The 1,153,433-nt window shown below is 37.4% G+C and overlaps 4 protein-coding genes, 6 non-coding genes and 1 pseudogene across 62 annotated transcripts; 6 read left to right on the top strand and 5 right to left on the bottom strand.

Moving 5' to 3' along the window:
* Positions 1 to 23,943: 23,943 nt before the first annotated feature.
* Ccdc6 (coiled-coil domain containing 6) lies at positions 23,944 to 135,535 on the bottom strand. The gene is made up of 9 exons (XM_046419759.2): positions 135,019 to 135,535; positions 84,124 to 84,273; positions 68,763 to 68,891; positions 50,602 to 50,705; positions 48,474 to 48,634; positions 43,781 to 43,937; positions 40,680 to 40,780; positions 29,513 to 29,637; positions 23,944 to 28,206 (listed from the first exon to the last, which is right to left on the bottom strand). The coding sequence occupies exons 1-9, from the start codon at positions 135,325 to 135,327 to the stop codon at positions 28,012 to 28,014; spliced, it is 1,431 nt and encodes a 476-aa protein (XP_046275715.1). The 5' UTR covers positions 135,328 to 135,535; the 3' UTR covers positions 23,944 to 28,011.
* Positions 37,447 to 37,519, top strand: Trnaa-agc (transfer RNA alanine (anticodon AGC)). Its single transcript has one exon. It is a non-coding gene; the product is annotated as a tRNA-Ala (tRNA).
* LOC124075943 (splicing factor 45-like) lies at positions 59,509 to 61,867 on the top strand (annotated as a pseudogene).
* Positions 135,536 to 142,361: 6,826 nt separating the features above from the next.
* Positions 142,362 to 142,489, top strand: LOC124076187 (small nucleolar RNA SNORA51). Its single transcript, XR_006846286.1, has one exon. It is a non-coding gene; the product is annotated as a small nucleolar RNA SNORA51 (small nucleolar RNA).
* Positions 142,490 to 232,917: 90,428 nt separating this feature from the next.
* Positions 232,918 to 872,281, bottom strand: Ank3 (ankyrin 3). 36 transcript variants are annotated; one of them, XM_058578023.1, is made up of 52 exons: positions 558,455 to 559,591; positions 459,780 to 459,881; positions 459,248 to 459,346; positions 458,970 to 459,068; positions 451,505 to 451,603; positions 444,784 to 444,969; positions 444,076 to 444,099; positions 442,800 to 442,898; positions 413,935 to 414,033; positions 400,175 to 400,273; positions 392,812 to 393,009; positions 390,650 to 390,748; positions 388,007 to 388,105; positions 385,516 to 385,614; positions 382,633 to 382,830; positions 380,988 to 381,086; positions 380,603 to 380,701; positions 374,369 to 374,566; positions 369,825 to 369,923; positions 361,897 to 361,995; positions 361,710 to 361,808; positions 361,134 to 361,229; positions 354,833 to 354,905; positions 354,606 to 354,668; positions 339,169 to 339,222; positions 331,805 to 331,928; positions 327,248 to 327,350; positions 311,642 to 311,748; positions 309,299 to 309,331; positions 306,413 to 306,637; positions 303,504 to 303,658; positions 288,318 to 288,529; positions 286,883 to 287,090; positions 285,627 to 285,723; positions 284,961 to 285,189; positions 284,148 to 284,273; positions 283,143 to 283,265; positions 282,686 to 282,712; positions 281,505 to 281,586; positions 274,881 to 277,463; positions 268,978 to 269,052; positions 264,018 to 264,149; positions 262,996 to 263,139; positions 259,990 to 260,298; positions 259,620 to 259,710; positions 256,346 to 256,724; positions 254,741 to 254,791; positions 253,086 to 253,172; positions 246,369 to 246,452; positions 246,181 to 246,237; positions 244,623 to 244,710; positions 232,918 to 234,330 (listed from the first exon to the last, which is right to left on the bottom strand). In XM_058578023.1, the coding sequence occupies exons 1-51, from the start codon at positions 558,566 to 558,568 to the stop codon at positions 244,642 to 244,644; spliced, it is 8,604 nt and encodes a 2,867-aa protein (XP_058434006.1). In that variant the 5' UTR covers positions 558,569 to 559,591; the 3' UTR covers positions 232,918 to 234,330; positions 244,623 to 244,641. The 36 variants fall into 36 exon arrangements, with proteins under 36 accessions (XP_058434006.1, XP_058434002.1, XP_058434003.1 ...); XM_058578019.1 differs by having other exon boundaries at positions 259,620 to 260,298; XM_058578020.1 differs by having other exon boundaries at positions 244,633 to 244,710; positions 259,620 to 260,298.
* Trnav-aac (transfer RNA valine (anticodon AAC)) lies at positions 247,017 to 247,094 on the bottom strand. Its single transcript has one exon. It is a non-coding gene; the product is annotated as a tRNA-Val (tRNA).
* On the bottom strand, positions 414,307 to 414,445 carry LOC124076186 (small nucleolar RNA SNORA13). The gene has a single exon (XR_006846285.1). It is a non-coding gene; the product is annotated as a small nucleolar RNA SNORA13 (small nucleolar RNA).
* On the top strand, positions 793,933 to 794,002 carry Trnai-gau (transfer RNA isoleucine (anticodon GAU)). Its single transcript has one exon. It is a non-coding gene; the product is annotated as a tRNA-Ile (tRNA).
* A 45,978-nt stretch (positions 872,282 to 918,259) lies between the features above and the next one.
* Positions 918,260 to 931,355, top strand: Cdk1 (cyclin dependent kinase 1). 2 transcript variants are annotated; one of them, XM_046419956.2, is made up of 8 exons: positions 918,260 to 918,345; positions 920,140 to 920,201; positions 922,989 to 923,145; positions 924,217 to 924,340; positions 926,067 to 926,237; positions 927,633 to 927,796; positions 927,905 to 928,046; positions 930,142 to 931,355. In XM_046419956.2, exons 2-8 carry the CDS (start codon positions 920,165 to 920,167, stop codon positions 930,238 to 930,240), a joined length of 894 nt encoding a protein of 297 aa, XP_046275912.1. In that variant the 5' UTR covers positions 918,260 to 918,345; positions 920,140 to 920,164; the 3' UTR covers positions 930,241 to 931,355. The 2 variants fall into 2 exon arrangements, with proteins under 2 accessions (XP_046275912.1, XP_046275913.1); XM_046419957.2 differs by having other exon boundaries at positions 918,286 to 918,383.
* Positions 931,356 to 1,001,044: 69,689 nt separating this feature from the next.
* On the bottom strand, positions 1,001,045 to 1,132,351 carry Rhobtb1 (Rho related BTB domain containing 1). Of its 17 annotated transcripts, XM_046419693.2 has the most exons (14): positions 1,131,758 to 1,131,805; positions 1,129,638 to 1,129,716; positions 1,122,559 to 1,122,653; positions 1,117,374 to 1,117,474; positions 1,072,249 to 1,072,299; positions 1,041,437 to 1,041,638; positions 1,040,975 to 1,041,078; positions 1,024,929 to 1,025,114; positions 1,021,416 to 1,022,389; positions 1,019,393 to 1,019,511; positions 1,012,825 to 1,012,975; positions 1,006,608 to 1,006,696; positions 1,003,753 to 1,003,858; positions 1,001,045 to 1,003,286 (listed from the first exon to the last, which is right to left on the bottom strand). In XM_046419693.2, the coding sequence occupies exons 6-14, from the start codon at positions 1,041,626 to 1,041,628 to the stop codon at positions 1,003,117 to 1,003,119; spliced, it is 2,091 nt and encodes a 696-aa protein (XP_046275649.1). In that variant the 5' UTR covers positions 1,041,629 to 1,041,638; positions 1,072,249 to 1,072,299; positions 1,117,374 to 1,117,474; positions 1,122,559 to 1,122,653; positions 1,129,638 to 1,129,716; positions 1,131,758 to 1,131,805; the 3' UTR covers positions 1,001,045 to 1,003,116. The 17 variants fall into 17 exon arrangements, with proteins under 17 accessions (XP_046275649.1, XP_046275647.1, XP_046275645.1 ...); XM_046419691.2 differs by lacking the exons at positions 1,122,559 to 1,122,653; positions 1,131,758 to 1,131,805 and adding an exon at positions 1,132,204 to 1,132,342; XM_046419689.2 differs by lacking the exon at positions 1,122,559 to 1,122,653 and having other exon boundaries at positions 1,131,758 to 1,131,827.
* Positions 1,132,352 to 1,146,584: 14,233 nt separating this feature from the next.
* On the top strand, positions 1,146,585 to 1,146,691 carry LOC124076168 (U6 spliceosomal RNA). The gene has a single exon (XR_006846273.1). It is a non-coding gene; the product is annotated as a U6 spliceosomal RNA (small nuclear RNA).
* Positions 1,146,692 to 1,153,433: the final 6,742 nt, after the last annotated feature.

Below are 1,153,433 nucleotides of genomic sequence, written 5' to 3'. Positions count from 1 at the left end.
CCCCTTGTTACTACGTATGAATCATTGGAAAGCACAAGTTTATATCATTCCAAATTTGTTAACAAACGCAGATTTTACTGATGATTAAAATTGTAAGTATCACAATACTCTTTTTTTTTTTTTTTTTCCATTTTCATTTTTATATAAAAGTGTTAAGACCACAATGAAAAAAGTTTCTTTTATCCATATATATATAAACCAGTTTGTGAGCTACATACTTTTGTCTTTCCCATCTTCAGAAATGTCCTCACATTGACAATGGTTATTAGATAGCATCATGCCCAAAGACATTGGCCACACAGTAAAACAAAAAACCCAGAAGTACTATGGTACAATTGAGGTAAAAGGGGAACCAAAACAATTTAACATTCGCCCATAAAGGATTTTTTTTCTTTTTCTTGATTTTTATCAGAAAAATACCAAACACAGTAATTTAAATAAAAAAAAGTCACAAAAAACTTTAGCGGAAGTAAATGACCAATGGGCCAGCTCCTTGGCTCAGACGTGATCACTACTAGTTTTCTAATAATCCACAAATTCACAGGGATGTGTAAGTCAATGTTGGGGGGGTGGTGGTGGCATAAAATTAAAAATATAAACCAAGTACCTCACCCTGGTATGCCCCTTTCCCTAACCCTCTCCCCTCCCCCACTTCCCCACCCCCACTCCACAAGCGCTCAAGACCCCAACACTCAAATCTCCATCAGATCTAGGTCAGCTTCTTCAAAGCCATAGAAAGACTCCGTCTCACTTTCCCCCTCAAAGAGCTGATGAAGGCTTTCGGGCTCAACTGTCTCTTCAGGAGACGACCTGGGCCGGGGAGTGGAAGCTGAGGGCTCCTCAGACTGTTCCCCGCTCAGCTTCAGCTGCTCCTCCAGGGAAGCAATGAGCTCCTCCTGCATGTCAGCATTGCGTGTAGGTGAGCTGATGTTGCCATCAGGGCCTGGCAGGACACTAGCCACAAGAAAGGACCTCTGAACTAGCTCAGGACAGTCCCCGATAACGCCTAGCACCTCAGCCAGCCAGACCAGCACCAGCTGAAGCAGGACATCAGAATCACACGCAGTGTCTGCCATCTCCCGAGCCTGCTCCTTCCACTTTTTGTGCAGGAAGTTCTTGACAGTTCGTTTGATGCACACATCTAATGGCTGGATTTTGGAACTACAGCCTGCTGGAACCACTGCAGGCAAGGTGCTCGAGGCACTAAGCATCGCCAGTACCTCCTCTGACAAGTGAGTGCGATGACAGTCCATCACCAGCATGCCTTTGCTGCGCTGGCAAGCTGTGTGCTTCTGCCACACTCGGGATGACCACAGCTCCATGATCTCGTCATCGCTGTAGCCACCCTCCTTTGCCTCTAGCAGTATAGAGTCCGGCACCTTAGCAGGCTGAGCCATTTGTCCTCTGTAGAAAACCAGGGTGGGAAGGACAGTGCCATCTGCCAGAATGGCCAGCACTACGTCACACCAAGGTTCCCCTGTGCCCACGGTCTGCAGGGCGTTCTCCTTTCGGTCGTCGTTGCTCAGCACCTCTGTATCCAGGAACAGGGAGATCTCATCGATAGCCACGATCATAGACAAGGGTAGGTCCTGGTTATGAATTTGCCGCTGTACAAACTCAATGAAGAGTCCTGCATTCTCTGCCACGTCCTTTGGCAAGGTGTGGGCCACAGCTCGCCGGGCATGAGGAGTCAGGTGGTGTCGCAGCATGAAACGCACAGCCCACTCATAGGAGATCTTAAACCCCCCCTCCAAAGAACGCCCTATTTTGGTGGCTTTCTGAAACAAGGTCTCCTCATTCACAGGCAGCTGCTGCTCTCGCTGGGTCAGGACCCACTCGGCCAGTTTCTCTTCTGCCTCAAAGCTTAGATATTTGCCCTCTAGATTCTCCCCCTGGGAGGCCTGGAAACGACGAAGCCAACGCCGGATGCGTCGCTGGGGATTTCGGAAGTGTTCAGCGGCCTGTTCTGTATTGCAGCAAAGGGCAAAAAGGACTACGCGAAGCTTCTTCACGGAAAGTTGCTCCTTCTTGCCAACCCCATTGCCTCCGCCACCTGACGCTGGCTCAGGTTCCTGGATGACTGGGCTCCCTTCGTCCTGGTCATCAACATTCAGACATTCAGCCCCCTCTGGGGCCAAGGGTGGGAGGGCTAAAGGCTGGGGGTGAGTGGGAGTTGGTGGTGGGGTTGCAGTAGAGGCTGGAGATGGGAGTGCCTGGGCCACAGGGATGGGCAGCTCTTCGGGCTCAGCTGGGGCAGGAGGCCCAGCAGGTTTCACAGTGGCAGCTTTATTAGGAGGGAAGGAAGGAGGAGGGTACATATTCTTCAAATTCCGGTCATGCACTCGGTCCCGAGTCTGCCCATGCCTTAAGTGAGATATCCAGGTGAGCCCACGGGGCAGGATGCTGCTGGATCTGTGAGAGGGATTGAACACCAAATGCTTGGCCATGGCGTCTCCCACGGAGGTGACAAAGGTGCATGAAGTGCAGGCCAGCTTGATTCCACTCACAGAATTTTTAAACAAAGCCAAGTACTTGGGGCTCTTCCGTGGAACATGATTGTTGATCATGTGGTTGGCATAAGCTCGAGAACAACAGGTACTATAGCGACACAGAGAACAGTGTACATAAGTAGGGAAATGATTAGGGAAATCTGGGATCTCAAAGCTGCACTCCAGGCACGTCTGCCGGCCCATGACGCTCCATTTAGAAGAAGGCGCTGACATTTTCCTAACAGCTCTCTTCTGGATGTTGCGCTGGACAGGGGGATAAAGGAAGACAGGCAGAGGGTCAGCTGAGGTCGTCAGTGGGGCTCCCTCCTGCAAGGCGCTGGAAGGTGTATCATTGGAGGCTATAGGAACAGTTCGTGGCTGCCCTCGGGAAGCCCGGATTGTCACCTTGGTGCCTGGTTTCAAGCCCTCCAGCTGCTTGGGTTTACGGAAGGTTTTATGGTGCTGAAGCTTATGTTCAATTTTGTCCTTTGCAAAGAGGAACTGAAGCCGGCATTTGTTGCAGTGATAAACATTTCTTTTCTGGTGCCTCATGTAATGCTGCTGGAACGCGTTGCCATTTTTGAAGACCTTCAGGCAATAAGGGCAGAGCAGATGCCGTGTATCCTCGTGGATCATCCGAAAATGGACATCTACCTCAGAGTAGAGTGAGGAGCGATACTGACACACCTGGCAAACATAAGGCATCTCCCCAGGCTTATGTGTATCCTTCATATGCTGGAGAAACAGAGGCTCACTTTCAAATGCCCACTCACAGATCTTGCACTTGGTAGTAGATTCATAGGGACTGTGAACATTTTCCAAGTGGCACTGGAGCTGGAAGGGCGTGGAAAACTGGCGGTAGCAGTGCTGACAGATGGTGTGACCGTCCACCTCACCGTTCTGCTGATCAAGCTCTACGTGGTGCTTCATATGGTTCATGAATCGAATGTTGTTTTTTAGCCTTTTGGTACAATGTGGGCATCGGAAAGATGTGGCAACCTTAGGGAAGTTTGTGAGTTGGGATACTTTGCCACCGTCCCGTCCATAGTAGAAGTCATCTACTAGCATAATGAGTTTGGTCTGGACAGCATCACCAACATTCTCATTTGGCTCTGGTACTTTGGTAGGTGGTGACAGAGCAGGAATAGGTGTAGACGAGGGTGTGGAAGTAATAGGAGCTGTTTTCTCAGGGGATGGGGGCTTTGCTGCTGATTGGACGCTGGGTTCTGAATCCAGGGACTTTCCTTTCTTCTGGTATTCAACCATTTCTGGGCAACAGTAACACATGTGACCTCTCAAAGCTTCAGTAACACGGAATTGAGCATTACACCGCGGGCATATTTTCCGTCCACCATCCTGGAGGTCAAACACTGGGATGGAAGAGGTCACTTTCATTGAAGTATCCGGTCCGCTGGTTCTTTGAGCACCATGGGCAGAACTATTGTTGGATACCACCAATGGCCCAGGACTCTGGCCTAGGGAAGGGATGGTGTTGAGGGTATTCACCAATTTGGCTACTTCATTGCTATTTTCACCTGTAACCCCAGGTCGTTTCACAGTGACAAAGCTGGCAATGCTCACTGGGACTAATGTAATTGGTCTAACTGTTTGACCTTGCTGCACGTTCAACACAATTCCAACCTGATTCATTGCATTTTGTACAGGCCGAACATTCCTTACAGGAAATCCCTGGGTAGTGATGAATATTGGTTGTGAGGCCACAGGGGAACTAGTCACATGGTTGGCATTCTGCATGACCTGGACAGGCCTCAATACTGGTTGGGTAACCATTGTGCCCAGACCTGGTGCTGGATTCTGGGTGAGAATGAGTGGCTGTCCACCTTGCTGGACCAAAGGATTGCCAGCAATTCCCTCATTATTTTCAAACAAGTCCAGATCATATCACCATTGTTGTTGGCAATTAGTGTGACAAGAGTCTTCTTTGTACTGTCGCTGTTCTGTGCCCCGCTGCTACTAACGGTGGATGTAGAGAGGTGCCCAGCAACAGAAGCATGGGCAGCGATGGGCACTGGAGCCGAGACAGGCTGCTGGCTCACAGAAACTGTAGTAGTTTTATCCACTGAATTATAATCCTCAACTACAGAGTCCTCAATGACGTCACTGATTTTCTGCCATGGCTCCAACTCCTCCTCCTCACATTCCATAAACAGGTCGGTGTCCGCCATGCTCCCGTGGTCGTCGCCGCCGGTAGTCTGACCCGAGGAAGGCGCCGTCGCCTTAAAGGGACCTTGCACCCGGCGCTGGGAGAAGGGGGTGGGAGCAGGGGAGGGGACGGGGGCTTGGGGGGAGACGAAGAGGAGGGAACCGTGAAAAGCTCGTCTCCCCGAGGGTGAAAGGAAGCCTCCCTCGGGTTCGAGTGATTTGGGGTGGATTTTTTCCCCGAGGGGGGCGGGGGGCCCCGAGGGAGGGGGTGGGGGGGCCAAGGAATGCGGCTCCGTGTACGGGAGCTGGCGCGGGGGAGAGAGACGCCGACTCCCCCCACCGGCCCTCTCGCCGCGGAGGGATACGGCCTCACAATACTCTTTAAAAAAATTTTTTTGTAGTTGTAGATGGACAGCAAGCCTTTATTTATTTATTTGTTTGTTTGTTTTTATGTGGTGCTGAGGATCAAACTCAGTGCCTCACACATGCTAAGCAAGTGTTCTGCCACTGAGCTACAGCCCCAGACCAATACTTTGATTTACATTCATTTTGACAGCTAGAATCTCAGTAATCGAGTGGTATTTCTTCAGGATGTAAGGGAAATTCTTTCCGTAAGGGAAGCTATTTAATAGCAGAAATTTTCAGGAAAAAAAAAATATTTCCTAGTGTTTTTATCTAATAAAATGTGCACCAAAAATATGCATAGAGTTCAAACAAATTAGAAGACTTTAAAAACTATGTTAGAACTTATTAAATGTGAATCTCTCAAGACATTGGTTTCATCTTGAATGCAGAATTTTAACATCATAGTTAATTACAGGTATGGACCATAGTTGTGGTCCATACCTGTAATCCCGGGTACTCAAGAGGCTGAGGCAAGAGGATAACAAAGTTCAGGCTATCCTGGGAAACACAGGGAGACCCTGTCTCAAAAGAAAATAAAAGGGGAGGTGGGTGTAGCTCAGTGGTAGAGCACTCATGTGCAAGGCCCTGGGTTCAATCTCTAGTACCAAAAAAATAAAAATAAATAAACATAAAAATAAAATACATCTAGGTGACATGACTTTCAATTTCTGCTATAACATGCTTGGTTATTCTGGGACAAGTGTACCTTATATTGAAACTTCACATGATCACGTTTTCCCCTCTCATTTGAATGTGGCTCCCTCTCTTTTCCTCATTTCCTGAGGCCACTGTGAGTCAATTTATTATTTTACTTATTTATTTAGGCACTGGGGATTGAACCGAGGGGCATTTTACCATTGAACTACCAACCCAGTTCTTTTTATTATTTATTTTGAGACAGGGTCTCCCTAAATTGCCCAGGCTGAACTTGGACTTGCATTCTTCCTTGTTCAGCCTCCAGAGTAGCTGGGATCACAGGGAATGCCACATACTCTGGCCCAGTTCATTATTTTATAGAAGGTCATATTGAAAATAGAATCTCTCATCTAGTTTTTCAAACTTTACTTTTTTCTTAACTTCATGAAGATTTAGGTCCAAATAATCTAATTCAAATTGACCTGTTCATTGTTTATTGGACAGCTGAGTAGTGACATCTCACACAGTAAGCTAGACAGTAAGCTAGACAGGTAGACAGGTGGAGAGTAGCAATAACTCTTGGTTTCGAGGAGCTGGACTTCATGGTATTCCTTGTTCCTCACTCGGCCACCAGCCCTTGCCTTTGTAAGCTTTATTATCTTATTATTTTTGTATTAAAATGTTTTCCAAATCAGTCCCAACTCCTGGGACTACAAGAATAGTATGTTTTCTAAATGGCTTGATCTCCTGGGGGCAAAACAAACAACAATGACAACATTTATCATATGAAAGTATTACTAGTTTCCTTTTCTCCATTTCTTTCCATCCTTACCATGTCCCTTTATTAGATGTGGACTTTTGGTCAAGACAAAGAACAGAACATACTTAGGAAAATCTCTTTTGCAATCAAAAGAATAATACTTTTCACTGAGTTCAAGTTTATAGTCTTAATGGTATATGTTACATTACAAAAATATTTTCTTTTTTCAAATGAGGTTACTTTGGAAAGAAACTGTAATACAATGGAAATTGATCGTAGTGAAAAGGAACTATCCACATAATTAATACCCACTCTTCTTCTTTGGTCCTGGCTACTTTCTGTAAATGTGAACTGATTGTTGAACAATGGATGGATTGTCAAACAATGACCTCTCTGGGCCCAGAGGTTTCAGAATTTGACAGAACATCTTTATAACAGTGAGCCGTTAATTTATTCACATGAAAACAGTCTGCACTTTGTCCCTGGGACATTCCCTAGACCACAGCTACAAGTTCACTGTCTAGCAATAAGGTTAACTAAAAGTATAGTTTCTTATTTTCTATTTGTATTATCTAATTTATTATTGTTTGTTATTGATGTTTTTGCTCTTGTTTATAACCACTGGTGAACTTATACCTGACAAGTTTCTCCCATGAATCCTCTGAAAATTAACTAGACACAATGAGAATGCTCCCAGGAATTGAATAAAGGTCCAGAATCAAACTAAGATTTGAATCTCAGGTATGCCACTTATCATGAGATCTTTGGCAAGTTATATTAACTGTTTATTTCTTAGAACTTGTTTAAACTGAGGATGACAAAAGTCCAATTTCATAGGATAATGGAAGAATTAAATGAGATAAGACTTCTGCCTAGAAAGCAAGCAATTACTAAGCATTGGTAATATTGTTAATTACATTCTAGCCTGCTACCTACTAAATTGTACCCCTTGAATGAAATATTCTCAGGCTTTTTTTTTTTTTTTTTTAGCATTTTAACACACAGATCTATCAAACTTCTACTCATCTTTTCATTCTCAATGTTACCTCCTCTGGGATCCATTCCAACCACCTCAGAATTTATTTCCCATTTTTCTATAACAAATAACACTATGTTATATCCATTTCCATGCACTACACCATGGACAATTGCTGTCTTTCTAGAAGTTGGGAACAGGCTTGTCCATCCTGAATCCTAGTCACAGTCTCTGGCAATAATTACTTCTCAGCTAGTATCAACTTAAAAGCTGCACTTAAGGTAGAAGATTTTTTGGAAAACTGAAAGTTAATTTTGTTCAAATGACAATCACAATTAAAAAAACATATATGTAAATGTAAAAATAAAACCCCAGTGTCAAGTGCTTTCATCTTATCTCCACTTGGAACATGTCTCCCTTTCCCATAAAGATTATGTTCAATAAAATTGTCTTCTTAAAACTTGTGAAATCACAGGAAAATTTTGTTGATGCTGTTGCTTTTCTTGTTTTTTTGTTTTTTGGGGGTTTTTTGCTTGAATTAAGAAACTAAGTCAAATTGTTGGAAGGCAACAACAATGTGGCAGAAGACCTGCACGGATTCAGGATAGGAGTGTCCTTCTAGGATGGCCACTGCTCCTATAGCATAATGAAGATGTTCCCTCATTAAGCTCCTCAAATTTGAGTAAATTGGGAGTTTGTTGAAAAATATGCATATTCAATGGTAAATGGATTTTGAGTGTTCTGTAAGTCTCTGACATTTAGTTCAAGTTTCATTTTCTGAACAAATCAAAGTGCCATTAAATTGTGCCCAAAGCTGAATTGTATCAGAAAGAAAATTTTAATATGACTCTGAGAAATTTATTTATCAGTGCCATGATCCTTGTATGAGAGAAAGCTTGAATGAGAATAAACAAACAGCATATGTATTTGAATGATTGCAGCCCTAATTTTTATACTTTGTTTCCTGATTAGAAATGATTTCAAGGTGATTTTCCTTTCTCCAGCTAAGAGAAACCATAGTAAAATTTGAAGTAAAAAAAGAAATGTTGGCAACAGAAATGACATTTGATCTTTCATAAACTTCTCGTTTAGCAAATGAGGCCCAGAGACATATAGAGGTCACAAAGAGTTCGCAAAATACACCTATTGGCAAATATTTACATTCATGATAAATTAGATTCTGTGTTTCATCAGACTTGGCTATTGGGAAAGAGTCTACCATCTCCCAACATCATTGATTCCAGCCAATGTAAGAACAGAAAGTCCGGAATAAAGTAAATCACAAACAAAAACTGGAAAAATTGGCAGGTCGAGGTCATAAGGAAAAAACTTGTCAAAATAAATTTTAAATGTTTTGTCCCAGATGGTCAGTCCTCAAGGTGGGAGGGGGAGAGAATGTAGGATCTGGAGCCGTATGGAACTGCTTTTAGATCCTGGCTTTTGCACTGTTAGCTCTGCAGCCTTGGACAAGGCACTTGACCTCAGAAGCTACTTCATCCAGAGAGCAGAGATGACAACATTTGTCTTGCATGGGTCTGAAAGGTTTTAATTCAAAATTAAAGTTAAGCCCACACACACTTTGATTTCCATTTCATAAAACTTCATGAGGTGGGTTATTAATACCTCTGCTTCCTTAATCAAAAGATCTAAGCCCAGAGAGTTAGCCATTCTATCCAAATGTCCTATCGCACATTTAGCAAGAGGTGACCAAGGATTTGGATGGAGATGTGTTTGCATCCAGAGCCCACAGCCTCAGCCATTGTAGTTTCACAGCACTGGTAAGAACTCAAGCCAAGAGCCCAGCACGCTGCCTGCTAATCCATAAACAGTGCTTTAAGGGAGCAGCAGAGTCAGCCAACTGTGATGAAGGATGGAGCGACTCAGACTGATGAGTGGAAACCAACAATCCTTAAGACATGGAAAGCCCTCAGAAATTGTGACAAATACATAGTCGGAAACAGCAGAGCACTGGCCTGCCTAGCTGTACTCACAAGAGTCCCCTGATTGCCTATAGGCCCCAGGGGAAGGCAGGACTGGAATCACTGTTTCTCATTTCTCAGACTGAATCTCTCATAATTTTTCCATGTCAATGCCTATCAGTTTTGACTTTCCCAAGCCATCTATGGCCATGCTTCAAATGTTTCAAGTCAATGCTCTGGGCCTAACATGAACTATTTTTCCATACATGAACAAAAGTATCCCCTTAATCATCAACAACAAGGAGTCCTGCAGGCTGAGATTGTGCATTGCCCCTAAAATGCATGAATTACTCAGTTATGGGCACATGACATTTAGAGATATTCTGGTATCAAAATAAACGCAATGTTATCAAACTTATCTGTGCAAATTTCCCAACCCTCTCCATGAATCACAGCTGTAGCAAAGCCATACGAAATGCCCAGAGCCCTGACTGGGGAACAGAGGTTTTCTGACAGAACCCCAACACAGAGGCACCAACCAAATCTGTCTTTCAAGAGATATGAAGAAACAGAAATGGGAATGGGTGTTGAGGGCTACAGCCGAGTCGGGATGACGATGTTGAGGGCCATAGCGAAGTCGGGATGACGCATGGCATTTTTGCCAGAAGTAGTGGTTGAGAGGTGACGCTAGTGAGCCATTAAGATGATGACTTTTGAGTTCTGGCGGAGTTCCCAGAGTTCCCGTTGAGTTCCACTTGAGCTCTCGCGGGGATTCCTGGAGAGTTCCCATTGGTTGGGGAAGTGCCGGAGGAGGGATATTTCTGGTTGCTGGTTCCTGGAGGCGCCGCATGGCGTTTGGGAGAATTCCCGGGGAGCGTGTGTGGAGTGTGCTGGTGGAGTTCAGAAATAAAGTTTGTTCCTGCTTCAGTGGCTCGTGATTTGTGCCCAGCCAGACTGCAGCAAATGGTGGTGGGGGGGGGGATTTGTTAGATTGGTGGGGGTTTAATCTTCAGAACTTAGCTGTTAGAAGTATACTCCCTGGTTTGGGGTCAAGGAACAGAGAGTAGAGAATCTCTGAACATGTTTGCGTTCTCAAGATCATTTACCCACATACCCTTCTGCAGAGATTCATGGCTACCATCTTTCAATGCTTTCTAGGTTCAGAAATGATTCTTCAAACCAGCTGGATTTCATGTTAAGTCAAGCTTAGTTGAGAAAGTAGATGGCTTGAAGAACAAAATTTCAAGTTTCAATCAAAGACTATGCCCTCCTTTAGAAAAGAAGGAGCTTCCAACAAAGTGGGTGCTCAATCATTTTTTTTTCTTTTTGACAGGGGGGATGAGGTATGACATTGAGATATTGTTCTTCTATGCCTCACAAAGTTGTTACTTTGAAGATGACACCCAAGGAGAGGCCCTGAAAAACACCAAATCATGAGCAAGCCCATTCTGGCTCTTTACCAGAGTTGTAAATAAAATGGCTTCTTTCTCCATATTAAAAGGCTATGAGCCCCTTTCTGGCCTACCTCTGTATCTTTCACATAGTAGGAAATAAGTGTGTCTTTGCAAAATGAAAGCTTACCAAGGACAATACAAATCTCGTATCTCCTGATTCACAGGGTAACCGCAAGAAGCAGGTACCTCAGAGACAACTTTCCTTTCTGTCCTAGTTAGACACAGAATGGAATCAAATTTGGCGAGGCAGGAACCAATCTTTTGGAACCATAGAAGCACACTAAAAGAAAAACTTTAGAATGCTGATTATAACAGAGCAGGTAAGTTTATGAAAAGCAATAGCTTATTCTCTGAAAGGTTTCTGGAGCTTCCTATCATCATTGAGCTTAATTGTAGCCTTAATGTCCTGAGCTGCTAATACCCCATCTTCCACCCACCCATCCTCTGTGTTGCATGGCTTATGAGTTTGAATATGAAACAAGTGAGAGATGATCAGGAAGATTTAAGAAAATTTTGAAGGAGGATTCTATAAATAACTTTAAGATAGTTTTCGCTATACTTGGCCACTTACATACATTATGAGTAAACTGGACAACCCAGTAAAATAGGTAATTATTCCCATTTCATGAGGGTGGACACTGGAACTCAGAGTAATTGATTTCTGCTTGCCATCATACAACTTATAAGTGGTCCAAACCAGGAATGTATATGCCCCATTCCAAGTCATTATAATATCTCCCTTACACATTCTATCTGGAAGCCTGAGGCACATGTTTAGGAACTGAATATATATAAGCAAAGTAGAAAGCTATGCTAGTCTGTGGTCCTGCAGAAGGACTGCAGTGTCAGGTTTCAGCTCTGCTCACAAGGAGCAAGCAAGGTGTCTGTCTCTCTGGACTCTAGGACTCTCTTTTCCAAGCACAGTGACCTGCTTTGCAGCACTCTCAGAAGCAGTGGTTATAAAAGAAGACTGCAGACACAAAGCCTTTGGCTAAAAAGCAAGAAAGCAATGGCCCCATGCAAAGAGACAGCACCCTCTCTCACCCAAACCTGGAATGTGGAACAACAAGGGCCCATGTCTCCCATCCAACCTCTCTCCCCCCAACACCCACCTCTTCATGTTACTTTTCAAATGTGAAACTTCTCTGTGAAATTCTGTTTGGAGAGGAAACCAAGGAGACAGGAGTACCAAATCTGCCACAGGGATTAGTCAAGTAATTTATATATAGTATTATTAATCCCTTGCTTCTTCTTCTGCTTTTATTTAGCCAGAAAGGAAATGAAAGGCATGAGATTCTAATCAATTAATATTTCTCATAATCCACCTTATAAAACTTGCTGAGATATTGAAATGCAGGAAATGGAAAGGGGCTTTGTGAGTCTTAACCTTCTTCTAACAGAAGCAACAAGAGTCCCACTTAACTTTCCTCCTATACCAATATTTTAAAATGCTATAGTTTAAAAGAAAGAAAGAAAGAAAAAACAGCACTTACTGTTCAGGGGTTTAGTAAGCAAAGTCCAAAGTCAAGAAAATGATCTCTCTTTCTGGTGAAAAATACCTTACACTCTTGGTGGATCAGGAGCTCACTGGGCTGTTATTAATAACTGGCTTAGAGCTTTATGAAGAAATATGAGCCAGAATGTCATGGAGGAGGCAAGTGGAAAGGAACTGACAGACACAGGTGGAATAAATTATGGCAAAAATATCCCATACAGCAGCTCAAATAAGCCACCAGGAGGGAATCAGCTTCTCCGTGATCAATAGGCCCTGATGTTAAGTGCTCTGAGTTCCACAGCCAACCTATGAAAAATACCCTTCATATTGAAAACACAATGGTTATACTCTGCTCTGCTGATCACTCCTTTTCTGTAGATAACTGAATATATTTTTAAGTGTGTACATTTGCCTTATTTATTTTGACTCCCATTTTCGAAATGTATCCGCAAAGGGATTTTCAAATGTACATTATCACTTTTTAAAAATTTGTTTACCTCTTAGCTCATTAGCCTCCCTTCCTCCAGGATCCTTAAATTATTCCTGGAAAAGTACAGTGTGTGGGGGATGAGGGGAGTGGGCCTGGGGTTGGTGCCATTCATAACAGGAAACCTGCAAAAAAACCTGCAAAACTGATAGAAACAGGAGTAACACTCATGACCTGGCTTCTGATCTGCGGTGACTTCTTTTGAAAAGCTACACTTTAAAAATTTTCAAAACTGTATCTCCTCCCTCCACAGTCCCTCAACTGACATCAGATCGTTCAGATCACTAATAATGTGTCTTTAGACCTAAATGACAGTGAGCACTGGCTCTGTCGTGTTACAAAGAAAATTGACACTTAGACAAAAGTTATTGAACTATATTGAGGTGCATCATATGTCCTGAATGGAGCCATGGTTGTGAAAATTGCTTCATTTTTAAGCTCCACTTGCCTGTTACCGTAGCACAGGTCTAACAACTCCATTTTTTTTCAAATTAAACCATTTTTCAATGACACACTGTGGGAATGCCTTTCATTATTTTTTTTTTAATTTTTTTTCTCAGTGGACCACTTTAGAAATCTTGACTGTCTACTGAATGTATGTACAGCTGTGCATTAATGATGATGTGAAATGCATTGCCAGGTGATTCCCTTGCTGTGCAAACATTATGGACGGTACTTTCACAAACCGAATGCTACATACAGGTCAATCACTAGATGAGGCCTTGAGATGTGAGTAAAAACTTTGCCTCTAACACCCATTTTTGTTGCCAAAGGCAGATCTCTCACTTTTATTAAATTTCAAAAACAGTCATAGTTAAAAACTGCCATTGAATAATTAAATATCAGAAATGAAAAAAAAAAAACAACCAAAAACATTGCATGGAGCCAAGTGTGTGTTATATATCTGTAATCCTAGAGACTTGGGAGGCTGAGGCTGGCAAATTCAAGACCAGCCTCAGCAACTAAGTGAGGCTCTAAGTAACTTAGTGAGACCATGATTCAAAATAAAATAAAAAGGGCTAGAGATTTGGCTCAGTGGTAAAATCCTCTGGGTTTAATCCCCAGTACCAAAGAAAAAGGCAGGGGGTTTGGGGGAAGGAAGGAATAAAGAACATTGCATGGAATTATGTATTCAAGCTGTTTTCAAGATGTTGGTTTTGTACAACTCTCCCACTCCTGGGTATTTTCCCAAAAGATCTAAAATCAGCATGCCACTGTGACCCAGCCACATAGTGTTTTAGCAGCACAATTGACAATAGCTAAATTATGGAATCAACCCAGATGTCCATCGCTACATAAACAGATTAAGAAATTGTGAGAGATATATATGCAATATATAGACATATAATAACACACAATTGAGTTCTACTCAGCCATTAAAAAGAATGAAATAATTATGGCATTTGCCAGTAGATAAAATGGAAATGGAGAATATTATGCTTAGTGAAATTAGTCAAACTTAAATTCAAAGGTCGAATGTTTTCTCTCATGTGCAGAAACTAGAGTAAAATAAAAGAAAGTGGGTGGAAAGGGTAAGATTACACAAGGAACCAATCAAATACGAATTAATAGTTTAGTGGAAGGAAGTCTAGTAGCCTAGAGGCAGGAGAAAGTGGAGAAGGACTGGTGAAGAGAGGGGGAAGGAAAAGGAGGATCAGGAACAGAAATTGACTTCTATGTATGTATGAGTTTGTCGGGATGAACCCAACTACTATGTACACCTATAAAGCTCTAATAAAATTTTTTTAAAAAGAAGTTGATTTGGGGTTTTGTTATTAAGCAGAACTGAGCTTGAAAGATGTATGTTGAATGAAGGAATTGGTGAACCTGAGTAAGAAAACTAAGGAAGGGTTGGGGATGTAGCTCAGTGGTACAGCACTTGTCCAGTCTGTGTGAAGCCCTGGGTTCAATGCTGAAGTTTGGGGAGGCTAGTTCATATTTCCTTAGCAGAATACACAGGATTCCTTGTGATTGAGCTTTCCTTCAGGAAAGAAGACAGATTATTGCAGAAACATGTATCCAAAGTGAAGGCTACTGGCAATTTGTAATGAAAGGACTGTCCTTTGGCAATAATATTTACCAAGAAAATAACTTCCTGTCTTTCATCAGCACAATATTTTTAAAGAGATGAGAATGTGTTTGTGATGGCTGAGGTAGTCGGGAAGAACTGACAAGAATGGTCATCTAATGCCATTGCCCTGCCTGGCTCAATTTTGGCCCAGTTACCATTTCAGTGCAAGTTGGGGGGCCTTCTTGTGGATGATTTAAGTGTGGATCTCAGAAGCAGACAATTTTAGATCTGACAGATACGTTAACACAGTTCCAAAGTGGGAACTTGAGAAGTGTGAAATACATCAGCAATTCTTAACAAATCAAAGCACTCCAAAGGAGATTATATCAAACTCAGAAAAATGTGGAAAGGTGATATTACATCTTTTAGATGCAGCATTTGCACACCACTGCTTCCAGGAAAATTAAGTCAGTTTTGAAGAATGCAATTTTGTTTGCATTTTCAGAATATGAACATTGAAAGAGAAAGATGGAGATATTGCAAGTTAAGTTAACTTCTACCATCAGAAATTAATATTGTAGCAATCTTGATGCTGAAAAACTATGCGTCTTTACTTGGATATAAGGTGTCCCCTAAAGCTTCTATGTCAATGCAAGAATGATCAGAGGTAAAAATGATTGGATTGTGAGAGCTGTGACCTAATCAGTCCATCCTTGGAGCCACACCATTATGTTGACCTTGCCTTATATATTACCTTGATTCATGTCATGTTGCCCAACTTGAAGCGATGCATTGTACACCTGAAAGGCTTCCACAATGAGTCACAACCAACCAGTAGAGAGAAAGGCCATCAATGTAAAAAGTACCCCAAATGTGCCCAAAGTTGAACCTTGTATTTCAACAAAATTGAAAATCCACAGAAAAATAAAGACTAATGTTGTCCCTAAATCTAGTTCTTCAGCTCAGACATATTTATTGGTGTCTCACTATAATACCTGGATAAATGTAGATTATTTCTTCAGAAGCCTTCATTATTGGTGTACCAGGGACTTCCCAGCTACTATGTGAATTCAATTCTTCTCTCCTTTTCCTTCCTTCCTCCCTCCCTCTTTTCCTCCCTTCCTCCCTTCCTTCCTTCCTATTTCTAGGGCTAGGAAGTAAAGCCAGGGCCTTACATATGCTAGGGGTAAGCACTACCACTAAGCTATATTTCCAGCCCTACCCAAATGCTATTATGGTCCCAAAGTTCTATGAGGTGAACCCCAAGCATAATGACAGCAATAACACATCTCAACTAAAACCTCAGAAACCTGTGGGACTCCTTTCATAAGCAAAGGGAAGCCCCCACCATGCCAATCCTTTTATCTATAGAAATCTGTAAAGGGGAACAAAAACATTCCACACTCAAACCTGCCCACCCAGGGACGCCACCAGGGACACTCAGGGGTCACTCCAGGGAAACCGGGCTGTGCGAAATAACCACACAAGAAACAGAAATACCTTTTTCTTTGGGAGGTGCTGTGACGGCTCCTCTGACCTTAAGGATCCACAGAAAGAGAGAGAACAAGAACTCTTGCATGCTGACCCCTTTTATTGAGGACAAGCCATTCAAATGAGGCAAGGGGTCAGGTTTCTAGGGGCTGAGTCTAGCTTCATGATGTCCACTGTCAGCAGGTTGACTGACAGCTAGGAAGGCCACACCCAAGGGCAGAGAAAGAGAAGGGGACACACAAAGGGTGTTTCCATGGAACATTCTATCTCAAACAGGGCAAGGGGTAATATCACAAAGGAACAGGTAAGCGTAGCCCCACCCATGGGGCTGCAAGAAGGCATGCCTAGGCAGGAAGACACATTTGGTTGCATTAATTCTACCCTCAAGATCTATAGCTACTTAAAAGCAACCAGATCATCAGGGCGATGACCGACAGTGTCTCAAACCAATCAGGAGAGGAAAAATGCTGGTCACATGACATGGCAGCCTCCCACAGGGAATAAATGAGAGGACATTGTCTTGACTTCAACTCTACCATGATGTCAGTTATTCCAATCCAGTTGCCCAGAGCTTAAAATTCTTAAACTCATAAACTTATCCTTGGTTTAGAGCAACTTTTTACCAGTTTCTCATTTGGGAGGCTGGTGTATAAAATACTCTTGTCTTCTTGCAGAATTAGAATATTCTGTTGGCATCTGTATCACTGTCTTTTCCAAGACTCACTTCTTCTTTTCCATCATTAAAAACTCTTGATACCCATCCCCTCCATTGTGAAAGTTTTAGTAATAAAATCTGTCACGGTGGTGCTGTTTGTATTCCCAGTGGCTAGGGAGGCTGAGACAGGAGAACAGCCTGTTCAAAGTCAGACTCAGCAATGTGGGGAGAATGTTTTTAAATGAAATTTAAAATGGGGCTGAGTATGTAACTTAGTGGTGGAGAACCCCTGGGTTCAATCCCTGATGCCACACACACACACACACACACAAATAATCCCTGAAAGAAAAAAAAAGCTTAAGCATATACAAAAGTAGAAAATAGTATAATCAGATTTTGGCAATTGATATATTGCTCACTTTAGTTCTTTTATATACACAATCATTTGTCCATCCTCCTCATGAGCTATTTTTAAAGCAAACCCGAAATATGTTATCATAGCCTCCCGAAGTATTTATTAACCTTAAAAAAATACAGATCTTTGAAAAATGTTATTTTTTAATAAACAGATAATAAATATATATGATGAATTTGGTCTGTTTATTATCTGTCTAGAAAAAAATAACATTTTTAAAGATCTGTATAGCAATAAAAAGAAAAAAATAACAAGGGAGGTTAGAGACACTTAAGAATTCTCATAAATCATCCAAGAGTTGATTCACCTCAAACCTGCTGAGTATTCTGTAAAAGGTTCTACCTTTTTCCAGAATACTCTGGTACTTCCCAGGCAACCCTGACACCTCCCTGTTGGCTCTGCTGAGTAAGGAGAAAGTTCCCCCAGGGACAAAATCTGCCTAAAGCTATGGAGAAAAGTATCATGAGAAGCTTGGAATCTTCCCAAAATGCAGGATTGAGCTTCCCCGAAGCTTCAATCTAGGTACCTGTCACTTCTCATGGATCTGTAGCCTAGAATCTCATCTAGAAATAGCCATTGCCTAGGATAAAAACCTTTAAAAAAGTAAGTAATCATAATACCATTATGATTATCTAGAAATAACAATTTTTTCAATGAAATTAATAACAATTCTTCAATATTGATATCAATTTGAGAACTGTTCTATCCATTCTCCCTTTGATCCAGACATCCTTTGGCCATGCAGGTACCAAAATAAACATAGAGAGACAGGCTTCTTTGCTCTAGAGCATACGTCCCCTGCACAAATACATATGCAAGTAAGTCAGGTACCTCTTTCAAACAAAGTTCACAGGCTTCCTTCAATCTGAAACAAATCATCCCCTTTCCTCTGTGTTCCTATATCCCCAACAGCTTCTGAGGGATTTCACGGAGGCTGCCAAGGGTCATTGCCTAAAATTACTTAAATTGCCTAAAATCTGTCAGGCTGTCTCACAATGGACACAACCACCTTGTTCCCACATTTTTTTTTTCTCCATTAAGTAGCTAAGAACACGTGTTCTGGAAACCGGACTGTCTGGTTTTGACACCACATGATTCCAACAAGTTAGTTAAACTTCATAAAATGCAGTTTACAGACAAAGAGAAATGGGATAAGGGGAAGGCAATTTAGTCTAGACTTCTTGAGAAGGAGGATAGCGAAGAGAAAAACGATTGATCACCCAGTGGAGCTCCTCAAGCTCCCTTGTAATGTCCCTACATTTGTGTCTGTGCAATGAACTCCTGGCATCTCGTCCTAGCTGATTTAGGATGATGGAGAGAGAAGCTAAAGGTAGGGTAGTATGGAAAGCAATACAAAAACCATGCTGCCTCAGACATACACATACCCAAGCTCCTGAAGGGAGTGTGCCCAGGTCAAGCCATTGCATTTGGCATGAGACCCTTCCCACAAGAGCAGCTGCTTCAGCTGTCTTGAAAGTACCAAGGGAGACTCATCCCCTTGTCCTTCACTATGTCCAAATCCACCACTGCATTTGGAATGGGACCTGCAAGCATCACAGATATTGATAAAGGAGCCTCCACTGACCTCTCAGACCCAGAGATATGCTACAAACTGGCTCAGAAAGGCTCATGAGAGCCAATTGTTAAATATACAGGAACTTTGTGAGCTGATAGCTAAACAGAGACACTTAAATACTAAATTATATAGATTTGCATTAAAAAGATATTAAAAACAAAAGTAATAAATACTCAAAGCACCCACTTTCTAATTATTTTACTTTTATTGTGCTCTTAAGGTTATTTATATGAAATATATCATCTTCATGGAGGAAAAGCTATACAACGGTGTGCTACTGCCCAAGAGTCACAGTGGGGAGAATTTACACTATAAATTTGGCAAGCAATACCAATCAGGGCCATTCTCCCAGAGATCAGGACTCTTAAACACCTGTCATCACATCTGTCTGACTCATCTCTATACATAGGAGCACATCCTCAACTCGGCCTGCTATATATTTAGTTTGGGGATATTAGGGACAAATTAGATGATAGCACATAGAAGACACTCCAGGAACATTTCAATCCTGTTTCATCTCTTGACCAAACTTGAGACAAGATTGCTTGATATTTCACTTTCCTTTTATTAGCTAGACTTGTGTTAGGAATTTCTGGCTTAGGCCTCTCCTAACTGGCCTTCAATTTCCACATCTCCTTCCCAAACACACACAAGAACTGGCTATATCAAGCTTCCCTCATTCCTTAAATACACTATGCAAAGGAATTGCAAACTTAAAAGTGCCTATGTGTCATCCTGTAATAATTGTGGTGAGCAGAATAGCTCTGAAGAGGAATAGGTATTCTCTGCTTTTCCAGGTATAATTATTGCTCCAGTGGAGAGTACAATGGCCACGATGCCTTCTTTTTTTCAAGATACATTAGGAGACTATTTTTTAAAACATAAATTGCCCTTATTTTAAAGTATAAAGTATTTCAAATTATCATGATCACTTTAAATAAGCTAAACCAAATAATGGTGAAATATTTAGCCCCCAAGCACCTGATGCAAATCTTGAGGGATATGTCACTTGCCTGAGGCCCACCTGATTTCACCATGGAAACTCATGAACCTCACTGGCACACCTTATCAAGCATGGGGTGGCCACTTATCATGGCTTTGCTGCCTCAGGCTTGTGCAGAAGACACTTAAGCACAACCTGGAAAACCCAAATGTGGTGCCTATTCTTCCTGGGGGATCACCTTCAACCAGTGAAGAAAAGAAGTTGGTGCATCCAAGTTCCAGAAGCCTGATCCTCTAGTGGGTCAATACTGAAATATGTTCTGTGTGATTCCTTGGGGCTACCCACTGGAGTTGAGCACAAGTTGCTAATCAACCAGCTCATTCACTTAGGCCTCACCTATTTCCAAGAATTACTTCACTTATAAGCTTCCTGTGCCCAACTTCCGGTCTCGTGGAGTTTGCTTCCAGGGAACCCAGTTACCAGTTATATTCCTTATTCCAATTTTCACCCACGCCTCTCCTTCTGTCCTAAAGACTTTTCCTCAAAATCTTCCCTGTTCTCAAGAATCCATCAAAAATCAATTGTTGCAAGTCTTCTTTGACCCTTCCTTTCTCCCAATGCTCTGGGGTCTCCCTGCACTGGTTCCCCAAATCCAACACTTACTGCATTCATAAACTGTGAGCTCCGAAAGAGAAAGCTTTCTCATGCCCTGCAGCCCTCCCTGTACTGTGCTCAATGGCTGATGCAACCAGTGTTTTCAAAGCATTTGTAGAAGGAATGGAGTGGCATTGGAAAGAGTGAAGAAGTCAATACAAGGAATTTTATACCCTAAAGTTTTGAAACATGATCATCGGATCATAAAGACACCATTCTCATTCATATTTTATAGATGGGAAAACTGAAGTTTAGGAGACTGGACTTAGACCAGACTTGAACTCACAGCTGTCTACTGTACAGCTGCCTGACACCTTCTTCCGTCTTCATGCCCAAGGTTAGAAGTGACCAGTTGGAGTAGCATGCACTTGAGCATGCATTTACCAGTAGTGGGAACAGGCAAAGCTACTTGGGGGGAGAAAAGTAGGGCAATTTAAACAAACCAAAAACCTTTGATTTGAATTTATGTAGTTGCCCTGGACTGTGGCTCAGATACATTTAAAGAGAAGAAACCTAAATCCACAGAGAACTTACAACAAACTTTTGTTAAATTTCAGGCGTTGCAATTTTCTTGATCTTTGGAGTTCAATTTGGGTCACTTACACTTTCTACTATTTTCCTATTATGGTCATTTCCCCCCTCTGCCTTCTGGAACATGTGGAGAATGTTGATAATAAGTTGCAATATCAATGTCTACTAATTCATCTTCTCTTTCACTTTAGTCTTTAAAAAAAAAACAATAATCATCTAAAAATCTTGGGTAACTAAGAATCTAGAAAATTGCTGTAGATTATTACAGGTTGAGAATCCCCAATATACAAATCTGAAATATGAGATGTTCCAAATTCCAAAACATTTTGAGTGACAACCTGATGCCCCAAGTAGAAAATACCATTTTGTTTCATGTACTTTAAAATATTGTATAAAATTCCCATCTGGCTGTGTGTAAGGTGTATATGAATTACAAAAGAATCTGTACTTAGACTTGAATCTTATCCCAAGATATACCATTTATATGCAGGTATTCTAAAATCTGAATTAATCATTAACCTGAGATACTTCTAGTCCCAAGCATTTCAGATAAGGTATACTCAACCTGTAGTAGAGTTTCGTAAAATAGGATCTTTGGGAAAAGATCTAAATATATTTATTTCATAGCACTCAATGCACTATACAATTAGGAATGATGTGTAAGAAAATTTCAAAGGAGAGGAATTCAATGTTACATGTCAAAATACACATCAGACACAAACCATAATATGCACTAATTTCTTCCTCCATTTCTAAAGAGAAAGTTAAATAACATAAGCCTGGATTAGATATTGGTGATAAAAAATTCTTGCACACTCCTTTAAAATTTAAAAGGCTATACATTAAAACAAGGACCAAGATTACCTTAAAAGTTTTACACAGAAACAAAGATGCTGTAAACCAACTATTTCGATTTTAGAAGTACCATGTGGACACACAGACTTTGAAATATATTTTAAAAATGACTTGGAAGGCTTAGACAGGAGGATTTCACATTCAAGTTCAGTCTCAGCAATTTAGTGAAACCCTATCTCAAAATAAAAAATAAAAAGGGCTGGGAGTGTAGTTCTGTGCTAGAGAGCCCGAGTTCTATCCTCAATACTACAACAACAACATTGTTATATCTAACATCTATTCCTACAGTAAATGACTTTAAAGGGAAAAAAAGCATACTTGCAGCTTTAAGTTATGTGCTGCTTTAGAATTTTTATTTATTTTTACTAGTGCTGAGGATCAAACTCAGGGCCTCTAACATGCTAGACAAGTGCTGTACCACTAAGCTATACCCCCAAGCCCTGTTAAAGTACTCTAAATGCTGTTTTCTTCAATTTTACTTGAGATGAGAATAGCCATCTCCATCATACAGAATACTGAAGCTGGTGGATGAAGTCAAGACTGAATTTGTAAATCCTGGGAAATCTCCTGATCAATATTATCACCAAGTCACATTAAACCTAGCTGTCTTGTCATTTGGTCATTTCAGTTTTCCTGACCAAATTAAAAATTCACTGCATTAAAAATGGAATCTTGCTTACACCAAAGTGAGTCAAGATTTACACAAGTTGAATTTACTTTTATACAGAAAAGGGCCTAGATTTAAATGATTTGCACTTGCAAGAGGGTATCATAAATAAGTTGTTGAAGACTATTCCTAAGAGAGAATCCTGCTAAATTGTGCATTTTCTCCCCAGAATGTGGACTCTAATTGATATGGGCTTACAACTGCCAAACAATACTTCCCACCCCACCCCCATGCCAATGTGTATAAACATCATTCCAAATATTCACTCTGTTTTTTCCTGAATGAATGGATGTGGGACCAGTCCATGTTATGTTTGAAGGATTGTACTGTACTTTCAAACCAATTTTCTCCTTTTGGCAAGGCATATAAATCATGTTATTTTATAGGTAAGAAAATTAAGCCCAAGAGAGTTTAAGTAACTGGCCCAGTAAAAGAATGGACACTTAAACCTCAAACCCAGAATTGATTGATTCTTCCTACAAAGTAGGAGGCAAAAACTATATTGTACAATTTAAACTTTTAAGAATAAGCTCAATAATACACCAACAGTGACATCCAAAGCCCGAGTATATGCAGTTGTGTGTCAACTAATGACAGGGATGACATTCAGGGAAATTCACTGGTAGGCAATGTTATTATAAGAACATGAGATTGTAATCACACCATCACTCTGTGTGGCCTCCTAATGCAATCCAGAGATGCTAAACACAAGATGCATGAGGCTGTTGCCCGCGTAACATGACATATCGTTTTATAGTATGCTTTTGTAAGTAGTTCATTTTCTTAAAAAATGATAAATATATAAAGCAGTAATAGTCATTTATCACATATTACGCACTGTTCATACTGCGTTTGTGTTTGACTAGTAGCACAGGTTTATTTACACCAGCATCACCACATACACTGAGTAATGCACACAGCATGACAAATGACAGCTGCAACGTCACTAAGCAATGGGAATTTTTCAGCTCTATTGTAGTCTTGAGGGACTGTTACATAGGCAGTTCCTCAGATTGATGTGGCATGTGACTATACATGCCTGTGTATATGTGACACTTTGAGAGTAGGTTATTCTTTCCATTTCATAATCTCCTAGGGTTCCTGCTTTAAAGAAATACAGAACAGAAGAGCACAAAAATCTTCAGTGCAAGGATCAATGGATTTTCAAAACTCCAGTACTTTAATTTAACCACACCAGCCCCGTTCATCCTATTTTCCCTAAGGCAGCATTTAGTGTGTATAATCTATGTTGGATATCTGCCAGAAGCAACAGGGATGTGTTTGTTTTCCAACCCAAAGAATGGGGGGGGGGGGGAGGGAAGGAGGGATAAATAGATAGATAGGGCTTAAGGCTCAAGAGGTACATTTTAAAAAATTATCTTTATTTAGGTTTCTGATTCAGCACACGTATCAAAGACTAATAAACATAAAGTAAATAAGACATTAATTGGAAGTCTTACATCTCTCTAAACTCCGTCCAAGAATGTCAAGATTGCCACTATTACCAGAACCCCAACATAGTCAAGTTGTAGACAAGCCACCATGAGCAACACAGAGTGTGCACGGATATGCAGAGGGAAAAGGCCTGCTAGCTGGCTCTCCTCTTTCCCCTGTTGACCTCTTTTGTTTTGACAGTCCACTTTTGCTTTCCAGGCTAAGTTCCAAGTCAAGTCCAAAGACAACTCAGGGTCAATCTGACCACATACTTTTCCAGAGGAATGTATTATTCTTAACATGTTGTGCCTGCAACTTTGTTTTTGGCAGGATGAAGTTCAGACTGAGATGTACGGTACAATCTAGATGACGGTGCAGACTAAGTCAAAAAAGTAAAGTTGAGCAGTAGCCTGAGTTAAGGCATGAATGCACACACGCTCTCCTGCACACACAGCACCGTGCTATCGTGAGCACGGGTTCCTTCAACTAGATTGCCAAGAGGCAATCTAGACATAGCAGTTAATCACAACTGCTAAGCATTCTGGAAAATGTACGCCAAAACTTTATGCTAACATGTTTTATCAAACACACAGAGAAAAAAGAGAGAAGAAAAATTAAAAATCAAAACCCCTAAAACCCCTTAATCTCTCTTACAATGGCTCTTGAGCATGGAACTCGTGTAGCAGCGTCAATGGCTGGCTCTTTAATAATTTAGAAATAAAAATTTGTTTTACTATGCATTTCTTTGGTAGTCATGACTACAAAGTTTTCAGTGTAGGTTACCTATGAGATAGGAACTAGACAGAAGATTTGAGTGACACATACTTCTTCTGTACTGATAAATATTAAGCTCTCAAAGCACAAGTGTCTATGCTTTTTCTTGCCTTACGTTACGGGAAAGCAAGGCTCTGTGCAGGGAAAGTTCATATCTACCTAACAAAGGGTGATGCACATTTTTTCCCCTACAATTGAAGAGTTAACAATTCACATTATAGATTATTTCTGGTCGAATCAGAAGCCAATCACAAGGCACAGCAGTACTTGGTGTCAAAGCCACGTTCTGGTCACATTCATTCCATGGTTGCTAGTCAGAATCTCAGGAGCTCAGAACTGAAAACTCCTTCCAATCAAAGGAGTACGTAAAATTCAATCTTAAATACTTCCACCATCTACCAAATTTCTAGAATTCTGTCTAGAATGCCAGCATGCTTGATAATAGAAAGCAGTTCAGAGCCCAGAGTTGTCAGGTATTAGGTAGGTTAATTTGGTTTTGTAGAAAAGGCATGGTAATCTGGCAACAGAGTACTTATTCTATTAGCAGCACAGTGGTAGCCAAGGGTCTCTGTCAGCAAGACAGGAAATAAAGCTACTGAAGCTACTGTTGCTCCCTCCACCTGCAGGATGGCTACTGATTTTACAAAGACCTACTGGGACCAAAAGCAGATTTGCGTGTCTGAGTGGGCAACAAAATGGCAGGAAGCACATTCAGCCCCCATGAGAACTTCCCAGCCTAGGTAAGTCCATTTCCCACAGAGGAGGGGGCTTCTGCCTCTATGGGCTCAGGATCTGAATCTTACCAGTCCTGGGTGGCAAAAGAGTTGCCAAGAAATTGTCCTAACTGATACTGCCCAACCATTAGCAGCTCCACATGAGGTCATGAAACACTTTAAAATGACATGAAACATCATAAATTCAAAATAGTAGTGTTTGTTCTGTGAGTTCTGAATGTCCACGGGGAGAAACAACTAGATTTATGTTGAAAAGTGCTGTTTGAAGGAGCTATATTTTAAAGTGAAATGGTGAGTCTAGGGGAACCAGCAGTACATTTCTTCAGAGGTCTGAATGTCAAGAACTTATCTGTCAAAGGCATTTATCAGGAAATGTCTGGTCACTCCAAGTGCTTTTTCATTCACCATATGGCAATATTTTAACCTTTGTGCTTTCAGGAGGTAACGAAATTGAAAGGAAACCGAGGGAAGATCATTATATTAGGGGCTTTTCTTATTTGAGCACAAGACACCATCCAACAGCATCGAAATGTACAATCTCATAAAAGATTCTTGTAAACATGTATTTCCCATAAGAAAAACAAAGAACTGTACCGTGAAGGCAAAATCAGTTTGCCTACTCTCAGAATTCCTTGGAATGGTAATAATGTACCAGAAGGATCAGTGAGCTGTTGGGGAAATCCCCAGTTTGACATGGCCCAGTCAGATCATATTAAAAACCTAAAGCCTCAATAATAAATGCCAAACTTCCCCATGTTTTAGAACTGCACTATGATCATGTATATAACAGACATATAAATAAAATTTTTACAGATCAACGATTTCTTCCTAACAATTAGGGATGACATTCTCGGTTTGGGGGTAGAAGCAGGAAGAAGTGAAAAAAATCTTTTTGTTGCTTTTACTCTCAAGTTCTTAAATGCTAGTCAAACACTATTATCCAATAACACTTTTTTTTTCATTCTTTTAACTCATTAAATATGCATTCGAAGGCAAAAATGGAAGTTTCTATACTGTACAATATTAAATATCTACAACATCATGGTTCCTTATTTTTAGGAGTGTGTGCAATAAGGAGTTAGGTATTAGAGATGGTTGTCACAAAACATGAACTCTTAAAAATTACTGATAAATTAATATTCAGTTCTCTGATTATATCCGCCAGATAACACGTTCTCATCATAAAATATACATTCTCTAGTAAGTTATTTTCATCCACAGCATATATAAATATGCAAACACAGGAGATAAAAAGCACTTTACTACCAAAGTACAAATTAGTAACTGCTGAAAAACAAAAAGAAAGATGGACCAAGTATTAAGAAAAGAGTGAGGCCGTGTTCCACGTCAAAGTGAAACCAAATGGTTTATTTCTGCTAAATGAATGGAAATAATGTATTCAGAATATATTTCTTTGTACACCGTACTTGCTTATACTGGGCAAAATAAGCAGTCCTCAGCGCTAACGTACCACTTTCCTCTACATGTCTTTTCTTTCTGCCAAGCAATACAATATTTTGTGGCCATTTTGCCAAGACAGTCTTCTAATGGCAGAGAGTATTTTCTAATAGCATTTTGAACCTTTAAAATATTTGTTCAAATTCTATCTCAGGAGAACACAAATAAAGAATAGGAGGGGAAATCACACTGGTTGGGTTACAATCACCTTGCCCTCTGTACCAGGAATCAAAGAGCACAATCTAATCAGCCACTGAGACCACCCGAGGTTGGACACTCATGTTAGACTCATGTTAGAGGGGCCAGTTTAGATAGATTAGCATTAAGGATAAAGGGAAGAATCACATTTTATTATGTAAGAATTATCCAGCCCACTATGTGGAGAAGATTTAGCCATGTGATTCATTCTTTAGACTGTTTTACAAAAAACATGGATGTCAAATTACATTGAAAATAACCTACAAAAGATTTCCTGTAGAAAGCTCTACTAAACAGTGTGTGTCTTGGGCACTGATTCTTCTAACTTCCCACTCTACATTGAAAGTCAGATTTTTCAAAGGTGTGAATTGTAGTGCTGAATTCTTGGTAGGTTTGGTAAACACCATAATAATTGGACAGGGGATAATAACAGCTCAGTAATTTTCTGCAGATTCATGGAAAAAAATATAAAAAATATATCCCTTTTTATTTTACAAACCTAAAAGCCAAGGAAATGAAGCTCTGGGGCCAAGCAAAAATTGCACACTGCTGCTGTATTACCAAATACCAAATAGCCAATGTTCCAGCCAGGGAATGGACATACATGTAGATTCAAGTAAAACACGGATGGAAAGTCGTCTGGTTAGTGTTGTAGACCCACAACACTGGCTGCGTTTCCAACGAACGTTTACAACACAATGAATAGTGAAGCCTAGATAACCTCAGTGCAAATAAGTCAGATCCAAATATGCCAGGGAAGGAAGCCTTTGGCGTTGAGTAGACGGCTCCAATGGACGAGTCCCAACTTGAAATTCAGACTAAGCACATGCATTAAGGCTGAGAGGAGGGGTGCACCGAATGTTGCGAAGGGGCAGGCTGCGAGGTGCCTGCCGAGGGGATCGTGGGCTGCATGGGTGGCGGAGGTGGAGGCGGAGGCGGCTGGACTGGGGTCTGTGTGTTGGGAGACGGAGGCGGTGTGGGCCGTTTGAATTTGTCAGGACTGTTGCTTCTCCGTGGTGAAGGCCTCTGTGGAGAGGACAGGAAGCAGGTCAGCCTGGGGTGCCAGCAAGTACCAACACAGCATCACCAGAATCAGACACTCCTGGAGCACTGAGCTGCAGACACCAGGAACCAGTGGTCTCCTTCTATATCCCCACTGGTTCCTGGGGAGGCAGGAAAGCTTAAGCAGTGCTTACACCTATACCTGTGGAAAAGCTAGGCAATATTACTATAAAACTGGCATTGACCACACTACTGGATGTGGCCCCATCAATGACACAGCTGTAACATTTAAAAACAGCTGTCATATCTTATATCTTTACTGCCAGTCGTATATCCTCAATTTCTTCTATCACCCCTCTCAAACAACTTTTCCATATTCTAAAAGTCACAGCTCAACAAAACAGTCCCCTTTTGCACAAAGTCCATCAAACTGGCTTTAAACAAACTTCACAAATATCTTAAATGATTACATAGACTAGGGTTCCTCTTTGAAATATTATCTCAGTGAAAATATTAAATTCTTTCCATCTTTCTCACCTTATTAGCTACCTTTCTTCTCTTCCTTTGTGTGGTTTTACAGATTGCCTGGCTGGCATGCATTAGGCTCTGGACTCAAACACTCTATCATTGAGAATCATCCCCAGTTCCTTCCCCACCCACCCTTTTTGTTTTGAAGATAGGGTCTCACTAAGTTGACAAAGCTGGCCTTGAGCTTGTGATTCATTCTCCTGCTTCAGCCTCCTAAATGTCTGGGATTACAAGTGTGGGCCACCATGCCAACTCGTATTAGCTACCTTTTTGACTGGCCTATTAGTCAACTATATAACAAATTCTACAGGGGAAAAAAAAAACAAACTCCTCCCCTTAATGGAATTAGGACCAGATACAGTTTAAGCTTCCTTCTAATACTAGGAGAGAATTTTCTGAGTAAAACTGGAAACAGGATTAACTTCTGGGGGACTATAAAGGGTTAGTGACTTGTAAAGGTGCATACAACAAATATTTTCAGGCATCATGGCAACCAACAGTAATTCTTTATGGCAAGGAACTGGTCAGAGTTCAGTGGAGGCACTGGCCACACTACAAGTTACATTCCACACAGGGCAATTTTTCACAGGAAGTAAGTTGAAGTTTTGCATCCTGGGAAGGAGTCTAATTTTAACATTAGAACTTTGTGCCAAGCTACCGGAAGTTATCTGCAGTTTAAGGTGAACTGATGGGGAGAGATGGGAAGAAAGGCGAATGTTTAAGGGCATCAATTATAGCCTCTGAAGAGGACCATCTGGTACCACCATTAGAAGTGCTGCTTCCCACCCCCACAGACACTTACTGTGATACCATGGGACGTTCCCATGTGTTGCACGTGAAGACCCGGGGAATTGTAGTAAGACATTCCGGCTCTAGTCAATGAAGTTGGTGGCGTGAAACCAACCGTGTGACTTGCATATGATAGACCTGAAATATAGCAACAAATTAAGTATCATCTCTAACTTAATTAAGTATTAGTATCTTCAACCATCTACATTTTAAAATGCAGATGGTCTCAAAAAACAAAAACAGATGAGGCAGAGGGCTCACTAAACGGCATGCTGGATAACAAGAGATATAAAAAGTCAAGCCCTGGAACAGAACAAAAAGCTCACAGAAATAACCCCACAGAAATAACCTCACACATATACCATCAACTGATCTATGAAAAGCATACCAAGAACACACAATAGGGAAAGGACAGTTTTGGCAACAAAAATGTTGGGAAAACTGGAAAGCCACATGCAAAAGAATATATATTTATATTACACCACACAGAAATCAATTCAAAATGGATTAAAGATTTAAAATTTAAGACCAAAAACTATAAATGCCCTAGAAGAAAAATAATCAACAGAGTGACAAGTCAACCTACAAAATGGGAGAAAATACCTGCAAACCACATATCTGATAAGGGATCCAGAATATATAAGGAACTTCTATACTCAATGGTGAACAACAACAACAACAACAACAAAAATAAAACTAAAGAGCAAATAACTCAATTTAAAAAAAGAGCAAAGGGAGTGTTGTTCAGTGGTAAAGCCTATCATATGTGAAGCCCTGGGTTTGATTCCCAGCACCACCATAACAAAAAAAATAAAATACATAAAACGGAGGAATTGAACTCGCATTTCTTCAAAGAAATACAAATGGTTGGTAAGTATATGAAAAGATGCTCAATGTCACTAATCATCAGGGAAAAACAAATCAAAACCACAATATTTTACACTTACTAGGATGGCTATTATTTTAAAAAATGAAGTCTTGGCAAGAATATGGAGAAACTGTATTGTTGGTGAGAATAAAATGAAGCCATCACTACAGAAAATGGTATGGAGATGCCCCCTGCCATCAAATGAAAACAGAATTGTCCCTGAAAACCAGGAATTAAGAATGGAAATCAGTATCTCAGAGAGAGATTTGCATTCCCATGTTCCACATAGCATTACTGACAACAGTCTAGATGCAGAAACAACTTAACTGGATGAGTTCATAAGGAAAAATGTGGTAGACACAAAAGATATTATTCCCTCCAAAAGAAGGAGATCCTATTATAAGTGATAACACAAATGAACCTAGAACACCCTATGCTAAGTGAAATAACACAGTCACAGAAAGATACTCCATGGTTCCAATTATCTGTGGAATCTAAAATAGTCAAACTAAAAGACAGAGACAGGAAGGTGGTTGCTAGCGACTGGGGAGAAAGAGGAGAAAAGGCAGAATTGCTGTTCAACAGGAATAAAGTTTCTCTTAAGCAAGGTGAATAAGCGTAGAGTCACTGTGCAACATTATACAACAAAGGATCTGTTCAGGGGAGTGTGGATAGGAACTCCCTGTCAACTGCTTTGTGCCTGTGATCCTCCACTACATGCCAAGCCAATGGATTCTACTTCTGCTTTTCTGAATGACATGAAAGGGAGAAGCTGCTAAGGATGCTTGTCGTACTCCTTTTGCTTCCACAATAGACATTCAGCCACCAAAGCTCTTCCCTCAGTTGTCCCACAACAGGACTTTGCTGTGCCTTCAACACCTAATGACAAGGGCTTGCTGTGTTTCTTGGTTATCAATAAGTGGTGCTTTCTGTTTGACATGTTTCCATTTCTAATTGTGGATTTTTGATTCACCTTTGCAAAATGGAGGTCTAAGGAAAAGCACAAATCTTTTGGCGCCAAGTAGTCCCTATGATGCTTACAGGTATCACAAGGGCATCTTTCAGCTGGGAAAGGGGAGAAGAGGTTGCCTTTAAATAGGCAACTTCTACTTCTTATGAAAAGTGGTAAATTTAAGAGGAAAGTATACAAAAGTGGTTCTTTATCCCCAAATAGAGCAAGAGGTTCATTAACAAGAAAGAAAAACATAACATCCCAGCCTGTTTTCAAGTACTACTAGGTTAACTTTTCTGAAAAGTAATTATATTAAATCATCAACTTGATATGATAAGTCACATCTCCAAAGACTATTTTCTCACCTAACTGGGGGACCAGGGGTGTAATTTTCTAGCTGCTATAAAGTACTGTGTGTTTGTCCCCAGACTGCCTTTCATGTTCTAAGTCAGTATTTTCAACGTGCATATAAAAATCTTGCTTGCCTTACCCCAAACCAAATAAAGAGCTTGAGCCAGGCACAGTGGAACATGTGTGTAATCAGTGATTCGGGAGGCTGAGGAAGGAAGATGAAAAGTTCAAGACCAGCCTCTGCAACTTAGCGAGACCATGTCCTGAGATTAAAAAATACAAATGACTTAGCTCTGTGCCCCTTGGTTCAATACCCAATTAAAAAAAAAAAAAAATTCAGGGTAGCTAATACCAGGGCAGCAAGATGAGAAGCAGAGAGATCTTTATCACTCCTCCTTCAGACCTATCTACCCATTCTGTACCCTCTGCCTGAGAATGTCTTCACTTTCCTTGCCCCTTCCTTCCCCCAAGTCAATCAGCACTTCCCCAATTCTTTGGGAGAGGTAAAAAGCCCAGATTTTAAAGCCAGACTGAAAGATTACCTTGGATTCCCAACTCTGTCACTTGGCACTGAACAACAGTGGACAAGTCACTTAATCCCATTAGGCTTTAAATTCATTAACTGGCAAGTGGGACTACTTCACAAAGTTATCATGAGGATAAAATGAGTTATTTTCATATGTATTGTTTTACCTGCTTCCCCAGGTCCTGTTGTGGCTCACAGACCCTGTTGCCTCTTAGAGGCCAGAAGCCATGTCTTACTAATTTTTGTTTTCCCTTAAATGCTAATGATCAAACATCTCAACCTCTTGCCCAGGAATATAATAAAATATAAAAATCCAAAACAAAACCAAAAAAACCCTAGATTGAAATTGCAAACTGCAAAAACTGGCTCAGGCATAGCTTAATGAGGAAGGCACCATCTGAGAAATGCATCCTTAGGCAATTTCATTATTGCATGAGCATCATAGAGGGTGCTTACACAAACTAAGACATAATGTCATCATTGACAGAAACATCTTTATTTTGTGCCTATTTCTTTTAGTGATCAAACTGTTTTAGTTCTGGTGTTTAGGAGCTCTTGTAGTCAGACACCCTACTCCCATTTTGTCTTTTGAGCACCTCCTTACCCTATTGTACTACCAGGTGCCCCAGACCCGGAATCATCTATCACTCAAGCAGCCCATGTTCTTTTCACTAAAGAATGGAATTAGAAACCAAAGTCTGGGAGCTGGGTGTGTTCATTATTAGTGGGAACAGATCTATTTTTAGACCTCAGTATTATTCACCCCTGATTTAGGCACATCAGAACATGCTAATAGGGAATAACTTTTTCTTAGGCACCAAAAATATATGAAGAACTTGAAAAATAATTGTTGAAAAGTAACACTTCCTAAATGTAATTCACACATATAAAGCTACACGTAATCAAGAAGAGGACCTTTCATAAATTGTTCAGTAGGTATTTTTCAACCAAATTGTGAAAGAGGATGCAAAATACTTCAAAAAGCTGGTGAAAATAAAAGGTTTCCAATGTTAGCCACAATGGGGCAAGAGGAAGAAAAGCCAAAATGTTTAAAATGGAAATAAAAAGTACACAATGAAAAAAGTATAGTGTATTTCTACTAAGGAAGATATTCTTAGCACTGAGAAGCACAAATTGTTCCAGAAAAAAATAAAGAGAATTCATTTTTCCTTCTCTTGCCTGATTGCTCTGGTAGAGTTTAGAGAACTCTATTGAATAGGAGTGGTGAGAATGAATCTCCTTACCTTGTGCCTGATTTTAGAGGAAGTACTTTCAGATTTTCTCTGTTCAGTATTACATTGGCTTTGGGTTTGTCACAGATAGCCTTTATAAGTTCCTTGCATCCCTAGTTTCTCCAGTGTTTTTAACATGATTGGGTGCTGTATTCCTTAGAGGCCTTTTCTGCATCTATTGGTAATGGTCATATGATTTTTAATTCTATTTAAGATATTAATTACATTTATTGATTTGCATATACTGAACCATCATTACTGGAATGAAGCCCACTTGATCATGGTGTATTATCTTCTTCATGTGTTTTTGAATGTGGTTTGCTAAGATTTTATTGAAGATTTTTGCATCTATGTTCATCAGGGATATTGGCTGTAGTTTTCTTTCCTTGATGCATCTTGGTCTAGTTTTGGCATCAGGGATTATACTGGTTTCTTAGAATATAATTGGGAGTGTTTCCCTCCCTTTCATTTTCATAGAATAATTTGAGGAAGACTGGGGTTATTTCTTCTGTAAATGTAGAACTCAGCTGAGGTCCTGGGCTTTCCTTTTTCAGAAGGCTGTTAATTGCTGTCTCAATTTCATTACTTATTATTGGTCTTTTTAGGTTTTGTACATCTTATCTTCCTGATTCAATTTGGGAAGGTCATATGTGTCTAGAAATTTGTCAATGTATTCTAGATTTTGCAGTTTATTGGAGCATAAATTTTGAAATAGTTTCTAATGATCCTCTGAATTTTAGAAGCATCTGTAGTAATATCTCCTTTTTCATCTCTAATTTTGTTGACAGGGTCTTTTTTGTTGTTGTTAGCTTGGCTAAGGGTTTATCAATCTTATTTATCTTTTCAAGGAACCCACTCTTTGTGGAGTTGATCCTTTTTATTTATTTATTATTTCCTATCTTCTACTGATTTTAGAATTAGTTTGTTCTTTTTCTAAGGCCTTGAGGTGGAACTGTTTTTTTTTTTTTAAATGCATATATACAATGCAATAAATTTTCCTCTTAATACTGCTTTCATACTGTCCTAGAGATTTTGATATGTTGTACTTTGTTTTCATTTGTTTGTAATAATTTCTTTTCTCATTTCTTCTTTGATCCATCCTTCATTTAAAAGAATTTTAAAAATTAATTAAGAATTAATTTAATCTCCATGTGTGTGGTTTCTTTTAATTTTCTTGCTGTTGATTTCTAGTTTCATTCCATTATGGTCCAATATACTGTATGGGATTATGTCTTTTTTTTTTTTTTGGTATTTGCTAAGACTTACACTGTGATTAGAATGCAATCTATTTTGGAGGAGGTTTCATGAGCTGCTGAGAAGAAGGTAAATTCCACTATTTTGGGGTAAAATATTCTGTAGATGTCTATTGCTAGATCCACTTCATTATAATGTTATTTAGGTTGGATATCTCTTTGTTGATTTTATGCTTTGGTGACCTGTTCATTAGTGATGGAAGTATGTTGAAATCTTCCAGTATTATTTTTGGGATCTGTCTGGGAATTAATGTTAAGGAGTATGTACAATGTACTTGGGTGCAAGGACATTTGGGGCATATATATTAACTATAGCTATTTCTTCTTGTTGGATTGTTCCCTTTCTCAGGATATAAATGGCTCTCTGTCTCTTCTGATTTATTTTTATTTAAAATTAGCTTTATCAGATATGAGAACAGCTACTCCAGCTTGTTTTTGAACTCAGCATCTGTGTGAAACATTTTTTTTCTTTTCTTCTAACTTCAGTCTATGAGTGTCTCTTGCAAACACCATATAGATGGATCTTGTTTTTTTGATTCATTCTGCTAATCTGCATATTTTAATCAGGGAGTTGAGATGATTTCTATTCAGTTATTATGGATATATGCTTGTGGTTTGCTGTCATTTTGATTTTTTTTTTAATTTAATTCTGTCCTGGTTCTCATTTACATGATTGGTGTTCTATTGATCTTCATTCATTTGGGAGTGTAGGGGTTTCTTTTTGGGTTCCTCTGTGTGCAATTTATCTCTGAGCATTCTTTGTAGGGCTAGCTTGATTGTCATGTATTCTTTTAGTTTATCCTTGTCATGGAAGGTTTTTAATTCTTCATGGAATATGAAAGAGAGTTTTGCTGAGTACAGTGATCTTGGTTGGCAATTGTTTCCTTTTAGAGCTTGAAATACCTTATTCCATTGCCCTCCTTGATTTTAGGCTCTGAGTTAAGAAGTTTGAAGTGAGCCTTATTGGTTTGATTCTAAATGTGAACTAATGTTTCTCTCTTGTGGCTTTTAATATTCTTTCCTTATTTTCTATGATAGCCATTTTGATTATGATGTGTCTTGGAGAAATTATCTTCTGGTTATGTCTATTTATGTATGTCTAACTCTTTCCTGATATGGGGAAAATTTTCTATGACTATCTTCTTGAAAATGTTCTTAATGCCTTTCACTTGTATCATGTTCTCCTCTGTCCCGGTGATTCTCAGGTTTGGTCTCTTGATGTTGTCCCAGAGTTCTTGTATATTCTGATCATATTCTTTTTTTTTTTCCTTTGTGTATTCTGTGTACTCAAATTCATACATCCTGTCTTCAAGGCCTGGAGTTTTGTCCTTAAATGCTGAAGTTCTGTTTCCTACATAATCTAGTCTGTTGGTGATGCTTTAAAGTGAATTTTTAAATTGATTTTTTTTTTCATTTTCAAGAGTTCTGATTGTTTTCTTTTCATTATTTCTATTTCTTTATTAAAACTATTTTTCTTCTCCTGAATCTGTTCTCTTAATTCACTTGTTAGATCTTTAGTTCACTGAATATTTTGACAATCAGTTTTTTAATAATCTTTCTCTAGAATTTCCTCCACTTTCATTTCTCTGGGTTCTTTTGTTGGGGAATTGTAAATTTGGGGGGAGAATTTATTTGCTTATTTGCTTATGTTTGTGAGGTCCTAGACTTGAGCATCAGTTGCGGTGGGTTACCCTTCCTCTTTTATAGGTGTATCTTATGTGTATTTCTTTTTTATTATAGGATTTCTGTTTTTGATATATGAGTACATGTCTAAGTTCCCCTCTGGTTATTTCTCCTAAGGGTCTGCTTTGGGGTTTTTGTCTCCCCAACTATGAGGTAAAGAAATGATTAGGCTTGGGTAGGGTTAGATCAACTGTTGGGTGATGCTCATTGTTGCTTGTCTGACTTGTTCTCGGCAGCAGGGTCTCTTGAACTGTCCCAATTACTTTCTAGCCCCTCTTAAGGGAGGGGAAGCCAGGAATAGCACTAATATCAGTAATAAATGCATATAATTTTAAGATAAATGTCCAGTGTCTACTTTGACATCTGTATCCCTAATTGTCACCTATGCAGAAATGGCAGGGGCAGCATTTGATATCAGTACCAGCAATACAACTATGGGAACTAGATAGGGCATTCAACTTTAGATGCCTACTATGTCATCCACTGTATTTATAATCACATTCATAAGAATGGGGTGTGAATTGCATGGACTTTATAATTTTATTACTTAGTGGGATTACACTTTCTTAAGTAAAGAGAAAGTAAAGTGGGAAGGTGAAAGAAAGGTTGAAATATTTTAAAAAGTGAACAGAAGAGGCAAGAGAAATGTAGCAGATATCAACTGTAATATACAAGGAATACAAGATTTACTGAAAATAATAAAGAAAAAGGGAAAGTGTAGTTAAGAAAACTTGGGTGGTAGTGGGAGAAGAGAGCAAACAAGGGGAGATAAAAGGGAAAAGAAAAAATACATGAATAAACCCACAAATATAAGATCAAAATATCTCAAATCAATATATAATTCAACCCCAACTAACACAAGAACAAATAATTAGTGCAAAGGAAAGCAATTGATGTGAAAGTAAAAATTTAGGAATATACATTTTTTTTTCAAAGCAATCATGCTATGAGTACACATGTAACCACACAAAATCATGCATAATGAAAAAACAGTGAACACTAATATGATGGAATGATGTTTTCAAAAACCATTTTTAAAGTTAAACTTAAAAAAAGATCATTAAAAAATAAATTTCAGAGCTGGGGATATAGCTCAGTTGGTAGAGTTCTTGCCTAGCATGCACAAGGCCCTGGGTTCAATCCCCAGCACCACCATTCCCCCCCCAACACCCCCCCCCAAAAAAAAAATAGATTACAAATGGGAAATGGTGAAATTAAGAGAAATTAGAAAAAAGAAATAGAAATTTCTCAAAAAAAGGAAATACAAATGGCCAACAAAGACATGAAAAAAAAATGTTCAACATCTCTAGCAATATAGGACATGCAAATCAAAACCACACTAAGATTTCATCTCCAGTCAGAATGGCAATTATCAGGAACACAAGAATAAATGCTGGCAAGGATATGGGGGAAAAGGTACATTCATACATTGTGGTAGGACTGCAAATTAGTACAATCACTATGGAAAGCAGCATGAGATTCCTCAAAAAACTAGGAATAGAACTACCATATGACCCTGCTATCTTACTCCTCAGTATTTATCCAAAAGAAATGAAATCAGCATACTATAGTGATACAGCCACTTCAATATTCATATTAGTTCAATTTACAATAGACAAATTGTGAAGTCAACACAAATGCCCATGAAAGCAACCAAAAAGTGTGGCATATATACAGAACGAGTGTTACTCAGCCATAAAGAAGACTGAAATAATAGCTTTTGCTGATAAATGGATGGAAAGGGAGAAAATTATGCTAAGTGAAATAAGACAGACTCAGAAAATCAAAAGCTGAATGTCTTGTCTTATGGGGAAACTAGAGCAAAATAAGAGAAAAGAAGTGGCAAGGGAGGGCATAGGATATCATAAAGACATAGGGAATACCAGTGGAGCAGGAAGAGGAAAAAGAGAGGGAGGAAAGAAACAAGGGAAAGGAATAGAAATATGGAATTTAAAAAATATCATATTATATACACATATAAATATATCTAAAAAATTTCACCTCTATGTATATATAGAAAATACCAATCAAAAATAACTATATAAAGGAGGAAAAGGAAGATCAATAGAGGAAAAGAGAGATACTGGGAGAGGAGGAGAAAAGGGAAGAAGGAAAATGGAGACTGAAACAAAATTCCTTGCATATACTATTTTGTCAAAAATGAACCCAAATACTATGTAAAATCATAATGCTCTAAGAAAAAAAATAAAATGGAAATAAGATTGTAATATTCATATTTTGCTGATCTACTATATATAGCATTGCAACATTGTCACATGAAAATGAAGTAATCTTACTACCAAATAGGAGATTAAAGCCTACTTTGAGGTTATAACTTAAAATAGGATAAAAACTTTCTCATTTAGGCTATCTGAAAAACAAACCTAGATATCATTTATTACATAGTTTAAGGGAAAACCAAACAGCTAATCTATATAAGCTAGCCCCACACTTGATGTAGGTCACACCGCTGGGACAGGAGCAGACAAAGTCAAAATTATGCGGATAGGATAAATTTTCCTAAAGAGTATGTGTTATAATATAAGTAATATTCTGAACCAAGATATGACATTTGGATTTTACTTTTTTCAGTGACTGCAACATTTTTTTTAATCAACTGAAAATTACATACTTCCAAAAATTTCTTCAGGTTTAAATAACTCTAACAGGATATTAAATCATACTAAGAATCAGCATCACCATCAACTACAAAGTAGCCCTCCATTTTGCCTCTCCCTGATTCATGCCTTCCTGATTCATGTAAAAACATCAATAAATCAGTAGGTTAAAAAAAAGACCTTTTCATGGTAATGCAACCAAAAAGAGCTATTTTGGGAAAACAGAGAAGCAAACAGGAAGAGAAGAAACCTTTGGAGGGAGACTTAAGGCCACTGGAGAGAAGGAGAAATAGATTCAGGAACATCCTCTTGGCAAGAACAAGGGACAATGACCATGCCATTATCCATAAGTTAAAGTCCTTTTGGTCAGTGACAACATGCTAGCTCCAAATATACACAAGCTGCCACTTTATGTGTTACACATTTCATCTTTTGATTTTCTCCACTTAAGAAAAAGTCACAGCAGCCCAGTGCTGGGCTGGATCCCCAAAATCACAAAACCAAGCCATTTCTTTCTCATGTTCTTATTGATGGCCAATGGAATTACAGCACCATTTCCCATCCCATCATCCTTAAGAGGAGGGGTCCTTCACTTTAATTATCGTAACAGAACACATGAAACGCTGTTGCCCTACATGAAAGGTGTTTGACTGTACAAAACCTTTACACTGCTCCACTTGAAAGCAGTCACCTCACTGGATTTCACTGTGAAACTCCTCCTCCATCCCCCTCCCGGACTCCATATACTCTTTCTTCCAGTTCTATTTAAAACATGCTTATCAACAACCACAAGAACAACGGTCTCATCATTTCAGCCACAAGCTGCAATTCCTTAGCTGACACCTGTCTTTCCTCCCCCTCCTCTGCTTCCTCTTCCTCTCTTGCTGGATTCACTTGTCCTCCTGGCCCAAAAGCCCCACACAGTGCTGGTTCTGAGCCAGATGCCCCGGGGAGGGTGCTTTCAGGTTCAGATGAAACAAGCCTGCCTTGGAGGAAAGACTCCCTCTTCTGTCCCAAGAAATAAGAACAAAGCCAGAAGCAACCTGCCAGACCCAAGTCCACTGCTTCTCCTATGGCCAGCCTACTGGGGCCCAGTCCCACTCATGAATCTTGAGAAACATCAGGAGGCAGCTCCTGCTAAGCAGAACACAGGCTGTGGAAACAGCTGTGCCCTGCCTTCTGACTTACTGGATCTGTGACCTATAGGTGGAGATCCTCCTAATGGCTGCTTCCCCAAGTGTAACACAGGAAAAATAATTCTTACATTATTTATTATACTGAGAATAAAAATGAGATAATGTATTTGGAACGTAGTAAAGGAACCCACAGAAGATATATTATAAGGCATCTTGGAAATCTACCCAGTAATTCTGTCCATCCACTGAGATTTAACATCACAGTCAAAGACAGTCTTCTTCTTCTTAACAGTCTTCATTTTAAAAGGTATTTCAGAGTCCAATTCCTCTAAGGTTGAAAAAAATTGAAGAAAAATACCAGCTGTCACTACAGCTTTTGTGCTTAAAATTTTCAAGTTAAGATCAGTCTTGATAGTAGCATGTTTTTGATATTTTCGAACAACACATGACTGTTATCTGTTATCTCTGTTTACTCGATTTTTATATGCTAGAAGAGAATATAATCAGGGTTGTCTATTAAACCAGAAATCATTCAATGAGATAGTGAAGACATATACTCACCGGGTGATATAGGCCTACTTGAACTTGGAGAAGGTGTGTAAGGGATTGGGCTGGACACAGTGCGAGGTCTTAATCCTTGTGCAGACATCTCGTTAAAATACCTAAGAAGAGAGAAGAGGAAATGATTAGAACTGCATTTAAATCACTCTTAAGAGAGCCTCTATGAGAAAGTGTTTGGAGATCACATTGAAGTCAAAATCTGGAATGTTCAGAGTAATAATGTAGCTAGGAGACATTTATAACATGGACTCCCAAGTCACACTACTCCACTGTTGGCAAACCTCTCTCTACAGGGGCAAAGGGAAGGGAATTCAGGATGACTTCTTAAGATGGAGGCCTGGTTACAGAGTCACATGATACACAAGGGCTATGCAGAAATTCCCCTCTTCTGTCCCAAGAAATAAAAATCCATCCATGTTTTAATGGTTGGGTGTGTGACATTTTTTCCCTTTTTTTCAGTACCAGAGATTGTACTCAGGGGCACTCAACCACTAAGCCACATCCCCACCCCTATTTTTTGTATTTTATTTAGAGACAGGGTCTCACTGAGTTGTTTAATGCCTCACTTTTCTGAGGCGGGCTCTGAACTTGCAATCCTCCTGTCTCAGCCTCCCAGGCCATTGGGATTATAGGCGTGCACCATATGCCTGGCTCCCAGAGGCCCTTTACTGCTGAGCTACATGTCACATCTCCAGCTCTTTTTATATTGAAACAGGATCTTGCTAAGTTGCTGAGGCTGGCTTCAAAACTTGCAAACCTCCTGCCTCAGCCTCCTTAGTCACTGGAATTACAGGCATATGCCACTGTGCCCAGCTTAATGGCTATGTCTGAATTGCAATTTGAAACTCAAAACCAAGGAAGGTCCAAAGTTTATGTCATCAAATTAAAGTTTAAAGATACATATGCCAAAGAACTGAATATCGCCTCTTTACGAGGCAAGCCATGTTTAAAACATGGCTACACATTAAAATAGATCAGAGGACATGAGTACCAAGCACCTTCAACTGGTCATGCAAAGCCACTCTTTGCTGAGTGTGACTTCCTAGATTTTAAAGTCACATCAGACATGAGAATGCTGAAATGTGATGGTGAAGAATATCAACTTTCACTATGTGAAAGTGAAATCACAAAGTGCTGAAGAGGGAAAATTTCTGCTTGAGAAACTTTTTGATAAACTTCATGGGCTTGTAGTCATGTGTGTGTGCACTCTTAACCCAAGGAAGATCTCAACCTTGATATTCAGTCAGTTCACAGAAGAAACTGAGGTGGCCACTTCTAAGCATGTTTATGGGACTTGAACAAAATCAGGCTCCTTGATTTCACAAGTATTTTAATTACATAGCCACCATTTATTCTTCCTCTTTAGAGCAGCTCACCATAGTGACACTGGGAAGGACCTCGTCTCTTTGTATTCTACATCCAGGTAGGCAGTCACCACACCTCTTGTGGTCTGAAGTGTCATGATTTTCTTTCTCCCAAATGTGAGATCATCATTTCTAGAATGCACAGAAGTACTTATTGGGCAGCTGTACTATGGCTTGGGCAACTTGACCTACAAAAAGGTAAAGCAGACTTTCTGGAGCAAATATCTGTTCTGGGAAAAAATATTCATCTGGAAGTTGGAAGTAACTTCAGTATTATCACCACACTCAGAAGAAACTGTCCCTAGAGTATGTCTTATCCAAAATTGGGTACAGGATGCTGTGTAGGGTAACGTGGTCTGAGAATCAAGGTAGTTAATAAAGTAGTTAATAAGATGTTTGGTATTCTAGATGACATTATTAGTCAAAAGATCCTCAGGATTCCAGAGGATTTTTAGGGAAAAAGAAAAATGGGGAAATGCCAGAAATGTATCAGTAAAATTTAGAATTAAAGATGACAGTTTTTGTAATATAAACTTTTCAGAAATGTTTATTCTTTTCAAATGAGAAAAAAATATTTTAAATGGGATAACCTACTATCCTCTTTTTATAAATGTCTTTTTTCTCATTTATAGACTCCCATCACAGAAAATCTTACATTTTTTCCGAAATTGTCCACAGGAAATAGATCAAAAGCTTTGGCAGCCCCCTGGATCTATGGCTTGGTGCTCATGTGGCTTAGGGTCCATACATGTGGCTTAATGCCTCACTTTTGCTGAGGCTGGCTTTGAACTCACCAACTTTGTCATCATTACTGCTACTCCTCAGACACCAGATAATCATACACTGACTGCTCAGTCGAGTTGGAGGGGCCACCAAAGAGGCTCGGTCTCACCTCTCACACTGAGATGTGATCCTAGCTCACAGAACCCTGATCCAGGGAATTTCCTTGCACAAAATTTCCTCACAGAAATGATCTGGTTCAGAGAAAAGCTAATCTCCTACCTATAGGGTTCTTGTTTTGTATTTCAATTTAGATCTATTGCTTATCTTCACAACCACTTTCCTCTGAAGTTCAGAGGAGGAGGTAGAAAAGAGAGATCTAGATGGGAGACAAAAGCTCAGACCATTTCCTCTAATTAACCAATGGATGACTCCCTCAGTTTAGCCCATTCCTAGTAAGACAGTGAGGAGGTTCAATGAATAGCCCCCTGCAGATGAAAAAAACAAAAAACAAAAAACTTTAGTTTTATTTTTAAAAGTACCATCAAAAAGGCTCAGAAGTTATCCACTGTGCTATGGCAAGTCTTTGAAATAGCCATGTGCATCTGTCTCTCCTTCAACCTACGGTAAACATTTGTTTCCTTGGGCTACACTACAGCTTGCTTATCCTTCTATGGGAATTTAGCTGTGCTTAAGCTTTACACAGCTTTAACACAGTCAACAATAAAGGCAAACTCAGCTTCCATTTCTTCCCCCACCAAATATCTTTAAATGGAATTTTTTTCTTTATTTTCTGTTTAAGGAAAGTGTCCAACCTCCTGCATTCATCCATTCTGCACATCTATTTTAATGGGGTGGCATTTGTCCTCACTGTTACCCCCTCGATGTTAATTAGATGTGCATTTAAGCCATCTAACATCACCATATCTAATAGGATACAAAGACAAGTCCTTTCTTCAGACCTCTTTTGGTTTTGTTTGTTTGTTTTAAATCTGATGACGCAGGACAAACCCACACCTTTCATCATCCATTTCTAAGCTGGACTCGCTCTCGGAGAGCTGTCGACAGAGGGCTTCTCTTCTCTCCATTTCCCTCTGCAGCTTCCTCTGCAGCCGCAAGTTCTCTTCCCTCATGTGACGTTCCTCCTCCAGATACTGGGCCATTTTCTCTGAATCTGCAAAGCCAGAGTTCTCAATTAAACCACATTTCACACAATTAGTAGCCAAATCTTAAAAAAAAAAAAAAAAAAGGAGAATCCAGGTCAGCTCCTACACTACAGAGAGGGCAATTACTCTGAGACAGTCTTTCTCTCTCTCATGCATACAGAAGAGATCTGAATTTGAAGTTTATTGCAAGCATCAAAATTTATCACTGATTTACATTTAGAAAAAAATACAAAAGGCAGTGCTGGGAGGTAGGCATCTTCATTTCCATTCCTTTGCATTCTAAGGAGCTTTAAGCAGAAGAGGAAATAGAATTGTAACTGAGTCTGGAGGTAATGGCTTCTCTATTGCTGGATCTGGAAGACAGGGGAGTCCAGTTAGGGAAATGGATTCTGCCACAGGATGCCCTCCAGGTACCATTTTGGCTGCTTCCTCCAGACACTGCAGATCACCTCTGGGGCCTGTCACACTTGTTAGCACAAGTATTGTCCCTGGAAAAGGAGGTGTGCAAAGAAGCACTGTGCTAGTAACGCTCAATAACAGTTAACATTCTCTTGATAAAAAACAGAAATTAACAGTAAACAAGAAAGTTTGAGACTCATAGTTGAAATATGCCTCATATGTAGTGTGTGATACTGTTGCTGTGACAGACGTTCAGCATGAGTCAGATGGCAGGTAGAGGTCTGGATACTGCCAGCACCTTTAGGGCTGGTGTCCTGCTTATGATGTACACCCAGTACACCCAGCCTCCAAGCTATACACAGGACCCAGGATGACCCAGGCAGATCCTCTTCCCCAGGATATGAAATGGGAAATTACATCACTATGAGGTCCCTGAATCTCCTTCTGCTAAGTTCCCTTGTCTTTCTGAGGTTACTGTTCATAGGATCATATCACTTTCTCAATAAAATGCAAAGCTCTCTCCTCTACTTTCTGGTTAACCTGAGATAGAATCTGCTGTAACCAAGTAAACAGAAAAATTTTAGTACAAAACTCAGTATCTACCAATTATCTTGCTTTGTTTCTTCTTAGTCAATGGACTTAGGAAAAATAAAAATCTCCATGTTTCTCTCCTTTGAAAAACAGTTGCAAATTCAGGGATTATGTGAATGTCTCTGAGAGCTTTCTATTAGTGGTTACTACTCTGTATTATTGGCCAAGTCCAAATTAAAGAACATGGGAGGAACTGAATGCGGTGTGATGCTCTCCTACATCTGACCCTACCTGGATTCCCAGTGGCCATGAAATTTGTTTCAGCAACTCTGAAGGTCTAGCAGTTTCAGCAAATAACTTATGATGGTAACTGTTTAATGATTTCCAAGAACACAACAGTATAGAACGTTAAAAAGTTCAACATTCTTATTTTAGAATTTTTTTAAAAATTATTAAACACTATTATGTAGACTAAACACTAAATCCCCCAATTGTTTTCAATCTAGCTAGAAACACTGCCGTCTAATCTAGACTCAAAAATCTCTTAATTGAAGGCATGCTGGGAAAACACTTACAAAGTGCACTTTTAATATGAACAGTTTCTTTCTTCCCAAATACGAAAGTGTGCAGAATTTTTCACTTAGCTCTACTGGAAGCACAAGATGGGCCCCTGGGCTTACTTACTGTTCCTAAGACACAAGGGTGACCATCACAACTAGTTGCCTTTCTCTAACATAAACAGAAAAGCCTCCTAGAATTGAAGACTCATTAGGTTCTCAGAACAGTTATTTAAGAGGAAGCATGTCTTTCAAACAAAAATGTCAATTATTTAGCACCTGGGGCATTAGCAGGGCAATACTGAAACAAAAATCTACAAGAATATTTCTTAAGTGAGGTAGGGTCCTACATCCCCAGGCTTGCTTGCTTGCTTATTCATTCATTCATTCTTTTTGGAGACAGGGTCTCAGTGGGAGGATTAGAAGAGTACCTGGCAATTCCACAATTCACTCAGATGCCAGAGGCATAGACAAGAACCCAGGTGGATGTCAAGGACCCAGGCATAGAGGGTGGCACCATCTCTACTGGGCTTACTTGCCCTACAGAGTCACCCACCTTCCTTCACTCCCTAGTATTCAAGGGCCACAGTTTGTATTTCCTCCATCTTTGGCTACCTCCCAAAATTTAGTCAAAAATACCATCAACTGAGGGCGACTTCCAGACAAACTTGAAAGAGGAGGCCCACAAAGGATCCTAACCTGGTCCATACATTTTGCACTCCCTTCTAATTTGATGGGTAGGAAATACCAATGCCCAGACCCCATCTGAGCCAATTAAATCAGAATCCCTGAGCATGAGAGGCCCAGCCACTGTTATAGTAAAGCTCCCAGCAGATTCTAATGCTCAATTAGAGCAAAGAACTATTGAGAAAGAGGATCAGGTTCACATGCAGTGGGACTTCCAGATGGGAGCCAATGCCACATCTGCACCCATAGGAAGTACAAGTCAGCAAATCTAAGAGGGATGAGGCAGACGGTGAGGAAAAGCCATGGCTCATCCTCCAAGCCCAAAAGAACCAACTGCAGACAGTTAAAAGCCACTTGCTGCTGCTTTGGTTCAGCTGTTTTTGTCCTTATAAGCTCAGAATAGCACTTATGAATACCTGCACTGGTATCTACAGTCTTTTCAGAGACCAAATTGTGTAGCAGGGAGAAAAAAGTAAAAATGAGAAATCCTTCCTCAACATTTTTCCCCAAGAAGTTTCCTTGGAGCAAAACAAGGCAAGTATAAAAGAACAAGAAAATGGCAAACTGACAGCACTGAAAAGAGCTCAGAAAGGTGCTCAAAGGTATTTGTCTACCCAACGCAGAAAAACTCAAAAACAGACAAATAATAGCTGAGAAATTTTTGATTAACCTCACATGTTTTCATGGTGTATAATAATTAGTATATAGAAACCTGGGATACACAAATTACTTGTGTTTAACATTAAAAAAAAAAAAAAATTTTTTTTTTGAGTGGTCCACACGCTCTACCCTGGTGTAAGTCCAGAACCTCTGTGGTGTTAGAATGATGGTCTGTGTCCACATGCTGAACCCTAACACCTATAAATGCTACTATTTTTCATGACAAAAGGAGCACTGCAAATGTGATTAAGGATTTTGACATGGAGAGATTATCCCAGATCATCAGGGTAGGCCCAACATGACCATAAGAACCTTGATAAAGGGAGGCAAGGGCCAGGTGTGGGGGTGTTCACCTGTAATTCCACTTGCTCAGGAGGTCAAGACAGGAGGATTGCAGGTTTGAGGCCAGCCTGGGCAACTTAGAAACATCCTGTCTCAATTTTTTTTTTTTTTTAATTAATTAATCAAGAGAGCTGGGGAAGTAGTTTGGTGGTAAAGCTCCCCTGAGTTTGAGCTCCAAAAAATTCCACCAAAGCCTGGAGCCCAGAAAGGCAGCAGCCTCTACAGGTTGGAAAAGGCAAGACCAAGGATCCCCTCAGTCTCTAGAGCCTCCCCACAAGAACACAGCCTGCTAACACTCTGATTATTAGCCCAGTGAGACCCACATCAGACTCCTGGCCTCCAGAGTTATTAGGTAATACATGTTGTTTTGACTACTATGTTGGGGTGATTTGTTCCATCAGAAATAGGAAACTTATATACTGTACTTCATAAAGAGCCTGAGTGCTCTTGATGTACCATCCCACATGCTAACCAAACCTGTGTAGGAGTTTGGACTAGAACTGGACTAGAGCTTAAAATGAACCTCAAGAAGAAACAAAGAGCCACTGAAATCTCCAATCACATTCTGTATGACCCTGCACAAGCACCTGGGATCTACACTGAAGGTATTCTTGCACAGGTATCAAACATGTATGCCAAAATGTTCTCTGTAGTTGTGGCCTTAAAAAGAGTCCTTTGGGATGGAGCTACTTAAATTATGGTATGATCAAAGGACCTAAGGCAGCTCTGTAAGTATTAGCTGGGGGAGGGGGGGAAATAAAAAACTTGCAAGACATAAAAAGAAAACACAAAGGTACAAAAAAGTATATTCATTTGTATGAAAGAATTTTATACACACAACTAAGTATTCAGAAATCTAGTTCCTTTGATTTCCAATGCAACATCTTGGCCTTTTCCAAAATATTAAGTATAAATAAATATCAAATGCATTTATTCCTCAAATACCATGAACAAATGTCAGATAAGACTAAATTTAATAGGAATGTAAATCCTCTATTCTCTGGCTACGTAAGTGCCTCCATAAGTGTATTGAAGACTCCTACACAGGTTTGGTTAGCACAAACTGAGAGATAAACATGGGAGAAAAAGATTAAAAAATACCACCTGCAATTCTGGACACTTCTGATATTATTTGGATTATCTTCTGGAAGTATTCTAAACTGTTTGCTCTCCTCTACTGTAAGACTTAAAAAAATACATTCCAGGATGACAGATACATTTATGAAAACATCTTTCAGCAATAAATACAATATGAATTTAATTAATACAAAATGACCAGTAAATTGAGTAATATCATGTATTTGGTAAATATATTAAGTCAAGAGATTTAAAAAAAAAAAAACCTCAGTGAAACAGGAGGCTACATACGCTGTAACTGAGCAGCTCTCAGTTGCTTCTTCAGCCTTTCCACTTCGTTCTTTAAAAACCTGATGTGACGCATCATGTTTTCTGGAGAATCAATCTCCATGGAGATATCTCTAGGTGATGGTGGAGCAGAGACAGGCTGGTCCAATTTCTCTTGCAGGATTCTTCATTGAAAAGAAAAATTTCAACAATGAAAACCATTTGCCATCAAAGGACAAAACAACATGCTAGCTGGAAATTTTGTTTTAAAATCAAGCTCCTGCAATTGCCAGAATTCCCAGGATTGCTTAACTCTCCTGCCCATTTTTAATTTGTTTGGTCATCCTAACTTGGTATTTTTGGTCAGAGGGCAGAGCTAAAAGATCTTACCTCCTATTTTTCTTTTGAATGACGACTGGTAATTCAGCCTTACTGCAAAGTCTCTAACATTTGGCTCTGATTATTATGCCTGGAATACAGTGGGCACTCAGAATTATCTGTTGACTATTTAACGTGTTGGTTTTAGTGCACAGAGATAATAAAGGAATTCCATTCCTAATGCTTTTGGTCAAACTTATGAATCTCCATGGAGTATGAGGATGAAGTCACATAAACACACTCAATTTTTTTTTTTTTTTTTTTAAATGAACTGGGAATTGGACCCAGGAACACATTAGCACTGAGCTACATCAGCAGTCCTTTTTGAGACGGGGACTGGTGAAGTTGTTGAGGCTGGCCAGGAACTACCATTCCTCCTGCATCAGTGTTCAGAGTCACTGGCATTACAGGCATGCCCCATAATGCCCCAACAAGAAACAACTGATAAAATTTGTTTCTGCAAAACTGATGCCAAGGGCATGGCAAGGTGAACTGAGGCTCTCTTTTCTTCTGGCCAAAATAAGGCAAAAAGTTAAAAACAAAATTTAGTTAATACCTGGTGCTTCCACTGTTACACCAATTATCATTAGGTTGAAACCCTAAATCCTGATAGCTTTTGAGGTTAAAAAAAAAAAAATGAACATTTCATACTTTTCAACTCAATAACTTCATATTTATATATTAAAAGTCTCCAGGTGCATTCTACAAAGCCTGAATGGTAACATCTTTAATCCCTTTCCATAAGCTGCTGGTGTCTCTGGGTTTTAACTTTTTACCTATGTTTGCCCAAGTACAAACTATGAGTTAACTCTAGGTGTACTCTTTCTATAGAAAACTATTATGTCAAATAGTGTAATGGTCCCTATACTTACTACATAAAATATACTTCGTGTAATTAATTTATTAGTATTGCTATAACAAAATTTATTCAATTTTACATGAATATTCCTTACAGATGTATAATTTCCATTTTTCTTAAAGCTGTGTGGTATGTCTGTACTTGTTAATCTAGAGGTGATTCAAAACAATTTATGAAAGCGCATCCAAACAATATTTATGACAGAAGGAATTTGGGTGGCAAACAAAAGATTACGGTGAAGTGATTTAATACTTTCAAGACACTCATTTTTTATACTTATATGCACATCCCACAGACAGAACCTTCCTGCTATTCTTAAGCCCTGTCTCAACTACTCCCAAAGTACAGTGATTAAAACTGAAAGCCTATTGGCATCTTGCACAAAGGGGTTGAATAAACATTGGTTGTTGAGTGATAGTTCATACCCCTACGTACATTTAACAAAGATGCTTCACCTTAAGCGTGCATAGGCATTTCTTTACAGTAGGTTTTAAAACAGATAGTAATTCTTCTATTAAAGTCTCAGCCTTCCTAATTAAGAAAATTCTAGAGATGCATCATAATTGATAGCACACAGTATATCCTAAGTACTTTGGAGAGCAGCCGCAGTAAGCAGTTCAACAAGGAGAAAAGTTGCAATTACAACTACCTTGAAAACAATTCAAAGGTGAACAATAGCACCATGAAGAATTTTGTTGTTGCCTCATGACACCAAATGAACAGAAATTCTACTGAGGAAGAGGACAAAGTGCACAGAGGCGACCAATACAGGAAGGCTTCAGAAGACTTGACTTACTTTTTCCTTTGGCAAATTATAATGATGTGTGTCACCCAAAGAAGTCAAATGTCCCATTGTTCACCTTCAGTCACACAACCACACCCACACCCCACAATGAAGAGCAAGACTAAACAAACCGCTTTTCAGCTTCAAGTTTATCCATCCTTTTCCAGAGACGATTAACTAGTGCTTCTTGTTCTTGTTCCAATGTATTTTCAAGGTCAATCTTCTCCCGTCTCAACTAAAGGAAGGAAAAAAGTTTTACCAAAAACGGCAGGCTACTGAAACTCTAAGCATTAGGAACACCTTGCTTGGAGAACAGTGCAAATACATGACCAATCTTCTAGCACAGATATATTAAATGCTATCTAGCTCGCTCTTTCTCTCTTTTTTATGTAATGGGGATTAAACCCAGAAGTGCTTTAGCTCATCCCCAGGCATTTTATTACTTTTGAAAGAGGTTCTCATAAAGCTGCTATGTTGCTGAGGCTGGCTTTGAATGTGAGGGTCCTCCTACCTCAGCCTCCTAAGTCGCTGGGATTACAGGCCTGCAATACCACATTCTGCAAGTGCATCTAATTCTTAAACCTTACTCGAGAAAACCAACACAGACTCACTCTTTGATATGAATGCTTAATTGCCATCTGGCATATTAAATACTGAAACAAGAAATTTAATTAATCAAGGATCTTGGAAATTCTTCTCTAGGTGAGTTTGGGGCATTCTGTTTACTAGGAGTATAGGACCTATCTGGACTTGTTCCTTGGTCCTACACATAGTTCAATGTTAAATCATGAAGGCTAAATTACCATTTATATAAATAACTCTAATAGGGTTGGAAATAGTTCTACATACTGGCTGATGTAGATGAATATATACTAAGACAAAAAAAAAACAGCATGAAAAAGATAACATCAACTTCACTAGACTGGTTACTCTGAGATTTGGGGGGAAGGAGGAGAATTTGATTTGGGGGAGAGTGTGTATTTGGGGAGGGAATCCCAAACTATTTCATTTCATGAGATAATGTAAACATGGGAAAAATTCATTTATTAGTCAATATTGAACAATATACAATAATTACTGAGAATAATGCCAGATACTGGATAAAAGGGATACAGCAATGAACCAAGGCTTCAGAAATTTCTACCCTCATGGAAGTTCATTTTAGTGCAGACCAAGACAGTAAACGAAATAAGGATATATATGTGAAAGAGATCAGAAGAAAAAGAACTAGTAAAATAGTTGTAGAAATGACCGACCATTTGAATAACTTATTTTCTATAACTTTAGCAGCAACCAAGGCATCACAAAGGACTCCTGTAGTGACATTTCTCTCTCTCAAAAACACTACAGATTGAGGTGGTTATGATCATAGATCTTGAGTACAACGTCTGGTTTCAAATTCACAAATTCCACTTCCATCAACTACTAGTTAGAAAGACTCTAGGAAAATCACTATACACAATTTCCTCATTTACAAAATAGAGGGTAAAAAATAATGTCTAGCTCATTAAGTTATTGTGAGCCTCTAAGTTAACTCCTGCAAATCATTACTGATTAGCACATAGAAAGTGCTCAATGGTTGTTGGCAGTGATAATTGCTGTCTCTGATTAGCTATTCTACTTCTGTCCCACTGTTCTAGAACACAAGCTCCACGAAGCCTCCACACTTGGCTGCTTTGTTAACTGATGTACTCTCGGTGTCTAGAACATCTGGCCATTTACAGACCATCAACAGATACTGGAAGGTTCTTGAACAAGGGAATGAGCCCAGATCACATAGATTGAAATCAGAGCTTCAAAATATTGTTTGCATGGTGGAATGTGACTTTGGAAAATAGTTCAAGGGCAAGAAGTGGAGAAGAGGCAGAGAGTCAGCATAAGTTTAAAAAAAAAAAAATGCACCATCAACGTGGGAGCCAGCTAACATGCAAACATCCCCCAGATACTGAACAGATCCCACCTCCAGCAAAGAGGAGGAACCCTTGGATACCTCAACAGAACTCCCATTCACCTTGGTCAATCCCTGAGCTGATCAATTTTGGGCCCAGTTCAATCTATAATCATTTCTTTAAAGAAACACAATTTCAAGGAATTTACATAACCTCTGATGGCCCTGTGTTAAACTAAAAGTGAAAAGCAAGCATTACAAGAGGCCTCAGCTTGGGCCCTGATCAATTGAGTCAGCGGAGCATGGACGAAGACCTATGAAACCATGAGGTAAAATAAACTTTTCCCGCTGTAAGTTGTGAATAAGAGGAAATTCAAGAAGGCCTCATTTTATAGAATGAAATGTGTAAATGTAAGCCCAATTATTTCTCAAGTAGTCATGTAAATGCTAATCAGTAACCATGAAAAGCAAACTCTAGAAAAAGGTATCTTTATCCATGTAAAACTTATGAGTCACTTACAAATCACGACCCATGAGTATCCCACTTACCTGCCCTGAACCTCAGCATCTTCACCTATGAAATGAGAAACCAGGCATAAGAGAACTCTGAGTTCCCTTTCTGGTTTACCCATCATATATTCTCTACACAATCTCAAGAGGCAGTTGTTCATGCTGAGCTAGTTTAGTCACAGACTCTATAAGCAGAAGTAGCAAAAGAGAACACCTAAATCCACCCTCTTATTTTAGAGATAAGGAACCCATAAGCGTGCAAGATGGCGTGACTGAGGCAAAGTGATACAAATGTAGGACTGGAGAGTGGTCAAAACAGCAGTCAACATTGCTGGGCACACCCAAGCACTAAGTACAGTCCTCTTCAAATTCCTCCAAGGGGAAAGAATTGGATTTGCAGTAAATTACACAGTGCCCTGAAAGCTGTTATGATTTGGATAGGAGTGTTCCCCCGAAAAAACTCATGTTAGACAATGCAGGGATGTTCAGAGGTAAATGACTGGATTTTGAGAGCTCTAACCTAACAAGTGAATTGATATATTTGATGGATTAATAATTTGAAAGGACTACTGGTTACTGCAGGAGGGTAGAACACTGAACGTGTGCCCATGAGGATTACATCTTGTTCCTGCTGGCTCCTCCCTTACTCTCTCTCTCCGCTTCTTAGCCACCAGAGCCAAGTAGTTTTCCTCAGCCATGCCCTTTCACCATGATGTTCTGCCTCAGCGTGGGCCCTGATCAATGGAATCAGCTGACCGTGGACTGAGACCTATGAAACCACAAGATGAAATGAACTTTTCCTGCTGTAAGTTGTTCTTGTTAGGTATTTTGGTCACACCAACAAAAAGCCCATCTCTTTTGTCAACAGTCCTTGGAAGTAGCAGATTTGGTGGTAGTTAATGGAGAAGAAATAAGGACAGCTAAGGGAATTCAAGAAAGAATACTCAAAAACAGGTGATAAAAGGAAAAATACAAGCTGGAAAAACATGTGAATCTTAGGTATTTCTTGGGACCTACTGGTTAAGTTCCCAGCTATCAGTCTACTAACCACCCCAGACAATCAGGGTTACTTGGGTGTGAAATCTGGGTCTGCTGATCCCAATTTGCTCTACAATTTATTTCCATGAAGTATACAACCCAGAAGGCCCCACCGTGGCAGTTTCCATTCTCCGGTATTTCATACTCTGCACTGCCGTAGGAGTCTGTATTATCTTTAGCCTTACAAAGATCGGGGACCCTTGTTTTCTCAGCTTTAAGAATCTCAACTTGTCAGCAATGCTGAGGATCTATCATTAGCACTAAAGGCAGAGAAATGAAAGGAAATCATATTGAGCCCCATATTCAATCATATTGAATAACTTCCCCCTTAAGTTCTTTATCAGGCACAACTCCTGCCCACCTAATTCCACATCGTATAGAATTACAGCCAAGTATACACATCAATTCTGCCAATTCAGAGTGGGAGACTTTCAGAGCTTATATTGTCCTGGACATTGTACAATCTTCAGGACAAGAAGTCAGAAACTCTTCCCTGAGATGGAAACATCTACCCCGTGATGCAATGCTTTCAATATTGTTATCCATCTGGAATAATCTTTCCAAGCTTGTTGTTTGCTTTTTATTTTAAATTAGATATTCATATATTAAGCATCAGCTTATCCATAGTCAAATATCTAATCCTCAGGTTGATGGCTCCCTTCCTGACTGCGATTATTATGCAGGTACCCAACACCAGTGGATACGGCCGACTTGTGGAATATTCACTTAAAAGGCCAATTTGTAATTAAGTCAGTTCAAAGGACTGCCAAATTCTTTACTCCAGTTCAGTAGCTCCACTTCTCATTGCAGGTTAGTTAACATCAGCCAAGCATTCTTGTTATGTTCCTAATTATCCTCACAATGTTCTTCAATGGATGTGGCTCTGCTGAATTCATAGCCTGTCCTCCCTACATCATCTCAGCGGGCAGGTGCTGATTACCCCTGAGAAGCAGGAAGGTAGGGGCAGCCAAGGGATGGCACCCAAGGTTACCAAGCTTCTTCCTCACTGGTTTTTCCTAAAGAAAACTCTGACTCTGGGGTGGGAATAGGGAAAAGGATGCTTGACAAAAGCCTGATGAGAACTCTAGCCTCAGTATTGTGCTCTGCCACAGAATGTGAAAGGTTTCCGTGCAATTGTTCAATGTACTTTGAGGGATTTGGTCTGACCACCACTTTATCATCATTACCATGGGAAAATATAGTCGGAACTTCCAACATCTAACTCATTTATTTATTTAGGTACTAGAGATTTAACCAAGGGGCACTTAACCACGGAGCCACATTCCCAGTACTTTTTCATGGTTTTTACCTTGAGACATGGTCTTGCTAAGTTGCTGAGGCTAATCTTGAAGTTGTGATCCTCCTACCTCAGCTTACAGGGTTGCTAGGATTAGAGTCATGCACTCACTGGGCTTGATTAGAAATGAATTTTTAAGTAGAACCACATTTAATTATTCAGATTGATAATCGTTTCTGAACTTACTTCCTCACTTTGACATGCTAATACACAATTCTGGAATAAATTTTGGAAAGTAGTCCATTACAATCAAGACATTTACTTATGTAGGCATAATGAAGAAAAGGAATAAAGGACATCACACAAACAGAACAGATAATACAGTTATAGCATATGATTTAAAAAAAAAAAACATTTAAAATGATAAAAGGAGTATACCTAATGTTTATAAAAAATAAACACAATACTCTAAGACCTACATTGACCAGACTCCTAGTTGAACAGATTTTTGTTGTTGTTGTTGTTAATGAGAAAGAGGCAAATGAAAACAAGTGGGAGATGAGAATTAACAATTCCCCCAAAACCTTCCAAGTTGTCACTTCTGAAGGCCATTAACAGCTCAGTCCAATCTCCTATCACTTTATTATGTAATACAATTCATGTTAAATTATTAAAAATGCTCAATGGGAGGTACACTAGAATCACCTGGGGAGATGAAAGTTTAATATTCAGAAAATGACTAAATCAGAATCAGAAACATAAGCATTTTTGTTTCTGCTACAAGAGTAGACATGACAAAGGGTCTTGCCTCATTCCATTTTACTTTCCCATACACCTCAGTTAACCCAAGGTGTACATATACATTGGAAAGCAGTAACTAACAGGACTTTTAAGGAGACTATTAAAATATATCCATGCTGGGAGTGAAAGAGGAAGTACTAGAAATTAGAATGGAGCGAACTATGTTACATATATATGCATTATGAATATATAAAAAATGGACCCCACTATTCTATAAAACATATATAATACATGTAATATATTTTATAAAAATAAAATATATCAGATGCAACTGACACAAAAATAGCTAAGAACAATGAACAGTGGTCCTTGCTCCATAGCAAACCTTTCACAAATTAAAGCAATAGGAAAAGAAACTTAAGCGCAGTCTATGTCAGCTTTTGCTTAGGTAACTGGTGGAATTTTTCTCAGTCCTGGCAACTCTCCTCCTAGGCTGGAAGACATCTGACCCTTGCCTTCTGGAAAATATTCTTAAAAAAGAAAAGAAAAAAGCAGCCAATTTGTGTTACAGATGATTTAAGACAGGTGTTCATAGATCACAGAAACCTTCAAGGTACTTATTTGATTAATCAAGCTGCAACTGTCTTCAGAATCCAAAACATGTTCTAGGACATCCCCATGACTCATACAATGCTGAGGACAGAAAGAGCCAAGGAAGTCTGTTAGTGAAAAGCAAGAAAAAGAAAGAATGATGGTCACTTTTAAGTCTAGGTTACAATCACCACCAAAAATAAATTTATCTATATACATCAGAATATAATGATAAAGCCAAAAAAATCAGAAAGCAAAATATATATGGTTGTCCTTTGTGTAAAAGCAATAATGTTGATATTTTATCTGCCTATCTTTTTCCTACCCCGCCCAATTTTTTAATGAACAGCTACTATTTTTAATAGAAAAAAATTAAAAGACATCTTAAAAATCTGTTTCCTTATATAAGTAGTAGTATACCCAGTAATAGTAATTCATTAATATAGTATTAAATTATACATATTATATATCAAAGGAGCCAAGTGGCTCTTAGAAAGATAAATGCAGTGAAGTTTCAACTTCCTGGAAAAGAGAATTTTCTAGAAGCTCAAAATGAGCCATTATTACACCATACATCCTTTTTTTTTTCCCCTCCAAAGACTGGGAGCCAAGCATGATGGAACACACCTGTAATCACAGCAATTTGAAAGGCTGAGGAAGAAGAATCCTAAGTTTAAGGTGAAACTCAGAAACTTATGGAGACCCTGTCACAAAATAAATAATTAAAAAGGTCTGGGGATGTAGCTTAGGAGTAAAACTCAGCTGGTTGAATCCCCAGTACCCAAAAATTTTTTTAAAGGGGGGTGGAATTTTATTCTTTAAATTATAAGATTTGTTCTCTGAAACTAACAACATCATGACATAAAAATATTTTATTAGTATATGTAAAAATGATCCTGTTTTATAATTGACCATCTCAGTAAATCTTGCTTCTGTTCAGTGATGCTGAAAGATGAATATTTATTTAGGTACTGGAGACTTAACCAAGGGGCACTTTATCACTGAGCCACATTCCCAGTACTTTTTCATGGTTTTTACTTCAAGACATGGTCTTGCTAAGTTGCTGAGGCTGCCTTGAACTTGTGATCCTCCTGCCTCAGCTTATCAAGTTTGCTAGGATTAGAGTCATATACACACTGGGCTTGATTAGAAATGAATTTTTAAGTAGACCCACACTTAATTATTCAGATTGATATGGTTTCTGGACTTATTTCCTCACTTTGACATACTAATGCACCAATTTACATACTGGGTTCATAATCTGGGGGGATTTTCAAGCAAACAACATTGATGGAAAGCAGGTTTCAAGGTATTGGATGTATGAGACTGTATGAAAGAGTGTGGGGTGGTTTTTTGTTGGTGTCTGTTTGGGGGGTTTTTGTTTGTTTGTTTGTTTGGGGCAATATATGGAGCCCAATGGAGAAATCCTTGAGAAATAAGTCATATGTGTAACTGTCACAGGCACACTATTCCATCAGTCCATTATCTAAAACAAGATTCAAGAAAATAACCTTAGGGAAACGTCTTGCAGACCTGGCAGGAGGCCAGTGCATCTCCATGTGTGTGTGAGAGAGAGGGTGTTAGGAGATGAGGGTGGAAGGAGATGCACCTTTATCCAAAATGGAGGGTTCTTTGATTAAAAAATAATTTCTTTCCTGTCTTTACTATAGTCATCAAACTTTCTCACATGAAGATATCTGAGTTTACTTAGTCACTCTCCTAAGGAGAATGCCTTTTCTAAGCCATCAACCAAATTCCATTCTGATTATAAGGAAACAGTCTTTGTGTATTTCAAAATAACAAGCAACTAGAAAATCTCACTACAGTATATTTGTATTTTATTGCTCTTACTGCAGCACATCCATGTCCTTCAATTTAACAGGCAAGGTCTCCCTCCCCAGTGCATGACCAGAAAATGCACACTCTTGGATGGGTGCTGCCTCTTCTTTTACACACAGGATATTTTAAGTATTTTTCCTCCCATCGTGTAATATATCTGTGCAAACTGACCGATATGGCAAATGTTACCCAGTGCTTCAAAATAAAGTCTGATGAAATGGAATACAATGAGTTTTTGTACTTAAGAAAGAGGGAAATTGCTGTTTTAGATATGAGGTGTACCCCAGAAGCTCATGTGTGAGACAATGTAAGAATATTCGTAAGTGAAATGATTAGATTTTGCAGTGTGGCCTGATCAGTGCACTAATACACTGATATGGATACTGGGTGCTAACTGTGGGTGGGAAGGTGTAGCTGGAGATAGGTCACTGGAGGTGTGCCTTTGCAGTTTACTTTTTGTCCTTGGTGAACAGAGGGCTCTCTCTGCTTTCTGATACCATGTCCTCCACCATACCTTCTGTCACGTTGTCCTGCCTCACCTGCAGCCCAGAGGTATGGAGTCAGCCATCTATGGACTGAGACCACTGAAGCCAGTAACCAAAATAAACTTTGCTTTCTCTATATTGTTCCTGTCAGGTCTTTTGGTCCCAGTGACAAAAAAGCTAATGAAAAGAAAATGCATTTGGCCAGGTGGAGGGTGGGTGGGTATTCCTCTTTCATATATCCTGCAGAGAGACTTATCTGTGTCCTCTGACAGAGCTCACAGGCCAGGAGCTCAGCCTCTCAGCAGGCTTCTTGACATCCCAGCAGGTCCAGGATGGCAATCAAATCACATCAACTGAACGAAGCCTGCTCAAGTTTGTGGGGTAGGGGAGAGAGGGAGAAGCAGGAGTATTAAACCTAGTTGGCCTACTTCCAAGAACAAAATAAGCCTGCGTATTTTGCCACTATGACCTGAGGTTTGTTTCCCACTTCCCCTGAATAGGTGGGATTCTTGTACCCAAGCTTCTGAAGTGACTGAAACATCCTCCAGGATTTGCTATGATCCAATTCTCACCCAGCCAACTTCAGGGTTTACTGTGGTAACATCTACCTGTGCTCTCTGTGCTTATCTACAGGAGCAAACATGGGTTCTGATGTTTCATCAAAAAACAGAAAGCAGGGCAGCAAATGATACATAACTATTGTTAAAAAATGAGGGGATTCATTCCCCAGTATGGGAGGAGTGGGGTGGAACAGAGGAGGAAAAAGAAGAAGGTAAAGATGAAGAAGAAAAAAAAAAAAAAAAAACAATAGTTGTTTGAGGGAACTGCCATCTAGGCAATGTTTTTGTAATTTTGTACTTCTTTTTGTACTTGTTTTTCAAATTTTCTGGAAAGAGTAAAGAATTGCTTTTACTATGCAAACATTTAATTTCATGAAAGATCCTAAGACTTCCATAATCTGAGACTAGCATTTGAAATCAAACTTCAAAGTATGCATGGCAGTCACTAAATTTTATATCCATATTGCAAGTGTATCCTCAAGGAGCAGAGTTATTTATAATGCTTTCAAATGGTACACAGAAACCAGCACTATTACAACAGATTCTTCCCACTTCCAGAATTTTCAAGAAATACCTTGTTTCCCAACAATAAAAAGATCAGGCAAGGATGAAAACCTGAATGTGAACCTGAAGATACTCAATTCACTGCTGCATAAGTCACAATGACACAATTATCTGTGAAACTCACTGGTTTCCATATCTACTAAAATCAGCATAAGACCTTCACGGCAACTGCAGCCATGACAATTAGGTTTGCATTTTGAATCAGTTACCTTCTAGACAACAAGACAGAAAGGCACCTAGTAACCTTAACACCATCATTACCATTTTTAACACCTGAAGAGTCGCTGTTCTAAGAGTTTGAAACTAATACTTTTCTTTCTGATAGAACTTACACTAAATATTCCCCTGCAACTGGGCAAAGGGGAGGGAAGTTAGGGAAGAAACAGGGGGGACAGGAAAGATGGTGGAATAAGATGGATATCAGTATCCTAGGTATTTGTATGACTGCACATATGATGTGATGCTTGCTACATCATGTACAACCAGAGAAATGTAAAGTTATACTGTAACTGTGTACAATGGATCAAAATGCATTCTGCTGTTATAGATACCTAATTAAAATAAATTAATTTTTAAAAATGCACAAAGCTGTGGGCTCCTGCTGTCTGCAGGTTTCTGTAGAATGTGGCTGAGCTCCACCTGCTACTGCCATGACCCATGGACAGAGTCAGCCAGATAGACTGGCAATAGGCTAAAAAGATAACCGTGTATGATGACCTGGGAGTGGAGATCAGCAACTCAAAAAACAGAAGGCTGGTCCCAAAGCTTCCAACTTCCACAGTCTCAGCTTCAGATAAAGAAGGCAGCTCACTCAAGTAAAGAGGCAAAGGACAAAACAAAGTATAGCCCTTTCCCCAGTCACCGGCCTAAAGTAAAGAGGCTCCTCAGACAACTGGCAAACTGTGTTACCATCACACATAACAGCTGGCCTGCAGGACACTGTTACCCGTGGGTTTTCTGCAAAGCTGTGACTCCCTTAGCTGATGAATATGATCCTGTGTTTCCTAATGATTATGAGAAAGGAGTGAAGTGCCAAAGGGAAGATCAAAAGAAGCAGTGGGACTAGAAAGACATGGGAAACAGAAGACTTAGAGAAAAGAGGTGTAGAGACAGGAAGCCAGTGAGTTCTCAAGACAAACAGACCCAGATTGTGATGAGAATCAAGATTACTAGGTAGGAGGAAAGGAAGTGTAGGAGGAGCTGCCATCGGCTCACCCACTTCTCTTGTAGAGGAAGACAAAGAGTTATCCCAGGATTTTCCTTAAGGAGAGGACTCAAGTCCTCGATCACAGTCTTCCAAAGCTGCTACTCCTTCGCAAGTGTATGATGAACGAACGGGGTAGACCAAGGTCTCCAATCAGGCCTGGCAACTCCTTCTTTGCTAACATGGGTGGCACAGTAGCACATAAGATCGTGAAGAGCTATGGCATTGGGAAGGCCAGGGTCTAGAAAGCACTAGCAGAAGCTGAGCACCACACTGCTGCTGGAGAATACCAGCAAGCAGGATGGCAAGGTCATTGTGGGTGATGCCACAGAGAAGAATGCATCCAAGGCATCAGATTCAAATCCATTAACTGAAATACTCAAGTGTCCTACTAAAGTGGTCCTACTGAGGAACATGGTTGGTATACAAAAGAGGCAGATGAATACTTGGAAGTTGAAACCAAGGAAGAAATGTTTAAAAATATGCCAACATTGGAAAAATGTGTGATAGCTGAAATTCCTGGTGTCCCTGATGATGAAGCAGTTATGAATATTTTTAGAATTTGAGAGAGTCAAATCACCAATTAAAGCTGAACAGGAGGTATTTTGGTGGAAGGGCAGTAAAACGCATGGCTTACAATTTAAATAAATTCAGGGTCTTGGATTTGGCAGAATGAGTTTGATTTTAATAACTAGAGTCATCTCTAATGATCTTTAAATGAGCTCAGACAGAGCAGAGGAAAAAAAAGGCAATGGCCCCATGGCTATTGGTAACTGAGACTTGTGGAAAGACTCCCAAGATGTGTTATTTCTTTTTCATTTTGTGGATTTTAATATAACATAAAATACTTTTTTTAAAAAAAAAAGTGAACAAAAATTAAATCTTTTCCCAAGGATCACATTCATCATTCTAAATCCCAGCCCCTACGATTCACTGCAGTTACAGATGGCAAAGGCACTAGGAAGAGTGGGTGTCACTCTGCATTATCCCTGGAACCTGGAGTCTCATTGGCAACTCTAAATCACCTGATGCTGTGTAGTGTAACAGCACTGGGCACCATTAGCATTATGGCCTGGATGGGCCCTGGGACAGCTACATGGCTGCCTCCTGCAGACTCACTCTAAAGACAAGCTGATGCCCTCAAGCTCATACAGCCACTTTCGCACCCCAGCTCTCTCCATGCTCCTTAATGAAGAGGAAAGACTTGGCTTCATATGTTCACAAACTCTGTATTTTTAGGCGATACTTGCAGCCATGTTTTCTGCCTATCTCCCCTCCTAGTTCTCTCTCCTCACACATCTCTGCTTCCTTGAAACAAGGCTGTCCTGGACCTCCCTGGCCAGCATGTGCCCTTTTTTCTGCATCAATGTCAGTGCAGCTTCTAATCTTCTGTACCGGACGGAGGGCTGCTTCCCCCACCACAGTACTTTGTCCAGTGCTGCTTCATCACTAGCCACAGAATATTAGTGTGCCAACCCTGGACCAGGCTCCTTGAGGCCAGGGATCTTTTGCCATCTTTCTTAGGAACACAAAACCAGCACTTAATAAAAGTGTCGTATGTGTCATGTGATCACATCAACTGGATAGTGGCCAAAAATGAAAGCCAAAGGGGCTGGGTCACAAATGATATACGACCATCAACAGATTCATAAACTGAAGAGATGAGTGACCAGACTGAAGAAAGTTGTGAGGCATCTGAGGCTAAAATATGTATACAGGTGCATCTTCCTGGGAAATGAGTAGGACAAACACACTATAGGAAATAGATGATGGCTTTCATTATTAATGACAGCAGCTACAATTTCTGGAGAACTTACTAGATATGAGTCACCAGGAATATGATAGACAGGTCAACAGTGTCCCTGTTCTCCTTTACCTTAATAGGGAATGAAGGGGAAGAAACAATCAAGCAGCATGTGAATGTTATAAGAGGACTGAATGATGCAGAAAGACAGTACAGCACAGACACCAGCTGCCAGCATGAGGGGTCAGTAAGGCTTGGATAGGGATGGGAGCAAGTGCTCTAAGCAGAGGAAACAGGTCTGTGAACATCTAGAGGCAGCAAAGCATTTTGTACAGCAGAGCATGTTTTTCAAACTGCAGGTCACAACCCATTACTGGACTGTGATATTGGTTTAGTCTTTTACATTAAAATAAGAAGAAGAAGAAAAGAAACAGGATTGAAGAGAAAATCGGTGCAAAGCACAGGGTATCATCTTATGAAACTGTGTGTATCTTATGTATATCCTGTTACATAATCATCAGCACACAATGTTACCATGTGAATTTCTTTCTTGCTGTGCTGTCTGCATTTGAACAATCCTCCCTCAGAGGGAATGAAAGAACTTCAGTATACACAGACATGAGAGAGGAGTGTGGAAGATTAATCCTCTCCCCAAACATAGGGATTAGACATTATGACAGCTTCACAAAAAGGTCAAATTGCATGCCTGGGGTCACAAAGCTTATTACAGATGGAAGGGAGACTTGAGCCCAGTGAAGTTTCCTTAAAGATGTAGACATTATAAATGGATATTAATGAAATGAAATTACCATACCACTCCTAAAGTCAACCTTTATATGTGAGTGTTAGTGCTTTGGGAGGAGTGAGACAACTTAGGAGAACAGAACTCCAAATTCCAAGAAAAACTGACAGCCACACTGAGTCACTTACAGGAAGGAAAGTGGAAAGGCATCTGGTACACGGTAGGGAATCCCACTTATCATGAAAGTATTCACTGAATAGCATGTTCTTCTAATATATTCCACTATTTTTTCAATATATTACTGAATAATGGTTAAATGTCCAGTTCACATGTTATATGACATGTTCTTTCCTATATTCATCCATTTTCTGTCACAAGAAAAAAAAACCCTGGGGGCTAGGACTGTAGCTCAGTGGTAGAGCATTTGCCTAGCACGTGTAAAGTACTGGGTTCGATCCTCAGCACCACATAAAAATAAAGGTATTATGTCTGTCTATAATTTTTAAAAAGTATTTTTTTAAAAAAAACTGAAGCTGGGCAGTAATAAGGAAAGAGGTTTGTTTAATTCAATTTTTTTGGAGGCTGAAAGTCCAAGGTCAGGTTCAACTCTGATGGAAGGCCCCTTGGCTGAATCATACCATGGCAGATGCCATCATGGTGGGAGCTTATAAGAGGGAGAGGCAGGAGCCACAGAGATTCAGGGGCCAGTCTTCTTCTTTTATAACAACTCAATCTCTTGAGAACTGATGCACTCCATGAGACTAGCATTAATCTCTTCTGAGGGCAATAGCCCCCCAAACCTAACTACTTCACATTAGATCCCAATTCTAAAGGTTCTACCACCTCCCAACATTGCCACTTAATGTCCCTTAATGGGACCTACAGCAGTAAAGCTTTCTGGGCAACAGAGACAAACCACATCTAAACCATAGCATTCCCATAAGATAATTTTTAGAGCCAACTGAACACAAGGTACTCATAATCTGCTAACCTAAATGTCACTTAACAAGCTAATGTGGGGCTGGGAATTTAGCTCAATGGTAGAGCACTTGCCTCTCATGAGTAAGGTCCTGGGTTCAATCCTCAGCACTGAGGTGGGGGACATTACCGTGCGTGCTTTTTAATGGTAAACAAGTAAGGGGAAAGTCTCCTCTGGTTGGCAAAAAACATTATTTGGATCCAGATTTTTTTTAATTTTTCTTATTTTTTAATTGGTTATTTTTAGTTATACATGATAGTAGAATCCATTTTGACATAATTATAAAAGGATGGAATATATATTTTTTTAAATTTTTTTAGTTGTTGATGGACCTTTATTCATATTTAGTTAGTTTTAGATAGACACAATACTTTGTTTTTTAAATGTGTTGCTGAGGATCGAACCCAGTGCCTCACACATGCTAGGTAAGCGCTCTACCACTGAGCTACGATGCCAGCCTCTGAAATATATCTTGTTCTAATTCCATCACCAGTACCTTTCTTTCTCCTTCCCTCCCTCCACCTGCCCTGCTCCCTTCCCTCTATTCATCTTTCTGACATTTACCCATAGGTTGTTTTTCTTTTTTTTTTTTTTTTCCATAAATTTCTTATGGATGTACATGATGGTGAGATTCACTGTAGTCTATTCATATATGTGTGTAGGAAAGTTTTGTCAGATTCATCCCACTGTCTTTCCTTTTCCCATTCCCCCTGTCTACTCCCCACCCCCCTTATTGTGTGTGGGTTAGCATCCACATATCAAAGAAAAATAAAATCAACCTTTGGTTTTTTGGGGGATTGGCTTTACTTAGCATGATAGTTTCCAGATTGGATCCAGATTTCTTGACAATGAAAGAAAATTCCAAGTTCTAAATGTTTTCACCATCACCTAAGACCACGTGAACAACAAATAACAGACTCAGAGGGATCACATCTTTGAACAAAAATTTTCCAGTAAGGGTTCACAGGTGACGGCCAGTAGTATTTGTTTAAAAAGCCTAGAGCACACTAAAGCCATGCTGATGAGACTAATCCAGTTTGTTAGGCTAATACTGTGTGCTTCAAAGACCTCACTGCTTTATATTTTTCTCTACATGCTTTTGCAGATCTACTTATAAATTGTCTTTTGGCATTAAGCATTTAGAATGCAAAAAAAAGTCCAAAAGGTAACTGTATTAGTTAGAGTTTTCTAGAGGAACAGAATCAACAGGAAGTATAATTATAAAAGGGGGATTTATTAGGATGGCTTACGCAACCAGAAACTGGGTAGCCCACAATGGCCATGTGAAGGGCTGGAGAGCCTAAAGAACCAGTAGCTGCCCAGTCCAAGAGGCTGAAGCCCCAGAATAAGAGGGATCAATGTTCTACTCTAGTCCAAGACCCAAGGCTTCTGGAAATACCCTAGAGAATCACTGACACAGTCCGCTTTGGAAGAGTAAAGAAGCGAGACTTGATATCCTCAGAGGATCCCAGCAGCAATCAAGAACCCATTTAAGAAGAATGGAGCTTTCATCTGCTGCTGTTTCTTTGTTCTTCCAACTTTCCCACTGTCTCATGTCCCCCACTGGGGTCTAAAGACAAAGGCTGTCTTCCCAACAAAATAGCCTTCCAACTTTAAGCTTCTGTGAGTTCACATACTGCAACACATGAATAGAATCATTTATATAGCCCAGACCCCGTAATGATCCACCTGTTAACATACCCTATTTGAAGAATGAAAAGATCCCAGGTTGTGGATCTTAAAGAAGAAGAATCCACACTATCTAATTAAAACTTCCATGTGAAGGCCTTTTAGTGAGACAAGACTTGACAATGAGAACCACGGATATGTGAATTAGCTGGGGTCTATTGAGGAAGGAGGAGTCCAAGACTCTAGGGATTGTTAAGTTCTGTTTTACAGAGAACAGGGACCATTCTTAACCGAAACTACACCTTCAAAACCAATACATATGATCAACAAAAACCTCTCACAGATCTTCATGAATTATTTTTAAATTATTTTGTACAATTTTAAACAGTTACTGTACCACAGTACATACTATAGTAGAGATACATATAAGTTAAAAAAAAAAAAAAAAAAGGTAGAAACAACCCAAATGCCCCTCAAATGATGACTGGGTAAAGAAGTGTACATCCATTAGTGAAAGGTCATTTGTCCAGAAAAAGAAGAAATATGAGAACATGCTACAAAGTGGATAAATACATTATTCTCAGTGAAGAAGTCAGTCACAAAAGACCACGTATTATATGATCCTGTTTAAATGAAATGTCCAGAATAGGCAAATGTATGAAACAAGCTCACTATCTCCACCTTGTGGCCATAGCTAGTACCTTGGGGGGGGGGGGTCACAGCCCCCATCTCAAGGCTCCCTGGAGCTGTTTAGAATATTGACCACCATCATCCTGAAGACTGTGATCAAAGTTTCCACAATATCAAATGTTATGAGACTTTCATTTGGCCACCAGGTTAGCCACAAATAAAAATATTTACTATGTACCAATAACAAGTACTTGGTATGTCAGGGACTAGAGCTTTGCTTGGACAGAACAGGAGCTATTATTTAGGCAGAGGAGATATTCTAAATTCATATGACTCATTTAAATTTGAAAACTTAATGGTAAGAATAGATACTAAGTTATTCTGGATATAAATATACAATAGCCAACCCATGAAAACTCAATACCCCCACTTTTTTGGTGGTGGTAGCGATACTAAGGATTAAACTCAGAGTCCTCTGCATGCCAGGCAAGATATATCCCAATCCTTTTTATTTATTTTTATTTTGAGATAGTATCTCACTAAGTTGCTCAGGTTGGCCTCAAGCTACTGATCCTCCTGCCTCAGTCTCCTGAGTAGCTGGGATAGCAGGTGTGTGCCACTATGCCCAGGTCCCTCTTTTCTTTTTACATGAAAGCGATGAAGAAATGTTTACAGCCTCCTGCATAATCCTCAAAAACCTAGTAACATTTCCTCTTTGATACAGGCAGATACAAGAATAACACAGAAAACAAGTCAATACTAGTTTAAAATAAACCCCAATGTGCCTTCAAACCTCCCATTCCTGTCAAGGTTTCACTCTCAGATAGAATGTAAAACTAGAACAGTCCCAAGAGGGCCTGATGAACCAGTCTGCACAAGCTCAGATACAAAGTCAAGATCCAGAACTTGGGACAAATCAAACAATTTTTTATACACAAGGCTTAGCCAAATTGTCATAGCAGCAATCAGGATCTACAATATAAAAAGCTGGAAATCTCAATCAATTCACTGAATTTTACAAGACAAAATTCAAGGTAACTGTACACAACAGACAGCCTCTTAAAACATATCTAGGGAAAGTGTAATTTCAGGACACTAGATTGGGAAAAGTCACCAAAGGACAGGAGGCCAGCGATATCAGGGACTTTATTTAGTCCAACAACCAACTCGACTGGAGTGATGATGTCTGCCCACAACTCTGTGTGATACAGGAGTACAAGGACTAGTCTGGACTACAATCTGCCAAGGGCATCAGACAAAATGATCGTGCTCCATTGCTTTCCACCTTTTGCATCTTCCAGTTTGCCATTTGATGTTAGTCCACCCTGCTTTGTTTGCAAATGGAGAACCTGAGCTCAGAGAAGTTCGTGAAGTTAACTCAAGATCATGCCACTGGATAGCTGGCCCCGGATGAATTACCAAGTCTAAGACTTTACACATCAGTATCAACAAAGTTAGCTGGGAGAAGACCGCATTCATTTAAGGTTGCTAATCATTCAAAGAAGAAAAATAAATGCTGATTGCTTATTCTGAATAATGCTTGAAAGAAATGTTTAGGTCCACAGTAGTAACACGTTCTTACAGACTTCCACAGAAACAATCCTGTGGTTATAATCACTCTTCCCCTTTTGCTTTGCAAAAAGGAACCTGACATTTCCTGCTATAAATCAGAGTATCACCACATATCTCCTGAAACTGAACTAACTGTGGTTGAGTGAGGGGTGAGGGGATATGTGAAGAGAATGAGCAGAGACTATGCAAATGCTTCCTTCAGAAACAAAGTTTCTTTCCACTGTAGAAAGAACAAGCTGAAATAATATTTTTCATTCACACTCTGCAGGGCATCTTAAAGCTGAAAAGAATCAGCTAATCGTGAGAAAGCAGTGTCCAGGGACAGCTACACATGCTTACCTGCTCTAATGTAAGCTGCTTAGAAATGGTATCATTCTCCAGCTTTTTAATTTTCTTCATCAGTTTGTTGACCTGAAATTCCTGCTCCTGTTCCAGATGCTGTTCCAGTTCAGCTTTCTCATGCTGCAACTGTAAAGTAAAAAGAACACAGACATGGGAATCAAGAAACTCAAAAGTCAAGCAAACACTGGTTCCAAAAGTTGATCACACTAAAAGCCTTCATTATACCATCACCTTAAAAAAAAAAAAAAAAAAATCGAATTTCAAAAACAGAAATTCCACAATGTCAGTTTTTATTAAATGAAATGCATTTTACTCAGATTTGCATCATGTCTGTAGAGAGAAAAGAGATATCACAATCACAAAATATACTTCATAAATTATTCAGAATTTTTGTACTATTTCCATGTACAAGTGAGCACAGTTGGGCAAAAATCAGCACTATTAATTTTCTTTGCCTAATGAAATCATACATCACACCTCCCACAACCTTCCTAAAAACCACAGGGAGAAAAACCTCTTATTTATGCAATTAAAAGATAAGGCCATGGTGTGATTGGAATAGTTTTTATAAAATTTTCCAAATTTCAAAACCAAAAGGAAATAAAAGACAGGACTGCCTGGGGTTCTCATTAATAACAACATATTATTTCTAACATTCCTTTTTTTTGGTACCGGGGATTTTACTCAGGGGCACTTGACCAATGAGCATCATCCACAGCCCTATTTTGTATTTTATTTAGAGACAGGATCTCACTGAGTTGCTTAGCACCTCGATTTTGCTGAGGCTGACTCTGAACTCACAATCCTCCTGCCTCAGCCTCCCAAACTGCTGGGATTACAGGTGCACACTGCCACGCCAGCTTTCTAACACTCTTGACTGTGGGTTTTGTTGATGCATAGCCAGAGTTGGCCCTATGTTCCAGAACCAAGGAGAGGATTAAGTTTAAAAAACAAAAAAAAAAAACAATGAAGTACAAATCTATTTCTTTGGGCAGACAAAGATACTAGACATCAGTTTCTTCAATGCATTAAGACAGGCATGACCACCTCCATTTTATATGAGACACAATAGGTCACTGGACTAAGACAATATAGCTGCCAAGTGGCAGAGCCTGGAACACACATCCATCTCTGAATTCTAAGCCAGTGCTCACCCACTGTATCACTGGGCCAAAGAGGTTGTCATCAGACTGCCATCCATCAGTGCCTGGTGCCTGATTGCCCAGGGGAAGCTGTATCTCTGTGTACAGCTTGTTGACCTGTATACAGCTTGTTTTCCATAGGGTACAAGGACAACTGAGAAAGCTCCTCTGGGCCTGATTAACCTCAAAATGGCCACATCTAACCTTCTCCACTTTTGACACTTTTCCACTGCTCTGAAAGTACATACTCAGTTGGGGAGGGGGGCGCACGGGGGGGGGGGAGTTGGAAAAAGAGAACTCTTAAAATTTATAGTCTTCTAGCAATGTTGACTAAACAGATGCTGTTTTTTTTCTCTCCAACTGTTTTTGACATGCAACTCAAAAAAGAGTGTCAACTTTTTGCAGGGACCCTGGGGTAAAGGGGAACACAGCTGTGAGGTGCTTCTAACGACAAGTCTATTTTTACCTAGTTTGCTAAAACTCAGGTTCTGCAAGACTGAGCAGTCATTACAAGACCTAAGAAGAATGAAACAAGAAGAACAAGAGGAGTCCCACACAGAAGACACAAAGACCCCAGAGGAATAAATAAGGATTATAAGGGGGAAAAAGTCTTCATCAAACACCTTTATTCAATAGACATTTGCTGTGTGTCTTGTTTAGCAAATATCATAGAGTGGGAGGTAAAATCTATAGTTAAGATATTATCCATGCCCAAAAAGAGTTAATGCATACCAAGCTTAAATGATATGTACTAGTTTTAAAGAAATGATGAACTTGAATCTTAAAACCATTGGCAAAAAGGTGTTTTTAAATATAGTAGCTATGTATCTTCCATCCAAAGTTTTCAATTGCTTCCATTTCATTTGCAAGAAGCTCCTCCTTTTCTTCTTTTTAAAGAATTATGCTTCTGCCTCAACAATCAAGGATGTAATCTAACACTGAAAAATCTTTTGCCCACCAAACAGCGCTTGTCACAGAACATTAATGGGAGGACAGTTAAGGCTCTCATTGGCCTCAGGAAAATATTCATTTACACAGATGCTCAAACCCTATCAATATCTAGTTAGGTATTTCCTTTAGGGCTCAAGACTGGACAAAGGCCATAAAAGCTCTCAGTTATAGGAGGTTCATTCTCTCAAGAGCTATCCCCAAAGGCAAACTGGATAGCAAAGCTGTCATTATCAGGACTCAAGAAAGGTCCCCAGGTCACACTAATCCATTTGGAGACTATCAAGCCAACCTGAGGCCTAACTGTTTGCTTAAGATTCAGTTTTCATCTTCCCCAAAGGAGAGCTGAAAGGAGCAGCTCTGTTGTCTGCTTTGGTCCCCCATCTCCCGGGTGACAACCAGTCTAGAAGCAGGGAATGGAGCTTCTGAACAGAGAAAGCAAGGAAAAGAGAATACAGTTCTTCCTTGCAACAACGAAATCATCAATAAAAGACAAAAAACAAGGAGAAATATAGAAATACTTTCAAACCCCCAAAATCATAAGACAAAAAAGGGGGAGGGGCAGACATGGGAGCAGTGATCTGAGGAACTAATAACCACTGTGGTAGCCTCATATAATTTGTGTGAGAAAAATTTGGGAATTTCTGTTTTAAATAGATACACACTGCCATCCTTAATGTGAAGATCCAAAATGTTCCAAAATCTGAAACTATTTGAGTGCAGACATAATGCCAAGTGGAAAGTGTCACAGCTGACCTCATGTGATGGGTCATGGTAAAAACACAGGTACACGGACTTCAGGTTATGTGGGTGTCAGGTATATATGAATACTGTAATGGATTTCATGTTTAGACATGGGTCCCATCTCCAAGATCTCTCACTAGGTATACACAAATATTCCAAAATCAGAAAAAATCTAGAATTCAAAACATTGCTGGTCCCAAACATTTCAGAAAACAACCTGCCCCATGTGGTCCCAGGAGGGCTCCATCCAACACTCTGAATCCACCTGCCTATTCTAAGCTCCCGACATCATAAACACAAAAACCCTCCAGGGAAATCTGGTGCAGGGAAACCCAAGACTAGCTATCAGAAACAGACTCCCATTTTCTCTATTGCTCATCTTCAATATGGGCAAATAATTAAAGGGATGATTTAAAATCTAATCAAAGATCCTAACCTACTACTATATGAGCAATTTTAAATCTTCCAATAAGGTCAGATTTTCTGAACCAAACCAAAAACAAAACCAGTAAGAAGTAATCAAGCAAATTATGTTGATATATTTGAAATAAAACTCATTTATCTGATTTATATATTTCTAAAGCTAAATGCTCAGGCAGAATAAAAGGTTTTTCAAAATCAGAACTTTTTATAAATACATTTTTTATATAGTCACTCTCAAAGATTATGGAATAATTTTATGATCCTTGGCAGTGCAATATGCTGTTTACATGAACAAAAAAATAAAACCCCTGGGGAACTGGAATCGTGGTATTAACAGATTTTCTCCTGGCGGGTAACATTTTCAATGGAAACAGGGCTTTAGAAATAAAAGGTTTGTTCCTTGGGGTTCAGTGTGAAAAAATATTGACCTAACTAAGGAAGTCATGAGTAAAGATACAACTATATATCAGGACTCTTTTAAAATTTTAAGGACTAAAACTTGAGCATTTTCTTATTTTATCCACTGACGATAGAGAAGAGTCCCAAAGCAAACATCCAGACCCTTAAAAAATTCAAGTGTGGCATTAATTTGATCTGAAGCAGATTTTCTGGAACCACTTCAATGAACCAGGCATCTTATATAAGAGATTCAAGAACTGTGTACCAAATAACTATATTTTCAGCAAAATTCTCTCAAGCAGGTAGAAATACTAAAATCACTCACCTAGGAGAAACGCCTTCCAGTCACCACAGGTGCACCCACAGGTTGGCTGTTAAGCTGGTCTTCTCGTCCAACATGCAATGGAAGTCAGCCAAGGCCCCAGCTGGGCAAAGTGAAAGTCTGATGATCTGGGCTTGCCATCAATCCTGCCCTTACTAAGCAAGGCAAGCCTCGGGCTGCCACTCTCACAACTGAGTTTCTCAAAGCAACTTGAGTATAAACCCAAGATACCCCTACTCTGTTTTAACTAGCTGACACTCATACTTCTGTGTAATACTTTCTGTCCCACGACCAACATTCTTGGTTTCCTGACAAATACTAAACACTAGAACCACCTGAACAGGATCAAGTAAAAGCTTCCATAGGATGATAACTGCATTAAGTCATTGGATTGTCAAGAAACTATTAAGTTATTAACATAAGCTTGGAAAAAATGTTCAAAAATACCTCTCAGAACATCAAGCATCTCTTAAGAACCAACTTTCTGTTCTAGCAAGCAGCCCGAGAAGAAACTCTGACTCCCACTACAAATTTGGTGAATCACCGCTAAGTGTCTCTTGAGCCCACTTCCATTCCCACCTCCTCCAAGCTGCTACTGGTGCCGTCATTCTTGCTCAACACCTCACGACTCTTCAGTTATCAAATCACACTGTCAGCCTCCATAACAACTGTGGAACACACTCCTCTTCTTTCTCTGCTCATGATCCAGTCTAGTTCAAGCCTTTTATTCCTCTGCATGAGGCTACACCAAAACCTCCTACCAGATACCCCCAGATCCACTTAGATCATCCCAGCAGACAAGTCCTAGCACTTCAATGCCCTGCCCCAAGCCCTTCAGTGGCTCCCGACTAGTACAGATTAAGTCCAAGATCATTCAAGTCTTTCCACAAACCCTGTTGTCAGGCTCAGTCCAAGTGACAGCCCAAGGTTGGCAAACATAAATGCCTTCAGCGTTCAGGCATCAAGCCAACAAGAAATGGGTGGATGTAAGCAAGGGAATGGTTACAACAGCAGTTAAAGGCAAAGTCTGCTTCTTTTTCCAAAGACTTTTTTCTTAAAAGAATATAATAAAACTCAGCATAGTGGCCAAATCCTTATGAAGAGACCATGCTGGTCCAGGGGTCTGGAAGTCTGACCACCTGCTAGTCACATGGGCCCACTCTTACAGAAACTGCAACACTTGTTCCACCCCATGTTCCTGTTCATGAGGTGCATCTGCCTATGGGGCCTGACTCCCTCCCTCCAGATTACTGAAACTGGTGGATGGCTCAAAAGACTTCCGCAGTGTCTTCCCACATGCCCTCAGCATAACGTACACGCCCCTCCTTCAGCCGTGACAAGCACACTGCTGTTCGTATGCATTTTAATGTCTATTTCCTGGCACTTCTCATGTCTTTTTCATCACTTCCTTCTAAAAGCAGCTCACTCTTCTGGTTCTTATCACATCTCCAGCATTGCATATACATGGATGTGCTTAATCACCATAATGCTACAATAGATACTATGATTATCTGCGTTGTGCACAGAACAAAACCACACTTTTAGAGAGGTAAGGTGGCCTGCCTGAAGTCTTGCATATAGCTGGTAAATTCAGGATTCAAACTGAAGTCTGTGGCTTTGAAACTTTGGCCTTGACTCCTAGTGTGTGCTGCTGCCTTGAATGCCTGGGCACACTCGCGGTCACCCTTATAGGACTGCAGGCTCTACAAAAGACAGTAGCCAGGACTTACTCAACTCGACTCAGAGCATCTAGAAAATGCCATATGTATGCAAATACTACCTAAATGATAAGTGGACTGTCTGCCCTAGATTAAGTCTTACGATGAGCAAAACAACTGGATAAGTACAAGAAGCTGACAAAATAACAAACGAATATGATCATTATGATATACAAGTTAAATTACATCAGGTTTAACTTTTGTTAAAGAGGCTGCTGAATACAGAATAGCAAGTAGTACTATATAGTTCTCTTAAGTGACTGTCTTCCAAATCCATACAACTGACAGCTCCTCTGAGGCCCAGTGTGTCTGTTCCTGACCACAGCTCCTCCACAATGGTATCAACATCCTGATTTTTATGCCATTCACTTCCCTGCAGCTTTGTTTCATAAAACTTTTTTACCCCTATATAATTATTCCTGGATATTCCTTTTGCTTGGTTTTGTTTTCTTTTGTCTGACTTCTGCTAAGTGAACTTGTGATCTGTTGAACTTTAGTTTGTATTTTTATTGCTTTATATTATCTGACAGAATGAGCATATCACAATTCATCCTCTTTACTGATGACAGGTCTTGGGGTCATTTCTAGTTTGGGGTTATGATGATCAATGGTAAAAAAAAAAAAAAAAAGAACATCTTCACATCTGGTGCACATCTGCACACAGTAGACACACTCGGGAGCAGAACTGCTGGGTCATAAAGAATGAGTATTTCTGTCTTAATTTGAGAGTAGTTCCAACAATGTCCCTTCTCTAGCAGCAGAGCATGAGAATTCATTAGCATCTTCCTGCAGTTCAATTCGTTTTCTTGATTACTAATGCAGTTATGAAATTTGTTTACTGGCCTTTTGGGCATCCACCAAAGTCTGTTCAAGTCTTTGGTCACTTTTCCACTGGGTTATCCGCTTGTCTTACTGGTTTGTAGTTATGTGTTGGTTATATATGTTGCAAATGTCATCTCCCATTCTGTAACTTGTCCTTGCATTCTTCTAATGGGATAACCTATGATAGGTCTTTGGTCCTCTTCTTTATACATACCCTCTCCCCTCCGTGACAGCATTAATTCCCATGGAAATTAATAAGAGGCAACACTTCCAAATTTCTATCTCTAGACCAGACTTCTCTGCTGATAACCAGAGCTTCTGTCCAACTGCTTATCTGTTTTCTCCATTTTAAGTCCAGACATCTCAAGTGAACTTCTGACTTTTCCACTATAACCTATTTTATTTGCTGTCTTTCCTAAATCTTAAATGGTGGTAACTCCTTACTCTTCCCATCATTGATGCCCAAACCTCCAAGTCTTTCTTGATCCCCTCTATTTTTCCCACACTATCTACACTATCCCACTATTCCCACTTTCCCACATTATTCACAAGCCTATGGGCTCTTCCCTCCAAACACACTCAGAAGGTCAGGGTTACCATTTTCACCGCTACCATCCTGCAAGAGTCCTCTCCATGTCTCATCCCATAATACAAAGTAGACACCCAATGGGTCTCCTTGCTCCCACCTTAGCCCCAATTCCATAATCTTCTCATGACACAGTAAGCACAGCAATCATGTTAAGAGTCACATAAGATATTTCACTGTTCAATACCCTGTGGTGGCTTCCATGGCAAAAGAAGGCCAAGTCCTGACAATGGCTCCCAAGGTGTATGTATCCTGAGTACTAGCTACCCAATCCCCAGGCCCATTTCCCTTCCAGTCACATTTCATATTCCTCTCTCCCCATGACCCCACTCTAACCTCACTAGCTTCTCTGCTGCTCTTCCTACATGGCAGGTACAAGCTCACCTTAACTACTTTCTTATTCCCTCTGGCTATAAATAATACACTTCCCTGAGAAACCCACATGGCCAGTTTCCTTTTCTCCAAGAACTGTTCCTGTATTAACTCTATGAGTAAACAATTTAAAATTTCAACTACCCTCACGTTCTTTACCATGTTCTATATTTCCCTGTGACACTCAATAGTATCTTTTTATTTTCATATTTAACATTTGCTGGTATATAAAAATACATTTTTCTCATGTGGGGAAAAAAATCCTCAATTCTAATTACTTACCTGTAGATTGAGACTTTCCACTTACACAATTAATATAAGTAGTAATCATAGTTCCTCCTTTCAATCCTCCAATCTTTTTTCTTACCTTTCTATACTGGCTGGCAATCTACAACAATAAATGTAGCAAGCATCCTGTTCATTCTTCATTTCAAAGGGAAAATTGTTAATGCACGATTAAACATAATGTTTGGGAAGGCTTTTGTAGGCACTATTAGAGTTAAATTTTCTTCTATTCTTCCTACAGGATTTTATCAGGAATTATTAATTTTTTATCTAATTCTTTTTCTCCATCTATCGACATGATTATTTTTTTTTCTTATAATTCTGTGAACGTGGGTAATTACACTTACGAATTTTCCCCTGTTAAACTAACTGTGCCCTCTTAGTATACATCCAACACGTTCACGGTACATCCTTTTTAATATAACGCTGGCTTCATTTTATTTTTAGGATTTTTTTCTCATGATTGACATCATACTATAATTTGCCTTTCTTGAACTATACTTGTTAAATCTGAGCATTAAGGATATATGTTAGTCTTTTTCTTTTTTTCCTTTAGAGTGCATGCAAGATTGGAATTATTTTATCCTTGAACTTCTGGTACAACTCTCAATGAAGCCATTTGAGTCTGGAATTCATTTTCTACAAACGCTAGCCTGTAATCAGTGATTCCATTTCTTCTACTTTCTTCTTCCCCGGTAGCTATATAAAGTTATGCTTTTTTCAAAAATTTGTCCATATCACCTAAATTTCAAATAGATTGTGACATCATTATTCTTAAGTTTTCACTTACTTTTTCAATGTCTGCAATACAAGTGATATTTTTTCTGGTTTCCTGCTAGAGACCGTAAGCGTGGCTTTTATTTCTTTAAGTATAGCAAACATAGTTGCTTTGTAGTTGAGGCCTGATAATTCTGATATCTGAAGTATCTGTGAAGTTCATTTCTCTTCTATTATTTATGTTCATTTGTTCATGGAATATTGAGCTTCATCTCTTTGATGTGAGCTGGGTCCTGTGCTTCAAAATTTATCTATAGAACAAACTTATAGCCTAGGATGGTATTATTTTGTTCCAGAATATTCTGTTTTCCTCAGCCAGGCACTTTAAGTCTCTGTCTGCTTTAATCCAGAATCGAAGTTTTATGTCTCTGATTCATACAGTTCACAGAAAATAGTTCACTCTTTCACTGAGGATGCAACTCTTCATGACTTAAGCTTCAAGTGGGAGGGTGACCCCAACTTTGGCTGCTACAATCTTTGACTTCTGTAGCCCCAGTTCCATGTAATCATCACAAACACCTCTCAGCTGTTTCTGAGTGAACTGCAAATGCCCTAGGTTAGCAGCCCCGAGGCCAGAGTCTCCTCCAGATCTCAGTACAATAGTTCTTCACCATCTTGTTATTGTTAGTTCTCTGATACTTTCAATGAAAATTAAAAGTATCCTGTTTTGCTTTTACTTATCATCACTGAGGTTGGTCTGAATTAAAAGCCACATATCACTTTGGTGAGAAGAAAACATAGCTACTTCCTTTCAGAAAACTGCTTTTATTTGGGTCCCTTGTCAGTATCTCAACACTGAAGGCTAGAGACAGGCCCTCTATAGCCAGCTTCCAGATAACACCTGGCTTCCCATCTACTCAGAGCACCCAAAAAGCAAAGTCTGAGTATTCTGGAAAAAGAAGTCTTCTCACCTAGGGGCTTACCTAGCTTATGAATAAAGAGGAAAAGAAGGTGAAGGCAGTTACAAGACATAAATTAATTATACAAAATTATTATTATAAGGTAATTAACTGACTGGGCTGATTATTAATTACTTTGGAAAAGAAACATAAAATATTGCGCCACGTATAAATACAAAGTTTTTAAAATATTTGAAATGTTTCTGGTGATGGCTAAAGTTCATCTATGTGGGGCCAAATATTCAACAGATGAGATTCACCTTTGCCACAGAAATAGCAAAGCCTCCCACTTCTGAAAAATAAAGCAACCCTTTGCCCCAGCTTTACCTAATTGTTTTTATTTTCCTTCTACCTTTGTTTTTCCCTTCTACCTGCTTTTTTCTCACATTTTATGCCAAAGAAGTCAGCACAGAATACCTCTGAGTCTTTATTATTACTGCATATATATATTTTTCTTTTTTAATCTGTGTAAGCACATCAATTCTAGCAATAATACTAGTAAGGGTGTGTATGCATACACACACAAAATGCACACTTTAAAAGACAGGCTGGGAGCAGTGGCACATGCCTATAATCCTAGCAACTAGTGAGGCTGAGGCAGGAAGACTCCAAGTTCAAAATCAGCCTCTGCAATTTAGTGAGGTCCTAAACATCTTAGCAAGATGTGGCTCAGCAGTTAAGCACCACTCAGTTCAATACCCATATCCAAAAATAATAATAATAATAAAGCAACTTAGCAATTTCTTACAACCTAAGAACTATTTTAAATTTACTGTGTTTTCTGATCATAACCCAAATTAAGTTTTATTGAGAGCTTTGGAACATGCTACTAACAGGAAAATTCTAGTTTTATACTTTGAGCACTAGCAGTTGCAATTAAAATGCCAAAAACAACCTGGTGGTTCCTTGCAGATATATGGTGAATGCAATATGTGAACCCCTTGCTCCATGGAAAGAAACAAAGATCAGATAAAGCGGACACTGAGATAATTGGGAATGAAACAAGAAAAACTTGTGCCCCAACTGTTTTGAATGTTATTATGTGATAGCAACTTTCTCTGATCAGTTTTAATAGCCCTGAAAAAAACTACAGGCCAAGAGGGCCTCAGGTCTAGCCATTTTAATGAAGAACATATTTCAAGGTCCATTCTCCTCTCCCATAGGGAGACCCAAGTTTTCATCTGAATGGATACAATGGCAGTCTTAGCCTTGATGTCTTTGGAATTAAGGAATTAGTTTCATACATTATTTATCACCCTGACATGTGATTTTGCTGCCTGCACAAACAAATTCATGACTGTTTTAGTGAACTGGGGGACAGGAAGCAGCCTCCGACTCTGGGGTAGATGTTTGAAAAGCAGGGAACTGGGGAGTTGAGGCTCACTTCTGACACCTGCAGACACATCCTGCTACCCACACACAACCCTTCTGGGGTTAGGAGAGTGTGAGCTCTAGAGGGAAAAATTAATCCATTAGATTGAACTGAAAGAAGAAATGACTTCTCCAGGGAGGAGAGAGAGAAAGCAAAAGAAGTGGTAAGGCTTCTGTCTAGGTGAACAGGCAGAACTGGGACTTACTGAAATTCTTCCAGTTTTATTCCTCCATAAAAAGAGATGGAAGAAAAATGCTGCTGCATATCCTCCCAAACTGCTCAGCTATCAATCTTTTGGCAGTGGCAGTTTCAGCAGCAGTTTGGCCCACAACTTTCTTCTCTACATCCTTTTTCCATAGATGCCAGGAAAATTTCAACTGCTTTAATTCTAGGAGGCCTTCTAACCTCAGGAACCAAGTCAAAAATAAACTAGCCATGACACTTTACAGGAGGTCCAGAAAACTTTTCTTCTTAAGTATTTCTAATCATTGATAAAAAATGTATCCCTCTATAAGGACTTGGTCATAATTATTTCTATTACAGTTATAACGGTATTATTTTCTTGGGACCAGATTCCATTTAAAATGCAAATCAAAAGAACACCACTTTTTTTAAAAAATCTATTTGTTATTCTTAACGTAGAAAATTGGGAGTGGGAGGCAGATCGAAGGTCTGAAATTTCAAAGTTGGATTACGTTCATACCCAGCACTCTTCTTATCTCAGTGTTGTTCTCACATTAATAAATAAATATATATATCTGTTAACTTTTGGCAGTCATATTTGCTGAGAAAACTGTAAACAACAACTCTGAGCCTGAGGATAGGCTCCCCAAAGAACAGGAAGTGAGCCTGATACAATCAGGCCAACATAAAAGCAAGTGGGAAAATTTAAAACAGCTAACGCCATTATCAGTCTCAGCAATAACAGGTCTTCCAGGGAATACTGGTGATTGCTAGTTAACAGTTAGCCAGAAAAACCAGGTTGGCTTTTTTGTTTTTTTCCTCTAAGAGAGGCCAGTGGAGTGAATCACATAAAGACAAACCAGATAATTAAGGTTCTGATTATACTAGTTCTTATTGATGCGGGCCACCTATCACCCATGAATAAGTCTGATTCTTCAGGGGTTTCAGTGCACTGCTCTCCATGACAAAGAGACAAGAATTATGAGAGCAGCATTATTAGAGGAAGACTCCGAATTCTCAGAGTCACAGGCCCAGATATTGTTTCAAAAATGTAAGAATAACCAGGCAACACAATTTTTAAGTTCCCTGATTAAAAAAAAAAAAGAAAGAAAGAAAGAAAAAAAAAAAACAACAAGATATTTCCTAACCGTTAAACCCATCGTACAATCATAATAAGCACCTTAGATCTGGGCATGGTGGCTCATGCATTGGGAGGCTGAGGCAGGAGGATTGCAAACTTGAGGCCAGCCTCCACCACTTAGCAAGACCCTGTCTCATAATAATAACTGCTAATGTTTTAGAGAATCACCTTTTAGATATTTCTACTAACACGTTACATGTCAAATTGTGAGTTTTGCTCGTAAAACATTTCATATCAATTTTAATTACAAATAATGACTAAACTACAACTTCTCTTCAATGCATTCCAGGACAACATTCAGCTCAGAGGCAAGTTTTTGCCAGACCTGCCAAAAATGCTAGAATTTTTAGACCAAATTCTCACCAATCAAGTAGTCAATCCCATGATCTAGGCTCAGAAATGAGCAGATTTTCCAGACAAAAGAGTTTTCACAAAATGGAGACATAATGGACAGTCACAAAATCAAAGGAGCGAAGCTGCATGCTCTCCTTGGTGTATGTATGCAGCTCTCCTTGGTGTATGTAGTTTGTTTCAGTAAGGATTAGCATGCATGGGGGTGTTGAAGCTACCACCCAAACAACTGGATCTTCTAAAGAGCAGGGATTTCCTCTCATCTACACTTAAACTTGATTCAGTTTTTAAAGGTATACCAGTTGGGCAACAGCAGATAGGAAGGGAGACATTCTACAGCAATATTCTCATTTTTGTTCTCAGGATGAAAGAGTCCCTTTGAAATGCACATAAAAGCAACAACCAATTACTGTCAGCGAAAACAGCCAGAGCTTGCGGACAACCTCAAACTGTTCTATAAATAGCCCCTCAGTGGCCTCTAGTGAAAAATGCTAAACACTTTCATGGTGCACAGGTCAATTCACCCACTTGTCTATTGGTGACACTTGCAGTATGGTTTCTCTAAGCAGGCATTTCGTTGTAAAGTCCTATCCAGAAGCAACCATTCTAGAAAATCATATTTAAGTAATTACACAGTTGGAAAAGTCTATTGGTATCAATTACTCTAAAAATCTTCCAGATGGAGAAGTACTTCCATGCTGGGTGGCAGAAATTCTGAATAGTCAACAAAGGACTGGTTGAAACCATTAAGTAAATATGTACTGGGAGCCTGGGAATGGCTGCCAAAAGCTAGGGAGCCCTTCCCCACTGGCCAACAACAGAAGGCAGGTTCTTCGATTATTACAAAATATTGTGATACCTGGCATCTAAAGTGATAGATTATGTATCAGGCCACAGAATGGACATCACTCAAAACCCTGCCAGGGGCCTCAACTTGAAGCCTCTGGGTATCCATCTCCTTCCAAAAGCCTAATATCCCTGAAAAAGAAATATGGCATTACTGTTTAGAAGGTAGAAAGTTTCAGTCTGAAAATGTCCTGGAGATAGATCCATCTGGTGACAGTTGCACAACAATATGAATGTTTTGACTGAGGGCAAATGTAAGACCTGGCCACGCAAGGCCTAGAACTATACCTTATACTATTTTTGACAAAAACAGTTTATTGTGTTTTCAGCTTATATACTATTCCATCTCTTTGGAAAGGAAATATTGGGGGAAGTGAATCTAGGGTTTAATATATCAAATTTTTTCTCCTACAGCCACTCACAGTTATAAACTTTTAAGATACAAGAATTATGGAAAAATAATCACTACAATTCTTCAGGCTATAGCATCACTTGTAGGATGTTCAGAGCCTAAATTTTAAGTCCAAACCTTCTTATGGAAGTTGATTATTAAAACAAACTTCCTCTTCTGTGTTACATGGCTCTTAGGTTTTCATTCTTTTTTACTCTTATTTAAAGGGACAGCAATGTCCTTGGAAAGCAGGTGGGTTATAAATGAATAAGAGATCAGTTATAAACTGATAGCCACTCACAGTGGAAATGAATCTTTAGAGAGCAAAGAACATCATCTGACTAGGTTTTGGTTGCTTTTCTATGGCACTTTGATCAAATACCCCCCAAATACTAAATATAATGTTAAGTTTGGGGACAAAAATTTTTCTTACAGTATCAAAAAATAGGGCACCTAAACTCAGGAAAAACAAACCATAATTGCATCCCTATCGTTCTAGAAGCACAATGCAGAATAAGCCACCTAAGTTGCCAAGGTGAGATACATCAGAAGTCAAATTAACCTTCTCCCTCCTTTTTTTTCTCTCTCTCTCTCTAAATCACAGTGCAAATGAATAAACAAAAAGTTTCAGTGCAAAACTTTTGCCATGAATCTCTGCTAAATGATAATGGCTAGGTACCTCTATCCTACACATTTCAAGAGCTACCATCTAAATCAAATTTTGTACAAGACAGCAACAGTATCTTTATTCAGTAATCAGGAATAAAAATGAAAAAAAGAAAAACAAAAGTTGCTTGTACAGTCTTCATACTAAAGTTTCTATATAACGCACCTTCTAATATCCTGTAAGGATCTTCTTTGTGAGGAGATAAGAAATTAGAATATTTTTTTAAAGCCTCAAATATTTTCTTATTACAACCTTACTAAAATACATACTTCAGCCTAACTGATGAACTTGTTAGTAATCTGGTAAATAGAGAATACAGGGGTGTTTCTTTCAAAGACAATAATTCTTTTTAATATGGAGAGAGGAATGCATCCTCAACTAGACGAATCAAACTCTCCTTTTTTTGTTTTGTATGGTGTCTTCTTTATATTATTAATGATTACTGGTAAGTTTTAATACTTGTCTGGTATCTGTTTAGTAACACATTACTCACCCATCTGAATGCTTGAATGTAGTTTTAAGTATCATGGATACCTTTTTTTCCTTTAAAGACATTTCACTTTATGTCCTCATATTTTAGTGTAAGAGACCCACTTATAAATATCAAAATTATATACTCATTATAGATTCCCTGTAAAAGGAAAAAGAAATCTCATATTTGGTGTTAATCCTTATATTTTCAAAATGCTACATATAACATCGCCTGGGTTGAGGCCTCATACTTATCAACCATGTTTTGAAATATCCAGGGTATAAAATATCTTACTTTCAATTACAAATGGGCTACAGAACCACAGTTTCAAGTATCACACTGCTGCCATCCTTAAACTGGTATTTTTAATCTCCGAAGAACTTCAGCTTTAACCTCACCAGCAAATGTTTCAAGCAAAGTGCTCTATCAAAGTCATTTTTTTTTTTCCTTCAGAGGAAAATAAGCAGGGAAGATGAGAGGATAGAAAAGATAATTTACCTGCATCAATTTTCTGGAGAGCTCATTAGTGAGGAACTCTTCTTCCTTCTCGTAATTTACAGCAAGGGTTTCTTTCTCCTTCTGCAAAGCCTGAATTTTCTTGAATAAAGTATTACTGATGAATTCTTCTTCCTGCTCAGCCCTGGCTTGCTGTTTTACAAAAAAAAAATAAAAATAAAAGAGAACAAAACAAAAACACATGTTAAGGAAACAGGAAATTTACTAATTGTAATATAGTTCTTATTTTCAGAGAGGGTGCCTATTTTAATTAGAGCTCTATTTTTAACTTTGACCAACACACCCCAGCAAGCACAAAACAGCAAATATTACTATTACCCCAAAGGGACTCTCTGTACTATGCATGGCCCTTCTTCTTACAGTGATATATCAAATGAGCAAAAACTGTACTGCAGTTTTGGGATACTTTTATGTTCATTTTTTGGTATTGGGGATTGAATGGGGGTATGGGGGTACTGAGCTGCTAAGACAGGGTCTCACTAAATTGCTGAAGCTGGCCTCAAACTTGTGACCATCCTCCCTCAGTCTCCCCAGTGACTGAGATCATAGGCACACATGTACTACAGTTTTTATGAAGCATCTCACAAATAAATAACTGGAACACAGAAAGTTCCTTCTCATGTAGCAGAAAGGTCCAGTGTGTAAAGGCATTCCTAATAACTCTCCATGTCAATACTTCTCATAGGCTTGTAGTTAAAATATCTAGACAACATTTTTTTTAAAAAACTGGAGCAGAAAAGTTCAAATCGCTTAAAAGAATATCACCTCTCTAGAAGACATTACTAAAAGCATGTGGACATACCATTAAAAAAAACAATAGAGGGCTGAGGTTGTGGCTCCATGGCAGAGTGCTTGCCTTGCACATGTGAGGCACCGAGTTCCATCCTCAGCACCACATAAAAATAACAAAATAAAGGTATTGTGTCCATCTATAAGTAAAAAAATTTTTTAAAAAGCAATAGATACACATGGACACATTAACATGTTCATGGATATAATTACTAGAAGACAATAAACCAAAGCTGTTAACAAAGTAGTGAGAATCTCATCTGTAAAAGGTAAGGGCAGATGAAAGGATTTTTTTAACTTTATTTCCCTACTGGGAATTATTGGGGTGATGGAAAGAACAGGTATTACTGAATTAAAACACACGAAAAACAGAAGAAAAGGGAGTCAGGCTTAATTCAATGACAATATTCTTCTGTAGATCCTCACAAATGCTTTAATAGACTAAACAGACTAATGAAAGTTAATTATTCTTTTATGTGTGGGGAGAGATACTGGGGAATGGACTCGAGGGTACTGCCTTTTTCTTCTTTTTTCTTCTCTTTTTTGAGACAATCTTGCTAAATTGCTAAGAATGATCTCAAACTATGATTCTCCTGTCTCAGCCTCCTGAATTGCTGGGATTAAAGGTGTATGCCACTGTACCTGGCAAACCTAACCATCCGAAGGAGAGTCTTCTTTTCAGAAAGAAATGGACTCAATTGTATTAAAAGCACTTTTTAAACTGCAACATTTTGATGCATCTGTACCAAATAATGCATTTCTATTTTATCTGCCAGTCAAGGGAGAGAGAGCTACATGAATTCCAAACCTCTAGCACCTCCACTTATTATAAAAGGGCCAGAGGACAAGAAACAAAAGGAACTCACATCAATTACCACCTTTTAGCATTCAAAGGTCCAGCAACCACTCCCAGGTCTTATGGCTTAAATTTGGTACCCATTTGCCAGCTTCCAACACTTGCACCCTAATACCACAGTTTAATGTAGCATCACACCCTGGGCTCCACATCCCAGCAGCCCTCAAGGAAGTATACCATAGTTTCCAGAACTGCTTGCCAAACAATTTTATAAGAGAACCATGCATAGTACTTAAGACTGAAAAACAGTTAAACCAAAGCTGGAAACTTTAGGAGAAAGTCCAGAACTTGAGTTCCTAAGGAAGCCATTCTGGAATAGTCCAGGAGAATTGAGCAATGAAGAACACATCCAACAGCTAATAAATTCCTGTGACAAGCCAAGGGCACACACCGAATACCGTGGCTCCCTTAAACGCCTCCTGTTTCACAAGACCTTCTCAATGCCTGGTCCTTGCACTATAGTCAAAGAGAGCTGCTGGGCACTGGGGCTTCCCTGGCCCTTTAAATCAATCCCTACTCCTCTTCCAAAGTCGCAAACTTCAAGATGTCCTCCTGCAATGGGCAGAGGGCCAAGGTATTTACTTAAGGCATATCTGACATATATATCCAAGCCCACAATCTCTCCAAGCTACCCGTTTTTCCGGTTTTGATGGACAAAGCCCTATATGATTTGAATGATGATTACTCTGAGAGTTATAGAAGAAAAAGGACGACAGGAACCATAATGCTCTCGCTGGTGACTCTGGACTTAGAATTCAAAAGGGGGGCTGCCATAAATTAGTTTCATTATCATGCCAGACTCAACGACTTGCAAATTATTGCACACTTAAGAGTTTAGACATTTGGTAAACTTAATCATTAGCAATAAAGAGGGCCCCGATGAGGCTGAGCAGATCATCCTCCCATTTACATGGGGGCTTGGAAGTAACAAGCAGAAAATAAGCTAACAGTTTATTCCCGTGAAACTAAAAATAAACCCAAGTTTTATTTGTGTAGCTCTCTCTCCCATGTGATATGACCATTAAGTTATAGGGACAAAAGATTTCAGTTTATTATAAAAATGAATTCTAAGAGAGAAAACAGGTTGCCAAAGGAATGGAGAATGACCGCTCAGTGAATGGTTCCCTAAAAAGGGTTTCTTTTAGAGGTGAAGACATTTTCTGGAACTGGATGCTAATAGTTTACATAAGCTTTTAAATAGACAAGAATTCAAAACTCAGCTGGGTGTGGTGGCACACACCTACAGTCCCATTGGGCGGCTAAGGCAGGAGGATCACAATTCCAGGCCAGCCTTAGCAACTTAGGGAGACTGTGTCTCAAAAAAAATAAATAAATAAAAAAGGATGGGGATGTGGCTCAGTGGATAAGCACCCCTGGGTACAATCCCCAGTACCTAAATACACTAGAACTCACCTAACTGTACATTTTTAAAGGGTAAATTTTATGGTATGTGAATTGAGTCTTTTTTTTTTTTTTTTAGAGGAGGAAAGGTTTATTTGGGGGCTCACAGTTTCAGAGGTCTTAGTCCATAGAAGGCCAGCTCCAGGACATCATGGAGGAAGAGTGTGGCAGAGGAAAGCAGCTTACATGGTGATCAGAAAGCAGAGAGACTCCACTTGCTAGATCCAAATATATACCTAAAGCCACACCCCCAATTCCCACCTCATCCAGCCACACCTTACCACTTCAGTTCCCACTTAGTTAATCCCTGAGGATTAATTCATTAATTGGATTAAGACTCTCACAACCCAATCATTTCTCTGTGAACCTTCTTGCATTGTCTCACACATGGGGTTTTGGGGGGGTATACCACATCTAAACTGTAACATTCTGCCTTTGTTCCCCAAAAGCCATAATATCACCATTTTTAAAAATTTAACCATCCTGATAGGTATATAGTGATTTCATTACAATAATAATTTGTATTTATTTCCCTGATAGCTACAATATTGAACATCTCATGTGTTCATTTTGCACAGATATATACATTTTAGTAAAGCATCAGTTCATGCCTTATGCTCATTTTCTGAAATGACTTTATAGTTGTGTTTGAAGAGTTTTCCTTATATACTGAATACAAGTCTTTGATCATATATGTAGTTTGCCAGTATCTTCTCCTAGACTGTAGCTTGTCTTTTCATCCTCTTTACAGGATCTTTTGAAGGGCAAAAGTTTTAGTTTTGATGAGGTCTGATTTATTAAATTTATTTTCTTTAAGGGATCTTGCATTTTGTGTTAAATCTAAGGAGTCTTTCTTAGCCCAGATCCCAAATACTTTCTCCTTTTTCTTTTCTAAAAGTTTTACATTTTATACTTAAGTCTCCAATCCATTTTTTAGTTAATTTTGTAAAAGTATAAGGTTTAGTTCCAGGTTCATTTTTTTTTTTTTTTGCTTAAGAATGCTCAGTTGATCCAGCACTATTTATTATTCTTCGTTTATTGTATTCTTTCCTTCACACCTTTGCCAAAAATCAGTTGGACGTATTTGTGTGTGTTTATTTCGTGAATTGAGTCTTGATTTTAGAAAAAGGGGCTCTGATAATTAGTAGGATCTGAATTTCTCAGAGCCCAGTTTCCTTGCAGTTCTTCCTGAAGAGAATAGCAAAATTTTAAGATTTGGGCAGAGAGATGAAGAATAGGCTTGTTCTACAGTTCCTCCCAAAGTGAGTGACAAGTCAGGGGTCTTGGGAAGCTGAGGCTTTGACAAACAAAATTATTCACCATTTTAGAATAGCCCCTTCTTTCTAGGCAAAGCCCATTAATAGAAAATGCCACTCTCAGGAACTCTGAATGACCACGAGGGATTGGCCTGTTAAAGACTATTTAACTTAACAAAGGGTTAATATGGCTAACAGTTTATCCAAAGCTCCCTTTAGCCAAGTTTTTTGCCACCAGTTCTAAGCTCTAGTGGGGGAGTGGGACAGATTGGCTTAAGAATGAACACATAAATGAAGAAAAAAGACAAAGATATCCAGTGTATCCAGTGAACCTCAAAGAAGAACTTTAGAAAAATCAGACATAGCATATTAACAGTGTGGATAAACTTGATATTAGAGAAGGAACCATGCATGATGTCCACTCACTTTTGCCAGCAAGTTTCTCCCTGTGCTGTGTGTAGTATGATCTCACTCTTGATCTTAGTCTTGGTTTTTATTTTCCAATCCCCAAAAAGGCCATTTTATTTAAGCCGTAAAATAAATTATCTTTCCAATGTATTCCCACAAAACAACCCCAGATGCAACCAAGTAGACTGTGGCCCAAAAAACAACAACAAACACCTGGGCACCTATGTGCAAGATAGGAAGAGAGTTAGCCAGGCAACAGTGGGCAAAGAGGAGCTGAAACAGGTCCCTTAAGAAATCTCATCCATGGGTTTTATCAGCGTATTTTCCCCTTTTATCTGAAATGCCTGAAACCTCAGCAGGCCTGAAGACATACAAATTCAAACTTAAAGCTGCACCTCAATTAAGGTTTACCTAATCCCCCTATAAGTTCTCAAATGAAAATGTGAACAAAAACATTAGAAACTCTTCCAAAGAGGAAAGCTTTTCTTATTACAGTCTGGTATGTTTGTATAGTTGAAGACTGGGAAATTCGAGCAAAAATTTAAAAAAAAAAAAAACTGATTACATTTTCATGCTCGATATGGTTCTAGTTGCTACGTTTAGAAATGGAGTGAATCTTGTATAATCTCACTTTCTTATTAGTGTTTGCTAATAAACATGCTGCCCTCCACCCAGCTGTAATAGTGTCTACTAATATGAAGACTAAAGTACCTCTCCATCATTTTTTTTTTCTCATCTACCAAAAGCCCAACACAATCAGTTTAAAAGGGGTGGGGGCAGCAGGATGAGGACAGGAGAAATTTGCCAAGTCCTCAGGAGAAAATAAACACTGAAACAATTCTTGTAAAATATTTTCTCTTGCGTCACCACATATTTAGGTAACCATACTATACATAAGCATAATTTTCTGCATACAAGGAAAACAGTTTGCTCTGATCCACTGTTATCAAGACCTGGGAACAACTTTGATGGGAGATTCCAATGTTATTGCTTAAGGTCTCTGTTATCCATAGCATCTGGAGGGTTGGTATAAAAAGAATTCCAAATCTCTCCACAATGGCACTCACTGCTGAGAAAATCCACATGCCAAAACCAAAATCACGTAAGATGATATAACTCATGATCTGTCAAGCATAAGCTAAAGAAGGGTTTTCCAAAGCAAGAAATTACAGGCAAACATCTATTTGATAGTGGGTGTGGGGAAAGGATATAATTAGGAGAAAGTTCACCTTACTACAAAGAGAAGACACTTGCATCAGCTTTAAAAAATTACTTTTAAGTTGGTTCATAACTTCTTTTAACAAAGAATCATAAAACTAAGATATCTTAAATGTTTAATGCTTAAGGATCTAAGCAAGATTCATCTATTGTAATTACTTAAATCTAAATAATATATTTGAATTCATTATTCCAAGTATTTAAACTTACTCTTTGATTGTCTAGTCACTTATAATCTAAATTTTAATGATCTTAAATCTCAGTCTGAAATATCATCTGAACCATCTAGTTAGAACTGCAGGCACTACACAACACACGGCCAAGCAACTAAATAAAACCCAATTCTTTCTAAACTATCATTTATACATGCACCACTGCACATATGGATTTTTTTCTGAGAGATGCTTGGAGTTTGAAAGAATTCCTCATGACTGATGGCTGCTGGCACTTACGAGATTAGCTCAAATATCAAGCATGCCAATGGGTTTATCAACACAAACTACATTCCTAAAGAAATCTGCTTAACACTGAAGTACCAGGATGGCAGGGGTGGGTGGCAGTGACACAGAACACAAGCCTGTAAGCACCTTCCTTTCTTCTAATAGAGTCAAGAATAGGATTCTGATGATATGCCTGAGAATCACAATTCTGCAGTTAGTCTGTGGAAGTACTAGGATAGGGTGCGCTTTCTCCACATACTGCACACGCGCTGGCAGTAAAAGCAATTCATCAATTAAAGCACTTTTATTATCTGCTCTATTCTAGAATAGCCAACAAGTCACTAACCTACACAGGGATCAAGTAGGACATTACAAGTCCAGGCGACTGCTATTTTTGCCTCAGAGTCTCTGCCCAGGCTGTTGCCACAGAAATGGAGGGTAAGACAAACAACAAGCACCACAGGGTAACTTCCTGAATAAAACAACCTAGACTGAGGTTAATAAGGACCAAACAGTTACCAAGTTTTGTCAACCTGTAGTACCTCTAAAACCAGCTTTGGAAAAAAGGGCTAGGAGACCCTGCAACTATAGATTCTGCAGAGGACAGACACATTCCCCTGTGTGTGTGCTATTGTCCAGGAGCAGAACACAGCTCCTCACCATGTGCATTCATCCCCACCCAAACTGGTCCACAAATGGCTCAAGAAGATAAGTCCATTGGTAACTTGCTTGGAAACAGAGAGATGAAAGACTACTAAAAAATTAATGTTTACACTAGCTTTATGAACTTTATGTCTCACAGGCCCATAACAAACAGGAAGGGGAAGGTTCATATACAGTGTCAAACTGTGGAGTCAAGGTGCCTGGTTTACAAGGTAGCTGTGGGGGCCCCAGGGAAGGCATGTGACTTCTTCAAGGCACAGTTTTCACCTTGTAAAGTGAAAGTAATGTCATCTCCCTCTAAGTTGGTTACAAAGACAAAATGAAATAATCCACAGAAAGGGCTTATCACAGTGCCCAAGTTTTCCAAGAACATATATTCATACAATAGAATGTCATTCACTCATTTAAAAAAATGTAATAATATATGTTAAAACATGGATAAACTTTGAAAACATGCTAGGTGAAATAAATAAGACACAAATTTCACATACAACTATGATGCCATAAATATGAAAAATCCAAAATAGGCAAATCCACATGAACTAAACGTAGATTTGCAGGTGTCCAGGATTGAAAATAGAAAAGAATGGGAAGTGAGTGATCCCTAATGGGTGGGCCATCCCTTTTCAGGGTGATGAAAATGTTTTAGAAATAAGAAAATGATGGCTGCCTAACTACTGAACTGTTTACTTTTAAAAGGTGCTCACTGTGGCATATGAATTGTCTCTTTTTTCAAAGCCTTTATTATGTGACAGTGGAAAGGACAGCAAAACCCAATCCCCAGGGCCAGGTAAAGAATGGCAGCTTGAGGAGGAGGAGTAAAAGCAACACTGGCCTGTGTGTGCATAGGGGCAGGAAGACCTGCCATCCCCAAGACTTGGGCAAAGACCCACTGTCCCAGGAGAAAAGTAGGTAAAGCTCTCCTGCCCCAGACACACATCAGATTGAAGGCAGGGATTGGCGACCAGAGGAGGAGGGAACAGCAATGCTGAACAGACCTTATGTCCTTGGCCCAGGTTCCCAGGGCTTATCCAAGAGAAGAGCTGAGAACCGCCCTCAACAATCTAGTCACACCCCTCAACATAGGAGAGACCACCAACAGTGCAGCAAGTGCTGAAGTGGGGGCCAGAGTGTGGGGAGCACCCTGCAGCCCAAGAGAGTAGAACATTAACACTCAGGAAAGTGGGACCCCCACCCTAACTCTAAGGTGACAGTAGCCCACAGCTGAGGCATTTAAAGCCTACAGTACAATAAAAGAAATAATCCCAACAGAACCCAAACCCAACTCAGCTGTGGGTTAGATTACTTCAACCCCACTTTAATGACCTAACAGAAGAGGAGGCAAAAGTTCATTTCTGGGCATAAACACCGTCTACCTCAGTCTCTACAGGTCTTCTATATAATATCTGGCATTCAGTCAAAATTATTTTTTAAAAAAATCACAAAAAAATGCAAGAACAAATTAAGATATCAGTCAATCAACAGAAAAGACTTGGAGATATACCAGATATAAAAACTGTTGATTTTAAAATAACCAAGATTGATGTGTTAAAAGATCTAATGAAAAAAGTGAACTACATGGAGTATACAGAGAGAGGGAAACTAAAATAGTTAAAACAGAAATGATCAGGATAAATAACTTGGTATCAGAGAAGAAGCGTTCCTCCAATGGGATCAACGTAGAGAGTATGGTGTAAGAACAGGATAAGAAACCCTCTCATCCCAAAACTTGGACAGAGACCCACAGACCCTGAAGGAAAGGCAGACTTAGCATAAATCAGAAAACAGAAAACTAAAGCATCCATAGAAACCATTAACTGAAATAAAAATTGGGGGAAAAACAAAAAATTGTGGTGGAAGTGAGTTATAGATCATCCATGGGAAAATTTCTAATGGTCTATTAATGTAACTGGAGTCCCAGAAAAAGAAAAAAAAAAAAAAGAATTACTTGAAAAGACATGGCAAAGAATTTTCCAAAATTAATGAGAACAAACCACAGATTCACAAAGCTCAGGGAATCTGAATCAGGATAAACACTGAACAACACAAAACACATACCCTTTAGTCATCATAATCAAATTACTGAAAAGTCAAAGATAAAAAGAAAATCTTAAAGGCAGCCAGGAAAAAAAAAGACCCTATAAAAAAATAGTGAAAAGGAAGCCCTCAAACTTGAGGATATTTGCAATGCAGGTAACAAATGATTAGTACACAGTATAAAGAATAACCGTGAAGAAATCAATCTCTAAGAGAAAAAATATATAAGCAGGAACTTTAGAAAAACAAATATTTGGCAAATTTTAAACATTCAGATTCAGATTCACAAGTAATTAATGCAAGTCCAAGTTAAGATCTTCATTTTCTATACCCAAGATCAGGAAAAATTAAGGAATTCAATGAGATCAGATTTCTGACTAGAATGTGGACCAATGGCAATTCTCGTATAATATAGGTGGGAGTTTAAAATGGTACCGGTTTTTGAAAAATTAAACATTCTTAAACTCTACCATGTGCCAATTCTTAGGCATATGCCTTAATTAATATGTGATTTTAAAATAATAAAGAATCTCTTCCATCTATATAAGAAACAATTCAAAAATATTCATTGCTTTGTTTTCTTAAGTAAAATACTAGAAATACCCCCAAATACCTATTCAGGAGGGAAACAGACTATTCATAGAATTAAAAAAAAAAAAAAAAAAAAAAGCAGTGAAATCAAAGAAATACAGCTAAACACAATATGAACAAATCAAAGACATAGTATTGAGTGGAAAAAAAGAAACCGCAGAAAAATATATTTCTTCAGGGCTGGGGTTATGGCTTAGTGGTTAGAGCGCTTGCCTCGAATGCATGGGGCACTGGGTTTGATCCTTAGCACCACATAAATTAATAAAATAAGGATACTGTGTCCATCTAAAACTAAAAAATTTTTAAAGAGAAAGAAAAATACATTTCTTCAATGAACTTTAAAAAGCAGAATAAATTACACATTATTTATGGATGCACTTGTGAGATTAAGAGTAGGAAAATAAGATAGGAATGAAATTCATATGTAAATGCAATGGTATCAGTACCATCCTTATGTTGAGTGGAGAACCCAGGTGTTTACCCGCTCATGCTTTATAACTTGCATGTGTTATATGGTCCATTTGGGGTTTTTTTTCTTTACTACAGAAAAAATATTATGTAAAAATGTTTAAAAATGGTCATAAATCATTTTATCTTAGTACTGATATGTGCTAAAATATGTATAAACCTCAAAAACAACATAGTTCATGATAGAGGCCTGACTGAAAAGAACACGTATTATATGAACCCACTTATAGGAAGCATCCAGAATAGGCATATTTACATAGACAGATTTGTGGTTGTGTGGAGCTGGGGAGAGAGGTTGAGGTGGTAAGGAGAGAAAGGGAATGAATACTAATAGGTACAAAATTCTTTTTTTGGAATAATAAAAGTGTTCTAAAATGAGATTATGCTAATGATCACAAAAGTGTAAATATACTAAAAACCACCGAATGTACAAATTAGACAGATAAATTTTATGGTATGTAAATTATATCTCAATAAAGCTCTTTTTTAAGAAAAGAATCATCTCTAACAAGCACGTTTTTGTTCCTATCAGAAATACAATGAAACATAAAAATGTCAAATAGCCTTAGGTACAAAAGAGATGGAGGCTTAAATTGAATATAATTAAATATGAAAAAGCTCTGACTTTATATCACTGTAGTGATTCATGAAAGTACTCAGTATATATTACAGATGTCTAACATTTATTATTTTGATATGTTTAAGAAAATGGCATGGCGCCAGGCACGGTGGCACATGCCTATAATCCCAGCAGCTGGGGAGGCTGAGGCAGGAGGATCGCGAGTTCAAAACCAGCCTCAGCAAAAGCGAGGCACTAAGCAACTCAGTGACACCCTGTCTCTAAATAAAATACAAAATAGGGCTTGGGATGTGACTCAGTGGTTGAGGACCCCTGAGTTAAATCCCTGGTGCCCCCAAAAGAAAAGAGCTAGCCCATATTTCAAATACTATCTCTATTCTGCTCAGGCAAGCTTTAATTGTAAGTGCTCTAAAGTTATAAATGTTCTGATTTTAATTAAATTGGTCGTTAGTATAACATTTTGTACTGCAACAACATTAATTGTGATTCAATTCTCAAGGCCAGTTTTCAAAAACTCCTTCATAGCGTGATGTAACTGAATTGTGGTATGAAAAAAAAAAAAAAAAAAACAAAAAACATGGCCTGAATCTGGGTTCTGAAGCAAAGAGATTCTATCAAAATGGAAAAAGGAAGATTTTTATCCTCTTTAAATATGGATCCAGTTTAGCATACCACTTTCACATTTCCTTGGTATTTTCTCATTTTTCCTTTCAACAGTTCTTTATTGCCCACTACTACCCTTACCAGATATGCAGTATACTCATATCCTTTAACTCCCCAACCCTAATACGGGGTAACATCCAAGTAATCCTTTCTCCAAAATGAATCATGCCCCCCCCCCAAACATCTACTTTCCTTCTCTAGCTAGCGCCTAATAACCCTTCCATCTGACCGCTGAGAAGGTTGATCCAAATTATAGTAAAATGTGGCAGACTCTTTCCTCACCCTAATGATTGTTTCAGGGGTTGGAATTAAGAGGGCATAACAGGAAGCCTGCCTGAGTACTGTCACCCAGAACACGCTCATGATCTACTGGTGCCTAAGAAACCATCCCTAAGCTCCAGGACCATCAACAATGTATCATTGTATCATGTATCAATGTATCATCATCATGCTATGGGTTGGTGGTCTCCCTTGGCTGGTTTGACTGGGTCTGTTTGCTCCTGTGGTATAGAGATCAAAGTCAAGATCAAGGGATAAGAAACAGACTTCACCTCCTCAGGAGAGAGAGAAGCAGCATAGATCCCCTCAAATGTATGATAAGAGAAAGAGACCACACAAAACACGTCTGTGTCTAACGATGCCTCAAACCACACACATTTGTAAAAACAAGTGTCACAAACTAGAGAGATAAACAAAGGGAGAAACGCCCACTTCAGTGTCCTGTATTTGTGGTTCACATCACTGATTAACTTAAATACATGATGTTCAAGTAGATGAAATTACTACCTCCAAAGTATACCTTGGCTCAGAAGCCACTGGGGGGAGTTCTATGAAGTGTTCTTAAACCGAAGCCTCTCTCTGTTGTTTATAAGGAAGCCACTAAAGCCACTTCTACCTACCCTGGACACCTGAGGCTTCCAGCCCTGGCACTGCGGCAATGACTGAGGCCTGGAGAAGGTAAGTGCTTCCAAAATGCCACCTGTGCATTGAAAAGTTTTAGCCACACACCTCCTGCTACCAAGAATCAATAGGGGGAGCTCTGTGACAAAGGTGCTCTGGAGTAGGAAGGCAGGCCAGCTATAGACAAAACTGACCACAGAATCGACTCCCTTCTCAGCCTTCTCCTACAAGGCACATTCCCAAAGACAGGAGAATCGTCAAGAAAATTAAAAAAAAAAAAAAAATGAGCAAAGAATCAACTGATTGAAAGTGACCATCACTGCAGACTGAATACTGACCATGCACTTCTCATGTGCCTAACACAAAGCTCCCCTATTCCAGGAACCAGTATATCTAAATACTTTTCCACTTCCGATACACGCAGAGGGAACCTCAACACTAGTCCCAGAAAGCAGCTGCCATCTTCTCTCTTAAGAATTAATTCCTAATCATAACAGCTACCAAGTAGGAAGAGAGGCCACAGTCAATAGATTTTTAAAACGTATTCAACATATTTGACAACAGTATCTCCTACACTGCAAGTGCTGTATGGATACGGCAGTGAATACCACAGATACTGGCCCTGAAGAGGTATACAATCTTCCTGGCAATCAATAGCAACAACATTAATCCATACATTCAGCAACTGGCTGTAGGATGATCTTGTCTTGGCTATATAAAATAGCCTAAGGAATAAAGACTTCAAATGGGACTAGGTTGCACAGAAGAAAAAGGTAATTTTTGTATCCACTACAGTAACAGAAGAAATAAAAGCCAATGGAGCCTAATGCCTGGCACATAAGCAATCAAACATCTGCTGAACAGTGAGCAGCATAGACGTACACAAATACAGGAACACAGCAGGCTCTTCCATACATTATCCCCTATCCACTGCAGGACCAGCAACTAAATCCAGAGGTGCTTCACCACAGATCAACACCCCCAGCCCTTTTAGAAACAGGGTCTTCTGAAGTTGCTGAGACTAGCCTCAAACTTGTGATCCTCTTATCTTAGCCTCCAGAGTTGCTGAGATTACAGGTACGTGCCACAGCACCCAGCAAACCCATTATCCCATTTAATCCACACATTGATTTCACATTTCAGTCCTACATCATATGTAGAGAAATGAATTCAGAAAAGCCAGGCAACTTGTCTGAGAATCCAAACTACTAAGGACAAGGGCTACAATTCAAACTGAAACCCTGGACTGGCTCCAGATCTTCCAGTCCTTTTATGGGATAACCTCAACACCCAGTAACAATACCTGCCACTGATCCCAGAGTCGTAGCATCATGCTCCAGAAGTCAAAAGTCACCAACTTGCAATTAAAGTGAACATCATTTGTGCTGTCACACAGAGAAGCTCATCTTTACAAAAAGACACCCTGTAATTTCCTTTCCCAACCAAGAGGGTAACTAAATGTTGGATGACTGACAGGTAATCTTTAAGAACTGCAAAGGAGCCACTTTCCGCTATTGCTACCAGTAGTTCGTGTAGGAGACTAGGTATTTCCTGATGGCAAACTCGCCATATGTAGTGTTCCTGTGGGTTGACAGCAAACTCTGGTCACTTAGCTTTACTCCAGACTCTCTTCCCCTCTTTCAGATACTGAATGAAGGCAGATCTGCTGGGGAACAGAAGACCTGTCAAAGGGGCAACATGGGAAGGTCTGCCACAAGCAAGCCAGTGAGGATATGGTTTCAAATCTATGAAGAATGTGTAGGATGAGAACACAGACTTCCTAGGTGAAAAAGAGTTCACACAGCAGGTCTAATTGGGATCTTTTGAAAGTTCTGCATACAAGGTTGGCCCTTGGCTGGCAACTGGAAAGTTAGATTTTGGAAGACTTCCTCCCACTATGATAAAAGTGGCTCAGTGTGTCTGAACTTTACAAGCAATACTGTTTGTAATGAACACTGCTTTCCTTAGAGAACCTAGAATGTTGACATATGCTAAGTGGAGAGAGTGCCTCCATGAATAGCCCCCAATTAAAAAAAGACCTAAACTCTGGGTCTTAAAGGAGATTCCCGTAGACAACACTTCATACACGTGGTCACTATTCACTACTGGAGGAATTAAGTACATCCTGTGACTCTACTGGGAGGACTCTTGAAGCTTGCACTAGGTTTCCTCTGAACTTCATCCCATGCACCTGTTCCCATTGCTGATTTTGCTTTGAAGACTTCGGCTGTAATAAATCTTAGTAGTGAGAATGACAAGAAACAAGGTCCTGTCTGTGGGTAGTGCTAGTGACCCCTGAACTTCCTATGTCTGAAAGGAATGCCTTCCAGTCTCTCTTTCAAAAACCAATGGAAGCCACAGGAAAGGGCAAACACTTTATACCTGTCATGCTTCAATGATCTCAAGGTAGCGGTATTAGCTAGAACCCAAAGCCTTACAGTTAAGAGCAACTTAAGAGGTACATGAGACCACTTTGCCCAAAAGAAGCTCCCCAGATCTCCAGGCTCTTAGCCAACTGCCTGCATACCATCCTCAGCTGGAGCTCATACAGGCATCGCAAACAACCAGCCACAGGTGCATCTCTTGACTCCTTCCCATCTTGACTAAGCACCTAGATGCCCAGGTGCACAAGCAAAGATCAAGGAGTGAAGTCTTGGGTTTTTCATTCCTCCGATGCCCTTATGCTCATTTAGTCCACTGGAACATTCTGAGTCTAATGAAATCAATTGAGAACATCTCTTTCTAACCTTTTCATTGCCTTTGTTCCATCTACCACCATCTCTCTCCAGGTGGATAACAGCTACCCCACTCCTGCTCTCATGTTATCTGTGTTCCACTCTGTATCCACAGTGTTTTTACAGATAGAAAACGATCACTTCATTACCCCACTCCGACCCTCCGACAGATTCCCATCATATTCAGAATCAGTGATTCCCTCCTATGATCTACCAACCCTCCCATGATGGAGCCCCTGTCTGCCTCTGCCACCTGTGTTCATGGTAATCTAGCACACCAGAGTATCCATTCCCGTATGAGGCCAAACCTGGAATTCCTGCTGTAGGAACCGGATATTAGCTAGACTCTCTACATAGCATGCTGGCTTGCTATCTGTCGTCTCAGGTGTCCCCAAAGAGGCTAATGACCACCTAACCTAGAGCCAACAACCATCAGTCACTCACCAGCCCATTACTGTGTTTTTCCATCAGAATAGTCACTGCCACTGGGATTTATTTTACCTTCTTCTTTATCTTTCTGTCACTTCTACCAGAATGTGGGCTTATGACACTGAGCCATATCTGCTGGTAGAATAGAGTCTAGAACTGTACCTGGCATACAGCAAGCAATCTAGTACTGGTTAACAGTTACTAAGATGTGGGAAAAGCCCTCTCAATCTCTAAACCTCTTGTCTCCACTCTCCTCTGCTAGTTTACCAAGCCCAATGCACTGGGTCAAGAACGTATGACGGAAAAATAAGTATGGTATTAGTGCTGCCCTTGGAGGCGCTCAGTCTAGCAATTCCAGATCCTTACAGCTATTTGTGTCCCCACATTCACTTTCACAGACGCCATCAACACCCAACATAGAACCATACCAGGTAGCTTCAACTAACTTTTCCATCCTTATATCCCATCGTCACTTCTGGTTGATACATTGAGCTGTAGCAGATACAAGTGACTGATTCCAAAGTACTAACCTTCTTCTTCCTCCTTTGAAAAACAGACCTGCCCCCCCACCCATTCTAGTTAGACCCATGACTACCCAGTTAAACTACATATCCCAGGCTCCCTGATAGAAATTAGTTACATATTAGTTACTTGCTAACAAACAGAAGCCAAACGGAAGTGGCCACAACATTGGAGTCACATCTTTAAAAAGGGAGCAATTATCAATGCTTAGACCCTCTTCCCACAGTCTGAAATCTGACATTAGTAGCTATAAGCCAGTCTGCACCACAAAGGCAGGGTTAAAACCCCTTGAGAAGGTGGAGCAATGAGGTAAAAATACCGCACACCAGTGACAATGCTCAAAGACAAAGTCGCCTGCCAACCCTGAATTCTTTAGTGTGAACAAACTAAACTGGTGAGTGACTGATGCCACTGTATTCTCAAATCTCCCTTTCAACAGTGTAATTTCTACTTTAACTCATACAATCCTGAAATGAAAACTCAGAAGACCAGACTGTAGAACCTAGAACTGAAGACCTCTACTCTCCATTTACTATACTTCACATATCATCCAGTCTTGACAGGAAGTGGTGGATCCATGCTACTTTAAACAATTCATGCTTGAGAAGAATTACAGATCTACATTTACAAAAGAAAGACTTCCCCAACATATAGTAACTTAGAGTATGCCAATTATGATCTCAGAAGTGAGGATAAGGAATAAATCTATGTAAATAAAATGTATTCAAGTATTATAGAAGTTTATTATGTTGCAAAAATGTAAGTATCATGCATATAATCAATTATAAATACATGCAAAATTTTAAAATCTGGACCCAAGAAACTTTGGAGTTCAGAGACAAACCTGTCATATCCACAAAACTGAGAACATTGCCTCTTATATCCTAAGCATGCAAATTCTATAAAAATGAATATACACCTTGTGTTTAGTTGTGAACACCCACACAAATCTGGGAGGGACTGCTATGTAGGCAATAGATTCCCAAAGTCAAATATCAAGACTGCATTACCATTGTGTAATATCCATTAAAAAAAAAAAAAATCAATTTGCTACTAACGTCCAGATCCAACCTCTGACGCACTGAGTCAGCTCTAAGGGATGAGCCTAGAGGTTCCAGTGAGCAGTCTAGCTGGTGAACCAAGAGCAGATAAAATGGTACTGCTCTAGCTAATCAGGAACCCTGGTCAAGCATTGTTATTAACTCCTAAAAAACCTCTGTGAGCTACTTTCTTCCCTAAGCCTACATTTCCCATCTATACAATGTGAGAAAGTCTAAGGTTCTTTCTGGCATAGCAGATTTAAAACAACAACAACAGATACTCAGGAGAAACTCTAGGAAATGCCTGTTGTTAACAAAAAAAAAAAAAAAAAACTGAGGTTGAAGACAGACAGACAGTAGAGAACTGGGAACTAGAACCCAAATATAGCTACTCTACATGCAGTTCTCTTCCCATATCATCCTGCCTTGAGAAGGAGTAGTGAACCTATGCTGCTTTAAACAGCAAACCCTACAGAAGTATTCCCCAAATTCAGCTAACTGGGGTCGGGGTGGGGAGAGAACACTGTGAATAAATATAAGGAGAAAAATACCCCCAAAAGTAAAAGGCCCCTGGATTGAGGGTCTTGGGTGGATGAAGAATAGATTTTAAAAAGTTAGGAAATTCTCAAGTATAGTCTACAATGAAAAGCACTGCTAACGTCATCAATCCCTTCTAAACTATGCTTACACATTTTATAAAACCAGTACATATCATATGCACACTGTATCCCTCTACCCCACTTACTACATTGCAAGTATTATCTATGATTAAATGTTCCTTCAACTTCTGATGTCCCAAATATCTTATCTCACTGATATGCCAAAACCATATCCCTACTGCCTGACATTATAGGTATTTCTCAAGCTTCTGTCATAATTGTTACAACGAACATATTAGAACAATGTCTGATGCTCTATGTACTCTGTACCTTCCAGCAGATTCCCCAACCCCAGGTATCACTTAAAATATAGGGATATAAGCAAATCGCCTCCTAAATTTGCAACTCCAATACTGTGTCTCTTTCTCATGCAATTGCAGGAGACAACTTAATGGTCAGTTTGCTTCCTGATCATTGTCTGCTTGCTCATTCAAAGTGTCTAGGACACTGGCGTACCATGGAAGCCTAACCCCTCCAAAAGAGGTGAAAGGCACAAGGCTTTGGCTTAACCAGAAGGTTGGCTTTGTGACTTGGGGTTGTTTATATACGGACGTTTTCTGGTATTCAGTGAGGGAGGAGGGATGGAAGATTTAACTTCTTGCCAGGGGATAACTTTCAGCTTGAAGTTTTTATTCTGGTTGGACAAGAGGGCACAGTCGCCATACTACGTCACTTTCCATACCAGGGATTGAGTGTGTGCATCCAGTCCAAAAGGAGAACTTCCCAGTTTGGGGAAAAGAAGAGAACATTAGATATTAGTATGTAAGTAATAATAATAGAACTTCCCAGAAAGCTTCCTACTCCACAGTTAGGAATTAAGGCAAAAACCTGTCACAGGTCCTCAATTCTTTTAAACACAATCCCCAGATCCAAAAGACTGACAATCAAAAGTTGCAACCATTTGGCATGAAACCAACCAAGCTACCCTGCATTTTTCTGGGGGCAAAACTTGATCTGAATAGACAGGAGGCCCTGTACAGCTGTATCATCACATTTCGTGTGACTGTTCACGTGTATTGCTATGTTTGACATGTCTGCTGTTCAACCCACCAGCAGCATGACATTACACACCCTATGTGCTCAGTATTAATTTTCTATATCCCTATATTCTGTTAATTCCCTGTTATGGAGTGAACCATGTGTCACTCCCCTCCCCACGCCAAAAAAAAAAAAAAAAAAAAAAGTTCAAATCCTCACTCCAAGTACCTGTGAACATGACCTTATTTGGAAATAAGGTCTTTGCAGCTATAATCATTAAGATGAGGTCATCAGGTGGGCCCTAATCCAATATGACTGGTGACCTTATAAGAAGGGAAAACAGAAACACATAGGAGGAAGACAGCTGTGTGACTACAGAGGCAGGGACTGGAGTGCTACACATGCAAACCAGGGAACACCTGCAGCTACCACAAACTGGGAGAGGCAAGGAAGAAGCCTCCCCTAAACACTTGTGCAGGAACATAGCCCTTGCCAGCATCTCAGTATAGGACTTCTAGCCTTCAGAACTTGGGCATAATAAATTTCTGTTATTATAAACCACCCAGTCTATAGTACTTTGCTATGGCAGCCCTGGTAAACTAATATACTCCACCATCACTGCCAAAAAGCCTTCATTCTAACATCAACCCTTTGGATAAAGGACTATGGAATTGTATTTTTAATGTTTCTTTATTCTACATATTGCTCAGTAACTCCACATTTCATTCAAGGTTTCTAGCAATGACATTTATCTAAGTCAATGACGATTTTGTAATAAACTATTTTAAAAAGGGGAGGACAAAGGACACACTTAGCCTTTAAAAAAATTAGCAGGATAGAATGGTTAAAACCATCCAACTACATCAAAAATGCTTTATTAAAAAAAGAATGTTCCCCAATTCAACAATATTGAGGCAGCATTACACATAGACACAAAACAGTGGTCATTATCCAAAATACCATAGAATCAGGCCTCCCCCACCTAGATGTCCATGCCCTTACATGGCAATGGGTAACTAAGAAAATGGAATTAAGGGTGCTAATCTGCTGACTTTAAAACAGGAAAATTATTCTGGGTTCTCTGGCCCAGTGTGACTACAGAAGTACCAGAAATAGAGGAGAGAAGAGGTCAAAGTGATGTCATACAAGAAGGACTCAACCTGCCACTGCTGGCTTTGAGATTGAAGGAAAGGATCACCAGCCAAGGAGTACCTCCAGAAGTTAAACAAATCAAGAAAATGATTTCCTCCAGGGCCTCCAGACAAGAACGTAGCCCTGCCACACTTTTTATTTTAGCCTAGTGAGATCCATATTGCATTGTAACCTACAGAACTTTAAGATAATAAATCTATTATTTCAGGCCACTAAATGTGTGATAATTAGAGCAACAGGAAACTAATACAGGCACCAATAAAAATTGGTTTATTCTGACAATGGAATAACATGCTGACATAATGAAGAACAAGTGAAAATTGTAATGATTTCAGTAGGAAAAAAATAGGCTGAGAGCCACAATATGATCACAACCTTGCTTGCTTAAGAGATTCACATGAACCATCCAATGCAGTACAGATGACTAGAAGCACATAAACCAGAATAGAGGTAATTCTGAGGAATGGCACTGATAACCCAGTCTTTGTATAGTAAATCTATTTTTTCAAAATTCCTACCATAAATAATTATATGTCAACAGAAAAGAATATTTAAAATCTGGTAGAGACTTGCTTATCTAGAAAGAGGCCATGATGGGGTCCCTAAGTGACTGAGCCAGGAATTAGATCTTTGATGGACAAACTTCCTGAGGATGAGAAAAAAACATGGAAGGTCTGGGGGGGGGGGGGGGGGGGGGGAAGGTTAGAAGAGTAAACAAGCTTAAAGATTCTTGTCTAGGTGAACTTCAGGGACAAAAACCCTTTTGTTGTTGTTGTTGTTCTTTTTAGTTATATATGACAGTAGAGTTTATTTTGACATATTTATACAAACATGGAGTACACCTTATTCTAATTAAGATCCCAGTCTTGTGATTGTACATGGAGATGCACTGTGGTGTATTCATATATGTACATAGGAAAGTTAAGCCAGTTCATTCCACTCTGGACAAAAACATTTTTCTTCTTCTCATCTCTGAAGGCCAAATTCCTGACCTCAGTAGACATTTCAAAAATCGGCACTGCATTTGAAAGTTTCTGGTCTGTTGAAAACTATTACACAAGTCCAAGTTGCATCCTTAAGGGAATCAAAAGCTATTTGGTTAGTTCTCTAGTTATAACATTCCATAGGTTGAGCTAGTAGTCTTCCCCAAACCTATTGTTCCCTCAAGCAATGAAATTTTTAGTGTGTAGTTTTGAAGAATACACTTTTTTCAGGAACAACAGATCATGTTAGGGCAGAGACCCTGGCACTCAATTTGATGATTAAGACCTAATTGAGTACCAACTGGCCAAAACTGACCAAACCGAGAAACCTGCCCATCCCAATTCTTTCACATGGTATTCCAAATGTGTTCTGTATTATGTAAAGAACATTGCTATTTCAACACGACTTTGGACCACACACTCCAAATACTAAAGCGAATTCTGCAATTCTAAAAACATGATTGCTAAAAAAGAAAATCTAAGGAGCAATAAATCTTGGGAACTCACAATCCCAAGCATGTATGTGAGCAACATGCATGCACAGGCACATATTTATATATATATATAACTTTTAAAAAAGCATTATTGATAACATTACATGCCTGGCTGTCTCCCTAAATGATTATTGCCATCACTGTTCTCCCAGAAAAGTTTCTGACATTTTTGAAAAGCCTCCCATACCTAGAAAGAATACCAGAGCCAGGTGTTTTTTGTTTGGTTGGTTGGTTTGCTTTTTTTTTTTTTTTTTTTTTCTCAACAGGCAAGATCCAAACTTAAGACAAAGATCATTGCTATTTTATATAAACTATATTCATTAATTTTTTTAAAAAAAGGCAAGTTTCCCAAAGTAGCCCTGATCCCAAACTGTACAACAAAAAAGGACAAAGGCCACTTTTATGTAACACATACACAGAAATACTGAATAAAATATTAGCAGAAGGGGGCTGGGGATAAAGCTCAGTGGTACAGCATTTGCTAGCATGCATAAAGACCTTGGGTTTGATGGGCAGTATTCAAAAAAAAAAAAAGAAAGAAAGAAAGAAAAAGAAAATTTGTGGAATGAATATCAATATAGCAATGTATTAAAATTAAAAAAAATTATAACCTAGTAGGGTTTATCTAGAATACGTGGCTAGTTCAATACATGATCTATTATTATAGTTTTACTACATTGAGTTTTTTTAAAATAAATGGCAGGCACAAATAATTTGATGAAATTCAGCAAACAAAACAAAGCAAATGTTCTCATCCAAGCATCCACCAAAAGCTTCCAAACAAGTTTAATGAAGCACTCCCATAAAAGTTGGGAACATGAAAGGTTGCTTGCTATCGTCAACATTAGTCAACACTGTTCTGTGCTTACTAGCTAACACAATAAACAGAAAGAAAATGTGTGGAAGTACTTCTTATGTCAGGATTAGATTCCAAGGTTGGTTTCTGAGTAGGAAATGGCACAAAGCTGGGTTTCCTTTGATTATGATGTGGATGGGGTAGGGGCAGGTAATTCTGCTCCATAAAAAAACACCACCAGTGGAAAGATACAAGAAATTGGCCCTCTGAGGGAAAGAGAGACTGACCCAGGGCCTACAAACACTCATGGAATAAACAGGCTGACAGCAGAACCAACACTGTTTAAATTAATACACTCTTATGTTAGTAAGTATAAATAGAATATACTAATTTAAATGTGACTGTGACCCAATTTCACGGTGAGAGATTGGAAGATGCTAGAAAGGAGGACAGAAAACTCATTCTAAACATCATCTGCCTAGAAAGTACAAGAAAACCAACCAATCACTGTTCATTAGTTAACCAGAAACCAAGTGACATTAACACACAAAACAAATCCTATATACAATGAGAAACTGAAATGGAAAAAATCCTTCTCACAGTGGCAAGAACAAGGTACCTGAGAAAAGCCCCAGACAGCCTGTAAACCCTATGTGAAGGAAAGTCTCCATGAAAACCTCACACCAAGGTTAAAATAAAGAAAATGAACCTCAACGAATAGACAAACTAGAGATTTTTAAGGTAGAAATCCTCCCCAATCTCAAATTCCCACAGGATTTAAGGGAAATTTTGTGCAGGAAGGGAAAAAAAAAAATCACATTAGTCAAAACAATACTGAAAAACATGTCAAAACTGGGCTACGGCTTAGCTCAGTGGCAGAGCACTTGCCCAACATATGAGGCACTGGGTTAAATCCTCAGCACTACATAAAAATAAATAAAATAAAGGTATTCTGTTCATCTAGATCTAAAAAAAAAATTTTTTTAGATGTCAGAACTTACTATATGGTATATCAAAACCTCCTAGAGTTATATTATCAAAAGAGTTATTAACAAAGGAATAAGAGTGTCCATAACTGGGTATTTATGGAACTGAGATGTCATTTCAAAGATTTCAATTGGATAAACAGACTGTTTGCTTGCTTGAATTGCAGGGGATGGAATCCAAGTCCTTGTACATGCTAAGCAAGCACTGTACCACTGCCCACCCCCAGCCCAATGGTCAGACATATATTTTGACAAAATTAAATCAGCATACCTCCAAAAATGCACAAAAAATGCTATACTTGATAGCAAAAAAAAAAAAAAATCTGTTTCCATCCTTCCCATTCCCTTGTTTATTTCATTCACTTGAATCTTCAAATAACTGACTGGAGAACTCCTCTTCATCTTCTTTCCCTTCTCTTTCTTGAATATTGTCAAGATGGATACTACAAGGTAAACCTCACCATTCTCATTCAACAGTTTCACATTCTGTTCCATAAAACTGGATGAAAAGCCAGCTGCAGTTCACAGAAAGGTTATATTAGAAGCATCTAAGCAGCAAAAAGAAGATAACCAGGTATCAAAAGGTTAAATAAATACTCTGTTAGAAAAGAAGATGGGGAAAGCATGAGCTGGCCAAGTCCTATTCCTAGCCCATGTTGAAAAGGGTCAAGGAATCTAAGAAAGGGAAACAACTCCTGACTCTTCACCACCAACCAGAAGTCTGGGCTTGCCAAAGGATGAACATCTGCTCCAACAACTACCTTCAAAGCAAACACAATGCGATATTTCAGTACCTCTATGGGGCATCCCTAACAGGTTTCAGAAAATAGTTTTCTTTGTGGACGAGGAGTTATTTAACACTGTGACTATTCATTTAGGCCAAGCCTTGAGAAAAAGGAAAAGATGTGGTTGGGTGCTCTGAGGGAAAGAACATTTCCTTAGTCACCTTGAATCCTTTTTGGAAGTAGATGCATTATAAATTAGCAGATAGCATCTCATTGTGAGACTCAACAATTACATCACAAGGTGCCATTAAGAAATTTGGGTCACCGTTATAATCACCTTCACTCAACTGGTAAGGAGAGAAGAGTCAAGTGTGATTAAGCAATTGCCAAAGGCCCCCGTGACTTCACAAGGATAATCTAAAACCACTAAAACCAGTCCATGCAAGGCAACCCAGTCACTTAAGAAGTCCAAAAACAAGCATCCAAAGGGTAATGTTCTAAATATACCTTCTATTTGGAATACTCATTTAGTACTTTAAGGAATAAGTAGCTACTAAAGGTCAAACCTATTTTAAGAACACTCAAAGTATAGATTTATGAAAAACTAGAGCCTATAAATTTCCTTTGAAAAACAAAAATCTATGCCTGCTATCCATCTTATGCTCACAGCTAGAACTCAATGTTATTACAAACTGATCTGACACAAGCTAAGTCATACTGTTCTCCTGTAGGACATAAACAATCTCATAAAACAGTTACATCACACAAGGTCACTCTGAGATCTTGACAAAGGAGGACAAGACAAGATCACTGTGAAATCCACAAGACACCAAACCCCCTCTCCCAGATAAACCAAGGGACTACTACTTATTTACCAATCATAGCTTTAGCTCATTCTAATCTGCCTTCTCTATAGATAAGGTTCAGACACCCGCTTTCTGAAAACACAGAATGTAAAGATAGCCCATGCTTCCATAGACTCTTCCCAAGATTACCCAACCAAAGCCGAAAGGCTTCATAAATTCTTTTAATCACCTCTTTCTGTTTAGTGTGTTCTCCCTCCTGCAATGAGCAACAAACTCAACTTGTTCAACAAGAAGTACATTCCTGGTGGTCTTTTGCTGAAGGACATAAATGACTCATCATTTTACGAATTTCCACATCAAGATCCAGGCATGGTTTGACATTTTGAGAAAAACAAAGTTTAACTTCATTTACAAAAGAACTCTTGAGGATCCTACTTATCGCACAGAAGCATGTTACATCTATTTAACAGAATGACTTTGCAGAGGCCCTGAATGCATCAAGATTTACACTCCATTCTTCAAAAACAACCAAAAAACATCACTTTAAATATATAGAAAATCATTCCTACCACTGACTCTGAAGATTCCATTTTTTCATCTAAGCATGGCAAACTGAGGACATCTAATGGACCATTTTCCACATTTACAAGTTCTGAAAACACTAACTGTACACTAAGGGGATTTTTCAACCCTGGAGACTAAATGGTTTTTCTGGGCACTCTAGGTCCCAAGATCCAATCTTAAAAGGGAAGCGCTTCATGATATAGATGAATCTCATAGACATAACATTAGGAGAAAGATATTAAATACTGAAGCATGCACTGTACAATTCCACTCAGCGTCCAAACTCAGCTGCATGGTTGCCTGCAGAGGGATAATGACCGGAAGGGACACAGTCCCAGGTGTTAGTCCTGCTGTTTCTTAATCTGGGTGCAAGTTAAAACTTGAGTGCCTTTGGTCTGTGACAATTCATCAATCTTACTATTCCTGTATATTACATAATTTATACTACAAAAAGTTTTCTAAAAGGAAGGGGTAAAGTAGTAATAGAATGTTACAAAGTGGCCTCTACATAACTCAAAGTCTGGAGGTCCACTATTTAAGCCAGTCTCTTAACCTTTAGGAGCCGTGTGTCCCATCTGTGAATGAGGATAACTGCTTATAGTCACAGAGCCCTTTTGAGAATTATACTAATTATGCCTGCACTTAGCCTAATACACACAATATGCCTGATTCAGCCAACTGGCAGTCCTGCTGGGAAGTCTCAGCCCAGGGTCTCCTCTAGGTAACTTGGGCAGGAAAGGTCAACTCTGACATCAGAAGAGATGGCTCCCTTCCTAAAATAACCCTTTCATGCTACATGTTACCAAAGAACACACCTGAATTCACATCTGTTACACTGTAACCTTACCCAGAACAGATGAACATCTGACTGACATCCGCCACACTTCCATAGCTCCTCCTTCTCCAGCCTGCGGCCTCAAGTCCTGTCCAGCAGGTCTCACAAGGAGGCTCCTCCAACAGCACTTCCTGTCTGACCATTCCCAAATACCCACGGTCCTTCCCTAAACTCCGTTAATGCTTACTTCTTTATCATTCAACCAATACCTGATCTGCTGTCTTCACTGTATTCTCAGATATGTTGTGCTGACTTCCCACCACTGTCACAGGCGCCCTGATACCGAAAGTCACACGAGGCCAGAGATATTGCTAAGAGAAAGTGAGGCCCAACACCCGCCCTGAGAAGGGGTTTGAGCTGCAGTGTGACATGTCCTGTAAGTCTTATGAATAGTGAAGATGAACTTCAAGGCAGCATATTCAAAAGAAAGTATCAGGGCTTTACACAGGGGAAATTCCACCCACTCCAGTGTCCCAGAAAAGGCATAATCTGAGACAACTATGACCCTCTTACAGATCATCTGAGAGCCTACTGCAATTTCCAAATTATTTGGAACTAGTTGTTATATACTAATTCATTCTAAAATTCACTGAGGGATATTTGCATAAATATACACAATCTAAAGAGGACAGGAGGCATGGTTGGTCAGAAAAGAGGGGGGCAGTCCACTAGCCAAAACCTTACACAGGTGCTCATCAACAGGTCATATGCAATTTGAAAACTTAGATCTGAGTGTCCTAGCAGTTTCTGTTGCCTCAAAAACTGAGGATCTTTACTTGGTAGTAAGGCATAAGAAAATAATTTCCTCTGTGGGTACCCATCAAAGGAGGGTGGATGGCAACCTCAAAAATATTCTCACTTCCTGGCTTCATCCTGGGAGACACACACTGAATACCCAGGAATGAAGTGACCTGATATCCAAGACCTACTTTCAGAAGGTTGAGCAAAAGGCAGAGGGAGAGGAGACAGAAAAGGTCATTCAGGAGGGTCTGATATTAAACATTGGTGAATTTAGAAGAAGAGTATGAGGGTGTTCATTATACTAATATAGTTTATAATTGACACAACTTTTTTTTTTTTTTCAGGAGGAAAAACAGAAAAGAAAAGGGGTATATTCTAAAATCCAAAACACTTTAAGTCACAAGGACTGTGACTCCAAAGGGTCACAACAAGTTAAATAATCAGCTGGGTCGACTGCCCACTGTAGCCTCTCCAGGCTCCCTGTCTGTCTGTACTGTCAATGGCTGCTGAGTCTTGGTCTTAGAGTTAAATACCATCTGTGTTTTAGTAAGCAGACAACCCAGTGGTTACATAAAAGGCAAAACTATAGCAATGAATGAGATGTGATACTGGAAGCCTAGGGACAGGGAACCAAAAGGGAAGTGAACTCTCGTCTTTATGAGTTGCAAGTGTGAAATGATGGCATTACTACCTTGTCAAGGATGAAAAAGACAAACTACAATGTACCCAGGGTGTGCCAGGAGCACCACTCTCATGCACAATACTAGATGCAGGGCCAACACCTTTCCTGGGAGCCACCACCTTGCTCCCGAGGCTCTGGATTTAGAAATCCAGACTTTACTTTTTTCAACTCTAACCAATGAAACTCTGTAAACATGGGTTAATGATGGGGGGAAAACCTAATGGATTAGAAAGTTTTATTGCAAGGTTGCTCAAATTTTAAATCCTATCCAACTGGGCAATAACACAGAAAACTTACATTTTTTGACTGGTTTGATTTACACAAACTGGAGTGAACTCAATTGATCAATTTGGATTTGCTCATTAATTGAGCAAATCTACTTTGCTCTAAAACTCCTTAAAATGTATTTGAGAACAGAGGACTAAGATGCCTATCATGCAAACAGACTATGTTCAGGACAGAGCCTGTTTTAAGAAACTCTATACATACATACCAGATAAAATCTAATGGGCTGTCATTAGCATTTAAGACCCTTGCTTTAACAGAGAACCCAAACTTTGAACAAATTTCCTAACAGTCCCAAGCATTTTACAAAGAACACCATCTTCTTGTGGGACTCGAGGGAGTGGTCCACGCTAACAAATGACAGGTCTTTAATGGGACTTCCATAACAGTTTTGAACTCCCAGAATCTATCAATTTGCAGATTTTTACTGAGGAACATCTGGTAATAAAAGTCGAACTATCTTTGCTCTCTCACTTATTTCCTAGTTACTTGGGTGGAAGAGAAGTTTTCAGTGCTAAGAAAGTAAACTAAATTCCAGGGAGGAAGTGTAAGCAACATGGCAGTTCTTCCTCAGTACAAGCAATCCTTTCAAAACTCAAAGAATACATTGCATTTCCTCCTACAGGACAAAGAAAAGGCAAAAGAGTGTTTAAAAAAAAAGGGGGGGAGGGGGATTTCAGGTAAAGACAGGAGGGACTATACACAAATGAGTAAATACCACCCAAACATAAATAAGAAAAATTTAAAAGCACATACTTTTTGAATCAGGAATTCCAACCTTAAATTATCCAATAGATAATACAAACCATTACTAAGGTTTATGTGCAAACTTTTTTTTTTTAAAAGAGGAATGATTTGAAAACAATAAAGGAAGAGTTAAATACAGCGCTTCCGTTGTATGAAATATTTTACAGCAAGTCATTATACTAATATAATTTATAATTGACAACTTTTTTATTTCAGGAGGAAAAACAGAAAAGAAAAGTAAACTACATTAGTATAACGACTTGCTGTAAAAAAAAAAAAATATATATATATAGGGCAGTTCCATGCCCACCATTAGTAATGAACTCATAAGATCTGTTCTCAAATGGAGAGAACACTATGTACAGTGTGCTACCATTTCTGGGCATCTCTTAAAAGGAAAATATAGGCACACTCTGTATTTGCATAAAATTAATCTAGAAAGACACTTAAGAAATCAAAAGAAAGCAGAAGTAGTGGTTACTTCTATGGACACAAATCAGGGTCAGGGATAAGAGATTTTCAGCTTTTACTTTAATATAGTCTGAATTTCAATCAAGTTCATTATCACTTAATTTCTTAAGCCTACCTGTCCTAAAATATAAAGCTATTTATGTTTTGCAGTTCTAACATGGAGTCTGTGCATTATGTATTAATGAAGCATGAGTCTTGTGCTATCACTGCAAAGTGAGTAATAGCGGAGAAAGCTCAGCACTAGGGGTAGAGGTGAACAGTAAATAATAATAAACGATACGATGGGGATGGGGTACAGAAACAACCCAGGCCGCATCCTGGGAAAAATGCCCGTGGGATACTCCTGCTTGTCTTCATCTACATCTTAAACTTGCCAATACACAAAGATCAGCTCTGGACAGGAAATGTGAACTTTTACAAAGTTCCTCAATAAGCAAATTCTGTTCTGACTCCTGATGCCCTCTGCAGAACCAAATCATGCCTTGATAACCCGATTCTTCTCCATTTACCTTCCCAGGTGACTGATCCAGGCATGAGAAATTTTTCCTACATCTGACCCCTGCCTAATTAAGACTAATAAGCAATCGTTCCTCCCTGCTTTCCTGAACCTCCTCTCTAGACTCCAGCCTCTGGCTGACCTCATTTGCAGTTCCGGCTAATCCACCTTCCCTTCCAGGCTTCCTTTCCAACTCCAATGTAGATAGCCCCGATCCAAAAAGTACTTGTGAGTCTTCTGGCTCCAATAAGGGAAGGTCTAGAGTCTGATTCACTCAAGGTGCAAGTTAAAAGGCTCCTCAACACATTAATAAGATGCCAGTAAATTCCACTGAGGACAGGTGAAGGGTCTAACACATAACTATCTAAGAATCTAATAGATGGGAGGAAAAAAATGGGGAGCTGTTAGAGGGTTTGTTCTTCTCTTTGTACAAAGTAAACACAAAATGGGCTATTTGCCTTTCAACTTAGGGCAGAGAATAAAAGTAAGAAACAGGGGGAGGATGAGAAGGATGCATTTTGGAAGAATTTGTAGTCTATCTACAGGCTTTGCATCTTAATTGCTTCTTTAATGCCCAAGCCAAGTCTGGAAGTTTGCTTAACAAGTAGTGAATCTTTTTGCCCCATCTGGGTTTTAAAGCATGAAGACTATTGGCAAAAACATGTTCTAATGAAAAATTAAACAAGAAGTGATACTTTTGCAGGCTAAATTTATTCAAGTGAAGAAAGTTCTAGATTGGCATACTCCCTGGAAATTTAAAAATAATAATAATTTAAGCAGCACTGCTCCTTAAATTAACAGGTCTGATTCAAAATTTGGGACTAAGTCCTCTCAGATCTGGCCCCATCTACTTCCAGATCCTTCCTCAGGCCGAATCCTATGGCACTCCAAACACACTCAACTTTTAGTTCCTCACACTTGTCATGCTTCTGTCACTTTCAGGACTTTTGAATAGCCTGCCTGTTCCCTTGACCCAGAACATTCTTTACCAGTTCTTTGTGTGATTAACTTTTTGTTTAAACTACATACAGATGATGGCAGTCTATGTGTCACTTCAAGGAAGCTCTCCCTGGCTGCCCCAAACTAGTTCAGTTCCGCTGGCCATATCCTCCTCTGAGAAACGCACATCTTTTGAAGCACTTTTCACAATTTTAATTCTGTAACTGTGAAATCAGTTGTTCGGTGTCTGTCTTTCCCTGCTAAAACATCAGCTCTACGAAGAGGGGATCACCCTCAAACCCTATACAGTGTACTTGACCCACAGAAGAGCCTCAGTAATATTTGTGAGATGAACAAAGATTAACCAATAGGGAAGAAATTAAATTTAAGGTGTGCAGCTTTAAACTCACCTTTAAGCAGGGGAAATGGAAAATAGCGCAGAGTAAAATAAAACCACCAGAGATAACAGAGCGGGAGCCTGAAACTGACCAGGTAGAGAAGTAATGCCAATTAAACTTGACTCTCTTTAAGAAGCTTCCGGTGGAAGAAAAAGGCTACAGTAATAGTAGGAATTCAAGAACTGATCAACTAGTCACAAGATTTATCCTAATTTAAGACCTTATATGTAATATAAAGTGCTACTATAGAAAAAGATAAGGGGACAAAAGATACTAGGAAAAGTATCTAACATCAGCTACAAGTTCAAGTACTTTTATAGCAGTAAAGGAAACGTAGCATCATTATTTCTGATTTCTTCTGAACCTCTCTTAAATGCACTGTATGCCATTCAAACAAAAACAATAGTAATCTGTCCTTTTTCAAAAAAGTAGAGTTTACCATAATATCTTAATAATATTTCCCATAGGTTATACATAACATTAAGAAAGTATAAAAGAAACTCCCTTTTGCAGGGCGGTTGGGGAACAAAAACTAAAAACACCAAAAGTCAACTCAAAACATAAATGACAAATGGGAAAATTTTTTGCAACTCAAAACTGGAATAAAGGGCACATCACTATAACATACAAAGAGCACTTTCTTAGCAAAAAAAAAAAAAAGTATATAGATAGATAAGAAAGATCAAGGTTTCAACAGACAAAGAAGAAAGATATGAACAAGGCAATCATACGAAAAGAAATGTAAACAGTTCCTACAAGCACAGAAAAAGGTTTCTCCAATCCCTTGAGAGAAATGTAAATACTATACTACAATGCCATCTTTAATTTACCAGCAAAGTCCAAATTTGAGCAAACCCTCTGATAGCACAGTATGGGGCCACAAGCACCCCTGTCACAACCCACTAATAGAAATGTAAATTAGAAGGTCACCAAGGAAAATGTCTATTCTAAGTACACATAAATAAAGCATTCAAGACACCAATGTCGCTTTCAGGAATTTACCCAGAAAGGTATATCATGGAGTAAAGGAATTCCTCCGGAGTCAGTTTGCTGGGTTTGAATTCTGGCTCTATGGTATGACTTGGGTCAAGTCATTTAACCCTCTCTAAGCCTACGTTTTCTTATCTGTAAAATGGGAATTATACTGGCTTCTTTAGAGGACTGATAAGAGGATTTAATGATTCAATACTGTATAAGGAAATTAATTAAGAAAGTGGCTGGTACATATGTGCTAGGGACCTATCCCCTCAGATATACTCAACCACATACAAAATGATCCATGCTCACAGTTAGTGCAAGAGTGTGAGGCCAAGCCAGGTGCATTCTCCCACACCTGCAATCCCAGCAGCTCAGGAGGCGGAGGCAGGAGGATCACAAGTTCAAAGCCAGCCTCAGCAACTTAGTCAGACCCTAAACATTTAGCAAGGCCCTATCTCAAAATAATAAATATAAAATGTAATATAAAAATAATAAAACTGGGGATGTGGGTCAATGGTTAAGCCTCCCTGGGTTCAATCCCTCCCTGGTATACACACACACACACACACACACACACACACACGAGTGTGAGGTCAAAAACTGAGAACAAAATATATGCACAATGGTAAGAAAGAATTATACGATAAATTACCATGCAACTGTGAAAAAGGGGAGCAGGAAATACTCAATGTACCAACAAGGGAAAAATCTCCAAAATATAATTAAGTGGGGGGAGGTAGCACAGAACAGTACACACTTTGGAGAATACTATATGATCTCTTTCCTGTTCAAAAATTTCAATTAAAAAAAAAAGTTGGGGGCCACGGCTCAGTAGCTCAAGCCCAAAGACTAGGCTTGATCCCCAGCATCATAAAAAAAGAATAAAAGATTATTTTTAAAGGGCAGCCTTATTTCAAGCCTCAGGAGCTATTAACACAAATATATGAATTAGAAGTTCCCAAATTTTGTTGTTGGGTCAAAAGCAGTTGTGAAATTGCTTAGGAATTTGGGGATTCATTCCCCTTTGTTTCTAAGTGCTCCTCTACAGCCCCCTTTTTTCCTTGTCTAACAAGGACCTAGAGAAAGAACCCTGGCCTTGGAGTAGTAGGCCATCTACCTTGAAATCCCACCTGTCATGTTTATCAGCACTGTTCCCTGGCTGATAATTTCCTAACATTTCACCTGAGCCCTAGGGCCTTTGTTTTGACCATGAGCCTCTCACCACCTATCCCCCCAGACCTGCCATGAGACACAACTGAAATAATTACCACTCTCTAGACACCACCACAGTACAGAATTGGGAGCTGGAGATTCTGGGCAAACACTGCTTGTTTTTCACTGCCCCTGAGACTTCTGTCTGCACACACTGTCTACAGCATCCTGTCTTGTGCTATAGCACCTTAGTGGCTTCATACCTAACACCTCACCAGATTTTCTGAAAGCCACTGATGCTAGGTTAAGATTTCCCAAGGCATGATTTCCCCAGGGTGTTCATCAGACATTTCTCAGCTAAAAGCTTTCAGGAGAGACCACATAAGATGTCTCATTTCAGACTTCCTTACAGCAGAGCCACAAATGCGAGGTTTCCTGCTCCGTGCACACAAGGTGGCAACTTGAAATGCATACTGCTATGTGCCATGGGGGCTGGGACACCAGCCTGCATAGCTCAATGAGAGCAGAATCAGCATGACTCGGGGGATTGCTACCAAGAAACAGGGCAGCAGGTAAAAGATCCCAAAGCCTGTTGTCAACAGGTGAAGGGGGAAAATAGAGTTAAGAACCAATAGCCTCAGGGCACAGAGGTAAAGGCTTAAAGCAGAAGGGAAAAACAAGGATAATACATTTGAGCCTAGAAAAGCCTGTTTTTTGGACTAGGGATTGAACTCAAGGCCTCATGCAAGCCAGGCAAGCTCTCTACCCCTGAGCATCATCCCCAGCCCTTTTAAAATTTTTAGTTGGAGACAGGGTCTCACTAAGCTGCCCAGATTGGCCTCAAACTTGCCATCCTCCTGCCTCAGTTCTGAGGAGCTGGAATTACAAGTGTGCACCAGCACATCCAGATTACTGGTTATCTCTCAAACACACATTTCCTAGGGGAAATACTGCCGATTTCTTTAGGTATAATAAGAGTATAGCAATTATAAAGTCCTTATCAGCGATGCAAACTGACCTATTTACAGGTGAAACTATTTCAAGACTAATAAATTTAATAATCAGGGAAAGCTAATAGTTTGCAGATTCACTCTACTTTTGTGTATGCTTGAAAATCTCCATAGTAAAAGAAAAAAATATGCAAAAGCCATTATCATCAGATAAACAAATTTCATAGAAGGACAATGTGAGTAACATATTCTACAAGTCTGATCACACGACCAACATTCAGAGCTGGGAAACAAGGCTTCAAGTCACTCACTTGTGCAGCCATTTCTCCTGCCAGGGCACCAGCATCCTCATCAGAGTTGGGGTATCTATCATTGAACCCAGGAACCATTAGCTCATCACAAATGCAACTGTTCTTGGCCACAAGCTCCTTTTCAGTGTTGCTGGGGCATAACAAGCTGCTCACCACTGGTTAAATGGTACATAATCTGTATAAGCAGCAGCCGGCCTGGAAGATATCCAGGTGCAGAGCTTTCCACTAAGTATTCCCTGTGGAGACAATGCACATCAGCCACAAACGACAGCATGAATGTGTGAGAAAGCATTCTATCAGAAAGGCTTCTTCAGAAGAAGGGACAGGAAGGTCTCAAGTACCAATCCAGCCATTGAGAGCTGCAGAGGATGCTCTAGGTGGAGCCTGCTGGTCCAAGCAGCTGCCTTTGTCCATGCTGTTGCTTCTCCCTGAACACCTTTTACTCACATCCTCTTGAGGGAATAAAAGTCTATGGGTCCTCCAATGTGTCATGTGTAAGACGTTCAATCACTATCCAGGTCAAACAGTCAATCCATTTTCATTTCTTCCTTTGCCAGTCCTGTCTCTGCCTCCACTGGCTTTCTCCTAGTCTAAAAGGTAGGGGTGACCTCTCTCTGTGATCTACAGCTCCAAGTTCCTAAAGTCAGCTAACCTACAACTGGATTCGGCAATGAGAGGTACCGGCCAGAAACTAGAAGGGAAAATTCAGGTTGTGGCTCTCTCATCTCCAGCTTGGAAATGCTGCCTGACCCACTGTGGTTCTAGCTTTCTCTGAATGACGGAAGCTCATAGTCTCCATTAACACCATCTCCCTCATCCTCCACAGGAGTGGGAGTAGTATCCTGCTACTGTACCCCAGGGCTATTCACTGCTACCTCCTAATGCCCACTTCTCAGCAACTCCACCACTGGAATAACCAATCCCCTGGCTACATTCTTATCCCTCGCTCTGGTTTCTTTCTTCCCTGTGAATCTTGAATGATAAAATGACCATCTTCCTTCACCCAGTGTGGCCATGCTTTACCACCAGTCTCCTCAACAGCCTGAGACCCTTCACCACAATCACAAGACCTTCCTGCACTTCAAGACAGGCAGAGCGCACGGGTATTACTAGTACTTGCCTCGCTCCCAAAGGGTATCTCAAGCTTGACACTTAGTAGGTGTCTGAAAACTGTTACATTAAATGAACTCATAGACATTTCATAATCTGTAAAAGTTAAAGGTGGACACAAGAAGGGTACAATTTTGAAAATACATTGAAGGGAGAGAAGGATTCTTCTGAGGAGAAAATGACAAGGATTCACCATCCAAAAATTAGGCAGCTACCTGAACTATAGGGCAAAGAAATTGAATTATTAATTTCTTTAAAAAAAAAAAAAAAGAAAGAAACAAAAGTGTTACATTGCGAACTCCTTCAAGGAATTCATGGACCCTCACAGTTGTGAGTGGTCACAGAAAGAAAAGTACAGAAGGTCAGAGCCATGCTGCCCAACCCTGGCCCCACGACCTACCAGCTGAATGACCTTAGCAAATTAACTTCTCTGTACTTCTTGTCTGTAAAGATGCAATAACTGTGCCACACAGTTTTGTTTCAAAGGCTTATAACTCAAGCTTGTGTACTTGACTTCATTAGTCATTATCTGTGGCATATGCCAGGGGTCTCAAAATCGATGGTCATCAGAGCAAAGTAAAAAAGTCTATGGAGCTATGAGGTAGAAGCAGCAGACAGAAGTGAGACCTGCAACAGAGTAGAGTGCCTGCCTTGCCAAGACACAGTGTCTCACAGGTCTTTCAGAACTTGAGAGCCAAGCTGGGCACTGTGGAGCACACCTGTAATCCCAGTGGCTCAGAACACTGGGGCAGGAAGATCACAAGGTCAAGACCATCCTCAGGAACTTAGCAAGAGCCTGCCTCAAAAAATTAAAGGAACAGGAAATGTGGCTCAATGGTTAAGGGGCCCTTGTTAAATCCCCAGTACCCCAAAAAAGAACAAGAGCCAAACCATTCACCTAGGCTGAACATTGGCACCAGATGCAAACTCCAAATCCTAAGCAAACCTTCTCAGTAAACAGGGAGCAAAATGAGGGCCCAAAAGGATACTTGACCGATGCCTGGTCCTGCAGACAGTGATGATGCTAAGAGGCCTAATTTTCCCTGTATCATCACAGGCCTAGGAGGAAAGGAGAAATGAAACAAGGCAGTTGGTAGCATGAGGCCAAGGACAGGGAGAAACCTGAGATCTCCAGTCAAAGACTCTGCAGATAGAGAGATAAGGAAGTTGGCAGTGGAAGGGCAGAAGGAAAAGCAAACTGCGAGCAGCTAAGAGCAGGTAACATCCTGCAAAGACTCAAGAGCCCACTAAGGAGAAGGATGCTGGCATCTTTCAAGGCATCAATCTAGGGAGGAAAAGGAAGAAAAAAGGCCAGGAAGCAAATTCATAATCTTAAATAAAGAGGAAAAGGGAAGTTCCATGCTAAACATGTCCTGGGGGCTTTCACTAAGCAATGTCATTTAGCCACAAAACCAGAGAACTTAGATAAAATGATCCCGTTTATAGAAAAAAAGCAAGGTAGCTTAGAGGCCAACTCAGCTGCCCCAGGATCAGCTAAGAAGGAGCAGAACTATGATACATAGCTCAAGTCTTCCAGGGTTTCAGACTTCTAGAAAAATACTGGATTAAATTTAAAGTTCAGGGGCTGGGGATATGGCTAAAGCGGTAGCGCACTCGCCTGGCATGCGTGTGGCCCGGGTTTGACCCTCAGCACCACATACAAACAAAGATGTTGTGGCCGCCGAAAACTAAAAAAATAATAATAATAATAAAAATATAAAAAATAAATATATTTAAAGTTCAGATAAATGACAAATAATTGTTAAATATATGTAAATTCCAGGCAATATTTGGGACTTACATATGTTTAAAAAATGTTTTTATAAAAACAGCTATGCATTCTGTTTATTTGCTAACTGTGGCAACTCTGATTTCCAAGTCTTTCCCCATTATACCAAGTTCTCCCCCACCCCCCGAAGAACCCTAGGGTGGAAAATGAAGAAAACTGAAGAGAGAGATAATCCACACAGATGGCCTAATAGGAGATGCTAATTGGTAACACATTAAATTAAAAGCAGAAAGCAGTGGAATCTACAGGGGACTTTGATACCTCGATAAAGAGTACACATACTTATGGAAAGCAATAAAGCCTACTGGCTTCCATTGTGGGCTAACAAGGGAATCCCAATTCCCTTTCCACATCACCCAGCAGGCACCATTGACCCAGAGCTTTAAGGCTCTGGCCAAGTAAAAGCCAACCAAATTAGGGACTACTGTCACTAGTGACAATCTTCCTTACCTGAAAAAGAGTTCAATAGGAAGGCAATCGAGACAAGGAGTATGGAAGAGAGGAAGACAGAGACCCAAGGCTCCAGTCTTGGCAAGAGCCCTGCACTCCTGGCAGATACACAACAGCAAAAGCGGTGAGGGCATGCCTGGGTTCACCACGACCAACATCCTGTCCCCGCAGTACCAGCTGAGTCCTTGAACCAGACAAAGTGGACTCCTTGCCCTCTCTTGCCATTCTCAACGCCTTTACATCAGCCCAATAAAATCAAATTCATGTCTTGGTACAAAAAGCAATTTCAACCTTAAAAAGTCCCGGGGCTACCAATACTACTGCTAGAGCAATCCAGAGGCAACAGAAAGAAAACAAGTCATCTGAGGAGTTCCCTGCAAACAGAGATACCACTGCCTCCCGCAGACGGGGCTCTGGCTCCAAACCTGGCATGTCCTTCCACCCTTTAGGTACTGCAAGCCTGCAAAGTCAGTCAGTTTCAAAGATATTCATGTTTTGGTTTCTGTTCTTTAAACCAACAGCTAAGCAGAAGTTGCACTAGGGCGTTGCCCATCAAAGTCCACCTTCTGGTATCTATACCCTCACAAACAGGGTCAAAAGCCAGATGTCAGAGAAGCTGGCTTCAACAGTCTTCTGTCTACCCACAGTACTAACCCCAGGAAAATGGGGCAAAGGTACATATTGGCTCCTTTTTCAAGAAATGATGCAAAAAGCCCTACAACTGACCTACAAGGAAAAAAAAAAAATCTTTTAGGAAGTATATGCTCCTGCAGTCCTGTTACCTTAACAAGGCCACATGGGCTACTTTAATCCTGACTCACCACACCTTGGGAAATGAGGCGCGTTCCCCGGCAACCCCAAGTGCCAGAGAAATGTAGACCTTAAGAAGCCAGGCTGTGGCATTCCCCACTCAGGTCCACAGGCATCTTAGTGCTGTCTCAACCCTCCTCTCTCAGCATTCAGGAGATTATTTTTCTACCATCATCGTATAGGATCATCTGGAACAGAGTTAATTTTGAAATGTACTTTGGGCAACAACAGTGTGAAGATGGGTTGGGTACCAATAATCTTTAATATCATTTTCTCCAGGAATAATTCACAAATCAAGAAAACGCTTTTATGTATACCATCTCATTTGGTGCTCAAAATAGCAGTGTGGTACAAGCACATATCAACCCCACAGACTGCTATTTTAAACCAAGAGCCCAAAACTGATAAAATATTAAGGTGGCTAGAACCTCAATTGCCTGGAACCTCAAGTTCCATAGGGCTTATACATCATCCACTGTGCCACACGCCTATCCTACTGTCCCACTGCCCAGTGACCAACACTAGGGAAGGGAGAGGGCCACCCAGGACAGACACTAAAAGTAAAACAGATTCACAAGGTGCTCATAATCCTGTGCAGTGATTTAAAAAAAAAAAAAAAAATCCTACGGCTATATGTCACAATATGGATGCTGAATATTAGTAAACGAATAGCAATAAATCGAAGCTAGACACACAAAATACTCTGCACAGTTCCAATTATATAAGTTCAAACACTAACAAAATGTATATATATTGAAAGGAGTTAGAACAGAGTGAATTTTGGGGAAGTACTGAGAACATAGAAGTCTCAGGAATGCTGTATTCTTAAAAAAAATAAAGTAGCATAGTAGTTAGGCAATAGTTAAACCAGGGAATTCATTTTTTTAAATTCACTGAGCACTATCTAATAAATCTGTATGTTCCAAGGTACACACCTATAATCCCAGCAATTCAAGAGGCTGAGGCAGGAGTATTACAAGTTTGATGACAGTCTAACCAACTCAGCAAGACCCTATCTTAAAATAAAAAACAAAAAGGGCGGGGAATGTAGCTGAGTGGTAGAGATCCCCTGAGTGCAATTCCCAGTCCTGCAAAAACAAAAATTTGTTTTTTTTAAAAAAAAAAAAAAAAAGGTTTGCAAAGAGTAAATGTAGGCGCTCCCAAAATAAATTTCACAGACTTTATTGAACCACTACTGTGTTAAGACTGTGGAGAAATACAAATGATCTTTCAAACAGCAGAGACTTTATGTACCAGTCACCACTCAGGTGTGATCAGACTCTGTTGGACCACTTACTGCAATCTTTGAGGTATTGCTGAGACTCCCTGTACCTCATTTCTTCATCTGTGACAGGGAGCTCACAAAGGATTGTTTAAAGAATTAAATCAGTTCCAAACAAAAAGTTGAGAACTGTACCAAGAAAGTAAGGTTGCAATATGTAACTATTGTTACCATGGAATAAGACCTATCATCTTACAGTTGAGACACAGTTCAGAAGGAAAACAAACGTCTGTACTAAGCAGCCAGAATAGATTTCTAAATGGCAGAAATGCTCCTACTGGTCCCTGGCCTTCTTCCTCTCCAGCCTTAAGTAAGAAGCCAGAAGCAGAATCCACCCAGATGTGCCCACCTGGACACCACTCTCCTTCCATGCTTCATTTTTCTCTGGACAATTAGGTTCTGCCTGGATGTGGGAAGAATATCTTTTCCAGTCACCATTCACCCTCCCCCACAACTGATTCCTCACCGTCTTCTGGATTAACTTCAATTTATCCTTTAGGTCTTGGCCAAAAAAAATAAATTAAATTAAATTAAAGAAAATTCCCTCTTTTCAGAGCAAGCCCTCTGACTATGATCCCACTCCTGGATCGAGTCAAAGCCCTCCACCAATTGACCCAGTACAATCTCATCCTAGTTGGTACATATGGACATAGTACCTGGCATACAGTAGATTCTCACTTTATTTGTTAAAAAATCCACTTGTGCTGTGCTAACTGGACCATTTTTAAGTAGCAGCTATAATATAAACACAAAGAAAGAAACTGATACCTGACTGGGAAGAGGGGAGGTAAGAGCCAGACGGTTACACTACAGAGGTAGCAACATACTGGGGTATGTAGGACAGGGCAGGTGGAAGTAGGAAAACTATAGCCCAAGAGCAATAGAGACAGAAAGGGGAGCAGATCATCCCCCAAACTGGCTGCTGCTTTTGCAAGATAGGGCGCTGGCTACCCTGGCAATACTCCCTCAGGCCCAGCATCCTGGGCATTTGCTGTAGTAATGGGGTAACCCTGAGTACCCTAACTAAGGAAGAGAACTGTGTAGAAACCACTAGGAGGAAAATGCCTACACCCAGATGAAGAGAAAATAGTCCCTAATTTATATCCCAACTTCCTCCTAGAGGCTGTGCTTCCTTGTCCTTAAGCTCTAGAGCCAGAATTAGGCTCAAATCCCAGCCCCAACTGATAACCTCAGACAAATTAGGCAACCTCTCTGAGCTAAATTTTCAAGATTATAGCACTGGATAACAGTAGTACTGATCACATAGGATTGTGGTGAGAATTAAAAGCGAAGATGCCTGCAAACCTCTTCCAAAAGTGTGTGTCCCAGAGTGAGCACTGGCTAAACATTAGCTGTTACGGCAACACAGAAGATTTGGAAGCGGGACAATGCTGGTGATAAAAATTCTTCAAGCTTTTTTGTTCCTCCAAGTTTTGTTAAATTATGGTTCATTCAAAATGCTGTCAATGCTATGAAAAGTGCTGAACGTCTGGAACACTTTTCAGAAAAAAAAATAAAAAGCAACAGTCATCCATGAGGTGTCGGGTGTTAGGACAAAGTCCCTGCTCCTGGAAGACAAGCCCTCACTGTAGGTTATTCCCTCATCCAGCACTGTCCAAATCTGGGCGATTATGCTCAAAACACATGAGGGCATCAGGTGCCACGCCTAGGGCTGGGGTACCATCCGTGTTTGTTACATGACAGAAGAACTAGATGCTGGACAGCCAATGGAGCGATAAAACTTAACCTGGAACAAGATTTATCAACAGCATTTTTAATTGAAACACATTAGGTCCCAAATTATAACTTGAATTCCAGGACAATACGAAACAGCTGCTTTTGTAGACCAGAGAAATTTTTTCCTTTAAAAAATAAAAACAGTAGGCATAGAGGTTACAAGAAGGGGAAATGGGGAGTGACTGTTCAATGGGTAGAGTTTCTGTCTAGAAATGGTTTTTTAAAATTCAGAAATGGGCAATGGTTATAAAGCCTTGCATGTACTTAACATCACAGAATAGCACACCTTAAAAATGGCTAAAGTGTTTTGTTCAGCTTTTTCACTGCTGTAACCAAAGGACCTGACAGGGACAATTAGAGGAGGAAGTTTATTTGGGGGCTCACGGTTTCAGAGGTTTTAGTCCACCCACAGATGGCCAACTCCATTCCTTGGAGCCTAAGATATGGCAGAACATCATAGAAGAGTGTGGCAGAGAAAGTGACTCAAGATATCACACCAGGAAGCAGAGAGAGAGAGATTCTCCTCACCAAGGACAAAATATAAACCCCAAAGGCACGCCCTAAATGATCCACTGCTTCAGCTACACCCTACCTGCCTACAATTACCACCAAGTTAATCCCTCTCAGGGGATTAGTGCACTGATTAGGTTAAGACTCTCATAACCCAATCATTTCACCTCTGAACTTTTCTTGCACTGTCTCATACATGAGCTTTTAGCTAAACTTTAAATAGCTAAACCTTAGCAAAAAGATAAATTATTTGTTATACATGTTTTACTACAACAAAAATTTTGCAAGGAAAAACAGATCACCAGCCCTCTTTAGGTACCCCAGGTTATCTCTCCAGAATAAACACCATGCATTCAAGGTTCACAATGGTAAACAATTACTATACTTTCCCAAAGACACTGCTCCTTACCAGGTGGTGATGGGACCCTGAAAAAGTCCAACTGTCTACTTTATGGAGTATATAATTAAAAGTGTATTCTTTGGGGTAACAAAGATATTAAAATGATTTAGCCTTTATCCCCCCTTCCCTCAAAGTTTACTTTCTCTATAATCTGGAGCCTCTAAATGAAGTTAGGCATACAACGTTTTGACTCAGCAAATATCTGTTTGGATAAATTAAGGCCTGTCAAGTGAAGAACCCCTCTCTCCTTCTCCTCCCACCAAAAAAAAAAAAAAACTCAAAACAGAATGAAAATATTACCATGTGACTTAATTTATCAGGACTATTGAAAAAAAATCACCACTGATGTGAAAATAATTTCATAAATTGAAGAATTATCTATATTAAACACAAAGTGTAATTATTCCCTCAATCCATTCCTTTTAGCCATTCTAATGCAATCTCACAAGGCAGACAGCACAAAAGGTTCAAACTGTTCCCTTCTGAAAGCAACACATGAAGTGTTTCATCCAGGTAACTAAATTTCTAAGAACTTTCTTTAGTTCGCCCATAACCCATGCTGTTTTCATTCTTTTATTTCCTCTTTCCTTCTATGGAAAAATTTTTTGAATGATGACCTGTGTCTGGCTTATCATCCCACCTCTGCTCCTCGGCAGAGCAGCCTCCACTGATCCTCAGTACCCGGAGATGCCCTGGTGGGTATTAAGCAGATCACTCTGGACACACACCTGGCACCGCCTGAGGCTAGATTGATCTGAACAGATGCATGGAATATTAGCCCATCAATCAGCACTGCTTTTTTAACAAGTTGGAATTCAAAACTGCCCATAAAATAGTTCTCTCTAATTAATTTTGCCATAAGAAGTCTTTGCTTTGAGTTTCAGATTAAAAACATAGGAAATTGGATCCCTCCAACAATACTCCATGGAAGATACATGGGTGGGCCCCAGAGTATAACAGGAATAGAGGGAATAAACACCTAGATAATTTCAGTTTAACTGACAGATGCAAATTATAAAATTACAACATCAATGGCATTTCTTTTCAATCATTACCACATAAAAGCAAAAATTAAAAGCAAACAAAGAGCCTCCCTATACCACCTCAGCTTAAACTGAGCAACAACAGCTCTCCCCATCACTGCCTTACAAAACAAACAACAAGCTAATTAACTGTGTGTGAATCTGACATATTGTTTTCCTTAAAGGTATTCACAGAGATGGATAAACCTCATTTTGGAGGGCAAAAAGTTAGAACTGCCCTTCCTCACAATCCCTGCAGGAGTTGGTATAACTGCCTTTCTTGTTGGCATAGGTCTGTTGATTATCAACCTTCCTGGATGGAGAGAAAAGGACTGTTGGACAATAATGGCCTGCTCACCTGACAAGGGCCAAGCTGAATGAAAGTCAGGTGTGATCCTTGCAGGCTGCCGGAGGAGCCCTGACCTTCCATTGGCTGTTACTGAGCATCTGGCACATAGTAGGTCATGCATAAGCACTTGAAAGCTGAATACTGCCTATTTAAGGTTTTTATTTATTATATATCATTTTCTGCCTTTACCGAAGAATCGAAGATGTGGAGAGTGGGGGGAATCACAGAAAATTTCCCAGAATTAAATAAACTAGTATCAAAATGAATTTCAAAAACTAAATTATACTCCATGCATCAGATCTTGAGACAAAAGGAGGATTAATTCTTAACCATCAATCGCACTGTTAACCCCCCCACACACTTTTTTATGCATTCTAAAAGAGAACTTAAACAAAATGATGTTTGCAATTTACTGGTATGAGGGTTGATATAAACTTCACAACTATGGATCTGACAGCCATAAAAGATAAGAAAAATTGACATTGACAGTCTTGGGGAAGTAGGACGAGTGTGCAAGTTAACACTACTCCAAGATCCTGATGATTAGAAATATTTTCCAGAGCATTAGTTTCTCTGTCAAGAAAACTGCAACCACCAACAAGCAGGAACATACTGAACCTGTAAGCATTTACTTTGCTAGCTTTGACAATAATTCAATATGTCTAAAAGCAACCACACTGTGATTAAAAACAAAAAGCAACACCTACCCACAGAGGAAAAAATTACACAGAGGGTACAAGAAAGATTACTGTTACTCCTTGCTCAGCCTTGCTGCAGTTTAAAAGGAAGGATTAGCATTTCTAGGCGTAAACTCAATTATCTCTGCAAGTCAAGATTTAAGGAGGGGGGGATGACCCACAGAGAACATAAATACACAGTTGTATCAACACCCCACCTCCACTCTGCAAGTCACATGTGGACATCTACAAGAGCTCAGGTCTCTGGATCCTGTTTTCAGACACTTCCCCAACCAGAGATTCAGGTCACCTTGTACTTGCAATGATGCATCTGCCTATGCTGGTCCACAGTTGTTTCGCAGGGGTGGCTATGGAACATTTCAACATTTAAAAAAAAAAGTCATAGGAAACTCCTGGAATGATATGTACATCATCAAAATCAAGGCAGCAAATCTGAACATGAACACTTCCAACACGGCTACTTTTTTTCCCTAAGCTTTGTGACAAAAAGCCTTGGGAGGGTGAACCTGAAGACACTTTGTCCCCTCTTTCAGATGAAATGTAACAGGAATATCCAGGTATACGCTACAAGGTAGCCCACAATATGGCCTACAAAATCACCCATGGCTAGAAGGCAAGGGCTGAGGACACACACTGATTGCAGTAGTCCCCAACGTATACAGTGTATCCATTCATCCATCCAGTATTTACCCATCAATAGTAAACATGGTATTTGTTGTTAAGGCAAGAGAGTGGCTTCATGAACACAAGGTACAAGTGAGAGTATTAGCACACTCACCCCAAGAGGAAGAAGAAAAAAAAAAATCACACACACCCCAGTGCCTTTGGAACCAACTCAACAACAACCCTCTGAGTATCTCCCACCTGCTAGGTACTAAGGAATTTGATGAGGGAAGCAAATTCTGTCCCCAAAGCAACTTCCACATCTACTGATGAAGATCTGTGTGGTAGTGGGTAAGTGACAAGTTCTATGGACCTGCCTTAGAAGGCACATACGCCCCAGTGTGGCTGACAAAGTGGTAGTGCCAGGGCAACTGTGTAAGAGAGGTAGCACAATCTATTTGAATGTACAAGATACAGGAAAGGGAGGAGTAGGCAAGAGCATTTAAGGGCAGGAGTACATCCCTAAAGAGCCAGGGAAAAATGAAATTCTGGAACTAGTAGTTTAAACACGTGAGAGCTTTGAGATCGCTTGTGGGCTAAATTCATGGGAAAGATGTGGCTGTGAAGCGAACGGCAAGCAGGGGTTAATCGTGCAGAGCCTGGTAAAGCACCAAGAAATTTACCCAGTTCCAGTGGGCAATGGGGAGCCATTCAAAGTTTTTAAGCTTTGGATGTTTTGCTTCAGATCAGTCTCCCTGGTTTTGAACAACACTCCCCACGAACCAGATATTGTGGATTTGCTAGCTATTTCCCATTTCCAGCAAATAAACAAGAGGAGCACTATAAAAGCCCATCATAACCTCCTTAAGGCTTTAGGGTTTTTTACTTTTTTAATTTAAGTTCAACGAGATTACGGGAAATACAGAAGATGCCTACAAATGTGAGAAACTGTAGACAAAACACATGAGAATAGCCTCTTTAACATGACTTGTGTACAACAGACCTGTGAGGTCATATTTTCCTCAAAGTTGTGTCTAAAGTTGGGTGTTTCCATAAGAATCTAAGAGATTTTTTTTTCTTCTATGAAGGAAAAAAAGACACCACGCCTCTGTATAAGAGCAATGTCAATCGAATGGCTTCCAAGAGTCTGCCAAAATGAAGACTTAAAAATGGAAAATAACACATTAGGCTTCCAGAGTAAATAATCTAAAATGCACACTAACTATAGGATGCCATTTACTGATTAAAGAAACCATTTCACTATTGATGTTTAAAATGAGTTTTCTAATCATGACATACCAACATGTTTTTCTACTATCACTTCAAAACAGTTGCATTTCTATATTTCCCTAAACTCTTATAATGAAGAATTTTATAATCAGAAAGACACCCAAACACTAGCAATTTATTATAGGCCTTTATTTCCAAAACCAACACAGGCTGAAGGTCTGAACCTGCCTGGAAAGGTACCCACTCTGGGGAACCAGCCGAACCCTGCTCACACACCTAGAATAGCAGCAGCTAGCTGAGAACTCTGCAGCCTTTCAATTATTGCTCACAGAATTACTGCCCACCACTGTATTTGCTCACCTTCCCATTGATCATCACCACCACAACCACCCTTTTTTTGGGGGGGTGGGGGGGGGGTACTAGGAATTGAACCCAGGGGTGCTTTACCACTGAGCTACAGCCCCAGCCCTTTCTATTTTTTTCAGACAGGATCTCACTAAGTTGCTGAAGCTGACCTTGAACTTGCATCTTCCTGCCTCAGCCTCCAAGGACTCTGGAACTACAAGCAACCATGCATCACCCCACCCAACCCTTGCCTGCATTATTTGCAGTGAATCAGGTATCCAAGATAATATTCTCATCCACAGGATATGCCAGACAGATCTGGCCTAACACATAAAAGCTACTCAAAAGGGTGACTAAGCATTTGTTTTCTGTTTATTTCTGCCACTCTTAAAAAATATATATAATCTATAATCAGTAGCCTGGTTTCACTGCTGATTTAATGGGTAAAATTGGATAATCACTCAAAACAATCTATTCTACCTCTAAGCGTCCCCCCAAAATGCACTAGAGGCAAGCAAGCTCTAACTTCCAGATGCACCAGGCACTTATAGTCATGGATAAAAGGCTTTTTACAGTTGATTCTTCCCCACAGTGTTTACCTCTTTGATACAGATGCTAAGAACATAAATCCATAAAACCAGTCCTTTATGAAATGGGAAGTCCATCAGAAAAAGCACTTATGTACCAGAAGAGAGAGATAGACCATTGGTTAGAGATTCTTTTAGTCTTTGGACTTGGCTGAGAAAAAGTAGAAATACTACTACATACCCATTACAGAATGGCCAAAATCCAGAACACTGACACCACCCAATGTTGGTGAGGATATGAAAGCAATTCTCATTCACAGCCACTGGGAATGCAAAATGGTTTAGCCAGTACAGAAGACAGTCTGGCGATTTCTTACAAAACTGAACATATTCTTATCATACAATCCAACACCAATGCTCCTACATGTTTATCCAAATAAGCTGAAATCTTTTGTTCAAACAAAAATGTGCAGTTGAATATCTACAACAGTTTTATTCATAACTGCCAAAACTGACAGACATCTATAATCCTACTGAGGAGGCTGAAGCAGGACAGTGGGTTTGAGGTTAGCCTAAGCAACTCAGCAAGACCTCACCTCAAAATATATATATGTAATATATTTTATATTTATAACATATACATAATATATGTTACATATATATTGTCATAACTTGAAAGCGACCGAGATGTCCTTCAGTAGATAGATGGATAACAAATGGTTACATTCAAACAATGAAATGTTATTTAGCACTAAAAAATAATTAAGACATGGGGGGGGGGGGAACAGAGGAATCTAAAATACATATTATTAAGTCAAAGCCGCCAATCTGAAAAGGCTGCATATTACATGATCCCAACTCTGTGATGTACTAGGAAAGGCAAAACTTCGGAGAGAGCAGAAAGATCAGTGGTTGCCAGGGGAGGAAGGAATGAATAGGCAGAGTACAGAAGATTAGTAGGGCAGTGAAACTATTCTGTGTGGTACTATAATGGCGGATACATGTCATTATACATTTGTTCAACCCCACAAAATAGACAATTCCAACAGTCAAACCAAAATGTGAACCACAGAGTTTGGATGATAATGATATATCAATGTAGGATCATGAATTTTAATAAATGCACCACTCTGATGCAGGATGCTGATGGTGAGGAGGCTATGCCTGTGTGGGGGCCAGGAGTATGTGGGAAATCTCTGTAGCTTATGCTCAATTTTACTGACCCTAAACCTGCTCTTAAAAAAAAAAAGTCTATTTTAAAAAGAAGAGGAGGTGTCTCTCTCTTCTCCAGAGTGTGGTGAAAGGCCTTCCTGAACATGCTCAAGGAAAAGGAAAGATAGCTATAATCACCTTTAGAGCTCATCATTCTGAAAGTTAATATCATAATTAGAGGAACTAATAAGAGCCAGGAAGACCAGTAATAGGATTATGGTACCACCTTCCCCTCAATTAACTAAAATAGTGAAAACAGCAAGGCCTGTACTTCATTGAAAATCTAGGCCTTGTCACAAACTTCCCAGGCAGCTACTAGCAAGGGCAATGCTTAAGTCAGACGTGTCATGAATTGTACAGCTTAACCTTGCCATAAACTATGGCACAGTGTTGTTCAATGGGTCCTCATAATCCAGGACCCATTTCAGAGAGTCATAAATATCTCCTCCAAAATTCCTAACTGAGCAATGGAACCCACTCCAACACAACTGGGATTCTAGGTGGGTTAACAAAACCCTCCAAAATTTGATGGCATCTCTTTTCTACATTTGTCATTTAGCTCCTTAGTTAGGAGTTATGCCAAGTACTAGGGAACCAGGTAAACCACAAGCAATTTTATCTCCCTCAACATATTAGAGATTAAAGAAGAACTGAGAAGTTTCTGTTACTTACAGACTGTCATGTGGAACACTTTACAAACTTTACTCAGTAACGCCACAGAACACTTCAAGTATCTTTGGTTGGATGTCAGTTTTAGTTGAGGTTAAGTGCTAAGAAATAAAGCCACCATCTTACACATTATTCCCACCAAGTATTCAGAAGGCCTCTGATCTTACATACCAGGAATGAACATGTTTGTCCCTGCAAAGCCAACATGTTTGTGTACTATGTACAGACCTACTTATAACATGGTCAAAGTATCAAACAGATAACCCTTTCATAGTCTCTCCAACCCCCAATCCTTCCCTCCCAAACAAACAAAACACCCTGAATTGCTCAGTGTATGCAAGAGGCTAAAGATTCTTTCCCATGTTAAGTTTACTACTTTCCATGATTTACAATCTCCCAGAGACTAACATTCTTATTTACTCACTCAAACCTTAAACAAATGGCCTTCACCAAGATCCCACTCTTCTCAAACCCCACTCAGCAGTCACTCTTGGCCAAGAAAGCTGGAGGCTTGGAAGTGGCTGCCTCTGCAAATTCCTCCCCCTTCCTACCAAAAGGGCACTTCAAGAACTTTACAGTCTGGAGATGCATGAATGTTGATCCAATTTCATTCACCAGGACTGGATTTGAGCATGCAAAGTGTCTTTCTATAATCAATTGCTATTTAGGTTGCCAATCACACTGAAATTCTGGTGGAAACCTGCTATCTACACAAATCAAGAATGCCATCTAGTTTTCTATGAGCCAGCATTGGGGAAACACACACACACTTCTCCACGGAAGACGCCTTCCTGGCATAGGGGCATCCTAAATTTGTCCCATTTCATTTCCAGGGTGGGATAGGATTTTAGACCCATCCCCAAATTCATCCGTCTCTCTCTCTCTCTCTCAATCTGAGGATTCAATCTAATCAGCCACTGTACAGCAGCTCTGGCAATTTATCCCCTTAATTTCTTGACATTTTCTTCTCTGCTCTTGGCTGGGAAACTGTTTTGATCTGAATAGGGTTGTCTGTGCGGGGATTCTGCATGTTAATGATGTGGAGCTGGCAGGGATGTTAGGTGAGAGCACACAGTGTACTTTTTCTAGTTACGTTTCGCCTCATCGCCCCTATAGGGGCCTTTCTAAACGCCTACCACAACAGAACAGAGACCTACAGACCTAACCTTACCCTCTTCTGGGGGTTTTCAGGTGTCAGATAGAAACAGAACAGACGACCTGTTCTCCTGTCAAATATCTGGTCTCAGAAACAAGATACTCCTAGCCACTCCACCACCACTGAAGAAAACATACCTACATCTTGCTCACAGTAGCTACCCTTCACCTTGGTTTCAGCCTCAACCCAATCCCAGCCAGTGAGATGCTGCTCTCTCCTGGCTATATACTGCCCATTCCTCAACCCAAGGGAAGGGCTTCCAACCGAGGTGGGAGCAGTAGCTCTGGCACCCGCCCTTCCCTCTCAATCCTGGCCAGAAAACTCCACTTCCCGGATTCCCGGCCACTCTCTCCCGCCCCCTCCCCGGGCGATCCAGCTAGCGCGGTCCTGATGCCAGCTGGGTGCCCAGCCCAGCTGCGCACCGCCCCCCACAACAAGCCAAGCCCCTAGAACAGAGCTCAGCTTCCCCCCTCTCCCGCAACTCGGGTTCCGCACGTTATGGACTCATCGCTCAGGCACAAGAAGACTGAAAAAGTCCCACCCCGCCCCCAGCCCAGCCACGCCACCAGGATTCAGCCCTGCCCCGAAGGGGCCTCCTCCCAGGGGCGAAAAGGGACCTGGGTGGTTGCTCCATTAGCCTTCTCCCGCACCCCACGAGTGTCCTGGTCCACCGAGGAGGACAGATCCATGGGGTCCCAAAGGTTGACCTCCCTCCGCTAGGTCTCCGCGGGCAATGTGCTCGCCGCGGGTCCCTTGGAATCTGGGGGAGCCCGAAGGCTGCCCAGGTCTGGGTACAGTCCCTCCCGAGGGCGGGAGGAGGTCGGCGATGCGGCGCGCCCCCGGGGAGCACTCACGATGGTCACGCTGGCTTTGCGCAGGTCGCGGTTCTCCTCCTGCAGCGCCTTGCACTTCAGTTTGTAGGTCTCCAGCTCGATCTTCAGCACCTTGTTCTCCTGCTGCAGCGAGGCCAGGCGGTTGGTGAGCTCCTCCAGGCGGAACGGCGAGATGACAATGCCCCCCGACTTCCCACCGCTGCCGCCTCCGCCGCCGCCACCACCGCCGCCACCGCCCGAGGTCGATGAGCAGGACGACTGCATGGCGGCCAAGCTGCTGCTGTTGCCCCCCGCCCCGTCCGTGTCGCTCTCGCTGGCGCTGTCCGCCATGGCCGCCGCGAGCTGGGGAAAGGAGGTGGAGGAGGAGCAGGGAGGCGGCGGCGGCGAAGGCTGGGCTGCGAATGAGTGGGCGCCGGGCAAGCACAGGGGAGCGCCGAGCTGGGCGCCTGGCACCAGGGCGCAGACTCCGAGCGGCGGCGAGAGAAAGAGAGGGAGCTTCCCGCTGCCAAGGGACCTCCTCTGCCAGAGAACAGAGACCCCGCCCGGACTCGGGCAGTATTGCACTAGGGCTCGCTCCAGCCCGGCCTGGCGCGCTCGCTAGGCCGCCCTGCAAAGCTTGCCAAGAGCTCGGAGACCCGCCCGCCGCCGCCTGGCGACAGCCGCGGTTTGGAAACGCGCCGGCAACGCGGGTGCGGGAGAACCAGGCCTGCTCCGCACCGCCAGCTAGCCGGCCGCACGTGTTCCGAGAGTGGGCCTCCGAGCCCCCTACCCCAGTAGCCCACAGCTGCCCAGCCTCTTCCGGGCTCGCGCCCTCTCCGGGATCAAAAAAAAAAAGGCTCCACCAACCCCACAGGTGCTGGGGACACGTGGAAAGGTCAACCTGGCTCCCGCATCCAGCCCCCACCGTATGGTGGCCCCATCTTCCGCCGGCTGTGTGCGCGCGTGTCTCCCTCTGTCTGTTTCACCCATACACGCAGTTTTATCTTAACAGCGTCCCAAGTGCTCGACTGTGAAGCTTTGGATAGAGCTAAGAGAACAGAAGTTCCCCTGCAATGGGCCGAGTAGGGTGAAACAACAGCAGCCACAGGTTAATCTTGTTATGAAAAGAATTTGCAGAAGAGACACACCGCCCTTCAGTAATGTCATAAAAGCACACTGTGCTCAATTGTTTAAACAAGTTACAACTTCTTTTATTCCCCGTTTCTCTTTGCATTTTGCAAACATTTCCAGTACATCTCACGCAATAGGATTAAGACACTAACATTTGTCAAAGAAAAGAGAAACATTTTGTGGAAGGTTTGAAACACATCTCAAGTGCCAATTTTCCAAAGTAACTGCAGACATAACATTATGCTATACAGTCATGATTAAGTGAGAGAACAACATAACTATTACCCTTCTTTGCTATCTTCTTGCTCACTCCTAGAAAACTTCAGTAAATAAAAATAAAACAGATTAATTACTATAATATGGTCTAATTCAGAGTTCCAGCATTAAAAAAGCCTAAGAAATTCAAAATAAAATACTCTTACCCCCCTTTCCACTCCACAACAAAGGTTTGCAGGAAATTGGCCCAGCAGGTGAGATGATTCTAAACACTTAACTCTGTTAACACAAAACAGCTTTAACTTATGTATAAAAATTAGAAAGTGAAACCAACCAGGCTAGTTTTATTATCCAAGTTTAGTCAATGGAAGAACAAACACATGGAAACAGAAAATAGGAAGAAAAAAAAGTGTAAAAAGTTTTCTATTGTTTTGAACTGTTGCAAAGGTTTTTTAAATGTTAGTAAAAATAAAGAGATGGTGTTCATGATTTTTTTTATTCCCACTCCCCCATTACCATTAAACCTAAATTTGATCTAATGATTAAACTACTATTCCATGGCTAATATAAACTGGTACCCCAGAATAAAGTAACACACCAAGTGTTCTAAATGACATCATCTTTTATCAAAATGGCTGCTTCTAGCAAACAGCTCAAAAATGCCAACTGCAGTTAAATCCTAAATTTCTCCCATGTATTTTTTTAGTTGAGTACAAGAGGACCTCTGAATTCAGTCACTGTTGGTTTAGCAGGGAATAAAAACAAATGAAAAAGCATTTAGTTTTGCTCTTCCAAAATATAGATGCAATCTAAAAAACAACAACAACAAAAAAAAAAATGTTACAAGTGATTCAGTTTGATTTTTACTGAAACTTCTTTTTCTCCCTGACTTTTGCTCTTCATATCTGCTACATGAGACAATCAGCTCCTTAAATTGGAAAGAGCTTCTGGAAAACTCACTTGCTGGGTGAAATGGAAGAGTAAAGCTAGCAGGGAGTAGCACCACAGGGGGAGAACTCAGATTTAACAGCATTCTTTCCATTTTATTCAGCACTGTGATGGAATCTTAAAAGTGAGTCTGGCTTCCATACCTCACAAGTTCCTATTGTTCCTTTCCCATAGTATCTTAAGGCTTCCACTTTTAGAGCTCACTGCAATAGGAACATTCCTTCCAGGCAGAGCAGGGGGCAAATTAGCTCTCCCTTAGCTTTATCACTAAACTAACTGCTTTGGAAAGGCAGCTTGACTGCTTCTAGTCAGCAGAGGGGTGGAGTTTGAGGCGCCTGGCTTTCTTAAAGGGCCCATGTTATGATAAGCTTAAGAATGTATTGGTCTTCAATGGGATTTGGAGGAAATCTGCACTTTGACATGGTACTTGTAGGCAATAATCGTGTTTGGAAGACTTTAGGAAAAAAGTCATCTTCTAAAGTTTCCCTGCTGATATAGATGGGAATAAACTGGAGAATATTTTTTTCACTGTGGTTTTTATTGTTATTGCAAAGCAGAAGCTTGTCTAATTTTCTACTTCTTGTAAAAGTGATTCCCCTTTTAAACAGACCATTTATCACAACACTGCTTCAGTAATAGCATTACAATGGAAACACCAGTTACAAAACCAATAATATCATTACAAAACTCCTTCTCGGCTTTCTAGGGGAAATGAATCAAAAGAACAGAGGTGAGTATGTGTTGCCTAGAGGAAAAAGAGGCAAATTTAGATCATCAACTCCATTGGAGAAATAATGAAATTTAGCTTTGCTCTAAATATAAACTGCAAAAATGTGTGAACAAAAGAAAAAGGATACCTTATAGTCTAATTGTAAGACACATCGAAATCTAAATCTTTGTTATTCTAACGCCATTTTCACACCTGATTTACTCTGTTGGCCTTAAAATTTTAATATTTTGAATAGTAAAATAAAATAAATGGCATAAATTATACGGAAATTTTGTTGCTTAAGTGTAATGACTATAAATTGCTGTGTGTAACTATTTATTTTTACCTTCCATTCAAGTCATTTTATTAAAACTGAAAAGAATTGACTGAGCCAATTGTGAACTGGAACTATCCGCAGTGTAAGAATTTGGATGGAATCATAGAATGTGCCCCTCGGTAACTTCTTCTCCGCCCCCCCGCCCCTTTTTTTTTCTTTTTTTGGTCCTGTAGTGCATTTTCAATATTTTTATTTTGAAATAATTTCAGATTTACAGAAGAATTACAAAGATTATATAGGCAATTTCCATAAACTTTTCAACTTGCTTCCCCAGTACACTGATCAAAACTAAGATACAAACTTTGGGACAATATTATTATTATTTACTGACAAATAAAAATTGCATATATTTATGGCCCCCCACTCCCTTTGATACTAGAGTCAGAGATACTTAACCATTGAGTCACATCCCCAGCCCTTTTTTATTTTTTATTTTGTAACAGTCTCTTGCTAAGTTGCTTAGGGCCTCCAGATTCATGGGACCCCAATAGACCTTCAGGAGCTGAATCCAATGCAATCACACAGGAGTCTTTATTGCAAGTTTGAGCCTGGACTCACAACCGTTTCTGACGAAGGGGTCCCGAGGAGTGAGCGCCAACCCTTAGTTTAGTGAGGATTTATAGGTTTTTTGGGGGGATACTCTATGCATCACAACATCACACAGCAAATCATTTCATACCGCGGGAAAATCAAACAACAACTCTTAACATTGATTAGCACATTCACTGTCAGAACAAGTTGGGTAAGGGTGATTGGTTAGTTCACGTGGTGGATACATTTGAACTGATTGGTTTAGGCCGTAAGGGATTGCAAGAGTGTATATACTAAACTTGCAGGATTGCCTAATCATGCTATCAATCACGGAAACTGCTGGGAGGGTCACCTGGCATTTCAGATATTTTCCCTTGCGAGTCCAGGCTCAAGCTTGCAATAAAGACTCATGTGATTGCATCGGATTGGGCTCCTTGAGGTCTGTTGGGTCCCACAAATCTGGCATTACACAACACTAAGCCCAGCTTGACACTTATTTTTTGAAGTTTTTTTTACAGTGTTTATTTAAATACACTCTTGATTTAGCTCCAGTGTCTCATTCATAGGCCTAATAGAGAGGTTCTCAATATTGGAGGTATTGATACTTAGGACTGAATAGAATTTAGTTGTGGGGAGCTATACTGCATATTTTGGAATGTTTAGCAGCATCCCTAACCTCTACCCATTAGATGCCAGTCGCTTGACTATCAAAATATCTCCTGATATTGCCAAATATCCTCTGGAGGGAAGAATTGCCCCCAGTTGAGAACTACTAAACTAGTAGAATAATTACTTTTGCAGGCTAACGGTAGCCCCACTTTGGGGTGCCTTTTCGGGCAATATATTGATTATGTGCTTACTGAGTCATCATGAGAATTTTCCTCTTATTTAATATTCCCATTGTCAACCAATCAGGAGACCCTGGACCCAAACAACCAAATCTACAGTTCCTACTATTGCTGTCTTCAGCCACTCTATTTCTTTAACATGCCCTTTCAATATTTTATACTTTTTAACAGTAAATTAACCTTAGACATGCAACATCCCAAACTGACAAGAGATAATGACTACCAAAATTAATTACATATCTCATCTCTATTCTGTTTTGTTCATTCATTATTGGCTCACAGGAATCAAAATCATTTTTATAGAGGGCCGTCTGAAGAATTAAGTGCTCAGCTGAAGTAAATCAGATAAGAATCAAGTAAGAATTTCAGCAAGAAAAATAAAGAAAAGAAACTTATTGTCAGGAAGTTTGGCGGCCTGTGAGACCTAAAAGTTCTCCCGATGCAGACCATCTAGAATTGCTGTGCTGACCAGAAAATGCTTTTTAAATTCACAGAAGAGCTCGATAAAAGTAAGGAAAAAGTTCAGACTCTAATAAGCAAAAGAAAAAAATGGAACAACCCAAATGAGCACCTACAATATAAATCCTGTTACATTCATGCAATGGACTAATATATAGCAAATAAGCAAACTACAACTACATGAAGCAATGTGGCAGGTGAGCCTCAGAAATGTAATGATAAACAATGGAAGATAGACGCAAAAGAGTACACACTGTATGATTTATGTGAATTTCAAAAATAGACAAAATTGACCTACAGTGTTAGAAGTGAGAATATTGATACCCTTGAGAGGGTAGTGATTAGAAAGGACACTAGGAAAGTTCTAGTAGTATTCTTTTTATCCAGGTGCTTGTTACATACATATGCTCACTCTCTAAAAGATATTAAGTTATATGTACACTTACGATGAGTGTACTGTTCTGTGTATATGTTATACTTCAACAAAATGTATGAATCCAAAAAGGGTAGAGCCAGACACAATGGTATACCCAAAATTCCAGTGAATCAGGAGGCTGAGACAGGAGGATTACAAATTCGAGGCCAGCTTCAGCAATTTAGGGAGAGAACCTTTCTCAAAATAAAATTTAAAAAGGGCTGGGGAATGTAGTTCAGTGGTAAAGAGTCCTGGGTTCAATCCCCAATAACTAATAATAATAATAGAGACTTGGGTGGCAGGAGGATCACAAATTCAAGGCTACCCTCAGCAATTTGATGAGAACCCTGTATCGAAATAAAAAAAAGGCTGTGGATGTAGCTCAGTAACAGAATGTCCCTGGGTTCAATCACCAGTACTCCAAAAAAATGAGGGGGCGGGGGATTGGGGCCTAAAAGTCGAATAGTAAGCCTAGCAGCTGAAACTGAGGCAGCAGCAGCATTGTGGGGTTAGTTGACCATGGAGTTTGTGTTTAAAGCCCATGAAGGATAGGACTTGAGACCTTAGGGCCATACAAGGGAGAAATATGTAGTTAAGACATCCTTAAAATACCAAAAACATTAAAAAGTTACATTCATACGGAAAGACTGAACTAGGGGGGAAAGTCTTCCTAGTAGGTAAGAGGTAGATAATAAAGGAAGGTTATTTGACTTAGACCATATTCAGAGTTTTGTTTGTTTTAAAAGTCTCCTTGGAAAAGTTATGATCTAGATTTAAGCTTCATGAGATTAGGGGGCTCACATGTATACTTCATACCTCCCCTATTCTAGAAATCCCCAAAATAACATACTATCTTGAAAACTGGCCTGGAATAAGACCTCCCAGATGATGGAAATGTTCCACATACATTTATGTGATGTTTATTTACATAAACATATATATTTATAAAATCTTATTGAGCATATTTTAGAAGGAGATGGGTGGGCATAGTGACACACAATTGTAATCCCAGATATTTAGGAGGCTGAGGTGAGAGGACTGCAAGTTCAAGGCCAGCTTTGGCAACTTAGCAAAATCCAGTCTCAAAATAAAACATAAAAAGATCTGGAGATGTAGCTTAGTGGTAGAGCACCCCTTGGATCCATCTTTAGTAACATACACACAAGCATACATACATTTAAAAAGGGTGAATTGTATCTTTGCATCCTATGGAAAATATAACTGAAAAATCAGCCAACTAAATAAATTATTGGCACTGGAATGGTATTGTCCTTGGTGCACCTAACAGAATAAAAACAAGCACAGATTCACTCTGAAAAGACACAGTATCAAACTAAAGATGGAATTACACTAAGAAATTATAAAGTACCTAGAAAAGCAATTCATTTTTAACAAAAATTAGCCAATAGTAGGATTATATTTCCACAACTTCAGTTACTAAGAGTATCAGATAGAGCTGGAATGGATAAAATTAAATATGTTTAAAATAATTAAAAGCTATAATGAAAGAATAGAAAGCATAGGAAAGAAAATCACAGTCAGAATTAAAAACAAAATTACAAACACACCAGATAGAATATATAGACAATAAAAATACAATTTGTTAAAAGATATTACCCAAAGATCAGAAGCATGCTTATTTATTTTGACTTATAGTCAAAAACAAGTTAGCTTTATTTAGTTTCCTACAGTAAAAGAGAATACACACCAGAGGAATTTTAGGACAAGACAATTTTAGGATTTTGATTTGAACAAGATTATTCTAAACAGAAGGTTAAAAAGCAGTATTCAGGCCTCCTGATGCTTACCACAGACTACGTTCTTAGACTGTGTAGAAAAAGGAGACACAGCAAACATACCCCATGCACAAATCAGCCAGCGACATGGGCCTGATCTATATTGTGAATGGGGGGAGGAGGCACATGGAAAAAACAAAACAAACAAATAAACACAAAAACAGTGTAATGTAAATTAGATCTTGTCAAGAAGTGGAGGAAATATCCTGATAAGTTTTATTTAAGAAGTACAGGTATTAAAATTATCTCTGGTAAAAAGTTACCATTGTCAAAAGAGCAGTTTTTCATATTATTGATTTAATGTTAAAACCCTCAAGAAGTGTATTAATCATTAGATTAAATACAACAGAGAACTAGCAAAGTAGAAGATAGATCTGAGAAAATTAGAATGCAGTCCAAAGACAAAGAGGCAAGAAAAATTTAAGAGCAGATAAGAGATTTAAAGAGTAGAATAACAAGGCCCAACATAAACATAATAGACATTCATAAATTTAAAAACAAAGAAAGGATGGAGGGGCAGTATTTAAAGTAATAATGGATGAGAACTTTTCAGAATTGATAGAGGATATATTCAGGAGGTTCAATGAGAATGTAATAGGGTAAATAAAAATTAAACTGAAGCAGAATAATTTAAACATATGCAGGTACAAAACCTTAAAAAATACAAAAAAAAAAATAATTTTGTGTGAAATCAGAGAGAAAAGAGAAAACAGAAATTGTCTACAAAGAAGAATGACCTACAATTAGGGGATGTGGCTCAACCGGTAGCGCGCTCGCCTGGCATGCATGCGGCCCGGGTTTGATCCTCAGCACCACATACAAACAAAGATGTTGTGTCCGCCAAGAACTAAAAAATAAATAGTGTCAACAGATTTCTTAGTAGCAACAATAGAAACCAGAAGTCAATAAATAAATATCAATAAATATCAAAGTGCTAAGAAAAAATAACCATACTATAAATTATGTGCTATATTCAAGCTTAAATTGTGGTTTATGCGTGTAGTGGTTTATGCCTATAGTCCCAACCTCAGGAGGATGAACCAGTTGGGTCTCTTGAATCCAGAAGTTTGGGGCCTACCTGGGCAACCTATTAAGACCACATTACTTAAATAGAAGAAGAAGCCAGGCAGGTTGGAGCACACCTGTAATCCCAGTGACTCAGGAGGCTGAGGCAGGAGAATTCCACGTCTAAGGGCAGCCTCAGCAACTTAGCAAGATTCTGTCTCAAAACAAAACAAAATTAAAAGGGTCTGGGAATTTAGTTCCGAAGTTGAGCACCTGCCTAGCATGCCTGAGGCCCTGTATTTCATCCCAAGTACCACACACACAAAAAAAGACAAATACTATATTTTAAGACAAATACTATACCAATAACAGAGTCCATACAAATATTCATCTATAAGTAAGAAGCATGAGCGAAGAAACTTGGAAAGAAGTGGGTATATTTATACAAAGACTGACTATATAAATATAAAATAATAATAATGAATAATGGGAATTTAAAACCCAATAATAATAAGAGCTACTATTATAGGGAGAATTAAAATATTGGGGGAAAAAACAACATTGAATAGAGAGTAGAGCTGAGGATTCCAAAGACTTTGTTTTGCTCAAAAGAAAGTAGACAAAATGACTGTTTGATGTTTTGTACTGTATGTCAAAATTTTAAAGTAAACCACTCATGGACTAGAACCGGAATGTTTAACTTCCAAATTAGTCAAGCAGAATGAAACAGTAAAACAAATACTTGATCAAACCAACAAAAGCTTTAAAAAGAAAAAGGAGAAAAAGAAGCAGAGAAAATCAGAATAAATAGAGATCATACACCAAAAAAAGTTTATAGAAATTTACATAAATACATCAGAAAGTGTTATAATTATAATAGAAACTTCCTATTGGTACAGAAGGAAATGAAAAAAAAGAGAAAAAGAAACTCTGACTGACCTCCTTCCCTCTTTTCTTTCTCTCTCTTTCTTTCTTTGTCTTTGTTCTGGTGATTTGTTATGGTTTGGATGTGAGGTGTCCCTCCAAAGCTCACCTGTGAGATAGTGCAAGAAGGTTCAGAGGAAAAAAATATTGGGTTGTAAGAGTCTTAACCCAATCAGTGGATTAATTCCCTGATAGGGTTTAACTGAGTGGTAACTGAAGTGGTAGGGTATGGCTGGAGGAGGTAGGAATCAGGGCATGGCTTAGGGGTATATATTTGTGTCTAGCAAGTGGAGACTTTCTGCTTCCTGATCATCATGTGAGCTGCTGCCCTCTAACACACTCTTGTGCCATGATGTCCTGCCTCATCTCCAGCCCTCGAGAAATGGAATCTGCCTTCTATGGACTAAGACCTCTAAAACCGTAAGCCTCCAAAGAAACTTTATCTTCTCTACAATTGTTCCAGTCAGATCTTTTAGTCACAGCAGCAAAAAAGCATCTAAAACAGAATTGAACCCCGGGGGTCTCTACCACTGAACTACACCCCCACCCCTTACTTACTTATTTACTTGGTACTGGGGATTGAACTCAAGGACACTCAACCACTGAGCCACATCCCCAGCCCTATGTTGCATTTTATTTAGAGACAGGATCTCACTGAGTTGCTTAGTGCCTCACTGTTGCTGAGGCTGGCTTTGAACTGGCAATCCTCCTGCCTCAGCCTCCCGAGCCACTGGGATTACACGCAGGCGCCACAGCATCCAGCTCCCCCAACCCTTTTTTTAAAAATATTTTTATTAGTTATTGATGGACCTTTATTTATTTGTTTATATGTGGTGCTGAAAATTGAACCCAGTGCCTCACACATGCTAGGCAAGCTCTCTACCACTGAGCCATGATCCAGCCTCACCCCCCAACCCTTTTTATATGTTATTTTTAGACAGGATTTTGCTAAATTTGCTCATACTGGCCATGAACTTGCAATCCTCCTGAGTATTTGGGATTACAGTCACACATCAGCTGGGTATCCAACTGTTTCTTACAAGACTTAGAGCACACTCAAACTTAGGACTCAGAAATTTGAAAGTAATAGAATTTTTAAAATATACTATGCAAAAAACCTACCAAAAGAAAACTGGAGAACCCATAAGTTATGGTTTGGATCTGGAATGTCCCCAAAAAACTCATTTATTGAAGACTTGGTCCCAGACACAGCAATGTCTAGGGGTGGAGCTTTTGGGAAGTGATTGGACCATCTGTGAACTCATCCATTTGATGGATTAATAATTTGAATGGGGGGCTGGGGATGTGGCTCAAGCGGTAGCGCGCTCTCCTGGCATGCATGCGCCCCGGGTTCGATCCTCAGCACCACATACAAACAAAGATGTTGTGTCCGCCGAAAACGAAAAAATAAATATCAAAAAATTCTCTCTCTCTCTCTCTCTCTCTCTCTCTCTCTCTTTCTCTCTTTAAAAAAATAATAACAATTTGAATGGACTACTAGGAGGAGGTAGAAACTTTAAACACGCAGGGCATGGTTGAAGAAAGTAGGGCCATGCCCTTGACTATACCTTGTCCATGGTCTCTACCCCCTGTGTTCTCTATCTCTGCTTCCCAGATGCTTTTGTCTCCCACACCCTTTCACCATAATGTTCTGACTCACCGCAGGCCCAGAACAATGTATCCAGCTGACCATGGACTAAAACCTCCAAAACTATGAGCCATAATAAACCTTTCCTTCTCTAGGTTGTTTCTGACTAACACAGAATATTGGTACCAAGCAGTGGGGTCATTGCTGTGACTATATCTGGTTATGTGTTCAGAAGCCATTTGAACTGGTTTGCAGGACTTAGAAGAGCTTAGAGATGCTGGCTAGAGAAACCTTAGAATGTTATAGTCAGAGCTTAATGGACAGTTCTGGTGTGATCTTGGAAGAGATAAAAATGCAAACAATAAAGACTGTGCTTCTGAAGTTTCAGATGAGAATGAGGGTTCTGCCTTTTTATTTTCCCTGTTGCCATAAGCTGGGAGGCTTCTTTCTTGCCACACCCTTCCACCATGGTGTTTCTGCTTTGGAGTAAGCTAACCATGAACTGAAACTTCTGAAACTGTTAGTCAAAATAAATCTTTCCTCTTTTAAGTTGTTTTTCTCAAGTGTTTGTCACAGCAATGAAAAGCTGACAAACACACCATATTAAAACAACCCCTCAACGAAATGGAATGCTCTGGGCACAGGTGGCACACCCCTATAATTCCAGCCACTGAGGAAGACTGAGGAAGAAATGGGATGGAATGCTCTGGGAATAGGTGGTACACATTTATAATTCTAGGAGACTGAGGAAGGAGAATTGTAAGTTCAAAGTCAGGCTGAGAAACTTAACAAGACCCTATCTTGAAATTAAAAAAAAAAAAAAAACGGGCTGTAGTGTAACTCACTGATGAAGCTCACCAAGGTTCAATCACCAGCACCACAAAAAGAGAGAGAGAAAGAGAGAGAGAGAGAGAGAGAGAGAGAGAGAGAGAGAGAGAGAGAAGGAAGAAAAATAAAGAACTCTACAAGAAGGGAGACACCTAAAAATTAAATAAATAATATGGCATAATAATTCTGAATTTTTATATTATATATAATATTAACTATTTTTAATTATATATTCACAGAATTTTTAATTATAAATTCACAGAATTATAAGTAAAATTGACAAATCTATGATCATTATAGATGATTATAGCGCAGCTTTCTGTTGAAAAATTAGGCAAACAGGGCTGGGGCTGTAGCTCAGTGGCAGAGCGCTTGCATAGCACATGTGAGGCATTGGGTTCCATCCTCAGCAATCCCACATACAAATAAATAAATAAATATTCCATCCATCTACAACAACGAATAAATTTTAAAAAGAAAAATTAGACAAACAAAAAAATGTAAAAGAATGTAGAAGCGTTAAGTAATCTTGATCTAATACATATGTAGACCCTGCAGCAAATGATTATAGAACAAGCATTAAAATGCTTGTAATAAATTATAGCACAAATATACCAAAATTGACAACTAGACCATAAAGTAGATTCCAACAATAGCACCTCATATATAGGTGGTGGCTCTGGGCCAAACACTGGATAATTGATTTAGTGTATTTTATGTATTAACTTGTTTAATTGTCATAGCAACCCTGCTTGGATGAATATTATTATTATCCTATTGTGTGTGTGTATGCGTGTGTGTGCGTGCGTGTGTGTGTTGCTTGAAATTAAACCTGGGGCTTCATGTCTGCTAAGAAAGTCCTATATCACTGAGCTATGCTTCCATTCCTATATTGCCATTTTTTTCCCATCTTTGTTTATTGGTGCATTACAGTTGTACATAATGGTGGGATTTGTTGTCATGTATTTGTGCATGCACACAATACAACAATATAATTTGGCCAATATCATTCCCCATGATTTTCCCTTCCTCTTCCCTCCTCCCACCTTCCTTCCGCCTTATCCCTTTCTTTACTGATCTCCCTTTGATTTTCATGATATCCCCACCACCACCTTTCTTTTCCTTTTTCCTCTCTAGCTTCCATATATGAGAGAAAACATACAAACCTTGACTTTCTGAGTTTGGCTTACTTCACTTAACACAATGATCTCCAGTTCCATCCATATTTTTGCAAATGACATAACTTCATTCTTCTTTATAGCTGAATAAAACTCCAGTGTGTACGTATACCAAATTTTCCTTATCCATTCTTCCATTGGTAGATACCTAAGCTGGCTCTAAAATTTGGCTATTGTGAACTGTGCCACTATAAACCTAGGTATGCATGTATTAGTATAATATGATGACATTAATTCTTTAGGCTAAATACTGAGGAGTGGTATAACTGGGTCATATGGTGGTTCCATTTCTAGTCTTTTGAGGAAACTCCAAACTGATTTCCATAATGCTTCTACTAATTTGCAGTTCCACCAACAGTGCAAAAGTGTTTCTTTTTGCTCCACAGCCTCTCCCTTTATTGCCATTTTAAAGGAAAGAAAATTCAGGCTAGAAGAAATTAAGAAAATGGGCCAAAGTCATCAATTGGTAAACTGGAAGATGTGAATCACACTAGCACAATCTACAGATATGAACTTCTTTCCTTTTTTGCTCCCTCCCCTCATTCCCCACTTCTTTCTCCTTTTCCCTTGTGTGTGGTGTCAGAGATTGAACTCAGGGCCTCATACATACTGAGCAAGCACTCTCCCACTGAGCTATGTGCTATGTCCTCAACCTCCTTTTTTTTTTGTTAATACAGAAAAATTTTAAAGATACATACAAGCATGCATTCTTGACACTGGATGTGCTTTGCCATTGGTCGTATTTCTTCTAGTCTTTTTCTTTTTTCTAAAAGGAAGAAGATGTCATAAGTTACCTTTTAATGATTATTTGCAGTTTGACTACCAACTTCTGCTTTACATGTTGGACACATACATATCCTTTCAGTTTACATTTTATACATTTATCATAACCACTACCTTCCACCACTAAAACCATATGTTATTTTTTGATGTGTATGCACATACAAGTATGTACATAAGCATGACCATCAATTCTAATAGTTATATGGAGTAGAGAGGGAAGAGTATCCTGAACAAGGAAACGGACAAACAAACAAACAAAAACTTTCTTACCAAAAAAACAAAAAACAAATTTGGCAAGGCCAGAACATAACTGTATGAGAATAAGCAACTAAAGCCTGGTAGTTACCACATTTGAAACATTTGTTTTAATGTCACTGTAAGGAGTTTGGATTTTATCCAATGAAAAAAATAAATAAAAAAAGTGTTGTTGGTTTTTTTCCTCCTCTAAGAAAGGGGATTAAAAGTTCAGATACTTTTAATGTAAAATACAGACAACGTAATGTTTTGCTCTAAATAATTTCCTGCACAAACACCACACAATTGTCCATAATAGAATTAATAACAATTCTTTTAATATCACATATCACCCTATTGATATCAAAATTTCCCTAATTGTTTTTAGCATGTCTTTTGCAGCTGGAATTATTCAAGCCAAGATCTAATCAAATACCACATGTTGCACTGGATTTGGTTCTTTTGTCTCCTCGGTCTCTTTATTTTAATAAAATCTGTCATTACTTTTTTTTCTCCATTTCATTTCATTAAAATACTATGACACTTGGAGAATATTTCACTTCTAGATGGCCCATTTTTTTTCTTTTTGATATTGTTTTTATTTGTTCTTCTGACCTCAGTGTTTCCTGTAAAACAGATATTAGTTGTAAAGCTTGTTTATATTAAACATTTTGGCAAAAAATATTTCACAGCTGATGGTGTGTGCTTCATACTGCAGTACATCAAGAGGCACATGATGTTGGATTGTTGGCTAAACATGGACGCTAAGATTAATTGATGAGTTGAACATTGCAGGTTTTAACATGCAATGTTGTAGTTTACTTTTTCTACCAACAAACACTCTGTGAGGTGATATTTTGGCATTAGATACATTGTCATCCTGTCTCCCATCATGACTTGAAGCATTCATGGATGATCCTCATTTCAATCAGTAGTTTCCTTAATGGTCAAAAAAGAGTAATTTTTTAGTTCTGTCATTTCTTCTACATTCACTAGCTGTTACTCGTTTGTAAAATAGAGGCTCTTGGTTTTAGCTGCCTGATATTAATTTTCTTTATATACAATTTCTACTAAAAGACAGGATAAAATGCTTAATTATAGGGCATGTGCTCTTAACTGCCATACCTTCCTGCAACTCCGTAAAACTATGAAGTTTTCTGATCATAATGCAATTAAATGAGAAATCATTAATACATATAACTAAAATAATATATATAGAGAGAAATTTAATGTGCTTTCTAAATAAGCCTTGGTCCTGAAGTAGATTTAACTGACATATTTATAAAATTGACATGTTTATAAAAACTATACTTTTATAACTACTTGTCAAATGTGTGGGATACTGCTGAAGAAGCAGACAGATAGTAAAATTCAGAAAAAAAAAGAAGATAAAAAGTGAATACCTATAAGCAATTTTGCACCAAGAAATTTTCAAAAGTGAAACACAATGAACATTTTTTATAGAAAAATATTTTGCAGAAACAAATAAAAACCTGAATATAACTTTTGAATAAAATTGAATCAAGAGTTTAATATGTTCCCCCCCCCCCAACAACAACAACAAAAAAACCCCATGCACTGAGATCAGAAAGATTTATGAGAAAGCCACCAAAGAACAAATAATCCCTGCTTACAGAAACTGTTCCAGGATATAGAAAACAAGACAATAATTCACAATTATTATATGAAGATAATATACATCTGATAGTAAAGCCAGCATGTACGCACACAAAAAGAAATGAAATGCTATGAAACTGCTAACTATTCAGCAAAATTGTTCTCTCCTTTTTTAAGCACATGCCCATGTAATATCTCCTGAACTGTTGCAGTCAGGTGTAGGCACATAATTTTCTCTATAGTGGAATATAAGTGGAAGTACTATAGCTACACAGAAAGCATAAGAAATTTCAACCACAGCCCACCATGCTCTTTTCCTTTGTGATAGTGACCACCATAAAAAACATAAATTCAGGCTGGGGTTGTGGCTCAGTGGTAGAGCACTGGCTTAGCACGTGTGAGGCACTGGATTCGATTCTCAGCACCACATATAAATAAATAAAATAAAGATTCATCAACAACTAAAAAATATTTAAAAAAAAAAACTATAAATTCAATGACAGCAGAGCCCCAGCCTGGGTCCATGAAAAATTAAATGTAGCAGATACTTACATCTCATAACTAACAAAGGATTTATATCCAGAGTATATTAAAAACTCCTGGAAGTGATAAAAAAGAACCTCTCCAAGGTGAAAAGGGGTGGGATGGGCAAAGACTATTCATAAGACAATTCAATCAATAGAAGCAGAAAACGAAATCACAGATGATTACATTACAAAACGTTCAACCTTACTAGTAGGGGGGCATTGCAGTGGGATATTCTTATACAGGCTTCAGATGAACAAAACAACAAAGTCTATATCTAACAATAACAAGTGTTGCTGAGAATAGGAAGCAAAAGAACTATTTTTTTCATTTGTTGATGATAGAAGCATAGAATGCAGAATATCAGAAATATCTAGCAAGTTGGAAAATATACTTTTCTTATATCCCAGCAATTCTTCTACTTGCTATATATATATTCTAGAAAATAATCACACATGTATACAAGGACACATTAGAAAGAAATTTGGACAAATTATACCTTTGTAGAAAGAACAAAACTTAGGAACAAACATAAATATTCATGAGCAAGATAGTGACTAAAGTCATAATACTTGGCAAGAAAAACAAGTTCTCTAGAGTGGTATATATCAACTGATAATTCTCAAGAACATTATGTTAAGGGGAAATAAAACAAGTAGTAGAAGCATGGTACAGATGATATAAATACATTAAGTTCAAAAGCAGGCAAACCAATTATTGTTTGTGAACACTTACATATGTAGTAAATATATAAAAACAAATATACTGATAAATAGCAAATTCAGAATAGTAGTTGCCTCTAGGAAGCAAGAGGAGAAAACAAGACATTTTGATTATATATATAATATTTTATCTCTTAAAAAATAAGCATATAAGCCAGGTAAGGTGGTACATACCTGTAATCCCAGAAACTTGGGAGGCCACGGCAAGAGGATAAGTTCAAGGCCAGCCTCAGCAATTTAGCAAGATCCTGTCTCTAAAATAAAAAGGGCTAGAAATGTAGCTCAAGGGTAAAGTGTCCCTGGATTCAATCCCCAGTAGGAAAAAAAAAAGTATATAAAGGATCTGATGTAAATGCCACAAAATGTTAAGATTTGATAAGACTGGATCATGCATAACAAGGTGTTCAATACTTTTGCATATGTTTGAAATACAATTGGTCTTCATTGGACATGGATTTCATATCTGTCAATGTACCTACTTGTTAAAATGTATAATTTTAAAATCAATATTTGTAGTTAGTCATTCACAGATAGCAAAGACTGGTGAAAAACTAAAGTCATATATTGTGCCCTGTATTAGTCAGCTTTTTTGCTGCTGCAACTGAAAGACCCGACAACTGTAGAGGAGCAAAGATTTATTTAGGAGTTCACAGTTTCAAAGGACTCAATCCTTAGACAGCAGGCTCCATTCCTTCAGGTTCAAGGTGAGACAGGACATCAGGGTGGAAGACTGTAGTGGAGAAAAACAGCTCACATGGTGATCAGGAAGCACTCGCCAGATACAAAATATATACCCCAGAACCATGCCCCCCACAACGAATCACTTCCTCTGACCACACCCCACCTGTCTCCAGTTACCATATTTAATCACATTCATGATTAATTCACTGATTAGTTTAAGGCTAATACCCAATCATTTCTCCTTCAGACCTTCTTGCATTGTCTCACACATGAGCATTTGGCGGGGGGGGGGGGGGGGGGGGGCACCTCACGTCCAAACCATAACATATACTGTCACAGCTGAATTTTATTAATTGTTCTCATGTAAAAAACTTCAAATAGAATATTCCTTAAGATGTTTTTATTCAGAATGATTGAGTTGGGAGAGATGTGCTATAGTTTGGATCTGAAATGGTCTATGTGTTAAAGGCTTGGTCCCTTTTAATGAGAGGGAAACTTTAAGTAGAGCCTGGTTGGAGGAATTTAGGTCTTTGAAAGTGATATTGGGATTCCAGCCCCTTTCCCTCACATTCTCTCTCTTACTTCCTGGCTACCTTTAGGTAAGCAGTTTCCTTCACCAGGCATTCCTACCATGACATGCTGTCTTATCAACCAGTCCAATGTCAACAGGGCCCAGCTACCATTGATTGAAGCTTCTAAACCCATGAGCCACAAAAAATAAACCTTTCCTTCATTTAAGTTGCTTCTCTCATCAAGAGTATGTTTTCAACAATTTAACTTTTACTAGTTGAAGAGTAAATTGTAGGGTTTTTCTGACCATAGTGTCAATTTTATTTTTGTAATGGAGGAGCCCTCTTAATGTCCCACCTTTTAGTACCTTTTAGAAAAATGCCAACATCTTTAGTAATTAGAGAAATGCAAATCAAAATTACTTTAAGATTTCATCTCATCCCAGTCAGAATGGCAATTATCAAGGATACAAGCAATAATAAGTGTTGGAGAGGATGTAGGGAAAAAGGTACACTTATACATTGCTGGTGGGACTGCAAATTGGTTCAACCACTTTGGAAAGCAGTGGAGATTTCTCAGAAAACTTGTAATGGACTCAGCTATCCCACTCCTCGGTCTATATTGAACGGACTTAAAATCAGCATACTATAGTGACATAGCAACACCAAAGTTTATAGCAGCTGAATTCACAATAGCTAAACTATGGAACCAACCCAGATGCCCTTCAACAGATGCATAGCTAATGAAAATGTGGTATGTATATACACACACACACACACACACACACACACACACACACTGGACTATTACTCAGTTATAAAGAAGAATGAAATTTGCCAGTAAATGGATGGAGCTGGAAAATATTATGCTAAGTGAAATAAGCCAATCCCCCAAAACCAAAGACTAAATGTTCTCTCTCATATGTGGATTCTAACTCTTAACAAGGGAGGGTAGGAAGGGGAAGTATAGAAATGCATTGGATTAGATAAAGGGGAATGAAGGGAAGGGGGCGGGGAATGGGAATAGGAAAGACAGTCAGATGAATTAGACATAACTTTCTATGCTCATATGTGAATATATGACCAGTATAACTCCACATCATTTACAACCACAAAAATGGATCAAAATTGGAATGGGCTGCATGCCATATATGTATAATATGCAAAAAATACCCTCCTGTCATGTATATATAAAAACAACAAATAAAAAAAACCCAATGATCAAAGATAAAGGAAGGAATCAATTTTTATTATAAAATTTAGATCAGAAAATTTTGGATTTGGATGCTGAACGAGTCACTGTCAATTGTTCCTTTAATCCCTATACTTGATTTATTTTTTCCTTACCATGTATCGACACCAAACATACTGTATAATTCATCTGTTAATTGCTGTCTTTTCCACCTAGAATATAAGCACCACAAAAATGGGAATTACTTTTTAATTTGTTCTATGCTATATTTCCAATGCCAAATACAATACCTAGCAAAATTTTTTTAAAAAGAATTTTCTCTTATAAATTCTTGCATAGTGGTATAGTAAGAGTAATCTGACATCAGACATCACTGGATATGGATGGACGTCCTCTTAACACATGTTTGAGGTGTGGGCTTGTGTCTTTACTGTATTCCTAGTTAGCTTTGTTCAGTTGGATGTAGTTTTCTAGATTCACTTAGTGTTTCTCATAGACAAAAAAATCTCACATAAGAAGTGCAAAATTTGTTTTACAATCAAATTATTCCCTGTTATATGAGTTCTATTATAAAATCTTTTTCTTTTCAAATCAAATGTTATAACAGAATTGGCAGAGGAGCAAAAATGTCTCCATCTTTTCAAGTAGCACTGAGAAAATACATTAAAAAAAATTGTAGAAGCTTGGCAGGTCACTTGATTTATCCCAGGAAAGATTATATATGCCATGGATATTCCTGGGCTCAAATTCAATCTCATCTTTCCTTGGTGTGCATGTGCTATGCCAGTCAGAAAAGATGCTGTAAATTCAAACATGCCTTCATATAAAGCTAATGTGGTCCAAATATAAGGGGAATTTTTTAGAGAAGTTTATATCATCTGGAGAATTGACTTTATCCTGACTCATTAGATTTTTTAGGTTGTTCACTGTAAACACTTTACATTTTTTCTTTTCTTCTCTTTCTCTCCAAAAGACATGAATTTCAACAGAAACTTTAATGAAGTTGTCAGGAATGGCTAACCACTTAGGAACATACTTTCCCCCTCTCCCACAGCAAACTATTAATTGCAATTTTAAAAGGCCCTGAGTTCCTTATTTTCCACAGGAAAAAATTAAATAAAACATATATATTGTTGGTTATATCAGTATAAAATTTCCCTACAGTAACAAATTTATAAAGAATATATTTTTTAAAAGAACCTAACCTTTGTTACTTATTTTTTGTGTGGTGCTGAGGATCAAACCCAGTGCCTCACTCTACCACTGAGCTACAACTCCAGCCCACGAAAATTTCTTAATATTTTTGTAATTAGGGAAGGAATGTGGCGGTATAGGAAAAGGTACCAAATAAACATAGGAAATTAAATTATGTGATTTTGTTTTTAGTTTATTGTGACATATTTATAATTTTATGTCCCATAATATTCACTGGAATAAATATTTATAAGAGCCTTCTCCAAAATAAATTTTAGAGACTGTATTGTGGGGGAAAATAAATGTCTTTGCTCACTTATTACTAGGTTCATGAGTGAGGCCCTTATAACAAGACAGATGAACAAGAGGAAAGCATAAGGAATTATTTAATGTACATTTTTTATGTTACAGGAGCCTTCAGAAATAGAAACGGAGAGTCAAAGAAACAGGGAAAGCTCTGTATTTTTATCCTTAAGTTTGAGGAGGAATGGATAGTCATGGAGAAGTGTGATTGGTAATAATTTCACGTTTGCTAATTTGTTCTGATTGGTGAGTCATTACTTTAATGAAGCATATTCTAATTTGATTCTTACAATAATGTTTGCAATAATAATTTATGATAATGGCTTATTAGCCACTTAATTGCTGGCTTTTGAAACTCTTTGTTTTTGAAGCTAGCTAGTTTTCAGTTTGTTCTTACCTAATGACATAATAATTACAGAAATAAATTTGTAGGTTGTAATTAAAGTTGTTTTCCTCTTTGTATTAGTCAGCTTTATGTCGCTGTGACCAAAGCACCTGATTTAAACTTAGAGGAAGCAAAGTTTATTTTGGGCCTATAGTTTTAGAGATTTCAGTCCATATTTGACTGAGTCCATTTCTCTGGGTCCCAGGTGAGGCAGAACATCATGGTGGAAAGGCATGGCAGAATAAAGCTGCTCAGATTATGGCAGCCAAGAAGCTAGGGAGTGAGGAAGAAAGGGACAAAAATATAATACTCAAATGCACACCCCCCAGTGATCCCCTTCTTCCAGCTGTGCCCCACAGGCCTACAGTTACCACCCAGTAATGCATTAAAATCATTAATGCATCAAATGGATTATTCCACTGATCAGCTCTCATAAGTCACTTCTGAATATTTCTGCATAACACAGGAATTTCTGAAATCACTAAAAATGTCTTTTTTTAATTAAAAGGAAATATTTAAGAATTTACTTTCCACCTTTAGAAGGAAATGTGGTTTAGTTTCAATTGTGAGAATAAATCCTGACCAGCCATGCTTGTGTCTTAGGTCAGATGAACAAAATCTCCAGTGTATTCAGATGAACTAGAACAAAAACTACCAATTTAAATGTCACCAAGATTCAAAGACATACACAATGTACCCACAACTGATTTATGGTTAGACTGCTTAACCATGAAGAAACATTCTGATCCTCAAATATCAAATGATTGATATGGGATTTGATTTTCACAAAAGCTTGCTTGGGAACTTGCAGTTTTCTTCCCAGGAAAATCCTATGTTTAGTCAGAGAGCTCAACCCTGCCTGAGTCACTCATCTTCGAGGCACCTGCACCCCACCTTTAGGGTGTGTATACCTTTTGCTGTCCTTTTATATTTGCTTGTTTTTGCTTTCAATGCATCTTGAAATTCTTTTCAACAGCATTGAGTCAGGAATCCAACCTGGGCCAAGTTGATGTCCTATTGCTCCTCTTGGAGGAACCTCCTTAGACTCCTGTCTGGTGACTCAATCAAATGTGAAAGATGGAATTGATTGGGTCCTAGTTGAAAGGAGATTGAAAAAAAAAAAAAACAGCTATAGAGGACTTTTTGAGATTGCTAAAGAAATATGTATGTTGATGGAAAGCTGCAGGATACGAAGGACTTACTGTTAATTTTTTTGTATGTGATGATGGTACTGTGATTATATTGGATTATTTTCTTATTTTTGGAGATAAATGGTGAAGGGGTAAATGAATATGTTGTCTGCAACTTCTTTTCAAATGACTAAACAAATAAAAATTATAGGTATTTATACAACCATAAATGTAAAATACATTTCAAAACAGTACAAATAGTAGGTAATTGGGTGGTTATTGTACTATTCTTTTAACTGCCTTTTATACTTGAAGTTTTTCACATACACACACACACACACAAAAAAAAAAAAACTTTGCTTCCTCTAAGTTGTTCTTGTCAGGTGCTTTGGTCACAGCAACATAAAGCTGATTAATACTAAAAAGAAAACAACTTTAATTACAACCTACAAATTTATTTCTGTAATTATTATGTCACTAGGTAAGAACAAAACTGAAAACTCACTATCAATTTTATTTCAGTCAGCTGAGGGTTGTCTCTTTCTTTCTTTTTATAAAGACTTATTTTTTAGTTGTAGTTGGATGCAATACCTTTATTTTAATGTGCTGCTGAGGGTTGAACCCAGGGCCTCACACATTCTAGGCAACTGCTCTACTACTGAGCCACAATCCCAGCGCCGCACCCCCCACCAGGGTAGTTTTTTATATGACCATATTAAGAGACTTAAGAATATGTAGAAACTCAGCAGCCCAGAGAAAATGGAAGAAGGGTTAAAAGATTTAGTTTCTTGGCCTAAATGTACATCTATGGAGCAAGTTCTTCCCATAGAAAAATAATTGTTCTCTGAACAGAGGTAGCTCCTCCCATGCTTTCTTTCTTGTGCCTGTGGGAAAAACTAATTCCCCAAGATGCTGAAGTTATGTAAGAATATATATGAACAGACTCGAAAGAAAGTCAGACTCAAGATTCTGAGTTGCCACCCTCAAATGATCATGTTGCTATGGAACCTTGTGTAGCTTGTTAAATACTGAGAATCCTGACAAGTTGAATCCCTTAAGAGTTGAATCCCTTAGCTGTCACTGCAGCTTGTTGAATACCCAACAACATAACATAGTTTGAATCCTATGAAATTACAGACAAGTAACTGTTAGTCAACAAGAAAGAAAGAAAGAAAGAAATTTGGTTCTACTTAACTCTCCATAATGCCCTCAACAAAGGATCACCTAGTTGCTTCACACAGAATAGAGAGAGTAGAGAAGCCCATCTCATTTTCAGACTGCCTTGTTAGGGTAGTCTTGCAAATCCAAATGAAATTTACTACTCTGTAATTACTACTCTATCGTGTGGCCTGGTTTGTCCCTTGACTGGCCAAATTTTCGAAGGCAATTTTCTTCAGCCATTCCTCATTTTGTACAATTTCAAGATCTCCTATTAATCAGTTTTGTATTTCCACTGGAGAAAATTCTACTTATCAATGGTTCGGAGTTCCTTAACCTTTAAACTATTGTCATTTTAATTGAATACTTCCTGTAGGGGGCATCCTGGTTTTTAAGCACTAGAAGCCTGGAGTACCACTCCACTCCTCCCCCACTGTGACAACCAAAATTTTCTACTAATGTGCCCTGGGGGGGCAAAATTGCTCTTTATTGAAAACACTGGTGCAGCCACTATAGAAGAACAGAGTTGTCATTCCAAATGCAACAAAGACTTTTCATTGGAAAAATAAACTCTTTTGAATGTTGGGAACAGCTGATTGTTTCCCATCATAGAAGGATAATTTGTAATTTAAAAAGGGAGGGGAGGGGGCCTAGAGCAGGGAAAAGAAGCATACCCAAGGAAAGCTCCTGATGTCTTCCTGCTTGAAGAGGTTTTAGTACAGATCACCTAATATGGGATTTGATAATCTGCTGCCATATTTATTCTGTTACAGGCTTTTATCAAGTTTGCCATATCCTGGAAGGCTTGGGTCAAGTTGCACAGTTGTGTGTGTGGGTATATGTATGTGTGTGTGTATTAACAGTACTAGGGATTCAATCCAAGGCCTCACATATGGTGGGTAAATATTGTACTGAGCAACATTGCAAACCCTTTTTATTTTATCTTGAGACATGGTCTTGCTAGGTTGCTCTGGCTGGCTTCAAACATTTGATCCTCCTGCTTTAGACTACTGAATAGCTGGGATTCAAGCACACACTACCTCTCCCAGCTAGGCTGTAAGTTTTGTGAACCAACAAAAAGGTACTCAAAAAAAAAAAGGTACTCAGTTTCTCATTTGAGCTGATTCAGTGGAAAAGACAAAACAGATTGTGCACAACACAGTCCAGGAGATAATGGAATCTGCAGAACTCTTCTGGAAGACTTTAGCCTTTTATGAGCTGTGGACTGCAATTCCAAACCAATCTGATCATGTTGGTAAGAGCCTGTGCAATTTCATCTGTGTGTTCTGTATGCCATAACCATCAGCTCAGAAGAGGACTCTAACCTCTCTTTATATGTCCTAGTATTTTTTTCACAGCCACAGAACAGTGATGATTTATTTCTGTTTTGTGAGAAGTACAGTATTATTTAAGAGTTAAAAGTACTGACTTGAATTCAAGTTATAGCACTGTCACTTTACCTCTACTACCGTGTTATGATACTTTATCTTCAAACTTCACATCCCTCAACTCTAAAAGAGGGATACTAATGCTGTATCATGGGGCGGCTTGTGAAGGCTGAGCTAGTGTTCACAGCAGAATGTGAAAAAGCATAAGACCAAAATAAATACTGTTTTTTTGTCCCATACTCATATAAAGACCTAAGTGCTTTCTGCCACATGTGCTTGCATAATTTTTTCATGGGTTTTCACTGTGGTTTTTTGGGGGTTTTTTTTAGTCTCTAAGTGCAGGAATTTAGATTCATCTCAAGTTAATTTCATCTAGATAAGAGCATGCCACTTGGAATCAGATAACTTTGGTTTCAACTTCAACTCTGTCCACCTCTTACCACAATTATGGGAATTAAATAAAAACAATATGTGGGAGAAGACGAGGTCAGTTGTCCTCAACTAGAAGCAATTTTACCTCCCAGGTGACATCTGGCAATGTCTGGAGACTTTTTGTTTAGTTTTCACAACTGGGGGCTGTTACTAGCATCTAATGGTCAGAGGTCAGGGATCCACTGGACAGCTCCTTGCAAAAAATAATTATCCCACTCAAAATGTTAATAATATTGAGGCTGAGAAGCCCTGTGCTAAATTGCAAATTGTAGTTCTTATCTGTTCTGGCACCAAACAAATCAGAAATAAATTTTTTAAAATGTCATAGCATTTTTATACCTTTATTTTATTTATTTTTATGTGGTGCTTAGGATCAAACCCAGTACTTCACACATGGTAGGCAAGCACTCTACCCTTGAGCTACAACTCCAGCTCCAGAAATAATTTTTGAATCCAGACTCTGTCCCTTAACACATTCCCTGGTTTGGATCATGCTTAATTTTAATCAGCATGCCATCTACATCTTCATCCAAATTATTAATTAAAATGGATAATGTGCTGGGCATGGTGGCACATGCCTGTAATCCCAGCTACTTGGGAGGCTGAGGCAGTAGCATCACAAGTTTGAGACCAGTCTCAGCAACTTAGCAAGACCCTGTCACAAAATAAAAATAAAAAGGGTTGGGGATGTAGCTCAGTGGTAGAGTGCCCCTGGATTCAATCCACAGTATGGCAAAAATCAATCAATCAATCAATCAATCAATAAGCAAGCAAGCAAATATATAAGGATGGAATACTCCAGTCAGGTTGTTGTTGAGTCAGTATTTGTGGCAGTTGAACATCAGTGCACTGACAGAAATCAGATGGAGTTCAGGTCCCATCTCCATTGCTTACTAGCTGTGTGATTATGGAAAAGTTATTTAATGAATGTGTGTCTTAGCTTCCTCATTTTAAAACACAGTCATATCTCTACAAAGCAGTAGTGAGTATTAAATATGATTGATTAAATATATAAAGCATTTAGTCTGGTTGACTAACCCAAAGGAAGTGTTCAGTATTATCCATTTCTTTAGGTGTACCTGTTTAAAGAGTTAAGTATTCTCTCCTCTGTACTCAAATCAATAGTACCACAATACTACTTGTTATATGACTGTTGAAACCATCTCACATATACATTAAGCGAATTAATGAGTTTTTTGTGTTTTTTGTTTTGTTTTTTTTTTTTGCTAAGACCATTGTCAGTACTTCAGAAGTCAAAGCTCTTATTAACTTAAATACTTCCTTAGAAAGGGCTGAAGGTGCCTGATTTATAGTTAAAGTTCTGTTAAAAATTTAATGACACAATGCATGTAAATAATTTATCACTGTGCTTGCTTCTTCCTATCCTCCAAAAAATGTTAACTCATTATTGAAAATGTGGCAATTCATGTTTTTTTAAATATTTTATTAGTTATTGATGGATCTTTGTTTACTTGTTTATATGCAGTGCTGAGAATTGAATCCAGTGCCTAACACATGAGAGGCAAGCGCTCTACCACTGAGCTACAACCCCAGCCCCTAATTCATGGTTTTTTAAAGATCATACTTGGAAAAAAAAAAAAAGACCATACTTGATCACAAGAATTTTTCACAAGTTATGGGTTAAGAATACCAATACTCCTGTTTGGGAGTGGCATTCATAATATTTTGAACCACAGGTGCACCACCAGCCTAAGCTACCTAGTTGAGGGAACTGCTTGGGTACAAATCCTTAGGAAAGCATTCAGGTTGCCCAAAGGTGGGCTTAGGTCATGTGTAGGAAGGGCCGCTGTCAAGAGATGGGCCTTGGAGAATACGATGAGTGTAGGCAGTGGCTGGAGATGGTGCTCAGTGGTAGAAGCACTTGTCTAACACGCGGGAGGTCCTGTGTTCATCTACACTGAAAAAAAAAAGTAGAAAAAAAAAAAAAGGCAGGTCTGGGGCTCTAAAGCTCAAAGGAAGGTCTGGCATAACAAGAAAGGAGCCACAACCCCACAGAGGTTGTTGGGGCCAAAGCCCCTGGGTCTTAGCAACCCCAGGAGCTTAGATGTAGCCAGCAAGAGGCGGGACCAAATTCCGTGCATCCGCAGTATGACCCTTGGGCGGTGCTCGCGATAGTTGCTCCCCAAAGGCACCGCAGACCGGAAGGATGCTGGGAAGGATGACTTGGCCCCTTGTGCGGTTCTCTTTTGTCACGGTCCACAGCAGCTGCCTTACCCTTGGTGTCAGGGTCAGAAGGTGTTGAGTCCGTAGAGGAATGGATGTAGGAGTGAGTAAACACACAGGCAGATCCCCAAATCTGGCTGCATCCCTGTGAGGCACGGTGCAGAGGGGGACCTGGCTGGCCGTGGCTTCAGGCCGCCCACTCTTTATTTACACCCACATGACTGAAGTGCAGGTGAGATCCTTGGGGGGGGGGGGAAGTGAAAATGATGTGTGAGCCAGTGAAGATGATGTGTGTGATTCTGTTTCACACCCCCAGCCCAGTTGTTATTTTTATTATAAGTTCACATGACGTAAAACTTAGCGTTTTGTTTTGAAGTATAGACTTGTTATTAAGCACACACACAATCAATTTTTATTCGCTAAAATAAAATTTTGTATATATATATATATATATATATATATATATATTTAGTTGTAGTTGGACATAATATCTTTATTTTATTTATTTATTTTTATGTGGTGTTGAGGATCGAATCCAGCGCCTCGCATGTGCCAGGAGAGCGCTCTACACTGAGCCACAGACCCAGCCCCTAAAGTAAATTTTAATAATAAAGAATATTGAACTCTTCAAAGTCCTTACCCTGGTATATAAGTGAGTTTTTTGACCTCAGGTAGCATTGAAAGGTATTCTTACGTTGTAATAAATATGTTGGTAGCCAGTTGGCCTAGATGCAATGGGAAACATATGACTCAGTCCAGAGGATATTCTAGAGTTCAAAGGATAGTTGCATCTGATTAGGTAGCAATTCGTATGAAAATTCACATATGTACAGAGGGATAAGTAGCCAAGGAGTTGGAAGAGTACAGACTTTTAAACCATGACTCAACAGACAATTTATGCAAGACTCAAAGGGCAGAGGAATATTTGAACTTGCCCATGTGTAGGCAGTCAGTAAAATCAAGTTTTAGGAAACTGCAGGTAAAGACCTGCGGGAAGAGAGGGAACATGGATATCAGGAAAATATCTAGGGGGTACAGGAGTGTGCATTCCAGCGAAACAAGTGCACAGGTCCTTGAAAGGAAAGTGACCACAACACTCAGAGCAACCAAAAAATCTTTATTGCAGCAGTGCAACAAAGAGAAAGGAAAGAAAGAGAGAGAAAAGAGAAGAGATGAACAGGGAGAGAGCAAGAGCAAGAGAGATAGAGAGCGCGCGTAAGAAAGATAAAGAGCAAGAGAGAGAACAAGAGAGAAAGAGCAAGAGAAAGGGGGGCCTGGCAGGAGGGAGTTTTTATAGCCCAAATCTAATGGGGCCTCTGGGTCTGCAAGCTGCCTTGTTGGCCCAAGGGAGGGTTAAGTGTTCAGCCTTAAGCAGGGTTGAATGTTCAGACTTGAGGCAAACAGGTGATAAAGGACCAGATAGAGGGGGGGTTGAGTGCGTGGGCTATCTTGCAGCCAACATCTGTTAAGCCTGCCCTGCAGACAACACAGTTCAGCCTGCTCTGCACCCAACAGTCCTGAGGTCCTAATAAGTTTGAGAAACCAGTAGGTAATGTTCTGGGAGTGATTAAGCAAGATGGAGCATTGCATCTTACTGAAGGGTTTTGGATTTCATTTTGAATGAGTTAAGACAGTCAGCCATTGAGTGTTTTCCAATTTGCTCTCTGTCAGGGTGGGAAGAAAGGGAATGGGGATATAGGCCAAACAGAAAATGACCATTTATCAATAACCGTTGAAGCTGAATGATGAATAGGTACAGGGATTTTAACACACTATTCTTTCCTTTAATCTGAAAATTTCCACAATAAAAACTAAACAAGAATCCTTCAATTGTTGTGTTAAAAGTAGATGGAAAAGGGGCAAGTGTCTAAGTAAAGGGGACCAGTTTAGAAATCTGCAGTTATTCAGGGGAGAGATACAGGTGATATGGGGTGGTTACAGTGAAGGTTTTGAGAAGTGGATTGAGTTTTGATGCACACACACGTACTAGGGGTTGAACCCTGGGTCATTGCATCACTGAGCTACATTCACAGCTCTTTTTTAAAAGGTAATTATTTTTTTAAAGTATTTGTGCATTATAATTATACAGAATAGTAGGATTCGTTATGCTATATTAGAATATGCACACAATTTGCTCAAGCTCCTTCTTTAGTACTTTCCTTTTCTTTCCTCTGACCTACTTGCTCTACTCTGAGCTCCCTTTTGTTATTATTTTTATTTTAGTTAGTGTATTATCATCATATAGATATATATAAGTGGGATTCATTGTGGTATATTGTGCATGGACATAGCATAATTTGGTAGATTTTTGTCCCCAGTACTTCTCCATGTTCCTCTCTTCCATCCCTCTTGATGCCCTTGCTCTACTGGATTGGCCACAGCTTTTTTATTTTGAGGTCTCTGCTGGCCTCAAACTTGCAATCCTTCTATTTCAGACTCCCAAGTAGTTGGGATTATAGGCATGCACCACCGCTCCCAGCTTTTGATATATTTTTAAGAAGTAAAAAGAATTGGTTGATGGATTTGTATGTGGAGTGGGAAAGCAAGAATCAAGGCTGATTGAGCAACTAGAAAAGAAAGGAGTTGACATTAACTGGGATAGGAAAGAATAAGAGATGCAAGAAGGTCAAAAGTTCAGTTTTTAGTTTTATTTGCATATTAAAGTAAGTGTAGGTGTCAAGTAAATAGGCTATAAGAATCATACTCAGAGGAGAGGTCAAGGCTAGATATATGAATTTGTAACTAGCAGGGTATAGGTAGCATTTTAAGGTCATGAGTTATATAATTCTTTCATATTTGTGATTCTATTAAAAAACCAAATCTTCCTTTTACAAAAAGTTCATTTGCACACACACACACACACACACATTAGATCTCTGAATGTAGAAACAATAGATTAGATAAAAATTAATGTGCCCAGAACTTTTAGTGCACATATATTAATCACTTTTATGATGGCTTCTAAGTATCATTTAATAAATTGTATGGTCCTCAGCCACACTCAAGAGTCCATTTGTTCTGGAACTGTGAAAAGAAATAATTTTATATCTTGAAGGGTACAATGGAAGATAAATTACTCTTTCTCAGTAATTTCAGCAGTGTTATTGAATATAAATTATTTAGTGTATTAATATGCTAGTCACCATTTTAATAATCTGCCAGTGAAGATAACCACAATTATTTGAGCCAAAACCACATGTCAGATCAGGGCATCACATTCTGCTTTCTCATCCTGAATTTGGTGAGAATGATGCTCCATGGGTTGTCTAAGTTTTTCCCAACAAGTATTTATAGTGTTTTCTAAGTTGGCTGATCTCTGTAATCACCAGCAGTAATTTATGGGCCTTGCCTTTAGAAATAGTGAACCAGTATTTCTAGGGTAGAGCACAGCAATTTGTAATTCTAACAAGTACCCATATTTGGGAAGTATTGGTAAGCAGTTTCAAGAAGCATTTGCTTTTTCTTTCTCTCCAGATATGCTTACTAGACCTGTTCTTCGCCCCACGTATCTTCTTCCCTTTTGTAGTTGGCAACATACAGCCAAAATCTGAGGTAGGGTCGTGTAGGATGTGGACTGGCTGGGTTCAGGCTGTAGAGACTGACTCTTCTACCCTGTCCCTAGAATCATTCTCAATATAATTACCTTTCATAAGACTAGGTTTTTCTTTGAATAACCTCTTTATATTAGAAGGCTTCCATAGAATTTAGATTTAAACATGATCTTAAAGGAAAAAATAGAAAAAGGAAGAGCCTCACTACCAAAAGGTGGGAATTCTATGACAGTTTCCCTCTTGGAACCGATCATTTTGATATTTTGCGAAGAGAAATTGTAGGGTTGACACAATAGAATAATGTTGGGATTTTTCCCTTCTCTGAGGGCCTGGACCAGGTATTTTTCTCCCATTCAAGGATATGAACTCCCTGAATTCTATCTTAGACTCCTTGGGATATCTAGGGACCACATGTTGGGAGTCTCTGCTCTAAATCTCTTTTCCTCAGTGAAACCAAAATTTACATTTTATTTTAAACTGTAAGGGAGAACATATCACTCCCCTGTTAACTCTTCAGTAGCCTCTTACAGTTACAAGCCAGAGTTTTTTAACATTCTCCTTTTCAAAACTCTTCATGGTTTCTCCCACACTTACCACCCCCTAAGCCTTATAGCTCTCTCGCTCTCTTGCCATTTCCACCATCTGTACAACTCCACTGGCCTTCTCTTTGTATCTGCTTCAGTGCCTTTATTCTACTGATTCCTGTACCTGCATTTGTGTGGGTGGGAGTTGGGGTAGGGGGTTGAACCCAGGGCCTTGCCCATACTAGGCAAGTGCTCTACCATTGAACTACAACCCCAGCTCTGTACCTACGATATCTTCTTCCAGTCTTCACTGGGCTAATTGTAACTTCACAGCTTGGTCTCAGGCACAATATAACTTCCTTATTTTCTGTACAACATTTATAACTAGCTAGTATTTTTCTGTTTTTTTAATTGTTTACTAGTTTATTTTCCATCTTCTCTCACTGGAGTATAACATCCATGAGACTAGGGATCTCATTAGTTTCATTGACCAGTGAAATTCCCATGTCTAGAACAGTGCTTGGCCCAAAGTGATCACTTAAATATTTGCTGCATCAATAAATGAATAAGTGGGCTGATGCATGGCATATACCTGTAATCCCAGCATTTGGGAGGCTAAGGCAGGAGGATCCCTTGAGTTCGGGATTTTGAGGCCAGCCTGGGCAACAGCAAAATGCCATCTCAAAATAAATAACGATAGTTAAGAAATTGCCAGGACCAATGAGGACCAAATTGTTAAAGGAAATTGTGATGGGGGTAGTAAGATTAAAAGTGGAGAGGAAAAGGCTTGTGTGTTTTACTTTATATTCTTTCTAACCATAAAAGGAAATAAATGGCTGTGTGATTTTAAGTTTCTTTTGGGGGTTTTAATGCATTTTCCATTTTTTCTAAAAAAAAAAAAAAGAAACATTTCACTTAGAAATCAGAAAAGTGAAATGCTATGTAAATAGTGATTATAATTTTTTATCAAGATTTGTATTTTTGGAACCGATTGGCCTCCACATTCTTTAACAAACACTATTGCTTTTTGTTTTCTATAAAGAACGTAATCATCTATTTTGGTGTAAAGCCATATATTAGGATATTCTCTGAATAGGTATCTGTATTTTCTTGAGTATCACTAAGAAAAAAATATAATACTTAGATGGGTCTCCATGGTAACTAATTAGGAACCAAAATTGATCCCTGAGGATAAAAACAGTGGGTATTCCAGAACTGGAAAATGTTTTTTAATTTCCTTCAGGCTGGGGAGCATGCTGTGCATTTCATTGTCTGAGCACCAGTCTCAGGAATCTTCTTTAGCTAAAGACTTTGCTTTCCAAATGTGATTAGAATCTAAACCAGGCAAGAGCTTTCTATGCTAAGGCTGCATCCCCTATAAGATCCTGCCCTGATTACTCAAATCTTCTCTTACTTAAACAATTTTACTCCTCAAATAGGAAGTTAATTCTTAGATGATGTGAAACTTGAATTGTATGTATAATAATCCCCATTATCTGCAAGGGATACATTCCAAGACTCTCAGTGAATGCCTGAAATCTTGACCCTATATATATACTATGTTATTTTTTAGAAATATATCCACACTCGGGCTGGGGATGTGGCTCAAGCGGTAGTGTGCTCGCCTGGCATGCGCAAGGCGCTGGGTTCAATCCTCAACACCACATAAAAATAAAAATAAAGATGTTGTGTCCACCGAAAACTAAAAAATAAAATAAAATAATAAAAAAGAAGGATGTCATAGAAAGCACACAGTTTAAAAAAAAAAAAAAAAAATATATATATATATATATATATATATATATATATCCACACTCATAATAAAGCTTACTTTATAAGTTAGGGACAGTAAGAGATTAGTGACAATAACTAATAATAAAATAGAACAATTATAACAACACACTCCAGTAAAAGTTGTTTAAAACTTATAACTAGTTAATTTCTGAAATTTTCCACTTAATATTTTCAGATATAGTTGATCATGGATAACTGAAGCCAAGAAAAGCAAAACCATGGATAAGGGGAGTATGTAGTCTACTGTATCCCTCACTAGCCCTTTTTTTTAAAAAAAATTATTTGTTCTAATTTGTTATACATGACAGCAGAGTGCATTTCAGTTCATAGTATACAATGGAGCACAAGTTTTCATTTCTCTGGTTATACACAAAGTAGAGTCACATTGTTCATGTCTTCATACATGTACCTAGGGTAATGATGTCCATCTCATTCCACCATCTTTCCTACCCCCCCCCCGCTCCCTCCCTTCCCCTCCTTCCCCTTCGCCCTATGCAAAGTTCCTCCATTACTCCCATGCTCATCCACCCCCTTTATAGATCAGAATCCACTTATTAGAGAAAACATTTGGCCTCATTAGCCCTTTTATTCTGCTTTATAAATATTATCTTTACATGTCTGTTTCCCTCCTGAGATCCTGATGGCAAAGACCAATTCATTCAAAAGACATGAATAAATGTGACGGCAAATTTAATGTATCTTTGGGCCATGGGGTACTCAGGTGTTTGGTCAAACATTATCTGGATATTTCTGTGAGGGTGTTTTGAATGAGTTTAGCATTTGAATCAGCAGACTGAGTAAAACACATTGCCTTCTTTAATGTGATTGAGTCTTATCCATTAAGTGAAGAGTCAGACTAGAACAAAAAGGCTGAATAAGAAGGGACTTACCTGTCTGAATTCTTAAGCTGGTGTCTGCTTTGAACTGAAGCATCACTTTTCCTCGTTTTGAGTGTGCTGACATTTGGGCTGAAACTACAATATTAGCTATTCTGTTTCTTTCTCTCTCTGTATAATCTTCATCCTAATTTCTCTGGAGAACCCTAATATAATAAATGAGATGTATTAGGCCCTAGGCTATGAGTACCATTCCCTAGCTGTCTAGCTTTAAACAAGAGCACTTATTACACTGAAGCCAGCCTATCTCTTTTTTTTTTAACTACATATATACAAAATGCTGTGAGATCACAAAGGGAGTATAATTGCCTAAAGAGTTGAGAAGTCTTCACTTAAATGTTGACAGGAGTATGGTTATGAAAAATAACACCAGATTGAGAAGACTGAAGAAAATGAACTTCTTATACAACTACATGGATGAACCTCACAGTCATAATTTTGAGTGAAAAAAATATTGGAGACACACAAAATGAATAAAAGTGTTATAGATATCCTTGTAAAACAAGTTTTTGATGCTGATCTCAATAAGCAAGCACCTAATATATAACCATTCATTATTGTGTTAACAGTGATGTATCTAGTATACATGACACCCAAGAAGATTTGTAAAATATTACTTCCCAGAGTTAAAGCATATCATTTCATAATAGCAAACTTATCACTTTTGTTAATAAATATAACCACTTGTCTCATCACAAGTGTCTTTAAACTCCAGAAGTTTTCAAAGCTCACATTAAAAGTTGTCAATATTCAAATTTAGATTGAAAGCTTAAATACTAGATAGAAAATATTTCAGTTGTTTTATTTGAAATTCCAGAGTTACTTTTGATATTTTAAGAAAATGTCTGCAAAATAAGGAAATCAAGGCAGGCGGTCAAGCCCTTTGGCCCAGATCCATCCTGCGGGGGACCCAGGCTCCACCCCTCCCCCTGTAGGACAGACCCGGGTCGGAGTCTAGCCTCTGGCTCAGGACTGCCCTTTCCAAACAGCAGACTTTCCCTGAGGTTAAGCCCAGAGGCCCAGAATCACCCATGCCGACTTGCATAGGACCCAGGGCCAGGATGCAGTATACATTGAGGGACACCAGCAGGGTCTGGAAGCTCAACATCAAGGTGAGGTACAGACAATCTGCACGGGTACTGCAAGAATATAGGGAAGAAACTAATATCTCAGATCCACACTGCAAGAAAGGAAGACACATAGACACCATGCAAAAACAAGTGAGGAAAGTGCCCCAAACAAACCAGGACACTATAATAACAGAACCCAAGGACAGCAAAGTTGATGAAATGTCAGAGAAGGAGTTCAGAAGGTTCATAATTAAAATGATCTGTGAATTAAAGAATAACCTAAATAAGCAAATACAAGCAAAAATTCCAGCAATGAGATAAGAGAGCAAATACAGGTAGCAAAAGATTACTTCAAGAGAGAGAGACTCTGAAAAACAAAAAAACAAAACAGAGATCTTTGAAATGAAGGATATAATAAATACAATAAAAAACAATAGAAAAGCATAACCAATAGACTAGATCACTTGAAGAAAGAATGTCAGATAATGAAGACAAAGTATACAATTTGGAAAATAAAGTTGATCACACAGTGAAGATAGTAAGAAACCATGAACTGAACATCCAAGAATTATGGGACAGCATCAAAAGACCAAATCTAAGAGTTACAGAGATAGAGGAAGGCACAGAGTTTCAAACCAAAGGAATGCACAATCTCTTCAATGAGATAATATCAGAATATTTCTTAAGCATGAAGAATGAATTTGAAAACCAAATAAAAGAGGCTTACAGGACCCCAAATGTACAAAATTACAACAGATCTACACCAGGGCACATTATAATGAAAATGCCTAGCATACAGAATAGGGATAGAATCTTAAAAGCTGTAAGAGGAATAAGATCACATATAGGAGGAGACCAATTTGTATCCCATCAGAGGAAGGGATTACACTAAAGGAAAATCTAATCAGAAGAGAAGGCAAGTCACATTAAATACCAAAAATAAACAAAAATCACTGGGAATACAAATTATGTCTTAACAATAACCCTGAATGTTAATGGCTTACACTCAGCAATCAAAAGACATAGACTATCAGATTGGATTAAAAACAACAACAACAACAATATGCTGCCTCCAAGAGACTCATCTCATAGGAAAAGACATCCACAGACTGAAGATGAAGGGTTGGAAAAAACCATACCACTCACATGGACTGCAGAAGTGAGCAGGGGTTTCCATCCTCATATCAAATAGAGTAAACTTCAAACTAAAGTCAATCAAAAAATATAAAGAAGGACACTACATACTGCTCAGGGGAACCATACACCAACAACACTTAACAATTATAAATATATACACCCCAAACAATAGAGCATCTATGTTCATCAAACAAACTCTTCTCAAGTTCAAGAGTCAAATAGACCATAACACAATAACTTTGGGTGACTTTAACACACCTCTTCCATCACTAGATAGATCTTTCAAACAAACGCTGAACAAAGAAACTATAGTACTCAATAATACAATTAATAACTTAGACTTAACTGACATATATAGAATATTTCATCCTGAAATGAGAAAATACACTGTCTTCTCAGCAGCACATGTATCCTTCTCTAAAATAGACCACAAAACAACTCTTAGCAAACATAAAAAAGTAGAGATACTACTACCCTGCATTCTATCAGATCATAATGGAATGAAATTAGAAATCAATGATAAAATAAGAAATAAAATCCACTCCAACACTTGAAGACTAAATAATATGCTACTGAATGAACAATGGGTTGCAGAAGACATCAAAGAGGAGATTTAAAAATTTTTAGAGGCAAATGAGAACACAGATACAACATATTGAAATCTCTGGGACACTATGAAAACAGTTGTAAGAGGAAAGTTCATTGCATGGAGTTCATTACTTAAAAGAAGAAAAAGTCAACAAATAAGTGACTTAACATTAACTCTCAAAGCCCTAGAAAAAGAAGAACAAATCAACACCAAAAGCAGCAGAAGACGGGAAATAATTAAAATCAGAGCTGAAATCAATGAAATTGAAACAAAAGAAACAATTGAAAAATTAACAGAACAAAATGTTGGTTCTTTGAAAAAATAAATAAAATTGACAGACACTTAGCCATGCTAACGAAGAGAAGGAGATGGAAAACTCAAATAACTAACATATATGATGAAAAAGAAAATATCAAAACAGATAATAAAAAATATAGAAGATAATTAGAAATTATTTTGAAAACTTGTACTCCAGTAAAACAGAAAACATCAAAGGCATTGACAAATTTCTAGAGTCATATAATTTGCCCAAATTGAATCTGGATGATATACAGAATTTAAACAGATCAGTTTCAAGTGATGAAATAGCAGATGCCACAAAAGTCTACCAATCAAGAAAAGCCCAGGTCCTGATGGATACACAGCCAAGTTCTATAAGACCTTTAGAGAAGAACTAGTATCAATATTCTTCAATTTATTTCAGGAAATAGAAAAAGAGGTAGCACTTCCAAACTCATCCTATGAGGCTAGTATCACCCTGATTCCAAAACCAGGCAAAGACACATCAAAGAAAGAAAACATCAAACCAATATTTCTAATGAACATAGATGCAAAAATTCCCAATAAAATTCTGGAAAATTGAATACAAAAACATATCAAAAAGATCATGCACCATGCTCAAGTGGGATTCATCCCAGGGATGTGAGGTTGATTCAACATAAGGAAATCAATAAATGTAATTCATCACATCAATAGACTTAAAGATAATAATCATATGATCATCTCAATAGATGCAGAAAAAGCATTTGACAAAATACAGCACCCCTTCATGTTCAAAACACTAGAAAAATTAGGGATAACAGGAACATATCTCAACAACATAAAAGCTATCTATGCTAAGCCCCAGGCCAACATCATTCTAAATGCAGAAAAATTGAAGGCATTCCCTCTAAAAACTGGAACAAGACAGGGATGCCCTCTTTCACCACTTCTACTTAACATAATTCTTGAAACACTGGCCAGAGCAATTAGACGAAAGAAATTAAAGGGATACACATAGGAAAAGAAGAACTCAAACTGACACTATTTGCTGATGATATGATTCTATACCTAGAAGACCCTAAAAGTTCCACCAGAAAACTTCTAGAACTAGTAAATGAATTCAGCAAAGTAGCAGGATATAAAATCAACACCCATAAATCAAAGGCATTTTTGTATATCAATAATAAATCCTCAGAAAGGGAAATGAGGAAAATTACCCCATTTACAATAGCCTCAAAAAATAAAATAAAATAAAATAAAATACTTGGGAATCAATGAGAGAGGTGAAAGATCTATATAATGAAAATTACAAAACCCTAAAGAAAAAAATCAAAGAAGACCTTAGAAGATGGAAAGATCTACCTTGCTCTTGGATAGGCAGAATTAATATTATCAAAATGATCATACTACCAAAAGCACTATACAGATTTAATGCAATTCTGATCAAAATTCCAATGACATTCCTCATAGAAATAGAAAAAGCAATCATGAAATTCATCTGGAAAAATAAGAGACTCAGAATAACTAAAGCAATCCTTAGCAGGAAGAGTGAAGCAGGTGGCATCACTATACGACCTTAAACTATGCTACAGAGCTTTAGTAACAAAAACAGCATGGTATTGGCACCAAAACAGACTGGTACACCAATGGAACAGAATAGAGGATACAGAGACTAACCCACATAATTGCAGTTATCTTATATTAGACAAAGGTGCCAAAAACATGCATTGGAGAAAAAATAGCCTCTTCAACAAATGGTGCTGGGAAATAGGAAATCCATATGCAACAAAATGAAATTAAACCCCTATCTCTCACCATGCACAAAACTCAACTCAAAATGGATCAAGGACTTAGGAATAAAACCAGAGACTCTGTGTCTAATAGAAGAAAAAGTAGGCCCTAATCTCCATCATGTGGGATTAGGCCCCAACTTCCCTGTGGCACAAGAATTAAAGTCAAGAATCAATAAATGGGATCGACTCAAACTAAAAAGTTTCTTCTCAGAAAAAGAAACAATCTGTGAGGTGAATAGAGAGCCTACATCTTGGAGCAAATTTTTACCCCTCACATATCAGATAGAGCACTATTCTCTAGGGTATATAAAGAACTCAAAAAGCTAAGCACCGAAAAACCAAATAACTCAGTCAATAAATGGGCCAGGGACCTGAAAAGACACTTCTCAGAAGATAATATACAACCAATCAACAAATATATGAAAAAAGGTTCATTATCACTAGCAATTAGAGAAATGCAAATCAAAACCACCCTAAGATTTCATCTCACTCCAGTCAGAATGGCAGCTATTATGAAGGCAAACAACAATAAGTGTTGGCAAGGATGTAGGGAAAAAGGTACACTCATACATTGCTGGTGGGACTGCAAATTGGTGCAGCCAATATGGAAAGAAGTATGGAGATTTCTTGGAAAATTGGGAATGGAACCACCATTTGACCTAGCTATCCCTCTCCTCGGTTTATACCCAAAGGACTTAAAAACAGCATATTACAGGGACACAGCCACATCAATGTTTACAGCGGCACAATTCACAATAGCTGAACTGTGGAGCCAACCTAGAATCCCTTCAATGGATGAATGGATTAAAAAATGTGGTGAATATACACAATGGAATATTACTCAGCAGTAAAATAGAATAAAATCATGGCATTTGCAGGTAAATGGATGGCGTTTTAGAAGATATTGCTAAGTGAAGTTAGCAAATCCCAAAAAACCAAATGCCGAATGTTTTCTTTGATATAAAGAGGCTGATTCATAGTGGGATAGGGAGAGGGAGCATGGGAGGAATAGACAAACTCTAGATAGGGCAGAGGTGTTGGAGGGTAAGGGAGGGGGAATGAGATTAGAAATGATGGTGGAATGTGATGATCATTATTATCCAAAATACATGTATGAAGACATGAATTGGTGTGACTATATTTTGTATACAACCAGAGATATGAAAAGTTGTGCTTCATATGTGTAATAAGAATTATAATGCATTCCGCTGTCATATATAAATTTTTTTAAAAGTTCAAAAAAGAATAAATGAGATGGATTAAAAATAAAAAAATAATGAATTCTAAATAACTGTAGTTTATCAGTTTTCTTTTTCAAACCAAATTGGTATTTTAAAAAAAAAGATCACAGAAAGTACTCTCCCTTGAAAGAGCAGAGGTACTTTATTTTCTACTTCATTACATGAAAATGATGGACATTTGAAGGGTTCATATTTAATAAAACATAATTTTAAATTTATATATTATTCTTCTAGCTTTATTGATATATAATTGACAGAAATTGTACATACAGTGTATAGCACAATGTTTTGATATACGTCTACACTGTAAAATGCATACCAGTTATCACAATCAAGTAATTAATACATCAGCTACTTTACATCACATTTTTTTTTTTTTGGTGGTAAGAACATTTAAGATTTAATAATGGGCTGGGGCTGTAGCTCAGTGGTAGAGTGCTGGCTTAGCACATGTGAGGCACTGGGTTTGATCCTCAGCACCACATAAAAATAAATAAAGGTATTATGTCCATCTACAACTAAAAAAAATTATAAAAAGATTTAATAAAATGTTTTCAAAAATTAAATGACAATAATATTTTGCTGATTCGTTTAGGAAATTCTTAAGTTAAAACTATGTTTTTGTTATTGTAGTGAACTGTTATAGTGGTGAAGAATACAATGTGTTCTAGTACAATTTGGGCAAACACCTTGATTTGTGCTAAAGAATAAGCAGTTTTTACTTGGCATTATTTTGGACCATCAGTGCACACAGTCAGCACAATAAAAAAGTGAAATAATATTTTAGTATTACTATGAAAATATTTTTACCCGTGAGCTCCATGTAAAGATAAAGGGTTATTCCAGATCTGTGGCTCATGTCTTAGTTTAGAACTTAGGCTAACAAAAGATAGTTTTTCTAGAAGAGTTTTTTTTTTTTTTTTTTTTTTTTTTTTTAATACCGGGAATTAAACCCAAGGCCTTACACATGGTTGGTAAGCGCTCTACTATGGAACTACATCCCCGGGTCTTTTTACTTTTTCATTTTCAGACAGAGGGGTGTCACCAAGTTTCCTGGACTGGACTTGAATTTGTGATTCTGTTGCCTCAGCCTCCTGAGTAGCTGGAATCACAGATATAAGCTATTGCTGCTCTTGGATGCCATACATGTCTTTCCCCCATACCATCCTCATATTCAATTCTATTCTGTCATTTCAGGCGGGTAGAGGTTATTTCTATTACATATAACTAAAAGAGATATCATAAATATAAAATTTTAAAAAAAGAGAATGGGCCAGTGGCTCATGCTGTAATCCCAGCAGCTGGGGAGCCTAATGCAGGAGAATTGCAAGTTCGAAGCCAGCCTTAGCAACTTAGTGAAGCCCTAAGCAAACCTGTCTCAAAATAAAAGTGAAGCCGCCAAAAACATATATTAGAGAAAATTCCATAAATGGTATTGGGTAAACTGCAAATCCTTATGTACTAGTATGAAATTTAACCCCTGTCTTTCACCCTGAACATAATCCAACTCAAAGTGGAACAAAGACCTAGAAATTAAATCAGAAAATTTGCAATATTCCAACATATTGGCTCAGGAACTAACTTCCTTAACCAGACCCCTAAAGTGCAAGAAGTAAAATCTATAATAAATAAGGGGGAATGGCATCAAACTAAAAGCTTCTTCACAGCAAAGGAAACAATCAGGAATGTGAAGAGAGAGCCTACAGAATGGGAGAAAATCTTTGCCACCTGCACTTCAGATAGAGCATTAAATTCCAGGATATATAAGGATATATAAAGAACTCAAAAAACTTAGCAACAATAACAACAACAACAAAAACAAACAAACAAACAAAAAAACCCAACCCAATCAATAGATGGGCAAAGTAACTGAACAGACACTTTTCAGAAGAAATATGAATGGTCAAAAAATATATGAAAAAATGTTCAACATGTCTAGCAATTCAAGAGATGCAAATTAAAACTAACCAGAGATTTCATGTCACTGCAGTCAGAATGGCAATCATCAAGAATACAAGTAATAATAAATGTTAGTGAGGATGTGGGAGAAAAAGAACACTCAAACATTTCTTGTGGAACAGCAAATTGGTGCAACCACTCTGGAAAGCATATGGAGATTACTCAAAAAAACTAGGAATGGAACCACCATTTGACCCAACTATCCCACTCCTCAGTTTACATCTAAAAGACTTAAAATCAGCATACTACACTGACACAGGCACATCAATGTTCACAGCAGCTTGGTACACAATAGCTAAGCTTTGGAACCAACCTAGATGCCCTTTGACAGATGAATTCATAAAGAAATAGTGGTGTATATACACACACAGTGGAATATTACTGAGCCATAAAGAAGAATGAAATTATGACATTTGCTGGTAAATGGATGGATCTGGAGACCATCATGCTAAGTGAGATGAGCCAATCCCCCAAAACCAAATGTCAAATGTTTTCACTGATAGGGGAAGCTATCACACAATAAGGGAGAAAAGGGGAAGAATAGAGTATTATTCAATAGATTAAACAAAGGGAAATGAAGGGAGGGAGAGGGCATAAGAAAAGGAACAGTGGAATGAATTCAAAATAATTTTCCTATGTACTTATATAAATACATCATAGTGAATACCACCATTATGTAGATCATAAGGATGGGGTCCTAACTAGAAAAAGATATATTCCATGCTTGTATAATTATATAAAAATGAATTATATTGTCATGTATAATTTAAATTAATAATTTATATAATTAAAAAAATCAATTAAAAAAAAAGTAAAAAGGGCTGGAGATGAAACTCAATGGTAAAGCACCCGTGAATTCAATCCCAGTATCAAAAAAAGAAAGAAAAGAAAAGAAAATGGGGACTGGGGTTGTGGTAGAGTGCTTGCCCAGCATGCATGAGGCACTAGGTTTGATCCTCAGCACCACATAAAAATAAAAAATAAATAAACAAATAAAAGATATTTTTTCCACCTAAAAAATATTAAAAAAAGAAAATGGGCAATATATTTCAGTAAGTGCTTGTCGACATAAGATAGTGAGAATAATAAGTAAACACCAAAATATTCTGAACATCATTAGTCATTAGGGAAATGCATCAAAACCACAGTGAGATACCACTTCACAACCACTAGAATGGCTATTAAAATAAAAAGGGCTCAATGGTAAAGTGCCCCTGGGTTCATTCTCTAGTGTGGGGGATGGGGTGGGGGAGGGGTGGGTCATACTTTTGATTTTTTTGTTGGAGATTTACCTCATAAGTCTGGTGATCCTTGGCTATTTAAGAGTGACTCATGGATATTTCTTTAGTGTTATCTATTTGTGTTAGGAATGTTAGTATTTCTTCTTGTCTTTTCTGCTGGGCTGGTGGCAGGAAGGAATGTGGGAAGGAATCATGAGCAATCTACAGGAAGAGGCTACAGGTCTTACCATTTAATATACAGATTTTAATTTAGCCTTTCTGTAGGTGATTGTCTAACTCTGTGGAAGGCTTTTGGTTATCAGAAGGGTGCTGGGGAATTGTTCCAGGTCAAAACCTACAGGCCACATTGTATGTGTCTCTGTTTCCCCAGAGCTCTGTTGAGTTATTGGCGAATAGTAGGAGCTTCCTAAATGTTTCTTGACAGAAATAAATGAATGAGGAGATGAATGAATGAATGAATTTATCTCTGACTTTAAATGACTTCTCTGCACAGAAATCTTTAGCTCTTTGATGGTCTAGACTATAAGACATTTCTCACAGACTACAAAAGCCAGGGATTTAACCATTTCACGGTCACCTCTCTGTACTTTAAAGGTACTGACACATGAAAGAGCATGATTGAAATACTAAATCCCTTGGCTGTCTTTGTCATCTTCAGTCAGGTTCTGTTGGGTCAAGGAGGGCTTAGTAAGTATGGTATGTCCTCATGAAAGATCCATCAGGAAATCAAAGAGTCTTGTGGTGAGTCAGGGCTGAAGTTGGGGTTAAAACGCAGCTTTGAGTCTTAGCAGCACATCATTACTAACATGTGCTTTCCTTGAGTGCTACAGTCATTTCTGGTGACCTTACACAGGTCACATTCAATCCACAGCTCCTCCTGAAGGCTGGTGATTGAGCAACAAGCTTTCTGAAAACTCTGTCTGAGATCTTTCATTCACATTCACTGTGTTCAAGAGTTGAGAGAATTTCAAAGACCCTTGTCATTTCATTCTCACCACAGATTTTTTTTTTGGGGGGGGGTTACTACTAAGAAGAACATAGAGACTTAGGGGGAAAAGAGAAAGGCTAAGTTACAAAGAGAAGATCTCTTTCCAAGATTCCACCGATGAAACTATTTTCTTTGTTATTTAAAAGAAATGATTGCTTTGCTACTTTTCTCAAGTTGACAAGTTAAGTGACATTGCATGTACTAAAGGCCATTAACAGGAAAGACTTGGGCACTAGGAGGCTGATTAAACATTATTTAAATGGGAAATTAGTAATTTGAAAACTGTTGGAGCAAATATTGTATTGTAGCTCCTTGTTCCTATTAATGAAGGGATTTATTTTTGTAGAATAGTTCTGCACAGGATAAGGATTCACAGATTCAAGTCTTTATGCTCACTTGTTTCCTCAAGTGACATCAAGTCAACCATTTGCTATCTCTGGCCTTTCATTTCTTTACTTATGAAATGAGATTAGAAATTCCTGCTCTGTCTGTTAAAAAATATTTTGAATTTTAAATTAGATGAAGATAATAATGATAACACTGCTTGACATTTTTAAAGTATTGACTATGTGCCAGACACTGCTAAGCAGTATGACAGAGCTAAGCCAGACACCATGCTTAATATCATTTTACTGTATTTGCTCACAGATCCGAGTCAGAAATTTGGGTGTACTTACCTATTTGGTGTTTCTGCTTTTCTTGCCTGGAATCATGCATGTTGCTGCAATTATCTGTCAACAATGGTGACATAATCTGTCCTTTCATATATCTGGCTATTGATAGTGGCTATTAGCTAGTGGGGATTTGGGTTCTAGGGAACCTCATTTAGAGCTTTGTTAGTCTTCAGTTTGATCTTTCTTCTTCCAGTAGGCCCAACCAGGCTTAGTCACATAGACATTTCAGGTCAGAATTTAAGGCTGCTTTCATTTGAGGCTTGGAAGTTCCACATATCATTTCCACCATATTCCATCAGTCAAAGCAAGTAACAGGTACAACCCAGATCCAAGGATGGGGAAAAACTCTATTTTCTGATGGGAGGAACGGGAAAGTCCCATTGCAAATGGGCTGGCATACAGGAATAGGAGGAATTATCAGTCATTAACAATCCACTGATTTGTTAGCAAGTAATCTCATTTAATCATCATAGCAACTTTATTATTATTGGGCAGACAAGGAAACTGAGACACAAAAAGGTTGAATAATTCACTCAAACTCCCATAATCAGTGTTTAAAGTGGTATATGAATACAAAGGTCATGCCTTTTTAAAATGGTCTTCAAAATGGAAATCATGTTGTGGTAGAGATTTCTTGTGTTTACCTAAGTTAAATAGGGTTTTGTAGGTTATGGATCTGGACTAGTCTCTGCATTGGGCCTGGTAGACCAAACCAATATAGATCTTAATCATAGAAACTGAGCATTGACTGGTTGCAGAAGGTCTTAAATCCAGTTAATTAGTCAGGCTGTGAACAACTAGTTAGTCTGTAGTTAATTGACTGACTTATTATCTAGACTATAACCAAGTAAGTTGGTTTGTATGGTTCATTTCTGTTTTTCTGTAAATGTGGTTTGATCATGTTCTTGGTGGTAGTTTGGAACCTCCTCTGCTTGTGGAAGCTGCATGATTTGCAAATCATTTTTGTTTTATTTTATTCAGGTAACTACTAAATTTAATTGGTCTAAGGAATTTTCCTTTTAATGCTTGTACCCAGTTCATTCCTTCTTATATTCCACTTCTCATTCTTTACAGTTTGTTGGGGCCATGTAACTGGTTCAGGGCCACTGAAAGCATTCAACAGTAGATTCTTCATTCTCTTTCATTGTCTGCCTTTGTGATCTTCAAAACCAAGAGTTGAAATTGTGGGTCTATAAGATAGAAGTAGACTGAATTGCAAGTTACAACTCAAAAGGAGCTGTCTGACTTGCAGTAGAAAAAAAATAAAATTGCATGCATTAAGCCACTGAGATTTTTGGATTGTTATTTCTGTGAAACCAATTCTGCCAATACAAACCTAATTATATTATTATGCTTATAAAGTGAATCTATAATCATATTAAATTGTAATTAAATAGAAAAGAATGAAGAAAAATTTAAAAATCCAAATCCTATTACCCAAGGCCAACAATTCTCAATCTCTTGGTATCACTCCAGATAACTCTCTCTATATAAAAATACACACACAATTTATATAAGTAGGTTCACAATCATCATACTGCCTGGTAAACTCCTATTATTATTAAGCAGTATAATTTCAAAATCATTCTTGGCTGAGTAATAGAGACCTATACAGGAACCTTTGTGAAATATGAAAATTTTGAGAACATATAGAGTATGTCAGAGTGCTTTAGTTCAAATTCTCATCCTGTCACTGACCTTGAGTAAGTTACTTAATCTTACTGTTTCAATTTCTTCAACTATTATAGGAGGATAATACTTCTACTTCATAATGAGGATTAAATAAAGAGATTTATTTAAATTCTTTACATTTATTTACAGAAGATTTATTTAACATTCTGTAAATTACCTGACATGTTAACACCCCAAAAATGTTAGCTATACCAGGACAGCAAATTTGCCCACTCCACTAAGATGTGCAAAGAAACATAGTTTCTGTACTTCTTATAATAGATCTTTTTCACAACCCCCCTGTTAGGTAGCAGTTGGTGGCTCATGATCCTGGAAGAAGCCATATTACGTTCTGGTTTTATTATTTATTTATTTAATTATTTTTGGTATCAGGATTGATACCCAGGGGCACTTAACTACTGAGCCTCATCCCTAGCCCCTTTTTTGTATCTTTTATTTTATCTATCTGTCTATTTATTTAATTATTTATTTTCTGGTGCTGGGGATCAAACCCAGGGCTTTGTGCATGCAAGGCAAGTACTCTACCAACCGAGCTATATCCCCAGCCCATAATTTTTATTTTTTGACAATAGGGATTTAACCCAGGGGCACTCAACCACTAAGCCACATTCCCAGATCTTTTTTGTATTTTATTTAGAGACAGGGTCTCGCTGAGTTGCTTAGGGCCTCACTAAATTGCCTAGGCTGGCTTTGAACTTGAGATCCTCCTATCTCAGCATCCTGAGCCACTGGGATTATAGGGATGTGCCAGTGTACCTGTCTATCTTAAAAAAAAAATTAAAGATAGTCTTGCAAAGTTGCCTAGGTCCTTGCTAAGTTGCTGAGGCTGATTTTGAACTTGCCTCAGCCTCCTGAGCCTTTGGGCCGCATGTGCCATCATGCCCCATCATGTTCCGCAAAATTCTGGTTTTAAAAGACTTTGAACCTTTTGGATGTGTGGAGACTCCTTGCTGAAGTTACGTTTCCTTTTCCCAAGAACATCACGGAATCCCTTACCCCTCCCTCTCCTCTCTGAAGGATGCCAAGCCTAAGAGCACCAAATTCAAAGGTTTTCTCCACCAGTCCCCTTGGGACGCAGTTTCAGCTAGCAGTTCCTGAGTCACCCTGCCAATCAGCACCCGCCACGTCGCCTATGCAACCCTTCTTAAGCCTAAGCTTGCAAGCTCATGCGCTCTGCCCTCTTCCTCTTCTTTCTCTCCTCTCTCTGCTCTCTTTCTCTCTGCTCTGTGCCTCTCCTTTTTTTCCCCTTTGGGCAGCCCCCCAATAAAATCTCCGTCTCGGGTGAGTCACTCGCCTTTCAGAAGCACTGGGAGTGTAGCTCAGTGGCAGAACACTTGCTTAGTATGTACTGAGGCCCTAGGTCTGATCACCACCACTGCAAAAAATAAAAAAAATTAAAAAAAAGAAGAAGACTTTCATGGAAACAGTACGAAGTTCATCAGCCCATCTTCATAATGAGGGTATTGCCTTCTCCCCCATATATACATTTTTTCAAAGACAATTTCTCTGTGTAGGGAAAAAGCATATGAGGTCTGTTGGAGACAGGTGATGTTTACCTGTCATTTTAATTTGTCTCACTGAGGTTTAGTCTCTGCGCTGGCATCCATTGCAGGAAGAATAGTTCTGTTTGGGCTTTTGGTGAACAGTGGCATCCATTGCTATCTATTGGTGACCTGACATCTCCTCTTGTCAATGGAAATCCTTATTGTGCAGACCTTTTCCCAATTCTAGGCCTTTCCAAGTCTAGTATTCCTCCCAGCTTCAGATGCTGGCAGAGTCCTCTGTAAGGAGGGTTTATTTCATGATTCCAAACTGGGAATGGAGCAAAATTCCTTCTGCTTTGGCTATTTATTCAAACTAGTTAATAATCTTCTGTTCCCCAGGCCAAAGTCAATTCACATGTCACATGTTGAATAGCTGGCTTTCTTTCCCTTTCTGTCCTTCCTTATCCATGATTTATAGGTAATGAAGGGACAGGCTTTCTCTCTCACTTTCTTGTTTACAAGGACTTCCCTTATACCACTCCTCTTCATTATTCAGCTTTATGATAGAAAGGTAAAATCCCTGTATGACAAAAAATCTACGTGACCCTTGGTAAGAGAGTTGCATGTCAGTTAAGTACTAGAATTAATTCTAAATACAAACACATTTAATATTTTCAACTATTGCCCCATTATAGTATTATCATGATTATCATATGACAAGCCAACTTGCCTCTCAGTGCCTTTCCACTTTCCCCATGGATTTGCACTGCCTGCCAGACTCTGGATTTTTTAGTTGCTTTGCTTGTTAAAAAAGACTGTCGGAAGACAGTCCACCTGCTGTTTGCCTGGAATGCAGGAAATGAACATCATACCATATGGGCTCTTTAACACCCACCCACATGGCCACAGCTCAAGCTGCAGATCCTCTGGCAACTGTGGCCAGGCACCACTGGAACGGCTGCTTTGCTTGATAATGTCACATTTTAAAAAACTCTTCTTGATTCCTTTTTTATTACACAGATACAAAATTAATTTTGGTCTATCTATTAACTACAAACAGATACAGATTTTCTGTCTCTCTTATTGTCCATGGTACACCTAGTCTAAAACAATGAATCAGTAGCCGATATATAGTTAATACTCTCAACCAACAGTACTGATCTTATACAGACTGAATAAAAAAACTCTGTAAATTTGAGGTGAAGGGCTACCACTAAGACCTCTCCTAAATATGTACTTGATGCTCAAATATCGCACTTGTGATTTATTTCTTCAAATTGTCACACTTTTTGTACTTTTGTGTAAATAGGCTTATTAGATGATTTAAGAATTTTTTGTTGTTTTTGTTTATTTTTTAATCAAGGGAAGGGGAAGAAATCTTAGACTTTTATATCTCTGGGATAAAAAAGGTTTATACTAGAGGGGAGACAAGTATGGAAAAAGATGTGTGGAGAACAAGACACACTTTAATGTTTATTAGAGAAGTCAACTGGTACTTAGAAGGAATGGTATTTGGAAGAGGTGCCTACAGTGTTACCATCAGTCTGTGACAGCTAGCAATATGATCCAGGCTGTCATAACAGGAGCTCTGTCATGTGCATTTTTAGCTGGAGTAGACCAGCATTGTCTCAAAAGGACTGAAAATGCTAGAAGCAAAGGGCAAACCACTGTGTGGTATATAAACATACCTAGTAAAGTTGATATAGTATCTTGTGTTATCTTCCTGGCTAAAGGCTTTCAGTCTTTGAAATATGATCACTTCACACCTAGCATATAGGTAATTGAAGAAATTTGAATAGGGCCCCTTCAGGGACCAAGTGGGCCATGTCAGTGCAACAGCTATCAGCTGAACGAGGATGCTGTCTCCTTCATAGTTTTCTGCCGTAGTGTGCATCTTCTCACCACACAGGTATTCTCAATAAAAAGAGCCATCAAGGCAGTTTAAGGAAGAGCTAAGAGTGAATAGTAGAAAAGATCAAGGTTCAAAGGATAAGAGAGTTTATCACTTGGGTGGAAACACTAGTCAGTAAGAAGTCCCACAGTATCAGACCTGGAGAACTGCAATAGACTGGAATAGAAAAGGCAGGTTCTCGACAATTATGGAGTGAATTATCACAACTGGTATTTATTGACTGGGCCTAAATGCTCCATGTGTGATGGAATTCTTTGAAATTAAAAAAAAAAGAAGGAGAAAAAAAAAGAAAGAAAATGTGTGTTTGTTCATGTTTTCATACACCCTGGCATATACTGTCTATAGTTCTAAAGAGTTATATCTGGGAAACCTGCTTCTCCTATGGTGCTGGAAATACCATCTGGAAATCAGTCTTAAAATTTTTGTCTTTTATGGTGGGGTTTTCTCAGGGAAAAATAAGCCACTTTAAGGAAAGAAAGAAGATATATATAGGGGAGAGAGTGTAAGAGGAAGAGGAGAGTAGCAGAATAAAGATGCAAAATGCAATATGTTCCTATGAACAGAAATGAGGATGTCAGCCCCACAGGAAAGACACCATTGATAAAGATGGATGTCAACACTGTTGGTATCTTATCCATATGTGTAATACTCAGCAAGACTAGAGAAACATGCCTTGAGACAAAGCCATGGCCAAATCTGGAAACTCAAACTTGTAGTATACTCTTTGGCATTTTTCTAATTAGTTCTTGTTCATTAAATGATTCTAGAGTATTGTTAAACTCTAGGAATTTTTCTATTTAAAACTTATTCTCTCCTAAAGCTCTTAACTCAGGCTAGGTGCTGTTTGTGTCTGTCATACCTGAAGCCACACCCTGATGACTCAGCAGCGCCATCCCTGCTGGTTTTCCCCTCCAGAGAAAGAAGGGGAAAGACTAGAAAACAGGGCCAAAGGGAAAAAAGCTTGCATCACCCTTAACAATCATTTACACTGCTGACCTCTGTTGGAGTCAAATATAAATTGCTTCTTCATAGTGGAGTCCTGTTCTTCAGGTTTAATTAAACTCAGTTCAATAGAACAATTTTCAGGGCACCTGCTTTGAGATTAACACTCAGTTCTGCAGAAGACAAACTGGTATAAGAAACTGTAAGACATGGTTATGAGAAGCTGAAAATATCGAGAAGCTAAAAATATTACAAAAGAAACCAACATAAACAAGTATACATAATATTTTAAATGGGCAAAAATGCAAGGAAATTCAGAAAATGGAGTGCTACCTTGAATTGGAGTGAGGAAACCCTGGAAAGTCTTGAAGCATAAACTAGGTTTTGAGGTGAGAATAGAGAAGATGAGTGCACCCAAATGGACAAGCACAATGATCTTATTAGAACAGTCTCAAAGAACTGTTAAAGAAGCTAATATGAATTACCACAATGAATCTTCATATATGTATATATGTATGTGTGTGTATATATATATATATATATATATATATATATATATATATATATATATAAGTTTAATGCACTAATAGTGTTAACAGAAGGGAAATGAGTAGAGTATAGCAAGTGGACCAGGGGAGGAAGCAAGGGAGGGAAAAGGAAGGTATTAGGAAATGAAATTGATCAAATTATGTTATGTGCATATACAAATGTGGCATAATGAATATCACTATTATGTATAATTGTAATGCACCCATTTTTTTTAAAGCTACTTGGTGAAGATAATCAATAGACATGAGTCCCTTGTCAGAACAAGTTCTTCAAGGGCAGGTATAATGTGTTAGGCTTCTTGGTATCATTCACTCAGCAAATCTCAGTGCTGAAGTTAAGTAGTAAGTGATACAGCCAGGATCTCTGCCTTCATGCAGTGCAGTTTACAGTTTAATGGCAGAGACAAATGATAGATAAATACGTGATGCTACAGAAATAATACAATTAATGAGGACAATGCTGATTCTTATTAAATGTAGGGCCTAGTTACAGACTGGTTTTTACTGGAAAGCATGGGGGAAAACACAACATTTTTAGATCAATTTATTTCCAAATCCAAAAAGTCCAGATGAGTGGACAATGTAGTAGTATGCATGCACGTGTACATGCAGGCAAACATACCCACATGCCTCAAACTTGCAAGTCAACCTGTCTGCAAAGATCATTTACCTGTGTTAAGTTAATGAGCTGGTCAGCCAAACAACTTCTCCCTTTTCATTATTTATTTTCCACATCACATACAGACTGAAAATGATCATATTTATGTGGCTTACTGGGATAGAGGGAAGAGGCTGCTCAGTTGAAGGAATAGCCCTAGATGTTCCACCCTGAAGGCCACCAGTAATGCAGAGGATATGTAATTTACTTGACTCATTAACTGGAAGGTTCTGTTTTATATAATCAAAGTTGGCTTTTGCAAAATGCTTTTTATAATCCTAATAGTCTCAAAACTTGCTTCTCCTATGGGTACCATCATCTTAGTGAATGACTATTCCATCTTACCAGGTGCTTAGGTCAGAAGTCTTGGATCATCATTGATGCTTCTTTTTCTTTTACATACCCAATATCCATTCAATCCATCAATAAATCCTATTGGCCCAACAGAGTCCATCACTTCTTACTACCTCCTTTGCTACCACACCCTGGTCCACAGTTTTCCCTCTCCTGTATTATTTAAAATCCTCTGAATTGTCTCACTACTTCCTCTCTTGCTTATCTGCAGTCTGTCAAATGATCAGTGGGCACAGTGCTGTTAAAACACAAGCCCAATAAGTGCTTAAAATTATCCATTGGTCCATCTTACTTAAAGGTCAAAGTTCTCACAATGGTCTTCGAATCCTGCCCCCAACTGTCATAACCATCTTGCCCCATCTACCTCCTTCTCCTCCTCTTTGACTTTGCCTTTAACTATTCTCCCTTTTGCTGTTTCCTCTCAGGCCACACTAGCCTACTTGTTCTGCCTTGCACACACATTCCTGTCTCAAGAATTGTATTTGCTATGCTCCCTGGTTTGCAGTGCTCAGATAGCTCCAGGGCTCTTTCTCACCTGCTCTCAGTTTAAATGCCTCCCTTTTGGTGGATCCTTCTTTGATCACGCTCTTTAAAACTGACTTCCACCTCCTAATCTAACTTTGTTGATTCCTGTCCCTTTTCTCTATAATATATGTTACTATGTACCATACTGTGCATTTAAAAAAAATTTTTTTTGTAGTTGCTGATGTATGGCGTGCCTTTATTTTATTTGCTTATTTTTGTATGCGGTGCTAAGGATCGAACCCAGTGCCTCATATGTGCTAGGCAAGTGCTCTGCCACTGAGCCACAGCTCCAGCCCCCATACTGTGTACTTTGTATGTTTGTTTTGCTTATTGTTTGACTCTCTTGTTTGAATAGGATTCATAAGAGTAGGAATTTTTTTTTCAGTTTTCTTCATAAGGTACTTGACATTCTAAAACCTGAGATTGTCTATGTAAAATTGTTTAGACCAAAGACAGAGAGTCGAATTACAAGGTTAACCTATCACTAAAATATTATAGCATTAAAATTTTTTCCTGGGGCTGGGGCTGTAGCTCAATGGCAGAGTGCTTGCCTAGCAAGTGAGAGACACTGGTTTCAATCCTTAGCACCAATAAAAATAAAGCAAATAAAATGAAGGCATTCATTCCATTTCTAACTACAATTTTTTTTTATAATTTACCAATGTGATCTTATAATTTATTGCTCAATTATAATGATATGATGAAACATGTCCAAAAGTGCTATGAAGAAAATTAAAGCAGGGAGAAAATTTAGAGGGTGATAGGACAGCTTTTTTAGTTAATGAGATCAGGGAAGGCCATTTATCAGAGACTGGAATGAAGGGAGAGAACAGTCCTCTGACAGAGAGATAGGGCAATGATGAGTACAAATACTCAACAACTGAAACAAACTTAATGTTTTTTTTTTTATTTATTTTTTAGTATTTGGCGGACACAACATCTTTGTTTGTATGTGGTGCTGAGGATCGAACCCGGGCCGCACGCATGCCAGGCGAGCGCGCTACCACTTGAGCCACATCCCCAGCCCCAAACTTAATGTTTTTGAGTAGCTGTAAGGATAATGTGGCAAGATCAGTGTAATCACTCTGGAGAGTGGCAGCTGATGAGATGAGAAATGGAGACAGGGGCTAGATGGTATAGGGCTAGATGGTAAGGATTTGGATTTTAAACATAATTGGAGTATTTTGACCACGAGAATAACATGGTTGGATTTATGATTTTAAAAAATGACTCTAACTGCTTTGTGGAAATTGATAGTTGGAGCAAAGACCAGTTAGGGAAACTGGTGGCTTGGACTTGGGTGATGATGACATATGTGATGAGAAGTGGACGAATCAGGACTCAGGATTTATTTATTTTACCTTGTAATCTTGAATAGTTTCAAGCTTAAAAAATAGTTTCAAGAATAGTAAAAAGAACTCTAATCTACTCTATTCAGTCTCACTGGCTTTTGAAATTTTGCCACATTGTCAAGCAAGCACTTTCTCTGACCCCGCCTCAACCAATACCTTACCTCTGTTTGTGTATGTGTGAACACACATTGTTGCAGGTCCGTATCAGTGTCTATATTTATATAAATTTTATATCCAGTTCTATATTTTTATTTAATTTTATATACATGTATTAATTGTACATACTATGTGTAGATTTCTGTCAATATTTTGTGGACAATCTGGTCATAAATTGCATACCTTATGCCTCTTTATCTCAATGTTTTCCTTTTTTAAAAATATTTTTTAGTTGTTGATGTACCTTTATTTTTATTTATTTATATGTGATGCTGAGGATGGAACCTAGTGCCTCACACATGCTAGGTAAGTGCTCTGCCACTGAGCTACAACCCCAGCCCCTCATATTTTCTTTCTTTTCTTCTTCTTCTTCTTTTTTTTTTTTTTTTAGAGAGAGAGAGAGAGAAAGAACTTATTTACTTTTCAGTTTTCAGTGGACACAACATCTTTATTTTATCTTTATGTGGTGCTGAGGATCGAATCTAGCGCCCTGCGCATGCCAGGCGAGCGCATTACCGATTGAGCCACATCCCCAGACCCCCTCATATTTTCTTTAGTGTATATTTTCCAGAAAAAGTATCTACAGTACAGTTACAAATTCAAGAAATCTTAAACTGATAACAGTATTTTTATTTAATCTGCAGTATATATTTCAATTTTATCAAGGCATCCCAATAATGTTCTTTATAAGTGATTTTGTGGGGGGAGGGCAGTGCTAAGGACTGATCTCAAGGTCTGGTGAGTTCTAGACAAGCACTCTACCACTTAGCACATCCACAGCCCTAAATGTATCTCTTGTGTGCAGTCTGGAGATGGGTTTTGTTTTCTGAGCCAATTTGAAAATGGCTCTTTAAAATTAAAATATTATATTCACATTTATTGATGGAATAATTAATTCACATTTGTTGATGTTACAGATAACTTAGGTTTGACTGTGTCATATTACAGTTGCTAATTATATTAGTTATATTGTGTTTCTTTTTCCATGTGGTATAACTTTGTGGTATAACTCTTTAGATTTCATTTGATATTTAGAAAGTTTTGCATTTTTGTTCCTCTATTTATCTTTGTGCTTATAATTTATAAATATTAGACAATATTTAGTCATCTTTTGGCTAGATCAAGTTCATCTTGTTGTATAGGGTTCAACAAATATTTTCTTTTGAAAGGCCTAATAGTAAATATTTTAGATCAAGAGGCAAAATAGAGGCTATTAGATAAGTACTATTTTAAATATGAATACTTAAAAATGCAAAAACCATTATCAGTTCACACACACACACAAAAGCAACTGGTAACTGGCCAGATTTGGCATATGTACCAGGTGTATTCCAGAAGAAAAATTCATGGGTGTTCTTTTGTTTGTTTGTTTTTGTCTGTGTGTGTGTTATTGGGGATTAGCACTACCATTGCACTACCTACCTCCCCAGCCCTTTTCATTTTTTACTTTAAGACAGTGTCTTGCTAAATTGCCAAGGCCTACCTTGAACTTGGGATCCTCCTGCCTCAGCCTTTTGAGTAGCTGGAATTACCTATGTGTGCCACAGATCCCAGCATGGGCAAAGTATTCTTGAGTTCTTATATGTTTAAAACCATGTGTCTTTATTTTGATACTTGAAGGACAGCTTGTCTGGATATAAAAAATCTTTGATATGCTCCTTTTTTCTTTGACTTTCTTGAAAATGCTTCTTCACCATTATGATTTTCACTATTGATCATTTTATGTCAACTTTCCTAGGTCCATTGTGGGACATTTCATTTTGTACATTTAGGATTTTTCTTATTTTTGAAGCTTTCATTATAGTTTAAAAATTTTTTTTTTAGTTGTTGATGGACCTTTATTTAATTTATTTATTTATATGTGGTGCTGAGAATCAAACCCAGTGCCTCACACATATCAGGCAAGCACTCTACCATTAAGCCACAACCTCAGCCCCTCATTATAGTTTTAAATATAGTTCTGTTTCATTATTTTTATTTTGTTTTCAGGATTTGAAATCATTTGTATGTTGGATGTTCCTTGCCTGTTTTTCCATTTTAACTACACCCCCCTTTTTCTTTTTTAATCATATTTTTATTTTCCCATAAGTGGGCTTTTTTTTTAACTTTTCTTCTGTGTCTCTTAATTTAATTAAATTTTCATTTGAATCTGTTCTTAGATATCTTATAATGTATTATTTGTTTCTGGGATATACGTCTTTAAAAAAAAAAGAAAAACACTTTCCTGTTTCACTCAACTCTTATTGCTTTTCTAATTCCTTTTTACTATTTTTTTTCTTGCATTTTGAATTTTGATTCTATTTGGTTTCCCATGTCTCCAAATATTTGTTTAAGGATATTTTATGCAGTTTGCAATGTTGTATTACAGTTTGATTTTGCTTCAGGGTTAGATATGGGAAATACATTTCATTAGCTGAAATGAATAATTTCTCCACTCCTTTGGTCTTCTTACAGCAGCTTTGTATAGAAGTGGTCTAAGTATTTGTTCAGAGGGTTCCTAGTTATCAGTGTTTAGGTAAGACAGCATAATAAAATGCAGTTATTTAGTGAATTTTCTTAGTGGTGATGTTGTGGAGGAGGGGAAGATTTGGTATGTCTCATGGCTCTCTTTTGTGTCTATAGAATCATTAATTTTCTCACCTTCTTCTTTCCGTCCAAGACACACATCTGAGGGCCACTACTACTACATTTACCTCTCTGTTTCCCTCAGAAGCAGTGATTCTCCAAGGCTGTCACTCTGGTCTCTTCCTTTCATGCCCCTTTCCTGGTCAGTGCCAGATTTGTTTTCAGCATTTCAGCACTACATGTCAGAGTGCCTTTTCAGAGGGTGACTTTTGTCTGTTTCTAATTTTACTGCTTTTCTTTTTCCTTTGCTTCTTTTCCACATAGTATCCAAAAGTTGCTCTACTTTCTTTCTTACTCATAGGCCTATAGTGTCAGTGGAAGCACTATTTTATTTTTTGTTTTTAACTTTACTTACAAGTAATTTGAACGTGTTAAAGTTGAAAGCATGGATCACATAAGATTTAATTGTACTTTTTAATTTTTTTTTTAAGGATGTTGCTATGATTTGAATGTTCCTTCCAAAACTCAGGTGTTGCCAATGTATTGTGTTAAGAGTCTGTGCTTAACACAATCACATTGGCAACACCTGAGTCTTTCTGATTAGTTCACAAGGGCTCCTCCCTAGGGAATGGGAGTAGGCACCCTTATAAACCAGCTTGAGGGAGTGTGTCTTCTTGTGTCTTTCTGCCTCCGTTATGTAAGGACACAGCAAGAAGGCCCTCACCAGATGCTATTGCCTTGATCTTGGACTTCCCAGCCTCTAGAACTGTGAGAACATTAATTTCTAATTTTTTTTTTTTTTGTACTTGGGATTTTAACCACTGAGCCACATTCCCAGCACTTTTCATTATGAGAGAGTCTTCTTAATCAGTTACTTGAGGCTTTGCTAAGTTGCTGAGGCTGAACTTGAATTTGTTATCCTCTTGCTCAGTGAGCCCCTCTAGCTCCTGGGATTATAAAAGTGTGCCACTGTGCCCAAATGTATTTCCTATTCTTAATAAGTTATCCAGGATCACCAACAGCACAAATCATAAGATAGATGTGTAGAGAGAACCTATATTCAAGGGCTGACAGGAACTCTCCGGATTTAGTTTAAGGTAGAAAAAAAGTGGTCCTGTTGACAATTTGAATGTGGAGTTTCAGAGAAAAGGAATAGTCTAGGGTGCTTCTCAATTTACTAGCCGAGCAAATGGATAGAACTTGATTTAGAAGGGGAAAAGGAAGCTGTGGGAGGGGAGTTGGCATAGAAGAGACAAAGTCTTTAGCTTGGGATATCTTAACTTCCAGATATTTTTGACACATCCAAGTGAGATGTTGAGTAGGCAGTTGGTTTTACAAATTTGCATTGAGGGATAAATCAGGACGTGGTGTGGTATGGATATGAAAAGCCTTTCATTTGTGTTTTGCTCAGAGAACTTTGAAAACAGGTGCTTCTGAGTTGATTTGGGATAACACTTAAGCCGAGTCATGCTGCATTCGCTAAGATGTCTTCCAGTTGTGTCCTCTTCAGAAGATTAGCAGATAATTAATGTATTTTGAAAGGGTTAAGTGTTAAATAACTTTAAAAAACATAATGGCTGTATTATCCTGATAAATATAGGAACAGAGAAAAGCGGAAAGAAAAAATTTAACAAAAATCACACATAATCCTGACACTTAGAAATAACCACTACCTGGAGCTAATTTGCCTCAAAACAGAACTGCAGTTGCCACAGTTTTAACTTCAGCTTCACAATATTTCTTTTGTCCAAAAATTCACTATACTGTCTTCACATTCTAAATATTCAGCAAACAATGGCATAGCAAAGCCACCTGATGGTCATGACACATCCAGTAAATGTTGTATTGGCAAACAGCCACTTTCTATATCACATATGCACTGACACAAGTTGGAGTAGAATGGAACCTGTCCCCTGTTGGCAGAGTCACTGCAAAGGAATGGAGAGATCAGTAATCATGCCAGCTGGTGTGATACTTTTTTCAAAAGCAACTTGTAAGTGATGCCAAGTTAAAGCACTGTGTATCCCCTAAAATATGGCATATTGAATAAATAATACACATTTGAAACCTTAAATTAGCCCCTACTAATATTTTGGTGTATATTTTTTCAGACCATTTTTGTATATATATATTTATAGATCCAGATACCCACGTAAAAAGAAAAAGATGCAATCATACTACTCTCTGGTTCTTAAGTTTGCACATTAGTACCTCTCAGTGCCTTTCCAAATTCAATGTTAAACAACAAAAACAAAACAAAAAAACAACCACCAAGTCAATGTGTAGGTCTCAAAACCCTGTGTAAGTAAATAAGAACCTAAGAGAACTGAATGTGTCTTTTAACAAGAAATCTAGGTAATTAATATGATAAACTTCAGCTATAATTCTTTGCATAGCATTTAAAAACAAAACCCAGGGGCTGCTGCTGGGGCTCAGTGGCAGAGTGCTTGCCTAGCATTGGGTGAGGCACTGGGTTCAATCTTTAGCATTGCATACAAAAATAAGCAAAATAAAGGCATGCTGTCCATTTATAACTACAAATAATAATAATAATAATAGAAAAAAACATTCATTTGCTTCCTTTTTCAGGTTAAATTATCCCTCGTGGGGCCAATTTTTTAAGCTTTGGCCAGGAAGATCCAACAAGGTTCTATGGCATATTAGAGCCTTACCCCCTGACTTGATTGTATTCAAAGTTTTGCCAAAATGAAAAATTGAAACATGTGCCTTGGGGCAGAGCTGCAGAACTACAGCATGACTCCTGGTTTTCACTTAAGTGAAGGAGGCCATTCTGGAAATCAAAGTTACGTCTGCCCATGCTAACTAAGCACTCAGCTGGGAATAGATAGAGGTCAAAGCTCAGAACTTGTTCCCCTACTACCATCCCAGGTGAATGTATTTTGCTGGTGTAATCTCCATTGCTGGGATTCTTGGACCTTTTCCCACAAGATTTCAGAAAGCAGCCTTTGGATGCATGTACTACAGTAGGATTTATCTAATGTCTTCTGAATTGGTAAGAATTGTATTGGAAACTACAGTTAGATTATTTCTAACCTCAGCAGGGACAATTCTACACTGTCAGTGGAAAGAAATAGTCAGCGATTTTGAAGTGTGTGTGTGTGTAGGGGGGGGGGAGATAAATATAAATTACAGTAATGTAGAAAAGTACCCCAGTTTAAAAACATGTGGTAATTGCAGCTTCTTACTTAAGCTTTCTGTGTGTGCTAAAAATCAGCTAGACTCTGCTGTTTGCAGAGTTTTTTTGCTTACTATAATATCAGAGATTAAAAAGGTGATGGGGGAGGGAAGTCAAGCTGCTGTTCCAATAACCAAGTCTCCTTGTTGGCTGCTAGGAATATCTATGGCAAGCAGTTTCTTCAAAGTATATGTTTCTAATCTATTAATACTAAGTGAAGTCTGGGAATCATCAGGAAAAGGGAATATATGAATGCCCCTGTGTGTACTTGTAGGGTAGGGACATTGTGGCAGCTCTAGACTGCTAGAGACCTGAGGCAGAAGGGAGAGGAGGAAAGAATGGAAAGAATGCTGTTAGAGATGGCAAATGCTGTAAAGGGCAAAGAACCATGTTTTGTTTAGGGTATCCCAGCCTCTTCCACGTTGAACTTTGTCATTTCTCATTTCTGGTCCTCATGTGTCTGAGACTTAATGTCAGTTTCTATTATATTTATTACTTTATTATACTTACTTTAATTGTTAGTCATTCTTATCCAACTTCTGAAAATGTTTGCAAAGGACAAGGACCTTAGTTGTTCTTATTTACCACTGATAAACTCAGTTTTGTGAATAAAAGATTGAACATCAAGATGCTCTTCACATGTTACCACTCAATAATCTAAGTTCTAGGATGATTGCACTAGAAACAGTATTCTTAAAAATTGTGTTACCCCCACCACCACCTGTTATATGTATTTAGATGCAAAAAATTATGGCTAGTTTAAAACTAAGAGTTTAGGGTATGATGTTTGGAATACGATCACCATTATCAGTAGATATGTGCCACCATTTCATTCCTATTATGAAGACTCCATATTTTTTTCTGATAAACTGTTTTCAAGTCCTTGCTCATTTATCAAGTCTGCATCCAATCTATTTTAGGACTATTTGTCACCACAGTCTGACTACAACTGTTTACATGTGTCTATCATTTTGGTCATCATTGTCCTAAGTCTGACCCAGAGCTGCTCTTAACACTTGGCAGAGTCCTAGTGTTAAAGAGTGTTCCAGAACCTACATCCAGGGCCACATAGACCACTTCAGCCTATTACTGCTTTCTAAACATAGTACTCTGGAGCTTTAGAGCTTGGATACTTGTTTTAAGGAAAGGTTCAGCTGGGTGTGGTGGCACACCCCTGTAATCCCAGTGGCTTGGGAGGCTGAGGCAGGAGGCTCTCGAGTTCAAAGTCAGCTTCAGCAAAAGCAAGGTGCTAAGCAACTCTCTAAATTAAAAAAAATATATATATAGTTGGGGATTTGGCTCAATGGCCAAGTGTCCCTGAGTTCAACCTGTGGTACTCCCTCACTAAAGAAAGGTTCAAACCTTGGAACAGGAAAGGTAGATACATAAAATGCAGACAAAATGAGGGGATATTTTGGGATAATATTGGTTCATAAATGTTATTTCCTCTTCTTCATAAAGCCTTTTAAAGAAAATATCCAGGTTTTTCTCTTTTATCCTCTGCTTACAGTTTCATCTTTTATGAAGAGTATAAAGTGACAGATTTGCATCCTTTTTTAGTGCTGTGAAACCAGAATCCTTACTGGTAGGATAGCATTTAGATGAGTCATACTTATCCCTTGTTGGCCACCTCCAGAGAGTGAAGCTGATCTAAGGAACACTGCCTAATATTCCTACGGGGGCTGCCTTGGGAGACTGGCCTCTAAGACAGAAAGGTCCAAATTGAGAAGCCAAGCAGGAGGGAATCAAGCCAGAAAATAAACCATTGGTCACACATAGTTGTGAACTTTGTGTGTGAGGAACAAACAGTTTGGATTACATTAATCATAAAGGGACACTATTGCCTTACATAACTAATAAGTACATCTAGGAACTCAAACTACATCAAGATTTTCTGTGACTCTTCATCTTTCAGATGTGCTTCTTTTTATGTTGGTGGCTCCTCTCCAATTCTAACTGATCTTCCTCTAGGGGACAATCTTTGTTATAGACAGCCCCAGATTTGTGCCATTATCTTTACAGACCCCCATAGAATACACTCTCTTGGTGTCTATATGTGAAATATCAGAGAACACTGGTTATGTTTGAAATACGCTTTTCCTTGGGTGTGTCACTTTTTTGATAAACGATATGAAATACCATGATTTGTCAGGGTCTGGGTCATGTTACCTTGTTCTTTCATGCTTCTTGTGTCGCTATACTGATATTTGTGCCTCTGGTGAGTCAGTTTCCTCTTTTATAAATGTCTCCAGGGTGTCAGAGGGATAGGGTGCCCTGGCTTTGTTTCCAGGTGTAAGCCTTTGGTGTCCATGTAATTTCAGCTGTAATCAATGTAAGTGCTGTCTATGGGTGTCTTGGAGCAGGGATTGTGCAACATCACTGCCAGCTGGGTTGCAGCTCCCATAGGTGGAACAATTTCATTGATAGCTAGTGATGGTGTTCCAGGCTGTGAGTGTAGGAACACATCAGATTCTATAGGTCATGTGGGGGCAGGCCCATGAGGGCAAGGCATGACTGATGTGGCAGCAAAGGCTGGCATCTTGTCCATTTTCAAGGGCTACATGGGGTTGGCGTAGCCCCAGATGAGTGTGTGCTTATCGGGTGGGGTGCCTGCTGTGTCTGAGCACTGCATGGTGACCTTGTTGGGCCTCTATTGGCTGACTTGCACAGGATAGGGTGCCTAGCTGCTTCCCTGAGTCTGGAAGGTAAACAGTGCTGCCTGTTTACTTCTCAGGGCTTCAGCAGGCTGAACACAATGAACATTTTAATGAGTATTGGTGTTGATACAGTAATCAATTCCACTTCTGAAAATTTACCTAACCAAAACGTTTTGTACAAATGTGTGAAAATATACACAAGTATGTTCATTGTTGCATTGTGCAAGATTGAAATATTAAAAGCACTCTAAAGGGGTCTGGGTTTGAGGCTCAGTGATAGAGCGCTTGCCTAGAATGTACAAGGCGCTGGGTTGAATCCTCAGCACTACATAAAAATAAATAAAATAAAGGTATTATATCCAACTACAACTAAAAAATAACAATAAAAACCCCACTCTAATGGATTTGTGTTATTGTTCACTAATAGAATACTAGTTAAATATTATCTTTAGAATAAATTACTAGACAGCCTTGAAAAAGGTTAAAATAAACATTGTTAATGTGGAAAGAGTTCAATAAGTAGATGGAAAATAAAAAATAACAGAATACTAGACATAGTATGATCTCCTTTCTCTGTGTGAAATTTATAGATATGTTCATGTATGTGTGTATATATTTGTATTGTTTGTAAATATTGCCTGAAAGTATATGCATAGCTCCCCACAGGGTATATCTGGGGTGGGAATGGATTGTGATTTTTGTTTGAAAATCTATGTATTATTTTAACTTTTTAATGATCATGGGATATTTTTTAATATAAAAGGGTGTTAAAAATTCAAGCTTCAGGCTGGGGTTGTGGCTCAGTGGTAGAGCACTTGCCTAGCACATGTGAGGACCTGGGTTCGATTCTCAGCACCACATATAAATAAATAAAATAATATCTATTGACAACTAAAAAAATTTTCAAAAAATTCAAGCAGATTTCAGAAGTGATAAATATTTAAATATTTTTGGAAACATTATTTAAAAAGTAATTTACATACAGCTATACCCTAATGTGAAATTTTAAAAATTAGTGCCTATTTTTTAGTCCACAGCAACTCAGGAAAAACTAGGCCTCAATACTATGTTATGGAAGAATATATCTTGTTTGAGCAGATTTTTCTTTCTGAAACATTTAAAGTCCCCTCAGCTTCTCCTAAGTAGCTCTGTATGACTGGTTCAAATGTATTCCCCCAAGTGATTATTTTCTCTGTTCTATAAAATCACAAATTCACTGTGTTGTACACCCTCACCAATTCCTCACTAGGTTTTCATGACAAAAGCTTCTGATGTGGCCAACATCCAAGAAGACTATTGATACTTAGGGTTGCTGTGTCCTTCAACTCCACTGGCTTCTCATCTGTTATTCTACATGTGCCAGGGGTAGTTGGAGTTTCGTATACTTGGTGGCTGTGAATTTTACTTAGCATGTTCAGCAGAGGACATTCACTTCTGACTACCCACCATGGTTGAAAGTCAGGGTTACCTTTCTGTTCCTGATTTTAAAACGAACATACTGATATTAAGAATTTCTTATAGCTTTAATGGAAAATTGCCCCCCCCAATAGAGTATAATTGCAAAAATTCCCATTAGAAGTAGTAGTTTCATTTGAATAAATAAATTAATAAACCTTAGAAACTACAGCTCTTCATAATTGGAATTTCAAGTGGTAAAACATAGTTCAGTGAACAAATTTGGGACATGCTGTGGAAGATGAGGTACTCTTGTTTTTATTCTTTGTATTTTCAGAATCCCCTGATTCTCTAAAAGTTTCAGTCCCCCTCCTTTTTGTCTGGTGGTTCCTATGGTAACAGCAACCTGCAGGAGTGGGGCTGCAGTGTATGTCTAGGTCATCTGTAAGGTGAGTGTTCATAAGGTGGGAACTGCCTGTACTGCATTAGTCACTTGTGTCTAGGCATTTTAAATAGGACAGTTGTCTCTAATGACAAAGTATTTGTTCTCTTAACGTTCTAGCAAGTTTGTTGATTTTATTCCCTTCATCATTCATAAAGAATGTTTTGTAGGATTTTGATTCTTGGGAGGTGTGTAGAAAGAAAAGGAACCTTGGGGATAAAAAAGATGAAGAGGAGGAATAGCAAGAGCAGAAGAGAGCCAGGAAAGAGTTGTCAGTGTATTATAAAGTTAGTAATTCTGAAATGACAGTTTGTTTACTCTGCATTATTAAATCGTTTCAGAATTACAATCATGACAGTGAGCATTATCCACCCTCAACCAGGTTCTGCATAAAGTAAAAAAACATTTGGTGACTGCCTTTAATAAAATTTCTTTGTAGCATGCTGTTTAATGGGCCATGGCATTTGGTTAGTTGGTATTCCTTGGGGTTAAGATTAGCATCTTTTTCAGAAAAGGTGAAAATGTGAAGATAGATTTATTTTTACCTTTTGCTCCAGATCCAGTGTCCAATAAATGATGAATAAATAATATGGCCAACATTATCAATTAAGAATAGTTTATATTCAATATTTTTTAATAGATTACTCATTTAGTCATTCAGCATACATTTTCTAATGATGAAGATAAATAACTTTTGTGATAGGTGTATCATAAGCTAGGTAGTGAACCAAATATTTTACATATTATCTTGGTTCTCACAACCCTATGAAACATACACTATTTGTGTTACCATTTTGCTGGTGAGAGAAACCTAAGCTAACTCATTTAGGGTTAAGTTAGGCTCAGTGGTAGAATGCTTGTGTATAATGCACAAGACCCTGCATTTGATTCCCCAGCATGGGAAAAATAAGTTAATTTCCTCATGCAAATGACTAAGAAATGACAAGGAGAACTTGTCTATCAGTTAAGACTTGCATAAAGTCTGTGCTTTAAATTCTAATGCTGTTTAGTGTTGGAAGACTGGTCTCCATGGCTGTCTTGCATTTTTTTCCTAATAATGTTTAATAAAACTAAGATTGCCCATCCTATAATGTTTCCCAGAATCTGAGTCTGGATTTTGTTGATTATCTTCCTGAGGTATCATTCAATATTTTTGCCTTTCCTCTGTATTTTCTATAAAATTGGTAGTGGCATTATAGAATCTTGATCAGATTATAGTTCAATTTTTTTTTAACAAACCTACTTCATATAACTGGTGTTGTGTTCTTCATATACCATGGATATACTATCTGATCTTTCTATACTATTAGTATTCATATTTACAGTCTGATTCAAATAGTTTTTAGAAGTTGCAGAATAGTAATTTTTCTTTTATACTGATTTTGCTTGTATATATATATATATATATATATATATATATATATATATATATATATATATATATATATATGTAAAGATATTTACTCATTAGCTAGAATATTTGTATAAAGAGAAAATTTCCCTCATGTATTATTTGGTTTTATAGCTGTACATTTTCTTTAGAAAAGGCAGAATAAATGCTTTCCCTTATAAGTTCTCAAAATGAGTTAGTTCACAGTCATTGCCCATGGTTATCAATTATGTTACCTTTTTGTCACTGTGACAAAATACCTGGAAAAATGACTTAGAAGAAGAAATATATATTTTGGTTCATGGTTTTAGAGATTTTAGTCCATGATTGACCAGCTCCATTGCTGTGGACCTGAAACAAGGCAGAACATTATGGTAGAAGGGCATAGCAGAGGAAGACTATTATCTCTTGGTAGTTGGGAAGCAGAGAGAAAGAGGAAGGAGCCATGGACAAGATACACCCTTCAGAGAATGACCCCAGTGACCTACTTCCTATAGGTCCTACCTCTTATAGTTTCTGCCACCCACTGAGTTATGATTCCATCAATAGATTAATCCACTGAGATCAGAGCTGTTATGATCCAATCAGTTTCCAAGAAGTTATCACTTGGAAAGTGATTAACACTCCTATGCTGGGAACCAAGCCTTTAACGCAGGAGTCTTTGTGGGAAATTCCAGAACCAAATTGTAACCTCAATTGTTTTTATTAGAATTGCAAACTCAGAGATTTAAATACTTTTGATATTTTTCAATCCATTGTACTGATTCTTGTTGATGAATAAATTGTATCCCTTTTGATCTGTCAGAGCCTTTTCAGTTTCACTCCCTGAGTCATTTGCTACACTTTAAGTAGTCTGACAACTTCTTTATTATATTGTATGACAAGGTGTCTCAGCTCATCTTTTTTTATTTCCTACCTAAACTTGGGGTAAGATAATTCAGGCTTGGAATTGCTCATTTCTCTAAAGATTTCCTAATTGGAAAATGGCATTTGGAGATTTCTAGCTTTTATATTGGTAACTAGTTAATGGGGCAGGGTGAGTGGGGGAGTCTCCTTTTTTGATTCATCCTGAGTCTGAACATCCCTAATCCAGAAATCCCCAGATATTCCAAAACATGAAACTTTTTGAACATCAACATGATGCCTCGATTAGAAGATTCCACATCTTGCCTCATGTGATGGGCACAGCTAAAACATAAGACATTAAAAATATTACATAACAATTACCTTCACTCTGTGTATAAGGTGAATATTTAAAACACACAAATGAATTTTGTGTTTAGACTTGTATTCTATCCCTAAGTTATCTTATCTTTAAGATATGATATCCTTTATCATATCTTATGCTTAAGATATGATATTTTCTGAAATCTCAAATACTTCTGGCCCTAAGCATTTTTAGATAAGGGATAATCTATAGTAGCAGTGAGAATTAAAAGAATGGAAAATAAAGATGTTTTGGACTTGGTGATTACTTGTATATGTGGGAAGAAAAAGTATTTGATGTTTATTTGATGTTTCAAGTGAGAAGGTGTTAATATTGTTTTCAAGCTTCTATTGCTTGAAAACTAAGGTCTGCTTAATCTATTACATACGTCATTTAACAGTAAAAGAGAGGTATTTCCTTACTTAGATGAGGAATTGCTCAGAGGGGTGTGTGTGTGTGTGTGTGTGTGTGTGTATGTGTGTGTGTATCTATCTATCTACTTTCTGGGGAGGCTGTCTTGCTTGTTTCTTTTCCTTCTTGACCATACTGGTTTGGAAATTGGTTTGTCCACTTTACAAAATGAAAATAACAGAGGCCTGAGTAAGATTGAACTTTATTTCTCTCACAATGATAGGTCTAGGGTTTGTAGGTAATTTTGTTCTATGAAGGCATCCAGGCACCTAAGTTTCTTCTGTTTGTTTTTTTCCCTACCATTCCCTGGAGTTTTTACTCTCATCCACATATTAGAAGTTGGCTTACCAGCACCCAAGGGAAAGGAAAAAAGGAGCGGAGGCCAAGTAAAATAGTTACACTTGAAGAAAAGAAGTTGGTTTTAAGATGTTGCAGGTATCACTCATGTTAACATCGTTTTTTAAAAATTTTTTTTTCTTAATATTTATTTTTTAGTTTTCAGCAGACACATCATCTTTGTTTATGTGTGGTACTGAGAATTGAACCTGGGCCACAGGCATGCCAGGCGAGCGCGCTACCGCTTGAGCCACATCCCCAGCCCTCATGTTAACATCTTAATTGGCAAGTACTTAGTCTCATGACCATGGTGAGATAGAAGGAATGCTGGGCTGTGTAATCCCTACCTGGGCAAGGGAGTTCCATTACAAAATACAGAGAAGGTGAATGAATTTGGGGGAGGATTTTAGGAGTCTCTATCACTCTTCCAGTTCATACTCTCTGCTCAGAAAGACATCTATTTAAGAAAAAAAGGAGTCTGTTGTACAAGAGAGAACTTTGCATGGAGACACTGTTGATAGTTGTAGAGTTGATTTTATTGTGAACATCCCAAGGACAATACATAAGACCTAGGAACATACCGGAGACGAGACAAGTAGGTAAAACCTGGAGGGGTGCCGACAGCAAAACTTGATTGTGTCACAAAGAACTGCCAAGAGAAAGATCTTCGTTCCAGCCCTGGCTTAATTCTAACTCTAAGCCTAAAAACTGACAAAGACCTTCTATTTCCTCTCTAAGATTATAAACACTTGAAGTCAGTGCAAATATCCTTATTATGCAAAGATGAATGCATTTTTTGCAGATGACACTGTGCTAGAAAGCAAGTTCTTCTACTCCAGTGTTTGCCAAGGTAAATGGTTCATTTATTAGAAATAAAGTGCCAGTATTTCTTTCCAGTAACTGAATTTAAGTAAGCTAGGATTCCTTTGTTCTTGCCAGGACATTGACAGGTATTTTCAACTGCTTTTCTGTGTTATTGGAATTGAGTGTGTATGACTCTTCAAACTTGTTTGTTCTTGCCAGTGAAGCTTGAAGCAATCAAGCGCATTAGTCTTCTGTATTAGTTTTTCACATATGAAGAGAACAAGAAACGTAGAGAATGTCCTGGGAGCTTTTTATTTCTAGATGCTTTATTTTCTGTCTGGTCTTTGTTTCTTCTAAGTCAAAAAGAATCAAAGTAAGATGTTTCATAAAGAATTAAATGTACTAAAGTTGTATGATTGGCCTATAGAGAATCATGGAGAAAGAACACTAATTAGCCTGGATTTGATTCTACTTGGGTTGTGTGAACCTGGGTTATTTGTTTGACACCTTTGCAGCTCATAGTCCTTATAAAAAAAAAAACCAGGAGAAATTATCAGTACTCCACTGGGTTACTACGAGAATTTACATAGCAGTTAAACTAAGTAACTGTGTGGTCATGGTAAAGTTACTTAAGCTTTCTTTGCATCAATCTCCTAATCTGTAAAAGGGGGTAATAATAGCACCTAACAGTTGTTTTGTGAAGTAGAGTGCTTAGAACAGTACTTGGCACTATAGTTAGTTCTATATAATTTTAGCTATTGTGATTTTGTGAATTTAACAACCACCCTTGTGCACAGGCTTTGACTAAGACATCGACAAGACAGGAAGGGGAACAGGTTTTCAGCTTGGTTATTCAGTGCAGTGCATTTGCAAGGAGCACTAAGAAGGCTGCTCAGAGGCGAGAGCTCTGCTGACCTACTATTGCTGGGGATATGTCTGGGAATCTAAAGTCAAAGTTTTGCCAAAAAGGGAAAGAAAGCATCTTGAAATGAAAATATCTTTTGGGGGCAAAACCAGGGCCAGAAATGTGTAAATGGAAGTGATTCCAGAAATAGATTCTGGTGAAATTCATTCAGTGTTAAATTTTATTTCTTTTTCTTCATAAAAACAAGTTTCTTTTTTTTCTTTCTTACAGTTCTTAGTGATGTAAGCACCTTCCTCCTCTTCACCTGTATGATTTATTTTTCTTCATTGTAGGACCTTTTCTGGGATGAGGTACTCAAACATGATGTTATAAAATGATGTGGTTCTGCATGTTAGCAGGAAATAGCAGCAGATAAAATGCCTCACAGGGGACCTTATCAAAGGCTAACCCAGGAAGATGTCACTCAATAGGCTGGCCAGATGTGTTCTGTTCTTCTGCAGCCCTCCTCCCCCATCATTTTCCCTTTGTTTCAAATTCAACACCTTTAGGAATATTTAATTCAAGAAACAGGCTCAGCATTTAATTTTGGAAAATGCACTCTTTAGGTCACAAAACTGTTGTCATTTCCCTTTTAGCTCTCTTTAGTTCTTTCCTTGATCCTGGAAGGTAGAGATTTACAATTACATTTTATGGTTACTTTTTTCCATCACACAGATGATAAATTATTGAGAAGCCATTTGGTATATAAAAATGAAATACACAGCCCATCCCCATTCAGCAGGCTGCTTGGACTGTCTCCAGCTGCTGTAAACTGCAAGGGCCCTGCAATCAGTAAAACAAAGCAAATTCCTTCCACTGAAGGCTTGGTGCTTTGTGGAGGGATAGAGAGAACACAGTGCCTGATGGAGTAATGATTGTCAGGATGCTACCAAGGGCCACAGAGTCAATTCTCCCAGCCCCCCTAGAAGAATGCTTAATTTGTATGAGTGTTGAAGTTCAGATTTTTTTTTTAATTTTAGTTCTTGTTTTGTACTCCAATCAGAGATAGTCATAGCTTTCAATAATTGATGAGGTTTCAAAGTGTGCTTATCCTCTTCTACAGTCTTAACCCTTCTTAACATACCACTTTAAAAATCTCAAAAATTAACCTTCCTTCTTTTCCCAGTTGCCTTCACACATACAAGATGTCAGCATGCTTAGGACCCCTGACCACCCAATTCCTCAACTCTTCACAGATCCATGAATATTTTATTAGATTTATCTTTTCCAATTAAATAAGTACATATGTTTGATAATGCTAGCTTAATTTTTTCTTTTAAAAATAGAAAATGAGTTATGTAATTGTGACTGTCTTTGGTGACAGTAAGTCCAACTGAGATTTTTAAAAACATATTTTTTAGTTGGTGAACACAATACCTTTATTTTATTTTTTATGTGGTGCTGAGGATGGAACCCAGTGCCTCACGCATGCTAGGCAAGTGCTCTACCACTGAGCCACAACCCCAGCTCCCCAGCTGAGATTTTTTTAACAATAAGATTTTGTTTTAGGATACTCATCTCTCTGAATTCTATAATTTTATTTGAACATTCATCTCTCTAAAACTCAGATTTAGAGTCAGACACAGGTATTTCATATTCCAAAATCCACACATTTTTTAAACTAAAATCCAGGAAATTCAGCGTTAGTTTTTTCCCCTCAAATTAAATTTGAATACATGTGAACCAATCTTTCTGCAGTATAATAGAATGCCATTTATTCATTCATTTAATAATTTCCTAGTACTATACTAAAAGTCTTGTGAGAACCAAAACCGATCAGATATTTTTTGTTGAACTCCTGCTCATTAATTTGAGTTGGAAGTGTAAAGGATTCCTTCTCCTTATTGCCTACAAACATATGATGGCACTGATAGTCATCAGTATGGTTCTAGAAGGTACTTGGCCATTGACAGGCAGTCATGACCATCTAAATCTTCTCAATACCAAGCAGAAAATATTTAGCTTCATAAGTGCTCAACTTAGGAGCTTCATTCTTTGACTTAACATTTTATGCCTAGATATTTCAATACTCGACTGTCTTTAGGGTCTGAATCTTATCTTAAAGATTGACATCTGCTTTTTTTGCTTCTGCTGTGTTGATGTGTTACAGGTCATCACCTTTCTCCCTGTTCTTGCTGTGAATGTGGCACCAGGGCCTCTTCTCTCAGTGGCCTCTTATCATAAACCTAATGATCACCATTTCTTCACCTCATTCAGGGTCTCCAAATAGTCACCATATGAACTGTGCTTTGTATGATGGCAAATTGATAAAATCTGACAGTTTTCCATGAGCTTAAGATACCTGTCTTTTCTGTTGTTGAACTGACCTAGTGAGCAAGTCCAAGGCTTATCACCCTAGGCTTTCAGCTTAGATTTGAGTTTAAATCTCAGCTTCAGAGCTGTGGATGTGGCTTAGTAATAGAGCTCTTGCCAAGCATGTGTGAAGCTCTGGCTTGGGGCTTCTATGTATAGCTTTGCTCATCTCCAGGGGTTCCAAATGCTGTCATGTGACTAGCACCCCTTGCAGTTAGGCCTGTTCAACCTACATAGCATGTTCAGGGTCATTGTATATGATATCTAGTGAGGGAAAATTAGGATCCATGGACCTAAAGTATAGAATGACTTTACATGTGTCAAATACAGAGCAGAGTAAGAAGAGGAAGAAAAAAATATATAAACCTTTTTTCCCTAAATGTAGCTTACATTTGCAGTTTATTTGCACTCATAGGTTTAATTTGATTGGGGAATTTTTTTTTTTAACTAGCGAGAATTTTTTTTTTTTTTTTGGTTGATACTGGGGATTGAACTCGGGATACTCTACCACTGAGCTATATCCTCAGCCACGTCCCCCTTTTTTAAAATTTTGAGACAGGTCTCACTGAGTTGCCAAGGTTAGCCTTAAACTTGTGATCCTCCTGCCTCAGTCTCTTGAGTTGCAGGAATTACAGCTTATGCCACTGTGTCTGGCAATTAGTAAGAACTTCTACTTATAGCTAATGGTCTCTTCACCCTATTTGCATTTTTTCTGAGTAATAAAAACCTTCAGCTTAGATGATCTAGTTTTTATAAGTTTGTACTGCATTTCCAAAGAGTCACTCTTCCAACATAAGCACTGTATTAACAATTAGCAGATTCCACTTACTATAATGGTTTTCCCAAACAACCTCAAATATTTTCCTAATTTACATCTGTGGAAATCAAACATATTTTGCTTCCCCTTATTTAGTATTTCGGAACAAGGAATATGGGTAGGTAGTCAAAATAAGAATAACTACTACTTATTGTGTACCCAAGAGTGCTCTGTAAGTATTATCCTTAAATCTTAGACTATCCCAGCAAAAGTGGCAATATGAACTCAGAGATTTTAGATGTTAAGGCTGACATTTTTTTTTTTTTCTTTTTTGGGAATGTTAGGGATGGAACTCAGGAATGCTCTAGAACTAGTTTGCTTCCAATACTTCTTCATCTGCTATTTTAAATAGGGCTTTTTATGATTGGAAGAGATAGAAAATCCTATGTGACTTAAGTAAAAATAAAGATAATTTAGTAGCTCATATTACTGAAAAGTATTTGAGTATGGCTGGCTTCAGGTGCTCAAATGATGTTATTAGAACTTAGGATAGAGAAAGAGAAGAGAGACTATCTCTTAGTTCTGCTTTTCTCTATGTTGGCCTTGTTTCCAGGCAAATATTCTACATTAGTGTTTCCAACATTTCCTGGGATTTCACCAGAAATCCCAGAAGAAAGAGAACTTTCCTTGGTAATGCCAGAGGGAAGGAGCACAAAAAAACTTAAAAAAAATCCATAAGATCAAAAACCAAAACACAACAAAAGAACCTCATACCAAAACAAAACAAAAAATCCCCAAAGGGAACTCCACAGTTCTTGGAGGGCTCATCACAATGGTTGTGGGCTCATCAATGAATCAATTGCTATAGTCAAAGAAGAGGAATCCTGTGATTGGCCAGGCCCAAGTCATGTCTATGTGATGATTAAGGAATTTTCATTTGAAATAGTAGACTCTTGATGGATGGAGGGTTAATCTATACAGAAAAACTAAGATGCTGTCATCAGGAGGAGGAATATAAAGCTGGGTGGTAAACAAGAGTCATAAATCACACCTTTAGAGCCTGCGGGTCCTCTTCTGTGCACTCTATTTGTATGTGTCATTTCTGAGGTGCATTTCTCTGTTTGAGGGTAGCCCCTACCGTTCAGTAAGACTGCTTATACTGTGTTTACCAAAATGGTTAAGGAATCGTAAAAAAATCAAACCTAAATAAACATATTTCTACCCTTAACTTAAATGATCTCCCCATTACATTCCAAGCTGTTGGCATCCAATCCCATTTAAAATTTTCTCCTCTGTTCTCTTAGTTCATTTTTGCGCACCGACCCCAAGCTGTTTTTGTTTCCAGTTTTGTGCTTCTCAAATCTATCCTCCCAGCTGCTTCCAGATCCTCTTAGTTCCTTGATTGAATTCCTTCTGTTGTTCCCCACTTACCTGTAATAGCTCTGCCATTATTAGCCCTAGCGTGCTCTTTATTTTATTGATTTTATTTTTTTTAAATACATGACAGTGGAATGCATTACAATTCTTATTACTCATATACAGCACAATTTTTCATATCTTTATATATAAAGTATGTTCATGCCAATTCATGTCTTTATACATGTACTTTTTTGCATTACAATTCTTACTACACATATAGACCACAATTTTTCATATCTCTGTTTGTATATAAAGTATGTTGACATCCAATTCAAGTCTTCATACATGTACTTTGGATAATGATGTTCATCACATTCCACCATCCTTGCTAATCCCCTGCCCCCTCCCTTTCCCTCCCTCCCCTCTTCCCTATCTAGAATTCATCTATTCCTCCCATGTTTCCCCTTCCTACCCCACTATGAGTCAGCCTACTTGTATCAGAGAAAACATTCGGCATTTGTTGTTTTGGGATTGGCTAACTTCACTTAGCATTATCTTCTCCAACATCATCTATTTACCTGCAAATGCCTTGATTTTATTCTCTTTTATTGCTGAGTAAAATTCCATTGTGTGTATATGCCACATTTTTTTTAATCAATTCATCCACTGAAGGGCATCTAGGTTGGCTCCACAGTTTAGCTATTGTGAATTGTACTGCTATAAACATCGAAGTGTTCCCTGTAGTATGCTGTTTTTAAGTCCTTTGTGTGTAGTCTGAGGAGAGGGAGAGCTGGGTCAACTGGTGGTTCCATTCCAAGATTTCCAAGGAATCTCCATATTGCTTTCCATATTGGCTGCACCAATTTGCAGTCACACCAGCAATGTATGAGTGTACCTTTTTCCCCACATCCTCGTCAACACTTATTGTTGTCTGTCTTCATAATAGCTGCCATTCTGACTGGAGTGAGATGATATCTTAGAGTAGTTTTGATTTGCATTTCTCTAATTGCTAGAGATGATGAGCATTTTTTCATATATTTGTTGATTGATTGTATATCCTCTTCTGAGGAGTGTCTGTTAATGTCCTTGGCCCATTTGTTGATTGGGTTATTTGTTTTTTCGATGATTAGCTTTTTGAGTTCTTTATATACCCTAGAGATTAGTGCTCTATCTGTATGAGGGGTAAAAATTTGCTCCCAGGATGTAGGCTCTCTGTTCATCTCACAGATTGTTTCTTTTGCTGAGAAGAAACTTTAGTTTGAGTCCATTCCATTTATTGATTCTTGGTTTTAATTCTTGCACTATAGGAGTCTTATTAAGGAAGTTGGGGCCTAATCCCATATGATGAAGATTAGGACCTACTTTTTCTTCTATTAGACACAGAGTCTCTGGTTTAATTCCTAGATCCTTGATCCATTTTGCGTCAAGTTTTAAGCATGGTGAGAGATAGGGGTTTAATTTTATTTTGTTGCATATGGATTTCCAGTTTTCCCAGCACCATTTGTTGAAGATGCTATGTTTTCTCCAGTGCATGTTTTTGGCACCTTTGTCTAATATAAGATAATTGTACTTTTGTGCATTAGTCTCTGTATCCTCTATTCTGTACCATTGGTGTACCAGTCTGTTTTGGTGCCAATACCATGCTGTTTTGTTATTATTGCTCTGTAGTATAGTTTAAGGTCTGGTATAGTGATGCCACTTGCTTCTCTCTTCCTGCTAAGGATTGCTTTAGCTATTCTGAGTCTCTTATTTTTCCAGATGAATTTCATGATTGCTTTTTCTATTTCTATGAGGAATGCCATTGGGATTTTTTATCAGAATTGCATTAAATCTGTATAGCATAGTCATTTTGATAATATTAATTCTGCCTGTCTGAGAGCAAGGTAGACCTTTCCATCTTCTTAGGGTTCTGTAGTTTTCATTGAAAAGATCTTTCACCTCTTTCATTGATTCCCAAGTATTTTATTTATTTTTTTGAGGTTATTGTGAATGGGGTAGTTTTCCTCATTTCCTTCTCAGAGGCTTTGTCACTGATATACAGAAATGCCTTTGATTTATGGATGTTGATTTTATATCCTGCTACTTTGATGAATTCATTTACTAGTTCTAGAAGTTTTCTGGTGGAGTTTTTTGGGTCTTCTAAGTATAGAATCATATCATCAGCAAATAGTGCTAATTTAAATTCTTCTTTTCCTATACATATCCCTTTGATTTCCTTTGTCTGTCTAATCTCTCTGACTAGTGTTTCAAGAACTATGTTGAATAGAAGTGGTGATAGAGGGCATCCCTATCTTGTTCCAGTTTTTAGAGAGAATACCTTCAATTTTTCTCCATTTAGAATGATGTTGACCTGAGATTTAGCATAGACAACCTTTATGATGTTGAGATATGTTCCTGTTATCCCTAGTTTTTCTAGTGTTTTTAACATAAAGGGGTGGCTAGCAAACTCTCCCAGGATCCTGTGAGCTGCTTGGCATTCTTTCTGTAAACTCCCTTCCTGTTCATGTTGGCCAGGTGAGTTTCTTTTGTTTTCAACCAAGTACTGGCAAACCTTTCTTACCTGCATTAAAAAAGTATAGAGAGAAAACAGTGCAGTCTCTTTTACTTCTTACCCAAGCCCTCCTCACTCCTCCTTTCAGCTACATTCCAGTCCTCATTTCTTCCCTGCTTCTCTTTGTACTTCCATCACATTATAGACCCTGTAGATCCCATCTTACACTGAACATTTCCATCCTACACACATTTATATTCATACTTTTCCTGAGATGCCCTTCTCCAACTTCTTTGCCTGGGGATCTTCTTTGCTTTTTTTTTTTTTTTTTTTTAATTTTTTATTGTTGGCTGTTCAAAACATTACATAGTTCTTGATATATCATATTTCACAATTTGATTCAAGTGGGTTATGAGCTCCCATTTTTACCCCATATACAGATTGCAGAATCACATCAGTTACACATCCATTGATTTACATATTGCCATACTAGTGTCTGTTGTATTCTGCTGCCTTTCCTATCCTCTACTATCCCCCCTCCCCTCCCCTTCCCTCCCCTCCCCTCTTCTCTCTCTGCTCCCTCTACTGACATTCGTTTGTCCCCCTTATATTATTTTTCCCCTTCCCCTCACTTCCTCTTGTATGTACTTTTGTATAACTCTGAGGGTCTCCTTCCATTTCCATGCATTTTCCCTTCTCTCTCCCTTTCCCTCCCACCTCTCATCCCTGTTTAATGTTAATCTTCTTCTCATGCTCTTCGACCCTACTCTGTTCTTAGTTATTCTCCTTATATCAAAGAAGACATTTGGCATTTGTTTTTTAGGGATTGGCTAGCTTCACTTAGCATAATCTGCTCTAATGCCATCCATTTCCCTGCAAATTCTATGATTTTGTCATTTTTTAATGCAGAGTAATACTCCATTGTGTATAAATGCCACATTTTTTTATCCATTCATCCATTGAAGGGCATCTAGGTTGGTTCCACAGTCTAGCTATTGTGAATTGTGCTGCTATGAACATCGATGTAGCAGTGTCCCTGTAGCATGCTCTTTTTAGGTCTTTAGGGAATAGACCGAGAAGGGGAATAGCTGGGTCAAATGGTGGCTCCATTCCCAGCTTTCCAAGAAATCTCCATACTGCTTTCCAAATTGGCCTCACCAATTTGCAGTCCCACCAGCAATGTACAAGTGTACCCTTTTCCCCACATCCTCGCCAGCACTTGTTGTTGTTTGACTTCCTAATGGCTGCCAATCTTACTGGAGTGAGATGGTATCTTAGGGTGGTTTTGATTTGCATTTCTCTGACAGCTAGAGATGGTGAGCATTTTTTCATGTACTTGTTGATTGACTGTATGTCCTCCTCTGAGAAGTGTCTGTTCAGGTCCTTGGCCCATTTGTTGATTGGGTTGTTTGTTCTCTTATTGTCTAATTTTTTGAGTTCTTTGTATACTCTGGATATTAGGGCTCTATCTGAAGTGTGAGGAGTAAAGATTTGTTCCCAGGATGTAGGCTCTCTATTTACCTCTCTTATTGTATCTTTTGCTGAGAAAAAACTTTTTAGTTTGAGTAAGTCCCACTTGTTGATTCTAGTTATTAACTCTTGTGCTATGGGTGTCCTATTGAGGAATTTGGAGCCCGACCCCACAGTATGTAGATCGTAGCCAACTTTTTCTTCTATCAGACGGCGTGTCTCTGATTTGATATCAAGCTCCTTGATCCATTTTGAATTAACTTTTGTGCATGGCGAGAGAAAGGGATTCAGTTTCATTTTGTTGCATATGGATTTCCAGTTTTCCCAGCACCATTTGTTGAAGATGCTATCCTTCCTCCATTGCATGCTTTTAGCCCCTTTATCAAATATAAGGTAGTTGTAGTTTTGTGGATTGGTTTCTGTGTCCTCTATTCTGTACCATTGGTCCACCCGCCTGTTTTGGTACCAGTACCATGCTGTTTTTGTTACTATTGCTCTGTAGTATAGTTTGAAGTCTGGTGTCGCTATACCGCCTGATTCACACTTCCTGCTTAGCATTGTTTTTGCTATTCTGGGTCTTTTGTTTTTCCATATGAATTTCATGATTGCTTTCTCTATTTCTACAAGAAATGCCGTTGGGATTTTGATTGGCATTGCATTAAACCTATAGAGAACTTTTGGTAATATCGCCATTTTGATGATGTTAGTTCTGCCTATCCATGAACAGGGTATATTTTTCCATCTTCTAAGATCTTCTTCTATTTCTCTCTTTAGGGTTCTGTAGTTTTCATTGTATAAGTCTTTCACCTCTTTTGTTAGGTTGATTCCCAAGTATTTTATTTTTTTTGAAGATATTGTGAATGGAGTGGTTGTCCTCATTTCCATTTCAGAGGATTTGTTGCTGATATACAGGAATGCCTTTGATTTATGCGTGTTGATTTTATATCCTGCCACTTTGCTGAATTCATTTATTAGCTCTAATAGTTTCTTTGTAGAGCCTTTTGGGTCTGCTAGGTATAGAATCATGTCATCTGCAAATAGTGATAATTTAAGTTCTTCTTTTCCTATTTTGATGCCTTTAATTTCTTTCGTCTGTCTAATTGCTCTGGCCAGTGTTTCGAGAACTATGTTGAACAGAAGTGGTGAGAGAGGGCATCCCTGTCTTGTTCCAGATTTTAGAGGGAATGCCTTCAATTTTTCTCCATTCAGAATGATGCTAGCCTGAGGCTTAGCATAGATTGCTTTTACAATATTGAGGTATGTTCCTGTTATCCCTAGTTTTTCTAGAGTTTTGAACATAAAGGGATGCTGTACTTTGTCGAATGCTTTTTCCGCATCTATCGAGATGATCATATGATTCTTATTTTTAAGTCTATTGATGTGGTGAATAACATTTATTGATTTCCGTATATTGAACCAGCCTTGCATCCCAGGGATGAATCCTACTTGATCATGGTGCACAATTTTTTTGATAAGTTTTTGTATCCGAGTGGCCAGAATTTTATTGAGGATTTTTGCATCTAGGTTCATTAGAGATATTGGTCTGTAGTTTTCTTTCTTTGAAGTGTCTTTGTCTGGTTTAGGTATCAGGGTTATGTTGGCCTCGTAGAATGAATTTGGAAGTTCTCCCTCTTTTTCTATTTCCCGAAGTAGCTTGAAAAGTATTGGTATTAGTTCCTCTTTAAAGGTTTTGTAAAACTCTGCTGTATACCCATCTGGTCCTGGGCTTTTCTTAGTTGGTAGTCTTTTGATGGTTTCTTCTATTTCCTCAATTGATATTGGTCTGTTTAGGTTGTCTATATCCTCCTGACTCAATCTGGGCAGATCATATGACTTAAGAAATTTATCTATGCCTTCACTATCTTCTAATTTATTGGAGTATAAGGATTCAAAATAATTTTTGATTATCTTCTGTATTTCTGAAGTGTCTGTTGTGATATTGCCTCTTTCATCCCGTATGTTAGTAATTTGAGTTCTCTCTCTTCTTCTCTTCGCTAGCATGGCTAAGGGTCTGTCGATTTTGTTTATTTTTTCAAAGAACCAACTTTTAGTTTTGTCAATTTTTTCAATTGTTTCTTTTGTTTCGATTTCATTAATTTCAGCTCTGATTTTAATTATTTCTTGCCTTCTACTTCTTTTGCTGTTGTTTTGCTCTTCTTTTTCTAGGATTTTGAGATGAAGTATGAGATCATTTATTTGTTGGTTTTTTCTTTTTTTAAGGAATGAACTCCAAGCAATGAATTTTCCTCTTAGAACTGCTTTCAATGTGTCCCATAGATTCCGATATGTTGTGTCTGTGTTTTCATTAATCTCTAAGAATTTTTTAATTTCTTCCTTGATGTCTTCTATAACCCATTGATCGTTCAGTAACCTATTGTTCATTCTCCAAGTGATGTATTCTTTTCCCCTCCTTCTTTTATCATTGATTTTCAGTTCCATTCCATTATGATCAGATAGGATGCATGGTATTATCTCTACTCCTTTATATTGTCTAAGAGTTTCCCTGTGACATAATATATGATCTATTTTTGAGAAGGATCCATGTGCTGCTGAGAAAAAAGTGTAACTGCTTGATGTTGGGTGGTATATTCTATATATGTCAATTAAGTCTAGGTTATTAATTGTGTTATTGAGTTCTATAGTTTCCTTATTCAACTTTTGTTTGGAAGATCTGTCCAGTGGTGATAGAGGTGTGTTGAAGTCTCCCATGATTATTGTATGGTGGTCTATTAGACTCTTGAACTTGAGAAGAGTTTGTTTGATGAACATAGCTGCACCATTGTTTGGGGCATATATATTTATGATTGTTATGTCTTGTTGGTGTATGGTTCCCTTGAGCAGTATGTAGTGTCCCTCTTTATCCCTTTTGATTAACTTTGGCTTGAAATCTATTTTATTTGATATGAGTATGGATACTCCTGCTTGTTTCCGAAGTCCATATGAGTGATATGATTTTTCCCAACCTTTCACCTTCAGCCTATGTATGTCTTTTCCTATCAAATGTGTCTCCTGTAGGCAGCATATTGTTGGGTCTTGTTTTGTGATCCATTCTACTAGCCTGTGTCTCTTGATTGGTGAGTTTAAGCCATTAACATTTAGGGTTATTATTGAGATATGGGTTGTTCTTCCAGCCATATTTGTTTATTTCTGTTACTAAACATGGTTTGTTTTCCTCTTTGATTATTTTCCCCCCTTTAGTGTCCTACCTCCCACTGTTGGTTTTCATTGTTATTTTCCATTTCCTCTTCCTGTAATGTTTTGCCAAGGATGTTTTGAAGAGATGGTTTTCTAGCTGCAAATTCTTTTAACTTTTGTTTATCGTGGAAGGTTTTAATTTCATCTTCCATCCTGAAGCTTAATTTCGCTGGAAACACAATTCTTGGTTGGAACCCATTTTCTTTCAGTGTTTGAAATATGTTATTCCAGGATCTTCTAGCTTTCAGAGTCTGTGTTGAAAGATCAGCTGTTATCCTGATTGGCTTACCCCTAAATGTGATCTGCTTCCTTTCTCTTGTAGCTTTTAAAATTCTCTCCTTATTCTGTATGTTGGGCATCTTCATTATAATGTGCCTAGGTGTGGGTCTCTTATGATTTTGCACATTCGGCGTCCTGTAGGCTTCTAGGATTTGGGGTTCTGTCTCATTCTTCAAGTCTGGGAAGTTTTCTCATATTATTTCATTGAATAGATTGCTCATTCCTTTGGTTTGAAACTCTGTCCCTTCCTGTATCCCAATGACTCTTAAATTTGGTCTCTTGATGTTATCCCATATTTCTTGGATGTTCTGCTCATAGTTTCTTAACAGTCTTGCTGAGCTGTCTATGTTCTTTTCAAGTTGAAATACTTTATCTTCATTGTCTGATGTTCTGTCTTCTAAGTGTTCTACTCTGCTGGTAGTATTCTCAATTGAGTTTTTAAGTTGGCTTATTGCTTCCTGCATTTCTAGGATTTCTGTTTGTTTGTTTTTTATAACCTCTATTTCCCTGTATAGTTGATCTTTTGCTTCTTGGATTTGTTTATGTAATTCATTGTTGAAGTGATCTTTCATTGTCTGATTTTGCTGTCTGATGTCTTCCTTGAGACTCCAGATCATCTGAAGCATGTATATCCTGAATTCTTTATCTGACATTCCATCTGCTGCAGCTATTACCTCTTCTAACGTTGAGTTGACCTGCAATGCTTGTGGTCCTTTCTTTCCTTGTCTCTTCATACTGTTCGCGTTCCTTTCTACTTGGTGAAACTGTTGTGCTATTGAATTTTCCCCCTATATATTTATATTGGTCTTGTATAGTTGCAAAGTCTCCCTCGCAGGCGCGGGCGGCGGCTCTGTCCCTCTGCGAGCCGCTAGGCTTGTTCTGTCGGTGGTCACAGTTCTGTCTACTTTGCAGGCGCAGGCAGCGGCACTGCCCCTCTGCAGGCCTCTGGGGCTGTACTGCCAGTGGGTCGCAGGTCCGCCTACCTTGCAGGCGCGGGGGGGGGCAGCTCTACCCTTCCTCAGGCCACTGGGCCTGTTCTGTCTCTCGGTTGCAGGTCTGGCCTGTTCTGATGGTGGTCACAGTTCCGTCTACCTTGCAGGCGCTGGGGGGAGGGGGCGGCTCTGCCTCTCAGCAGGCCGCTGCTCCTCTTCTGCCGGTGGGTCGCAGGCCCTCCTAACTTGCAGGAGTGATTGGAAGCTCTGCCACTCCGCGGGCCACTGGGCCTTTTCTGTCTGTGGTCACAGTTCCCCTACCTGGCAGGCGCGGGGGGTGGGGGGCGGCTCTGCCCCTCAGCAGGCCGCTGGGCCTGCTCTGTGCGTGGTCACAGTTCCCTCTACCTTGCCGGTGCAGGGGGAGGGGGCGGCTCTGCCTCTCAGCAGGCCGCTGCTCCTATTCTCTCTTCTTTGCTTTTTCAAAATCCTTTTCAGGCATCATGTGCTCTTGGAAACTCTCTTTAACACCTCTGTCATCCCACTCTGAAAAGAACACATTACTTTCTAATTCTTGTGCTAATTTGTCCATACTTTATTGCATACAGTGCCCTGTATTTCAATTCCTTATTTACAGTTATGCCTCCCTCTCCCCTCACCAACCTGAAAGCATTTGGTAGGACTTGCCCTGAGCAGTAGGCTTCACCACCCAGCACAAGTAAATTGCTGCTTCACACAGTTTGTTACCTTCCTATTCATTTGTAAGCTTCTTGAGGGAAATAACTTTTGTATCTTATTGACTATATTTATCACACAGTAAGCACTCACAGAATAAGTAGATGGCTGAATGAATTACAGGCTTGTCCAGAAGCCCTTTAACTAGTCTTTTGTTACTCAAGCTACTTTGAGCACTGAGATGGAGGATCAGGTGTGTTTCCTATAGTCATTTTCCTGAGAGGAAAAGCCTTGGACTAGAATGCGGATTTTGGATGACTGAGGCTAAGGTTCTCTAGACTGAGTGTCACAGCATTGGCTTCAGTCCTTTTTTACTTCTGGAACAGACTGGGGCATTTTGCTTTAGTGCCCTGGCCAGTATCATGAGAATTTTCAACGTTGTGTACAAGTAACCTTTTATATGTAAACCACAAGAAAACTGACCTGGAAACACTGAAGAACATGTTCTTGAAAATCTATGAGTTGAGAATACCTTTTTTAAAAAATACCTTTTCATACTGAGAATTGATGAAAATACATCCAAATGGATGTGGGAAAGAACACAGGAAAAAGAATGTGGGAGGAAAAAAGATAACAGAAATAATAGGAAAAAATGTTTTCTTCTAGGGTTCTTCTGCTCTAGCCTACTAAGGTCTTTTTGGCCTTTTTCTATGACTCTAGGTTTCATTGTTTTAACAATCCATTGAATATGTGTCTTTTATTATTAGTGTGTATAATTTTTTTTCTGAAGAACCATAAACACTATGTCTGTGAGATATCTGTGATTTTTTTTTGTGTGTGGGGGGGTTAGGTACTAGAGATTGAACCCAGAGGTACTTTACATTGACCTATGTCCCCAACCCTTTTTAAAAAATATTTGAGACAGGCTCTTGCTTAGTTGCCAAGGTTGACCTTGAATTTACTCCTGCTTCAGCCTCCTGAGTTTCTGGGATTAGAGGCATATGCCACTGTGCCCAGCTATTGGGATACCTTTGCACTTTGGGGACTACTGAACATTCCAGCCTTGTTTTTGGTGAGTCTGGTAGGATGTGAGAGTTCTGCCTACAACTGTGGAAGTTGGAAAGGCTAGATCCTCTTGCCCCTGGCCACAAGGACACAACCTGACCTTACCATGTCATATCTTCCCACGTAAGGTTTTTTGTGTCTAGACTGAGTGTCACAAAAAAGCAAGGATAATTTGGAGTCCAGACCACTGCCCCCTAGTAATGCCATTGAATGTTCTTGGTAGTTGCAGGGTTTGGTGCCATGACCCAGCCTCTAATTCCACCCTCCAGCTTCTATTGATTTGTGCCTGTTTTCCAAAGCTCTAGCCTCTCCCAGGATCCTGTGAGCTGCTTGGCATTCTTTCTGTAAACTCCCTTCCTGTTCATGTTGGCCAGGTGAGTTTCTTTTGTTTTCAACCAAGTACTGGCAATCCTTTCTTACCTGCATTAAAAAAAGTATAGAGAGAAAACAGTGCAGTCTCTTTTACTTCTTACCCAAGCCCTCCTCACTCCTCCTTTCAGCTACATTCCAGTCCAAGCCACTGGGTTAATTATGCTAGATGCTTGTACTGTCTCTAAATCCTGAATAATCAGCTTCCTTCTTCAGGGGATTGGCAGGTGTGACCTACTGGAAATCTCTGCACAGAGTACAAACAAGCCTAATGTGATGCTTACAGAATACATTTCCATGACAACAGGACATTTGGGATTTTCAACAAATAGAGGGATACAAATGTACTTAAAATCACTCTCTCGCTATAGTACAGGAAATAAACATACTTCTTAGCTAATACCAACCCACAGAGCTCATTTTAGAAGTCAATAAAATGTACTTAATAATGAACTATCTGAAGCATTATGTATTTTCTAAGACAAACAGGTTTTACTCCCCACCCTTTGGTGGAAGAGGTAAAGGCAGACACTTTCAGTTTTATATGTTTACAATGTGGATTTTAAGCCTTTATTTTTATTTTTTTCACCATTTCATTTCCCCATAAACAATGTGAAACATGTCTTTAGAGCAATTATAGTGAAGCATGTTTAGAGGTTGTTTTTGATTTATAATCCATTTGCTCTCTTTTCCTCTTATATGCCTTTTATTTGTACCCACCATACTGCATTTTTGCCACAGCACAAAGAACCTTTAAAATGATTCTTTTTCTATATCTGCATGGTGTTCAACCTGTCAGGGCCATAATAATTTAATTTGTGTTCAGAATTTTGTGTGCAAATAAAATGAGAATAACTAGCACAGTGAACACCAGTTATGTACTAGTTACTGGAAAGAATTTTTTCATACATTATCTTGAATTCTCAAGTTGCCATGCAGGGTGGGGGTTAGTATTGCATCTACATGTGGTAAAATACCTAAGATCAGAGTCAGAATTTGAACCCAGTTTTGTCACACTGAGAAGCCTGAGACCATTCCACTTGTTCATCCTGTTTCTACTTGCTTGATGTCTTCCAGAGAATTTCATGACACTTGGACAACCTTTCTTAACAGTTTGATCTCTTCATCATTCCAAATTAAAGTTCAAATATATCATGTCAAACTGTTTTTAAACAGAAAAACAAAACAAAACAAAACAAAAACCGAAAAACTAAAGAAATTTGGAAAAAAAGTCTTTAAAATCTAATGTTTCTTCTTTTTTCTATTGGTTACAAGATAACAAGGCAACAAAGCACTAAAATTAGAATTCCTAGTCCTTTGGCCATGATAATAGACATTTGTAAAACACAAGCAGGCTTCCAGTGATTTATGATGACTCACAGCCACCCTACACTGTTGATAGGATGATTTTTTTTTTTTTTTTGATGGTATTGCTATGTTATTGAGGTACTTGGCACTTTGCAAAGGATTTGTGTCTTGGGTGAGTGGTGCCTTTAATTAAGATGTTCCCAGAGTGAACACTGCCTCATTTGTAGGTGGTGTAGTAGAAACGGCCCAAGCATCAGGGAAAGCATTTGACAACAATCCTTATTTGAATTTCCTTGATTCACATTTTCCCTTTCTTTTTCTCCCCTACCACTGCCTTTTGTTTTTTTTTTTTGTACTGGAGATTGAACCCAGGGGTACTTTAGCATTGAGCTAAGTCCCCAGCCTTTTTTATTTTTTAGTTTGTGAGACAGGTCCTTGCTAAGTTGCTGGGCCTTATTAAATTGCTGAGGCTGGCTTTGAACTTGCAATTCTCCTGCCTCAGCCTCCTGAGCTACTGGGATTAAGATCAGAGTCAAAATTTGAACCTAGGTCAAATTCTGGGATTATAGGCATGTACCACACTGTGCCTTGCCTAATTCACCTTCTATCAACTGCCTGGTTGCCAAACTGTTTTGCCTCTAGGTTACTTTCAAAAGCCTCTGGCATATGGTTGCCAGCCTTACATTTGACATATGAAATCACAAATGTTTGGAGTGGCATGGTCTCTTACACATACCTGTAACTCAGCATGTTCCTGGTTTGGATTCTTGTCTAGCCAGCCTGCATATCTTTCAGATGAGGCTACATTCTAAAATCCTTTTTTACTTTTTTTAGGAAATTCACTCTTTGTTTATGACTTGGTAAGCTTTGAACTTTAATTTGGAATGATGAAGAGATCAAGAACCAAAAGCTCTTTATTTTAATCTGCTAGTATAACTTTGAGCTTAACTCATAGATAGAATTTTCCCATGATTCACCTCCCACTTCCCACCCCAGGCAGAAACAGTTTATTCATCTGAACAACAAAAATCATTTTTTCCCCCTGGAGCTGAGGACGTGGATTTGGATAAGCAAGAATGAGGTTAGAGATTATTGTGTTGAGAGGTAACTTTCTGCATTGGAGGAGTCAATGGTTAGCTTTAGAGAGGTATGACTGCATATTGAGGACAGGATATTTTAGAGTTCTTGAACAGGTTGCTTACTTTTTGTCTCTGGGTTGGATATTGAGACCATTTGCCCAGGGGCGAGGGTGGGAGAGAGGAGGCTACTGAAGCCTGAGGTACTAGAAGGAAATAGCGGTGGGACTGAAGTGCAGAATCCCAGAGAAGGTATTCCTTGGCCTCTGCAGCAGAAAGTTGCATCCTAGACCATGAAAGTTTGTGTCACAAGCCTCTTACCTGCATTACTACTTGTAAGCCATGGAGACCCCAAAAAGGCATTTTCCTTTGTTTTACATCCAAGTATAATCTACCACTAAGAAAATAATAAAAAGCAGGTAACATTTATGGAGTGCTTACTATGTGTCAGACTTTTTGAAGTGCTTTATGTAGATGATCTCATTTACACTGTCTGTGGTTGGTAAAACTATCACCTCTATTTGCCAAATGAAGAAACATAAAGGTTAAGTAAATTACCTTAGGTCATACAACTAGTACAACATGATGCAAACTACAGAAAAGCATGTATGCACATGAAACTTTCCTCAATGTCTAAATACTGGGCCTGTTTTGAAAACTACTTTCATTTTTGGCTGAGTAGGCCCATACAGAATCTTGAGGGCTGTGCAGAGCAAGCATTACACTGGGCTCCTCAGTGTTAATTGTTATCCACATGGAGCTGTTTCCCTTCCTCCCACCCAGAAGATCAGGATTAGTGAAACCTCCACTCTGTTCAACTCAATTTTTATAGTTAAGGAAACTGAAGTTCAAAGATGTTAAGTAACTTGTCCAAGTTCTCACAGTGAATCTTTATTTGACCTTGAAAGAAGCTTGTTCTTTAGTCTGAAGGCAAGTAATAAGGTTCTATGTAGGGGAATAACATGATCTGAGAGATTTTTAAGGAGCTATCATGCTGTCTTCAAGGGTTAGAGGAGGGAATTCCAGTTAAGAGGTGGTTGCAGTTATCCAGATGTGAAGTTGGTGTCTAAGGCAGTGGTTGTGTGAATGGAGATAGTTGAGCAGACCAATGAAGGGGCTGTTTGTTTTCTTTTTAAGTGGATGATTTTTGAGGAAGTGGTAGTAGTTGATGTTCCTCTGGTGTCTGATCTGGGCAAGGGATGAATGAAGATGTTATTCACACAGAATGACACCTGAGCTGACTTTCTTTGAAGGGATGGGCAGATGTTCACTTCTGGACATGAGGAGTTTGAGGTGTTGAGTGGAGAGTCTAGCAGACTGCTGATATGTGAATTTTTAAGCTCAGGACAGAGAACTAGGAGGAGATAATGATCTGGAAACAATCAAAACATGAGTATTTACTAAAGTCTGAGGAGAGATGAGATCTCTCAAGGAGTTTTGGGTCTATCTCAGTAGTAAAAGTATAGGTGGGAGAAGGGTCCAGTGGCCCAAAGAGGTGGGAAGAGACAAAGAAAAGAGAATGAACAAAAAGGTTAAATGTTTCAAGGATTTTTTAAAAAAATAAGGCCCAAAAAATTCTTGAGAATATTTTGGTGTCCTGTCCCACCCCCACCCCCACCCCCCCTTCAGTCATAAGGAAAGCCTCATAGGAACCCCACTGGAGCAGATGCCTTTTTAGACTAACTTTTCAGGTTGATCTATCAAACAACTTGGAGGCAGTAAATTGTGGTATAAGATGGAAGTTGTAGATTCTGCCACAAGCTGACTGTGGGACAACAAAAGCGTCACTTCTCTGGGTCCCACTTTGCTTGTGTTGCTTCCCTTGTGTCGGTCACTCAGCAGTTCTGGTCCCAGAAGCAGTTGTTTCTTGGTCTGCATTTGATCTTGATTAGCTTTTAAATTGCACAAATGGCTTGTTCAAGGTCTTAAAAAAATCCTTATGGGAATGGTTAGAAAATGCTCTTATCTAAAAGCATGCTCAACTTATTTGAAGGAATGTTAAGAAATTGCTTTGTTAATGTTATGTGAAAATTGGTTCCTAGGGTACATGACCAAAAAGAAGTCCTGATGGCCAGGTATATTCCTAGGTAACTCAAACACATTTTGAGTATAGTCTTGGCTTTCCAATCCTTAGAATCTTGTATGGTGATTCCTGTATATTAAACAGTCTTGCATTTGAGTACCTACTGTTCTCAAATAAGCTGAGGTGGGAAAACTTAAGATATGATCAACAGGTTGGCTGCTTAAAGCAGGGTTTGATTTTCTTGACCAACCCTAAATATTCTTCTCTTCCATTCTTTCCTCCTATTCTTTCTTCTCCAGTTGTGACCAAAACAAATATTGTTCATGCTTCTTGGAATGTATTCTTCTAGGCTTTGTTCCTTTTGCCTCAGCCTCTTTCCTCCACATAGGAAAATCCAACTCATTGCTCAAGTCTCAGCCCTCTTTGGGTTTTTTTATTTCAAGACAAAGCTTCATTAAATTGCCTGGGCTGGGCTGAAACTTGCCATCCTCCCGCCGCCTCATCCCAAGTAGCTGGGATCATAGGGATGTGTGCCACCATGCCTGGCTAGGAATGAATTTGTTACATGCTACACTATATAGATGAACCTTGAAAACATATTAAATGAAATACTCCAGACACCAAAGGACTGACACTGTATGATTCCACCTATAGCAAATTTGTAGACAGAAGTAAAATAGAAGTTTTGAGGCCGGGAGCAGGGAATAATGGGGAACAGTTTAATAATTAGAGTTTCCATTTGGGATGATGAAATTACCCTGGAAATGGATAATGATGATGGTTGCACAACATTGTGAATGTATTTAATGTTACTGGTGTATACTTTAAAATGGTTGAAATTGTTATGCCTATTTTACCACAATAAAAAAAAAAAAAAGATGACGGAAATATGCTCGTAATCCCAGCAGCTTGGGAGGCTGAGGCAGGAGGATTGCAAGTTCAAAGGTAGCCTCAGCAATTTAGCAAAGCCCTTAATGGGCTGGATATGTAGCTCAGTGGTTAAGAACCCCTGGGTTCAAGCTCTAGTGTCAAAAGCAGGGGTGATTTTGAACCCATAGGTCCCAGTTCTGATTTCTTATTCTCAATAACTAGAGGTATCTTGGACATATATAAATATTTAGGATGATTCCTTGAACAAAGTGTGAACTAAATAGCACTCGAGTGGAATTTGATATATACCCAGTTCAAATTTTCAGCTTCTTTTGAAAAAATGAGTTGACAATTCCTGGCCTGTTTCTGCACCATAATAGTTTGTTACAGCTTTTTGGTTGTGACATGTGCTTTTAAGTTTCTGTTCTCTTTCCCTTTATAGTGCTGTGTTCCAGGTTCCATAGGTTTTGATTTTTTAGCTTTGTGAAGCTAGAAGAGTATAAATTGCAACTATGGGTTGGTCCCCCTTCCCAGGGTAAGAAATTTTGCAACTATTATACAATGTAGACACTCAGGCTACTTGAGTAGATGTTTTCTGTTCCTGATCCACCAGTAAGGTTTTCATTCATCTAGAAAGATGGCTTATTTTTCTAGCACCAGTTTAGCAGGGACTGTGTTGTGCATGGGCAATTAATAGAGGCATCTGATGCTATGACACATACCAGATGACTTTAACAACCTTTCCATCACATGTCCTTGGCACAAGATGGAAAAATACCACGATAATACCTGACAGTTGGTAACAAAGCTCTCATGAAATGCTGTGGAGGGGGAGTTGAATTATAAAGCACTTCTCAGCAAGTCTTCATTGGGGGTGGATGCTTAGCAACCCTCAAAGGCAAACTAAAGTCTTTTTGATACTTTACAGTGAGTCACTAAAGATGTGTCTGGTTTTCCTTGACTTTCACTATACTTATTCTAAACCATACTTATTTTTTGCTTTATTCCATCCCTCATTTCTTTATTCAACATATGTTTGAGTGATTATTATTCCAAGCCCTATACTAAATGCTGCAGATATTGCAATGAATAAGAAGGACGAAAATAAGCATATAAATGAACAAGATGATTATAGTGATAAATGCTATAAAGTAAATAAAAATGGGATATCATATAGTGTAATTGTGTGTGTGTAATTGTGTAAGTGTGTGTGTGTGTGGGAGGGGTAAAGATATATTGGAGAAGGTATCCACAGAACACCTGAAGAGTTGACATTTGAGATTGAGATGAGTCTCTCTGGTAGAAGGAATAGAAGGTACAAATGGGATGGGATGAGCTGACAAGGGACTTATTTTTAAGTAACAGAAGGGAAGCTAGTGTAGCTAGAGCTGTGTTATACAGAACACTAATCTGTAACAAGAGAAAGAATTGGTACCAGATTGCTAATCTGTATACCACCCTTTGGTATTCCATTGTAAATTTGTGTGCCACTTTCTTAAGAAAGTCTTACTATTTTTTTTTTAAAGTTACCTGAACTGCTTGGTAACATAGTTGATTTAATTCTGATTCAGGTTTCTTATCTCACTACAGATAACACGATTCTCTTAGACCAGCCCATGGACTATACACATTATCACCGGTCTATTCTAGTGAGAGACAAGTATAAGATGTCATGCAGTGTGGTTATAGAGGCACACAAGAGTTGGATGAGATATGAAAATAGACATCCTGTCTTCACTAAAATACAATAAAATGTGAGTAAATCTAAGCGACTCCTTTAGAGTTTCAGAGTTTGCAATGCTGCAAAGAGAATAACCATGTTGTGCTGAAGTACATCCAGCAGATGTTCTTAGGAACTGACTGACTTGTTTATACATATGAGCTTCACAGTGTAGATTAAAAACTGCACATCAATAAATTTGTATAGCATGATTCATAAATGTGCACTCTGAAAATTCCAAGAGCTGGTGGCAGAGCTTGAAAACTGGTGACCCATAGGCATATTTTATTTGGCCCAAAAATATTATTGGGGGAAGAATTTAAATAGTTACCAACATTTTAAAAACTTGGAAATCTTGCAGAAGTAGTTTGTATTATGCCACAAGGCAGCCCCATTAGAAGGAGAATGTACTTCCCCAATACCCATCATGCCTTAATGTTTTATACCTACCTGACAGGCGTATTAACTGGGAGAGAGGGTTATATCACAGTCACAACTGAAACATCCTTGTGGCTTACAGGAATGATTTATTTCTTGCTCACATTGCATGTCCACTGTGGGATGAATGTGGTTCTCTTCCACATCGTCTTTCAACTCAGCTTCATGTCATGGGGCAATATCTCTAGAATATAACTGTGTTGAAGTAGGAGGAAAAGGAGCATGAATAAAGCAACCAACTCTGTCTGCCCTCACTTCATTGTCCTAAGCAAGTTCTTTGGCAAAGGAGAAAGCGAGAGAACTGGATGTGTAATCCACCCTTAGGAAGAGGCTCTTGATATTTATGTATAGTGTGGCCTACATAACCTTTTGTTTTGGATGATTTGTGTGATCTCCATACACAGGAGGGTGACCACTCTGCCCTCTGGAACTTGAGAATTCAATTTAATCATAGACAGAAGCAGGAGAGCTACTCTAAAGCTCATTGTGCCACAATTGTTGCCACGGTGACAGTTTTTGAGAACCACATCCTTAAATGGGTTAATGTTTCATGTTTTTGTTTTTTTTTTCCCTTAGATACCCTGTACTTCTTGCTTCAGATTATTCCTGGGGAAGGCATAATAACCACTGTACCAGTATTAGCAAGACAGTCTGTGGGAACTCTAGCTCTGTTTTTCAGTGCACCCAAGCATGACTACCAGGCGGTAAAGTGTGCCCCAAATGAGCTGTCAAGTATGCATTACAGCATAATAGATGTCTGGTGAGGCTTTACTATTGAGAACAAGTAAAGACTAGGCATGCAAAACTGAATATTATTACTCTACCAAGCTCTGCTTTTGGGACTGTGGAAAATAGGCCTTATTCTTAAAGAACAAGGAAACTACCAGAGAAACTATCTGGGATGTGGAATAGAGTGTTGAGTTGTGGAGAATTCATTTAATTTACCTGAGCTACCAATGTGGGTTGGCATCAGCAGGGGAAATTTTGCGGAGAGGTCTGAGCTTTGTGGGACTTGATGGATGGAAGGAGAACATTGTGCATGAATTCAAATTTTCAATTGGTTTCACCTAAATCCAGAATCTCTGGTGGTAAGATCAGCTTGCATCACATAAAGTGCATCACATATGATGTGCTGTAGTAGTTTGTTTCCTCCAGTCGTTCTAGGGATTCCCTTTCTGAAGACTCCTAGATTTAGATTTCACACAGAGGCTGTTTGTATTCTTGCCATTTTGAAGGTTGTGGGAACTGATGTATCTCTTGCCTAAGACAGCATCTGAAAAGTGGTAGGCACTGAATACCTTCTGAGGAATGGGATGAAGGGAGGGAGAAATGCATTTGGGGAACCACATGATTCATCTTTCTTTTCTCAGTTACAGTTATTCCATCTTCCTATTGGCATTGAGAGAGATGGGAGAGAAATAAAGTAGATATTTGGCTTGCTAAAACAAATTCTAAGCAGAATGGCATCAATTTTCTATCTTCCTTTTCCTTCAATCACATCAAATAGACTGGGAGTATAAAATGAATAGAATAGTTTGGGTTTGGGAGTCACTGGGGAAAGGAGGAAGAGGGAACTAAGGTAGACAAACACATGCCTGTTCAAAGGTGGCAGTTGTAGCTTTGCCTTTAAGTGATGGTTGCCATAAACAATTTCAGAAAACAGCATTGTTACATCTTCGGAATTTAAAGAGAACTCGAAATCCAAATTTTCACCTAAAACACTCTTCTGATTGAAAAATAAAATTTTGCTGTACAAGGGATTGAATTCAGGGGGCTCTATTATTGAGATACATCTCCAACTCTTTAAGATGTGTTTATTTATTTTTTGAGACCAGGTTTTTCTAAATTGCTGAGACTGGACTCAAACTTGTTATCCTCCTGAACCAGCCTCCAGAATAGCTAGGATTAAATGTATGAGCCACCACCCTTGGCATGTTCATTATTTTTTCAACTCTGTGTACTTCAAGCGAAAACATCTCTGTAGGCCAGAGGAGTCCCAAGGGACTCCAGGATGTAATTTCTGAACTCTCTGGTCCTTATCAACCCAGAAATATCTTAATAAAAGCAAACTGAAGACAACTAAGTTGACGTTTACAGAGATAATGTGGAGGTTCCACATTCTTGTCTAGTTTCTCAATGGTTGGTCAGTGATAAAGATGGGACTCCAAATGCAAAGGATGCCCACTTTAGGAACATGACTTGTGTGCCATTTACTCATAAGGCACTTATACTTTCAACCCAATTATTTAGGACTTCTTGGCTAAATGGGGGTTATATACCTAAAATGGGCTAGTGAGGAATGATGACACAAGTTAGGCCTTGGTGAATGAATCATTAGAATTGAAGCCATGTTTTCCAATTTGGTTGAGTCTATAAAGAAAATGGTATATAGTGTAACATTTATCCTGTTTCTTGTCTTTGGATGTTTGTAGATTCATTTATTTATGGACTCATCACACATTTTTTCAAGTACCTATAAAGTGTCAGGCACGATTCTAGATACAGTAGTCCTTTATAACCAATTGGGGATATGCTGCTTCAAGACCCTCAGTGGATTCCCCAAACCATGAATAGTACTAAGCCTTATACATTCTATATTTTTTCCTATTCATCAATGCTTATGATAAAGTTTAATTTGTAAAATAGGCACTGTAAGGGATTAACAAGTAATAAAAGAACATTTATAATAATACATTATAATATTTCAGAGCAGGGTGGACCATGAGTAACTGAAAGTGGGAAAGTAAAACTGCAGACAGGAGTGGAGGACTACTGTATTGCACTGTGGATGTAGCAGAGGACAAAACAAGTGTCTGTCTTCTGAGAGTGTACAATCTAGTGTGGGGACCAGTGTACCTCACAAAGAAGTCTTTTCAAAAGCTAGAAAGACTATAATTCCACACAGATCTCAGAAATATGCCACTGCTTGAGTTAAATGGCATAAGAGAAATGGTAATCAAGGATGTCAGGGGAAATTAAACAGGGAAAGAGCTAATTTCTGAGATACAATGCTAAATTTTATTTTCTCTCTCTGTGTGTGTGTACGTGTGCATGAGAAGCAAAAATTTTTATTTGCTTATTTCTTGAATTTGAAGTACTCTTAGATGACATCCTTGGCCTGAAATTCTTTGTCATAGTCTTTAACCACTACACACAACTGCAAGATGCACTTTACAGAGTTAGCCCTCTGTCAATTTTTACAGAGACCTACCCATTCTTCCAGTTTTTTATTGTCATCAACCTTAATTAGGTTGATTTGGTGCTCGGCACAAAGCCTCCATCAACTTGACAAACATAGGCTCATTACAGTTGGATGTAAGCACACATTAAAGATAGACTTGGCACAAAATTTACTTCTGAGTCCAGATGCTGCTTTTCCTATTTTGAAATATAGCATTTAGTCCTGTTAAAGAAATAAAAGCTATCAGACCTATTACTAAGGATGCTCATTAAAATCTATTCTAGTTTTTGTTTAGTGAAGAAGTGATACCACTCACTGCCTTTTGCCACTATTATTAAAAAAAAAAAAAGGCTCTTGTAAATTTGGTTCAAATCTCAATCTTGGAAATATTTACTTCTAGATTATTTGATCATCAATTCATGACAGAGAAGCATCATATGATTAGGAAATTGTATACCTTTTAATAATATAAGGGTCTCTTCAACAAATCAAGAATACCAAGACTCATCCAGATAAGAAATCAGTTTGGGATTGTTGGCTTCATCAGATACTTTGGGATGAGTTATCATTACTGTGATTTACTTCTGGACTTCTCACATATCCTTGTTGTTCAACCAAACATCAGCTGATGCTCATAATAACAAAGGCAAGCAAACAACTCTTTTTGTTTATTTGCCATGGAGAAAAACTTCAATCTTTATGGTACCCCAAGATAATACTAAAATGAACATGGTGGAACATCAAGATGAAGCAGGATAAGCAGTCCTTATTTACAGAGGAAAGGCTGGCTGCTTAGGCTGTTCAGTGAAGTAGATCCTGTGATGAAATGATCCTGTACAGTGTATGTACCATAATTTGGCAAAACAATAGTAATACTTTAACAAACTCAGTAATTTTGGTAGGAATAGAAAATGGAAAAACAGCAAATATCAGGCATTTATCAATCACAGTCCTTTTTTTTTCCCCCTTTTTACAGCAATGTCAAAGAAAAAACCTGAATACATTTTTATAAGCTGGCAGGCCAAATACTATTATTAGGAATATATAACATATGCCCCATTCAGTCCATGTATACACATATAAATTATATATATATATATACATATATGCAAATAAAATCCTATTATTTTGGATACTTCTGAGTAAATTTAAGAACTTTTTCTTGATCTTAAGCTCTTGATCACACATCTCAAATCATTTTCAGGTATATAAACATAACCACATAATACTTAGACAGGCACATGTCAAGTTTCTAGTTCAGGATAATCACCTTCTATCATTAACTCTTCACTGAAAAGGTAGAGGACACCTGTATTTGGACCCAGGTTTTGCAGAGGTTTTGGTACAAGTTGTTTTGTTTTTAACCTTTCAGGGATGTCAGTTTGCCTATCCTAAGATGATTTGGCAGAAGGGTAGGACATGTTTTGTTTATTTGGAACACCATGCAAATGTAGTCTAGCTCCATTCTTAATACAAAATAGTTTCTCTATGCTTCTATGTTGATATTGAATCCATTTTGGGAAGAATTCATTCCATTTGGTGATCATCTTTGACAGGCAACATATGATATTGCTGAATGGCTCTAAGTACTCATTTCACTTATGAGGACTACTATTATCAAAAACAGTACCTAATTCATAAAATGATTCTGAGGGCTAATAACTGGAATGTACTTAATTAGAATGGAAAAGGGCATATAGTGAGCACTAATTTACTGATGATTGGTTACTGTTAACACGAATACTACATGCCAGGCTCTGGGCTAGAGTAAGTTAAAAACAGCCTCTGGCCCGTGGTCCTGTAGAATTTAGAATCATGGAATGAATGGGTTGAAAACTCCAGCAATGTTCAGGTTAGTTAGGACCCACAAATGTAATAAGTGAGGCTAGGTTTGGGAATGTAGTACCTTTATACCACACACCTGGTTGGAGAGGGTCGGGACAACTTGACCCAATAAGTGGTCTTCTGAATATTCTTGCTAAATCTTGCTTTTCAAGAGAAGTTAGGTACTTGGGTTATTAGGAGAAACTTCCCAACTTAGAAGAACTGGCAACAAATGTTAACTAAAAAACAAAATAATTGCTTTGTGGGCTAAAAGCCACTGTAGGTAGGGTGGTTCCTGGTTGTATGTGCCAGTTTAAAACTTTGTGACATGTTATCTGTAGTTGACCCAATTTCTCACTTTTGGGAGGCAGCCCAAATAGATTACTTGTCATTTAATCTTTAATTCTTAGTTCCTTCACAAAATGCACAGTATTTAGATAAGCTGGAAGTCTGCAGAGCAGAATTGAATATTGGAGACCATCTCTTTAAAGACCACAGAGCTGCAAATAGGACAGGTATATTGGTGTGGCCAGGATTCAGTTGACAAGGGTTTAGATAACTACTTTTTGCCAGAGAACACAAGAACACTGTAGAGCACAGATAGGTGAAGAGTTTTAACACAATTTATTTTCTTTAAATAATTGACTAGGTCATCCAGTGTCTGGTTTTTCATACATATGTCATTAAAGTTATGTGTCAGTGAATGCTGATTTTATGTGAATCATCAACAAATTAAAGAATTTCACCAAAACCCAAATAAAAATGCCCTTTCAAACACAGCAGCCTTATTAACCTAATATGACACTGCTAGAATGGTTACAAATGATTGGCTTACTGAAAGTTGTCTACATTTCATGGCTGGTACACGATACAGGAATAATTTTATAGCGTGCTGCCATTCTACTAGCTAAGGATTTCTGTTCAGTCCATTTTAAATCCCCCCAGCTGGGGCCTCTTATGAGCACCATCCACCTCTATAGCGGCAAGCATTTCCCCCTTTTAAGCACTAACAGCATCCCCCCACCCCCTAAAGCAACTACTGCATAGTTTTTTTTTTTTCTATTTTTAGGTCATTTCATTGAAAAATTGGCAATAGCAACAAATATTAGATGAAGGGCTTTGTGTTTACAGATAAAATCTTCTGTGTTGCAGTATACTGTAGTGTTTGCAAAATTGGAAAAGATTTAATCAAAATAAGGTGATACACATGCACCAAAATATTAGTATTCTGAAGAAAAATTTTTTCACAGAACTACAGAATTCCTCATTTTGGGAATTATTTAAATTTGCAGCAGATTTTAAAGATTTGCTTTTCTTTTTAAAATCAAGCTAGCAGTTTTGCATATACAAACATTATAATTGCTAATATACAAGAGTTGGTGAAGAGTCCCCCCCACCCAGAATCCCTCCCTCCTCTTCTAGGGTGAAGTCACTTGAGACTCTTATTATTTAAATGCATTTGCAATATTCTGTTTGTGTTCTAAGAGGCAGTGCCTTATCAACATTTATTCTATCTGTCTGTTAGAATTTTTACAGTGTTATTATTTACAGCAAAACTATTGATGTTTTAAAAAAGAAACAAATAGTGTTTATACCCTGACAGTTTGGGTCCAAGAAAAATAAGGCGAGCTGTTGTGGATTTAGTAATTTTAGTGTTTCTACTTGATTTGATCATTACATCTCCTTCTGTCTCTTCTGGCGGCAGGAATTTCTTCCTTTTGTAAATGACACCAAATTACTTGAGATAAACTGTTAACAGCATGGCTTCTTGTATACACTGCATTGCTAATTGCACACGCGCCAATCCCGGAAATGAAAGTGAATTTCCATGCTCTGTAAATTGGCTCATGCTAAATTAAAATGAGTTGTTTTCTTTTTCTGGTTTTCTTTTTGCATAAAAAAATCATGCCATTAATGTGTGGAAGCAGCAAACACACACACCCTTCTCCGTAAATTTTTTACTTCCGATATTTCTTCCATGAATTTCTTTACCTGGCAGTAAAAACACATGATCCTGTGGAGAAAGAGACAGATATTAGTTAGCGAGTTTAGCTTTCTTTAAAAACAAACAAAACTTGCCTTCCTTACTATTCAGTAGAAAACGTTAGAGAACCAGGGCCCATTCTTTTCTAAAGGGGTGGTTACGCTACCTGCTAAATGCCTCAAAGGATAAGGCCGCAGGATGTTCCAGAAAGCTCTTGGAAGGCAATAACCTTGCCCCCTGATCTTCATAGAAAATTACTTATGTAGTTGTGATTTTTAAGAATGTGTTGGAAAGACCCTCTCCTTGTTCTGACTCTGAAGCTCAGGTTACTTAGTCAAAAGCCAAAATGATGTGGATGAGAGGTGATCATTGATGTCTCCATAAACATCAAAACGTATGAGGTCTGGGCACCAAGAGATAGGCATATGGAGTATCTCCATCATTTTTGTAGATTTATATATTCCTCAGCCCCTAAAATCCAACTAATCTTTCAAAAAGGGGAAACAATTTCATTAGTTCATATGAAATTGTTTTGCTTTTCCACATGGAAATTAAAGACTAATTTCTACCATTGCAAAGAATACAGTTCCCATCTTTGCCTGCATTAGTTATGATGGGATAATTTCATTTGCACTTTATGTGGAGACTCCACTGAGAATGTCTTGTCTTACTGGAATTCCTGCATAAAGCATCAATGTTTTATGGCCGGTCTTAATGTGTCAAAATAAATCAACATTCTTGGCAGAGGTTTTCACTTCCCCGTCCCTGTACCAAGGATTGAATCCAGGGCTTCACATGGGCTAGGAAAGCACTGAGCTACATCCCAGCCCATTTTTTATTTTAAGACAAGGTCCTGCTAAGTTGCCCAGGTTGGCCTTGGACTTAAAATCCTCCTGCCTCAGCTTCCTCAGTACCTAGAATTAAAAGCATGCACCATTGTGCCCAGCGAGGAGGTTCCCATACTTTGGTGCAGTACTGTTATTTGTATGAATCTTTTTCCATGAAACAAAGTTCTTCCCATATATAGCCATTTTTCCTGGCTCAGTGAAAAATAACTGAAAAACTTGAAGACTTGCCTGAGAACAAGACTGCCTCTACAGAAATCCTGAGTAAGAACAATTTTAAGAATAACCCTGTTCACTCCCATATACACAACAAACTATTCTTCACAGATTCAGAAGAACCTTTAGAATTTCGCTTCTCTTGGGGGCCTGAGAGTATTACCAGCCACTTTGAGGTTGTTGACTTACCCTAGACAAGTTTCTCTTTAGATGGATCACCTAGGACACATATGTAAATACATTAGAACAGTACTTCCTCATCTTCCCACTGTGGGTCTGGACTTCCTTTTCTTGTTTTAAAAGTGCTACTGACCTCCATGCCCCAGGTCACTACTGCTTGGAGCCAAGAATACCAAAGTATCATTCCTTCTTGGGTGATTTCAACACCTCCCCCTCTCCCATGACTCTGCAGAAGTTCTAGAGAAGGAAAGTGACTCATTTCGATAGATCACATTACAGAGAGTGGGCAAATCCAAGTAAGAAGATAAAGATTTTCGCACCTCTGTTTCTACCACTTAGTCCTAATCTTCCAGGCACCAGGCTTCTTAGATGAACCGATGATGTTACTACCACAGGGCTCTCTCCATTTCATTATAATGGAGAGTTGTCAGCAGTTTTCTCTAGTTAAACTTCCCCCCACATTTTATACCTTAATTGGTACATAATTTATAAATTGTACTTCATCTATTATAAATAGTTTGATAATTTTTAGTAAATTTATATAGATGTAAGATCTCTCTAACTTGAGAACTTTCTTGTTTTCTTCATTTCTTCTAATAAATTAATCCAACTTTCCAGATTAATTTCATATTAAGGTCTTTCTCTTCTACATCAGTATGAGCAAACTTTATTTTTCTAGAAATAGTTTCTAAGACTTTAAAAAACCTCTTATGTCCATTTAAATTTAGTATGTTCTGGGTGATAGTTAAAAAAGTTGAAGTTACCCTTAAAAATCTCTTGTTCTCAATCATGCAATTAGTTTGTGGGTCCCAACCACACAGGGTATTGAGATGTGGAATTGGACAAAAATCTTTTACCAAGTTCAGTGTTGTACAAAAAGATTAGAACCTCGGATAAGTGACTTTTTTATAAATAGACACTTTGTATAAACTGTGATTAAAAACACCAACTGAAGGGACAGTGTGAAGGCAGGAGTCATCAATGGCATTTCAGAAACAGGATTCTGAATCATCTCCCCTTGCTGGGTTTAGATAATGGATATGAGATAGACAGGTTTGATTTAGGAATTCTTTTGTGGGTTTGGTATGCCTTTTACCTCCAAAGGCAGGAGAAACTAACTCAGAAAACCAATCATTCATGTAATTTCACAGTGATTTTTTTCTAAGAAACATTTTAAAATATAGAAAAAACAGCAAGTAAATGTTTCTTCATGGTAACTGATAATTCTCAAATATTATACTTCACATCTTCAAGTCATGTGTATAAAGGAACCAAACCTTCCTTTATAGGCAGTTTTTAGTTCCCAACACCTAGCCTAAAGAAGTGCTATATCTTTAGCAGGATCTGAAGCCTATCCCCATACAGTTTTTTAAAATGCTCACTAATTCACACTGTCTTGTTTCATAATTTCTAGTGGTTTTAAAAACTGATTGAACAAAAGAATTATCTGGGAAAATTTAAATCCTAATGTCTAGTCCACATTCCATATGGGCTTATCCAGAATTTCTTATGATTAGGCCCAGTACACAATTATTTTAAAATTCTTCAAGTGATTCCAATGTTCTACTAAATTTGAGAGCTAGTGATGTGCCCTGGAGAAGTGCTTCTCAAAATTTAATATGCAGATAAATCACCTGTGGTGATCTTCAAATGTAGACTTTATCTCATAGGTCAAGGCTAAGCCCAGATATTCTGCATTTCATCGTAACTACATGCCCAGTATCAACTTCATTGTTTTCAAACTTTTTTTTTAGCTCACAATTTGTATTCACCTGCATCCCCACCTTTTCTAATCATCAGATCTTTCTTTATGCTTCAAGTTTGTTTCAAATGCTCTCTCTATGGAAGGACAGACCCTTGTGATCTATCTTTTGTCACCTCTCATTTAGTGTGAGAATTGTCATAGCTTGAGGAAAGCCCTTCTGATATATCTTCCTCACAGCCCACAGAGGACAGATTTCTTTGCTCTAGTTCTTCCTTTCTCCCCTTGTCCAGCTGCCTCTTCCTTCCCTTCTCCTGTCTCTAGTCATATGGGCAAGAATATTTTTTCTAAACAATAATTCTAACTACAATTATAATAAACTACAGTTTAGTTTTAAAGTAATTTCCAATTCATGCAGATTTTTTTATTCAACTAATACCAATAGATGGGGCATTTTTGAGTTTGTTCTTTTCTAGTGACTTGTGGTTAAAAAAATACCTGAAGTTGCAGGGGCCAGCAGGAATAAAGGAAAATACTGGACAAATATTGGCCTAAAATTTTTATGTTTATTGTGTGCCAGGTATTGTTCCAAAGAGGTTAACTCATTTAATCCTAATAACCAAAAGGGATTATTATTTTCTCCATTGTACAGATAAGAAAATAGAGACACAGAGGTTAACAAGAAGCTCCAGGAACTACAGCAAGTGGCAGAGTCAGAATTGGCAGTCAGGCTACTTAACTCTAGGACCTTGCTTTTACCACCCTGAAGCCAAGGCCTTTGGTTAATGAGTTATGTTTTTATTTTTCTTATTAAAAAAAAATCTATTGCAAATGAATTCTGGGAAAATAAGCTGGAGGAAAGGGCAGGATTCTGAATTTGGAGTGAAGCAATTCAGATTGTGGCTTTGCCTTCTTGGAGGCAGATTCTGGAGATGGGGGTTAAAATCCAGACCTACCATTAATTGCAATCTCAGGGATTTTCTCTCATTCATTCATTAGTAAAACAAATATTCTCATCCCTTTTTAATAATTTCCCAGTGTTACTATGAGAAACAGTGTAAGGAATAATTGAAAATAAACAGTTGAAAGTAAATCCTCATCCATCTCATAAGGATTTCAGTAATACTGCTGTTCTGACTTCTCCCATGTTTTATAATAGTGTCCCAGGCTACTGCTCAGTCCCCCAGCCTCCATCACTCAGGCCATCCAAGGTTCTCTTCTTGGTTTTCTTATTACTTCATACTAATAAGAATAGCTCATGCTTACTGTGGCCTTAGCAGCTACTATTATTAATTTACATGTATTAACTCAATTTAGTTTTAAAACCAATTCTGAGATAAGTTACTATTTATCCTTCTTTTGGGAAGAGGGTTATTGCTATTCATTAGAGCTTAATTTCAAGCCTCTTGTCTACTCAACTTGGATGAATAGAGGTAAAGAAATTAAGACACAGAAGTAACTTGCCCAAGCACACATAACTAGTAAACTACTTGGTAGTTCCATCCACTCAGGCCACTTTATTTCTAACACCTAACCAAAGGTGGCCACATTAAGATCTCTAGCTCAGACAGACTTGTTTGAAATCATTAACAAATAATGAGGGTACCAAAATGCGGCATTTATAAAGGCTAGTTCCTCACCTGGGCTTCCTTAATCCTAAATTTGTTTTTGTGGTCTTAGGGTCAATCTTTTTGTTAATAATTACATGTAAGCTAGAAACCCTGATGTCATCACCTTCACTCGCTATGTAGAATTAATCTGATTGTTAGCTAAAATATTCCTCAAATCTGCCTTCTCATTTCCATTGTCTTATTCCAGTTCAGGCCCTCTTTCAACTGTGGGCCTTGAGTTCAAATTCTTTTTTTTTTCCCCACTAACTTCCTCTATGACCTTTTAAACTTCCCTGAAAAATGTCCCTTAGGACTTGCTCCTTAGCTCCTTTTCTGCTCACTTCAGCTTTTTCTATAGGTAACCATATCTGTTCTTTAGTGTTCAAAACCCATTTCTTCAGAATCCAAAATTATATGTTGAGTCCCATCTTTTCCCTAAAGCTCTAGACTTATCTAAATACTTGGATATGGTCACTTCAAACTCAAATGAGTTCAAGCCTGTATGCCTAATGCTCTTCTTAAAATCCATTTCTCGGGGCTGGGGTTGTGGCTCAGTGGTAGAGAGCTCTCCTAGCACGTGTGAGGCCTTGGGTTCGATCCTCAGCACCACACATAAATAAATAAATAAAATAAAGATATTGAGTTCCAGTACAACTAAAAATTTTAAAAAATCCATTTCTCTTCCACTTCTGCTTTCTGTATCATCCAGTTGCTTATACCACAAACCTGGGAGTTCTTCTAGAATTAACCCTACCCCAGAGTTAATCTACAAGTTCTATAGATCTTCCTGAAACTATTGCTCAAATCTAGCCCAAGTCCACATTATAGCTTAACCAAGCTATAGCAATAACTTCCTAACAGGTCACCTTAATTTTATTCTCTTATCCATTCTCTAACACAGTATGCTCTTTAAAAAAAAAGAAAAGAAAAAAGAAAAAAAATAAGTCAGGATCTCACTTAGATTGATCTTAGAATGGAGTGTCATCATTTCCTTTAACCTACAGGGCTCTAAGGGATTCTGCATTTCAAAATTTATCTTGTGTCTGCCTCACCCTATCTCTCAAGGTTCTGGTACAATGATTTCCTCAAATGTGGCATACTTTTTTTTTTTTTTTTTTTAAACCTTAGTGCCCCCTACATGCTGTATCCTTTGTAATTCTCATCATTCTTTTCCTAGTTGCCATCACTGAGGAGTTCTTAAATGTCATGACTTCAGAGAGATTTTCCTAACTCCCAAATCTGTGTATACATTTTTTTCATTGGATCTTGAACTTTATAATTTGGGAGCTTAATTATTTGTCCCATCTCTTTCACAGTTGTGGACTAGGAAATCTAGAAAGGCAGGGACCATAGAGGTTTTATAACTGTTGTATATCTAGCTCTTCTACTCTGAGCCAGGTAGATGGTCTTTGAAGGAATGAATTAAATTAGTCAACTTTTTGACCTCAGATGAGGGACTGCACTATCAAGCTGAGATTCTCTTGGCTTCCATATGTTGAGTGAGAGCCTCAGAATTTTATCAAAGGGGGTATGGAATGTAGCTATTTGTCAATGTAAGTCTTTGTCATGGCTTTGATCTGAGGATGTTCCCTTGCCCCAACCTCACTAATCGGCCCTTTAATATTATCTGAAGTAAAAATCTGGAGATTATGGATACATTAAAAATGAAACCATGCTTTTTTTTAAAAAAAAAAAAAGGACAAAAAAGAGTATTTTCCTTGTGTAGAGTATGAAAAAATTTACTGTAAGCTCCTTTGTACATGTATTTGACTTCAATTTTGTATTTAAATCTCTATTAATGAATGTGAGTACTATTTAAGAACTTGGGTTTTAGATGAGTTCATTCTTAGTGGTGGGATCTTGGGTAAGTCATTTAACTTTTCCAAATTTTTTTTTTATTTCAAAAAACAACCCAATGGCATTTTTTAAAAAGTAATTATATGAGGTAATGTATGTAAAGATTTTTCCTAGTGCCTGCCATACAATAGTCATTTAACAGGAAATCACTTCGATGCATAAACATTTTTAGAAGCTCAGTATGATAGAGTAATGGATTGAGTATCAATAATCTTGCATTCAAGTCCTGTCTCTACCAGTCCTAAGCTGTATGACAGTAAACATATCACCTGACTTCTGAGCTTTATTATTCTCATCTGTAAAGGGTTGCAAGCACAATTGGCCTGGCCTGCCTAAACATTTATTTGAAGGATTACACAAAAATATTACCTTGTAATCTATAAATAAACTTACACTATAAAGAAATCTTTGCCATTAAAAACAGGATGAGCTGGGCACGGTGGCAGATGCCTATAATCCCAGCTACTCCAGAGGTTGAGACAGGAGGATCAAAGCCAGCCTCAGCAATGGTGAGGTGCTAAGCAACTCAGTGAGACCCTGTCTCTAAATAAAATGCAAAATAGGGCTGGGGATAGGGCTTAGAGGTTAAGTGCCCCTGAGTTCAACCTCCAGTACCAACAACAACAAACAAACCAGGATGGCTGTGACTCCATATTAAAGAAAAGCAGGTGTGGGGTTTAGATAGCTGAGAAGTCAACTGGCTCTAGAATGTGAAATAAAAATTTCTGAGATTCTGTCAGAGATTCAGTGAAACTGGGCAGCATTCCACTTGCTTTGCTTTCCTTTTAAAATAAAAAAACAGCCAGCAGGACTGTAAAGACTTAAATATATTTGCAAATTGATTTTTTTTCCAGAGTATTACATTCAATGTCCAGGAATTCCAGGCAATATTCTGGAACTCAATTCCTAAGTTCACGTAATGGAAGGTAAAAATCACCCTGGAAAGTAGAATTAGGCCATCTGCCACATGACTGTTCATTCCATCTGACATGTTGTTTGCTTTCTATTGAAATTATTTTCACATTCATATGAATAATCTATTGGAATATCTGTTTCTTGAAGGCAAGTGAACATGACAACTTTGCAATACTGGAGATCAAACCCAGGGCCTCACACATACTAGGCAAATACTCTACGACTGAGCTATACCCAGCTCTCATTTTAAAATTTTATTTTGAGATAGGTTTTTCTTAGTTGCTGAGGGTCTTGCCAAGATGCTGAGGCTGACCTCAAATTTGAGATCCTCCTCTCTTAGTCTCGTGAGTAGCTAGGATTGCATGCACCACCATGCCCAACTCTGACAACCTCTTTACATAGTGATTATTTATAATCATAAAATTGCTTGTATATTCAGTAACCAAGTAGTTTCTATATTAACATGTTAATGTAGAAATTTAAATTTAATTTTAATTTAAAAAGCTTAGTACCATCAATATATTCTTTTGGCATTATTTATTCACAAATCCTAGGTATATGTCACTGTAGAAAAATGGCTCAGTTGATATTAGTGATCTTTCTGGTTCTTTCCCACTTGGAATCTGTGTATATGACTGAACAAGTTGCTAAACTCTCAGGGTTGTACTGAAATGGACTGAACCTTCTTATATTTCATTTAGCACTTAGAGTTGTTTGATTCAAGATACCAAACTCAGTATTTTAGAAATCTGTTACACAAATTAGTCTTTTTTTTTTTTTTTTTTTAAATTCACCTGGATTTTCTTTCAATCTGATTTTTTTTTTTTTTTTAAGAGAGTGGGGGAGACAGAGAATTTTTTTAACATTTATTTTTTAATTCTCCGTGGACACAACATCTTTGTATGTGGTGCTGAGGATCGAACCTGGGCCACACGCATGCCAGGCGAGCGCGCTACCGCTTGAGCCACATCCCCAGCCCACAAATTAGTCTTTTACCAGTTCAATAATAGAACTTGCATGATAGATGGGTTCTTATTAGACATTGCTACACTGATGTCATCCTGAATTTTATTTATCATCCTTCTCATCAAATAAAAAGCCAGTAATGTCCAAAAGCTAGCATGTGCAATAGTCTCTCAACAGATGTCTCACTCATCCATTATTGCGCCCTCCAGTTCATTTCTAACTTGCATCTGGAGTGAGTAATAAAGAAAAGAAATTGGGTTTATATTCCACCCTTGCCTTATGACTTTTAGATTTAGAGTGAAGACCAGAATCCTTAAAGAGACAAATAATCCTATTCATCCATTAAAACAGCCCACACGTGACATTCTCAAGGAAAGTTTCCCTGTCACCATTCAGACCCAGGTGAAGGCCCTAATAAACATTGAGAATATGGGCACTGAAAGCAGATAATTAGGGTTTCCATCCTATTTCTGCCATTTTTTTTCCCTCAATGCCATCAAAACTGATGTGATTGATTAGTTAAGTTTGGTTACCATTAAATCTCCCAAATGGATCAGTTAGGGTTATTACCATGTTAAGTGTTGCTTACCAGTGAATTCTGTGCTCGGGTAGAAAACCTCATAGGAGGTGAAATAAGAGTGAATAAACAAATGATAAAATATGAAGGGGGGGGAACTAAGAATTTAGGAGGGTCTTAGTATCCTCACATATAAATTTAGGCATACCAAAACTAGATTATTTCTCAGTTCCTTACCTGAGCACACCAAATACCAGTATTTTCAGTAGGTACAAAACAGCAAATACATGAAAGTAAAAACTGTCCATGGGGCTTAGAAGATAAAAGTGAATGGCCCTAAAGACATGATTCTGCTTTCCTTTCAGAGTTATAGGGAACTTTTCAAAATTGTTTTTTCACCTTAAATGCCCCTTTTAAATTTTTTTCCCACTATTGGGGATTGAACTCAGGGTCTGGGATTGAACCCAGAGCCAGACAAGTGCTGTACTACTAAGCTACATCCCCAGCTCTTCTTATTTTGAGACAGGATCTCACTAAATTGCCAGGCTCACCTTGAGCTTATACTCCTCTTGCCTCAGCCTCCTCACTAGCTGGGATTGTGTGTGCAACCATGCCCAGCCCCCAAATGGCCTTACTAATTGTAGCCAAGTAGAAAGAAACAGGTCAATGTAAAAATTCAGAAAAACAATATTAAAGTAAAGTAATGTCAGTTGTAAAGTCTAGAAAATTTAAAGAAAGTTCACTTATTAACATTTTTTTAAAAAAATTAAAACAGCTGAGTGTAGTGTCACCTGCCTATAATCCCAGTGATTTGGGATGCTAAGGCAGGAGAATCACAAGCTCAAGGCCACCTTAGGTATTTAGTGAGAACCTTGGTAACGTTGCAAGACCCTGTCTCAAAAAAGTACTGGGGATATAGCTCAGTGGTAAAGAACATGCCTAGCCAGCATGAGGCCTTGAATTTAAGCCCCAGTACTCAAAACAGCGTTCCATTTAATTAACTACATATTTTTTGTTTTTAATATAAAACAAGAACTTGACTTATTTTGACTTGGTACTATCTTTCAACCAAAAGTATATCCTCAGATGCTAAAATTGTGAAAGCCTAATTAATACAACTCTGAAGAGTACATTTGTGAGAATTATCTGTTGCTGAATAATCTTCCTGTTAGATTATATATGCCTACTGCATTTCATAGTGAGCTTCTGCTCTTGGAGAACAGAAGACTCAAAAATTACTATTTACTTTTGCAGACATCATTTATATTTAAATTCCTGCCTAATTTTCAAGGAGAGAATTTATGGACTATAATTAGAGTGAAGCGTGTGTGTGTGTGTGTGTGTGTGTATGCCTCCAAAAACATAAAAAGAAAGTGAACAACTCATTGGATTTTTCCAAGTTGAAATTCAGTGAAAAGGATGAAGGGGAAGATCTGAATCACTTTTTTTAGGGAAATTTAGAAGCTTCAGAGGAATTCAAGTCCCTCTGTCTTGGATAGGAGCACACTTCACACCTTGACTGACCGTTCACTGTTAGGAGTGGCTCTTCTTTTCCACATGCCGTATTTCTTTCTTCATCTTCACCTTATAACCTTCTCCCTGCTTTAAAAGGAATGTACATGTTAAGATTTTGTGGTGAAAGAGTTTTAGTTATAGTTTCCACTCTGGTCCCTGGAAGCTGGATTAGGATAAATGAAACTGTTTAAAGCACTTTGTTACTTCAAATCCAAAAAGACATACAATCTCTTTGGCTTAACCACACAGCTTAGCATCATGGAAGCAAGCAAAAGCACCATAAAGATAAATATGAGATAACTGTACTTCACAATAATTCAGCAGGTTAGTGATACATTTAAAAAAAATCTACAAGAAATTGTCATTAAAGCTCACAAGACAACCAAACCCCAATTAAAAAAAAAAAATCACAATTTGTGATTTTTTAAGCCAGCTGAACTTGAAGTTATGATATAATGAGAAAGAAATTTCTCAGTAAAGCACTAATCAAGAACTAAATAACATGGAAATGCTACAGATCTGAGGGTCTGTTCTTCTTCTGAGGTCTGTAGAATTACCAAGACAGTCCCCTTGTTCCTAGACCAAGGCGGCATTGATTTTCCACAAAACAAGATCTTTCTTCACTGAACCCCAGGAACACATTTCTCTTGAGAGTGAGGCTTTTGTACAAATACTAGTTTTCATCCTATATGTAACAGAAAATATCCTTTGATTTTTTTTTCTCATGTAGTCCTGAGAAATTTTCACTTTTTTCTTATGTAAACATAATCTACTAAATAAGAAAGGGTAGGAATGGAGTGGTAGCTCAGTGGTAGAGCGCTTGCCTAGCATACGTGAGGCACTGGGTTTGAACCTTAGCACCATATAAAAAAAATAAAGGTATTGTGTCAATCTACAATTAAAAATACAAAAATAAATAAGAAAGGGTAAAAATGTGGGAAACAAATGATAAATAACTAGATTTTTTCTTTGAGAGATGGGGCTTTATTGGGTGAACTGCACTGCTCAGTGTTGAGTCTGGTTTTGTAACTGGCACATTGGAAATAGGGAAACCTAAAGAGGGGAACCTCTTTAGGCAAAAATGTAATTCAGATTTCCCCGTAGAATATTTTGGAAAGGGAAAATGTATGGATCTGATATCAGGATTGTGAACTGAGCTTTTGCCACCCAGCTATTCAACTCCTGTCCTTTGGAGTGTACTCCATCCATTTCCCAGGCAGGCACTCAGTTGAAGGTCAGTCCTGTTTAGGGCTTGGCCACTCCCAAGGGGGGTTTGTAGGTGGCAAAAGGTTTTATTATCTTCCTCTCTTTCAAACTAGCACATTCTGTCACCAAATAAATGAACTCATGTTTGTGAAGGAAGATAGTAAAAAATATATAACATTAAGGAATGTTAGGAAGAAAAGCCTTTTAATTTGACCCTGGTCAAATGCATATATCAAAAGCAGCAAATGCTTCAAGCTGCCACACTGCAGATGCCAGTCCGTTAGCAGCTTTTTTATGGAGTGCACAAAGCTTTTATCATCTACTTTTTCCTTGGCAGTCTCTCTGTATTACCACTTCATCCTGTTTTCTCTCTTGTGGGATAATTCGTCTTATTACTTTCCGAGTGATCTGCAGGAAGCAATAGTGAACAATAGAGATTTTTCTGTTTTAAGAGGTGATCCTATAGTATGAAAATCATGTGATTTTTAATGCAGAAAATTTAAATTCCAAGAGAAGCTTAAAACTCATTGATTAATTACTTTTCTGGTGATGAGGTTGCCTTCTTCATCAGTGAATTGTTCTTCTGTGACAGATTCACCAGGAATGTTTTTTGCTTCCTCTCCCTAAAGGATGTGGTATACAGGTTAGCAACAATACTAGAAGGAGAGATCTCCACACCACTCCAAAAACCACACACATGCTCTGGAATTTGAGAAAAGGCAGTAGCGAATTCTACTTGCTACTCCAACAAACATGACGAGGAAAGACTGGCTTCACTGATGGTTATTTTGCAGCCAACAACCTTTAAGCATTAAACCTCAAACATCTATTCAAGCATGTATAGGACAGACAACAACAAAATGCCAAAAAGGAAGAATCTGGAAATATATAATTGTAGAATGAAATCACACACACAGAAACGCCAAAAGGCTTTATTGAAAAGTTTTAGTGGATTACGGCTCTGACTTGATCATCTCAGAGTGCAATGTTTCTTCTTTAGTTATGTATATCTACAGAGATTTTGTAGATTAAGTTTTGTCTAATTTAAGAGAGTACCTTAGTTGGGGCATGATATTTATCACCCTTAATAGTTTAAAAACTAACTTATTAAGGGTATATATACATTTCGTGAAAGACTATGAAAAAAATTCAGGATACAGAGAAAGTCTTATTTTTATTTATTTTATTTTTGACAGTGCTGGGGATTGAACCCAGGGCTTTATGCTTGTTAGGCAAACACTCTACCACTGAGCTATGTCCCCAAAGTTCTAATTAAGAATGAGCTTTTCACAGGTCTTAAGATAAGTGAGGAAATATGTCTCATGAAGACATAGTTCAAAAATACTACTATGAAGTGAAGGGGTCTTATGCAATGACTGACTGTCCAAAGTAGGGGGAAAATTATATTAAATTCCTTTGGTACTGATTTTGGTTAGTAACTGTTTGGATTTAGAAGAGGTAAATTCTTAAAGCTCTTCCTCTGGTAAGTTAAAATGGAATAAATTCTCAAATCCCAGGCTGGGCTCATGTTCTCTTGTTCATAAGCAGTTTGATGGATTCAGACAATTCCTTAATATTGCTTCATGAGTGCTATGATTATATAAAAAGAAAAACTGCATGGAGAAGAACACTTGGACTGTATCTATAATAACATTACCTTCTTTTTTTTTTTTTTAAACTTCTAGAACTAGTAAATGAATTGAGCAAAGTAGCAGGTTATGAAATCGACACCCATAAATTAAAGGCATTTCTGTATATCCATGACAAATCCTCTGAGAGGGAAATTAGGAAAACTATCCCATTTACAATAGCCTCAAAAAAAAAAAATACTTGGGAATCAATGAAAGAGGTGAAAGATCTATACAATGAAAACTACAGAACCCTAAGGAAAGAAATCAAATAAGACCTTAGAAGATGGAAAGATCTACCTTGCTCTTGGATAGGCAGAATTAATATTATCAAAATGACCATACTACCAAAAGTACTATACAGATTTAATGCAATTCCAATCAAAATCTCAATGGCATTCCTCATAGAAATAGAAAAAGCAATCATGAAATTCATCTGGAAAAATAAAAGAACCAGAATATCTAAAGCAATCCTTAGCAGGATGAGTGAAGTAGGTGGCATCACTATACCAGACCTTAAACTATATTATAGAGCAATAGTAACAAAAACAGCATGCTATTGGCACCAAAACAGAGTGGCAGACCAATGGTACAGAATACAGGACACACAGACTAACCCACAAAATTACAATTATCTTATATTAGACAAAGTTGCCAAAAACATGCATTGGAGAAAAGATAGCATCTTCAACAAATGGTGCTGGGAAAACTGGAAATCCATATGCAACCCCTATCTCTCATCATGCTTAAAACTTAACGCAAAATGGATCAAGGATCTAGGGATTAAAACAGACTCTGTGTCTAATAGAAAAAAAGTAGGTCCTAATCTTCATCATGTGAGATTAGGCCCCAACTTCCTTAATAAGACTCCTGTAGTACAAGAATTAAAACCAAGAATCAATAAATGGAATGGACTCAAACTAAAAAGTTTCTTCTCGGCAAAAGAAACAATCTGTGAGGTGAACAGAGAGCCTACATCCTGGGAGCAAATTTTTACCCCTCACACATCAGATAGAGAGCACTAATCTCTAGGGTATATAAAGAACTCAAAAATCTAAATACCAAAAACACAAGTAACCCAATCAATAAATGGGCCAAGGACCTGAACAGACACTTCTCAGAAGAGGATATTCAATCAACAAATATATGAAAAAATGTTCATCATTTCTAGCAATTAGAGAAACGCAAATCAAAACTACTCTAAGATACCATCTCACTCCAGTCAGAATGGCAGCTATTATGAAGGCAAACAATAAGTGTTGGTGAGGATGTGGGGGGAAGGCACACTCATACATTGCTGGTGGGACTGCAAATTGGTGCAGCCAATATGGAAAGAAGTATGGAGATTCCTTGGAAAACTTGGGATGGAACCACCATTTGACCCAGCTATTTCTCTCCTCGGTCTATACCCAAAGGACTTAAAAACAGTATACTACAGGGACACAGCCACATCAATGTTTACAGCAGCACAATTCATAATAGCTAAACTGTGGAACCGAACTAGATGCCCCTCAGTAGATGAAAGAATTTAAAAAATGTGGCATATATACACAGTGGAATTTTACTCAGCAATAAAAGACAATAAAATCACGACATTTGCAGGTAAATGGATGTAGCTGGAGAAGATAATGCTAAGTGAAGTTAGCCAATCCCCCCAAAACAAATGTCGAATGTTTTCTCTGATATAAGGTGACTGACTCATAGTAGGGTAGGGAGTGGGAGTATGGGAGGAATAGACAAACTCTAGATAGGGAAGAGGGATGGGAGGGGGGCATGGACTTAGCAATGATGGTGGAATGTTATGAACATCATTATCTAAAGTACATGTATGGGGCTGGGGATGTGGCTCAAGCGGTAGCGAGCTCGCCTGGCATGCGTGCGGCCCAGGGTTCGATCCTCAGCACCACATACAAACAAAGATGTTGTGTCCGCTGAAAACTAAAAAATAAATATTAAAAAATTCTTAAAAAAAAAAAAAAAAAAAAAAGGGCTGGGGATGTGGCTCAAGCGGTAGCGCGCTCGCCTGGCATGCGTGCGGCCCGGGTTCGGTCCTCAGCACCACATACAAACCAAGATGTTGTGTCCGCTGATAATTAAAAAAAAAAAAAAATAAAATATTAAAAAAAAAAAAAAAAAATAAAGTACATGTATGAAGACATGAATTGGTGTGAACATACTTCATATACAAACAGGGGTATGAAAAAAATTGTGTCCTATATGTGTAATAAGAATTGTGACTCAATCCGCTGTCATATATTTAAAAAAATAACATTACCTTCTTTACTAGTGTTCAACTCCAGATTTGTGCCACTTATGGTTTTGGGGAACAAGGATAAATATCTTAAGTGGGAACTTGTATTCCAGGGAACTACTGACCTGTTGTTTAAACTTCTTGTGAAAGGGATATTACTACACTACAGTGTGCAGTTGTGGTTTTTCTGGGAAAAATAGCAGATCACAAGGATTGCTGCATTCTAGCTCTTTCAGGGTTACTGGCATGAGAATGATAGTGGCCCTGATCATTTTATCAGTTCCAATGGTGAGGGAAATTCTGATTGCTTCAAGTCAGAACCAGTAGAAAGGTAACAGAATGAAGAGTAAAACACTCTTGTTTTGCTAACAATATTCTCATTTTTTTATTATTAGAAAGTGACTTTGTATTCTTATTGATCATGGATGCATGACTCATTTTGCCTCATGTGGTACAGGTTTGGCTCTTCCTTAATCTTGCTTCAAGTAACACAAAAGAGAAGAAAATTGGAAAAATGTAGAGGTCTCATATCTAAATGCACTATGATCAGGATTGAGTATTTTATGGGAGTGTTACTGATATTTTCTATGGTTGGTTTCATATATTAGGGAAAAATATAATTTTATTTTAAAATAGATATGGGGGAATGACATTTTACAAAAAGCAGGTCACTAAGTATTATGTATGAATCCATTACCTTAGTTTGTGTACCTATAATTGTATACACACACACATTTAGGCTTAGATATGTAAAAACAATCTGAAGCTTATGCACAGTGGCTACCTCTGAGAAATGGTATGGGTAGATAGAACTTTATATACTTTGAACTGCTTGATTTTGGGAAAAAGATATGTAAACTCTTATTTAGAAAGCCAGTAAAAATTGTTGAAAATTGAAATAAAAATTCAGATATTTGAATCTTTTCAAACTTTGCAATAGTTTGTTTGTAAGTTGGTTTTTGACAATCACTGATTCTGCTAAGCAAATTAAAAAAACAAGCTCACAAGATAGGCTAAAACTTAAATTGCTTTTAAGCATTTGAAATCACTATGGAATTATCAAATTATATAGAAATAAATGAATATACTGATGAGATTTCAAGGTCCATAATAGAATTTGTTAACTGTTCCCTAGGGTTCTGAAAATAGGTGGACCTTTTTAAAACATATTTGCTATGAAAGTAAAAATTGTACAATAAGTGGGATGACAGTACAAATTGAATACCAAGACTTGCCCAGATTGTGGCAATGGAATCCTTAGCACACATGCTGTTTCTTTGGGGGATACTTCCAAGCAAGGCTAGCTCAAGGAGGCATGGCATAACCCAAAAGACATTTCAGTGCCGAGATGCTAGTAGGATTACTGTGGCCATGAGTGTAACTCTGCTGGTTCAGTGAAGAGACAGATAGCATCCATGAAGTAGGTTAAGTTCTAGCCCCACCAAATAGTCTTCACCAATGACAGTCTAACACTGCCCTCTTATGTGCTACTGGAAATGTCTGAATAGCCAAACGCCTGATATAGTTTAGTAAAAGGTATTCCTTTTTTTTTTTGTTGTTCTGGGAGAGAACTGTAGTGTTGTGGGAAAATCACTTCAATATAGGGTAAGGGATCTGGTCCCAGAGCTACTGCCGCCCAGCTATGTGATTTTGAGTAAGTCAGTTAATCTCCAGTATCCAGTATTGTGATCAAGGAAAAAAGAATAATTTCGGTCTTGATGACACCTTTAGGTCCTAACATTTCATGTTTGTGACAGATGTGATTCTGATGTCATATTTACCATATACTACGTGTAGTCCTTAAGCTCTTACTTTATTTAGAAAGATAACACCATATGGAGTAAAGAATCACATCTGTTGCTTTCCTCTTTTCAACTGCTCCAAAAATCAGAACAGAAAAATATTAACTGGAAAGGATTCTACATATGTAACAAAGTACTTTTTGTGTTATGCCTATAATTTTGAATGACAATTGTAGTTATTCTAAGCCTTTGATTTCTTATCACATGTAAAAGGCATTTCTCAAAGCTTGTTTATGATTTGTTATACAATGCTCTCCCCGGTTATAAAACCTATTCTCTGATGATTTCACTCATTTAATCTAAAACTACACCAACATCAAGAAGCGGGTATTTGAGAAGAATTGAACTCCTCTGCTCTATGAAGCCAATAGGATTTTACTAAGCAGGCTGAATCTTTATAAATATGCTAGACAGCAATAAGTCATATTTCCAAAGAAGCGATAGTGGGTTTATTAAGGGCACCCTACTGATCTCATAGTTGATATGGGGGACAGCTCAAACTTCTGTTTCCAGAGTCTTAAAAAAGTTATACTGTCTTCTTTCATCTGATCTTAGTGAAAAAGTACAAAGCAGCAGGATTAAGACATTTTGGGTATGCAAAATGTCTGTTGAGTTTCCTGACACTTTTGGACTTGAATAAGTTAGAGAAATGTCTATTGCAAAGAGTTTATCATTCTCTACAGAGCTACTAACAAAGAAGCCCCAAGTTATTGGGATGATATTCAGTGTTCTTCTGTGCCTTGAAACTCACTTCTTGGTCCTCTGCACTCAATTATTCTAACCTCAAGAAAGGTCTATCTAAAGACAAAGTAATGGACAAGTGGCACACTGCAAGGAGCATCCTCATGGACTTGATCATGCGTAAGATTGGTGCGTCAAATATTCATAATGTTTTTAATTGTGCTGTAGTAGAGTGGAATTATACTTTTCTAACAAAAAGTTGTTTTCTATACTTACAAGTGCAGCTTTTTGGTGCATGTTAGTACCATTAAAAATACATTTCAGGACTGGGGGTATAGCTCAGTAATAGTGTGCTTGCCTTGCATGCATGAGGCCTTGGGTTCAATCTAAAATAAATAATTAAATTAAACTAAATTTAAAAAACCTATTTCAGAAATTTTTGCTTTACTTGTGTTATGCCACATATATTCATGCCAGACTATAACCTAAAATTCTCATAATAAAGACTGATTTGCACTTAAAGAAGAAAGATAATGAAAATTTTTATCTTGCCTCCTTTGGCTGAGGCTTCAGTGAACATTTCATTTGATATGAACTACGCTCTCACCAAGATAGAATCTTTGTTGACACATATAACACTTCTCCAAGAAAAGGAGGATACAAAACCAAGAATTCTCAGATAAAATTGCAACTCTCACATGTCAAACAGGTCTATATAAAATATTCACTTCCATGCAACATGGGTTTCCTTTTTAAATTTTTTGTAAACTTTCAAGTATGCAAAGAAACATACACAGAGTCATTTAGTTACCAAGCATGCTGAATTTTCAAAACCACATGAAAGAGATTTCTAGTAATATGGCAGTGGCCCATAATGATCTGGCTGCGGGATACCTTAATAATCAAACGCCGGCGAATAACTCGGGTAGTGACTCTCCGTTCCTCCTCTGAGCTTGAATCACTCTCACTGTCTCTTAAGTCCTGATAAATGCATTTTTAGTATAATTTTACCATCACATTTAAAATAAAAGACACTGCTGAGAAGGGAAATCAAGAAAGAATTATTTACTTGCTGTTCTTCCCCTACTAAGGAATATTATGTATGTTTGTGAGAATACTAAGATAAATTTAAGTAGAAGAAAAATTTTGAGCAGGATTCCAAGCTTGTATATGCGTGTGTATATATATGGACATATACTATAGGTAAAGAGCAAGATAATTAAATTATAATTTATTAAAAATAATTATAGAGCCTTTTGGCTTCTGAAATTAAAAACTATCAGTTTGTAGAAACTTATATTCCCTTTTCAATAGTTTTAAATATACATTTGCCTTGAATGTATTACCTTATATTCTGGGTCACATTTCACTCAGTCTACCAAGTCATTCTGACTCAAATGAAATTTTGGTCAAATTTGACATCTTTATCAACAATTATTTTGAAATTTACATCAGCATAATGTGACACACAAATTTGTATCAGCAGAATATTATCAATACAGGTAATACTAATTTTATGCAATTGAATGAAGGATTGACAACTTAACAATCTGATATGAAATTAGAACTGAGAACACTCAAAGAATATGGAGTAGATAAGAATGTAGTAATTGCACAAAATTTTAGGCAATAAGGGTAGGAATCAGGAAAAACTAAAGTGGCAAATAGTTCATAATTCAAAGGGGAAATATTTTTTGATTTTTGAATAAGGGTCATGGTAAAGAGTATTTATTGAATTTCTAAATTATAATGGTGGAATTCTGGTAATTACCTCAAATCTAGAGATAAGAGTTATAGTTAATATCTATTGGAAAAGTAAGAATGTGTGTAAAAACAGTGGGGGAAAAACACAAAATTGCAAGAGCAAGTATAGGTGTTAGATAAAATAACTTATGAAATGTTAGTTGCATAGATAATAAAGTAAGCCCCTTTTTTCCCCACCAAAGATAAACTTGACAAGTATATTAAATTAATAGCAACATTGATTTTATAGGGCATTTCACCTGAACAAAATATTCCATTGAATAATGTTTTCCAGAGGAAATAGCAGCTAGTATCCTTGTAAGAAATGAAGAATTTGAAAGCCAAGTTCCCTATTATATTTTTAAAATTTCAGCAAGAATTTCAGTTCCAGAATTTGGATGAGGCAAAAGTAAAAAATGATTTTGAATTATTCACAGAAAGAATCTTATTTTGGGAAAAATTTGAGTAAATTAAAAGCAGAAGAACATATTATTGGAAATACCAACAACACACCTAGTTGTCAGTTAGATAATAGTCCTTTTAAGAATCCTGAGACCATGCAAGCCCTTACATAAAGACGACATAAAGAAAAAGTGGCCATTTGGTCAAGTTTCAGTTTCTACTTTTTCACTGTAGTCTGGTAGCCTTAAGGTAAATAGAAGACAGTAGTAGGATTTCAAAGAATTCCTTTAAGAGAATTCCCTAGAAACTGGTAAAGGGGGATATTTTAGTAGTATAAATGGAATTTTCTCAGTATTCCTGAAAATGTGTTGCTGTATAAAAAGAGGGAGAAAATAGACTTTTACCTTGTAACAGCAAGCAGTCATCCGTGTAAGAGCAGCACCGGGACTTTTGACCTGATTTTTTAGGGGATAAAAAGGGGACTGTTTTCTGAGATCATACATCAGATGACCTAGTTGGTTGCTACATACTGTGATAGATCTATGAAAGACATATGATGAACACCTTTGGATTTCTTGTGAGGTCACTCATATCTCCCAAAAGCTTTAACTTCATTATAGATTATTTATGATATCTAGTGTTTAATCATTAGAGTAGGACTGAACCAGCACCAAAGATACAGATTAATTTATAAGCAATCTTGAAAGCATTTTCTAATAAAAATTTGTTTCCATTACTAATGAACCCAACTGAGTTTCCACTTTCAACCTCCTTTTATGCTAATGCTAGTATGGTTTCCCAATGGCCAAGAGATGTGCACACATACACACGTATCAGTGCTTATTTATATCATACAGTAACTTGCAGAATGTCTATGTTGATTTTTAATAGGCTTTTGCATAATATGTCTTTACAGGTAAAAACCAGTTATTGCTTCTCCCTATATTTTGTAGGCTCATCTTAAAAGGGAATAGTCTATCCAAATTCATTCTGCTTAAATATACTGAGTTAATTCAAAGAGAAAAATCAAGATTCCAAACTACACTTATCAAGAAAGAAGTAAAAAGCTGGAGAAACACTCAAACCATAAAGCTTATAACAAGCAGAAAAATAACCAAAAGATAAGTTTACAGAAAGAAAAGGATATGATTTGTTGATAAATTCACAGAGAGTGACTGGGAGTATATGCTGAAGTTTTTCTAAACCTCAAATAAATCGTGAATTCACTGTTAGAAAAGACTTTTTTTTTTTTTGTCAAAGTGTTTATATATCTGTTGCATAGGTGACCAAGATACACAAAAATTGAGAGCATGAAAAGTAGGAAAAATATCTCATTTTCTTATGTCCATCTTGGAGTCGCAATTTCAGCTTAAATGTTTTAATATCAAAAAATGGTCAGCCTCAAAAAATTTTTAAAAATCCATTAGGTGATACCACAAAACATATCAATACAAAGAGCAAGTTTATAATTCTATCACAGAAAGATGATTCTTCTTCTAGTAATTAAAACATTTTTAAGTTGATAACTAACTATAAATTTCTAACTGCTGCCAACCCACCTCATACCGTACCTGGTAATTGCATCTCTTCAATTTTCAAAACGCTTTCAGACAAAAGAACTTATAGAACTCTTAGATGGTTATGATGCTGTATACTCTTTAAATTATGCCCCCAAATCAAAAAGATCAGAATTATCCTTCCGTAAGAGAGAACACTGGGTTTGGAGTTGGAAAACCTAAACCTCCAATAGTATTGGACTTCAAGCTCGTTACTTAATGTCTCCTGAAAAGGGCTAACGAGATGCTTATTTTTTTCTCTACCCAATGAATGAAGGTCTGATCAAATGGCATGTTTTACTCAGCATTTCCTTTACTTCCACCGTTTTTGCCACAACTTTTTATAATTTAGAAATAGAATCTTAAGTCCTGTGCTGTGGGAGTAATCAGAAGAAGCAAAACATCAATACTTTTAATTTTTATGATGACATTCTGGATGACCAGAGGACATACCTTTGGCTCAGACCCACTAGATCCCTCTTCTTCATGGAGGTTAAGCCTTGGCTTGCCATCAGGAGGAGAAGTCCTACTCATCTTTTTTATACTGACAGGCACACAGGGTTTAGGCTCTTCTATTACAAGCTTGCTGGTTTCTTCCAGAGATTTCTGATATGCTGCTAGTGGTGATGTTGGTTCCTCAGCACGACCAGATCCGTGTATTTTGGGTTTCAGAGTTTCCTTAGCACTCTGTTTTCCTAAATCATTTTGGGATTCTGGAAAGTAAGATTTTGTCTTTGCTTCAGGTGTGACTTCTGCATGGGTTCCATTAGCTTCAAATTTTCCAGGTTCTCCTTTGAGATATGAGGTAATGGAATCTCTGCACTGATCAGGGCTGCAAACGATAAAATGTGCAAATTTACAATGGCAACATATGACTTAAGAATGGCTGTTAAAACTTTGGAGCTTCTAAAGTATTTCTGAAGACATGAAAAATCTGGTGACTGAATCTAAACTGAGGGACTTTCCTAGGTGGGTGTATGAGGAAGTATGTATAGGTTCCAGGCATCCCCTACATCACAACTGACTAATCATGCCAGTTTTTTGTTTGTTTGTTAAACCTGATATTAAACCTAGGGTGTTTAACCACATCTCTACCATTTTTATTTTTTGTCTTGAGACACGGTTTTGTTATTTGCTTAGGGCCTCATTAAATTGTGGAGTCTGGGCTTGAACTTGAAATCCTCCTGCCTCAGCCTCCTGAGTTGCTGGGTTGACAGGCATTTGCCACCATGACTGGCCCATGCCAGGTTTTAATTGTAATTCAAGAGCTACTTATATTCTACATCTTAAATTGTTTGTGGATATACTTAAGAGTTCCAATACCAGTAATTAAAAGGGAAGGTTATTTCAAATTCCTATCATATCACAGTCAAAAAACAAAACACAAAACTTCCTGACAAAAGACAAACGATTCTTGAAACTCTAGCATCACAGAACCCCAAATTTTAGCTCTTTGTTTTCAGTTATGAATCCAGCCATCACACTTATTCAATCATAACAGCTTTCCCTGAAACTCATCTTTCTCCACTCTTGACCTTATTGGTGATCAGTGTTGGTGCACTCCCTTTGTTTCTACTTCCTGTGAGAACTGGTTTCTTTTCCAAGACTCACTTTCTTTTAATAGACTTCAAGTTTTTTTTTACTTGTTTCAGTATATTAATGTACACTAGTTTTATGCTAGCTTTAGTATAAACTATATTCACTGTTTTGTAATTTGTATACTGTTTTTCATGTCTTGTCTATAGAAGGCAATGACTAGTGCAGTATTTTATGTATATGTAAAATATGTATAAAAGTGTGTGCGCCTACTTTAAATCAAAATCTGGTTAGCAGAACATTTTTTTTAAAGGACTTTAAAATAGCACACCCCATTTTAGTGTAACAACAATCTCAGCAGACTTTGAAGTAGTATAGGATATTTACTTTTATGACTTAAGCAATGTGGATAGGGGAATAGAAAATTATATTTATCAACTAAATTTCCCTACATATGATTATACCAGAAGTCACTATCATTTTCTTACTTTTATGGAGCAAGATGACTCAGTAATTTTTCAATATAATTCACTGGCAGAGCCTATATTAAATAAAGGATGTTAGCCAGTTAATAATAATGAACACCTTTTCCTATATCTAAATCCGCTTTCTAATATGCAATTACAAATTATATCTGAACACAGACATCAGAGTTACCACTATTTGTCGTCTTTGTAGTAGATTCTTTGGTAGCCTATATAGAGAATTTATTGATGACTTCATTTTGCAAAAGGAGTTCATAAACTTCTCTTTGCAAATTTTATAAAGTCCCTCTTTGGGAATTTTTACTGAGCAAGAGATTTATCAGCAATATGGAAATATTTCACATGGTTATAAAATAATATCAGTTTCTTGAATCCAACCTAAGGCTTTTACTAGCTGCCACTGAAGTAAAAATATTTTAGTCTGACATGTGGGTCAATAAAAATAATGCCACCATTACTAAAAGATTACTATTTGCTCTAGTCATGTTGGAGGTATGATACATGCTTTCTTTTTGAGGGAAGTAGTAGTTTAAAGATGAGCCAAGTAACATTGTTAGAGATTAGAAATTCATCCAGTCACAAAATGTGTACCTAGTAGTGGTGGGATTTGACCAAATGTCTGAGGATCTCTAGACTTCTTATCATTCTAGATCAGGGTCAGTATAAAAATAAACCAGATTCATGTTTAGGGAATTATTTTGGTTATAAATAACAAATGAGAGAGATGGCAATATTTTTGAAGTAGAGAGTTACGTATAGAAAACTGGAAGGACATAAAATGTTAAGTTTTTATTACTATGGCAGGAAAGATACCATTTCTTCTCTGCACTTTCTAAAATGTACATAGAAGATAGGGAATCCATTATTTTGTTTTTCTTTTTTGGTGTCGGTGATTGGTGTTGGTCCTTGCGTATATTAAGCATGTGATCTACATGCTTCTAGCTATGCCTCTAGCATTTTCACCAAAATTTTAATGATGGTTATTGCCGGATGATGGAATCTATTGATTATTACTATGATTTGTACTGGGGAATAAACTACAGGGCACTGTACCACTCAATTACATACTCGGCCCTTTTCCTTTTGAGACACATTCTCACTAAGTTACCCAGGATGGCCTCAAACTTGCAGTCCTCCTGTCTCAGCCTCCTACATTGACGAGACTACAGGCATATGTCACTGTGCCTGGATGTATTTCAATATTTTGTATTTTGAGCATTATATTTGTAGCTCAGAAACAAGAAATGTTTATATTCTTAAAAGATTTGGACTTTCATTTATTAAAGTGTCTTAAACATTAATTACTGGCTATATGAAAAGAATAATACAAGTAAATACTAGAAATGTATAGTTCCCTGCCTCTCTTTATGGTACTGGGGCCTCACATGTGCTAGACATGTGGTACACCATTGAGTTACATCCCCAGCCCCAAAAGTACAGTCTTCTAGAGTAAAGACAACATATAAACCTTTGGGATGTATGTAACATTTTTACTTATTACTTCAGACCATCAATTGTTCTGAGAATTACATTTGAATTTAAACTCACTTTTCCTATCTAGATTAGAATCATGAACCAACCTTTACCAGTCAAGTTCTGGAATATTACTTTAATTTAGAATCATTGCTAAAAAAAACATCTATTTAAAACAAAGCATTCAGAGGTCCCCTGCATTTCAGCTTGCTTTTCCTGAAATAGAGCCATACCTGTCATCCAGTCGATCTAGTAACCCACCAGTTATTCTTCGAGCTTGAGCAGGGGACTCTAGGTTTCCACTTGATGTCTCATTCTGCCAACCTGTAATTGAAGACATTTCCAGTTCTGCTTGCTGAACACGTTTAAGAATAGCCTGTACTTTTTCTTCTGTCATCTCCTCAGACTCTACTCCTTCTTCAAGTTGAATGTCCTCAAATAGAGATTTGAGTTTTTCTTCTGTCATCTCCTCATCAGGACCAGATTTTCCTTTCTCCTGCTGCTCAGAGCGTATGCCTACTTTTCTAGTCTGTTTCAATGGCTCTGCTGGTTTAACATCTTTTGGGACCCCAGCCAAATTTCCGAGGTATTGAGGATACTCACTCAGACACACATCCTCCAACTGGCTCTCATCTACATCCACTGCTTCAGGCATTCCTGTTAAAGGCACTGAGTCTTCCATTTTGCTGTCTTCTAAGGAAGTGTCTTCTGCAGTTACAACTGGAGGTCCATCTGCTGAATGTTCTACGCTTCCCTGAGAAGGCACTAGCCCATCACTCAGTCTACTGGGGGTTCTAAAGGGAGACTCTATGCTAGAGATATCACTAAAATAATCGTCTTGCTGGAAAGGGGTGGGTGGTGTGTAGTGCAACCCTGTGGGGGTTTCCAGTTCCACTTGAAGGGAAGGATAACCTATGGAAGACAGTACATTTGGACTGACTGGAATGAATTAGAAAATACATCAAACAAAACACATGGAATGATTAAAATTATATCAGGTATGAAAATGCACGATGAATCACAGAATAATGTTGATAATTTATTGGTTTAGTTCAGTTAAGTGTAATACAATGAAATAAGACTAGTGTAAACTATAGTAAAATAAAATACTATCAATTATTGCTATCAATTTTGGTAATTTAAATACAGTATCTTAAATATCCAGGCTAATTGAATAAGAAGTTAGTTGTCATTATATAAAACACATTTCATGGCCAAATTTATTATCTTTCTAGTTTTAGCATGCAAAATTCATACTGTGGTAGACTGAATACAGCAAGCCACAAGAAACCAAGTAAATTAATTAAATTTAATCAATTAATTCAAATTATAACTTATTTAAAAAACTGTACATATGAGCAACACAACCCAATTCTTAATTATTGTTTTGTATGAAATTTATAGGAAAGAAATGAATTTAATCTTTGGAAAGAAATAATTATTAGATTTTGGAGCAGTAGCACTGAGTAAAAACCTAAAGTTGTTAGGAAAAGGATGTAAAAAGAAGACAAAGTAGAAAAGACTCCATGTAAAGTTTTCAGGTGTCATAATGTAACAGAAATGAAAGGACTGTGGAATATATGAAGGTCTTGGTGAAGTTGGTGATGGAGTCCACTTAGAACCACGAATTAAAAGGAAAAAAATGACACAAAACAGGAGGAAAATCATTTGCCAAGAGCACTCAGAAAATTCACAACAATGCTACGATATGTGTAGTTTATTAATTAACCTGCTTGTAAAAGGGAAGGAAGGAGCTAATCTCATTTTAAACATTGCTGTATGGACTACAGAAGTCTTTTTCTGCCTTAGAGAGAAAAGTCAACAATGGTCTGGTCATGGTGAGGAAAGGAAGTTTCACAAAAATTCACTAAGAGGAGAGACAGGAATAATTTTCTGAATTATTTGTCTACAAAAATTCCCCAAATCCATATTGTGGTGGACAAAATACAGCAAGCCACAAGAAACCAAATTTTGTAATCCATTACCTATCACATTTAAAAAAGTGTTACATATGAGCAGCTTCCCTATTTGTCCAAGGTAAGTATACACTTAGCTATTATAAATTGAAATTGCTACAAGTAAGTGGACCTTTTTCATTTATGGTCATCTATAAACCAGAGTCTTATAATTAGCTACAGTTTATAATTTGCACAAGTGAAATTTATTTCATTTTGGAATTTCCTTAAGAAATTTAAAAATAAGGAATACAAAATATTAAGTCATAATAATAAAAAAGCCCTTGTGGGTTTATTTTAATGATAACCTGATATTAAAATGTTGAGTTAAATGAAGCTGCTAAGAACACAACACTTACGTTGTATTTTGGTGATCTTTTTTATTATAGATACTTTTATTAGTTTTTTTCCCCCAAAAAAGAATATTAGAATGGTTTATAAGCTAAAACTTGTCAATAAATCAGTTTGCTATAACAATAATTTATATTTGTACAGTGCAAAAATAGTTTGATTAGCAATATATAATGTCTCACATACAAGACAAAGCTTTGGATAGAACCTGCCCCCAAGATTTTATGGAACTTATAAGCTCAAAAAAAACCCCAACACTTTTGATTTTATTATTCACTGTGTTTATATCATGTACTACAGATATGCTTTAAATATTCTCTTGATTTTAACTTTAGTAAGCAAAACTTTCTAAGAACTTGAGCTTTTTCTTCCGTATAATATATGCAGAATTAGAAGTTAATGACCTTTGTTATTCTAACTTTGCCAATTTGAAAAATGAAAATAACCATATTTTTCAGAACTTGGAACAGTATAAAAATATTACTGGATTCTTTTCTTATCTCCACACCATCAACATTTTCTACTCAAAATCCACTGTAGGAAAAAATTTCCATTCATGAAGGTAACACGCGACTATCTTGGAAAACACATAAATTATGATTTTCTTAATACTTTTCTGAAAAAGTCTCAATTTATATAATAAGATGACAAATTACATAAGCTAATGTGAAAAATTAATTATTAGTGATAGCTATGCTCATTATATTAGAAATTATCCTTTTTTTAATACAATATATCAAGTAGGGTTTTTTCCCCAAAGTATTAATGGCAGCATTGAAGTTAAAATAATGCTAAGTAAATAACACTTTGGTACATTAGACTTTTCCAGTACATGCTTAAATATTTGTTCCCAGAACAGTAATTCACATTTTATCTTAACAGTTTGTACTGTATGCTTAAACTAGACTCAATACTTTGCTTTTATGGTAAAAGTTGGAGCATAATGTATTTTACCTATATATGAATAAAAGATCACTAGTTTTTTAGATTAATATAAAAATTAAAATTAAAAACAATGCATTTTGAGGTATTTCTTCTGTTTTTCACATAAATTTTTAAAATAACATTCTTTCAGTTAACTTACACTTTCAAACCTCATTATTTGTTCTGTATATAACATATTTACCTAGTTTGCTCTTTTGTCATAATGCTTATTTGCAGCCTCTGACAGAGAAAATGGTATAAAAATCAGAAATTAAATCAAGCAAATCACAATTTAATTGGTTTTAAGTGAATGCCTTGTCTGACTATACTTTCAATTTTATCAAATGATTAAATAAATATGAACACTAAATTCAATTACCATCAACAGGATCATGGAAAACACTGTTTTCATCTGCAAAACTTCTGGTGCCTGAAATATTTCCATAATCAAATATTGGTCCTTCTAGTAGAGTCACTATATCTATTCGATTAATTTTTGTCAAGACCGAAGTTAAGGCATCAGCTGAAAAGGAGGGGGGAAAAAAAAACCAACAATGAAATTATTTGCTTTGAGTCAGCACAGTATCCACACAAATGCATGGCTTTCGCAGACCTCCTGGCATTTCAGCTTCTTACTCAAGATCTGCAATATCATCCAGAGGGCTTAGAGGGCTTGCTGCTGCAGGAAAGTCGGGATCTTAAGAATCACTTTGTAAAGCTGTGTGTGAAGGCAACAGCATTCATTCCACTGTAACAGAATGGATGGGCCTTAAAATAGCTGGACTTCTTTTAGGTATAAAGGGATCTAACGTCAAACAAGTCCCTTTTCCTTTCAGAATGTCAAAATAGGTCACCCTCATGTTTAATGCTTAGCATTTTAATGAGTTCTGAAAATCAAGTCGACACAGGGAAACCCACAATAACATATTCTATATTGTTGTGGGTTAGCACATGCCAAACTACGGCACCCTGTGCACCCCTTGAGACCCAATAGTATTAGGGAATTCTCTGTTGCCGCACAGAATACAAGTACTTGATCACCTAAGATTCTATCCTCCTCTCCGCACTTCCCTGCACATCTGCCTCTGGCCACAGCAATAACTTCAGAGTGTTTCAGGTGATATTCCCATGATATAGAAGCCATAATTTTTTTTTTTTTTTTGGATGGTCATGGACAGAATAGATAAAATGCAAACAGTTTCCCACTACTTGCTTTCCAAAGGGCTTTACGGTATCAGCACTAAATTAAGCAAGTATAACTTCAAAAGTCTTAGTTTTTTTTTAATCACTCATTTTTCTATATTGCACAAAACAGAGCATTTGCATGAACTAACAGCAGGCTTATCTAAAATGTTGAATATATGCATTTTTGAAAGTTAAAATAATATAATTTTAGCGTACTTGTTGCATTTTTTCCATCTCGGGTAACCCATTTTTTTAATAACATGAAGCTTTGAGAAATTAAAGAATTTGGATTTTCCACACGTATTTGATTGATTTCATCCACTGAAAAATTCAGTTCCCTTGCCAGTTCTGTAAAAAGAAAGAGAGTTATTAAGACTGCATATTCTACTTTTATTATATACATTTTATCAAAGTAATATTCAATTGCTAGCAAGAAAAAGGAAATTCACAGAAAAGCCCACGTACAGCCTTGGGCATTAATCTTCAGATACTTGATTTCACAGGAAACTAGTGATTATAGTCAGGCTGTAACTTAGCTTTCTTTAGGTAATTATTTATAATCAAATACCCTGTAGAGATCATTTTAGAAAGAGTCTCAATTTTTTACAAAGAGGATGTTGCTTGATTCTTTTAATTCAGCCAATTATCTGCCATTTGAACAAATTGCATACAAGATAGGCAGTTTATACAGTTCATACATATGGCACAAGAGCTAGCAGTAAGGTTACCTCAAGCAATCTTCATGAAGTGCACCTTGACCCACATAATATTCCACTCTATAATGCCCTCAAGTTTCAAGAACTCTGCTTCTGCTAAGGAGGTTAAATGATGACTCCAGGAAATTTTATCTTATAGGCAGATACTGGTTTGAAAAATAAAAGGGAGAGAGCTTTCTATCCATATATATATTCATACCCTCAATCCTGGAAATGCAGAGAATGTCTTTTGAGAAGATATATACATTCTGAGTAGTAGTGGCTGCTTTGGAGAATGGGAACTTAGAAAAATTTACTTTTCACGGTATACTTTTGTGTATCTTAAAAAATACTTACCAAGTATGCATTACCTGAAATGATTATTAAAAAGAAATAGAAAAAAATGCTCACATGGAAAGGGATTGATCAATATTCTATTCTTGATAAGAAATATATCTAGCAACTTGTCAAAATGAATTCACAAACTCAAAAGAGCCCTTATCCTTTGATCAAGTGATTCACTTCTAGAAATTTATCCTGAAAATATATTAGAGTTTGTGTAAAATGACTTTTATACCTGACTATTCTTTGCAGAGTTGAACTCTTGAAAAACTGAAAACAATCCACACGAAAACAAAAGGACAAAAGTTAATGTAAGGTAGGCTTGCAAACTGCTGTGACCATAACCTACAGTTAGAAATATACCTGTTTGTATAAATGCCAGATCTCCATGGAGGAAACTTTAGCTGTAATACATGTAATATACAGATAATTTTATATTCCATTTTAAAACAAAAAAGAATAAATTGATTCCTGATTCATTATTATATTGTGACCAACAGAAAAAGATACTCATAAGGTGTATCTTTTGAATATACTAGTTATACATTAAAGCCAAGATCAGAGAATATATTTATTTAGTAGAAAACTATAAAATTTAACTATTTTAAATAAAAAAGTGGATCATTAATGGTGGATTCAAAATACAGATTTAAATTTGTTCTCTGCAGATTATGCTAAGTGAAGCTAGCCAATCCCTAAAAAATAAATGCCAAATGCCTTCTTTGATATAAGGAGAGCAACTAAGAACAGAATAGAGAGGAAGAGCATGAGAAGATCACCACTAAACAGGGAAGAGACGGGGGAGGGAAAGAGAGAGAGAAGGGAAATTGCACGGTAAAGGAAGGAGACTCACTGTTACACAAAATTACATATAAGAGGAAGTGAGGGGAAAGGGGGGAAAAACAAGAGAGAGAAATGAATTACAGTAGATGGGGTAGGGAGAGGGGAGGGGATGGGATGGGAGAGGAGGGGAGGGGAGGGGGGATAGTAGAGGTTAGGAAAGGCAGCAGAATACAACATACACTAGTATGGCAGTAGGTAAAAAAGTGGATGTGTAACCTATGTGAATCTGCATTATGTATATAGCGTAAAAATGGGAGTTCATAATCCGCTTGAATCAAATGTATGAAATATGATATGTCAAGAACTTTGTAATGTTTTGCACTAATAAAAAAAAGAAAAAAGAAAAAAAAATTAATCTACTTGCATTAAGAAGAAAATTCCTTAAACCAATTCAATTGAATAGGGTTTATTTGACCAAAGTAAAACAAAACCCATTCATAAATTGGACAGCTCCCCAAACCAGAGTAGGTTCTAAGAACTCCAAACAAAGATATGATTTGACAGTGCAAGTAGGAAAACAGAATAGAGATGTAGAAAATAACTTAATTGGCTACAGACTAGTCAATCAACTGATTGTAGCTTAACTAGTTAATTTTTTACAGCCTAATCAGCTAATGGATACTGAGTCCTGCAACCAGCCAGATGTGAATTAGTATGATTAAACTCTATATTAGTTTAGTCTTTTGGGCCTAGTGCAAGTGCTCAGTCCAAATCCATGCTCTTCTACAAAATTTTATGTAACACTTATCAAATATCATACAAATAAGAAATGCTGGAACCAAAATCCAAATGCAATGTTATGCTAGAATCCATACTCTTAAGCACTACTTTATACTATCTTTCATATACTAAATTTATATTTACCATTTATATTTAATATACTGTTGCCAAATAAAGGAAAAAATAAACTGCCCCAGATTTCTTCCAAAAAAATAAAATAAAATAAATTTGTTCTCTTAATAAGTCTTAATTTTTCTAATCTTTATTAAGCTTGTAGTAATTCCAATTAGGGAAGCTAATTATAATTTTTTAAGTTTTTTAAGTGATAATACTCCTACTGCCCAACAAGCCCTCAGTACCAAACTGTAGATGTTTTTTGAGACTTTATGAAGAGCAAAGACATCCTGACACTGAGAATTTTAGTTTTATTGCTTTTTATCTATCTTTTCTGATACTGCCATATCTTCTCCACAAATTTACTCTGAAAAACTAAGGACTATACTGGTTTAAAGGAAATCTAATAGTTATGGGCATGTGCTACCATAAAATCAACATTTGCTCCAATATCTTTTCAGATTAATGTTCAATGTTAAAACACAAATATTATTTTCATAATATTTGTTAGCAAATAGTTAAACATAACAGATTACTATTCTCAACCATCTGTAAAAGATCACAAAGACTGGGCTGGGGTGGTGGCTCAGTGGTAGAGTGTTTGCCTACCACATGCGAGGCCCCGGGTTCCATCCTCAGCACCACATAAAAATAAAATAAAGATACTGTGTCCATCTACAACTAAAAATAAATAAATAAAATATATAAAAAAAAGATCACACAGACCACCTCCCTTTTCAGAGCTCTACTAGGCTCCTGATCATCAGCAACATATCTTAGAATAGGATCTAGGAGGCTGAAGAGAGGAGAGTAGATAGTTTGTGGAAGAGTGAGAGTGGGGAAATGGGATAGGAGGCCTTTAAAGTGTGTGTGTAAAATAAACTTGTTCAAATTATCTAGTTTCACATTCTCCCTTTTAATAAATAGTTGTATGGGGCATATGACACTGATAATATACAAGGTTACTTTATGTCAATAACATTTTAACTATTACGTCTTTTGGCTGTGCATTAAAAAAAATAACCTGTAAAACTTAAAATTTCTCAGATTCAGGCGAGGCAGGATTTTAGGGACCTTATAAAGATAGAAACTACAAAGCAGAATGGCCCACCTGACAAACAACCTTATCTTGTCTTTATTGAAGCAAAATGAAGTCAAATATTCCTTTTGGACATGCTAATTGTTAATGGTTTCACAGAACTCAACTCTTGTGAACTGAGTCTACCTACTTACTTAAATCCTTTAAAATTAAAAAAAATAAAAATAAAAATTTAAAGTGGTCTAGGGATGCATCTCAGTGGTAGATCCTATGCTTTTCAGGCCCAAGGCCCGAGGTTCAATCCCCATCATGGCCAAAAAAAATCTAAATTTAAACTTTGTCACTCCTGTTTCCTTGTTTATACAGATGTTACATGCAAATAATCCCATTCCCTACTATGGAAGTAATATAAAGTTTTTATTTTAAATAAATCTTTCAGCATAAAAGTGAATCCACTTAGGGGCTGGGTTTGGCTCAGTGGTAGAGCACTTGCCTATCATGGGTGAGGCACTGGGTTCGATTCTCAGCACCACATATAAATAAGTGAAATAAAGGCCCATCGACAACTAAAGAATATTTTTAAAAAAGACTCAGTTTCTTAATCTATTGAGAGTGTATAATAATAATACTTAGCTCTAAGGATTATTGCATGCATCAATAATTAGAAATTAGTAGTTATGTTCCCCCCTTAGAATAACTATGGGACCATTGTGCATAATATTAATTTAAAAAAAAAGTGAATCCATTTAGACACATCAGGTAAATAAACCTGTAAATTTTATGTATACATCATAAAAATTGTGAAGTTTATCGGGTGTACAAGCTTAGAACACTAGCTACTCAGGAAGCTAAGTTAGGAGAATCCAAGTCTGAGGCCAGCCTGGGAAACTTAGCAAGATCCTGTCTCAATCTCTTTAAAAACAGGCTGGAGATATTTCGATCAGTGGCAGAACACTTGCCTAGTACATGTGAGGCCCTTGGTTCAATGCCTAGTACCTTTTGTAAAGATGACTCATGAATGACTAAAATCAGTGAAATATAGGCATGGGTTAATTTAACTGTTAACCTAAGAAAGCTGTCCCCAAAATGCTATGTTAAAGATTTTGTGTTACTTAAGTCATGGGTATTAACAAATTTATCAGAAGGCATAAAGGAAAGTAGCTATCAGATAAAATACCAGAAATGGCATTGTGAAGAAAAACACTTAAATGTAAGGTAAAATAAGATTTATGTTTCTGTTCCTTGGAAAAATAGTGTACAAAGTACTATTAATAATTATACCTGGATAGACAGAATTATGGATAAAATTTTTTTTTACTGAGGTGTTTGTTTCTTTTTAACAAATACATAATAAAATGCATGTGAATAAAACAAGGAAATTAAGAAACTGTACTTTGTTTCATTCAGGTGTATACACACTTACCAGTCCAACTAAGTCCCAGGTGATCCGCTACTATTGCCATCCTGATATCTGTCCGTTCGCATGGACTCTGTGGACCTACGATTTACAATTTCTTAATTAAAATAATCATCAAGAAAGATACGATACTGGAACATTGCTTTTAGCAGCAGTCAGATTTTACAGAGAGACTAACGCTAACACTGTACACTTAGATGTGTCCTAATCACCTACATGAACACTTCTTTTTACATGGCTCACTTGTTTTTCACCTGTATCAGGCCAAATGTCAAACTACATGGATGCTCAATGTAATGGGGTTGAACATGCTGACAAGCTAGCTACTTTACAACAGTTATAGAATTGTCGTGTTGGTGAAAACACAATGGTATTTCAGTATCTGTGCTTTTACTTTGACAGAATCATATTCATTAGCACATTTAAAAAAAAAAAAGTTGTTCATCTTGAATGACACCAGTATCTTCAGCATGCTTCCCTAGCTGTCTACAGTGTAGTTTGATTAAAAGGAAGAAAGAAGAGTATATAAGACAGCACATACAGATGACAATGACAGAATGAGAAACTACGGTTAAGTCACTCCACAGGCAATCACGACAGTTCATGCACTAGAGTCTACGAGTTGGAAAGTGTTTACAAACTATGCTGGTTCTCCAGGCTGTGAGCAAAGAGTGCTCGAAAAACCTGACTGCCTTCATTCTCACCAGTCCTCCTACTGCTCCTTTTCTCACTGCCGGCCTTTTCACTCTTTGATTTTAAAGGTGCTGCCTCTGTTTTCTTATCTCTAGCAGACTTCGTTGTAACTGAAGACTGGCCACCCCGGGAAGTCTCGGACAACGACGTGTTTCTTGAGGTACTGTCTTCCTCATCGGACAACTCCGACTGCATCTTTTTGTCTTCTTCAGAGAGGCGGTCCACAAGCTTTAAGGTCTCGCCACTAATGCCCTTAAAATATTCAATGGAATGTTTACATACTTCCTGAAGCTGACTTTTCCTAACTTTAACTGTGGTGGTGGTGGAGGTGGTGGTGTTGGTGGTGGTGACACAGGTGGATCTTACCTTTACTGGCAACTTGGATGGAAGCTGTTTGGCCTTGCCTTTCTCTGGCTGCCCTTGCTTTTGTGTGGCACATGCTTTTCTGACTGAAACTAGATTTTCCCTGTGTGTGTTTTTTACTGGAATTCTGGATTTCACATCTACACATGAAGAAGTAGTAAGGGTTTTGGTTTTCTCGGATGGACTAACCTGCTTCATTTTACTTGTTTTACTGTTTGGCATATGGTTTGGTGGGAAGATATCTTTTGGTGAAGTGGCCTTTATGGGAAGTTTGGATTTTCGCCTAATCCCTATCGATTCTTTTGTCTTTTGCTGCTCTCCAAGAACTTTCTGCTTATCTCTGGCACAGTGTCCTTGTAGTACCCCTGTCTTTTTTCCTGATGAGCCTTTCACTGGATTAGCTTTCTCTGTGGTACAAGTGGGTGCAAAATGTTCTGTCAGAACTACATGACTTGTAATGTTATCTGTCTGTATAGTGGAAGAATCCAAATTGTTGTTGTTATTAAAGTTATCTTTTTGAAAATCATGTTTTTCTTGAGGCCTAATGCCCATCTGGCTACTGGCTGTATTTGAAATTACTGTAATTTCATTTTCTAATCCCTGAAAACTGGTCATCACAGCTTCTAGCTTATCTGTCACTTCTCCAGAGCCTTCTTTCTTCATGGTCATAGTAGATGCAGAAATTCCCATTTTTATAGGCGTACGTGACTTGGGGTCAACTTTAGAGGTGTTACTGTCTGCGGCTGATCTCTCCAGGGAGCCACCACTGGATGTGCCTTCCTCACACTCGCCGCTGGTCGGGCTGCTGGGGTTAGGTTCAACTGGAGGTGCCTCTACATTTCTCTCTAGATTGGTTTCTACAGTGGTGTCCCCTGACTGTGGCTGTGGGGTGGCAGTGACCATACTTTTATCCCCTTCCCCCTGGTCCCCTGACTTCCCTTCAGAAGTATGCTCACCAATCTGGAAAAATTGGAGCCTCTCTTCAACAAAATCCCTCTTGCTCATGTCAATTGCACCACTGCGAGTCATCTCAAACATTTTTCCTTCATGGAATGGGAAAGGGTTAGGCTCACTAGTTGGGGTACTTTCATCAGTTGGCGTTCTGGCTGGCGTAGTGTCAGGGGTTGTTGCTGGAGAGCGGTCTTCCACCGCCAGACCAAATGGCTTAGTTTCATCTTCCCGTGATTTACCATCAAAAACTTCATCATCCCCTCGGTTATTAGACCAAGGGTCAAAATCTAGACCTTTGGTAGCTACTGTTTTGAAAGGAGTGGCAAATTCTTCATCTACTTTGTAACTGAAATAAGTATCAGGAAACACTGATCTGTCAGGATGTCGGCCTTCCAGTGTGAAAAACTGGGCCCCCGACTTCTGATCAGTCTTATCAGGAGTCCTTTCAGATGAAGAACTTTTGGAGGATGGCTTATCTTCATCTGGTCCCACCTTTCCCTCCTCCTCAATAACTTCAAGTTTGCTTTGGCTAAAAGAGCGATCTGCTGGCTTCAGAATGCCCTCTGTGTTCCAGACATCTTTTTTGATTTCCATAGTTTGACTTGGGAGTTTCGAATCACTCTCTGTCAGACCGTCATCTTCATCTTGCAGATCATAGCCATCCAGAGAGTCAATCTCTGTGGCATCTGTGTCATGAGAAAACTCTGCCGTGGTGGCAATAGAGCACTCAGTAATGGACTGGTCATTGTTCCCATTCTGGGCAGTTTCATTCTGAGGCGAGTCAAGGCCAAGGCCAAATTCATTATCTTTTCCAGATCCGTTACTTTCCAGTTCTTTCTGGTTGGAAGCCTTTTCAGCAGAAGCTTTGGATTTTGTCACTTCCTTTTGTTCATCATCTACTTCCTTTAATTTGAAAGTATATTTTTTAACAGGGACAGGCTGATAAATAGATTCATCATCACTTGAGTCAGTGGCATCTGCCCCGGGAGGAACTGGTGAGGGTGGCTGCACTCTGATGACTGGTTCAGCCAGCTGGTATTTTTCATGCTCATCTTGCAGATTGACTTCAATCATGTCAACCTCCCTTTCGGGAAGATAATGCTTCTTATCTGACTCGATCTGGTCCGCATCCAGCGGTGGAGGAGGGGGGAATTCAATATAGGCAACTCTGTTATTTTTGGGTCTTGGGCTAGAGTCTCTGCTCACATCTTTAGGTATTTCACGCTCGACCACTGTTTCTTCCACCGTAGTGGGCTTCAGGGAGGTTGATTTGGCCTGCTCCTCCTCCTCTGATTCCTCAGAAACCTCCGGAATTGGGCTAGGTTTGCCTGGTATATAAGCTATTAGTGAGTCTGGGGTCTTAGACGTAAACTCATAACTTACTTCCTCTGAACTGGGTGTTTCTGGGGTTAAAGGGCTTTTCCCAGAGCTATCTAGAAAGGACACTTGCTCTAGAGTATCATCTTCTGGACTACCTTGGGGAGAAGGAGGCTGCTTTTGCTGTCTGGTTGTATAAAAGGTCCCTCTGGTTTCTTGGACTGTCTTACATTCCTGACTTATGATTTTTTTTACACCCCCCTGTTGTATCTCCTTTTCATATTGCTTCCCCACTTGTACAAAACTGACATAAACAGGTAAAGTTTTTATCTCTTTCCCTCCCTCTGTCTGGGCTAGTGGTGCAAGTTTTTCCAATACATCAATGGGACTGTGGTCAAATACATCACTAGATGGAGATTCCTTTCCTGGGCTAAACTCTAAAGAATCAGGAGATTTGGTGGGGGAAGTCTCAGTTTCATCAAGAGGCGGGCATAAGCCTACGTAACTCTGATGTTTGGAAACCTTGCTGATTTCTGAATAGGTAACTTTTTCATCTTCTACAGAATTAAAGTGCTGTGTCTCAACTGTCTCTTTACTCATAGTTGACTGGGACACTTTTTGTGATAGTTCATGTTTTGGAAATGTCGACTGCTCACAAAACCCATCAGGAATATTAGGAGACAGCACTCTCCTCTCATCAGCCACTCTGACTGGAATGTGTGACATTGCTGAGCTCTCGCTTCTCCTGGGAGGTTGATCGAAAGCTCCACCTGGACGTTCCCCTTCTTTAACAACATACTCCCTGTATAAAACTTTCTTGGAGGGAGATTTTACAGTCATTTCTTTAATTTCTGAGAGAGAGCCATTTGTTAACAATTTGTGTTCTCTCTCAGTCACAGACAGACATTCATTCTTTTGATCAACACTTTTACTCTCGGGGTGACCAATGTGATTCTCTCTTACATCATGAACAAGTACATGTGAAAGTTTTTCTTTCTGTGACTTATTGTTAGTGGCTCCAGAACTTTCCCATGTTCTAAAGACCTTTTTGTCCCATGGTCCCTTGGTTGCTAAATCTGAGGTTACATGACATGCCAAGTCTTTAGCCTGTTCCTCAGAAAAATAGTCAGGCATTGCTTTACTTGACATTTCAGTTCTCTGTTTTTTCACGTCATCAGAGCCAGAATCATTTACAACAATCTCGTTGCTTTGGACATGCTCATCTTTAGCTTTTAGGACCATCAAATCTTTTTGGACAGACACGCTTTCCTCTGAGAGGTCTACGGCCTTCTGCTGTTTTTCTCTAACAAACACTTGGTAGACAGGTAGCTTGCTCTCCTGTACTTTTTTAACTGGGATTCTGGATTGGCCATCTGGCTTTTTGTCTTCTTGAGATATGTCCTTACTTTTTGCATGTGTACCTTGTTCAAATTTTAATCTAATGGAACTGAGTTTAGATTGTTTGAGTTGAAATCCAGACTGGGGCCCTTCTGGTGCTTTGCTCTGTGGGACACTTCCTTTGGCCTCCACGGTGGACTTGCCATCTTCACTCTGTTCAGACACAACTCTCTTCTCCGGGCTGCTGGGCAAACTGGATGCTGTCCTCTCATCGGCCTTGGGGGAGCCTTGTCCGTCACGGCCATGCTGCCTTGCCTTAACCCACTCATCATTGGATGCTAACAGTTCTGTTAGTACTTTCTCAGGGCTGCTACTGGTAGAGCTTTGAGAAGAGCATTCTTTGCCATTTTTGGGGCGTGGCTTTTTCTCTGGGGACTGCAGTTCATCATTTAGTTTCTCAGTTTTGTCACGAAAAAACTGTGATACTTCTGTCAGCTTTTCTTCAGCCTCCTTTACAGTCCTGTCCACCCTATCTTCATATATCAACTTTTCTCTACCTCTGTCTAATCTGTCCTCAGTAAAGCGCATCCACATAGCATGTTTTGGACTACTAACATCGCCAGAATAGTGCAATACTGTCACTTTATCAAAATGCTCATCTTTAGACACTTTACCTACACCATTTTCAGACACATCTTTATAGATTTTGGAGAGTATTTCTTTTTTGGGGGCAGTGGCTACTTTTTCTCTGGACCGCTTATCAGACCCCTGTAACTCTGAGCTAGGGGTTCCTGCATGGTCTGTAACCGATTCCTCAGTATCAGAATGAGACACATCTAGCTTTTCTGACAGAAGCATTTTCTCAGCAAACCTGTAAGACTCCCCTCTTAGCTCTGACAACTCATCATCATGGTATTCTACGGAGTGTTGACTCAAAAGCTTCAATGTTTTATAGGAGTCATCGGATACGAGTTGAGCAGAACTAGGGCGGCTATCTTCTTCTTGGGACACAGGAGTGTTTACTCTGGAAGACTCCAGATAAGAAGGCAATGACTCTTCCGCAGTAAGTTCTTCTTCTTCTTGCTGACCCTGTTCCTCTGGACAAGGAAAAGCATCGTGTTTTTCTGGTAGAAAATCTTTTAGGTTAATATCTCCCCGGGATAAGTCTTTCTGATATACATACATTTCCTTTTCTGGATGCTTTTTGGTTTCTCTAATAATGACTTCAGTGGGCTCAGCTTGGTTACCTTTTTCGATGTGGACTTCTATTATACGCTCCAGTTTGGGTTTCATTTGGTTGTCCTTCTCTGCATGCTGGGCTGACGTTTCAGCAGCAGACTTGTGAACATCTGGAGACACTGACGACTTATGTTCAAATAGCCCTGCCAGTTCTTTGGAAGGATCCCGCCCGGACTGAAAAGCCTTCATGATGTCGTGGACTGACATGGTTTCTTCAATTCTTTCAGAGGCACCTTCACTGCCTGGTGGGGAATGATAAACCATTCTGGTGGTTGTGGTTATGTGAGTCTCCTCTTTCACACGCATGCCTTTGCTCAAAACCCGACTGTGGTCATCTTCTTCACTGCTGGCTTTCATTTGAAATGCCTTCACTTTTTCTTTAATACTAGAGGTGGTAGGCTTTGGTTCTAATTCCATAAATGTAGGGGAAGGTTTGGGTGACACTAGTTCCTCTGGTTGGGACTGGGGAACATCCCCAGAGGAGGGCTCATAGCTCCTGATGACATGAACTACTTCAGTTCTTGTTTCCGTAATGACAGGAGGGATGGGGACTTCATGAAAAAGTGGCTTGGGACCAGTGCTTTCAGCACTTTGTGGGGCTGAAGGTGTTTTTTCACTTCTTGTTTCAAAGCCACTGTCCGACAAGGGACTTTTATCTTGGTCATGTTGAGAAAAGTCATCTGGAGACTCTAAAATAGTATCTGTTCCAAAAAAGGAGTCAGCCATTTTACATAATTCCTTCTCAGAGGTGGAGGGCCTCATGGAGGCTGGCGGCATTTTGAGTTTGTGTTCCTGCAAAGCAATTCCTGGTTTTAAAATTCTTTTCTGTCTCTCCTCACCATCCTTCTTTGCATCCTCAAACTTATACTTTAAATTTGTCAGTGAACTACTCCCAATATCATTTGTTAGGTAATCAATAACTTTGGTCAAGTTATAATCCTTCTCAGAGGCAGCCTTTGCTTTCACTTGCACTCTTTCTGACAGAGATGGAGAATGGCTCGCAGCAGCCTGTTGTCTTGCTTCTCTTATTTCTTCAGAACTAAATTCTATCCAGTCATCTTCAGGAGAGTGTCCCTTGTCACTCTTTGGTGATTTGGGTGATCCTTTGTTATCTACACATACATCTTTTTTAAGGATTTCACTAACTTTCACTAAGTCTTCTTTGACTTTTTCAACAATTTTGAAGGGTTCTTCATCATCAATTCTCCCTTCCTTGGGGAGTTCAGGTTGGAATGGCTTCTCCTCTGGCACATCTGTCTGTAGTATTGCGGTCATCCGCATTAGGTCCTCCTTCATTTCAGCCACATCTTTTAGTATCTCCTGACTAGAAGATAAAGAAGATGGTGTAGACAGCTTAAGGGCAGAAGGTGCAAGGAACAAAGATGTCTTAACTGGAGATGCAGTCCGATTGAAATGGGGCTGGGGGCGTGTCTCCGTAGTCAATGTTTTAATGGGCGACAGCAAGGCTGCTGCTGATTTTGTAAGTGAATTAGAGTCTGGAAGTTTCTTTAATGCTGGTTCTGGCAAAACATTGACTACAGAGTAGACTGGCACTGTTATTATTGATGAAGTTACAGATGAGGTAGTTGCAGATATTGATGACCCAAGAGATGTGTAGAGTGCACTTGCGGAAGGAGTTCTTAGAGACTGAAAAGCTGATGGTGCTGCAGAAACATATGACCTGAGTGGGGAAAAGGGCATTGCTGTTGTGGTAGAAAACACTTTCTCAGCTGTGTCAGTGGCTGCATTCACCACAGAGCTTACAGAGTTTGTAGCTGTAGAAATTTTGTCCTGTAACGTGGCAGTGGCTTTGCATCCATTAATTAAAGTTGAAGATGATGGATATTTCAAAGGAGAAATAGATCCATTGACTAACGCTACCTCTGCATGTCCAGACATCTGCTTCAAGGGTGATGAGAGAGATGATGCCATCGTAACTTTAGCTGAAGAAATGACATCAACTGCTGATTTAGCTGGAGACACCACTGACTTTAAAGGTGAAGATATTAGTGGTGCCGCTGATGTAATAATTGACTTAAATGGTAAACTTGAGGAATACATATTAATGTTTGATTTGGGGGAGGCAGGGGGTGTCATAGTAATTGATGACCTCTCCAAAAGAGACCCTGCTGTAGTCACAGGAGAGCTTCGAGAGGAAAACGTAGAACTGGATGCCAACCCCTTTAAGGGCATAGCCTCCGTGACTGCCGGAGCTCTAACCAGGGTACCAGAGGCAACTTGCATATTATATGGAGACTGTGACACCACCGTTTTTATTGGCGAAGACATTGTCCGAAATGATCTAATTGGAGACGCCACGTCATTAACAGATTTAACTGAAGATGTCGTTGATGCGCCTAACGTGGATTTGATTGGAGAAGGAGTTGAAACGGACCATATTGATTTTAATGGAGAAGCGGATGGCGTATTAGAGGAAGAACTTGATAAGGAAGTGAAGCCTGACTTGGTTGGCCCGGGCACTGTATTCGGAGTTGTTGTCCAGGACTGGTAAGGTCTTGTAGAAAAGAATGGCTTGTATGAGTAAGTGGTGGGGAGGGATCTTGTTGCTCCTGCACTCCGTTCAACTGTTTCTTAAATTTTAAAATGAAATCAAACACAAAAATCAACAAAAATGGTTGAGAAACAGAGAGACCAGAGAAAAAAATTGGTCAGTAAACTTTGAAATATTACAAAAGCAAGTACAATTGTTTGCATGATTTAGAAGGGATGAGGCAAAAGGAACAATTAACTAAAAGAGGAAAAATTAATTTCTACAGACAGAACTAATTCAAAGTTAAAAAAAAAAAAACAACAACTAAAGAAATAAAAAACAGCAATGTGAAATGAAAGACGGGAAAAGCACATCGCAACCAAATAGGCCAACAATGAAAAAACAGAAAACATGAGGAAAGAATTAATGATGAGAAAAATAACCACAATGGAACACTGTTCCCTTACTTCCTATTGACTTTCTTATGTGCTGGTTTTGAAATAGCAGTAGCCGTTCCGTTTTGCCTGTATAGGTATGTTTGTTTTGTGCAACCATATGACTCTTGTTTTAATAATTTCTAATATTCCCTCTCCTAGAGCCTTTCCATGTTACAGATTGCACCTATTTAGAAGCATTTCAATGTGTCAATCTATGCATTAAATTTCTGAAACTCTTTTTTAGAAAACCAGTCAAGCCTATTTCATGCAGAATCCAAAATAACTATTAAAGAGACAGGCATCTGATGTGCAAACTGTGAAGCCACTGGATTTTAAATCTGTATCTTCCATGCACAATTCGGTTACGCTTTACACCCATAAAAAGCCAATAAGAGCAAGAAATTTTCTGAGTCAGAATTTTAAACAAAAAAACAAAAACAAAGAAAAGGAATGTTTGCATTTATCTTTTCATGCAGTATATTCCTTTTGATGAGAGGAAAAAAGAAAATGTAATATGAAATGATTTAAAAATGCATGTATACACATACGAAGGGGAAAAAAAACTAGAAAATATGGTTCATGGTTACCATAAGCAAGCAAAGCAACTGAAAACATTTTATCATGCGCAATATATCATGGCAAACAAGCCAATGAAGTAATAAAATTTGTATGCCATATTATGCACAAAATATAACCTTCAAAAATACTTTCATGAGAGTATTAAGAAAGAAGAGTACACTTTTTCCATGAGATGTGAAGCCTTGGTACCTTTTGAGATTTTAGGAAAATAAAATCCTCACATTATAAAATACATCGGTAACTAAATATATCCAAGTCTGTAGCAGTCTAAATTATGCATAAACGCACATACATTATCTCAGTTTTTTCACAATCTATTCTACTTTTAATTCTCAAAAGGTATCATGGGAAAATCTAAAGCAGTCATATTTTTAATACCCCACATTTAAGTACCTGCAGTGAAATATGGTACATAGGTATATACATATATGCTTATCAATTACAAAGGTATGGATTCTGGTGCCTTTCCAGAATATTCATGGGTAGCCCCAAACATGGGAGCAGCCATGAATCAGACCTATCACTAGGAAAGATGGAGGTAATACTAGCGTTCTTATCTCAGTGGGGCAAGAAGCACACAGATGAGGTAAGCACACTCACTAGGGACAGCAAGCACACTCTCAGTCCTCTCTACTTCTACAGTTCTAACAAACAAACCGATCTGATCACAGAGATTTGGAATGCCTGCCAAGGGCTACTGTTCAACGTCAAAGTTGTATACAGTCTCGTTCCAAAAAAGCAATGGTTCAGAACAACAGTGAACTTGAAGAGTAAATGAGAATCTGCTTCATCTTTTATGCTCCTCTTCATGCTGTGCCCGTGCCACTGCTACAATCCAGTCCTTGGATTAGCAGCTACTCCCACAAGGGTGAAGATTTTCATTCCTAGTGTACATTTAAAGTCAAATATTCAGAAAATGTTCTCTTCTAGGCTGACATATTATTCCAAAGAAAGTGGAACTATGGAAAACTCACCTATTTATTATCCTTCCTAGCCATAATTCCCAAATTATATTGTATAACTCTTTTGGGAAATGCCACATTGCAAATGAATGATGATTTGAAGGTTCTTTTCAATTGAAAGATTTGGGCTCATGTCTATGTCTTAAGAATTTACTTTTGTAACTACAAGAAACTGGTGAAGTGCCTTGTTTACTGATGAATGCTGGCTCCATCAGACTAGTATTTTGAATCATGTCTGTGGTTTTATATACTTTGCCAAGAACAACCAGCTTGCCAGTCAGTTAGTTACACATTTTATATGTTTTAATGACATACACTTTGTGATACCCTTTATGACCAAGGGAAATTCTGGATGTTAGGCAGTGAACTACACTAGAATCTTCTTGGGACACAGGGAATGGGCGTGGAAGGGCCAGAGTAAATGAGGGAAAAGTGGCCTTCGCTTGGAGTTCTAACACCAACTCAGGGGTCTTGGTATTTCCTTAGTTTCCTTTTAGTCCTTAGTTTCCTTCTTATTCCTTTCCATTTCACCACCTTTGTGTGTCTGATCATAAGAGAAAACTATTTCCTTTTATCAAAAGGATAGCAGACTGCACATATCTAAATGAAATTTTAACAAAAAAGTAGCAACACTTTCATAAGTGAGAAAAATTAAAAATTGAGCATATGCATGATCTTAAAATTCAAATATCCCTCAAAAAAACCCTAAATACCTTAAGGACCAGAATAAGATGGAAACTCACCTTCCCTGAGATGCCATGGACCTTAAGCAGCTGGTCCATCAAACCTGTCCAAAGCTTAAGAATACTGCCTGGGTCGGGGAAAGGGGTGGTGGTGACCAAAACTACCACCCAATGAGGGTCTCCAGGGCAAAATGCTATTCCAAAGAAAAACTCATATCCAGTATATTTTCACTATATTGAAAAACCAGCTAGCTACATCTACACCCTTTCCCTGCTCTCTAACACAACAGAAGTTAATTTCAGCCCCAATATTTGTGGAAGCATTTGGATCTTTCTGCTAGAGGAAAAAACTCAGAACTGAGGGAATGTTCCTGATCATGGAAGGGTTTCATTTCTTTCATACTATCCATTTTGTATCTGAATATTAGCTTTCCTAGTAGTCTGGACCTCAACCATCTAAACTAAATAGTGGAGTAGTTTCCTGCTGCCTATGTTATGTTGGTCCACAGCAACATGAATTCAGGAAAGGTAGGAAAAAACAAAATTGTGGCTCTTACTGACAAATTTCTAAACCTCCATGAACTCAAGTTAACTGTGAATCAATGCGGGGAAAGCTAGGGATGGTTGACCAATGAGAAAATGTTTTTGTATAAATTCTCTTCAAAATGAAGCTCTCTGAGGTTAAAGTGGCAACACTCTACCATTAATCAAATACATACTTACTCCCTGTGCTCTCAGTTCCCTGGGAAGAAGGGGTTATCTAGAAGGCTATGGTGACTACCATATATAATAATTACAAGGAAGAAGGAAGAGGAGGCAGAGAGAATGAATATGACTGCATCTATACCTTGCTTGCAAGCCATTTAACAAGGAACTGGAACCATCACTGAGACAAGAGGGTTTAACCAGTCTGAAGACCAGCCTTAGAACTGATATTTAATAGAGGACAGAGGGAGGGAGATGAGAGGAGGGAAGAGATAAGAAATCAGTGAAAAAGTCCTACCTCAAGAAAGTAAGAAAATATAATTCTCGCAAAATGGGAAGGAAAGAATTGGGACCAGTATACAACAATCTATCTATATTAAGAAAAATGAGATAACAACCAAAGTAACTTTGCCATTCTTTCTGTCATCCCAAAAATACAGGATTAAACATTTTCTCTTTTGAGCATAGATATAAAGTAACACTGCTATTCATCTCCTACCACAGTTAATAGTCGTCAAAGTAAAATAAATAGATGTCTCTAATTTTAAAAATAGTAAATGGTTAAAAAAAACCTCTTCTGAAGCTATGAACTAGGGGTGTTGGTACCTTGTATCTTCAATTATGTACAGAGTATTAGATTTCATGATAAGGTTTTCCTGCAGGCAATTTTTCTTAGTTATTGGTTTTCAAATGACATCAAAATTTAGTTTGTATAGAAAAAATGTCTCTTCTTATAAAAATTCACATAGATTAGTAAATATGTTAGAAAACTCACTCATTCCAGGCTCAGTCAAGTAGCTGTAGCGCTTACGTAAAGCTAAAGATGCAAAACTCTGTCGTCGATCTGCTTTCTCCGTCTGAAAAAGAAAAGAAAAAAGAGAGACTCTGTTTCCAACTTCCCTGTGACATTTTCTCAATTTTGAAACATTTTGTAGCATGGCATGTTGATATGTTTATCCTTAATTTTCTTCTTATGCATTTTCCTCTTGAACAATGTTAATTTCGTACTGGGATTTTAACACCCCATCCCGGTATCTCAACCCAGTAGCCATGATTTAGCAAATATAAGAGCACCAACACAGCAGACTACAGGGAACTACAAATAAAAGACGAGCATTACAGAGGCTGAGCAGTAAGTGTTCCCCAATTCATTCATATTGAAAGCACATACATCACAAAGTACACTCACTATGTGAGTACATTCAAGGAAAAAAGGCACACAAAGTTGATTATTCCAATTACTACTGTGGTTTCTGTATGTTAATAGGCATAAAGTATAGATGAGATTAAAAACAGGTGAATGGTTTTTATTAGCAATAATGTTACTGAGTCCTGAGGCTGCTGACTCTATGATTGATGTGTGGGTTTTAAAAATCCATTTATCATTTAATTTATAGAAACATTAGGAGGTAACTTATGAAAATTTCTCTTACAATTTAATTGAACAACTCTACTCTTTGAAAAGGACCAAGATAAATTTCTTTAGTTAGAACAGCAAATGTCTATCAAAAACCAGTGACGAAATATTTCATATTACAAAAAACACAAGCTGATTTGGTATAGTAAAACTTCATCTATTAATCATGATCTTGATTTAAAACTTGTAATAGTGTGCAGTAGGACTATAGATGGTAAAATATACATATGAGAGTTTTAAAAAATTTATACATGGCAATCTGTCCCAATCTGTCACATTTTAAAATGTTTAAATAGCTTTAGTTTTTATTTTATGATCATAAATTGGATTATAATGCTGTGGAATATATTAAAATAGTCTTTGCATACCTGGAGGAAGAGTGAACTCCTTTTTAAAAAAAGTACATTCTTTACCTCACTTAAGACCTATACAAAAATAATTTATACATTGCCCACACTTCAGCCCTCTGCAACTTCCTTTATACATACTTAACATCTATTCTACCTCCAATAGAATAAAAGCAGAAGTATTCATATTACCTCATCATCTTGATCTGACTCTGTCTCCTTTTGGTCCCAAGATGCATTGCAGAGACAAGGAATATTATAATGGACAGCAGGGAAAAGAATATCAGGATATGAAAAGGACTGAGTAGGGAGCACAAAATGCAAGCTGGTTTAGAAAGCAAAGCAAATCAAAAGAAGCCAACAAAAAATATCAAGAACTGTACATCCATGGCAAATTAATGTGTGACAGTATTTGAAAGCATAAAAAAAAAATCTATGAACTACCAGCAGAAGCGATCAACAGAGGACTCCATCATACACACTATAAAAATTTGACACCACAGTAACAAGACTCAATCTACACAAGGAGACTAATAAAACTTGAGTTTCAAGAGCTTTAATTGTGTTATAAAGCATTCCTTAAGTGCATACCAAGGGCCCAATTCTTCAAGACCAGGGAAAGTAAAAATGAACCAGTATTAAAAGATACCTTTTTATGTGCTGGCAGAGTAATATTTAAGTTGCAAACAGCTGTTTGAGGCAGTCCTTTTGTTGTCTTTGGTTCTTTCAGAAAAGATAGACGACCACAGGGCTCTTGGCTGGTGTCTCTAATCTAGAATAATTTTGGTAGGTGACAGTTACAGACTTTTCTGAGGATTCCTGTCTATATAAGATGAAACATGTTTGTTTCATGAAGCCCTTTTAGATGCAGGAAAGGTAAAGGGAAAAGATGGTAACAATTACATGTCAACCAGACTGGTCCCATTTGAACTTGGCATGACTTAGGTGCCTAGTTCCTAGCCTAAGCATTAGGATTGTCTGCTTGTCTTATCTTAATAGTTCATGAATTTTCTTCCTAACATTTTTTCAGATCTTTAGTTTTTGCAACACATAACAATAACAGCAAATAACAGTAATAAAACAACTGTCCTATCTTGTTGTCTGAAGAATGTCTCTGGGCTTCCATTTCTCCTTAGAAATGGAAACAAAACTTGAATACTGAATCTAGATTTCATTCTTTATTTGATCACTGAACTTTAGCTAGACATTTAAAAATTTTAAATCTACAATAAAATCATCTACATTTTATTGTAGATTGTTTTTACTAATTATAAAACTTCACTGGCTGGAAAGTTATACTCTGGTAAAAATAGAACAAAATCTGATCTGTTCTTATGAGTTTACATTGGTGGGGTATTTCACACTAAATAAATCATTAAGCTTTTTTTTTTCTCCCTTTTATTTATTTGTTTTGGTCCCAGGGGTTGAACCCAAAGGTGCTTAACCACTGAGTGACATCCCCAGCCCTTTTTATTTTGAGATGGGGCCTCACTAAATTGTTGAGATTGGCTTTGAACTTGCAATCCTCCTGCCTCAGCCTCCTGAGCCACTGAGCTATATTATAGGCCTGTGCCACCATGCCTGGCTGCCTTTTCTTTTTATTAGCTAAGTTTTTTTTTTTTTTCTTTAATGGAGTCTGTTAAAGATGATTTACCTTGATGGAAAATGGCAGTCTATTTTCTTTGAAAGCATAAAAGTTAAATACAAGTTGCTGTCCTCCTTTGGTCAGTGGAGCCAGATTTCCATAACAATCAACATAAATAGGTTTTCCTTCCAGAACCTTTTGAAAAAGTAAAAGAAATATAAAATATAACATTAATTTGAGTTAGGAAAATTTGATATTTTAAGTCATGTAACATTAATTAAAACTCTTACATGTGGGCTGGGGATGCTGCTCATTGGTAGACCGCTTGACTAGCTTGTGTAAGGCTCTGAATTTAATCCCCAGCATCACACAAATACACACAAAAAACGTGTCTATCACATTTGTCTCTTTATCAGGAAATATGTTGTTATTTGCCATAAAAATAATTCTGTGGGCTTACAATTCAACAATTGCTATCATTAACATGTACAAAACACAATTATGTATTTAACTTCTGCCAATTTTAAACATGCTTGACAAAGTTATGTTAGGTCACTTACTGATCTAGTTTGAATTTTTTGACTCTTGAATACTTATGTGTTTGAAAAAGGAAAATCATGGTAATGTGTATAGACAGTGACCATTAAAAAAAGAAAATTCAAGTAGCCACAGGAAAATGGAGACCATAACTTAGATTCATTAGTACTATATTCTAATTAATTGATAACCCATAGACTCTTAAAATAATTTGAGAGTGAATCTTTGGCAAAATTTTAAAATACAAAGAATGTACTTGAGATTTATAGTGCTATTATAACCTCAAAATAAAAGCCTGTATCTGGAAAATTTAATTAAATGAACTTTTTATTGTAAATAAGGTACCTCAATGTCTTTGCTTCTTGCAACTTCCTCAAAATTCTCTTGCTGCTCTAAAGTTTTGTCCACTTTGTCATCTGTCATGCAGAAGCATCGTAGGGAGGATTCTACAGGATCATTCATTTTGGCAAAAACAACAAACTTGGCCATATATGGAACACATATTAATTCTCTGTATAACTGTGTGGCTAACCCAACAGTTTCTAAAACTTGATGGCAGTCTGCAAGCCAAAATCTAAGAAAAACAAAAACAGAATTATGAAAATGAAGTGATTTAAAAGCTACATCTTTAAAAAAAATGCAAAACCCACACAATTTGAAAACTCAGGTGCTAGGAATGCAATTCAGTGGCAGAGCACATACTTAGCATGTGCAAGTCTTTGGGTTTGTTCTATAGCACCAAAATAAATAAAAACAAAGTAAATATATAAAGGAAATAAACCAAACTATTAACAACTTGTTTATTTAAATAGCAAAGGTTTTTACTGTCCTTTTCAAATGCAAAAGCTTTGTTTATTACTCATAATAACTGTGCTAAGTAAACATTAAGGATTTTCTCCCCCATTAAAACAAAACAAAACAGAACAAAACACATAGTTTTGAAAGCAACATGTTTGTTTCCCAAAAGGATATAGAACCAATTTTTTAATGCTTATTAGAATCTTTCCATACCTGGCTGAAACATTGGTTGTAAAAGAGACACAGTCCTTTATAAACGTCAAAGGAGTGGTTCCTGTGATGTCTTCCCACTGAGCAGGCGAGGTGCCCCCTGAGAAGAGCAGCAGAGATGGTGACTTTACTATCGGAGATGCAGCTTGTAAACTTCTCATCATCCTCCTGTTCTTCCTGTTACAGCAACTGGCATGATTTTGACACTTTCAATTCAGTGGTGTGTACTAAATGTAGATTTTCCTTCTCTTCTCCTTTTACACTTTTACCAGCTCATTATTATCTCCTTAAATGTTGACATATATTTTGTAATGAGGGTCTTTCTATGTTGCCCAGGCTGGTCTTGAACTCCTGCGCTCAAGTGATCTTCCCACCTCAGTCTCCTCACAAGTAGCTGTGATTCCAGGGATGTGCCACGGTGACCAGCTCCCATATTGTTAATTAAAAAAAAAAAAAAATTTTTTTTCTGTTTGTCTGGATAGCAATGGATGGTTTAAACTTGGGAAATCCACAATTTATAGTGTATTTTATAAGTGCAATGATGTGTAATTTCAGATAGATAATATATGCTTAAAAACAAAACTGTTAAGAACTATCAAGAAAGTTAAGAACCAGCTCATTTTGTACCTGGCTGAACCATTTACTTTTCCAGGGTAAATGGAAAAAATCTGTCATTAAAGTTACTCCTCAAAACCCAAAACCAAACATACTGTTAATGATCTTAGACTTGCACTTGAAGTTAAAAATCAGACTGAGATAATCAAAGGATGAATTGAGGACTGGGATTCTAGGTACTTGTCACAAAATGTGTTCTCTTAAGCCTTGTATTTATTTTATTGGATAGCACTGGTGAATGGAGTAGGTGAGAATAATTATGTACTCAACACTTCCCTACTGGTAGTGCTCTGTGGAATCTGTATTTCCCAAAAGTCTATCCAATTTCCTGGTAGCCTAAAGGGTGTTGCTAGTTCTACTTCCTCTGTTTGGGTTACTGAGAAATTACGTAGATGCTCCAATAGAATCAAGAATACCTCAGTGATCCAACAAGGGCTCTATTTCTAATGTTAACTTAATAGCAGAGAATACCCCTAAATTTTAAATGATTCATGAGACCAGCATCTTAAATTATTCCAGCAATAAGAGAGATGAGGTGATAGACAAGGGAAAAAAAGATACTGGCATGGATATTTCAAAGGTTTTATGTCTTTGTACAGACTTATTGCAAATCAATAGAAAGTATAGCAGCGACTAAGCCAAACCTGTAATGCTACAGAGAAGGCGCAGATTGGGTGTTGTGTCCCCCTTGTATCCATTAGATACACCTTCTCCTGAGGGCGGGGGCACTGGAATGGTCATTGTGATTGGTTTATGGAATTTCCTTCTTCTTGGTTCCACAGTGACAATTGGGCTAAATGTTGCTTTGTTTCCAAGGATCTTTTTCACAATTTCCTCTGGAACGGGCTGGGCCTAGACATAAAGGACCTTAAATGAAAATTCACTTTTTTTTTTTTCCATCAAGGTTACTTTTGAAGTGAGAAAGAAAAAACCAATCTGACAACAACAAACACAATATCTTTTTTTTTTTTTTTAAATCCTTTCTTGCTATTTCAAGGCATGAACTGACAAAAGAACCAAACACAGCGGCAGGAACTAGCCAGCCTGTTTCCTCAGTAGAATGCAGACAATACTGGCTTACATAAAAAGGAGAGACCCAAATCAGAGCACAGAAGCTTGTTAGTCTACTTCAAATTCCAGGACAACAAATATTTAGCTCCATATACTTTAAACCTATGCAGGACATTCCATAAAAACCTCACAAAGTCAACTTGTACTCACTTAAAAACCGAGGCTTTCAGAGGTCAGAAACAAAACAGCATTCAAAGTTTCAAAGATCTGAATGCTAGTCTACTAAGCCTACCTCATTTCTTTCGGATTCTTTGCTAATTTGGCAAAATAATTCAATACAGGAAACAGGTGAAGGAAACTTCATATGACTGAAATATAAGGTGGTCCCGGACTCCAAGTATTTACTAAAGGCATTCCCAGGACTTAAGAATACAACAAACTCCCTTGGGCAGGAGAGTCAGCCTCATAAGAAGAGCATGAACTTGCAGTTAAACTATTAATTACTATTTTATCAACACAAATTAAGTTCTTTTCAGTTCATTTTCCTTATTCAATGAGGAAAAAGGGGACTAGTTAAGGTCTAACCTAACTGAAATGAATAAATATAAGAAAGATCATTCTTGCCAAGATTTCCAGTCAGCTTTCCAAACCAAGACAAGTTCCAAATGGGTTGGAGGAAACCCAACATTTATGATTTACTTAAACCCCAAACTAAAGCTTGCAAGTTTCACTGTAACTGATTTTTATGATGTGGCATATTATAAACCAAGTTTTTGTATGTTGTTTCACATTCTCAGACCCAAGAAAAAATCATTTTTCATCAGAAACTGAGACTTTTGAACAGAAAAACTCTAAAAATATATAACCTTATTTAACCAGTTACTAAGCTAACTTTACACTTAAAGATTTTCATCTGAAATAGGTTAATGATTCCCAAAATGGCCTAATTGGCAGTATCGTTAAGGATGAGTTATGATGACCATTTTCAGAGCAAAATACTTTCACATGCTCTCTACATGTGCTGGGGAAAACAGTGCTTATAAAGAAACAGTATTTTGTGAACAGTACCTGGAGGCCCACACGAATTCTTTTTGTTAAAGCACCCTCTGGGAAAGATGCTTGGACAAGGGGTACTGTAGTGCTACTCAGAATTCCACCTTCAGGACCAATCTGGTTGCTTTCCTGCTTAATCCGTGAAACAACTGCAAAGTACTGGGGAAAATCCTTAGTGATGATCCTGCAGATGCGCTTTTTCCCTAATTCTTCTGGGCTGTCAAGTTCTGAGAAGAGAATAAATGAAAAAACCATGAGAATAAATGTAACTACAGAATACCTTGAGAGAAACTGTCAGATAATTTTTATTTTATTTTTTAAACACTAAAAATCGTACATGCCAGTGGGGTACCATATAATATTTCAATTCATATGTACATTGTGATATGTCTAAGACAGGTTAAATATACCTATCTCCTCCAACATTTATCATTTCTTTATGGTAAAAGCTTTAAAAATGTTTCTTCTAGCTTTTCAAAATGTATAGTACACTTCTGTTATTCACAGTCACCCTACTGTGTAATAGCAAACCAGAACTTTTGTTTTTTAATGAATTTATTTATTTTGGTACTGGGGATTGAACCCATGGGTGCTGTACCACTGAGATACATCCCTAGCCTTTTAAAAAATCTTTTATTTTTTGAGATAGAGTCTTGTTAAGTTGCTGAGACTGGCCTCAAACTTGTGATCCTCCTGCCTTGGCCTCCTGAGTTGCTGACACAGGAACTTCTTATTCTTCTCTGTTAACACAGTGTCCATTGATCAACCTTTTCTCAACCCTCCCCTAATCTTCCCCACCTGTAGTCACTACCATGCTATTTTCAACTTGTATGATATCAACCTTTTGAGATGCCACATAAGAGTGAGATAATGTGGTACTAGCTTATTTCACAACTTTGATGGCTAAATTGCTTTCTATTCAGTAGTAGAAACATTTTTTTTATGATAGAGAACTATAGTGACCATAATATCAAGCTTTACAAAAATATTTTAAAGGTATTGATATATGGTATTTGCAGAAAAATATTTTTCTATTGAGAAGGAACAAACATCTTTGAAAACTGGTAATAACCACATGCAGGTAAATTTCTACTCTTGAAGAGATCGCTCATTTTGTGATTATTTACAACAGGTGCCAGAAGTAGGAATCAGTCACAAAAAAAGTAAGGCCTTACATGAAAGTGAATAAGAACTTATGTATGTCTGAAAAACTCTGGAACTTCATTTGAAACTCTTTTTCAAATGTTTTTAAATTATCCAAATGATTAGTATCATCAACATCAATTTCTGTCTGCCACTGATGGGCATCGAGATCCATCCATCCACAAGTGGACACCTTTCTTTCTATTCATTTCCAAACCTGCCTCTTCCCCTGTAGGTCCAACTCTGGAAAGGGACAAACCATTTGCCCAGTCCTTCCATCTAAAACTTTTACTCACTTTTCTTTACACTTTGCATCTAATGGTCAAAGTCCAATTTTTAATATTTTGGAAATGGCTCATTCTCCTGCCCCACACGTTTTATTGTTCAGGACCTTATTTCAGCTTGTGTACACTACTCAAGCGACCTCCTAACCATCATCTCTTTTCTACTCTTTCCCCAGACTCTAGCCCATCTCCCAAAGTACAGCCATATTTTATACAGAATTCTGGTAGGTTTAGCTATAATGAATGATACTTAAACTTGAAATCAGAAAGCAAAAAATGGCTTATTTAAAAAATGTTGTTCTAAGTCCTAGTCTGTTCCACTGGGAACTGTTTGGCTCAGCAGACAGCTAGAATCCTAGGGAAAAGAGACCCTCACCAGCATCAATGGAAGGCTGCAGGGTTGAAAGGCTTGCTCAGTGTGCTTGGATAGGAGTTCATCATTAACAGCTATCATTGGCTTCTCTAAAGTTTCCTAAGGTTTACATAGCTGAATTTGTTACTTTTTAACAAAATAAAGGGAAAAACTCCCAAACCTCAGGTGATGGGGGGACTGATTTTGGTTTTGGTGTTTACTACTTCATATAATATTCTCTTCATATCTCTGATACATGCAGCACACATTCTATTGTCCCTTAACTGTTATATTTCTGCCTCCTTTATCAGATACTTTTGGCTGAGATCATGGCTAACTGCAAACTAAATTTTCTAGAAAGGCAAAAGACATGATTGGATCAATGATGTCTTCTCATTTTACAGATCAAACTCTGAACTTCAAGATAGATAAAATTAATTGTCAACTAGGAAAAAAATATAGTTTAACCCAGATAAAAAAATGGAACTGAAAGTTTGCTTTGTTTCCTATAGTATCTCCTTTTCCTCTGCAAACCTAAACACTGGAGAGATCTTAGTGAAGGAAAATAGAAGATTTAGACCAAATTATGTGCTATGCATGCATGAATATATTACAATGAATCCCATCACGTATATTATGCCAATTTTTAAAATTACCAAAAAAACGTACAAAAAGTTTAGTATAGAAAAACAGGAAGGAATCAGAGTTTGCTCAGGAGAATATTCTAGGTGCGTTTTCACCTATGCAATAATTGATAGGAAAGAGTCTTCCACATAAAGCAAATATCTTTCCCACTCCATTATTTGGCTTATGCAAGAGAGTGTATTCCCAGAATTCATACTTTCTGAGAAAGTTTTGATAATCTGTTTAAATTGCTGGGCAGCATATCATCAGCTTAAGCAAGTATTTTTTTCCTTAAGGCACCAAAATGTCATTATGCTTCCTTCAAAATGACTCTGGAATCCTTACAGTGCAAGCAGTTTAAGAAGACTGCGTGAAACTGCATCTTTCAAACAGGACAAAATTCCTAATTCTGCATATACTAAGCTGTGCATCCTGAGAATGTGAAATTTGCTCCGGACCAGTCTGGAACCACTGGGGAAGTGAAGCATCCTTTGGGTGGACTGGCAGTATTGTGCACTTCTTGGCTGTGTGTGTGTTGTGGATATGGGTGCATATATTTGTGAAGAGTTAAGACAGAAATAGCTATATTGCTTCTAGAAACTATAATAGCAATGCACTTGGAAGGACTACCAGTTTGGATAATGAAAGCAGCCTGGCCACATCTCACACTGTGTCACCATTGACATTAAGATATTAAAGACCCCCAAGTCTAAAGTGAGCACATACATTTCAGATGCTATGGGTGAGTGGTCAATGGAGCAGGTAATTTCTAACCATATAAAACAGAGAAGTCCCAGGAAAATCTCCACACTTCACTTCTGACATCTTTTAGGATTTGCAGGGGATTGTGCCCACTCTATTTTAAAGCTTTTTAAAAGTCTTCTGTAACCATTAAAACACACATGGTAGTGGACCTCCAATGTATACATTAACAGGCATTTGGAAGATAAGCCTTGATTTAAAAGTACATCCAATGTGGAAGTTTATGGCAGTAAAGTAGGCAAGTGGGAACAATAAGGGCCCCCATGCACTTTTCCTGAAATAGGATCGTACATATGGCCTTTTTTAATACTCATATTTCCTGGCCTCAGACTGATGAAATGGAGAACAATATCTTCTCTGGTTCCTTTAAACCAGGTTATATTCTGTTTGTGTGCTTAAAATATTGTAACTTTTCCCCTGAGAATAAACGTAAGTCTAGAAGTGTAAACAATATTAAAAAAGAATTACTTCAGTATTGGTTTATAAAAAGAGGCATAATTCCTTTAAGACTTACAGTTAAAGATGAGGCTAATAGATTCTAGGAAAGTGCATAATTTAGAAAATTAAATGATGTAGAGAGTAAATAAGTATGAGGAGGCAAGAGGTGAAGGTGAAAACCAGTTAGTAAAGTCACTACAGAATTTTCACCTGAAAGTCTGTGACATGATGTTACTGATCAGCAACAGGATAGAAATTAATTATGATATATTCATATCGTGGAATACTGTGCAGTATTAAACAGAATGAGGTAAGAGGGTCTAATTAAGGTTTTAATATGCAAATTAAAAATTGCCAAAAATATGATCTCATGAAATTGACTAATTACATCTTTACATGGTTCATGTAAAAAGGTAGGGGAAATGGAGAAGGAAGAGAAAAATTGTGAATTATAAAGAATATATACTCATGAATTATTATATGTTTAACACAAATATTAAAGATGTATAAACATAATAAATAACTAAATACAGTATAAACATTTTACTTTTTCTGGTTTTTTTTTGCTTTAACAAAAAGGAAACTGGTCAGTGGCCAGGCATGGTGGCAACACTTACCTATAAATCCCAGCAACTCAGAAGCTGAGGCGGGAGGAGTGTAAGTTCGAAGCCAGCCTTGGCAACTTAATAAGGCCCCATCTCAAAAAAAGTGGGGAAGGGGGTGAACTGATTATGTAGTTCAGTGATAGAACTTCCTGGGTTCAGTCCTGGGGATGGGGGAGGGAAAGGAAACTGAAATATGGTGACCTAAATGACCTTAGCTGAAAGTTTGAAAACAGATAACTAAAGACACAGCTGGCTGGAGAAGGCTTCAGTTGGGAATGAAGGACAGGTTCTCAACACTCAGCTACTGTGACACCCTGACTTGTGGTCATGATACCCAACATCATGGGCACATTCCCTTAAGGCTTTTGATTCTAAGGAAGTTATCAGTATGTATTATAAATTAGGGTTTATATTCATAAAATGCAAAGAAAACACACTACATTACATGCTCTTTGATGCTGAGGACTCTGTCTCTGGTAGGTGCTCAGCTGGTATCCAGTGAAGAAAGAAATCAACTGGGAATTAGTAAGATTCAGTGTAATTCCTTAAGTTGTACTCTGCAATATATGTCATAGCAGAAACTGGTTGGTGTTTCATAGTTTTTACAAAAGACTGTGCATGAAAAAGTGGATCTAATCTTTCTACTTTTCAGTCTACAGTGAAGTTTATTATGTCTCTGTGTTTACAATTCAAATTAATGAATGTTCTCAATGAATTAAAAATTAATGAGAATATAAATTCCTCTGAAAATTTTGTGTTGCAAACATAAAAAGTATTTCAGAGAAGTCATATTTTCAGACAAATAGCAATGAAGTCTGATAATCTAAAAGTGAACAATGCCTGTATTCTTTCTAGGATTGAATTTTTTTGTATTGAGATATTTAAATAGTCTGTTACTTAGGTCAGAGAAGCAGAAATATATTACCAAGAATCTTTGTTTTGCTCTCATCCTTTACACACAGAGAAAAGCTTAACAAAATAATCTGTAGCTTAATGTGACACTTGTATCATATTCACACAGAGTCCCTAACACCTTGCACAGTATGTCCTAACCTGACTAGATAGTAGAAATGCAAGTACTAACTGTCAAATCATAGATCCTTACACTTCCCAAGTGGAGATTCTGACTTGGGGGAAGAACATGGAAATCTATTTTTCACACTCACTTAAGGAAATTTTAATGACCTGGCACAATGGGAAGTGAGGTTTTCATGGACTCTCATCTTGTACCTGGCCTTAAAAGTTCAGATCATTATTTTGGTACTGGAGATTCAAGCCAGGGATGCTTTACCACTGAGCTACACCTTCAATCATTTATCTATCTATCTATCCATCGATCTATTTTTGAGACAAGTTCTTGATAAGTTGCAGAAGCTGGCCTTGAATTTGCAATCCTCCTGCCTCAGACTCCTAAGCCAGCAGGCTCAGCCAGAAACAAATTATTAAAAATATCAGAGAATTCTATGAAAAATAGCTCAAAATGGTTCAATATGAGAAGGGTATTTTAAGTGGCAATGAAATATCCATTACTTTTAAATGGTTTTGGTTTTTAAAAGAAAATACTAAACTACTCCATAGCTGGGATATTAAAGAAGAAAATGACCTAAATTGCTGTAAGATAAACAATGAAACATAAGCCTAAGTTTAAACATAAGTGCTTCTTATCTTTAAGGTAACTCGTAATCCTTCTCCCTGTCTCTTGTTTTAATCTGTTACTAGGAAAGTTTTCACACACACGGGAAAAAAAAAAAAAGGATTCAAGGGAAAAGAGAGGGGAGTACTAAAACAGGTAGTTTAGATTACTGAATATCTACTTTGCGCATGGCCAGTTATTATCTTGTTCACAACAGCATTTTGGCAACATAGGTATCTGAAGTTTAAGAAGGCTTACTTCCTGGTTAAGTGGCATAACCAAACTGATTTGATTAGTTTTAGAGCTCAGATTAACAATGTGGTCTTTAAAAAGGAGGTATAGAGATGAAGTCAGAAAGATGGACTTTAAACATTACTTAACATAGTGTCTTTAGAGACTACTGGGCACATGGGTGGTGACTGATCAATGAATGAGTAATGAAGAGATTAGCAAATACCTTGAGTAAAAAGATGACATGACTTCTAACTGGCTCAAAGCCCTGATTACAGCAGCACTAGTGTTATAAAGCCTTCTTGCCTCATTAGTGATCAACAGTAATTCATTTAGTTTATTTGAAAAAGGTGGGACAGCATCTTCTGTAATTGAGGATCATAAAATGCTTTGTGAATATAAATGGTTATGGAGACCATAATACAAACATGAGTAATAGAATGAAATCGTATGCAAACTAAAAGTTACTCTTAAAGCTTTCAAATGATCATGCTGATTAGTTCCTCTTCTTATGTGAGTGTAATTAAATGTTATCAAATGGGGACAAACTCTCTTTCCTGTATCAAATTAGGTTTTGAATGGTATATGTGGCTTGGTCAGATCTGAGTGTGAATGATTTATAGAGAGAATACAAATGACGTCAGAAGTTTCACTAAAGATGATATCTATATCTAGGGATAATTTCTGGTCAGGTAAATGCACTCTTTAGCTTATTCTTCTAAGAACGGAGTATTTGATATTGTGAGGTAGGAAAAAAAAGGCTCATAATGTTAGAATTAAAAAGGGAAAACTAGCTATTAGGAATCTGTGGAAAGCCATTATAAACAGGTACCCTAGTTTAAATCCAGCTCTGTGAAGAGTACACATGAACTTTGGCCAACTTCCTTAACTTCTCTGAGTCCTTCTTACTATAAGATAAGGATAAGACATGTCCTCTGGGATAGATATACTTAAGTAAATGTCAGAAAGCCTCCTTTGCACAATTGTGTTCACATAATGAATTAGAAAGGTTATATATTCTAAGGTCATACGGTTTTGGAGAGCCAGAGAGACAGTCTCTAGTAGATCTAAGGTCATAAGCCAGTTGGATTTTTAAAAAAATTATCACATTATCTCAGCTTTACATCTTTATAGAATATAAATCTGAATTGCTATAATTTCAGTTTCATTTAATTTTTAAAATAAATTTTACTAATTGCAGAAAATATCAGATAAACTGGAAGAAATGAAGAAAATAAAAGATAAATTTAAAAAAAGAAAAAAAAAGATAAATTTACAATATTCAACTCTAGTTGTAGAATGTGTAGAACATTATGTACCTATAATATATTCACTGAGATATTTTAGAAAATTACATTCATCCTGTTGAGATTAAAGTTCAGTCCTTCTAAACATGCAAATTCTGTAACACATTCACCCAAGATGGTACAGGGAAAAAGCTTCAAATGATATAACCTGATCCTTCTTCCTCAGAGTAAACATAAAGAGGTACCAAAACTCTATTATGTCACTCTTCAGTCCTTTGTTTAGAACAGGGCTACATCATCCATGGGGAAACAATATAATTCTATCTTCAAAATCCAGGATACATAGTCAATGCATATATAAAATAGTACATCATACATAATGTCCTTTTTCGGAAGTGTATTGGGGATTGAACCTAGGGGTGCTCTACCACTAGGCTATATTCCCAACCCTTTTCATTTTTTGAGACAGGGTCTTGCTAAATTGTAGACGTTGGCCTTGAAATTGAGACCCTCTTGCCTCAGCCTCCTGAGGTGCTGGGATTACAGTTAATGTGCCACCATGCTGGCCATATATAATGTCTTAAAGATAAAACATCATAAAAGTATATGTATGAAGACACGAATGGTGTGACTCTACTTTGTGTGCAACCAGAGAAATGAAAAATTGTGTTCTATATGTGTACTATAAATTAAAATGCATTCTGCTGTCATGTGTAACAAATTAGAATAAATAAGTTTAAATAAATAAATCAATTATTCGGCATGTGTAGCATATGGGGATAACTATACATGCTGAATAACTGATTTATTCCAAGGGCTCAGATCTCTGCATCGGGCACACTGGCCTCTATTCACATCAACACACAAGGTAGAGAAGGTTCCCAGCCTCTCAAAAGGCTAACAGTACTGCTGTGCCTGACATATGAACAGGGTGTCTAATTCCCTGTTCTGACCCGTTAATGTTTGACATCTAACTGACATCCATACATAAAGACACACATAAAATTTGGCATTATTGCTTAATGCTCATTTGCTTTGGTCCAATTTTCATTTCCTACATAGGTAACTGGTTTGGGAGACTATTCTGGTACAGTTTCATTTTATAATGTGATACTGACTTAAAATGCCAGTTTTATGGCAATAGACTGCATATAGGCCAATATTTTGCTATGACTTGTTTTCAGTACTTCATGTTAAAATTCTATTTTATTTTTAGTTTTTGTACCTAATCCTGATTTGGTTAACAATTTATTTTTTGTGTGTGTGATTTTTACAAAACTGTTTCTATAAGATTTCTCCACCAGATGGTGCTGTGTACAATTAAAGCCACATTTTCACTATTCTGTTTTTAACTACAATGACTTGACACTTTTAAGATTACTGTTTGTCTAATGGTTGATAAATGAAAAACATAATGAACCAATAAAAACGTGAAAAAATTAGAGACAATTTAAAATAACATGAATCAAAGTGGAAATTTTAAATTGAGAAATCTAAGTTTGCTGATAAAGATATAAATTTGGAAAATTTATTTTCTGTTACATAATAGGTACCAATTTCCCTTTCCACTTCAATTTAAAGGAAAACAACAGTATTATTATTTACTATAAAATATATGACCTTAGGAACTTCATTTGGTCTCATATGAAAATTAAGAACAAGTGAGAAATTATTATTCTTGCTTTATAAAATTGTTTGAGGAACTTAACCATTTTATTCCACTACAATGATTGGGATTTTATTTTTCTTTTCTTCTTTGGTACCGGGGACTGAACCCAAGGGCACTTAATCACTAAGCCACATCCCCAGCCCATTTTTAAAATTTTATTTGGAGACAGGGTCTTACTAAGTTGCAGAATCTGGCTTTGAACTTGTGATCCTCCTGCTTCAGCCTCGTGAGCTTCAGGGATTACAAGTGTATGCCATCTGAACTGGGATTTTAAATTGATGGCACAGATACTTAGGAAGAAATAATTGTTTTTAAAACCTAATAGTTATATAAAACAAAGTGTATACAACATCTAGAGCAGCACTATGAATAGAAATATAATGCAAGCCAAATATGTAATGTTAAGTGTTATTATAGCCACACCTTTAAAATAAAAAGGATTTGGCCATGGTGGCAGGAAGGTGGCAAATTCAAGACCAGTCTCAGCAACTTAATGAGACCCCCATCTCAAAATAAAAAATAAAAAGGGCTGAGGACATAGCTCAGTGGTAAAGTGCTATCGCCAGTACCAAAAAATAAATAAATAGATAGATAGATAGATAAATAGGAGGTCGGGGGTTAGCTCAGCGGTAGAGCACTTGCCTAGCATGTGTGAGGTCCTGTGTTTGATTCCCAGCACTGCAAAAGTAAATAGATAATTAAATGGATCTGATAAAATAATAATAATTAATATTCTAATTATTATAATTTTGCTAAGGATTAAACCCCAGGTTCTTGCACATGCTAGGCAAGTGCTCTACCACTAAGCTGTATCTCTAGTCCCAGTGAAGTTAATTTTAATGACATTTTATTTAGGCCAAAACATCTAAAATATTATCATTTCAATGTACAAACCCTGTCAAATTATTAATGAGATACATATTGAAGAGGGTAGGGATCATGTATCTGGTATATTTTATATTTGCTGCCCATTTCAATCACTACTGGGCCATTCTAATGGCTCTGCAGCCACAGGCATATACTGGCTACTATACTGGACAGTGCCAGATCAGAACATTTCTCAAGGTCTTAATTCATATGTTAAGGACCTCTAAAGAGGAAAGATAAATGTTCCCAGGTCCAACATAACCACAGACTAAAATACTCTTTGAGATCTGACTTTGGAAGCACAATTTTAACATGTTTAATTCAGTTCTGAGAGTTTAATTAAAATAAGGTTTTCACTAAACTCAAAAAGTAGATTAAATTTGGTGTACTATTTGGGGTGGTAAATGTTTGTTTTCTGTTTTGCAGTCTTTTTCTGTGCCAGGAATACACTAATTGATAAGAGCATAAACAGATCTCTCTATCTGCTGCCAAAGAGAAAAGTTGCTCTTGAAACATGATACCTTAGTGGTAAAGGCAGGTTCTTTGCACCCAGACCAAATGCCCTCTGTGTTAATCTAGCCTTCTTACTTCAAGAGAACTTTGCTACACACCTGCTTCATTAGCATAACCAGATGACTTTGTCCCTGGGCTTGCTTAAGAGTGCTAGAAGTAGGTCTTATTTCTCTACTATTTTGCAGCTAAAGTTTTTCCTGAACATATGCTATATCTTTTTAAGTCAGACAAGAACTGAGAGGGTATCATTATTAATAATGAAAAGCTTAAATACCAGTTGACATTTTTGTGACAGTTTTGTTCTACACAAAGCACTTCCCTAGGCATCCTTCATTTGAGAGCATACAGGAGGGCAAAGGAGTGCAGTAGAAAGACAAGTGGGTGTGGAAACAGAAGCCCAAATTTTGGAAGTTTAGGTCCACCTATTTACTATTTCCTGATTGGATGGTGGGGGTGGGGTGTTATGTCTAGCCCATGGTGTCCTCGTGCAATATGGGAAAGGGTGCCCACATGAGGCAAGTAGACAGCTTGGCAAGCAAATAGCAGCACTGAACAAATTTGAAGAGTGCCCATTTGTTCTTGGGCCAGTGCCAAAGCAATGGAGTGGTAAGTCAGAGAGGCAGGATGTCAGACTCCACTTGCTCTCCTTACACAACTTAACATGGTCTCTGTGGCTGTGACTGAACACTGGGCAAGCAGGTATGAATTTAACATAGAGTAGCTCCTCTGCTGCCCATTAATTCATTCTGAGGCATCCTCCCTGCACACACTTAAACTAAGTTGTAGAGAGAGTGAGCACTTGGTTAGGGTCACTTAACTAATAAGTGGTAGAGACACAGAATGGGAATTCTGATCTATGTAACTTCCACAGATCATGGTCCCAATCACATTACTAAGATGAGCAAATTCTCTTCTTCCTGGCTTTTCCTGAAGTTGTTTTATAATTAAATTTAAGTACATGGAAAGGCTTTGTACATTTTAAAACACCATTGAACATATCCAAACTTTACAATTTTGTTGTTTAGTAAAAATCAGTGATCAAAATAATGGCTAAGATGATTTTTATTTTTTATTATTTTGGTAATTGGCATTGAACCCAGGACTACTTCACCAGAGCTACACCCAGTCCTTTTTATTTTTTATTTTGAGACAGAGTCTTCATAAGTTTCTGAGGGTCTTGCTAAATTGCTGAAGTGCATTGATCTTGTGATTCTCCTGCCTCACCCTCCTGAGTCACTGGGATTACAGGTGTGCTCTACTGTGCTCAGCCTAAGATAATTTTTAAAGACTTGGGTATTAAAATTTTCAGACCAGAGAGTACAATGGGACTGGTAATTAGCATGTAGACTGGTTATTAAGTAGCATACAGAATTCATTTATGCAAACGGAAGTTTAAAAAGGAAACATTTATAATAAGATACACATTATCACGGATCATATATATATATATGGCAGATGAAGCCTAATTGTTATGAACTATGGAAATTAATAAGTTAAATAAAATAATCATAGGCCAATTTACTTCTCTTTTCCTTAAGGAAATCTTGAGGGATCTGGTCACTGGTTTATTTCATGCATGGCTTTTCTCTTGTTAACAGTAATCCAGGAGCAAAAAGGAGAGAGGCCCAGAGTGGAGAGATAAGAACACAAAACACACAACCTTCTCTGTGGCACTTATGCTTCTGCCCCACTAGAGGTTTGACTAGCTGGATGATCCAGGAAAATAACAGGTTAACTTCTTTTAAACACATAGATTGATTTCTATTTTTGCTTGGTTTTAGAGGGGGGATGTTCTGATAAGAATGACATATTTGTGGGGATAGGAGTGTGGAACTTAAGACTTGAATTTGGTACAAAATCAAACAAAGCTTCTGTTATAAAATGTGTTATTATTCCTTCATTATTATTATTTTTAAATTTAATACACATAAAAACCACTGTGCCTTGAAAATTTAGTTCTCATTTTTGCTCTCACAGTCTGTAGGGGGCTTGATTCTTTAAACCTGGAAGTATTTATAATTCCTTTTAATTATCTAAAATAGAATCAAATTATATCTGGTCTTTAAAAATGTAGCAAAGAAACTCAATCTGCCATTTCCAGGATAACACACAGAATCCAGGGCGGAGAATTATATCACCGTTTCTTTAACCATTGGCATAGCTGTGTTTGGGACACCATTTGTCTAAGCAAAGACAGAACTTATTCCTATTTGAAAACTGACTTATTAAAAACAAAACACATTATGTGATGTGTGAAATAATAAAAGCACACTCCCCAAAAGAAACCTGAAAATTTGAAAAAAAAATTGACTTTTGCCTGATAGGTCATACTATATATAACATATGCTCAAAAATGAAGAATGTATTATTAGAGTATTCAGTATTCTTGCTAAAAATGCACTGTCCAGTGAGGTTGCCACTGGCCATGTGGCTATCTTAAATGAATCAAAAACAAAAAATTACCTTCCTCAGTTGCATGATTTACATTTTAAGTGCTCAAGAACCATGTATGACTAGAGATTTCTTATTTAGACAGCAGAGGTGTAGTACATTTCCATCATCATTAAGTTCTATTGGGTAGCTCTGTCTTAGAATAGTCAGTGTTCTTTGAAAATAGTATCAGCTTTTCATTTTTTTTTTCAAATTCAAGTGTTCTGCTATTTTTTTTTTCTCCAGGAGATTAATATTAATGAAGACTGGGGTAGAGGAAACAGACTACAGAGACCTTTCCTCCAGATGGCTTATACTGTATATCTTTCTGTCTATTACCTCTGTGCCTGACTCTGGTGACAAGAGGAGGAAGGTGTGTATCTTGCCTTCAAGGAACTTACAGTATCAAGTAGCTATCCATTAAAAAAAAGTTTTTTTTTTGTAGTAGACATTACATTTTCAAAACCACTTTAGTATTTAAGAAATACTGGATCTTTAAAAACATTTTTCATACTTTGTTTTCTTTAAAAGGATGACTATCATCTATAGAAAATCCATTCCTCTTAATCTCTCCATTTTTTAACCTGAATCATCAGGTTAAAAATTCTTTCAGCCTTCCACAAATGCTAATTTATTCTAAGCATTTATTCTTTTAAAAACTTTTGACTGTGTTTCTCTTCATGTCATGTAAGAGAATGACTATCTGTTATGCTTTAGAACAAGTTCAGGTAATACTAATTAGAAATTTTAATCCCCACTGAATGTTCCCATCCTTAAGAAATTACTTGAATTTGTAGATAGCATGTAATATAAATATTAATATATGTTTAATCCTTAAATAGCATATATGCATTAAATGTACCTGATCCTAATCTAGACCCAATCTAATCTGGACCAAACTTGGAAGTCTGTAGCAATTTTCCATTGTGGGTTTGTTTTCTTCTTCACAGGGTACACATTTCTAAAATAAGTGGAATACAGTTAAAAATCTTGGAAATATAGAACTAGATTTCATCCCCAGTGCTGCTATTTAGTAAGTTAATCTTAGATAATTACTTGACTTCTCTGAATTTTAGTTCCTTTCCCTGAAAAGTAGAAGTAAAACGACTGAGTTTATAATGCTATATTTTCTTTTTAAACTTTTCATATATAAAGGCAGTTACCAGTGCCTCATGATTGCTGGATTTCTCCAATTATTAGTTTCTATCTACCTGGCTATAAAGCATCTTTAACATTCATGGTTGGTAGTGACCATATCTTATACAAAACTTTTGGCATGACATTTTTTTTCCCTTGTAGAATGAATATAACGGTGACAGTAACTGAAATTTATCAAGGGCTCACTGTGTGAAAAGGACTATTTCTGAAATAAGAGCACTTCACATAAATATTTATTATTTTTAATAGTAATTCTATAAAGCAAGGAGGGTTTCCTCTGTTTTACCCAAGAAAAAGGCACACAGGGATTAAGTGACTTGTCCAAGCCATCCTTCAAATACTAAGTTTGTCTAGCTCCTTTGTCTACACCCTGAACCTGCAAGAAACCCTGTTAGATACATTCTAAAACTCAATGAATTAATAAATATGAATTTTATAGGATGTGAATTACATCTCCACTAAAGCTATAATTTAAAAACAATGGCTGAATTTGCAGTGAGTAGGAAGTAAATACAAAGTAAAAAGATTAGCTCTGACATTTTTGTCTATAGCATCAGATTTCATGAGCTTGGTTTCTCCTCCCTCTTACATTATTTAAGGAAATCTCTGTCAAATAACTACTCTCAAAACCAGTCTACTATCAATGTCTACTAAGAAAAACTGCTATGATTCTAAGCATCAGACATCCTAAAATAAGATCTGTTTTGCCGTTCTTACTAGGTCAAAGAATAAGACACCAAAACACCACAGACTCCAATAATTATCTTGAAACTTATTTTTTAAACTTGTTATGGCCCAAGCAATATTAAAAATTCAGGAAGAATATTGAAGTACACTGGGAGAAAACTGAATGAACTGAAAGAGTCTGGAAATAATAATTCCAAAAATAAAATGTGAACTTATTTTCCTGAAAATGCTCCACATGCTTCACATGCCTTTCATTATTATTTCATCTCACCTTATCCTTTCTTGGGATTTGGAAAGATTGATACATTTGATTAAAAACTAAAAGAATCACCAGAATATTGCACATCTGTAGTGTGTGTGTTGGGGGGAGGGGGAGGAGGACAATTGTTAAATTAAATGGAACTTTATGCCATAGATACTGAAAATCGCAAATGCTAAGGAACTTGGATCCCAGCTTAAAATACAACAAAGAGAAGCTCAGGTACTGTTTCATGCAATCCAGTAATTCCCTGTTTCTGCCTGCAAATAGTGACAGAAAAAAGGAGTCATCATTATTACCTTCATCCATGCCATTAAGTAATTCGGTTAAATCTTCATTTTTACTGTCAAATTGATGTTCCTTCCATGTTTCACCATTTTCACTTCGAAGAACAATGAGTTCTCTCTCTTTTCCCCTCATGGACCCAAAGTGAGGAATTTCCACTATGACAGGGCTGGAAAAAAAATCCACATTATTTTGGTATCAAATTAGATATATTTATAGTATCATACTCAAAAATGTTTCATCAACAATGTTTGACTGAAAATCAGAGGTGCCACTCAGGTTGGGAATGAGTTCAAAGCTGCAGAATCATTTGCTTGTTCAATAATAATATATTAGAAGCCTGATAACATGCCATCATTCATTCACTCACAAACAATTCTTGAAGGCCTACCATATGTTAGGCATTAAACTTAATAGGGGAAAATATTCAGCACCATATACATAGGAAATTTGAATCAAGGAATTTAAAGATTAAAATAGGCCATAAGAAAGAAAGTTGTTCCATTTTTTTTAAACACAAGAAGGTATATTATACAAAATGCTAGCGATTTAAAAGGACACAGTCATTTCTTTAAAAAAGAAGTTCTATCAATTTCCTAATTTGAGAGATCACCACTACATTTTTCCCTTAGCAATAAAGCAATTCATAGAGCAATCTACTTGCTCCAGCAGTCAGTTTCCAAGACCCTCATGGCCTGTGTAGTTTCTCATATTTTGAATTTGTGAATAGGGAGTGGGCAGCTTCATTTCCTGGCTCTAACATAAACTGTATAGGAATACTGCAAACTTCCTGGAAAAGCACTTGTTGGTTTGAAATTGTCACATAAAGACTTAATAATTTTTGACAGTGTCCTTTTGCAAAGAGATGTAAAAAGAATGGCTGCAAATTGAAGATAGCCAATCAAGCCATGGGAAATAATTTTGTTAAATTTTAAAATGGGATAAATACTAAAAAAGATGGATGGAAATAAGCAGACCACAATCACACACAGTTTATGTAGTTGGATTGTGCAGCTTTATTTTATGACATTTAAGTAGACAGTATCATTATTCTCCTACAGAGGTTGTATGTAACCTCATCTCTTAACCTATGTGTTCATGTACATGTAATAATAGGAGATATGGGTTTAAATAAGGAGAGAATAAAAAGGGATAGTAGTTGAAAAGATCAAATAATGAAAATATGAATATTTGATTTGTTTTTATAGAAATATTCATTTAAAATGGGGATAATTGTAATTTTACTTTTAGCAAAATAGTCATAATTCAGATTAAGATTTTAAATATAATTTATTAATATTAGCCTCTATTCTTTAATAGGCAGAAACAAAAACAAGTATTCCTAACAGTGCTAATAATTTCAAGAACTATTAAGATATTTACCACAATTTTTAACATCATACTATTGCACATTAAATTTTATTTGTTTATTCTTTTGAGAACAAGATACAATCTTTGCAGGTTAATGTGTCAGATACTGTCTCTGTCAATATTGAAGGAATGTGGCTTTGCGTTTGACATTCAACAGTACTGGAGAGAAGGTATGAACAGGGCCTTTGACCAAGGTGAAAGCCAAGCATAACTTTTCATAACAGGTCTCTTCATGCAGACTGCCAAGGCAAATACAACAACCAGACAAGCGAACAAACAACAAACATCAACACATTTCAGCTTAAACAAGACAAAACAAAACAATTCAACAACAGAATATTGTTTGCTACCTAATTCAATGTCTTTAAATATCATGTATTCCCAATACTTCTCAAAATCATTTTACTTATGAGTTTTTCTTTTCTAAGCCCATAAAGATTACAGAGTACTCGTAAGTACTTTTAAAAAAAAGAAATAAAGATCTAATTATACACATAGAGACAAATATACACACATACATGTATATCATTGATAGCAAATGTCGATTCAAAGCCTGAAAATACCTTCTCTTACACTGGGCTAAACTTGAAGACTCTGAGTCTAGCTTAAAAAGTATATTCAGAAGAAACATTTCAAATTAAAGAAAGGTTTATAGAAGCACAAGGTTATGGAAGCAGAATGCTTGCAGTGAATTCCACATGCTTTGAAAAGCACAAGATAGGTAGCGGTGCTACATTAAGTCAAGCCACTATGATTTTTTTTCTTTCAGTGACACACATCAACTGAAAGCATTAAAAAACTTAAAAAATAAAAATAAACTTAAGACAAGAATAAGACCATGAGTGTGACAGAAAAAAATTGAAAATGGAAAAAAAAAATTGTAGACATTCTGTATCTTGTCTATAAAGATCCTACCCAATAAATTTTGTTCCTTGAGGCCCAAGCTGCAGGATTCGGCTAACCAAGCTCTCACCCTCATTTACAGGGGGAGGATTGGTAGGAAGATGCAGTTTACTGAATAACATCCATGCAGCAGGAAGAGAAACGAGAAGGGGAAATTATGAACAAACTGTCAGTCACGACAGAGCCTGCCTGATTTGCACCCAAGTGCCACCTCAGAGAACGAATTCAATTTATTTTTCTTTTTTATAAAGTACCATATCACAATGGACTGTGTCCCTAAAAATTATCTTTAAAAGGACATCCCCAGAGTATACACTTATTTAATGAAGTGATACAATTCCAGCATCTGCATGTTTTTCTAGGAATCGTGCCTTGACCTGCACGGGGGCCGATGGGGTTCCGTGCACTCGCTGAGCTGAGAACATGCTTTTCGGTTAGTAAAAGCCTTGACCAGCAAACTGAGTTAAGAAAGTACCAGCCTAATAGCCTCTCACAGAATCACACAGCTTTGTGACCTTTGACACTACACAAAAAGTATCCTCAATCAGGTTCAACTAAGTCATTTTAATAGTTAACTCCTTAAGTTAACAAGGGTAAAGAAAATAAAAAATGTGGTAAGAGGGCTAAGATTAAAATTAGCAAAACTTACCCTAAAAATTGTGCCCCTGCAGGACCCATTTCTACCAGCCTACTGGCTAATCCCTCTCCTTCCACCATGGGGGGTGGGTTGGCCAGTTTATGTCTCTTTACCAAACGGCAGGTGATTCGGGTGGGGGCTGTACACTTGCGTGGAGGAATGATGATTCTCATCCCGTGGTGCCGACTTCCTCTCATGGAGCCACCTCTTGCATCCACCATAAAGCTAACCAGAAACCTGTAGGGAGAAGACCAGAGGACAGACTTGAATCATTTCCAGAGTGGGTTTTCAAATTAAAGGTTACAGTTTAAAGTGACAGACAATGTAGCTATTGATTTCTCTCAAGATAAATTGGAAGCAAATACAGTGGAGTTCACATCAAACATGCATTAAACTTGTGCACTGGGCAAAAAGCTGAAATACAACTTACATTTGGTGGAACATGGCCTCCCAGAAGCTAACCACTTTCTGAGATGCTCTCATTGAGGGAACAGAGAATCTCTCAAAGTTGGGATAAAAACTAACTATTAAAAATGCAGCCATGATTAAAAAAAAACAAAAAAAAAACCAAAAAAAAACCAACACTGTCCGTGGTCTTTTAACATACATTCAAGGTTATTTTAACTATAAGTGGTTTCTGCCACGTTAACTATGTAATCTCTCTCCCCACTACAAGTAAGATGAAACTCCACAGTATGTCTAACATGTACAACTCATAAAGTAAAGGAATATTTAACCATACCAACACTCTAGTTTTTACTAAGATGAAACAGAATATAAAAATAAAAGCAGATGACTAGATTTGCTAAGACAATTTTGATGGAAAGGGATTAAATATTTCCAGTATAAAAATGGAATTATAAAATAATCTATGTAAAATAATCTATATTTAGACATTGTATGCAGTAATACAAAAAGTAGAATATAGTCTTTTAAGAAAGTGCCTCTAAATTATATAATTCTGTTATTTGGTCTTTAAAGTTAGTAAGGAAAATATTTAATAACATGTAAGTATGGCAATATAAAGAAACTGTGTCAAATATGAATAAGAGCATATTGGAATCCTTGCTTCCTATCATGTATGAGCCCATCTATTGTTGTTCCAGAGTTTTACTCTGATGAACATAATTCAGTGAGTCCATCATATGGAACAGTGCATATCAGACAGGGGAACACAAACATATACTTCTTGCATTCTAACTTTCACATGGGAAATATACTTATTACTAGAACAGCGCCAAATATTATCATGAGAAAGCTGTCTGAATTCTTACAGTATTTTTGGAGAAAAAAATAATCCCATCCATCAAAATTCTTTATGATACTTTCATCTAAACACAGTGCTAACATCCTGCAAATAGAGCTTAACCCCTTATGGACTCTTTTCTGAAGAATGCTGGCTCTTGACCTTGGAAAGAATGACCTACCTCTTCAACAAAACAAATTAGCCTATAATCCCCATAGGGAGACGAGCAACAGGATGGGGATAATTTTTCAACCAAGCAGATTTCCAGAACCAACTCTGCTCATCTTAAGGTGGATGTACCTTCACACCCTTTTTGTTTATTTATGGATTTAATTATTTCACTCTGAATTAACTGTATGTTTGATAACAGTCTATCCATTTTCAGAGACTGGGACCACTGATATTCAAGGTAAGAGGGGAAAAGACTCCTCTCCATTCAAAAGAAAAGATATTTGTTCACTTGTTCAAGTGCCTACAAGAATTATTTCCAATGCTAAATGATATGAGGTTCACTGGAAATTGCTCCAGGGTGCTTTCTTTTTCCTAGACACACACAATAATATGTATGTATATGTATAATAAATATATGAAACTATTTTTTATTCAATAATTAATGTAATATGACAACAGTATAAAGAAGCCTATGACAAAAATCTGATTTTTCTCTATTTAGCAGTAAAATATTTTCATTGGAACCAATAGAAACAAAATGGATTAAAAATGGTTCAAGACAAAAAAGTTCAAAATAAAAAGATGCAAGACAAACTTTGAGTTTGAAAATTCAGTTGTATTAGTACGAATCCCCATAGAATTTCCACTGAGAGGGGAATGTTTGCTGCTCTGGTAACAGCTGAGTCTCAACAATATAGACAAGTGATTCAGATCAGGGCTATCTTGTTCACTGCTTGACTTGTAGAGCTGTGCATAGTTCTAGCACACAGTAAACACATATGTTTATAGAATATTTATTTTGCAAGTGCAAAACTATTTTGTTATGTGTGCCTAGAAACTGCCTAGTTGTGACTTAGTTATTAACATTAATGGATGGATAGATGTGGATCTATAGTGATTGTAGCTGAGAACTCTGAAGGTAGAGTAAGGGTATCAAGTTTAGTTTAAAAACATCCACTAGCTACAAAGAATATCAGAATCAAATGGACAAAATATGGCTAAAGTGATTTTAATGAGAAACTAGAAGAATCTCTTTCTCTGTGTTCTCTGAAGCACACAGTGCTTGGTTGCTACTCTTAACAATCATTTCCTGTTCTAAGGTTTTTAACTTCATAGGCCAACAGACTGAAGAAAGGTAAGAACATGTGTTAGGCAGAATATAGGTCAATAACATTGTGATTTGTTTTCCAAACTCATTCCTTAAATAATGTGCTGAAAAAGTCATGCAACATAATTTATACCAACAAAGAAAAACAAATTAATGTGATGTTTAATAATATTTGTATCTTAATAACATTTAAACTATAGCATGAATTCTACACATGATCCTAAAACTAACATATGAATGTTTCTAGTTCTGAGAACAGCAGGATGACAGATGCTAACACACTACAGAGACTGACACAATCTAACTGTGAGGAAAAATTCACATATATTAAAAATACAGAAAGGATGGTTCACATAAAGGACACAATTATCACCTTGAATCATACTGAGGAAGTGGAGAAGAATAGCTGCAAAATAATTTAGAAAGCATATGGGGAAATTAATTTGAGATAATTAGAAGCAAGCAACAGAAAATGTCAATGACAAGCAAAGAAAAACAAAAATCATCAGGAAACGAAACCATGGCATTCAGCATTTGTGGGACAACCTGGAAAAGTATTTTGCCTTAAATGGCTGAATAAATTACTCTACAGACCTGGCAATAGTGAAATATTTTCAAGTGTACAACATCTCTCTTTCCTCCTATTCCAATAAGTCCACACTGTTATTTTGCTTTATTGTACAAGTCTTCTGTCCTCAATGAAATTTCAAGGGAAAGAGGAAATAATCTGCATATTCAAATTCTTCATCATCTCCAATGTATGGGAAAGTTCATTTCTGATTATTTCATATTTACTCAACTTCTCAGTTTACTAAATTAAACTCTAGAATATTTGTTTTGTATGTGGAGATTGCAAAGTGATGATAGCTCTATGGCAGCAATTCACCAACCCTGATTTAAAAAAAAAATGGACATGTCTACTGCAGGTATGGCAAGAGTTTCATATTTTATTTCTCAAATCTGATTTTTCTTGTGGGTGTTTTTACAATTTTGGGCCCACATACCATACATCTAATATAAATCATATGAATATTTTAGGAAGTTTAAAGTTAATATTACCATAATAATTCAAAATTTTTCTGAGCTAAGGAAATACAATGTTAATGATTCAAATACCACATGGAATTTGTAGCTTTAAAAACAATTTCACATAAATGACTTTTATTCAAATGACATGGTATGGATTCCTTTCTCAGAATTACAAAAGACAAAATTCTAAATTGATATTTTAACCTATCATATATTTCTTTCCTCTGACTTATCATTTACAAAATGGAGACAATGAATAATGTCTATATTTAGTGTTATCTAAAGGTTCAAGTAAGTATTAAATGAGATAATACATGTAAAAGACTTAGTCTAAGGCCAGGTAAATAAAAAGAGCTAGGTAAATTTTAGCTGTTAAAAGTTATTTTAACTAGAAGCAGCAGAAAATACTTTGTAAGTTGCTTCCAGTAACTTATTTAATTCTAAATCATCTCTTGTCTTTGATCACAACAAAAAGTCTCACTGCCAGTCTTAAAGACAAAAATAATATGAAATAGTCACTATTTTAACAAATTATTTTTATTCTATTTATATCAATGGCAATCATTCCAAGTTTTGAATTACCTACTGGTAAAGAACCCAATATCTAAAAATGCTCTTATTTATTGATTCACTTATCAAAGCAGGTCACCTGTTAGCCTCCTGCCTTAAATTTCACTGGCCAGGGAGACAGCAATGAGGGACTTCTTTGATGTGGTTTTTACTCAGCATTTCTGGTACACAGATATTTCTATGTTCACTTTCTAAAAGTGAATTTCTTTACTATCTTTTAAAATTAATTTTCAAGTAATAATTTTATATATTTCAATTACATTTTTGCTTCAAGAATGTAAAAGGAAAATTTTACAATGTCAGTTGGAAACTTTCAAGCGTACACTTTCTTTTTAAAGGAAAATCACTTGTCAATCAATGTCAAAATCATTCGTCAAGTAAAAGGTCTGTATTACACACACACACACACACACACAAAGATGAGACTACCAGAGCGCAAAACAATTAATGTTTGATTGAAATTCCTTTTTTTTTTTGCAGCACTGGGAATTGAACTCTTGAGTCTCACATATGCAGGCACTCTATCACTGAGCTACATCCCCAGCTCCTTTTATTTTTATATTTTGAAACAGGATCTGGCTAAGTTGCCCAGGCTAGCCTCCAACTTGTGATTCTCTTGACTCAGTCTCCTGAGTACTTGGGATTACAGGCATGTGCCAAAGTGCCTATCTGAAATTCTTCTATCATTAGATGCAAAGCACAAATACAATCAGATAAATTAACATAAATACTCAGACATTTAATTTTTATTTGAAAGAATACCTAGGGAAAAATTCATTTGGCTAGTAAAATAAAATGAAGAAGAATGATTGTTAAAATTATGTTTATTGAAAAGGAAAATTAAAGATGTAAAAGAACTTTTGCTGCACCAATCATCTAATTAATTGAATGTAATATTTTTCTAACACTGTACTTTAAATAAACAATAAAAATAGATATACAGATTTGCTAAAAATTATTAAATGATTTATAATTGCATGTCACATATACTGAGTATATATTTTATATATGAATATATTCATGCATATGAAAGTTATCGGGGTTAATTTATAATTTTAAATAATAAATGCAATGTTAATTTGATAGGAGAAAGAAAAATGACATTTAGGTTCCTTACCCAGAATGAACAGGACTTGAGACAAGATTTACATTGTCCAAGGTGTCAGCAGCCCAGCTGTAATGTCTAAGAGAATCTGAATCAAATTCCCTTGTGAATGTTAGATGCTGAAAAATAAAACAATATAGTCTATCAGTGTCACATATAACATCCCATAAAGACAGAAAAGACTTTGGTTTTTTGTACACAAAGTATATCTGTATTTCTCTATAAATGTGGATAGACTAACATTCAAAATAAAGAATTTGTGAATTTTCTAATATAGGTAGATATATAGCATGAGTGCAAGAACATTAAAAAGTAAAGTCTACTGATACACTATATTATTTCAATATTTCAAGAGACTACCTGAGTAATACGCATGGTAAAAGGAGTGTCATGGAACTAATAGCAGTGATTTTAAGTACTTTAACGTAGGTTCAGATTAATCCTATACCAACTGTGAAATCTTTTCCCCATTCTCAAAATAAAAATAAAAAATGTCAATCTTGATGACTTCTAATTCCAAGTGGTACAGAGCTGCTAGCAGCCATTCAGTGCTTCCCCAAGTAAACCAGGTAAATACAGAAGTCTGAATGCAGTAGAGGGCAGCCGAGGCACTGAGAACTAAAGGATCTATACTCTTGAGAAGTTGAAACTTCTCAGAAGAACTATACTCATGAAACGTTGAGCTGAAATTTTGTTATTTTTAAATTGACACTTGTCAGTTACAAGCACAGGAAGAATTTGGGCTTTGTTTCACAGGGACCACTGCTGAGGAGTGGAAAAACCAGGAGAGTTCTTGGTAAAGATATGGGTGGTTTCAAGCACGCTACAGTTTTCCATTAGATATTTGTGGAATTCTCGGGCCACACAGAACAGAAAGCTGAAAATCTAACCAGAAAAATCCCTATAAAGTATAATGGAACTTTTCAGCAGTTTCATAAGAAAATGATTAAAGAATTTAGAACTTGCTAATGGGAAGTGGACTTGAAGATCATACCAGAATTTCAAACAAGTACTCTGCAGGGACAGGACAAACCAGAAGTAGTAGGAACTTTTCCAGGATTGCAAACCAGCCTCATTTCACCAAAATCTTGATTGGATTAAATGGTCATTTGCTTCTCTGTTGTCCTAGCTGGGGGAGGGTGAACCATCTCTGGAGGAATATATCACCATTGGGTGTGTCCACAATTTTTCAAACACAAATCCAGCATAAAATAAAATTTTCCAAGTATGGCCAGAGCACATGAACAAAAACAAAAACAAAACAAGCCCAGATAGACACTATGAAGACTCAAAGGTCATCTAGATTTTGAGGTAAGCTAACAAGAACTTTATCTCTGACTCCCATGTTTAAGAAAACGGGAGGAATGCGTAGAAGAATGAAACTAGATCCCTGTCTCTCAGCCTGCACAAACATCAACTCAAAATAGATCAAAGAGCTAGGAAGAAGAAAATAGGGTCAACACTCCAACATACAGGTACCAACTTCCTTAATTTGCTCAATTTCATTAATAAACTCCTAAATAAAACTCCTAAAACACAAGAAACAATTAAGTGGGATGGCATCAAATTAAATAGCAAAGGGAATAGGAGCATAAAGACAGAACTTACAAAATGGGAGAAAACCTTGGCTAACTACCTTTCTGACAGAGGATTAATATCCTAAATATGTAAAGAGCTCAAAAAAAACCCAATCAGTAAATGAGCAAATAAACTAAAAAGACACTTCTCAAAAGAAGAAATACAAATGACTAAAAATTTAGGAAAAAAAATTCGACATCTTTAGCAATTGGGGGAATACAAACCAAAAACTACACTGAAATTTCACCTGACTCCAGTTAGAATGGCATCCCTCAAAAATACAAACAACAGTAAATGCTAGGGAAAATGGAACACTTTTATTCTGTTGATGGGATTGTAAATTAGTACAATGGAAATCAGGAAGGCCCTCAAAAGGTAGGAATGGAACCACAGTATGACCCAGCAATACCACTGATCCATATTTATCCCCCCAAATTAAAGTCAGTGTGGTATAGTGATACGTGCATACCCACGTTTACAGCAGCACAGTTCACACTAGACAAACTATGGAATTAGCCTGTCAGCAGATGAATGGATAAAGAAAACGTAGTACACACAATAGAGTTTTCTTTAGCCATAAAGAAGAAATTATGAAATTTTCAGGAAAATGGATGAAACTTGAGCATATTAAGTGAAAAACCTGGACTCAACAAGTAAACAGTGGTATGTTGTTTTTTGTTTCTCATGTGAAAGCTAGAGAGAAAAACAGACGGAAAAGAAGCAAAAAAGGGTGGTAGTAGTGGGAATCTCATGCAAATAGAAGGAAAAATAGTAGAATAGAAGGAGGGAACCAGGGGAAAGCAATAAGGGGAGGAAAAGGATAGGGAATGAAATTGACCAAATTACACTGTTATATTATGTGCATGTGCAAATATGTACCAATGCATTCCACTATCATATATAATTACAATGCATCAATAAAAAGAAAAAAACAAGGGGAAAGAGAAAATATATGAAAGACAGAAGATTCAACAGAACACCCAACAGAACACCGAAATACACATAAAAATGAATTGCACGTGCATCTGTTCAGTTTCATATAAAATGTCAGTTCTTGACTTAGACACAACAAAAAACAGGGCTAGTACATTGAAACCATAAATGGAAAAAATACACAAAAAGAATAAAAATACAGAAAATAATATGAGATATTGAAACAGTGAAAAGTTTAAAAACAAGTGTGACTGTACTCTCAGAAGCATCTAAGAAGAAAATAAGGCAGAAGCTATACTTGAAAAAAATGAATGCTCCAAATCTGATGAAAGATAATATTCCACAGACCAAAAATAAAGAAGTCTCAGTTTTTATCCTGCTAAAGATTTGCTTCCTTGTTAACACTCTAGTAAAATGACAGTCAAGTATTTTAAAATAAACATTGGGGTGGCCGGGGGAAGATAAGGAAAATGAGAGAAAAGACTGTAAATCAATGGATGTGTAACTGATGTGATTCTGCAATTTGTATACGGGGTAAAAATGGGAGTTCATAACCCACTTGAATCAAAGTGTGAAATATGATATATCAAGAACTATGTAATGTTTTGAACAACCAACAATAAAAAAAATTAAAAAAAAGACATCAGCAGAAAGACAGATTAGTTAAGTTCTTTTTAAAAAGTGATTTGTCCTGCATGAGCCCCACCATTGATTGATTAACCCCACCCACCACCAGCAACAACCCTTGCAGAAGACTCATGGCATAGAGACCAGAGACAGAAGACTAGAAGTTTAGATGCATTTTACTGACAATGAGGATTAATTGATAGTTTATATATGGAATATTCAGATCTCCCATCCTTCTTTCTTTCCTGGCCTCCCAAAGAGACAAGAACAGAGAGGTTCTAGGAAGAAAAGGGAAATCTTGGAGGATTCTGATCTGCCTACTGGAATCTCTCAGTCAGTGAAAGGTCACAGGCTTTTGACTTCAGTAGACATCATGACTGAAGAGTTGTACACCACACACAGAGCTTTCCGTGAGCCTGTTAGAGAGTAGCCAGCCAAGAACCACTAGACAGCTGGGAAAAGCTAATATGAAAAACAAAATAAGCCAACAAACAAGATAAACAAACTGGAAGAAACGGATGCTTTTCAAGAACAAAATTTTTAAGAAAACTTGAATTTTTTTGTAATTATCAAGTGAGAGATGAGATCTTTTTTTATACCTATGAAATAAGAGAATGCTTTAAAAAAAACTAGAGGGGAAAAAAAGAGCTCTCAGAAAGTAAAATGACAGCATTGAAATTGAAATAAAAACACATAAAAACTAGGGGAAATTTTTTTAAAAACAAAAAGAGGAGAGAAAATACAAGTGAAAAATCAAAAGGTCAACAGCCCCTCCACCCACCCCCCCAAAAAAAAAGTTCTAGAAAGAAAATAGTGAAATAGAAGAGAATTCATCAAGGAAAAAATTCAAGAAACTTTCCCAAAACTAAAGACCTGAGTTCCCAGAGTGAAAGGAGCTACTGAGTAATCAGTGCTACAGATGAATATAGACCTCAGGATGGCACATGAGCATGACATCTCAGAACCTGGAGACAAAAATGATCACAGACGGTAGATTTCCATCAATCATTTAACAGAAAAAACTGACGGTAAAGACAGTGGAGTTCCATGTTACAGTTCTTTGTAAGAGGAATTCTCCCAAGTAGTCAAACCAAGTATGCAAATAGTAAAATATTTTTAGATGTATAAATTCTTCCAAATTTCTCTCTCTCTAATCGAACTATTGGAAGATGTACTCCAAAATGAAGGACAACATCAGCAACATGGAACCCAGCATCAGAAGAAATAAAGGGAATTTTCATAGTGATGAAGACCCAAAAAGGATGTGTAATGGGCTTTCAAGGGGCTTGTCAAGTGAGATAGCTCTAAGATGAGTTAAGTAGAGATTAATAGAATACCTAGTGGATATGAATATATTGAGAAAAGATTTGCACAACTGGGGGAAGGCTTACAGATTGCGCTCCAATTCTAGGGAAAATAAAATAGCATTGGAAATAAAAGCAGTCATGATATATGTCACATATGTGAAGAAAATTTACATATGCATAACAACATAAGCACTAAGTACAGATAGAACCAAAATAAAAATGCAACTATTTTGGGAAATGGGAAGATGGAAAGTGTGCACAGTGGTGGAGAAATTGGAAAAAAAAAAAAGAGCTTCATCTTCTATTTGGAAAGTCAATAACTCCTCAAAAGTTCAACAGGAAGTACTATAACATGATAATTCAGAGACATGGAGGCCCAAAAGATGACTGTCTCTGGACAAGAAAAAATGGGGACTATAGTTGTATATTGGAATAGTTTTTTCATAACAAGTATGTCCCACAGAATGATGAGATCTTATTTACCTGCATAACCTTGATAATATTAAACCTAAATTTTAGAACCTACTGTGAATTACACAGATTTTTTTTAAAAAGCCTTGAAATCAAATTGAAAAAATAACTTGTAGAGCACTCATATGCAAGTCACTATCTAGGCCCTAGGAAAATGCAAAAGTCAACAAGGAACATCTTTCTCCATTCAACAAGAGAAGATACTTCCAGGGTGTGTGGGTGTGCAATTGAGTCTAATAAGAGTCCACAGACCTGATACCCTAACCCCAAAAGATCACTAAACCATGGCCAATAGTTCCATATTTTATAAGTTAAAGGTAAGCTGTTAGTTCTATCCTGGCCTTATTTACCAATTCTTTATAATGACTTTTGGAGACCCCTATCCTTCAGAACCAACTATCCTTCAGAAGGAGACAAAACACTGAATACAAAGTTTTAATTTTTTTTGGTGGTAGCCATGGTGGGGACAAACTACCGTTCTTACATTTAAGGCCCTGAAGTTATTTTCCACAAAGGACCATTTTAAGTCTGATAAATAAATAATATCACCCCTCTTTGGTACTTACAGTAAATTATATATCTTTGTCACTCTTAGACACATGCACTGGTGACATTAATTATTTAAAAAATGAATTATATCACAAAAAGTTATCGCCACCATCATGTAATATTTATCAAGGCTGGAGTGTGCCAGCACACTGGGATTCTCTCTCACTTAGACTTTCCTTAACTCCTTTACTCTTGGAACTCTTTGCGGCTCACTGAAGCTTTGTCACACACAAGTGAACAGATGCCATACTTGAGACAAAACAAGGAACTAAATGTCTCACTTATGTATCCTAACAGTAACATTTAAATACATTTTTAGGTGCCACAGTAAATTTCTCTTCTGAGTTTTGCTTCCTTTTTTTTCTTCTTCCTTTCTTCTTTATAGAGCTTTCTCAGGCCTATGGGTAGCCCTAATTAAACCTGAATGAGTTACACACAAGTAACTAAAACATGTTCCTCCTACAGTGCATCCATCTAAAATAAAATATGGCAATACAACTGAACCTATGGTTTTATAAATAGTTGTTGAATTGGTAGGTCTTTTCCAACTATATGTCGAGTACCTACTTCTACAGACTCGAGTTCACTTAAAGGTGAAATTTCAAGTATCATTTTGATAATTTGAAGATGTCCTGACATGTTACTGTGCATGACACAGTAAACCAAAGAAAAGCTTTAGCTCTATTTCATTATTGAACAAATAGACATTTAAAATGATAAAGAAGACACTGCCTACGATGATGGTTACAAATGAACTAGACCTGGCTCTTAAGTTTCCTTCAGCAAAGAGGGGTGTTCCTAACATTTAATGGAAGAGCTTCGCTTTAAGATGAGCCAAAGGCTTGGATTTTGGAGTTGCCTTTGCCACCTATTGATGGAGAAAGACTCCCGAGTTTTCCACTGTGTAAAGGCAACTCACAGATATAACTGTGGGTCTCTCCCTTACCCCTTCATATGCACTATAGACCTGGAAATGTGTTGTAATTTATCTGAGTGATAGACTGGGAAGGGTAGCTAGGAAAGCTCACTCTCCTCTTGCTTCCATTCTCATGGGCCTCGGTATGGTCCCAGGGAATAGGCAGCCTATTCCACTTCCCAAAGCCCACCTCTGTGAGAAGGATACCTGCTCTGGACTGGCTCTGCTGGTCACTGGGTAGGGAGTCCACCTAGCTGAGGAGTTTAGTTAGCAGGTCCACTTGGTTCAGACACTATATGACTTTCAAGCTTGCTTTCGTCATGAATAAAGGAGACACACTGCCCTTGATCTATATTTATTTTTACTTATTGACGGTGCCTTCAGAGATGCCCCAAACATTACTTGCTGATTTTGTGATCCTTAGGATGTTTCTCTACCTTTCTTAATCTCGGTTTCCTCTTTCTCAATTGGGGATTGGTTGATATGCACATTTCATGAAATGTACATCAAAAGTCTGATACTACTGCCAATGTTGGTATAAAATTCTAATAAGATTGCTTTACATATGTAATGCCTTTTATACTTTTTAAGGGACTTACTTTTACACTAGCTTCTTTGTTATGATAATTTGTGGGGGAAACAGCAAAGCAAAACCTCTTCCAACCCAACACTGGGGCCTTTACAGTTATGTACACAGGATGATGACAGCAAACTTACAGGGTGCATTCAGTTATAGGAAGGCATCTTATAAAAACCAAGGTCTTACTTATTGATTCAAAAAATGTTTAAATTCCTTCTTGAAGAGTACTACCACAACTTACTGGCATCAACTCAATGACAAGGACTGGGCTAGGTCTTTACCATCCATATGTTCTTTAAGTCCTATTAGACCTAGGTGAAATATTATGCTCATTTTACAAAAGAGGAAATTTGAGATTCAGAGAGACTTCAAAACTTGGCAACACAGAGTCAATACCTAGCATACTATCTTGAAGAAAAGGTCACACTGATTTACTAATATGTCCATGTCAAAAGTAATATGAATATGCACATCATTTTCCATCTTGGAAGTGATGTTAAGGATACTATTAAAACCAAAATACATATTATTCAATAGAGTCCAAAGCCTGACTAATGATGATATCACTGTCTCCAAGAGCTTAATACTTTCCAAAAATAGTTTCTCACTAGCCCTATTCATCAGAGGAAAGAGGAGAGCAAGTACACGCTGGCCTTAGAAACAAGGGCACACCCAAATGCCCAGGTCTGGAAATAAATGTCTAGGCTCAGAAGAATGAGGCAGGAGCAGGAAAGAGTTTTTAAAGGAAAAAAGAAAAAAGAAAAAGAAAATCTAATTAGCTCCAATATTAGGAAGCTCTCCAGGCTGCTGTCAACCCTCAGTGTGGGATGACACCAGTTATAGTTCAGGACTGAATCTGCAACCTCCTTGTCTTCAACTCTGCCACCTATGGGAGCCAGCCAAAGGTGGTCGTGCAAATCAACCAGTGGCCTTGACAGGCTGATGCTAACAGAATCCAATAACCTCACAACAACAGGTCACATGCAAGCCTTGGTGCATCTAATCTGGAAAACCATAAACCCGACTGAGCTGAGTGACAGCTAGATGACATAACCAATCTGGAGGCCCCAGAAAGCAAAGGCTTGTCAAGGATAACTCCACCCTGTGGGTGTCAGTTTCCCTACATAAAGAAAAAGAGATAGTAGATTTGACTCAGGCCGTGGGACCTCTTAGCCCAGGGAATAGCAGGTTAAAAACTTCCATTTTTGCACTAGGGTAATGAGTAGATAATATTAACTGCACCTATTCACTGTGATAATGGATTAATTCAAGTAATATGAACATGATTTGAAATTCTACATTACTATGCAAACACAAACAGATAATAATAATCTAATACTCCTACATTTTAATAATTGCCTTTTGGTGGGGGATGTGGTGCTAGGGATCAAACCCAGGGCCTTGTGCACACTAGACAAGCACTGTCCCACTAAGCTAAATAGTCCAGCAAGATGATTTATTTCTTACATTAATAAACACTGTATCCCTTTATGTACATGTTTAGGATACTATACCTTTTCAGACCAGAGGGACAGTCAAAGCAACTCTCTGGAATTAAAAATAGTAATGGCAGTGCTGTTGGTGTGTGAAACAGTTGTCTGAAGAAGGACTCTTCCTTTAGCTGGTATGCTTTACTAAGATCTGTCACACTCTGCATAATAGAGTGGCTCTCTTGCCTAATAATCAGCAGGAGATCTGGCTGAAGCATCTGGGAGACTAAAGTTCTATTCTCAGCTCTCCCTACTAATACCTGTGTGACACTGAACAATTAGATACTTCTCTTGGTTCCATTCTTCCTGTTTGTAAAGGGGCAATCCTAAAATGGTGGCAGGAAGCCTGAAAGGAGATGGCCCATTTAGTAAGACGCTGTGGAAGGCACTGCACTAAATACTACGAATATTGTGATCTATCATGGATATTAACTGAAATGGCAAACTGCTACCCAAAAAGATAGCAGGCAGGTTTAGACATCCAGCGCAACTCCTTTGAAACATTCTTGTAAGGAATGGATTCTATAAAATAAAACGCAATTCAAGCAACAAAATAAAAATTAAAGGCTTACTTTAATGAGGAAAACTGGTCTTCCTCCCCCTCAAAGTATTTATTTTCCTAAAATCAATCATTGCCTTTAAGACTTATTTTGAGATGACCACATAAACTATAGTGAACAGCAAAGTGATGTTTGGTTCTTTGGGATTTCTAAATATAATTCATTTCTGTATAATTGAGCTATGAACTTCAACAAAAGAAGGTGAATCAAGGTCATTACAGAAGCTGAGTGTGTCAACCTCCAGCTCAAAGCATCTACATATATTATACTACCTTAAGTAATTCAAAACACTAACCTATCTTAAAAAAAAAAATCTTGTAATCTTGCTGACCAATCTTCCGAGGTGTTGAATGGATCACCTGAGTAATGCTGGCAAAGCACTTGGAAGGGAGAAAGCAGCATATTAAATGTCACTAGTCAAAGGTATTTATCTTCCTGGGGACTATCTCTAGCAAATCTTTAATCTGAGGATGGCTACCTTATGCCACCATGCACATTTCTCAGCTCCCCTTGAATTAGTCTAAGTAAAGAAATAGGAAAATGAATGCGCTACTGGGGGTGGAGGAGTGCAATAGGGTGAGAAGCAGAGGAAAACCTGACTAGGAGCACAGCCAGACTTTTGGATTAGGTATTCTCTTCCTTTTCTATTACTGAAATCGCTGAAAATGCCTAGGTTCTTGAAAAAGCAATTATGCAGTTTCCGCAAACTGAAGAAGCCACCAATTTGCAAACTACTTGGTAATATATCAAGTAGTGCCTAGCACATTATGTGACTTATTTATATGAAATCATCCTTAGCTTCAAAAAAGACCAAGTCTCATTTAAAGGAACCAGAATCCCAGGCTGTGAGATAAATGAAAAGAGTTATGGGGTGAAAGACGTGGCAGCTGCCCGCATGTGTATGGTGGCTATTGTGAGGTCTCCTAGATCACTAACAGAATCATCCCCACAGTCAACATTCAAACAGCAAACACAACTGTGCAGTGAGTTAAACTTTCTAAATCGGTCACTATTTGAAGGTCTGCCACTTGTCCCTTCGTTAGAAACCATGTGGAAAAAGAGAAGTCTGTGAAAGGAAAGCAGTCTCTTCAGAGGGAGGCAGCAGAGCCAAGCAGAAGCCATATTTATCTTTATAGATGTGCTTCCGGTAAATCAACAGAACTGTAGGAAAATAGAAGGCCTTTAATTTACAATGATTAATTGGCAAGAGAATCCTTCCTAAATTTTTTTTTTTTTTTGGCTTGGAAATATCAAAGTTTATAGCTATTCTGTTAAGTTATAGCTCATTCCCTTTTTATTTTGTTAATTAGATTTATTTCTAGAGAGAAAATATACAGTAGGACCTTAAGGTTGTATGCCACTTTAAGATGCTAGAAGAATTTCTATTTTGCCATTGATGAGGGGTTGTTTATGCCGGATTTGACCACCACCAACAGCTATCGTACCAGGGAGGACAAAAACTGGACTTAAACTGGCGGGTGGGGGAAGACTGAAATTGCTGGCAAGAAAGTCTGGGTGGTGCTGACTTAAGGCATGGCTGAACCCAGCCATAGCTCTCCCAGCAGCTTTGAGCTTATTTCATCCTTATAGCTTCAGCTTCCCTAATGCTTCTTTCTCAAAAGTTTCAAATTTGAGTTTCTCACTAGATTGGAAACTTAACTTTACGTTATACTCTAAAGTAATCACTGTACTCCAGAGAAAGGGGTTCCCTGAATGGTCAGGTTTAGGCTGCATCCATGGAGGAGAGGAAGAATTTCTACCCCTTTTAAATTACACTGACTGAGCACCAGCTGGGGATGATTAGTGATTAGACCATCAGATCCTAACTGCTACTGCCAAAAAAAAGGAGTGTATGCAGAAAGCCAGTCAGGAGTATGCAGGAAAGGGAACCCACACTCAGAAGTGTCTTCTGCTTTTCTCCTAGCTGTGAGTAACTATATCAGAAATCCTACTGAATTAAATATTTATGTCTACAGTATATACCCTTTGGTCTTACAACTACTTCTAGGTCATTCAAACAAAGTAAAATTAATTGATTGACCTGGTAAATATTTGTAAACTATTATCATGCTTTCTCCATCAAGGTCAAATATTTCTACTCTTCTCACTATGCCTTACATGCCATGATTCTAAGCTCTTTGTACTTTTCATAATCTGTTGTTGATTACGTTATAGTCTGTCAGTTCTTTGAGAAGCACATTAAATAATAATTTATTAGAATTAGAAATAAGCATAGTGAAGAACTCATGTGTCTAAATATAATCCTTCATGCTAAAAAAAATGGACCAAGATAGTGGTACTGCATCCATATTAAGAAAACTAGCAAATGTAAGACCTTGGAGGACAGACAGTAAATCCTTGGGCTCTTTACTGGCTTTTTCTCACCCTGAGTAATAAAGACCATACAATGTTCAAAAAGGAGGCAACCTGGAACCACATGGTCAAGGACTCTGCTACTTGCAAGCTGTGTTCCCTAATGTGAATTATATAAGTTCTCTGACTTCTATTTCTTCCTCTCTTTAATGGAACAAAGGAATCATCTCATAGGGTTGTTGTGAAATATAAACAAGTTAATACTGGTAAAACAGGATAGCTCCTGGTCCATAGGAAGAGCTCAAAATGTGCTGTTTTCACCACTGTCTAAGCATCCTTGCCATTACATCTCCCGACACTTAAGGCATCTCATCAACACACTCCATTTCTGTAATGAGGCCTGGGTAATCTGGACTATACACAGTGATTACATAAGCCACCCAGACAGTTGCTTTCAATAACTATGTCAGAAGAAATGAAAGCACCAATATACCACAGTCATCCTAGACAACAAGGCTTCAGTTTAGACTTATCCCTTTTCTTTATTAATTCCTATTTGGAAAGAAATGTTTCCAAGCACATAGATTGCCCTAAAACAACCTGATACACAAATAGCTGAGCTCATAAAACAAATACATTAGGTGCTGAATAACCAATATGGTCATCCCTTGGTATTGCTGGGAAGGAGCTCTAAGACCCACCCCTCTACAAATACCCAATTCTGTAGACATGGAAGTCTTGTATATAAATTGGTAAAGGATTTGACATGACCTGTGTACCTCCTCCAGCATATTATATGAATATATATATGAATATATTATATGAATATATGAATATACACATTCAGTACAAATGCATTTTTCTCTGAATATTTTTGAATTACTGTTGGTTGGAGTATAGAGGATACAGAGGGAGCACTGTACATAAAGCTTCCAGTCAGAGTTGCTGCAGCTAGTGGTTCCAACAAAGGCACATCTCGGAACCTATCTCCAGGTGACTCTGGATTAACAGGCAAAGGAAAGGTAAAAGAGTAGAGAGTTCATAGATAACCCAATATCACAATTAAAAAAAAAAAAGACTCTACTCTCACATATCCAGTGATGAATGAAGTGTTTTACAGACTAGTTATGAAAGGCCCCACAGGGAATGGGAATATATTTACCTTCTCCCTTTACCCAACACAGGATCCTAGGAACAGTGTGACAGTCTTATACTAATTATCCTGGGTTTCAACTGTACTGTAACTATAGTTAATATGTAAAATGGTTAAGTCAACAAAATAATGAAGAGGCAAGTATCTTCTTGTTGAAAAAAAGAAAAGCACATAGAGAGTTAATTTTTAATTCATTTTCCAACTTTACTTGTCAAAGCAACTAGGCAATGATTGGGTAGTTTTCAATCTGACAGTCATATATCATTGCTTTAAAAATCCCAAATATTTAAGACTTTTTTCTTGCTTTTCAACAAAATTACTACTCTGAAGAAACAACATTTTGAAATGTATAAATTCAGTTAGAGGCATGAAAGATGTAGATTAATTTTTTTTTTTTGTCATTTAGTTCTAGTTGAAAGTGTTTCAAGGCACTTCTAAAGTAAATGCTTCTTATTGGTTATGCACAGTATAACAAGATTCTCCGTTCTTACAGTCTTTCTAAAAATAAGCCTTTTCCCCATCCTCCACATAAGCAAGACACTAGCAACTAAAGTTAACATGTCTTTCAGAATTTGTTTTTCCTCGAGTTTTTATTTTTAAGGTGTTTGTACAAAAACTTGAAAAAAAAAAAAAAACCTGTAAAGAATTGCTGGGCACAGAAGCACATGCCTGTAATCCCAGTAACTCGGGTGACTGAGGCAGGAGGATCTCAAGCCCAGGTAACTTAGCCAGATCCTGTCACAAAAATTAAAAATGGGCACTAATGTAGCTCAGTTGATAGAATGCCCCTGGATTCAATCCCCATTACCACAAACAGAGAAGGGGAAAAAAATAAGGGAAGAAAACAATATTCATCACCCCTAAACCTAGATTCAACTATTCAACAATATCTCGCCATATTTGTATGTGTGCATGTGCTCTCTTTCTCTCTCAATGAGTCATTTAAGATAAATAGCTGACTTAATAATTTCATCATTCCTGAAAACTTCAGTATATAAATTGGTATAGTATTATATAAATTGGTAAAGGTAAGTTAACAATTTCCTAGTGGTGTGTATAGATTGATGTGTGTGTATCCATTACACTTTCAAACATTCCCAGGTGGCCCTAAAATGTGTTTAGGACTGTATCTTCTTTTTTTTCCCCCAAATCTCTTATCAATTTGTCATGAATTTGTGTTGTCCTGAAAAAATGTCACATGCTCACTAAACATGCAGGGTCCACAAAGGAGGCCGATCAATCCATGGAGGGGCATGCTGTGGCCAAGAAAACAACTTCCTGTTTCTATAGCTTTGAACTTGAATTTTTCTTTTAAAAGTAAACAAATTCTGTGCTTTACTGTCTGGTCTACAGAAGCATTTATGATGTCTACTCAGATGTTTCTATAATTGAAGCAGCAAAAAACTGAGCCAAAGAACATGAGTATTGCCTCAGAAGTTCTCCTTGTCTTGTATTTTCCACAAATCTTTAGTTCTGAGTAAATGCTGCCCCCTCATTCTACGTGAGTAAGCACATCTTAGTAAAAGCTCATGGGCAATGCTGTGAGAATCCTCAGAAGCCCATTTCTGGCCTTGTAACTTGTATATTTTATTCTAATGTTGATGTTCAGAAGTTAGGAGGAGGATAACTATGGTAAAAGCAGTGGTGGTGCTGGTGGTGGTAGAGATGATAATGGTGAGGTCACGGTAATGGTGGATGTGGTAGTTCCAACTTCAGGCCCTTGCTCTAAAACAAATATACATGCAGGAATATCAACCATAATTACATTTGATCAGGAATCCTCCAGTACAGATTTTAGATAAGAGCAAACTGTCACTGATACCCAAGGAGTTTTCTTCCACCTGTAATTTTATAAGCATTGAAAGCTTTTCTTTCTTAGAGTATGGAGAATAATAAGTATTTTAACAATTGTGTCATCACATATCTACTAACATCTCATTTCAGTTGGGATTATGAACAGAGCAGGTTACCAGACTATAATAACCAACCAAGATGAAAGTTTTTCAGAGAATCTCTGCTAATAACTGGCAATGCCTTGTATCCAAGAGCTTAGCTTCATTATTTGAGACACCCACTTAGACCCATGACATATTATTGCACCTATAATCATTTTACAAAAGTTTTTGTTTTTTGACCAATTACTGAATAGCCTCTGTATTCACCTCTTTAAGGTCTGCTTGATAAGATGTTCTAGAGAGTACAAAGTAATATTCATTGTAGGTCCCTGTGAAATACAATGCACACCTGTGTGTCTGGCATCAGCATCTCCAGACATGTAGGAGTTCTAAAAGTCAAAGATACTCATTGCTTAACTTCTACCTTGGGCATAAATGACTATCACTTGCTCATCAGCTTCTATTGACCTTGGTTGTGCAGTGAATAAATAAGTTTCACATGATTTCACCAATTATTTACATTGCTGAAATATTATAAACCATCTTAAAATTAGTTTCATGATCCAAATAGTTTTTCACTCATCAGATGAGTGTGCACATTTAAAACCAGGTATTGTGGATATCTAGAAATTATTTTAGAATCATCCTGAGTTCAAATGCAATAAAACTATGTTGCTGGAACTTCTTATATCAACCTAGTATGTATTTAACTATAATTATGGAAAGAAGAAATATCATAAACACCCAATGAATCCCAGCAGAGATTCTGGGAGAAAGCAAAACATCTATCTTGAGAAGGTCCATCACAGGCAAGTTTGAAACATGTTCAAAAACATGACAAATCTAATCTTTAAGTATTTATTAAAAACAGTCCTAACATATATACATAGTTTATACAACAAAATAAAACCTTCATGTGAATAATTTTAGCAACTCTGGCTAACAATTATTATCAACTGTCTCTCAAAAAATTTAAAATAGATTTGCCTTAGAGATGAGAAAGGTATCTATACGTTTTGGTCTTTGAGTTCCCCTCAGTGGAATCTGAGGGACTCACCTGCAGAAAAGAGGTATGTTATTTCTGATTGTACAACTGATTCTCTTCTTCAATTGATTAATACCAGAAGGTTTACAAATACAAAGTCAAACATACAGAAAAATATGGTTTTGGTTAGAGAAATTGGCTTGATTCAGTCATACAAATGTAAGTTTAAAAAACAAAGAATATTTTAAGAAGACCGCATACCTGCTCTTTGGATGGCACAAGAAGTTCTTCAATCATCATGCTGTCCCGTGCATAGGAGCTTCTGTTCAAGGTGTAAGACCTATCCGAACTGAAGGAGCGGAGGCTGTTGTATTTACAGTTAACCATTCAACAGTGGTAGATGATGATGAGATGAATAAAAGAAAATTAATGCATGCAACTTTAGGAACAAGCAAGATGGCTAAAAATATCGACAAATGCTTTCCTTGAAAGGACATCATCAAAAATAAAACTATGTTTGAGTCAATGTCTTTACCATACACAAACTCACGATCAGGTTTTGTTTAAAATTAGGCCAATTGGTATTAACTCTGTGAGAAGATGAAATGCATGAAAACTTTGGATGTTTCACCATACAGCTGAACCAACAGAACACTTAGAAGAACCTCTGGGTAATTGACAGTTGTTTTTTTTTTTTTTTAGGATTAGACTGCATTTTAGAGTTTCCTGTCTTTCTGGTTCATGTCTGCTTACTTTGCGCTATTGACTGGAATTATGTCTGCTGTGAATGCATCTATTTATAAGTCTTTGGGAACCATACATGGGAGAGCTCTGGTTTGTAGTTGCTACTCATGGAAAACATCAAGAAGGAAGAGTGTTATTAATATACCTGTCTGACATCTTTATCATCTTTCTGGCCTTTAGGAAACACTTAATTTCCTTGCATGATTAGTCTATCCTTCCTGCAAATACTTTTTTTTTCCCCTTGGTTCGACTCTTTTTTTCCTCATTCCTTTTATTGCTCTCCTTTCAAATCTTTCTCAAGCCCTCCATGTAATCTTTGAACTTCTCAGAGTGCAGCTCCCTCTAATGCCCTGAAGTACCACTCACCACACTGATCTGTAAAGTAAGGCACTGGAGGAGCACAGCTGTCTTGTCATGTTGATGACTTTGCATATATCCACATAAATCATGCCAAGATTGAGATTACAATTAATCTGGGTCTTGGATTAATGCCTTGTGATCCTTCAGGAACAGAGAGGATGGGGATTTAAGAGGAACTGAGGTCATCTCCTACTTACCTCCCTGTCTTACCTGGCAGGCTGTAATAAGACAGTTTTTCATTACCTCACCTATCTAATGAGGCATGAGGCTTCCTGTCTTGTCCTTCTTAGAATAGCATTGCAGAATACAAAACTGCTTAGCTGAAGTCAAGAACTGTCTCTTTAGCAATGGGGTATCCCCAAACTAGACATCTAGCCCCCTTGGTTTTGGTGTCCTTATCCATATAGAGACAAAACTATGGGAAAATTTCTTCTTTTCACTACCTGTATAATTAATAAACTGTCAATCTAAATATTGTTTATTGTATCTTTACCAGCTGAATCAGCCAAACATTGGCTCTGTCCTTGCCTTGTGTATGACAGGGGAAAGAGCAAATAAGAGGTAAATAAGGAATGATTTCTCGCTTTGCATGAAATGATTTCTTTTCCTCACTGCCTACTATTCTAAAGATTATCTGAAACAGAGACCTCTGAGATATTATAGGCATTGTTCTACGTGCCTACACAAATGGCTAGGTATACATTCTAGGATTAGAGCCTTAGTGGTGATGAGAATCTCAGACTGATCCCCTATTCAAAAATATCATTGTTCCACAGTCATTATTTAGTGTATTCAGCAAATACACACTGAATAAGCATTATCCCTCAGAGGAGCAGTTGTCCAGTAAACCACATGACTCTAACCATTTGGACGGCCAGGCCCTCTGTGCCCAGTCATATCATGTCACCCATAGCTCTTCCTTTCCTTTGTTTCAGTTGCAACTCTTTCTTTCTGTTACTCCTGTCTCCAGTCTCTTAACTTCTTTCAAATACGGAAGAAGCTTCGTAAAAGTAGGAATTATTCCTAACTCAACAATGTCCAATTGAATTTTGTGTTATGCTGGAGATGTGCTAAATCTGTGTGGTCTAGTATCATTGGCCACTGGTCACATGTGGCTATTGAGCACATAATTGGCTAGTATGGCTGAAAATGGATTTTTAACTAATCTGAATTTAAACAGCCACATGAGGCTAGTGGCTGCATTATTAGTGCACCTTTTATGTACTCATGGTAATATTCCATCTTGCTCACTGATATGATTTAGAAGCACTAGAAGCTGTGCTCTCTGCATTGGACACTCTTTCTTCAAATTATAATTTCCACTGCATGACATATTAACAATGGTGGCACCTGAAACAGTTTTATTATATAATGTGTACAAATACTAAAAGTTTTAAAATAGATCACAAATTCATTTTAATTCCAGTTTTTAAATATATCTAAGATTTGTTGATAGTTTTTCAACATTCTTTCCTCCATTTAGTTTATTATATGAGTGGCAACTGCAGAACAGAGCACAGAACTGGGAACAGGAAGTCCTAGTTCTGATTCCTGATCATTCCTGACCAACTTACATTAGACAGATGGAACCCATTAAATCCATGAAGCTTCACTCTGAATCCTTAATACAACGAAGTAATTTGGGGTATTAAAATTATTGATTATTTCTTAGGGGTCTGGAAAGCATTAGTTTTAAACTAAGGTTGACAATATTATTTGTAGCCATCCCTAAGTGTTAAATATGGGAAGTGTTAGAAAAACATGCCTTGGAATTCTAAAATTATACTAGTATATCTAGCACAACTCAAATAAAACAGCAACCAGCAAACAAACAGCTTTTCAAATCAAGACTTTTTCTTTAAATTTAGCGAAACTCTTTCAGTTACTTCATGCACTACACAAAATTTGTTAAGGGAGAAAAATTCCTTAAGTATTCGGTCGGTCACTTATTTCTTTGTATGCACTTACTTTCTTGCTAATTTTCTCAGAGTCACAAAACTGATTGTCTAAAGCTGAGCAGAAAAAAAAAAGGGGGCACATCGCAGCACATCGCAGCACAACACAGCACAACATTGAAGAAAATAAAAATGAGAAAATGAGCCAGGGAGGGCAGAGAAACACCATAAAAGCGCCATGTCATCTTACCTTATCTTGGGACTATTTTAAAAGCATTTTTAGAAAAAAACCAGGAGAAATAGAATGCAAAAAATCAGACAGGGGAAAAAAGAAAAAAATGTTATGGTTGAATGAGTTACACATTTAACGTATTCCTTTTAAAATGTTACACTCAGAATACTTTGCTTAATTATACTTAACGTTCTTTAAAAAATATTTGCCTCTGAGCATAACATGAGTTGCCAATGTCAAAAATAAAAATGACTTACATATAATAGCAACGAATAATGGTGCAATCAAAATTAGAAGTGGAAAGGCCTGGAATTACCTTCAGAAAAAAATTATAGGAGACAATATTCTGGTTTCATATTTCACTGGATGTCAGTTGCTATAACTTTCTACATACTAGTGATTGATTCACAAAATGTGAGGAAGAGAAGGCTCCTAATTATTGCATTATAAAAGCTACAGAACAAGATACAAAGAATCCTGAGATCCTTTATGATTCTGCATATTTTTCAACTGTAATTTGTTGCTCTCTGTGATTATCTAAAATAGTGTATATTTTTAAAGCTGCTTTTCTTCTTGTTAATGACACCTGTTACAACTGAGTTTAAGGCCTTTTAAATATATATTTACAGAGACAAAGTTCTACTAAGTTATATGAGTTCAAAATTCTATTTTAAAAAGACTAGCTCGAAGAAAATCAATTCAATATCTGCACTGGCCACACCAACCACACTGAGAATAAACTCCAAGGTTTACTTTGTGGGAAGTGCCATTTACTATTAGACAATGAAACTTTTTACAACAGATTCTTAAACTATAGGAAAATGTCCTTAGGGCTCTGGCTTAGAAGGTTTAATTATTAGCTTTAAAATAACTTGACTGTCAGCAAACAGGCTGTTAATCCACACCAGGGGAAAAGAAGTCTCCAAATTCGGGACAAGGTCCTGTTTCTTTCAAATAGTGTAAGAAAAGTTTGAGTCAAGGTTTTCCACATACAAAAGTTTTACGCTTCAGTTTTAAGAACTGAATTTACCACTATTCCTGTCTGTGACTTCTGGTAAGTCATTGCTATACTAACAAGTCCCTTTACGAACAAACTAATGAAATAGTTTGGAAGAGATAACTTGATAATTTCGATAAATATACTTTTTTTCAAGGATGCTGTCTTTGAAGTCTCAATCATAAATTGATTCTTGTAGTCACAAAGAAGTATAACCAACCTATACACATATTTCTTGCTTATTTGCAATTAAGATTTTATTTCAATATGGAATAAAATTTAATTTTGAAACATTTGACCTGGATTGGTTCTCTTGTATCAGTGAGCTCATTTGTTACTATGCTTGAAGCATGACTACAAAACGTGGGAACGGATGAACAAACAATTAACATGTCCAATCACATGAAATTAAGGACTGAGAAAAAACAAAGGAAAACAGCAGAGCATGTGTATTTGAGAACATTTCACCAAGTTCACACCCTCATCCAAAGAGTACATTCTGGGATAATGTGGAAAATGAAAATGATGTGGGTTTATGGCAAATCATGGTTGTTTTAACTTAACTATGAAAAACAGCAACAATCAAGTACCTGGCAGAACGGGCTCCAAGACTAAAGCCCATGTAACCCTCTGCAGGCAGGGAATCATCACCCAATTCCTTAAGGTCCTGGGGCCCAAGATATTTGTCTGTGTCCCCTGTCATCGCATCTTCACCTGCAGATGTACAGAGCAAAACAAAATCAGAAGGCTCCCTTTTGAGTATATATCAGCTGTAGGAAAAAAAAAAAAAAACCCACATCTTATCTCATTTCCATCTTCCCCTAGCCACTGGATAATTTTTGTAACTGCCATTTAGGAAGAAGAAAAGCATAGGTAGAGGTTAGTATACAATTTCAAGAGTAAATTTAAGTAATGTATCCATCTCCAAGTGTTAAGTACCAATTTACAAACATTACTCCTAACTCCATCCTCCACCTTTTTGAGCCCCAGCTGCCCAGAAAGGTGGATCTTTTGCGTCAGAATTTTCCTCAGCTCACCCTTGATGAGGGCAGCTTGTTTGAACAGACAAGAATTGGAAAATGAGAGCTATCTCATTACTGCACTTAAAATTTTTGTGGGAAGGGAACAAGCTTTAAAAAAAAAAAAAAAAGGTTCTCTCACACACAGGATTTCAGTTTGGGGCTTATGTAACTAGCAAGTGATTTATGTGTGCTATAACTGCTCATTTGGGGGACTTTGGAACACATTAATTTTGAACTGTTTCTAAACCTATCAAATTAACAAACAAGCTGTCCCAGGGCTTGAAATCCACTTGGAAAGCAACTCTGTCTTCTACGGAGATAAAATGGGAGGGGGGGGGTATCCCGTAGTTTGAAAGGAGGACCATATAAATTGTTCTTAAAAGAGTTAATCACATAAAATAGTTTTACTAGCTACACATGGCTAACGTGACCTCACACAGAAAACCACATTCCAAGAGTGACAGGGCAGGTTTTTCAATTGTCTTTGCCCTCTGGGATGTTTCCCATCCTTCTCAAAATGTAGCTAAGGCTGTGAAAAAGTTCCTTCTACTTACAGGCAAACTCTCTTTCTTTAAGACCCTTTTTCCCTTTCTGGACACAAGCTTGGCTAGCCCAAAGAGATTCCCCAAGTGTGCATGTTGTGTTTTCTCAAAGGTAAGTGATTCATCCGCCACAGCCCTATTTTCCCACTCCATTCAGCACCCTTTACAATTTCCATTCATTTAAATTCAGGAAACCACCAGAGCTCAGCTTTTAAACTACCAATCAGGTCTAAAAATACACTGTCAACTACTGTTTTTGCAAATGTAAAAAACTAAACAGATCAACTTTCTACTGCTATCCAGTACCAAGAGATTATTTTAAGTAACAATTTACAGCTGGGCTAGTTGCATATTCATTGCATCTGAAACAAAACCAGCACATCCCAAGTACAACTTAAAGAAAAAGTTCTTACTCTGTGGTAAAGCCATTTCCACCAAGCTGGGCTGGTCAAATGTTTTCCTGATGTTTCCAGGAATTTCTTAGGCAGTGATTTAGAATCAACCTCCAAACCAGCCCAAGCAAACCAATCCCTGGGTTGGATCCACTCTCTTCACCACGGCTGCCGAGTTCCCCTCAGCATCTCGGTCTCCTCGTAGGCAACTGAGGAATCACACATCTTTTTCCCGCTCCTCAGAGTGCAAAGATTTTCAAAATTGCAGACAGAAAAAAAAAAAAATCTGGCGACACTTAATTGAGATTAAGATCCTTTTGATCCCTCCGCAGACATCCTTTTAAAGCGCCTTCTGATTGGATTAAGAACTCTTCTGGCAAGCCTCTAGCAGGACCGAATGGTGACATAAATGCAAGCCCAAGAGTTATTTGTATGTAAATATGAGGACTGCTCCGGTGTAGATTTTCCGTAATTTGATACCAGCGCTCAGTGGCTAGCTAACTGGGTAACTGAGACCGCTGGAAACGCTGGGAGAAAGCGCGAGGTGCTGCATTTAATTAGGAGGTGACTCTTCTCAGATATGAATGAGGCAACAGCCAACTCAGGTAGAGAGCAAAAACATTAGAAGAAAACAAAGAAGTTGCCCTGGTGGGGAGTGGCCAGGAGCTCCAGGCAAACTTTCAACTTTGTTCCTAGCTGGGAACACCAGGAGCCTCAGTTATTTATGGTCCCTGTCAGGTGGAAGGAGGGGAGAAAAGGAGAGAGGGAGGGCCTGCCCTTGAGTTGAGATTGTGAAACTGTGGCGCGGAAGCAGCTTTTGCAGAGCTCTCAAAGACGCGCCGAAGAACACACTTTTGCTCACCGTATTTTTTAAAATCAGGAGTTTGAAGAAGAGAGCAGAAGCCAGACGTGCTGGGGAAAGCAGCTGGGTGTTCTGCTCTATTTGTGATGCAAATTCAACTCTTTAATACTAGAAGCTCTTACTGGTTCTCCCTCCTTGAGAGGTCCTGCGAGAGGGAGCCAATCCCTTGGGAGGGTCCTGTTGGCTGGAGAGGTCACTGTCACCCCTTGGTAGGAGGCAGTGCCTAAGAGGTGTGGCTGCCACTTTGCTGTTACTTTGTGTCTTTGCTGGAACTTAAGGCCTCCCTTCCAGGCGGCTCCACCCTGTTTATGCTGACAATGAGGAAAAAATTAGCAGGGTTTCTTCATTCTTTATTTGGGTACACTGGAGAGGCCATTTCAGCCCCTACCCACCTAGCTGGAGAATTAGACTGGAAAGTAAGGGTTTTAAAACTGTCTTGAAGTAAGCTGCCTATGGCAGAGGTTTATAATAATGCGTGTACTCCCCCTTGGAATGTTACCTAAATGTACAGCAATTTGAATCTGTAGAGCTGATGCGGTGGCAAACAAATTTGGTTTTCCTGGGTAAATGAGTAAATGAACAAATGAATGACTCACAATATTAAAATATGACAGCTGCTGCTTTTATCTGATCAGCCTGATTGTAACCAAATGTAAATATACAGAAATAGAAGGGAAGCCTTTATAATGTCTGGTACATATTGAAAACCATTCCCAAGCAGAAGAATAATTTCCAATCTCTGTAAAGAGAGAGGGAAGCCACAGTTTAAGAGGAGTCATGTCTGATCATTAATCTGGTTTTTCACATCTAAAAAATAAACCAAACTACTTAGCAAAGCCTTTTTCAATGACTACCATTCATTCAAACCTCCAGAGCTCTTGGCCAGCCTTGACTCTGGTCACCCTGACACATCCACCCTGCCTGCCTGTTATAGCATTATTTCAGTCCCTAGAATTTCTTAAACTCAGACTTTGAACCTTTACACAGGGTGTACTTTCTGGATGAAATCTCTTGCTCTCTCTCTTCTCCAGCTAATTTCTCCAATCTCTGCCTCTTCCTAGCATCCCTCCCATCTCCTCTCATCATTTTAAGTGTGGGTGTGCCTTGTTAGAGTGTACTGCCAGTGAAAACACCTGTTGACTCTCTCCTGTTGCCTGGTGAGATCCTGGAGACTAGAAATCATCTTTTTCCAGGACCAGGCATATTTGAAATACCTTCATAGTTTTGGAATTCATGATGGTTAATAAGAGGTTCATTTGTTTTATTTTTATTTTGTAAATCTTCAAGTCACAGCAATTTAGCATTCTTTGCAAATTAAATGTAATGACTGGCATACAGTAAAGTTTCAATGAAAGTTGTTTCCATTATTCTTTACCCATCCTTCTTAAATTTCAGAATGGTCAGTATGAAACCAAAAGCAGCCCTGGATGGGGTGACCGTGAGAAACATCAATATATTTGGCCAAACATCAATACAGACAGCCTGATTATAGTAAAAAATATTTCTTTTAAAAGTATGAAATGGGGCTGGGGTTGTGGCTCAGTGGTGGAGTGCTTGCCTAGCATGTGTGAGATACTGGGTTCGATCCTCAGCACCACATAAAAATAAATAAAGTATTAAAAAATATGGAATGTAAAGATTAATGCAAAAGTATTACTTTAATGTAGTTTTTCACAGCCGGTGCTCTGGGTTCAAATCCAAGTTCCACCACTTATTGACTGGGTGACCTTTGAAATGCCATGTAACTACTCTGAGTCAGAGTTTCAAACTCTACAAAACTGGAATAAAATGGCTGTCCCTACTGTGATTTTCTGGGGAATTAAATAATGCACAAAGATCAGGCCTAATCAATACTGTGACTATTGTTCTATAACACAGCTTTCTCCTGTGCCCAAATATATGAACACATGAATTCATATAATTAGCATTTAAGCTGCTTCTATTTCTATGGGTAAAGGAAAAATCTGACCACAGCAGCAAACTGTCCCTTCACTCAATCAACTAATACAAGGCCTGTCTCATCATAGGTATTCAAAAATACTTGCTGATAGAATGAATGAATGATTGAACAATGACAATAAAATTGTCAGGCATGGTGGTACACACCTGTAAGCACAGCAACTCGGCAGGCTTGAGGCAGGAGGATTGCAAATTCAAAGCCAGTCTTGGCAACTTAGCAAGACCCTGTCTTAAAAAATTAAAAGGGCTGGGGATATGGCTCAGTGGTAAAACACCCCAGCTTCAATTCCCAGTACCACAAATATTAATAATAATAATTTACTCCTTTCAATAAGCAAAACATTCTATAATTATTGTATGCTATGATACTACTATTGCATAGATTAGAAAGGATTGAGATGAATTGTACTGAGTGACTTGTTAACTGTCTCTAATCCACTATATAACCCCAAAATATTTTGGTTAGTACTGTCTTCTAACAGGTACAAGTGTGTATAAGCCAGCCAATGTAATTCCATAAATGACACTCATTCAATGGAAGAAATGTTTAGTTAAAAATATGTATGTTATCAAGAGCCACATATGTTCACCATCCAAGAAGTATCTAGGTAGGTTTCTGTTTCCTAGATATGTTTGGGGCAGTGGAATAATAGTTGTGTTACAGGTTAAGTCTGACTACCTTTTGACAAAGAGGGTATGGGTAGCCTTTAAAGATGTCCTTCTACACCTACCTGCAATGACCCATGTTTGCTTCTTCCCATGTCCTTGCATATAGGCCTTACTTGGATCTGGGGTGGCTAGAGTTTTGAACAATAAAATTCAGGGAAAATGATTTCTTATGACCTTACAGGTCCTCTCTGAATCTTAGAACACTTGTCCGATGGAAGCCAGCTCAATGAAAGAAGTCTGATTACCATGATATTACTATATTATAAACAAGCTTGAGACAGGAACATGGAGAAATTTCTTGGACAGAGAACCAACCAGTCCTCAGCTTTTCTAGCCATCCTAGCAGAGGTGCCAGAGTTCTGAATAAAGTCAGCATCTTGGATACTTACTTACTGCTGCCTGTGTTGCAATCTGACTGCAATCTCACTGCAATCTCCTGAAAGATCTCAAGAGTCCAGCTGAGCCCAGTTAACAACAGCACCATCGGACAATATTAAATTTAATGCTTAGTTTAGAAATGGGTTATTACTTTGTAATAGGTAACCAAAACAGAGAAATGAGAAATGACAAGGTCCAAAGGTAAGTCAAAGAGGTCACACACTAGTTGCCTAATGCATCCCTAATAAATCAGAGTTAGGTTTCCAGCACATTATTTGATTAGTATAGACAAAGACCAGGAGAAGTACAGTGGCCAGTGCCTTAGAGAAGGTCTCATCTATTTAGTATTGACTTCATGCCTTTCAAAACTTTCATTGAGCCGGATGTCCTTATTGTTAATCCATTTATGTCAATAATATACCAGAACATAGAAAATGCTTTAAAGAGAATGCAGAACTCCTCAAACCTACCTTGAGCCCATCATTAAGCAATAGTAAAAATCCCAATGGAGGCATTTACTTCAATTTCTCAGCTCTCCCCCTTTTCCTACTCCTCTGTTATTTCGTGCTTAGGCTAGGAGAAAAGATTTCCTGTACTGTAACTAACCATTTATAGACCTGTAAACTTTGTCTATAGGAAAACAATACAAAATAAAATCAAGAACAAAGGAGAGAAAGAAAAAATAAACCAAATGATTATCAAGGGCTGTGAACCAAATAGGTCTACCCTCATTTCTTTTTAGATTTCATGTAAATGGTCCAGTAAGTGATATAAAACACTTCATCCAACTTCCTGGCAATCTTCACTATATCCTCTAATGATCCTTTTTTTATGACAAATAAAGAAATAGTTCTTAGCCTAATATTTATAAGTGTTTTTTTTTTTCCCCTAGGAGTTGTTCTTTTTTCTTTCTCCCCTCCTACCTTCCTTTCTGCGTGTAATTTGCTTCTAATCTTTTTCTACTTTAAGACCATTCCCCTGGGGGGAAAAAAAAAAGAAAGCAAAGAGCCAAAAAAAAAAAAATTGGTTGCTTTTCTAGGAATGAAAGGTGTTTTCCCAGCTGGTTGGAGACTTCATTCATAAAGTTCCTTAATATAACAAACTACATAATTAGAAATTTTGCTCAGAAGTGCTTAATTCTTGTCCTGTGAAATGCAGAATCTTCCCCAAATATGTATTTTGTGACATTAAAAGGTGAAATTATAGTACAAAACCTCCAAATTACATGAGGTTTTTAAAAGGTAGATTGGAAAGAATAATAAAACAACCTCTATACTCTAGTGATGTATTAGTTGGTTTCTTAATAGGACTCAGTAAATAGTCCTATACAGAAGTAGTTAATAATCAAACTCACACAACTTAATTTTACTGTTATTCTTTAAAAAATTGATTTTTGATTATATAGCAAAGAAAGGAAATGAAGATTACGGAGAAAATAAATCATTTAATCATTTCTAGTCTGTATCATAGGAAAGGAGAAAGAGATCAATCACATCATTATAATTAACACCAATATTTGTTGAGCATTTACTATGTTCTGGGCACTGTTCTTGGTGCTTCATATAAATGTGGGGGAGCATATAAATACACATAAACATATGTGTTATCTAATACTCATAACCTTATAAAATAGAACTGTTATCTTCACTTCAAGATCAAGAAAACCTAGTTTGCAATGACGGGATAAATAATCCAAGATCATTTAGAATAGCTGATCCAAGATCAGCTACTCAGGAGGCTGACGTAGGAGGATCACAAGATCAAGGACAGCCTAGGCAACTTAATGAGTCCCTGTCACAAAATTATTAAAATACCAGTTTTCACAGACCTAGGGAAGGCTAGGGATGTAGCTCAGTGGTAGAGTGCCTTGGGTTAAATCCATAGTAATGGTGGTGGGGGGAAAGTGGGGAAGACGGGATTCAAAATCAGTTGATTTGACTCTAGATCCCTATGTTTAACTACTGACGCATGCTGGATTTAGGGATTTTGCAAGTTTTGATTCCATATCCAGTGCCCAGAATAGTGCCTGGTGTATAGTAGGTGCTCAACAAATGTGTGGGATGATTGAAAGACCAGCGATTGCCTCTGAAGAACAACTATATTACTGGAGGGAGGGGGAGGGAGACTTACTTTTCACTGTACACTCTCGTACCTTGGGAATTTTGTACCATGTGCATCTATCACCTATTCAAAAAATGAATAAAATTAACAAAACAAAATACAGGGACTGCAGATAAATCATATGGGCTGTGTGTTCTGGCCACCAGAGATAGTATTATGTCATACATAAGCATGTCAGGAAGAGCTTAACATGTGCAACAGTATCAGTGGATGTCTAGTAAACATGGAGAGGAAATGCAAGATTTTATGATATTCTACCTTACTTGCTTCTGTAAGAGATGGAACAGAAAAAAAGGAAGTAACAAGACAAGGAGAAGGAGATGCATGTTGTTTATGTGTGCTTTCTGGTAGCTTCCCTGTGTTCTAAAGCAATAGCTCTCAAGCTGTGGTGTGCATCAGAATCATCTGAAAATTTGCATTCCTAACAAATTCCCAAGTCATTCTGAGGCTGCAGGTCTAGGGACCACACTTTGAGAATCACTAGTTTAAAAGAATTTTACAAGTACATGAGAGTTACCTAATGGTAGTATTGACTGTCAGGATTATCTGTTTTGCAGGTGGGAATTAACAGAATAATTAAAATACCAGCTTCAGCCATGGAATTCAGTAACTAAATTCCAATACATACACATTATTTATATCAGCTAGGATACTTGTTAAACCGCAGATGACAACTCCACAGGTCTAGGGAAGGCCCTTAGTTTTGGCACATGTAATCAACTCTGAGGGGACTGCAGTGTTGCTGGTCTGCAAACCAATTTAAATATTCAGACAGTATAGCCAACTATTGCCTTTGAGGCACTTAGTCTCCAGTAAAGAATAGGCCACACGTGATAACAAACATTGTACTAGTAGTATTTAATGCTGAGTGACAGACCAAGCATGTTTTAATGTACTCATTTGATTCCCAACCCTATATTACTCTCAGTCCCCTTTTATAGACAAAGAGGAAACATATTCAAAGAGGTTAACTGACTCTTTAAAACTCATATGTTGGCAGGATGTGGTGGTGCACACCTGTAATCCCAGCAACTCAGGAGGCCAAAGCAAGAGGATTGAAAGTCCAAGGCCAGCCTCAGACTCCGTGAGACCCTCAGCTACTTAGCAAGACCTTGTCTCCAAACAAAAATAAAAGGGACTGGGGATGAAACTCAGTGGTAAAGTGCCCCTGGGTTCAATCCCCAGTACCAAATAAATAAATAAATTCCCTTAAAAAAAAAAAAGAAAGGAAAAAAAAAAAAACTCATGTTAAGTCACGGGCAGAGTCTAGGTTGGAACCCATCCAGTCAGGTTGCAGAAACCAATTCTTAACCACTACACCACCATGGCAGAAGAGCAGCAGGAGAAACCACAAACTATTACAGGAGCTCCATGGACTGCTCGATCAAGTAGATTGGGTAGAGGCTGATGGAGGGTGTGCGAGTTAAGCTAGGTAGAGAGAGTGAAAATGGGAAGTTGGCTATTCCCAGAAGAGGACACAGTAAAAAAGGGAAGGGATGGGGATGTTCTGAGAATAGCAAGCCAGTGGCTTCATTGAAGTGAGAGGCAAATAAATGAGCTGGTTGGACCATTTCTTTAGGACCCTTGGAACTGGATTATAGAGGGACAACTGCCATCCCAGTGACCACAACATATGGCCATCAGTGGATGGAAATGCAATTATTTTGTTGACTTACTCTTTTTTAAAACTGCAGATTCACACTCTCGAAGCTCTTCCCCATCCTCTTATGCTATCCTGCCCTAATTCTAATCCTAAAACAGGAAGCAGGACAGTTGCATCCATCTGACACAAAAAGAGGAAGGGCCATTTACTGGATTCTACTCCAGTTATTGGTGTAAATGCCTCATATACGCTATTTCTTTCCATCTTTAAAGCAGCCCTGTGTGGTATTAGCCCCTTAAAAGGAGTTAATAATGAGAAATAAGATCTAACATGGGGCTGGGGATGTGGCTCAAGTGGTAGCGCGCTCGCCTGACATGCGTGCGGCCCGGTTCGATCCTCAGCACCACATACAAACAAAGATGTTGTGTCTGCCGAGAGCTAAAAAAGAAATAAATATTAAAAAAAAAAAAAGATCTAACATGTTTTTACTTGCTGAAAGTTCAAATAAGGGACACAAAAATATAGATAACTTCTAAGAGGAACTTTTTCCATTAAATCAAAAGCTCAGTAGAAAGATTTATCTCTTTCATCCTACATTTAGACAATAAATTTTCAACTCAGAGCATCCAAATGACTATATTTGCTCACAGGACTTTTCCCTTGATCTTCTGGTATTTTCAGTCTCAAAAAAAGCAAGGAAATAGAAGTAGGAAGGAAGAGGAATACAGTAGGATTAGTGCCCTGATCCATTCAAATTTAATTCTAAAAATTCTACCCTAAAGTCAAAGAGAAAGTTCCTTAGATTCCAGATCTGTATTTCTCCTTTTGTTTTGCAGTTTAGAGCAGGAGCCTAGGTAACTAAGGTTACTGTGAAGATTTTGAGAGGTGATAAAAGGCAGGAGGTGATGTGTGGAGGGTGGAGGATGGAGCTGTGCTATCAATTTCAAGAGGACCCTTGTGTTCCAGGGACTTCTGCATCAGGCTGGAAGACTGTGGGGAGCTACAGCCCAGTTCACTACTCAGGGACCTTCTGGTGTGATAGCAGGCTCAGAGAAAAGCTGACAGCCTCAGGCTCAAGCTAAAGAATATGGCAGTTGCCCTCCTGCTGGGTGCTTGACTCGGCCTTTCCCCTCCTCAGGAATGAGAAGAGGAGGGTACTTCACTTTAACCCTTCATTTCCCATCATCTCCTTGCAGCAATCCTTGTTCTTTCAAAATAAAATTAAGACTGATCTATAATACTATTCTGCTTTTCTTCTCAAAATAGGTGATAACTATGGGGTAAGTTTAGAAAAAGTTTAAATGAGCCGCGAGTGCGATAGGTGACTTGTAGGAGACTGAAGAATCATGTTATCTTTTAAGATTCATGGACCCCTGTGGGACCACGGCTTCCGTCTTCTTTCCTTCCCGCAGCTATCAATGCTCATTAGACCCTGGCTGTGTAGGTGGCCAAAAAAAGAATGGGATTTGAATGGCACCTCTCAAAGGACATACCGCTGTCATCCCATGGAACTAATGATTATAGTCAGATTAATTTTTTTTTTTAAAGTGCAAACTCAATTTCATTCCTAAACATTATTCTGCTCACTGTGGCTGGATGTGCCTCTTTTTAAAGAAGTGTATGGCCGTTTACTGCTCCTTAATCCTGGCTAGTTTCTAAAGTAAGCATGCGTGACTCAGTGCTGGAACTTTTCCAGACGTAGCAATGAAAAATGTCCCCTGTGATCTTGGTTAATAAACAAACCCATCCCAGAAAATAAAAAGGATCCAGGGTTCGTCTTTTCAAAGACCTAGAAAAAGATAAATGCTAAGACAGACACTACAATTTGTTTTCATATTCTTATCACTACTTCTTAACCCTGATGTAGAAATTCACTCTAGTCAGCTAAGTGGAATTAGACATTCCCCTGACTTGGTCATTTAAGCACCTAAGGACAGAGTACAGGTTGAAAGGAGGACAAGATTATCCACCCTGCTCCCATTACTGAAAATCCAGGCCATTTGTAAAGAAGACTAGATAATGAATCGACTGGCCACAAACTAGTCCTGTGAAATTAGGCACTAAAATGTTGGTTCTAACAAGCAGATAAATGAGGAAGCTAAATTCAAGGCAGCAGTGTCTTGGCAATGGGTTTCTTCTGTTTATTTTTTTCTTTAGTTCATCATCTAGCTTCAACCCAAACCAAGACCTCATTGTCTCAGCTGTTCATTAGCTAGGTATATAAAACTGTGTACAGTACAGGAACTTGTTCATTCTTCCCTTGTAGATACTTTCAAAGAAGTATCAGAAGCTAGGTGTGGTCGTATATTCCTGTAACTCCAGCTAAGGCAGGAGGATTGCAAATTTGAGGCTGGCCTCAGAAACTTAGCAAGACTCTGTCTTAAAATTAAAAACAAAACTGGGGATGTAGCTCAGTAGTTAAGTCTACCTGAATTCAATACCCAGTACCCCCCCAACCCTCCCCACCCCCCAAAAAAGGTACCAGGGGCGCTTTGCTCAAAGAGGGATGGAGAGAGGGAGGGAGGAGTTGGGGGAAAAGAGAGACAGACAGATTTGTTTTTCTTTCCGTGCTAGGGATCAAACCAGGGTACTTTATCTCTGAGCTACATCTCTAGTCCCTTTTAAAAAATTTGAGGTAAGTTCTCCATAAGTTGCTGAGGGCCTTAAACTTGTGATCCTCCTGCCTCAGCCTGCCTTGTTGGGATCATAGGCATGCACCACCACACCCTGCCAATGTGTATATTTTGTAGGCAAGGACTTGACCTCTTTTCTTATACCCAAATGTCCATGACTAAAGCCAGGCAATAAACACCCATTTATTGGTGGGTTTTGTTTCTAATCAATACCCCAAGGACATTCACATTCAAGGTAGTCATGTGGGGTCTCTTCCCAGTTCTCATCCTCATTGGGGTTCTGGCCCAGGTGATCAGGATCCCCTCCACTGCTCCCAGCTGTCTGCCCACCGCCCCACCCTCTGCCCATTCATTCTCAGTTCTGACATTCCCTGGGTTTACCTTTCTTCTCTCTGTAGTAAGGATACTAATATGAACAGGAGGGATGAAAAGTGGATGAGGATCTACTTTCACATGAGGCAGGTCAGACTTTTCAGGTGGATAGACAGAAGCAGAAATTATTTCAAAGGGAAATGGCACATTCAGAATTACACCTTGTAATATGGGGGGAAAAAACCAGCCTGTTGACTAAAGTAAATAAGGACACTAGGACACTTAACTCCCTGCCATCTCTTACTTAAACATTCCACAGGTTGCTTAGCTCTCAGCTAGAACAACAACAACAACAACAAATGCATTTCTGGTCTGACCTTCCTTGCCCATACAAGGTCTATGTGCTCTTCCCTGTGTCTCTATCCATGTTGTCATATTGTCATGGGTGAATGTGGCCACTGATAAGGTTATCAAAGGTTCCTATACTGCCTGTGCTCATTTGATTAGCACATTCCACGCAAGCTTCTCTCATGGAAGCATCTTCCCTGGCCTCCACTCCTACTCTTCTAATTTCCTGACTCACCATCCCTCCCCACTGCCTCTCCATATCCTTCCATGTTCCTCTTCTTAAATGTCAGTGTGCCCAGAGTATTCCAGAACAGCTGCTTTTCTTCCCTGTGTCCTGCCCTAGGGGACTTCACCTAGGCCAGTGCTTGGTGTCACCACTCCCACTGCTGAGCTCCTGTGGAGGCCTTTGGTTTCCTGTCTCTGCTACTGACCAAAAAGATTTCTGAACTTTGTAACATCCCCACCCTTCTCCACCCCTCCAAATTTATCTATTCTTTAAAATGCTTTTCAAGCTCCTTCTTGAGGCCTTTAGTCATCTCCCTTTCTTTTGAATTTCCTTATCACATGATCTGTTCTTTGCTTACGCATCTCATTAAGCAGGTCTGAGCAAAAAGCCTAAATTCAAATTCCAGTTTCCTTGACTATGGGAACTCAAACAAATACGTAAACTCTTTCAGCCTGATTCCTTAATGTAAATCAGAACTAATAACACCTTAAATTAGGGCTTTAAATTAGGACTAAATGTAAATTAGGAGTAATAGGATTAATAATAGTACTAATAATGTTCTCAAGTACTTTGAGAAAATTAACCAAGATAAGGTACCAACTAATATTTACTGAGTGTTACCATATGCCAGATTCTAGGCTAAACACTTTATGAATGATCTCATTTAAAACTGAAATAACTCAACAGCTGTAGGGCATTCATCCAAGTTACCAAACAACATCCATGTTAGAGCAGAAATTAAGTGCAAAGGCTGTCAATATCAGCCCCAGCACTGATCATCTGCGTGACCTTGATCAAAGTTCCACTTTGTGGAAACTTATTTTCCACCTCTATAAAATGAAAATAGCAATGGCCCTAATTCAGGCTCACTGTGAGGGTGAATGACACAATGCATGAAATGTTTATAGCTTAATGCCTAGCACATTACAAGCTCAATAAATGAGCAAGCACCTTGTTTATGATGCTGAAAGTGTTCATTTATGTGAAATCCTGGACAGGGGCAGAGCCTCACGTAAGTATACAGACGGAGGCCGGTGGATGCATTCATTCATGAATGAGGGCATATGTGTGCATGTCCTAAGAGTCTGTAACAGTGACCAGGATAGCTCTGCTCCTAGGGAGTTCACAGACTAGTTTGAAAGAAAATGAACAAAATTAATGAAAAACTTGGAAAACTAAAGTTTCTGAGCCAAATGCAGTCCTTTGCCCATCTTTGGAAATAATTTTATTGTCACACAGCCATGCCCCTGTGTCCAGATAGACTGTCTGGCTGCTTTTTGTGTTATAATGGCAGAGCTGAGTGAATGTGAGAGAGAACATATGCCTGAAAATTCGAAAATATTTATCACTTGCCCTTTACAGAACAAGTCTGCTCCTCCCCTTGAAATCAATGATTAATAAAAGATGAATACTAAGAAGGAATCAAAAAGTGTGACTGAGAGGAAAATGGAGATAGCCAGGGTCCATATCACAGGGATTTGTTGATCATGGAAAGAGACTGAGATTATTCTGAGTACAATGTGAAGCATTTGGGAGGGCTTTTCATTTTTCTTTTCTTTTTTTTCCCCTTGGTATATGTTTGTATTATTTTAGGGTGTATTTGTATTATTTGAGAACAGGCTACTTTTATCATGAGATATACCAACACAAATACGTAAAATGTAAATGTACATTTAAACAAAATAAACACCATCCAGATCAAGAAATAGAAAACCCTCAGCACCTCAGAAGCCTCCCCATCCCCATCACAGGCTTCTCCTCTCTCCTTATGGCAATCACTTTCTTTATAATATTATTTTCCTTTTCTGTTTTTTATTTTTTTAATTGATTTTATTTTTTAAATACATGACAGTGGAATGCATTACAATTTTTCATATCTCTGTTTGTATATAAAGTATGTTGACACCAATTCGTGTCTTCATACATGTACTTTGGATGATGATGTCCATCACATTCCACCTTCATTGCTAACCCCCTGCCCCCTCTTTTCCCCTCCCATCTCTATGCCCTATATAGAGTTTGTCTATTCCTCCCATGCTCCCGCTCCCTATCCCACTATGAGTCAGTCACCTTATATCAGAGAAAACATTCCGCATTTGTCTTTTTGGGGATTGGCTGAATTCACTTAGCATTATCTTTTCCAACTCCATCCATTTACCCCTCACACATCAAATAGAGCACTAATCTCTAGGGTATATAAAGAACTCAAAAAGCTAAGCACCAAAAAAAACAACCCAATCAATAAATGGGCCAAGGACCTGAACAGACACTTCTCAGAAGAGGATATACAATCAATCAACAAATATATGAAAAAATGTTCATCAACTCTAGCAATTAAAGAAATGCAAATCAAAACCACTCTAAGATTTCATCTCACTCCAGTCAGAATGGCAGCTATTATGAAGGCAAACAACAATAAGTGTTGGAGAGGATGTGGTGGTGGGACTGCAAATTGGTTCAGCCAATATGGAAAGCAGTATGGAGATTCCTTGGAAATCTGGGAATGGAACCACCATTTGACTCAGCTATCCCTCTCCTTGGTCTATACCCAAAGGACTTAAAAACAGCATACTACAGGGACACAGCCACATCAATCTTTATAGCAGCAGACTTCACAATAGCTAAACTATGAAACCAACCTAGATGTCCTTCAATAGAGGAATGGATTTAAAAAAATGTGGCATATACACAATGGAATATACTCAGCAATAAAAGAGAATAAAATTCTTTTCTGTTTTTAAATCTCCATATTTAATCTTATAATCCTAGTCTATTGATCCCTGGTTGTGATGAATTCTCTTGTCTTTGCATAACCTACACCCAGCAATTATACTCATACATTTAAACCCTACAAAAGTGTATGTTCATGTGCACCAGGAGACTTTTAAGAAGGGTTGTATCAGGTTTGTTTCCAACAGTCTCAAACTGGAATCAACCCACAATAGTAGAGTAAATAAATTTATTACAGCACAACAGGCCGTAATGGAAATGAATGAACTAAAATTATATGCAAGAGCATGAGGGAATCTTAAAAGTATAACTATAAGCTTTGGAGGGTTTTAAGCTGGGGAATGGAATAATAGGATCCAACTGATACTTTTAAAGGACTGCTGTGGATACTATGCAGAAAGCTGAGTCTCTGAGACAAGTAGAGACCTATAAAGGAAGCCTCTGCCTATCCCCTGAGACAAATGTTGGTGTATTGGATTAGGGTGGTGACAATGGAGATGGACAGGAAAAGAGGGATTTGAGATATATTCTGGAAGTAGAACAGATGTGACTTGCTGGACTGGATATGAGTGGTAAGAAGAGGGAGAGGTCATATAACTCATGGGCTCTGTCTGGGGTGGGGAAGCCATCTACCAGATGGGGAAGGGTAGAAAGAAACACTTTCTTGGAAGGGTATGTTTAGGGCTTGATGAATTATCTGAGAATCTAAGTGGAAATGTGCATAATTAGAGAAGTGGAGAGTGTGGGTGAAAAATCTCTAAACAATTCCAATGGCAAAGAGAGGATATCAAAGACACAACAGACTCTGTTTTAGAGTAAAGCCCTGTCACAGTAAACAGATCGTTTTCTTTAGCTGGAAATTCTTTTATGTCCATTAACCATTCTTTAAGATACAAATGCGCCTGGGGAGAATCATTATAAAACTCTCAGTGACAAAAGGGTTTAATTGAAAGAAGGAATATGGCAGGTACATCCTCTACACTAGTCTTAGAAATAAGTACCACTATCTTTCCTTTGGGTCCCTTTCCTTCTAAACACCCAACCACACATGTACTGAAGCTCTGTCATGTGCCAAGCACCATACTCAATTCTTGTATTTACTCAATTTACTACTGGCATTTCAAAAAGTTACCATTATGACTTCATCATTGCCAGATGCATGCAACTATGTAGGACCAATTGTAAACAGAGAAATATCAGACAAAAAGCTAAGTGACATAATTTAAAAGTTAGTCCTAGAATGATAAAATTTAAGGTGAAGAACACTTTTTTTTTTTTTTTTTTTTTGGTACTAGGGATTGAACCCAGGGGCGCTTAACCACTGAGCCATATCCCCAGCCCTTTTTAAAATATTTTATTCAGAGACAAGTTCTTGCTAAGTTGCTGGCTTTGAACTCATGATCCTCCTGCCTCAGCCTCCTGAGTCATTGGGATTATAGGCATGTGCCACTGCAGCTGGCGTGAAGAACAATTTCCGTTGCTGCTAAAAATAGCAATGACAATATCACCACCAGTCCTGGTCCTCAGGGTGAAGCTCAATGGTGGAATGCTTGCCTAGCATGTGCAAAAGCCCTGGGCTCAATCTCCAGCATTGCAAAAACAAAACACCCCACAGTGTCGAGGCACAGTGGCACATGTCTGTAAATCCAGTGACTTGGGAGGCTAAGGTAGGAGATAGCAAATTTGAGGCCAGCCAGGGCAACCTAGCAAGAGCCTGTCTCAAAATAAAAATAAAAAGGGCTGGGATATAGGTCAGTGGTAAACAATTTCCTGGATTCAGTTCCCAGGACCACAAAAAACAAAACCACCGCACACAGACAGACACAGACACATACACACCTTAATTTTTGGTACACCTGAGGGAAGCTAATCTTTATGGCCTCTTTCCAGACCTGTTTAGCTAATAACATAATAGTCCTATTTACTTATTAAGATGATTAGCAGATTTGGGTAGCAGGATAGTCTAGGTTTTTGGCAAAAGGTTCTAAGGAGTATTTTTTTCTGGTGGTTTTCTTAAGATTCCACTTCACACTTCCCAAAGCAATTCCTATTCCTTTTTTAAGTATTGGATCATACCAAATCCTATTTATTCTCTCCTAATTGAGAATATGCTGATGTGTTTACCAAAATCATTTGCTTTAAGTTCCTAAAATCTATCCAAAATTATGTTTATATTTATTGAACTTGAATTTCTACTCTGAATTGCATACTTCTTTTATCCAGTCAGAGGAAAGTCCATTTTGGTAGTTTCATTAAATTCTTGAAAAAAAGAATTATTATTATCTTGTGACAGTGTTGCATTTCCAAGAATATGATGTGTACCTTATTTAGGTGTATATTTATCCTCCACTCCTTTTTTTTTTTTTTTTTTGTAGCAAGAGGTACTTGGGATTGTATCCAGGGTCTATTTACCACTGAGCTATACCCCCCAGTCATTTTTGTTTTGAGAGAAAGTCTTGCTAAGTCAGGCTGACCTCAAACTTGTGATCCTCCTGCCTCAGCCTCCCAAGTTGCTAGGAATACAGGCTTATACCATTGCGCCCAGCACATGTTCCATTTATTAAACTCACCATGCTAACTACAGTATTTGTCTTTTGCCAGAATCAATGCAGTAGTTATCTGTTTTACAAATGAGAACACTAAGATATGGAGAGAGATGGAGGCTTAAGGTTACAAAGACACTCAGATTCTAAATGGTGGAGCTAATAGATACATAATCGAAAAGTGGCAAATTTTTGCAATCTCCTTATGCTAGCATTTATTTTAGGACATTCTACAGCCATTAACTGTTCATTTGTACAAATGGTATAGACTAAAAAGTAGAGACTAAAAAGTAGATTTACTTGAATAACTTAGGTTCTTTCTACTTGACCAGAATAGAGCAATTCCCAAAGTGTTTTCAAAGGAACACTAGTCCTCCACAAGCCTGGGGACAGAGCTGTTCTATGGCAAATGGTTGACATACATTACATACTACTGTGATTCGCTCAAAGATTCAAAGAGATCTGAGAAGCCTTTTAAGAAAGCAACTTGTTTAACTTTCTTCAGCCACAGAGCCAGTTTCATGAAGCTGTAAAAAGGTTAAAGATTTTTTTTTTCTTTTTACTCTTTAGCACTCTGAGACATTTATCCAGAGATAATATGAGGTTTAAAAACATGTTTGAGTTTAAATACACACACCTTATAATTGGATGGCACTTTGTATTTACCAAAAAGGAAAAAACAAAAACCTCCTCTAGCCCTGAGGTGTCATTTGAATGTGCTGTTTATTTTTATTCCACATTTGCAAAGAAAGGTCTAGATTTGTTAGGAATATTTTCAAAGCCTTGCAGCCACAGAAGGTCAAACCGAAACTCAAATTCAAATTTTCTCAAACCACCTTAAATATACTGCCTTTCTGTAGGTAAAAAACCAAGGAGCTCTTGGGTTCCATATATAAGAACACAGATCAAGTTAGACCAACCGTGGTGAAAGAGATGATCTAAAACCACAGTGTCAGACCTGTCCTCTTGACCAGCTTTGCCACTAACCTCGTGGCTCTGCTTCCTCACCAGTGTAATGGCAGGACTGGGCTCACAGGAGCCCAAACTGTCCTTTCAGTTCTTGGAAATCAGTAGATCTTCATTGTTGTGACTTCCACAGGGCACAAAGCTGAGCTGAGCATGCCCTTCCTCACCCTTACGTCACTCCGCTATCTGCTGAATTTCACAGCTTATCATTTATATCAAACTTATTCCTACCACACTTGCACTTGGCCTTTTACTTTCTTCTTTTACTATTCAGCGTGTGAATTTGATCCTGAAGGAGATTTTGCAACCCTATCAGTTTTTTCAGTAGCTAAGAATTAGATGATTCTTCCCCGCCAAGGGTTGGTCTCCTTCGGCTGATGTCTCATAAACCTGCCTGGTAGAGTTACATTTCATAGAGCTGCCTGTTTGGTTTTTACTTGCCTGGCTTAATTGCACTTCTCGTTATGTCCCATCTATAGTTCTTTAAATCTGTAATTATACCCCATCCCACTAGAATTCTGCAAGCTAAAATTATACACACATACACACACACATACACACACTTAAATTTACAAAAGACACCTTATAGGGATTTGCAATTTAAGATCAAAGTTGAACCAAAGCCACTTTGAAATCCCCTAGGAGGGCAACCCAAACTAGAAGAACTTGGCCCTTAATCTCAATTTTCTTTCTCTCTTTCTGTCTCTCCCTACCCTCTTGTTCTTACATGTATTCTCTCCCTTCTCCCTTCTTCTTCCTTTCATATTTCTTTTCTTTTTAGATTGCAAATTGCATTGCAAAACATAAGAATTTAACTGGCACTAGAATCAAGATATTGCTTCTTTATGTATATTAAGGTAATGTGTATGTAATAAATACTGAGACAAAGGACAGTAGAACATTGAGGACCTATAAACCTGCCTGTCCCTCAGAGGAGCTCCACGTGCCCCCATCTGCATACCTGTGAGCTAACAATACACCTAGATAAAGCTCTTTTGTGTCTTTGCTCCACCTGCTTGGCTTCAGCATTGACCCTGCAACCTTTGTTCTACTCTGTATTTCTGCCTCATTGTTCAATGTTAAATGATAACATTGTGGAGACTTGTTTTCCTTAGATTTCTTCCATTTTTTTTTTTTTTTTAGAAATTAATTTGAACATTAGTAGAACAAAGGAAGAGAAGAAAAACAAGGAGAAAGCCAAGAAGAAAAAGGAAAAGAGACCAGTCTTGGCATTAATCTCTTGATAATTACTCTATTTTTATAGGTTAAGATTAAAATTTTATTTTTCCATATTACAAACTCATTCCTCTTTCTCAATATAAGCTGGCACTATATGTTGCTTATTATTTTTACTTGCTTCCAAAAGCTTCTGTTAAACCGCAGCATCCTGGGATACCAATGTGGTGATCTCTCACTAGTTCTTATAGATAGATTTATTCACAGCATGCCTATGGTTTCATGGAGATAACATTTGGTACAGATGCATAAGGGCTTACTCAAACTGGCAGCAATAAATCCAACTAACATGACAATCAAAGCTCTGTCGAGACCATCAGGCAAATGAGTCAGAAGTCAAAACTGTCATTAAAGTTGTAGGAGTCTTTTTAGAATTAAAAATTTCAAAATGATTGGTTTGGGGATTTGCAATAATATAGAAGTGCTAATTTATGCATCAGAGAACAACATAAACACATGATTGGGCAAATGTGGCTTGGCAGAGTTCATGTAAGGAACCTCAGCTGACAGTGAGTTGAATTAAATATCTATTTTAACCCCCCCAAATCTTAGTCTTCAATAATTGGTTTTTAATATCTTCCATAGAGAAAGCAGTAGCCCTACTACTCTGAATTGATTAGGCTACAGCTAGAATACTGTGCTCAATACCACCTAAATTGTAGATCCATATATACAAGTTGAAATGCATACAGGGGACCAGGTTGGTGACGGGAGGGGAAGAGCAGGAGGAAATGGAGATGATATGCCCAGAGGAAGAATAAAAAAGACTGAGGAAAAAAATAGCAAACCTATTTTACATAACTGTTACATGGGAAATGTAGATTTTTTTCTAAATAGCATTTAGAGCCCAGTTACCTCATGAACTTAGTCAAATATATCAAAGCCCGAATCAATTATTAGAAGCCATAGGAAAGTCAATAAAATGGAGAATTTTTGAAGACAGCGGTTGTTCAAAGTTGACTAGGCAGTTTTGAGAATCAGGGAAATTCCATCCTGTGAGGCATTTGGGCAAAAGAGCTTCTAAGCAAATAAAAAGATTCTAGCACTAGATGTTTGTTCAGGTTGAGTGACCTTTAAGAAATTCTTTCAACATCAAAATCTATGACATTGTGAAATCAACTTGACTTCAATAGTCCATGGAAACACCCATAAAACAAGAAATAAAGAATTTTTAAATTAAATCTTTAATTTAATTTAAAATTTATCTGTGAAACAAATATAATTAAAATTTCTGAATTTCAAATTTGCAAGTTGAGAGAAAGGAAATGATTGTGATTTCTAGCTAAATAGCTGGATCTATTTTCTTCAAATTTAGAGATTCAAAATGAATCTCATTTTGAAGTTATTCTGTCAGTTGTCTGCATATAAGACTGTTATATAGTCCATTCAAACTTGGCCTCTCATCAGTGTGGCTAACTTTGGATATTTTGTTAAAAGACCAGTACAGTTTTTATGTCTGTTTGTCATATTTCACAATTATTTCATTTGAAAGCAAACTTTTGACATGTTGTATGTGTGTGTGTGTATGTATGTGTATATGTGTGTGTGTGTGTGTGTGTGTGTATCTCCATGTAAGAATATAATCTGTTTTATCTTCTGCACCCAAAATATTTATTACTCAGAAATGTTGCTTGACAATACACTGTATGACAGCTAGACATATTATTCTAAAAGTCCTAATGCAGATACAAAGATGATCTACTTGGAGATAGAAGGGAGATGAACATTTATTTAATGCTTTAGAGAAAAAGAAAGGAAATTAATTTTAAAAACCTATAAATTTATCAAAACATTTATGAACAATAAGGTAGGTCCTCTCAGGTCCCTGAAGATCGCAGAGCATTAGCTCTCCTGGGTGCACAGTCCCCAGCCATAATGCACTTGTTATAAGCAATCCTTGAATACTGAAAAAGTTAAAATGACCTGGGATCAGGCAGGTTTTTCCACTATTTAGGTTTCCAGTGAAATTTGTGTAAATCAAAGGAACCAAAAATTAAAGTAGGTAGGGAAAAAAAAAAAAAGACCAGAAACACTAAGATGGATTCTACAGAAAAGTGCTGTGAGAAGTGGCAAATTAAGGGTACAATAGAGAGTTAAATGATTCAAGAAAGAAACTTAAATATAATATAGATTCTACAACAGTAAACATTTCATTATTTTTGTGAAACTCCAAATTTGCCATCCCTACAATGTTTATTCACTTATAAAAATGCTAGTTTTCCAATGGATCTTGTAGACATGCCATGTATTCATGTATTTATATATATCTCTGACCTGATCAAAAGCATGGTGTTTTAATTAAGGCACAAATGGATTTTTTAAACACATAAAGTATAGCTACAATCATATTTTGATCTCTTAATCAAATCATTACTAAACGTTTATATATTGGAAACACTTTTGTTCAGGTTGAGTTTTCACTATTAGCTCAATATCAAAAGGAATTTTTACAGCAAAACTTAGAATAAATCTTAGAATGGCATTTGATAACTTACCTGTAAGGACACATCTTCTTATTTTATAAAATATTTTAACTATAAATATTAATCAATTTTCCCTTTTTAGATTTCAGATGAAAACAATACAAACATCAGTTTTCTGCTTGACAGAAACAAATAGAAAATAATCCAGATAATTAATGACATTTTTCTGTTTTAAAGTTGGAAAATGGGTTCAAAGAGTGAGACTTAAGACAGGAGTACTAAATATGCATTCTTTAAATAAATATACAAATTAATAATAAGATGATTTGAAAAGTTAGTAACTCAAGGAAGTGTTACATTTCAAAGATAAGAAATGAAAGATAAAGCTGGTAGTTAGGTTTCATTACAGTAAAAATTTGCAAATACCTTCTTCAACATCTGAGATATATTCGCCATCACTGAGCATTTCAGGGGCGTTGGCTTTACGAACTGCATGATTTAAGCGAACAATATAAGTGTATGAAAAATACGTATTCCTGATACTACAACAAAACATTTCAATATTTCCCCAAACACTTTTGCAATGAACTTTTTCAAGAACCAACAAAAACAGTTACTCATAATTAATATGAACTCAAAGGACATTTTCATACCTTCATCATCAGACATATCAAGAACTTCATTCATCGTTTCTGGAACATTCATTTTGTGCTTCTCTGTGATGGTCTAGTAACAAAAAAATCAGTCACTTTAGTGTGAGCATTTGAAGGTATCCACTTTGTTGTTCTTTTGCATGGTCTGAGGAATGTGTCATTGTAACTTACGGTTTGGATCTTTTTTATCCTTTTTTTAACCTCGTGGTACCAGAAATTGAACTCTGGGATATTCTATGATTGAACTTCATCTCTAGCCCTTTTTTATTTTTTTCTTTTTAATATTGAGACAGAGTCTCACTCAGGTGCCCAGGCTGGTCTCAAACTTGTGATCCTCCTGCTCCTTAGGTTCCTGAGTAACTGGGATTACAGACATGTTCCATCATACCTAGGCTGGTTTGGATACTTAATGTCCCCCCAAAGTCCAAGCACTCAAGGCATGGTCCCCAATGCAGCAGTGTTTAAATTTGGGGACTTGGGGAACTAATTCATTCATTAGGATTTTGACCTCACTGATGTATTAATACATCAATGATAGGGCCAACTAGGTAGAGCCTTGTTGGAGAAAGTAGGCCACTGAAGGCAGGACCTTGAAGGGTATAATTTGTCCCAGGCCTCTTCCCTTCTGGGTCTCTCCCTCTGCTTTCTGGCCACCACGAGGTGAGCAGCTTTGCTTTACCATGTGCTCCCTGCCATGTTTTTTGTTGCCACAGCCCAAGGTAATGGGGCCAAGCCACCGTGTCTGAAACCTTGCAAACACTGAGTCAAAATGAAAATTTCCTCCTTTCAAGTTGATTTTCTCACAACCATGAAAAGTTGACTAACAACCACTAAAGGTCTTGGCTGAAGATAAGCCAAAATAATAGCAAGAAATGTCTTTATTAATGGTGCCAATGAAGCCAGATTTAAAATTAGGCAGTCAGCGTAGTTAGGTAAATCGGGTCTAATATGGAGTGAAATCTAAAATGGAGGCCATGTTGAGAATGAATTTCTGGAAAAGTTGAGCAACTCTTGAAATGTTAATGAAGTCCCAAGAAAAGCCCTAGGCCCAAAGTCCATCCCAAAGAAATGTTAATGAACAGCCCCAGCAGATTTGGAGATAGCCCATCCCAAAGAAGTGTTAAATGAAGTCCTTCCTGCCCAGATTACTTGTTTGGCCCACCTGTGTCCCACCCCTCAGGCCTTCCCACCTACATTCCATCACCAAAAACTATAAAATGGAGAGACAACTGCACTTCCATGGATTCCACCTCTTGGGTCCCCTTCTTCCTCCGGGAGAAGTCTTTTCTGCTGTCCTTTAATAAACTTCTAATTTCTACTCTGACCTTGCCTCGGCATGCACCGGTCAACAGCAGTAACACCAAGATTCCCACTTACTTTGTCTTCTCCTCTTATGTGTACTTTTAATTCCTGAGATACATCAAATAATTCAAATTGCATAAATTACATAATTTTTACAAGTATGTGCCTGAAAAAAGGGAGATAATGTACTTTCAGGATCATTTTAACTTCAAAAAATTTTAAAGAACAGATTGGTGTTTTTGAAGGTGCCTTAGTAGACACTGCTGCTGAGCAGATGGCTGGAAATGTGGGTCAGTAAGAGAGCCCTGGCAGCCTGGGATTAGGCTAGAGGGTGGTGGAAGCTTCAAATAAGCCAGACCCCAGGCCTCTGGGGAGGCTTTTCTACTATGGCCATGCTCATCTTGATGTGCAGGTTTGGCACTGGGTCTTGGGTAGGCGGTAGGGACCTTCCATCAGGGTTGGGGGTGGTGGTGTTTATTTTAAAGAACAAACAGCACATTACAGAACAGGGGCCTTAATGACTCTTCTATTTGTTCTCTGACAACTTCGTATTTATAGATCATTTCCACCCCAAAGACACCATCAGCATTACTTGTTAAAAATTTTTAAATAACTTTTATTTAAAAATAAGTTGCCTTTTAATTCCGAGAATATGAAAAGCTAATGGGTAAGAGTTACAAAGATATGCATTTAAATTTTTTAAAAGTCACATTAAAAATAAGAAAGGGTATATATTATTTCTTAGGGATAATTGATAAATGTAATTTATACTGCCAGCCCAGTTATTATGCTGAAACAAGACATTATTTGGTGCCTCTTCCAGTGGGTAACACTAAAATAAAGGGTTAAAAAAGTTCTAATTTTAGAATAGTTGTAGATTTACAGAAAAATTATGTAGATAGTAAAGAGAGTTCTCATATACCCCACACCAAGTTTCCCTGATGCTAAGAGCCATAGCCAAGTAGGAATGACGCATGGAATTTTTGGTTGTAAGGTGATGCCAGCAAGCCATTGAGATGATAATGATTATGTTAAGATGTGCATTCAATTGGAGATTAGACCCCTGCTGTCTGCCTAGGCCTGCTACTTTGGATTCCCAGAGAGTTCCCATTGGTTGGGGAAGTGTGGTAGGAGAGAATTCCGGAGGAGGGATTTCCTGTTGGTATAGTGTGTCCCTGGAGAAGGCCGCATGCGTGGCATTGGCGGGAGTTTTGGAAATAAAGTTTGTTCCTGCTTGAGTGGCTCGTGATTTTGTGCCCAGCCAGACTGCGGCACCCTGATCATTAAAATCTTGTATTTGTATGGTATATTTGTCACAAATAATGAAACAGTATTAGTACATTTGGTGTATTTGTCACAAATAATGAAACAGTATTAATACATTAAAGTTTGTATTTTATTCATATTTCCTTTACTTTTACCTAATGTCCTTTCTCTATCCCAGGATCTCATCCAGGATAGCACACATTATATTTAGTTGTTGTGTCTCCTTGGGCTTCTTTTGGCTGTAACAGTTTCTCAGACTTTCTGTGGTTTTGATGACCATGATAGCCTGGAGTTATATTGGTCAGGTATTTTATGTAATTATCACCCAACTGGGGTTTGTCTTGCATTTTCTTTTATGATTTGACTGAGGCTAGAAGTTTTGGGGAGGAAAATTGCAGAGGTGAAGCGCCATTTTTTAATCACACATCAAAGGTACGTACCTTTGACAAGACTTATGACTTGATGTTGACCTTGATCATCTCCTGAGGCAGTGTTAGTCAGATTTCTCTACTGTAAAGTTACTTTGTTTTCCTGCCTCTGTGAGTGTGTGTGTGGTGTGTGTTAAATCACAATGCTCAGCCCATATGTAAGCAGTGGGGAATTATGTTCTACACTTCCTTGAGAGTGAAGTACTCTGATAAATTACTTGGAATTCTTTTGCCTAAGAAATTTGTGTCTTCTTTCCATTTGTTTCAGACATTTATTTATATGAGTATGGACTTAATAATATTTGTTTTATACTTTGCCCTAAACCCCAATACTATTTTATTTATTTATTTTTGCTCAAATTGTTCTACCTTTTTTTCCTTTTTTTTAATATATATATTTTTAGTTGTAGATGGACACAATACCTTTATTTATTTATTTATTTTTAAGAGAAAGAGAATTTTTAATATTTATTTTTTAGTTTTCGGCGGATACAACATCTTTGTATGTGGTGCTGAGGATCGAACCCCGGCCGCACCCATGCCAGGTGAGCACGCTACCGTCTGAGCCACATCCGCAGCCCAAATTATTCTACCTTTGACCACTGGGAACTTGCAGTTGATTCATGTGTCCCTGTGATATATCCCAAACACAGTGTGTATGCATTTGCTGTTCATTTATTTGGGATGGTAGTGGGAGAGTATTCCCTACTTGAGGGCACTATAAGATGTTCTAGGCCCATTCTGTATATTTCCTTTTCTAGTTCTAGATTTATCCAGGTCTCCAAGGAGCTCTGATTCCTTTTATTAAAGAATGATATTAGCAACTGATATTCATATGCAAAAGGTATTCAGCTTTAGCTTCTGGAAAAAGCATTTTAAATAATGCAATTAAAAACAGATAGGAAGCTGGGTGTGATGGCACACACCTGTAATCCAGCAGCTCAGAAGGCTGAGGCAGGAGGATCATGAGTTCAAAGCCAGCCTCAGCAAAAGTGAGGCACTAGGCAACTCAGTGAGGCCCTGCCTCCAAATAAAATACAAAATAGGACTGGGGACGTGGCTCAGTGGTCAAGTACCCCTGAGTTCAATCCCTGTAATCGTCCCCTCCAAAAAAAAAAAGATAGGAATCACATTTTCTAATGTTCAGTTTCTCTCCATTCAGTTTGTTATGCTGTCATGATTGTGACCTCATTTACTAAAGCATCTTTCTCAGAACTGCCACATCATATGTTATTCTCCTGGATGAGGCATTGTTGTTTTCAAGGTTTGGAAAGACTAAAGTATTCTTATAAGAGGCAATGACCCCAAGGAGCCAGTATGTAGCTGCGGGAAGATGGCGCCTGTGGTGGAGGTCAGTCTATGTTTACTAGTTTAAGATTAAAGACACTAATCTAGACTGCATCAGCTGTAAGTTAGTTGACATGTAAGTGCTAAAGCTGGTCTGATAAGGTGGTGTCTTAGTTTATAAGATAAAGTCTCAAATACCGCGGTGCTGGACTAAGCCTTAAAGACTGTGATGGCCTTTCTAATCAATGTGAGCAGTTCCTCTGGTGGAAGCCTTGTTTTCTTCCTTAGGCAAATTGGACCTTTCCTGTTAGCATGCACAGTGTCTTTCTCTCACAGAAATTTACCAATCAAGTCTCCTGATGACACAAAGTGGAATGGCACTCCTCTCTGCATGTTACAGCTTCTAAGGGGAACCTGCGTTCCCCTTAGAACCTTTCTCTACCTTTCAGAAGATTTTCTAAAGCTATAGCTTTATTTTATCTATAACTCTACATTCTCTTAAAGCTTTTGTTCTTTATTAAAGAAACATTTTGTATTTTGTTAGTGGGTAAGTAATTTAATAGAATAAGATTTTCATTTTGAACAATTTTTACTACTTTCAATTCCTCATACTGAACTAGCAGTCATATTTATTGCAATGACTTTAAATCTTATATAGCATAGTGACACTTGGTCATTGTTAAATAGCTTGTCTTCCTCCTCCCTCCTTCCCCATCCTACAGAGAGCTACATGGAATATCTATAAAATTAAGGCTAATAAACATTGTTTGTTTAAACTCTTTTACTTGAGAGTTTAATAACATGTTAGAAGAAGATGAAATACTCAAGAAGTGTATGAATCAACATATGGGAATTTATTACTTAGATAAACTACATCTTGAAGTTGGAAATGTATCCTGGTTGATAACCCCTGCTGTAAGTCCTTTAAAATAACTGTTTTCCTTCTTATAAACTGTACAGTTTCTCTCTTATGAGCAACAGGCTTATTTTTTAATTTCTAAAGCCTGTACATTGCCAAATCACTCAATCTACAGTAGCTACAGACACTCCTAGGCTATGGCTTTTTAATATAAAGCACCATGTACACAAAATGATTTGGATGAACCAACTATACTTCCCTTCAAGTTGGGAGGTGATAGAAAGGAATTCCTATGAACTGATAACCAGAAATATTCCAGAATCCTCAAATTACATTGTACAGCCTTCATCTCTAGGCTACGTGTTAAGTCATAGAGTCAGGAATAACTCAAATAAGCTTCGGACATGGAATAGTATCTGCCCTTGGTTCCAAAGTTATCAAATCCTAATGCAGTTCAGAGGTTCCAGATGGGGTTAAAGTGAAAAGATTTATTCTAGAGGCTGCAGCTTATTAAAGTGTATCTGATGCAATAGAATCTCCTGCTGAAGAGTTACTTTAAAATTTAACAAAACATTGTATTATTGTTTCCTATAAAAGCTGAAGTGGACAAAGAATAGAGAGAATGGTAATCAAAACCAATTTTGATCCTAACTGTAATTGTTTAAAAAATATACAATTTTTAAAAACAATATGTAATCATATATTATTTGCATATTAAACGACATCTCAGCCCTTTAGGAAACTTCTATTTTTGGTATTGGGGACTGAACCCAATAGTGCTTTACCACTGAGCTACATCCCCAGACTTCTTTATTTTGAGACAGGATCTTACTATGTTGCTTCTGGCCTCACAAAGTTGCTGAGGCCGGCTTCAAACCTCTGATCCTCCTGCCTCAGCCTCCCAAGTGGCCAGGCTTAAAGGCATGTGCCATCAAGCCTGGTGTTGTGCAACTTTTAAAAAGGTATTTTTAACATTTCAGAGTTTTGTTCATATCAGGAATGAGAGTTTTGGTATCCTGACTGCCAACAATGAGATAACAATTAGAAACATGGCACTTCGTCTGAATGGCACAATGAAAGTTCATCTTAGAAAAGCCCAGTAAAACTCTAGCCTGAGAACTGGCTTCCAGGGGAACAAGGTTCTGTTTTCACTACTTACAGTCGTGGTCATGGTCTCTTCTGTCACTACCTTCAGGGTGTCAACCACTGAGATGTACCCAAGGCGCCGGGCAATGGCAAGGGCGGTATTCCCATTCTGGCAATGGGAGAACACAGACAAAGAATTAACAAGCCTCCTTCCGCACGTTTTGCCTACACAAAATGTGAAGGTGAGTGTCTTATCACACCTATCCATTGTTTGGCTTTGTTAGAGACATACCTTACACAAAACCCACTTAACCTGTTTCTACTCATTGGCCAAGTCTGGGCAGCTACACATGGAATCCAAGAGCAATGTCCTCAGTAAGCAATCAGTGAAACAGACCCATTTCTTTTTCTTACATATGTACTTCCTATTAGATGGCAGCACAATTAATAGTTTTAAAGTGTGAAACACTAATTAGATCTCTCTCTGAATAGTTCGCAACAATATGAGTATTGCCCTTTTTCAATTATTCTTCTGAATGCTGTTTATGCCTATCAATAGAAAAAGCAACATGTGTATTCAATGAAAAATATGAAAGAGTCCAGGTCGCACTATCTCCTCCTCCTTCCCTTACACTGGCGTGAAGCTTACCACAGTGAGTTCATTGGGAGAGGCATTGTTCTGAAGCAAGACATTTATTATATGTGTATGTCCCTGTTGAGCTGCTTGATGTAATGGCGTATACCCATTCTGTGGAAGAAAGATGGAATAAATGACTCTTACATTCTCAGATACAAAATAAACAACTTTGGTGGAAAGGAAGGAGAAGGGAGCTTACCTTTGTTTTGGCATTGACTTTTGCAGAATGCTGGAGAAGGAAATTAACAATCTTGATGTTTCCGTAGTGGCAGCCCACATGTAGTGGTGTGTATCCCATCTGTAATTATATTTTTTTTTCCAAAAAGAAACAGCATAAGTACACTTTTAGTAACAGCTATCCTAAATAGAAGCAAAATTACTATTTAGCCTTTTCTTGAGCGGAAAAAAATTTTTTTTTCTCATCTCTCTATAAAAAAATTTACACTTGATCATTCTCAGAGCTAGTTGTAATTATAAGTAACAATACCACTTCACATAAAAATAGTTACTTAGTTTTCCCCAGTGTTCTCACTTGTATTAGTTCATTTTCATCTTGTAATAACTGTTCAAGACAGGCTAACCCACTCACTGCCTGGCAAGAGTCAGAGAGTGTTTTATGGGCACCCCAGACTACTCTCCAAATGTTTAAAATCTAGGAAAAAAAAAGTCTAAATGATAAGGCAAGGTTGAGGATGTTCAGAAGGCATGATGGAGATAGAGTCACAGAAACACTAATGAGGAAGAGACTGCTCTGAGTGCTGGTAGCTGGAGAAGTTTGAACTTGATCTAGGTGTATCTGCTCTAGTTCAAGTTTCCCAGTGTCTTCACTTGAGTTTCACAGTGTGAAAATCACCGATTTAGACAAAGCAACCATCTTTTCTCAGATGAGTAACCCAGGATGGGGTGTGGGAGGGGAGGGTTATAAGTTCATTCTTTCATTCTCTCCCTCCCTGTGTGTGTGTGCAAAGAAAATCTATATAATTATTTGAAAAAAAAAAATAAGGATATTCTGGATCCTTTTCTAGATGGTGACAATCATTGTAAGAGAGACCACTACAGAATTTCAGGGACCCTGTTCAATCTCTGTTCATGACACAGGAAGAACCAGCTCACGGAAAGACAGAACATGAACCTTTTATTGCAACATTTCTAAGCAGTAATTAAAGGAGAAAGGTTCATATTTTCAAGGGTCTGAATCTCACATATGATGGCATGTGCCTTTATGGTGGCCCCACAAATGCATTACTTTAAATTTTAAAAGAGGATGCCCAGACCACAGCCATAGCCAAAGGTGAGGATAACCCACGAGGGATGTGCTGCCCTGTAGACCTGCCTCTGATCAAACTCCCTCCCCAAACCAACCTGTGAGTGCCCTCTTGCTGCCCAGACTCTCCCCAGCAAGTGCACCATAACCACATAGTATGAGATGCGCTTATCACCCCAAAGCCACTTCATGCATGACTGAGGATATCCATTTTTTGGTGATCAGAATTGCTTGCCTACTTTGCAGGGTTCTTCTTTCTTGGAACTGAGGAATCAGATGGTGCACCTATGATCAGAATGCTGCTTGGTAAGGGAGATTTGAATGTAGTTTGTGCAATCATTTCTAAGTACAATTAGTTTAACTGAAGTAACTTTATTCTCAAGCTCAGTGTTAAGAGGTCAAAACAATATTGATAATATTTGAAAAATCTAAATATTCAAGAGCTCTCCAAGTTTTTAGACTACTTGCTTAAGTAACATGTTACAATTTCCAAAGGCTGGTGTGTTAAATGCATTAGATTTGTTGAGAATTGAATCGCTTTAAATATTTCAACAAACAACTTGTATTTATTCTCAAAGCTTCCTATCTCTTGGTAAAACCTTGCCATTATACTGACTATTAGGACTTACCTGATTTAGGTCTCCCCTGCCTCCCCTGCCCCCCTTCTATTAATCTTTGATCTCATTTTCTATTCTTTCCCTGTTCACTGTGCTCTGGTAGACTAGTATTTTTACTATTCCATAAAAACTAAAGGAGCATTTTATTAAAGATGTGTGTGCCTGGTCAAGAAGGATTCACTGTGGGTAGGGGTTGCCATTCCCATATAAGATGGTACCTTGTATGGATACACCGGGAGAGATGTGATTTGAGAAATCCTTTCCACCTAGCAGTAATAAATGTTGGAAAAGACCAACTGTTCTTTCTTGAGAATTTTTTTTTTTTAATACCACGGATTGAACTCAGGGGCACTTGACCACTGAGCCACATCCCCAGCCCTATTGTTGTATTTTATTTAGAGACAGGGTCTTGTTGAATTACTTAGAGCCTTGCCATTGCTGAGGCTGGCTTTGAACTTTCGATCCTCCTGCCTCAGACTCCCAAGTCGCTAGGATTACAGGCATGGGCCACTGTGCCCAGCCTTTCTTGAGCAATTTTGCCTCTTTGTCCAGTGCTACCTCACTTATGATTATCATTATACTCTGAAATAAAACCTTTTCTTTTTTGGGGCAAACCTGAGTAGGGATATATAAAACCCTGCAAAATGCACCTCACAGTCTTTAATAATTTTCTTTCACTTTCCCCTCTATTGATTACCAAGTGGTGGATGTTGACATCTATTACTGATCAGGCTGCAGCTTCAACCAGTGAAATGAAGGAGTGGAGCAGCGCTACGGCTGAGTGTGTGGACTCTGGAGGCAGAGCACGTACTTGGAATCCAGCTTTGCCACTTACTCACTGTGTGACTTTGGGCGAGTCATTGCACCTCTCTGTGCTGGCTCATGCACTGTCAAATGGAATCTGATAACATCAGCTTTCTTATAGTATTGTCTTAATATGCTGACAGACACAGTATTTGGCATATGGCATTAGCTATGATCATCTCCTGCCTCAACTAGTGGGTGGCATATAATAGTACCCAATAAATATTTTAAACCTTGGTAAATAAATGATCAAAAGAAAGGAAACAGGAAAAGATCCAGAGGAAAGACTGTGTCTTCTTGTTGAATGGGATGGTTGTATTGTGTAGCAACAGAAAACAGGCTCAGATGGAACATTCTGGCTGATATTTCCAATCTATATTATCTTGTTACAATATCTTATTTAGTAATAATTAGGAACTCTCTCTGCCCCAACTCGAGACTTGAGAGAGGGAGTGGGCAACCTCTTTCTCCTTCCTCTCCTAAAACCTGTGCGTCAGTCTCTAGGAGTCGGTGCTTTGCCTGAATTCCTTGCACTTAGTGTCATCTTCCTGGGTAACCACACACCCCACAATTACAAATACTACCCAGTTTTTAAAAATGTGGTATTTTAATATAATTTAAAGTACTGATGCTGTTTAAAGGGATATTTTTCTATTATCACTTTACATTAAATATTACTTGAGGGCATTGGGGTGTGACTCAATGGCAGGGCACTTGCCTAGTATGCACAGAGCCTTAAATGTGATTTACAGTATGGAAAAATATTTGCACATACACATGCTTATACACATGAAGACTAAAATTTTTTATAAAGTTCATAATTTTAGTTCAGTGTAACTGAAATTAGATAAGTGCATTTAGTAATGAAGGAGAGTTTTTTTCTTTAGAAACAAACCCTCTCTAAATAAACTCTCAATACTTCATTTCCTAAGGGAAGTATAGCTGAAATTCTCAAACAGCCTAATAAGTTTTCTCCTATGATTTTTTCCTTTATTATTCATCTCAAAACTGAGTGTGAAATAAACTGGGATGGGGGAACTATGAGATCTTAGAATTATTAAATACTGTGAAATAATATTTTCATAATGATAAGAAAAAATAAGCAAACTGTCATGTCTAACCTGCCCATCCCATTTCTGATACCCCATATAATTCTGTTAAATTTTTTTTTTTTTTTCCTCTTGGTACTTTCCTCTTAGCTTACGGACCTATATACACATTCCCAGTATTTGGAACAAAAAGCACTCCTTTCAAATGCTTCTCTTTTCTACATCTCTATCCTCCTATAATTAAGCTTCTTGGTACGTGAGGGGGCCCTTCTTCATTCACCATTCCCTCTCATCCTTCCCCATCTCACCAACTCAACCACTGCAGTCAAAACTGCTTCCTAGCTGGGTGCAGTGGCGCATGTCTATAATCCCTGCGACTCAGGAGGCTGAGGCAGGAGAATCACAAGTTCATAGCTAGCCTCAGCAACTTAGTAAGGCCCTCAGCAACTTAGAAAGACCTAATCTCAAAACAAAAAAAAAGGGGGGGGGGCTGGGGATGTAGTTCAGTGGTTGAACACCCCTGGATTCAATCCCAGGTACAAAATCAACTAACCAATTAACCAACCAACCAAAAACTTTTCATTCTTGATGCTCTTGATGCCAATTCCATGCACAGGATTCATCCTTCTCCTACCCAAAACACTCACCTTGATGTCTTATATAACTGGGCATTGATATCCTGTCTTTCCTGGGTTACCCCATGACAGCCTCTCTTCCACCTCTTCTACCCAATGCCGCTGACCCAGGGCTTTGTCTTTGGTCTGCTCAATGATCACATCTCTACCTACAACTTCAGCTGACTCATTTTAGCTGATGGTCCCTGAGTCTGGGTCTTCAGTCTGGCCATCATTCCTGTGATTGATATTTTAGTCACTTGTTGGGTTTTTCTATCTAGATGGCCCTACATAGTCTACAGTTCAACCTAATCCAATTCTGAGCTCATTCCTCTTTCCCCTGCTGACTTCTCCTGCTGTATTCCCTGCCTGGTGAAGTAGTACTAGGGATCACCCAGTATCACTAGTCAGATCATGAGATTCGCCCTGAGTGTCTCACTTTTGCTCAGTCCCCAAGTTTTACTATTTGTCTGTCTTAGGGTTTCCAAAATACTGTTCGTGTTGGTCAACTTTCCATTTGCCTCTTAACTGAGGCTTTTTTCACTTGACCTCAGCTCTAGCAGGACTAGCCCTGTTCTCAGCTCTTTCATCAGCTTATTCCTAGCATTGTTGCCCAGGATCTTTGTAAACCAGACTGCTGATCTCATCACCATTCTGTTTGAAACCTTTAGCGGCTTCCTAGCACAACAGAATAAAAGCTAAACTGCTTATCCTGGTGCATTAACTGCCTCCATCCCTTGCCTAGGACTTAACCTCCAATTTTTTTCTCATGTTCCTGTGATACTGAACCAGCTATGTAGTTATCCTGTGTTCTCCAATCTACCTGATTTCAAAAACTCAGTTTGCTATCTATTTTCTAAAATTTTACATATCTCCCTGAAATCAGGCTTTGTACCAATTAGCTTATATAAGTAATTCATGATTTTGTGCCTCTGTTTCCTTATCTATAAGACAGGGACTCAAACTTTAGCAATCCCATAGTGTAATTATAAGGATTAAACAAAGTGATACATATAAAGCACTCGGACTAGTAGCTGGCACAGAGAAAATAGGTAGTAATTTTCATCATTATTATATTGTTTTTATTATTACTATGTGTCTCCCTTTCTAGACTGTGAATTCTGTAAGGGCTGGAGGTTTACAAACACTGAGGTAAGAATTTGGCAATTCACAGGAGCTCTAAAAATGAATGCAAAATGTACTCAAATAAGCCCTCAAAACTTTTCATGTTTTTAAACAGTGAAATCAACATCTTTCAGGGGTGGTGTAAATAAAAAATTTCAGGATATTATAGCTTCAAAAGGCAAGAGAAATAAAGCTGGGCACAGAGGCACAGGCCTGTAGTTCCTGCAACTCAGGAGGCTGAGGCAGGAGGATCCCAAGTTTGAGGTCAGCTTCAGCAACTTAGGCCCTAAGCAACGTAGTGACAAAGTGCCCCTGGATTCAATCGCCAGCACAAAAAGAAAAGAAAAGCAATGGGCCTTATCTCAGCCAAACAACACTGACTATGACACTCTGTGGGTGGCAGCACAATTCGGTCTGAACTGACTTGCTGAACTTTAAAAGCAAAGGGGGATGAGTATAAAAGGTCAGCAAACCAGTGGGAGTGCTGCAAGAGCTGTGACCAGGACTTTCTCATCTTCTTCTCACAAGAGAAAACCCTGATATCTTCACTGTTATTATTATTATTTCATGAATTGAATGCTCTCTATCCTGCCTGCAGGCTGGTGGGAGATGTCTTCTTTACCAGTGAAATTTGAAAGCTTATAAGATATAATCAATTCTATCCACAAAGTCAAACAGCAAGTGCAAGAACCCCAACTCTATGCCCTCTGCTCTACTCTAAGTATGGAACTCCCTTCCTTTTCATGTCTGTGATCTTTCCTGAGAGAAAAAAGGGAAAAAAGGAAAGGAAAAGGTTTTCGTAAAAGACAGATGCTTTCTCAAGTGAGGCAGTTTGTAAAGGGCAGTGAAAGATACATGCTTCAAAATATCATCCCAAGAACAAAAACGATTACCAACGGTGACCCAGGTTGGGTGGCTTAGAAGGAAACCCTGGCAGCCACCTGATGTCTACCAACTCAGAACAGAAGGGGTGCAGGGCTGTCTCCACCCCACCTCACAGGCTTTCTGACTGACTTTGGCTACATCCCTTGGATAGGCCGGGGCACAAAAACATTGAAAAACTTGACCTTGACTCTGATAATTTCACATCTGTAAAGGGAGAGGTAACAATAAAATATTTAAGTCTGTGTGTGTGTGTGTTCTGTGTGTGAATAAAACAATACAGAATTAATACATGAATACATTTACCATAAAGCTGCAAATTTCTAATGTAGAGAATTCTTTCTTGATGAAAGTATTCAAGAAAATAAAGAAAACAAGCTAAATTAGCCCAATTTTGAAGTCTGCAATACCTTTTTACTTGGTTCATTCTTTGTGGTACTTTTGTATTATTGACATCTTCAAAATGCCCACACAACTCAGAACCTCTCTATACAGAAAAATGATCTTATTTACAATATTTAATAAGCATTCTATTTGTGTCAAACATGCAACATATTAAGAAATGTGTGTATGTGTGTGTGTATACACACACACACACACACACACACACACACACACATATATATATATATATATATATATATATATATATATATACAATTTTGGTACTGGGGATTGAACTTAGGGGCACTTTACCACTGAGCTACATCCTTAGCCGTTTTTGTATTCTTTATTTTTATTTTGAGACAATGTCTAAGTTGCTAAGGGGTGGGGTGGCTCAAACCTGTGATCCTCCTCCCTCAGCCTCCCAAATTGCTGGGATTACAGGAACATGCCACCATACCCGAAAAGAAAGAAAGAATTACATTTTGAAGTAGATAAAACAAATCTGATATGAAGAGGTAACAAAACTAAGCATCTTAAGAAAATGTTCAGAGAAACGAGATTAATTTAAAGTCATGTCTTTAATGGTAACACAAAACATCCATTTTCTTATCTGTGTTTGAACTGTGACATTATATGAGATTACTCAGGATTTTTTTTTTTTAAAGAGTTATTTTGTCAGAGAGAAAACATGCAAACGTGCAAGAGAGCACACACATAACTACACAGACATAAGGAATTTGGCAAGTGAGTAATACAATGAGCCTTAATTTACTATTTTTCATAAATCATGATAAAAAAATTAAATGACAAGATTTTCTATTTGTGTGTCACAAAACCTAAGAAAGATACAAACTTTGTTCACATTCAGCTGCCTTGGAAGGACAGCTGTGAAGTAACAAGCTCACTAGTATTAACACAGGGACACCAACATGCAGCTAACAGAATACTCAGGCCATTAAAGACAAAAGGGTCCGAGATACTATAACCAGAGACTTTGGTATTCCTTGCATAAATGTACATTTGAAATACTAATGTATAAAAGATCTGATTGAGCTGGGTGGGGTGGCACATGCCTATAATCCCAACAGCTCAGGAGGCTGAGGCAGGAGGATCACAAGTTCAAAGCCAGTCTCAGCAATTTAGCAAAGTCCTAAGCAACTGAGTGAGATGCTGTCTCAAAATAAAAAGTTAAAAGGGGCAGGGGATGTGGCTCAGTGGTTTAGTGCCCTGAGTTCAATTTCTGATACCAAAAAATAAATAAATAAATAAATAAAAAGATTGAAAGTGCTTTTCCTCCTATTCAACTGTGGTGGCTTCCATACTGGAGACACTGTCATGTTGAATGGATATATTCTCTTGGCCTAGGAAAAGGAGAGAGGCTGTACCTTTGTCTGGGCATCCACATGTGCTCCTTGGTTTACAAGGACCTCGGCCACATTCACTCTGTCTTCTTGAGCAGCCAAATGGAGTGGGGTGAGACCGCTCTGCAAAAGAATCCAAGTGCACAGTCATCTCATAGGAAGGAAGGCAGTACACACGGCCATGTTTGAGAATCAGCTTGTAAATTCTAGAATAGGAAACCTATAATTCCTGTATTCAAAAACATGTATACAGTAAACTCATACACCATGCCGCATGAGCCCCGGGGCAGCACTGTTGTCTGTAGGCTTCATGAAAGAGTCCAAGCACTCCCACAAGCCAAGTGATGGAGTCAGGTTTGCATACTGACTCAGCATGTATCAATATTTTCCTACATTTTCTTCATTCATTCCCCTTTTCTTCTCATTTCTCTGTAGCAGTATTTAAAAGCAAATCCCAGACATTGTGCCATTTCCCCCCCACACCCATTGTGTTCACCTCCAAATATTAGAAACTTTTCAAAAACAAAATTCTGCAGGAGTTTTAATTCATTACCAATAGTACTAGCTTGGCAAAAATTATTAAAATAATAAATGTTGACATGTGACGATAATATTTCTTCTCTATTATTAGCCAAAACCTGATGAATATTTTCGGTATGCTGCTTCTGAGTAGGACAGATCATCTGGGAAATGTAACGTAAATGGTGGATAATAAGGATTCCCAGGTAATTTAGATGGCATATGGATTTAATGAGGATTTAATTTGAAACTGACCCTACCAGGGAATCTGCAGATTACATGGTTGTTCCGATGACCAAGGAAAAAAATTGCTAAGACTGTATGTATTCTGTTTTTTTTTTTTTTTTAAATATCTGTAATTATAAAGGATTTTTTTCATGAACAATATTTGAGAGAAATTAAGTTGATATAAGTGCTTTCAGATTGCTTTCTTTCATATATTATAGGCACCGATGTTAACATCTCGAGTCTGAAACCTTCTTTTCCCCCTTTCATATCTATGCAATGAAAACTTCAGCCTGTCCTACCTGTCAGGGGAAAGAAGTGAATCAAAAGCAGCTTCTGGAAGTAATACAGAGCCCTCTAGATGCACAACATTATTTATTCAGGAGTCACTATTCCATTAGAAAAATTATCAGACTCAATCATTTGCTTGTGATTTTTTAATGATGTTTATGGAACTTTGGAGGATGCTCACACAACTGAATAGGGGGGAAATATGAAAGGAGGACCCATGTATTCACTTGAAATCCAAGAAAAATACACTGAGGCCAAAATGGGCACCACCCAAACACTGACATCATCATAGAACAATGTTCCATGTTCTACTTTAGTGGTAATATTATTTTCAGCCATAACATTTTGTAAAAGCGGCATGGTCATCTATTCTAAGTTTTAGACCCTTCAAAACTTTGAATATACCTTCCTGAGTGCTTCTCAGCCAAGACGGGGCAATGTGTTCTGGCCACATGCCCTACATTCTCCTGCCTGTATTCATGCTGCTCACAAGGGGTGCCCACTCTCTGCTTTGGCCACAGAGACAAGCCCAACTTTGTCCTTCTCCCATATCACTAAATGGCCAAATTCTAATATTTGTATGAACAACTCCTATATGCTCACTCCTATTAAGGACATTATATTTCTCCATTATTTGTTTTAGGTTTTTTTGGTCTGTCTTCCTCAAGCCACTGTTAGCTTGTTGAGTCAAGAATGTACTTTCCATCTTTATGGAACCAGTGTTTGGGATCTGGCATCCAATCTAGCATTAATTTATTAAATTGCAGGAGCAAACAAGCCTCTTTTGGCAAAAAACTAGACATTTTTATCTTAATGGTTTTGGTTAAAAAGATTAATAAAAATAGCATGAAGGTTATAATAGTCTGTTCCCATTCTGAAGTCACCTGTTAATCTTTTATGGAGTTTCTATCACTGCTCATTTTAAAAATGGCATTTATTTAAAAGAGAGAAAATGACAACTTAGAACAGCAACAACTTTAATATTCTTTTGGTTATATAAAAATACAGGTATTTGTGGTTAGTAAAACCTGAATGGGAAAATAGGAAACAGCAAAACTGAGTCAAATTAAACATTAGCACTTCAGTGATAACTTGGCATTCAAGATCTCTTTTCCTTAAAACCACTGGGAGACTGCTTATTATGAGTAAGGAAGGAAATAAGTAAAATTAATAAATGGTCTTGACAATAAATTTTCATAAAATCTAAATCTTTCTTTTAATGGTTATATTTTAGCAATGAAGTAAAGTCTAGTGTTAGGTGGGAAGAGTAGGGGTGAGGGGAATGGATGGTACAGTGATGAATTGATGCTTAAAAAACTGACAGCTCCCGGAAAACTAACAGAAAAACTGTCAGAGGGCTCCTTATCCAATGATAAACTCATGCTGCTTTTCTGTTTTCACATCTGGGAAGACTGAATACAGGCTGAACATCCCTAATCCAAAAATCCTACATGCTCCCGAATCCAAAACTCTTATACTAAGAGTACTGACATGACACAACATGACACGTGGAAAATTCCACTCAGACTTCACATGACTGGTCAATAAAAATGTAGATGTGCAACACAGTTGATTTGGTATTCCCAAGGGAATAGGCCCTGCAACTTTCATACACCAACTTTGTTCCATTTACGCAATTATTAAAAGCATTCTATAAGATTGACTGTGTATAAAGTACACATGAAACACAACTGAATTTTGTATTTAGACTTTGGTCCTATCCTCAAGATACCTCATTATAATTATATATGAGAAAATATTCCAACTCTGAAAAAATTTGAAATTTAAATCACCTTTGGTCCCAAGCATTTTGGATAGGAATAGCCAACCTGTACTTTATATAGAAAATTACAACCGACAAAGGATGCAGATTTTCAAATGTCGTCTTTTGGTATGTACAGTCTAGGAATCATGAAGTTTGTCCAACAAGCTAGTGAGAAGCCCACTGATATTCTAAACTCTCCTTAGCAACACCTCTGCCTAGGCATCTTTTATTCAAGAAGGCAGACAGAATTCTCCAGATTTGCTCATTTCTCATGATTTACTATCCATGTCTTTTGATCGTCAGAATTCTGTTGCCACTTTCTAGTCTACTAAATGAAACATGAATAATTTCCCCCCTAAAATCTTTTCAGCCTAAAAACAACATATGACTTTAGGGTGAATATAAGGCGAGTTGAATAAAGGATTTTAAAGCAAAAAGCCAGTTATACTAGTTTGATATGAAATCTACTAAAAATAGCCACTTTTAACGTGATAAGATGCTAGATGATTGTCTCTGCTAGAATGAATAAAATGCAATATTCTGGGCTCACAGGAAAAAAATAAAATCTGGTAGATGACAGAATGTACTTCAATTTGAGAAAGGCAATGCCTTGTCATCAAGACAAGTTGAATTGTGCAGCAAAATATTATAAGGCTGATCTATAAATTGGTATATAAAACTTACAAAATTAAAAAACACAAACTAATCCTAATGATCATGACTTTGAAATTGGTTTGTGATTCCCATTATATTGAGACATACATCCTAAAAGGAACATTTCCAAAAGGAAAATGTTAGAAAATCAAATCCCTACACTAGAACAAAATTAAAGAATGTGATTGTTCAATAATCAGAAAATCAAAAAGGATTTTTCAAGTTGCTAAAACTAAAAAAGGTTTTCTCTGGTCACCTATGTATGAATTTTGGCTTACAGAATTTGTTAATTTTTTTTTTCAAATATTTATTCTTAAGTTTTAGGTGGACACAATATCTTTATTTTTACATATTTACGTTGTTCCAAGGATCGAACCCAGAATCTCGTGCATGCTAGGCAAGCACTCTACCCCTGAGCCACAACCCCAGCCCCTAGAATTTGTTAAATTATAGTGTTGGACAAATTCAGGTTAGCACAGAGTGACCTTTTTCCCAACTGGAGATAATCCATTTTCTTCTTAAAAGGTGCTGAACACAACAGCTAAACTATGGAACCAGCCAATTTTTAAACAAACACTAGACTTGTAAGCTAAGGACTTCCTATGTATTCACTAAAATAGCTACTTTGAATTTCTTTTATTAAAATGAACTTACTAAAGACAGCAATGTTTCCAATTTCTCTAACTTAAGACTTAAAACAGACAGTCAAGGAAAAAAAGCCCCTCAAATGTTTGCGAAATAAAGCAACAAGCTACAATTTCCAATTCCTTATTTGCAATGTTCCAATGAAGTAACAACGTTCCACTTTGAATTAACAGAATCAAAAACTTCTCATATTATTACAAAAACTTTGTGGACCTTATTTTGATGGTTCTTCCTATTGTAGAGCCACGTACATACATACTATAATTAAATGATTGTTTATTTGCCATTCTATTATTTAAATAGACTGTTTTCAAGTTTTTGCTATGGTAAATAACACTTTAGTAAACATCTCTGTGCAATATCACACCTCACACATTCTGTTTGACCCAGATTTTTCATAAACATTTAAGATTTTTTCTGAGGAGTGAAATTCTGTATTGTATGATTTGTAGGGCAAGAGAAAAGTTACCTTATTGCTCAGGTTCACATTTGCATTTCTACTGAGGAGCAGCGATACCATGTCCACGTGCCCTTCCTGAGCTGCGAGATGGACAGAAGCAATTCCTTGCCGGGTAACTGCGTTGGCATCAGCACCATATTCCAGCAGAGTTGTCGCTATGTCCATCTGGTTCTTTTTGGCAGCAATGTGCAGCGGCGTATAACCATTCTGTCAACAAGAATCACTTGGTTACATTCCCAGTAACAAGATAAAAATGCATTTTCAAATAGCATACTTCCCTTTCTAGTGGTTTTTGACTGCTTTAAAATTTATAATTAAGTAAGCAAATACTATTAAATCAAGTGGTGTCAGTAATGTAGCACTCTCCTGTCTCCTCTGTTCCTAAGAAGGGATAACATTATATAGACAGTTTATCAAAAGAGGGTACTGTGGGTTTTCAAAAGGAATACAGATTTCCCTCTTATAGGTAGTTAGGTTAGAAGGTGCTCAATACTTACTTACTTTATTTATTTGGCACTAGGGATTGAACCCGGGGTACTCTATCACTGAGCCACATCACCAGCAATTTTTATTTTTTATTTGACTGTGTCTGAGGCTGGCCCCAAACTTGTGATCCTCCTGCTTCAGCCTCACAAGTTGCTGGGATTACTGGTGTGTGCCACTGTTTCCAGCTTGCTTACTTTATTTAAATTAGGAATAGGATGCATCCCTACTGGGAAACAACAAGCAATATGATATCATTGAGGCATGCTGAGAGCCATTCAAAATTTCATTCCCCAAATCCTTTCCTTAAATGGCCACCTAGTATAATTTGAATACATCCTCCAAAATTCATGTATTAGAAATTAAATTCTCAATGCAACAATGTTGAGAAGTGGGACCATTAAGTAGTGATTAGGTCACAAGGGCTCTGCTCCCATGAATGGCTTAATACTGTTTTCTCCAGAAGTGGGTGTTTGATAATAGAACGAGATCAGTTTGTTTCTGTCTTGCGCGTTTGCTTTCTGCCACAAGATGAAACAGCAAGAAGGCTCCTCAACAGGCATGGATCCCTCTACTTTGGCCTTTCCAGCCTCTAGAACTGTAAAACATAAATCTTTTCTTTATAAAATTCCCAGTCTCAGGTATCCTGCTATAGTAGCACCAAAAGGACTAAGACACCATGTATTGGTTATAAGTGGCAATTTGATATTTTCAAGGTAGTCAAGATGCTACAATCTACTTGTTTCCCTATCTGATTTCCTCTTTCACAAAACTCCAGACTCTATGCTCTGTTTTAGTCAGACTGGTCATCCTGCAGGTCTTTAACCAAATACAGTCTCATGTTTTCTGCCTTAACTTACTGTATCAAGAATACTTTTCCCCAACATGCTCATGAGGCCAGTATCTAACGGTTGAAAGTGAAGCACAAAGGCCATGCCCTCAATGAAGTCTTCTATATTTTTCCACTGTCCAAACCCCAATAATCAGGCCCTCAATCTGACTATAATTAGTCTTGGGGACATTCAATGACATTCTTTTGTTTATGTATGAGCCTATATTTCCTAAAATATAAATCTGTGATGGGCACATATTGTTTTGGACCTGACTGTACCTCCAGCAGCCCACAATAACTGGTACATATTGATTAAATGAAGAAAGTAATCTTCAGAATTTGAATCAAGTGTATAATAGCTTTCCTAACATCGTGGCTTCCTTCTCTTGGCTGAGCCCTGATACTCAGCTACAGTCAACCACAATTCTTTTGATAAATTGTTAATTAGCCACACCTCAGGAAACTCTAAAGGCTCCTGACCCGAGAAAGCTCTGGGTTCTTTGCCCTAGTTCACAGTCATTTAAGGGAAATGCAAGATTACATTTCGATATGAACTTGAATCTGACCATATAAAATGGAAATGGAAAGTGGAAATGTTACTGCTAGACTCTTCTGAAACCAGTCTCTGCCAAACTGGATAAGCCAGTGTAGAAGAACACTTTATATCCCTATTTTTAGTCTGACCTCGTGCCATCTGTAAACCCCAGCTGCCCTGGGAAGCATTTGGCCCTCTGCTCAGACACACCCTTCAGAGACCAGTGCCTGCAGAGTCCAATGCAGAGATCTGGAGTGAAGCCAACAACACAATGAGAAATAGGAGGGGTGAGCTGTTTCACCATCCTCCACAACGTAGAAGATTCACAAAGCAAATTAGAGAGGTAAAGGCAAGGTCCAGACAAAAGTTAGCTTCTTATCCAGAATCTTATTTCTTTTTGCTTTTATGACAGACACAACCTTCGGGTTAGTCACTTCTCAATACCTAACTGAGGAAAGGCATATCCTCTCAGGTATGACAGTCTTCTCTGTTACTAAAAAGTCCTAGGACCAGGACCTATTATAAAGGGGTGCTCTAGTATCTCTGTAATGTATGCCAGTTCAGACAAGTTCCTTACTATTGCTTAGGATTTTATCCTGAGTTCCTTATCTGAGACACAAAGGAAAGTACAGAACAAGGGAAAAATGATTCATGGCGTTATTTTAGAATGGGAAATTATCTCAGAATGACTAAAGAAATATTTTCAAATAATGAAGTTTCTCTGAGACCTATAAATTTTCTTCCTAAATTATCTAAATTCTTTCTATTTTATGGAAAGTAAAATGGTTTTACTTGCCACATTAAATGAAGAAGATGCATTAACTGGATAAGTAAAATAGGAAGAGATTCAATTACAGAATAATCTTAGTCTCTATTTCTTTCCTCTTGATGTAGGAGACAAAAGACTTGTCATGTGTACCTTTGCATCTCACAATTAAAACAAATGTAATTTTAAATCATCAAAGTAATACATAGTTTTTATATTTTTTTCCAATATTTTTTCATAAATATTCTTACCTATATCCATAGACATTTTGCATATTTTATCTAATAGAAATCTGACAAATAACAATAAAGCTCACTGTCTCTTCCGTAATTAGTGTCCAGGTTATGCCTGAACTCAAGCCAATATTCTTTCCAGCACAGTTTCCTGTCTCATGAAACTGATCTGGCTAAAACTGTCTGGATTACAGCAGCCCATCTACTTTATTTTACCTAAATCACATCATATTTATAGAATATATGGGAGTAAGAAAACACATTGGCAATTTTAAAGAAGGGAAGAAAAGTAAGAATGTATTGCATGCTCTAAAAGACAGAGGATGTGATCTAAGGAAGAGGAGACACCCACATGGTAATCATGCTCTCTTGAGGCTTTGTCCCTCACTTCTCATCACTGCCCAAAAGAGCTTCTCTGGAGTAAAGACTGCCTAGTCTCATTTCATTCTCCTCCCTTTAGTGAAGGAACATCTGGCAGGGTATCCAGCTAACAAACTACATTTCCCAGCTTTCCTTGCAAATAGAAGTGACCAATGAGATGTAGGAAAGGGGTGGGTGGAGTTTCTGAGAAAGCCCTGCTGTGCTGACTTTCCTTCTGCCTGTTGCCTTGCTGCTGGCAGCCTGTGCTGTAGCCACCTCTAAAAGAAAGGACCCCAAACAAAACAAAACAAAAACAGGAGGAATTTGCCTGAACAAACAACTAAACCAGCATCAACAACTGCCTTGCCTACCTCCTGACTCTTCATGACACGAGAAATATGGAGCCTCATCAGGCTCCTCCTCATTATTAAAATAATGGAATCGGGAGTTTTTTTTTTTTTTTTTTTAAGTTTTGTTTTCTTCCTAGCAGACAAAGCCAATCCCTGATACGACTGACTACCTTTGCTCAGGAACAAAGTCTAGAATAAATCCCTGACCAGTACCACTGCCTTAGAAGATGGGGATGGTTGGATGTGTGCCAGAGATGGCATTACACAGGCTCTTGCAAGGCAACTGTGCAATAGGAAAGAGAATCAATGTCCTATTTAAAAGCCTGTGTTTAATTGACTATAAAATATATGCCTGAGGCTAATGGAATGTTATAAGGAGTTATTTAAAGAACTGCTCTTTAACTCTTTGTCAAAAGATGTTTTGCAAATATGGAACCATGAATACCAAATCTTACCTGACAAATGTAAAGCTGGAATCAACTACAAATGATACCAACTATTAACCTGTGTAAGAGTTATTCGTGGACAGAAAGATGGATTGGATTCATTTTGTCACACATAACTTTTGTCAGCTATAAACTGCTTGGCACTAGTTGTACCAACATTACTCCCATGTGAGTGATAGTTACTTGTTACCTTTCAAAACTCTGAGGTTACTTACAAGGCAAGGAGCCTGCATGCATTGGGATATTGAAATTAAATGGACAACCATTAAATTCTTTAAAATTATGGTAAGGCTTTGGATGTGGCTCAGTGGTAGCTTCTTACATGTGCAAGGCCTTGGATTTGATCCCAAGCATCTCAAAAAATGTTTTAAAAAATTATGGTAAAATATATATAACAAAATTTCACATTTAAAGCATTTTTAAGTGTATAGATTGGTGTTGATAAGCACCTTCATACTGTTTTCCAACTATCATCACTACCCATTTGCAGAACTTCTCCATTTTTCTAAACTGAAACTTGGTATTCATTTAATCTAACTTTCATTTACTCCTTCCACCTATCTCTGACAACCACTATTCTACTGCTGTCTCTAAATGTGACTATTCTATGTACCACAAAAGTAAAATCATACAATATTTGTCCTAAGACTGAATAATATTCCATTGTGTGTATGTGCACATACTCACATGTGTGGGTTTACACATACATGGCCCACATTTTTATTTATTCATGCACTGATGGACACTTGGGCTCTTTCCATCTCTTGGCCCTGTGAATAATGTTTTTTTTTTCTTTTCAAGATAAAGTTTTATTAAGGCTTAGCAGGGCTTGATAAACTTTTTTCATAACAGACCAAATATATGGTAGGGGTCACATATAGACAAAAATCAGGTTTCAGGAGGTTTGCTTTGAATTTATTTCAGTGGGTATGGTTCTGGAGGGGATGAGGCAGAAAATGATTTAAGAATGAAGGAAACCTGGTGTGGTGGCACATGCCTATAATCCCAGTGGGACAAGAGGCTGAGGCAGGAGGATTGAAAGTTCAGAGCCAACCTCAGCAACTTAGTGAGACACTGATCAACTTAGACCCTGTCTCACAATAAAAGAAATAAAAAGAGGTGGGGATGTGGCTTAATGTTTAAGTAGCAAAAAAGAAAAAAAAAGCACGAAAAATATTCTGAGGAGAAACACTCATATTTTCCATATGGAGAAAGTCACTAGAACTTTCTTAAAGTATCTAAAGTAACCTAGAACAGGTTAGTTACCTGTGTATACAATTGATTTGATCTAAACATTAAATTTAAAGGCGAGTATAGAAATTCCTCCAAAATGAAATGGTAAAACAAAGAGGCAAAAAGCATTAGGATAATTAAAGGGTTTTCAACCAACAGGATGTAGTAAAAGAAATAGGTAATATTTAAAATGTAGTTTGTGGAGGGGAGGAAAAGGGGGAGGAACTGGGAATGAAATTAACCAAATTATGTTATATGCATGTATGAATATGTAACAATGAATACCACTATTATGTATAATTATAATGTACCAATAAAAAAGCTATAAATTAAAGATAAATTATGGTTTGCATTATTTAAGCATTCTCTGATCATAATCATCTGCTCAGTAATGCGGAATATACTAATCCAGTAGCACTCTATTAATTCATCTTTAAATAAACTCTGCTTTATGATTAGCCACTCAAATCAGAATACCAGAATAATAAAATGGCTACATACACTATATTCTTTTTCATCAGAAATCTAAGATGTCTACTCTTCAAAATGCCCTAATAATGAGGATTCCTTCTAGTGATAATAAAAACACACATGCAGAACCTTCCAACTCCTCTCATGAAACACAAGCAACTTGATAGCAATGTTTTATTGCTAGAAAAAGAGTATGTATTTTATAATTTTGACAAATTGGAACTTTCTTACTGTGTCACCTCAGGCTGTGCTTATGTTTTTAATCTGGCTGAAAACTCCAACTTCTTTTCTTCCCCAGGATTCAGGATGTTCTGGATTTCCAAGGGAAATCAACTGACACGTAAATATTTATTGAGCATCTACCACATTAATTGACTAAATAGCCGAAGGCACCAATTTCCTAGGAGCTTCTATTTCTGTGATTTTTAAGCGATTTCCAAATGAGATGGGTGCTATGGTGAGAGCGAATGAAACTCAATGTGCACACAGATAGATATTGTGTATCCTCCTCTTCCTGGTGTGAGTTACAGGTACCTTTGCTGCTGCATGAGGTGAGGCTCCTTGGTCCAAAAGCAGAAGGGCCACCTTCTGATTATCATAATGTGCAGCTACATGCAGTGGAGTTAGTCCGCTCTGAAAACACGTGCAGAAACAACAACCAGGGTCAAAAGTGTATTAATAGGAGAGTCCAGGTCTACATTTAGGAAATGGGATTAGAATGGATATAACATAAGTTGTAGTTTATATTCCACTTCCATAATACTTGGACCAAACATTCACCCATTTCCCGAGAATTCTTCATCCTACTGGGACTTAAATATAATTTAGTTGTCATCTAGTTGGCCTTTGGGTAATATTAGCAAGTGCTTTTTTGTTATCAGTGGAAGTGTTCTGGTACAAGTGGCTGTTGACCTCATACCTTCCCAGCAGCATCTGGAGATGCACTTTTTTGTAACAGGAGATTGGCTACTTCAAGCTTCCCGTATTTTGCTGCCACATGAAGAGGAGTAAATCCTTTCTAAAAAAGTAAAAAAAAAATAAAGAACAACAGAAATTACATAGGCCATTGTTTTTCTGTAACTGAAAAAGTATTCTAGTGATGATGACGTTAAATCTCTATGTAAGAATCAAGATTATAAGACAAGTACCTGGGAGAAGAGGAACACCCAACAAGAGAATCTTTCTTCCTCTACTGACTAAACCATAACATTCCACTAATTTTGGAACTAATCAGGTACCTCATCAGGGAGAAGGTGGGGAGCTGAATCTGGAGTTATTCTATGGCCATTTGGGGGCTTTACATTGTGGGAAGAATAGGTTTATGGGGACCCAGATCCAAGTTGGAGAGTTTGGGAAAATCCACCCCAAGTCTGAGCCTCTTGTAATCTCACATCACCTGATTGGGAACTTGCTCTATGAATACACATAATTTCCTTATCATGCTCCACTCTTTAGGAGTAGGCAACGGAAATCTTTCACATTTGTCACTATAGATGAACTGAGTAATGACACTGGATGTTAATAATTTGTATTGCTCTTCTATTCTTCCATCTATCAATCAACCAGTTAGTTAGCATGCACCATTAGGGTGGGTCTGGAGCAAGCATCAGGAATTGGAGGGTTATCAACATATATGACCCATGAGACTGCAGCAAATAAGAGCCAATGGGCGGCTGATATGGTGGAAGGTCAGGGGCACTCCAAACCCATCACCCATTATTCTGATTCACATATGAAATGAGATCCAGGAACTTGCATCTTAACTCTATTTAAGAGGCCAAAAGAATCCTGGGAGTTAAAGTTTGAGGTAGTTATCATTTATTCAGATGGTTTTCTAAGTATTTGTAATTATCTTCTGCATTGATTTCACATTAATCCTTATCTGCATCCAAATAAAAGACTGCAGCATGTATTGCAAGTTTTTTCACATACACCATAGACCATTCATCTTGCTATTACACTTGCTAAGTTTATGTAGTATCACAAGAAAAATGAGCTCCAATTTTGTGCTCTGTACATGTAGAACAACTGTGGCCCAGGCTATTACTCTAAGATATAATCAAGAGGTTACTCTAAGATATAATCAAGAGGTTCTTTTTTTTTTAAATCAAACATAACAACAATGACAACAAAAAGAATAGAAACAACAAATTTAAAAAAAATCTTGATTTGAAAGTTTTTTTTTTTTTAAAGCATCTATCAACTGATATGGGGTTTGATATGGGGTTTCAGTACTTGGGCTCAATACAAGAAATTGGTAACTATGTTTTCAAACTACAATTTAAGTTAATCATAAAACTTGCAAGAAATTTCAGATTCTACATATCAGTAAGATTTTATAACAAGGTCATATACTGAGAAATTTAAGGCCAAAATAAAAACCTTCCCCAAATACAAAGAACTATCCTCCTGCACACCAGGGTTTTACTGGCCATGTTAATAATAACTACCCGGGATCCCAAGTATAGATGCTGTTGTGCAGCTCTGTACCTATTACATGCAGGGAGCCTTGAGGGGGATGTACTTTGGGGGACCCAGCAGGATTCTGAGACTTGTTTTCCTACCTTTGTTGTTATAGATAAAGATGCTCCATGATCCAAAAGGAATGCGGCTACGTCTTCATGCCCCTCTCGGGCTGAAAGATGGAGGGGGGTGTACCCAGAAGTTGTGGCTGCGTTTGGAGATGCTCCTTGCTGCAATAGCTGTTGCACTATGTCTGCTTTCCCCAGTCGGGCTGAAATGTGGAGTGGGGTTTGGTCATCCTAAATGGCAAGGTAGAAATGTGAGACTGATGAACTCAGAAAACAATGGTACCATATGAAAAATTCAGGGAACATTAGCTGCTTGATGGTGGAGGCACATTAAACTCTTTGATTCAATGTTAATAGGAATCTCATTTATCGTTTTCTACAAGGTTTAGAAATGTGGGGATGGTGGATCTATTAATATGAAAACTGAAATGTGGGTCTATCTATAGATTATCACCGCTACAAAATGCTATAGAATATCAATTTTCAACCTCTAGTGACCCTTTTTTTTGGAAGATAAAAGAATGGATTCTAGTAAAACTCATATACCTGAGATTCTAGTAAAACTCACATATCTACGCTGGTTATTATGCACTCACGGAATGAATGATTTTATTGGTGCTTGCCTTCTCATTGCTAAAAGCAAAGGGAGCGGAGGGGAGTATCGGCCTGTGCACGTGTCTAGGTACCAAGGTTCCCAGCCAGGAGGGATGATGGAAGCTGATACTCTGGTACCAAGCCATGCTCCTGGTGTGAATATGCCCAGAATGGAGAGCCACATTGTTACAATTCATCCAAAGGCATAAAGTGCTTACCAAGTGCTTTGCCCTTAGAGCCTTATCCCCAAGTAACACTTCTACCTAATTTTCTCAAAGATGCCCTGTAACAGTCCTCCAAAAAAGAAATTCCTACAGAAATGTGATACAAGTTTAGGTAAATATTTTAAGCCAGGAAGGTACAGAGTGTAGAATATAGGCCACTTTTTTGGATGAGTGTCAAGGTCAAAGTCAAAGGGGCTACATAACCCCTTTGACTAGAATGCATAAGAGAAGTTAGAGGAATGCCCCAAAGAAGAAGAGGAATATTGAAAACAGAAAAAGGCACCAGGAAAAATTTTTCCTTTTATTACTGCCATTACAATCACCAAATACTTACTGAGCACCTATTGTTTTCCAGCTCTGTTTAAACTACTTTACCTACATTACTTCATTAATATTCACAAAAATCCTATGAATTGGAACAAACATTGTTCCCACTTTCTATATGAGGACTTTAAATGAGAAAATGTGGCACATGGATGTTAATTAACTTGCCCAATGTTACATAATTACTAAATTGTGGACCAAGATTCAAGCCCAAGGTTGAGAACAGGCCCTTGACAATTAAACATACTTCCTCCTTAATGAAATAATATGTATAAATTATGTATAAATATGTCTATGAAATCATTCCATAGACACGATGTTTAATATGTAACTAACAAACTCTTGAATATGAAGTTTCTTATAATCTATGGTAGATTACAGCTTCTCTTAGTCATTCCATTTAACTAATTTAGAGGAATAACTAAAACCCTCTATCAGAGGTCAGCAAACTAAAATGCAGGTGCCAAATCTGGCTGCCACATATTTTTTTGTAAATAGAGTTTTATTGGAATACAGTCATGTCCATTCACAGATGTCTGCCACTGCTTTTGCACTACAATGGCAGAGTTGTGAAGCTGTGACAGACCCTGCAAAGCCTAAAATATTTACTATCAGCCTCTGTACAGGAAGAGCCTGCTGACCTGTTTCCAGATCATGAATGGGATCCACCAACTGGCCCATGGTACACTAGACAATCAAGATTTTTTTTTTTTTTAACAACCTTTGCAATTAACTGTGGATTTCATGTTCACAAAGAGCCAGTGGCTTATTCCCACACCACTATACAGGTACTAATTATTTTACTAGATTGTCCTATACTTGTATTATACTTGTATACCTACTGAGCACCTACTTAATTATATATTTAAGCAATATGTAATAGGTAAAATATGAGTATGAAAGGAAAAGATTTATTTTTCCCTAGGAATAAGCTGACAGTTTCATGGCCTTGATATAAGTTTATTAAAAATTTCTGGCTAAATTAGCTATGCGTGAGATAGCTGAATACAGGGGGAAAATTATAAAAGTCTGAAAATATTGTATACTCTAATTACTAATTAACCTGAATCTATGCACTTGCACTTTATGCAAGTGGCAATAAATGAACATTTATATATTATAATTAAAAATTTAATGGTTAAGGTTTTTATGTACTTGTTAAGATTTTTGACCTGAACTGCCATTCTGATAATCAGACCAACTGTCTATCCCAAAACTTATAAGTGGGTTTCTATTGGAGGCTAAACACCAGGGAGACTAGGAAGCATCCAAAATCAACCCTGACATTCTTCTTACATGTAAAGGTAGATCTCTGAAGTGGCTCTAATCTGGGCCTCAGGTATTACAGTGTCACGATTTACAGAGAAAAAATAAAATCATCTGTTTTCCTTTTGTACCAGCTGACATATGAATCAACCAAAATAGCTTAACCATGCTTCAAGTTGTGCTTATTCTGGAATCTTTGCACATAAGCCCTTCTTCATGTAGTGTGGAAAACTCTGGACCAAGTCTGGATCTGTTAGGGACTAGAAAGTGTCACAAGGGCAGTTTCTGGCATAATATTTTTATTTAACATAATTATATTAAATAACTGAATGAACAAATATGGAGGGAAGGGATTTTTTTACAAAATTACTTGGGCAGAACCTTTTGTTACTAGAGGTTGTTCATTATTTTAAAATGGTATTGAAAGATAGCATGTATGTGTCTAAAAGTTTTGTTAAAATCCAGGATTTTTTCCTCAATAGCAAATGGTTCCATGTATGGCACATACCTTAGCTTTAGCTTCCACCTGAGCTCCATCTTGTACCAGGTACCGCACAACTTCAGCTTGGCCGGACCGAGCTGCCATATGCAATGCTGTTTCTCCTCTCTGGGAACATGAGCCAAAATAAATTAATTGAAGCTCTGAAGAGGAGTGGCTTGTTTTATTTGGCATAAAGTTTAGGATGACCCTTTTAAAAAATTACTATTTTAAGCACTTTCTTATTGAAAAGCTAGGATATCAAATACATAAAAATTTCATAGGAAACTGATCTATGATGGTAGAGACTTTGGTGTAACCCTAGGAAATCTTGTCACTGACAGTATCAGAAATGTAATCTACAAAATGGCCTTATTAGGGTTGAAAAGGTGAATGCTCAGTGGGGCCAAGTAGAATAGTAAGTCAAGGAAGCAAAACAGGTGGGGAGAACTTAACAAGAGAGTTCCGCACATTTCCTAATGGGGGCAGCCACCACCTTGCAGCTGCAGATTGCTGTTGTAACTCTTCAAGATGCCAACCTGAAGAGTTTTTTTGACACCTCTGTGTTGTCAAAAAGTTGATTGGCAGTCTGGATATCTGGGTAAACTTCAATTCTTAATTCTTAATGATGATTACAAAATCAGAATTAAAAACAAAATATTGCATGGTGTTATGGTTTAGATATTAGGTATCTCCCCAAATCTCATATGTGTGACAATGCAAGAAAGTTTAGAGGTGAAATGATTGGGTCATGAGTGCTGTAATCAAATCAGTGCATTAATCCATTAATAGGGATTAACTGGGTGGTAACTGTAGGCAGGTAAGGTGTGGCTGGAAGAAGTGGGCATTGGGGGCTTGCCTTTGGGGTATATATTTTGCACTGACAAGTGGAACACTTTCTCTTCTTCCTTATTGTAATGTCCTGAGCTTCCTTCCTCTTCCACCATGATGGTCTGCCTTACTGAGACCTAGAGCAACAGAGGAAGTCCTCTATGGACTGATACCTCTGAAACTGTGAGCACCCAATAAACTTTTCCTCATAAAATTGCTCTTCAGGTCTTTTTGGTCATAGCAACAAAAAAGCTGACTCAAACATGGGTACCAAAAAACATGCCTCAACCCAGACTAGGCTTATCTTTGGTTCCTTTGCATCCTCTGCTTTATGTGAACAGAAAACTTGGTCCTTAGCATTACCCCAAGGGGCCATTTTCTTTGCCAGTGGACCATCCCTCCCTCACATTTTTCACTAAACAGATTTCATTCAGATTATTTGTTTATTTAATAAAAATGAGATAGAAAACATGTAAAAGTAATCACAATCAAAATTTTATTTGATTTTTCACACAAGTGATGCCTATTAATATTTTGTTTTTATAAATTAAGCTTTGTATAATGGGTCATCTATCTGTATGGAAGGACAGAGGAAGACATATTTCACAGGAAACTTATTACTGGATTATGGGAAAGATATTAAGGATGTTGTTTAGTTTATTACCCTGTGTTCTATTAAGGAAGGAAAACATAACTCACTCGTAACTCCAGATTTAGTAGATTATATTTCAATTGAGAAACTGGTATGTTTCTATCTGTGGCGGTGCTAGTTGGAAATTCTAGAATATAAATAGCCCTATAGGTAAGGCTGTTCTCAAGGTGAGTAGGCAAGACTTCATGGCTTATCCCTTCTGATCCAGATATTATTTATTTTTATTTCTTTAGTGTTCATGAGTCCAATGAGTATTCTAATAGTTGTGGTCCAGTGTGTTAACACTTTGATAATATCCTGTTTGAAATTCTATAAAACAATACTAAATTCCACATGCACATCAAGAGTGGTAAGTTACTGCTCTGATATTTACTCTGAAGTGAATCTCTTGGGTTTGACAGCAATGCTTATTGTGGGAAAATAATGCCACTGGAAAACCTGAAAACTCAGTTCCATAGGTTTGCTGTAAGATGGAGGACATTTAATAGAGATTACTTTGAAGTTATTTGCAATTACTTCTTAATATAAATGATAGTGTCTGAACCACCTTGACAACATTTTATTACTTTTTTTAACCTCACATTTTATGGTTTCAGTTTTAGAAGAATTTGCCTAATACTTTATTTTATTTTTATTTTTTTAATATTTATTTTTAGGTGTAGTTGGACACAATACCTTTATTTATTTATTTATTTTTATGTGGTGCTGAGGATCAAACCCAGGGCCCCACATGTGTTAGGCGAGTGCTCTACTGCTGAGCCACAACCCCAGCCCCAATACTTTATTTTTTAAAACATAACGTACAGTAATAATATACTTGTAACGTTAATGGACATAGTCCATAAATTTTAACAATTTGTGGCCAACTAGCAACTGACTGCATCGTATCTTCAAAGTAAAGGAAAGCAAAGGTAATTCCCAAATTTTATCTTTTTAAGTGGTCAAATTAAATAGCAATTATTTTGAGCAAATAAAAGCAACCTATGTCAGTTTCTTAAATATTCACAATTGAACCTTCTTTGTTAAAAGAATACTTACCACATTGGTGGTGTTTGGTGAGGCTCCATGATGCATTAATTGTGATACAATATTTACATGTCCCATGAAGGCAGCAACATGGATTGGGGTAAGGCCCGACTAAGTGAAAAGGAAAGAAATGTTGATTTGTTGGTTTATCATTAAAAGAGTTTGACTGTGAGCCTGTCTTCTATCCACCATCTGATCCATCCCTTGGTCTTAACAAGTTTAATGATCAGATTAGAAGATATCAGGACATTTACCATTATGTCAAAGATTCTCTAAGGCAAATATGTCAACACATAGTACCACTTTGCTAGAGTGAGTTCTGTGGTTATGTGATGTCCAGTAAAGAAAGTTTTCATACTTTTGATATGGCTCTAAGAAAAGAAAATGAGAGAGAAATACCTTAAAGGATTTTTTCTTTTGTTAGTAGCCCTTCTTTATCCACATGAGTATATATATGTTGAGGGGTGCAGAATGACTATGTACACATTAGTAAGAAATTAACTTGTTCCAAATCCTATTCTGGGGTTTAAAGAGAATTCCCATGCACTCAGAATAAACTGAGTATTACGTGTCAAAGGGCAGGGTACCTAACACAAAGCCATTCCTCTAATAAATGGGCAAATCAACATTAACAGTTTGTTATTTACTTTGCTAACTCTATAGTATCATAAATAAAGGCAAAATAATTAAGGCAAATATCACAATGGTCACTAAACAAAGTGATTTTTTTATTTGTTTGCTTCAAATCTCCCAGTTATGCATGGGCACCGCCCATCCCTCTAAAAGGAAAAAAAACAAACCCTATTTGGCATAAAGCAGCATTTATTGATTCCAGAGTATTTTATATCAAATATACCCACAGCTGCTTGAAATAGAGTAGATAAGCAAAAAAGAGGATTAAAATCTCGAGTCAATAATCTTGTTAAACATTACAATTTACTTGTGCTTTTTATATGAAGTGGTTCCACTTTTATTTTTTCAGAACTTAATTAAGCTTACGTCATGAACATTATAATTTGATTTAAAAAAAATTAATATGGCTAGAAAAAGCTTACCTGTTTTAAAAAGGAAGATAATGGGATAACTAAATCTCAAGAGAAATTTGAGAGTTGTCAAAAACATGGAAGGAATTCTTTGAAGTAGTAGTGAAGTAAAAGCAGAGGAATAATTCTGGCTGCCCAGATTTCAGTGAGTGAGAACTGAAGAAAAGGAGAATTTTGCTACAGTTTGCACCTTTTTCCATCAGCAGGGGGAGTCCTTAGTACTTGTACCAGGCAACGTCTGTGTCTGAACAGCCTTTAGGTTCTTAGGGAGCACGGGGTAGCAACAGAACCTTCTCATCACTGGCCAGCCTCTCTGGACACTTATTCAAAACATCAGTCAATCTTTTATCTGAATCTATTTTGATCTTTAAAAAGGGTTCCCATGCACTGAGAATAAATTTACTATTTTATACTTAAAATAATAGGTCGCCTAACTTGAAGTCATAAATCTGATAAAAGATCAAATTGACATTAGTATTTTAACCATTTAATATCTTTTTAAGTGGTCAAATTAAATAGCAATTATTTTAACCATTTAATATTTAAAAATTACTAATGTTACAAATGAAAGGCAAATATTCCATTCACAGGTAAGAACATGAAGCCAAGAAACAATTACTAGACTTTAATCTTCATGTTAAACATCAAGCATTTAATCAAACTATGCGTGGATCAGGCACTGTGGGTATGTGAAGACTGGATGACTCTCCCTGCCTTCAGAGAGGCTGAAGTTTCTGGGGCCAAAGAGGAGCAGCTGAGTCAAGAGCAAGACAGCTGGATAAGTGCTTTGATAGAAACACGTACAGGATGGGTGACTGTCCCTAGAAGGAGCACCTAGTTCAGACCAGAGGTGAAGGGGAAGTTTCCTGGTGAAGGTGGCCCTGATCTGTGGAGGGTAGGGTTAAGGGTGGTACAAGTCTGGAGGGAAAAAGGGTTTGCCATATTGAAGGCTCAGTCCTGATTCTGATGGGTTGTTTCTGAGTTGGTTTGTATGAAAGAAATCTAGAGCTAGTCTTTCACTACCTTTGGCAACTCTGTGTTTCATGAATTGTGAGCTTTTCAGCAAAGAAAGTAATCCTTGATGTACAAAAGCACACAGATCATGGTTGATCATGGTTAAACATGGTTTCTCAACTTTAGTGCATCTGACATTTTGAGCCAGATTACTGTTTATAGTAGGAGGAGGATATCTCGTAGCTTGCAAAATGTTTAGCAGCATCCCTGGCCTCTGCTCAAGAGCAACAGGAGTACTATCCAGTTGTAACAACTCAGAATACCTCCAGTCATTGCCAAGTGGTTCTTAGGGGACAAAGTCACCTCCACTAGAGAAGCACTACATTATAAGTTTTCATATGTTGAGCTTTTTGTGATGGTGTCACTCACCTGCAGCGTGCGTTCTGGGTTGTATGTCTAGTCATGGGATACATTTGTTTCTACCCACCCACACTCCTGTCTGCTTCTTCAAAGGCCTGACAGCCCTTTTCCTGAAGAGTTTTGAATGTGGTCTCTGGCAATGACACACAAACAGAACTAGCTGGTCCCTGCAGATGGTACTGGAACTCTGCCTATTCTCTCAGCACCTCAAGAAACCCAGAAATCCCACTCCTCTTACCTCGGTTACAGCTTGGATGGATGCACCATGTTTCAGAAGGAGTTCCATTACTTTAATTCGATTCTTTTTGCAGGCAATATGAAGAGGGGTAAAGCCATTCTGCAAGGGACAAATATGAATCTGTTTGATTACTTTCCATTGAAACTCATTTTAATCTTGTGCAGTGAAATATTACAATACAGTTAAAATGCTGTATGGTAAAGATGTCAAAATAGGCCCAGCACAGTGGCACAGGCCTGTAATCCAAGTGGCTCAGGAGGCTGAGGTAGGAGGATTGTGAGTTCAATTGTGCTAAGCAATTCATTGAGACTCTGTCTCTAAATAAAATACAAAGTAGGGCTGAGGATGTGGCTCAGTGGTTGAGTGCCCCTGAGTTTAATCCCTGGTACTCCTTCTTCCCAACCCCCCCAAAAATGTCAAAATAAACAGAAAAACTATGAGGAATTAAACAGGATGTTGATCCTTCTCTGGGAGCACAGGTAGTATAGTGGCCCCTAGGAGTTTAAGATGTCCTGATAGTTGTGAAGAGGAAGTAAATGTTGGTCACAATCTCTTGGTAGCTAAGGCAAGATACTCATCACTTTCTTATTATTTTGGCATTCACTCCTCTAAATAATATCCCTTTTCAATCTCACTTCAAACACATTGTAAAAACAGCTTGACTCAAACGTGTACCCTTATAGTTAAACTTCCCCATTTTGCCTGTTTTGACTTCCTGGTGTGTTTTAGTATAATTATAAGACCAGTTCTAAAATGTTTCCGTTTATTCTCAAGCTTTAAGATTCAAGTAGGTGCTTACTCCAAGGATGTATAAATTTGAAGAGTTCAACATTACTTGAACCATTTGCTTTAATATTGAATATAATGAAATAATCTGCTTTTTAACAAACTACCTATCAAATTATCCATCCCAATAACCGAGACTGTCTACAAACTTCAGCCATTAATGGAGAACTATCAAATAGCAGGTTCATGATAAACACTTAGGTCAAAGTCATTGCAGGTGCCTTCAGGGAGGTTCCTGAGACCATTTCTCTGGTCATAGTCCATGCCAGGATGACTGGTTACAACCTCCATATGTTGTGAAATCTTCAGAGTCATAGGAAAATGAGAATGACAGCCCACACCCTGTTTTAAGACCTTTTTTTTTTTCTTGTATGGAAAAATGAGTCATGGTTGCTAATTTCTTTTCCTCCCTTCTGAGAATTCAGACACATTTGACACACTGAGCAGGTCAATAGTTGTTAAGTGCTACCTGGATAAGCACTTTTAGAATTACAATGGTAATGTAGTCATCCAAGGTCTGGAGAGTTCCTGCTCTTCATTTTTTGCTGCCTTTCTGAATTTCAGAGCTCAGAGAACTCTGGAGACACTATGGATCCATTTAGACAACTGCATCATTTGGAAAGGAGCAGAGTCCTTCCTGAAAGGGTTGACTGGATGTCAGGTTTTACCACAAAATTGATAAATTTTGCATGCTTTCCCTAAAATCGGGTGACTTTTTCCTCCCGCTATGCATGGGTGCTTATTCTAAACTAAATTTAAGTAGTTTACTAAGTTGGGACCGTTCATCTTTGCAAAGACAACACACACTATCATGTTGAGAAAATCAAAATACAGCCCATTTAAAGGTTAAAAGAGCAAATTATTTTCAGAGTTAAGATTGCAAATTAGACCAGCATTTTGATTGACAAAAGAAAGATGAAAACAACAGGCAACATTTTGTTAAGGCCCACATAAAATTTTGGCTCATAAATTTCTATGTAGAGGTGCTTTTAATTTTTTAAAATCATTTTGCCTCATGCTTTTAGATATCAGAAAAAAAAATCTTAACTCACACAACTATAATTTTACCTATCGTAAGTTGAGGCTGAGCACTTCAGCCTTTTTATAAGTTGTGCAGTTCTTGAGTTTCATTTATATCAAAGAATCACAATTATGACCCTGAAGGGTTAACAATTTAACTCCATCAGCTTTGTTCACATCAGAAATAGAAGGCTCTACAAAATTCTAAGAAGGGCATTTGAAAACATTGGCAAAAAGCATACTTGACTTAAAGAACACCATCCATTTTTGCCTCTGTGAAAGGAATCTCTTCACATGTGAGCTAGCATGTCGCCAGCAAGACAGCTCAGGCTGGGCTCACTGGTGGTTCCACTCACCAGGGCTTTGGCATTGGGGTTAGCTTTCTTATCCAAGAGAACCTTGGCAACTTTGTAATGGCCACAGTGGGCAGCCACGTGTAGGGCAGTCAGGTAGTCATTGGTGACATCATCCACAGGTACATTATGCTGGAGGAGAAGTTGGACGCAGTTTAAATGATCCCCTTGCGTGGCCATGTGCAGTGGAGACAACCCATTCTGGAACACACAAATAAATTCAGGTTTATTGTTTTACCTTTTAAACACAAATGTTCCTAACACAACTATGAACACAAGAAAACTCTAGTTTCTCACATGGAAATACCTTGTTTTTAAAAGGTTTTGATACCATTTTGAACTCCAGCTACTTTAAAAACTGGTCCTCCCATTTCTCCTATCAATCAAAAATGAATTGTCAAGGATAATTTCTTTTCCTGATTTAGTAGTAGTAAAATTTTTATTAGGGGCCAGAATTCACTGCATTTAAAAATACTTTTAGTTGTAGATGAACACAATATATTTATTATTATTTTTTAATGCAGTGCTGAGAATCAAACTCAGTGCCTCACACATGCTAGTCACAACCCCAGTCCATACTGCATTCTTAATGAACAGGAATTCCTATTTAAGACTAAAAGGAAAAATTAAAGGCAAGAACAGACTGGCAATCACTGGACTGGTATTTACTTTGCCTTATAGTTTATTAATGCTTGATACTGAATATGGCACCGATTCAATTTTTTTTAAAAAAAGATCTGACTACAACAAAACACTTCACCTTATATCAACACAGAGGAAAACATTTCCCATTTCTATAAATCTGGTGCCCCCATGTGTCTCTACAGAGGAAAGGCAAGGCACTGGCTCACTAACGCTTGCCTTAGTTTAAATCAAGTGAGTTTAATGACAGTTAATCATGTACAATATGAATGAGTTGAAAATTCATGTAAAGAGATCAAAGAAGACATGAATAGGGTAAAAAGTAAACCAAACCTTTTTATTTTAAAATTTATTTTACAGTAGAATACATTTTGACATACTGTATAGAAATGGAGCATAACTTCTCATCCCTCCGGCAGCATATGCTGCAGAGTCACTCCAATAGTGTAATCATACATGTATATAGGGTGATAATGTCTGATCATTCTATCATCCTTCCCTTCCCCACAACCCTAACCCTCCCTTCACTCCCCTCTACACAAACCAAAGTTCCTTCATTCTTCCCTATCTCCCTGCCTCACTATGGATCAGCATCTGCTTACCAGAGAAAACATTTGGCTTTTGAAAACAAAATACTTTTAACACCCGCCCACCCCCCCCAAAAAAAAAACACCCCAACTTTTAGCATGGGGCTGGAGAATGTAGCACAGTGGCACAGTACATGCTTAGAATATTCTAGGCCTTGGGTTCAATCCCTAATACACACACAGAAATATAAATATATATGTTTGGCAGCAAAGTTGGAGCCTGGAAAATTCCTAGAAAATCTAATTATCAAGAGAAGCTCTATTAATTACTAAACTCTAACAAATTTTTGGTAAAAATATAACAACAGCAAATTCAGCTCCCCAAAACATTGTCATCAATGAGTTTTGAAAGTAATGATATATCGAACATGTACAATGAAGCAAATGTTTCTGGTTTCTCTGGGCCAACTTATTTCCTCCTAATTTATCAGTGAATGACATAAAAAGGAGTTCAATATATGAAACAATACATAATCCCTTCTTTAGCTACCCTCATGGTATTATTTACTCATTACCACATATTTCAACCATTTATATCTCTTAAAGGCAACAGGTTTAGGACTATATTTTTCCATATTGCTCAGCAGAGAGCTCTGAATATACAAGAAATGCTTAATACATATTTATGTAAATTTAAAGACTTCATACACTGTCAATCAGCATATTTTTGTTTGAAAAATTCCCCTGAAACATTTTGAACCAAAGTAGAAACTAAGGTGCAACAAAGGGTGGGAACGTTTCCCATTTGAGACACTGCCACCCACAAGCATATGTACTAGCTGATTCAGGCCAAAACATTCCTTTGCTTTATGTTTTGATACAGTCCTGGAGGAAAACACGAAATAAACAAAATCTGAGAGAGCAAATGACTTAGTGGAGAAGAGGGAGGCAAGTTGATGATAAAAAGAAACTCTCTAATGATACAAAATAATGATGAATGGGTGGGAAACTTACGGGTCCTTTGGGAAGGACCAAAGGAAAGAAAAGAAATAGGTATATCACATATAGCACCTGAAAATATGGATCTAGGATGATGGAATTAAGCATGACAAAAGTCTGGAAGGACAGGAAAGATTGTCTTAAAGTTCATAATGCATCAAGGACTTAGGAATAAAACCAGAGACCTTGCGTCTGACAGAAGAAAAAGTAGGCCCTAATCTTCATCATGTCGGATTGGGCCCCAACTTCCTTAATAAGACTCCTTTGGTGCAAGAATTAAAATCAAGAAACAATACATGGGATGGACTCAAACTAAAAAGTTTCTTCTTAGCAAAAGAAACAATCTGTGAAGTGAACAGAGAGCCTACATCTTGGGAGCAAATGTTTACCCCTCACACATCAGATAGAGCACTATTATCTAGGGTATGTAAAGAACTCAAAAAGTTAAACACCAAAAAAAAACAAATAACCCAATCAATAAATGGGCCAAGGATCTGAACAGACATTTCTCAGATGATGATATACAATCAGTCAACAAATGTGTGAAAAAATGTTCATCGTTGCTAGCAATTAGAGAAATGCAAATCAAAACCACTCTAAGATTTCATCTCACTCCAGTCAGAATGGCAGCTATAAGAATGGCAATAAGTGTTGGTGTGGATGTGGGGGAAAAAGGTATACTCATTCGCTGCTGGTGGGACTGCAAATTGGCACAGCCAATATGGAAAACAGTATGGAGATTTCTTTTAAAATTGGGAATGGAACCACCATTTCACCCAGCTATTCCTCTTCTGGGTCTACACTCAAAGAACTTAAAAACAACATACTACAGGGACCCAGCCACATCAGTGTTTATAGCAGCAGAATTCACAATAGCTAAACTGAGGAACCAACCTAGATGCCCTTCAATAGATGAATGGATAAAAAAAATGTGGCATATATATACAATAGAATACTACTCAGTGATAAACGAGAATAAAATCATGGCATTTGCAGGTAAATGGATAGAATTAGAGAAGATAATGCTAAGTGAAGTTAGCCAATCCCCAAAAACAAATGCTGAATGTTTTCTCTGATACAAGGAGGCTGACTCATAGTGGGATAGGGAGAGGAAGCATGGAAGGAATAGATGAACTCTAGATAGGGCATAGGGGTTGGAGGGGATGGGGAGGGGGCATGGGATTAGAAATGATGATGGAATGTGATGATCACTATTATTCAAAGTACATGTAAGAAGACACAAATTGGTGTGAATATACTTTGTATACAACCAGAGATATGAAAAATTGTGCTCTATATGTGTAATCAGAATTGTAATACATTCTGCTGTCATATATAAATTAAAAAAAATAAAAATGAAAAATAAATTTAAAAAATACCCCCCCACACACAAAAAAGAGCTCATAATGCATGCATTCCCTGAATACTCTTCCAACAAATACTTACCAAAGGCCTAATACATGTTGGGTACTTAGGGGCATAGGACTGAACTTGGACAAGTCCCCACTTTCATAATACAGAAGAAAACTACACAGTGAGGAAGTAAACAAACTAAGAGATAATTTCATGACAGTCCAAAAGGACATAAAATCCAGTCAAATAATACTTACTTAGGTAAGTGGTGGGGATAGAAGGAGTAGAAAGTCAAAAAAAAGGCCTGAGAAGAAGACATCCCAGTTTGGAGAACATACTGAGATCAAAGAGATCTCTGACAAGTGGAGGGAACTGAAACTAAGCAGTTAATGAGAACAAACTTGGTATATCCTAGGAAGAAAAGAAGGCGGGGTGGTGAGCAAGAAGCGGGGTGAAGCAGGGAGCAAAACAGAATGTGGTGAGGAATTTATCCTCAGTGCAGGCAGTAACTTTTGATTCAACATAGATATATGTTTCCTCTCCCCAAACTCCACCAAAGGGTAGTAAAGTAATTTAGAGGGTATAATCCACAAAGGCAAGCGCATGTTTGCATGCTTTTACATTCACACATACATACCAGGAAAGGAGACCATAACAAATTTTTGAATATGAAAGGAGGATTTAACCATTGTAATTCATCTACCAGAAGAGAGAAGGCTTCTATCTGGGTGTTGTGGGGAGACACAATCAGTGGTATGCTGACCAGTGTTCAACAACTTTTAGAAAAAGAAAAGCCCCAGTGTGTACCATTTTCCAATTTCCATGGTGTACAGACTCCCTGCTCTGACCAATTTCAAGATGCCAATGTGATTACCAGATGTGGAATCCAGAAGAGGTATGCACAATTGGCCCTTATGGGCTAACACAATCTGGCTCCAGCACATTGCTGGGTATAATAAAGACCAGCAGATTTACCTCTCAGCTCCTTAAAAAAAAAAAAGATATGGAAAAGTATCACCTTAGAAGATGAGAGACTTAGGGCTGAAAGCAGGACTGGTTCAAAGTCTATGTATGGAGCTGTTAGGTTTCCAGACCCTTCCCAACCTAGCAAATCAGGTTGTAACCCCTTTCCACTCAATAGAAGATGATCAGAAAGATTCACACTCAGTCCTCAGGCAGAGCAGAGGGCAATGGTAAAGATCTGGTTTGGGGTGAGACCAGATGATTCCAGAAGAGGAAGGACAATATAGTGTTAGGGATATGGTTTCTGGAATCAGATGGTTTGGTTTCAAATTCTTGCTCTGCTACTAGCTGCTATTTCATCTCTTTGGGTTTCACGTTCCTCTTCTATGCAGAGCAACAATATGGGTATCTCACAGAGTTACTGTGAGGACTCAGTGAGCACAGAGCCTGGTGGGTGCTAGTCATGTAAATATTAGTTATCATTATTATGTTTAAATTACACATAAAGAACAAGAAGACTGACAGTCTTTTCTTCTACCTCACTCAGAAGACATTCACACAGGTTCACAGGGCAAAAGATTAGAGGATTTATCTCTCAAAAACCGGAATTGCCCCAATGAAAGGACACCTAATCCTGACATTAGAGAACATCTGCATCCCACCACCACCTGATCATCAGCCTTGTGTCCAACCAAAGACCTTTTCAAATACTTGCAGTTGACACTTGTGTTTCAGATACAGACATTTATGGGAATCCTCCAACAGAAAAAATAGAGTCAAAGCAAATAGGAAAAAAGGAAATTTGAGGAATTAGGGACATATGAGAGGTAGAAAAAATAAATTGTGTTGAATGTTGTCAGAAAGGTAATAGAAAACAATTTATCCATAAAATAAGAATAGAATGCTTTAAGAAAAGAAGCTAACAAGGTTGGGTACAGTGGCATACATCTGTAATCCCAGAGGCTCAGGAGGCTGAGGCAGGAGGATTGCAAGTTCAAAGCCAGCCTCAGTAAGTTATCAAGGCCTAAGCAATTTACTGTCTGAAAATTTTAAAAAAGGCCCAGGAGTATGGTTCAGTGGTAAAGTGATTTTGGGTTCAATACCCAGTATCACCTTCCACCCCCTGAAAATGCTATCAAAGAACAAGGAAATGTTCTTGAAAATTAAAAGCATGGAAGAAAAAATATCAAGGAGATTCCCCACCCCCCCACACACAAATCAAGTCAACAATAAGAAAAAAGATGAAACAACTATTTGCTTTTAATTATGCTTGCACTGCTTTGACACAATGAAAATTTACTTTATAGAGAATAAAATTAATCAGAGAATTTATAACCTGGTGACTGACAAAATTTGATGGACAGTTTATATGGCTACTCCAACTGCAAAGGAAAATCTAGATTGCAAAGAAGAGAGGAAATGGGGATTAGTAGGATGCTCTTATGATGGTTCAGTGAGAGAGAATGTAGCCAGGAAGAGGAAGTGGATTGGAGAAAAGTAGATATGACTATGTCAAAGAAAAAGAACCCACAGAATGGTTAAGGTCAGAAGCACTCAAAAGGCCAAGATATTGCTGGGTGTGGTGGTGCAAGCCTTTAATCCTAGGGACTCAGGAGGCTAAGGCAGGGGGAATCACAAGTACAAGGCCAGCCTGGGTAACTTAGTGAGTCTCTGTCTCAAAATAAAAAAATAAAAAAGGATAGGAATATAGTTCAATGATAGAATGTGCCAAGGGTCAATCCATATTACTGAAAAAAAAAAAAAGTCAAATTATAAAAGAGGAAGACTGGGTGTATTTGAAGCCCAGGTTCAATTCCAAATACTCGTGGCAGGGGTTGGTGGGGAGAGGGCAGGAAGCCTAGGTATCATCATATACAATGAAAAATTTGTGGCTGCTTCATTCTATTGAATAATACCCCCGATTATTTACCAATCTCAATCCTTCATTTAAATAAGTGATAGAATTCTTCAGACCACCTTGACAGATGTTTAGTCTTCCTAGAATTGTTGAGGAAACATGACCAGAGTGCAAAGGGGAATCACATGTGATTGTGTTGCTTTGATACTGTTTAGAAATTAAGGATCTTGTCTCTTTCTAATTAATGATTTTGTCATGCTGGGATCAAACTCTGGATTTCGTGCATGCCAGGCAAGCATGCTACCACTGAGCTATATCCCTGACCCAGAAATTAAGGAGTTTTATAAAGCTTAATATAGCTTCCCCAAACCACTGGTTTAATTATCTAAAATAGTAGTGACTATCAGGTAGTTTGTGTATCTCAATAATCATTTATATATATTCTTTTCCTACCTAATACGGTATAAAGTTTTACCATCAGGAAAACCTATAAGACATTTAGTAAAACATTAATTGTTTTTTCAGGCAATCTTGTGTTCCTTTTAGATTCTTCAACTTTCCCAAAGGCCCACTCAATGTACTGTTTCTCAAATTTCCCATCTATATCTGCTAAATGATATTCTTATCTTCTTGTCAGCTGTGCACTCTAAAGAAATAAACTGAGGGGCTGGAGCCAGCATCTAGACTTGGGAAAGTGTAGATCTTTGTAGTCTATCTTAACCCATCAAGCAATCATTTCGGAACTATGAAAATTTCATAGAGTGAAATCAAGTAGTAAGCATTTCTGAAAAAACAAAAACAACACACACGAAACAACTTCATAGACTAGTGCATTCCACATAAGGGTTTCATAAACCCACACTTATTTTGAACTTCTCCAAAGATACGATGAACATTGCTACTCTCATTGTTAAATTGAACCCATTTTTTTTCCCTATGAGATTCAAAAGTCTTGATTAAATAATCAGCAAAGGAATTCAAAGCTAAATACAGTTTAACGTTCAGAAACCTGGAAAGATCTTACCTTGGTCTTGGAAAGAATGGGGGCAGCTCGATCAAGCAGCATTTCCACCACCTGCTCATGGCCGCTTCTTGCCCCACAGTGCAGTGGTGTCAGACCATCCTGTTGAACAGAGGTAACACCTTCATGAGATTTGGTAGTAAATTCTATAAATGCAGTATATTTCTTAAGACTCAGCATGGTGTCTAATATGCTGTGGACATTTACTCCACATATCTCATAAAATACTTTCACATTTTTAAGTTGAGAAATAGTTTTTTGTAAGTTCAAGTAATTGTAAAGCATATAATTTCTCACCATTTAGAAGACTGACATTTAAATATATAACTATTTCCCTACTCTTTTAAACATACAATAAAATCTAAATACTGAGAGTAACTTGATGCCTCCATTTCAAAAACACATGAATAAACTTTTAAAATAGAAATTTATAAAAGGAAACTCATGCTGGCCCTTTTTCTTCTTGCATTTCTATTTCTAACCATTTCCCCAATATAATTTTTCTTAATATTTTTTAGTTGTCAATGGATCTTTTACTTTTATTTATCTATATGTGGTTGAGGATTGAACCCACAGCCTCACACATGCCAAGCAAGCGCTTTATCACTGAGCTACAATTCCAGCCCAATATAATTTTATCTTAATATAATTTTATCCTTGAGTGTTTATTGATTACCACATGTTTCTCTACCATGAAAGTATACACATTTAAATTTAAAAATAATTTAAAGATTTCTTGAAATCATAAGTCTCTAAGTATTAAATCTAAATCTGATTAAAATTATCATACAGTTATTCAAAATATTGATCAAAATATATAAAATACTTCATTGGTATCCCTTCTAATTTCATGAGATCCACCATTTTTCCCCTCTCTCTCAAGCTTCCTCAGATGAGAGAAAATATTCCACCCTTGACCGAGTCTGGCAAGGGGATGAAGAGGAGCTGAGGGAGTCATGGGGAAGCAGTGGGAAATGATGTCTACCAAATGATTCTGTGTCTATGCACAAATAAATCACAATAAATCCCCCTTATATGTAATGTAGCTCTCCACATGACACCAATATTTTGATATCTCCTTCTTGCTCCTTCCCTCTCAGAGGTTTTTGCACTGTTGGGCATGTGGCTGAGAGTTAGCGTGGCCTCCTTGGATTCTAGGGGAGGACTATGTGCTAAGGAAAGGTGGGGAAGGAGACTCAGCATAGAGTTGAAGAAGTGAGGAGTTATTCACTTTAAGTGGCTCCAAACCCTTTGGTGGGTTTCCATACCCACCTGGCTTGTGTTCCCCAAACTGAAGATTACTTAATACCTACTCTACGAATAATCACATTTAAAAATACATCAAAATTTAGCTCGGTACATTCAAATTACTTTACAGATTGGGTGAGTAGATATGGAAAAATAAGCCTAATCATTCCAATTTATAAGCAAGCAGGTACAACCCTATTTCTAAACTACTAACCAAATCTCCATATTATTAACATTCTCTAAAAGATGAAATTTGAATTGCAAATAGTGGATGTCCTGATTTGAACATTCTTTGAGCCCATTCAACTATTCTGCCTTTTATGTTCACTTAAAATAAACCAAAGTAAAGCAGCCTTTCATGTAGAAAAAGTGTTTTGCTAATAAAATAAAACATAGGAACATATTAAAAAATCATGAAGTCCAACGTCTTCCTAGTAACATAAAACCTGAAAACATCTGAAGGAGAAAATACAATTATCGCCTCTTCCTTCCACCTCACAGAAACATCGCACAGAGACTGAGGTACAAGGATTGTCTTTTATGAACTAAAAGATCAGAATTGTTTCTTTCATTTTCTCTTAAGTAGACTCTAAGAAATAAGAGATGACAGAATATGTGTAGACATTTTTTAAGTGTGACCACACAAAAATAGTTAGTTATTTGAGCTCACTTCCTTCATCCTTGAAAATTAGCTTCCTCAAAGCAAAATGCGACACACTAAATAAAATGTTTGGCCATCTAAGAGCAAAATCTATCTCAACTATCAACTCCTTAATCCTTTGGAAGTATACTATCCCTCCTTATAGACATATACTATTTTGCTGATTTCATCTTTAAAAAAAAGTTCTCTGGAACCAATCTATATGCCCTTCAATAGATGAATAGATTGAAAAAAAAACTCTGTGGTATATATGCACAATGGAATATTACTCAACATTAAAAGAGAATAAAATTATGGAATTTGCAGGTAAATGGATGGAGTTAGAGAATATCATGCTAAGTGAAGTAAGCCAATCCCCAAAACCAAAGACCAAATGTTCTCTCTGATAAATGGATGCTGATCCATAATGGTGGGGGGTGGGGAGGTGGGGGGGAAATGAAAGAACTGTGATTGGGGAAAGGGGAGAGAGAAGTGAAGAGGGGGAATGGGAGCAGGAAATATGGTGGAATGAGATGGACATGTATGACTAGGTATGCACATATGGCGTGATGCTTTATCGTGTACAACCAGAGAAATGAAAAGTTGTGCTGCAATTGTTTACAATGAATCAAAATGCATTCCGCTGTCATAGATATCTAATTAGAATAAATGAATTAAAAAAAAAGTTCTGATCTTGAAAATTTCAAACATATTTTAGACTAAAGTAAACCAACTGTCACCTCATGGTCAACATGATTCATCCTGATCTTTTTTTTCCTTTCTTATATTATTTCAAAGCAAATTCAAGACATCATATCATTTTTTTCCTCCCAATTATCCCTATAAGAAAGGTATAATCTTCATTTAAAAATGATGACTCTAAGGTTCAAAGAGATAAAATTACTCATCCAAGGCTAACTGCAGAACTAGACTAGAGCTACTACTAACTAGGCAAGACAAGCAAGGGAGGTCTGTGGGAAGCCATCCTGACACGTGACTGGGCGGCTCCCGTTAAGGGTCTGAGGCTTCTGGCTGTGTCGGAATTTTCCTGGCCCTTTCCTGATGAGAGAACCCGTCCGTGTGGGGGTGTGACTGACCACTGACCCGGGGGGCCCAATCACTGACCCTGACCTTGGAGTGCAGTCCCCCCTCAACCTTCATTGGATGGAATTATCCCCTGAATTTCTTGTTCCCCAATAAAAGGCTACTCCCTGGCGTGTTCACTCTCTCTCTCCTGCTAGCCCTGAGTAATCCTTGCTGCCCTGCTGGGCGGTTAGAGGTTGGAGCCAGAGAGGGGAGCCATCTCGGACCTGGCAATAGAAATAAGGTAACTGAGTCTGTGTGTTTTATTTCGATCTCTTCTAGCTAACTTTATGCCAAGAACCTCATTAATGAAACCATTGCGCAGGCAGCGTGGTAGAGAGGTCTTAAGAGGATGATGAAGACAAAACCCTTAAACTCAAGGGGTTCAGCCACCCTTAGTCTTCCTTTAGCGTATTCTGCAGCTGCAGCCTCTGATCTCCAGTTCATTATAAACAAGGAAAATCTAAAGACTCACTAGGGAAAAGTGACATTTTTCATCAGTAGAAGAGCTGAGAAGAGCTATTGTTCTAGCCACTGTTCCCTTTAATCACCTTGCTTCAGTGAGAAGCCAGTTAGCTCCCCAAGGTCAAAGTCATCAGCTCTAGCTGAACTGCCAAGAACTATCTTGAGCACAGGTCTTTCAATGATAATCTTCCTGCAATATTTTTAACACTTTCTCCTTTGGATCATCTACAGATTTAATTTGGCACTTTTTGAAAGTGTATGACACTTCAAACAGCCAAAATCTCAGCAGCAGAGATGCCTCATCAGAAAGCTATAAAAGATGTCACATCTGCCCAGCTGCACAGGTAGGGGTGGCCTAGCTGCTGGGACATTGAAAAGTCAGGGGGAAACCAGTGCCTGGAGTTAAAGTTTAATGAGCATTACGGTTTTTATAATCATGAAGACAGAGACAAGAACCAGCCGACTCACAGTGAGACTGAAAATTATCTGTCATTGAATGAATTGAAATTGCAGTAAAAAAAAAAAAAAAAAAAGACAAGGAAGGATAGTAGGATTGACTTCATATCTCTATTTTGGTTAAAAAAAAAAAAAAAAAAAGCAAAACTTGAACCAATCTCATTGGCTTTGAAATTGGCCTAGCTCATCCTTTGCTTTCCTACAGCATGGTTCTGATATGGCACCCTCAGTTGAAAAAAATCTTCAGCAACTGTCGTTCACCCCTCAGGCAAGTCTAAATCCTTGAGGTTAGCATTCCAGGACTTCTAAAATCGTTTCCTGCTTCACTTGGTTCAACTTGCCCTTTCCCCATCTGAAATCACTTCTCCATCAAACACTTTGCAGCTTCTGCAAGAATCTCACTTTCTTGTTCCTCAGCCTTCCCACAACGCTTTATGTACCTCAAGGTCCTCCCCACTTTCTTTAAAATCCAAGGCCTTTTTGTCATACATGATAGCATTTCTTTGAAGCCTTTCCCCAAGACAAATGTAACTTTTGTACCTTCAAGATTTCTGTTATTTTCTGTATCTATGTTGGGCAACTTACAACTTTTTAAACTGGTGTTTTATGACTTGTGGCCCCTTGAACTAACTGTAGTCAGGCTCCTCTGATATTTCTTGTTAACTAGGCCCTGACTTTAGAGCGTCTATGTGTTAGTCTCTGCTTAGTCCAGATTTAGCACGAATGTTGCTGGGTTAATTTAAAGAAAATCCCCCATCCTTGACATCTGATGGAATTTCTTTTTCCCACACTCAATATCTTATCACCTTGGCCTGCTTCTGCAATAATCCTGTCAAGTAGGTTTGGCCAGAATCTCTCTGACCCCTTGATGTTTCCTCCTAGTAATTTCCCTCACCCTAACTCTTACCTTGCTCCTTAGCTCTAAATTCCCACCTTTCCCTGTTGCATTCAGAATTGAGCCAGATGTCTCTTTCTATTCCAGAGCCCTGTTATAGAAACCACCCTTGAATAAAGTCTGCCTTACCATTCTTTGACAAGTGTCATGAATAATTTTTTTTAAACAGTGGTCTATCCCTGAGGACCAGGTTAACAATTTTAAGGATAATTGAATATTGCAGAGGAGGTAACTCTGTAACACATCTATGAAAATTGCTTAATAAAAATTACTAAGTGAATGAAGAGAGTGAATGAATCATTTTCTGGCTAGTCTGTAAAAAATGTTTCCTAGTTAGTTGGTTGAAAATTTGTTTCTTTGTTATCCTTTTTAAGATTAGACTTATTTTGTCTACTTCAGAAGTGCTATTAAAGTATCTTTCCAAAAAATAAAAATTTTAACATCAGTGACTTGCAAATTGGAATGAGATGTAAGAATGTGACTCAGTCTCTTAGCTCTCAGATTTGCTTGAAATAAGCTTTTCCGTTTTCCTAAATCAGAATACTATAAGCTTAATAAAAGAGATATTGTGGATATTATGTTTGGCAACACAGCAGTGAACTGGTATACCCTTTCTCTAAAATTAGAAGAATGTTTTCTTCGAAACAAAACAGGGACTTTTTGTTGTTGTTGTTTGATACTGGAGATTGAACCCAGGGACACACTGCACTGAGCTACATCCTTGGCCCTTTTTGTTTTTTTTTATCTTGAGACAGCATTTCACTAAGTTGCTGAGGTTGGCCTCAAACTTGCAATCCTGCCTCTGCTTCCTGAGTTGCTGGGTTTACGGAGTGCGCCACTGTGCCTGGCTAAAATAAGGATTCTTAATTACTTCCAACCCACAGAAATTTAGAATTAATGCACAATGTCATTTAGAATGGGTTCTGGACCAAAAAGCAGCTCTTTAACTGCATACAACAGCATCAACTTCCAGTTGAAAGATGCTTGTCAAGGCAATTCATGGGGGACTGAGGGAGGCTGCTTCAAGAACACAACATATGCAGCAGTTGGACCGGAGAGAAGGAGAGAGGGATGCCGAGTTGCCATAGTAACATTACAGGAGGGAATTGAAATTGCATGGGGTTAGTAATTTTTTTTTTCAATTCTCTTGATTTTTTAAGGCACTAATATAATGAACGAATTTCCCTTGGGCAGAATTCTGAGGCAGGCAAACTGGCTGGTCCAGATCTCATATCTCATTTCAGTGACAGTAATTTTATTAGTAAGGTGGGAACTGCACTTTACTGGCTGAACAGAATATTCTCTTGTGTTAGCCTAAGAGCAAAACCTTGCCCGTATGAAGGCCAAGAAGACTTTCTTTCAAGTTTAATTTTTCTGAAAAGCAGGAAGCAGGACATTGAGGCATCACAGCTGAGAATATGAAGCCAGAGTATCGTATTTTGATTTGTATCTTATAGATCCCTCCCATGTCATCGTCTTAGGCAAAAAACTCACTTTAGAGAAGGGAAATGAATTTAAGCAAGGAGAATTCTGTGAATATATTGTGGATGTAAAAAGTTAATATAATCTTTAACTGAAAACAGTGAAAGAAAACAGACAGTACACAGGAGAAAAGAGGTATAATGACTTCCAAATATTAACTAAAGGGCCCTTTACAGTCTTTTAGCAAAGCTATTCATGTTTTATTTTTACCAAGAGTTCTGACTATATCCTTACTTTGTTAGGCAGTTATAGAGTTAACCTAAGAGGAGGTGCAATAACATTTTTGAATGTTCTCTGTTACAGGCACTTTGTATTTGGAATCTTATTTAATACTGACAACAACTCCATGAGAAAAGCATCAGTAGTTCCATTTATAGATGACAAAGCTGCTCCAGGGGATTCATGTACCTATATCCAAGGTCACATGGCAAGTAAGTGGTTGGAATTAGAATTTACGCTCAGGCTCACCTCTGTCTGAAGGATTGGATTTCTTCTACTATGCCAAGCAACCTCTAAAAATACAAGCATTCAATATTCTTTTAAGATCAATAATTCATTTCTGCCATTTGTACATAGGGGAGAGAAACACTTCTTTCTAATTCTCTTCCTTAGTCTATTGCTGCACATTCTGTACCTTTAGAATTAAACTAAAAGGAAGAAAAATTCTCCTGTCTTCTCTCTGCTTAGAAAATGACAACTTTCTTTCTGAACTAGAAGATGCCCTATGCTATTTGTTTTGTATTTTTTCACCCTCTTTTTTTGTCTCTCTTGTCTTCCTTTGGGCTGAATATTTAATACTGTGATCATTGAATCATTATATATAACATCTGTTAACTTCTCCTTTGACTTTAGCTTTATTTTCTTGGTGGTGATTGCCCTAGGGGTTACAGTCCATATTCTTAATTTATCATAATCTGAATATTATATAATAACATCATATTATGCTAATATTATATTACAATTAATATATATATATATAACTGATATTATATCACTTTATGAATGAAAATTCTGCAATATAATTCCATTTATACTATTTTCATTTTTTGCTCTAAGTAGCAAATATTTCTACATATATTGTAAAACTCAAAATAGATTGATATTTTTGTTAAAGCAATTGACTTTAAAAAAACTCATTAAAAGGAAAAAATTGTGTAATATGATCTTAAATGTCAAAAATTTGATTTTAAATCAAGATGTTTTTGCAGAGCCCTTATAAGATGATATATGCTTGGAAAAGTCGAATTAAGGTTCAAAATTAAAACAATGATATTTATTTATTGCATCCTTTTGAGAAGAAAGATTGACAACTACACAATATTTGTATGCCAAATTAGTGTAGAGGTATTTAAAAGAAAATGGATGTGAGCACTACCAACATATATCAAGGGAAAACAGGGGTGGTGAGGGGAGAAGATTACCTTCTGAAGACAGCACTCATGACCACAAAGCAATTAGCCAAAGTAATAACTGTCCTGAGCCTGCTTTGTAGATTCTTCAAGAACCAGGCATGTGACATTTACCCACTACTTTTAGTTCCCTAATTTGGAAAGTGAATGAGTTTTCTAACATAGTGTAAAATCACTGGGATAGAAGAAAAAAGAAAGCCCCTTTCTCCATGTTCTGAGAACTCTTTGCAACTGTCAAATACATTTTTTCCTTCAAAGAGTCGCTCTCAAGTTTATAAAGCTAAGAGCATTTTATGATTACTTGTCCTTCCTTTAATCTAAAGAAATAATTTCAATTAATTTCTAATATTTGTGCATAAAACTGAGAAATATCAATATACTTTTGTATGGCATGAATAATTATTAAGTTAGCCTTGATTAATTGAAACCCAGTCTGTTGCCCTGCCAAATGCTCATGTCAACAATCTATCTTAGAACTCTATAAGGGGAAGTAAAGCCTAAATTTTTTTCTCTGAGAGAGACTAAATCATTACTTTGAAAAATTTAATATTTTCTTCACAACAAAGAAAGCAAACACAGATAGAAATATTTCTTTTTCCTTTGTATTAAATGTGAGAAATACAACGAGTTGCATTTCAGGGAAAGTAAAGGTTAAAATTATAGGATATTCAAGTTTACTCCGACATTTTTCCAGAACAGTAAGAATTTAACAATTGTCAGGTTGGAGGTGTTCTGAGACCCCTAAATCTACCTGTGCATAAAGATCTATTCTTCTAAGTGAACTGGTTGCCATTAACTTCAGGGAGAAATATTACATTACCACAGTATCAATATAAAGTCAAATAAATCAAGACCTGTTGTTAAATTTGTCATTAAAGATTGTATCTTATTTCAACATATTTTTTGAGAGAGAGAGAGAGAGAGAGAGAGAGAGAGAGAGAGAGAGAATTTTAATATTTATTTTTTAGTTCTTGGCGGACACAACATCTTTGTTTGTATGTGGTGCTGAGGATCGAACCCGGGCCGCACGCATGCCAGGCGAGCGCGCTACTGCTTGAGCCACATCCCCAGCCCCTTATTTCAACATATTCAGCAAATGCTGAACATGTAATATGTGCCAGGAAGTACTTTAAGTATGCTAAGTGCTACGGATACTATGATACATATATACATCTTAGTATCAAAGCACAGCTTTTCATGCACTGTGGTAGTAACAGGATGATTGAGGTGGAGGGCAGCAGCATATTGCTAGGAAGGTTGGAAGTCAGGAGGGGCATACCTGGAACAGTGTTCTGGGAACCAGAGCATAGTTCTTACTGACTCTACCTCAAACTCTGCAACTTCTTAGAAGCAGTAAACACAAGCACAGCTACCTTTATGATTAGATGTGGAGAAGTTGGTGAAAAGAGAGAATTTAAGTTCTTAAAATGGCTCTGGTATAGGCACCATATTGAGTCTCTGCCTGGGCTGGGAATTAATGCAAAAGAAATGAAAATGACAAGAGACCATGTGTTGCAAAGCATCTTCCTTCAACATGTACCAAGCACTCATGCTAACTTTGAAGATAGTAAGAGTTTGAAGAGAAATAGCAGGCCATCCTTAGAAAGCACTGTAGCCTATTAAGACACAAAGCCATTAAGATCTTGTTGAAAAAATAAACAAATGTTATAATCATTTTAAAATTAGAATGCTGCACATTGAACCAACTAAAGACTGCCTTGACATGTGTTTCTATCTCTGCACGCTTCCCACCATTGTTATAGATGTACTGTACATACTCGAGTTGGCTATCAACACGAGTGTTAGTTAACATGCCAGTTGATACTAGTCAGCACTATGGGACTGGGAAAATCAGAAAAGCTTTCTAGAATTGAGCTAAATAGAGACATGAAATCACTGATGTATCAGATCCTAACTAAGCTCTAAGGGAAGATTCATGTTTAATCATCTTGAATTTCATGAGAAACAATTACTTTTGCAGTGTTGGGGATTTAACCTAGGGCCTCTTGCATTCTAAGCAGGAGCTGAGCAACTGAGCTGCAGCCCTAGACCTAATTATTCTTTGAGTTACAATATCCAGCACCGAGATGCTTGTGAGATCATTGGAACAACTCCCTCTCTGCATGGGAAGGAAAGGAACTATCCTTAGGCCACAATTATACCACTTGCCAGTCACACTTAAGATTTAGGAGATTAGGGGCTGGGATGTAGCTCAGTGGTAGGGCACTGCGGCATGAAGCCCTGGGTTTAATCCCTTGCAACACACAGGAAGACTGCAGAGATTAGGCACTAGGGTAATATAAAATTCATGCTCATTCTGCTTTTCTAGCTGGTAAGATCTTGCTGAGGTCCTACCTAAATTACCCTGATACAATTCAAGTTTACTTCCTGGAATAAAAAATGCTTTAAGAGCCGTCTTTTAAACTGAATCCCTTATTAGGTGATCAGCCCCTGTAGAAACAGAGCCCTAACGAAGAGGTCATTGCCAGCACTAGACTCCAAGGTCAAGTCAAGAGAGATTTGTGTCTAAACATGGGGACTGGTGTACACCAGTTCAGATTTGTTGAATGCAACAAGATAGCCACAACAATAGGAAGTACTTGGTAGGCACTGGATGAGTGGAGAACATTACTTTCTCCAAAGCTACTACTATATTGGGTAGTTAAAACTTGTATTTATGAAAATTCAACTTCTTGTTTTTTGGCCTGACCCCTTGGCTTTCTGACATTTTAGCTCCCTCCCTCCCAATCAGTACTTTGTCATTTCAGCAAGAAAGAAGCGAAGCTCTGATGAGGAGAACACAGAATAGCTCACATATTTTGGGCAGACACTACACTTTCTTCCATTGAGTCTGCCAGGAATTCAGTCTGCACACAACTGACACCCTTCCCTCAGCCCACCCCACATAGGACAATACCAAAAGAATGACAGGCTTTTCTGTTCCCTGGTTCCCTAAGACTTTCCTTCGCATCCCCATGTCACTGTTTAACACTGAAGAAAAGTAAATCCAAGTCAAAACTAGATGGGAAGGTAAAAGGAGTCTATGTCATTGCTGAAAATAACATAGCACTTCAGGGAGGCAGCACCACATAGAAACCAAGTGGCATAGAAAATTGTGCCTATATACATTATTTCCTATAGCTGATATTTTTATCCCTAATTTTTATGCTTATTCCCAGGCCCTCCCCATATGCACTTTGTATATACCCTTTCCCCTCCCACTTTATTAAATACAGCATGTACATGTTTGGTCAATGATGCAAAGTGACAAGTAATTTTGCTATTCTGATGATTGATGACTGCATATAGAGGGGAAAAATAAGGTAATTTCCAATCCACAAACCAGCTAAATCCCAGCTGGATATACAGGCATCTCTTTAAGTTTCTCTTGTCTGCTCGTCTCTTTCTTCCCTCATTTCCCTTCAGAATGATCCCCCTCCCATTTATAAATGCACCTCCATGCAGTAATCAAATGGTAAAAGCAATGCAACTCTACCTTTTAATCCTTACAAGCCCTTTAAATAGCCTGTGCCTTGACTCCTGCCATTTATACAATGGTTCTAGCATTCTTTATATACTGATGATTCCTTCTTATTGAAATATGTAAAAGGCAGTTCAATAAGATCTCTATTCAATTTACCTCCTACTGAGGTAATGCTTTAGGAATCAACCCCAACCTTTCTTCACTCTTCCTCTCTAGAAAGCTTGTAGCTCCCCCCCCCCACTTCCCATTTACTCATCAGTACCTACACAAAACAGGAAGCACTGTTTATTTTATACACACACACACACACACACACATACATATATTGTACTAGGGATTGAACCCAGGGCTTCTTGCATGACAGGCAGACGCTGTACCACTGAACCACATCCCCAGCCCAGAAAGCTTGTATCTTGTAAGGTACGTGCATGGTTTTCAGGTTCAATAGGCATCAGGAACAAGAAGTTTGGATCTCCTGCTTTCTACCTATGGCTGGGCTGGACTAGGGACAGAGTACAGAAGAGAAACTAGCCCATTGGCTTCATGAAGACAGGAAAAGTGTTGTCTTCCTCTTTCACCAGCTATGTCTGGTCTACAGTAGACACTATAGTCATTTACTGGTTGGATGAATAAATGCAATGAATGATAAATGAAGTAGTAAATCCATGCACTACAGGAATCAAACTGAGGTTGCCAGGCTAGTTTTAGAAACACGGAGATCAGGATTCTTGGAAGGGGGAAGCACAGGATTAGAGCAGCTACAATTACAAGGTGGGGAAACCATCCAAAAACCTTAAATAAGTGGATGCGTATGGTGAGGCCACCTTTCTATTAGACTGGCTCTTGCTCAGATCTTGTAAGAAACACTTGAAGTGTGGAAAAAGAAAACCCCTTTGCTAGAGTTTCAGTACTAATTGGAGCTCTGAGACAACCTAGGAGTAATGACTGGGATTTATTTCTGGCCTGCTTTATAATAGAACAGTTTACAAACTTGACCTTGATTGCTGCAGCAATCTTTCAAAATGCTATTAATTTTATTCGTCTTCAGATAGAGAAATTAAAAGTAGAAAGTTTAAATAGCCTACCTAATTCAACCGGCCAAGCTCATAATCTGATTTCAAACCAGATTTTCAGTTCTTTACCATAACCCTGGTGCCTCAGACAAAATAAACAACATACTTCACATACATAACATACATGAGGCCTTGGGTTCAGTCCCCCAGTAATTCAAAACAAACAACAACAAATCTCCCCCAAACACAAGAAAAACCTTGAAACCAAGCAAACCACAATAAAACCTACACAATATACCATAAACATCAAGTTATGCATATTTATGGGAAAAGTTTAATTGTGTGAAAACATATTTGATATAAAATTTAGCACAACTTTTTTTTGGGGGGTTACTGAGTACTAAACCTATAGGTGCTCTGCCACTGTAGTAAATCCCCGGCCCCACTATTTTTTTTCCCCACTAAGTTGCAGAAGCTGACCTCAAACTTGCCATCCCCCTGTCTTACCATCCCAAATCTCTGGCACTACAAGTGTGCACCACCATGCCTAGCACTCTTAGCCATTTTTAACTGTATATTTCAGTAGTGTTAATTATATTTATTTTGTTGCCCGATAGGTCACTAGAACATTTTTTTTCAATCTTGCTTTTTAATCTGAAATTCCATACCCATTAAACAAGTCCTTATTTCCCCTTCCCCATCCTCTGGAAAGCACTCTTCTATTTTCTATTTCCATGATTTTTTTCTTCCTCTGGTGCTGAGGATGGAACCTAGAGCTTCATGCATGCTAAGCATACACTCTAACACTGTGCTGTATCCCTGGCCCATTTCCATGATTTTGACAGTTTAGATATCTCAATTAAGTGGCATCATACAGTATTTTGCCTTTTATGACCAATTTATTTAACTTAGCATAATGTCCTCAAGATTAATCCACGTTTTAGCATGTAACAAGATTTCTATCTTTAAGGCTGAATAATATTCCATTATATATAAATACTGCATTTTAAAATTCATTCATCTATTAATGGACATTTGGGCTGCTGGCATCTCTTAACCACTGTGGACAATGATGTAATGAACACAACTAGAAAAATTTCTTGGAGACCCTGCTTTCAATTATTTTGGGTATATATCCAGAGGTGGGACTGCGGGGTCACATGATAGTTCTATTTTTAATTTTCTGAAGAATATCCATACAATTCCCTATTGTGGCCACACCATTTTATATTCCCTCAAACAACAGAAAAGATGGATTTTTCAACAGAAAAACTATCAGTTTTAACTTCAAACTAATCAAATAGTTCAGCTTGCCATGTCATATGATTCTTGAAAATTTAACTCAGTGAAAACTCTAGACCTTAGAGCCTATTCCTGTAATTAAAGACAAACACTAGTTAAACATAATTAATGATTTATAAAGATGGACATCCACCCTATTTTAAGAAGAATAAATGTGGTTGGCATTTTCCAAGAGACTACAAGGAATTAAAAATAAAGCCAATGTTTAACCAACACAAATGCAGTAGGAAAAGTATTCCTACCTCTTGCAAATAAGTATGAGCATGCATATAAGTAGCACTCTTACCCTGGTTTTGGCATCGATTTTAGCTCCTCGATCAAGCAACAGTTTCACCATATTTGCATTTCCTCTTTTTGATGCAACATGTAAGGGAGTGATGTCATTCTGTGGAAGAACAGAAAAAGAGACGGTTTTGATATCCTTAGTTTAGATAAAATACTGTTGTTTAAACTTCCCCCAGCATTATTCTTGTTCCTTTTTAAACATTATAAAACTATACTTCCCAACGTTTCTGACAGCAATTTTTTTCAGAAGGGATAGTCTGTGGTTGGGGTCCACATTTATTTATTTCGATTACTGGTGTTCACTGATGGATGAGATGATAACTAAAAAAAGTATCTCCAAAAGTGTGCCCTTTTTTTTTCTCCTCTGAGTGCAAACTGTTACTTATGCAGCTTCTACCTTCTACACCAAATATACTAAATTTTAGGGCAGAAAAAGCCGCAAAGCATGTATTTATGCCTCTTTTAATACAACATTCACTAGCTTCCAAAAGTGAACGGGTAACATAAAGGCTACAAAATCCCGTGCCTTTATATCAATGTATTTTCCCACAAATTTGTGTGATACTAAGCATATTGGATAGCGAGCAGGTGACTGACAAGTGACTAATTAAGTTGGTCTAGACTGACTTAAAGGAGTGTCCTGTGACTCATAATCTTTCCCAGGCTCAGTAGGAGCCTCAGGTTGTCACAGAGGGACAATAGCCCCTGAAACTGGAATATCTGTTCTTTCCTGACATCCCTTGCACATAGTGTCCGAGGGTGTTTGCAAGGTTTTATTAGCAATCTCACAGAGAGCTAAAAAGTTTTCTTTGTAGAGTACCCTCAAGAAGAGCCAAGTTATTACAACAAATTTCAATTAGGTTCTCCTTGATTTCTTTTTTTTTTTTTGTGATACAAGGGTTCCCTACCATTCAACTATACCCTCAGCCCTTTTTATTTATTAAAATATATATATATATATATTAGTTGTCAATGAATATTTATTTATATGTGGTGCTGAGAATTGAACACAGTGCCTTACATATGCTAGGCAAGTGCTCTACTACTGCACTATGACCCCAGTGCCAGTCCTTTTTATTTTGATACGGAGTCTCACTGAGTTGCCCAGGTTGGCCTTGAACTTGCAATCCTCCTGCCTCAGCCTCTGTAGTCCCAGGAATAATAGGTATGTGCCACTGGGACCAGTTTAATGTTCTCCTTGATTTCAATGGTTGGCTATCACATTTCTGTCCTCAGTGTATCTTACAGGTACTATGACCATTTCCAAACTACCAAGGAAATGTATGTATATACTGAAAAAAAAAATCCCTATTTTTGTTCCTTATTTTTGTGTAGCAGTAACACAAATTTAAAATCTGTTGTTTGCAAAGGTCAGAAATATCATAAATAAATTAGGCTCACAGGCAAATAGAGCTTGATACACATACAAGCTCCATTTATTGATTGGGTTATTAATAGTTACCAAGTATTGGTCACTTCCTGTTTGTCAGGTATTGTACTAGATTTGACTTTATTTGTGAAGTGCTGGAGATCCACCCAGGGCCTCACAAATGCTAGACAAGTACTCTGCCACTGAGCTACCTAAGGTCTTTTACTATCTCATTTAATTCTCATAGTCCTTAACATGCCCTATACAACCTGAATTGTAATCCCTGTTTTTTCTACTATAATTTCTTATTTGTTTTAGTTATACAGGACAGAATACATTTGGTATAGCATACATAAATGGGGTATAATTTCTCATTTTTCTGATTGTACATGTTTTAGAATCACATTAGTCATGCACTCATATGTGTACATAAAGTAATAATGTCTGTTTTATTCCACTAGCCTTCCTATCCTCTCCTCCCCTCCCTTGCTGCCCCTAACACTGCTGCCCCTTTTAATCCCTGTTTTACAGATACAGAAATAGCTATCAGAAGCAGGGTTCAATTTTTAAAAGCTTAAACACAATATTTTTTAAAGTATTTTTTTATTTTTTTTTTAATTAGGGATTTGTAGTTATGCATAGTAGCTGGGTTCATACCAACAAACTCATACATGCATGGAATTCAATTCAGCTCCTGATTCCCTGCTTTTCCCTCCCATCCTCCTTCCCCTCTCCCATTTTCCTTCCTCTCTTTTACCTAGGCTTCCCTTTGCTAGTCTATTTATTTATATTTGATTGGCTCTACCTATGTATAAGGGATATGCACATGATTTTTTAAAGAATTCATTCTGCATCGCCTGTCCTTCTTGAGAGAAAACATTCAACCTTTGAGTTTCTGAGTTTAGCTTATTTCACTTAGCACGATATTCCCTATTTCCATTCATTTACTGCCAAATGCCATAATTTCATTCTTTATGGAAGATTGGAACTCCATTTTATTTATACACCACAATTTCTTAATCTATTCATCTAATGATGGGCACCTGGGTTGATTTTAAAATTCAGCTATTATGAATTGTGCTGCTATAAATACTGAGGTGGCTATACTGCTGTAGCATGCTGACTTTAGATCTTTTGGTTAAAAAAAAAAACAAAAAACAAGGAGTGGGATATCTGGGGCATATGGTGGAACCATCCCTGGTTTTTTAAGGAGTCTTCATACTGCTTTCCAGAGTGATTGTACTAGTCTGCAAGCTCATGAACAACATACAAGTGTGCCTTTCCCTACACAACCTTACCATGTTTAGTATTATTTGTATACTTGATCATCATCATTTTGACTGGAGTGAGATGAAATCTAATTTAGTTTTGATTTACAATTCCCTGATTTCTAGAGATGCTAAACATTTTTTCATATACTGGTTGGTCATTTGTATTTCTTCTTTTAAGGAGTTTTTGTTTAGTTCTTTTGTCCATTTATTGATTGGGTTATTATTATTTTTTGGTGTTAAGTTTTTTGAGTTCTTTGTATATTCTGGATTCAAATCTCCTATTGGAGCAACAACTGGCTAAGATTTTCTCCTGTTCTGTAGGGTCTCTCTTCATGCTCTTAATCATTTTCTTTGCTGTGCAGAAGCTTTTTTATTTTGATTGCATCCAACTTATTGATTCCTGGTTTTATTTATTGTGCTTTGGAGATCTTGTTAAGAAAGTCAGTGCTAGCACTTATATCAGGGAGTGGTGACCCTATGTTTTCTTATACCAAGTGTAAACTTTCTGGTCTGATTAAGTCTTTGATCCATTTTGAGTTTTATGCCAGGTGATAGGGTCTAGTTTTGTGTTTCTATATATAGCTATCAGTTTTCCCAGCACCATTTTTAAAAAAAGCTATCTTTTCTCTAAGGTGTATTTTTGGTACCTTTATCAAATACCAGATGGCAGTAGGTACCTGGATTTGTCTTGTGTCTTCTTTTCTGTTCCATTGGTCTTTATGTCTATTTTGATGCTAATAACATGCTGGTTTTGTTATTATAGCTCTGTAGTATAATTTCAGATCAGGTATTGTGATGCCTCCCGATTTGTTTTTGCTTTTAGTATTGTTTTGGCTATTCTGGGTCTCTTATTCTTCCAAATGAATTTAAGAATTGTTTTTCTGTGTTAAACACATTATTAAAAAAACAATTTATAATGAGAAATTGCAAAGTTTGAGAGAAAAGCATGATGAACTTGAGGTGCTCCTCAGCCAAGCTCAATAAATTATCAACCTTGGGGCAGGAGCATTGTTGTGGCAGAGTACCTGCTTAGCATGGGTAAGATCCTGGTTCTGTTCCCAGCACCAATCCCCCTGACCAATTAACCCTTTGCTCATATTTCTTTTATACTCACTACTTTTTTCTTCCCTTATGAACTTAAAAGAGAAGAAAAGGCTGGGTAAGGTGGCACAGGCCTGTAATCCCCAAAACTTGAGAGGCTGAGGCAGGAGGCCACCCTCAGCAATTTGGCAAGGCCCTAAGCAACTGAGACCCTGTCTCAAAAGAAAAAAATAAGAATGGCTGGGGTTGTACGTTCAATCTCCAGTACTATTTATTATTTATATTTGGGGCAGGGGACCCTCTGCCTTGTCCAGGGGTTGCTCTCTTACTCTCCTATTCTCAACCACTCCACAATAGCTGAGACTACAGGGATATACTGCTGCATCTGGCTAGGTGAGGATGTTTTAAAATAAAATCACAATAAATTATTGTTACTAAGAAAGTAAAAATAACAAAATAGCACCCAAGCCCCCATTTATGTTCAAATTCTCCCATTGACTCCAACTGACTAAACACCATCCCCCATAAGAAGGTCCTTGAACTGAAAGGTCCTTGAAGTTTCTTTTAATCTCCAGAGCTCCCATGCCCCACCTTTTCCCCATGTCCATTTGTTATTGAAGTAACTTGATAACTTATTGTGTAAAGTTTTCCACCACCTACATTTGACTGATGGCATCCCCACGGGTGGTGGTGTTTAACATGCCCTTTCCCCTCCCTATCTTCAGCAAACATTTCTAGTTCAATATTTTTAACCATTCATTCCCTTATGAGTAGAGAGACCATACATTCTTTATATCTTGTTATTCTTAGATATTAAAATATAATTTAAGAATAATTTTCATAATAATTAAGGATTATTCTTAGAGGCCAAAATATAAATCAGTGATGAATTCATTAAATAAAAGAAGAAAAAGGCCTGAGTATAACAATTTATCTTAGGAACACTGATGAGGACTAATGCCATTGTTCTAGAACAGGGGTAGGCTGATGTTTTCAGCAAAGGGCCAGAAGGCAAAATTTTCTGCTCTGCAGATCACAATGTCTGATCTGATGTACCAGCTCAACTTTGCCACCGTAGCACAAAGTGGCCACACAAGAAATATAAAGCAGCAGCAATGGTTGTACCGTGGGCTGGATTTGATGTACAGGCAGTCCTTGGCTGACTCCTGCTGGGACCCCAGCTTATGGTTGAAAGTTTCAACTGTGTGTGACAGGCTACAAAAGAGGACGCGAGGCTACATGGTGTGCACTGTGTAAGGTTTAGTCCTGAGTCCTGTTTGATATGTGTGAAGGATAGCAGAAGGAAATACATTTTATGTTGACTTTTAGGTCTGTTTCACTTGTCTCTATGTTCTGGGCTCAAATGTGTGTGGCTCTAATGACCCAAGTAGCACAGTGGGTGAACTCTAGCTCTGAGCCAGCAGGTGGAGTGTCAGGTTAGGAACACAGGAAACAGGAAACAGTCCACAGGAGCCCTAGGGGGATGTAACCCCAAATCCTCATCGTTTCCCCATGAGTAGGGGCTTCCTTGCTATTGTCCCTTGGAAAAATGGACTCTCACCTGATTAAGAAGGACTTAATTAACCTTTATCACAACAGGCTAATTTTAGTGAGAGCATTAACTATTTCTGTTGCTTCCTTTCAGATTTATATATTCTCTCTCAGACATAGAGATGTCAAAAAGAAAAAAAAAAAGGTTGCCTGGAATTCCTAATTTTCATATTTTTCTATACCCTTCCTAGAGGACTACTTTATATTTTGTAGGCTTTTAAAAAAGTGCTATAAAGGACTTGTATACTTACAACTTCAATTTAACTTCATGACAACCAGTAAATAATATAGAAAACTTTAACTCCACTTAATAAAAGAAGGAGATATCGAAATGGTCCTTAATTTGCAGATTAAGAAACAGCTAACCACAGGCAGAATTAGGATCAGAATTCTGATTTCCACATGCTCTTACAGTGGCATCTTCAGTTAGGGGTCAGAACACCTCTATCTAAAGACTGTTGCTTTTCTTCTCTGTCAAATGGAGCTTTTCACTGATATGCACACTTTTTCATTCCTGAGTCATGTAGTAACTGCTTCTGTCAAGTAGGAACAAATCAAGAGCAAAGTGGTACCTCTGAGTCACTCAGAGAGCTATTTATACTTTTATTCTTCTGTTAATCAATAAAAGTATCTTATGCCCTACTATGTATGAGGCCGGTTGCTACATTTCCATTGTCCAACCAAACAGCAAATTATCCCAACATATCAAGAGTCCAATGATGTTAGAGGCAAAGTCTTATTTAAAAGAGCCCCGATTTGCTGGTGAAATTTGTACACACTTGCTAGATTGCAATTTGGCACTATATATGAAAAGCCTTCAAATCTGTAATCACAGATACAAGGCAGTGTTTGACAGTCAGGGTAGAAAGAGCAGGAGTATAAAGAAGGATCCAGCCCTGAGGCCAGGTAAACTCCCTAAGGCTAAGACAGCTAGAATAAAAGATCCCTGAGCCAAGTGAAGCCACACAGAGTATTGGGCAAGAACAGTCAACTGGTAAGGGTTAGGGTTGTGCTAGAGACCTCCTCTGTGCTGCAGGTGTCCCGAGAAAACTGAGGGAGGAGCTCTAAGATTAAGTGAAATTCTCAGACAGCCCAGCCCTCACCCCAAGGCAAATGGCAGCATCCCCTGAGGACTCATAGACTCAAAAACAAAAATGTAGACTTGGCTCACCCCTCATTAAACTGGTTACATAACTAATATTTGCAGCCTAAAAGAAGGGGGGGGAAAAAGGATCCATTTTCAGCAAAAGTACCAAATAAGCCGAATCTCTCCTATTACAGATAGTATCCAATGGTCTATCTAATGGGGTGAACAACACACATGGAAAGATAGAAAATGTCAGCAAAGAATTCCCAAGAGAGAGGCAAATGGAAACACTTGATAAGAAAACCACAATATCAGAAATAAAGAATTCCTTTGATGGACCCATGAGTAGACTTCACACAATCAGGGAACAATCAGGGAACCTAAAAATACATCTATTCATAAGTTCTTCCAAACTGGAGTACAGAAAGTGGGAGGAAGAAAGAGCCAAGGATCCAAGAGCTATGGGGCAATATGAAGTGGCTGAATGGAGTGGCGTAAGGAGAAGAAATGGGATTGGACAAAGGAAATATTTGAAGAGTTATTAATGTCAAGCATTTTCTCAAGATAATGAAGAACATAAAAACCCAAATCTGAGAAGCTTTGGGGACACCAAGCAAGAGAAGCAACAACCAAATCCACCATGATACTCATCAAACTGCTGAAAATGAAAGATAAATAAAAAGATCTTTAGGGTTGTTAAGGGGGAAGAAACAATATGCTTCATACAGAGAACAAAGATAAGAAGTATAGAAGACTCAGCAGAAATTGTGCAATGTTGATAATAAAGAACTGACATCTTTAAATGTTAACACTCTCTCTCTCTCTCTCTCTATATATATATATATATATACACACACACACACACACACACACACACACACACACACACATACACACACGCCCATTGTAAAAAGGCTATAGAGATATTCACCCAAAATTTATCTCTCCATGTTGGGACTACATATGACTTTTTACTTCTTCATGCTTTCCTAAAAGAATTCCACTATGGACATTTGTGTAATTTATAGTGAAAAAATGCTTGTATTTTAATATTGCCTAATATACAGCCCACTCTCCCCCTGTCTCAGTTCCACCATCTGCATTCACTCTGATAGCAAGAGAGTCATTCTATCTACTCATTACCTTCTCTAATATTTGAACTGGGAAGGAAACCAATAAATCTTGAGATATTCTCACCCTAAAATATATTACTGTTTTTTTCCCATTAATGTAGAAATTTCAATATGGCTAAAGGTCCACACATTATTTTCAAGAAGAAACCTGAATTAAAACTTGGGTGAAACAAATTCAATCTAGAGTTTTGATCTGACCTGAATTTAGTACAAAACCCACAGATACTACTCTCATTTTATGTGAATTAGCTTATTAATATAATTTTTTCTTGGGTCAATAAAAATTTTTCTTACATTTAAAAATGTACATTCAAAATGTTATAGAATACATTCGCATTTGGGCAGTTTTTTTTTTTAAACTAATAAGGACCTCTGAGTTGATTCAGTCCAGTGACTGAATGAGGAAGAGTTTAGAGATCAAGGAGTGTACTTGGTGTTGCAGAGCTTGGAGCTTAGGCAAGACTCTAGGTTTCCTGATTCCCAGGTAGTTCCCCTTTCATTTCACCAGACTCTTTGCTCTTCCTTAAAATCCACTATTTTCATCAGCAGTATAATAGCATCTTGTTTTACTTTTCCATCACTAGTCAGTGTCATAATCAGTAAAAATCTTAAAAGTATAAATACAATTAACCATAATACTTTTCTTTTCTAGTACTTTCTTTTCAATTGTTTTTTAAAGTATGGTAGCTAAAGACAAAAGAGCATTCCATACACAACATATACATCTTACAAACAGCAATGAAGGGAAGTGGCTATAAAACTATTTATAGAAATCACTAATAGGACTTGAATAAAGATTCAGAATTTTAACTCAACAACATTACAGCAACTTTATCTGAAACTTTTGGACCAATTGCATGCTTAACAAAACAACAGGGACCAATTGCCATTTCCCCATGTGAATTTGTATTCTCACAGTGGGATTGACAACTCCCATCCCCCCCAACTTTATTTTCTTCTGTGCTCATCTTCTTCCACCTTAATTCACTTTTTATCTATAACCTAGGATCCTCAAAGGCAATAATCACTCAAGTTAGCAGTTAAATTTCCAATTTAGAAGAATGAGGGTTTTTTTTTTTTTGGGGGGGGGGTTGTTTTGAGCACTGGGGATTAACCTAGGGGTGCTTAACCACTGACACACATCCCCAGACCTTTTTATTTTTTGAGACAAGGTCTGAGTTGCTAAGGCTGGCTTCAAACTTGCGAGCCTTCTGCCTCAGCCTTCATACTCACTGGGATTATGGGCATGTGCCACCATGCCCAGCTGTCTTCTGCTTTGAGAAAAAAGAAAGAAGCAAATCCCTCAGTAACAAGCTAAGCTCTCTCAGGATTTGTACAAATTCATTACATTCTCCCACAATTCATTCTTCTCCAATAATAAATACTATATGGTATCATGCTGTATTAGATCATGTTATATTTTACAAGATCACCTGTTTAAGATGATGACTTCTAAAAATAAAGATTTGTACAGTACTTTACAAACTATAAAACTGGTTCAGAAATGTGTAGAAGATTTTTTTTTAGAGAGGGAGAGAGAGAGAGAATTTTTAATATTTATTTTTTAGTTTTCGGCGGACACAACATCTTTGTCTGTATGTGGTGCTGAGGATCGAACCCGGGCCGCACGCATGCCAGGCAAGCGCGCTACCGCTTGAGCCACATCCCCAGCCCGTGTAGAAGATTTTTAACAATGAGTTTAGGGACAAAGAAGAAATTCCATTCTGGTTATAACCTTATTTCAACCCAATTTCCCAGCGTGACCTAGTAGCAGGCATATTTCACTGATAAAGTGAATACCAGGTGTCAGTGCTCACTCTTCTGCACCCACCTTCCTGTTGAATTACACCAGGAAATGTGCCTTATCTTATATGAGCATATTTTCCAATCTGTACTGTGGATACAATACCTCTACTGTCTCCATCACAGGATTGTCAAGAGGAGATATGAGAGAAATCATGTGAAAAGGAAGGAGAAAATTCACAGGTATTCCGTATCTTTGTCTCAATTAACTCATACAACATTCCTAGAAAGAGATTTAATTGTTTTATCTTTATTTTACAGATGATAAAAGTGAGACTCAAAAAAAATCAAACTAATTTGCCAAAGGTTGCAAAGTTGCCATGGTTTGTCTGAACTTAAGTTTATGATTTCTCCACTAGACTTGTCCTGCACTTCCTAGTAGTATAGATATATGACCAATTCTTAGTATTAGAGAATTCTGGAGGCACCTAATAGTGGGGTACGAAAGATAGACAGTATTTTTGTAGAGTGGTATAGTGGTTATGAGCTGAATTACTTAGGTTCAAATTCTAGGCCTGTTCCATACTAGCTTAAAACCTAGGTAAATTTATATAATTTTTCAGTATCATGTATTTCTTACTTGCAAACTCAGACTGATAACAGTGCTTATAACACTGTCATGAGGATTAAATGAGTTAATAAATGAAGTTTTTAAAAATGGTGCTTGGCATTTAATAAACATAAAAGTTGTTAGGTATAAAACTTTTTTAAAAAAGTTTTTCTACCACTGAGCTATACCCTGAGCCCTTTTTATTTATTTATTTTTAAATTTTGAGACAGGATCTTGCTAAGTTGCCCAGGCTGGCCAACTACTTGGGATCCTCCTGTCTCAGCCTCTGGAGTAGCTGGGATTACAGGCGTGCACCACCAGGCTAGGCTGAAGCGGTTCTTATTTTTTATCATGTGGACATTAAAAAAATTTATGAAACAACTGCATCTTATGAGGGCATTATGAAACAGTTTGGGTAGGAAAAAAAACATGCAGATCCAAAGTAGTCTGTGATGTCAGTGAAATCGGAAGGTGCTAAATGGGGCAGTTCTTATGGGTGCAAGAGGCGTTGGAGAAGCTGTGGCTCAGCACAGGCTCAGCCTGGAAAGACTGAGCAGGACTGTGTCTCACGAGGGAGAAACAGCAAGGAATGGAAAGGCCTGTTCAATACACATGGCATCTAACACTGTATAAATGCCAAAACATGATAGAAACACTTGGCTGCTCTACTACTGAGGATGGAGACCTGGAATAAACAACTATACCTCTGCTGGGAAATGCCTGCCATTTTTCCCTTCTCAAGTTCTTCGCTGAAACAATTAGCAAAACAAGAGCATTTCCACCTCTTCCCCAAGTGAAAGTAGGGTCATTTTCTACCTTGCTGCTGCTAAGTGGCAGACCTTCCTTTGAATTTAAATATAAAAAAGGCCAGTTTGATCTTTCCTTTTCTTTCAAAATCTCTAGGGGATATTATCATCAAATAAGAAAGTAATTCGATTAGACTGACGTAGAATAATAAGATAGAAAATAATTAAAAAATGGTAGAAAGGAGACAAAAGAAAGAAAAAGACTGTAACTTTTATCTGAAAGCCTTGTGTTAGTTTCTTGTCCTTTGGCTCCCCACGCCTGTCACTCCTAAGTTTCCAGGAAATACACAGATCTTCACTAGCAATCTTAAAGTTGCTAGAAATTCACCCACTTAAGAAAAATTCTCTGTGCACTCTTAATTAGTCCACTAATACATGGGTTTTAGAATAGATTGAACAAAGGGAGATACAAAACCTATAATATAGGTATTGTCCCAGTACTATATAACTGTTTCCATTTATCAAAAAATGGAAAAGACTCAACCTAAGGGTCTTGAGAACAGCCTGACCACCATAAAACATCTTGTGATCACCACATCCCATGCCCAACCCTCACCACTTCAAAGAGCCTGAGACCCTGAAAGCATTTCTTATTCTCAAGATGGCCTGCCTTTTCCCTTGAATGTTTTACTGCTTGTTTTCCCAAATAACTCACTGTGACTCAATATCTGAAGTGTCTAGAAATTATTTTCTGTGGCATTTGTCAAGAACCTGCTATCCTTAGTTGAGGTTGCCATCTTTGGGACCTCGTTGCACCATCTCTAGTGACATTCTGGAGGTGAAAATACCACTCCAATTTTTCTAGATGAAAATTAAATAATACAACTATTTTGTTTATGTCCTGTCTCATATATTTCATGTTCTCAAAAAGTATAAGTTCTAAAATAATTAAAAGTTGAGAGGGAATCCGGTATTCTGTACTAATTCTTACTACCTGTAGTAATTTTTGCCTCTTAGTAATTTCTATGGTCAAAAAAAAAAAATCAAGTTACAAAATAAGAGATCTGAAGATCAAGATTCTGATGTGTTAAGGATATGTATTTAGAACAATTTTAAAAAATTTTATGTTCTCTCATTCTATTGTTATAATTTAGCACCATTCCTAGTGTAAACAGAAACAGAAAAATGATTAGCAAACAAATTTATAGAGATAGCACATGAAAGATATTTAAGCAAAGACTACACCATCTTCACTCAATCCACAGACATCTCTACAGCTTTTGAAAGTCTTTTCATCTCCTAGGGAAGAGATTTGTATCTGCTAATCCCTAGGCACAGAGCTTGTAATCAGTAAATGTTTGATAAGTAATATTTAAGTCACGTAGATGATGAAGATGGTGATGATTTGCGCACTTAGGGGTTGAAACCAGGGGAGCTCTACCTCTGAGCTTCATTCACAGCCCTTTTTATTTCAAGACAGGGTCTTGCTAAGTTATTGCCCAGGCTGGCCTTGAATTTGTGATCTTCTTGCCTCAGTCTCCAGAGTATCTGGGATCACAGGCATGTACCATTGCATCTGGCATAGCAGTCACATAGATTTTAATACGATGTAGAAAAAATGTAGAATTCCTATTACTTTTAATTTCCTTAAGAGTTTGAACTATTTTTCCATAAATTTTCATTATTTTCCACCAAGAATGCTTTATTAGTCTATTTTTATAATAATTTAGTTGGGGTATAATTGATGCACCACAAGATTTACCATTTTTAAGTGTTCAAGTATTTCAGTGATTTTTAATGTACTTACTAGTTGTACAAATCACCATTATCTAGATTTAGAACATTTTCATCATACCTAAAAATAAATTACTTCTCAATGATATGGGATTTCTTTTAAGTACCCTAAACCCCTGTTTAGCTACACATTTACTCTCTTTCTCTGTAGTCTGAACTTTCTCCTAGTCTGAATTTCTCCCCTAGATGGAACTATATGCTATGTGGCCTTCTGTGACCCATTCCTTCCACTTAGCACAATGTTTTCAAGATTCATCCATGTTGTGGTATCAGAACTTCATTCTTTTCTATGAGAATGCCTAAATTTTTCATGCCTTAAGAAATGCATAACATATTTGCAAACAAAGATACTTTGAATGATAAGAATTTGCTATTTAAAAGATATACCCTAAAATTTTTCTAATAAATGAATATACATAAAACACTCCAGCCTTTATAGTTTGAAATGTAAGTAGATCTTTCTTTAAAAGAAATTCTTCGACAAAGTACAGCATCCCTTTATGTTCAAAACTCTAGAAAAACTAGGGATAACAGGAACATACCTCAATATTGTAAAAGCAATCTATGCTAAGCCTCAGGCTAGCATCATTCTGAATGGAGAAAAATTGAAGGCATTCCCTCTAAAATCTGGAACAAGACAGGGATGCCCTCTCTCACCACTTCTGTTCAACATAGTTCTCGAAACACTGGCCAGAGCAATTAGACAGACGAAAGAAATTAAAGGCATCAAAATAGGAAAAGAAGAACTTAAATTATCACTATTTGCAGAAGACATGATTCTATACCTAGCAGACCCAAAAGGGTCTACAAAGAAACTATTGGAACTAATAAATGAATTCAGCAAAGTGGCAGGATATAAAATCAACACGCATAAATCAAAGGCATTCCTGTATATCAGCAACAAATCCTCTGAAATGGAAATGAGGACAACCACTCCATTCACAATATCCTCAAAAAAAAAATAAAATAAAATACTTGGGAATCAACCTAACAAAAGAGGTGAAAGACTTATACAATGAAAACTACAGAACCCTAAAGAGAGAAATAGAAGAAGATCTTAGAAGATGGAAAAATATACCCTGTTCATGGATAGGCAGAACGAACATCATCAAAATGGCGATATTACCAAAAGTTCTCTATAGGTTTAATGCAATGCCAATCAAAATCCCAACGGCATTTCTTGTAGAAATAGAGAAAGCAATCATGAAATTCATATGGAAAAATAAAAGACCCAGAATAGCAAAAAGAATGCTAAGCAGGAAGTGTGAATCAGGCGGTATAGCGATACCAGACTTCAAACTATACTACAGAGCAATAGTAACAAAAACAGCATGGTACTGGTACCAAAACAGGCGGGTGGACCAATGGTACAGAATAGAGGACACAGAAACCAATCCACAAAACTACAACTATCTTATATTTGATAAAGGGGCTAAAAGCATGCAATGGAGGAAGGATAGCATCTTCAACAAATGGTGCTGGGAAAACTGGAAATCCATATGCAACAAAATGAAACTGAATCCCTTTCTCTCGCCATGCACAAAAGTGAATTCAAAATGGATCAAGGAGCTTGATATCAAATCAGAGACACGCCGTCTGATAGAAGAAAAAGTTGGCTATGATCTACACACTGTGGGGTCGGGCTCCAAATTCCTCAATAGGACACCCATAGCACAAGAGTTAATAACTAGAATCAACAAATGGGACTTACTCAAACTAAAAAGTTTTTTCTCAGCAAGAGAAACAATAAGAAGGGTAAATGGGGAGCCTACATCCTGGGAACAAATCTTTACTCCTCACACTTCAGATAGAGCCCTAATATCCAGAGTATACAAAGAACTCAAAAAATTAGACAATAAGATAACAAATAATCCAATCAACAAATGGGCCAAGGACCTGAACAGACACTTCTCAGAGGAGGACATACAATCAATCAACAAGTACATGAAAAAATGCTCACCATCTCTAGCAGTCAGAGAAATGCAAATCAAAACCACCCTAAGATACCATCTCACTCCAGTAAGATTGGCAGCCATTATGAAGTCAAACAACAACAAGTGCTGGCGAGGATGTGGGGAAAAGGGTACACTTGTACATTGCTGGTGGGACTGCAAATTGGTGCAGCCAATTTGGAAAGCAGTATGGAGATTTCTTGGAAAGCTGGGAATGGAACCACCATTTGACCCAGCTATTCCCCTTCTTGGTCTATTCCCTAAAAACCTAAAAAGAGCATGCTACAGGGACAGTGCTACATCGATGTTCATAGCAGCACAATTCACAATAGCAAGACTGTGGAACCAACCTAGATGCCCTTCAATAGACGAATGGATAAAAAAAATGTGGCATTTATACACAATGGAGTATTACTCTGCATTAAAAAATGACAAAATCATAGAATTTGCAGGGAAATGGATGGCATTAGAGCAGATTATGCTAAGTGAAGCTAGCCAATCCCTAAAAAACAAATGCCAAATGTCTTCTTTGATATAAGGAGAGTAACCAAGATCAGAGTAGGGACGAAGAGCAGGAGAAGAAGATTAACATTAAATAGGGATGAGAGGTGGGAGGGAAAGGGAGAGAGAAGGGAAATTGCATGGAAATGGAAGGAGACCCTCAGGGTTATACAAAAGTACATACAAGAGGAAGTGAGGGGAAGGGGAAAAATAATATAAGGGGGACAAACGAATGTCAGTAGAGGGAGCAGAGAGAGAAGAGGGGAGGGGAGGGGAGGGGAGGGGAGGGGAGGGGAGGGGGGATAGTAGAGGATAGGAAAGGCAGCAGAATACAACAGACACTAGTATGGCAATATGTAAATCAATGGATGTGTAACTGATGTGATTCTGCAATCTGTATACGGGGTAAAAATGGGAGTTCATAACCCACTTGAATCAAAGTGTGAAATATGATATATCAAGAACTATGTAATGTTTTGAACAACCAACAATAAAAATTAAAAAAAAAAGAAATTCTACTTAGAGGGTCTATGGTTAATAATACAAGCATAAAATAAACTTGGAAATCTCCTTCATACTGTATTCACCAAGGTGGCTGCTCTTGTTATGAAATATCCATTTACCTTTTTGTGAATTTTCTATTAACTGAATTAAATAATATGGGATTGCTTTCACAGATAATGAAAATGCTCATTTTTTTTCACCTCTTCTCCAGTTTTGCTAACTGCTTGCTTATCCTCCAACACCTTTTCTCTCTGTGCCTTCTGGGTAAGGAGATTAAGTCCATACCAGCCTTGCTGAGAAGGAAGATATCAACTCCACTGACACTTTCTTGACCTCATCCCTTCCAGGGACACCCACTAAATCCCATTTGATGAGACACCTGATAGTGTTGGGCTCCCCAGGCAGTGGCAGATGCTTGGATATTTAATGTTTGTTGTGAAATCATGTTCTCAGTGTTGGATCTATTTTGCTCCAAACTCAGGAGATTTACTTATTTTCTTTTAAGGATAATCTGAGGCTAGTCATCGTTAATACTGTCAGAGGCTTCCACTCTGATAAATAGGGGCACTCATCAACAATTTAGATAAGGCACAGTCAGGTTTTCCTCTGGTTCTTTCAAGTGGTTTAGCAGTGCAGGGAGTCAGGTCTTATTTAGAGTAAATATTCAACATTTGCTCCCCATCCCCACACTCAGCTGATACATATAATCCCAGCTGATGCCAGATGGGAAGACTGGAATCAAAGTTGTTCTTGGACCTCTTCCCTCAAATACAAATTTCTCTTCTACCTTTGCATCACTCTGGATATTACAGATGATTCGTATATAGGTATCTAGTTTAGTAGTTTTCAATGTATGCTTTAGGTAAAACACACATAAATTAAAACTTCTATCACAACCATTAAGTGTACAGTTCAGTAGCAATAAGTACATTCACACTATTGTATAAACAATCTTCAGAATTCTTTTCATCTTAAGAAATCAAACTTTATACCTGTGAAGTAATTACCCATTCCTCTTCCCCTCTCCCCAGCCCATTGCAATTACCACTAGAATTCTTTTATGTTATAGCATGAATCAAAATCTCCCTCCTTTTCAAAGGCTGAGTAATATTCTGACATGTAAATATCATATTCTGTTTCTTCATTCACTGTCGATCACTTAGGTTTTGTCTACCTTTGGGCTATTGTGAATAATACTGCTATGTATCTAGTTATACAAACCTCTCTAGACTCTGATTTTTTTTTCCTGGTGTATACCCAGAAGTTGAATTAAGTGGTCAAACAATGCTTCTGGGGAAATATCAAACTTTTCATTGTGGCTACATGATGTTACATTCCCATCAAGAGTGTACAAGAGTTCTCCTGAAATCTTCATAACCTTGTCAACACTAGTTATTGTACTTGACAGTAGCCACCCTAATGGGTATTCAATAGATGCTTTTCAAACATTTTTTAGACTACATTTCAGGATTGCCATTATCCATAAATAATTAAGAATGTTGTGGGGTAGGTGTTGAAGGGTGAAACAGAAGTGCCTTTTACCCTGTGAAGAGTTCTGCTAAAAATAAAATTGATGCCAATTGAGACCAAGCAACTATTTGTTTTATAGGAGAACAAACAATCACAAAGGAACAAAATAACCAACTTTGTGCAGGCCCTAGAAAACATACATTATCTTTTCTCCATAATAACCCATGAAATAGATACTGTTAACTCACATTCACAGGCAAGGTGAAGCTGGCTAGAAAATGCCAGAGTGCAGATATGACCCTGAGCTGTCTGGTTCCATAAGATGTGCAGACTCTTTCCAGGGGTCACAGAGGAGAAAAGATATCCAGATAGCATCTTCCTAACTTTGTCAGACATTAGTTCAAGCTCTGAATCCAAGTAGCATAGTTTCTCTACAGAAAATGCTGCTGACCCACCATTTCCAAACAAACAGGAACAACATATTCAATACCAATAAAAATATTCACTGTCTAAGAGTGGTGGGTTCAACACTGTCATTTGAGGTAAGAACTCATGACTTTCTTTCACATTCATTAAAAGTGTTGCTATTACTGTTCATCCCAAAGTTGCCTGCTATGTGTGTTACTATAAAAAAAAAAATCTTTCCCAGCAAGAAATATGTATGAGGAGGGAGACATAGTAACCGAACTGAGAATCATTTAAAACTCAGTCATATTCAACTGCTTTCTACATGTTAAGAAAAAATATTTCATATTTTTAAATTATTTGAAGTGAATTGATTCAGTGATATGAGATTTTCTATAATGTTTCTAACACTGTAACTTCAATTGAAAAAAATCCCACCCCTTTTTCCAACATGCCACCACCAAAAGTTCTTAAAAGCAAAAATATTAAGGGGCTTCACAATTAGAAATTTTCCACATTCCTATATCACTTTTGACACACCTGAAACTTCTGCATGAAATAATTTCCTTTCCCCTCCAGAAAGTAAACCATCTCTTGTAGACTCTTGAGGCCTCAGTTAACTTGAAACTGTTAGTTTCTCAGGTACCTTGCCTTCATTTGACCTTCAGATAAACTAAATGCTTGCCAAAGTTCCAAACATGGCAAGAAATGTAAACAATGTCTTTAAAGTTCCTAAAGAAACATGATTTGGAAAGAACAAAACCAACGATGTAAACTGCCTTATGAATTTGTCCTAAGACCAGAAATGCTCCTCCCGGGACTATGAAGACCCAGCTACCACCAGTAGTCAAAACCAATTTCCAGATACTGCTGTTGCCCACTGAGCACTGACCCAAGTCTCCCAACAGCCCAGTGTGATTGACCAGCTCGAATAGACATGCGTAGAGACAAAGTGACTGAGAAGGCCTGGAATCAGATCTCTGTTCTACTACTTTACTCACAGTAGAATCTGGGACAAATAATTCCTTGGGGATCTCAGTTTGTTCATCTGTAAAAATGTTTATTGCTGTGGGTTTCAAATGATGTGGTGTACATTGAAGTGTTTTGTAAACGTAAAATATGTAAATTCAAGTTTCTATTAAGGGATTATAAACATTAAAGTAATTGTTACAGGCAAATGATTTTTTAAGACTCCTATCACTCAACTTGGGCAATTTATAGACAAAGATTTTCATAGCATGGCCTTAGTGAATACTTTCTCATTTTGCCTGATCAAAATTGCTTGTGTCAGTATTGCTGGCATATGCCTACAATCCCAGTGATTTGGGAGGCTGAGGCAGGAGGATCACAAGTTTGAGGCCAGGCTAGGCAACTTAGTGATAAGCTGTCTCAAAATAAAAACGTAAAAAGGGCTGCGGACATAGCTCAGTGGTAGAGCCTCTCAGATTTAATTCCTAGTAACACAAATAAAGCGTACACACAAAACAAAAACAAAAACAGTCAAAAAAAAAAAAAAAAGAAGAAAGAAATGCAAGAATAGCTGAAGGAACTTGTTAAAAACACAGATTGCAAGTACCCACTGCAGACTTTATGAGTCAGAATCTAAGAGAAAAACTGGATGAGAGGCCTAAATTTAAAAACCATTAGGAATGTTTTTAATTTTTAAACTCATAGGGCCTCACTCTTTGCAGAGATAAGCCTGCCTCATATTTCTTATCAAAAACATAAATCAGATGTCGGTCAAAGTCACCCTGAATTTCTAACAAAAGTTCATTTCAAAGCATGATTATCAAAGGCTCAGAAATGGTTTTCATTCATCTTGCCACCCTGATACTGGCAGAAAATGGTCTGCTAGCCAGTCTAGGAGAGATTTTTGTCAGTTGTTGTTGTTTTTTTGCAGGGCATGGCGCTGGGTGAAGTCCAAAGCTCAAGTGAACATTGCCTCTGATGTTAGGATATCATGAGCTACACAATCTCAGTGTAGTTTATTTGCTTTTATGTCTTATTTTACATACATGTTTCTCTCCCCTAAGCTACATGACTTCAGAGCTGTATGACTTTGCATGAGACATTTAACTTCTTGCTTCCCGGTATACAATAGAAATCATACCCACAACTCATGAGATTACTGTGAGGAACAAGTGAAGTAATGTGCCATAGTACCCAGTGTTCAGGAAAAATGGAAAACTATTACCTTAGTTTGAACTTTGTTTTTTCTATCTCAAAGTCTCAGTAGTGAGAGCTAAATAGTGCGTCACTGGGGTATGTTCGGCAATACCCTAAGAGCAACCTCAGACTGAGCGTGAACTTCTAGGCCATTCCTCCCCATCCTGGGACATCCCACCACTCCAACTCTTATCTGTAAAGAGATGTTTAATCTAGAATGTCTCAGCAGGACATCATTGGCACTTTGGGATGCTGTTATTTGCATGGGACTGTCCCATGATGAGAGAGACCCAGCCATTTTGGCCCTCTCTTATCATGTTCTAGCCAGAGCGATAAACAAAAAGGACTAGGCCAACTTTAAGAACTTCTAACGACAGTCAGGCTCCCTCTCTCCCATCATGAACCAGTGGCCTTGACAGGCCTCCCGAGAGGTCAATGCTGAGGGCAGCAGGGGCACCCTAGGGGTCAGAGATGCCTCTTCTCCCCACCCACCCCCAGTCTTTTCCCCCATGTGACTTGAGTCTGTAACAGCTCAACTCTTTTCCCCTTCATGTGTCTCAGAATTTGTATCAAACAGTACTGCCATCACTCCACTTCTTCATGAAAAGTTATAATTCCCTTCCACCTGCAGGTTCAAGGGTGATGCCCTCAGCCCAGCCTGGCATTTGCTCTGGGGCTGGAGTTACCACCTCTGACCTCATTTCATGCTTGCATCTGGGCTTCAGATTTTATTTCTCTTTTTATTTGGTGCTGGACATTGAACCCAAGGCCTTGCGCCATGTCGAGCACGTGCTGCCAATGAAATATGCTCTCAGCTCCAGTTTTCTTGGGGAACTGAATCTAATCCCTGTGTTTCCATCACAGTGCACTTTATCAAATTGTTTTTCCAACAGTGTTTATTCATGATGATCCCCTACTTGAACATGCTTTCTTGGAACCTCCTGCTTCAATCTGGAAGTGAGCCAATAAATGATCATGCGTGTGTCCAAGGGCGCTTACCCTTTGCAACTCTGGTTTTGCAAAGTTCTAATTTGTTCCCTTGGGATGTCCCCTCCTGTATATTCTTTAAGCCACCAGAGGAAGATGAGCAATGTTTATTTCACTGCCATGGGAGAACCCATAGTGCTTAAGGAAGGGAGCAGGGCACATCTAAGTGGATCCAAATGTACCTTCTAATGATGATGAGTGTGGAAAATGTGCTGGAATGTTAAGTAGAGGTCAGTCCAGGACACGGCAGTCCCATGTGCTATTAGCACTCACTGGAGGCAATGAAAACTCTACAGCTAATAAATAATTCTCTTAAAGTGCAAATGAATAAAGTGAGTGCTGCTAACTCTTACCTTAATAGAATTTTATTTCACAGATTTTCAAAATAGGATTTATTCGGGTCATTTAAAAATGTTCTCAGAGCGATAATTCTACAGCAGCACCACAGGAAGCAGGACACATGTTCAAGAGCAAAAGTGAAATAAATATACACGTTCCAATCTCTGTGATTTTTTTCCTCTAGCAGAGTTCTTACTGTCTCAAACAATGCTCTCTTAATCATTTCTTAAAGGCCGGCCTTACGCTGATAAATGCCACCGCAAACAATGACCCAAACGTCCTAGGAAGCATCAAGTCTGACTCTCTCCAGGAGTACTTCAGAGACCTCTCATGACGTCATCTGTTTGATGCTCTAAAGTGCCATACAATGAGTGGGTCCTCTGCTGATGACAGCAGTGACAGCTACAACCACATGTCTGGAGCTCCTGCCCTAGAGTTTTTGGTCAAGTGATGTGCTAAGTGATTCATAGGGAGAACTTCCTTCAGTTACCAAGACATGTACCAGTTACTATTATTGGACCCTTTTTATGGATAAAAGTGAAGCATGTCCAAAAACACATGGGGTAAGCTATAGGGCCACTGTGGGACCCCAGCAGTCTGACTTTGATGTGATTTACTTTGCCACTGCGCTGAAGTTACTCTCTGTTGTGAGCGAGGAAGGGAGGTCAAAGTTCACATCCAACTACCAGACAAGGTTGTTGGGCAGAGGGGAAGGGCCTGTGGTTGACAGGCATCTCCTCAGCTCTCCAGAAAACTGTAGGTCCAGGTGGTAAAGGGTCTTTCTGTGAAGCACATCAAAGATGTGACGCAGCCAGGATGAGCATACAGGGGGTCCAGTATGTATCCTCTCCTCAATCCACGCTGCTGCCACTTACAAACTTCCCTTTTTCAGGTGAGGAACAACATAGATCCCAAGCCACATGGGAAGATACTATGAAGGTCAAAAGTACAAGTGGATTTAAAATAAATTTCTTTATAAAAATGTACATAGGATGTTATTCTTTGATGTGACATTTAGGCAATTAAGTGGAAAAGGAGGATAGAGATGACATGGCATGCTTCTAAGAGCAAATCTGTATGTCCCTTCTCTGCTGCATACTTTCAAAAACTTACTGGTTTTGTTCCTCTGGAGACATCACCACCGTGGCAATATATTTACTGTAGTAGACATGTAGCTACTTTTCCATAACTTGTATTCCTTTGTTAGCATCCTCAAATCCCCACTTTCATTCAAAAGGAAGTTTATGTTAGCATTTAAAAAAAAATAAGTCTGTTTTTAATGCTGTTGAACCTATATACAAGGATGCAAAGCTAACTATTTTAAAAATATGCATCAGTACAAAGAAATATTTGAGTTTGGTTTATGTAAGGGTAAATATGCAAATAAAAAGAAAGGATTGTTATGGCGATTTTTTTCTTTCATTTTACTTAGAAATGAACTATAAATAAGGGGAAATATAGTTTTTAAATGTATTTGCTCTGGGCATGGTGATGCATGCCTGTAATTCCAGCAATTAGGGAGGGTGAGACAGGAGGATCACAAGTTCAAGGGCAATCTTAGCAACTCAGCGAGACCCCCAGTAACTTAGTGAGAGCTTGTTTCAAAATAAAAAATAGAAATGGGTTGGGGACATAGCTCAGTGGTTAAATGGTCCCGAGTTCAAACCCCAGTACCAAATAAATAAATAAATGTATTTGCAAAGGTACCACTATACCACACAAAGTAGAGACTCCAGAAGCCCTTTGCCCTTATAAAACTATTATGAAAGTCAGCCATTCTCTCAGCTGGAGGAACACTTTCAAGTATTCTCTGATGGTCATTTTGATTGGTTCTTCATAGTCCAGAGGTTCTGCTTCAAACACCCTGAAATGAACAGGCTTCAACGGTATCCCTTGGTCCCTAGCCCTTTGCTCTAGCTTGTCTTCCATGGCCATCTACATAAGTAAATATCAAGTCTGTGGGTCAAAGTGCCCCTCTGCATCTGATATTCAACAATTGGGTTTGGTGCACCATCTTCAAATTCTACTTGGTTCTCCTGATTTTCCTTCTCCCTGAGGGCAGCTGATCTCATTTTCAGAAGCAGCTTCTAACCCCAGGCAGGTTTAACTTGAAGTAACCAGAATTTTGATTGTCTGGGGAAAAGGACGAAAGCTTGAGAAAGACTGGTTTGCACAGGGGCTGGTGGTGCCCAGGAGTAGCGGATAGGGAGACCTGGTAGTGATGTTTATGCATTCTTGAATTTCATAAATATATACTCATTCCCGACAGTGCCAACTGCTGGGCTATACTCCAGGGATTCTAAAATGTATAAGATGACATAGGTCTGACCTTGAGGAATTCAAAGTCTTGCAAGTGAGGTGAAGAGTAGGATGTGGGAGGGAGTTATAAATACATTTCATTACATTTCTACTTTGGCCTTCTTAGGATTGTTGAGATGCTGCGTGTATAATGCCCAGTAAGAAACTGGAACTTGGTAAATGCTTCATTAAAACTTTAAAAAATCATCATTACTCTAAATTTTACCTGCAGAAGAAAGGAAGGGAATGCCATTTTCTAATCATTTATTTTCTAACAGGGAGTGTTTCTTGATGTTTTCACATCTTCAGCCCTCTGATCAAATGGAATACTGCTGAACATTCTGGTGACTCCAATGGTATGTCAAGGGTACCACTTCATGACACGAAGATAAAGGACTGTCTGGCACCAACAGCAAAGGTCTGGCCATCTTTCTTACAGAGCAGAGAGGAATGGTTTTCTGGAATAAATAACTACCTCTCCTGAAAAAAATCTAGACCCTAAGAAACATGTTCTCTTGCAAGTCCTTCCCGGAAAGGTTGAAAGCTTTAAGCTCTTATTAAAAAATCCTTAGCACAGAGCCAGGGATCAGGTGAACATCTGTGAAACAGAAGGAAAACTGGAGATGGTGGATGAAGAAGGCATCTCCATTTTCAAGGAGCTTAGTACGCAAAAGGAATATGCAAAAAGAATGATACCACATAAATAACATAATATTTAAGGTCTGAGAGTGGAAGTACAGACTGTGGTGCCCACATACGGGGTAGAGAGTAACCATCTTCTTGAAAGGCAAGATACTTTTAGAGATAATTATGGCATAGATGGAAAGGTAGGCCCATGACACATGGTGTAAAAAAAAAAAGATGATATCAATAAAAGATGGTGTCTTTGTTCTAAATAACTTTCTTTGATGATGGAAACATTGCCTATTGGTGCCATCTAATAGAGCAGCCACTTGCCATGTATGGGTATTGAAACACAAAATATTCATAATGAAGACATAAATTTTAAATGTAATTTAAATTAAGACACAGTAGTGAGTGGCTACTGAATAAAGATAGCCATGGAGTAAACAGTTTTTCCTCCTCATTGGGACCCAGAAGTGGTTTAAAAGGCCAGACTCAGGCTAGGACAGTCATGGTAAAAAGTGTTTCCACTGGTGAAAGAGAGATTGCAACACAGTGGTCTCTGAGGGATTGGGGATGGGGGTGGGGGGTGGGTGATCACTTGGGGTATCAAGGAAGGAGTCACAGTCTGGACTTGGGGGATGTTCAGAACATAACCTTTAGCTTTGCCTTTCTTGTTTGAACTTCCCTCATCAATCTATTAGTTGTTAGAAAGGTCCTGCCTGTAACCCCCGCTGCTCAGAGGGTGAGGCAGGAAGATCTAAGTTTAAGGCCAGATAGCAAGACCCTATCTCAAAATTTAAAAATAGCAAGGCCTTGGTATGTAGCTCAATAGTAGAATGCCACTAGTTTCCATCCTGAGTACTAAAAAAAGTTTCAGTTATTTATTTGTGCTTTGGGAAATTAAGGGAAAGACGATATTATGTGGCTTAGCACCTTGATGCCTGAACAAATTAGTAGAGCAAGGGCCACTAGAATACCAGCAATAAATGCTAATAGTAGAGTAAGTTGTCTACGAATCTTCAGGTCTAGCTCATAGTAAATGCTCTATAAATACTGAAAGTTGAACTCAATTTAGAAAGAAATTCTTAAGGTAATATTTATCCATGAACATTGTTTTGCTCATGTACGTGCTCATGTACTAGCCCCTTGTGCGGAACAGAAATCGGACACTCTTATTTTTCCACCAATAGGCTAAGTAGTTGTAATATCTAAAGATACTGCTCTTCTATCGTCCCTAAATTAAAATCTCTTAAAGCCATCTTTTGTATGATTTCAGTTCTGAATATAGACTAGTACCAGTCAAAACCTTGTTTAAATGTCTGATATTTGGGAAAGGCCATCCACGTGTATGCTAACTAGTCTTTGAATCTGTGGCACATGAGCCAAGTGTTCTCCTACACAATTAGAACGTCATAGTGCTGGCCAGAGTCTCTCAATTTTCCTGGGCAGGGTAATTTCACAGATGGAGATGTAGCATTACAGGCAATATGGAGCAACAAATTGAGACTTTTGTAGCATAATAATTAAAGATATAACTATTCTCAATAGGATTCATATGCTAAAAATCCCTATTTCACATATAGCATTATATGTGAAATAGCATTTCCTTTGGCAAAGAATGAAAACCATATAATCCATGTTTTCATTTCTACAACATGTATCAAAACTTTTAAAACCTACATTTATTATAAAGCTGTATCTACTGATTGTTCCCAGCTCCTTGGTAATACTTTCTCTGTTTCATCCTTCCAAGACTTATTTTGTGTATTATAATTTGTAAACCACCTGAAATCCTTTTGGAAACATAAATCCTTAATCCTTTCAGAGGTCAAATCAGGAAGTACTAAATAACAAGACTAATAAAAGGATGCTTATTCAATTTTCTTCTCAAATGGAAAGTCGAATAATAATTTACAGGAGAAAGGTCAGTGGGAAGAGTGAAGATTAGGTCAGGTAGTCCATTATATTTGATGAAAAAACTCTTAGCCAGCAAGTATTCATCTATCTTCTTCAATCAATGAAAGGAGCTCTGCAGGTACCCACATAATATAATTCGGCCTTTAGTTCCTCCAGTGCACAAATGCTCCTTACAGGAATGATAGTCAGTAGCAGCTCTGGTGTGTCTCAGTCACATTCTCTGCCCCAACAGAGCAAGAAGGATTTGCTAAGAGAGCAATGGTCGAGCATGTATTCAGAGAGTGTCAACGCCATCTCGGCAGACTCAGTTCAAAATATGAGGATTGCTGACCCTGCACTGCGGCATTTGGGGGCCACTGCATTAACTCCCACAGTGGACCCGGGAGGATGAACAGGACTTCTCTGTGGATAATCCAAAGGAAATACTGGAGGTGTTGGATGGGATATCATATACATATGCAGCAAAATCACAATGTAGAAATCAAAATCGACATAACAAAAATCTAAGGAAAAGTGTTAATAAAACAGGGAAGTACACTACAAACGAGTTGCTGGAATTGCTCTTTGTGGGTATTTATTTGCCACTAGCCGGAATCTGTTTTGTTGATGCATAAATTAGCGAGCACTACAAAGAATCACAGAGAGCAATTTGTTCTACTGTGTACGCCCTTTGGTCACACTGCATTTGTTTCTGCCTGTTATCTGCTTCGGAAATGACTCTAGAAGTGTTGTCCTTGTTCCTGTTTGCCAGCTCTCTTTGCTAGCAGGTAGCCATTCCCTGGGCCACACTCTCAGCCCACAGTGCTGCACACAATTTTGAGACTCTTCCTTCTTTGGTCTCAACAAATGTGTACTCTTCCATGGTCAGAAAATAGAATCACAATCCCTAAAGACAAATGCAGCTACTGTTGTCTTTTTAAAATTTAACTCTAACCATCTCCTAGAACTATCCAAACTTAGTTCTGTGATTTATGGTTACGATCTGCAGCGAGTTCTTAGCAAACAAGGCTTAATGATTTCCCCTTCATCATTCTGAGCAGATAGAATCTGATTCCACCTTCGGTCCAGGGCCTCTTTCTTTCACATCTGCACTCCTGAGAGAACTGTGACCTAGAAAGACCCTGCTGGGATTGGGAAGCAGGTAGCCTCTACAGTATTAAAGTGTAGGTGCTGGATGAATAGTAACCAAATTACAACAGGGTTGGAACCTAAAACAGACAAGCTCTTAATAGAGAGTTCTCCTCAGCACGGTAAAACAAGTCATCCATTACCTGCTGCTGAGAGAAGCAGAAGTTGTTGGGTGTGAGTGACAGCTGAGGTCTCCTATAAGTACAATGAAATTCTGCCACAGCCTTCAGAGCAGGGAAGGCTACGAGGAAGGAATGATCAAGAAAAATGCTTTTCTAAGTCAGTGAGAAGTCTGGATTTTAACCTATTTTAAACAAAAGCAAGCGTGGTTATTTTAAATCATGATGAGTTGGGCAAGGTTAACTATGTGAGTCTAAGGTCTTCAAGGATCTTTAATCAATAAATGAGCTTCTTCTGTAATTACCACTGCCATTTGTTCTAATGTAAATTGTTTTAATGTAAATGAATGCTCTGGAATTGCTTGAAGGAGTTGGAAAATACTATAATTTGCGTTCTTTTAAATTGCTTAACCATCCCCCCAAACTTATTTTCAGCAGCATTTCTGAACAATGGCACAAAGACAACCTCAGATACTACCCTGACATGAATTTTCCAAATGTCCTAATTAGAAGATGTGACTTAATGAGTTTTTCTTTTTTTTTTTTTTAATTTTACTGTGTATTATAGAAATAAAGCCAGAAGAAGGCATCATGAAATGAACTCCAGTTTTAACATTGATATATCTGATTTATACTTGGCTTAAAGAAGTGCTTAACATTGTCCTTCAAAGAGTCAAAGTGGGCCTTGGCTCTGCCACATCAAGGATGTAGTTAATACACTAAGAACGAAGCTTTAGTGTGGAAAGAGCTAACTGGCACTCTCAAATCATTGAAACTGATAGAGGCTGTAACAAGCTGATGACAATGGTGCAGGAAATAGACTTTACATTAGTGCAATCTGAGCTCTTATTAATTTTTATAGAACTAGTGAATTATAAGAATAATGGACTCCTTTAAGTTGCTTAAGGGAAATGGAATTCTGGAGTAGTTAAGAGCTTTGGGGCTGAAATTCTGCCTCTTCCAAACTGCCTGGCTCTCTGATCCTGGAGCTGCTACTTTTTAGCTCTAAGCCTTGGTTTCCTCTTTTGTAGAATAGTTGTAAATCACACTTCCCTTCCTGTTAGGATAAGTGAGATAAAATGCTTGGCCTGGCACTTCCTACCCAGTAAATACTTCAAAAATGGTATTACTTCTATTACTGTTACTGCTAGTCCTGGCATTATGCCCTGATTCCCTATCTCATCTTATCCCATTCCTCTTCTAACAAAGTTTCAGCAGAAGTAATATTTCAGAGGTTATGTTCAGAGTAATATTGCTGCTGCTGTTGATGGTATGTCAGGTACTATGGTCAGGGCTTTATACGTACTACCTCTTAATTGTCATAGTGACTTGAGGGAGAGATGTTATTAGTTTATTATGATTATTAAATTTCATAATTCCTATTATTCATCTTATAAATGAAACTTATAGACGCACAGAAGTTAAAGCCAAACTTTGAACTCTGGAGTATGAATTCAGAGTCCACACTTTCAGCTGCGACTCCTTCCTATTTCCAACCTCATTTCTGTTTCTGACAGTGATGTTTCTGATGATCAGTCCTAAAGTTCAGTGCAGTATTACTGTGTTTGGGTGTCCCAGCTGCTGTTGGGTGGCATGCATGATATTCTAGTTCTTTCTCAATGAGAGCCTGAGTGGTTAGGGAATCTTGTTACTCATTTTAAAAGTGTAAAGGAGACAAAAAGATTCTGAAGGGTGGGAAGTGTGGGCCTCACCTGGATATTGTAAAGCACATTCCCACCTTTAATGTGGAGACCCTGATCCTGAGAGCAATCTCAGTGCCATCCGAACAATTTTTAGCAGTTTCATTAATTTCCACTTGGGGAACTCTTGGCAGTTCCCCACCATGATTACTAGAACCACATATTCAATATATCCACTTATTACTCATCACCCACCCATGTAGCCTGATGTTGATTTAGTTTTCCTGCTAGGAAACTGGCACACCTATATAACCAAGAAAATATGCTAGAGTGAGTAGGAGGTACAGTTTTCACTGATTGGAAGAACCCTTGGAGGTCAACTGTCCCAACCTCTTCCTTATGCTGGAAAAAGGAGAGTTAAAAATCATTTCAAATGCTTAAAGTCATTACACATCGCTGTGCTCTTACCCTTGCAGTGAAGTCCACAGCAGCCGCTCGGTTTAACAGCAACGTGGCCACATTGATATTTCCATAGTGAGCAGCTATGTGGAGAGGAGTGAAGCCACTCTGTAAAGAAAACACAGCAGACATTCAATTGATTCCTGCCAGTTCTTTGTCTGACAGGTTACTATCATAATCTTTCCCAAATAAAAATGAGGAAGCAAAATATGCTGAGATCCACATTCTATTCTGAACTAGGTTTCGATCAGTGCCAGTTGCTCACTGGGCTTCTAATACACCCCACACTCACGGGCAAAGAAACAGCCAGGGAAAAAAATCCCAGGGTAGCAGTGGATCGATTTCGTTAGTCCAGTAAATTGAACTACATAGAAACCAACATTTCAAAAAGTTAAAATAAGGATCATAAGAAAAAACTTTTTAGCTCATAGAAAGCTTGAACATTACTATTTTAAAACTGCTTTATTACTTATGGTAGAATAGATCACTGAAACTCTTCATCCAAATTCAATTAGTTTTATATATTCAATATAAATTCAAATTCACATTAGTAAATGCCAATTTTAATGACTCAAACAATTTGGGGGGAAGCAGTACTAGCACACAATTGATTGTGCATAATGGGTGACTGTATTCTATAAAGATTCCACAAGTTGATCTCTTTGTTAGCAAATGCCTATTCACTAACACATTTTTCTTGATTTTTTTTTTCCTAAACCATGATCATTTTACTTCCTTAAAAGTGCTAAACATGCAGCGATTCACTTAGTCCCCAAAGATTGAAACCTTAGAGGAACTAGATGCATTTCTAGTGTGTGAGCAAGCTTCTTAGCCATGCCAGCCGTCTGACTCTTGTGGAAGGTGGGTCATATTGTCACCTTTCTGAGGTAACTTTCCCTTTGCTGACACTATGGAGGGTAAGTGTCATGCAGAACCCTAAAGAATCAATTCTGGAGGAGTAGAATGACAGGGTTGTCTGCAGCTTCAGGTATAGCTGATAAGCATCTAAAGTGTCAAAACTCTTCAGGTCACATGCAACACATTTAAGTTCCAGGGATTCCTAAATCTTCCCTTCCAACACCAAGTTCAGCTGCAGAAAGCCCTGGTACTCAAACTACTGTCTGCTCTAGCACATGCTCCTTTGCGGGGCAGGGAATAAAGCAGGTATCTAGCCTACAGAAGGCGATGCAAAGGAAGGAAGGAAATGAGGCAGCAGCACTACATAATGGGTAAGTGATGATGCGATATAGATTATACATATATGTAGATATATATATATATATACCTCTGTTGTTCTATTCACCACCATCTAGGTTAACACATTTGGAAGCAAAGAGGAGGAAAAAATGAACGGTTAGTTCACTATTGGTGACATGGATTGCAGAAAGCTCATGACAGCTTAGGAATGATAATGAAAGCTATAATGGAAGCACAAAAGGCACAGAGAAAGCTAGACTGAATGGAGGGCGCCACGCGACGACCTAGTCCAGTTGCCACATTTCCTTCACAGAGACTTTCAAGTAAGACATGTCAAGACAATGGGAACTTCCAGCTGTGGCTCTCGCGGCTGGCATGCTTTCCGCAGCTGATCTACACTCAGTTTATTGCCTGTCATCTCAGACATCAACAGAGGCTTACTGGGGCACATTGTCTTTGGCAATTTTTGACTTTTCACCCTGATATTTGAGTTGCAGTGTTCAATACATTCCCAATATGTATTAAAAGGAAGGAAACTATCAATGGCACATCAGCGGTTTCTTTTGTGGGGGGCTCCCTTTTAGCATGCACGGGGCAGCACCTGCAGCATCCTTTAGCTTTTTATATTAAGGGAGGGTGTGCGTTCGCTTGACTGGCTTGGACATACATTTTTTCATTCCTTTCAGTGAAGGTAAGTTTTGGGCATGAGTTTGCCAAGAGGGAGACCAGGCGTCCTTAAAGGCCGTGTGTCTGACTCAGGATTGCTGCAGGAAACACCTGCGTCCCTGGGCCTCACCTTTGACTCCACATCTGCGTTGTTGTCATTCTGCAGCAGCAGGGCGGCGGCTTTCGTGTCATCTTTTCGGGCTGCAATATGAAGAGCTGGAAGACGTACTTTGCCTTTCGTGTCATTCTCTAGGAGGAGTGAAACTACTTGATCATGACCTTGTTGCAAAGCTACAGCCAGTGGTGTGAAGCCATCCTGCAAATAAATGGATGCATCAAGATGGGTGAATATTTTCTTTTTGATCCAATTAAATAAGAAAGCAGCCATATCAATTTTTGTTGAGGTTCATTAAAAGCTAACTTTATATTCAAATAGACATATATTTGGAAAGACTTCTATCTATCCAAAACAAAAATCGTAAGATCATAAAAATTTCTTGCTAAGCTTTTTTTCCCCCTCTGTTGAAAAGTAGCACTTACATATTAATTGGAAAAAGTTTGCAAATATACAAAAGTACTACATAAAAAAGAAAAAAAATTATAATTTCACTACACATAAAATCATCTCAATAAAATCAGAACACTTCAGGTTAAATCTAGGCAAAGTTTTGCAAAAAGCTTATTTAAATATGATGTAAAAATTTTTACTGATATAGATGGGGTTTGTGCCTACCTGTTCTTTACCATGTTGCCTAGCATAAGCCTGGTGCCCTGTCAGTATCATAAATTAATCAACCATTGTCATTGCTGTTTTAAGAAAGGTCCACATGAAAGACTCTTTCCTTATTGGTGAAAGAAAGCAAGACAACACATTGATCTTGCAGAATTCAACTTTAGCTACATTTTTTTGTTAAATTGTATTGTGGCTTGAGAAATCATAATTATATATAGTTATGGGGTAAATATGATTTATGGATATGATGTGGAATGATTAAATCAACTTAATTAACATATCCACCACCTCAATTACTTTTATCCTTGTGATGAGAACATTTGAAATTTATTTTCCTAGCAACTTTGAATTGTACAATATGCTATTACTAACTACATTCACCCATCTGTGTCATAGACCTTTCCCTCCAAAAACTTCATTATTCCTGTTTGAGACTTGGTCCTCTTTGCTCAATATTTTCGCACTCTCCCCAGCCTTAAGCCTCCGGTACCCACTGTCCTAACCTGTGTGTCCATGAGCTTTACTAAAACATGACTTCAGAATAAATTTGGATGTAAGTGCACACTCTACATTTTGCATCTTCCCTTTGTTTTTCCCTGAGACTTGACAAAAATGAGACAGCTACCAATCTCACAGTGTTTCATTAATTTATTTCATTAATTTCTGTGTAATCTAGAGTTGCTGACGATAGGACAAGCAGCACAGGGTAGAACATTCTAAGACTCACTCACAAATTTTAACTTTGGAATGTTTTCATTATTGTAAGCTCAAAAATTTATTAAAATTCATTTTTACTGTAGAGTTTACAAACAGACTACTTATTACTTTTATTTATTAGTGCATTATAGTTGCAAAAATTAGTGGGTTTCATTTTGAATTATTCTTAAATGCATATAACATATTTTTCTCCTTTTCCTGATTCTTTTATTTCTGTGGTCCTATAGTATAATTAGAGGACTACTCTAATACAAGAGCATTTGTAAAGGGGAGGAAGGAAACCTGGTCAGTTGCATACTAACATCTTGTTGGTCTTCTGAAATCACCACTTCCATTTTTTCCTTTGTTGGAAAATAATCAAGTGCCTCTACTATTTATCTGACTGAACACAAAACTGCACACTTCAGTTGAAAGAATGTGTAAAACATTGGCGCAAAGCACTTAAGGTACTATACTGGCCAGTCTTGTCCCACATAAAACCTTCCCACCAGTTTTCAGACTAACTCTGGATGGGCAAATTCCTACCCGGGCATCCCTCATGGCATTTTCCCCTCCTTGAAATGCCCTCCTCTTCTCCGTGTACAAATCCTATCTAAGCTCAAGCTTTAAGATCCAGTTTAAAGGCCACCTGTTCCTCTTCACTCTACTACTCAAGAAGACAGGAAGGAGAAGGGGAAGGAGAATAGTGGGAAGGGGAGAAGGAAAAGAAGAAAATGGAAATCCCTACTTAACTATGAGGACATTTTCTCTGCAGTCTGATGGCTAATAAAAAAGCCAGTAGACACTTAAGGACATAAGGATATGAACATTTACAGTTTACTCTTTTAAGAGAAGTAGTACACAAAGCAATAGTAATATGTGATCTCAATTTCACATAGATAAATATCTGTGTGTATCATATATTGATACAAAAACATTTGGATGAATAAACTGTTTTCTCAAGAGAAATTTACATCACCATTTTTCTTTTTATTGAATGTTATCATTATGTGATATTATTACATTTACAAAAGAAAGAAAAAATTTCTTTTTTTTTTTTTTCAGTGCTGGGAATTGAACCCAGGGCCTGGTGCATAGTAGGCAAGTATACTACAACTGGGCTATGTCTCCAGGCCTGAAAAATGCATTTTTATATGAGAGAGCAAAAACAAGAAAATTGCATATGAAGAATTAACTTTGCATCTCACTTTAAAAACCTGCACAGTGCCTAAGGGTAAAAATAACAGTCTACTTCTGTTCTGAATCAAAACAAAATGGCTGCATTTCCATCGACCATCAACATGCATTTATAAATTCAGAGCCTGTTCATAAAGGACAGTCCTGTGTACCACAAAATAAACTGCAAACTGAGCTGATTATCACTGACAAGAATATGTTCCCTGCATAAGCCAATTAAGGACATAAAGACACCAGCTCTAAGGTGTTAATTGCTAAAATTAGAAGCTCTATATTTTGTTTCAAATACAAGCTTAAATAGTGTGGTTTGCTTTGTTCAGTTATTCTTAAAAGTATGAGCAGAAAAGAAATATGATAGAAACTATCAAGAAGAGGGTCCATGCCCTGGTTGTTGAAGGGTGGACCTTCACTGCCTTGTGGAGAGTTTGATGTGTAAGAGATATGCTACAGAATTTCAATAAGCAAATATTTTGCTTAGAGAATAACTATGATCTGCAGATACATAGGGTAAAATTTGATATGCAGTACACAGCAATATAAAAATGGAGTTTAAAAAAACCTAGCATGCCAAAGATTTTATACATATATGAGATATGAATTGTATAGCACACTTACTGAAAAAAATGTTTAAAGAAATTTGGCAGATATCTTTCAGTAAATTAAAAATCCTATTAAAAACTTCCTATTTAAAGGATCCCTTAATTGCCCTGATTGTTTTGTAAATACAGACTTCTGTATAAATGTCACCAATTTGATGGCTAATAAAAAAGCCATACTATAGTTAGAATATCATATCAATCATATGAATAAAAGGTTTCATTTCTTATTGCTATTTTTATTTTCTATGCCAATAATCCACAACAAGAGAAAAAATTCAGTAGATTGAACATCTGCAGGGAACCAGATGTTCTCTATGTAGAGATGTAACAGAGCTCTCAAGAAAATAGAGATTTTACTTGTATTTACAGAGAATATTTATTTATTTCTCATCATAAAACTAAGAAATAATAACATTAAAGTACTGAAAAAGAATACAAACTTTAAAAAATATATGCATCTTTTGCCAAAGACTGAATCTATTATTTCAGGATCTATTTTAGGACCTTTTTTAAAGTTACTTGTGGTTTTGTACTTCTTGGATCTTAAAAACTTAAAATATAGGACAACTTAGCAATTAACTTACAAGCTAATGCAAATCTATTCACAGTAAGTTGCTTCTAAAGAAGAGCTACTGAAAAGAGAAAAAAAATAGAAAACACAAAGAAAAATACCTAATCTCTAATGTGTAGCAGTTACATATTTATCAAATAATAGACTCAAAAGAAACAGATGTTTAAAGGGTGCTATATATATTAAAAATTGCTTTATATCCAAGTTTTGATTGCTTTTCAAAGAAGACAGACAATGGAATAGCATACTCTCAAATATGTTTAAAAAATATGAGCATTGTACTCCCTGCCTTCTCAATCAGGAACTTGCACATTATATTGTATCAGCTTTTTAATGATTTTATGAAAGCAAAAACCAAAAATTTTAAAAAGTTGAAAAAACAGTTCTGCAAGATAGCAGATCAACAAAAGTGTTTTTTTAATAAGATCATGAACTATGCACAAAATGGATTTTCAAAACTTTTCTCAAGTTGGGTGCAGTGGTGCATGCCTATAAGCTGAGCAACTCAGGAGGTTGAGGCAAGAGGATTGAAAGTTGAAGATCAGTCTCAGAAACTTAGTGAGGCCCTGTGCAACTCGTCAAAATAAAAAACATAAAAAGTGCTAGAAGTGTGGGTCAGTGGTAATGTGCCCCTGAGTTAAATAATCCCCAGTACAGAAAACCACAAAAACACACAAAAAAAACCTTTTTTCAAGTTTAGTAGTGAATTTAGGTAAATAAATCTTACAGCCAGGCACGGTGGTGCATGCGTGTAATCCCAGAGTCTCAGAAGGCTGAGGCAGGAGGACTGCCAGTTCAAAGCCAGTCTCAGCAACTTAGCCAGGTATTAAGCAAATCAATGAAACTCTCTCTCTAAATAAAATGAGTTGTAGGCAAAATGTTCCATATGCTTTTAAGTATGGGGATGGAAGTAAAGAATCTGTTTATTTTGGGAGACTTGTTGGTTCCCCCCTACCCCGACTTTTGACCTTTTCTTTGAATTTAAGATGTCTAACTCTGAAATTAAATAACAAGTTTGTGGTTTCTAATGTTTTTTCTCATAAAATGTGATTGTTGAAGAACATGAACCCAAAGTTGCTTTCAACAGCACAATACTTTGTTGAATCTTAATAATTCTCATTTTTTTCCTTGGTTGTTCAAAAATATAAAGCAAGAAAGAAGAGCTACTTAGCTATATGAACTTGATGTTGGAAAATACTACCCAACAACCACAAGAGCACTGTGCAATCACTTTCATTAGGACATTTATATTATTTGGTATCTCCATTCAAAAATAGAAATCAATTTGTCTTAACCAACAATGCATGCCTTGCCCTCATTCTTCCTGCATGGACCTGTGCATCCTACCTGAGGTACTGTGCTCAGAACAGCTACTCTTGAGGGTAAACAGAGGCCCTGCTCTGTGCCTAGCAAATATTCTATTTATTTATTTTTAACTGATACATAAAAATTGCATATATTTACGGGGTACCATGTAATATTTCAATATAGGGATGTGTTGTACAATTGTTCAAATCAAAGTAAAGATATCTCCTCAAATATTGATCGTTTCTTTATAGTAAAAACATTCCAAGTCCTTTCTTCTCTTTGGAAATAGATATTTTCATTGTCTCTGGTCAGCCTACTATGCAATACAGCTCCTAGCAAATGTTTGTTCTTTTGATACCAGCCAGTGTTATTTCTCAAGTAGTTTTATGAATATTATCGTAAAAATAATAAAGTCTCATAATATAATTCTCCAGCAGTATTGAAGGGTATAAAGTGAGATGACTCCCTCCTAATTCTTACAGCAAACTACTAATGGCAAAATACTGCAGATACTTTCTTATGTTAGTAGATAGAGTCTTGTCTCATTTTTAACAAGCCAAATAGCATTTTATTGTATACCGACATTTATTAAACAGGATCCCCACTTGTTCATGTTTAGGTTCTTTTTAGTTTTTTTTAAAATTATTATTACAAATTAATGTTAATGAACATTCTTATATAGTATTATTTTTGCATTCTAATATATCTGTAATATAAATTCTTAGTATGGAGCTGCTAAGTGAAAAGGTATGTAAATATTAATTTTTGATAGTTACTACAAAAGTTTTGTAACCATTATCAATTCAGCAATATTATAGGAAAATTCTGATTTCCTTTCTCAACCTATTTTATTGTTTAATGGTCAAATGATTGGATCTCTGTCTTTAGACAGATTAATGAGTTCATATTTCTTTGACTATGAATGAGGGTGAGAGTACTTTCATGTATTCACAATTTCTTTATTCATCTAGTGATTTCCCCAGGAAGTATTTATTTCAAAAAGTAAATGAGATTATGTGTGATTCCTCTGTTGCTATTTTTCTTGTGCTTCAGGAAATATACTGCATGTAAGTAAGAGAAGTGGGATTATGGTAAAATAATCCTGCATCTGTTAGAATTCACTGCTTTATTAGAAATAGAAAATACTCAGGGGTTGGTCCTTTATTATTAGCAACAGATTTCTAGCAACTCAAAAAAACAAACTACATTACCCAAGACAGCATCAATGACTTAACTTTCGATTTTTAAGTACTTCTATTTAAGACTATAGAGCTTTTCCTTAAATACACTTTGATACTTTAAAATACATAGTAGTTTTATTGAGAAGTATGAATTAAATCTAATTCGGTAACTTCAGGAATATGCAAATCAAATCATAATCAGACTAACTCGAATCTGGAAAAAAACGGATTTAAAACTGATATTTAATAAAAATATTTCAGAACAATGGGTGCATTTGAGGTAATATCATTAAGAGACAGAAAAGTGTTCTCTAGACTATATATTTAACAGTAAAATAAAGGTTCAAGTTTAGGGTACAATCAGGCATGTAGAGCAGATAGGGTATCTATGCAATGGAAGATTTTTAAAGATTAAAAAATATTCTCCAACATATTTTATAAAAATGCATGGACCCACGTGTTAATGTACAGCTGTATTTTAAATCCTAGCAGGGCAAATTCTCAACTCCAGATTTACAGAATATCTGGTAAATGTGAACTTAACCATAGAAGCTAAAGTGTCTTACCTCTGTGGCTAGGCTTTGGCTGGCACCATTGTCAAGAAGAAACTTGACGACTTCCAGGTGGTTTTCCTGGGCTGCCATATACAATGGCGTGAAACCATTCTGCAAAATGAGAAACGAACGTTTATCTCATTTCTAGAACCAGTCTGTTTTTCATGGTACTGAGTATACATGCTCTGAGAAGTGCTCCCATGTAATTTCTATAATTCTTTAATGTAGATATTCACATTTATCAGAAAACCTAAGTACCATAATTTTTGCAAAATTCATAATGTAAGTATAATTCATAATTATACTTTGCAATTCATAATTGGAATGCAGATCATAGCTAATAGTCTATAGCTAAGTCTAATTCATAGTAATTTACACACTTCTGAGAAATAAGTATATTCATTCAGTCATCAACCACTTATTCATCACTTACCATGATTTAAAGTATTTTACTACATGCTATGAGGATATGAAGAAAAATACATCTGGTTGCTAAAGCTACCATTCATTAATTATCTTTTAAAAATAAAGATGTAATATACTCAGGCAAAAGTAAGCATCTGAAACAGTTTCAACTTTTTTGGCTTCAAACTTAGCACATGCATACATCCACACACACACATTCACTTTGTATGTGTATGATTGTCTGAAATGTGCTTATGCATTTGGATCTAAGCAAATGAATGTGCATATGACATCTTAAGTTTCTTATTAAAAACATGTTTCCTGTGTTTGTTCTCTAGAATGATGTTTTACACCTAATAAATTGATATTTTACAATAAAATTTTAAAATATTAAAAGATTTCTCAAACTACAAATTCTCTGTATACATTTTTTAATCCATGCTAAAGTATGTTATTTTATTAAGACTGTATCCAAGATATTTATTTAATTCAGAATGCAGTTCTATTTAAATGACTGTTCATGAAATTATTATATAGATAATACTATTTCAAAGCTTAAAATATATTTTAAACTAAAATATTACCAAATAGGATTCAAGCTTTTGTGATTCAAAAGTTTGAGTTTCCTCATTATAAATGTCAATTATTATATGATCATCTTACTAATCCATAATCAGCCTCTGGTGACCTCACATTTTTGGTTTACAGCTGGGAATTAGTAAATTAAGAAGATCCTTGAGGACGGCATGGCAGTACACACCTGTAATCTCAGCTACTCAGGAGGCTGAGCAGGTGGATCCCAAGTAGAGGCTAGTCTAGGCAAGATAGCAAGACCCTGTCTCAAAATAAAATAAAAACACTTGGGACTTTAGCTTAATGGTAGTACGCTTGCCTAGTAAGTGTGAAGCTCTGGGCTCAATGTCCCATGCCCTAACCATATCCTTGAACAGATAAAAGTGGTAGTGACCAAACAACTCCACCATGGCCTGTGTACTCATCAGAGAGCACCTCTCTTCATTTTACTCCAGTTTGCTCATAGTTGCAACAAGTTATCTGGTTATCAAGCTCAACAGTAAAATATTAGAGGAATATAACAGCAGCCAGCTAGCTCCTTCCTGGGGAATGGTCTGTCTGGTAGTATCTCTGGAGCCTATTGTTTCTGTCATGAAGGCTACATCAGCCTTGAAACATGAAGCATGGACTAACTGCAACATTCTGTGGGGGTTGTGGGTGAGTTTTGTCACTTTTCCCAGAGCTATGAGGGAAACTGAAAGAGTTAGGACTACCTTCACCATACTTATATCTTTCTCATTTTCTTACTTCACCAAAATGAAAGATCATTTAATTCTTGACTAAATGTCCTTTTAGCAATAAAACTAAAGCAGCAATATGAAGAAAGGGAGGGAGGGAGGAAGGAATAAAGGAGATGGGGATGGAAGGATGGAAAAGAAAAACAAAGGTGAAAACCAGTGTGGATTTTTCTTACAGCTAAATGAATGAGCATTTGTCTTCTTTCATCAAGTTCTCTGAAAGTCAAAATTTCCAGAGGGCAGTTTCAAATTTTAGGAGTAAAGTTCTTAAGAAAAACTTCCACAAGTTCACACCTAAGTATCAACAAGTCATGTCATGTCAGTTGGTTCTAGGCAGCAGCGGGGAGGTCTGCTGTGGTGGTGTGGTACAGGGCTGCCTAAGAGACACTGGTTTACCCATGCACATCCAGCCCAGTGCACATCCCCTGGTCCAGAGATCATCATCCAGAACCAAGCATTTCCTGATCCAGGAGGAAAGTCCTAAGTCAGGAAGCAAGACTGAAGGGGATGCTATTCGTACAGACCTGGGTCTTCTAGAGAGCCATTCTTCAGAAACACAACTTTTAAATCATTCCACATGAGAGTGGATGTGTAACCGATGTGAATCTGCATTATGTATATAGGGTAAAAATGGGAGTTCATAATCCGCTTGAATCAAATGTATGAAATATGATATGTCAAGAACTTTGTAATGTTTTGAACAACTACTAAAAAAAATCATTCCACATGCCCTTTTTCATAATAGCAGAAGAGATGAGTAGAGTTAGGATTTAGAACTAGCACAAAGACAAGAGCCCCGGCAAGATACAGCCCAGTAATGAATGGTTTCCCATGGTGGCTTTCCCCATTTTTCATGAAGGCTTGCCATCCAAAGGTTATTTAATGAAGGTCAGTCATTTTCTGAAAGTTCACATTCTTGTTCATTTTTTGATTTTTAAAAATATTTGTTTGATAGTCACAATCTATAAGATTCACCCTTATAGAGTATACAATTCAGTGGGTTTTAGTATATTCACAACACTGGGCAACTGGCCTCGACAGACAGGAGCCTTGTCAAGACACAGCCCCTTGCTCCTGGACTCATCTTCAGCACTTACCTGCTAGTACTAGCCCCCTACACACCCCCTGGCAGCCACTAATCTACTTCATCTCTGTGGCTTTGTCTATTTTGTACATTTCATATAAATGAATCATACAATATGTAACCATGAATGGTCTTGGGCTATTTCTGCTGTCTACGGTGATAAAAAAAAAATGGGGAGAGACTTCATGACTGAAATTTTAATTTTATAGTAGGCGTTTGTGGTGTGTGTGTGTGTGTGTGTGTGTGTGTGTGTGTGTTTATTTGACTTTGCTATGGCTTTGGTTAACCATACCCACATCGATTTCCTCTTCATTTGACAATGTTACCCTTATTTTCTTTTGGAAAAATCACTCTTCCCTGCCATGTAAGTGTGGCTTGACTTGGTTGAACTTGGCGACAGATAGGCTTGCCCTTCTGTAACTATGTGGGAGACATGTACTGGATACCTTTGTTTTGCTCTTTAGAATCTACTCTCCCCAGCTGTTCTTCACTCACTGACTTACAGGAACCAGATTAATGGGAAAATCTGACTCTGGTTTTGGTCAGGCTCCACCGCCCTCCACCCCAAGTATCAGGTCCCCTAAACTTTCTAAAAGTTTATTTAGTCTTTTATTCTCGGTGTTCTCAATCTAATTCTAATAAGTTCATCCTTACATTTGCTTAAGTTAATTTCTGTTCCATGAATCTAAATACAAATTAACACAAATTTCATCTATCAAGAAAGGATCAACAAAGTACGAAAATACATATATCACTCTGTTATGATTCTAGGAAGAAAATTGTAAGCATCCTTTGGGAAGATTGAATAAAAACATTATCATCACTCTTTAGCTCAACAAGGCTTAAGGCATCTACAGTAATTCAGTATGTTGTCATTGGATGGCTTATAGCTGTAATGATTTTTAGTGAAGTGGACCTGGATTGGGAGAATGGTCATATTTCAGAAAGATTCTTCCCTTCTTAAGAGAAAAAGTACACCATTATTTTCATATTAATTTCCTAAGTTAGGAAATTTCCAAAACAAAACTGGTAGAAAAGGAACATAAGGTGCCTGATTTACATTTTCTTTTCTGGAGCAACAATATATTTAATTCTCAAAAGGCAGAGCAGCTTCAGATCCAATGAGTATGCTATTTGAAGTCTGATTTTATCTAATACCTTCAATACCTTCTGCTCTGAATGTTTACAGTGGTGCTATAATAAGCATGTAAATCAGCAGACTTATAATTTGGTAGACAGCACGGAGGCATCCAGCACAATACCCACCAAAATAAATAAATAAAGAGCCCTCCTGTGGTTTCATTTAAGGGCTTAAATTTTATCTGTGAAAATTTCCCAGCCATTCTAGTTCTCTATGGCCTCTGTGCATCATAAAGTGCTGTTTTTAATTAAGATATAAGGGCATTGTGAAGATTTCGCTGATTCATATATGGCTGTAATTTTTGTGAAAGTCAAATTAGAGGTTTAATACAAGGTCATAAGTCAGGGAGCCTCATCTGGATCATATTCATTTGTCTGACTTTGTTAGGATCTAACTTTCTTAGCATAGGAATACCGCCATATAGGCAAAGACCAAAAAGGCACATAAGGAGCTCTGGGTGACTTAGTGGGTCTTGCCATTATTAATGCCATCGTGAAAAATTGTTCATTTAGAATATTTTGATAGCTGAAATTCTATCTGAAAAGGTGTTGCCTCTTTATAAACACAATTTTATATTACAGAATAAAGACAAAAGGGAGAAGAGTGATGGATGTCATTTGACTTAGAAGTTTGAGGTTTTTCAATAACACTGTTCACTGTTATGTTTAGTGCAAAATATTAAGGACTTAACAATAGAAAAATTCTTCATAATTACAATGTAAGTAACCAACCCAACCTCTTTCTTAAGGTATGGTTAAGTGATCTCTGGGATGTTAATTAATATTAAGTAAAAGTTAATGATCTTGCTGGGTGTGGTGGTGCATGCCTGTAATCCCAATAGCTTGGGAGGCTGAGGCATGAGGATCTCCAGTTCAAAGCCAGCCTCAGCAAAAGTAAGGAACTAAGAAACTTAGTGAGATCCTGTCTCTGAATAAAATATAAAATAGGGCTAGGAATGTGACTCAGTGGTTGAGTACCCCTGAGTTCAACCCCAAGTATCACCCCAACACCCCAAAAAGAGTTAATGGTCTTTTTAAGATCTAAGATCAAGGCAACAGCAAAAATTGGTTTAAAATAAAATCTGAATTCCTATGTTGCCCAATGTCATTTTTATTTTAAAGGAGAATTTTTATACTCAGGGAACCAAGAGGCTCTCTCAACTGTTTCTTATTGGCCATTACACATTGCTAATAGGTTAAAATTTCACTTAGAGAAAGATACTATCTTTTGTGAATATTAATATCCCCATGACATTTTATGTGCTGCCACCTCAATGGAATTTAATCTTCTTTCATGGCACCATTCCTTGCTATTCTTTGTAAAAGTTCCTACTGAAGAGTTGCTACCAGAAATTATCAGGGAAAATCCACTTTGCTGCATGGTCACCTCGTTATCTGAATTACCCACAGAGCAAGGCTATGCAGAAGCTGCACTAGGGCAGGACCCCAGAGGAAGGGGAAACCCTTTGCTATGCACTGTGTATCAGGGAATCCCATAGGCTACATCCTTCTCCCTCACTGTCTCAGCAGTGTGGAATGTGTATAAATTGAAATCAAAACTGGCTAGGATTTTATTTCAACTGCAGTTTTCCCAGACACTGCAGAGCAGGTTTGAAACTATAGCTGCTCTAAAAAATCAGTCAAGAATGCATGTAATGTTTAAAAGGAAGTTGTTTATTTTCCCTCTTCTGGGAATACAAGAAATAAAAAATAAATGGAATAAAGAGTTTCCCACTATCTTGGGGCCTAAAACTAGCAATTTTTTAGTGAAAATGTGTGGCAATATTTTGGAAAAAAAAATTGGCTTAAAAGCATATGCTTCTATTACAGTCAACTGGTTTTTATCTCTCAAAACACTTGCCAATGTTCAAATTTCTGTCACCCCTTTCTAGAAAATTATTAATAGTTGAAGTAAATTCTTACAGAAGGTCAGAACACCTGGCATAGACCATGTGACAAAGGTCCAACCACAGGTAACTGGAAAGAAATTAGAGCAAATATAGCTGCAAGCACTTCCTTTTCCATGGCTCTAAAGTTGAATGGTGACAGAGCTATTGCTGCTCTGGGTGTAGTAAATGGGAGAGGAAGTCACTGCAGTGTTGCAGACCCATACAGCAGAAGAGATTCCTGTTATGTGAAGATAATCAGTACTAGAAAAGGTGATGAAACCATGTGCACTTAAACTGAAGATCCAAAGTGCATTGTAAATGATATAAAAAGTTTTCTTGAGTCTTAATCTTGAAAGATAAAAGTAGACATTGTAAATCTAAGTTTATGTGATTTAACAAAACACAGATTATAACTGCAGTCATGTATGAGGTTCTTGGAATAAACAGACTAAATGAGGTGTGATTTTTTTTTTGGGGGGGCGGGGGGGCGGCAGGAGAAGCCTAACTTTTCCAACAAAATTACATGATGTTATCACATTATTCATTTGCTTTTTATTTCCTCAGCATAATTAGCAAATCGTCTTTTTCCAGAAGTACATGAGAACCAAAGATCTTACTTATTATTTTTCTTCATTTAATCTTTTGATGTTCAAATTATTCTCATATCAAACATCTAACAGGAAATAAACCTAATTCTTCATATGTTGCCTGGCCAAATATTGACAAAGAATCATGTACCTGTCCACAGCTTTACTGTCTTTCTCTAGGACCTCAAAAAACCCTGTATCTTTGACAAAACTTGCAATTTTGTTCTGTAATAAATTTCTTCAAGACCCAACACCCCGGTGGAGACCTTGACAAATAAGGAGAGACATTGGCATTCAAATGGAAAAAACGTTTGCATGAAGACCAGTTTTAAAAATGGCCAAGTCCTCAGTGGATATTCTTGGGTCATGATGTTTGCTTTACAACCTCTAAGGGACTGTGTAGGAGGTAAATTATGAATACTTGAATAATGAAGCATATATTTTTAAACCAATAAAGTGAAGTTAATTCCTTTAGACCCAGTTTAAAATGATAACCTATTAGTTTTCATTTTAAAACCTCATTGTAAGACTCTTGAGAGTTATAGGACGACCTCTATTCAGTACAAATATTTTGAACACTTTAAAGTTTGAAGACTTTTAAAAGTTTTTTCTGCCCATTTTTTATTTTTAATCTGTTTCAGAGAACAGCAATGATGCCTTAGTGAAGAAGAATTAAGCAGTTTCTTCTCTTTCTCAAATAGGAGAAGCACTGATGTATTCTGAAATTCCAAGTTCAGAAAAAAAAACATTTTTTCATACGTTTCATTATTTATTATTTTTCATAATAAATAATGTGACTGGACCAACCTGGGCCAGCATCATAGAGTATAAGATTCTGCATTTCAGAAATCCCCTGAGCATTTGTGTATGACTACTAGTCATAGAATTCCATCAATAGATCACTGTTAAAAATTTCTACCTCTCAGCACACACGTATTACAAATGAGGATAAATATGAACTTAAGTATCTTAGAGGATATGTGAACCAAGCAAGCACTTCATCCAATGAGCATTATTTGTAAATTATAGCACAGTTCCTCTGCAATAGAGTCGTAGGTTTACCTGAGATTGTGCATTGACATTGGCTCCATTTGTGACCAAGACCTTGACCACCTCTGCTTGCCCAGCCAAAGATGCGATATGTAACGCTGTGTTTCCTTTCTGGAAAGTGAAAAGCATGACAATGTGAACTCCGTCACCTTTCTAATTTCCCTATGTTTAAAGCTCCCCAAGGGAATACAGTTGACAAGTATTTCACAAGAAATGTACCCTAATTCTTACTGAGGACAGAATCCTCACTGAAATTGGCAAATGACATAAAAAGCATCACTGATACTGACCTTTGTGGCTGCATCCACATTGGCTTCTCTCTGTAGCAGTTCAGAAACAACTTCCACATGGCCTTCTTTGGAAGCAAGATGGAGTGCATTCAACCCATTCTGATAAAAAGCAAAAGGAAAGCTTCACTGGGCAGGTTGAAAATAGAGCACTCAATGATCAATACTAGAAAAGGGGATGAAATCATGTGCAGGTAAAATGGAGAATCAAAATCTAGCAAGATAATCTCAGTGATATTTGCTTGCATATGTGCAGTGAGCAACCTAAATTAGGAGCAGGAGTACTTGAAAACTAGGTGGGTTGCTTCATTATTATTACTAAAATTACAGGAATTATTAAAGAATGTATGCTACCATTTCTGAAATTCTGACAAGCAGAGACTATTTTGATAATATCAAGCCGGGAAAATTTAACAGAAAAAAAACCAAAAAGAGGAGAAAATCTTCCTAATATTTAATGGAAGCTTTAATGAGTTTAAAGTCTAAATACTTAGAATTTGAATAAAACAAATAAACAACAATGACCAAAACTGACCTGATTGCAAATGTTGATGTCAACTCCATTTTTTATGTAGTCAAGGGCCTTTTCTAGGTGTCCAGCTCGAGCTGCTCTTAAGTAACTTGCGTTGGCATCAGACTAAAATTAAAAACAAAATAAAAAAAACATTTTGATGAAAAAATGAAACTAAAGTGCAGATTTATAACTACCGGGTTGGTAGTCTAAATTCAAATGAAAGCAACCTAACTGCTCTGTTTCTAACAAAAAAAGAGTAATTTTTTCTGCAAAGTCACCAAGAAAATGGCAAGATCTTTAAAAGTTAGTTTCAGAAGTGTACAAAATTACCACTTCTTTCATGTTATAAATCATTCCGAATTGAGAAAGAAAATTCAGGCAACTTCAATCATTGTGCAATTTACAGAGAGTGAAGAGGAAGCCTGAATCCTTAGCAATCATATTAGAAAGGCCTTGCTAATTCTCCTGTATCTGAAATTTAACATCAATTTCAGTTTTCTAAATCTACCACAGCCAAATATTCAACTGGTCACTTCACAAAGATATTAACACCTTTTCTGTTGTTATAGTATTTAACAAGAATTTGAAGTTGGGTGTTGTGGTACACAACTATAATCCCAGCAGCTTGGGAGGCTGAGGCAGGAGGATCATGAGTTCAAAGCCAGCCTCAGCAAAGTCTAGGTGCTTAGCAATTCAGTGACACCTTGTGTCTAAATAAATTATAAAAAAAGGGCTGGGGATGTGGCTCGGTGGTTAAGTGCCCCTGGGTTTAATCCCTGGCACCAAAATAAATAAATAAATAATAAAGAATTTGTAGATGATGATCATCAGGTGTATATTCATACAGGATTCAGCCTTGTTTTAGAATGCAAATTGAATTCTAATGTAGAACAGCCTACTTGGAGTGTGAAGTGTCCTTTTGTACCGATTTTCAAGCTAGCTAAGACCAAAGCCTGGAGAAAAGTCCATTTGGGACAGCAAACAAAATGTAAAGACAGTAAAACAAGACAGGTAATTCATTCACTGACAGCTTGCAACTCTGTATTACTGCTAATCTCTAACACTTAGACTGCATAGTTGAACACAACTACTATTAAAATCTTTAATAGAAAAAAGATAGTGAGAGAAAAAACTACAAAGTTGGTCCTGCAAAGTTTGTAAAGGAGTCTTGCTCAATGCAGAACAGTACAAAAGTAGTTTGGCTCCTGAAAGAGCAGACAAAATAATTTGTCACTGGTTATAAATGCAATCACATAGGGCATGGCTTCAAAGAGGAAAGTTTCCTCCTGCAGCCATATAGTGAATGCCCCTTCAAAACCCCTGCTCAAATGCCACCTCATCTGTGAGGTCTACCAGACCCCCCAGGGCAGGGCTTAATGGCTCGGTGCTCTCAACACCTTAATTGTACTGAGCTCTCCTGGTTTTATCACAGAAGCATAGTTTTGGTATACCCATCCTCCCACCCTAAATTGTAAACCCCTTTAGAACAAGCAGAGGCAGATTAAGAAGCAGGCAACTGGAAAGACATCAAGATGCCAAGCTTTGAAGAACACCAACACATCCCTGAAAATGTAATTGACATGAAGGAAATTCTGTCTCTTGGAGAAGTCTTTCATTCTGGTGTAAATCAATCAGTAAGAATTGATCTGCTCAGCACCTCAGAGGAGAAGCCACTGCCTCCAGGGTCTCCTCTACCCCTCCCCTTTATGGCAGTAAACTCTCTGAACGAATGAACATTTCCTCTTCCAAATCAAGGCTTCTCAATCTCAGCACTATTGGCATTTTGATCTGAATAATTCTTTTGCTGGGGTGGGGGGGCAATTCTGTTCATCATCCAGTGCTTGGTCTTGACCAGCTAGGTATAGTCATATCCCCTATTTGTGACAACTAAAAATGTCTTTAGAATTGCCAAATGTCTCATGAAGGGCAAGGTTTCTCCAATTGTGAACTACTTTAAGTAAATGAACCTACTTATTTTAAGATTGCTAGTTTAAAAAGGCTAAAATCTCTAGGTTGTCACATGCCTTCATGTAGCACAATGCAGTGACCCTACCTACGTATGATATCCATCTTTTTGTTTTTCTTGTAACTAGAAGATGTAGGTGTCTACAGATGTTTTGTGAATGGCTGAATCAACAAACAAGCACACCGGAAATAACTGGTAATCAAATTATTTGCAGCAGGTATTTAAGTTGAGAATCTGCTATGATGCAAAGATGGACATCATATATCATAGATGAAGTCACTGAGCCATGAGGCTATAGAGCACACATAGATATTACTCAAAATAAAATTGGAGTTTGAGTTAAGCATGAAAATAATCAGAGCAGAAAGTTAAGAAAAAGGAAGACAATAAGAGAAAGTTTCAAATCAGACAAAGAAAGAATCATATAAAGTTTCCAGGAATTTAAAGAAAAAGTGCAGTCTTAGAAGAGGTTTACAATAAAGGTATTGTGTCCAACTACAACTAAAAATAAGTAAATATTTTTTTTTTTTAAAAGAGGTTTACTACTTCAAGGAGGTCAGTTTTTTGTCTATAAGTTCAGTTAGAATTAAATTATCTATGCAAGGATGGCTCATTGTACCATAAAACATCACCATCTTTGTGCCTGCTCAATGACTTATCAGTAAATTTGCCCAGAAGGGCTCAGATGCTGTTCTGGGAACAAATGACATCAGCCTGGGTATTCAACTGCCAGAGATAACAACTGTGAGTTAAGCATCCCAAACTCTGACTTGAGGCACATAAAAACAACTAAGGAAGCTGCTATTGAAAAAAAAAAGTGAGATAATTCAAGGAAAAAAGTCTTTGACTTGATTCCAGATTTAGAAAGGTTTGGTATTTCCATGCACTGTCCATTTTCCTCAGAATTTTTCTACCCAAATCTGTAAAGCAAAACAAATAGATTCAGATGAGATAAACTTCTAATTCAGTGGTTCTCTACCTGAGATCTGAATTCTCTGGAGACTAAAAGAGTTAGGATTGAATTTTCATTTATATACATGATCCTCCACATCCCAGTTGTGTATTTGTGGATTCAATCAACAGGGTATTTAAAAAATATTTCTAAAAAATTGTGTATATTAAATATCAACACACTTAAAAATACTTGTCTCTATAACTATTTATGTAGCATTTACATTGTTTTAGGTACATGTAATCTAGGAATTTAAAGTATAAGGAGAATATGCATAGGTCATATGCAAATATTATAGCATTTTATATAAGAGACTTGAGCTTCCACCGATTTGTCTGTGGAGATTGGGGACAGTGCTGGTGTCCAATGGAAGACAATTTATGCCTATATTCACCAAATCTACATATGCACATATAACTTGCACCCATTTCATATAGCTCAGGAGTACTAAGCTATTCATGGATCTGTATTTAAGAAATCCTGCTCTTGTGATAGATCCTCTGGTAGATAAGTTCATTATTTCTATTTTACCAAAAGCTTTGATATTAAAGCAATTCTCTGTGTTAGTTTATTGCCTTAGAACATTAAGAAGTATAAGAAAGGACAAAAATTGTCATCACTTTTCTCAGCTCTCTGTTATATACTAACATACTCGCCATCTCCAAACAGTAACTTTATACTTAAAAGGGCAAAAAGAGGAAGAAAAAGACTCAAAAGGTGGTTGAAGGGGTATGAAGACTGCCTTGAAGAAAACTTAACAATTTAGAAAGTGAAATTATTAAAGCCTACAGGAAAAGAACCAAGAAGTTCCTTCTTTTACTCAACCACCTGCAAGCAAGGTAGCTATCTTCCTTGCTTTTGAGTTGAAGGCCAGCCTCAGCAACTTAATGAGACTGCCTCAAAATAAAGCATAAAAAAGGACTGGGATAAAGATTAATGGTAGAATGTCCCTGGGTTCCATCACCAGAACTGTAAAAATACACACATACATACATAAATATGACTGTTGATAAATTACTGTGGAAGGAAATCAGTTTCAAAGAGAAATTAGGCTTTCCCATGTGAAACATCAGATGGAGGAGGACAGTGCCTATGGTGTTAGTCCTTGCAAAGGTGAATATAAAGAGGTTAGTCAACACTGTTTTTCCCTTAAAGACCAAAATCTGATGTGAGAATTCAGAAAACAAAAAGCTGAGGGATAGTGCAGTACTTGCTTAGCATGGGTTCAAGCCCCACTACCATCAAAAAGATGGAAAGAAAATTTTATGTTTTATTTACTTAGCCATTTTACTACACAGAAAAGAAATATGGTTTTTCAAGAAATAGTTTCAGGGACAAAATCAAGCATTATTATGAATTAATTTAATAACTTAGCATCTTCACCTAATCTGGAATATTGATATTATTCCATAAAATACAGTGGTTAGAAAGGAAACACATTCCCTAAATGCCAATAAATAGTAACTTAATACTTCACACACCTCTTGCTATATGTTAGACACTATTGCAAGAACTTATGTTTATGTTATTATCATTTAATATACTATGTACTAATTGCATAAGTCCTTATGCTACTTCACTTGGTCCTTATAATAGTTCTATGAAGTAGAACTACAGTGGGTTGAATGGTATCCCCTAAAATTTATGTCCATTGGGATCTCAGAATAAGACCTTATTTGAAAATAGGATCTTTGCAGATGGATTTAGTTATGAGGCCATAGTGAGTTAGAATGGGGCATAAGTCCATTTACCGGTGTCCTTATAAGAAGAGAAGAAAGACATGTGGATATAACAGAGAGAAGGTTACATCGGGAAGAGGACAGAGATTAAGATTTTGCTGCCATCAACAGAGACCATCTGGAGTCACCAGAAACTGGAATAGGCACAGAGAAAAAAAAAAAAAAAACTCCCTTAACAGCCTTTGGGAGAAGGTGATTCTCCTGACACTCTGATTTTCAACTCAAACTCTCCGAGTTGTAAAATAAATTTCTGTTGCCTTAAGCCACTCAGTTTGTGGTGGTTTATTATGGCAGACCTAGTAAACTATACAAGTAGGTAACTGTTAGTAGCTCCATTTTCTAAGTGAGGAAATGAACTGTAGAGAGGATGAGTGACTTTCCTGGAACATGTAGCTTGTGAATGGCAGAGATGGAACTCAACAGTGTGACTCTGGAGTCTGGGTTGTTAACCATTATCCCAAGAAAGAGATTAATAAATGTTTGGTCTATTCTCTTAGTTCATTCATTCATTCTCCATCAATCTATCTGTTTAACCACTGAATTGACTGGTAGGTACTTTCAGATATATTATCCCAGACCAGAATTCCTTTACTGAATTCATAATGAGTCATAGATCAGACCAATAGTAGATCCCTAAATGAAATGCAGATTGGAGGCTCAGTGAATGTATAACAGAGCTTGGATCCTTTGCCTCTAGATAGAGGTAAGAGGGCAATCTCTGGGGCCTATTTATACTTGACCTGTCATTTCTCCACCTTTCTCCTAAACTTTCCAACCACTGGAAACCATGTGAAGGGTCAGATGGTTCTTCTAGTAAGCTTCATGTTCCTTTTCTCTTCTGGGGACCTGCCTTTTGTCTACCAATGTATTTAGGTCTCTCCAAAAGAGAAAACAGAACAACCCAAACCAAAAACTTTCTTCTGATTTTTCTACCCAGCACCTAGATCATTTGTAAGCAGTGATCTCCTCTACTTCTCAGAGTAGGAGACTGATGAGGAACCGAAGCACTGAACTCTCAATGGACTGTACCTACTTTACTATCCTAGCTGCATTACTAACAGTGTTACCTTTTTCTCATCTGTCAAATGAAATAAGGATGAAATTAGATAATTTATGTCAAGAGATCAATCAAGCAAGTCCATAACAAACAATAAGAATTTTATTTTTTGGTTACCCTTTAAATATCAATCTTTTTGAAAGATTAGTTTAGGCTTCCCAGTTCTATACCTTTCACTCTAATTTATATTTGCATTTCTGGCAATATGGCTTCTCTCCATAATCAATAAATGCCTCTTGGTGCAAACTCACCAACCAAATCCCAATCATCAAATCCCATGGCATTTAAATCTCTCCGCTCACAGGGTTGAACTGAGAGTAGATAACCTCCTTTTTCTTGAACATCTTCTTTTTAGCATCTCTTATCTTTCTTCACTTGCTTGGTTCTGCTTAGCCTCAGTCTATCAGTGAATAATGGGCCTTTTCAAAGTCAGAATTCAAATCTCTTTCCTTCCTCTGCCTTCTCTCTAACTGATCTCATGGCTTGCAGGGCTTCCTCTACTCTCTCCAAGCCCAATACTCCGAGTCCAGTCTCTGCTTATCCTTATCCCCATACGTTTCGCTTCCACATTCTACAACTCCCCCACCTCAAAAACAGCAACAGCAACAGCAACAGTTTACTGACCCATGTAATGTATCTGCCACTGCAACTGGATACTAAATTAGATGTGAAGGACAGATTTCTTTATTTCTATTTAAAGGTCCCAGGATGACTGAGGCTACCCAGGTATACATCCTTTATTGTGACTGATTACTACTTTTGTTTCTTTCTCTGAACCAGAAAGCTACATAAATACATCCTACCCATTATGCAGTCCCAAGGGCTTTAAGTTTTCCGTTTTTCCTTCTAAAAAGAACACATGTCATAGAAACAAAAGAGTACATAAAATATATATGAAGAAAAATCATGAAAGAAACCCCCATATACCTCTCAGTCAGTGCAAGAATCAAAGTTACAGGTGGCTTTGAGGACTCCCAGCCAGCCCTTCCTTGAGCGGCTCCCCTAGGGATCCCCTGATCTAGTTAATCATTCTGGCACCATTCTTAACATTCTTGCACGTGTCCCTAAGCTAAACATTACGTAGTCGACGGTCTCAGTACTCTGCATAAGTGGAATCATACATTATGAATCCAACTGTGACATGCTTATTTTGTCTAATGTGTTTCCCGGAGTCTTCCCAGCTGACACGAAACTCCAGTCAATTTATCAGTGCTGCTGTAGAAGATTCTATTATGTGATATAACACTATTTATCCACTGCAGAGTTGACAGATTTTGCGCTGTCTCTGAGTCTACAGTGAAAGATGTTGCCATTAATATTTGGCACCATAGCACAATGGTACACGAAGGCAAAAGTTTTTAAAGGTATACACCTAGGATCCTAAAAGTGGGGTCATTGGCTATGTGCCTTTTCAACTTTAATTACCAATTGCTTTAGGAAGTGATTGCACCAATGTACATTTCTGTCGTTTGTGATTACTAATAAACACAAATTCCTTAGAAATTAATCTTCAGCAATTCTTTAGCCCCTAGGTTAATATTACTGTAGTCCCAGAAGATTTTTGAGGTTGCTCCTGTCAGTTGCCTACAGGCACTATCAATCCAAGGTTACTTTGAAAATAAATGCTTGGCTTGAGGGCTTTTTGTTTTTGGTTTAAAGACTGCACAGATAAATTTTGATCTCAAACTGGTAAAGTATGAGTAGTTCCTGTGGTCATGAATTCTCAGGGGAGATTTTTTTTCCAACAGTCTCAGAGTCAGGCAAGATTTCTGGTATATCTTCTATAAGATGAGTTCATTTCCTGTTTACCTAGCTATTGGGAACCATGACCTTTAACAATCAGCTTGATTCAGTGTCTCTTTTAGACTGTACACCATGAGCATGACCTAGACTTTGTCTCCTGTGTTCTATCTGTGTCACTAAGTAAAACTGGTTCTTCCTTTCACATCATCTTTGATGTCTGCAAATCCCTTATTTTTAAAGACTAATTCAGAGATGCACTTCTAAAGACTTGTAATTTTTCTCAACACCTTAGCTTTCTCTATAGCTGAAAGTATTCTTTTTAAGTTTTTCTTTGCTCACCTTACACCTTGGCCAGCTCAGGCAACTGCTATATGATGCCCAGATCATTTTAAAAAAACCTCTAGGAGGTTGTAGTTGGCTTAGTTCAATCTGATGAAAGCATTGAGCAATGTTCAGGAGTTCCTGGGTAGCTACTGAGGTTCCCACAAAGTCGTGACAAGGAGAAGAGCTGAAATTTATTGAGTATCCACTGTATGTTGGGGGCCTTACTAAGCATTTTACATATTTTATTATAATGCGTTATGTATTATTATGTGCATATTGATACTATTTCTTTCTTAAATATTTAATCAAGATAGGAATCTTCACTACAGAGGCAAAAAAACTAAAGTTTGTAGAAGTTAAGCTGCTTTCTCAAGGTCATCCGGCTAAATAGTAATCAAAGATTGAAACCCAGGATCATAAACTCAGGATTTTTCCTTAACACCACTGGTTTTCAAATTGGGTTGTGCAGAGCCCTGGAGTTGGGGCACACCAGGGTGCAGAGTGAGTACCACTCAGTGAGCAGTTACATGAGCCTATCTTCAGCTTCATCCTAAGTAGATTGACTTTCATCTGTTTTATATATTGGTGTTTGATGATAAATTTCATTTGTAAAAATGTTTCCACTTTTAAACCAGGTACTCAATCAACTTCTATGACAGCCTCTGAGGCCCTTTAAAACCTGCCCCCCCCCCCACCCATCCACATTCCAGCCTGAAATAAGACATGGATACTACTCTTAAAGGTGATTTAGACAGCTTATTATTTCTGACTGGTCCCACAACTTCCCAGCACTATGATTTTACCCAGGACATCCTCGTTGCTAGTGGTCCTCACTACCCCCCTACTCCCCAGTGAAATCTCCTATCAACAGACTCCACTACTGAATCCTAGTCCAGCTCAAAGGCCACATCACATTTGCTACTTTTCTTGATAAACGCTGGACTTGACCAGTTCTCTCTCCATATCTCTGCTTAGGTATCGATAGTCCTACGAAGTTGCACTGTTAACTCTTTTAGAGATCCTTATCTTCCACCTTGAGGATGCAGTTATTGCTTTCAATGACCTTAATAATCTAAATGCATAAACCCAGGCAAGGCACATATGAGAATTCACAGTAGAGCACTGACAGAAGTTGGTGACTAATAGAGAACCATTTCTGCATCCTGATTATACAGCCAGGAGGCAAGACTTCAGCAGGGCACTTAGGGAGAGACAAGGAAGAAAAAGTGGGTAGAGGTATAAAAATGGAAAGTTTCGAAGAATGGTGAATAGAAGATGCCCCTGGGAAGGAAAAACTGAGAGGTTCAGGGAAGGCTTGGTATGCCAGATACATCTGATTTAACATTGCCATAAAGATACTAGGAGGCAGTGAGGAGTTTTGATAAGTGCAAAGACATCATTAAAGCTACATTTATCCCAATCAGTTGACAGCATATGTGCACATGGGAGAAAACGGAGATAAGATCTGCAGGTCAGTGTTGTCAGTCCTCCATAATTCAAGGATCTCCTGGGGAGAATTAAAACACGTATGAGAATCCCCATCCCACAGACTGATACTCAACTGGCTCAAGTTAGGAAATTTTGATAAATGCAGCTCAGGTGATTCTAATGTGTAATCTGGGGTGCGGGACCCTGGAGAAATGAATAAAGAAAATATGACAGTGAAATACTATTCAGCCTTTAAAAAGATGAAATGTTACTTGTGATAACATGGATGAATCTGGAGGAGTAATGTCAGATGAAAAAAAAATACAAATACCATGTGATCTTACTCACATGGCACCTAAAAAAGCTGATCTTACAGAATTCAAGAGTACAACAGTGGTTACTAAAAGCTGGGGAGGGAGGGTCAGAGAGAGCTGGTTAGTAGGTACAATATTATAGTTAAAGGAATAAAATTCTGGTGTGCTTTTCGCACAAGGATAACAACAGCTAACAATAATATAGATTTCATAAAAAGATAGGAGAGGATTCTTAGTGTTCTTATCACAAAAAAATACATGTTTAAGATGAGAGATGTGCCACTGACCCTGATTTGATCATTACACCCTATACATATTGACATATCATATCATAACCCAGAAAGGTCTAAGATTGTCAACTAAAAAATATTAAAAGGATTATTGTGTGTGCTAATGTGATATGGAGATTTGGGGACAGCAGTGAAATGGCAAAGGACTGAGGTGTGAGGTCATGCTGAAGGTGTGCTGTCAGACTTTTCATTTCACATAAAGAGACATTAAAGACCCAAAGCCAGATTTTAAAATTTGGCTTTCAAAGATTTTCTAGCTTTCTGCTCCACTCCTTTTCTTACTCTTCTAGGGGTAAAGCAACATTTTTATAGTCAGAAACTAGAGAAGTAAGACTTTTCTTAGTAGCACTGAATAGTAATAGTTGGTAAATAAACTAATACAAATTTGCAAATAATTCTTAAGCATGAAGGGACTTACGGTGTGTGTGGTGGGGTGACTGCTTACCAAAATCCCCAAATTCTCTATTTAGTGATTTCCGACACCAAATACAGTTTTGAAGTATAAATGGAGATATGTTGCAGACAACTGTTCAAAATCCAAGACACGTGTTTACTCAAAACAAAAGAACTTCCAACAAAACCAAATCAAGCGATTTGAGAGTCTCATGGTTCTGTGATGAAGGCTTTGGACTTGGTCGTGGACCTGTTCCTTGCCCAAGCACATGAGAGGGGAACTGGCAACAATAAATGGAGATTCCCCCACCAGACTAGAACTGAACCTCTGCCTATCCACTAGACATCCACACAGTGCCCAGAGTTTCCAGATACTGTAGACGAAGATATTGTGTGCTGATATTTTATAGTTATCTTGTACAATGATCTAATTTCCTACCAATTTCAAAAGAATGTGACCAATTGCACAACCTAAAACAAATGTGACAATCATGCTACAATCTGTGGCTTGTCAATAAAAACCCTGGGCCTTTAGGAAGGTTGGCATCTCTTTTTTTCCCCCAAAGGGGTAGTGAGGTATATGTCAGCATTCTTTTTTTTTAAGGTATGTCTTTGTGGGTAGGACATGGAGATCTTAAAGGGGAACTTTGTGTCTTTCACATGGCAAGTACTTAAAAAAAAAAACCAAAACTTGAATGGGTTTTAGCTAGGGAAGACCTTGGGTTATACCAGATTTATTCTTTTTGATTTAATTGCTATCCAGTAACTGGAAATTTTCCAGAATTTTCTATCCATAAATCAGTCAAAAGAGAAGTAGAAGGGGGTGGTAATTTAACCAGTAATAAATATGCTTCCAAAGGCTATCTATATTTGTCATCATCACTATCAAAACCAACTGCAGGGAAGTGCTGTCTCCACAGATTCCCTCTGATTGCTACAAGGCTGCCTTTGTCTGCAAGGATTCAGCTTGGTAGTAACCTCAGTTCATCCCTGAAAATGAGGTCACCGTCCCCTAACACATGTTAGGCATGGTTAGCATCCTGCACTGGGACCTCGGCCAGGAAGGCCCCTGCTGTCGCACATGTCAAGCCTGCTGGGCGTCTGTGCACAGTGGCCCCTCTCAAGCTGAAAGGCAAAACACATTCCCATCTTTATCTCTAAATAGAGGGGAGTGGGAATCAGTAGAAAAACAGTGCAGGCAGCCTTTTGTTTTTGTAAAGGCAGTGTTTCTAAGAGATTTACCATACTGTGTGCTGATAAAACCCACTCTCTTTCAGTCTATCTAGGAAGACCCAGAAGCCAGGCACTTGGAGATGCTTTTTCTCACCCCAGAAATCAGACTCTGAAATATTTTCCTGGACACTGATTAGAAAGAGAGAGATCTTTCCACAGGGGAAAATAGTGGGTATTGGTGGTGGGTATTTCCAGTATTTTCCAGCACAAAGTTGATACTGTTCAATAGCAAAACAGCTTTTGAATTTGCAATTTTCTAACAAGTTAAAAAGAGCCAGTTTCACCTGACTCTCAAGGGGCATAAAAACCTACATGTATCAGAGGAAGAGAGTTTGTAAGGCTTAATAATATAAACTCAGTATAATAACATTTTGTTTCGATTTGTACCAGTCTATAAGAGAATTTCAGACCATTTTGAATTAGAACTTATGTTGTCCTCACACTGTGGAACTTTCAAGGCATTGAAGCTGTGGATACAGAATATTATGTGTTAGACAGGATGCAATAAATGTTAGGAATTGGTAGAATGATATAACTAGATGACAGGCAAGTTCCCTTCTGCTCTACAAGTGCCATAGTACTATAAAATGTGTACCCACTCGCTCTTACTGCTAATGGTAAGTGCTTAATTTCCCAAATGAGCAAAGAGTGTGGCTAGGGTACCTACCGCAAAATGTGAAAAGAGGTATGGCTATTTATCCAAGGTATTTGTAAAGAACAAAATTAGTCATTTACTTTATTCCATTCAAGGGAAAATAATAGGACAGGAGAAGTTTGTCTTTACTTTCATAAGGGTGAAACCATATAGCAGGGACATGTTAACTTGAAAATTAATTATCTATCTAATTATTCTGAAATGTAAAGATGCGTATAAATAAGCCTGGAAAGTAGCCACAAACGGAGAAAACTTTTCTGAAAAGTATGCTCAGCAGGTAGGTTAATTATCAGACTGGTTTGACACCTCTGCTGGGTTCGGACATGTTTCAGGCTCTCTCTTGGGATAAAGAAATATAAGAGAAACAGTAGCACACTACTTGGGAAAGAACAGCCCCCTCAGCAGAATTCTTGGTGCACAGTGATTCAGAAGCTACAAAAACCCTAGAGAATTTTCCTTCTTTTTGAAATATATACAAATATAGAATATTAATAAAAGGAAGATTTAGTCCTTTCAGAAATTTTAATCATATTTATTTCAGGGAATTATGTTCCCCAATGAGTTAAAATAAGAATGCAATTGGAAATTAAAAAAGCAGATAATGTTGCCTTGTAGTCCATAAATTTGAATTTGGTGCTGGGCACAGTGGCACATGCCTATAATCCCAGCGGCTCAGGAGGCTCAGGCAGGAGGATTGAGAGTTCAAAGACAGCCTCAGCAGCTTAATGAGACCCTGTCTCTAAATGAACTATATAAAAAGGGGTGGGGATGTGGCTCAGTGGTTAAGTGCCCCTGGTTTCAATCGCTGGTACTTAAAAAAATAAAAAAATAAATTTAAATTTGGTGGGTAATGGGTTCCTCAAAACCTGAAATCCCTTTCTGTTTGTCAGGCAGAAAGCAGGTGCTAAACAACAATAGAAAGGAAAAAAAAAAAAACTATAGCTACTGGGATTTTAATCTTTGGTTATTGGCCATCTCTTATTTTATGCCTGCTATGCTTCATGTAGTTCATCTGTCTTGATTATTTCCCACATGAATGTATCTTTCAGGAAATTCTCTTTACTCTCCTCTTAAGTGACCTTTGAAATATGTGATGTATACCCACGCTTCCCAGTTCACCAGCAAAAGTGGCTAACTTAACAATCAGGCTCTCCCAGCCTGGAAGGACCCGTAGGTACATCTTAGCATGCCTCCATGTACAATCTGGGTGTAGCACCATGCACAGCATTATGTACATGCCTTTGACTCACCTCAACCATATTTACTACATACTCTCAGTGTGTGGAGCTGGGAACTAGTAAACAGGCAAGCAAATGATTTAACCTTAATAAAAAGCTTGGATTTTCAGTTTTATAAGTTGCCCCCCCCCAAAAAAAAAAAAAAGCTGTCTCGTATGCAAAAAAAAAAAAAAAAAAAAAAAAAAAAAGCTTGGATTTTACTGAACAAAAAAAATGTGAAATTTTATTTTTAACAAAATGTGCCTTATTTCTGAGATAAAATAGAAGTCACCATATCATCTCTTTTGTACAGAAAGGAAGCAAGTGAAGAGAGATGTGATTTGCATAAGTAGAGAACTTGCTAAACAGAGAATTTAGATTCTATGGATTTAATACTCTTTCTAAATCATCATGATACAAAAATGAATTAGTCAATAATAGTTTAAATCAATAAAATGGTTTGGCTAAATTTCTGTCAAACCTCTAGGTTGAATGGGATCTACAAATTCTACTGATCCAACCGCCTTTCACCTGACTATTGTTCATGTGTATTTAAACCTGGTTCACTCCCCATACTTGAAGAGAGCTAAAAATGACAACTGTCTCTCTTAAAACATAAAATTAAGTGGAACAGTAACATGTCATTAAAATCTGACAGTCTTTGAGGGCCTCTGTTTATAAAACAAATACCAAAGTATTTCATAGCTTTTCTAAACAGCAACAATAAGTGAACTGGAGAGGCCCTTAGAAATAGACCCTATCATAGTAAGATACTGCTATTTGTCACTTAGAAAATACATAGCAGCATAATCTGCTCTAATGCCATCCATTTCCCTGAAAATGCCATGATATTGTTATTTTTTAGTGCTGAGTAATATTCCATTGTGTATAAATGCCACATTTTTTAATCCATTCATCTATTGAAGGGCATCTAGGTTGGTTCCACATTCTAGCTATTGTGAATTGTGCTGCTATAAACATTGATTAGCCAATCCCTAAAAAACAAATGCTGAATGTCTTCTCTGATATAAGGGGGTGGGTGACTCAAAATGGGATAGGGAGGAAGAGCATGAGAAGAAGACTACCACTAAATAGGGAAGAGAGGTGGGAGGGAAAAAGAGGGAGAAGGGGAGTTGCACAGAAGATGGAAGGAGACCCTCATCGTTATGTGGAATACATGTATGATGTTGTGATGAGAAAAAGAAAAAAAAAGTGTGTCACATTAGATTGGATAGACAGAAAGGAGGGGAGGGGAGGAGTAGGGGGGATGGGAAGGGCAGCAGAATAGAATAGACATTATGATTGCTGTATGTATATAGGTGACTCTATGACCAGTGTGATTCTGAAATCTATACAATTAGAAAAATGAGAAATTATACCCCAATGATTCAAATGTATGAATTGCCAAGATCATTGTAATATCATGAATAGCTAATAAAAAATAAAATAAAATGGAAAAAGTGGTTCAACTAAAAAAAAAAAAACAAACAGAAAATACATAGCAGCAACTTCTGGCATAATACCCAGTGGATTATATAAAATGCAACAACTGCTTGGGACTTTTCCATTTATTTGGTATGTTATGAATCAGAGCAAGGACGTCAAGCCTTCGTGTTTAAGGATTCTTATTATGTAGGAGGTATTGGCATGAGTCCTGAAATATTTAATCCAGGGAACTATTCACATCTTAAATATAGCAACTGAAAGTAGTGATAAGCTAAAACTGGCCTAGGTAAAAGAAGAGAAAGTGTTTACTTGAAGAAATGAAAATTTCCTCAAGTTTCTTTTTTTTTTTTAATTTTAGATCAGGAAATAAATAATTTAATTTTGGGTGTGGATAGAGTTAATGTTGCAAACAAATATTTTCTTGCAATGCATAAATATACTCTATGTGGTAAAAATCAGTCAGGAAATTACAATACATAGGACTTCAACTTCCTGGTCAGATAATTAAAGGCCTGGAGTTTAAAAGCCCAGAGGAATTGAAGGATGGGACCCACAGCACCAGAGGGAGAGGAGGCGTTAGCTAGTGAGAGGACGGGTTCTTGAATTTATCATCCTAAATGTGTGCCAGCTGGTGCAGCTGGAGCCTGGCTGCAACTGTTGATAAATTAAACTATTGCCTTTTGGGGGGCTTGCAGGGAGAATGGTTTCATATTAATTTTTATACAAATAAACCAAAATGCTATTGTTTTTCTGTTAAAACTTTTGACATATGACAATTGTATATACCTAAAAGGTATAGTATAATAATTCAATACATTATATAATGTATAATGATCAGATCAGGGTACGTTTAAAAATCTTCATTTCTAGTTCAATCTTGAATCAAAAAGAGATTTTAGAAGTCCTTCCTGAAAATACAGCTAAATGAAAAATTTGGGGGTTTTTGTTTGTTTTTGCATTGCTAGGGGTCCAACTCAGGGCCTCTTGCTTGCTAGGAAAGTACTCTAACACTCAGCTACTCCCCCAGTCTTAAATAAATTTTTACTGAATAAGAATGTTCTGAGTGATTACCATTTTAAAAAAGAACCTTACTTTAAAATAAGGTCAGGTCACTAATGAAGTCAAATGGACAGACAGACTGATATGGAAACCTTACATAATCTTCAAGTGACATTTATATTCCTCCTGGACAAGCTTTGGAATGGAAGACATAGCAGCTTTACAATGAATACATGAAAAGGGAGAGAGAGAAAGAGAGAACAAGAAAGTACATAAACGTGAAACAGATCTTTTAAAAGGTGGAAGTTCACAGTAGAGATCAGGATTTTTTTATTATGCAAAATGAACATACACACAGGAGTGGACTTACTCCCAAAGTCAAGGTAACCATGGGATCAATAGTTACAAATAGTTACAGTACGATAGTGGACTTCCAGCCCTATTACAGTCTTAGTACAGATAAAATATGCTACAAAATGTACTGAGAGCCAAGATTCCTTTTGAAGGAGCTGCCCTTTATGTAGGAAGAAGAAGGTGTTAGTTTAGAGGTAACTGCCATGTGGTTTTCAAGTGTTTGGAGATGGAAAATGATGTGTTATTCTAGATCTATCAGCAAGTCAACACAATTCCATGATTTCAGAGTTCAGACTCTGAACCCAGGATGCTTCAGTTCACAACCTGCCTCTGCACTTCACACTGTTACCACAAGCAAGCTACTCAATACATTAAAGTCATTTCCTCACCTGTAAAAGAAAATAGTAGTAAGATTTAACTCTTAAGATTATTGATATTAAAGAGGTAATATGTGCAAAACAGAGGACCTGACATACATTTGGTCCCCAGTTAATATTATCTTTTAAAAATTATTTTCTAAAGTTAACATTCTAGCTTGTTTGGCTATGATTATGACCATAAGAGTCAAGAGAACATATCTGACCCCATATGGACTGAACCATGAACTTGATCTTATTTGCCCAATTCTTTTAGCTCATAAACTAAACACACAGGAGTTCTTGGGTCACACTCTGAGAGTGGCTGGTCTATGGCAAAGTTTTCTAAGACTGACCTCATGATACCAAAGCCTGATAAGAGAATAATTAAAGAAAAATCCACAACTGAGCAGAAAGGCAAAGTCTAAATTAATGCATTGCTGCTATTTTTGCAAAATATTCTGATATTTACTGCTATTTTTGCTCCTTGGATTCAGTCTTCATCCTAGAGTGTTTCCAGGTGTCCATGTCTGCACACTGCAAATACTTGGACACTACACATTTCTAGCAGATAGCAATGCCCTCAGAATGTCAACTTAAAGTTCTTGGAAATGACACATGAAGAATAAGCAACAAATCTCATAGCAAGTGGTGCTGCCAGATCAGAAAGATAGCATGAAAATCTTCACAGACAAATTGTCATTGTTGTGTCAACACAACTACAGATACAAATCCTCTGCTCTGAGAACTTCTAGACTAGAAATAACAGTCTGATTTTGGTCACTGAAATGGAAAGTTAGCTGGCGTTTTTTCTTCTTTAAAATATTTAAAAATATTTAAATATTGTCTCTTGTATGAATAAATGCTAGAAGGCCAAAGTAATGAGAAGCTATACACTTGTAAGAGGATTTGTTTTAAATTCAAACAAATGTTTACTGAGTGCTTAATATATACCAGTCTAGAGACTGAAAGATGAGTAAGACAGTCTATGTTTAAAAATCAGAAATATTCAAAGTATAATTTATCCTAAACTTGCATTTTCCAAATATGATAAAACCACTGAATTACAAAAACATGATAGTCAATACATTAGAACAATGTTGAGTTAAAAAATAATGAATTCAAAACTCAATAAAATAAAAGTGCATCCAGATTTTGTAAAACAGTTTAACATTGACTTCTACCTTTTAAAGTGGTTTGCTATCACTCATTTATTACTTGACTAAAGAAGAAAAATGGCACGCACATCCTCACATTGTTCTCTGTAAATGTTTGCTATCATGTCTACATATATCTTTATTTCATATAAGAGTAAAATGAAGCTCTAAAATAATTTATAAATTATTATGTTTACTAGGTAAATTGGTAACTAATATTTGCCTGATATACATTGAAATTGATATTATATAATAATTATCAACAATTTAATTAGAATACACAGATTACTTTTTATATCTAGATTTTGCAATATATCCTGACAACCACAGTAAAAATAAATGAATAAACAAATAATTGCACTGGAATAAAGGGTTGGAAAATACATACTTACTTTGTGAATAAAAATGCATTAACATTAGAAAAAGAACATTTAAAAATATATGGCATGACACTTTTAATTCTTTTATTTTTCCAATATTGCTTTAATGTGATAAGAAACTATTAGACTTACTAAATAACAAACAGTTCTCATTTCAAAATAAGAATCACTATAGTTTAAGCAGCATAAAAGACAAGTTTGGGGTTTCTTTTTTTGAGTTTGACTAAATAAATTATCTTATTAGCCCCTAATTTCCTAAATTATTTAATAAAACAGATTCTTCCAGGAGTTAAATATGTATTTATTACTAAATCAATTATTGAAAACCACAGGCAAAACAGAAGAAATTAGAGTTGGAAGACAAAATAATACCAAGAATCTTGATTTGATATTATAGAATTCCCTTACAGGCATTAAAAATAATTCATATCAGTTGCTACTGAATGATCTTATCATTAGTTGTCTCTAAAATGCACATTAAAATTGGATTCCTTTTTGACTTTGTTCAATATTAGAATTTAGAAGTTTTAAAATGAGTATTATTTAAGAGTTTGAGCTTTAGAGTTAACTGTTCATCAGTACTTTATATCAAAACTAGTTCTTGCATACAGACTTGATTAAAAGCAACCTAGGAGAGGCTGTTTCTAACATTAGCAAAAGTACACATTTACCTTTCTAGAAGGTATGTGTGACAAATGTCTCATGTTAACAAGTTGTAAAATCACTAAAATTTCTCCCCCAACACAGACCCTACAATTTTGTAGAAAAATCCTAAACAACATATGGAAACCACAAGCTAAACAGAGTAAGCAGGAAGTATTATGATTATTTGTGAGAATGTAGTTATCTACTATACCCTTTTAGCAAGGATTTTATCCATAGTTCAGCTCATGCAGATAAACTGTTCAGTGTTCCATTCAAGTCAGAGATGAAGCCAGAAGAGAAAGAATTCTTATTCATTGTCCAACTAGACCCAGTTCGGCAATAGTACATGCAACTCTATTGTGACGGGACTTCTCTATGATCTGTGTCGGGTCACTACCCTTCCAGAGTTACTGCTTAGGGCATGATAATTTCAAATTCAGTCTGTCATTTTATTACACATTTTTAAAACAGCATGCCCACCAAAACAGAAAATGTTGCACACATATGGGCTGAAATCAAATGCTTTCACCATTCAGTTGATATATTCTGACATGAGGCAAAAACGAGATGGTCTACTCTTATTTGGGCTTTCCTTTTGGATCTCAGATCTGTTAATTCATAATAGGCCAGAGCTTTTCAGGTATGTTTGTTAACATATGCTATATCTGCGCTTGGATCAGTAATTTCAGAGCAATTAGTAATTCTTCAAGCTAAGTCTAAGTAATTTATGATTATATGTAACATTTTCAGTTATACAACTAATGGAACTGAAAACAATCCAGATTCATAAACATAGCTAATAATTTATTAGTAAGCTGATTTTCTTTTTTTCGGAGTGACATAATTTTTAGGAGCCACTTGCCAATATGCTTTATAGGGAGTAGGGAAAGGGGTTATTACTGGGGAATTAAACCAGGGGCATTTAACCACTGAGTTATACCCTTGGGTCTTTTTATTTTGAGATGAGGTCTAAGTTCCCAGGCTGTATGTTCCTCAAACATACAATCCTCTGCCTCTGCGTCCTGAGTAGTTGAAATTACAGGCAGATGCCACCAGACCCAGTCAATATGCTTATATTACTAGTAAATTACAATGAGCACTAAGGCCCTAAATTCATGAACAAGATTCACATCTTTATTATGAATCTCAAAGTTTTATCTGAAAAGGCCCTTCTCTGAGGCACACAAAAATGTTTGTGAAGTCTCTCAAGTTAAAAATTTCAAAGATTAGCTGTAATATAGCTACATTTCATAAAGTTCATGAAAGGCTGATATTTTAGCAAAAAGCGAAGAGTACAAAGATTAAAAGTAAATCCACTTAAAATAAAAATAAAAATTGTGAAATTTTCTTTTTCCTAATACTGTGCAATAACAGTTCTTTTCTCAAAACCATTAGCAGGTCTGCTTACCTCAACAAGCACCAATGTTCTTATTTTTCTAATGTGCTATAATAGTCATTATGACTATTTCACTAATTTTTACTTTTAACAAAAAAAAAAAAAATAGAAGGTATGTGTGGCAAATGCTTCATGTTAACAAGTTGTAAAATCACTAAAAACAAAGTTCATCCTGTGTTGAGGATTTAATGTATTATATTAATAGCAAATAGTCCCTTCCATTCATAGTATATATATGTTCTTATGGTTGGATAACTGATATGAACTGAAAGGGCACATGAGATCACATGAAATCCTCAACAACACGACATTTGGAATAGTATTTTGTGAATCCCCCAGAATCCAATATTTTGAAATTTTACAAACACAAAGGAAACATTTACCTCTTTTTTTTCAGTAGCACCCCTTAAGGGGGAAATGGCTTATGGTGCCAATTCTTTAAATTATCAAATGAGAGGGCTTGCTTATATTTACTTATGATTCTATTGAAATAGAAATCAAATTACATTTTCTAATCTCAAATTAAGTCCTACATCTAACACTGAGAAGTTTCAAAAACAAATTTTTACTCTATGATATCTTCTCCCCCAACTAGAAAATTTCATATTCTTGTAATTGGTATATCAGAGAAAGCTTGATTTGAAAGCCTTCAGGTTTCTAAAGTAACATGCAACCACTTAAATCTTCTCACTATCTTGGATTCACCAGACCCTCCATGCATTCCTCATCAACCATTCTTTTTCATAATTTCTTACCCTCTTATGGCAGACCTTAGCCAGATGCCCTCCAAATTACATCAGAGGCGAAACATACCTAGAGTCTACATCTGAGCAAAACAGAAAGGTCAGCCACTGTCCTACACATATTTAACTCAAGCGATTCATTATTATTATTATTATTTTTACAGGTTAGTTTCCTCTTACTCAGCAACATCCCCCCCCCAAACAAAAACAAAACAAAACAAAACAAAACTATTCACAGCTAAGCAGCTCTTGTATAAGGAAAATGCATTTCATTTGGAAGCGATAAATGCTTACTTGTTCTGGGAAGCCCTCTCCTTCTTCCACTGCCATTCTCTGTGGCCAAGCATGAAACCTGATAACTCAATTAGTTAACACTTTGGACAGAGCATCACATCTAAAAATATCTGCTTTGGGAAATGTAAAGGTTTCCCCGACCTCCTAGTAAGGAAGCAGGACTGGTCAGAAGTAACTGTTTAAATGGGAGGGGTGGGGCGGGGAGAGACCAGAGTGGGCAACCTTACAAACAATGTAGTACCTCCCAGAATTCCCCACGGACTTACCATATTTGTGGCCTCCAGTCAAGCTCTGTGTATTTAGTCATGATATGTGGAATACCAAAAATAGCGGGGCAGTCAGCTGGGGAGTGTCCCCTGGCTGCCTGGAATCACTCATGAAACCAGCTTTTGTCATTCTGCTTATCAGCACTTTCCTCTGCGTGCAGGCTGCTGTGACATTCCTTCTAAAGACAATGCCACCATTTTTTCCTGTCTCCCTGGAATCCAGTCTGGCCTGAATTTCACTCTTTGGCTTTTTCAACCTTTAATTTCTTTTGTTGCATTAGCTTTACTGATATGTCGCTATGAACGCACACGTGTACAACACACAGAGTGTGAAAGCATACTTTATTGTCAAGGAGGGTTACCTTCTAAACTCAATTTCCTTCTGCACAAGGGCAAATGGAAGTAAAGTTGATGATCATTCTTTTACAAATACATCCTCTGGGATATGGCTGATTGGTAGAGCACTTGCTTAGCATGCATGAGGCCCTGGATTTCATTCCCAGCAAGAAAAACAAACCAAAAAAAACCCCCAAACAAACCAAAAAACAAATCAAAAACCAAACCACTCCCCCAGCACTATACAAAACTCCTGTATATAACCCAAGCCCCCTAAAAGCTGGGCATAGTGGCACATGCCTATAAACCCAGCTACTCTGGAGGCTGAAGCAGGAGCATTGCAAATATGAGGACAGCCTGGGAAACTTAGTGAGACTATCTTAAAATAAAAAAGGGCTGGTGGTTTAGCACAGTAGTAGAATGCCCCTGGGTTCAATCCCCAATGTCCAAAACAAACAAACAAAATAACCCCACCAACTAGCCCACCCCCCACGAGAAAGAAAACTCATTCAATGCTTTTCAGATAGGGACACACAATATTTTTTTTTTACTATTCTTGTACTTGAAGTCAAGAGAGAAGCCCTAAAAAGATCTCATCATTATAATAATTTGCTTTTTGTACTGTATTTAGTTCAGATCAATAGCCAGCCCCCAACCCTTTGAGAATTCAAGGAAACTGCCACGGTGGACACAGATAAACTTTAGAAATGTCCATGTGTCTATCCATTCAAGATAAGTTTACACAGAGCTAACTAAGTGCTAGACACTATTCTAGGTACTTGTGTGAGATGGAGTTAGAAAAACAGTGAGCAAAACAGAAAATCCTTGCGCCTTGATGAAACTTGTATACAAGTTTACAATAAGTATGAAAGTATATAATAAGCCATAAACATGATAAATTAGTTGAGTTTTCAAAGATATACCTACTATGGCAAAAAACAGAGCAGGGAAAGGGGTTCAAATGTGTAAGTTTAAGGGGTGGATAGACAGGTCTTAAGATTAAAAATATTGAATAGTTGATAATTAACTTTACCAAATTATTTAATCATTAGTATTTATTAACTATTATTAATAAGATATGATTTATATTAATATTAGATTAAATTCTACGAGATTTACATTTTTCTTCTTTTATTTTTTTTTGCAAGATGGAGTCTTGCTATGTTGCTCATACTGGCCTCAAACTCATAGTCCTCTTGCCTCAGCTTCCCAAATGGCTGAAATTACAGATGCGTGCCACTGTGCCTGGCAAAATTACCAATTTTATAGGTCGAAACTAGGTGCATACTAGCAAGTTCATGTAGTTTGACATAATAATAATGGAATCATAGTTATTATATTACTAACATTGCCAGACATTCAAGGCATCACATTAATTTCTTTACATGTGTTATTTTAGAAAAAAAATATTTGAATGAGTTTTGTGGTGAAGCAATTTATCTCTGTATTTTTGACCAGTTGGTAAGTGAGATTTGGACCTCATTTTATATTTTTCTAAAGGTAAGGTTATACATTGGCAGAAAGTAGGAAATAGATGACTTCTAGACACCCCCATGCCATTTAAAATATTTCTAAATCAGCAGAGCAATCTTGACTAACAAGAACACAGCTGGAGGCATCATAATACTTGACTCCAAAACATATTACAAAGCTACAATAATCAAAACAGTATGATATTGGCATAAAAATAGACATGTAAAGAGATGGAATAAAATAGCCCAGAAATAAATCTACATATCTATAAACAACTGACCTTCAATAAGCATGCCAAGAACACAAAGTGAAGGAAGGATAGTTTCTTCAATAAATGAGGCTGAGAAAATTGGATAGCCACATGCAGGAAAATGAAATTGGACATCTATATCCCACCATACATAAAACCAACTCAAAATGGACTAAAGTGTTAAAAATAAAATCACTTTTTCACATGGGCCTAGGCAACAATTTTTTTGGATATGACTTCAAAAACTCAGACTGCAAAACCAAAAATAAATTAATCAAAAATAATAAAGGCTACATCAAACTAAATAGTTTATGCACAGGAAATGAAACAATCAACCAAATGAAATGGTAGCCTATGGAATGGGAAAATATTATATGTATCTAATAAGTAGTTAATATCCTTAACATAAAGGACTCATACAAATCAATAATGGAAAAAATAAGCAACTAAAAAAATGGGCAAAGGATCTGAATAGATATTTCTCAAAAGATGACAGAAAACAGTCAAGAGATGTATTAAAAGGTGCTGGGCATCATAAATCATCAGGGAAATGGAAGTGAAAACATGAGATGTCACCTTACACTTAACAGAATGACTTTCATCAGAAAAGACAAAAGGTAACAAGTGTTGGTGGGAATGCAAACTGGCACAGACACTACAGAAAATGGTATGGACTTTCCTCAAAAATTCAACATGGAACTACTTTATGATTCTGCAATCTCACCACTGGGTATATACCCAAAGGAAATTAAATCAGTGTCCTGAAGAGAGATTTGCACTTTCATGTTCAGCATAGCATTATTCACAATAGCCGAGTTATGGAAACAACCTCAGGGTCTGTTGACAGATGAATGGATAAATAAAATGTGGTATATATTCACAATGGATTATTTGGCCATAAAAAATAAAGTGCTGCCATGTATGACAATATGGAAGAATCCAGAAGACATTATGCCATGTGAAGTAAGCCAGAAGATGAATACTGCATGACATCACTTACATCTGAAATGTAAAGAAGTTAAACTTACAGAAATAGAAGAGTCTTTTCCTGGGGCTGAAGGAGCAGGAATGGGAGATGTCGGTCAAAGGGTACAAAGTTTTAGATATGCAAAATGAGTGACTTTTGGAAACCTGTGTATTTACAGTAACATGAATATAGCTAGCAATCTTGTATACTTGGTATTTACTAAGAGGTTAGTTTGTTTGTTTGGTATTATGGATTCTCCTGCCTCAGCCTCCCAACTTGCTTGGATTATAGGCACGTACCACCAGGCCTGGCCATAAGCTCTTAACACATATAAAAACATGAAGAAAATGAGAATTATGAAAGGTGATGGATGTGTTAATTACTTGACTGATGATTATTTCACAATAGATATGTGCATATTGAAACACTAAGTCATACACCATAAATATATACAGTTTTTATCATTTTTATTTTATCTCAATACAGATGGAAAAAAATATTTGAACGAGTTGCCAACATTTGGAAATTTGGAGAATTCACATCACAGTGTGGAGTTCCAGGTCTAGCTTGTTCACTGCTGCAGTACACATCCTCTTTTCCTCTCCTTCCTCATTCATTTACATAATGACCACATCCTGGCTAAGCCATGTACATGCTGGAAACCAGGTTCTGGCAGGGAAACCCTGGAAAGGCTCTGTGCCTATTTGGGAACTGACACACAGTGAGGTGCTGACAGGGACATCTCAGGAATACAGGAAATCTGACCTGCCTGCGGCCGAGGTGGAGTGGGTAGAGAAAGCAGCTGGAAAGATGATAAGTGTCATGGGTTGATGCTTTGGAGACGCATAAAAATCTTCAGTATCCCAGGTAGGGCTCTACCTGATGGAGGGAAAACTCTTCTTCCATCAAACCTCCACATCACCAAGCCTGCTTTCTTGCCTAAAGACACAGACCTTTTTCTCATGACATTTGCCACTTTTTTTTTTTTTTTGGTTGCTATGCCTGTCTTTAAAATCTGTTACCCATCTGCTTTCTCAAACCAGGGCCCCTGGGATCAAGGCCTGTGGATCCGCCCCTTGGATCCAACAGACAGTCCTTAGCACATACAATGGAATCTGAGAGTGACATGTGCCTAGATGGCCTAGGCCAAATGCCCGATTCTTTCTATTAACTGAGACCTCCTTCAGGAGTTCACTTTTGAGATTACTCACATACTTGGAAATCTAATCATGCTTACTGGCAAGACGCTAGTCCTCCTATCTAATTGAGACCGCTCCTACCGGATCTTAATCTTCCATCATCAGTGGGAAGAGAGAACAGCAGGTATTCGTCTTTTGAACACTCAGCATTACACTGTCACTGAATTATCCCCTCTCCTCCAGCCTTCTCTTCCCCAGGACACACAAGCCAGACTGAAGCAACCTTTCTATGGAGCTCTTCAGAGAAAAGCACTCTGTAATTACACTAAGTAAGAAGAGCAATAATTCCCATAATTGTGTCTTCCAACCCACCCCCTGGCCAGGACATTTTGTTTCCCTAACTCTCATGGTTCCTCTCACAGATACTGCAGCTGCAAAGGAGAAGCAGGGACCGAAGCTAATGTCCCGTGCCTGCACCATACATGATGCGAGACACTGGGAGTGCTGAGAGAAAGCTGAACTTTCTACAGTGGGATGCAATGCAAATATTTTCTACCTTACTTTACGAGATCAAGTGTGCCCTAAGTTTCAAGGAAAGCTAATATTTACAACTTCATTTTTACACAGAAGATAAACAGTCAATTAAATCACATAATCTCAGCAATCATTTAATTTGAGCCCTATCATTTTAAAGATGAAGAAATAGAAGCCTAGAGCGATACCCATGTTGGTACACTGTGAATTAATGATATTGCTGTGCTTAGAATTCATAATGGGATTCCTTTAACAAGCATAAGGACCTAAGGTATTGACACAGTGATTTAATTTTCGAAGTAAGACCCATTTTTTTTTATTTTCAAAGTACATGGATACTATTCAATAAAGGAAGATAATACTCATTTAGAATTATAGTATAAGTACTTCAAGGATTTAGCTTTTGGAAGCTCAGACTAAAGGATGAAAACTTGCATCAGGCTGCTTGAGAGAGCCAGCCAGCCAGCCCAAAGGATATCCTGGTAATACTTTTCTAACTGGATATTCAAAAACATAGGACTGCTTTGAAGTCATAGCCTTTCCCACCAATTTTAGTTGGAAACTGAGACTCTATCATGAGTAGATTTATCAAGACATTCTGAATTCAGAGTCATCCCAGCTGTGAATGGCCAGGAAAGTTACCTGTGCAAGGAGAGGATGAGGTCTAGGTGACACAAAGGGCTGGTGCTGGGGATGCTGTGAGCTGCATCTCCTCTTTTCACCTGCTGGCCCCATGTGGGGTCCTCCATATATATATACTGCCAGTGCTCATGGGCTGCCTGTAGATTCATATCACCAACATCTAACCAGAGGCGCCCCATGGTTTATGTAATATGTGTTCTAGGAAGGCAGGAGGAGGCAGAGAAGAATGGAGGAGAGGAGAGTTCTGCATAATCATTGGCCTTTAAGGATAATCTCCAACGCCAGAAATCATTTCAGGCAAGGGGTAGGTATTAATGCCCATGCTGAGATCCTTCCTGAAGTCCTTCTTCTTCACATATCCTCTCAAGACCCAGTGGACACCTGCTGGGGGTGCTGCCCCCAACCACCACCTTGTCCCTTTTGAGAATGAGCCTCCTATAGACCAACTTCAAGTCCTAAAGTTCATTTTTCTTGAAATATCTAATGTCAAAATTAGTATTGTGCAAATTACAATCGGTGGGCCCAATCTAACCAGTAACCAGTTTTTATATGGCCTGCAAATTAAAAGCAGCTATCATAATTTTAAATGGTTGGGGGAAAAAATCTAAAGGACAATATTTTGGCACATGAAAATTATATGCCAAATTTCTGTGTTCATAGGTAAATTTTTACTGTAACAGCCTTATTCATGTGTTTGGGAAATGTCCCGGGCTGCTTTCATGCTATAACAACAGAGTTAGTAGCTGTGAGAGACTTTAGGGGTAATGAAGCATACCATATGACTTGCTATCTGGCCCTTTTCAGAGAAAGTATTACGACTACTGATCTATAGTTAGGGGATGGTCGTTGTGTTCTCATGATATACTTTTAAATGAAAGGCCATGGATTTTGAAAAGCTGATTCCAAGATTTAAAAAAAAATATGCCAGAAACCCCACATATCCCTAAGAGAGCCCATTCGAACATTAGGCCTTATAAGACAAATTAAAAATTAAACATTAAAATCATTCTTTCCACGTGATTATTTAAAATATTAAAATATATATTTACTTGTGTCACAAAATATTTTGAACATTGGGACATGGATTCTACATAGCTTTCTTTGTTCAATATTCAGCAAAAACATGAAGCTTTTTAAAAAGGGACATATAAAGTGACAACAGCATCGTGATTCCTGAAAACATGAACAAAATGTGCTCTCTTTCTTGTTTTTCCCCTTGTTTCAAACTGAGGCCGTGACATGGGCATTACTCACAGGAACACATGGAAAAAGCAGCTCATTGAGCTTTTGATCGGGGTAAATGATTCAATCTACAAGGGAGCTTTCAAACACCAAACTAATCTGGATTGGCTATATTCAACATGTTCCACAAACTTCCTTGGGGGATATTTTACCCTCCTTTATCAGCTGAGATAACCAACAAGATAAATGGCCAAAGGCATTGATAGGAGACCCTTGACTTCAGAGGGAATCTGGTTTTTATGTTTCTGGGCAGACCGCAAGGTTGGGACTCAATGAGGTGAGGATGGACAGGGGGCAATGTGGTCATGGACACTGTTTCCAACAGCCCTTTCTTTCTACTCCTCAGCTCCTCAGCCTCCACTATCCAAAACTCAGTGATGCCTGTCTAGATGAGATTATACCAAACTACCTCTGGGGTTAATTTTCCTAACAAGACTGATTCTAAGGTGAAAAGCACCACTTCTTTGAACCTTCAGGAAGTCTGGTTTATACCTAACAGAAAGCAGCCAGGACTCCTCTGGCACTGGATATTTGCAGGACCTTTTCCTTTGAGGGCTATTCTTCCTATCCTCTTCTACATTAGCTCTATTCCCCAAGCTCCACTACCACATTCCCACAAAATCTTGCAGGAGAGTCAGAATAAATGTACTCAATGCACCATCCTCCTCCCTCCTTCGTTTTGTAAATGATCCAAGAGGAAAAAAAAATTTATATATATATATATATATATATATATATATGAACAAATGATGTATAATGATAATTTGCTTCAGCACTCCTTATATATGCATTTTGACACAGAATACTTCACAGCTAATGAAATACAAAAGGTGCAAAGACATACTGGGTTTTATTAGCCCAAACAGTGTTAGGAAAGTCAGGTTATTTCTAGATGACCAAACCTGTGTCCAGTGTAGCCTGCAGAAAGGATGTGGTGAGGCAGAGGCTTTTCTTCATTACTTCATATGCTCTTGAATATATGAATATAAAGCATGCATAACTCAGAGCTGATTATGACATGATCACTTTCTACCCTTTTCTGAGGGGCTCCAAGGAATAATATTCTTGGAAGAAATTGACTACATTACTGTTTTTGTGCATAATCAAGGCTTGAGGATTTTGAGATTATAATGAACTCTGGAGTTTGATTAGTCTAAGAACAAGACCTTTAAAGATGATGGGCTCATGGTTGTGCTTTTTCAGGAGAATGTCCTGAAAATATGACACCCGCACATTTCTCTGGAGCTAAGAAGGGCAGAATAATTTATAATAGGTAGTTTTGCCTATATTTTAAATACTAATACTGCTTAATACTTGTGAGTAAAAGGGAAATAGTTTTAGAAATATATCATGCCATTTTGATATTTTCTCCATTTAAAGCATCAAAAAGGAAGAATCCAAAGGTAAGAAAGAAGGAAATAGAGAAATCTGCAAAATCAGTCACCCCAGAATCAAGTGTTTAAGCAGCTTCCATTTTATCAAGTAGAAATTAGAGAACCCAATTTCATTTGAAATCTAATGTGAAAGAGCAACACACACACACACACACACACACACACCTCATATTGTTTGAAATGTTAAATATGGATAATTCTTATTTAAAAAATTGGTTATTTTCAGTGAATGGAAATAACTATTAATCCAGAAAATTATTCTTTGGAAGAAGTTATACATGATTTGGATACAGCTAGGGTGAGAGTAAATAATCATTTAATACAAGGAGCTAAAAATGAACGCTTTAACAGAATTTCAGGAGACAGGAAGAGGACAAACTAATAAATCAACTTGACAGTAACTTACTAAGAAGCAACTCTTGACTCAAGAGTCCCAACATGTACTCCAGTCAGATCTATAATCTGATTCTAACAGAAAAAAATTCCCAATGTTCACACAATACGTAGAAGAGATAAGTTATTAAAACTGCCTCTTTTCTAATAAAAGTATCCCGCTCCTCCATTTTAAAAAGGAGGTAGAACTAAGCATCTTCAAGCATTACTCCTATCTGCAATGTCCTCTGGAAATCTCAAGGTCAAGTGGAGTAAGGCGCTTAACAGTCCACTCCCTGCAGAAATGACTTATTTTTTTATTTTTATCTTTTTAAAAGGGAGAGAACACTAAAGATACCAGTCTGCCTTCCAACCCTATTTAATTTCCCTCTTGGGCAAATGGGGGAAATGTCCCTCTGCCTGCTTCTTTATTCCTAAACCAGATGGAAGTCTGTTGCTACTGGCTCAAAAGAGCACATGGATGAATTAAGAAAGGAATGAAACTTTGCCCTGAGATGGGTTCTACTAAAGTCAGTTGGCCAAGAACAGGCTTCTTCAAGCCTCCCCAGGCAGTTAGATGTAGCCAGTTCTGAATATTCCTAAATCAAACCACACTTGACATGTAACCTAACTTTGTTACTCCAATAATAAGTTTTTCACATTTAGTTAATTAACTAAATATTCACTACATAATTGAGTGTACAGAGGATAAGAAAGATAGAATGGTCCTAGTCTTTTAAGAAAACCCTTTTTATAAAAAAACTTTAATGGAGGGGGTTGGGGGAAGAACATTTAACTTGTATCAAAAAATTCAAAGAAGCATCTTTGCTTAACCACCTTCTCTGATCTCACCTAGTATATTTTCCCTCTACCCCAAATTAATTCTCTACGCACACTAGTCTCCTTTTTATCCTCTAAAAGGTAATTTTATTCATGGGGCCTTTGTACTTGCTGTTCCTCTGCCTAGAATGCTCTCTTCCTCTACATGTTTCATGGCTGATTCTTTTTTTTTTTTTTTTTTAATCAAGAGGTCACAGAATATATATTGACTCCCAGAGACAGGCCTTTCCTGACCACCTAAAGTAGGTCTGAAGTCACCACCATGTCATAATAACTCCATGTCACCTTATTTTCTGTAGAGCACTATTTGATCAATTTCTTATTTATTGATTCACAGGTTATTTCTTTCCTTCAGCTCTACAGGATTTTAGTTCTTGAAAAAAGGGCTTTTGTCTCTCTTGTTCATTGGTTGAAAATCTTTAAATAATAACAAACAAAAACAAGCAAATGGTCTTAATTTATTGCCAATATTCACAAAGAAAGAAGTTTCATATAAAAGTACAGATTTCTGCCTTCTCTGAAAAAAAATCAGATGTCATAAAAGCCAAATCAGCCCTGGTTTCCATGTGGCAATAGCTGGTTGTATCTATGCTAAAGCTGTAACTTTGAGCTGGACATTTCCCTCTGCAGGTTGCTCTGGTCACCCAGCCTGGTCTTGGGAGAGAGAAGACTTTGCAGCTTTACAATTTGGAGCCTTGAAAAGGGCCCATTGAACATGGCTGCATCCTTCCCAGGGTACAGCATTGGGGATTTTGCTGGGAAGGTCAGGCAGGGTAACTCTGGTCAATCTCAGACAGCTGTGCTAACTTGTGTAGCCTGGTATCGGAGAGATGTTCAATAGTGGTCTAAAAGAGCATACTCTCTTTGGCAGAGGCCTTAGCTCTCAGGAGCCCAGGAAGAATCTCACCTCCAACTTGGTTAGGGTCAAAACTACTTTTGGAGAGAGATCCTCAAGAGACTAGAGTTTCAGTCACAGGAAGCCTGTTAATTCTGAGTAATATATGAGTCACAGAAAAAGGAATAAGTGTATTTCTGTGCAACAATCATGTCAATAGAATACTGTAAAAATAATGGGGACTGAAAGAAAAATGAGCCCTGCTTTACTCAGGTGGTAACATTTTGTGCAGAGTAAGGAGCAAGTGCTGACTTGACTTTCTCACTAGTTTGTCTTGACTGCAGGGCTGGGTGTGCTAGAATATACTGGCCTCCTGCTGTCCAAGGTTTATCTCTGCCTGACCTCCAGGGCCATTCATTTCCTCCTGAACTTTAGCCATCAATCGCTTTATTTTCTCGAATTTTCAAATGGTCTTTTTTTGACCTTGGCCCTCTTGGAACAACCAGCAACTCCATAATATATTCCTTCCTCCACTTTTAAACCAACTTTGTTAAACTCAGCTATCCTAAAGACGTTTGATATTTACAGAAATGTTTTTGCAAAACAAAAAAACAAGTCTCAAATGAAATCCAAGAATAGTCTAACAGATGACACTGGACAGCATTTATAAACCACCTTTGATTGATCACAGCATCTCAGCTGTTGTCTTGTCAGAGATCTATCCTGAATATCTTAGCTGATTAAAAACAAAACAAAACCAAAAACCTTTGCACCAGCCATATCCCTTGCTCCAGTCCCTGACTCAGTTTTCTTCTTCTTACTGGCCCTTTATGTCTATCTGATAGGTATATAATAGATATCTTTATTACTTTACTGTCTACCTTCTTCTGTAGAGTAATATTTTCTCAAATAAGAATTCACTTGTTGGTTACTGAAGTATCCCTCATACCCACAGTAGCGCCTGACATTCACCAACTATTTTTTGAGCGATAGAATATATAACATTTCCTGTGGTAGAATTCTGACTAGTAGGATTCTCTCAGAGAATCAAGTTATAAAGCCAAAATTTTCAAGTTTTCAAATTATAGACTTTTCACTGAATGATATCCACTTACTATGTTCAGCAGAGACAGAAACATATAATGCTATGTGGGTATAGCATTATATATGTAAGATTAAACGAACACCAAAACAACAACAAAAACCAAACCTAAGACACAGCACTAAGCACTTCATATTCATTCTCCCAATTAGTTTTCATAATACTGTGAGAATTTGCTGTAACCCATTTTACGAGTCAATTGTCCAAGGTCTCTTTACTACAATATTGTATAATACTGGAGAGAACCTGCTGAACATTAATCTCGAAAGAAATTAACCAAACTAACCCTTAAAATAGTGATTTTTCAATTGTGTTATGTAAATAGAGCCAGGTCTGGGCCAGACAGGAAATGCAAATGAGGCACATCCTGGGAATATGTATTCAATGAGTAATACATGACTCACCGGAAAAGGAATAAGCATATTTCTTTGGAACCATCACATGAATATGAAACTGAAAACGCATACTCAAGGCTGAAAACCTGAGCCTCACTTTCCAGGGATGGGTAACATTTTATGCAAAAAATAAACTAGGTGAGAACACAAGATGTGTTTAGGCAAAGATGGTGCCGAAGTAAGGTACAGGCAGCCTCTGCCATTATCTACCCTTTTCTTGTTCCCTGGAATGGCCTTGCATTGTATAGGATGGTGGAGGAAAGGGGAGGAAGAAGAGAAACAAAATATGAATTCATGGAAAAATTAGTAGCAGCCATGAACTCTTCCTCTGATCAACAGAATGGACTCCTAATTTGATATTGTTTTTATATTTCTTAGAGTATGTTTTTACTTAAATCCTTCTTAAAAGTATTATTGTATTATGATGTTTTAAAATCTATATAATCTTCACTGGCATGTGCGAAATATACAAACAAATCACTAGTTTAACCCAGTGAACCCAAGGATCTTTCTAAGAGCCCAAGAAGATATCTGATGCCAAACCCTATAGTTAGGGCCAAGATTGCAATGATTCAAAGACTTCCAGTTAAAAAGTAAACACAGGTTCCAGAATCACTGTGATTCTGCCAAAATCACTGTTAGAAATGAGTCATTTGTAAAAATACTAATAATGCAAATGGAAATGACCTAGGAAGTTGTCTAATCTATCCACCTGTCATTCTGGAGAGAACATAGGGTAAAATTTAATTTGGAGATTTAGTTGCATTTGTATAATTGTTTCCCACAGGATTTGGAAAAGTTCAAGATAAAAATAACATATTGTTGCTCTCCCCCACCTCCATCCTAAATCTTCATAATCCATGGCAGTTTTGCAGGGCTAAGAATGAGCTTGCCTCCCTGCTCCACCAATCTCCTTCTAACTAGCATGTTAAGGATTCAAGTGTTCCAGTGAGATTCCACCAGTGGATATTATGAGCAATAATGTGAAAATTTAGTACATTCTAATGGCTGTATTTTGAGAGTGTTTGAAATCTTCCTGGCTTTCATTCTATGCTAAGAGACACTAATTCCAGAAGGAATATTCAAGAAATGCTTTTGGTTTTCTAACTTACTCAAATCAGCACAGCAGAATTTCTAGAGATCCAGGCTTCCCTAGGCATCAAATGCCTTCTGAAGCCAAGTTTCCTCCATTCCACAGCTCCCGTGGAGAGACAGGGAGGACTTGAGAATCCTGTGCAGCATGGCAAGCCTGGAGGACATGACTTATGAACACTTGGATCCTTCCAGGCTGCCATCTACGCAGGCTCTGGGGCAGCATGGCTCTTACCCTGTGAAGCTGTTCACTGTAAGCGGAAACAGAATAAGAGAAGCTAGATTTATGATTTCTTAGCAAACTAGAGGTTCTGATAAAAACAGAGGCAGGGAATCCTGGTTCCATGTGTTAGAATTCAGGCTAGGACCTGGCTACTTGGGCTTCAAGTTCACTCTCCCCCTTCCCAACTCTCTTAACCTTGGGCAAGTTACTCGGCCTCTTCTCTCTCAGTTTGTTCATCTTTAAAGTGAGTATAATCATAGTTTTACTTCATAGGTTTTTTATAAGGAATAAACCAATTGGTTTAAATAAATACTTTCATACAATGAGGTTAATTAGTATATATAGACATTCAACACATGTCAGCTGTAATTGTCAATGAGGAATTGTAATGCTTTTACAATTTTCCTATTAAAGACAATAAACCTGGCTCATATGTATCACAGGTGTAGTTTATATGTCTATCCATGTCCTACATATTATATGAACTTGGATTTGCATGCAACAAGGGCAAATTCCATCTCTCTCTCTATATACACACACACACACACACACACACACATACGTTTTCCTTTACTGCCTATTTGCTATGTGCCATGTACTTTGCCTACTCAGAGTACTACCCAAACGTCTTTAACTTCCTCGAATCCCCATCCTCCTTAGTTTTCGTATTTTTTCCATTGTTTAATATCACCTTCTATCATATCACATTACTTACTTTTTCATCGGTCCATTCAAAATACCGTTCACTGAATGAATGAAGTTTGAGTTAATAGAGCATAATGTCCCCAAAGGCTATGTAATGAAGGTGTGGTTTGTAGCCCATGGCACTATTTTGAGGTGGTAGAAGATTAAGAAGGTGAGGACTACTGGAAGGAAGTTAGGTCATTGGGGGTGTGCTCTTGAAGGGGATATTAGGGCCTGGCCCTTCTCTCTTCCTTTGATTTTCTACCATTGTGAAGTAAAAGACCTGCTCTTCCACACCATGATGCTCTAATTCTCCAAAGGCCCAAAGCAACAGAGCCGAGTCATCAGAGACTGAAACCTTTGGAACAGTAAGCCAAAAATAAATCTTGCTTTTAAGTTATTCATCTCAGGTATTTTGTTTCAATGATGGAACCTGACTAATACGGAGCAGATATTATTACCCCTTCCGACAAATGAGTAAACTGAAGTTAGAAAAGTTGCCCAAATAACAGCAGCAGCCATGTAATGAACTGTAGTTATGGCCCCAGACACCAACTCATGAAAAAATTGTGACATTTTCATAAAGTCATAAAAGCAATATGCAAATGTTTCACAGAAGTGTCATCCACCATGCATAGTATGCAAAATAAAGTTTTGGATTGTCTGCACCTTTTTCACATCTTTAACTATGAGTTTTTAAATTATGTACTGGATACTCATTTTTATGAGCATTTCATAAGTACCTTTCTTTATAATTTACCTTGCATTTTCACTTAAATGATATAATCTATACTATATCCTCCTAAAAATGTATCCTCTTAAAATTTGAGTTTCCAAGATTGAACTCTCAAAATCAATGCCTGTAGATAGGATTGATTTTGTTCCACAAGCCTATGCCAACAAAGCTGAGTTACTGTTCATCCTTAATGTCAACATACAAATTGACTCAAAGAAAAACTCTACTGTAATGTATCAGCCCAGGAAGTCTCAATGTCACAGGCCTTAGTACATCTCTGAACTCTGGAAACAATATATATTGTTTTTGTGTTTGTGTATGAGGGCAGTGAGGAGGGGAAGAGACCTTCATTACTCAAAAAATTAAGAGCTAGCACTCCAGAATACCAAGAAGAAAGGGTCATTCCTCCCACTCCCTACCCTGTCCCCTTTCAAAATATTGTCTTAATACCAATAGTGGTCTGATATTTAAATATGTGGTTTAGAAAATTACCAAACACCAGGGCAATTTATGGAAGAAAACATCTGTCAATCTAAAAAGCACTGATCATTACCCTGAGTGCCAGTGGCATTTAAGATCAGTGTGATTCAAATATGAATCCATTTAATGCCACTAAATTCTAAAGAACACTTCACTAATCAGCAACCTCGCCTCACAGAGCCTAATGTACTTGGTAATCAGGGCTTGAGCTCTTGCTTGTTCACTATGCAAAGCTAAGCTGGCCTTCTTAATACAAATGATTACTGCAAAGTATTACTGGGCTGCATAGTAAATTTCTGCCTTTGAAATAACACTACACATAGACTGTTGCCGTAGGTCAACCTTTGCAAAGGGGAGGTTATGGTTTCTGATAATCATGGATTTCATCCTCACTAGTGTCTGAGACGTGTGGTAGTCTGTGCGGGTGCAGTTATCTTTTAAAGATAGGAAACTAATGGGCAGAGATTAAAAACCTTTCCCTAAATCAGTAGACGGGTTAGAACACAGACCAGAATTACATCTTTTAATATCTAACCTCTGCTCCTTAAGAGTCTCCCAACAACAAATGCAAAAAGATGGAGCAGAAACAATCACATAGCAAAGTAGAATCTGTTATAATGCAACGTGTCTCTTATTCTACACCCAATGTTTAGTGTATTTAGACTTTGCTGAAGTCTTCAATATGTGATCGAGCCCATTTATTCTTGATTCAACAAGTACCTAACAATCACTTCCTATTGCCACTGCTTTCATTGCTGAGGATACACAGTGAATGAGACTTGCCTCCAAGAATCTTATGTTCTTAGGGGACATATTACACCTGTAATTACTTAGCATAGCTGTCTCAAAAAACTTTGCTATGAAGAAATCTTTTTATACTTGGCTACAAAAATCTAGTAATCCTCAAATTATATTGACTAACCTAAAAATCCTACCTCTATCTTGTCCATAAACCATGTATGTCAATTCATTACTGATTATAATTACTTGAAACTCAAATATTCTCCTAAATTCACTTCTGTTTACACCAGTACTCCCACAATGCTCTAGACTTGTGTTTCTCAAACTGGTCCTCCAGAAGGATTCCTGGAGAAACGCACATCAGTTTCCCTTCAGCTTTCTAGGCCTTCTCTTCATATAGAACACAACTACCTTTGCAAGGTTTTCTCCCTTTGAGGGCCTTAAAATCAGTTTCTCCTCAGTTCCAACCACTTGCTTTCCTAGAAGAGTGAAGGAGCTGGACCTGTATTTACCTTGTGGCAGAGGCAGGGAACCTACTTCCATTTACAACTTCCTTCTTGGACTGGCTGGGAACCATATGCATGACTTTGTCTTAACCTTTCCCCACTATCTTCCCAGTGTGGGTAGCTTTTAAGCCCAGAAATACAAGACTGAGTGATAATCAGGAGCTTTCCATTCCACTCTCTCTGGTCTTGGATTCAAAGCACCAAATCTGAAGGCCCAAGGTGTGCAGATCATTAGAATAGTCTCCATAGTTACCAAGATCTGAAGGGATCAGAGCATGGTTAAAATAAATAGAGGTGGCACTCTGCATCTGATTTGGATGGGATGGTGTGAGCTGAGAGAAAGACTTGTTGGGTGCAACAGCAAACAGGGTATTCTTGAGCTGTGGAAAACAATCCTGCCCACCCCCACCCCCAGACCATTTGTAAGAGTGGCTTCAGGTAGCAGTGATTCAGAGACTAGCAGTCATATGTGGAGTGACAAAACCCTCCTATCCAGCTCCTTCACAATGTTCCCAGCCAATGAAAATCACTAACAATGCTTCTTTGGTAAACCAGATTGAAAAGCATATTCTGTCAATTGCAGAAGTGTTGTTTTGTACATTCTCATAAGCAGTGAAACAAATCTGGGACTCATCTCAGAGCCTGTGAACCTAAATTCTATGCACCCTGCTTCCAGGCACCCCCAGCTGATCATCAAGGTCCCATAGAAAGTCCATGTACTGATCCAGAGAGTAATGCACTTTTTTAAAGTGTTGCTGACAATCATAAATTTGTCTTCAAAATACCCATATGCATAGGTGTGCTCCTCTAAAGGCAAACATGTAAAAGTGGTGGGGGTGGAAGGCAGAAATTTTCTTTTAAAATGATTCATGGGTCATTTCATCTTCCCACCATTGTAACATGGCATCTTACTGTGGTGTCCTATAGTGATAAACTATGGGTATCTGAAATCACTTGAGGTTTGCCCCCCTAGTTGTACAAGTATCTTAGTAACAAAAGTGTTTGGTTTGGAAAGAAGTATACTCATCATCTTCAATAATTCTATGCTGTGTCCTTTCATCTCTAAAGCTTTTTTCTCAATGCAGTTTTTTGAACAAACAAACGCTTTTTTTTTTTTTTTTTTTTTGAGTGCCTAGTGTATGCCAGACTGTCTTCTAGGCACCGAGGGCATAAGAGCAAATGAAACAAGTGAACATTTATTTCCTTGTGAAATTATTTTTAATTTGATACAATTTTAAATTTGTTGAATATTAAAACTATGTCAGAAGGGTGAAATCCTATGGATTAAAACAGCAAGTGATTGAATTTGGAGTAGATTTTGAAAGTAGATCTGCTGACTAATTGGTTATGAGATCTGAGAGCAACACAAGTCTCAAGATTTTGACAAACAACTAGAAGAAATCATTTACTGAGACAGTAAAGATACCAGAAAGCCAAGATACCATCAGCCACTGAATGAAGGGGGCCCTTGATGAGAGTTAAGTCAGCCCCATACATAGACCTAGCAGACTGAGGCTCCACAAAAGATTTATGGCAAAACTGTAAGCATTTGTAATTACCAGTCAGGCCAAATAGTACAGAAATTTTGAGTTCTGAAGCAACAAAGGGCAACAACATTGTTTATCCTACATGCAAATGGAAATTTTTAGCAAGCTGTTGATATATATGCCTGGAGTTCAGGGGAGATGTCTGGAATGGAAATATAAATTTGGGAGTTATCAATCTATTGATAGATTTTTAAAGCCAGGAGACAGAATGAGATGCCCAAAACAGAAAGGAAAATGGTCAAGGGAAGTCATCTAGAGACTGAACTTGGGGCACACCAGCCATCTAGTTTGGAGAGATGAAGGATCAGTGAAGAGCTGAGAATCAGCAGCTAGCAACATAAGAAAAGCAGGAAAGCATCCTAGAGTGAAAAATTTTAAAGAGAAAGAAGTGATCATGTGTCAACTGCTCCCACCAGGCAAAGGAAGATGAAGGCAGAGAAGTGATCACCGTATTTTGTGCTGTGGAGGTCACTGGGTTCCTGCAAGAGCAGTCCTGGTAGGGTGCACAGGAAGAACACTTGTGTACGGAGGAGGAAGCAGCAAAGAGAAGCGGAAGAGAGGCCTGGGGCAGAAAGGATAAACAACCCTGAAAAATGTAGCCACAAAAATGGACAGAGACATTGTAACAGCTGTCTTCCCAGCATAAAGTCTGCTTCTTTAAAGTTGGGGTGGGGGGGTGGGGAAACAGCTTAAAGGGCTGGCTAGCAAGACATTGGCTATCTCTCCATCTTAGCTTCCTACAGGCAATCATCTCATGCTGAGACTGAAGGCTCAACGGAAGCTGTCCCCCAAGATCCTGGCCCCTGGCACCAGGAGGATGCCAATAGGATCAGGAGAACCAGATTTGCAACCCCACAGGCCTGATATAATTGCATATCTGTCCTCCTCCCCTGCTTCCTTTCTTCCCCTCTTTAATCCTAACATTTCTGTAGGTTTCAGAAAGGCAGATAACTGTCTTCCCAGTTTGGTCAAACTGCATATTTTTGGTCCTTTTATACTGTTTTTCTCTTACTCCTCCTAATGAGTGCCAGTGACCCAATCCAGCCAGTTGGGACCCCAGAACCAAGCCTCTGGCTGTGGCCCCAGGTAACAACATGAGATATTAGCTGGAGAAAGGGGATAAACAGAGGGATTTAGTTATTTATTTAAAGAAAGGAAAAATTAAATGTGAGAACACTACTGGGAACTACTCAATATGGAGAGACACCTGATGATAGCAAAAAGAGAAGTGGAAGACACTGGAGCAATGCCCTGGAGTTGGCAGGAGCAGATGGGTCTAATGGACGTGTTAGGAGTGTGGCCTTAGTGAGGACCACGAAGGACAGTACAAGAGCAGGTGAACAGAGATGGCAGCAGAGACTGCTAAGTATGGTCACAAGCCAAGAGTGCTCACCTAGTCCTCCAGATGACCTTGAGAGTCCTCTCTGATAATTAATATGGCTCAGATTCTCTCATTTCGTGTCTGTTTCTTAATGACAGTTTTAATTTATTGGGCCCTCATTCATTCACTGAGCTTTCCAGCTGGAAGAAACCTATGAAGATTGTTCTTAGTCTCCCACTCAGGCAAAATGTACGCAATCCCTTTACAAAACTTACAGTAAATGGTCAGTCAGATTTAATTTGAAATCTTCCAGGAATGAAAAGCACAAAGACCTGTAAGCCTCCTGAAAATTTTTTGTTTAGCTGTCTAGGCCATATAATCTTTTCATGATCCCACAATTCTAGAATATTCTCACAACCAAATAGTTCACCAACCATGGTTATCTACCATTAACCATGTAAGTTCATTCAGTGTGAAATTTTACTGTGCCAGCTGCTATCTCCCAGTGCCTTGAAGTGCACATATAGGTACTTCATAGTGCACAGGGATGAGGAGCTTCCCAGGAGACTTTTGACAAACACCTCATGTGTATATTCTAGGATCATTTTAAGAGAACTTGGATTTCCTTTTGGTTTAACTCTGACCTGATATTGCTGATAATGTGCTTTGCTTACATTGATCAAACAGTAGGCATCTGAACCAAGAATGGACTCTTCAAACATTTATTCCCTGAATGTTTCAGTCTCAAAGACAGTGACAAGGAGTCTGCATATAGGTTGGATTCATCCGTTCCAGTAGATATGCCCTGAGAAGACTATCCCAGACAAGGTTCTTAGACTTGCCCTCCCTCTTGCTTATCATGGAGTCTCTGGGTGCTTACCTACAAATGATTTTTGTTTCTTTCCTTATGGGAACATTGCATTTCTCTGTAGCTGGGAGGAGATAAAAGACCAATTCTGGAAGGTGGGTTGTAGGTAGGAATTACATATCTCTTTTCCCAGCTATAGAACCGACTGGCCAGGATGAGGCCCTCTGGGGATTATAACCATAACATAAGTAAGAGCTGGAGCCAACTATGAGGAAAGGGCTTTCACATTTCTGGACATGCAGCACGAGCAATAAACTTGCATAGATTCTGTTTTGTATATAGATCCTAGCTTTCTTATTCTATTAGCAACAAGCTCCCTCTACCTTTTACAAATTGCCTTTTGCTTAAGAAAGTCAAAGGTGGTGTCGGCTTATTGTGTTACAAAGGCCTTTATATATGATTTCACTCAAGCTCAAGAATAAAATCTAATGTTTGCCTTGCAACATTCCAGTAGGAGCCTATAGCTTACTTTATCGCCATTTCTCCACCTTGATGTGGTTCTGCATTCTTGTTTTTGTTTTGTGTCCTGTCATGTGTGAGTATTTGGGCTTGAGAAAGCACGTTCCCCCTCTGGTTTCTAGTATCATGCCCCTTCCTTCCTTTCAGTCACAGACAGGATTCCCTCCGAAGTGTTCTCCAACAATCCGCCCGACTTCAGAGCCACCTCCCCTCTCACAGACATTCCTACTGATGCTATTCAGCAATTTAGATGAGAAGGTGGACAGTACCTGGCTGCTTTCCTTCCCTTCTTAAAAAAAATAAGCATTAAGACAAGCCCTGGTCTTGATGAGGCCAGTCACACATTTATTTTTATCTGAGCATATAACTTTCATACAAACATTCATGAGACAGGATGGAAGAAAGACAAGAGGCAGATCAAATGAGAATGCTGTGGCTTCAGTGGAGTATAAGATGCCAATAATGCTCACCATCATTTTCATATCTATTCTTTAATAGGTTCTGGGGCTGCTGATATTCAGGCCACGCAATGGGTTTAATAAATACATATTTAGGGACATTGGTTGTCCTCTCTTTGGACAAAGAGAGGCGCAGATTTTTCTCTTAGGTTAGGACAGCTTGCTTTGTTTTTTTTCTTTTTAAGCAGATAGATACAATACATATTAGTGTATAAATTTAGAAAAGTGGGATGGCTGGTAAATACTGCCTTATACAAAAACTTTTTTTTTTTTTTTTTGGTACTGACTCCCACATTCTACTAATCTTTTCTTTTCCTTTACACTAAAGCGAAATAGTCCTTAAGAGTTATATAATCTTCTAGACCCAAAGTTCCTTCTTGTCCCCCTTCCCTTATTATCCCCTTTAATGAACCATAAAAAGAATAGAGATATGGGAGAGTAGATTTCTTAGAAAAGGCAAAGATTTCAAGTTGTGTGGCCTTAATTAACAGACACTCCTGGTTCCTCCGTGACATCTTCCTTCTGCTTGGTGCCATCTTAGTATCACAGATAAAGGCTAAAAGATACTAGTGGCCCTATAGCTACCCATAAAAATCAACTTGTCAGATTTTTAAAATACCAATTCTCCAAAGACCACCCTCTGAGTGTTCTGATTCAGTGGGCCAACTGAATTATATCCTAAGACATCTTTTTCTAAGTTACCTGGAGTCTCTCAGGTTTGAAAACCATCATTTTGTCTAATTTATTTTTGGAAAGGTGTGTGTAAACTGGGTTTGGTGAATTTGACTACATTTTAAATATACTTGGGTTGACTACCAATTAAATTTTAATGACATTTTTTTTTTCTGAAAAAAATCCTTTCTTTTCTGTAAAAATTATTTATAATAAGGCTTGATTCACTTATAATAAGTATTTTCAAGATAGTAAACTGAAGTCTTTGTGGGGTGACACTTCTGAGAGAGAACAATTGGAATCATGCAAGAAATGAAAGTCTCAGTGACACTTCTAACGCCACAGATATATCCTATAGAATAGGCTCATAAAATCAGTGTCAATTCTAGATGACAAGTAAAGAGTGAGCTCCAAATGTTATTGCTGAAGAAATATTAAATGTGGGCACAGATTTACCAGTAAATGTTCCCTGCATCTTTATAATAAGGAAGGATTAGAAGTAGTGCTTAAAAACAGATATCCATTTATTATACTAAATATTCTCATAATAATGCTTATGATGCAATGGTAGATAAAAAAACCCTGGAATTATTTTTGTAAATATATATCTACATGTATTACATACACAAACCAAAAACTAGAACTAAATATACCAAGCAAAACAGTGTTTCTCTCTGGTTGGTATGTTAAGAGATTACTATTTAAAATTTCTATGAGGAGGATGATTACTTCTGTAACTTTTTAAAAGATTAAGATGTCTATAACTTAGAGGAAAACCCCACCATAAATTGATCCTTAAAAAAAAAAAAAGTAAAGAAGAAAAAAGCCTCTCAGTGTAGCTAACATGCTGGTCACTCTTCAGTCATGCATGTGGCTCAGAATCTATTTCTGCCCATCTCTCTTCCACTGTGAACCCAAACAGATGGGTCATTTTGGTAACACATTAGCCTGTCCTCAAGTTAAAACTTCCTAATGAATCAATTTAATTTTAATTTTTCCAGATTTTTGTTTTTTAAAAAAGAGCTCACATTTTCACGTAAGACAAACTGATTTATTACGGATAACAACTGATTAGAATTAAAGACCTGACTTTATTCAGAAATGAATATTAAGTATAACTTAGCACTGCAGAGAAACCACTTTAAAGATAGACAATTGAAACTGGTTCACCTTTCCCTTTGCTTCAAGTAGCGTCACTTTTTCTTCTTTTTTAAAATAACTATAGTTTAGTGTCTTAGTAACTCATATGCAACTCACAACATCAGGAAATATATCCATGTGGGTAACTCAATTTCTATTTGCTACAATTTAAAGCCCATTTTCCATTGTGCTAAGCTCGGCATAAATGGACAGTGTGAGTTACCATGCTCCTCATGATTAAAACTAATTAAGACAGCCCCCTCTCTCTGCCATTACAAATGCATGCAAATGGATATATTTCCTTAATGTTCTGTTTCTAAATCCAGAGAAGTATAAAGAAGCAATTCAGGGCTTCATTCAAAAGGATATTTCCTGTTGAAAACATGAAGCTTAGTTATATGCAAAATATTTGAATACAATGTGGAGAGAAAAATGGGACACGATTTATCTTTAGAAACTCCCCTTAAATCAAGTCCACATTCATCTAACGCAAGCATGAGTCTTGCAAGGGCTGTGGATGGAGGCACTGGTGCCACTGGTCTCATGTTTGCACCAACTGTATATTTTTCTGACTTTTAGCATATTTGTTAATTTCTACTGGTTGTAACTCTTTGTAGTCACCCACAGTTGGCTCATCTAGAGGGACACATGGAGGGAGAACAGGGGATGGCAAGGTTACTGTACAGAGGCAGCTGTCAGCATTGCCACATTTGCTTGGCAGTAGCCGATAAGGGGGAAGAAAAGGAACATAGGCAGATGTGCAGAAAGTCCCCAAATAAATAAATAAACAAAATGTCCCCAATTCTAAATTCCAAACCATATTTAATAAAGGCATCAGTATACTTTGATAATTGCTTTATTGGAGCATCAGTCCAAGTTACTATGTAGTTTTTTTTTTTTTTTTTTTTTTTTTTTTTTGCTGCTAGGGATTCAAACCCAGGGCCTTATGCATGTGAGACAAGCACTCTATCAACTGAGCTATATCCCAGCCCTACTGTGTAATTTTAACCATTCTGAGAATCAGGGTTTAAAGGTAGTATCAGAGAGATCATTGAACTGTGAAGAGGGATTACAACACAAAGAGAAAAGATATGCTAGGAGGATTAATAGAAATAAGAATAAATTACACCATTTCAGCATTATAACATTGAAAAAATTTTAATCCAATTTGGTAGGATCTATTTAAAGTATGTCTATACATCTATATACTTTTCAGGAGTTGCAGTCTAAAAAATATTCAACCCCATACATTTTTAAAAAAGTCTCTTTAATCTTTTAATTCTAATAAAGAACTTTAAAATGAGACATACAGATCTATATCAGAAGTTCTCAAATTTATATAGTGATTTCAAAATCAAATTTTCTTTTCTACAGAAAGGGCCATTCAAATTACACATAGTCTGCTATTCTTAATCTTGGAGATTAATTTCTCCTTATATTTATTCTTTTCATTTTATCACTTGTCTACTAGTAATGTATATGTGTATTGCTCAGTTACATTTTATTTACTAGCTATGGGCTGGCAGGATTTTTAATAGGGAGAAGTTAACATTAAATTATAAAAGGGTTAAAAAAATTCAGGTGACAGCAATTTAGGTAATTTCTGTTAGTTTTCATAGCTCTTCATAATTTTTGCAGTTTTGGATATGTTGAGTACTGATCCTGTACGTTGTCACCTAAGGAAGATATTTTTTCAATACTTAACACAATCAACATGGGCTTCATGTATTTATGGTTTGACCACATTAAGTAATCTTCATAATTTATTTAATTTGATAGGCTAATTTTATAGGGAAATATTTTTCACCTATGTTAATAGCATCCAAAAATGTACTCTACTCCTTCCCTCCCCTTGTATTTCATAAAACATTTACTGCCATTGTTAAAACTTCCATTCTTAGCAATCCTGTCTCCAGTGTTTCATAAAATGATGCCAGTTAGAGAAGTTCAAGATGTCTAGCAACGTACCTAGTAATGTACCTAGTAATGGCTTCGTATAGCTTTGAAACAAGTTTTTAATGTAAGATGATGAATGTCAGAAATCTTTTATGACAATAAAATCTATCTGACTTAACTAAGGAAAATGGGAAATACTTTACCCTAAAATTCAGAACAGCAGCCAAGGACGGTCCCAATCTAGTGATAAAGACGCCTGTGTTTTATGGGTATAGAAATACTCAGCTAAACTTGAGTTTTTAATTTATTAAGTTGAGCTTCATGGACCAGATTCAGGAGATTTATAAACCTTTAAAAACAATGTCCCTGTTAGGTGTTACTGTACATCTGGGGGTAGAGGGTGGAGTCTATAGTTTTCAGATTTTTAAAGGTTTGAGATACTGGCCCAATATCACATTAAATTTTCATTAATGTCAATTTCAAGGTGTCATTTGGATTTTTATTAAAGGTAAGTTTTCATAGTTGACCAATCCCAGATTCTTATGTTGCATCTAGAAAAGGGGGCAATAGAAAAGGTGTATATTTGTAGGTTGTTAAGGAAAAATAACATAATCCAGGGTACAGGACATCTCCTAAGCCGGCAGTAGGGAGTCCCTGGGCAGCCAGGAATGAGAGTGCAGTTGTGGGTATAGAGGGAAATGAAAGCCACAAATAAACCTTAAAGATAAACTTGCTCCTTTGCACTAATCTTCCTGGCTACTCAAATAAAGTTTTTCTCAAAGGAATGGTGCTGCTTTGGGACATGAAACATGCAAGTGCACGTGCGTGCGCACGGGTGCACACACACACACACACACACACAAACATACCTGTAAACAATTTCTGCATAGTAGAAGGATTTTCATTTTTTTCTTTTTTAAAATAGTGTTTAATTTGAAATTATTCTATTGTGGACAATCTGCAAAATTACATTCCCTGTGAGTGAAACAAATCAGGCTTGACCCATTTCTGCTGCTTGGCAAAGCAAGTCAGGAAAGTTAGCCCATCTGAATTCCAGCCCTTGTAAATAGTTATAGAATAGCAAATAAGGGCAATGTGCCAAACTATATAAATAATGGCAATGAAGATAGTTCTTGAAGCCTAGAATTTTGAGCAATTGCAGATCAAGTGATCAGATCAGAATTGTAATGAGTCCATCAGTCCTTATTCAAAACTATCCTGTGTGAAATATGAGAGGACATCACCAGCATCATTTTTTTCTGATGTAGTCAAAGGGATCTGTAAATTTTAACTTATTTAATTCTCATAACAACCCTACTCGGTAAGCTGTATGATTGCACCCAGTTTACAAGTAAAATGAAGAAAGTACCAAGGGGGTATAGACACTTAGCTAAAGTTGTACAGCTACCTCTGGGTGGCAGAAAAAGAATGCAAACCCAAGTTGGGTGACAGAAGTTACAAGATGAGAATTGATAAGTGCCAATGACAGCAGAAAAACCCAGTAAGAAAAAACCCAGATGATTCTCTTTAGATTTTGAAGTTTGATGATCAGTGGTACAGTATTGAGAGTATCTTAAACACATTTTATGATCAATCAAGAGTCACACCAAAGCAGGTGAAGGAGTGAGAAGGAGTATACTTACAAAAAGCGAGGTTATAGAAAATGATGGATTTTGAGTACTGGGGCAACGATGGCTTTATTTAGGCTGGGTGATGGTTGGGCATAGTTGCAGAGGGATGTGAAAGACCCTGAAAAGAAGTTTAAAATTCAAGAGCAAGATGAATAAGATGAAAACCCAGACTTTTCTCATGATGCTTCCATCAATCCAATATATCACAGTGACGGATCACTCACAACAGAGAGAACATAAACTAATAAGGGAAGAGAATGCATCACACCAAAGCATTTTGCCTGAAGGAATGGCTTTCCTTTTGCTAGGACATAAACACAAACATCATGTGCTATGTAATGATGTCTTGGTTAATGACAAGGCTCATATGTGACGGTGTTTTGTAAGATTATATGGCCTATAGATGCCCTAGCCATGAGTTAATTAAGTACAGTCTATGATGTTCGCACAATGATGAAACCACCTAATGATACATTTCTTAGAACATATTCCTGACATTAGGTAACCCATGAAAAAAGTATTATGAATGTACGTACGTACCTACGAACACACACACACACACACACACACACACACACACGGGAGGGGGGTGGCGGGGGCAGCAATGCTCAAATGCTATTAACTGTTTTTCTAGTTTGGTAGAATTGGGAGGATTTCATTTGTTTGCTTACCTATGTTTTTTAAAGTGAATATGAATCTTCGAGGGAAAAAGTATCAATGGTTTATTCATAAAGAAGTGAAAAATGCATTTTGCTTAAGGCAATGGTGAAGAGGTAGTTGCATTTCTACTGGTATCAGTTGAGGCTTTGGACCCCACAGGTCAGGCCCAGTGGCACCCTGGGATTTGAATCAGAGCCCTGTTACAGGCAGCATGCACTCAGCAAGAAAAGTGCTAGGGCTGAGACAAAGAGAAAGACCCCTTCCTTGGACCACTGAGCTATGTATCTTTCAGTCTCTTTGTGGTCAGGTAGTTGAGGGATGGTACCTGCATGGAGAGCTGACCCTGGAATCCCTGGCCCTTGCCCCAGTGGCTTTTTATCAGGAGAAAGCCTCTAATCCCAGGTCCAGAGAATCTGTGTTGCCAAGGACAAAACTATGCAGCGGGGGCTCTCAGGAAAGAACACTGGGCAGTTGTGGGGATGCTGACAGATGGGTGCATTGTGTGAGCTGGACTTTCCTTTGATGGTAAAACAATGACAGCAATGAATCTTAAGGTCCTTAAGTCTAGCTGATCAAATAAAATATCAAATGTTCACCCTCCCTCTATGCTTTTTCTCTCCCACTGCCCATGGTATTTCTTCCACCCCATCTTTTCCTTGTCGCCCCCATCTTGCTCCATTCTGTTTTCTGAACTCCCTATTTTTATGCTACATTCTCAGTTCTCCTCTTTGTATACAACCCTTTTTGTTTTCCTCCAAACATCACATTTTCCCACCATTTCCTTTCTTTTTTCCGTCCTAGATTTCTCCTTCCAATCACGGCGTTTTCTCTTATCAGGCTCCCATTCAGTATTTTCTCTATTAAATTCTGGGCTTCCCTTTCACCCCACAATCTTTTTGGCTTTTCCCTAGTTGGTCGTCTTTGTTCATTTTCCAGTCACTCTCAGGGATGTGTCTCTTATCTCATAATTGGCAAGGGAGCAGCTCTCCCCAAATCTGACTTGGGGTCTGAGGCAGTTCAATAGCAATCTGTCAAACTCCCAAGACATTAAAAATGAATAAAGCATGGTATTCCCTGCCTTCACAGAGATATGGACACAAGGTTTACAATTATTCTATGCATTGCTCTGAGACCTACTGCAGAAATATATGTTCTTGGGGTGATGTATTAGCTAAGAACAGATTATACTCAACTGGGCAATGAAGTAGCATTGAGTTTTGAGTTTATCCCATGGTATAATTTTATATTTGACTTTCCATATTCATTTTGTCCAGCCTTATTTTTTAACCCTAACCCCATAATTCAAAAATGTTTGAAGTGCTGCTGAGAATTCTTATGAAGAAGGCTCAGGACTGACCTCTTCTTCCTGTATTGAGAGTCATGTGCTCATGTTCCTGTTTCTCTATTCATCTCTAATTTCTTCCTGAGTCCTGGGTCCTACTTCCTGTACCCTGAGGCTCTGTACAGCGTGAAACAGAGCATCAGCTGATTAAAAGTACAACTAGAGAGGTAACCAGTATAAATGGTGGACAGTAGGCTAGAATAAACCTCTAACTACCAGGAGACATAGACATAGAAAACTGGTTAATTCAATACCTTAGATGGTCTTTCAGTGTCTCTGTGCATTGTGAAGAGGAATTGTTTAAAAAAGGTTGCTAGGCCCCATCTCCAAAAGTTCTGTTTCAGTGGGTCTGGATTGGGGCCTGAGAATGTGCATTTTTCTCTTTTTACTTAGAAAAAAAATTGTTTGCCGGGTTGGGGATTGAACGTGAGCTCTCGCACATGCTAGGCAGGTGTTCTATCACTAAGCTGCACCCTCAGCAGAATGTTTATTTCTAACAAGTTATGGACCACAATTAAATTGATATTGAAAGAAAAGTATGTCATAAATCATTTTTCAAACTAGATAGAATGCAGACTCTTTTTAGTGATCATCGTTTTGTGTCCATGGCATGAGGGGACACCCATGGGTCAAGCAATGGAAACACAAGTGTGTATATGATGTTGCATGTGCCCAGCCCTTGTGGGGTCTATGAGCTACTCCAGTTGCCATTGCACTACATGGTAATTTCTACAGTAGAGAAGACAGAACTGTAAGTTTATCTTTGGATAAATTCTTTATGCAGCTTTTCTAAATAAAGACTGATTAGAGGCTTGTTCTTTGAACTTTTTCTAGAATGTTTTTCTTTATTAAAGTTTAATGCAGAAAAATTGTACTTGTTTGAAGGATTTGTTTGGTTGTTCATCTCTCAATAAATGGGAGCTGTGTTTGAGTCTGGAAGCCATCAATTCTAGGGAAAAGCTTTACAGATATCTGGTGAATTTCCAAAGACAGTATATACCCTGAGAGCTGAGTGAAACAGAATGTGTGCTTACTGCTTTTCTTTGTTAGTACCAAAATAGATTTGTGTTTATTTGCTAGAAAAAAAAATTTCTAGCATGATTAAATGGTTCAGACATTAAGTGGTACATTTTGAAAGTGCTGCCTAGCTATATGGCTTCCATTAACATCTGTGGGAGTTTAATCCTCCGCATTGCTTTGAAAATGTAATCTACTCAGAGGCCAAGAACATTTCTGGATTGTGGAATAAAATGGAAACATTAACAGATAAAACATCAGTGAGCCTTCTTAGAATCCCACGACTTTTCTCTTAGGAAAGCAAAGACCATTTTATGATCACTGCCTGCATGTTACCAGAATTCCTTAGCAGCAACACTGAGGTTATGCGCATATACTTATGGGACCATAGTCCAATCATATGGTCTTTGAGTCAGTTCTACCTGTCATTTAAGAAAAAGATGGACATATCATTGGAGCAGGCTGTATACTTTAACAGTCGGATATAGGTTTACTTTCTAATTAGATCATATGAGGGCCACAGGCCTTCAGTAAGAAGAATATTTTCTTCCGTTAGATGTAATATTCATCTTACAGTTTTTGAAAATATTAAATGAAGTCATAAAGCCTGAGTAGCCCTTCTGACCTGTCCAGAGAATGTTCTCTTTCCAGGGCATGACTGAGGCTATTGGGAGCAAGAGTAGCAGTAGGGGTAAAAATACCAGGATTCCAGAGTGGGAAGAGAAATAGTAGTAACCAACAATACTAGCTATTTGTGATGAGCTTACTGTTTGCCAGCTCACTAATCAAAAATATGATTACTTTGTGCAAAAGTGCAGAGAACTGTTTCTTCCTCAAGAAGTACTAATGACTACATGTATCTGTAATGAATATAGGCAGGATTGATGCCCACCTGGAAATATGCAATGCATAAGCTAGAGCCCTGGGTAAGTACTAATAATGGTTTGTCTCAATTCTATCAAAAAAGTCTTATGTGAAGACATTACTATACCTCTTACAGCTTAGCGAAGGGGCTATAAAGAAAGTAGCAAAAGTGGAATCAACATAGGGCAGACACTTAATAGACCAAACATTTAATCTGTATAAACTCTGTTCTAAGCACTTTACTAAATTTCATTTTATCCTCACAACCCTACAAAATTCTGTTATTCCCATTTTACTGATAAGAAACTGAGGTTTAGGGAGATTAAGGAAAATAACCACATTTTCACAGAGAGCAAAGTAGCAGACCTGGGATGCAAACCCAAGATTATTTTGCTATTCAGCAGAAACTCTGAACTGTTATACTATGGTGTCTGCCTCTCTTTCCTTGTAGCATGTGCTCAAAATCATTGTCATCAGACATGCTCCTTAGTGATGCTGCTCTGAAGAATTCTCATCTTTCTTTTCCCCCTAGCCTTGGCATGAGCAGATCAGCTCTACATTTTTATTACTAAGCATCTGGAACATTCTGATTTCCTGCAAAAGTAGAAAAGACCCATGGAAACTATTGGGAAGAGTTTTTTTAAAATGCAAATCTATTCATCTGGTAATTAGTCATGTTCTGGTTCATGAGAGCTCTCATCTCTTTTGACTTATATTGTCTATTACCAAAATTCTTACATTCATGGTCTGTTTCCTGATCAAGTTTCCAAAAGAGCAGAAACCAGGTTTTCTGTGTCCTTATGTTCCTTCCCAAATCTACCAGTTATGATTCATCTTTGATATGAAGGGATAGTATCAGAAGTTTCACCAAAATAATTGAAATATATTTCTATTGAGAGACACTAGAAGAACAGTATTCGTGCTTCTGTTAGAGGACATATATTTGCTTTGCACTTGTGTGCTTCTGTACATGTCATATTTTCCCAGTTAATGAGTGGGCACTCAGGGGAGTCATCCGGCCTCACTCCTTTATGTGTTGTGTGCACAGCATAGTGCTTTAAACAGAGTAGGCCTGGAGTGATCGGTTTTTGAATGAATGGCTATACAAAATACAATTGAATCCAAGGAAACAGTAAGTTCTAATCTTAGGTTAAAAATATCTAGATTGGTAAGTGTCCCATGATTAGATCAATCCACACGAAGCATAGGTTTTGTGTTGACAACATTAGGTTCTAGCATACTGTGGCCATTTTTATAAAACAGAGTGTCTCTAAGATAATTCTGCTGGAGAAATCTTCCAAAAAGATGAATGACACCTGCTTCCTCCTGGCTGACATTCATGAGAATGGATGGGGTTAGGGAAGGAGAAGGAACCAAATTTGCAGGGCAAAAGGAAAAACATTTTTATTAGGTCAAATTGATTAATACTTTAAAACTTAATATTTTTGTTAACCATCTACTCTATGTTCATTTCCTGTGCTTGCCTACATTTTGCAAAATGCCATAATACAAGACTTTTGTCCTCAATAAAGGTATATTTGGGTTGAGGATGTAACTCAGGGGTAAAGCTCTTGCCTAGCATGTGCATCATCCCAGGTTCGACCACCAGCACAAATAGGAGAAAATGTATATTCTTAGGAAGTAAGAATCAAACTGAAATTAAATGTTCTTTTTTTACAGTATTCCAACTGTTAAAAACAAACAACCTTTTTTGAGTGGATAAGAATTCAGTCACTGAATCATGAATCTTAACTAAACTAAGAATTGGGGCTGTATTTCAGGGGTATTCTCATTAAATGAGTCAATTTCTTTTGTTATTAGGTGGGTCTGCTTTTCTGAAAGAAAAACTATCTGAAAGAAAGAAACTATCCCCCTTCAGAGGGATAGACTGATTAAGGTCACTGTACTACTTCTATGATAACTTTGGGAGAAAAGGTTAAGAAAAACCAAGCATTTAGGAAACATGTCAATCACAATCTTATCTGATAAAGGACTATCAAGTGAACGTGTGCTGCAACAGAGGCAATTGGTGCTGCAGTCCTTTACCACCTCACGTATCACACAGCTGGAGCTTCAGTAGTTAATACAGAGGCTGGGCAGAAATGTGTCCAACAAGTTGGGGCTAGGATCACAGTAGGCAGTGGTTTAGTAAATCTGAACATTGAACCAGGTAAGTTGTAATAGGCTGGATACAGAATCTAGGCAGAAATGAGATCATCTGGATCCAAACAGCTACAGATCCCAGAAGGCACATTTTCCAAGATCTGCTCTATGTAAGACAAATTCCCAGCAAAGAGTCTTGTGGTCATGTGTTTTAAGAACATCCTGATGTTCCGTGAACTCACTGTGCCACATTTCCCCTTAGCATGTACAGAAAAGTATTTTAGGTAATACTGTCATGGGACCATGTAAAGCTGCAGACTGAGTCTAGGCAAGCATGGAATGGTGGGCCAGGCATTGAGTCAAAGATCAAACACAACAAATTAAAAAAAGAATTTTTGAACCCCCTCCCCCCGAAAAAAGATCAATTACAATCTTCCATAAACAATATTAATATAATATGGAGTAAATAATATTAATAGAACCACCCTATTGTAAACAGTAATTCCAATTTTTAGGAGCAACGAACACATCAACTATCAATTTATCACAGTTGACAATCTAAAATTAATTGTTTATCTGAAGGAGAAAGGGAGGGAAGAACAGAGGGCAGGAAGGGAGGAAGCTGAATGTTCATTTCTTCACTTCATATACTATGAAGTTCAGTGGGTGAACTTTGGAATTTTAAAGGTATGAAGTAATCTCTGTCGTGTAAGCGACGAATGATTGGGAGGAAACAGGATAGGGGAGTATAACTAAGCTAAACCCTCATCTCTCAACAAAAGTACAATAAACATTTCTTGCAGATGATTAATAAAGAACCGATTTTAGAGCTGGGAAGAACTACTACTATATTAAAACAGAAATAATCAAAAATGTTTCCTTTTTGTGGGAGGAGAGGCAGATCTAGGAGTATTTTCCTCTAAAGTTCAAAATTGGTTTTTTTGTATTATGCAGTTATAAATAAAGAAAGGGGATGGTGATGAGAAGGCAGCTGTGGGTTAGGTTTCTGTTCTTGTAGGAGTCTGGGTTGTCGAGACCGAACATTTATCACAATCATTGGAAGGGCTAACTGAAACAGACTGCTGGGCCTACCTGGTTCAGTCTGACTGATGTGGGACCTGAGATCTAGTTTAAGTACATCTAAATACAGATGATGCTGAGGTGTCTGGTCCAGGACCCATGTTTTGAAAACCCTTATGCCAGGGTGAGCACCAGTTCTGAAAAATTTCTGGACCTGGGACTACAGTTTGGGGAGTGGTTGCTCCTGGCTGAACCTGTGAAGGGTCTGAGGTAAAGGTAACCATTTAATATTAAACCAGTGCCATAAAAGCAGAACTTGCCTGACCATCACTGCCATTTCTACCTAAATCACCTGCTTCCCCAAATCCACATTCAACAGGTAACAAATGGGAAGAAAGCATTGCAAGTCATTGTGAACTGATTTCAGGAGTCTAATATCACGTCTGTAGCCTCACTTCCCACCAAAAGCAATACAGACATCATCTAGAAAGATACTCCTGTGGGTATAGAAAATTTAAGAATAAAACAAAAGAGGGTAGTTAAGCCAGATTGTCCGATGCCAGAGATGCTATAAGAGTGCCTGGATTTCACAGGAGATGGAGGGGTACACATTAACAGTTCAAAGCACTGCAAAGACACAGCAAAGAATAAAAGCATTCTCCCTCCCCTGGGATGCACAGTCAGTCCAAATGTTGTCACTACACACTCCTGGAAACACCTTTCACATTTGCTATTGGCACTGAGTACAAAACTTCAAAACTATTTTGAAAATTACACACACACACACACACACACACACAGAGAGAGAGAGAGAGAGAGAGAGAGAGAGAGCGAGAGAGAGAGAGAGATATGGCATTTTTTTAATTTGTTGCTCATGACAATACAATGATCTTGACATATCATAATTTTGATTCAAATGGGGTATGAATTCTCATTTTTCCACGTGTACAGATTGCAGTATCACATTGGTTATACGGCCACATATATATATACAGCAATACTAGTGTCTATTTTATTCTGCTGCCCTTCCTATACCCCCTCCTCTCTCCTCTCCTCCCCTCAAGTGTATAACATTGAAAACAGAATTAAGAAATGGCCACTTGTGGGAGGTAGTTCATTTTTCCTTATTTTGTGGCCATAAAAGAATCTTCAGATATGTGCAAACAATCTAATTTAGGTTAGTAAATTCAAGTGAAATTTTGGTTAACTTGAAAAGATGGAAGGGATCCAAAGAAATATGCTTTGTGTGCACACAAAAAATTGGAAATAGACATATCCCTTAAACTGCCATATGTGAGGCACTGGGTTTGATCCTCAGCATCACATAAAATAAAATAAATATTGTGTCCATCTACAACCAAAAAAGTTTAAAAATTAGAAAAAAAAAGAGCTCACAAGGCCAACAGAAATTTTAATGTTTGTATAGGAAGGAATTCAACAAAGTAGTCTGCTAGCAGATGTATGTCATTTGACCCTTTTAGCTGCACAAAGCTCAAAATACTGAATCAGCAGCCAATACTGTGAAAAAAAAATACACAATTATGGATGCTATACATGTACCTATGCCTCAATCAAGCATTAAATTAGATTCATGGTGCAATTTTATTATGATAGAAGAAAGAAGCTATCATTAACATTTTGAAAACAAGGAAGCAGAAACCAAAACATCACCCTACATACAACATAACTTATTTTGATATTGTTCATTCTAGGCTTTTTCCATGGGGGGTGGGATGTATAATTGTCATACCATATTCCTAATGTCTATATTTTCCTTTTAAAATAAATTACTTTTAAGTAATTTATTTCATTGGTCATTTAGGTTACTTGCTACCCACATTTTGCTAAGCGTGAGAATTTTTATGCATGCTAATTTTCCCTCTCTTTTTAATTCATTTCCTTTGGATAGATTCATAGAAGGTTTTATGGATTTTGACTCATAGTACTCAACCTGAAATAGATGAATTATATCCATTTGGGTGTTATTACTTCCTTATCTGTATAAAATATATTAAGTTTTTAAAAGCAGATATAATACTAAAGCACCAAATTTATTAATTTTATATTTATTTATTAAGAATCTACCTCTTAGGACCTTGTGGATCTTATATTCTTGGATAATGTCATTAAAAGTAATAAGACTTATATTCTTGACAAAAAAATACACTTTAAAACTGTTTGTATCTTACTCCTTTTCTGAAAAGGGTACTACATTAGGGCTCCTGGGAAGATGTTTTGACAAGTGTGACCCATGTGGCCCCTTATTAACTAGCAATTCATTCTAGGAGCAGAGACTGATTTGGGGAAGATACCTGAAAATCCAAAAACTTGTTCAGAAATAGTTCAGTCATTCAAGCAAATTAGGGAGTTCAGTAGATAACAGACGTAGATTTGAAGTCAGTGGGGAAAAGGTGGATTATTCATTATGATTGGATCTATAACATGTGGTTGCTCATTTGAAGAAAAAGAAAAAGAAGCTATTCCCTTGCTTACTTTTTTAGGTATGTGCAAAATCCAAAAACCAGACAGGCATGGTGGCTCACACCTATAATCCCAGTGAGATTATCGGGGAGGGGAAGGGGGAATGGAAGGACAGCAGAATAAAATAGACATTATTATTGCTGTGGGTATATACGTGACTGCATGACCAATGTGATTCTGCAACCTGTACACTCAGAAAAATGAGAAATCATATCCCATCTGATTCAAATGTATGATATGTCAAGATCATTGTACTGTCATGTGTAACTAATTAAAACAAATAAAAAAAGAAAAAAAGAGAGATTATAAAAGACTGAGGCAGGAGGATTCTAAATTGGAGGCTAGCTAGTCATTTACATGACTGTCTCAGAATAAAATGGGAGAGGATGGAGTTGTGGCTTGGTGGTAGAGCACCTGCCTACCATGTGTGAGGCACTGGGTTTGATCCTCAGCACTGCATAAAAATAAATATTACGTCCATCTACAATTAAAAAAATAAAAAATAAAATGGGAGAGGGTATCTGGAGATGTAGCTTAGTGGTGAAAGCACCCTTGGGTTCCCCCCTAGTACCAAAGCCAATACAAATAAAAATGAAAACAAGCAACACCCCTCAAGTCAGAGAATATAGAGTTGATAATTTTGTTTATACAAAAATGTAATCTTTTCACATGACACACAGAAAGGGAAGAAATATATGTAACTCACACAAAAGATTATAATCTATAGGTATGACACATTCTTACAAATAAGGAAATCCTTCAATGAAAAATAATGAAGGATATAAACATAAAACAGACTTATAAAAATTAAACTTACAGGGCTGGGGTTGTGACTCAGTGGCAGAGCACTTACCTAGCACTTGTGAGGCGCTGGGTTCAATTCTCAGCAGTGCATATAAATAAATAAAGGTCCATTGACAACCAAAAAAATATTTAAAAAAAACTCAACTTACAAATCTCATGGATATAAAATATAAAATGTAACAATTTACATAGTGTTCCATGAGTATATACCATACAGAGCAAGATCACCTTTAATCACTTTACCTCTTGTCTAGCAGGGTTTATGTGTTTTTTGTTTTTTTTTTCCTGAGGGAATGCCAGTTTGCTTAACTCTTGTTATGTTGATCTGGTTAGTTTTATTACCATGAGAGCATACCCATGGTAGGATTCCTAATTTTTGTTTGGGTATCTGTTTGTGAGATAGTTTTTTGGGATTGGATATTTGTCTAATATCCAGACTTAAGTCCAGAAACTTGGGTCAAATCCCAAAACAAATAGGAGCTGTGTAATGTTGGACAAATAACCTAATATTTCTATACCTCTCTTTAACTGTAAAAAGAGGATAAGATTCTCCCACAAGATTATTATAAAGATGAAATAAATTAACATCAAAGTATTTGACAGTCAAGAAATGATAAATGAATAAATAAATGATTAAGTTCCGGATGGTGAGTTGATACGATTAGTTGGTTCTCTGTCACCAGATATATTTGTAATGTTTAAAAAAAAGCATATACTAAACTAGTGGTTGTGACACTTTATACTGTGTCAGAATTTTTTTTTGTTAAAGCAACGATTGTTGAGACTTGCCCTCTGAGAATTTATATTTCCATCAAGTGCTTGGGTGAGGTTGATCCTGCTGACCCAGGGGCCAAGTTTTAAGAACCTTCTTAAGCATTCCATAATGAAAAGCATCTTTTCAGCTTGAAAGGTCAGATGGACTCTGAGGTTTGGGGTGTTACCTTGAACTTCAGATACCCCCCATCACTACCCCACTGTGCTTTGCTTGTTTGCATAGCACTGGAAGGGTCAGCCAGGAAAGGGGCTTTGTTTCCTGCTCTGACTTAGAGTTAATTATACTTTCTTTGCAGCCTCAGTAGTAACAGTGTGAGGAAAGCTCATCACAGGCTTCTTTGAGGGGCCAAAGGAGGCTTCTCCCTTTTGCCTGCTGCTACATCCCAAGCAAACTCATGTCTGAATCTTAACAAGTCTGGACACCCAGCCAGCCCATTCTGAATCTGGGTGACTGGGGGGAGTTTAACATATAACAGAAGTGGCAGAAATTGGGGCCTTGGTCTCTAATTTTTCCTACTCTTGTTTAATCTGTCATATGAAAGAAAACCCCAAAACAAGTCCAAAAAGTCATGACTGGCTGTCTCAGGAAGTAGTGACATTTAACAACCTCCAGGAGAAAGTAGCAGATAGTGACTAAGGACACAGACTGGGGCAAGACTGACTTGAGTTTGAACTTCAGCTCTGAAACACATTCACTGTGTGACTCAGGATTAGTAATTTCATTTCCATGAGCTTCAGCCTTCTGTTAACAGTTGCCTGTATTTCTTCCTGTTTGTTCTTTTTTTAAACCTTACTTTTTGGTTTTCCAGATAGAAGTGTTATATTTGCTGCTAAATAAAGACATATTACCCATTTCAGAGGGCTAGAAGATTTAAATGGGATGTTAAATATCTGAAGGGTTTATTAAAGTGCCTGATACAGTAAAGACCTTGCATCTGGTAGGTGCCAGGAGTAGTAGTGGTTTTTACACCCATGAGACACTACTTCTGTTTTATAGGAGGGGTGCACCTTAAAGAAAATGTACCAGTTTCAAAATCCACACAAGAAATAAATTCGCAGTAGTCTCATCCAGGCCATACAGGCCCACCGTGCCTGGCTGGTACAGGGACATGCACAGGACAAGTTCTCCATCATCTTACAATGAGGGAAAAGGAGAATATCCACTATTTGCTAAAAGATGTAGACTCTAGCTTTAAAAGATAGAAAAGATGCTAAAGCAATGTGCATATTTCTCCCACACAGTCACAGCTCTCTACTGCAGTTTCAGCTTCCTCAGGAGAAGACCTGCCCCAGGACTAAACAAGATGGGCTATTGAGAGCCACAGGAGAGGGGAGAACACTGACACGCCACAACCCAGCTGTACAACAGTTGCTTTACATGCAGAACATTTTTGGTGCTGTTTGCTCTCACACTTGGCTTTTCATTTGCTACTTGAACCTCAGCCTTTCATTTAACTTATGATCTGACGAATTCAACCAGTGAAGTTGGAAAAAAAGATCTCATTTGTAAGATGTGTATGCAGACAGGCTGAATGCTGGATTTCATCAATTACCAGAGAAAGAGTACAAAGACCTTGTGTGTTATAGGTCTGGCAAGCGATTCAAAACTGAAGAAAATGTTCAGAAATTTCAATTCTCATGACCACATTAAGCAAAGATTAGTGAGGGGTAATTGTTTGATGCTAAGGAGGGTAATAGCTCAGTAAACAAATTCATGAAATATTCAGTGCATCTAGGATTGCTTTTCTCTTTAAACAGAAAAAATCCGAAACATATAAAATCCTAATCCTCCTCCTTTGTTTACAATCAATGCGTCTTGTAAAGATGGACTCAAAAATAGTTCAGGTTCTTTGGACACAAATATCTGCTAAAAGCCCGCATGAACCTTAATTCTTTCTAAATACAAAGAAATAGAGGAAAGAGTACGAAAATAGCATCAATCTCTACAATGGGAGTTGGAATGAGGGGAGAAGTAGGGATTCCCATCCACTCTGTCCTCAGTAGGCACAACAGTCAAAGAAAAAGAAACCTCTGAGCAAGTTTCCAGGACAAACCACATCTCCCAGAAGTCATTAGAGACTTAGGGAGAAAATGTAATAAGAGAAGAAAACAGCAGGAGAAGAAGCAGGAGAAGAAAAATAAAGTGAGAGCCCTGTCTAGTTAATAAACATTTTCCTGGAAACGAATGGAAAAGGGCAAAGTGGTGCTGAGACTACACATTTAATAGCTGACATATCTATTATTTACATTTTAAAAATTCATTGGCAACCACAGTGCTGGCCCCACTTATTCAGCACATACAACGTGCAAGCATTATAGTAAGAAGAGTCAGGGGTGGAAAAATGCTTTGTCACTGATTTTTTAAGGAATTAACACTATAGTAGGGTAGAAAAGACGACCTATACAAATATCTATAATATGTAAATAGTTGGTGATATTGTAAAATGCAATAAAATGGGCTATTTATTATAGAGTTCAGGTGATTAAGGTTCTAGCTTTATGAAGACACTGAATTGTATGAGGTGGGGAGGGAATGAATTAAGTGAGGGCTGGAGGGATTTATGGCTTTAAATGAATGTGCTCAAAAACCTTCAGATCATGAAAAGCTCCTCAGTGCACACTGCACAAGCAATATGGGGTCCTCTGACACTTGGCGTGTTACAAATGAGGGGAGATGGGAAGATACCAGGTAATTTGTAGAACAGATTTCAAGTCTGTTTCAGACTAAATGAAGCAGGTCCCAGAGGTTGCTCAAGCCAATCCTGTGTTGATTCTCTTTCTTCAGGAAAGAGTTCAGAAATCCAGCCAAGAGTCTCTTAAACCCCACCTTTGATCTTGATCGGAAAGGAAGAAGTTGTGGGAAGCTACGATTTAACTGTCACCAGTGTAAAAGTGACAGAAGCTTAGAGTTACCGGGAGAGGAGAAACATGACACTGTGGGAAGGTGAGCCTTGCTATCAAGAAGGTTCTCTGGATGGAAGTGCAGGATAAGCAGAGGGGAATTCCGTGGGGTCTCCATAGTGGCAGCTGCCCCTTAATCACCAGCTGCATGAGGATAGGAGAGCTGAGCCTGCTGCCCCACCTTTGATTTCCCTGTGCCCTTCCACACTCAGAGGGTCATTGACCTGGCCCTGCTCCAGGGAGAATAATTTAGCTCCAATTACTTAAGCTGCTTTATGGGTTTCACAGAGAAAATCCCCTCAGTCGACCTTTACAAAACCAGACAATGCCATGCAGAGGACACAAACTCATTTTCTCAAATGCTTTTCTTTTATAAACAATTGGAATTTAAACAATGACAGGGGTGGGGCCTGCTTCTCCCAGCTCAGTGGAAAACCTCCAAGGCAATGCTTCCAACAGTTACCAGGACCACAAAGATTTAAGTGTAAAAACCATTTAAGGATTCAGACTAAGAAGGTTTTTCTTTGGGGACAATACCTCAGATAAGGAAACAATGAAGGGGAAGGACTTTGGTTCCCTTCCTCCACCATCCCCCACCACAAATCTGCCAATAATCAGTAAATAACTTCCCAGATGCACACAAGTGGCAGTCACCCAGCATGTACATCTGCTGTGTTTATGAGACTTGCTTTGACACAGAACTGCCAAATATAAAATTTATTCACCTCAGTGCTGTCATAAACTGCTCCATCCGAGGACAGGAGCACTGGGAAGTTCCATGTTGGAAGAGGGGAAATTAAAGATCACTCATTTGCATTTTTCAGCCCAGGTTCTCTTACTAAAATACCTTAAAACCACAGACCATGTCAAGGTGTTGAGTTCTATTTATCGCCCCAGACTTCAGGAAGAAACTGTGCAGCAGAATAAGGTAAAAAAGCAGCTACCTTTGATTGAGTTTCTGGAAGAATCAAGATGAGTCATGGGGAAGTTAGAGGGGACTGGCCACAGATGGGCAGAAGACAGCTGCTCATGCCATCAGGGTCTCACAGACAGTTTAACAAGCACCTGGGAAGGAACCTCAAAATAATAAGGATCAAAAAAATAAAACAAAGTGCTCAGATAAGAATGCATTAAAGGTACTCAGAAATGCATTTAAAATAAACAAACAAAAAACCCTCCCGCTTTAAATGTGATGTATAGGTGGACAGGGGCAACTTATGTTCATTTGAATTGTGAATTAAAATAAGCAGCAAATTGAAAAACAGCCCAAGTTAAAAAAAAAAAAAAAATCTCACTTCTGACAATAAACTCCTCCCTGAAGCTTCATCTTTGGGCTCACCCACTCTTTCACACACACACAAGTACTGAACAGACTAAGGCAATAGCTAAAGAGTTCATCTCTCATTTCTCAGTAACTGAGGGACTTAGAAATTAGTAAGCAGGGGTATAAGTAGGTTACCTGGCCTGGGGAACAATGGCGTCTTACAGAGGTTGATAATAGGGTGGGCCCAAGAGCACAGGTGAGGACTCTCTTCCCACAGTGTTCTTAAAGAAGGAACCTTGGGCCATCCTCAACTCTTCCAACATGCGCTCTTCCCTGCCTTACTTTTATTTTCAAAAGAAGAGAGGGTGGGATTTATTAGCAAAGTATACGTGTATGAATGATTTACTTTTCAATTTTAAATAAGATTTCTAAGACACAGGGATGGTTAAGTATTGGGTTCTCTGTGTATACAAGCACAAGGCAGTTAAATCATGCTTGCATTTAACTTGAGTAGGTTGACTTGACCTTCTCAGTAGAGGAAGGAGGAGGGATAAAAGGATGGACAGATGGGGGAGGGGGGAGAGAAGGAGATTGGTATGGAAAATTGAATGAAAAAATAAGGAAATGTGAATCTTAAATCTACTATTCTTAAAGTCCATGACCCATATCTCTTAGGACACGTAATGTAATAATTCAGAAATGGGGTATCATCTACTTCAGTAACTATTATAATTATAAGCTCCTTTGTATAAATTTCCTTGATTACCCTTGCCCAATATCTCTACCAAAAATCTCATGATATTTACTATCTATAGGATTTCTAGCCACATGGTGTTCCTTTCATCAGTAATTTTGTTGACTGATTAATACAAAATCAGGCTACTCCATTTTCTGTATTGGAGATGCTAGGTGTGAGTATGTTCTCAAGCTGAGCAGCCCAGGCTGACTATGGGAGGCCACATCTCTGACTCTGCATGTGCTGGTGCATATTCTGGGAAGGGACAATCTGGAACAGTCAACAAACACTGAAAGAATGCAAAGATCACAGGGGAAGGATTTAGAATGAAGACCAATTCTAAAATAAGCACTGTCTCAAAAGCTTACCATTTCACCCCATAAACATTTGCCTTGTTTCTTAGGATTCCCTGGGAGATCCCAGTCAGTTAATTTTTCCCAGTAGATGTCAGCAGGCAGAGCTCGGAGAACCACATGCATTGTTATCATTGGTGTTGGGCCTATGACCAGGCACCAAAGGGCCGTGCTTGGCTTATGCATCTCCATCCCCACGTGCAGTTCATGATGTCATGGGGCAGTGTTGCCTCCTGCAGAGAAGTGTACTCCTCTATCAGGATCTCATGAACGGCTCATTTTAGTTGCATCCTATCTTCTACAGTACTTTGCTTGAATACTTTGAATTGTTCCATGATGGTGAAAATAAACCTTTAGGGTTCAAGCCACTCTCTTTCCCTAAGAAGGATGACGCATTTGTTAGAAGAATCATGAGAGGAGATCTGAGAGACCTTTAAGTCTGAGTACTTCACGCTTTCCAGATAACTCAGTGGTTCTCTAGGAATTATGGCTGTCATTAAGAACATAATAGGATCATGTCTTCCCATGCTTGAAACACTCTTCTCAGAAGTTAACTGCTTTTGTTACCATAAAAAGACAGGTGCTACCTTCACACTCAGTTGAATGCTGAATTTGACATTGTTTGGTAAATCCTTAATGCAAAATAAGTAGAACCAATGTTATTTTTTTTAAACAACATTTTCCAAATAAACCCGAGTTAAGAACAGCAGTCAGGAAACTCATTGCACCATTTCGCTCACAAATCCCAGAAATAAAGAACATATAACATAAAAATAGCTCTTGTCCCAGTTCTTCTTGGCTCTTGCTTAGATACTGATTAAGAGAAAGGACTGTAATGCAAGTTGGGTTCCTAATGTTAATTCCTTGCCTTTATTCTAGTTTAAAAGAGCCTCCCCCTAAGTGTGGTGGTATAAAAAGTAGAAACTTATTGTGAACAAATTTATATTGTACTTATGGACTTTTAAGTTAAAAATGCTTTTCCTTTTGTAATGCTCCTTAGATATAGATGATTTTGTATTCTCCAAGGAAATTCCGCACTCCATTTTTCTGCTAAAGAAATAGCCCTGAAACCGAAAATCTTCATACTTAATTTTAGAACTACGAGATCTTGTGTTTTCTGGTTTAATCTAAGAACAGATTATAAATTTACTTTACAAAGACTGTTTATAGAATATACTTTAGGTATTAAAAATAGCATATAGGACAAAAAGATGAGGTGGAAATATTGTTATAATCAATCCTTTAATACTAGGTGTTGTTTCATCCTAGGTCATGATTGGTAAATTTTTTATCATTTGTATTTTTCATCATTCTTAAAGGATTATAATTTTGAGGAATTTATAAACAAAAGAAAAACAACTGCTCTTTCCAAAAAGTTCAATTAAAATAAATTTTAAAATCTTATCATTAAGTCAACATCTTTTACGTTCCCCTCAATGATGTTAAAAGGGAGGAAATGAGCAGGTGTGTACACTCACATTTTAACCCAAGTTTAGATTTTGTGCCTGTTCCTTGAATAGCCTGTTTTCTCAGTGCTTAACTTGCATCTCTAGTTCTTGAATGGACTGTCAATGCCAATGTTTTGGGGAATAAGACCTGGCCCAGTGCGGCCTGGGAAGTGGGCAAGATCCTTTCCTGTGGCTTCATCACTTCTAATCACTGTGAGTTATCTGAAGCCAAGGATAATTCAGAAAGCATTGCTCAAAACGAGGAATAGGATAAACTGGCTGAAGGGCTGAATGCCCCTTCTTACATGCTCATAAAAGACCCTAAAGTGCTCTTTCACTTCCATATAATATCATATTATTCCTTTGTTCGCAGATTATAGCTGTACTTTAAGGACCATTCCAGATACCTCCCTCCAGGCTCCTTTTCTTAATGTGCCTAAATGCAGTCAGTTCCATCTTGCCCTCTGATGGCTAGAGGAAGTTCTACATTTTAGGCAGAATTGGAAAAAGGAGGCCAGTAAAGGTCCTCTTCCTTCTTTTATTTCTCTTTCCTTCCTATCTTCTCATGGTTCCTTTCTTGCCCTCCCAAAAAAGACGAGGGAGAAAGAAAAACAAAACATTTTAAAGTGTTTTTTGGGGTAATTTAATGTGGGCATTATGATACAGGTACAGGTGCAGCCCTGCCTTCAAAGACCTTATAGTTTAATAACGGCAATGTTCACATAAAATTTAATAAGCAGGACTGAAATACGTGCTGGGTTGCTTATGTGGAAGCATCATGGACTAGAATGCACTTTCCTAACAGAAACAATGGAAAAGATGGTGAGAACTTGTTCTCTTTAGACCTCCGGGTTAACCATTTGCATATGAATAGTTTTCATGCACTTTTCTGAGAAAATGATACCCTCCACCATTACAACATAATTTTCACAGGAAAATGCATCCTGACACACATACACACATATATAAAATTTATAGACACTTCAGGGGTACTGCTCCTGAGCATGTATTTCTAACCTGGATGCAGTGCATAAATACATGTCTATAGTGAGTGACAGTCCCATCGCCACTGAAAAGATGAGATGTGCAGAGCTTTCCCCTTGCTGGCACAGCAACCTCTGACTTGAGGAGAATGGCCATCCTAACATATGGGCATCCTTGGCTCTGGAAGTTAACAAGCAGTTCCCTGGAGAAGGCCCTGTCCAGAACCCATTCCTAGGGGCTGGGAAACAAAACACTTAGGAATTGGCCCCAGCTAAATGCTCTGAACTCTATATTACCAACTAGTCTCACCTTCCCTATTACTATCCAGGACACCTTACCACCAGTAGTCCATGTTTCTTAGATACTGACTGCACTTTCTGGTTGCTCTTCTAGTAAAAATCACTATCTCCTTAAGACACTTTTGTAATCCTTGTAGGTGAAGAATGTTTTCCTTTCACACTTCACAATATTTAGGCCTAGCCATGGGAGCCTGTGTCCTTGTTCCCCTTTGGCAGTTTCCAAACAATTTCCTCTCCATTCCCTTTGAAAACCCAGATCCTCTGAAGCATCAGACCATCACCCATTAGATTTTCTTATTTGGTTCATCAAAAGACAGCCTTGTTACTATCCTTAGTAACTGATGGCTGAACCTCAGGACTCAGTATCCTTTTCTCCGTCATAGACCCTGAAGCTTTCTTGGCAGCTTCAGCATTTGCATAGCCGGTATTTCCAAGGCTCTGGCCCTTATGTCCTTGACTTTACTCCAATGTTCTCTCCCCATCCATGTCAGCCATGCACTCCCATGGTCATGTGCCACATCTTATGACCAACAATTGCATCGCCTTCAAAGCAGATGTCAGGAGCATCTCACCCATTAACCACCACCTACATCTCTTGGTGCAGTTGTTCTAATACTCTATTCAACACAGACCTTAAAATCCACAGATCCCCCTACCTTTCCACTATTCCCCAACCTTCTTGTTTTTGGTTCCCTCCTTATCAGCTTTTACTCTTGTGATCTAGCACTGCAATAGCTCCCTTCATATATCCCAACCTCTGCACTTCAACCATAACTTTTGGAAAAATCCCCTGACCATGTTTAAACAAATCTAGTTGCACCTGGATATGGCCAACTGAACAACACCAGAAAAAAAATCATCAGTTGATTTCACTGGCTGGGTACATGTGAAATCAAAGACTTTACTAAAAGTCTTGAATGGGTACTCAATAGTGTTAGGTGGTTTCATGAATCTTCCTTAGTGATCTTGCTTTCCCATCAAAATGAGAATGATTCCATGCCTAATTCTCTTTGATCTTTTTTTAAAGCCCTGTTCATTCCTAATTTTCTGGTGCTTCCATGCTTCATGGAGAACTAGATGTGATAGATGATCTCCTGATTACCACTCTCACCAAACTCTTGAATCTGTTCCAGATACTGTACTCTCTTTCTACATTGGAAGAAATGTCCCTGCTTTTATCAAAGGCCAACCCTTTCATGTGAGTACCAGCTTCCTCCAATCATCAGGGCTTCTCATGCCCACGGACTCAACTCCTGCCTTATCCCCTCTCTTGAATTGTCAATTTCTTCACCTCCACAATCCCTTTCCCATCACAGGGATGCTTTACCCATCCTCTTCCCATACTTTAAAAACAAATAAAAAACAAACCTCTCCCTTGGTCCCACTTGTCCCTCTGTGATCTTATTTTTTTCCCCTTTACCATAAAATGCCCAACATGTTGCTTTACTTACCACCCTTTTCTCTTAAATCCCCTTAGCAAAATCACCAGCAACCTACATCTTACAAAGTCAGCGGTCCATTTTCTATTTAATACCATAGAGCATTTTGCATGGTTGGCCACCTCTTCCTTCACAAATCACTGTCTTCCCTACACAATTAGGCAGATTTATCTGGTCTTCCCTCTAACTAATCATTGTGTGGCTGAATCTCTCTTGTTTGGTTCCTTCTTGTCTTATCGATCTCTAAATATTGGGCTCCCCAGAGCTCTGCGCTCAGCCATTTTCTCTTCTTCCTCAATTACTCTCTCACCAAGTTCCACAGATTTACACTCACTCAATACACTCAAAGACCGTCTCCAGGCTCGGGTTTGTATCCCTGATGCAGTATGTCTTCTTACACATCTACCTGTCCTGTGGATGCAGTCACAGTTAGCTGTGGAGTGGGCACACAGTTATACCCCCCTCCCTCCTTTAGTTCATTTTGTTCCTAGAACATGGGTCCCTTTCCGAATTTAGGACACTCTAGCCTAGTTCCATCCTCAGGGTCTTTGTCCTTGCTGTTCCCTATATGTGACAAAAACATTTCTGGGAAAGTTTCCTTTTAGTAATTCAGATCACAACTCAACTGTCATGTCTTTGGATAGGGTTCCCCTAACTACCATAAGCAAAGCGGCACCTCTGAAAGGTTAAAGAAATTGAAATGTAAAGAATAAGATTTGTTTCAAGTTCTGTAAAGTTTTTAAGTTCTGTTAAGTTGCATTTGGAACCTGAAATTCATGTGGAAGTTAAAAACAACTCCCGGAAAAGCCACTGAAATGTATGTTGAAATCTCCCCTGACCATCTGGTTGTTCTGTAAAAACAACCCCCTCCCCACCCAGAAATCGTGCAGTCCGGCACGTACACACCTCAGGACTTAAGCCAATCAGTTCGAATGTATACCCTTCTTTGTGCTGACCAATCACCCCTACCCGACTTGTTCCCGCCAGTGAATGTACTAATCATAGTTAAGAGTTGTTGTTTGATTTTCCCGCGGCGAGTGATGATTTGTTATGCTGTATGTGAAGTCCCTGCCCTTTCCAAAGAATGTATATAAGCTCTGCTCAAGCTGTTCTCGGGGCTCTTTGCTCTCTGCTCCTCCGAAGTGAGCTCTGAGCCCCAGCATGCTGGACCCCCAATAAACCCTTTGCTGTTGCATGAGACAGTCTCTTGGTGGTCTTTTCCTCCGACATTCGCCCGACCTTTACACCTCCTGGTCATATTCACCCACCTTCACCAAATGCACCCTCTTCATAGCACTTATTTGGACCCTAAACCATCATTGGCTTGTTTCCACATTTGCTGTTTGATTCTCACCACTAGATTGAAGCTCATTCCTTAGGAGGTCTCAAGCTGTCTTGTTCACTACGGTATCCTTGGGACAGTGTCTGATACAAGGGTCAAGAAACAGCTGATGTCTGATTACTTGCAGTGTCCACATCAGAGTTGTGAGGAATGACGTCAGTTAGTAAGGAGTTCGCTTTTTCCACAAGTACCTGCTGTCCTGTCAGAATTTGGTGGAGACCCAGTGACAGCAGTAGCCTCAGTAGCACTCCTCTTTAGCTGGAGCACATGGCCACCTTGAATCAAAGTGCTGATCAGAATCGATGCCCTGGAACAATTTCAGTCTGCTGATAGACACACCAAAGCCAGATGTGGGGAAGAGAGAATAGCACCTCCTCAAGTAACACCTGAATTAACTACTATTCTATTAGTTTAAGGCTCTTGAAAACATTGTCATCCGTATTCTTGGTTCCTGATGAAATTTAGCCTTTTTAATTTTTATTTTGCAGTACTGGGGATTCAACTATTTGGGGATGCTATACCACTAAGCTATATCCCCAGTCTTCTTATTTATTCTTAATTTTGAAACAGACTCTCACTAAATTGCTGAGGCTGGCCTTGAACTTGTTGGGATTAAAGGCTCAGGCCACTGCAACCAGCCTCATCTGTATTCTTAATCCCAATTTGTGATATATGCTTCCCTTGCAATAATGTGATCTAAGTTCTTATCAATTGGTTCCCTTAAAAACAACCCTAATTTAAATCACAGCCTGTGAAAGTTGAAACACTTTAGCTATGTTACCTGAAATTTAAAAATTCCTGACTATAATGCCAAGATATAATTTGAACAAATTTAAAGGATTATGCACAACTCCAACATTCATTTCTAAAATTTTCAGTATCGGTAATTTTTTCAAACATCTGAACTACTACAATGAAATAGTAAATTAACTGACTTTGAAAAAAGTCCAAAATCGGTTTTATTCAGATCCAAGATATAATTCTGATAGTTATAAAGGTCTTTTTTGGAGGGGGGCTAGTGAGGAGGGTTACTGGGGATTGAACCCAGATGGTCTTAACCACTAAGCCACGTCCCCAGCCCTTTTTATATTTTATTTTGAGAAAGGTCTTGCTGAATTGCCTAGGGCCTTGCTAAGTTGCTGAGGCTGGCTTTAAACTCCCAATCCTCCTGCTTCAGCCTCCGAGTTACTGGGTTTACAGGTATGCACCACAGCACCCAGCTAGTTATAAAGCTTGTAAACCACCGTTAAAATCAACACATGTACAGTGGTGGGCGGGGAGAGGGAGAGAGAGGAAGAGAGAGGGGTAGGGGGAGAAATGAGTACTCTGTTGGGCTCATTGTCCCCATCTCTTCTGACTAATATCTTAAGGAATTAAGTGCAGATCTAATTTTATAAAAAACAATTGTTTTGTTTCAGGGAGCTGAATGAACAAGAGCACTCTATCAAAAGGCCAAAAAACTTAGAGTATAATATTTGTTTCATTTTGTTTTTAGTAAAGTAGGTGTGCAATTTGTCTCTCCATGTAAGGAGAAAATGAAGATTTCTACCTAAAATGCTCTTTTCCTTTCTAGTAACAGGAGATCCAAGGAGCCAGGAACCAGAGTTATAGAAGCTACAAGAAATCTTTTGGATGAAAAATAACTTGAACCTTTAACATTGAAAAATCTTCATCTAAAAAGAGAAACTCAGAATTATTTTTCTTGATTTCTATCTATGATCTATCTATAAAAGGAAAAAGGAAGTTGAGATTTATAAAGAGTATCACTGGTTGTTTCTAGAAAAGATCAGTGAAAATGAAAAAAATCCACATCTACTTAAACCATTAATAAAGAACATAAGGCTAGATAGATTTATTTTTTCTGAAGTTACACAAATATAAATTTTTACTTTTTAGCCTAAGGACTCTACTTTCTCTCATGCACAGATGTGCGACACTGGATACAATCTACACTCTGGGTCTTGAAATCTCTTCTGGGGCAGTCTTTCTCAACCACCTGAGGAGCTGTTCTGTATTCCACAGCACTAATATTCACTCTTACACTTTCTAATACATTTTCCACATGAGTTGATCAGAATTTTGCTACTAATAATTGAACTACTTACAAAAAAAAAAAAAAAAGCAGGACAAACAACATTATAACTATACCACTCTTGGTCCAGGGTTATATTAATACCTTGGAATTTCAAAGAGGAATTTTTAAATCACTTCTTCCAGATTTCTATGGTAAATGCTTTAGTAATTGGAATTTTCAAGGAATAGAATTGTGAACTCAATTTTTTTTGGGTTAAACTCAAGACTTTTCAGAAAATACTTTTTAGCCCTTGATGTTGAAAATATTTCATAAACACATTAGTCTACTTGCATGTCACATAGTTTATTTTATCCAGTAGGAAGAAAGCGTGCAGGAGTCCATAGTCATGGTTTTTATTCACTGTAGTAGAATAAGGCATGGGGGTAACTGAAAGAGACAAACTTCAAGGCTTGCTCTGAACACAGTCATTGACAGTAGATTCCTGGTTTACAGTTCATTTTGTCCTGATTTCCCACTCTGTGGACGTAAAGTAAAAAGGTTGCTAATGCAGGTGGTTGCTTTGTTTCTCGTCAGCTGAGGTTGTTTCTGGTCAAGCATGGTGCCTCATACTATTTTTTTTATTAACGTAAAGCATATTTTCAGTAAAATGATTCTTCTGAATGTAAAACAAATGTGCATATATTGCTTAAAAATTAAACTATGTATAACTTAAACTGGAAAAAAAAAAAACCACCATCAAGAGATAACCACTGTCTAACATTTCAGTAAATACATATCCATATCGCCATGTGTGTAATTCCAACCTTGCAAACTAAGGGATCATGCCTCATACACATATCCTATCTGATCACCCAGCAACATTTTTATGATCTCTGGGTGTCTTATGTGATAATTTTTAGTACTTCCACAGTTACACTATCCATTTCTAGTGAAGAGTTGGAATGTTTCTTTTTCTTTTTTTTTTTTTTTAGAAAGCTGTTATATTAAAAAAAAATGTTACAGAGAAAAAAAAAAAACTTTGCACACAAATCTTTGCACACTTGCTCAATTATCTTTTTAGGATAAATTCCATGATAGGCTGCATTTTTAAATGATATGTTTATATAGGCACTACTAAGAATAATTCCTATGAAGAGATACTTAGGACATTTGCTCATTTCCGAGAATTGTTATGCTGAGCTCAGATTTATATCATCAATGACCAAATGACTACAACTCTTTAAAACTTTGGTTAGAATTTTTATGGAGGCAGAAAGATTACTATCCCACACTAGAATATTTCCGTGAGCCAGCAGAGCTTTGGCAAAATACTCCCCACTGTATCTTAATGAATACAAGTGGTCAGGGTTGTGGTTTCACATTTCATCAGGGGAATGCCCATGGACAAGAATGGGATGGCAGGTGGAAGGGAGACTTCCTAATTCAGCATTCTTCCTTCACCTCCAGCAGCTGGCTCAGACAACGTTAAGATCCACACATCCTACACATCTGTTCATTCTTTCAGCAAACATTCACTGAGCACTTTCTCTCAGGTACTTCCACAGTGTTCCACCTGGACATGTGGTCTTTGATCAGGTGCGTGCTCTGTCTAGTTGATGATGGCTGTAGGATCAGGTAGGTTCATAGTGGAGAACTTTATCTGAACAATTCTGAAAAGGAATCCTATGAGGGACACGAGACCCGAGGGAGGGTGGAATGGAGTGGGTCACCTTGAACAGTGGCAGACCTGTCGTCTGTTCATGCACTAGATATTCTTCACCCCCTTTCTTTTGCCAGCTGCACAGAACAATGGCTTCCTATTCATTTTTGTAGCCTCTCTTTGCAGCTGGAAGGGGCTATAGATGCAGATCTGGCCAGTGAGATAAAAACACAGGTTGGTTAGAGGCTTCTGGGAAGGCATTTTCTCTTTCTGATAAAAGCCCTGCATCGATGAGCTTGATTCTTTACTTCTGTCTGTCTTGAACACAGATGTGAGGTATGGAGCCAGTTAACCAAGGAGTAGAGGCCAACATCACGAAACCTCTGACCTGGCTCCAGCACCTTTCTACCTCCAGACTGCATGTTTCTTAGGAAAGAGAAAGCCCTCTGTTCAATCCACTGTTAGCCACATGAACCGATACCAATGTAGCCAAAGGCATTCCTACTGAACACACCACTCCTCTAACCAAGATGGTGCCTGGATGGAGGCAAGAAAATGAGAGGAGACTAAGAGGCCAGGACAGCAAAACAGGGAAGACTGCTGCAGGGTTCCAAAGGTCAGCTTAAACAACTATCTCATCCTCTCACCATATGGCCCTTTCAAGGCAGGGAGGCCTGGCTCAGCAGACAGGAGACATTCCTTCTGAGTGTGAAAGCCTCAAAGGGCCTATCACTAATGTTTCTATTAGAAAAAAAAGAAAGATTGATACTGCCCAACAACAAATGTAGATCATCATGGTTTCCTTTAGATGCAGCAACTTCAAAAGTACCAGAACCCGAATCAACAAGCAAAACCCTAAAGTGAATCATAGGACCAAAGCGTAAACGTAATGTAGGTTATCAAAAGCATAAGTGGAAAAGGCAGTATGGGCAGGCAAAGGGAATCTGTACATGTCAGGTCCTATTTTTTTTCTCATAAAAGCACTGTTTATATGAAAAGCTTAGTTTGTTTTAAGCTAATGGACAAAGCATCTCTAAGCCCATTGAAAAAAAAAATGGGAGTTTCTTTTTTCTTTTTCTTTTTCTAAAGGAGAAAATGGCATCTACACTATCAGTATCTTGGTCAATTTGACAGTCCACAAATATGATTAGTCCAGACTGCTCAAGTGATCCCATATGCTGTAAAGAGGTGTCATAGAGGTCAGAAGAAAGAGTAAATGATAAGAATGTGGATAATTTGTTGGAAAAATAAAACAATAGTAAGCTGTTTTCTAAGGTAATGAAAAAATAAGGTTTTCTAATGTGGGCAACCTAAAGATGGGAAGTAACAATATATTTTGAAGAACAAAAAAAGAAGAAAAGAAAGGATACAGAGACATGGTCTACACTTCCAAAGGGTGAAAGTCAACATCCCAACAGGAGCTATTTTGTGGATCTTCTATGAGAGCAAATAAGCAAAAATAACCACGCATTTGCATGTGAAGTAGAGGATATGTAATAAATTTCAAGGTGTGAAAACAGACTTTAAAATCCAAGAGAGTGAAGAATTGTCTAATTTACCACTATTTTCCAGCAGCTTGCCTGAAAAAGATGCTAAAATATTTATTTTAAAAAGGGAAGAATAGGGTTGGGGATGTGGCTCAAGCGGTAGCACGCTCGCCTGGCATGCGTGCGGCCCGGGTTCGATCCTCAGCACCACATACAAACAAAGATGTTGTGTCCGCCGAAAACTAAAATAAATAAATAAATAAATATTTAAAAAAAAAAAAAGGGAAGAATAGAAGGAGAAAAGGAAAATGGAGTGCTTCTCAGATAAAATGCTCTCTGTAAAAGACTTAACTTTCTCTAGTCACAGGGGTATCATCCCATTTAAAATAACACACATTGCAAAATGATGTGCAAGAAAAAAAAAACATGGTTCATTCTTGTGAAATGATGGATCTACATGTTTTAAGATACCTCTCAAATTCCATTCTAAAATCTATTAACCAAAATCAGATAATACCTATCACCTTTTTCAAATGTTGGCTGTAGAACAACTCTAGAACAATAAGGGGCAACCTGCTTTGAGAAGGAAAGACTGAACTACATGATCCTGAGGTTACAAACATTTACCAATTGTTAGGAGTGTTTCTCTCTTGGTTGCCTAATGGTTAAGAAATACTTTCTATTGACCAATATTGAGAAACTTAGGAAACTCTCAAGCAAGATTTAACCATGAGACCATAAAAAAGCATCAGAGATTGACTTAGCACTTCCAAACACTTTACAGTTGACCACTTTAGGAAAATTACCCAACCACCTGAGAGGGACCACGTTGTGTAGATGAGGAAACAGACCTAGAAGTTAATCAACAAATCCACACAATTTATGAGCAACAGAGGAGAGACATCTAGGGAATCCAGGAATCTGACTCCAGTGCTGACCAAGATAACCTATATTATGGTGTAACCAGTGGTGACAGTGGTAACAATTGATGATACTACTAATTGATGATACTACTAATATTAAATTTTCAACACACACACACTTGCTAAAACAACTTCACACATATTTAATCTTTGGAAGTCGGCCCTCTCCTGTCAAGGGCAAGGAACTCGCATTTTAGGACCAAAGTATTAAATCATTGTACTTGGAAATTCTTTGTCAGAAACCAGCTGCTTTCTCTCTTCTTACCTTAGCACTAATGACCCTGCTAGAAACGCAAAGGAAATGCTGTCAGCATCTCCTCTGGGATGCCAGCTAGACAGGCTGAGCCTTTCCCCTGCTGCTTCTGTGATGGGGACAGGCCCGAAATGGTACTCTGGCAGAATTTTCACATTTGACATATTGGAGGGAGGAATGGAGGGAGAAAAACACTAAGGATTCCGGGTGACGTGAGTTAACTGACCTTGAGCAAATGCTGTAACTTATGAGAAAACGAGAATATCTTTTCCACAGACTTACAAGGATCAAATACGATAATGTATGTGAAAGTCCCTTATAAAATCTGTACTTACCTTTTAAGATCAAAACTTTTATTATTTTACACTTTCCCTCTTTAGTGTCCCTAGGTGTCCCTCTCAAAGTACTGTGGTATCCTATTCTTCATCAAACCTGCTCCAATATCATTTTTTAAAATATTTATTTTTTTAGTTTTAAGTGGACACATCTTTATTTTACATTTATGTGGTGCTAGAGATTAAACTCAGTGCCTCAAGCATGCTAGGTGAGTACTCTACCACTGAGTCACAACCCCAGCCCCTCCAATATCATTTTTATTCTTACTAAATTTACCTAATTGCACCACTGCATGAACATTTTGTTTGACTCTCCAGCCTGAGGACATCCCTCATTTTCTTCCCTGGTGTTGTTCCAACAGACTAACATTACTAAAAGGTCCTATTACATTAAGTGAACCAAGGCAGAAATACCATAAACAGGAAGTCTTCCGAGAAAGGCAAGCTTGGAGCTTCCAGGACCCTGGATGGCGGAGGTCTATTTAGACAGATAGTACAGAGTACCTTATATAACCGTTCCTACCAAATGGGAGCTTGGCGTGACATCTGACAGAAGACCTGATCCTAAAAGAGTCTGCTTAAATTTTTCATCACACTGCCTTTATAAAAAATTGAAACAGAATATTCTCCAAGCAGGGGAACAGTTTGCTAAAAAAGAGACTTTACCATTAAACCACCTTTATAGGACTTCATGCTTTCTATGCCTAAAATGTCAAGCAAGTGTTTGTCTTTAAAAATGATGCATTCATTTTAAAGAGGAAAAGGGTGGATTCACCCTCTAGTCCATTTACATGCCTTGGATGACAATTTCCTGGCACTAAAAGTTTTTGCCCCTTCAGGAAATGGAGAAAAATGGCCTCAAATGACAATGGATACCCTGCCTCAGGAGTGACCATTTGCATACTGCAAAAATGTCTTTTGTTTTCCTTCTCAAGGAGATCAGGCCAGGAGGCTGTAGAAGCAGAACTGCAGTGAATCACCAAGCTGGGAGTCCATTCATTCCTCTCTGCTGCACTGCAGCTCTTTCTGACCCAACTCCTGTGTCCTTGGTGACATTTAAGTACAGACAGCAAGCTTTCCCTTTAAAACAGATGCAGCAAGCCAAAGAGCAGATGAGGATACCCATTGCTTTTAGAAGTTAAATATTATGATTGTGTCGACCCCCAAAATTAAAATGTTTCAATCCTTGGTGTTTTTCAAAAAAAAAAAAAAAATGGGTGAGGGAGAATCTCTATTTCAGATGGTGGGAGCCTGCTGTGAATGCAGATGGGAATTTTATGGCTTGTCTAATGCTTGTCTATTTTAATAAAGAGAATAAATTATGACAGCAGTGCAATTTCATTCTATACTTCATATACTTCAATAATGAAATAGAAGTAGCTTTCTATCCTGGAATCTTATACCTTTCTGCTTGTTCAGCTTATTCCAACCTTAACATTTATTTTTTAAGAAGAATGTATTAGGAGGGAAGGCAAAATCTTTAGGGGGCAATGTAGAATATCACACACACACACACACACACACACACACACACACACACCCCTACCTCCCTCTTTCTCTCTCAGGGAGAGAGAACAGAAGTGCTCTTTGTCTGGTCACCGTGATCCAAATGATAGTGCCTCTCATTTTATGCAGCAGGACATGATCATAGAGAAGGCATAGACGTGGGATTACAGGAGACCAAGGCAAACATTGCTTCTTTCAGTACACAGTAGCAGGGTACTGAGCTGTTTGGTTGCATCCGTGACATTTATTGATCATTTTTAATAATTTTACATTAACTGTTCTTCCATTCCACACATACTACACAAAGGTAAGATGTAATCACAAAGGATTACTGACAATTTTTTACTCTAAGTGGAAACTGAAATAGGAGCAAATTAAACACAACAAGAAAGTGACTTGAAACATTTTTTATAGGCTGGAAACTGACCTGCTCCGCCTTCAATAACTATTAGAAACTGTAGTTGCCCTAATGTGCCTTTTTCCTGTGGAGCTGGGGATCAAACACAGGGCTCTATTCATGCTAGGCGAGTGCTCTAGACTAGGCTACATCCCACCCCAATGTGTCTTAGTAGCAATACACTAAAATTTTATATGGCCCATTCTTTGTCTACACATGTACTTCTGAATGATTTTCTAAGGGTCTAGGGGACAAAAAACTCCTCAAAGGAAAATATAGTTTTAAAGATCTTTGATTTCAGTATGACATACAACCTCTAAGAGTTAACAGTAGGCTCTGACAGCAGTGCTGGAAATCCTCACACTGGCTGCTGCTTCAAGTGGAGGAGAGACACCAACAGGGCAAAGGAACAAAGGAACTTTTAAGGGGGATGAAAGTTTCTATATCTGTTGAAGGATGGGTTGAATGATTGTATGCATTTGTCAAAACTGAGTAACTACACACTTTGGATCAGTCCATTTGACTGCAAAGTAAATTATGCATTAAAAAAAGAACCCCCTTTCAACATTAAAAAAAAATAATAAGATTTTAAGCATAGAGGTCCTTTTAGAATTTTCTGGACATGGAATTGTGAGGCAAATAAAATAAGTGTTTTTGAGAGATTTCTAGTGCCACATTTTATACTAGGATGTTACCATGAACAGTTTATTGTTATGAGATGAAAGCAAATATTGCTGAGAATGCAATTAAAAGCTCTACATTAAATTACAAATTCAAGTTAAAAATTCTGGTCTAGGCTTTCCTGCTACATTCCCCCTGCTGACACAAGGGACCTTGGGACTTCCCTCATATCTAAAGTACACGTCCCAGCTGCTGTCTACTACAGTAAACAAGAGTCTAAAAAGGCTACTTCCCACAGAATGTGCTTCATTTTATGATGGTTGAAATCTGACCTCAAACACAGACACATCAAGACACAATTATTGTAATTAAAATGCTTCATTTAGATCGCCAAGTACCATCATGAATTTTACAACTGTTCCATCCAGGGAACTTCCTATTAAACATAACTATCCATTGCATTAAGTAGTAGATAGGTTTTTATCTTTATAAAAACAATGAACTACAACTGTTTTGTCTCATTTTTTTCTATTTTGACTCTCCAAGCTAAACATTTTAGTCAGGTTAGATATGTGTTTGTCTATTTCTTCTAGAGCTAATAACTGCAAATACTGATATTAAAATTTAATTACTGAAATTAAAATTGCAGAGAGGTACACAAACACAAAAATATAAGAACCACCAAAAAACAAACTAATTTCACAAGTTTTGGTGTAACAGCATTCCTTGCTGTTACAGCTTTAATGTTTAATGATAGGGCAACATTTTTTGTCAAAGCATTATGTATGCTTCCCCAGCAGTGTTTTATAAAAAGGTCAACTGAATACATTTTAATATTTTTTGCTAGACTCTTTAAAATCCAGCTTCAAACTTGAAATAGTCTTCCAATAAAAGTAGCACATTTCAGAAAGTTAACCCTGGCATGTGTGGTTTCAAATCAGCTGGGCAAATTTTCAGAGCATTCAGACATCTTATGGGTATTCATGCCCATTTTTGTTAACAGATTTCTAATGGAAATCTATTCTCCTATTGTTTTTCCAAGACATTTCCTTTTTTTTTTTTAAATTTCTCTAAACTTCTAAAAATCAAGCTTCTAATACTGTTAGAAAAAGTGGAAAAACTGATTGCATTAAATAGATCACATAATATATTGTGGATGATATTTTTCTACTTTTCGGTTTTTTGAAAGCCACCATAAATATATTGCTTTCAAAATGGAGGACACAGTTAAAAAAACCTTATAATAAATGTAACAAATTCTTATGGTATATGGAGAACATGAACAGGGCATCACAGTTCCTGTCTTGAAGACTGTCATTATCTAAATCCAAGAAGTATTAAAACAAGCTTGTCCAATATTCTCTGTGCCCTGTAAATGATAGCTTAGACAAAAATCAATGGTTTCAGCACTTCTCAAAATAATTCAAAAATTATTCTCCAGGTTTCTAATTTATCAGTTCAGTGAATTTCTGTTCTCTCTGGTATTCCAAATCCAGAATGTTGGCATTTGAGAAAACTGAAAAATCCAAGTTCAAAATTAACTTACGCTAATGTCTTATTGGCAAAAATATAACAGTTGACAGAGGTACACAAACACAAAAATATAAGAACCACCAGGAGAAGGCAGAAGGAAGGGGAGCACATCTCAAACACACACAAGCCAAATCCTCAGCATTCCCTCCTCACTATAAGGTATAAGCAGCCTCAGATGCTCATGTCTGTCACCTGTGATGTATCCTCCTTGGCTTCTCTCTCTCTCTCTCTCTCTCTCTCTCTCTTACTTTCATTCAGTGAGCCATCATGTCAACCAATCATCCTTCCTGTAGTTTTTCTACCTGAGTTCTCTATGATATCTGCCCATACTTCTGGATCATCAGGACCAGTCTTATTCTCCACATGACTCTGTCTCATCTCTGTCCTGGCAGATTCTTTATAAGGCCTCCACTGAACATTCTAGACTTTCTCTGTCAGCCATAAAACTGTTTTTAATTCTTTTACTCTTGACTGTCTCCTTTACCAAGTCACCATTTCCCAAGGGACTTAAAGCATGTTTTCTCTGCTTAACTGCACTGTTGAAATGCTGTAGAAACAAAATCACGTGTATGTTTTATCATCACTGCAATGCAATATTTCAGAATTTTGCTCTTTTAATGCCCTTATTATTGGCTAACTTCACTGTCAAAGTAATTCTCCATACTTGCCAGGGTCTCAGGATTCGGTCCATAAAAATGAGTTCCTAAGAAGTCAACTCTTATTGTGAAATAATTAAATACTGCATAAACTATGCTGGTGAAACAAAAAAAAAAAAAAAAAAAAAGAAGTCAACCCTTTACCTACAAAATGGGTTAGTCTGAAACACATGATAATCAAACTTCCATACATTTTAACGCATTATATAATTTGTTCCTCCCTCTTTGGAATCCAACTGAAATTGGAACATGTCTACCTGTTGTGGTGAATTCTAGCCAATACTTTAAGGATAAAGAAGTAAGAAAAGAAAGCAGAAAAAAGAAGAGGGGGCAAAAAGAAAAGAAAAAGGAGGGTGGCAAAAAGAAGAAAAAAAAAACGATGCAGGGCATATACTGGTCCTTAATAATTACTTGGAAAATAATTTTTAAGTATGATGAATAAAGGTATAGGAGATATTAAAGAAAACACAGGAGATAGATAAAGTATTGGAGGGAATGAAAATTTCATAGTTTTAAAAAATCTATGCTTAGCTTTTTTAAATGTTCTAATGTATTCACAGATCAGTCAAATGTATAAGTGTCAATGCCAACCAAGAGATAAGTCTAAGTTAAAGAGGAAGGATAAATATTTACATGCAAACTAGAAACAAAGTTCCCAAGAAAACGGACAGAGTAGGTTCATTAAATGCCTTCTCTTCAAAATAGCTGGGACCTTGAACCCTTTTACCAATAATGACAACAGCTGATCATGTGCTGTGTATACCATGAACCGAAATTCCACATTCGAAATCCTTCTTCAATTCTAGGCATCACATGATGGCTATGAGGGGATTAAGGGGTCTCATGACTATGTCTTATGCAGAGTTTCTAAAGAAATGGGAGTGTTTAGTTTGGAAAGGCAGCAGCACCTACATACCACTATCTTCATCTATATAAATAGCTGGCATATGGGTGGACATAACAGGGTGCTAGATTTAGTCTTAAAATAAGGGAGCATGTTCTAACAATTAGAACCATTCTGCAATGGGGACTATGTTTAGACGTAGGACATTTCCACTCGCAGGCAATTCATAAGCAGAGACTGACAAACAATTCATAGAGCTACTGTCAAGGAGAGGCAGGTTCTGCAGAGCCCCGGCTCAGTGACCTCAAAGTTCCCTTCTACCTCTAAGATTCCTTGACTCCAGGGATTGGGAATTTTCCACACAACTCTGCCCTTCAAAATGATGTATTTCTCCTTTATGTAAACCCTGTAAGTTCAAATTCAGATTCTACAGTAGCTCTTTTTTTTTTTTCATTTAAAAAATGTAATAATTAATTTACTCACTAACAAAGTGACTGGACCATGTATTTTAATCTGCAGTCTATGAAAGTCATTACTAGTACATTAAATTGTATTTGAGTGATTGGTATAAAAATGGAGGCAAGAATAGATGTTTTTAACCCAGTAGTCACAGTAATACAATTTGAGATCATGTTTGTTGTCTCAATCATGCAAGTGTGGATGAGATGTGATTCTCTGGCACATAGAACACTTCAGTTATGTTACTCAGTAGTGGTCCCATCAAAACATTTCCTAATAAGAAAATGGTGGGCTTCTTTCGAGATGCATGCTGAGGATTGAACCCAGGAGCTACATCCTACATTCCACTGAAGTATATCCCCTGTCCTCGTTACGTTTTAGTTTGAGACAAGATCTCACTAAGTTTCTGAGGCTGATCTTGAGCAGTGGTAATGTTTTTTTGTCTAATATTGCATTGCCTGGCAGAAGGTGGCAGCCAGATCTGGGGTCTCTCAGTGTGTGAGATGGAAGGTTTAAGCGTCCTACCCTTGGCTAAGGTAGAGAGGGCCAAAGAAGGATACAGTTTTGAAAAGTTAAGGCCAGAAAAAAAATCGAAATAAGACCAGGTGAATAAGACACTCAATCCAGGGAGTCTGAAAAGTCGGAGACACAAAAACAAAGCCAAAAATTGGGCCTCAAATAAAGTAGTATTTGTTACTAAAAACTGAATTTTATAAACTTTCCTATACTAGCCAAGGCATGGCATGTGAAAGGGTTCTGTGTGCATAAACAATCAAGAGATGGCAGAATATTTAGGAAAAAATAATACTGTCCACACTAGAAATTTTAAAAAATGGGAAATAGACTCCTAGAGGGAGAAAAATGACATCATGCTTACAGAGAGAAGGCAAAACCTTCACAGCAAACCAAGCTGAGAGAGCTCTTGTTCTGCTATTTGATACCTCCATACCACTTCTAACACTGTAGGTCCCAGCCCTACCCAGTTACACTTTCCGTGGTTTTAGTTACCTGATACCCACTGTCCAAAAATATTAAATGGAAAATTCCAGAAATAAACAACTCATACGTTTTAAATGGTGCCCTGTTCTGAGTAGTGTGATGAGGTCTCACACTGACCTACACTGTCCCACTAGAGATGTAAGTCATCCCTTTGTTCAGGTATCCACACTGTATATACCACCTGCTTGTTAGTCACGGGGACCATCTTGGTTATCAGATCAACTGTTGCAGTACCGCAGTGCTTCTGTTTAAGTATTTGCTGGCAAATTTATCATAGTATATTATTAAAATTCTAATTCATTATTAGTCATTAATCTCTTCCTGTACCTAATTTACATATTAAACCCTATCATAAGTACGCAAGTATAGGAAAAACACAGTATATATATACATATATATATATATATATATCTTAAAATGTATCATCCTGGATAAGGCAAACAATTGTATATCTTTGGGGAGAAGGGCCTTGCTATCCCAGTTTTATCACAAAGGCCCAAATGCTAGGAAAACTAAGTCTTGGGAGAAGAAGGCCAGGTGGCTACACTAACCCAGGTGGATATGATGCAGCAGCTTCTTTCCCACTGAGAGTCACTGAACTCAAAAGATCTCAGGTGAGATAATGAAAGTAGGAGGAAAAGCAAGCACTGTGGGCGGAGACCTCCATACCAGTTCCACTTATTCACCCAAGAGGACAGATCAATCCAAGGGAACTCTTGAAAGGGCATGCTATGAATCAGTGTGGTCCTGCCCAAGTAAGGTGTAGTGTGGTAGGAGAATGAGGGAGCCCTGGAGCTGGCAAGGAGTTCTGGAACCATTGCGTTGGGGTCCTCCATGTTAAATTGACAAGGAAAGGGACTCAAGTTGCAAACGTAGGGGACTTGCCCAGATTTCAGAATTAAGATATTTCACAATATGATATTTTTCATCTAGATATCATCCCAGAAAATTACAATTCTGTATAGAGTGTTGTACAATCCCTGAGAGACACAAACAGTTGTAAAATAATGGAAAGAGATTACTATCAGCTGTGTACATGAGTGTTTCAGGAAGATGGGATTAGAAAAGGGCCCTGACTCTTTGAATTATTTGCACGCAGAGAATGGTGAAAGGAATGGCAGGCAGAGCAACACAAAGATCAGAGGTGGAAAAGAAGAGTACACTTTGGGAACAGTGACAGAGTAATCTGAACTAGAACTAACGTCAACTAGCAGATCTGTGGGAAATGAGGTTGTAAATGGAGGATCTTGAACACCAGAAAAAAAAAAAAAATCACCAGAAAAACCAAGGTAGCATAAAATGACCACACTATGGTTTAGAACAAAAGAGGATATGGTATTGTCCTTTGTGATATTTTTCATAACTTTTCAATTTTCATAGAATTGGAATCAACTAAATATAGAAAAATAATATTAACTGGAAACATTTTAGTACATTCATAAAGTAGAATGTTATATATTTATTAAAATGGACGTAGGTATTTTCATGTTCCCATTATATATTTAGTTGGGAAAATGAGGCTATCAAAGAAGAGCTATTACTACTCTCTCATTTCCATTCATCTTTGGGGAGGAAAATAGAGAGCAAAAGAAGCAGCTAAGCAAATATATGCACAGAATAATATTTTTTTAAAAAATATATATTTTAAAAAATATATATTTGAAACAATTACATCTATGTTCCTCCGGGTGATTTTTACCTCCCTGTGTTTAATATTATTTCTACAATGGACATCTATTTCTTATATGGTGAGAAAAAAAGAAGTTAGGAAAACACAAAGAATGCTCTAGCAAATTACACATAATCTGTACATGTGGTAAAAATGGGAGTTCATAACCCACTTGAATCAAATGTATGAAATATGACATGTCAAGAGCATTGTAATGTTTTGAGCAATCAATAAAAAAATTACACATAATCAAGTAGGGAGTTAAAGTAGCACAACAGGTATTAAATAGTCTCAAAAGTTCTTGAAGAAGTCTTCTTTCACTTGACAGTTAATATTTAGCAAGAAACCCTATCTTTCAGCAGTTTGCTTACTTCTCTCTAATTGTCCCTGGGAAACTGCATATCAGATACTGGCTCCAAAGCTGTCTTCTGAGAGTCACTAGAACAGAACTTTTGCTGACAATATCCGTCTAAGTGTTTTTGCTGGGAGTCCAGCAGCAGATGCCGGGGGAGACTTTCAATGGGAATGCCTAGGGAAACCCATGAAGCCCTAAGAAATAAAGGCTGGCTTGTAACTTGATTCAGAAATCCACCAAGCTGATGGAGACACCTGCACTAGAGGCTGGGTTCTACAGAAGAAACTAGAACCTTACTGGGAAAGCATGGAAAGCCAGGGCACCTCTCTAGAACCTGAGCCTCTGTTCCAAAGACTGGATTTCCTCCTGATGGAAATAGGGTTTTCATTTTAACTGTCCTTTTTGGAATATACACTCCAACATAAATGCAGACATATACTTACCGTTTACTTATTTACTGACCTCCTGCTCATAGTTCATTTCAGTAAATATACTTTCCCATTTTAACTGACAAGTTCACTAAATATACTTCGAATGAAACAAGTTCTCATTTCTTCCATGTGCACCAGGGAAAAAGAAGTGGGAGGTATGAGCATTTGCTGAATCACTGCATTGTGCCGGTCACTTCAGGTTCAATTTAATTGAGTCTTCATAACATCCCTTCGTGGTAGGTATTGTTATGGATGAGGGCACAGAGGCTCAGAGAGGTTAAATGACTGCAACTCCACAAAAAGAAGTGACAGTGTCAAGAATCAAACCCAGGCCTGACCGACTCCACAGCTCCACCCAGGCCCTTTCCCTGGTTCCTTGGAGTCTCCAAAAATTAGTTTTCCTATTATTTCAGAGATCTCCAGCAGCACTTACTTAAAAACAAAACAAAACTATGCCAGATTAAGTTGTATGAGCAGACAGAACAGCCTAATAAGTTGGGCTCCACTAAAGCTGAAATGAAGCTCCAGGAAAGCAGGTCAAACCCAAGGATGCCAAATGGATATTATCGTACTTGCTCTTTGTCACAAACAAAATCCTTACTAATCCATCAGAAAGCAAATAAAAACATAATGCCCATCAGAGGCCAAATGGATGGGTAGATAAGTATTTTAATCTTCTCCCCTAGAAAATCCACTGAAATTTTAATCTGATCCCATGGAAAAATCCACTGAAACATATTATATAAAGTCAAATTACAATGGGGGCCACTTAAGACAAGGCTGTTCTGTGGGAAGCTAGGAGAAAGACCAAGATCTGGACTCATACATGAAGAAGCAGGAAATCATGCTACCATTCCTACCCTATGTGACGACAGGAAGTCAAGCCCAGGGCTGACAGTTCATAACACTGTCAGCAGAGGAAACATGCATTTTTAAATACATTCCTGGTCACTCTCAAAGATCCAATTTCAAATAAGATGAGGCACATTCAAAACCTTTTGAAACAATCCACAGACTGGAATTGAGGCGGGTTATCAGGATCATGAATTCTATAGTAATGAAGACAAGTGAATATGTGAATTTCATTTGCTTGGATTCCCAATATTAATATATTAATTCTATTTGGAATACATGTAGATGGAATAAATGTGCATAATGAAACCATTTATTTTTAGACAGCAGGGAATGACTCCAACTGAAGAGGCATCGTAAAGCAGGGATCATTAACAATGGTCATGCTTCAAAGTAAAGAAATTAATTACACTCAGCATTTTAAAACATCAATATGGTTATCTTCCTGTTAAGGGCAGGCAAATGTATTTTGAGTGTTGACAGAACTAAGTAAGTCTACTCATCATGTTATTGAGTCAGGTTTCAGTGATCCAGCCACTGCTTCAAGGGATAGCAGGTCCTTAAAGAAGAAGGGAGGCAGCCAGGGAGACATTCAGTGACCTCAGAAGCTGCGTCTCTTCCAGCATGTCCTGTGTCTCCTTGAGTCCTGACCACCCAGGTGGCAGACATGAGGCTGGGAATAAGATGACTGGATATTTGAGGGATTTACTAATAGAAAACAAAATGTATTATTCAAGATTATGGTTTTGATAAATGTTACTTCCTCAGACTGGAAATCCATGGTGCAAGCAACAACCCTGATCTTTTCTGTACCCGATTCAAAATTGCTGTGTGTTTTACAATAGTACTTAACACCCCTTTGTAACATCTGAAGATAAAAACATAAAGCTCAAATCACACACTTCATTATTTTAAAAGCCCTCTTTACCTAGTATTGAATATGTAGAACGCATGAACATCACCAGTAATGATGAAAGGTAAATGAAAAATGATATAACAACTGATTAGAAAACAATGGAAGTACACACTTTCCCTAAGCACCAGAATCTTATATGCTTGACAATTTACAAGCATAATAATGAAATGCAGGGGCAGCGTGGAGGAGAAACCTTGGAGTACAATGGCCATGGGTTCAAGTTCAACCTATACTTTTTGCTGTTACTGATAAAAAAAATTAAAACTTGGAAATTGAATTTAATTGGTAAAATGGAAATAATGCCAATTTACTCAAAGGGTCCTTTCAAGGATTAACTGAGACAATAACCTTTAGACCTACCAATTATTTTACTGTAAATGGAACTGGCTCTTGTTGGCAGGTTTGCTATAATTTCAAACTGAGGCTTACTAGCAAAACCAATAAGACATCTAATTTTGAATAATAAAAATTTTTGAGAATTCTAATTTTTGTCAAGTCCCCTCCCTCAAATTAAACTTTTCATTCACCCTTTTTTTATTGTTAAGGGTAAACAAATATCAGTTCATGTGGGGTCTTTTCTATGCTAAAAAGAAAAGATCCTGGCAAAGCCCATGGTGATTCAAATATTTTTAGAAAAAAAATGTCATCTGAAGTAGCTTTTGATGTCAGTGTTAATTTCTTACCTTTCTACAAATTGCATTTTAATTTCTAATCTAAGCTGTAAACATTTGACTGTTTTTGAGGCCAGCTGAGTAAGTTATTTAAAGCCAGCTTTTTCCACAGTTCTCTCATAAAAATTATGAGTATGAAATGGAAGGCCCCAGAAAATGTGCGAAGAGATGCATTTCAGAAACCAACAAATTCAGCCAACACAAAATGATTTTTCTACTTATCTTTAAAAATACAAACACTTGATGGGCGTGTGGCACACACCTGTAATCTTAGCTACTCGGGAGGCTGAAGTAGGAGGACTGCAAGTTTGAGGACAGCCTCACCAATTTAGCAGAACCCTTCCTCAAGGTGAAAATAAAAAGGGTCCAGGATATAGCTCAGTGGTAGAGCACCCCTGGGTGCAATCTCAGGCACCCCCCATACATAGATAAAAACATTTGGGGAATTTATTATGTTTACATTTCTTAACCATTAATAGGATTATTTCCTAATAAATGTTTGAAGTGAAAGTGATTTGAAATGAAGTAACTTATTTATTACATCCAGAAATATCACCCTCCTACCTGCCAGACTCCATTGTATATTGTTCTTTTGGGAGAAAAAGAGAAATCATGAGTAGGATTGTACTAGGGATTTTCTAGCAGGGAAAAAACCCCAGCATGGTATTTCATGGTCCAGGAATGATTTATCTCATGGTGCTCAGTACAGTATTCTGTGAAAATGGTACTTCCAGGGGTGACTTGGGGGTGACAACAAGATGAAGTGGTAGGAAAGGCACAGGGATGACTGTGGGACTTTGGAAAGCTATCCACATTTTCAGAGTATAACTTCCCTAATCCAGAAAATTGGGACCATAATATCCATTCCATGAGGATTCAATACAGTAATCTACTTCAAGCACCTAACGAAGTACCTGGTAAGTTCAAGGATTTAAAGCTTAATAAATAAAAGAATGAATACATTCTTCCCATACTTTTGCCTCACTGTCCTTTGAAAAACAGAAATCAAGCTGGGCATAGTGGTGCACACCTGTCATCCCAAGGGCTCAGGAGTCTGAGGGAAGAGGATCACAAGATCAAAACCAGCCTCAGCCACTTAGTGAGGTCCTAAGCAACTCAATGAGAGACTGTCTTTAAATAAAATGCAAAAAGGGCTATAGATGTGGCTCTGTGGTTAAGCGCCCCTGAGTTCAATTCTGATACAAAACAAAATAAAACAAACAAACAAAAAATAACCCAAAGAAAGAAAGAAAGAAATCAGATGGAGTCTATGATGAAAATGTCTAAGGAAAGACATCCTAGTTTCAGGCTTAGTTTTTCTTTTTGGTTTAAGGTGAATGGAAATATAGAAATACACTGTTGAAGCTAAGTGGCAGTTGTGGAATCAGGCCAATTGGTCAGGTACTGGGTAACTTGCTGTATGTGGCTGAAGAAATTTAGTGGCCCTAGCAAGTAACCATCTGAGAAAATATGAAGAAGGGAAATTGCTGGCAAATGGGGACAGCCAGTGAGCCACTCTGGGTCCACAAACTTGGTATAAAAGGTGGAAAAGGATTCATGAGGTCAATTATTCATAATAATCCCAAATTATCACAAAGCTATCACAACACCTCTGTCATGGCCATTCTGCCTAGAGGGAATGATACATTGGTTGGTCATGAATTATGTATTAGAGTGTGTGTGTAGTATCTTATATTGCAAAAGAAACATTTTGTTTCTTCTCAAATCAAAGCTATAAAGACTCTTTATTCAGCTCAAGTATTTTTGTTCAATAAATATTTCAATATTTACACTTTTCTTTTAAACATTAGAGATTGAACCCTGGGGTGTTTGACCACAGAGTTATGTTCCCAGTTCTTTTTCATTTTATTTTTTAAATTTTGAGACAGGGCCTCACTAAGTTGCTGAGGCTGGCCTTGAACTTGTGACCCTCCTGCCTCAGCCTCCTGAGTCACTGGATGCCTATGCCTGGCTTTTTTTTTTTTTTTTTTTTTTTAATATTTGTACTTGAATCAGCAAAATAAAGTAAAAGAATCATTTGATACTTCCTCCATCTGTGCATATGGTTCTTAAGCTTTAATATCTACGTAGGCAATCATTTAACCACCCAGAGAAACTAATTAATAACAGTGTTAATGAATGGAAAATGTAGTTAACATATGAGTCTTTGGGAGTATTTCTCAAAATGACAGATTTAATTCCCTAAGGACTACAAAGTCTGCAAAGAGCCAAACTGCTGGACTCAAATGGTTATTTGGGAACAGTGGACTAGTAGTAAAATTTCATTCAGCAAATCATTTTTGCAAACAATGTTCTGAATGCTTATGAGGTAGGAAAACTGTCAGAACATTCCTTAACTTACTCAGTTCCACTACCTCCTTCTTGACTATAGTCATGCAATTACATCTGAGAGTCCATACTGTAGGAGAGGAAGCGGGAAACTCTCGCTAAGTACTCCCTTTATGCCAGGAATCCGGTGAAATGCACTTATTTACAGTATCTCCATTTAAAAATTAATATTCTCATTTGATCAATATGGAAACAGGCCCAGAGAAATTTTGTTCAAGGCCACATAGCTAAACAAGAACAGTTTCAACATGAATTTATATCCAGACCCCATCATAAATTGTGATACTTAATCTCCCCATTTCTTTCTATATGGCTTACCTACACTATTAGTGTTTTTAATCCTCTTAAAATTTTCTGTTTTTATACCTTCTTCAACTGCATAGACCTCTTAAAAAGTTGTATTTTATCAGGATTAAAAGAAAAAATCACAAGAGTTCTAGAAGAATTGACAAGTATAAGTGTTTTACTACTTGACTTCCGGTACCTAGAAGATCTTGAACTTCCTTCCTTCTTCTGATCTTTCTATATCCTAATTCCATTTCCCATTCCTCTCATCACTCACTGACCCCTGCCCAGGACTGGGGATTGAACTCAGTGACTAGCAAATGCTAGGCAAGCACTCTACCGCTGAACTATATCACCAGCTGTTTCCCTGATGAGACAGTGTCTCAGTAAATTGCCAAGACTGGCTTCCAACTTGGGATCATTTTGCCTCAGCTTCCTGAGTAGCTGGGATTATAGATGTGTGCCACCTTCCCCAGCTCTCTCCCATGCAATCCATACATCAGCCTTCTCCAATGACGGTACTGGGAAGCTTAACATCCTGGTAACCTTCAAGGTATTGATCTGGCAGATATCAACAGTAGTCTCTGTTCTACCTATTCTAATGAACTTCATCTGAGTTCATGCAGAACCAAGGATATGACCCTAATTAGTCAGATGACCAATGGCTAAAAAATAATTTACTAGAAGTCATTAAATTTAAATTGAAATCTATACATTTTATAGGCAGCTTCTGTACTGGGCAATGATGGTCCATCTTATTTCATTATGCCACTTTGGATCCATGACAGCATAAACTTGAGTGAATGGGATAAATGTCAGAAACAGACCTGACCCGTATGCTGAACACCTGAGTTTCATTTCCATTGCTTTCTGCTCAATTCTTCTACTTTTATTTTATACAGATCAGAACACTGATTTGGACCAATTTATGGGAGACTGGTTGTTTTCAAATATTATCTTTCCATACAAATATTTATTTAGAGTAAAATTTGGATAAAATAACAGCATCTAATATTGTATTTAGACATTCCCCTTCAATATGTAAGCTAACATTACTCTGTGTACATATGTCAACAGTTTTTGTTTTGTTTTGTTTCAATGAATAGATTTCACTTAAAAATTCTTTTAATAGAAGTACATTAACTTTAGTAAAATGGTTTATACAGTTTGCAGATTTTTTAAAATACATTTTTAGCTGTAGGTGGACACAACACCTTTATTTTTATGTGGTGCTGAGGATTGAACCCAGTGCCTCACATGTGCTAGGCAAGTGCTCTACCACTGAGCCACAACCCAGTCCATTTGCAGATTTTCAAATAAATTTTTTTAAATAATTGCTGAAAGTTAAATCATTTACTAATTGTGTTTTCTAACATCTCAAATGTGATCATTAACCTTGCACCTCCATTACCAAAAACCCCAAGAAAACTCCTGTAGAGGTTCTGAAAGCCTGGGTAAGGGTCTGAGAACCAGATTTTGGTTTCAAACACACCTGTATCTGTGACTTGAGGCAAGTTGTATAACAGACCCAAGCTTTGGTTAATGCCTCTGTGCATGAGGATAACACCATGTCATGACAGTGTTGATATAATGTCAAGTAAGATGAAGAAGGCAAAAGGCACCCAGCACACAGGAGATCCACCAAAAGTTGTTTCTTTCTATAGTCCTTTACCTCAACACTATAAGTAGAATCTAAACCAGAGAAGGTAGATGGCCCCATAGGTCTCCTCCTGCATGTTGCTAGTACCTATTACAGCAAGGTATACCTTAAGTGCATAAATGTTATGAAATGGCCAGATGCAGGTAAAAGGGGTATGATTAATTTATGCCTTTCCAATAATCTAACTAGAAAAAAAGCAAACTCTTGCCAAGTCCTATGCTTTTTCTTCAAGCATACCTATGAAAAGCAAACTTTTTCTATATTGATATTAAAAAAAAAACCCCACACAAAGTAATATCTCTTCCAAGTTATATGAAGGGACAGAAAGGACTATGGGTCTGAAGAGTAGTGAAGAAACAGTTACCAGTAGCCAGGGTACAGAAATGTCAAAACTAATTGGAAATTTTAAAGTAACACATTCAGACATTAATAAATGTATGATCTATCTAACATGATCTTGCAGTGATCATAATGATAACTGATCAAGAAAAGAAAATGTTAATACTTAAACAGATGAGGGAAAAATATAGCGTGGTAGTAATGGGGAACAGATCCACCAGCAAATTTTATTTAATAACTTTCTTACTTCTTACATCAAAGGACAAAGGTTTACAACTTTTCCCAGAGTGAACTAAGACTTTTTCTATCCTCCCTCCTCTAAAGAGTGGAACAGGCTGCAGCCAGATTAGTTCCCAGGAATCTAGCCTGCTGGACTTCAGTGAGTTAACTTATGGGTACAATCCCCGAAGGTTTAGGATGAAATTAATTCATTTATTCTTCTATTAATTCTGAACAACAGCAGCAACAACCAATACTATAAGGCTCTTCCTTTGTGCCAAGCTGTTCTAAAACCAACTCATTAAAATCCTATGACTAAGCACATACTTTTTAGTACATTCATTTTGCAGGTGAAGAGACACAGAGAGGTCAACTTCCCCAAGGTCACACAGACACGTGATAGTGCCATCATCTGATCTCAGACAATCTTATCTACAGCCCATGCTGTTAATCATTGCATGATACTGGCTCTCGTCCACCGCCCATCTACCACCCACCTACCCACCCAGCAAGCACCAGTTTGTAACAGCAAATGATTATGACACATATCTGGCCTCAAGAAGCTCATAGTCTCCTGGTAAGCCAGACATATAAACACATAACTATAGTACAGAAGATTGAGTATGCAAATAGGGATACCAAGTTCCCTATAAACCTATAGTTTCTATACTTTCTAGAGCAGGTTCCTTGTATCTCATTGGGGACCACACAACCATGCCCCACAAAAGTCCAGCTGTTGCAATTTGAAACCTCACGTGGCCTGGCACCTTATACTATGGGTGCCACAGAAAACTAGCTGATGGGCATGAGGAAAACCTGTGAAATGTCAAGCAGTACCAACCTCCTGCAGCAAGAAACACTGAAGTTCATGCATCCTCAAACCTGTTCTCAAACCCTTCATTGTTTTAACTTTAGACTTCTAGAGTCTCAGATTCCAAGATCCTATGACCCACATTAAAGCCTAGGTCCAACTCTGACTAGTTACAGGATTTCAGGTGAATTCTTTGAAGGTTTTATCTATGAAAAAAACGGGGATGGAAACAATACCTACTCATAGATGAGAGGAACAGAGGGAGAGAGAAACAGCGTCCCCTGGGAATTCCTCTGCACACTGCCTGACATACCATCAAGCATCTACACATTGTCATGTTGTCCTTACACCAATGTGTCCTTGAGGATTTGAAGTCCTGGTGTTGGTCATTTTTATTCTTATCTTTCAAAAAAATTTTTTTTAAAAAAAGAGTACCTTTAGGCAAAACATTAAAATCTATTATAAAAATTAAGAAAAACAGGCCCATTACAATAGTGGGTTACTTAGAGACACAAAATCTATTTAAAGTTTCAGATGCATAAGAAATAGATGATTTACAAGATTTTCTGAAATAAGCCAACTTTGATGTATAGCTATGAAAATATTAATGCTGCTCACTACTAATGTCATGTAGGTGTGGTTAGAACACAGCCAGAAAGCTGGACTGACCCAACCGGAACCTCTCTCTCCCACCAACCACTTTGGGAACTTCTGGCAACTAACTTGAACGTTCATGCTTCAATTTCTTCATCTACAAAATGGAGAAAATAAAAACACGTTCTTTGTACGTTATCGTGAGCCCCTGCCTACAAAGCAATGTAAAACTTGGATACATAATAAATGGTCAAGAAATGTCCAGGGAGAAAAGACACAAATTCAGGAAACTTAATTCTTCATCTTCCCCTTGAAGCCAGGAACTTGGCAGTTACCCTAGAATCTGATCTCCCTTTCTCACTTCCTACCTATAATCCATTGCCAAGTTCTACTGAGTCTTCCCTTAAATATCTTTCGCATGCTACACCCCCTCTCCATTGGCAGAGTCTCCCCATGGTTCAGCCTCTCGGCATCTCATGCCTGGATCTCATCAGAGCTTCCTGACTGCTCTCCCTGCTGCTGTCTATGACACTGATGCGTGAGCAATGGCGCCAAACCATAAAGCTATTCACGGTCTGCTCTGCCTACAACCACCATGGAAGTTTCTCCCTCCTTTCAGCAGGCATGTTTCCAAACCCTATAAGGGGACACATGTGAGTCTTCATGCCCTGGCCCCCACCTATTTTTCTTAGCACAAACTCAGGCCTCCTTGGCTGAAAGCTTTCCAATATTGTTTATTTCCCTCATATTCAAATAGCCTCTCCTACTTCCATCATTTTGAGCATGGGGTTCCTGTTCTGCTTTGACTCCTCCTCTAAGGCTTAGTTTCACAGAGACTCTTCTGAGTCCATCAGAGTCATGTGGGGGTCTTTCTAAGGGCTCTTGTAGCTACTGACTTTTCAGACCTTAGCTTGGGTGATGGGTGATGCTCTTGTCTTTATCAACTCTACGGGAGACACTCAACTGTTGCCACTACTCTTGGTTCAGTTTTGTCTCCAACATTTGATGCAATGTGTGGTCCACAGAAGTCCCTCGATAAATGTTTGCTAAAAGAATATGTGAATACAAGATGAAGCAACGAATATGTATTCCTGCTCTCCCACTGATTAACTATGAATTTGACATCACTACACAGAAATTATATTAATCACATAATTAGTTGCTACTTAGCCCAGTATCTAGCACTGTATCAGTTACATACATAGAAATGAACTCCATTATACTTTCTTTTGTAGTATAAATTTCCTTAGGTTGCCTTAAATGTTTTTAACAAAACATAGTCAACATATAGGAACATATATTCATATATTTAAAAATCCATTTATTGAATATATTAAGGTTATTATCTTGATATTTCTCACAATTGAAATGTATTTTATATATTTCGAAGAAATGACAAAGACAACAAAATATGCAGTTAATGTGGCACGAGAAGCTAGTGGCAACAAGGGATATTCAGGGACTATGTCTTGTACTACAAGAAGGGCATTTTTGACACAAACCATCATGGGTTCAAGGGAGGATGGGTCAGGGAGCCTGCTGGAAGAAGGGGGCATGAAGAGCTCCTCTCTAGTTTGTTTAGGCCAGGGACCTAGCATCAACACTTCTAGGGGCTCTCTGGATTTCTTTGGTGTATCTTCCACCAGCTGCCGACTAAGCAGCCCGTCAGGGAAGAAGTGTGAAGGGAAAAATGGAAAGAAGCCAGGGAAAGCAATGGGAAACTGTAGGTAAGAGATATTTGTAAATACATTGTTAAGCTGTTTCAAACTACATACTCATTAAAACCTCTTTTTATTTTTCCTTTAAGACAGAAAAATTGGTGATAAAAGATGAAGGTTTAGGGTCAGGTAAGTAGCTCAGTGGTAGAGTATGTGCTTAGCATAAGCAAGGCCCTGGGTTGAATGCAAAGCACTTAAATAATCAAAATATGCACCTACCCAGAAGCATTTCTTTTAAACCAATGGGAAGATTTCTTTTTTTCTTGACACTACTTCAGTTGTATCAAGAATAAAATACATCTTTATTAAAATTCAACTAACTATAAATTCCTAGAAGATCTCTATACTGGGGGGGGGTTACTGGTAATTACTTATTTATGGTTAGAGTATTCAACATAGACACTCTGTAACTCTTGTAACTCTCCAGTTTAAGAACCTGATGAAATGTGAATCCAGTGCTGTCTACATTATGATTTGATTATAATACTTATCAATAGTCCCTAGTGTATAACACTGTGTCATATAGATATCATCAAGACAGGTTCATCTGGGGCTTGCCCCAGCCTAAACTGCAAGATTGCCATGGTCCAAATTCTTTATTTTGTAAATCACACACTTTTAACTACTAGTAGATAATAGAGGCTTAGATACTTCCTAAACTTTTCTATTTAGTGCTTTTATGAGTACCCTCAGAACTACTTTTATGTAACTCAAAGATCCTAGAGGATACTTCTGCATAGGAATAGGAGCAACTATCCCCACAATAATCCAGAAAATTATATTTAAAAGCAGGTTTTTTTTTCTATTGGCATGGGGCCTATATTATAGAACAAAGTAGCCCACAGGCCTTAATTAGGATCTTAGAAGAAGAAAAAAAAAAAAAAACTCAGAGTCAAAACAATTCACTTTGTAGGGACTAAAGGTTAAATATGCTGTAACACTAAAAGAAGTCTAGAATGTGCCTTCAAAAATAACTGAATTTTTAACTCTGTACCAAAGTAGTCAATGAAGTAATTTGACTACAAACACTGCACCTGGCATAACACACTGGATCTTTGATCTGTACCTATTATACTATGTTATGAGTTAATGAGGACAACAGCAGTGAATGTGTGATCCATGAGCCACTTTCTGGATCTACTTCATGAGTGTCCTGAGAACACCTAAATCCGTTTGCACATTTACAATAGTGATATTGATATTTCTCCATGTTTCCTTCTGGTTGCTAAGAGATTTACATTAGACAGGCTCTGTTGTATTCATAACAAAGCATTTGGGTCCACAAAGCATTAGCTTCAGCTCAATGAGTCCTGAAACACCCTTTGCCTCACCCCTGCCCTGTTTTGCTTCCAAGTCAAACAGGGGCCCAGGCACAAAAGCTGCCACAGGACACTGCTGCACTGAAGCCTGGCAAGGCTAACAACTCTTTCACATGGTGTCGACTTCAAGGATGACATGGTATCTTTATACAAATATACGTCTCTTTCCTTATGTGTCTTAGAAGCCCATTTATCATGGTGTGAGTGGTGGGGTCAGAGATGTGTGGAGAAAGGGCAATCAGTAGTGACCTTCCCCAAGAAAAACCTAATATGATAAAACTAGAGCAGAATGTAGCAAGACATGGCCATTTCATAACCACCAGGCTGTTGAAGGCTTTGGAATACGCCTGCATACAACTTCTTACCCCAAGTTTGCACTTTTTTGAAAATGTATTCAAGAAGTTTATTTACAAGCATATCAAAGTGGGAACCATCTATATTTAACATCTTGCAGCTAAACATACAGTCCTCCAAATTCAGTCTCTCAAAGTCTGCTCTGCCATGAGGTGGAGAGCCTTCTCCTATAGACACCAACTCAGAAGAAAATGGCAAAGGGACCAAAAATAGCCACAGTCACTCCTGTACATGTGGCAGATGAAACCTGCATGTCATTTATAAGGCACATGCACCAATGCTCAGGGCAAATTAAGAATATCTTTCCCTTGGGGATTCTCACAAAGACACATAAAAATGCTTTATGACCTGACTTCCATATTTAAATCACAGAGTTTTAGTCCATTTTGATTAATTGTCATGGAGGAAAAGGTGCTTTGGGGCCTTACTCCCAGCCAGTCCCTAGCAGTGTATTTAAGGGAAAGCCTCCAAACAGTAAGTACTCTCTGGCTATGAAAAAAAACACCACTGACCTAAAACACATTCCCTGTTCTCCCCCCCTGGCTTGGGGTATCAGTAGGGGATCATCCACGCCTGAGCTCAGAGCTCAAGCAATCAGTGCTAAAGGCTGCAGGTCCCGGCCATGTCACGGGAATTCCTGCATTTAGGATAATCACTCACCCAGCAGGCAAATGCAAACCTATGTGGTTTCAGCTTTATTTCACAACAGAAAGTTATTTGTAGCAGCTTATTCCCATTGTACAACCAAACTAAAAGCACCTTATAGAAATGAGGGGCGCCAGGAAAGAAAGAGGAAAAGCAGCAAAGCAGGAAATGACTTTTCTGCTACGTCTTTAAGGTCACAGATCAGCCTCAGAAACGCATGCATGTGACACAGTTCCAGCACAAAAGCTCCTTTTCCACGAGACAGACCTCTAAGAAGTACAAAGCCTGACTCTCTGGGGTCTCCCTCAAAACTAAGTCACCGCAGTACATTTAACCTTGACCGGCTGTGCAGAAACTACTTTTTAACTCCCTCCCAGCACCTTCCTGTGTTGTGGAAACATGCCGGTGGTGCCTCTGTGAAGTGAGACACACCTTCCGCATAGCCCTGCAATCCCTCCCCAGGAGAAAAGCCTTGCCTGTCTACACCATGCCCAGCCTGTGGCCAGTCTCCACTACAGGGCTAGACCATCCATTCCCCATTTACACACCCGATTGACACTCTATACAGCATGTGAAAAGACCCCCTTCACGCTTCTCACAGATGCCAGGAGGAGACTAAAACAAAAAAAAGAATCTAGGCAAGATCTGAGCTCTGGCATACATAGCTACCTTTTTCTTCCGATCCCGGGACCGTTTGCGATGTTTTCTTTTTTTCTCAGTCTCTTCTTCAGCATTGATCTCTAAATCCCTGTTTTTCTTTAATTGTGAGGCTGCATGAGCCATAATGCATTAAAAAAGATCCTGTTAAAGCACGCAGGGCTTCCGTGTAAAAGGTGATATCCTCAGGCACCTTTAATCAGGCGTGCAGCAGCATCCCACTCACTGGAGAAAAGCCTTTGACTGGAAGCAGGAAGACATTCAAAAGGCAGAGATGCTGGAGAAGCTGAAGCATTTAGAAAGCCAAACGGTGGGGTCCAGACTCCATCCTACACCTTCCTTCACCTGAGCCTCGACACACGGGTGCAGCCATCATAATGCATTTACCGTAGTGGAGACAGCTGGGACAGAGGAAGCTGTATTATGGCTGTATCCCCTGCCACCAGCTGGAAGTGTCTAAGTGATTCCTCGGAAGGGGGAATGCTGCAAAGGATGCTCCTCCAAAGGGAAAAAATCAAGAGTCACCACACATGCAGAAGCAAAAATCCAGCACTGATTCTCCAAAACTATTTTAGAATCCTTCAAAAAGAAAGAAAGGGCTGCAATTTATACATCACCACTAGATCAGCACAGAGCAGAATTTAACCCGTCATAGAATGGAGCAGTTCCTACTTTAGTTCAACTGCTGATGGTGACAAAAATATATAAAATAAGACTTCAAAAAAAATATGCTCAATTTTCCTATGGCGATCCTGACTGCATTATGAGGAAAACAATGCATGCATTGCCGGTCTCAACAGTGTGTCCTTTATGCTGTTATCAGCCCCGATGCATTCTGTGGAGAGGGCTACAGAAGGGCTTGTTGTCTTTTAAAAACAACACGCTGATTACAACACATCATACAGAAAGACGTGGAGCATGTTGGTGTATGGAACAGATGCCCGATTCATAGGAGGTTCCCCAGGACTCTCCTCTCATGTGGTCCCAGGGTCAGAGAACGAGGAATCTGAATCTGCTGTAATCAGAGTTCGAGTCACTGAAATGCAGATTTGGCTTTCATGTTAGGGTTTGCTTCAATCACCTTACTATTTTTGCCACCTGAGTCCTCAATGACTGCAGCCTCTGAATATTCATTATGTGAAGTGAAGCAGCAGCAGTGCTCAAAGCCTGCCGGGTTGTCTTCTGCGAGGATGCACAGACTGGAAAGAATCTAATAAGTGGAAATCATTTACACACACACACACACAATACTCGGAAGAAATTGCTGAAATATCAGAGTGGGCCTAAAACACGTGGACCTGAGGAAAGAAACCCCAATTTCACCAAGAAAACAAGGAGAATAAAAAGATGATGTTCCACTGAAAAGACTTATTGTGTGTACTTAGAATTCTGAACAGCATAACCTTGGAGGTTGATGTAAGCAGCTTTGTGGGGCTGACTTTAAGGTGTGCAAAGGGTGGAGCACAAAGTCCAGCACATCCATGAGGATGCGGCTGGGGTTCTCTGGAGCACAAGTGTGAACCCTTGCCTGTAACTTTTCTGCGTTTCTGATGCGGAGATCAAAGATTTTCCCCTTTCTTCCTTTGTAGGGTCCTTTCAAGTTCTGCCAGGAGTGACAGAAAACAGGAAGGGAAAGACTGAGACCCCACAGCATCTCAGTCTTACTTCAAGTGGACTGTACACTTCTGAAAACTATGTGCAAATCACTCTGGTCATAGTTACTGAGGGCCTACTACACGCACCACTGCTTATGTGTGCTTTCTACAGAAACTGACTTAATAAATAGAGTTCTAGAAAGTTTCTGTATTGCCTATGAAACCACTATTTGATGAAAAAAGGAAGGGGAGGGGAGGAATGAGAGTGGAGAATTAAATGTAACTCAGTCAGATGTGGGGGCACACTCCTGTAATCCAGTAGCTAGGGAGGCTGAGGCAGGAGGATCTCAAGTTCAAAGCCAGCCTCTGCCACTTAGCAAGGCCCTAAGCAATTCAGGAGACCCTGTTGCCCTGTCTCTAAATAATACACACACACACTCACACAGACACACACATAAAGTCGGGGGGTGGGGGAGGGAGGGCTGTGGATGTGGCTCAATGCAAAGTGCCCCTGGGTTCAAACAAACAAACAAACAAGAAAAGAAAAAGTAACTCAGACTTAAAAGTGAAAAAAACCACATTGGGCCTGCTGTAAAAAGTAGTGTTTCTGTACCAGGATATTTTATTGTAAAACTAATGATTGGGGTAAAGAGTTAAAATGAACACTTTCTATACTTTTGTCCCATTTAAACCACCCTATACTTTTGAGGAACATTCATACAACTTCTTTTCCTTATTCTCTGCAAGTTGAAGAGGACAGCCAACTAGAAAACTGGCTGCTTTCCCACTGGCTCCTGAACCTTTTCTTTTAATTCCTTATAGACACTAATTATTCTTTAAAATGTTCTGTATTTATAAGTACCCTTGTACAAGGTAACATTTCCATCTGAGGCTGGCAAAGCATTTTATGTCTCATTGATCTCCATGAGCAAAAGCACACCTGAAAAAACAGGAAAATGAGCCACCGGTATATTTCAACCTATTTAGGTCTAGAAAAGTTCTTTGCTTCCCCCGAGTAACCAGAAATTGAGAATGCACCATGACTTTTAGGACACCATGGTGTGAATTTTCATCAACTCATATTTTCCTTTATATAATATGTTAAAAATAAAAACTAAGGCATAGCATGTTTATTTGGATTTTCTTTCTTATAGAAAATTATTATTCTTTGAATAAGTCTTCCATTTCTAAACTGAACTCCAAACAGAAACTCTGCCAAGGAAGTCGGCTCTGTGGTCCTAAGTTTTTATTATCAGAAGACTAAAGGCTCAGCCCCTTCTTCTCCATCCAGCACACATCCTGTAAGGAAACTCCTAGTCTCTTTCTGTACTTATTTTCAATACACAGACATGGACCCAAGAGACCTAGGGATGCTGGCTCCCCTACCCTAAATAATATACGATTTTATTATTTTCAATAACAAAATAAGTCTTTATTATGGCTGAAATTGAGGCATTAAAAGAACTTTTAAAAACCTTCATTTCAAACTTTTCTATGTAAGTCTTAAAAGTTTGATGTCTTTGGGGAGACCATAGAACTGGTACAAATCTTCAAACCGGAAGTGCCTCTCTAGCCAGAGCATACTTGTGTGTCTGAGGAGCATGGCAGGTCCCCAACTCTAACAAGAATGGGATGCAGACACCGCATTGTAGGAAACAATGATACAAAGTTCGGTTACTCTAGAGCAACGTCCTCAGTCCCACTCCACAAGGACAGCACTTGCACAGGATGTGGCTATCAGCCTGTGGACTGTCAAAGCTACTGACAGGAAAAGAATAACAATTCTTCAGTAATTTCCCAGGGGGAAAAATTTTATTCTTATTTTATAAAAATCCCAAGTGCAAGAATTCCCAAACCATCCTTTCAAAATATAGGACAGGAGTGACCTTTTACTAGCCAAAGAGGACTTTCTTAAGTTGTACTGGAAAGGCAAGTATAATGAGTGCACCAGTAGAGCTGCCAGGCTGAGCTGAAGGCATGGTGTCCTGGAGCCCCATCACTTTGGCTCCCCCAACATTCCTCTGAAAGGTTGCTTTGATGAGCACAATTTGGAAGCCAGCACTCTGCAGCCAAGAGTCCCAGTCTTCTTCTTGCTTGTCCCTTTTCACTAGGAGCCATGCAAAAAGTGACTCCTCTTAAAATTTTCATTTTGTTCCACATTAATTCTTAATTCCTTGCTAGGGATAATGAGTGTCATCTAGAGTACTTGCTGCCTATGCATCATTAGACCATGAAACTATTACAAAAAAATAAAAATAAAAACCACTTTCAAGTTTGGCAAACGGAGTCGTGGTTATACCCCAAATAATATCAAATCCAGGAATCAAACAATTGTGACTAAATATTCCACTGAAAATGAAGCCAAAGCAATTCACTGGGAGGTTTTACAGTCTTTCAATACCAAAGCCAGAGAATTTTCTTCCTCCTCAATTTTTGCATATACCTCTCCAAGATTTCATGGCAAGCTTTGAAAGTTAGTTCAGCCGATTGATAACTTGCCTATGCTGAGTTGTCATTTCACATTGTCAATTCAGCTCAACAATGTGGAGACACAAACAACAATGCACGCGATTTCTATGGAGATGACACTGCCACTTGGAGATTCTGAAGTTACAATAGCTGTGCACTTTGAAAAGATTTGTAGTGGTGTGAGAAGTGGAAGGGGAGGTGATGTATAAATTAGTGGAAATGGGGGAAAGTGCAAAAATGAAAAAAGAGATGACTTTTCTAAGCCTACTCCAGGTTCTCAGTGACAAAATAAGTATATGTTTTGATGGAAGGAAAACCATTTTGTGCTGCACCCACTCCAGTTTTCTCAGCAGCAGCAGCAGCACAGCCTCACCCTAAGAGACAGTCAAAATATTATTCCTTCACCAAGAAAAATGGATCTATTGTCATTTCATTAATTTTGGAATCCTAGATAGAGATGATATCAAGAGACCTTGAGTAGTTTCTGAGTGGTGTGGGGGACAAGAAAGAAAACAATCACTAAATCTGTCAATGGTTATAAATGAGAAGCAACGTGGGGGACTTCTGAAATCCTAGTCACAGGAGTTTTTAGATAAGACACATGATGTCCTTATTCAAAAAAAAAAAAAAAAGTGTGGCTGGATATCCCCAAAGGACAGAAGGTCCACATTCCTTGCAGGGAGTGGTACCTCTGGACTCATGAGCACTGGCCTTGGTACCATCTGTCTTAGCATTCAATCTGTCTTCCTTCCCCAGAGTGTGCTGTTCATCCTACTAACCAGTCTGACCTCAGCACTGGAGAGAAAGCCAGCTGGTCCCTGGCACGCCAGCTGCTTCAGTGACCTCACATGGGCAGATGGGGGCAGACATGCAGGGATGGCCTCCCCATGGACTCTCCGTCACACCCACACTGGTCAGCAGAGAGGAGATCTTTCTCTGTATGTGGAAGGCCCTGAAGATACATCCCTGATTTCTGCCTCACCTGGGAGAGTGGACTGGTAGTGCTTGGCAGGGCACTGAGGAACAGCTCACACCAGGAGTGGTATGCAAACAAAGCAAAGGGGCCATGCAATTTCCCCCTTGAGCGCCTCTTCTTAGAGAAGGCAGAAGCAAGGCCAGCTAGCTCTGAAGATATCCCCTCACTACACCTGAATGCACTGCTTTAAGGTGATAGGAGGTGCTGGAATTTGGAAATAAAAGAACATATCTAGGAAAGGTTTATTAAAAGAAATAATAATTTGCACTAACACAGTAGCCTATACCCAAATGTGGCTACTCATCCTGAAATAAGAAGAGTGTAACCAGAAAACTGAATTTTGAATTATATTTAAAAATTTAAGCCTAAAAACGATGTTTAATTCAGATAATAGAACACAAATATATGTATTTGGAACAATTTGAATATACAAATTTACTTTTCTTACTTTAAGTTTTATGAAATAAAATGCAGATCAAATATTTCCAATGAAAACTTAGCCCTCAAACTGAAATGTAAACTACATAGATTCCAAAACTTAATTTTATTTTTAAAAAGTCAATAATTTTGCATATTGATTTATATCAAAATAATATTTTGGATATGTCTACTTAGATAACATGTTACTAATTTCATGGGATTTTTTTATACTGGGAATTTAACCCAGGGCACTTTACCACTGAGCTACATTCCTAACTTTTTTATTTTCATATGGGTCTTGCTTTAAGTTACCCAAGTTACAGAGGCTGGCTTTGAACTTGTGATCCTCCTGCCTCAGCTTCCTTTATTGCTGGGATTCTAAGCGTGTACCACCATACCTGGCACTAACTTCACTTTTTAAAATCTTTGAAAATGTGGTGATTAGAAATCTGAAATGATGTGCATGACTAAAGTAGTCTTACGCTAAAAAAAAAAAAAAAAAAAAAAAAAGCCCTGTTTGCCAAAGTATGTCTTCCTGAAGGTAGCAGTTTCTCCAAATAAACATCAGAGGACACTTTTCAGTCAGTCACTGTTTCCTATAGGAAGGCATGAAGCACAAAAACTCGGTTCTCAGGCACTTTGCTAAAAGAAGCATCTAAGGACTCCCCTACTCACTCACTCTGCTGGTCACTGTGTCTGGTCTCTGGGCCAGGCTCATGAATGAGAGAAAGCCAAGCAAACCAACACTTAAAACATACATGTAGGTGCAGCAGAAGAGGCTGTAAGCACGTAGAAGATAGAATGAAAAGGTCCAAGCTCCAAACAGTGCTTTCTAGGTGAGGAATGAAGACACTTCCCCGTCCACAGATTTTACCGTTTCACCACTGAACCCCACATGCCCTAATCAACACAGCCAACTTCTCATGCACTGAACAGACAGTATGGGATTCCCTTTGCCCCTGAGTACTGTTGCAAGTGTCAGTGGTACAGTGGTGAAAAGCCAATGAAGGTCACTCACTAAAGCTTCCAATCTTACTCACACAGGAGGAGACAGCAAATAAGTAATAAGATAATTTCACAAAGTAATAAGTGCTATGAAAAGAAAGATAGGATGATTGAATTGGAAGTGCTTGGGTAGCGGATACTTGTTAATAAGGCTCTTTGCTTCTTTCCATGCTTAACATTTACCAGGAAAAATAAACAAGATAGCGAGGAGTCAATTGAATTAGGTATTCCACTCTATTCAGATAGCAATTCTCCAAAATTATCCTCTAAATCAAGAAAGTTATTTGATAGTGAACCATGAATGTTTTCTCTCAAGTAGCATGTTTGATTCTGATACATTTAATATGGAAGATAAATAATAGGCTTCTGTATCACTTATCTTCTATGTTGTCTGGATAATTATAGCTCCCATCACCTTTTTATTAGTAGTTTAATAACAATTCTAAAGAGACTGATGGAGTATGACTGCTGAATAATGGTATATATTTTCCTAGGTACTTTGTGGAAATGTGTTTTGTTTCACAGCCAAACATAACATATCCTATGATTTAATATTTCACTGACTTCTTGTTCTTTACTATTGATATGATAATTATATTTAAGGTGGCCTAAAGGAAAAATAATGCAAGTGATCAAACTAACATATTCCATTACTAAGTCCCTGAGACCTTAGAGAAATCCTTGTTCTTCTAACAGTTCCTGTGTCTCTGTTAAAGGTAAAGGTTCTGAAGTCTCTCTCCCAGCATACACACTTTGTGATGCTCAAATACAATGACAGGGATGAGGCAATGATTGATGTGTCTCCCCTTTTTCTGTTGTTGTATTCTGATCAAGATATAAGGAGAGTAAGCTCATTTTGAAAACATTTCTTTTAAGAACTCTGATCATTGCTGATCATGTGGAAAAGGGATGAAATTGCACACAGAAAGCAAACAGTCTTATTTTGAGGGAATGAAGCACTTAATTAGTTCATTTATGGGGCCATACTAACAATGGCCAAGGGCAGAATAACAGCTAAACACTATGCCAGATACAGTGTACACAACCTGTCAAATTTTACACAAAAGTCAGGTAATAATTCTTTATTATAATGTGGGACATACCAACTCTGAACATATTTTATGACAATAATAAAATAATTCTTTTTTTCTTGGATTTAGCACTGACTTACAGGCACAGAAAGAGCTGCATGCAGAACTTACAGCCCCATTCTTCTGCAAAGTGGAAACAACTTTTGCTTCCTCCCGATCTTACCAATAGGTTTCAACAACTCATGCCTATACACGAGCATCACAGAAAACATGCAATACTCTGAAGCACAGGATGGACTAGTGCAGCCTGGCACTGGGGTCCCTAAGTGGGTTGGGATTTCCTCTCCTCTTTACTGTCCCACCACTTGGGAAGTTCTGGTAGGTTTCTTTCATATTGATTTAGAATTCACATGGTAAACCATTAAGCTTCATTTCCCACAGATTTGTAACTTTTTACTTGCCTTTCTTTTACCATGTCAGGGTATGATCACAAGTTATTAAACTTCGAATAGTGAAAACATCCTGTTACATATTTAAGGGAAAATGTTATGAGGCCCTTTAGAAAAGATAAAAAATGAGACCAATTTTCTCATTCTTTTCCAATTTCTCTTTAAAAAGAACCAAGTATCCAAAGTACATGTATGAAGACTCGAATTGGGTGTCAACATACTTAATATATAAACAGAGATATGAAAAAATTGTGGTATATTAGTGTAATAAGAATTGTAATGCAAAAATAAAAACAAAGTACATGTACAAAGGCAGGAATTGGCACGAATGTACTCTATACAAAGATATGAAAAATTGTACTCTATATGTGTAATAAGAATTGTAATGCATTCCGCTGTTGTGTATTTAAAAAAAATAAAATCAGGCTGGGGTTGTAGCTCAGCGGTAGAACACTCGCCTAGCATGTGTGAGGCCCTGGGTTCGATCCTCAGCACCACATAAAAAATAAATAAAGGTATAGTGTCCAACTACAACTAAAAAAATAAATATTAAAAAAATCAGTAAAACTAAAAAAAAAAGAAAAGAACCAAAGTAAAGGGGCAACTTCTTTTCAATACTGTAAAATTTAGTTCAACTCGGGCAGATTTCATCCTACTTCATTTTTGTATCTTCTAACATAGGGATGAGCAAGATAAAGTGTCAGATAGTAAATATTTTAGGTTCTGCAGGCCAGGTACTCTGTTACACCTTCGGGAATCGGCTGTACAAAAGTAGCCAGAGACCATACGTTAATGAACATGGCTCTGATTCAAACTTTATGACACTGACACTTGAATTTCATGTGTTGTCAATATTATTCTTTTGGTTATTTTCTAGTCTTTTACTAATGTAAACAGCATTGTTAATTGTAGGCTGTACCAAAATCAGGTTAGAGCTGGTCCATAAACTATAATTTGCTCACCCCTCTTCTAAGGCATCACACTGAGTTATGCTTGGACGGTCTCTAATGGATGGCAGAATCAAAACCCAATATCTAGAATATTTACAAGAATATACATGTTTCTTTGCTATAAGGAGAGTAACTAAGAACAGAGTTGGGAGGAAGAGCATGAGAAGAAGATTAACATTAAACAGGGGTGAGAGGTGGGAGGGGAAAAGGAAAGAGAAGGGAAATTGCATGGAAATGGAAGGAGACCCTCAGGGTTATACAAAATTACATACAAGAGGAAGTGAGGGGAAAGGGGAAAAAAAAAAACAAGGGGGAGAAATGAATGACAGTAGAGGGGGTAGAGAGAGAAGAGGGGAGGGGATGGGGGATAGTAGAGGATAGGAAAGGCATCAGAATACAACAGACACTAGTATAGCAATATGTAAAACAGTGGATGTGTAACCGATGTGATGCTGCAATCTGTATACGGGGTAAAAATGGGAGTTCATAACCCACTTGAATCAAAGTGTGAAATATGATTTGTCAAGAACTATGTAATGTTTTGAACAACCAACAATAAAAATTAAAGAAAAAAAAACAAAAAAACATGACCACATCCACAAGATAAAATCGAGCAAATAAATGTGAAGTTAAATTACAGAAGAATGAATATAAATGACCATTATAAGCATATGAAAAAGGATATTCAATTCCCCTATATTAAAAATATAGAAAACAAAACAATAAAAAAGAATATACATGTCTATGCACTTACATATATGCAAATACACACAGGTGTATGTGCACATACATGTAATACCCACAGAAATCTACTCTGTGGACTTGAACACGACACCTGTCATGTGAGTGATGGAAAGACACATGCTGCTATGTGCATTTCCTACACCACATTCATATGGATAAAATTTCTTTAATTTACTTCTTTAACAAATAATTCATGGGGTATCTCATTTATTCAAGTAGCATAACTCATACATGCTGAAAAGACACCCAAACTCAACAAATGCCCACGACATCTGGTTCACCATGTTCTAGGTCCTTCCCCGGGTGGGAAGAAGATAGAGGAAATACTGACACTTTACACTTTATTTGTAGTTTAGTATTATATTCTGTATATTTTCTACTAAGTTACTTTAATTACTTTGCTGAGTAAGGTATAGGAATAAGCAAATATTTATGAAGAATGTTCTGCCTATGAATTCTGTACTAAAACTAATGAAAAACTAAAGAAAACATTTTTTAAAAACATCAGCATCATGATGAGACTAACACGTTTCTTTTCAGCATTATTTCATTGAAGAACTAAAGTTGGAGTTTTCTTAATAATTAATGAATTGTGTGAATTTCAAACAATTATCTGGCAATTAAAGATGTGGAAGCTACAGGAAGAACAAGGTTAGGTCTCAAAGTAATACCTAACTCTCTGAAATCAAGAGGCTTGTCCTTTAAGAAATGTAAGGTAGGTCTGTTCCCTTGTTCCACCCCATCCCCCACACCTCCACACATATACTAAATTATTATTCAGAGAAAGGGAAAGGCCAGATGGTTTTGGGGATTAGCAACTAGGAAAGGACCAAGTTTCACCTCAAGGTTGTTATTAAATTCTAGCACAGATTGGCAGGGAGACAAAATTGGGGCCATCTGAGAGCTCTTTGGGAGTCTTGGTCCAGTTCCTAATGAGCAGGTGTTGACATGGAAAAAGCTGCCTGAACAACAGAGCCTTGGGCTCAGAGCTGCTGCAGGCACCTGGGCGTACTGAGTCCGCCCCTGGCCCCCTCCAACCCCAAGGAGCCCCGTACTCAGCTCTGGACACCCCGCCATCTGTGTCTAGATGTTGCTCCTTCCCACAGCAAATCAAATAAATCAAATCAATAAAAAAATTTAAAATCTGTGGTCTATTCTGCACAGGTAGTGATTTCACAGCACTTTGTTCCACTCTAAAAAAATTCTCTCCAGAGTGCATCTAATTTAAATCAGATCGAATTTGGGTTCCAGAAAGTGTCAATACTCACTCCTAGACACGCTTGAGCATTTCAGACTGCACACTCTATTAACCACTTCATGGGTGGAAATTGGCTCAGTCAATGAGAATAAAATACGTATCACAAGCTCCAAGTTTTTTGTTGGTTATGTTTTGGTTTTTTTGGTAGCCATAGTATTAAGATCTAACAAGATTTGGCCAAAGTCTACATTCCCCCCCATGAAGATAGTGGGATTTACTTAACAAAAATACCACTTTACCACAGATGTGTGGTGTATGCTACCCTGTCGGTGAGCTCCTGAGACTGCAAGACAAGCACAGTTTTAACAGATGCAACATTACAGCTATTTTTAACGATAATTTTCCAGCCAATTCGATTTTTTACAGACTTCAGACCCAATGAATATTTGAGTTACAGGAAAGGAATTAAAATGCTGATTCTGCATCTAACCAAAGCTTTTTACAAGTCTTTTTCTCAATAATTATGGGTTATTTAAAAAATAAAAATATCATGCTTTTTAGAAAACAGTCTTTATAAGGACTTCTGACATTAGCAAAAGCTAAAATCCTGAAGTGACTACTGCATCTCATGAGGCCATGTCTTATTAGAGTGGCAATGAGACCAGCCTTCTGTATGAGGAGACCAGTCCAGATTATAGGTGAGCATAGGTCTGAGACAACAGTATGTAGAGTGGACACAAGAAATACAAAAATTCTGAAAATGGGCTGTGTAGAGTTTCTCTGTGAAAGCATTTTTTCAAAACTTTTCTTACGTCTTCAACATAAATCCATTCAAAAATTCTCCAATTATGGATAAAAACCAGAAAAACAAAAAACTAATGTGATCATTGTGCTAAGTAAAATAATAGTGTGTGATTGATTATTTTAGATACCTCACAGTGGATTCAATCTCAAAGAACCAAAGAGTAGAATTGTGAGTGCCTAGGACCAGGGGAGGTGAACTGGTACTTGCTAATCCATAAGTTTCAGTCAAGCAAGATAAATAAGTCTAAACCCTGCTGTACTATAGTATCTGTAGTATGTGTGTGTATGTATGTGTGTGTGAATATATATATATGATCGTCAATAATATTGTCCTACACTTAAAAATTTGTTAAGGGGGTAGATCTTATGGTAAATATTTTTACCATACAAGCAAAAAGAGACCACTATTCAAGAAGCATAGGATAAAAGAAATATTTTTATTGGTGAGTATTCATTATGATTGGTGGATTAAATTGTGGCATATTTGCAAATATATAAAAACATAATTGAATCAATTTCACTCCCCAATACCTCCCAGGTTTCTTCCTTCCTAACCTTGATCCCTTTACCTTCCTGGTCTCCTTAAACAAAATATCAAGTAGAAATATATATTTTTTAAAATTATACTGTCCCTATTCAGAAAGAGCCATTATTAACATTTTGCTTCCTCTTTCAAGACTTTGTGTATATGTATTTTAAAGTAACTATTTTACCAAAATAATATCAGGCAAGTAGTTTACAACCTGCTTTAGAATATTACATATATTTATACATATATTATACATAAATAATATATGTACATATATAATGAACATCCGTAGAGGTTAACTAAATACTCTTGTGTAACTTTTAAGTGGTTATATAATATTCCACATGATGAATATGCCATATTTTTTTATCCAATGCCCAATTATCATGCATTTGTATTATCTTCAACTTTTCTGTGAGAGAAATAATGCTATAAAGGAGCACTTATCCATCAGATGAGCTTACATACTCATAAGAAACACATTTTTAAATTTTTAAAGTAGATTTTTAAAGTAGATTTCTGAAAAAGTAAAACACTTGATGGCTGTCTAGCCAGTGTCTATTTCAGGACTGGTGGAATTAAACTGAACTTCTATTATCTCCCATTCCTAGCTCCACTTACGTTTTCTTCACCCAAGAATTGCTCTATTAGCAGAAAGAAATAGAATCCTGGATAAATACTTTACCTGTGCTAAGATAAATCATAGCTAAGATGAAAGGTAGGCAATTTATCAACAGCTATAGATAATTTATAGTTTCAATTTTAATGATTCAAGTCCTAAGCTGTGTTTTAAGCCTAAAGTCAGTACTGCCATGATCATATTTATTAGTGCCTCATTCTGAATTCTTCAGGTGTTATGGGACAAAAAGGTTTTAATACCAACCAAAAAAAAATAACTTGGATCTTTACTGATTTGTGGTTATGCACATAACCAAAATATGTATTTTTTACAAAGCAAAAACATTAGCAATCAGAATTTCCGTAAGTATTAATGGGGGAAATGGCTGCCTTTGATGAGACTCCAAAGAACTTCCTATGCAGTAAGACCAGGAAATATGCAAAAGGACTCCATCTCACAATATTGAAGAACTCAGACGAACTACACAAAATTACCACATCCACGACAATCACTTTGTAACAAGATACCTTAAAATACAGTAGACGGAAAAAAAAAAAATGGTCCTACAAGCCCATTTGCTTGGAACTGGTAGTTATTTTTTCATGCTGCAAATCAACATTGTTTTTGCGACTGCTATGGACAAAGGAACAGGACGAAAGCAATTTTGAAATAGTACTAAGTGCAGGCCTCAAAGAGAATTTGCACACTTGCAGTTCTCTCTAGGACTGTTGCCAAGCCACCCCATGAACAAGCCTGGTTAGCCTGGTAGACGTGTGATATATGTGGCCCAGCACCCCTATGCACCACTGGCAGCCAAACTCCAGGAGCAGAGGCATCCAGCACAGTTAAATAGTTATTATTTTAAATCACTAAGTCTGGAGTGATGTTTTATATACTATAGGCAACTAACACAAAGAAGGCAGAGATTGTGAATTACAAATACCAGACATAAATGAGGATGTATCACTATAAAGCCTACAGGAACTTTAAAAAGTATTACTAAAAACTGTCAATAAATTGAAAATTCAGATGAAATAAACATACTTATCAAAAAAATTATACCTTATCAAAGCTGATGCCAGGCACAGTGGAGCATACCTGTATTTCAGGAGGCTGATTCAGGAGCATCACAAATTCAAAGCCAGCCTCAGCAACTTAGGTCCTAAGCAACTTAGTGAGACCCTGTCTCAGAATAAAAAATTAAAAAAGGACTGGGGATATGGCTCGCTGGTTAAGCACCTCTGAGTTCAATCCCTGGTACTAAAACTAAAAAACAAGACAAAACTGGCAGAAGATGGAAAAGAAAATTTGAGAAACATATGTTTTTAAAGGAAATTGAAATTTTTATCAAAAACCATCCCACAAAGAAAATGCCAAACCTATATGGTTTCATTGGTGAGCTGTATTAAATATTAGGGAGAAAAAGAACACCACTATACATCAACAGTTTCATAAAACAGGAAGTTGTCAACTTGTTTAACTAAGCTGCATAACCTTAACACCAAACCTAACAAAGAAACTGCACATACACAGACCAGAATGATTTTTCATACCAAGAGATATAAGATGCTTTAAAAATATTAATAAAATAAATTTAACAATTTTGTGGGGATTATCCTAAGAATGCAAACTTGGTTTAATATTTACAAATCAATCAAAATAATGCATCACATTAATAGGGAAAGAGTGGGAGGGTGGAAGAGTTCACAGGATCATTTCAAAGGACACAGGCAATTCATTTCACAAAATTCAGCATCATTATATTAAAATGAAACAAAACAAAACCTCATCAAACTGAGGAAATTTCCTGGTACTCCTAATCTGATGTTTACGAAAGACCTACAGAAATTAATGTCATATTCAATGGTGAAATACTGAATGTTTTCCCTCTTAAGACTGAGAATAAGGTCAGTACATCACTCTTATTACTTTCATTCAACAATATTCAGGAGATCTCAGCCAGCATAATAAGTCAAAGAAAAGAAGCAAAGTTTTAAAGATTGGAAAGGAAGTAAATCTGTCTTCACAGATCACATGATGTTTCACATAGAAAATCCAAAGGAACTCATAAACAACTTCTAGATCTAGCAAATAAATTGACTTTTGCAGGATATAAAAGTAATCTAAAAATATTATCTGTACTTTGTCTGCAAAACAAATTGGAAAATGAAATAATAAAAAAAGAACACTATTTTGGAAAGGACACAAAGGACCTATAATATTCTTAGAAACAAATTTAATGGCAGACAAATCCTCCACATTGCAAATTATAATGATTTCTGAAGGAAATTAAAGGAGTTCTTAATTAAGGTAGAGATATACCCTACTCATGAATTGGATGGGCCATTATTAAAATATATAGTCCAATGGTAGAACATATGCTTAGCATGCATGAGGCCTTCAACACTCAAATAAATAAAATGCCAGTTTTCCTTAGATGCATAAATTCAAGGCCATCTTAATCATAACTCCATGGTTTTTTTTAGATACAAACATTATAAAATTTGTATAGGAATGTAAAGAAGTTAGAGTATCCAAAGCAATCCTGAAAAATAATAAAGTTGGAAGACTTATACTATCTGATTTTACCTGTATAATTAACTATTATAAATACAATAAAAAAAGATAGTTTGACATAAAGATAGACAAAAAATGTCAATGGGACAGAAATAAGTCAACATTTATACCATCAATTTATATTCAACAAAAAATCAATAGTGAAAATCGATAGTGAAAATTCTTGAACAAATCATGTAGAAGAACAGAATATTTGCATGGATAAAAAGGCACTCACTTTACACTATACATTAAAAGTAATTAAAGAGTAATCACACATAGAACTTATCTTAAAACTATAAAACACTTAGAAGAAAACACAGCAGAAAATCCTCATAACTTCACAGCAGGCAAAGTTTCTTAGGACATAGAAAACAATTATCATAATGTTAAAAAATTAAACTTCAACAAAATTTGAATCTTCTGCATTTCAAAGCCATCAAAGAATTAATAGCCAAAATGCATATTGAATGCAAACAGCTGTACAGAAAGAAAGCAAATACTCCAATAAAAAAATGGACAAGAGACTTCAAAGAACATTTCTGCAAACAAAATATTTGAAAGACTAACAGATTCATTAAAAGATGTTCAATATCACTAATCATTGGGGAAATGCAAATTAAAGCCACAATGAGATAGCACCTCACACCTGTTAGAATGGCTCGTATAAAAAAGACAAAGCGATGAGAATTCATACCCCATTTGAATCAAATGTATGATATGTCAAGATCATTGTATTGTCTTGAGCAATTAATAAAAAAAAAGACAAAGTGTTGGCTGGGATGGGGAGAAAAGGGAACCCTTCTATACTGCTGGTGGGAATGTAATTAGTATAGCCATTATGGGAAGCAGTACAGAGTTTTCCTCAAAAACTTAAAAATATTTCCATATTATCCAGCAATCTTACTTCTGGTCATTTAGCCAAAAGATTTGCAATCAGTATGTTAAAGAAACATCGGCACTCTCATGTGCATTATGACACTATTCATGACAGCCAACATTTGGAAACCTAAGTGTTTCAACATGTGATGAATAAAGAAAATGTGGTGTATTACACACACACACACACACACACACACACTCACTCACTCACACTTTATTCTGCCTTAAAGTATTCCATATTTGCAACAGTATGAAGGGCATTAGAGAGCATCATGTTAAGTGGAATAAGCCTAAAACATAAAGACAAATACCACATGTTATCATATTTGGAATTTAAAACAATTGAACTCAGAAGTTGATAGTTAAATAAAGAAGCTTTGGGAAGGTTGGGAATAAAGCAATGACAGTAAAAGATACAAAGCCTCAGAAGGAATAAATTTGATTTTTTTATTTGAGAGCAGTTGCACAGCATGGTGAATACAGGTAGTAATTAAGTATGGTAAATTTAAATTTCACTGAGTAAATTTCAAAAAGTTCTGATCATCGTGTTAAATATTTGTAGTAATATGTTAAATAGTTTGATTGAATATTGTATTTAAAAATGCCAATTTGTGCCCATAAATACAAATAATTATGATTTGTCAATAAAAAATAAAAACAGTGAATAGGCCACAACTGAAAGAAAATATTCTCAAAGATACATCTAACTAATTAGTGACCAAAAAATTATAAATGACTCCAACAAATCAAAACTAGAAAAACAAGCAACTCAATTAAAAATGGACACAGGACTTTAACAGAAATTTACAAATAGTCTATATGTAAAAACTTGATCATTACTAGTCATTAGGGAAATGAAAATTAAATTCACCATGAGATAATACCACCATCTACAGAAAGACTAAAATTATAGACTGACAATGCCACATGTTGGCAATGATGTAAAACAGTCACAACTCTTAACACATTGTTTGAGGAAGGTGAGAAATTGTACAGCCACTTTGGAAAAGGATTTGGTGGTGTCTTATAAAATGATGCAAACACCTACCCTATCACCTAATAATTCCACTCCTAGTTGTTTACAGAGATAAGACACATATGTCCCAAACAGACTTGTGTAAGAACATTTATGCCATCTGTACCCATAGCAACAAAATTCTGGAAATAGACAAGATGTCCATTAACAGGTGAATGGATAAATTATGGGGTGCTCATACAATTAATCTTATTTAATTAACAAAAAGAAGAAAACAATCTACTATTACCCACAACATATTGAGTCTCAATACACTGAGCAAAAGATGACTTATCCCAACAGGTATTCGCTATAAGCTCCACTTATATGAAATTCTAAAACAGGCAAAATGGATTCACAGTGGGGGAAAAAAATAACAGCAGCTCCTACTAGAAATGGGGTGAGGTGGGAATTGACTGGGAAGGCACATTTTGGGGGGGATAATAGAAATGTTTCATATCTCAGAAAAGAGCCTATATTACAAAGTATTCGCATTTGTTAAAATTTATCAAAATGAACACGTAAAAATAGAAGGGAGTCCAATAGACTTCAAGAGGGGAAGAGGCAATGTTGGGGAATGAAGCTGACCAAATTATGTCTTGTAAGTGTACCAATATGTATTGAGTCCCACCACTATGTATGATCATATATAATAAAATTTTTTAAAAACAATTTTAAAAACAATAAAAATCTTAAAAAATATGGTACACATAAGGGTGTTTTGTATTCTACTGTATGTAAGTTTTACCCTAAAAAAAGAAAAACACAGGCAGCCCCCTGCAGTCTTGGATTCAACTATTCAATGAAAAATATTGGGGGAAAAATTATATCTGTACTGAATGTATACAGGTTTCTCCCTTGTCATTATTCCTAAACATAACAGTGCAACAACTATTTATGTAGCACTTACATTGTATTAAGCATTAAAGATAATCTAGAGATGATTTCAAATACATGGGAGGATGTGCATGGGTTATATGTAAATACTAGACCATTTTATATAAGGGACTTGAGCATCTAGTTTGGGTTCTAGTTTGGGTCCTGGAACCACTTTCATATTGATAGTGAGGGACGACTGCTCTGACCTCCAACTAACAACACGAGAGATGTTTGACATCTATACTTACATATACCAAAATGTTAATTATGCAATTTAGGTGGCAGGTACATGGGTGTTACTGTACATTCTTTCAACTTTTTTTGACCTTTGAAAAGTCCCCTAATAGCATGTTGTAACTGATATTATATGGTAGACCCCTTTTAAATTGTCATGCAATTGGGGGAGGGGGTACTGGGGATTGAACCCAGAGACACTTGTCCACTGAGCCACATTCCCATTTCTTTTTATATCTTATTAGAGAGACAGGGTCTCACTAAGTTGCCGAGGCTGGCTTTGAACTCTGGATCCTCCTGCATCAGCCTCCCGAGCTGCTGGGATTACAGGTGTGTGCCACCGCACCTGGCTTGTCATGCAATTTTCATGTACAATAGCTTACAACCCTGTGAAGTGGAGAAGACTGGCATTATTGTCTCTGTTTTCCAACTGAAGAGATTCTCAAAAGAGGATCTTGCCCAAAGTGTCAGGGCTGTGAAAAATAAACTAATAGTTTGGTGGACAATGAAAAGGGTATGATAGCAAATATTTTAGGCTTTGGAGGAAACAGGACCACCATCACAACTACTCAACTCTACTTCTGTAGTATGAAAACACCCATAGATGACATGTAGATGGACATCTGTGACAATAAAACTATTTACAAACCTAGGCAAAGGATGGATTTGGATGTACTTTGCTGACTCCTAGATAACGGTTTAGGTTTTCTCATTACACAGGTTGTCAATAAAAGGACCAACTTTAATTTTAACTAGACCTGTATAAGGGTCGGGGTTTTTTGTTTGTTTTATTTTTGGCACTGGTGATTGAATCCAGGGATGCTTTACTACTGAGCTACTTCCTCAGCCCTTTTCATTTTTTATTTCAAGAGTCTCCTTAAGTTGCTTAGGGCCTTGCTAAATTGCTGAGTATGGCTTTGAACTCATAATCCTCCTGCCCCAGTCTTCTGATCTGCTGGGATTACAGATATGTGCCACTGTAGCTAAAATAACTTATTCTGGAGTCAAACACATTGTTTTACCTTCCACATGGGATTACAGTGACATAATTTTTTACCAAGTAACTAGTTCTAGTACAGTGCCTGATTATAGCAGATATTCAGGAAACTATAGTATTTTTTTTCTTCTTCTTTACCTTGCCTTTTCCACATTCGTTACTCCTACCACTATCCCTCATGGACTGGGTGAATCATAATAAGAAAACAAGCTCCTTGATGTTGCTCCATCAAATTTATCAACAAGAGTAGACTTTTGTTTGGCAAATCTGTAATAGTTACACTATAATTGCAAATATACCATTTCTTCTGCATTTTCTAGGCTAACTTTCAAATAGAAATTCATTTGAGAACCCTCCAGGTTTTCTACTTTGTTATTTCATATGATGGCCCTGGTTACTCTTTCTCATTCCATAGGAAAGCAAACAAATTGGTGGTCTCCTGCTTTTGAGTTTCTCCCAGGCCATTTTCACAATCCACACAATTTCATTTACTTTTGGCTGCTACAGGTATGTGTCCAAAAATCCCACTGAAAACTGATCTTTCTCTTAAGCACGAGATGCCTCTAAACTTTTACTTTTGGCCTTTCTCCAAGCACATTGAAGCAACCGAGGCAGCAAACTGCTACTGATAATATTAGTTATTCCACTGTGCAGAACTGCAAGAAAGCAAACTATCCAACCATCTCATAATTAATAATCTACAGGTGAAATAGCAAGGGTATATCCAAGCATTAGACTGCAAGGCAAAAGACATCTTTCAACCTTCTTTAATGGTTGACAAAAGTAATACCATGATGAAAGTTCCATGTAATGAGCATTTATTTTGTGCCAGGCACTATGCTAAGTAACTCATTCATTTGTTCACTCACTAATCTGTATGTACAGAATATCTGCTATGTGCCAGGATTTACATATATTATCTAGTGGATCTGTACCCAAATCCTGTAAGATAGGTATTATAACTCCTGTTTCACAAAATGTGTCAACTGAGGCTCAAAAAGGATTAAATGACCTTCAGAAGATCACTTGTCTGAGAAAAGGCACCCCTAGATGTAGCAAATCAGTCTGAAGACTCAAATATTGTCAACTGCATAGTTATGCTACGTGTTTAATACATTTCTGCATTGCTTTGCCTTTTTCTAGTACATTTGTCTGTTACCTGATTATTATTGCTGTGAAGGAGAGGCTCAGGAGGTTCACTCCCTCCTACCAATCTTCCCAGCTATTCTCCCAATGCAGCCAGAGATCAACTGCTTTTGCTGATTCTTGCCCCTCCCCCACTGCCATCTGTTCAGGCAACTTATTTTCCAGCACACCCCCACGCAATGTTTTCTCATTTTATTCCTGGCTGCTCTAGAATAAATCTGTGGAAGGCCACAGAATCAGGGACTCCCTTCTTCTATGAAATACTCTTTCCACTTTGAACTTCGCCATTATGCTTTATCAGCCCTGCTGCTCAAGACTTCTGTCATGAGAAATAATGACTCTAGACAAAGGGAGAGAGCTCTAAAGATAAAAGAAAGCACTAATCTATGAACTCCTTTGAGGAATAATATGCAATCTGAAGAGACACTTCTCTCTAGTGCACATGTAGAAAAACCTCAGTCACAGGGGCCCGATTTTGAAATGTTCTTCCTACCCTCCACCCCCAACCCCACCAGTCATCAGGCTTTTACAATAACTCAGATCCTTCGAACAAAGATGTGCTTCTGAGATCAGCTAATAACACTGGATGCATTAACTAATTAACTAGTGTATGAAATTCTGAAAACAAACAGGCATGTAGCAATGCTATTATTATGTGGCTCCTGCCTGACACTTTTGTCCTCATTAAGCAAGTAGGAATGTCAATATATCTGGGAAGGCAAAGTGGAAAACAACAACAACAACAACAAAATCTTACTGTAGGTTGCCTGCTGAGCTCAAGTTCCTTTTTCCTGAATTTATTGTCATAACTAGCATCATAGTGGAATTACAGCAGATTCCACCTCACCCTGGTTTTTGTTTTTTAATTAAAAAAAAAGGTCTCCCTTCACAACTACAGCCATGTAGTGTCATTTTGCATTGTTTGAAAGTTTGGTTCAAGAAACTTGTTGGTCAATCCAAACAGTAACTGCCAGTTCTAGAGAGACCAAGAGAAAATGAGAACATTATTTTCACCTTTCTCATCAATTGGTATTAGTGGATCCATTTTGAAATGAAATTTCTGCAAACATTCCTGTATATGCAGCATGGTAGAGAGCATCAGTCTACTTGTGTACTATTTTTTTTTTTTTTAAGAATAAGCTCTATTCTGATGAGTAAAACATAAACATATAAAGGAATTGGCTGACTTGCTTTCAACCAGTTATTTATTTTAAAGAACTGAAGACTGAGAAGTAGTTTTTGTGAAAGACATTTTGTGGAAAGCTTTCTGCTCTTTCTTATTTTGCAGAAGTTCCCACGGAACGTCAGAGGCTCTAGTCTCCCTCCTGGGCCTTTCTCCTCTTCCCACTCTATACTTTCTGCCTAGGCCATCTCATCCACACCCACAGCTTCAGTTATCACCCACACTAGATGACTCACAACCCAGACCCCTCCTCTGAGCTTCTGACCCAAAAATCCAACTGCCTATTTGACGTCTTCTTTTAGATGTATCAAACTCCACATCCAAAAATACACACGATGTGCCTCCCACATGTCTGCCACTGTCCTCCACTCGGGAAAGACATCCTCTGCCACGTCCCTTCCATCATGGACCCTGTGCTCTGACCCCCTCCCTGGTCCTTCAGTTTCATCCTGCGTATGTTTTCCTAACTCCACATACCACTCTGGTCTTCCTGTCACTGTCTCCACTCGTCACCTAGATCATGCCTCCTCAGCCTTCAGGAACCGGCTCTAGTATTTCAGTTTTAAAATTCACACTCAGTCAACTCCTGGCACTATAGTATCCAAAGTATCACACACTTTCCTTCAGAGGACGAGTCACAGTTGCAATGTTCCATTTTTTTTGGTGATTATTTGATTGATGCCCAACTTCCTTGCAAGGTTTTAGCTCCCAGGTAGAAGAGGTAATGTTTGTTTTTGTTCACAAATATATTCCACAGACTTTAGAGTGTTTGACACTTAATAGATGGTTCTCATTAAATAGATGACGAAAGGAAAGGAGGAAAGAAGAGGGAAGAAAATAAAGAATATCTGTATTATCAAACTTTGGTTAGCACAGCGGAGACACATCATTTCTGCAGGGCACACGTCTTGACCGCCTTTCTCAGCATCCTTGTTGCTAGGTGAAGGGATGACTGAGAACAGAAGGGGAGTGTTATAGTTTGGATATGAGATGTCCCTGGAAAAGCTCATGTTAGGTAATGCAGAAATGTCCAGAGGTGAAATGATTCGATTGTGAGAGTTGTAACCTCATCAGTGGATTAATTCATCTGGTGGATTAATAATTTGAATGGACTACTTGGTGGTAACCCTATGCAGGTAGGGTGTGGCTAGAGGAAGTAGGTCATTAGGAGCATGCTCTTAGGGACCATATTTTTATCCCTCCCTCTTTGTCTCCCTCCTTCCTGGCTGCCATGAGCTACACTGCGCTCCTCCATCATGATGTTCTGTTTCATGTAAGACGCAGAGCAATCGAGTTGGCTGACCAAGTCTGAACCTCTGAAACTGTGAGCTCAAAATAAACATTTCCTCCTCCAAGTTGTTCTTGTCAGGTATTTCAGTCACAGCAAAGGAAAGCTGACAAACACAAGGAGAAAGATTGATGTGACATGTTGCACCTCTAGGCCTGGCTTTTAAAACCTTCCTATCATTTTCTTCTTTCCTTTGCTGGCTGTTGGTTGACTACTAAGTGCCTAGTGATGTACTCGGAGGGCATGGTGGATGATGGATCCCTGGGCTGGAAGGGGCCTGGTGTCCAGATAACTGCATAGCCCCACTGCCAAAGCACATTGGACCGTGAAGTGAACCAATAATGAACTTTTATTGTATCAGGTTTGTTTTAGCAATTAGATTATACTGACTTACAGAATTGGGAAGAGGAAGGAAAACTCAGTTATCCTCTGAATTTTTAAAATGTAGAATATTTTATTTTCTCACTTGGAAAATAAACAATTCTAGTAATGTTTATGGTTCAGAAATAAATATTTAAATCTGAAATATAGAACTGATTAGGAGCAACTGTACTTTCTGGTCTACGTAACTCAAACTGATAAATGTTAAACTTCTCTATGCTAGTTAAAGTTATTATGTTATTAGGGATAAGTAGTGCCGTTTTCTTACTGATTCTGCTGTGTAGAGAAAACCTCCATGAATAAATAAATAAACAAACACTTCCACTAGAGCAGAGCTAGGGAGAAAGCAATCAAATGGAAGGCTAGTTCCTTCTAAGGCTCCGGAGGGGTGGGATGGAGAGTGTTTGAAGAAAACCAGCTCAGTTGCAGCAAGTACCCCCGTGCCCACTTTACCTACCCTTGGGAAGTATGGAGAGAAATGAAACAGAACCACGGTGTACTACAGAAAAGCCCAAACTCTAGAACAAGACTGCATGGACTTGAAACCCAGCACCGGATGAATGAACTCTGACAAGCAACCTAACGCGTCTCTGCCTCAGTTTCCATAATTCTGAAGCATGGAAATAGTCTACTCATGGTATTCTTATGGAGATAAAATGAGTTAATACTTGTAAAGTACTTAAACCAGTAAGTGATACATAAGGGCTTGATTTTAAAATAAATAAGGACTAATAGAGCCAGGGCAATTAATCTTAGCTATGTACTTCCTTTTTCTCATGAGTACTATGATTTTTCTTAAAACCTACTTTTAATCTCCAATAGGTTTATGATCACCAGAGAAGAATTTTTTTAAAAAAAGCAGCAGCAGCAGCAGCCCTAGAAGTGACTGACTGCTAAGAAGGTATGTGAGAAGAGGGATTTGTCATTGGCTGCTAGTTAGGATTTGGGGAGATGTTTGCAGCCACCAAGAGCACCAATGACGTGTGACGGTTAATTTTGAACCAACTTGAGTAAACATGAGATGACCAGATTAAACATTATTCTGGGTGTGTCTAGAGGGTGGTCTCTGATGAGATTAGCATTTGACTTGGTGGATTCAGCCCTCCCCCACAGGGGATTGGCATGAGGCCTTAATAAAACAATCTGCCTGATTGCTTGAGCTACAATATTGATCTTTAGCTTGGTCTCAGGCCTTCAGACCCTGAGAATCTAAGACTTTGGCTCCCTCATTCTCAGACCTTTGCATTGTGTGCCACCACTGGACTTCTTGGTTTTCCAGCTTGTAGATGAAGACCATGGGGACTAGTCAGCCTCCATAATTGAATGAGCTAATTTCTGGTTCTAAATGTATAAAATTTTTTAACATTTTAATAGTGTATACATACACACATATCCTATTAGTTCTGTTTCTCTGTTCTCTCTAGAGAATCCTGACTAATGCACTATGGAAATGTTAAAAAAAAAAAATCTCACTGTCAATTACTACCTAGCTACTGGATACCCAGCTACCAGAAAGGCCGAGGTTCATAGCAGCTCCTTGAGAGATAATGTCTCATTTTCACTATGACACCCAGCTCAGAGAAAATATGCACTACATATGTAATTGATTTTACCTCTAATGACAAAACTTTGTTTAGGACTATGATTATTTTAATGTTCATGTTTCATCTCTAAAGTCGGTGAGAACAGATTCCACACCTCATTTATCTTTTTATTCCTATCTAGAATGGCATTGTGTATATAATAAAACACAATCAATTGAAAGAGTTAATGAATTGATGAAAGGATTGATCATCCACTCAGTCTACTCGTTAATACTCCTTCTCCCCAATTTGTGAAATAGTAAAAATCTGACTTAAAAAACTGAACTTGAAGTACACAATAATTATCACATTTCTGAGATAAAAATCCCCTTTTATGAAATGCTAGCCACTTTCTTCCTCACTAAAGCATTATGAGCTTGAATAAAGTTTTCATTTTGGCCAATTTATTAAAGGTGATATTGAGTTTATAAAAGAAGTGTATTCCCTCATCTGAGGTTATGGGCATTAAAATACAAGAGAGAAACTCATGAAATAAACATGAGTACCAAAGTGGTGGATGCCATGTTGCTTCATGTTGGTATCTGTAAAACTTCTACACCAAGTGCCTCCTCAGCTAAAACTTGGCAGAATAAAACAGTTGAAAGGATGATAAAAATCATTACTGACAATCTTCTCCTCTAGTTCCCAGGATAGTTACTAAGTAATTTCTCTTCTATTTGGAGACAATAGAAAAATCTCTAAGAACCATCACTTTAATTCACAAACCACATTATTCACCATCAAATATCATGTTATCCTTTGGGAAATTGAGGAGATTCTGCAAAATAAAATATGTAATCTTGCAGAAGAAAGAAAAAACAGTAATTTTACCTCATCTAAAAATGAGTTGGAATGCTTTATTCAGAATGATGCAATGCTTTCAATAAATATTTAATAAATAAACTGAAATACTCTCAAGTGCTATAAAAGTCATAATGAAAATTGAATAAATACAAAAGGAAAATTGACAGTATAAGCACTATTTTTTGGTTCCCAATTTTTAAGAAAAAAAATTCCGATACTAAAAAATTCCACTAAAAAGTGGTTCCTATTATTCGCACTGCCCAGAAACAAAGATTTTAAATTTAGGAACGTGTTTATCACGTAAAGAGTCTACAAGAGATCTGCTCTATGCATAGATTTAATTCTGTTCGTATATCCTACTGGGGAGGGTGCAGGGGACCAGAGAACCTGTTTTTATTCATCCACTCAGTGCATTTCCTGTGGAGTGAACTGCAGAACCTAACTGGAATACACAACATCCTTGAGTATTTCTCAGGATGCAAGGTTAGTTGTAACAATAAAAGATTGATCTTCAGTGTAATGCGGCAAACACAGGCATCTCCACATGTAACTACGATAAGAGACATGTTCTCATAAGTAATTACAAAAATGAAGAGATGAGATACTAAAGGAGTTGGGTGGCCTCTGAGGGTTGTGTCTTTTGGAGATCAGGGAAGGAAGCCACCATGGGGGAACAGGATCAGGAGGGTGGGTGAGGTCTGAAGAAATTTGCCTTCTTTCCTGGACACCATGGACTAGAGACAGGTAGATGATGCAATTCTGGAAATTCATCAAAATTTTGTATGTCACAGGATGTCAAATTGAGACTGCTCAGTTTCTTTTTTGGCTGCAGGCACAAAACATTGGTAGCAACCACCTCCATCTTTTGAAAGTGAGATATGAGACACACAAGTGGCACTTGCCAAGGGTGTCTCAGACAGCAGAGTAACCTCAGCTACAGGGTGACGGAGGTTAAAAGACTGAGGTGAGGCAGGAATCACTTGGAGATGTCAGTACACACTGACTAATCCTCACCCACAACGGTTAAGAGCAGAGTAGAGGCATTTCCTTGGAGGACCTCAGAGTTCCAGGGGCCAGCTTGCTCAATCCCCAAATCTCCATGCAAAAGGCTGTGACTACTGACAGGAGGACGAGGGACAAAGCATTAACCCAGTTGTATTAGTTGCCCACCACTCCCTGTCCCATCTATACCAAGGTCAGAGACTGGAACAGCTGAAAACCCTGTCCCAGAGGACTTCTGGAACCAGCAGCATGCCTCCAGGATTTCCAGAGGCCAAGGGAGGAGAAGAGTAGCCAGGTGCATGGTGAGAAGAATGATTGATGTTTTAGAAGAGCCTGGTAAAAGCTACCAATAGAGGCACCCTTGATCATCTACACAGCGCCAAGAGGGGAACCTTTATACTCCCATTTAACAGCCAGAGGGAAGCACTGCCACATTACATCAGTGGCGACACTCTGCCTCCCCCTGTTCCCCAACCCAGGGAGCTGGGAGGTAAGTTAGCTACCCCATCCTTTTCCTGTTACAGGGCTTCCCATCAGGCTGAAGCAGGAGGAGGGAAAAGGCTTTAACATCCAAACAAGTTCAAGAATTTTTTAATTGTGACCAAAGGTCTTTTGAGAGATCAAAAAAGATTAAAAAAAAATCAGTATTACCCTATTTGTTTACCTAAGCAACAAGGAAAATGGCACCCCAGAAAGGAATTCAGTGAGCAACAGGGACACTGAATACAGTTGTTTCTGACTCCTGAATATCAATACTAATATATTTAACAACAGCCTGAATTACATGAATCATAATTTATGTTTTGGTTTCTGCTATGTCTTGAATGTTTGGGGCCCCTCAAAGTTAGTATTTTGAAATCCTACCCCCATCCTCATTGATGTGGTTAGGAAAAATAACATCAAAGATAAAGTAGAGACTTTAGACGATTAGGTAGAGCTCTCAGGAGTAAGATTAGTGTCCTTGTAAGAGACCCTCGTTCCTCATTTTTTACAGTTCACCAAACCATATGCTTAAAATGTTATTTTAAGATATATAAATTATACCACAATTATTTTGACTACAAAAACTGTTTTGAAGAGAAAATGGCACCTACAATGGACCATTCTCCAAGACTAGGGGGAGGACTCTGATGGGAAGCAGATAGTGGTAAGAAAAGAGCCAGAGTAGGCTTTGGGAGGATCTCTAGATAGATAAGGCAGGAAGAGTTGATGGAGGGCATTTGGCTACACATAGCAGTTAACAAAGAACTGCGTTAACTGAACCAAGGTGCATTGGCAAGAGAAAACTTGAGACCCAGAAGAAATCTCTAGGGAATATGCCACCCAGGTAGAAAGTGCATCATGGAAGAGAGAGTAAAGATGAAGGTTCTTGGAGTTGTCTTGAGGAAAATTGATTCATTAAATCCAGCTTCCAGAGTTTTGAGACACAGTGACTTCACTGAGGCCAGCAGAGATAACAGAATATCCCCAAGGTTAGAGAGATGGAATGAAAACACACATAGAAACTAGCTCTTGGTTAAGCTAGTTTTATAGTGCAGCCTGGTGCCTGAGAACAGAGGAATTCTATGCAGGGCTGCTCTTTCAGGTCATAATTTTGATTTCAAGAACACATGTCTGAGCATGTATTGCTCAGAAAAGTTCAGGACCCAACAGAGGACCCAGAAAAAGGTATGTGTGTGAAAGGTTGATGTGCCACCTCTGAAGTGGTTACATTTCTGCAGAAAGAGTGGATGAAAACTTTCAGAAACTTGAGTGGCCTTCATGGAAAGCTGTTGGTACTGTTGGAGCAGGACAGAGTGGCAGGTGGATGATGGCACAATAAGGACCAAGAGAAATAAGTGAGATCCTACTCCCTATAGATAATTTTTGGGAAGGAACATTAAGAAAACAAGCACCAGTGTCATTTTCTTGAATATTCTTAGACCTGTGGATCCGCTGCCTGACAACCAGGGATTCGTGGAGATAGACTATCAAATTAGTCACTAACACATTTATTAATTACAATGAAAAGCATCTATTTCAATTGTATGTGCTTTAATCATATAACTCATTTCTACAGCCTTGAAGTGAAAATGCATCATGTTGTTCATGAGGCCTACATTGAACTTACAAGTGAGAAAAGGTGATTTTGCCTCTGGATATGTGTGCAGTCTGTTCCTCCTTCTTCAGTTATCAGAGCCCTAGTTATGACACATCATTCCTGAGGTGGATGATTGCAGCAGCCTTCACACGGACCTTCTTTCTTCCCATCCCGCCCTCCTGAAATGCACCTGCCAGATGGTGACCAGAGGGGTTCAACTGAAGTACAACTCTGACCACACTTTAAAATCTCTCCTGCTCCAGCTGTCAGCGGAGCCTCTAGCACCAACTATGCTGATTTGTGCACCTGAGCCTTCTGTCTCCATTGCTTCTGTGTGGAACACCCTTCCTAATTCTTATCAGGTGGTTAACATTTCCTCATCTGTTACACCTGTGCCCAGATGTCATTACCTATGGAAACCTTTCCTGAACCACCAGGTTACCTGAGTAGCCTTTCTGCTGTCCTAGCTGTACTTCTACATTATTAACACTATCTCTTCAGATCTATTCCACATTCCTTGAGGAAAGATGAGTTTTATTTATTTTGTGATGCCTAGCACCTAAACCATTGATGAGCTAAATATAAGAAAATCTAAAATTAATATTGCCAAAGTTATAAATACAATGGAAATTGGTCTGCCAGATTCAGCAAATATATCTAAATATCAAACAACAATAACTTTTGAAATATAAGCATGTACCATAGGTTGCATGGGACATTCTTATATAAGAAAAAATTATCTAAAATTCAATTTAACTGAGTTTACCTGGAAATTATAAATAGAAATTTTTAAATGGCATTAGAAATTATTGAAAACCTCTATGTAGGGTGACCTTTTCAAAAGGTATTAAGTACCCGGAGTTTCATAACATTCAATTTTCTTAAGCTGATGAAAACTCAGATTCTCAACCTATATTTTTATTATCTTTTCAAGGCAAAATGTTAGTTGTATTTATAATATTTACATTTTATGTTAGAATAATTATCTCCTAAGCCAAGTGTTTCTTATTACAAAAATAAAGTGCAAGTTTCAGATTGAAATAAAAATTCTTCATTTAATTATTTCAAGAGCTAACGTGTGAATTCAATCTTCTACTGGATATAAACATGAGTTCTTAAGTGAACCTGAAAGTTTAGGATACATTTCTAAATGTCCCACAAGCTCTAGAAACATCCGTTGAAAAGAAATCTATTTAATAATGAAAAAGTACTCTGCCAGGAGTTTGGAAGCCTCATTTCAGCCCCACCTTACTCATTAGCTTGAAATGAGAACTTGGGCACAGCACATAACTCATTCTTACATTTATAAAATGCAGAGTGATTTTTAAATGATCTCAGAGGCCTGTTCTCCAACTCTAACTGTCTATAACCGTATGTAGCCAAAGCCATCCTGGTCCTATTCCTGGCACATATTCTGTGCACCTGGCCTCCAGGGCTGGCGGAAAGTCTCTACACACTCTACTTCCTGAGCTTCACATTGCTCCCTTGCCCCAGGTTCATCTCATTTTTGCTAAAATAAAACATTTCTAAAGACAAGGGAATCTGAGGAGCAGACTACTGCATCAGAGAGATGGGGGCCCTCATGTTCTATGCAGAGTGTCCTCTCCTGCCTACAAGAGCCTATCTTCTGATTACTGATTTTTGGTCTGGGAACTTGCTTAGGAAAAAAAAAAAAGATAAATGCCTGAAATGAACTCCTATCTTTTATTATGAAGTTCCACCTTTTGTTAAAGCCAAACTGTCACACAGATGTAGACCTTGGTAAAAATAACATCAGAACATAACATGGGAACTGCAGTGTTCAGCTGTGAAGGTCACTTTCATACATCTATCTCTCCAGGCCTTACTTTTCTTTTCCCTACATGTTTGAGTCTACCTTCCAGCAGTCATTACCTTTGCTTCACCATTTGGATTTTACTCTCAACAGCAGTAAATTGGCCAATGACCTTTCATTAATATCAAAATACAAACATCCCACATGGCTAATTATAATAACATGTCTGCCTTGACCATTGAGGAAAGTGTTGTACTGGCCACTCCCGATGGTGGGCAGAAATGAATGGAGCTTCATGCACCAGAGTAGTTCATGTACACTAGGGAAGCTAAAGAGGAATCCAAGATAGTCACCAAATGTGGGTTGATTATCTTTTTCTGAGTACCACAGAGGCATACATTTTGTCACCCAATTTATTAAACGTTCATATGAGACTATTTAAAAACACAACAAAATGCTTTACAAATAAACATTACTTGCTCTTTACTGTGAAAATACCATGTCAAGGCACCAACCTATGTGAAGAGCCTAGGATACAGACAACATCTGTCTATAGGAATTTAAAGTCCAGTTGAAGAAAGGAAGAGGTCTGTAAATAAACTCAAGGTAGAAAGTGACCCCAGCCTTAGTGTCATAATCATTCTTCAAAAAGAGGGTAGGCAGTACAGCTACTGATAAGGTTATTGTTCAGTTTTTTTTTTTTTATGAATACAGTGAGATTCCACCTGGAATACAGAAAATAAACATTCCATACAGCAGGCAAACATGCAGAAAATGTACAGGATAGTATTGTGCTTTGTATTAGTCAAGGTCAAAACAAATCATTACCTGGGTATCACATTTAGTTCCCTTAAATTGGCAGCATTTGTACATATGACACATAGTATTTATACCTTAATTCAAAATTAGTAATTATGATTAAGTTGCACCAATCAGTTCTATATTTAAATAATTAATTCAGGGGACTCCAGTGACCACAAGTAGAAAGTTTGTTGAAATCTGGCTTTTGTCTAAAAGTTCAAACCCGAATTACATGGTACAGAGTTGGAAAGGGTTGTGCTTTGGCAATGAAATCTACTTTCAGATGTATTCTTGTAGTAGTCTTTAAATATTGACTTGTCTTGCCTTTGCTAGGTCAATAACTTCTGACATCTTTAAAAATTTTCTACCGTGAATTATGGTTGGCTGTGGCTGAGCACTACAGAATCCTGGCTATTAAAAGGCCACAAGGCACAAATATTCATTTGTTTTTTCTTCTATTCATTTACTCAAATACCTACCAACAAATGTCTGCCGACCATCTTCTACAAACAAAATTATTCTACTTTTGCATGCAATCAGCAGGGTAATTTATAACTGATGAAGATTGCTCTAAAATTCCATTGATTTGCCAGGATATCTTGACCCACTACTGCTAGGCAAGCTTGTTCAAACAACCATAAATGTCTGCCCCAAATACTAAAATCTAAACTTCTAGGGACAAGGGTCAAATTATATTTTTAAAAATTCTAATCTTTCATATTTCAGTTTTATTTGGATTCTGCAATATTTTATTCATTGGGCATTATAATTTCCTTTTGCCTTACATTATTTGGGTTTGTAAATACTGCCTCCCCTCTCCTCCTAATTGGTAATGGCTTTTGTATAGCTGTACAATACATTTTAAACATGCAAACAAGCAGTAGGTAGATTTCACAAGCTAACAGAGAGCTCTGCCAAATATTAAAAAAAATATATACTTCAATAATCACACTGACTAGTAGACTAAAAAGCTCACATGGGAGTCACTTCCTGTGGCTTTAAATTTGAAGAGTTTGCTTTGCCTTTCACACCTATGAAGAAAACAATTCATGCTATCCAAATCTGAATGTATGCTCCCCAGAGCATTGAACAGTGAGACACTATTTGTCCTTAAAAAGACAATCTTTATTCTTCAGTATTCAGAACTGTTGTGCACAATAAAGAGTCATCACTAATCCTGACTTCTACCTGTTAATGCCAGTGATGTCCCTGCAGTGACTGTGATAATCAAAACACTTTCCCATTCCAACAGATCTCAAAGGAGGTGTGTCAATCCAGATGAAAATCAATATGGTAGAATGTTTTCAGGTATATGTCCTAAGTATATTTCAAGGGCAAAAACAAGAGTCAAAGAAAATAAACTTAATAACTTCCAAAAAACTTGTGTGTGATCTATTTCCACCTCACGTACCTACACACAACCCACCTTTATTATTGACAAATTTGGTTAAAAAAAATTCTATTGTTTCCTCTGGGTTGAAAATAAAAGGTCATAACACAAGGTGAGGTAGGGCAGCATGGAATTACTTTCCTTCAACAATGATTCTCAATCTTTTTGTTTGCACAACACGCTCTAGTAACTGTATGTTATTACCATAACTTTTAAATAATCAAAGTACAGCAACATTCTGGCTCAGAGCATCTACAGTAGCTTCCATGGTTGCTGCTCTTGGGATACCCTTCAGGCCAGAATGCCTGTTTCAGAACAATGCCTACTGTAAGGGTTTGCTTCAAAGTGTTGGATTAAGTCTCTCTCATCTCTGATTCACTATAGCTTAGGGTGACCACACATCATGGATCAGCTGCGTGCAGTTACACTTGTCCTTCTCATCAATAGAAATTCCTTTCATCCTCAAAAGTGTGATAAATTGGGGGTCATCCTTGTTCTGAAAGTCACTGGGAGACATTTGATAATGTCACCAATAAGGGGATCTAGGAAACAAATTTTAGAGAAAATCGATCAAGTCTTTTATTTTTTAAAAATCTCTGTCAGCTATATAAACATAAAAATCCTGACTCTTTAAAATATATTTGAATGTAGAGATAGCAGGAGGCCATGCATTTGATCTCCAGCACTGCAAAAAAATAAAACCACTAAACAAAAAAAGTAGAGATGGGCCCTAGATGAAAAACAATCAAAAGGGGACTAAGAAGAACATTCATGTCAATTCCATGGAACATTATCGAGCACCTATTGTCTTCAGGGAATTAAAAAAAAAAAAAAGTTGTCATTGCTGGAATGGGCCTTTCAATTCTATGCTTACAATTTGATGAAGGCAGAAATTAAACTTGAGTTTTGGTATTCAGTGGGTATAGTAGTTAGGTCCCCTCATTCCCTACCTTTGAACATCAGGAAAATTAATGAATTGCTCAGGAAATCAATTTTAGCATATGAAACATCTACATAACAACTCTTTTCATAGTTCATGAATTCTATTCAACAGGTCTTACCTCAGTGTTTCAAACGTGCCAAGTGACATAGGATTACATGAGCTATTAACAGTGAGGATGCATAGTAAAGAATAAAATTGAAGTTCTTATTTTGCATTTGATATATTATTACCATTATAGTACAGGGGAACATATGACCCCCAAAGAGGGGCCCTCAGGCCAACTGGAGATGGGAAGAAGTACAGATCAGGGCAGGCCCAGAAGAAATGGGGCCTGAGCTCAATCTTGATCCTTACACAGTAGTTGGGCATGATAATGACAGAAGAAATAAATGCAGATAGAAGCAGCAAAGTTATGAAGAGGCGACTTCCATAGGGTGCTTGAGGTGGTAACACAGTTCAGAGAAGGGAGTGACAAGAAGGAAAAGCTGGAGAGCTGGCCAAGCACTAAGTGATGGGTCTCTGTGTATTCAGCTAAAATTTGGGGGCTGCTCCTTAGACAAATGAGGAGGGTTTTACGTGGTATAGTCAAACTTGTGTTTTATACGAACAACTCTGTCACATTAGAAAGATGGATTTGAGGGATAGGAGTGTGGCTCAGTGGTAGAAGACTTGTCCTACCACGCAAACAAGACCTTATGTTCCATTCCCAGCACCTGGGTTTGGGAGTGGGATGGGGAGTGAAAGATGGATTTGAAGCCAGGTTCAGTGTCTGTAATCCCAGCACATCGGGAGGCCGAGAGGCTGGAGGATCCCATGTTCTAGACCAACATGGGCAACTTAGCAAGATCCTGTCTCAAAAGTTCTGCTAATGTAGCTCAGTGGTAGAGCACCCCCGAGTTCAATCCCTAGTACTTAAGCTGGGGGAGAGAAAGATGATTTGAGTTCTGAGGATAATAATAAAGGCAGGAAAAAAGAGTTTAGAGGCTATAATATTGATAACATTTTAAAATAAGCACTGAGAATATATTGGAATAGTAGTGAACTCAGTTTACTTTGTCTCTATTTTTAAGTCTTATGGGTTTAGACAATAGATTCTTTGCAGCTGTTATAGGTAAGTAGGAAGGATTTTGCCTTTTATTTCACCTCTGGAAATCAAGTTCATTCAACAATGCACTCTGTATCACATGCCTTTAATCCTGGCCAAACACCTTCCTTAAATAAACAACCAACCCTGACAAACTCACAAGCTAGGACTGTATTAAGTTTTTGTCCTGAGGCAAAGGCTTGGTTAAAATACACACAGCAAGTAGACCATGAAAGATTCATGAAGGTAAGAGGGGCCCCTCTGGCAAGCAAGGGGATGGCCAGTTAAGTCAGCTAAAGCTACAGAAAAAGACTGGGTGTTGGCCTTCAGTTACAACAGTCTTAGAAACAACAAAAGGGGATGAGGAGAAAGTAGAATCATGAATGTCAGATGCCAGAGGATCAGGTGATATTAAGTTTAGTCTTTCCTTCACCACTTACCATGTGACTGGTATCTTCTCTGGGCCTCTGTTTTCTTATTTATTAAAAATGGGTATAATACTAATCACCCAATCTCCCAGGTAGGAGAGAGAAGGGAGGAGTTAAGAGTGTTAGACCAACAATAACCCCTAGAGATTATTTAGGGAAGCAAAAAGTATTTGAAAAAGCTTTGAGTGCTATGCAAATTTACATCCATTTTAAGCTCATGTTCTTTCTCCATTGATCTATATTCAAAGTCTACAAATTCTCTAGTCTTCTCCCTTGGTCTCCTCTTGTTTCCTGCCTGCTTCCAGTTTGACCAATAAAACTTCTGCTGCTATTTGATGTCTTTTTATCACAGGCCTAATTCTTCCATCTCTCATTTTTTGCTTTAGTAGAAATCTATATCCCTTCCCATTGATCTCACAACTGTTGTGTCCTTATATCCGGTCCTATCTCAAGTTGAGTTATTACCGTCTTCCTATATACTTTAGTGACCTATATGAAGACTCCTGTTCTCTTTCTAGTCTCATAATTGCATATCTTATTTTAACAACTAACCCAAAGCAAGGATTCTGTCTTCTAAATCCTTTAATCCTAATAATTTAGATTTAGCTCAGGGGAGGACTCAGTCGGTCATTCAGCAAACCCTTGTTCAAAGTTTTGTTGAATTATCCAGAGATTCAATCTGTGTAGTTCTGCAGGGATGCTGAAGATAAATGTGCTAATATGTAAGAAGTGCTTTTAGCTCTTGTAAGAGAGAAACTATCAATCCAAGAGATTATTATTTCAGCTGAAAGGGCATAGAGTATTCTCCCACGATAACTTATTTATAGCTTTAGAAGCTTTTAGCAAAGCAAAAATCAGCATCTTCAATTAGGCCACCCAAGTTCTACATTTATGGAGTACGGAAGCCAATATGTGAAGAATAACTGATGGCAATTGATCCTATGAAGAGCTGTGGGTATTGTATAATCTTCTTAAGGAAGAGGCCATAGTTTAAGGAAAATCATGACCGATTCCCAGGAAGGCTCATTTGAGGTTTAAATCTGGTGCTCTGAATTCCCTTCCTGCTCTAACAGTCTATGCTACCAGCTTGGCAAAATGAAGTGAAGAATGTTACCACATGGAAAACAAACTAAGCAATTGAATAATTCATAGACTCACAGCAATATTTATACCCAACATTCCAATTCAGGTAACCAAATCAGCAAAATGCTATATGTACACCAAATAAGCCATTGAAGAATGTCAGCAACAAAGGTAGTCAATAAATTTAAAGGCAGTCTATTTACTTTCTGGTACAAATTACTATGGAAATGTACTGAGATAGATGGGGTGATGAGAGGAAGTGAATGAGCAAGAGAGAGACAGACACATCCTAACTCTGACTGGTACATAAGGAGGCATCTGATGGGAAAGTCAGGTCAATTCATACCCAAAGTAAATAGTAAGCTTTCCTCACATTCTTGTTGCTGAACAATAGAAATAAGGGAAAACCAGGAGGTGATTCTTTGAAAGCACTTCTACATGAATAGGTCTCATAACAGAATATGCAGTTTGAGGACCCCAAGAAGCCTCAGGAGTTTTAACTTGATGTGAAAGACATTGATGTGAATCAGAATCAAGTTAGTTTTAACTATCCTTCAAAAGTAACATTCAATCTTGAAAACATTTTGATTATTGTCTTCATGGGACATTTTGAGATTTTGAAAGTCAGTAAAGAATGGTGTGAAATTTTAATGTTTTAAAAGGGCTGGTAGGTTCATAAAAACAAACATGGAAAAACACTGATGGCTTCCAATTTCCATGCCCAGAGGTACAAAGTGACTCTCCCGAGGTCACCAGGTGAGTTAGCAATTTACTTAGATGAAGAGCTAGACTAGAATTCAGATTTTCTAAAAGCAAGCACTATCCAAAGCAGCCCCAACTTCTGAAGGTCTGGGAAGAGTACATTGGCAGGCAGTGAAATACCATCTGGTTGCTAGTGAGCACCCTGCACCTCAGCTCTTTCAGGCACCCCCGTTTCCTACCTGGAGGCAACAGCCAGTATGTAGTTCCGAAGGCATTTGGCACTCCTGTGTCCTTTAACAGAATAGGAGCCCACATCCTCAACTGCTACTTCTTTTTCCAAATACTTAATTTCCTTAATACCCAATTCTGAAAAGTAAATGAAATTGCATTTTCATGCAGTGAGTCCAGGCATTGAACACTCTGTATAGCATTTCTCAAAAAACCTGTCTGGGCCATCACTGAATTGAACAAGTGTACACACACACACACACATACAATTTTAAACAATGAGGTGGTCTGAAACACAGCCAAGCCTGAGGAAAACAGTTCTACCAGATGCTACGAGTGTGGAGCCATTCCTAGGTTTGGTGCTCAGTGTTCCTAGGAAATGTGGTTAGCTTCTGTAAACACAGTGCATTCTTTTTTGGGGTTTTGTGTCTTGTTCTAGTGTCTCAGCACCAAAAAGGACAAGCCTTGAGAGGTCATTTACCTAAAGTGTTCCAAAATAAACTGCTCTCTAGTTACCTGTTCCTCACAGTTCACTATGAAGAATCTCGACTGCTTCATTCTTATTCTGCGACATCATTCCCAGAATTGCAGGAATGAGGCCACCAACCTGAGAAAACCGATTTCCTGGCAATGCTATGGTGTCACTGTTTTCCAAAAACCACATTGGTGCTGAAATCACAACCTAAGACTCAAGAAGGGGCTAGATATAGAATATGTTGTGTTTCCATGGATAAATCAACAATATTTTCTCCCTTACAAGTTCAAAGGAGAGAGCTGGGTAGTTTCCAAGGGCAAAGGATGACCTATGGCCTCTTGGAAACCAAATCTAATTGCATTCAATATACACAAACAAGGGGAACTGCTGGCTGAGAGGTTTTCCCCAATTGGTAGGATAAGGACATGTCTTAACTTGCCTTTCCTATTGTGAGAAGGGCAATTCACAGAAGAAATTAGAAATAAATATCAATCCTGAGCCAATCCTCCAGAATAAAGGCTGCTTTTTGAGACTATGTTTTGTTGGATACTATTCATAACCAATACATTTTGGCAGCCCAAGAGCTCAGTGATGAAATCTGACTTTAATTCAACTGCAAAAATTAATGTAATTACAGGAACAAGGGCCACAACTCAGGTACTTTATGATAGGCAGTGACTTCCAGAGCCTTTGGATATGAAAACCACATGGTTTTGAAGTTATAATTGTAAACCTCTGTAATCCATCAGATCCAACTAATTGACAATTAAGTCAATTATAAGTAGCATATGTAAGACGATTTTTTGAATAGTCTCCCAAGCAGCCTGTATACTTACCCACTTTTCTATAAGACTAGGAGAAAGAGGGGAGATGGTGGAGAGTGGGATTTAAGATGATGTTGAATATGAAAAAAAAGGGGGGGGGGAAGAGAAGAACCACCCCCCAAACAAAAGTGTCCTCACCTCAACTAGAATGGATGATAATAATTTTCTCTAAAAGCAGTCATTTTAAATTAGAAAGAATTGATAATTTATTTTTGTAAGAAAAAAACAAGTGTACAATCAAGCAAGCATAACTTTCAAGCCTTTGGGTTCATGATTTGCTGAAATCTGAGGTGAACAGTCAAGGCTTTGGGTTGGTGTGAGAGCACTGGTCTGGAAAGAGTTCCTGGTTTCAGTCTTGGCTTGTTACTTTCCACTGGCAATCAGTTCACCTTCTCATAGCTCAGGTGCTTTCTTTATAGAAATGGATACAATTTCATGCCCTACTTTCATCAGGAGCATTGGAGGATCAAATAAAGTAATAGATGCAAAATTTCTTTGAAAAACAAGAGCTCCATATGCAAATGTTATTAATAGCGTACATTATTTAATAAGTCACTTTTGCATTAAAATATGGGATGAAGTATAGTTTTCAAAATATCACTTTGATCCTCACACCCTTTTCTCATAGGAAAATGAAAGTTTAGAAACAATTAGTCCTACTTTACTGTGGCAATAGGTAAAGTTATCCATTTATCCTGCATGGCTACATCTCTACTTAAGTACAAATCATAAACCATCATATAAAGTTGTACTTTGAGAAGTTTTACTTGAGCTTTTATTTGGCCCATAAAATATCACATTTTTATGTGATATTATCATTAAATAGAGAAATCATTAAAGTCTTTCCACCAATGCATTTGACCAGCATCCTTTTTTAGAGCTTGTTATAATTTGCACATGGAATTCACCAAAGGCTCATGTGTGAAAAGGTTTGGTTCCTAGTCCCTGGTACTTTTGAAAGGTGGAAACTTTAAGAAGTGGGTCCTAGTGGGAGGTTTTATGTCCACTGGGACATGTCCTTGAAGGTGATTTGGAATACTAGTTTCTTCCCTTTTTAACTTGCTTCCACAAGGTGAGCGGGTTGCTCTACCATGCACTCCCTGCCATAATGTGCTTTCTTGCCACAGACCTGAAAGCAACAGGGCTAACTGACCACAGATTAAAATCTCCAATACTGTGAGCCAAAATAAACCTTTTATCTTTATAAGTTTATTTTCTTAGCTATTTTGTTATAGTAAAAAAGCTAAATAACATAGGTCTGGAGTGATTAATGGTTTATGTGCTTGTAAGCCTGGACAGATATCTTTACATTGCCTGATAGGCACTGCCAAAAAAAAAAAAAAAAAAAATCAAGGAGGGAGAACTGGAATGTAAAAGTATATCAGGCCAGAATTCATTGGTCTATAGTCTATAACATCTAGACTCAGTCCAGAGACCCAAGTTGTCATTCCCCTAAAGGTGCCTGGAGTAAGGTAAGATGGTGGCCCAGGAATGAACTCACTGTCAGGGCTTCCCATTTCTCAGAACCTTCCCTGGTAAAAATTAGCAGATAATATACACAGCAAGCATATAATTATCTTTAAATTGGAACACTATTAAGATTGAAAAGGGGGGCTGGGGTTGTGGCTCAATGGTAGAGCACTTGCCTAGCATGTGTGAGGCACTGGGTTCGAGTCTTAAACTGCATATAAATAAGTGAATAAAAATAAAGGTTCATCGACATCTAAAAAAAAAAACTAAAAAAAAAAAAATAAAAGATTGAAAGGGGTGCTAACAATGATGCCAGGGCAACATACCTCAATCATTTGTCCCAGGAAATCTATAAGTATGGTTATCCTAGTTTCATCTGTGATTATTCCTCCCCCAGTTAATTTTTAATAGTCTAAAATATAGTACACAATCAACTTGGGATAATGAGGAAAACTCATGGCCTCTCCCAGAATAATCAGTTTAACAGAATTTCCAAAATATCTTTCATAATGTAAATAAGTTTGAGATCCAAAGGACTTGGATTTGAATTCTAACCATGCTCTGTTAGGTGTATGACTCCAGGGCAATGGAACTTAACCTGAGCCTCAGTTTCCTCAGCTGTAAACCTAGGGGACAAAATGTGTGCCTTATAGACTTGTTTTGCAGATTAAGTTAACACACACAAAGAATTTGCCATAGAGCCTAGTACATAAAAAATGTTAGGTTGTACTACTGTTACCATCAATAAAATGTAAATTACTAGAAAAATATGTGGAATGAAAATACCCTGGATCCAAACATATACATCTCCCCACAATACTTCATTGTGCCCTTGCCCTTCCAAATCACTCCTGCCCATCTGTCTGTTAGTCTGGTTTCCAAGCCACCTGGTTCACAAAGTGTATGCCAGAACCTGTCCTACCTATCTCACAAAATGAAGCCAGAATTCTGACGTCCATAGCAGCCTAAAATATGTCTGAAGAAGTGATCAATAAACATTCTTCTTATGGCTACTTGCCATCCCTGCTTAAAAGCTCTTAGCTTGCAAAGTGGATATCGACAATATCACATCAAATGGGCCTAATGCTCATAGAGTCAGAGCAATTGCTCCTCTTGTGCAGTTCATAGTGAAATACCTTAACAGTCACTACTAGCAGTGTATGGCGATTTTCCTCTCAAAATATCTTTCTTTTTGTTCCCACCTTATCTGAGGGCCTTTAGAGTTCAGTGCCCTAACTGCTCAGGAGATGGCTGTTCCATGAAATGTTTGGTCCTTCCCTGGGGATACACTTTCAGAGAGCTGACCCTTTTGGGAGGGTATCAGATGGACAGTGTCCAAGGACAATAACTCTTCTTCCTGGTCCATTCTTTGATTCAGGATGACACTGATAGCAGAACATCTGCTCACCCATACACAGCTAACTACTTGTATTGCATTTTTTAAATCCAGAGACACTTATTTTATTCTTTGTTAACTCTAGGAGTTGACCTAGACATGGAGGAGTATGATAGTTCCCTTCTCAAATAATGACAAAATAAAAATGGACATTTAAAATACTGTGGGTTGAATTAGTAAAATCTGAATAAGAATGAGACTAAATATTACAACTCTTGTACATTCAGGTTGAAGCCTGGAAGGAAGCCCAGCCAGAGCCCAGGAATAAAATGTCAATCAGCATTTTCCTAACACCTTTCTGTAAGAAGAAGAGTGTGGTAGGTTCTCAACACAGGAAATCACCCCAGCACATCTGTGGGTACGAAACAAACATCACAGAATGAGCCCTCACAACCTTATGAACAATTCAAAAATGTACTCCAGGTCTCCTGCCATCAACAATCCCTTTTGAAACTACCCAGTGTGATGACAGACACTGCTCCCAGTGCTCTTTAAGAATGTCACACTTCAGACATTAGTCAGAGCCTATATTATAAACTCTCTCTCAATCGCTCTCCTTCTCTCTCTCTCACACAAACACACACAAAGGAAGACAATGAAAATAGAATGTAAATAATGGAAACCAATTCTTGAGTGGCTTTGGGTGGCTAAAGGGTGGGGGTTGGGGGTGGAAAACGGAGAGTACGGAAAGGACCAGGCGCCAGGAAGGAGCTTTGAAATTGTTTAATTATGCTTCTCAAATACTTTAGAAAAACAATCTTAATATATCACTAATACAATCACCCAGAGTATAACCAGTTCTCAATCTGTTTCCAAACCCTGAGTACACATATCAAATGCAAAGCAAGCAAGTATTGTTTTCCTTGTAGAAGCCTGCCAGCAGAATTTGCATGGGTTGTAGAATAAAATCTCTGTTATGAATTATCTCCAATTGCTATAACTTTCTACACTTGGCATGTACCAATTGGATTTTGTAGAAATTCATAGGAAGTATCAAAAAGTTGCTTGTGCCATAAAAGTGGGGTGCATAGAAAGTACTAGCAATTTTAATAGTCTTATATATATTAAAAAATGTTTAAATTAAATACTCAATGCCCCTTTGGACTATCAAAAACATGCTGGTGCTCTCTCTCATATTTCTTGATTAAACAGTTTTACCCTTACTTGTAAACATATATCCATCCTGATTTCAACCCAACATATAGCTACTTACAATCTTGTAACTTTGGTTTCCTCAATTTATTTTCATGTATATGACTCTATAACCCAGACCATATTTGCAATGTTTGGGAAACAATATAGTCTAACTACTATGCTCTTGGATTGTGGCATCTAAATCCAAATACATGTTGAATAATGTAAAGGAACTGACAGCCTGAAGAATATTTGAATTAAAAAAATAAAGCAAAACAGTGATAATGGAAGTCATCTTCCATTTTTTGTTATATCTTAAAAATTGAATTTAGTTTAGCATCAATTTCTGGTTCAGCAAACAGTTTTATTTGTAGATGGAGAACATTAAATTTTCTAGTAGGCCCTATTCCTGTAACAAAGTCCCCTGAAAATAGAATTTTTAAACAGTATTTAGCTTTCCTATACTGCCACCCTGTGGAATACTGGGAGAAGACAGCCAACTTGGAAAAGCATCAACTTAAAACTATGCCCCGAGTACTAGACTTCATGTTACTAAATAGCACAGTTCAAGTGTTTTTGCAAAATGCTCCAATCAAATTGTTTCAGAATTTATCTGCAATGACTTTATATTTTCTCACTAAAAAGTCATGTTCTGTTTTTTCATTCATACACAAATTTGTTTCAGTCGAACATGGGTTCTTTAACCCCCCCCCCCCACACACACACACACACAAATAGTATTCTGTGTAAAGCTCTGTGAACTGACAGGGGTAAGTTTGGGAGTCCGTTAGGCAATGAGCTGCAATGATACCATTCTGGAAAGAGGGTTTCGATCCCCTGAATACAACACCTACTCTTATGGGCCAAACTCACTCCTGAGAGTGGCATGCATCAATAGGGCTAACAGGAACAGAGTCATGAAGCAGAGCTCAGGACTTTTTAATATACATTTTCCTTGTATTACAAAACATTATAGGACTATGTGTTGAAATTTTTTTCTTTTGTTAGTCATTGGAATGTTTATTTTGTAAATTTGTAAAGTTCCTGCTGCAGAGAGTTGTTTCCTGCCATTTTGATGTAAATGATGATGTATACTGGAAATAATGACCCATCGATCAAAGGAAATACATAAATTTCTGCTTTGAAAAGTTAGTACAGTTCTACCTCCCTATACTATTTCCTTACATCCAGAATTATCCTTCCTTAGAAATATCTTTCCTCTAGCTCAGCGTGTGCAAGCCCCTGAGCTGGATCCCCAGTATCACCCAAAACAAAACCAAAACCCTCTAGATGACTCCTAATCACCACAGAGACCTCTCTCAAATATCTTTGGGTAAAAAATTTCCTTTTTCCTAAAAGGAGCTGTTTTTTTTTTTTTTAAAAAAAAAAAAAAGATTTAATTCACATAAAATTCATTGATTTAAACTGTACAACTCCATGTTTCTTAGTAAATTGAGAAGCTGTACTGTCACCACTAATTTTTGAACATTTACATCAGTCCAGAGAAATATCTCATGCCTATTAGCAGTCACTGCACCCCCTCCTACCCCCACACCCTTTCAGTCAACTACTAGTCTCCTTTCTCTCTAGGTTTGCCTATCTGGATATCTCATGTAAACGTAATCATGCAACGTTCTTTTGTGTTTTCATTTAGTGTCATGCTTTCAAGGTTCATTCATGTAGCATGATAGTTCTCTATTCCTTTTAATGGCCAGATTTACTGCATTTTGTTTATCCATTCCTCAGTTAATGGATGTTTGCACTGTCCCTACTTTGGGGCTATTATCCATAATGCTGCTATGAGCATTTGTGTTTAAGCTTTTGTAAAATTGCCAAACTATTTTACAAAGGGGCTGCACCATTTTACTTTTCTACCAGCAAAAGTGTGTGGACACCTTTGTCCACACTACTTATAATGTGTTTTTGTGATTATAGCCATTTCATGAATGCAAAGTGATATCTCATCATGGTTGTGATTTACTTTTCCTTGATGGCCAAGGATGCTGATCATCTTTTGTGTCCTTTTTGGTCATCGTATATCCTCTGGAGAGCTATGTACTCACACACTTTGCCTATTTTTTCCCCTTGCAGTGCTAAGGATGGAGACCAAGACCCTGTGCATACCGGGCAAGCACTCTACCAGGATGGATAGGTAAAAATCTATGGACCTAGAGCAAGCGCTCACCGAAAGACCAGATGCCAAGACTTTTCTTCGTAGCTGTGGACTCATAAGGACCAAGTACCTTGGACAGGACTAACACAGAAAGCGGGATCTGGCCTGAACTTTGCCTCCAGAATGCTTATCTTTCCTTTTAACCATACTGCTGTGAGTTAGCTCTGAAGTTCTTGTAAACTCCAGGGCTCCAGGCACCCATTACATTCTGACAATTTTAGATATATCTATATCTATCTATCAACAAGGAGCTCTTTACCACTTCTTTTAAAATGGAGAACATAAATTGAATGCTTAAGCTGGGAAGAGACTGAAACCTACTATGGTGAGAAATTCACAAGGACCCTCATTTGTGATGACTGAGCCCAATTTTCTACTCTGACTCCTAAATCAACTGGTGGTTTTGTGAAAACACCTTAAAAATAGCTTTCAGTACACCAACTTTATATACACAAAGTTGCATGTATGGTCTAAGTGGGGAGGTCGAGATGGCCAGGATAGGCATAAAACCCCAGAACTCCACTTCTGGAAACAGTGGTCCCCAATTCTGCCCGCTATTAGGCTTGCATTTAAAGGACAAGTTGGTAAGCTCCTATTGAAATTTGCTTCCCTACCTTTCTCTTCCCCTACTGTCCTTTAAGTATCTACCCTTCTTCTTACATCCCGATATCTGATACCCGACTTTTTGAGTTAACACAATAAAAAGCCAAGTTTAAAATGCAACAGAAGAGTACATTTTTTAAAAATGTGGTATACATACACAATGGGATATTACTCAGACATAAAGAAGAATGAAATTATGGTATTTTTTGGTAAATGGATGGAACTGGAAACTATCATGCTAAGTGAAATAAGCCAATCCCAAAAAACCAAACGCCAATGTTCTCTGATAGGCAGGTGCTAACCCACAGCGCAAGGGTGTGTGGGGAGAGGAAGAATAGAAGTTCACTGGATTAGACAAAGGAAAATAAAGGGAAAATGGGGGGGGGTTGTGAATAGGAAAGACAGTAGAAGGAATCAGAAATAACTTTCCTATGTTCATATATGAACACATGGCCAGTGTAACTCCACGTCCAAGCACAAGAATGGGATCCTAATTACAATAAGTTATACTCCATGTATTTATATGTCCAAATACACTCTACAATCATGTATACCAAAAAAGAACAAATTTTAAAATGCAAAGGGTCGGGAGAAGAGCAGTAAGTATGAAGACTTAAGTCACTTTGAGCCATTCAGACCTCACAACGTCAGGCTGACCAGGTGTTAGATGCGGATGGGGAGGTTGCTCTTAACAGAGAAAGAATGCACAAGTGACCAGTTCAAAACCTCTAGAGTTTTCAGGAGCCAGCAATGATTGCACAAGGAAGGAAATGATACAGAATGATTGTGCTCTCTATAATTTATCATCAGGGAAAATGCATCAGAGCCATGAGTCGTTCCCGGTAACATTTTGCTTCTGATTTCCTCAAGAGCCAATGGGCTGATCCTTTGCTGCTGGGAATGAGTAAGCAAGAATGAGAGACCTTCAATTTTAAAACCATAGGGAATTCCTTCGGCCATTCCACAAAATGGAGTACACATCTCCCGAGACCCCCACCCCAGAAGTGGAGTATGCCATTCTCTCAGAAAATCTCAGGATCTTCAGCATGTAGAAATCTCTGCGATTCTGGTGTTTAAAATAGTATTTTCTTCTTGTAATATGTTCCTCAAACACAAACCAACCAATCCAACTCAAAAGACTGTCAGAAGGATGTTATTAACTGAAAAATACAATAGTCCTCATTTGAGAACTTACATTTGGGGTTGTGAAACACTAGAAGTAGATACCATGGGAAGTTGTACCCAAGGGTCTCAAGGATGCCATCCAATCTAAGGATAGGGTCAAATGCTAGACAGAGGGGGTTCTCTGAGATGACAAGGTAATTCCAGTGATACTGATTGTAACTTGCAGTATGGCTTTATGCAAAACAATGTATCACTCTGGGCTTTAGTTCCCCTCTCTAGGAAATAACATCATTTTTTCCCGTGACCTCTGAAGTCCTTGGCAGCTCTGACAAGTCACAATTGTATTTTTAATTTTTCTCTCAAATTCCCTATTTTGAGCAGCTGAACAATCTGTGTGAGAACCTAAATAAACTACAGCAAATTTCACTTCACAGAAAGAAACCAGTTAATAAACACATTCTGCATACCAAGTTTTCCAACCCGTAGGAAGTACATTTCAATATGGCCTTCCCTGCTGAGTTCCCCCAGGAACCTTCCATGTTACACAGAACATTCAAGCTGTCAGCTAGTATTCGTGAGTCTGGCTGCTCCAACAATTCATGCAAATAAATAAATCAGGGCGAGAGTGACAGAGAACAGAGAATGAGAACTACGTGTTCAATAATGTTTGCTTCCTTGTCCTTGTCCACGTTTTGCAAAGAGTAGATCTCAGATGAGCTGTTTCAAAATATCTGGGGTGGTCTGGGAAGCAATGCATTTCTTGGGATGCCCCTCCAAGGCTTCAGTGACTCAGGAATCAGAGTAGGGAACAGGAATTTGCTCTTTTGCCAGATTCCCTGTGTGATTCCCATGCACTTTGAGAGCTCCCAGCGTTAAGAGGCTCAGGTCACACAATACAAAATTTCATCCACCAGCCTGAAATGTAATGTAAGAAGGGTTGGAGTCGCAGGGCAGATTGCCTGGACAACTGCAACTCATATTAGAGTCACTTTCAAAGGCAACCTAAGGAGGGCAGTTCCCCAGAAACCAATTAATGGTATCACGTTTGAAGAGCTTATAGGTCATTCCAATGGCACTCGAGATTGATCTGAGCTGGTAATATCGATCTGGACAAGAAGTTTGGTAAGAGAGAGAAGGGGAAAGGAACAATGTAGAAAAAAGTTTGGAAAGATATTCAACACAGAATCAATAGTGGTCATGTCTGGGTTGCAAGGTAGTGGGTGGGCAATTTCTACTTTCATTATAATATCACCTTGATCTCTACTTTATACATTTTATATTTTTCTTCCCTCAGAAATGCTATGTGCATGTCCTATCAAACAATAGCAATCCCTGGGAATAATTTCCATAAAAATCTGTTGAGTGCTTAACCAACTTGCTTAGATTTACAAAATAGTTATATCCAATATTTAATTTAAAAATATTAGCCAGGCATGGTGGTGTACACCTGTAATTGCAGCAACTCTGGAGGCTGAAGCAGAAAGATCACAAGGTCAAGACCAACAATTTTTTTTTATTAGTTGTTCAAAACATTACAAAGCTCTTGACATATCATATTTCATACATTTGATTCAAGTGGGTTATGAACTCCCATTTTTCCCCTGTATACAGATTGCAGAATCACATCGGTTACACATCCACGTTTTTACATACTGCCATACTAGTGTCTGTTGTAGAGAGATCCTGTCTCAAAAATTAAAAAAAAAAAAAAAGAAGAAAAGAAAAGGTCTGGGAATGTGTCTCAATGGTTAAGCACACTTAAGTTTGATCCCCAGTACCTTCTCCATCAAAAAAAAAAAAGAATTTTTAAGTATTTATGATAAGTACAATAATCTCTATTAATGCCTATTCATTTCTGTTGGATTGCTATTCACAACGTGCCCCCTAGTGTTCAAGAAAATTGTTAAACCAATTTCAGTGAAGCACCCCAGACCTGAATCTTAGTATTTGGTAAACTTAAAATTCCAAGCACTCATCATAATTTACTATATCACAAGTGTAATTAAGAGAATTTGGGATATATTCCCTTTTCTCATGATTTGTGGCCATGCATTATTTCTCATTCAGCAGAATTTTAAGACATTTTTATCACAATTTTAAAATGAAGAATCAACACTGTTTTAGGTATTACTTTAAAAGAAAAAAAACTAAAAAACTTGTATGATTCAATGAAGTATTCTCTATTTGTTTTACATTTATTATCTTATTGTTTATCATGCTAAGTTCCTTGGGTTATGGCATTTAATTTGCACAAATCTCCCTATGTAGCAAGTCCCATTACTGCTCTCATTCTACAGATGAGGAATTAAAACACAAGGAGTATAAACAATATGCCCAAGGTCAGAGTCAGGAGGGCAGAATTTGAACCCAGGCAGATAGATCACCTGCTGATTACAGTACACCATTCTCAACATCCTAATCACTAGGCTCAAGACACTGGATGTAGGTGGTTTTTAGACTAAGAATGTTCAAGATAAGCTCCACATTCTTCTGGGGGCCAGAAAATGTCAATTCAGGTCCACAGTGTGGAGGGAGTAAGATGTGTGGAATTAAATGCACCTAAACTGGAGTATCAACTTAAGAATATACTAGCTGCTATAATTTGAATCTAAAGTGCTCCCCAAAGGACATTGTGTTAAAGACTTGGTTCCTCGGGGCGGCAGACCATTAGGAGTGGGGCCTGATGTCAGGTCTTCAGGTCACGCAAAGGGATTGTGGAATCCCAGCCTCTCTCTCTTTTGCTTCCTGGATTTGATGAGGAGAGTAATTTTGACTGTCCATACACTCCAGCTGTGTGCTATCTTACCACAGATCCAAAACAACAGGGCCAATTATCACAGACTGGAACCTTTAAAACTGGGCCAAAATAAACCCTTTTATAGGCTGATTGTCTTAGGTAGTTGTTATAGTGACAGAAAACTGAATAACACTAGCTTTGTCATGGGACACATTACTGAGAATACAATGTAAACACCAAGGATCAATTCTGGAATAAGTGTATGTACACCTGTCCTCTAAGAACTTGACAATGGTATAAACATTCTGTGATTACTTCAAGATTCAGTGAAGGCTTCCTGGATAAGGAGGCATTTGAGAACATTGAGTAAACTATTCATCTGAAAAGTATTTATTGTGTGTCTGCTTTGCCCCAGACATTGTGAATAAATCAGAACCAGGGTTTGATTCCTGCCCTCATGGGGAGGACAGAAAATGATTAGACCAAGCAGAGGCTACCCCTGTGGAAAAGGCATAGAGGTGCGGAACACAAAGGACATCTGTTAGAATCGAATGTGTATGTTTTGGAATATGGTTAGGAATGGGGTAGAGGCTGAGGATGGCTCATTGCTGTCTCATGACCTCGGTGAAATACTTAGCTTGTTTTCTGTGGTACATCTGATTTCTTAGTGGGTCCCACAGACAATGATGAAAGTGGAGAATATTTGTACAACTCTTGCACACACAAACCAAATTGAAAGTTCGCAAAATGACACAATCACATCTTTCAATGCTTATTTCAAACCCAAGTGTCTTAATTTCAGAATTCCCACCATTATTCATTACCATTGCCCAATTTGCTTCAAATTAAAACATTATGCTTTTAGGGGATATTGGAAGAGTATAAGAGTAGATTAAAAATAAAAGACTTGACTTTCCAAGGAGAGCATCCCAGTGTGATACAGACAGATGCTTGGGAGCTATCAGAAAATGAATGTCCTTCTAGGCTGAGTATATTTTAAAAAGTCAGTTTAACTCAAGTTTCTTCCTACTCTTCAAAGCTCTGTGTAGTAGTGAGGCAAACTCACTCACTCAATAAACAGACACTGAGCCTCTGGGAGGTGTCAGTAAGGGGCAGCTACTGCTTATGTCAGGGCCCCCCATTCATTTCAGACTCATCTCTGAATATAATCAGCATTACATTGTACGGAGGCATCTCAAGCCCCTGAACTCACCTTTAGTTAATCGTGGGGACCACAAAGATGCTTATATATTGACCTTTTAGTATGAAAAATCAGATTTTTCATTAAAAAATATAAAAATACATAAATCTCAAATGTTAATATTGAGATTTCTCAGTAGTGGGTCAAGTCTTTTTCTTCTTCTTTTAGCTTTTGTATTTTATCTACCTCTACCTCATATCCATTTATACAAGAGCACTGAAATTCTGGCAAGAAATTACAGTATTAGAAGTAAAATATGTAACCCTAAAATACCAAAACTAAGTATTACTCAAGTTAAAATAACTCCAAAATTGATCTCCAGGCTTATACATTTTAAATCATTCATGACAGTGATCTTAAGGGAGGAAAAAAAAAAAACCTAAAAGAATGGGTTGTTAATGCATAAAAATAGAAAGTAAAATTTTCTCTAGTCATTCACTTTTCCCCAGTTGCTATTGATTTTAGCCATAAATCATGTTTCATCTGAAATTGTAACTTACCTTTCTCTATACTGTTGGGAATTTTAAACAAAATTTCCTTTTGTTGCTAATTTATAATTTGTCACTAGAGGGAGTGGTTGTCCTCTTTTTAAGTCTTCTAGTTGCTAAGAAAAAGGTTTTTCCTTTAATATGCCTGACTTAACATAATTTTAAAATATGAATGTGTCCTAATAGTCACAAATGTCTATCTAATGTTTAAAAGGACTTCTAATTGTCTGTTATTTGGGTTACAATTTTGTAGCTACCCCATTGAAATCCAGCCCAATTTTGATGCTGATGAATTGAAACTAATTACAAAAAGGTTTTTAAATTTTAACTGTTTTGAAAATGAACTTCTGCTATTACTACAAATACATAACTGTGAAAGTAAAAGTGATAAGAGAAAACAAGCTTTATCCTTTAATAAACTTTGCTTTTGAAGAAATTCTGAAGACACCGATTAATGCAATGTTTCAGATAAGAAAAACTTCATTTCAAACTATGTTCAAGAAAAACATAAAACACAGTGCTTGATATGTACTAGAATTGCAACAAATACTTATTAAGCTAATAACAATGATTTTTTAAAATCCAGGGATGCAGGGTTAGTCTTTTTTTTTTTTTTATACCTCGTACCTTACTGAGAACAGAAATTCAGATGTCAACACCATTCATACTTGTACTAATCTCACCATAGGCAGGTTTCACACATGATCAGCCAACAAAATTCCATACAAGCTGCAAAAATAACTTCAAATAAGAATTTCTGGATAACTTTAGATAATAACCTAAACAGTTTACTACAAAGTCTTTTAGCTCAACCAGGTTATCAGGGAAATTTTAAAAAGGGTTGCTTGGCTGCGTTCATCTCACTTCCCAGGCCTGTGACCAGCTTAATCAATGGCAAAAACTCATATGGAAAATGGATAAAGGCTCTCATATGATCATAGAACATGAAGAGGAGCATGGTCGCAACAGAGTGCTAACATAGGTCTTATACCTGTCCAATGAAACCACTGACATTTGTCATCAGCTTTTTCTTCCAATAGTGCTGCCTAAAATTATAATCTGTTCCAAGAAGGAAGAAAAAGGGAAAGCAAAAGGTAAACATCCACCTTGAAAGCTTGTGGATACTTTTGACAACTGCAAACTATTAGAAGTTTCAAACCAAGGAGGGTTTTCTGTTTCTGAACCATAAAAAGGTCTATTTTTAATGAGCAATTTTTCTTGCCTGAAGTGAAGGAAAATACTCTTAGACAGCAAATATGTCATCCATCAGAACAGAATGATGACACTCACCCAAGCCATCAGAACAGCAAATCTAAAGGCATCTTTGTTGGGTGCACTGGAAATAGTCTAAGCAGGTGCCTGGAGATTAATTAGCATTAATTCTGTGTAGTGTCCAATATTCTTACTGGGCTCCCCAACCTCTTAATCTCAATCCCTACATTAGCATGAATTAATGAGTTCCTAGTTTGTAGATGAATTAGAAGTACAGAGACTTTCTGGTGACATCTTTGGGTTCAAAAGGACATTCAATGACAGCTTTGTCAAAACAAAATAGTTTATTCCCCTTTATCTCTCTCCTTGTTGTTCTTTTGAGCTTTCCCATACAGCCAAGGGCAGATAGTAGGCTATCAGCTGGATACTATTTATCAAACAGCAATGCCAAGGTTGTTTTAAAGGGAGCTCCAAATTTAAAGGTTAATTGGGGGGGGGGGTTATCTATGGGAAAGAGGCATTATGACAAGTTTTTTAAAAAAACATTAAATCTTACCCCAAATTACCATAACCAATAAAAACATCTTTTGATTAATTTTTTTCCTTTCCCAAAAAGGGCACCCAGAAAATATGTGTAATTAAGTGTCACTTAGATGAATTTGCTTAGCCATTTAGTCATTCCATTTGATCCTCAGATTATTCTAAGTCTTGTATTTGAGAAGTACTGCGGAAGCAGGAAGTGTCTGCCTAAAACGCAAACCTCCGAGGGTGAGCAAAGGTAATGGGAAACAGATCCCACAAGTGGCAGGAAATACCAGTGGGGACAGAGGCTGGGCACTCACCCAGCACTGGCTCTGCTGCCAAATGCCACAGGACCACATCACAGGCATCTGCACACTCCGACTTCTGCTTGAGGGAGAAGGGAAACTGGGGTGTTCAAAGACTAGAGGGCTTCCCCAAAATAGGGGGAAAAAAAACCCAAAGCATTTCACTTTAAAGCATTCTAAAAATGTCACAGCCAGCAACATAGGGATATAAGGCTAAAGGGAGTACAGAGGTGTTAAGAAGGATGGGAATGGTTCAGCAAAGGTAAAAATAGAAGGCTTCCTGTGGCTGCTAGATAGCCTCCTCCTGAGGAAGCATACCTTTTGAAGGATATTAAAGTCTCCCCTGACCCCCCTTTAACAAAAGGGAGGGGGCCATGCTTCTCTAATAAAAGCATCTCAGTTCCTGTCATCTAAATTAACCGAAACAAATGGTGTCTGCTTATGAAAAGGATGAAGCAAGGGATTCCAAGGTCGTTGTTCCCTGGCCAAAATGCACCATGCTTAGATTTTACATTGAGTGCCAAAACCCGAAGGTCACTCACTTAACAGGAAACTAGGCTCTTGCCATCCAGTGTATTCCTATGAATGAAATGAGGAACTTGGAAGCCGTTTAGTAAAGTATGGTAAAACGCAGGTGAACAAGCAGTTGGTTGACGTAAGTGACTCTTTTTGAGTGGTTTAACCTTGTTGGGTCACTTACTTTAAAAATCGGGGTATGGGAGGGAGGTTCTGTTAGATGATTTTAAAAATCTTTTCCAGATCTAAAACTGTGGTTTTGTTCTCTTTATAGGAATGATACATATATGCATTTATACGGATACACATATATGGATCTTTGAAATTCACATTATGCTCAGTAAACGAAGCAGCAGCAGATGGGTTCCACCTGCCAGAGGAAATCCTTCCCAACATCCTTGAAAAACCCATTCATTCACAATATAGTGGTTTAGATAGGACTTATACACATTTCATACACCTGGAAATCCAGAGAAGGAATAGCAGCAAAGACCTCTGGCAGCATTTGTGAACAGTAATCAGAGACAACCATTAAGGTCACAGCTTGGGTGCTGATGTCTATGTTCTGTGGTTGCAAAACGGGGGAGATTCGTGATGTTCCCAGGAATGACAGTCAGAGACTTAAACAGCTCTGAAGAAAAACCAAAATAACTACACGAAACTATTGCACTTTGGAGAAACACAAAATGTCATCATAACACTTTCAGAATTTGTTTCTTCATTAGGATGTCAGGAAAATTAGGGCTCTCACATCCCACCTTTTCTTCTGACTCAGAATGGTGTGTATGAGAACTTCCTTGGCACAGATCCTGAAAGCAGGGGGCTCAGCAGATGAATTTATTGTCATTTAATAGTGTTCCATTTTCTATTTTCCAAAACATTTGACCTATTTACAAAAATCATACATCATCTTCCCTTTACCATTTGCCTCCTGTGATAACCTAGTAGGGAAAGAATGGTTAAACTTTAGATACCTGCTCTTGTACATTTTCTCAGTTTAGAAGTGGTCCTCATCCCCATGACCTCAACCTAGCTCGCTGGGGAGAGCTGTGAGATGCTAGCTTGGACTATTTTGTATTTACTGGAAGCAGCTTCCTGCCCTGAAGGAAGAGAAGAATTGATTGCTAATTCCTTTGAAATGTCTTCTTTTGGGCTGTGGCTCCCCTCCAACTCAGCAGACATAAGCCTTATTGTAACTGATATTCATGCTTTATTTGGAGATAAAATTGTGGCCAATGGCTCCAACATGACTCTGTGGATGCCACACCTTTTCACAAGAAGCACTGACCTTTATCTCTTCATCCATAATAAATGCCCAGCCTTAAAGGACCAGGGCCAGGAGCAAATCCAGGAGGAAGTTAGGGATATGTGGCATAGAACTGAATTATTATGCCTTGGCCCCAGGCTGCGATAAGTGAAGATGTCTTTGGATATATAAATGTTAGTCTAGAAATATGACAGCTAGAGCAGAATTACTAGGCCCTAGAAAACAGTCAACAGAAATGTAGTGAGAGCCACTTTCTAGTAGCCACATTAAAAAGCGAAATTACATTAACAGGTTTTCACTCAAAATATCTGAACTGTTATTTCAACACTGAACATTTGTTTTCTTTCTTCCCAAGTTTTTTGAAATCTGGTATGTGCTTTGCACTTCTTAGACAAGTCATCTTTAAAGTGCTCAACAGCTGCACATTGCTAGCAGCTGCTCTACGGGATGCAGACATCTGGGACAGGACACTTCATTTTATTTAAGAAAAAAGTCTGACATAGTGCTTAACAGTTTGGCTACAGAGCCAGAGTTCTGAGGTTCACCTATTGATGTATAACTTTGAGCAAACCATTCATCTTTCGAAGTCTTAGTTTTTGTAAAATTGGCCTAGCAATTCACCTGCTCCAGAGAGTTGTTGATACCAAGAAGGCTCAGGAAATGCAGGCTATCATTATCTTTGTTCTTTATGCTACGCAATAAGCATCTTCTATGATTAGGTGCTGTGAGACATGAGACAACTTTATTTTCTACTGAATATAGAATATTATTTTGGCCTTAAGGAACTCTAAATCTAGCACAAGTGATGGCTATTTACATAACTAAATGTAATGGACAACATTTAAATTGTGGAAATAGAGGTAAATACAAAGTGCTCTTGGAGTACAGAGAAAGGAAAGGTTCAATGGTATTCTAGAAAAGGACAGAGAAAGAACTCTGATTTCTAGTGTTTGCCAATATCCATGATGTAAATGCTTTCATGGTGACTGATGTCAAGCTGCCAGAATATTGCTGAATATTTAACAATCAGCAATCTAGTACAAGCTAGCTCCAACACACCCCTAGAAAAATTCCAACTTACAGGAAGAAGAATGGTTAGCCAAGGGGGTTATCAGCCTGCCCTTGAAAGATAAGTAGGAGAGAAGAGTGCTTAAAGTGAGGAGGAAAGAATGAGTGGAAAACAAAAATAGGAGGCATTAAAGCATATCATGAGTCAGAAAATAAGTAATCTCTTCCTTGGGCCAGAGTAAAACATACCTTAGAGGATACAATAGGAAATGAATCTGGAAAGCAAGCTTGATATCAGACCATAATGAAAATGGAATGCAGGAATAGAAGAGGGAGCTTTTTTCCAAAAAAACAGGGAATTTACAAAGGCCACTTCTGTGTATACATTATCTCACTTTTTCCTACCATAGACCTGACTAGTAGACAAAGTAGACATGATCATTCTTGTAGTGGGTTAAATACTGGCTCCCAAATGATAGTGCATCTGAACTTCAGAATGTCACCTTATCTGGAATAAGGATCTTAGCAGATATAATTACTGTAGAGATACTGAAAAGAGATTATCCTCTTTAAGGTGGGCCTTGAATCTAATGACAAATGTCCTTGTAAGATACAGGAAGGGGAGATACAGAAACAGCTGGAAATGATACACCTACAAACTAGGGAGTGCCAAGGATTGCCAAACCCACCAGAAGCTGGTGAGGAACAAGGAACAGATTCTAGATTCTTCCTCAGAGCCTTGCTGACCCCTCTGTTCCAGACTTCTGGTTGCCAGGACTATGAAAGCACACATGTTGGTTAAAGCTACTCAATTTGTGGTGATTTGTTGTGGCATTCCTGGCAAACTAATACAACTCCTTAAAAGTGACAAGCAATAGAATCAAAGCTTCAAAGGTGAAGTTATTCATTCAAAACCATTGATCTGGAATCAAATCTCAGAATAGCTTTCCGGGGCTCAATTTCCATTCCACAGAATTTGTCCTTCAAAGAACACATAGATCTAGGAAACATGTAGAAGCTGCAGAATACTACCTCATGGGATAAAAGCTACAATGCAAGTTTCACTCCCACTGGGAACAGAGAATCATGCTTTTTTCCCCCTTGTCGTTTCCTCACATTCTCACTCACCTCTACTCATGGGTGGAAACACCCAGACCAGGGCAACCTGCTGGTGCCCAGGCAAGACTCTTGGTATTATGGTAATGCTGGGCCTTTGGACAGCTCCAAATGAAGTTTTCTCTGGGCTGTTTGCTCTGGGCTGACAACTCACTCTGCTGGTGTGTGTAGTGCCACCCTTTAGCCTTGCCGGAGAAACAGAAGTCACTTGAGGAACTGAGTGATTTTTGCCATTGCTGAAGGATTTGACAAGCATATCCCAAGGGTTTCTACCATCTTCCAGGACACTGAACATCCATTGGAGGTCCTGTGGCAAGGTCACTTCTAAGAACAGAGTGGAGTCTCGCAGCACATGGGTGTGAGGTACACCATGCACAATTATGCTCCATGAACCCTGAAGTACTTTGCCTTCCGGGAGGAAGTAGCAAAACACATTTCTGCAAATTCACTGAAAACATTATCTTTAAACTCACTGAAAATCTGATAATCCCAGGAGTAAGAGAGGAGCCATGTATCCCCTCGCAGCGAACACTGTGCAAGTCACAGTGGATCCATCTGCTCTGGGATACTTTTGGCCACCTTTTATTTCCCCCAGATGCAGACTTCAAGGAATTGCTTCTCTGCCATTCACACTGTCTATTGATTTCAGTATAACCACCAGAGCTAAGTGTGCCCTTGGCACCAGTGGCTCTTCTATTGTGGTTTCCTAAGAGCAACCAGTGCTGCTCTTTGAAGTTCTGGCAAAGTATGGTTGCTCTCTTTCAAGAGCAATGGGGGTCATATTTTTCCCAAGAGATCTTTCTTGAGCATCAGAAATAAGCCAGCCCAGGCTTACTGCCCTTTGTTGACAAGACCCTCTTACGGACATCTCTATTTTGATAGTGACCCACAGTTGTTGCAACATAAAAACTGGCAAAGAGGATCTGCAAAGCCACCCCAAAAGAATGAAGCAATTGTCAAAGGCCCAGCCAGGGTTCTCTGCTGATCTTTCAAAAGAAAACATCACTGGAAAATCACCCATTATCCTGAATATTCTTGATACCCTACCCCTAGGGAGCTGAAAAGGGACTTTAGAAAACCATTTTTTTTTTTTTACTTCAATGTCTTATAAGTCTTCAAGGAGCAGGAAGACCTGTGATAAGTCTGGTTTCTATCACCAAAAAGCGTTGAGTGCCAAGTGCAGTTCACAAAAAGGATCTTCTCATTTTTTTCATCTTCCAAACTTTATTCAAACCAACTCCAACGATATGGAAGTTTGTAGTTCTTAAATGAAATTTCCAAAGGTTAAATCTTTGATTTAAATTGGATGCAGGCAAACTTTAGAGTGTTTCTGTTCATTGAGGTTTTTCCTTTCACTAATTTGGTCAGGGAGGGCCATTTGTTCTATGGCTACTGGAAATTTCTACAAGTTGAATTTCAGGTACTAAGGTGTCCACAGCTTTTGAAGAAAGATGCCAGCATTTCTATTAGTCATTTTGTGGTCCCCAGGACACTGCTGACCTCTGTGTCCCAGAGAAGCAGGGGATTCCCCTCCAAGTCAAATTTACTATTTGCCTCAAAGAAAACTAAACTCTGAGCCCATTTACTCCTGTACAAGGTATTGATTACACTCTGCAGTTCACAATGTGGTTGAGAGGACTGAAATCTTCTTCTTCTCTCTTCTCCACATCTCTCACCTCTGTGCAGATGCTCTCTAGAGGAGAAAATCTTATTACCTACTTCCCAGCTCCATTCTCTTTCAAGTTAAGAATTCTGTGCTTAAGTACATTTTCCAGCCATTTAAGTTGTCTTCATATTCTGGGCTCTTTTCTCAAAGAAAATTTAAATATATCTCACGCGCGCGCGCGTGTGTGTGTGTGTGTGTGTGTTGCTAACAAATTCTCCAAGTCTTAGAGACTTCAAAGCTAAACAGTAATGACCTTGGGATTTTGAGTAGGGTCTAGAAGATATACAGGAAAAATGGCTAAATACATGTTTGAGACGTTAAAGTCTTCTTTACCTTTTACCTTGTTTTCTCCCATACTCTGACTGAACATGGACCTTTTTAACACTAGACAAATCAATAAGAAACAGCTGAAGAGAACGAAGCTAAACAGGAATTCCCCTTATTATGATTGTTTTCTGAAATGTATGTAACATCATTTTTCAAAGTTTATGCACAAATATTCGCAAGCACCCTGGAATTTCTCATTAAAAAAAATTATATATATACACATATATATATACACACACACACACACATATATATATATATACACACACACACATATATATATATACATATATATATATACATATATATATATATATATATATACAGCCAGAGTGAATATGGCTGATTTATAGGTTTCTCATCATCTGAAGCACAACAATGAATCAAATAGCTGGCTTTTCTTTCCTATATGCAAATTAGATCTTTTAAAAACCATTCCTATCCACCACTCTCTCCCCTTCCTTTTGGAAAGTGGATTTGGAGCAGGACATTTCCTTTGTGGTTTTGTTCCATCTACAAAATGATAATAGCAGTTGGATTATTACTACTTATCTGTAGTCCTGACTTGGAGGAGAAACTTCAAGGATTACATCTTTTGACAACATTATTCTTGATCCTCTCTGACACTGAAATGCACTATCTTATATACACAGAAAAATGAGAGGGGGAGAAAAGCACAATCCGCAGTAGAAGTACAATCTAGAATGACACTCTTCTCCTATCCACAGACTGCCCTCAGGCTCTTCCCTTCAGCTTCTATTAATGCCAGCCCAGCCTCTTAGGATCTCTCCGTGTCTCCTATGGGCTTTAGAGCTCCATGAAATTGCAACCCTAACACTGATAAGGACAGGAAGAAGCACTTCCTCTACAACAGGGAAGAAAGCCAGGGAGGTCAGTTTACAGGCTGGCCCCTGCCAAAGAGAACCCCATTCAAAGGACTGGGATGAAAATAGGCCACCTTTTGGCTCTGCCTAAAGTAGGACATCCTGGGATCGTGTTTTTATTGGATAAACAAAAGGGTTCCTCTGTTCAATTTGAGTCTATCTGAAAATCGAAGTTAAAACAATCTTTCTTCTTGAAATTTTTAAAGTTCACAAACAATGCATTTGTAGCTGAAGCACTGAGTTATTACCAAAATAATATAATTCAGCCACAAAAGAATCTGATGCTGATATAGTAATTTCTTATACAGTACTGCAACTAATTGTTCGAATTTTTTTTTTTTATCACTTAAAACGAATTGAACAAGGAGGGAAAATAACCACATTTTTACTGTGACACTGGGGGGCGGATTGAACCCAGGGATGCTCTAACACTGCTACATCCCCAGCCGTTTAATTTTTTTTTTAAATTTTGAGACAGTCTAAGTTTCCCATGTTGGCCTTGAACTTGTAATTTTTCTACCACAACCTCACTAGAATTACAGATGTGTGCTACCACACTCAGGAACCCCATTCTTAAATATGAGAAAGTTGTATACTATCACAAAAACTATATCTCTGTAATGTTAATAGCAATAAGTAGCATTCTCTGGATTGGTGTTTCCAAATGTTTGTGAGTATTTTTGTTGTTGCTGCTGTTAAAATGTTTTTAAGGCAGTGAAAACCACTTTCAAACAAGATCTTAATAAGAAACCCCAATGCATAAAAACAACATTAAGACTATTTTACAGAATCCAATTATACTACCACATTTACTCACTATAAAGCTAGTTAATAATAATGTGGTTGCTATGATTTACTCTCAAATTTTAAACTGAACATCATAAGTATTTGTCTTAGCACTCATTATGTTTATATTTGGGGGGGGGCTGCACAGTACTGGAAAATTGCCAATAATATAGACAAGCAGTTTTTAAGGAGTAACAGTTCTTAGTTTCTCACGTTGTCAAGATGTTCTTTAAGGAAACAGAAAAACCAAGCTTTATTAAAGGATACACAAAAAATCCTAACAAGGCAACAATGACTAACACACTTGGGGTCTTGTGCTAGCATTTTGTATTTCATTGTAGTTTATAACTAGTTTATAATTAAGTCACTTCCAAACCATAATGATAATTGTCATCTTGATTACATGCCTGTCTCCTTGCCATGTATCCCCACATTTGAGGCCATCCACCAGTAGGATGACTCTGTAGCAGGCTTCTGCAATACCCTTGATCTTCATCAGCCAAGACCAACTCAGACCAAGTTGTTGCTCTTCCTTGGATCCTCTACCCATGTTTCCCCAAGACTCAGGTCTTGCCACATAAGAGTCTAATCAGGGATAGGCATCCAATCCCCAAGTTCCAATCTCTAAGATTACCTCTTTGCTTTCTGTCACCAGCTCTAGTACTCTCTGTTTGCCATCTACCACTAAATAGGGTTCATCCTTTTGATCTCCTTTAACCTGAGCCCAGGTCATATGCTTATTAGCCTGCTTAGGTCTTTGACTATCAACTATAGTTGGGATCTAATTTTTTTTTTTTTTAAGGGAAAGGGCAGACACTGGTGGGCCTCAATTCCTGGAGTCAATCACTTGAGGAAGAAGTCAACCTCTTAAGGAGGTAAACTTATCAGACAGCCTTAGATGACAGACAACAAGGGCCTCTCTACCTTGGTCTTAAGCATAGTTTGTCATAAGTACTCCAAAATAAATATTTCAACAAGATAACATTATTGTACTCTCTGCACAGAAATAGACTAAACTTGCAGAGAGTTCAGTGCACAAAGTTTGTTGGGTGTGTGGAGGGGCAGTGGGGTGTTGGGGATCGAACCCAGGGCCTTATGCATGCTATGCAAGTGCTCTACCACTTAGCTACATCAGTAGCCCAACAGCACAAAGTTAGAGCTAAACTACTCATGCTAGAAAGAGGTGGAAATGAAGGCTATAGCAATTACCAAAGGCCTTCACATTCACATGGGCAGCACTGTCTCTACACAAAGTAAATAAAAAGCATCCTCGTGACAAAAAACCATTAAGACCCATCAAGCTAATGTACAGGTATTAAAGGAAATGGGCAGAAGAAAAAGGCTCTGGCAGCCCCAGCAGAAAGTGAAGTCAAAAGTCAAGCCTGGAATCTGAAGATTTAGTTGATGTATGTATCAAATCTGTGTTTATATCCCTTTAGTTCACTCTTGGCATTTAGCAAGTTCCAGTGGGTCTCTCCTGTTAATGGACCCACAGGAGGGACTATCTCTCATGTCACCCATTACATCACTGGCTACAATGGTCTTCAGCATCTCCTTGGAGCTGAGGGACTCTGAAGCCTCATAGGAAAGTGAGACTGAAAGGAAGAGTCAGGGCCTCGTGCTTTTCTCCAGGGGAGAACCTCCTTGAAGACTGTGGATTCTGTTTCATTATTATCAGAAATAACTTTTCTTTCATGTCTGCATAGTCTTTGTTTAGGTCTTCTCCCTTTCCATCCTCTGGTATTTTCTCTCAGCAACAAGATGAGTCTGAGGGGGCACCATTGAAATGCAGTGAGAGGCAGTATAGTACTAGAGAATACTATGTGGACCAGCTCTGGCTCAACCACGGTTCTAGAGAGCCATTTCTTCAATGGTCTTTTGAAAATTACCTATTTTTTATATATAGAATTTATTCATTTATTTATTGGTAGTAGAGATCGAGCCCAAGGGTACTTCACCACTGATCTACATCCCCAGCCCTTTTTATCTCTCATTTTGAGACAGGGTCACACTAAGTAGCCGAGGCTGACCTCAAACTTGAGATCCCCTGCTTCAGCCTCTCAAGTCACTGGGATTATAGGCATGTGCCACAATTCCTAATTCTACATTTTCTTTTTAATAGAGTCACTATGAGGATTAAAAGAGGTAGGGATGGAAAGTAACTTTGACATTGTCTAGCATACAGCACTCCCCCCCCCCCCAAAAGTTGGCTTGTGTTATTTCCCATATATAAAAATTTCCAGGCAAGTTGTGAAGTTCTGTGCAAAAAAAAAAAAAAAAAAAATCTCTAAATTGGCATCCTATAGGTTAGGATGGAAGTTGCTAGGAAATGAAAATGCATTCTCTTCTGTCATGTTCTTCCAAAGGAAACTAGCTTCTTCCAATGATCTTGTATTGCTAAAGTAACTTGAGAAAATGAGATTTTCTAGGAGCCCAGATGCTCCATAATCCCAAAATCATGTTCCATAATTCCTGTTGAGATTCAACATCTCTTAGGGTGGGGCCCCCTGTGCATCAGGTATACCTCGAGTCACAGTGAGTAACATATCCCCCACCCCACCCCAAGGAGTTCACAATCTAGAGAAAGAAGCAAATGCTAATTGATTATGACATCAGATACACTGGCTGCGTGTGCAGCCCTGCTGGGGTTAGTCAACAAAAGCAGAAAGGAAAGGAAGTTGGTTCTGTTTCCTGGGAGATGACAAACAGAAGGAGATGAAAGCAGCAAGGTGTTTTTCCTTATGAACTTGCATTATCACTTTGGATGTATAATAAGCGAAAAGGGGACAGGAAAAAAAAAAAAAGATACACACATAAGAAAAAGTATCTTCCATTATAGAAATGGGTAGACTAAGGTAATCGTAGCAGAAAAAAATTTACTAATTTCAGCTACAGCTACACAAGGCTCCCAATCTTTGCAGTGGAATTTTGTCTGTGTGGAAAAGAGAAAATTAGGTTCACGTTTTGGGGTCTACAAATGATGAAGTGAAAGGAAGAAACTTATTATTCGTGACTAAAAAAAAAATAAAACAAGGAGCTAATGGATATGGATTACCTTTGTCAAAGAGAATTAGATTGGCCTTAATATTACCAGGAAAAAAAAATTTCTGCTTAATAAAATTTTTTTTTTGAGGGGTAGGGGTGAGGGTGATGCTGATAATTGAACCCGGGCTTTGTGCATGTGAGGCAAGCACTCTACCAACTGAGCTATATCCCTAGCCCTAGGTAGGATTTTTAAATACAAAATAAAAAGTAAACTAAGAATACAAGTTTGTCCTTCAAAATGAGTGACAGTACACATGTTACCCCAAGCCCAAACTAAAAATATTCAGCTGTGTCTTGAGAGAATCCATTTATAAGAAGCAAATATGTTCCCTTTTCAAAGGATTATGTAAACAATGTGCGAACAACAATACAAAATTCTGTTCCTGTGATATTTAAAAGACTTAAGTCTTGGTCTGAGAGTCAAAGGCATTGCCAATATTTTAAGTGCTGCCTTCATCTAAAAGCCATCCACACCTGTAATAAACAGTGTACCAACCAGTTCTTTCACCATATCCTTCACTTCATAAACCCTATAAGATCTGGCAGATCACAGAAACCTCTCCTGGGTCCTGTACTAACTAAAAACTTTAACTTTACAATCATACACCTGGATGGGTAAGCCACTGTGGACTTTTCCAGATCCTTCTGCCATAGCTGTTTTCTGTACCTGCTTGGGACTTCTGTCATATTCTTCCACTGGAAACTAGCTTCTTCCAATGCTTTATTATAATCATCTGCTTTTATGCCAAGGCATCATCTTAGGTCTTTTCTAACTGATTGCTTCTTTCCTTGGCACTAATTAATGATGCATGATGCCATTTAAAATGGTTTCTATAAAGCTTTCCCAGCCTTTCTCACCCAGCAAGTGCAATGAAGCTACTTTATGAAACATAACCTTAATTAACCAAAGTGATCTCAGATCAGTAGCCCTGAAATTTTTCAATAGGCTCCAAATGTACAGGTGAGTACATCCCTAGTACTTCACTGCTTTTAGAAGTCTAGCCACATTCTCCTATGCATATCTCTAATTGGTCTTTGTGAAACTCTCTGCACTTGTGTTCTGGGAGCAGCAGTTTCAAAGCAGTCAATGGTGTGAGACACAAGCCTAAGAAATGGAACCAATTGCTCAGAGGAGCTGATGATGGCAGGATGGTTTTTGTTGCTATTGCCCTCAGATGTCTGAATCTAAAGAGAACACCTAGCACAGAATGTGCCACAAACTCCTTAGAGACATCCACCACGAATCCCCTGTTCCTTGCCTTACTTATGTACTTTCTCTGTAACAACCATGATTTATCTAAAAAGAAACCAAAGAGCAGAAACACCTAAGCTTCTACTATGCAGGTAATCAGTCGTCATCAGGAGAAAGCCCTTAGGGAAATAACTACAAGCCTCCCAGAGGCGTAGGCAATGATTCAGCAAACTAAAGCAGCCAGAAAAGCAATATTTAAGAAAGCAACAATCATTAGAAGCTTAGGAAGAAAATTAAAGTTTGCATGGTACTTACATAAAGCAATTCAAGGCATGGAAAGATAATTGCCAGAGAGTACTCTAATAGAAAAAACATCTAATCTAGAAAGGTATCCTCAAGAATGACTTCAGAACAATTAAGAGCCACCACCAAAAAACAAACAATTGTCCTAGATATGATCAATGCAAACTCAATTTTCATAGAAATAAAAATGGTATCCACAAGGAGCACAGGCCTATTGTTCAAAACACAATATAAATTATGCGTTTTCAACAGATACCATCATTTCAATTTTTCTATGTCTCTTGAATATTTCTTAGAGACCTGACATGTTGCCTCCTCCAGCATTTCAATTAGATTGGTTGACGTTTTCAGGGCTTTTTGAAAGGTGCTATTTAGAATTCACCTCACTGTGTTATCTATTTTGTGTCATGTTATACTTAAATTCATGTTGGATTTATATTCTAATATTTTGAAGTGTGAAAGAATGAGGGGAAAATATTAATTCTGATTTTAAAAATAGTATGCCCCCCAAAAACTGTACCCGAGTCTTTATTTTCCATCATCCTAAGAATTCATTTTCATATTTTCTATGTAAAAACATCAACACAGGGCAGGCTGAAGTGCAAGTTGTTATAAATATGGATGGACATCAAAATTAATTCTAAATTTTATTAAATTAAAAATCCATGGAATAATGTTGCATGAAGTGGGATATGACTTTATAATCCATGATACCGTAGAGGGTTTTGAGAGTTGATGTCAGTTATTACAAAAACACTCATGCTTTGTAGAGAAAGATGCTGAAGCCCAGAAAAGTTATAACTTCTGCTAGCCAATGACCAATCAAGAGCAGGTACAGGGGCATGACTCCAGCACAGGTCACAAGAAGTCACACACGTCCATTTTCAGATGTGCATGAATCCACCCTGGGTGGTCCCAGGTTGTAGTCATTCAGCCTTTCCCTAGAGACTCATCCTCCTGTAGGGTGCCAACATTCCACTGGTTTCTGTCTAAAAAGACAGAAACTCTCTGATAGGGAGAATATTCTTTCCCTCACATTAGGGCTGAAGGGAGAAACTTTCACCAAACCTAAACAACTGTTAATGAATGCTTCCTTTCCCATGCTACTTCATTACACTGCCAAGTGATAATTCAAATTAGAACAATACATTTGAACAATGCTTTATAGTTTTTAAAAGAGTCACCATAAAGATAACTGGATCAGCCAGGCTCGGTGATGCACACCTGTAATCCCAGCAGCTCCGTCGGCCGAGACAGGAAGATTGGGATTTCAAAAGTCATCCTTAGCAACAGCAAGGCACTAAGCAACTCAGTGAGAACTTGCCTCTAAATAAAATACAAAATAGGGCTGGGGATGTGGCTCAGTGGTTGACTGCCACCAAGTTCAATCCCTAGTACCAAAATTCATATATTTTACACACACACACACACACACACACACTCACTCACTCACTCTTGGATCAAAATATTTTCATTGCATAGGTTGACTGCTAATGGGTAAGAACATCCAAATTAGCTGCCAAGGAGCATTCTGAATGAGTCCAACTACATGACACTCTGGAAAGGTCAAAATCAGTGGTGGGGTGGGGGGTGGAGGATGAATAAATGGACACAAAGGATGTTTTGGGCAGTGAAACTATTCTGTATGAAAACATAATGGTGGACACACGCTATTAGACATCATTAAACCAATGGAATGTCAACACCAGTGGGAATTTTAAACTGACTTTAGGTAATAAAAATGTGACAAACCAGACATAATATGAAAGCAGGGTGAATAAAGATTGTTGGCCACAGTGAGTCCAATAATGCACTTATTTAAAGTGAATTTTGTGCACCTTGCACAGACTTTGTCTGAATTCCCAGTCTAGGTGCTTATGCTCCTAGATTTTTGTCCTATCAAAAAATCACAGCAAAACTGTCCTCAGGAAAAGGCCATCAGTGATTCAAGGACAAGTTAATAAGGGCAAGTATGACTATTACTCAAGTGGCTCAACATCAAGATATGACTTTGAAATGACTCCCTTCTAGGCTCAGATTAGGCAAGGTCAAGAATCACACAAATAAAATTTCACACATTTCATTTCCAACAGAATAAAGAGATGGATGTGAAAATAGCCTCTTCTCACATTATTCCTCTTCTGGGATCAACAAGCCCCCTGGTTAACTCCTACAAGATAGTGGGAGAAGAGGAAGCTCTGAAAGATGTTAATCAGACTCTGGTAGGAGTAGTCAGTGGCTCAGGTGCCCACGGAAACCAGCAAGGAAGTGTGGAAGCACAGGTGTAGGGACATGGAATTTCATTGTGTGTGGAGAAAGATTACAACACCATTTACCTTCTTGTGTGTGTGTGTGTGTGGTGCTGGGGATTGAACCCAGTGCTTTTGTGCATGCAAGGCAAACACTCTACCAACTGAACTACAACCCCAGCCCTGCAACACTATTTAACTAGAATGGAAAAAATGGGAAGATTTAGCCAAGGGCTGGCCGACACTGGTGCTTTTCCATAATTGGAAGACCAGGGTTCTCTTTTCTAGACCACTCTGTTGACCAAAAAAAAAAAAAAAAAAAAGTTTATACATATACAAATCCCAAACTATCAGTAAGAGAAGGCTCATTTTAAGGATGCCTGCATTTCACTTAGAAAAAGTCTATAATATTCTGATTACCTGGAGGCAATCTAGTATTTGGTAGCAACCCAGAGTTTTCTTTGACAACCTTGAATATAAAGGCATGAATGCTGAGTTCTGTTCCTTGAAAATGTTTACCACCGTGTATGTTTACAAATATCTAAACACATTACTTCTCAGACAAGATCTTGAATCATTTCATCATTTCATACTTGTACTTCCTACACATACTTCTGATTTCCAATATGACACTCAATGTAATCTGAACAATTAAAAAAAAAAGGCTAAATTTTTCTTAAGAGGTAGATAGTCCTGTCTTTTCTTCTTCTTTTGGTGGTATTGGGGATCTATCCAAGGGCCTCACACATGCTGGGCAAAGCTGAACTTCTAGTTCATGTCCTATTGTTAGTTCTGCATCAGGTTTATAATTGATCTACAAAATAAAATCAGTGATTTTCTACCTTAGATACACAAAACCACCTGGGGACATTTTTAACCATACCAATACCTATGCCTCACCCCCAGGGATTCTAAATTAATTGGCTGTAGCAGGGATCAGGTATTGACATTTATTTAAAAGCTCCCAAGGTGTTCACCAGGTGATTCTAATGTGTAACCCAAGCCAAGTTTCTGCCCTGTATTGTTTCCTAGTTTCTATAGGTAGGAAGTTTCTCTGTTCTTCTGGACAGGTTCTGCAAGTTTTCCTGAACTTCACATTTATCCCCACTAAGATTCATCTCTTTGACCCACTTTTCCAATCTTAACATTTTATCTGTTAATCAATGTATTTTTTACCCACTCAGATTAAGTGAATGAACATTATAGAAGCATTTTTGTCAATGTTTTATCTTGACCACTGACAAAAATGGTGACTAGGCAATGGCTCAGGACATAACCATTTGGCACGTTTTTATGATGCTCCCTGTCATCTTTGGGTAGGACATTAAATGACTCACCACTCTCTTTTTCTAGCATTCCCCCATATTTCCCACAAGAATATGAAAGAATGATTTAAAAAAAAAAAGTGGAAATAAAAAAATGGGGAAAAAAAAAGAATAGGAAGAATGGTCTTACCAAACATATACCGAATTCCCTCATTCATCAGGTTAGCCACTGTCAAAGCAGTAGCTAAGGATAGTCTGACAGAGCTGTTCCATTTCACTCTTAGCTGTAATAGTTTTATAAACTTTTAGTTTTTATTGGTGCATATTAATTATACAGAATAATGGGTTTTCTTTTGGCATCTTCATATATCTATAGAACAATTTGATTTCACTCCCCCCTGTATCTTCCCCCCATCCTCCTCCCTCTATAGTAATGGTCTCTTTAACCTTGCAAAAACAACAAAACCCCCAAATCCCTAAGCATTTCAAGGATATTTGAGATAGATAATAAATTTCTTTTTTACACTTTCCATTTCTACTTTTGAGCACTAAATTTAATGAGCAAAAATCAAATAGGCTCCACTTCTTCTCTAGAAAGATCTTACAGTTGCTTGGAGAGGAGCCCCCCTGTGCTTACTGCTCCTGGGGGAATAGAAGGAATTTCAGTCCATCAAGAAGGCATTTCAACTCTGAGGAACTGAAGCTGCCTCCTTATTTGCCAATAAATGCATTCCACTAAAACTCTGAAATGGTCTAGAAACAGAGGATTAGTAAGAAATGCAGAACTTATCTGCACACTTTTTATACTTTGTGCCTCTCTTATGGGGACTGAGGACACACACATAAAAGAAAGAACTAAAAGTCTACCGGGAGATGATAATGCTAGAGGTCTAGGGTGCTAATTGGTGCTTTTGTCACCATTCATTAGGACAACTTACATCATGGAGTAAATTAGGAGGTGAGCAAAATAACAATTATTCAGGAAAGAAAAATTCTGCACCAGTTCCTTTCATTTTTACATTTTAAACTATAAACATTTTTGCTTGTATCTTACTTTAAACTTATACTTTTTCCTTAATTTTTTTTCTTTTGGAGAATTTGTAAACGAACTCAGTTTAATACGGAAAAATGCAGTCTTTACATGAGTATTGTTTGGCTAATGCATCTTAATTATGATTTAAAAGTGATCCATGTGCATAGAACACCCTCATATAATGTAATCACCGTTCTCTCCATCATGCGAAGATGGAATTATTTTCTCTATTTGTTTTCAAAAACTTAGTTGTTTAGGGCTACTTGGTATCTCCCAATGTCACATTGTTAGATTGCCTCATGTCAAATATTCAACAAACTTATAACACAAATGTCACTTCTAATTTGGTTACAATATGTAAAATTTTATACCCACATTAAAAAAATGTAAAATGCCTACCTGTTCTTTTTTTGTTAAAAAAAAAAATAATGCTTGTAAAAACTTTTCCTTTGCCTGTTGCACCTTTTTCTCTATCTAGAGATCAATAAGCCATGCCCTACATCTGTTGGGCTTTCCAAAGCAAATGTCCCAGTCCTCTGTTTTCTTACCTTGTGTTTCTAAGGTAAATGAGATTCTCAAGAGAGTTTCTTCCTTTACCAAGGAGACCTGTGTGGGAGTTTGACTCGTGAGTTATAAAATTCTGGAAGCATTTGAAGGAACATTACCCTTGGGTCTACCAAAGAAGAAACTCCATTTCTGAACCCTATGTGGACAAAGAGAATCCCAATGCACTGTACACCAAATTACAGAGCTTGTTTCCAAGTGGTATGGAATAACAAATCTGAATCTAACATTCAATTACCAGCAAAAACATATTTTGGATCAGTCAACCTTTACTGTATCCATTGAGCAGGAAACCATCGAGTCCACAAGAAAAGAAAGATGTTCCCCTTGAAGAATTTTGGGAGATGATGAAACTTACTTAGTGTACAGGAGGAGTTTGATGAGGGGGAGATTGGGAAGCTGGGTCACATCTATCACCCAGGCCAAACATCCTTGGATTCTTATTAAAAGGCAAGGGTATTTCTTCTCAAGTAATTTCTGAAATTCTGTAATTCAATAGTAAAATTTCACAAAATGTTCTACAGCAATGTAAGAACTCATAATAGAATACAGTTTTCATTTAGGAAAAAAGGAAAAAAAAAAGGACTGAGAATAAAGGACTGAGTATTTCACTGGGATGAGTCCTGATATTTGGGAAGTTATCTTGCTGGCTATATTAGAATCCAAATATTAAGAACTGGAGCTACTCTAAAGATTTTCTCATCTGAGCAGTTATTTTATAGAGGCATTCAGTAGCAATTAGTGAATCTTAGTTAATCCAGAGATGAGAGTGAATTCTAGGTTACAGCTCTTGCCCCCATGTCACACTATGTACTCTTTGGCCTTCTTGCATACTTTTATAATTACATAAGATAACACATGGATCTGTTTGTGCTATAAGTAGGCTAATATTGAACTGGTTAAGATAGGGTCTTTGATAGGGCATTATAACTGCCTTCCTTTCTGAAGGACTAGCTTTGGCTCAGGGAGTAAATTCATTTTGTTTACCTTCAGCTGGATTCCAATGGCTCAAGATTTTGGGCTAAAAGAGGTTTTCCTAGTGATGAAAAGGGGAGGAAGTATTTATTGACTCCTTTTTATGCAAATACAGTTTCAATCATTTTATACATATGGTTTATTCAATTTTCATGACAATGGTGATGTTAGTTCTATTATTCTTATTTAAAGTAATGAAAATATTCACAGCTAGTGGGAATGTAAAATGCTGTAGCCATTTTGGAAGCCTGGTAGTCCTTCAAAAGATTAAATAGACTGTTTACCACTCCTGGTTATAGACCCCAAAGAACTGAAAACTAGTACACACAACACTTGGCATGAAATTTTGTAGCAGTATTATTCATCGGATCCAAAAAGTGGAAAGAATGCAAACATCCATCAACTGTTGAGTGGGATAAACAAAACATATGCCCCTGTGAGGAACTATTCAGCCATTAAAAGAATCAGTTACTGAAATAGGAAGTTACCACATTGATGAACCTTAAGAACATGATGCTAAGTGAAATATGCCAGTCACAAAAGACCACATAATGTATAATTCCATTTCTACGGAAAGTCCACAGTAAGCAAATCTGTAGAGTTGGAAAATAGATCAGTGGTCACCTAAGACTAGAGGCAGGGAGAGAGAAGAGAGATTTGGAGGGTAATGGAGAATATTTGCTAATAAGAATAGGATTTCTTTGGGGGATGATAAAAATGCCATGAAATTAGATGGTGGTGATTATTACCCAACTCTGTGAACACACTTGAAAAAAAAAATCACTGAATTGTACACTTTCAATGGATAAAATGTATGGTGTGTAAATCAGAACTATTAAAAGGAAAAATGACAGAGAGGGAATCTCAGGGAATGTATGCAATTTATCCAAGATCAAAAATGTTTTGACTCAAAACATAATTACACGGTAATTTTATACATTATCAGCCTTACTGAACATAAAATGAAGAAACTGACAGAGAAAAGAACAAACTTAAAACATCATCACAAAGCCCTTGCTTATGCCTCAACTGAGCAATTCATTAACATATTAGCTATGCCACTCCCCATATTATACTTGAAATTTCACCTCATTTCTATAAAATTATTCCATAAACACCTATCATCCTGGTCCTGAATGCATCTTTGGCAGGATGTAGGAAGAAGCAACATTAGATTTGCTGAGAAGTATGGCTTCATTTTTACATAAGATTTCAAAAATAATTGCCAGACAAATTTCTATTTATAAAATTTACATGTCAAAATTATTACTGAATGTATACTTGGCCATAGTGTGGCATTACTAATCTTTAAATTAAATATTTAACATTAACTATTTAATGATTTTCAATTAAATATTTATAAGAAACATTTAAAATACATATCTTCAGTTTTTTCATGATTCAAGAGTAAAAATGGTTCAATTATTTTGAGTTTTTTTCTAAACTGAAAATGTTTGACTAAATCATGTAAAGTATCTGTTCATATCATTTTCTCATGGCAGAGGAGATTAGGTAATTAAAGGGAAAAAAGAAATGAAATAAACCAAATTTATCCCTTGGGAATTTTATACACTGTTTAGAAATATACAAGTTGGGGAAGTTAAATATAGGAGCAAGTAAATGACAGGTAAACTAACCAAATTCATAAAACAATTTTGGATTTAGTAACTAAGATAAAAGTTAAATTTAAAACAATTTGAAGACAAAGTGGACAAAGTTATAAATTTTTTTAAACTAAGATCCATAGTTCAACACCATACATGACAAAAATGGATATTGTCCATAAGCATGTGGTGAAATCACTTGTGGAGTAATAGATTTATATGTATTTCTGAAAGGCAAAGAAACCACAAAAATTTGTCTTTACTGCTTTTCAAGTATGGGTATTTTATTTTATATTCTACAAATCTACATTTACAACCAAATAGCACAACTACATTATACAGATCAGACATGTCTTCTTATTCCATCCCCCACAGTCCCTACCAACCATGATTTACCACAGTTATTGATTGACTCACAAGCATATCTAGTTAGACTTCAAATCCTTGTTCTACCATTGACTAGCTAGGTGAAGTTCAGCAGATTTTCCTTTACAATGCAGTTAATGATAAAGCCAAGAAGGTGAGAATATAGGAGGTGGTACAACTCAAGCACTTCAACATAATTACTTCTATGACTCAGTACACACTGGTCATTATTACTTGATATTATATGCCACTCGCTGGTTATATAAAAGACTAAAGTGAAATACTGTGACAGCTTTGACTTCATTAAAAACCTGTTTAATGTTCTTTTGAAGTCATCCTATCATCACTTTTAAATCACAGTGAACATGAGTGAATATAGAATTTCTTGCCTGTGTATTTCTAGTATTTAAAAACTGGCTATCAACACATTATCAATGAGTCACATCCTTTCATTGACTAGATTGCAAAACAAATCTGTGCCAATGTATCCCATCCCCTTGACTAATCAGTTGTGTCACACACAGAATTGTAGTCTCATGGGCATCAAGCTCTACCAACTAGATTGAATCGTCTAGGATAAATTCTATAATAAACTGTGTGTTATCTTCTTCCCCTGAATTCTTAACTTTAGACTTAGATGACACAAAAAAGACGTGGTGACCAAAATCAGAATTGATATTCTCATCCTTATATAGATAAGGATTACTACAAACATTTCCTTAACACCAATCTACAAAGTTCTTTGGCTTTTTCTTGGTTAATCAACTTGTGAAATGGGAAAGACTACAGAAATGGCAGAATATTAAGCATTGAGAAACTTACAATATCATAAGGGAAATATGTTTTTATTTAATTGGATAGGAATTAGTTTGGGTAACTGTGTGGCTTCAGCTGGTCAATTACACAACTGCACAGCAGGGGAGCCATATTTGGTACATGAAGTTGGATAACCATGACAATAAACACTCAGTAATTTCTGGTAAGCCAGTACTTTCTGCCACCATGCAACACTTCACGTTTTCCAATAATATCAATAAAGCAGCTTCATAAAGGTTCTTTTGGGGGGAAAAATCTGGCAATTTACTGTCTATTCCTACCAGGCCAGAAAAATGCCAGAACTGATTCATTTAAGAAGTAGTGTACATTTTAGGAAGTTCAAAAGTTAGGCTGTCAGAGGGCATCAACATTGCAGCTGCCTGTGACCATCCCATGAGAAATGCTGAGGTCAACCTCAGTAATTACATTCCAATCCCCACTCCCATCCTAACCTGAAATGAGAATCAAGAGCCACAGGGACAGATGTTTGGGAGTGAATGAAAATGTAACAGCACAGAGATATAATCTAATAAAGTCACCAACGAAAAAGATAGAAATACGAGTATAGAAGAATAACTTCTGAAATGCTATACCAAAAAATACAGATGGCTCTGTACATGTGGAAAAATGAGAATTCATACCCCATTTGAATCAAATGCATGATATGTCAAGATCATTGTATTGTCATGAGCAACTCATAAAAAAAATACACATGGACACTGATTAAGTAAGTCAGCAAAGATGGCAATGTGACTTTTGAATACATGCTGATGGTTCAAGGCAGGGATTAACTGAGCTACCTTTAAACAGACATAACAGACATGGTAAGTACTAATGCAATCTTCTTTTCAATTATCTCAGCATAGCATGTTGGTACTGGTAGTCCTAATGCTATCAATTTGAGACTTATCCAAGATAAGGAAAAATGTGAGCCAGGCATGGTGGCACACGCCTGTGATCCCAGCAACTCCGGAGACTGAAACAGGAGGATAGCAAGTTTGAGACCAGCCTCAGCAACTTAGTGAGGCCCTGTCTCAAAATACAGAAGGAAGGAAGGAAGGAAGGAAGGAAAGAAAGCAAGCAAGCCACTGAGTCCAATCCGCACCCCTGAGTCCAATCCCTAGTATCACCATTCCTCCTACATCCTACAAAGAAAATAAAGGTCCACTGGTAATTTATACTATCACATAGATTTTTTTTCCCCCAGTAACAACCCAACCTCCAACCTAGACCTAAAATCACAAAATGCTGATGCTAAATAGTTCACTGGAGCCAAGTGGAGATTTAGGAGAACCCTAGTGTGTTGGAATAAAAATTTTTGTAATTGGAAAAGTTCAAGAAATATTTAGTGAAACATTAACTTTTACTTTAGGAGTTTGTCCTTCATATAGAATTTCTCAGAGCTCTGTCTCCAAGAATGAGATATCATTGGAACCCTTTACAAAACTGCTTCTCCCTCTGAAGTACCCATTCAGGTTGTAAGATGTAGCACTATTACTTTCAACAGACTGGTTGGTGCAACTGTGTGCATGTTAAGGACAAGACTACATCTTATTCTTTCCCTACCACTCACACATTCCTTGACAAATGGCAGAAATACTAAATATCTGGTGAATGGAAAATTCATTGTTATAATGCACTTATAAAAACATAACATTCATTGCTGGTGAGGGCATTCTCTTCACAGTGAGCTAAAGTTCCAGGAAATCAGCCAGAAAATCCTGGTAACAAGAGCAACAACCTATAGCCCCCATCTCCTCCTTATACACAGTCATAAGACAGGTGTCATTAAGTGTATAATAAGTAATAGAACATACAATTGAGAATATTTTTAGTACCATGAAAGATTAATGACAAAGGATATGCACAAAGTAATTTCAAAATGAAAAGCAGGATACAAAACTGAATTCAAAACATGATTCCCATTTTGAAATACTGGCAGATGTGTATATGCACGCCCACAAACATTCATACTCATGTATTTGAAGGAAGAAAATGTGGGAAGGAAATGTCTAAAAATGTTAATAGTGATTTTTGTATGGGTGATGGGGTTACCATCATTTTTTCCCAATATATACATTTTTATAAAGAAAAACTAAATTCTCCAAAATTTTTCAATGCCTAAGTATTCTTTGTCTACCTCATAACTATATTCAAATATAACAATGTGTTAACTTTAGGGTTTCATATTTAGTAACATATCCAGAAAGTATAAGTGAGGCTATACTGCTCCTGTCTGAGATGTGATCATAGTATGATGATGCAAAGGTGATCAAAAGGTCGTTTAAGAAAGGGCACCCTTTCCCATGTTCATGAGGGAACACTAGGTGATGAATGTCACTGAATGACTTTGGTTGTTTCTCCACTTAAGTTCACATGTTGAGGGCAAGGATTTTGAACTACAAACACACAAGGATAAATGTGGACATCTTCCTGGAGTGCCATATAACCTAGGGAGGGTGGACAGTAATGATATTAGCCATCTAAAGGCAATATAGCATGTAATACAGAATATCAAGTTTATTTTTTTCTTTCATGTTTTTGATGCATTATAATTATACATAGTGGTAGAATTTGTTGTTATATTGTGCTCATAAACAAATATATAACAATAAAATTTGGTTAATATTATTCCTCAGTATTTTCCTTTCACTCTCCTCTTCCTTTCCCCTGGTCACTTTACTGATTTATCTGCAATTTTTATGAGATTTTTCCCCACACCACCTTATTTTATCTAGCTTCTAAATGTGACAGAAAACATAGGACCCTTGACTTTCTGAGTTTGACTGATTTCCCTTAATGTCAAGTTACATCCATTTTGTTTTAAATGACATGATTTAATTCTTCTTTATTAGAATGCCAAATTTAAATGAACGTTTAAAATAAAGGTTTCCAAAGGAAGTTTAAACTTGTTACAGTTTGGGACAGATACAAATTCACTATCCTTGAGCAGTTTTTTCAAAGTTTGGGGAATACCAGGAAGGGAGAGGTATATCTACTCAGGAAGGTGCTCCCCCGCCCCTAACAGCAGGAACAGTGCATGACATTCTAATCTCTCTAATCTTCATGAGATTCTGATGTCAGAAGTCAGGGCCAAAATTTCTTTAGACTGCTGACAACACTTTAAGGGAAGAAGAGGTTCGGCGAAAGATGGCCCTGCTCCTCTGAAAGTAAAAGGATTGGTGAGAGGAACAGTGGGTATAATTAAATGAAAAACACCTTTTCCAATTTCACATTCAAATCTATAGAGATGTTCAATGAAACAGCAAGACTGAATGCCTTTAGGAGCTGCGAGTTCCTTCTTTGGCATGGAGTAACCATGAGCTTTCAAAGACTTAGACCTGCGATTTTTTTTCAGTTGATAAAGAAAATCTCTGTACAAGAGCCTTTGCAAGATTTTAGAGATTTTTCTAGCATAAAGTTATATATGCAATTATGTCTCTTAAAATGTCCCATGATCACTTTGGAAGAAACATTGGTGTGTGCCCATATATATATATATGCATGCCAGTATGTGATCAGAAGTTATTGCTAAGCAGTAGGAATACGAGTTGCTTATTTTTTTATTTATATTTTTCTACAAGCTTTTTATAACTTAAAATATCTAAAAGAAATTGATTATATCTACCTATACAGTCATACACACATGGACAGATACATGTACATACATGAAAAACAATCTGTTATTTGGTTAACTCCAAACCTTCAGTCTTATCTATTGACAGTTTCTACCATTTAGAAGCTACCATTCAAATCTCATCAGAAATTCAAATAAAAATTCATAATTTTTTTTTGGCAGCATTAAGAGTACTAAACCGATTTGAAGTATTTGAAAGTACGTATGTCACTATATAGCACATATGTCACTATATAGTAATGATGAATAAAAATGAAACCTTAATGATATGTATCTTAACTCTTTTTCTTATCAAAGCAAATGGAACACATTGATAGTACTTACCAACCCTAATCCCTTCGGGAAAAATACACCAGATAAAATATGACAGACCAGGCTTTACTACCTTCCCATTTTATATAAATCCAAGCTGAAGATAATAAATCACACTGTAACCATGGTTACCAGTTCCAGATAAGAGTTGCATTTCCTATTAACATTAGCTGTGTTCACAAATTTTGTCTTCTATTTGTCACATCAGCTCTACAGATGCATTTTAATCTTGTTTTAGAATTAAACAGAACTCAGATTTTACCCATTTAAGGAAGAAACTATATTTCTAAATTATACATTTTTTTCCATCCCAAACAAATGTATCTAGAGAAAAAACTGTTGAAAAAGGAGATCAAATATCAGATATGCAAACAAAAGCCAGTTATCATGTTTAAAAGAATTTTTTCTCCTCAAAGATGAAAAAATATTAGCAAGCAGGATTGCTCCTAATTACATACTTTCACTAACTGGACAATCTATCTCAAATAACCTGGCCATACTTCTCTAGCAAGTCAGGGCACATCTTGCCACTACTTTCATTGTGGTCTCATTGAATTGCTTTTGCAAAAATATAAGTTTCTAGAAAATACCAAAGACACATACACACCATGCCAATAGGTACTTCAGCTCAACCTAAAAGCAGCGTCTTTAAAATTAGGGTTTCACAATTCCAAATCTCTGACTATCATGCAGAGGAGAAAATAATGTAAAGGAAATAACTAAATAGATACAATAGGACCTAGCAGAAATCACCTCTTCATCCTTTGTTGTTTGCAGAATAAAGTAGACATTAATATTGCTGTATGTATATAGGTGACTGTATGAACAATGTGATTCTGCAATCTGTACAATCAGAAAAATGAGAAATCATACCCCATTTGATTCAAATGTATGAATTGTCAATATCATTGTACTGTCATGTGCAGCAATTAAAAAAACATTTTATCCTAAGTTGTGACATAGAAACCATGAGATGGAGCTATACCTAAACATATGTTATGAATTTGGAAACTAGGACCTCAGAACAAAACAGTAAATGATCATTTTTTAAAGGACTTTAATGGAGGGAAAAAAAGAACAATGGAGTTTTCAATCTGTTCTCCAGAATAACCTTCTTAATGAAGAGAGGGAGGTAGACGACTTGAAACAAAACAAGATAAAGAACCTGGAGACACATCAATGCTTGAAATACATGGCAGTCTGCAGATGACTTGATGACACACTCGTATATTTGGGGGCTAAACAGTGATGATTTGCCTAAGCAGTGCCGACATCCCTCTTAACGTGATTTTTAGCTTGTTTGCCTTGGTTATCTGAGAAACTGGTCAAGAAATAATGAAAATTAGGCAGAAACTCTTGAAACTAACAAAGAGCTTCATTTAAAACTCTAAGCTCCTAAGGGGAGCTACTCTGCTATTTTTAACTATATCATGCAATGCCAAAAATTATATGCAGGCATTCACCATATGTTTTTGATGAAGTTTATGGGGGCAACTTCCAAAATGTAACTCTGCTTTAAATGGTGAGAATATCAGATTTACAGCCAAAACTGTGGATATGAATCGCATTTATAGCAAAACTGTTTTATATTATAGACTGTATCAACCTGAGTCAGTCAATGAACCTTCTGGAGATGCAGTCCTTTCATCTGTAAAATAATGTTCTCTCTTAAATTAGATTATGGGTACAGAATGAAAAATATCATGCATTTTCAAAACTTTCGTTGATTAAAAAAAAAAAACCACTACCATCAATGGAAAGAACTTTTTTCTTCTAAATTAATATGAAAGATTGTTTATGAGCATTTTCCAGCTTCAATATTGCTGAAGGTAGCCCTCTTAAAAAATCTAAGCCTACAAACAAATCTAGAACACCCACTAAAAAGATCACTTCTAGCTGCGCACTGCAGCACACACCTATAATCCCAGCAATTCAGTAGCCTGAGGTAGGAGGATCACAAATTCAAAACCAGTCTCAGCAACTTAGGGAGGCCCTAAGGGACTTAGTAAGACCCTGTCTCAAAAAATAAAAAGGGCGGGGCATATGACTCAGTGGTAAAGCACCCCTGGGTTAAATCCCCAGTACCAAACAAACAAAAAACCACTTCTATTTGTCAGGCAACCCCACTTTGTGAAGAACAGACAATTTGACAATTCTGCATGCCCCCATGGAAAACTCCTGCTTAAATCCACGCTTATTTTAACTCCAAGAGTGGGTAAGAGAAACAGGACCTGTAATGCTAATGTCTTTGAAAATAAAAATAAATTTGTCCTCCTGGAAATTTCACAATTATAAGAATTTACAAGGAATAAATATGGATACAAATGAGAAGCACAAGGGGAATTGCCCATTTATGTCTGGGAAAAGACAGTTCATAATGTATAACTAAAACAAGATATTCAAGTCTAAATAGCCAAATTATAAGAAATAAGGAAATTAATAAAAGAATCACAAAGCTATTTTTTTTCCTGTATTATTGAGTTCTGACTCTAAAGAAAGCAAGATTTGGGGACACAAAGTTCAAGTGAATGTTAAGCAATGATTTATGTGGACACACACACCCCTTTCAAGGAAGCCTAAGAATAGTGGAAGATATGAAGTGTTCCATTTCTCAATGCGAAGGGCTATTACAACCAATAACAGCAGTAAGGTACTGAATGCTAGCTCCATATGGTCACTTTCATCTAAAATAAAACAAAAATTTATAAAAGTAGAAACCTCTTGGAAAGTCCAAGAACTTCTCATAGAAATTATCAAAATGGCTGAGAGGAAAAAAAAAGTACAATCATTTTGAAAACCATTTAGCAGAATTGTAGGACTCTACTTTTTTCACAGTACAAAAACATTAAGAAAGAAGTTCAAAGTGGACAGGTTTAAGTATTTTCATGCAATCTATAATTACCCTGCTGGATGGGCACCCCTGGGATGATACCAAAGCAGGTGAATTTGTAAAGCTGAGAATAAACTATTGACAATTGTTATGAAATCAACTATCACACCCACTAATAACATTTTCTTATAATGAAAAATGAAATCCTATTCCTCATTTGGGGATAGGGATTGAGGATAGAATTGATTATTAATCCTCAAATGAGTTTTTTCCCCTGTGACATAACATTGGGGACAGGAGATTTTCCAAATATCTCTACTCTGAAGCAACCAACAACAGCATTTTTGGCCAACAAACCAGAGTAGGTCATTAGTCTGACCCAATGGGATCCTTTTTAAGATCTGAAAGTTTAAGATTGAGACTTTAGAAAATTGCCATTTCTCATAATTTGTGGTTTTGTTCTTAAGAGTCACATTTTTTTTCCAGCAATGCTAAAAACTTCTGCAGCTATTTTAGTAGGTTTTTTATGATAGAGGATTTTATACAGTGGTAGAAACAAAAACTGAATGACTAATGAAACTACCATTATAGCTTTTTCAATTATGACAGTAAATATTTAAAGACAATTGTGATGAGATAAATGGTAATTCTTACAAGTGCATATAGATCATTTTTAATGATGGGAGAGCAAATTATTTCCAAGAATGAGGAAAAACTGATAAGGATATATATTTTGGATACTTTAATCTACCTTCACAATTTGTTAGCATGATTTGAAGACAGAAAATAATATTTTGGGATTAATTGTTTATTGATGAAACTATTTTTATTAAAAGAAGCAAAATTTAATAATATTTCATTAACACCACTCACGGAAAACCAAATGGAGTTTGCTAGTAATTAAGCTTTAAAGTCAAAAGATCTGCATTATAATCTGAAATTTTATTTCTAAATTTATACCCCAAGGATTATAAAACCTGCATTACAGGATTATTAGAAATTCTGAATAGGGTAGCAAATGAAAGTATGTAATATTGTTCTTGGCATAGGAACATAGTCACAGTTTTTATTATCATTAATAATGTTTAGAAAAGACAGCTGTTCCCAAGCCATGGATCTTACCTAAAATAGCTAAATATCTGTAGATGTATGTAGATGAAGCCATTTTAAAGGTTTATTTTACCTACCAATTTTTAATAAGTTGAACTACCATGACTGGTTTTTCTAGGAATTGGTGGAGAGTAAATGAAAACAGATCATGACAATTGAATTTTTCTGCCTTGAGGAAAAAAATAAAAAAATTAAAAGGATGGACTGTCATTTCTTGGTTTTGAGGGTTTTAGAAATCACAGGATCAAACTACAGAATTACACACCTGCTAAAAATTTTCCAGAGACTTCAAGAAAAATACATTTCTTTACTGTAAAGCTGCAAAAGAACTAGACAGTTCTAAGGAGAGGAAGATAATTCTAATTTGCATACCTCTTTTTATAGACTGGTAGCATATATGAAGATTTAGCCAATTATGTTAAGCAAAATCATATTCCTCAAGTCCCTGTTCAAACACAGTGATCTGCCTGGAGTTTTGTAACACACAGTCAAAATTAACCCTCAGAATTTTACAATGCTTTTAATTATTTATCACCTATTGACTTATTTTACAATATTTTTACAATAAGATTTTTTCCCCTTGTATGTTACCTGAAGGAAGGGGCTCAGCGTGTCTCTTTGATTTCTCTGTCTACATTATTTACAGTTACCCAGTACATTTAAAGATGACTAATAACTGTAAGGCTGGCAGGCACAGGCTGGGTGAAACAAAGGTAGTATTAAGGAAATGTCGGTTCTTTGGAGCACTAATACACCAATACTGATTAGATGACTGGAGAGAAAAACTAAGAATTATAGAGCAGACCAAATTTGGGGGAAGGTGATGAGTTCAGTTTAAAATTTTTATGAAAGACACAAATTGGTGCGAATATACTTTGTATACAACCAGAGATATGACAAATCGTGCTCTATATGTGTAATATGAATTATAATGCATTCAGCTGTCATATATGAATAAAATAAGTAAATAAATAAAAAGAAAGCTGAAGACCTACATGGAGGAATTCCTTCTATATAGGATTTATCAGCATTTTCAAGATATTAAGAATCAAGGAGTTGGGAGTGATGGTGCATGCCCGTAATCCCAGCAGCTCAGGAGGCTGAGACAGGAGGATCTCGAGTTCAAAGCCAGCCTCAGCAAAAGTGAGGACCTAAGAAACTCAGTGAGACACTGTCTCTAAATAAAATATAAAATAGATCTGGGGATGTGCCTCAGTGGTCAAGTGCCCCCGAGTTCAAATCCCCAGTAACTTCCCCTGCAAAAAAAAAAAAAAAAAAAAAAAGTCATGGCTACAGATAAATTCATGTATACAGAATGATTAAAAGGAGAAAAGGATGCAATTAGACTCTCTAATGGACTAGATTACAAAGGAACCATTTGTGGCCCAGAGATTTGGAAGCATTTAACTCCTATGAGAAGAGGCCAAAAAAGGGAAATGCGAAAGCTTACAACCAAAACTGTTACTCAGCTTCAATAAAGTATGTCAATTATTGGTGCATCTACCATTTATCTGATCATTTAACAAATATGTCAAGGCCATTGCTAGAAACTGGAAATACAATGACATAAATGACAAATTGTGCTCTATATGTGTAACGCAAGAGGATAATAAATGTGGAAATAAGACGGGGGGAAGGTTATTACCAACAGCTCCCTGGATATCCAACTTGGGTATTCAGAAATTTTGTTCTTTTTGTCCCTGAACTATAGATGAAAATTACAACTTGATGATACTTGCCAGGAAGGTCAATCAACTAACTCTACAAACTCTGTTCAATCTCTGATTATAATAGCAATTTTCTGCCCAAAGGAAAATTTACATGAAAAAGTGAACAAAAGTTTTGGATCTATGATGGTTTGGATTAGAAATAGCCCCCCCCCCCAAAGATCATGTGTTTAAGATGTGGTCCCCAAGGCAGCAATGTTCAGAAGTGGGAACTAATATTAGGTGATTGGATCACCAGGGCTATGACACCATCAATGTATTTTAACCCCTTAATGGATTCATAGCTTAATGGGATTTATTATAAAAGTGAGCTCTAGCCCTTTCTCTCTCTGCTTCCTAGTCACCATAAAGTGAGCAGCTTTTTCTTCCACCACATGCTCTCTGCCCTGGTGTTCTATATCACTGAGACCCCAAATCAGAGCCAGGTGACCCCGTACTGAAACCTCAAACCAAAATAAATCTTTCCTCCTTCAAGTTTATTTTCTCTAGTATTTTGTCACAATAACAAAAAGCTTACACAAGACCCATTTAACACTGTCAGTTATCATGTTCATTTATACATTAGCATCTGATAAATTTGGTTTGTTAGGATCATTGCCCTGGGACTAGACTGTCAGTAATGCACTGACAAATGATGCTGCTGGATTTTCAAAGTTAAAGCATCAGCTTTTAGAAGCCAATGACCTCACTGAGGTACCATATTTTATGAAGTTCTGCCTAAACAACTGTTCAATCTCCCTGGCTATTCACAGTATTTCATTAACACCATTTGTGGAAAACCAAATAGAGTTTGCTAGTAACTAAGAGTATAAGTTTTAGAGTCAAAAGATCTGCATTATAATCTGATATTTTATTTCTAAATTTATACCATAAGAATTATAAAACCTGCATTACAAGGTTATTAGAAATTCTGGATGGGGTAGCAAATGAAAATATGGAATATTGTTCTTGACATAGGAACATGAAGGTGTGTCCCCCAAGGCAGTAATGTTTGGAGGTGGGACCTAATATTAGATGATTGGATCACCAGAGCTATAAAGTGTTCCTTTAAAGGTTAATCAAATGAATCTAATTAAGCCTGAACAACAGAGGATACAAAGAGAACCAAGGAGTATTTTCCTATTAAATGCCGATCTTTCTACCTGCTAATCTCTAATCCCAAATCATCATGATGAAGATTTTTGGAAATCCCTCCCAAAGATTGGCACAAGGCAACATAAGCACATCTTAAAAGTAACTTCATCATATATGTTGGCAAAATATCCCTGACTCTAGCCAAGGTCATGCTCATATCTGCTTTTGAGTGAGATTCCATGGATCCTACTGGCTACAAACACAAGCCACACATTTGAACTTCCTATTTATAAAGCTGAGAACAAAAGCCATTGTACCATACTCTCATTTGCCTTCTAGCACAGTCACCAAAACATACTGTTTGCATTTCCAAAGGGCCGAAAAGGTCTAGGGTTCCCCCAGAGCTTGGGTTTATAATGTACACTATCAAAGAGATATACCTAAAGACAGGCACTTACCAGAGGCAATAGTGGACACTGCTATGAGGCCCTGGCATTGCTCCAAAAGTAAAAGTCAGATCTGAGTCCTGGCACTGCTTTCCTTTTCTGTTCTTCAATTCTCGTATTTCCTCCCACTTCCCATATTGCTCTCTTGATTATGAAAAGTGATGCCTTCTGTCATATTCTGTTATTCCCCAGTTCCCAACTCCAAACCCATAAGCCTCATGCCTGGTAGATCTGACTCACAGGGTGAAGCTCTACCTGGCAATGACAATCACTGGATATTGGACCCAGAGCATCTGCACCATCACCTATTCCAAACCCTTCCTTCACAACAGGGAACACTGACATCCAGAAAGCTTAAGCAAATTTCCTGGCATCAGCAAAAGGGTATCCTCCAGAACCCAGATTTCCTAATTCCCAAGCCTCAGGTATTCTGCGTTTTCCCTGCAGCTAATCATCAACTATCTTCAAATAAAATTTTTTTCACCAGATTTACAAGTCTTTCCAGAGACCTAACCAAAATAACCACAGCCACTCTTGGTGTTTTAATTACTAAAGCCAAATGAAATCGAGATTTTTACCCAAGAGTCCGATCCTCAGGAAGAAAGAAAATACAACACAGCATGTTGCTGAACATTGCATGTTCATAAAGAAAAAGAACTCATCACAGGATTTCCCTAAATGAAGTGTTTCAAGGAAGGATACGCAGTAGCCACATCCTCCTCGTGCTGAATATGGTTGTGTCAGTGCTAAGATAGGTGAGGTACATTATCTTGTTTAATCCTTTTAGACAATTATAAATAGTATTTTCATCTTCATTTTGTATATAAACTGAAATTCAGCAAAGTTAAATATCTTCTTATTCCCAAGAAATTGTAGGCAGCAAAGCTGGGATTTGAATCAAGGTCTGAATCCAGGGCCCAGACTTTCAGTTACCATAAAATGACAAGTCTTCTGAAGATAAAAGCATAAAATATGATGATTCATAATAAACGAAAAGACTCCTACCTCTATTATCTCTACTGTGAAAACTTAATCCAAAGTAATGACGATAATATTCCAAAATACTTTTACATCTCTTGTACAATCTTCACCAAACATACAGCCATGGCATCCAAATTGTAAGTCAGTAAACAACATGTCCTTTTGTACCCACTTACCCATTTTCTTCTCTTTTCATACTCCTGTTCCTTCAAAGAGAATTTTCAGCATGGTGAGAAAAAGGATGAAACAGAACTTGGATTCAATGGGCTCTGCTCAGCTCTTTTAGTATGCATTCAAAAGTTAACTGGTATTTTTTATATCAATATGTAATAGCAATTTTAAAATAGAACAGAACATTTTGTAGGCCTGTGCTTTTGATGACATAATGGTTTATATGGCTAGATGTTCTCTGTTATTTCCCATTCCAGCCTACAGGAATGCACTGTGACACCTTCTAACCTTGCCCAGGTAAACTGTACCCTCCATAGGCTCATTAATACCCCAGTTAAGACCTTAAGAGAAGGCAGGGAGAGAATCTGTATTTATGCCAAGGCTTAGGCCACCAAAGGCTTGAATAGACTTCCAAAAGAGACACAGTTGACAAAATATCTAGGTACTGCCTACATTTTAAAGATATTCAAAGTGAAGTGACTTAGCCAAGTTTATAATCCTAGAGAGAAGCAAAACTAAGATGAGGATCCTGACTTTTGCCTCTTTATATCACATGCATGCTTCTGGAAATCTTTTTACATTCTTGTATTCAATGGTCTAAATCAACATAAGGAACAGAAAGTATTACTCAAATTCACTAATGATGACGACCAGGCAGATATTGAAAGTATATAAGCTGTTTAAGAGATATAAGATGGGCAAATTTCAGAAAAAAAGAGATACGAAAAACTACGAAATGGAAATAATGAGAAACCATCTCAGGTAATGTTTGTGACTGCAGGATTACAAACCAAAAGTCATAATGACAGTGAAAGTTTATCAAGTGAGTTAATAAAAGAAAAGAGGTAGTCTAAGATATTCATTATTCAAATTCTGACTCCTCTATTTGGTGATATTTTGGTGGAAATTAGATGATATGAAATAGATATACTAATGATTTGGGGTTCTGTTTTCTTCCATTATCTATTAGAGATACATACTAAAGAATTTATGAGGGGAATAATATGACATTTGGGGTTTGTTTCAAAGTAGTTTAGCAATAAGCAGAGATAGAGACTACATGTGTGATAAAAGAGAAATGAACCCCAGGAGTGACAATGAGTTGATAATTAGGTTTCATGATGGATTGGGAGTAATTCATTTACATTATTCTCTTTTGGAAAAAAAAAATATATGCAGGCTGCTCATTACCAGGGAGAATTAAGTGAAGGGCTTATGTATACACAAAGGAGAAAGAAGCATAAAATATACGGAGGACTCAATTCCTTACCTGATGACAGACTCAACATTACTATTGTGAAAGTCGGCAGAGAATTTTAGCAGCTCCCAACCATCACATCAAGTCAGAGTTGATAATTTCCAGTTTGAGTTGAACTTTTAAAAATTATGTTGATTTTTTTGAAACCAATTTAAGATGAATCCATTGTTCCTTTTCTCTTGACATCATACAAAACACTCATGTTTGAGTGTTCCAAACCTACAAGCATGTGTTTCTATGGGTATATATATTGTTTTATTTCTAAAAATGGCATTTACTTAACTATATTATTGATATAATTAAATCTTGCAATAAAACCCATGAGAAGCAAAGAAATCTGACAAAAGGTTACTAGTTTGAAGAAGTATTATGGAGGAAAGAGCCCCAGAACACACAGAAAATCTGAAGGCCCGATTATGGTGCTGCATAAACCTTTTACCAACTGGAAACTCAGGCAAGTCACTTGAGTCCCAGCATTGTCATCTGTGCTATGACTGGATTCTATTGCATACGGTCCAAGGTTCCTTTGGTTCTAACATCTGAGCAGTTGAAGCCCGTTTCTCCCATATCCACACCTGTTCAGGAACCCAGTCTCACCAAAGATTATGACACTTCCAATTTTAGGAAGGCTCCAGGACTCAGCAAGTCCAATGGATGGAACAGTGAAGAGAAGTCTATTTCTGGCCTTTTTGTCAGACGTGAGTACAGCCACACAACCAGGCAGAGAAGCTCGGAGTCATATCCAGTCAAGTGGAAGAGATTATCGTCAGGGAAGAGTTTAATGATGTGGTCAGTCTGACATAATGCAGGGTCTTAGGAACACTCAAAGGAGATGCAAGACCCCTAAAAGAAAAGGAAAGGTAAGGAAGACACCACTGATAAATCACCCCATAGTACAGCCCTCCCAGGGTGGCCTTGGTGTCCTCACTGAGTGTTCCTACTAGTCTTGTGATCACATCTCTGTGTGAATTTATAATAAGCTGTGGAAGCTGGTGGGGCAGAGCCTGGGGCTTTGGCACTCCCCATGTATCTCCAGCTTTCAGGACAGTGTCCGGTACACTAACTTGTGTTTGCTAGGGCAGTAATGACCACACAGGATGGTGTGGAAAATGTGAGCACAGTTGGCATATTGAGAACATTCTATCTAAAGTATTAAAGTAGTACACTTAAAAAACAGCTTTTTAACAGAAGGGTTTTGGGCAAATTCCAATGTGAGGATAGGGGAAAAATGAGATAGAAAAATAAAGATGAAAACAACAAAAAAAAAAAAAAAAAAAAAAAAGGAAGGGATTCCTATAAGGACTTAGGCTGAAAAGTAAAAATTAAGAAGAATGGAACAACATATTTTGTGGACTGATTCTCCAGTTCCACCAATTGCCAAGAGTTATCTGCACACTAGCAGTAGTTATTTCCAATCAGGAGCTCCTGGGCAGTGGAGCATGTAAAATAAGAGCAATGAGCAACTCCTTAGTTAAATCCCATGCATGCATATATAAGAAAAGTGAACAAAAGTTGATTCGTTTTAAATAAAATATTAAGCTTTGATTAGATTATTAGTATGATCAAATTTTATAAGCTTGTGTTCCAAACCTTCTGTTTTATTATCAAATCCATCTGCAGTCAATACTTGATTCATAAAACACTCCAAGCCAGGAATCTTAGGCTAAGAAGTAATTTTATATTAAACTAAAACTATTCTTCTTGATATATTCATGCCAATACAAAGAAAGAAATGCATCCCCCCAACTTTCTGTAGCATATATGGTAAAGTGACTTTTAAGATTCTTTAATTCCTAAATGTTAAGCTATACAATCATGTCACTTAACAAGGGGGATATGATCTAAGAAATGAGTTCTTAGGTTTTTCATTCTTGTGCATACATCATAGAGTACGTAGACGGTACACCAATGCACCTAGGCTAAATGGTATACACCATTGTATGTGTTCGTAGCTGACCAAAATTTTATTAGGTATTGTATAACTTATTTACAGACTAATAAAATTAAAGCTTTACTAAGATTCTGCTTGATGCTACATTTTTAAGTTAAGGAACCATATTTCTTATCAAATTTAATAGCACAAGTATATTATTTATTCTAAAAATTAGAGTTGGGGGGAAAAATTAGAAGACTTTTTTTTAAGGGATAAAACCAAGTAACAGAAATGTATACTTTTTTAAAGACATTGAATATATTAGTTCTAGATACTCAAGATTTCTAGTACTTTGCATAGCATTTAATTAGCCCACCCAAAAGAGTGAATCACCCCACATATAGTATTGAAAAGAGCAACAGGGAAAGATATTAAGGAAATAAATTAATCAAATTAGAAAAGTTACATATTTAGAAGCAATTCACAAAAAGAAATTGAATATCAAATGTTTCAGATAACATTTTGGCTAATGCTTCATTAAGCAAAACTAGAGTAGTCAAAAGAATAAACTGAATGAGAAAGGGGACTGAAGTTCAAATGGAAATGCCCATAAGAATCATGGAGGTGGGAGAGGAAAGAGGATTGTTTGGTAAAATGTACATCTCCAGGTGCCAGTTGAGAAATTCTGAATTGGAAAGTATACCTTCCCCCAAATTCTCTGGAAATGTGCCTTAGGGCCTGTATTTTTAATAAATTTCCCCAATACTTCTGATGCTCTTGGTGGTTGAAGTATATCTCTGAAATCTTGGAGGTTCGAGTATATCTCTGAAATCTAATTAAAAGCAATTCATGGGATGAGAAAAATTACACTTATGAATAGAATTTAGGTTGAGTGCTTTTTCTTCTACATCAAAAGAAAGTAAGGTACAGGAGAAAAAAAGGCATGGTAAGGGTAGAGAATTAGGTTTTAAAGTATTTAATCATATGAGTAGATACCATCTGGATTTCCCTTCCATATCAGCTAATTAAAATGTTTGCCAAATGTAATTCAATTTAAGAAAATCCCTAAAGCCAGATTTTCTCTTACTTCAAAGTATAAATGCTTGGACAAGTTTACACGTGTCCTGGGAGAGGAGAAGGACAGGGTTATTAGCAAGTCTGGTGGTGCCACTAACTGCAGAGAAAGAGCTCCTAAAAAGATGTGGAGAAATGCTTAGATTTTGTTAACACACTTGAGATGAAATTCACACATTCACACATCGTACAACTCACTCATTTAGGTGCAAAGTTCTAGTATGTTTGTAGAGTTAAGTAAACTTTATGATTAATTATAGAGGATTTTATTACCCCCCCACCAAAAAAAAAAAACCCTGATAAAAATCAATCTCTATTCTCCCTTCCTAGGGCACTAAGAATCTACTTTCTCTACAGTTTTGCTTGTTCTGAATATTTCAAGGAAATGGAATCATAAATTATTGACCTCTGTGTCTTCCTTTATTTAACATGTTATCTGTGTTCTAGCATACATCACTATTTCATTACTTTTTATTACTCCCCACAAATCAATTCTTCAATCGTGAGTTTAGAAAAGAAGAATCCTGATAAGAGCCTTCATTTATTCATATATCCCACAATAAGCCACATGCTGAAGACTATTAATTGTTTAAATCAAAGACTTAATCTTTGATATGATTTGACGTTACCAAATATGGTCTTAGAAATTTTTGCCCATTTCCATAAATAGACTCCAAACAGAAATGGAAACTATATCTATTTTTCTAATGCCAAAACACAATGGACAATTCCAGGCAAAAGTATAGTGCTTTCATTATAAGTAGCTACTTTTGAAATAAGGGATAATTTCTATAATGGCCACAACTCCATAATCACAAGGAATTTATAATCCAAAGTGGACAAAAATAAACACAAATAACAATACTCCAAGACAAAATATAAATATTCAGTTGCCCTGTGCTAAAATATCCAGTATCAATAGCTTCACCAAGGCACATTGACTTTTATCATGGATATACTAAAATATCAACTCTGAAAGAACAGGAACATTTTTCTTGTTCCTTGATAAATCCCAAGCCACCAGGATCAAGGCCAGTGTAGGAAAAATATTAATTTTTATTAGCAATTATTGCTACATATTATACATTAAATCATCAGCTGCTTTGAAATTTAATTTAATTTGAAATTTAAAAATAAATTTCTTGCAAAAAAATTACTCATTTTAGAATTATTAAAAAAGAAAAATACAGCCAGGCATGGTGGTACATGCCTATAATCCCAGAGACTCAGGAGGCTGAAGCAGAAGATTGTGCATTCAAATTCAGCCTCAGCAATTTAGTGAGGCCCTAAGTAACTCTGTGAGACCCTGTCTCTAAATAAAATAGAAAAACAGCTTGGGGATGAGGCTCAGTGGTTAAGTGCCTCTGGGTTCAATCTGGGGTGGTTGGTGGGGATGAGATTAAATTGTTGTCACATAACTGAGAAAAAAGCCATAATTAATATTTAGTACATTTTTTTCAGCTTTTATTATGCATATCCAAGTATACTAATTAGTATTTTATATATTGTATACATATATGTGTATTTAACACTTTTATTAGTTGTTGATAGAATTATCATTATTTTATGTGATGCCAAGAATTGAACCCAGTGCCTCACACATGCTAGCCAAGTGCTCTACCACTGAGCTACAACCCCTGCCCCATATGTCTATATATTTATCATATATAGTTTGACATTTCACTACTGCTTTTAATAGATATCATATATGCTTTTAAATATTAATTTCATGGACTACTGTTTTCTCGTTTATAAAATACAACATTTAATATATACATAGTGTCCAAAGGCAGGCAGGTATGTGCTTGCAAATGAAATGAATCAGTCTTTTCCAAAAAAATGCAATCATATCTCCATTAATGAGCTTTTAAAGAACAAACCTCTTTTGTAGGTAGAAAGCAAAACAAAGCCCTTCTACAATTTGAAGTCATGCTCATTTGTACTGAACAGGACAAAAATATTTTCTCACCCAAATTTATTCATCAAGGAACAGGTCACAACAAGCCAAGGTGACCTTAGCAAGCTGTGCCTTAGTATTCTTGCCTTCTTTCCTCCAGTGCCCACCCTCACTTGACCTCTGTACCCATTGCTTTCTGCTACTCTCCTTTGCTGAAATCTGTGTGTATGTAGGATGAGCCTGGCTGGAGATAGCAGCCTGGGCTAGGTATAGTCACAGTTCTAAAAGCTCAGATGAGTCACTTTATTATTCAAAGCATGAATGTCTCAGCTATAAAAAAAGAAAAGAAAAATTCAAAGCTCTATACCAGTGGTTCTCAGAGTCTTGTATAGATCAGCAGCATCTGAAAACTTGTTGGCACATTCTCAGGATCTTCCCCAGTCCTACTGAACCAGAAATTCTGGGACTCATCCCAGAAAATTTGTGTTAACATAGATCACTCTTGTAATAAAGGAAACAGTTGGGCAATCATTGCTCCACACCCTCTCAAACTTCCTAACTCGAGATGAGGAGAACTCTACCCTCACTTTGGACTGCTGTCCTGGCTTCTTACTTCTGAGAAATATCAAGCAGAGAAGACTTGTGTGGGCTTGAACTATCACAACCAACCAGTCACCACCATTTGTAGATGCACATCTGGCTTTATCCATGACTTTTCTAAAGCTAGTCCCTTTTCTTCAGCATTTAATCCCGTGCTTTCCCCTACTCAAGTAAATGCTTCACCAATTCTTTGTCTCATTCAACATATTCTTCTAACAAATCATTTTAATTAGCATATAAAATTTATTTTCTCCATCTTAAAAAAGTTCCTCTCAATTTCCACTTCCCTTACATTTTGTCACCATTTCCTAAAATCGAGGTTTGATTGGCATAAAGTAAAATGCACAGATTCTAAGTGTTCAGGTTAATAAATTTTGATCTAAAACTAACCACCAACCAAAACAGAAAGTGACTACTGCTCAAGTTCTTCCTGCCCCTTTCTGATCCCACCTCACATACTCAGGCCAAAAATCTGACTGATAAAATTGAGATTAGTTTTGCCTGTTCTACAACTTCATATAATGAAATTATATGTCTTTTGTGTCTATCATTTTTCCTCAATCTAATGCATCTAATATTCAGTGTTGGGTGATATCAGTAATTTCTCAAAATTGTATTGCTCAGTAGTCTAGTATATGAATAGACAATACTACTCTTTTGTTGATGGATATTTGGATCAGTTCCAGTTCCTTATGGCTAAGGCTGCAATGCGTATAAGTCTTTTTGTAGACCAACTAGTGTTTCATAAAGAAACTAAGTTAGGGAGTAACACAAGTGGGTTATTTTCTTGAATAAATCTGTTTCTAAATTTCAGATTCAGTAACATACAGGAAGAACCTTTTTCTTGAAAACCCTACACTTTTCAATCAATCGCCCTTCCTCTATGAATGCAAAGCATAATGGGTTCAAAGCATTTGAGAGAACTATGACTCATGTCTTAATCCATAAATACTCCAGTCAAACATTTTTTCCTTTCCTTTCTATCCTCACCCAACCAACACTTTGTGCCTACTGTGTTTAGGACAAGATGTGAATAAGAATTGTCCCAGTCTTCCAGGAACTTTTGGAATAGTTGAACATGAAAGTAAAGTGAAATATTTTAAGTGCAAAAATAAAACTATGCTCAAGGCACAATGCATCCCAAGAGGAAACGGATCAAATATTCGAGTCACAGTAAGGTGTAGTGCTTAAGAACACAGATCTAAGAGCCAGACTACCTCAGATCAAATCTCAGTTTTCCTGGGCTCAATGGCCCATGCCTGTAATCCGAGAGGCTTGGGAAGCTGAGGCAGGAGGATTTCAAGTTCAAAACCAGCCTCAGCAAAAGTGAGGCACTAAGCAACTCAGCAAGACCCTGTCTCTAAATAATTAAATACAAAATAGGGTGGGGATGTGGCTCAGTGGTCAAGTGTCAAGTGTCCCTGAGTTTAATCCCCTATCCTCCCCCCTTCCAAAAAAAAAAGGTAGTTTCATCATTGTTGACTACCTCTGTGTGCTTGGGCATGTTGCTTCGTTTCTTTATGACTCAGTCTCTCACCTACAAAATAGGGATAGAATAGTGCCCACGCTACAATGTTTTGTGCGATTTAAAAGGTATCAAACTTTAGAATACTGTCTGGCACCATTCATCAAACTTCAGAATACTGCCATCACCATTCATCATGCTCAGTTCTCAGAGTGGCATGTATAGAGTGAATAAGCCTTGAGGTGTTCCAAACCATAATCATTGTGCTGAAACAAAAGTAAATTAAGCACATGAGAGGTCCTGACCTGGATTCAATCTCCAACCACACCCCCCACACACACACACACACACAAGTGGGATAAGAAAGTCCCTTTACATCATGGTAAGGAATATCACTTGACAAAGGGGGAGCTGCTGACTGTAAGCAAGAATTTCATCATCAGATAGAACTTGCAAAAATTAACTTGCTGTATGTGAAGAAGAAATTGCAAGCAGGGGACTACACGAATTGAGATGGACAGATTCGTTAGATGACAGCTCTCAATCAGAAATAACAGCCCAATAGGAGAAGGTAGCAATGTGGGGGAAAAGGATGGACAGGCATATGAGAAAAACCAATGAAATTTGATCACCAATTCAGTGCATGACCCTTCGAAGATGATTGTTAGGGTTTTTAGTTGAAATTATTCAAGCTGGGAGTAGAAGAGTTGAGACGACATTAAATTTGAGATTTTGTTGGCAATTTCAAGTTGAGTTTTCCAACTTGATGTACAGATATGAAATTCTAAAGCAAAAAAGAAAGAAAGAAAGAAAGTATTGTGTAGATATAAGAACTATCGTCATCAGTAAAGGTGATTGTTAAGTCATGAAATGGATAAAAAACATATGCAGTATGCCATTTGAGCAGAGATTTTTTAAACACAATCTTTGAAAATCCCAATACCTTAAAGTAGGCAGAGACAGGACAGCAGACACAATGGATGATAGCCCAACAGCCATTCCATCTCACCACAAATGACCAGAACATGTCTAGCATGAGCTTTTCTGTCCTCTGCTAGTATCTAGTAGGTTAAGACTCAATCCAAGCCAGACAAATATAAGGTGAGGCTTCTGGGGATTTTTTTTCCTTGTTTATATGAAATGGAAAGAACAACTCTTAATGAAATTGCTGAACTATTATATTGACTTCTGGATTTTCAGTTACCTGAGTTAGTAATCATCTTTAATGTGTGAGCCAGTTTGAAATCAGGGTTCCTATTAAAGTAGAAGATATCTTGACTGATAAAAAGCATTTATCCTGGAGATAAAAGAGAATTATTAGACTGGAAATGGAAAAAAAATTCTGTTACTGAAATCAAGAAGGAAAAACTTCAATAAGGAAAGCACAAGAGGTGTATCATCTGCTCTTTGTGTATGTGCATATAAATATATAGACATTCTTTATGCTGATGTTTTTATGCACCTTGATTTAGATACATGTGGCATCTTTTAAATATTGTAGTGAAACTTGTGATTGATAGTACTGTACATTCACTGTTCTCTCTTCAGTCGACCCTAAGGCTTGGCATATAATTTACAGTAAATACACATTCTTACAATGAAAGAAAACTGGTTCAACTCATTGAAAGTGTTTTATTTTAGGCTTATTTATAAAAATTTGAGCAATTTTATTTTTTTTAACACTCACCATGGAAGATGCTTTCTCAATTACCTTCACTAAGTATATATTTTAGAATGCAGGAATATCAGCACTCTTGTGTGAACATAATTTGATGTTTATATTATTATATAAAGCTAATCTTATGAATAATAACAGATTTGATAGTTTAGATATAGATGGCATAATTACTATCTTATATAGGATACTATCACAGAGCAACATGAATTTTAGAAGAATTTGTGAAGTTTTTTTTTTTTTAAACCAAGCCTAGACAACTCTAACTTTATAACAAAAACCAAGAAATCTACCAATGCTGTCTCCACCAAAGAATCAGATTAGGCATAAGGCAAGAGGAAACATGTAAATCCTCATTTCCTTTTGCTAAAAAGAGAAGGCGGGTATGCAGGGGGAGTAACTCTTATCCCCACAAGGAATACTCACAAAGCAATAAAAAGTTCAGGCTAACAGCAAGCAGCAAATACTTTTTAGTATTAACTAATAAGACAATCTTAAGAAGTTCCTACCAAAGTTTTATAAACCAAAACTTATTATCTGTGTCAGTGTCCTCTAAAAACCATACGAGATCCCTGATGTTAAGGTTCGTGCCCAGCGTTTTAGATGCTTACTACTTGAAATGTGGTCTATGGACCAGTAGAACTGGCATCACCTGGGAATGAGCTAAAATGCAGATCCTTGGGTTCTACCAGACCTACTGAATCAGAATCTGCATTTTGATAAGATACTTAGTGCTTGGTGGACACATTACAGTTTGAGAAGCATGCTTCAAAAGTATTGTTGCTTTGACCACTTAAGTTCTTACTGAAATAATACAGAGCCAATGACTCATGCTAGCAAATCTCAGTTCTAGTGTAGTGCTAAGTTGTGCACACAGGGCTCCAGCAAAAACAATGGGCCAACAGTCTGACTCAACACCAATAACAATGCCTTTCAATAAAAAACTGCCTTTTGATGAAGTACTACAAAACAAATTGGCTATAACTGAATATTTAAATTGGAGAGGAAATTTCTATACTCTTACTAAAAATTCCAGTGTGAGGAGGGAGGAAAAGAAAAAATACATTTGCAATCATAATGTGAAGTGAGGACAAAGAACTAAAAGATGTCAAATTTCAAGCACAGAGGCAACTATTACTTGTGAATTCAATAGAAGACTCCCAAAGGCTTGTCTTTAATAATTAACTTACCTTTGTAAATCCTTATTCCAATTTATATTTCCAGGGCCAATGTAGTGACTAGCATATAATGGACCTCAATGTGGAATGAATGAATGCAAAAAGAAACTATTTTTTTGCTTCTGATGGGTTATTACTTGGGAGGGCATCAATAGTGAGACCAAGATTCAATGTAGAACTCTACTTGCTATATTCTTTGTTCATCCATTGAGCCCAAACAGTATTTACCCATTCAAACAAGTATTGTAGCATGGTTTGAGTGTGTCCCCAAGGATTCAGATGTTGAAATTTAATCCCAATTTTGAGATATTAAGAAGATGGAACCTTAATCCAACTATGATGTTTAGAAGTAGGGCCTTTGGAAGACAATTAGGATTAGATAAAACCATCATGGTACAGCCACAGGATCAAATAGTTGATAGTATTTATATAGGAAGCTTTATAGGAAGATAGAGAAAGGACAGAACATGTGTGCTATCTCTTATCATGCAATACTCTGCATCAACTTGGGGCTTTGCAAGCAAGAAGATCATAATTAGATGCAGTTTGTTGACCTTATACCTCAAGAACCATGAGCCAAAATGAGTTTCTTTTCACTATAGAGGAACTTGCCTCAGATATTTGAGTTATAAGAAATGGACTAATACAAGAAATAGGAAAAATTTCCTTCCACCCTGCCATGCATTGAACCAACATATTCATAACAATTTTTAACATTCATGGTGGCAGAATTGTGAATGAAGAACCTTCCTATGTTTCCAGCAATTTGGTTACTTCCAAACCACTGGAGATAAGCTCAAAACAACCCATTGTTAAGACAAGCAGGGCAAACTCAAAGTATTCTATTCCTCCCATTTATCATTTTTATTTCTTCATAATTAGAAACCTGCAGAGTATTCTATCTCTTGGGAAATCTAATCTGCTTTTCTGCAAAATGACTTCACAAAGAAATTTTCCTATTAACATTAGCTTTCCTTTTTGTTATTAAGGCTGACTGTATTAAACTTTAATTACTTTAAAGAGCACCTCTGTCCAAGAAAAGATATGTTTGACTTACACTTGCCATTTCCTATGCAATCTTTTGAGACAAATATTAGATCACCCTAATCTACAAAGAAGAAATTCAGTTCAGAAGCAGCTGGAGGAAGAGGGCTTTGGTCTCTTATGCCCCAATCATTTGTATTACTACCTTTGTTTCTCCAAAATTCAGCTGTCATTGGTATTCCATTCTGAGGACTTGTTCCAGAAATAAAATCTGTTGTATTAAAAAATACATTAACAAAACGAAAACCAAAAAATGGTCCAAGTGTTTTGTCATCCATGCCTAATATCAATCCTCTTAGTAGCATAGTCAGGAAAATGCAATTGTGGTTGTTCTGGTATTTACTTAATGATATTTAAAAATGCTTCATTCCCAAAGCCAACAGTATATCACATATAAACAACTCCCAGGAAGCCACATTTTCACATTTTGCTCTTTGGAGTTTGTGATATAAACATAAAAATGTACAAAGCAAAATGCTGGAAGGAAACTCTATGTCTGATGGATTTAATTTTTTCTTATTTTGGTATTCCTGTAAGTGACTCTCAAGAATAAGAAGGATCCTTATCCTTGCTTAGTATTTTATATAATACTACTCACTACTGACTACTAAAGATGTTCTGTTGAAGTACCGGGTGCTCAGTGAGACCCTGTCTCTAAATAAAATACAAATAGAACTGGAGATGTGGCTCAGTGGCCGAGTGCCCCTGAGCTCAATCCCCAGTAACCCTCCCCCACAACCCCCGCAAAAAAAGATGTTCTGTTGATTTGCACTATAGTCATCTATTGTAAATTGGATGCTCAGATCCCCTTCACACTTTTAACAAGCCTCTCATGTGATTTAAAAAGCACAGTCCTAAGTGATAATAGAGATTTAGATGCACAGTACACTCAGAAAGACAAGCTATGGTTGCTGTAAATCACTCATAAGAGTTCATCCCTGTATCTGAGAACAGAACTTTCAGCATCTCTTTTTAAAAGAAAATATTTTTAGAGGTTTTAGCTGCAGTTGTGTCTTTCCCTTGTGGGAGCATCCATTATCACTGTCAGACTCCTGACAATCCACCCACAGTCCCCATCTCCAAATTGCTCCTCATCCCCTCTTCTCCTCCAGCCTTTTGTCCTAAGCCTCTCCTCTCTCATTTCCACCTCTCTAATCCCAGACCTTTCCAACTTTCTCTGTGCTTGAATTACAGGGCAGATTTAACCTTCCATGTGGGATTAGAACAATTGCTCTTAACACCCTCCTGAGCTTTTTCAGAGTAAGAGAATTTCACTAGAACACACAAAACCCTAATTTATAAAGCAATATTTCTTTGTGACATGCAGCTCTTTAAATACTTCCCATCTGAGTACATTGATGTTTAGAAAAGAACACTTTTGGAGTGAAGCTGCATATTTAAAGTTAGTCTATTTTTACATTTCAAAGATAAAACTTCAAGGCATGCATTAATTTTAAAAAAAAAAAAAAATCAACATTCTATTCCAATCCGTTATCTTTAACTAACTTGACCAATTTGCCAGGTAGCCTGTGGCTCAAGCAATGATCACTGAATGTCATTAGAACTCCAATTTTCAAGGTGCTCATTAAAGTATGTGTAAAATGATCACTATGTCTATGTTAAAGAAAAAGATTTTTGTAAGTACTTCACATAACCCAATGATTTCTTTCAATGAATATAAGCTTGTCATATCAAGCAATTAATTAAAATTCTAATCTCGCCATGTTAATCACAGCACAGTAAAGTGGCAATTCTTTTAATTACTGTTCTTTGTTGTCATAGTCAAAATCCTTGCTATATTGTCCTCCAGGTCATTGCAGAGGAGTAAAGACAGACTCCCATTCCTGCCCTGACAAAAGTATATGTTCTTCCTCAAAAGTGTCATAAGTAAATCCATTAAAGATCATTTCTGAAAAGTCACTGGAATTTGATTTATAATATATCATGCAAAAATAAAACCTCATTCAGCTGCATTTGGGCAGCTGTGAATAGCACTGATCAATCTTCTGTAAAATATGATTTATAATACATATTTTCACAAATCAAAAAAGTAAAAGTAAAATAAGCCCAACTTTTAAAAAGACTGTACACAATTCATAGAATATTATAAAATGTCATAATAAAGAAGACGAATTGTTTATGAAATAACACTAATTGGTTTTGCTTTTTCTTTTTGTCCAGATTAAGATGTGAGAAGTGAGGGTTTACTACCAGCTTCATTAAAAGCTACTTAAAACATTTCCAGTACTGACCAGTTCTGCATCTGTATACATCATGGCCTGCAGAAGAGCCAGATCCTGATAGCACCAGAACGCTACATTTCTGAGGGACTAGTTCAAAGATAGAAAAAGGAGAGCTTGGCCAAGTTTAGTGGAATATTTTAAGCTTATTTTAATTTACTGTCTTACAAAAATGCTCACACACGAGTTATGTAATTACAATGAGCTCATTCCTTAGCTTCACTGAATCCCAATGTAAGGATACCCTGCCTTTGTTCCTGTTGCTCCCATGCCTGCCCCCACCCACACCCATGCCAACTGAATTAAAGAATTGTTTAAAATTTACCTTTGATATCTTTCTGAAACATTCAGGTTGATAAAATCTCATCTTAAAACAGACAACTATGCACTTATCAAAAGCCAGAGTCATCAGGGAAATGCAAATCAAATCTACATTGAGATTCCATCTCACTCCAGTCAGAATGGCAATCATTGAGAATACAATAATAGTAAATGCTGGTGAGGATGCTGGGGGCAGAGGGGAACTCTTCTACACTGTTGGTGGGAATATAAATTAATATTGCTACTATGGAAATCCCAGTTCTGCCTCACCCACTGTCGAGCAGAGAAAGCTGCAGTCTTGATTTAGTCACCAAAAATATAGCACTACAGATAGGCTAATGTGACTTCCCTCAGTGGTACATAATGGCAGTAGTTCTGAGAAGAATGATCCTTGCCCAAATCCATGATTTTTAACCCCATGCTCATGCCCCAAGTCTTATTTACTGGATTCACACAACAAATCTTTCATCTGATTTGCACACTGAATTTTGGGATGGGTTTTCACATCAAGAATCTGTCAACAGACCTACCTATAACTCAAAATTAGTCTTTGTTTAAGAGATGGCTAGCTAAATATGAGGTAGAAACAAGCATTTTGATTTTTAGAAGAAATTGGGAGTCTATCTGAAACAGATAACAAGAGCATATCAGATACCTTGTGCAGGCAAACAGGTATGTGTGAGAGGGTTTTAAAAGCTAGTCAATTGCTCAACATGTTCTAGGAGGTACCCCCACAGTAGGTAGAGATGCTCTCAAATGACATTTGAAAACAGCCAATAAAGAAACCCTTGAGCAATGATTCTCCAAGTGCTGTAAAAGGACCATCAGCAAAGAAGCAAATGAGATAATGTTTTGAGTATACACATTCTTGGGCCCTGTTCCATACTTCCTGATGATACCTGAAATACCAAAGTTTGAGGATCTTAACACCTTTCCTTGAAGGATCAAACTTGTCTTGAAATCTGTCATATACACAGATGTCACATTTCTCAAATTTAATTGTGGCAGTTTTATCTTTTTATTCAATAAAGATTACTATTCACAAAGTATTCTCTACCTTGAGAGATACAATTAAGTGACCAATATTCTGTCTGGACTTAATTGTGTAATCAAATTGGGACATTAAAAGGTAAGAAAAGGACACCATCAAAAAAACAAAGAGGCTATTATATTTCAAAGTACTTTTAACAGCAGGTGACTTCTCTATAATCCTAAATCAATCCTCTTAAGAGCTTCTGATGTTAAGAGACCCCAGGAGGAATGGGGTGAAGAAGACAGTGGGTTGTGAGCACATAGGAGGTGGGAGGGTGAGGGCAGAGTTATGGCCCAGTACTGAAAGCCCACTCTAACCTGCACCTGCATGGAACACTCACTACAGGGAGCACTCTTCAGAAGATAAATGTATTTTATTTCCACATGACAAACCATGGTGCTATAAGGGACATAGCCTAGAAAATGAAAAATTAGTCCTTTAAGCAAGGACACATTTCAAGTGTTTTCTCAAATGACTATGGAATATCCAAAATTTAACCAATATAATAGAAAATTATAACTTTTGGTCAGCTAGATAGTTCTTAGCTCAAATAACAAAGCTGCCTGAAGCCTCAAGACTTCATAGTAATCAAGATTCTAGAGTTGTGTCAAAACTCCAGGGGGCCATAATGGAAGCTCTCAGACCCTAAGATGGAAACGCTAACTCTTCTCTCCTGATAACACTCTAGCAAACAGAAGCCAAGAATAAGCCCCTTGATTATAGACAGTTTCCAAAGAACAGAACATATGCAGAAAATAACCTGAAGCTCCAGAGTCGGATAGATCTTAGTCATATTCTGAATTTTATATATTCTAGTAGGGTGATCTTGGGCCTCCATTTCCATATCTGTGAAATGTGATAATGGCACAAACTACCTGTAAAAATTAAATTAAATATCTATGTAAAACATGTAGCAGAATGTCTGGCATTAAAGAAAGCTCTCTGGTTGGCTGTTACAACAACTTTAATGGTTTTTATGTATACATGTTCATTACAGAAATGTCAATTACTTATGCCTGCTTACATACATAGCATTATGTGACCATATATACATGAAAATTAAGAGCCAATTTTACTGATGTACCTCAACCATCAGCAAACAGGTTGGTTATGGTTCTGAGGTGACAAGCTGCTCTTGAAACTTTTCTGTGGGGAGGTGATGCTGGGGATTGACCCCAGGGCCTCATGCATGCCAAGCATCCACTCTCCCACTGAGACGTACCTCCAGACCATTTACATGTTTTTAGTTTGTACCATTAGAGAACTTTGGCATACAAACCACAATTTAATACATTACATAACTATCATTAGCCAAAGAAACTTAAATGTTAAGGGACCATGATTTACAAATTTATTTCTCTGCCAGAATTTGCAATGAAGTTCTTAGTGAAGGGAAAACCATTAGTTACCATCAATAATAAAACAGCATTGATGGCATTTATTGATCATTTCCCAAGTACTACAATTTCGTGAACACTTTATGTGGATCATCTTGCTCTATATAACAAGTCTATAAGGCCAAGGCCTATTATTCTCACCATTTTACAGATCGGAAAAACAGGCTTCTCAGGAAGTTAATTGCCTAAGGTCACATGAGCAGAACAACAATTTCAGTCCACTTGACTTAATATGGAGACTGTTCCTGCCCACCAAGCTATTCTGCCTAATATCCAGAATTGGTACTTGGGATCACTTTATCCCAATCCACTCTTCCCTTTTACATATCAGAGACCCTGAAATAAGCAATATCAGCATAACTCAGTTTATTAGAAACCTGAGGGAATGATCCCATTTGATCTCACCTTTTTTTGAGATGGGCATTAAACCCAGGACCTCATGCTTGGTAGGCCACATTCTTCTTTTGAAATTCCTCATTTCCAAGGATATAGGACTATACATGTTATTCCTTAAGTGATCAAAGCTGCAGGCAAATTCTTCAGATGAAATGTTCATCCAAGCAGAACAGTCCCCCATGGTGTCTACCCAGATGGTCACCTTAGGTAGGTGATGTGAGACTTATATATGCATTATCCTTCCCAGGTAATTAATTCCATTTTTAGTGTACATTTCCAGAAATCCCAAAAAGAACGATTCTAACAATGAGAATTTCAAGTCCTATGACTAGAAGATGAGATGTTGAACGAAACTATGAAAACATAAGGGGAACACAATAGATGCAGCTAGATGCATAAGCAATCCAAACATGTATCATCATGTCTCTTGTGATCCATTTCACTCTACAGTGACACATTAGATGTTCCTATAAAACCTAAAAACATAAGCTTTGAAGTAAAGAGGAGTAAAACCTTGATGGATAAAAGATCTAAACAGCAGGTCTGCAGCAGGAAGAGCTCACTATAGCACAAAGATGCCAGCTCCTAGCAGGCAGTTTGTGGGCAGCAGGTTCAGTGTGACAGACTTATAGTTTCTGACAGACATGGTGAGTGCAGCTTGCTTTATGCATGGCCAGATGTTACAGGGTCCACTTTGTGTCTGGTACTTGAAGCACCAACTAATTGAAGTTGACTGCTCACTCTAAGGATTTGATTACGATAAGTAATGGGCAGGAAAAGGTCCCCCCCACACGTGAAGTTAATTACTCTTAAATATTGCAGCAAGAAGTTCATTTGAAGCGGAATGTAGTTACTCAAAATTACGTTTGATAATGAGAGGGTCTATCAAAGCCGCATCTATAAAGTATTCTTGAAGAGTTTAAAATGAAATAGAATCCATCACTAGAATTCAACTTCTAGGTTACAGGACATAAGAGAAGAGAGGAACAATTAAAGGATACCACTAGAGTGAAATTGGGAACACACACAACAGATGGCTCTCGAGGACACTTGACAAGTTTTATCAACAAGTCAACAGCACGAAAGATGGGAAGAGAGATGAGTGCAAATTGATCAAAAATTTAAAAGCCTTAAAAGATAAGCAAGTACAATAAGTGGAAACTGATTTGGGTTCTGATTCAAACCAATGACATGGCATTTTTGAGTTAAAAGAAATAGATGTTAGCAACACAAAGGAATGATGAATTTTTTTGTATGATATGGTTGTAGTTATGTAACAAATATTCCTTTTAGACATGCATATTGAAGCATTTAAAAGTATTTGACATTATGCCTACAATTTATTTTAAAATACTCTAGTATCTCCTCTCCACCAAGAGACAGCAATTATGACAAAATGTTGACAACTATCAAATCTGGGATGATGGGATTCATTAGAACTTTTTTCTCTATTTCTCTATTTTTTTATGTTTAATTTAAAGAAAATCTAGGATTCTAAATGTACAAAGCTATTATACATGGTGGTTTTAATCAATATTAATTACAAAATGTATGACCTTGGAAAATAAGATACACAGACAAGATTGTTTTTGAAGGACCTGAGGTTTTACTTGTAGACTGAGAAACTCGCATATATAATTTACCCAGATTTTTATGTTGAACATTAATCTCTTATTTCATTTAACATATATTTTATCCTTACTACTTTAATTCTTGAAGGTCAATTTTGGTTCAAACTGAGCATTAGCTATTTCTTCTTGGGAAATTATAATAGACTATATTTTTCATTGGAGAAACAGAACTAAAATTTCTTCCCTGTCACAATTCCGAGTTCATCCTTACATTAGCTGACATGTCCAAAGCCATTTGATATGCAACACATAGTTTCTCATGATGCAAAATCCTTTAGGCAGAGGCAGAATCCAGAGATACAATGAATGTCCCAAGCCTTAATTTTCTCCCTACTCCACCTCATCATATTCCAGTTTCATTCTGACCTCCAAATTTAGAGTATTTATATTAGAAAAATCTGAAATGAGTTGGAAATTTTAGATTTCTTTTGACTTTTAGAAGAAATCAAATTAAAATATATATTATAATCCCAAACAGATCAAGTGACCTATCATGGTTTACATGGCAAAAAGGTGAATATCACCACTGAATGGGGTAGGTTCAAACTTGCCCAATCAATCTTCAACAACAACCTGCTTTCAGAGCCACCTGCATCAAGTTTCTTCACTCAATTAAATTACTAGTTCTATACACAGTAAACCTCAATCATCTCTTCCCCTCAGAAGAGCATAGCAGAGCAGAAAAAGAAACTGGGTAATCTCTTTCATATTTTTCAAATGTAAATAATAAAATTGATAAGACTGCTCACAGGTGCAGGAAAATATGCAATTATTTCCTTCCCATCTAGCCATATTATTTTGATAATAGTTTTGAAAAATATTGCCCTGTTGTAAGGCTTACCAAAATAACTCAGCTTCTACAAGGAAGACAGCTCAATCACCATAAGCAATTTTGGAAGGGCTGTGCAGGTGACCTACACTGCCAACAAAATCACTCAAGAAAATTCCAAAGTGGCTCTAGATAGCTCCCCTGAGATTACCAATTTTGGCTATTTCTGGACTTTTATTAGAAAAAGATATGGCTGGGAATTCTTTCAAAACTTCTAGGACTTGAGAAAATAGGTCATGAACCATGTACTACAAATAGACACAATCCACTAGTATTTGAAGTTACCTTTAAGCTTCTCAGAATCCCTGCCTCCCCCAAGATCAAAAGCTATAGATCTCAAGCAGCTCAGAAATGCAGACATAACTTTCTTCTAATCAGAACTTAAAATTTGTATGATAGGAAGGGTCCCAGTGATGTCCATATTAAAAACTAATATGATGCTTACTCATTCAAGGGCATAATGTTGAAATTTTTATGTCCAATTTCTGTTTAGTAATAATCAAACATACAAGATCTAGGAGTACAGAAAAAGATGAACTTACAGTTGCACAGGTCTGAGGTTCATGCTCAATTCCCTCAGGGCCTCTTTTGAGAGATTTTTATTTTTTTTCCCTCTTTAAAAAGACAATTACCCCCTTAGCCGTAAAAGTTGCAGCAAAAATGGGAAAGACATTTTATAACTCTCCACATACCACTTGTGAGATGCAAAAACCAATTTTGAGAAAATAATCACCCTTTTAAAATGCTACCTATTCACACATTCATCTAAGCATTTAGAAATGGGTGGTTAGAAAGTGTCAAATGAATGAAACTTGCTACTTAGGTGGGGCAGAATCTGTTTTCTATATAAAAAGTCATTGTCAAAGATTATGTGCCACAATAGCATAAGAATCATAACTAAACTTTATTAGAAAAAAAAAAATCAAAATGAAATAGACCGGCATTGATACTATTAATTTTTGAGCCTCTTTGGAGAAAACTTCTAAAGGCAATGACAGTATTTATCCCAGGTGAAGCTATAATAAACAAGAAAAATACAAATCCAACTACTAAGTATGTCAACCTGAAAATACACTTGGGCATATTTCAACAAATACTTTCATGCAACATGTTTCCCAATTTGAAAAAAAAAATCGTAAATATATTTATATTTAAAGATAATCTCATTTTAATCAATGAAATTATTCTTGAATAGTCAACTAGTACATTTGACTCAGAATTTCAAGAAGAAAAAGTGAAAGTATCACTAGTCTTTTCTTTCCTAGAGAAGTAGCAACAATAGAAATAATTAAAGAATTAGCATTAATAGGAATTTCACATTCATATTTAGCCTAAAGTGCCTTTAGATTCCCTTCTATAGATAGATCTGATATTTGAACACTACATAGTAAATCCAGCCTTTAATTATTTAAAAAAGGAAACTCCAATTATACTTCTTTGATTTAGAACTGTGAATTCAAAACAACTAATAATACTCCCGTCCTTAGGCAACTATTAATTTAGAATGCTGTACTGTGGATGGGACTTCAGTCCATTCTCTTTCAGCCCAAAATTTTTTTCTTTCCTTTAAGCTACTGAGACTGCTTCAAAATGATTACATCACTGCTGAATGGGATATTCGAAGTCTCACTCCCAACTGGCCAGATATGAAATGCACGTTGTGATGCAGATGCATCTAAAACATGGACGACATGAAATAATGACTTGATAAAAATTATCCCTCAAAGCACATCCAACCGGCCTACAAAACAAATCTCACTTCTCCTTTTTTAAATTGTTCCTACTAGAGATGCTTACTAAACCAATACAACTGCTTTCTCATGGGGGGGAGGTCCAGCTTGATATCGTGAGTCTGGTTGAAATGGAAAACAAACTTACCACCTCTCTCAGCACACATACTTCAATAGCATCCACAATACCTGAGTGGTAGTATTTTTTAAGATTTCCTTGTGGAGCTTACATCCATAAAACAGCAACATGATTAAGAGCTAGACAGGAATCATAATGAGTACTGCCCAATGTCAGGTTCACTTACCTAAAAAGGAAAAAAAAATCAAAGATTTAAATCAATTTAATCATGAGGGTACAATTATCTCCTCACATCTTTACTAATTAGCTTTGACTTAAAAAATGCACAGTAGATTTTGTGATAGGAAAAAAAAAGAAATAGAATCATATAGCATTTAATAACAGTTTGAAAACAAATGCTCCCTTCTTTCATCTCTGACTTAACAGGTAAAAGTTAATTGCATGCAAAATTGGAGTACTTATTAGGGGTTGATAAACAATTGCTCTTCAGTTTGTTGAAGAGCAGAAACAGTAAAACAGGTGCTATAAATAGAAATCTCTTAAGATCTTGTGGATGTTTCCTTGAGAAGTGTCTGATTATCACTAGATCAGTTGCAGCTCATTCTTTATAGGATAAAATGGTGCTAGTTATTGCTGGAATTTTGCCAATAATCTCCTAGGCAACTGACAGCTAAAGGAGCCATAAATAGAGAGCAAACACCATCACTGTTTGCTGCCCTGAAGGATTCTGCCCTTACACACAACAGTGTATGAATTCTCAGAGGTATGCTTTAGCACATGCATTTATCATCTTGAAGCACTGGAAATATCAAAAAATACTGATGCACTGGAGACAAAGAAGTAAACATAAATGAACCTTCTCTATGTCTACATCCACATGTATCTAAAACCATAACAGCCAATATGTCCAAATTCTTATGCACTAAGTCCCAAAGCATTTTACGTGTGTAAATTTAATTAGCATTTAAAACAACTTCTCGAGGCATGAGCCATTATCCTCCGTTTTGGAAATGGAAATGTTGCGAATAGATGAATTCTAGATAGGGAAGAGGGGAGGGAGGGAAAGGGAGGAGGCAGGGGATTAGCAAGGATGGTGGAATGTGATGGACATCATTATCCAAAGTACATGTATGAAGACACGAATTGTGTGTCAACCTACTTTATACACAAACAGAGATATGAAAAATTGTGGTATATATGTGTAATAAGAATTGTAATGCAAAAAAAATAAAAGGAAATGTTAAGAAATAGGGAAGTTATAAAACTTGCTCAAAGATAATTTTTAAAAATGCATATTTTTAATCTATCATCAATTTAGATTCAAGAGTCGGTCAAGACATCAATTTCTTTCCCTTATGAGATTCATTTTGACATGTTACTGAAGGACTAAGGAAGTGTCTACAATTATGTACTTCAAAAAAACCCATCAAAATGACAATAGTAAATTTTTATAGCTATTTCATATAACAGAACATTTTTCCTTAAACTATTAACAATAAGTGTTCAATAGAAATAAAATGATCTGTGCTGGGGTTGTGGCTCAGTGGTAGAGTACTCGCCTAGCATGTGTGAGGCATTGGGTTGAATCCTCAGCACCACACAAAAACAAAGATATTGTGTCCACCTAAAACTAAAAAATTTATATATATAAAGAAATGAAATGATCCAATGAATCAAGTTGACAAATATCAAATCATTATTTATCCTTACACTAGTTCTATAAAACTGACCTCGTGAAAGTTCAAGGACTTTTCATATATTCATAGCAGGAATATAAACCAAAATAACAGATAATAAATATAGATAGAACCCAGTTTAGTCAATAGCATCCTTACATGGAAGCAGTGCACCCCACAGCAGTAGCCGGCCCCCTCTCTACTTTTGACACCCTTTTGGGGGGGTTATTTTCAGACATTACATAATTTCCACAGGACGATGAAAACATTACTTTATGGTGATGCTCTGACTAAAAACCGTATTACTTTGCGGGAGTAGTCCTCCACCTCATATCAAATAACTGTGTTTTCAGAAGTCAAACCTTTCCTTACAAAATATTTGCATTCACTAAGATTATCACATGGATAAATACGTAAAAGTTTCATATATCTATATATCAAGGCAAGTATCTCTTGATGACACATTGTAGTTTCTAAAGAGATCATTTTGAAGGGCAAAAAATACCCTCTTTGAATGTTCTGGCATGTGTGTCCTACCTCCACTAAACACCTCATCCTTGGGGTCAATCATAAGATTAAAAACCATATAAATCTGAGTTAATGGTCATTGATTACCATGTGCTAAGTCAAGAATGTTCACCAATTGAACTTCAGTAAAAATCCTCTCTAAAAGATAGTGTGATTTCTATTTTACAGAGGAGGAAATGTGGATTTTAAGAATGTAGCATGAGAGGACCAGCTATCCACTGGGATTCCCGTAAGACATTCTCTGGGCCACATGCTTCTCTGACTGCATGACTGACCATGTCTGCTTTCTGAGGAGATGGGAGATGTACTCTACAGAGTGAGAAATTTTTCTTAAAAAGGGAGAAGATATTCATCAAGCATAAGCACCTTCTGTTTCTCATGACTCCTTATTTTATATATGGCTCACATGTTACTGACTGCTCCGGATGCCACTTGAATTCTCTGGTGAGAAATTAAGCATGTATATTTATGAGCTGATTTGAGTTCAAACAGAAATGATCAAAACTACTCAAACCGTGTTTTTTCTCCTTTCTGCCCTCAATTTACTAGTAGGGAAAAAAAAAAAAAAGAAAAAAAATCAGACTACAGAACTGAAGAAAGCAGCTCCAGAAAGCATTATATTTTCTGTGACTTCCCCAAGTTTATAAGGTAATTGTGGTGATTAAGAACAGTAGTACTAAATCTGTTCTTCATCCTATAATGAATTCCATTTCAGATTTGCATAAACCAAGTTATTACAGTTAAAGTGATTAATACATCTCATAGAAGGTATCTTTAATGAAAGAGGTATCCTATACAAATAGTTCTTCATGTATTTCAGAATATTATTTACAAATGATCGCCACACAGCATTCCAGCCTCTTAGGACACACATTGAGAAACAATGAACTCCTTGTAGCATCTCAAGAGGATACACCCAGCGCCAGATGTCCTTCCTGCTTTTTACCTACCTATTCCCCCAATCCTTCAATACAACCTGCAGCAGGACAGTGAAGAAGTTTTAACAATCCAAGACCTTGCTGCAAATTGAGTAGTATACACATATTTTCCTTTTGAAAGGGATTCGAACACCCTTGGTAATGACAAAATTTCTGAAACATTTAAAGGCCTCAATCCCTAAAGTTAATGCCCAAAGTGAATGGGCATAGGCCTATTGGGCCAGGATCCGAATAGCCATCCTAGAATTATCACTGCTCTACAAACACTTCAGCATGAGTGACACTTAGGGACATAACCTTCTGTGGACAAGAGACAGATGTAAAAGGTTTCAAGAACTACTACGTTTTCCATCAATTAAGAAAGACAGAACATGAGACATCAGTCTGTGTTATGTCAGTTTAGGAAAGGTCATCTTCATCATGCCACAAGCAGGGAAATAAACCAAAAACAAAAACCACAAGACAGAATTGCACGGTGCCACCGTGCATCAACTATTTGGTGTTGTCAGTAAAAACCAACACTCACATCTTGGGCTGTTTTGTGCCTGCTCAAAGGATGCAAATATTCCTTGGAACTTTTTTTTTTTTTTTAAACTAAAGAATAAAAGAATTCTGAAAGGAAGCATTCATCCAATTAGTGAAAAAACCCCACTGGTTTTAAATGTTAAAGTTACCACCAAGTGGGACAGTGTCATGCTGTATATGCCAGGGTTATTTTCACATTGAGGAAAATATCTTTCTGTAGAAGAAAATTCTTAAGCAAAATCAATTATTCATTGCAATGCAAGGAAAATGATTCTGCTGCTGGCCTAGGAGGCTGTCAATGATTTCCTAGGTTTAGACATTCACAGTCTCTTAACTGAATAGGAGGATGACTCTTTCAAAGATTTCTGACAATCTGGAAAAATTGTCCTGTAGGGAATAAACCGTTACTTAACAATATTACTGTTTTTTTTTTTTTTTGATGCAGAAGAAATATTAGCACTAAGGAAACTTCTTTTGTGTTATAATTTGGATTATATATAGGTTAATGACCAGGTAGGATTAAGAACTGCTGGAACCAGTTGGGAAATAGCAGTAATGGTGGGCTATATTGGGGGAGATCTAGGGAATTCATCTAAGGTATAAACTAAAGATAGAAACAATGAGGAGGAACATAATTTTTCATATTGCACATGATTCATACATATTTTCATTGAAAATCTGCACTAAGGTTTTTTTGTCATGAACTTTACTGTCAGAAATAGCTGTCTCAATAAGAGAAGGAATGAAAAATTGACAGAAATCTGAACTTGTTTCAAGAGGTATAAGTATCTATTAGTGTTTTTCTCTCTAAACTATATCTTGCTTCCTACTGGAATTATTAATAGTTGGAGAGGGCAACTCATTCGTTTCTGCACTCCCAGTATCTAAAACATTAATTGATCCACAGGTTGTGCTCAATAATGCTGAATATGAATGTGTAAACTGAGGCATGAGTTGCTGCATGAATACAAAGATTGTAAGACGTGGTCACTGCTCTCAAGACTTAACAATGTAGCTGAGGTATCTGAGCATGATATCCAAAGCCAAGATTCTTCTTTGTATGTGGATAATTATTCATGGTGTTATAATAATGGTGTTATCTAGGGGAGTTCAGACCAGGAAGACATGCTAGGTTGCCAGAGAGAACCAGGGAGGCCTCCTTGAGGCGAAACTCAGTGGAAGTGAAAACTGAAGGGGGATGAGTCTCAGGTAAGACACCTGGCTAGACCAGGTCATCAGTATTGAATAAAGAAAAAGGTCAATGAAACATAGGTCCAAATTTGAAAGTCAAATGGCTTTGAATTGATAATATATTAATCCCTCCCTAAATATGCCTTACTGTTTGACTTCTACATACCATGAAAAGTTAGAAACTTTTTTCTAATGTACTATATAGCATTCATAGAAGGTAAAACATATTTAATAGACACTCTTATGCAAAGCTAGCATCTCAAGTAGTGGCAAGAAACAAGTATTTATTATAAAATTAAAATCAGCCCAAGCATATATAGGCCAATCAGCACACTGAGGAAATGAAAATTCCCCCAAAGAGAAAAAAAATGTAATCAGTTGTGATATTTTAAATGTAATACCTATACCTGGGCACAGCAGCACATACCCGTAAGACTAGCAACTCAAGAAACTGAAACCAGAGAAACCCAAGTTTGAGGCCATGGGCAACTTAGCCAGATCTTGTCTCAAAAAGGGCTGGCAGATGTAACTCAGTGGTATAGCACACCTAGGTTCAATCCCCAGTACAAAAAAAAGTTAATACCAAAGTTCAGACACTAATCAATCAAAATGACCCTTTAGCCAATCACAGTGGGGCCTTGCTGATTCTAACATTTTTGTTCAAAATTACTTATTATTAACTACAAGATGAATTTATAAAACAACATGCAGTGACTTGCCAGATTTAAAGAAAGACTGGATTAGAGACATCTATTGAGCTGTAGAATAATCAAGGAACTTTAACCCCATCTCTGCCACTCACGTGGTATCTCCCAGAGATTCATCTTCCACGAGCCTGTGTTTTCATCTACCAAGCCAAGGATAAGGATGCACGCCTTCAGCAATGCTCCAAGGACTAAAACTATGAACAGTCTACATCATCTATACCAGTGCCCTGTTCAATATAACTTATCAAAGACCAGAAATTACTAATGAAGGACAATCCACTTTAAAAAGGAAAACTAGCTCTGATGATCATTGTGTTGCTGCTCTCCTTTCAGAGAAACTCTGCCTCTGCCCAGGCCCTCTTGGAGGGGTGGTCCTAGGCAGCCATGTTTGTCACTGATGGCCCTACTCAGAGTTGACTGGACAGTAACAGACCACTGACCAAAGCTGGGCTAACCAAACTTCTAGTAATCTGAACTAAAACTACAGAGCTCAAGTCAGTCCACCTTTGCAAGCTAAGGTAGCTACTATGAGTGGCTCTAAAGGGCCATGTGGAAATGATAAGCAAGCAAAAACTGTCAGGAACAAGCATGCAGGAAAGCCGAGATGACGACTGTGGCACTTGGATAAAGAAAGGGAGACCGTGTGGCTGCCAGAACACCACTGTCTACTTCTTGCCACTGTCTGCCTAATGACCATTCCTTCAGTATTTAACATAAGTGCCTACTTTCACTTTCTTAGGTTTCTCATCCTTGAAGTCCAAAATGAACAGAGAAAAATCGAGGGCCCGTTTCCTCTTTCCTCACTGCATATCAACATTATTCCACCACTATGCTCTTAGGGTTCTTTCTTCTATGAGAGTGACTATAAAAATGCTCTCCAAATAAAAACAGAGGCACTAGAGTAGGAAGTACAAATCAGTGATGTTTCTACGTCGCTAACTTTGCCAACCTAACCAGATCAAAATTTTATTTGATGAAACACAGCAATATGAAGGTGTATCTACTAAGCTGCTTCTCTCAGGTGTTTACTATGAAACGTCAAAATTTATTGTAAAGAATTGCATCCTCAGGCCAGACACAGTGGCACATGCCTGCAATCCAGAGACTTGGGAGGCCAAGATAGCAAGATTGCAAGTTCAAGGTCACTCTCAACAACTTAGTAGGACCCCGTCTCAAAAATAAAGAATAAAAAGTGTTGGTGATGTATCTCAGTGGTAGAGCATCCCTGGGTTCAATCCCCAGTATTAGAGTGATGGGTGTTGTGTCCTCCAGTGATAACCCTAACTAGATTGCTGAATAGCCTCTAAAATGACTGTTAAAGTTCTAAAGAAAATACCATTGCCATTAGATAAATAAATTTGTGTGTACTGAGCTTAAAGCTAAATGACTTTAATGGTAAATAATAGTAGAGCTCTACCATTCATTTAAGAGTTTCCCACCATGAGCCAGTAATAGGTAATGCATAGGCTAGATACTTTGGGGTGCTGCAGATACTTCCAGAAAGCAGCTGACATCATAGGTCTAACAAGGGCAGAAATTATTAAATCAGATTAGCAAATATTGTCTGGTCTTATTACTTTGGGAATAAAGTGCTTCTGCAGGAAACACTTCCTAATTGTTTCCAGCCCCTGTACATTAATCAGGGTCTGGTCTGGCCTGACTTGGAATAAAGACTCTCTAGCCAAAATAAGACTTAACAAGAAATGATACATCCAGAGAGAGGGTCGTTGTGATCACACAGGACCTTTGGCCCACAAGAAAGTAAATAAGTTTTCAAAATAATGACAGATAATGCACAGGATAATGGTTAATGAATTCAGTCTGCTTTGATATAACCAAATCATTATTAAATTAGTGACTGGGATTTACACACGGCCGTTGTACACAACCAGTAGTGTACTTTAGAACCACTGCTCTCCCCTGTCCATTACAAGATCCATTCTCAGAGGAAAGGGCTATGTAACTCATGGCCACAGCACTGGGACCTGAAAAATTTGCTCTTTTCCCCAGTTAAACAAAGCAGCTAAACAGAGAAAGCCAGGCAAACTAACTGACAAACACTGAAAGCTAATTGTATGTCATCACATTGGCAAAAAACACCCTTTCTAGTAGGATCTTTGAGAACAACTCTGTGCCAGGCACTGTGCTAAGTGCTGGAGTAAATCTGCTCTATTACAATTTAGAGCTTATAAGCTAATGGGAAAGACAGAGGACCTCAAGCAAATAACTGTCAGTACCAACTGTGGCCAGTGCTTTGAACAAAATTCACAATGGCAGTGTGATGGACTAAGTAGGGAACATAAGTGAAAATATGAGGCTGGGGACATTGCTGAGTGATAGAGCTCACCTGGTTCAATCCTCAGCACCACGTGAATAAAGGAAAAAATGAAGAACTTGGTAGGGACCCTCTTAGATATCATCTCCTTCTTGACCACCCTATGTGACAAATCACCTCAAACCAACAATCATACAAGAACTGAATTTTATGACAAATACAACACAACTGAGGAGGGCTTTGTTTTATTTGTTTTTGCATACCTGGGCAGGTTGGGGGTAGGTACCAGGGATTGAATACAGGTTTGCTTAACCACTGAGCAACACTGCCAGCCCATTTTTTATCTTGAGACAGGGACTAGCTAAGTTGTTCATTTGCTGAGGCTGGCTCTGAACTTGTGATCCTCCTGCCTCAGCCTCCTGACTTGCTGAGATTGTAGGCATGCACCACAACACCTAGCAGGGTTTATGTTTTAAAGCATTAAATGGTTATAAGGGGAGCTTGAAAAAAATGAATACCAAGTGCCTTTGGCCAAAGTAGAAGAAAAACGTACCTCTGAAACAGTTTCATATGCATGTGAGTCAGGACCTGTCCTGGGTGATATAACTGCAGCTTCACAATCCTACAATAAGGACCATAGGCTTCGAACCTCAAAAAACTCCCCTGAAAGACAGAGCTATGGAGTATCAGGAAAACTACAAGATTGACATGTGCAGAGCTGGCTTCCTGCCTGGTTTTCACTGGAAAGTCCTACTTTGATTAGTCAAGTGTCTAGTATTTTGAAAGCCTGTAGCAACTCGTGGCTGTAGATAAAATACAGTGACTCCGTTTTGGCAAGTCTTTTCTCACCCCCTCTACCCACCCCCACAAGGCATCTCTGCTCCAAACGTGTAGTTTCAGCTGACAAGACAGAGATCACCAGGGACACTTTCCTTTTCTTAAAGAAAAGAGGAGAATAATGCTGTTCTTATATCTTCTGTGAAAAGCAGAGTCCTAGATAAAGACTATGGGAGAACAGGATGTACCCTAGGGAGACTTTCAGAATTGAGCTTCTCTGGACTCTGAATCCTGGTCTCTATGCACCACCTTGTGATTTCACCCACACTCCTCCTCAGTTTGCTCACCTGTAAAATGGATAGGATCCTGAGGGTAAAAATGAGACTATCCAGAACAGGCTTTCAAAGTAGTCCTTTATACCTTTCAAATTTTGGCCACCTTTTTATCTCTTGTCCAAAAAGGTTAATTAAAAAAAACAGAAGACAAAAAATTAACTGTAACTCTAACCCAGTCATAAGTTTTAAGACTCCGTATTTTTTTAGGGGGTGATGATAGTACCAGGGATTGAACTCAGGGGCACTTGACCACTGAGCCACATCCCCAGCACTATTTTGTATTTTATTTAGAGACAGAGTCTCACTGAGTTGCTTAGCACCTTGCTTTTACTGAGACTGGCTTTGAACTTGCTATCCTCCTGCCTCAGCCTCCCAAGCCACTGGGATTACAGGAGTGCACCATTACGCCGGGGTTTAAGGCTCAATTTTTAACACTCAATTTTCTCATCTACAAAATGGAGACAAATCTTCCCTCTTACAATTGTTGTGGGAATCACAAAATTTTATGTTCAAAAGTACTTCATAGACAGAAATACTAATGTCAATATAGGATATCAACATTAACATAAAATTAGAAGTACATGCTGGGTAAAACAATTAAGAGGACTCTCAGGGTTATGCAAAGGTCAACCACTAGGGACTCCCTCCATTGACTGTAGAGCACAACCAGGAAGACAAAGGTTCAGGAAACAGAACCATCACATTTGGCTAGCTGTGTATTTTCAGACCAGTTTCTTTACCTCTCTGTGCCACCATGACCCTTTTCATGGTAAAAATAGTACCATGTGCAAAGGAGGTTGTGAAGCTTAGGTGGCGTAATTCACCAGTTTCACAAAGTCCTGGAACACAGTAGCACTTCATAAATACTGGCTATTACAGTAGTCAGGTACCTTAGAACCACACCACCCCAAGAGGCCAGCATGGCCAAACCTAAATTGAAAGCCTAAGACAGGAAGATTACATTGCAAGAACTTGTTTCACAATACCAGAAGTTTCTGGTGCAGTCATCAAATAGCTTATGTAAAATTCACCTACTTTTTCTGTCTTCAAATGACACTGTGCCATAGCAGCAAATGTCAAGAGTGAAAAAAACAGTGAGCACCTATTTCCCAGCAGAGGAGACTCTCTGTGTGGCTCGCAGCAGGGTTGTGCTGTTACTGCTCAGGGCTCCAGAGTCAGGAGCTCACCATCACCCCCATAGGGAACTGGGTCCTTTTATACCAAGGAGAGGCACACAGAACACTTTCTCCCACTTAGCCCATTAGAAGAATCACCTGGAGCACTTGTTCAAAACCCAGATGCCAGACTGGCCCTAGAATGCCTAGGGAGAATCTCTAGGGGACAGCCCCCAGACTTGGCACCCTAAGTGGGTCCTGTGATTAGGTCTGTTGGGGGTATATGACATACAGTGGCTATTTCATTTCCACTTTCCCTTCCCTTCCAGCCCCATCTCACTGCCTCTGAAACCACGCTCTGCAGCTTCACAGATAAACACGCCTTCATTAATTAGCGTTAATGATAGGAAGACTACTTTCATCTGAAGACTACCAATGGCTTGAAAACAAATTTGTTGATGGAATTAGGGGTTCATTCTCCAAACCAGTGTGCAAATATAGCTTATGATACCTGTGGGCATTTTGATAATTCATAGCTTACCTATAAGGATAAAAGGAACCCAGCCCCAGTTACTAGGGTGGCATCCCTATTTCACCCTTGGCTCAGTTCTCAATCTCTTTTTTACCTGGTTCCTTTTTTTTTTTTTGCCTCAGGGATGGGAAATTTAAGTTTTCTTCCCCTCTTATCATTTCCTTCTTGTAGATTCTGGAGAACACAGGCAGAGAAGTTTACCTTGCTTCCCTCCTTGCTGAAGGCTAAAGAATAAGGAGAATAAAGAGAAGGGAGGTTGCAGTACCTAAGAAGCTGAGAGATGCCCCTGGCTGACATGAAAGAATGACAAGCCTCTGCAAAGAGGCTGACAACATTGCTTGTGTGCCTGGGGGCACTTTTTGCAACACTGACAAGCTCTGCTGTCTATCCAAGCAATCACCAAAAAATTCAGTTTCTTGTCTATTGAAGGCACTAGGCAGATGCTCTAGGAAATACAATCCACGTTCAGGTGAAATCCATGCACACCAGGAGCTAACAGTCCAGCAGTGACTGAAGCATTAATAACAAGGAAAAATAAACAACAATAGGTTACAGAGGCTCTTGGAGGAGGGAGAGACCATTTTCCACTCAGTGAACTGTAAAACACCTTGGAGAAATTCACTTGGCCCTGGCTTCTCATTTTATCACTAGGAAAGTTAACATCTCACTCTACATTCTCGTGACCTAGATGGATTCTCAGAGAAGACGTAAGAGACGTGAACAATCCTGGGCATTCATTGTAGGTTTTCTAATCCTAAATCAGTGGACGAATGTTTATTCAATGCCTACTATGTTCTCATAACTGTTCTGAGGATACAGGAAGAAAAGAGGGAATTTCTTCCCTTAGATAGCTTCTGTTTTGGTGTTAATTTTATCCTACCACACCCCAGGAAGAACAAAGCCTTAGAATCATAAAGAGAACTTGGGGAAATATGGATGACATCAGAACTCAGTGTTCATTCCAAATCATACACAGCAATGGGAAGAAGGCATGAGAGTAAGAGACATTTCAAAGGAGTAAAACAAATGAACTTGAAAAAGTTTTTCAACTAAGACATCTTCTAAGAAGTCTGCTCAATTTGCTCACAATTTCCAGCACGCTGACATTTCTTTAGTTTTTTGTCTCTCTGTGAATGTTTGTGTATATTGTGTATATATATATTTTTTCATATCTATGGTTGTACACAAAGTAGAGTCACATCCTTCGTGTCTTCTTACATGTACTTAGGGTAACATTGACCATCTCATTCCACTATCTTTCCTACCTCTATGCCCCCTCCCTTCCCCTCCCTCCCCTTTTCCCCTTTGCCCTATCTAGAGTTCATTTTATGGATCAACATCCTTAAATCAGAGGAATCACTCAGCATTAAACTCCTCCAGTAAAGGAAGGCACAGCTTTTCATTTTCTATGTGACTCCGCAGAGCACTTATTACTGTGGTTTTATCCACTGTTGTCATTCCAGTCCTATTGACTGGCAAAGAGAAATTACCTGTTCTTCTGAAAGTTGTATAACATGAACCTTTGGCAAAAGGCAAAAATCAAACATGGTTTTTAGATATTAATAAACCAATCATACAGAGTGATATGTTTCATATTCTCTGAATTCACACTCCACTCAAAAGTCATAATCATTTTTCCATTTTCAGTTTCTGTCTTAAATGTTATATATTTCAATATTGGATTCACAGACTAGCTCAACAATGGTCCTGAGCACTGGGTTTCAGCAGCAAACTGGCTGTTTTATTCTACAGAAACTGTTGTTTCAAAAATAAAAGTAATTCTAACCTTTTGGTAAGTATCGCTAATCAAACGTTAGTATCTCAGTGCAAAAATAATTAGAAAATTCATGATAGGACTGATTAAAGTTCATTTGTAGACATAATGTTTTTTGCAAGACCCCATCGTCAAAATTAGAGCTGATGAAGATGGGGTTGCCCAGGTGGATGACAGTGTAAAATAAAATACCTGAGACATTTTCACATTTTATATTTGAAACATCATTGTGGTTTCCTACAAGCTAAGTGCAATCTGGAATCACTTTTCCCTTTGGAATGTAATTGATCAAAGCTGTGAAAAGGGATGCCATAACCTAAAGATGGTCCTATCCCAAAGAGTAATTACAAAATTCTCACATTCCCTAAATCACCTCCCCAAAAATCACTGTTTCCTGACTCTGTGGCAGCTAATGAAAGCTACACTGAATATCAACAAACATCACCTCAGAAAGAATTTAAGCATGAGGGGAGTGAGGAAGGCCAGGTAGCTTTGCCACCATTAAAACACTAAGAAATGCATTGCCAAAGAAGTCCCCCCACCCTTACTCTGAATGCCTGATTAATCAGGGTGGTAAGAAAATATCAGCTCCGTGGGGATTTGGGGAATGTGTGCAGTTTTCTGAAATAAAACACATGGCTGAAAAATCAATGCAATTGTTTGCAGCTGAGCCCAGCTGAAGGCCATTGTCCTTATCTAGTTATCAGGAGTCACTGCCTGCCTCAATCCACAAGCGCTTCTGTTTAGCCAGGTGTTTCCAATTTTATGCTTAGTTTAACTGCCCGTGCTGGGGTTGTTTCCTGCTGACACAGGACCACGTAATGGCTCTGACACAAAGGGACTGCTAAGGCTCCATATCAAGGCATTTTAGTGAGCAATGCATGCTTTCTGGCCAGATTTCTGCTTGGGTCATGGGCCCCTTCCTGTCTATCCCCTTTGCTAGATTCAGAAATTTCAACTACTTCCCTATATCCTGCAAAGGCCACTTGTTCAAATCTTTGACATTTTACCTTCCACCCTTTGACCCAGGTTTTGGATTTATGTCCATGGTAGGACTTTGGCCTGAGCCTACTGAGAAAATGCTAGGTTTGAGATCCTGTGGTCCAGCATAATCAAAAGCTCCTAGGTACTCACTCAGATCTAACTGGTTTCTAATCCCATCCACTGGCTGAATTTTCTCATTTGTTAGATGGAGATAATAATATCTGTTTATAATCCTCATAAGGCTTTGTAGGATGGTTTGAGTTAAAGAAAAAAATTAAAAGTTAATATGCTTCTTATATGAATGTAAAATTAACATATTTCAAAGATCTGATTGAAGCCATTAAATTAATAAGGAAACCAGAAAGAGATTACAACCAGTGCAAAGAGCAAATACATATAGGCAATTTAGAAGGCAGAGATAAATTTGCAGATACAAAACCTCTTCTACAAGGAAGATGGGCATTGCCAATCGAATCTCTGTGGGAATCAAATGTATTTTGCTGTATTCTCAGATTTCTGCAACCTATGTTAAAAATAATGAGAAGCATACACCTCTGGAGGATTTATATTCCATTGTATAAGAGACCAAGTAATCCATTTCTGTTGTTGTTTGGCAGTTCCTATTATCTCCAGAAGTATATTTGTGCAAAAGCATTTTGTGAACTACATTTATGTACCCCAAATAATTTGTCAGCAACATATATTTTCTGCTGATAAAAGGATGTGTTCGTATATAGGCTTCCTTTGTTTCTACCATTAAAAAAAATAAAGGTTTAAAAGGGATATTCAAGTATTTAACAAAGAAACTAGGTACCTAATAAATGGCAGATATTTTAAAAAAGTAAGCATGCACATCTGCATTCATACACTGATATATACAAAAAGTACACAACACTTTGCCCAGGTCTTTTTTTGTATTCATTTAAAAGAATACTATGGAACACTTCTATTCACTAGGCAGTGAAAAATCCTATTCTTTCTAGACTCTCCCTTTTCCCCCACCTCTATGTCCATTAATGGCTTCTCCTAAGCTAAGTAGTATAAACAAAGGGTCACAAACTCCTTATACCAAGAATATCCTAGCTGAATAAAACTGTCTTCAAGGAAGAGCCTTGGGAATTTTAGTCAACCATCCTAGGTAATTCTAGTTATTAGTCAAAGAAATGTCAGGTTAGGTAGCATCCTGGAACCTGGCAATGAAAAGGGGAGTCTGTCGGGGAGTACACACCATAAGAGCTCCTGACTGAATAAGGACATGTATTTGTGGTTGGAAAAAAGAAGAAACAACAACAACAAGTGAGATTAGGGGTTATGAGAAACTCTATTTGTCTCAAACTCCTTTGAGGGCCCATGTACAAGATAAAGTGGGTACATGACGCATGAAGAGTCCATGAACTTACAGTTCACATATGAGATAAATCCATACAGTGAAATACTTTGCAATGTAATTAAACACCATAAGCTGAGTTAGTAATAAAGCAAACATTGTCCTTTGTCAGTTTTATTCATTCAAGTCACTGTAATAGTCAATATCAAACCATAACAATGTAAACAACTTATTTTGTCTCTAGTAATTTCCATTAACTTCTTTGTAGATGTCCCAACCCAGAGGACAGTCTTTCATGGGAAATTGTAAGAGAAGTTGACTAAGTAAGTTTAAAATTATAGTGCAGTTTACATATACAAACAGAAGGTTTTTCATTTTGAGCAAAAATCTCAGAAGATTTTTATTATAAAATGTGCATCCTGAAGAGGGACAGGATTTTAACATTTTAACTCCCAGAAACCATGTAAAAATTTCATATGAGATTCCCAACACTAATAGCCACAGCTTTTCTTCAGCATCTAAGAAAATCATGCACATAAAAAAAAAGAACATCATGCACATACCTATTGATATGACAGTAAGGTCCACTAGGAAAAATTACTACAATGCTATTCCAATAATTTATTGGAATTAAGATATTTAAAGAAACACATATTTCAAACCTATTTGATCAAGCTGTCAATTTGGACAATCATTTAACTTCCTTGCAACATGGAAAGAATGGAATGTCTACATCATGGGGGGTATAGTCAGAAGTAAAAGGGGAAAAAAGCATGTGAATCATTTTGTAAATAATGCTGGTTAGTTGTTCTCCACAGATGTGAAATCTCCAACTTTGAATAAAAAGGAACTGAGCCAGACTGCCTGGTGCTGGGTCATGGAAAACAGGCCAGACTGATTAAGCTACTTCAGAGATTGTAGAGAAAGGATATTTGAATTTCAAAAATCAAAGAAATTAAATGCAATATGAGCTGGTTCAGGTTATATGGGATTTGTCAGAAACTTTCACTCCTCCAAGATAATATGACGGAGACAACTCTGAAAGAATTCTACATCCTACTGGCATTTTTCACTAGTAAAATGTCCTTATTTCAGAGTCCTCTCAATGAAAACCAGTACACTTAATCTTCTATGCACAATGACAGAAAAATTAGAAGGGCTTTGAAAACTATGTTCTTTAGTAGACAGTAGGCATACTCAATCAATTGTACTCAGAACGCACTGTAATGTGGGTTCCCTAAGAAAGATCTCACCGTGTGACTAGAACAGTGAAATTAGTGGCAACTTTAAAAACAGCATCCATCTCAGCTGAGGAAATTATAAAATATGATGCCATCCCTGACTCTGTGCTTCTCTACATTAGAGTCCCTTATATGGTGTGTTCCATCAGAAGGTCTTGAATTTTGCAGTGACTCGTGAAAATGTCAGGAGTGAGTATTCCAGATAACTGTAACAAAACAGCTCTTTGGTATAATATGCTTACCCATAAAGAACTGGGAAAAAAAGAGGCATTGTTAAGGGAATATACTGGAATCTTTCTAACAAGGCTGTTGAGAAGCAGACACCAGCTTTTCCCCACTGCCAAACTAATATGTTCTACAATAGATTTCCAAGACAATTATGTCCCTGGAGTGCAAAAGATATGAGAGACCTACATGGGCTATTTAGAAAACAACTATTATTAAGAAATAAAGAATACAGGTTGGTAAGAACATAGGTTTAGTGCTGTTGGTTGTTTTAACTCTTTCTTAAAACTATGCTTAAGAAAGAAAAACAGAGGTTGCTGGGGTGCTTTGCTCCCAGCTGCTTCCTCTTTCGCTTCGCTCCGGGCAGAGAAGCTGAGTGTGTAATCAGCAGTGGAATTGACTTCTTCCCTTCCCTTCTAATATCTTTCCTCCCAAGCATCAAATAAATCTATAAGAGTAAACAGAAACTCAGCAGTCAAACAGAACAAGAAGTAACATGAGCAGCATAAAAAAGCAAGGAAGAAAAGAAGTACAAACAATGAAGGACAGCCTAAATATTCAGGAGGACCTGGAGTCAGCAGAAAAATGGTCATATAAAGAACTCAAGGAATACCTTAGACAAATGGAATGGAACCTTAAAGAAGATACGAGACAGCAAAACCAAACAGTGAAAGAACACTTTGAAAATGAATTACAAAAACAGATAAAAGAAGAAGTTAAGCATCTTTATCAGGAGATAGAGATTATAAAAAAAAAAACCAAACAATAATTCTAGAAATGAAGGAAATGATAAACCAAATTAAAAACTCAATTGAGAGTATCACCAACAGAGTGGAGCAAGTAGAAGCCAGAACATCAGATAATGAAGACAAAATATTTCATCTTGAAAAGAGCCTAGCCAACTCAGAAAGGCTGGTTAAAAACCACAAGAAAAACATCCAAGAGATATGGGACAACATAAAAAAACCAAACCTACGAGTCATCGGGATAGAAGAAGGTACAGAGATTCAAACCAAGGGAATGAGTAGCCTGCTGAATGAAATAATTACAGAAAACTTTCCAGAAATAAAAAAGGAAACGGATATACAAATTGTAGATGCATACAGGACACCGAGCACACAAAATCACAGTAGACCAACGCCAAGACACATTGTTATGAAGATATCCAATATACAGAACAAAGAGAAAATATTAAAAGCTACAAGAGAAAGGAGGCAGATTACATTCAGGGGTAAACCAATAAGGTTAACAACGGATTTTTCATCACAGACGCTGAAAGCGAGAAGATCCTGGAACAACGTATTTCAAACACTGAAAGACAATGGATGCCAACCAAGAATTCTGTATCCAGCAAAATTAAGCTTCAGGTACGACAACGAAATAAAAATCTTTCATGATAAACAAAAGCTAAAAGAATTTGCAGCCAGAAAACCAGCATTGCAAAGCATCTTGAGCAAAACACTACACGAGGAAGAAATGAAAAACAATAACCAAAACCATCAGTGGGAAGTGCCTCTATAAAGACAGAGGGCGGGGGGAAAGCTAACCATGGAGAAACAAACTAAATTAAAAAAAAAAAAAAGAAGATAAATAATCAAACATGGCTGGAAGTACAAGCCATATATCAATAGTAACTCTAAACGTTAATGGCTTAGACTCTCCAATAAAGCGACATAGGCTGGTAACATGGATTAAAAAAACAAATCCAACAATATGCTGCCTCCAGGAGACACATCTGATTGGAAAAGACATACACAGGCTGAAGGTGAAAGGTTGGGAAAAAATATACCACGCACACGGTCCTCGTAAGCAAGCAGGGGTGGCCATCCTCATATCGAATAAAATTGACTTCAAGACTAAATTAATCAAAAGGGATAAGGAAGGACATTATATACTGTTAAAAGGAACCATTCACCAACAAGACATAACAATTATCAATATTTATGCACCAAATAATGGTGCTGCAACGTTCATAAAACAAATTCTCCTCAAGTTCAAGAATCAAATAGACTACAACACAATAATTATGGGTGACTTCAACACACCTCTCTCACAATTGGACAGATCCTCCAAACAAAAGCTGAATAAAGAAACTATAGAACACAATATCACAATCAACAACCTAGACTTAACCGACATATATAGAATATATCAACCATCATCAAGTGGATATACTTTTTTCTCAGCAGCACATGGATCCTTCTCAAAAATAGACCATATATTATGCCATCGGGCAACCCTCAGTAAATATACAGGGGTGGAGATAATACCATGCATTTTATCTGATCATAATGGAATGAAACTGGAAATCAATGATAAAAGAAGGAAGGAAAAATCCTACATCACATGGAAAATGAACAATATGTTACTGAATGATCAATGGGTTACAGAAGACATAAAGGAGGAAATCAAAAAATTCTTAGAGATAAATGAAAATACAGACACAACATATCGGAATCTATGGGACACAATGAAAGCAGTTTTAAGAGGGAAATTCATCGCTTGGAGGTCATTCCTCAAAAAAAGGAAAAACCAACAAATAAATGAGCTCACACTTCATTTCAAAGCCCTAGAAAAGGAAGAGCAAAACAACAGCAAATGTAGCAGAAGGCAAGAAATAATTAAAATCAGAGCGGAAATCAACGAAATTGAAACAAAAGAAACTATTGAAAAAATTAACAAAACTAAAAGTTGGTTCTTTGAAAAAATAAATAAGATCGACAGACCCTTAGCCATGCTAACGAAGAGAAGAAGAGAGAGAACTCAAATCACTAACATACGGGATGAAAAAGGCAATATCACAACAGACGCTACAGAAATACAGAAGACAATTAGAAATTATTTTGAAAACCTATATTCCAATAAAATAGAAGATAGTGAAGACATCGATAAATTACTTAAGTCATATGATTTGCCCAGACTGAGTCAGGAGGATACTCACAACTTAAACAGACCAATAACAATAGATGAAATAGAAGAAGCAATCAAAAAACTTCCAACCAAGAAAAGCCCAGGACCGGATAGGTATACAGCGGAGTTTTACAAAACCTTTAAGGAAGAATTAATACCAATACTTTTCAAGTTATTTCAGGAAATAGAAAAAGAAGGAGCTCTGCCAAATTCATTCTATGAGGCCAACATCACCCTGATTCCGAAACCAGACAAAGACACCTCAAAGAAAGAAAACTACAGACCAATATCTCTGATGAACCTAGATGCAAAAATCCTCAATAAAATTCTGGCGAATCGGATACAAAGGCACATCAAAAAAATTGTGCACCATGATCAAGTAGGATTCATCCCTGGGATGCAAGGCTGGTTCAATATACGGAAATCAATAAATGTTATTCACCACATCAATAGACTTAAAAATAAGAACCATATGATCATCTCAATAGACGCAGAAAAAGCATTCGACAAAGTACAGCATCCCTTTATGTTCAAAACATTAGAAAAACTAGGGATAACAGGAACTTACCTCGACATTGTAAAAGCTATCTATGCTAAGCCTCAGGATAGCATCATTCTCAATGGAGAAAAATTGAAGGCATTCCCCCTAAAATCTGGAACAAGACAGGGATGCCCTCTATCACCACTTCTATTCAATATAGTTCTCGAAACACTGGCCAGAGCAATTAGACAGCGAAAGAAATTAAAGGCATAAAAATAGGAAAGGAAGAACTTAAATTATCACTATTTGCAGATGACATGATTCTATACCTAGAAGACCCAAAAGGGTCTACAAAAAAACTACTAGAACTAATAAATGAATTCAGCAAAGTGGCAGGATATAAAATCAACACGCATAAATCAAAGGCATTCCTGTATATCAGCGACAAAACCTCTGAAACGGAAATGAGGAAAAACACTCCATTCACAATATCCTCAAAAAAAATAAAATACTTGGGAATCAACCTAACAAAAGAGGTGAAAGATTTATACAATGAAAACTACAAAACCCTAAAGAGAGAGATAGAAGAAGATCTTAGAAGGTGGAAAAATGTACCCTGTTCATGGATAGGCAGAACTAACATCATCAAAATGGCGATATTACCAAAAGTTCTCTATAGGTTTAATGCAATGCCAATCAAAATCCCAACGGCATTTCTTGTAGAAATGGATAAAGCAATCATGAAATTCATATGGAAAAATAAAAGACCCAGAATAGCAAAAGCAATTCTAAGCAGGAAGTGCGAATCAGGCGGTATAGCGATACCAGACTTAAAACTATATTACAGAGCAATAGTAACAAAAACAGCATGGTACTGGTACCAAAACAGGAGGGTGGACCAATGGTACAGAATAGAGGACACAGAGACTAATCCACAAAGCTACAACTATCTTATATTTGATAAAGGAGCTAAAAGCATGCAATGGAGGGAGGATAGCATCTCCAACAAATGGTGCTGGGAAAACTGGAAATCCATATGCAACAAAATGAAACTGAATCCCCTCCTCTCGCCATGCACAAAAGTTAACTCAAAATGGATCAAGGACCTAGATATCAAACCAGAGACTCTGCGTCTGATAGAAGAAAAAGTTGGCACTGATCTACATATTGTAGGGTCGGGCTCCAAATTCCTTAATAGGACACCCATAGCACCAAAGTTGATAACAAGAATCAACAAATGGGACTTACTTAAACTGAAAAGTTTTCTCTCAGCAAGAGAAACAATAAAAGAGGTAAATAGGGAGCCTACATCATGGGAACAAATTTTTACTCCTCACACTTCAGATAGAGCCCTAATATCCAGAGTATACAAAGAACTCAAAAAATTAAACAATAAGAAAACAAATAACCCAATCAACAAATGGGCCAAAGACCTGAACAGACACTTCTCAGAGGAGGACATACAATCAATCAACAAGTACATGAAAAAATGCTCACCATCTCTAGCAGTCAGAGAAATGCAAATCAAAACCACCCTAAGATACCATCTCACTCCAGTAAGATTGGCAGCCATTATGAAGTCAAACAACAACAAGTGCTGGAGAGGATGTGGGGAAAAGGGTACTCTTGTACATTGCTGGTGGGACTGCAAACTGGTGCGGCCAATCTGGAAAGCAGTATGGAGATTCCTGGGAAAGCTGGGAATGGAACCACCATTTGACCCAGCTATTGCCCTTCTTGGACTATTCCCTGAAGACCTTAAAAGAGCGTACTACAGGGATACTGCTACATCGATGTTCATAGCAGCACAATTCACAATTGCTAGACTGTGGAACCAACCCAGATGCCCTTCAATAGATGAATGGATTAAAAAAATGTGGCATTTATACACCATGGAGTACTACGCAGCACTAAAAAATGACAAAATCATAGAATTTGCAGGGAAATGGATGGCACTAGAGCAGATCATGCTTAGTGAAGCTAGCCAATCCCTAAAAAACAAATACCAAATGTCTTCTTTGATATAATGAGAGCAACTAAGAACAGAGCAGGGAGGAAGAGCAGGAAGAAAAGATTAACATTAAACAGATACATGAGGTGGGATGGAAAGGGAGAGAAAGGGAAATTGCATGGTAATGGAGGGAGACCCTCATTGTTATACAAAATTACATATAAAAGGTTGTGAGGGGAATGGGAAAATAAACAAGGAGAGATATGAATTACAGTGGATGGGGTAGTGAGAGAAGATGGGAGGGGAGGGAGGGGGGATAGTAGAGGATAGTAAAGGTAGCAGAATACAACAATTACTAATAGGGCATTATGTAAAAATGTGGATGTGTAACCGATGTGATTCTGCAATCTGTATTTGGGGTAAAATTGGGAGTTCATAACCAACTTGAATCTATTGTATGAAATATGATATGTCAATAGCTTTATAATGTTTTGAACAACCAATAAAAAAAATAAATTTAAAAAAAAAAAGAAAGAAAAACACAAATTGGAGATATTGTGAGTCTCCTTTTCACTTTAAATCCCACCCAAACCTCATCCAAGTAATTAGTACTAAAAATTTGGGTGTGTCTCTCTAAAATTATTTTTTGAATGTATGTATGATATGAGTGTCTATATTACATATTAATACACAGATATGTCTCTATACACACATGCACATATATGTAGCCATTTCTTGCTTTTTCACTTAAATGCAAAGATACTAAGTCTTTTACATCAAATGCTAGATAGGTAGTTATTTTTTAAAAAAAGTTGCAGGAAACAAATGATAATCCCTACTTAAAAAATATTGATGTTAAGGACCTACCCCAGATCAGTTACCTGGGTTCTTTTTTAAATTAAATTATTTATTTATTCTAATTTGTTATACACAATGGCAGAATGCAGTACATTTCATATTACACATATAGAGCACAGTTTTTCAAGTCACTATACACAAAGTATTTTCACACCATTCATGTCTTTATACATGTACTTAGGGTAATGGTGTCTAAGTCATTCCACCATCATTCTTCCCCCCTTACCCCCTCCTTTCCCTTCCCTCCACTTTGCACTATCTAAAGTTCCTCCATTCCTCCGATGCCCCCCCACCCATCACCATTATGAGTCAGCATCCTCATATCAAAGAAAACATTCAGCCTTTGTTTTGTTGGGATTGGCTTGCTTCACTTAGCACTATATTCTCCAACTTTATCCATCTACCTGCAAATGCCATGATTTTATTCTCTTTTAATGCTGAGTAATGTTCCATTGTGTATATATACCAAAGTTTCACTATCCATTCATCTACTGAAGGGCATCTAGGTTGGTTCCATAATTTAGCCATTGTGAATTGTGCTGCTATAAACATTGATATGGTTGTGTCCCTGTAGTATGCTGTTTTTAAGTTCTTTGGGTATAAACTAAGGAGTGGGATAGCTGGGTCAAATGGTGGTTCCATTCCAAGTTTTTTAAGGAGTCTCCATACTGCTTTCCAGATTAGTTGCACCCATTTGCAGTCCCACCAGCAATGTATGAGTGTGCCTTTCCCCACATCCTCGCCAACACTTACTGTTGTTTGTATTCTTGATAGCTGAATTCTGACTGAAGTGAGATGAAATCTTAAAGTAGTTTTGATTTGCATTTCTTTAATTGCCAGAGATATTGAACGTTTTTTCATGTTTGTTGATTGATTGTATATCCTCTTCTGAGAAGTGTTCTTCTTTTAAAAGCTCTCTAGGTAAATCTAATATTCATGAGTTGCTTAAGTGCTAACATACTAAGCCCAAAATTTCTTCAACTCGCTTCATACAATCAAAGCATACTATGGAACCAAATGCAGAAGAATTACTTTGTTTTTAGTAATTCATATGCATTTTCAGAAAAGTTAAGAATCCAAAGAGAAATGTTTAGAAACATCCATGTGAGTTCTTAATAACAACCACCACATAAATCAATAAAGCCAAAATAGCATATTAACTCAGAGCCAGATTCCTGCAGGTCTGCCCTACTAGGGGGAGCCAGTAACCCCAGATATCACCATTTAACCCCAACCACTCCAATGAACACAATATGAGATGCTCTGGCCTAGTAAATTGCTGGCAGTCAATCAATCTTCAAATTAAATGGAAGTCCAAAACAGTGCTCTCCAAAGTAGAGTACCTGCAAAATGATGCATAAGGACACAAGAAGAAACAATAATATTTTCTAGACCTTTATTTTAAAAGCCTCTTTAAAAAGAGACTATGTTTTTGAATTTTATAATATAATTTATTTGTACAGTAGCTTATTCATATAATTTGTAGTTATATATATTAGGTTAAACTGAATGAAACTGATATTTTTATAAATCAAAAGATCAGCAGGTTTGTCCTAACAAGTATAATTTTAAAAAGTGTGCATTTAACATGTACATCAGGGTTTCTCAGTCTCAGCTCTATTGACATTTTAGGCTAGGTAATTCTTTATTATGGGGTGATACCCTGTGTGTTTTGAATGTTTAGCAGCTTCCCTGGCCTCTACCTACTAGATGTCTATAATACATCTCCTCCCTACGCCACATGTTTCTAGACATTGTCAATTGTTTCCACAGAGGCAAAATCACCTTCTATTGAGAACCACTAATCTTTTTTGAGTGTATGTGCTGAGTTTTACTAATGAAATGGAAGATTAAAATAGCATGAAGACCACTGACTAAAGAACAGAACCAGTTGTCACTAACATTTATAATAATGCCAAAATACTAATCCAATATGGACTTTTGCATGAGTGTCGTGTTTGAACCATCTGTTAAAGATAGGTCAGGTTCACCACCATCATGCACATTGTGATCTAGATCTACCAATTCTCAGAGGACTCTCACAATAGCATCAGGTCACACACAGGAGGCCTCTGCAAAGAACCATTAGCAAGAGAATGCAGAAGCAGCTTCTCTCTCAAGCTAAATGTGGGGTAGACAATAAGAGTAAGAGGAAACATATTGGAAAGCTCCAGAAACAGCAGTCAGATAAGCGAGGCTGGCATAGAGTCATCAGGCCTGGCTAAGCTTTTCCCCAAGCAAAGGTTTTCAGAAGGTTCTGAAACACTGGATCACAAAATGTTCTCAAATGCCTAGTCATAAACACAATGAGAGTGGCAGGCAAGAGCCAAAGGACTGTCTTTCCAGATGCACACAGTAGAAGAGGCTGTTAGTCACAAACTGATTTATGTATCACCCCCACACATTGATAGAGTTTTAATCAATACAACTTATTTTTGAAAATTAACAGTGAAGATAATGTGATGGCCTCATGGGCATGCACTCTGGGGTATGTAGATACACACAGGTAGAGTGCTAACTGAGTTCACTGTCCTCTTATCAGAAGCAAACAAATATGTGAAGAAAATTTTCAACAATTTTAGAAATCAGGGAAATGTGAATCAAAACTAAACTGAGATTTCATTTCATCCCAGTTAGATTGGCAACTATCAAGAATATAAATAATAATAAATGCTGGTGAGTATGTGGGGAAAAAGGAAAACTTACACATTGTTTATGGGACTGCAAATTAGCATAACCACCATGGAAATACTAGGAAGGAAAACTCCATATGACCTAGCTATTTCACTCCTTGGTATTTATCCAAAAGAACTGAAACCAGCATATGATAGTAATGCATGCATTCCAATGTTTATAGCAGCACAATTCACAACAGTCTAGGTGTCTGTCAACAGATGAATGGATAAAGAAAATGTGGTATATAAACACTTGGATTTCTACTCAGCTATATAAAGAAGAATGAATTTTTGTCATTTGTTGGTAAATGGGTGGCATTGGAGGATACAATGTGAAGTGAAATAAGCCAGTCTCAGAAAGTAAAGGGTTGAACATTTTTTCTCCTATGCAGAAACTAGAGTGAAAAAAGGAATTTAAAAAAGGAGATCTTACAAAAATAGAAGGGAGACCAGTACAGTGGAGATAAGAGATTGAGGGGGAGGGAGAAGGAGAGGGAAACAGAAAGAACTGGGAAATGAAATTGACCAAATTCTGCTATCTGTATATATCATAATGAGTCATGTTCTTATGTATAATTACAATGCACCAATTAAAATATATATTACATATAAATAGGAAGGAGATCAGTTGAGTAGAGGAAGGGGATATGGGGGAAGGAAGAAGAGAGGGAAAGGTAAAGTACTAGGAAATTAAATGAAGCAAATTATGTTATGTGCACGTTTGACTCTTGCACAATGAACCTCATTATTATGTATAATCATAATATCACCAATAAAAACAAAAGAATATACATCTCTGGATGAGTTGGTTTAGGTTAAAAAAGATTGTGAAGTTCAAACACATGTTCATTTATGCATGTGCTATGAAGCACCTTCATTCTTAAAGAAAAGAATAAAATCTGTTTTATGAACACCAACTGAAAGGCTTTAAGTCATGAATCTGTCAGTCTTGGCTCCTATTAAGCATTGGTGTATATAAGATATGACAATATAGCATTTAACTATCTACAGACAAACACCAGTCTCGTGTTACTTTCTAAACAAATATATGTAGATATGTGACAGACAGTTTTCAAGTTCTTACTTAACAGCCTCAGAATTTGCTCTCTTTCTCAGGCATTAATATTTTTGGATATAGAGTGGGAGGAAGTGTGGGAAGGAGGGAATTCTCAAAAGGAGCTGAATAAAAGCTGGCATTAAAAAGGAATTGGGATTCCCCCATGCCACCTCCTACTTCTCACAGGGAAAAAAAAACAAAACTGGAATCTTGAGAAAGCCTCCCCCTGGCCTGACCCCTTACAGCAAATTGCCCTGTAGCCTACCCCCAAGGACAGAAGCCAGTGTTGGTGCTCAGTGTCTGTTCAGTAGGTTTTCAACGGTGATGACTGGGAATCACACAGAAAGACATGAAATTTTTCCTTTGTTCTTTGTAAGATGTTCTGGCTTCAAGAGTCCCGTTGATTTAACTAGGATTATGACTGTTAGACATAAGTGAATAATTAAGAAACTGAACTTGATAACTAACTTTAACTAGAACTTATCAAAGGCTAGATATATTTTTAAATACTGATGTGTCTAAATTCTAAAAATCTCCAATTTCATTAACACACACACACACACACACACACACACTCGCACACATAAAACCTATGAGGTAGGTACAAGTTTTATCCCCGTTTTATAGATAAGGAAACTAAGTCACAGGATTTGAGGTAGGTAAGGCAAATGAGGCATGTGGGGCACAAGGGCATGACTATGAGAGAACTTATCTTAGAATTAAGTAGTCCTGCTAACAAAGCTGGACTTGAATCCTCCGTGGCCTCAGAGACACAGCCCTGAAGATATTCATGAAGAAATGTTCCAGGTTTTGGTGTTTGAAAGAAGTGAGTACACCTTAGTTCCACTATTTACTATCTGGAAACCTTAATTTCCCTAATCCAGACACCACTTCTGTGGGGGGGAAAAAAAAAAAAAACCATGGTAATAGCCACCAAAGGAATTGTTCCCAGCCATTGAGTTTAAAAACACTTTCATCAAAAGTCATGGCCCCAAGGTCTACTCAATAAATATTATTTTCTACCTTCCTTACCCACTAGAACTCTTCATTTAATATATTAGTGGTAATTTTTTTTAATATTACATTTTACATTGACCAAAACTAAACACTGTTATTGCTTACTTAAAATCAACAAGAATATAATTATTGGACAATGCTCAGAAAATGATCTCTTTGGGAGAATAAAAGGCAATTTGCTAAAGCACAGTGTTTTAAACGTTGGGTGTCTGCTCATTGCTTTATTTATAGGCTCCGTGACTGGAAACTAAATTGTGACCATCACTAGGTGGCTGTTTCAACAGATTATGGGAGAGTCATGCAATGAATACTGCACACCCACACAAAAAACCTTCAAGGAGCTCTTTGTGTTCCAAAATAAAAAGATGAAAACAATACATTAGTTAGGTGAACAAAGCAAGGTCCAGTGCCATGAATTCCATCATTTTAACCAAAAAGAAGGTTCAGTATGTGTACCTTCATACCTGTGTGCTCATGTAAAATAGATCTCTGGAAAAATACATAAATAACTAAGAATATCAATTGCCTCTAGCAGGGAAAAAATCTGACTGTCAGCCAGAGGAGGAAAATTGCACCATATACTCTTCTATTCATTCTTAATTTTCAATTATGTGAATATATAAACTACTTCAAAAAATAAGGGAAATAAAAACAAGACTCCAAAAGGATTGTTGTTACAAGTTATGATGAGCTCATGGAAGTAAAGAAGACAACTACTTAGGAGCTCACAAGTTGCTGCAGCTTTCTAGATCAGCACACCAGAGCCAGTGTCACATGGAAGGCCACTAGAAAGGGCAGAGGAGTGGGAGGGTTAGGGACGGGGCAGGGGCGGGGGAGCAAAGATGGTGGAATGTGATGGACATCATTACCCAAAGTACATGTATGAAGACATGAATTGGTGTGAACATACTTTATATACAACCAGAAGTATGAAAACTTGTGCTGTAATGTATAATAAGAGTTGTGATACATTTTGCTGTCATTTATTTTAAAAAATAAATTAATAATAAAAAAGAAAAGCCATTTCTTGATTCCATCTCAGACTTATAAGAAAGGAAAGTTGTGGGGGTGGAGCCTACAACTCTGTTTTAAGAAGTCTTCTGGGTGATTTCAGTGCTTGCTCAGGTTTGAGATGCACTCTCTAAATTGCTGTCTAACTCACAAACACTTAGGGATGTCTGCAGACACACATGGAGAGTATATTTAAAATAGTCACCTGGTTCCACAGGTTAGCTATTGTGAATTGTATAGCTATATAAACACTGAAGTGGCTGTGTCACTGAAATATGCTGTTTTTAGGTCCTTTGGGTATAAACTGAGGAGTGGGATAGCTGGGTCAAATAATGGTTCCATTCCAAGTTTTCTAAGGAGTCTCCATACTGCTTTCCAGATTAGTTGCATCCATTTGCAGTCCCACCAGCAATGTATGAATGTGCCTTTCCCCCCACATCCTCACCAACACTTATTGTTGTTTGTATTCTTGATAGCTGCCATACTGACTAAAGTGAGATGAAATCTTAGAGTAGTTTTGATTTGCATTGCTCTAATTACTAGAGATACTGAACATTTTTTCATAAATTTGTTGTTCAATTGTATATCTTCTTCTGAGAAGTGTCTGTTCAGCTTCTTAGCCCATTTATTGATTGGATTGTTTATGTTTTTGGTGTTAAGTTTTTTGAGTTCTTTATATATCCTGGAGATTAGTGCTCTATCTGACATGTGTGTGGCAAAAATTTGCTGCCAAAATGTAGGCTCTCTCTTCCCCTCATTGATTGTTTCTTTTGCTGGGAAGAAGCATTTTAGTTTGAATACATCCATTTATTGATTCTTGATTTTATTTCTTGCGCTTTAGGAGTCTCGTTAGGGAAGTTGGGGCCTAATCCAATGTGATAAAGTTTTGGCCTTCAGTAGATGAAAGGATAAAGAAACTGTGATATATATACACAATGGAATATTGCTCAGTATTAAAAGGGAATAAAATTGTGTATTTGCAGGTCAATGGGTAGAGTTGGAGAATATCATGCTAAGCAAAGCAAGCCAATCCCAAAAAACCAAAGGTCAAATGTTCTCTCTGATAAGTAGATGCTGATCCATAATGGGTGTATATGTGGCAGGGGGAAATGAAGAAACTTTGGGCTGAGAGAAGGGGAAGGGAAGGGGCATGGGGTTAGGAAAGAGGTGGAATGAGATGAATATCATTACCCTAGGTACATATATGACTGTACATGTGGTACAGCTCTACATCATATACAACCAGAGATATAAAAAGTTGTGCTCCATTTGTGTACAATGAATCAAAATGCATTCTGCTATCATGTAAAACTAATTAGAACAAATTTAAAACATTTTAAATAATAGTTAATATTTTTTATTTGGAAAAAAAAGTCACCAGGGATGTGGGCTACAATGAACTGTAAGATCCCAGATGAAACCTAGGAGTATGTATTTTTTTTAAGTCTGATTCTGATCGTAGAGTTTGGAAAATACTTTCCCAGATCCAAGATGGCTGTGATGAATCCAACTATTTTTCACTAAGATTATTTTGCATGTGCAGTCTACAGAGACCCAGTCCTAAGCCTTCTGCTCACAATCAGCACTCTTAGTTGAATATATGTGTGTAGTGACCTTTAAACAGTGGAGCAAACTTTGGCAGGCATTGGAAGGACCTGGAGGGCTTGTCAAAACACAAACTGCACTCTCTTGACTGCAGTTTCTCACTCAGTAGTGGGTGCTGGGTGGTGATCATTTGCCTTTCTAACTAGTTCTGGGTAGTAGTGATGGTGATCAATTGGTCTAAGCACTTTGAGAACTACTTCTTTAAACCACTGGTTCTCAAACAAAATGCTGCATGCCCTTTTCAAGTATGCTGTCAAATACTACTATGTAGAATTTTTGACCTAACTGAAGATGTCTATTATCACAGGTGTAGGTGTGAGAACTTTGAGCTGGGGAGGCTGTACAATGGTGGCAGGGTACAACCTAGTGAGGGTAGAGAACAGGAGGTGTCACTAAATGTTAAACAGGCACCCTCAGGAGGGTGTAAGGGTGGGTCAGGTCTGCAGAGTTCTTCTCAATCAGGAAAAGGGGCCATAAAGGTAATCCTGTGAGTTCTGGGGGAAGTATCATCGCCACCAGAGAAAACAAGCTGAGGTGTGAAAGGAGAAAGCAAAGCACAAAACACAACTGAATTTCTGAATTTCCAACCCCATTATTTCCAATGCATGCTAATTTTGTCATGAGTTAGACTGACTCATGCTTAGGAAATAGTTGTTTTATATCCTAAATTTATAATGTAAAAAAAAAAAAAGTCACCTGGGCTCCATGCTACAATGAACTATAAGATCCCAGTAGAGAGGAATATAGACTATTGTCCTCAGGTCCTTCATACCCCCTACCTTTATTTATCTAATTGAAATAAAATCTTAATTTAAAAAATTATTTGATAACTCACTAGAATATCGAAAAGATTTATTCTTATAATGTGGAAACACTGGAAATATTAAAATACGTAACAAAAAAATTAAGGTGTTTTATTTCTACTGTTATATTTGAAACATCATTCCAGTTGGTTTCTTTCCTGTTTCTTTTGCCTGCCCTGAACACCTGAGGATTTATGACACAACACAACCTTACCACTATGGAAATGATTCTCAGGAGGCTGAACTAGAATTTCCAGTCAGTGATGCTAAGAATCGTTGCTTCAATATTCCAAAAGAGTAGCAATTACAATAGAATTCTGATATTTACAACTAGGAGAACTAGAATCTCTATGGCTTCCCAAATTCAGGGATTCCTCCAGTGCTTCATTTCTTCCACATGTGCAAATAATAGTACAGGACAATTAAGGTAAAATGAGTGGCAGCTTCTAAGTGGGATGGTGAGATTTGCTCACCAAGTGAATTGCTTCTGCACATCAGCCTTCAAGAATTCCAAGTGCATTCATGTCTTGGTAAAATTATAAATTACTCTCGACAACTTGGACAATATTGTGAGTATGCTGTTAAATCTGCAAAGGTCAAGGGTCAACCATACAGTAAAAGATCAATGTGAGCTATCAATTGCAATAACAAGTCTTTGAAATAAAAAGTAATATATATATTTATATATGAATATATATATATATGTTTATATATATATATATATATATATATATTTCAACTTGAAGTTGGCTCAAAGAATACTATGCATAAAATATATTAGCACTCAAGAAAAATAATACCCTCATCACAATTGGTCAGGACATTAAATTGCAGCAACCTTAATTTCCTTCAGGGCATATACAAAGTTTCCATTACTCAGAAGCTTGTCAGTTCAATCTGGGAGCATGTGTATTAAAAAATTCCAAATTACAGCCATTAGTGTATGTGAGAGAACTGTAATTAGTCTGAAATCACAGCCATAAACCAGCCTTAACAGTTAAAATGACAACGTTCTGTCTTCGAGTATGTGGAAAAATGCATGTTTCTTATTACTACAATTGGTGAACTACTGGCTTGTTACAAAAGTCCCAATGCTATGGGATGGTAAGCTCCCCTACCCTTTCAGCAAGAAACAGATTCAAGACAAAGAACTCCAGCAGTATCAACTAGTGTCAATCAGCCTCCACTGTGAAGCCTTCATAGATCCTCAAAACCTAACCCAATTTCATCACAGCTGGGTAAATATTCAACCCACTGCTGGAAGCTAGTTGGGCTCACTGCAGCTCCGGCTCTTAGGGCTGCTACCCTGAGACATGTTTTTTCTTTTTATCAGACTATTGAGCAGGTCACCATAGACTGGTAAACTTCAATCATAGCATTCGGAGATGTAAAACATCAAAACCTTTTTTAGGCTCTCTCTGTTTGCAGTTTCACAATCCCTCACTATCAGTGGGCTTTCAGATTTGGCCTAGAGATTAAAGCAATGTACCATATGAGGCAAATCCAGATCAGGAAATTCTTTACCTTTCATGTCTCTATTTTATTAGCAGTAAAAGAAAACAAGTCCATTGGAAATTTCTGATTTGGTGATGCCCAACAGGATTTATCCTTTCTGGGTCAAGGCTACCTTTACTGCAGAAGGCTCTGAAACCTCTTTACCTGAGGAGACCATTGTTATTTTCCCCCTTGAAAAAATTGCTAAGTGTAATGGAAATAACATAGCAAGGGTGCCTCTTATTACCAGTAAGAAAACTCTGTGTCTTCCTCGTGACTGAGCATGCCTCAGTATGAAGAATGCAATTCACTTTAGGTCACACATTCGTAGCAGCGACGATGGGGACCCTCACAGGGCAAATATTGCTTCTTGGAATAGGGGACAATCTTATATATAACATATTAAATCGAAATATTTTAATATTTCAATATTAAAATATAAATAAAAATACATTTTTATAAAGCAAAGATATATATATATATATATATATACATATATACATATACACAATACATATCTATGATATTAAAATTTCATTAAGGTAGGAAGGAAGGTGATTAGAAAAAATAATGTATAAAGAGGCTGTTTAGGTGGGCAATGATGAAATAATGGTTTGGAGACACTGTTCCAGACATTGGCAAAGCACTGAAACTTCCAGCCAAAACAATCACCATTATTATTTTGGAAATAACATTAGTTGCTTAAATTCAGCTTTCAATAACAATCAAATGTTCTTTTTGAGGATGGCCATTGTAAGTTACAACAAAGAACTAAACAATTCTACATGGTTACAAGTATTTTTACAAAACACTTGTAGTCTTGGTAGGAATGACTAAAATCCACTCAATTTGAACTCACCATTTTTCAGGAATTCACAAACTATTTCTCTTGTTAAGCCCACAGTGTATATAATTATCACAGTAGAAAATCTTAAATCACTGATAATTTTATAATTGCTGCTGAAATTTTAACAATCATAAAGATTCAATAATCAGCATCCCTTGTTATGCTTTAGAAAGCTTGTTTTGCAGACTGGCACACACATTTTTAAAGCACGCATGAAAAGTTGAAAAAGCTGTGGACTGTTACAATGCTGTAATAGTGAAAACTGAGACAAACGCCACCTGCGACTCATCTGCTTTCCCTCCACAATACCCTTTCAAATAAAAATTCTACAGGCAATAATAAAAGTTTTTCCCTCATTAAAAAAAAATTAACAAAAGGATATGTTTCAGAAACATTTCAAGGAGAGAAACATTTTTTGTTAAGTGTTCTGAAATATACCCAGTACAACTTCATACACAAGATTCCCTTTCCAGGTTCTTCTCATCCCACTTCAAAAAAGGTAAATTATATAAACAACAACAACAACAAAAATACCTCTTCTACCACTAAAAAGCAAAGTAAGTAAGAAGCTTCCACCCAGTTAGCAGAGGTTCCCCTGGTGACAAAGCTTCCCACAACTGCGTCTGACTCATCTCTAATGGTAAGTGCTATCTCCTTTCCTCCAGTTTCTTCTTCTGTAAGTGATAGTGTAGCTGAGGGTTTCTGAGCCAAGAAGACGGATCTGCTGTCCATAAAATCTTTTAATCTGATTTATGCAAGAATAAATCATACTCAAAAACAGGGACTGGCACTTTTCTAAATTAAAGTAATCCCAATAATTACAGTCAAAGTTCTGAAACAAAGCCAGCAGAAGCATTAACCTAAATGTTCAGTTAGAAAATGCTAATGCTGACATTCAGCTTCAAGAAAAATTTCACAGGAAAAAATGGCAAAAAGAAAAAAAAATCACATTTCAGTGCAAGTTCTTACTTGCAAGAAACAGAAATCTGGAGAAAAGGATTTAAAATTCCATATTCAACTAATCAAGAGTTTCTCTTCATTAGGAGATTGTCAGCTTCTAGGATGAAAACAGTTATCTTATTTTCTGAAATGGTATTGTTACAAATATTCAGCTCTTCTAACAGTTGATTTAAGATTTTGGGAGAAAAATATAAAAAGTGAAGTGTCAAACAATTCCACAATTTAATGTGATACAAATATAGTTTTAAAAATATCAATGTATTGCTTGAATATACTCATTATTTTAAGATTATGATATAAAAATATCTTTTATAGGAACAACAGAGATTGTCATCAATGTAGAACCTCAAACCATCACATGAGTATATTATGTACAGAAAATAGAGAAAGTGATAGGATTAAATCTATAAATTTATAGATTTATAAATTGGGCACAGTGGCACACACCTGTAATCCCAGTGGCTTGGGAGACTGAGGCAGGAAGACTGCAAGTTTAAAGCCAGCCCCAGCAAAAGCAAGGTGCTAAGCAACTCAGTAAGACCCTGTCTCTAAATAAAATACAAAATAGGGCTGGGGATGTGGCTCAGTGGTCGGGTGCCCCTGAGTTCAATCCTCAGTACCAAAAAACAAAAACAAAAACAAAAACAAATTCAAATTTATATAAGCATTATCAGTTACTTTTAATATATATAGCAGTATTATATTCACAATATCCCATGTCACAGGTCTAAATGAGAAGTTTGCTTTTGAAAATTATGAAAGAAAATGGAAAATTATGTTATGAAAAAAACACAATTATTAATTCCTATGTTATAAAGAGTATTGTATAAATGAAATTTGAAGCTATTGAATAACCTTATTTCATAAACAAAAATATTTCATATTTTATGTTCAAAAACAGAATTGTGATAGCCAGGCTATAATTTCAAACAAACCTGGATTTTAAATTTACATTTGTGGCACAAACAAGGTGACATATCATTTTCTTTTGTATCACTATTCATTTGTGCACAATAACTAAAATGCCCTTATGATGGATGATTCATGATGAGTCATTCTTATAAGGAAATAAATTTAAAATGAATTACTGTAATGAATAATATCTGAATTATTTTTTAATATTAGTTAGGAATCAGCACATCAAAGATAATTTCAGATAAATGCCATTTCACTCTGAGTAGGGCAATTGTGGTTATAGTTAATTTTGTATTGTGCTTAACCCCGGGGTTACTAACCATGGTCTCATATTTGGGTTGGGTCACATGTGCTTTGACAGTTGTTTTTAGAACTAGCATAGATATTTCAGGGTGATGATTAAAAATGAGTGAGGCAAAGAGAAGGGCCCAGTTGTGAACAAGGATGTCAAATACTGGGAAATTTATTCTCTATAAAATTTCAAATTAAAATGACCTATTTTCTACCACTTAAATAAGTCTTGACACTAGACTTTCCTATACTCAAGTGTACAAAATTCTTAACAGCCAGTAACTCACAGTTTTATGTTCGTCAGCAGGCTTTATGCCATAGTACATTACCTATTGTTTCTTTGAAAGATGAAATCATTACTCATATTAATTCTCTTTGCTTGGAGTACTTGTCTTCTGGCCCTCACATTGCCTCTTAAAAGCCCACCTCTTCATCAGATCTTTGGCTTTAACTACCCTGCTAAGAAGCTTGTTCACTTTCTGATTCATTCATTCATTCAATCAGTCAGTAAGTCAGTCAACAAATGTTTACAAAGTCTGTTCTATATGCTATGAAAAATCCACTAAACCCTTTTCCAGACACAAATACATTTCATATATAGTTCATATACATTATGGTCATGCAATTATATTTTTTAATGCAACTTTTCCTTATGCATTTAAAACTTCCAAAGGCAGGATATATCTTCTTCCATATAGAAAGTAGTATATATACATTTACTGCTGGATGAAACACATACCAAGAATGTCTGTTATAACTACTTTTACCTTTTGTAAGTAGTAGGTTTACAATTATCCTCTGTGTTGTTGGCATTGAAACAATAGCTTCTAATAGAAATATTAGCATATACATTTTATTGGCAGGGGTGTAGTACAGGGGATTGAACCCTGGGCCTCATGCATACTAAGCATGTGCTTGACCATTGAGCTACACCAGCAGCACAAATAATTTTTTTAATATTTATTTTTTATTTTTCGGTGGATACAACATCTTTATTTTATTGGTATGTGGTGCTGAGGATCGAACCCAGCGCCCCGTGCATGCCAGGTGAGTGTGCTACCGCTTGAGCCATCTCCCCAGCCCCACAAATGATTTTTATTTGTTGGTTTTATACATGTCACTGACCCAAGTTGTTTCCATTAAGTTCTTTATCCACAATACACAGTAATCTTTCTGTTAACAGCAAGTGAATGAGTTCTTGTAAAAATGAAATGAAGGAGGGTGCATAGTATGACAGCATTTGTTCTCTGATAATTCATCTTCAGAGATCTATTACCAAGGTTGGAATAAAATAAACTTTCAGTAAAAATGAAATTAAGTGTTTACACTTGAAATGTCACAATTACCTGAAACTATATGAAATTAGAAATTGCATGGAAATGGAAGGAGACCCTCAAGGTTATACAAAATTACATACAAGAGAAAGGGGAAAGGGAAAAATAATACAAGGGGGAGAAATGAATGACAGTAGAGGGGTAGAGAGAGAAGAGGGGAGGGGAGGGGAGAGGTGGGGAGGGGGGAGGGGGGAGGATGGGAAAGGCAGCAGAATACAACAGACACTAGTATGGCAACATGTAAATCAATGGATGTGTAACTGATGTGATTCTGCAATCTGTATACGGGGTAAAAATGGGAGTTCATAACCCACTTGAATCAAAGTGTGAAATATGATATATCAAAAACTATGTAATGTTTTGAACAACCAACAATAAAAAATTTAAAAAAAGAAATTTATAAAAAGAAAACTTGTTAGAAATTTCACATGTATAAAATAAAATTTCACTTGTAAAAATGAAGAAATAGTATTTTTGGTTCTAAAGTGAAAATTACTTGTTGACTCCAGATAATTAATTCTAGAAGCTAGGAATTATTGAGATTAACTGCAGTATAATAATTGGAAGACTTTGGTTCTGTAATAAGCTCCATTATCTACTAGGTGTATCTACTAAAGATTATGATATCCGACTTCTCACCCAATATGGTCACTGAGAGAATTAAACTAATCAGACTACAAATGATTTGAAGCTAAGAATGTCCTATTTTAAACAAGAGATAGTGAAATATATGGTTTTCCAATGATAAGAACTGGTCAGATATACATATAGGGCAAAACAACTCTTAGAGAAGTAGAAATGTACGATTTCATGTGCCATTAAAAATTTCCAAGGAATAGCCTCTGCAGGACATAGGAGTGTCTTCTAGGTCTTACCCATGTCTCCCCTTACCATGTATTTATTACGTGTCTGTTATAAACCAAGCACTTTTTTAGGTCCTGCGATTATATCACTAAATACGATAGGTGTCTGCTTATGCCATTACACTAACATTTTGGTTGGGGAAACGATGAGCAAAAAAGAGAAATAAGGGAGAAGTAAGAGAAAGGAGGGAGGAGGAAGGAGGAGGAAAAGAAGAAAGAAATGGAATAATATAGAGGTAGATCCTGAGAGGGAGAATCATGAGTAAGGGGGTCTATCTGGGGATGAGGGAAGACCTCTCTAAGACAATAACATCTAAGAATGAGGAGGTGAATGATAAGAAATGTTAAGCACACTGAGGCTTCTTCACCTGGATTTTCTGACTGTTCCAAGGATGAGCCCATAACTAAGGTGTCCCATAAAACATTCTGTCCTGGGGAATTTAGAAAGAGGGCTCCAAGTCTTTTGCTTTTACTAAATGCTTGAACCAAACAATGAAGTGAAGATGACCTAGGATGGCTTGTTTCTGCTTGTGAGCCAAGATAGTAGGTCAATCAACGTATGAGGGAGAAACGAGGGCAGACAGACTTAGAGATGAGAAACCACACAGCCCTGGGGAACAGAGAGCTCAGTTCTGCATGGCTTTCCACGTCCTGGTTCTGGGCTCTTCTGAGGTATGACTATATTTCAAGTCTGGGGGTCCATGAGGTCCATATGGATCCCTTAGATCAATTCCCTTATTTAACTCAATAGCAATCTAGATGGGTTTGTCTTTGGATAACATGTGTTGTTACAACTGAGTTAAATTGCTGAGTTCCATTAGGTATTCCTTTATTGAATTAATCCTAAACATTACCTGCTACAAGAAAGCATGGAATGTTGGAAAATGAACATGGGCTGGATATGCTGTGGTAGTGAGGCACAGATACACTATGGTGACAACTTCATAAAGCAACATGACAGGCAGCTTAGAATGTCCCCCAAACTCAGGAGATTGGCCAACTCCTGCATCATGGCACCTTGAGTGGAGAGTTGATAGTACTGTTGTCAACGCAGTCATTGACTGTAGACTTCACTAAGTTTCTTAGAATAACTCTACCTCTGAAAGCCTGTCACGACAGTGCCAATTTGCTCAAAATCTTCAGTTTTTTAAATGTACGTATCCAAATTTCATTCCAAACATGTTACAAAAACATTTACAAGACTGCACAGGTTTACCTGTACGAGGATATTTACTACAGCTTGCTCTAATAGTAAAAAATTGGAAATAACAAACATACATTCAAAGGTAATTGGTTTACTAAACTGTTGTAGTCATAATGGAGAATTGGAAGTTAAAAAGTAATCCGGTAATTCTCTATAAATTGGTGTGCAACGATATATATTCACAAATGGAGGAAAAGAACAAAGCTTCAGGAAAGATTATGCAATATTATCTTAGGTTCAAAAAACAGGCATATGTGTGCGCAATCAGCATATGCAAAAAAAAGTCTGTATGTCTTTCCTCTACACTCTTCACCGAGGAGACTTCATCAAGTGGGATGAAAAGAGGGTTTTCGTTATCTGATTTGTTGATCTCTGCATTGTTAACATTTCTCATATCTATGAATCTCTTTTCTAATCAGTCAGCCATTAAATATTGACTCAATCCATGTCTGCCCAGATTAAAAAAAAAAAAAAAGATATATACCACTGTATGAGCACTGTAAATAAATTCTGATTGAGAAATGTGAGGGATAAAAAATTTCCTTTCTTCCTTTTTCTAAAATTCCACTACAGTCTTATGGAGAGAGAGAGAGAGAGAGAGAGAGAGAGAGAGAGAGAGAGAGAGAGAGAGATCTAGTGATTTTACAGCTTGCTTATAGAAGCTGGCAGTTTAAGTACTAAAAATATCCCCAATACCACCACAGTACCCGGCTTTCACTTAACTTCTTTCCTAAAAATAACTCCCAGACTCCCCAGAGTACCCCTGAAAGTGTGGCTGGAGAGAAAGTTTCACTGCTTATGAGACTAGACTATGACTTTGGCAAAAGAGGGGGCTCTTTGGGGAAGGAAAAATCAGGTTGTCACAGCACCCAGGCAGGCTCCCCCCAAAAGCGAAATTGGGCATGACTATGCTTAGATGAAAAGTAAAGCAGAGACCTTTCTTCAAATACAGGTGACTAAATTTTTGCTTTACTTATGAGGAGTCTTTTAAAGAGCAGGAAGAGTTACTCATGGGGCCCTTCCATTAATGAGGCGAAAAACAAAATCCACTTCCTTGGGACTGAGCGTCTATAGACTAGCGTGCTCTTCATTTGTAAACACATTTGTGTTCTATTTAGGAATATGGCAATTGAGCCAAGAAACATCCTCTCACTTCCCCTCATACTTGTGAACACCACACACCCATTACCAACTGTTTGGCTGTGATTTTGTCTTTAATCTTTTCTCCCCTTCCTGTGAAATTTGGTCTCATTTGACAGTGCTCACAGGGAGGGGGCCAGTGATACCAAGAGTCCCCACCTCAGGAACTCTTTGGTTCTCCTGTTGTGTCTGAAGTCACACCTCACAGCTACAATAGCAGAAATTTACCAAACTCCACCTGAATCCTCCTTAGTTTGGGGACAGCATTCTCTCAAAACATCAGTCCACAACATGAAAAAATGAGGAAATATTGGAATTGGCTATACTCTCTCTTATAAGCAGAATTGTTTTGTCTTGTAGTTGTGCTAAATACACACACATATATAAATATCAAATATCTTTTACATATATATATATATATATATACACACACACACACACATATACATATCCTGTGTGTGTGTGTGTGTATATATACATAGAGAGAGAGAGATAGTATACAAGGGACTGTGTGTGTGTGTATTTATATATATACATACATATATAATCTTGTAGTTTTATAAAGTTACAAAATGTCATAATGCCTCCTAGCAAGCAGGGAAATCACACAAAGAAATCCAGAGCCATTTTTTATCTGTAAAGTACATTCTGATCTCAGGACACTGAGAGTAATAAATGCATATTCTATCCATGAGTCTTTGAGTGGAGAATTAAAACAATTACATGCAGAGAATAGCACCAGAATGTGAAGTTTGTGCTTTCAGCCTTTGAAACCTCACCTTTCTAAAGGCTGAGATTCCCATCAGTCCTTCACCAACTCATTCATTCAAACAGTTGAAGCCCACTCATCACCAGGCGGAGGCTGGAAACACTACATTTCCTTTTTACTTATTTTAATGAATGATGTTTAAAACTGTGGGGGCTGGAAAATGTCAGGTGATAACACGGAGGTAATTTATACCCATATGCCCAACATGATTCAGCTTACCCTTCGGTTGGCTTTGTAGCTTTCACTGGAACCAAGAATATAATAAGTAAGCCTTCTAGAAAAAAAAATGTCCTGTTTTAAATAGTCCACAAGGGACTGTGCTGTTTATATTACTTAAAAATCTTATGAAACTAAGAAACACAGACTTGAACTACAGTGATATACATTTTTTTTACTTTTCCTATGGGCAGGAACAAAATGTCTGACCACATTCCAGGTTGGCAAGGCTATGGGGAAACAAGATCTGCATGTGTTACTGATGAGAAATATGGGATAAAATGGGAGATACTCTGTGGAGGAAACTTGGCAATATCTATAAATGTACAGTGTATGTACATTCTGCCCCCATATTTTCATTTCTAGGAAAACACATGGACACGTGCATGAAGATACATGTGTAAGCTATTTACTGCAGCAGTGTTTGGAAGAGATTGGAAATAGGCCAGAAGTCCACCAGTAGGTGAGTTGTTAAAGTATTTAAGTAAAGTAAGTGCTTCCATATACTGGCTTGATCTTTAGAGAAGAATAAGGCATCAATTTTGTGGGGAAAAAATCACATCCAGGAAAAAATATGGACAGTCTCTGTACCGTGTGGCTTCAACCAATCTTGGATCAAAAATATTGGGGGAAAATGTATTATGTCTGTACCAAACATATACAGACTATTTTTCTTGTCATTATACCCTAAACAATACAGTATAACTACTATTTATATAATATTTCAGTTAGCTTTTCTTTGGTGTGGCCAAATACACGACAATAACAATATAGAAGAGGAAATGTTTATTTGGGGCTCATGGTTTTAGAGGTCTCAGTCCACAGACAGTCAACTTCATTGCTCTGGGTTCAAAGTGAGGTAGAACATCACAGAAAAAGGGCTCATGGAGGTAAGCTGCCCAGCTCATGGCAGGGAGAGAGATGGAAGGAAGGTGCCACAGGGAAGATGCACCCGTCCAGGGCACACTCTCAGTGACCCACCTTCTTCAGCCATGCCCAACTTCCTATAGTTATCACCCAGTTAGTCCATTCAAACTAGGTTACAACCCTCACAACCCAATCATTTCATGCTGAATATTCCTGCATTAACAGGAGCTTTCCGGGGGTGGAGGAGGTCACCTCATACCCAAACCATAACATATAGTGCTTACATTGTATTAGGTTTTATAAGTAATTTAGAAATGATTTAAAGTATGTAAGAAGATACATGTAGGTTATATGCAAATACTATGTCATTTTATATTGTTCATCCACAGATTTTGGTATTATAGGGGGTCTTGGAATTTCCTGTAGTACCTATGTATACCTATACATATAAACACACACACGCACACACATGCACACACAACAGGCACACACACACAACCACACACACACATATACATAGACTATCTCTGTAAAGGAAGTGGTAATAAAGATGGTCTCCTGAGAGAAGGATTTGTTTGTGACTGGATATATACCCACTATTCATCCATTTTGATTTTCATATCATGTACAGGATTACTAATATTAAAATATGTTTTTTGAAATCTCAAAATTTTTTCTAAAATTTCCAATTGTTAATTCCTGACATGTAAATTCCATTTTCTCACAATGGCTATCTTTTTTCATACACCTAATGGAAAGTATCAAATCCTTCAAAATTCAGCTCAAATTCCAACTCTTGCATAGACCTTTTCCTAGCCATTCTGTCCAAATCAATTCTTATCTCTAAATTTCTATAGGATATAGAGGCTATGCCTCAATTTTCCTTAATATGCTACTTGGTTCTTGGTCATCATTGCTTAACTTCCCATTCTTTCATAAGAATGTAAACTTCTTGACAGGAAAGATGATTGCGAATGGAAGAGGGCAGTGTCTATATCTCTCTCCTTTGCTTGCTACAGTGCAAAGCAGAGAGTAGGCTCTAGATGCTAACAGGTTGTGTGCCCAGATGATTTCAGAATGCCAGACATACCATGTAAATGGCACCCTATAAGAGGAAAACCAGAGATTGAGTCAGCCATCAATAAATATCCATATACTGTGCTAAGAGCTCAGTCAATGTGTCCTGGCAGGAAAGAATATTAGTCTTGTCATATTTCAACCAGCTTGGAGATACAACCTTTTAATTTAATGAACTGATTATGATACTACTGTATGAAATTTAGAATTAGGATACAGTGACAATGTCTGAGAAGTAAAGAAGAGTAATGAAAAAATGGTTACAAAATTCAAAATGTATAAAATAATTTAACATTCTCATTGGCCAACCCTGCCACTTTTCTGCTTTCTTTAGGGCCTCAGGTGAAACATTGCTTTCCATTTTTCTCCCAGATTTAATCATCATTAATAATCTTCAACTCTGACAAGTTAACAGATTCTTCCTTTGAAAGATATGACTTTGCACTGAACTTCAAGTTATCTTAAAACTGGCAGTTACAAATATGAAAATATTATTAGTCAACTCACTCTAAAGTGACAGACTTGGAGTTTAATCTAAAATAACACTTGAAAATGCCAAAAATGATGCAAGGTAAATAAGTTCTAAATACTTTTCTCATTTATAAGGCTGTCTTGATCTTTCTGTTTGTGTTAAGCTATAATATTGCTTGACCTAGAACATTTAAAGAAGCTGAAATATCCATTATGAATATTTACAAATTTCTATATTGCTTAGTCACAACAAATTAGATTTTAACACAAGTCTCAAGGAATTTTGTGGTAGATGTGTATTATTTGATTTATTAGTAATATAAACATATAGAGAATAGATTTTGTGTGTGTGTGTGTGTGTGTGTGTGTGTGTGATGTCGGGGATGGAACTCAGGGCCTTGTACACGGTAGGCAAACCTTCTACCACTGAGCTACACCCCCAATCCCATAGATAATATTTTTGAAAAGGTAAGAAAGTGCCATGGAAATTTTGTCCCCACTTGATTTCTCCATAGAACCTTCTCGTAATTGATCAACAAAGACTAATGCTTTAAAAAGATTAAATAACTATATCCTTAAACATATAAAATATACAAAATATGAAAATTAATATCACAATGAATTGTGATTAAAAAAAAGCTAGAGTGCTTTTAGAAAGACGTGATCATAAACATCAGATGGAATGGGAGGGAGGAAAAGGACACTAAATAATACAAGGATGTAGGAGACAATAGAAAAGTGAGACTGGAGAAGCAGCAGTCTCAGAGAGGATCTGTCCAGGATGACAACTTCATCTTGTGTTTCAGCTGCCAGTCACTGGTCTTTTATTGAACTAAATGATTTTTGGAAGTACTTCCAAAACTGAAGTTGTATGGTTGAAGTTGTATGGTTCTAAGTCAAGTGAAGAAAAAATAGTTCTAGGTTACTAGAATTTCTGGCCAATTTGGGGTTAGCATGTTTTAATTACAAAACATGGAGAAAAACAAACATACTTAAATATATATATATATATATATATTTAAACATATATAAAACATACTTACAGAACTCAAGTTTGTAAGTATGATAGAATTGTTCTTATGATTCTTTCAAGGGATTGAAAGATGGATTACTTAGCCTAAAACATTCAAGTCAAAGTAAAGAATACAGTGTATCTAGACAGGACTCACAAGATCAAAAGCTCAGCTAGTGGATATAGGGATAGGAAGGATAGTAGAGTGAATCAGACATTATTACCCTATGTGCATATATGATCATTCTACATCATGTACAACCAGAAGAATGAGAAGTTACATTCCATTTATGTAGGATGTGTCAAAATGCATTCTATGTTATGTGTAACTAATTAGAACAACAACAACAAACAAACAAACAAAAAATGCTCAGGGGCCAGGGTTGTGGCTCAGTGGCAGAGCACTTGCCTAGAACGTGTGAGGCACTGGGTTGGATTCTTAGCACAATGTATAAATAAATAAAAATAAAGGTCTATCAACAACTAAAAATAAATTAAAAAAAAAAGCTCAGGATAGACAAAGGAGAGCATTATAAATTAGGAACTGGTTACATGATACTTGTTTTCTCAAATTAAGAACACTGCACAATATTACCTTAGTTTATTTCATTAAAATTACATAATTGTCACTATCCTAAATCTGTTTACCATTATCCACTCATGAGATGATGCTATAATGAGTTTTTATAAAGAGGCCTCGGGCCAAAGGTGCTATGAGATAACAGGTGCTGCCAACCAAAGTGCTGATCCCCACCACCTCTTCCAGAAAGCAAGGCTGCCCTGCAGAAGGCAGAAGACACACACATCTAACAACTCCTTCTATAATTTATCAAGTGTTTCCACATTTATCATTTTAGTTACCATGCAATCTTATCACAGTCAATTATTCTATTTCCACCCTTCTGAAAGCAGTTGCATAAGTTTACAGTTTATCTCTAGAAGGAAGAGGATCCAAAGAAATGACCATCTATTTAAAATGCTAAGACAAATACAAGGAGCTTGGGGCAACTTCAGAGTAAATTATCACATTCCAGTTTATCCTGTTCTGATTGTAACAGCAATAAATAACATTCCCTTCTATTCAACTGCCCTATTTATCACTGCACTATCTTCATTTACTTCAGGCACATGACAAGCAATTGAGCTTAATTTTTGCAATGCAAGAGATAGAGCACACAGAGGTGGAACAATAATTACATAAGTGAAATCACATACAATAAATATTCACATAAATAAAATATCAAAAAAGGGTACAACATCAGGCCACATTATTTAACAGATCCTCCCACAGCACTGCCCAGTGCCAAGTGATGTTTTAACTCACCTAAGCTCCTTACAACCTTATATGGTGGACAACAGAACCCCAGTTTATAGGCAATAACACTAAGTCATACAAAGATAAAATAATTTGCTCAACGTCACACAATTTTGGTGAATCCAGGCCTCCATTACCTCCACTGCCTCTTTGTGGTCATCTTCCTTGTTGGTTTTCTTAAGCAAGTTCTTTTGCAGTTAAATCAGAAAATAAATATAGGAAAAGCAGAGGTGAGTGCCCTTATGAAGTTTATGAAAATGTGTTTACATATAGGGCAAGCAAAAGACAAGTACTTATCTTTTCCAATTTTAAAAAACATTATTCAACTCCATCTTAGGAACCACAGGCAATACTGGGGGCAGGGGTCATCTTGACATCACAGCCCTAGCCTTTATTAAACTTCTAAGAAAAAACCAGAACTAATTTTCTTTTAGTAGAAATTATTAGTTAAAATTGCAAGGCACATTATGAAGTCAAACAACAACAAGTGCTGGCGAGGATGTGGGGAAAAGGGTACACTTGTACATTGCTGGTGGGACTGCAGATTGGTGCAGCCAATTTGGAAAGCAGTATGGAGATTTCTTGGAAAGCTGGGAATGGAACCACCATTTGACCCAGCTATTCCCCTTCTTGGTCTATTCCCTAAAGACCTAAAAAGAGCATGCTACAGGGACACTGCTACATCGATGTTCATAGCAGCACAATTCACAATAGCAAGACTGTGGAACCAACCTAGATGCCCTTCAATAGACGAATGGATAAAAAAAAATGTGGCATTTATACACAATGGAGTATTACTCTGCATTAAAAAATGACAAAATCATAGAATTTGCAGGAAAATGGATGGCATTAGAGCAGATTATGCTAAGTGAAGCTAGCCAATTCCTAAAAAACAAATGCCAAATGTCTTCTTTGATATAAGGAGAGTAACTAAGATCAGAGTAGGGACGAAGAGCAGGAGAAGATTAACATTTAACAGGGATGAGAGGTGGGAGGGAAAGGGAGAGAGAAGGGAAATTGCACGGTAATGGAAGGAGACCCTCAGGGTTATACAGTGGAGGGGGTAGAGAGAGAGGAGGGGAGGGGAGGGGAGAGGTGGGGAGGGGGGAGGATGGGAAAGGCAGCGGAGCACAACAGACACTAGTATGGCAATATGTAAATCAATGGATGTGTAACTGATGTGATTCTGCAATCTGTGTATGGGGTGAAGGTGGGAGTTCATAACCCACTTGAATCAAAGTGTGGAATATGATATGTCAAGAAATTTGTAATGTTTTGAACAACCCACAATAAAAAATTAAAAAAAAAATTGCAAGGCACTGCAAAGGGAACACAACAAGTTTAAAATGACATAATGGACACCATTTGCTCTGAGGACAGGCTCTTATTATTTTCTCCCAAAGAGGAAAATTTTCTCAAGTATTTGAAAACATCGACAGAGGACATTTACAACAGTCAACAATAATACACGGTTTCAGGAAATGTCAAACTATCTGTTTAATATAATCAATGAGTCTCAAACCCATTCAAACCCATGTTTACCTATCTCCCAAATAACTTTAAATCAGATAGTTCAAAATAAGGGCTACACCAATCCCCAAAAGACAAATGCCAAATGTTTTCTCTGATATAAGGTGATTGACTCATAGAGGGGTACGGAGGGGGAGCATGGGAGGAATAGACCAACTCTAGATAGGGCAGAGGGATAGGAAGGAAAGGGAGGGGGCAGGAGGTTAGCAAGGATGGTGGAATGTGATGGACATCATTATCCAAAGTACATGTATGAAAACATGAATTATATACAAACAGAGATATGAAAAATTGTGCTCTATATGTGTAATAAGAATTTCAATGCATTCCACTGTCATGTATTTAAAAAATAAAATCAATTAAAAAAAATAAGGGCTACAGGGCTGGGGCTGTACCTCAGTGGTAAAGCACTGGGTTCATTCCTCAGCACCTCATAAAAATAAATAAATAAAGATATTGTATCCATCTATAACCAAAAATAAATAAATAAATAAGGGCTACACTTTAATTTATTAATATCTTTCACTTACAGACTTAAGTAGTTAAATATATTATACTAGTTACCACTGGTTGTAATAATTTATCCATCCATTTCTCAAATATAATTCATTCTTAAGGTATTGTAGGATTATTGTGGTTTCATAATTATAAACCGAAGAACAGGCTCACATTCACAATCTCATCTAATTCTTACAACAATCTTATGAGGTAATCAAGGCATGTTATCTTGTTCTCCATTTTTATGGATAGGCAAACTGCAGTTGAAAGAATTCAGGACAGTCTATAATAAGAATTTAAAGCTTCTGCTTACTTAATCCACAACATTATCCCTTAAGCCCAATCATATAACAAAAAGTATAATTGTCAAATTCTCGAATTGCATTATCATGGGCATTTCCAAGTCCCAAAGAATATTAAGGAAAAGAACAAGTCCTTATGAATACTTGGTTTAGAATAGAAGAATTCTTCAGCCATCCAAATTAATCGCATACTGCCCACATATAAGTGAGAGAGAAAAACTCATTTCTCTCTCTCACTACACACTGTCTCTCTCTCTCTCTCTTCACCATCATGTTGACTAGAATGTACACAAAAACACCATGATTTTTCAGGAGAAATTATATTTCATGAATCTGAAACACGAACACTGAAATAGGTTTCCAAAGCTATAGTTTAAAACATTAATAATTAATATTTAGCTTCCTATTTATGAATCAATAACTTTACACCAGGGATAAATGTTGCTATAGTATTCAGACTATTAATTTACTATAGTTTAATATCTTATTTTAATACCTTGCTCTTCAAGAGTGTAAATACTATAATAACAACATTTTTCTTATAACTGATGTTATGTGTTGTTTAAAGACCAAGTCCCTTATTTCTATACTGAGGGGGGCGCATAACATGTATCCCTAATGTTCACAATTAGTAGAACTGATGCTTATAACACATATTAAACTTACTGAAGCACTTAACTATATTCTATACACAAAATACTAGGCAATTTTGCCATTTAGCTTAGATTCTATTGAGAATAATCATTTATTATAAGTTGAGGAGAAATCAAATTTTTATCATAAATGACATTTGGAAATAAAAATGAAAGAGAAGATCCAAACAGTACATGTATAGAATCTTCAGATAACATTTTGATAAAGACCTATCCTATGAACTGCCTTTAATGTGGGCTGGACAGTTGATTGAAAGCTGTGAATTCTTTATGGGGTCACTAGGTGGCATATTACTCTGGGATGTCTGCACAGGTACTTGTAAGGAACCTGTCACCAAGCAAGAGGAGAGAACATGGGACACCTCAGAGAAACAAGCAAGAACACGCACTGTGCTTTCACAAAGAAGCTTTTTTCTGTTGAAGTGAATGAGAATTTCTCAGACTAAAAGGACAGATGCTTTGTGATTTACCATCATATGAAAAACAAAATTATTGTCCTAAAAGTCAACAGTAAATAATGTGTGAATCATACCACTTTTTCTTTTGTAGTAATTTTAGGATTATAAAAACATTCTATTCACACACTGTATATCTATTATAAGTATTACATCTCATGAAAATATAATATTTTATGTTATAAAATATTTAAATATCTTGGAAATAAATAGACTTGATTAAAGTAATACACACAAACAGCTTTTGATCTTATCATTAAGATTCCTTTCCCATAAGTAGAAATGAGAGACATTTACTATGTGATTTTCCTTTCAAATATGTATATAGGTAAGTCTGAAAATTTTCAAACTAATGTGCCAAAATTTTATAAAAAGAAAGAAAAAATACATATACTTAGAATTCTTTAAAAAGTATAAAAAGGGTTAAACTTTTGAAAAAGTCTAAAACATTAAACATTTTAAAAATGTTTACATAGCTTTTTCTTTTTTCTTTTTTATATTTTCTGCTACTTCTATGAACAAACTGTATACTTAAATTCTTAAAATTCATTAAATTACACAAAGAGATAAATATAAAACAAAAGCCCAACAAAAATAGAAGAAGGTAAAGATATAAAAATAAGCATTTTAAGTTCCCAATTATGTTTCCACATTTTGTATCCAACAGAGGCATGAACACAAGCATGCTACGGCATCTTTGAAGAAATCATTGCTATAATGATTTTATATCATAATGTTGTGGAGTTTTCATAAGTTGGCACAGTGTTTTCCTGCTTCTACTTCATTTCTTCGTCATACACTAGACACTATACCTTTTGAATCTCTGCTGAACATATTGACCATATCATTCCAAAAGTCATCGAATTTCTCTTCAGAAGCGAAGGTTACATCACTCCAATATATCTGCATTTAGGGAAAGGCTTAGTAGTATTCTTCTTAGGAATTTTCAATATGCAGAAGTTAAACATTTTTTATTCTTTAATTATATATTTTATCAATAGCATGATTCTAGTGTTCCTTGCAATATATCACCCCTTAAGATGGCTGGTTTGGATTCTTGTCTTTTCAACTTAATAATATTTAATATATGATTTCAGAAAATGAATGTTCAAGGGTATTTAACACTGTCATTTTTAAGTTTGATTTTATTTTTAATTAAAGTTTAATTTACTTTTAATTGACACATCACAATTGTACCTGTTAATGAATTACAATGTGATCGATATCTTGATACATGTACACATTGTGAAATGATCAAATCAGGGAAATTAGCAAACCCATCACTTACAATATTTGTCATGAGTTTGCCACTTTTAAGCATATAATACATTATTGCTAACTATTGTCACCCTATTGTACAATAGAACATCACACCTGTGTCTCCTAACTGTAACTTAACAATGCTGTAATATTTTTGAACTACAGATTGAAAGTGAAAATGTATGGACAATACATTCAATCACATATTGAAATTACAACTATAATTTTTTAAAAAAATCAGAATCAGACTGAAAGAAAAGTAAAAGTCTATTGTTGATTAAAAGATATTTACTGAAGGAATTAAAGTGAGAGTCAACTAATTTCAAAGTCATTCAACAGTGTTTCTATTCCAGGTCTTATTTGCAAATTTAAATTGTTGCACACTGCTGAACTTTTAGTTACCATTTACAAAGCAAACTGAAAAATAATTGAAAAGAAGATACACATAGTTCATATGTTATTTTCATTTGGTTAAACTTGAAGAAGAATATTCTAAAATGAAATACAACTTTTAAAATTATAATTTAGCAGTGCAGTATTATAACATATAGCCAAAATTTAATACAGTTCAATTTTGAATTTTAGTCATGAAAATACACACTATGAGTTTTGAATTTTTATTTGAAAAATTAATTATTCACTACTATATTTAATCATATCTAAGATGCCATTTTATCATGCCATGTAACACTTTTAACCTAGCACAAGGAAAGAAAAATATTTTCAAATCATTACATGATTATGACATTAAATTTCAAATTTTTTCTTCTTGAAAAATTATTAACTTGTTTATACTTAGACTGTAATCATCTGTGACCTTTATGCACACAGAAAACAGGAAAATGTAAATAAAGTAAACTGGTTAAAGTATCTCAGAACTTCATCAAGGGTCCTACTCTTCCAAATCTATCAATGCCTGGACTTCAAGTCATCAATGCCTATTTTCACACATGAGATCAAGCACTGTGCCATCAAGATGGTAGGTGATGCAGCATTTCTCAAAGTGATGCACAACAACTGTTTACAGGATTTTCTTCCAACCCAGTCTGCAAATTCTTCCACAAAGATCCTTAAATAGCATGCTGACTGAAATTTTGAAGTATCACAGTCATAGTATCTAGAATAACAACCAAGTTTGCACACACGCAAGCAATGACAGCTACCTCAAAGCTACTTGATTGATTGTAAAGGTGTACCCCAATCCTAGAGACATTAAAATGTGTAAACAGCTATGTTGCTTAGAACTGAGAAAGTTTGAAATTCATATTCATTTCTTGTTGATGTGCAATTAGAAATAGGAGTCCTCAGCCATCTCCTATCCTAAAATTATAAAATGTAAGCTAATTTTTGTAGCTCTCGAGTAAGTATTTAATAAGATCGAGTGCATAACACTTTGTAAATATCCATGCTAAGATTTCACAAGCAACTAAAATATACATATGTTAGGTTTCAACAAAACGCTTTTATTACAACAATAAATATAAACATCACCAGCTTTAATGTCGTATGTATAATTACAAAATATAAGCATATGATTTTTTAAGGATCTTGGACACCTTGTGAATTTGGTATGGCATTTTAACAAAAATAAATCTACTCACTACTATCATTCATGTATCAGCCATGAATTCTAAATATGTGAGATCTGAGCTGTTTGTAAGAACCTAGTTTGTTGTAGAAACCTGAAAAGTTGATGTATATACCAATAAGTTGTAGGAGCTGAATTATTTAGCTAAATCTACTAAACCAGGTATTTCTGCCTCCTTTACTTTGCGATAGTACCAACTGATAAATTACAACGATTAAAATTGAACTGCACTGCCCTGCCAGAATGGAAAACTTCCTTACTACAGGGAAATACTAAAGGGCAGAAAAGAAGAAATTAGGCTTTGGATTCCAATAGTCTGAAACCCTGGTCATTCCATACACCCAGTGATTGGGAGAGTGCAGACACTTTTTCTACATTGATTTTGATCACTAGTGAAATGATGAAAAAAAGATTTCAGTGGTTTGTTGCAGGACTTAACAAGAAAATGAAGTGACTTGGGCAAATCTCCCTCCTATATTTAGCACATAGCAGGGATTCCAAAAATGTTAATTTTGCCTTCCATTTTTCTGAAACATTTGAGTCAAAATATATATTTAATAAAATAAATAACCTGCCATATATTTACTAATTTGAAAATCCAAACTTCCTCAAGCATTATTCAGAATTCTTCCAGCTATATGGCTACTATATTCCTTTTATTACTTAAAATCATCTATTCCAGGACTGGGGATGTGGCTCAATGTATGCCATCCCAACATAGTAAAAATACAGCAACAATAACAACAACAAAATACAAAATTCATCAGAAGGCAGTGCCTTTAGGAACATGATATACACGGAGTTCATCAAACAATTCTTCTAATGGGCTTTGCCTTGGGCATGGAGAAAAGAGGCAAGTGAAATCTGAAACCAGTACTTGAAAAATCAAATGTGTGAAAAAAAATTGAAAACTAATAGAAAGATATTAGATTAACATTGACCACAGCGGTTCCCTATACGGGAACTCAGGTCTACTGTTCTTCTCAGCAATAACTGATGAAGTAGCCACCCTTTTATAACAGCTCAAAGCAGAGGTTCCAACCTGAAGTTCAGGAGTCTGTGCTGGTTGGTTGATTGCTTGATTCTTTTTTTTTTTTAAGAGACTTTTTAAAAATATTTTTTTAGTTATGTTATATATTATTTTTATGTGGTGCTGAGGATTGGACCCAGTGCCTCACACATGCTAGGCAAGCACTCTACCACTGAGCCACAACCTCAGCCCCAGTTGTTTGATTCTTGATTTGTTCCACAACATGTTTTTAAACTATATAAATTTCTATAGTCCACTATCAAAAGATTTCATGTAGAAATTTGGATTTCTAGCTTTTCTTGAATAATCATGAAATCTGACAACACAGACCTCAATTTATTCAGTTATAGTTCTTCTTTGGCATTTTATTTATATCAGCCTGCCACTCTGGTTAGAAACAAGCACTCTTCAGAAAGCTTTTTCATATGAATAGCAGGCCGCATACACACAAACATACATCTTTAAATCTATGTCTTTATTGGTCTTAGTAGTTAGGCTTTTTATTTTTTTACACATATCACCCTTTCCAAACTGCATTACACAGAGCCCTTTCTCTGAACAATAGATTACTTAAAACCATCTATTCCAGGACTGGGGATGTGGCTCAATGTAGTTGTCAAAAGTAGTTGACCTGTGAGATGACAATATCCCCAAGAGTAGGAACAATGCAATGCTCATGGAGCCCTGTACATTGTGGTTCACCTTAAATGCAGGTAATCACAGGTAATTCTGACAGGCTCCAGGAAAGGCCCTTGGGGTGAAATCCCAAACCTTTCATGGTTGTAGCATCTCTTTACAAATTGTATCTGCTAACTGCTGATCAATTCTAAGACTGTGAGGCCCATAACTGCAGTGGTATGAGGTTTTTGTAGGCCAAAGTTAAAAGGAGCAAATGATCATATTTTATAACAGATAAGAAGCCCAAGGGCTGGAGTTGTGGCTCAGTGGTAGAGTGCTCACCTGAATACATGAGGCACTGGGTTCGATTCCCAGTACCACATAAATGTAAAATAAAGATTTTTTTTAAAAAAAAGAAGAAGAAGAAGCCCAAAACAACCAAGATCTTTGTTTTAAAAATCCAGGGCTGGAGGGGTAGTTTAATAGGAAAATGCTTGCCAAGCATTCATGAGATACTGGGTTTAATCCTTAGCATCACCATCACAATGACTAAACAGTTTAAAATTTACCTGGTAGATACAAACACCTTTAATTCTATGTCAAGGTACACTTCAAAGAGGACTTTCTCTATATCTGTCTATGAGAAAATTTATTTTTCTGATTAAATCAATCACACTTTACCATTCACTTTTGTTGTATTATCTTGATAGTTACATAAAGTTTTATAATCAGTATATACTTTGTAGAAAGTATATGTTATGATATAGCACCGTAATGAGTAGATATACATGTATCATGTGAGATACTAAAAAGCTTTAGAGAAAAAATTATTTAGAAATGGAAGTATAAAATAGTTTCTAAGTTGATTCTCTCAGCAGTAATATTCTCAACTTTTCCATTTTGTATTTCTTTAATTTAAAATAGGACCCAAGTACCAAGTCCTTACTGAAGTGGGTAGGAAACAAAGAGAAATAATGATAAGAAAGAAAATTATAAAATTTTTCAGTTATATGTAAACTTAAAGCAATAAATTTTAAGAAAACATTTAGATAAGGAGTCTACATTGGAGTGGAATGTATCCTATTAGAATGTAAATTATACAACTATCTAGTTATAAATTAATTTAAAATAGGGAAAAATTTAAAAGTATTGAGATAAAGACTACTTTGTATTTTTAATCTGATAACCAAAGACAGACTTTGATAGCTCTCTGTAATAGTTAATTCTTAACATTTAATCTTGTAACACTTCATGACCAGAAAGTACTCTATGGGGTAACACCAGTTTGTATCAATGGATTTGCAATAATTTGACCTGATTGCATCTTTCAGTGGTTACTCAACCACTAAAAAAAGGAAGAAACACTAGAAACCACACCACTCATAGGAGATCTAAGAACCTGGTATCTTGGAGATTTTCCCATGTCATATGAAAGACAAATGAGTTCATGAGTAATCACCTGTCCAATACTTTTCCCTTTCCTTTATGTCTATTACTGAGCAAGGCAGTTACAAATTGTTTATTTTGATGTCAACCTTCTCCCTATTATGATCATGTATTCAATAGCTTGGTAGCTTGTAATGGAAATTCCCAGAACAGCAATTCACGGTTTTGGGGTTTTTTTGTTTGTTTGTTTGTTTGTTTGTTTGTTTTTTGGTTTTGTACCAGGGATTAAACCCAGGAGTCCTTAATGACTGTTGTTTGGGGCCTCATTAATTTGCTAAGACTGACTTTAAACTTGGAATCCTTCTGCCTCAGCCTCCCAAGCCATTGGGATTATAGGTATGTACCACCCAGCTAGCAATTCACCTTTTCATGACCAAAAAATCGGATCCAAATAGTAAGGGCCTGACTGGTTCAAAATATCTTTGTAACACTGCCCAGGAGTGTTCTTTCATCCCAGATAATTAAAAGAGAAACAACTAGGAATGAGAAACCACACACAAAAACGACATACAAGGCATATACGTTAAGCCTGCAAAGTACTTATCTCTGGAAGAAATCTTAAACCAGATGTAACTAAGCACACGACCTATTTTCTATGCTGGTATAAATTTCTCTCCTCTGGACTACTGATCTTCTGTCTCATGCACTCTATTCTAGAATAGTCAATGTTTTGTGTTAGGAACGTAACAGGAATTGCTGTCAACTCAGTTCTGCTCCTGTTTAAAGTTCATATTTCAAGCACAAAATCCCAACCAGAAATGATACCACACTGTTTCACTTTTTTTTTTTTTTTCAGAAGCTCTGGGATATACCTGATGCCATTCAAGTTCACCTGGGATTCCTCTCTCTATTTACATTAGATTAGTGTCTCTGGCCTTCTCCACATATTCCTTCCTGCTATCCCCATCTCTCCATGATATACACAAATGCTCACCATAGTTTACCTAGAAAGCTTCCAAAAGTATATATATGACTGCATGAGTAGTAAAATATTAAAATATTAACATAACAGAAATGAAACTATAAAAACTTATCAGGAAAACTGTTGGCAGTTCCTCAATAATTTAAACATAGGATTAGTATATGACCAGCATTTCTACTACTAAGAATCAAATCCATATTAATGGAGTTTTTGTTCAAAGAAGCCTCATCTATGAATATTCACTGAAGCTCTGTTTACAACATCCAAAAGGTAGAAACAACCTAAATATACATCAACAGGTGACTGAAAGAACAAAGCATAGAATAGTCATACAGTGGAATGTTTGTTTAAAAAAAAAGAATAAAGTACTGATATGCATGACAACATGAACAGACATTGAAAATGTGCTGAAAGAGAAGCTAAGAACAAAAGTACAATGTTGTAGGCTGGAGCGGTAGCTCAGTGGCAGAGCATTTGCCTAGCATGTGTGAGGCACTGGGTTCAATCCTCAGCACCACATAAGAAATAAATAAAGGCATTCTGTCCATCTACAACATTTTTAAAAAGTACAATGTTGTATGATTCCATTCATATGAAATAGCAAGAAGAGGCAAATCTGTGGGGGAAAAAAGGAGATTAGTAGTTGCCAGAGCCTCGGGGGAGAAAGGAATCAGGAGTTTTGTTTCAGGCTTCTCTTTGGGGTATGAAAAATGTAGAATGTGTCAGTTGTACATTGTGTATATAGTTAATGGAACTGAACTTTAAAATGGTTACAATGGCAAATTTTATGAGTATTTTGTCACAATAAAAAAGTCAGAATGGTAAACTATCCATGATCTAGATGTAAACAATGCATAAATTATCTCTGATGAAACTTCTATTCCTGGCCTATAAAAACAACCTTAGGTCTTATATTTTAAATTCAGAATGTTTCACTGGGTTGTTTTTAAATATAATAACAGATTGACAATTGAATTCTATGTGAAAGAAAAAAGACTAGGAAATATTCTTTGTTTTCTTTGTACCTCAATTACAAATATAAAAAAATCAGAATGCAAATTTGTAAATAAGATGGCTATACCATCAGAGAGAAAATAATGTTAGAGATGCTGAATAGAAAACAACTATAAAGAAGAGGTTCTCTTAGACCTTTGTATTTCCATCAGCAAACATCCAATAATATGTCAAATCCTACCTATTACTCTTTTGCTTTGAAAATATGACTTCAATATCTTTGGAGAAAGCTGTCTCTTAAAACCCATAAAGGTCATAGCTATCATCGGGATAAACTACATTTCAGATATTAGAAAATGGGGTTTTCAGTTCAATGTAAACACAATGAACATATTTATGTATGTGTGTATAGTTTTTAAATTCCCAAAGATGTGGCAAATTAGGTGTGCGAGTGTATAACAATTTGAAAGAGTTGCCAGGTATTCTGAGCAGACACACTTATGTTTGTGGTTTATAAGCAGTCACACAATTTGTAAATAAGTAAGTGGCAATCAGGAATTCCATATCATCTAATTTTGAATCTCATGTTCCTTCTACCAGACTGTTTCTTGATGATACACTGAAGCCAAGATAAAATCCAAGACTTTGGACCCCCAGGGCATAGTTCTTTTTTTTTTTTTTATACACCCTTTTCCTTCACAAATGGTTAAATAAAGTTGAGTGCCACTGATTCTTACAACACAAATTTAAGAATATACTATGCTGATATACTAAAGTTAATAATCTAAACCTGATATGTACCATCAAAAATCAATGTTACACAAACATACAATGAACTATCCCTGCCAATTTTTATATAATGCAATATGGTCCATAAATTTGTTCCAAAATCAGAATTCCTCTAGGGATAGAGTAAATATATAATTTTCTAAAATAATTCAAATGGTAGTTTTGTAGCAGATTGGAAGACAAATTCCTAATTTGCTTATTAGGCAGGAAGGAAGTCAACATAACAAATTAATTTTACCACGATGAAACACTTTATTTCAATTTATAACAAAAAATGCAAGTTATATTAAAACGTTGAAGATTCTGATTTGGGGAGACAGAACAGTATTTATATCCCCTCCAATTTTTTTCACAGGTAATAAGTGCAAAAACTAATCTTATGCTCATGATGCTTTGAGCGATAATGACAGTAACTCCTCAATGGTGTTTGCCTACTTTTGGGTAAGATCTGCTTCCAAACCTCACCTTCATATTCTAGGTAAGCAAAATTATTCCCCTTTATAGAAATATTCCCTTTTATAGAAATAAGGACTTTGAAAATTATCTTGAATAGCTATTAATTGGTGGTACAAGAATTCTAACTCTGACATATGTGATTCCATCATCTGCCATTGCTAGTTTATCATTGCTAGTGTTTTCCTTTGACCAGGATTAAAATATTTTAAGCCCATGATTAAAACACTTTTAGAAAAATCTCATATTTGAAAGTTACAGTAAGCTTTATAAGTAGAAGATAAAAAATGTGTTGAATAACATTAGCTAGATACAACTATATCAGAATATCTATTATCTAAAAAGAAAAATATAATTGATATATTTATAACTTACACAAGATATCCAAAGTTTATGTCAAAAATCTTTTATACAAAGAAAGGGAGTAGTGTTAAAAACATTATTATCAGGTGAGCTGCTGATTGAAAATTTGTCATTAACTTAAGCAACTAAAATTAATATTTTATAGTTGTTACACTTTAGTAATATAGAGGACATTTCTTCATTTTTGGAGTTTTGTTCAAGTGATCTCCTAAAATAGCAAAATTTTATGAATTACAGTGAAAACTTCTCAAGTAAACTGCTTATGAAAGTTAAAAGCACATATTTCAAACATATTCAAATAAATAAATTCATCAAAAGCCACATGTAGCAATTTTTTTAAAGGATGGAATCTGTGCATTTTTTTTTTTCTTAATAGTAGACAAAGCAGTTGCACAAGGTGAATGCTGCTTAGGGGTCAGAACAGGGAACTTCGAATATCCGAAACTGTTTCCTGAGCTTCCCTATTTGTCCAAAACAACGGATTGAGTGAGTAACCCCACATGTATATAGTAGAAGGAAATCCATTACATTTCTGATAAACATCTCTGAAAGGGCAGTGGAATAGGAATCCATAAAATCATAACTGAAGTTGCATTTGTTTTTAAAAAGAAACTTTGAAGTTACTCATAAATAATTAGTTGAAACCATGATTCACATAATTACCCTGTAATTATACACACACTCTTTTTCATTAATAGTCAGACCACCATGGTTCAGCTTCTTTGTGTATTTTGGCTGACCCTTGTATGTTTAAATGAACAGGGCTGAAAAACAGGGAAACCATCCTTCAAGATAATATAATATCCCAGAGATGTTTCAATTTTGTAAAATGCCAAGGTAAATTATCTAGAGGTGAAATCACTGAATGTAAAGACTGAATAACTTAGCATCATGAAAATGGAAAAAATGCAAGATGTTCCTAGATAAATTATCTGGAGTTTAAGCTTTGTTTCACAGAAATAACTTGGTTTACTGTGATTATTGCTTAGTTTTTCATTAAGTAGACACAAAATGCTGATGTTAAATATGACACAAATGCTCAAAGTGGTGCAGCTATAATCTAAGGCAATGGTTATTTCATAGGCTACCTAAAAGCCATTTCCAAAAATTATCATGCCTAAATATCATATCAAGGTTTATTAAATTTCTGATATATGCTTTGTTTGTATTTCTGTTTTGTCAAATATATTATGTACCAAGGGGAAGAATGATTGTTAAATGGAGACTTGAGAGATGTGTTTTTCTGCAAGAAAATTAAATTAAATTACTCACTATACTTAAATCACAATGGCTAATGGCTAACAGTAAGAAGCACTGAAGGGGAGTAGAATAAATACTAATCATTCACTCACCAAAATTTCACTGGTATCATGTATGCCCAGATGTAACAACTATAAAATATTAATTTTAGTTGCTTAAATTAATGACAAATTCAGGTATCATGTATGCCCAGATGGCTCCCTGAAATATTATCCATTGCCTTCAAAACTCATAAAATATTGGTGGAATTCCCAGAGGAAAAAAGACATTTGAGGATTGTGTGAAGAAATTTTTCAAGTTCATTGCCAATTGGGAGAATCTTATGAGGCCAAGTTCTATTCCCTTCTCAGGACCCAAGCACCATAGAGCCTTTTCCCAAGCATTTCCTCCCTGCTGAAATATCATCTTTCCAGAGTTGACCAATTCCTTGTCCTGACTGGGCATGCCTATCAATCAAGGGTCACCTTTTTAGTGAAGCTTCCCTAGCCACCCTGGTTATATGAACTGTCCCTTCTCTGAGCCCTGGTTTCTCTCCATTGCAGCAGTCTCTTGTGTAATTTTTATATTGACTTTTCACTAATTGTCTGCCTTGTATGTTTATCTGTCTTGTTCTTCATGTATCCCTTGCACTTAGAATAGTAAGCCCCCCAAAACTATTTGTTGAAAGGATAAATAGGAGAGCACTGAGGCCGAACCACAATGATAAAATAAGTCTATCAAAAACTTCAGCTGTATTTTAAAATACATACTGTATTTTTAAAACACATACAGTAAATGCTAGACAGACATACCTCATGGAACACATAAGTTAAGATTGGTGAGTGGGAAGTGAGGGCTGAAAGTACTGAAGCTGTCTATACTGACAGCCTGCATCAGCAAACTCTTTAATTATGTTCCAAGTTTCATAATCTTAACCCTTCTCCTATGTTAAATTATACGAAATTTTGTTTTGTTTTATCGGCACTGTTAAAGCTATCAGTTCATATCTCTATAAATGTCACTGATATCTACAGAAGAGTGTTTTACATATACTTTGATCTTATGATTTCCCCGATGATGGGAAGACCAATGGATTTCAATGACTAGAATTCTAAAGTTAATAGAGGAACCAGGAATTGAAAGAAACTTCTAGATTTTAAGCCACTTAAATGACCATGAAATAAATACAGTATCTTTACAATGATGTGTAACAGAAGAAAAAAGTAAAAACTTTTAAAAATCACGTTGTATGAAAAACAAGAATAAAATGAAATTTTATTAAGATGGATGACAGAGAAAGTCATTTACATGCTAATTGTGCAAAATTAATCATCCCTCACATGATTAACATTATTTTCTTGGCAAGTAGGGACAATGATTCAATCAAATAATAATTTCCTCAAAGTCTATATACTTTCAGAAAGTATAAACCAGAATTATTTTTATGACCTCATCAAATGGTGCTAATCAACAACAACCAAAAAAACTTATAATTTCAGAAACAGTAATCAGGACCAGTTTTTTCTTCTTCTTCTTCTTACCAATAAACAACATTTCAGTACATACACACACACACACACACACACACACACACACAAAGTTTATAAATATCATCTTCAGAACCAAACCATCTAAATATTCAAATTTATTACCCAAACTTTTCCTTTGCCACACTCCTGGAAATAATTTTTCGTATAAGACTGAAAGTTGCATTATGGTCCTTTGATATCGCACCTGGTATAACAGAGTACCATTTTACCTGGAATTTACTAACGACACAAACAAGCTCCTTCCCCCTCACTCCAGCTAACCGCTAACTTGTCACCAGTCCCAGCTCAGAACTCAGTACAGATTCACAATGCATTATCTGAAATCCTGGCAGCCAGAAAAGTGTTAGAATTCAGACATTTTAGATATAAAAAGGTATATTTGAATATTATGGACATCCCCTACAGCACTTGGAGCAGCCTTCCATAAGCAAAGACTTTCCTGTTGCAGCAAAACATACAAATATTCACACTAAGTTGGATAAATAAAGACTATAAATAGCTTCACATAAGGTCAGATCAGGTTTTGCTGCTAATGAGTTCAGGTCGGGTCAGATTTTGCCGTCAAAGAAGTTAAAGAAAATTGTTCAGTTTTTCATTTGTATTTTGCAGTTATGGAGAAGGGATTATATACCTGTGGAATATCAGCACCTTGCTTTCCTTTTGTGCCCAAGGCTGCTAGATATAAGATAAATTTATATCAAGTTTCTTCTGCCTTCTTTCTGACAAAAAATTTGAAGTAAATTTCCAGGTAAACCTACCTGTTTGATTTTTTTTAAAGTAGTATTATATTAAGGGGCTATTATTTAATGAAATTTTGAAATCAAGAAATAATACACCAGATTCTCTCGATCTATTTAGTTCTTCCCTACAAAAAGATAGTTCTGAATGTACAATTAACTTGGGCAAAGACAACATGTAAATTTGCATACTAAAATGAACAAACTCCAATGCAACTCAACAAAATACCATTACTAATTATTGAAGGATGAGTCAAAATTCTGCAGATATGGATGCACAAGACAAGAAATAATTTTAAGTGCCTATTAACTACAAAGCTCATCGCATGTGTGAAAGTAAGAGTAATAAGAATTTTAAGTTAAAAAGGCAAAAATTTTCAAACTTCTAGCAAAATAAGGGTAAGGAGAAAAAAATACTAGATAGCGAGGATAGCAATACATAAGGTGAAATGGAAAAGGATATAAAAGCCACTTGCTAGGGAGTATATCATTAGCCCCTCAACTATAACAAAGCACTGAACACGTGACCACGCTCAGTGAACCATTACTCAAATCGTCCCTCTCACACCAACAAAAGGCTTTCAGAGGTTATTTGCCTACAGAGCAGTAGTGAGCAAATTAAGCAGTGTCCAAACACAGGGATGAAAATTACAAATCAATGTAACTGCCATATGCTCAGAGTATACCAGCTTAGCCTCACCTTAGCAAGGGGGCAGGGGCACTCAGGATACCCTAATCAAAGCCCCAGAAAAGAAGAACACAACCATGGAATTCCAGCACCACTAAGAATAAGGAATGACAATCAGAAATGGACACTCTGTTGACCCTCAAAAAAATGCATTACACATTTGGATAACGAGAGCTGATGAAGAAAAGAAAAAGCACATCTCTCACATAGAAGGTAAGCCCATGAGTATCTGGGAGAGAAGGAAAGAAGGAAGGAGAAGAGAGGGAAGAGCAGTCAGTTAGACAAACCATAAAAACTATCTTAAATAAAGTAAGTTATTTTGTATTCTTAAGATGGAAAGAAAAGTGAACTGAAATGGTAAATTCCCTTTTGTGAAGTTCTCTGGAAAAAAAGCAAGTTCATTGAAATACTATTCATTCCTAGTGGATTCCTGAATATTTAAGTACTTTTCTCTAATTTGCCATGTTTAAAAAAAAAAAAAGAATAAAATACTCAAGGGGCCAAGTCTCAAGCAATCGTTGACAATGAAAATATATATTCTTATTCCAATGAAGCACATGTTCCTACCAGATAGAATCATTGGTACAAAAGAAAAGACCTGGCATTTCATAACGGGTTCTGGCCTTGATACTCTTTGTTAAAGCCTCTTGGTGAACCAAGGACATAAAAGAAATGTTTAGTCCAGACTTCTGGGGATTGTCCTTGTCTTTTTCTCGTCTTATACCATGCCATAACAATACATCCCTGAACTCCATACTCCAAACATACAAACCAATGTTTAGACTCCAAAGTCACACCAGGATCCTCTAAACCTTTCTCTCGTCTCATATGCTCTAACCAGAAGGCTCTTACCCTCTGTCACTTGGGAAACACATATCTTCCTAAAACACCAATTTGATTTCCTCTATCCATCCTTTCCTGACCTCATCCCCCAAATGGAATTTACCACTCTATACTTTATGCCATCAAGAAACCTAAAAACACCTTTACTTGTACCCATAACACTTTCTACAAGTCTGGTTTGATGGAGCTAGTTCTGGCCTGGCAATTGTAGGTTCTCCACAGAACATTTGTTGAATGAATTAAATTAATAGTAAGAACTTGAATCCCTATCATGATTTATTATGCATACCTAAGTTCAGAACCTGGATAGTACACCTTTCTTTGGATGCTATTAAGGACTAAATTTTGTCCAACCCTATAACCCAACTTTTTATATTGAAATCTTAATCCCTGATGTAACCATACTGTATTTGGAGATAAGGCTTTTCAGAGGTAATTAAGGTTAAATAAGGTCATGGGACTGGGGCTCCTGATCCAATAGCATGGGTGGCCTTATAAGAAGAGCAAGAGAGGGATCTCTCTCTCTCCATAGGCACATACTGAGGAAGAGCCTAGTGAGCACATAGCAAAAAGATGACAATCTACAAGAGAGGAACAGAGCCTCCCCAGAACCTGGCACCCTAATTTCAGATTTCTAGTCTCCCTAAGTGTGAGAAAATTAAGTTTTTTTTATTTAAGCCAACAGATGTATGGCCTTTTGTGATGGCACCCCAAGGTGACTAATACAGATGCTAAAGGAAAACAAGCATTAAATGTCTTTTTTTTTTTTTTACATGTTTTCTCAGGTGGCTGGCTAAACCAAGTACTTCTGCGTACAATATTGGGTGGGGTAGTAAGTACTCATCTGTCATTTCTTCTTCAGGATCAGTCACATCGTAGCAAGTTTGAAATTCCACCATGATAACCACTTTTGAGTTTAGGTGCTGTTGTTTTAAAACCTCTTTTGAAAACATGGTCTTACTGATTACTATTATTCCCATCTCATAATATCTTTGGTTACTGTATCATGTATATGATCCCATTTGATTGTTCTGTCCAATAAACAATATTAGGTGAGAAGCAGAACAAGGGTAAAATGCAGGTCCCCTGACATTTAGTAAACCCTCTTCTCATAACTAACATAAAGAGAGATAAGTAGTTATGGGATATATTCATTCTCTCCCTCTCCCTCCCTCCCCCCCCCCGCTCTCTCCCCACCTTTTAAAACAAAAATAGAAATTATTGGAAGAAACATTTCCTGACACCAATTTGAATCTTTATGTTCCTAAGCAAAATACAAAATACTTGCTCTGTACTAATGAAGGAATAATATAATGATTCTACTACATTTATCTTGCTTGCCTACTCAATATTAAACATTTCTCATGAAGGACTTTATAGGCAAATGCCCCAACCATGTGATCTGTTCTGAAAACATTCAATACCAATCTATAATTTTAAAGGCTACTTTGATATATACATTCCTATACAGAGAAGGATTTCACACTAAATTCTGTATTAAAATAGTTCTGCATATAAATAAGAATCTATTTTAAATGCTTGGGGAGTCTGTTGCCACAGAGTTTGGCAGGTTGCGTGTATTTCTCCTCTGAAGTGTTGCATTTGACCACACCTACAAATGCTGCAGTATAGGTCACCTGGAGCACCCAGGAACCTTCTAACTCTTTGGTTAAGAATGTACATATATACATATAATTGATTTTTAAATAAGTGTACATTTATTGAAATAAAAACTTAGACCAATGTATACTTATATACACATTTACTTCAATAACTATGTTAATTTATTTTAAAACCAACAATAAAATATTGTATCTTTTATCCAGAAAATATGAGGAGAAAAGGCCTAATCATATAAAAGATATTTCCTCTTTGATATGTATCTCCTCTAACACTGAAAATTCATGGTGATTTTCGGTTAGTAAACTGGTAGAGATAATCCAATGGGACATTTATTTAGTGTCAACTGCCTACAAGGCCTCATGCTAAGTATTTCCTGAGATGACTACCAGGAGGTTCAAATGAGGTCAAGGGAATAGGCCTGGTACTTGGTAACTTGAAAAAGAAGCAGAATATACATGGTACCCTGCCCATACAAGGTGCTATGTCTGTCCAGAAGAATGACTGTCTTTTCACAAGGGTGTATCAAGAGATTTAAAGAAAAGGGCAAGAGCTGGGTTTGACCTTCAAAAATGGATGGAATTAGTGGGCTGGGGTTGCAGCTCAGTGGTAGAGCACTTGCTTCGCATGTGTGAGGCATTGGATTTGATTCTCAGCACCACATAAAAATAAATAAATACAGGTCCATTGACAACTAAAAAAAAATTTTAAAAGATGGAAGGGATTATACCACGTGGCCTGGTACAGAAGTGCTTTATCAGTGGACAAACAACAAGCATCAGAGGAAATAGTTTAATTCAGGGACTTATAAGAAATTCAGTCTGGATAGAGTCAGATATGGATAAAGTGAATGATATGGGGGAAAAACTTTGAGTTGTGGGTATAGGTAAAGGGTCTCTGGCACCATGGTCATGACTTTGGATTTCACTGAGCCAGAAGTGAGCACTGGGGAAGGTACTGAGCAGCATAATTGAGCCTTTCCTAAAGAATGCGCTGGCAGCAGCTGAGTGAGGGAAGAAGGGCTCAAAGCAACCGACTTAGTACTGCTCTCTGAGCAGGATAACCTTATGGGAAGAGAACTGAAACACAGCCAGGAAAATCTCAAGGTAGGGGAAGGGAGAGCCCATGTCAAACGATTGCACATAAAAGCTCAATGATTTACAACCCACCCAGCCACTGCTCACTTTAATCAGGAATGCAGTGTTGTGGCTCATGTGTCTGACTGGGCTCTCTATGACACTCTGTGTTCAGAATCATGGTGGAGCCCGTCAGACACTTAAGGCCATATCTCATAAACATGAGCAAAGCTGACAGTTTTCCTTGAGACCAGCCCACTCTGCTAGGCATTAAACAAATCATTTGTGCTGTGCAGCTGAGACCTACTCCCTTGGGAAATCAGACTGGCACCTTTGCAACATCATCAACCCCTGCTGAGACAAGGTACCAGAAGTCAAGGCTCACTTCAACCAGTCTGCACAGCTTCACTATGTAGGGTGTTGAGCCACTGTCCTAGAGTGCTGGCATGTGCTCTCAGTGTAGTCTGCTGAGAGTAGCCCCTTTAAGAACATCGTATTCAAATTAATCTTTTCATAAATAATAGATTATGAACATTTTTAAAGGCCTCATGTATCCAACCAGTAGTTGAAATCTTTTATCCTCTCTCCTATAACCAACCATTCTCCATGCATCCACTGGCTGAGCACACATCTCATTGGGCTAAGGAGACATTTTAAAGAAATATGATTTTAGAGAACAAGTCTAGAAATTAAAATTAATATCTGAGGATTTTTGACTAGAGATTTAAAAAAAAATCACAGTACACATTCTCCTTAAATAGCTATGAACTATAAACCTATTTTAGGGATTTGTTTTTCTTTGTTACAGATGTACCACTATTTTTCCATGGGTGGCACACCCTAAAACAAAGGCAATTTATAAAACACAATGGATGAAAAATAAATGCCAGGTCTAGGGAATTACCTTTTCTGTCTATTTTGAAATGTATTAAAAAGTTATGGACATATATGAAGATATATACATTCAAGGAAACCAAAATGAATCTACAGGTTTACTATAATCATTTATTGACATAGTGATAATTCTTCAATTTACACGGAAAACAAAATTAACTTTATAAATTATAATGGAGAAATTAGGCATATGGCTGTACAATGGCAGGACTAAATGCATATCTGAGATTTGTCAGCCATAAAGTGATCAATAATTAAAATGGAGTTCACCTTCATGCTGTAATTTTAAAGTGTAAATACAGGTTTCCTTAAGTTTGCCTAAAATATGTGTTAAAGCTAAACATCTATGCCATAATAATATTCATTAGTAATTGTACCCTGTTAATTAACAAGCATTCTGGAAAATTTAAAGGGGGGGAAACACACCCACCCACATAATGAGGACATGTGTTTACTTAATATCCTGAATATCACTATGAAAAACACACCAGCTTAGTGAAATCTAAATGACTATATTTAACTGTTTAAATATTTTAGCAATGTATCTGAGTTGTGATGTTTTTCTCCAACACAGAACACACCCATTAATAGACCAGAAAAAAACAAAAGCATTCTGATTCTAGTAGCTTCTTACAGCCAATCTCTCAAAAATTCAGCCTTAAGATTACTTCCTCCCCCGGAGCCAGAGAACAATAAAGAGAACATGTTGCTTATATGTTTCTTACCTTTTTTCCTTTCCTTTTCCTATGAGCAGGTTTGGCATTTTTCTCCTTTGGTTCTTCACTCATCTTTCCTTTAAATCAGGTGAGTTTTTAGAGGACAAGAGATCACCGCCCGTATTCCAACATCCAAAACCACGACAAAGAGTCAAAGCATTGAGACCAAAGTCCATTTACGGGTGCTCCCCAGGCAAAGCAGCCGCTGCTTAAACCCAGCCCTGCTGCTGTCAGAGACACGGACTGCTAATGTAGCCCTGCTCAGCTTTCCTCGGGAAGAAACTGGGTGTTCTCTACATCAAACACTCAATTATTCCTCTAAAGAAAATCAATATTTTAGCCTTTCATTTTTAACTAGTCATTACCCTGAGATAAGATCTTGACAAGACTTTGTTGCTTATTCCTCCACAGTGATTCCAGCCTGGAAATGGTGAGAGAGAGAGAGGGAGAGAGAGAAAGAGAGAGAGAGAGGGAGACACACACACACACACACACCCTCACACACACAGAAATAAGCTACAGACTGCTGACAAGTCTCCGAAGCCTTCCCAGGGGCTGATATGCTGTCTCTTGCAGGCTGGGAAGCTGAATGTAAATTGCTCTCGGTGCTGCTAGCCTCCCATGCCAACACATGTGTTGGTTGCATCGGGCATACAGCAGGAGGCAGAAGTCGGAGGAGTGATAAAAGATCAGGTTACTGGTTGTTTAAAAAAAAAGAAAGAAAGAAAGAAAGAAAACACTCAATGATTCAAACAACAAAAGAGACCTACTACTACCAGAGAAGTCACAGCCTAGATTTGCTTCACGATTACTTTTTTACTGAGATAAAGCAAACAGATGGGCAAATTGCCTACATTCAGCTAAGAATTTCTAATGAAGGGTTAATTACACAAAATCCCCTCTCCAGTTTGCCATTATTCATATGCAGTCATTGGTCTCCTTCCATGAATATACCAATGAAACAACAGGAAAAAAACCCTTGACAATATTCAGGAAATACTTAAGGCAAAGCCGCTATCTGTATGGCAGAAACATTCTGTGCTTCTGAACCGTGTTTAGGGCAGTGCAGGTCTCAGATCACATTACACATTTCACAGCTGCCCTGACCACACACCATGCCCATGCTCCACACTGCATGCCATCCTAAGCCCAAAGCTTTGAGTATATTCTGAGGATCTGGGGGAGCTGACACCTGGGTGGAAACTCCCTCTCCATGCTTTTCACCCATTTAAACACAGCCAAATTATCATCAGAAGCTGTCACTTAAGCATCTTTGGAAGACTGCCAATTACATTCTGATTCAGAAAAGAACAAGGTTCTAGAAGTTAGCAGGCCACCTCTGAGATGGAAATAGGTCCCTTAGAGGGGACAGCTGACGCAGGTGTAAATAATGAAGGGGGAATCAAGGGGGAAAGAGAGAAAAGCGAAGAACAGGTTCAGGGCTATTCCTAGGGGGGTAAAAACTACAAATAAGTCACATTACTTCATCAGTACAACATTTTATCCAGGAAAAATGGATTCTAACTAATATAAAGCACAGTCATACAGTGATAAACAAGTCAAAAAGGACTAATTTTCACTGGTGTCTTCAACAGGACTTAGCACTAGAAATAATGCTAAACATCATTTTGAACCAAAGGGCAAATCTGTTTATGCTGAAGTATTCACCATTATTTACCTATCACGCAAAGGGGGTTTGCATCTACATTCAACAAATATTCTTTCTCCTATTCCTCAAACCACCAGTCCACCAGAAGGTATGGGTATGAGAGAGGCTTGGAATGGATTTCTCATGGCAAAAAAGGTTAGGCATGGGGATGCAAATGACCCCCTCCGTGAGTCACATGGACTCTATGAATTATGGGTTAACTGAGCACCTTTCTAGGGAGAGGTTGCACATTAATTATAGTAATACACATCTTAGTAAGTCTAATGCGGCCAGAATGCTAAATGGTGTTCCAAACTGCCATGTTCCAAGTGTCCATTTAAACTTTGAACTTTGCTGATCCACAGTTCCCATTTTCTGCTGCTGTTCAGTATTGTTCCTCTTGTCAAGCAATAAAAGGTAGAAAATCATAATAGGGCAGAATAAAATTTTCAAGTTCTTCAGTGATTCAACTCTTGCTCCTCTTAAAAACAGCAAAATCTGGGAAATCAGCAGGACCTTTACTGTATCCATCAGTCCTTAACTGCAATTAGGTGAAGCTGGGCTTGTCGGCTGTGTGCCTTGATGGAGAGGAGGATGAGGTAGGTGCCTTATACAGATTTTTCAAAAGATGAGGCATCTAAGAAGGTGGATTCAAATCAGACCTTCCCACTTAAATCTTTCCATTCTTCACTAGGCAAACAACAGAGATAGCATATCTTTATGTAATTTATCTATAACAGAACCTTGACATTTTGATTCACCTACCTAGAATAGCCTGTTAACAACTGTTTACTGAGTATCCACAGGATATGAACCACTTGAGGGGAAAAAATGGAGCTTACACAAAAACTGAGATTAAATTTAATCTATTCATAAATAAATTTCTAATTAGTAGGAATTATAAAATATATACAGCATACAACTAACATAAAAACGTATGACTAAGGGCATAGCACAAGAGCATGAGGGAAATGGCGTTAAAGTTTTTAAACTATAAAAATGTATTAAAGTTGATGCAAAAATTAGGAAATTGATGGAGTAAACTTGCATTGACAGAAAATGAATGAAATTATGATAGAGTATAATTGTTAGCCTATCTTTTTGTTAAAACATGAACTTGACTGTTTTCATTTGTATATACAATGCTTATATTACAAGCTAAAGTGCTCTCTGCTGGTTGGATACAAAAAAACAGGGCCTTTAAAGACAGTATTATATGGCAAAAATTCTACCACAGATTGCTTTAAGGAGGAATTATCCTTACTGAAGAATGGTAATTTGAATGAATAATATTTCAAGATGTCATATTGTATAATTAGGTATGATAGAAAACCCAATTACTTTTAAATCTATCAAATTATTTAAGTAACAAAATATATCATTTTAAGTTATAATTTAATAGCAAACATACATGATGTATAACACGTTTTATGTCCATTTCAGTAATTTGAGAAATCCTAGATATTTTAAAAGCAAAGATTAATTACATCTCTAAAACTCCATAGGGCAAAAAGAGCTTCTATGCTAGAGTTAAGGTCTGAAAACAACACAAATCAATAGTAATTTAATTTCTAACAATGTGAAACATATTTTCACATTCTAATTCAGACAATCAAATTGCATTAAAGGTTGAAAAATTAAAACAATTTAGACTTAATAAGTAGAAAATGTATGACCTATTGTTTGATAGTGTTTCTGTATACCTGTACTCTAGAAATACACATTCACAGAAATAATGATTGCTTTAATATACCCAAAGGTGAACCAGTGCATTTTAAATTATAATTGCTCTGTGTAAAAGAGTAATTTGATTGATCTAAAAACAGACTAGGGGTGATTACTTGTTCCAAAAATGTTAAATGTTAACTACTTTCCAATGGTAATCTCCTTTTCACCCAAATTAGAAAATTCCCCAGACCTTGGAGAAGTTAAATTTAGCCTAAGAAAATACTTATAAGCTAAATGCACTTAAATTACCAGTCTGGAAACATAACTCTCTTCTTTGAGTTAACCAGAAAGCAAAAATATAACTGGATTATAATGCTCACACATATTCCTCCATATACCTGCCTGCCTACTGAAGAGTTTACTCCAGATATAAATGAATATCAACTAGTTGATGCAGATATGAGACAGTTCTATTTTTAAATTAAATAACTCGCATAAGAGGACACCAACCAGGGCCAACTTAAGTCTTGTAGAACAGATCTATTTTTAAAATGAAAGTGGCTTACCATAGAAGAAATAACAGCAGGGATTATCAGGAAGAACATTTAAAAAAAAAATTAAGCTATCTTCTACATAAAATTCACCTGGAAACTCTGACAATGAATATAACTTCTCAACTAAAATTAAAATGTATCATGTTAAAAGTAAAACAAAAAAACTTTCTATTGAAGTTCAGTAGAAATGCCTATATGAAAAGGCCGGCTTTATTTTTAAGGCTATGACGTCACACACTTACTTTAATTTACACCGGTAGTTGGAGAATTAAATAGTTACTAAATCTTACAGCATTCCCTTGACATAATTCACTAATCCTCAAAGTTTAAAATACTTGTAAAGTTATAGGTAAATAAGCTGTTTTCCCCCCACCTGGAAAATACAATATCTTTAGAGCTGAGAGAAACATTGAGATGTTGTTATCTCCACACTGGCCTCTGACCCTGCAAGGTCTTCCCTGAAGTCACCCAGCCAGTTCAGAGAGTTGGGACCAGAAGCAATTCTATGAGCTACCCCTTAGAAGGGCTTTCTCTGCACTATACCAGAATCTCCCAGAGAGTGTAAAGTGAACTTGCGGTGAGATTTGAGATGACAGTCGATGGTAAACAAACTTGACTTTTTTGTGTAATTTACTTTAAAATGGGGGGGGGGGGACACACAAGAGTTCATCCTGTACATCTTATGAAAACTCTTCTGTGAGGTTTTGGTGTTTACCTTGTTCAACTTTGGGTCAATGCCAGCAGAGAAGGAAACCAGAGAATGTCATAGGAAATAGGTGGCCATTCCAGTAACTTGGGAAATCCTAGATATTTTAGTTAGAGGATACACAAATATTCCTCTAACTAAAGTTGAGAATGGTTCATAAATTTACAACATGGTAAAATGATTCAAATAATTCAAACTGGCTATTCTTCTTCCTACAGAGCTGGAGTTACCATAGGCTCATGATGGTATTGGGAGGCTTCTGCCACTACTGCTTCTCCTCCTGCTTGCCTACCACTTCAAAAGATGTGCCTCAGCCCTAAACTGCTGGGCCACAGTAAAAATGTATAAATATGCAAAATATCAGAGCATAATTGTACCACTGAAGTCATTTTGTTTCATACAATCTTTTGCCTTTTCTTATGTGATGAAAACACCTAAAGAATATGCTCTGTGTATTTGGATTTCTACTCTTCTTTGAGTCTTCATTTTGAAAAATGACATATCGACATTTGTACAACTGCTTAGAGCAACTGAAAGTCTGGGCAGGAGTGGGGCAGGCGGTTTAGCAAAATGAGACCGTTCAGTCTCAATTTTCAGCAGAGTCTCAAATACCTACATGACTTTTCTCTTATCCAGTGGCCATCTCTGTACAATTAATGCTTTTTTTTTTTTTATGGTACTAGGGATTGAACCCAGGGGCACTGTACCAATGAGCTATATCCACTTTTTATTCCCTATATAGGATCACACTAAGTCGCTGAGGCCAGCCTCAAACTTTCAATCCTCTTGTCAGATTCCTGAGTTGCTAGAATTACAGGTGTGGGCCACCACATCCACCTTATTAATACTTTTTTTAAAAAATAATAATGTCTTTAAAACTTAGCTATAAGCAATAATATCTCTGAACTAATGCTAGTTCCATTTTTGAAAATGTGTTGGAACTCTTCAGGCAGGTTCATAGCAGGACTTTCTTGTTTTGTTCTGGGTGTTCTTTCTTTCCTGATTATTCATCCGTGTGCCCATTAAAATATAATGATATAACCAAAGTGGATTAGAAAAACAGGGAGAGACAGAATGTTCAAAGAGATAGAGCTAGTAAATGGGTGGTTTGCTTTTTTGTTTATTTTCTTCCTCAAACCTTTGCATTTTCACAATGTGATTTTCTGAGCAGGGTAATTTCCTGTCGCTAGACTAACAATTCTCTTTAGAGGCCTGGTGATATTTACATGCCTTTTGTGAGGTAAGGGACTAATGAGTCATTCCTTTGATCTTCCTAAATCCATGTGTTTTACTTAATAAAAATAAATATCATAAATGATTTTCAAAGAATCTAGTGATAGATTCTAAAGACATTCCCTTGCTGTGTAAAAATTTCCAGAAATGCTAATAGTAAAATGATTGGGCTCTATGGTTGCTTATATTTGGGTCAGCATCTGAATGGGGTCAGTAGTTCTGCTGGATTTTCTTTTATTTGCTCTGAAAAAGTTATACAGAAGATGGCCAGGATCAGCTCTACTGGAGTGCTTTTTCCTCAAATGCCCACCAATGTAGGAGCTTCTCAACTCTTCATAGTCCAACCAACATAAAACATGGATAACCTTATTTGTACATCTACTAAAATGAAAGGAATTAGAAACGATGTGGCATTTTCAAAATTCTAATTTAAACCATATCTCATGGTATCTAAAATCTTTACACTAAAGTTAAAGTTGGTGCAGATGCTGTGAATCATTTGTTCAAGGGACATGAGAAGGATTGAGCTTAAGAGATTTTTTTAAGTAGCAAAAAGAAAACACAATGAAAGGACTGGCTATTAAAGTGGAGAGTATGTGGAAAGAGATTAATGAGAACTCTTCTAGGCGGTTCCTGCCTTACCTGCCCTCACACACTCGACATAAGAATGTTACTTCATTGAGCTCAGTGGTCAAAGCTGATGTTGAAATTAAAGCCAAGTTCAGGCTCCAGTCAATGATAATTTCATCATGTCATGATTAATTCTCAGATTAGTTGTAAGTAATATTTATAAAGTTAAGGTAGCCTCTTTAATTTTAAAATGTTTATATTGACTGTTATAGTCCTTTGGATTAGTTGTAGTTCTTGGCCCATATTCCGATAGCTGAACAAGTAATAACACATATTCCTCTTGAAAGATTCCAAGGTACATTAATCCTTTATAATCATTATTGAAGTATTTTTAATATTAATGCTTTGATACACAAATATTCCTCCAAGTAAAGTTGAGAATGGTTTATAAATTTACAACATGGTAAAATGATTCAAATAAGCAATAAAAGTGACATTCCTCCAGAGTTTATTATTCATTATCAACCTCAATATTCTTCAATTATGTAGAAGGATGTGTGTTTACTACACATGTTATGGTTTGGAAATGAAGTGTTTCCCAAAAGTTTTTGTGTTAAAAGGCTTGGTCCCCAGAGGTGCGGCCTTTACAGGTGATTGGATCATGTGGGCTCTGACCTCATCAATGAACCAAAAAAACAAAACAAGGAGCTGGGGTTGTGGTTCAGCGGTAGAGCACTTGCCTAGCATGTGTAAGGCACTAGGTTTGATTTCCCAGCACCACATATAAATAAGTAAAATAAAGATCCATCAACAACTAATAAAAATATTTTTTTAAAAACCCACAAACAAAAACAAAAACACCCTTTCTATCCTTAAGTCAATTTCATTTCTTTCAGATATTTTGTCATAGAGATGGAAAGTTGACTAACATATTATACCTTCAACAACATGAATTAACATCAATTTTTTGTAACATTTCCAAACCATCAAGAGAAAAATGCTGTTATAATTTACATTTCTTTGGTTGGCAAAGAGTTGAATTTCTTTAAATTTACTAATCACCTTCATTTCTTATGTTATCAATTTTATTTTCATGACTACAACTCAGTCTACCAGGAAAATAAGGAGAGATGAATTTATTTGGGGGGACTATGAAACAGAGAACTAAAGAATACATAGCCTCTATCTTAAACTAAAATGAGATTGGGGAGCCACAACTCATATCTAAATCAATCCCCCCGCTCCCGCCGTGCCCAGCTTTGGTACTCAGGATTGAACCCTGGAGAGAGGGGGTGGTTACCACTGAGCTACATTCCCAACAAATTTTTACTTTTTATTTTGAAACAGGGTCTCACTAAGTTGTTTAGGGACTCATGAAATTGTTTAGGCGGGCCCTGAACTTGCCATCCTCCTGAACTTGCCTCAGCCTCCTGATCTGATAGGATTATATGCACTCACCACCATGCCCAACTCTAAATCAGTTTCTGTAAGGTCCTATTTATCTGGCAGATGCATATACACACCATTTTACTTTTTGCATGCCATTTTTAGTTAACTCAAACCCAGCAGCATGGGTGCTATAAACATATCCAAGTGTTTCTACTTCTAAACCTGCTCTAAAGAATAGTTTTAAAGAGTAAAAATTTTTCCATATAAATTCAAGTTAGTTTGAAACAATTTTGTGGTGTGACTATGAATGAGAATGTATTTATCCTCTGGGATTATTCACTATGAAATATTACAAAGTTATTGAGAAATATCTCCAAATAATCTTATTATGCAGATATCCTTTACTACTAAACACTTATAGTCTATAAAACTTTTTTCACTACAGTGAACCAAACATTTAAACTGACATTGACTTACAAACTAAAAATAAGCACATCCAGAAATTGAAAATGTCCCCAAATAATTAAACAGAAGACCTTCCCAGGGAATCTAGGATAGCCCATCTGTCCAGCCACTTTTCAGATTTGAAGAGTAGAAAAAAGTCTCAAAGAACCTGACTCAAGGTCATCCTCTCTACCTACGTGGGAGATGATAGAGTATTCAATGGAGGCTAACATCTATAGCTTGGCAAACATATCATCTTTGAAAATGCCCTCCCAAAAATTCTGAAGCAGCATAATATTTGGAAACTTAGTAAACTTAATAACTTAATAAACATATGCAGTCTGTAAATTTCTGGCAGGAAGTTTGTATCATCTCATATGTAATTCTCGGGTGGCAGCATTGGCTGTGGTATAAAACAACTGCTTTAAAAACACAGGCTAAAAGTCTATAATCTGCAAATACAAAATCCAGAAGACTCCCACACCTGAAACAATATGTTATGACAAAGAAAATTCCACACTTGACATCTTGAGTCAGGTCTCAGTCAAAATGCAGGCACACTGAATAGACTGTATAAAATTACCTTCAGCATGTGTATAAGATGTATATGGCTGATCACAATGGCACACACCTGTAATCCCAGTGACTCAGGAGGCTGAGACAGGAGGATGGCAAGTTCAAAAGCAGCCTCAGCAAAAGCAAGGTGCTAAGCAACTCAGTGAGACCCTGTATCTAAATAAAATACAAAATAGGGCTGGGGATGTGGCTCAGTGGTTGAGTGCCCCTCAGTTCAATCCCTGGTACCCACCCCGCTGCCACAAAAAAAAGATGTATATGAAACATCAATGACTTTTTTCTTAGACTTGGGTTCCATCCCAAAGATACCTCATTGAATATATGCAAATATTTCAAAATCTGAAAAATTCTTAAATCTAAAACACTTTTGGTCCCAAACACTTTTACTAAAGGACAGTAAACCCACCCCACCTGAATTAATGGAGAACTATGGAGTCCTGTTTGGGCTGATCGTTACCTTACACCAAAAGTGTTATTTCATATAAAACTTGAGATCCCATCTTTCCATTTTGCTATGGTATGGAAAAGGGCATTAACCCAGACACACAGCAGGTCACTTCCCCCATAACATCAAAATATGAAGACAGTGGTTCTTATTTCCTTAAATTATTCCTTCCTTTCTTTTTGCCTGAAAATTTATTGCCACAGTCTGGCTGGGCACAAATGCCGCAGTCTGGCTGGGCACACAATCACGAGCCACCACACAGCTTGTAGATTCAAACAGCAACTCTTTATTCCCGAACTCACACCAGCCGTCTACAATCACGTTCTGGGGAAATCCACGTTCTCTGCCCAAATCCACGTTCTCTGCCCAAATCCACGTCCACTGGGCTTCTATCTCCAAAATATACTGTCTGAATCCCGTGAGAACTCAAGGGGAACTCAGGCAGCAGGATACGCCCTATTCCCAGCAGGAATAATCTTAAACCTTAAACCTGGAACCTAAACTGGGAACGCCCTAAACACGATTATCTTAAAACCGGGAACACCCTAATCTGCCTTGGTCCTTGAGCAAGGTCACGTACATTCAATGTCACTGCAACATGGGGTACGCTGGCAAGGAAATTGTCATACCTACTTGGCTAATGGCTCCCAGCAATTTATAATGCTCTAATAGATTTAAACTTAACAAATTCCCAGTTTGAAAGATATTCACAAGGCCTCAAGCATGTGCCAGAGCTGAGCAAAGGCCCCAAAAGGCAAAGATGGCCAAGGCCCAATAGCAGGTAGTACTGTTGAGCTCTAAAGTCCTTTTTTAGTCCTAAAATTCCGTAATTTGGTGACAGTTTCTATTACAACCACGAGAATTACCCTAGTGAATACAGAAATTAGTACCTTCAGGCAAGGTGCTGCCATAACAAATGTCTAACATTGGCCTAGTCATCAGGCAGCAGGCATCAAGGCAGCTGCCCCTGGAGGTTGGAGACTTGGTGATCACTGGTGCACACAGTAGTGAAATACACACTAGGTCTAGCCTAAGTCATTAGAAAGACAAACCATATATCTACAAATTTTGGTGTTTTGATTATTACTGATGGTATTGAGCCAGTTTTCAAAAGCGAGGAACTTAGTCAAAAATTATGAGAAAAAAAGAATGGGATGAGAAATCCAAAAATATGGGGACTTGCAGAGCAGGTAAAACAGAGTGCCCCTAGATCCCCAACTGTGAGACAGAAGACAGAGCAAGGCTTTGAGAAACAAAGGTCCATAGAGACTCAGCCAAAGATGAGGTTCAAATTAAGACCTTTTCCCTGCTACTTCATGTGGCCTCACTAGTCATTTCTAAATGAGAGACATATTCAAGGCTGAGGAAGCAAAGGAAACAAGGAGGATGCAAAGCAATACTTTGACAGACCTGAGTGAGTTACTGACATGAGGAACTAACTGGAAGGTAAAAAACTGTACTACTAAGGAAATTCAATTATTGTCTTAAAAAAAAAAAAAACTTCTGAGAGTTTGAGCCTTAAACAAAAATAACCTTCGAATTTCTAAAGTCACCTTTAAATTTGCAGGAATAAGAAACATAATGATGCAAATGATTTATAATTCCCAAGAATAAAATAGTCTTCAACAACTACTTCAATGTGAAGATGTATGAAAATAAATTATGAAGAACCTTTTAGAACCTTCCAGAGAGTGGTGACAAAGGCCATAGAGGACAATGGATGGAGAACTACTCAGAGAGTAGAATTCAAGTTTAATCAAGGAATTTAATCCAATGTCAAAGCAAAAAGTCATCATAATGTATACCCAACAATCATTTGAGATTTCTTTGGATCACTGATACCTCTGCTCACCTCTTCTTCTTGTTCATAGGAAGTGTTTATTGTGGTCGTCCTGTCTTTATCACTGTCTATTTCTTGGGGGGTAGATGCTATACTTTGAGCTGGATACAGTAACCAACTGAGACTCTGGATTGTCTCTTTAGAGGATCTTGGGGAAAGTTTGTGATTTTGGGGTAGCAAAACAACTGGTCTCTGGCAGTGATAGCTTGGCATCCAACTAAGATGTGTGCTCTGCTTCTATAGGGTGGAGTTGTCTGGACAGGATACATATACTACCATGTTGCTTTGAGGTGGGGCAATATCTAATTCTCATTAATAGGAAGTAGAAATGATGCCTATTACTGCCAGGACAAAGTAGTTTAAAAGTAGGTATCTCACTGGGGAGATATCTCACTTGGGAGGCTGAGGCAGGAGGATGGCAAGTTCAAAGCCAGCCAAGCCATTTAGAAAGGCCCTAAGCAACTTGCAAGACCCTATCTCAAAATAAAAAGTAAAAAAAAAGGTTAGGGATGAGGCTCGGTGGTTAAATGCCCCGGGTTCAGTCCTGATACAAAAAAAAAAAAAAAACCTAGATATCTCTCCACATCTCCTTTTTACATCTCTCTCAGCTGAAAGAAGAAGAAGACTATAAGACACTAGAGGCTGTTGTAGCTATAAGATGAAATGATTCTGGGCTCCTAAATCATTGCAAGGAAGGCTGCTTGCCAGTGTATCAAGTAGAGATGAGCTTGATCACATTAAGCTGCTTAAGTTGAGATGACTTTCATTAGTTTTCTTAACTAATACAGACTCCAGACTGAAGATTTCTAAAGCTTCAAACTTGAAATGCCCTAGGTGTAGTCTCTAAATGCCATTTATTCACTTAAAGAAACCAAGACTCCTTTGAGAAGTGGCTGATTGAAGTTTCAAAGCAGAGAAGTGTAAGATGAGCCTGGGACAGGTTGGCATCCCAGAAAGCAAGGAAGTGATACATTAAAAGAATTCAGAGCCAGCTCGAAGAGGCTTATGCTGGCCAGAAGTGGGTCATCAAAAAAAAAAAAAAAAAGTAATAAATAGAATGGACTAACATACACCATACATCAGATACCTTTAAATCCAGGAATTATAATGATACTAAAAAAAAACATACTTTACCTTTGGATGATACCTTAGGTAGCCAACTCTTTCTGAAAATCTCTAAATAAAACATTCAAATATTAATCCCATCTTTGCTGTACAAAGTATAAAGATTGTTGATAACCAAATCATTAACAAAGAAAAGTTTTTCTATGTTGAAATATTTTAGCTAATAAATTAAGAAGGAATGACAGAATTAGAATATCAATATTTTGTAACCCCTGCTGAAATGATGGACTAAAGCAATGATCAATAGCTACTAAAACCTGGCTGAAAAGTTGGTGGAGAACTTTATAATGGATAGTTCAAGCTTATGACACATGAACATGTTCATCAATGTTAACGTCACAAAAAGAGAGGTAGCTGAACATATGTGCTTCTACATGAAAGTAAATTATAGCACTCATAAATTAATCTTACCAAAAATCAAAAAACACAAACCTGAATACCTGAATCTGGTTGTAAATTCTGCTTGAACTATAGAAAATCAGGGGATTGAAGCAAGAGATTATCAATATCATATGGATGCAATCAGCAAAATCTAGACTATGAAAAACTGCAGAACAAATTATTTGGGGAGAAGAAAAAGGAATAAGAGGAAGTCTATAAGTAGATTAAGAATTAAAAAGTCTATCAACCATGTAATTTATAAATCCTTATAGTATTCTGATTCAAACAAATTTACCATTAAAAAAGACAACCATAGAAATATAAAGATTGACTAGGTGTTTGATAAGATTAAAAAATTATTAAATTTAGGTATGATATAGTATTTTATTAAAGATACTGAAATTCCTCATGGACTGTCAATGATTCTAGAATCGTGTTCTTAGGTAAATAAGGATATATTACAGATAAAAAGAAAAATCAGCCATTAGTTTATAACTGTTGAAAATAGGCTATTTCATCATACTTAATTTTGCACAGATGTGAAATTTTCCATAATAAAACATTCAGGCAAAATTAAAAATATACTAATCTCATGAGAATCTTAAATTAAACTGATACAAAAATTCAAGTGTCTAATAAATTAAATACTTATGATTTTTATATGTAATGGCATTGCACAAACATGGTCTATGAAACTGTTGAATAAACTATGTTTTTGACAGATGTTTTATAAAAAATTTTAATGACACATTGACTTGAATCATGGACCATAGGGATGACAGCTAAAGTCCCAGACAAATGCAGCGCAAAGCAGGTAAAATTCTGGTAACAGATAGTATGAAAGAAAATGGCACCTTTATTTCCACACAACTGCCTTCATGGTCTAGTCAATCAAATAACCAGTTTAAAAACAGAGAGAGACAGAGACTCAGGTAAGAATGTCCAAATAGAAAGAAAAATAAATCCTGTCATTTCTTCTTTCCAACAAATCCCATGTTCTGATTAAAACTCCTCAAATGGGAAGAAGATTTCACTATTATGTGTAACTTATCACAACTATCTAAAAATATGTATTATTTCAACCAGTTTCCTTTGAGCATTTCTAATTAGCTATTGATTTTCTTCCCAAATAACAATAACTGAAGATAGAATGCTTTCCTTTAAGTTCCCCCAATTTAGCCTTTTCCTAATAATTATTAACTGCTGCTTGGATTTCTTGAACACAGCCAACATGGTCTTTGATTCACATACTCTTTATTATGTCTATTATTGATGAGGTATATAAAAAGCATCTACTGAAAATATACTTTACAGAATTTTAGTTTATTTTCTTTTTCTGTATTTCTCCTTCTAGGTGAGAATCTGAGATCAGCCCAAAGCTGTTTGATAAAGAATTTATAGCCAATTCTTGGCCAGCCATGTGTGGCAACTGAGTACCTGAAATGTGTGAACAGGCATGTGCTGTAAATGTAAAATACACACTGGACACCAAAGAATAATCTGAAAATAATTTTAATGATTCATAATTAATAATAATGTATTTATTATATATCGAGGTGATATTTTAGGTGTGTTAAATTAAAATGAATATATTAGAAAAATTAATTGCATCTCATTTCCTTTGCTTCTTTATGAGGCTACTAAAAATTTTAAATCACATATATGACATTTGTGGCTTATGTTATATTTCTACTAAACAATATTAATTTAAATGTTTGAAAATTTTTACATGGGTTAAAATTCAGTGCATTGAGAAAGTTAGGAAGGAAGGGGAGAAAGGGACCACTTTTATATGCCTCGTGCTTTACCAATGAAACTTTTCACTACTTCATGCCCTCTAACAGTTACTGACTAACAGCTGTGGACAACAGGGATAACCTGTCAAGAAGAAATCAGCTTGGTCCTTAACTGCTGTATGCATTTAAGAAATATGTGCATGTTAAAAAATACTTGAAAAGATGATTAAGGCAGGAGTGGTGGTGCATGCCTATAAACCCAGTGACCCAGGAGACTGAGGCAGGAGGATCTCAAGTTTGAGGCCAGCCTGGGGCATGGGGCAACTTAGCAAGATGCTATCTCAAAATAAAAAGGAGTGGGAATATAGCTCAGTGGTAGAGCACTCTTAGGTTCTAACCCCAGTACAAAAAAAAGGAAGAGAAGGAGAAAGAGAGAAAGAGATATATCACTCCTGCCTACACAACTGATTAGGAACTGAATAGTTCAGATGTAATAGTTCTATTTTACCAGATTTTTAAGTCAACTTTAAAGTGATAAATGACATTAAGAAAGGTTTCATATATCTTTACTAATGTTGTAAACATGGTTCTTGATTTTCAGATCTAACTCCCTCAAAGGACTTTGTAGCCATTTAAGAAACAAGAGGACTGAGAAAAAGTAGGCCCCTTATAAACTACTAAGCACGGACTCTGAGCTGGTATGAATTCTGGGCATAGAACACTAATTGTACAACAGGATGGAGGTTTCTAGGGGTCAAAGTATAAATGAGGTTTTGCCCCCATCTACCTCACATGAAGCCCAGTAGCATCTCAAATTCAACTGGTAGCTATTTTTTCCGTTTTCAGTGCAAAGTGGAGAGATATTCCTAAGAATAAAAACCACTGAACCACAAAATAGGGGTTATTTTGGTAGGAAGAGTTGAGCTCTTAAATCATTGTGGCCTTGTAAACAAAATAGTAAACAAAGTTATATAACATCCCTGAATGAATGACAGAGATTAATGACGTCATGAAATGCCTGAGCTGGTGATTCCTAATTTGTGCAGACAGTAGATGAATCCTGAAGAACAGCAGCAGATTATCAAGATTAATTGGGTAGTGACTGCATTTCCATCTTCAGTTCCAGACATGGTCTGTTTTCCAGAATAAGATGATTCAGCCCCCAGAGTCCACCATGCAAGCATTGACTGCAGAAACGCTTGACTAAGTGCAGGCAGAAACACCAAAAGAAGGCTTCTTTGCCTGGTACAAGCAGTTGTAACACATTCCATATCTTGCCTTAGGATTATGCAAGATTATATCTATTCTCTGGCTCTGTTCTGTCTGCAAAAACTTTGACCATCTCACCATGCTAGAGGATATCACGACAGCTAATGTCACTGATGGCATCATGGACAGAGGTGCTAAAGACCCAGTGGTTGATTATCATGGATACCTCAAGGGACACATGTGCCAGGGAGCAAGAGACAGGAAACAAAATGCAGTAGCAGCAGCTTGTTCCCAGAAGTGGTGACAGAGTTTAGTATCCAGCAGTGATCATGACAAGTTCCATAAGTAAAGTCCTAACCAGACATCTTCCTTGGTTTGACATTGGCTATGTCACTTAGCTTACCCACATTCACCTGCTGCTACCATAATTCGAATTCTTGTTTCCCAGCCTTCCATTCAATTCTGTAAGCTTCCAGATAACCTTCAAAATGATTTTTTTTTTTTTTGGCTAAGCTATCCAGAATCAGTTTCTTGTTTGCAATCAAGAACAATATTCTAGATGACTTCAGATTGTAGAATTGATAATATTATGAGCTAGAAGGTAAACACAAAGATTACTGTCCCTAAGTACATGCTATATCAGTCTGCACCTAATGTCAGGCATGGAGAGAATAAATGAGAGCCAAGTGAAAAATTGAGTAGTTAATAAAAATTTAGACTGCACTACTTCAAAACAGACAAGAGTTTGAGCGTGTCCAGTTCACATACTCCTACTAACAGTCTGGCAGGCTCTCTGGCCTGTTGCACATCTAAATTCAAGAAGCTAAAGCTGAAGGTCTTAGTCCACAACTCACCCAAGAAAAACACCCACTAGCCTTTGCAAACATCCAGACTCTGGGGGAACTAAGGTAAAGAAGGAAAATGGGAAACTCTTTTCACTTTGTTTCCCTTTCTCTGAAACTTACTTAGGATTTGTTAGTCAAGTATGTATGATCCCTATGCCTTTGCTGAGATCAACACAATACAGAAATCTTTATAGAATTGTCAAGGCCTATAAGAGTGCCTAGAAAGATAACTGATAATTCAGTAAACACAGCAATTGAGGATTTTTATACACCGACTAATTACTGCTTACCATCATAGGTATTTTCAAGTCCAAAGAATTGATAATTAAATATATATATATATATATATATATATATATATATATATATATATATTTTGCCTAGTCTTTGAGAACAGTTTGTGCCTATCCTGCAACCAGGAGGCCAAGAAATATGTTTTAATAAAAACATACAAATTATTGCCTTGGGTACAATGATATTTATGGATTTCCTTCCCAGGATATCTCTAAGGATTGGTTATAAAGAAACTCAAGTACTTATGGGTAGTGACTGTAGAATTATAAAATGCAACTACCAGACAAATACCTCCCTTTTTTTTTCATGTAGCAAATAAACACTTTACTACAAAATGGAAAAATAAAATGATAAAAAATTAACTTCCAGATTTCCATTGCTTGCTGGTATTTTCAATATTTCCACAAGTATGTTCGGTGTTTATTAATTTCCTTCACAATGTCTTAGGTTTGCTGACCAAATCTGGATTTGCTACAAGAAAGTTATGTACTAAAGGTAATGTTGATGAAGGTATTCTAAGAAAAATACACTTATTCAAGGAGTGGTGGTGATGCATTGGTTTTTCTCACTCAAGTTGTAGTTGCTTTATCTTTCTGCAGAAAAATCTAAATTCTGAGCAAAATGAAGGTGTCTACATGGGTTTCTGTGGGTGAAGTGCCTATAACCTTTGACTCAAAACCTATTACAATGAAATAATTTACTTATATATCAAAGATACGTGACCTGGAACCAGCATCTATTTTCCACATGCTCCAAAATACAAATATAGATGTCACATGTTTACATATCTCATTGAGGCTTTCTTCTCTAAATCCTTGAATTGGGCAAATGAATGGTATTCATAGAAAAGATTTATGTAACTCAATTTTTTTAAGAAATTGCCTATTTTAATTTTTATGTAGAAATAAGAAAAAGTTAAATGTTTCTCCTCCTCTCTCTTCCTAACCTGTTCTCCTACCAAATAAATATTTCTGCCTATCTTTCTATTTTTTTTTTCTACTATAATCCTCTCACTATTTCTATCTAAACATTTTCTTCCTTTCTCTAGAATGTCTCACACCTTCAGACACCAGAGATTTCAGTGGGTTCTTGTTTTGCTGGAAGTAGCAACAATCTCAAGGATGGCTGTAAGTCACTATTACTGCTAATAGTTGCTTCAAATGAGCAACAAAAGCAGAGTCTATCTCCATGCAAAGAGTTACATAATCTAAGGCTAATCCCCACACTGCAGCTTTCACTCCCATCCAACTAGGAAGCATTTAATAATTATATGCATGCTACTTGGTCCTTCTGATGCTTTCTTGAAACATGAATACATTTTTCAGTTAAAGGCTTTTATAAACACCTTTTTAATAGTCTAGGTCACAACATGTCCCTGATTCTTTTTAGTCTTATTCCTTCAAAAATATGTCATCTATTATTAGCATATATTTTTCAAAACAAGTTATTAACTTATTATACTTATCACATTTTACCTGTAAGGATAAGGATATATGTCTCTTTCAACACAGATTTATAAACTATAAAAAATAAAATGCAAACATAGAGATTTTTTATGGGGTTTTTACCCCATACTTTTATGATCTATAATTGATCTGTAGAAAATTTACATTTATAGCTTGGCTATTTTTATGTCAGGTATTTCTCTGTTTGGACTAGAATAATATAGTAATAGTCTCACTGTAATGTGGTCTTTGATGCTTACAAGGGTTCAACCTGCAGATTTACGTAAGAAATGCATGCTGTCTAGCTCCTTCACGGTCACCTTGCAGGGACTGGTAATTGCTCATTTCAGGCAACTATTAACAATAGTAGAGACTTTTACCATCCTTTAGATTGTTGGTACTTCCAAAAACCAAGAACCCATTGAAATCTCTGGTGTCTGAAGGTGTGGGGCATTCTAGAGGAAGGAAGAAAATGTTCAGACCTTGACATTAAGCATAGGACCTGTTAACTTAAATTCTTAGAAGATCAGTTTTTAAAAAATGATGAAAAAGTAATAGTAAGTAAAAGAGGTCCACATACTCCTCAAAACATTGCCAACAAGAAAGTCAAGAAGTTGGGGCCAGGGTTGTGGCTCAGTAATAGAGCGACTGCCTAGCATGCGTGAGGCACTAAGTTCAATCCCCAGCACCACATAAAAATAAAATAAAAGTATTAAAAAAAAAGAAAGTCAAGAAGTTATAAGATAGAGCAGATTGACAGTTCACACCGAAACTCTTCTTTTCACATAATTCTTCAGCATGAGGCTCTCAACCTTTTTAATATTCCTAACAGCATGCCTGTACTATCATGCATAGCATTCCTGCTAAGACACTCAGGACAAAATGAGAAAAACATGGATTTTTCCCAGTATGAATAATACCATTATGCAAATAAGACTATAACATTCTGGAATTGTCAGAATTGCACATGTGATTTTGTTCTAACGCGTTGTGTTTTCTCTTAATAATTAGATACTGGGAAATTGTTCAGAAGAAAAATCAAATGCTTGAAATAGATCTTTAACAAGCTGTGAAATGGCTATACGCTCGACAATAATGAAACACCACCACTGACATTAAAATGTGTCCAAAATAATCCACCGTTATGATAATTAATAAGAGCAATATTTTATATATCAAAAATATTTGCACTAATCAAACATGGAAACTTCGTCCTGTACCATGTAACAGCCATTAACTTAGTGTGAGCTACATTAGTACAAACTCTAAAAATAATTTACCAGATTACCATATCCTAAATCTATTACAAGTTTTACATATTTATTTTGGTGATGCCAGGATCCAACCCAGGGCCTTGTTCATGCTAAGCAAGTACTCTACCACTGAGCCACATTCCCAGCCCTCTGACAGGGTTTTTGAACAAATGGTGAGAAGAATTTTTCCATTGGTCTTAATATAAAGTTAACATACAACTAACATATAAAAGTACAATATTTCGAGGTTGGTATATTATAGGAAGACTATTTAAATTTAAAAAAAATTCATATCATATAAAAGTAACCAGTCTGAATATAGAATTCTCCTGACCTTTAAAAAATGCAGCTATTTAAATGTATTCATTCAAATTCTAATTAGGATTCCCCACTAAAGTGAGTACCCAGAAAATAGAAATATTAAATAAATTGTTCTATTTCAAACCCCTAGTACACCCAGAGACTAGAAAGTCAAACTTAAATCAGAAACATAAAAAAAACACGTTTTTTGAACCAGTAAATTATAAAAAGACTATTTACATAAAACACTGACTCCATATCACATAAAAAGATTCACGCTGAATATGGAATTTCTCTGATTTAAAAAAAAATGCAACTATTTTAATGTATTCTTTTAAAATTTTTAGCATTCCCCTCCACTAAAGAAAGCCCCCAAATGTAGAAAAAATAGAAACATTAAACCAACTGTTCTTTTACAGAGTCTTAGTAGACCAGGAGACTAGAAACCAAAAACTCAGATGTCTAGCATCATTTATCCAGAGAAATTCTTATGAATTCTCTCTCTTGCCAAACATATTCTTTCCCCTTCTGACTGGTAGCACTCAGATTAGGAATGTAAATGTGATGTAAAGCAAATAAAAAAGATGCCAAGATATCATAACGTGAACATAGTGTATGTGATTGTGTTGCCTTGTTTGATTCAAGTAAACTGCAGACCGTCAACATACAAATATGCTGTCCAGCCATGTGACTGTATTTATTCAGCAGCCTGTCTGTTTAGGGCACTCTGCAAGCTACCCAGAGACTGGGGAGGAGACGGGCACAATCCCTGGGTGTAACAGAAGAGCTGGAATATATGTTGTCATTTCCCACCTCCGTCACTTCCCTCCAGGCTTTCCCTTCCACTCATTTTCTTTCACCTGTTCAAATTCAGCACACCCCTCGAGAAACAGCTCAAAAGCCAAATGCCAAATTCCAGGGAATTTCTTCTGAGTGCTTGGTCCTTCCTGCTGTATGTGCTCCTTGTATTTTGAATTCACTTGTTGTACCATGTACAGTAAGAGTTCAAAACAGAAGGCAAGCAGGACTCCCATCCCAAAACTAGATTTAAATCCATTAGGATTATATCCATTATATCCATTAAATCCATTATATATTATTACATCTCTGTATCTATCTGCCACTCTGCATAGTCTTCCTCTTTGTCCAAATAAATATAATCAAAAGATTGACATGGTTCATAAGGGCCACTTTTGGTTTTATCTTTTGGGTTTTTTTTTTAAACTCTTTATTGAGGCTATTATTAGATTTTATTAGAATGGAATCTCCTTGTGTTTCAGGAATCACCTACTTTCTTGAAAATAACAAGGTAATATATCAAAACATGCTTTCCTTACAAGGATTGAAACAATTTTATTTATTTTCATAAATCTTTTTTTCTTTCAGTACAGAGAATTGAACCCAGACTCACCTCATCACTAAGCCACATCTCCACCCTTTTATTTTTTATTTTGAGACAGGACTTCATTAATTGCTTAGGGGTTTACTGAATTGCTGAGGCTGACCTCAAGCTTGTGATCCTCCGCCCAGCTCCCCAGGGTCCCTGGGATTACACAATGTATGCCACCATGCCCAGCTATTTTCACAAAACTTAAAGAATATATTTTCTTCCAGAGTTTGGGACTTCACTTATTAAAATATTTCTATTATTTTCACTGAGACAATACAAAAAGTATTACATTCCTAAGGCTACAGTTGGGTAGAAATCTTTATTTGAAGCTAATTTAGATTCTGATAGGGAAACCTATTTCAACTTATAAATCTCATTTTTCTACTTAAAAAAAATCAGTGATGCAGAAACTTCTGGTACATTATCATATAACCAAGTTCACTATTATCAAACTAAAATATAGTTGTACCTGCCCTAATCAACAGACAAGAGCTATAAATAAGAATATCAACAACAATCTTAATTTTAGTGAAATTCATCTACTTATGTAGTACTTTGTAAAAGTTTATTCAAGAGGCAAATATTTCCCTTCTTATCAATTCCCTAGCAAACTCTCATTTTTATAATATAAAAATAAATTACAGCTACCCCAAAATAAATTAAGCCCAATAAATGAGGCCTTTGTTATTTAAGAACGTTTCTACATACAGAAAATACTACGTTCAGAATTTAAAACGATCTAATTGTATAATATAAAATTAAGTCTTTGTAAAATGAATACCTATATTTACTATAACTCAAAATATCAAAATTATGACTGCATTTCATTAATTCATTCCAAAGAAAACTTATAAAACACTTTATCAAATAGCATTTGCATGAAAGTAACAGTTACAAAATTGAAATGTTTCCTCAGTGATTTCAAAGTTAAACACCAATGAAGGATTGAAACTCATTCTTCTTCACTGAATATTACAATCATTACGACATAAAAGTAAACCTCAGTAACCATTACATCAGAAATATTGTTACTAAGATCAGAATTTCCTGAGGATGAATGATTAAATAACTCCCCAGTTTGTTATTAAGTCCTAAAGAAAAATTCTTAATTCTGAGTTCTTGGTAGTTATGGCAGACATATATTATACAATAAAAATTAAGAACTCATTAACTTGGTAAGATTTCGCTTTTGATAATGAATATTGATGAAGTTATATAGTCACAACTCCCTAACTTACTGCTAGTGTGTTACTGTGGACAACAGATACTACTCTTCTCTCAGAGCATTAATTGAAAATATAATGCTGATAATGTTCACGTGTCAAATATTTCTAGCATTGAGCTCACATGAAGCATGATATACATTTGAGACATTTTATATGTCATCAAATCACCTTATCTTTCCCTGTTGACTTCTCACTACTGTAATAATTTAATTCAATTCATCTATAAATTATGACAGTTTTAATCCTGCAAACACTCCCATCTGTCCACTTTTGTCCATCTCCCTCTCACTCTCCTGGGCTAAGCCATCACCATGTCTCACATGGATTCTCACAATAGTCTCCCAACTGGCATTCCTGCTTCTTCTTCCCCTCCTCCAATCCATTTTCATTCAGTACTTAAGAGGCTCTTTTAAACACGCACACATCAAAATCATGACACTCCCTGCGTAAAGGCATTCAGACACTTCCCATTAAATGCAGCTCTGCCTGTGGAGCCCTAAGTGCATGCAGCAAGCCCCACCCAGCTCTGCCAGGCTTTCTACTACTGTGCCCTCACCCTTTCTGCCCTCTCTTTATTCCAGGAACTTGCTGCACCCACTCCCAACCTGGATATCTCTGCAGTGCTCTTCTCCCAGTTCTCACCCCTGATCCTGCATACTCCGAATTTAATGCATGTCATTAATGCAACTGCCTTCTCCTGAGGCCTTTCCTGGCCACAAAACCTAGAGCATCCCCTAAATAACCATCATGAGCAAATTATTCTCTAGTACTTCACCCTGGTTATTTTCTTCAAAGCACTTAATGATCTTCCCCATTAATTTTTAATGTGTTTATTATCTATTTCTCACTAGGAACATGAACTTCTTCACAACAGGCAAAGATTTGTCTTCCTAACATCAAACCATGGCTAGAAATAGCAGTTTAAAAAAAAGCCTGTTAATTGGATAATAAGCCCCAAAATAATCAGTACATATAGAAGCATTATGTTACAAATCTGGAGAACACAGCATCTCTAGATATTAATTATTTCAACTACATGACTCTAGGAAAGACTGCTTATTTGGTCACCTGGAATAAATAATTTGCTGCAGGTAAGTAGCTTAGCAATTTTCCTTCATAATGAACATCAACAAAACCAACAAAGTACACATTGGTTAGTTTTAAATTCAGCTGTTCTCATAAAGCATGACAAAAAGAAACACTGGGAAATTATTCACAAGCAAAAGAAAAAAATAGAGGTCACTGGACAGTAAAGAGAATCATCTCAAAAACATTTAGTGAGAGAAGTTAGATTTGGGGAGGCACATTTCTGGGCTCTATCTGATTTTTATTCTAGTGAGAATAGAAATCAAAGAGACTATCATATGTGATGCAGAGTTCAATGGACTATTACAAAGTAGTATGCACACATGTAAATACACACACACACACACACACACACAGAGCATCTCCACACTTGAAGAAGTGGGACTTAACCTCTCACCCTTCAAGTGTGGTCTGCCAACAGAGTAGGGAAAGAAAGGAAGAAGCAGCTTACTAGTGCAAAACCTGGCAAATGCTAGCACTGTGTTCAGGCGCCTGTGAGTCATGTTGACAGCAGCTACATTTGATATAATGTAATGAGACTGGCATCTCATCATGGTAGTCAAGCCCCCAAACCCATCAGCCCAGGGTAACCATAAAACCAACCTGAGGGACATTCTGTAAAACACTTCACCAGCGTTCCTCAAAACTGTTGAGGTCTCAAAAACAAGGAAAATCTGAGAAACTATCACAGAGTTGAGACACAGGAGACACAGCAACTAACGTAATAAGGATCCTGGAACAACAACAATAAAGACATCAGGGGAAAAGTAGTGAAATCTGAATAGAGTATGAAGTGTAGTTAATAGTCATGTGCCACCCTGGCTTCCTCAGTTTTAACAAAATGTGCTATGGTAATGTAAAATATTTAGAGTATGGAAAACTGAGTGTGAAGCCTATGGAATTCCATACTTTCTGCAACTTTTCAATAAGGCTTAATTAATCCTAAAATAAAAAGTTTACTTAAAAAAAAGACAAGTCTGTATAGAATGATCTCAAGCATGTACTATGTATTGATATCATCAGGGTGAAGTACATAGTATGCAGCATGCAATTATTTGTGTATTAAAAAGACTGTTTGCACTTCCTTATATGTGCATAAACTCTTCCTTTAGAGATGCATAGATTACTTTCATAAGACTGTAGTAACAGATTTACAGTGAAATAATAATAACAACAAAGACAACACTAATATAGGGCTTGCAATGTGTCAGGCATGACTCACAGTGTTATATATGTATTAACTCATTTATTTCTCACAAACACCCATGAAAACAGTGCTATTATTTATGTTTACTGATATGATTCATTAATGACTTGGGCATCTGCCTTTGGCTGTTTACATGAAATTTCTACACTTAAGCTATGGCTTCATTTCTTAGCCTTCCTTGACAATATAATGGAAACCTGGCAAGGTGCCCAGCCATTTGGCATCTTCTGTAAAGATTTACCACTCTAGTCTATTGATAATTAAACTGTTATGGAAAATATACATGTTTTATATATTCATTTGTCTCTATTAATATGCCTGTTTAATATAGTTTGAGCTACACTTGTCAGTTGGAATACCCCCCAAGGATGGTAACCCCAGAAAGTTTCATGTCTGAAAATGATATGCCATAGCTTTCTACTAACATTATATTTTATTTCTTGTTATGTTTTTATGTTAGTGGAGAACACGGAAACAGGGGTTCTTAAATTGGGATATATGGATTTCCCCATGAATCTATGGATAGGACTTGGATGAAGTAATCACATCTTTACTTTCACAAGCATCTTAATGAAATTTAGCATTCCTCCCTTTATATGATATAAACCACAGCAGCTTAAGCAGAACCTTTGATGTTGTCACCACTAGTAGTAATAGTTACTTTCTTAGCCCATTACATTAAGGCGAATATCTGATGACATGGCTAAATTTATCATGATTTTAAAAATATGGCCTATATTAGAAATCCTGCTTGGTCTTATTTCTTGGTTCGGCATTAATAAGTATATCTATTGCTTTATCACAATTTAAAAATATTTTGTAATTATTTCAATGTAGTTAATTTTTCTTATGCTACATTTGACATTTAAATTTTTCCTTCTGAGAAGAGGTTCATAGGCTTCATCCACCTGCCAAAGGGGTCTAAAACAGGGTCAGTATGAGAGTTTAGCATGTGATGCAGAATGCATCTGCTCCACTTGTCTTCAAACTGATTCAAGGCTCGATTCAGCAAATGTTTGTGGATTGAAAAAAAATGAAAGAAATCAGCTCTCTCCACCACTGTTTAATGGTTTGATTTAAAATAGTTCACTTTCTGCCCTTCCACAAAGAACTCAAAGGGAGTGTGAAAACTAAAATGAGATACAAACCTTTTTCCAAAAGTCATTGATGAATTGACACATCATACACTGACCCCTGCAGTCCTGACTGGAACCCCACTTGCTTAGTAGCACACAAATTATAAAGATAGCACATCCTGAATGCTTTGAGTCACTCTTTCTTAAAATGTGAGTGTGGCCTAACACAATAAGCTAAATATTGACTTTAAAAGGTAAGTAGACAAAAATGTTTTCTCTAGCATAGGCCAGATTAGGAGGGGAAATGCAAATTTAAAAGTTTATGTACAAATATTTTAACCCTAAATTTCAAAAACATTTGTATTCGTTTTAACATTCTGTTTCATTTCCTTAAATAATTTACATAGCCATTTGCAGAAAAAAAAATGCTAAGTGCTATTTCTAAAGCAGTAAAGTTAGAGATTGCAATAATGAAAGATTGATTATGGTGAGAGATTTTTATCAAATGCGTTACTAAAATCCATATCCAATGGTTAGAGCATTACAAGAGCCAAAAGTATAGTGAAATCATCAGAAAGAAATCAGGTTTAATTTCACAGGAGGTTTTCCCTAGTGAAATCCTATTGGCTCCTAATTATCACCACTTCTTAGTCATCATGAGTTATTAGTTTAAGAACCCAGGCTGCAATTTTGCCAGGCATTGCTATCAAGCTCGTTGACATATAGTTTCTACACTCCCGCTTTTCCTCCTCTGGTCAGTGGGACAAGACCTTTCGTTTTTGTGTTCCCACCTTCACTTCATCTGTACAAATACTGTGAACAGTTCCAGGGCACATCCTGAGCCTCACTCAATAAGAACCAATGTATAACTGAAAATACCTAATTGAAATATAAACATTGGTTACAAGAACTTGTTCAAGCATTCACTTAGAAGCTGATTTGTTCATATTTGAAAACTAAAAATACATAAAGGTCAGTGTGAATCTACAGAAAAGATTGCTCCAAGGAATTCAGAACAAGTCTTGACTACAAAGGTTTCAATGATCTCCCATTCAGAGATGATGTTCAACAACAGGAAAGAGGAGGTTTGCAGGTTCAGAGTCACTGATTTATGTCAGAGAGTACACAATAATAAATTAAAAGGAGTGACAGAAAGAAAGTAAAGCTACATGTATGTTTTCTTACCAGAAAAATAGCTAAAGCAGTATCTGTCTTCACCATATTTTTATAAGAACTATTTTATCTGCTGCAAGGACTAATTTCAACACCTACGACTTTTGAGGTAAAGCTCACCTTTTTAAGTAGTTAGATCAAACCAAAATGCCTTCAACAAATAAAGTTATCTAGAAAAGGAATTTCTATAAATAAAAACTTCCCAAAGGATATAAACATATGACACCAAAATCAAGAACTGACCAAAATCAAATAAACAACAACAACAACAAATCCCCCACATAATCAAAAGAAAATATTGCCTCTCTTTTGATTGCTGGCTGTGACAAAGCTTGTGAACTTCTATCCTGGTTGCATAGCAACCAATCTAAGCAGCAGTTCTAGCCTGTAAGAAATTTCCATGCCAGAGCTGTGGAAATAGAAGCTAACTACTCTGTATATTTTTCAAGGTTACCTAAATTTGCAGAAGAAGAAAAAAAGGATAGAATAATGCCCTAGAGATTTCTAGAACCAAAGATCTGAAAGGGAATTCCTTAATACTCTGAGCCCCTCTCTAACATTCCCAATAAATGGCTACCACCTATGCTCTAAATGACAACTCCCAAATGGGAAAAACAGGATTCTATACCCATAGAATGTATTCTTATCATTAAAACCAAATAACTGAGCTTCATAAAGCTAAATCACTAAGTTTTAGACTTAGAAGGTAGAAGAAGAAGACATTTGCACCATAAGCATCAACATTCACTGTGCACTCTATGTTGTTCCCAAGATTATTTTAAATTTTGCTCTCTTAATTTTATAATAAGCACATTATTATTGTTTTACTTTTTAGTATCTTTCCTGTATATAGCAGACCATACCACTGGACAAGTGTCTAAAACGGGCAATGCACTTCCTTAGAGATTTATCTTAAAAGAGTGAATCTGAGAAACGTGATCAGTAACATATCTGGCATCAGCAGAGCTGGGAGTAAGACCAGCTTTCAGTCTGTCTTCATCTTCATCTTGGTTCCACAGAAGATACATAACAAGACACAAGACCAGGTTTGATGAGGCCACAGACTCAAATGCTCTTAGAGAAAGGAAAAGAAGAGACACCGGGAACTGGAACTCTCTACCCATAATTCCTGATCCTATCCATTACTGTTCAATGTGCAGGCCACCAAGGAAAAGAGCTTGCCTGCTTCTCACAAGGAAACCATGTCAGTGGAGCACAGGTTCTCTTAATGACTGAGTCAGTTAATGACATGGTGGAGAAAGCCCTGGACTAAGGCCTGGTCTCTATTCACATAGAGGTCAATGATGTGCTCTCCTGAAAGTCACATAAATTGAGCTTCATTTTCTTCATCCATGAAGTTGCATTAATAAGAGCTTCTCTGCCCATTTCACAAGAATGGTCTAAAAAATCGAATGTCAAATAACAGAGAGCATAGATAAATTTCTAAATATACTTTCTGACTACAGAATACTTCCTGCTCTCTCAAGTCATGACACTCATGTGTACTGATTATATCCAGGGCTTCGAATTATTAAATGAAAGTAACAAATTTCAGATTACTTGTGTCTATAAAGATGTACACGAGAAAATAAAAATGTAGGCTTAGCACGGGACTCCAAAACAGCAGAAAACTGAATGCTGGTGATTGATGGGCAGGAATATTGATATTTAGAAAAGAAATGTGATAATAAAAGGTAGTCATTCTTCTCAATATTTCCTGATTTTAAAAAAAGATCCATTTTTTACTTTTGGATCAGAACAAAAACAAAAATTAAAAATTGGGTTAGGAAACATTTTCTTTTGGAACACTGATAACAGTACAACACTAAAAAGAAAATTTAAAGGCTTTTCATTAATCAAATTAATTGTTCTCATAAGATTATTTAGAAAAAGTACACAGAATCCTTTCTAAAATATACATTTCTGTAGAGAGCAAAGTCTTCCCTCATTGAGCGATTAGAATATTTACTTTTCCATTTAAAAAAGTGTGCTTTGTAGATAAAAGGAACTTACATATATGTTTCACTGAAAGTAAAAGAATAGTTAATCATATGACACTGGCAAATATGTCCAGTAGTTAATTGTTATAATTTGGATACGGAATGTACCCCTAAAAGCTCATGTATTAAAATCATGCTCCCCAATGCAACAAGGTCCAGAAATGGAGGTTCCAGGCAATGATTAGGGTTCTGAGTAGCTGAATAGACTCCTGACTGGTAACTGTAGGTGGGAGGGTGGGGGGGGGGAGTGAGGATGGCTGAGGGAAGTAGGTCACAGTATGGCATGGCCATGCATCCTTTTCTTCTCTCTCACCCCCATCCCCCTCTGCTTCCTGGATGCCACAAGCTGAGAAGCTTTCTTCCACCATGATGTTCTGCTTCAGCTTAGGCCCAGAGCACTAGAGGCAGCTGACCATGGACTCTGAATCCATTAACCCAAAATAAACTTTTCCTCTTCTAAGTGGTTCTTGCCAGATATTCTGATCATGACGACAAAAAAAAAACCAAAAACTGACTAATACGCTGATTGAGGAAAAACCTTGTTACGCATGTACTCATGAACTGTTAGCCTTTGTGTGGGCATATTTAAGATCACTGCAGAAACTGTCACGTTTAATTCCTAAGGCAGGCAGGTGAGAAAGGCCAGTGTCAGCAAGCACAGAATTCACAGAAGAGAGAAGAGAAATGGAAGATGGAACACAGGCCATACCCAGCCAAGAAATGTTCTCTTCTATGGCTGTCAGCCTTGACCTGCCACATTAGTCACCGCAGCTTCTGCAGTTTCTAAAGCATGCCCTCTGTCATGATAAATATCATGCTGGAATCATCAATAGCTAAGTCTCTTGGCAAAATGTGACTCTCACTGCACCCCAGATCCGGCAGGAAGAACACTTGCAGATAACAGATGTATGGAATACACCCAACAAGCTGTTGAATATTGAGCTCAAGTCTATCTCATGCAGAGGTAGCAAGGAAATGAGGGGGCTTAACCCTTCATTTGAATTAGTACAGACTTAGGATTGTAAAAGAAAATCTAGACTTTATGTGAGAAAAAGCTTATCAAATCTGTCTCCAAATTATGTGCCTTCATTCAAGACAAGAACTTAAAAAATCATTATCATCCGGGTCCAGGTGCAGAGAACTAATGCTTAATGGTGCTCTGTGCTTTGTAATGGTACTGGTTGTTACAGACAACCCCATGAGGTAGGTATCATATCTATTCTATAGATGAATAACCAGAGCTCAAACATAATGTGACTTCCCCAGAGATGTAAGTGAGGGAGATAGAACTGAAATTTCTGACTTAAGTCTTACTCTCAAGCTCACCCACTTTTTCTTTCCTTCCTTTCTAATATATATATTATATATATATTAGAAAGGAAGGAAACATATACTATGTTACAAAGAGAGGCTGAATCCAGTCCAGAATACCTAAATCATTACAAAAGGCTGCCTATTGAATCCCGGAAACTTTCTGTTAAAGAGCAACATGTTTACATGCCAGAAGGCTTTAGCATATGTTCTATCTATATCATTTCCAAATACCTATCAACATAGTGCTCAGGAATCCTGACAAGGCTGACATCTTAACTGCCAACTTTTTTCCCAGGAAGTTATACATGCCTCAGATTAATGCTGGATATTCAAAGCACTACATCAAAGTGGAAATAAATGAGATAAATAACTATCATCAATATGGTCTTACTAGTTTCAATGCAAATCCAGCAAATATAAAATTTTGCTGGGAAGCAGGGAATAAGTCAGAGAGCCAAGGTAAATAGCAAAGAGCAAATCTATACCCTGAAATGAGAGAGGAGAAACTTAGACCAAAGGCAGACCTGCCTCCCATTGTTATCTGTAGTAGCCACAAGCTGATTCCCCTGGAAGTGGCTGGTCAGGACTAGTGTGTCAAATGTCACAACTGGAAAACCTTGAACAGTTTTCCAGCTCTCCCTTACCCAAAAGCATTGGCAAGCAGCATGGCCCTGGAAAGAACATGCAATGGGGAATCAGTAAGGTCTGCATTCAAATCAAAGCTCTTCTTGGAGCACCTTCTTAGAGCCTATGTTCTCCTCCTACAAATTTGGGGTAATCCAGTTTTACAGAGAATCAAATTTCTACAGCATATAATGGCCACTCAATAAATGATAGTTCCTTTCCTTTTTTTTTTTTTTTTTTTTGGTTTTTTAAAATTCATTCTTAAATTTTTAATTGATAAATGAAAATTATATATATTTATCCCATGCAACATGTTGTTTTGAAATTTGTACACATGGTAGAATGACTAAATCAAGCTAATGCATGACCATATGCATAGGACTTGATGCAATTATATTTTTTTTAATGGGGAAAACACTTGAAATCTACTCTCTCAGTGATTGTCAACTTCAGATCACGTTGTGTTTACCCTATAGTCTCCATGTTGTACAGATCTCTGGAAATTATTCCTTCTATCCAGCTGAATTTTCATGTCCATCAAATTTTGTGTCCTCCAACTCCTCAATCCTGCCTCTTTCCTCAGCCCCTGGTAACCCCACCCTTCTCTCTGTTCTCTGAGTTTAACATTTTTTAGATTGCACATATGAGTGAGATCCTGGTTTGTCTTTTGTGCCTGACTTATGTCACTTAACATCATGTCCACCAGATCCATTCATGTTGTTGCACGCGACAGGAGTCCCTTCTTTTTTTAAGGCTAAATGGTATTTTTTTTTGTGCATACATAGTACCTTTTCTTTTTTTCTTTTCTTAAATTCATATATGACTGCGGAATGCATTACAATTCTTATTATAGAGCACATATAGAGCACAATTTTTCATATCTGTTTGTATACATAGTATATTCACACCAATCTGTGTCTTCATACCTGTACTTTGGATAATAATGATCATCACATTCCACCATCATTAATAACCCCCATGCCCCCTCCCTTCCCCTCCAACCCCTCTGCCCTATCATGGCATTTGCAGGTAAATGGATGGAGTTAGAGAAGATAATGCTAACTGAAGTTAGCTAATCCCCAGAAACCCAAGTGCCGAATGTTTTCTTTGATATAAGGAGGCTGATTTATAGTGGGATATGGAGCGGGAGCATGGGAGGAATAGACAAACTCTTTTCCTCTTTTTTACTACACCATTTGAAGTTATTATATATAGGCAGACTGTTATAGGCTCAAAAGATAAACCACAATCAGTTACATCAGGAAGATTTTTTCTTTTTTTGTGAACCTAAGAAATAACACATATGTCCTATTTTCTTTATGGTCTGAGACAAAATCTTTTCTTTATTCTAAAAACTTTGAGTTGGGAGTTAAAGACTCAACAGTGGGTGATCTACAAGTATACTCTATCATGAAGAAAGAAATGCATCACTGTTGCATAAATAGTACTAACTACACAGAAGATCCATGGACTAGCAGAGAAACTTCTATCAAGGGCTCAGCAGGGAACTAGAACCCCATACATTTTCTAGATCTCTAATTTACACCATTATATATTTTATATACATACACATGTGAATCCGTACATACTTGTACATACATTAAAGTCAATGAGAATTAACTAGCAATGATACATGACAACATATAATTACATAGTTATAGACAGACATGTATCATTAAAGACAAAAATAAGATTAATATTCTCAAATCCTGTTCATCTACTTTTGATCTAAGTTTTAGAATATCACAAAGGACATAGGGTATATGTGATATGTGAGCCAGGCATAGAAAGGAACTGATCATTTTGAAACTGAATTTTAAAGCCCCCTTTCCTGGCCCTGGATCCATCATCAAGTTTTTGTCTTCTGCTTCATTACTCTACTATTAAAATTTTTAACTCTTTATACATTTCGGCAGTTTAATTCCATCTTCTTAAAATCTACCGCATAAAAATGGGCTTAGAATGTGATTAGTTGAGGGAAAGGAAAGATCAAGGGGAGTCTGCAGGGTAATTCTAGTGGTATTTTCACACACATCTATGTGTCAGGAACTTTTTGGAGAATTGTGCATTCTCATTTAATTTTTTTTATTTTTATTTTTGGTACCAGGGATTAAACCCAGGGACACTTAACCACTGTGCCACATCCTCAGCTCTTTTTTGTATTTTATTTAGAGACAGGGTCTCCCTGAATTGCTTAGGGCCTCAGTAAGTTGCTGAGGTTAGCTTTGAAGTCTCAATCCACTTGCCTCAGCCTCCCACACCACTGGAAAACAGGCATACGCCACCATACCCGGCTCTTAATTCTTAAACCAGGCCTATGAGATAGTTACCTATTGTTATTCCCCTTTAGAATGAGAAAGTTGGGGAACAAAGTGCTCAAGCAATTTGTTTACAATTTCTAATAAGAAACTAGTCAGCCAAACTCCAATGGATGGACTCATAGTGGCGGAGTGCTCATGATAAACAACTAGGCTATATGTTACTGTGCAAGGAGACACTGTGTGATCTGGAAAGAGTATCTCACCCAAGTGAGGACCACACTTTTCATCACAAAGATGAGGATGGTCAAGAAATCATGAACTTAGATGTGACATGGATAAACTCATTAAAAGATCTGACAAAAAAGAGGACATCTATAAGAGTTAAGAAAAGCATTGAAATAATATGGTAAAATGCAGGTAGCTTGGAATTTATTGCACTGCTTCAAAGAGATTAACATTCATGGAACCTTACAATATTATGATTCATACTTACATCCAATATAATATGAAACACATCTAAACTAGATAGATCTCTTAGCTTAGAATTCAAAGCCCCCAACATATTTTTAGCCTAACTCTTCAGCCACATTTCCCCAAAATAAATATTCTTAAATTATGCCCAAACATATTTTCTAAGAATTTACATATTTGAAAAAAAAATTCTCCAGTTAAATATTCTACTGCAACTGAAAAACAATTGCTTGTTTACTTAATTTTTTTAATTGAACTATGAGGGCTAATCATAAAGTAAAAAGAATTAAAAGACAAAGGCATCATAGAAAACCACCTCACAAAATGAGAGCTGAGAATTAATCACATTAATACATAAAAACCTCATACAAATTGACAAGAAAAACACTAACACTCTAATAAAATAATACCTACAGACAAGTATAGCAATTTGCAAAAAAAGCTAATGAGACTTTCAAATGGGAGAAATATTTGCCAACAATTCATCTGACAAAGGGTAAAATATCTATGATGTATTTGGAACTTAAAAACTTAAAAACAAAATAGGTAATACAATTTAAAAATGGGTAAATGATCAAATAGATATTTCTCAAAAGAAGAAATACAAATGGCCAACAAATATATGAAAAAATGTTCAATATCATTAGCCATCACAGAAATGCATTAATCAAAATGACACCGAGATACCATCTCACCCCAGTTAGAATGGCCACTATCAAAAAACCAAAAATTAACAAATGTTGGTGAGGTGGGAATGAAAATTAGTACAGCCATTTTGGAGAAAAGTATGGAGTTTCCTCAAAAAAAAAAAAAACAAAAACCTAAAAATAGATCTACCATATTATCCAGCTGTCCCACTTCTGGGTTTATATCCAAAGGAAATGAAATCAGCATACCCATGTTTACTGCAGCACTATTCACAGAAGCTAAGATATGAAATCAGTCTGGATGCCCAACAGATGAACAGATAAATAAAATGTGGTGTATATATATGATGGGGTACTATTTGTCCATGAAGAGGAATGAAATTCTGTCTCTTTCAGTAAAATAAATGGAATTGGAGGATATCGTGTTAAGTGAAATAAACCAGATACACAAAAACAAGAACCACATTTCTCTTTCATCTGTAGAGACTAAAAAGGGTTGTCTGAAAGCAAAATAGTGTTACCAGAGATTGGAAAGGGTGTTGGGGGGGCGGGGTAGAAAAAGGCAGGGGAATTTGAATAGTACATGCTATTTGCATAGATGGAAATATCACACTGAACCTCATTAATACAAGGGAATAAAAAATTTTAAGTTAAACATTCATTAAGCATCAAATATGTTCTATCTATTAATGATCAAGTAAAAACAAGGATATGGCTCTTTCAGAGAAAGATTCTTTTACTGAGTAAAAATGCATGTTTGATCTCTAAATATTGTATTTTTAGAAATGAAACTTTACCAACTGTCAAAATCTTGACTCTAATAACCAACCCAAAGCAATACAGTGTCACCATCATATTTTCAAGTCATTTTCCAGGGCAAATATGGTATCTTCTCCACATAATAAATCTGCAGAGAGAAAAAACTGATTATCCCTCCACCTTCAGGGAATAGAAAACAGACAGCACCAGACGTCTGGGAGAAAATACTATGATGTCAGACTTCATTTCTGAAATCTTTAACAACTTTGAAATGGTTCAGGAAAACAGAAGGGCAATGGAAAAATTAAATTTTCTCAGGGGCAGAAGGATCCTAGACACCATCATCCTGTGAGAGTGAAGGTGACAGTTCTGGCCTGTGAATATACTGTCCTGCTGAACCAGAATCGCAAGCTGGTAGATACTAAGCTGACATCAGATACTTGCTTGTGATAACTAGGTATTAACTAATGAGTTGCAATTTAAAGCCATTCTGGTTAAGAGGCATTACTTGTTCTGTCTTATGCACATACACATTCGCATTTCCACCCATTTGTTAAAGGACCTACAATCACATTTTCTCTTTGAAATAGAAATCAATGCAATTATGTCTTCCTTGAATGGCACAGAAAGGTGATTAAGGGTGGATATTCCTAAAGAAAAATGGGAGGCTTTTCCTCCCACTGACCACTTGCCTTTAGGAAGGATTCACTGGAATCAACAGAGGAAAGACCTGCCAGAGCTGTTGGATCAGTCCTGAGGATAAGCAAAATGGCAGAGGAAGCCACCAGAGCCCTATCATTTCTGAATCAAATATGTCAGTGTCTCCTTGGTAAAGACCTTCAGGGCGCCCTTGTGCCAGTGCTGTGGTAGCTCTGATCTCTGTCATATATACAATGAATACAAACTTTTGCAAACAACCAAAAGAACCCACACATTTTTCGTCAACCTCATTGTAACCCACACCCTTAAATTGGGCGTGAGTCAATTCTGACAGTTCTGAGAACTGTGTCATCGAGATGCAGACTCTGCCTGACGCGATGCAGCATTGTTTCAGATGACTCAAACCCCTCAGTTCAAAGACAAAAGGATTCTACTAGAGAGGCTCCTGCTTTACTTCATCTTTTGTATTAAGAGGATGGAACAGAGTCTGACAGCACACCTATCTGTAGATGTCAACTCACATTTACAGACATCTAAATCACAGGCCTGCCTAGGCAAGCTTTTGGTACGCAAGATTTGAAAAGTGACCCCAATTTCTTTGATGTTACTGTGGGAGTCACATTCTACAGAAACTCATAATCAACGCAGTGGGGGGAAACGAGGAAAGAATTAGATGCCATATATAATAGATGGTTTTCCTTTAATTTTTATTGATACTCTTCTTAATTCATTAACCTCAGAATTCATCCAAGGTACCCCTTCAGTTTGTACACTATGAACTGCTACCTCCTTGTTCTCCAGTCCTGGGAGGACTTGAGTATTTTAGCTGGGTGAGACGATTCAGTAACACACACTGAGAAAGAATTTTGTGAGGATTTCAGGGGCCCCGACACCATTTTGCTGGCACAAGGATTGAAACATTAAGCTGCAGGGACAATGAGGGGTTATGTCATTGGAATCCTGTGCTCTCATTGCTTTGTGTATGCTCTATGAAACTTCAACAGGAAGAGGGAAGGCCAAATGAGCTGACAGGCCAGACAAAGCATCAGACAGTTGAATTTATACCCAGACCAGTTAGAGGCCAGAAGAGATGCTCGAAAGATACCAAAAATGTAAAGCAGAAGAATTCCTTTACATTCAGGTAACCACTCCTAGCCACATTCTGCCCCCCAAATTTTAATCATTCACCTAACTGAAATCCTACTGGCATTTGCATCTCTACAGAAATCATCTGGGGATGGTTAACAAGCAGGGTGCAGTTGGGTAGGAGGAATAATGTCTAATGTTCTGCATCACAATAGGGCAACTGGGGTTTACCACAATTCACTGAATATTTCAAAATAGCAAGTAGAAAGAATTTTCAACAACCCCAACACAAAGATGATAGATGACTGAGGTGACAGATAGGCCAATTACCCTGATCAGATCAGCATACATTATCTACATGTATTAAAATGTTTTACCATACACCATAAATATGAACAATTGCTAAGTGTCAAATTAAAAATAAAAATACATTTAAAGGAAAAAGAATGAAATCACCTCAGCAGTTGCTTCATGTCTTCTGACATCATGGATACAAAATCAGTACCTTCAGTACAGACAGCATTTAAACCACATATAAAGGATTGCTATAAAGGGTTACTGTGGAAGGCAGCAAAAGCAGACATGCATTCTAGACTGTGGAACTGGCTGCGGGCTAGGTACATAAGAGTGAGCAAAGACTTGAGTGAACAGACCAAGGAAGTCCTAAATTCATATACCAGTAGTTGTTTCATTCTCAAAGAGGTTTAAGATAAACTAAAATACTACAATCTTGAGATAGAAGATGTTTTTGTTCTTTCCCAGAGTGTTGGTGAAATTCATGTTGTATTCATTCTAAAAATTATATCAACTATAATACTAGATCTAAAATTCTAAAACACAAATAATGCTTTTCAGCAACCACAAAGTCCTAGAAATGGAATAGGAATAGGATAGGCTAGAAGATGTTTATTTCTGCTTTGATTTTGCCACTATTACTTCAAACAACATCTTAATATTTTAATTGAATTCAATTATAGAAAATGAGAGTGTAGGGTGAGACCTATAAAAACTTACTTTAACTTGAAAATTATGAAGATCTTTGATCAATTGTCTGGATAGCCACTGACTAGACCTCTACCCTTGGTGCAATACCCTTATTTAATGTATAATTCAACTTTTATCTTTAAAAAATGAAGGCAGTTTACTTTTTGCTTCTTAGAACTACTGAGAAATAAAATACACTTAAAAATAAAAAAGTGCTTTAAAAGGTAGACAATACATATTGAGAAAATAAAATTACTTGTATGATTCAGATAAATCTGACTTAGCTTATCTCTAGTGACACAAATAATACTGACCAACAATATCACAGCATGGTGCTGAGCAGCAACCCTGCTGGTGACAAGATGAGCCTACTGAACCAATGTGAACATTTTAATAGTCTATATTATCATTCTTATGAGACATTCATGTAAAAAGTATTGTTCTGCCATTTCACTGAACAGCAACAATAAAAGAACACATCATTTCAGGAACATAAGTCACATGGGCCTATAGTTCAGAGGATCAGAAGTGAACATCTTACAGAAACATAACTAAAGGTCCATAGAGATGAAATAGAATCATAAGTTAATTAATATTAGACTTAACCACATGAAGTAACTGGTGTTATACTATTTGTGAACTACCAAAATGGCAATTCACATACTTCAACCTAATAAAACATACACATATGAATGCATGAATTACCTTAGAAAAAAATACCTACCAAAATAATCTGAATTATATTTTTAGATTTATCGAGCTACTATTATGGCACTAAATTAAATGTCACTAAATCAAATCTCAGTAGATTCCCTCAACAAAACTTTGAGGTAGAAAATGAAGCAAGCAGAGCTGACATTCCAATGCACTCTGCTGCACCCCTGACCTAAAAGAAAAGACAGAAAGGCCCACAGATGGCATGAGCACATGAGAGATCAATGCTGAGGACTCCAGGAAGATGGGCATGGAGGGTAGAAGAGTTGCAGCCTTTACCCGTCATTATAGAGGGGAAAGTAGCCTGCACCATCAGCTGAGCAGCAGACCCCTCAAAGTGAGGCAGCACATCAGGGTATCACAGCTACAGGTGTTCCACCATCAAAGTCATCAACCTGGCTCTCCTTGTTCTAGAGCCAGATCTAAAGGCAGACATCTGGTCATAAATGGACTCCCATGTAAACTTTTCAAGCAGGACAAAATGTACTAATGAGTTAAACCGAACATTTCTTTCTCATGGTATTATCAGTGAGGAAAACGATGTTGTACCTGTCTGTCTCTAGAGGACGTGGATACTCTACAGACCATAAAATCAAGACTCAAAATACACAACTGAGGACCAGATGTGGAAGATAACAAACAACCCCAAGGTACCAGTGTATCATGAACACGTGTCCAGTTGACCAGATGGCCCCACAAAGCAAAACTCTAAAAGCCTGATAGATCTTTAATTAATTAATAATAAAATGATTAAAAAGTATCATTTCATATAAATAACTTAAGTCCATGTTTACAATTATAAAAAAGAAAGGAAAGAAAGGAAACATAAACAGAAAATAATATTTTGGCTGAATTTAGTGTTAATTTTCATTACCTTTCTGGAGCTTCGTGAATAGTAAGATCCAAAATCGCCCTAAAAAAAAAACAAAAGAAAAAGAAACATTTAGCAAACAAAACAATTTCATATATTTACTATCAGCAGCTTACAAACACACACTATTAAAACCCTTAAAAACATAGGAAGTACTTTAAAGATGACACAGTAAAATAGAGAAAATATGATAAATTATAATAAAAGAAAAAGTCAGAAGGAAATGCTTAGGTAATTATAGAATCAAGACAAGTATGCACACCAAATCAAGGGCATCAACAGTCTGAATGGAATCTTGTTTTAAATGAAATTGTGCCAAAAACACACACAAAAAGTATGATCCTGAACTTGAAATGAATATGCCCATGAGACACAATTGTTACAATTATAATTAACGTGATACAAAACGTGTCCTCAGTGAGAAAATGCTGGCATTAGAAAACATTTTCCCATACCATGTTCTTTTATAGCTATTAGGAGAAATCCATTTTCCTACAAATTTCATTACTACAAATATTGTTTACCAAGGGCCATAATAGCACAGCATTTATGAACCAAAAGCTGATTATACAAAAAAAATGACATGAGATGGTTTCTATAATATCATTATAACCTCAGAATAGAAAGCTATAGCTCCACTCTAGGTACAAGCACTTCAAGATGATGATTATGGCTGCCTTTAGGTTTTTACTAAATGCTGACTTTATTCCATTAGCTAAAAAATGCATTAGCTCATTTTCTTTTCTTCTTTTTTAAATACGTGTGTGTGTGTGTGTGTGTGTGTGTTTTAGTTGGAGTTGGACACAATGCCTTTATTTTGTTCATTTATTTTTATATGGTGTTGAGGCTGGAACCCAGAATCGTGCACATGCTAGGCGAGTGCTCTACTGCTAAGCCACTACCCCAGCCCCGCACTAGCTCATTTTCTATTAGGATATAGTAACATGTACAAGATGCAAATCATTCTAACTAGTATAAAAGTCATGTAAGTATCCTGTAAAGAAAGGAATATTCTACATCACCATTAGCTCTCATTGTGCTTGCATATAGTTAAATTGACTCTTATCAAAAGCTAAACATGTTGATGTTTCAAAATTATTTTGTCAGTTTTTAAAATTCATTATCAAGTCATAAAGAATTAAATCAATTTCAACTTTGTATTTGTGGTTCTAATAAAGGAAAATAGAAGGAAATTAACATTTCTAAAACCTTAACTTTATTCCTGGTATCCCGGCCATAATTTCTCATTGAATCTTTAGAACTTCTGAATAGTAAATTTAGTAACTTTTTGTAATTATAAAAGTAATTTAGAAAATGTGGAAAACATAGAAAACAAAAAACTACTTATCACCCATTGCTTAGAGAAAAGTAATATTTTGTGTTGATCTTTTTCAATGTACACGTTTACATAGACACAACATTTTAAAGAAAATTAGGATTATACCATAGAGTTTATCTAGCCATTTTTCCTTAACGTTGAATCACTTTTTTTTTATACAATAGCATTTGAACACATGGTCTTAATAGATGCATTCTAATCTTCACATTATATGCAAAAATTGTTCAAAAACTTCTGGATATTTATGATTGAAGTTATTTTTTGTCTGTCTAGTACACCTAACATTACAGTAATATTTTTGTACAAAAATCTGAACTTCATATCTGCTAATTTCCTTGTGAAATTCACCAAAATAAAACTTCTGAAAAAAGAACATAAAACTGTTTCATGGTACTTGCCCATTATTTGCCTACCACAGGGCAAAAATCTGTAAATTGCTCATCAAAACAACAACCCTAGTGGTATAGGACAGTGACTATTTCTCGAAATATTCACAAATGTATCTTAGCACTTTCACCAAATACTCAAAGTGAAAATGCTTGCATCTGCTTTTTATTCTAGTTAGGTTTTTTGTTGTTGTTGTTTCTACAGCTAAGCAATTTTCAGAATTTATGGTAATTCTCCTGTGTAGCGTTTTTGACTATTTTTATTTAGGAGATTTGTGGTTTTCATATTGCTTAGCAAGAGCTCTTTCTACAGGATCAATCATTTGTGTATTATAATTGTCTAAGTATTTTCATTTGTTTTCACAATCTGTTATTTACATTTAAGTTTGGCTTATAATGGCTTTTGATGCGCAGAAGTTTAAATCTTACGTAGTCAAGCACATCAATCATTCATTTTGTGGTTTTTTTCAGGACTTCTGTACTTAAAAAGTTCTTCCTCATTCTACTATCAACTAAAGGGCTACTTAAATTTTCATTTACTTGTATCCCAATCCCCACTGCCACCTTGTACCCTTGGCTTATTTTTTTAAACTCGTGTGGAATTTAGTTTAGGTATGGTGTGAATTGAGTGCTTAAGTGATTTCTGATTACCTCCCTTTCCAGCCTTTCCACAGTACTATTGAGAAAATCACCTACTCATTTATGGCTTGTCTCTGCAAAAATCACTTTGATGTACAACTGAGCTCTAATGTCACTTCCTGACTCCTAAGCAAGTCTATCTTAACAGTGCCTATCTTATACTCTCATTGTAAAGATTAAATCCGAATGTATAAAAAGCACTTACTTTGGTGCCCGACCCAGCACACATGCTAAATAAGTCAACAACTGGACACAAGATTCTTCCTCTGATCCATCTGTCGATTCTTTTGCTTGTGGTGTAAACATTACAGAATGTGCAATAATTGGTAAGATAAATGTCTCCAACTCTTTGTTCAAAATTTTCTTGGCTATTACCACTTATTTGCTTTTTTATATAAGCCAAACTTACTTTTCATTTAGTTATTCTTAGGATGCACTTTGTCCTTAATTATTATCACTTTTGGGGCATGCTTTATTACATAGGCCAGAACTTCCAATCAATGTTACATCCTCCGCGCCCCCCAGCCCCCCACCTTTTTTTTTCTTTTTGAGACAGGTTCTCACTGAGTTGCTGAAGAGTCTCCTCAAGTTGCCTGAGGCTGGCCTTGAACTTGTAATCCTGCTGCCTCTGCATCCCAGGAATTACAGAAGTAAGCCACCACACTGAGCTATTCTTGTCTTTTAACTGATTAAAATATCAAAGCTTCAAGGGCCTCATCACTGAATTTGATGCTGGCTAGGGGCTTAAAACAAGCAGTATTTATAATATTTCAGTAGTATCCTTTCATTCTTAGTTATTTGAGATTAAATACTCATATTTCCTTCCCACAAAAGGAACTGTTTTTGAATATCTGAGTTGCCCAAATTCATGCAGCCATCACATGGATGCATCTGAATGCACATTCAAGTTTTTGGGTTACAGTGCCTCTCTATTTTCCTTGACAAACATGGTACCATCCTGTAGTAGTCAGTGTTCAACCCAAGATATGTTTTGTCCCAATCACAGCCATACAAATTTGTTGCTTAGACCTTACAAAACAAATTCTTATAAAGGTAAACTAATAGAGGATGGTTAATTCCTCAGCTCACCTGAGAAAATATAGATCATCTATTTTTATCTGTAGTAATATTTCAAAACTCATGAATGTTTCAATGGGACAGTGAATTTAGTAGAAGATACCACAGACCTAGCTGGGACTTCTCCTAAGGCATCCCCCAGGCAGAAAGAGTAGAGAAGTTCCAAAGCCTTGGCCTCTGAAGCCCAAGGACCAAGGTAGAAATGGGTAGGTCTTAGAAGCAAAGGAGAAACTCTTAGAGGAAGATGGTTGAGAGTTATGAGATAAAATGAAGATAATGGTTTAAAAAAAAAAAGGTAAAAGGAGAAAGCCAAAGTAGAGTGTTTATGGGTACCTCCTGTCCTCTTTCTTCTCCATAAAATCATTAGGGAGCCAATGCCACATATAACAAGATTGGATCCATCTGCTTTCCTTTCATGGCCACCAGCCAAGATCTGATCCAAATGTTTTCCCTCCCCACAGCCCACAGCAGTATGGAAAAACAAGTTTGCTTCTGTTCTTCTGATCCTAAATAAATGCATGTCTTTCTGTTCTGCTTTAGGATAGCTTAACATTAGCAACTGTTGAGAAATCTATGGGAAATAAAAGCTACACATAAGAAAAATGTTGCAATTTTAGGAAGCCTCACAATGGAAGTTGACCTTTATGTTTTTCAGAAGGTAACCATCCAGGTCATCCTCCTCTTCTAGGTCCCATGTGCCTTTCTGGGGAGCAACTTCACCTACCAGGCTTTTTCCCTGCTTGCAAACCCAATACTGACTGTCCCAAACTTCTGTGAACTGCAAAAACATACTGATCCTGCATTCTTCCTCCCCCACCCCCATGTTCAAAGTCAGAAGGTGCTGAGACCTCACCTGGATGACAAAAGGCAGGACAAAACTCACCCTCCACCCACTCTCTTCCAGTAACCAGCTTCACACCAAGACCCTTTCCCCTCACTTCACCCTCCAAACCCTTCTTCTCTTTCTGCCCTACAGGTCAAAATCAGACACTGTGAGATAAAATTATGTATCTAAATAGAATTAGAGTAAATTAAATAGAATTAAGTCATCATAACTAAATATAGTACTATAGAATTTAAATAGAAAATATCCCATCTGCACTTCTCTTCTCATAGATCAGGTCATGTATTCACCATACCATAGTGAAACAAAAAATGTTTTGTTTTCCACTCTTGTATTAACAGTTAATAAAAATGGAAAGCAAAATCACGTGCCTAAGACTCTCACATTTTATCTTATTTGACCCACAGAACAATCCTGTAAACAGCAGGGTATGCATTATGATTTTTATTTTACAAAAGAAAAAAAAACAATGAGCAAAGAAATAAGTGAATTGCCTGGAGTCATATGCTTAGTATGTGGAAGAAACAGAATTCACACCAAGGACTTCCATTGCCAAATTTAAAGTTCTTCCAATTTCCTAAAATTGACTCCCAGGGTCCAGAACCATAGGTTACTAAACGTTTACAATTTCCATTAGAGCCACAGAAGCAATCATGATTCATTTCTCAGCAGTTGTTCTCCAATAAGATTATTCTGAAGTCCACAGCAATTCCTTCCAGACTGTCCTACATGATTCTTGTTTCTGCCTTAACTGAATGGGCTCTTTTACATAACGACTTCCTTCCAAGATGATCTTGAATTTGTGACTTTTTCATATCTGATGCATTCTCTACATGTTTACCTAGCTATGTCTATGTTTACCCAGGCAATGTCTATGATAATAAGAATTATTCTATCCATTATCCAAAATGCATCTTCACCAAAGGTCTTTTTTATATTGGTATAAAAATCAAGTCTAGTTGTTAACATCATCGATATAAAATAGAAAGAGTTAATCTTTGCACATGCCTGGTACTTTTCTAAAGGCCTCACAAATATCATCTCATTTAATCCTCACCTAAGACCCTATGAAACAAGTACTTTTATAATCTGCATTTAACATACAAGCAAACTGAGGCACAGAGAGAGTAAAATAATTTATCTGAAGTCACCCAGTTAATAAGTGACAGAGCCTAGATTTGAACCCACATTAGGCAACTCTATAGTCCAAAGAATCTCAGTAATTTGCAGTTTCAAAGACTTTCACTTAATACCAAGAATTAGGGGTGAATTCAGAACCTTTCTGTATCCACCACTAGAACAAGAATGGCACCTTGAAAACTACCCTTTTAGGAGATCATTGTTTGTGTTGTCACATTTTTTTTCCATGAAGAGGTTGTTCTGTATTTAGTAATAATGAAACAGAGAACCCCTGAATGTCCTCCCACTGAGAATTAAAACTTCCTTATGCTAAGGATGGGTGGGGACCACAGAAGCTCAAACTGACCTGTTTTCTGGCTAAATACAGCCTAGCTAAATCCACATATGTCTATCACCTGGCTTTGGTTTCTAAAAATTGTAACTGCCTCTGTAGCATTGGTGGAGAAACAATCTAACTGCTGTTCCCCAACTTGATCAAAATGCATGAACTTCATTTTTTCATTTTAACATCATTTGCCTATTTCTTCTTAAGTGAGCGGGTTGCCAAATCTGGCCAGTCAAGATCCAGACAGGTTCCCTGGGTTGGCTGCTGGTGACAATCATGCTAATTATCAAGATCACTTATTGTTTTAATCATTTGAATGAATAAAAAGAAAGAAAACTGATACTTTCTCCAATAATAAGAAAGAAAACATTTAGAGCAATTAGGCATTTAACATATACCCAGCACAAACTTCATTTAACCCACTAAACAATACAGTGTAGGAATTATTATTATTCCTGTTCTACAGATTAAATATCTGACACTTGAAGAGATAAATTAAATTTCCCAAAGTTGCACACTTATGTATAAGGCAGCCTTCAACCCAAATATATTTCCAGAGCCCCACTCTTACTCGATTGACTGCCTTCAATCTACTATACAGAAATAATACTGGTTAAATTAGAGAAAAGTAATTTGAGCAAATACTTCTCCAGTGCAACCAGTGTGGTGTGTTCCCCTACACCCACAAATGCACCCACCAATAGGTTCAAAGAAACATCTACTGGGATAAAGTTGTCTAAAAGACCTTGGGGAAGTGAGGAGCTAGAACAATAAGAAATTACAAAGAATAATGCTATCTCCCTTACTCATTTACATAATTAAAATTCTAGGGTTTTTTTCTCCTGTATTTGACATTTTATTTATATTCCCTCAAGAAATAAGCTATATAAAGCTCAAAATTACAAATCTCTGAATTTATCATTTCAAAGATACTTGAATAAATAAACTGAGATGATTAACATTCATAGTATTTTTGCATTAGAGTGCAGGAAAATAATTCATCTCTGTCAAACCAACATTTCAGACCCTTCTGGAGTCAGGTGATCCATAACCACTTTGGGAAGAATGATGTTAACCAATTTGTTAAGAAAAGTAAAAAAAAAAAAAAAAAAAAATGCTTGTTGAACTCAGACCCACTACTGTAGTTAGAGTGAACTGTTAGAAAACTCAAAGTGGCACAAATGTTAGCAATTTTTAACTAAATAAAAAATATTTCTAAAAATAAAAATATTCTCTTTTTTCCCCAAGATGATATGTAAACAATATAACATGGATTTGTAAAGAACAAAGATAGATACACTTACGGACCAGCAGTGGGTTTGATCCATGTACTTAGCAATACAAAAATGTGAATCTTAGCAGTCAGACAAGGGTTGTGTTTGATCATTGGACTGGAATAACAATGTAAAATTAAAGTCAATTGCAGCAAGAGGGTGCCAAGGCTTAGTCTATAGCAATTTACCAAATGGTGATGAAGAGTGCAGGTTCTGGGGGAGGCAAATCTTAGGCATCACCCCGATTCTCTCTCCTACTCTTCTATGACACAGTGATGATGCTGCTACCGAGAGGGTTGTCAGGATGAAATGAAATGGTGCATGTAGAATACTCAGCACAGGTACTAAGTGCTCAGAAAGTATTAGCTGCTGCAGATGTTATCGATTTACCTCTCCTGTTTCACAGACATTTTAGGGAAGCCAGAAAGTTGAAGGTTTAACTGATCTAATAAGAAATACACCCAAGGCTTTTAAAATATCTTCTAAGGGATAAACCAAAGATAGAAACTATTCCTGTCTTGTTCACCACTGTATCCCCCATATCTGGCATAGTATCAGATAAATACATGCTCATTAAATTACATGCTGACTCATTATATGGATGAATGTGTTAAAAGTTATCTTGGTATACTGTACACTGAAAAACTGGATGGTTGGGGGTAGGAAGGGTTTAATATGAGAGAGAAGAGAGGGCATAGAACTGAAGTTAAGTGAAGTCTATCAGATTATTTTTCCCATTGGGACCAACCAGACCCAGTCAGATTCTTTAAGTTAGATTCCCCCTAATACTGTACTAGTTATTACATATAACATATATAACATATAGAAGACACTATTCTAAGTCTACACTTGTGATTTTATTTTTTATTAATTTTTTAAATTTATATATGACAGCAGAATTCATTACAATTCTTATTACACATATATAGCACAACTTTTCATATCTCTGGTTGTACATAATGTATATATCACACCAATTCATGTCTTCATACATGTACTTTGGATAATAATGACCATCACATTCCACCATCATTTCTAACCCCATGCCCCCTCCCTTCCTCTCCAACCCCTCTGCCCTATCTAGAGTTAGTCTATTCCTCCCACGCTCTCCCTCCCTACCCCACTATGAATCAGCTTCCTAATATCAGAGAAAACATTTGGCATTTGTTTTTTTGGGGGGATTGCCTAACTTAGCATTATCTTCTCCATCCATTTACCTGCAAATGCCATGATTTTATCCTCTTTTATTGCAGTATATATACACTTGTGATTTTAAATATTTGTTGGATCTTCCCCAAATGGTAGGAATTAAATTCTGTACATATTCTGCATGCATTCATTCCAAGCATGATCTTGGCCTCTACAGGGAATATGAAGAGGAATAAGATATAATCCTTTCTCTTAAAGAGCTTACTGTCTCATAAAGAAAACAAGACAGGAACAAAAATAACTCCAACACAAGGCAGATCATAGCAAGGATCATAAAGACACAGAGAGAAAGGGATCCAAAGAGAATTAAATGCATCTACTTTAAGCAATTAAGGCTTTATAATAGTAAAGGCACATGGGTGAGACCACTGGAAAAGCTAAATTTTGAATGGGTGAGGACACTGCAGATCAGAAGACAGTGAGGGTAACTGCCGGATAGAAAAACGGGGTGATTAAGGAAACTGTGGCCACTTTGGCATTTGTAGTTTATGGGGGTCATAAAAAGAGAATATTTATAATGAAAACTACCTGGAAAATCTGGAACATAGTGACAAACCTGTGTAAAAAAATACAGTAGGTCATTGAGCAGGAATGTGACTTAAGACTATTTATTCATTAGAAAGATTTATCTAGCAAGAGCATGTAAGATGGAATGTAGACAAAGAGATAAAGTGATTCAGCCTTAGAGGATTAATCCAGCCCAAAGGTCTGGCCTTTGTCCCTCCCCATCTGCTCCTAGAAGTGATCTCTAAGCCCCTGGGATATCCTGCCTGTTAAGAGGGTCTTTGTTTACCTTGAGGCTGGCTTTGGGTCACACTTCTTAGTCTATGGCAACAATGTGACTAATGTTGGGGGGGGTGTGCCTCCAGCCCTACAGTATTGATCAGTGTGGTCTCTGGAGAGACAGAAAACTAAGATTAAGCATGTGAGCAATCAATATCTGTTCTTTCAATCAAGCCTATGTGATGGAGCCTTAATAAACACGCTGGACACAAATGCTCAGCTAAATTCTCCTGGTTGGCAAATATTCCTGTGCATTATCACACATCGTTGCTGTGCACACAATTCCACTGGGAGAGGACAATAGAAGCTTAGCACCTTGATCCCTTCTGGACCCCAATGCATGCTCCTCTTCCCTTGCCTGATTGGAATCTGTATGTTTTCACTGTTATAATTCATAACCAATGATTAACACAGCTTCCAGAGTTCTGGGTGTCTTCCTTGTGAATCATAAACCTAAGGGTAACTTGGAAATCCCAAAATTGCAGTTGGTGTCAGAAAGGAGGATGATGTTAGGGACTTCCAAACTTTACAGCCACCAACAGGAAACTACTACAGTGCTGGAGAAAGTCAGGATGACCTCAAGAGCAGCAGTTAACTGCAGAGGAATAAACTACAGCTCTATAGAAAACAAACAAAAACTGACCTGATTAGATATAAGAAACTGAAAGGAGTTGGCCTAGAGAAAAGAATGATTAGATTATTGATAAATGAAGACTGAAAAATCAGAAGAAAGACCCAGTTTGAGGAGGAAAACAAGATAAAGGAGGGGAAATGAGAAGTGAAAGATATGGAAAACAACCCTCAGGTAGAAAAGAAGGACCATGGGTCCCAGGGAGAGAAGGAAAACAATGGGTGCTGGACTTTCACCTTTTCCTGTTCCACATCTGTTTCCCTGATTGCCCAACCAACACATTTGCTATAATTAAGTCTCACTAAACCCCATAAAATTTAGACCCCTATAGATTGTAACCAGTTGCCATTTTCTCTCTTGAAAAATGTGCCACTCCGCTGCTTCATGAAACATGGTTTATCCACTGAGATCTGTTTCTTTTACTTTCTCTTTCATGTGCTTTCAAGAGGCATGAGTGACCTCAATTCCTTCCTCCCCTGGGACACAGGCCCTTTCCACCTTTGAGAGGTGGAGTTTACTCCTTCACCCACAGTGAATCCTGTGTGTCCAGCACAGAGAATCCTGTGTGTTCTGCCCCTGTGGTCCCAGCCTTTAAGGGGACCAGCTGGCCTCACTCTCTGCCTCTTGTCATCCTGAGCCATCATATAAAACAGTCCAGGCTGCTCTGCTGAGAGAAAGACCAAAGAGAACCACAGGCACCAGATCTGGGTGAAGAAGGCACCTTGGGCATGCAGAACAGTGGGGCCTTCAGATGGTTGCAAACACCAAAGAGACCTGAGTCAAGAACACCACAGAGCTATGAGAGATAATAATGCATTCACACTTTGGGATAGTTTGATTTTGTAGAGTAACAGATATCCAAATTGCAGTACAGTAAATGTAACTCAACTAAATTGAGTTCCCTAGCTAATTTCTTTACTAAAAAGTTGGTGATCATCCAAGATAATGGAAAGAATAACTAATTAAAATTCAAAAACGACCCAAAGAGCTTGAGAATGTTAATCTATATCACTATAGAGTATCAAAATCTGTTCATTTATCAAAGTACCTAACATATGGAAAGAGTCATTAAGGGTAATACGTTCAATCAGGTCTGTGATTGTACCTGGATCATTCTTCCCTTCATTTTCTATCTCCATTTTTTCCCAGTATATTAATATATTAATCCTATTTCACTAATTGCTGGCAAGCTCACTTAATTTTCTATTATTTGCCACCATACTAGAAGGTAAGACAGACAGACAGACACACACACACACACACACACACACACACACGCCCCTTTTTCTTAAGTTGCTTTTCCTATTCTAAAACTCTTACAAAAGACTTGAAAGTCTTGAAAACTTTAAGTTTTTCAAAAGAATATAAGGTTCTTACAAAATTATAACATTTGACTCTAAAAATTGAGATGATGTGTTGGTTAACATAATACCAAGAAACTTTTTTTTTTGGTGATGCTAAGGATCAGACCTAGGGCCTCATACATGCTGGGCAAGCACTCTATCACTCAGCTACACCCTTGGGAAAAGGGCTCACTCTTATACGGATGGTGGGACTGTAAATTGGTGCAACCAATCTAGAAAGCAGTATGAGGATTCCTTAAAAAATTGGGAATGGAACCACCATTTGACCCAGCTATACCACTCCTCAGTTTACACCCAAAAGACTTAAATTAGGGAAGAAAGGTGGGAGGGAAAGGGAGGGAGAATGGGAATTGCATGGAAGAGGGAAGGAGACCCCCTTCATTATACAGAATACAGGTATGACGATGTGAAGGGAAAAAAAAAAAAAGAAGAAGTGTGTTACATTAAATTGGGTAGAGAGAAGTGATGGGAGGGGAGGGGAGGGGAAGCAGGGAATGGAAGGACAGCAGAATAAAATAGACATTATTATTGCTGTGGGTATATATGTGACTGCATGACCAATGTAATTCTGCAACTTGTACACTCAGAAAAATGAGAAATTATATCCCTTCTGATTCAAATGTATGAAATGTCAAGATCATTGTACTGTCATGTGTAACTAATTAAAACAAATTTTAAAAAATGGAAAAAAAAAGAGCATGCTATAGGGTTACAGCCACATCAATGTTTATAGCAGCAAATTTACAATAGCTAAATTGTGGATCCAACCTAGATGCCCTTCACTGAATGAATAGATAAAGAAAATGTGGTGTATATACACAATGGAATATGACTCAGCATTAAAAGAGAATAAAATCATGGCATTTGCAGGTAAAATGGATAGAGTTAGAGAATATAATGCTAAGTGAAGTTAGCCAATCCCCAAAACCAAATGCCGATGCTGATTCATAATGAATGATGTGGGGGAGCATGGGAGGAACAGAGAAACTTTAGATAAGGCAAAGGGGAGGGAGAGGGAGGGGGGGCAAGAAGGTAGGAAAGATGGTGGAATAAGATACATATCATTACCCTAGGCACATGCATGAAAACACGAATGGTGTGTTCACCCAGAGACATAAAAAATTGTGCTCTATTTTGTGTAATATGAATTGAATTGCATTCTGCTATCATATGTAATTAATTAGAATAAATAAAATTTTTTAAAAAATTAAAAAGACTAAATGTGCACACCTGTAATTCCAGCTACGTGGGAGATTTAGGCAGGAGGCCAGCTTGCTCAACTTTGTAAGACCCTGTCTCAAAATAAAAAATAAAAGGGGCTGGAAATGTAGCTCAGTGTTAAGCATGCCCTGGGTTCAATCCCCAATGCCACATAACAAATAAATCAAATGCTGAATGAATAACAATATGTGAGCAGTACCTCTAAAGCTTATAGTTGTTAACTCTGACATGAGCACATGTGACAGGAAAATAGTGGTATTTTATTATCTTTTGGAAAATGGACCCTTTGGGAGACTGATGAAGCCTCTGGAGTCCTTCTCAAAATAATGTTTTCAAAGGTATAAAAGAAAACAGGATTGTTTAAAAAAGCAAATATACTGAAATACAGTTATCAAAAAAAACTATTTTTATTTTTATTTATTTATTCATTTTTTGGTACCATTGATTGAAACCAGGGGCACTTAACTACTGAGCCACATCTCCAACCCTTTTTTAAAAATATATTTTACTTAGAGACAGGGTCTCGCTGAGTTGCTTAGGGCCTCTCTAAATTGCTGAGGGACCTTGAACTCACAATCCTCCTGCCTCAGCCTCCCAAGCCCCTGAGACTAGTTGCCAAAATATTTTTAAAGTGTATTTGTGATAATTTATATGCTTCATTATTAATGCATTAAATTGTATAATCTATTGATATGCATAATAGCAGCTATTTTTCCCCTCCCTAATAATGGGGATTGAACCCAGGGGCACTCTCACACTGAGCTACATCCCCAGATCTTTTTATTTTTTAATTTTGAGTCAGGGTCTCAGTAAGTTTCCCAGGCTAGCTTTGAATTTGTGATCCCCCTACCTCAGCCTCCTAACTCAGCATCCCAGGTTGCTGAGATTATAATAGACAGGTACCACAATGCATGGCTACAAACTGTTATTTTTAAGTAGTTATGAGTATAAGTGACGTTTTTAGATATCTCTAATGAACCTGTAATGAAATATGGAAATATTCATAATTACTTCTGGTACCAAGTCACAGTACATCCAACTGTGGTTTCTTACCTACATTTATAATTAAAGGAAAAGCTAATTTTCATTTAAAGATTACTAAAATGAGGTTATCCCCTCCCTCCCTACATCCAAGGGGACCTTGGAATTTCTATTCACAGTTATTTGGTTAAAATCTCTTGCATTAAAGCACCACATGAGTATATTGTTAATTATGCTGAATTTACAGACCTTCAAAAACATGGCACCTTTGGCGCCTGGATGCTGCTAGTGTCCTGACTGAGCTTAAAACATAAGAGGGAGAGCACCTGGCCTTTAAAAGCAGTGGAAATTGGGGGAAGAAATAGAGTTGAGCAGAGTTAACACTACAAATATTTGGGGGCTGTATGTCTATTTGAAGTTACGGCAGGTACTCAAGCACAAATGTGGCAGGCATGCCATCAGACTGAAGACAAACTGGGGAGAGACCCTGGAAAAGGGACAAGACCATTTTCAAGATAGATACATAGAGGTTAAGTGAAACCATGAGATTGGATAAGGGAAATTTAAAAACCTGCAAAAGATAAGAATATGAGGCAGGGCATGGTAGTGCATATCTGTAATCCCAGCATCTTGGGGAGCTAAGGCAGGAGGATCATGAATTCAAAACCAGCCTCATGAACTTAGTGAGGCTCTAGGCAACTCAGCAAGACCCTATCTCTAAGTAAAATATTTTAAAAAGAGCTGGGGATGTGGCTTAGTGATAAAGGGCCCTTGGGTTCAATCCCTGGTACAAAAAAAAAAAGATAAGAACACGATGGAGAAGAAAATCTTGGAATTTACCAAATTTAAGGCAAGAGGCAAAGGACCAAAGACAGATAAGTTTGAAAGCAATAAATGAAAAACAGTACAAGGTTTATTTATTTATTTTTAATATTTATTTTTTAATTGTAGTTGGACACAATACCTTTATTTATTTATTTTTATGTGGTGCTGAGGATGGAACCCAGAGCCTCACATGTGCTAGGCGAGCACTCTACCGCTGAGCTACAACCCCAGCAACAGTACAAGGTTTATTTAGTCCCAGGCCATGCCAGATGAAAAACAAAAATCAGAGCTGTGGATTAGCTATGATATCCAATCGGAACCCATAATTCTTGATTCATTGCAATTAAAAGAATTTATAGCAAGAAGTTACTTATCAAATCAAATTGCAATTTTTAGAAATAACTGTGTTTCCTATTTAATTTTTCTCTAAAAAATTCCACCAGAGCTGGGCGCAGTGGCGCCCACCTATAATCCCAGCTGCTAGGAAGGCAGAGGCAGAAAGATCATGAGTTCAAAGCCAGCCTCAGCAACAGCCAAGGCACTAACAACTCAGTGAGACCCTGTCTCTAAATAAAATACAAAATAGAGCTGAGGATGTGGCTCAGTGGTTGAGTGCCCCTGAGTTCAATTCCCCAGTACAACAACAACAAAAAAATTCATCAGAGGAAATAAAGACAGGTAATAAATTTGATGTGACATCATAATTGTCTATCTTTAAAAGGGGGGTAGAATTTGATTTTATATTTCCTTTATTATGTTTCTGGGAATAAAGTTTTATTTCTTAAAATGTTAAAAAAAAAAAAAAAACTACTGCCAGAAACTTCATACAGAAAGACTGAAGATCATAAAGATTATAAAGATTAAGGTTGATGAATCCTTACTGGGCAGGCTCACTGGCAAGTGGAACCTGGTATACAGTAAATCCATTTTATCCTCATCACAACCTAGAAGTGGGTTACCGCTATTATCCCCATTAAAGAAAAAGGGAACTGAGGCCCACAGAAGTTAATTAACTTGTCCAAGATCATACAGCTAAAGAATCTAGCCAGGATTCAAAGCTAGATATCAAACTCTGTGGCTTTGTGTTGCTGTGACAAAGTATTCGGGGTGGGGAGTGGGGGGCAGGCCGACCTTAGAGGAGGAAAAATTTATTTTGGCTCATGGTTTCAGAGGTTTCAGAATAAGGTTAGTTAATTTCATTGTGTTGGGCCTGTAGTAAGGCAGAGCATTGTGTCAGAGACGCACAGTGCAGTAGAGCTGCTCAACTCAAGGCAATCAGGAAAGAGAGAAAGAAAGGCAGGGGCAGGTGGGGGAGCAGACAAGTGATCTATAAGAAGGGACCAGGGCCAAGATACACCTTTTCATAGCACATCCCCAGTGACTTACTCCCTCCAACTAGGACCCACCACATACAATTTCCAACACCTCCCCATAATTCCATCAAATATAAACCCTTCAATGAATTAACCCATTGATGAGGATCAGAATCCTCATGATGATCCAAACACTTCCCAAAATCCCCACCTCTGAACACTGTGGCATGGGTACCAAGCCTTCACACATAAGACTTTGGGGGACATTGCAGATCCAAACAATAACACAGGCTTTTGGGCAGAACCCTCTATTGTCCACTGTTCTGAGACCTCCCATGGCAGAGAAAATATAGCCAATTGTAATAATATTTTGAATGTATTCTCAACAATATACTCTGAGTTCACTGAGTTCACTGAAATACCTAAGATTTCATTTCCAAACTTCATACTCCTTTCCTAGATGGGTAATATCCACTAAGTTACCATTAATAGGTGAAAATCCTTTGAGAAACTCATAGCTTGGCAATGCAAGGTAATTTATCATCATTTATCGTCATTATATTGGAAGATACTCCTTGCAAAATGTTACTTGATATTGTAACATTGTGGCTTAGAAAATCAGCTTCTCAAATGTTCCCTACAAACCCAATGTGCCAATCCAACATGCCTCCTTTCTGCAAGTTGCACCTGATAATGCACTGTTTTGGTGTTTTGCTCTCAGACCCCTCAGGGTTTCCAGAAAACATTCATATGCTCTCGGATTCTCTGAAGTTCTCACTTATGACTCCATGATTCTGTGCTCAGCCTCTGCTCTATGGGAATATCTTTACACAGGCCATGAGAAAACCCAGCTGCAGAGGAAGATTGCTAAGGAGTCCCCAGACACATGGCTTCAAGGAAACAAATGATTGCTAAGGAGTCCCCAAATCAGGTACCCCCACAACTTCAGAGGAAGCACTGGCAGTTAAAAGAAAAAAAATTAAGACAACTCACAAAACTAAAATTGTAAAAGTTAAAGTTCACTCATCTTTTAAGAAAATCTCTAATATACATATAAATGTGTGTATAGAGACAGACTGACAGACATATAGAAATCTAACTTGCTGAATTGTTATTAGAGCACTTTCTACTTTCTCCTCTGACAAAAAAAAATGGTATAAAATAAAAATGATGAAGGTTATTTGTAGACAACTGACATAATATGCCTAGCTTTCCTAATTGGTTAGGAATTTCAAAATGATCACTAAAGGGTTAGATATATCAAAATGTTTTCAAATACTATGTTAAAATACTTCTCTTCAACCTAGGGATTTGCCATTTTAGTGAAATAGTTTCTCTGCTTTTTTTTCACCCTTTTGAAAAGCTACACTGAGCAATGAGTCACCAGGTGATTTCTTTATTTCTGAGTTCCATTTCAAAGACAAAAAAAAAAAAAATACTCTTCTTTGTCTTCTCAGATGTACCTGAGCTGCTATTGTTCAAGGTCACGAAGGAGAGACTATTAAAGCAAAAACTTATGCTTTCTTGACAAGGAGCTTTATTACATAGCAGTTTATGTGCATGCCAAACATTTAAGGCAATTTAAATTTTTAGTATCTCCAGAGATCAAGTTAAATGGCTGGTGAAAACTAGTTTTTTAGAGCAGCTTTCATTTCTACTTAATTTATCTGATTAGAGGGTAACAAGCATCATGTTTAAAATATCTGTTGGAGATAACTAGGATATTAAAATATTCTGTTTGCTTTATTTTTCATTATTGAATTCCTAAATAAATATCATTCAGATTCACTATCATCTACTGCTAGCTGATATTGAAAAAAACATAATGGCGGACTGTTGCCATGGTAACCCCTCTACAACCACACGTTTTCTATGGCAACCCAGGCTCCATGGAATACTAATGAAAACCCATAGCAACAGAGAGTCAAAGAGGTGATTTCTGGAGACCAAAAAGCTCATGTAACATTTATTACAAATGTTATGGATGCCCCGTCATATATTTGACAATCAAAATCAGTATTCAAAGGCATATTTACAACAAAACTTAAAAGGCATATTTGAGATCAACTGTTCTGAAAAGAATAAAAATGAATGCTATGGTATTTTTAAAAAATCTATATTGATATACTAATAAATGTGAAAATGTGTAATTCATACTTTCAAACCACATTTTTTAATAAATTGGATATATATTTCCCAAATTGCAGAAAAAAATAATGACATGCTACAATGTTAGATAAACCTAGCAATTTAAGAACATTTTGTTTAGATTTTATTCCGTTTTATTATATTTATTATTTTATTTTACTTTATTCTTTTCCTAGTCCCTATTCGTTTCAAAATTCCAGTTATGTGACCTATGAAATCTTGTGATTTCTTTTGCAAAAGGATATTATATTTAAAAGATACAAGCCTCTATGACTCCTATTCTATCATTTACCAGCAGATGAATTTGCACAAGTCATTTAATTGAGTGTCAGCTTCTTATCTGTCAAAGGACATGATATGTGTCTCCTCCTCACTACCAATTTGCTACATAATGAGCTAGATATACATGAGCACTCAGGGAAAAAATTAAGTACATTGTCTTAGCTAAAGAAAAAAAACCCAAAACATTTATTTTTATACTTTTATTTTAAAACACTGAAGTTATTTATAAAAGTCCATATAAAAATTCATGTACATTATAAACTATTTTGGTATACAATTATTTATTGAGCACTTACTATGCTATTGATTATTGGTGTGAAAGCAAGAAGAACAAAATTGAAAAGCAGTTTCCTACATTCATCGAGGTTATATTCTAGCTGAGAAGATTACAAAATAAATCAGTACACCGAGTTGACTAAGGTAAGCAAAAGCACTACAAAGGAAACAATGGGTAAAGTGATTCAAAAGGATTCATGGGAAGACATGGGCTAATTTAGGTCAGGTTGCAGGCCAGCCCTCCAGAAGGAAAGCAAGTACAGCTCCCAGGACAAGAAAGAGTCAGCCATGGAAGAGATGGACAGTCAAGCAGAGGGGATAGTCATTATAAGTCCTGGAAGCAGAAACAAAGTCAATGTGCTTACAAAAGCCCAGAGGTCAGTAGGACGAAAGTATAAAGAATGGGGAAAAAAACATGGTATAAAAACAGAGAGGGAGGAAGGGCCAAAGTGGGGCTCTGGTCAAAGAGGGGCATGTTGTTATAACGGTGAACAATTGATTGGACAGGATATCAGACAGGAGGCTGCAAGGTCTCCAGGTGAGAGGTAATGGTGTGACTTATGCCGGGGCAGTGACGCTGTTGATACCAAGAACTAGACATGAATGAGATGTGCTGTCCAGGTAGAGAAAACAGGATTTGCTGATAGATTTTGGTTCAGGAGGTAAGAGTGAGGGGGGATTAGTTATGCCTCCTGGGTGGCTGAGTGATGCCACTTTCTACTGAGGGTAAGTGGGTCTTGGGCAATAGAAAGAAACAGAGAGAAACCACACTCTGTTCTGTATTGATTTGCCTATTAAATATTTTCCCAGTCCACAGTCATTAATTTGTTAACAGTTCATCCTACCTGATTGGTTGGTGTCCATTAACATGAATCCTATAAAAATCCAAAGATTCTTCTTTCAAAATGTGAATCAAAATTATACAAAAAAATTATAAAATCATGATAGAAATAAAACTGTAAAAGTTGATTAAATAATATTCATGTTATAATGAAATAACATATATCTAAATAAATATTAAAATATTTCATTAGTGCATTATAATTAGACATAATGGTGTCGTGACACATTTACATATGCACATAACTTAATTTTCTCCAATTCTTGCCCTGGTCCTTCTTCTTTCCCTTCTCTATTTCCCTTTCCCTAATCTTCTGATACTCTACTTACATACATAACATATTTTTTTCATTAGTGCATTAGGATTGTGAATAAAAGTGGGTTCATTGAGGTACATTTTTCCTGTGGTAAAATTCACATAGAATTCATCATGGAAATTTTGGAAAATATGGAAAAATTTACAGAGAATAATCTTATCTCTAATCCTAGCATCCAGAGATAAAACTTTTTACTATTTTGATGAATATAAATCTAATTTTTTATCATGACATGTTTGACTAGTTTTAGTCAAAACTACCTCAAATTGAAATTTACATCTCAAAAATGTTTAAACAAGAGCTGGGGCTATAGCTCAGTGGTAGAGCTCTTGCCTCGCATGTGTGAGGCACTGGATTTGATCCTCAGCACCACATAAAAATACATACATTAAGATATCGTATCCATCTACAACTAAAAAAATATTTAAAAATGTTTAAACAAGATAGAAAGTCAGAACTCTTGCTTCAATATTATCAAGTGCCTCAGTGTCTCATCTGAACCAAGGAGTCTGGTTAAAGACATAAGAGCCAGGCACAGTGCAGGCACAGTGCTGTAATCCCAGCGGCTTCGGAGGCTGAGGCAGGAGGATTGAGTGTTCAAAAGTGAGGCACTAAGCAACTCAGTGAGACCCTGTCTCTAAATACAAAATAGGGCTGGGGATGTGACTCAGTGGTCAAGTGCCCCTGAGTTCAATCCCTAGTAACAAAAACAAAAACTAAACATAAGAACAGAAGCAGAGGGCTGGGGAGGGCGATGCTCAGTGGCCATCTTCAAACCCTATATCTACCAAAGCACACATTCAGCTCTAAGAAAGTGAGCTTTTTTAAAAACAGCACTTAAACTTCATGCTCTATTGCTTTGTTATTCAAACACTGCACAGTCATTTAGGTGAAAACCAAATTGTTTCTATAACCAGCTAGACACTGACCCTTTAATTATGTTTTCAGTCCCTTCTAATATTTTTCAAAGATAACCTTACATACAGTATTTAAAATTCTATATTACTTCAATAGAGTTCAAAACATTTCCCTTTAAAACCTCAACTGTTACCAAAAGGTAAAAAAAATAAAAGGCTTAGGAAAGGCATATTTTTGTTTAAACTACATAATGTTGATGTGATGTCAATTTTACTTTATGAATTAATTCTGTGGGAACTTCTAAAGTTTTGTTTTAGGGTTATCATCTCCATTAGGCATTTCCAGATAATATTGTGTACACAGATTCTGTACTGAGCCCCAATTTAACACTTTAAATGAAATCAAATTTAAATGTGTAATATCATGGGCTAGACAGAGCTCAGTGGTAGACTGTTTACCTAAGAGAGCAAGGCTTGGTTTCAATCCCCAGCACAATGAAAAAAAAAATTAATATTATTCTCATGAAGTTTAACCTTCCCCCATTTTTTTAAGCCCAAATGGGATTTTTGCCTAAACTAAGGCCAGTTTTAAAAGGTATGCAAAACAATGCCATTATCAAAATGCTGGTTAAAAATACTTGCTAGCATAACTACTGAAAGAATAAAAGACAGCAAAGCTTAGATACTACATTTCATGCAATAACTATATATTAAATAAATCCTGAAAAGATACTCTCTAGATTAAAAGATATATGTCACAAAGATTCCTTTAAAGTTATTTTTGAGAGTATAGCTCAGTGGTAGAGCACCTGCCTGATATGCAAGAGGCCCTGGGTTTGATTCCCAGCACTGCCAAATAATAATAATAACAACAACAACAACAAATAAAATTATTTTTAAATATTATCCTATGGCTAGGAATAATTTATTTTCTAATGATACATTGCTGGAGTTTGTTTTTTCTTTAAGCAAGCACAATGGGTCATTATCTGATAAGTTAAAACAATCAACATTTATACAGTGGAAACTAGTGACTAGGGGATTTCAAAGCATAAAACTTTTGTAATACTGCATAAATATTTAAGCAAACAGAAACAAATGTAAAGATTCAGATACAAAACATTGTCATGATTTGTTTCCTTAAATTTTAACTAGCCAATCCAATAAAACTGAACAAAGATAAAGGATCTGATCTGCGGGGGCTGGAGTGGAAGAGCAGGCAACATCACTCCACCTCCTTGATGCTTTAGATAACTGTTGGTAAAAATTACAACGTATAACATGGTAAAATGAATCACTGTCAGAGGTGATTCCTGGAAGTCCCTACCACCCAAGGACCCAGATCTGATTCTCTCCACTTTTCTCTAATTTTCAAGAGTTCATGTTTCTCTTGAGTTGAAACAACCATGCATGCCACTGAATGTCAGCTATTGCTTTAGACTAACAAATTTTGCCAGTGATGTCTGCCTTGGCATCAAATACTAAGGAGAGCATATTTTAACATCAGATGAGTGAAGAAATAGAATATAAGTTGCATGAAACTCTTCTAAACTCTAGTGCTTTGATTGAAATAAGACATATATCTCGACTATAATAGAGTCTGCATTGAGTTCAATTATATAACTATTTGAGTGGGGAGTGTGCAGCTGCCATGTATTTGCTCATTCCCTGTAACAACCTTTACAACCTACAGAATAATGTAGAAGGCTTGGAATTTACTTTGGAAGATTTTTACTTTCTATTTCTGTTTGGGTTTGTTTGGTTAGTCTATGTGGTTGAACTGAAATCTTTAAAGGCACATGGCAATTCAACAAGAGGGAAACAACAAAAGATTTTCAAGTATTACAAAATTCTTGTACAAACAAACTTCTATTTCTGATTGAGTACAAAACTTAGCTAATAAGGAACATGATTCCAGAATATTATACGAAGTTTGATCATACTATGGGGAGCTCAAGCATTCCTAAAATGTTAATACACAGGGGTCAAACTTCAGGCATATCCCCAACTCCTGTTGAAAGGGGTGGGGGATATGCCTGAAGTTGAGATATATGTCTTAGTATTTCCCCAACCTACTCAACACTACCAGACTGTCTGTATGATGACATAATGAGGGAAGACCCTCATTATGCATGGAGGTGACACCTAAACTCTGGTTACCTATCTATAGAGGGTGGTCTTTCTGAGACTTCCTCAGATTCTTCATCTACTGACTTACCTGTAATTTGAATAAACTCAAGTAACTGGAGTTCCAGCACCAATCATACTACAGTTAACAAAAACATGAGAGCAGCAAACATACCTCATGGAAAAGTCTATATAAAATTAGAACAATCTGAGGTAGAACTCAGGCCCACTCCTTTGAAGGACTGGCAGTCAATAGTTTCTGAACACTGTGTCAGTTTATAGCCAGCTTTATACTAGTGGCTCCAAATAGTTTCTAGAACATTTCAAATATGCTCCCTATACAAGTAAGACTTCAAATTATGAGGAGGCATTTGCTCAAAATGCAAGCACAAGTATGTTATTCAGGACTCAGAATGTTCCAAGTCATTTTTTAAAAATTATTATGTTTAAACCCAAAATATCTCACTAAAAGCTCATTTGAAACAAAAATATCTGAAGTATCAGATTAATAATACTTTAAACAAATATTATAATACATGACCTCAGACACCCTTTCCTCTCATCTCACATTGCAGCATCAGTAAAAGCCTTAGAATTATAGCAAGAGTAGAAATAGAAAGAGGCCAGTGATATCCACAATCAGGACAGCTATTCTGATTTTAACTTTTTTTTTTCTTTTTTTCAGTTCTAGGGATTGAATCCAGGAATTTGCATATGTTAGGAAAATGCTCTACTACTGAGCTACATCTCCAGTCTTTTTTTTTTTTTTTAAGTTTTGAGAGAGGGTCTCTGTAAATTGTTGCCCAGGCTGACCTCAGAACTTGTGATCCTCCTGCCTCAGACTCCTGAGTAGCTGGGATTACAGGCATGCACCACCACACCTGGCTTCAAGGTTGCTTAAGAAAGTATTTGACACAGCCGGATGTGCTGTTGCACTCCTGTAATCCCAGCAACTCAGGAGGCTGAGGCAGGAGAATCACAAGTTCAAAGCCAGCCTCAGCAAAAGTGAGGTACTAAGCTACTAGGTGAGACCCTGTCTCTAAATAAAATACAAAAAAATAGGACTGGGGATGTGGCTCAGCGGTCAAATGCCCCTGATTCAATCCCTTAATACCCCCCGCAAAAAAGGAAAAAAGTATTTGGTACACGTTTAAGCACTTTAACAGTGAAACATCTATAAAAGTATTTGACACCCATTTAAGCTCTTTAATAATGAAACATCTCAAGTTTAAATAACTGCCATACACTTATGATATATGAAAAAAATAGTCCAATATATTTAAATAAGAAATGAAGTTGACACATCATACTGAAAAGAGAAGTAGTTAAAAATTAGTATTATGCTTATTAATGTTTGCTGGCCAGCTGAAAACTTAGATTATTACCTAATATAGCTAAATGATGCTTTTAATAAGAAACAAATTTACTTTACATATCTATGATGAAGGAATTTGTTTTATCGTCCTTTTTAACTTCTTGTTTTGAACCCTTGCCTATACACTAAAGCTTAAATGTTGTAGACAATACAAAGGCCATTTCATTAATCTAGAAGCAGAGGTCCAAAGGGCTAAGTGACTTGACCAAGATCACTCAACCTATTCATCATGAGCCAGCCTGAAAACAGATCCATCTCCAAAGTTTCAGCTCTACTATGTCTTTGACATTGTTTCCCTTCTTCTTTACATAATGGATACATTTTGTTTAAAGAACACTGGGTTTTACAGAACAAAAAACTTATGATTTGCTTTTGTTCTAAGAAAGCAGATGGGCAAGATTAGACCTTCACCCCAAGAAAGCCTGAGTTAATAAAAGCCAGTACAGAGAGAACATCCATCCAGGAAAAAGCAGATCTTGTGTTTAGTTCAAGGAAGACCGCTCCCGGCAGGGCTTTGCCCACACAGAAGTACGGTACCTGCTGTTTAGAAGACAAGAGGGAATCAAACCTATTGAATTTACAAGAATAGAGGAGGCCTCAACCTGCTCTCTTAAAAAACAACAAAAAGTGGCTGTTGCAGTATTTAGCTGCTGAGTGTTAACTCTCAGATGAAATGGGACCCATGATATGAAAAGATTTTGGAAACCTTTGTTAAAGAGTGGGAGAAACAAAGTGGATGAGAAGTTGGTTTTTACAGTATCCCTTGGAATGCAGAATGAGGGGGGCTGGGGTGTGCATTTCCCTTGCTCAACGCCATGCAGAGTGCTCCACTGCTTCCTACTTTCAAATCTTGCTTTATTCCTTACCACCTTCTTGCTCCACACACACCCTTCGTACCAGCTGTTTCACATTCCTGTCACTTTAATTCCATTCATTCCATCTAAACTTTTTTTTAAATCTCCTTAGCTTTGTTATAAACTGCACGTCTTCAAATAGTTAGTGGAACCTTCACCTTTGTGAGGTTCTCCTAAGCAAAATTCGATCATCCCTTTCTCCATGCTACTAAGTGTCCTGCAATTTTTCACACGGTTGATACATCACTGTCTCTCTCCATCCTTTACCTATCTGCCCTCTAGGAGAAGAAGCTATGCCTATTTCTTCCAAGCAACAGACCTCACAGATTAATTGCCTTCAGTATGTGTTCACTCAAAGAAAAAAATACATGATGCTGTTGAGGGTGTGGCAAAATGAGCATGCTCAGACATGGATGAGAAATTGATACAATCTTCCAGGGAGGCATTTAGCAATACATTTGTGGGTCTTAACGTTCTCAAATCCTTTGACCCATTTCAAGATACATATCACAAAAATTAAACCAAAGATTCAGATCCAAGAATTTTTAACAAAGTCTTCTTTGAAATAGTGAATAGCCAATCCCCAAAAAACAAATGCTGAATGTTTTCTCTGATATAAGGAGGTTGATTCATAGTGGGGTAGGGAGGGGGAGCATGGGAGGAATAGATGAACTCTAGATAGGACAGAGGGGTGGGAGGGGAAGAGAGGGGTCATCGGGTTAAAATGATGGTGGAATGTGATGGACATTATTATCCAAAGTATATGTATGAAGACATGAATTGGTGTGAATATACATTGTATACAACCAGAGATATGAAAAATTATGCTCAATATGTGTAATAAGAATTATAATTCGTTCCGCTGTCATATATAAATAAAAAATTAATTAAACAAAGAAATAATGAAAAATTGGAAATGAGTGTAATATTTTTAAAAAGAGAGTTAAGTGAATTATAGAGCCTCCTCAGGATGGAATAATATATCATACCTGATAACATAGGGGATAACTTAATGATATACTGTAAAATGAAATATTTATAAAATGAGTCCCACAATAGTCTGACTTAATTTTTCAGCCTTACAATGGCACAAAAGCAGACCCATATAAACATTCTGGTCTTCTACTTTTTCAGTATAGTATTCAAGGAATTAACTTTTATTAATTAATGAATTAATTAATAAAATACACTTGGTGTCAGGTGCTTTTGCCCAACTGTAAGCTAAACTGATTTTTCTGAGCACATTTACAGTAAACTAGGCCAAGCTCTTATGTTCAGTAAGTTAGATGCATTAAATGTACTTTAAACTTACAATATTTTCAGCTTATAATGGTTTTATTGGGATGTAACTCCAATGTAAGTCATGGTTCTCTGTATAATATTTCTTATTTCTGCTTCCAGTTTTACAGAATTAACTGCTATAATAATAATAATTTCCTTTCTGTTGTAAAATAGCAAAATATATATAACAGTTTTTTTGGGCATTGGAAAACAAACAGTACTGAACTGTGATCCCTGAGTGAAGGGGGGAAATTGAGTTCAGCCCTATTATTGCCCCAATTCATTCTCTGGGGGCAGTTTCACATTGCAGCGCAGGAAGGAAGAACCCTAACAGAAGAGCAGCAATCTTACTAAATGGAGAAAACAGAATTTGCAGAGCTTTAGTACAAGAAAGGAAGGAGCTGCAGAAAAAGCTCCAGAGATCTGCAAAGAATTATTGAGTACAGATTTGTGCCTGCGTGGGGTGAAACTCCATGAGGTGGAGGAGAGAACTGGTAGGTTGAAAAGTTACTAGAGCTTACATAGGGCTAGAAATAGTTTTAGTTTCCTATCAGCCAGAGTGGAGAGAGTTTGACATACCTGGAATATTGGATGGAGTGCTCAGGAGGGTCATGCCTTTAAGCTAAGGAAAATTATCCTGAGAACATAGGTGATTCTGCACCTTTATGCTTATCAGCAACTCCAAATGGTTAAAATGCTCTATAAGTAACAACTGCTAAGAAAGTAAAGACTCCAATTTTTTTTAATAAAAAGGAATATTAAAAAATCCAACATTTAATAATGTGCAAATCTTGAAGTCTGGCATGTAACTGAAAATTATCAGGCATAAAAAGATGCAGAAAAATATGACCCATTGCCAGGGGGAGAAAAGTTAATCAGAAGAAACAGAAGTGACAGAGATGATGAAATTAGCAGGAAAAAAATCTTTAATCTCCAGATGGGATTTCCAGAAATGAGAATGCACTGGATGACATTTTAATTCAAAACTATGGTTAAGGAGATTAACAGCAAATTAGACCCTGTAGAAAAGATCAATGAACTTGAAGACAGAACCTATCCAAAATGAAGTACAGGGAGACAAAAATGAACAGAGCCTCAGTGACCAGTGAACAATCTCAAGCAGTCTAGCATATGTTAGACTCTCAAAAACAAAAACAAAACCACCCCCCCCCAAAAAAAAACAGCAGCATAAAAATATTTGAGGAAGTCATGACTAAAAATTTTTCAAAGTTGGTGAAAACTATAGGGCAACAGATTTTAGAATCTTAACAAACCTCAAATAGGATAACATAAAGAAAAGTTGCTGAGTAAGAGTAAGAAAGTGCCAGGCACCGTGGCACATGCCTGTAATCCCAGCAGCTTGGGAGACTGAGGCAGGAGGCTCATGAGTTCAAAACCAGCCTCATAAACTTGGTGAGGCCCTAAGCAACTCCGAAAGATCCTGTCTCTAAATAAAATACAGAAAAGGGCTGGAGATATGGCTCAGTGGTTAAGCATCCCTGGGTTCAATCCCCAGTCCAAAAAAAAAGAGCAAGGAAGAGAGTGCTTAAGAGAAAGTTCCAAAAGCAGCCAGGAGTTTAAAAAAAAAAAAAAGTACACACACACACACACAAAAAAAAATTAATTAAATAAAAAATAAGAATGAGCTGGATGTGGTAGCACATACCTGAAATTCCAGTGAGTTGGAGGCTGAAGTAAGAGGATGGCAAGTTCAAGGCCAGCCTTGGCAAATCAGCAAAACCCTGCCTCAAAATAAAATTGTAAAAAGCCCTGGGGATGTAGCTCAGTGGTAGAGTTTACCTAGCATGTGCAAGGTTCTGGGTTCCACTCCCAGGACTGTAAGAAAATAAAAATTAAAAACAACGATAGACTTTGTTTTAGCAATATATAAAACAATGGGATATTAAGTTTCTAAGTTCCAAAATAGATATTGTCAACATAGATTTCCATATCCTACAAAAATACTTTCAAAAATGAAAATGAAAGGCATTTTAGACCAAAAAAGTATAACTTTATCGCCATCAGATCTTCACTAAATGATAGAAATTTAGATGTTAGAGGAATGAAAATTACCCAAATAATAAATGTAAGGAAAAATATAAAAGGTAATGTTTAAAATATTTAAAAATATTCTCTGTATGTGTGTTATTAGAGGAGGTCCTACTGGGAGTAAATATATTTATAAGTGACATTTTAACATAAAACTAATAATGATATACTGCGATGTTTTTAACATGTAGATGTAAAATGTATAACAGAGGCAAAAAATGGACAAATGAATGGAAATAGACTAACTGATGTGATTCTGCAATCTGTGTATGGGGTGAAGGTGGGAGTTCATAACCCACTTGAATCAAAGTGTGGAATATGATATGTCAAGAAATTTGTAATGTTTTGAACAACCCACAATAAAAAATTAAAAATATAAAAAAAAGAAAATTTCTAACAATAATCACATCACTATTTGAAAGTAAACTATGATACATTAAATGTTTATATTAATATACAATAAAATAAGAAGTCCTTCTAATATGCTAATAAGTAAGACAAAATGGAATCTTTAATAATACTCCATTATTCCAAAAGAAGAACAGAAAATAGTGAGAGAAAAAAATCATATGGCTTAAAAAATAAACAGGTAGCAAAATAATAGATGCAAAACCAAAGTCATATTAGCAATTACACTTAACATAAATCATTTAAAATTCCAGTTAAAAAGTAGAGATTTTCAAGACTCAGGGCTGAGGTGGAGCTTAACGGTAGAGCCTGTACAAAGCTCTGAGTCTGAGCCTCAGCAGGGGAAAAAAAAGAAAGAAGGAAAAAACAAGATTCAATTATAAGCTGATATGAAAAATTCAATTGAAATTTACAAACATAAAAAAGTTTAAAAGTGAACTGAAGAAGATATGGTATACAAACATGAGCCACGGGGAGAAAAAGCCAGAGGAACTGAACAAGGTTCACATGAAGTAGACTCAAGAACCGTGAATATTATCATGGATAAAGAGAAGTATTTTATAATAAAAAGGAGTCAACTCATGAGGAAGATATAATCATCCACAACACGTATACACCCAATGACAGAGCTTCAAAATATGTGATGTAAAACCTAATAGAGCTCAAAGGAATTGAAAAGCCAAAAGTAACATATCGATGTGTTAGTTTCTCAAGATGGTTAACTAAAGGTCTGGTTTCTTTGTTGCTGTTCTTTTTTTTCTCTCCCTCTCTCTCTTTTATACTTTTCTTTATTTTCAAATTTTTCTTGGGGCTAGGGATGTAGCTCAATGGTAGAGCACTTGCCCAGTGCCTGAGGTCCTGTGTTCAATCCTCAGCATTACCAAAAGAAAAAAAAAATCATTTTTTTCAGTAATTACATACTAAATATTAACAACAACGGTATACTACTCTCTTTGTTTTGTCTCTCAACTCTTCCTTAATCTGGGGACAGAACCTTATTTTTTTTCTTCTGGGAACCAGTCCCTCTCACATGGCTGTGTTCTCAATGTGAGGGCCTATATAACCTCTGCACAGATGATCACAGGTGCGCATGATTTACCAGTCCACGTAAAATAAGCTCCTCCCCCTAGGCCCAGTGATGAAAGCTCAGATGGAAAATGAACCCAGCAGAATTTATAGGGCTCCTTGTTCAGGAAAATACCTGGAAGATATTTCTCTCCACCCTGGGGCCCTATATTCCTGGATCATGCAGAAGCATCTTTGCCATTCATGGAGAATGCCTTCCTGGAACAAGAGTTAATCTAGAGGGAAGCTGTCCTGAGTATCAAAGAGAAGCAGAAATGTAATAATATTATGTGAGTCCCTGTATCCAGCCATGCCTAAAAATATCTCCTGGGCCTCTGAAGTACCTGAGCCAATTATTTTCTCCCTTTTTCTTTTTTATTTTGTTTTTCAGCTGAAACTTATTTGATTGGATTTTCTGCCAGGGGAAACCAAAAGCACCCTTACTAACATGAATACAAGAGGAATTCAACCATCTTCTGTTTTTGTATTTTTCTCTGGAGAAAAGAACAATGAATATAAGAGAACAGCCCTTCTCTGGGTTTAATCTGTGCTAATAAGCTGGCCCTGGTTTAGCAGGCATGGCCAACCACTTGACAGAAGCTCCTAGAGAAAATAAGGGGAACATGGTATCTATCAAACTAAAAGGAAGACTCTTCTAATTATTTCAGCATTTAAAATATATTTCTATTCATTTATTCAAATGTTTTCATGTAGCATGAAACAAGATTTTTCAAGAACTTCCAACAATAGGGCCCCAGGAAGATTTTTTTCCTACATTCATATGGATATCTAAGCAAATAAAAACAACTCTAAAACCAAGTGGTTTTAAATTATTCTTCAAGCCAAATGAAGTCATAATTACCATTAAAATGCCACATTTTCTATTGGGGAAAAAATGCAGCAAAGAGATTTATGAGGCTAATCACCATCACAACAGGGTTCATTGCAGCCTGGTTTTTTTACACTATTCTTGGCAAATAGTTCTCCTCCAACCACACACTGATCTTCTTCACCCATCCTAGATTAGATAATGAAGGAGATCATGTACCTTATAGAAAAGTGTAACAGTGAGTCACATAGCAGGATGGTATTCAATACTTATTATGCTGACAGACAATTTAAAATTAATAAGAAAAGCTACCCAAGGAAGTTGATATAGAATAAAAATGCTTTTGGATTGAGGCCTAAATTACAGATAGTTTTAGTTTTAAAAACATAATGAGTCATTCTTGGTGTTCAAATTTAGACATAAAACTCAGGTATAATTTTAGTAGTCATTGTGGTCCACAGGGTTGATTAGGAAATTTTATTTACTGTAAAAAAGCTAGAACTTTTATATAAATATCTTAATGTTGTTCCATTTCATTTTAGATTTAAATGAAATTCAGAATTTCCCCAAATGTGTGTGTGTCTCTATCTCATATATCCTAACTTAAAAACAAACTTTCCTAATGAAATAATTTTTTTGATACTCACAATTTGAGATCCCTTTATATTATTTAAAGTTATAAGCCATTATCAAACCCAAACAAGAATTTTTACACACACTCCATAAAAAAAAAAAAAAAAACAACTATCCATCCTTAACTAAACATCCTTAACATCCAACTTAACTCCTCTGCCCCCTCAAAACATCAACCCACCTCTTAGAAATAGACCTGGCATTGGCTAACTTCACTTAGCATTATTTTCACTAACTCCATCCATTTACCTACAAGTTTCATGGTTTTATTCTCTTTTATTGCTGAGTAATATTCCATTGTGTATACATGCCACATTTTAATCCATTCTTCTATTGAAGGCCATCTAGGTTGGTTCCACTGTTTACAATCCCAAAAAAAAAAAATCCTAAATGTTTTCTTTGACATAAGGAGGCTGATTCATAGTGGGATAGGGAGGGGGAGCATGGGAGGAATAGACAAACTCTAGATAGGGCAGAGGGGCTGGAGGGGAAGGGAGGAGGCATGGGGTTATTAGTCATGGTGGAATGTGATGATTATTATTATCCAAAGTACAGGTATGAAGACATGAATTTCTGTGAATATACTTTACATACAACTGGAGATATGAAAAATTGTGCTCTATATGTGTAATGAGAATTGTAATGCATTCTGCTGTCATATATAAATTTTTTTAAAAAGAAGAAAAAGAAATAGACCCTGCATACTTTTTTTTTTAATTTTTATTGTTGGTTGTTCAAAACATTACATAGTTCTTGACATATCATATTTCACACTTTGATTCAAGTGGGTTATGAACTCCCATTTTTACCCCATATACAGATTGCAGAATCACATCAGTTACACATCCATTGATTTACATATTGCCATACTAGTGTCTGTTGTATTCTGCTGCCTTTCCTATCCTCTACTATCACCCCTCCCCTCCACTCCCCTCCCTTCTTCTCTCTCTACCCCATCTACTGTAATTCATTTCTCCCCCTTGTTTTTTTTTCCTTTTTTTCCTTTCCCCTCACTTCCTCTTGTATGTAATTTTGTATAACCATGAGGGTCTCCTTCCATTTCCATGCAATTTCCCTTCTCTCTCCCTTTCCCTCCCACCTCTCGTCCCTGTTTAATGTTAATCTTCTTCTCATGCTCTTCCTCCCTGCTCTGTTCTTAGTTACTCTCCTTATATCAAAGAAGACATTTGGCATTTGTTTTTTAGGGATTGGCTAGCTTCACTTAGCATAATCTGCTCTAATGCCATCCATTTCCCTGCAAATTCCATGATTTTGTCATTTTTTAATGCAGAGTAATACTCCATTGTGTATAAATGCCACATTTTTAATCCATTCATCTATTGAAGGGCATCTAGGTTGGTTCCACAGTCTTGCTATTGTGAATTGTGCTGCTATGAACATCCATGTAGCAGTGTCCCTGTAGTATGCTCTTTTTAGGTCTTTAGGAAATAGACGGAGAAGGGGAATAGCTGGGTCAAATGGTGGTTCCATTCCCAGCTTTCCAAGAAATCTCCATACTGCTTTCCAAATTGGCCGAACCAATTTGCAGTCCCACCAGCAATGTACAAGTGTACCCTTTTCCCCACATCCTCGCCAGCTCTTATTGTTGTTTGACTTCATAATGGCTGCCAATCTTACTTGAGTGAGATGGTATCTTAGGGTGGTTTTGATTTGCATTTCTCTGACTGCTAGAGATGGTGAGCATTTTTTCATGTACTTGTTGATTGATTGTATGTCCTCCTCTGAGAAGTGTCTGTTCAGGTCCTTGGCCCATTTGTTGATTGGGTTATTTGTTTTCTTATTGTTTAATTTTTTGAGTTCTTTGTATACTCTGGATATTAGGGCTCTATCTGAAGTGTGAGGAGTAAAGATTTGTTCCCAGGATGTAGGCTCCCTATTTACCCCTCTTATTGTTTCTCTTGCTGAGAAAAAACTTTTTAGTTTGAGTAAGTCCCATTTGTTGATTCTAGTTATTAACTCTTGTGCTATGGGTGTCCTATTGAGGAATTTGGAGCCCGACCCCACAGTATGTAGATCGGAGCCAACTTTTTCTTCTATCAGACGCAGTTAGACCCTGCATTCTTAAAAGTTAATTTTCACATGAATACTTTTGAACAAATTTTTCTGCACAATAATTTGTACCAAAGTTATTTGCCTGACAACAGAATATATAATCTATAACAAGGAAAAGCTAAACTTTGAAACTGATAATAAAATGTTCCTAAAGTTCCTGAGGCACTTATTAAGTACAATAATCCTACATGGGTACACTGCTCTGTTCCAGGAATTTTGCTAGGGATCAGGCTACAATAGAGAACCAGGTAGTCACAGCCCCACTCTGGGGTTTACAGTCTGGGAAGGAACATACAATTACACAAAATTGCATTTTATAAGAATTGTAATGAATGCTCTAAAATAAATGCAACATGAAATGAGAACTTGTCACAGGAGGAAGACCCAGTATCACCTGGGAACCAGGAAGGAGTTCTCAAGGAGGTGGCACTAAACTAACACTGGGCTGGGGGCTGTCAAAGAGCACCAGGCAAGGAGAATACCATTCTTCAATGCTGGCAGGCAGGTAGACAAGGGTTTTTGTGGAAACAGGGGAAACAGGGCTGCCATTGCAGCCAGAAAACACTTAGTGAGGAAAGATGACTCAAGACTGGGCCAGAGCATATAGTGCAGTGTTAAGGTCTTAGGACTTTATTCTTAAAAAAAAAAAAAAATGAGGAATCTTGAAATTATACTAAGCAAAGAAGGGAGGTCACTTTTGGAAAGCTCATTCTAGAAAAAAAAGAAAGTCGTTGAGAAAGAATTGGAGAAAAGCAAATGGAGACATAAGAAAACAAGTTCAAAGACCGTTTTGTGATCCAGGGCCATGACCCTGCCTGGGGTGGGAGCCCCTGGGATGAGCAGAAGTCAGTGATTAGATTGTAGGGTTAGGTTGAAAGGAAAATGTCAGAGATGACTATGACCAACATTTGGCTGAGGCAGAGGAAGACAAGGAATCTAATGAATACTAAGCATTTGTTACTGGAAAAGGAAGAGGAAACAGGAAAAGGTCAAACAGTTTGAGCTAAGGGACACCAGCGTAGAAATGGCTAAGAGAAAGGACGATGAGGCCTGAAATGTGTCCCTTGGGTTTAGCAGCATAAAAATCCCTGGGAACTTCTGCAAGAACAGTTTAATGAACTGATGAGAGCAAAAAGATGGACGGCAGAATCAATTGTTAGTGAAAAATGTAAACAGGAGCCTGCAAAAGCAGAGAGAAATGGGGTAAAAGTAAAACCAGTTTCCCGCATTCAACTTTGTACTATAAAATTAAATTCTGCATCATGGCAAAATGGGGTATATTTTATGTGCTGCATGTGTATATAAGTGACTAACTTTGCTAATTGTACAGGACTTTTCATGACTATATTTTGGATAAAAAATACAATAACTGTAAAACACTTGAATCATTTTGAAGCGAAAACACTCATGATCAAGGAATTGGGCAATTATGTGCTGCAATGTGGAGAAGAGAGATAGAAGGTTTTTGTTATTCCAAACCCCAGGGTGTTTGCTATCTGGAAGGCAAAGTTAAGACACCTTAATGATGTAATACAGTTTATAACCAAGGAAGAAATTGCTTGCTCATAACTCAAAAGCTATTCGGTTGTTGATTAAAATGTAGTTTTCTAAATGAAGTATGAAGTCATTTCTCCTTAATAATGCCAGATTGCAACTGCAATACAATGCCCTTTGCAAAGTTTTAGATCAGGTACAAAACCACACTGCCACCTACTGGCTATTACTTAAATTTTTTTGCTGAGTTTTTAGCGGTTAAATAACTTACTATTGGTTAGCATAGTAAATAGCTGATAAATGCCATATAACAAAATTTAAACATTATACAAATACTTCCACATCACAAAAGAAGCTCAATTTAAAAACATTTTCAAATTCATATGTCTTAAGCCAGTAAAGAGGAAAATACCTTGCGAAAAAAAATTTTCATATGTGGACTTTGAAAAGGAAGAGCATATTATATCCTTAATACTGCTCATAATTATCAGTTGTACAAGGTATCAGATAAAAACATGTAAAACTCGTTGTTTATCACAGAATAGAGAAAAATCTTTCCCCTTTCAACTGAAGTCATCATTTTAGAAATCAAAACAGGTGTTACAAATTTTAAAGAAAGTTGGCCTTTTGGGGAAAGGTCTCTTTAAAATCTTTAAAAGTTACTGCTTCTACCCCTCTTCCCTTTGCAGATACACCTCCTTCCAGCCATTTCCATGTTTTCCTGCTCCCACTCCAGAAAACCTAGGAGAACTTGCTAGTGGTATTGGCCAGAGCCCAGGGCAATCCTATCTGAGCCAGTCAGTGTTCCTTAATAGAGAAGAAGCCATGTGCCCACAGCTCTTCTCCTGGTTCTTTCCATCACAGAGAAATGGGAATCAGTGCCTGTACTTGGGAACTTGTCATTCCTGGCTAATTTTCTGTACAGAATCACCAAATCCTACTACTCCCAAGACCTAGATTCAAGATACACAGTGCCCACTCATTAAAAGATGGCATTTTGCATCTTAGATCTCCATTGTTCTGACAAATGCTCTCCTAGAAATGCCACTTGGGGGAAGAGCATAGAAGAAGTTAAAATATGGGCACCAGGCAGCCCACCATCAAAGTAGCACCCACATTACCAGCAACTCCTCGTACACGCATAAAAAATGTTTGGTCAAAAAAAAAATAACAAACAGTTTTAAAAGTGCACAGTCCCCACAGTTCTTTTAAGAATATAATAGTATAACTCTTTTACTATATTAATTATTAAATCTATTAAAGTATAGACAGCATCTTAATATTTTTATAGGAATAATTCCCATAAGATCCTAGACACATATCTTAAGGTGAAATACCAGGGGTAAGAATTAGTATAATGGTGCTCATCTGCAATCACAGCTACTTGGGAGACTGATATAGGAGGATGGCAAGTTTGAGGCTAGCCCAGACAACTTAGCAAGTCCCTGCCTGAAAAAAATTTTAAAAATAAATAAATAAAGAGCTGAAAATGTGACTCAGTGGAACGGAAGAGCACCTCTGGGTTCAATCCCCAAAACAAAAAAAGAAAAAATTAATAAAAAAAATTCATCAGTCAGTAAATTGTTTTTAAGAGACAATATCTAATGTGAAACCAATTCAGTTCAGCACATTTTTTTATACCCATCTTTGAGACCTAGAGCTAGTTCTTCCAAGTGGGTGGCCATTGTAATGTTGCAGTTCAAAGCATTATTCATGTTTAGTGCACATGTTTACAGTGATACTGGTGTGAACAAACCGCTGCACTGCCAGTTGTACAAAACTATAACACACACAATTGTGCACTTTATACAGTAGTTGGTAATATTAATAAAAGACTATGTTACTAGCTTGTATATTTATGATACTATACTTTTTATCATTATTTTAGAGTATGTGTCTATACTTTTTAAAAAAAGTTTATTGTGAAACAGTGTGCCTTGTTATACTGGCAGCGGCCTCCCATCTCGTGCTTACTGGATCTCTTGACTGCATGGAGAAGCCAATCAAGTGGTTGACCTAAGCCATCCAGGTTTGTGTACACACACTCTAAGGTGTTTGCACAATGATGAAATCACCTAAGGACACAGTTCTCAGAATGTGTTTCCATCATTAAACAACACATGACTGTACTCCATTTCTCTTCTTTCTAGGTTTTTGAAAGAATTGAACCTCCCTGTTCCCTTTAAAGTTAGGTGTGGCTATTGGTTCTGTTTCACCAATGAAATGTGTCACCTCTAGGGGAATGTTCTAAGGGACAGTTAATGATCTGTTACCTCTCCCTTTCTTTGCTGCATGGAAGTATATGTCCAGTTGAAGTCCCCAACAACCTGAACCCCTGGCTATCTTGAATGATCAGAAATTTCTTACCAGTTCCTACTGGCCAGAAAGTACAAACAAAAAATAAACTTTGGTGCACCAAGCTACCGAGATTCAGAGTTATTTGTTACTGTGGTCAGTCTATTTTCTGCTAAATAATTTGCTAAATCTATACTTTAAGGCAGGGATCAGCAATTAAAGGCCCAGGGTCAAATCTCTTGCCTGCTACCTGTTTTGTTTTGGCACTGGGGATTGAACCCAGGGGCGCATAACCACTGAGCCACATCCCCAGCCCATTTTTATATTTTAGTTAGAGACACGGTCTCACTGAATTTCTTAGGGCCTCGCTAAGTTGCTGAAGCTGACTTTGAACTCACCATCCTCCTGCTTCTGCCTCCCAAGCCACTGGGATCTGCTACCTGTTTTTATAAACAAAGTTCTGTTGGAACACAGCCGTTTCCATTCCTTTACAGAGTTTGTTTGGCTGCTCTTGAGCTACAACAGCAGGACTGAGTAGTTGGAATAGACTGTAAGACTAAAATATTTACTATCTTGCCCTTTACAAAAAAAAAAAAAAAAGTGTCTGCTATAAAGCCCCTTGCTAGCTAGGTACTGATAAAGGGAACAAAGATGAATAAGATGCACACTCTTTAAAAGAAGGTACTAAGTTGGCAAAAGAAAACATCAGGTAAAATTCATCTGCTAAATGAAGTACAATATGCGTTGAATATTCATAATTGTGACTGTTCTCTGGTATCAGTTAAGGACACTGAAGAATTTGGAATTTTATGGAGGCAGGACTTTGAATTATAGTATAGACAGGCTGCTTTGTGGGAGACACTCATTACTAAGGGACTTCAGACTGCTCAACAATTGTACCTCATCACAACTTTGTTGTTCTCCTCTCAGCTTCAACATTTTCAAAGTAATTCTCATAAAAGGTCAAAAATATTAGTTATCTCTATAAAATTATCTCTAAAACAAAATTAGCTATTAATGCTTGTAGCAGAAGTAGTAAGGTCTTAGAAAATATTCTTAGCTGAATCCAGAGTCTTTCCATGTGTTAAAGAATAACACACCCAGGTTGGCCTTGGCTCTGGCTTTTGCACGTGGAGCCCACCACACTTTGCCATAAGAACTCAGTCAAACTGTTCCAGCAAGGGCCTCGGCTATTGCTCATCTCATAAGGCCCAAAACTTCAAAGAAATGCACAAAGACATTTAATTTGGCAGATTGAGGACATACACAAGAATACATTTACTTTTTTGAGTAAAATGCAAATGAACTTCTTATTCTAATCCATTCTAGCAATAACATAGAGAACTAACTAACGTGCACATTTTTGCTATATACTACAGCACAGATTAGCAATTTAGATAGACCATGAGGCCAGATTTGCACTTCAGATCTCAGGAGTTATTTAATTACCTGTCTGACACTGGCAAATTTCCTACTTTCTCTCTGCCTCAATCGTCACATTGGTAAAATGGGAATATGACAGTCTCCATGTTACTGGGTTTTTCTAGATATATTAGATATAGATGTATTAGTAACAATGCTAAGAATGGTACCTGGCACAGAGAAAGCATTATACAAGTGTTAATTTAATGCAACTAATGTCCTCCATCCCACTGTAGGTACTCTGAGCTCTCATATACAGAACAAACAAATGATAATCAGTTAAAAGACTGCTAATATAAAAACTAGATAGTAAAACCTTATAAAACATAATAGAAAAAAATATTAAATTTATTGTAAGCTTTTAAATTCCCACCTATTTGAAAAACTGAGAAGTTTTCTGGAAGAACTGATACCATCTAAATGAGTTTAAAGACTAACAAACAGTAATAAAAAGAAACAAGGGAGAGAAAAAGAAAACCGTTAAAAATAAAGTTCTTATTAAAAGAAAGACCTGCTTGTTTGAATCAATAAAATTAAATTCCAAGAACAGGAAAGCAATTCAGGGCTTAAGAGGGAAAACCAGTGTTATATGGGAGAGGAGCAGGAGGAAGCCCAGGATGGGCAAGGAGATGGGAGAGGTCAGTGGTTCTAGGGGATTTTATCTAGAAAATTCTAGACAGTTCTCAGAAAGTTTAAATGATTCTTGGAGAATGAGAAGTGAAATTCTTATCTGAAATAATGTGACCAGGATGCACCTGTGCCTGTGTTTGGAGAGTGAGAATCTACAGGCAGGAGGCAGGCAAGAAGTGAGTTTTTATCTTCTTGCTAAAGAGCTTGAGTCCATATTGTTTTGAGGATTCTGGAATACAAACAGGATTTATATTGGAATCTGAGGGTGGGTGTGAGAATTGGTATGCGAAGAATAGATAACTCAACTTGATGGGGTCTGGTAGGGGTAGGGTCAGCTGTAAAAGCAACCTGTGAGTCAGTCTCATTTTCTTTGGTTCCTCCCATTCCCCCCAGAGAAAAGAAGTGATGCCTGGGTATATCTGGTCTAATAAATTAATAAACACAGAGAAGGAAGGAAAGAAGGAAGGAAGGAAGGAAGGAAGGAAAGGAGGGAGGGAGGGAGGGAGGAAGGAAGGAAAGCAGGGAGGGAGGGAGGGAGGGAGGGAGGAAGGGAAGGAGGGACCCTAATAAAAACTTAATTTAAAAAGCCAAGGAATCAAGGAAGGCGGGGCATAAATGAGAGTATAATCATGTAACACACATGTAAGAACACATGTATCTGTCCACGACTGATGTCTTTTGGAAGATTTTCACCGAGGTGGGAAGACACCAGTTTGATTATCATTACTATTGTCTGAGGGATTTATTCTCTTACAGGAAAAATATACAGAAATGTAAGATGGGCAAAGAAAAAGGAACAGGTAAGTTGCAGTCTGAGTACTCTGCACCAGGAAGCACCCAGATGTCAAAGTCAGGGCAAGGTAAAGAACCAAACAGATATAAAGAATATACACTACACAAAGATTGGGCAAAGGCTTCTAGAGAACAGATGCGAGGTAGAGTATGGATAAGTTCTATGAAGTGCAGGCCTTTACACATCTGCATTTCCTTAACATAGATGAAATGCAGCACTGTTTTTACATGCTTATTGGCCAGTCATGAATTTTTCCTTTGTGAAGAAAATATTTACCCGCTTTTATTGGGTTGCCTTGTTATAATTATTTTTTGATTCCTTTATATAATGCAGATACAAGTTCTTAGACATATATATCACAAATACTCTTCCCATTATATAAACTTTCTTTTTGTTTTCTTAATCATGTGTTTCAAAAAGCAAAAGTTTCTATTTTGACAGTAGCCACTTTGTGAATTTTACTCTTTTTTAATGCTGTTTGTGTCCTATGAAATCACCAATATGCTTCTTCTAGAAGTTTTATAATTTAACATTTTATATTTAGGGCTATGATTTTGAAGTTAATTTTTAAACTTTTTTCCCATACAGATTTCTGGTTATTTCAATTGTGTGTGTGTGTGGGGGGGGGGGTGTGAGAGAGAGAGAGAGAGAGAGAGAGAGAGAGAGAGAATGTGTGTGTGTACACGTGTCACATACACATACCTAGTCATTGAAACCAGAACGTGTCACATACACATGCCTGGTGATTGAACCCAGAGCCTCGTGCCTGATAGGTAAGTGTTCTATCACTGAACTATATTATTTCTTGAAAAACTTTTCTTTGCCCCATGAGATTGTCTTCGTACTTTTGTTGAAAATTAATAATGAAAGTATAGGTCTTGTTCTGGACTTTCTGGTTTGTTTAACCGATCCATATGTCAATACTTTTTCCAGTATCCCTAAATCTTGATTAACAGAAATTTGTGGTAATCAGGTAATGTAATTTCTCCAACTTTTTTCTTTTTATAAAAATTGCTTTGGCTATTCTAGGTTGAAATGTTTACAGAAATTGCATTGAAATTATAGATTAAGGAGAAAGCTGACTTCCAATCCATGGACATGAAATCTATATTTGTTTGGGTGTTCTTAACTCTTTTCAGCAATGTTTCATTATTGTTCATTGACACATCTTATGCATGTTTCACTAGTTTGCATTTTTAATAATTTGTAAATGGAATTTATTTCATTTTCCTATTAGTTATTGGTAATAGAGAGAAATACTATTGATTTTACACATTGTTCTTGTATCTTGCAACCTTGCCAAATTCATTTCTTTGTTATAGTAACTTTCATAGAGAGGTCTTAGGATTTTCTACACAGACAATTATATTGTCAACAAATGAAGACAGTTTTGTTTCTTATAATCTGTATATCTTTTAGTGAATTTTCTTTCTTTTCTGCACAAACTAGGACCTTTACTACAATGTTGAAAAGAATTGAGAGTAGACATTCTTGCCTTGAGCTTGATCTGAAGCAGAAAGAATTTTTTTTTTTAATTTTTTATTGTTGGCTGTTCAAAACATTACATAGTTCTTGATATATCATATTTCACAATTTGATTCAAGTGGGTTATGAGCTCCCATTTTTACCCCATATACAGATTGCAGAATCACATCAGTTACACATCCATTGATTTACATAGCAGAAAGAATTTAATCTTTCATCATTAAGCATGATAGTGGCTATATAGTTTTCATTCTATTCTTAATGTGCTAAGAGTGCTTATCAAAAAAGTCAATGTATTTAAATGGTATCATATACGTCTTCTTCATCTTTTGAGATGATCATAGATATTTTTCACTATAAAATGTTATTATTGTGAATTACATTGATTTCCAAATGTCAAACTAAACTTGCATTCCTGAAATAAATACTATTTAGTTATGAAGTGTTATGCTTTTTCAGAAAATCTTATTTAGTTTGATTTAATTTTTTGAGGTTTTATTTAAATAAATAAAATTTAAATTAAAAAATTTAAATAAATTTTTATCTATGTCATGAATGTTATTTAGCAATAAGGTTTTCTCCTTTGAATGTTTTTGTCTAAGTTAAGTAACAGAGTAATATTGAATTCAGGACATGAGAAGGGAAGTATTCCTTCCTCTATGCTCTGAAAGAGTTGGCATAAATTAGAAGAATTTCTAAGAAATTAGAAATTCTTCTAATTTCTTCTTCTTTTTCTTTAATATTTGATAGAGTTTACTAGGAAACTATCTTGGCCAGGCATTTTATTTATGGCAAGGCCTTATGACAAATTTAACTTTTAAAAATAGATGCAAGTCTAGGAAGCCTTTTCTAGTTCTTCTGTGTCAGGTTTGATTAATTAGTGTGGTTCAAAGAATTAGTACATTTCATCATCTAAGTTGTCAAATTTATAAAGTTGTTCATGATATTCCTGTTCTTGTGGTTTGGATTTGGAATGTTCCCCAAAAGTTCATGTGATGCGGGATTGATCTTGAATGTGGTAGTACTCAGAGCTGGGGGTCTCTGGAAAATGACTGGATCATAAAGGCTCTGACCTTGTCAGTGGATTCATACATTGATAGCTCAATGGACCACTGAGAAGTGGTGGAAAGTCCAGGAGATAGGACTTAGGAGAAGGGAGTAGGTCCTTGGGGGTGTGTTCTTTGGGACTATGTCTTGTCCCTGGCCCCTTTCTTTCTCTGTGCTTTCTGGCCCTAATGAGTTGATCAACTCTGCTCTACCACACCCTCTCTGACATGATGCTCTGCCCCACCATAGGCCCACAGCATGGGGACAGCTAACCATGTAACTGAAACCTCCGCAACAATGAGCCAAAATAAATCTTTCCTCCTCTAAATTGCTTTTATAGATATTTTGGTCACAGCAACAAAAAGAATCTGTTTTTATATATGCTCTATTTCCTGAAATTGATAATGTATGTCCTATCTTATAAATTAGTCTAAGTAGAAGCTTATCAGTGTAATTTATCTTTTAAAATAATTACTTTTCATTTCACTAATTTCCTCTATGGTTTGTCTTTTTGTCTACTAATTTCCAATTAATGCCATCATTATTATTTTCTTCCCATCAGTTGCTCTGAGTTTAATTTGTTCTTCCACTTTTCATTTCCTAAGATATAAATATATATGTCTAGATCAATGACTTTACACGTCTTTTTTAAATATTTATTTTTTTAGCTTTAGGTGGACACAATATCTTTATTTTATTTTTATGTGGTGCTGAGGATCAAACCCAGTGCCTCATGCACGCCAGCGAGTGTGCTACTACTTGAGCCATATCCCCAGCCCCACACATCTTTTTTTTTAATTTTTTTGAGTGGGGGGTGGTATGTCTGGGATTGAACTCAGGGGCACTCGACCACTGAGCCACATTTCCAGCCCAGTTTTGTATTATATTTAGAGACAGGGTTTCCATGAGTTGCTTAGCACTTCACCATTACTGAGGCTAGCTTTGAACTCTTGATCCTCCTCTCAGCCTCTCAAGCTGCTGGAATTACAGGCATGCTGACTTTACACTTACATTTACATTAAATGTTTTATTACATTTAAAGTTACATATTTCTCTGTAAGTATTTCAGCTGCATCTTACACAATTTTTTTGTAGATTTGGTATTTTGTTTCCATTATCATTAAAATCAAAATATCTAATTTGCTCTTTGACCCAAGTGTTGTTTAGAAGCAGGTTAAGTAATTTCTAGATATTTGGGGCCTTCTGTTTTGTTGCTGGTGATTTTAATTTATTTCTAGTGAGAGACATATTCTACACAATTTTAATCTTTTGAAACTTGTTTTACATGGCATATAGTCTATATTGGGGAACCTTCCATATGCACTTTTAAATAATGACTGTTCTGCAATTGTGTATAATGTTGTACAAATACCAATAAGAATAGGTTAATTAATGTTCTCATCTTTTACATCCTCACTGATTTTGTTGTTGTTTGGTTACATCACCTAGAGATGTCTCCAATTATGATTGTGTCTTTTTCTTCCTTTGGTCAGCATGTTTTCTTGTTTTGGCTTTGGGCTTCATACACTTTGAAATTCTGTTAGGTACATATACATTTATAATTGTTATATCTTCCTATAATTTTGACCATTTTATCATTAGGATATATTTTTCATTACCTCTAATATTACAACTGGTCTTGAGTCTAAAACCCTTCTTTCTTTAGCTTACTGTTTAAACTATATATCTTTTTATTTTCTAGTCTTTTAGAGCCAATATAATTTACCTTGTCAATAAAATGCATCTTTTGTTGAGAGAGTAAGTTGATTCTTACTTTTTAAAATTAGTAGGACAATATCTCTCTGCCTTTTTATTAAAATGTTTAGTCAATTAATATTTAATATAATATTGATGTGACTGTATTTAGATCTTTTAATGTTTTCTAATCTGTTTCCTCTATATTTTGTTTCTTCTTTCCTGCCTTCTTTTCTACTCAATTATATTTTGAAAATTCAATTTTATCTCTACTACTGTTTTCACAGCTATATTTCTTCATTATTTTTTAGTAGTTGCTCTAGGAATTAAAATATACATCTTGGGCTGAGGATCTAGCTCAGTTGGTAGAGTACTTGCCTCACATGCACAAGGCCCTGGGTTCAATCCCTAGCACCACAAAAATAAAATATACATCTTTAAATTACTCTTCTCTAATTCTAGTTTATATTCTCCTGTAGATAAATTCTCATCTAGTTTCTCAATGCTCTGTGACACTTTCCAGTATCTTAAAAAAATCAGAGGTTCTTATTTTTAATTATTATTTTCTTCTGTTTTATCACTGTTATCTGAAATAGTTTGTCTGATCACATCACCCCTCTGCCTATGCTAGAAGTAGTTGGCAGTTATATAAATCTAAAACCACAAAGTACATAATGGTCGTCTGGTCTTTGTAAAACACCATTATGAATTTCTATGTAAAATGGTTTAAATATCTTTAATAGAAAAAGTACATTTTTAAAAGCCTATGACAATTATTAAAAGGAAAAGGCTGGCCTTTAAGTTAAGGCATTCTTCCTAAATATAAAATCAATGGGGGAAATTGAGTATAGGAAAAGACAACTGGATACATTCTACACAAAGGCAAATTAAAAGCTAGAAACTGTTCAAAAGGGTGAGAGGTACAAAGAAATCTCATAAAAGGCACCTTTTGTTTCCAGGATACTGCAACAAGAGAAAATAACCCTAAATCTTCTCTCAGCTAAAGTTTTAGGATTTGTTTCTACTTTGTTAATTTAATCAGTAATCTGTCTATTCTTAATAATATAGGAGATTGCTTTTTGTAACTATAGTTAGAAAAGTAGGTAGGTAAGTAGATGGATGGATATATAAGCATATTTTTCCATTTGAACTTCCTGGACTCTAGGATTATTCCTCTCTCATAGTATCTATTTTTCAGATTAGACAATAGTTGTTTACATATTTAACTTTGGGCTTTTTAATAACAGGAATCCTATTCATTCACCTTTCTATCCACTAAAGCTTATAGCACATACAGGCAATGAAAGTTTTCTCGACACACACACACAACTTGTGTATGAATATGTTGAATGTTTACTGCAAAATCTGTGTGTGAGCAGCATTGCCCTAGACCCTAGGGGTGCAGAGGCTTCAGACAGCTGCACCTCTCTTCTCAGTCAGGAGAGAGACACTGTAATGCTTACAACTGAGACACTTGTTTAGTTATGACCACTGGTGCTGTTTAGTCTTCCTTATGGATCCAAGTTGATTCTGGGGTCATCTCTCTTCTGCTTGAAAATTTTTCCCTGAGTACAAATCAAATGTATCTTCCTTCCTTCCTTCCTTCCTTCCTTCCTTCCTTCCTTCCTTCCTTCCTTCCTCCCCCCTTCTCTTCTCCCTCTCCATTAAGTCATATGCCCAGTCTTTTTTATTTTTTATTTTGAGACACAGTTTCACTACATTGCTAAGACTGGCCTCAAACTTGCGATCCTCCTGCTTCAGTCTCCACAGTGATTGGCATTACAGGTATGCTCACCCGCAACCAGCTGCTCTTGGTTTTTTGTATGTTTTAGTGGGATAATACATTGTAGCAACTCTGGATTCTATTGGTTCCCTCTGAGGATTATGGTAGAAATCCCATGGAGTAGGGAAAAATATTAGTAACTGTCACCCTGGAGTAGAACATGGGAGGTTTCATAAGAGAGGTGGCATTTAAACAGGGCCCTGAGTCAGAAGTAAGATTCTCTTTAATAACAGAGGAATAGAGATGGAACATGGGAGCATGACAGGCCAATTAATGGTATGAGCTGAACAATGTGAGTGAATGAGGGTTATTTTAGGGATTAAGAGTGGGTTTGGGGCTGGTGATATGGCTCAGTAGTAACAGCACTTGCCCAACATGCAAAAGGCCCAGCACAGCAGAAATAAAAACAAAGAATGAGTTTTACCAAAATCCTCGAGAGAAAAGGAGCAACAACTAAAAATTGTAAATACACACATACACACACCACTACACAATATATCATCTACAGTCAACCGGGAAAACATCAAGTTCAGGCTCCAATCTTTAAAAACAGGGAAACACCAAGAAAGATCTCCAAGCAGGAAAGTAAAATAATCTGAAAGATGACATTGGTAGCAATGTGAAAAACAGAATACAATGGGAGAAGTAAAGAGGAAGGGGATGAGACAGAGAGAGGGAAGGTATTTTCTGGAATACTGTAATGATTGACACATAACCAGTGTCTAGGCTACAGTTTTATATACACCTGTCAAAATAATATATAAATATATAAGCAAATATACTGAAAAAATATATGTGTATTCATATACACACTCACTATATATACTCACATTATTTAAATACCCTATTTATATAATAGATGTATATATAATATATAATATATATTATATATTTACATTTACTATTATGTATATTATTTATTATATGTACTCAAATTACTTATACACATATAAATAACTATGTACTCATAATACTACTTAATCATAAAACTAAAGGTATAATTTCTTAGAAAATAAAAGAATAAAAGCCAGAAATGTAGCTACTGTGATTTCTAGGCATTCATTTTTCCTTCTATCAAATAATGTGCATGAGGGAGTCTTTCAAATCTATAAAAGGCACCATGCCCAGAGATCCAGATTATAAAAGTCTAATGCATTTGCCCCACTGGTTTTTCCTTAGCCTATGAAAATTTCTCTGTTTCCCATTGTCTATTCTACACCTTTACTTATGGGAAGTTCCACTAACTTTTATCTTATTTTATCTTCTCCTATTGTCATTTAACTTTGGATTCTAAACTCATGCTCAATAATGGATGTTCACTGTATGCAGACTTAAGACTCAGCAACCATTTCCCAGACGAATGGCAAACATTCTGTTTCCAGGTGCAAATGCAAGAAAGGGCATCCCAGGACCACATCAACAGGAGAAACGTCCTGGTACCTGCTGGGAGCCCTCAGCACCCTCATCTTCCATCTGGCTCCCTTGCACCATGAAAGCATTATTACTTCTTCTAAGTTCAGTTTTTAAGCTGACTCTAACACCACTGTCCTCTTTTATCCCCAAAGGCAGATCCTTTCGTCCCAGTCTTAGCTCTATGATACTATAATCCCAGGCTGTCAAGAGCAGGAACAAAGGCCAAAGGAACTATCTTAAATCAAATCAGTAAAATTTTTGGATGAAATCTGTTAAAATATATCCCCAAAGAATACAAATTATGAAAAATTCTGTGCATAGTTTTTATTTATGTCTATTATTGGTCCTTGAGTTTGAGGGAAAACAAATGAAGAACTAAAGAATTAAGATAATGCCATGTCTAGCCAATTTTAATTGTGAGACTCTCCTGATATGACAAAAATGAAAAAAATGTATATTATCAACTGTCCCACTGATTTACTGAGATCTAAAGTATTTGCAGGTACTTATTGTCAGTCACTTCATAATATATACTCTCATTCAGTAAGATAAATATATAAAATGCATTAACAGTTTTCTCAGTCAAGCTTTAATTAGAACACTTTTTATCAACTAATTTCCTAGCAAATTTTCTTAAATTTATTTTTTAGTTTTAGGTGGACACAATATCTTTATTTTATTTTCATGTGGTACTGAGGATTGAACCCAGTGCTCATGCATGCTAGATGAGCACCCTACCACTGAGCCACAACCCCAGCCCCTAAAAAAATATTTATATATATATATATATATATATATATATATATATATATATATATATATATGTTTTACAAACTGAAACATAAATGCAGGTCCCAAAAGAGTAGAAACCTGTTTTCTTTGCTACATTATCCTGAATCTCTTAAGTCTAAAATACAGTTGGTTCTCAAAAGATGTTGGATAAATTGATGAATATATTTAGAATATGATCCTTAACTAACATGGCCTTTAAGATAAACTATTCTGGGACTTTCCTCTATGTTTTATTCATTTGGCCACTTGAGATATTTACAGAACACCTGTGTAGGATCTTATGAGCTATACAAATAAGCCTTGCATAAGGTCTTTCAAAAGTCATGAAACACAAGCCACTAGGGGACACAAGTCAAACAATGTAAGAGTTGGTGGTAATACCAGTCTTTCTGTCTCCCTCTTCCATAAACTCCTCCTCCAAGTCACCTCCCCCAAAATAACCAATCCAAGAAGAAATAATGTGCTTGTCATTCAAATGACACATTCTCCACATCAGATTTGCCATCTTTCCATTGCACATATTCTTGGCTACCAGGAAGTTAAAAAATCTGATTCAAGAAGCTGGTACAGGCATTATATGGAGGAAGAGCTGCTGACTTCACAGAACAGTAAGAGGGAGAGCCAGAGACAGATTTTTCTGAGACAACTCCTGACACTTCAGCTAATAGAAAGGGTCCCTGTCTCTCTGCAACCCAGGCAGCTCTACCTTTACAAGCCTCAGTGGAAAGGAGATAACATACAACTGTGGTGGGGTAGCCATGCCCAAGGTTATGACTTCCTTGTGCTTCCTCAGGAGCAGGAAGGGAAAGTGACAGAGGTCCAAGCCTAAAAGCCTCAATGCTGTGTCTCCTGAACCTGTGATTTCAGTCAGAGCACCAACACCCTCAGTTCCCTATTCACAGAATAGTCCCATAATAGCATTTCTTCCTACTCTTCATAATGGTGTTGATATACTCGAATGAGACCTACATGTAAAAGCACTTTGAAATTGTAAAAATACCATTTGAAGTAAATTATTGTAATTCTTTCATCTTCTGTAGGTAGCTCATTAACACATTTCCCCCAAATTCATGCACAGATTATTTTTGTATAGGGCCTCTGAATTTATCATGAGCCTTGCAAATCATCTTACTTGTCCTTGTGACAGCAAGCTTGAGGAAGTTAGAATAGAGAAGATCATACTACTTTTTTTTAAAGAAAATAAAATGAGAGAAATGAGGGGGTTTAATGAAAATCAAACACATCTCTAGTCAGCCTTCTAATGGAGAGCTCTTATTGCACGCTGCCTGTCTCACAAGGCAAAACAAACAGCCCTACTGGGAACAGAGCAGTCTACTGTAGACCACCTAGTAGACACCCCCAGCCCTGTCAAGGAAGGGGCAAAAATAGGGCTCCTAACCCAACACTAACTCAGCCTAACGTCCTCACCAGTACTTCCAAGAATTTCTAAACTAGATGTTTCAGATGAAGAAAAGAGAAAAGCTTAGCATCAAATTTCTTATACTAATACAGTCAAGTTAGGGCAAAAGGGTTCTATTATGGTATGATTTTATAGTTAGGCAGGAAATGGCAGCTATCCCGTTCTGTGAAAGAAAAAGCCAGAAACTGAGAAGCAATGACCTTGTCTTAAATCAAAGACACAAAATATTACCCCAGATAAAGATATCAATGTGTGTACAAAGATAGCAGAGAACATTCCAGAAAGAAACATTTAATCAAGTTGAGAAGCGGTCACCTTGATAGCCAGATGGTCCTAGTGTAAGCTTGTTTCATGCAAAGTTAGCCATTTAAAGTCTCAAAGCACAGAGACAAACCAGAACAAATTAGCTCAGAAGAAACTGCTGCAGGCCAAAGTATTAGCAGAATGCTCATGAATTAAGACAAAAGTAAAATCTAAAAAAGAATTGACCCCAAGATCTACTTAAAAACAGAAAACTCAAAATTCTAACAATGAGCTCCATTGAACAAGATACCCATAAATTATTTTCAAAAGATATTGCATATTTGCTTCATGACATAAAGCTTAATTTAATCACAGCCTAGTTTTTAAGTTAAAATATTTTAAAGTATAGATTCCAAATATATTGACTAACAATAATGTAAGGGGAGTAAATATGAAGAATTTCAATTACTTTTATATTCAATATGAAATTCACTTTAAAAAGAATAAGCCTTAAGACAACCATAAAATTGATTATCAATTTTTATGGGATCATGTTATAAAACAGGTAATATTGTCCTCTCTTATTTTTCTAAACTACTGGAGACAGAACAAAATGACAAAAATATCTAAATGAAATTCTATTCAAAAAGCATTTTCTAAGAGCTTAAAACATGTTCATCATTGTGCTTAAAGAGTACTGAACAAAATTGCATGTTTATTCTTCTTTGTGTCCCTCAACATCAGCTGTGGAACTGGCATGTAGCAGGTGCTCATGAAATATGGGTTGAACAAATCCTTTGAGACATGGATCCTGTTTCAAAGCCATCTCATAATTACAGTGGGGAGGCAGTAGAGATGCCCTTGGATTTAACAATAGGGTCACATCTGATAAATCCATCAGTAAGTTGAAAATATCATAATTTGGAAATGCACATAATATCCATTGCTACCAAACTTGGCTTAGGAACACAGTACACTGTGGAGTCTTAGTTGTTTCCTCTTGTAATTGCATGGCTGACTGTGAGCTGAGGCCTGCTGCCACAGTCCAGCAACTCAAGAGTGTATCCAACCACAAACTGTTGGCCTGGGAAAAGGTCAAACTTCAAAGTATAGTTTCTACTGTATGTGTATTGCTTTTGCACCATAATAACGTCTAAAAATCATAAGTCAAGCCTCTGCAATTTGGGAACTATTGTATTTTACTTGCATGTGAGCATGTACCATGTCTTCAGTATCCAATTTAATATAACTACACTTGACATCCTGGAAATTTGTGGAAAATAAAATAAGGACTATCTATCCTGCTAAAAGAATCTTGGGATAGCTTGGAAAAGCCATCCAGATTCTCTATCCTACTGCCACTGTAATTCTCCTGCCAATCTAGTATCACAGAATAGAAGAGTAGTGCTATTTGCCATGAAATGGCATAGTCATGTAGTGGGGTCAAATACTGTTACCAATATTGAAGTACTACATTTTTTAGTGATTTGTTTTTAAAACATAAAAGGTGTCCCCAGGTTGTTTTTTTGTTTTTTGTTTTTGTTTTTTGCATGCCTGTAACCTGGGAAACTTGGTAGGTAGAGGCAAGAGGATCTGGAGTTTGAGGCCAGCTTCAGCAACTTAGGGAGAGCCTGTCTCAAAATAAAAATAAAAAGGGCTGGTGATATAGCTCAGTGGTAGAGCAGGCCTGATTTCAATCCCCAAGTCTACAAAACAAACAAACAGAAAATATCCATCACATACCCATTAGACTATTATAAAAACAAACAAAAACAAAACAGAAAGAAATAAGTGTTGGTGAGTATATGAATAAAATAGAACTCCTGTGCACTACTGGTGAGGATATAAAACAGTGCCACTGCTATGGAAAACAGTATGGAGTCTGATGAATTAAAAATTAAACATGAATTAGCATAGGATTCAGCAATATCATTTCTAGATATATACCTCAAAGGATCAAAGACAGGATCTCAAAGAGGTATTTGTACCCATGATCACAGCAACATTATTCACAACACTCAAAATCTAAAAGCAACCCAAGTGTCCATTAATGGATGAATGGAAAAATAAAATGCTGTATCCATGTGCATGCACGCGCACACACAATTTATCCTCAAAATGGAAAGAAATTCTGGCCCATGCTACAACTTGACGAACCTTGAAGACATTATGCAAAGTGAAATAAACCAGTCACAAAAGACAAATATTGTATGATTTCCATTATACAATGCAGCTAGAGTAGTGACATTCATACAAACAAAAATTAGATGGGGTTGCCAAGGACTGGGAGTCAGATGGTGGTTGAGGGGGTAATGGAAGATAGGAAGCTCAATAGCTTAGGCAATTAGGCAATGGGTATAAAGTTACAGTTTTGCAGGATGAAAAAATATCTGGAGATGGGTGACTACACAACAACCTAAATCTACTTAATGCCACTAAATTATATACTTCAAAATAGTAAAAATGGTGCATTTTGTACTACATGTATTTTACCACAATTTTATAAAATATAAAGATAGGTTGCTTAAACTTAGAAAAGCTAAAAAAAATTATAAATGTATTATCTATTAAAAAATTATATTGTTAAAAAATGTAGAATGTCTTAAAGATCCTCCCTTTATATCTAGCACTCTCATTTATTCAATTCCATATAATTTCTTGAGTGGGGGTGAAAAGGGTGGCACTTCCTCCAGGGTGCCTAAAATTGCACGTATTCCATAACCAATAATATCCAAGACCATAACTATTTCAAGCAGATTTTAGATATTAGCTGGGGCAATTATGAAAGACTGTAATGCTTAGATGTTGTAACTTACTACAAATTTAGGGTTATCAGATAAAATACAGATGTCTGTTAAATCTCTCTTTCATCAACCATGCAAAAATCTTAGTTTAAGTATCTCCTATTTGGGAGGGGATATATTATATTTACACTGAAAAAATTATTGCTTATCTGAGATTCAAATTTAACTAGTCATATTGTATTTTTATTTGCTAAATCAGTGATACCAACCCCAATTTCTTCTTAATTTTCTCTTGGTATAAAAAATTAATAATGAAAAGATCAAAAAGAAATTACATCATATATGTTGCACATGAAAGTGATACATGTGATTTTTTTTCCTTTTTAAATATTTAATTTTTTTAGTTGTAGTTGGACACAATACCTTTATTTATTTATATATGGTGCTAAGGATTGAACCCATGCCTCACATGTGCTAGGCAAGCACTTTACCACTGAGCCACAACCCCAGCTCTTATATGTGATCTTAATATAGAAGTCAAGGCAGCAAAGGGATGAGATGGATAAATGATTTTATATATATAAATCAACCTAGATGGTGCACACCTGTAAACCCAGCCACTCTGGAGGCTAAAGCAGGAGAATCACAAAATCTAAGCAAGCCTCAAAAATTTACTGAGACTGTGTCTAAAAATAAAACACTAAAAGAGCTGGGGATATAGCTCAGTGGTAGAGTAAACCTTGGTTTAATCTTCAGTACTGAAGAAGGAGGAGAAGGGGAAAGAAAGGAGAAAATAATTGTTTTTAGGAAATTCATTTCCTCCCCTTTCTACCCGAACCCCCACCAAAAATAAGAGGTAGCATTTGTTATGTGTCCCAGCATAACTGGAATGGGGTGTAAATCTAATAAACTCAATGGAAATATGGCATGTGTGTGAATATCATCCATTACACATGAGGCAAAGGGGAAGAACCACCCCATTATAGGAATGAAACACGTTAGAAATATAAATGAAGTCCCCATTTCCTACTAAGAGGGAGAAAGCCTCACTGCTAAAAGTCTAAATAGCCAAGAATGTGTGTGTGTGTGTGTATGTGTGTGTGTGTTTTGCTGGTGATGGAACAACGGACCTCACACGTGCTAAGCAACTGTTCTAACACGAAACACTGGGGATGTACTCCTTAGCCCAAGAATATTCTTAACTACAAATAAAAAAATTAAAAATGTTGTCAAATTAAATTTTAAAATAACACGTTCAAAACAATTTTGAGGGAACAGAATTATTCTTGCCATGTTCTGAGTACCAGGAAAGAAACCAAAGGACTGATATGATTTTTTAAAATTCATAAAAATTAAAACTTTCAACCTCTAAAGAGAGATAAGAGTCATGGATATAGGAACATGGATGATGTTCTGGAAAGATCTCTAATGTATACTTTATATTTTAAAAACCTGTTACTTTTCTGTTCTCTTTAGAACCTGTCTTAAACTGCCTCCATTTTCTCCACTCCCATTCATATTTCCACCATTATTTACTCCCTTTTTCCTTCTTTACTTTCTAATATGTACAGGCAAGTGGAAGGCCCTGGGTTCAATCCTCAGCACCACATATAAATAAATAAAGGTATTGTGTCCAACTAAAACTACAAATATTTAAAAAGAAAAAAATCACATGTGTCACTTCCATGAGTGACATATATGATGTAATTTCTTTTTGATCTTTTCATTATTAATTTTTTATACCAAGATAAAATTAAGAAGAAATAGAGGTAGGTATCACTGATTTAGCAGGGGCATCTCCAGGGACATCGAGAGTAGGCTCAGAGCCTGTAGGTCTGTATTGATATGCAACAAAATCAGGTCAACTCCCAGCCAGTTCTATCTCCAGAAATTTGAATCAGTTTTCCCTACTCTAAAATGGCTCTAAATTTCTCTCCTGTTTAGAGCAATGTTTCTCAGTCGTTATCTTGTAACAGAATCCCCTGAAGGGTCTGCAAAAGCAGATTGCTAGGAATCACCTCTCAGTTGAAAAAAAAAAAAAAATTCTAAAGCATTCCCAGGTGACGCTGACAATGTTAGCTTGAACATTACTCTTTAAAAACCACTGCATTTGCACTAAGCGGTGGCACGAGTGTGTAATCCCAGCAGCTCAAGAGGCTGAGGTAGAAGAAGTACAAGTTCAAAGCCAGCCTCAGCAACTTACTGAGGCCCTAGGTAACTTAGCCAGACCCTGTCTCAAAACAAAAAATAAAAAGGGCTGGGTATATGGCTCAGTGATTGAGAGCCCATGGGTTCAATCCTTGGTAGAAAGAAAGAAAGAAAGAGAGAGAGAGAGAGAGAGAGAGAGAGAAAACAAAACAGCACTGCATTTGGGAATATGTGCAATCCTGATCCTTGATCTATTCCCCAAAATCCCACTCTGCTTTGTTAAAAGAGAGAGATAAGAAAGAAATTCAAAAAATGTAGGTTCTTACTTTCTTCCACAGCAGGATGGACTATCCATAGAAGCTAGAAATAACTCATCAGATAAAGGGTCTAACTTAAGGCTGGTCTGCCCTCTCTCCCAATTACTCATGAGAAAATTAGGATTCTGAATAGAGAAGGTGCCCCTGAAATGTAAGAACTACTTAGGAAGTAACTATTCATAGGACCAGGACCACAGTAGTGCGACACTGATTATAGTATTTAAAGGACACAGCAAACCACAGAAGCCAACTAACTCAGAGATATAAATAAGTACCAGCTTTACAATAAAGATCTGGTGGACAGTTTTCACATCACTGGCATCAGGGAGTTGGCTCTTGCTGCTAGGGGGCCAGGAATTTCTTAATCACAGGGATATTATTCATTCCTGGTGTTGGATAGAAGAAATGTGGAGAGACTACTGGAGACTGTCTTTTCATTGGAAAAAGAAAACATGTCTCAAACAGGTGTATATAAGCCAGGCTCAGCCAGTTACCAACAGAAAGCTTTGTTCAAAATTCTTTAAAAACTCTTTAAATGCAAGAAATTATATTGCAATTGCTAGGTATGGTGCACATGCCTGAAATCCCAGAAGCTTGAAAGTCTGAGGCACGAGGATTGTAAATTGGAGGCCAGCCTCAATGATTTAGTGAGGTCCTTAGCAAATTAATGAGAGCCTGTCTCAAAAATAAATGAATGAATGAATGAATGGACTGGGAATATGGCTTTGGGAGTCAGCAATGTTTCACTATGATCTCCTTGCTTTGAGAAAGGAATTTAAATGGCCAGACTGTTTTGTCTCCACATACATATCAAACAGGTTTTTCTCCTTTCAGGCCCTGATCAAATCTGCTGTATTTGTGAGCTGCATGGCAGGGCTGGGCATTCTCCTGGAACTGCTTCCTCACAATCATGTCCACATCTGTATTTGGCACCAAAGTTCAATGATCCATACATAACAAACTGTGCTTTTGTTCCAAAAGCTAGTCTTCAAATGCATTTTACTGTAGCAGGCAGCCACCCAAGCCATTTTATGGGCTCCATTCTGCCTCTTTCAATTATCTTGTGAAGTTTTTGGTTTCCCGTCATGATCAAGGCTCAGTTTCCCAGAGGCTTGACCCTTCAAACAGCAGTCGGCACTAGTGGGTCTGCAGTGATGCTCCCACCCATTCCAGTCTGGCTTCCATCCTCACCACACCACTGGATCGTTCTGATTAAGGTCTCTCGCCTCCAGTTTCCAGATCAGATGGCTGCCTTTCTTCTGTTATTTATTTTGTTTTATTGAAATGGTGTCTTGCTAAGCTGCCCAGGCTAGGACAGAGGCCCTCCTCCCTTCCCTCTCAGAGAACCCCAATTTATAGCCAGTCAGGAAGAATTATAGGGAACAAAATATTGCTTGAGGCTGGTGTCTGAAGTGGGAACAGATATGTGGAATGGAACCCTTAATCTGTAGGGTCTGACCATAATTCTGGGTAGAAGTTACCAGAATTGAACTAAATAATAGGACATCTAATTGGTATCTGCTGAAAAATTGGATAATGGGGAGAAATTCCCAGGTTATGGTCACAGAATTGTGCTGAGTGTTGGCTATGTATCAGGAGAAAAGGTGTTTGTTTTTCTGCCATTTAAATTTGGTTAAAAATTGTGCTTCCACATAGATGATGACTACCTATCTAAAACCTAAAAAATGTAAAAGTTTGTGTGATAATAAAATAATTGTTGATGTTTTAAAACTTCTGGTTTGCAAGCATTTCTGCTTTTAAAAGGACTTTTTAAAAATAGGCATAGAAGAGGAAAGAGCTACTCAAAGGTCCCATTCCTTCTCAACAAGCTGGAAAACCCACAAAACAGGAAATAACTCATAGAATCGGGGTCTAACACTAATTTTGACCTTTTCTCAGAAAAAAAATTTTGGATAAAATCCCACTAGAGTTCACTGTGAAAATAAAGATTTTTGAGGACAAAAGTATTTAATAAACTGTAATCTTCTTTTGATTGCTGCTTTTATTGAATGCCATTCCTTCTGGGCTACTCATGGGACTTGCCTCTATCTTCTCTTACATGGCTCCGAAGTGGAAAAAGAAATGTTCCTATGGGAAGTCTGAGCTAGACTCAGCATGGTGCAAGGGACAGGGTGGCATAAGCTACCTCTATGCTGGGCACAGAGTCTTTACTGCTCAGGTACAGCCAAGTTAAGTTCATTCATAAGGGCAGGAAACAACACATGAGACTGGGCCAAAACCCCATGGAGTCATAAATAATCAGTGTGAGTCCCAAACTGAATTCCATAAACCTTCTCTGAGTATGAGAACTCTTATTTTAATTTTTTAAAATGTGTCTTTTATTCTAATCATACTTTTTTTTATTAAGGCAAAACTTATAACAGTGAAATTAAGCATTTAATTTGACTAGTTTTCATAAATGTGTGTACCCATAAAAATAATACCCAAATCAACATAAAATATATTAATCATCCTAGAAATTTCACTTGGGTCCCTTTCTAGTCAATCACCCCCAAAAGAAATAACCACTGTTCTGATTGATGTCACTATAGCAATACTAATCTTGAAGAAATTGGTACAAATATATTCTGAATCATCTGGATAACCATCTTGTAACTGAGCACTGCCTATTTTATTTTCACAATCAAGTTTGTATAAAGCAGTAATACTTTAAATATTTGTGGGCTGATTTAAAAAAAAAAAAGGACAAAGTCATACATTTGAGCATGTCAGACTCAAAAGAACCCATGCCATAATGGCTAGTACCACGTTTATGCTGCAAGCAACAATTTATTTGCAGCAACATGTCATTATCATTGCTTTGCTTATGTGGGATTTTACAGTCCATGTAAGCATAAAGTATTCAGGCCAAGTTTTATACTTTTACATATTTAAGTAACATTAAGTAAACACAATTTAAATCAACATTGACAAGACATAATAATCAAAGGGACCCATTATATTACCCAAGTTTTAAAAGCATTGCTCTTGAGTACATATCCATCCTAACAGGATCTATGATCTAGGTATTCCTTTCTTTCTTTTTCTTTTTTCTTTTTTTTTTTTTTCAGTACTGTAGATTGAGCCCAGGATCTTGGACATGGTAGGCAATTATGCTAACACTAAGCTACATTCCCAGCCCTAGGGGATGAGATCTCTCTTTGAAGATACGAGGATTGAAGGGTTTGAGGTCATCAATAAATCTCCGCAGGTAGACTACCATGACCTATTTCTTCCACAGATTTTCCCTATCTTAAACCTAATTCAACCCAACATACCCAAGAACATCTGTGTCCATTCCAGCCACACAATTTGTCCCTCTTTATATTTTTGTAGCAGACAATAAGTTTTGTGTTTTCCTGGGAATTCCTGGCTTCCTCTCAACATGTAAACTCTATAGTATGCACAAAACAGATGATCAGTGCATATTTTCCCAATGAATGCAAAGTAGTCCTGTAGAAATAGGAAGTCCCAGTATAAAAAAATAACATTTCCCAAATTTGGACACTTAATTTTTGAAATTAGACAAGAATAGTGTCTATAAAGGGTAGAGTTTCTAAAACCAGAGTTCATAACATACAGTTCCAAAACCCTGAAAATGTATACTAAATTTATTTATAAATAGGTGTATTTTTTTTCTCTTGAGTCCATAGCTTTCTTCAGATTCCAAATAGAACTCTAGTGCCAAAAGATAGTTAAAAGGCCTGAGGATCACATTTCTCTACATATTTGGGTTTACAGTCCTCCAGCAACACAGCCAAATATAAAGTGAAATATAAAGAGAATTTGATAAGAAAAACAAAAAAGAGTCCATATTTGGAACAGCAACTTAAAAGTTAAATTGCACCATTTATATATCTATCTAAGTACAGACTCACCTCAAAAACAAGAGCAGTTCAAATTTTCTATCTCATCTGTATACTGGAAATGATAAAAATAATGTCTACCTCAAAAAGAAAGGCTTATTTAATTTTGAGATAGGGCATCATAAACAGTAATAAAGTAAATGAAAATGCATAGTGCAAAGCAAAATAGTTGGTTTTGCAATTTTAAAAAGAAAAAAATTTAATTACTTGCTCTACTAAATTAAAAGGAGATAATTCTTACAAATAATTTGAAAATGTTTTACCTCTTCTCAATAAAATAGGGTAAACAAATTAATAGAAATTAACTTAAAAGACTATGTGTATTCATGTGTTTATTAAATTTTAAAATATGAATTAGATCATCACTTTTATATACAAACTTATTATTCTAGATTTTCTTTCAATTACTACAGGTTCAATGCTAAGAGAAGTACAAATTAAATTCTCTCTATCTATTTTCAGTAACCTGCTTTTATGATACATACCAGTAAGCTATCTTTTTGTTTAAGTATCCTTTTCTCTGTTTCTATAGTAAAAACATACTCATTAATTATGAAACACTAATAAAAATGAATTCCAAATCTCAAGTTAAAATATACTCACAGAATCATTAATGATCACAATTTTATTTCAGTGTCAAAGAATAACAAGAAGTGATGCAAAATACTGAGAACTAGAAACACCTATCCATGAAAAAAGAATATGAGCACAGTGATTATTTACCCTTCAAAAGTATCTGAGGGTTCAATGATGGCTCTATGTTTGCTTATGACTTGAGGATGGGTTCCTAGTTCCAAGGCTGGCTGACACCAGCTTCCTGTGAACAACCAAATGTTAAAGTTGTAGTCCAGAAAAAAAATGGATCAGCAGTATCCCTAAACAAATGAGATTCAACAAGCAGCAACATTCTAACCATCTTCCTTCTTCCAAGAACTGGCTGCTCTCAATTGAATAAGATATGCATGCTAAGGCAGTCAAATAGAGAAGGAGCTAAGATAAGAAAAAGATCTAAATGTATTTGTAGTGATATGGTAGTAAAAACATATTACTTTAGATTAAAATCAGTATGTGTTACTATCCAAAAGTATTGCAATATATGATGTAATTTAAATGTCTAAAGTTTACCAAAGGAAAATCCCTAATTTAGAGGCTACAGTGATACAATTTTTTAAAAACTGATTTAACTATTTCATCTAGTTTTTCAAATAAGCAGCTTACAACATTGCAACCTTACCATTGCAGTTTTCAAAGAAATAAATATCTTTGGAATATGTGAATGCCTGAGATTTGGGAATGGTTTAGGGAAGATAGTATTTATGAACAATGAACACACCAGCTTTTTCAATGAAGCAGTAAGTTTGTTCACCAGATTCTCAAATTGCAAGCTGTTTCTCTCAACTTCACCTAGACACCAAATCTTAAACGAATCCTTTCTCAACTACAAAAAAGAAAGAAGGAGAGACAGAGAAAGGATGAAAGAACACTACTAGTGTTCCTTACATGAGACTGCTTTCAAATGCCAGCCCCTGCTAGACTTCTACTGGTCCTTTGTCGCAGAAGCCTCAATTGCATTCCAGCTACCCAAATCCACTCAGACTGCCCTACTTTACAGACAGTACTTTGCCACACTAAGTTAGGGAAGAAATGGAAATGAGGCCTTATCTGCGAGTGGTGGTTTTGCCCTCACAGATGGAGAACACATAATGTAAAATACAGGCTAAAAGGCAATGTAACTTTAAAATAATTTTCTAACTCTCCATGGACATAAAAGCAATGATAAGAGCTGCTAAGAGGTTGTTTTAATATTTCAAAACCGTAACAGAAAAATTGTATTTTTAAAGTTTATTAAGGTGGTAAAATCCGGCAAGAAAATAAATTGATAAGGCTTTTGTGAGAATTAAATTGTCAGCTTAGTCAAAGAGGATATCTCATGCTGTCAGTTATATTAACTTTAACACGGGGAAAAAAATGGGAAAAAAAGATGATTACTTGACCTATTATGTCCCAGAATCATAATGGGCACAATTTAGTGGGCCTGAGGGCATAGCAAGATGGTTGGGTGCATGCTTAGCATATGTGACACCCTAGGTTCAATTCCCCAGCACAACCCCCCCAAAAATGAAAGAAAAAAATTAGTGGGAAAGATTTCAAAACATGTGATCAGAAACATAAAAATAAAAAGTTGTTGAATAGCTTTTAAAAGCCACAATACATAAGTATAGATGAGTATGTGTATATAAGCAGAACAAGAGCTATCTTAATATTTAACTTACACTCTTAATAAGACTTCCTTCTCCTTGGAATTTAAAAATATATATACACTTAAATACTTAAATCTTTATTTACTAAAATATGTACTCAATATCATTCTCAAATAAATTTACAAAAGCTTCTGGAGGCAATGCTAACAGACTACCAGCATACATTCACTATTTTATTTGGATTTATTCAACATTCATGGATTATTGCATGATAAGACAAAAGTAAAGATGTGAATAGGACTTTAAAGTTTCAAAAACATAAAATAATTTTTTGAAGGTTGAATCAATGCAGCTTTATAGAATTTGTTTCAATGATGTTCTGAGGTCCAGAAGAAGAAAATAAAAGAAGCCAACCATAAACCAAATCCAATGCTGGGACTTGGATATGGTAGGTTAAATGTGGAGAGCTGAAGACTAAATTCCATGAAGCCACATCAGTCTCAGTGTCCCTTTCGAATGCCTCTTCAGTCTTTCTGCCGGCTCCCCCACCACAGTAATCGATGTGACTCCCCTCACTGCTGACATCACCATGTTACAGGTAAAGTCACTAAAACATTAATTCTATGAAGGCAGAGACAGAACCATCTTTCACTAGTATGTCTCCAGTATACGGCAGATGGGCCACACAGACTAAGATCTCAGTAATTATGATGGTAGAAGGGGGAAGGAGAGAAAGGAGCACAGGGATACAGAAAATGCCCCTTGGAGATAACTACTGTCATCCCCCTATTCAAAGTAAGAAAACAGGCCTAGAAAGGTTAGACAACTTGCCCGCAGTCAAGTTCACATACCCAGCCTATAGAAGACGTTATTAACGTCAAACCATGATAAAGCACATGCAACAAAGAATCAGATATTCAGGTTTCTAATCCTGATTCTGCCATTAACACCTAAAACATTTAAAACAAAGAACTACTTCTCTGAGACTCATATTTTACGTCAATTAAGTGGTGATTACAGTATCTGTTTAGTAAGGACAGGAGTATAAAATAAATGACAAATGGGAATTTCTGGATATTGGACATTATTCAATAAGCACTGAAACTCTCCAACAATATCTGGGAGAGTTGTCAACTTTGACCAAGCACAGGGCTCTTTGACAGGGATAGCATAGGAAAATGATCCGACTTGATGTCGTCAAACTTAATTATTACTGGAAGGCTGGTTGCAGCATGTCACCCTCACCATCTGACATATTATAACACTCTGTCCTTAGCACAAAAGGGAAGATGAACTAAAAGAGTTCATTGAATTTCCTTCTGAAGACATTTCACAAGTGGGGTTTCCTTTTAGAAATGTAATTTCCTTTTTCTAATTTCATTTTAAAATAAGTCAGGAATCTGTAAAAAGTGTGGTATAAAGTTTAGGGATACAGCTCTATGGTAAAGTGCTTGCCTAGCATGCATGAGGCCCTGAATTCAATTCCTGGGACTGCAAAAGAAAAAACAAAAAGTCTGTTGTGAATATATAAAAGGCAAAAATCTATTTGATTGCTCTCTTTTCAATTTTTTAAAACTCCTTTATACTCATTTCTTCACTTAGTTCTACTAAACATCAGTCTCAATTTCTAGATTAATAATGAGTTTCAAAGAATATAAATATGCAAGCCAGAACTACACACCAGGCCTTCAATTCCATGTCAAGTCCCTTTTCCATATAGTACAACCACTCTGAGGCATTTCTGTTAATAAAGAAAGGGAGGAAAAAAGAAAGTAGGCCCTATGGATGGATTACTTTAGATAAGCTTACTCTTTACAACACATAGGTATACCATTAATCTCTAAGAATATTTTTAAAGTACATGCCCTTAGTACTTTTTGCTTGTGTATTTGTTTAGGCAATCCTAGACAACAGATCTATCAAGACACTACACAGGCCTGGTGCAATGGCACACACCTATAATCCCAATAGCTCATGAGGCTGATGCAGAAGGATTGCAAGTTCAAAGCCAGCCTCAGCAATATAGTGAGGCCCTCAGCAATTTACTGAGACCCTGTTTCAAAATAAAAATGAAAAGGTTGGGGAGACGGCTCAATGGTTAAGCATCCCTGGGTTCATACCTTGATACAAAAAAAAAAAAAAAGAAAGATATTACACAGGATTAAAATAAATGTGCAACTATGGATATGGACAAAGCAAGAAAAGCATTAACCTTACCTAAAGAGAAAACTAATAATCATTCCCTTGGAAGGGAAGGAGAGTTGGTGTGACATATACCATATAAAAATAACTTTCAATATTGGTTGGTTCATGTTCTCCTCATTACTATGATGTACTGCCAGAACAAAAAGGCTCAAATTAAAGAATATGGGATTGGTTTTTAATGCCCCTTTCTCAGTTATTAGAACATGCTTATTAATGTTCTGGAGTGAAGTATGCTTTAAATCATTTAGATTTTTCTTGGCAATTTGAAGCCCTTATGGAAAAATGCAGCTGCCCCATCCATTCAAGACAGGCCACAGCTGCCTTTAAAAAAACACAAAGGAAGTTCCATCATCTTGAGCAATGGACAGGCCAATCAGTGTCTCAAATATACTGTCTGTACTTTTCTTGAATGCAGAAACTCAGAGATGGGTATTTTCCAGGCAGAAAGTCTTGTTTATAATGCACAATACCAAACACCCTTTCAAAACCAACATAAAAACAAAATAGACAACATTTGATATCAAATACTTTCATTTTTCTTGACAAAAGGAAGACCTTGCAAATATACCAACTTTAGTCTAAAAGGCTTTAAAGTATAGTCAAATGATTAACATTGGCTAAATCTCTTTAACATGTTTATTAATTAGAAATAATGAAGGGAAGCTTGGCAAAACTTCAGGGATTCCAAAAAAGTATAGACAACATATTTCAGAATGGAGATTGTTATTTATAATTGAAAATGGGAATGAAAAATGACGATCTGGAGAATTAAGAGCAGGACTAGATAAGATATGAAGAGACAGGATTCATTTACACTAAGTTGACAGTTGGGACTGTGAGACCTGAGAAGATCTATGAAGGAGAAAATGTAAAGAAAGCACAAAAATCAGCTGGCGAAGATGTCAAATTCACTGATTAGCCATATCTACTACAAACATACAAAAATGGGAAATAATATTTAAACAGAAAAATAAAAATTACAGAATAAGGAACACTGTCAAGCAATCCTAACTACAAATAGAGAAAAATAAGTTTTTAGTTAAAATGTTCACATGCATCAGTTCTCAAAATTAATCTATAAATTCAAAGCAATTCCAATGAAAATCAAAATGAAATTTTTCATGCAAATTGACCAACTGATATCAAAATTTTTTGGAAGAGCAAGAATAGCTAAGCTAAGATAATTTTAAATCAGTATGTACAGGGTACCCTGTTAGGTAAAGAGTGCTTATAAACCATAGTATTTAAGACAATGTGATACTGAAACAGAGACAAACAGGCCAATAGATCAGCTAAAATACCCAGCAACAGACTCTCATACATATACACGGGAACTTAGCATGTGACCAAAGTAAAGTTAAAATTAAAAAAGAAAGAACAATGATAATACTCAATAGAAAAAAACTATATGTAAATGAATCCCAGCCTTACTCCACAAACAAAAATCAATTCCTACCAGATAAAAGTGTAGTGTTAAAAGAAAAATTTAAGTACTTTTAAAGGCAAAAATAAAAGAAAATATTTGTGGTCTTCAAGTAAGAAAGGATCTTCTAAACCAGGGGGGAAAAATATGAAACATAAATAGAAAAAACTGAAAATCAGCTATAGTAAATGTTAAAATTGTGTTCATCAAAAACACTTTAAACCATGTTTACATAAATGCCCTGAACTGAAAATACTTATTTGCAGCCCACATGAAAAAAGAATTCAGGTCCTGAATATACAGAAATGGCCAATAAATCAATGAAAAAAATACGAAGAACCTTACAGGGAAAAATTTCTTTTAAAGTCAACAATATAATTAGGCGTTTTAAAAGAAGAAACCAAAATGGCCATTAAATACATTAAAAATAGTTCAACTTTATTTGAAATCAAGGAAATGAAGGATAATAAAGCTATAGTGAGATTTATTTCAAAATCAAAACCTACAAAATATTTAGAAACCTCATGATGTCAAGTAGTGAAAGAAAAGAGAGAGATGTCACCTCTAACACATGCTTGGGTAATAGTCTGTGGATCAGGGAAGAAGGGAAGCTACCAATACTTCCAGAGCACAATCTAGCAATGTCTTATAAAGATATGCATGCCCTTAGCTCCAGTAATTCTACTTGCTCTGTAATATATCCTAGAAAAAAAATCAATCACAATTATTGAAAGATTAGTCAGGACTATTCATTGCTATACGTAAATTTTATATTTTATATAACAAATACTTGCATAGTAATTACTACATGCCAGGTACTGTTCTGAATTCTTAATAAATATTAACTCATCCAGTCCTCATAACAACTCCATGAGTTAACTAATATTGTTATCATCTATTTACTTTTTATTTCATTTTATTTTGGACCTCATTTATACGTTAATCATTCTCCTTTATTTCTGACAGAGTCTCCTCATAGAACCATGAATGTCCTACTTTTACTTCTTATTTCTTCTGTTCATCATGTTAATGAGATCAGTATCTAACAGTTTTAGAATCTTCAGTACAACCTATATCCAACCATATATATGTCCTAGCCTGTCTCTCCTCAGTAGTTTATTAAGATCCACACTACATCCTACAGAATGGGAAGAAATAGCTGCAAAACATATGTCTGGGAGGGGGTTAATTTCCAAAATACATAAGCAACTCCTAAGTAGAACAAAACAAAAAACTAATAACCTGAATTTTTAAATGGGCTAAGGACTTAAAGAGATATTTTTCCAAAGAAGACATACCAAGTGTGAACAAATAAAGAAAAAGACTTAACATCATTAATCATCAGGTAAATTGTGACCACAAGAAGATATCACTTCCACACCTGTTGGATGGCTTTAAAAATAAATAAATAAATAACAACATAGATTGGTGAGGATGTAGAGAAATTGGAACCCTTGATCCTTCAAATTAAAGTCACCTCTCTTAACACTCAGTCTTTTCCATTTCTTGACAAGGAAAATGCTATTTATTCTAGTACTCTGGGAAATTGAAAATTCTGTGCACTGCTACAGGGAAACTGGCCTGGAAGCTCCTGCCAACTCTGACCCTGGATCAATGTCTCAGAAATGTATTCACTAGAGGAGGCACACAGCTTTGGAAGCTCTGTGATAAAGACGGGCTCACATTTGGGAATAACGAGACAGAATATAACATTAGATCCATTTCTCATACCACACACTAAGATTAATTCCAAATGAATCAGAAACTTAAATATAAAAAGTGTACCACACAAGTACTAGAATATAACCTGGATGAATTTCTCTCTAAACAAGAAATGGAATTTTTTTTAAATTATGATCCAAAATCAAAAAGTAAAAGCATCAAGATAGACAGATAAATTGAACTATTAAATATAAAAAAGATATATGGCAAAAGGAATCACTTCAAAATACAGTGAGAAAGGACAAAGTGGAAAAAATACTTATGATTTACATTACAGATAAAGAGAGTATCTATTATATATACATAATTTGTTCTTTAAAAAGAGGGGGAAAAGGACCAATAATGTATAGAAAAATGGGCTAGTCAATTAATAAAATATTAATTAAACAAAAAGATGGGAGAATATGTAAAAATTGTTCTTGATCATAAGAAAAATAAATAACCTCATTTTTTCCTTATTAGAGAAATGAAAATTAAAACTACACTCAGATGTGCTTATTTTACTCATTAAATTGACAAAAATATTGTTTGCTGACATACTCTATGGGCAAAGCTGTGAGAAACAAGCATTCTCATCCACTAGTGGGAAAGCAAAATAGTACAGCCTCTGTGAAGAGGAATTTGGCAATCATCAGCAAAATGATATATTCATTTGCCCTTTCACCCAACAATCTCATTTCATACATTCATCTCAAATATACACTGGCAAAAACATGAAAAGATAAACACTGGCAAAACAAAATAACAGAGCAAAACACAGAAAGACAAGGAAACTCGTGGCAGGACTATTAATAATAGCAAAAAATTAATAACAATCCAACTGCCCAGGTGACAAGCCAAGTAAATTCATGGTACATTCACACAATGGCATTCTCAGCAGCTGTGATATAATCTCGAGGATATATTGTAAAGTTAAAAAAAAGCAGCAAGTGAAATGTGGATAGTATGGTACTATTAAGGGGTAATGTATACAAAAAAAAAAGTCTATTAAGAATAGTGAAAAGATCAAATCAAACACTTTAAAAATGATTAATCAAAGGGGAAAGGTTGAAGAAAAAATAATTTACATGACTACAAAGTAAAATTTTTAAAGCAGGAATTCTTATAAACCAAAAATAAAATGAAAAAACAAACCATAATGTGCATTCAGTTGGGGACCTAGATCTACAGAGAAGGACTATGCCAAATGACTTTAAAACAAATAATTTGTGTATTCCACGTCAGATATATGCAAAGACAAAAGAATTGGGAAGCAAAATCCATACTAATCATACTGTTGGCATTGTTATTTTGAGATGGTTGAATATTCACTATGTGACAAATCAAGAGAAATTATTTGATATTCTAGACCTCTCACATCTGAAGGACTTGAGAAATGTGATTCTTACAGAGTAAGAAAAGAAGACACAGGGTGTAAAACAGAAGGAAACCAGTGAGTGAACTCCTGATGTTAAAAAATTCCTCTATGAAGTTTTGTTGAAAACTTCCTCTATATGAAAAGATAACTAGAGGATGTAATGGATTTACTGTTATTGAAGCATTTTAGCTAATAAAAGAAAATGAATCATACATTTAGAAAAGAAGAACAATTTTAGAATGAAGATATCCCCACTTTGCACCACCCAAGAATTAGGGGAACTGAATTTTTCCATAGTGACCAAGATCACAAGAGATAGCCAGGCATTTGTTATTTTGCTTTCACCTGAAAGAAATTTAAGAAGTAAAGACAAAAAAAAAAAAAAAATCCAAATGTATGAATCTAACAGAGCTTCTTAATCTAACTACCAATTTACAAAAAACACAAAGAATAAGTACAATCAGTAGCATCACAGGGATGCAATTGGCAAAGGACTTAGTTTCCTGGACAATATTGCCAAAAAAATAAGAACCAGAAAAGGGAAAGCCAATAGAATAAAAAGGGTCTCAGGATACCTATCAACCAGGTACAATGTGAACCTTTTCAGGATACTACTTCAAACAAAATTTTTTTAACTATTATAAGATAATTGGAAACTTGAATGGGTTATTTGATAAATCCCAAATTCAGAATGATATTTAAAATATTATCATGGAAACGTTAGGTGTGATTGAAGTTTTAAGCACTATTTGAAGATTTGGGCATTATAGTTAGGTTAGATTCAGAGGGGTTGTTTTTGTTTTTAATTTTTATCTCTCAGAGATATAAGTGAAATTATTCAGGACTGAAATGTTTTAAGGACTTTGATTTGCTTCAAAATAACACAACAGAGAGGGAAATGGGTAGATATAAGATAATAGATAAAAGCAGATTAACACGGGATCTATCATCTTTATGATTGGGTAATGGGTAGTCCATTCCACTACTCCACTTAGCTTTGTATATGTGTAAAATTTTCCACAATGAGCAAGTAATCAAAGTTTTGGGGTTCTACCTCCAAATAGTACATTTATTTTTGAGGAACATTTCCTGGTTATGAGCTTTTCAGAACTATGGGGCTACAGCAAAGAAAAGGAAAGAAGTTCTGTCTTTATTGTGAAGTATTTTTTAAAATGCCAAGAAGTATAATAATAGAACAGCTATGTATCTACTACTTCATATAATATATAGGGATAGAATGTTTCCTCAATTATGTCTCCTCCTCTGTCCACTTCTCGCTGCCCTCTCCAAAGGTAAGCATCACTGTTTTGAATTTAGTGATGCCCAGTCCCACACATGGCAGCTGGTCTTCAAAGACAATGCTCCAGTGAACACCTCCAGGTGCAGGCCCCTCCTAATGCATCAGGACCAACTCTGACACTTGCTTTTGAGCAAGAGAAATTTGGAGGAACAGCTGACTATGTGACTTCTGAGGCCAGGACATGAGAAGACCTGAAACGTCCACCTGGGCATCTGAGCACATTTGCTCCTAGGTCATTCCTTTTGGAGCTTAGCTGCCACATAGTAAGCAGCCCAGACCACATGGAGTATCAGTGCTCTCAACCCTTACACCTATTGTCTCTCTAAAAGTGAATTCTGAATAATTCTGAATCACCAAATAAGTATAAACTTAATGATACACCGGTAATATCAAAATCCAATAGGCTGTTATGCCTCCAAGAAATTTCAACTCAATATTCTAGGTATCAAGTATAGTACTTTCTTATTTACATCAATATAATTTCTCCTTTTACACTATCTTAATTTAATGCCAGCTGAACTGAAAAAAAAAAAAAAATCAGCCCTACAGTGCACTTTAATCAATGCTGACTGAATGCTTAGCCTGGCATAATATCGGCAATCAACATGTGCCTAAACACAGAAAGAAGTTTAGTGTAATCACACAAGATACAAGAATCAAAAAAAAAAAAAAAGAAAGAAAGAAAAAAAACAGCTTTTAGAGTAAAAAGTCTTTATCCTGAAACTCAAAAGAGAAAATCACCCCCAGAAAAGCAATAGCTAATGGTGGTGAAGAGAAGTTAGTTAGAAAAACGGAAAATATTTTAAAAACATGGTCCTCCTGACCTTTTCCAACAACAACAAAAAACCTTTATGAAGAGGAAGTATAAAGGTCATTCGAGGATATGAGTGTGAATGAAAGAAGGAGTCCAGATGTATGACAGAGTTATAGTTCCATTCAAATTTCAAATTCCTTTTAATTTAGCAGGGGGTTAGCTGATAATTTCCTTTTAACAATACCAAGCCACCATAATGGACTTGGCAACATATTTTATTAATAGACCTCCTAGTAATCCAATACAAAGAGTTGAAGAATAATCATTTTTGAAAGTCAGAACCAGATCACAGGTTGTATGTTAGAGTTCTGCACTTATATAGTTGGTGAAATAAAACTTGTTTAAGGCAAATGCTTTTAACCTCCCTTAGGAAAACAGAAGCTAACCCACTCATTCAGGAACAAAGAATAGCTTCCCTAAAAAAGCTAAAAACCAATGAATTATGAACTTTCAAGATCTGTCATGCATATCATTATATGAAAAATTATCTCCAATGCTTGATTGTTTCTTCAATACTCCACATTGCCATCTAAGAATTTAATCAGGTCTGATTTTTACAAGACAATAAGTCTTTTGCCTCCCTTGGGTTTTAAACTAGAAAATTCTTTTTTCTAAAAATGTCTTAGATTCTTTTTATACTTTTTGATACATGTCCAGAGAAAATAACACAAGACATTTTAGTTTTATAAAACCATTGTCTTAGATAGAGAATGATGGTAATAAAAATATCAAACACCTGTATAGTATTTCCACTATATGATTGTTTAAGATATTATTAACATTTAAGTCCCTCAATGTCCCCATGAAATAAAGTATACTATTACTATTATCCCTAATTTAGGATATAGAAAATTTTAGCATGTAGGAAAATAGAGGGTCTGAGATACAATGATACCAACTCTGGAATTGTTTCCCAAGTCTGTGCCTTAATTAACCATGACAAGTTATGATTCCCCACTCCTTTCAATCTTTACAATGACAAATGCAGTAAATTGTTGTCCCAATTTTATAGGTAAGCAAGCTGCTGTATAAAGAGATAATTTCCTTACCATTGCATAACTACTGAAATAGGAACTGGGGAATACAGAAAAAGAAAGATATGGCTCATCTCAAAAGAAAAGCTCCCATAAACCATTGGAATGCATGAAATGCCCATGAACTGTTGGAATGCAAAACAAGCAACTCAACACAGTCCAAGCCCTTGGCCCATGTCCTTGCCTGAAAAAGTAACACGATATGAGGGCAATGCGCAAGTGCTGGAAAAACTGGTGCAAAACCACATTAACTTCACCCTGCTTCCACCTCTAGTCCAGATGCTAGTTAGCACTGTTCCTCTGTAAGTATCAATAACCCAGGACAAATGCTTGCTGTTTTCACTATGGAGACCCCTACATTCTCCCTTGAATGTCTACTCCTTGCTTTACACCAGAAACTCTTCTCATCCATGTTTTCCCTTGACTATGTCTTTGCTTCCCTATTCTGTCTGTGCCTCTAAGTGATGTGTTCTTAAATTCATTTCTGGGGTAGGAATATAGCTCAGTTGGTAGGGTACTTGTCTCACATCCACAAGGTCCTGGGTTCAATCACCGGTGCCACAAAAAAAAATATATATCCCTACCCTTATCCTCAGGAAGGCAGATTTGAGACTTGGGTATCCCATCTCCTCATGCTTGGCCAACTCATGAACCTCATCTTTCTGGTGACAGGCATACTATGCAACAGGCTAAATGGGCCTGGTTCAGCAGCCTCTTGTGAGTAACAAAAATGGGATTGCTGTTGTTGTGTTATACTTTTCTGTACCTTCCAGATTTTCCCTGTTTAATCACTTTTGAAAATGTTTGTGACTGAGGGGAAGAAATAGAGTAATTCTTGTGTTACACCAAGCACTGGTCTAATCTGTAGCAATAAATGACTATCTCCCATAGGTATACCCTCCATCCTCTTTGTCCTGGTAATTTTAGGTGGAGCAATATCAGCAGTGAAGACTACCAATGTCAAACAATATAAGGACATGAAATTTTTATTAAAATAATGGTTTCATTTAAAGACTGTTTCTTGATACTTATCTGGACAGGTAGGAACTTATGTTGAATACGTGGAACAACAATGTAGCACCCAAGAGAAAGAAGGAGGACCTCTGGGGTAGGTGAATCCAAAAGTGAAATCTCACAAAGCCATTTTAAAAACTCTGTCCCTATGTGTAATAAAATGTCTGAATTTTAATGATAACGATAACGACCATTTACTAAATAATCTTTATCAGTGTATGTGCCACTCTTGGTGCTAGGGGTTTCGTAAATGTGATAAATGTATACTGCTTCATTTTACAAATGAATTTGCAGGTGAGCAATTTTCCCCAAGTCAATCCTCAGAAGGAAAGAGGCTCACAAATGCTGAATTGCTTAGGGAGAAAATAATTCCCTTTTCAATATTCTTTGAATCTTTATTATATCCAAGAAAAACTTAGTTTAGTTTGGAGACTTTACCCCTTATTCAATAAGAGCTAATGTTACCTTTTAAAAAAAGAGGAAGCTCAAACACTTGGGAAAGCAATGCTATCTACTTGAATTTTTGTAACATTGTTTTATTTCCATCTTGATTTTCATGTTTACCATTTCAGCAAAGCCATGTGTTTTTCAATTTACAAAAGCAATGTGATCATTCCTTTCCAAAAAAAAAAAAAAAGAATTAACTTATATTTGTAAGATGTGAGTTGATTTTAATATACTGCAAAACATCAAGAAATTGACACTTCAAGGACTAAGTTATGAAAACAAACAAATAAAACCACACCAAGCTGTCTCTCCATTTAAAGAATTTTTCATCTCACACCAGAGTAGGTATTTGTGTTCAGTAAACATTTTCATGTGCTACACTATAACAAGCATGGGATTCTACCCAATAAATATTTTTCTAAAATAGATATTAAAATTCAACTAATCTGTAGTCTTACTAATTGGTAAGTAATGCTAAAGACTAAAAACATAACTTGAAGACATTTAGTAAACATCAGAACCAGACTCAGATATGACAGAAATGTCAGAATTATTACATTGGAAATTTCAAACAACTATGGTGAATATACCAAAGCCAAGATGTCAGTAGAAATTTCCCCAAATGACAAAAGAATGGAAAAAAAATGGGACAGAATGTGGCAAGCCAGCCATGGGCTGGGTGTGTGTGAACTATGAGCATGAGCACATGAGGAGACTGGACTAACACTGCCTCTCTGTTTGGGCTGTATGTGTCTTTTTCCCTTCCTCTGCCTATGATACCCACACAGCGCAGGAGATGGGCGTGGCCTTCCAAGATGTCAGTCAATCTGCTGACCTCAAGACATCATGAAGCTAGACTCAACCCCTAGAAACCTGACCCCCACCTTGTGGTGGAACTTTCTTGAGTGTCTTCCCCTCAAAAAAAAAGTGGGCCTCAGAACGACCTCTTCCTCTTTTTTGTCTGCCTCCCTTGTGGGAACTGGAGGAGAGAGGCCATCGCTGAAGAATCTGAAGAAAAAGGTATTTTCTCTGTCTTGGTATGATTATTTCACGCCAACCCAGTTGACCTGGAGTGACCCTGAATGACCTAGTCATGTGTCCGACAACAGAATATTTAATATGTGTGGGACAATAATAAAAAGTGTAATATATTTATAATGGTAATGCCAGGAGAATAAAGAGAAAAGAACAAAAGAAATATTGGAAGAAATAATAACTAATAACCTCCCAAACTTAACAAACTATAAATCCAGGAAGCTCAGGAAACACCCTCAGGATAAATATCAAAATATTTATACTAAAGCATATATTAAAACTTCAGAATGTCAAAAATGAACAGAAAAATCTTGAAAGAAGCCGGAGGAAATAAACACCTTACCTATAAAGGAACAAGGATTAGAATTATATCACATTTCTCTTCAGAAACCACACAAACAAGAAAGAAATGACACAAAAGATTTAAAGTGTTAAAAGAAAAAAACCCATCAACCTACAATTTTGTTGCCAACAATATCATTCTTCAAAAGATATGAGAAATAAAGACTTTCTCAGACAAATAAGAATTGAGAAAATTTGTCACTGGTAGACCTGCCATGCAAAAAATTTTAAAAGAAATTCTTTGGAGAGAAGGAAAATGATACAAGTATGTGTGTTGGTCAGTTTTCTATCACTACAACAAAATGCCAGAGATAATCAACGTATAAAGAAAAAGGGTTTATTTTGATACAATTTTGGAGGTTCTAGTCTGTGATGGATTGGCCCTTTGTTTTAGGGCCTCTGGTGAGGCAGCACATCAAGACATAAGTGTGGTGGAACAAAACTACTCACCTCATCACCAGGAAGCAAAAAAAAAAAAAAAAAAAAACAAGGAGGAGAAGTGGTCCCACAGTCCTTTATAAGAGCATACCCCTCATGACCTAAACATGTCCCACTAGGCCACACCTCTTTGAGGCTCTACCATTTCCCAGTTGTGCCACCCTGGTGAACAAGAAGCTAACATATGAACTTTTGTGGGACATTTCATGTCCAAACTATAGCAGTATTAAAAAAAAAAAAACAAAAAACTTGCAGCTACATTAAGAAAGAATATTAGAGAAGGAATAAAGGTAAAATAAAATCCTTTTTTATTCTTAACTGATCTTACAGGATTTTGTTCAAAAATAACTCTTGTTTTCAATGAAAGTAGTGACAATATATTCAGTGACTGCAGCTTATAATCAGTTTGTTCTGTCAATCTATCAGTAACTGACAGATCCAGCAGGTAAATGAAATGAATGACAGCACTATTGTCAGGAAAGCAGGTAGGAATTGTCATTCTCTATTGTAAGGCATTTGCATCACCTGTGTAATGGTGCAATATTATTTGAACATAAATCTAAGTTTCTTAAAAATTGATATTGCAAACTCTAGGGAAACCACTAAAATCATTTTTTAAGGAGTATAACATATAAGCTAAGAGAGAAAATGGAATCATACAAAATGCTTAATTAATATCAGAAAAGAAACACAGGAAAAAAGGCAGCAAACAAAAAATAATTTAAAATATGGTAGATAGTATCCAAACTATGTAATTACTTTAAATATGACGGGTCTAAAAGTACAAATTAAAAGAAACAAACTATCAGAATGAATTAAAAAAGAAAACCCACCTATACGTTGTCTACAAGAAACTCACTTTAAATATAAGGAAACACATAGATTATATGTAAAGGAATGGAAAAAAATATAACATGCCAAATGAAATATAACATGAATCAAATGAAAGCTGATGTAGCTATTGTATTGCATACAGTCAGTGAAAACACTGACCTCAGAGAAAAGAAAAATATCACGGATCAAGAGGAACACTATATATTAATAAAAAGTCAATATTCAAAATGAGAGAAGACTCATTAATGTGTATGGGTCTAATCAAGGAACGTCATAATATATGAGGCAAAAACAACAACAACAAAAACTATAAGGAGAAATGACTGAATCCATTGTTATAGTAGAGAATTCAACACCTTTGGGGGGATGGGGGGGGGCAGGGATCCAGGGAATTGAACTCAGGGGCACTCCACCACTGAGCCACATCCCCAGTCCTACTTCTTATATTTTACTTAGAGACAGGGTCTCACTGAGTTGCTTAGTGTCTTGCTTTTGCTGATATTGGCTTTGAACTCTCAGTCCTCCTACCTCAGCCTCCCAAACCACTGGGATACTGGGATTACTGCACCCAGCTTCAACACCTTTTTTATCAATAATATAGATCCAACAGACAGGAAATCAGTAAGGACATAGTTAAACTAAAAAAACAAATTATTGGGTCTTTGTTCATTTGTTTGTTTTTTCAGTGCTTGGGACTGAACCAAGGCCTGGTGCATACTAGACAAACTGAGCTATATCCTCAGCCCAAGCAACTGTATCTAATTGACATTTATGGAACACTTTACCTAACAACAGCAAAATACACATTTTTCTCAAGCTCCCCAGATAGACCATTTTCTGAACCATCATATCTTAAAAATTTTAAACAATAAAAATCATACAAAGTATACTCTCAGACCACAATGGAATTAAACTAGAAAGTACTAACTAAAAGATAACTGGAAATCTCAATATAATTGGATATTAATGCACTTCTAAATAAGACATAGTCAAAGAAGAAACCTCAAGAGAAATTAAAATTATTTTTTAACTAAGTGAAAATGAAACTTCAAAGTTTATTGGATATGGTAAAAATACTGCTTAGAGGGAAATTTATAGTATTGAAGACATAATACAAAAAGAACAAAAAATTAAAATCAATAATCTCAACTCCCACCTTAGGAAACTGAACAAATAAAAGCAATGTAAGTCTAAAACTAGCAGAAGAAATGAAATAATAAAAGAACAAAAATCAATGAGATCGAATGTAGGAAATTGATAGAGAAAGTCAGGCTCGGGATGGTTTGGTGGTAGAACACTTCCCTAGAATGCATGAGGCCTCAAGTTCAATCCCCAGCATTACACCAAAAGAGAGAGAGAGGAGAAAGTTACCAAAACCAAAAGCTATGTTGTACAAAAGATCAGTAGAATTGATAAAGCTTTGGCCAGGCTAATCAAGACAGAGAAGACATAAATACTCATAGTAAAGAGGGACCATTTCATGAACATTAAAAGGATAATAAAATATGAACAGCTATATGCCAATAGTTGAAGCTGATCAGTTCCAACAAAGACATCTGAAATCTACTAAAACTCACACAAAGAGAAGGACATAAGTCAAAGAGTCCTATACCTATTAAAGAAACTGGATCAATAATTAATAACCTTCATTAATAGAAATCACCAGTACTAGATGGGTTCATTGGTGACTTAAATCAAACATCTCAGAAGGAAATGATACTAATTTTCTACAATATCTTCCTGAAAATAGAAGCATAGGCACTGTTTCTTAACTCATTCTTGCTGGGAGCCATTAGCCAAGTAGGTATGACAATTTCCTTGCCAGCGTACCCCATGTTGCAGTGACATTGAATGTAGGTGACCTTGTTCAAGGACCAAGGCGGATTAGGGCGTTCCTGGTTTAGGTTCCAGGTTTAAGGTTTAAGATTATTCCTGCTGGGAATAGGGCGTATCTTGCTGCCTGAGTTCCCCTTGAGTTCTCCCGGGATTCAGACAGTATTCTTTGGGAGATAGAAGCCCAGTGGAGGTGGATTTGGGCAGAGAACGTGGATTTCCCCAGAACGTGATTGTAGACGGCTGGTGTGAGTTCGGGAATAAAGAGTTGCTGTTTGAATCTACAAGCTGTGTGGTGGCTCGTGATTGTGTGCCCAGCCAGACTGCGGCATTTGTGCCCAGCCAGACTGTGGCACATTCTATGAGACCAGCATTACCCTTATACCAAAACTAGGCAAAGACATTAAAAGAAAGAAAAACTACAAACCAGCATCTCTTATGAATACAGATGCAAAAATTCTAAAAAAAATTTAGCAAATCCAATCCAAAGAAGAAAATTTTCCATCTGAACCAAGTGAAATTTATTCCAATATGCAACACTAGCTTGACATTAAAAAGTCAATGAGCCGGGCACAGAGGCACACACCTGTAATTCCAGTGGCTCTGGATGCTGAGGCAAGAGGCTTGCAAGTTAGAAATCTGGTGTAGCCAATTTGGAAAGCAGTATGGAGATTTCTTGGAAAGCTGGGAATGGAGCCACCATTTGACCCAGCTATTCCCCTTCTCGGTCTATTCCCTAAAGACCTAAAAAGAGCATGCTACAGGGACACTGCTACATCGATGTTCATAGCAGCACAATTCACAATAGCAAGACTGTGGAACCAACCTAGATGCCCTTCAATAGATGAATGGATTAAAAAAATGTGGCATTTATACACAATGGAGTATTACTCTGCATTAAAAAATGACAAAATCATAGAATTTACAGGGAAATGGATGGCATTAGAGCAGATTATGCTAAGTGAAGCTAGCCAATCCCTAAAAAGCAAATGTCAAATGTCTTCTTTGATATAAGGACAGTAACTAAGAACAGAGTAGGGATGAAGAGCATGAGAAGAAGATTAACATTTAACAGGGATGAGAGGTGGGAGGGAAAGGGAGAGAGAAGGGAAATTGCATAGAAATGGAAGGAGACCCTCAGGGTTATACAGTGGAGGGGGTAGAGAGAGAGGAGGGGAGGGGAGGGGAGAGGTGGGGAGGGGGGATGGTGGAGGATGGGAAAGGCAGCGGAGCACAACAGACACTAGTATGGCAATATGTAAATCAATGGATGTGTAACTGATGTGATTCTGCAATCTGTGTATGGGGTGAAGGTGGGAGTTCATAACCCACTTGAATCAAAGTGTGGAATATGATATGTCAAGAAATTTGTAATGTTTTGGATGTTGTGTCCGCCGAAAACTAAAAAAAATAAATATTAAAAAAATTCAAAAAAAAAAAAAGATGCTTACTTAATAACACCTTTGACACACATTTTTAAAAAAAAAAAAGAAAGAAAGAAAGAAATCTGATTCAGCAATTTAGTGAGGCCCCAAGCAACTTAGCAAAACACTGTCTCCAAATGAAAAATAAAAAGGGCTGGGAATATAGCTCAGTCATTAAGCACCCCTGAATTCAATCCCAGGACCAAAAAAAAAAAAAAAAGTCAATGAGATCTATCACATCGATAGTGTAAAGAAAAGTCATATGAAAAAAAATCTTATCATTATCAATAGAGGCAGAAAAGGCATTTGACAAAACCTATCACCTAATCATGATAAAAATTTCCAGAACTACTAAAAAAAAAAAAATAATACAGCTAATAGTTTGTTTTTGTTTTTTGGTTTTTTTGTACAGGGGATTCAACCCAGGGGTGCTTAACCACTGAGCCATATCCCTAACCCTTTTTATATTTTATTTAGGGACAGGGTCACACAAAGTTACTTAGGGCCTCGCTAAATTGCTAAAGCTGGCTTTGAACTGATAACCCTCCTGCCTCAGCCTCCCAAGCCACTGGGATTACAGGCCTGCCACGCATGCCCAGCTACAGCTAATATTATTCTTAATGGTGAGAACTTTCACCTTAATATCAAGAACAAGGCAAAGATGTCTTCTCTCAACACTCCTATTATTGGAATTCATAGCCACTGTCTTTGTTCATAGATGACATGATTACTATGTAGAGAATAACAAGGAATGGAACCCCCTACCCCCCAAAAAAACCTCCCAGAAATATTAGGCAATTATAGCAAGATTACAGTATACAAGGTTATTTACTAAATTGCTTTCCTATGTGCCAACAATGAACAACTGGAATTTGAAGTTAAGATGCAACACCCCATATAACACAGGAGGAGGAGGAGAAAGAGGGAAGAAGAAAAGGAGAAGGAGGAGGAGGAAGAGAGCAGGAGGGAAGCAGCAGACTTAGATATAAAGCTAACAAAATAGAAGATTTAGTCAAGGGAAACAACAAAACTTTAGTGAAACAAACCAAAGTTGTAAGTAAATGGAAAAATAATCTAATTGCATACAGAAAACTTAATAATAGTAAAATGTCAGTTCTTCCAACTTCCCAACTTATCTGGTGGTTCAATGCAATCTCAATCAAAATTCCAGCAAGTTAATTTGTGGATATCAATAAATTAAGTCTAAAGTCCATACGGAAAGACAAGACCCGGAACAGCCAACAGAGGGTTAGAGGATTGCCAGTACCATTTGAGAATCACTATATAAATACAGTAACCAGAGAACAGATGCAGTGAAGTAAGCCAAAGCTAAAGTGATAGAATTTCTGAAGGGAGATGTGAGTCAAGGAATGCAGACAGGCTGCATGAGTTGTAAAGCACAAAAGAACAGATTTCCCCCAGAGCCTCTGGCCCTGCTGACTCCTTGACTCTAGCCCAGTGAGATTCATTTCAGACTGCTAGTCTCCAGAACTGTGACATGGTAAATTTGTGTTTATAAAATTAAAATTTGTGCCATAAAATTAAAATTTTTAAAAATGATAATAATCAAGAGAATATGGCACTGGCAAAATAACAGACATTCTCTTTGTTTCATTGTTTAGTTGTTTTCCTTGTGTAGATCTTATACATATTTCATTAGGTTATGCTTTAAGTCTGCCTGCCTACCTCCATTTCATCTCTCTCTCTCTCTCTCCCCCCCCCATCCCCACTCCCCACACCCTCACCCCTCCCCAACCCCCTCTCTGGAATAGAATAGAGGACAGAAGTAGACCCACATGGATACATTTAATCTTAACTAATGGTGCTGGAAAACTGGACATCAACAAGCAAAAACATGAATCTAGGTACAGATCTTAAATCGTTCATAAAAACTCACTCATAATGAATCATAGACCTAAATGTGAAATGCAAAAATATAAAACTTCTAAAAGATAACATAGGAGAAAATCTAGTTAACTCTAGGATTGGCAATGAGTTTTTAGATACAACATCAAAGGTATAATCCATAAGAGAAAATTTTGAGTGGGATCCCATTAAAATTAAAAGACTTATGTTCTGTGAAAGACACCGTTAAAGAATTAAAGGATATGGAGGCTGGGGTTGTAACTCAGTGGTACAGTTCTTGCCTAGTGTGGAGATACTGTGTTTGATCCTCAGCACCACATTTAAAAAATCACAAAATAAAGGTATTTAAAAAAAATAAAAAGATGCACCATGTACTTGCCACTTGCATGAACTGTAACCTTGAACCATGGCAACAGCAATGTATGAATGCCTTATAAGCTGAATTTGGGGGAGGAAAAAAGAAGAATAAAAGGATATGTCACAGATTTGGAGACAATATCTGCAAAACATGTCTGATAAAGGACCAATAATAGAAAGAATCCTTAAAATTAAACATTAAGAAGACAGACAACCCAATTTAAAAATGAGCAAATGATCTGAACAGATACCTCACCAAAGAAGATATACAAATGGCAACAAAGCACATGAAAAAAGTAGGGAATTGCAAATTAAAACAATAAAAAGACTACACACCTATTAAAATGACTAGAATCCAAAATACTGCCAATGCCAAGTGCTGACAATATTATGGAGCAACAGGAACACTCATACATTGTTAGAGGAAATGCAAAATGGTAAAAACCCACTTTGTAAAAACAGTTAACAGTTTTTCCCAAGGCTAATCATATACTCTTACAATATGATCCAGCAATTGGGTTTCTTGGTTTTAACCCAAACACATCTACACAAAAAATTATACCTGAATAATAGCAGTTTTATTCATAATTGCAAAGATGTGAAAGCAACCAAAATATCCTTCAATAGAAAACATGATAAACAAACCATGATATATTCATAACAGTGAGATATTATCCAGTACTAAAAAAGAAATAAGCTCTCAAGCCACAAAAAGATGCAGAGAACCTTAAATGCATATTGTTAAGAAGCCATTCTGAAAAGAATGTATTGTATTTTCAAGTATATGTCAATCTGGAAAAGATAAAACTAAAGATACAGTAACACTGAAGATCAGTAATTGCCAGGGGTTTGTGAAGAGAGGGTAGGGATGAGTAGGTAGGGTAGATTTTTAGGACAGCGAAACTATTCAATATGTAATGGTAGACTTTATACATTTGTTAAAACACATAAAACTGTATAGCCAAAAAGTGAACTCAAATTTAAGCTATGAAATTTGCTTAATGATAACATATCAATATCTATTCATCAATTATAAAAAATAAACATGCCCTACTATATAAAATGATAATAACAAATGAAACTATTGGTGGGGGAGGGGTTAAAGGAAAGAGAAGTATGTGGGAGTTTTAACTCAATTTTTTCTGTAAACCTAAAACTTCTCTTAATAAAGAGTCTGAATTTTTTTAAAAAAATATTTTGTATAAATTCCATTATACACACACAAATACACTCACACATATGTGTAGACTGTGTGTAGCAAATCACACTGCAAATGTACTTGAATGCAAATATACTGTTTTGTTTGCCATTATAAATCCAAGTACCCAGGAAAATGCTTGGCACAAAGAGGTGTGTCAGTGTCTGATAAATTAAAGGTAACACATAAATGCACACAAGCTCTGAAAACACACACAGTGTCTGGAGATGAGAGACACACAAATCCAAGAAGGGTTTTTTAATAGTGGTGACATTAAAAGAATGGGCATAAAATACATGAGAACTTTTCCAGGCAGATAGGGGTGAGGAGAACACACAAAGGGAACAATTTGAACAAAAGAACAGAGACAGGCAGTGGGGTGTATTTGGGAACAGCAAGTAGAGTACCTTCTGGAAGCTATGTGTTTGTATTTCCTTCTAAAACCAGAATAAAATTTATTTTAGATACTACAATTAAACAGTCATATTGATGGTTTACAAAATATATTCTGGAATAGTAGGTTTTGCACATTTACAACTCTGTCCTTGCATGGCATGAATGTTATTATTTTTGTTTTCAAGATGTTTCTCTTGTTTTCTCTTTCTAAATTAGACTTAGCAATGGCTTTTAGCCCAAAATATTAAATTTTGGAACCGAAGATCACAGTTTAAAACACAGGGGCCATGTTGACCAAACTAGTTTAACAAAAAGTATCCACAGTACAAGAGAAAACCGAGTACATGTACAAATTAAAATAAATCTACCTACAATATTAAAAAATGTATTCTAAGTGAATGCCTCTCAGATAGTAAGTTAGGAATGCCATATTCTATTCTGAAGGATCACACACATTGCTACATATAAAACAGAGGCATGTAGTCATTGAACAGCCACTACCAGAAATGAATGACATGAAAATAATAAATAATAATAATTAATTAATTAACTGCCATAACAGAGAGATTCTATCATTGATATAATTATCAATACTATATCCCATAAAAAATTTAACATGTAAATCCAGGAAAAGTTAGAAAATTTGAAACTATCATTTCAGTATAAAATTTACTTCTTTAAATGAATGTCCTTGCCATCTTTTAAGAAAAATCAAGGGGAAATACTGTATGGAGAAAAAACAATTGCTATGGATTCTAATAAATAAAACAAGAATCCAAAGAAGCAAATCTTGTATTGGCAAAGTGAAATATGCAATTATATCATGGAAAGATGCAATTCACGGAACTGCAGTTAGCAAAGTAAGTCTCAATCTTTCACTCACACCACAAATTGTCCTCTATCTTCTCTCAGAATCTCACATTCATCAATATTAAAAGGCAAAAATTTCAGAACACAGATTTCCATGTCGAACCTCCATTTAGTAACAGATTACACATTTTGTCACCAGAAGCACAAAATATAGTGATTGCTATGTAAGGCGAGTAACTGTGCTCATGACACATATAAAGACACCAATAGCTCTCTATCCAGCTAATGATTTATAAGCTCTCAAATTATCAGCTCCTCCTCACTTTATCCCTCAAGGATCTGTTTTGAAAGCTGGCATTCCAAAATTTACTCTTACATTGATCAAAAAACTTATACTCACAAAATAAATCAATGTGGGACCACTTTTTACAAATAACACTGGTGAAGGTAAAGAAAACAAGAGATAATACTGTGCTGTGGAATGTTTAGGAAGTGGGTCTTCTCATACACTATTAGTGAGATATAAATTGGTATTACCTATCAAAAGCAAGAGATGGCTTTACTCAAAAAATAAAGAGGCATAAAAGTGTCAACATCCTTTATGCAGGTTCCACTTCTGGTGACATATTTATATATACAAGGCCTCTGGGAATAGGGGAGTTCTTGGTCCCCTTAGTTTTTAGAACAACGGGAGAGTCTAGTGTAACCACAGCCCTAGAGTATCACCTTCACCTGGGAGCAGCCTAGTCCTTTGACACCAGTGTGCTATGTTAGAAAAAAGGTTCATCTTGGCATTGAATGTGGATTAGTTATGCAATAAAAATAATAATATAGCTGAGACTTTTAAGCACAGCAGTAAAAATACTTACTATGAACCAAGCAATAAGTTAATAATATTTATTATGACCATTTTCCAGATTAGAAAGCAGAGATACAAGTCAACAAACTCTAGAAATGGAAACTCAGATTTGTCTGACTCTTGAAGCCCTTCACCTTCATTACTACTTATTATGGTTTGGATGTGAGGTGTCCCCCAAAGCTCACATGTGAGACAATGCAAGAAGTTTCAGAGGAAAAAATTATTGGGTTGTGAGAGTCTTAACCCAATCAGTGAATTAATTCCCTGATAGGGATTAACTGAGTGGTAACTGAAGTGGTAGGGTGTGGCTCGAGGACATGGGAATTTGAGTCGTAATTTGGGGGTATATATTTGTATCTGGCAAGTGGAGTCTCTCTCTCTGCTTCCTGATCATCCAGTGAGCTGCATCCCTCTGCTACACTCTAATGCAGTGATGTTCTGCCTCACCTCGAGCCCTCCAAAATGGAGCTGGCCTTCTATGGACTAAGACCTCTGAAACCATAAACTTTTCTCTTCTACAGTTGTTCAGGTCGGGTCCTTTAGTCACAGCAGTGAAAAAGCTGACTAAAACACTACCCTATATAAAATATTTACAATCAATAGTTTGGAAAAAAGTTGCCAAAAGACTGGGGATTGACATCAAATGGGTAAAATTTGTGATGCTTTTTTCTTTTTTTTTAACAAAAAAAATATATAGGGCCACTCCATTTGGGGAAAGGCTGGAAAAATAAGAAAAATCAAAGGAGTTGATTTTGTAGGGTATTAACTATGTTTCTGATTTTTTTTTAGTAATAATCTTTGAGTTTGTAATTTTAAAACTTTAAACTTGAAGGCTGGGCACAGTGGCACACACCTATAATTCCAGCTATTCAGCAGATGAAAGCAGGAGGATTCCAAGTTCAAGGTAGTATGGGCAATTTAGTAAGAACAAGTCTCAAAAAAAAAAAAAATAGGCTGGGGATATAGCTCAGTAGTGGTAATGGTGCTGCTTGCTGTGTGTGTGAGATCATAGACTTTAGCTGCTATGTATCATAAGCAAGAGTAGAGATTAGCTTTACTTCACCAACTGATTATATCAAAATGATTTGTAAATCATTTAAAGGAAAAAAATGCTGGACAAATTCCTACCATTTTATGGTAAAAAGAAGGAAGAAGTTTAATAAGCAAAAGAACTTAGTGTTCTTTTGCAAAAGAGAGTTTATGAGAACAGGGCCTTCTTACCAGGACAGTAGACAGTAGAATACATATCATTAACATAAATTAACAGATATTACACACACAGTAAAACTCAGTGTTCACAGCAGATGCTCCAAGATGGTTGCTACATACCTGACACTGTACTAAGTGCCTTGGGTGGAGGGTCTCATTTATTTCTCTTGACACCCTTATGACATTTGTACTCTCATTCAAAGATAAGGAAATTTCACTTGCCCAAGACACCTACCTACAATGAGAGCCAAACATCATACTGATGTTTAGCAGAAAATGGGTACAAGATCAAACCTTTCAAAAGATTAAAATATTGTTAGATATTATATGTATATCATGTTGGATTTCTAACACATTTCCAAAACCTTATCACATGTCTATATCCTATTTTCAATATAAATATTTTTAAGGTTTTTGAAGATCAAAATAACACTGTTGGGCTGGGGTTGTGGCTCAGTGATAGAGCACTTGCTGGCATGTGTGAGGCACTGGGTTCAATTCTCAGCACCTCATATAAATAAATAAAATAAAATAAAGATCCATCAACATCTAAAAAAATATTTTAAAAAAATAACATTATCCCACAGGAGACCATGATGATAAATGTGGTCTAACTGCAAACATCTTGTGCAAAAGCAATCAAGGAAGAATCAGATGTGCTAGATTCAAGACGTCGTAGGAAAGTGGATACAAAAAAAGGAGAAAAATGAAAGTATGCCTTTTAGGAGCCCACTGTCCAGTTTTGTCTTTCCCCAGAAGGCAAAGTAACTATATCATTCCAATAAAATGACAGCAGAGTGACCATGAAATACCTCAGCACCATAGAAGATACAATGTCATAATCTGTGCAAGTCTAGGAGGATTGACTAGAAGAGAAGACATGTGAGCAAGATCTTGAAGGATTGATAGAAATTGGAAAGGAGAAAAATAAGAAGGGCACAAAGTAAAAGAGAAAAGACTTGTACAAAGATAGGGAAGAATACAAAGGCCCAGTCCATTTGGGGAAAGGCTGGAAAAATAAGAAAAGCATGGTCTTCAGGTCAGATGCTTCTTAGAAACAATGGGCAAAATGGCAAATTGTCAAGGTACCCAAAGATGTTCTGTGCCACCCTAAGATGTTTGGACTTTATCCTATTTATAATGGGTAATCATAAAAGGTTTTTAAATATGGGAATGATACCATATCTTTGTTTTATAAAAATAAATGGGAAGATCAGCTGCTTTTTGGAAGACAATGTAGAAACAAGAGACAATTTAGACAACTGTTCAAACAGCTCAGGTGAAAAATGATGAAATCCAGAACCAAAGCCATGGCACAGAGTTGGAGAAGAAAGAATTGGATTAAAAAGGCACCTGTAGGACAGAATTGAAAGGATTTGTACCTTATTACATGAGAAGGGAAGTTTTCTAACTTGGGCAGACAATGTTCACTAACAGACTAAAAAAAAAAAAGTTCTTTAGGAATCCACATAAATGAGTATTTGTTATTTACTCATTTCTCCAGAGTCTTCAACAAGGGAAATCTACAGCTAAAAACTCATTCACTGGGAGGTTAGGCAAGACAGCATTCACTAGTTTTGATTAACAGATGCGACACATTTCGACCTAAAAACCTGGAGAATCTTTAAGCAGATAGAAATCTGACTAGTTAGGAGGAAACTTTGTAAAAAATTATTTGGTCAAGTGCATATATACTTTGAATTGTAGGATGAATCCAAATTTCCACCTCACAGGACAATTCATTACATGGATTCTTCAAGCACTTCCAGAATTCAGTCTGATCAGTCATATATATTGGAGAGTTAAGGACACATCTACTCCAATGTGTGCTGCACCATTTCATAACCAGTAGCAGCTCTGCAAACCAACCAGACTGCAAAATGAAGGATGGAACTACAAGCAGATTTCGATTATTGCTTATGCACCTGCTCCACTAGACTTGGTAAACTAAGAAAGCAGTCTCCTAACGCACCTAATGTTTAATAAAATTAAAATTGCCAAAACCTAAGCTAAAAAAAAACAAAATCTCTAAAGTCAAATTTCAAAGCATTCAATTATCACAGATATTATTTGATATTCCTTATAACATTTGGCATGATACTATCTTAGTTTAATGCTAAAGCTATCAGACTGAAGAGGGCGGTACATTTTTTAAAATACCTGAAATAACACACCAATATGTTCATATGGCACTAAGCAATCTGAATTAAAAAAATCACTTACTCATATAACCAATCCTTATAACTCTGAGATGAAGCACGAATTATCATCATGCCAGTCTCACAGATGAGGAAACTAAATTGCACTGACATTCAGAATCACATTTATGAGCTTTACCACTTGCATATCTTCTAAGTTTATATTTCTTCTACTGGGTTACAATGTTTTTCTGACTATTTTCATCCCAAATGTTGAAAAAAACAAAACACAGCACTGAAACTGATTATCTGTTGTCAACTTTTTTTGTACAGTAAGTTGTCTTACACAAGAGCTGGGCCTTCCTGTGCCTTTTATGGGTGAGCCTGAAACTCTAGTCTGTCTACCACTCGCAGACAGGTGGACACTGGCATTACTAGGGGCGTAATCAATGTCACTCCCACTTCTACACCTACATTAAAATAATTGGGTGACCTTCTTGTCCCAACAGAGTTCACCTAACAAATACCAGCAACACCTCCACAGTAGCAATGGGCAAACACTTTCAAAGATTGATCATTTTGGTGTAAATTTTAAGCCATTATGTTTTTTAAAAAAATAATCAGGATAGTTGACTTCATAAAAATGTACCATAAAATGTACACATAAAACTTAATCATAACCTTGTTTACAACTCAGTTTGGAAAGATCACAAGTAGTGAGTAGAAAGGGAAAGTAAATTGAAAAAAAAATTTATTCTGTGGGATGATAGAGACAGAGGTCAGCAAGAGGTGGGGCCAAGAACCAAGAAACACAGGAGACCCCTAAAAGCTGGAAAAGATGTTCTTTAGACCATCAGAGGAAACAGCCCTCCCAACCCAATGGATTTCTGACCTCCAGAACTACAACCTAATAAATCTGATTTGTTTTAAGCTCCCCTTCATCTCCAAAGAAAATGATACCTACCACTTCAAACTTAACTTAGAAAACAACTATTATATAATAAGTAGTGATATATCTGCCCACTGGATTCATACATTCAGAACCTTTAAGAATAACATACACACAGACAAATATTTTTAGATACAATAGGTTATTAAGTACCTTCCAAATAAGGATAGAGTATCATTTTAAAAATAAATATTAAGTATGTTAAATTTTAATTATATATAACCTGATAATACTGTATGGCATACGAATCTCTGTTACCCAAAATGAAAAATTAGTAAGGAACCTTAAAATAAAATTTTTAATGGATAGGGTTTCACTATTTTGCCCAGGCTGGCCTCAGATACCTAGGTTCTTGTGATCTGCCTGTCTCAGCCTCTCAATTTGCTGAGACTACAGACAAACAACACCACACACCAATGGAACTTAATTTTTAAATCATACCAAATCACTTGTACTAAATTGTAAACATTTTTAAAAGAAAAAGTTGCCATTCTCTGTATGAAATTTCATTTGAAATATTGGAAACCAATCTAAAATTCATTTCACTTGGAATCTCCATCCTGTATCATATAATATGAAGGTTTCTTTGATTAAATCTAGTAAGAAATTGACCACACTATAAGGTGTTCAAGCTATATCAGGTAACAATGTGGTGTCTGGTTTTATTTTTAACTTCCCCATGCAGACAGTTGAGTCAGCTGAACTTCCAGGTTCATGGAACATTAACACTAGATCCTTCTTTCTTTATTCCTTTTTAACCCCAAGCCCACTCCCTTGTACTAGGCTTCTGCTACATACCAATGTATTTAATGAGTATCTTTATGTAAGTGTTCATATAAAATGTTCACTGTGGTAGGCTGATGATGTTTTGTTTTGTTTTCCTTTTTGAGATAGGGTCTCACTAGATTGCTCAGGCTGGCCTGGGGCTCCTGGCTCAAGCAGTCCTCCTGCCTGAGCCTCCCAAGTAACTGAGACCATAGTGCATGTCAGTGAGCCCAGCTAGACTTGTAAAATACCCAATTAATTATTTATTTGTTTGTGTTTAGCAATACTGGGGATTGAACCCAGGGGTGCTCTACCACTGGGCTACATCCCCAGCCCTTGTTATTTTTGAAACAAGATCTTGCTAAATGGCTGAGGCTGGACTTGAACCTATAATCCTCCTGCCTCACCCTCCTGAGTTGCTGGGATTACAGTCATGAGACACAATGTCTAATAGGCTTATGAAATTTTAACTCATGTAAACAATTTAATGTTTCTATCCCTCACACCCTTATTTATTTTCACTGAGCACTGTATTCTGATGTTCTTTTTGTGGACTAATCCATTGTTTCTAATATTCCAGACAACTCTTTCATGTGCACCCACCACTTCCCTCATCTCTCCCAGATTTTTTTTTTTTTAATCCTGTTTTGTTTTGTTTTTGTGGTTCTGGGGAATAATCCCAGGAATGCTCTATCACTGAGTTACATTCCCAGCTCATTTTACTTTCTAGAGACAGCATCTTGCTAAGTGGCCAAGGCTGGCCTTAAACTTGCAATGCTCCTGCCTCAGCTTCCCCAGAAGCTGGGATCCCAAGAATCTTCCATCATTGACTTTCCATTTCCCTGCACGGCTAACAACACAGCAGTGAGAAACCTTAGAAACATTCTTTTGGGGGCCTATGAAACTCATTCCTGTGTCCACTGCAGAAATGAAAATTGCTGGGCCAAAAGTAGATAACTAATCAATTTACCTAAGTGCTGCTGTCCTGCTCTGCAAAACAGCTACCCTACTCTGTGCTTCCACCAGCAACTCACAAGGCCTCCTATCTATTCCTCACCTTCCCTCAACTGGCTTCACCAATTATTAGCTCCATGGGGCCATGAACAAGTCTACTCCTGAACCTTGCTTTACTTTTCAATAAAATGAGACAGTCTATTCCAATGGCCTGATATGTATGTTATAAGACACAAAATTAAAGCAAAAACATGAAAGTATTTTTAAAAATTTAAATGGTTACTGACAAATGTAAGCAATGAGTGTTATTTTTGTCCTCTTTTTTTTAAATTTTAGTTGTCAATGGACCTTTATTTTATTTATATGTGGGGCTGAGAATCGAACCAACTGCCTCACATCTGCTAGGCAAGCGTTCTAACACTGAGCTACAACCTCAGCACCTATTTTTGTTCTTATACTGATCATTTCTAATTATCTTATCTTCTCTCCCAAGCTTCCCCCTGCCCCGCAGAAAAAAAAGAAAGAAAGAAGAAAAGCAAGTGAGCTTCAGACTTAGAAAAAGGAAACTTTTTTCTGGATCCCTAAACATTAAGGAAGTTTGAAGTAGAATGTGAGAAGTTGTTTCTTCCTTATTTTCTCATCTATGCCTTTATATAATCAAAAATTTTACTAAGAGTTAATTATATATCTGGCATTCCACTAGTACTAAAATATAAAAATACAGTGAATATGTACATGGTGCATGAACAAATTTTTCAACTGTACTTGAATTTTTCACATAAAATTTACCTCTTTATGTCATTACTTAAAAAAATGGTAGCTTCTGACAGCATAGAATAACAGCTTCTCTTTATTGAGCACCTACTACACCAACATGTTATGTATATTCCATCAAACACTTAAAACAAAAATTAAAGGTGGATGTGATTACTTCCCCATAAAAGGAAACAGACAATTTAGTGATTTTAAAATAATTAGCTGCTAGTGCCAGAAAACCCAGTATGTTATTCTAAAGTCCAAATTTTCTTTTTTTTTTTTCTTTTTCTTTTTTTCTTCAACAAGGAGAGAAATGAATTACAGTAGATGGGGTAGAGAGAGAAGATGGGAGGGGAGGGGAGGGGGGATAGTAGAAGATAGGAAAGGTAGTAGAATACAACAGTTACTAATATGGCATTATGTAAAAATGTGGATGTGTAACCGATGTGATTCTGTAATCTGTATTTGGGGTAAAAATAGGAGTTCATAACCCACTTGAATCTAATGTATGAAATATGATATGTCCAGAGCTTTGTAATGTTTTGAACAACCAATAAAAAATAAATAAAATAAAATAAAATAAAAAATAAAGTCCAAATTTTCTCTTTCTGCTCAACCTCATTTCCAATTACATGATTTGTTTCAAGATATCTTTATACAGGACAGACTGTGGGAGGAGCTTTAAAGAGATGGACAAAATACAACAGAAATTACAAGAAAGACACAGTTCAATGATAAAGATTACCACTCAATATTTACTATGTGCCAAGTATTCTATATAGATTATTTATAATCCTTAAAAAATCATAAAGATAACTCATCTCCATTTTAAAGATGTGGGAGCTGAGATTTAGTTTATCAAGGTCACACCACTACTATATAAGTAAAACTGACTGAAACAGTTTGTGAAACAGGTCTTCCTAACTCCAAAACCTTAGGGCATTTTGTTGTTGTTTTTGTTTTTACTGTAAATGGGCACTTTTTTAGGGTGACAGAAATGTTCTAAAGTTAGAAGAATGGTGATGTTATACAAATCTGTCAACATACAAAATTCATTGAATTATACACTCAAAATAGGGGAAATTCATGATATATAAATCATATCTCAATAAAATTGTAAATTCATGCTATTTCTTTCTTTTCCAAGCTTATAAAGTCTTATACCAATGTATTTTACAGTGTTGACCTTCCATCAATAGGTATAATCACATTTTTTCAACTTCTAAGATTAAGCAAATACCAAAAAGCAATTCCCCCAGTGGTCTTTCCTCTACCCTACCATTCTGACTAAAAGCATTTGTTCCCAAAATATGTAAGGTTAGACAGGAATAATTTCTTGTACTGTTAAACGTATACCCCCTTTTCCCCACAACCCCACTCTGAGGTTTTTATATGCCCTTCCCCCTCAAAAAAATATATATGCCAATAAAAAGATGTGTTTGAAAATGGCTTGGCACATTTATTCATCACAGCCAAAGCTAAAAACAACTCAAATGTCTTATGAATAGATGTACAAGTTGTAGTATATTAGTACAATAAGATACTACTCAGCAATAAAGAGAAATAACCTACTAATGCAAGTTGAATATCATTTATCTGAAATTCTTGGAACCAAAAGTGTTTTAACGTTGGATTTTGGAAGATTTACATATACGTAATGAGATACCTTGAAGATGGGACCCAAGTCTAAACTCAAAATGCATTCATTTCATATATGCCATATAATTTTATGCAATATAATCTTTATAGCATACCTGCATTGTGACTGCAGCCAGTCACACCAGGGCAAGGGTTTTAAATTTGGGAGTATTTTGAATTTTGGATTTTTGGATTAGGGATGCTCAACCTGTATCTACAACATGCATGAATATATATATATATATATATATATATAAAGACCATTATACTACACTAAAGTAGCCAGGAACAACAACAACAACAAAAAACACATATGGGCAAAACTAATCTATGATTAAAAAATCAGAATGGTGTTTTTCTAGAGGAGTTTAATTGGGAAAAAACACAAACTTCTCAGGGTAGCAAAAATATTCTGTATGATAGGATATGACATTGGTCAAAATTCATCAAATTGAACCCTTAAATTTGGTGAAATTTACAGTATTAAATTATACCTCAATAAAGGTGATTAAAACACATACATACAGGGGCTGTGGCTCAGAGGTAGAGCACTTGCCTGGCATGTGCGAGGCACTGGGTTTAATTCTCAGCAAAACATAAAATAAATAAAATAAAGGTCTATCAACAACTAAAAAAAATTTTTTTAAAAAAACACATACATACACCAACGTATACCCAAAGGTAAGGCGACTCTATTGTGTTTGACATCCTTAGAAACCATCTTAAAAATCATGTTCCATCATCCTAACATTGCATAATCCAGCTACAGACCTCAGTTTTCTCATACCTAAAATATATAAGGATCTACATGGTATTTATTTGTCCTAGGTAGAAAAATCAAGATGTGATTAACCATTCTCTACTTAGAAACTCATTTGCCAGATGTGGTGCTGCCCCCCTGTAATCCCAGTGATTTGGGAGGCTGAAGCAGGAGGATCACAAGTTCAAAGCCAGCCTCAGCAACTTAATGAGGCCCTAAGCAACTTAGTGAGACCCTGTCTCAAAATAAAAATAAATAAATAATGGAAAAGGCTGGAGATGTAGCTTAGTGGTTAAGTGCCCTTGGGTTTAATTCCTGGGAAGGAAGGGAGGGAGGGAGGGAGGGGAAAAGAGAGAAAGAAAGAAAAGAAACAGCCCATGAAATGATGACATTTTGAAGAGGAAAAACTAGTTAGGTTATCTGTGCTTCTCCATGTGTGCCTGATACCAGGTAAGTGTCAAATGCAATTTGAATAAACAAATTATTAATTTAACATCATAGAAAACAGTGCATTTCACTGTGGGTAGGTAGTATCTTTACCATTTCTATGCTTTTCTTCCCAACTCCATGTTCACTTCCTGTTGAACCTCAAAATCAGTCATGGTAGAAGTATTTACACCACAGAAATGGGCAAATGTCACAAATTTGGTCTTTACTTATTGTTCTGGGAGCCTTTTACCAGTATACAACTGATAATATCTCAAATTTTGAATGAAAAGGAAGGAAGAAAGGAGCCCAGCCAGGCTCAGGGACTGATAAAGGCCAAGGAATTACCCTCAACCATCCCCCAACTATGATGTGAAATGTCCCCATTCTTTCAAATCCCATTTAAATCTCTTTTCTTTGATAACTGTTCAATTATCAGCCCAAATTCACTGAGATGTCCCTTGGAATGAACAAATTTCTTGTGCTCTAAGATGTCATCAGTGATAAAAATTTCAACAGCTTTAATATTGGGGTAGGGGTGTATTAAAAAAAAACAAACTAAAAGTTTATATATTTATATAAGCTTATATAAATATATTTATATAAATATATTCATATAAATATATTTATATAAACTTATATAATATATAAGTTTATATATTATATAAATATATATATTTATATATATATAATTATATATATATATATTATTAAATATATAAATATATTTATATATTTATATAAACTTAAAAGTTTCCAATATTTGGAAAATTATACTATCATCAAGAATGCCAAAGAGAAAAAGAAATGTTTATTGGAAAACAAAAAAATATATCACTTTATTATTAATTATCTGTACCTTCTTTTTTAATTTTTAATTTTTTTATTTGTTTTAATTAGTTATACATGACAGTAGAACTCATTTATGCACTTTGATATATCATACATAGGTTGGATATATTTTCTCATTTTTCTGAGAATACATGTTACAGAATCATATTGGTCATGCAGTCACATATATACATACAGTAATAGTGTCTTTAAAATCTTAATTTTTCAAAAAAGTAAACTTAAATAATGTGAGTTCCTACTATCCTTCCTATCCCCACCTTCCCTCTCCTCCCCTCCCTTCACTTCCCTCTACCTAATCTAAGGTAAGTCTATTCTTCTCTAGTACGCCCTCCCCCACTTATTGTAAATTAGCATCTGCATATTAGAGAAAACATTCGGCCTTCGGTTTTTGGGATTGGCTTATTTCGCTTAGCATGATAGTCTCCAACTCCATCCATTTACAGGCAAATGCCATAATTTCATTCTTCTTTAAAGTTGAGTAATATAAAGCAGTATCTATACTCTCTTAGCAGTTAAAATGTTTTTAAATTATTAATTGTTCCAGGTGGCACCCAAGGAGTGAAAAGATTCTTAGGTTACAGTGCTATTTAGTTGGAAAATGGGAACATGGTCCACTCTTTGATTCCTGATTTCACCGTTATGTCACTCTCCATTACTCAAGCAAAAAGATTTCAATCCATTTTCAGCCCTTACCAAATCACAACTTGCATAATCTTCCTGCAGCTCAATTTCTTTGTATATAAAATGAGGTGGGGTAATAACACCCCATAGCTTATTATAAAGTATACAGCAGATGCCATGAGAGGAGTAAGAAATCCTGGCAATGTAGTTATGTTTTCAAGATGCATGTCTTCTGTATTTCAATCGGATTATGAACTTTTTGAGAGAAAGAACCAAGACTTCACTGGGTACCTAAGAGTATCTTATTCAATAGGAGCTCAAAATGTATGTGTTTGTTTAATTCCTTGTAGTTGCTTCTAAATCTGAATATCAGCTACTCATCATTTACTCGACTCTTCATTCAACAAATATCAGTTAGGAACCTAGTACACATCATGCCCTATACTTAAAGCTAATGAGCAAAATTACACTTACATAACTTCTTTTTGCCAGATTCCATATAATCCACATGGGGGAAAGGGAAAGAGAAACCCTGTGCTTGGATAGTCCTTGATCTCATTCCTATGGTCAAACAGCATCAAATCTCAGCATTCCCCCGAGAAGCTGCATAGTACAGAAATGTAGCTAGATGCTACAGGGATAAAATAGCTACTAATGAGTCACCCTAGTAATCTTCAAAACATTTTGGGAAACAGCCTTTTTGTTTAGCAACACACAATTCTTTATTCTACAATGGCACTCAAATTAACTTGGTTCTGCCTCTTTCTCCCTATGAAGCCAGGTCCAAAATGTATGCTATGGCAAATTTTTCAATAATCCCTTCCCTTTATATCATCTGATAACGGCAGTAATGTGTCTGGTCAATGAAGTACCAAAATATTTTCTATTTTAAAGCTCTAAGAACAAACATTTAATCTCTGATTTTAAATATGGATCATCAAATATTGGCGAGTTTATCACAGGAAAAAACAAAAACTAAGACCTGAAAAGGTGTAACTTTTAGACTTAAAAACACGTAACTTTCATATGACTACTTTCCTCTTGCCCATAATAAGATGCTTAGTAATTAATCCATACAGGACATTCTCAAGAAAGGAAATTCAGGAGTAAGTCCCTTAAAACATCAAAGAGTTGGTTCTGTTTTGGTGTCCTTGATCTCACTCCTATGGTCAAATAGGAACCTAATTCATTCCTGGAAAAATTTGTCCTTTTCAATTGCAAAATCCACTGGAAGACATAGTTTGCCTACTTTTTAACATGCTGACTGTTATGGTTTAGATATGAGGTGTCCCCTGAAAGCTCATGTGTAAGATAATGCAAGAAAGTTTAGAGGTGAAATGATTGGACTATGAGAGTCTCAACCTAATCAGTGCATTAATCCCTTGATAGGGGTTAACCTGGTGGTAGGAAGGTAAGGTGCAGTAGAGGAGGCAAGTCATTGGGGGCATACCTCTGGAGTATTTATTTTGTCTTGGTGAGACGAGAAGTCTCTCTCTGCTTCCTGGTGTGATATTCTGAGCCCCTTTCTTCTGACACACTCTTTTGCCATAATGTTCTGCCTCACTTCAGGCCCCAAAGAATGGAGTTGGCCATCCACAGAATAAGACCTCTGAAAGCATGAGCCCCCAAACAACTTTTCCTCCTCTAATTGTTCTTGTCAGATCTCTGGGTCACAGCAGCCAAAAAAAAACCTGCCCCAAATACTGAAACAAGTGTAAACAAGTGTCTGGGGTATACTTCAACCATGGCTATGGATTTTGGAAATGTTACCAAATTTTTTTTTTTTTTTAGTTGTAGTTGGACACAATATATTTATTTATTTATTTACTTACTTACTTGCTTACTTACTTACTTATTTGTTTTTATGTGGTGCTGAGGGTCAAACCCAATACCTCACACATGCCAGGCAAGTGCTCTACCACTGAGTCACCACCCCAGCCCTGTCACCACATTTTTAAAAGTCCAGTCATCTGGGCTTCTAATATAAAAGAAAAAAAAAAAAAGTCTAGTAGAAAGTAGACAACATCACATCTTTAAAAGCTCTATCATGAATAGAAGACTATTTAAATTTTTTAAAGATATTTTCACATGTTGATGTTAGATAAAATTGAAAAATTGCAATGAAATGGTCCTGTTATTGCACACACCTTAGCAGTAAGGTAGTATCTCCCTGGCACTCACATTTGCAAGATTCAAGGGCACAGTTATGTGACCAGCCCAGTCAATACATACAGGGTAGTTTACTTCAGACTGATTAGAGTAATTAATAATCTTAATTTTTCAAAAAAGTAAACTTAAATAATGTGAATTTGATACCAACTATCCAATAAATTTGATTAAGTATTCTAATTCACAATCATTCTCATGTATAAGTGTCAGTTTGTTTCATCAATTTCAGGTATTTAGTTTATTAAAAAAGATAAAAGTGCCACTTACACAAACTAGAATTTCTAATAATCTCCAATTTGGATTATAAAGAATTTTTATAATTACAACAACACATTGTACAAAAATATACACACACTTTGCACATAAAAAGCAAATAGCCTTTAAATTACAAAGAAACTAACTGTAGATGATCAACCTGAGGAAAACCACAGTGAGTCCAGAACAACATTCCTTTCAATTGTTGAAATATTATTCTAGATTCAGGTATATTTGCTTTATTTATAAACTCATTAGCACTGGAAAAGGAAAAAAAATTAAGTATTGTAAAAAAGAAAATCAGTACTAACAACCACACAAAAATGCAAACAGATTCAGCATACAGTGTTTCTTTGGATTCCGAAAAATATCACTGGTCTTTCGTTGTCTGAAGGACACTGAGCCTCATTCTCTGCTATGAGCCTAGCAAATCACTCTGCAGATTATGAAGGAGATAATTTGTTTATGCCTCAACAAAAGAACAATGAGAAACATCATAAATAACAGTCCAACTCCAGACCCACAGCTCACTTATTCATTCTCTACTGATTTGGGAATGAGGAGAAACTGGCCCTTTAGATATCAGTGACTAGGTTAGAGAGATTCAACCAACTGCTTCAGTTAGTTTTTGTTTCAGAACTGTGGCTTTACCTTTACATTCACTTTCAATGTAGAAAAAAAAAAAAAATTTTTTTTTTTCTTTAAGGTACACAGGTCAGCAGATTATAAGAAGACCTGAATTGCTAAAGCAGCAATCTGTGTCCACCCTGAGACTGTCTCCTTCAGTCTTCCTACTAAAAAGCCTACTTGCTCTGGCCTACTCTACTGGAGTAAGATCTGATATGATCCTTTGATGACTCCTCTATGCTTCTAAGAGGAAGTGACCTCTTCCAAAATCAAAAACGCTTATTTTCAAACAAATAGTGTTAAAACTCAGAATGAAGGTGTCAATTAAAGCCACTGATTAACTTTGTCAAAACTTAAGTCTTCTTTTGAAGAGTATGTGATTCCTTGGGGATTTTTAGAGATGGCAACTAAAGCAAAGACATGATATGGGTTAGAAGATGTGAAACCAGGTAAACTATTGTTTTTAAGACTACTTAAAAGAGGATTTTTTTTAAATGTAGTATTATATCTTTTCCCTAAAATAGATAATGCATGCACATAGATTTAAAAAAAAAAAGTCTCAAAAGGTATGAGAAGGATAAAACTCCCTCCTCCTCTCCTTCCAGCCAGGTCTCCAAAACTCAGAGAAAACTATTGTTTCTTGGATACTCTTCCATAGGCATTCTGCACACAAGCAAACATAAGCGAGGGTTTTAAACCAATTATCCGATGTTACGCATACAATGCCAGTTCCAAAATTGCTATTAAATGCCTAAGGGTTTAAAGGTGGCAATCTGGGTTTAAAGATGGGGCTAGAGGAAAAAGTCATATCTTCAAGCTGTGGTTTTGCTCATCAAACACCCGGGTTTTATTTGGTGTGCTGTACTTGCATGCCTTCAGACGGTTCCTAGAGATACGGAGAAGGCAAACCTACCACAAGCCACCCATTAACATTACCACTATATTTGCCCTACTCTGCATTTTTACGTTCCAGTATTCATAGTGTATTTTTTTTTTTTATTTTACTGGACTAAGTAAAGTATCTCGACTAACCTTTAAAAAAAAAAAAAAAAACCTAACTCTGAAGGTAATTTTCAGAACCAGGTGATTTACTCCCGGTCGAATGTGCACCCTACTTGGGTCCTGTCCTTAGGAAGCATTCAGCCTGGCATGGAGTTGGAGGGGAGAGCCTAGAACAGAAGCCCAAAGAAGAGAGACTAGAGCTGAGGCCGCCCTGAGCCCTGGGCCATACTTTTCTTTTTCTAAACAAATGTTTCCAAGCAGAAACCCCAAGTCCTTGGGCCCCGTCTGCTTCCACGGGATGCTCGGGTTCTGGGGCAGATTACGAGCTCACGTCCGGGAACTTAAATTTCTGTTCAGTGCTGTCTGGGCAAGCAGACCCCCCACGATTGGCAGGAATCGGATCTCCCTCCGCTGCCTTCGCGGGTCAGTCCTGCACCCCCAGGAGAGAACCGCTCCAGGTAGCACGCTTTTGTCCCCAGGGGTCCAGGGATCCCCAGCCCCGAGGTCACCCGTCTGCCCGAATCCTCGCGCCCGGGAGGGGAAGGAAGCCACAGGTAGGGGGGCGGCGCGGCGCTCACCTGCGTAGGAGGGGTGCTCTCCGCGCCCGCGGGGGAGGAGGAGGTGGAGGAGGCCATGTTGTGCAGCAGCTGCTGCTGCTGCTGCTCCTTGCAGAAACTCCGCTCTCCGCCCCCGTCCCGCTCCTCCTGCCCCTAAATGTGGGACTTCTTGGGGAAAAAGTTCAGCTTCGGCTCAGGAACGCCAAGCACGGCTCCGTGACGCCCGGCCGGCGCGGCGTCTCCTCCCCCTGCTGTGTCCGCGGCGCCCGCCAGGTGCCCGCGCGGCCGGTGCGCTGGGGGCGGGCCCCGCTCAGGTAGAGGCGCGACGGGTCGGGCGGCCCAGCGCTGCTCCCCAGTCGACTCCCCCGGCTGCCCCGGCCCACGGGCATGCCCAGTCGGCCAGCCCGGGGGTCTGCGCAGCGGCCGGGCGGAGTGGACAAGAGTGAGGGATGAGTGGCCTCAAGTGGACTAGGGGCTGAAGGGGTAGCTCCAGGAACAGAGCGACAGCGACTCTTGTTTCTTCAGGGCTGACGGATTTAACTTCATTAGCCACTCCTTTTATAATAACAAAATAATATTCTCTGATTAATTGATTCTTATCAGAGCTTAAGACAGTAAAATCATTCAGCGTTTTTGCTTTTTTATTTTTTTATTAATCTACATAGCACAATCCATGTAGAAGCGATTTTTTTTTTTTTTTTGGCCAGGCAAACACCTTTGAAACAATGTTCACAGTTTCCCTTCCATGGCACCGAGGGTCTGTGGCATTCACATTGCTCCAGCTACGTGTCTAATGAAGGAGCTGTCCGGGGTGTGAGGTAGGCACTGAGCCTCAGCCAGCAAGGAAATAGGGAGCAGGATCAGAGTGTCCTTGTTTCTAGGAGCTCAGATGACACGGATTTGCAGCACCCTTGTCCTCCACAAGGCTGGCGGGTCAGTTTGACATCTGGCCACAGTCGCCACAGAACTTACTATTCCGTAGGTTAGGGTCCATGTCTCTCCAAAGGAAAATAACCTCTTGCTGCCCTGCAGTCAGGGGAAATGGCATTTAACTGTTGCATCCAGCAGGGCAAGGGCAGTAAATGACTGGGAAGAAATGTATTCCCTTTTCGTTCTTTCAGTTCTTCTAATACAAGGAGAAAGTTTCCCTTAAAACAGTAGCTAAACTCCATTTTTAATCACACAGAGAGCAGGCCCCCAGCCAAGCACTTGTGAATCTAACTGTAATTTGTAACATTGTTTCACTTTCATTGTTTAATTTCCTTGTTAATTGTTACTGTTAGTTTCTATTTATGGCAAGTGAAAGTGGTTTTCTGTTTATGGTAGGGTTCAAAATTTCTCTTTTAAGTGAGTTATGAAAATGGAAAAAATATTTAAGGAGAGTATTAGTCCAGGTGGGACTGTGATAAAAGAAAAATTCTAAAGGTAGGTAGAGAATGAACGAAGTGTGGGAAACATTTTTGCCCACAAGAGACAACTAAGGGCCAGAAAAACTCCCTAACCAGAGAACATTGCAGTGAATTAGCTGTGTCTCCTGTTTAACACTTACTTCATTTTCTCCAAAACACACATAAAACTGAATGAAATAACATTTACAGAGCATCAGATCTGTGTCTGTCCCTGCGCTAAAAACCTTATTGGTGTTATCTCATTTAGCCCTCATAAAATCCTTATAAGACACCAGCACAGTCGGGAAATTCAGAAACTTTAATTCAGTACAGGCTACACACTCATAGCACAGCAAAGATTCTGCAGGTTGGGTAGTCTCCCCCACCCCCATACTGTGAATTGAACCCAAGGGTGCTCCACTGCTAAGCTAAAATCCCCAATACACCCCTCTCTCTCTTATTTTATTTTATTTTGAGGCAGGGTCTTAATAAGTTACTGAGGCTGACCTCAAACCTGCAATTCTCCATCCTCATCTTCAAGAGTAGTGGGATTATAGATATATGCCAGAGTACCCAGCTAGATAGTCTTGAGTTTTAGAAACCACTTGAGATTTTAGCAAGTTTACAAATCCCCTGAAATTTTGTTAAATTCTGCTTGTTGTTTCATTGTGAAGAAGGTACATAGTTTTCATCAACATTTCAAAAACAATTATATGTTCTCAAAAGTTTAAATACCACTAATATAATTATTGACAAGGCTGTCCCATGCCTTGGATTTTAAGATCCATGGGGGCAAGGACCCTGCTTTATATCTTTCACTGTGCCTCTCCTGCTGCTTTCTCCTCTCAGGACTCCAACTTCTATTGGTTGATCTAAATTGGATGTGTGAAGCAGATAATATAAAGCCACCAGAAGCAGATAGGGGTAGCTTGGGAAAAGCTACCCTGATAAATCCTGCACACACAGGTATTTTTACAAGCCAGCTCTGGCACCAATACAGCCCCAAGAGCTTTCTGAAACAAGAAGCAAGAAGCCAGTCAGGTAAACAATGGAGAGAGGAAGGTATAAAAGCACTACAGGAAGTTAGCACAACAAGCAGCACCTGGGAAACAGCCCAGAAAAAGGTGCTTTCCTGCAGAGCTATTCCAGTCCAATCTGTTTATCTGGCCATCTATTTCCGAGAAATGCTCGTGTTTAGGAGCATCGCAGACATGTCCCCTCCTCCAGAGGCAGGCTACAACACAGCTGGAAATGCTGACTGCAAGAAGTAACTGGGCATCTGGCAGCAGCTTTCCTGTCTTTAAAAAGTAAATCAAAAACCTTCTCATGCAGTCTACATTTGCCTCTGATTTTGACTTTTTTTTCTCTGTCACTCTCTTCACAGCCAAGTATTTTTATTTTATTTTATTTTTTGGTACCAGGGATGGAACTCAGGGGTGCTTACCCACTGAGCCACATTCCCAGACCTTTTCGGTTTTTTATTTTGAATTTTGAGACAGGATCTTGCTAAGTTGCTTAGGGCCTCACTAAGTTGCTGAGGCTGGCTTGAACTGAGGATCTTCCTGTCTCAGCCTCCCAAGTTGCTGGGATTACAGATATGTGCCACCAAGCCTCGCACAGCCAAGTAATTTTAAAGAACAGTAGGGACACTGCTGTCTCTACTTTCTCACATACTCCTTAATTTATTGACAGCAGGGCTCTACCCTTCCTCAGCTACTGACACTATTCTTTTAGGTCATGGTTGATTTCTTTTTGCACATCAAGGACTTTTCCAGACCTCATACAATTGTCCATTGCCTTCTCCTCAAGTATCTCCTCAGATTTTGACCTCAGTCTTCCATACTCTTCAGCTCTCATCCAGTCTCCTTGTGATCTCATTCACAGTATCCCTAAGGACTCTCAGATCCAACAAAAAACAAATTCCCTGATTCCCCAAACCTGTATTTCATCTCACCTAAAATGGAACACATACTTTCTCTTTCTTAGCCCCAAGGGCAACAGAATCATGTATTCTACCAATGTCTCCTAGCTTGTTAGTGGCATCACCAAGCAACACACATTTTGAAACCAAGAGAGGAAACACTGCCTGCTTCCTCCCAGTCCAGTTAGGTACTAAGTCCTAAATAATTTTATAAAATATACCCTCTTAGGTTCAATCCCCAGCAATGGGAGGAAAAAATGCCTTTTGATCCATCCTTACTATTTCCTGGCCTTTAACCCTCTAATTTCTGTGATTTGTTGAGCAATTACTTTGTGCCAAACCATGCCAATTTTCACTTTTATTATCATCTGTCATCTAAGACAACTATAATAGCCCTCCAATTGCATTAGGTCTGCCTTCCAATGTTGTGATTTTCCTAAAATTTTGAACTGTTCATGTGGTTACCTGCTGTTAAAATTTTGTAGTAGCTTTCTTTATACTTCAGAACACAGGTTAGTGTGTATGCCTATCTACTTCTCCTACCAGATCTCAGTTGCTCAGTATCAGCATATCCATCTCCATCCCTTGTCTGTATGTCTCAAGTAATCTGCACAAGCAGCCATTCTGAATCACTAGTAATCCCCCCCAGACATCAAGACTATTGTCTTCCTGTAGGCTGTTCCCCTTCCTAGAAAATTCCTCTTCCCATCCCGGAGTCCTCTGCCTCTCAATCTCCTCTATCTGATGAACTCCTGCTAAGAAAGCCTTCCCTGCCTCTTTTTTCTGTTAAAGTGCAGTTCATTGCCCCTTCTTTGTTCTTCCAAAACACCCTACAGTGTACCTCCAATTATTTCAAAGACTGTTTCAAAATACTTTTCTGCAATTCAGAAATTTTTTTAAACTACAAAAATTTAAATCAAATTGATTTGAGGGTATATACAATATGTTTTTTTCATTTAGTGCTTTAAAGCATATGAATAGTCACAGTAAATGAAAAAGGTACTATAAATGCCCCAAATCCCTTATGGGTTATGTGATATACAGTTGTTACACCATATTACTATTCTCACAGTTTAGACTTGTGAACACATCTGCCTTCAAGGCTTTCAAATAAGTGACATAGACCACTTACTTCCTTGTCTGTGCCCCCTTCAAATACTAGCTTCTTTTGTTGTTGTTGTTGTTTGTTTCGGTGCTGAACATTGAATCCAGTGCATGCTAGGCAAGCACTCTGCCACTGAGCTGCATACCTAGACCAAACAGTAGCTTCTTAATGCTCCAATTATATCTTTTTCATGTCTAAATCCCTAGTACCTAGCACAGTCTCTGGCTTTATGAAAGTGTGCTGAATAAATCAGGGTATATTTATGAACTTGGCTTGCATATCATAGGAGTGATTCCCAAGGTCGAAACTCGATACCTCTCCTTGTTTCCCTCATGGATGTCCCTCCACTGGGCTATATTATACCTTGCATACACATCAGATTTCTCATTGCATAAGAAGAGTTTGCATATCTGTCTATCCAGTGAGACTGAGCAGATTGAGTGGGAGGATGATGATGTATTAGTCTTCATGTTTCTGGGTTCACAGTACCCAACATAATGTCAGGCACATTATACATTAATAGTACACTTTGTTGGAAGATAGAGGGTAGAAAGGAAGAGAAGGAGAGAAAGAAATGGAAGAATGAAAAAGACTAAAATATGAAGAAGGTGATTTAATTTCTATTTAGAAGACTTGAGCCATGTGTTCCAAATTCAATCATTTTACAATATTTGTCATTTCATGCATCACCTTTGTTAAATAATAAGTTAATTTAGTTTTTATCTAAACAAATTTATTCTTTAAAAACTTTGGTATCTTAATATAAAAATCATTTTATGTCCTCTAAACATGCACAAAAACAAAATATTGTTCTGAAATTCTCATTTGTTCTGCACTCTGCCCTAGGACCTCACTCTTTGATACGAAGGACACTGAGCAATTGGTTAAAGGGGAGTGAAAATTGGCACCAGATGCAGACTTTCTCTTTGATGTTAACAGAAGCTGTGAAAAAGAACTGAAAGGATACTAACGTGATTCAATATTATTTAGGTCCCTGTCCTAAGCCACCTAAAGTTACCTCGGGAACCTCCAGTTGAAGGAACCTGTATGAAACTTCCACTCTTGCCTTCACCCAGCTTCTGCATTTATGATTTCTCCACAACCACAGTTAGATACTCTATTACTCCCAGAGTCATTTCAAGTCTAATGACTTGAACTAAACAATAGGGATTTCCCACTTGACCATCAACAAGAGAGAGAGGTTGATTTTTCACATGGTGTCTATGAAATCTCCAATATACGAGGAAATAAGAGTCAATACAGAAAGCTTGAGCCTGTGGGAAATTTTATCTTTTTAAGTTCAGGAGATGATGGTTGGTGTGTTTGTTTCATAAAATAAGCGAGTAATAGAAAAGCATCTCTCAAATTGAAGACAGATATATTTGGTTACCACTAACCATGGGGACTGTGGTAGCATGTAGAAATATGTCCCTTAATTTGTAATTTTTTATGAGGGAAAACAGCTCACCAAGCACAAAGTTGAACCAACATGTTTTCTCTCTTGTGGCTTTTGGCCCTTCCCCTTGAGTGTGGTCTCAATTGGGTGGAAACCCATACTTCTAAATAAAAAATAAAGATCATGATTTAGTAATATTTTTATCAAGGTCAAGTAGAATAAGAGTCCAATGTTTTAATTCTTGAGTTAGTTTTGCAATCCCATGTAGAATTTGGTTAAATAGCTTATTTTAATGTCTATTTCCCTTTCTTAACTCCTTAAACAAATGTCTTAAACATTTGAAAAGAAATAGGGGTTATTCTGATATCTTCTATGGAATGATAAACACTGACTTAACATATTTGAGACATTAATTGTTGACTTTAAAAACCCAATCGCAAAGTAGTTTATAAAATGGAATAATGAACTTCACAGTAGAGTTAAAAGAAAAGAAAAAAGTCAGCATGGTATATTCTGTTTTGTCTCCACATTTTGTTTATATCTCATCACTTCCTCTTATGTCCTTTGGTCTGGGATTTCAAAAACATATAAAAGGGTGGTAGTATGAATCCTCAAAAATACACATAAAATTGATGTAAAGTAAAACTGATTAGCAATGAAAATAAGTTGGTAAATTTCCACCACATATTCATACAGAAAAGTAAATTGTCCTTTCTTGCCTTCACCTAAATTTCCAGTAAAGTGAACTGAGTTGATTTTAGTTGAAGGTGCTTTAGGAAAGAAAAATTTGGAATTTTCATTGGACATCTTGAACATGGGTCGGGGAAGAATAAGAGAATGATACCTTGAGAACAAGGTTGGTGAGAACAAAAAGAACCAGATTTTCTATTAAAATATTTTCTGCTTTCCCACATATTCCTCTTGGTTTTCTCTTGCATCGACCTTTTTACACTCTCTCCTGCATTCTGATTGTGTCAAACCAGAATCAGTCCTCTTAACTCAGTATGCTTTCATCTTTGTTCTAAACAATGGGTTAAAATAATCATGAAACTTGACCCACCAGCACTTTGCTCCAGGATCTAATGGAATTGCCTTTTTTCGTCTTTGTGTTTTATAAAACTGTTTCTAGTGACATTATGTGGGATTCCTTTATATATGAATCTAGGTACACAACATTTATGTGTGTGATTCAAATCAGGAATTGAACCTTAAATCTGATTTTTTTTAAAACTGGAAAGTAAGTACATAAATTATATTTGATGAAAATGGAAATGCCACTACTCCCCCAAAGCTATGTGCAAACCAGCCTCACCCTTAGGGAGTCCCAAAAATTCTTGGCTCCTTGTACTTCCTATAACTAATCATTTTATTTTACCACACTCTTCCCCTTGTCAACTCTTTCACATACAGTATGTGGCTTGCTTAAATTTCACAGTAAAATTTTGGACAGCCATATGAAATTCTTGTGGATACCCATAGGACACTCATAAAACCATAATTAGGAATTACCAACTTAGAAATATTGGCAACTAGAGACCCGATCTTCACAGTCTTCACATTTTCAGCCCAATGCAGTCCTTCTTTAAATATTAGCACTTTCTGTTCTGAACACATCCTCAGATGCTTCTGCATACAGACAGCAACTTACTATCTTACAAAAGGGTTCTCCCACCATTATGAACAGACATAATGCACCAATAAAAATGTGGGGATAAAAGAGTGCCATGTTCAAGTGCCATTTGCATCATACTTATAATAGACTTGAGTATTTATATTAACATTTTTGGAAGATGGCAATTAAGATCCTAAGAAAAAGCAATGTTTTTTTTTGTTTTTTTGTTTTGTTTTTTGCAATGCTTCCTAGAAGCGGAGATAAAGTATCTTGAGGAAGGTAGAGAGGGTCTTTCTTCATTCATCAAGATACTCACACAAAGCTGGAGGCAATTAGTCCTCCAGGCTTCCCTTCAGGAAACAGTAAGTCCAAAGTCTCTCGAAAGTAGGGACTGTGGCTGTCAAATCTACCACTTTACATCCCAGCACCTCGTACTGGAACTAGAGTATATTTAATGATAAATTAATAGTTACCCACTGCTTGGATAGTCTACTCATTTTTCATGACTCTTCCAATTTATTGATATATTTCTTCTCTATTATTTATCTTCCCTTATGCATCTCAAATGAATGAATTTAATAAAATTATTGATGAATATAATGGAAATATTAGACACTATATAAATTTTTTTTTTTTTTTAATTTTTTATTGTGGGTTGTTCAAAACATTACAAATTTCTTGACATATCATATTCCACACTTTGATTCTAGTGGGTTATGAACTCCCACCTTCACCCCATACACAGATTGCAGATTCACATCAGTTACACATCCATTGATTTACAAATTGCCATACTAGTGTCTGTTGTGCTCCGCTGCCTTTCCCATCATCCACCCTCCCCCCTCCCCACCTCTCCCCTCCCCTCCCCTCCTCTCTCTCTACCCCCTCCACTGTATAACCCTGAGGGTCTCCTTCCATTACCGTGCAATTTACCTTCTCTCTCCCTTTCCCTCCCACCTCTCATCCCTGTTAAATGTTAATCTTCTTCTCCTGTTCTTCGTCCCTACTCTGTTCTTAGTTACTTTCCTTATATCAAAGAAGACATTTGGCATTTGTTTTTTAGGGATTGGCTAGCTTCACTTAGCATAATCTGCTCTAATGCCATCCATTTCCCTGTAAATTCTATGATTTTGTCATTTTTTAATGCAGAGTAATACTCCATTGTGTATAAATGCCACATTTTTTTTATCCATTCGTCTATTGAAGGGCATCTAGGTTGGTTCCACAGTCTTGCTATTGTGAACTGTGCTGCTATGAACATCGATGTAGCAGTGTCCCTGTAGCATGCTCTTTTTAGGTCTTTAGGGAATAGACCAAGAAGGGGAATAGCTGGGTCAAATGGTGGCTCCATTCCCAGCTTTCCAAGAACTCTCCATACTGCTTTCCAAATTGGCTGCACCAATCTGCAGTCCCACCAGCAATGTACACGTGTACCCTTTTCCCCACATCCTCGCCAGCACTTGTTGTTGTTTGACTTCCTAATGGCTGCCAATCTTACTGGAGTGAGATGGTATCTTAGGGTGGTTTTGATTTGCATTTCTCTGACAGCTAGAGATGTTGAGCATTTTTTCATGTACTTGTTGATTGACTGTATGTCCTCCTCTGTGAAGTGTCTGTTCAGGTCCTTGGCCCATTTGTTGATTGGGTTGTTTGTTCTCTTATTGTCTAATTTTTTGAGTTCTTTGTATACTCTGGATATTAGGGCTCTATCTGAAGTGTGAGGAGTAAAGATTTGTTCCCAGGATGTAGGCTCCCTATTTACATGATATTATTGACTGATGTGTGTAACAATGACATTTCAAGTATATTTCAAATACTTCATTTGTTAATCATGCCTTTGCACCTGGGTCTTCTCTTTTGCAGAGCATTTGGAAAATACAACACACAACAAACTATGGATATTCCTCTGTGTGCACTATTTCCTTGATGTGCAGATACCATTCATTTTTCATGCATAATTGGAATCTAGATCGGGGGTCAATAAATGTTTCTTTTAGAGTGTCCTGCAATGAATTCTACTGCCTTGGAGTTAAAGGCAAACTTTTTACTGTGCCTACAAAGGCTGACATGCTCTGGTCCCTGCCTGCCTCTCTGACCTCATTCTTTGTCTTTTTACTCTTCTTCTGCAAGTACCAGCCATGCCAGCCTACGCACTACTTCTGAGATATACCCAGACTGCTCCAGCCTTATGGCGTGGGCACACCTTGCTCCTTCTGCCTAGAACCTCTTCCCTGCTCTTCCCCCAGTTCTTCCCCATCTGACTCCTTCATGTTCATGTCTCTGCTTCTCAGTCACTACCCACTCCCACCCCTGAAACCTTCCTTGGTCCTCTGGTCTATGCTTTATCATCATTTTTTTTTCTTTTTCTCTGCATGGAGCTCATTACTATGTGCATTTTCTTGTCTATTGTTCACATCCTGTCTGCCCACTAGAATGTAAGCTCTGTAAAAGCCAAGATCCCTTTCTCTTATCCACCGCTATATTGACTCAATATTAATTAGTGCATGGCATATAATAAGAGTTCAAGAAACATTTATAAACATCTGCTGAATGAATGTTTATGAACAAAACTCTAATGCTCTTCATCACACTTTACTCCCTCCCAGGACTGGCGGAAGCTATTTCCCATGAGAAACATCATAGCACTTGGTTGAGGAAGCATCTTGTTTATGTTATCTCTTTGCTTATCTCCTAGGGACATAGCCCCCCCCTCAAAAAAAAATGGCAACTGTGTTTGGCTGTTCAGATCAATAACTAAATATGAGAACATATTCTATTTAAAGAATAATATCCTGGAAAGTGGTGACCCCATCTTGATGTGGCTAAAATTCTATTTGTTAGATAAGCAGACTTGCTGAAATGATTTAGCTCTTAGAGTGCCCTTATTCAAAGTTCCAATTTATCTATTTATTTATTTTTACTTAATTTTATATTGGACCCAGAGGCACTTTACCACTGAGCCAAATCCCTAACCTTTTTTATTTTTTATTTTGAGACAGTGTCTTGCTAAGTTGCTTAGGGCCTCACTAAGTTGCTGAAGCTGGCTTTGAACTTGGGATCCTCCTGTCTCAGTCTTCTGAGCTGCTGGGATTACAGGTGTGTGCCATCATGCCCAGAAATTGTTTCATTTTTAAAATGATAAATTATGGTCTAGAAAGGATATCATTTTTTCCACACTAAGTTAATTAATAGGTTTCCCATAATTATGTCTTGCCATGAATAAAATCATATGTGTTTTCCTTTTTCACTGGGTTATAAGTTCTTTAAGGGTAGGGAGCATGTTTCTTTGCATTCCCCATTATGTTGAACACACAGGTCATTTAATAAGTACACCAATATCTCTAAGTGAAAAATAAGGGGGTGGGCAGACTGTTGAAGTGGTCAACCTCAGGACAGGTAAGAAGACTCTGAATTCTGAGCCAATGAAAGGGACACAATTAGCACTCGTCTTGAAATATTTGAGAGTGTGGTGCCAGGATCAAGATTTAGAATTACTCTAAGGCCCAGGACAAATAACTTCAACTTTTTCAACCTCAGTTTCCTTGTCCACTAAAAACAAGAAAGAACTAGGTGATTATTAGGGTGTCTTTCAATGCTAACACTCTCTGATTTCACATAAACTTTAATCCCACAAGGCAAAAAGGTAAGCCTGAAATTTAGTTAAAAAGACACGTTACCATTAACACTGTCTGAACAAGAAATCTAGAAAAGGGCAACCAGAATATTCAGAGTTGCTTGATCCTATATTCTTCATTTATTCACTTTTTAAATGTTGTATTTTTGAATTCTTGCAGGCATTTACTAGATGTTGTGAGAGGATTAAAACTTAGGAATATTTATTAAACATGGTGTACATTCTGAACTCCTTAAATAAATAGAAAAGAAAGCAAAGCCCTGTATAACATAGTATTTCTCAAGAACTCAGCTTCCTTACTTATGATGATGGTATTGCATTTACTCTCTGAGGAACCTTGAAAAACTGAATACAAGTTCTGCTTCCCACTTCAAAAGGAACATGACTTTACTCACTCTGAGGAATAGCAATAGGCCATTGCTACTCCAAGGAATCTGCTCAGTGCCCTTTTCAAGAACATAATGGGTCCATCCTAACAATTTTAGCTACTTAGACACATTCTTCCTAGAAATAAATTTTAAGGATATGAAGACATTGAGAAAAAATTGGGCAATGAGTGTCCTCAAGTTTAAGATTGTTTCTAATTAGACATTGCACCGAAAACTCAGAGCTCATATATGAAAGAAAATTAATGATTGTTTTCCTAAATGAGCAAACCCTTGAAATTTTGCATGGTATTATCAATAACGAATATGAAGCCAAGAGAAATTCTTTGAAACAAATTTGTATCCACCTAGAAGAAAAACTGAATTATCTTTCCATTTGCTCTATAGAAAACATTACAAAATTATTCTTAAGTCTCAGTCCCCACAAAATCTAAATATGTCAGTATTAAAGAGAAAGAATTTAGGTGAGATAAATATCAGTAAGTTAAGGAAAACCTTCCCAAAATAATTAGAATAGGACCTGGGCATAAATGAATGGGTATAATTTAGAAATTGCTAAGTGAACTCACAATTTAGAAAGAAATCACAGGATCCTTTGTCTGCTATTTCATGCAATTTGCCACATATGCCAGAGTGACTTCTCTATTGATCTGAGTTCATCGGAGGGAGGAGAGTGCTATGATCAACTAATGATGCCTGCCATCAGTCAAAAATGAGGGAAAGGGACCTTGTGCACCACATGCTTGCCTTAGAGGCTTATCCCACTGCCCATCAGCTCCTCTGCCTCCTAGACAGCAGTATGTGTTTGGTGGAAGGTGAGGGTATGGAGGTTCTGAGACAATGACAATGCAGACAAAGAGGGGATCAGTTTGACAGGACACTAGGTGAAGAAGACAGCCCCTCCACCCGTGCATTTTCCCCCATTGATTTCCCTTTTGGTCATAGCCCCTTTATTTCCACTTCTAGAAACAATCAGACATGTGGAGGAATAATGATGAAGGAAGAGAAGAGTATCTGCATGGCTTTGAAGCTCTCCAGAAACATGGAATATAAAAAGGCCAAATGGTCTCTGTCCATCTGTGAGGCCCTAGGACACAATGCTGGTTGGGTTGCACGGTGTGCATTCTGGTAGATAGCCACATCATAGATATAAACATACAATAATTACTTAAAAATCTAACATTAAAGTCTTACCATGTAACAAATTCTGTGCTAAGTACTTGTGTGAACATTTTCTTTCAGTCAAAACCAATGTAACAAATGCTGGAATCAGGTAGAACTTTCTTGACTATGGGCTCCATCATTGCTTACCAATATGATCTGGGGTAAAATATTTTTATCTAAGTCTCAATTAACTATATATAAGAAGATAAAATAATGCCCACTTTGTATTGTTGCTGTAGAAAGAAGATACTGTGCATAGAACCCATTGCATATTATACCCTCAATAAACAGATATTATTGTTTTCATGGTTAGTATTCCACCATTGATTTTTAGTGAAAATCTGGAGGAAGTGATTGATGGCAACCAGGGACAATTAGATCAAAGAAGGTCCAAAAGAGTTATGGACACAGGCCATATTTGCAGTTATTGGTGAATTAGAATGGTTTCATGACCCTGACTCCCTGCAATAGCAACAAAAATTTCCTCCCAGGGCCTTGATAAGATGATGTGTATCTGCCCCTAGAACAGATTTGGCAGGGACTCAGGAAACTGAGGAGACAGGCTTGCTTGGGCAGGTGCTCTAGATTTAACCTCAACTCTAGGCCTGTCCTCATGGTTCCTGTGCACCTCTGGCAGCCAGCTCATAAGAGTATATGGGAAGCACCCACAATATGCCAAAGCTTGAGCTAAACCATTTATCTACTAAGGCAAAGTGTCTCTTTCCTTTCTGGAGGTCAGAAGTTTTAGTTGAGTCTCACAGGGTAAAACCGGGGTATCAAAAGAATTGATTCTTTCTGAACATTCCAGGGCAGGGCAAGGGGTATCTCTTCCTCTGGAGGCTGTTCTCATTCCTTAGCCAATGGCTTTATATCACATCACCTTTTCTCCCCCTTTTCTGTTGTAACATGGCCTTCTCTTTTGTCAAATCTCTGTCTCCCTCTTACAATGATCTTACAATGATCCTTACCATTACCTTTAGGTCCCCAAAATCTCCCATCTCAAAACCCTTTAAGCACACCTGCGTGGTTCCCATTACCACATAAGGTAACATTCACAGGTTCTGGGAATTAGGATCTGGATATCTTTGGAGGTAATTATTGAGCCTACCATACTTGGTATGTTATATGATGGTATGAACTGCCTCATTTTTTATACATTTTTTTTTTAGTTGTAGATGAACACAATACCTTTATTTTATTTTTATGTGGTGCTGAGGTTCAAACCCAGTGCCTCAGGTGTGCTAGGCCAATGCTGTACCACTGAGTCTCAGCCCCAGCCATGAATTGCCTCATTCTGAAAGTGATACCAAAGACACATTTAAGCCTAATAAGGAAGACCAGGCAGAACCCTGGCACATCAAGTTAACTTTATTTCAACCCTGGCACCAGGATCCTATGTGTTCCTGCTCAATGAAGTGTTTTTAGCCTCATAGCTCTTTAAGGGGTCTCTGAGAAGAAACCTAAACCCTTCATAAATTAGAAGTCTTGAGAGTGACTTGCCTAGGTACTTCTACCATACTAGAGTCCGGGTGTTTATGCTCCAAGTCTCATACTTCCTCTCCGATTTCCTTAGAAAACTCTCATTATTTACTTAATATCTGTGAGTTGCTAAAATAACAAATGTAATCTGCTTCACAGAGGAGTGTGCCATAACCTTTCTCTGAAAGCCCGGCAGCTGGCAATTCAGCTGCTGATGGTAGAACCACCTAGGAGTATTTGAGTTGTAGTTTTGTTGTTGTTGTTTTTCTGTTTTTTTTTTTGTTTGTTTGTTTTGTTTTGTTTTGTTTTGTGGTTGTTCTTTTGTTCTAGGAGTTCTTTCTCATTGTCCTTTTCAAGCTCAATTAGAGTTGCTGGCAGAATAGAACTTGTCAAGAAACATTGACCTTTTGGATAAAGAAACCAGTATTCAACACAAAGTGTATTCTCTGCCTCATTCAGATTTAACTGGAGGACTTTTCCCTCTGTCATATGACTTGTGGTTCTCAGGGTGTGGTGTCCAGAGCAGAAGCACCATCTGAAACTTTCTGCAAATGCAAATTATTGGGCCTTACTCCCAAATAGATCAGAAGTCTAGAGTAGAACCAATAATCTGAATTTCAGCAAGTTTTTCAGATGATTCTGATGTGAGCCACAGTGTGAGAACCACTGACTTCCTTAAGGCAATTCAGTATTCTCTGGGTGAAGACTGTCAGTGGGCCAAAGAAAAGAAGGAAAGCAAGGGCTGCTTCTCAAATGGAGAATGACGATGGAGATAGTTATGCTAAGATGTGCTCTCTTCTTAGGTGTGTGTGGGTGGAGAACACTCCCACAGGATGAAAAGAATTGACCAACAGCTCACCAATTAAAGTATGGAATAATGTGGATAATACCATGCACTGTATTCAGGAAGACTCAGGAGTGTGGTTTTGGATGACAACAAAGAGAAAAATTTCAACCAGTACGATAGAGAGACTTGCAATATATAGGAAAAAGATCTTGCTTCCCTGTAACCTAAAGATCTGGAAGAAAGAAAAAAAAAGGTTCTGTTTTTGAACAAAAGAGTAAGGAAAGGAAGATAGATTCCTAGCAGAAAAATTGGTTAAAAGAGAAACTGGAATCTGTATAACAGCAGCAAAACATTATTAAACTAATTTTTTTTTAAAAAAAATTAGCTCAGTGTGGTAGCTCATGCCTGTCAAACCAGCTACTCAGAAGGCTGAGGCAGGAGGATCACAAATTGGGGACCCAGGCTGTGCAACTTAGTGAGACCCTGTCTCAAAATAAAAATTTTAAAACGGCTGATGATATAGCTCAGTGGTAGAACACTTGGCTAGCATGCACAAGGCCCTAGATTCAATCCTCAGCATGGATAAATAAATAATAAGAGCCTTCAGTTGGAGGCTGTCTTGTGTTCAGTTTTGTCATGTGGTATGAAGTACAACAGGAAAAGAACTCTTTTCTCCTCTTAGGTCATAGTACAGAATATAGAGATAAAATGCAGCATTCTTCAAACTCACAAGAAGCAGAAATCCCCCCTTAAACCTGATAAGACATAGATCTAGCACAAATGGTCTCAATTGGAAGCTATTTGTCACCAGGACACAATTGGTAATGTCTGCAGGCATTTTTGATTCTCACACCCTACAGGGTTGCTACTGGCATATAATAAGCAGAGACCAAGGATGCTGCAGAACATCCTACAATGTTCTTTAAGTATTATCTGGCTCCTTATATCAGTAGTGCTAAGTCAGGAAGCCCTGGTCTAGGGTAAAGTACCCTGCCATCCCCATCTTCATCGAATACTAGTTATTCTTCCTACTGAAAACCTCATGCTTGCAGGCAGCATAGGTTGTGTCTGAGTATTCAGACTGAGTGGAACAATTTAAGTGGTCAGGATATGTGGGGACATTGGTGCCTAACATCAGTCACCTTATCCCAGATCTTTCCTGGTATCTGGGCAGTGGTTGTTTTTACATTGGCAATTGCAGTCAGGCAAAGGGGTGGTACCAGAGGATATATACAGCTTTAGGATGGGAAATGTACTATCTAACCAAACATTTTGAACATCAAGCGCAAATTATACCTGTCTTGAATTGCCAGTAACATTTCATCATTTAACTAGTGAAAGTAAAACCTATTCATTATAAAAGACGCCCTGTAATGAACTTCTCCATGACCTTGAGTGATGAAAGATTCAAGAGGCTAGTATTTTGCACTAACTGTGTGCCAAGAATGCACTGTGTAATAAAGTAAACATAAAGATCAATCTGCTTCCTGTCCAGGATTGCCCAATGTTACCAGCTGCTTAATTAAAGCAATTCACTAAAGGTACTGAAGAAATAAAAATCTGATTTTATACATCTCCAATATCTTTTCCCCAAATTGTTCCTATTTAAAACATAATTCACATACATTTCCTTTTTTTTGTGGTTCACTTAGTTAGGTAGTAAAGATGTAAAATTTCCTTTGCAGATAAAAGCAAGTTTATTAAATTACTTTTTTGATTTTTTTACTACTCTTCTAATTGCAGTTGGGTAATATTTCTAAGTTTCTTTTAATTGTTTTTTAACCCTTTGATTAAAAATTGTCTGGAATTTAATTAACTTCTAATTCTTTTATTCTCACAAGCAAAGTGATCAAGATAAAGAAATCTGGAGTATGATTTTCAATATGTAAACTGAAATGAAATCAGTTGTAGTTTTTAAAAAATTGAGGGATCAGACTAAATGATTCTGGTCTGCTTCCAGGACATTTTTTCCTGGGCACTAACCAGGTCATCTCAAGGGCACTTTCAGTAATTTTGCTATGGTCCTGGGCCTCTGGTGACCATGAAGGATGGATTTGGTCCCTTCCCTTGTTTTTAGATAAGTGTTTAGAAAGAAATATGCCATTCACATACTTGGTCATATATTTATTTGGTTTGAAATCATGATAAAAGCCAAAATTCTCTCTGTATTTAAAAATGTCATATTTTAAAACTCATAAATTTTACCCCATCACTGGATAATGAGTCATAATACAGAAAATAACTGTACACAAAGCTACCTGAATCAGTGGAAGGAACACATGTGCCAAAGCCAGCATGTAGGGAACTGACCTAGTCACAATTACTGCAATTACTGTTCAGAATGTCAGAAAACAAAGACGTGATCTATAACAAGATTTAGTTTTCCATTGCATGAAACTATTCCTGTTTTCTTTTATCCTGCACACAGAACACAGGCTTGCCAGAGTGTGTGCATGTGCACACAACAAACACACACACACACACATACACACACACAAGAGTTTCTTTTTGCATACACTTCCTAAATCCTTATTCTCTAGGTTACTTTAATTGATCCATTCACATAGAAATGATTAGGATTCTTATCAGGGAAGCCTTTTCTCAAAATGTGAATTGACAAAACACACTTCTCTTTATTCAAGCTCCTATTGTTAAAAGTATATCCTGGTTTATCTTTTCTGTGCACTCCCTATGATTAGCCTTATTCACCTTTAAAATTCAGTGCAGTCACTGCCACTCCTCTGGGACCTCTTCAAAGACACTCCATACCAATTGGAGCAAGCTATTCTTTCTCTGGACTCTGTGGAGACTTGTATATTCCTCCATGTCTTTCATAAAAGTCTAATGACTAGGCATACTGCACTCCTGCCTATTGCTCCACCCAATGAATCCCTTATAATCATAAAGCAGGCTAGGCACAGTGGCACACATCTGTAATACCAGGGACTCAGGAGGTTGAAGCAGGAGAGTCTCAAGCTGGAAACCAGACTGAGAAATTTTGTTCTTAATATTTTGTTAGCTGATAATGGACTATTTATTTATTTATTTATTTATGCATGCTACTGAGAATCAAACACAGTGCCTTACACATTCTAGGCAAGTGCTGTATCACTGAGCTACAAAGCCAGCCCCAGCCTGAGAAATTTAGCAAGACTCCATCTCAAAAAAAAAAAAAAAAACATGAACCAAGATTTTATCTTTGTATTACTGGTACCTAGGACACAGCCTGCAGAATGCTGGGCACTTGATGCATGTGTCATAAATTTTTCTTGGCAGGTTTAGTGACAGAAGGAAAAATTACTTTTCTACTATACAGTATAGAATGCATGACTGTCAAAAATATGAAATTTATAATATGTGTCTAGACAGTTATTTCTGATAGGCAACCTAGAAGGGAACCAACTGATATGGTTAGGAACTGTCACACTCAATAATATACAAAGGGCAGCTAAAGCTGAACAACTTCTCCAGCTTAAAACAAATTCATTCATTAATTCAACAAACATTAAGTTGTGTATGAAAAGCCAGAAGCTGAGTTAGTTCACAGGAACTCAAAGATTAAAGAGAGCTCCAGAATGCCAGGAATATATAGAGTGAAATAGTTGCCCAACATAGGTATATATGAAATGTGATAGCACAGTGATGGAGGCCGTAAGTTTCAGGGTCATATTATCTAGCTTCACAATATCCCTCTGATTATATTGATGTGACCTGGGATCAGTACTCACCTTCAGTAAACCTAGGGATCCATACCTGTAGAATAGAATATAGTAACTCTGGCCTCATTATTTTGTTCTGATGATAAAATTATATAAGCTCTGTAAAGTGTTTAAGACAGTGTCTGGGACATGCTAAACACTCAATAAACGTCAATGCTTCTGCTACTGCTATGCATTCATGGTAGTAAATGTAAAAGGACATCCTAACTAATGAATAAGAGAGAGAGGTACAGTGTAGATGGACTACACTACAGTGTAGTGTACCTTTATTTTATTTATTTATTTTTATGTGGTGCTGAGGATCAAACCCAGTGCCTCATACATGCTAGGCAAGCACTCTGCCATCGAGCCACAATCCCAGCCCCAGTGAAAGGCATTTTAAAAATTTATTTAATAATATAATTTTAACTCAGCTACATTAGAAAACAAAGATTAAACTAAAATCACCTGTATTCTCAAATTAACATTTTATTGCATTGTTCCCCCGCAGATTTTTATTTACATAGAGATCATATTTTGCATATTATTTGGCATCACAATTTCCTACAAGTACTGTTAATAAATGTATATTTACACCATGACTCTTAACAACTGTGCATATTTATTGTATAATTGTACATTGTGTTTAGTCAGTTGCTTATTGGGGTTATCTTCTTTTGTTCGAGCAGAGACAACATTGTAATGAAGTTCTTTCTCCCCCAAATGTCTGATGATCAGTTGTCTGATCTTTCTGATGCTTCTAGAAAGTAACAAATACACAGCAATGGTTAAACTGATTTTGTTTTTGGATGAATAAAACATTTGCATATGTTAAATACCAAAACAACATAAAAATCCAAATTAAGATATTTGCTAACACTTCATCTCTACTCACTTTGTTTTCCATTTCTTCCCAACACAGACCATTCAATTAAGTTCTTAGATAACTTTGTATTATTCAAATATCAGCAAGATATGTATATATATTTATACACACAAAAAATAGAAATAATATAATGTATGTAAAAATATATATGTATGTAAATATATGTGTATGTAAATATACATACACACACACACACCTGTGTGTGTTTGTGTGTGTGTGTGTGTGTGTGTGTGTGTGTGTGAGGGTACTAGGGATTGAACCCAGGGTGCTCTATTACTGATCTATATCCTAACACTTTATGTATTTTTAAAATTTTGAGACATAGCCTCTCTAAATTGCTGAGGCTGGTCTCAAATTTGGGAACCTTCCACCTTATTCTCCCAAGTCCTCCCACACCTGGGAATACAAGTGTGGACCACAGCTCTCAGCTCCATATTTATTCTTATTTTTCCATTTCTTACATGAAAACTAGCATGAAATGCCCACTGTTCTGGATCATTATTTTCATATAATAATATGTTGAAGATAATACCATTTGGTATAAAAAACTTCCTCACTTTTCCCCTCCCTTTCACCTACCACTCTGCCTTTTTTTTCTTTTCTTTTTAAGTACAAGATCTTTTAAAAATAATAATAATAATAAAATTATTATTATTATTATTATTATTATTATTATTATTATTTAGTTGTAATGGACACAATACCTTTATTTTATTTGTTTATTTTTATGTGGTGCCAGGGATTGAACCCATTGCCTCACACATGCTAGGCAAGTGCTCTACCACTGAGCCACAACCCGGGCCTTTAAGCACAAGGTCTTAGCAAAAAACTGAGTTTTTCCCTGGCTCTCAAAACTTTTTTATTGTCCACTCCACCCACCCCTCACTCCCCACCCTGCACCCTCCCATCTGCCACACCCCTCCACCCCAACTCCCCCACCAGGGCCTCTGGCATGCTGGGCAAGCAACCTACCATTGAGCTATATCACCAGCTCAAAGCTTTTTTTTTTTTTTTTTTTTTTTTTTTAATAATAGCATAGGATTAAATTTTGAGGAAATAATAGTTTAACAAGTTCCTTACAGATGTTAACATGCTGCTCTAATCTCCAAAATGGACTTGAATAGATTTGACTCTGCCTTCTCTATTCCACTATTCCCCCTCATCTAATAATGGCAAGAATAGGAACAGCAAGACAATAGCAAACTGACTGGATTGTTCCAAACCCATGGTAGAAAATGAGTGTCTTTCCAAAGACTAGCTTCTTGATTTCCAGGGTTTCTTCCCAAATAGCATCATGCTAATAGAATATGAGAGATAGTTAATAAGCACATGTGTTATTAGTTTACACTGATTCTGACCAAAAACAGGGTGAAAAACACAGGTGTGTAGAACTACAAAGCTCTGCCAAACACAAGATCAGGTAAATCCTCTATGTATATATAAACCATTCTCTCTCCCTCCATGACTTCATTCTTTGTTTATAATACAGACCTTCCCCCAAATCATTCCTTGATTTTCACCCAAGAAAGTGCTTACTTATTAGTTCAAGATCCTCAATTACTGATTTTTTTCACTCACATTTTTGTGCAATTACTTTAAGATGATCCCAATTCCAGGTCAATAAGAATTGGATGATGGGCAATGAACTTGAACACTTTTATTGCCTTTCCTTCTTTTACTTCTCATTTTACAAGACAGCTCTGTCACATTTTCTGTCTGACCTTCAGTTTTTCTTGCAATTACTGAAATCAGGGGTTCCATTTCTGCCAGCTAAACTTTAGGCCTTTCTCCTTCTCCTAGCCAGATCATTGCTGACTCTTCTCACCCAACTAAGAGTAAATAAAGCAGATAAACCTTCCCTACAGGGAGAATACAAATGATATATCTGAAGAATCACAAATTGTGTGAACCTCCTGGAGGAGGAGTAAAGCATAGGGGATATCAGAGATGAGACAGATTGGGACTATATTATGAAGAAAGTACAACTATATGATAACAGTTTCAGCTTTATTTTCATCATGATGGAGAGTTACTGAATCATTTTAGGAAAAGTAATGGCATGGTCAAAGACAGGTTTGATGGAGGAAAGATTGAAAGGAGGATATTTAGGCAGTTATTGAAATGGTAGATGAGAAGGGGTGGGGATGTATCTCAGTGATAGAGCATTGTCTAGCATATGTGGGGTCATGGGTTTGATCCCCAGAACTTCAAAAAACATTTTTTTATGAGACCCCTAAATAAGGAAGCAACAGTGAGGATGGAAAAACAGAAAAAGAGAAGGTAGAATGGACATGTTAAATTAAGTGTGTCTATGGAGTAAAAAGGGTCTATCAAAGATTTCTAGAGTGGTGAAAATAATATCACTTACTAAGATGAAGAAACTATGCTGGGCATGATAGCACACGCCTATAATTTCAGCTGAGTCAGGAGGAGAACCAGTTTGAGACCAGACTCAGCAACCTAGCAAGGCCCTAAGCAACTTAGCAAGATCTTGTCTCAAAATAGAAAGGGCTGGGGATGTGGCTCCCACTGTACAATGTGGGGATTGTACAGTGGGGTACAATCTCTGGTACTAAAAAAAATTATATCTGTTGGGAGAAAATATCTGAGCTTAAGATGCCAGTGAGAACTCCAAATGAAGATGTCAAAAGAAAGTGAGCTTGGGACTCAGGAGGGAAGTGAGGGTTGGAAATTTGCATTTAGGCATCACCATTATGTAGGTGGTAGGTATAACCTTGGGGTTCTGTAAGACCATACAGGAAAAGAGAAAAGGCTGAGAAGAGTGACTGGGTGGAACTCAAGGAACTGTGTTGAAGGGGAATGAGATCAGCCTGAAAAGCAGAAATCAATGGTCTGAGGAAAACAACACTTGAGAGGCTGGTGTTGGGAAGGATATATCTTTTGAAAGAGAGTTTCAAGAGAAAAAGTTTTACAACAATATTAAATGCCTCATAGAGGTCACATAAAATTATATGCATTTAATGTATAGAAAATAAGTACTTCTTGTCTGATGTTGTATGAATAATGAACCAAATATTTTAATTCTATAGAATAACCTGATGAACTTAAATGTTCTTCAAATTCCCTTTTTAGCCTTACCTCTATCTTCAGTCTTTGTTCAATAACCAATATGTATTTGTAAATGACATGTAAATACCATTCTTGTGCCACCATAGTTCAATTTATTATTGTTTCAGACTATTTCGCTGTCAAATTAGTTATTAGACCATTACTATGTGCCAGACCCTATCCTGGTCTCTGTAGATGCAAGGATAAACAGTTTCTGTCTCCAGGCCCACATACTTTGCATTCTTGTCATCTTAAATTAAACAACTAGAAGTCATGAAGAGACTGGGGAGAAATTGGACCAGAGAGTGGCACAGAAGAGCCACAAGGTAAAGAGCAGAGAAAACTCCTGGGACAGAATGGACCCAGCAGTTGTTTCCCCAGCACTCCCCCTTGATACCCCTGGTCTCAACTACATATCCTAATTGGCTCTTTCCCTGAAAGCAGCTTCACTTGCCAGTCATGGAGGAGGAAAAACTGTGAATTTCTCATGCCTGGTACTTTACCCTAGGTTTCAGCATACTTCCCCAACAACACCTAATCAGCACTAGGCTTTCTCTTTTTCCTGTACATGAAGCAAGCTCTAGTTCCAGGAGAATAGAATTTCACAGGTTGAAACAACCAGAAACCTATTTATAAAGAATTGATTTCAATTTTTTTCAGAAGCAGTATTAGAATGGGCAAAGAATTTAAAATAAACCTAAAATATACACTAAACAACAAAAAGGGAAAATATTGGCAGCATAAATAATAAAACTATTTTAAAAATAAAAACAAGTGAGAAAGTTGTTATGGAAAATACAACAGATGGGCTAAATAACACATAATAAATGGGATAAATATTATGGGGATCCAGCTGAGGAAATGAGCACATTGGAAGACCAGATTGAGATATTCTGAACAAAGGAAGGAGGAGGAAAAAAAAAGCAAAAGAAAATATAAAAGTAAAGCTAGGCAATATGAAAAGAATATAATTGTTAACATATGAGTAGAAAGTAAAGTAAATATTTGGAGGAACAATGGAGATAAAATCCTCAAATTAAGGAAATACAAAAGACCTAGAATGAAAAGATCTACAAAGCCCTCAAAACAAAAAATAAGAAAAAAATATTTTTCCTGGATCTATTCAGTCAAATTTTAAAATATCAGACTAAAAAAATTATAAAAGCCTGTTTTTAAAAAGTACATATAGACTTTAAAAAAGAAAAAAATCAGGACCTAGAATTTTTTATATAGGTAAAACATATAGCCATGGTAAAAAATATTACCCCATAATAAGTCTTCAGAAAATTTATCACACATAACCACACACTGAGAATAATATCAGTAAAAGTACTGCAATAAAAGAAAATCAGGAGATGGCGGCGAGGGGAGTGCATTGCCCCCATGTGCTGCTTCACTGTGTGGGAGTATGACAAGTCAGGACGGCTAAAGGATATCTTGTTAGGAATTTCCAGCAATAGTGGGGTGCTCCGGAACCTGGAGGAAGGATTTCCATCGCACGAGGATCAGCTACGGGGACTCAAACGCGAGAGGTTTGTCGCACGGAGGGTAACACTGCTTATTCAGCAAATCGCCCCGCGGCTAGAGTCTGCAGCACGCGCTGGGAAACGAGGAGATAGCGACGCAGGGATACAGTGCTGCAGTTTCTGCCAGCCGTGCAAGCACCGTACTCAGGGCTGAATTCTGGGTTCGAGACGGGGGAAGGAAGCGATCCATCTCGGTTCTCCACACTGGTCAGACCACAGAGGAGGCCAGCAGCCACCATGTTGGAAAGCTGACGTCACCATCCCTGTTTGCGACTGACCGCAGCTCATTCAGCCATAGAACAGGTAATTTCAGGCTGCCATTCGCCTGCGGCTTGCAGACAGATTGCTAGGGTTCAGTGCCTGGGTGCTTCTTAGAACCTGATCTTATAGGAGCGAACACCGAGCGCGGGGCGGCTGAGTTCCGGCTCCCGGAACCGTCCCAGAACCGCCCTGGCCCAGGGCTGCAGAGTCTGTGGAGGCTGCTTCTTGGACCCTGCTCCTATCAGAGCATACACCAAGCACTAAGCGGCCGAATTCCGGCTCCCGGAACTGAGCCCGCGGGGACTGCTTCTTGGAGCCTACTCTTATAGGAGCTTACACCGAGCACGGAGCGGCCGAGTTCCGGATTCCGGAACTTCCCTGGACCGGGGCTAGGAGCCCGCGGAAACTGCCCCAAACAATGGTGCAGCTATGTTCGTCAAACAAACTCTTCTCAAGTTCAAGAGTCTAATAGACCACCATACCATAATCATGGGAGACTTCAACACACCTCTCTCGCCACTGGACAGATCTTCCAAACAAAAGTTGAATAAGGAAACTATAGAACTCAATAACACTATTAATAACCTAGACCTAATTGACATATATAGAGTATACCACCCAACATCAAGCAGTTACACTTTTTTCTCAGCAGCACATGGATCCTTCTCAAAAATAGATCATATATTATGTCACAGGGCAACTCTTAGACAATATAAAGGAGTAGAGATAATACCATGCATCTTATCTGATCATAATGGAATGAAACTGAAAATCAACGATAAAAGAAGGAAGGAAAAAGCATACATCACTTGGAGAATGAACAATAGGTTACTGAATGATCAATGGGTTATAGAAGACATCAAGGAGGAAATTAAAAAATTCTTAGAGATAAATGAAAACACAGACACAACATATCGGAATCTATGGGACACATTGAAAGCAGTTCTAAGAGGAAAATTCATTGCTTGGAGTTCATTCCTTAAAAAAAGAAAAAACCAACAAATAAATGATCTCATACTTCATCTCAAAATCCTTGAAAAAGAAGAGCAAAACAACAGCAAAAGAAGTAGAAGGCAAGAAATAATTAAAATCAGAGCTGAAATTAATGAAATCGAAACAAAAGAAACAATTGAAAAAATTGACAAAACTAAAAGTTGGTTCTTTGAAAAAATAAACAAAATCGACAGACCCTTAGCCATGCTAGCGAAGAGAAGAAGAGAGAGAACTCAAATTACTAGCATACGGGATGAAAAAGGCAATATCACAACAGACACTTCAGAAATACAGAAGATAATCAAAAATTATTTTGAATCCTTATACTCCAATAAATTAGAAGATAGTGAAGGCATCGATAAATTTCTTAAGTCATATGATCTGCCCAGATTGAGTCAGGAGGATATAGAAAACCTAAACAGACCAATATCAATTGAGGAAATAGAAGAAACCATCAAAAGACTACCAACTAAGAAAAGCCCAGGACCGGATGGGTATACAGCAGAATTTTACAAAACCTTTAAAGAAGAACTAATACCAATACTTTTCAAGCTACTTCAGGAAATAGAAAAAGAGGGAGAACTTCCAAATTCATTCTATGAGGCCAACATCACCCTGATACCTAAACCAGACAAAGACACTTCAAAGAAAGAAAACTACAGACCAATATCTCTAATGAACCTAGATGCAAAAATCCTCAATAAAATTCTGGCGAATTGGATACAAAAACATATCAAAAAAATTGTACACCACGATCAAGTAGGATTCATCCCTGGGATGCAAGGCTGGTTCAATATACGGAAATCAATAAATGTTATTCACCACATCAATAGACTTAAAAATAAGAACCATATGATCATCTCGATAGATGCGGAAAAAGCATTCGACAAAGTACAGCATCCCTTTATGTTCAAAACTCTAGAAAAACTAGGGATAACAGGAACATACCTCAATATTGTAAAAGCAATCAATGCTAAGCCTCAGGCTAGCATCATTCTGAATGGAGAAAAACTGAAGGCATTGCCTCTAAAATCTGGAACAAGACAGGGATGCCCTCTCTCTCCACTTCTGTTCAACATAGTTCTCGAAACACTGGCCAGAGCAATTAGACAGACGAAAGAAATTAAAGGCATAAAAATAGGAAAAGAAGAACTTAAATTATCACTATTTGCAGATGATATGATTCTATACCTAGCAGACCCAAAAGGCTCTACAAAGAAACTATTAGAGCTAATAAATGAATTCAGCAAAGTGGCAGGATATAAAATCAACATGCATAAATCAAAGGCATTCCTGTATATCAGCGACAAATCCTCTGAAATGGAAATGAGGACAACCACTCCATTCACAATATCTTCAAAAAAAATAAAATACTTGGGAATCAACCTAACAAAAGAGGTGAAAGACTTATACAATGAAAACTACAGAACCCTAAAGAGAGAAATAGAAGATCTTAGAAGATGGAAAAATATACCCTGTTCATGGATAGGCAGAAGTAACATCATCAAAATGGCGATATTACCAAAAGTTCTCTATAGGTTTAATGCAATGCCAATCAAAATCCCAACGGCATGTCTTGTAGAAATAGAGAAAGCAATCATGAAATTCATATGGAAAAATAAAAGACCCAGAATAGCAAAAACAACGCTAAGCAGGAAGTGTGAATCAGGCGGTATAGCGATACCAGACTTCAAACTATACTACAGAGCAATAGTAACAAAAACAGCATGGTACTGGTACCAAAACAGGCGGGTGGACCAATGGTACAGAATAGAGGACACAGAAACCAATCCACAAAACTACAACTATCTTATATTTGATAAAGGGGCTAAAAGCATGCAATGGAGGAAGGATAGCATCTTCAACAAATGGTGCTGGGAAAACTGGAAATCCATATGCAACAAAATGAAACTGAATCCCTTTCTCTCGCCATGCACAAAAGTGAATTCAAAATGGATCAAGGAGCTTGATATCAAATCAGAGACGCGCCGTCTGATAGAAGAAAAAGTTGGCTACGATCTACAGTCGGTGGGGTCGGGCTCCAAATTCCTCAATAGGACACCCATAGCACAAAAGTTAATAACTAGAATCAACAAATGGGACTTACTCAAACTAAAAAGTTTTTTCTCAGCAAAAGAAACAATAAGAGAGGTAAATAGGGAGCCTACACCCTGGGAACAAATCTTTACTCCTCACACTTCAGATAGAGCCCTAATATCCAGAGTATACAAAGAACTCAAAAAATTAGACAATAAGAGAACAAACAACCCAATCAACAAATGGGCCAAGGACCTGAACAGACACTTCTCAGAGGAGGACATACAGTCAATCAACAAGTACATGAAAAAATGCTCAACATCTCTAGCTGTCAGAGAAATGCAAATCAAAACCACCCTAAGATACCATCTCACTCCAGTAAGATTGGCAGCCATTATGAAGTCAAACAACAACAAGTGCTGGCGAGGATGTGGGGAAAAGGGTACACTTGTACATTGCTGGTGGGACTGCAGATTGGTGCAGCCAATTTGGAAAGCAGTATGGAGATTTCTTGGAAAGCTGGGAATGGAGCCACCATTTGACCCAGCTCTTCCCCTTCTTGGTCTATTCCCTAAAGACCTAAAAAGAGCATGCTACAGGGACACTGCTACATCAATGTTCATAGCAGCACAGTTCACAATAGCAAGATTGTGGAACCAACCTAGATGCCCTTCAATAGACGAATGGATAAAAAAAATGTGGCATTTATACACAATGGAGTATTACTCTGCATTAAAAAATGACAAAATCATAGAATTTACAGGGAAATGGATGGCATTAGAGCAGATTATGCTAAGTGAAGCTAGCCAATCCCTAAAAAACAAATGCCAAATGTCTTCTTTGATATAAGGAGAGTAACTAAGATCAGAGTAGGGACGAAGAGCAGGAGAAGAAGATTAACATTTAACAGGGATGAGAGGTGGGAGGGAAAGGGAGAGAGAAGGGAAATTGCATGGAAATGGAAGGAGACCCTCAGGGTTATACAGTGGAGGGGGTAGAGAGAGAGGAGGGGAGGGGAGGGGAGAGGTGGGGAGGGGGGACGGGGGAGGATGGGAAAGGCAGCGGAGCACAACAGACACTAGTATGGCAATATGTAAATCAATGGATGTGTAACTGATGTGATTCTGCAATCTGTGTATGGGGTGAAGGTGGGAGTTAAAAAAAAGAAAATAAAAAAAAAGAAAATCAAATCTAAAAAGTATATAAGATACACATAAAGAAAAGATCTTCAAATACTAGGTAAAATCAGTTTCCCTTAAAATATCTGTATTAGTTTTCTACAGCTGCTGTAACATATTAGCAAAAACTTAGAGGTTTAAAAAGACATGAATTGATAACCTTACAGTTGTGAAGGTTTAATACAATACAGGTCTCAATGGGTCAAAACCACTTCTTCCCAAGGAACAAAGTGGGAAATCCATTTCTTTGCCTTAGCTGGCTTCTAGATGCAGTCTCCATTCCTTGTCTCATGGCCCTCTTGCTGCATTTTTTTAGGTATTGGGGATTGAACCCACAGGCACTTAACCACTGAGCCACATCCCCAGCCCTTTTTAAATTCTATTTAGAGACAGGGCCTTGCTGAGTTGCTAAGTGCCTCACTGAATTGCTGGCTTTGAACTCTCCATCCTCCTGCCTCATCCTCCCAAGTTGTTGGGATCACAGGCGTGCACCACTCCACCAGGCTCCTGGTCCATTTCAAAGCAGCAATGTTGTTTCTTTGCAACCACCCTTCCAAAATAATCACCTTTGACTCCTTCCATTTCCAGGATACTTGTGATGCAACAAGGCCCACCTGAATATTGCAGGATAATATCCTTAAGGTACTTAACCTTGAGGTTAATTCATTTGCAGAATTCAATTTGCCATATGCATTAACACATTTATGGGTTCCTGGGCTGTTAGGACATGAACATTTGGGGAGAATTTTTTGGCTTATTATAATATTTGCATTATAGTAATATTCTAGATATTAACGAGCATGCCAAAATGAAAAGATATACAATAAGAGAATTAAAAGAGGCCCTTAAAGGGGCTGGGGCTGTAGCTCAGTGGTAGAGCACTTGCCTAGCATGTGTGAGGCACTGGGTTTGATTCTCAGCACCACATATAAAGAAATTAAATAAAGGTACATCAACAACTAAAAATATTTTTAAAAAAGAGGCACTTAAAATGGTACATATTTAAATAATAAATTATAATTATAGAACTGGATCCATATATATGAATATTTATAATAACTATAAATTGACAACATTGCCAATTAAAAGAGATTGTTATATGCTATAAAAGCAAAACTTAAATCAAGAAACATTATTTAGCCAAATTAAGCATGCCACTGAATGCAGTATGTATATTATATTATGCAAATCTAAGGAAAAAAGAAATGTTATCAATTAAATTATGACAAAACTTTCTTACCATTTAGACTTCATTTTATGCTAGGTTAAAGAGCTCTTTTTGATTTTTTTAGAAATATACTTGATCATGTATAACTAATATGTGCATATAAATAGTAGAATAGAAACAAAATAAGTTGATTAAAGTGTTTCTAAAATTTCATCACTATGTTTTACCTCAACATCACATATTATTTTTTGTGTTATGAAGAACATTGGTGATTCTACATTATATAAGATATCCATAAAAGAAACTAAAAGTTATTGTGGGCTCTGAAGACAACTTTGTAATTATGCAGAGCTAATCTATTTTGTTTATTCTTGATATACAAATGTTGCCTGCATGCTTGATTCAAGCTTTCCCCACCTCTTCCCCAAAGTCATTAGATTCTTATGGGCTAAAAGTACCCTACTATACCCTCCTGGGAACTGACTGCAAATCACTGACATCCATTCCTCAAGTTTTGATACTAGTCCTTTGATGTTTGTTCACATGCAGATAATAACTGCTGTAATATGAATGCCACCTGACTGACAAAGATTATAACACTCCATTGTCTGTAAGATACACCTTGATTTAAAAATTGTCCAAATGTCAAATTTTATGTATATCATAAACTCCATAAAACAACACATATGCCTTTTATAAAAACACAGAATTTAAGAATACAGAAAGTTTAAAGAGAAAATGGAAATAATAGAGAAATACTGGTCAAGCGTAAGCAGTATACCTATGTACACTTGCAATATCCAGTATAGTAGGCACTAGACATATATGGCTACTGAGCACTTGAAATGTGACTAGTCTGAATTAAGATGGACAGTGAGTGTACAATATATACTAAATTTCAAAAACCACACACCATAAAGAACATAGAAAATCTCATTAATAATTACTATAAGATTATACATTTAAGTGATAATATTTTGTGCATACTGGTTTAAGTAAAATATATTATTTAAATTGACAAATTGAAATAAATATAAATAATTTTTAACGTGGCTACTAGAAATTTCACATATTTCTATCGAACAATTCTGATAGACTTTTTAAAAATAAGCATTAGTAGGACAAAAATTGACACTATATAATGATTAAAAGTTCAATTCACCAAGAAGATAGAAACTACTATATACAATAAAATGTCTTTAAAAATATGAAGCTAAATTTGATAGAATTAGAGGTAGTAATTTATAAACCCAACTGTTGTATGAAAGATTCCATCACATTTGCCTCAAGTATCCACAGTTAAGGCTGTCAAAAACTCAGCGGTGCTGGGTGCATTGGCACACTCCTGTGGTTCTGGAGGCTGAGACAGGAGGATTGAGAGTTCAAAGCCAGCCTCGGCAACGGCGAGGCGCTAAGTAACTCAGTGAGACCCTGTCTCTAAATAAAATACAAAAATAGGGCTGGGGATATGGCTCAGTGGTCGAGTGCCCCTGAGTTCAATCCCCCATACCCCTCCAAAAACAAAAACAAAAAAGGGCTGTGAATGTAGCTCAGTGGTTGAGTGCCTCTGGGCTCAATCCTCAATACCAAAAGAAAAAAAAAATTTTTAACAGTGACTAAGAGATATGATTATATAATTAATGTTTCTGAATTTAATGAACATACAGATAATACCATATTTAAAATTATAGAATACAGAGTCTCCTCTAACTCACCTGGTTTACAAAAATTGATCATGTATAGGTCAATAACATCATATGGAATATTTTCTGTTTTAAGTTAAATAATTAATCTTAAAATGGTAAGTGAAGAGTTGCTGCATTTTTACACATTTTAACAGCATACTTCTAAATGACTATGAATTAAAGAAAAAATCATACTAAAATTTTTAAAAATAAAATCTAGAATGCTATAGGAGTTTCTTCTCGGAAGCTTAGAAAAACAGGTATTAAATTTATGCTCAGACAATTCTAATAAATAACAAAAAAGATAAAATATTTAAACACCTTTCAAAACACTGGGCATCAGGCAACCTAGGACAGTGATTCATGAGAGATGGAAATCAAAGGGGGTAAACCCAGTGAGTTCCCCAATTACTGCACTGAGAGACTTTCCAGTCTGTGATGAAAAGAGGGAGGCCCAGGCAGAGCCAGGTAGACTCCCTGAATTGAAAAGACAAAGTTGAGAATCTATAGAAACAAAACAAGGCTGGTGTTCACAAGACAATAATCCTGGAAAGGAGAGAGATGTGTGGAGGACCCTGAAAACATAAGAATGGTCTCCCTTGAGGATTCAGGCAAAAAATGTAAGGAGGGTATGAAATGAACCATTGGGATGGCTGATTTTACTCATCAACTTGTCTGATTCATGGGTTCTCATACATTTCATCAAACATTCTGTTTTTTTCTGTGAGAGTGTTTTTAGTTGAGATTAACATTTGCCATCAGTGGACTGAATAAAGCATATGGCCCTCCCAAATACGGGTGGGTCTCATCAAGTCAGTTGAAGGCCTGACTAGAACAAAAAGGAACACCCGTCTGGGCTTGGTGGCACACGCATGTAATCCTAGTGAGATACTGAGACCTCATATTAAACAGGAGGCTGAGGCAGGAGAATTGAGAGTTCAAGGTCAGCCTCAGCTACTTAGCAAGGTCCTAAGCAACTCAGTGAGACCCTGTCTCTAAATAAAATATAAAAAAGGGTTGGGGATATGACTCAGTGGTTAAGCATCCCTGAGTTCAATTCCTGGTACCAAATAAAACAAAATAAAATAAACTCCTCCTGTTTGATGACTTGGGCTGAGAAATCAGTCTTTTGCCCTTGAACTTGAACTAAATCATCAACTTTTCTTGGATCTAGAACCTGCCTGCTGACTTTCAGACTAAATCTTAGTTACATCATTAACTCTCCTTGGTCTCTGATTTACAGATAACAGTTCTTGGGACTGATAAGTCTCCATAATTATGAGAGCCAATTCCATCTCTCTCTCTCTCTCTCTCTCTCTCTCTCTCTCTCTCTCTCTCTCTCACACACACACACACACACACACACACTGTACCATGGTTCCATTTTTCTGGAGAACACTGACTAACAAGACAAATCGAAAGAATTCAAGGGAACAGGATCTGCTGCTCACCCAGGGCCAAAAACCGTGCCTGTTTCTACCTTCCAAACCAGAACACATAGTAATTTCTGGTCAACAGAAAGAGTATTCAGAGGGTCTTGCCTCAGTAGTAGAGAATAATTAGCTCTAGATTAAACACTGTTATGGTCCTATCTAACAAATCATAAAAGCAAGACTGGAAAGAATCAAACTTTCCAAGGAACTTATCTACATTTCAGAACAAAGTTCAGAAATATTTACAACAATCCAAAAGTATCCAGCCTCCAACTACGTAAAAGCAATAATGTCTGACAAGGTCAAAATTTCCAGGCTTTTAACGAAGAGAAAAATCACTGAAAGTGAAGTAAAAAACTGACACGGATGTTAGAATTAACAGACAATATCATTCAAACAATTATTTTTATTGTATTCCATATATTGAAAAAGTTAGCACCCTATATTTCAAAGCTCATGGAATATAGCAAAAATGATAATGAGGGAATATACTTAAGACAGACAAGATGCTAAAATTTAATGAGTAGGAGAGAGAATACTAATAAGATCAGAAATCAATTAAATATAACACAAAGATATGATAGAGTGTTAATCAAGCCAAACATTATTTTTTATTTTTATATTTTTGCAGTACTGGGAATTGAACCTAGGGACACACTACCACAGGCACTCTATACTCCCAACCCTTTCTATATTTTACTTTGAGACAGGATCTCACTCACTTGCTCAGACTGGCCTTGAATTTGCAATTCTCCTGGCTCCAATATCATAAGTAGCTGGGACCTAGAAGAAAAAAACACAATAAAACCTAAAACAAAATAGGAGAATACTGTTATTTCTCATATGCTAATAATTTCAAAAATTAAACAATTGACAAATTTCTTTAAAATATATAACTTGATAACTAAATGCAGGTGAAGAATTCATTTTCAAGTTCACTCACTGGCAGAATTATTTAGTTGCTAGTTCTTGGTGGGAGATGTTAGGTCCTCATCCAGTGGGACTCCATCCAATGCAAAAGTGTCTTCTGCTATAGCCAGGGGAAGAGGATTAAGATCCACCTCATACAGGGCCCGTAGTGTCAGGAAGCTGAGGCAGGAGGACCTATTGAGCCCAGGAGTTTGAGGCCAGCCTGGGCAAGATAGTGAGACCCCATATTAAACACCCCACACATACACACACACACACATACAACACACACACACACACACATATACAAGATCTACTTATGAATGAAAAAATTTCAAAGAATCTGTGGACATTCTTTAAAATGGAAAGATTTAATTGTAAGTTACCAATTAAATAAGGTGGGCTACCTGAATCATGTTCCTCTTGACAGACTACAAAGTGAAGTGCACAACCTTACTAGTAAGTAAAATAACCGAAAATATTTAACCCAAATTGAACTGTGCCTCTATACCAGTATACTATACAAAAGATAGAGTATGTAATACAGGGATATTAGAATAAGTTAGATGACAACATGAAGCTGTCCTCAGACAACCAGTTTAAAAATAATGACATCATGAAAAACAAAAGGTATAGGACTGTTGGTTCAAACCAAAGCGATAATAACTAATACCTACCATTTTTATATCCTGGCAGTATCTCAGATTTTATTTATTTATTTATTTATTTATTTACTGTGGTACTAAGATTGAACCCAGGGCCTCATACATACTAGGTGAAACCTGTACCGCTGAGCTATACATCTCCAGCCCCACAAATTTTATTTATTTTATTATTTTTTTAGTTGTAGATGAACACAATATATTTATTTATTTATTTTCATGTGGTGCTGAGAATCGGAACCCAGTGCCTTACAAGTGCAAGGCAAGCGTTCTACCACTGAGCTACAGCCCCAGCCCCTAACGGATTTTATGTTTTTAAAATATCTAGAAAAAACAGTTTGGTGAAAATCATGAATATTTGAATGTGGATAGTTTATTGGAGAGTATTGCAGATTAGTGTTACATTACCTAGGTGTGATACTGGTGTTTCGGTCAAGAAAAACATTATACTTCAGAAACATCCTCATGGTGTCTGAAGCCTACTTTAAAATGGTTACAGGAGAAGAGGAGAGAGGGAGAAAGAGAAAGATGGAAGAAGGAGGTAGATCAGAGGAAAAGAGGGGAATCAAATTTGTAAGATGATAACTGGTGAATCTAGATGAGGATATATGGATTTTTTGCCACTACTCTTTCAAGTTTTTGTAGGTTTAAAAATTTTTAAATAAAATTTGAGAAGACTTTTCAGGGCTATGCATATTTTGAAAGACTATGAAGATGAGACAAAATTAAATAAAATGTAAGTAAAGCAATGGTGATTCAGCAGTTAAATGGGTTGGTGCTGTGGGTAAATAAGGTAGCGCAAAAAGCAGCATACATGTTGGTGGTTGTTAAGAACTCAGTGTTAATATTGGGTTATGGTTCCATGGATGCTTATTGCATTATTACTATAAGTTAATAATTATATGAATAAAGATGCCCATAAATGCACCATAAATGCAGTGATTCGAATATGTCATGAACTGAAGATTATATTATTCCACTTCTACGTTCTTTAGACATCCACTGCATTGTCCCACCAAAACAGAGAAAAGAAACAACATATATCTTGAAGTGGAAAATTCTAGTGATAAGAGAAAAGCTGGACCTACAGCTATTTGAGAATGAGCTCTGAATTTTTTCTTCCATTTCATCTGAAGCTAATAATTATGGTGTTCCAAGAATAATGAACAACTATTTTAAATACTCTACTATTAACCAATGATTCAACCTTCTTTAATCACATTCTTATTTAAAGAAAATGATACACTTCTAATGTTCTTTAGGGAGACACTAGTGAGAACGAAATTGTCATTAGGACACAGTGTAAGAGCATTAAATATATAATTCCTATTTACCAAAATTAATGTTAACGATAATTTAAATAATTTCTCATTGTAACAGAGTACCATATATTTATTTTATTGCATTTAACAACAAAATTGAATGCTAGTAGAGAAGTGGGCTTTGGACTCAGAAAATCCTGGGTTCAAGGGTCTGTTCTGCCCTTTATGATGTCTGACGCTAGGTAGTTCTTTAATTTTTCTAGATGTCAGTTCCCTCAGATAAAGCTGGCTGCATATCAACAGGACTGCTGCATCTTTACAGATAATCCATTTAAAGTATTTAGTACAGTACACAGCATAATTCTAAAGTTATAAAAGGTAGCTGTTTTAAACCATATTGAAATGCTTAAATTGATTTACTTTATCTACCTACCTATCCATATATATATATATATATATATATATAAATATTTTTGTATTACTGACAAAGTTATACTGTTTATCATTAGGAACTTGAATAATAAAACAAAATAATCATGTATAGCTCTGAAAATAGGGAAAATGTAAACACTTAATCTCTTTAACACTCTTGACTTTTCATAAGACGATCTCCAAGGCTCTATCAGCTCTAACATTTTATTATTCTATAATGCTATGATTACAGCTTTTGCAAGGGTTTGAATAAATGAAAGATGAGTTTATTTTAAGGGTTAGAATTTTGTTATATTTTTAAAGGTGGAAGAGGATGTTCAATTTGAACAGACATTTTCACAACTAAATAAGCTTACAAAGCTTATACATTCTACACCAGGATCTGCCATTTGATATTTTGTAAGATATGGTACTGTTGCAATATGGACTAAAATTCTATTCAGATTTATGTTTGGTCTGATGATCTCTTTGCACTCTTTTTCTTAAATTATTGGGGAAGGTATTATAAATCTTTTGAAATGTTATAGCTTACACCAAAGACAGTCTAGTTTATTATATTTAATATATAGTAATCTTTGGACTGTGAAATGTTAAATAGAAACACCCCGAAAGTATAAGTAAAACATTCCTGGCAGTATAATTCCTTTTGTGTATGGTCATTATGAAAATGATATGACTACTCAGGAGGCTGATGCAGGAAGATGGCAAATTGAAGGTCAGCCCTGGCAATTTAGTGAGACCCTGTCTCCAAAAAAAAAAAAAAAAGGTCGTGGGGGTAGCTCAGTAGTATAGTGGTCCTGGGTTCAATCCCCAGTACTCAAGGGTGGGGATGGGGATATATGAAACCAGTTGGAGGAAATATTTTTATGACCACATATCCTATCACACTAAGAATAATTATATTTACTCTCAGTATAAGTCCATGCTTTTTTTTTCTTTTTCAGTACTGTGGATTGAACACAGGACACTTGCATAATAGATAAGCTCTACCACTGAATACATCCCCATCTCTTTCTAAATTTTGAGACATGTCTCACTAAGTTGTCAAGGCTGAACTTGAACTTGTGATTCTCCTGCTTAATCCCCAGATACCTGGGATTGCAGATGTGCACCATGCACAGAGGTCAAATTTAGTCTTTTATACAATTCCAGTTGTAATGTGTGTGTGTGTGTGTGTGTCTGTCTGTCTGTCTGTCTTGGTGTTTGGCTTTGATTAAGAGAAATGCCATAATTTATCTAGTTAGCCATTTTCCCCTTAGATCTCTAGATTGGCTATAAATTTTATTATTATAGAAATTTTGTATTGAAAATTTTCAAGTATGTGACTTTTGGCTGAATGCTGCACATGCTTGTAATCCCAGCTACTTGAGAAGCTGAGGCAGAAGGATTACAAGTTTGAGAGTAGCCTCAGCAAATTAGTGAGCTCCTGATTCAAAACAAAAAATAAAATAAAGGTCTGGGGATGTATGTAGCTCAGTGGTAGAGCACCCCTGGGTTCAATCTCCAATTCAAAAAAGAGAGGGAGAGAAAAAAATAAATAAAACCAAACAGTTTGTGCATTGTGGCTCTTTATTGCTGTATTTCTTTCCAAAAGGATTTGTATACACACACACACACACACACACACACACACGTAAATGAAAATTCCAAAGAAATGCCTTTTCAATTTCAATTACCTATCCCAATACTTCATATCAGAATTAACTTTTATCATTTTTTTCCTTTTTCACTATAATCAATAAGAGATTTAGATGTAATAGTCAGCATTCAATTTAAAAGAAGGGTTTGATTCAGGGCCACATGAGATACAGGTTATTGTGAAAAAGCTAAATGCCCATCTAGTCTCATTAATCCAGCTTTATTGTCTAGCTGGGATTTACTAAATTATCTAGAACTAAACTCACTAAATATACTTGTCATATATTTCTTAGCTGTGGAATAATTGAATTAAGCTCGCAACCATTACAAGAGATAGATAAGAAGAAAACGACTTGGCTTATAGCTGATACAGAATATAGCAGCTGCTTCTCATTTACCAATTTGTCTCTACTACCCTCTAGTGGAATCATAATGATATTATCCTCTTAGCATTGCCTCCAGATTAAATGTGTATATCACATATGCATGCACACACAGAGAGAATTATCAATTTCAGTTTTGTAGGACTGGCCCCAGCCTTAGATATCATGAATTATGAACTCCTAGAGGGAACTATGTTTTTACTGGTATCTTTACTCTCCTTCTCTTTCCACACCAATCCTTTCTGAAAATACTGCCAGGTTAACCTGTATAAGGGAAAAATTTCATTCGCTGAATCTAATGAAAAGAACCTTCAATTGTTCCCACTGGATGCTTGAGTTGCTGCTGGTAACTCCCTCCCTCCCCAGACCTCTTCACAAGATAAATCCACATCTCCCTCCCACGCCTCAAATATCTTAACTCCCTATACCCCCAACCCTCTTTCTCCCTAGAATGCCACCTACCTGGTCATCTCCTCCTGAAAACTTTCTTCTTCCATTCCTACTTGCCAAAATGTGCTCCTATTTTAAGAATTACTTCAAATGTACCCTTTTCTTTGAGTTCCTTGCCAATCCCAAATAAGCCAAATACCTTTTTTAAAAAAATGTTTTTATTAATACAATATAGTTTTATTCATAATAGATGGGTTTATTTTGACATAATCATACATACATTTAATTTGCTTCATTTCAATCCCTAGTGCTCTTCTTTCCCTCCCTTCCTCCCTCCCCCATTTCCTTCCTCTATTCTACTGGTAATCCTACCTTCTATGCATTTTTTTATTGGTGCAGTACAGATATATACATAAAGGTGAAAGTCATTGTGATATGTTTATACATTGTATAGCATAATTTTGTCAAATTCATTCCCATTTCTTCTCCTTGCCTGTCCTTCCTCTCTTCACCTCAATCTCCTTCCACTTCATAGATCCTCCCTCTGTCCTTGTGATATTCAACTCTTCAACCCTCCCCGTTTCTTTCCCTTACTTTGCTTTAACTTCCAAATATAAAAGAAAACATTCTGCCTTTGATTTCTGAGTCAAGCCAGGTAACTATGACACTGAGTTATTACACATGCTGTTCCCTTTGCCTGGATGGTTAACCCAACACTCCCCTTGGATTCTCATTTAAATTGATAACATCATCTATCCTCCTAAACCTACCACAAGCATCACAACATTAACAAAGACTTTTCTGCCTCTCCCAGAGTTCTTTCTTCTTTCCTGTGATCACATAAAAAATTGTGCACGTGTATGCTCTAGCACTCATCACCAGAGTTATTTTTGTGAGATTGATAACAATCACTATGATTAAGAAAAAGAAATGGGTGAAGTGCTTACTTCAGTTGAAGCACAGATTTAAGAAAACATTACATGCACTACCTTGTTTTATGATCAAAAAACACAACTAGGTACTACTATTATCACTTGAGTAAATAAGCAAAAAAGAAATAACATGATTTGCCCAAAGTCAGAGATGAGCTGAGGATAGGAGCCAGGGTTTAAAAGGATTGGAGACCAGTCAACTTCTAGAATTTTTCCTACCTAATATCAGGGCCATTCCAGAAGGACTGCTTGTCAGGATAGTGCAGCTAACACTCATTTTGAGTCTGTGCTGTGGGTTTGACTATAGAATAAATAAATAGAATTTGCTGGAATAAGAAGAAGTTTGTGTTTTGCCTTGTCTAATAAAAGCTGACTTTCTCCATTTTTTTCTTTATCTTTCCATCTAAACTCTGAAGAGTAGAGAGCAGCTTTGCATCTTATTCTTGTTAGTGCACTCATTGTTTAAATTGTACCTGAGATGTAGGAAAGGCATAAAATCACCAAATGTTGAAACAGCAAGTGACATTGTTCTCCCTTTGTCCTGCCTGGGTATGCCATCTCTTTACTTTGTAGTTCCATAGCATTTGGTTAAAAAAAAAAAAAAAAAAAACAGCTAAAGGAAGATAATTAGCATGAAAAATTGGTTATATTTTTCTCTTATCTCCATTTCTTCTCTCAAGTTCAAAGAGGACAGATATTCATTTTTGTATCTTCAGTGGTGCTCAAATAATGTCAAGCAAACAGAAGACACTCATTGGTGAGTGAAATTGACACAAATTAATGTTCTGTCTTTTCAAGATTTTTGCATAGTGCTGTGTGTAGTACTTCAATAGCACACACCACTGCTGTAAAATGATGTGCAGCACACAAAGCCAGAGGACTGATGTTCACAAGGAAGCCCTCAGGCACTCCAAGACTCTGAAGTGCCTGTCTCATTTCTAAGAAAAAAGTAAATTATGTTCCATATCATTTTAGCAGCAAGAGGATGTCACTGTGGTTTCAATCCTTGAAATTTGTCAATTATAGTAAACATTAAAAATGAACCATTACTGTTCATAATGTGAAGTCCCAGGCTTATATCATTCCAAATGACAGTTTACTGAATTAAATTAGAACTTTGTTGGTTTGACAGCATTAAAAAATGAGCTTTAATACTAATGCCTTAACTTGCTGATTAGAGATCTAATCATAATCCATTGCCTTTGTTCACTGGGCTGACTACACAAACATAAAGACTTAAAAGAATTACTTTTTACTATAAATTTTTGTTCTAGCAGACGAACCTATCTTAGGCATAAACATTTTTACAAAAATATTTAAAGGACATTAAGAATCCTTAAAAATATTGTTTAAGAATCTCAGATTCAATTACAACTTTTTAAAAATATGTGTAAAATTGTCTACAAGTTTAAGAATCAGATGCTCCAAGAATCTCATGAAATATAGGGCCCTGATTTTGCACAGGCCTTTCTGTGACTTTGAAAGTTCCCCTGCTATGGTTTGATTGCATCCTCCAAAAGTTCCATGTGTTAGAAATTTAATCATTGAATTATTTTATTAATGATTTTTGGAGCTGAGGCCTTTGGAAGGTAATTAGGATTAGATGAGGTCATGAGGGTAGGTTCCCCATGATGGCACTAATGGTTTTACAAAATGAAGAAGAGAGATGTGATTTAAAACATTTGCTCTGTCTCACCAGGTGATGTCCTCTCCCATGTTATGATGCAGCAAGAAGTGCTTGACCAAATGCCAGCACCATGCTTTGGGGCTTCCCTGCCTTCAGAACCATGAGCTAAGTAAGTCTCTATTTTTATAAATTACCCAGTCTCTGGTATTTTATTATGGCAACATAAAACAGACTAAGATAGACCCTTAGCCATATGCTTAGGTAGGCATATTATTTTGCAAATTTTATAGTTATTTTAATCACAATTGAGATGAAGTCTGTTATTCCTATTCACTTCGATTCCCTATCAGCCATACTTTTCCACCAGTGCAGTGGAACTGGTATAACCATGAACATTCTGGGATTCAGCACAGGGAAAGATGAGTTGAAGATACATTAGTATGATCTAAATGTTTATGTCCCCTGCAAAACCATATATCTTGAAATCCTCACCCTAGGATGCTGGTATTTGGAGGTGAGGGCTTTAGGAGATGATTAGATCATGGTGGGGGCTCTCATGAATGAGATTATTGCCCTTATAAAATATTAACCCAGAGATTTCCCTCATCACTTCTTCCATGTGAAGTCAAACATCTATGAGGAAGCAGTCCTTCACTATACACCAGCTCTGCTGGTGCCTTGATCTTGAACTTTCCAGCTTCTAGAACTACCAGAAATAAATTTCTGTTGTTTATCAGTCACCCAGTCCATGGTGTTTTCACATAGCAGCCTGAAAGGACCAAGACATACACATTTAGTTTTGGATTAATGGTATCTAGTTGTTAATCCACAGCACTTTCAAGTTATTACCAGAAGTTCTACCACAGGCAAGGCCTCTGGGAAGGAATATTCCTTCCTCCTTCTGCTGACTTTCTTGATATCTGGAAATTAGGGTTTATGATCAAAGAGCTTATCTGACCCTGTAGTACATGGGTAGTAGAGAAGAAACTAGCTTGTGGAAAGTGAGAAACTAGCTTGTGGAAAATTTTTCCAGTTATTAGATATAGCTAGGCACAGTGGTACATGCCTGTGATCCCGGAACTCAAGAGGATGAGACAAGAGGATCACAAGTTCCAGGCCAGCCTCAGCAACATAGTGAGATCCTGTCTCAAAATAGAAAAGGCTGGGGATGTAGCTCAGTGGTAAAGCATCCCTGGGTTCAGTGCTCCATACAAAAAAAAAAAAAAATCAAGTGCATAAAATCATAAGCAGAAGAGACTTTGGTTTTCATTATTACCTTGTCTAAACTGAACTTCTTTTGTGCCAGGAATATACTCATTAACATAGCCTAAGGAATTATAAAAGTACAAGACAATTTCCTGAATCTGAAATATTTATAACAATGCAAATTAAATTCTACCATGATTCCTGTGTTTGTAGGTGCTATACTTTGGATCTTGAATGTCCCTTAAAGGCCCATGTGTTGAGAGCTTGGCAATAAAGGGAAATGGCAGAATCTGTAGGAGGTGGGGCCTATCAGAAAGAGGGGAGGTCACTGGAAGTGTGCCCCTGAAAGGGATATAGGAACTTTGGTCCTTCTGACCACTATGAGGCGAGCATCTTTGCTCCACCACGTGTTTTCTGCCATAATGTTCTGCCTTACCAATAGGCCCAAACCAACAGTGCCAAGAAACCATGGATTGAAACCTTTAAAAGTGTGGGCCAAAATAATTTTTTTTTATTACTTTTAGGTTGATTCTCTTAAGTGTTTTGTCACTGTGATGAAAAAGTGACTGATGAATTAGGGCATAAACAGTGCAGTAGGACAAATTGCTTAGATGTGAAACAAATGTGATCAATGTTTTCTTAACCTGACAGAAATTCTACAAATTTGCATGATATAACCAATAATGAGGTAGAAAGCCAAAACAACTATGTTGAAAAGGAACCAATCTCCCATACATACTGAGGATGACTATATTTTATGTATTTTCAACAATGTTTTTAAATTTTTTAAAAAAACAAACTTGTCTTCAGCTTGGATTACTGTTGCAAAATCTGTTTAAACAGATTAAACAGCAAAAATGTATTCTCCCACAGTTCTGAAGGCTGAGAGTCCAAGACCAGAGAGTGAGCACAGCTGGGATTTGGAGAGGGCTTTTAGCTTCATAGACAACTGTCTTCTCACTCTAACTTCACACTATAGAGTGAGAGCTACAAAGGTGTCTTTGTCTCTTCTTATAATATCAGCAATCCCATCATGAGGGCTCCACCTTCATGACATACTTCATTTAATCCTAATTACTTACAAAGGCTCCATCTCAAATACTATCACAATGGGGATGAAGAATTCATAAAAATTTGGATAGGGACAAAAATATTAAGTTTGTACTTCTATCTAAAAAACAAGCAAAACACCTCATGTACAGTGCCAACTTTTCTTTTCCTTGCAAAATAGAGTTTATTAAAATATAAATATGAAATTTTAGAAGCATAATCCTTTCTATCCTTTCCTGCTTTTTTTTTTTAATTGTCTTTTTTTCTTTTTTTAAATGTAGCTGGGAATGCAACTCAGTAGTAGCGTACTTGCCTAGCATGCATGAGGCCCTGGGGTCAATCCCCAGTACCACTGGAAAGAAAAAAAAAAAGAAGGAAAATTGCATGCCCTCTCTAGGGTTAATCTCTTAAAATATAGTTCCAAAGCTGTATATTACCTCTCCTACTCAGACCCCTTTGTACAGTATTCAGGGCTCTTCAAGATTCTGACTCCAAACTCCCATTCCTACCTAATACTAACAGTATTCCCTGTATCCAATGATTGAAACATCTCAATCACTAGGCAGACTTTCTGCCTCTGTGCTTTTACTCATACAAGCACAGTGCTTGGAAGGCCCACCCCATAATTCTTTTCTCCAGTGTTTGTTCAGATGCTGCTTCTTCTATTAGAATTAATCATTTCTTTCCTTATGTCTTCCCCTATATCTTGCCCCGTTACATAAGTTACAACCTAAGTACCAGAAGAGAAATGTAAATAACCATCATGCTTCTCCACCCTCAATATTTATGGCAGGAATTGTATCTTACTCATTTTTGTGTCTATAAAGCATAGAGTTGCACTTTAGAGATAATGAATAGAAATTTACCCAAAGTATGATAAACTGTATCTGCTAATTGGGTAGCATGCATTTACAATAATCCCTAAAACTTTAAAAAGAAAAATAATTGAGTTAAATTGAAAAAACCTAGCATCCCAGCTGTGGAAGCATGTGGTCTTCTGTTTGTTGAATGTAAAACGGATATAATTAATTGCTTGCTGTTTTCAAATAAAATAAAATAAATTCCTTGCTTAAGTCTCTCAGAGAGAAAGACATATCGTCATTCACTATAATCAGTATCTTAAACTAGCAGAGAACAGCCTGATAGCATTTCTCTGGAATATTCAGTTTTCATTTACAAAATGAATTTTGGATTTTAAAACATTATTAGGGGGTTGAGGATATAGCTCAGTGGTAGAGTGCTTACCTGGCATGCATGAGGCCCTGGATTTGATCCCCAGCAACACACACACACACACACACACACACACACACACACACACACACATTAGTAGGGTCAGGCAGGAGCTTTGAAGCTCCTACATCTACCATCAAGAATCCTAAGCACTCTATTCGTTTCCTAAGAGCAAAAATTTGTCAAGGCTGAGCGTTCATATAGGCCAGAGGACAGACATGGCTCATTATTTTATGTTAAAAAGGAATTAAACACTCAAATACATGTGATATACTAGTTTCATTCTTTATTTTAATCTGGTCTTCTGATATATATTTTGTAGAGAACATGATAATCAGTCTTTGTTCTATGACCCATTAGGATCAGTGCAAAGAGAAATCCATGCTAGGTAGAGTCTCATAATCTCTAGTTCTATTTTACTGTTTTATTTTCTCAAAGACTTAGGAATGATGTTGAAGTGTAGAAATCTGCCTTAAGAGCCAGGTGTAGTGGTGAACACTTATAATCGCAGCTACTCTGTGAGGTTGAGGCAGGAGGATCACAAGTTAGAGGCCAGCCTCAACAATTTAGCATGATTTTATCTCAAGATAAAAAATAAAAAGGGCAAAGAAATCTCTCAACAACATGGTGGAGGGGCAATGAAGAGAGAGCTTTTGACACTGGATTACTTACAAAATAATTTAGATCTCTTTTTCATAAAATTGTGGATTTCTGTGTTTTAAGGAATCTTTAAAATTCTAATGTGAAAATATTTAAAAATTTAAAATATTCAAAATTTTATAATAAAAATTTTAAATAAATAAGGTAAAAACAAAGGACAGTTATATATTACACAGAATTGTACATAAATGCAACTGGGAATTTTTCTTTATACTTTTGAGTATGTCTCTCAGTTTTCCATTATCTCCTTTTCCATTATCTTTTTTGGGGTTGTGGAGTAGTGGGGATTGAACTTGGGGACACTCAACCACTGAGTCACATTCCCAGCCCTATTTTGCATTTTATTTAGAGACAGGGTCTCACTGGGTTACTTAGGGCCTCCCTGTTGCTGAGGCTGGCGTTGAACTTGGGATCCTCCTACCTCAGCCTCCCCAGTTGCTGGGATTACAGGCATGCATGCGCCACCTCGCCAGGCCTTTTTCATTATCTTATTAGTAATGATACCTGAAATATGCTTCTTTGGTCATTTTAAAAAGCACAATTAGGGCTGGGGCTGTAGCACAGTGGCAGAGCGCTTGCCGAGCATGTGTGAGGCACTGGGTTCGATCCTCAACACCACATAAAAATAAACAAATAAAATAAAGGAATTCTGTCCATCTACAACTACAAAAAAAAAAAAAAAGTTAAAAAAAAAAAAGAAGCACAGTTATACACTAACCTTAAGTATTAGGAGGGAAAGTAATGGGATCTCTATGTAAATACAATAGCACTTTTGTCATGAGATATTTGAGTGCAATAAATTTTAATTGTACCAGTACTGGGAGGAAAAAAATTAAAAATGAAAACAGAGAATCGTAGATTCCCTGTGACTAGAAACAATAGGACGATTCTCTACTGGAATGAAAGATTCAGTTGGCGCCCGCCCTCCTCCTTTCTCCCAGCCGCCGTTTCCTCTTTCTTTCGCGCTCCAGCCTCCCGGGAAGTCCAGCCCAAGTGTAGATGGGCTCTGATTGGTTCCTTTGAAAGTCTACGGGTAACCTGATTGGCGGATCCAATCCCCTTTAGCGCGGTGAGTTTGAAACTGCTCGCACTTGGCTTCAAAGCTGGCACTTAGAAGTTGAGTGTGGAGTCGCAGACCAGGTAGCTGCCGCCGCGGCCCCCGCCGGAACATAAGCCGGGTAGAGTTGCCGGGGTCAGGGTCATGCCTTTGGGTGCCGCCTGGCAGGGCACCTCCGAGGGCGAGTTGAGAAGCGGGGTGATCTCTCGGAGTTGGGCTGGGCTGCAGGGACTGTGTGAGGGCCAGGCCCGTCCTCTGAGGGTGGCAGGGCCTTCTCAGGGGCTCGGGCCTGGCGTTTGAGGGAGGCTCTTGGCTGCCCTGAATTTCGGTTTGGGGCCCGGGTTACCTGTGCTCGGGAGGAGGCCGCTGACTTGCCCTAGGAGGCTTTGTGGTCGCGGTTGAAGCAAAATCCTTGCATTGGCTTGACCGCAGTGAGCTGCGGGTGCCAGGCTCGGCCCTAGGCCCGTGGGCTCCCCCTTCCCGTTCCGGCGGTGGAAGGCAAGACTGACCGCACCTGGCCAGGTGACCACGCGAGTCCCTTAAACTTGGGCTGTTGGAGAAATCGATCCGTGAATTTGTGGGCCTTCTCGGGTTCCTGTGCCGGTAACCCTTGCCCACAGGGATATTTTAAGAATGCTTAGCCAGTCTCCAAGACAGAAGGAACTGGGGTTTTTCCTTTATTATAGTTGGTCGTTATATACTATGGAATTGGCAGAAAGGCTAAGAAATACTAAAAGACAGAAACACTTGGGTTCTCATATCCTTGACTTTTTTGTTTTTTAAAGAATCTAATACAAAAGTTACTGGTGTGCACTTCTTGCAGGCCCATAAAGACCTGGAGGTCTCTGGACAGGGAGATGCCAACATTGAGATTTCACCTCCTGCAGCTAGTAAAGCATTAAGTAGCATGCTTTATTTTAAATTGTTAGAACCAGAAAACGGTGGGAGGGAACTGAGCTCAGCTTTGAAATTGAGTTAATTTTTAGCTCTCTGTTAAAAAGCCAAGCTCAACAATTTTATTGCAGTTAAGGTGTATCAAATCTGGTTGAAAGAAATGTTAATTGTCCATTGGCATTTCGGGAAGTTAGCATATGTGACCAGTGCCTGAAGTCAAACCCCCAGGGCAGCTGGTTTAATACCTCTCACAGGGCTCATTTTAAGATTTATCTCTACTTTCTGGATTGAATTTTCTTTTTGAAGATAATGTGAGAAATCTAAATTCTTAGGGATCATTTATCAAGGTGACTATATTTTGGGCTTTTGAAGTTTCGTTGGCAAACTTACCAGCTGAAGTAGTTTTGAATGTCAGGTTGTCAGCTTTATTATCTGTGGAATTGCACTTTTCATTTTCTTTTAGGGTGCTACTCTTCACAATCTTGAATGTGTTTGTGTGGCTGTTAAAAACAAAGGAGAAGATTAAAACTGTCGCTGGAACAACTGTAAACATTTACATTTTTTGCAGTTTTTAAACAAAATCTTATTTCTAATGGTTAAAAACCTGACCAGTTTGGTTCCCTTCTCATGTCTTTAAAACATAGTATCTTTTGAATCATCTCAAAAAAAAGGATACAAATTCAAATAACATTGTTGAACTATTTGGAATAAATAAGTTGATGCCTGAATTTGAGGGTTAATTTGTTTTGAACAAGCTAAGTACTGCATAGAATATACAAATGCAGTGTTTTTTTAGGAGCTAAGAAGGGTTGGAAAGTCTTATTGCAGGATTCTCTACTCTTGTAACTACTTTAATAGTAATATAATATCTATGGGATACTTTATATACTGGAGAAGGCAATGTAGAAAATGCTTTCATATAGGATCTCATTAGGACTTAGTTAGTGGCATATAATCAAATTAGTTGTTTCTCCTCATTTTAGGATCTGTCATACCTATTGTGTAACAATGGAAGACTACACCAAAATAGAGAAAATTGGGGAAGGTGAGTGATTTTAATAACATAAGAGCTTTAAAAAGTACTTCAACAATGCTACTTCTGTAAAGTACAAACATGTAAATTTATTAAAATACAACCATTAAGGTACCTGGTAGCACTAATGTGCATTAATTTTTTTTTTAACATAACAACTTAATGTTTACATTTCAAGAGAATTTAATATGATTTCCTGGTGATCTCCCTCATAGTCTTTTATGCTTCTGACACCAAATACTTACAATGCTTGTGTTTTGAAAATACTTAATAACTTATTCCATATGCTTTGGTGTCTGCAGCAGAGATTAGTATATTAGTAGTATATAATTTTGTGATATATTATTAGCCTCTTGGCAGTTATTCTAAAAACCAGTAATTTTGTATATAATCATTCATTCCCTTTACATCCTTAATATTCTTTTTAATTGCTCTGGCTTGTATAATCTTCTCATTTTGCTGCCTGGCTGGATATTGTGTGCTGCATATTGTTTTTGAAAAATTAACTTGTGGAAATAATATGAAGCCTAAATGGTGTCCTCTATACAGAATTTTCCTTCGTTTCTGCCAGGAACCTTGTTTAAGTCTAGTGTTCAATTTTAAGCTAGTATTGATTTTTAAGCTGCTGGGTGTGGTGGCACATGCCTGTAATCCCAGCTACTTCAGAGTCTGAGGAAGGAGGATCAAAAGTTTGAGGCCAACTTGGGGCAATTTAGCAAGAACCTGTTTCAAAAATAAAAGGCTAGGGGTGTAGCTGGTTAGTGGAGCACTTTCCTAACATGCATGAAGTCAGATTCAGTACTTAGGAGAGCTTCCCCCACCCTCCTGCCCCGCCCCCCAGCCTGATTTTTAGAAAGCTTTAATTTGGAACAATTTTGAACTTATAAGTTGAAAGATTTGTATGACAAATCTGTAACATCTTTACCAAGATGTGTTTTGTCATACTTTATTATCTTTGCATTTTTGTCTTTCTTTTTGATGCATTTGCAGTAAGCTGTAGAGATGTGCTTACCCCTAAACACTTTTTCGGTATTTTCCAAAGATCCATGGGTTAAGATCTAAGGCAGTTAATGTCTTAGTCTCTGTAATCTAGAACATGTCTGCCTGCATTTTATCCCTCTTGACATTGAGGTCTTTTTTCACTTTGGACAACCTAATTTTAAAAATATATCCAAACTACTCATTGCAAATAATACAAAGTTGTTATCCAGTTTCTTCTGAATTTGTCATTCTACTCTTTGAACTCTTTCCTGTCTTAAGATAATGTCATAGAGAATAAATATATTTATGATGGTAGACACCTAGCTAGAATTTAATAATGACCTCTAAATATTTGTCAAATGGAGGTTTACTGCTTACAATTCAAGGCTTCCATACTTGATCATGTTCTACTTTATTTTTCCTTGATTTTCTGGGACAAGTCTTCTGTTAGTCTTAAACCGATCTCCTAGGCTTTTTTGAAATGTTGCTACTTTTAGAGAAATGTCCATAGGAAAATGAATTTTAATCACTTTAAAAAATTTTTTTTCTCCAGGTGTGGTAGGTCATACCTATAATGCCACTGACTTGGGAGGCTGAGGGAGGAGAATCACAAGTTCTTTGTATCTGAACAAAAAAATAAAAAACTGGGGTTGTAGCTCAGTGGTAAAGTGTTCCTAGGTTCATTCCCTAGTATCAAAAAAGGAAAAAACTGGGTGATTGACTTCAGGACCTTATTGCATACTAGGCAAAGCTCTCTACTACTGAGCTATAACCCAACTTTTATAAAATATTATTTTGAGGCAGGGTCTCCTAAATTGCCCTGGTTGGCCTGGAACTTGTGATCCTCTTGTCTCAGCATACTAAGTAGCTAGGATTACAGGATTACTTCTAATCATTTTTTAAGTTACAATGATGTCATGGAAAGCAAAAACTCTTCAACAAAATTTATACATATCAAGGGGTTCAACACTGCCCTGAAACTCCAGCCTGTTTTTTTAAAGCACTTATCTAGGGAATTAAGTGCAGCATGTGTATGAACTTTAGCTAGCTAGCCTTTATTGCCATTTCTATTCCCTGTGTCCACCTTCCCTCCCACTCTACTATTCTTTTTATTGACATTGTTGTTCATTATCTGAAGCCCACATAATGAGAATTAGTGTTTTTTGTTAACTTCAAATGGTATGAGATTTTCCTAGTGCATAGTAGATGGTATGAACTTTATTAGGTCTAATAAAGACTTAGTAAAAACAAATGGTCTTTTTGTCTCTTTTCTGGATAAGGACCGTTGCCTCCTCCCCACCCCTTTTTTTATTGGTGCATTATATTATTGTATGTACGTATGAATATGTAACAACAAATCCCATCATTGTCTACAACTCCTGTTAATACTATTTCCTGAGCCCCAATTTTTAAAACTGTTTTATGCCTAATTTTTTTTTTTTTTCAGTCATGTAGGATATGTGGCAGGAGGTAAATTTCAGTTTGTGAACAATCCATTTCTTCTGTTGCATGTGTTGCAACATTAATGGTAGTTTAAATTTATGGAAAACTTGTGATGTCTACTTGAATTTTATTTCTAAACCATAAACGTGATAGGTTGTAATTACCCTCACTTTCCTTTAGAAAGCAATGAGGGTAAAACAACCTCCCATCTGGCCACAAAGACATTTCTATCTGGTGACGACTTAAGGAATTCAGTTATTTAAAAAATGTTTTAGGCTGGGGACATATCTTAGTGGCAGAGCACTTGACTATCATGTGCAAGAACTTTTAGTTTGTGGGGTGTTGCATAGCAGATATTTACTTTGTCTATTTCAGGTACTTATGGAGTTGTATATAAGGGTAGACACAAAACTACAGGTCAAGTGGTAGCCATGAAGAAAATCAGACTAGAAAGTGAAGAGGAAGGGGTTCCTAGTACTGCAATTCGGGAAATTTCTCTATTAAAAGAACTTCGTCATCCAAATATAGTCAGGTATGGTATAATATCTGGATTTAAACTATTTTACCCATACTATTTCAAATGTGAATTTCAGTGTGGAACCTTTTAAATTTGCTTAGTCTCTGGTCTGACTTTGCTCAGTGGAATAAAGTCCTACTCTTTTTGTTGATTGTGCATGCTGGGCATGGGTTAAAAAAAAAAAAAAACTTAAAACAGAAATGGAGCAGGGGCCTGGCTCACCTGTAATCCCAGCTGCTTGGGAGGCTGAGATAGGAGGATCGAGAGTTCAAAGCCAGCCTCAGCAACAGGGAGGTGCTAAGCAACTCAGTGAGATCCTGTCTCTAAATAAAGTAAAAATAGGGCTGGGGATGTGGCTCAGTGGTTGAGTGCCCCTGAGTTCAATCCCCAGTCCACCCCCCACCCCCCAAAAAAAAACCAAAAAACAGAAATAGGCTTAAGAGCTTTGTGATGAGAATTAGTATTGGGGGCTGGAAAAGCATGACAAAGCTGGCCATAGGAGAAAAGGAGCCCTTTTCATGGAGCTTTGTCAGTGCTCCCACTCTGGGGGCTCTGGTCTCTCATTATCCTCTGTCCTAAAACCAGGTACCTAGGTCAGATGAAACAGGAGGGGGGAAAAGATTATATAAGCTTTGTCTGACTGTGATTGGAAAAAGTGTTAGGGTGTTTTCAGGAATGGTCCTCCTGTGGTTCAGCTTAGAACCTAATTGTATTTTGCTTGGGCTGGAGATAGGGAGCAGCTATTAAGGTTAGGTTTTCCTTAAGTTTATTTCTACTTACTTAAATGGAAAGACAAGCTCTGAGCAATGAGCAGCCATCCGAGATAATACATGTTCTTTTGGAATATAGGTTATTTATAAATTAGTATCTCCTAATTTTAAATTGCCCTTTTAAATTAGTATCTCCTAATTTTAAATTGCCCTTTCTCAAATTCTAGCTTTGCACTGAGGTTCTTTACAGAAAATAGGGGAGTTGCCATCTCCTCTAAGCCCACTTTTTATAATAATCACTATGAAATTTACTCAACTATTTTTGTGAAACAGGTTTGCGCTTTTTTTTTTTTTTTTTTCACGTTTTTATTCTCAGCCTTCAAGATGTGCTCATGCAGGATTCCAGGTTATATCTCATCTTTGAATTCCTTTCCATGGATCTCAAGAAATACCTGGATTCTATCCCTCCTGGTCAGTTCATGGATTCTTCACTTGTTAAGGTAAGAAGCTTACTAATTTTATTAATATTTATATACTGTAAAGGTAAAGAATCTATGTAGAAATCATGGGTTTTGTCAGACTATGATTGGAAAAAGTGTTAGAAAATAGAATGAGAAAGAAAAAATATTTCATATTTTATTTATTTCCTCCTATAAAGATTATTAGATAGATTAACATTTGTCTGTTTAGTTGCCAGATAATGCTTCTAGTTAGTGAAAAATGGTGTCTGAGCCTAACATAAAACTGATATTCTCTGTGTTCTATTGTTGAAAACTAAGGCATTCTGGTTTTTCCTTAGCTGACAGATAATATAGAAAAAAAAAAAAAAGCCTGGAGCAGTGTGGTAGTGGCAGATGATTCTATTTTATTCTGGTTTAAAACATTTGATTAATGTATTGTAGACATTTGTTATATATAAAGTAAAAGTGCCTTATACCAACTTTAGCAAACTGCTCCTTAGAGGCAGTAATTGTTAGTTTTAATTGTAATCTTACACATTTATGTCCATTCTGTATGTGTATGAACATGTAGCTCTTACACAAAAGGAATCATTTATATATACATTATTAATATACATTATTTGGGGTGTGAAAAGTTATTAGATGTGTATATCTATTTGTGTCTGTTTATATTTTTGCTATGCTTATTTAAACCAATTTCATATTGATGGACAGTTATTTTCCATTTTGGTGATTGTTACTCTTATGAGCAATATTGCAGTAAATATTCTTATATATTTATCTTTGTGTTTCACCTTATAGGATAAATTCTTAGAACTGGAACTAAGTTGAAGATGGTTTGTTTACATTTAAGATCTTGGTAGATATTGCCAATTGCCCTTTAAAAATTCTTAGCAATTTACTCTGAAACATTCATGTTTAGTTGATAATCAATTATAAATAGCTTAGAGTCATTTATAAATAGCTTATTCAGAATAATAAATGACAATCTTTCTAGTAGTTTCAGTAAGTCTGTCTCTTAGCCCCTTCCCACTTCTTTGCTTTAAATTCTGCATGGATCAAATATTTATTTTGGTTTAAGAACTAGGGTACATACACCCAGCTTCCTAAATAGCTAGCCAGTTTTCTTATTGGTTTTATGTATTTTCCAATTTCAAAATTAAGTCATTGTTTTATATGAGTACTATATATTTCTGTAATACCCATGTTGCTTCAAATGTTAATTACATTGTTCTTGGTTAATATCATATAAAACACTTCTGAACTACTAAATAGCAATTTTGTGATTGTGTCCATTTAAATACATAATCATAATATCCTCTTTGCCATTTTTTTGAATCTGTGGCTGTTGGTTTCAAAGAGGAAATATAGGTGTAAAGATGAAAGATAGAAATGAAAAGAACAACCTTATTCAACAGAGAAACAGTGTTGATGTAAGTGCATAGAAGGAAGATCAAGAAACTCAAAAAGAACTTGTGACTTGAAGGATAAGAGGTCCCAAAATTAGTAAAATAGGACTAAATGAGTTCATATGGATATCATCTGACTATAAATGTGCCCATAGGTGAATGTCTATCAATAAGATAGACATATAAATGGACTTCCAGCACACAAATGCTTGTTAGTCTCAAAAGACCTGAAGGCTTTTTTGGTAAATCACTTCACTACGTCATTATTTCTTATATCATTAAAACAAATTGGTTAATAATACTTAGAAAATTGTATTTTGTAAGATTACGTTTCTAACTTATATTTCCTTTTCTAGAGTTATTTGTACCAAATCCTTCAGGGGATTGTGTTTTGTCACTCTAGAAGAGTTCTTCACAGAGACTTAAAACCTCAAAATCTATTGATTGATGACAAAGGAACAATTAAACTAGCTGATTTTGGCCTTGCCAGAGCTTTTGGGATACCTATTAGGGTATATACACATGAGGTAAGTGAGTTTTCATTATTTCTTATTAATCTCATTATTCTGGTCCAGTTATAGTTTAATTCTTTATATTAAACTTTTCCCCAAGTCACTGGTTTCTGTCTCCTAATTGGATGCTTCCTGATACACAACAAGATTGATTAAAAGATTTCGTTGTTTAAGGGGTACTGTTTCTGATACATAATTCATTTAGAAGCTTTTATATATGTGTGTGTGTATAAAAATCATGGGTTTTTTTTTTTTTTTTTTTTTGTGTGTGTGTGTGTGTGTGTGTATGTGTAGTGCTGGAGGTCAAACCATGGCTTTTCTCATGCTAGGCAAGTTCTCTTCACTAAACTACACCCCAGCCTCCTTGTCATGTTGCCAGTGTTGTGTTGAAGGGTTGGCATTTCATTTGGTGTTTCTGGAGGGAAAGCAAATGTTGGATTGTATAGTAAAGGACTGTTGAAAACCTGTGTCTTTTTGGAGTTGTATACAGTTTCACCTGAAGACTGACTGCAGATACTAACTTTCTGAATAGATGTTTTGGCTTCTTCTTATTCCTTTTTATTATTTTTTCCATGACTGCATAAATAAATTATTTGGTTCTCTTTGGCTTAAATAAATGCTGTTTGAGCTCATTAGCTTTGTTCTAAGTTAGAGTTGATATTTCTATCATTCTGATAAATATACTAAAATGATTAATTAGTTCTAGATCATGAATAAACTAACATGGTTTATTTATGTTTCTTATTTGTGTACTGTTTTAGCATGCAAGCAGAATCTTCATTTTAAAGAATATCACCTCCAAATCTATAGCAATAGGGTTTTTGTTTTGTTTTTTGATAACCTATATCACTGGGTTTTTTTGTTGTTTGTTTTGTTTTGCTTTTTGTTACTGGGGATTGAATTCAGGGGCGTTCAACCACTGAGCCACATCACTAGCCATTTTTAAAAATATTTAGAGACAGGTCTTTGAACTGATGATCCTCCTGCCTCAGCTTCCCAAGCTGCTGGGATTACTGGCATGTGCCACTGTGCCCAGCTATATAACTTTTTTAAAAAAAATTTTTTTTTAATAATTTTTAATTGTAGATTGACATAATACTTTTATTTATCTTTATGTGGTGCTGAAGATAGAACCCAGGGCCTCACACATGCTCAGTGAGCACTCTACCACTGAGCCACAACCCCAGCCCTATATAACTGTTTAATGACTTGAATAGCAAAAAAAGATTTAGTATTTTTTATTTTTTTTCCCCAAAGAGAACTTGAATGAAATATTTAGCTTAATTTTAATATTCTGTGTATAGTTAATTGACAAACAGTGTTATTAGTTGCAATTTTACAACATTCTAAAGGAAATTTAGGTAGTTTAATATACCACATTTATTCTGTATATTTTTTGCTTTGTAACAGGTAGTAACACTCTGGTATAGATCTCCTGAAGTATTGCTGGGGTCAGCTCGTTACTCCACTCCAGTTGACATTTGGAGTATAGGCACCATATTTGCAGAATTGGCAACTAAGAAACCACTTTTTCATGGAGATTCAGAAATTGATCAACTCTTCAGGATTTTCAGGTATTTTTATAACTAAGCTGTTAATTTTTTTAAGTAATAAATATGTATATAACAAGATAGTATTTTTGCCTTAAATGACAGTTTCCTATTTTGCTATGATTTTTTTAGAGCTTTGGGCACTCCCAACAATGAAGTGTGGCCAGAAGTGGAATCTTTACAGGATTATAAGAATACATTTCCCAAGTGGAAACCAGGAAGCCTGGCATCCCATGTCAAAAACTTGGATGAAAATGGCTTGGATTTGCTCTCGGTGAGAAAGCTCTCTGTATGCTTTCAGTGATATAGTGTAATATATAATTATACTGACTTTAACATTGATGACTGGGTATATTCAGTAACATTTCTTTTACCTGGGAAATAGGAAGAAAACCAAAATCTGTTGAGTTAGTTGTCTGTTATATTACTAGAACCATTTTAGCTATCAAGAAACACTATAGAGAGTGGGCTGGGGATATGGCTCAAGCGGTAGCGCGCTCGCCTGGCATGCCTGCAGCCCAGGTTCTATCCTCAGCACCACATACAAACAAAGATGTTGTGTCCGCCGAAAACTAAAAAATAAATATTAAAAAAAAAAAAAGAAACACTAGAGAAGAGAATTAGTTAGCATGAAAGTTCTTTTGTTTTTAATCTGATAGGTTGTTGTTCATGATCTAAAGGAGAGACTAGAGTTAACACCTTTTCGCTGTTTTTTATTTTGCATTGCTCATGCATACTAGGCAAGCACTCAACCACTGAACACACCCCAGCCCCAATTAAAGTTGTAAAGTTTTTTAAGTTGGTGAGTTGTAGTCTTCCTTTCCAACTTTTTTGTCTCAGTATTTACTAAGTTCCATTTTTTTGTTCATCCTAGACATTGGTGCTTTCCTTACTGCTTGATATTTTTAGTCATTAAAGTTGTTTATAACCCTAACTCCAGTTTTTACTTTGTGCCTGGTTTTCTTCATCAGAAAGGTTAGAAGGATTAATGTAGTTCTTAATCTTTCCCCTCTATTATATTTCTATTCCCAGTTAACAACTGTTTTCTTTTAAAACAAGACAAAAATTATTTAAAAGGCCTGCTTCCAGAAGCCTGTCTTAGAATAATATTTAAGTTTTGAATTTTTAGAATGAACCAATTTTACAAATCCCAGGTAATATGGTGCCAATAAATAAATAGTCTGGCAAGTTTAAACAAAGAAAAACATTGCTTTGTAATGAAATAGATCTTTTAGGATGATCTTTGAGCTCCGTTCGTAATATATAAATCATGCCACAAAATTTAAGCTCAGATTTCCCAGTTGTGGAGAGAAGCCCTAAGTAAGATTCTATGATGTAGCCATAATTGACAACTTCAATAGATAATTCTTCATTACTGAAACTGTTCCATTCATTGTAGTAGGTTTAACATCACCGTCCTCTACCTTCTAGATGGGAACACAAATACGCCCATCATGACAATCAAAAAATGTCTCCAATGTTGCCAAAATTCCCCTGAGGGATAAAAATTTCCCCCAGTTGATCATAAATTAAACTAGGATTCAAATTCTAGCTTTATTGCTTCTTAGCTCTATGAATTTGGGCAAGTTGCTAGACTCTTTGAGTCTCAAGGGTCCGAATTACTTTTGTTGTTAAGGATTAATGGACATGCTATATCCAAAGCCCTTCATATAGTGTTAGATACATAAAAGAGTTCTAATGGTAACTAGTTATATACATATATATATGTATGTATAATATAATATATAATATCTAGTCTGCTTGTTCATTGGCTTTCTTTGAGGTTAATATTTCTTTTAAGATAGAATTTAAGATCAATACTAAACTTTTCCAGGTAATGTGTAAAATAATTTGTATACTAGATTGCCTGATCATAATTAATTTAATGATTCATATTTAGCTGTTTATAACACATTGTGCTATGGGGTTTTCTGTTTGTTTTCGTTTTTAAATTGGGAATTTATTTGAAGCTGCATCAAAAACCACTATAGTTAATTGCCAACATTTTAAGAATGTTATAAATTACTCAGACGGCTATTTAATTCTCGAAGTAAATATAATTAACCAGATATCTTTCCTGAATTTATGTCTTGGTTTTAAAGATATCTCTGTGTCTGAACTATAATTTACAAGTTAAAAAGGTTGAGATATCTGTAATTTAAGGAGTAGGTTATTCTAGAGCTAGAGGGTAAAATATGGAGGAATGAGACATTTATGTAGCTTGATGTTAAAGTAATGAAAATGTGAATTTAGTAGATTTTCATTAACCTTATTTGCATATGGTTTATTGGTTAAAAAAAAAAAGCTAAGGTTTTATGGAGATTTTTAAAAAATGATTTACTTTCTAATTTTTTTTTCCTCCCCTACAGAAAATGTTAGTCTATGATCCTGCCAAACGAATTTCTGGCAAAATGGCACTGAATCATCCATATTTTGATGATTTGGACAATCAGATTAAGAAGATGTAGCTTTCTGACAAAAAGTGTCCATGTTATATGGAGGATGGATAGTTGTACTGTTGACTCTCTTTTTGTCTTGTATATTTTTCTTCTTACTGTAAAACTTCAGCTGTACTTCATGTTCTACTTTCAAAAGTATAACTTAAAATGTAAATATTGTTCTATATGAGTTTAAATGTAATAATTCTGTACATGTGTGTAGATCTCACTGTGACAACTGTTTGTTACTATAATAAAACTATAAAAATCTATGGATTTTAAAAATTGGGGAATATTTGAGTTAGCTTAAATCATCTCAATCCTTATAGCAGCTATATTTTCCTATAGTTGGAACTACTAAAATTTAGGAAAGTGCTAAGTTCAAATTCCATAATGCTCTGCAGTATTTTTATCCTGAATGTTTACTTTTTTTTTTTTTTTTTTTTTTTTGGTCAGTTTCTTGCCATGTGGTAACTATACAACCTGTCTAAAGATGAATATTTCTATATTGGTATTTCATTTTGTGACTTCAATGTTTAAGCATTCTGAATGAGAACACTATACAGATCTAAGAAATGAGGCTAAATTTATAGGGGTTTTCAGTAACTTATAAAACTAACATTAGAACATGCCAAAGTTTGCTAAGTTTTACAGTCAGAGATCAAGGGCTATCCACAGCAGGGAAGAACAGTCTTGAAAATTTATGAACTATCCTATTTTTAGGTATGTTATGAAAGCAATTTTTCTAAGTGAATTCTTATGCCTCCGTCAGAGCTAATAACTGTATGAAGAGGAATCACTTATCTTGCCTTTCAAGTCTGACTTAACTTACAAATTTCAATCGTGATCTTTATTAGCAGCCTTCTAAACAGGTTCTAATGTGTGAGTATTCAGTTGAAACCAATGACTCTGGTAATTAAATTGTTTCATAATGCTGCTTATTATCATTCTTATCCTATAAGTAGCCTAATTTTAATTATTTGCTATAGTCAAGGAAATGTCTATAAAAAGGTTTCTTACTCTTAGTGTACATTTATTTTCTCAACCACATTTCCTATCTTTTCTCCTTGTTATATGGCTAGAATCTGCATTCTTATATTTTTGGTCCTTGCACCCAACCCAGTTCATTAAATATTTGATGAGTATCTATGTTTCTTTAGAAATTTCATGTTCTAGGAGAAAGTGTTGATCACCTTTGGCATTGAGACCTATGAGATTTGCAGTTTGGTTACTTTGTTCTAGGGGTTCAGTGGAAGCCAGTGTGCTGTAAAAGAACATAAAGCCTGCAGGTAGAAGTCATTTGGGGTCTAATTACAGAGAGTTAATAATTTTTATGGTAGGAATTTGGTAAATGAAAACTCACACAAAAGGTATGATGGTACAGTGGCATGTCTATAGTCTTGTTCTTTACCTCTGAAGTACTTAAGACATGAACTAGATCAGTTTTCCAATTATGATCACAACCCTTTGGTGATTCAGAACCAGCATTAACCACAAACCTCCCTCCCACCTCAATGTGGAATAGAAACTATCAGTGTTTTTTCTGTGTACTTTTGTTTCAGTATATATATAGACATGATAAACATGTTTGAGGCCTTATGGATGTGGTAGAAGCAGCTTGGATTAATTAAGACTCCATGGAGTCTGAATTGAAAAGTCAACAGTCCATCAATTCAGAACTGCCTTCTGGACTAGGAAAATGAAATAGATGGTAAAACATTCATTGACATAATGATTGACCTACTTTTGATCCTGCTCCAAATTCTCATATAGTTCTATGTAAACTATGTCAGTTTCACTGATTTGGTGAAAAGCAACTATATTAGATCTATATCTCATGCATGTTCTTAAATTAGAATGTATTATGGAGTTTCCAATTAATTTAAAAATGGAGTTAAGCCAGTTGTTAAATATGTTGTGTGTCAAAACACCTGGGAGCTAACATTAGTACCACCCTAAACATTTTTTATTTTGAAAACTGGGAAATGCATTCCAAGAATTTGTTTTTTAAAAAGTTCCCCAAGCTGATTTTGATGAAGCCAATTATCAGTTGGTGGTGAATTTGGCAACTTTGGGCCTAGTTTTAAGATATTCATCTTAAAAATTCATGGCATCATGCAATCTTGAACTTTCTGTATTTAGTCTACTCTTTAAAAGAAGGAGATGGCTATATATATCTCATGTATAGTCACCAATGTGTAAGACCTTCAGATTCTTGAGCATAGTACAATGATAATTGTTTTCAAGAGAAAAATCTGTATGTGCTACCCTTATTCTGTGGTGATTTTTTTTAAATACACAGTAATGATGCATAGAAGTTAATTCATAGTGTACAATAAAAACTAATTTATGTGGGCATTACATATAAAACATTTTGAGAAAATAAAACTGAGTTAATAAAATGGCCCAATTAAGTCTTAGGTTAATTAGTTAAATAATATTTTAAAAGTGCTTGAAGAGAACTTAAAAGCTCTGTTGGAACAAATAAAAGAGTTGCTTTAGCAAGCTTTAGTTTATAATAAGTCGCTTTAAGTGCCATTCATGTATAACTAGTTGCCACATTAAACATAAGGGAGGTTTCATAGGGCCATAGAATCCTGTGTTCTGAACAGAAACTAATGCCTTAAGGATGAAAGGGTAAAGATCACTAAATTAAGACACAGTTTTTAAACCTATCCAATTTTCTTACCCAACTTAGATAGCATTTCCCCTATTTGAGAAACTCCAACATTATAAATAATACTAAGGGGTTCTTAATTGCTCTCTACTTCTTGTTCATAAGGATGACATGGACTAGATCAGTCAATGTGATGATCCAGCAGTAGTAATTGGTTCAAAGGGCAAATGATTTCACAGGATCTATCTAGACCTTCTTTGATATAGAACCCTTCAAGGAATGAAATTTTCTTTTTGCCGATATTGCCAAACTGATGACAAAAACTAGAGAGCCTGAGACACTACCTCTGCTGTGGAGCCAACTTAAGTGAGAGATTCTTGGGGTATTACATTCTAAGGCCCTGGTTCTAGCCTTGCTACCATAAAATTTGAACCACCCAGTAACCAAAAAAGTGAGTTATTTGGCTTGCCACAGTTTGAATTTCTGTCATTTAAACCCCTCGAGAATCCCAGACAATAGAGTTGTCAATACCAGGACAATTAGATAAATAATTTTGTAAAACAAAGTATTTTCTAATACTGGGGATTGAATCCAGGACTTTACATGCTAGGCAAACACTCTGCTACTGAGCTACATCCCCCGCTCCCCCATGTTTTCCCCTTAAGACAGGTTCTCAGTAAGTTGCTCAGGCTGGCCTTGAACTTCGGGAGGTTGAGGCCTGCCTCAACTTCCCAAAGTAAAAACCCTCAGTTTTAAACATCTTGTAGTTATAAATCCTTTCATAATTACATATTCTCATTTTCTTTCTTTAAAAAAAAATTTTAATTGCTTGTAGTCTGTAGTCATTTTTACTGCAGGTTTTCATATTGTTTGGTTATAGTGATAGATATAAATGTATTACGTGTCTGTTGACCATTCAAAGGGCCTAAAAACTTTGGAGGAATACTTGTTTATATGTGGTGCCCACTTTTTTTTTGGGGGGGGGTCAGTCAGGAGTAGAAATTTATAAAACATTTTTTCTACAGGTAGTTTTCTTAACCTTTTAGAAATTATTTCAAAATCATGGCTATCCTTGTCTGTTAGGCAAAATGTATGTGAATTTATTTGCTAATGAATATGAGTAGTCCTTTATATTTGTAAAGAGCTTTATAGAAATTAAGTTGCATATGCTATTTCAATGTTTCCTATACTAAAACAATACTGAAACTAAAAAACCACAAGGATTATAGTGTAACATTCTTTATAATACAGAGAAAAGATACATTTCCCAACTAAACATAGCCATTTGTCTCAATGGTTCTGGTATGACAAATGTATTTATGTGCAAGAAAACGTGAATGTATTCTTCATGTAGTGTGTTCACTGCTTCTAGGATCCAAATGGGAAGCTGAACATTTGTTTCATCTTAAATCTTCCTAGAATCTAAACAATTTTAGAAATGCTCTTTGGCTTCTTGTTTAAAATACTTTTCATGCACAGGCACTAATGGAAAATGGCTTAGAACATAAAAAGATTGCAGTTTCCCAGATGAGCACAAAATGCTGTTTTTAACCAGTCAATATCAATCAGAAGTCCCATTAATTGGGTGACAAATGCAATGTTTTGGGAGTTCTTAATTATCCATGCTAATAAGGGTTCATAGTGTGCAGAGAAGATCTGCCTGTGGAGCTGAAGCAATCTTGGACAGGCACTGAATGGGCTGGCTCCCAGGAGGAGGCCCTTAAGAGTCTGGGTTGTTTTAGGGTCATGTTAAGGAGAATGGCTGCCAGCTTCCCATTACTTTTTAAACATTTATTATTATTATTTTTTATGTGATACTGAGGGTCAAACCCAGTGCCTCCCCTGAGCCACAACCCCTGCCCAAGTCTGGGATTTTCAAGGATGCTGGGTCCCTTGGTTCTTATTCTATTCTCTCATATCCCCTTAGGCAGTTTATTATCTATTTGCTTAGCCCTCAGCAAATTTTCTTTTTAGGGTCATGATGACCTAGTCACAAGGGGTAGGTATGACATAACTCTGGTAATGACCTGGTCACAAGGGGCAAATGTGACATCACAAAACAATAGTTTGCTTAAAGGGTTATAATTAACTGGCTGAAAAAGTTTTGGCACACCATTTCCATTTCCATTTCCAATTTCCAGATGTTTATCTGTTTTGATAAGTTTCCCTGTGATTCCCAATCCTGAAACCTCTGGACTCTCTTCACTGCCTTCATTGTCCTTCCCCTTCCACTGTTTATTGCTGACTAGCTACCTAACAATAGCAGCTTGGATAATCCCAAAAAGCAAATACCCTTCCCCAAGATCCCCACCTCCATGCCACTTATCTGAATTTTGGCATGTACTATACAACCACCCACTTTGGGCAATAAATCTCATTTCCTAGTTAGTGAAGTCATAAAATTTTAGAATCCAAGAGTATGTTGGAAATCACTGAATTCCATCTTTATCTTCCCAATGAGGCTGCAGATTAAGCAATACTAAGAAATAGAACACTTTTTTTTTTGGGGGGGGGGGGTTTCAGGTTTTAAAATTATTTCTATTTGGTTTTTCAATCTGCTCTGATTATGAAATTAAAGTCAATAATGGAGTCCAGAAATATATTTTAAAGGTAAAATATTTAGGCAGAAAAGAACCAGTGAAGAGAAAATAGAAATCAGATCTGAGAAAGTTTCCTTAAATGGGTTCTCAGTTCCTAGAAGAAGGAAGTGAAAAGGCCACCAGTGCACTGTGGACCAAGCACACTAATGATAGGTACTGGGTATATTCCCTACAAGAGCAACATTTTTCATCCTGTCCTGTCTTTCAAAGGGTAGTTGAGGATTTTACTGAGATGCCGTGCATATATTTAAATAACTACATTCTAAACAACAAACTACACGAGAGTTTAATTATGAGAATGTATCATATAACAAGAAATATACAGCAATAGTTAATATTACATATTCCTAAGGTCTCTGGCTTAGAAGTATCTCATATATATGCACACACACACACACACACACACACACACACACACACATACACATATATATATATATATATAAAATATATGTTACTATATACATATTAAAAAAATGACAAGAGGGAGAGGGTGGTGGCAAAGAGCTTAACATTTTTCAAGAGCAGTATCTCTTGTTACCATATTTGGAATACTTCCTAGCAAGGCCCCAAAGCAAGGGATAAACAACAATAATTCAACGTGCCTAATGGCATAAAATAAAAGGATTATTCACAAACAGAAAACTGGACTTAAGCAGATGTTTATTTAAATATAAACAGCAACTCCTACTTTTCCTGTTATCTCCAATTATATGATGCAACATTTTTACCAGAAGTGCTTTTTAAAACAGCCTTCCAGGGAATGAATAAACAATACTATATTTGGCTAACAGCTGCTTTTGGAAACTGAGATGTCAGCAAAGCTGAATGTTGTTTAAAGAAAACTAATTATCCAGCTACCTTTGACTTGGATCAGAGTAAATAGGAAGGCACTTCCGGATTTGCACCGAAATGTTTTGTCTAGGATTTAAATATTAGGTATTAGTTGGATATTTCACTTCTATTATCTGCCATGTCAAGCAAATGGATTTAAAGGATTCCTTGTGTTTGACTGTGCTGCCAATCCATACCCCTTAATGTTTTCTTAAGCTGCACAAAGCTATTGCTTATTTACCACCCTATCTTTAGGTTTACTGTAAGGCAGTGTGTTTAAGGATACATTGACATCTAGATGACATGACAATATAGTATGGTTGCATTTATAATCATTTAATTATGCAAACATCAAATAACAGTTTATGTGTAATGTCTTATGCATATAATTTGAAATAACAAATACTTGAGTTTCTGAAAATTCATTTCAAGGTCGGCAAACCGACTGAACTGTATACTGGTTTAAGCTATTGCCACATGACAGTTAGGCCAGTAAAAAGAAATATCTCCAGTCCTTTATCCAGGTTGTTTGTGCATCTGGATGTCGTTTCCCTGAATCAACTCCTGCAGTTCCTGTGGTGATGATTCTGATTATTTTAACATGTGCTGTTATTATGAATTGAAATATTTTTATATTCTGAAGCAATCTCATCTGAATACTTATTAAGTGGGGATGACAATGTTAGTATTGAAGAGTGTGCCTGAAAATGAGGAATTTTTGAATGAACTTGAGATGTGCTTTTAGTGTCACAAAGTAGGCCCAAATGACTCTCATGGTACATTTTAGAGCAAGTATGCTATAAAATGTTAGTAATAATCCTGAGTAAATAAAGAGCATCATTAAAGCACAAATGTGATACAATGGCTATAGTTTTTGAAGAAGCATCTCCCTACTTTATACTTGTTCCTGTGGAAGAATTCATATTAATTTATGTGAGTTCTTCAAGAACTTATACTCTACATAAAATCTGGTACATGATTTTCATGTAATCAATGTTATTGGAAAAAAAATTCTGGAACGGATTTAATAGTTCTATAGATGCTTGTTCATCCAATGAGTATTTATTGAGCACCTGCTATGAGCCAGACATTGTGCCAGTGTGAAAGGATACAGTATGAAACTACATAAAATAATAGTTCTTACTTTGGTGGACTTTACATCTTCTCATAGGGAAGACAGATTATAAGCAATGAATAAATGCAATAGGATTTTAAAAGATTTTAAATTTTATTCTGCTTCTGTTTTGACTGAGGCAGAATTCTTTATGTGATACATAAATGACCCCAAGGATTTGTCCCATGACTCTTAAGCCCAGAATAAGCTACAGAATTTGTGGTGCTCAGTGCATAAAGGAAAATATGGGGACTTTTGTTTAAAAAAGAAGTTTGAGCTAGCCCAGTCAAGCATTAAACTAAGCATAGGGTCCTTCTAAATGCAGAGTCCCTATGTGATTGCACAGATCACACACTCATGAAGCTGGCCCTGCGTAGATCCTTCAGCTGAAGAAAATGAAAAAGGCTTAGAGTTGGGAAGGGAGATTTGCAGGATGATGATCTTTGGAGGGCTGTTGTTATCCTCTGAGAATGCTGACATTTAACAGGTTGTGTTCAAAGTGACCCCTTCAGGAACTTGTTTCCAAGCACGTTTCCATCTTTATATAGACCAAGACCTACTGGTGGCCTGAGAAAACTAAAGCAGAAAAGCCTGGAGCATAACTTCTACCCACAATCTACAAGAGAGTCAGGAGAATGCTGGTGCTGGGGCACCCACCTGTGTGTCTAGAGGCAGTGGGGCAAGGGCTGATTATGTGCCTGACTGGATTGAGGCCATGAGGAATAGAGCAGGAGTGGGAAAGTCTTGGGCCAGGCTGCCCCTGGCAAATGCATTAAACCCTTTCTCCGAAACCATGATAATGCAGTCTCTTCCTATCATTTAAAGTAACTAGGGCCATAGCATCTTCCAAGCACCTCTGTAAAATTAAAATGTATTATATTTTAGATATATTATAAATAAGTATGCACCCTCATCCTGCTTCATTATCATTACATTTGAAATCCCCAATGTATCTCTCCTTGATCCCATTCCTGTTCACTGAAAATTTACTTTTATAATTTTTCAATTTTTTTGTTTTTTTAGTCTTTCACATATCATCATATTTGCTTTAAAAGCATCATAATGCTTTAAAAGCTTTATATAAATAATATTATACTCTATATTTTGAAACTATTTTTTTTGGCTCTGCTTTCTGAGATTGTTCTATTTGATAAATGTAGCTGAAGTTCATTTCCTTTCACTGGTGTAGGGTCTTTTACTCATTGATCTCTTCTATTGATGGATACTTGTTTCTCATGTTTTGCCTTTTTGAACAGTATATATGTTTCCATTTTTATATATGCAAGACTTTTTACTTTTCTGTTTGGTAGACCCATTCCTTGCTCTTCCCTGTTCTGCTTTGTTTTCAGGGACCTGACCCAGACAGGCTGTTTCCCAGGCTTGTCACCTGGTTTTCTTCTGGGTTTAGGGGCATTAGGGGGCACTAGGCAGGGGGACAGTGGGAAAGAGAAGGGAGAAGCCAAAAAGCTTTTCTGCCTCTCCTCAAGCTGATAGTGTTTCTTCTGCACCTCCAGCACCCTTTGGGTAGGCCACCCTGATTCTGGCTTCCTCCAAGAGATTCCGATGAGCTCCTGGCCTTCGCTAGCACCACCCTTTTGTCTCTAGATGGGAGTGGCAGTAGTTTCTTGAAGTTGCTAATCCCTGGATTAAATGTGTTCCTGGGTTAAACTGCATTGCTATCTACTCAACCTTTCAGCTCTTTCAATCCTCAGATAACCAATTCTCTGGGCTGTAGCCTTTCTGTTTCAATACTGGGAATGGTATTTGTTTTCCTGGTTGCATCCCAATTATAGGCTGTACACATCTTCAACTCAAAATTGGTCTCTAAATTCATATACCAATTTGGACTTCTAGCAGCACATTGAGTTCCTATTGTTATAATCTCCAATATTAAAACAATGGTTCACTGAAGTTTTGGTTTTCTTTTCTTGAGACTGAAGGTCTTGTTTACATATCATTGACCATTCAGGTTTTCTCTCTCTTTTTTTTCTTTTAACATTTATTTTTTTTAGTTGTAGTTGGACACAATACCTTTTATTTTTATGTGGTGCTGAGGATCAAACCCAGGGGCTTCGCACATGCTAGGCGAGTGCTCTACTGCTGAGCCACAACCCCAGCCCTCAGGTTCTCTTTTTGATGAACTGCTTGCTTGTTATTTTTCCATCTGCTTTTTTGTTGATTATAAGTGTGGAAATTATATTCTCCCATTTTTTTTTGTCTTGTCCTGTTCATTTTTCCCAATGTTAGTGTTTAATAGAAGTTTCTAGTTTTAGTGTACTTCTCAAGTAGTTTTACTGTTTCCACAAGCTGCACAGAATGTCACTAATGAGACAGGATCCACCAATCATGAGCTAAGTTGCAAGACCAGACTACCTGTATTGACAGTTTTCTACAGCCTATATCCCCTGGACAGAGTGTGTGAAGTTATGTGGCTTTCAGCAGGCTAGCTAAGGGACCATACATCTGCATTTCCTGACCATGTAGATGGCCAGACTCAAAAGAAGCCTCAGGCTCTATATGCTGCAGATCCTAGCTAGTAGACTGGATTATGCATGGCTTTACTGGGGGTACCTTCCAGGCGTTTTCAGCCCAACTGTTCTTCAGACTCAGCTAAACTCAAGCCTATGAGAACACTTTTTTTTTTTTTTTTCAGTTTATACTGAGCTGGCTTGGAAAGTTTATTGAACAGAGCACATTCCTGAAACATAAGCAGCTCTGTTCAATGTGGCCAACTGAATGCCAAGAGCTGTGCTGGGCTGGAGCAGAGAACACACAGTCCAGAGCCTAGCAGTACAACAGAAAGCAGGGAAATCCAAGCATGGCTACTCAGCAGGCTGAGGAAAATGAACTCAGAACCATCTTTATGCTTCCATGGCCTACAGGCCTACATATTCGTCTCTCCACTGGGAATAGCCGCATCCAGCATAACCCCTGAACTCCCTTCCCAGGCCTGGCTCCTCCGGAACAAAGGTCAGAGTGTGGATAATACTTGCATTTTGAATAGTTAGTTATTTCTTCCAGATGCTTTAAAGATCCAAACAATTAATGAAAAGCTCACAGTTTTGCCCCTTTCATGTCCTTATCAGCTGGGTTCTCACCTCTTACTCTTCTCATCTACTCTTTGTAACATTTACTTTATACTGAAAAACCAGCCTCTATCTCAGAGCAAAGCCTGTCCAAGGAAGGGACATGGCCTTTATCCTTGGAAAAACCCACAGAGCACTCCTAAGCACATTCCCACCCTGCTAAGTTGTTTATCTACAAATGAGAGATCTGCTGCGCCAGATGTCCCTGACTCAGTCAGGCTAGGTGGGGATCCATAGCAGCCCCCTAGTAGCCACCAATCAGCATGAGACAGGGAAATACCTGGGATGCCAAATAACCCTCCCAGTAGTTTATGGTGGTTGATAACAAGTTGGGAAACCATGTAGTTCAGCACGTACACCCCTCTTGGCTTAAACCAATCAGTTCAAATGAATACCCCTTTTGTACTGACCAATCACCCCTACCCAACTTGTTCCCGCCAGTGAATGTGCTAATCATGTTTTAGAGTTGTTATTTGATTTTCCTGCGGTGTGTGATGATTTGCTAAAAGAGGCTATGATGTATGTGAAGTCCCTGCCCTCTCCAAAGAATGTATAAAAATGCTGAAAACCCTGGGTTCGGGACCTCTCAGTGTCACCAGTTGCTGTGTGTGTGCGCAGAGGACCGAGCTAGCTCGCAATAAACACCTCTTTGCTGCTTACATCGATCTTGGGTCTCTGGTGGTCTTTGGGGGTCCCGAATTCGAGCATAACAATACAAACTCAAGAAAATTTGAATGTATGTTAATGTATCTCCCTATTTTTACATAGAAATAGCATATTATATAGGTGGTTTTTGTTTTGTTTTTGGTACTGTGGATTAACCCAGGAATGCTTATCCACTGAGCTCCATCCCCAGCCTTTTTAAAATTTTTTATTTTGAGACAGGGTCTTGCTAAGTTGCTTAGGGCCTTGCTAAATTGCTGAGGCTGGCCTTGAATTTGTAGTCCTCCTGTCAGCCTCCTGAGTCACTGGGATTATAGGTGTGTGCCACTGTACCTAGAAACAGGTGGGGTTTTTTTCTTTTTTTTTAAATATTATTTTTTAGTTGTAGTTAGACGTTGGACACAATACCTTTATTTTATTTATTTATTTTTATGTGGTGTTGAGGATCGAACCCAAGGCCTCTCACACATGCTAGGCAACCGTTCTACTGCTGAGCCACAACCCCAGCCCCTGTTTTTAACTACAGATTTTAAGACATGTTTGATCAATAATTTTTAACTCAGGTTTTGATTTAACTACCTATTTCTTGTGAATTTACGATGTCATTTTAAAGCAGAAAGACCACCCCCCCAACCATACACACACCATAATTAAGCTTCTCCTCTTGTCAGAAAGCTTTTTACAAAGAGTTGTCAGCAGCATTTCACAGAGTTCTGCAGAGAGCTCAATGCTTTTTGAAACTACCTTTACCTTGTAAATGCCAAGTTTGCAGACAAAACAGCTGAAACTTCTGTCTAGCCTAAGAATATGGGACAAAGAGTAGCTATTATGTTCCCACCCACTCCCCCTGTCATGTAGCCATCCCTCTGACCATGAATCTAGAGGTTTTTAGGCATTGGGTCCCTCTGGACAGCTGCAGCTGGTTCCTGAAAATTCCTCAAGTATACAGCCTCATCTGTCCTAATCAATTTGGATAATTTTTCTTTACCACTTTCTTACCACAATTTTTTATTGTTTATTTATTTATATTTGTATTAGAGATTGAACCCAGAGGTGCTTAACCACTGAGCCATGTCCCCAGCCTTTTTTACTTTTTATTTGGAGACAGGGTCTTGCTAAATTGTTTAGGGCCTAAGTTGCTGAATCTGCCCTTGAATTTGCAATCTTCCTGCCTCAGCCTCCCGAGCCACTGGTATTATAGATTCCTATCCAATATTTAAGTTTTATAAAAATCAGTGGTCAATCTGCAGTCTAAGACAGAAGTAAGACTTGGCTATAAACAAGGTGACTTATTTATTTATTAATATTTCAAAATCAGGAGAAGTTTCTCTTTATTAAAGAAAATCTGAGAACAGAGCAAGGCACAAAGGAGAAAATAAAATTTAAGAGTAATTCTATTATAAGACATATTCAATGATAACTGTTATATGCTTAGGACTCCAAAATGTAATATTTTAAAATAGATATGTTGAGTGTCCTGGTAAAATTCAACATATTTTAAACTTTAAAATGTAAAAACACTAACTTACTATAAAATCACATATATTTGAAATTTCCAAGTTCATTCTTGACAATAATATGATATATTGATGTATGTTAACTTCTCTACTTTTTAATGTTTCTTTTGAAATCAAAGTTATTAATATATCTTAATTGTACAAATTAATGGGCACATTTCTTTTTATATATATATATATTCTCTATTTTAGAAAGGGGTCTTATAATAGAGGCATATACAAATTGTGTGCTTAGTGTAAGGAACTGCATCACTTTTATTCCATTCAATGTACTTCAACAAATATTTACTCACTACTTTCTAATAGTACTTTCTTATATTTGTGTATAGTATCACAGTTTACAAGAGTCTTATTTGCACTTCTGAATGCCCCTTTGAGGGAAGCAATGTTATCCTCATTGGCTGGACAAAAAGAATGAGAATCAGAGAGGTTAGGTAACTTGTTTAAGGCTACCTAGCTAGTTTGGTATAAGAGTTAGAGGTTTGTACACCAAGTCTAGTTTTCATTCTACTACTGTGGTAGGGAAAAGAGAAATAATCTGTGTTCCTAGGCCTCCTTAGACTTACAATGTAGTTAATGAAGCAAGCCCCAAACCATTAGATATCCAGTTAAGAAAACATTTAAACTAATAGAGGTAAAAATGGCTATGCTCATTAGACCCTATGCTGTTCCATTAAGCCAGTGTCCACCACTTCTCCAGGTAACCTACTTGGTCTTCTTCAGGCGTGTATGGGCCCTGCCTAGACCTCAAAGACTGTGAAAGAAAAGAGACCTCTTGATGCAAAATGAGAAGGGATTTTGGCTGAGTTCTGGTCCTGGGAGTTCTAGAACATAGGCAAGCAGAAGATGTGCATTCCACCTGTGGTGGAGTCTTTTCACTGACAGTAAGAATTACATCTTAATTGTCTTTCCTCTGGCTTAAAAATGTGTTTTACATATTTAATCATTCATTCATGTTTAAATTAAATAGGTATCATGGAGAACCCAGCATATACCCTAGGGCACCCTGCTAGCCCTAAAGGGAGACAAGATAAATAAACTATGCTTTATCCCCTTAAGGAGCTCCATTTCCACATTCTTCTTCAGGTTACTTGGGCAAACAGATTTCAAGTGCAGCATGTTAGATAACAGTCCACGCTTTCAACCCAGACACAACTCAGACAGCTCTGACAAGGTATCACTTAGCTACAGCATAGCCAAGAGTTTTTTTAAAATCTTTTTTTGAAATCGATCTTTTGAAGACAAGATCTCTGTCCTAGGACAAGGACTCAAAGGCTGTAATGCCCAACATGGAATGCATAAAATAATTCACATGGAATACAGGAAGAAAATATTGTTTTTTTTACTGTTTCTCTTACTGGAAACATGTCATGTAAAATATGTTAGTACAACAGTATATACATATACATTTTATGAATAAATATATATATTTATTATGCTGGTTACCCAATAATATTTTATTGATGAGGTAGGCATCAGAACTTAAGTTTTACGGTTCTAAAACTATAGTTACACTCCCTCTCTTTTCTAAACAGTATGTTGAAAAACTCATTGGGGTAGCTTTACAAAGTCATTAAGATTGAATTTGGCCCACTGGCTGGGAAGAGAATTATACAAGGATTCTAGAATGGTAGTATTCTAAGAAGGCCCATAGATTGTGCCCAATCTAACACAGAAGAATAATAGAATTCTTCTTATCTTAGTATGTCCCTCCTTTCCTGTCAGGATCCAGAGTTTTAAGAGTTTACTTTGCGGGGGAGTAGGGGGGACTTGGAGAATCAATCTTTTGTTTATTTTGTTGCTGGAGCTCTTTTCCCAAGTTACCACTTAGCTATTTTCCCAAGTGAGTGCCATACTTCATCATCACCTCCTTTATCCTTGCTTCTCTTCTAGCTGGAGTTGGAGGAACAACACTTGGAGTTCTGAATTCCCGTCTCTCTGCCAGATATTTACATTTGGCTGTAGATGCGCAGAAGACTCCCTCACAGGTCAGTGGCTGAGCATATTCTGCCAACTTTACTGACAAGTGTAGGTTTTCCTCTACCTGTACAATGGACACTCTGCCTACTTTCTTGCCCAGGAATCCGTCTTCCTCACATAGCTGATTTCTGGATTGAACATTATTTTTAGCTTTCATCTGAAGTGTTAAATTTTCTTTTTCTCTATTCTGTCTCTGTCTGCACCTCTGTGGAATCATCATTGACAGCTTCTGCAAAATATAGGTAGTGCTTCACTAAAAGAAACACTAACCTATGATAATTCAAAAGGTACTTAGGTACAGAAAGTAGGTTGTGATTATTTGAACTGCAAAAAGAATTTTAAAGACAGATTTTTAAAGACATCTTCTTGATGTATGCACATTCAGCGACCCAGACTGGTGAAACTCTTGCACCTTTAAAAATGTGCCTAAAAAGGTTCACAGAAATCTCAATTGTGTTTGATTGTTCTGGAAAACCTTCTGCTGTGTAATGTTTTTACTTGAAGTATCCCTGTCCTCCAGTTCAGGCCTTCACTGAAGTCCTTGTTCGGATTGCCTATATTTTGAGATGGAATTTGAGAAAACTGCCTTATCTACACAGCAGATAAACCAGGTGAACCTTCTCCTGGCTTTAGGGTGTTAATAATGTTGAAACTCTCATAAAAAACCAGGACCTCCTAGGGACAGAGCCAGATTGGCAGAGTAGTTTTTGGATAAGTTATTCTGGGAGATATTTTCTTCCAAAGCCAAGGGTTAGTGGCATATTAATAATGCATATAATTAGCTAGGGAAGGCTAACTGCTGTAAGAAATAGACCCTCTGATGTTAATTGGCTTAAACACAATAGAACCATACTTCTTGCTCAAATGACAGATTTGGGCAATATGAAGAATGGCAGGGTGGCTTTCCATGAGGCAATCATCCAGAATGGTGATCCTCGACCTCTTCAACTCATTGCTTTCACAATCGGTCCAAGAAGCAGCTCCATTCCAGCCATCTAGAATAGAGCTAAAACATGGGGAAATGTGCATGGCCAGGTAGAATGCAGCAACCCTCACTCTGCTAGAACACAATTACACAACCATGCTGAATTTGGAGGGAGACTGGGAAAGAGGCTGGGTGCACCCTGAAGACTAAAAGGAGAGTATGGTACCAGTCTCTGCCTCAGCATACTTATCCTTTTGTTCATGGAAAAATTAATCTCAAAGTGCCTATTTACCAAAGAGTGAGAATGGACTACACATTCAGAGTTAGCTTGAGATCCCGTTCTCAGCTGGACAGGTGGCCTATCATTTTATAGAGGACTACAAACCTCTTCCAATGCAGTTAAATGGCACAGAGTGTATCTGGGTGTTTCACCAAAAGTTTAAAGGTGATCAGTCAGTTTCTACTGGAGGAACAAGAAGAGGCGACTCCTCTGGACCTGGACACTCTAGTGCAGCCTACCTCCTCACCAGAGCCTGTGACCCAGCTCTCCTGGGTATCTGCAAAGCCAGTGTGTATTGCCTTCTTGATCAAGGAAATTTTGGTTTTATCTTTACAAATAGAAATAATTCTTCAGCTGAAATTGCCTACTTGTTATCTAGAAAAGCAGGAGGAATCCCTTAGCAGGAAAGGGTCCTGGCAACCCTGCCTCAAATAGGGGCCAATAGATGGTCTGGGCAAACGCAGGGAGATTTTCCTCTTTTGGAGAAACTAATATACAGGGCATCAGCTGAGTTTCCATTTCAGTGCAACTTAAGCCTGAGTGATAAAGGCAGCATGTTCTTCGAACCTTATATTATATAACCCTCATGTGATTCAGGGCTGCTATTTATAGCTTTCCATTGTGTGGGGCTCTGCACTGGGATGCAGCCTCCTCCTCCAGTGTCCCAGGAGGAGGTCAAAATGACTGCATTTATACCATGCTTATACCTAGCTCAGGTCTTTCAAAAGTGTTGTTTTATTTTCTGTACTAAGTTTTGGCTCCTACCTTACCCTAAAGTTCAGTTGTTCATTCAGTTATTCATCCATCTCTCCATTTAAGAAATATTTGATGACTGCCTACTAGGTATGGAGGATACAAAAATAGAGAAAGACACTTCTGGAGTGTAGGTGGAGAGATTGAAAAATATTTATTCGTAGTCTCCATATCAGACAAATTAAGACAGTGTTTGGGTGGTGAGTTTAGGGCACGGGTATAGCTTTAAATCTCCAAGAGACTGCAATGCACAGCCAAGACTGAAAATCCCTAGAATTTCTAGGCCCTGAAGCCAAGGGAATGTATAAAATCTAATATTACAAAGAGGAGGACTAGGAAGAGAATCAAATAAAGGGAATTCTAAGCAGACGTTGAGGAACAGTAGAGAGAAATTGGGAAGTTGATGCAGAGGAAGGAAAATAACTTTGGGGTCATATCAATCTGTGATGGAATTTCAGCTTTTGAACTTCGTAGCTTTGGGTAATTCTGGAAAAGTCATTTACCCTTTTTAAGACTTTGCTTCCTCTTTGTAAATGAAGATAGTAAGAATCTTCACACCCAGGGATTGCTGTGTACCAGTGGTTTTTGTTATTATCTGTAGTTCAGAAGGAGAGATCAAGGACAAGCAATTAAAATTTAAAAATAAAATTTAAAGATAAGTACAGATCCCAAGAGATTTTCTCTTGCTTCTAAAATTGGGGTGAAGAGCATTATTTTTATCTTCAAACTAATACAAATATGTTGTTAACTAGAATGTGACGTTTTATCAATTAAGATAAAAATGAAACCACATGTTTTCAAAAGGCCCATTTTGGGGGATGACATGGTAGATAGAGAGTGCTTGGGCCTTTCTGGGGTATCTTTCACTTTCCTCTGGCAGTCATTTTCTTCTCTAGCAGGTAGAAGTGGAATGTCCCAGCATTCTGAGTAAGTTAAAGCAACAGATAATGTATGGTTGGGATGTCCAGGTATCATTCTTTCTGGATATTTAACTAAGCACTGTTAGCACAGTTTTCTGGTGATTGACTATGCCCATAAGCAGATACATATATTTACTGTATTCCTTTTTTTTTTTTTTTTTTTCATTTGTAGTGTGCTGGTTTAAGCAGTACTTTTTACTTTGACAATATATCTTGGAGATTATTCACATCAACCCATAAAGAGCTTTCTTCATTTTTTTTATAGCTTCACAGTATTCTTTTATGTGGATATACTATAAGTTATTTAACCAATATTCTGTTAGTGGATATTTGGAATGTTTCAGTCTTTTGCTATTTCAAACATTGCTGAAATGAATGACTGCTCACATGTGGCATTTTGCACAAATGAGCATCTTTTACGCCATAAATTCCTGGAAGTGGAATAGCTGGGTCAAAGGTACCTACATTTGTAGAATGTCCTTCACAGAGATTTCCACTGTGTGGAGCTTTAGGCATATTCCCATTTATACCAGCAAAGTAGTTTGCCCGCTTTCCCAAGCCCTCACTAACACTGTCTGCTACTGAAGTTTGATTTCTGCCAGTTTGCCAGGTACAAAATGAAACTTCCAGAGAGTGTACCTCTTCAGTTGTCAGAGGCCTTGAGCCCTTTTCACAGTTAGGACTCATGTAGGTTTTCTTTGCTGGGAAGAATTGGTTCATATCTTTTGTCTATTTTCCAATTGAAGCATTGTTCATTGCTGATTTCAAGAATTCTTTATATACTTAGGAAAAGTAAAACTGAGTCTATTACAAATACATTTTTCCTTTCAGTTCTGTCTTTTCTTTTGATTTTTCTGGAGAATTTTGTGGCTTCTGTATTTTGTGTCTGTCATATGTAGAAAGACATTCTCCACTCACATTTTCTCACAATTTTCTATATCACATGATATTGTCCCCCTCTGGAATTTGTCACAGTGTAAGGTATGAGATATTATTAGATGGCTATCCAATCACCCAAAGCCTTTAATTGAATAATTTATCTTTATTGATTTAAGATGCTATTCTTTAACATACATTAACTCTAACATATACTAAATTTCCATATGCCCTTGGGCCTATTTTTTGTCTTTCTAGTCTTTCCATTGACCTGTCTATTCAATTATTAGCACTTACACATTTTAAACTGCTATTGCTTTATAATAAGCTTTAATTTCTGGTTTATAAAATATCTGGAAAGTATCCTTTTTCAGTATCACATCAGTTACACATCCATTGATTTACATATTGCCATACTAGTGTCTGTTGTATTCTGCTGCCTTTCCTATCCTCTACTATCCCCCCTCCCCTCCCCTCCCCTCCCCTCCCCTCTTCTCTCTCTGCCCCCTCTACTGACATTCGTTTGTCCCCCTTATATTATTTTTCCCCTTCCCCTCACTTCCTCTTGTATGTACTTTTGTATAACTCTGAGGGTCTCCTTCCATTTCCATGCATTTTCCCTTCTCTCTCCCTTTCCCTCCCACCTCTCATCCCTGTTTAATGTTAATCTTCTTCTCATGCTCTTCGACCCTACTCTGTTCTTAGTTACTCTCCTTATATCAAAGAAGACATTTGGCATTTGTTTTTTAGGGATTGGCTAGCTTCACTTAGCATAATCTGCTCTAATGCCATCCATTTCCCTGTAAATTCTATGATTTTGTCATTTTTTAATGCAGAGTAATACTCCATTGTGTATAAATGCCACATTTTTTTTATCCATTCATCATTGAAGGGCATCTAGGTTGGTTCCACAGTCTAGCTATTGTGAATTGTGCTGCTATGAACATCGATGTAGCAGTGTCCCTGTAGCATGCTCTTTTTAGGTCTTTAGGGAATAGACCGAGAAGGGGAATAGCTGGGTCAAATGGTGGCATAACCCACTTGAATCAAATTGTGAAATATGATATATCAAGAACTATGTAATGTTTTGAAGAGCCAACAATAAAAAATTAAAAAAAAAGTATCCTTTTTCATAATTTTCTTGGCTACTCTTAATTTTTCTATACAAATTTTATTATCAACTAATTTAGTTTAAAAAGCTAGTATTTTATGGGAATCATATTACACTTACTGATTAACAAAGGGAGCTGACAACTTTATGTGTATTGTAACCTTCATAGCAAGTGCACCTGCCCTATGGTTAATCTGTTCACATCAGATACAATGCTATTCTGCCCCAGAGGCGAAGAGAGTGAGGAAGAAGAGAGGTAACTAGAAAAGTTTAACCCAACAATACATCTTCCTAAGGTGTAGAGCAGATAACCTCTCCCTTTCATGGAAACACCAGGAGAACAATGGGTAAAAGGCCCTACCACTACTGAGAAATGCAGAGGGCACCTGGCAGGGATATTCCTTCCTATAATGTGTTTACTGATTCTTTAAAATAATCTTAAAGGTCTTATAATTCTACAGATTTGAGTCACTAAAAGTGTGTGGAGTATTTCACCTGCTGAAAGAACAGGGAGAGGCAGGTGTAAAACAAAAAGTGTGAACTTTAGAGCCCCCATGGTACTCAGGTCAGATCCAGTTCTACCAGCTGTGATCTGGGGCAATTAATTTTTCCAATTTTCACCTTTCTTGCCTTTATAATTTCTTTGTAAAATTGTCAGGATTAGAATTAAGATTATATTAATATATATGTATATTAATATTTCAAGATTAAAGCATAGCACCTGACATGTATAAGCTACCGTATACATAGTTAATTGTAGATTTTGTACCAAAGACAAAACTGAGTAATTTCAGTGTCTCCTTAGGCTAAGGCATTGGCAAACCTCTGCTGCAGTGCCCCTCACCTTCCAGACAACCCTCCTTCTCACTTCAGCTCCACAGAAGAGGCAGGACAGGCCTTTATGTTTCTGGAATTCCAAGCATTCCAACTCACCCAGGATGACTTAGCTCCTGTTCTGGGATTCACTCAGGTTCTCCATCTCCATATCTTCCTATGTATCTCACTTGCAAGAATTTTTTTTTTCCCCATGTTTCTGTCTCATCCTGAAATGGAAATATTTTATATAAAAACAAACAAAATTGATTCTTTAAAAAATGCTGAGAATTTTTTCTGACCATGATTTTAATATATGCTTAGTTCATAAAAAAATGAAAACCAGAGAAAAACATTAGAAAATAAATATTACTTACAATTACTTACAATATTACTTACTGAGAATATTTCTGGGTCTACATTCTCCTCCACATGAACCTTGATATTGATATTTACAATACATACTTGTGATAATATCTATACACACAGATATTCATATTGTTATATATATAGAAATAAGTTTTATGCATGTGTGTAGTGGGCCTTGCACATTCTAGGCAACATTGTTATATATATAGAATCATACTGTATATATAATTTGGTGTCTTGCTCTTTTAAAATCACATTGTATCTTTCTTCTATGTTATATAAAATTTCTGGTAAGCATAATTTTTGATTGCTGCATAATATTTTATACATATTTCTTTTCAAAGTCAACAATGATGCAAGCAGATTTTATCTCCACTGACACAATCCTTAAGGAGAGGAGATAAAGATTGGAGGGTAATTATTTATACATTTCTACTTAAATATTAAACAAGTGAAGTAAATAAACCATCTATTAATTTTTGAAGGATTATATTATGAAAAAAAGCTAAATTTTCTGTCACTTTTTAGGGAAAAGATTTGAATAGTTTTCAGAGTTATCACTGAATAACTTGAACAACACTGATTTTACAAGGAGTCCCAACAAAAGCCAAGAGCAAGAGTTATGGCCCTCCTTTTGTTTCCAGACACGGTGTGTTTATCCTTTTTCCATGAGGGGCAAAGTTGAATATTTTACAAAAGCAAAACAACCTGGAAATCAAGAACAATTTGGTGCAAATGGCAAGTAAGAAGCAAATAAAGTAAATCAAGAAATGCTGTGGGAGAATGAACTGGGTCACTTATCCCACTGAAGACTTTTTGCTGTCTCTGGTCATTTACCACAAGATGTCACTATAGCATCTGTAATCCTAATACGCAGCTTGGCTGGGGGTGGGGAAAGAACAGGGAAAGAAATTTTACAGTTCTATGCAAAATGGAATAGTATTCCCCCCAACCCACCCCCGCTTTTCTCTCTTTTTTTCTGGCAGATAGCCAGGCTAATAAATTTTTTTTTAAAACCAACACTATGAATTGAAAAGGCTTTCAAGAAACATCTGCACAGTGAAACTGTTAACTCCAAAGAAGTCCAACATCGTATTTATACTGTATAAATTAAGATGGAAAATAAAAACCCATTTGAGTCAATGTGCAAAATCTCCAAAGCAAGAGAAAAATACTTCTGAAGGCAATCCATTTTCCAAACGGTGGCATTAAATATGGAGGATGGAAGAGCAGAAAACAACTGAAATTCAGCACAGTGAAGCTTCAAACACTAGCTTCTGAAAATAATGTTAACCAAATTTCCCTTCACAGGCTCAAATTTTTGGAGAAAGAAATAAATCATTTTTAAAAACAGTCTCCTTTTGCTTGGATAAAATAATTTTTAGAGATGCTCAGCATACACAGTAGTAGTGAATATCTACAGGTCAGTAGAGGAGAGCTGGTGTTCTGGATCATAATCATGATGAACTGAAAATGCTTGTGTAATCAAAAAATATATTCCTTTATTTATATGGAAGACAAGGAAGTGCTTTAAAAAATGGCCACACATTCAATGAATCTCTGGATTTGAACAGCCATCTATTGGATGGTTGGCCTGGCTTGCCACCTTTGTGTGAATATCAACAACTCATCCCTCTGTCCACATGGTCTTGGTGTGACTGGCACACATATGACTTACCCACTGACTTTATGGATGGCTAGAGGCCTGAACAAAATTCCTTCCTCAGAAATTTGGAATTGAGTAATTGAGTCTCTCTCCAAATGACAGGGCATGCAAATTCTAGAACTGTTAGTCACCATGTTTTCTATTTTGTGGGCCAAGATGCAGGGAAAAAAAAAAAAGTAGGTCTACAGGGAGAGATAAGAATGAAGGGGGTATTGAGGATAATTGAGAGGGAGGGAACCTTCATGGTATCCAGGTGTGTGGTCCCAACTTGTCCTTGATGACTCTTGGATTCTAAGACAAAGCTCTGTAACCTCATTGTAAGCAATCACTTTGTTCAACCAAACCACCCTGATGGTTGCAATTAATTGCAACAGAAAGTCTCTTATGAAGAGACTTTTCAGGATACCTGGAGCCTACCTGACTATTAATTTTTTTTCTCTGTACCTCACCTTCCTCTGCTCCCAATTATCCTCTGCTTCCTATCATTAATCCAGATACTTAGGGTATGGGATATTTTATTTGATCTTTTAAACTGACTCTCCTGGCTTGTTGAGGGACAGTGGGTGTAACTTAGAAAATCCTCAAGGAATGCTTTAAGAAGTGACTTTTTGAAGTATCCAGGATCTTTAACTGATCTGAATGTGTAAATCAAGATTTTACAATAGCAATACTCAACGTTTGTTTCTTACAACAATAATTCTGAAAGCATTAAGGAAAAAAAGTGTTCTATAGTAAAGTAAGTTTTAGGAAAAATTCAAAAATACAGCTCTTCTTAAAGATTCATGGATCATGTGAACATACTAAAGGCCCTGACAAGTCCTGCAGTAACAAAGGCAATCTCTATATATTTAGCTCTGAATTTTCCAAATTTACAGATTTATTTTCTTTTTTATTATTTTTTTTACTTATACATGGGCACAGTATCTTTATTTTGTTTATTTATTTTTATGTGGTACTGAGGATCGAACCCAGTGCCTCACATATGCGAGGCAAGCACCCTGCCACTGAGCCACAACTCCAGCCCCAGATTTATTTTCTTGGGACTAATCTTTATTTGCCACATTTTGAAATGTTACTTAAGATGTTTATTTAACTCTGCTTTACAACCAAATTGAGTTAGAAATTGGCCCACATTAGGAACTTTGATAGTGAAGACCCTGAAAACAACTTCAGACTCTTACCCTCCTACCTCATAGTCTTCAATTAATGAAGCCACTAATACAAAGGCTGAATAATGGTCCAGACATCCAGTTCTGTGGGAAAGACTACATTTTGGCCCCATTTGTAGCCCCTACATTTCCTAGAGTCCTGACTTTATGCCTTCATTTTATGCCTTTTTCAAAATATAATACACATAAAGTAAAGGGCATAAATCACAGGTGTGCAGACGTAAATTTTGACAAACTGTTTCACACACTACTGCAACCTGAACCAGATCAAGAAATACTATTGGCTCTCAGAAACCCCTTCATGCTCTTTTTCAATGATGCCCCCGCCCTAATTCCCAAAAGATATCAACTGTCTGACTTTATGCCTTTTCCTCCAACCACATGGATTCATCCTGGAGGACAGAAAACAAGTCTTGATTTCTTTATATCCTCCATAGGATCTAGAATGGGATTTAGTGAGTGAAGGACAGTTAATTGTGCTCATCTTTAAACCACAGCTGCCTATCAGACTCCTAAATAGGGTTGTAGAAGGGCCCTGAAGTCAGTTACCTGGGTTCAAATCTGTCTCTAAGAATTGTACCTGGTCTGACTATGGGCAATTGCTTGTCTTTATGTCAATTTCCTGACTCACAGAAAGAAAAATCTACTTTATGGGGATGTTGTGGGTATCAAGTGAAATACTGATTACTTTTTCAGCGCTGATCTTCCTGCTCATTGCTCATGTAATGCAGGGCAAAGGGCCTCCCTGGGTGATTGCTGGAAATGAGGTGAGGGCAGGAGAAGATGCTTCTGCTCTCATGGAAATGACTCTTCAAAGGAGAACCCAGACTAAAGGGTGCATGCGAGGGTGCGGGTGCGCGTGCACACCCACCAGCTATACTGTAGGCTACTCTAATTGAATTGGCTGCAATTTTCAGTATTTCTTAACCCTATTTTGTCTGAACCAAGAAAGCAAAAACTTTTTAGGAGGAACTACTCTAGGAAGCTGAGTACCTACAAATATTTTGCTCTTACATTTCTCTGTCCTAACATCACTATAATTCAGAACAAGCTTTCAAGTAGCTTGGACTCAACTTGAGTGTAGGGAACAATTCATTTGTTCAGCAACTATGTCTTAGGTACTGCAGTAGGCGCCACATGGCCCCCTAAAGATCTTAAGACCCAATTCCTGGACATGTGACGTTACCTTCATGGAGCTTACATTCTGATGTGGAAAACAGACAACACACAGATAGATGCACAATCTAATGTCAGGTAGCGACGCCCGGTGTATACTAGAAATAAGGACGGGAGCCTAAAGGGGGCTGGAAGAATGGTCGGGAATAAGCTGGGCTCGCAGGAGGTGCGGTGCGCAGTCAGCGGGGTAGGGGCTTCTATCTTACTCTCAGCTTGGCTTCGGGAGTTTGGGTGGGAAGCAGCAGCGAGTGTGTCCCCAGGACGTGCTGGGGGCACGGGACAGGGGGCGGGGCCCTCTGGTCTGGCCCTGAAGTTGCTCTGAGACCATGTGAGACTTCTCCAGCTTCTCTAGCTTTCCACGTCCTTTAACTCAGGTTAGAATAACCAAAAACGCGTGTGGTTGTCGCTCTCAGAACCAGCCAGCGGTGCTCACAACCCTTTCCGGGAGAGGAAGGAAGCGGCCGTCAGGCCCACAATGGCTCCTCCGGCCAGGCGGGCTTCCTTAGGCCCACTAGAGGAGGCCGGCAGGCTGCCTTTGCGGAATTGAAATGTTGAGACTGAAGGCGTGTTGTTTAAAAGAAAAAAAAAAAAAAAAGCCCTCCCTCACCGCCCGATCTGCTTCTAATTATACCAGGGCCAGACTGCTAACCACACGCGCTTCCGGCCAATCCTAGAAGGCCCAGGCTCCTTCTCAACCTCCACGCACCAAGCCACCCGCCGGCGAGCTGGGCGCGCCCAGACCAGAGCAGCGGAACCAAGAGTCGCGGATAGCGACCCCGCCCCCACCTTGCCGAGACCCCCGCGAGGGGAACGCGGGTCGACGTTTCCTGCTGTCTGCCCCCACTCCTGCTGACCGGGGAACTGAGGCAAGCCTCCAAAACCGCTCCCGGTTCTTGCAAGAGTCATTTTTTTTTTTTTTTAAATTTGTGGTTGTAGAAATGGACAGCATTTTATTTGTTTGTTTTTATGGTGCTGAGGATCGAACCCAGTGCTTCACACGTGCTAGGCAAGCGCTCTGCCGCTGAGCTTCAGCCCAGCCCAACAGGAGTCGTGTTTAACATCACTCTTTCCTCTTCAGCGTTAGGAATAGGAGCTGACAACAGATTCTGTTTCCCCCTCATGGAAGTAGAAACAAAATAATTTTCAGTTCATATAATGAAAAGCTCAAGGTCAAGGGTCAGAAGGCCCTCTTAAGAAAAATCACAAAGGGATGTAAATGTGAAAGATATCTTTTACCCTAAATTATTAATGCAAGGTTATAAATAATAATTGAGAGTCCCCCCCCCCCATTTAATTCTTCTAACACCTTCTAATGGCTAAATGCAGAAGCTGAAGAAGGTGGGGTATCTAGAAAAAGATTCAATTGTTCAATGCCGAATGTTTTCTCTGATATAAGGTGACTGACTCATAGTGGGGTAGGGAGGGGGAGCATGGGAAGAATAGACAAACTCTAGATAGGGCAGAGAGGTGGGAGGAAAAGGGCAGGGGCGGGGAGTAGCAAGGATGGTGGAATGTGGGGGAGATCATTATCCAAAGTACATGTATGAAGACGTAAATTGGTGTGAACATACTTTATATACAACCAGAGATAAAAAAAAATTGTACTGTACATGTGTAATAAGAATTGTAATGCATTCTGCTGTCATTTATTAAAAAAATCAATAAAAATAAATTAAAAAGACTCAATTGTTCATTGAGTAAACTCTATTTAACAATTGTTTGAGATAATTTCTAACAGAAAAGTTTCACAAGTAATACAAAGAATTTCTGAATAGCTTTTTCCCAGATTCCAAATATTAGCTTTTGATTATTTTCTCGTTTTTTCCATTCATTTTTATTAATTGGCATACAATTATACATATTTATGGAGTACCATGTAATGATCAACTCAGGGTAATAAGCATCCCCATCTCCTTAGGCATTTATCATTTCTTTATGAGGGGAATGTTTGAACTGCTCTTTTCTAGTTTTTTATAAGATCAAAATATGAACATTTTAGCACTTTGACTCTCATTGCTTGCTGCTTGCGTGCTCTCTCTCACATTGTTTACTGAATTCTCTGAGAGTGAATCGCAAAAATGATAACCTTTTCACCCGGTCAGTGTGTATTTCTCCAAAACAAGATCATTCTCTTACATAACTGCTGAACAAGGACCAAAATCAAGAAATTAACATTAAGACAATGTTATTGTCTAGAATATAGTTCTTAGATTTTTCCAGTTGCCATGAAATTTTTTATACTAAAAGAAGCTGCTGGATGATATATGGAATTCAGTTTAATGTCTGTTTTAGTCTTCTTTAAACTGAAGACATTTCTTGGTTTTGCTTTGTCTTTCTTGACATCAATATTTTTTTAAAAATGCAAGCAAAATATTTGGTAGAATGTACCTCCATTTCGGTTTGTGTGATGTTTCTTCGTGATTAGAATCAGTATGTGCACATATTTTTGTAGGAATACCATGGCAATGGTGTGTATATCTCAATCCTTCCCATCAGGGGGCACATAATATTGATTTGTCCCATCACTGGTGATAGTGACTTGCATTTTTTTTGAGGAGATATTAACATATTATGAAAGCTCACTGTATCTTAGGAAGTGTGCTAGGAAAGTGGTTCTTAAACTTTTGATCTTAAGAATATGCTATACTCGTAAAGATGATTGAGGCTTGGAAAGAGCTTTTATGTTATACCTATTATCTATTAATATTTACTGTATCAGAAATTAAAATGAGGACATCTTAGAATACCATTTATTAATTTGTTTAAAAGTAATAATGAACCCATGACATTGTTATATGAATAATACATGTCTTATGGAAAGTATATTTTCCAAAACAAAATAAAATTGTGAGTGCAATGTCATTGTTTTACATTTTTACAAAACTTTTAAATATTTGGCCTAATAGAAAGCAGCTGGATTATCATACCTGCTTCTGGAGTCAATCTCCTGCATTACATTTTTTGGTAGAAGTATATGAAGAAAAAATAAACATTTGTAATTGGAAAAGGAAGAGGTGTTTTACTAGCTTTTTCAAGTAATTGTGGATAATCTTTTTAATCCTGTATCAAAACTCACTCAATAAGTAGTAATTTGTTAAAGGTTAGTTGTAGCATAAAATCTGGAATCCTATCAATGAACGTTTTATTGTGTTACATTAAAAGCCATTGGTATATTATGCCCTTTGAATGGATTTTTGTAACATCATATATTGGTCATTTGGAAAATCTTTACTCTGTGAGTTATATGTATCTTCTAAATGTTGCCAGTTTTCTATACAATAAGAAAAAAAATCACATTTGTCAATATCACAACTTATCTCTTCAGAAAGTGCTTCCTGCTGGGAAACTGAAATTTATGGTGGTGGATACAAATTTTCCAAAATTTGAGTTTTCACTTGACTGTCAAATTTTTATTATTGTTTACAAGTATTGTGAGTTGTTTTCTTTGAAGTGACAGTTTTACTTTGAGAAAATGTCCACTAAATTCCAAAGTCTGAATAGTCATAGTTTGCTAACGTTATTTCAAGTAAAAAAGGATGGTACAGGAAAAAAGTGACTAGTTCAAATCACAATGCAAACAATGGTACAAGTGCTTTTCCTAGACAACCATTGTACTTTGGTATGCAGCCTAAGTTCTTCATGTATGTCCTCAATTTATCACTCAGGCTGTTAAAAAAACTAAGCATTCAAGGGTCAGAATTATAAAAAATTCATAAATTCTGCTTCATCAAGGATGTTTAAAACTAAAACTTGATTTTTTAAAAGTCCAATGTGCATAGCATTAAAGATTACAATGCTTACTTTTATGGCTTGGAACTACTGCCTTGATTTGCCCTAAAATGCAGCTTTTGTACACCTATTGTGATTTGTGAAAATGTAAGTACAGTGAAAGAAGGAAATAGTGTCTTAACAGTATGATACAAGTAGCCCTAAAAGTGTCTCTGGGACCCCAAGGTCTGCAAAACAGTGAGGTAACAACATCTATTTAATATACATGTTCTGTCCTCTAAGAATCCAAAGTCTAGTCAAAGAGGCAGACTAGCTGACAAGAAGCAATTGAGTGAAGATTCTATGAATAATACTGGTAATAGTTTGTTCTTTTGAATCTTGAGTTGATGGGAAATAACCTATCTAATTTAATCTAATGGCTATATATGACTATTGATCACTTGAAATATACCTATACCTAACTGAGATATGCTTTAAATATAAAATATCATGTGGAAAAAGAGAATAATATCTCATTGGATATATCTCATTGGTAATTTTTATATGGATTACAAGTAGAAGTGATAACCTTTTGGATATATTGGGTCAAATAAAATATAAAATTAAAATTAATTTTATCTGTTACTTTTTCCATCTTAAAATGGAGTGACTAGAAAATTTAAAGCTGCATATATGGCTTGTATTATATTTCTGTTGGGCAGTACTGTTACACATAAGTACTCAGATAAAATACTGTTTATAAGAAAGGCCAACTGTAGCAAAGATAATAGTGCTTTAAAATGGAAGGATTATTTTTCAACTGATTTGGAGCATTTGAGGCCAAGAGCAAAACAAGAACTTTATTTACATATTGCAGTAAGGACTATTTAAATCACTTGGTAGAGATTCAAGTTGCTGATGAAATATAGAGAAAGGTAACTAACCCAGTCTTGGGGAGATTGAGAAGGCTTCCCAGAGAAAGGGACATGCTGAAAAAAAGTTAAAAATTCTCCAGGTGAATTAGGTGCAAGTGGGGAAGAAGGGAGAGGGTACTCTGGGGAGAAGGAACAGAATTTGCGAAGGCTCAGCCTTTGCTCCTTGCCTACTTGGAAAACTCAGGAATTTATAGGGGCTTGTTGTAATACTGTTACATCACCACCTGTAGCTATTTACATAAAGTTCTGTTTTCCCTGAGGCACTCATATATAAAGGAGAAGATTTATTTTACTTTCCTGCATTTCTCAAAAGAATCATGAATTTAAAACTAGAATTTTAAAATCTGGAAAACATCTCAGGCTTATAATAAGAGATACTTTGCAATTACTATTTAGTTTTTACAGACATGCATGGGGTTTTGCTGATCCACATTTTGCCAAAAATTTGACCTTTCCCTTCTAGGACAGTAAAAACTTGACTCCATAATGCATAGAACTGCACATGGCTCTCAACAAGGAAAGAAAAAGAAACATGTTTACAAAGACTGAAAAGTGATGTTATGATTAATTCTGCAATGACATCACATCAATATTAGCATTAATGCCAAACTGGGTGGGGTGGGGTCCAGAGGGTCTTGATGATTAGAGATTGTCCAGCCCCATCTTAGCTCCACCACTCACTATAGATTATTTTATTGATGGGGCTAAGATTTAAACTGATGATCAGATCTCTAACTTGACCTCTCCCTTCCTCCTCCTTACATGAAAAAAGCATGGCTCATATTCTTAATCTTTCAAAAACTAGAAATGAGAAAAATCTTTAGTGTGAAAACAGCTGGCCCAAACTAACTACCTGAGCTCCCAACTTACATTGTGATCATCTAACTTAGGTAGCATCCTGCCTACCTGGTCCTCATTCTCTGAGTTTATAAGTGGCAACCTTACCTTCACTTAGATGTATGTGCTATGGGAATAGGGCTCCATCTGCTATGCTGGTGGCTGTGTCCTTAATGTCTGGGTCACATCTGGTATACAGTGGGTGTTTAAAAGTGTTGTACTTGTTGTTTAGCTCACCCTTAGTGCATTTCTTGACTGGTAACCGCCCAGAAAGTGTTCCATTTGGCATCGTTGAGAATGTCAATGTGTCCATCAATCCAGATGCTCTCTGTTCCCCAGGAGACTAGAAGAGGATAAGATCCACTAACAGTGAATTTGTCTTAACTCCAGAAGAGAAAGGTCTGGGAATCAAAGCCTGTTTCCCATATCTCCTCCTTTCCTCTTCCTCCTGACAATCTCCATGGACTCACTACCTCCTCTGTGCTGAGTACTTCACAAACATAATTTCTAGTCCTACCACAGCCCTGTGAGATGATGGTTATTCATTTGTCATCATTAGCATATAATTAATATACATTAATATATAATTAATGCATTTATCCCAAAGTCTGACCTTACTCTGCCATCCAGAGTAAGGTCATAGAATGCAGGACCCTTAGTGTCTTTGGGGCACCTGGGAAAAAGTGAAAGTGAAGAGCAAATACAGCAGTTGACCTAACACTTCCTGAAGTTCACAGACCAAGGCCAGCGCCATGTTAACCATGTTACCTGTGTATCTCTATTACCCAGGAATAAGATTTTATAGAGACAGGAATCTTAGGCTTGCAGAAGTTCCATATGATTATACTCCTTCAAAGTTTGCTCTTTTCGCTTAATGGTATATAAAGTAAAATGTACATGGCGCTTCTCCACTATGTGCCACGCCTAGTTCTAAATGCGTGATGTATATCAACTCTTCTAATGTTTTCATCAATCCTGTCAGGTAAGTACTTGTCATTATCTCATTTACAGATGATTATGTTGAGACACAGAGAAGATAAGTAACTTGTCCAAGATTACAGACAGTAAAGAGGCAGAGTCAGGCTTCAGATTTGGGCATAGAGCCTTTGTTCTTAAATTTCTGCTCTAAGCTGTCTTTCTTATGTATTTGATATGGAGAAGATATGTCATGATTGTACAATATTGACCACACAAAAACATCTATTATATTTTACATAATGTGAATTATATATCTTCTATATGTAATGTTAAATATCTACCATCTTGGTACACAGAGATCTTTTTCACCTTTATATCTGTATAGTATTCCTTTATGCCAACATTGTGTAATTTATTTAACCAGTCTCCAATTGAGGACATTTTGATTGTTTTTCCATCTTTTACTATAACAACAACAACAATAAAAGTAAAATATAAAATTATAATAACTATTCACTACATAATAATTTGTTATATGTGCACTTCTAACTCTGGCATAAATTCCCAGAAATGAAGTTACTGAATCAAAAGCCATATACATTTACAGTTTTGATGACAGTGTCAAGTTGCCTTTCAAGTGAGCTGAACCTTTACCAGCTATACCCCATGGCTGCACCCCCATAAGACTCACACCCCTTGACACTATTTGTATCAAGGACAAATTAGTGGGAGAGCTGTGTGAATCTAAGAAAACTAAGTTACTCAGGAAATGATCAGAAACTTGACCCAGTCAAATGTCTGACCAGAAGTCCCACAAACAAGAAGCATAACAGAAAGTACTCAATAATTATACTCAAGGGAAACAGAATCAGGACCTGTATGTCAATAATTAAGTTCTTATTCTGGAGGGCCTGGATGTCTAAATTGCCCTTTTCTCTTGTAGAGAGGAAGGTGGTTGAATTCCAGGAAATGCTTCTAGATTCCAAATACAGACAGGAAGCATGTTATCTTCCAGCTGAGGATGGGGAAGAACTGCTTCTCTGCTTAGCCAAGAGTCCTCTGAGCTTACCGGGGTGGGGATGAGGACAAAAATCGCCTTTTCTGTTCTAATTCTGGTGCCATAACAAATTTCTGGGAGCTGATTACAAAGAAATAAACAGGACCGGTCCTGTCTCTTGGAATGCAGCCTCTGTAGGGCTCAGGGTGGTTACAGGGTATTCAGTCTTTTTAGGAAATGCACCTAGCTGGGCATGCAATCCTGTGTGACTTTGGTTCTTTCTTTCTTTCTTTTTTTTTTTTTTTGAGATAATGTTTTCTTTTATATATATATTTAGTTGTAGATGGATATAATACCTTTATTTATTTATTTTTATGTGGTGCTGAGGATCGAACCCAGTGCCTCACACATGCAAGGCAAGTGTTCTACCACTGAGCCACAACCCTAGCCCTGGAGATAATGTTTTCAATTATAATGATAAATATATATATACTACTTTTATAATCAGTTTAAATAAATAAAATCCATTATAACTAAAATGATTCTTTACAAATGGACCAGCAGCCTTCTGCTTTGAGATGCATGGGCCCTAGGAAGTAGCTGGCTACATTAAAGCTTTCCTTTGGTCTTGTGTCTCCTGGGAATGATGCAGATGCAAATTGTTTCTAGGATGAGCACACACAGCCTTTTTGCTATTCTTCCTGAGTATGGCTGCAGCAATTAGCTCCTTCCTGGAATGTTCGGTCCAGTGGGATTCCAGGTAGAGGAGATACACTATATGCCCAAAGGGAAAGGGAGCATAAGAAGGCAGGGTAGAGGTGGCTGCATGAGCCAGCATGAAAAGCAAGAGACACGTTAACAAGGGATTATCTCTCTGACTTCTCCAGAAGTCTGCACTCACCCTTCTACATCTGATTGAAAAGACTCCATAAGAGAAAATTCTGATTAAGAATGAATTGATGAGCCCTCCTCCCCCTTGATGCTGGTAGGAGTTAAAAATAAATCAAGACTGCATGGCAGTTTGGTAATACAGAAGGAAGTTCAATAATGTCATTCTATTCTTGGAGATTTATTTTGAGGACATAGTTGGTAAGGAAAAGTTGTTTACTGAGATAATTGTGGCTTATTATAAATCTGAAAAATAAGACAAAACTTAAATATCCAATAATAGGGAAATAGTTATGAAAACCAGTGTATATACACACAATGTAATATTGTGCAAACATTAAAAATTAAGTTATAATTTTATATGGAAAGCAGTGTAAAAAGTAATTAATTTTATGACCAAAATTGTGCAAATATATGAATAGAAAGAAATAAGAAAAAATCACCAAAATGTTAAACAATAGTCTTTGAGTAATTGGGATTGTGAGAAATTTAATATTTTTCATCTCCTAATTTTCTATAGTAAGCATGAATTTTTAAAAATTAAAGACATAGGTATTCAACTTATTATTAGGCTAGGTGTGGTGGTGTATACATGTAATCCCAGCAATTTGGGAGGCTCAGACAGGAGGATCACAAGTTTGAGGAAGAACTAGTCTCAAAAATAAATAATAAATTAAGAAAATATTATCAGTAGATTAAGGACTTAGCTTACATGAACATATGATATGTACATGATTAATGTAATTCTGTATGAAAAGTGGGCTAATTTTCTGAACCATTTGTTAATTAGTGAAAGGTCGGATTAGATTGCAGCGTATCATCACTGAAGTCAGTACTGGGTGTCAATAAAATGCTTTGAGGGCCTTTTAGAAGTATTTTAAATAAAGATTCATTTTAATTAGTACAATTTTATAAGCAGTAATATATTCAATAAAGCCCTAATTTTTTTTTCTGCTAAATAAGTAAATCTCTGTGAAGTCCATTTATGCTGCTACTTTGTGTGGCAAAATATATCAATAAAAAACACTTTCAGGTAATTTTCAGACTGAATCAAACCAGTGCACATTGGATAATAAAAAATTAGTAATTTTCATTGTTCATACACATTATTTGTATAAATCTTACTACATGTGAACCATTTCCCAGGATAGTGACAGGAGATTCAACTCTATAGTCTTCATGCATAATTTACATTTTGTTAATTATATTTGCTGCCATTTGCTACAATGGGGTTCTGAGAGTAAATGAGATCTTATTTCCTTTTGTTTCTGTGGAAGGTCAGGCATTGATAGACACTTGTTGAACTGATTGCAACCAAGGACCTTGCGATAGTTTGGAGTTAAAATGTTATCCAAATGTCCATGTGTTAAGGATTTCCAGGATGGTCTTATAGGGGTTGTGGTTGAACCTTTAAGAGGTGGGACTCAAGATGAAGTTTTTAGGTAATTGGGAGCATGCACTTTTGGGGATTGTGGGTTCTCTCCTCACTCTCTTTTGCTTCCTGGCCATGAGGGGAGTGGCTTTGCTCTGCTATGTGCTCCTGCCATGAAGTGCTGCCTTCTCACAGGCCCAAAAGCAACAGAGCCAAAGGATCATGGCTTAGAATCTCCAAAACTGTGAGCTAGAATAAACCTTTTTTCTTTTTTGGTATAGTGACAGAAAATTGAATAACATGGGTCCAATGCAAGGCTATACTCTGGGGATATATTAGCTGATAAAAAGGAGAGGGAGAGGGAAATGATTGAGTGGAACATGCCCCTAAACACAGTTCACTAATAATATTGGAGAGGGAAGAGGTCAGGGTTATTTACTGTGTTCATGCTATTTATCACGTGTTGTCCAGATGCAAGAGATGCAAAGATAAATAGGACATGGTCCTTGCCCAGGGGCAGTTGTTGGTTACAAACTTCTGTGCTGCCTTATGCAGGTAGAATAAATTAGCAAGGTGAACTGAGTATGATGTAATAGTAGTCGGGGCTATGGAAAATTGGAGAGGGCTTTCTACATTTAAAGATTTTGGTTAAATTTTATCTGAGGAGCCGGGGGAGGTGGTGATGATTATAATCCCAGCCAACATGGAGGTGGAGGCAGGATTATCGCCATTTCAAGATTAGCCTCAGCAATTTTGCAAAACCATATCTGAAAATAAGATGGGCTGGGGATATAGCTCAGTGATAGAACACTGCTGGGTTCAATCCCTAGTAAAGGAAAAAAATATTTAGGGGTTCTCTAATTATTATGACAGGCTAAAGAAAAAAAATATTTAGGGGTTTTCTAATTGTTATGACAGACTAACAAAAAGAATTTTATATAAAATCTAATTTTAAAATACAGTCAACTAATATAAAGTTTTTAAAATGCTGTGACTTTGGAATAAACAATATTTCCATGTGTCCCATTAGATCTCTGGGTCACATGTGTGCAACTTCTGTCTTTGGGACATAATGTTGTTGAATGACAAAGCACTGAAAAATATGTCTTTTTGCAAATCTGTTTAATACTACTTAGCCCAGAGGCTTATTGAAAATATTAAATTAGATATTGGGTGTAAGACACTTGGCAAAATGACTGCTGTTAATTTTTGTATATTGATGAAGAAATTTATGTGCCAACGATATAAGTAATCATAGGATGATGCTGGATGCAGTGGTGCATGCCTGTAATCCCAGCGACTCAGTGGCTGAGGCAGGAGTATTGAAAGTTCAAGGCCAGTCTCAGCAATTTAGCAAGGCCCTAAGCAATTTAGTGAAACCCTATTTCAACATAAAAATCATGGCTGGTTCAGTGGTAAAGCACACCTGGGTTCAATCCCCAGTACCCCTCCCTCCACACCAAAAAAAAAAAAAAAAAAAGTCATAGGATGATGTTATAGACACACAAGGAGGAGTTAGAGAAAGTTCCCCAGAAGTACTGACAACTGAACACTGTTTTTAAATTACCATTTTTTCCTTTGTGGTACTAGGGATTGAGTTTAGCAGTGCTCTACCCTTGAGCTGCATTCCCTCCTGTTTTTATTTATTTATTTTTTTGAGACATTGTTTCACCAAGTTTCCCAGCAGGCTTTTTTGTGATTCTCCTGCCTCAGTCTCTTGAGTAGATAAGTAACAGGCATGTGACGCTGAGCCTGGCTTGAGCACTGTTGTTGTTTTCTTCTTTGCAACAATTTTATTAAGAAATAATTTATACACTGTATAAGTCATTCACTAAAGTGTATAATTTACTGGCTTTTAGTCTATTCATAGGGTTATGTAAATGTCACCACAGCCAATTTTAGAACATTTTCATCAACCTGAAAAATAACAAACTCCATGCCTACCACCAATCATCTCCCATTTCTTTCAATCCTTACAAACTCTAGGCAACCACTCACACTTTTCATTTCTGTTAATTTGCATATTCTGATCATTTAACGTAAATGTAATCATACAATTCTTCTTTGTGAATGGCTTCTTCACTTAGCATAATGTTTTCAAGATTCATCCTTGTTGTAGCATATGTCAGTACTTCATTCTTTTTATTGCCAAATAATATTCCATAGTATGGATGCACCGTATTATCTTTGTCTATTTGTCAGTTAATGGATATTTGGGTGGTTTCTGTTTTTGGGCTATGATATAATAATGCTGTGAATATTTGTGTACAAGTTTTTGTGTAGACATGATTTCATTTTGCTGGTATTTACTTATAGGCAGATTTGCTGAGTTTCAAATAATAGATAGGAGTTTTTTTAAACTGAAGAGCCAGGAGAATCAGAGGTGAGAGAATGGATGGATGAGAAGTGAGAGGATACTTTGCACTGGAAGTATAAAATAAAAAGGCATATCCAAGAAAATTGAAGTAGTTCTGTAGGGAGAGAGTAGTAAGAAAGAAGGTTAACGTGGGAAGCAAAGTTCAGGTTATGGAGGAGATTGTCAACCCATGTTTTCTTTACTAGCTATCATAAGACCATAGATGGCTTAAAGAACTGGAGGGGCAAAGTCACTTGGAGGTTGTGTGGAGAATAGATTTAGTTTCACAGCTGGGATCCTACTGAGCAGGCAACTCTGTCAACACCTTGATACCTGCAGAGAACTTTGCTCTTCAGAGCTATCCACATTAAATATTTGGACTGGCTTTCTGCAACTAAAACACTGTAATATGGATTTGTGATATGTGATATATTTATAACATAGTTAAGGGAATTTTTAAGACAAGCCAATTTGTTTTCTGAAAAGACACTGCAAAAGTAGGTAAGGCCTATTTGTGTTGGTACCAAAATATGTTTAGATTAAGGTTTTAAAGCTATGTGTGCCAATTTGCTTAGATTATATTTCTCTCTCTCTCTCTCTCTCTCTGCCTTTCTTTATTTTCTTCTAGAAGATATATTAATTTTAACTAGTATACCAGAATTTTGGTTTAAATGGAGAAGACAACTCATGACTTGAACTTGAGTCTTCTGAAATTAAAATTCCCTTTGCATAATTGTATCTTACAACAGAAAATTCTGAGTCTGTTCTTTGTTTATTCCAGGTTGAAGGACAAGAACCTGAAATGAGATGCTGACATCCAGATTGAATAGTTTTTGTGTCTCTATGCTATATGAATTAAGACATTATTAAGAATGTTATGTATTTCCTCTCTCAAAACTGAAAATGTAAGGTGACAATTCTCTTCTAAGTTTTATTAACTATGTTTTCCAGTCCTTTTTAGCATGGACTTTCAAAAATAATTTTTCTCTGTGCTTATTCCAAATTGAATTGAAGTTCAACAATTAAAACATCTTGCGGTTGCTTCTAAGTTTTCTTACCTACTTGGTAAACACCAGAAATGGAGCAGTATGAAACATTTGGAAAAGTTGTTTAAAGTCTTCCAGTTTTTCCATTTTCTAGCACTTAATTTATTAGATTTGTTTCTGTCCTTTTGAAATAAAATATAAATTGGGAAAATTTAAAGTGCTGTCAATATGTTCAATATGCATTTGGTCTACAAATATATCTTAAATATCTACTGATTATTAGTTACTGTGGGAGGCTTGGGGAAATAGCACGACCAAGATCAAGGTCCCTTTGAAGGGGTTTGAAAACAGCCTAGATGTCCCTGAATGGATGCATGGATAAAGAAAGTGACACACACACTCACACCCACACACGCACACACACACACACACACACACACACACACATAAGCTTTATTCAGCCATCAGGAAGAATGAAACTATATCACTTACAGGAAAGTGGACAGAGCTTGAGGACATTATGTTAGGTGAAAGAAGCCAAATTCAAAAAGTCAGGGGTCAGCTGGGCCCATGCCTATAATCCCAGCAGCTTGAGAGGCTGAAGCAGGATGATTGCAAGTTGAAAGCCAGCTTTAGACATTTATCAAGACCCTAAGCAACTTGGTGAGACCCTGTCTCTAAATAAAATACAAAAAAAAAAAAATACTGGGGATGTGGCTCAGTGGTTCAATGCCCTGGTTTCAATTCCTGGTATCAAAAACAAACAAAGCAAGAAAGTCAAGGTTGTATGTTTTCTTTCTCATATGTGGGAGCTTGAGAAGAAAAAGGAAAAGAAAGGTGTGTGGTAGAAGGGAGATCAGAAGACAGTGACCGGGAAACACTGGGGAATGATATTGATCAAATTATATTATTATATTGTGTTCATGTACAAATATGTAACAACAAATCCCCCCATTATGTATAATTATAATGCACCAATTAAAAAATGGAAAAAAATAAAGAAGTTTGCAACCTAGTGGAGGAGATGAGAAATTTACACAAATGATAGCTGTGAGACTGTGGGACAGGGCATAGGAGTGACACAGTTGCCATAGAGTATAGCACTGACAGGGGGCCTTTGGTACCATTTTTATGGGTAACCTAAAGTACTAATATGCATTCTGAATTACAAAGAGATGAGGGGGGTGGATATCATGTAATTTCATCCAAAGTTGTTGGACCACAGATCACTTTTTAAAATAGAATATCTTAAAGGGCTTGTTTTCTAAGGAACAGATTTTGAAAACCTTAAAACAAGGAGATCAAAGATAGAGAAAACTGCAATTGGGCTAGGCCTTGTAAGATGGTAGTGACTTAATCAAATAATAAAGGGGTACCAAGCTAAACATGAGAAAAGCATACTCAATGTGTGTATGCGTGGGTTTTTTTTTTTTTTAGTATAGGGAATTAAACTCAGTTCAATTACCACTGAGCTACATAGACAGTTATTTTCATTTTTTATTTTGAGATAGGCTCTTGCTAAGTTATTGAGGCTGGCCTAGAACTTCTGATTCTCCTGCCTCAGCCTCCTGGTGGCTAGAATTATAGATGTGTACTACTATAGCTGGTCCAATATGTTTTTATAATTAGAGCAGCAACAATATTTTTGTTGAAGTTGTATTGGTTCCTGGGGGAAAACTTGACTTACTGATGGATAGCCAAAATGATTATAGTGGACAGTTACTGTTTTTACTGCCAGAATCATTTTTCCTCATTCAGGTAAGACTATCAGAATTTTCCTTTGGGAAACTCAGAGAGGTAGAAATACTGAAGCTTAAGACTCCAAGTCGCTTCTTGGTATAGGCCCTTTGTCAGGGGTTGGTTGGCGCCTTAGCAATGCAGCAAAGTCCTGAATGTTAAAAATGTGCAAAAGTGAGATTCTTTAACCTCAGTTGGTTATGACCACTGTCTCTTTCCATTCTGATATTTTTTCATACTTTTCATTATGTTTGAGATGTTTGGAAGGGTTGTAGGCATATTTTTGAATTCAATAAGGTGAAATTGAGTTGAAAATATTGTTTCAATGAATATATTTATATGGTTCATACTTGCTTCTGAGTTGGTTGTTTTTGCTAGCATTCTAATGTAAATTTTGACTTTTAGGAGCACTCCCACTGCCCTTGATGACTGCTCTAATGTCCTGACAGGAGGACATCGGCAGCATATTGGTTAATGATGTCATCAATTCAAAGAGCTGTAACATGAGATCTTGGAAAAGAACACTTGAAATGTTTTGAAATCTTCTAGCTTATAAATAGAAAAAAAATTGAGAGACCCCAAATTTGGCTACAATCATAAAAATATACAGAAAATTTTCAGTAACAGGTTTTGAAGCTGAAATTTCTTTCTTTCTTTTTTTTTTTTTACAAAAAAATTACAAAAAAAAAAAAAAAAAAAGAACTATCAGTAACCTAAGGACAGGGAAAGACAAATTCTAATCAACCATGGTAGAGGAAGAACTGTATTTTCTCTCTATTTTCCTTTAAAAATTATATTTTGAAGTCATTGTATGAAGAAGTTATTGAAGAATATCCAGCCAAAAAATATGGGGAACAGTATGCAGGTATGTTAGAGAAGCTTTTTTGATGACTATACAGGCTTTAAAAATGATTTTTTTATTACTTTCTTTAAATTTGTGATTTATTTTCTCATTTGAAATATTTTCTTCCAATGCCTAATTTTGTATTTATAGTTTTCTAGTCTTTTCTTAAAAAAGAGGACTCCCACACAAACCAAGGGGCTTCCCAAACTGAAAAAGTGCTACAACTCACAAAAGTTGGTCAGCCTCTGGGAATGACCCTGCCTTGTGTCACTTTATGAACTGCAGGTGAGCTGGTTGGTCCCAAGCTCCGAAGGGCAGGTTTTTCCAGGATGTTCAATAAACGTCATCAGCAGCCTAAGAGGTGGCTCAGAGGTGGGCAGAGACCTTTGCTGGTGGGCTGGTGCTGGAAACAGGTTGGCAGGCAGGCTGTGCCCAAAATGTGCAGTGCTTGGGCACTGAGGCTTCCTAACACAGGTTTTGAAAATCTCAAGGATATTAATTGAGGTACCAAACTGATAAGTAAAATATAATCTGTTTTTCTAATATGACAAGTATATCTTCCTAATGACAAAATCAAAACATATATTCAAAGTTATGTATTTTTATGATTAAAAAGTGTCAAATACAATAGTAAAAGACAAATGATTTATTAGTAATCTGGTGATGATTATATAAATAATAAACACATGTAGACACACATACATATCTTATAAATTATGATACAATTATTCTGCAAAATGTATTTGCTTCCATTTTTGTCAGCAAAAATCACTTTTTTTTATAATCAAGGTTTTCACATAACTTAAGTTCTATTGACCATAATGATCCAATGAATTAAAAAATAAAATTTGAATATATTTTCACCAAAAACTTTTAAAAAGATAAATGAAATTTTTTTGGGGGGGTGGGTAAAGGGGCATTCGGGACTGAACACAGGGATGCTCTACCACTGAGCTACATCCCCACTCCTTTTTATTTACTTTTGGGACAGGGTCTCATTAAGTTATTCAGGGTGACCTCAAACAAATGTAAACTTTTGAAAATTAACATTTTATGTTATTTTACTTCTAAGCTTTAAAAATCTATTAAAATAAAATGTAAAACACGCATTATAGCTAATACCAAAAATTTAAATCAAAAGTGTACAGATTAAATTTTAAATTAATTTTAAAATTTGAATTTAATCTTATCAAATTAAAAAAGATTTACACTCCAATGTTTAATATTCTTCTAGTTGCCATGGTATTAAATTAGGATCATATTGTGTGCATATAAGTCTAGACTTATGTGTAAAAAGTTAAGAACAATATTAATTCTTTAATATGGTATTATAAAATGTTTCTCAGCTACAATGTGCAAATATCCCAAATACTTCAGTAACTGCCGACTTGCTCTTTAGCTATAAATCGAGACTTGAAGAAATGCAAAAAATTAAAAGGATGCTTGGCACTACTGGGAATTAATGTTTTATTTGAAGATTCCATGTGTATATGCTAGTTAAGAAAAAGGATTTGACATATGAATTAATTTATCTTTTCTCCTACCTAGACTTTTCCTCTCTCAAATCCTCCCCAACTTTCAAACAGCATTCATCTCTGACATTGTCAGTGAGACAACCCACAAAATTTCCTGGGGTTCAAGTGCAATTAATTTGAGGACAAAGAAAAGAAGTGAGTAAAAGTATTTCCCTGGAGCTTAAAAGTTGTTTTCACAGGAGTGGATGATTAGGATGTCTTTTAATGTGTTTGGGATATGCAGGGTTTTCTAACCAGAGGGCCCAGAAGAGAAAGAACCCCCTACAGGACCACCATTTTGTTGCTACCCAGAATTCCTGCTGCTTGGTCTCCTAGGTGAGTTCTCTTCCCTAGGCCCAGGGAAAGGGCAGTGATAGGAGGTGGAGAGGCTGTCTTTCTCCTCACTCTCACTAGTTCCGAGGCTCTTTTCACCTGTCAGTCTATTTGCCTTTCATGACTTGAGTTATTTAAAGTGTTTGGCTTCTACTAGCTCTAGATTTCTGTTCCAGGCAGGAGGTTAGAATCCCTGATTCAAGGACTGGAGAGAATTTGGCTCTCTGCTTAAAATAGAAAAATAAAAGTATTCAGAAAAAACAAACAAATTAATTTCTCAATCAATGATCCTGCCCCAGTGGTATGGTTACTTGCCTTCCAAGTAGTGGAAAGATAAATTTTAATTGTTGCCCTCAGGCTCCTAAATCATGTTAGAGAAATGGAAATGGAGATAAGACTGCCAGGTCCTATCTGAGAGAGAGATAGTTTCCATAAAGGGGTAGCTAAGGGGCAGGGCCTGGGTTCTGAGAGCTTCCTGGAGAGACAGTTACTCCCACTAAACAGGTATGGTTAAATAGGACAGGGACTTAACTAACCAGGTTGTATCTTAGAGTAGTATGAAAAGACAGAATGTTTTGCACAAGTCTGAGGAGACATAATTACAATATAGGTTAGAAGAGTGGTTAAAAAAATATTAGGCCCAGAGGAAAAAATATCAAAAGTAAATTGTAATTTTATGTTGTGAACTAATTGGAAGCTTAAAATGGCAATTGAAATTCTTTATGGGCCTCAGGGAGATGAGGCAGCTTTCTTCAGGATGTTTGAACTTAATTACCAGGTGTAGCAAGAGCAGAATGGATTCTATAAAATTACTTAAAATAATCATGTTGGGCACAGAAATGGTTATATTTATCTAAAGGCCTTAGCACATCTTTCAAGTTGAAAGATAATTTGTATCACTGAAAATTTAGTAGAATTTAAATGCATCTACAGGTGAGTGGGAGTAATGTTTGAAAAATGTGCTCTGTACCCTGTCAGGAATTCATTTAAGTTTAAAAGTGCATGTATATGTATTTCGTTAGTGGCATACTGATATATTGGCAGCAAATTGTTTTGATGTATTAAAAATATTTTTAAAAGCTAAAAGTAATATAATAACATTATAAAATTTTAGAAAAAATACAAAAAAAAGGCATCTATAATCTTACCAGCTTACTATAAGAACTCTTCTTTTTATAATCTTTTGTGGGCATCTGGTTTTCATATTGTTATGCAATTTTGTATTGCTTTTTTCCTAAAATACATATTTTCCCATGTTGTTATATATTCCCCCATTTTAATTTAAATCTTTAGCAGCTGCATGGTATTCTTTTTAGGAAATGTGCCAAAATTTACTTAATTGTTCTTTAGGATAAAACATTTATATTATTTCCAATTTTTTTGCTATTAAAAATAAAAATGCAATGAATGCATTCATGTGGAAAGTGTACCTTCTTCGTCTCCTGGCTCCAGGTTTTGAATTATTTTTAAGAAGTGTGATTAGAAGATAAAATAGGATGAGACATTTTCTTGTCTCTGGATATATATTATTAAATTTCTTTGTAAAAGTGTTGTTTAAATGAAATAAAATGCTACAAGATCAGCACATTTACCTGTTCTTTGCCCTTTCTCCTTCTTTTTCCCTCCCTCCTCCCCCCTCTCTTTGGCTCATTCTTTCCAGTCTATTTAGATAAAGTGTGGGTGTTGATGCAATTTCAGCTGGGACTGTGTGATAGTTTGGAATCCTGTTTGGTGGTATCTCTTGTAAGGCCAATGGCTGAGAATTGCCTGAAGTCGCTATTCTTACACAATACCTACCATTCCTGAAGCTCTTGGAGTCTGATCCTTGTGAAGGCCCACTTTTCTGATCTGCTGCTGTCTGCTAGACTACTCCAGCCCTCTCTAGGGCCAGGGAGTTAATTCTTAATAGCCCTAAGTCTTATTCCTTCAGATTTCCCTACCCCTTGGGGAGTTCACATTAATTACTTCTGCTTCCTCTATTTTGGCATCCAGATCATCCCCAGATTTTCTGAGATGTTATGACATGCTTGAAAACAAAAGAGCAACAGATACACAGAATAGCATACTATCTGATTAAATATTTTCTAAATGCTGCTTTAAGGTTGAGTGCAACAGAATCATTATGGACTGAAGGTGAGATAAAAATGTTGATCCCAGGCCCCCGACCATTCGAATTCTGAGTGCTTGGGACTAGGCACAGAAATATTGGTTCAGGAACCAGAAATTTAGAAGCTACAACTTGCTTGTCTTCTACTCCCTGTTTAACACCTTCTAGTGACAGAAGCCATCTGTCACATTCCATCTGGGGGTTTTCTTATGCATGTCTGGACTCCCCCAAGTCTAGATTCCAGAGTCCCAAGTCACAGAAAGACCTGAGAATCCCGAGGTGGCAGTGTGGTGTATGGTTTGTAGCCTGAGCAATGGATTCTGTCACTGAGTAGCTGGCTGACCTTGGGTTTAACCTCTCTTGTCTGTTTCTTCTATAAATGTAAAAAGATACTTCCTAAGTTTGTGAGTGTTAAATGAATACCAACCTGTAAAGTATTATGATAACTCTTGGCATATGCCAATCTCTTAATCAATTTTTCTGTCACCACCATGATTATTATTTGTTTAATGCCCAAATTCCAGTGTTCTATCTGAAGAGCTACTTCTTTCTGGGTGACATTAGTAATAGGTAAGTTCAGATACTGGCCTCTTGCCACTGGACAGGTTGAACCATCTTCTTTCCCTATTCGGAAGTGTGTGGACTTACTCTAGGAACCCCTATCAGAATTGATAAGGCCATGTGTCTATAATCAGCATAAGCTGTACAATAGGAAAGGGCTGATTCCTCATAGCTGCTGTAACCAGTCCTGAGTTGGCATGCAGATGGGCAGTGAGGCCTGGGTGACCCAGAGCACCTGATGGGCTGTCACCTTTTATATTCACATCCCATTCACCCAGTGGGCTGCTGGCTTTTGACTTGCATGCTAATCCATCCCATGCTGAATCTAGGGTCCTACCCAGAGCCTGCCTACATGCCTGGCACTCACAACACCCATCTAGGCTTCTCCAGCTTTGCGCTCAAATAATGATCCATCCTGTCCTTGCTGTCCCAGAACTGGTCCCAATCCTACTGGGAAATTGATAAGGCAGGGAACTGCAGAGAGTTGTTGGTGCCTTAGGGAGGAGCTGTGTATTGATATTGAAAATGTCATGAAAATTACATTGCCATCATAAACACAGAGGTGGCATAGGGGAAGTGACAATTATTTGTATGTTAGAGGGCATGCATTGCTCAGTACTCCAAAATTTTCATCCATGTGAAGGAATCTCTGGGATTCCTGCTATTTATGAGTGGGGATTCTCTTTTTCTCCTGGATATGTCCCTTAGTTACAAACTTTACTCTATACATTCTGTGCTTTTGTTTGCTTACTGACCTCATCAGAAGGCTGTGAAGCCCTCAACATTTATCTTTTTTCCATTTATTAATTTTAATTTGTTATATATGACAGCAGAATGCATTACAATTCATATTATACATATAGAGCACAAATTTTCATATCCCTGGTTGTACACAAAGTAAAGTCACACCATTCATGTTTTTATACATGTACTTGGGGTAATGATGTCCATCTCATTCCACTGTATTTCCTACCCCCATGCCCTCTTCCTTCCCCTCCTTCCCCTTTTCCGCTTTACCCTATCTAGAATTCATCTAATCCTCCCATGCACCTTACCCCTCCACCACATTATAAATCAGCATCCTTAAGTCAGAGAAAACATTCAGCATTTGGTTTTTTGGAATTGGCTAACTTCACTTAGCATTATATTCTCCAACTCCATCCATTTACCTGAAAATGTGATGATTTTATTCTCTTTTAATGCTGAATAATATTCCATTGTGTATATTATATTTACCACATTTTCTTTATCCATTCATCTACTGAAGGGCATCTAGGTTGCTTCCACAGTTTAGCTATTATGAATTGTGCTGCTATAAACATTTATGTGGCTGTGTCCTTGTAGTATGCTGTTTTTAAGTTCTTTGGGAATAGACCAAGGAGTGGGATAGCTGGGTCAAGTGGTGGTTCCATTCCCAGTTTTCCAAGGATTCTTCATACTGCTTTCCATATTGGCTGCACCAATTTGTAGTCCCACCAGCAATGTATGAGTGTACCTTTTCCCCCACATCCTTGCCAACACTTATTGTTGTTTGTATTCTTAATAGCTGCCATTCTGACTTGAGTGACATGAAATCTTAGAGTAGTTTTGATTTGCATTTCTCTAAATGCTAGAGATGTTAAATATTTTTTCATATATTTGTTGTTTGATTGTATATCTTCTTATGATTTATTGTATATCTTCTGTCTATTCAGTTCCTTGGCCCATTTATTTATTGGGTTTTTTTTTTTTTTGGTGTTAAGCTTTTTGAGTTCTTTACATATCCTAGAAATTAGTGCTCTATCTAATGTACATGTGGTAAAAATTAGTTCCCAAATTGTAGGCTCTCTATTCACCTCACTGACTGTTTCTTTTGCTGAGAAGAAGTTTTTTAGTTTGAATCCATCCCATTTATTGATTCTTGATATAATTCTTGAGCTATAGGAGTTTTATTAAGGAAGTAGAGGCCTAATCTGATATGATGGAGATTTGGGGCTATTTTTTCTTCTATTAAATGCAATGTCTCTGATTTAATTCCTAGGTCTTTGATCCACTTTGAGTTGAGTTTTGTGCATGGTGAGAGATAGGGGTTTAATTTCATTTTGTTGCATATGGATTTCCAGTATTCCCAGCACCATTTGTTGAAGAGGCTATCTTTTCTCCAATGTACATTTTTGGCACCTTTGTCTAATATAAGATAACTGTAATTATGTGGGTTAGTCTCTGTGTCCTCTATTTTGTACCATTGGTCTACAAGTCTATTTTGGTGCAAATACCATGCTGTTTTTGTTACTACTGCTCTGTAGTATAGTTTAAGTTCTGCTATATTGATGCCACCTACTTCACTCTTCTTGATTTAGGTATTCTAGGTCTCTTATTTTTCCAGATGAATTTCATGATTGCTTTTTCTATGAGGAATGTTATTGAGAATTTGATTGGAATTGCATTAAATCTGTATAGTGCTTTTGGTAGTATGGTCATTTTGACAATCTTATTTCTGCCTATCCAAGAACAAGGTAGATATTTCCATCTTCTAAGGTCTTCCTTAATTTCTTTCTTTAGTGTTCTGTAGTTTTTGTAGTACAGGTGTTTCACCTCTTTCATTAAGTTGATTCCCAAGTATTTTATTTTTTTTTTTTGAGGCTATTGTAAATGGGGTAGTTTTCCTTGTTTCCCTTTCAGAGGATTTGTCACTGATATATAGAAATTTGTGGGTGTTGATTTTGTATCCTGCTATTTTGCTAAATTCATTTATTAGTTCTAGAAATTTTCTGGTGGAATTTTTTGGGTCTTCTAGGTATAGAATCATACTGGGAAAGAGTGCTAATTTGAATTCTTCTTTACCTATCTGTATCCCTTTCATTTCTTTTGTCTGTCTAATTGGTCTGGCCAGTGTTTCAAGAACTATGATAAATACAAGTAGTGAAAGAGGGCATCCTGTCTTGTTCCAGTTTTTAGAGGGAATGCTTTCAATTTGTCTCCATTTAGAATGATGTTGCCTGGGGCTTAGCATACATAGCTTTTACAATGTTGAGATATGTTCCTGTTATCCCTAATTTTTCTAATGTTTTGAATTTGAGGTGGTGCTGTATTTTGTCGAATGCCTTTTCTGCATCTATTGAGATGATCATATGATTCTTATCTTTAAGTCTATTGATGTGATAAATTACATTTATTGATTTCCGTATGTTAAGCCAACCTTGCATCCCTGGGATGAATCCCACTTGATAGTGGTGCACTATCTTTTTGATATGTTTTTGTATTCAATTTGCCAGAATTTTATTGAGAACTTTTGCATCTATATTCATTAGAGATATTGGTCTGAAGTTTTCTTCTTTTGATGTATCTTTGCCTGGTTTTGGAATCAGGGTGATATTGGCCTCATAGAATGAGTTTGGAAGTGCTCCCTCTTTTTTCATTTCCTGAAATAAATTGAAGAGTATTGGTATTAGTTCTTCTTTAACGGTCTTGAAGAACTTGGCTGTGTATCCATCTAGTCCTGGGCTTTTCTTGGTTGGTAGACCAAGAAAGATGGTTTCTTTTATTTCATCACTTGAAATTGATCAGTTTAAATTATGTGTATCATCTTGATTGAATTTGGGTCAATCATACAATTCTAGAAATTTGACAATGCCTTCAATATTTTCTATTTTATTGGAGTAAAAGTTTTCAAAATGATATTATCGTCTGTATTTCTGGAGTGTCTGTTGTGATATTTCCTTTTTCATCACATATATTAGTAATTTGAGTTTTCTCCTTCTCTTCATTAGCATGGCTAAGGGTCTGTCAATTTTATTTATTTTTTCAAAGAACCAACTTTTTGTTTGTCAATTTTTTCAGTTGTTTGTTTCAATTTCATTGATTTCAGCTCTGATTTTAATTATTTTATGTCTTCTACTGCTTTTGATGTTGATTTGTTCTTTTTCTAGGGCTTTGAGATATAATGTTAAGTCATTTATTTGTTGACTTTTTCTTCTCTTAAGGAATGAACTCCATGCAATGAACTTTCCTCTTAGCACTGCCTTCATAGTGTCCCAGAAATTTTGATATGTTGTATCTGTGTTCTCATTCACATCTAAGAATTTTTTAATTTCCTCCTTCATGTCTTTTGCAACCCATTGTTCATTCAGTAGCATATTATTTAGTCTCCAGGTGTCAAAGTAGCCTTTATTTTTTATATTATCATTGATCTGATAGAATGCAGGGTAGTATCTCTACTTGTTTATATTTATTAAGAGTTGCTTTGTGGCATAATATATGGTATATTATAGAGAAGGATCCATGTGCTGCTGAGAAGAAAGTGTGTTTGCTTATTGAAGGATGAAATATTCTATATATGTCAATTTAGTCTAAGTTATTGATTATATTATTGAGTTCTGTAGTTTCTTTGCTCAGCTTTTGTTTGGAAGTTCTATCCAGTTGTAAAAGTGGTGTGTTAAAGTCACCCAGAATTATTGTGTTGTGGTCTATTTGACTCTTGAACTTGAGAAGAGTTTGTTTGATGGATGTAGATTCTCTGTTGTTTGTGGCATATATAATTATTATTGTTATGTCTTGTTGATGAATGGTTCCCTTAAGCAGTAAGAAATATCCTTCTTTATCCCTTTTGATTAACTTTGGCTTGAATTCTACTTCATTTGATATGAGAATGGAAACCCCTGCTTACTTCTACAGTCCATGTGAATGGTATAATTTTTCTCAACCTTTCACCTCTGTCTGTAGATGTCTTTTCTATGAGATGAGTCTCTTGGAGGCAGCATATTGTTGGTCTTTTTTTTTTAAACCCAATCTGCCAGTCTTTTGATTGGTGAGTTTATTCCATTAACATTCAGGGTTATTATTGAGACATAATTTGTATTCCCAGCCATTTTTGTTTATTTTTGGTGTTTAACCTGACTTGTTTTTTCCTTTGATTAGTTTTTCCTTTAGTGTACTACCTCCCTTTGGTGATTTTCATTGTTGTTTTTCAATTCTCTTCATGTACTATTTTGCTGAGGATGTTCTGTAGTGCAGGCTTTCTCGTTGTAAATGCTTTTAACTTTTGTTTATCATGGAATGTTTATATTTCATTATCAAATCTAAAGCTTAATTTTGCTGGATATAAGATTCTTCGTTGGCATCCATTTTCTTTCAGAGCTTGGTATATGGTATTCCAGGATCTCCTGGCTTTGAGGATCTGGGTCGGAAAATCTGCTGAGATACTAATTGGTCTCCCCCTATATGTGATCTAATTCCTCTCTCATGTGGCCTTTAAGATTCTATCCTTATTCTGTATTCTAGGCATTTTCATTATAATGTGCCTTGGTATAGATCTTTGTAATTTTGTACATGTGGTGTCCTGTAAGCCCTTGTATTTGATTTTCCAATTCATTTTTCATGTTTGGGAAATTTTCTGATATTATCTCATTGAAGAGATTGTGCATTCCTTTGGTCTGAATCTCTGTGCCTTCCTCTATCCCAATAACTATTAGATTTGGTCTTTTTATGCCATCTCATAATTCTTGGATGTTCTGCTCATGGTTCCTTACCATCTTCACTGTGTGGTCAACTTCATTTTCCAGACTGTATACTTTGTCTTCATTATTTGATGTTCTTTCTTCCAAGTGATCTAGTCTGTTGGCCATGCTTTCTATTGCGTTTTTTATTTGGTTTATTGGTTCCTTCATTTCAAGGATTTTTTAATTTTTTTTTTCAGAATCTCTCTTTCTTTAAGAAATCTTTTGCTACCTGTGATTGCTCCCTAATCTCTTTGTTGGTGTGATCAATGGATGCCTATATTTGTTATATTTGTTCCATTATCTGTTTATTGGCATCATCAATGCTTGCCTGTATTTGCTCTCCTATCTCTGTTGAAGTGATCAGTTTTTGTCTGTATTTGCCTATTTAGGTCATTCTTTAATTTACAGATCATTTTAATTATGAACATTCTGAACTCCTTCTCTGACATTTCACCAACTGCACACTGTTAATGGGTTCTGTTATTGTAGCATCCTGGCTTATTTGGGGCATTTTCCTCCCTTGTTTTTTCATGTTGTTTATGTGATTTCCTTACTTGCAGTGTGGATCTGAGGTATTAAAGTTTCTACCCTACAATCTTGTAATATCTGTGCAGATTATCTGTATCTCACCTTGGTGTTGGGTTTCCAGAACATGCTGGTGTCCCAGGATGGATGCTACTGTACCTATAGGTGGTGGCAATAATAGTAGGAGGTAACTCAAGATAACAGTAGAGGTGCCCCCCAAGATGTACGCAATGTCTCTCAGAGATGGGGCTGAAAGGGTGAACTTTACACTGGCTTTGATACCTGCTTCAAGATATACCTGCATCTAGGCCCTGTCTGTTGTCCCAAGGTAGAAGCTCCTGCATGGGGAGGCTATGGGGATGGCTGCAGTGTCTCAAGATGAAAGTGGGTTAGACCTGGGCTCCCAAGTGGTGTGTATTTGGCGGGGGGTGGACCCAAGCTTACCCTGGGTCCTGGCTCCTGCACAGGTCAGCAAGGCAGGTCTGAGCCAGGCCTGAACTCCAGCAGGTGTCTACCGGTGGGTGGAAGTGGTCCTGGGCAGAGACTGAGCTCTGGTGGGTGACTATTGGTGGCAGGATGGACTCGAGCCTATCCTGGGCCTGAGCTCCTGTGCAGGTCTGTGAGCTCAAGATTTATCTTTATATCCTCACCTCCCAACAGAGTGCCTGGCATTTAGTAGTTGCTTGATAAATACTTGCTAAGTAAATGTCTTAAGTAATTCATTTTTATTTTCCACATATTGAAGGTATTAGAAATGACAAAAAAATCAAAACAAAAGAAATTGTCAATATTGGTGTGTGTGGGGTCTGGCTAAGTAAATTATGATTAGAATCATATATGAATTTTGTTTAATGACACCAGATAGAAATCATCTGTTAAGTTAGAAAGCACAATGTAGGCCAAATTATATTGTCATATTGTGTCATGTATGAGTTTTTAACAACAAATCTTACAATTATGTCAACTTCCATGTACCAACAAAAATATTGGAGGAAAAGTTAGACAGCAGTATATAAAACTAGGGTACAATCCCCATTTTATCTAAGCTGTTATAAATCTTGATGTATACATTGTTAGTGTATCAAACATGCCTGTGTATATATTTGATGTATAGAATTAAGATTATAGGATAGGCTGGGCATGGTGGCACACGCCTGTAATCCACTGGTTTGGGAGGCTCATGAAGGAGGATCGCAAGTTCAAAGCCAGTCTCAGCAACTTAGTGAGACCCTATCTCAAATTAAAAAAAAAAAAAAAAGACTGGGGATTGGCTTGGTGTTTAAGTACTCCTGGATTCAATGCCCGGTACTCCCCAACCTCCCCAAAATTATAAGATAGGAAGGAAACAGGCTCAGATGTTATTAGTGATCATATTTGCTTGGTGAACTACTTTTTCTTTTCCTTAAAGAAAGTGTCTATTTATTTTACAATTTTTTCTGCCTATATTTTTATGTTCTGAAAGATATCAACAGATGAGATTTTAAAAGAACGAAAGCCTAGAAACCCTAGTAAAGCACTTTGAAGATTGTTCTTATGGAGGGTACAAAGGGGAGGCTGGATCATTCATTATTCCAAGGTTAAGTTAGCAATTTGTCCTCTGGCCCTTAGGCCCTTAAAGGAACCTTCTGCTGGCTCATCTCTAAAAGCAGCTTCTTGGAAAATAACCTCACCAGCCCCAGGATGACTTGAGCCAGTCTGGCTCTTGCCTCATGAGAAATAGCAGCTGCTTGTAACTTTTATGGGTTTTCCCTGTTATAATCTAAGATGCTGTAAAGACAAGAGCTCTAGGCAGAGGTGTCCCCTAGTGGCAGTGTCCCTTCTTTTTCCCACCAAGGCAAACTCCTCCTGTGATCTCAGGGGCAGAACAGAAAACATCACACAACCATGTTCTCGTGCAGAACAGAACAGCCTGTCTAATTACAGTTCAAGCCTTTCAACCAAATAATTTCTCATTTAGAGAGAAAACAAATTATTGTTAAGATTTCTACATGAAGGTTATTGATACATTCTAGTTAAGAAGAGGGTAGGGTTGCAGAATTGGCCCTGACAGAAGAAGACAAATGGACTGAAAGCCTCTGGAAGCAGAGGTAACCAAGGAGAGAGGGAGAGGAGGCTAAATTTATACTTGTCATCTAGGTCATACTGACCTGCTTGGGAAAAAGGGAAGTTGAGATGGGGGCTGAGCATGAACCATGAGACAATTGCATAAATAAAATTGGCTCAGACCAGTACTCCTCTGGCTTTAACATGCACATAAATAACCAAGATCTTGTTAAATGTAGCTTCTGACTCAGCAGGTCTGGGTGAGGCCGGGGAATCTGCATTTGCAGCCAGGTCCCACATGATGTCAAGGCTGCTGGTCCCCGGACCACACTTTGAGAAATGAGGGCTTAGGAGATGGAGGGTGAGCTCTAAGGGACTGAGAAAAGTGTAGTTTACCCTGTTAGAGAATACAAGGCTGGCTAGGGAAGCACTTCCTAGTGATAGGAGAAATCATTTGATCAAATGATGAGCTATCTGGTACAGTCAGTAGTATTTGGGAGGCCATGTGGTACAGTGGAAAAGAGATCAGGATTGTGACTCTCATATACACCGTGTGAATCCCAAGAAGTTTGATGTTTATTTTGTCAGGGACTTGTCAGGGACGGGAGGCTTTGGAGGACTTATGCTTCTCCTAGTTGGCTCTTTCCTTACCCTCTGGCCAGGGGCCTCATTCATACTTGATACGTGGCCAGGGCTTTAATGGAAACGATCCGCTGCCACCCTGCTGGCCAGGCTGACGGACGCCTTCTGCCCAGAAAAGGAGAATGATTTGCAGGGCCAGATGTCTAGCTGCAGTCAGAGTACGTACTGGACCTTTAGGGTATACCCTGCCCCCTGTTCATAATTAGATTACATAAATCTCTGGTTTAAGTAATCGGTGCCTCACACCTGCGTACTTGAAGTCCCGTCAATAGACTTGAGTGGACTTTGTTAGAAACCCAATCTTTGACTTCATCTCAGGTCTTGAAAATCAAATCTGCATTTTAACAAGAATCTGAGGTGATATGAAAGTTTGAGAATCACTGTCTTGCATAACTTTTCCATGTTCACGCTTCAGGCCAAGGAAAGAAACTCATTTAATACATCAAATAAATGCTTATAGGCAATTTTCTGAGAGCCTTTCAAATATTAACTCTACAAATAAGCCATCAGACACATCCTTGCACTCTCCTATTGCCTGATCTCTGTATCAGAGACACCCTGCAGTGTCTAGGAAGGTGATAGGTTCCCTGCATGTGGATCTCCCACACCTATCTGGCCAGCTGTGAGGTGACCAGAGCCTCTCTCTGGGGCTCAATGTAAACTCTTGGCAGCTGGGAGATTGGCACATCATTTAGCACTTGTCCTAGAATATTCTGTTTTATGTAACTCGACAGATTTCTGGGTTCTAACAGTGATTGCATTTCAGAAGTGGGACAAGTAGATTGGCTTCTACTTTTTCTCTAACTACTTTTTGTACTCAAGGGGGAGGGAAAAGATAACTACTTTAAATTCCACTTCAATCCTAAGGGGTGAGTCCTAGAGGGGAAAATCCAAGAAGGCCTCTTTAGCACCTCACCCTCAGGGTATGGAAATTTCTGTCACCTAGGGTAGTGATTTAGAGCTTGGACTCTGAAAAAAGGCCACCTAAGTTCAAATTCAAGTCTGGCACTTGCTAGTTGTAAGGACTTTGAATAAATTATGTAACCTATCAGTACCTCAGTTTTCCCATTTGCAAAAGAAGGTTATAAAGTATCTCTCTTACAGATATGTGGTGATGGTTTAATGAATGGATAGGTGTGATGTGGTTGGAAGCACACAGTGTAGTCTATTATTGTTCTGTCTCAAGTCAGACTTAACTTTTCCTTCATCCTGACAGGCCTGGATGGCTCTGCAGAGGGACAGAACCAAGCTGGGGCATTCCAGAGGTGACTCAAAAATTGAGAAGGGGATTGGCTGGTCTTCTAAGGTGGAGAGAAATTGAAGGCTGTATTAGTTTCCTATTGCTGCTGTAATAAATTACTGCAATTGAGTGATTTAAAACAATACAAATATGATGTTACAATTCTGGAAGTCAGAAGTCTGAAATGGGTGTCACAAGGTGTTGGTGGGCTGAGCCCTTTCTGGAAGCTCTAGGGGAGAATACATTTCTTTGCATTTTCTAGCTTCCATAGACTGCCCACATCCCTTGGCTCCTGGCCTCTACCCCAAGCTTCAGAGACAGTAGCCTAGCATCTGCGAATCTACATTACAATCCAATCTCCACTTTGGTCTTAAACCTCTCCTTCTCTGATTCATGTCCCTTTGCCTCCCTCTTTCACCTATAAGGAAGATGGTGATTACAAGGGGCCAACTGGCATAACCCAGGATCACCTCTCCAGCTCATGATCCTTAATTTAATCACATCTGTGCAATCTCTTTTACCATGTAAGGTAAGCTTCACAGGTACTGAGGATTAGGATGTGGACATCTTTGGAAGAGGGACATTACAGGGGTCAGAGGGATTCATTAGCAGTTTGCTTGGCCAAGTAAATGAAGAAAGACCTTTCACATGCTCAAAAGTGGTTTATAATGGCCTGAGATTGTGGCTCAGAGGTAGAGTGCTCACCTACCATGCGTGAGGCACTGGGTTCCATCCTCAGCACCACATAAAATATATAATTTTTTTTTTTTTTAAAAGTGGTTGGTAAGAAACTCTTTGTTAGAGGACACTACTATTATTATTTATTTGTGTGAAGTCCTGCAGTGGGTGCTCGCATGGTCTTTGTCAATTTCATTTGCACACTAGCTCAGTTTACAAATGAGGAAAGTGGCTGGGTAAGTTGGGGTTACTCTTCACGTGGCAAGGCTGGTGTTTGAACTCTGATGTGCCTGGTTGCAAGACCCATCCTCTTGCTACCACACTCTGCACTGTATTCGGAATGAACAGAGCCCAGGGGACATACCCACTCGGAAGGCTTAAATGTCCTCAATGGAATCCATTTTTGCCAAATATTGCTTGAGTATTTATTTCTTCAGCTGGGAGCCAGCCTTTGAAATCTATCTTCCCGATGTGGAGAGGGCCATGGGAAGGGGGTCTCAGGTTGCTGTGGGCTCTTCTCAGAGTTTCATGGTTTCCAATGGTAATGTGGCCTAGAAACCCAATGCCCTGCCCTATCTGGCCCAGTTTGATACCCGGCTCAGGGTAGAGTCCTCTCAGATAAGCAAATGAGAGCATCTCAAAGTATGCAAACCATTCCACAAAATCGATTCTACACCTCTGGCAGCAAAGCTTTTGGCAGTAAGAAAACTGGAGGAATTCATGAATAATGGAGATCAGGGAGGGAGAAACAAGGTCTGGTGAAAGTGCTGTTTTGTTATCACAGCCCTTGGAAGTAGAACATGCAAGAACACAAACAAGCCTAGGAAAGATACTCCCCAAGGGGTAATGGACAGGGCAGAAGCCCCAGAGGTGACCGTGATGGAGGTGCTCTTTTACCAGCATTGACAGTGCTCATTCCACAGGGACCATGGAGCAGCTGGGTTTGGTCGCTTCCTTGGATGATTCTGATGTTGAAACATTTCTAGGTTCAACATTAGAAACACTGTGCTGCTTTGGAAAGTTTAGTTAGAGAGCAAACCTTTGATAGCCTTTCTAGAAGTGTCAAAGCCATCCAATTCTACCATTATCTGCTTCCCAGTGGTCCCAAATAGAGAAGTGGTGACTCTTAGGCCTATTACTATACCTACATTCTGCCTGCAACAAGGCAGGCTTAGAAAACCGATGGTCGATATAGCAAGTCCCAAGAGAGTTGCTAAGCTAGAGGGTGATATCTGCCTAAATTAAATAAGTTTTATCCATGTGGCCTTGAGGACCATCATCCATGCCAGTGGGCTATGGCTGGACTATTCCTTGGGCTCTGCTATATCTGCCTTTCTCCCTGTCCTTTCTTCCCAAGTCTTCCCTCTCCATCTTGGAACCCTGTTGTAAAAGTTGCTGCTCAGAGGTAGGCCTTAGATACTGGGCTTATCAAAAGGGCAGATGAGTTTTCTCCAGAGCTCGGCCCAAGAGAGAATGATCTCAGAGTCAGGCAGGACAACCAAGGTGACTGTAGTGGGAGAAGAGAAGTAGGGATGCGAATGGATACTGACATAGACAGTCAACTTTTGATAAAAGTGGACCCAGGCGTAATAATCCCAGCAGCTCAGGAGACTGAGTCAGGAGGATTGCAAGTTCAAAGCCAGCCTCAGCAATTTAGTAAGGCTCAGATGCTGTCTCTAAATAAAATATAAAAGGGTTGGGGATGTGGCTCAGAGATTAAGTACCCCTTAGTTCAATCCCCAGTACAAAAAAAGGAAAAAAAAAAGTGGATCCACCTATTTTCTTTTTTTTTTTGCTTTGTTTTGCTTTCCTTCTTGGTACTCATAGTACTCATAGTGCCTTGTTATGAAAATAAAATCAGTTGCTCTCTTGGCAATTGTGACTGGAACTGGTGACAGTTATATGATCCAAAAAGCAAATGTCCTTGTGGTGAAGGAGGTTGGCTCTGTTCAGAAGAGATGCTTTGTATCAAATGGGACCAAACTAGCAGACCATATTTTTATCTGGGAAGGATAAATGTGGAGTGGATGATGAAAGGTGGGTCTTACAGCTCAAGGGTCTGTCTTAGGTGCTGCCGTGTTCCTTGCTGGTGGCTGTGAACCACATTGCACTAATGAATGAGAGAGTGTGACTTGGGATGTCTACATCGGTTTCCTTTCTGTGGTGTGTGCCTAAGGATTCTTGTTATGAAACTCTCAGTCCTGGGATCTCTGGATTATGGATCATCAGGCCATAAGGCCGATGAAGTTGACTAAATGATTGGACCCTCACTTCCAGTTTTAACTTGTCATCCAAACATGGTGACACTGAACACAATTCTCCCTATTTCCCCTGTGTCACTGATGCCCCAAGTGTCCCTCCAGGCTCCAATGCTTGCTGTGAGTAGAGGTTTAGAGCAACAATGTTGCATAGAGGAGGCCAGCGTAGTGCTGGGGATCAGTGTTGGTGGTAAATAGTGAATGAAACCTGGCTAACACTCTTTCTCCAGCCATCTGTCTCTGTGTTGTGGACTCCTGATCTCACTGTCCCTGATTCTACCCTTCTTTGAATTCCCAGATGTTCTGTGCCCCACGTGCTCACACTGATCACCTAGGATCTTCTACTGTATTCACTCTGAAGCCTCTTGAAAAACTGACGATGGGCTTCCAGGACCTGTAAGTTTGCTCCCATCCTCTAATTTCTACATTTACTACCAAGACTCTTGCAGCTTTCCATGTTGTTCTCAGTTGCAAAGAGGTATCTTCTCAACAGGGGACAGGAAAGAAATACCTGCATTCAGCTGGCCTACTCCAAAGAACAAAGATACAGCCAGAGAGTCTACATAGGCCAGACTCAGGGCTCATCACTACCTGTGACTGCAGATTGCAACACTAGTGAACTTTGGACGACTCCAGAATCCCATCACAGGTTAAACTTTAGCCAACCAGCAAAATGGAAATGCGATGCACCTCATTGAAAGGACCCTGAAACCTAACACAGGGCTCTGTGTATATAGTGATAAGAGGGCTTTGCAGATGTAGAGACAGTTTGCTGATATGAACTCAAGCAGAGAACAGGAGGGTTTGTGAGCAGTCAGAGGGAATCAGGGTGGACAGCAGAGAGAAATCCCTGTGACATAAGCCAAAAACAAACAAACAAACAAACAAAAAAAAAAAACAAACTGGCCTTGGATTCAGTAGCCTTAAACTACCTGTGTAGCCTGGTATAAGTCACTTACATCCCTTATAAGAAAATATAGAGTGCAAGTGAAATGGCGAATGAAGACTGAAGTGAATCTGAGTCTCTGGTACTAGTTTTGAAAACCTGTATGTTATGTCAGCCTATTTAGGTCTGTTTTCTCAAATGAAAGTTGTACAGTAGAGGGGAAGCTACCTGGCTGAGACTGAGCCATGCAGCGTAGCTGAAACAAACAAGAGGTTGTGTAGCAGAGCACTTGAGAGGAGATTTAGGATCCTGGGTTTCTACTCTGCCTCAGCCACTGATTGCCTTTGTGACCTTGGGCAAATGACTTGGCTTCCCTCCCTGAGGTTCTATCTCCTCACCTCTGAGCAGCGCCAACATAAGGCCTTCCTGACAGGGTTGTGGTAAGGACAATGTCAGGCTCACAGTGAGTGAGAAATAAAAACTGTTTTGTTCTTGGGGAGTCAGCAAGTCATTTTTTCCTGCTTCCAGGTTCTCACTGCCAGAAAAAAAGATATGAGCCACCAAAATGTGATCAAGGTTTCAGCTATATGTGCTGTTAAGTGCCTCTTTATCCTGATGGCCAGTATTGGTTGATAAAGTGGATTGGAGACCTTGGCTGGGGCCTTGGGCCAAATGACAGTCCCCTGCTGCTTCTCAAACCCAGGTCTGAGCTTCTGCCTGTGGGAAGTGTAGTGTCATAGTGGGCTCATACATACAGCTGGATTCAGGGAAGGCTGGAGATAGCTCATACCTCCGTGGCTGACAGAGAGGAAGGCCCAGAAAAGAATAGTAGCTGAAGGTTGCTTCTTGAAGTCCTGATCCTGAGTCCTTCCTGCACTTCCTCAAGGCAGGGCAGAGAGAACTGAGGAGCCCAATCACAGAGTATTGTGGTCACAGTCAAGTTGGCGGTTGCTCTTTAGGAGAGGGGGCAGGCTCTGGAATGTCTCTCCCATGCTCCAGCAGGCAGAGAGGTGTGATGAACTGTATGTTGTGTCTTCTTATGTTCAAGTCATCTCCAGTGTGAATGGTATTGGGAAATGGAGCCTGAGGGAGCTGATTAGGTCATGAGGGTGGAGTCCTAATGATGGGATTCATACCTTGAAGGAAGAGACAGGAGAGCTCGCTTCCTCTCTTATAAAAGCCAAGGGTAGATCATCTGAAACTTTACAGTGCCAGATGCCCAAGAATTTATATGAGTTAGTGATTTCAATAAAAAGAAACAGGATGTCTGTTTTTGGAAAGGTTATCCTGGGAAAAGGGAGATTGTCTTCCTCCTCAATGCTCCCCTCTTTGGGGTTTCCTGATCGGTATCCCTCCACCCCACATCCTATGCCTACTCATATAGCCACTTAGGGGAGAGGACACACTGGCGAGGAGCTGGGGTCACAACCAGACTTGAGGGCGGGTTCAAAGGTAAAGTGATGAGTTCACCTGGAAACCATCAAGACCTTTCAGAGAGGGAGATGTGTGGGCGGCCAAGCCAGACTGCTTCTTGTTCTGATGGTAAAGTAGACAAGCCAGCAGTGATGTGTGGAATAGTAGAACGTCAAGGCTCAATTCTCTTCCACCTCTAAACTGATACAGTTTCTAGTAATTGCATGAGTGCTTTGGGCCTCCGTGGGGACAGTGGTTATATGAGTGAACAGGAAGTCAAGGAGGATGATATGGAGGGACACCCGAGGAAGAGGGCCACCACTTGGAACTTCATGGTCATGGTGCAGGGAGTTGGTCTCAACCAGGAAGCCGACGGCATCCTTGATACAGAAAGGGGAGAGTGGGAGGGGAGATCGAGGGCTTATTTTACATATTCATTTATCCTCATCCTCTTGCTTCAGCCTCGGTTTTACAGATGAAGAAACAGGTTTAAGAGATTATCACCTGGCCCAGTCACACTGCTACTAAGTGCCCTGAGCTGGGATTTGGACCTGAGCCCGACTCCAGAGCTTTCTGCCAACCACACTGCCTCCGATCAATATTTGCTAGGGGAGGAAAAGCACTTCAAACCTCCTCAGTTGTTAGTAAATGTTTTCATGGCTATTGCCAAATAACAGGCCACCCCAAAATTTAGTGGCCTATAACAACCATTTTACTATGATCATGGATTCTGTGAATCAGAAATTTGGAGAGGACACAGCAGGGCCAGCTTGTCTCTATTCCACAACATTTGGGGCCTTAGCCTTAGCTGGGAAGACTTAGAACACCAGGGGTGGTGGACTGGAGTCATCTGTGAGGGTCTGCCTTCACATGGTGGCTGGTTAATGTTGGCTCTTCGCTGAGACCTTAGTGAAGCTGTTGGCTAGAACAACTACATCAGGTTTCTGCATGTGGTCTCTGTCTGGGCTCACTTGGGCTTTCTGAGAGAGAACGGCAGCTGGATTCTAAGAGTGTGTGTCTCCAGAGAAGAAGGTGGAAGTGGCATAGTTGTGATCTAACATCAGGAGTTGTGTGGTCTCACTTCCACTGTACTCTGCTTGAGGCAGTCAAAAAGGCCCATCCAGGTTGAAAGGAAAGGGACGCAGACTGCATGACTCAGCAAAAAGAGTGTCAAGGTTGCCTGGTAAAAACAACGTGGAATGGGAAATAATTTTGCTGCCATTTGCCACAATACCCTGGAGTCCTGGAGTGAAAGAGTTTGATGGTTTTCCAGAGCTGGCTTTTAATTGGGAAAAAGAGGAAAAAGACACACACACACACACACACACACACACACACACACAGGCCATGAAGTATAAATACCCTATGCCCAAAGGTAGCAAAGGTGTCCTTTGAGGAGGAATCATGGTTCAGAGCAACCAAGAGAAGTTCTACCACCTTGCAACATTATTTGACATCTTTGTACCACCAGAACTGCGGTCTGACCTTCTTCTCTGTATTAGGCCACACTCATTTAACCACAAAAGCTCCAGAACTCCCCCAGGGTTTTGGCCATTAGGATGGTTACCACTTCAAGTGAGGCAGCCACCTTGTCTTTGCAGCTTCAACAGTCTGAAGATGATTGGCCCTGATGAGTTCCATGGGTTTTTCTGGTGGCTCTCCCGGGTGGGAAACAAACTCTTGAAAGGCCATCTCCTCTCATCCCTCACACACACTGTCCAGAGAGGGACTTAAGTTCTCAAGTTAATGACCCTTGGTTTAGTAACATGTTGAAAAACAAATATTTCTTCATAAACAACCATGACAGCAGGATCAACACTATTATTATTTTCAGTGGAGGTACCAGAGTTCCTTAAAGTAAAAATAAAACCTATACGGGCTGGGGCTATAACTCAGTGGCAGAGCGCTTGCCTCACATGTGTAAGGGACTGGGTTCGATCCTCAGCACCACATATAAATAATTAAAAAAATAAAAGTCCATTGACAACTAAAAAAATATTTAAAAAATAAAAATAAAACCTGTAGGGGCTGGTGTCTGTATTTTAAAAGCATACTGGATGGTTCTAATGTAACTACTGTCCTATGTGATTTTTATTGTCTGTCTATCTGGGTGCTCTGCCCTGTCCATTCTTCTCCAGCCCCACAGGTCACCTTGACCAGCTTCAACTGTACTGGGTGTCCTCTTGCCTGTGGTCCCTGCACAGACTTGTCCTTCAGACTCTGAATGCTCTTTCCCCCAGCTGTTTCCTTGACTCTCTCCCTTACCTATCTCACGTGGAGAGACCCACAGTCAACAACCTCCATGAGACGTGAGCCAAGATCTAGTACTAACATCCAAATACCTGAGTATAGGCACTTCCACATGATTCTAGCCCCCAGCTATTGAGTCACCCCTAGCCTTCAGGTCTTTGTTCAGGGGGAGGAGAGATCAATGATCTCTGTTTTCTTCTCTCCAAGTTGTGACTCAATTCAGGTCTCCACTCAGTCAGTACTCCCTAGAGAGGACATTCCTGTCCACCTTTGTCTAAGATGCTATGAATCATTTCCATCTCTTCTTTTTTTTTTCTTCATAGCATTCATCTGATAAAAATATGTATTTCTTTGTTTTCATTTCCATGTCTCCCACTACAGAATGTATATTCCATAAGAACATAGGCACCAATTCATATTAGGTGGGTATCAGTGCAATAAATATTTGTGGAATGAATACACATTTGACAATTACACTGCTAGCCTCTTTCCCCAGAGCCTTGTCAAATCCTGTTAAGCAATCTCAGCCCTCTTTGCCCTTGAACCCAGACTGTGCCTCAGAATCTTTCACAATATAACCATGCATTAGCAGATGAAATGAAACCAATTTTTCACATCTGGTCTACAGCCTTAATTTTGGTATGCTCATTTATTGCCTGACTGGCATTATTTAAATGTGTACAACCAGATTATTTGATGCTTTCTAAGGCCAAAGTCTGGTCTCTTATTATTTTTGGCACATAGAAGTTCAAAATGTCCTTGATGAATTGAAATGATTTGAGATAATTTTCAGATCAAGTTTTTGGCAAGGAAGGAGGAAGGCCAAGTCAACATATGGTCACCAGGCTTCCCAAGGTAAGAGGTAGATAATTGGCACCATGCTGGTACAAGGGATTTCCAGGACTGAAGGAAATGAAGCTACCTCCTGCAAAATATAGTGAATGAGAAAGTCAGTTCTGGTGCCAGAGATATTGGATCATAGGGCATTCAATATGAACCTCTGAGGGATTTAAAAGCAATGTTTTTTGCCTTACTATAAAACATCTAGACCTTTGGTTGCATCATCTTTTGCATGTGATATGATGTTGGTTAAATGGAATTTCCACAGGGCCAGATCCTAAAGGAGGGGTCAGGCTTGGGGTAGGGAGTGATTGAGTTACGGAAAGTGACAGCTGTTATGTATTCTCCAGGATCAAAGGAACCCCATTATCAGGTGGTCTGTTATAGTAGACATGAGATCTGGAATTATCTTCAGATTTAGAAGGCCCTGACTTTTGGGGTAGAAGTTTGGGTCAGGGTACTATTAACGGAAACATGTTTTCCATCTGCAGGCCTTTCCTGTTTTTAAGTCAGGAGGGTTCTATCTCTATTGGTTTTGAATGCAGTCATTCCTGCTTTAGGACTTGCATAGTCGAGAAGAAGTAAGATGCCAATTTTGGAAAGAGCTAATTTCAACACAGATCACCACCACACATAGAGATGTCACTCACCCCTGTTACCAAGGTACCTATCATTCAGAAACAACTTGAACTATGAAAAAACAAAAGATACCCAATTGGATGTGTTCAGATAGTTATTTTTCTGTCCCTTGCAAGTGCAAGAAGATCTATGTTTCAAGAGAGCCACTTTATTTCCCATATAATTATTGGATTAAAAAATTATTAGAGTAAAAAAAAAAGTGATCTCAGGAAGATTTTGTTCCATGCTGCCGCAGCTGGCCAGGTTGCTTAGGATTTGGGCAGTTGGAGGAATGCTCTGTTAATTTATTGGAAATGGAGTCAGTTTAGATTCCAGTACCTATGCTCTGAGCAATGACTTTTTCCCCCCTCTCTTTCTTAGGTAATTTCATAAGTAAAATAAAAATCAGAGTTTAAAATTAGGCAATTGATAGAAATAAACTTTAAAGTCTGCCTCTAATCTTGTTGATTATTTTTTTCTGGTCTGGTTTTGTGTGTGTGTTGAGGAATGATGGGAATAACAAGGGAATTGCCATCTGGGGCCTTTTTCAGAAATTGCAGTAGGTTTATAAAACACCATGTGGCAGAAATTTGCTTAGGTTCAAGTAAATCATGTATAAAATTTATTTTGCACAGTTTAGGGAAAATTCAATAATGCCCTTTCAAATAATGTCTTGTGTACATTTTTTGGGAGGAGAAATGTCAGAGGTTCTGTAACTTTGAAAAAGTAATCACTAGGAGCTTATATTTTGATGTTATTCAAATTGATTGGATTTTTGACAGTGGAAAAGAGATGAAATTTTTTCATCCTGCTTATCAAAACACAATAATTTTATCAATATGCCTCATCTATTTTAGTCGTTTTTGTGTAGCTATAACAAAGTGCCTGAGACCTTGGTACAGAATAAAAGTTTATTTTCTCACAGTTCTGGGAGGTGGGGTTTCAAGATTTGGTGGCCAAATCTAGCAAGTGCCTCATGCTCTGTCATTGCTCTCCACTTAATGATGTGAGCACTAAATGAGACACGGGCTCACAAAGCACTCATCATAGTGCTTGTCTATAATATTTAGTCAAACTGTTAACTTTTATTATTGTGGTTCTCAAATCCATGTTTTTGATTCTGGTAAAGTAGTGCCAAGACTTGGAGCATTGGTCCACACAGTTGGGTACGATAAAGAAATATTTGAGTGAATCTGGAAGAGCATGGAAAAGCACATTGGAGCATACCTGAGGTCTAACCACCCTGGCTATCTATGCAAATTTAAGCAAAAGAGAGCCAGGGTAATTAGCAGTACATCATGTGCTGGGGAGACAGTCTACATTCATTTTGGTTCCTTCCTTCCTTCCTGATTGATAAGACCATTTCTTTGGGTTAAAATGTTCAGATGTTTGGTCACTTATGATGACTATTGACTATTTACTTTTAAATTTTTTTTTTTTTTTGAAGCACTGGAGATTGAGCCCAGGGATGTTATACCACTGAGTTACATGCCAGCCCTTTTGTTAATTTTTGAGACACAGTCTTGCTAAGCTACTCAGGCTGGTCTTTCAATCCTCCTGCCTCAGCTTCTGGAGTAACAAGTATGTACCATTGAACCCAGTATGGCTACTTTTTTTTTTTAAATTAATTTATTTATTCTAATTAGGTACATATGACAGAAGAATGCATTTTGATTCATTGTACACAAATGGAATACAAGTTTTCATTTCTCTGGTTGTACATGATGCAGTGTCGCATCATATGTGCAATCATACATGTACCTAGGGTAATGATGTCCATCTCATTCCATCATCTTTCTTGCCCCCCATGTTCCCTTCCTCCCTCTCTCCTCTTTGCCCAAAGTTCCTCCATTCTTCCCATCCCACCCCACCCCCATTATGGATCAGCATCCACTTATCAGAGAAAACATTCCACCTTTGGTTTTTTGGGATTGGCTTACTTAGCATGATATTCTCCAACTCCATCCATTTATTCTCTTTTAATTTTATTTTTTTATTCTCTTTTAATGTTGAGTAATATTCCATTGTGTATATATGCTACAATTTCTTTATCCATTCATCTGTTGAAGGGCATCTAGGTTGGTTCTACAGTTTAGCTACTGTGAATTGAGCTGCTATAAACATTGATGTGACTGTGTCACTATAGTATGCTGATTTTAAGTCCTTTGGGTATAGAATGAAGAGTGGGACAGCTAGGTCAAATGTTGATTCTATTCCAAATTTTCTAAGGAATCTCCATACTGCTTTTCAGAGTAGTTGCACCAATTTGCAGTGCCACAAGCAATATATGAGTGTGCCTTTTCCCCCACATCATCGTGACTAGTCATTTTAAAATCATTCAGGTTTATTAAGTAAAGAGCTATCTTGGTACTTGCAGTGGGATCCAAGCAGTGGGGGTGGGGCAGAGAGAGAAATCTGAGTCCTTTCATCTGATTAGATGATGGGGCTTTGTGGTTTACACTTGGAGCAGAAAACTAGGAGAAAGGGAAGTTTGACTATTTACTTTTAATTTTTTTTTTAATTTATCCAGGACTGTCAAAGAGAGAATTTATCCAGGATTTTCAAGATAGTTTGAAGAATCTATAGACTTTGTACTGGCAGGTGACTTTTTCTTTAGATTTCATATATGAAGAAACAAGATTAGAAGACAACTTCCAGGGCATGTGCACAAGCTCACTAGGGAATCCCCCTGTACCCCCGCCACCCAGGTTTCAAGATATAATTGAGAAATAAAAATTGTATATATTTATGGGGCACAAGATGATATTTTGATATCTGTATACTTTATGAAATGATTAAATCAAGCCAGGCTGAAAATGAGAAGTCTTAGTATTCATTATCTGGGTCTCTTGCCTTTCATGAGGTTCAGATCACACACACACACACACACACACACACACACACACACTAAGTGGGACCCAGTAACTCATTCCAATGACTCACAGTTTTCATCATCAAGAAAGCCTCTTTAGGCCTTTCAGATGGTAGGAAACTAAACTAGTTACTCCTTTCATTGTTCAGAGGGCAGAAGATCTCTGGTTTTGGTCAGAGCTTTTCAGATTCTTTATGACTCTTGAATTCTGCTGAATCATATTGTCTTAATGTGACGGGGTGGTGGTGGGGTGAGGGTTGGGAAGGAATTTCATCACTGACTTCCATGTTCCTACACAGTCTATATTTCAGGAGGCTTTGATTCAGTATACCTAGAGCAGGACCTAGAATCCACTTTTAGATGTCTACCCAGGGCCTGTACAAGGAATTTCACTGTAAAGCCAGGGAGAATTATTGCCTAATGGCTCCATCACTCTGGTACAGGAGAGTAACCATAGGGTTACAGTCTGTGGAACTCTAGGCATCCACAGGAAACAAAGGACAGGATGCACAGTACAGACTCAGAAGGGCAGATAACAGAATGAAATTTGTTATATGACACCATTTTTTAAAATAATAACAACATTTATGTATGTGAAACAAAACTGATATGCGGATACATATTTAAATACATATATTGACCATGATAGGGGAGTGGATATTATGGATAGAGAAAATAAAAAATGTCTTTGTATTAACTGAGGATGACAACATGCTAAGCACTGAGGAGCATGGCTGCTAGGTCTTAAATGTGTCTCCCCAAATTTCATTTGTTGAAAATTGTATCCCCAAATTCATGTGATACCTGAAGTGGGACCTTTAGAAACTAATTAGAATTAGATAAAATCAGGCAGTACCCCCATAGGACTGGTGGGCTTATAAAATGAGCTGGCCACAGTGGCACCAGACTGTAATCTCGGTAACTCAGGAGGCTGAGCCAGGAGGATCACAAGTTCAAGGCCAGCTGTAGCAATTTAGGGAATCTCATCGATTCATTCAGATCCTGTTTCAAAATAAAAAATAAAAAAAGTTGGGGATGTAGCTCAGTGGTAAAGTGCCTCTGGGTTTAATCCCCAGTACCAAAAAAAGGATGAAGAAGAGACACCTGGGCTGACACATGCTTGTTCTGTCTCGCCAGGTGATGCCCTCTGTCATGTTTGGAAGCAACTGGAAAATCCACACTAGACACAGCACAGATGCCGGCATGACACCATGCTCCTAGAATCCCCAGGTTCTGGGACCATGAGCCAAATAAACTGACATTCTTTATGAGTTGCCCAGTCTGTGGTATTCAGTTATAGCAACAAAAGCCAAACAAGATGATGGCTAACTAGACTTTGCATTTAACCTTCAAGAAAAGGAAGAAAAAAATGATTGGGAACAATAAAATGTGCTCCAAGGGAATCAGAGTCTCAACCCAGCTTGGCCTGCTGAGGGTCCAACCTCATCCAACAGGATGGAGACACAGTAAGGGGAAGTGTCCCCTTGGAAAGTGTTATCCTCCCTTTCCCCTACCAGCCTTTCTCTTGAGCCCTCTGCCCTTTTAACCTCCCCACAGCTCTTACTTTCTAATTTTTTTTTTAAAGAGAGAGAGAATTTTTTTACTATTTATTTTTTATTATTTTAGGTTATGGTGGACACAACATCTTTATTTTATTTATATGTGGTGCTGAGGATCGAATCCAGCGCCCCGCGCATGCCAGGCGATCGCGCTACCACTTGAGCCACATCCCCAGCCCCTACTTTCTAATTCTTTAATCACTTTCAAGAAGCAGGAAGCAGCAAGATTGGTACTTGGTTGGAGAGAGGCAGCAAGAGACCACAATAAGCATAGCATGGCTGATCTTCTTTTGGATTTCTTGTTTTTGTTTTCAATTTGCTAAGTATACTGGTTCATCTCATTTCTGTTCAGCTTTCATTTACCGAGGACTTGCTATGGACAAAGTTTTGTGTAGCCATAGGGGATTATTTAATTAACTCATTAAGCACTAGAAACTCAGTGAAATCTGATCCTGTTTTCTAGATGACTCAACAATAGAGCAGTTATGCATCTTTTTGCTTAACAAATATAACATTCCGTGAGTCTATCACTCCAATTGGGACTACCAGGATCCATCAAATCAACATGTCTATATGTATGTATCTACATATCTATTAATAAAAAATACCCCAAATATGGTTGGCTCCCAAAGAGAAAGAAATGAATCATATTCTTTTCTGCAGTATCTGACTCTTCTTGTCTTTGGATATGTGAACACATATAGATACAAAGGGCTTAATAAATACTTCTTCTATGGAGACACATTTAGGTAGCTCTCATCTCACCTACAGTTACTAAAATATTCTGTTTTATGGAAATAGTGAGCAATTGGAATGAGTTGCTGGCAAGTCACTTTGTGTCTGCTACTATTGTTTATAGCACTTTCATGTCTATGGATATGTAACTGCATGATTGGTTTCCACATGCAGAATTATCTGTTCATATATTTTCATATATTTTAGTCTGCAAATACCTAACTGATGAGCACCTGCACCTGAACCCATTACAAAGGATGGCTTAAATAATAGCATCAATTCAGAGGCATTGCCAGCCAAGCATGGAATTTTCAAATGCAGCCAAATGAACCAATGTTGCTTCTCTAGTGCTGCCATACAATCTCCTTCACTTTCAAGTCTAAACCTTTCATGCTGTACATATCACCTGCCTTTTAGTTGAAAAATCAAGACAGGAAAGTCTTCCTAGAAAATAAATTAAGTCATGATATAGGTGGTATCTTCATAAATGAACACCTTGGAAGAAAGAGAGTCCATCTGTGGCTCCGAGTGTTTAAATCAACTTCCAATTCCATGGCTTTGGTCAAGAGCTCTTCCCTTCAATTCCTTATTTCCTTTCTTCCTCTCATTCTCCCTCCCACCTTCCTTTTTTTCTTTTGTAAACTGTCCATCTATATACGGAGACAATAAAAAAAAAATGCCCAAATTTTGGTTGGCACTCAAGCAGAAGGAAATGAATCATGTTCTTTCCTCATTGGTTGCTTGCAACACCTAACTATTCTTTTCTTTGGAACTGTGGACAAATACAGATATAAGGGGCTTAATAAATACTTCTTTCATTAAGCCACATGACCACTAACTCACATATGCATACACAATGCAAACCATTCTCCCTGACTCTACCTTTCTCCTCTACAACGTTTATGCAATAGTCACATTCTTCTAAAAAAGTGAAATTATTGCTGCTTGTCTACTAACATCTAATTAGGATATATATGTATATGTATGTGTATACATATATACATATATATATATATACACACACACATTATATATGTATGCATACAGGTACTTGTCTGTACATGTACATATATATATATATATATATAATTATACATATAATTATACACACACACACATACTACACACACACACAAATATCTATCTCCATTCAAGAAATACTCTAGTCAAGAAAAATAGTGACCTGTAATCCCAGCAAATTGAGAGCCTGAGGCAGGAGGATTGTGAGTTCAAAGCCAGCCTCAGCAAATTAGCAAGGCACTTAGCAACTCAGCAAGAAACTGTCTCTAAGTTAAATATAAAAAGGGGCTGAAGATGTGGCTCAGTGGTTAAACACCCTGGGTTCAATCCCTGGTACCCCCTCAAAAAGAAGGAAAAATAGTGCATTTTGACAGCTGATATACCATATAATAGAGGCAATGTGAAAATAAATTTCAGAAACGCTTTGCATTAAGTGTTCATAATGAAAATATTTTAGTTTACTATAGACCAACAGGATTTTTGGGTCCCCAAGTGCCAACATAGGGGTGCTGAAATTCCTGATGATTTGCAAGCCCTCTAGGAGAAAGACCATGATTTTCTACAGGCGAGACTTCCCTGGTATACCTATATAAAAAGTGATGTGATTGACACCACCCATCTTAAAAAGGTGTGGGGAAATGCTGAAAATTCCATTTTCCTCATTCTACAGTTATTTCTTACAGTGGGCAACTCTTTCCCATGGAGTGAGAGAGAACTTGCCACACAGAAAAGTCCCACTGTGAGATCTCATTAGAGACCTTCTTTCCCTCTGAGCTTGGGCAAACATTACACCACCAGAAATTGTTTGCTGATTTTCCTGAAGTCTTTCTCAGACCTGCTTCTGGAGGTAAGACTTCTTTAAGAGCCCATCAGTACAGATGTTTCACTTAATTGCTGGGAAGTGTCCAAATCCAAATTATAATCATTCCACTAGGATAGAGATGCCCCCTGAGGCTGCACCGTATTTAATGCTATAACTGTTTTAGCCAAGTGCCAAGAGCCTGATGCCTCATTTACATCATGGCTTCGGAATCTCTGCTGATAACACTGAAAACAAAGATGACCACCATTCAAACAGCCTTGTTACTGGAGCACACAGAAGCCCCCATGACCTAGAACCTTTAAAGTGTTGATAGCTTTAGAAAAGCTATTAAATTCCACACACGATATGATGGGAATCCTTAAAAACAACAACAACAACAAAAACAAATGAAGGCATTTTATAGCTAAACAATTTTATTGGCTTTTTTTTTTTTTTTTTTGTGAAATAAAAAACATGAAACAAACCACCGTGGTTAAAGGCCATAATCAGCATCAACCAAATGAACCAGCCACTTGGTTACAGCAGCTGATAACAACACTAGTGGATATTATTGCTTATACCCCATGTTCATTTATATGTCCATTACATTTTGGCAAGATTACAATCAAATGGGAGCTTTGGTTGTACAAATTTAACTATGACTACTCACTGAAAACGCAATCTCTATCATTTTATAATGGGATGCATGCCAATTCTCCCTGAGTCTTGACATTTATCCTCTCATTCCATCTTCTTTCTGCTTCCATTAATGATTTATAACCCCATTTAAAAAAAAAAATCAAGGGGGATGCATTTATCACCATCCCTACTCCACTGCCCCCTGTTGTCAGCAAGGGTGTTGCACTTTTGGGCAAGCTCTAGCATCTAATGTGTTTCCACTGTTAAGAATAAACACCCACCTGTAATACAGACAGGTTCCCAAATGCATACTTGTCCACATTGGGGTTTGGACTCAGCTGTCTATTTCATTTTATGAAAAGCTAGAAAAAAATAAAATCAACAGCCCTTAACATCAATAAGTTGACCTCCTAACAGGATGAGCCCCAGGTCCTGCCCACACAATTTTATAATGTCTCGCCCAGCAGGCACGGAGATGTGGTTTTACAGTGCTGTGTGTGTGTGTGTGTGTGTGTGTGTGTGTGTAACATTTTAATTCACAGAGAAGCAATGACTAGATGCCTCTTGAAAGCTCCCCGCTGCTCTACCACTTTCTATTTTAACACTGAAAACTCAGAAGGACCAAGGGTCAGAACTAACTCACAATAGCACCATTTCCTAGACTCTTGGGATTAGATTCCTTTCTGGTTGGAGAAGGCAGGGACCTAGCCTCTAGCTCCATGCTTTCACAGGCCCTGCTGAATTTCAGCAGGAGTGGGTGGTTTGCCTTAGCCTACTTCTGCAGCAACATGAATTTTTCCCTGGGAAGAGTTAAAAATATATGCCTTACAAAATGAAGTTGGTTGGCCACAGGTGAGAGACCTGAGGAAGACGGTTTTCCGGTGGTGAGATGTGACAAACCTGTAGATGGTGGGACGAGTCTGGGGAAATTTTCCCCTACCCATCTCAATTCAAGTCAGAGGAGAGTCTGATGCAGAAGCACGGCAAGATCAAGGAATACTGGGAGACATAACCTAATATAGCAATCCAAACACCAATGTTCTAATGGTAGCTTATGTGTTTAGGTCCACCAGTGAGTCTGCCCTGGATAATGCTGGGATTTAATGAGCCCTTCTAATGATTATAAAGATTATCCTCTTGAATCTAGACATTTTAAACAACAGAATATTTGCTATCACTATATTTTACATGGCACATATAACCATATAATTACTAGCACTTACACAGCAAATATTGTAAATACACATTCTTGGAGTCGAGTTGGTAATTATACCGATGTTATTCAGAAGAACAAAAATTAAGCACTTTCAACTTGCACTTTGGGGGACTTCAGTCCAACCCTTTACTTCACAGCAAAAGGATAACCCTTTAATTATGTAATAATGCTTGGCAGTCATATGGGCCAAGAGAATCACAGGGCGACGTCATGGTCAAATTTGTGGCCTGTAAAATAAAGTAATACATAGTATTCTCGTTTCAACAAAATACAAGAGACCATATAAAAATATTTTCCAATTTGGAATCTGAAACATGAAAGCTGGATTTTTTTTCTTTGTATAAAAAAGAAACAAAGTAACGGACTAAAGTTTATTAAGCCTCCAAAAAAAAAAAATAGATATATACGTATCAGTTTAAGGAATGCAGTGAGAGAGTCAGCTTCCCTTTTTGTCCAGGCTCATTGATGGTGAGCTTGTGCTTTGATCCTAACAAAGATAAATGCACAAAAGTGGAGGAAGGTCAGTGCCTGAAACCTGAACTACATCACATCTCTAATAAGAGGACTAACTTTACAGTAGTGCTTTTAAAAGTGGTGTATCAGATTACTGATTGTTTTTTTCTGTTCCTTTTCAGGCAACTGCCGGAGATGAATTCCAGAAGCACCACTTTCGTCTTGAGTGATGTTTATTTAGTGCAATGTCTTCCTTCTCTCGTTCCCTTTTCACACGCTGGTAGTGGTCTTCCTCCTTCAGGTACCACACAGGGGGCCAGCGGTGCCGCTCAAAGTACTCCTGATTGTCTGGTGAAGGAAAGACGCTGATGGTTACTCCTGCTGTCCACTAATTGTGCCTGGTGCTTCAGATATCCTCTCCATAGCCTGATGTGGCAGAGACTATGAGTAGCACCATCTGCAGATGGTGACACTAGAGTTTAGAGAGGTAGACTCTCTTGCTGACAAGTCCTGCAGCTGAGCACAGAGAACCTGAACCATTTGATTTTAGAGTCTAAGCTAGCTCCCAGGACCAGCCTCCCTAGACAAGGGGGAACCAACAACCTCGGTGCAGCATGGGACCCTGAACTCCAGTCCACCTGAGTCCCCCATACAAGTCATTCTCCAAAGAGAATCCCCAGACTACCGTTCCTGTGACTGCCAGGCAAGGACTTCTCTATGAGATGAGTGAGCTCCCTCCCACTGCATGGAAGGTGCTAGCTACTTCAGTCAGGTGGGGAGAACTGGATGAAGGGGGGACCTCCCATGGTCTTACCTGAAGATTTTGATTTGATTTCTTTGCGGAACTTGGAACAAACACTGTTGTAGTTGGTGCAGATGTGGTGCAAACACCAGGCGGCCAACTGGTTGGCATTGTGAAACTGCAGAAAAGTGACCAAAATGGGGATCAGATTCTTATTTTCTAAAGTGAGGCTACAGAGAAATTGGAAGCCATCATAAGAAATGCAGGGCCCACAGAACTGATTCAGGAAAGCTCCTGTTTTGACCTCCGTGTTTTGACTTTGGCCATGGCTCTGATGCCCGCCAAGGGTAGTGTTTGGCACACCCTCCCTCACCCCCACCGTGACAGAGATGCCCAAAATAATCACTGTATCACATCGTTTTTTAAAACAGGCCTCGCCCTTTTGCTCTCCTCCCGCCACCTGGCCTCTAATGATGAATGGCCCTGCCCTCTGGAAGGCACCAGCCAGCAGCAGAGAGCAGCGATGTCACCTCTGTTTAAGGAAGCCTCCGCAACGGAATACTCCGTGTCACATGTCAGAGCTCAGCTTGCTGGGGTCAAAGATCAGAAAGACGAGACTGTGGAATGCGTGACTGTCCTATACCTGTCCTCTGGTTACATAAGAGGAGCAAGCAGTCTGGGCAGGGTGGGAGGGGGACAACCACTCCATCTTTTTATTCTGAGCAGATGCTTAGGGAGGTAGCAGCTGAGGTAGGAATGACTGCAAAAGATCTGATGCTCAAAAAACTAACAGCCATGGGGCTGGGGATGTAGCTCAGTGGTAGAACACTTGCCTCACACCTGTAAGGCACTGGGTTCGATCCTCAGCACCACATAAACATAAATAAATAAAGGTACTGTGTCCATCTACAACTAAAAAAAATATTAAAAAAAAAAAAAACAACAGCCAACTCTCCCTCTTATCCTATTACATACAGCATGGCACCCCTCGCCCTGCCCCTCATGCAGATGTTTTATTGGCCATAGAGACCTGAACCCCTGTGGCTTCTATCTCCACTGAGAAGGTCAATTGAAAAGCCCAAGTTCTCAGAAACCCTCTCAAGAAACTGAAGATCACAACTCCAAACATTGGAGAGAGTATGACGTTGGTACCTCCAGCTTCTCTTCGATGTTCAATTTCTCTCTGAAAATGACTGGTAGTGGTGAGCCAGGTTGGCAAGTGCCAGCTCCAGAGAGCCAGCTGATGGCCTAAATTTCTTCCCTGCTCTGAGTCCAGTGACTTCATATTACTACATCCAGTTGCACCACAGAAGTTGGAAAAGGCAACAGATCAGGGACTCACTTGCCCCCAAGGGTAAATGTTAAGCTCTTTCCAGCTCTTTACTAGGTTAAGATTGAACAAACCAGCTAAGGAGACTCCATCCTAAACTCTTTCTGCCAAGGGCTTAGCATAAGCAGATTTCCTTGCAGGATGTGTGTATGTGTGTGTGGGAAGGGTGGTAGGGGGAGGGGACGGGCTGGGGACACTGAGCAAACAGACATAAGTGCAAATTATGACCTCAAGTGAACTGGTCCTATATGAAATTCTGAGTCATTTCATTTTTCCTAGGAGGGACACTTACTGAATAGAGCACAAGTCTTAAACTGTCACCCAAATGGGGAATGTTTCAAAAGACCCCAAATTTCAAACCATGGTAGGGGGCTTACTGTTTCTACCACAACAGATGTCTATCTTCAGTTTGGATTGTTGTTTATGTTAGATTTAATAATCTGGATTCATGGCTGTTTCTCTCACTTGCCTATGATTGCTCCAAAGGCAGGGAACCTACTGTTTGTAATGTATACACCCTCAGCCCAGGGTGGTGCCTGGTACTTGGAGAGAAAATCACAAATATTTGTTGAATGCTAAGTCAGAGTGAGTAGGCTGTCCTAAGTCCTGTTCCACCTTCTAACATTTTGAACCTGAGCCATCTCCTGTGGCCACAGCTGAATGGCCTGAGCAACACCTGCCACATTGCACCTTCCTCTCCTTGAAACCACCTCCTCTCCCTCAATCAATTAAATTACTCAATTTAAATACTGTTTTAAATTGCCTGACTTCAGACTTATTAAGCCACTGCCCGAAGACAGAGAGTAAGAGAGTGAGAATGAGCACACAGAAGGCCAAACTCAAGCAGAAAGACGGTAGAACTTATTCATTCCTTCAGTGGAAAATTCATTGTCAATCAGTCCAAGCCAGGGACTAGCATTCTGCCCATGTGCCTTTCCTCATGAGAGAGCTCCCATTCTCCAGGGCTCTTTCCACATTCTCTTCCACTTAATTCTCAAAATGATCTGTAAGGGGGTGAGGTTGTGAATTACCATCCACACTTCATAGAGTAGAGGATACTGAGGCAGATTAGCTTCGTGCCTTAGAGAAGTTTTTGTTGATAAAGCTGAAGCTGGCTCTTGGTCTTCTCTGGAGGAAGAATGCAAGTATGTATTGGGATTATGGATATTGATGTTAATAAGTACTGATTTTAGAAAACCCCAGGGGAGCTTCAGGGAGCTGTTCATTAATGTGTGTGTGTGTGTGGGGGGCATTATAGGGCTTCATGGGATTTTAGAAACTGTTCAAGAATTCAAAGAAGGGAGACAAAACCTCCCCCTATCTTGCTCCAGAGGTTCTCCCACATGTGAAGACAGTGCCTTAGGGGACAATGGGACTGGTGTGGGGGTGGGGTCCTTGTTGTTTTATCAAAGGAAGCCCAGCAGGCTGAATGGTGCCTTGAAATGTAAAACTCTCAGATCTTCTCCATGTACACAGGGGGCCTCTGTGACTCAGTGGTGACATCTTTATTTAGACAGATGCAAGAGTGGAATGTTTAATCAGCATTAAATGAACGGATTGAACATACTTAAGAGGTGAAAAGCAAACTGTAACAAACCTGGGCCAATTCCAAATAGGAGAGCACTTCCCCATCAATGCCCACGCCACTCATGGCGGCCTTGGTCAGCTCCTGAACAGCATGCTGCTCTGGGGAAGAGAGAGAGGGCCAAAGAACGTTAAAACTGTGTTCTGTAAGCCAGACACCTTGACTGAAGGGGCTGGGCTGGGACCAGTTAAGAAGAGAGGAAATATGGGACACGGCTCTGGGCAGCCATCCAAACTGACCAGGATTCTTTTAATATGCAGCACTCTGGCATCCAACCATTGTGCCAACATCCCTGTCGTGTTTGTGCTTCTGAATTAGCCAGAATCCTCTAGACCCGCTCTGTCTTATCCAGGATGGTAACCACTGGCCATATCAGACTATTTAAACTTAAATTAATTACAATTAAATAAAATGAGAAGTTCAGTTCCTCACTCACACTGGGCACATTAAACACTCAATGGCTACACATGCCCTCAGCATTGGACAGTGTAGGGTTAGAACATTTCCATCACTGTGAGAGAGTTCTCCTGGACAGAATGGTTCTAAAATCTTTCTAGAATCCTCTAGGCCCATTCCTAGCATCAACGTTCCTGTTTGACAGTTTCTGCGCTGACACGGCTCTCATTCTCAATAAGCTCTGACAGTGAAGAAACTGAAGGACAGGAAAAATAAGTCTATGTGGGGAATTAAAAATGTGGATGCGTGTGTCTGTATCAATAGCTGTAGATGGATAATGTATTGTTCAGCCTCTTGGATTATAAAGATGAGAGAAGAAACAAAAAACCCAAGTTGGGAGGGTCATTTCTGCTTGGGAGCTTAAGTCCAAATCTTGTAAGCCGAATTTAAATTGGTGTCTGGGTTCGGCTGTTTCTTGCCTCTGTTTGGGCTGTCTGTGGCCTCTGGGGTTGATGTGTGTGACCAGGCTTGGCCCAGTATTTCTAGCTCTTTGATGTTGATGTCTTCTCAGGCATTGTACTTGGTCTTCTAGCCCAGTATATAGACAGATCTCATTTTATTGCACTTCACAGAACTTATGTTTTTTTTAACAAATTGAAGGTTTGGAGCAACCCTGTGTTGAGTGAGTCTACTGGAGACATTTTCCCAACAGCCTGTGCTCACTCTGTGTCTCTGTGTCACATTTTGATAATGTGTGCACATATGTATGTGTGTCTATATAAATCTCATAATATACATTATATGTGTATGTACATGTATATATGTGTGTATATATAATATTATTATTTTTTCGTATGGGGATTGAACCCAGGGACTTAATCACTAAGCTATATCCCCAGCCCTTTTAAAAGAATGTTTTATTTAGATACAGGGTCTTGCTAAGTTGCTTAGGGTCTTGCTAAGTTACTGAAGGTGGCTTTGAATTTGTGATCTTCCTGCTTCAGCCTTCTGAGCTGATGGGATTACAGACATGTGCCACAGCACCTGGCTATTACTGTATAAGTTGATGATGATCTTGGATAAATTATCTTTAATGTTACTATTGTAATTGTTTTGGGGTGTCATAAATTGTGCCCATAGAAGATGATGAACTTAACAGACAAATGTGTGTGTTCTGACTGTTCCACTGACCGATTATTCCTGTTTCCTCTCTCTCCTTGGGTCTCCCTATTCCTTGAGACACAACAGTATTGAAATTATACCAATTAATAGGCTTATAATGACTTCTAAGTGTTCAAGTGAAAGGAAGAGTCACACTCTTTATTTATTTATTGTTGTTGGTACTGGGGATTGAACCTAGGGGTACTTCATACAGTAATTTTTGAATTTTGAGACAGGGTCTATATTGCTGAGTCTGGTTCTCCAATTTGTGGTCCTCCTGACTCTGCCCCCTGAGTCACTAGGATTACACTCCTGAGTCACTAGGATTACACTCCCAACTCCTCTCACTTTAAATCAAAAGCTAGGAATGGTTAAGTTTAGAGAGGAAGGCATGTCAAAACCCAAGAAAGGCTGAAAGCTAGCCTTCTTATACCAAACAGTCAAGTTGCAATTGCAAAAGAACAGTTCTTGAAGGACACTGCAAGTGCTACTCCAGGGAATGATAAGTAAGATAGCCTTATTGCTGGATCTGGAGGAGTCTCAGTGGTCTGGAGAGAAGAGCAAACCAGCCACAACATTCCCTAAGCCAAAGTAAGGCCCTAACTCTCTTCAATTCTATGAAGGCTGAGAGAGGTCAGGAAGTTGCAGAGAAACGTGAAGCTAGTGGAGGTTGGTTTATAGGCTTAAAGGAAAGAAGATGGCTTGATAATGTAATAGGGCAAGGTGAAGCAGCAAGTGGAGCATCCAGAAGATGTGGCTAAGACAATCGATGACTCTGAATAACAGGTTTGCAATGCAGACAGAGCAGCCTTTCATTGGAAGAAGATGCCATCTAGGGCTTCCATAGAGAGAAGAAGCCAATGCCGGGATACAAAGCTTCCAAGGACAGGGTGACTCTCTTATTAGAGGATAAAGCAGCTGGAGATTTTAAGATGAAGCCACTGCTCATTTGTCACTCTGAAAAATCATAAGGCCCTTAGGAGTTACACTAAATATGCTCTGCCTCTGCTCCAGAAATGGGATGTCATCTGGATGACAGCACATCTGTTTACAATAGAATTTATTGTTTTTAGCCCACCATTGAGACCTGCAGTTAAGAAAAAACAAGATTTCTTTCAAAATATTAGTGATCACTGGCAATACACCTCGTCACCAAAGAGCTCTAATACAGATGCTATTTTAGTCAGCTCTTTTACTGCTGTGACCAAAAGACCTGACAAGAACAAATAGAGGAGGAGAACTTTATTTTGGCACTCGTGGTTTAAAAGGTCTCAGTCCATGGACAGCTAACTTCATTCCTCAGGGCTTGATGTGAGGCCTAACATCATGGCAAAGGGTGTGGCAGAGGAAAGCAGCTGGGGACATTGTGTCAGCAGGCAGAGATAGCTTTGCTCAACAAAGACAAAATATAAACCCAAAAGGCACACCCCCCCAGGGACCCACCTCCTCTAGCCACCCTCTATCTGCCTAAAGTTACCACTCAATCTACTTTTCAGGACATTAATTTGCTGATTAGATGAAGGCTCTCATAACCCAATCATTTCATCTCTAAATCTTCTTGTATTGTCTCATGCATGAGCTTTTGGGTACCTTACATCAAAACCATAACAGATGTACAATGAGATTAATGCCATCTTCATGCCCAACACAACATTAAATTGGAAAACATTCTGGAAAGGATTTACCATTCTAGATGCCACTAAGAACATTCATGTTTCATGGTAAGAGGTCAAAAGAGCAACATTAACAGGAGTTTGCAAGAAGTTGATTCCAACCCTATGGATGACCTTGAGGAGTTCAAGACTTCAATGTACAAAGACACTGCAGATGGGGTAGAAATAACAAGAGGGCTAGAATGGGAACTTCAAAGAGAACTGCAGCCTGAAGATGTCACTGAATTATCACAATCTCATGACAGAACTTTAATGAATAAGGAGTTTCTTCTTAAAGACGAGCAAAGTGGCTTCTTGATAGAAACCTGCACTTGGTGAAAACGCTGTGTGCATTGCTCAGACGAGAACAGATCCAGAATGTCACAACGACTTAGTGAGGAAGAGGCAGCAAGGGGAGGACTGACTCCACATTCAAAAGAGATTCTACTGTGGGCGAATGCTATCAAATAGCGTCATAGGCTACAGCCTACTCTTCTGTGAAAGGGTCAGTCGATGTGGCAAACTTCATGGCCATCTGGTTTTAAAAAGCCACCACAGCCACTTCAACCTTTAGCATCACCACCACCACCTTGATCAACCAGTAGCCCTCAAAACGGAGGCAAGACTCTTCACCAGAAATGAGATTACATCTGGCTGAAGGCTCAAAAGATTGTTAGCATTTCTTCATTAGGTATGCTTTTTGTTTTTTAAGACATAACGTTCTTTCATACTTCATAGACTATAGTAGATTGTAAACATAACTAATATTCTCTGGGAACCAAAGCTTCATGTAGCTCACTTTATTGTGATATTTGCTCTACTGTGGTGGTCTGGAACTGAACCTGCAACATGTCTGAGATACACCTGTATCGTACAACCCATGCTTACTTTGTGCTCTGGCTTCATGTACCAGTGCGCCTCTATCTGGTCAGTTTGGCATCTGGAACTGAATGATTTCTTTGGCAAAACCCTCTTCAGCTGCACTGATAAACAAAACTATTTGGCACAGAATTTCCCAGAGAAGTCATCTGGGTTCTTTCATTTTAGATAGCTGCAGCATTCTTTTCTTTTGTTGGGGGGAGGTGGAGGCTATTGGGAATTGAACTCAGGGGCACTCAACCACTGAGCCACATCCCCAGTCCTATTTTGTATTTTATTTAGAAACAGGGTTTCACTGAGTTGCTTAGCACCTCGCTTTTGCTGAGGCTGGCTTCAAACTTGTGATCCTCCTGCCTCAGCCTCCCAAGCTGCTGGGATTACAGGCATGCACCACTGCACTCGGCGAGCATTTCTTGATATTTATTTAACACTGGCTTGCAAAGCATTTCACCCTGGAAACTGAATTTTAAATACTCTGCAAAGATATTCTAGACACTCTAGACAATACCTGCCAAATACTATCAATGATTAAAGTAATCATCCTGGGGAAGCAATATATTAAATAATCATAACAGTAATAACAACATTTAACAACAATACTAAATGTACATAGAAGTCTGGAGTTCACACACAAAGTTTTCTCTGGATAATTTAAAAAAAATAGCTTTCATGGAGAAATCAATCCCATGTTATCATTGCCAGTCCTAATATTTTAGCAAAAATGGCAATATTCCAAGACTCATCACAAACCTTGTTTGATGAATTTGACTCCAAATTACTTTTGGCCATTAAAAAAAAAATCAAATTCATCCTCAAAGGACAAATATTTGGAAAACCTGTGGAGAGTTACATGAAACTCATATTTCTGAAAAAAGAAGCTGCCCCCTGCAGCCTGCTGAAGTTAGTGTTTAAAAAGTAGTACACTCAGTTGGATCTATGGCCTTAGGTATATTAGTAAAAAACTTGTTTTAAACAAATCTAACAGCAATGCTTCAGCTCTCTATTTAATTGGGGGAAGAAGTAGGGAAAAGAGAGGACTTTGATCTTCAGATGGTTTGTGTGTAGCAGAAACCTGGAGAACAGAAAAACTCATCTTTCCCATTTGAAGTCCTTGCCAGAAAGTGAAGTGTAGAGAGGGTGGGTTGGTTTATTCATTTGCTCTTTTTTATTCACTCAATTATTCAAGAAATGTTTATTGAGAGCCTAATAGGCTCAGGCACTTTTCCATGTACAGGGGAAAGGCCAGTGAATAAGACAGGAACTGTCTGTCTCTGCTTTCATTCTTCGTAAGAATCAGCTAACCACAGTAATAAAAATCCAGTTTGCTAATTGACACCTCTGGGGAGCAAAGCAGAGGATTTAAATTTTAACAAGTTGACAAAGATATCTAAATGCATATATCCTATACAGACCTGCTTCAGTTTATCAACTGAACGAAACTAGGAATTGTAGATAAGGTTCTTGAAGCTAAGCCAAACCTCCCCTTTTTCTTTTTTCCCAAAATGAACTTGACAATGTCAGAACATTTTCTGAAATAGCTGTAAGAAAACCACTTACATAATGCTTACTAGGAGCCAGACACTGTTCTAAAGACTTTATATATTTTAACTCACTTAATCTTCACAATAACTCTTTAAGGTAGATAATATTATTCCTGCTTTAAAAGAGAGAAAGCTGAGATACAGAACTAAGGTTCTATAAAGGACAAAGTCATTGGCCAGTAAATGGTGGAACCCAAATCAGAAACTAGGCAATTTGGCTCTGTAGTCTATACTTAGCCACTGCACCTACTGCCTCTTCCTTAAACACTGTGTCTGTGCACACATTATGATAGGATGTTGGTGACAGAATCTTTTTATTTCAAGTTCTGTGCCCACAAGTGACTCGGCATGCATACAGCATGTGCTTCCAGGGCAGGGTCCTGAATTACCATTATATCTGTGTCACCTAACAGGGACTAGCACAAAACAGATGCTTAAAAAATATTTTTTGAACTGCTGATACATTTGATCAATTCATATCGCGGATATAAAACAGTCCTATTTGGGGGGATAAAAAATACCTTTTTATTCCCTGGAGCTCTTATTTTACGTGTGATCTTGAAGAACACGACAGACCCTGTGCAAAGTCATCAGCCTTACCTGCAAGTGCAACCAAGTGTGGCAGGCAGAATCTGTTTGCCAAGGCAATTAGTTCCAGCGGATCCAGGTCCAAGTTAGGTGACAACTGCTTGGTATAGAGATAATCCAATACAGCTTGCATTGACATCTTGTTTATGTTTGGGAGATGTACCTGAAATGTTACAGGAAACACTCAATTCTGCAGGAGAAATCAGGGAGTAGGCTCATTTTCAGGCTATGTGCTTATAAATATCCCAACTGTGGGATTCGATACTGCCAAGTCTCAGATACCTGCTTTGAGGCTGTGCGTAGAAATCATTCAGTATTTATGGCTTTGAACATAACGGTTTGATTTGTGGTTGACAAAAGAGTGGAGCTACTTGACAAAGTCTGACTTGGAATTTTTAAATGGCTATTCAGATGTATAAATCAGACAAATGGGCTGAAAACGTGTGGTGACATTATGGGCCCTCCTTGGCAGGTACTGATAATACTCTACTGTGGAAGAAAGAAACCTAGAAACACGACAGATGTTGGGTGGGAGGGGGGCGCAAGCCATACTGTTGCTGACACAGGAGAGCGCCTGCTCTCTAAGATGTTGAGAGAGATGACAACCATCCCGGTTGCCACAGTGACTGGCTTGATTCTGATGTTCTATCCATACGTGTTAGCGCCATATATATGCTTTATTATTTTTTCCTACAACCACCTGGATTCAGAACTACTGGAACATTATTAGGTCTCAGTTGATTTGGAAAATCCAAAGGAATCCCTGCTGGGACATCTATGGGGAGTGGCTGATGGGGTCTGATGTACAGTCCTCTTGTCAAGATATCTCGAGGACCTGGAATTGTCCATATAAATGCATGCTGGAGTTTGCTGCCTGGAGGTTCAGTTTGAGACAGGTGGGCAAGGATGGAGAGGGATATACCCTCTTAAGCAGCTACTCTTTATTCCAGGTCCCCAACCAACTCCATGAGACAGACCCTGGCATGGTACATAGTAGTGCCACTAGCTTTTCCTACTGGAATGTTGATGATTACAAAAATTAACCTTTCTAGAAGGCCTCCTATACACCAGTCATTTTGCTAAGCTTTCTACATAAACCATCCAATTTGCTTTTTATCTCCACTCTAGGAGGAAGAGACATTATTTTTTACCAGTTTACAGAAAAGGAAACTGAGGTTCAGGGAGGTTAAAGCTTAGGTCCAAGGTCACAGAGCTATTAAGTAGGGACTGGGATTTAAACTTAGGAGTATCATTCTTCTAAAGACTGTTTTTCTAATTACTGTGCAGTACTTGAAGCCATTAACAGCAAGGAAGTAAAGGTTTGGGTTATAGAGCAATAATGTGCTGCATTTCACTAATAGTTTTTAAGAATTACATTTCTAATTTAAAAGGATAACAGTTATAAATTTCCTAATTCTGGTACTTAAACCTGTAGACAGTATATAAAGATATAAAGATCTATATCTAAATATGATTACATCCATATAAAACATGATTGTATCTATATAGTACACATAACTGCACCTCCCCCATATATATTTATTTCCCTCTCCACACACACACACACACACACACACATCTTCCGCATTCTACAAGGAGCTCATGGCCTATGGTTCCAGAATTAAGTCATAAAAACTTCCCATATTATTCTCCTTTGCAGTCACCAACCACCTCAGAGGGAGCATATATTTTCAGCAGGTAGAGTCATTCTTTATTATATTATATGGAAGGACCAGAAAAATTCTTGGAAATATTAAGAAATCTACACTCCCCTTTGAGACACAGCCAGTGAAAACCATATTTATGATTCCATAAATAAGCTTCATGGGTCATTATAATCAAGTTTCTTTCTTTGTGGTTTTTTTTTTTTTTTTGTTACCGGGGATTGAACCCAGGGGTGCTTAACCACTGAGCCACATCCTCAGCTCATTGATATTTATATTTTATATATTATATTTATATTTTATTTATATTTTATTTATATTTAGAGATAGGGTCTCACTAAGTTGCTTAGGACCTTGCTAAGTTGCTGAGGCTGGATTTGAACTCGTGATCTTCCTGAGTCAGTCTCCCTAGCAACTGGGATTACAGGTGTGCACTATTGTGCCCAGCTCATTTCAAGTTTCTAGAACATCATATATAATAGAATTTGATTAATAAAAACTCTTATTGACATTATTATCTTAAAGCCATACACATACTGGGCCGTGTGAAATATTCAGATGTAGGAATGTTAGTTATCCCTCTCCTCTACCAGTTGCACCTGAATATAAATATCAATTGCCATTTGAGTGAGTCTAATACTGGCTGTACTTGTGTGTATGCTTACATACACATGTATTGATATGCACATGCATTTGTCTTATACAGATAATGAAGTTCCTTATGGGTGCTCGCACAAACTTGTTTCTGTGTATATGTAAACAGCAAAATTTCATTACTCTAGAATGATGTTTGGATTAGTGGTTTTCTAGATATTTGAAGATTAAGTTGTGAAGCTTTTAAGATTTGAATTTTTTGTAATCAAAGTATCCATATTTTACAAAGTGCTAAGTGCCATATTACTAATTGTTAATACAAGCTGCAGAGCTTCTGCTCGCTCATGTACAGGGACATCTGTTGCCTCTGAAAAGAATGCCTGAAGGGACAGGGTAAGAGTCTGGGGCAGGCCCAGGAATATGCTACTAAAATACTGTGCAATCTTTGATAAATCACTTACCCTCTCTGACTTTCAGTTTCCTCATCTCATATGGGAGGAATCTGGGATAGATTTTTAAAAAGTTTCTTCTTTATTGACACTCAGTTTTGAAAATATTTAAATTGTCTTAACACTGTTTGCTAAGACTGTGTTCTCTAAATCATGCCTTAAAGAAAAAAAATGCCCATTGGAAATACAAATATGAAAATGGACATCTTAAGTTAAAAGACGTTATTTTGGGCCACAGGAGATGACAGATTCCAGTGAGCAGCACTGCCCCACTCCTGCCTGTGTCCTCTGAGTGTTCTGATGTTTATAATCACCCATGACCTGCTGTTTCCTTTTTGCTTAATATGACGTTAACAAGTTTTGAAGTGATGATTCTTTTTGGCAAATAATGTTAGGGACCCTTAGAAATAACCATCAAATGAAAATAAAAACACTTTCAGAACGTGCATTTTTTTCCCCCTCTACTGGTTGATTTTTTAAAAACAAAGCCTGTTCTGTGACGTCCATATTTATAATTAATTGTGTAACAACCTTTGATAGCACTTTAAAAATAATATACATAAAGCTACAGAAGAAATTGAATACAAAGTTTTACATCCTACCGGCTGAATGTTGCTTAAAGAAAAAAAAATGAGTAATGAGGGGGCTGGGATTGTGGCTCAATGGTAGAGTGCTCGCCTTGCATGGAGGAGACCCTGGGTTCGATCCTCAGCACCACAGAAAAATAAATAAATAAATAAAGGTTTTATGTCCATCTACAACTAAAAATTTTTAAAAAGTGAGTAATGAAAGAGAACATGCCATCCTAAACAATGTTGCATATTCTAGTTTAGTTGGTTTAAAATTTTAATTGTGAAGATTAGCTCAGACCATTAGGCTTATAATTAGAGATAGTCTCATACAGAATGAGAAAGCATTCTAGATCTAGAGCACTGCTTACTACAAGCCGGGCATGCATTTTTAATGAACCACTTGCTGAGTACCTCGGGGGAGAGAATTATGCTTACTGCTACATTAAAAGTAATGAGAAAAGATCTATGTAAGATATAGTGTTCTTGAATATTAAAGGACAAAAATGTTAAAGCAACAACAGGCATAATTCCTTCTGGATATGCATGTGCATTCTATTAATTCTCCCCCCTCTCACCAAATAGGCTGAACTTCATGGGGGAAGTCAGATTATCCCAAGACAATCAACAGTTAAATTATGGCCTAGGAAAACCAAATCCCAAGTGTGAAAACCAAGCCCCAGTGTGAAGACAGGAGAAATCAATTGTGGGGTATTTACAAGCCTTTGACCAAGTGCCTCTTCCCTTCACCTAGGACCACCATCATCTTGCTTTCTTAGTTTAGAAAGGGAACTGGGGGCATTTTCACTTATGTCTCTCAGGCACAAAGACCTTCGCCCCCTCATGGAAAGAATTTAACAAGAATACTCTGGGATAACAGTCTCTGACATTTGTTGAGCATTTACACGTTCTAGGTGTCACATTTGAGACATTACACATGCATTCTCTTACTTTATTTACACTCTGAAGAAGGTTCTCTTTTCATCCCCATTTTATAGATGGAGGAAACAGGTTTAGAGAAGGTTGGTCACTTGCCCAAGGTCAAACTGGGACTAGAGTTCATAACTACTAAATGATAGTGTATGCTGGAAATAAAAGAAAGGGGGCAGGAAAGGGTGGAAATGGGTTTCTAGTGTACTGGCTAATGGAATTTTGGCGGACTTTTGGTGACTTGGTTCCATGGCCTTTATTTTTTGAGCTGGTTTCAATCTACACATACAGATTGACCTCAGCTGCTGTTCTCAGAGTTAAGTGACCTGATCTTTCCGGAGGGTGTGCTAAGCAGGTGGCCACCTCTAGTGCAGCTATTAACTACCCTGTAATATGTGTGTGTTCACACTTGCTGCCAAGGTTTTTGTTTTGGTCACCTCTCCTGCACATTCTAATCTGGAGAAGATTATAGTCCATTCTGTGAAGGGATAAAGGGGATTAGCATTCGTGAGGTCAGCTCAGACAGTGTCCCTTTGTGCCTGGGTTCCTGACCTTGATCAACTTTTCTCTGCTCAGTTAACAGCAGGCTCTCTGCTGCACAATCAGCACACATTTGAGTGAGCTAGGAAAATAAGGGGAGCAGGCCTCTGAGCTCTTTATTTCTGGAGATTACTGAAGTCAGTAAAATGCCAATTGGATGAGGTTTCACTAATTGGTGCCCCCCCCCCCCGAATTTTTCTTTGAAGTAAAGAATACCATCATCATCACAATAAGACTGGTGGCAGCTGCCCTTTGCTTATGCAGCTTAGGAAGTGCTTTGCAAGGGTTGATTCTCACACCTCACAACCACAGTATGTTGTTATTATTGAAAGACTGAGCTCAGAAAGGTTCTAAGTCACTTTTCCGAGGCCACCTAGCTTATAAGTGAAAGAGTTATGATTTGAGCCCTGTAGTCCCTTAATGATGCAGGCTTCATCACACAGCAGTAAGCTTTTTGTTGGTTCTGGGGATTGAACCCATGGCCTTGTGCATGCAAAACAAGCACTCTACCAACTGAGCCATATCCCCACCCCCACACTGCAGCAATCTTGGTAAAAGGCTCACACGTTTGATCCCTCAGGAGAGACTTGGATTAGTTACAAGTGAACACCTTCTGATTTATAAAGGCTGGTAGGTACTCAGAGGAAGGTAGTGAGACAACTCTGATGTCTTTTTCTCTTTTTCCCAAACAGCAGATGGTGGTTTAGGAGCAGCTGCAGTTTGTTCTGGAAGCAGGAGTGTGGCCTAGTGACCTTCTCAGGCCCAGCCATCCTAGGCTTGTGATTCTAGGATTCTGTTCCCTACTTGGGGATGCAAATGCAGGCTCCTGGGTCATAATGGGAGTGCTCAGATTTCTCCTGTGAGCACCCTTTTGGAAAAGTTAGCTATTGTTTTCTGTGTTTCTTCTGAAAGTTTGGAGATGTGCTGAGATAAACAAAAGAAGTCTCTTAGGACAATAAACTTGATGGGGTGTCCCCATGTTGTTTTTTTTTTTTTTAAAGATTCTAAAAAATAATTGCAAAACTCAACAAAAATGCTTGTTCATTCTGGACTAAAGTTGAATGGAATCCCCCCGCCCCCAACACACACACAAAGGGATCTATAAAAGAATAAAGACAGCATTTCTGAAATATTGCTTGCTTTGTTCTAAGAATGTCCTTCTTTTGGTGCTATATGATCCAGCTGCTTCCACTAGACCTATGAACTCTGAGAAGTGGATTCATTCAGAGGAATGACTGTTTGCTACAATGCTGTTTCCCTACAGTTGACAAACCCTCCTACCCCTTCTGCAAGGGCAGAGAAGGAAGGAAAGAGCTGTGGAGTGCTGTAGGTTACGGCCACTTCATTCCTTACCTGCAGGCAAGGAGCCTGAGGCCCAGGTTGAGGTTTCATTCCTTACCTGCAGGCAAGGAGCCTGAGGCCCAAGTTGAGGTTTCTTAAGGTCCCCCGGCTGGTTAAGGGCAGAACAGGACCTGGGACTTACTTAACTGAAGAACTCCTCACTTTCCTGAACTTCTAGACATCAGGTTCTGCCCCTCTTAATACTTGGTTTTGATAGTACTTTGGTGACATTTGTTAAAAAGGAACAGTTGACCATGTCTTCACTGTCAAGGACAGGTGTGAGGATGAAAGGTTGAATTGCACGTGTAGGTGCTCGAACATGAGATGAATCACCCACAGGACCTCCTGACTGTAGAATTAGAAAAGGGTGGCCTCACCCTGTCTATTTCACGGAAGCAGTTAAAGACTGAAGTCATCTGGCTACAACATTTTAGATAAGCACACGTGCACACACACTCACAAGACACCACTTGTCCTGGAGGAAGGCACATACCTCACTGTTGGCGCTTTCCACAAACGAACCCCCAAACATGGCAGCCATCCACTCACAGCTACAGATAAGCAATGGCTTGTGGGCACTGATGGCTCCATCATCCAAGGTAAAGGTCACATCTGCCAAAGGATGGAGGGAACACAATGATGAGCTGGCTCTGCCCAAAGCTCAGAATCTTCTGTTCCAACCATGTTCACCAACCGGTATCCCTCTCGCTGGCTCTTCTGTGGGTACTCACTGATTTCACGTCAACCTCCACTTTTGGCACACCCAATTTTCACAACAAGGAACAAGCATTTAAAATAACATACAAGGTCACGACACAGATTTTCTGAACCATATAGTAACAAAAAAGGAAAGGGATATTTTCCCTCCTCCTCCTCATGAAAAACTTCAAACATATACAACAAGGCAAAGAATAATATAAGTTGAGTATTCCTTGAACTAGAATGTTTGGGAGGATATGTGTTTCAGATTTTGGATTTGTTCAGGTTTTGGGATATCTGAATATATATAGTGAATATCCTGATGATGGAACCCAAGTTTGAATACAAAATTCATATGTTTCATATATGCCTTATGTGCATAATCTGAAAGTAATTTTTTACAATATTTTTAGTAGCCCTGCATTTTGACTGTGACTTGTCATGTGGGGGACAGATATGGAACTGTCCACTTTGTCGGCAATCAAGCAGTTGAAATCTTGAAGCATTTCAGATTTTGGATTTTCAGGTTAGGGTTGTTCAACCTGTACAACAATCACTCATTTACCTATTGTTAACATCTTGCCACGTTTATTTTTTTCTTAACAGATAATGATACTTCATTCCTAACCACTTTATCATGAATATTCTAAAAATAAGAACATTCTCCTAAAAAAATCTCATTATTCCACCTAAGAAAATTAAAAATAATTTCTTGATGTCATCCACTGTCTAGTTCATATTCAAATTTCTTTAATTATCCCTAAGTTGTTTTTCATAATTTTTTAAAAATGGGAGCCTCCTAGTGAGTCTCCCACCCCTCATTGAGTTTTGTCTCTGCAGTAAGGGGAGGGTGATTCAATCAACTTTAGTTTAACTTACTGTAGGTCTGTGGCACGTTCTTTCATTACCTTTTAAGGCTGTTTATACACCACAATGACCAGTGTTTGGAGTAAATATTATTCATAAGCTTTAAAGTTAATTAAAAGACTCAGTGACCACTTGCTAAATGGGTAGGACCATGGCAGGGGCTAGGAAGAATAGACAAAAATAGAGGTATCCATATAAATAGAATTCAGGAAGTCAACCTTTTCCAATGAAATGCATACCCACCCACACCCACATACACCCAGAGGTCAATTTTAGAACAATCAGCATAAATATCAAAGACAAAGCAAGGTCAGGAAAACTACAGAATAGCATGAGGGCAGAGAAGGAGGGAGATGGAACAGATGAGACACCCCTCATAGGAAGGCAAGGACCACCAAACTCAGGTGCAGGAAGGAATTCAGTGGGCTTAGGACCAAAGATCACTACTTAAAGTCAAGGATCCCCAGCACTACATAAAAATAAATAAATAAAATGAAGGTATTGTGTCCATGTACAACTGAAAAAAAAAAAAAAGACTTGGTCAAGGAACAGATGCTGATAGGGTACTGCAAGCATCAAGCTGGCTAGAGACAGGCTCAGGGACATCTGATTGACCCCGAAGAGCAGCGTGGTGCCATAGCAGTTTAGGAAACAGATTTCTTTAACGAAAAAAGGGTTCCAGTACCCCTCCTACCATTTATTGCCTGTGTCATCATGTGTGAATTACCTAACCTCTCTGTTCCTTGGTTTTCCCAATTGCAAAATAGGGAATAACCAATAAGACTGATGAGAATTAAATAAGTTAATACCTTCAGCTTAGAAACGTACATGGAAAAAAAATAAGCACTTGTAAATGTTAATTACGGTTAACCTTTCCTTCTCTTAGTTTGGCTAATGTTTGATAAAACACCACCAAAGGTGTACATGGCTCCACCAGGGGACCTGCTCACCTGAGAATGTCCCCTTGCTGAGGCACTCTTTTATCCGGTTGGCTTTCCTGACGTGAAAGGCTTTCGTAATCTCCTGGTTCATAAAGGCTTCCTTGTTCATGATGTTTTCCACCATCATCCTCAAATCAAACATCTCGAGGACCTCTGCAATCTGAGCCAGCCCCACCAAATCCTTTTCCTTCTCATCCAGTTGACCTGTATAAAGAAACTGGAGCAGGGTCCGGAAAGGGCCCGGCTGGACTGACGAGTCCATCCTGACCACAGTCACGGGGCCCACCCGCTTTGAAATGGGATTGACCTGCATTTCTTTGTGCATGCCAATGAACCCTTTGCTCCAGCCTGACAAAGGCTGCATCTCAGTAATGGAGCCCTCAGCTTCCAGCCCCGGAGTCTCCAACAGGTTCTTGCTTGGAGACATCCCCTGATCGGCCTGAGGCCTCCTCGGGGCACCTTCTTCCCCTTCCTCATCTGCATCAAGACTCAGCGTCCAGCCCTGAAGAGGCCTGCTCTGCATCTCTTTCTCACAAACTCCTTCACCCCAATTTGGGGATTCTTCACATTCCATTAAAAAAAGATCATAAAATTTGGAAGAAGAGGTAGCAAGGTAAATTCGATGTGCAAAGATGTGCTCCTCGTCCTGAAGGATGAACAGGACATCAGCACACAGTGGATTATCCAGTAAACAGGCAGCTTCATTAGTCCCCATGGAAGGACACTCTGGGATGTTGATGACTGGTGGAGGGGCTTTGGGAGGTAGGAAGGGTGCCTGAAGTAAAGGTTTCTGGACTTTTTTTAAGTGGGACTTCCAGAACTGCAGGTGCCGGCGGGAAATCAGCGCTGCACGAATGGCATTGTCAAATACATCCTTGATTCCAAACCGGTCAAATACACTGGTCTCATAGTATGGTATACCAAGTTCCTTTGCAACCTCTCGACCTTTTTCTGGGGGCAAAATATCCCCTCTCTTTATGGGCCTGAAATAGAATATTTTTAAAAATTATAATCAGCCTTATTTTAGAGAAAAATAGTCACCAGTGTTTACCTAAGCACCTAATTTAATTATACATCTAAAAATCTATTCAAGCTTTAATAAGGATCTCGAAAAATCAACTACTAAACACAAGCCTTTCAAACGTAAAAGATTTATGACTACAGACAAAAATGGTTTCAGTAGTAAGAGCAGTAACTATTGTCTTTTTACTAGCTATTTGTTCTTGGGCAAATTATTTAACCTCATTAAGCCATAAAACAGGTATAATGATAATGATTATCCATATCTTTAAAAAACTAATGAAAAGTTTTAATGAGATAATATGTTAAATATAGTACTTGGTCCACAGTAAAACCTCCAAATGTTACCATCATTATCGCTACCATCATCATCTTTATCACTTTCTTCTTCATCATCATCATCGTATGCTTAAAATTAGCTTTATAACTTTAAAATGCATCCATTTAAATTTTTTATCTGAGCCTTACAATAACTCTATCAGGTATTATTTTTGTTCTATATTCTGAGAAAAACTGAGGCAGGAAGTTTAAAAGGTTTACATAAGGTCATATTTGCAAATTGTTGACAGGTCTCTACTAAGCCATGAGAGTCTAGACTCTCCTACTCCAGGTAAATGGTCCACATCAACAGCTATTAAGTCTACTGGATTCATATATCTTCTTTCCTATGTTTCTCCTTCTCTTTTCATCCATTCCCTTCATCAGGCCCTTACTATTTTTTGCTTGGACTGGTCCATTAGCCTCTTAATTGGTCTTCAAAATTTTCAATTTTAGCTCACAGTCCTCCTTGCTGCAAGAGCAGTCCTTAAATAACAAAGTGGGGCTCAGCAGCACTTCTGTGTTCATTTCCTATAATTCCACAAAGCTCATGGAATAAAGTCCACACCCCTTAGTCCGGCACACAAGGCCCATTTCCAATCTAATCAAACCCAGAAGGCCAATATACAAAAAGTATAGCCACGCAGTTATGGCATAATCATGTGAAGGAACCAACAGATTCCAGAACACAGATAAGAGGTGAGTTGGTGTTACAACTATCTAAAAACACCTTCTTGATTTGGGGACATGTTTTTAGGAACCAATCTTCTAAATAAATATTTGGTCTTTAACACCAAAGGTAATATATATGACAGGTCCTGGTCTCAGGAGAGAAAACTGATAATAGGTGGAATTTGGATTTGGAAACCTGGGTGGATAAAGATGGAAAATCATAGGGTGTTGTCAAAGGCAGAAGGGAAGTGCAGAAAAGATTGAATTTCAAGGCTTGTTCCTGCTGGCATTGTGTGTTCTTTGTTCCTAAGGCTGACTTGAAATTTGCTAATATGAAATTCTCCAGACATTGCTCAAATGCCACCTCCTTCTCGGAATTGCTCTACAGAAGGACTGTCTTCTCTGCCGTTCTCTGTAGCTCTGCGACCCTCTCCTCCAGTCTTCCACATACCCATGTGGCTCTTAATATTCATTTCCTAGTCCATGCATTTATGAACATAGGGACTGTGAAAAGACTGAATATAAAGTGTTTTCAGAAATGTTATCCAAAATGTACCTAGGGCATCAGAAATTATCTAAAGAACATCATCTGCTTTCATTGTAAGAGTACATAGTGTTGCACTCACATAAAATTTTGTGACAAGCCTATTAAGGCAAACATCAAAGCGAGGTATTAATATCAAAATGTTTTGAAAAGCTTTGCTCTCCAGCAAAAAAATAAAAATAAAATAAAATAAAAAACAACCATAAACATGAAAAAGAAGATACGAAGGTACAAAGGGAATTTGAGGGGGAACATGTTTCAAAAAACTTATTTATCCCCAAAGTTAGAATCCACATAATGGTAACATTATGGAGGTTTTACTGTGGACCAAGTACTATACTTAACATATTATCTCAAATACTCATTCAAGTGGATTTATAGAAAATTGTGACACTTTGAAAACACAAGTAAGGACTTCTAGAGACATTTAAAAAATAGTGTTTGCTTTTTTTTCCCCCTGCAATTAACTATAGGTTGAAATGATTTTTAAGAATTGGATACTGTTCTTTTGGGATATGTTCTCTCAGGTTGGACTAAGGGGTATTAGGGAAGTTAAGAGCACTTGGAAGGGCATATCTCTATGAACCCGATATTCCCTGGGGTCAAAAATTATGGCTGATCATTTTGAGCCTTAATTAATTTTATGTCATTATTGACATTATTATGGGCAACTAACATTTTGGATAAAACTTCATACATTTGAAAGCACTCCTACATGAACAATTTCATATTCAGAGAAGTCAATTCAAGCACTGGTCAACCATTTTACTAAAACATGGCTCCAACATAAGAGATGATGCTCTGAGCATGAGAAGGATGTCAGGCACAGCCCTTCATGCTGGACAGGCTGACTTACAGTGTATGACTGATCGAATGGGATCCCAGAACCAGAATAGAATGCTAGGCTCAGAGACACCTGCTACCTCCAACTCTTATTTTGTGCCCTGAAACCCCGAGCATTGGCTTACCTGGCTAATGGGCGTCTGGCTCGATTAACAGCCTCCAGATCGGCATAGCGGAGATCAAGCTGGCAGCCAACAAGGACAACAGGTGTGCGAGGGCAAAAATGCTTGATTTCTTGATACCACATGGTTTTCACATGATTTAGGGAATTGGGATTAGCAATTGAAAAACAGAGGACCACAACATCAGACCTAAAAAGGAAATCACAGAAGAAGCTCGTATTGCCTTTTAACTTTTTTTCTTTTACCACTAATCTAATGCCATGTCATGTCACAGTTAAAAAAAAAAAAGGCCAGATATTAAAAGATATTAAAACATATCTCTAAGTCATGCAAACAGCCTGATAAGCCCCCACATTCCAGCACCAACACAGCCTGGTAGTCCATTTTCATCTCGCACTGCAGAATGCTTATGCACCGAGAAGTTCCCAATGACGTTTATTTTCCGGTAGAGACGGTTACCCCAACTTAACTCAGTCCTGGAGCCATAACATGCTGAACTATTTCTGTTCACAAGAAATAGTTTCAAGATAAAAGAAAACAATAAAAACTACCTTTTACCAGTTTGAAACATAAAGGTGACGATGACTTGACCCAATGAGATAAAGCAAACAGTTTAAACACTGCCGAAAATGTCACAAGTATTTGCTGCTCAGGGTCAGCAAATACACAGAAGGCTTTCTGCCCTTCTTCTCACTTAGGCACACATGTAGAGAGCACAACCACTTATCTGTTTCCAAAAAAGAAAAATCCTGAACTTGCAGGAATCTTGACTTTTTAAAAAAACTAGGTATAAGGCACAGTATTTAACATACAGCTCAACAAGAATTAGACGGAGGGCTAATAAGGTGAGAAAATATTGGAATTAGATTTTTCAAATGTTATACATGATACATAGCAGGTATACAGGGAAAAGGAAAACTGGTTTATAGTGAACTCTGACATGGACCTTCTATTTTCACATAATAACTTACCATTCTAGAAGGCAAAGAACCATTTTATAAAACAGCTGTTCAAATATTGTTTGATGGATATCTGCTAAATAGGAATTATAAACCATCATTCCAGGTTAAAATATGCTCAATAATGACTTTCAAAACAGTGAGGCAGAAGAATATAAAAAAACAGAAACAGCTGTGTGAATGGATTCAAGACTATCTTACAGCTAAGTTCAGAAATAAACTCTTCTAATTTTATTAGATGTTAATTTATTGCCTTTATTGTTTATGTAATGAGAAGAATCAAGTCAATGAATCAAAACACCTTCTTTTTAAATCATTAATGAGCTTTCCCCCCTACATATCAATGAGGACAAACAAATATATGCAGGCGACCATAAAATTTCTAAAAATAATCATTTGCAATGCAGAAAACTGCAGGGTGCTTACATTAAACATAATTCACAAGTTGAGTCTTTAAGTTATATCCAAGAAAAATTGCACCAGACCATAGCAAATAGAAGGGAAAGTCCTAAATTTAAAATATTTTGAATTCTAAAAGAAAACCCAGGACTCCCAGTAGATGAATGTATTAGTCTGCAGGGTTAGAATCTTCTTGAAATAAAGATATTATCAAAGATTCTTGGGTGCTGAAATAATATGTGTAAAAATATGCACAAATATATAAATGAAAGGGAAGCATGTCTTGTCTTTGGGATTCTGATTTAGTTTGTGGAATATTCTGCGCTCAGTCTTACTTCCAATCAGCATAAATAACAGTACCCAGTAAAGCCAAGAATGCTTTGAATTTTACATTTTTTTACAGGCTGAGTTTTCTATTATGCATAATCCTATTTATATCGGGTATCTGATGAAATTCTGCTATAAGCTTTGTCCTGATCATAAAATAAAGCCACCATGAATTTTGGCACAGTGAGAATAATATGACAATATGTGAGGTTCAATATCATAGAGAAAGAACTGAGGGAATATATCCTCTACCTAAATGTGGAATAGTATGCATATATATAAAATTATTCTAATTGGTGCCTTCTATTTCCATATTAAGGCACATGACTGTAAAGAACATCATTCTCCAGAGCTTAATTTGTATGACAGACATGTAGCTAAATGTCAATTCTGTTATCTAATTTTATGATACAGCATAAGTCAGAGCTAGCTTGGTTGCCAAGGTTACTGTGATAACACTCACGCCATTGAGCACATAGGAGTCACCGTCCAGATGACCTGTTAGCAAGTACGGACAGGACCTTGGGGGCTGGAAAAAATGGAATTCTGTGATGACAGCAGCACAATACCATCACACAATACAGGTCCGGAGGGCTCAGCTTCTAACTATGTCACATCAATATCTAAATGCATGAAATGCTGTGGGAAAGCTGGAAAAACAATTTAATGTTCCGTAAATATTTTGCCTCAAAATGATGACAGTTGAGGAAAAGAGGCTGCACTGAGAACAATACTATCTCTGAAGCTAAAGTAACTTATTGAGCCAAAATCCTATTTGTATTTTGGAACAAAGTTTTTCTTTTTCCTTTTGTATTGTCATTTAGTTGTTACTAGAATCCATCTCCATTATTTTACATTGAAAGAAGTTAAAAATAAGATCTCATTTTAACTATCAACTTGCTTAAGTGTCTTTTGTTTAACCTGCATTGCTCTGAACACAAATGCAAGAAAATTGGATGTTTGGCCCACACAGAATAATTGTTTTTAAGGTTTGCCATGTGAACACTGTATCCTAACTCTGATTTCTACCTAAAGGCCTAGCATCGGTGAACATCCAGATCAAGGTGTCCCTACTGGTGAATTTCTCTTTCCTCCACCCCAACATGGCTTCCTAATTTGTAACCTATCAGTATCCTCTGTGATAGAAACACCTATGCAAGCAAATGACTATTTTGAGAATGCCATTTATTCTCTCTAGATTTTGAGGCCGTTTTCTATCTTATCAAAGAAGGCACAAGACCTGTGGCTAAGAATATCTCCAGCTTTAGGCAGAAGTCCAAGGAACCAGAGATATTAAATAACTTTTAATCAAAACATTCATTCCTGTGTGGAGGCTGTTCAATGTCTGACATAAGCCTGTGTTTAAAAATGCCATTCCAATGAAGATAAAAAGAAAAGAGCCAAGTTGTAGCTTTTCTATTTTCATGGCTCTGTTACTTTATTTTACTTTAAAGAGTGAATTTAAAAATAATTGGTTGGGGGGGGTATGATGAAGACATTTTTTACATATCAATAAGGCAGTGGAAGTAGTCTAGAAATGACCTCAGAGGGGGTCCTATTTCAGCTGTAAAAAGAACCTGATAGGATTTAAATGGAATCCTCCAGCTATGTGGAGTAGAAAGCACAAGAATTTGAGAATGCAGAGGGGCAGAGCACAGGGTAAATGAGACTCTAAACCCCAGGACATGAATATTGAGAAAGGCTAGAAAGAGGTTTAGAATGTTTATTTCATTTAGAAAAATTTATGGCTGGGCCAAATGACTTTATTAGAGAAAGCAAGAATCACAAAGGACTTCAAGAGTATATGGTACTAGTTTTGTTGGCCATGGAATGTTTTTTTTTTAGGGAAAAACATAATTTTTTTTAAAAAAATTTGTCCCTAAGGGGAAAATATCAATAGAAAAGTTTGGCTCTATTACTAACACATAAAATAATGCCTGTGAAATAATATTTTGATTAGTTAACTAAAAAGAGGATCCAAAATAAATTGATGTGTTGTAACAATTGGGAATCTCTAGTTTCACAGGGGAATGAGAAGGAATCACAGAGAGACCAAGTCATTAAAAAATGCTTGAGATGATAAAGCCAATCTTGGCTGTACCAATTTTTTCTTTGGATATTAAACAAACCCAGGAAGCATATTTTTTCAGTTATCTTTTTAGGGGGGAACAGTGGCCAAAGACAGCAAGTGAAAGATTGGCAAAGACACTTGGGTAACATAAGGAGAGCATGCAAACTTGGGACCAACCTTTTTTTGGAGGATTAAGGAAAGAATCTGAGAAAAGTGCATCTTACCCACATATCTTGGCCCTAGCCAGTCTTTGAACAGCAAATATGTTTTCAAAGCCTGTCTTTACAAGGTCTACACTCAAATATAGCAAACTTGGTAGGGAAAATTGGAGAAGCATCCAGAAGCTGAACTAATTCTCCAGTCTGAAACACCAAATTCATCCTTTGAAGAAATTGTTGGAAAAGGGATAGATAAGCTATATAACACTCTTATTGTTAGGAATGAATTTTCTAAGTTCTCTCCTATCACACAAGTGCTTTCTTCTTTTTTTGGGTCCCATCTTTCCTTTGAGTTTGTCTTCCCTTTTCAGATCCCATCAACTTTGCTATTTCCAGCTGTGGAATTGTGGGCCTTGGGTTTTCTAATCTAAATGAAAGGGGATAATTCTGAAATTATGCTTTACCTAAGAACAGCATATCAGGACTGTCTGATGGGTCACACAAAGGACAGCAGATTCCATCCTGACCTCCAGGAAGCAATATGGGGTTCAGCTGCCTGCCCTTTTTTAGTGTGCTCCATTCCACTCTGGTTGGGTCTCTTGCCAGACTAACACTGTGTTGACCAAGATAAAGCCAACAACGATGTTTACCTGAGTTCTGCACAGATGTTTGTCCTTTTGTGATGATGCCAGCACAATGCCATCACACAATGTAGTATATATTGTACTTTAAAGCCTTTTAGTCTATGGCAGAATCCTATCTTTTATGTCACCACTGCCTATTATTATTTAATTTTTTAGGAGAGACTCCTCTATGCTTTATATCGGTAGAGACCACATCGCATTTTATTGGGCTTCTTTTCTTTGTGGGCATACACAATCTGGCAAAGATTCCAGCAGGAGTTCCTGACCTCTACACCTTTGGGGCTTCAAGCTTCCTTCTCCCTGATGACAAGTGAGGCAGGTTCTTTACAGAAACATTTTCAAAACCATTCATGTCGACAACACACCTTTCATGCATAGAGTCCGACAGTGCTATGCAAACAGACACATCAAAACAGCACAAAACAGCTGGGAGCATGGCAGAGAAAAGAAACGTGGAACATGTGGCTTGGAAAATTTTAGTAGGGGAGCAGCCCAGTGTGTATGAGATGCGGAGGGAGTTGTCAGTGATGGTGCACATAACCGCCTGGAGATGAATGGCCGTGTAAGCTCACACTCATGGAGGATGGAAAGGCCTGTAGGGGAGCGCCTGGCGGGAGCTCTGGGGAGAGCAGGGCAGAACCATGCAGCGCCCTGGATGTGAGCAGAGAAATCAAGTCCATACTTTACCAATAGCAGTGAGGCTTCTTAAGTACAGATGTTATGTGGGGAAAACTGTCAAAACACCCTGAAATATATCCAGATTTGGGAGTGATTAGCATGCGCAACTATTTGTTCCAAGCCTGTAACCGCATTTTTTTTTTTTTAGTAGGAAGCAACATTTTAAACCAGTCTTCCCCCACCCTCCAAAAAAGGGGCCAAAGCAATGCAAGTTCTCAAGTGCAAGTGAGCCACATCAATATCCCACCAACGCCACCACATCCTAAGAGAGATACTTGGGTCTTACAAAGGCTTGATCCTATTATCACAGCGGGTAATGGCTCTACCAAAGAAAGTTGTGGGTTACAGTACAATGGAAACAGATTCTTTTTCACTTGATATCCCATTTTCAATGTGTGGCCAACTGTGATCCTATTAGTGTATTCTTGCACCTCACACAATCACCAGAAGAAGTGGAAAGCATGTGAAACTGGGTGAAGCATAATCAATTTATTAAAAGAAACAGACTGAACAATTTCATTTAACTCCTGGAAAATGAGTATGGGATACACTCACATAAGACTCGGTTGACAGCAAGAGGTGAAATGGTCATGAATTCTCTTCCAACTCCACCTCTAGTTCTCATGCTCTCTCACTTTTCCCCAAAGCTAAGTGACTGAGAAGCTTCATTCCTACAGGCTTAGTGTTTTCTCCAGAGGGCAAGACTAGTTGTAGATATGAGAAAATCTCCATGTTAGTGAGAACATCATGTTGGGAGAGTTCCCTGGGATTAACCTCCCCAAATCTTCCGAGGCCAAATGTCAACTAACAAGATCATCCCATCACAATGAGAAAGGGACTTTTCCCAGGCCTCTTCGCAATCTTCTTTGAGCAAGGTACCAGGAGTTGTCAAGTCACTTATCTAATATTAATAAGCAGTCCTCTAATCACTTCCTCCAGAAATAGTCAGGGATACCCTACTGTGCACCAGGCCCTTTTCTGGACATTAGTGACAAAGCAGTTAGAAAAAGACACAAACCACTATCCCCATTAGGCCTACATTCTAGTGGAGGACAGAGTCAACAACAACAACAACAAAAATAAATAAAATAGGTAATATTGCTAGTTAGTGGTAAGTGCCAATCAGAAAATAAAGCGGGGAAAGAGGACAGAAATATTGGCGAGCAGAAGCTAATGCTGAAAATGAGGTGACAAGGGAGGGCCTCCCTGAGAAGGCAACATTTCAGTAAAGAACTGAAAGGGAGGTAATGTGTCATTTTCTGGGGCAAGAACAGTGCAGAGGAGGAAAAAGCTGGTGCAGAGGCCCTGAGGACACAGCATGCCTGGGATTTTTTTCCCTGGGGGAAAGAGGCTGTGTTGTTGGAGCAGTGCGGTGAGAAGGAACACCACAGAAGCAGAACGCAGAGACAGGCAGTGCAGGGCCAGGACAGGGAGGGCCTCACAGGAGTGTGGCTTTTACTTTGAGTGAGCTAGCCACTCAAAGGGGCATGTTCAGGGATCAGGGAGGAAAAGGAGAAAGAAGCAGGGGACCAGTTAAGAGGCAGTCTTCAAAGAGAGGTGATGGTGACTCTGCTTGGCCTGAGAGGGGTACAGAACAGGCTTTTAAGTGACCACATTCTGTGTACTGAAGACAGAGTCACAGGACTTGCTGAGGGATGGGACACAAGATATGACTTGTGGAGTCACGGATGATCTAAGGCTTTTGGTGGGAGCATTTCTTTCTTGCCATCTTTTAGTTTAACATTATTTAACAATGAATTGTAATATATATATTTTTAAATTTACTGTCTACCTCATTTCACTTCGAGTTCATTTTAAAGAATTTTGTCCTTTTCGTATCCATTTTTCTCCTACTGTGCACAAGACAGTGTTTGTACCAAAGGGTTTCTTGATTAATGTTTATTAAATATAAAGGTCTTATAGATATTGGAGGGTAAAAGCTACAGACATAAGTAAGTCGGCAGGCTTAAGGTCTAGAAGAAATGAATTTAGGCTTAACACAAGTCAGGCAGGGTACCAGTTGGAGTTTTAATAAAGAATAAAATAGAATGTGAGCCATTATATTTCTTCAGACTATTACTGCTAAAAGATCATCGTATAATATCTCTGGTACATAGCTGAGGTTAGCCAGTTAATATGTTTTTAAAAATTACTTGAATTTATCTAAAAAATCCATTTACCCCATCTAATTGGATATTTCCATAATATCAGGATAACAATGAATTAATGATTCCTTGCAGGAATTAAATTATCTTCAGAAGCAAAGGAAGGGTAAATAAATGGGCAGGTTACTTTTGGGTTTAATTCTAGTTACAGGAGAATTATGACTTAAGGAAGCCTTCTATTCCACAGACCATCTTGCTTTTAAAAAGAATACACAACAAAAGTCACTAAAGGTAAGGAACGTGATAAACTGAAGAGCGAATTCACCGATTGGCTTCATCTTCCCGCAATTCGGAATTTCGTCCTTCTGACTATGAGCCCTGTAGGTTGAGGGCAGAGGCAGGCCTGGGGGAGAGTAAAGTGGTGGGATAATTTTGGAAATCTAATGAGTATCTAACATTAGCAATCACTGAAAGGATTGTTGCTAGGATTCACTAAGAAAAATATCTGTGAGAATGTTCTATAAAACAACTAAGTACTAGTTATTGTTGTGGAATTGCTGAAAGACAGGCAACAGAATTACCCACTGAAGACTGAAGAATTACTCAGCACTTTCTTTTTGCCCCCCGCCCCCCAATTTAAAAGAGAAAACTATGTGTGGTGCCATATATTTCTTCATCGGAAAGTTCCAGTACAGAACATCACAAACTGAGGCTTTCTCTGTTTTCACAATGAAAATTCACCACACCTCACTAAATTTGACCCAACTTGTCAAACCTGCAGTTATTGAGAAAAAACAGGAAAAAAGTGAAAGGAATGCACACACAAGACATCAGCTTGTTCAACAATGAACTTGATCCTTATTCTCTTTGCCCATCTTGATAACCAAATTATTTATACTTTTGTGACCCCCTCTCTTTTGGGTCAATCAATTCTTTTCTGGCTGAGCCACAAAGGACCATCTTTCCCAGCCATGTGACACATGTCTGGGCAGCAGCCAGAATCCTTCATTTTGGAACACAAGTGAGCCTAGCCACTGAGATGTGTTGCTATCTCATTTGGCATTCTTGCTTTCCAGGACAGTTTCATCCTGGGGACAGGGCTGGGTCAGGCACAGGGATCCCAGGTCTTTTGATGTTTTCCTCTGGCTACAATACAAGTATTCCACTTCAGAGCAGAAAGAACAGTGTGGGATAGTAGGCAGAGAGTGGCACAGGGCATGGAATATACAGATTTTCTGTGGGATGATTTGGTTGATTGGAATCTCATGCTTGAGTGATTCAGCACGGAACCCATATATTTCCACCACAAATTTGATATTTTGAATTATTTGTATGCATTTAGTCTAAGCATTTTTGTTTGTTCTGGGTAAGTATATAATGATAATAATTTACCTGCAGTTATTATACTTAATGCTCCTCTTTGGGCAAGTGAAATACTATATACACATAATTATTTAAAAATTATTCTTAAAAAAGATCTTAGAATGATCTCCAGAGAAGAAACAACCTATAATTGGAAGTGCATTAATATTAATACAAGTAATTTTGTTTAAGAATAGTCATTCAAATAAGGCATTACACACAAATTACAAATCCAAAAAACTTGGGGGGAGGATGTTTTGAGGACATGGCTTGAGTCTGTTTCCTTTTTCCACTGGCCTCACATCTCATCTTCCATATGCTAATTCTTTATGGTGAAGCCAAGTACCAGGGCTTTCCATCTTCATCATCTCAGGTTGGTACATTCCTTGTGATTCTTACTGCACATCTGTACATATAAACTTCAATATAGTAAAAATAATTTGGAGTATTTGATAAGAATATTTTCTTAGAAGATCTTGGCACGTATGAGAGATCAATCAATAGACACGTTCACTCACTCAATCAACACTTATTAAACTTCTACGTACAAGACCTGGGCACTGGGGACATAGAGTAGAAAGACAAAAATCTCTCTCCTAGCATACTAGGAACAAGAGAATAAAGGGAAGGGGAGAGAAAATGAAGGAGTCAATTTTGACACAGTGTAGGATTTGCCAAGATATTCTATGGCAGCATGTAGGAGACATACTTCACCTGCATTCTAAAGGTGAGAGGGAGAGTAAGGAGAGTTCAGAGAGAATGTCTGGGAGACTGTGACACTTGCTCTAATTCTGTGAATATCAGTAGTGATTAGTTGGCTTAAAAAAATGGTTGGGATGGGGTATAATTTCTAGGTGGATATAGGCTTCAGAGGACTTGGGCCTATAAATGTTTTGTTGTGTCTACAGCAAGACATGAGGCTGGAAAGGGAGAATGGAACCTGATCCAGAGAGACAAGCAAAAGTGGAGTCCCACAGCACGGTGTTCCGACTGCTCCAAGTGAGAGATCATACCTGATCATTCAACCCTGCATTCAATTCCCAGCCGGGATGGCCAGGTAGGAAATGCACACTCTATTTGCACATATTGGGGGTTACCATCACATTCCCTAGCTCTAGACTGACTCGGCTATGAAACCTAATATTGCTACTATCTGATGGAGAAACAAAACTTCCACAGAATTGGGTGTTCTTTGTTTGGCTACCACAGGGTATTAGGTAAAAAGAATCTTCTGAGGAAAAGATACAAACACAATCACTGGCAAAGAAACAACCTATGTGGTCAGAGAGTGGGCTCACTGAGCTCAGGGCTTTATTCCTGGGAGACGGGAAATAGTGTAATTTTGTGTAATAAGATGATAATGTCCTATCATTTTCTTTGACAATTATAATATTCCATTTCCTATACTCAACCATTAAGGATCTGTTTCCATTATTTTCCCCGTAAGTTCAAAGAAATGATTTATATTTTTAATGAGAATTAATGCAAGTTTCCATAAATAATTAAAACATGTAGCAGTCTACCATGCAAACATTTTCAAATATCATAGATTATATTGTTATAGAGATATTTCTCATCTTAAAACCTTTATTTAGATATAACTTTCAACTATGCATGTTTAGTGTTTTTTAATTTGATTAGTTTTGACATATGTATTCCTCTGAAACCATCATCTCAATCAAGATAACAAACATTTCCATCATCCCCCAAGCTTCCTCATGCCCCTTGGTAATCCATCCTTCCATTTCATCATCTTCTCTGGGCAACCAGTGATCTACATCTGTTACTAGATTAGATTGTATTTTTTAGATTTCTATAGAAATGGAATTACATAGTCTGTATTCTTTTTTGCTTGCTTCTCACTCTACAAGGAAGCCTCCCTTTTGGTTGAGGTTTGGTAAGGAGCATCATGATAATTCCATGACAGTGTTCACCAAAGTGTAGCTGGAGGACCACAGACTTCATAATCATCCAGGTGCTGGCTAAAATTGGCTGCTTTACCTCTTTGCAGAACTCTTACTTCAGAATAACTGCTATGCTTAGGTGCACTCTAGTGTGAAAACCAACAATTTTAGAATAACCTTATAGGGAACCACTATTCCTATCTCTTGATCTAAGTAACTGCTCTTATATCTTTTCACTTTTTTCTAGAACCTGAGCAACTTTAGTTCTTCTTGTTACAGTAGCACACAAGACTCAATGCCTTTAGGACATAAGCTCTAATAACTTTCCTAGACCCGTTTGTACTAACACACTGGAAAGTGTGGTCTGTATTACTTTTTCCATCAAGTATATGCTTTACTAGATTTCTTCTCTTTGCTACGTTGCTATCCAATTATAAAGCCCAGCCTCAGGACCACGACTGGGGGGGCAAAGGCAAAATACCTGCCTCAGGTGCAAATACAAGAAAAGCTCAGTAATTCAGATGAATACTATTTTTAAAACATAAAAATCATGACAAAAAAGCCACAATTCAAAACGTATCAACAGTATAGATAAAGTCAGGATAAGAAACATTACCATATGGAGCCCAAGGCAAAAGGGAAAACACAAATACTAATAATGATTCTGTTTTTTAAAATTATTATTATTTATATTTTTAAGCCTGTGGTGAGAGACTCATTGGCCTTGCCTAGTCCTGGCCCTGGTCCACTTCCACTTGATATATTTCCTGAAATAATCATTAGAATAATCTAGATTACTTCTGGCCCAGCATTTAGAATGTGTTATGGACAATAACAGCTAACTTAAAATACTCTAGATGCATTAAACACTTCAACTTTTTTAAAGGTTCTCAACTAAGCATTCAAAATGGGGTGTGTTCATACCCTATCTGATTACATGGGCCTTCAACATGAAACCAGACCCATCTTATCTAAACAGACACACAGAAACCACAGTGCTGAGTAATGTTATCATTTGAAACATGTACTGCACTTCTCATAGGAGCTTACAACAGTTGAGAAAAAATCAGTGTAAGATAAACTATATAATAAATGGGTTCCAACCAGACTTAAAATATGCTGGGAAACTATGGGGGTAAGGGCAAGTGAAGTGGTCCTGAATCTTTAAGTTAAATGTTTTGGGGGAAACATGCCAAATAAATGACCCAAGATTCCAACTGACTCTCGAAAAGTTTGCTTTAATGTATCATCTTTACTGAAAGTGAAAGGACTAATATTTACGACTTATGAATGCATGTAAAGAATGAGGTTATTTGCTGTGGCTTCAAAAATTTAAGAGACGTACTGGAATAACAGCTGGAGAGAGATGGTGAATGCAGGTCTTTCAGGGTCCACATAGGACAGAAGACTTAAGACTGTACCAGGAGGAAATTTAAAGTAAACTTGTCATCTGTCAATCTCATCAGCCACACAGCATGGTAGCAGAGGAGGATATAGGCTTTGGAGTCAGACCCAAGTGGAAAGTTCAGCTCCATTCTGCCCTTGTGGCCCTTTCTGTACCTGTTTCCTCAACTGTGAAATAAGCCCACTTTGCAGGGTCACAATGAGAACGAAGTGGGACAGGATATGTAGAGCGATTGCCTGGCACAGATCTGACTCATGGGGTTCCTTGATTAAATTTTAGTTATCACCTTCAGCACCATCAGCTTTATTAAGTGTCTGAAGGTTATCTGGCCCTGACACAGATCAGGGGAGGAAGTTTTCAAAGAGAGAAGACAGAAAACAAACAAACAAACAAACAAACCCATATTTATTTATATCTGGTGTGACTGAAAGAGAGTGTCTGAGCAGCCCAGATGTCCTGCTGGAGGCAGAACCCATCCTGTTTGTCTATTTTTTTGGTGCCAGGTACCAAAATGTGAACCTTTCATTCTTAGAAGAGTTTCAGGGAAAACACTTGAGAGATATTTTTTTTTAAGAATAGGCCCCTTCTTTGTCAACAAAGAGCAGTTGATCACAGTCATGGTTACTATGTTCAGTCTTGTTCTTGACATTTCAAATGATCCAGAAAAGAACTTCAAAAGTTCATCTGAAAGTGGATAGAAAGTGGGTGGTAGGAAGAAAGGTTATAAGAGAGTTGGGGCCATCCACTCCTGAGAAGAGAGGGCCTGCCAGATTTCGGATCTGTGAAGAGTCAGGGTGCTGATGCTACCCTGCTGACTTCCTTCTCCCTCCAACAGAAGGACTCTTTTCAGTGCTAATTCTCAGCTGGATGGACAGCTTCCCTTCCTCAAGGAAAAGGGTCAACTAAATGGGCTTCTGGGGTCTCTTCCAGTTCTAAGGCTCTGCACCAATATGGAAAAGCCAACAGAAACCCAGATTACCAATGTGGCGTAGTTTCCAGCTTCATCCTCTTGAAGGTGCAAGGTAGCTTGGCACAGTGAAAAGAGTGGGAGTCAGGAGTCAGCAAGAGCTGGGAGTAACTCTGCCTCTGAGACTCATCACTGGTTAGGTTACATCAGTGAAAGGTCTCAACCCTTTGCTTCTTTGTAACATGGAAATAATCTCTGCCTCCTAGATCTCCTGAAACGAATAACTAAACTAATGTTGGCAAAGCTCCTAATATGTTGGCTGGCACATTGTAGGCTTTCGATAAATTGGAGCTATTATTTTAATTGGATTAATAAATGAGTTGAATATTTGCCTTTAAATAAAGAAGATAGCAATGTTATTCTGGTTACAATTAGCCAGTTTTCAGACTTGGAAAACTATAAATTCAGGTTGATAGACTGCCTGCTACTGACATCCCTTGACCATTCAGAAAACCAGAACCTGTCTATGCCAAAGAATGTATGAAGGGCAACAAGCTAATTTCCTTTAAACTAAGAAGCAGAGGAAACTGAGGGCAAGGCCTGAGGCATCATGGGATGAATCTGGTTTCCCTCACTGTTACTACAAGAATCTAATTATTTTAAAAAGGTTCTAAATATTTTGGAATATATTCCACATACATGCCTCCAAGTTTATGTCTGCTGCTCATCCCATTGACTTATAATTCAAACCAAGTAGAGTAAAAACGTTAGTCCAAATACAGGTTTGCAAATCAAACATCAGCTCTCTCACAGCAATCAAAAGAACTGGTCAAAGCTCTATACTGAATAAAAGAAACTTATGCTACCAGATTTTTCCATAAAATGTAACCTCTGGGTGCTACATTAATGTGGTATTACCTATTTAGAATGTACAGAAAGATGATGGAGTCTGACAGTGGAGCTCTGGCTTTTGTTCTTTACTAGGACTGGGGTCTATGGCAGGACACCTAGAGGCAGTGGAGAGTCAGCAAGGACAGAGGAAATACAAGGTACAAACAAGCACACAAAATGAGGCCCCAAGTAGAACGTGGCCAGAAACACACATGGGGATGTTTCCTGAAGCCCGTCTGGGCCACTCAGAGAAGCAGACTTGGCTCCAGGAGTACTTCCTGTTTCTATCAAAGGGGGAATGGGTTACAGTTAATGGAACCAAACATTACAGACAAGGGAGCAGAACAATGTACTTTGAACTGATGGAGCCACAGGAAAGAGCAGCTTGTTTTCATTGGGAGTGAAGAAACATAGGCATGACATGCTGTAAAATGACTCCGGCTATGTCCAGGAGCTGGACGGGGCCCAGTGTAGAGCTGTGAGGGCCAGAGCGCCATTAAACCAATCCTAAGCTGGAGTCTCATGGGAAGTGGAGCAGCCCTTCCATCACAAAACAAGTTTTACACAAAACGACAAGGCCACACTGAAATTCATTGTTTCGAGTGCATAAATTTCAAGTGGCTATAAACCCTGATCTGTTGAAATGATTGCTAAGAATCTAAAACTAAATATCCCAGTAGGCTCATCTTCAGGCCAATCTTTGCATGACACCTTCATAGAAATGGAGTTACCAAAAATCCTTAGATGTCTACCTTACTTATCCTTACTTTGCTTAAAGACATCATTTTAAAATCATGCTTCCTTAGAACTGCAGATATGACAAACCAGACCACACAATATTTATAAGCAGCTTCATTTATTTTATTTTTTTTATATGCAAGAAAAAAAACCCCTGAACTGTCAACTAAGATAACCATCAAGAACATTATGAGAATAAGGAAAGAAAGAAAAAAAACAAACAGAACATTCAAAGAGAAGAAAAGGATCTATAATGCTGGATATTAAGGTTAAAAATCCTTATTATAAAGGGGACATTAAAACCATGTTTTACTTCCACGTGTCCCATTCTGAGTCCCCTTGATAAACTGTTCTAAATCACAAGTTTTTTCAGTATGTGAGCTACTTCTTGGGAGTAGGGCAATCCCTTTTACTCAGTATTTTAGGCCACTTTGAAAAGAACCAATAAAATATTTTTCAGAGAGCTACTGGATTGAAGAAATAGAGAAACTTTTCCAAAGGTTTATGTCATCACCAAGGTGCAATACACATGTTTGGAATTCTGTGAAGTAACATGGTGTTTGATGTTAACAAGAGACAACTAAGATGTGACACCTAAATTCTAAGCTTAAAATGTAATGTGTTGATTTACAATTAAGGAGGGCTGCGGATGTAGCTCAGTGATAGAGTACCTGTCTGGCATGTGCAAGGCCCTGGGTTCCATCTTCAGTACCAACCCCACCCAAAAACTTAATTTTTTCATAATTAAGGAGTAAAAAAAATCTCTCCTTATCTGCATTTTAATAGCTATGATCCATTCACAGAGAGATATTTCAAGTTATGGTAACAGACAGAAATTGTTAAATATTTTAAGGCATTTTGACTATGTTTTTACCCATGTCAGTGTCCTAGATTAATCTTTCCTTTACTGGTTTTTTCCTTCTCCATTTTTTTTTAAAGAAAAATAGACATTAGTGTTTCAGTTCATTTTGGAAACATGCCTTGTGAAGAACTTCAGAGATATTTTCCTTTCTTTTAAACAATGACCTTCAAATAAAAATAAAGAGACTTTTCAGATAACACAAAGCCCAAAGCAAATAACATCAGACTCTGCTAATATGGTCATGAAAAGACCACAGAGACCTTCTGAAGTAGAGTAGCCAAGTGCTAAAATAGCTTGAAACACTTTCACAGACGTCAAATGAAGTGTCACTCAGAAAAACAGCCATCAAAGTAGCCCAAGGCTGGAGGATAAGACAGAATCCTCATCTAGTAAACCTTCCAGGCCAACTAGCCCTGGTTGTTTTAACCTGGAATTTCCTGAGTGGCAAAGCAAATTCTGTTTTTCTTGATATCAGAAAAAAAAATTACCATTTTTTCCCCCTTCTTCAGCACAAGTAAAGAACCCAAGATATTTCAAAAGGCCATTATGATGTGGTTTTTGTTTACATGTGAACCAGCTACCGGGTCTCAAAAGGTAATTTTACTCAAGCTCAACCACACTGCACTAGTCTTGTTTTACCTGCCATATGCAAATCGCCTGTCCTTGTGATGATCACCAAAAGTATCCCAAAGCCTGAGAGAAACGCTCACTTCATCAACAACATCTCGGGAACGTTCCAAGACCTGCAGGAAAGAGAGACAGAGTCCATGTGCTCAGTGTTAATCACACACTCCCCCACAGGAGGGGGTCCAAGTTGACACTTCTCAGGGCCCCTAAACCCACTTGCATTTAGTTTCCTTATTTCATCTACTGGGACTTAAGCCAGCTCCTAACTCATGTCCTGGAATCACATGACTCACCCCCATTCAGGTTACCATGGCCATACTCCCAAGTGTGCCCTTTGCTTCTGTTCTCTCTTGTGGCACTAAAAAGGTAGTTTTGTTTTGAATGTGCAGTTTACCCACCCTCTTCCACTAGTTTTAATCTGACTGGCAAACAGCCATGATGGCCTAAGGATCTTAAAGACACCGTGCACCTTACCTCCTGGCAGACACGGTACTGGTCAATGGCCCACACGGTAGGCACGTGGGTGGCCAGCAGCTGATACTGCGTGAGCGTGGTATTACACGCTCTGGCACAGATCAGGCGTGTCTTCCCCACGGCATTGTCTCCCACCACCACACACTTGATGGTTTCCACGTTGGGTCTTTCGTAGTCCATGTCAGTGTCCATTTATGAAACTCTACAAGAAGAGAGTGAAACTACATTGAAGACTCCAAGGCTTTCCAGAGCAATCCCAGACACTAGAGTTCAGAACAGCTTTGCCTCTGTCCAGCCATTGTCCTTGCACGTACACAAGCACAGGCAAGATGTTTGGAAGTTCATACTAAGCCTGATTGAAACTCAAGTTTTCTTTTTATATCTCACACAAGAACAAAAACACCAGACTGCTATTTTGACCCCAAACAGTTTATTCTGGTTAACATGTTATTTTCTCCTTGGTTTTCTCTAAACATAACCTGCCTACTGCAGATCCGTCCAGGCACTGTCAGGACAGCTGGCACACATTTATAGCTCACTAGCTGCTCATGGTGACTGGCTGGTGATTGGTCACCTGCAGGCTAACCTTTGATACTGGAGCCTAAGGTACCTTGGAGATACTGGTGTCTGCTCTACCACAATCTTCCAGTTATCCAATATTTTTGAGAAGCAGGTTTCTTTAAGTTCATCATTATTATGGTAACGTAGAAGAAACTCAAAAGCGCAGATTGAAAAAACTGTCTAACTTTAGAGAAGAGTCTGAATTCTGAGGTACCAAGCAAATTAACTTATATTTATTTATATTAATCAAATAAATAATGATATTCTCAAGGTGGCCCACCTAAAAAGCAACAACAACAACAAAATTACCTTCCCCTCTGTATTTTCATCAAGAAATCTAGAGCACATGGTAAAAGATGAGTCACTTTGAGAATGAGAATGAGAGCAGTTACTTTGGAATCTTCCTGAAACTACCAAAGGAGGTCTAAAGAGGATTGCTGGGTGAGGGGTCAAGAGGAAGAGGAGCGGCTGGGGTTGTGGCTCAGTGGTAGAGTGCTTGCCCCTCATGCATGAGGCACTGGGTTCAATCCTCAGCACCACATAAATGTAAAATAACGATATTGTGTCCACCTAAAACTAAAAAATAAATATTAAAAAAAAAGAGGAAGAGGAAACACTGCTGCAATTCGGCTTCCCCAGGGTCAAGGCCTTCCACAAACCCAGAGCAGCCTCACTACCGGCAGAAGCTGGGTAGGAGACCAACCTCGGAAGATTTTAAGATTTTAATGAGCTGTAGTTGTCCTTTTGAGGAAGTCTATTATTAAACTGAGAAAACTGGTTAGGTGGTCATTTTTAAAGAGCTGGTGATTATTTTACCAGCCATGGTAAAGAAACTGTTCGGAGGAGAGCCTAATACATAATTGAGGCTTTAACTTGATTGATTTGAGAATGATTAATTTGGATGATATGGGTATAGGTGGAGTAATGTAAGGAAGATATTGAGAAGAATACTTTTTCACAGTTAGGGCTGTAAGAAGATGAAATAGTCTCAGGAAGTGAGGATATGGAATTGCCGACAGTAACACCATCACAGGAGGTGTTAAGCCTGAGGCTGGAGAACTTGGCAGGAGTGGGTTCAGGAACAGATGAGTGGTTAGGCTAGGATTTGCTCTGTGGTTCCTATGCCATGAAGAGGCTTTTATTTTTTTTTTTGTTAAACATCAGAAATTTATTAGTTGTTCAAAACATTACATTGATCTTGACATATCATATATCATACCATGAAGAGGCTTTTATAATAGACACCTGTGCCTTACCTAGCAATGTGTATTCTCAACATCTTGGGTGAGCAGAATCTTTAAAAAAATCTCCAATTCTGACAAATCAGCCAGATATAATGACTTCTAAAATTGGTCTTTTTAACATTTTTGCCTTAAAACAGTGTTTGTTTTTTTTCATTCCCTGTCTAATGGTATAAAGTGTCCAAAGCATGAATTTTGGCATTAGACCAGTGTTTGTCAGATATTCCCCCCGGGGATACATACAAAGTCTGGGGACATTTAAGGTTATTAAAATCAGAAGGTGAGGTTAAAAGCTACAGGTTTCTAGAGGGTACCAGCCAAAGATGCTGCTGCTTAACATACTTCATTGCACAGGACAGACTCTACAACCTACCCAAGCCCAAGTGTCACAGTGCTAAGGTTGAACAACCCTGACTCAGATGAACATGAGTTTGAATCCTTGCTATCCCACTTCTAGCCAATTGACGTTGGGCAAGTTGTTTGTACATCTGGCCTTCTGCCTCTCCATCTGCTAAATGAAGATTATAATAATATCCATCTCCTAAAGTATTGTGGGGGATGAAGAAAACTTATGCTTTAAGTTCCTGGTGTGGTATTTGGCAAGATAAAAATTCATAATCATGATGTTGAAGATAAACGCCTTTAGAAGACAACAAATTTGAGCCAGGTGGGAAGCCAGAATGAGATGTAAACTCATACACTTAATAATGACAAAGATCTATAAAAGGATAAATTTTAGAACAGCTCATTCAAGAACAAAATCAAAGAAAAAAAACACAATGTGCAGAATAGTTGACCTTAGGCAAGGAAGACACAAAAAGTTTTGGGTGGGGAGGGGGAGACAGGGAGGAGGTCACAGTAAACCAAAAGATGAAAGAGGTGGAAAATAGATTAAAATATTCTCATGGGGCATTTCTAGATTGCAGAACTGAAAATGATAACACTTTTTAATGCTCTTTGACAAGTTTCTGGTGATATTACCATGGGGTAAGCTAGGATCAGTAAAACGGTTTCATCTGGAGCCTCACAGCTTTGAAGCCAAAGGTATATTACTTTCAATGCTCTAAGTACCACCACAATTTAGTCTTTTGAACATGAATTCGACCTTTTTTTTTAGATAGATAAACATCAAAGATGGCCAATCCATAAAATTTGAAGGAATGTCTGGATTAAATAAAAATTGAGATAGGACACTGAAATATAGAATTGGTCTTCTTGCGGACTTGCACACGAGCTCTGACAGCAGCCCCCAAAGAGGAACCCCAAGTGATTCGAATCACCAAAGCAATGGTGTAGAAAAGTTGTGTAGCTTTTACAGCAGACTACTTTGAGAGGGACACAAGTCCTTCAAGTTTATATTAAGGCTATACTTACAAAGACCCTCATTACTTTACTTATGGTTAGACAGATTTCATGTACTCCTTTAAAGAATTTCTGTGTCAAAGGTGAGAATAACATCCAAGGGTCTTCTCATTCCTAGCAATCTGCTCATGACCAAAATGAGTCCAAAGGTGCTGAACCCTCTGCATGGGGGTGGCGTGGAGCGAGCAATGAAAGGCAGGGCAAGATTGAATGTTCTTAGATGTGGAATGCAGATACAGAATTTCTAAGAAGCATTGCTGAATTTCCAAATCCTGAAAATATTTTACTTGGGGTAGAAATCTAAAAAGCATTTAAAGGATGTGAAGTCACAGCCAAGGAGGCAAACTCATTCTACACTTTGTACTGTTGCAAATCTTCATTTATTTGTTTCATGTAAATAAATAAACTTTAAATTATGGTAGTAATTACAAAATATGCAATTTTATCCTTCTCCTCTTGTTTTGGGCTCTAATTTATTCATCTCTAGCACTCTTATGGTTGAGTGAGCTCTTAGGACCATCTGGATAATGACTATCTGCTTTCTGATTTTTATTTACCTAGAATGAGAGCAATAAATATTGTACATTTAACACAGTTAATAAATTTCACCACCATAAATCCTACTGATTTGTGTGGATACCCTTCTACCTTTAGACATGTACCTGAGGAGACAGGAAAGATAGAAAATAGAAAGTTCCAAAGAACCATCACTGGTAGCCTGTCACGATGGCAGCTTTGTCATCTGACACAAAACCAACCAGAACTTCATTTCATACTTAACCAGTGCTCAGGATGTGGGTGCTAAGAATTAACATTCAGCATGAAGAATCTATCTGCACACTGAAAGTCAAATGGTCAGATGATGTAAAAATTGGCACGTAAACAAGTCAAAGGAGGCTGGGGAGCTAAAGGCCTGGTAAGGTGGTTCTGGGAGGTCACCATCCACCAGGCTGACTAGACAGGTGTGGCCATGTCCATCATGGCAACAGGATCACATCATCAGTTTGATTACCCCATACCTTCCCTGCTCTTGTTACTGACACCACCTGGACTACGGGCTGCTCCTCCTCATTCACCACCAACTGCATTCTTACTGCCAACACAGGATGAGGCACCCCACACCCTAGCCTCACAATTTCTCTACTTCTTCAGTTCCCAGATATCAAACCTTTGGGCCATGTGTTGGTTACTGCTGTCATTCAGAGACATTTTCTCTGTGGAATATAAAATTACAGAATCCCACTCTCAGAACAAAAATTCCTATCTTCATCACTCGTGCCACATGAAATAAGGCTACTATAGCGACTCCCTCACAGACACAATCTATTTCCCTTTCTCTTGAATTTGCACTGACCTGTTGACTGCTTGGTCCAGAAGAATGTGGTGGAGGTGATGCTGTGTGAGTTCCAGAGTGCAGGCCCCAGAGGCCCTGCAGTCCCCACCTTTATGCTGTTGGAACACTGGCCTGAGGCTACCAGGCAAAAGGAAGCTGGCCTAGCCTCACAGAGGATGAGAACTCACACTGGAAACAACCACGGCAGCCCTGCTGATGGCTGTCACGCAGTGTCAGACGATGTAAGGTCATTCTGGATTTTGTATTCTTGCTGACCATCCAGTTGAATGTAGCTAGTGAATGAGCCCAGGGGTAACGAGCAAGGGAATGGCCCAGATTCCCACGAACCATACAATCCTGAGAAATAAATTACTGCTATTCTAAGATACCAAGTTTTGGGGGTGGTTAGTTACGTAGCAATAGTTAACAGAAACATGGCCATTAAACCTTAGGAAAATCTCCAGAACTTTGACTTCTCCATTAAAAAACAAAACAAAACAAACCAATATTGGATGACAGGCCCTTCTTGGGTGGATGATCTTTTCCACCCAGGGTTGATGGGTCATGAGAAACTCTTCTCTTTGCTGTCACTGTCAATGTTCTTGCACTGCCAGAGTGGTAGGCAGAAGCACAGACTCTGGTGCCCTTGTTCTAATTCCTGGCCCCTGGGTGTGTGTTCTTTTCCACAGCACGGGGGAATTAGGAAGGGTTGCAGAAGGAATTAAGATTACTCATCAGCTGATCTTAACATAAGGTGATTATCCTGGATTATTATTTGGGCCCAATGTAATCACAAGGGTCCTTTAAATGTGGACGAGGCAGACAGGAGATTAGTTTAAAAGATGCTTTACTGCTGACTCTGAAGAGGAAGGGAAGGGCCACAAACCAAGGAATGCAGGCAACCTGTAGAAGTTAGAGACGGCAAGGAGAATAAGACTCCAGAAGGAATGCAGCCTGCCAAGAATTTGATTTAAGCCCAGTGAGACCCATTTTAGACCTGTTGTCTCCAGAACTGTAAGTTAATCAATTTGTATTATTTTATGTCACTGTGTTTTTGAAAATTTATGGTAGCAATAGGAAATTAATATAGAATGCTTGAGCCACACAATGTGGCTTCTTTGAATTCTGATGTTTGTTATCTCAGTACCTTTGTGCATAGCTTTCCTCTTACTAACCCTCCTCCATCGCACGTTTGCTGGCAAATTCTATTAACTCCTTAAAACATCACTCAGACATCATCACTGCTAAAAAAGTTTTCCTAACTGCCCTTGCTCCCAATGGACTAAACATTTTATCTTTCAATTGACTGGTTATTCCTTTCAAATGCCATCTCATGCATTTAATGACATCAAGTTTCTGGAAAATGGGTCTGGGCTAAAGTGCTTGGAACTTTATAGAATCTCCCTCTTCTACAGAGCCTTTCTTGATTATCCTCTTGGGTCCAAGGTGACCTACTTTAACTGTGACTCTCTCCCCTAGGGCCAACTGTGGCCAAAACACTGATACATACAAACGTTTCCTTAGCTGCTCTGTCTCCTTCAAATCATTTTCCTTCCTGTGGGGGATTCTACCCCTGCTTCAATCTTTGAGGTGACAGCCTTTGTGGTGTATGATCCTTCTCTTATGAAACAGGCTTTCAGGAAGTGCTGGGTATATCTACTCCCTCATTCCCACTACAGCTGCATGATTTTTAGAGTACAGGCCCCATAATCCTATGCAGGGCACTGGGGCTCATGAAGCTCAAGTTGTGACTGGCTTGTTCCCAAAAGGCCGACTTTAGTGTAAGGCCACTAATTAAACTCAGGTGAGAATGCTCGTCTCCTCTAATACCAGAAATTCAGATATTAGGGAGGGTGGGTAAGGAAGGTCAATTATTTGTCTAAGACACCTCACTAGGGGTCTTATAATTGTTCTCTATCACACATGGCTGGAGTATGCCACTCTTTACAATCACTTCTGCTGTATCTCATATTATCTGCTATTTTGATCAAAGCATAGTGAGAACTCCACTTAAAGGAGAAATCTAAGGCCCATGAAGGTGCCTTTGTACTCTCAGCTCCACTGAGCTCTTTAGACAGTACGAATGATGCTGTTGCATAGCCACTCATGTGTTTTTGGTTGTTCCTTCGAAAAGCATATAATCTGAGCTTTTAGAAATAATTTAGCTTGGTCATTAAACACACACCTATGGGACAAATTGTAGAGTACGTGAAGAGTTAGTTCTGCAAGAAAAACTGAGAATTTTATATTATTGACAGAAACAAAAGGGAAAGGTTGAGTTGCATAATAACTCAGCCAACAGCCAAGTTTCAACTGTGCAGATTTCATTATCCTGAGCTCTTAATCACCAGTCACAGGCAGGCGGGAGCTGTTTTATACATAAAATAAACATCTCAGATGGAATGGAGAATGGGTCCAGAGCTGGGAAAGAGACAGCAAGGGCTTGGCCAGACTTCCCCAAATCAAAACTTCATGGAAACAGGTCTCCAGGATAGAATTGCCTTCCATCCCTTAAGTCAACAGAATCCATCATTTCAATTAACAATATTTTTTTTGCTTTAAAAAAAGAAAAGAGATTAAGTAACAGAAAGGATACTGCATAGAAGTCCAGTGATATAAATAATACAGAGCCACTTTTTGATAACACAGAAGCACTGTTTTTATACATCTATTCATGACCCACTCCAGAGCCCTGTGATAATGGAACCCATACAAGGTCATGCACTCCAATTTTTTTTAGGACTCAAGGTCAGTGGGGGAGGTGAGCCAGGAATAGAAATAACTTGCTTCTCCATCTACCACCCTTAATAAACACTGCCCTAATTGAAAAAAATAAAGAACAAGACCCCAAACTGAAGAGATACATAAAAATTCCAGGGTGGATTTTGAAGTCATCTTAAGTCAGTGTGTGCTACATTCTAGACACACTGCTCTACTTACATCTACAGATATGCCATGTGATCTGTATAACAACTTTGCTTTTGCCATGACTCCTGCTCATGCACCTTTCTCACGTCATCACCCACTTGCTGAAATTGTGTTCCACTTTTGAGACTCAGGCAGACTTAATCAAAGAACATATATGCTGAGAACCTATTGAGTGCCAGGACTTGATTATCATGTACAGGACACACAAGTGAGGTGTGGGTCTTGCCCTTGTGGACCTCAGAGTCAGTGGGAGGGTAACAACTAAACATGTGGGCAAAGACGTAATCACCAATTTGATAAGTTCCTTGAAGAAAAACAGAACGGTGTGATGACAGAAAAGCATGGGAGTCCTGCAGACACAGGAGGTGTCCATCAGGTGGCCCCATGTTCGTGCTCTCCAAAGAATGAGAAGGGCCCAGTCATGAGGAGGGAAGAACAACAGGCTAAGAGCATCTAGAAGGGGAGTTGGTGAGAGGCAAAATCAGAAAGGCAGGTATGGGCACATGACCTCTTACGCCCTAGCCAAGAGTTTGGATTTTATTCTGATGCAGTGAGAAGATGCTGAAGTATTTAAGCAGAGGACTGACAGGTTCTGAATTTGTGTTATAAAAACATCGCCTGTATCACTGAGACTGGTGTGTAAAGAACAGGTTGTGGAAGAGAATGAGCAAGGGCAGAAGGACCAGTTAGGAAGCTGCTAAGTTTTCCAGACAAGATAGGATTGTGGCTTTGACCATGGAGGAAGCAGCAGAGATAGATTGAAGTAGACAGATTCAAATTGCATTTTGAAAGAAGATGCACTTAAAACATTCTCCATTTATATTGTCTTCTAGGACAATAAATCAAAATTCTGATTTATAAGACAAATCATTATGTTTATATGTATTCTGCTTCTACCTGACCACAATTACACATTTTTGACAACAGAAGCATATTTGTATTTAAATCCTTAAATATTTTCACAGTGACTTGTCCATACACAGCTTTCAATAAATGCTTATTGAATGGATTACAAAAGATGGCCATTTCACCTTCCTAAAGAAACTTTGTATCAGGGGCTGGCAGAGAACTTGCATGTGGGCTATCTTTGGTGACTGATCATTAAGCCCATGGCCTTGAAAGCAGCAGCATGTGGCTAAGCCTGCAGTTGGTGAGAAGAACACCTTGAGGGACATCTGTGTGGCCCGTCATGAGTGCAGCGTTTGACAGATGGCATCACACCAACCATTTCTCCCCAGCAGGAAGAGTATCAGTAACCATGGGAACCAATAGAGACCAAGGACCAGGCCCATCACCAAATGGGAAGCCAGGGGGCAAGGGAGACTCCAGTAAGTTCAGGCAGGAGGAGTTGAGGGCCTGATTTGGTTTAGAAACATCAAAGAATTTGTTTATTGTGCTCTACTGCCTAGAACCAATTTATGAACCTTAATAATATTTACATATAAGGGTATCATAAAGTTGTCATTTAATATCCTAGTTCAGTGGATTCCCAACCCTTGTTTTGTGAGTCACTACTTGACTGGAGAAGAGAACAGGGAAGGGCATGAACAAACTCCATATGGAGAATGATTTATAACTGATAGGAAAGGACCAGGCCATAAAATGCAGTCAGCTAGGCTTCAAGGCAAGATAAAGAAAGCCAGATGGCTTGGACCCCTCTCCACCAGCATCACACTGAAATTAACCTTAATCTATAGTTATCAGACTCCACAAGAGATCAGAAACCAAGGATAAGAAGTAACCATTCACATGAAATTGGGAAAAAAAAAAGACTGCTATAGAACTAAGTGAGGAAGTCACTGGATCCCAGCAGACTTCCCATTTTCATAGGGAAAAGAACTGGTCTGGGCAGTAAGCAGCATGTTCTTCACCACGGGTGCCCACAGATGCACATGTGAGCTGGACTGACCTGGGGGGGTGGAAAAGTGAGGCTGTGGGGTTAGTGGAAAGACACTGAGAAAATGGTTTGCTGCCATTAGCATGGATTAATCCCAACAATTCTCCCTAGATAAGGAGGGACAGGTACAGAGAACTGAGCATGGAAAACACTCTTTTGTTCTGTTTTTGCTTCCCCCAGCCTGCTCAACGAGGCCCTTTTAGTTTTAACATGGTGACAAAAGTGACCCATCCTATGGAGATATAATGCCGGAGGGTTGGGTTGAGAGGATGCTGCTCCTAAGAGTGAACAAATATTGGTACATCATTTGTACTAGTGACGCGATTGACTACTGTCCTTAGCTCACCCTCAGAGGTTCTCTCCACCCACACATATTGATTAGCTTTACTTGTCTGCTCTGGAACTGGGTTGTTTCCTGGGACGGTATCAAAGATTCCTACATTGGTCTCTGACAGAGCCCAGAATTAACCAAACATTTATAATATACTTCAGTCCATGGCCAGAACTTGTCCTGTTTTATACAGATGGAGCAAATAAAGGCCATTCAATATTAAAAACACTGAAGCATAGGGAAGAATAAGCAATTACAGAAGGACATGGGGAAAGGTCTTCCACTTCAGTAGATAATGCTATAAAAAGTAATAGGAGAGAAAATTAAAAAAAAAATATTTGATCCATGTTAAAGAAGATAATGCATCTATATGAACTAATAGTAGTAGATAAGGTTGTGTAGGTAATGACAAGGAATGGCCATATATAAATGAAATATAAGGCTGTTGAAATAGGTAACAGTAAATATCAGACTTGAGAATGTAGTAAAATCAATTAGTGAGATACAGGCAAAACATGAGAAATTCTATGTAAATACAGAAGTAACGGCCCCCTAAAAATTATGTGATGGAAAATAATAAATGGGTTAATTGACAAAGGGAAATCTCCTGTGTAGTAAGTGTTCTTGAAAAACAAAGGGAGCAAAGACTGGTTTAATAGAACAAAATTGTCCCACTACAGGAAGGAGGAAGGACAAGGAGGAGGAAGATAAGAAAGAGTGAAAAATAGAAAGGAATAATTCAAATCTATAATCTTTCAGTAAAATATTTAAGTATCAATGGAAAAAAAATTAATGATCCTGTCAGAATCCTAACAAAACACGTCTAAGACTAATGATTAAGTACATATTCTAGAGGGTTTAAAGATGGTGGAATAGAGAACATCGCTTTCTTGGTTGCTCTGTATGCAAAACCAAGAAAGCAGACAGGGAGCTTCTCCGTAAAATGGGTGAAAAAAATGGGGAGAATTCAATGGACATTCAAAGGAGACTGAAGACTCAGGAGGTTGGATATAATAAAATAAGGAAGAAATCCCCATTGCTACAGATGTTAGTGAAGCCAGAGGCATCAGCCAGAGCAGTCCCTCCACAAACAAAGTGGAGGTAAAAGGGAATTAGAGAAACCCACATTTTTAGGAGGTCTGAGCTGTGTCTGGGTCCAGAGAGTTTAGAGATTGAAGACATTGCTGCGTGTGGAAGACAGAGGAAGGAACCATTTTACAGCCAAGGCATGGGGGCCAGCAGCTGGGGGAGCCAATTCCTAGCAAACCTAATTTTGGCCTGAAAAACACACCTGGCAAACACACACTGCAAGGCATAAAATGGGCCTAAGTGACCAGGAGAAAGTCAAACACAGAGAGGAGTTTACACAGGGAATACTATTCATGGAAGCACACCCAGTTTTCCCTGTCTTCCTCCATTCTGGCTGCTTGCAGGACCGGCTGGGAGAGACTCATTGGGCCAGGAATTAGAAAATGTTGGGGCAGGAGAGATTGAGTTTGGAGACTGAACCCAAGACCAGGAAATGTGGGATATCCCAAATGATGGTATGACTAAAAATTGGCTCCTTCACCACACAAGATGAACCAAGGGGAGATTCTGGGGTGCAATCTTCCAGTGTGGACTAGCAATTGCTGGGCCCTGCAGGTGCATTCATGTAAAATCTCCAGACCTTGACATTCAGCAAAGAACCTGGAGTCTACCTAAGACTAAATCTGGCCTCCAAGTGTTCCACCTTCAAGATTAACTCTCTCACTTCAGTAACTCCACTCTGAGGTGGACCAAGGATCATATTCCAAAGGACCCCACCTAACGCTACTGAAAAGGGAAGCTGAGAATCCTTTGAACTTCAATGGAAATAATTTACCTTATCACCAAGATTGGTTTTTTTTCTTTTCTCTGTGATCTTAATGGCTCATATACATTTATACATATTCATATATTTTCTAATTTCTAGCACTTTTGAAGTTAGTTACTTTTCATGGATCACTCTTTTGAGGACTAGGATGATTGATTAGTATATAGTATATTTCAGTTTTGTTTTTTCTCCTTTTATTTCTATTTTTAATTTGTTAAACTTTCACTTTATACATATATATTTTTCTCTCATCTGTTTTCCTTGATTTTATTTCTTTCTGCTAAGAGTCAACCTCTATTGTTCTCTCTTTTACTCTTAACTTTTTACTTCAATAGTCTCTCCTCTTCCCTCATAACGATATCACATTATACATCCCTTCTGTTCTCTCCTCGTGCACCATTCAAAACTGTAAACCCTGTGCACATTTCCTGGTTTTACTGTAAGCAATGACTGAAATACAATGGACAGAAACCTATAGAAAATAAACGAATGTAACCTAGATGAAGCTGGGCCTCCTCATCCCCTCATGTGCAGCAACATCTTAGCACAGTGACACAGCTAAAAGGAAAAACACAAATAGGACTCTTGGAAAGTCTTGAGACCAGTGTGAGGACTTAAGAAGAAGGAAGTGTTAGATAATGTATCACACAACCTGTAGCAAAACTCCAAAAAAAGTTTCTTGGCATTGTTTCCTTCTAGGGTTCCACTTCTTAAGATGACCATTCAGGTCTGTCTTTCTGCCTCTAAGGCAGATGCTCTACTTCATCCCCTTGTACAGGGCTAGCTGTCGCTCTGCTTGCATTCCCATCCACTGCTCCCTGTGGTCAACTAAATGGATCTTCCTTGAAATCCACCCATTTTGTGTGTGTGTGTGTGGGGGGGGGGGAGCAGAGGTAGGTAATGATTTGTGACAACTTAAAATAATGCAACAACAGTGGATACTGTTGTTGGCATTAAATTAGATGGCAGACACCTCTCATCTAATGGTAAACAACTCCAGCCTCTTCCCCTGCAACAACAAAACATGGAAAATAAAATGGAAGGAAACAGAGTTAACATATAATAGTTACTGTTGCTGAATAATGAGGCAATGACTTCTTCTTCCCATTTTTCTGCTTTTCTTTAGTTTCCAAATTTTTCTACAATGCCCATGTATAATCTTTTTTAAAAAACGGAGACAAAATTCACATGATAAAACTCATTCATTTAAAGTGTACATTTAAAAAAAAAAGTATTCACCAAGTTGGATAACTGTTCTTACTATATCTAGAACATTCCACTATTCCAAAAAGAAATGTTGACCCCTAACATCAATTACTCCCCAATCCCCATTTCCCCAGCTCTGGCAACCACTAACCTACTTTTCTATCTCAATAGATTAGCATATTCTGGATATTTCATATAAATGGAGTCATACAATCTGTAGCATTTTTTATCTGTCTCTTTCCACCTCCCATAATACTTTCTGGTTGATCCATGTTGTAGCATGTATCAGTACTTCATTACTTTCTATAGCTGAATACTATCTCAGATGTATTACTTCTATAACTAAAAAAAAATGTTTTAGCTTTTTAAAAGAGTTATTGGCTACAAAAGCATAACCACTGACTGCTAATTCTACTAAGAGTGCACTCATTCAATCCAATAATAAATGATTTTTGATGGGTAAATTGTTTTTCAAAACCATACACTTATAAAGCATAGTGAGCCTGCTAAACCTGTTTTTTTCCCTGACTCATGCTCTCAAAAAAAAAACAAAAAAACAAAAAAACAACAAAAAAAACAAAACAAAAACCAACCAACCCACAGCAATTTAAATGATATTTTGAACATAAGACACAGAAATTGAACTAAATAAAAAGACAGCTGAGGATACTCAGGACAAACGCATACAATTCTATTTCAAGCAGAAGATGAAAAATTCTTGGCTTTTAAATTTTGAGCAAAGAAAATATTTATGGTAAGTACAAAGAGCAATTTTAAGAAACTGGAAACAGCACATTAAATATTTCACAAATATTATGTGAAAATCAATTGTAGTTAGAATATTTTAAACTTAGATCAATAATACATATAATTTAGGTTTACATTCATTGAGAAGAAGGGAGTTCTAAATTTGTTGGTATGCATGCTATGCATGTATTTGTGTACCTGAATATTACAAATACAGATATATTGATGCACACTCATGCACAAATTTAACATTATACTCCTCACTTGGAAGGGCAGACTGCCACATATCTTCAGTTACAAGGGTAATACTACAATCAATGCTGATAGTAGTTAGCTCATATAAAGTAATGGTTCACTGAAAAATCAAATTATGTAAATAAAGGTTGTACCTCAGACACAGAATTTAGTGTTTTTCAAACTGAGCATGCAGTGGAATGGTTACCAGAAGCAGGGTGATAGTTGTATTCTGGTTCTTGATCTAGCTGCTAGTTACACAGGTGTGCCAAGTCTGCAAAAATTGTATCAAGCTATATACTTGTAGACATTATATATGTAATATTTCAATACATTTTTTAAAGTACAAAAAAAAAAAAAGCAGCAAAAGACCTTACACGTTTATTTTGGAGGCCTGATAGTACTCAAGTGGGTGAGCTTTAGTTAAGGACGAAATGAGAAATTTTGTCAAAAATTAATAATAAGGGTTTTTCAAGAAGGTGGAGTTAGAGAAGGTTACTGTCCTGACTGCTCTGTGGTGTGAAACCCAGGAAGCAGATAGACAGCTGTTCAGCAAGGTAAGTGGAAAAAAAAAAAAGGTGGAGGGCACTTTACTGGACTTTTTTTTTTTGTGTTTGTGAGTGTGTGTGTGTATGTGTGTATGTATATGTTGGTGCTGGAGATTAGAACCCAGGGCCTTGTGTATGCAAGGTAAGTACTCTACCAACTGAGCTGTATTCCCCAGACCTCTTTAGTGGAATTTATTACTGGACATTAAACGTGGATTGGAGATTGAGGAGGTTGGATATAATAAAATAAGGAAGAAATCCCCTGTGCCACAGCTGCTGCCATAGCCAGAGGCACCAGCCAGAGCAGTCCTTCCATGAGCAAAGTGGAGGGAAAAGGGAATTAAAGGAACCCACATTTTTAGGAGGCCTGAGGCGTGTTTGGGTCTGGAGAATTTAAAGATCAAAGACACTGTCCGACTAACCTGAAGGGCATTCTGTACAATATCCTTGTGCAGGAAAGAGGCCTCATCGCTCCTGGCTGCATGTGGAGGACAGAGGAAGGAACCATTTTACAGCCACAGCACAGAGGCCGGCAGCCCGCAGAGCCCATTCCTAGCTAACAAGAGTTTGTTCTGAAACACAAGCCTGGCAAAACCACACTGTACAACAAAAAATGTGCCTAAGTGACCAGGAGAAGATCAAATGTGCAGAAGGGTTATATAGGTGACTACTGGTTGTGGAAACCCACCCAGCTCTCCCCTTTTGCCTCTCTCCTCTTCTGCCTTGGTGCTTGTGGGACCAACTGGAAGAGATGCATCTGGTCAGGAATTTGAATGGGCAGGGGCAGGGGAGATTGTTGGGAGACTGAACCTGAGACCAGGAAAAGGGGTCTGCAGGTGAAAGAATGGACTAAGAATTGGTTCCTCCCACACCAGTGGAACCCAGGGGAGATCCCTGGGGTGCAGTCTTCCAGTGTGGACTGGCAATTGTTAGGCCCTGGAAGTGCACTGATGTACAATCTCCAGACCAACTGGCATTCAGCAAAGAACTGGAGTGTATCTAAGGCTAAACCTGGCCTCCAGGAGTTGGGCCTAGCGGATTACCACTCTCACTCCAGGAACCCCACCCTGAGGGTGGAGAAGGCATCACACTGCAGATGACCCCACCTACCATTGCTGAGAAGAGAAGCTGAGAATTTTCTGAACTCCACTGGAAACAATTTTTTAACTCTTCATCAAGATCTTATTCCTTTTTATTCTTTTCTCTGTTTAATTGTTACCTTAATAGTTCATGGATATATTCATACTTGTGTTTTTTCTCATTTCTAGCATTTTTGAAGCCAGTTATTTTTCATGGATCACTTTTTTGAGGACTAGGATGCTTGATTAGTATATTTCAGTTTTGTCTTGTCTCTATTATTTCTATTTTTAATTTGTTAAACTTTTACTTTATATATATATATATATATATATATACATATACACATACATGTATATTATATATATATGTATATATATGTATATATTCTCTTACTTATCTGTTTTCCTGATTTTTTTCTTCTTTCTGCTAAGAGTCAATTTCTACTGTTCTCTCTTTTACTCTTAACTTTTTACTTGTATATTCTCTCTTCCTCCCTCATAAGTATCACATCATACATCACTTCTGTTCTCTCCTTGTCCACCATTCAAAATTGTAAACCTGTGCACATTTACTGGTTCTACTGTAAGCAATAACTGACCATATAATTTCTGTTTATTGTGACAATTAACATTGTAGATGACATAGCAGGAACTATTTTGGTTAATGCTGTATACTCTTTGCACTGTATTTGCCTCCCCCTAAATGGTGAGGTACTGGAAACCTTCCAGGACAGTGTAAATCCACAGGGTAGAAACTACTGCCTCAGATCCACACGGCTAGATAACCAGACACACAAACAACATGAAAAAGCAAGGGAACAAATTGCCCAAACAAACCAAGATATTTCAATAACAGAATCAATGGCATCACAGTGGAAGAAATGTCAAAGAAGAAATTTAGAATATACATATTTAAAATGACCTGTGAGGTAAAGGATGATGTCAGGAGTTAAATCAGACAGAAAATATAAGAAGTGAAAGATAACTTCAATAAACATATAGAGATCCCGAATCAGCTGGAAATACTCAAAGAGAAGGAATCAATAAACCAAATTAAAAATTCAGTGGAAAGCATCACCAGCAGACTAGATGACTTGGCAGACAGTGTTTCAGGCAATGAAGACAAAATATACAATCTTGAAAATAAAGTTGACCATGGAGAAAAGATGTTAAGAGACCATAAATGGAACTTCCAAGAAATATGGGATAACATGAAAAGACCAAATTTAAGATTTATCGGGACGGATGAAGGTTCAGAGATACAAACCAAAGGAATGCACAATCCTTTCAATCAAATAATATCAGAAGATTTCCCAAACCTAAATAATGAAATGAAAAATAAAATACAAGGAGCTTCCAGGACCCCAAATATACAAAGTTACAACAGACCCACACCAAGGCACATTATTATGAAAATGCCTAATAAACAGAATAATAGAATTTTAAAGACTGCCAGAGAAAAATTACAGTTTATTTAGAGGGAAATCCATCTGGATCACAATGATTTCTCAACCCAGATCCTCAAAACTAGGTAGTCTCGGAATAATATATACCAAGCTCTGAAAGAAAATGGATGCCAGCCAAGAATACTATACCTGGCAAAATTAAGCTTCAAAACTGACAATGAAATAAAAAATTTTCCATGATAAACAAAATGTAAAAGAATTTACAACTAGAAAGCCTACACTATAAAATATACTCAATAAAATATTTCACAAAAAGAAATGAAAATAAAAGTGAAAAGTAGCAAAGGGAGGAACCACACTAGAAGAGTAGTTAACCAAAGAGAAACTAATTCAAATTAAAAACTAGAAATAAATCAAAATAATAGGGAGTAAAATCATTTCTCAATAATAACATTGAATGTAAATGGCCTAAATCATTAATCAAAAGCCATCGACTGGCAGATTGGATTAAAAAACAGGACTCAATAATAGGCTGTCTCCAAAAGACTCACCTCATGGGCAGACATCCAAAGACTGAAGGTAAAAGGATGAGAAAGAACACATCATTCACATGGAACACACAAACAAGCAGGGGTTTGTATCCTTATATCAGATAAATTGGACATCAAACCAAAGTTAATCAGAAGAGATAAGCAAGGACATTTCATACTGCCTAAGCAAATTACACTTCAACAAGACATAATAAATGTAAATATGCATGCCCAAACAATGGAGCGTCTTGTACATCAAACAAACCCTTCTCAATTTCAATAGACCATAACACAATAGTGCTCAGTGACTTCAATACACCTCTTTTACCACTGGATAAATACTCTAAACAAAAACTAAATAAAGAGGCCACAGAACTAAAAATACAATTAATAATTTAGACCTAATAGACATACATAGAATATTTCATCCATCAATAACTGAATACACTTTCTTCTCAATAGCACACATATCCTCCTCAAAAACAGACCATATCTTAGGCCACAAAGCAACTCTTAGCAAATACAAAATGTATTTTGTATTTCTATCAGATCATAATGGCATGTAATTAGAAATGAATCATAAATGGATGATAAAATAGAAGCTACTCTAACACCTGGAGACTAAATAATATGCTATGGAATTATCAATGAATAGCAGAAGAAATCAGGGAGGAATTAAAAAAAATACTTAAGAGGTAAATGAGAACAGAGACACAACACATCAAAATCTTTGGGACATGGGGTGGGGTTGTGGCTCAGTGGTAGAGAGCTTGCCTAGCATGTGTGAGACACTGGGTTTGATCCCTGGCACCATATAAAATAAAATAAAAACAAATAAAATAAAGAAGTAAAAAAGTAAAACTTAAAAAAAATCTTTGGGACATTATGAAGGCAACTCTAAGCAGAAAGTTCACTGTATTGAGCTCATTCATTAAAAGAATAGAAATTCACCATATAAATATCTTAACACTACATCTCAAAATTCTATAAAATAAGAACAAATCAATACCCAAAGCAGTAGAAGACAGAAAATAATTAAAATCAACAATGAAATTGAAACAAACAAAAAATTCAAAAAATTGAGGCCAGGCATGATGGCCCATGCCTGTAATTCCAGTGGTTCACTAGGCTGAGGCAGGAAGATCAAGAGTTCAAAGCCAGCCTCAGCAACCTAGCAACAGCACTAAGCAACTCTAGGAGACCCTGTCTCTAAATGGAATGTAAAAAAGGGCTTGGTATGTGGCTCAGTGGATAAGAGCCTCTGGGATTAGTCCCTGATACCAAGAAACAAAACAAAACAAAACAAAACATCAATGAAACAAAAAGTTGGTCTTTTTGAAAAAATAGATTTAAAAAACTCTTAACCAAGCTAACGACGAGAACGTGACAACTCAAATTACTAAAATTTGTGTTAAAAAAGGAAATATCACAATGGATACTACTAAAATACAGCTGATAATCAAAAACTATTTTGAAATTTATACTCTTATTTATAATAATTTATAATCTTATAAAGTATCTATAATAATTTATAATCTTATTAAAGATTTAAAATGTTGAAGACAACGACAAATTTCTAGAGACATATGACTTACCCATATTGAATCAGGCAGATGTAGAAAATTTAAACAGATCAATTTCAAGCAATAAAATTGAAGACTCCATCAAAGGACTACCAACAAAGAAAAGCTCTGGACCAGACAAAGTCTCAGCTGAGTTCTACCAGACCTTCAAAGAAGAACTAACACCAGTCCTCCTCAAATTATTCCATGAAATGGAAATGGAAGGAACCCTTCCAAACTCATTCTATGAAGCTAGTCACCTTGATACCCAAGCCAGATAAATCACAGAAAGAAAACTTCAGACCAATATCCCCGATGAACATGGATGCAAAAGTTCTTAATAAAATACTGGCAAATCACATACAAAAACATATTTAAAATATAGTGCAGCATGAGTAAATGGGGTTCATCCCAGGGATGCACAGTGCAACAAATGGAAATCAATAAACATAGTCCATCACATCAATAGACTTAAAGACAAAAATTGCATGATTATCTCAATACACGCAGAAAAAGCATTTGACAAAGGACAGCATCCATTCATGTTCAAAACAGTAGAAAAACTAGGGATAGGAGGAATAAACCTCAACACTGTAAAAGCTATATATGTTAAACTCAAGGCCAACATCATTCTAGATGGAGAAAAACCGAAAGCATTCCTTCTAAAAAGTGGAACGAGGTTGCCCTCTTTCACGACTTCTGTTCAATAAAGTCCTTGAAAATCTAGCTAGAAAAATTATGCAGAAGAAAAATTAAGGGGATACAAATAGTAAAAACAAACAAACAAACAAACAAAAAACCCCTCATGTTTATCCCTATTTGCTGATGACATGATTCTATATTTAAAAGATCCAATAAATTCCACCAGAAAAATTCTACAACTCATAAGAATGAATTCATCTAAGTAGCAGGATATAAAATTAACTCTTATTAATCAATTGCATTCCTATACAGCAGTGATAAATCAACTGAAAAAGAAATTAGGAAAACCATCCCATTTACAATAGCCTCAAAAAAATATTTGGGAATCAGTCTAATAAACGAGGTGAAATACCTCTATCAAAAAAAACTACAGAACACTAAGGAAATAAATTGAAATTGACCTTAGAAGATGGAAAGATCTCCTCCATTCTTGGTAGGCAGAATTAATATTGTCAAAATGACCATACAACCAAAAGGGCTATACAGGTTTAGTGCAATTCCTGTTAAAATTCCAATGATATTGTTAGTAGAAATAGAAAAAGCAGTCATGAAATTCATTTGGAAAAATAAGAGAACCAGAATAGCCAAAGCAATCCTTAGTTACAAAAGTGAAACAGGAGGCATCACAATACCGGACTTAAATTATACTACAGAGCTATGGGAACAAAACCACCATGGTATTGGCACCTAACAGAGATGAAGACCAATGGTACTGAACAGAAGACAGAGACACAAATCCACATAAATAGTGTTATCTCATATTAGACAAAGTTGCCATAAACATACATTGGACAAAAGATAGCCTCTTCAATAAATGGTGCTGGGAAAACTGGAACTCCATATATATCAAAATGAAATTAACTCCCTCCCTCTCACCCTGCACAAAACTCAAATCAAAGTGGATCAAGGGCCTAGGCATTAGACCAGAGACCCTGAGTCTATTAAAAGAAAAAGTAGACCCAAATCTCCATCATGTTGGCTTAGGAACTGAATTACTCAACAAGACTCCTAAAGTACAAGAAGTAAAATAAAAAATCAATAAATGGGATGGTATCAAACCCAAAAGGTTCTTCTCATCAGCAAAGGAAACAATCAAGAATGTGAAGAGAGAGCCTACAGAATTGGAGAAAAACTTTGTCACCTGTATCTCAGAGACAGCATTAATCTCTAGCATATATACAGAATTCAAAAAACTTAACACCATAAAAACAAATAACCCAATCAAAAAATGAGCGAAAGTACTGAACAGATACTTCACAGAAGAAGAAACATGACTGGTCAACAAATATATGAATAAATATGTTCAACATCTCTAGCAATTAGAGAAAAGCAGATAAAAATAACACTGAGATTCAGTTTTATTCCAGTCAGAATTGCAATCATCAAGAATACTTGTAACAATAAATGTTGGTGTGAATGTGGAGAAAAAAGTACACTCATACATTGCTGATGGAACGCAAATTGGTACAAACACTCTGGAAAGCAGTATGGAGATTCCTCATAAAACTTGAAATGGAACAACCATTTGACTCAGTTATCCCACTCCTTTGCATATACTCAAAGCACTTAAAATAGCATACTATAGTGACACAGCCACATCATGTTTATAGAGCTCAATTCACAATAGCTAAGCTATGGAACCAACCTAAGTGTCCTTCAAAGGATGAATTGCTAAAGAAAATGTGGTATATACACACAATGGAATGTTACTCAGACATAAAGAAGAATGAAATTAAGGCATTTTCTGGTAAATAGATGTAACTGGAGACTATCATGCTAAGTGAAATAATCCAAGGGGCTGGGGTTGTGGCTCAGCGGTAGAGTGCTCACCTAGCATGTGCAGGGTGCTGGGTTTGATCCTCAGCACCACATAAAAATAAAATAAAGATTAAAAAAAAGAAATAAGCCAATCCCCAGAAAACCAAAGGCCTTCTGATCTCTCTGATATGCAGAAGCTAACATACAATAATGGTGGTGGGAAGGAAAAATAGAAGTTCATTGGATTAGACAAAGGGGAATGAAAGGAGGAAGGGAATAGGAAAGATAGAATGAATTGTACATTACTTTTGTATATCACGTATCAATATATGACCAGTGTAATGCCATATCATGTACAACCACAAGAATGGAAAGTTATACTCCATGTATGTATAATATGTAAAAATACACTTTACTGTCATATATATCTGAAAAGAACAAATAAAAAAATCTAAAAAAAATGAATTAGTAATCAACACATGGTCAAGACTTTAAAGAGATGTCAAAGTTTTATGTGCTTTTTTGAGAAAGCTAATATCAAGTCCGAAGACTCCTAGTTCTTAAGAACGCATCCTCATGAAGGAAAGTGTCTATAGTGCTGTGTAGTAAGCTGCTCACTGGAAGCATTCTCTAAGGATGTCAGTAGGCTGGCTTCTATAGCACCAGAGAGCACTTGCTGTGGTCAGATACAATGACAATTAAGCAACTGGATTTAAACATTTGTGAGATTATAACACATCAGTTGGGATTAGGTTATGCTCTGATTCAAGCAAATGAAGAAAATTCTTTTTTCAAGATTTCTCAGGTAAGTTAGACCATAAATACAGCTATACCTGCTGAACAAAATAATAGGAAAACATTCTCTGATCTTTCCAGACCAAATAAAGACTTGGAGAGATTTTAGTTGTCATATCAAAAGAGAGTCCATGGTCTACCTCAAATAAACAAAAATATTAGAATCTGAAATATTCTAGGAGTTAATTGCCGATCCTGGATACACATAAAAGAAAACCATTTCCCTTACTTGAAAGCCTCTTTCCAGGAGTCTTAATGATCAGCTGCCAAATTTAACCTTTGGTTCCATGTCTACAATATCTATTACTCCCCCCCTTGCTTATTGATGTGAGGCCAAATTTTATCCCTCTTCAGAATGCACAAATGCAGATGCGTGGATGAAAGATGGAGGTTGGGAAACTACACTGAAAAAAGCCTGGAGAACAAGCTGTTATGAATGGAAGCACATGGCTTCATGACTCGGAGAACTAAGAGTACATTCACACAAAAGAATCAATGGCCTTGGTCATGTTATATGAGAAGGAAGAGAGAAGGAGGGTTGTAGAGAAGGCAGTCAAGAGGTTTCCTATTCATTATAATCATTGTGGGATTTGTTTTGAATGTTTTGGGAGAAAGTTCTTGGCAACTCTATTCAAAGTAACCACCCACTGGCAACAGCCCATCAACAAGCAGCATGGATAAATAAATAATAATTTGGGGTCTATTCATACAAGGGAATACTATACACCACAAAAATGGATGAACTCTTGCTACATACATTATGAATGAATCTCACAATCATAATATTGGGGGAATGAAGCCAGATGCAAAAGAATACGTAGGGTATAATTTCATTTATATCAAGGCCAAAAGCTTGCTAAACTCATCTATGGTCAAGGTTGTGGTTATCTCAGCTGGGTAGTGACTGAATGGAGCACAAGAGGGCTTCTTGGAGCTGGTAAAGTTCTGTGTTTCTCTGTGGGTGTGTTCAGTCTGTGAACATCCTTTGTTATATACTTGTAATTTATAATTTTTTGTTTATGTAAGATACACTTCAAAAAACTTATTAAGTTCATATTCCAGAGCCCTAATGTAGATCTACTAAAACTACAGACTATATATTCCTCAGGGTATCCCTATCAATGTACAGCCAAAGTTGATGACCCCTGGACCAAGTGAACTACCTCCAGTGGCGTGCTGGAGCCAACCCCTACCAGTTTGTGAGAACAAGTTTCTAAATTCTGGGAATTTGGCAAGGCCATGAAAATAGTATTAAATATTAAACCATATAAATTTACTATTAAATAAATTATACTAAAATAAATAGTAATAAATAATCAAAAATCTTTACTAATCATTTTATCCTTCAGTACAATCTAGAATTTTGAGGTATTCATGCAATTTTATCTGTGTGGTGAAAATAACATAGAGGTGTGCTACTTGTTCCATCTTGACCCAACCTTGTGCTTAGTCACCTTAGTAGTTTAAAATTGACCACAGTGGGAATATTCATACTACATAAATTATTGATCTTATAAATCAGGGCTTATTGTTCTGTTGATTTTCTAGATTTAAGAAAATAATTAAAAAATTATTAATAATGCAGAATAAACTTAAAGATGTGTTGTATGTGTAGTTGTTACATTGTGAGTAGATTTGAGGAAATAGCCTCCCAGAATTTAAAAACTGTTACCCATGTCAGCAAAAAATTCATTCACATCTTTGATAAACAGGTACAATTTTGACGCATCTATTTGTTGTTTCACTTTTATCTTACTCAATAACATAAAAGAAAACATCAGCCAACACTTATATGGCAACTACTCTCTGTTGCCAATTGTACCATATGTTGATTTTGGATATAAGAGTTCGGCAATACCAACAAAAGTATTTTGTGAGGCCCAATTGGCAATATGGAATTTATACAATCTTTATGTCAGTAGCATTTATTTTTTTAGGTGCTAGTGACAACCTAAGGCCTTGCACATGCTAAGCGTGCAGAGTACCACTGAGCTATCCATCCAGACCCTCAGAGCATTTAAAAGTGATCTGCCAGCACTGTCTTCCCTGTTTAAGATTCCATGACTCTTTTTATTACTTAGAAATAAGGGGCTGGGGACATAGCTCAGTTGGGAGAATGCTTGCCTCACATGCACAATCCCCAGCACCACAAAAAAAAAAAAAACAAAAACAAACAAAAAAACCAAGCAAGCAATGTAAGGTGATAATCTAATTCACAGGATAACTTTTAGCTTAAGATACAGTAATGTATTTACAACCTCACTACATAAAGCCTGGTCTCTTCAGATCAGCAGCTTTGGGATCAATGGGGAACTTGTTAGAATCCCACCATCTCAGGCCCCACCTAAGAAATCCTGAACCAGAAAGTGACTTTGAACAAGATGCCCATTCTTGCTGTTCACACATTAATAAGTTTGAGCACTGCTTTAAAAATAATTAATCCCTTGATGAAAACTGAAGCTTACATAGAAACTTGACTGTAATAATAAAATCAAGGACAATCTAGCAACTGTTTATTCCTAAGCCTCCAACCCAGGTTTAGCCACTTCAGAGCATTGAGAAAAACACATAACTGCTACTCCTAAACTTGAAGAAAAGGACGTACATCTTGCAATATAATTTGCCAAATACTAAAAAGGGAAACTGGGCCACCAGGAAAATAAATCTATTTGAGGTCACTTGGTTATTAATAAAGAAGGAAAAACAGGTACAAAAATAAGAAAACATATCATAACAGTGAGCTTTGGTGTGATGAATAGAATGTGTTGCCAAAGACTTGACTCCAAAAGTCCAAAGCAGGACAGCAAGTGCCACCAGACCAAGTGAAGCAGCTGGGGCAAGGAGTGTGATGAGACACCTTCCAGAGGTGTCACTGAGGCCAGGGTAGTTATCAAGAGCTGGGGCTGAAGGAGGAAACTGTAGTGTATATACCTTTTCCTACCAATACACCAGTCGTCAACATACCACAAGGAAAAGAGCATACCTTACCCTACCCCATATTCATTTTGGCAATCACTCCAAATGAAGACAGGAAAAGTCAGTCGCATGCACATAAAACTGAAAGCAAAAGTTTTCTACTAGCGATCATTCTTTGGCAATCTTTCTTAGTTATTTGGCTGAAAATATACTGATGCTTTGAGAAGCAAAGGTCTGTGTGAAAAACACGTTAACATACTTAAAACAGGGTCCGGGAGAAAATCTCCAAGAGGAACTTGCCATTGGTTTGTGATAGAAACTAAAGCCATAAAATAATTCAAGTCAACCTTTATCAACCCTAGGGGTATGTGGAAAATAAATACATTTATGCCTGGGCTGCTGTACCCAGAGATAATCAAGGAAAAAAGGGTTATCATAACCAACTAGATGATATCAGAACTCAATGGCTCCAGTAAATTTAGGGGTGAAATGATTTGACTATCCCAACATAACATTTTCCTTTGAGATTCTCTGGGAAGGCAAAGAAGAAAACTAAGCCTTACTGAGCATCTACTGTGTGTTTCACATGTGTGACTTCATAACATCCTTGTAATCCTCCAAGGGAAGTGATACTCCTCCTATTTATCGATGAGGAAAGTGAGGAAATATTTCACCCAAGGCACACAGCTAATTTAAAACAAAAAAGGTAAAGCTCAGTCGATATTAAAATGCTACAAGTAGATTGTTCAAAACTGAGAGCATGACAAAAGTTAATTCAAAATGGATCAAGGAGCTTCATATCAAATCAGAGACACGCCGTCTGATAGAAGAAAAAGTTGGCTACGATCTACATACTGTGGGGTCGGGCTCCAAATTCCTCAATAGGACACCCATAGCACAAAAGTTAATAACTAGAATCAACAAATGGGACTTACTCAAACTAAAAAGTTTTTTTCTCAGCAAAAGAAACAATAAGAGAGGTAAATAGGGAGCCTACATCCTGGGAACAAATCTTTACTCCTCACACTTCAGATAGAGCCCTAATATCCAGAGTATACAAAGAACTCAAAAAATTAGACAATAAGAGAACAAACAACCCAATCAACAAATGGGCCAAGGACCTGAACAGACACTTCTCAGAGGAGGACATACAATCAATCAACAAGTACATGAAAAAATGCTCACCATCTCTAGCAGTCAGAGAAATGCAAATCAAAACCACCCTAAGATACCATCTCACTCCAGTAAGATTGGCAGCCATTATGAAGTCAAACAACAACAAGTGCTGGCGAGGATGTGGGGAAAAGGGTACACTTGTACATTGCTGGTGGGACTGCAAATTGGTGCAGCCAATTTGGAAAGCAGTATGGAGATTTCTTGGAAAGCTGGGAATGGAGCCACCATTTGACCCAGCTATTCCCCTTCTCGGTCTATTCCCTAAAGACCTAAAAAGAGCATGCTACAGGGACACTGCTACATCGATGTTCATAGCAGCACAATTCACAATAGCAAGACTGTGGAACCAACCTAGATGCCCTTCAATAGACGAATGGATAAAAAAAAATGTGGCATTTATACACAATGGAGTATTACTCTGCATTAAAAAATGACAAAATCATAGAATTTGCAGGGAAATGGATGGCATTAGAGCAGATTATGCTAAGTGAAGCTAGCCAATCCCTAAAAAACAAATGCCAAATGTCTTCTTTGATATAAGGAGAGTAACTAAGAACAGAGTAGGGTCGAAGAGCATGAGAAGAAGATTAACATTAAACAGGGATGAGAGGTGGGAGGGAAAGGGAGAGAGAAGGGAAATTGCATGGAAATGGAAGGAGACCCTTGTATGTACAAAAGTACATACAAGAGGAAGTGAGGGGAAAGGGAAAAATAATACAAGGGGGACAAATGAATGACAGTAGAGGGGGCAGAGAGAGAAGAAGGGAGGGGAGGGGAGGGGAGGGGGGATAGTAGAAGATAGGAAAGGCAGCAGAACACAACAGACACTAGTATGGCAATATGTAAATCAATGGATGTGTAACTGATGTGATTCTGCAATCTGTATACGGGGTAAAAATGGGAGCTCATAACCCACTTGAATCAAAGTGTGAAATATGATATATCAAGAACTATGTAATGTTTTGAACAACCAACAATAAAAAATTAAAAAAAAAAACTGAGAGCATGGACAGAATCAGAGTTTGGGGTGCTATTTTTTTTTTTAGAGGGTAAAGGACTCTTCTGCCTTGACACTAGTGTAGATAACTGAGGTTTCTCTTAGTACATGTCTTTATACTGCTGGCATCCTCTTATCACCCATTTCTGGATGTGCCTTAGGTTTCAGAGGTATTTTGGACTTGGTAGTTGTAATTTTGGCTAAGTTGGAGGGTTTAGAAGACTTGGCACTTTTCAGGCAGTATTATGTAATGGAATTGAGCCCTGGCTGGGATTTGGAAACCTGGGTTCAGTTCAGGCGGTGTCACTTATTAACTGAGAGTGGTCAAGTTGCATGGCTCTCTCGGGTGCCAGAATTTTATCAACTACATGACGTTGAACCAAGTACCCTGAAGGACTTTCCTGGCTCCACCATTCAACTCTCCTTGACTTAACTGTTTACAACTGTGACTTGCATCAAAATATATTAGAAATGAATTGAAGAGTTGGCAGACTTATACAGGCAAGACTGTGAGGTAATTCAGGGTATAAAAACCTAAAGAATAATTATCTAACTTCTATTACTCTTGCCATCTGAAAGAGTAATCTGGAATGAAATGGTTTAAAGTGTTTCTTTTTTTAAAGCTCTGCTTTGTATTAGCTCTTTAACTTAACATCTCTGAGTTCCATTCTGTGCTTCCATAGAACTGGAATTGATAACGAATATTAGCTGTCATGTAGTGAAGTGTCTCGTCTCCAGCAGGAGCATAAGAAGTGCTGGTTGTATTTATTGCAGGGGTCATTAAGGGTTTGGCCTATGGTTGGATAACAGTTCAAAGGAAACTTCTCCATAGAGGGATGGAGCCTGAGATCATAACCTCATTAACACTGGGAACTTGCCATTAACCTGTGTCTGTGCAATAAATAAACTCAGGTGCATCATGGAGAAATATAATTGCTCTCTTCTAGACCTACTGGCATTGCTTATTTTCTTTGTCAAACATGCTAATTCACCCTTTAGTGAATAAAACTGGAAGAGAGACAAGTGGACATATTTGGTGGCACAGCTGGAGGGAGTATTTGAAGACAGGAAAAGTCCTCAACATCCAGAAAACCTAGAAAGAGGCTGTTAAGATCTTTATTTTCCCATTTTCTAATTTCTGCCCTCTGGGCATAAGGAACAAAAGGTACCAGGAAGAGGAAAGGGTGGCTTTACTTTGTCTATAAATGAAAATAAACAAATAAATAAATAAACAAATAAAATGCAAATAAATAATCTATCTGTAAACAACCCATCACTTCGAGGGACTGCCTTTTGCCTCTATCCCCCTCAACGCTTTTCCTTTTCCTCTCCCCTGCCCCATCACTAACATACTCTCCTACTTCCTGCCCTTTTCCCTCTCCAGTTTTATTAGAGATACCATGCTAATCTCCAGTTTTTGTGACTTCTTATTCCATCCCTTTCCAAGATATGTTTCAACATTGTAAGACTGTTAGAAAGCCTGGGTGGAGAAGAAGATGAATCCAAGGACCCGATTATGGGAAGCCAAAGGGGAGTGCTTCCTATCATGAGACTATACTGCTTGTTTTCTAAAAGATAGACCAAAAGAAAGTTTTGAAAATTTTCTCTGTTTTCTACAAGTAGATTCACCAACTCAAGCCAGCAAGAGTTCAAATGTTTCTAGACATTTTAAAAGAGGCAAGTGATGCCTATTAACCAAAGCCTTCTGAAGTTCAAAAAAGGAAACAAGTGATTGATTACTAATTAAGTGATAATTATTAGAGATACCATGCTAATCTCCAAATTTCTTTTGGCTCTAACATTATGTAATTGGCAGAATAATTTTATTGCTTTAAATAAATTATGGGTTTAGAGTTGTTATATTGATGTTTTTATGACACACCACTATCAAAACTAACCATATATTGGTTGACAGGTGTTGGCCTGTAAAGGGATCTTCCTGATAATAATAGCGCTCTTTTGGAATATGATTTATTTTCTAACAATCCATGATGAGCAACTTTTACAGGACAAAGCTCCTATAGAGGACATGTTCAACAACCCCTTAAATGCTTAAAAATGCCTCTTGACTAATTACACTTTTAGAGCTTTTAGCTTGAGTTGGGGGTATGTGGACATTAAAAAGATAATTATCTAAAGGTTTTCTTTAGTAAGTTGTTTCCTATTTCATTTTTTATTACTCCTTTATAGAAAACTCCCTAAGAAGGATTAACAACTGTTACAAATTATTCTACCTACCCCTCAAAAAAAGGAAGGGGAGGGAAAAGGGGGTAAGAGAGGGTTGTTAATTCAGACACAAACTAAAAACATCCTGCTTAAACTTCAGATGTTGCCCATTTCCAGGACTTTGGTATTATGTGTCCAAATCTATTTCTGTAGCATCTTTCAGACAAACTGAGGCTCCAGAAGGAATATAGCACTTGTAAACATCATACCAAATTATAGTGTTTTTTCAAAGATGCTGTGCAGAGTCAATCAGTCCATGATTTTGTTATGAAGCTCTTGAAACAATGTCATTGAGATATTTTAACTTAATGACAACTGCATAATCTCTCCCCATCGAGTTGAAATTTCTACATTCTCTTTTCCCAAACTTTCACTCATTTATCATCTATTCAGACAAAACATGTGCTTGGAAAGTTTCTTCATACATACATGGAATTGCAAAGTAATCCCACAGAGTGGAAAATGATGAACTTTTTGTAAATATACCACTGGCTCCCAATTTGGCCTTCTGACTTGCTCTATCTTGATTTATTCTCTATTTTTTCATATATGAATGTTTAGTATTTTGCTTTTTAAATCTGTTTATAAAATTATTGAAGCCAGAGATCTCATGATAAAAATCTTCTCATTTTTGACAGAGTTATGCTAGAAAGTATACATAAATACTTATATTATTTTCACTGTTTTACCTAAAAGAGTGGAATTTATTCTTTTGCAGTGGCTGGACTATTGAGTGTTATTATATAAACTGCAATTATTAAGTTGTCCTAGACAAATCACTTAATATTTCTTTGCCTAAAATTTCCCTGGTAGAGAAGAATTTTTGAAGAAGTAGTTTATGTCTTGGATTAAGACAGAACTTCAAAAAAAATCCTATTTGTGCTATTTACTATAGGGATTAAATGTAGAACTATAGAACTTCCAACTCCTTCCTTATAGCCTGGGGTCAAGAGAGTAGTTTCACTTCATGGGAATTTTTTTTTTTTAAGGCAGAATGAAAACATAAATGTACAGAATGGAGCACACTGTCTAAGTTCATGCTAAATAAATATCAATTATTATTGTTTCAAGTTCTTTACAGGTCCAGAGTGCTAAGATCAAGACAGATGTAAACCTCAATTATTGAGTCTCCAGATCCCCCTAGTCTCAACTGTCTGGCACCAGACAGAATCTCCAAAGTGGAAAAAAAAAAGTTTTACAAAAGACAAACTGATTCAAGGATTGTTTTAATACCAGTTTACTCATAGAATAAAGAGAATAATCACTGAGCTTGTGATATGCATAACTGAGCACACAAAATGACAAAAACAAATCCTTTTAAGACAAATGACTAAGAAACCTGTTCTAAAATGCATGTTCAGAATTAAGACACAGGATGTCATCAGTCTATCTGTGGTCATGGGTTTGCACAAAGACACTGACCTGGCTTGCTGGAAGTGAAGAAGAGAACACCCTGCTCTCAGCTGGACTTACCTGCACAAAAGAGAGAAATATTTTTATAAATCTTACTGTCAGGAACACAGTTGTTTGCCCTTCTCCCCAAGAAAGGGTAGAATCCACTTTACTTCTGCTAAGTGCCAGTGTAGAAGTGGCATTTCTGTGGGTCAAATATATCTTGAAATAGCTAGGGTAACATTTTGTAGCATTTGTGAAAATACATTTCTGAGCATTTTGGAATGATTAAAGAAAAAAAAAGCATTTGGCCACAAACTCATGGATGGGAACAATGAAAACTTTATAGGCAGTTTACAATACACAAGTTATAGAAGTGGGCATGCTATTCCTCCAAAATAGAATTTTTAGACAACATAATCACAACTAAAGTCCAGAATGTCAGAATAAAGAGAATAATCACTGAATTTGTGATATGCATAACTGAGCACACAAAATGCCAACAAAAGCAATTCTGTTTTTTCTTATTATATTTGTATAATTAATAAATTGCATTATTATTTCAATAACATCAATCTGTTATGTATATTTCTATTCCTATCTCTGTGATCACACACTGCCAGGTGTACTTAATATTTACACTACCTTCAGAAGCTGGGCAACTAACAGTAATAAGCAAGTTTAGAAGAATATTGACCATGATTTTATTGCTTCCCAATAACTTTTCAAAGCCTTCCATAATGAGATTGACTGGTTGAACTAATATGACCACATATGATCCAGGAATCTCCCAGGAAACCTAGTTTAATATAACAATTTACTGCCCACTCTACCTGTGGAGCAAGTTTGCAGATGCTATTTATGCTGCAAAGAGCTTGTGTTTATTTTCTAGTATCCACTGGCTCTCTAAGCATCTAAAAGCTTATTGAAAAGGAAATGCAAATTTCTAAATAGAGTTTGTAAACCAGTTTAACGGCCTATTGACTTTTTACTATCTGATGATAATGACAGGACTCATACAAAGAAGAAAATCACTAATAACTTAGTATTACTTTTGCAGTTTAGAATGTTTCCTGTAGAATATGCAGCACAGCCCCAGTTCGGGGTGGGGTGGCCCCAAACCAATGAAACCTCAAGCTGAGCATCTGGCTAAAGTTCAACAGGGCTCCCAGAACAGCATAGGTTGGAGGAGTTCAAAGTGAGGGAAACTTTTCTTAACTTCCTAGAGTTTCCGAGATCTTGATGCTTCTGTGTATATATCAACTTTCATGCATTTTTCCCCCAGCAAATGTGTACAGTCAGCTCCAGAGGCACAGCTTGTGTGCTGACGTGCAAAGCCAAGTCAAAACCCTGCGCTTGGCGCTCTCTTCTAACTTTCTGGCTTGTCCAAGTCTAAATATTGACATTGCTCCTCAGTTGAGATGTTTGATACTGCTGGGGATGGAAACGACACAGCTAACTGTAGGATCTAATGATACATTTTTACACACTTGTGCTTTCCTTCCATTTCTTTTTTGGGGAGGAGATTGTTTTCTCTTCTCTCCCCCGGGAGTATTTTCCCCGAAAGCTGAGCACACAGATTCAAGGTAAGGTGTGTGCAAGCCCCTCATGGCAGCACCTACCGTTGTCACAGCAACTCAAAACAGACTCTATAGACACGGGGTTTGGGATGGAAGGGAGGGAGCGCCAAATGTGGGCTCCAGTCAACTCTCAAGGGGTGCAAGTGCCAAAAGGGCCAGCGTATCAGCCTTTCTAGGTCCTCCCGTTCCCCACCACTGTCCTTCGAAGAAAAAGAGCTTTCTTGTAGGCGCGGCACCACCCCCTCCCGGCGCAGCCAGCCTGCTAAGGGTGCCGTTGTACATTTTCTCAGCTCCAAGTTAGGGGCGCGGCTGGGCGGGCACTCCTAGAAATCTCTTCTGCTTGCCTCTGATGGGAAGGTACCCGGCCTCCCAGAGAGGCGAGGGCGGCCCCTACAGCAGTTTTGTCCCACAACTCACTCTCGGGGTGCTGCTGGCCGCTTGGCACGGCCCCAGGAGCCCCCACCTGCCACCCGCGGGAGCCAGGGTGGTGGGGGCTCCGCGGCTGCTGTTCGGAGAAGTTTCATACCGTAGCGCACTCACGACACAGAACCTACCCTGAAGCCGAGCGAGACGCGAGCTCTCTCCGCCTTCAAGGGCCAGGGGGGAAGCGGGGGGCCCCGCCACTCAGCAGCAGCCACGGCTGCGCGCGGTCGCGGGTGTGCGCGGCCCCTGCGCGCGGCGCGCCGCCCGCCGCCCAACTTTGCACAAAGGCAGCATGGCACTGTCTTGTCTCGCCTGCCTCGCCTCGCCGGCTCGCCCAGCCGCTGCCGCTCTTCCCGGTCCGGGGCGAGAGGGGCTCGCCCCTTTCCACCGTTAGCCCTCCCCTTCTCCTGTCCCCACCCCGCTCCCAGGCGGTGCAGCCGGGCGGAACCGAGAGCCCGGCACCTAGCTCCGACGCGGTGGCGGCCGCAGCTCGCACTGTGACGTTAGCAGCCTTCGAGGCTATTTATATCCACACGATTGGATTTCATTCATGAAACCAGGGCCTGGTGTGTCTGAGCTCTGGTGCGCGAGTGGCAAAGGTGCCTCGGCTTTGCGCAGACCCGAGCGGCCTCGGCTCGGAAGCGGACTACCCGGGGCAAACATGCGCAGAGCCGAAGAGACCCCGGCCCTTCTAACCAGAGGCCGCGAGGGGAGGGTCTGAAAGATCTATGCCCACGTCCCCCATTCCCAAAACCCCACCCATTCCCGCACATCTGTTGGCCCTTTGTCCCAGGCTCTGGAAAAGTTGGGCCACTAACCGGCTGGGTAGCATGGCTTTCTTCCCCTAGGAGCTGACCGGCCGCGGACTCCGAGGGAGGACATTGGCTTTTGTTTCAAAACCGAGCCCAGCTGCTGACTAAGGGCTGAGATAGCCCAGCCTCCTCCTCCCCTGGGCGGCTGCACGTGCTGGCTGGCTCTTGCCTCTCTACCACCTTCCCTTTGCAACTTGGCTGGAGGTGTCCACACAGCGGGGCGTAGCGACACACCTCTACCCCGGACCCAAGTAAAGAGGAGATTTACAATCGCTTGCAAATGGCTGAGTGAAGAGGTGAAATTGACTTCTGGTCTCTCAGGTAGTGTCAGAATTCTTGGAAGCCCCCAAAACAAGGCTTACCCTCCACGCAAAAACTCTTTTAAACACTCTTCCAGATAGACTGTCCTCCCACCCCGCACCATGCATTTACATAGTAAATGCTTATAGAGTACCTACAGGATGTTAGGTACCCTGCTAAGCTCTAAGGAGGTGACAGTATATACAGCCAACCTATTCCCTGACCTCCGTGAACTTTTAGTCATCCTGCTAAAATTCATATGCCTTAAACCCCCTCACTCACAACCCCTGAACAGACCACTGTGTTCAGCTATCTTAAAGGATATAATAATTTAATAAACTTTATTGATGCTGACTACCAAGGGCTTGGGACACAAACATCACCAATGTATCCTTGGTCTTAACAAGTAATGTGTTCCCTATATGGAAAGGCAGGGGGGAAAAGGAGCCATATTTTATTTTAAGCGCCATTTATTTGTTCCATCCCATGCCCCCCATCCCCCCCCCCCCCAAACATGAAAGCATTTCAAAAGAAAATAAACTTTTCCATCCCTCAGCCTTTTCCAGGAAAACATCTTCAGTTTCCCAGGTGGATTACTTTCTCCACCTAGAATTCCTGATGAATTTAGGGTCATTAAACATTAGTTTATACATATATTCTCTTCTTAGAGGTAAACACTATGGGCATGGAGAAAATGTTTTACAAGGAAAGGTATCACCGGTAACCTGTTCTGTTTGAACCATATTCACTGCACTATTGTTGGAAACAGAGTTATCAAGACTAAACTCTTGACACCATGAAGACAGGGCAGTGAAAAGTCAAGTAGGGGTGTCTCAAGAACTTCAACACACACAAGGGTCCCATCACTCACTTGACACAAACTGACTTCCTTTAGTCTATTTTAAAATGACTCCATTTTGAAAGGCTTAATCAATATATATTCCTTTCAGGAACACATTTCCTGGGAAAAGTTAATTAACCCTGTTCACTCCTAGCAATCACTCCTCTTCATTGCAAGCTATTTCTTTTCAAAATGCCCTAGGGGCTAAGATAGTAACTCAAATGAAATGAGAATCAACATGTGTTACAACCCTCACATGTGGCCAGCACAGGACTATGTGGCATAAAACCTATTTTTGTCATTTAATGGGCACAACAACTGAGGAAGCAGATGCTATTATTATCATAACCATTTTAAAGATAAGGTAACTTAGGTTCAGAAAAATTTATTTCCTAAAGTTTTGACAGCTGTATTTGCATCTGGGTCATTCTGTGCCAAAGTCTTATTTTATCTCTAACCTGCTTTTTAATATCTTGCCTTTCCTCAATGTCTTCCATTCCCTCAGTTACAATTTAAAGAGTTAAGTTCTTAAGTAACAGGCAGGTGCTGAGAGCAGAAAGACACCTACACAAGGACACTAGTTGGCAGGCCATTGCCTTTTCCTCCCAGGGGCCACTAAAGCCCTCAGGCTTCCCTAAGACAATCCTCCTGAAGGGTATAAAGATCAAGTAGTCATTTTGGAATTGCAACTAAATCTAAGGGAAACTCATTGGAAGAGCTTTTAGGAAAATAAACTCGAATCAACAGCAATTCAGATATGAGGAAGAGTCATTGTTCTGGAATTCCTTCCAAGCAAGGGCTGAGAGCTAAAGAAGACGTTGTCTCATGGTGCTATGTAGCCCCTAAACCTTATACATTAAACCCCCAATTCTGAAAACAGAAAATGCAGCAAATTGTAAAGACTGCATTTTGCCAACAGGAAAGAAAAGGAACAAGAGCAAATAATTCCTAGAATCACTGCCATGAACATTATCTCTCATCTTTTATTAGTAGAAAAAAATACATCATTGTATACTAAAATTGTTTCTTGCTAATAAAATCATAACATTTGCTTTAAACATAAACATTGGTACCCAGGTGGAATTAAGCAAACATTTTGTCTTTAAAGATTTTCATGTTTATATTACACAAAAGTGATTTTAAAACTTTTGAGTGACTTTTATAAGTCTTTAGGTGAAAAAGTATCCCAAATCTACATATATGTTCTGTAAACACAAAAGAACTCCCTCATGATACCCCCTTGTTTTGCCTCCCCCATCCATTAATCTATTCTTCATTTCCAGAGGTTTATCATTGACACATATTAATACGGACATATAGTAAGTAATGTTTTAAGATTTATTTATTTATTTATTTTTACTAAGCATACTACCCTTGAGGTTCATCCAAGGTGTTGCATCTATCAATAATTCATCCCTTTTTATTGCTGAATAAATTTCTTTTTTATGGATATAGCAGTTTAGTGATCCAAAGGAAGACATTTGAGTACTTTCCAATATTTTGCTATTATGAAAAACACTGAAGCAAACATTGTGTGTTTTCATGTGAACATAAGTTTTTTTCTTTGGGATGAATGCTCAAGAATTCAGCTGCTGAGTCATATACTACATGTTTCATATACTACATATATGTAGTATATGACTGTTAAAGCATCAACTTTACCACCTTACATTTCCACCAGCAATGTATGAGATATCTACAAATCCTCACCAGTATTTGATATTATCACTTTTTTAAAACAAATTTTTGGTTCTGATAGTTGTGTGGACAAGCTATTGTCATTTTAATTTTCACTTCCCTAACAGCTATCATGTTGAACATCTTTTTATGGGTTTATTTGCCATTGTTATCTCCTCTTTGCTGAAATAAGTGTTCATCTCTTTTGCCTATTTCACAGCTGGACTGTTTGTATTTTTACTGTTGAGTTTTTAGGATTTTTTGGGGTATATATTCTGGGGTTACAATTTTCAAATTGTAAATTAAATACTGCATTACAATGTAACTTTATTTTCTATTCAATTATTATTGTTCAACATTTTTACTGCCAGAAGTTTTATGAAGAATATTATTAAGTATGGTAAGTACTTACATAAAATTATAGGAGAAAGTCTTCAGGTTTATTGTGTAAGTTTTCATTTCAGCCTTCTATAACGGACACTGATACTGAGACCCCAGCCACGTAGAGCAAAGACCTGGTCTCAGGCGCATGCGCACATGCTACCTCCTGCAAAACATGCACTCGCCTAACCTAGGGGGCAACTTCCAGCCGGCTATCTCTCTGCCTGGAATACCTAAATTAATGCTGCTAATGGCTTTTTGGAGGAAATTATCCTAGGTGACAATTTCCAGATATTACAAGAAACTTCATGAACAAGTATTCACAGGGGTTTAAAGACATGGAAGGGAATAAACTCACCTACAGGAGCATTCTAAGCATGGATATGTTTGGTAAAAAAACGATCTGTTGAAAAACAACTGTTGGAGCGATTTCTGGAGTTAACAGCCAACAACTTTGTGGCTAAAAATGAAGTGGGTGGTTACACATTCAACATACTGCTGCTAAAATTTATGGACATTCTAGCTTTTAAAGAAAATTTTCTTGGACTCCAGAGCACAATACAAAGTTCAAGTCTTGGACTTATTCCGTAGCTTAGTACAAATTTTTTGCAATAGGGTTCATGGAAAACATCAAGGTCCCAGTAGGCTGGGCTGGGCTCTGGTTAATGATGAGGGACAAGAAAGAGTGATACTGTTCTGGGGCTCTTAAGTATTGATGGGTCAAAAAGAAAATGAGCTCCTGAGCTCCCTGTTGCCCTGAAACACCTTCTTGTACACAATCACTCTAGTTTTCCTGTCAAAGTAAATGCTTCTCCAGGGTTTTTCTAGCCAGACTAGCTGGGGCAAGGTGCTGCCCAACATCCCTTTTGGGGCCATTTCCCCAGCATTCACATTGTTGACCGACCCTCACTGACCTTTTCTGTCCCAAATACCCCAGGAAGGCTTTGCATGCAGCTGTTGCTTCACAGATCTTTCACTTGCATAAAAGTGAGAACACTTCTGTCTGAGTGGCCCATGTGTGTGTGGTTTTGACTACTGAGACGTCACACAAACCAGTTCTGGAGATCTCTGCAGCTCCAATTTTCTGCTTGCTGTTCTAGGGGAAATCAGCTTTTGGGTGTGGCAATCAACTGAAGGCCATGTCCTTTGCCTAAAATCTGCAAGTGGAAATTGATTCCTCATCTTGGATTTGTAGTCCAATGTATATTGCTATTGGTTTTAAAAGTTTTTATGATATGCTTCTTTTTTATTTTAAAGCATCATTTTTTTTGGGGGGGAAAAAAGTATATATGAATGTTCAGCTACAGCATTAGAGGCTATGTGCTTTTTATTGCTCTATGAAGACAAGATATTTTTTACATTGTAGTTCCTATTTTACTGAGCACCAATGAATGAAAGCTATGTGTTGAAAATAGATGAAAAAAGTATTTTTGTATAGCATGTTAAATTATTTTTGTAGGTTGGCATAAAGTTCTTTCTGTATGGTTCCAGTCATTAGGTTTTCTTTTGGGATAGGATGAGTTTGGTAAAACTGTGATTTTGCAAGCTCTGTAATTCTAGCTACATTCTTCTTCCTGTCAAAACCTCTCCTACCAAGATGGTGTTCCACTGGTCTAGCTCAGCATGCACAAGAGGAGGTAGCAGACAGCCATTATGGTCATCTATCTGGCTTTGTTCAGGTATGGCATTACAGATTGTAAAATATGTACATCTACAATTCTAGAAAGGAGAAAAACATAACAGTCTAACATCCAATGTGTAGCTTTGGCTTTTTAAAGGTAAAAATATGATTATGTACTAGAAAAAAAATCTTCATTTGAAAGGGACATTTATTTTAGGAATAAACTAATATTAATAGACATTCTTAATATTTCAAAAGGTGTTAATGCTATACTTCAACTTTACCTAATTAAAAGTAAATTATACTTCTGTGTCATCACCATTTTATATAATACCATTTATATAATACCTGTTTCTCTTTACTAAACAGCTAAAAATACAAAACAAAACAAACCTTCCCCTGCCAAACCCAAAAAGCCAAAAACCCTAAACATAACATTAGAAGAATCAGAATGTAGTAGAAAGATAAATAAAACAATTTTATTTTGGCGATCCACTAATTAGCTATGTTGTTCTCCTCTAGTTTCTTAACCTTCCATACCACAATGTTCCATATGTGAAAGGGGGACAGGAATAATAACTTTCTAAAATTATTGAGGATTAAGTGAAACAAAAATGTCTCATAAAAGTGTGAAGTTCTGTAAATACTGGGTCAGTGTATAAATGGGCCCAATAAGAGGCTATTTAAAAGTTCTGTGCAGCACAGGGAATCATTTGATTTGGGAGTACCAAACATTCATTGTAGAGGAACTATATCATTCCCACAATTTATCCTACCCAATACTACCTGAAACCACTGCGTGTGTGTGTGTGTGTGTGTGTGTGTGTGTGTTTGTGTATGTTTTTGTGTATGTGTATCTCCAACAAATTCTGTGAGGTAGAAAGTTTTGAGTATTTTGCTCTGTTATTGACTTGCAACTGCTGTGTTTTCCTGAGCTATAAAAGTGAGCTACATTGTATTCAGAAACTAGAAGAGTATGTGGACTATAAATGTGCACACATACCTCATTTCAGAATATTATTATCACATTTTCCTGCTTACCAAGCATCTTAAATACATGTCAATTAATCTTCATGACAACTTTGAGAAATATTATCCTCAATGTGAAAAATGGGAAAAAGACATTTCTCCAGAGGGTGAAGCATTTTGCTGTTAGCAGAGGGGGAACCAGAAATATCGACTAACCCAGAATTCTAAGCTTGCCCTTCTGACCTTGTGGAAGTTCATATCCTTAAGTAATTTAGTATCTAGTATACTAACTTGTATATAGATTCCTTTAAAAGGAATATAGGCTTTTAAAAACATTTCTGCTCTGGAAGGAGACCTAACAGTCTCCAGAATAAAGCTACATGATGAAGCTTTTCTTTAATTGGCACCATTACTCCTTTTATAATCATTCCTAATCTAAATGTGCAGAGAACCTGACTTCTTGTCCAGGACTCAAGAACAGACATCTCCATGAACACAGTTTCAGAGTAAATATTTGTTTAATATTTCACATGACCTAAATTTGCCTCTTGGTTAAACTCCCCTATATGGACAAGCAGTTAACTGTATGACATAAGCAGTTAAGCACTTCAGGATCAGTCATGAAGGTGAACAATCCATTAACTTGTAAACATGAACCAGTGACTCCTGGATCAGGGACAAAGTCTCACTTCCCATCACAGCATCAATCTTAGAGAAGCCTGAAGTTTTGGTGAGAGGCATGGAGTGTCGCTGGATCTCCATAAACTGCATAATGGATAGCCTTATGGGCAGTAAAGCCCATAGTAAAAAGTTTCTAATATAGGTTGAGTATTCCTAATAAGAAAATCTGAATTACTCTAAATTCTGAAAAATTTTGAGCACCCACATGATGAGACAAGTAGAAAATTCCACACCAGGAAACCTTGTTCCATGCACAAAATTATTAAAAATATTATATAAATTTACCTTCATGTACATGTATAATGTATATGAAACATAAATGAGTTTATGCATTTAGACTTAGGTCCATCCCCAAGATAGTGCATTACATATTTACAGAGATTCCCCAAATCCAAAATCTGAAACAGACAATTCTGATTCCAAGAATTTTGGACAAATGATACTCAATGTATAATGGCAAATGATAAAACATTTACAGGACTTCTTAGTTATAATTTCCTTTAATCACTCATTTATATAGGCCATCTACATAACTTTGGACAAAGCTGTGATTGTAAAGGAAGTTTGGCTTCATTTGTTCTATTGTAATTACTGACAAAATTGATTACCCATAAAAACAGTACTTTGAGATTAAGAAATTGTTTCATAAAGGTTAAACACCAAGATCACTACCTGACTAATTCTTAATCAGTTACAACACAAGCTAACGTTTAGTAAGCACCAACTATGTGTTGGGCATGGTGTTGAATGCTTTTACATTTATTAACTCCTTTAACTTTACAGAGGAAGTACAACCATCCACATCTTGTAGATGAGGAAGCCAAGAGTCAGAAAGTCCAAGTCTCTTGCTACAGGTCAAATACCTCTTAATATTTTATATTTTAAAAACCTCAGGTAGGTTAGAGGTTGAGTAGAGTTGAAGGGAACTGATATTCATGAGGATCTCATGGTCTTTGACAAGTGGCCAACACCTGTGGATGGGGTGTCTACTACCAATTCAAAGAAAACTCACGATTTCTGGGAAAATATACAACAGACTTTAGTTTATTCCTTGCTATTTCCTTAAGGGATTATTGTTCCACTTCCTAATGAAACAGACAGGATACTTCAATAATGTTACCTTGTGCCAGCAATGTCATGTTGATAAGAGGGGAAAGGCAGGCAGAAAAAACAGCCTGTTGTACCAGATGGAGTTGCTATGAAATCTGATTTTAAAATGTGGGCAACATGGGTAAGGTAGGGACATAGTCTTCCAGTGAGGATAGCACTTATTCTTAATTATTGTAGTAAAGAATATTTCTTGCTCTTTTAATATTCATATCTGTTGATTGGGGGAATAATCTAGACATATAACCCCATTAGCTTGAAAACGGTGCTTCTTTCTTCTTAATTATTGTTCAATAAAATATCCTTGTTGAATACCTTGATTCTTTAAGTCACATGCCACCTGAGGGGACAGTAGTGTTTGTGTGAGATGGATACCAAATGAGGCACTAATCGGAAACAAGAAGTACCAAACTGATTCTTTTCTTAGCGGTTTTCAATACTTTAACCCAAATCATATCACTCTTTAATGGAAAGGTGATATATCTTGTACTGTGACTATAGAGTTCTGCTCCCTTAGAAAGGAATCTATCACAACTATTACTCCTTGAAGTATTATTGTTTGTACTGTGTACAATTCTGGGCTTCATATTTCTTGTCATGAACCATTATGATGGCGGTTATCCTGGATAATTGTTTTTTTGTTTGTTTTTGTGGTGCTGGGGATTGAACCCAGGGCCTTGTGCATGTGAGGCAAGCACTCTACCAACTGAGCTATATCCCCAGCTCTTGGATAATTGTTTAGAGAAACACAGGTTTATGAAAAACATGCTGGAATTCTCTTTAACTGTTTACTCTTATATACTACTACATGTCAATGAGAGACTGAGATCCTGGTGGACTATGAAGTGGCTTGTTTTCTGGTTTGTTTTTTTTTTTTTTGTATTAGGGATTGAACTCAAGGGCGCTTGGAGGCTGTGCCATAATCCCAGCCATATTTTGTATTTTATTTAGAGACAGGGTCTCACTGAGTTGCTTAGCACCTTGCTATTGCTAAAGCTTGTGATCTTCCCATCTCACCCTCCCAAGCGGCTGGGACTGCAGGCGTGCGCCACAGCACCTGGCTAAGTGCCTTGTTAAAAGGAACATTAGGTTGTAGCCAGTATAATTTGAGCCTTAATTTTATTTATTGTATTTCATTAAATTTAATGTATTCCACTTCATTTTGATTTAACCAAAATGGTAAACTATGCTAACTATATCCATTACACTTTTTTTGACTTGGTATTCTTTTGGCCCTACCTAACAGTGAACAACAGAGATAGCATGGGGGTGTGTCTTGCCATTGGCCTGAGAGTCAGATAATGAGACAGTGGCCTGGCTGTTACCAGTTCCTTGTGGGAGCATTTTCTTGGCCAACTCATATCACTTTTCTCAAGGCCTAGTTTCCTCATCTGTGAAATAAACGTGCTCAGACCAGAGTATAGTTTAATGGCATACTAGACTTCCAGAGTGAATACACTTTTTTTTTTTTTTTTTGAGGTTGTGGGGATTGAATTCAGAGGTGATCTGCACTGAGCTACATCTCATCTTTGCATTTTTTATTTTGAGACAGTCTCACTAAGTAGCCCAGGTTGGCCTCCAACTTGGGATGATCTTGCCTCAGTCTCTTAAATAGTTGGGATTATGGGCATGCATCACCACCCCTGGCTACACTATTCATTTTTAAATCACATTTAAAAATAGAGAAGACAGGGCCGGGGTCGGGGCTTAGAGGTAGAGTGCTTGCGTTAGACTAGACATTGGGTTTGATCCTCAGCACCACATAAATAAATAAAAGTACTGTGCCCATCTACAACTAAAAAAAAAAAGTCTTTAAAAAATACAGACGACAGAGTGGCCTCAAAATGTGTTTCACACTTTTATTATTGAAACATTTTAAATTTATTCAGTAAGCATTGAATTACTTCTTCCCTTGTATTTATTACTAAATCAAGCTGACAGTTTCATTAATTACTTATAGATGGCCAATTGATTTGGGGCAGTGCCAAATAAAATAGAGGGCAGTTAATTATATTCAAATATTCCATGCAATATTTGGTATATATTTCTGTAAAAATATTTCTATAAATATCAATAGTGTTTTGTATTTTTATTTGCTAAATGTGACAACTTACTTGGATTGGAAAGGGTAAATGAAGAGGGAAGAAAAATTGGATGGAAGGAAAGAAGACAAAATCATTTTCTGAATTACACAAATAATAAATTTAATAATAAACAGAAAGAGGGAAGATAAACTAGTCAAGCAGCAATTCTCAAAGTATGTTCTATGGAACAACCCTGGGTAAAAGTCTAATGGTAATGACTCTTTATTTTTTAAGTAAATGGTTAAATTACCCTTTATTAATGAAATTTTTATTTTATTGCAAGACTTCCTAGGACATTATATGTAAAAGTAAATTATGCATTTATAAGAAGAAAATAGTCTACATGAGCTGCCCGTACCTATTTGACAAGGAGGATCTTCTTTGTGGTCTTAAAATACCTGTCTTTATGGTTGCAAATGAAATAGGAACACTAATAGTGTTTTATAGAACATACTTTGTGAGCATCAGAATAAATAATATAATAAACAGCATACAGCATGGATCATTTATGGCAAATGTGTAATGACAAGGATGCTTCTTTCTGATTGGGAGTACATTTGGGTCAATGTAGTCAATTATTCAAAAATTATCTGTCCTGGTTACCCCAAACCACAGATCATTGCCAGCTATCATTACATGGCACAAATACTTCTATTTAAATTGTTGGTCCAGTGTGTACCAGCAATGCTGATTATAAAACATTGTTATTATTGCAGCACAGAAACAGCTTGACTCGGTATTAGAAAGTATTTTCTTACGTTAAATTTATGGTCTATAATGAGTGACAGACACTCAGAAGGGTCCAGAGTTTTGTTGCAAATGAAATAGGAACACTAAGCTTGTTTACAGCTTGAAAAAGTGTATGTCACAATCATGAAAATTAAGTATATGCTATTATGGTCAATGAAATATTTCTCATTTAAACATTTTGTTTAATTTATACTAATTTTTTGTCACTGATTTTTTCAGCCGAAACCCTGAGTTACTACTATTGTATGGTATTCTTCAAAAGTTTTACAGTGGGCCTCATTTATGACTAAGCTGGCAGTACTTCTCTGAGTGACTTCAATTGTTCCCAATTTGGTGCAGCGGTGTAACCACCACTGAACCTTAGGAGTCAACCCAAATCCCTCGTCTCCCATCCTCAAAACCAACAACCTTAATCAAATATTAAAGTGATATTTAAAATGCTAAAAGGCAGACCCAAGTGAACAGAAGGGAGAAACCAAAATTTTGGAATGATGTGTCATTTAGTAACCTGTTTTTGAATAAATGGAAGAGTATGCATATTTTTTTTTAAAATAATAGTAATAACAATCCAATACACTTTCTAAATGCTCACTCTGTAGCTATTGTCACTATTGAGTGCTTTGTCTCATTTAATCCTCATGGCAATCCTGGGGGGTGCTTATTATTCCCATTGTACATTGTTATGGTTTGGAATATGAAGTTTCCCATAAGACTCAGTGTTGAAGATTTGTTCCCCAATGCAGCAATGTTCAGAGGTGGGAATTCAAAGGTGGAAAAATGGTAGGATGGTGAAGGCTCTGACTTCATTAATGGATTAATCCACTGAGGGATTCATATTTGGGTTTCTGTTATTTTTTAAATAGTTTTTTGGTTGTTGATGGATCTTTATTTATTTATTTATACGTGATGCTGAGAATCAAATCCAGTGCTTCACATATGCTAGGCAAGAGCTTTACCACTGAGCCACAACCCCCGCCCCCCAGGGATTCATATTTGATGGCATTATCCAGAGGTGGTGGAAATTATAGGCAGTGAGGTCTACTGGAAGAAGTATGTCATGGAGTCGGGGGTGAGGTGCCCTAGGAGGGTATGTATCTTGTCTCATGCCCCTTCCTTGTTCTTGTTCTCTCTCTGCTTCCAAGCCACCAAGAGTTGAGCAGCTTTGGTCTGCCATACCCTTCCACCATAATACTCTGTCTTACAACAGGACCTTGGCAATGGAGCCACCTGATCTGGACTCAAACCTTTTAAACCATGAACCAAAATGAATCGTTCCTTTAAGTATTTTTCCCCTCTGAGGTATTTTGTCACAGCAATAAAAAGCTGACTAACCCATACAGATAGGCAGACTGAGAGGTAAGGAGAGGTTAAGTCACTTGTGCAAGATTACATCCCTAGAAAAGGGTGCTCAAGCATTAAAATTCTAAGTCTAAATCAAACTCAAATTCACAATCACTATACAATAGTGTTCAGAGTGGAAAGATTTATTGTGAACAGATAACTCCTTGTGAATGTCTATTCTGTACTTTGTCAGAACAGATGAAAAAGCCCCTGTTGATCTGATTAAAAAGTCAGTAATCAGGTCTTCAGGACATGTTGTTAAAAGACAGTACAGGGAAGAAAAAGACTAATTCTGAAGTACCTGAGATAGACAAGTCAACCATCTACAAAAGAAAGAAATCACAAGGAACTTGATTCCATTTTTATACATATAAGTTTAAAGCCTGAGGGTTTTTTTTTTTGTTTTGAATACAACATTACTATAAGGAATGCTAGTGGATTCTAAGTTTTCTAAAATTTATCCAGTATAAAAATGTCAAAGAGGACACTAAGATAAATCCACATAAATACAGTTATCTCATACTAGACAAAGGTGAAAAAACTTATATTGGAGAAAAGATAGCCTCTTCAACAAATGATGCTGGGTAAACTGGAAATCCATATGCAGCAAAATGAAATTAAGCCCCTATTTTTCACCATGCACAAAACTCAACTCAAAGTAAATCGAGGACATAGGAATTAAACCAGAGACGCTGAGCCTAATAGAAGAAAAAGTAGGCCCCAATTTTCATCTTGTCAGATTAGGCCCTAATTTCCTAAATAAGACCCTTATAGCACAAGAAATAAAATAAAAAATCAATGAATGGGATGGATTCAAACTAAAAAGCTTCTTCTCAGCAAAAGAAACAATCAGTGTGGTGAATAAAGAGCTTACAGAATGGGAGCAAATTTTTACCATATGCACATCAGATAGAGTATTAATCTCTAGGATACATAAAGAACTCAAAAAACAACACCAAAAACAAACAAACAAACAAACAAAGAACCCAATCAGTTAATGGGCCAAGAAACTGAACAGACACTTCTTAGAAGATGATATACTATTAATCAACAAATATATGAAAAAATGTTCAGCATCTCCAGCAATTAGAGAAATGCAAATCAAAACCACCCTAAGATTTCATCTCACTACAGTCAGAATGGAAGCTATTTTTGCTTACAAACAACAATAAATGTTGGCAAGGGTGTGGGGAAAAAGGCATATTCATACATTGCTGGTGGGACTGCAAATTGGTGCAGCCAATATGGAAAGCAGTATGGAGAATCCTTGGGAAACTGGGAATGGAACCACCGTTTGACCCAGCTATCCCTCTCCTCGGACTATACCCAAAGGAATTAAAAGTAGCATACTATAGGGACACAGCCACATCAATGTTTATAGCAGCACAATTCGCAATAGCTAAACTGTGAAACCAACCTAGATGCCCTTCAGTGGATGGATTTAAAAAATGTGGCATATATACACAATGGAATATTACTCAGCAATAAAATCATGGCATTTGAAGGTACATGGATGGAGTTGAAGAAGGTAATGCTAAGTGAAGTTAGCCAATTCCAAAAAAACAAATGCCAAAGGTTTTCTCTGATATAAGGTGACTGACTCATAGTGGGGTAGGGAGGGGGAGCATGGGAGGAATACACGAACTCTAGATAGGGCAGAGGGGTGGGAGGGAAAGAGAGGGGGCAGGGGGTTAGCAAGGATGGTGGAATGTGATGGACATCATTATCCAAAGTACATGTATGAAGACATGAATTGGTGTGCACATACTTTATCCACAACCAGAAATATGAAAAATTCTGCTCTAAATGTGTAATAAGAATTGTAATGCATTCCGCTGTCATGTATTTTAAAAAATAAAATCAATAAAAAAGAAAAGGTTTTGGGACTATGATATTACACACATCAGAGCAACTAATTTGTAAATTTTATTTTAGGAGTAAGCATAATTTGATCTATAAGGTAAAACCTGGAATTAAATTACTGTATGGACATGAATTTCTAAAACATTGTTTCAAGAAATCTTATAAAATATGAAGCATCAACCACATCTTCAACAGATGATAGAGTGAGAGTTTTAGATATGAATGATTTCATTTTTAAAATTTATATGAAATCATTGATATGAAAGCATCCTTGGACAGTTACCTTTATGGCCCCCAATGAACCCAGCCTCCAGTATTTGTGTACTTATGTGGCCCTTCCTTGGAGAGGCTGGCCCAGTGACCTGAGTAGCCAATAGAACAGAATGTGGTTGAGGAGAAGCTCTATCAGTTCTGGGCCTAATCCTCAAGAAGATCTGGAAACTATGCGACCAGCTTGGGTTTCCATCAGTGAATGAATAGATAAAGAAAATGTAGTATTTATATACAATGGAGTTTTATTCAGCCATAAAGAATAATGAATTTATGTCATTTGCAGGAAGATGTATGAAATTTGAGAACATTATGTTAAGCCAAATAAACCAAATTCAGAAAGTCAAGGGTCATATGTTTTCTCTCACATGTGGAAACTAGAGAGAAAACAGTAAAAGAAAGATTGGTTGGAGGCATCATATGAAAATCAAAGGGAGTTCAGTAGAGCAGAGGAAAGGGACTGGGGGAGGTGGGAGGGAGGCAAAGGGGAATGGTATTGCCAAATTCTCTTTGTTATATTGTGTGAGTGTGCAAATATATAACAACAAACCCACCATTATGTACAACTATAATGCACCAATAAAAAATATGGGAAATAATGACAAAACATAATCTGTCCAAATAAAAACAGATATCATGATGCTTAAGACATGAAGAAGAAGAGGAAGGAGAAGGTGACCTGGTTGCTTTTGCTTTGAAACCCTGAAGGAAGTCTCCTACCTCTCAAGAAGTTGAACCCCACTGGGGCTGCCTTTCTTGAGAAGCCTAAACAAGCTAAATGGAAGAGTCTTGTGGATGATAAGTCAGGCCTCAAATAGGCCAAGGTGAGCTCCCCACTGACAGCCAGCACCAATTTCTTGCCAGCCAGGTAAGGGAAGCCATCTTGGAAGGATCTACCTGCTCCAGCTGATTATCTCAAGCTGATACCATGTACTGCCACTGAGGTATCCCCCCAGAGCCCTGCCTAAGTTATAGAACTGTGATCAAATAAGTGAAATAATTATTGTTTTCAGCCACCAAATTTTGGATTAATTTGTTATGCAAAAATATATAACCATAGTTAGACCATATTTTCCTCCATCCCAGTCCTTTATTTTGGAGGAAAATAGTCATTCATTCATTTATTTATTTTATAAAATGGTAACAACTTCACCATGTTATAATCTTCCCTTCTCTTACTGTACTGGAAGAAGTATTCATTCTTTAATAAACCTTTGCCAAGTATCCCTGTTGGGGATTGTTGGGCCTCAGATACCCTAATATGAGAAAGAAACTCAGAAGAACTCTTAACAGAAGAGGTAGAAAACTGGATACGGGCAGTGTGTCAGTCTGTGTATCTGTGTGGCACAGCACTATGTACGTTCAGGAGCAGCACCAGGAAGGGATCGATTCATTTTGCCAGTGGCTAGGAAGGCCTTCAGAATCTTCCAGGAAATGTCTTTTAAGAAACATCACTTAATTTTAAGTTTTGAAGGATGAAGGGAATTCTCCCAGGTGGGAAAAAAAAATAGGTATGGAGGAGAGCCACTGTACCCTGAAGGAACAGTACTGGCAAAGTTCTGAGAGTATGAAAGAATATGGTAGTTTTGAGGAATCAGAAGTAGTCTTAATGTAACCATTGTGCAAAGTAAAGTAATAAAGGTTATCTAGGTGCCTAAGCAGATAGAGGCCTTGATTACCATGCTAGGGAGTTGGACTTAATGGCAAGGTGAAGCCATCTGAATAATTTTTTTTTTAAATTGTACTTAAATGGGATGTAATTTACATTTGATAAAATATACACATCTTAAGTCCAATGACTTTTTATATATGTAAAAACTGGAGTTTCTACACCCCAGATTATGATAAAGTCCAGATTACTCATGACACAACCTGACAAGGGTATCATAAATACAGACCTAAAAACCTAAGAGAATATTAGAAAACAGAATGCATAATTTGTACAAATGCACAGCTAAGTGCAAGACCATGCAGCCAGGAATGCAATGCTGATTTAACATTAAAAAAAATCAATAATGCAAATCACCACATTAATAGAACAGAAAACCATATGATCATCCCAATAGATATTGATAAGCAATTGATGAAATTCAATACTCATTTATGATAAAAAATGTTTACATGAGCATTTAAAGGCTGAGAAAGGCATGCCTGATCTATGCTGTTTAGAGTGGAGGGCTCTTTATAAAACACTCATAGTTCTTGTTCTTGGAATAGGGATTTGGAGTATGGTATCCTCTGGGAAAAGTTTTCAGAGATGTGGGAGGCAGCAAAATCCACAGATATCTAACTCTGCCATTTGAGGAACAATGCCAAATGATGATTGCCAAGAGAGCAATAGATTTACTCCAGATCACTTTAAAAGCTATGCAGACAAGCAAGGACTCTGACACAGAGTCCATTAAAAACGTGATTGCTCTACACGTTGCAGGCAATAGTGCTAATGGATACTGCTTACATGTCTCTCAGCCTGGCTGCTGTACGTGGAAACAAAATTAAAAAAAAAAAATAGTTGAGTAGCTCAGACTTATAGTGATGGCTCATGGCAATGAAGATAACAGGTGGATATAAGGACACCCGAGTGTTAGTGTTGTCTCTGCCACTTTCCATTTATCTGCACTTTGGAAAGATAGTTTCCCTTTGTGGGTCTGTTTTCACAACTATAGAATAAATGAATTAAACTGGATGAGACCGGGAATGAGCTGGGATTAGGGTCTAATCCTGGCTCTGTCCTCTACCATCTATACAGTCTGTGCTTCGGTTTCCATATCTTTACAATGGCAAGAAACTTCAGAGTGCTCTTTGAAGATTATATAAGATTGAATGAGTGGAATATTAACATATTCACTGCACATGTTGAACACTCACACAGAGTTGTATTAATGTTTTTAAGAACCAACTATTAGGCTCTAAATGCCATAATGATAAACACTAGACTAGAAATTCCAATCTGTTCTGACATGGAGATTGGTAGGTGTGGAAAGCTTTGAAATTCTGCCTCTCCTGCATATCATCACAGGTGGTACTGTAAGAAGCTTGATAATTTTAGCAGGAAGGAAAACAGAAGGGTAGACATTCTTGTGTGATTTAATCTTGGTAATGTACCAATGATTTCATTACCATGTGCAAAAAGCTATGATGGCATTTCTTATACTCTGATAAGTACTAAGTGAAAAACCTAATTAAATGATGCTTCCATAGAATTTCCATAGAATGCAATTAGTGTGACAACCAGAAGCCCCTATTGATTGTGCTTTTGGAATTTAATCAAATAGTATGCTTACGTAAGTACTATATCAGAGTCTGACATCTATAGTCAGACATGGTTTTTGCCAGTTGTAAATAAGGTACTCACACGAACAAAATACCCCCTTCAAGAACTGGAAATTAAATAATCTCCATGAGGGTCATTACCTATTGTATCAAATGAATGACTATTTTTTTTTTTCAGAAAGTCATATTCATAGTACCCAAGGATTTGAACTATTTGATTGGACTGGATGTTTACACTAGAAATATTCATGAGAGGAGTTTAAATTACATTCATTTAGGATCATGTTCCTATCTATCTGGTGTTTCCTTATTTATGGACAATCATAGTTCAAATTATAAAGAAGTTATAATGATTACAGTTGGATCACATTTTCTGTGGCTTTCTGGGCAGCACTGTCAGCTTGGTTACTGTTTTGGTGCCAGTGGGTGTTATCTCTTGGCTGCTCCTTCATGCCTATCCCTTTCTGTCCCCTTGAATATCCATGAGCTAGGCTTCAGGAAGATGCTGCATCACCACCCTGACCAGCAGGATCATCGTCTTTTTTAAACTCTTAACTTCTTTACCTCTTCCTTAAGTTTTTATTAACTTGGGTTTGGGAGGTGGATAGAGGAGTCACCAACCCTGTTCTGTACTCAGAGAATCATCCAGCTCCTCTTTCCCACCCAATCTATCAATCAACCCAGGTAAGAGGTTGTGGAGCCATCGTTCTCAAAGGGCCATGGGGCTTCATGGGTGGCTTCAATTGGTCCTCTGTTGATATTCAAGAGGCACTGTGGCATGCCATGAAAATTATACTCAGAGCAGAGAGCCCCCATGGCATCACTGGGAACATGTAGAAAACCTTGCATTTAATAAAACCATACCACAGCAAGACAACATAAGCATGGAAATGCCAAGTAGGTTTTTTTTAAAATATTTTTTTTAGTTATAGATGAAAATGATATCTTCATTTTAGTTATTTATTTTTATGTGGTGCTGAGGATTGAACCCAGTGCCTCACATGTGCTAGGCAAGTGCCCTACCACCAACCTACAATCCAGCCCCCAATAGGGTTTTTAAATAGAATAATTAGAGGAAGAAAACCCAGTTAAGAATAATTGTGACATTGGAAATAAAGTACCTTTCTGGGCAGGAAGTGTGCTTCTGGAGCTGTACACACCTGGATTAGAACCCTGCCTCCATTGCTTACTGGCTGTAAGACTCTGAATACATTATGTAGGCTTCATTTTCTCCTTTCTAAAAAAAGGGTGAATGAAACCTGTGCATTGCATGCATTGTCTGATGCACAATAATAGCATCATTGTGAGTATTTCACATTATCCGTAAGTACACTGCCATGTATAAAAAAATGACTACAACAGTGTAGTAAATACAGCCTTACTGTCACATAGATCTAGATTCAGAATGGGAAAGCTTGTTTGCTAACTAGTTCAGCAGTTTTCAGATTATGTGACTTTGGGAAACTCCCCCCAAGCTCTTGCATTCTGAGAGATGGACTTAACCACAACCACCTAGGATCACCATGAGGTTCAAATGCATTGTTATATATGTGAAAGTGCTTTTACAAGCTATAAATTCTATGTAAGCTAGGCTATTATTCTATTAACATATTCTTGCAATGCTATTAAATATAGTGAGCATTTATAATGTTTTAAAGGAACTGGTCATTTTTGCACCTTCAGATCCAATGGTAGGATCCTATTGGGGGCTGGAGTTGTAGCTCAGTGGTAGAGCACTTGCCTAGCACATGTGAGGCACTGGGTTCAATCCTTAACACCACATAAAAATAAATAACTAAAATGAAGGTATCATGTCCATCTACAACTAATATATATAAACCCTATTTGAGTGCAAATTATCAAAATGAGCCACAAGTTAGAACTTGTCTGCTGATTATAAAGCTTACATGCAGTCAGCAATCCACAGTTCTTTGTTGGATCCAAAATTTAAAAATCATCTGGTTATCTGTGACTTTCAATAAAACCTTCCCAATGGAAAAAGAGGCACTTTTCTAGCATGGATAATATATTAAAATATGCACAATTACTATATTTTCCTTTTAAACCTAAGTACATAGAAATGACAGAGGAGGGAGGATTGATAGTTTAACAGTAGCTATTAATGGGCTCATCTCATTTCAAATTGTAAAAAGACAGGGGTATTGGCTTGTGTGCTGTTTATAAATAAAATATGTCCCTTATTCCAAAATATTTTTTTTTGTCTTTTAGGGGAAATTTCCACATCTCAGGAAGAAGAAAATTGCATAGTAATTTTTCCCACATAAAGTAAACATTTATGTCCGTCAGGTGTGGTGGTATACACTTATAATCCCAGTGACTCTGAAGGCTGAGGCAGGAGGATTATACCATTAAAGGTCATCCTGGGCAATTTAGGGAGACCCTGTCTTAAAAATAAAAAATAAAAAAGGGCTGGGGTTATTGTTCAGTGGTAAAACTTTTTTTTTTTTTTTTGGTGGTAGAATGCTCTTGAGTTCAATCCCTAGTACCAAAACAAACAAACAAAAACAACCAACCAAACAACAACAACAAAAGTTGTCTAGCCCTTTTTCAGTGATATTTCTGTTTTCCTATATAAAAAAGTTCTCCATCTGAAAAGTATTTAAAAGCTTCTGTATTTTAGTAGTCTCAAAATTATGTACTATAGCCCTGGAAATAACAGCTGGACAGGCCAATTTTGGGCAAGTAGAAATAGTTTTTAAAAATGCTACGTGCCTGGTCCAGTTGTAATAATTTTTTCTCCTTCCCGAGTCAGTCCTGGTAACAAAGCATAAGTTCTATAGTGAAAATACTATAATTCTACTACTTTTATTCTTCAAAGCAATGCTACTTACAATATACACTAGTTTTGATGTATTTCAGGAAAAAAAAAATTACTCCCATTCAAGAATCAGACCATCATAAATACTTGGCAGGCATGTTGTTTGGACTGAATGTCCATTTTTCAACATCTCAAAAAAGTTTTGATTATAATGTAGGTCATGACTACTGCAGAAGTTATGGCAGAATTCTCCCAGGAAGTTTTGCAAATATATAGTTTCCAGCCAAAACAAGCTGAATAAACAAGTGATCACGTAGACAAACCACACGATTTGGTTTAACCAAAAGTTATGGCAGGAATGTTCTCAAAACCACTCATTGTTGTATGAGTAGACAGTTTTCATTGCTCTTTGCTCCATACATAAACCCAAATGGCTCAGCAAATATTGACTGAATTATAATTCTGACATCATTAATCTTTTGCATACTTGATGTTCGGATCTTGCTCCCAATTTCACAAGATGAGAAGTGAATAAAGAATTTTAATCAGCAAATAATTCAAATACAATATGAGAGATGCTGGAAGAAGAATTCACAGGTATTATAAGAGGCTTTTAGGGCAACCTTGCAAAAAGGCTTCTTTGAAAGTTGCATGCTTTGCATAAAAATATATGAGCAGAATAAAATATTTAAAGGGCAACATTAACTAAAAGAGATAGAAAAAAACAAAACTCAGCACTAGAAACGTGTGCACTCAAGCTCTTCCTTTGTCTGTCTAGGAAGCTTCCTGTGGTTCGTCCTCACCTTTTAAATATGAAGTCATGTGTTCCACTGGAACAGGAGGAAGATTTCAAACTAGAGATTATCCAAAAGAAATTTGCTTTAAAAGGAGCAAAAATATTTTTGTTACATTGTTATCCAAATTCCCGAGCTGGGTACCATCCTGTCACCCTTCTCTATATCAAGTAATTTAGTATCATTTCTTAACTGTAAGCTCCCTGAAGTAGTTTCTTTGTTCCACACATTAACAAAAGCAATATTTAATACAATGGTTCTTACACATTAAGTAACTCCTGAGTGAGTGAATGAATGAATAGGCCCTTGGTAATAATTACGAATTGTTTCAATTTCCAACTAAAGAAAAAATAACCTTGATTTCTTTGTTTTGACACATCTTGCTACCTTTTCCAACTATCTCATGCTACTCTCTACCTTCAAAATACGTGGAAAACATATAAAAGGACCAATAAGGCTATGTGTGTATAAGTAACAAACACAAAAGAAACGATGGTTTTTTTTTTCAATCTTGGTAAAAATTAAACTCCGGCCATGTTGTTTTCTAACATTTAATAGTTTTTCTAGTTTGGTAACTTGGAAATGAACATGTTACTGTTAACTTCTTTATAGAAAGATGGGTTTGTGAGCGAAGGGTCTGCAGGGAAAGTTGGCACCAGAGAGGATAGGAGACTGATCATAAACCCTTGCCTGTGTTTTGGTCCACTACTGCCCTCTAGGGGACATATGGAAAAATAAGCAAAGTCTCAAGCTTCTATAAAGTTGAGAGCTTGGAAAATCATCTCACCCATTTAATTTTTATTAATAAAGACAATTAAAAAGTAATTAAAGCAATTTCATGGATAGCCGTATAACACTTAAAAATCTTCTGGCTGCATGCTTTTTAAGGGTCATCTAACAGAATCATTTTCCCAGCCAAAATGTTCTTTATTTTGTCTATCCTAATTTTCCTGCAGCATTTTAAAACATGTTATTTCTTGTCCTATTAGGAAACAGCTGCTTACTATGACTAATGTGTTAGTCACTGTTTATACTTCAGCTTTTAGCTTCCAATGACCCAGAAAACAGAAACCCCAGCTCCTTCCATCTTTTTGAAGTCAGTTTGTACAGAGGAAAATACGCAAACATTTTCAGAGTTTCCAAACTGTTACTTATTTCCTGGGAAAGAAGCTTCACTAACTTCAAGTGTGGAGAAAAGACCAATTTGTGATTTTTACATGGTAGGTCCAATTTCAACCTTCTTTATTAAAAAAATTGGAAAATTAGGGATAATATCTATTGCAATTCTACTTTATGCAGAGATAATAATCTATTCACCCATTCCTAGAGTCTTAAAGAATTTAAATGACTAGTACTAAAATTGAAACAGATTAAGAAAGGCCTAATTTCCCAACTGTGTTTTCTATCTTTAACAAGAAAGCAGGATAGACCAATAAAACTTGTAGAGGAATTTTTTGCAGCCTCTTCATGCAATGAATCCCCAGGTCTGACCATTTAGGGTGGCAATAGTGAGTACCCCCACAAGCAAATAGATCCAGCACACACGAGCATATCACCATATCCTGAGCCATATGCAATAGCCACTATTACACCTGTGTGAGCTCTGTCAGACTATATAAGTTTTATTCCTGCTTCTCTGAGAAGCCAGTATGGGAACTCACCCACACTCTGTCTCCCTTGTGCTGAAGCATAATTCCTAATAAAACCTTCTTTGGATGGTATTGCAAATTGAGCAAAAAAATCTAAGCATAAGCTAGTAAAACAGTAAGAGCTGGACTGACTGGTAACAAAATGAAGTTTCTAGAAGTACACATTCTGCCTTTGGGAGAAAAATGTAATGACTTTGCAGTGAAATTGTGGAAAAGTGAGTAATTATTAGTTTACCCATTTAACAATTATTGAGTATGTCATTACTCAACAGATGCTATTTTAGGAGTTGTAGGTGTGCAAATAAAACACCATTCAGCAGAGATGGTTGAGGATAACTCATACACATAGTATGGACAGTCTCCAGTTTATAAAGGATTAACTTAGGATGCTTTGATTTTCTGATTTTATAATGGTGAGGAAGCAATATACTTTTAATAGAAACTGTAGCTTGAATTTTGAATTTTTGCTTGAGCTGGTGACATGTGGCACAGTAATCTCTCATGTTGCTAGGTAATGGCAACAAGCCTTTTCAGTCAGCCATGTGACCATGAAGGTAAATAACCATACTCTATAGTGCACTGGGTCACAAGGCTATGATGCTTGTCAGTTTAGGTGTTTGTTAAATGAGTTTTTAACTTGTGATATTTTCAACTTACGATGGATTTATAGGGACATAAATGGTAAGCTGAGTAGCATCTGAATCAAAGTCTTCCATTTTGCCACATATTATATTTACTTGTATTCAATAAATATTATGGAAACAATGAACTTTTATGTTTATAATCTACTAGATGTCAAATATCTTAGAATAGATAATTTATTTTGCTTATCTTTGTATTACCAGTTTCTTGAATGATTTAATATTCTCCATTTAATAATACTTTAGGTGAGTGTTATTATCCTCAGTTTACAGATAAAGAAAATGACTCAGCATTTTTAGTTATGGGGTAGTAGATTTAGGTTTCTACCCAAGGCCATCTATAGTATTGACTTGAAGATGTCTTCCTGCTGTGTGCCTAGCACAGTGCCTGGCATGTAGAAGATGCTCAATAAATACTTGTAAGAAAATTAACTGGAGTGCTTTTCCAGAGTAGTGTGCTCTGTTTCCAATTTGGGATCTCAAGGGCCTCAGTGTGTGGTCCAAATAGGTCTTTAATAATTAATTATTGAGTGAATGATTGGGAAGTCTTGCAGACTTTCCCATTACCTTACTTCACATAGTATATGCAAAATGATGAAAAAAATTAGAAGATTAAATGCAACACATGTTCTTTGATGGAAGCTTCTAGCCATCTAACTTGGAATTCATTTTCAGCTAAACTCAGGACATCTGATAGGTCACTGACTTGTCTTGTTGGCAATTTCATCATCTAAAAGTTTGAGGAAATGAAAGGGGAACTGATACTCAAGAAAAAAAAAAAAAAAGGACTCCGATTCCTAAGGGGGAACTGGTTGGCTATGCAGAAGCAACAGTAATCTTCCAGAAACAATAAATACATAGTTTTAAAAACTGTGACTTAAAATCAGATGAATATGGCAAATTTATGGAAACAGATTTTTAAAAGTTCAGGGAACAGATTAGAAGAATTCTACAGCAGAAGAATTTGAAAGAGAAAATGCCTCGAAAAGATAAAAGTTTGCAAAAATTCTACACATACAAAAAAAAAAAAAAAAAAAAAACCCAAAATCTTAATACTTAATTTTCTCTGGTAATAGGATTATGAACAATTTCTTTTAAACTTTATCTTTCTAAGTTGTCTATACAGTGATTTTAGATGATCAAAGCAATTCCAATTATAATTTAACTGCTATTTTAAAACAAATGAGTTCTACCATGGGGTTTGTTATGGCTTCGATTTAGAATGTTCTCCAAAAGCTCACGTGTTAAAGACTTGGGCCCCTGTACAGCAATGTTCAGAAGTGGGTCCTTGGGAAAGTGATTGGATCATGAGAGCTCTAACCTCATGAATGGGTTAATCCATTTGACCCTTTAATAAATCTAATGGACTCTTGGGAGGAAGTGGAAACTGTGGACAGATGGAACATAATTGGAGGAAGTTTGTCACTGGGAGCATGCTCTTGGACATGATGTCATGTCCCTAGCCCTTCTCTTCCTGGCCCTTTCTCAATCTCTGCTTCCAAAGTGCCATGAGCTGAGAAGCTTCCCTAAGCTAAAACACTCCCACCCCGATGTTCTACCCCACTTCAGGCCCAAAGCAATGGAGCCAGTCAACTATGAACTAAATCCTCTGAAACCACGAGGCAAAATAAACCTTTCCTCCTCTAACTTGTTCTTGTTGTGTATTTTGGTCATGGAGACAAAGAGCTGACCAACACATATGGGCACATAATTCTGAGGTAAAAGAAAGTTGGAAACTATAATGAAGAAACCACTGTTGTGAGTATGTGACCTTTCCAGTCACGTCTCTGCTTTAAACTATTTATTTTTTACTTCATTCACTGAAGAAACTTCTCTATAACAACACTGTTTCAGGCACTGAAAGCATGAACAAGATGAAGTTCTTGTTCTTAAAGGGTTTATATTCTAGTGGAGAGAAATATAGTACATATGACATGCATTTAATTGCAGATAATAATAGTTATTTTTAAGAAAAATAAAGCAGGGTATCAGGCAAGGGAGTGATGCAGGATGGTTGTTTCAGACAAGGTGGTCAAGGAAGTCCTCTTGAGGAGGCTCTGAATCTTGACCAGAGGCCCAGGTGGAATGCACTAGCATTGTGAAAATCCAGGTGAAGATTAATGGTCCAGGGAAGAAAAGAGGAAATAATAATTTAATATATCTTCATATAATCTGAGACCAATTTACAAAAAAAAAAATCTTAGGATACATATAAATTTTTGTTTGTTTTCTTTCTTCCTTCTTAAGTTCACGGGATACAGTGTTCCCTCCAAAAGATACACCTGCCACATGGAGATGACAGTAACATTAATGGCCAAGAAACAGAAAGCACTGTGATATTTTAAGTTTCTTTGTCTATGTCAAGGAGAGAATGTTTGGGCTGGAAATGACAGATCACTGTGGGAAGAGAAGATGAATAAAGGGAGTATAAGTGGATGTCTCATCTTTATATGCCTTCAAGGGCTGTGGCTGGTGGGAGCTGTCTGTGGGTACACATTTTTCATACCTTAGAAATGACTGTCATCCTGAGGCAAAGAGACAATGTTGGTATTTCTATGACTGATCTCAATTAATTACCAGGATTTTATTAAATGTGAGATTTGCTCACCAATACTTCCTGGGTCCTCAGAAGTGGTTCCCGAAACATCCTTCTGTAATTTGGCCCAGATTCCCTTAAGGAGGCTGATAAATTTTGCATTGATCATTTAAAGTTCCTGATAAGGAAGAGGTGCTGATTATGCTGTGTTCATGGAAAAGGGATAAGGTTCTAAGAGAATTTGGCTCTGTATGAAAATAGGGGAGCAGAGGGACTCCAGTCCTTGGAGAACAGATGGGTGGAGGCTTTCAGGGACTGAAGCCTCCACTCCTCTGAACCCCTGTTCTGCCTTTTTGTTTAAAGCCCACACTTTCCTCTCCTTCCTCTCCACCAACCAATTCAAATATAGCTCTCTCTGAGTCTCCACAGGAAACCTGGTGCTCAAAGTTTCTCTGAAGAGATGCAAATAATCTATCTGGAAACACAAAGAATATCCCTTAAAACCACAGGAAGATCATTTGGCAGGGTGCTGAGTGGGCGTGGCATGTGGTCAGATGAAAGGGTGTTCCTTTGTTCAATTCAGAATTCCAATGTAGTATACAAAGAAATTTTGTCTCCAGACATATATGATTCCTATTTCAAAGTTTTAAATTAGGAATACAGCCATCAAAAAAAAAATCAAGTTTTGAATGTTTTGATTCTTAAAAATAGCAGGATGCCTCTTCAGTTCTGGACATAGTGCTGGGGCAATGAATAAACTGTGGTCCCTGCTGAAAGGAAACCTACTGGGCCACTGCTGACTGCCTTTGAGGAAATGCAGGAAGCAGGAGAGGTACACACCAGCAAAGGATTGGCAAATGTGGACCTGATTTTCAAAAGGGGCAGTGAGGGGGCAGTTTCTCAAGCCCTACCTATCAATGAACAAAAATTTCGTAAGATAATAATGATGGAAATAAATGTGAAGTCTACTATGAAAGCTAAAAGAAAAATACAATTATCCCACCATGCACGTATAGAATAGGGCAACTATGATCTGGATTAGAAATTTTGAGAAGCCCAGTAATTTCAGATGCCACTTTAATATAGTTGCCACAAAAACAACTTCAGTGTTGAGATAAAGATGTTGAAATGAGGCTATTGTTAACTGTGTTTTATCTTGTGCTTGTCAGACTACTCCCTGGGTTTTCCAAACATCAAGAAAAACAGTGTTTGGAGGAGAGCAACTAGTACGTTGAAGGAAGGAAGAGAGAAGCAGTGAGGAAGCACTGGAAAGGAGCTTATTGTGCACCATAGAAGAAGCCAATATCTCATTAGCCCCAAAGCTTCTATCTAGGACTAGTCAGTGGAATTTACAGAAAAACATTATGCCTCATTTTGAGGACTTTCTATCTTGAGAGACCAAGAGATTCCTGTCATTTCTGATGTGCCAGCATCACTACCTATGTCACCAGAGTGTGTAGGATCATTATTCATGACCTCTGAGGTCCCTTTCAACCTGGAGAGTCTTCAGTTCTAGAGTTACTTACCTACTATTTATTGCCTGATGGTATTGACTTAGCTTTGGGGTTCACTTTTATGCTATGCTTTTAGGAGTTGGGGAAATAGAATAGAAGACTCTACAATCCTGCTCCCCATCCCAAGGTGAACATCTGGAGGGTTACAGGACTTCCAGTGTATCAACCTATCTCAGTTTTGATGTCAGATAGGAAAAAACTAACAAACTGGGACAACTGCTTGATTGATATATACCAGACCAACTGAGTAAAACCATCACATGAAGATTGAGTTTTCAGTGTAGTCTGGAAACTTGGCTGAGGGATATTCCAGTACTATGGATCATTTAATGTTATCTCTCACTTAGCAGAATATCAGAATGATCAGTGATGGTTTGCCTGCAGTAGTCAATATCAACGTTTTTCTTAGTGCTATCTCTCTCTCTCTGTTCTCTCTCTTTCTCTTTCACACACACACACACACACATACACACTCACAAACACACAGGCTGTCTATTATGACTATGCTTATTATATAAAAATATTTCCTAATTTTGAACACATTGGGGCTCAGGTAGTAGTAGGTCCATGTGAGTGGTAGGCACAGCTTATATTTAACATAAACAAATCCTATCTTCTTTGAGTATATAGATTAACTATTCCACCCATAAGTCATGTATTTATTTAAGACACAGGTATATTAATGTTATCATGTCTTTTCCCTTTTTAGTACCTTATATCAAATATATGCTGACTGATACAATTTGTGTTTGTATTGAATATTAATTCTTGATAATTCCATTAAGTTCAATGCTGCTCATTTACTTATCAGACTAATACATTTTTGATAAAACTAGTTCACTATGAAACTTCAGAATCATTTTTGACCCTAGAACAATTCTTTTTGCACTTGTACTACACAGAACAGGAAAGTCACCAAACAACATAAGAGTTAAATATTTTCTAACAATACCAAGTTCAGAAAAGAGCTTACATAGCACTTTTTCTGCTTGCTTTACATTTATATTTGTGTCACAATACAAATAGGGCTTTTACAGTCCAAGATTAATGCTATGGTTTTCTATGTTTATTCTATATCATCCAAAGTGCAATTGGACTAAACAACAACAAAAAATAATCAACTGAACACTGAACAACTCATTGTGAAAATATTCACGACAAAGTCAATATCAGAAAAAAGCATGCCAGAATATATGCATAACTCATCATTTTTATTTTGGTTAAACTTCAGAGAACTGTTATGATAATTCAATAAAAATAATACATGTCAAGCTTTTCTAGCAATTAGCTTAGTGTAGCTAGTTTTTATAGAATACTATTAAAACCCATCCTCCCTGGTAGTAATGATATACCTACTAATAATAACAATAATAATATTAGCACTTGAATCTAGTCAAGCAGATCATCAATCTGAATCATAAGACTTTCATTACTCATTTTATATTCTTAGAAATTATTTATGAAGTTTTGCATTGATTCAAAAATAGCTGGTCAAAAGTACTGAAAACTAATAACTTAAGTGTTGTGCTCCTAAGTATCATCATCGGCTTAATGCACAAAACCAGTACTGGTGGATTAAACAGCAAACTCAAAGGACTGCTTAATCTAACTACTGCTAATCTTTGCCAGCCAGCCTTGTCAGATGCAATTTGCTCTATGGCAACCCTTCTCGGAAGGTAACCTCATTAAGATGTAAAATGTCCACTGATGTTAATGAAGCTTTCCCACTTAGATAGAAACAATTCCAGTGTAGAAAGCAAGAATGATTTTATGTCTAAAAATCAGAGCTCATGAATCCTTTTAAGTATGCCTCTTTCTAATGCAGAGCGATGAAGGCAGAAGTCCAGGAATTCAAGGAGAGATTGTGTGTTCTTGTGTAATACATCTGCTAATTTTTCTTTTATGAATTTCTTCGCATTTAATGTTTCAAATGGGCTGTCCTCAAAATAAATGTAAGCAGTTGTTCAGAGAATCACTTCCGAGAAAACAAGCAGAATCTTCCTCCATTAAAAGGTTTCCATGTGTTAAACACTCTCATATTTTAGAGCAGATTAGATTTTGGTGTTTGGTGGAAAAGAGATGCCAGAAACTGAGATTATCACAAAATTGCATATCTGGGGGATCATCAAGAGGACATTTAGTTTATTTTCCTGTCTCCATTCAAAACAGCATCCAAGACAGGAGACTGCTTACCCTCTTTAAAATTTCAGCATAAACTTTCTGAGCCTTCCCTGAGACAGCTCTCTCTCTCTCTCTCTCTCTCTCTTTTTCCTTTTGTTTTTAATGAATACTTTGTTTCATTAAACTTGAAAAAGTTGTTTGAGGAGTCTATCATAAAACAAGCCCTAATGAGGAAGGCAATGCTCTTTGGTTATTGTTTTGTTTTGTTTTGTTTTGTTGGTGCTAGATATGAAACCAGGGCTTCCCACAGGCCAGGCAAGCGCTCTACCACGGAGACATACCCTGGGTCCTCACCCTTTGGTTTTTATACTCAAAATAAATAGCACTGACAACTGATGATGATGCTGTCAGAAATGCAGAGGGTACACTGAGAAATGCTAGACTGGAGGAAACCTGGGGCCTGGGAGAATATAAAAAGCACATAGATTCAAACAAAACATTAAAAGGTCAAGAGGTAAAAATAAAATAATCTAGTATTGCATGACTTGCAGAAGATATGGGAAATGAGGGGATGGACTTAATTTATATATTAGGAAGAATGTCTGCAGAGTAAAGAGGGTTGCTAAGCACTGGAACAAGTTTCGGACGTAGGTTTTACAATTTTAATCTATAATGATGATCTTTTCTTAAAGGAAAGGTTTGGATTAGTTTAGGTAAAATAATTTTCTTGAACATGTGAAGGATGACCTATTAAATCAAAATGACCTAACAATTGTCCTTTGATGCTTATTTTTCTTTTAAATGAAAAAGTAATCTCTAGAACTTTATATCACCATAACATGAAATATAATATTTCTAATACTGAATGTGCATGGTTTAAATCCAAACTACTTCACCTGTGCACACTGTGCTTACAATCAGGGGTGTTCTCACCCCTCTCCCACTATCTCCAATTAAATAGGTTTAAGACCATTCTCTTTAGTTGTAGGTAACTAATATAAACATATATTATTTATATTCCAACTTATTAATTAGAAACAATTAAGACTGTAGTTCAATTAACAAAGTGTAATACGTAAACTGGGCTCACTTATATTATAATATAACTAATTTATTCCCAGGCCAAATAAAGAGCCAGGGGTAAATAAAAAAGAAAATTATGAAACTGTTTGATAGAATGACTATTTTTTAAATCTTGGCTTTTCAAATTCTAAGATAAAAAATATATAGTAGATTATTAATATTCACTATGAAAAAGTGGCCTTGATGTTGCCATTAATTTTAAAAACCAGACTCCAAAAAAATTATACACAGCATAGCTAAACCACCAGACACAGTTTTTCTATATGTCAGAATAGCATATCAGCTTGTGGATACCCATTTCTGGGCATGAGATTTGGGTTTAGATTTGTTTGGAAGTAGCCATTAGAATCAGTGTTTATTTTGTAGCAGCAAAATAACCTGATTATCCCAGTCAGGGCCTGTGTTCCTAGTAGAGGGTTCCAAGTAAAGACATAAGTGTAATTGAAAGGTCATCTGTCGGACCTGAGATTCAATCTCACTTCTAATTATTTACTGGATTGGTGCACCTGCAGAAGAAACTAGTTCTCTGAGGACTGTAGTAGACAAAACTGTAATCTCTTACAAACATTACTTCTCTTTCCTGTTGGATGGGGAAGGCATTAAGATAGCAAGTATGAGCTAAACTGTGGAACCAACCTAGATGCCCTTCAATAGATGAATGGATAAATAAACTGTGGTATTCATACACAATGAAATATTACTCAACCTCAAAGAATAATGAAATTATGGCATTTGCAGGTAAATGGATAAAGCTGGAGAATATCATGCTAAGTGAAGTAAGCCAATCCCAAAAAACCAAAGGCTGAATGTTCTCTCTGATAAGTGGATGCTGATCCATAATGGGTGTGTGTGTGTGTGTGTGTGTGTGTGTGTGTGTGTGTGTAGCGGGGAAGAATGGAGTAACTTTGAAGGGGAGGGAGGGTAGGGGAAGAGGGATGGGGGTAGGAAAGATGGTGGAATGAGATGAACATCATTACCCTAGGTCTGTGTATGACTGCACATGTGGTGTGACTCTATGTCATGTACAACCAGAGAAAAGAAAAGTTGTGCTCCATTTGTGTATAATGAGTTGAAATGCATTCTGCTGTCATGTCTAACTAATTAGAATAACAACAACAACAAAAATATAGCATGTATGAGGATGACTATATTTTTTAAGCAAAACAAATGAGAAATGACTCTCTGTTTTCATGTTCCAGAAGTAGAACTTCCTCTTCTGTATATATGGTTGACAGTTGTATGATCTTAAAATGATCTTACTGATATGATATCATCTACATTAATTAAAATGCTTTTTATAACAGAGTGCTGCTATATTAATTTACAATAAAAATATGTCCTTCAAGCTAATGAGATATATTGTCTAATTGCTGTATTTTCCCCTTTAGGTCCAGACATAGATACAAATATAAGTATATGGGAAAGTAAATTGTAATCAATGAACTTGTGACCAAGTAAATCTAGGTTCAGAACTCGGAGAATGAGTTGGAAGGTGTAAATGGCTGATGTTTTAAGGCTTTGACAGCCTAATGCATCCTCCTCTCTCCAGCGACACATTTGCTACAAGGTCCAAGGTTGGCCAGGATCTTCTTATCTCCCAAATGCTGGAAAGATACTGACCTTGTTTCCCTTTTGAATTTCCCTTTTCTCTACTTCTACTATTGAATAAACCAATGTTTGATGGATAAGAATTTTTATTCACCAGAGTTTTAGAATTACATACAGACTAAATGCTGAAATACTAAACTGAAATATTACTTATCATCTTGCAAGGAAATGCTTGGTAATAATTGTGTAAATGCTGTGCTGACTATCTGGAAGCAAGACTGAGTTCCAGTAACATTCTCCATGGGCTGTTCAGAAAAATTATGAATGCCTGATTATACATAAATTCACTCTTTCAAAGAGAACAGTGTTTTTACTTAGCATTATTTTTTTCAGTTTTTCCATATAAGAATCTCTTCTTTGAAAATTTTTTTTTGGCAGAAGCTAATGGAATTATATACAAAGATGATAATCAATGAAAACAAAAATGCCATAATAATGGGTTCTGGGATTACAAAACTGAGAACCTGGGATTCAAGCCCAGTTCAACATTTTCAATAATGAAATGCTCACTTGTATCTCATGTTCTACGAGAGGATGGTGGAAAATAAGAAAGCAAATGGGAATCTTGTCTGGTCCTCTGCCTATTCAGTTTATCATTGCATGAGGAAGTGATTCAAATTCACAGTTTTCCTGTAAGGCCAGGTAAGGACACAGAGTTCTTAAGGAAAAATGATATATGCAATATGGGCCATATAAATGTAAGTGGGAATAGTAAATGCTGTTGGAAGAGGCTCAGGTTAGGGAAAGCCTAGGCGTAATAGATATTGGAACTGTGTTACACTAGGAAAGCTATATCAGCTTTTCATTTGGCTATTTTGTTAGTTTAAAGAATTTTTTTAAAAAGGAATTTCTATAATTCATGTTAAGTATAGAGTATTAAATATTAAAGATATTTTTGAAATATTTATTTTAATTATTCATATATATATATTATAACAGAAGTAAAATAACTGAAATTTCTATATATTATATATTTATTGACATTATTTACATATATTATCTATATCTTTTTAGACTATATATATATATGTATGTATGTATCTATATATATATATATTCACACACACACTCACACACATAAATGTATATATATAATAAAAGTCTTCATTGTATAAAAATAATCCAGAAAGCCCACCCAAGGGTCAAATACATCTAATTCTGAATTAGGAAACTGTACACAAGAGTACTGACTCCTCTAGTTCCTGTTATAACTAATCTCTAAGCAAGAAGCCTGAGGAGAATATTTCAGTGGCATTCTTCTGTAGTAATGCCTTTTAAAAAAATTTTAAAAACTTTCTATGCTCTGATTAAATATATGCTGTAAAAGAGATCTGACAGCAGATCACACAAATTTAAAAATATTACCTCATAAATTATCATCTTATTGGTACGTTTAAAGTAATGGATTTGGCTGGGTGTGGTGGTACACACCTGGAAACTTAGCAACTTGGGAGGCTGAGACAGGAGGATTGTAATTTTGAGACCAGTATAAGCAATTTAGTGAGACCATGCGTGTCTCAAAATAAAAAATTAAAAGAACTGGGGATGTAGCTTAGTGGCAAAGCACATCTGGGTTCAATCCCCAGTACCAAAAGTATTAAAAAAAATAAAGTAATGGATTTAATATTTCAGTATGTACAAAATTTTTAATAATAAAATTACTTTTATTAAATTTATATCAGAGCATCTCCTGCACTTGTAAGTACTTCCTGGTTTCAAAAATACATTTTTAAACATGAAAGACTATTTCTGGATTCTGGAAGTGCTTAAGTATCCAACACACACAATGTGTTTTAAATCATCTGCCTGGGACAGCTAACATATCAATATTTAGACTTTATGAGAGACTTCTGCATGTGAAATTAGGACAGGGACTCCTTCCAGTGAACTTTTGGAAATCTTAGATTTATTGGCTAAATTCAAGGTTTTGAGATCTGTAAATGAAGTAGAATTATACATTATAAATTATTATTAAAAAGTACATTTCTAATTAAACTAAAAAATTTGGCAGAATAAAGTGATGGGACTTTTGGGTGTATCCCCCCCCCTCTAAATTGTAGGATTAAAGCAGAACAAGAAGAGAGGGATGTGAGCGGAGTCATTGTTTAGGGAGCATTTTAAGACCTTGGACTCTAAGGACCACACACATTGGGAGTAGCCATTTTTCTTACAGCTCAGTATAGTGCAATATGGAGAAAGAATTCAAATGGCTGTTGCTCTTTTTATTAAATCTGAAGATGTCTCTTCTATATGGCTATGTATATTTCTCCCTATCAGCAGCCAAACAACCATTTTGTGATGCACACATTGATAAAGACAACCAAAGGAAGAAAAGAAGGCAGAAAAAGAAGGAAAGAAACTAGGAAGAAAGCCCCCTGAGCACAAGCCATTCCCAGGCAGACCGGACGGAGCAGGCTTGCTTACTCTTCCACTTACACCAAATGAAATGATAAACCTTTTGGTTCTTTATTTTATGGTTAATATTTTAAATTCTGAAAAATCTCAATACATCTTTTCTGTGTCACTGCCCAGGTGCCACGTGGTCATTTTACAGAAGAGCCATTTCTCATACACATGAACTCGAGGGGGAGAACTGGGGATGGTTGATTTAAATAGCGTAACTCAGGATTTACTATGGATTTAAAATCTCTGACTTAATGTTTCATTAACTACTGGTGGCTGCTTTACTGCCTTTAAAACATGCATATATAATTGGATACTGTAATGCTTTGCGGGTAAAATAAATACCGACTCACACTAAAATAAATACTCTGCATGATGAAGTTCATGTAGACATAAATTAATCATTTACCAGTTAACCAATATGCACAGGAAAGAAATAGATCACTTATTAAAGGTTGCTTCATCTATAAAATGGAAAAAATAAAATGCTGATGTATTTTTACAGTGGTGCTATGAGGAAAAATGTATAAAATTATGGCTAAGCAGTTTAGAAACCATAAAAAGCAGTATGAACATTAAATTAATAATATTTGTACTAATTCAGATTCAACACCCTCTGCATTAAATATATCTTTCGGCCTATTGAAGCATACACAAAACCGAGCTGAGGCTTTTTATTTAATTTTTAATGGTGCCTTCAGAATTCTTCAAAGCATCACAGAAGTTATTGGTTATGTTAAAAACTTTTCACTGGCTAACTCCCATTACTTCTAAGACAAAGTTCTTGGCTGTTCATATCCCCAATCCTATTTTAAATCTTCTTCCAAAGGGCTTTATGTCTTTCTTGCATAGACACAGTAGTTACCAAGGGAACATGGGTTTGAATTTTTTAATCAGGTGGAAGTTTTTCTGGACTTTGTTTTAGTCTAAGTTACAGATTGTGATGGGGGAAGTAATGTTAAATTGATGGAGGCGGTGGGGGGTTTAGGGGGGGAGAGGGATGTGTATGCTGGGTCTCTGAGTATTGCATCAAACTGACCACCAGTGCAAATCTTCCATACTGAGACAGCAGCGTGTCCATGAATCACCAGGGTCTGAAGGCCATCATGCTGCACCAAATGTTACCACTTTAGATATAAATCAAACTTCTTTCTCTCAGTTTGCATTTAGAAACGCCATTCAAGGGCACGAGAGAGAACTAAGGAATATAGACATAGTTTCCTTTCTTCTCCTTCTCCTTTTAATGGAGACTTAACTATTTAGAAGGCCCACTTGCATGAAACCTGTAATCCACTCAGCACAGTTTTAACATTGTTAATGTCCCTTTGACTCCCAATAATAAAACACATCAGACGTTTCTCCACTCACTTCCTTTTATAGAGGCCATTAATAGAGAAATACCTCCTCTTCTTCTACAGTGAAATGATAAATGGCTAGTTGGAGAGTTCTGAAATATTGCCAAATCTCCCCTATGCATCATGTGTCACCAGTGACAATAAACAGTGACTAATCTTTGGTCATGAACTATATTTATGGCTTTCTTGTCATGAGGAGGTAGGTATTTTCCTGAAGCAGGTTTAAGGGTTTAATATTTATGCTAGGAACATGTGTACTACGAAAAATGTTCAAAGAAAATTAATGCTCACGTTTTCTTTAATTTGAATATTTATGGAGCCTACCAGATCTATCCCGTGGGTTTTTTTTTTTTTTTTTGCATCAGGATTCACCCAGGAGTGTTTTGATCAGCAATCTAATTTATGCCAATTAATTCACTATTTTGACACCAGTAGTGTCCTTGTATAATAGGAAAAACTGTGGGGAGAGGAATATGGCTACAATGCAAACTTATCCCAGGTACAGCTTATCAGTGGTCCAAGGAAGCATAGCAAAACTGCTCCCTTTTGTAAATCCAACTGGGGGTACGGTGGATAAATTTGCCTAACAGAACTGTAATAAAAGCAAAACACCAGAATATACAACCAATAGAAGGCAAATGAAGGTTCTGAGGGAAAAGAACTAAGGCCAACATGAGTGTAATTTACTTCAATTCAATTTAAATATCATCTATTAAGGAGGTACCAGGCAATGGAGCAGCTGTGTGGCATACACCAGTCAAAACCAACAAAAATTGCTGTCCTGATGCAGCTCATGTTCTAAGGGAAGAGGATAGACTGAGTAAGCTATATAATAAGAGCTAGTCAGGATTTCTGGGGAAGAGTGCCCCAGATAGGAAATAGTGATGCAAAGGCTCTGAGGCAGGCAAGAGACTGAGGAATCCAGAGTGGTTGGAATGAAACAGAATTGGGGAGGGAGGTTAGCCAGAAGAAAATGATTATCAGAGTCATGGCTGGTTTACTGTTTGAAAAAGGGAGCCACAAGAGGGTTACAGGTCAAAGAGCCAAATATCTGAATTATATTAATTGAAAAGAGACTGTCGAGTTAAACGTGGAAAAAATATATCAATTAAATTAGTTAAAATTAATAGTTCAACTCACCTCTGTAAAAGTTTAATAAATATGATTCAGAAATTAATGACAGAACAAGAGTTCAAAATTAGATGCGAACACATTGAAGCTATAACTATATAAAGGTAAGAATCAACTCATTTTCACAGTGTCAAATGGTAAGTTCGAAGACATTTTAAATTAAGGTTTATGAGCTTATGTGTTTTTTTTTTTTAAAGATTAAGGTTGGAGAACATCCAAAATTAAAAATTTCCTTCCTTCCCACTATCCGGGTTGTGGAATTCAACAAGTGCCTGTTATAGTGCTAGGTTGATATTCTTAGGTACTTGTCTGTCTTTGGCTTCTCAGGAGTTGGAAATTGGGGAAACCTAAGCAGTTAGGAAGCAGACCATCGACAATAATAAAGGGCCAAATATTGTAGGGCCTGTTATCCCAGCAGTTTGGGAAGTTGAGGCAGGAGGATCACAAGTTCAAAGCCAGCCTCAGCAACATAGTGAGGCCCTAAGACCCTGTTTCAAAATAAAAAATAAAAAGGGCTTGGGGTTGTGGCTCAGCGGATGAGCTACCCTAGGTTCAATTCCTGGTACCAAAACAACTACCAAAAACAATGAAGGGAGACATAACTTGGATTCATTATATTTTTATTTTCAAATTTAAAACACATGAATGATGGGTGCACACAAAAATGTTGAGTCTTTTCTAGGGAACAAAGAAAATAGAAAAATAAAAACAGATGAAAGGTGAGTTCAGCCTTATACTCAACCTTCCTGGCAGTTGTAATGATTAGGTTATAAATCAGAACCTTCTCCCATCTCTCCCAGTCTGTTTAGATTTAGAACAAATGGAAGCTAAAAACGTGTCAAAATGCACAGTAGGAGTGCCCGCTTGGTGCCACTTCCCTCTCTGAAGTAGGTTACTACAATTACCCAGGGAAATTTCTATTGAGTTATAATTAGGTGGCTAATTAAAAAGGGGATTATCGCCTATATTAAAATACACCAGAAAGATGTGTACATCATTTATTCTTTAATTTTGAAAATCTACCATTTCCTTAAAAAAATTCTCAGTGGGAAATTCTATGTTTAATATGTGAGTTTTCTTTTTTTTCTTCATAAATCAATTTTATTGAATTGAGTCTAAGATTTTTGTTTCTTGAGGTAATGGATATAATTTGAGCTTCTTTTGTTAATAAGAAGTACCTAAAGCATCATAGTTTACAATGAGAAAAGAAGTCCATGATAATAAACTCAAAGTCCTGAAAAGAATTACTTTTGAGTCAAAGAAATAATAATGACGAAAATAATAACTGCTACCATTTACTTACTGACAACGTATGCCAAGTATTTTATGTGTCATTTAATTGTCTCAACAACCCAATGAGGTAATCCAATGCTCATTAAACATATGAGGAAAGTGAGCTCAGAGAAGTTAGGTAACAAGGTCACATAGCTTAAAGTTTATAAAGCTGAAAATGCAAACTCAGGTCTTTTGATTTCAAAACTCTTGAGTTAAGCAAGAATTTTCTCCCCTTAAAATAGTCTTAACATTAAGTCAAAACCCTTTTGTTGTATTCAACTTGTTTTGAAATTGACAGTATTCATGTACCATATAACCAGTTAATCAGGATCTCATAATAATCAGAAGACCATATTTCCTAGCCATTCGTCCAAACATCAGTTTATTTTATAAAACAAAAACATGATCATCAGCAGGAGACTCCTGATGCATTATTAACAGAAGAAGTTAAAAAGTAACAGTCATCCGGTAATGTAAGTTACTTTTTGTTTGACTTTTCCTATTTTCTTCTAATTTCTGCAAAGATACAAATTAAATGGTGGCCCATTAACTTTGGTACATCCTGTCTTTGGACTGCTATTCTAGCTAAGCATTAAATGGGTCAGTGTACTCATAAAGGCACCTAAAAATTGTCTACCTGAGCAGATGAGTTGGCAGACAGGCATGACTAACTACTGGGAGGGTTTACTAAATTGTTTATATAGCACTCAGTACTAGGACTAGATAGGTGATTGGCAATGGGAGGGAAGGAGGTGCATATGACATAATGCACAGAACTTTTATTGTTGATTTGGTATTTCTTCTCAAATGCATAACAACAACAATGCCATTGTAAATATTAATTTGTTGCGGGTTTACTGTGTTTCAGGCCCTGTGTTCATTACATAGACTTGACTTGACTTCAGGGATTCCCAACCCGTACACTTTTGATCTTTTGGGTCTGATGGCTCTTTGTGGAGAGGCGCTAAGGATGCTTAGCAGCCTCTGTTCACCGATGCCAGTAGCATATCTATCTTCTTTAATTGTGACAGCCATTACTATGTATCTCTGGAGGACAAAATTATCTGAAACTCTCCCGTTAAAAACTTCTGCTTTATTTCCTCAGCAACTTTAGAAGGTCAACACTAATATTACTGATGAGGAAACTGTGGCTCCAAGGAGTTTAAGTAAAATGCCTTAGGTCTCAGGGCTCAATGCATATAGACTGCCTCACTCCTGAACACTGTTATACTGTGTTCAACATTCATATGTGATTTTCATGTGTATTCTTTCCCCCTTCCTATCTCCCTCCACTCCTGTATCTCATCAACAGGATGAAGCAGTGGGAGGGAAGGAGGTGCATATGACATAATGCACAGAAATTTTATTGTACCATGCATGGTCTTTTATTCAACAGATTAATTCCATTTTAATTGGAATTCTGGAAACTAATGAAAAAAAATTACAAGTGTTAGATGGTCTATTCTCAGGGTTCTTGAATCTGTCTGATTTAATTCTAACCAATTAGCATGCCATTATGGAGGAATATTATGCTAAGAATCAATATTAAGCTAAACACTAATATTTTATTCAGTATTAAAAATTTATACAGATGGTAATACAAGTGCTTTATCCCTACTTTCTCTAAATGAGAAGAAAGGCTTCCTTAGGGCAATTCCAGCAACAAAGAAAATTATATCTTCTTAGGAGACTACTGGTATTACCCTTTACATAGATCATTGGTTAAATGAATCAATAAGATTTAATTGAATAAAATTTGTTTATTTTAAGATGTGAGTTTTTCAGGGTATCAAAAATTATTTTTCTTTTCATGCCTATAGTATAATCCTATGTTAACATGATAAAAGTATATTTATAAGAGTAGATTGTCCATACTGCAAAGAACAAAGTAACTCTCATAATTTTCTGATTTTAGGGGATCATTTCTTTCTTCTTTTTCCACTTGGCTACTACAACCTTTATTGATTCAGACGTAATGTTAGGCTGGAGTTTGCACCTAAATATATCCAGATTCTGCTTTTTCTGTCTTCCTTGCAAGGAGGAATATACTAGATACATTCTCCAGTACACCTAAATAAACTCTGAACTAGATTGACACCCAATAACTACTTAGATATAGTTTAGTTAGGCATGAAATCAAAACTGGATTTTAAATCTGTTCCTAAATTGTACCCTGTGCCTTGCCCAGTGCCTGGACTTTCCATGCACTTTGAATTAACATCCCTGGGTCCACTGCACAGACCATGTAGTTTACTGGCTGCTCCCTGGTTTGCTGCTTGTCCCTCTGTTCTTCCACCCTGCTACCTTCAGATATTTTTCAAGCTTACAAGTTAGGTCAGACTGAAATATTTTCATAGTTTGAATCTAATGATGACATTTTCAATTTTTATCACATATATACTTTCATCCACAAATTCTCAGCCAAGTATTTAGAAACTATACCCTTTAAAATATCTTTAACTTTGTGAATTATTATTCTCTGTACCTTAGCATTAGAATTAGAAAAAAATTGCTCCATTTTTTTTTGTGATCTCTCAATTGGGTAGGCAAGATCTATCAGTTAAAGTGCGCATACCTTAAAAAATTATAAGTGCTGTAATTCTAAAGGAATTATTAGAAGTTAAAACCTGACATGCAGAATCAAAGCAAAAAAAATTCATTGAATAAATTAGACTAAATGAAACATTAGAAATCGAAGGTATGCTCAGCATAGTAATCACCTCCCCAAATAGAAAAGTTAAACTAAAAACATAACTTTAATGGGTTGACTTTTCTAAAATACTGATAGGATTTCATTAAGTGTTTAATGCATATAGCTATTCTGAAATTTCCTTTAAAAATGAAAGACTAGTACCTTAATGAAAGGTATTATTACATGAATATATTTGAATGTGGCTTATGAAAACTAGGACTTGAGAATTTGAAATGTGTGCATAAAATGCAAATGGATTTAATTAACTGAAAACCCATAAGACAGAACTTCTTCAAATAAGCAATTACTTCGGGGACTAATAGTGTAAATAGGATCCTGATTCATTAGCACAAATACCCATATGAGAGAAGGATCAGCAATTTTTATTCTTCAAGTTATTTATGCACACTTGGTAATATCTCATTAATTTGGAGCTTTGACAAATTTAAAATCTTCTGATAATTTGTTCATGAACTGGGCTGAAGTTTACCTTTACTTTGCAAATACTTTATTTATAAATGGATAATATATGGTATTTTAAACATTTATTTTTAGTCTTATGTACACTTTTTAGACACAGAATAAACAATTTTCAAGGAACCTCGGGCACTTTACAAGCTTCTACATACATCCAATCTATATGCTAATGACAAAATGTTCATATGATTTATTATAACAGGTCTCCTTAAGGACTTCTACTTTGTAATGCTTTGTTGAAGTTACTCTATGTAGTTAAAGGTAATAAAAGCCACATTTGTTTAAAAGTTATCTATAATTCAGCCTTCCAACAAATTCAGAAATGCTCTCCCCCCCAATTCATTGAAATAAATGAAATTTCACAATATTCACAGATACATATGAAGAGTTACTCTTTTAAAAATGCATTGGAACACATACACATATAAAAAATGAAATACAATAAAGAATAAAAATAACAAATGATTTTAAGGGTAGACAAAAGAAAGTAAACTGTCTATTTCAAATCATTTCAAGTCCTCTCAGTACAATATCCTGGGGAAAAACCTCAATAATGCAGCCCTTTCTTCAAAAGCAGATTTCACTCACTTGGGATGATTCTAGTTCTAATCACTTACGGAGCGATAATAAGTTTTTCCAATTAAAGACAGTCAGTGCTGAGGCCAAGAGGGGCGGATGCTCCAAGCTAGGGCATCTGGGAAGAAGAGAAATGCCACTGCACAGCAATCTGGCCATTTCTAAATCTTCCTTGTATGTGGCCATGACTTTTCAGAGCCCACATGTCAATGTTCTGCACAAAATGCTACTCGCTAAGGAATTTTGAGTGTGGAAAAAATGTGTAGAAGAGTTATATTATTTTAATGATCAAAACTTGTATGTATGTCAAATGGTTCAAATTCTAAACCAGATAAAACACATTCAACTAGGATTTATAAAACCCACCATTGAATTAAAAAATTGAGTATCTATCTGTGTTTTTTAACATAACATTCTGAAGACAAATCTGGATATTATTCATGTCATGCCATCTTTGCACAAGAAGCATTTCTATTTCTTTGTTAAATATTGTAAGAAAATCATGAACAGGGAAAAGCCAACTGTTTCTCAAATTAGTAGTTACTTACCATACGAACGGGGAAAATAAGCTTTGATTCCATTTTCATAGCTTAATCAAGAATGCCTGATGAAGAGCCCTCTTTCATGTGCTCTTCTATTGTTGTAAAACCTAAGAAGGAGACACAAGCATGGGATGTTTCACATCAAGAAGAAAACCGCTCAAACAATATGTTTCTTACGTTAATGATTATTTCTCATCAGAACAAGAACTACCCCAGCAAGTCACGTGCCGCTTACAACTCTCCCAGCTGTGATAAAAGTAGAATCAAGAAAGGCTGAAATGACTACCACCTTTAGAGACAGAAGACCTGGAATTGAACCCAACTCCCAGGAGGCTCAACTCCCCCAACTCTGAGACTGTTCTGACCATCAAATGAGATGGTGTGTGGAAAGATATTCAGTCAATAATAAAGTACTGTTGGACCAAAACAAGTGTGGCCTAAATCAGCCTCTGTACTTCAACATAAGTATAGCTTAAAGCAGCCTCTGTACATAGTGGAACTGTACCTTGACTTGGGTTGTAAACAAACTCCAACCCCATCTAAGCCTTTACCCTTGTAATGAAGCAACTGAGTCTTGATCAATCACAGCTGTTGAACCTCCAGTCAGTCACAGGCAGAAAGGTGCCAATTTGCAGCCAATCAGATTGTTTCTGTATATCATTTCTCTTTCTGGTTATAAATATAACCTGTCCCCTGTGGTGGGATAGAGCATTCTGAAGCCTCATTGGTCTTGGATGCTACCTGATTCTCAAACTTTTTCTTTTTTGCTTAAGTAAACTTGTTTAAATTCAGCTGCTTTGTTTTTCTTTTAACAGTAGTTAATTTGTTTATAACCTATTTAAGGATTTGAGGTGGCTTCCAAAACAAAATTAAAGAAATATGAATAAAATAAGAAAATAGTGTCGTGAATAAAAAAGGAGGAAGCATACATATGTAACCTGTTTTGGTCAACACAGTAAAAGTGGCTGAAGTATAACTTGTATTTGAATTTCTTAGTACTTTAGATAAAAGGAAAACAGTTTGTCTTATAACCCCTACTCTTAAGTTGAAAACACATTGCTTCCTGCAAAGAAATCAAGTATTTATCCTCCTATATAAAATGTATAGAGAAATTTTTCATATAAAAAATAATATGGGGTATTGAGATAAAACAAACTATTTTATTACTAGGTTGGACTAAGCATGAAAATTGAAAAGCAAAACAGCACTTTTATATGGAGATGGTTATTATTTCTGCAAAAATTGTATTATTTCTAGAGATGAACCAGAAGCTTAGATCAGGGAAATCCTAAATATAAACCCAGCCCTGAGCAGTGGCACACTCCTATAATCCCAATAACTTGGAAGGCTGAGACAGGAGGATTTTAAGTTCAAAGCCAGCCTCAGAAACTTAGTGAGGCCCTAAGCACCCTGGCTCTAAATAAAATATAAAAAGCACTGGGGATGTGGCTCAGTGGTTAAGTGTCCCTAGGTTCAATCCCTGGCACCCCCCACCCCACACTCATATGCCCAATAACACCCGATTAGCAAATCATTTAGCTCTCCTTTCTCTTTGTGCTTCTCTAACAAATACACAAGGAGCTTCTTAAGTCATTTTCTCAATACTGAGGAAGGGTCTCTGAAGGAAGTCATTGATTGCCAGTGACTCTAGGTCAGTTGCTGCTCTTTAGAAAATAAGGAGTAGAGCTAAAAAGGTGAGGTGTGGACCAGATATAAGACAGTACTGACAGCTGCACAGTCCATTTGATGGAGCCTTCTAAAGGGGAAAGGAAGAGAAAGGAAGGAGATAAAACTAAATGCTTTTATCAATGAAACAAATTACAGCATAGGGCCTCTTCCCTGAAATTCATGTTTTCCTTGGTTTCCATAAAATCTCACTTCCCATCTCCCAGGAAACTCCCCTGAATTTTCCTCTTCTGGCTTTTCTTTTTTCCTTGTCTAAATTTGGGCCTTAAATAGGATTCGCTGCTTGACAGTAATTTCATTCATATCAAAGCATCCTTCATATTTTTTGATGCTTGTCTGAGCATCAAATGAAGACTAGATGAGGACTAGATCCTCATCTCCATCCTCTTCTGAATTTGCTTTTCTTGTCTAAAATTAATAGCTTCATCTCAGTCCCCAGCAAAGGTCTTATATGATCTTCATTCTCCCTTTCCAATATTGTACCTCCCCATAATGCACATATCCAATTGATTATGGCCATCTGAACACAGAAATCTCTATTTACATGTCAGAAACCCATGCACCATCCATCATCTCCCATTAGGTAAATCCTCCCTCTGTTGTGCTCTCTGTTTCCCATCTTCATCATTTCTCAGCTTTCTGGGTGTTCCCAGTTTTCTTCCTAACCTACACACTTCTGCTTCTGCTTGAGAATTCTAATAACTCTCCAACAGATCCCCATGGCTCAAGTCCAACACTTTTAACAGTTTTCCAAGATCTGAGATCAATATATTAACCACTTTACCCATATGACCTCTCTAGCCATACTGAACTATCTCCTTGCACTGATACCTGTGCACCCCAAAATTATTTCTTGCCTTCCAGACATTGATTAGCAGCTTTCAGTTGTTTGACATTCTTGTCTTTTAATCCCCAGTTCAGATATACCTCTTTCTGGGATCTTCCTTAATTTTTGTTTCATTGTATCCTCCCCTATAAACCAAAGGTCCTTACCTGTATTCTTACTATGAAAACCACTGTATCCTTACTCTGAAAATCACATTTATGATACTCTAGTTTTATTTTAGATAGCTGAACATTCAGTAGTATACTTGCGCTCAGGAAGTTTATTACTTGACTAGGGAAACTTGGTTGATTCACATTTCTAAATTTTATGAGGTAATATTCAATGCATAAGCATTGTGGATGCTCTATAAATAATAGTTGACTAAATGATTTTTAAAAGTCAGATACTAACATGAGAAGCTGCCTGGAGGTGGGAAAGATAGTAACATGAATAGTTCTGAACATAAGGTTAAAGACAAAATTTTAGAAAGTATTGTCTGAACCACAGAGAATAGTAAGGCCATCCAAATTTAAAAGACCCAAAATAATAAATAAAATAAAAATTACTACTAATAATAATAATAAATAAAATAAATATATATTTTTTTAAAATGGAAGGAGAGAAAGGATGAGGAAAAAGTATAGGTGAATGTTTTACTTTTTTTCTTTCTCTTTTAAACACAAGTTTATTTGATCATTTTATATATATCAAGCGATGTACACATCTGAGAAAAAAATGTTGCATTTATTTTGACAAAACAGATCACAAAACACATTTAAGATCACCCCATAAACAGATCTCACGGCATTAAATACATCTAATGTTGGATCTCCCATGAGAGATAGACAGTGTCTTTCTTGGGGCTTATCCCTGAACCTGGCAATGTAAGATAGCCTAATATTTGTTGATTGAATAAAAACTTAATCGCTTATCTTTCTGGCTGCCCCTCAATCTCTTACTTCCATTGCATGACTAAGCTATTGCAAATAATGACCAATGCTTTGCTTTCTTTTCTGATCTCCCTTTTGTCACTCCCACCACTTCAGTCTAACATTTGCGTTATGACTTTGCTCATTATTCTGGGTTAGTGGCTTTCACTCTGCTTCAAACTTCTGTGTGCAACAGGAACTGAGAAGGAGATTGAGGCTGTAGCTCACCTTACAGAAATCACTGAGCATGTGCACTATAACATCTCAGCTCACAGGCTACTTTTACACAGCAATGCCAGCCAGTGCAGAAGTGAGTCAACAATGTCTGGTGGAACTTTGGTTTATTTGTCCTGTCCACAAAAGTGCTACTAGTGGCCAAGCAGGTGGGGCTGTACTCATAGAATTTCCTGGTATACAAATGTAAATGTTCTTTTCAGTCCATACTCCTAGGACCTCAGACTGTTCTATGCTCAAACTCCACCCAGTTCTATTTTCATTTTAGTGGTAATGGACATGTTAACATGAGTTTCTCTATCATGCCTGTTCCCCAAGTATCTTTTTCAGATAAATGCAAAATATGAACTCAAAAACTATTCTTGAACTCTTCTGATCAGACAGAATCAATCACAACTACATTTCTAGTACATATCATTAGCAATTGATCTTTATTTTATTTGAAAAACAATGCTCTCTCCATCAGTATTCTCCATCTTTCCTCAAAAACAAATAAAAACAAGCCCCAAACAAAACCAAATCCAAAATACCCCAAATTTCTGTCATTTTCCTTAAATTTAGCTGATGATCACTCCCACCTTCCTGAAATCTTTACCCCACCATGACCCATCAATCTCCTGGGTTTCCTTCCATTACTTTTGCTGCTCCTCCCCTCATCCTTACTGGGGTAACCCTTTGCTGTTGAACCATTATGGGTCTGATTTCTTCAAGACTTTGGTCCTAGCATTCTTTTCTACCACTCAAAAATCTTTCTTTAAGAAATCACATCCATCTCCAGACCCATGAATGTGAAAACGAGCCATAACTTTATATCAAACCCCAGTTCTTTTTGACAAACTCCACTCCCATGGTCTTGTGGATGCCTGTTCTCTTCTGTGATATCCCAAGACATCTCAAGCTCAACATGTCCAACACTGAACTTAGAATATGTCCTTGCAAACATGTTCTTCTAGTGTTTGATACTTCCTGATGGTCTTCAAATAAATATCACAGAAGATGATATGCCAATTTTACCTCCTTTCTATCTCTTGAATCCATTCACTTTTAAGAAACTATCTACCCCTCATGCTTTCACCCTTAGGTCCCATTATCATATCTTTCTACTGAAAATGTACAACTGGTCTACATACCTACATATAGGTTAGCCCCTGGCTAACTATAGATGTAACTAACAACAATCCTCCCATTGAAAAAAAAAAAAAACCTAATATTTTTAATTGTCATAGAATATAAAGGCATATTCCATGATATGGCTAAAAAAGCTTTCATGATGATGGTCCCTGATGACACTTCCAGGCTCAAGCAGTTCACCCCTGCCTCTTTTTTCCCCATCTCCTGGCTTTCCATCAGTCTCCAATGTTGCCCATGCTAAATCCTATCAGAGTGCTTTCCCAGAAACCATGTCCTCTGCTTGTCCTCCTAATCTATCTGGCCCTAAGAATCATTTAGATTTCATTTCCCAGAACCTTGTATCTCTCCTTTATAGCACTTAGAAAAGTTTTAATTTGGTACTTACTTGTGTCTTTCTTTTACTGTTCATCTTCCCCACTAGACTGTAGACCAAATGAAAGCAGGCAAGAGCGAATGCAGTTCATTGCATACCAACAGTGCCTGGCAAATGGTAGGTAATGGATAAAAACGACTTTATTGAAAACATGAGCATATGGAAGGAGTTTGAATATAAACACCGTCATGGTCATGAAATTTCAGTGAGAAAAATGTACTCATAGCATAGGGTTGAAAAATTCTAAAGGTAAGCACAGTGTTCAGATCAGTCACACAATCATCAAGAGTGTTGTATGGATTTAAGAAATTAAGTAGGAGGTCTTTCTCCTCATTCAGATCCAGTAGTGACTGGGTAAGAATGATAGGGGTTTTTTTTAATAAGAAATTTCTTTTGGTTGGAAGCAACTATTTTTATCACATAAGAGATATACTAAGATTAAGATATGAAGGTAATATTTTCCAACCCTATTCTCAGTTTTTGCCACTGCATATATGTGGCAAGGGCCATTGCAAAGGGAGGAAGGGAAAACTGGGAGCAAAGACATTTGAAGAAGGCAAAGGAGAGAAGAAATTTCGAAAATGTTTAAGTCTCTGGGCTGTGAATATTCCACTGGGTACACCTTTTTATATCCTAGCTTCTGAAATCTATGCCATCAAATGCAATATAATTGTCTCCGCTTCCATATGGTGACAGAATTCTAGCAACTGTATCAGGATCTCAATAAATAGGCAAAACTAAAACGTTGCATAAGTTGTTTTCCCTCAGTTACATTCCAAATACATTTCTCTCCCTAACCCCCCAAATCATGAAATATAAATTTTAAAAATTGGAATAGTATCAGTTGTAAATGCACTTTTGCAATTATGGGAGTAAAAAAAAATTCCACAATTGAAATAAGAAATGCCATCTGATTTTGATTTAACACAAAGGGGGAGAAACACATTCCACTTAAGAATGACAAATAAAGCTGTCAATGTGATCCATTTATAGCCCCTCAGAGAATGCCACAAATCCATATAATATTCTGAGAATCTAGTAATTGTAGTTGCTCTTTCAGAGAGAAATAAGGTGAAGAGGTCCCTCCGCTGGACTCCTACCCGAGGAAACTAAGGTTAGCTGGGATAAGTCCTGATAGTCAATGACAGAGGCACATGCTTCTTTAAGAGGAGAATGAGAGCTCTGAGCATTCTATTAAATAATGTGTAACAATGGGAGGGACAGGCGAGGGAGTGGAGTTATGTCTGTAAGATGAGACAAAGAGAGGCTATAAGAAAATGAAGAAGTCCTGTTGTCTCTGTAGCTGCCCCACCCCTGGTCTCACTGGTTTAATGAGGCCCCTTTTCAAAGAACTACTGCTGACAAAAATTACAGTAAACTATAAAATCTTAATCATAAACATCCAAAGTCCTACTCATATTTGAGCATTTTTTTATGAGTTATTTTAGGCTCAGGTACAAAGGCACATGACAAAAACAAAATGCTACAAATACAATCCCCTATTCCTTATTACTACACTCAGGCTTCCTTCTTTTAAGAAGCAGTTTTCTATTAAAGTGCACATACATATATTCATGTACAAGTATATATAAAATACGACCCTCTGCAAGGCATCACTGATTTTTTCTTTCTTCTTTGCATAGACTGCTAAAAAACTGAGAATAAAATTTGTTACTATATTCTAGCAAGAGTGTTGAATTTCAAGGCATAAATTTCGAGTATGAATCTCTCTCCCGGCCCTATCTTATGTTCTTAGCCTTATTTTTTCCTTGGACTCATTTTTTTTTACCTATTTGGAATATATTTTATATTGCTGTACAGTATGTATTTTTATTAGCCTTTCTCTGTAAGCTTTAAATCCTTTCCAGCATATAAATAAAATATATGAAGTTCATAGGTAGTCCTCTTTTTCTCCTGTGGAGGGTTGCAAATTTTTTAAAAGGCAACATATAATTGATTACCACAAATGTGTAAACATTAAGACACTGATATTGATACTAATTAATTTTTGTGGTATTCCATTAAATAGTCCAATTAGGCTTTTAAAATTTTATACATATAGTTTAAAAACAGGGATTCTTAGCCTGAACTCTTCCAAACTATATGCCAAAAATTGTGCATCTAAATTTTTATTTAGGAAGACTTTAAAATTGTAATCCAAATTGAAAGTTAAATGTGACCCAAAAGATTAACAATTACTGCTTTCTAGTAGAATAAGCCTAAGGGACCCTAAATAACTTGGTCTTTATTCATTCAGCTAATTGACAAAATATTTGTTGAGTACTACTAAATGCCTGACAGTAATAGGTGCTGGGAAATCAGCAGGAAACATGGAAGCTTGATCTCTGATCTCAGGGTACCTCTAGTCCAGTTGGGATGAGGGTAGACAGTAAAAACAAATGTGAAATTATCCGATGATAACATACTACAATAAAAAATGATGTAACAGAAAGTGAGTGAGATTAGGTGATCAGAGAAGACCTCTCTGATGGAGTAACATCTTAACTAGGCCAAGCATCTTCTGAGGAAAGAACGTTCTAGAGAGGGAATAGCTCTATAGAATTTACAGATGCTGAGGGAGATAGCTTGTTGTAATCCATAGCTCTTCTGGAAGACGTGAATGGTAGATCCACATTTTCAATAGTTTAGCCTTGAAATATCTGCATGATCTTGTCCTTATTTTCATTTTATTTAAATTACATTTCTTAATGTGAGGGAAAGATAATTCTCAGAAAATAATATGAATATATTGCTATACACTGAATTCATTCAATAAATATTGGGTCTACTATCTTTAAGGCACCTTGAGAGATGTCCTCAAGGTGCTTAGCAGAGACTAAATAAAAAATAACTTCCATGCATATAAACCATAATGTATCTTAATCCAGTCTTGTATTGTTCTGCATCATAGGTTTATGAGCTAAGTAAATTCTAGTGCCCAGATCCCTTAATGCAGTTCAAAACTCAAAGCTCTTTAGAAAGGCACCAATCACCCTGTTAAAGTTGATGGATGAGTAGGAGAAAGAAACACATAATGAAAATTGGAGCTAAAAATTCTTTGCAATAGGAACATTTTACTCTCTGGCTTGAAAAATGTTCTAGTCAGGTCTGGCTGTATAGATCAATAAATTAAGATGTGCCTAAAGATCATAAATAGCTCCCATATTATTAGATGTTCACTTTCCTAAATGAATTCTTTATGAATATGTTAAGGAAATAATAGACCAATATGATAATTATGATGCAAAGGTCACAGAATTCTATGTGGTGTTTACTAGGCATCTCATCGAGGACTCTATGCATAGAGCTTTTCTTAAAAAATTACATATATATATATATATATTTAGTTGTAGATGGACACAAGACCTTAATTTTGTTTATTTATATTTTTTTGTGGTTCTGAGGGTCGAACCCAGTGCCTCACACAGGCAAGCTCTCTACCGCTGAGCTACAGCCCCAGCCCCATATGCACAGAGCTTTTGATGGGACTATTAGTAGTTTTATTTTACAGATATGGAGAAACTAAGGTTTAGAGAAGCCTAATGACTAGCCTGAGTCACAAGGCTTCTTAGAAGAACCATCAGCAATTGGAACCTTAGGCAGTGTGATTCCAAGACAGCGTCTCTAGTATTGTTGGCCAGCCCTCTTGGAGCCTGGTTGCGTTGTGTATTATCTCTGATAAATTCATCCCCTGCACGCTGATTAAAAGGCTCTGGGGAAATAATAATCATGTTCCAGTTAATTTAAATATTACCCTAAACAAATCAAATACGATGGCAAATAACTAAGCATAACACATGATTTTTTTTTAAAGTTTATTTGACTTTGGATCAGAGTCAATTATATGGAACATCAATACTATTCCCTTTTAGGAGAAAGAACGAAGAATTGAATGTACTTATTTTAAATTTCTTGGTTAAAAGTACAAACATTATTCTGCTAATTTGTTTCTGCCTCCATTGCTTTTTGATAATGAAATTTCAATTTGGAAAACGGAGATTTTTAAAGTACATCCAAGTTTAGATATCGAAAAATAATTTCTCCCCTTTTCTTTCAATCCTCTAAAACTGTTCATGTAGGCTGCTGGGAGATGAATCCCTCTTGAATTATAATAGGAGCAGTAGCATATTATGCACTTAGGTACCATTAATTGAATATTTGTGTAGTGTCATGCATTGCCGAGCACCATACAATTTGATTTTATCCTCACAATGATACTTTGAGTACCTCCTATTATTATTCCTAGTTCATAGCTTAGGAGATGGGGAACCACAGAAATTGCTCACCGTTCAAGTCCTCCAAGCTCATAAATGTAGGGGGTCGGTGCCAGGCTTAGTGACTCTGGATGTCAGGCTCCCTACAATTTCCCCGTATTATTTCAATTTGATCATGTTTTCTTCCCTGACACATCAATGAGGACACTCTCTTTCCCAACCTGGATAGTCTAAACTCTTTAGAATTTAAGTCTGTCAACCATCTGGACTTTCTTTTTAACCTGCCCACGCCAATTTCTCAGCATTCTGTACTAAATACTGCCCTCCAGGCCTATGAGAACCTGCCTCCTCTCAAGACTTCAGATGTCCTTCCACCCACAATCCAGCTAAAGTCTACTGTTTTTAAAGGACCAGCTCAAATTCCACTTTTCAAGTCACTTTCCAGACCACCCCATCCCAGAGTAAGTAACAGAAGAGCTGCATCTGCTGCCTACCACAGCACACACCCATGGCGTCTCCCAGGGCTTCAGCAACCTGGAACCCTGGGGAGATTAGGAGAGTTGGGTTGGAATGTGCTATTGAGCAATTTTCTCAGGAGCATTTCCAAAGCTTTTATCAGTTTCTCAAAGCTTAACAACCACTCAGCACCCATTAGTCTGGAAACTAATGATATTAAATGCTAATATTCCCCGAGTAGAGTTACAAGAGTTAGCAAATAAAAATATTATATGGGACATATGTATTCTAATGCATGACTAGTGTATTTAATTTAATTGAAATTTAACTGGGACTTTTTACTTGATCTGCAAATTTGTACCTGAATGTTTCCTGAATATTAGTCTTATCTCTCAACTATGCTGAATGTAAACATCTGGAGGGTAAGGGAATTCACTGTTACCTTAGAGAAACTCAACACTCAACTCTTATTGCTAACATTGATTTGTTTTTGTGATTCAACAGAAACATTTTGGAACATTCTTCATTTGGGGTCAATTATTGATTTGAATAGTTATATTGTAATTTTATATGTTTTTTGCTACAAGGAAACAGATGCCCATTATATCTACTAAACCAAATTTGATCATCTCTGTTATTTGCTAGTTTCAGATGTATTCAACTCCTCTCCATATATCTTTTTTTTTTTTTTTAAAGAATCCTCTTAGGTCATGCCCAAATTATTATTAGATTTCAAAGTGAGCTCTCCATACCCTTTGATTGAGTAGTGATCACCAAAGGAGTGTGTTAAAAATACAACTGTCTGGGTGCAATTCCAGACCTATTAATTCAGAACTGTGCAGAACGGCTCCAAGCAATCTAGGTTTTTAATACTCCTTCCAGATGACTGCTATACTCTCTAAACTTCAAGGACTACTTGTTTATGAATGTAATACTCTAGAAAAAAATTGTTCTCTAAGTTAGAGAGGAAAAGTCATCATTTTAGTTCTTAAAGATAAACCACCAACATTTTGGAGTTCAAAATGTCAATCATTTTTTAAATGTTTCTTCAGTCTATCACTCTAGTGTTAAATGCTGAACACTACGTAAATTTTCCATTTGGGGCTTACAAGCATTTAAAGAAATTGGTAAACAAGCATTTAAAGAAATCTCCAAGTTTTACCTCTGGATAGAAGGAACTCTGGTTTGGAAGTTGGAAGGCTTGGGTTCTCTACAGTCTCTATATTTGGGAGCTTCGGTTTCCTCATCAATAAAACAGTGGCTTATACCATTAGCTAATCTTTTTTTAAAAAAAGTATCTATCTTCTAGCCCCAAGTTTCTATTACCATTCTGAGGTTCAGTTTCCACTGCTGTAAAATATGGGGTTTGGCCAACATGCAGTCTGCCCATTTGTCCTGTGTGTCTGTGGTAGCCCTGAGTCTCCATCACTATACTGGGACCTCCATTCATAATTTAGGCTCACTCTTACAGTGTAAGATCAATGATGGTTCATTTAGATTATTCCAAGGAAGAGATAAAACATTGACCATTTGTACATGTCCTTTCTAAGAGATAATTATTCATTCAAATATGTTTATTGATCAACAACTTTGTGTAATTTGTCACCATGCTGGGCCCTGGGAATACAAATAATGACACAAGTCAGAAAAAAAGAGAGGTGACTTTTGCAATCTACATTCTGATGGGGAAGAAGATAATAGAACCAACCATGTATAAACTGAGTAAATAAATAACTCAATAATGAGATAATAAAATAAGTAAATAAATAAAAAAATAAGGTAAAGAAAATAATTTCTGTTTGTAATTGGTGTTGTGAGGGATTACTGAGGCCTGAAACACATAATAACCAAAGGAAAAAGAGATCAACAGGGGCGGGGTAGGGGGATGGAGAAAGGGGCAGAACAGGGGAGAACATATTTTAGAATCCTGTGGGAGGAATAGCTTATGCACTTGGCCACCAAAATTCTGGAACAGTTCCTTCAATCTCTGAGAGATAATTGAATCCAAAACTAGATAAAGGGAACCAGAGGCCCAGAGGGTTTAAGGAACTCATTAGAGGTCAGACAGTCAGTAAGTTAGTTAATGGAGAACTCATCTACATGGCAGATCAGGATGTGGACTTTTCTTAGAGATTGCAATCCAGGAGGAAACACGAGGCTGCCTCGGTTCAATCCTGAGTTTTTTACTCATAAATCGTTAATCTTTGGTTGGAAGGTCTTCTTTAAGCCTCAGTTTCCTTTTGTGAAGCAGAGACAATGACTACTGTGTCAGATTGTGACCTGGTTTTAGTGAGATAGTGTAGCACAGTACCTGGTATACCATAGCTGCCCGATAAATGCAAGCTCTTTATTTTTCACCTAGTGTACTTTCACCCATGCCAAACTGCTAGAAAGTCCAAAGGACCGCAGAGGTTAAGTTACCTGAGTAAAGGAGGAGTGATGGCAGAGAGAAAGTTCTGGAACACTGGGCTGGGGCTCAGCACCTATCCATATGAGAAATCTGAGTGGAGGAAATGAGAAGAAAAAGCCACTGAAGTGGGGCCATGTCAAGGGAAACATCCTCAACTTCACAGTTTTACACAGCTTAATCTGTGAACCCAGAGTAGTCTTCACAAAACAGAAAAGATGACTAGTATCAATATTTATATTCAACATCACCATATAATAAACAGGTTTTACTCTCGGATACCAGTAAACAGAAGAATGACACACTTTATTATTAAAAATGTGCTAAGAGAAAAATGTTAACATGTCACTCATTCGACTGGGAACAAGTTAATTATCTCAGAATATTAAAATAATAGCTGGTATTAAGGATGCTTAAATCAAGCCCATGCTATTGCAAGAATGAATAATTTATGCAAGTGATTGTGAAGCCTTTTTTTCACTGTCTATGAATGAAACCACAAAATGAACTTCCGCCTTGAAATACCAAGCAGCATATTTCATGGATTAAAATGGACAACTATTAGGTTGTTCCACAAACCTGCCTGCCCTCCCCATAGGCTTACTTACCCCAAATGTTAGGGGATGTTAATGGTTCAGGCACACATGAATCAAGAATGAATATTTCTTGGTTTCAGAAGTTCATTGGTCCCTTTCCCCCCAACCATAAGGTAATTGCCATTCCTTACATAGCTTTTTGAAATGCTGCTTACTTTATGATTCTCTGCCGATGCTGCCTTATGGAAGAAATTTTATTTCAAAGTTTCAGAGGCTGTGAATTGAACTCATTATTTCACTCCAAACTCATTGTTTAATTGACAGGAAACATGCATCTAAATCATCTTGTATGCATGGCAGAAGCAGCTACATAAATTTAACAATGGGTGGATTATTACTATTTAGCATATTCGTGAAATTTTAGATTCAGGAAGCATTTACAAATCTTTTATTAGTTAATCCCTACACTTCTGAATGAGTCTGACAGGTGGCAAACAATGCTTGAGGTCTGAAATTAACAATATATGAAAACTTTAATGGGGGGAGGAACTAAACCATTTCTCCTTGCTCCTAAATGCACCTACTTTTTTCTTCTCACCAGAGACTAATGCTAGAGGCCCCGGAAGGAAGACAGGCTGTGCATAACTGAATCACCAGTAATGAAAAAGGAACATACTGGGACCTGTCTATGGTCAGATAGGCAAGACCCACAACAAACACTTGCAATAATGCGACCTGAGAAGCACGTGAAAAAACATACACCAAAGCGGTCAATAGTCCTTGAAACTGTGCAATAAACTTAGTTTTACATTTGAACAACGTCATACCTGCCGGACAAATTAATGAGTGACATCAGCCGCTATTAATTCTCTTAAATGTATATATGTATAGTGAAAAATAAATCCAAATTCAAATTAAGAGAGTTTATTTCTCTCTCTCTCTCTCTCTCTGAAGACTCACAAGTTTAAAAATCTGTTTCCTTGAAGAGCAACTTCAAAGTTTTTATGAGTCCTGCAATCTACCTCTTCTCCAGACACCAGAAGGTGTTGCAGAGCAGGGTTAAGAAAGCCCTAAAGAATCAAAGTCTAATTCCTAACCCAAACCTTTTTACAGCCCGGGGCTTTCAGAGCTAACAAACCAAGGTAAATCAACCCCGCATCACCTGAGGGCCGATGTGAGGAGCCGCAGATGCTGAGCCTACTTTCAGAAGACCCCAGTACAGACACGTCCTGCCCAGATTCTTATCTCTCCCGAATGACAGTGACTTTATCCCTCTAATCCCTCCGGCCACCCGCCTCCGCCTGCGGGTCCTGTGCGTGCGTGCGTGCGTCCCAGTGTCTCTGTGCGTTTGTGTTGGGGGACAGCTGGGCAGGAGGGTTCAGGAACCACCCAAAGGATTCTGGAAACAAGCCCCTCTGCGGCCCTGTGCTTGGCTCAGGCCAGCTGGGCGGCTGTCAGGAAGTCAGCAGGAGGAAACCAGGTTTCAAGGTGCAAAGGGACATGTCTGCGGCTGTGCGGAGGGGTGGGCGGAGACCCTCCATAGCCACGCCCACCCGCCGGGCGCCGTCCCGCCCCGCCCCACGCGGCACCCGCGCTACCTGGGGACGCTGAAGGCACCGGGCGGCGGCTCTCTTGCTGCCGGGCCGCCGAGGCTGGAGCGCGGGCTTTGTAAAGCCGCGGCCGAGCGTCCGCCCCTTCCTACCTCACCACCCCGCCCCCGTCCCGCAGCGTCCCGGCTACGCCTCCCCGCGCCCTCCTGCGGCCGCCGCTGCTCTGCGGGCACCCGGACTGCGGGTCCCTCTCCATGCTCGTGGCCTGCGGGGAGTCTTCAGGGAGCGGCCTGGGAGTTCGAGTCGGTGCCGGGTACCCAAGCCCATTTCCCTATCCCCCGGGAACCGTCACCTCCACGAGTCCAAGTTCCCCCCCAGCACCTCCCCCCGCAGCCTTGGGACTAGGCCCCCTTGGGCGCAAGGTAACTGTGACTCCGCACAGGGCCCCAGGGCCCCCCGCCCCCCCACCCAGTGAACGCGTCCCTAAGACCTACCTCTGGAACTCACTGGGGGCGTCGAGCGAGGGCAGCTCCTTCTACCAGTGGAGATCACGTCTGGGGAAAGTTTTAGGTGGTGTCAAGGGTCAGCCATCTCTAGGGGCGTTCTCTAGTCAAGAGAAGGAAACTAAAGAGATTCCATCTGCAGGCTCTGCTGACATCACAAACCACACATCACTTGGTGTCGTCTTGTGTAGTTACACAAGGACTCACCATCCTTACTGCAGCTGTCTGCGTGTTCGCCTTTCAAAGCCTCAGCCTACTGACATTTCAGTGGAAGGGATTAAGGAACATAATTTTAAGTAAAAAAAAAAAATAGTATTTGAAATTAGTACACTTATGTTAGCTGTGCACCAACCTGCAAGTTTGGTCACCTCTGAATAATTCAGAGCTTCCAGTGACCAAGATTAACTAGGAAGGCACTAGGGAGCACCTCCTTATTTCCAGAACTTTCTGTCTTTTTCACAGCTTTCATTTCCCCTGAGATGTGAAGGAGGGTGAAAATAAGATGCAACAAAATCAATCTGAAGAGCTTTTAACAGCTGGTATAAAAGTTTATGGGAGAGGAAGTATGCAATCATTGAAAATAGAGTTGGAAAGTTATAGACCTCACCCTTCATTTTTACCGTTTTTGCTTGAACTTGAATAATGAAGGGCTAGTTGTGTCTATTATTTTTAGCAGAAATAACACCAAGAACTATTAAGTAGATTAAATGTGTAAGACAAGTTATGATGTCAGATCAGTATAAAACTGTATTGCCGGAAGAAGGTGTTAACTAGAAGATGTGAAAGTACAGGAGACCCACAATGCTTTGAAGCTGTACAATTTTTTTTTCATAGAGTTTAAATAATTCAAAAGGATATGTTAGAGAAAATAGAATCTCTGTAGTGGTAACTGCTATCTAATGAAATTATTTCCTTTTCAAGATCCTTATTTCCTTCAATTGTTTCTAGTAAGATGTGATTTCAAGAAGACTCAAGGCTTTGGGCACCCATTCATTCTTTACAGTATTTAATGAGGGCTTAGAGTTCCTGGCATTGAACTTGGTGCAAATCATGAGAGAGAGAGAGAGAGAGAGGAGAGTGGGGGGGAGGGGGAGAGGGAAGAGAAAAGAGGAGGGGAGATGAGAGGGGAGGGGAGGGGGGGAGGAAGGGAGAAAGAAGAAGAGAGAAGAGAGAGAAGTTCTGGAATTCACATTCTAATGCAGGAGACAGCTGCTAAGTTGCACCTGTGAAAAAATGTACATTGGAAGTACAGAGTTCTAGGAGAAGACACCCTCCAATTGGTTTACTTGACTTCTAGATTCTTCTTTTGATTTGAACCATAGAATAATTTCAGGCTGTAAAGATGTTTTCATTATTGTTCTTTCATATTCTATACACAATCCATTAGGAAATTCTAATGGTTCTGAGATTGAAAAGGATAGGCAGTGGACAGTAAAAGTGGACAAGAGGGCAAGCAAGAGGACAGCTATTTTAATGTGTCCTGACATGTTATAAAACAGTTCCTGTTTCCAAGAAAGGGTGAACATCTCCATTTTTCAGAAAGTGACTGGATAATCCATAGTCTGGCCTGTGCTCAATGTGAGACAAGTAGAATATCAAAAACCAGTCGAGACAAAGGGGAATGAAGGGAAAGGAGGGAATGGGAATAGGAAAGACAGTAGAATGAATCAGACATAATATTCTTATGTTTGTATATGAATACACAGCAAGTGTAACTCCATGTATAACCACAGAATGGGAAGTTATTCTCCATGTATGTATGATAAGTCAAAATACATTCTACTGTCATTTATAACTATAAAGAACAAATAAAAAATTTTAAAAAACCAATCAAGGTCTGGGATTGTGGCTCAGTGGTAGAGTGTTTGCCTTGCAAGTATGGGGCTCCGGGTTCGCTCCTCAGAACGGCATAAATAAAATAAAGGTATTGTGTCCAGGTACAGCTAAAAATTTTTTTAAAAAAAATCAATCCAAAGGAGCTTATTAACTTCTCCTTAGATACCTTTAAAAAGAGGAATGCTGTAAGATATAAATGACACTCTCACCCCTCCCAGGTATGCTGCATGGGAGTTCTGAGTCTTTCTCTTACTTTCCTTTTTAATAAAATTACCACGGTGTGTTCCTGGTATCCATTCTTTGACTCTGTGGAACATGAACCCGATCCTGACTCCAGTTCTATCTTTAGTCCTGTTCTGAACTCAGTCTCCACCACTACCACTCTTCTAAACTTGTGTTGCTTACTTGAATTTTTGAAAAAGCCCCTAAACTTGTCTTCCTGCTCTTAGTCTTTTCCCTATAGTCTATTATCTATACAGCATTTAGGATGACCTTCTGAAAGTATATGCAATTAGTTTATGTTAATCCTCTGCTCAAAAAAACCAATCCCATTGTTCTCAGAATACAATACAAACTTGATCTTGACATCTGAGGCCTTACCTGCTTACCACCTCACTTTCCTTACCTCCTTTTCCATCACTGTCTCCTCCCATATGGTGCCACAGTCTTTCTGGCCTTTCTCTTGCCTTCTCAATCCTCCTGCTTCTTGGCCTTTGAGCAGGGACTCTTCTAAACTATAGAGGCTTTCTCCTTATTTATATAAGTATCTGCTCCCAGAAGCAGTCTCTGTCCACACATTTTAAAATATACCCCCTTTAAATTCCCCTCATTCTCTTTTCCTTTTGATGCACACATGCATGCTCATGCACAGGCAGACATGTTACCTGCTCTTTTGTATAGAATGAGAACAGCATCTTGGTTATGATGAGAGTTACCTAGAAGGTCTTTACATATTTGTTGAAAGCATAACAGCTGTTATGGACTGAATGTGTACCCTGAAGATTCCTGTGTTGAAACCTTAACCTGAAACATGATTGTTTTTGAAGATATGGCTTTTAAAAAATAATTAAGATTAAATGAGGCCATAAGGGTAGGGCCCTGAGCCAATAGCATTAATGGCCTTATAATAAGAGGAACCAGAAAGCTTGCTCAATCTTTCCATTGCATGCACTGAGGAAGGGCCTTGTGAGCAGACAGTGAGAAGGTGGCTGTCTGCAAGCCAGGGAAAGAGCACTCATCAGGAACTGAATCAGCTAGGACCTTGATCTTAGACTTCCCCACCTCCAAAAATGTAATGAACTTTTATTGTATAAGTCACGTAGGTAGTCTATGGTATTTTGTAATGGCATCCCAGGGTGTCTAAGACAAAACAGATATAAAAGAAACAAGCAACTCAGACACAATCTACACTCACACAGTATCACTAATCACTTCAAGATCAGGTATGCAACTAAATGGTAGAATGGTGTGACCTTTAACCAATAAACAACACTTCACAGCACCTCCCAGAATAAATAAGGTTTTAAGAATAATTTTATCTTGACCTGAGAATAGAAAATTGTTTAAGATGAGCAAATACCTCTTACAACTTAGAGAAGGAAAAGCTTATTTTGGCTCACAGTATCTGAGGTCTCAGTCCATGGTTGGCAGACTCCATTGCTTTGGGCCCAAGAACATCATGAGGGGAAGCTTCCCCCCTTAAGCCAGCAAAGAAGCCAGGAGAAGAGGGGAGAGGCCATAGGGAAGATGCACCCTTCCAGGGTAATCCTCCCCCTGCCCCAGTTACCTACCTCCACCTGCCTACAGTCATTCCCCCACTGTATACAGTCACCACCCAGTCTGTTCATTCAAACTAGGATGGACTGAATAGATTATAGCTCTCAGAATCCAATCATTTGTATTAATTTCAGGAGCTTTGGGAGGGGTTCCCCTCATATCCAAACCATCAGTTAGGAATGACTGATGCTTGGAGGACAAAGAATGATCTAGTCACCATTGTGGAAAATGCTGTTTTCAGAGCAAACTCATTCTCTAAAGTGTATAAAAGTTCCCTGCTGGTATCAATGAAGAATGCATATGCAGCTGTGTGCCTAGCACATGACCATGACCCACTGATGCACAAGCAAAATATCAACTGCTTCAGGTGCCGGCTCTGGTTACCTACCACAGGGGTTTAAGTGTTTGACTTCCAAAATAGGTTATGGAGAATAAATATTAGAGCTTAACTTATATTTTTATTGTAAATTGATAAAAAGTTTTGCAAATATGCACCATATAGGATGATACTGGTACCCGCACTTGCCCATGGGCCAGCTGGTCTTTTGTCTTGTCTTTTGAAGGTGTTCTGAGGAAATACGTAGAGATCCACAACATGAGAAGTGCAAGCACTACCTATACTTCTTTCGTTTACACTGGGTTGCATCCGATTGATGTTTATGTGTGTTCACTTGAGAAACTAAAGATTCTATTGCCAAGTTTAACCAATCCAGAAATCTAAGTGAAAAAGTGACTTCTGTGAAGAAGATAACACCAATAATATGTGTATAAGTAACAATAAGAAATTGGTGGAATTGATGACTTTCCTACCATATTCTTAGCCATACTAGGGAGTTAACAATGCTGATGATCTTATGGGTCTTATAACAAGACAGCTTTTCCCTGTCATTGAAATAATCAAAGAACACATTTGGAGTATGGATTTACATCACTTTTATTAACACCAAGCTGGAAGTATACATTATACTTTGAGATGTAAAAACTAATACTTGTTAATATATCTTGCTTTTTGTAATGCTTTATACTATTAAAGCATTACAAAAAGCAAGATATTAACAAGTATGATTTATTTCATCACTAAATGATTTTTGGGATAATTTTATTTGTGTGTATGCTTTTAAACTTAAGAATCTTTTATTTAAATTTAAAGTGACACATAAAACAAAATTTGTGCATATAAATGGAATACCACATGTTTTTACGCATGTATGCATTGCATAATGTTTAAATCAGGTTAAACCTATCTTTCTCATCTGTGCATATGTTTTATGATGTACAATGGTTTATGCAATAAATAAACAATATGACTAATAAACATAAATAAATCATATTTGGGGTATATACTGAACTTCTTTTTTTGTGGTGCTAGGAATTGAACCTGAGGCCTTATGCTAAACAAATATACTTCCCAGCCCTATTCTGAACATTTTTTTATCCCTTTTCTTTTTTTTTTAATACTGAATGTACTGATAGAGTACCTTAGCAGAAAAGTTTGGAAGCTACTGATTTACATATCCAGTAATAAAAATAATTTATTAGAACACAACACTCGCTTCAAAGAGAATAAATCCAACTTCTTTTTAAAAATTTTTAAAAAAAATATATTTAAAAAAATGTTGATAGGCCTTTATTTTGTTCATTTATTTTTGTGTAGTGCTGAGAGTCGAACCCAGTGCCTCACACATGCAAGGCAAATACTCTACCACTGAGCCATAACCCCAGCTCTTAAACCCAAATTCTTAACCACAAAATATCTGTTTAGGATATGGATTATCCAGCATGCTTCTATGCCTTTCTTCTCTCTTTTTCCTATTGATCATTCTGCAATTTCAAGGGAAATGAGAGGAGAAGACACTGTTAATTTACCATGTTTTTGAAGAGGAGATTGAATTTCAAATAATAGTTTGGGGCCTACTTAGGCATTTTGGTTTGCCTGTTATTCTAGTTTTAAATGATTACAGGTCATAATAAAATAACTTCATATTCACCCACTTTTTAAAAATTAGTTCATTTATCCTTTATAGTGGAATATACCCATAGAACCTGGGGTTTAAAGTTATATTAAACCACAGTCAAACTCCTCATTGCTCTTTTGCACACATAAGAAGAGTCTGTCTCAGTTTTTTCAAGCTCTCAAAAAAAAAAAAATAACAACCAAAAAAAAAAAACCTCCTTCCCTGCTCTACAACTTGACAGGTTAAGCCACATACATTGTGCCATTTTTGATATCCATGTACCCTTAATAGAAGGGCTGTCTAGTTATGGTTTCTTAAATGAGTATCATTGCATCATAAAATTTTGAGGCTGAAGGGAAACTTGGGTACAGTTCACTGTGTGAATAAAGAAGCTATGGCTCAGAGATGCCAAGAGCTTGCCCTTGGTCAAATCCCTGGAACCTGGCAGAACTGAGACTGGATACCAAGCCTTCTTCTGATCTCTCATTCTCAGTACTTTCCACTGTGTCATGCTGTCTCAGAGCAACTTTGATGAGAATGTTATTTTTCTTGTCAAATATGAGTGAGGGGAAGTAGGGCACCTTTCACTGTGCCTCGTTGTGCCATTCATTCATGTGTCAGGCAGCCCAGGGGGTTGCAAATTCCCAAATGCCCCCGTCCCTAATGGTGCCCATGAAGGGTAGGGGTCTTTCCTAGATATTTGTTTACTTTGATATTAATAACAGGTAAAAGGAGTCCTTGTAGCTTATTATATTTATATTTTTTCCTTGGGGTTTCAGAAAGTAGCTGACCTCTAATCAACTGCCAAGAGTTTTCCCAATAACAACATGAACTTTCAAAAAATATTATTTTGGTGAGATGGTCACAGTTAAAAACAAGGCAAAACAAAATACCAATAAGGCCTGGGTAGGCAGAGTAGCTGAAACTAGTTGGTAGGGATTATTGTTACTATTTAGCAATAACACCTAATGGTTTGGTAGAAAATTTTCAAGGAGAGTTATGGAAACCTAATTTCCTGAGGTACTTAAAATAGGACTAAATAAAATAGTGAAGAGTGTATTGTGGAGATAATCTAGTTGTCCAGATGGCCTTTCCATAGTTACAGCTTTTATGGTTCTTGAAATGTGTGTGTTCTTTATTCTTTTATGAGAAAATAAAGATTTTCTTTTTCCCAGGGGCATGAAGTTACCCTGCAGTTTAGTTGTTAAAAAACATTGAATATTTTTTCTTTCTTGCTTCTAGGACACTCATATTTATTCTGGAAGTTACCTTAGTTCCTGCGTTTCCCCTTTGCATTTGAATTTCTGGCTCTAGAGTCCAGATTTTAAGCTTGTTAGTTACATTTCTCCGTTATTCCTGATAAGCTACTAAATATCAGATTTTGTGCCACGAAGTAGAGGAAAATATTTTTGATATTTGGTTATAATCTTATCTCTCCAACTTTGATACTTTTTCAACCTCCCAACCTTGGCAGCTGCAATAGGGGGAATTATTGCTTGAAAGGAATTTGGAAATTTATTTGTAGTTCCTACTACTGTGGCTTGTAAATTCTATAACCAAATTCCCATGTATTTTGCAAAAGACACATTTCATTTTCTTATTAACAAAGTCTCAGAGTTTGAAAAATTAGTATTTTCACAGTACTATGCCTTCTGGGTTTTATTACCAAAGAAAACATTGGGTAGTAAAATACCATCTCCATAAAGTCTGTCCAGATGGATTGGGTACATGTGGGCACCATCTCCTTTCTTTCAATAAAAGAAGACAAGTCTTTGATTATAAAGATTCTGTCCGTTTTGTTTTCTCAATTTGTAGTGCCTAATAAATTATTTAATGGCTATAATGTATTCATTTTCCACCTATAATATGCTTTGTGAGCAGAAACTGTGGAGCCTGGAATTTATTGAAGAGATCACCTGAAATTTTGTTCTTAATATTAGACTGTCAATATGAGAGGGATTTTTGACCTTGTGAGCATATCCCAAGTCTGAAGAGATGAGACCTATAAGTTAAAATCTGATCATTTCCATACACACCATTGTTTTATGGGATAGAATAATAACTGATGGGTATAAAAATTTGTATGCCTTTAGGCTTTTTGTGATTAGGCTTCTTTACCTTATGCATTTATATCTTTGCAGCCCCTTTCTTCACATTCATTATGAAAAAAGATGCATTATTTGTGCTTTAAACATTGTTATAATCATGCCATTTTCCTCCTTAAAATGTGGTGGCTTCCATTACACCTAGAGTCAAACTTAGCACAGGCAATAAGACCGTGTAGGAATGACTATGCCTACTTCTCTCATCTTTCCTGCAAATCTTCCCGAGTCTCTAAGCTCAGTGACACTAGACGACTTTCTATTTCTTGAAGACAGATACTGATTACTGACCCTCCACCTATAACCTTGTAATTCCCTCAGCCTGGAATGTTCAGAGCTGTGATTTTTGTTTTATTTATTAATTTATCGAAATTAATTTGTTCTTTTAAGATATACATGGCAGTAGAGTGTAGTTTGACATATTATACATACATGGAGTATAACTTATTCTAATTAAGATCCCATTTTCGTGGTTGGACATGATGTGGAGTTACCCTGGTTGAGTATTCATATATTAACATAGAAAAGTTATGTCCGATTCATTCTACTGTCTTTCCTACTCCAATCCCTCATCCCTCTCCCTTCCTTCATTCCCCTTGGTCTAATCCAATGAACTTCTATTCTTCCCTCCCCTTCCCCTTATGGTGTGTTAACATCCACATCAGAGAGAGCATTCAGCCTTTGGTTTTTTAGTTTGGCTTATTTCAAGCATGATATTCTTCAGTTCCATCTGTGTACTGGCAAATGCCATAATGTCATTCTTCTTTATAAGTGCCATGATGTTAAATGTCTGCCCCTTTCCAAATGTTCCCTTCCTCATAAATAATCTCATATTGTTATCTACCCATCGAGTTCCTCTCCATCACTTTAGTCTATTTTAAACAACCCCAAACATTCTCTTACCACTTTGAAAGTGATATTATTTGTTTACAGGTTTATGACATAAGAGCCATTAGAATATGATCAACATGAAATCAGAGAACCTATGTTTATACTTGTATAATCATTACTTAGCACGGAATATAGAATATAGTAGGTGCTTAGTAAACATGTATTTTTAGAGAAATATGGATGCAGTGATGGCATAAATAGTGCTTAATAGAATTAGATCTGTGATCAAGATCCTTTGCTGCCTCAGCACTCTAAGGTGATAAAAATACTTATTTTTTAATAATAAGTATTAATTGAGATAATGTATATTAAGTGCAGAGCACATACCTAACCTAGAGCAATTACTCATTAAGTAACAGCTATAGTAGTTTATCCTCAAAACAGGAAAGGAAAATGATGGGAAACAAGCTCAGTCCATTTGGAATTCTGGGGAATGCCAGGGGTCAAAATCCAGAAAGCAAATTATTTGATTAAGTTCAAAAGTGCAGACATCTGAAGTTCAGGATTTTAGTAAGGCAGATGAGGGCAAGAAACAAGGCAGATGCAAAGGGAGACGACTTAAGACAATTGCTGTCAATGAGATTGGAGTGCCTTGAACCCATTTTTATTGGTAGGATTACCATGGTTTATCCTAGATGGCTTAAACCCCATACAGGAGCAAGGCTAGAAACTTATTCTCTCTCTCTCTCTCTCTCTCTCTCTCTCTCTCTCTCTCTCTCTCTCTCTCTCTCTCTCTCTCTCTTTAATCCTGAAACTTGAGAACGAGATACACCTTATCTGATCATTTGATCATAGTTGGTTCTAAGTTAATATAGGCACCATGCTTAGGTCACCAACAAATAGTGGGCAAAAAAGCTCTTTTGAAAGCAATGTAATCTGCAATGGTTAAAAAAAAAGAAAAGAAAGAGAAAGAAAGAACATTGCAGTTACAGGGGAAAAATGAAAACTTTGTTAGAATTTTTTACACATATTAATAACTATGGTTTACAATGTTTAATTACATATTGGTACGAGTATCATGGTCAAATAAAATATCTCCAATGCTTGGGCCTTTAAGGATTTTAATTCATTCTGTTCTAGAAATGCTTTAGAAAACCTAATCAAGGATTTTAGCTTTCAAATCTCAGGTTTCTGTTGCAAATTTTCATTCTTAAACACAAAATAACTTTTCCCTAAAACTAAAACAAACAAGCAAAACCAAAACCAAAAAAAAAAAAAACAACAAAAAAAAACCCTACATAACAGAATCTTTTCTGAAAAACTGTGTGTGCTGGGAATTCACAGTGTGCATACATTTATTTTTAAGTTTTGAAAAATCTCCAAAGTAGAGAAAATTTGGAGAATTGAAAAAACAATCACATTCTAATTCCTGATGTCATTTTAGACTATTTTCACTCAACTTTTTTCTGTGCATTTAAATAATACCCCATAATTAATCTGCAATTAATTAATAATAGCCCATAATTAATAAGCAGAGTATCTGAGGGATAACCAGTTGTTTTGGCTTTAGGTTTTTAAAGATTAGTAGTTGTCAGAATAGATTAGTTCATAAGGTAATAAACAACCCCAAACACTCAATGTCTTCACACAATAAAATTTATTTCTTTGAAAGAGGGAGCACTTCCAATCTCATTCTATGAAGCCAGTTTCACCCTGATTCCAAAACCAGGCAAAAACAATCAAAGAAAGAAAACTTCAGATCAATATCTCTAATGAACATAGATGCAAAAATTCTCCATAAAATTCTGGCAAAACAAATACAAAAACATATCAAAAAGATAATGCACCACGATCAAGTGGGTTTCATCCCAGGGATGCCAGGTTGGTTCAACATAAAGAAATCAATAAATGTGACTCATCACATCAATAGACTTAAAGATAAGAATCATATGATCATCTCAATAGATGCAGAAAAAGCATTCAACAACATACAGCACCCCTTCATGTTCAAAACTCTAGAAAAACTAGGGATAAAAGGAATGTATCTCAACATCATAAAGGCTCTCTATGCTAAGCCCCAGGCCAACATCATTCTAAATGGAGACAAATTGAAAGCATTCCCTCTAAAAACTGGAACAAAACAAGATGCCCTCTTTCATCACTTCTAATTGCTCTGGCCAGGGGTTGAAACCAGATGTTGAAACATCTCACTCCAATCAGAATGGCAGCTATTAAGAATACAAACAACAGTAAGTGTTGGCAAGGATGTGGGGGGAAAAGGCACACTCATACATTACTGGTGGGACTGCAAGTTGGTGCAACCAATCTGCAGTATGGAGATTCCTTGGAAATCTGGGAATGGAACCACCACTTGACCCAGATATTCCATTCCTCAGTCTATACCCAAAGGACTTAAAAACAGCATACTACAGGACACAGCCACATCAATGTTTATAGCAGCACAATTCACAGTAGCTAAACTGCGGAACCAACATAGATGCTCTTCAGTAGATGACTGGATAAAGAAAATGTGGTATATATACACAATGGAACACTTTTCACCATTAAAAGAGAATAAATCATGGCATTTGGAGGTAAATGATGGAGTTGAAGAATATAATGCTAAGTGAAGTTAGTCAATCCCCCCAAAAGCAAATGCTGAATGTTTTCTCTGATATAAGGATGCTGGTTCATAATGGGGTTGGGCGGGGAAAGCATGGGAGGAATAGAGAAACTCTAGATAGAGCAAAGGGGAGGGAGGGAAAAGTAGGGGGCATGGGGGTAGGAAAGATGGCAGAATGAGTTGGACATCATTTCTCTAAGTACATGTATGAAGATATGAACAGTGTGACTCTTTGTGTACAACCTGAGATATGAAAAATTGTGCTCTATATGTGTAATATGAATTGTAATGCATTCTTCTGTCATAGGTAAAAAATTAGAATTAAAAAAACTCATTTCTTTGTCGTGCAAAGACCCCATGTGTTTGAGTGACTCTTTACAACAGTGGTCCTTCATGGGGTAATTTGGCAATCTGGGTTCTTTTGATCCTGTAGTTCTGCAATCTCAATTCAAGACTTTGTTGGCTCTTGCAGTGGGGAAAGGGAATAGTATGGGTCTCTTCAGTTCTTCAGCACTGAGAATAACTCATATTATTCCTGTTCATGTTTCATTGGCCAGAATTAGTTACGTGGTCCCACCTAACTGCAAGTGTACTGGGAAATAAGATTTTCCATGTTGTGTCAGGAATAAAAAACTGGATATTAGATAGACTGGCTATGTCTATCATTCCCTGAAATTGATTTTTTTGAGCAAAGGATTTATCACAGAGCTCAAAATTATTTAAAAGTGGGACTTGACACTCATGTACATTTATAACCAGTAAAATTGGATTATTGGCCACTTAAGGATAATTGGCAGTTCAAGGATTACTCGAGAATTGCTCTAAAGAAAGTACATTCTATGCCAGATGTGACATAGCCAAGTATATTTTCATAATTCCATCTTATTTATGCTCTTCAGCTTTCTTCAGAAAATTTGTTCTTTGATATTTTGTCTCAGTTCCCTACTTTGGCAATGACTGCTTAAAAAGAGTAGGAGATTTTTGTTATTCTTCAATCTGCTATGGTAGACTTGCAATGCTACCCTGAATTCAGACTGCATCATGAAAAATAGTAGCAAACAATTCGGTTGAATTCTCTATATATTTGTATATATTTAACCTCCATTGTTTTTAACTTACAAGAGTAATTACATATAGTTCATCCTTAGAGGTAGTAGTAGGTATAAAAATAAGTAGAATATTGGCTTTTCCATTATTTTACCCATTTTTTTTAAGGGGTAAACCCTATTTTAGTTATAACCTAAAATATACTATTATGTGAACCCTAATATAGGTGTTCTAATGGGAACTCTGAGTTCATTTCAAGTAAGAAATTTTGTACATAGAATTTTGTGTGGTAAGGTTTAATTGTTTTACACAGTCTCTTCAACCATGACCAAATGGTTCACAATGTGAACAATAGTTGATTTTAATAAATTATTTAACAGGTTTATCATCTACAGCTTCCTCAGAGCATAGGGTTTTTCTTTTGGTCATTTACTCATTACACATTTTTAACTGAATAGCACATGGTAATGAAAAATACATGTGCTTTATTCTATGTGTGTATTGTTAGGGATTAAACCCAGGACCTGTACCCCTACCTCTATTCTTTTTTCCTCTTCAGCTTTATTGAGGTATAGCTGACAAACATTGTATATATTTAGAAACACAATGTGATGATATGGTATACATCATGAAATGATTACCGCATCAAGCTAATTAACACATCCATCACCTCACAGTTACTTTTTTAATGAGAACACTTAAGGTCTATTCTCTTAGGGAATTTCAAGTATACATTACAGTATTATTTAGTCAACATACTGTATATTACAACATTCAAATTTATCCATCTTATACCTGGAAGTTTATACCTTTAAGCCAACATTTCCCCAATTCTCTCACTCTCTCACTCCCCATTTATTTGGCAACTGCTGTTCTACTTTTTTCTTTTGTAAGTTTAACTTTTTTTTTTTTTTTAGATTCTGCATATAAGTGAGATTATACAATACTTTTTTTCTGTGTCTGGCTGACTTGACTCAACATAATATCTTCTAGGTTACCCCAGGTTGTAGCAAAAGACAAGATTTCCCTTTTTTATGGCTATAAATGTGATATACATTTTTCATTCATCTGTTTATGGACAATTAGGTTGTTGCCATATCTTGGATACTGTGAATAATGCTGCAACGAACATGGAAATGTGGATATCTCTTTGAGATACTGATCTAGTTTCCTTTGGAAATAATCAGAACTGAGATTGTTGGACCATATGGTAGTTTTATTTTTAATGTTTTGAAGAATCTTCATTCTGTTTTCCATAATGGCTGCACCAATTTACATTCTTGCCCTAAAAGACAAGTCCTATTTTACGTACCCTCACCAAACTCTTATTATTGCTTGTATTCTTGATAATTAGCTATCCTAACACATGTGAATTATTTTCTCATTGTGGTTTTGATTTACATTTCCCTGATCATTTCACAAGGTGTTGGTGTTACCTTTATACCAAAGTAATACAAGGAGCCTATAATAAAATAAAATTATATGTAAATTTCCCCAATGAATGGGGATATAAAAATTCTCAACAAAATACTAGCAAACTGAATTTAACTGCACATTAGCAGGATTATATATCATGATAAAGTGGAATTTAACTCTGAGATGCAAGGATGGTTCAACATATGCAAGTCAATAAATGTGATACATTATGTTAACAAGATGTAAAACAGAAAAGAATTAGGTAAAATTCAACATGCTTTCATGATATAAACTCCCCACAAGTTGGGTACAAAAGGAATGTAACTGAAGATAACAAAGACCATATATGCTAAACTCTCAGCAAATATCTTCAACCATGAAAAACAGAAAGATTTTCCTCTAAGTTCAAGAATAAGAGAGTGCCACTTTTGTCATCTCTACTCAATACAGCACTCCTGAGTAATTACGCAAGAAGAAGTAAAAGGCATCAGAATTGGGGAAAGTAAAATTGTCTTTGTTTATGGATAAGTGATCTTATATCAAATTCAAATCTTATATAGAAAATTCTAAATATTTCACTAAAAAACTGCTAGAACTCATACATGAATTCTTTAAATTTGCAGGATACAAAATCAATTAAAAAATCAGTCATATATATCAATAATAAACTATCTGAAAAATAATAGATATTCAAACAACACAAAACAAATAAAAAGCAATTTCATTTACAATAGCATCAGACAATATAAAATACTCAGGAATAAGTTTAACCAAGAAGGTAAAAGAGTGCTCACCTCAGCAGCACATATAGTAAAATTTGAATGATACAGAGATGATTAGCATGGCCCCTGAGCAAAAATAACACCCCAATTCGTGAAGTGTTCCATATTTTTTCCCATACTCTTGGATAGGCAAAATTAATATTGTCAAAATGGCCATACTACCCAAAGTGCTGTATAGATAGATTCAATGTGATTCTAATTAAAATCCCAATGTCATTGCTTATAGAAATACAAAAAGTAATCATTAAATTTATTTGGAAAAATAAGAGAACTAGAGCCAAAAACATACATGAGAGAAAAGATAGTCTCTTCAACAAATGGTGCTGGGAAAACTGGAAATCCATATGCAACAAAATGAAATTAAGCCCCTATCACTCACCATGCACAAAACTCAACTCAAAGTGGATCAAGGATCTAGGAATTAAACCAGAGACACTGTGCCTAACAGAGGAAAAATTAGGCCCAAATGTTCATCATGTCATATTAGGCCCCAACTTCCTTAATAAGACTCCTAAAGCACAAGAAATAAAGTAAAAAATTAATAAATGGAATGGATTCAAACTAAAAAGATTCTTTTCAGCCAAAGAAACAGTCAATGAGGTGAAGAGAGAGCCTACATTCAGGGAGCAAATTTTTGCAACAAACACATCAGATAGAGCACTGATCTCCAGGATATATAAAGAACTAAAAAAATCTTAACACCAAAAAACAAACAACCCAATCAATAAATGAGCTAAGTAACTTAATAGACACTTCTCAGAAGATGATATACAATTGATCAATGAATATATGAAAAAATGTTCAACATCTCTAGTAATTAGAGAAATGCAAATCAAAAGTACTGTAAAGATTTATTTCATGCCAGTCAGAATGGCAGTTATCAAGAATATAGACAACAGTAAGTGTTGGTGAGGATGTGGGGAAAAAGGCACACTCATACATTGCTGGTGAGACTGCAAATTGGTGCAACCAATCTGGAAAGCAGTATGAAGATTCCTTAGAAAACCTGGAATGGAACCACAATTTGATCCAGCTATCCCACTCCTAGGTCTATACCCAAAGAACTTAAAATCAGCATATTATAGGAACATAGCCACATCAATATTTATAGAAGCTCATTTCACAATAGCTAAACTGTGGGATCAACCTAGATGCCCTTCAATAGATGAACAGATAGAGAAACTGTGATATATACACACAGTTGAATATCACTTAGCATTAAAAGAGAATAAAATTATGACATTTGCAGGTAAATGGATGAAGTTGGAAAATCTCATGCTAAGTGAAGTAAGCCAGTCTCAAAAAACCAAAAACCAAATGTTTTCTCTGATAAGTGGATAATGATCCATAATGGGGGAGGTCATGGGAAAAATGGAAGAACTTTGATTGGGCAAAGGGGAGGGAAAGGAGGAGAGGGGGAATGGGGGCAGAAAAGATGGTAGAATGAGATAGAAATCATTACGCTAGGTACATGTATTACTGCACATACATAGCCAGCGTGTACAACCAGAGAAATGAAAAGTTGTGATGCAATTATGTACAATGAATCAAAATGCATTATGCTGTCATATATACCTAATTAAAATTAATTAATTAATTAATTAGAATTTGTTTTCTTCTACAAAAATAAAAAGAAGTAGGTAAAAGACTGTATAACCAAAAACTGTTACATTGATTACATTGGTAAATGGAAGAGGGCACAAAGAAGTCTCTGACATGGATTGGAAGAATCAATATTATTAAAATGCCCACAGCGTCTCACATGATTGATAAATTCAATGCAATTCTTATTAAAATCCCAATGGCACTTTTCACAGAAAAAGAAAAAACACTCCTACAATTTACATGGAGTCTTAAGAGATTCTGAATTAATCAAAGCAATTTGAGAAAGAAGAATGAAGTTGGAATATTTCCTGATTTCAAACTATAGTAAAAAGCTAAATAATCAAAACATGTTACTGACATCAAAATAGACATACCAATCAATGGAACAAAATAGAAAGCCCAGAAATAAACCCATGAATATATGGTCAGTTTATCTTCAACAAGGTTGCCAAGAAAACAATATGAAAAAAGGACAGCCCCTTCAATGAATGGTTTTGGGAAAAACTGGGTATCAATATAAAGAAAAAAATAAAAGTGGAACTTTATCTTGAACCATGTACAAAATTTAACTTGAAACAGATTAAAGATTTACATAAAGACTTTTATGAAGCTATAAAACTCTTGGAAGAAAACATAAGATAAAAGCTTTATGATGTTGCTCTTGGGAATGATTGTTTTTCTTTCTTTTTTTTTGATATGACAGGTAACAAAAGCAAAATAAACAAGTGGGACTATAGTAAACTAAAAAACTTCTGCACAGCAAAAGAAACAATTAGCAGAATGAAAAATAAGTCTGCAGAATGAGAGAAAATATTTGTACACTATATAGCTGACAAGAGGTTATTATACAACTCAATAGCAAAACACACAAATGAACAAAGCAAAAAATCCCACCTGACTTAAAAAGTAGGCAAAAAAGAACTGAAAAGAAATTTTTCTAAGCAAAACTTATAAACTGGCCACAAGAGAAATAAAAAGGTGTTCCATATCATTATTCCTCAGGGAATTTCATGTAGTACTATGTGCCTCAGAAGGCCTGGGTATACAGAACTCTGAAAAACTGAGGTGTTATATCCACCTAGATTTTTATACAATAAAAACAAGCTAAGAAACACAGAACATTTCTTAAATCTAGGCATTATGTAACAGTTTTGCTTTATTATTTTTATAATTAAAAACAATCAAAAGAAACAAAACAATCTAAAAGATAAGCATTTTGAAGCCATATTCATAGAGTATACCACACAGTGTCTTGACCTGATGAGCCCTCAAGAAGTTCTGATGTATAAATAGAAAATGAGTTTTTTAAAAATGTTGTTATTGGTGCATTATACATAATAGTGGGATTTATTGAGATTCATTTGTATATGTACATACAATTTGATCAGTTTCATCTCCCCTTTCTCTCGCCTTCTCCTCCCCTTCATCCCCTATGAAAATGGCTTTTGAAATCTAATACAACGCATTGTTTTGCGTTAAAGACTAGTTTTGTGAAATCCTCATATTTTCAAGGTAGTTAATTTGTTTCCCAGTGTAAATATTTAAACTTTTATAGTTTCATAATGCAAATTTAAAAGCAATAAGTATTTGGTCTCTTAAGTTTCATATATTTCAGCCTCAGATAATAAAACAAGAAAATATTTCTAATTTGTAAAAGACTCATAGATTCTTTATACTTCCTGAGAGAATATGGCTTCATATTAATTTTATGCACATAATCCTTATGAATATATACTAATTGGACTATACCAAATGGAAAATAATAAAGGAAACAATGACTATCAGATTTCATATATTTGCTTTTCTACAAAAATCAATTAATAAATGGATGAGATGTAATGTGGTACTATCAAAGCCTTGCAGTTAAATTTACTTTTAATCATTTTTCTTTATTATCTTTTGGCAGCTGGAAAATCTTTGATTAATCTTTGTGAAAAGAAATTAAACTTTAAACCTTATACACTAAAAAGAAAAAGCAGCTAAGGTACACAATGAATAAGATTATTAAGTCTAAAATTAATCAGTCAACACTGGCAAATTCAGTTAGAAAACTATGCTGATAATTATATAATACTTATATTATGCTCCCACTTTGATTTACTCCATTTGCTAATTTCACAGTAATAATGCTTCATTACATTTTTGATAGCCTGTAATTCCTTTTGCAAATATTTCAATTTGCACTTGTTGTATATTTTTGGTTTTAAGACAGAATTTTAAAATGAAATGCAAACTTGAGTTTGGAGAAATAATCACCTGAATATAAAAAGCCTGGTGACTTTCAAAATAAGCAGATTCATTCTCACTCTTAAAACACAGTTACATAGAATGAAATTGTCGGGGTTCCATTTCTGGTGGTATCACCTATTAATTGTAAACATTTGTGTTCTTATTTACCTTTCTAAATCTCAGTTTTCTTATTTTTAAAATGGGGATAATTAAAGCTTCTATCTCAAAATACTCTTGTGGACATTAAAGAGGTAATCTACCTTAATGCATTTAGTGCAAGGCCAGCAAATGGCACATGGTTCAATAAGTCCTAGCTATTATTTTTGTTGACATGGCAGTGACTTTTTTAGGAACAGTTGATTGTTTGGTTCCTTTGAAGATTATGTAGACATAAATATGTTCATGTTGATTATATGGGGCATGATGAAATAAATAGTAAATACATTAAGGGATGTTTCCAACAATTATGGTTTATTGGTAGCATTTATAACACTAATATAAAATACTGCTTATAATAATGAAGATCCCCATGAACAAATCATATTTGTAATAATGAGTATAATTACAATGGATTAATAGCATAATTAGAATTGTGATGACTATTTAAAAAGTGAGTTAGAAAATATTAACATTATGTATGTGTTAATATAGATTGTTTATGCCAATATGGAATTGTGAGTGTATGAAAGTTATGAGATAGCAATCAAGAAACTTTTATTGCCTGAAAAGAACACTGCATGTAGGGAAAATTTCCCCCAAACAGAGAAATGATAATGCCTGAGAACAAAAAAAGCATCTTCATAAACAAAATACCCAGCATTACTGAAGGATAAGTCAAAAGAGGGCAGGATATCCCACTGGGAGTCAACCTTCTGGTATTCTTCTGTATCATGCATAGTAGTGGACTATTAACATTTGACAAAGAATCTGTTGAAGTAACAGCAGAGATAATTTGCATGCAATGCAGGGTATGCCACAGAATTACATTATATACAAACGGAAACCCTGAAAACACAACTCGGCTATCCTGTTTTTTGGAACCACAATTGAAGTATGGAGGACTCTTCATGCTTCCTCTCCTCTGTGTGTTTTCTCTGGATACATTAATTATGAAGTGACCATATATGAAGAAAAATAAAGATACACTAATGAGCAATTTCTCTTAGGGATGAAATGTTGAGATTAATAACGGACAAAGGGCAAAAAGTCAGAAATTTATTATCATACATAACTTGTTCTAAACTCTTTTCCCTGAAAAATTACTTTGTTAAAATATGTATATTTCTTTTATTTGACCAACATTTTAAATTCATTTAATCAGTTAAAATGAATAGAATATTGTGTAAGTGACTAAATATGGAATGGTGGGGTGAATCAGCCACACAAATCTTGCTCTCAGAAAGCTTATGACCCAGAAGGAAGGTTTAGAGTGTAAATTAAGCAGGAAGAATCAGGCTAGAGAGAGGTGCTATGAAGTCCATTATGTTCTACACAAGCAAAATTACCAATAAGTGCTGGCTCTTCTGATAAGGCTCAGGATAATGATCTGTGGGCTATTTATAGAGATAATGTAAACTCATACATTTAAACTCTTGTTACTATTCTGCGGTGGCAATCACCTATCCATCATCCATATATCAAACATTTATATATTGTCAACCCTGCCAAGCACCGGCCTATAAATATGAGTTAACCTTTTATGGAGTTCATAGGGTAGTAAGGGAGACATCACACTTTATTGTAGTTTATTTATTTGTCCTAGCTCCAGGGTTGAAATATGCACTGGGTCTATAGGGGGAAATGAAATGGAAGTTTAGGGGAACTAGCATAATAATTATTGTTAATGTTGGCTTAAAAATGATCAACTTAGAAATGTAGAGTTTTAGATCTTAAGGGTCTTTCAATTTACACTGAAGAAATGTTCAGAGTAGATAAATGATTTTCTCAGGGTTACGTAGCTTATTGGTGATTGAACTGAGAGTTGGATCCACCCCTGGGTATTCCAGCTCCTATTTGTTCCTGTTCTGATCAAGCCCACTGCCTCAGGAGGGTTAAGAGTTAATATAAATGTTTCATGTAGAGTCTGAGCCAAATAAAATATGCCTAAATTGCAGTTTAAAAGGGAAATAAATTAATGATATGAGCAGCTTAATGGCAGGTACCAGATTAGAAGTAGATTTACTCTGCAAAGATCAACAAAGGAATTAATGCAGCTTTTGGAAGATATTGTCTTATAAATTAGGGAGTCGATATTCCATGTGACTATGATGTGAACACAAAGAGACTTTTTTTTTTTTTTTTTTGTAGAACCTTGCAAAACGAAGAAGTTTGGGACAGAGTCATAAAAGTCAATAGGAAAATATCCATGATCAGTTAAGGGAGAATATACATGGAATCTGATTCCTTCTCAAATTGCAATTCCTTGTGATAAGGCTGAGATAAAACCTTTCTTTGGCTGCCTTCTTTTTCCTTTTTCTCCAGAAAAGAATGTGTAGGCTTGTGTTCAACAGCTATTACTAAAACAATATTAGGACTCTAGGAGAGTCTATGTGATAGAACAGTCTGGAAGAATGACATCTACTCTGCCGTTGACTTAGGACAAGTTACTGTGCCTCAGTTTCCTTATTTATCATGTGAACTACAAAATACTAAGTTATTTATACTTCCAGTTTTAAAACTCTGTGTCTTTGCAATGGATAACATTTGCCTGTTCAAAAAGTACCATCACAAATGGTTAGCTGAACTTTGTATTCTGCTTAATAGGCACTGGTAAATAAAGTTGCTGATAACTAGGAATAGAAAGAAAAATGATAGCTCACTCATTTTAATGAGAATGCTGAAAGCTTATGCAATGGTTTATTATTAAACTATTCCACTAGCAGAGAAATTGGAAATATCACAATAAAAATTTTCAATTTTCCATTTCAGTAACTTTATTGAATTGCCAAGGCATATAACAACAGCCAAAGTTGATACATTAAATGTGGATGTTTAAGAACAAAGTTAATATGTGGTATTA

The sequence above is a fragment of the Marmota monax genome, unplaced genomic scaffold (genome assembly GCF_021218885.2).
Source record: "Marmota monax isolate L192 unplaced genomic scaffold, Marmota_monax_Labrador192_F-V1.1 WCK01_AAM20220418_F8-fsc00019, whole genome shotgun sequence".
NCBI classification, from domain to species: Eukaryota; Metazoa; Chordata; class Mammalia; order Rodentia; family Sciuridae; genus Marmota; species Marmota monax.
The sequence above is the reverse complement of the archived record's forward strand: the minus strand, read 5'-3'. Positions and strand labels throughout refer to the sequence as shown.

Excerpts from the sequence above, each read along its gene's own strand:
- Ccdc6 (XM_046419759.2), bottom strand. The coding sequence starts at position 135,327 with ATGGCGGACAGCGCCAGCGAGAGCGACACGGACGGGGCGGGGGGCAAC. Across the intron at positions 50,706-68,762 it reads AGCAGCTTACATTAGAGCAG|TTGAGACGGGAGAAGATTGA; the intron begins GTAAGCATGTGT and ends TCCTTCCTTTAG. Across the intron at positions 43,938-48,473 it reads GAGAGCTGCTCAGTTACAGC|ATTCAGAGAAAATGGCCCAG; the intron begins GTATGTAGCCTC and ends CTGGCTTTGCAG.
- Ank3 (XM_058577996.1), bottom strand. The coding sequence starts at position 558,568 with ATGGCTCATGCAGCCTCACAATTAAAGAAAAACAGGGATTTAGAGATC. Across the intron at positions 327,351-331,804 it reads CTTGGAGCCCGTTCTGCCAG|CCTCCGCTCCTTCAGTTCGG; the intron begins GTACTTGATTGT and ends TAAATACAACAG. Across the intron at positions 282,713-283,142 it reads CTCTGCCAGCACATAAAAAG|GAGACAGAGTCAGATCAAGA; the intron begins GTATCTTTTAAT and ends TGGGACCAAAAG.
- Cdk1 (XM_046419956.2), top strand. The coding sequence starts at position 920,165 with ATGGAAGACTACACCAAAATAGAGAAAATTGGGGAAG. Across the intron at positions 923,146-924,216 it reads CGTCATCCAAATATAGTCAG|CCTTCAAGATGTGCTCATGC; the intron begins GTATGGTATAAT and ends TTTTATTCTCAG. Across the intron at positions 927,797-927,904 it reads CAACTCTTCAGGATTTTCAG|AGCTTTGGGCACTCCCAACA; the intron begins GTATTTTTATAA and ends TGATTTTTTTAG.
- Rhobtb1 (XM_058578037.1), bottom strand. The coding sequence starts at position 1,041,628 with ATGGACACTGACATGGACTACGAAAGACCCAACGTGGAAACCATCAAG. Across the intron at positions 1,041,079-1,041,436 it reads AGTACCGTGTCTGCCAGGAG|GTCTTGGAACGTTCCCGAGA; the intron begins GTAAGGTGCACG and ends TCTTTCCTGCAG. Across the intron at positions 1,003,287-1,003,752 it reads AATCAAATCAAAATCTTCAG|ACAATCAGGAGTACTTTGAG; the intron begins GTAAGACCATGG and ends TTCCTTCACCAG.